The sequence below is a fragment of the Prionailurus viverrinus genome, chromosome A1 (genome assembly GCF_022837055.1).
Source record: "Prionailurus viverrinus isolate Anna chromosome A1, UM_Priviv_1.0, whole genome shotgun sequence".
NCBI classification, from domain to species: domain Eukaryota; kingdom Metazoa; phylum Chordata; class Mammalia; order Carnivora; family Felidae; genus Prionailurus; species Prionailurus viverrinus.
In genome coordinates, this window is record NC_062561.1 from 134,020,896 (window position 1) to 135,112,625 (window position 1,091,730).

The window sequence follows — 1,091,730 nt, forward strand, 5'->3', positions numbered from 1 at the left end:
TCCTTCCTTCCCTCCTTCCTTCCTTCCCTCCTTCCTTCCTTCCTTCCTTCCTTCCTTCCTTCCCTCCCTTCTTCCTTCCTTCCTGCCTTCCTTCCTTCCTTCCTTCCTTCCTTCCTTCCTTCCTTCCTACGAATACACAATAAGCAAGAGCAAACCCAGCCCTCACTCTGGTGGAGCTTGCGTATTTATGCAGAAAGGAACGCCGGCTGTGTATTCTCATGTTTGACACAGTCCTCTGTAGACTGAACAGTGCTTTACAGTTTGCCATAGCTATGCATGCATTTATGCGTCTGATCCTGCCACCCACATCACCAGGAAGACGGAGAGGCACAATCTTTTGAAGTCAGAGAGGTTAGGTGACTTGCCTAAGGTCATGCAGCAGATTAACTTGTGGGGCCTGGCTATGTGCCTTTCCCCTGCATCCAGGTCAATGCCTTTTCCATGGCACCACATTGACCAGCCCTTTTCATTCTTGTGTTTACAGTGGGTTAAACTTAGCTCTGCTTTGATGAAGGAATGGAAATGACGGATTCCGCAAGAGAATCCTAGCTCACCTGAAAAGTGGGTTGGCTTCTATTGTGTGAAATGTAGTTTCACATGTAATTAAAAAAAGAAAACCCAGCATCCAGAAATTAAAAAGCTAAAGAAATAAGAAGCGCTGGGAAGTCTCCAGTGACCTAAAAAGCCAGACAGTGAGGTCAGAGGGGCTGCAGAGTGGGGGAGGGGCCTAGTGGCTCAGCTCCTCTCTCTGAGGGAATATGTCCCCAGCTATCAATGGAATTATAGGAGATCGTTCTGAGGGATAAAGGGAGATAAGTGAGCCTGACAGAAAAGCTTGCAGAAAATGGAACAAAACTAGGAAAAGATGAGATGGGCTAAAAAAAGAAGCTCGGGAACCTGGGTAAGAGAAGCAGCTTGCAATTCCTTGTCTCTCTTCATCGTGGTGGGAGAAAAAAGGTGCAGTGTTCGTTGCCAGCCCAACAGAGGGAAAGGGTCAGTCTGGGACTTGGCCAGCGATGGAAGTTTTACTCCTTCTTGCAAGCTCCTCTGGACATCGTGGCTCTCCAGTGGATGAGTTACTCGCCTGATGGACCCTGGACCCCACAGGACTGCAGATCCCCCAAGGGCTGAGCTGCCATGTTCAGCTTTCACCACCAGAATGCAGCAGGCTGCCCCTGGTAGAGCCAAGTTAGCCAACAGGTATCATATGTGTTTAACATGTTAAGGTCGGGCACCTGGGGGGCTCAGTTGGTTAAGTGTCCAACTTCTGCTCAGGTCATGATCTCGTGGTGATTTATGAGTTTAAGCCCTGCCTCAGGCTCTGTGCTGACAGCTGGGAGCCTGAAGCCTACTTCAGATTCTGTGCCCCTCTCTGCCCCTCCCCTGCTTGCACACAGTGCCTCTCTCTCTCTCCAAAGTAAATAAACATTAAAAAAATATGTTAAGGTCTTCAGAACCTAACTGAGATATTTTTTTGACACAAAATAAGAAATGAATACTTGATATATACCAACTATTTCCTGACTCCCGTGAGGTAAGGAGTAGACTTGGGGAATTAACTCTGGAGCATGAACACACAGATTAAGATGTGGAGCAATTTCCCTATAAATCAGGTCAACGTGAGTTTTTAAAAAATCCAAGTTTCTGAGAAATTGCTTCGTTCTCTGCCTTAATCAGAAGTATGGTTTGATCGTTGGCTCCTAAGTCTGACATGGGCTATATATCCTTCTGCCTCTCGGCAGGCACAAATAGCCAGCTCTCTGGCTTCACCTTCTGACACCTGAAGTAGAATACAAGAAAGAACTCTTTTCTGTGTCTGCCTCCCTACTCTCCTCTTCCACATTCTCCAGCCTCATCCATAATTTTAGGCTGGAATAATAAGACTTAGAACTCAGATGTCAGCTGCCTATTAGAGAAATTATCTCTAATTTCTCTAGAGTTTGGGGGCCACTTCCACAGTTGGCAGTCCAGTAGAATGACTGGAGCCGTCCTCTCCTTCTTGGGAGCCATTGTGCCCTCATGTCTCCAGGAGTTGTACGTAGCCTTGTTTCTTCTCTACCTCCAAAGTCCTGATTCTGTTGAATTCTTTTTTAAATCTCTTCCTGTCTTTCCTCCTGTACACACTAACTTTTCTGCATATCATATCCCTACATGTGCATATCCCTTTCTCCTCTAGTTCTTCAAGGTAGCCATGCATGTAGGCCATGATGTGCTGTGGTCTTTATTAGAGGACCATGCATATTGAAGCTGGTTACAATGCCATATCACCTAAGAGATGATTAAAAAAAATTTTTTTTATGTTTATTTTTGAGAGACAGAGAGAAAGAGAGACAGAGTGCAAGTGGGGGGAGGGGCAGAGAGAGAGGGAGACAAAATCTGAAGCAGATTCCACGCTCTGAGCTGTCAGCACCGAGCCCGATGCAGGGCTTGAACTCACAAACTGTGAGATCATGGCCTGAGCAGAAGTCGGACACTTAACCGACTGAACCACCCAGGCGCCCCTACCTAAGAGATGATTTTTTACAAAACTAGAAAGAATTAGATATTAGACACTCCTGTTGTTGGAACTTCTTATTTTTATTGGCCCTGTTCTTTACCATGTTTGCTTTAGTCTTCCAGTTTCTTTCTCCTTTCTCACACCTCTCTTTTCCCTCTCCCCAATCACTTTATCCTCCCTTGCAGATCACCTTTGGAAAGTGACTCCCAGGAAGAAGGGGAGATACTGAGCTGAACCAGCCCCAAATTCTCCTTTTTTTTTTCCAATTATGGGGCACATTGGGGAGGAATAACTCCCAGGAGAAGGGATGAGAACCAATGTGGAGAAAGGCTAGGAGGATTTGTCATCTTGGGAATTATCCTAAGTCTGTTGAAATTTGTTAGTTTGCCATTCTTTATTCTCAGCCTAGCCAGACTAGCTTTCATATCTAAATGTAAAAACAGTGGCCAAAAAGAGTCTGTGATTTTCAGTGCTTCATTGAACAGATAGTTTCATAGAATATTCTCCTTTTGCTTTTAACTGCCACCAGTCTTTTTCAGATGTCAGGTGTAACATGCCAAACAGCAGGCATCTTGAACCTTTATTGTTGGCTTTTGTTTTCCTCTTATTTCATGACAGCTATCATTTAAAATCAGCATTTATTGAGCACCTAATGATAGCTCTGAGCTAGGAATGGTGGAGTATATGAATGTGATTCAGACATGCTTTCTGTCCTCAAGGAACTCATGATCCGATAGGAAGTAAATATAAGGTTGTGCTATAACGTTTAATGTGCTTCTGAAGACATCATACTGTAACACATAACAAAACAGAAACTCACCTGTTAAGGCCAGATTTGCACAGCTAATAAGTGATAGACCAGAATTAGAACCTAGGTTTTCACTCTTGGTCTTATCTCCTTCCTGTTTCCTGTTCCACTCTTGGTGTATCACCCCTGCTGTCAGCACTTTCCAGGAAAGAAAAACGACTATTCTGAAAGGAGTATTCTGAAAATGACTGGATTGGTTCTAGATATAGAGGAAACTCATCAGCTCTTGGGAAAAAGAATATGTTGTGGAAGATAGTAGCTTTCCTCTTTTCCTTTTTTTTTTTTTTTTCTTAAAGGCAGTGTCCAAAACCATTTCAGCCTCAATATGTCATATCAGGATGATTTTTGGGAGAATTGTACTCCAGTGAATATTTAGGGGTTTTTTTTTGTTTTTTTTTGTTTTTGTTTTTTTCTGGTTACCTAGATGTGAGTTGTCGTTTTATGAGGGTTCTTTTCCTACTCTTGGGTAGATTTTAAAGCAAATGTTACTTGTTTGAGTTGAATAATTGTTGACATCTCAGAGGCCAATCAGTAAATGTTTACTGAATGCATTATTAGGCAAATTATATAATAAAGTCTATTTTGACACAATTCACTGTTGTTAAAAGCTTATGTTGATTTCTCCTAGTGTGAGAAAACCCAACAAAGAAGATAAGAAACATGAATGTACAAAGCCTGTGAGGTGGTGCAATCCTAGAAAATAGAGAGGTGGAACACATACTGAGTTACTTTTCAACACCTCCTAAGCCAGGTTTTCGTACCACAGCTTTATTTTCTTTATTCAGGGCTTTGTACATTCCAGAACAGCCATCTGCCATTTTGAACTATATGTATGCTTCTGCATCCAGAGCCACAAAACAGAGAAATGGTGATAATCTTTATCATTATTGTGTTGCCGATCTGTCAGCTCCTGAAGACTGCCCTACTTCTGGATCTGCTTCCTCATTGTTGGGTCAGATTGATTTGAGGCTTTCAATTATTTGCACAAAAACCAAACCAAATACACTTATCTACCATTTTGGATTGTCTCTTTTCCTGGACTTTCCCATTAGCATAAACAATTGAGAGTTGGATAGTTCTGGGACTCCCGTCTCTGATAGTGCCAAAGTTTTTCTGTGGTGCTGTATACAAATTATCAAAATGTGTGGGGGTCATTTCTCTGCTCTGGTCACAGATACACGTGTGAAAGTTGTGTGTGTATTAAATTGTGGCAGAAACAATTAATGGTGGTTAATATAAATTAACTAGCCCCTGGAATGGTGTCTGGCATAAAATGCTCAGTAAATATTTGTTGACTGTCTGACTATAGGTCTCTGATAAATGTATTTTACATTATTATTTCTTTCTTTAAAGTGTCATTATGTTATTAAATACTTGCCCTCATATGGCTTACTGGGTTTAAACATGTCTTATCATATTACTGGGTATTGTTTGATAAATAATAGCATTGTTGTTTGACAATAATAATGATAGTTATCATTTATTATTTTCTACGTGCTAAGATCTGTGATAAGTGTTTAATATGCTATTTAATTTCATCTTGTTAGATTTCTATAAGGTATTATTATCTCCATTTTATAGATGAGGAAATTGAAGCTGTTCCTTTATGAAAACATTCTTAACTTTAATATATTCAAATTTATGAATCTTTTTATTTAAGAATCATTGTTATATGTGTCTTCTTTAAGAAATCTTTCCTTACTCTAGGGTCTAAAATACATTCACTTAAATTCTCTTTTAAAAGTTTTAATATTTTGTTTTCGACATGTAAGACTTTAATTTATCTGGAGTTGATTTTTACATTTAAGATGGCTTAGGGGGTCCCTTTTATCTTACTCCATATGGAAAGTTATTTTATTTTTTAGCAGTTTAAAATATATCACCTATGTGCAACAATACAAATGAATCTGCAATATGACGGCTAATGATAAGAATAGGTCATGAACCAAGGGTTATAATGAACCAGATTCCTGTCTGTCTGAGGTACTGGGGGGAAGGAAATAAACAAACCCAAATCTAAAAGCAGTTAAATGACTTGCCCAACCTCACTTGGCAGGGAAAGTGGTGGAACTGGGACTCAGAACCAGTTCATCCAACTCCAGATGCCAAGTTTTCCATTAGACAAGTGGGGCACAGTCAATTCAGAATCTTTCTAGAAACATACCATTCTTTATTAAGGTATGAGCATCTGAGATACGCTATAATTCCTACTGCTAAACCAAATACCATACAAAGTTAGTAGGCTCTAGAACTCACTCCCTTCCTGAATCCCTGAGGTCCATGATGCATTAGTTACCTCCTCTCTCCCCTGAATATTCTTCCTCTGTGTCTTCCAGGTTCCTTTCTAATATGGCATATACTTGAGTTCTTGAGTTTGCTTGGATATGCTTGCATCTTTGCATCTTGATTGAAGAAGCACAAAACCCCCCTTGATCACATCCACATCCCCCTCTCAACACATGAAATATCCTAATATAATTCTCCCCTCTTTGGCTCCCTCTGTACAGAAAGCTGTGTGGGAGCAGGGCCAACTGCCCTATTCACTGTTGCACCTAGTCCCAAGTGCAACGGCCAACATATAGTAGGCCCTCAGTAAATGTTGGTGTAATGAATGAAGAAAGATGAGTATGCTTACCTACTTCTCATTCACTATTTCTAGTTTCTGCCTCACCCCAGGCTTTTAAATGTGTCATGTTTTGTTTTTTGTGTTTTTTTGTAAACAATAGAAATTTATCTCTTATAATTTTGGATGCTGAAAGTCCAAGATCAAGGTGTCAGCAGGTTTGGGTTTTCCTAAGGCCCCTCTCCTTGACTTGCAGATGGCTGTCTTCTCTCTTTGCCCTCACATGGCCTTTGCTTTGTGTGTGTGCACATTCCTGGTGTCTCTTCCTTTCCTATCCTATTGGATTAGAGCACCACCCTTCCGACTTCATTTCAACTGCATTACCTCTTTAAAGGCTGGATCTCAAAATACAAGCACCCTGAGGATTAGGGCTTCAACAAGACCTTTGAGGAGACACATTTCAGTCCATAACAAAGACTTACTGAGTTACTTACAAATAAGCAATGAATCGGGTTGTTAAAAATGATCCTGTTACTTGAGGCTTCAGCAGGGTCCAGTTTGCATTCTGCTATGAAGCCTGGCAGCCATGTGTATTCATGTACCTATGGCATCTGGGTTTTTTGGCAGTGTAGCCTCAATTCTTCTACGTGGTGGCGTTGTCAATAAAAGTGCCCCATTTTGAGGTGAGAGAATTCAAAGTTACTCTAGATGGGTAGCTGGCGATTTAATAAGCCAGTATTGTTGCCAGGCACACTGTGGCCATGTGTTTCCGTTCTAGTAACTGGGTTCTTGTTTCTTTCCTAGTTAGTAAGCTTCTGCATCTCATTTTGCTTCCAGTAAACAGGTCCCTGCTCAGCCAGTTCCTCAGGCAGGTGTCCAGGGGACATGAACCCTGCAATGAGCCTTGGTCCTCTTGACTGAGTCCCTGCCACCATCCACACATGCCCCTGATGTATTTCTGCCTTCAGCCATCAACCAAGAGGCTTCTCTTTGCAGCCCCGAGCCCAGACTCCCTGACACATAGCCTCATTCTTGCTTCCTACTGGGGCTTCCCAGGGAGCTATCTCATATCACTCCAGTCTCTGAGTCCTCTCATCTTCTCCTTGCTTGCTCTAATACTGCTGAGCCCCAGAGGGACCCAGCACCCATTTAGGATGTCCTTAGAATCACCCGAGGCAGAACCACTGATCCTCGGATTCTTGTGTTCCATGAAGAATGGAAGGCTGGGTTAGAAAGGCAGGCAAGCAGCAGAGAGGAAAGCCCCAGGAAACTGGCAGTAGCCATGGTGTTGTTCCAGGTCCCACACCCAGATGGGAGGGGAGATTTTATCCCAGTGGGAGTGGGTGACCTGAGCTGAGGAGGGTGTGTGTATGTACTGGGGTGCAGGAATCATATCTTACTTGTCTTTTTATCCCCAACACCCGCTACAGAGCCTGACACAACAGGTGATCAGTAAGTAGCCATTATGGAATGGCATGAACACATTCTAGCCTAAGCTGTGTCCCCAACACCTCGTGACCCTGTGTAACAATGAACTAGTCAATTCACCTTTGAGCTTTGTCTGTTTAAGTGTAGGTCATAGGGACTTGCATACTGTTGTTTCAAGGATGAAATAATTTAATGCACATGGGAATGTGACATCAGTAGCCTCCAACATTTTTCCTCATGTTCCCCTATTAGTAGGAAGTTTAATATGCATCCCTCTATATCTATATATATCTTTATCTCTCTCTCTCTCTCTCTCTCTATATATATATATATAGATAGATAGATAGATAGATAGATAGATGTATATTTATATATATATAACATGCATGTTCTATTATATATTTACATAGTATATGTTTTTAATGGACAAGGCAAACAATAGACATTGTAATATATTCGTTCTGTAACCCATTGAATAATCTTGTATACCCTTGGGGTGTGTTTATCTTACTTTGGATATCATGACTGTAAAGTCTGATATACACATGATACACATGGGGGAAAAGATGAGATGCTGAACTGCTCTTACTCCCAACACTTCTGACATCAAATGCATAGTGTCTTTTCCAACCACGTCAGCTCTCTGACACCAGATGTGTCCCACTGTTCCATTCAATTCTGACATTATCTACCTGGAGTTAATGCCAGATCCTATAAGTTCAGGGCTCAGTCCCACAAGACTGCCCCCACTTTAGATGCCAGTCACAAGCCCCAGATTGTCACTAGTACTTCTGACTAACCCACTGTAAATTCCGGGGGTTCCCACAGCTGCCTCCTTAGGCTTGGTAATTTGCTAGAATGACTCACAGAACTCAGGAAAGTTCTTTACTTGCTTGTTTATTATAAAGGATACAACTTAGGAACTTCTAAATGGAAGAGGTGTATAGGACAAAGTATGGAGGAAGGGATCCTAGCTTCCATGCCCTCTCCAGGTACATCACTTTCCCAGTACCTTGATGTGTTCACCAACTTGGAAATTCTCTAAATCCCATTGTTTATTTTTTTTTAATGGAGGTTTTATTACATAGGCATGATTCATGAAATCATTGGTGCATTCGTGATCGAACTCAATCTCCAGCCACTCTTGTCTCCCCAGAGGTGGGGAGGGGGTGGGGACTGAAAGCTCTAACCCTCTGATCACAGGGTTAGTTCCACAGGCCAACAGCCCCCATTCCTAAACTATCTAGGAGCCCATCAAGGGTCATCTTATTAGCATAACCTCAGACTGGGTTGAAAGGGGCTTGTTATGAATAACAAAAGATGGTCCTATTACCTTTACCATTCAGGAAATTCTGAAGGTCTTAGAAGCTCTGTGTCAGGACCAAGGAAGACCAATATGTATTCCTTATGATATCACAGATGTCTATGAATTGCTGCTCACATTAGCATTTCACTGGCTGAAGAGTAATGCCCATTGCCCATTAAAATTTGTCTGATCAATAAAATACATCATCTCCATGGTAAAAATACACACCAGTTCCTCCACCTCATAGGACTGAGTAAAAATTCTTTCATTTAGAAATGCTGGTCATTGGCTCTCAAGCAGAAAAGGTTGCTCACCACTAGGTTAATGTCATTAGTAACCATTTGTGTTTTCAGAGATGTAAATTCTTGGGCTTGTTAAAGCAAAATGCTCCCCAGGGTACTATAAACAGATGTTGTGGAGGCATTATCCACATTAACAGAGAAAACTTCACTCTTCCTTTTGCTCCATCAAAGAAGTTACATTGGTAATAAGCCAAGGTCTGCTGATACTTTCATTTAACATGTCCTCACTGAATGTCAGGCACTGGCCTAATCCCTGGAAATGAGAGTACACATGAGTGATATGCGTTTTGCCTTTGTGCAATTGACACATGAGCTGAGGTGAAAGACAACAATAAACACTTGGAACAATTCTGTGGCAAATCCTCTCAATGCTGATATACAGAACTGTAGGGGCAAGGGTAGGCACAGAACCTCCTGAGAGTCAAGGAAGTTCCTTGTAGAAGTGTCCCTGTCAGCTCTGTCTGAAGGCTGGGAAGCCTTAGAAAGAGGGTGTATAAACGGGTGATGGGACAGAGTGGTGGAAAGCATGGGTGGGGAAGGGTTTGGCAAGCCTGATGACTGAGAGGAAGCTAGTGTGGTTGGAGAACAGTGAGTTGGGGGAGAGGGGCACAACACACAGTTGGAGCGGAGGACCCTTTGGGCACCTGGGATGGGGGATGAAGAGAGGTGTGGGATAGAAGCAACAAGAAAAAACATAGGCTGATAGTTCCACATTTCATCTTTCTATATTTTCTCCTAGTAAAGTTCTGAACAACATCTTATACCCCACTTTTAGTCACCCCCAGCCCCTGCCTGCCACCTCATTGTCCCCAGTGGGGAGCTGGGGCAGGACAGCAGCAAAGGCAGTTTCTGGAAATGAGTTTTTTCATGTGAACGTTCCTCAGAGGCTTCCATTGCATGGAGAAGATTAGAGTATTATACTGACTGCAAAGAGGAAGAAGCTGCCCATGTTCTGCTTTGTAATATCAAAATAGGGTCTGAATATCAAGACAGTGACAGTGTCTTAAGAGAAAAAGATGTTGTGAACATTTATGAGCTAAGATCCTGTACTATACAATAGCCAAAGAGGATGGGAGCTTTCTCTACTCCCAGAAATGAGGTGTTTCTTAGGCTGCAGGGCAGAGCTGAGGAGCAGACCAGGGTCTGGGCCCCTCACAGAGTGTGGTGACATGGGCTTCCAGAAAAGTGGGAGCAGAAGAGTAAAGAATGAGTCTTAGTTTTCTGTCAGAAGAAATAGTGCCCTCACTGTACACTTCTTGCACCCTGAAGGACTGGCCTGTGGGGGGAAGGGAATGAATCAGGTTGAAAGAAAAGGGGTGTTCTCAGGTCAGAGTGAGTTTTCACTTAAAACAAAGAGGCAGAATGGGTACTGAAAAGGCGAGGATTGGGGGACTTGTTTTTCATGGGCTCTGTCTTCTAGGAAAACTTGGAAGTCAGTCTTGTGACTCCTCTTGTGAGAGGAGATCATGTCAGGAGAAATGAAGCATAGAGTTGGTACACAAGATAATCAGAGGGATTTAAACATCTAGGTCTGGGACCAGGCTGTGTGGCTTTGAGATGGTGGGTTTATGGGGCAATGAGGCTTCCACCTTCAGTAACCTGGGAAGGACTCAGACTTCCAGGAGGAGCCTTGACCAGAGAAGCAGGGATTCCTATCGGCAACTTCTTATTGAAGGAGTATTTATGAGATTGTGGCCCCTGAGATGGAAATGATGGTGACAGGCTGTGTCAAGTCTTGTATCCTTCAGAGAACCTTATGCTTTATGTGGCCCCTACTAGGCACTTAGAAAGTATGTAATGAATGAATAAAATTGTGCCTTCACGTTGTGTTAGTTTTCTAGGATTTCTGTACCTGATGGCTTAAACAACAGAATCTTTTCTCACGGTTCTGGAGATCAGAAGTCAAAGATTAAGGTGTCCATAGGGTTGGTTCTCTATGAGGGCCTTGAGGGACAATCTACAGGGGCGGAGGCAGACTACCCCAAGATGGGCCATTCTTGCATGAAGATTATTTTGAGATCCTGTGGGCTAAAGAGAAAATTTTTCCTCTCCCTTAATGATGTAGAAGAATCTAAACTGGGAGTCTTTCCCAGAATAAGAGTTATTAGCAGAGCCAAACACTATCTGAGTGGCCCATCTATATGGCAGGGCAAACAACTAATTACCAACAACTAAGTACCTACCTTTTCCTTGTTAGTTCGGGATGACATATAGACCTCATTTTGCCTGTCTTTGGAATTTCCATGTGTATGTGGATTCCTCATACATATGCTATTAAACCTGATTTTCCCCTGTTAATCTTTCTCATTTCAATGTGAGTCTTAGTCTAGCTAGAAGGACTTTGGAGGGGACAGGAGTTCTTTCTCCCTGTCAGCTCTGTGCCTTCCTCTAGCTTCTGTGGTGTGCCAGTTATCTTTGGCATTTGTTGGCTTGTAGGTACATCACCCTGATCTCTGCTGTCATGTTCAATGGTGTTCTTCCTGTGTCTCTGGCTTCACAATGTTGTCCTCTTATAATGACACTAGTCATATTGAATTAGGGGCCACCCTACTCCATTGTAGCCTTTTCTTAACTTAACATCAGCCATGACCCTGTTTCCAAGTAAGGTGACATTCTGAGGTAGTGAGGACTTCAGCATATGAACTTTTTGGAAACACACTTCAACCCATAAAACCTGTCTTTTTGAAATCTAACCCATTATAGTGTCCCATAAATACCCTGTGAAGTATGACTGAAAGATACTCACTTCTTCCCAGCTCCTATTCCCCATCTAAGTCCAGGCTGCCATCTACTGCTCTTAGCCCTTGGAGCTGAGTTCACACTTCTCATGTGCAGAAATGTAGCTTTATTAACCTTCCTTTAGCTGTACTGAGTTTCTACCTCCAGACACTGTGGTGACTGATGCAGGAAGCTCAGCCAGTCATGTCTGGCTTGGCTCAGTGAAGTGCAGTGATTTCTCAGTTTACTCAGGCTTAAGCTCAGTCAGATGCAGGCGTTTCTCCCTCCCTCCCTCTCCTTAACAAGGCAAAGCTGCTAAGAGATGTCATGGTGTAGTGGTCCTTACAAGGTATCTGGATTTGTGCTCACTGTGGGCTGGTGTCCATATCCTCCATGCTGTCTGGTCTTGCTTGTTGGCTTTTGCTGAAAGTCCCTCACTGGTATCCACCAAAGTAGCCCGGGCCCACGTGTCAGGGCCACACTTCCATCCGTAGCTGCACCTCATCCTCAAGTGTACAATATTCATAAAGCTCTTTCCCTGGAACGTGGGAGAGTTTTGCTGCTCTCCTCTCAGCTGCTGGGGTCTCTAGGACCCTGGAAGGCTATCCTGGGCACCAGTGGCCCAGATACTTTGTATAGTAATTGGTGCTTTCTGGGTTTATCTGCCTGGTTTGCTAGTGTCCCAGAGCTCCAGATAGAAAGTCAGCACCAGCCTCTTTTATGCCTGATTTCCTGAAACCTACTTGAGGGTTCCGTTGTCTCTTTTCACGGGACCCACTGTTGGTTGACTGTAATTTCTTATCTATCTTTAGTAGGCTGTAAGCTTCCTGTACACCTTTGTACCCCTGTATTTAGTATAGTGGCTGACATATCATAGGTGCTCAGTAAAATAACTGTTGAATGAACGATTCTCCAGCTATCTTCTGAAAAGAATATATGACATCTAGGGTGGATGATATGTCTTAGGAGTTACAACGTACTGGCTAAATCATGGACTTTGGAGGTAGAACAGACCCTTGTCCAGATCCCACCCCTGCCTTTTGCTAATTGTTTCACCTTGGGCAAGTGACTTTTGCTCTATAACCCTTAGCTTTCTCAGACATGTATTAGAAACTCCTTCATAGGCTGAGATTGGCTTTAAATCAGACGATGTACATAAAACATGTAGTATGCTTCCTGCTGCTTAAGTAAGTGCACTATAAATGACTGCTTTTATTATTACTGTGCTTTCATTAGCTTCTGTGAACCCTTCCGAGCTTTCAGATAAAATGATTACTGTGAGCTCTGGAGGAGGGGCCAATGCTGCTTGGCCTCAAATTCACACTTAGATGGTCATGGAGAGTTGGGTTCTTCAAGCTGAGCTTTTGTAAGCTCTGGAAAGGAGGATGTGAGAGCAGTCTCCACCCTTGGTTCCCTGAGAGCAATGGTGATCCTGGGTTTGATGCTTGCATGCCAGCTGGAAGGATGTGTAATTCTGGCAGTGATTCATGTTCACATGTTCAGATAGAGGGATGAAAAAGTTACTGTGTTTGAAACATGAAAACCACTTTTTTTTCCTTGGAAGGGACCTGATGATGAAATCTGAACTGCAAGTTCCAGAAGCAGCAGAGATAGATCAAGAGATTCTAGAATGTCAGGGAGGAAAAGATGTATTTTCCTGGCAGAAGTTGCTTTTGGAGTTTAGAGTGTAACTTTCTCTGTGACCACTGATCATGTGCTCTAATGACTGTAATGAAACAGGGCGATCTTGCTCCCTTCTCCTATCTCTGCTCTCCTCTTGGCCAGTTAAGTTTGGCAAGGACAGTATGGAGTGGGGAAGTGGTGACATCACTGTTTTCTGTCTCTAGGTCTGTCTCGAAGACCTGCTCCTATTTTGCACAAGTAGGTCTCACTTTGTTGGGGAAATTGTCCAAGGTGCCATTCTATTCCGAGTACTGCACTTTTATTTTTATGAAGGAAATCGAAAGGAGTCTAGCAGGTCTGAAGTTGTAGGTGAGTTGGCAAGGAATACCAACATCCTTATTTCTAAAATGCACCAGAGGAAAATAAAATCACCCAGGAATCATACCCACACACCAAAAATCAATCTTACATTCGGAGTGGCATTTACTGCAAGAAGCAGTAAAATAGAAGGCTGAGCTCCAGGTACGCCTTTAACAACTGGCTGCCTTGGTTTTCCTGTTAGTAAAAACAGGGACAATACCAATCCCACTTAAACCATTGTCAGTTAATTAAGTTTGTAATAGCAATAATTGATAATACTGTAGAGTATGTACCAAGGCTGTCTTCACAGGAGCCCTTGGAGGTAGGTTTTACTACTTCCATTTTACAGGTAGAGGAAACCGAGGCAAAAGGAAATGCAATAATTTGCCCTAGTTTGTGCATCCAGGCAGTGCAGGATGAGGACTTGGACCTGGGTGGTCTGACCTGGATTTGTCTGGCCCTAACCACATCCTCTTCCCGCTTCCATCACAAAGACCTTCACTGGCCCCTGGCAAGTAGTGTGAGGTTGCCCTCAGTCAAGTGAAACAGAGTGGGTGCTGGAAACGTGCACTTTCTTGATAAGGGAAGCTTTACTCTGTAAGGACCTAAGTCTCATGTCAGCCATTTGATAAAATCTTTCTATAAACATCTCTCTTCTACTCTTAAACAGAGGGTACAAAAAAATGTCATAACTGTTTATACCCTCATATATGCAGCCTACCTTGCATACTCTGTGCCAAAGCTGTTCCAAGTACTTTGTCTGCATTATTGCACTTGAGTCTCTCATTAACCAGAGAGACAAGCCCTGATATTAACTCTTTTTATCTAATAGTAAACATGAGGGGCAGAGAGGTTAAGTGCCTGGCCTTGGGTCACATACCTATGATGGAGCCTGCATTTGAACTCAGGCAGTCTGGCCTCAGAGTCTCTGCTCTTCCTGACCAAGAGTTCTGAATTGCGACCCAGCGGAACACGCAGGGTGGCATGATGGGAACGGGCATCTTTGTTGCTTCTGATCCCTAAGTCTGTGCCAAGCCCTGTGCTTGGAGCTTTAGGAGCCCCAGCCCACCCATTCTCCTCCATGGGTCTTGCAGTTACATGCAGTGGTAACCTCATTTTATAGCGTAAGGAACAAAGACTTAGAGAAGTAACTTGTCCAATAGCACATAGCTAGTTAGTGGCAGAGTTGAGGTTCTAATTCATGTCCATAGTACCCAAACTCATTCTCTTTCAATACTATAATCTGCCTTTTGAAGCTGACTCAATAAAAAAGACCTTCAAAGGTGGCTGGTGATTAAACGAGGTTACCCTTCGAGGTGTGCCTGCTATAAGCTCCTCTGTGGCTGTTGTCCTGCTCTGCTGTTCCTGCCTTCCCAGTTCCAGGCCCGGGGCTCTCCCTGCAGTTCCCTGGTCACATAGGATGAGCAGGGGCTGAGAGTGCTCCTTGGTGTGATATCCGTTTCGTCATCAGACAGCCTGCCATCTGGGATGTGGTATCACAGCAGGAAGCACAGAGATTGAATTTGGAGTTTGGTACAGGCATAGGGGTCCAGTCCAAGGGAGTCAGCCGGCTATAAGGCAAGTGGGGACCCAGAAGCAGCAATAGCCATCTGAGGCAAGAGTGGGGCCGGACATTGTTAATTACACCACCTTACAAATATTCCACCTTGCTTCTTTCATGTTGGCAAAGCCCTCCTCCAACAACAAAGGCCCAAAGTACCAGAAGATCACTTTTCTGGACTCCTTTGCTGCTATAGGTAATCCTAGGACACAGTCCCAGCCACTGAGATGATAGGGGAAGTCCATTGGAAAGATTTTTCTTTTTGATAAGAAGAGTAAGATACACGAAGAAAACTTTCTCTCTCTCTATCCCTTTCTTCCTGTTCTGGATTTTATTGTGTGAGATACTGGTGCTTAGACCTTGTGAGCATAAGGCCCAAGATTGGAATAGAAGGAGAGCAGAGCACCATGCGAGAGCAAGAAAATGGTGACATAGCTGGCCACTATGACCGTGCTAGAACCACCTGCCCCTGTATTTTGTGTTCTGTGAAAAAATATGTTTAAGCCATTGTTAGTTTTATATTAAAGCAATGGTGTACTACCTCAGATGGTTTCACTGAATCCTCTGTATCTGTAGCTCCTGTAAATGCCACTGCTGGACCGCTGACAGTAACCTCCAGCCACAGCCTGGCAGCTTACAAGGCAGACCTAGAGCAGTGCACCACAGACACCTAGCCCGGGCTCGGGTGAACAAACAGGAAACAGCACCGCCTGGGGAGAGAGGAGAAGGGAATGTCTGATCATACTCTTGGCCTCTCCCTGTTTGAAGGTACTCATGCTCCTTTGCAACTGAGTGAACTATGTTTCAGATTTTTTGTTTAAAACACACTTTTTCCATTTTTGCATCCTCAAAGGTGTGTCAGCTTTTAAGACAGTTTGTTTTTCAGTCACTTCTTTTCTTGGTAATTACTTTGTGTCAGTGTTGATGAGACAGTCTTTTTTTTTTTTAATTTTTAATGTTTATTTATTTTTGAGAGACAGAGTGTGAGTGGGGGAGGGGCAGAGAGAGAGAGAGAGAGGGAGACACAGAATCCAAAGCAGGCTCCAGGCTCTGAGCTGTCAGCACAGAGCCCGACGCGGGGCTCGAACTCACGGACTGTGAGATCGTGACCTGAGCCGAAGTCAGACGCTCAACTGACTGAGCCACCCAGGTGCCCCTGATGAGACAGTCTTAACCTTGGCTGACAGATATCAGATAACTGTTGCACAACCAGCCAGTCATCACGAACTGTGAGATCTTTGTCACTTGAACATCTCCTTCCTCCTCCTGGGGTCCATGGCTGCCAGCTGACTATTCAAGAGACAGAACCAGCATTCACTAATTTGGCAGGGTGACCCATACTTATGCCACATTGGTAACATTGAAGGCTGGGACTTGGATGGAAGGGCATTTGCCAGGTGGAGACCCAGAGGCTTGACAGCCTGCATCTGACTGGTCTTTGCCCTCATGTCAGCCTTTGAGCAGGTTGGGGCACAGAGCAGGGGCTCTTTACCTGTCTGGGGGACAGACAGATGGGGGGCCCTGGAGGACACTGACTGAGGGAGATGGAGGAGCCCTCCTGCCACATTCACCTCCCACCTCTCACAGCACAAGCGTAGTGCACAGGAACTCAGAAGGCAGAGGTGAAAAGATAAGAAGGTGGGATGGGGAGACGATCTAGGGAGAGTTTAGAAGTCAACAAAATTTAGGAGCTTGAAGCAAATGGCATTTGAAGTTGTGTACTTACTTGGAAGAGAAATCAGGAAGAACAAGTCAGTTAGATGACATGCAGTTGAGACTTTTTCTCACACAAGAGCACCAACTTTGTGAGAGGGTTTTTATCATGAAATGATGATGGGCAAAAGCCTTAAAGGAACCCAGAATAACCCACTGCATAGGCAGAAAACCAATTCTGGTGAAAACAGAAGACTGGAAAATTATTATTGAAAAGGTGGTTTTTCTGTGGTTAATCATTTCACATCTGAAAGTTGGTTTTTTTTCCATTGATGTAATTAGTGATTACATTTTCTACAGGACATTGTTCATGTCAAGCATACAGTGACTCCAAAGAAGAGGAAGGGGGGAGCTTTGTGGAAACACAAAGAAGTGCTCATGCTAATACAGTGAGGGGTAAAATTGGATTCAGCAGAGGTTCCCTTCTTGTACCGTAAGTTACTCTCAGGGGATCAGCAAGCATGAGCTAATTTTTTAAATGTAGTTGAAACCTTGTGATAACACACCACTTGGGATGGCCAAGTGATTCGGCTGTGATGGAATTTTATTAGTTCAGTTCAATTTGCTTAATCTCTTTTTCTCCTGCCCTCCCTCTCTATGTCTTCCTATCTCTCTCCTCTAGTGGGTGTTAGAAAAACTCAGATGAGTAAGACAAAGTCCCTATCCTTATACAGAGAGGGGAGAGTACACCATCATAAGATGATCCAGTGTGGTAAGTGTTGTGAAAGGGGTAAGAACAGAATGATGGAGGAACACATAGGAGAGGCCAACAAGATAACCATGGTCAGGACGCTGCTGATACTAATGTTAGTTTCAATGGATGAGTAAAACAAGTGGTCAAAAGTTAGCAAGGAGATTCCCAAGGAGAAAATGAAATAAAGAGAACACATTTGAAGCATTAGCTCCAACGAAGACTTTAGCAGCCACAACCAAGTAAGTAAAACTGTGAGAACTCCTCTCATAAAGCTCACCTCAGACATCATGGCCTCTCTGAAAGCCTTTGGTGAACTGTACTCAGGGGCTTGGGCAGGTTTGAGCATCATAAGCCATTCTCTAGAGTGGGAGTGAATTGTGGAGGTCTCTGGAAGTAGGGAGATGGCACATATCTCAGTAGGTGCCTGGTCAGGACTCCTGGAGATTGGGACCATGGTTCTGTCATAAGCAGCTGGGTGTGCCCCTTTGATGGGGGGTCCTGGCTCCATGCTCAAGTGGCTCTTTTGTATGGGATGTTTAGCCTTTCATCTCCAGGTTGTCTACCCACTCTGCTGCTGCTGTTCTCCCTTGACCCTTCTTCTCCCTGCTTCTTGCATTTGAGCATCCTCAAGGAATTTCTTCTCCAATCTAGGTCTACTTGGCATTTCTTGGGTAGCACCTTTTCTTGACACAGATATGACAATGTATGTGCCATTAGTCACTCAGTGTCTGCTTTGCCCAGATTGGGGCTGTGGCATGACACAAGAGTAGGTCTCCACTGACTGACTGGTACTGGGGATGAGTTTCCATCGCTGACCATACCCTCAGTCCTGGAACTTCCAAGAGTTCACACCTTGGCTCTGAGGCTAGCTAGACAATAGGATTCCTACATGAATCTACCCTGTGCTGCCAGGTGTGATTCCTCCATAATGTGACATCACAGCTCACTGCCATTAGCATTTTATTCTCTCAAACATTACTGCTTTGCAACAACACTGTCATGAAGAAGGATAAACTATGAGGGCTATTTTTCCAAGCTTGGGGAGTGACTGGCTCTGCTACAGAGGCTCTCAGTCTGCAGGGACAGCAGCTCAGTTTTGCCTCCTCAGATTCTCGGGGCACGGAGAGGCTGCTTAATGCTTTCTTTGCTGTAGGAGACTTCATTTTACTGCTCTCATTCCACTTGTTACAGTTATAGATTGCATTCCTTTTAAGAGTGTTTCTTTTGCATCACACCACCAGTTCTTATTTTCAGAAATGAGGAATAGGAAGCCCCAGGTTACGGGTCCAGCCCAAGGTCAAATAAGACAAGTCAGTTCCACACAAACCTTGGTCCCCTGTAACACCTGCCAGCTGGTTCCTGGAAACCCTCTGAGGTTGCAAAGCCAGCCCTCTGGGAAGGCCCATCCCCCCCATGCCCAGTGTCCCTCCTTTAGGTCACTTGGCATTGCTGAAGAAGTAAGATTCCATCTAGAGGGCAGTAAGTTTAGTCTCAAAATCACCCAGTAGAGCTACTGAACGTTGGTGATTTTAAAAAGTCCCTTCAGTGTATATGCTAGTGTGTTTATTGACCATAATAGGTCTCCAACCTTCTGCTCTTGGCCAGGTCTTCCAAGGCAGCATATACCTATTCTGGACCGAGAAGGATATGGGTGGTGTTTCTCTAACTTCAGTCTTATGCCCATCTCTCTTATTTTGACTTCATGTCACCCAGACTATTATTTACTGAACTTTTGCTTGGAATCAACTCAAACAATTACAACATAAATGCTCGCCTTAATCCGGTCCTAATCAATGGCGTCTCTGAAATCACATGTTAATTATATTACTTACATTATTCCTAATTAGCATTGAATAAATTCAGAATAGCTATAATAAAATATTTGCTTGTATACAAATTAAATCCTCATACACACCTATAAGCACATATGTACCAAGCATACTTTGTAAAACACAGACATAGAGAAGCTTTCAGTGACTAGAATTCCTTTTACGGCACCAGAATCCATTCTATCCAATTGATTCACCTGCACTCAAGATAGGACTTCTGGAGGATTCTCCTTGATGCAACTCCTCCTGATGCTTTATCATTGTAGAAACCAAGGTCACTTTGAGTTTTCACAAATGACTAGACTTCAAACTCTCTTATTTCAACAAGTATTCAAGTGCTTATAACGTGCATGGAGCTATGTGAGGTACTATGGTTGGGTCACTCACAGTCCTACATTTAAGCAACCTGTTTTCCCTGTAAAGTTAGAGAACACAATGGCGAAGGAATGCAAAGTCCCATTTACTATGATTTGGTGTCATGCCAGAAACCTCAGATAAGAAGTCTTGACTAGGCTGGAAGTCTAAGGGGGAACTTCTCCCTCCTCTGAAACCTAAACCACTTGATTACCCATAAGCCACATCAGAGGATAGAAAATGAAGCAGATGAGAGTACAGAGAAGAAAAGAGAGAGAACTGGATGGCCAGACTTCCCTGTGCCCATTAATATCTACCATGTGTAGAGAAACCACTGATGGGTGGACTTGGAGCATCCTGTGACCTCATTCTCTAGTAAACAGGATCTAGTCACATCCTGAAATCTCTAGTCTGGAGCACTCTGCAATCCTTGAATGGGGAACAAGAAGAAGGGATAATGGGGAGGCCTGTCTACAGAAAGTGGCATTGAGACAGGTCCATAAAAGGTGAGGATGTTTCCAAATGCATGAGTAGATTTCAAGTTCTATTTTGGGACGAAAATGTTGGTTCTTTCTGCCATCACCTCTGTGGCCAGCCTCCATTTTATATCAAAATACATATTAAGGCCACAAATATCCACAATGGGAAATTATTATGGTAGGGGCCCCTGGAATAATCTCCCCTAAGGCCCAGGTCCCTCCAGGAAAATGTCACTGTGTGATGAGACATTCTTTTGTCACCAGTCTGTTCTGTAAAGCAGGAAAAGTGTGTAGCCTTAGCTATAAGCTGGTTGATGCACATTGATTGGAATACTACAGTTTGAGTTGAAGTGTCAATGCTGCTACAGGCATTTTACTGTGTCATTGTCTTCTAGCTGTATGTATGTTTTGTAAGCCTGAATTTGAAAGTGTCACTAAACAAGAGTCAGGACCAAACCCAGCTGGTGCTGTTTGAGAAGTCCAGTGCCTGTCCCCCAGGATCAGCCTGAGGAATGAGAACAGCAATGGATCCCTGCCACTGCTTTCACCTCCTGGAATGCTATAAAATGTTGGAATGGCACCACTGCCCCTTTCTAGAATTTGTATGAATGTAATTCTGCCTAGAGTGGTGGGAAATTATAACTCCGGACTCTCCACTTTATCTAGGGACCCTTCCCGTTCCTCCCCACTCGGTCTGGGGAGATTGAGAGACAGAAGGAAATCTGTCTTGGGTTTTATCCATACTGTGAATCTGGCTCTTTGTTCAAACTCCCATTAATGTAGAAGAAAAAGAATCAGCTTTATTTCTACCATAGGAATGAGTAAATTAGTCCTTAAACAGATAAATGCAACATTGACTCTGCCATCAGGAGAGAATGGATGACTGTTTAAACAACAGAAACAACAAATGGCATATCATAACACTTAGGAAAGACTCAGCTGAAAGTTGTCTGCAACCTAGTGATTGCTAAAGGCCATTTGACACATCTGTCACTTGAAAGAGACAGTCTGAGGGACGTGCTCCACATCACTTTCACTACATCCTCTCAGCACGATCTGTGTATTAATTCAGGCTTCTAAGAAACAGCACACCAATGCTTTTGAGCTCCCTAAAGAAAGGTCTCACAGGAGTAAAGACTGAGGTATTAAGCTTTTGAAAGTCCTGAGAGTTGATACAGCAAAGGGTCATTATGCCATTGTTTTAGTATCTTCTGCATGTCTGTTTTTGAAAGTGTCACTCATTATATGATGCATTTCTGAAATTCATTGCTAGGAGACATTGATCTGGTTAGTTTTTTAATTCTCTCAACAAATCTTTATCGAATGTCAATTGTGTGCCAGGCACTGAGCTGGGTATTGAAACATGGGTGAACTAGTATGTTTTCTTTTATTTGATGGAAGCACTATACAATGCAAGGTGTATTCAGTTTTGCTGTATCTGGCAGGGACATCAAACTAAATTGAGCATGCAAGCACATTGACTACTTTTTTCCAGGTACAGCACTTTTTTACTCTTTTCTTTTTAGTATTGATGACAACTATAGTATAAAAAAATATATTCTCATTTAAATATTGTCCTCTGGTACAGAAAAGTTTGTAAGTTGTTTGTTCTTCATCCATCTTCCAATTCTACTCCTAGGCATAATCACTATTAACTGTGTGTTGTGTATCATTCTAGGAACTAAATATGTACAAACACACGGACACACAGAGACACACATTATCTTTCCTTCCAGACACCTTACACACACATACTGACATACCAAGGCAAGGAGATTGGAATGGTCCACTCCAGGTGCAGGTGATAAGGAGGTGCACTGTTAGAAGGGGTTGTAAAAAATAATGAAATCTAAGTCAGTCTATTTTTTTTATTATACGAAATTTATTGTCAAATTAGTTTCCATACAACACCCAGTGCTCATCCCAAAAGATGCCCTCTTCAATGCCCATCACCCACCCTCCCCTCCCTCCCATCCCCCCCATCAACCCTCAGTTTGTTCTCAGTTTTTAAGAGTCTCTTATGCTTTGGTTCTCTCTCTCACTCTAACTTCTTTTTTTTCTTTTTTTCCTTCCCCTCCCCCATGGGTTTCTGTTAAGTTTCTCAGGACCCACATAAGAGTGAAAACATATGGTATCTGTCTTTCTCTGTATGGCTTATTTCACTTAGCATAACACTCTCCAGTTCCATCCACGTTGCTACAAAGGGCCATATTTCTTTCTTTCTCATTGCCACGTAGTACTCCATTGTGTATATAAACCACAATTTCTTTATCCATTCATCAGTTGATGGACATTTAGGCTTTTTCCACAATTTGGCTATTGTTGAGAGTGCTGCTATAAACATTGGGGTACAAGTGGCCCTATGCATCAGTGCTCCTGTATCCCTTGGGTAAATTCCTAACAGTGCTACTCCTGGGTCATAGGGTAGGTCTATTTTTAAGTTTTTGAGGAACCTCCACACTGTTTTCCAGAGCGGCTGCACCAGTTTGCATTCCCACCAACAGTGCAAGTAGGTTCCCATTTCTCCACATTCTCTCCAGCATCTATAGTCTCCTGATTTGTTCATTTTGGCCACTCTGACTGGCGTGAGGTGATATCTGAGTGTGGTTTTGATTTGTATTTCCCTGATGAGGAGCGATGTTGAGCATCTTTTCATGTGCCTGTTGGCCATCTGGATGTCTTCTTGAGAGAAGTGTCTATTCATGTTTTCTGCCCATTTCTTCACTGGATTATTTGTTTTTCGGGTGTGGAGTTTGGTGAACTCTTTACAGATTTTGGATACTAGCCCTTTGTCCGAATTGTCATTTGCAAATATCTTTTCCCATTCTGTTTGTTGCCTTTTAGTTTTGTTGATTGTTTCCTTTGCTGTGCAGAAGCTTTTTATCTTCATGAGGTCCCAAGAGTTCATTTTTGCTTTTAATTCCCTTGCCTTTGGGGATGTGTCAAGTAAGAAATTGCTGCGGCTGAGGTCAGAGATGTCTTTTCCTGCTTTCTCCTCTAGGGTTTTGATGGTTTCCTGTCTCACATTCAGGTCCTTTACCCATTTTGAGTTTACTTTTGTGAATGGTGTGAGAAAGTGGTCTAGTTTCATTCTTCTGCATGTTGCTGTCCAGTTCTCCCAGCACCATTTGTTAAAGAGACTGTCTTTTTTCCATTGGATGTTCATTCCTGCTTTGTCAAAGATGAGTTAGTTGGCCATACGTTTGTGGGTCTAGTTCTGGGGTTTCTATTGTATTCCATTGGTCTATGTGTCTGTTTTGGTGCCAATACCATGCTGTCTTGATGATGACAGCTTTGTAGTAGAGGCTAAAGTCTGGGATTGTGATGCCTCCTGCTTTGGTCTTCTTCTTCAAAATTACTTTGGGTATTTGGGGCCTTTTGTGGTTCCATATGAATTTTAGGATTGCTTGTTCTAGCTTCGAGAAGAATGCTGGTGCAATTTTGATTGGGATTGCATTGAATGTGTAGATAGCTTTGGGTAGTATTGACATTTTGACAATATTTATTCTTCCAACCCATGAGCACGGAATGTTTTTCCATTTCTTTATATCTTCTTCAATTTCCTTCCTAAGCTTTCTATAGTTTTCAGCATACAGATCTTGTACATCTTTGGTTAGATTTATTCCCAGGTATTTTATGCTTCTTGGTGCAATTGTGAATGGGATCAGTTTCTTTATTTGTCTTTCTGTTGCTTCATTATTAGTGTATAAGAATGCAACTGATATCTGTACATTGATTTTGTATCCTGCGACTTTCCTGAATTCATGTATCAGTTCTAGTAGACTTTTGGTGGAGTCTATCGGATTTTCCATGTATAATATCATGTCATCGGCAAAAAGTGAAAGCTTGAAGTCAGTCTATTTTTATTAGCACCATGCACTAACAATTCTAAACAATGTCCAGGATAAAATATTCCCCCCATGTGTTGGACTCCTCCATTGCTATAATATTGAACATATGCACATAGGCAAATGCTTATGTATACCATATACATGCAGGCAAATGTATAAATATGTATTTTTATAACATATATTCTTTGCCAAATGCAAATGGAATAGCATTATGCATTATTCTTTTAATACTTTTCTATTGATTTATATTGGACTTCTTTCCACATCATTTCTTACATATCTGATTCTTTCTCAATGACTGTCAAATATTCTGTTATATGAATATATCATATATTTTGTATCCAAGCCCCTTAGTTTTTCACTATTAGCATCAGAAGTAAAGGAGTTCTGCTAATCCAGGCTGATAGTCTTTTCTTTTATTATATAGATTTATCTCATTTACATTCATTTTTATAACATATATTTGTTGCACTTAATTTTATTCCACTATTTATTTGGTTATAGTATATCTATATTTTCTGTTTATATTGCTGCCTTAAATTTGGGGTTTTTTTGGGGGGCCATTTGTTCTGTACGTTCTTTGTTTTGCTTTGTCTTCTCCTACTTCTAATAATAATATTTTAGCTTTGATATAGTTAAAGCTCTATTTCTTGTTTTATTAATGTTTGACAGTTTTTACCTCATCAAGAAAGAAGAGGGAAATATATTTTTCATACTACCTTCTAGCTTCTTCTCCTCATCTTACTTTTTATAATCTTTCACTATTACCTAGATTTATAACTTATACAGCACTGAGTTCTGGAAAAATAATTAAATAGTCAGTGGTAACTGACAGTCCTTCCATCCATGGCTTTTCTGTTCATGACATGACTGCAAATATTTTTTACACATCTGTGGGTTGGCTGGATTTTGCCATTATGTCTTTTCTTTTTTAAGAAGGGCTCATACTTGACTTCATCTTTGCCAATTTTGATGCATTTTATTTCATTTTGTTGACTGATTGCTGATTCTAGGACTTCCAACACTATGTTAAACAACAGTGGTGAGAGTGGACATCCCTGTCGTGCTCCTGATCTCAGGGGGAAAGCTCTCAGTTTTTCCCCGTTGAAGATTATATTAGCTGTGGGCTTTTCATAAATGGCTTTTATGATGTTTAAGTATTTTCCTTCTCTCCTGACTTTCTCGAGGGTTTTTATTAAGAAAGAATGCTGAATTTTGTCAAATGCTTTTTCTGCATCGATTGACAGGATCATATGGTTCTTATCTTTTCTTTTATTAATGTGATGTATCACACTGATTGATTTGCGAATATTGAACCAGCCCTGCAGCCCAGGAATGAATCCCACTTGATCATGGTGAATAATTCTTTTTATATGCTGTTGAATTCGATTTGTTAGTATCTTGTTGAGAATTTTTGCATCCATATTCATCAGGGATATTGGCCTGTAGTTCTCTTTTTTAGGTGGGTCTCTGTCTGGTTTGGGAATCAAAGTAATGCTGGCTTCATAGAATGAGTCTGGAAGTTTTTCTTCCCTTTCTATTTTTTGGAACAACTTGAGAAGGATAGGTAATATGTCTACTTTAAATGTCTGGTAGAATTCGCCAGGGAAGCCATCTGTTCCTGGACTCTTATTTGTTGGGAGATTTTTGATAACAGATTCCATTTCTTCATTAGTTATGGGTCTGTTCAAATTTTCTATTTCTTCCCATTTGAGTCTTGTCAGTGTGTAGATGTTTAGGAATTTGTACATTTCTTCCAGGTTTTCCATTTTGTTGGCATATAATTTTTTATAGTATTCCCTGATACTTGCTTTTATTTCTGAGGGATTGGTTGTAATAAATCCATTTTCATTCATGATTTTATCTATTTGGGTCCTCTCTCTTTTCTTTTTGAGAATCCTGCCTAGAGGTTTATCAATTTTGTTTATTTTTTTAAAAAAATCAACTCTTGGTTTCAATGATCTGTTCTGTTTTTGTTTTTTGTGTTTTGGATTCTATATTGTTCAATTCTGCTGTGATCTTTATTATTTCTCTTCTTTTGCTGGGTTTGGGGTATCTTTGCTGTTCTGCTTCTAGTTCCTTTAGGTGTGCTGTTAGATTTTATATTTGGGATTTTTCTTGTCTCTTGAGATAGGCCTCGATTGCAATGTATTTTCCTCTTATGACTGCCTTTGATGCATCCCAAAGGGTTTGGAGTGTTGTATTTTCATTTTCATTTGTTTGCATATATTTTTAAATTTCTTCTCTAATTGCCTGGTTGACACATTCATTCTTTAGTAGGGTGTTCTTTAACCTCCATTCTTTTGGAGGTGTTCCAGACTTTTTCTTGTGGTTGATTTAAAGTTTCATAGCTTTGTGATCTGAAAGTGTGCATGTCCATCAACTGATGAATGGGTAAAGAAGATGTGGTTTATATATACAATGGAATACTACTTGGCAATGAGAAAGAATGAAATCTGGCCATTTGCAGCAATGTGGATGGAACTGGAGGGCATTATGCTAAGTGAAATACGTCAGTCAGAGAAAGACAGATATCATATATTTTCACTCATATGTGGATCTTGAGAAACTTAACAGAAGGCCATGGGGGAGGTGAAGGGGAAAAAAAGTTACAGAGAGAGAGAGAGAGAGAGAGAGAGAGAGAGAGAGAGAGAGGCAAACCATAAGAGACTCTTAAATACTGAGAACAAACTAAGGGTTGATGGGGGGTGAGGGAGAAGGGGAAAGTGGGAGATGGGCATTGAGGAGGGCACTTGTTGGGATGAGCACTGGGTGTTGTATGGAAACCAATTTGACAATAAATTATATTAAAAGAAAAAAGAAGGGCTCATACTTGCTCTTTTACCAGATTTTTTGCATTATTAAAACTGTCTGCTACCTTTAGATATAAGGCATATGTTTCTTGGGCCATACATTTTTCTTATCAGAATTCTGTAGATATTTTTCTACCAATTCCTGGCATTGAATGTTAGTACAGAAAGGGCTGAGGTCAGCCATTTCCTCCTTTGGGGGAACATGCTTTTAATTCCTGAATGCCCATAGGATTCTTTTTTCAATTCTTGAACTTATGGATCTCTACTGAGATATGGCTCAAATTTGAGATTGTATTTTCCTTGAACAAAAATTCTATTTTCTGCAGATCTTAATCAATGGCTTTATGTGTTTTATGTCAGAAAAGTTTTCTTTTTGTTATCTTTGAATATTTGTTCTGTCTTCCACTTTAGGAAAATCAGTTATGCACATGAAAAACCCCAAGTACTTCACTTCTCTCTGAAGCCAATCTATTATCTAATCTTTTATTTTTAAATTTCTTTTTCATTTATTTTTATATGAATTTTTTAAGCTCTATCTCTACCTTCCAATCCCTGTGTTTTCACTGTTATCTATTCTTGCCACCTGTAATGTGATTTTCATTCATGTGCTTTTATCGTTATCTAAATTTCTTCCAAAGCTACTTCAATTCATATTTTCTTTCTTTTTACTGTTTCATACTCTAATCTTTGATTCTCTGATTTCTTCTCTTTTCTCTCTGTCTCTCCCCAATACACCTAAGTTCTCTTTCTTTGAAAATAGAGTTAATATTTGAAATATGATTCTCTTCTCTGAAGTGATTCTCTTTCTGAATAGTTTTTTTAAATCTGCTTATCATTTGGTAGGTTTGTTTCTTGTTACCTTTATGTAGGTTCCAGTTTTCATTCTTTGTGCTAATAAGTGAAAGGGATAAGTTTACACAGGAGGGAAGTAATAGGAGGAAGTCTTGAATGTTGATCTGGGGAACATCTTCTCAGCTTTCACAGAATTCTCTTCTTCTGCCCCAAGGTCATGTCTTTCCTCAGGTTTTTGCTCTTCCCCATTTGGGGAAAACAGATCTCGCTGATGGAAGGTCACTCTGGCTTAAGGAAGTACTTCCAGCTCCCAACTGATTGCTTAAACATTCTGTATAATAAAAATTCAGTTGAAAAACAAACCTACCCCACACTTAACCACTTCCCTAAGGAATCTAATCTTACTGTTTGTTTTATGTCCTTCTTGATCAAGAATGTATACATATATAACTCTATTATTCAGTTAGTAGTGTAGTATCCACATGCTTGAGTTTTCTCCCTTAACAATATATACTGGATGTTGTTTCGTATTAGCAGATATTAATCTGCTTTACACTTGTTGATAGCTGTAGAGTATTCTTTAAGACTCACACTCAGGACACACTGAATAATTCTGGCTTTCTTAGCACATGATTCCTACTCATCATGAGGACGTTTTTTTGTTTTTTGTTTTAATTTTTTTCATTTTTGTTTCTTCCATATGTTCTCCTACCTCATGGCTTGCTTGAGTAGTCAGAATCCCCTGAAGGCCTTGTAAGGGGCAGAAGACAGAGCCAGGACTGATCCCTTTTGCTGAAGATGAAAGAGAAGGTCATAGTTCTTGCTCAGACCTCTGTCTGTCCAAGCTTAAAGTGCAGGACTGTGTGAAACATGGCTTTGATTATATGATAAAGCAGATATTATAATTGGAAAGGAAGTTATGTAAGGGAAAACAGTACTCCAGATATCTTCATTTTCTCTCCAGTGCCCTTTGTACCACAGGAAATGGAAACACAGACGATACCAAAGTGTGTTTTGTTTTGGCCTACCCAGAAGGTTGGCTTATACAGCTGGCTTCACTTTGTACTTAATATGTTTTCCTTAAAAACAATATAGTTCCATCTGAGATTGGGACAAAAGATGTTAACAATATCAGATAGATTAAATAAATAAATTCAAGAAGAGTTGAGATAGACCATTGGAAGTTTTAACCTCAGTGAGAGAGATGGTTAAAACACAAATCTTGGATCTAATCTCCCAACTTTTATTTATTATCTTTTATTCATGAAGGCAAATAGAAACTTCTCCAGGGGGTTATTTGGAATGCTTTCCCTGGTGAGGTAAGGCTCTTTCTTCCCTGTGGTGCTTTCACATGGAGTAGGATTCAGCATAAGCAATCTCCACACAAACCTTCTACATTGTTGCCTCTACATATTGCAGATCTGTTGGTTGTAGTGGGAGTGGAGGAAGGTGGGCACTCTTATTTAAAAATATCTTTAAAAAAATGTATTAGATGCACTTACTGTACACCTGGCACTGTGCTGAGCATTTTACCTGCATTATCTTATCTAATTTTCCCAAACAACATGATGAAATAGATAAGAGTCTAGGATCAAATTCCAATTCTGCCAGCTCTTAATTCTTGGCAAGATTGTTCAACTTCCCTGCCTGTTTTCTCATGTATGGGGGGATGGGGAGGGATAGTGCCCATCTCCTAGGACAATGTGAGGATTAGAAGTGATGGATGGAGAGCATCCTAATCAGCACTCATACATTGTCTGATTATATTCATATTATTACTCTTATAAATGAAGAAACAGGGGCCCACAGAGGAAGAGTCTTTTGTCATGTCATCCAGCCATTAACGTGGAGCCTGGCCCCAGACCCTGGTCTGGCTGATTGCAGAGACTGAGCTTTTAAACACGGTGCTGTCTGGATTCTTCATCATGCCCAACATCAAAGCTCAAATTTGGGGCTCAAAGCTCTTTGGGATCCCATGTACTCTAACAACACAAAATGCCTTTGAACTTCCAATAAGAGATGCATTGCTAACAATTATATTCATGTTGAATCCTGGTTTTCGTGCTTTCATAATATGAATAATTTTGTGATTGTGCCTTTCTTTCCTGTTCAGTATTTTCGTTCAAAGACTCATAAGCACATTTCAATCCTATTTCACTCTCTGGGATCTGTATTATTCTTTCAGAGTTCTCAACTGTTTACTATAGAATTAAGCCTCAGCTACAGTAACTCATAGGAGGAACTCAGTAACCATTTCTTAAATATCAGTTGGAATCTCACTGATAGGTGTCCCTTCACCAATTAGTGCATTATTATTCTTATAAGTGTTTTGCTTAGAACAAAAGATTGCTTTCTGTGAGGCCAGGTTGGTATTTATGTAAGAATGTTGTTTTTGTTTTGTTTTTTTGGAAGTGTGTAGTTATATAGACAAGAATAAAAATTTTGTTATTTAAACACACTATATCTTTTAAAAAAGATAATGCTTCAAATAAAGGGAAGCACAGTCGATTCTCATTTTTGAGGTAATTACATTCTATAAAATTGTTGCAGACACTGAATTAGTGAATCCTGAACTGTCGTTCCTGGAGAAATATGGGGTAGGGTTCTTGTGAGCCTCTGATCACATTTTCATTAATCGATCAATACATAACCTTGTTTTAGATGTCTTTCTGGTTAAAGGCACCTTATTTAATATATATTGTTGACTTACTAACATTGAATTCATGGCCAACAGCACTGTAACTCATGCCTGAATGAAGCTTATCTAACACATGTATTTTTTCCTTAGGTCACAGCACAGCCTTCTTGGGGTTAGGAACACTGGACGGCACTTCAGCACTTTTAAACAGTGAAGTCACCAATAGAATGCAAAAAAATGTAGCATTAAACCTTCACTTGACCCTTGAACAATGTGGGAGTTAGGGGTGGTGACCCCTCATGCAGCTGAAAATTCATATATAGCTTTTGACTTCCCCAAAACTTAAATACTTGTAGCCTACTGTTGACTGGAAGCCTTACCGATAACATAAACAGTCTTTTAGCATATGCATATTATTATATACTGTATTTTTACAATAAAGTAAGGTAGAGAAAAGAAAATGTTGTTAAGAAAGTCTTAAGGAAGAGAAAATACACTTACAGTACTGTATTCATTGAAAAAATTTGTGTTTAAGCAGACTGCATAGTTCAAACCTGTGTTCTTCAAGGGTTAGGTGTATTATGAAAAGGACACTTGCTTGCAGTGTGACAGCTGAAACAAGAAGGCAGAGTATCACTTGTTCCGTCTCAGCAGAGGGAGCGTGTGCACTGGGCAACTTAAAAATTTCACCACTCTGTGCATGTATAGGAACAACAGCATGAGTGCCCACAGGTATTGATTTGGAGGTTACGAACAAATTTTAGCAAGTAGGCAAATTTGCAAATGTGCAATCTGCAAATAAGGAAGATCAACTTTATTTTGCTTTCATAATGTCCCTTCTTGATCAGTTCAACTTTTAATTTGGCAACTGTGGTAGATTGATTGCATTAATGGCCTCCATGTTGGTCTCCCAGTATCAGGCTCTCTGTTTTGTAACCCTTGGTTCCTTCCTACTTTAAGTCTAGGCTTAGCCATGTGACTTTGCTTGGCCAATGAGATGCTCACAAATCAGGTGCAAGCAGAAGCTTGAAAAGCATATGCACATTCCCTCTTTCTCCCTTGCGCCCCTGTCACCAACATGAGGACATGCTGGTCTGGCCCATAAGAGGGGTGTGAGACACACATGGAGGAGAGCAGAGTTGTCTCAGACAAGGCCATTTAGACCAGCTGGCCCACTAGCTGACTGTAGATGGAGAAGAAAGCCCAGCTAAGATCAGCCAAACTTGGCTCAGATCCACCAGCACCCAATCTGTAGACCACAAGAAATAATCAATAGTTTTTATTTTAAGCCACTATACTTGGGGGTGATTTGTCATTATCTAACTGCTGCAGGGACTTGAGTATCTTCAGTTTTTTTTTTTAATTTTTTTTCAACGTTTATTTATTTTTGGGACAGAGAGAGACAGAGCATGAACGGGGGAGGGGCAGAGAGAGAGGGAGACACAGAATCGGAAACAGGCTCCAGGCTCTGAGCCATCAGCCCAGAGCCTGACGCGGAGTATCTTCAGTTTTATTTGCAGACTTTAGCGTTCTAGATCTTCCAGAAGAGCATCATGCAGCCACTTCACCTGAAGATAAATGCCTGCTGCTCCATCATGTGGGAGGTGAAAAACATCAGTTATTTCAACACAGACCAGAGAAGATAGAAGAGAAATACTGGTGAAGAAGGAAGGGCATTCATCTGGGGCAGTACTCAGAGTATAGTTTTCACCTCCACTTTCCCACGTCTTGATGTGTAGCTGCCCATTCTCTTCATTTAACTGTGGCTTGGTTAGCATACAACCTGTTTGCTCTCTCTCTCTCTTTTTTTCTCCCAAATTCTTCCACTGGTAAGGGTGGTTATTTTATTTACTTTACACTGAAAGAAAAAAAAAAAGCAGCAGGGAGAAGGAGGGGTAGAGGTGGAAAAAAGGGAGTGAATTATGTACAGAAAATAATTTCTCTTGTTTCAGCCTCAGAACATGAAGGGAAATTCACAAGGGGTGCAATACATCAATAACTACAGTATATTCCTCTAGAAAAGCTGCTGGCCCCAAGGCATAATAAAAGTTACACTTAAGAATACCATAAACCTTTTAAAAGTCACATTTTGAATCAAAATAATTTCCTTATAAAATATTAATTCTCAAAATGAGTTGTAAAATATGAACACAAAATAGCTGAGGCTATTTTTATTTTTGGCAATAAAGCAAAACTTTCTTAGAGGAAATGACAGCTACTAGAAGGTAGTTCTGAGAGTGAATGAGTGCAAATGAGTGTGAAATTCCTTGGCTTCTGTTCTCTCTTTCAGTCAACCGTCCCTGAATAGGACCCAGGCTCTGCGCTAGGCCCTGTAGGGGACCAGACTTTCCAGAGGAAAGTCTTAAAATACACAAGGAACTCAAAATGCAGTGCCAGGGTAACTCATCCCTCTTGGGTTGTTCTGAACTTATTTCCCAGATCCTGGCTTTTAAAAATGAAAAGATAGATCTGAGATCATGATATAAATTATAGACAATTATTTAAAAATGTAGAAAAAAATCAACTTACTTACTGAAGGACAGCTCTGAGTAGAACTGAAAATTCTGTAACTAACTGACAATTACCTTATGGAAATTTATGCTAATATGGTACTTTACAGTTAATGGTAAAAGGATCAGTTTCCTGATTTATAAATTTCACTGTTGAGATTTTTGGTACGACAGATACTGGTTTTACAGTGTATTCCTATGATAGCATGGAGTCAGATTCCCTGGGTTCAAGTCTTTACCACTTAACTACCAAAATCTGTAGTTTTAGGTAAATTGTTTAAGTAAATCCTCTCTGTGCCTCAATTTCCTCATCTGTAAAATAGTGACAATATCAGCGGCTTCATATGTTTGCTGTGTGGATTGAATGAGATCGTAGGTCGGTTACTAATCAATATATATGTTAGCATCAACTAGGAAACCATCTGGCATTTCCCAAATCCATCCCCTGACCTATCTCCAGTGCTGGTTCCAGGTCTATTGACATTTATGTCCTCCTCTTCTTTTTCCCAGTAGCAGGCAAGTTTCAGGTGTGATCATTAAAGTCCTTTCCCACCAGGAACACTGCTCTCCTGGCGAAAAGCAAAATCAACACAAATCCTTCCAGATCTGGCTGACTATGCCTAATGCAGCTTCTTGTGTGGGAGACCGGAGGATGCTGGTTATTGAGCAGCTATTCCCAAGCTGCTGCTGGATCCCATAACACCGCTCTCCTGTTATTCGAAGCCCTCCCCATCACCTCCTGCCTCAACTTCTCTGCTCATGTGCTACAACCTAGAAATTCCCTCTGGTTCCAGATTTAAGAAATCCCTGCCTTATCAGGGCTGGGCCCTGGTGATGACATTTTCTGGGGCCATTTAAAATATTTGCTTACATTTCTGTGCTGTACTCGAAAGTAACTGCCCCATAATGCTTCATAAATTTGTGCATTTGTATTTTCCCTACATTAGAACAACCTGCTTATTTACAACTCCAAATCTCTGGGGATTTCCTGCTCAACCCTAGGAAATCCTTTGCACCTGGTAGACTTTGACCCCCAAGTAAACTAAATTTCCATCCTTGTTTCCCTCCTACCTCTTTTTCAAATATAAGTACAGTTCTGGCCCAGAGCCTCAGGCAACTCCCTTTCAGAGTCTTAGACCAACCTCCTGATTGACGGTCAATAGATCAATTCTCATCTCGCCTTATTTCACTCATGCTCTTTTGAGCTGTTGTTACACAAACAACACAGAGTGTGGGGGTCACCAGGGGTAAGGATAATTTAGAGTCACAGGATGAGGTGCAGCTTGGAGAGGCTAAACTTCAGCTGACCCAGCCTCCAGCCATAATTCTACGTCGCCATCCACACTGACCTTCATCAATCTTTTCTCTTCCAATTAGCCCCCTTCCCTAAAGAACAGTGACTTGCTCACAGCTACATGGTGCCCAGTACCAAAGGTGATTAGGAGTTAGGTCTCTAAACAGTTCTTCCTTGCCCTAGGAAAAAATTCCCCCTGTTTCCAGAAAATGCAGTTTATAACCAAGCAAACAGAAAAATCTAGGAGGGAACATAATGACATTGCTGTGAGACAGAGCCACACATCTAGGATGCTTGTCTGGGGGAGATAAAAAGTATAGAGGAAGACTGAGCTAGACTGCATGACATTATTTAAATAATAATAGTAACAGTGAGGGCTAACATTTACTAAGCATATACAGTACGCCACACATTGTGGCAAGAGGTTGCCATATTTTAGCCCATTTTGATCCCCCTGACGATCTGTTATTCATTAAAAGGCCTATATGCTTGCCATATGCTCAAGAAGTAAAAAAGAATATGGGTGTGACAGCGATAATATTTTCAACAGATTAAGCCAGTGTATTTGAATTTTTCTCCCCATAGTGCCTGGCAGCCACTCTCTCCCCAGTCTAGCTGAGAAATGGGGATATGGCATTGGAAAGTCAAGGATAGAAAGGAAGAGAAGGTGGAAATCCTATTCCTTCCATCCCTGGAGGCTATGGGAGGAAGACAGGATAAAACAGGGGACTGAGTTTATAAAAATATGTGGGTCCTGACCCTGTTTCCTTTGGCCAGAGTCTGGGGGGGATATCTGAATGCTTTTTTTTTTTAAGTTTATTTATTTATTTTTTAGAGAGAGAGAGAATATCCCAAGCAGGCCGTGTGCTATCAGTGCAGAGTCCCATGTGGGGCTTGAACTCATGAACCATGAGATCATGACCTGAGCTGAAATCAAGAGTCAGACACTTAACTGACTCTGAGCCACCCAGGAGCCCCTATGTGAATGCTCTTATAGGTAGGGGATGAATGTTATGTGGAGGTGCAAGTTGGTAGCAGAAGAGATGTTGCTGACATATTCTGTTTAGGACTCATGAAGAAGACTTACTTGCAGAGTGAACTACAACCTGGGGTTGCTTGGCTGTGGGGCAGAGAGAAGGCCAGAGTGAGAACTCTGGAACCCTGAATAGGAAAACATGGATGCAGAAGTTTCTGTAGGTTAGTGGAGATGGCTGGCTGTCTCCCTACTCTTAATTTCTTTGTTTTCTTGAGTAATAGAATTCCAATTTCGGAATAGAAATGCACCCAGTTGAAAGACTATATTGCAGTTAGATATGACCATAGAACTAAATTGTGGACAATGAAATGTGAGCAAATGTTTAAGTGAAACTTCTGTGATGGCTTTATAAGAGAGACCAACCCAGCAGGGAGACACTCCCTGTCCTTTCTTCCATTGCTTGGGAGCTGGACACAGTGGCAGGAGCTCCAGCTGCCATCCTCTAACATGAGGTTATCTGGAGCATAGAAGCATGCTCAGCAAAGCACAAACATGCAGGAAGCCTAGGTCCCTGGTAATTTCATGGAGCTACAACCCTGGACTGTGTACTTTTAGGTTTTTTTAAGTGAGATAAGTGTAATCCTAAGAGTATTGAGAATCTACTTTGAGTAAAACTGGAGAGACTGGGAATAGGTGGGAGTGAGGAGACAGATCTACAGTGGTTATGGTGAAGTGGAAGTGCAGCTATGAAGTGTGTGACTGGCTTCTGAGTCTGTGGATCAAATGGGAGTCATAGCCAGATTTCAGGAGTTCATAGTCACAGCCCACCCAGCTGGGCTTCTCAGCAGAGAAGGTCCACCAGGCCACGATTTAGCTAAGAGACCTTAGCACAACACAAGAAATAGGCAGAAAAGGGAGACCGGAGGAATCAATAGATACAGGTTGTAGTGCAGAGACATGCACCGGTGCCTATTAATTCTCCAGAGAGCTCTCTAAAGGCCAGCTGTCATGTGGGGAGGACAAACACAAGGAAAATGAAATGCTGGAAGGCTGACTATTTATCTCTTCTAAGTGTTTAAGTGTAGGATTGAGTTGACTATCACTAGATTGGATTACATTTTCTTTCTTTCCTTTTTTTTTTTTGGCAATAGAAATTGTGAGAAGAATCAGATCAGATTTGGGGGAAAAAAGATACTATCTACATTTGTTTTGCAGATATGAGTGTAATGCTTGCATTGGCTTTACCACAATATGGGTACTAGTATCCCCATTTCACAGATGAGGAAACTGAAACTTGGAGCAGCTCAATGACTTTAAAGTCATATGGCTATTAATTATGTTCACATTGAATAATTCTATTTTCAACACACTTTAGGTGTAGAGCTCCATGGGCTTCAGTCCAAGAGAAGAAGGACTGATGGCTGCCACAGTCATGGTCTGCTGTTACATGCATTCCATGTCGGATGGTGGTCAAACTAGAACTCATTTTCAGAGCCTCGCCAATTTCCAAACTGTTTTTTGCTAGATCATGCAGCATGTAGGAACTGAGTGGTCTGGATCTGACTCCAAAATATACCAGCATACAGACATGAGCCTATCATTCTTGGCTACTGAGACTGTCAATGTATAATTGATTTTTGAAATGAAAGCCAAAAGCTATAGATCCACGCATAAAGTGTGAAAACTGAGTCTAATAGATTTAAAGGGTACTTATTCATCAGGGTGCAGCAGAAAGGAGGTGTTAATGGCCAAAACTAAAACACTGATCTTGGATCCTTGAGCAAGTTTTCATGGTTTGTTCAATGTTTCATTTCATTGGTTTGTTCAAATGTTTCATTCATTTGTTCAATCATTCATTCATTCATCAGATATTTTTTTGAGAGCCTATATCAAGCCAGGCTCAGAATGAATGAGGCAGAAAATAACTGGCTGTGTAGAAGCTGATCTGTCAATGCTCTCCTGTGCTTTTATTAGTCTACCACTTTTCCTACCTCAAATAACCCAGTTATTCCAGAAAATTGTATTCAACCCCCTAAAATAGAGGCCATCTAAAGCACAAACATCCTGTCAACTAAAATGTCTAGGGTAAGTGAAAAGATGTGAAGAACGTATCTATAGTTCCTCCCAAAGGACTGATATTTTTCATTTCTTAATTTCTGGAGTTTAGTTCTCTAAGCCATTGATAAGATTTATATTTATCATTTATACCTAGCTGTATTTATCTACAAAATTGTTAAATGAACATACCCTTTGACCCAGCAATTCCACATCTAGGAGTTTATCCTTATGGATATACTTGGCTCTGTGCTGAAATGTAGACACACACACACACACACACACACACACACACTGTAGCATCGCATAAAATAATAAAAGTCTGGAAAACACCTAAATGCCCATGCATATGGAACTGATGGAATAAATTATAGCATATAGTGGAATATTCTGCAGCCATTAACAAAAGTGAAGTAGAACTATAGATCTGCTATCAATCTACCACGGCATAGTTTAAGAGATGGGAGTATGAATACATACTATTATTTTAAATAATAGTTCACTGGGTGGAAAAATTTATAGAGGGAACCAAAAATTAAAGAGAAGATTTTTTTCGTTATAATTGTTGGAAAACATATGCTAGGTGAAAAACCATGAATTTGTGTGATATGCCCTGAAGGTGTGTCTGAAAACAAATTGGCTCCCTATAATAATACTGACAGTTACAGTCAGCCACAAGTTTTAGTGCTGATGACATGGTTGAGGTTAGTGCTTATGACATGGTTGAGGTAAGCAAGGTTTAAGCCATGAGTCCAGAGATGCGTGGCTGCTGCCATATACTGTGCTTGCTCTTCTTTGGATGAGGTGGGAAGGTGTCTGGGAAAATACTGAATAGAGTTTAAAATTTGGAAACCAAGGTATGGAAGGAGACAGGGAGGCACAGTGAAAAGTCATGAGTTGAAGACCCTGGACTTCATGGGGAGGGGTGGAGAGCCCCCTTTCTCACTTCTTTCTTGTTTCTTTAATTTTTAAAAAATGTTTATTTATTTTTGAGAGAGAAAGAGACAGAGTGCAAGTGGGGTAGGGGCAGAGAGAGAGGGAGACACAGAATCCAAAGCAGGTTCCAGGCTCCAAGCTGTCAGCAGAGAGCCCAATGTGGGGCTTGAACTCATGAGCCGCGAGACTTGGACTTATGAACCACAAGATCATGACCTGAGCTGAAGTCGGACGTTAACTGACTGAACCACCCAGGTGCCCCACTTCTTTCTTGTTTCTTTTCCTGATATTTGGTTGGTAAGGAAGGCTCCCAGGAGAGAGGAGCTGCCCCATCATTGATGTTTGGAGATGAGGAGCTGAGGAAGGGGAAGGAAGAGAAGACAATAGCTCCCTTACCAGTTACCCTCTGAGAGGGCAGTCTCCCCAGTGTCCTCATGGCGCCAGCCATCTCTGTGTGCCTGACACTTAGGATTCATTAATCATTCCATTGGACAGATTCATGATGGGCCAACAGTTCAGAGTCACCATCTCTCTTATGACTAGAATGTGAACAGAATTAAATATTTGCAAAAGACAACAGATGGCTACTTAGAATGGTCTCACTTACAGTCATTAAATGGGGTCTTTTGAAACCGAGCACCTGGAATACGGACATTCCCTTTCCAGGAAGGAATTATGAGGTTTGCCACACTATTCAGAGCCTGGTTCCCTATGTTCATCCAGAGTCCCAAGCAATTTTTCTACAATTCTTTGCACCAGGTCCCTGTGTATCTCCTCCCTAGCATTGGTGAATCCACTATGAATCCTGCTTTCTTCCTCTCTCTGTCTCTGTAGCAAAAGGGACTCATCTCATATGGTTGAGATGGGCTGATCTCATTGGTATGCCCTAATGTGGGCTGATGCACTAATTGTGAGCTCCAGAGAGTAAAGGTAGGCATGCCAGCTGTGGGGCATCTCTAAGGGACACCTGTTTTGTGATGAGAAGCTTTGGCTGCTTTGGGTGAGCAGAACTATGGGACACGGAGCCAGGAAAAAGGCCAGGGTTCAGAGGTTCTGCCCAATTGCTATCTTCTTAGCATCATAGAATCTTACCACAGGGAAAGATTACAGACACCAGGACTCAATCACATACTCATTGTTTCATATCTTTGACCTACTCATTCAGCATCTGCTTGCATACTTCTAGTGATGGATATCTCACCACCTAGGAAGGAAGTCCCTTTCATTTTGGATCCCTCTCCTGCTATCACTTAAAATTCATCTCCTTGTGACTTTTAATTGATATATGTTCTATTCATGAAATAATACAGAACAGTTTTTTTTCCAGATGATAACCCTTTAGGTATACAAAAGGAAGAACAAGTTTCCTCCATCTGTCCCCACCCCTGAAGTCTCCTCTAGGCTGTGTATCTTTAGTTTCCTAGACATCTCATTTGGACACACTGCATCTATCAAGAGTATGAGGGATACCTCTGTGGCTCAGTTGGTTGAATGTCTGACTCTCGATTTTGGCTTGGGTCATGATCACAGGGTAGTGGTATCGAGCCCTGCGTTGGGCTCTGCACTGAGCAAGGAGCCTGCTTCAGATTCTCCCTTTCTCTCTCTCTCTCTCTCTCTCTTTCTCCCTCCCTCCCTCCCCCTCCCTTTGTCCCTCTCCCCTGCTCATGCTCTCAGTCTCTCTCTAAAATAAAAAAAAAAAAGTGACAGAGTATCATATAGTGGACAAAGCATAGGCCTTGGAGTCAAACAAGGGCTCTGTAACTACATTAATTTCAGAGCTTCAGCATTAAAAAGGTCTCTCATATCCATCGTGTGTCTCAGCACTGTCTCCTCTGTGAATCTGGGACTTCACCTTTGTCTGACAACTTCCAGCCCTAGGAAGAACCTTGCTAGGGGTGATGGTTCGTTTTATGTGTCATCTTGATTGAGCCATGGATGTTGAGATATTTGGTCAAATATTATTCTGGGTGTTTCTGTGAGGGTGTTTTTGGAAGGGATTAACACTTAAATCTGTAGACTGAGCAAAGCAAATTGGCCTTCCCAATGTGAGTGGGCCTTATCCAATCGGTTGAAGGCATGAATACAACAAAAAGGCTGACCCTCCCCCCAGTAAGAGAATTATTCTTGACTAACTGCCTTTAGTAGACACGGGCTTTCTTTCTGCCTTCAGACTCCATCTGAAACATTAGCTCTTCCTGGGTCTGAAGACTGCCAGCCTGTAGACTGGACCCATACCATTGGCTTTCCTGGTCCTCAGACCTTCAGACTCAGATGAAAAGAAATCATTAGTTCTCTTGGGTCACTGACTTATAATGCAGATCATGGGATTTGTCGTTTCTATAATCATTTGGTTCAATTTCTTATAATACATCTATCTATCTATCTATCTATCATCTATCTATCTATCTACTAAAATCCTGTTTGTTCTGTTTCTCTGGAGAACCCTGATTGATACCCAGGGGAAGTTGCATTCTACATTGACTGAGAATCATCATTCAATACACTAAAAGAGTGGTGAGCAAACAATGGCTGTTTTTCTTTTTTTCTTTTTTAAGAGAAAGAGAGGGGGCTGGGGGCGGGGAGAGAGAGAGAGAGATAATGAATTGGGGAGAGTCAGAGGGAAAGGGAGAGAAAATCTTAATCAGACAATCTTAATCCATTTTGGGCATCATGACTGTGAGATTATGACCCAAGCCAAAATCAGGAGTCAGATGCTTAATAGACTGAGCCACCCAGGTGCCCCCACTGCCTGTTTTAAATAGAGTTTTACTGCAACACAACCATGTCTATATATCTATATATCTATGTATCTATTTATATCTGTATCTATGTATCTATATATCCATATCTGTATCTATATATGTATATGTATGGCTTCTTTCACATTACAGTGGCAGAGGTGAATCATTTTGGCATAAATCATGTCTTCTGCAAAGCCTAAAATATTTATTATCTGGATTTTTCCAGAAAAAAAAAGTTTGCTGACTTTTGTTCTACAATATAGTTGTTTGGTCTACCTTGCTCTTTCATGTTCATTTTCTCTTTTTTGACTTGCTTCTTTTCTTTCTTGTCCATCTCTAAAATGTGGGCATGTCCATCTCTGACCTTGGAGCATTTAGCTCCAAGCTGGTTTCTGGCATGTCACTTAGGAGTCACTGCATTAGAGAAGATGAATTATTTCTAGAACCATTTGCTTATTGGTCTAGAATTCCTAGTTCTACCACTATCAACTATAGATCAAAATATGAGGAAACAGGCTTACAGTAAGCTGAGAGATTGAGGTGAGATGTAAGAAAGAACTTCTCAATGATATTGGTACCTACAGGTATCATTACCGTCTGAATTTCAGGAATTGTACCTAGACAGCCTTGAGATTGGCTCAGGAGTAATCTGCATCATTTAATTCACGTGTGATTCTGTTCTGAGCTGGAAGAATAGATTAGATCTGTGTTTTCCAAAACGTAGTATGGTTTGCATCCAACTAATAGTATATAAGATAATTTTAGATAAGTGGATCAACATTCCTTATTTTTTTAATTTTTTTTTCAACGTTTATTTATTTTTGGGACAGAGAGAGACAGAGCATGAACGGGGGAGGGGCAGAGAGAGAGGGAGACACAGAATCGGAAACAGGCTCCAGGCTCCGAGCCATCAGCCCAGAGCCTGACGCGGGGCTCGAACTCCCGGACCGCGAGATCGTGACCTGGCTGAAGTCGGACGCTTAACCGACTGTGCCACCCAGGCGCCCCAACATTCCTTATTTTAATACTAATATCCTAATTTTAATTATTTAAGAAATATTCCAATTTTAATGTATATTAGAAAAAAAGTATAACTTGGCCATCTAAGCTTTAATTTTATGGTGATTAATGCCTAGAAGTGGACTAGATAAAAACTAATCAATATGCAATTGATTTAAAGAAAATAGTAAATAAATAAAATTATAGGTATTATGCAGAAATGGCAAAAATCATCAAGGTGGAGCACAAATGAGTGAGGCTGAGGAAATACTGGACTCAGCCAAAGGGCTCCTACACTCATCTCTTGCTTCTGTGACCTTGATAAGAGTTTCAACATAATATAGGTCTTTGAGGTCTCTGTCTTTCCCACCCCCATTGGAGTGATTGGAGAGATTTGCCTGGCTAATGTGATTTTCTGGTGTTTGGTGCTGAGGCCCTGCAGCCGACCTGGGTAATGAAGAGCTCATCTCTCTGGCAGTGGAGGCAGCTTATCATCTGCGGTAAGGCGAGTGATGCGCGGCGGCTGATGAAGATCGAATGGCCAGGCCTGTAGTGTTATTAATGCCAGCACTGGATCTGTGTGCATCTGCAAGTGGAACAAAGTGAGATGCCCTTCACTTAAGCCCACGAGGACAATGAAAGCCCGCATGCTGCTTGGATGGAAGCCAGAATGGGGCCTGTTGTCAGAGTTAAGAAATTCATCAGAGATCTCTTAGCAAGGACTGAAAAGAAAAAGAAAGATGGATGTGCATTGCTCAAGCGACAGCAAATTAAAACTTCGTCCCTTGCTCTAGAATGCACTTAGGTCCCTGCTTCTCCAGCAGATTTAGGATACAGAGGCCTGAAAGGGTCCTGTGAATGCCTGTGGTTCTCTGGCCACAGCACGGCTTTTCTCCTGAGCCATGGGCCTGCTTGCATTCTAGGGTCAGACACAAGGGCTCTTAGGACATTTCTGTACAGATGTTAGAATTCTGAACGTGGGGATGTGTTGCCAAAAGAGGATCAAAGTGTGAACACCACTGACAGGGTAAAGTGATAGTTGGGATCCAGATGATAGTAAGATACCTGGTGCAAAGTTTGCAAATTTAAAGGAGTGGGGGTGGTAAGGCAGTTCACATAATTTGAAGTGGGTCAGGAGTGTGTGGCAATGGGAAGTGCTAGAGGTCATGGCATCCTGGGCGCCTGTACCCCATTTAAAGTGGGCAGCCATTATTTTTTGTTTTTTGTTTTTATTAATTTTTAAATTTTGATTTCAGTATAGTTAATATGCAGTGTTATATTAGTTTCAGGTATACAGTGTAGTGATCCAACACTTCCATACATCACCCAGGGCTCATCATGACAAGTGTGCACCTTAACCCCCATCACTTACTTCATCCATCCCTCCACCCACCTCTGCTCTGGTAACCATCAATTTGCTCTCTGTAACTGAGGTAACTGTTATTTCTCTCAAGTTGTTCTCTATAGTTGAGAGTGTGTTTCTTGGTTTGTGTCTCTCTCACTGTCTTTTTTCCCCCTTTGCTTGTTTGGTTTCTTAAATTCCTCAGATGAGTGAAATCGTATGTTATTTGTCTTTCTCTGACTCACTTATTTGACTTAGCATTATACTCTCTAGCTCTATCCATGTTGTTGCAAATGGTAAGACTTCATCATTTCTTATGGCTGAATAATATGCCGTTGAATATATATATATATATATATATATATATATATATATATATATATCTCACATCTTCTTTATCCATCTATCAGTGAACATTTGGGCTGCTTCCATATCTTGGCTGTTGTAAATAACACCAGCCCATTGTTATGAAGAGGGAATCCAGGCCCTTGTTCCTATATCGCCTGAGGTTTCAAGAGAAGCCGTATTAAAAAATATATAAAATATCTCAATTAAAAAAATTTTTTTTAAGGAGTAAAGAAAAATAAAACACAAGGCTGATGACACAAAATATGTACATGGCTTATGTATGACCTGTGGGTCTCTGTGGTAAACAGAAGGTTGGCACCCCAAGATATCTCTGTCCTAATTTCCAGGACTTGTGAATATGTTATGTTACATGGCAAAGGAGAATCAAGATTGCAGATGCAATTAAATTGCTAATCAGCTGAATTTGAGATGAGGAGATTATCTTGGAGTATCATGGTGAAGCCAGTGTCATCACAGGGGTCCTTAAAATTGGAAGAGGGAGGACAGAAGAGTTGCTGTCCAAGTGATAGGTGTGAGAAAGAACCAGTGTGATGTTGCTGGTTTTGAGGATGGAAGGAGACTAGGAGCCAAGGACTGGAGGTGGCTTCTGGAAGCTAGAAAGAGTAGATCTGAGACACACAGCTCTGTCTTGGGGGCAGTTTTGGAGCAATGACCCATAGGATTTCTGGGTCAGTAGTAATTAGCTTACCATGGTGGAGATTCCTCAGTGCTCAGCTGTATTTCTCAGTCTCCCTTGCAGCTGGGTTGGGGTCACAGGGCCAATGGGATGTACGCTCAAGTGATACAGGCTATTTCCAGGCCTGGTGCTTCAATAAACCCAAATGATGTCCAGCTCCTCTCTCTCTCTCTCCTCTTTCTCTTTCTCTCCCCCCTCCCCAACCCCTGCTACTATGGTGACCCTGGAGGCTTTGCATTCTAGATGATATAGTTATGAGATGGAGGAGGGCTGTCCTTCCTGTGTTGTGAACAAGAAATAAACTTTCATTTTGTTGAACCAGTAACATTTTAGAATTGTCTGTAGCAGTGTTACCTACTCGTCAAGTATTACGTCCAAATATGGACCAAATGAGATGGGGGAATGAATGTGGACAGATAAGTGATTTGGGAACCCAGGAGGGAGTATGTGTGTGATGTTTCAGAGCATAACCCTGATTTCCAAGTGTGACCTATAAACCTCTAATAGGAACAGAGCATATGTATATGGGAAATAGAAGAACACTTTTAAACTTTTAATAGGCATACATTTATTTGATTATACATTAGAAAACATTTTACCCAGTGTGTATGCCCACTCTGTAATTTCACAGATATTTTTTGCTTACGAGTCAACTAGAAGTAGACTTAAAGAAAAATATTAATAAATATGCAAATGATACATGGAAATGGAATAAAACTGTGAAGGTGGCATTTGAATTACTGGAATTTAGGGACTATGAAAGTAGGCCATAGGAAAACAGAGGAGGCTTGGTATATATTTCTGAAAAGAACAGGCAGCTGACATGGTTTTTGCTATGGGTAAGTCACATATTTAGCTCTAACATTTGAGGACTTAAGGGGGACCTAAAATAACCAGCTTCTTGTTGCCTTTATAATGATGCTTAACTTCCTCAGGCTGGCATTCAAGACCTTCGAGATGTCTAGCATATAACAGTAGCTTAACTTGCCAGTTTAATTTCTTTTGGCCTCTGTCCATGATTCTACCACTTAATTCCACCCACCTTGCAAGCCACAGCTCAAATTCCATTTCCTCCATGAAGTTTTACCTTATTGCCCCCAAGTAAAAATGATCTCACCCTCTTTAAAAGTCTTAGGGTACCTATTCCTGCTAACAACCATACATACTCTCTTGAAGTAGAGTTATTTGTATAAATGTCTTGCCTTCCCACTTAAATTATAGGCTCCTGGATAAGATTGAACTTATTCTTACAATATTTCTTTGAATCTTTCACCCTTCCAGATAATTTTCAGTAACATACAATCAACATGTTTGTTGTAACTTTTTGTTGTAAAACATCTGTTTCTCATGCTTCAGTGATTTTCAGAGCACAAGCCAAAAATTGCTGGATATAGCAGAATGGAGCTGTACTATGACATGAGGGTGATTTAATGAGCTTTCTGTTTGAAGAAACTTCTAGGCTCTAATGAAGATGTCTGTTGGGAGCGCCATGACGCTTGCTAGTACCTCATTTATTCAAAGGGTCATGTTGGTGAAATGCTTTCAGGTAGGATGTTAAAGTAATGGTAAAGTAATGCTGAAACAAATAGACTTCAAAATTAAATAATAGAATTTTAATCTCACTTATATAATAGTGACAGCAAACCAGCTCCTCCTCCTGGTTATCCAGGGACCAAGATTCCTTCCATTGTTTGGTTTAGCCATTGTCTCAGTCATGTAATCATCTGCATCCAGTTGGAAGATTATAAAAGAGAACGAGAAGCAGGTACTCCCACTTTTCAAAAACTGTGGTCAGGAAATCACACACACACATGATTCAAGCTTGCGCTCTCTGGGTGAAAACTTGTCACATGGTCATATCTAGATGTCAAGGGGATAGGATAGTAACCCCTAGGTACTTCCTATCACAATCCTTAATTAAGGATTGGAGAGTCTGGGTGGATGGCTAACTATCTCTGGCACACAGCTAGGGCTAGCCCATCAGCTGTCTTCCAAGTTTGGCCACCACTTAATTTCATTTACAAGAAAATGTGGAAGAGTTTCGGAAATAACAGGAAGAACAGATGAAAACACAGTGGAATAGGATTACCTGAGAAATATGTAAAGCATAAACAAAGCCCATCTGGGTCCCTAAATTCCTGTCTTCATCTTTTAGGAGATGAAGAAAGACCTAGCACCAGTCCTAGCACCCAAGTATGTTGAATTCTGGAATAGGGAAGCATGGTAGAGTGTGGCTCTTCTAACCTGTGTGCTTCTAAGAAGAGTCATTTGGGGATTTTGGCCAACTGGGAGAGCATGGTTGCCAGGCACTTCCTTCCATCTGACTGCTGGCCACGCTCCACTGCTTCTGTGACTGCTGGGTATGGGAGAGAAGAACTGATAGCATTCACTGACTTTTAGGGGGAACCCTGTATTTTTTTATTGCATTTTCACCTGTTCTCTTATTTGAACTTGGTGATAACTTGGTTTAATAGGGAATATTACCATTTAATAGACTAGAAAAGTGAGGTGTGGAAATGACCCAAGACCTCACATGAGTGTCTGAGTCAGGACTAGACCCTAAATCTTCTGACTCTATATTCAAGGCCCATTTCATTACGACACAATCTTCCCTCTGGGAAACAGGTGACTTCTGGTAAAAATGTGAAGTAGGTCAGTTCTGTCCTTCAGTCTTCCACATTTTCTTTTCTGTGACCTTTTGCTCTCTCAAATATCAGTTCCCTAATTTTAATCAAAACTTGCTCTGATCCCCGTGTACTATGCCTCTCCTGGAGGCAGTGGCATTTTTTCCTGGGCTAAATAGAGATGTGGCTCTATTAGTGGGCATCCTGTGGGAGGACATTGGTGAGCCTGAGGGCCTGTCCCAGTGCCTAGGAAACACAATTAAACATTCGCAGGCTTCATAAAGCCACTCTGGCTTCAGCCACCATTATCGTAACCATCATTACTTGTCAGAGCATAAATCACAGAAGTCAAATTTCATAGCTGCGAAGGATTTTAGAAATTACCCAATCCAGCTTTTTATGATTGGGTAATAAATATTTGAGTACTTGAAAAAGCGCTCACTCCCAGTAGTGATCAGAGCAAAGCAATTAAAACAATAAGACAAGGTTTGTCCCTATCAGGTTGGCAAAAACAAAAACATGTCCAGTATTAGCAGGCATGTGGGAAAATTTCGCTCTCTTGTATAGTGTTGTATGAGTGTAGATTAGTAGCAACTTTTGCTGGTACAGTAGCACATTTCAAGGCAAAAATTGGATCAGTGAAAAATGAAAAAGCAAAATTTTAAATAGCAAAAAAATTTAAAGCAAAATTAAATTGGCCCACCAATTACATGTGCATGAATCCCTATACCTGTGGAGGTATACAAAGTAATGTGTTCATGAATTATCAAGATTAATTGTAATAATGAAAAAATAAAGAAAATATAAATATATTTTAATAGAGGATGTATTAAATTCATCAGTGAACATTAATATTGCTGTGCCGTGGGATATTGTGTAGTTATTAAAATTAATGAATTAATTCATTAAAAATAATGAATTAGAAATGTAAAATGGATAACACTTGGCATTTCCTCAGAAAGTTGAACAAAGAGTTACCATATAACCCAGCAGGATAGACCCAAGAGTATTGAAACATATGTTCACATAGACATTCACTTGAATGTGAATGTTCACAGCAACATTATTCCTACTAGCTAAAAAGTGAAAATAACTCAAACGTCCATCAGCTGATGAATGGGAAAGCAAAAGGTGGTATATTCATACAGTGGAATATAACTCAGCCATAAAAAGGAACGAAAGCATTGATTCATGCTACCTTTATGCTAAGTAAAACATTATGCTGGGTAAAAAAAGCCAGACACAAAAGGCTGCATATTGTACGATTCCATTTATATGAAATGTCCAGAATAGACAAATCCACAGAGAAAGAGAAGTAGAATGTTCATTTTTAAGGAATGGGAAGAAGGAAGAAATGGAGAGTAACTAATAATGAATCCAGGGTTTCTTAGGGCAGTGATGAAAATGTTCTGGAATTAGGTAGTGCTGATGGCTGCAAAACCTTGTGAACAATATAGTAAAAGCCACTGAATTGTATACTTAAGAGGATGAATTTTACGTCATGTGAATTATTAAAAGAAAAAGGATGTGTTAGATCTATTCGTCTAAAATACAAGGTTGTCCCTGATACACTGTAGGGTTAAAGAACAAGTGGTTGAACAATATATAGCTTACTTTTATGACATAATATAACATAACAAAACTATATCAGTTATTGTCCAACCAGAAAGATATAAATCTCTATAAATATTTAAAAGAGAGGGAGTTTAATATAGGGCATTTCTTACAAAGGTAAAAATCGCCTTCATATTGGAGAGACAAAGTTAAGAGACTGTATTACTAGAGCCCAGGTACTAGGTCTCTAATGTGGAGGTCTGTTCCATGGGTGGGGGCTGAAGACATAGAGGAATTAAAACTATCAGAGATGCCAGTGGCAGCAGGGTGAGTGGGGGAAAATACTTTGGCTTCTCTCTTCCCACCTTCCTATCTTCTCCTATCATCACCTATTGGTCATTTCTACTCAGGAACCAGGAGGAAAGAGAGCCTAAGCAATGTTGTAGCTCCAGAAGTACAGAATAGAGCAACAGAGGAACAGAGAGTGGGTATTAAGAAAACAGGCTTAACCTGTATGGTATGTTTCTTTTACGACCTGGCATCCATCTTCTTAGATCTGACACAAGGCACGTGTCATATAAACCAAAGACGTTCTCCCTCTCTCAACAAGGGGAGACTCAAGTCCTGTCAGTTGTCATTATCCATTTCAAGTACATATGTTCTAGTTGATATTATCTTTCTCAAAGGTATCGACGTGGCTGCTCATACTCTGGTGGCTTATTGACTTAATTGTAAAGTTAAACACCACCAACAATTATCCTGAAAGATAGGAGAATATGAAAAAAAGGAGAAAGAAATAAATAATATAACTAAATATTCAACCATCATTTCTGTAACTGGTCATGAGACCACAGTTGATATTTATCATTCTTCTACCACCCATACCCTCTTGACTTCCGCCTAGCTAGCACTCCACCGGATTGGGGGTCTTGTCCTATTGGGGTGACAAAAATCACAATTCCTAGTGGCTCCGACTCTTTAATGGCCACTCCTTTATTGGATTGCTGTATTCTTCTATTGATTTTTATTTGGAAGCACTAATAGGCACCCAAGATTATCCTCTCCAGTGATGGCTTATCTGCCTCCGAATTTCTCCTTGGTTTTTGAAATCAACCCCATTCTCTGTCTGTTGACCCAGTGACAAGAGGAAATGCAAATAACTGGATGTCAGTCTCCCCTTCTTTTTCTCTGTGGAAGCCTTGGAAAAAACTCCAAGATTTCAGGGGCAGGAAGAAACTTCTGGAAATGGATATAATAGTGAATAGGACCAGTCCTCACCCCTCAGTTCTCCAGCCCAAGTGTTCTGGCTACAGGGAAAGAGCATCAGCCATTTATTGCAGTGTAAAGCATAAATTGGATCCTATAGGATGGTACCCAAATTCACAGGATGCTGTCTCCCAGCTGGCACTCTGGGTCTGTAACAAACCATTCTATCTGGCCAGCTTCTTCTGGTCAATTGAATTCCATGAGTATGAAGCCATTGTTGCATCCCCTTCACTATAAAATGTATTACTTGCTCAGAATGTATGAAATACCATGTTGATAAATGAGGCATTCCCTAAATCCACGGACATTGGTTCTGACAAATATGCAAAGCTCATTACACCAGGGAAGTCCGAGCATCTTGATGTAATTGAATGTAGGCAGTTGAATCCAAGTTTCTATCAACCAATCAAGGAAACTGTTGGAACTGTTTTCTGCTACATGATTCAGATCATTAAGTCTGGAATCTTGAATAAATGTGCTCTTATTGACAATTCAGTTTCATCTGATGTTAGTTTTTATTCCTTGGCTGTCACCCATAGAATCTGATTGCACACTTGTTCTCCAGGTTCCCACTGATAAGAATTATCAAGATCTTACTTTTCCTCTGATGTATAAAATATCTTTTCCCAGAGCATTCTTTGTGATTCTGCTTCTAGTGGGATTGATTCCCATTTATGAATCCAGAGGCAACAAGAACTAGTAGGAGTGGTGTTGAAGAGAACAATATCCCATTGCAAGAAGCTTCCTGGGGTGAGATCATTACATTTAAGTAGGGGAAATCTTGTTTCCACAGATAGGGGAAGATGGACTGTCTCCATAGGAGAGGGAAGTTGAGAGGGTTTGATGGTTCAAGGTTCTAAGTGTGTCAACCCATCCAAATGTCACCTCTCAAGGGTCAGGATCCCAGTCATTCTCAGATAATGCTCTGACATTAACATATGAGACGTGGCTAGGTTTCATGTTCAGCTTACAATGTGATTCTGCAACATGTGCAGTTAGATTCAGGCCCAAATCTTCACACATGTCTACCCAGTGGCTAACGCAAAGTAAGAGATTCTTTTAAATAAAAAAAGTAGCTCATTGGTTCTGTAGCTGTGCCCGAGCTTATAGTTTCCTTCTGTAAGCTCTCAGCACCTTTGGAAGCAGAAGGCCACCTAACAGCTTGTAACCAGTTGAGTGAGGGAGTTATTTGATTTCCCAAAGCCTTGTCTTTTTAAATTTTTTTTCAACGTTTTTTATTTATTTTTGGGACAGAGAGAGACAGAGCATGAATGGGGGAGGGGCAGAGAGAGAGGGAGACACAGAATCGGAAACAGGCTCCAGGCTCTGAGCCATCAGCCCAGAGCCCGACGCGGGGCTTGAACTCCCGGACCGCGAGATCGTGACCTGGCTGAAGTCGGACGCTTAACCGACTGCGCCACCCAGGCGCCCCCCAAAGCCTTGTCTTAACTGGCATAATGTCTCAGGCAAATTTCAGTTGATAATTTAAGTAAAGATGTTGCCAAATGCATGCCACATATTACTTCCATTTGCAACGAGATCATCACTATATTCATGTTCTAACAGGTAACAATCCAAACCAGAATTCTATTATGAGAATTTGTTTCTTAAAACTACTCCAAGAGCTATATCAGTCAGGAAAATAGAAACTTCTCGAGTTTTTAAAATAGAATGAATTTATGATAAGATAAAGTACTGAACACTGCTAAACTGTACACTTAGAAATGGTTAAGATGATTTTATAACTGGGGGCGCCTGCGTGGCTCAGTCGGTAAGGGATCCGAATTCAGCTCAGGTCATGATCTTGAGGTCTGGGAGTTCGAGCCCTGCATCTGGCTATGCTGACAGCTCAGAGCCTGGAGGCTGCTTCGGATTTTGTGTCTCCCTCTCTCTGCGCCTTTCCACTCACACTCTGTCTCTCTCTCTCTCTCTCTTTCTCAAAATAATAAATAAACATTTAAAAAAGATGATTTTATAAGAGAATCTAATACAGAGAATTGGCTTCATGAGATGGAAGAACAGAGAAACAAAAGATTTCGAGCTCATCCAGCGATTAGCAATCATGGGAAGCTGCTACCATCTCTCTGCTAGAGAGACAAGGACAGAAGACAATATTGACAGGTCTTCAGAACTGAAGTCCTACTCTGGGAGCTGAACGTGGTGGGCTTGTCACGTGGGTCCTGAAGCTATGGTTAAGATGCCATAGGAAGCAGAGGGAGGCTTCTTCCTGCCCCCCTCCTTCCAGTCTGCCACCAGTGCCTTCCATTGGCAGAGCTGACAAGATGCCCACAAACAGAGAAGCAGAGCAGGGGAAGGACAAAGAGGCAGTTGACCTGTGTATGTGTAAATGCATAGAAAAAAGTCTGGAAGAAATACAATCCAGTAACAAACTAGACTTCATCTCTCAGAGGGGTGCAGAGACTTGTAGACAGTGCCTCTCGGAGCATCCCCGGCCTATGAAGAGAGCACCCTGTTGGAATGCCAAGGGCAGAGGCCACTCTGGGCAGGCAGACACATTTGGCCAAAAGGAGTGGTGAGTGGGCATGGGAGTCTCCAGTCAAAATGGGTCATGCATGACCCCCTGTCTTCTGTGATCTAGCTCTGGCCCAGGAGGAACAGAGAGTGATGATGGCAAGGCCAAAAGCAGAAGAGGAAGGTGGCTGTGCTTAGTGGTGAGAAGTGGTTTTATGGCTCGGAGACGAGTGAGTCCAGGAGCGGGTGTAGGGAAGAGGGAGGAGAGGGAAGAGCCCAGTACAGACCCACCACTGTCTGTGCGTCAAATCCCAGCCCATCTGTACTGCTCAGGAAACAAGAAGTGGCGGGGGGGGGGGGGGGGTCTGGACAGGAGTGTGGATGCCTCACAATATTTGGCCCTCCTTCTATTTGGCTATGTCAGTTCCAACATGTTCACGTCACTGTCTTTTACGGCAATGCAAATCAAATATTCTATTGGGTCAATGCAGAGCAGTCATTAAGTGGCCTGCCTCGGGGGATTGGATGCATCTCTGTCATCGAACTGGTGCTTTCCTGTCAAGCAGGCACAAGTCTGGCCACAAAGGCACAGTTATTTCATGACCTAGACTCCACCACAGGCAGTGACAGAGGTGTCCTTGTAAATGCCAGTCTTTGCTCTGCATAGATCAGCACTTGGCATTAATTGAATTACGTAAACATTCTTTTTTTAAATGTAATTATGAGGCAATTGCTGATGCAGAATACATCTATTTTTTTGTGGCTCTTTCTCCTCTGTGTTTAAGGGGTCACGGCAAGGTAACCCTCAAATACTTTGCCATCTTGGGAGTACCCTGAACAGGAAAATTGTCTGAAGAGCAGGAAGGAATCCCCTCACTTTGACAGGTCTGTGGGATCCCTCTAGGGCTTAATTACTCTTGTCCTGTGTTCCTCTGTCGCTGGCCAGGAGCTGAGGTGAGGACAGACACATGGCCTGAATGTGTGCCTTCCCATTATGGCCCCAGTTGAAGGAGAAGGAGCTCGTCCCTGGGTCCCAGGAAGACCCGGGAGGCCTGGCCAGCCCCCACCCCCCAAACCTGGTGCGGTGGGCCACTGAGGCCTGTCCATCTGCCACACTGCCTTGGTTTTAACGACATTGGTCCATGTGCTGCTGTTGATTCCTAATGATGTGCTCGAGCCCGGCTGGATGACGTGTTTATTCTGTGGCTGCCAGGCTGGTGGAGATGGGTCTTTCATAAAGAATCACACTCCTTTCAAGTTTAGTTTGCTTTTTGCCCATCATTTGTTTTTGCAAACATTTCGGGATTAATTGAACACTCTTCCCCCTTCCAACCAAAACACATGCTCGCCTTCCCTGTGCAATATGGCAATCTTGGCATTTGAGTATCTGCACTCTTTCATTTCTGAGTCCCCAGTGCTGACAGAAGACTGGTCTCAAGTAACCCCAGGCTGCTGTGGTGGAAAAAATGGTGTTTCATTTAAGATTAGCCTCTTCAGTTTCTATCTCTGAAAAGCTCATTTTCTATAAATCTAGGCTTGGGTATCTTCAGGCTCACCTCGAGCATGCGACTGCATATCTTTTGCTCCTCTTTTTAATTATAACTATGGGTTTGGAAGCTTCATATAACATGTCATGTTTTGAGTAAGTGAAGAAGGGGAAAAGAGTCAGCTCTGGGCATCTTTAAAAGGTGTCAAGTAAAAATTGTTCTTCTCTGACACTTTTGCTATTAAGACTTGCTGGAAAAAAAGGAGCTAGGAATTGAAGTGAATTGTCTTCTTTATTTCTACTATTGCACACCCCATTTAAAAAATAAAGCAAAAAACTATCAACTCCACTATCATCCTCATTCTCCACTCCATCCTGGCTGCTCAGGAAAATCACCTGGAATGTTTAAAATTTTATGCATGTGTGGTAATCTTAATAATAGCCTCCCAAAGGTGGTCATTTCTAATCCCCAGGGCTGTTACCTTCCTGTGATTAAGTTGAAGGATCTTGAGATGTGAAGACTGTTCTGGGTTATCCTGGTGGGCCCTACATGTAATCCCGAGGGTGTTTAAAAGTGGAAAAGGGGAGCAGAGGAAGAGAATAAGAGGGAGATATAACTATGGAAGAAAAGAACAGAGAGGTGCAACATTGCTGGTTTTGAAGATGAATAAAACAGGCCTCAAAGAGCAAGAAAACAGATTTTCTCTGAAGTCTGTAGAAAGTCTGCTGGCATCTTGATTTTTAGCCCATTGAGGCCCATGTCAGACTTCTGACCTACGAAATTGTGAGATAAATTTGTGTTGTTTCAAGCCATTAAGTTTATGATCATTTGTCACAGCAGCAAGAGAAAACTAATGCATCATGTAAATTCATTGTGGTCTAATCAAACCTCAATTTGGAGAGGTGATCCCAGGTATCAATAAGTTTTAAAAGCTCTGCAGGTGATTCTCACATGTGGTAGGATTGAGCACCAGTGGGTTGCACTGTCTTCATGTCCTCACATTTCTTTGCTCCTCAGTCCCCTGCAATCTGGCTGCTGCTCCCACCACTCATCTGAAACTCTTCTGACACAACTGTCACCTCCTTGTTGACAAATCCAGTGAACACTTCTCCCTTCTTACTTTATTCAACACTCGACACCATTGGCCATTTCCTCTTACTGAAACATGAAGATTCTACTAGAGAATCTTTGGCTTCCCTGATGCCTTTCCTGTTTGCCCTTTTACCTCTCTGGTCTTCCCTGTGATTCTCTTCAGTGACTGCTTTTCTTCAGCTCAATCCTTAAGTATTGGTGCTGTGAGGGTTCCATCCTAAAGTCCCATCTCTTCTCACTCACTCTCACTCATGCTCTTCCCAGCGTGTTTCATTTATCACTTTGGCTTCTATAATGATGCATACCTAATCTAAATCTTTTGCCTAAATCTTGTATTTTACTTTCTAAACCATATATTCAAGAGTCTACTTCAAACTCAGTATGTCCAACACCAAACTCATTTTCCCCATCTTAATTCCCTTTCTCTGTGTGTGGCCTTCTTATCCATGCTGAAATTTAAGCCAAAAACCTGGGAACCATCCTGTCTCCTCCTTTGCCCTCACCTCTTCCTTCCCTAAGTCTAAGTAATTACATCTTTCCATCGACTCAGTATCATCCTGACTCAGGCTACTTTTGTCTCTTCCTGATTATCACAACAGCCAAAGCCATCTCTCAAAAATGAAAATGTTATAACTCTACATACAACACTTTAACATCTCCCTCATCCTTAGGAATGAACTCCAAGCTTTTCACTCTTCTTGGAGACACAGTGTCACCTTGCTCCTGTTGTGCTGTCTAACATCATCTCCTCCCATTCTTGGCCTCTTTATACCTGCCCGCCATCTCTCCAACTCTATGCCACAGCCATTGGACCTACTTTAGTTGCCTAAATGCATCATGCTTCCTCTTGTCCCAGACTTTTCACATACTGGTCTTTCTGTTTTAAACATATTCTTTGCTCACTCCAAGACTAGCCAAATCTTCCTCATGTTTCAGCTTAGCTGTTGCCATGGACTTTTGTCATTTTTGGCTGTATTCAGCCTCTCTTTAGCAATCAAATTGCTTTCTGGATAAGAAACCTTATTTCCTGTGTGTCTCTTTGGTTATATGGTAAAATGAAATGTCTGCCCCCATCACAGAACCTAAAGGGAGTTAACTCTCCTCTCATGGCTGTGGTACAGTCACATAGGTGAACTCTGACCTAAGCTGGTCAGTCAGATGCTTTCTTCCAGGACTGTGAATCTTGTATAAATATGAAAGAAACAGGAAGTCCTTCATGCCCCTGGCAGGGCTCTGACTGGACTGTTCTGTTCAGAGACTCTGCCTGGGTTCCTATTTCCAAACTCTTCAAAACTGCCTTGATTTGTCTCCATAAGCCTGCTTCTCTAGCTGCTCCATTGATTCTGCTTGTGTTCAGTATCACGAACTGTGAGATCATGACCCGAGTCGAAGTGGGACGCTCAACCCACGGAGCCACCCAGGTGTCCCCACATTTCTTTATATTTAAGTTAAAGTTGGTTTCTGGGTTTTTTGTTTGTTTGTTTGTTTCTGTAAAGTATTTTATGTCTCCTTCGCCCTACTATGGGCTCATCTTTATTATAGTAGTTACTATAATGTATTAAAATATCACTGTACTTTTCCGTTTGGCCAAGCAGACCATAAATTTCTTGAGAGCAGGAACAATACTTTGTTCATTAACTGTACACCCAATCCAAGTGCAGTGGCTTATGTATAATAAGCATTTAATAGCAGTTGGGGAATATATGAATGCAATTCATTCTTCGATATGAACAGAATAAATGTGGAAAAGATTCATCGTCTATTGATTTCAATGTTTCCCATACAGGCTATTGCCAGCTTATATATCATCATCAGAAAGTTTAATTAAGGCTTCCTCTGCCAGGTGGCAAAAACATTCAGGTAATTGTGCATTATCTGCACAATGAAAGCCCAAAGCAAAGAAATTAAATCCAAACTAAAAAACCAAAACAAAGACTTCCCCTTCTGGGTAGTTGGAGAAGACATACTTTTCCGTATGCTACCTACCCCTAAGTACAACACATATTTCTAGGAAAACATCACTAATCATTAGGGAAATGCAAATCAAAATCACAATAAGATATCACCTCACACCATCAACAAAAAGATAAGAAATAACAAGTGTTGGTAAGGATGTGGAGAAACTGGAATTCGTATGCACTGTTGGTGGGATTGTAAATGAGTGCAGCCAGTATAGAAAACATGGGGAGGTTATTCCAAAAATTGAAGTCAGAGCTACCATATGACCCAGAAATTCCACTTCTGAGTATATATCCAAAGGAAACAAAATTACTATCTGAGAGAGATATCTGTACTCCCATAATCCTTGCAGTATTATTCACAATAGCCAAGATGTGAAAACAACCTACTTGTCCATTAATGGAGAATGGATAAAGAAAATGTGAGATACATGCACACACACACACACACACACACACACACACACAAGAAAAAGACATCTTGCTATTTGTGACAACATGGATGGACCTTGAGGGCATGAGCTAAGTGAAATAAGTCACAGAAAGATACTGTATGATTTCCTTATATGTGGAATCAAAAACCCCCAAACTCATAGAAACAGAGATCAGATGTGTGTTTGCCAGGGGTGGGGGAGGAGGGGAAGGGGAGCTGGGGGCTCAGGAAATGGGAAGGTAGCCAAAAGTTACAAACTTCGAATTATAAAATAAATAAGTTCTGGGGATATACCATACACATGATGACTATAGTTAACCATATTGTATTGTATAATTGAAAGTTGCTAAGAGAATAGGTCCTAAAAGTTCTGGTCACAAGAAAAAGAATTATCATATGAGGTGATTATTGTGATCATTTGACAATGTATACATATATCAAATCATTACATTGTATACCTTAAAATTATACAATGCTTTATGTCAATTATATACCAGCAAAACTGGAAAAACATAGAAATGTAATGGCATATATAAAAATAATGTGTAATTAGTTATTAGGGAAATGAAAAAATGCTGATGAGGATGTGGAGTAATTAGAATTCTTATACATTGCTGGTGGGAGGGTAAATTGCTGCAATCATTATGGAAAATGGGCAGTTTTAACTAAAGCTAATCATATACATATATTATGACTATAAATAAATGGAGAGACATACCATGTTTGTGGATTGGAAGAATCAACATGATAAAGATGTCAGTTCTCCGCAAACTGATACACAGATTTCAAACAATTTCTATCAAAATCCTAGAAAAACTTTTTTTTTTGGTAGATATAAACGAAATTATTCTAAAGTTAATATGGGAAGGAAAAGAAATTAGAATCGCTAAAACAATTTGGAAAAGAGTAAAGTGAGAGAAAACAGTCTGCATGATTTCAAGATTTGCATAACTACAGTAACCAAGATTGTGTGGTATTAATGGAAGGATAGACCTACAGATCACAGACCCACAGAATAGAGAACTCTTAAATAGACTCACATAAACATGCTCAAATGACTTTGACAAAGTTTCAGTAGTAATTTAATGAAAGAAATATAGCCTTTTCAACAATGGCATTGGATCTTGGATATTCATGGGCAAAAAAAAAAAAAAAGACTTATCCCAAGTTTTCACATCTTTTTTTTTTTTTTTTTAAATTTTTTTTTTTTCAACGTTTATTTATTTTTGGGACAGAGAGAGACAGAGCATGAACGGGGGAGGGGCAGAGAGAGAGGGAGACACAGAATCGGAAACAGGCTCCAGGCTCTGAGCCATCAGCCCAGAGCCTGATGCGGGGCTCGAACTCCCGGACCGCGAGATCGTGACCTGGCTGAAGTCGGACGCTTAACCGACTGCGCCACCCAGGCGCCCCCCAAGTTTTCACATCTTAATATAAAACTTAACTGAAGACACGGATAAATTAAAATTGAGAGCTAGAAAAAGATATGTCATGCAAACAATAACAGAAAGATGGAGTGGCTTTATTAATACCAGACAAGGCAGCCTGGAGAACAAGGATCACTACAAGCAGTAATGGGTCATTATATAATGATAAAAGTATCAATTCACCATGAAGAAATAATTCTAAACGTGTGTTCGGGTTTGGTTGTATGTTGACAAAATAAGTAGTTGGTCATCATTATTAGTTTTAATAGCTTCAGCATTGTAAGCAGAATCTAAAAGAAAGCTATCTTTTGATAGCTTTCAAAATGAACTCCTAGTTGTTTCTCAGTCAATGAAACATCTCTTGGAATCATGTATTCTTCTGCCATCATGTAGGGTAGGAATATTGACCAAATATGGCAAATGGCTTCTGACAGGCTGGCTCCTGATTTCTAACCCTAAAAGGTATGAGTGTTTGAAGCTATAACTCAAGCCTGGAGTGAGCAATCATAAATGACCTCACACTTATTGCCCTCAGTCCCAGTTTGCAGCATGCTTTTTGCCTTCCAACTTAATGAAAAAAAAAATCTATCATCTCTATCTCTATCTCTATCTCTATCTCTATCTCTATCTCTATCTCTATCTCTATCTCTATCTCTATCATCTCTATCATCTCTATCTCTATATATCTCTATCTAGAAACCAAAGCAATGACCTTAGAAATTCTCTGAACTCCCTGCCTCTACAGCCCCCTCCTTATTGGCAGAAGGAGGCCTTGATGAGTGAGTCTTCACCTGACATGCTGCTAGGAGGCATTTCTTAAGTTTCCTTCCTTCATGGGATGGAGAGTCATTACCTGATTCTGATTCCTTTTGTATTTCCTCACAGGCCAGTCTATTGAGTGGCTTCTGACCCATCTGCCAAATGTTCCTCTAAATCACAGAACGGAATATATGGAGGAATATCAGTAACCAAAAAGATGTTGGTAGATCGCTGCAATAAAATGAAACCATAAGATGAAATTATTAAGAATAAACATCAAGTCAAGTATTTATATATAAGAGATCAGTTTCTTTGTAATGAGCATATAGAAGGCCAGTGTAGGGAACCCCTGAGGAAACTGGCAACATGGTCACTATCTGAGAGGGAAGCTAGTAAAATTCAACTTAAAATGCACGAGGACAGAGATCACACATGTATCACACGTACAGACAGACCCACAGACCACCCTTACTCATGACAATCAATGCAACAACCCCCGATAAAATACATGCAAACAGACAGCATGTTAAAAGATTAATATTATGTGGTCAAAGGAATTTATTATATAAATCTAAGTCTGTTTTCATTATTTATATATTTATTAATATATTTCACATCAATTGATATAAATAGAAAAATCATATGTTTATTTATTTCTATGAGTGCTGTAAAGGCTTTTGAGAAAACTCAACATCCATTCTCCACTTTTTAAAAAAAGAGTTTAACAAAATGGGAATCAACAGATTCTCTATTATGCAAAACCCAGTATTATGCATAACAGACAGAGTGGAAGCATTCCTATTGGAATCAGAAACAAAGAAGACACTGCCACTTGCATTATTTCCCATGGTCTGGGGGTATTCTTCAGCACAATTAGAAAAGAGAAAGAAATGAGTGGTTTAAAACTCGAAATAGAGGACATAAAATTACAGTTATTATAGTTATTAGCAGATAACCTAAGTATTTGCCTCAAATATCCAAGGGAGAGTACATTGAAATTCTGTTACTCTCAGGGAATTCTGAACAAAGATAACTGAACAAAGATCACATATGGAAACCACTAGCTTTCACATGTGCAAACTATAATCAATCAGAACAAGAGACCCCAACAACAAACACAAAATATACAAAACACTTAGAAATAGCCTTAACAAGAAATGTACAAGATCTATGGAAAGAAAACTTTCAATACTAGTGAAGATCACAGTAGGACATTTGAACAAATGAACCATGTATTGAATGAATAGATAGGGAATTTTATCACCATAAAGGTATTAATTCTCCCTAAGATGTCCTAAAATTGTAATACATTTCCAATAAAATATAAATTGGAGGTTTTTTTTGGAACTAGGCAAGCTAATTCTAAAATTTATATAGAAAAATAAATAATTCAGGAAAGCCAGGAAAGTTCTTTTCTTTTAAAAATTAAAAAAAATGTTTATTGGGATGCTGGGGGGGCTCAGTTAAGCCTCTGACTTCAGCTCAAGTCATGATCTCGGGGTTCACAAGTTCAAGCCCCAGATCAGGCACTGTGCTGATGGCTGGGAGCCTGGAGCCTGCATCAGATTCTGTGTCTCCCTCTCTCTCTCTGCCCCCCTCCCTCTCACGCTCTGTCTCTCTGTCTCACATGTTTGCACATGTGAATTAATATTTATGAATGTTTATTTATTTATCTTTGGGAGAGAGAAAGAGAGAGAAAAAATGCAAGTGGGGAAGGGGCAGAGAGAGGAGGACAGAGGATGGGAAGAGGGCTCTGTGCAGATAGTAGCAAGCCCTATGTGGGGCTCCAAATCAGCAACAGGGAGATCATGACCTGAGCGGAAGTCTGACACTTAACAGACTGAACCACCCAGGGGCCCTGCTACGAAAATTCTGAAAAACAAAAACAATAGGAGGAGACAGTTTCTGCCAGATATGGAAACAATATTCAAAACTGACACTGAACCTTAAACAGACTAATGGAAAAAAAAATAGTCTAGAAATAGACCCTCCACACATGGGGTTTATTGTGTGATAAACATGGCTTTTCCAGTCAGTGGTGGGCTGAGTGTTAGCACTCAGCTCCATTCTTAACCTTCCTTGCTCTCATGTGCTGGAAGTCAGTACCCAACATTTGCAGACTCCCTCATCATCTTCCCTTGGTTCAGTTCTGTGAATGGGTGGCATTGGTCGGGATGAAGAGGCAAGAGTAAGAAGAAACCAATTTTGTGCTTCTAGTGCCTCTTCTGGTTGTGGTAATACCATCAATGGCAGGCAATTTGGGCTTCCCCAGTATCAGTGAGAGTGGTAGCGGTTTCAAAAACATCCTTAAAGTTTCTGGATTCCTGCTCAGTGTTTGCAGTGAGATTACAAAACCGCAGATGACTGGGTTGCCCGCAGTTCAGCAGCAAACATCGACCTGTGGTTTCCAGTCCAGGGCACTGGTGGCTTCATGACCCCTGAGTAATATCCCTTTTCCCTTTGCTTCTTCAGGCCATCAATGTCTTTGTCACTAATTCATTGCATTAAATTTCCCTCTGCTTGAAATCTCCAGGGTGCTTTTGGATTTCCTGGCAGGACACTAAGTGATACACAGAGAAAATAACAAGTATTCAATAAATGATATTGGTGAAAATAGGTAGTCAGCCTCTGAAAAAAAAATAACAAATAAGTGTGATTCCCTACATGACATCTTATCAAAATAGGTTTTAGATGAATCAAAGATTTGGATGTAAAAGAAGTTAAGTCATAAAAGTACAGAAGAAAGCCTAGTGGATTTCAAAAATAATAAACTCAGAGGGAAGATCTTTCCAAGACATTCCAAATTAGAGACACTTGAACAATTTAATTCCATAAAAGATGTTGGCATGCCAGAAAAAAAAAATTCCCAGCGCAAAGGAAATCAAAAAACAGAAAAAATATTTGCAATGGATATCCACAGACAAACACCAGCACCCCAATAGAAAATTCAATGAAGGTCATGGACAGAAGGTTTGCAGAAACCATAGATGAATGATTTTTAAACAAGTCAGAATTCAGTAGCGAAACCATCTGGTTCTGGGCTTCTGTTTGCATGGAGGTTTTTAATTGCTGACTCAATCTCTTCCCTCATTATCAGTGTGTTCAGATTCTTTAGTTCTTCTTGATTCAGTCTGGATAGATTGTGTGTATCCAGGAATTTATCCATTTCTTCCAGGTTGTCCAGTATGTTGGTATATAGCTGTTCACAGCAGTCTCTGATGATCCGTTTAATTTCTCTGGTGTCAGTGGTAATGTCTTCACTTTCATTTCTGATTTTATCCACTTGGGCCTTTTCCCCCCCTTTTTTTTTTTGTAGTTACTCTAGTTAAGATGTGACAATTTTGTTTGTCTTGGACGGGGTTGGATGTGTCTATTACCTCGATGATGGTGATGGGATCCTGAGTGTGTGCATACGACCATGAGTGTCTGCAGATGTCCAAACTCCTCACATTGTACACATTAAATATATGCAGTCCTTTGTATATCAATCATACTTCAATGAAGCTGTTGGAAAATACTCAGTCTCATAATAAGTAAATGCACACTAAAATCACAGTAGATACCATTTCCACCTATCAGATTGGCAAAACAAACAAAAACAAAACAAAAAACAAAGCTTGATAATGCACTCTGTTGATTTTAAAATATAACCACAAATTCTTTGATACTCTTTCCCCTATAGAGAGGGAACTTAATTTTCCTCCCTCTGAGGAAAGCCCAATGTCAGCTGGTGTTAGTGACTCGCTTGTAATGAACAAAACACAGTAGACGTGATGGTTTGAGACTTCTGAGACTAAGTCATGAAAGGTCATGAAAGGCTTGGCTGTTTCCTACTTGCTTTCTCTTTCTTGGGTCCTTGCTCTGGGGAAAGCCAATTGCTGTGTCATGAAGACACTCAAGGAGCCCAATGGAGAAGGTGACATGGCAGAAACTGAGGCATCCTGCCAAGCAGTCAGCAAGGAACCAAGGCTTTCTGTCCATATTCATTGAATGAGATATTTTGGAACTGGATCACTAGGCCCCATTAAGCCTTTGGATGACTGCAGCATTGGCAACAATGTTGTGAGTGGCAGCAAGGCAGAACCACTAAGCTAGGCTCTTACATTTCTGTCTCATAGACACTGTGAAACAATACATGTTCTTTTAAGCCATTAGGTATTGTGGTAATTTGTTACACAGCAATTGATAACTAATGAACTCACTCGTGAGTGTGTGGGAATTGGCACCCTCATAATTTGCTGGTAGGAATATAAATTGTACAATGCTATGGGGATATATAAGACAATACTAAATAAAATGAAAATGTAATTTCACATTTAGAAATACATCCAGAGATATACTCACACAGGTGTGAAATGTCAAAAGTTGATTATTTAATAAATCTATGCTTATTTAAATTTAACACATTTAATAGAAGTCCCATTTATTACAGTATTGTTTGTAATGGCAAAGAGTGAAATCTACATGTATGTTGTTATTGGGACTATTTAAACATGATACATCCACATGACAGAATTCTACGCAGCTGTTAAAAGGAATAATGTAATTCTATAACAAGGAACAAAACAACAGATTTGGTACTATTTGTGTGATACAGAAGAAGAGAGTATGTATAGATTTTCTTTGAATGGATATGCAAGAGACTGCTAACAGTGGGGATGGGGATCAAGGAGTGTGAGAGAACTTTTTACCATAGGTTCTTTTTGGCTATCTTTAGAAAAAAAATCTTACCATGTGCATGCATTACCTATTCAAATTATTAAATAATTGGAAAACCAACATAGATGAATGGTCATCCACTTAAGAGATAGTTTCTAAGTGTGTAGCTGATGTAGAACTCGAAAACCTTCTGCTACAATCATGAAAGTGGGAGAATATTTTCAAGCCTGGAATCTAACTTCAGAGAATTATAGGCTATGCCATTGTATTTCCTTCTGTTTAGAGAAAGAATAGATTTATAGGAGGTGAGTAGTCTGCTTCAAGTCTAGCTAAAGAGAAACTGGAGAGCAAAGATTTGTCAATATTTACTCAGACCAAGGGAGAAAGGAAGTATTTAGTAGACATGCATAGTTTAATACTGGGGAGGAATATTTTATATGAATCAAGCAGCATTCAGTTCCCTTGGTTTAGATTCTGTGCTCAATCGAGCAAACTTTCAATTACTAATAATTACTAATTAAGCTTCCCTAGGTTTTTACAAGAGATCCCTTTCATATTAGACACAAGTATTGTTATCCCTATAGCACTGTAGATCTCATTAAAAATTTTAAAAAGGCATTTTAGGTTATTGTATCAATCTTTGAAGAGTTAGATTTGTGTGAATCAGGCCCCAGAGCCTCAACAGCAATGGCTGCTCTGACCTGATGAAGTTTCTTGACACACAAAATTGAGGGGAAGCATCCACTTAGGTGCCATCTTCTTCTGTGGCCAGTGGAGTGGCCAGTCTCTCTCTCTTTTGGGCAGATGAGTCTCTTATTTTTAAAGATTTTATTTTTTAATTACTCTCTACATCCAACATGAGGCTCGAACTCACAACCCTGAGATCCAGAGTCACATGCTCCACCGACTGAACCAGCCAGGTGCCCCAGATGAGTCTCCCTTTTTGAAATGTAATAGGGATATACAAAGCGAAAGGGAGAACATGCCAATAACAGTTCATATGAAAAATCCCTGTGTGATCTGATGGTATGGCCCAGCTAAGAAAAGAAGGCTGAAGGAGAGCTCAGTTCCATAGTTGTCAGAGACCAGATAATGAGAAACCATCAGCTCCTGGGATTCCTTGGTAATTCATTCAGAAAACTTTCACCTTTATAATTTGAGAGGAATATGACCTAATATCCTTGCAGGTTCCCAGAATTACTGAAGCCATGAAAGGATATCATTTGCACTTTAAAACACATACATAATAAAAGTCACACTGAGATTTGAATACTGGAATATCAGCTAGGCACAATCACGAGCTAAATGATTTAAATGATGTAAATGTCATACCAACCTGGTAGCATCAATCCAGATTTTTTTTTTTTTGCCATTACCAAAGGACAAATTACTATAAGGTATGTGCCTTTACAGTCATCATGAATAGTTAAAACTGCAAGGGTCAACTTGGTGACTGTCAAAAGTCAACTGTACTTAGCCCAGGTCTGGGCACCTCACTTAAAGAGGATTGCTGACTGACCTGAGAGGGTGGGAAGGTTGGACCTGTGTCCACCCAAGCATTTACCCATCCATTCACTTACTCATTTATTTAACTCACATTTGTTGAATGTCTCCTATTTGCCAAGTGCTGTAGTAGGTTTTTGGGTAGTCTGTTATGGGAACTCCAGATATACTACCAAAAGAGAAGAATTTAAGGGGACATGGAAGCTATGTGAAGAGGGACAAGGCTCTTCTGTGTTCTTCCAGAGGGCACAACTAGAGACAGTGAGTAGTGGATAAAGAGCGTCACAGTTGGCATAAATTGCAAATGAAATTTTTGACTTTGGATTGAGGTGACCAACAACGGAATCCACTGCTTTGCAAGACAGTGACCTTCCGGCCAGTCAAGGGAACTGTCAGAGCACAGATACAGAAGGAGGGGCCTGGAAGGACTCAATGAGCTGAGCAAGATCCCAGGGCCCAGCACCCTTGGCAACCGGAATGTGAGTCAGCCCGGCCAGCCCACCCTTATCATGTAGTGATTTCACTTTTAAACTCAAAGCTCCATGATAGGTTGTAATTTATAATTTTGATGAAACATATGCTTCAAGGCTGACATGTGGGAGTGAATCCCTGAGCTAGCAAGCAAATACCCACATCTGAAGGAAACTTTGAAGTTTGAGGCTGGTGGAGTGTGGTCACTGTGGTCAGTGCTTCTGGTAATGAGCAAAAAAGGGGAGGTTCCTATCAGCAATATGAGGTTTCAGATAAATTAGAGTGGCAGTTAAATTCAGGGGTGATGTGGATCCATGATATGAAATTGTTTCATTGAACATTCTACAGTTTTGGCAATCTGCCTCAGAGGTGTGTGGGGATATGTTCAAGAAGGACAAGAATATTTTATACTCATTCAACTATATTCCTCAGTGTCCCTTGATCTTTGTCTGTAAATAATTTGAGCAATACCGGTTATGAAAGAAGGAGAAAGGATCCTTAATAAAAATCTTACCACTCAGGTAAGAAGTATGGGGAAGCAATTTCACAGAGTCTCAGGATCCGTGTTTCCCTGCAGGTCTGTACAGGAAATGGAAGAATCTGGCTCCATGAGACTTGATATTCCAGGGAGGTGTGCTACATTACAGGCACATCCAAGCCGTTTCAGCCTTTCTTTTAAGGAACAGGCCTATTCCTGTCATCTCTAGGCCCGAGGGACTGTTTCAATGTGAACAGTTTTTTCCAGGATACCGAAGGCAGTTCAGGCTTAAATACTGAAGACATAGCCAGACTTTCAGAGGATGACCCCAACCTCTTGAGTTTCCCTTTTATAAACGTTCTTAAAGCACAATTCTTGGACCACCAGCATCTGCATCACTGGGGAACTTGTTAGAAATGCAGACTTCCAATCCTCCCCACTCTCTCCCTTCCAGATGTACTGAATCATAAACTCAGGGGGTAGGAGGGGTATTAGCAATTAGTGTTTAACAAGCCCTGCCGGTGATACTGATGAGCGCCAGAGGTGAGGAATGGTAGAAGATGTTCAAGACAAGGAAGGTTGACTTGGCTTTAATGGTTGGTTTATGTCCAACCTGGTCTGTCCAGGCTCTGTGCCGGGGAGGAGAGTGCTCATGGAAGCCAACAGTGACCCACACCATCTCTATTTGCATCCAGAATCTACTGGGTTTTCCGGCATTTCCTGGAACACAGAACAGTAAATAGAAAATGTTGTTAGAAGCTTTCTGTTTGCAGGCTCCTGGGTGGCTCAGTCACTTAATCATCTGACTCTTGATTTTGGCTCAGGTCATGATCTCACAGTTTGTGAGAAGGAGCCCTGCATTGGGCTCTGCACCCACAGAGCCTGCTTGGGATTCTCTCTCTCCCTCTTTCTCTGCCCCTCCCCTGCTTGCACTTTCTCTCTCTCTCTCTCAAAATAAATACATGAATATTAAAAAAAAGAAGAAGAATCTTTCTGTTTGGCTCCCTGTGGCCTTGCCAAGGTTGAAGTGGCACCCAGAGTTTTCACAACTGGAAAATGGAGATGTCAGCACACCCATGATAAGTCCTGACCAGTGATTCAGTTTGCAGAAGTGTGCCGAGACCCCCAAGCCAGCTGCTTTTTTGCGTATTTCTACCTGTGAAGCTGTCAACACAGCACTTTTTGCCAGCTCCAGTTTTAGTTGGGAAAGCCAAAGCCCAACCCTGTATATGATTCATATCTTTTATTACTAGAATTTACCAAATTAAATGTTTCATAACTAGAATTCTCTACCTGTGTGTGTGGGGGGGGAGGGGTGTGTGAATGTTGTTCACCTAGTAAATTTTTCAATCATAGTCATTTTCCTCCTCCCTTAGACACTTCCTTCTTGTTTTTCTTCTTTATTGCAGGCTTTGTTTATGTGACAGCTGTTTTACATTGAAATCAACAAGCACCCCACTTCGGGGGAATAAATGTCAGGAGAACAGCAGGAAGCCTGTTTCTTCCTGTTACATCCTATCCCTGCTATAAATGTGTGTAACCACTAATGACAAGTCCACACCTGGAAGCTAAGAGGTTGCCCACATTTCCCAAAAGAGCCCAGGGATGGGGGAGGTCTGAAGTATAAACCTCCAGCGGACCTTCCATAGCAGCGATTGATTCCGCCCACTCATTGTTTATGTTTTCAGTGTGTTTGTGGAGTCATAAACAGAGACTGCCCAGAGGGAAGGGGAGGCTGAGGAGGAGTGTGGAGAACAGGAGGACTTGCATTTGGGTCTGCAGCCCCTATGGCAACAGGTCCATAATAGAGTGGTTTGTGACGTGGGGGAGAAGTCCCTGACACCGTTGAATCTCACCTGCTTAAAAACATAGACTATTTGTCAGTTCTCAAGTGTCATATTTCCAGGTGGTGCTCTGGTTAGCAGATGGTTAACTGCTTAATGAAGTCTGTTTCTGTTTTTATTGATGGCAGCTGATTTCAGACCTTAACCCTGTAATCTCTGCTCTCTTTCCTACAGTCTGTGGGAAGGAAATAGGAAAGGAAGGGAAAATAAAATACCAAAATGCATAGAGTATGCTCAGAAATTCTAATTTTGGAGTCCTCAGTACATGCTCTTATTAGAAAATGACCCTTAAAAATTTGGGATGTGGTTCCCTCTGGTTAGAGAGGGGTGGGGGAGGTTCCCTGGCATGCTCCCCTCCTCTCTCCTGGGTGGGGTTCTGGGGGCCAGATGAGGAGCCGGCCCTAGTTACACTGCTTAATGGATCTGTTGTATCTGGGCTTATGGATAATAGTGGGTCTCTTCCTATAAACCTCTGTCTGGTAGTTAAAGAAAGGGCAATCTTGCACGAATAGAACAATGTGGATTGGCCTTTACCTGGTACACCGACCTCATTCTAGTACTGTGCTGTCTTTATACAAAATGTCTGTGCGATAAATAAAGGTCAACAGAGCAGTAGGCAGCCTGCTTCATCCCATTATGTCCTTGTCTCATCACAAACCAGTTTAGCCTCCAGACCTTCCTGACGGTACAAAGCTTTCAGGGTGGCTTTGCCTCAGAACTCTGGGTGGTACGGCTGTCCCACTGCTCTATTGATAGTAATTTTCCTGAACAGCATTCAGGATCCTGGTGGGAGCTGGGGTGGGTGAGATTGTAGCTAAATAGGGGAGCAGATGCTGACTCAAGTTCTTGAAGGGTCTTGTGCCTGCCCCTACAGGCAGCCCTGACATGGAAACTGCCCCCTTCCAAACAAAATGTGGGAGGTGTGCTGGAGGTGGGGGGTTGGGGGACGGCTGGCAGGGAGTTGGCTGGAGGAAAGATTCATGACAGTATATAGGTATGAAATGGAGGCTATTCCTAAAGAAATGGAGTCCCCAGAGCACATCAGTGTGTTATGGCTCCCACTATTCTCCCATGTTAAATCCCATTAGGATGAATCACAGGGGTGGGTCTGAAGGTAACAGGTATTGAACCCTTGCTATGTGGTAGGCATTGTTCGTAATACGTTGTGTGCATCGTCTCTTGGAGTCCCTAAAACAATGGATTCTCTCATTTCATCCTCATAATAATCCTCTGATGTAAACAGTCTTATTGTCTGAAATTTCACAGAAGAATGAGTAGAGGTTAAAGAAGGTTCCTGGAGTCACACTGGTGGTTTAAGTGGAGAACCAGGGATTCTAACTCAGATGCTATAAATCCAGACTGTACACTTAACCACCATGAAGAATCAGTCTCAGACTTCAATGTGCATCCAGATCACTTGGAGATCTTGTTAAAAGCAGACACTAATTCCACTGGTCTGAAGTAGGGCCTGGGATTCTGTATTTCCTTTTTTTTTTTTTATAACGTTTATTCATTTTTGAGAGACAGAGAGTGTGTGATGGGGGTAGGAATGTGTGTGGGGGTGGGGAGGAAGAGAGGGAGACACAGAATCCAAAGCAGGCTTCAGGCTCAGAGCTGTCAGCACAGAGCCCGACGTAGCTCTAACTCACCAACAGGGAGATCGTGACCTGAGCTAAAGTTGGATGCTTAACCGACTGAGCCACCCAGGTGCCCCTTCTTTTTTTTTTTTTTGAGATTTTTTTTTATTTTTAAGTAATTTCTACTCCCAATGTAATACTCAGACTCACAACCCCAAGGTCAAGAGTACCATGTTCTACCGCCTGAGCCAGCAGGGCGCCCCTGAGATTCTGTATTTCTAACAGGCTCCCGAGTGATGCTGGTGCTTAGTGGGCTGCTCCAGGCTTTGGGCCACCCTTAGACAGGAGATAAATGATTTGCCTATGAGCCCAGGGCCTGGACTTCCGTCTCCGGGAACAGCAGCCTGTTTCACATTGCGCCACCCGCCCTGGCCACTCTCTTCTCCAGGAAGGAGACTGGAGAAGGTATTTCTGGAATTTCCACTGTGACATTCGTTCCCAGGCTGCAGAGAAAGCCTTGTATCCATGACCGTGCAGCTTCCGCCTCCCTGTTTTCATAACCGTAGGGGCCATAGTGTGCAGCAGCAAGAACATAAGAGCCATGCTGCTTAGAGCTGTAGATTCACGTCCTCGATCCCTACCCTCGGCTCTGCCCTTAGAGTCTAAATTCTGTTTTATGGCCACAGAAGACATTTTTGTGTGTCTCTTGTTTGTACTAGTGAAATGGAAACAGTCCTGGATGGGAAGGCAGCGGCTTGAGTTCCATCCCCAATTTACTTCTTCATTTGGTCAGTGATTGGAAGCTAGAAGCTTAGCCTTTCTTCATCTTCATTTTCTATATTGCTAAATGGGGCTAATAAAACTAATGCCCAATCTGTAGTTTAGGAATACTCCAAAGATTAAGGAACTTGCATTTATAGAGCAATTTGAGCTCCCTTGGAAATAAGTTCTTATTATGGAAATGTATAAATAATAATATAATTATGGCCCAAATCTGTGAATGCCTTCTGTGGCATTCAGCCATTCATTAGGCTTAATGACCAAGCCTTTCTCTTTGGTTTCAAAAACCTCTCCTCATTACAACATTTCCCTGAAGTAGTCAAAGGAAATGGCCTGCTTGAAATTCACACTCAATTTCACCATCAGTCAAACCCCACTTAAGTGCCAAGACACTGCATTTTTAGAGGATTCCACGTCACCCATCCAGGCTGGAGCAGTGTGTGTGGCTGGGCTTCCAAATGGAAACAGTCAGAAACGGATGCACTCAATGCAGACCGGCTACAATGGAACTCAGACTGTTTCTTTGTTTCCCTGAGAATAGCCCGTCTTTTGGTCAGTTCCCGGTGGGTTCATATTTGCAATCGCCAGTTCTGCGGGCTGCGTTACTTGGAACAGCCAAGAGAAAATTCTCTCGGCGGGCATCCAGAGCCTGGGAAGGACGCAGGCTGTGAGAACACGTCTGACAGGCACTTTGAATCTGTTATCCAAAGTGCCACTTCTCACTTGCTCTGCAATACACAGAGAAATTGTTCTTGTCTTAGGGCAAGATTGCTTTATTCTGAAAGGCAGAAGTTCACCTGGCGTATTGTCTGCCAGGGAATCAGGCAATCACGTTGAGATGATATTTTATCTTGTACATGGGCTGTCTTAACCATCTTTCAATCACTTCATTTTACAATCTTATGTTTTACTTCCCCTGTCTCCTGACATGCAGCATGGACTTCTCATGCCTTTTCCCATTTGATTTTCATTTGTTCCCCTGTCACATGCATTGTGAAGCGAGGGGTTCACATTGCTGGTGACCAAGATGAGGGTTCAGAAATCATTTATACTGAATGATACATTTAGTATATCATTTATCCACAGCTGGGGCAGGGCTGTGCGAATCCTAGGGCACTCAGAGACCTACAGCATGGATTGGTTTGTTTGTCTCCTGCCAAAGAGATTATCTGTGATTTTCATGTAAAGGGATGAAATGGTGAATGGAGTCCACAGCTCTCCCAGTGACACTTTGTCTAAATAGTCCTTCTTATGCAGACTATCTCCCGAGGCTGCTCATTCTGGTCTGCTTGTCCCATTTGTAGTTTTAGTCTTGCCCTTCCTCTAGGTCCCTACTGCTTCCCCTTCTCCCTAGTTTCTTCTCTTTTTCTTCTTCCAAGTCTTCGCTTTGTATCTGGGAGAGCTGCCCATTTTCCTTGCCACTGTACTTAGGATTCTGGTTTCTGAACTGTCTTCCAGTAAATCCCATCACAGAAATCTAGATGAAATCCACTGTGCCATCCCAACATGGCCACCTAGATTGCCCTCCCCTCTTTTGTTTGCAATCAAATCTTGGATAGTCCAATCAAATCTTGAATAGTCAGAATTGACTGTTACTTTTCCTGGCAGGTTTGAATCCATCATGGTGCTAGAAATATGAGAATATGCCTACAGGTGCTGTGGAAATGAAATCAAACACTTTTATAAAGGGCAGAAGTATCATCGCACCCAATCTGAGTTCTGGTTCTGCCTAAATTGGACAGTGCTGTGCTCTCCTGTTCCTGCCCTGCCCTTTCCAGGGAGGCGGACGGTAGAGGCCCATGGGGAATTTGTTTATTCCCATTCTTTTTTTTTTTTTAAGTTTATTTATTTATTTTGAGAGAGAGAGAGAGACATTGAGTGTGAGCAGGGGAGGAGCAGAGACAGGAGAGGGAGAGAGTCCCAAGCAGGCTCCATGCTGCCATTGCAGAATCACATGCCAGGCCCGAACCCATGAACCATGAGATCATGACCTGAGCTGAAATCACAAGTCAGATGCTTAACTGACTGAGCCACCCAGGGGCCCTGCAGAGTGGCTCATTCTTGCTGGCTGGCCAGAATATGACTCTTTCTTGAAAAGTTTTCTCAAGTTGCCTGCTTCCTATCACATGGAAACATGGGTTTTACAACCAGCAGGGAGGTTCTTCTTCTTAATGGCTGTTAGACTTTGAACTTTGTTCCCCCATCTATAAAATGGAAATGATACTATGTGCCACATGGGATTGCTGTGAGGCTAAAACAAAATAATCTATGTGAAATATTTAGTATAGAGTCTGGCATATATTACGGCAATGCTAATTTACTAGTTCAGTCATCAAGTACCTACAAAGTATGGAAATGAGTTCCATTTATGACATAAAAGTCCCCTTGCCCACCCCTCCTCCACAACAGTCCTTCCTAACTATACTGAGCTGCATGAAGTATTCAGTTCACACATCACTCCTCCCTTCCCCATCCCCAGCTTTTGTTTCTGGTCCTGGATACTCATCTTTTCCAACAACCTAGATAGAGCTCGATTTGACTGTATATGATCCAACTCCTGCAAGAAAATATCTCTTTTTTTCTTGACAGTTTTTTTTTTTTTGCCTGTAAAGAATCATAATAATCATCATTGTTATTATATGAACAAAAACCCTCTCAAGACTTTTGGGGAGGGCTTTGCCTATGTGGCTTTGAAATGCCACATTTATATCCACAAAGAGTTGACATCAAGCAAACAGAATATTTCACATTTTCTTCACATTAAGGGACTTTCTCTCACTTAACTAATTCAGTGCATTTGGTAAAACATATTTTCAAGAGAACTTTTCCAACACTAAAGCCAACTGCTAGATAGTTTATATTTCTTCCTAATAAAAACACTCACGACACTGGCCTGGTTCCTCATTTATATGTTCCTGCTGGTAATATATACTTTAGAGGCACTGTTTCATTTTCAATTTAAGTGCTTTGGATTTTAAGGAATTGAGTTTTGTTTTGTTTTGTTTTGATTATTTTTTTTTTAGGTGGGGGTGGTGTGTGTGTGTGTGTGTGTGTGTGTGTGTGTGTGTGTTACTGCCTGCCAACCAGTCTGCCTTCTTCCCTGCCTCTCTCCTTTCTTCCTTTATATCTTTTTTTTCTTAAGGCTCCTGTTCCCAAATAAATGGATGGTAGTTGTATGCTTCTCAAAGCCTCAGCAAGATTCAGCATCTATTAAACTCCACAAAGTCCTTCTTATTCACTTGAAATATGGATGATTACAGCATGGTCTGATGTCAAGAGACCTGTTCTAGCTCTAAATCAGGTGATTCAGTGGTCAATATACTGACCATGTACAGGTCATTTGCCCCATAGTCACCAAACCCTTGATTTTATTTGACTTACCTAAATCAATTATTTGGCTTCAACAAAGCCAAATAATTTTTGTTTTTTCCATTGGCCATGGCTGTGGAGGCAGCCATTTAGAAAACTATTGAATAGATGTACCAAGAGAATGCTTTTAAACCTGTCTGTCAGAATTAGAGTTAGTGTCAGAACAAGTCAAAATTGCTTTGAATGAAATCCCTGGGTTGGTCATTTTTTTTTATTATTGATTTGACTGCTTTGCTTGATTAAAATACCTATCAAATTGACCAAGTGACCAATTTGACCAATAAGGTACACATGACCCTGAATTGACACAGGAGTTTATTCAAAATGGTCACTATAGCAACTACATTTATTCATTCATTTACTCACTCATTCAACACAAATTACTGAGCATCTTTTTTTGTTCTAGGTGTTCTGGGAACTGGGGATGTAATAAGGAACAAAACAGTCCCTGCCCTCATGGAATAACATTCAAGTGGAGCTACAGACAATAAGCAAGAAAGTAAACAATCCATTTAGCAATTTTAACATAAAGAAGTGCTCTAAAGAAAAACAAAGCAGGAGATTAGAGAGCAGTAAAGGGGATCATTTAATATTGAGTGGTAAGGGGTAGCCAGCCTGGGAAGGTCACATTTGAGCCAGCCACCTTCAAGTATGGTGAACCCACAAGGCTGTTCTCCTCTCTCAGCCTGCCCACACTTTTCTGGAAGGAAGCCTGGAAATGTAAATTTTTAATCAATTTCTCTATCATGCAAAAGAAACTACTTCTAAGCTGGCCCACCATTACTGTTTCTCAGAGCTTTCATTTCTGTGGGTTTTTACAAATTGTAGAATATGGTATGGATGAGCAGATTTTTCTGAAAGCCACAGAAAGTATTTTGTGATCTCTTCTTTGTTCATTCAAACATGACTTCTCTCCTTTTATTCCCTTTTTGATTTAAGAGCCCCTTTCATTTTCCCACAAAATAATGGCCACTGTAAACAGAATTTAAGCAAGTACTCAGGCAAAAATCCATTTCAGGAAGTAGAGATGAAACAGTTGTACCACAAATAAAGTCTCTTCCTTCCCAAATCCCTTTCTCAAATGGCATTTTAGTCAAATCCCCCAAACCTTGCTCCAAAAAAGCAAATGCCTTTGAAATTCTTCTAGTTCCAACCATGAAATGTGTCTTTTGTGAGTTTTTGGTTTCATTTCAAAGATTTTTTTTTCCCCTCTCTCATTGAAATCCTCTAAATAAAGTATCTGAAGCAGTTGGGATTTTTTCCAGTTTGTTTAGTTGAACTGAAGATGCTAATTGAATTTAGGAGTTTTTCCAAGAAGAGATCATGGTTGCATGAATGCATCATTGCCTGCCCATGTAGATTCAACACGTCTAAAGGAGCAAGAGACTTAGTTCCATGGGTATAGGGAGGTAGATTTGCCCACGGTCTGGGTTGTTTTTCAGAAATAATATTAGCAAATAATATCTATTAGTGATTTTCATATGCCAGCCATTGTTCTGAAAACTTTAAAAAAAATTTTTTTTTTCAACGTTTATTTATTTTTGGGACAGAGAGAGACAGAGCATGAACGGGGGAGGGTCAGAGAGAGAGGGAGACACAGAATCGGAAACTGGCTCCAGGCTCCGAGCCATCAGCCCAGAGCCTGACGTGGGGCTCGAACTCCCGGACCGCGAGATCGTGACCTGGCTGAAGTCGGACGCTTAACCGACTGCGCCACCCGGGCGCCCCTCTGAAAACTTTTTAAAACTATGTTTTACAACTCTGCGATTATCCTCATTCTGTAGATAAGGAAACTGAGACACAGAAAAGTTTAGTCACCATCCCAAGATGACACAGGTAGAAAGTGGCAGGACCAGGAAGGAATAAATCCCAGGAAGAATGGATGTGAAACCTACCCTCTTAACCTCTACCTTACTCTGCTCCTCATTGGTAATCAGTGAGAGTTTTGGGAGGTAAATAATCAGCCAGTAGCACTAGTGTGACCTTGTAGGTTGATTATGTACTAGCATTCCTCCTGATTGGTTGGTTGATGTCCCATTCTGATTGGTTGGTGCCCATACTACATCGATGGTTAAAAACTTTGATTCTATGGTGGCTTTAATCCATTTTCATCATTCTCCAGATAGAGACGGAAAGGTTTTTTATTACATGATATCCCATCAAAGCATCTTGAGATATTGCCAAAATGGTTGATTTCTGTGATACTGCTCTACCTAGTGTTACTGATCAACCTTCTTTGGTCTTCGTGCATTCCCCCCCACATTTTCTCTCTCTCTGTAGATAGATAGATGTAGATACATATATAATCATATCTGTGTATCTGTCATGGAATATAATGATGCTCTCTGTGGGTCCAACCTTATCTTTTGCCTCAAAGAATACATTCAAATACAATCTCCTGGATAACTTTCAACTGAACTCTATTCATTAAAAAAATTTTTTTTAAATTTTTAATGAATTAAAAAAATGTTTACTTATTTATTTTGAGAGAGAGCACACGAGGGAGGGAAGGGCAAAAAAAGAAAGGGAGAGAGAGAGAATCCCAAGCTGGCTCCATGCTGTCAGTGCAGAGCCTAATGTCAGACTCCATCTGACAACTGTGAGATCATGAACTGAGCCAAAATCAGGAGTTAGACATTTAGCTGACTGAGCCACCCAGGCACCCCTTACCTCACTTCATTGACCACTGACACTGAATGATCTATAACTATTTCTATGCTTGTCTTCTCTCCTAAGATACTGACCCTTATTCCAAGCTGTCTATTGTATTGCCTCAATAGCTCAAGCTCAACAGGCCCAGAAATAAAGTTCATTATCTTTTCCCCAAATCAGTTCTTTCTATAGTATCCTTCCTCCGTAAATCTCATATTGGTTAATGCCAACATTATCAACCTGACATCCCCAACACTGATACCTGTCTCTGTTACTCACATTCTAGTAATTATCAAGTTTTGTTAATTTTACTTCTGAAATCTCTCAAATCTGAGTTCTTCTCACCCCTTCAACTTTAATGCAGAGCTCCTCATACCTCCTATCTCTCCTGGATTTCTTTTTAAAATGTTTAAGTATAATACACATATAGGAAACTACACACATCATTAGAGTACAACTGAACATACCCATGTCACCAACATCCAGGTCAAGAAGGTCACTATTACAGCACAACCTTGCCTTCTCCATGGCTGTAGTCCCAGATTCTCCTGTTGATGTTCAATCATCATGGCTCTGATACTTAACAAAATTCAAATATCTAAGGTTGTATAGCATTTTAAGCCATTATTAGTTTTGTATAGTGTGTGTGAATCATCTAAGAATACAGTTTAGTAAATGTGGAGAGGGGGAGTATGGGCCACTGGGATTGAGAGAAGAGAATTTATCTGAGGGGTGAATGTTCTGAGAGAGACGTGGTTGGATGCCGAACTTGTCTGCCAAAGGCAAGCTGCCTGCCCCATGGCTTTGCAGGAGATGGGCTGCTATGGGAACTAAATAGGGTAACAAGACTCTCTTCCCCTCACATGTTCTGTTCCCTGTTTGGATTCAGTTATTTGTTATAAAACTGGAAGGAGTTAGAAATAATAACAGCAGGAAAAAAAGTCAGAGTGAAACTCATGAGGCCTTCAAAGTCAGAGTAAGTGAGACCAAAGAATTGAAAACTCACTTTGGTTAGTTTATCTAATTCAGTTTAGAGCAAATTCCTTCTCAGCCTCCTCACACATCAAAGTTTGATTCTCTGAATTGAACAGAGTTTGAGGTGAGAGCCTGAAAGGTATGTTCCTTACCCTTAATTAGGTCCATAGGAGAAACCTCTCAGAGCAAACTTTCTGTAAGTTCATCATGGCTCTTCTGGAAGGGCTCTTTCTTTAACTTTAGGATTGCAGTTTGCACCCTCTGCTAGAGTAAGGCTTTTGACCCTTACTGCTACTGTTCCACCTAGTTAAATAGGTATTTGTTGAGAAAAACTCTATCTTTCTTTATGGCCATTAGAAGAACATTCAGATTTATTTTTGATTTCTAGAAAATAGAGTAATATTACTGGTCAAAAATTGTTTAAAAGGGCCTCCCCTAGGCTAGCTTGAATGGAGAGAACAGTTGTTAAAATTGTTGCATGCCATGGAGTTATGTCATAATAATTTTTAAGCTCAATTGAATGGTGAGAAGAGATTTTAAATTGGAATTTTGTTGCTCTCAATTCTACCAGACACTATTCAGTTGCCCTTGAACATGTCAACAAGCAACTCAATTGCCTCCGATTTCTTCAGGAACAATTAGATTGCTCCTGAGTAACTCAACTAGCTCTCACTTTCTCAGAGCTCAGTTGCACAGAAAATGAAGGACATGTGGTTAAAGAAATACTCAGTGGATGTCAGGTAAGAATTCATCAGGTGCCTTCTGCACTGCGAAGTTGTCAAGCTGGGGTTGGCAAAGAAAACACTGAAAGTGTGGTAATGCTTGTATACCACTGTGCTCACCAGGTGCTGTTCTAGGGAGAAAAGGGGACGCTAGGTAGAAAGACCATAGTCTTTTACTTCCCCATCTCAATTCTTTTTGTGGTTATTGTCTCTGACTTGGGAGGTGGGGAATCCACTTTCCGTTCTGGATCTATGTAGTCTGTTGGGGGCCTGCAGGGAGGGCATTATCCCAAGTTTTAGAGGTGGAACATATGATCATGGTTTAAGCCAAATTACTGCATCACATTTCCCTGGCCAGAGTGATGGATTCAAGAGATGTATGTGACCCAATCTGATCCAATTAGAATGAAAATCAGCCTTTTAAGAGAGCTTGGCAAAAAGACTCTTGCTTTTTCTGCTATCTAAATAGACTCTTGGTTTCTGTCTACATGAGAGGTTTTAGCTGCTATGTGCACTTAACCACCATAGGGAGAGAGAGAACTCAAGCTGTCAAAGGTCATCATGCAGTTTGAGCATTAAGCCAGTGCAGCAAGAGGCTCAGCCAAGGGATGGTGAAAAACAGTTAAAATGAATTATTTTATCCCTGAGTCTAATTGTACCTGAAGCCAGCTCTGTACCCCTATATCTTATAGCCCCACACCCAAATTTTTTGTTAATAGATCAGGGTGAAATGCTCAGTAGGTCTTGACAAAAATAAATAAATGAATAAATAAATAAATAAATAAATAAATAAATAAACAAATAAATAAATAAATAAAAAGGTTGAGTCTCCAATCTGAATCAAGTCAGAATGAAGAAAATTGAGGCTGGTAGAAAGAGAGCTATAGAACTAGTACAATATTTATGGGGGAAGGGGTGGTTGGATTCTTCCTGTGCATGCTCTCCATTTTCAGGATGATACTCAGCTGGATGAAAATTAAAAACAAAACAAAACAGTAAAGATTTCCAACTGCTTGGCCCCAAGTAACCAACACAGTTCCCAATTTTTTAGTGAATCGATGTGCCGTGTGAGTGACCTGGTCAAATCAAGTAGAAACAGACTTAAGTCTTAAGAATGCAAAATACATAAAAGGTAACCAACAGCGCTGAAGAATCTTAATGTGAAGCAATGGAGTGGAATCGAGAACCCTTTATTTCAACCCAAATTGTGGTTTGCCTTGAGAAAGAAAAAGAGCAAGAATTCCATGGAATACAATTTGAAGCAGAAACAACAGAGGGCTTGGTTGCTGAGGACAGCCTGGAGAGACTGTGGGAGAGGCTGATTCTGGGATACAATGTGAGGGCCACAAAGAAAGTCCCTTCTCGGACCTTAAGGTTTTGCCAGGAATTTGGGTCTGTTGAATGTGACAGGCAAAAATGTACTACCCAATAACAATCTAATAGGAAGCATGACATTTTGAAGCCATGTTACTTGGCTCCAAATACTGCTAGATGTTTTATATGACAATGAGAACCACTAACTTGTATGTGTGTGTGTTTATCTACATACAGATATAGATCAAAATGCCCTTGTCATCATCATCTTTATCATGGTGGGCGATATGAATGATTGCACTCAAATTCTCTTTCTCTTCTTGTTTGCCTTCTGATTCTTCAGATGCTAGAAAGCTACAACCAGTGTTTTGTTAAATAACTCTTAAATTTAAGGTTTTTGAATAGAGGTAGGTTTCTTTAACTAGATGCACCCAAATGAGATTTGAAAGGCAAAAAAGATGTATTGGACACCTGTTTTTGCAATATTTTGCTGATATCTACACTTGGGGAGGGACTGGATTTCTCTGCAGCAAGATTCCAGTGTCCAGTCACGGCTTCATGGGTATTGAGAGGTAGGTGATCAAATGTCTATTTTTTTTGTTTTTGCCAGTTCAGATATAGTGGGCCTTGGTATAATCTTAAATCGTCCAGTTGCAGCAACAGTGACAACTTCCCACTTCCTAGATCCAGTGAGGGTGCTGTTTGGGAAGTCAGCAGTTCCATTTGGAGCCTTGTGAGTCCCTGTCTTGGAGACTGAAGCAGCAACTTCCCTGATGGCTGAGTCTGCAAGGTTGTTCTTGGAGGCCCAACCTATTCCCACTACTCTAAACTTTCTTGTTGCAAACACCTTTGACCCTCTATTATATCTGTTTCTACTTAAGAAAGCTAGAATCATTTCTGTCTGCTGACCCTGATTGAGACAATCACCATGATCAAAAGCAATTGTGAAGAAAACCTTCACAAAAGGTTTCTCTTCCTTTGAAAAATTCATACTCTAAGACAAAGAACAGATACATGCTGAATTAAATGGGATGAAAAGCAAAATTGAAATATTATGTATAGATCAAGGAGGTAGAGAATCAGTGCGGAAAGGCAGAGAATAGAGAAAATGTCTGAATTTGGTGTCCAGGCTGAGTGGGATGAGGAGAAATAATTATGACCAGGTAATCCACAAGAAAAAAATGAAATTAGATTCTTACCCTACAGCATATACAAAAATTAACTTGAAGTGAACCAAAGACCTACATGGAAGGCTAAAACTCTGTAATTCTTAGAAGAAACAGGAAAAATTTTCAACATTGGATTTGACAAGGGTTTCCTCGACACGGTACCAAAATCACAGGCAACAAAAGGAAAAATAAGTAAGTTGGATTTTTTTTTTTAATTTTTTTTTTCAACGTTTATTTATTTTTCGGACAGAGAGAGACAGAGCATGAACGGGGGAGGGGCAGAGAGAGAGGGAGACACAGAATCGGAAACAGGCTCCAGGCTCCGAGCCATCAGCCCAGAGCCTGACGCGGGGCTCGAACTCACGGACCGCGAGATCGAGCCTGACGCGGGGCTCGAACTCACGGACCGCGAGATCGTGACCTGGCTGAAGTCGGACGCTTAACCGACTGCGCCACCCAGGCTCCCCTAGTAAGTTGGATTTTATCAGAATTAAGTTTTATATGTTAATGGACATTATCCAGAGTGAAAAGGCAAACTATGGAATGGGAGAAAAAATTTGCAAGTTGTATCTAATAAGGGATCGATATAGATAATATGTAAAGAACTCCTATAATTCAATTATAAGAAAAAAACTGATTTAAAAATAGACAAAGAACTTGAATAAAATTTCTCCAGAGAAGAAGTACAAATAGGAAAAAGCACATGAAAAAATGTTCAACATCACTAATCATTAGTGAATGCAAATCAAAACCACAATGAGCTATCTCCTCACACCCATTTGACTGGCTATTATAAACAACAACAACAGAAAACAAGTATAACAAGCATATGGAGAAATTGGAACCCTTGTGCTTTGCTGGTGGGCATGTAACATGGTGAATCCCCTGTGGAGAACAGTATGGTGTTCCTCAGAAAATTAAAAATACAGTTATTATATAATGAAGTAATTCCGCTTTTGGGGCATAAACTCAAAATGAATGAAAGCAGGGATTCAAACTGAGACATGCTCATAGTAGCATTATTCACAATAGCCAAAAGGTAGAAGCAACTCAAGTGTTTATTAATGAATGAGTGGATACATAAAATGTGGTACGTGCATACAATGGAATATTATTCAGCCTCAAAAAGGAAGGAAATTCTGACATACACTACAACATGGATGTACTTTGAAGACATTATGTTCAGCGAAAGAAACCAGCCATAAAGGCATGAATGTTGTATGATTCCACTCTTACCAAGTACCTAGAGGAGTCAAATTTATAGAGGCAGAAAATAGAATGGTGGTTGCCAGGGATTGAGGGGAGGGGTAATGGGAGTTCATGTTTAATGGGTACAGAAAATTCTGGAGATGGATAATGGTGATGGTAAATACAATGTGAACGTACTTAGTGCCACAGAATTGTACATATAACAATGGCGAAAATGGTAAATTTTATATGTATTTTACTACATTTTTTTTAAAAAGGAAAAATTTTAAAGATGGGTTTCATTAGAAAATTGTGGAAGAGGGAAATGCCAGGGTGGTGTGTAGAGAAAGGAAGAATTAAGAGGCAGAAAACAAAATAGTGGTAGATATATTTAGGAGGTAGCTTGGGGGTGGGTTTTATTATTTCAGAGTTGTCTTGTTTGAGACTCAATTATCACTAAACTTTCAAAACAGCAATATATGCGTAAACTTCAGTAGTGTTTTTTTAGATGATAACTAATACATTCGCCCAATGTTGATGATACATGTTACACTCAAGGCAGAAATTCATGAATCTCTCATGTCCATTTTGAAATCTCAGGTTTAATTCCACAGTAGGACATTTTAAAATCCATTTTACAGTGTAAAGTAATAATAAGAATAACATTTGGAAACTGACTTGAAGTAATTGTCCAGGTTATCGTGTATTTTTATTGCTCTAATTTGTCTCTGGGACATCACGGTGAAAGTTTGATTCACTTATGGAAGATAATCTGTTAGGAAGAAGTGCCAATGATGTTTGTAAAGGAGCCGTGTGTTCAGGAATACTTTGATTTCAAAGTAATTAATTCCAAGGGGAACCTTTCTGAGATGAAATAGGGAGGTTATTTGGTCATGAGAGGTTTCATAGTCCTGAAGAAAAAAGGAAGCACAATTCTTTTATTAAATTGACATTGCACCAGGAAAACAGGCTAAAAATGATTGATTGCAAATATAATGTAGGGGATAGAAGCATCTGGTTCAGACATAAATAACAAAGGCTCTTCAACATATGGCACTAATTTGCGTTTATGCCTATGTAATCTCACCTTTTCAAATTGCTCTTTCTCAAGATGGGCTGTTCTGGGAATCAGTGTGGAGCCCTAGCAGGGGAGAACAAGTATCTCCTTGGCCTGTTTCTGAAAGGAAAAGCATTCAGTCTTATTACAGGGACTTGTGGCAGGTGTGTGTTTCTGGCTCCAATTCACCCATAATCACAGCTGCCAACCCAAGACTGGGATAGTATTAATTCTAGTGGCCTTGATTAGAAATCAGACTGCAAGTGCTAAGTGCTGAAGTGCTTCAAGGTTTAATTGAAGCTTAAACTCTCCTTATTTCTAATGCAAAACTGAAAATGGAGCTTTGGCAAAGCTTGAAAACATGGGGCTTTTTAGACCTGCATCTCCATGCCAAAGGGAGTTAGGCTGTATGTAGCTTTAAGCAAACCGCAGAGGACTCAATAGCCCTTTCAAAGTTGGTAGCATTAAGTTGGCCCTTTCATTGGTGACTCATCCAGAAAAGGGGAAGTAAGATTTCCTTACACTTTTGGGGTATGCTGGTCTTGAGGAATTTGTACTCCCAGACATCGATGTGAGCTCCAGGCCTTGGTCCTCTGCCCTCTGCTCCTAAGAGCTCACTGAATAAGGAAGCAGAAGACATACATTTGCAGAGAAGATGATAGATGTTCAGGTGACCTCAGGTAATAGAAAATAATTCTGCCTTTGGATTTAACTGTTGAGAAAATGTCCCCTCGCTCTTTCAGGAGATGCTATGTTTAAACCTTCCTTCTCTCACTTTTCTGAGAAAAGGGCTCTAACCTCTGCCATGATCCAGAGTGCTTCACTCTCTGCTTGACCCTGATTCAGGGCAGCTCAGTTACTCAGCCCATGGCCGTCTGCTGCCATAACCTTCTACGCCATTTCAGGTTGCATCCTTGAGAATAGCAAGTCTTGTTCTTATGAACAGCCATTCTGTTTTCTCCTGCAAGAAACTGTTCAACTTTTTGTGACCCTTTTCTCATAAATCTAATTTTTGTATTAAATTTTTCTTGATAAAAACAGTTTCTTTCTGGAGCTGAATGGTTTCTTCCTTGCCTCTAGCCAGCTGCTGACCGTTACTTGGAGTGGAAGTCTGACATGGTGCTCTAAGTGTTTAGGGATAAACATGGAGCTTTACTAACTCTAAATTGTTTTATATAGATTCCTTCTAACTTTTAAAATAAATATATTTTCATTTTTCAGCTTCCTTGCTTTACATATGAATTTTCTTGACAATAAATTTCCATGTCTTATCTCTTTGCTGGCACAGGAACTTCTATTTCTTGTACTGATCTACAGAAACACCGCAATTGACTTAATAGAATTTTTCTCCCTCAGAAATGGCTTGAGTGGGTGTTTCAAGAATGTGTAGATACAACATACAGTTCCTCCATTTTTTTTTTCATACTTGAGAAAACTCATTTTGGTGGCTAATAAATTTTAAAATACTGATTTTAGCTCAGATCTTCTAATTAGGTAGCTCATCCCATATTCTAAATTTATCTTCCAAAGATTTGTTATCTCCCTGAAAATCAGTCAGTTGAATAGTAGATGAAAATATGTTTTGGATCCATAACAGTTCCCTGCTGCAAAGAATACAAACAACCAACTGAAATACAAACAAACCACACTTTTATGTCCAAAATATTTTTACCTGTAAATGTGATGGTTACTAAAACAGTTTCATTCCTCCAGGACACTGCTTTTCACAAAGAGTAATACCCAATAGGGTGAGAAGGACTGGGACTGATTTAAAGAACGAAAGATGAATTAAGGAGTATTTGTGTGAAACTCTGTGTGACTAGTCTTATTTTAGAAACTGAACTATATTTACCCAATTTATAAAGTGTGGCCATTTGCATCTATTTCTGGCAATATTTTGGAAATGCCAAATTATAGCAGCTAGAACTTTCAGACTATAGACTGAAAACACAGTCAAATGCATCTGGTAAACATAACGGATACTTTTTGTCTCTGTGGTAGCAAAGGTTGTTGAAAAATCTGCAGGGAGATGGAAGATGGAAGGCTCTGGGCACTTAGTGTTTTCTGCAATGGAGTTGAGAAAGCCAGAAGCAGTTGTCATCCTGGGAAAGAGGGGGAAAGTGCCTGAAATACCCTCAGTCTGTGATCTTTCATTGTGATGTTTCATGTGATTTAGCCTTATGGAATGAGTTGTTTTAAAAAAAAAAATGTTTGGTGCCAAATCTTTGATTTGACATAATGAAATGAGATCTTTTTTATGTTTTAAATATTTTAATTTTATTTTTGAGAGAGAGAGAGAGAAAGAGAGAGAGAGAGACAGACAGAACATGAGCAGGGAAGGGGCAGAGAGAGGGAGACACAGAATCCGAAGCAGACTTCCAGGGTCTGAGCTGTCGGCACAGAGCCCGCCCAATGCTGGGCTCGAACTCATGAACTGTGAGATCATGACGTGAGGCAGTCAGATGCTTAACCGACTGAGCCACCCAGGTGCCCCGTGAAATGAGTTTTTTTTTTTAAAGTAAATGTTTTTACAGGAGTTTTAAAGGTTATAAAGATTATCCTTTAGCAGTGATGGCTCTTCATTCATTTAATAGTATTTGGGGGACTTTATATGTTTACTAGGAGGTGGAGAGAGCACTTTGGCTTTTGTAAGATGTCTAATTCTTTTTTTTTCTTGTTCTTCTTCTTGTTTTGAAAAAGAGGCACCAAACCATAAGATAGATAATGCGAGCAATATCTAGGCATAGTTTGTATATAGACAGCTTGACAATATGGGAAATACAGGTAAACAAATTAAAACACGACTTAGGTAAATAATCAGTAGCAGATGAACCCTGGGGGTAAGATCAGTTTTCTTTTGCTTTTTGCTTTCCTGCCCCTTTTTAATTCCTCCCAGATTGTCTTTTCTTCCTGTCTTTGCCTGTTAATATTACACGATAGCACAAAACATGAACCTTTAGGAGGCCATGCATGATCTCCACCTCAGATCTCTGTGGAACCTAATTTCTGCCACTTATTCTACAATGGTTTGCATTAGAGTTGATGTGACTTAGGTCCTGATTTGACTGGGCTGTCCAGACTAACTGCTTTTCCTAATAGCCCTCTTTACTTAGCATTTGTCCCAGGTTTTTTGTTTTTGTTTTTAACAAAATCTTACGATTAATAATGGTGTTAAAATAAGCCAGGATGGGCTTGGTAGACCTCCATTTTGCACTTCCCTCTTCTTCCCAGGTCTCATCTAGTAGTGTGTGTGTGTGTGTGTGTGTGTGTGTGTGTGTGTGTGTGATATGCCTGCCCTGAACAGAGTTCTTGTTTTAACACACAGTTAAGTATGAATAGGACTAGCAGTGACCCCTCTTTTCCCGAACAGTTTTAGTTACGGTGTCAACTAACATTTCCCTTTCAAATACAGCAAGCAGGACATTTATTGATAAAAGCAGGCGCTTGGGAATACAAGTAGTGAAGGACAGGCTTGCTCATACCAGCTCATGGTGGTAATGAAAGTGATTGGTGCTGTTGTTCTAGCTGGACACTGGTATACCAGCCAGTGGTGCCATAGCCTCTAGGAGCATGGGTCAAGGGTTCCATGCCACTGGGCAGGATGGTCAATGGGAAATTGAGAAAATTATAAGTTGTACCACAAATATGTCCAGAAAGCAAGCTGAACGATCCTGCCAGAGTGCCTACAGAGAAGATTGTTGGAATGCTTTTGTTGCCATACTTCTCTCATTTGTCATATGGTACAAATCAACGTTAGTTTAGTTTATTGTTTGGGAACACTTTTCATTTTGCAAAAAAATCTTGTTATTGCGTGAGCTTTATTATTAATGAGCTAAAATCCACATGAAACTCACCATTTCAACGAATTTAAAATGCCTAATTCGTTGGATTTTAGTACATGCACAACGTTGTGCAACCATAAACACCATCTAATTCCAGAACATTTCTCTCACCCCTGCTGTTGTCTGGCAGCCATCATTCTACTCTGTGTCTTTATAGATTTGCCTATTCTGGATATTTTAAATACATAGAGTCACAGAATATGGCTTCTATTTAGCATAATGTTTTTCAGGTTCATCCACATTGTAGTATATATCAGTACTTCATTCCTTTTTATAGTTGAATAATATTCCATGGTATAGGTTTACCACATTTTGTTTATTCATTCATCAGTTAATGAACATTTGTGTTGTTACCATTTGGGGGCCATTACAAGTAATGAGCTATGAACATTTATGTACAGGCATACCTCAGAGATATTATAGGTTCGGTTCCAGACCACTGCAGTAAAGTGAATATTACAATGAAGTGAGTCATATAAATTTTTTGGCTTCACAGTACATATAAAAGTTATGTTTACGTATATTCTAATATACTCTAGTCTCTTAAGTGTTCAGTAGTACTGTGTCTAAACAAATACACCTATCTTAACTTAAAAAGTACTTAATATTAGGGTGCCTGACTGACTCCATCAGTAGAGCATTTGACTCTTGAACTCAGGGTCATGAGTTCAAGCCCCACATTGGGCATGGAGCATACTTAAAAAGAAACTTTGTTATTAAAAAACACTAACTATCATCTGAGCTTTCACCCAGTTGCTATCTTTTTGTTGGTGGGGGGTTCTTGTCTCAGTGTGGATGGTTACTGACTGGTCAGGGTGGTGGTCGCTGAAGGCTGGGATGGCTGTGGGAACTTCTTAAAATAAGACAACAGTGAAGTTTGCCATGTCAGTAGACGTGTCCTTTCAAAAATGATTTCTCTGTAGCTTGTGATGCTGTTTGGTAGCATTTTACCCACGGCAGAACTTCTTTGAAAATTGGAGTCAGTCCTCTCAAACTCTCTGCTGCTTTCTCAACCAAGTTTACGTCATATTCTAAATCCTTTGTTGTCATTTCAATAATCTTCACAGCACCTTGCCTGAAGTAGTTTCCACTTTAGGAAATGATTTTCTTTGGGGCACCTGGTTGGCTCAGTCAGTTAAGCATCTGACTTCAGCTCAGTTCATGATCTCACAGTTTGTGAGTTTGAGCCCCGCATCGGGTTCTGTGCTGATGGCCCAGATCTTGCTTTGGATTCTGTTTCTCCCTCTCTCTCTGCCCCTCCTCCACTCTCTCTCTGTCTCTGTCTTTCTCAAAATAAATAAATGAACTTAAAAAAAAAAAAGAAACGACTTTCTTGGCTCATCCATAAGAAGCAACTTGTCATCTACTGAGGTTGTGTCAGGAGATTGCAACAAGTCAGTCTCATCTTCAAGCTCCACTTCCAGTTCCAGTTCTCTTGCTGTTTCCACCACATCTGCAGTTACTCTCTTTGCAGAAGTCTTGAACTCCTTCCTCTAAGTCATCCATGAGAGTTGGAATCAACTTCTCCCAAAGTCCTGTTCATGTGGATATTTTGACCTCTCTACATTAATCGCAAATGTTCTTAATGGCATCTAGAATGGCGAATCCTTTCCAGAAGGTTTTCAACTTATTCTTCCCAGATCCATCACAGGAATCACTATGTATGGCAGCTATAGCCTTATGAAACGAATTTCTTAAATAATAAAACTTGAAAGTCAAAATGACTCCTTGATCTGCAGACTGTAGAATGGATGAAAACACCATTAATCTCCCTGTACATCTCCGTCAGAGCTCTTGGGTGACCAAGTGCATTGTGAACAAACAGTAATATTTTTAAAGGAGTCTTTTTTTCTGAGTAGTAGGTCTCAAGAATGGGCTTAAAATATTCACTAGAATATGTTGTAAATATGCTGTCATCCAGGCATTGTTGTTCCATTTATAGAGCCCAGGCAGAGTTGATTTAGTATTACTTTTAAGAGCCCTGGGATTTTCAGAATGGTGAGTACTGGCTTCAACTTAAAGTCACCAGCTTCATAAACCCCTCACAAGAGTGTCAGCTTGTGCGTTGAATCTTTGAAGCTGGGCATTGACTTCTCTAGCTATGAAAGTCCTAGATGGCATCTTCTTCCAATCTGCTTCATCTACACTGAAAATCCGCTGTTTCCTGCGACACCTGGGTGGCCCAGTTAGTTGGGCATCTGACTCTTGTTTTTTGCTCAGTCATGATCTCAGTGTTCATGAGATTGAGTCCTGCATTGGGCTCTGCCCTGACAGCACAGATCCTGCTTGGGATTTTTCTCTCTCCTTGTCTCTCTGCCCCTCCCCTGCACACATGCCCACGCTCTCTCTCTCTCTAAACAAATAAACTTTTTTTAAAAATTAAAAACAAAGAAAATCTATTTAATGTAGCCACATTGGTTAATGATCTTGGCTCTACCTTTTGGATAACTTGTGCAGTATCTACATAAACACTTTCTGCTTCACCTTGGCACTTGTATGTTTTGGACCTCGTGTCATTCCTTAAATCACATGAACCAAATTTTGCTAGCTTCAAACTTTTCTTCGGTAGCTTCTTCACTCCTTTCAGTTTTAATAGAATCGAAGAGAGGGCCTTGCTCTAGATTAGGCTTTAGTTTAAGAGAACGTTATGATTGGTTTGATCGTCTACCCAGACCACTTAAATGTTTTTCAAATCAACAGTAAGTCTGTTTGGCTTTCTTAACATTCATGTGTAAACTGGAGTTAACACTTTTAATTTCCTTCAAGGACTTTTCCTTTTCATTTACCACTTGGCTATTTGGTGCAAGAAACTTAGTTTTAGGCCCATCCTAATGTTTGACACGCCTTTCTCACTAAGCTTAATCATTTCTAGTTTGTGCTTTAAAAAATTTTTTTTAAATGTTTATTCATTTTTTTGAGAGAGTTAGAGCATGAGTGGGGGCAGGGAAGAGAGAGAAGGAGACACAGAATATGAAGCAGACCCAGGCTCTGAGCTGTCAGCACAGAGCCTGATGCGGGGCTCGAACCCACAAACTGTGAGATCATGACCTGAGCTGAAGTCAGACACTTAACCGACCAAGTCACACAGATACCCTTCTAGTCTGTGCTTTGAAGTGAGAGATGTTTAACTCTCTTTTTCCACTTGAGTACTTAGAAGCCATTGTAGGGTTATTAATGGGACTAATTTCAGTATTGTTGTGTCTCAGGGAATAGGGAGGCTTGAGGAGGAGAGAGACAGAGGAATAGCAGATTGTTGGAGCAGTTAGAACATATACAACATTTATTAATTAAGTTTACTGTCTTATATGGGTACAGTTCCTGGCACTCCCAAAACAATTACAATAGTAACAACAGAGATCACTGATTATAGATCAGCATAATAAATATAATAACAATAAAAAGATTTGAAATCTTATGAGAATTACCAATATTTCTACCAATGCTGTTGGAAAAATGGCACCAATGGACTTACTCAAAGCAGGGTTGCCACACACTTTTTTATCTTTTTGTAAAAAAAAAAAATGCAGGCATCTGTACAGTGAAACTAGGTATGCCTGTACAAGTAATTGTGTACATATATTTTCTATTCTTGTGAATATATACTTAGGAGTGAAATTGCTGGATCCTATGGTTACTTTCTAAGGAGCTGCCAACTGTTTTCCAAAGTAGCTCTGCCATTTTACATTCCCACCAGGGTTGTAAGAGAGATCCAACTTCTCCACATCCTCATCAGCACTTATTGTCTGGTATTTGATTTTAGCCGTCCTACTGGGTGTGAGCTGGTATTTCATTTTTTCATTTTGATTTGAATTTAGCTAATGACTAATGAATTATGTTGAGCATCTTTTCATGTGCATATTGGCCATTTTTGTCTCTTTTGGAGTATTATGTATTAAAATCCTTTGCTGGTTTTTAAATTGGGTGGTTTGTCTTTCTATCATTGAACTGTAAGTGTTCATAACATGTCTGGATATTAGACCTGTAACAGATATTTATGAACATTTTCTTCCATTCTGTGGGTTGTCTTTTCACTCTCTTGATAATGTCCTTTTGTGCACAAATGCTTTTCATTTGATGAAGCCCATTTTATCTATTCTTTTGTTGTTGTTTTTTTGGTGTCATAGTTAAGAAACCATTGCCTAATCCAAGGTCATGAAGAATTACACATATTTTCTTATAAGCTTTTATAGTTTTAGCACTTAGATTTAAAATTTTTATCTATTTTGAGTTAATGTTTATTTATGGTGTGATATAATGAACCAAATTCATTCATTCCATGTATGGATGTCTCAGCACTGGTGGTTAAAAAAAGCTGTTCTTTCTTTAGTGAATGGTCTTGACATCCTTTTCAAAAATCACTTGATCATGGTTATAAGAGTTTATTTCTTGACTCTTTCCTTGTGCCGGTACCATAGTATTTTGAATGCTATAGCTTTGTAGTCTGTTTTGAAACCAGGAAGTGTGAATTTCCTAACTTTGTTCTTTTGCATGGTTGTTTTGGCCAAAGTCCCTGAATAGCCTTTGCTTAATGTTTAGGTATTGATGGGACAGGGATTTCCTTCAATGCCTAGAACCAAAGAAATCACCTAGTCTTTGCAGAGGGGTTTTGTTTGTGTTGGGGAATGCCTTCAGTACTTAGTGGGAAATTAACAACCCTGTCTCAGCCTTTACTTCTTGCTTCTGCAGAGACTCAAATTCATTCAGAGGTGAGGGCTTAGAGCCTTCTCAGGTCTTTCCTGAGCCTGAACACAGCTGAACCAGAGTGTGACCTGGGCATGTATGTGACTTCCTTAGTTCCCTGGGATATGTCAGATCTTTCCTAAGCCCTTACTTTTTTAAAAGCATCTTACTCCAAGACTTTCCTCCCAAGCTTTTTGGTTCATCTATCGTTTGCTCCAACCGCTACTTATTGAACCAGGCAATAGAGACTAAAACATTTGCCTATGAATATTTTCTGCAGAGTCCTTGCTTCCTTGCTTTAGCACAAGATGAGGGTTCCAGTCAGGTCAGATGAAGACAAACCTTTTGAGAAACTCCTCCAGAGAGTACCAGCTAGATCAACTAAGAACAATGTGCAGACAATGCCTGTCCATTCTCTCCTCTACTGTTACCAGGAAGGTAGAATGTTATTTTCAGGGCTACTGTTGAGCTAGTGACTAGGAAACAAGCACAAAGTGAGGTTACACAAGCTCACTGTTCTTACTGGGATTCAGATAGTTTCTTGAATAAGTGCTTCCTGGGTTGCTGAAAGCCTTTGGTTAATTTCCAATGAGCTCAAAAAGTTGGTTATGTTTTTGCCCGTATTTTTGTTGCTTTTATGGAAGAATGAGCTTTTGGAGTTCCTTATGCCCCTATTTTGTCTAGCAATAAGCTTTTTAAGTGCACATGTTTAATGAAAAATTAAAAACTGAATTTTAGTTTCTAAAAAAAAAAATCCATGGTAAATGTGTGATGTGAGCAAAAATAATTTTCAGTTTTACCATTCACCATGGGGTCAGTGGTGACATCTTTGACCAGTGAAAAACAGGAGACATGTATTTGCCAAAGAGCTATCAACCTCTACTTGAAAAGTTGATAGTTATTCTAAGAATACCATGTTTAAAGACAGTTCAACATGTATAGCTGCAGAAAGTGTGTTTATACATCACTCTGTGAAGTGTGATTTTTCTTTGTATAAAATGACTCTTTCTATAAATTAATTTCTCTCATTTTTAATTGCAAACTCTCTTATGCATATACAAAACAAATGAAGCGATAACTGTCAATGTGTCATGTCCATTAACAAAGAAAAAATTTGGAAATGGATAACTGATGCCTATTTTATGTCCATGACATCAGATGCTTCAGACAAAATCAGCTGAGTTAATACCAATAAGGCTTCATTTTTTACATAAAATTAATGGAGTAAAAGTAAAGGTTTTAGAAGGTTGAATTTGAAATATCTGACATCATAATGAATTTCACTTGTAAATACAGTTCAAAGATTTAACATTGAAGAGAATGATTTGTTTTTGTAGTCACAATACAAATACAAATTTTGGTAAGGCACAGAATCATAGCAATAACATTGTTCTTACTAAATGAGGAAACTATGGAGCAGAAATGTATTTGGAATTGGTTGTAAACATGCATAATTCATCATTGTGTATTCAAACAAGCCGCAGTGCCCTACCAATAAAAATAGAAGTTGTAGTTGTTAAGATTTACAAATATTTTTATATATGCAGAAGGAACTGAACTACAAAATTTTTTGTGACAAAGCTGGTGCTGAATTTAGAAAGATATTTCAGTCTGGTTGTATGTGTTTTCTGTCTTTATTGTCCATCATCAAAATTTTGAGCCTTTGGAGAACTGCAAATCCACCTAAGTGACCTACAGTGGTATTATATTACTTTATAAATGACTCCTTTAAATCTTGGTTGCATTTAAAATAGCATTTTTAAAATAAAATAGCTTTAATAATAAACAGACAATGTATTTGACAAGTTTTATCCTATAAAATGGTCAAAAAAATTACTCGGAACTGAGACAAAAAGGAAACATATGTGAAAACATGGGGCTCGAATATTTATAACATTTCAATATTAAAAAGTAGAATTAAGGGGGCATCTGGATGGCTCAGTTGGTAGAATGTGTAACTCTTGATCTCACCGTTGTGAGTTCAAGAGCCATGTTGGGCATGAAGCCTAAAAATTAAAAAAAGTAGAATTGAGAATACCTTTCCTTTTAAAAGAATTTGCAGTGAGCTTCTCATCTACCTTAACCCCTGTATAGACTGTATTTTATCATCTAAAATTTAAAAAAATTATTTTAATGTTTATTTTTTGAGAGAGAGACACACACACAGAGTGAGAGGAGGGGTAGAGAGAGACAGAGACACAGAATACGAAGCAGGCTCCAGCCTCTGAGCTGTCAGCACAGAGCCTGATGCAGGTCTCGAACCCACGAGCCAGGAGATCGTGATCTGAGCTGACATCAGAAGCTTAACTGACTGAGCCACCCAGGCACCCCTCTCATCCAGAATATTATGACCTAGAGAGAAAAGTCAGTTGACAGTGTCAACATTTTCAAATTTAGTAACTATAAATACAGTTTTGAAAATATTACAGTAAAATGTTAGGAGAATTTTAAGAATAATTATGCTAAATAATTACACTTTAAGCTAAAAAGCTTCCATACAATGAAGGAAACCATTAAAATGAAACAGCAACCTACTGAATAGGAGAAAATATTTGTAAATCGTACATCCAATAAGGGGTTAATATCTGAAATGCATAAACAACTCCTACAACTCAACAGCAAAAAAGCCAACAACTCAATTTAAAAACGAGAAGAGGATCTGAATAGACATTTTTTTCAAAGAAGACATTTGAAAAGATGTTCAACCCTATGAATTACTAAGGAGATGCAACTCAGGACCACAGTGAGATATCATCTTACACCTGCCAGAATGGCTAGTATCAAAAAGACAAAAACTAACAAGTGTTGAAGAGGATATGAAGAAAAAGGAGCCCTTGAACCAAGTTGGTGGGATTATAAATCTTTGTAACCACTATGGAAAACAGTGCAAAGAGTCTTCAAGAAATTAAAATTAGAACTACCATGTGATCTAGTTATTCTACTACTGGGTATCCAAAGAAAATGAGAATACTACTCTGAAAAAACCAGATGTTCCCCTATGTTCATGGAAGCATTATTTACAATAGTCAAGGTATAGAAACAACCTAATTATCCATTCATAGATGAATGGATAAAGAAGATGTGTGTGTGTGTGTGTGTGTGTTTGTGTGTATATAATAGTGGAATATTACTGAGCCATGAAAAAGAATTAAATCCTGCCCTTCGGGAAAGCATGCGTGCACCTTGAGAATATTATGCTGAGTGAGTTATGTCAAAAGGAAAAAGAAAATACCGTATGATCTCACTCATGTAGAATCTAAAAAAACAACACCCCCAAACAGGAAGCAAGCCCCCTAAAACAAAATAAAAACCCAAATGATCAAAACAAAACAACAAAAAGTCATAGATACAGAGAACAGATCAGTGGTTACCAAAGGGTGAGGAAGTCAGAGGGATATGCAAAGGAGGTGAAAGGGGATTCAACTGGGAGGTGATGGATAGTAACTAGACATTTGGGGATGATCACTTTGTAGCATACACAGATGTTGAATTATAATTTGTGCACCTGAAACTTATATAATAAAAAAGGTATATTCAGAAAGGTGATTATGACATTATTAGAAACAGATAGGACTAAAAAACTGAGTAAAGTAAATGAAACTGTCCCAGAAATCCTTATGTGATTTTTTAATATTCAGGTGATCAATATAAGGAATTGTTAAAAATTTAAATTTAAATGTACATGGATATATAATTTTATTTTGGATACATTAATCTAAATTTTCTTGGAAGTTTTTATATTGAAAAATAATTTGGTTAGATTTTTTTGTAGATCCACTACTATATCAATTTGTTAATAAACAGTGTCTAAAATTATATAATAGTAATTTTTTTAGAGACTCTTTCACTCTCAGTGATGTCCTCATTTGGATGACAAATTACATAACCCTAATTATAGTATTAATCATGTACTCACCATACCTGGACTTCTGGGTTATCATTGTAAATCGATACATTGTGTAATCTCTTATCCTATAAATTCCACCAAAATGACTGTAAGGGAATAAAATGCTTTAAAGCCAGAAAGCTAGATTAGAAGCACAGAGACACAAAAAATGTGCAATAGCAATAAATTGCTACAAGATTTAAAGTAGATCGGTGCAGATATCTGATCAAAAAGAGTCCAGAGGCTTCAGCCTAAGTGCCTACTGAGGGGCAAGCCTGTCCTGTGCAGAACCCTGACAGCTGCAGGACTCATAGGAAGATGGGGTAAGTGGTGGGGCTGAAAACCAGAAGAGAGTCTGAGAGTCTTGACATGCAGTCATTACCAGCCTTTCTCACGTAGAGTTCTGTAAGAGAATTAGGTCCTACAGAGAATAGTTTGAGTGACTAGTCTTTCAGTTCTTCCAAGAATGGCACACAGTGCTATTTTAAAAATTTTTTTAGTTGTTTATTTTTGAGAGAGACAGAGGGAGACAAAGAGCAAGCACAAGTGGGAGAGGGGCAGAGAGAGAGGGAGACACAGAATCTGAAGTAGACTTCAGGTTCCGAACCATCAGCATAGGGCCTTGTGCGGGGCTCAAACTCAAAATCATGACCTGAGCTGAAGTCAGACACTTACTGGGAACCAGTAGCCAGGCACCCCAGTTAGTGCTATTTTTATGCACAAGAGAGAAGTTCCTTCATTAACTACAACAGATGTCTTAGTGCATCAGAGCTTGAGTGTCTTGCAGTGTCCAGCTGAGAAGGAACAGCTGGACTCTCCAGGGCTTTCTGTACCCTGAGCAGTCACTACTGAAAACACTGACTTCTCAGGCCCTCTGACTCTTTCTCCACCCATCGACCATATTTATACTTTCTGAGGCAGAAGATTAGAAGATGATTCCTTGGGGAGATTGAAAAGCCACAGAAGAAAGAACTACAAATATTGACAGTGAAACCTAGTCAACAAACCCTGTCAGACCCAGAGTATTTCCAAGCAGCATTTTTGTATCTCTTTCTCACGTAGGAGCAATTGTACTGATCAGAGCTCTCCAGAGGAACAATACCCAGAGATGTGTGTGTGTGTCATGTGCGTAAAGAGATGACTTAAAACAAATTAGTTGACACACACACACACACACACACACACACACCCCACCACAGAGATGAGCAAGTCTCAGGATCTGCAGGGGGACTTAACAAAATGGAGATCCAGAAGGACTAATGGTTTAGTTCCAGTGTGTGTCTGAAGGTCTGAGAACCACGAAAGCCAATGACATAGTTCCCAGCCACAGGCCAGCAGACTCAAAGACCCAGGGAGAACTAATATTTCATTTGGAGCCCAAAAGCATGAAAGAATGACCTATTACTGGAGGGAAAGTCAAGCCACTTTGTTCTACTCAAATTTTCAACCAGTTTCATACCAAAAGTATGTGATAATTCCTACGACTGAAGGACTACATCTCTAGACATAGAGGGTCCATCAAGTTCACTGCCCAAAGAATAACAATATTTTTTAAAAAGATCCACATCAGGGGCGCCTGGGTGGCGCAGTCGGTTAAGCGTCCGACTTCAGCCAGGTCACGATCTCGCGGTTCGGGAGTTCGAGCCCCGCGTCAGGCTCTGGGCTGATGGCTCAGAGCCTGGAGCCTGTTTCCGATTCTGTGTCTCCCTCTCTCTCTGCCCCTCCCCCGTTCATGCTCTGTCTCTCTCTGTCCCAAAAATAAATAAACGTTGAAAAAAAAATTTTTAAAAAGATCCACATCAGTGTACATTAAAGGAGGGAAAAAGCAGGTCACATACAAAAGATCAGGAGTCAAAATGACATCAGGTTTCACATGAGCGTCTAGAAGTCTTGAAGGCACTGGAGCCAGACCTTCAAAATCCAAGTAAAAGTGACTATCAGCCTAAAATTCTTAACCCTACCAAATTACCAATCAAATGTGAGGGTAGAAGAGAGACATTTTCAGACGCTTATATTCCATGCACACTGTCTTAAAAAACAACCAGACGATGTTTTATAGCAAAATAATGGAGCAAAATAAACAAAATCAAGACAGGAAAGGACAAGGGTCCAGGAAATGGATCCCAGGGGAACAGTGAAAGCCTGGGTGTGAACCAGCTCTGAAGGGGGAAAAACCAGGGGATGTCAGGAGGGAAGTTTCCAAGGAAGAAATGGGACCAATAGACGACATGGTGAGGTTGACCTAGTGAAGAAGAACACTGAGAATGATTCTGTAGAACTGTTAGAACTATAGGAAGAATCAGTGAAAGGTATGTGAGAAATTAAGCAAATAGAAAAACAATGAGATCGATGAAAGGAAATTCGACACATTAAGTGGCTGAGCAATACACAGGGTTTATGCATCCATAATCGTTGGCAGATGGACAGTAGAAGGGAGGAACCACAGAGAAATACATATGTTTGTAAAAGAAATATATTCAGCAGTAATTTCCCAGCTCCAGGGGTGCGTCCAGCTCTGTGCTAGGCTAGAGACAGCAGGTGAGGAAGATGTGCCTGCAAGGATCGTGCAGCCCAAAGGGTTAGATGGAAAAGTAATTTTGCTAGTAGGATGTTCCCAGACTTTTCCTCAGCCCTTGCTTACAGGTGTGCCTGGTTCCTTTTTGAAAGCCTTGATCTCTTAAATGGTTGGCAATTTACACTTGAAAAATGATCCTTGGATTTTCACTGCAGGGTTCTCATCATTGGGAGCTTCCATTCTTTACCTATTTGTTTACACACCATTAAGTGTTGCATAAAGTGAGGTATTACTGGAATTCTAAATTTCCTCCCCTGACAAGAGAGAGAGAGTACTATATCTTTGAATCTGTAATATGCTCCCTCAATTGTTTCACTGTCCCTTCCCTGCTCTTTACTTATCTTCTGGCAGAAGGTGAAGAAGCTCCTTCAGGCGTGCCGACTTCCTTAAGTCTCTGGGGGTACAAGCGTTCCCCCGGCATTCATTCATGTGAGGCAGTCATGATGGGTCTCACAGGGAGGCATATCTGATCCACTTGATTCAGAATCAGTATGAGTGTCCTTCTTGAATACACCATTGGGAGGAGGACTGGTGAGGCCTGACGGTGGATGACATCCTTAGCAAGAGAGAAGGACATTTGGTGAAAGGAAAACATGATAGAATAAAAGCATTCATGCTCTTCTTCAGAGAAGGAAATCTAGAATAACTCTGGTAGAACTTTCTGTGATGTTGGAAATGTTGTGTGTCATCCAATACCTTAGCGGTGGCTATTGAGTACTTGAAATAGGGCTTGTGTATGGGGCCTGGGTGGCTTGGTCAGTTAAGTGTCTGACTTTTGATTCTGGCTCAGATCTTGATCTCGTGGTTGTGGGATCGAGCCCTGCATTGGGTTCTGTGCTTACAGTGTGGAGCCTGCTTGGGACCGTCTCTCTCAAAATAAATAAATAAACCTATAAAAAATGTTCTTCAGAGAGACTAGAAATTGTATCTTTTCTCCGTCCACTCTTTCAGTTCTTATACTAGAGAATTACATGGGTCCAGGTGCCTGTATAGTCACATACTTCTGTCAGTCAATGTCATTTGTTGGGTCTGTCCTCTGTGCCAAAGTGCAAACTGACACGGTGAGAGGAGTTCCACAGAACGCTGTGCATTCAGATCTTCCTCTCAAGGAACTGCATATGAAAAGAAATGAAAGCATATTCATAGAATAATATAGTGAGAACACATGAATAGAGTAAAATCTCTAGGTACATAATTAATGAAGGTTCATTAAGTAGAGAGATTAAGAGAATTGGGTCGCATTAATCAGGGGAAGTTTGTAGGGAATGATCCAAAGCCAGATTTGGAAGGTGAGAGAGAGTTTAATGGAATGGCATGGGAATGCCTCCCTCATGGCTTGCCCATCTTGTCTGAGGATAGGCGTGGCTGGGGCTTGTGTATCTAGTGTTACTTGCATTGGTTGTTGGTGTGACTGAAGCAAGATGGCATTACAGTGCAGGTCCTGTTGTGTTGAGTACAGGGGAGGCAGGGGGCAGGGTGGTGCTCTAGGATCCTTCTTTTTGAATGCCAGTTTCCAAGCCGACTTCAGATCAGACAAGGGTACAGATCCTTCTGCAGAACAGAGTCAGGTTGTGTGTTTTGAAACAAATGACTTGCTGAAGAGCAGGTCCCCTTGCAAGCGCCAGGAAAGGAAGCAGAGCCCTTGGGGGAGAGGGGCCCCTTGTGGACCACTGGGTGGTAAGGGAGGGTTAGGGATCCAGGCGTTGCCTACAAGGGGTGGGTGGAGGGGTGTTGCCCACAGGATGGCTGCTGCTTTGAAGGGGCGGCGATGGGGCTGGGATGGTGGGTGGTGGAGAGGGGCATGAGTTCACGCAGTTAGGACATGGTGTAGCAAGTCCTGTGGGGGGAGGGAACACACTGGGGCCCCGGTGACAAATTTTGCCGAGGGCACGTGTGAAGACTTCACAGAATTGTGAGTGACATGCGACTTTTGAATTGGGTCCTGAGGACTGTGCGGTGGTTTTCTAGGTGGGAGGGCATATCAGGCAGTGGTACAAGCTGGTAAGAAAATATAGTAGCATGAAAAGGATGATGTGTCCAAGGAGGCTGAGTCTGCACTTTGGCAGAAAGGCCCTTCCTCGGGGGCTGGAGAGAGAAGGAAGACATTCTGGTTTCCAGACTCGTTTAACTTCAGGAGCAGAGAAAACCCAGGTGCTGCTGCTGCTGCTGCTGCTTCTTCTTCTTCTTCTTCTTCTTCTTCTTCTTCTTCTTCTTCTTAATATGAAATTTATTGTCAAATTGGTTTCCATACAACACCCAGTGCTCATCCCAACAGGTGCCCTCCTCCATACCCATCACCCACTTTCCCCTCCCTCCTACCCCTCAGTTTATTCTCAGTTTTTAAGAGTCTCTTATGATTTGGCTCCCTCCCTCTCTTTTTTTTTCTTTTCCCCTCCGCCATGGTCTTCTGTCAAGTTTCTCAGGACCCACATAAGAATGAACACATATGGTATCTTTCTTTCTCTGTTATGACTTATTTCACTTAGCATAACCTTCTCCAGTTCCATCCACATTGCTGCAAAAGGCCATATTTCATTCTTTCTCATTGCCAAGTAGTACTCCATTGTATATATAAACCACACCTTCTTTATCCATTCATCAGTTGATGGACATTTGGGCTCTTTCCATACTTTGGCTGTTGTTGAGACTGCTGCTATAAACATTGGGGTATAAGTTTGAAAGTGCTGCTATAAACATTGGGGTACAAGTGCCCCTAGGCATCAGCACTCCTGTATCCCTTGGGTAAATTCCTAGCAGTGCTATTGCTGGATCATAGGGTAGATATATTTTTAATTTTTTGAGGAACCTGCACACTGTTTTCCAGAGCGGCTGCAGCAGTTTTCATTCCCACCAACAGTGCAAGAAGGTGAGAGAACCCAGCTTCTAATTTGTAGGAAATCTGGCAGTGTGCTGTCAATCCAGACTGTGGCAGACTCTCCCGGCCCAAATTAGTGAGCTCTTCAATTATCATTTATAAGGAAAAGAAAAGGTTTGAGGGGGTATTTGCAGGTTTAAAGAGACTTAAATACATCTTTTTTTAAAAAATAGGCAAGACTAAACTATAGTTTTATCACATGGGTGAAAATCTGAAGGAACCAAAAAAAAGACTTCTCTAAAAATCAGAATGGTAATTACTTTGGGAGAAATCAAAGGGCTTTTGACCAAAGCTTCTGGGGTAGCTAGCACATTTCTGTCTACTGACCTGAATGGTAGTTATAATGGTGTTTGCCTTAATGATTTCACTAACGTATACATTTATTTTGGGGGGTTTGCTGAATTCCTGGGTGAGAAGTTTTAAAAATGAGTGATGCTTCTCCAAGAGTGAACTGACTTTCCTGCCGAGGTGGGTGTTACAGATGGAAGAGATCTTGCTGGCACCAACCCCAGGTCCATCTTAACTGAGCCAAAGTGACAGGGACAGGCAAGATGGGGCATGCTGACTATGACAGGGTTCAGCTGGGCGGCATCCTGGCTGCCCAGAGCTCTGGAGCTGAAGCCATAGTGTGCTTTGCCTGGGGAGCCATTACCTTCCAAACTCACCTTTCCAAAAACAGCAACTTGTATTTAAAAAAAAAAGGGGGGGGGGATAACAAACAATATCCAGGACATCAGTTTCTCTTGGCCAAAAAGCCTCAGATCTGTGCATCCTACTTTGGATGAATAACTTAATTTTAGGTAACTTGGCTTCAAGTATATCCATTCACTCTTCAGTTTGCCTTTAAAAATTTTTTTTAATGTTTATTTATTTTTGAGAGAGAGAGACAGAATGTGAGTGGGGGAGGGGCAGAGAGAGAGGGAGGCACAGAATCGAAAGCAGGCTCCAGGCTCCAAGCTGTCACATCAGCACAGAGCCCAACGCGGGGCTCAAACTCACGAGCTGTGAGATCATGACCTGAGCCAAAGTCGGATGCTCAACCGACAGAACCACCAAGGCACCCCTTCAGTTTGCCTTTTTGAGATGGAGATTGATGTGGTCCTGTGGCAGGAAAAAAAAAAAAAAGCCATCCATGCAAACCCTCTGCCTTTTTCTTTTACTAATAATCTATGCATCGTGCACGCCTGGTGTTAAGTTTCAGATCACATCTCCCAGTTCCTGAGACCCTCACATATGTTTGTTTTGTAGCAAGGAGTTAAGCATCTCACACTGTGGATTCCGGCATGGAATGTACATGACCACAGCTACACTACCGATATTAAACAGGAATAATAATATAGCCATAGGTAATGCGGTTAAACAAATAGGTCTCCAGTTCTTTGTCTTCTTCAAACACCTAATGCAGATGTCTTTCTCTTTATTAGCCGAGTGCTTTGCTTCTCTGTCTGCCCTTCCCCTGGCATTAGTAGAAGCAATGTGTCTTGAAGAGTGCTTTCCCATAAGGAAGGCTGTCAGGCTCTCTTAAATATAAACAAGTGAAAGTAAGGACTGTTTTTGTGCATGTGGTGTTTTTGATACTGGTCCCTGTAGTAATTCAGGCTTACTTGTTTTAATGAGTAAGGTTTGGACCTTGCTCTCCCCATATGTATATTAACTCCTCACACAAAGGCAGGGTGGATATGGTGTGAATAACAAATCAAGGATCAGAGGCTGCAGGTCAATAGGGCCTTCACAGATGAACACTGTTCAATGTTACAGCCAAGGTCAATTGAAACCGTAATGCTGCTTGGCAGAGGGAGACAAGACCAAGAAAGGGCCTTCAGAGTTGTAAAGAGATTAGCTGTCAAGAGTTAACCAGCATGTGTTAGCTATTTTAATAAAAGAAAGCTCGCTTTGTCTCCCAGTTCATGGGTTCAAGCCCAGCATCAGGCTCTGTGCTAACAGCTTGTAACAACTCTACAAGTTTGATACAAAAAAGAAAAAATAAATGAACCTCACAGGAGTCAGGTAACTTGCTCAAGCTAGTGAATGGTGCAGTTCTGTCTGAATATAGATCCCTTGCATTGAGAAGTCTCCGGAAAGAATGAGATGAAAATTTATTACTTTTTTTTTGTCTCCTTGTCATCTTTAGCCTTTGGAAATGGGCTGTCATGTAATTACCTTTCTCGTTATGGGGGTGGTGATGGGAAGGGAGGGCCGGGCTTGGGCCAGCCTATCAAGTGACTCAGAATCCTTAGGCCTAGTGAATTTTCTGGGGGGGCACGTGACCCAAGGGGACCATAGTTTTCAGTGATTGATACGGATGTTCGAGGCCTGGGGGTTCTCTTTCTTTTTACTGGGATTGGAAGCCAAAAGAGGGTGTAAACCTGGAGCTACTGGGGGCATCTTTCCCATCATGTGGAGAAAGCCTGTCTGAGGATAAAGGCTTCATGATGCTAGAATTTGAGGACACTTTATTTTTATCTTTTCTAATTTGAGAACACTTTGGGTACATGAGAAAAATGTATTCTTTTTGATTCCTTGAACTATTTTTGAATCCCTTCTATTTATTATTGCTGTGTGTTTTGACTAAAACAATGCCAGTTGCCCACATCTATCCTGTTGCTAAAACTGATATTGCCTCTGAAAAGTGTTCAGCTGCTAGTCAAAAACTAATGTGATTTTTTGAAAACAAACATCTGTTTCAAGAAAAGATGGCCTAATATGGTTTACTTCTTAACGAGAGACCAATTATAAACTTGTTTGTGAGTCAAAAATAGCAATTTCTCTTCCATTTGTCAAGTTCCATAATACCTTATTCTGATGTAGGGTATTTTAAAAGAGAAATACCTAATTTTGCAAAAAGTTGAGCATTACAGAAATATAATTGCATTGTGACCATTGGGTAGCCACACCGAACAGGGTTTCTCAGGGTCTGAGAAAAAATGAAAATGAAGATGGTTTTAAATTCTAAACCTCTCCAAAATGATGTACTTATTTCTGATAAGTTAAAACAGTGTCACCCTTTGTAATTGCTCATTAAAGTTAGGGAGAAGTAGACATCTGGGAAAATCATCCCAGGAGTTGGTCTGCCTAGGAAATGATCTATTAGTGGCAGTAACACACAGACCCAGGTGTTTCCTACTTTCAGAAAGGGTTTTAGGTGATTCCCTTCAGAGGAACCTATCAATCTGATAACAGTACCTGTTGTCAACAGATACTCTGTAATTTTGACAATGGGGAGGTGCGAAGACAAGTCTTAATGACTCAATACAGAATATTACAGAAGAAAGGTGGTTGAATATTAATCTCTACATGGGATGAAGACGCTGTCTTCAAAGCATCAAACCATTTTCTGGTTTGCAGATGGTGGCTTTTTGCAGTATGTTCACAGAGTGAAGAGAGAAAGAGAGCTAGATCTCTGGTGTCTTATAAGGGTAGTCTCCCATCATGCACACTCCACCCACATGACCTCATCTCAACCTGATTATCACCCACAGGCTCTACCTCCAAATATCATCACATTGAGGGGTGAGATATCAACATGTGAATTTGGAGGGGAGAGAAACACTCTGTCCATAGCACCATCTCTTGGTAATTCTAAATTTCCTTTGTATATATTGAGACTATGTTGTTAGATGCATATTAGTTAAAATTTTTTAAACATTTTATTTATTTTTTTTCTTTTATCAGAGCATAATGGCCTGTTTTATCCCTAATATTTTGCCTTAAACTTTATTTTGTGTAAGAACAGTATTGTCACCCAACCTTTCTATTAGTATTTTCTTAGCACATCATTTCCATCTTTTTAATCTTTATTTGTTGTTAAGTTCTAGGTGTGACTCTTTCTAATAGCTTGTAATTGGATTTAAATATTATATTTTTTAAAACACAACCTGAATACTCTTGTCTTTTAAACAGAGAAGTTTAACCCATCTATATTTGATGCAAATTCTTATATATTTAAATGGATTTCTGCCTCTTATTTTGTGTTTTTAATATATTATTCTTTTGCTTTTTTTGTTTCCTTTTCTGACTCCTATTGGATTTCAACTTTTAAAGAAATTAACTTTTCATCCTTTTACTCATTTTGGAAGTTAAGCATTTCATTTATATTCTTGTGGGGTTTTTTTCTTTAAAGTTTTTGACATGAACACCTGACTTAAAATCTAAATTATTGTTGGCTGGTATCTTGGTTCCATCCTATTTTAAGAACAGTCAATATCATTTATTATTAAGGCATATTTTAAAAAAAATGTTTATTTTTGAGAGCACAAGCTGGGGAAGGGAAGAGAGAGAGGGGAACAGAACATCTGAAGCAGGCTCCATGCCGACAGCACAGAGCCCAATGCAGGCTCAAACTCGTGAACCATGAAATCAAGACCTGAGCTAAAGTCAGACACTAAAATGACTGAGCTACCCAGGCACCCCTATTAAAGCATATTTAATTTGCCTACAGAAAATGAGTCTCTGCTCATCATTGCACCCAACGCCTTCTCTGTGGATTCACTTTCCTTCTTTCTGAAGTATGCTTTCCCTCGGTCCTTTCATCGAGGGCTTGTTAGTTGAACACTTTTTCAATATTTGTTTTAAAATATCTTTATTTTGGCCTCATTCTTGAATTATAGTTCCTTTGGGTATACAATTATAGGTTGCCTGTTATTTTCCTTCAGATCTGTGATATGATCATCTTGGATTCTATGTGTTAGTGATGAGAAATGTACTATCTACTGTTCTATTATAGACCGTCTGTTCTCCCTGGTTGTCTATAAAGTTTTTCCCTTGATCCTTGCATTCTGAAATTTCATTACACCGTGATTCAGTGTACTTTATTTAAATTTATTTATATTTAATTTGCTTGGGGCTCAGTATGGTTATTCAGCTTAAGGATCAGTAATTTAAAAATTCAGGAAAATTAGGGGTGCCTGGGTGGCTCAGTCTGTTAAGCATCCCACTTTGGCTCAGGTCATGATCTTGTGGTCTGTGGGTTTGAGCCTGTGTTGGACTCTGCTGACAGCTCAGAGCCTGGAGCCTGACTCACATTCTGTGTCTTTCTCTCTCTTTGCCCCTCTCTTGCTCACACTCTGCCGCTCCCTCTCCTCAAAAATAAATAAACATTAAAATTGTTTTAAAAATCAGGAAAATTAATCTACTCTTGTCTCAGATAATGGCTTTCATCCATTATCTCTAGACAAGTGGTCAGTAAACTATGGTTCATGAACAAATCTGGCCACTGCTTGTGCTTGCCAATAAAGTTTTATTGGAATACAACTACACCTATTTGCTTACCTATTGTTTATGGCTGCTTTTGTACTACAACTGCAGGTTTGAGTACTTGTGACAGAGATTATATGGCCCACAAAGAATAAAAGATTTACCATTTGTAAAAATTTGCCAGTCTCTGCTGTAGATTTTTTTTTCTGGAGCTTATACTGGACATAAGTGGACTTTTCATTCTATCTCTTGGGTCTATTAATGTCTAGTTCTACATTTCTACAACTTTATTTCTCTGTGCTGCATTCCGGGTAATTTTTTTCAAGTTCAGTATTTTTCAGTGTGAAGTTCAGTATGTTGTATTTTGTGTAACGTTTCTGTGAATGTGTATCAGGATTCAGGGCTGGTTAGCTCAGTCTGCCAGGTTTCAAAACCAGAAGTCTGCCTACCCTGTAAATACAACATGCTAACCCAAGCACTAGTGGCAGTCATCAACAAATAATCTATCTAATCATCTGATGTATTAAAGTTCTCCAGAGAAACAAAACTAATAGGATATTTGTTTGTTTGCTTGTTTGTTTGTTTTATAAATTGTCTCACAAAATTATGGAAGGTGGCTAGTCCAGAATCTGCAGAGTGGGCCTGCAGCCTGGAGATTTGGTGAAGAGTCAGTGTTGCAGTTCAAGTCCAAAGGCAATCTGCTGCAGAATTCCCTCTTGCTCAGGAGCAGTCAGTCTTTTGTTCTTTTCAGGCCTTTAACTGATTGCATGAGGCACACCTACAGTTTGGTGGGCAATTTGCTTTACTCAAAGTCCACCAACTTAAATGGTAATCTCGTCCAAAAACACCCTCACAGAAGCATCCATAATAATGTTTGATCAAATAGTGAGCACCATGGTCCAGCCAACTTGACATGCAAACTTAACCTTCTCAAGTCCACCTTTTGTCAACTTGGCACCCATATTCATCTTCTTAAATCATGTTTAATCTCCAAATAAAGGTAATAAGGTCAGACTTATGCTTAACATGACACAGCTATCCTGCATGCAATCAAAAATGCACTAACCCTTTCCCCAGAAAATGATGCAAAGTCCATGGTAATGTGTATTTTTCTCTTTGATAACCCATAACTGAGATATTATGATGTAAAGTTAACAATTATTAAATACTATGATGTAAAGCCAATATATCTTATGTGATAAGGGAATAGGAGAAGAAAGGCAAAGACATTTATTATAGACACACACAACATTATATGTACACACAAACATATTCATAACAAAGTAAAGAAATTCTCATTTATAGTCCTTGTTTCTTTAACTGGTCACATAATTATAGCTGATATTTAGAATATTATCTTTTACTACCCATTCTATCTTCCCTTCACTCTCAGCAAATACCTCATCTAGTCATGGTTCTTGGCTTCGTGGGATGATCCAAATCTTCATTCCTGAGTGATATGAGCCATTAGTAGTCCTTCTTGGATTAGATTGTTGTAGTTTTCCATTGACTATAATCGCAACACATGGTAACTCTAAGAGATATCCTAAAGGATCTCCTGTATCCCAGGAATTCTTCCTAATCTCCAATGTGGATTAGCTGTCCAATTTCTCCTTGGTCATCAGGATCAGTTGCCCCAGTCAGATTTCTTTCTTGCTTGTTGATTTAGAGGCCAGAGTAACTGGGTGGCACTCTTCATTTCTAGTTCAGTGCCTAGATCATTATTCAGTGCACAATCATTATTGTGCTTCCTGGTGGAAGTGTTCCTCCTGTGGGAATTAAAACATCTAGATCAGCAGAGCACAAAGTTGTAGAGACAGAAATAAAAAATTTTGCTTATCATTCTCCTGGGGTAATACTAAAAGGTACCATCCCATTTCTATCCCTGATTCTTGGACCTGTGAATTTTGGTGATAGGACAAAAAAATATCATATATTGCACACTTACACACAGCATGTACAGCCTTTTGGAGAACCTTTCCCCAGCCCCACAAGATCATGCCATCTAGCTGGTGCTGTAACTGAGTCTTCCAAAGGCCATTCCTCTGTTCTATCACACCAGGTGCTCCAGGATGATGGGGAACATAGAGAGACATGGATTTCATGAGGATGGACCCATTGCTACATTTCATTTGCTGTGAAGTGATTCCCTTGATCAGAAGCAGTGTTGTGTAGAATACCATGACAGTGGAAGAGGCATTCTATAAGGTCATGGGTGGTAATTTTGGAAGAAGCATTGTCAGCAGGAAGGCAAATATGTATCCAGGGTAACTGTCTCTTTTTTTTTCCTCCTGGAACACAATGTACTAAGTCAAGTCTCCTTTCTAAAACTGTGTATAATCATAAACACAGCTGGTGGACTTGTTGCAGGTACCAGAAATAAACGGGAACTATGGGAAGCCCATGAAAGAATTAACACTATTTAAAAACCAGGAAAAATGTACTAAGTCTACATGATACCACCGAAGTCACAGAAGTATTGAAGCATTCATATTCCAAAAATCAATCTGAGCTACAGAAATGATTAAGTAAAACCTGTACAAATACATACTCATTTCCCCTTGCACTAAACATAGCCATCTTCTAAAAGGAAATACCAGTGACCCGTATTTATAAATGCAAATACTACTTTTAGTCAAAAATCAAAGTCATTTAAAGCAGCTGATGAAAATGCCACTTAAGCCATTACAATGGGCAACAAGATCACAAAATCACTGTCAAAGTAGAAGCTGTGTGTGAAGCTTCTATATCATCCCAAGGACTAGTAGACTGGTCAGGCTTCATAGACATCAGATCATCATTACATCCTCACATTTCAGGGTCCTAGTTCTTTTCTGAGCAACACTGCAACAAAGAAGAAAAAGCTGTGGTAAGGAAAATATACTATACCATGGTAAGGATTGGTCTAAAGTGTTAGGTGTAAAAGTTTAGTATTGCTGTATAGATGTAAGCCATTTAGGTCGAGTACCTACTGAATACTTGCATCTGTTAGTGTTTTGTGGGTGACTCTGGGGAAGGGCAAGAGACATTAAATACTGTGAGATGCTTCAGCTGAAAAGATTTGGATAGCCAACCATTAAAGCCCAAGATGGTGTGCATCTCAGGGCTCAGTCATGCAGTATCAGCTAGTAAGGAGTAAGTGTCTTCTACACAACAGAGCACTGATTAACAGAAGAGGCGGTGATTGCAGCAGAAAGTGGGGAATTGTGGGGTGCTGACCAGAAGGCTCTCCACCTTTGGTAGCTCACATCCGGAGCTCATCCAGGGCTGAGCTCACATCTGGAAATATTACATATTATTTGATTCTAATTTGGATAAAATCTTTTGATCATTGAAACCACCAAGTCATTCTGCTGCCTGGAGTAAGAACTTCCTAGGAGGCTTAGCCCTCCTTCCCCTCTTCACTGATAAATGCCATGCCCCATGGGGCTCTTAATCTTTCTTTGGCTATAAGTACGTACCTTTAAGGCCTGGACTGGGCACCCTGGAGCAGGTGGTATAAAGGGTGTGAACGGATAGGATGACAAATAGCTTCTGCTCTGGGAGCAGCAGATTTCCTCGTGTGTCCTCCTGGCCAGTGCATTCTCCCTAAGTCTACATTCTAGGCATCCCTGTGCCTGGGACTTTTAGCTGTGCCTCATCCTTTCTGCGTCTCCTGTTCTCTGCTTGCTACTTGCTTGACTGCTGAGGTAGGCCTTGTGCTTCCAACTCTGTCCATTGTCCTTGATGGCTTTCATGGTTTCTCTGAACTGTGATACCAACAGATCTGTCATATTAGTGGGACTTTGAATCTTAAACACCACTGACACCTGAATGCCCTGGATTATTTCACTGGGGAAACTGGCACAGGAAGATAGTCGTTGAAGTGGTGCCCTCAGGTGCATAGGGCTGGCATTCTGCTCTGCTCGGCCTTTCCATGTGGCTATTCCTCAGAGCCCTGTTCTGAGCCAACTTCTTTGTCACCTTGACCTAACTTAATCTCATCGACCCCTGTGGCCTCCACCTCCATCTTTTCTCTTATGGATCCCCAGTCCCTCCTTCAGGTTCCAGATGATGAGCTGGCCAGGGACCCAAGTTATAAGCCACACAGGCTCACTCAAGCAAAATGTAAATTACCAAAAATACATTGTGTAGCTCCCAGAGTTGTTGGAAAATCTAAAGAATAAGACTCAGCAAATGAGCTAGAAGAAAGGGAAGCCAAAGTTGAGCAGCATTGTGAGTCTAGGGAGGTCCCTGCTGCCCCAAGTACTGGACACTGCTGTTTGCACCACCAGAGAGCATTTTCCCTTGGAAAATGGGAATTGTTGCTGTCTGCAGAGTGAACATCATTGTCCTTATTTCTTTAAGTTACTCATTCCTAATTCAAAGTCTCAGGTGGGTGCATTTGATTGGCCAAACCTGCATCATGGGTACATATCCTAGGTATAAGGGGGCTGAAAAAGCAAAATCTGACCCTTTAAGATTTTGTATTGGGATGTGAGCTGTCTCTCATTGGGACTCATACAGTGGGGAATTTACCTCTATACAAAGTAGGAAACATGACAATAAAAATAAGGAGGAAAGGGAGAGGAAGGTACGAGAAAGGAAAAAAAAAAAAACCTACCACAGAGACATAGGTCCAATTGCTTTTCAACTGTTCAACTTCATTAGATCTACAAATACCTTGGATTATATTTGAGGTGAAATCTCCATCATTTATCCCAAAATACTCTTTCCTTCCACTGTCTTTCCTTTTTTGATATGTAATGGAAATCATTCATCTGGCCACTCAAGCCCCTATACTCAGGGTTATTCTCCCTTCTTAAACCCCCTGGTCATCAAATCCTATGGGCTATACATTACAAATGCTTCTTAAATCATTGTTTCTTGCATAGATTACACAGGCACGCCCTAACTATTCTTCCAACCTCTACCATCACATCATGGCCCTTGACACCATTGCCACCCCATTTGTGAGATTATTTACTGTCTGCTCCTCCTCATCTCTAGTTCTGCTTTGCTCTGCTCTGTTAATGCTCTCTCTTCAGTCTGTCTAAGAGTGGAACAGTGAGAGGACCATCTATAAATAAATAGAATTAAGTTGTGTGATCACAACTCACATCACCACTCTTGGCCTTTTCTCACTCTGAGGTGAGGAATGTTGGGGAGTGGCAATACTCTTCTGTAAAACCGACTCCCAGGAAAGAGTAAATTGCATAAAAAGGATGTGAGGCCAAGTACATCAAATTTCTTACCAGGCCATGCTGACTTCTCTCGGCTCTGGCATGGCGCTTATTCGTATTGGTCAGCTAGGGATTTGGTAATAACCTCTTAGATAGTGCCCAGAGGACCATACCTTCTAGTATATACCCTTTTATGTCTCTAGCTCATTGAATCTTGGCTGGACTTTTGCTTCCCTTTAACCAATAGAAATTGGCAGAAATGACCTGATGCTAGTCCTGGGACAAAGTCTTAGAAAGACTTGGTAGCTTCTACTTCTGTGCTTTTGGGAAACCTGAGTTGCCATATTCGATCTGTGGCTATCCTACTGGAGAGACCTTGTGGAGAGGTTGTATGTGAAGAGACAGGCTTTGAGATTACTTGGGAAGTTAGAGAGTTTCCAGCTGTATCCAATCTTCCACCTGCCTCCACCAAGGCACCAGTTCTTACGAGGGAGCCAACTCGGATGATCCAGCTTCCTCTTGCCCCCAGATGACTGCAACCCCAGCTGACATCACATAGAGCAGAACTTCCTCTGAGTCCAGTCAACTCCCTGAATCATGAGGGCAATAAGATGATTGTTGTTTAAATCCACTGTTCTGAAGTGGTTCCTTACACAGCAATAGATAACTGAAACAGGGGTCATTGATTATGTGTGTGGTCTTGTTTAATTATTCATCTAACTGAATTCCACTTCTAGGCATTTAGTACATTTTCCTGTGGGCTAATACTAGCTCTTCAGTGCAGAACTCCTTTAGTTCACTGTCAGCACAGGGCTTTGATTTTTTAAAAGATGGACTCATTCCATGGCCCTTGTCGATACTTGAAGCCCAGAAAAGCACACACATGACAAAACTACAAGCTTCAGGCTATAAATTGAAAGGGCCAGTGTCCTCCTGCTCTTTTCTCCCTCAGACTTAGAATAGCACAATTACCTTGGCCAGTGAAGATAGTTGTTTAAGACCCTGAAAGAGATAGATCTAAAATTCCTTTGGTGAGAAATAAGAACAATGATAGGAGATGAGGGGCGTTTTAATTTGGAGAAATTTGATGAAATAAGAGGGGAATAAAGGAAACCCTCCATATCAAATAATGTGCGTCATGTTTAAAGATGCTATTGTAAGACCCATTGGCAGCAAGGAATGAATCCTGTATTATGTTGATATTATATTCCCCTGACATAGAATAAGGCTGTCACTGGGGAACAGTTGTCTGACCAGGGACTGTAATTTCTAGCACTCTCTGCACCTACGTGTAGTCCTAGGGCTGGTTCTTGTGAATGGACTGCCAGCAGAAGTGATGTATTACTCTGAGCCCAGGATTTTAAGAAGTTGTTATGCCTTTTCCAGGCTCTCTTTCTACTCGTGCTAGCTGGACATGAATGGCTTCAAGGTTCCAGGGGATGAAAAAACTTCCAAATGGAAGAGACCTCGATGTATGAGTTCCAACAGGGAGGTGAGTGGTTTACCAACTAGGAACAGTCACTGTGAAGTGTTACATGGGAGAAACAAATTTTTACTGTGTTTGGGCTTTTAAAAACTTTAGGCTTATTGTTACAACAGGTGGCATTCCCTTAGTGAATGTGGTTGTTCATTCTTTTAATTTTTTTCATAGATGAGACCATTACTAGTTTTGAAATTGTGGGGAATTTAACTCATTTTCCTTAGCCTCTGTTCTCACATGTATAAAATGGGGCTAATGCTGTGTATCTCATTGGATTATTATCATGCTAAATTAGGTATTACAATATCCCATCTATTACAAATTGTCCTGTACTAAGTGCTTTATAGTTATCAAATCCTTCCAGTAACTATGAAATAAATTCTGTTAGTATCTATGTTTCCTAGGTGAGAAAAGGGAAACTTGGAGGGCTGAAGTTTTTGTCTGATGTTACATGACTAGTGACTGCAAAACCAGGATTTCAACCAAGGCAGCCTGACTTTAGAGGCCACCTGCCTAAGCACTAGACTGCTATCATTAGGCCCAGCACAAAGCCCAACATAATAAGTACACAATAAACACAATCTCATTTTCCTTCCACTTCAAGGAAAGAAGCAAGACAAAACCTAATTATCAATATGTATTGATAATACGTATTAATACCTAATATGTATTGTCAATACATATTATTAGTGTGTATTTGTGGCTAAGTGTACAACACTCACAGGCACACACAGAAACTTGTGTGACTTCGCCTTTATTCTCATTCAGTTTGGTGTGTTCAAATGGGAAGCAAACTAGAATTTCCTCGCGGTCACTGCCAATGCTGCCACTAGCACATATAGGCCCTGTCAACTGGGAATGTTATTTTGTGCTCACAGCCCAGCTGCAGCTGCATGGTCAAAAGGACCAGCAAGAACACTGAAGAAATGAATCCCAAAATGACTAATGCATTTTAAAGTTGCTTGTGAAACATTCATGCTATCGACCTGCTGGAGGAACATTGACAGAAAACCCAGCTCCGGATGAACATGACTGCAGGAAGTGGAGGGAAGGCCGGGTCCCTAAAGTCTTTCTTATTTTGCTTATTATACTACGTATTTCTTGAAGCAAACTAGTTGCAAGCATCCAATCTGAGCTATAGCTTGGAAATAGACTGACCTTCATAGTTTTGGTCAGGTGGCATTTTATATACATGAAGTACTTTTTAAAACATTACAAACCATGATAGGAGTGCCAGTGCTTTCTCTAAAGTCATATCAGCTATTATTAGATTGTCTACAGAACCAAGCTCAGAGTGCTTTTTCAAAAAGGTACAGCAATTTCCCCCATTCTAATTGCTGTACCAGGAGTAATTTGTCTTCTGGGCTTTGGAGCTACTGAACTACTTTCTTCTTTCGCCTGAAGTTTTATCAAGGCAATATGCTTAATCAATGTTTGCTGATGTTTATGGTCTAATGCTTACTGGCAGCAGGTGCAAAAAAAAAGGTAAATTCCCATCTGCATAAAAATCTTCCTTAAATTCACCCACATGCTGTTCTGCTGTAATTTTAGCAGACAGGTGATTTTTCATGGCACCTTCATGCATTGTATCCCCTCCGTGGCTGGCTCCATTTCCCTACCTGCTGTTCCCGGAAGCTGTGCTCTTAGCTCCTTTCAGATTGTCCAATCGGCGTGTTGATGAACTTTCCTTAGTACTTGGTGTTGATGTGCTGGTCCAGGAAATAGACACCCTCCCTGAGTAACTTAGAATCTGTTGCTAATCCATCAGTTAAGCCAAGCTAGAGGTAGGCTATGGAATTGTACCTTTTGGAGAATAGCAGAAACCCTAAAATAGTTTCATTGACCCATAGGATCTATTTCCAATGGTCTACAATGGAAGGGAATTTAACCAAGGGAAGTCCATTAACCTTGATGATAGTCACTTGGCTAATTATCCATCAAGATCTTGGAAATGTGCACCTAGCCACAGCTTCCTCATCATCATTCTTTGTTTACTGAAGCAAGGGAGGTGGCTCACCTTTCTGCTCCCCATTAGAGAAGGGCAGTTTGTAAACTGAAGACAGCAAACAGTGCCCTAGGCAGGCATTTTTTCACTTTGGCATCATTTCAGTTGGCCTTCGATTCTTTTAGGCAAAGGGAATATTTTGTCATCCATTTCTGCTGAAGAGTAAAGAAAAGGGGAAGGGCTTGGCCTCCTGGAGAGACTCCTCTTGGCCCCTCTGGGTTATCAGTGCCCTTTATCAGCTTGCATGTCTATTCCTGTCCTACCCATATGCAGGATTGTGCTGCAAATCATGTGAGGTCCAATGTAGATCTTAAATTTTAAAGTGTTATATGAAGTTAAGGCATTATTTTACTCTGTAGAAATAAAATTTTAGTGGCACCTTGCAAGGACAGCCTTTGAATCTCAGGCAACTATAATAAAGACAGAAAAATGAAACCACAACACTAAGTGACTGTTTAGTTTGCTTGTTCTTAGAGAACTTACACAACTGCCCTAAACAGAAGCACTCCAAAGACTTTATGAGAATATTATAGTTATATTTAAATGTAACTGAGTTGTTAATACACCACTGCTGTTTCACTACAGCTGCTTTCCTCTCCCCACCATACATTGTTTCTAAAACACTGCACGACAATCATGCTAAATCAGCTTTAAAAAATAAGAAAAAAAAAAGGGATGAAAGAAGAAGATATCAAGCCCCTCTGGGGGTTCAAAGGCTAGACATAAAACGACAAGCAAGTGAGAATTAAACAAAGCTTTGTGAGAGAAATCTCAAAACAAGATGCATCAGAACCAATAGAAATTCAGGATCAATTGTGTCAGCAGATCAAAGACAAGACCTAGCCTAGTGAAGAGCGTTAACTATCATCAGGGGAGATGCATCCTACTTCCTAGAGTGAAATAGACACTTTCCTTCTCTATGGTGATCAGTCTGCTTTTGGGTAAAGATATCCAAATTGAGGAATGCGCATACATGTACCCATAGATTGGGGTTAGAAACTGAGAAAAAGGTAAATTAGCTTTGTAAAAAGCATTCTAGAGAGCTTAGATCCTAAAGATTATAGAAGCTAGTGTTGATGTCCTTGTTAAAGGAGTTATCCTACCTAAGCAGGATCTATACCCCATCGGCAGGTATTTTGTAGGAAGCTTTCTTCTCACTATGCTTCAATGAGTAACCCTTGCTGCTTATCTGGCAGATAAGCAAAAAACCTGTTCCTCAATTTTAATTTAGCAGACTTAAATAAATGCATTGTTGGCTGAGAATCAGGACCATGGAGTGATGGTAGCAGTCATGGTAGAAAGACTTGGCAGGAGTAAACTGCACAGATTTGTCCAGACTCTATTTAGACACCTGCATTAGATGGAGGGTGATAGACTGCCAGTACCCTGCCTGGCTGCCAGGAGTCTATATTCATCTCAGTACTGGAACATTTAAAACAATGCTCAAAATGAACCATCCTATCCATGCAGTACGAGTGATACATATACCTACAAAAGTAAAAAGCTTACAAGTATAAATATAAAATTGAAGTCCTCTGAATGTTGATCTTTTTGGTTAAGGTAAGAAACAGTACTCTTTTATCAAGATAAGACAAGGGCCCATTTTCTTGATGGCTCATAGTCAATAGTAAAAGAATTGTTGGTTCCTAAGGCAAAGGATGGTGTAAACAGAACTAAAGCCTCATGAACAACAAGCGCGATTAAACGGATGATTCAGACTGCAGCTAAACTTTCATATAGTGGTTATTAAGTAGAATAGAAGAAAATAGGAAAATGGGACAGATTAGCTGTCAACTGAATTTTTGTGTAAACTCTGTATGGATCGTGAGAAGGAAATAAATTATTATCACCAAGGGGTACTTGAGAAAACAGACTCCGAGAAGTAAGACCAGCTAACCTGCTCTATGGGACAGACAGGTATGTCTTGGGTGATAATCCCGTTTCTGATCGGTTGGTCACCTCATTGTAACATAGTGCCTCACTACTGTTAAATATATGTTTGGGGAAAAATTTTTTATAGAGATAGTCCTGTAAGTCTGTAAATAGGTTGATGTGGAAAATTATGACATTCTAGGCAGCTAGTCTTTCCTCAGCCTTTCTAAAAAAATTCACCATCAATAGAGTTTAAGTAGAGGATGGGTGAGAAACCCTAAGAATTCAGGTAAAACTTGGGCCTCACCTTAGTGTCTTCGCCTTGAACAAAGAGCAAATGGTATTATTATCAGTTAGAATAATTTTTCCTATAGAGAATGTATTCCATTCACAGCAGTCACCTAACACAGTTCTTGCTGAATGAGGATATATATAAAAGACTTAAATGAATAAATGAGCTAACTGATTCTCAGAGAATTTTAAAATCTCCCAGTCTGATTGTGGCTTTATCTATTGCTCCTCGAAGTGCTTTAAATTTTTGCTTTATATATTTGAACACCATATTATCTTATGTATACAAATTTAAAGCAATTTTTTCTTTCTGGCGAATTGAACATTTTATCACTATAAGGTGTCACCCCTTATCTCTAATAATGCTTTTTGTCTTAAGACTTACTGTCTTTGACATTAAAATAGTCAGGATATTTTTATTTTGATTAATGTTTGGATGTTCTATATTGTTCCATTGTTTTACTTTTCATATTCTTATATTTTTGATGCTATCTCTTATAAGCATCATATCCACTTGCTTTCTGTAAACCCTGACTGGTTATCTTTGTCTTTGAACGGAGGCATTTGGTGAATTTAATGTAATTGTTGTTATATTGGGATTTAAATCTACCATCCTGTTATATTGTTTTTCTTCCCATTCTTTGGCCACTTTGGGGGTTGATTTGAATAGTTTTTGTTGATTATGTTCCTCATCGTACTTCTTCTGATTATCTATTGTTACATAACAAACCACCAAGATTAATGCCCATTTTAGTTTGGTTATGATGTGAGTTGGGGACTCAGAAGGACTTAGGTGGGCAGCCCTTTCCTGATTTCTGAGCTGGTTGTCTGCATCTCATCCCAACTCCATATTTACTGAATAATGTTGACAGCTTGAAGTCAGTCTTGGTGGCAGTGTTTATACCATGAAAATTGGCAAATGCTACTATTCAGGGCTTCCTCCTCCTTCCACGGAGAAGTAATACATAGAGCACTATTTTGACCATCGTGTTTAGCAGAGAGACCATACAGATCCCTTTGTAGGACCCAGGGAACAATAAGTTCCCACATGGTTTCTGGTTGATGGGGTTAAGGGTCCATTATAGAGGTATCACATAGTAACTGGTTCACTTAGAAGGGTATGACAAATAAAACTGATATTTCCCTATATACATGTTCCTCAGTCCAGTCATATTGGGGCCATCACTAAAAAAAATTATACCTGCAGGGGAGGGAGTGTATAGCAGAAGCTGATGAACTGTTAAAAACAAATGTATTTTAAGTATTCATAGAAATTAAAGTCAGGGAAGGAAAAGGTAGACAAAATATATCATTTAGAATAAGAATACTTTCATTAAAGAATTAGTAAGTCCTTAGTGTTAGTTAAGAGCCCAGAGAAATCAGTACAGTAAATGGTGAGTTGAGTTCCTATTAAAAGACTATATATGGTTTATTTATTGGCTCTAGACAAGGTTTGTACTCTTTTTTTTTTTTTTTGCCTCACATACTTGCAAAGTAGGACTGAAAATAGCTTTCACCCACCTTACTGCCTCACAAGTTCCATAGCATGTTGAGGTAATAAATTAGGTTAAAATGGAAGTTCATAAGTATCTGTGAATTACTTTGATTTAGGAAGAAATACCTGTGTGTAGTATATTGTTATATGCATCCAGAGCCCTGCGTCTTCTTTGAGTGGATTCAATTCCTATAATACCCAATTAGGGAGTCTCCTAAGTATATGAAGGAAGTAGATTCTATGGAAAACCTCACTGAAGCACCATGGGAAACAGCAGAGTGGTTGACTTCCCCCACCCCAACAACATGGCTATAGTCCTAGATTATACAGAAAATGTCCTATTTTATAGCCACTACCTGTGCAGTGTCTGTTCTGTAGTGAACTCAGGGCTTTTCCTTACTTCTCCTGGGCCTTTGTTACATTAACATTTGAAAACCTATTTTAGGAGGTTGAACTTTAAGCTGCTGTCTCAAGGAACCAGTCATATTACATGTATTTTCTGTTCTGATTCAAAATTACAGAAAAAAGCCAGTTACAAAACAGAAAATATGATCCCAAGTTTACGAAAAACATAGATGTTGTCAAAAATATGGGAGGCTAGTTTCCAAATATTTCTATGATTATTTCAGAGCAGTGGGATTATGGGTGATACTAATTTACACACACACACACACACACACACACACACACACACACACACATATATATTTGGATATCCTAAATTTCAAAAATGAAGATGTATTATCAGAAGAGAACAACGCCCACACAATGCCCCATGTTTATGCCTGGCACCTTTCAGCAGCCCCAGATGCCCTCAGATTCACAAGATAGTACCTTCAGAAAGGAGGGGTAGGCATGTGATTTGATTGTCCATCAGTAGTGTTAAAAATTTCGTATCTGAAATGTATTCTGAAAGCATCTCCCATATAATACTCCTCACAGCTCTACAAGAGGCTTTCCCTGAGATGATGAAGTTTTAGGATGAACCGATGCATTGAGTCTCTGTTGACAGTACAGGTTTTCCATCTCGGTGTCTCTTACTTCCCCTTCTGGTTTATGATGCTTCTTTCCATCCTTAAAATCCTATGGCTTGTGCACACACAGCTTGCCAGCTGGACCAGAGTTATGGCAAACTAAACATTGACATCATCTGGCCAAACCCATAGCCAAGGAAATGAACATGCCTGATATATGTGTGTCCTGATTTACTTTGGAACGCCATTCCACGGCTCACAAAAAAGTCAGTTGTACTTTTTCCATATTGCATCCCAAAACCCACCTACTCCTGGCCAAAGGTTAGGCTGTTTTAAGTGGTTAAGGAAAGCCAGAAAAACCTGCCACATCATATGTACTCTGAACTGTCTGATTAGGGAGAGATTATGTATTTGATGCTATGTTTTGAATATTTCAACTCCAGGATTTCCATTCTAGACTGTGTGACTTCACCTGGTTATAATTTGCATTTTACTGAAAGAGTCAGCAGAGCGCTAACCCCTTTGGAGACATTACCTCATCAATCCTCCCTTAGTCCTTGGGGAGAGATGGGGTCAAGCGTGATAGGGAAGAGAAAGCAGACATCAAGCTTTTCTCTTCACAGTGTGACTCAGAGGCATGGACCCTGGTTCAGAGAGGAACATGGACTCCTGAGTCCATGGTGGGGCTCCTGCACCTGTGAGAAGGCATTAGGGAAGTAGCTCCTTTCTTACAGTGAACCCCCTGTTTGTGATCCATACGGTGGATTCAAGGACCTTCTGGTGGTAGTTCTGTTCTTTGTCTCTCTCTTTCCCTATAATTTCTTTAATTTCCCAGCATATCCCAGATCCTTTTAGAGTTTAACTCAAACATATAAACTATCTTATTTTGTCCCCTCAATGTCATTTTGTGTTGTGCATTCTCTTTGTCTAAACTGTAAACTTTTTATGACATGGATGGTACTTTATGATTTTTGCTGCCCAGCATGGCACAACACCCACCCACCTCTCACTACCTCACCCCTCCTCCCTCTACTCAGCATGATTCTTCTGACTGCTTAGTGTGTGTCGCCCCCTGTAGATTGCAACTTCCTTAAAGGCGGGGAATTTTGGTTCATTTTTGCTTCTCAAGTGCCTTGAATGGGATCTGGTACATAGCCTAGGAGGCCTTAGGAATGACTAAGTATTCACGGAAGGAAAGAATGAATATTTGTAGGAGGAGCTCAGTTACAGTGCAGATGTGTGCTTGCTAAGTGACCCAGCACAAGATCACAGTTGACAGCTTTTGGGTTTACAGAGATGGCGAGCCTATTTTATTTTATTTTATTTTATTTTGTTTTGTTTTATTTTTTTAATGTTTGTTTTTGAGAGAGAGAGAGAGAGAGACTGAGAGACAGAGCACAAGCAGGGAAGGGGCAGAGAGAGAAGGAAACACAGAATTTGAAGCAGGCTCCAGGCTCTGAGCTGTCAGCACAGAGCCCGACATGGGGCTTGAACCCATGAACCGTGAGATCATGACCCAAACCAAAGTCAGATGCTCAACTGACTGAGCCACCCAGGCGCCCCATGATGCACCCATTTTAAATAGAGAATAGATGAAGGAAGCACAGAAATATAAACTGAATGTTGCCTGGCATGGAAGAGGGCTTTTCATTCCAGATGATGTAGAAGAATGGACCATGTAACAGAGGTACTAGGAAGAGTGCCATTGAAATGCAAATACGGAACAGGACACTGTGCATATGCATAGACTGGAAGAGTCTCAACATTAGCAGGATTCTAGGTGAGTAAACAGGGTTTCAGAGAGATGCAGTAATTTACTTAAAGTGCCACAGCTAAATAACGTCTGAGCTGATTTCTAATCAATACAGCATATTAAATGATCTTTAAGAAATTTTAACTCAGGGGTGCCTGGATGGCTCATTTGGTTGAGCGTTCGACTTCGGCTCAGTTGGTGATCTCGTGGTTCATGAGTTTGAGCCCTGCATTGGGCCTTGCACTGACAACATGGAGCCTGCTTGGGATTCTCTCTCTCTCTCCCTCTCTCTCTCTGCTCCTCCCCAGCTCGCATTTTCTCTTTCTCTCTCAAAATAAGTAAATAAACTTTAAAAAAAGTTTTAACTTAAAAATATATCTACTAGGGCCCACATCTGGTAAGCTTCCATGGTTTCTCCGAATCCCCAAAGTATCTTAGCTAATTCTATAGTTAGTGATTGTGTAAAATCAAGTGCGGCATTTTGTACAGCTTCTGGTTGTATCCATTCGAACCAAGTTAATCTGGTTTGGGTGAACAAGGCAAACCTTAAAGAAAGACAGAAGTTCCAAAAAAATAAATGAATAAAATTTTAAAAAAGAAGAAGACATAAGTTCCTAATATTAAAGAGCACCTAGGTACCAATCCATCTGAGCCAGTAGATGCTAAGAATTGCCTACTGCCTGTGAATGCACGAATAATCACCCTGGCAGGGTGCTCTTCAGGGTCTGCTTTGTGGCTGTCTTTTGAAAAGCTGAGCAGGGATAGAATCAGGTGCTTGCTACCAGGCTGACAGCTTGAGCACTGCTTCCTGATAAGGAGCAGGGCAGGATTGCTGTGCACTTCCCCTGTGTGGGCTCTGAACTAAGGGTAATGATTTCCTTCTCTACTCAGAGCTCATGGTAATCCCTGCCTGTAGCATGTCTTTCTGATCTCCTCTCCTCTAAGGCTGGTCGTGTGAACAGAAAATAACCCTGGAGTGAACCCAAGAGGTTCCCAAACAAAGTAAAACCTCCCTTTCAACAATTGGAATCAAGTTGATACTCTTTGGGTTAATACACTACTTATACTATGAAAATATTAACTTTGGTATTATAGGTTCATTCTGGAATAGAGTACTAGAAATACGTCTTTCTTAGTAGGAAAAGTTAGTGCCAAGGGACTGCTCATTACCAATGGTTCCTTGTTCCTTCTCTCTTCTCTGTATTCACTCTTTTTATCCATCCTTTTCTCTTGATGCCCCTTTCCTATTTGCCTTCCCCTCTTCCCCCTTCCCACTTTCCGTTTCCACTCCACTCTCACCTGAGTCTTAGGTCTGCCTGGGACACTCACAGCCACCTGAAGTCTGTCAGCAGCAGGCAGAGAAGTTCCTGGCCTCTCCATTTGTCACAATGTGCTTCAGTAGGGTACTTTCTCTTTATTCAGATAGAATATCCAAGGCTGTGGTCTCCTGTTGCTGCTGTCCCAAATTACCACAAACCCAGTGGCTTAAGACAACACAAATTTATTATCTTATGTGTGGAAGTAAAGAAGTCCTAAAAATCAAAGTATCACCAGGGCTGAGTTCCTTCTGGACAATCTATCCCTGTGCCTTTGCAGCTTCTAGATGAATTTCTTGCCTTGTGATCCCTTCATCTTCCAAGCTCGTAGTATAGATCTTCAAATTTCTCTCCCTCCCTCTCTCCCTCTCATTCTCTCTCTCTGCTTCTGTCATCACATGATGGCTTCTCTGGCTCTAGCCCTCCTGTTTCCTTCTTATAAGAAGGAAGAATCACATTTGTGATTCTATTGGGTCTACTCAGATAAGCCAGAATAGTCTCCCAGTCTCAAATTCCTTAATCACATCTGGAAACTCGGTTCTGCCTTGCCACATGGACATCTTTGGGGGCCATTATCTTTTCGACCACAGCTATGAAGCCAGTGGCCTCACAGGCAGGTTACTGAGTTGAACATTCTCATTTAAAGAACAAGCAGCTTTACATCCTCTTGTGGGAACAAGCTCAGTTTCTGACAACAAAACAGATGAAACACATGAGTAGGGTCTTGCCAACAGACAAGACTGTAGTTGCCTGTGGGTGAATTTCAGTCTCCAGTGGTTTGGTTTGGGGAAAGATGGAGCAGCAAGTATGGTCAAGCAGAGCTTTGGAATAACCCGGGCTCCGAGTTTGAAATCTAGCTCTCTGGCATCTGCTATAGGATTTTGGGTGTGTTTTCTTAATTATAAGCAGAACTCTGCTTAATTACAAAATGGGTATGGTAATTCTTTCCTCATAGGGTTGGAAGACTAATACAATTATATATATATAATATGCCTGCTATGGCGCCTGGCACATAGAGGATGTTTCATAGAAGTTACTTCCTTTACCTCTTTCTTTGGTGATTCGATTAAAGGTCAAGAATGAAATTGCAATGTGGCCCAAAGTAATTAGGTTGAGAGTAATCAAATAGATGCTGAGCAGTGGAATTTTAAAATAAACTCAGAGGATATACTTACACAATCCAATGGGAACTGACGAAATCTATTTCTTCTCCTCTGGCTTCATTCTAATTACATTTTATGTCTCTAAATTGAATGCGGATATGTAAGGGAAGACTCGACCTGTCTCATGTCTATACCTGAAGAATTGTAGACACATAACAAGTATTTCTCACTCTCAAGTTTCACCGATACACAACATCTGAAGATTCAGTGGGTCTTTAGGAAGCATCCAGAACAACCTCTCAACAAATGTCCGCACTCTTTACTTGTCTTTATTTAAATGCTTTCTGCAATAAGAAGTTCACAACCTTTTGAGATAGTTCATTGCATTGTTGGCCAATTCTTATTAGAAAGTTCCTCTTGGGGTGCCTAGGTGGCTGAGTCAGTTCAGCGTCCAACTTCAGCCCAGTCATGATCTCACAGTTCGTGGGTTCATGCCACACGTTGGGCTCCATGATGGTGGTGCTTGGGATTCTTACTCTCTCCTCTCTCTCTGCCCCTCCACCATTCATGCTTTTACTCTCTCTCAAAATAAATAAATAAACTTAATAAAATAACAGTCTGACAAAAGCATACACCATGAGCCTCGTCTTTTCTAAGTTAGAATTCCAAGGTTTCTAAAACTTACTCTCATTTACTATTCTTTTTAGGTCTTTCCAAATCTTATGGTTGCCTTTCTGTTACTGTGCCCTAGTTTATCAATGTCTCCCACAAAATAAGTCATCCAGAGCTAAACAGAGTATTCTAGATGTGGTCAAATTAGTGCACAGTGTGCTGAGACTTTCATTTTTATTGGATCTGGCTGATCTTTCCGTTGATGAATTGTAATTTCATCAGTTTTTAAAACATTAGTCTCATAGTTCTGTCATTTGCTTTATTCTGAGCTTGCAGTGAATCACTGCTCTATAAACAAGCATGTCTTTTCCCCTATCCTTACTTGCCCCATTGATTTATTACAGTGTTTGTTGTACAAACAATATTAAAGAGGGTGGATATATATGAAATAGGTGATCCAGAATCTTACCGTGCCAGCATTTGCAATTTTCAATTGTCCATACTCTTTTTTCCTTAAAATAAATTTTTTTTATTTGAGAGAGAGAGTGTGAAGAAGGACAGAGAGAGAATCTTAAGCAGCCTCCACACTCAGCATGGAACCTGATGTGGGGCTCCATCCTATGACCCTGCGATCATGACCTGAGCTGAAATGAAGAGTTGGATGCTTAACCAGCTGAGCCACCCAGGCGCCCCCATCCATATTCTTTTTAAGTCCTCACTCATAAACTTCTACAAATTTTATATAGTTTCCAACATTACCTAGAAAAATTTTTATATTCCCACTATAAAGACTAACATGTTAACAACATTTTCCATGCCGTTACATTATTTTTATACCCAAAAATACATTAAATTCCATAGTAAGATGTACCATATTTACTCAGCCATTCCCTATCTCAGACCTTGAAGTGTACATGTACATATACATAAAATGTTTTGCCTTGGCGAGATTTTAACATAGTCCTTGAAATCAATGACTTTTTGGACCCAGATCAGGATTTTATGTTTCTCCGTTTTAAATATCCTTCTTTTTAGTTTTTATTCCTTGTGCAGATCACTTCTCCAGTCCCTCTGCTCTTAATGTCACCTTTCAAGTCTAAACAAATATTTGAGAGAAGTAAGAATAAGACTTTAGGTTTTAATATCCACACTAATTCTACAATTACTTCATAACCGTCTCGACCGGCAATAGAAGCCTTTGTCAGTGCCAGCCTAAGAGCTCCTATTTCAGGGGCAGTTAGGAAAACCATCCCTACCCTTAAATGCTCTTTTCTTACTGGCCAGCTGATGCCTGTAATTAATGGAGGCTGAATGGTTAAGTTCCTTGGCCGGGTTCTGGGTTACTTTCACTTACTACATTCCAATCTTGTTATGGAAGGCTCTCAGTGAATACTCAGTAGTAGAAGGAATGAAAAAACATAATTAAAGATAAGACTTAACAATTTAAATCAGCCTGGGGAGATACCGCTTCATTCACACTAATGAGTAAATTGCTGGTATTAGATATTTCCCTGGGCACAGGTTTTACTACAAGAAAGAAAGATTGTGAAGCAGTCTAGCTCTGTTGGAGAGAAGACAGTAATGTTTTGGGACACCTCAAACAGGTACATTATAATCTTGCCCAGGGCCAACCTTGGACTTTACAAACCCAGACTATTAGGGCTGTAACTAACCACAGAGACTTGGAATTTGTAAGACTCTTGGATACTACCCTCAAATGCATGAGACGTTTTACTGCCTTTTACAATTTTTGACTTACCTGTTTCACTTGGGCTGATGCTACCAAACAAGAGAACTTGCCTTTCGTATTACTACAGAAACATCTAGTTGGGGGAGGGGAGCAGGGAGAACAACAGGAAATAGTAAAGACTTGGTAGCATCTATACTGAGCTCTGCTACATCTTTACTCAAGAGCTAACAGGGTACAGATGGTGGATTGATATCCTTTCCTGGTATTCATCATTCAAGTCAAGGCCTGACTTTTGAAAAGGAGTATTAGAGTGACCCACTGTCAGAGTTTGCCTAGGACTTTCCTGGTCCTAATCCTGAAAGTTCCACCTCCCTGGAGACCCTCAGGCCTGGGCAATACTGGAACAGTAGGTCACCTTGTCTGAGAGCTACCAATAGTCCTGACTGGATTCTCTGGGAATTAACTTGAAAAAAAGCCAAAGTTGCCCCATTTCTGTTGCCAGTTCTCAGCCTTCTGGCTGTGTCCCTTGGCAGTGGCCTATGGAAGCTAAAGGGAAAGTTCTTCTCTACCTCCCCTTTTTGGGTTGACTGTTAGTTTTGTATGGTGTGACCTAAGAAGTCGTGCCAAAAGAAACTTCCCTATCCAAACTTGTGTTCTCTACTGATCTGTCAACTTGACTGAGATACCTTTGGAGCCTAAATGATCATTCCTAGAAAATTATTTCTAGAGAATCATCGAGAATCATCACAAGTGCTACTGCAGGTTAAGTCATTAGTATTCCCATTCAGATTTGTATGGGTAAGTTTTACAAACCATCACCTAAACAATGTTCTGAAATTAGGGGACAACAGATAGGAATATTTTAATGGGCCAAAGCAATTAGTAAATCAGGGAATGGTGCTCTAGTAGAGGCCTCAGTGGTACTTTCTGTCTGCCCAGGGCAAGAAGAGGCACTGGCTCTCTTGCAAGGAAGTTATCAATTAATTATAATCCAACTTATAATGTATGTTGGCTCTTCTTTAAGTTCCAGAATAGAGATACTCTCCATGTTACCAGCTCAGACTTCGAACATTTACATGATTAGTCAGATGGTGTTTTCCCTCTTAGCACTGCACAGCTTCACTGCCCGCTTTGTGTGGGTCTCATTGATTAGACTAACGTCAGATAACCTCCTGGTGGCCAGCTATGTCTTTCTCTTCTTTTCTCTTTCCCTTCTGTTTTTGCTATTTGTAGACTAATTCATTTCTTCTTCCCTCTACACATACTCTTTGTAACTTCTTCTCTTTTCTTCATTGACAGTTACCTCAGAAAAGTCTTTTTTAAAATATTTTTTTAATGTTTATTCACTTTTTGAGAGATGGAGACAGAGTGCGAGCAGGGGAAGGGCAGAGAGAGAGGGAAACCCAGAATCCAAAGCAGGCTCCAGGCTCTGAGCTGTCAGCACAGAGCCCAACACGGGGCCTGAACTCATGAACTGTGAGATCATGACCTGAGCTGAAGTTGGACACTCAACCGACTCAGCCACCCAAGTGCCCTGAAAAGTATTTTTTTCTTTTGATGTATTATTCCCTTTCCCTCCTTATGTCCCTTTACAATTCCTGTATATGTATGTGTAGACATGAGATTCCATACACACACACACACACACACACACACACACACACACACACATACACATACACACAGGGATATCTATATCCTCACAGCTTGCTCATATATATCTGTTTCAAGTAAGAATGAGGGGCAGAGATTTGAAGTTAAATTCAACAAAATAAACACTCAAGCCCTTCTATTTCTAGAGTATTTGAAAGTGCTCAGGAGCTTTTCTTCATAATTTTTATGAAAATCTTCATCTGCCCCTTTATTGTCTACTATTTAACCAGCTTTTCCTCAAACAGTAGTACTCAATAGAAATAATTTCCTACTCGTTTTTCCTTCTTTTCTTTTTTTTCCCTTTACTTAAAAAATGATAACCAGCATCGTAGCAGCAACTTTTTCCTCTTTTTGTTGTAAATCTAAGGCATATGCAGCAATATTGCATGTTAAGCAAGGTTTTGTGGACTAGGTGGAGATATAAACACCATTTTATTAGGAATGATGAGAAACAGGGAAAGCAGGGGGTGAGGTGACAAATACAATGGGACAAGATATTTGAGATACTAACAGACACATGCACATTAGGCGTTTGAGCTGCGATCCTTTGCTTTTGGAAGCACCTCAGAAATCTAGAGACCTCAAATCTGGCATGGGCTTGAAAATAGAGGGTGGAGGATTGGAGCACCTGGGTGGCTCAGTTGGTTGAGGGTCTGACTGTCGCTCAGGTCATGATCCCATGGTTTGTGGGTTCGAGCCCTGCGTCGGGCTCTGTGCTGATAGCTCAGAGCCTGGAGCCTGCTTCAGATTCTGTGTATCCCTCTCTCTCTGCACCTCCCCTCACCCCTGCCGAGCTTGTGCTCTCTCTCTCTCTCAAAAATAAATAAACATTTAAAAATTTTAAAAAAAGAAAGAAAGAAAAGAAAATAGAAGAGAGGGCCCCAGTATGTTCTGGCAAGTTCTCTCATATTCCACTCATTCTGGCCTGAGATCATAACGTCTTCTAGACCATAAGGAAAAGGGGTATGTTGGTCTTGCCCTTCCCTGGGGCCCTGGCTGCTGGAGTGAGGAGGGCAGCTCTGGGCCATCTGGGTTCCAACCAATTGATTTAAATCACATTTGTATGCCAGAGACTTCTTGTATTTTACAAAGGTCTTTTTATTAATTCACATGGCAAACCTGTAAAACGTAGCTATTATCACTATTTTATAGATGCTAAGTAATTTGCCCAAGTTAATAGTATATTTGACTTTTCTTTCTCCCTCAGCTCCAAAGAATCAAAGCCTTGTTGATTTTTGCGTCGGCAGACCACTCATGCTCGTTGATTCCTTTTAATTCCACTGTTACCCCTCCCCCCATTCCAGGCCTAGGTCACTTCATGCCTCCACCCCTACAGCCTCCCACCCACCCACCTGTCTCCATCCTGCCTTCATCTTCAATGTGTCTAAACACCCAAATGTTGCTGCTAGGATTCACTGTTAGATTCATTGTCATTACACTGCTCTAGCTGTATCATTTCCCCCTTCACACATTCGAGGACATCACCATCCTGCTGCAGGATCGTGACCAAACCCTTCAGCCTGCATTCAGGGTCTCCTGCAGCATTTCCTCAGCCTACTCTTGCAGACTTAGCTCCCCACACCTGGCCTGACAGTCCAACTCTTCCATTCCTTTTACCTGAAAACTCTTGAACTCCACATTCATACTTCTGCTTATTATGTTTCCCGGCTGAAATTCCACCTCTTCTCCCCTCTAGCCATCTCAATCTGTGCAGCTCAGACCTCACCCTTCTGTAAAAAGTCACCCTTAGGGTCTATACCAGCCCTCGAGTATTAATCATGTAGCTCCGACTGAACTCTCTGTCATTTCTGTTTAATATTGTTACTTTCCTCTTTATGGTTATGAACTTTTCATGAATTTCCCCATTTTTCATGTTTTTCCAGTTATATAGGCACCTTGGAGGCAAGAATTAGGTTTTCTACTGTTTTGATGTAGCAAGATAATATCTTGAAATATTAATCTTTGTGCTTTTGTTTTTCTCTTGTCCTTGCAAGTGACTTTCCCCCTCTCAGGCAGAGGCATCTACATTGCCTTGGGGAGAAAAATAGAAGCAAGAGAAAAATCCAGAAACTCTTCATGTTCCAGGTTTCCTTTTTAACTTCTGAAACAGATTTTTTGAGACTCAAAAGGGGAATGCTTTCTACTACAGCCAGAGTTTATACCATGACAGTGGAATTGGAAAGAGGGCCGGGCATATCGCCCATGGTCCACTTGGCACAAGGAGGCCTGCATCTGCCTCAAGACTCTTCTGAGACCTAGTTAAAATGCTCTGTGTAGATACCTTCTACCAATACCGCGATCTGGGACACTCCTAGAAACATGAACCCTGAAGGAGGGTGGAGAGCTTTGATACCCCGGGGGACATGGAGGTGGGAAAGGAAAAACCCAGCACGGAGACTTGGGAGGACACACATTGGGAAGCTCCTCCCTGTTACCTTGTATCCTGTATCTGTGCTCACCAAGATGGTAGCCACTAGCCACGCATGAGTGTTGGATACTTGAAATGTGGTGTGTGTGACTAAGGAATTGAATTTCAATAACCATGTGTGGCTAGCGCTTACCATATTGAACAGAGCAGTTCTAGAGTGCCTGACCATAGTCTATCTGATTCCAGTGATTCACGGTGTCTAGCACCATTCCTGATGCATAGTAGGTGCTCAATAAATATTTTTGGTAGGAATTAATGATTCACACATTTTATTTTATTTTTTTTTAATTTTTTTTCAACGTTTATTTATTTTTTGGGACAGAGAGAGACAGAGCATGAACGGGGGAGGAGGGGGAGAGAGAGAGGGAGACACAGAATCGGAAACAGCCTCCAGGCTCTGAGCCATCAGCCCAGAGCCTGACGCGGGGCTCGAACTCACAGACCGCGAGATCGTGACCTGGCTGAAGTCGGACGCTTAACCGACTGCGCCACCCAGGCACCCCTGATTCACACATTTTAAAAGTAATACATACATGTTGACCACCAGTTCAAGATAGACCTAAAGTCTCTGGGCTTCAATGTTCTCTGTTCTACTGATCATACAGAAGCTCCTGTGGTTTGGTCCATTTAAAAAGCTTTATAGGAATTGATTTTTCTAGAGGTGTATAATTCCCAAACCATTGACATCAAAAGATAGCTAGCTATTTAGCCTGACAATCCCTCCACTGCTTTGTATCTGAAAGCACCTAGACCAAGCTTGCCAAAGCTTTAAATAACTCTCTCTATACAACCCTAAAGGGAACTTGGGTAACATACTTTTTCACTCTTCCTGGTTGAGTTCAGTTTTGTTTCCTATTATATTTGTGACCTCATTGTCCCAGTTCTTCCCAGTCTGTGCGTAAAGAGATAAAGTCATATTGATATTCAAGTGATAGCAGTGGCTTCAGCCCCTTGCTAGGTCTCTGTGTCCTTATCATGATTTCTACTGCCTTATATGAGAACACTCTTGAACCAGGCATAGCCACTTGGCCTCAGGACCGCTTCTAGCCCCTGCGGATGTCCAGGCTCCAACATGGAACAGGGCTGATCTTTGCTTTTCTACCTGGTCTCTGAAGCAGCTGCTGATACCCCAAGTCCCAATACAGGTTTCATTTTGTTTTGTTTGTTTTGTTTCAGGGAACATATATCTTTCAGCTTCTGGCTCTTCCCACTCCTTTGGGGATCCAAACCAGGTCTTTAGGCAGAAGGATGAGACTAAATTAAATAATCAACAAATAGCTGTGGATTCTATTATATATAAAAACTAATTTTTTTTCAGTCAGTAGATATTAAATATGCAGCATGCTGACTTCTCAGGCAAGACATCTTCCATGTCTGTCTTCTTCGTGCAGGACACCAGAAACTCCAGTGTGTCTCAGTTCGTGAGAAGATAGAGAGAGACCCATAAGGGTCATGCCAGCAGCCAGGGGATGAAACTTAGGTGGGGCGCATCTGGGAAGAATTACAAATCATTCCTTTAATCCAAAGGTGATCAAATCTTAGTGTGTATCAGAATCACCTGGAGGGATTATTATAACACACATTGCTGGGCTCCACCTGCAGAAGGCTCCGCCTTGTTATGTAGTAGGTCTTGGGTGGGACCCAAGAATTTGAAGTTCCAACGAGTTCCCAGGTGGTACTCATGCTGGTCTGGAAAACACACTTGGACAACTACTGCCTTCATCATTTGGTGACTAGCTTTCTGGAAAATCAGCTTATGGAAGTCTGACAATTCTCCAACTTCACTTCATCATAGTTTTCTCTTATTCTAAACCTTAGTCCATAAAGACCTTTCTTGCCTGAATCCAAGAAGACAACAACTTGGACGAGAATTCTCAGTACCTTCATTCTCAGTTCTAAAAAAATTGTCAGTTTTTTTCAGGGTTTCTTTAAGCTCTCAGACATCTTGGTTTGTAGGTGGTAGAAAGCAGTGATTCACTGACGAATCAAGGCATTGAGCAGTTTGAGTAAATCTCTGTAATCTCACAGTAAGGACTTGACTAATTAGGCAGAGCTCTGCTCTATGAGCCCACAGGAATGAGTCCACTGTCAGATGGACATTGTTATCCTAAATTATTCCAGAACAAGATTGGACAATAGGACTCCCATGCTTGTCATAATTTGGGTAAAATTTCCCAAAAGCCGCAAAACGTTTACAAGGTTTAATTAATCCATCAGAAAATTCAGTTATCTTACAGATGTTTTATCCACATGACTTTAAAGGGTCAGCTGGGTAAAATTTTCAATATCACCAAATGTTTTTGCAACAGGAAAACAAAGCTTCACTTAAAATATTTTAAGAACCTAGATTTTTCTCTATGCTTAATCACTCTTCTGGTCAATAAATTCTACTTTCCGTGATCAAATGTCACTGTTGCAATTTAAACTCACTTCTTCTTGTTTCTATTTCATATAGTGGGGGTGAGCACTACTGTTAATTATCTATTGGTAATTACTCTTAATTTATTTGAAGACAGCTAGTCACTCTTTATCTTTTCCTTTTTCATGCAAAATTACCTCCAACCCTTTAGAAAGCGTACCTCATAGATCCTAATTTCAATCTCCTTAATTTGTTCATAACTGTCCTCTAAACCCTATTTTTCCCAGACCTTTTTTAAAAGCCCAGACCCAGACAGTGAATCCCTGGCTCCTGACAGATGTGCCCTCTTCACATTGGCCCTGAGGAGTGAAGGTTCCTAATCCTGTGATTCCTGCACTCCCTGCCTTGTTGTGCTAAGACTCTATCCCATGCAATGGTCGAGCGTCAGGTTTGAGGATCGTGGTGATGTTGCAGAATTCTGTTTTTTTTTTCCTAGTCATTTATTTATTTTTTTTTCAATATATGAAGTTTATTGTCAAATTGGTTTCCATACAACACCCAGTGCTCATCCCAAAAGGTGCCCTCCTCAATACCCATCACCTACCCTCCCCTCCCTCCCACCCCCCCCATCAAGCCTCAGTTTGTTCTCAGTTTTTAAGAGTCTCTTATGCTTTGGCTCTCTTCCACTCTAACCTCTTTTTTTTTTTCCTTCCCCTCCCCCAGAATTCTGTTTTTAATAAGTATTTTTTAAAAATACTTGAATTCAAAGACTCTTTTGGATTTATACAAATTGGTTCCATTTGCCATTAAGTAAAATTAATATTCATTTCAATTAATGAATGCAAATTTGTCTGGTGCATTTTCTTCCCTTATTTTTTTTTACCATTTATTCATTTTTGAGAGAGAGAGAGATGCGTGTGTGTGAGTAGGAGAGGAACAGAAAGAGAGAGAGAGATAGAGAATCCAAAGCAAGCTCCACACTGTCAGGGGAGAGCCTCATGAAGGACATCAACCCACAAACCATGAGATCATGACCTGAGCCGAATTCAGACACTCAACTGACTGAGCCACCCAGGCACCCCATGTCTGGTGCATTTTTTTGCTGGGTCACTCTGATTTCTTTTAAGGTGTTTTTCATAAACAAAAGTGAAGGCAGCTCTCATGGGTATATGATTATATATATATATATATTATATATATATATATTTATATATATATATATAATATATATATAAATTGTGAGAAACCTATTGGTCTAGGCTTTTCTCCTAGGGAAAAATCAAGATATAGGTAACAATTGCATTGTCCTTCATCCTACCCCCTAGTTACACCTCCTAAACCTCCTAGTTACACCAGCACTACCCCCTAGTTGCAGCCTCCTCTCTCCAGCAGGTTCTGTGTGTTTCAAATCCATTGACAGCAGTTAACATTCTTTTGCCATTTTCCTGTTGTGAGAGAACAGGATGCAGAGGAGGTTTCTTCTCACAAGTTACACTTAGATCAACATATGGTCTAAAATGCTTACAACTGGTAACTTCATTTCTGCTTACTCATCTTCGGTGCTATTGTTTCCAATTTTTCTTCTTCATGTATGTATATATTTTGCATTTTCAGAATATATTGATATTACTGTTATTTTAAACAATTACTCTTTGAAAAAGGATTTTTTGAAAGAGAAAATAAAATCCTTTCCTTGTATCTGCATATTTACCATTTCTGGCTCTTTCTATTCCTTTATGCATTTCCATCTGCTATCATCTTCCTTCTGCCTGAACAACTTCCTGTAGCATTGCTTATAATTCGTGTTGGCTGGCAGGGAGCTCTGTTTGTCTGAAATATCTTTAGTTTGCCTTCAGATTTGAGGGTGTCTCATGGGTAACAAATTTTAGATTGCTGCTTTGTTCCTTTCATACTTTAAAGGATGACTTTCCATTGTCTTCTGACTTGCATAGATTCTGACCAGAAGCTTGCTAAAAACTCTTCCTCTTCCTCTTTACATACAATATCTTTTTCCTCTGATTTAAAAATGCGTTTCTTTCTCACTGGCTTTAGCAACTTGATTACAATGTGCCTTTCTTTGTGTTTATTCTGCTCTAATTCATTGAGCTTCTTGAGTCTGAGTTTCTAGATTTTATCCAATTTGGGATTTTTTTTTCCATTTTTTCTTTTAGTATTTTTTGTTCCCTCTCCCCTTTTTGTCTGAGACTCCAACTGCACATAAATTAGCCCCCTTGACAGCGTCTTGTGTGTCACAGCCGCTGTCTTCGTGTTCTTCCAGTTAGTTTTCTGTTTCATTTTGGTTATTTTATTCATAATCACTGAACTTTCCTCTTCAGTGTCTAGTCTTCTATTAATCACATGCAATGTATTTTTCATTTCACGTGTTTTTTTTTTTCTCCTTGAGTCTTTGGATCTTTTTTATATGTTCCTTTTTTTCCCCCATATCATGGTCATAATTTCCTTTACCTTCTTAAACATACGTAGAGTTTTACAACAGCTGTTCTAATGGGTTTTTGGTTTGTTTTTTGTTTTTTTTTTTTTTTTTTTTTAGATTCTTGTCTGCTACTTCACTCTCTGTGTCATTTTTGTGTCTGTTTCTGTTGATTGAATTCTCTCCTGGCTTTAGGTCTTATTTTCTTATTTCTTTGCATGCCTGCTAATTGGTTAATGGATGCTAGATGTTGGTAAATTTTGCATTACTGATGGCTGGATTTTGTGGTATTCCTCCAAATAGTGTTGGATTTTGTTTTGGCGCCCAATTATGTTACTTGGAATTAGTTCAAAGCTTTAGAGAGTCTTCCTTTTAAATTTTATTAGGGTAAGTCCAGAACAGCTTTTAGTATAGGCTGAAGGATATCTGAGGATTCTACTGTTATGTCTTATAGGTTATGATCACTTTCCATTTTTGCCCTGTGTGAACTCTAGAAACTATTTTGCTTCCTTCTTCCTGATGGTTATTTCCCTGAATTCATGTAGTTTCTGCTCAGACATGCACAAATTAGTCCTTAGCCAAAGACTCAAGGGGAACCCTCAGATTTTGTGAGCTTTATCTTTGTGCATATAGTTCTCTGTCTCATAAATTCTTACTGCCCTGATTTCCCGAACTGTTCTTTCTGTACCTTCACCTTGTAGAGACACTGGACTCGTTTGATTTCCCCTTTGTGCCCTGCAGCCTGGAAGTACTTCCTGGCAGTAAGTAAAACAGTTGTTTACCTGACCTTGTTTGTTTCCCTTCTGTTAGAAATCACAGTCCCTTGATATTTATTGTTTAATGCCTGCGTGGTAAGCAGCTTCTAGGGTGGCCCTCAATAATCTCCACCTTCTGGTGTTCATATTTTGTGTGTCCCCCTTCTCATAGGTATGGGCTGGATCTGGATCTAGTGTCCAACCAATAGGATGTGATAAGTATGACAGAATGCCCCTTCTGTGATCACAGAAAGCTACAGAAGACTATGACTTCCTTCTAGCTGGCAGGCTGTCTCTTGCTTGCTTTGATAAAGCCTACATGGCAAAGAACTGAGGACAGCCTCTTGCCAGCAGCCAGAGAAATGGAGGCCCTAAGTCCACTTGTCCACAAGGAACTGAATCCTGCCAGCAAGCACATGAGCAAGCTTTGAAGTGGATCCTTCTTCCACTCTAGCATTCAGAAAAGGCCACAGCACTGGCCAATACCTCAGCTGTAGCCTTAAGAGATACCCTGAGCTAGAGGCTCATTCTTGGTGTTAGTATTGTGGTAATTTGGTAATAGTTAAACCGTGACTGGATTCCTGAAACACAAAAACTGTGGGATAATAAATGTGTAGTTTTATAAAGCTGGTACATTTGGGGGATAGCTGCTCAGCCATAAATAACTAATATAGTCTGAAAATCATTGTTTCACATATACTGTTTTTGTTCTGCCTTTTAAGGCAGGAAGATAAATTAGGTCTTTGTTACTTCATTATGCTCAGAAAGAAGTACAGATTATTCAAATGAGAATCTCTAGAAGTGTGACCTAGACATCGATATCACATAAAGCTTTTCAGGTGAATATTCCACTACTCAGTATTTACCCAAAGAATATGAAAACACTAATTAATTACAGAAGCTATAATGCACCCCCTAAATCTACCGCAGCATTATCTACAATAGCCAACTCATGGAAGTAGCCTGTGTCCATCAATCCATGAATGGATAAAGAAGATATGGTGTATATATACAATGGAATATTACTCAGCCACAAAAAGAATGAAATCTTGCCATGTTCAGCAACACAGATGCATCTAGACAGTATAACGCTAAGTGAAATAATTCAGTCAGGGAAAGACAAATACCGTACGGTTTCATTCATATGTAGAATTTAAGAAACAAAGCAAACTAACAGAGAAAAAACCAGACAAACCAAAAGATAGACTCTTAACTATGGAGAACAAACTGATGGTTACCAGAGGGAAAGTATGTGGGGGGGGGGGGGGCGGGAAATGAATGAAATAGGGGAATTAAGAGCACACTGTGATGGGACACTGAGTAATATACAGAATTTTTGAGTTGCTGTATTTATTATACATCAGAAACTATACTGCAATTAAAATTTAAAAAAGAAAAAAACTTCCAGGTAATTCCAGTATACAGCCAACTATGAAAGCCACTGTCTTAGATTAGTAATTTCTACCTTTTAATGTTCATGTGAATCACTTGAGGATCTTGTTAAAATCAAGTGTTTGATTTAGTAGACATGGAATGGAACCTGGGATTCTGCCTTTGCACCAAACTCCCAGATCATGCTCCTGGTTTGTGGACTACACTTAGAATAGTAAGGACTTAGATTATTGGGTGCCTTCTGTTTATTCCATCTATGGAGAAACTTGGAACAAATTTCTAGTATCTGTACCAAAGAATATTTGAGTAGCTCTACCCTCCTGTTTAAAAACACCCTTCTTCAGGTGCACCTGAGTGGCTCAGTTGGTTAAGCATCTGACTTCAGCTCAGGTCATTATCATACAGTTTGTGAGTTCAAGGCCCGCATTGGGCTCTGTGCTGACAGCTCAGAGCCTGGAGTCTGCTTCGGATTCTGTGTCTCCCTCTCTCTCTCTCTGCCCCTCCCCCACTTGTGCTCTGTCTCTCTCTCTGAAAAATAAATAAATGTTTTAAAAAAACCCTCTTCATTAGCTGATGTCTCATTCATAAATTCATTACTTCAAAAGATATTTATTTTATATTTCTTATATGACAACTGCTTTGCTAGGTGAATGAGACACAGCACCTTCTTCTCCCCCCACCCCACCCCAGCTCCCTTGCAATCTGAAGCATTCTGTTTAGTGGAAGAAGTAGATAGGTGAGAAAGTATATGACAAAGCAGGTTCATAAGGGCATAGATAGAAGCACAAATTAATTACAAATTCTCTTTTAGGGTACAGAGTTCAGGAAGGCTTCTAAAAGAGGTGATATTTGAAATTTGGAGTTATGAGTGGCCTTCCTTCCCTGTATGTACGTTGGGCAGCAGCTTTTGAGAGAGTGAATCCTAAAACATTTACCCCTTCGTCCTTTCTCTGCTTGAGAGCCTTTATATTGGTATCCCTTGCTCTCATGCAAATTGGGTTCCTAGTGGTCCATGCTGAAGTCCACACCCTGAGAGAGACATACAGATTAAGTCCCTTCTGTAGCCCTCACTGTCTTTACCCTCTTTATTTAAGCAAACAAATTTAAGAAATATCTTTATTTTTTCCTCAAGTCAGTTTTATTACGGAAAAGTTTCAACTGCCAAAAACTACCATGTTTCATTTTTATCTCTACTCATTTCTCAGAAGGTGGGATGAGGAGTGGAGTGGATAGACAATGACATGTTTCACATTTATTTTATCCCATAGCTGAGTTCCTGATTTTTCCCTCTAGGGGAATTCCTTGTTGTGAAACTTCTTTCAATGCTGTCCTGAAATATTTCTGATTAACTAATGAAAATAACAGATGAATTTAACTATGTAGAAAACAAAGCAAAAATTTCTAAGCTTTATTCAGATGGGATCATAAGAGATTGTTCGTTTCTTTTTTGGAATAACTGGTGCAGTCTAGGCTTATGAACTGAAAACAACAGAGTTTTTCCCCTTGAGGTGGAAAGATCAGTCCCTCAATATTTCTCCACAATTAAAAAAATTTTTCTTAATGTTAATTTATTTTTGAGAGAGAGAAACAGAATGTGAGGAGGGGAGAGGCAGAGAGAGAGAGGGAGACACGGAATCCGAAACAGGCTTCAGGCTCTGAGCTGTCAACAGAGCCTGATGCTAGGCTCAAACTCGTGAACTGAGAGATCATGATCTGAGCCAAAGTCAGATGCCACACAGGAGCCCCCACAATTTTTCAATAAATACTGGAGAGAAGAGCAAGACACCATCCTCCTCATAGAACATGAGGCCCTTTGCCGTTATTTTGTATTTGAGTCTACATAAAACTCAGCATCTCCATTAAAGGTATGGCTAAGGAGACAAGAGAGCTGGTAAGTGGCCCAGCAGATTCCTTATGCCCACTCACATATTATAAGAGTATTGGAATCATAGAACCAAATAAGAAGCATCCAGGTTTGGCAGATTTATTTTTACCTAGCTGTATGCAGTCACTGGTTGACCCTCCTAAAGTCTAAAGAAAGAATACAAGTGAATAATTGCTGTTTGATGTCCATAACCCTGATTGTGATCATGATAAAGAGAATAAGTAGGGCAGTGTATCAGTTAGCGTTTGCTGTGTAACAAACCACTTCACAACTTAGTGACTTAAAGCAATAAACATTTATAATTTCTCACTACCCTGTGGTGGTTTTCTGTTTGTTTGTTTCTTTGTTTTGTTCTTTCCTTTGGGTTTTATGGGCCACTTCTTACTTAGGTCAGCTTAGCTGAGGCCGGGTAATTTAGGCTGGTGTTGGTCAGATGTCTGAATGATTTAGGAGTGGCTGGGATAGAGCCTCTGTCCATTAGGGCTCTCATCCTCCAGAAGGCTAGCTTGGGCTTGTTCATACAGAAGAGTTCCCAGAGTACAGTAAGAGATGTAAACTCCAATATGCAAGCAGTTTTCAAGCTTCTGCTTGCATCCCATTTGCTAATGACCTATTTGCTAGTTACATGGCCACGCCCTGATTCAAACAATGAAGAAATAAATCCACCCTTGATGGGAAGAACAGCAAAGTCCTATTGAAAAGGGCATGCATATAAGGAATTATAATGTATCTAAGGCAGGCACATCTTCTCCTGTTTTCAACACCCTGGTTGAATCATCCCATGCCTCAGTCCAGGCAGCCATGTAAGTACAAACTGGCCACTAATGGTAATTTTCATAGTTACTTGCTCTTAATCTCCAACCATATACCACTAGGCTTCTTTTCCACCTCTTGTCTTTTGGCAGAAACATCTAACGTCTCTGGCCTCTGCATTAGGCTGGGAAGCCCATCTACGACATAGTCATCAAATGAACCATTCATTAGTGTGTAGGCTAATCCCTAGTTTACGTATCACTGCTCTTGAATTTTTTCATGACCTCTTCAGGTGGATGTAGATGAATTCTTTGCTCTATGGTCTCAGATTTTATTGTTCATAATTCTAGGTTGCCCTGTGATGTCACATAGAAACCTTTTATCTATCACTCCCATTGAGCCATAACGGAAAGGCATCTTGTCACATTCATCTTGGTATTCCTGGTGCTTAGCCCAGGGTCTGGCTCACAGTAGGCATCCAGTAATTGTTGACTGAATATATGATACACAGCCTAAATAAGCTGTACTCGGGGAGTTTATGATTTGGTTGGTAAGACAATACATTTAACAGAAATCAAAATAGATTTCTCTCATGCTGGAAGAAAGGCCTGGGAAACATGTAGAGAATAATATAAATTATTTGCTGTAAGAATCAAGAGAAGGGGAAAAAATAGTGCCTGATTCAGTTTGTAGCCTCTTAGCCACCTTAACCCATTCCTTTCCCAACATAAATTTTTGTCTCGCTCTACCACCAGATCTCATCTGTCATCATTTTCCATGGCTCTGGATACAGCCACTTTGTGTCCTCATTCCCACCTCAAACAAGTTACTTAATCTCTGAAAGTCTCAGTTTCCTCATCTGTTTTCTGAGGATCTGAGAGGATTGAATAAGTTAGGACACCTAAAATCCCTTGGCATGGTGCTCAATAAATGACAGTTTTATTAATGTTCATAATATTGTTATTGTTACTACATTTCCATCTCTGGTCCTGCTTCTGTTGGGCCTTGCTCTTCCCTTCCTTGACTATTAAAATCACCTTCTCAAGACTTTCCCCTAATTCATCCTGTAACTTTCTCTGATTGTCTTCTCTCTCTTTTTTTTAAGACTTTATTTATTTTGATAGAGAGAAAGAGAGAGAGGAGAGAGAGAATGAGTAGGGGAGGGGCAGAGGGAGAAGAAGAGAGAGAATCTCAAGCATTCTCCATGCCCAGCATAGAGCCTCCTGCAGGGCTCAGTCTCATGACCATGAGATCATGACGTAAACTGAAATCAAAAGTCACATGCTTAAACGACTGAGCCACCCATGTGCCTCTCTTATTATCTTTTCTAAAGGATATATCTGACCCCTTCTTTTATATGCTTTGAAACTTTTTTCCCTTCCCTTTGCCTAAAGAATCAAGTTCAGACTTCTCAGCTTTCCTCCAGCAATACTAGACAATTTTCAGTTCTTTGAATATGCCCTGCTATCTTAAACACCCTTGCTTCGCACAGAGGCAGATTTGCAATGACGACATGAGGCTTATGCTCCAGCCTCTTGTTTGCACAAGTACCTTCCAAAGCTTGGAATGTTCTTCAGGCTTCGGGGAGGAAGGAGCCGCCTAGCTAGGAGCCTGAGCCAAGGAGTACTGTCGCATCAGAGGGTGGTGGTACTGGGACCACAGTAAGAGCCAGTGTGCTGCCCCCCACCCCCCACGTCTCCATCTGCCCAGACCTCAGTGACAGTTTGCCCCTGGCAACCTCACTGCGCCTCTACCTTCTCTGTCTTTGACCCCCTGGAGAAGACCTGGACTCTGAGCCACTCCACTCTGCTTGGGGGGCATTATGACTCAAGCTCCTCCTTGCATTCCTACCCCAAACCCAGGGTCACCATCAGGGAATGGGGAGCCTCTCAGGCTTTCCTCTGCTTGAGCATGAAGCCATAAAGCAAGTTACAGATGTGGCATGACTGATAACAAAGTTATGAAACCAAAAGAAACTTCTAAAACCATTAGTAACAAAAAACAGATGTCCCTCACTCATACACAGGAAAGATTGAATTGTCTTCCCGGTCTGTCTGCAGAAATATAAAATCAGTCAGACTAGGGGGCCAAAATATAGGGGGGAAAGTATCATAGAAGTGGGTTAGGCAGTTAATTCAGGAATAATAATAACAGCAATAGAACAACATGAATTTGTGATGTTCATGGTATTTAGCAGCTTTTGAAAATTTGAAATTTTATCTACTTTTATATTTGTGAAGTTGCTTTCCTTCTTAATAGAGAACCCAAAATGCATTATTAACTTTAGCTCCCATAAACGGAATCTGCCCCTATAGCACACATGGGTTCCTTGTTTACAAGGTACTTATTTTTTCTGAAGATACAATTCAAATGTTGTCACCTGATATCCCCTTTCCTGCACTATCACTGAACCTTGTACATGTACCATTCCTGCTATACATGCACATTCATCAAAAATCGTTTATTATCTCCACTTCTTCAAAGCTGGGAGGCTTCTTTGACCCAGGTTTGTGTTCCCTACACCTAATGCTGTGTCTGTCACATAATTGCTTCATCAACGTTGAATACATGAATGAATGAATCAATAGCTGGATAGACTGGACAGGGAGTGGACATAATCACAAGGAGTTTCACGAACATCTGGAATTTGTGTGATAGATGATTACCATTTAATTTTGAAGTGAAATATGAACATTCTATATAGTGATGTCAGCATAAACACAAGACTTATCGGGGGTGGGGAGGGTGGCAGGAAGAAGGGATGACAATAAGGATCTTTCTGGGATGCTGGAAATGTTCTGTCTTGAGTATAGTGTTGGCTACCTGAGTCTGTACATGTGCTATCATGTGTTAACATGTGTCAACTGCTTATCAAAAGAAAGAAATTTTATGAAATGATAATTTTTAAAATAAAATTTGCTAAGGCTAGACAAAACTGGGTATTTGTGACAGACAATAAGGAAATTAATTTGATTCAAGTAAGTATTAAGCTTTATTATTTACATAATCCAATTTTTAAAATAGAATGAAGCAAATGATTTATATTGGGAAATGGTGGGAGAGAAAACTGAACAGGCACAATGATCGGGCCTTAAGTCAGGACTGATATCTAACTTTGATCCACTATGTAGCAGAAAGACATGCAGGTTAAGAAATCAATCAGAGATCACAATGAGCTTAGATAACAGAGATGCCATTAGCAATACAGTGAGAGTCAGAGAGCAGAGACAGATTGAAGGCAAGAGCTGACAAGAATTTAAAAAGTTTTTGGATGTAGGGAATGGAGAGACAGTCAAAGAAAACTTTAAGCTTTCGGATGTGCAGAGGAGCAATGAGACTGCTCTTGGGAAACATGGTAGGATTGAAATAGAAGGTGGTTTGTTGGAAGAAGAGAAGGAAGCTGGATGGGGCACCTGGGTGATTCAGTAGGTTGAGTGACTCTTGCTCTTGGCTCAGGTCATGATGTCATGATTCATGAGATGGGTGGAGCCCTGCTTCGGTCTTTGTGCTGATACCATGGAGCCTGCTTGGGATTCTGTCTCTCCCTCTCTTTCTGTCCCTTTCCCGCTCATTCTCTTTCTCTCTCTCTCTCTCTCTCAAAATAAATAAATAAATAAACTTAAAATAAAATTTAAAAAATCAAGTCATTAAAGACAGTTCCTTTCTCACTGGAGTACTTATTATGTGCTGGGCTGTGTGCTCAGCACCTCACCTGCCCCACACCTCCTTTAATTCTTCTCAGTAATCCCACGAGGCCCATCCTCTTGTTATCCTCATGTTGGAAATAAGGAAATTGATGCTCAGAGAACTTAAGTAATTTGCCCAAAGTTATAGCTCAAGTTTTTTTATTTTAATTTTTAAATTTACTTCTTTATTTCGAGGTGAGGGGTTGCAGAAAAAGAATCCCAAACAGGCTCTGACCTGTCAGGGCTCCAACTCATGAACCATGAGATTATGACCTAAGCTGAAGTCAGATGCTTAACCAACTGAGCCACCCAGACACCCTTTAAACTCTGTTTTTTTTTAAACTGAAGTGTAGTTGATGTATGGTATTAGATTAGTTTCAGGTGTACAAGAGAGTGATTCGACATTTAAATATATTATGAAATGATCACCATAGTAAGTGTAGTTACCATCTGTCACCATATAAAGTTATGACAATCATATTGACTACATTCCTTATGCTGTACTTTACATACTTGTGACTTTTATAACTGGAAGTTCGTACCTCTTAATCCCCTTCACTTATTTCATCCATCATCCCACCCACCACCCATTCTAGAGGCTACCAGTTTGTTCTCAGTATTTATAAATCTCTCTTTTGTTCTCTTTGCTCATTGTGGTGTTTAGATTCCACGCATAAGTGAAATCATGCAGTATTCATCTTTCTCTGATTTATTTCCCTTAGCATAATATTATCTAGTTCTATCTATGTTGTTGCAAATGACAGAATTTCATTCTTTTTTAATGGCTGAGTAGTATTCTGTGTGTATTTGTTTATTGATGGACACTTAGGTTGTTTCTGTATTTTGGCTATTATAAACAATGCTATAAGAAACATGAGGGTGCATATATCTTTTCAAATGAGTATTTTTTGTTCTCTTCAGATGAACATCCTGAAGTGGAACTGCTGGGTCATATGGCATTTCTACTTAATTTTTTTGAGGACCTTCCACACTGTTTTGCATATTTGCTATACTAATTTACCTTTCCACCAACAGTGCACCAGGCTTTCTCTTTTCTTGGCATCCTCCCCAACACTTGTTATTTCTTATCTTTTTGATACTAGCCATTCTGACAGGTGTGAGGTGGTATCTCATATTTAGTTTTGAATACATTTTCCTCATATTTAGTGATGGTGAGCATCTTTGCATATGTCTGTTGACTCTCTGTAGGTCTTTGGAAAAGTGTCTTTTTACATCCTCTGGCCATTTGTTCATCAGATTGATTATGGGTGTTGAGTTGTATAAAATGTTCATGTATTCTGGATACTAACCTCTTATTGGATTTATCATTTGCAAATATATTCTCCCATTCAGTAGATGGCCTTTTTGTTTTGTTGATGCTTTTCTTTGCTATGGAAAAGGTTTTCAGTTGGATGTTCCCATTTGTTTATTTTTGCTTTTGTTGCCCTTGCCTGGGGAGGCAGATCCAAAAAGAGTTCTTTGAACTCTTGGAGCCTCTGGATGGCTCAGTCAGTTAAGCATACAACTTGGCTCAGGTCATGATCTCATGGTTTGTGGGTTCCAGCATCGCATCGGGCTCTGTGCTGACAGCTCAGAGCCTGGAGCCTTCTTTGGATTCTGTGTCTCCCTCTCTCTCTGACCCTCCCCCGTTCATTCTCTGTCTCTCTCAAAAATAAATAAACATTTTTTTAAAATTAAAAAAAAAGTTCTTTAAACTCTTAAAGTTGACTAGTACTTCTTACCTCTCTCCAATAACCTAAAACTACTTTTAGGTCCTATTTGTTTAAAAGTATTATTAAGAAAAAAACGTCTAACGTGGTATATAATGCTTAACAGCATTACTATTACATTACATTACAATTTCAAGTGGCTCTTGTTTACTCTTGTTACTCCATTTTGTACCAACCTTGCTTAGTTTAATGAAGTAGTTTTTATTGTCTTTTATACACACAGTGCATGGTGGAGGCTTTTCGCCGGAACCCAGGTGCTTACAATTTAAATCTTTCTAGGACTGTTTGCATCTCTGTCAAAAGGATCCATTTCCCAGAGTTCTCTGTCGTTGGCTCTTTGGAGATGGAATGCACATTCTGTGCAAAGTATGAATGTGCACTCTTTCTCTCTGGCCCAGGTAGGCTAACCAAAACTATGTCTTGCTTGGCTTCATTTCTCTCGGTATGTGGCTTTCTGCCTTTGCCAAAGCCAAGGATGAGTGAAGGAGTGAGTCACATGAATGATCATTAATGTTTTCTTGACACATTGAAAGGGAACTCACACATGCTTATGTTTCTTTTCTTTTAGCTGATCCTTCTTACATAGAGCAAGAGATCAGGGCAAAAGGATGTGAATCACTTGGAAATGATGAACAGTGGCCTCTGGCCAAGAAAGGGGTATGTCAGGTGTGTGGTTTTTCCAAACCTAAAATATTTGCTTTCAATGCACTTAGCAGGGTTATAATTGTAGGGTGTTAAACTCTTAGAAGTGTCATGTCTACCCAGCACTCCACTTGATGATAATAATAAAAAAAATAACAGCTTTATTGATATATAATTTACATACTTACTAAGTGTGTTATCATTATCACTAATTTAGCCAGTAGTTGTCACTTTCCATTCCTTCTTCCTCCAGCCCTGGCAACCACTAATCTACTTTTTGTCTCCATGGTTTTGCCGACTCTAGATATTTCATATAAATGGAATCATATAATATGTGGTTTTTTGTGGCTGGCTTCTTTTCCTTAGCATATTGTTTTCATGTTGTAGCATGTATCAGTAGTGCGTTGTTGTTTATGACAGAATAACATTCCATTGTATGGCCATACCATCTTTTGTTCATTCATTCATTCATTGATGGACATTGAGTTGTTTCTACTTTTTAGCTATTAAGAATAATGCTTCAATGAATACTCATGTACAGGTTTTTGTGTGGAAATTCTCCTGGATGTAGACCCAAGAGTGGTATTGTTGGGTAATATGGTATCTCTGTTCAGCTGTTTGAGAAACTGGATGTACCATTTTACATTCCTACCAACAGTGTGTGAGGGCTCCAATATCTTTACATCCTTACCAGCCCTCGTTATTATTTGTCTTTTTTATTATGGCCATTCAGTAGTTGTGGAGTAGCACCTCATTATGGTTTTTAATTTTATCATGGTAAAATATACATAACATAAAATATACCATTCTAACCATTTTTAAGTATACAGTTCAATGGCATTAAATGCATTCACAATGTCAAGCGACCATCGTCATGGTTCATTTTCAGAACTTTTTCATCATCCCAAACAGAAACTACCCACTAAATAATAACTAATCACTTCCCTCTGTCCCTTCATCATAGTTTTAATTTTTGTTTTCCTAACAGCTAATGTTTTCCTAATGGTTGATCATCCTTTCATATGCTTATTGGCCATTTGTGTATCTTCTTTGGAGATATGTCTGTTCAAATCCTTTACTCATTTGTAAGTTGTGTTATTTGTCTTTTTATTGTCAAGTTATAAGAACTCTCTTATATGTTCTGGGTACAAGTCCACAAGATATATGATTTGCAATATTTTCTCTGGGCTGTCTTTTGCTTTCTTGGTGGAGAAACCACAAAAGTTTTAAATTTTGAAGAAGTCTCATTTACCTATTTTTTCTTTTGTTGCTTGTGCTTTTGGTGTGGTAGCACAGAAATCATTGCCTAATCCAAGGTCACAAAAATCTACCCTTACATTTTCTTCTAAGAGTTGTATAGTTTTAATTCTTACATATAGACCTATGATCCCTTTTTAGTTAATTTTTGTTTATAGTGTGAAATAGAAATCTGAGTTTATTGTTATATGTGAATATCCAGTTGTCCCGGTACCATTTGTTGAAGACCATTCTTTCCCTTATTGAATTGTCTGACACCATTATAAAAAGTTAATTGATTATAAATGGACTTTCACAATGATTCCATTGATATACATTCCTGTTCTGCCAGGACCACACTGTCTTGATCATTGCAGCTTTGTAGTAAATGCTGAAATTGGGAAATGTGAGTCATTCAACTTTGTCCTTTTTCAAAATTGATTTGACTCTTCTGGGTTTCTTGCATTTTCACATGAATTTTATCATCAGTTTGTTAATTTCTGCAAAAAAAAAAGTCAGTTGGGATTTTGATATGGATTACATTGGATCTATAGATCATTGTATGTAGTATTACCATGTTAATAATAATATGTCTTTAGATTAATGAAGGTGGGGTATCTTTTCATTTACACAGGTCTTCTTTAGTTTTTTTCAGCATTATTTTATAGTTTTCAGCATAGAAATATTATACTTCTTTTGTTACACTTATTATGAAATATTTCTTTCTTTTTGATGCTATTATAAATGTCATTGTGATCTTAATTTCATTTTTGGATTGTTCTCTGCTAGTGTAAAGAACTATAGTACCCCACCTGCCCTCTTATCTGAAGTTTCATTTTCTGCAGTCAACAGTACTCCAGAAGCAGGTGTTTCTCCTTCTGACCTATCACTAGAAGGTCAGTAGTAATGTGACACTACATCACAATGCTTTTGTCGTTCACCTCACTTCAACTAATCATGTGGGCATTTTATCATTTCACATCATCACAAGAGGAGTGTCATACAATGTTTTGAGAGAGGCCACATTCACATCATTTTTAGTAAGCTGTATTGTTATAATTGTTCTATTTTGTTATTGTTGCTATTCTCTTACTGTGGCTTATTTATACACTTTATATGTATAGCAAAAAACAGCATATGTAGGGTTTGGTATTATCTGCAGTTTCAGGCATCCACTTGGAATGTATCCCTCTCATATAAGGGAGGACTAGTGTACAATTAATTTTTTGAATACTGATATTGCACCCTGCAACCTTGTTGAGCTTATTTATTCTGACAGCATTTTTGGCAGATTCTTGAGGGTTTTTTATATATAAGATCAAGTCATCTACCAATAGAAACAGGTCTACTTCTTTTCCAGTCAGGCTGCCTTTTATTTCTTTTTCTTAAATAATTTCACTAGCTCAGTGAGTGTTTCAAATCCAATTCAAGAAGATTCAAAAGAATTTAGAATTTCTTTTGCCAGAAGAGGAAAAGATCAGGAAGGGCAAGACCAAGAATATCTAGGAACCTACTGTCTTGCTAATAAATCTATTTGTTGATCTTCCTATTTCCTCATTTCCCACTTAAGCCATTTCTTCTCTGACCTCCCCATTTAGGAAGCAAAGTATATTTGAGGCAGGGGACTTTTATCTTTTCTTTTAAAATGCGTGTTATTGGAGGGGTGTCTGGCTGGCTCAGTTTGTTAAGCATCTGACTCTTGATCTCAGCTCAGGTCCTGATCTCAGTGTTGTGAGTTCAAGCCCTGTGTTGGGCTCCATGCCCAGTATAGAGCCTACAAGAAGGAAGGAAGGAAGGAAGGAAGGAAGGAAGGAAGGAAGGAAAGAAGGAAGGAAAGACAGAAAGAGAGAGAGGAAGGAGAGAGAGAAAGAAAGGGAGAAAGAGAGAAAGAAAGAGAGGGAGGGATGGAGAAAGGGAGGAGGGGAGGCAAGAGGGAGGGAGGGAGAAAGAAAGAAAGAAACACAAAAATGTGTGTTTTTGAATATTACCCATATCCTGGTGACCAGCATTCGTTCAGTTCTCTTTTACCCCCTATCTTCTGTCTTAACCTAAACCACCATACCGGATACAAAAGACAAGAAAATGTAAAATTTAAACAGTAGAAACCAATGAACTTGGTTGGGTTGCTTTTCATTTATATGCCTGGACTGGAATCCCCAACCATCAGAATAATGAATATCAGTTTTTCATTTTTGGGTTTCTCACCCTGATTTGGGATATCTCATTTTTTATTTATATTTATTCCCATCTATGTCAATGTTAGGAAATAAACATCCCAACTTGGAGGCTATGTTTACAATTGGGCCTCTTCCACACATACATTATTTAGCCTCCTCATTACCTGGCCAATGTAGAGGATTTAAAGCATCAACATAAATCTGATTTTAATTTTCTCCCAATAAGAGCTGAAAAATATGTCTAATTATAAGGATGCTGTAGAGTACAATGGGAGAATCCTCAATTCTTGCTAATAACCCTGACAAGTCTGAAATACTGTGTTATTTTTGGAATCACTATATTGCACTTTGAGCTAGTTTTCAGGGAAGGAGCTATACAATAAAGGCAAGAATCACCTGCTACAAGGGCAGTCCTGGGTTCTGGTTCTTCTGCACTTAGCTGGCTGTGTAGCCTTGGCTAAGGTAAGTCACTTGAGATCTCCAGGCCTGAAATGAAGGGATTAGACTCAAGAATCCCTGCGAGCTCTGACATCCTCTGAACCTTTGATTCACGTGTGCTGCACGCAAGCTGAGTACCATGTCATTTCAAGAGGTACGTGACTTTCAGAAAGTGGAGTGTGCATGTGGTGTGATTACAGCTGGAAGGGCAGCAGAGGCTCTTGCAGGAGGGCACGTCATGGGTTTGATTTTAAGTCTGTACCTACGAGTCTGTACAGTCTTTACCTTCAAAGACCACAGAGGAGGGAGTGACCATATGACAAGATGTCATGAAGTACGTTCTACATGAGAATTGTTTTTTCCAGATAATTATTGTTTTTAATTTTTAATGTTTATTTATTTTTGAGAGGGGGTGAGGGAGAGAGAGGGAGATAGAGGATTCGAAGCAGGACCAGTGATGACAGTATAGTCTGATGCTGGCCTCAAACTCGCAAACTGTGAGATCATGACCTGAGCCAAAGCTGGACACTTAATCAACTGAACCACTTGGGTGCCCCTTTCCAGATAATTCTTAAGAACACAGTTCATCTAAGCAGAAGGCATTGTAAACTTAAAATTTCCTGAATATTGCTGGCATACAGCCTAGAGATCTTCTCACTGATGTTCCTCAGTCTAATGACCACTCTGAAGTAGGAGCTGATGGGCCAGGTGAGGGTCGCAAGGAAGGGACCGTAGCTATGGGCTTAGAACTCCTGCTTACTGTTAGGTAATTGCACATCCCCATTTGCCCAGGACTGTCTGTTACCCCAGATAAATTATTATCTGTTACCCCAGGTAAATTATTAATAGGGCCCCTTTCCTCTCTAAATTCCCCTGGTTTAGATAATAAATTATATAATCACCATAAGAGGATATTTATTCCGAGGTCCATTTGCTCAAGCGGGTTTTTTAGTAGTAAAATAATTTAAATGTTATTCAATTAAGTTCCTCACTTGCTTCATTTTCTTGCCTTAATAGCCATATTAGCTTCCATTTATTCACGCAGCACACACTGAGCCAAGATTTTATATAGGAAATCTTATCCACAGCATCTCAGTAGAGGGAGAATTATTCACCCTCATTACAAATGAGGAAACTGAGGCTCTGAGAGGAAAAGCAGCAGATCCAGGATTTGAACCAAGGTCTATTGGCATCAGAAGTCTTTTGTCATTGTGCTTCTGTGAGTTCAAACAAAAGAATATTTTTAACTTCAAGAAATGAAAATGGTCTCATTTTATTTATTTACTTACTTTTTTTTTAGAACTATAAAATCCATTTATTTAAAAAATTCAAACCAGGGACCTACATGGCTCAGTCAGTTAAACTTCTGACTCTTGATTTCCACTCAGTTCATGGATCTCATAGTCGTGGGATCAAGCCCACACTGTTCCACGCTGAATGTGGAACCTGCTTGAGATTCTCTCTCCCTCTCTTTCTCTCTCTCTCCCTCCCTCCCTCCCTCTGCCCCTACCCTTCTTCCACATATGCGTGCTCTCTCTCTCTCAAAAAAACCCCAAGTTAGTTAGATTTATAAGTGAGTTTTGTCACATTTTAAGGAACACATGGTTTTAGTTTTATATAAATTGTTCCACATGATAGTAAGGATGAAAAGCTCTCTAATTTCTGTTATAATCTTGATAACATACCTTCCACGACGTGGCTGTTTTCCTACCTCTAGAGGTGCAGTTTGTTCTCTCGGTTCTCATATCAGTTTCTTGGGGGTTCAGAATGATTTGATATTTATCTAGCTGTTCGAGGGACAAGGCAAGCCTCGGATCTCCCTACTCCTCTGCCATCTTAGCTCCTTCTCCTTCACTTGCAATTTTAGATTCAGAATGGTGATAATAAAATGAATGAAGCACTGCTAGGAATTTACCCAAGGCATACAGGAGTGCTGATGCATAGGGGCACTTGTACCCCAATGTTTATAGCAGCACTTTCAACAATAGCCAAATTATGGAAAGAGCCTAAATGTCCATTAACTGACGACTGGATAAAGAAATTGTGGTTTATATACACAATGGAGCACTATGTGGCCATGAGAAAGAATGAAACACGGCCCTTTGTAGCAACGTGGACCGAACTGGAGAGTGTTATGCTAAGTGAAATAAGCCATACAGAGAAAGACAGATACCATATGGTTTCACTCTTATGTGGATCCTGAGAAACTTAAGAGAAGACCAAGGGGGCGGGCAGGGGGGGAAAAAGTTATACAGAGGGAAGGAGGCAAACCATAAGAGACTCTTAAAAACTGAGAATAAACTGAGGGTTGATGGGGGGTGAGGGAGAGGGGAAAGTGGGTGATGGGCACTGAGGAGGGCACCTGTTGGGATGAGCACTGGATGTTGTGTGGAAACCAATTTGACAATAAATTTCATATTAAAAAAAAAAGAATGAAGCACTTCAAATCCTGGCAACAACACTCATTGCGTATTCTCTCTGTTCCTCAGTCTCCCCTTCAGGAAAATGGGGCTGTTAATAGTTCCTACCCCATACAGGTATTGTCAGGATTAAGAGCTAATACATGTAAAGTGCTTAGAACAATGCCTGGCACTGTGAAATCTCTCAATACAAGTTAGTGATTCCATCGCCATCACCATCATTATCACCATCATCATTGATAATTGAATGTCTTCGCTATTACAATTTCATTAAGTACAAAATATGTAAGAATTTTATGTTTTTACTGTGTAAACATATGTTTTCCCTCTCCTTATGAACTGATTTATCCTTCTTTGAAAAACTAAAGGGGTCTGTGAAAGTTATAGTCTTCCGATGAAGAATTGGTAGTTAATTATTGACTTGATTCAGCATCATAACGACTGAAAAACCTGAAAAGTCATTGAGAATCATGTAGAAAAAGATTTTCAAGTTGTTCTACTTTTTAAGTAATCTCTCTGCTCAACATGGGACTTAACTCATGACCCAGAGATCAAGAGTCTCAGGCACTATTGACTTGAGCCAGCAAGGCGCCCTGAAAAAATTTTAAAGTTAAAAATAACTTTTTTCTTATTACCCAGATGAATAACATGTTCATTGTTATATAGATTCTTTGTGTGTATTTTTTTCATATGTAGGTATACATATACGTATCAATGGAAATGAGATTAAACCAAAATAGTTTTGCAGTCTTTCCCCACTTTGCAGGGTATTTTTAACCACTTTCTGTTTCAATAGTACTCATTCCATTTCCAACTATTTTTGGCAGCAGAACTAATTTTCCAAAAGAAACTGATAAAATTGAAGCTTTTGATGTTGAAGCAGGAATGTGAGACCCAGGGCCCCACCTACTTAGGCTCCCATTGGCTTTTATCCTTTCCCACCCTTTACCCAATCACCCCTGAGGCACCACCAAGGAATCCTGAGGCTGTGCCATAATATATTTAACCAGTATCTCTTCGTTTAGATTATTTCCAACTTTTTTCTGTTATAAAACACACTGCAGTGAACATCTTTGTAGCTCATCTTGGCACATATGCTTATTTATATATGTATTTTCTTCGGGCATTTTTTAGAAGCAGGAATTCTGGGTCAAAGGATATATGTATTTTAAATCAAATTTTTAATCACTATTGCACAAACTGTCTTTTAGAAAGTCTGTACAAATTAACAGGCTAACCATGGGTATTTTCATAAAAAGGAAAATCCTGGCCAATGGATTAGATTAATGGCAAAATCAGAAAATTTACAACCCATGCCAGGTATCTTTAAATTAGTACAGGAAATTAGTACAGGAAGGAAGAAACCTCCCACTCCCAAAAGGATTTCATTCTTAAATGCTTACAGAGAACTTAAAAGCAAAGGCCCTACCCTTATTTTATAGTGAAAATAAAAAATGGGGAAAATTTTGCTCATTCCTATGAACTGGGCTTAGGACAGTTTTAACACAGCAAACACTCTTAAAGTAGGAATCCAAAAGAGCCAAGTAGCCTGAACATCGCTGGCATTTCTATGGACATTGCTGGTAAGACCAGATACATCCTGACCATATCATGTAACTTCACCCAGCTTGATGATCATACATGATGCTTACTGGGTCCTGAGCCCAGGAAATGGTCTCACTTCAATGTAAGGGAGAGTCCTTGAAAAAGCCATCTAGGACTCCTTCCATAAAATCACTTTTGGCTCCCTGAAGGTGCTGTCTTGCTTCTAGTCATCTGCCACATCATCAGCCCTTTAACCCTGAAATGCTATGGTGTTGGTGAAGTCACACTGGATGGGGACAGCAGCCTTGGGTGGTGTAGCCTTAAAGCATCATCTCATTCAAGTTGGGTAAAATTTTGGCTTGGGGCACCTGGATGGCTGCATCATTTAAGCATACTACTCTTGGTTTTGGCTCAGGTCATGATCCCAGGGTTGTGGGATTGAGCCCTGTTTGGGGTCCTGTGCTGGGTGTAGAGACTGCTTAAGATTCTGACTCTCTCTATCTTTACACCTCTCCCCTGCTCTCTCTCTCAAAAAAAAAAAAAAAAAAAAAAAGAAGAGATTGGAGATTGGCTTAATTTCTCCAGGAGATTCTTAAGTTTGTTTGTTTGTTTGTTTGCATTGACTATCTTTAAAAACCAGTGAAGTCTCTTATAGATCTCTCTGCAGAGAGAAACTAACTTGTTGAAAAAGTTGGTATGGGGTACCTTGGGTACATAGCAGTGCTATACTTTTATTTGATTCCTCTTGTTACAGTAGGTTACTAAGAGTCCTTGTATTAGCATTGTGCAAAAATTTGGAAAGTGTTTTTAATTAAACCAAGTGAAAGTCTTGCCATAGATAATTTCCTAGGTATAAATGATCCTTTGGTTTCTCTTATGTCATTGCTGTAAAAGACTCCCACCTCCAGGCCCCATACTGCGCCTGGTCGGGGGTACTAAACTAACTGCCTTTCTGAAGACTCAAGGAACATCACATCAACTTGACTCTGCTCTCCTAGAGTGTCAGCCCTGGCTGCACACCGGAGTCTCTTGGAGAACTTTGCATACAGATACCTGGATCCAGTCCCAGATCTTCTGACATAGTTGGCCTGGGTTAGGGCTGGGCATGGGATTATTTTAGGGGCTCCCTAGATAATTCTCATGTGCAGCCAGGATTGAGAATCCAGACTTCTCTGATTTCATAGGTTTGTCTAAGAGTTGCATTGAATGTAAGTCAGTTGGAGGAAGCTGGGAAAAAGAAAAAGAAAGAGATTGGAGGAGAAATAATTTCTCTATTTTAAGAATATCTGTTTTGCTCTCCTAAAATAAATACTGGGGCAAGATCAGGGTTCTTTGTCATCATCAACTTAACTCCCCTGGAGGGAGGTTGAACATCAGGGCAAAGACATGGGCAGGGTGGGAGGAGGTCATTTGAAATTAGTTATCAGTTTAACATAAGTAACGCCTTCTTACGGCATCATTGCTATATGGCCAGAGTGGGTAGAACTTGGAAATCATTCCAAGCTAAATTCTTGGTAATTCAGAAGAAGGCCTTTATCCTCTGAATCAAGCGCTTAATGATTTAATTTGTCTTGGATCTCATTGTGGAGCTCATTACTAAATCCATCAGGACCCAGAGGGTGTCATAATGATTTAGCAGTCTTATAAATTTCTCTATATTCTCTGGTAATTCTCATCGTATGTTAAATGCTGCAGAATGGCAGGAAGATATAACTTATCAAAATGACTGGGGATGACTTTGAAAACATCTTTTTTTTTTTTTTTCCTAGAGGAGAAAAGAGCTGTGGAAAAAAAATCTTTTAAATCCCCAAATTAATATTTAACTAAGTTAGCAGTGAACCTGTTCTCATTCAAGCCCTTGATTGCTTTGTTAGAAGTAATTGCTTATCTCAGTTTGAGAAGCTTGGTTGAAGGAGGTTACTCCCTTTCATGTCTTATTCATATAAACTTTTTTGTTAAGTATTTTAAATGCACTTTAGCTCTTAAAATTTTGTGAATTAGATAGGAACCTACAGAAGGGAAGAGGTATGCTTTCTTTTTTTTACATAAATATATTACTCCTATTAAAAATAACATTCCCACTAATGTCAAATGGTCTTTTGGTACCTAATGATCTTGACAAGAACAAATACAACTGCGCAGACTTGGAATTGGGAGAGAATACGGTCATTTATCTGTGGTGCTGTGGGAGAGGCATTTTCCTTTTCAATTTTCTCCCTCCATTTTCTTATTACAATTACTGTTTGGGTTCATTATGACAACTTCCATCATTATGACTTTCCCAGCTCACAAGCTGGAGAAAGATTAATGGTAGAAGAAAATACAGTCTTTGGCAATAGAGCTACAGCTAGCTGTTAATATAACAGAAGTACATGAAATCCATTTATAAGATTTATGCTTGTGATGGAGAAAGTGGTATAAGGTCTACCTTATGTTAAGATATAGAACCTGAACTATTGACAGAAAGCATGTACATTTCATGCATTCATTCACTCATTCATTCAACAGATCTTCAGCATCAGTTATCTGTGCATGTCACACGCTAAGATAGAAACAAACCCTAATAAGACCCAGTCTGAAAGGGATGTGAGGTGAGGAGGATGCACGGGGTCAGGGGGAGGCAAGGAGAGAGGGTTTTGCCCCTTACGTGGTTTTGCCCATTCTGAAGGTTAGAATTTTGATTCTCATTATCTGGCAGGAATCCTTGGATCTAGGTCTATATTAATAGACCTAGATGTTGTTTAACACAAAGCTTAGTTGAGAAAAACTCAATCTATAAATGAGACTGCGTACTAATTCATCCTATAGTACACAAGGAATAAAGGCCCTATGGTGAGTCCAATAGGAGTCTCTAATTCCTCCTCACCAAAGAAATTGGTAATCCTTTTATAATTTTCGTGACAGAAGAGTTCTGGTCCAGACTGGGCTATTTTCTTCTAATGTAGATGTGTATCTATGTGGTATCTTTTTGTGACGAGTTTGAAGGTGCTGCAGGTGTCTTACTAGTAGCCCCAGAGAGTTATTAGATGTTGTTTCTTCACCTTGGGAGGGAGTGCTCTGGGCCTTGTTTACAAGAGCTCTCCACATGTTCCCTCTGTGGGATTTTCTTTCTCAGCCCTATGGTTTTGGGTGGGGCATTTAAAAAAAGCTTTGAAGCAGAAGAGTCATATCCTACTTTTAGGTCTCACTGTAAATGCCTATGTCATTGCTCAGCGATGGGGAGTTGGGGACAACTGTTGTGCAACGGCATTTAACACCTTCCCCAGTGGAAATACTTTGGGAGTAAGCTCAGAGATGTTGCCCTTAAATCACTTATTGCTCAGTCTCATGTAGGTTATAGTCATTTCCAGCTGGGCCCTGGAAATGCAACAATAAACAGCAGTATCCCTGTGTCCAAGGATCTCACAGTCCAGTGAGGAAATCAGACAATTGTATAAGTGTGTGATCAGTGCTGTGATAGAGGTAAGCAGGTGGTGGTGGGCTACTGTGGAATCACAGAGAAAGGTTACTTAATCCTGAAAAGCTAAAAACATTAAAAATTATGTTAAATAGCACAATTGTAAGAAAGTTGATCATTCCAAAATGATCTTTCTCCAAGATTTTATAGTTCTATTTTAAAATATAAAACTGGTCAATCTTGTACTATGTTTGTTGAGGTCATATCTTGTTATCATTCAATTTCATTAACTCTTAAATGTGAGGTGTATTAGGAGGTAATCAGGAATGATTTCCTACAAGAATCCTATTAAGGCAGGGGCTTAAGAAAAAATGACAGTAAACCAGAAAAAAAACAAGAAGTGGATAGGAAATGTTCTCTGCAAAGGAAACAGTGCTCACAAAGGCCAGGAGAGAAGAGGTGATGGGTCAGCAAAGTTGGGTCAGTGCTTCCCATGTGGCATTGGGGAAGGTAGCGTAGGGCAGAAAAAGAATGAGACTGGAAAGGGGAGCAGTGTGTGATTATGGAGAGCCTTAAGTGCTAAGTAAGGGGTTCAGAGTTTATTTTGAAGACAATGGAGGAGTGGGGGATAATAAAAGCCTTTGAACAGGAATAGGACAAGATCAGAGTTGTATGTTAAATAAAACATTCTCGCAATACCCTGGAGGAGAACTTGAAGGGACAAGGCTGGAGGCAGGAAGACCGAGGGCAGGCTGATGCTATAAACCAGGGAAGGGAAGCTGGTGGCCTAAGCTTAGGCAAGGAGAGTGGTGGAGAGAAAGAACTGAGAAAGTAGGCAGATTGTTACTTGAACTAGATTTGGTGACTGGTGAATAAAGGGATGAGGGAGAGGGCAACATCCTCCTCACGGAATGGCCAGCAGCCTATGGTTCCTGAATGTGACAAGAGGAACAGTAAGCATCCACTAGAAGGAAATCAACTATAACAAGCCAAATAAACAGAGATGCTCCCACCCTTTATCATGAATACCGCAATTTTAATACTTCTACGTTATCCCTTGTCTTTTAAATTTTTATTTGGGGGTTCCTGGGTGGCTCAGTTGGTTAAGCATCTGACTCTTGATATTGGTTCAGCCTGTGAGCTCACTGTCATGAGACTGAGCCCTGTGTCAGACACTGCTGAGCGTGGAGGCTGCTTGAAGTTCTCTCTCTCTCTCCCTCCCTCTCTCTCTCTCTCTCTCTCTGCCCCTCCCCCACTCAGGCTCTCTCTCCCTCTCTCTCTTTTTCTCTCAAAATAAATCAACTTTAAAAGTTTGTTAATTGTTTTGCACAAGTAACATAGTCGCATGGTTCAGAAATTAAAAAGCCTCAACAAGGTATACGTTGAAAAGCCTCCTTCCCTCCCTCCCTCCCTCCCATTTACTTGTTTCTTATGTGATCTCTCCAGGGACTTTATGCAGATGCCGGGAAGTGCAAGCATGTATTATTCCTTTTTTCCACAAAAGCCAGCAGCATACTTTACACTGTGATCTGTACCTTGGTCTTTTGTTTTGCTTTGTTTTGCTTTGTTTGGTTTTGTTTTTTAACTGAATAGTATATCCTACATAACTTTCCATATCAATGTAAATGGAGAACAGCTTTCTTATTTTTCTATTTATAGGTGTATAGTATTCATGGATATATAGTTGTTTATTAAGCCAGTTCCCTGCTGTGGACACTTGGATTGTTTTCTTGCTATTATGAAAAATGCTTCAGTAAGCATGCATTCATCATTCTGTACTTGGGTGTATGTATCTGTTGAAATGGGCTTGACATATCACAGAGAAAAAGCATTTATAAATTTGTTAATAGAACTAAATTTTTATTTTATTTTATTTAAAGGGGAACTGAAAAAAATTTTAATGTTTATTTATCTTTGAGAGAGAGAGAGAGAGAGAGAGAGAGAGAGAGAGAGAGGGACAGATGTGAGTGGGGGAGGGGAACAGAGAGGACAAGACAGAGAATCCGTAACAGGCCCCAGTCTCTGAGCTGTCAGTCCAGAGCCCGACACAGGGGTCAAACTCATGAACCGTGAGATCATGACCCAAGCCAGAATCGGACACGTAACTGACTGAGCCACCCAGGCGCCCTAAAAACACTATATTTTAAAAGTTGATAACTCCAACACAGTCCGGAAACTTTCTTCAAGATACTTTGTATTTGTGTATTAAAATATAAACTTATAAATCACACACTATGTTTGGAGTGGTATCATACTGTTACTGCTCAATTTATTAACACCAAGTGTTAATACTACTCCACTTTAAAAAAATTTTTTAAATGTTTTTATTTATTTTTGAGACAGAGAGAGACAGAGTATGAGCAGGGGAGGAGCAGAGAGAGAGGGAGACATAGAATCCAAAGCAGGGTCCAGACTCTGAGCTGTCAGCACAGAGCCAGATGAGGGCTCGAACCCACGGACCGTGAGATCGTGACCTGGGCCGAAGTCAGACGCTTAACCGACTGAGCCACCCAGGTGCCCAATACTGCTCCACTTTATTAACACAAAGTGGCACATGTGTTATAGCAAGTTGATAACATGTGAAAGTTATTTGGGATATCCAGTGCTTCACGGAACGTGGACTTGGAGTCCCTGATAGCCTATTTTTTGGTACTAATAAATGGTAGCTTTAAGTCACCATTTTAGGTTTTTTTCCTCACATTCCTTAAAACACCCAACTTTTGAAGAGATAACAGTTCCTTGATGTTTGCAAGTTGTGGGCATGTAAGAGGAGATACATTCATTATATGTTCAATATCTCAAGACTGCCTATGCTAGTATTTTTTAAACCAGGAGCTGATCAAAACAAACAGAAACAAATATAAAAAAATATTTCCTTGGATCTGGGCTGTTTTTATAGATACAAATGAGTTTTAGATAAATGTGTCTGATTTTACATATTTTTGATAGATCTTCTGTGGAGACAAGATTGCTTTTCCATTCAAATCTCTGCTGTGTGGAACCCACCTCTAGCTTAGATCTCAGAATGCAATTCCCATGAGGCATATACCTCCCCAAAAGTATATCTGTTCTTTCTACCAGTTGGCATGGGTTTGGGATATTGATATCCTATGAAACAGTGACAGTCTGTCTGCCAGCTGAAGCCACACAACCCTTCCTTTCTGGCCATATCCAAGTCAAGGAACCTTGCCTATCTTAACTCTAAGTCTGGAATTTGAGCCTGTTGAGTCTGTGGTAGTTTCATTTGCTTTTGATATTTAATCAGTAGGAAAACTGAGAGGATATTGAATGTCCCTTGGTCTTACTTAGAAGCATAGATACTACTTGGATTATGAATATTCTCAAGACTTTAACAACAGAAGGAAAATACTGTGGCAAAAAGTGAGGGTTGTCTTTGGTCTTCCTCCATATTGTCTTGCTTATTGTTAACATAAATCCGCTGCATCCCTGCAGATCTACTCAACGTGGTGTCTATTGACCATCATTGGGTGCCAACTCGTCTTGCCCACCCCTCTTATTCCAGAAGTTCATACATGTTGTCTCTCGCTATTAAACTGTCCCCTAACTCCCTTGCTCTCCCTGCCATTTTTCTGCTATTGTGTTCTCTCCACAAGACAATGACTCTGCTCTATCTTAGCAATTCATAAACCTTATTATGCTTCAGAATCACTGGGAGTGCTTGTTAAATCTCAGTCAGGGTTTATAAATCTGCATTTTAATCAGCAGGCTCCACCTGGCTCCCCAGGTGATCCCGACTTGATGAGGAGACCACACTTAGAGCAGCCCTTTACTCTACTGCAGGAGAACAGCACTGCTCTTCTGTTAAGGAGACCTGGGTTTAGGTCTACCCCTGGCTTTGGGTAAGTCACACCAATTCCCCGTGCTTCTACTTCCTCCTCTGTAGCATGGAGATCAAGGAGAGAAATTGCACTGGAGTTCTTCAACTCCTTTGTCCCATTGACTTTCCTTCTCACCTGCTTAGAAAACCCCAACTTGGAGTGGCCTTATCATCTACCTTTGCTTCTGGGCACCCTGGCTATTGAATGAAACTTGAGAAAATCACAGATCCAGGCTGACTGGTGCTGCTCACCTGAGCTCGCCACACCGTGCAAACACCACAGTACTCCAGCCACTCTCTTGTTCTGCACAAGGACCATTCCAAATGTACCTTTCTCTCTTCAAACTTCAGAGTGAGGAAGGGGTTATGAGCTAAGGAATGCAAGAGGCCTCCAGAAGCTAAGAAAGGCAAGGAAACAGATTCTCCCCTACAACCTCCTGAAGGAAACAGTCCTGCAAACTTGTTGGGTTATGCTTAGTGAAACTGATTTTGGACATTTGGCCTCTGCACCTACAAGAGAATAAATCTGTTTTGCTTAAAGTCATTAAGTTTGTGGCAATTCATTATAGGAGCAAGAGGAAACAGATGCCACAAAGTGAGATCACTTAGGGAGCATTTGTGAAGAAGTCTCTTGAAAGCTGTTGCCTCTGTGTGGTTTTGTCTTCTATGGATCTACAGACAAGGCGCTGGTGCTGCATCTGAGACCACCACTGGGTTGTCCTCAAGACCGGAAACAGGAAGTGCTGGATGTTGAGAGAAGAGCTGGAACCCACTAGACAATGTGTCCTTTGCTATATCTGACCAGAAACACTTTCAGAAAGCAATGGCAGCTTTGTCACTTTTGCCTTCTGAATCTCATAGAAGTTCTTGTTTTGGCCAGCTACAACCCAGATAGGGAACCGAAATCATAGTTCTGGGACCTACAGTTCCCACCTTAACCAAGCTGATACAACACATTCATCCTAAAATGACCTGATTTTATAGGTTTTCATCTGGGCTTTTCCTCTCACTTACGTTACAGCGAGAGCATTTTCCTGTCATTGAAAATTCTTCCAAACTAATTTGGAAGAAATTCTGATGACCCATAATTTATTTAACCATCCCTCTGTTATTGGTGACTTAGGACATTTTCTTTTTTTTTTTTATTTTTTCCTGTGTTACTAATAGTATGGCAGTAACTTTCCATGCATACAAATCTTTGTCAGTATCTCTGATATTTCCTGGGAATGGATTCCTAGAAGGGGGATTACTGAATTAAAGGAAGTCAATTTCTACAAATTGTGATGATTCCTGCCAAACTGCTCTCCAGAAACGGTATATCAGCTTTCACTCCTATTAACTGGGCCCTGGCCAGCATTGAATATTGTGTTTTAAATCCATTCAGAGAGGCACTTCTTGACAATATCTGATGCTGGTGATCATTATAGCTCAAGACTTGGAAGTGAGGTGAGTTGGCCACAATATTCATCTGCAGCTGGCTGGAGAGGCTGGTGACACTTCCTTCCTTTACCTCTGTGGGCACCTGCATCTTCAGAAGCTAGATTCATGGTGAAAAACAACCTGCTGCGATAGGCAATACAGCACTTTTCAGTCAACAACTTGGGGAAATATATTACTTACAATTAAGTATGACCTGAAGAAATACTAATATAGAAGGAAAACTATTCCTATCTCACAAATAAAGAAACACATTAAGTGAGCACCAATGATTTCTCTAGCTCTAACTAGCAAGTCCCTAACAGATTAATAGTTAGCATTCACTTCCCTAAAGTTTTCAATCATTATTTAGGACATTTCGAAGCATATACATTGTACCAAAAACTAGATTCTGCGTCTAATATGGGAAAAGCATACTCTTTGGTTAACAGTTAAAACACTAAAACACATTACCTGGCTAATTCCCATTGCAAATATTTGAATTAATAAGGATGGTTTTATGGCACGCTATTTTAAATCCTCTTTTTGATTCTCAGCTTTACTGCAACAGAAATGAAAAATAAAACATGATTGCATGTTGCTGAAGTGACCCAAGGAGAAAACCTATTACATCAGAGAATTTCGTGCAGGGAGTGATTAAGCAGTCTGTCTACATGTTTTCCCAAATTTGTATTTCAGCTGAAATGTAATGGTTAGATGGATAAGCAGTAATTGGTATATTGAGAAAAGAAATTAATACTGACTTATCTTCTCTCCAAACTGCAAAGTTTATTTTTATATACAATCTCAGAATGCTAATAAAATAATCTAGCTTCCATTTTTTCAAAATTAGAGATGCCTGAATTTGTGATGACAGTTTTGCTTTATGAAAGCCTATTTTAGAGTTATCAGACTGTCTGAAATCTTTAGAGAGTCTCTGCATTAAGTAAGCCAACCAACAAATAACCTCTCAGCAGACAAAATCACAGAAAGCTGAGCTACAAGGAACATGGCAGAGATGATGAGCGGTTCTCAGGGTGGTCCCTAAACCAACATCCGAATCACCTTGGAATTGATCAGAAATGCACATTCTCAGGGCCCTGCTCAGACCTATTGGATCTGAAACTCTGGGGAGTAGGACTGGGCAGTTTGTGTCTTAACAAGCCATCTGCTACATGCTGAAGTTTCTTTAAGAGCTACTGATCTACAATGTTGCTTTCGTTGGGCTGAGAAGGAAGCCAAAGCCCAGAGAGGGCTATTACTCCGTGAATCACAGGAGAAGTTAATGGCATAGTAGGACCGGACTGCCTAGTCTGTAGACAACCTCAACAGTCCTTTACAACATGTGGCTTGTCTGAGATACCCAGTGAGGATGAAAGTGTATTTAGCATGCTCTGCCAGTCAGGCAAACTGTGTGGCAACTTTTTCTAGAAAGGCAAACTTAATGCTACAAGAAGCAACCTATACAAAGCTTAGCTATAAAGAAAATTTACTACTGTGAAACAGCCAACCAAGTCTTCAATGAACTAGATGCATGGACTATTACTATACCTCTTGATTGGATATTTTAATCATAAGTATTAGGGAAATTTCTCTGTTGAGATCACAAAAATTCTCATTGAAGTCTGTATAAAATCTAGCCAGTATCCATCTTGTAAAACATAAAAAATAGTGCAGCTATATGCCTTGAGGGAATTTCTCTGTTCAAATGACCTTATTCATTGGAGGCAGATGAAAAAGTAGGGAAAGTTTGCCAAATTACATCTGCATAGTTTATCTCTGTGATTTCTAACGAAAGGGAACTTTTCTATTTCTAAAAGGAAACTCTTGATATACTATCAATGGGAAGAGAATATGATGTAACTGATTTTTGTAGTATATTAAGAAACTCATAAATGAAAAGGAAAAGATCAAATAATTTTAACTCATATTTGACCTTATTAAGTAACTAAGTTTCTTTTCATTTAATCAAGTTGTGTATCACCAGATGGAAGAAAGGATTTATTTGATTGAAATTCCTTTGCAGTCAGCAAGGACATCTTCAGCATCACAAACATCAAGGATATGATACCTCCATTTCAACAGGTTCCCAGTTCAGCGAGGCTCAAATGATCCATGTGGCATTGTCTTTGCTAAAATATAGGTTTGTCTGCACAACATAAACACATATCGAAAATATGCAACACATTAGCACTTTTCTTGATGTTGTGGACATGACCTATGCCTTAAGAAATATTTGGAGTGAATGCCTATGAAATTCTCATATACATTCAAGAGTACTGACATAATAATGATGAGACTATGAACAGACCATTCGCCCAGTCCAATAGAAATAGAAAATGAAAAAGAAGGAGAAATGGAATGTGAGCCACATATGCAATTTCAAATTTTCTAGTAGCCATTTAAGTACAAAGAAACAGGTGAAATTAATTTTAATAATAGTTTCATGTAAGTCACTATATCCAAAATATTATCATTTCAACATGTAATCAATATAAACATTCCTAATGGGATTTTACATTCTTTTTTGTATTCTTTGAAATCCACTGTGTGCTTCATACATACACACGTGTCATCTTGACGAGCCACATTTTAAGTGCTCAGCTAGTCACAGGGGGCTAGTCACTACAGTATTGGACAACATGGGTATAGACTTAGTAGTCAATTTACCTATTTCTAGATGCTTCCCTTAGCTTACTTTCACCCAAATCCTAACTTCCAAAGTATCAGCCTTACCCTCTGATGTCTGTAAGGGACTCTTTTGAAGTACCTCTTGGTTTCATTCTCTGTTCCTTTTTTCTCCAGTTTCTCCTTTGGTCCTCAGGCTTTAAATGCTAGCCATAAGCTGATAACTCTCACATTTGTGTCTCCACCCTAAACCTCTCTTCTGAGCTCCAGATTCTCATTTCCAACTATATACTCAACATTTATTCTTGGATATTGAATAAACACCAAAAGTGTGATGTCACTAAAATAAACACTGACTACCAACCCTAGCATAACCATCATATTTGCTTCCCCATAAGCTTCCCTCTTGACAGTAAATGGCACTACTACCTTTACAGTTGTTCAGTTAGATACCTCTCTGTCCCTCACACCCACACCCCACATCCAATCCTTTAGTCAACTCTGTTGGCTCCACCTCCACAATGTATATCTATTCAAACTCCTCCCTACCTCCATTGTTATAACCTGAATCCAAGATGCCATCATCTCTCTGTGGATCATGCAACCAACTCCTAACCGGTATCTTGCTTATAGTCTAGCCACCATTAAGCCACCAGATTGAGCTTTACAGCATACATCATATCATGTGTTCCCCTTGCTTACAACTTCTCCATTGCCAGAGTGCCTGAGTGGCTCAGTCAGTTAAGTATCCGACTCCTGATTTCAGCTCAGATAATGATCTTACTCTTTGTGGGTTTGAACCCCACGTTGGGCTCTGTGCTAGCGTGGAGCCTGCTTGGGATTCTCTCTCTCCCTCTCTCTCTCTGCTCCTCCCCCATTCATGTGGTCTCTGTCGTTCTCTCTCTCCAACTTAAAAAAAAAAAAACTTAAAAAAAATGTTCAACGTCATTAGTTGTTAAGGAAATGCAAGAGAAGCCTACAAAGGAATACTATTTCACATACTAAAAAGTGTCTATCACAAATAAAACACACAAGAGCAAATGCTGTTGAGTTTGTTGAAAAATGGGAACCCTCATGCCTTACTGTCAAGAATATAAAACGGTGCAGTCACTCTGGAAAACAGTTTGCAGTTTCTCAGAATGTTAAACATAAAACAACCATACCACCTAGCAATTCCACTTCTAGGTATCTGCCCCAGAGGAATGAGAACATTTTTCCACTAAGAGATTTGCATGTAACTATTCATAGCACCATCATTCATAGTAGCTAAAAACTGGGACAACCTACAGGTAAATACATAAACAAATGGTAACACATGCATACAGTGGAACACTATTCAGCAATAAAGAGGAACAAACTACTGACATGTGCTATGGAACCTCAAAAACATGCCAAGTGAAACAAGCAAGACACAAGAAACTATATATTGTATGTTTCCATTTATAGGAAATTTCCAGAAAAGGCAAATTTAAAGAGGCAGAAAGTAGATTAGCAGTCGGATAGGGCTGAAGATGGGAACAGGGAATAACTGTAAGTGAGCCATGAAGAATCATACTGGAAATATGGGAATGATCTGAAATTGATTTATGGCAAAAAAATTGATTTATGGTGATGATTGTGTCCTTCAGTTTAAACATTTAAAAATCATTGAATTGCACCCTTGAGATAGGTGAATTTTCTGATATGCAATATATGCTTGAAAAAAAATGTTTTATAAAAACACAAAAACTTCCCTTACACTGAGAATAAACCCAGACTCCTTACTGTGGTCTACAAAGCCCTACATGATTGACCACCACCCATCCCTCAGACCTCATTTCTTGCTAACCTCCTTTTTCTCATCATACCCCATGTAAATTGGTCCTTTGTTCTACCTCTCTAACATGCCAAGTTCATTGCTGTCTTACTTAAGGTGTTTGTTGCTCTGCTATTCCCTCAGTTTACATGCCAGCTTCCTTCTCCACACTCAGGACTCAGTTCACAGCACTTCCTCATCTCCACCAGAGCCAAAGCAGAAGCCCTTACTAGTCACAGCCAGAGTTCTGTGCAACATTACTAGTTTCTTGTCTCCACGGCCATGACCAGTACCTGACATTACGTTATCTGCACTTAAAGCTGTGCTCTGAATGTGCCCCTTTCCAAATTCATGTGTTGAAATCCTAACCCCCAAAGGTGAAGGTTCTAGGGAAGTGGGGACTTTGGGAGGTGCTTAAATCATGAGGGTGGAGCCCTCATGAGTGGGATTAGTGCCTTTATTGAAGAGGCTTCAGGGAGACCCTTGCCCCTTCCACTATGTGAAGAGCACAGAGAGAAGTCTGTGGTGTAGAAGACCGCAACCACACAGGCACCCTGATTTTTTCCTTCCAGTCTCCAGAACTGTGAGAAGTAAATTTTAGCTGTTGATGAGCCACCCAGTCTGTGGTATTTTGTTATAGCAGCACTCACAGACTGATACATGCTTATGACACATGTTAACCACATGTCTCCCCTTGTAAGCCCCCATACTCCTAGTTGAGGGACTTATCCGCCTTTTGGACCCTATTCAGAACACGACATGCTGACACACAGGAGGCGCTCACTAAGCCAGACTGATTGGTTGACTTGCTAAATGTTTGGATGTTTCATTAAATGCTCTGATCCTCAAATTATTCTTTGGTAAAATAATAGATAATAATTGTATCTATCCTTCTTGTCTCACAAGGCTGTTTGTGAGGGTTAAATCAGAATTATGTGAAGCACTATGGACACAAACCTAACTGTTCTTATTTTTACGAGAAGATCACCTCATGATTCCTTTGGACCATCCGCCTGTTTACATAGTTTGGAGGCAGGAAACTACTGTAAGTGAAAGACTGAGTTAAACACTCTGTGTACTTCAGGGAATGGGAGATACAGCATACAAACAACCATTCTATGCAGTTATCCAAGGAAGCCAATACTCTACTGCCGTGTAAGATAAACAGTGCCCTTTCCTGTCCCCTAATTCCATAAATGAAAGGCAACTTCATACAACCTCATAGGAAGCCAGCTATTCTGGTGACAATGAGGAATCTGTAGGGAAGTAGGTCTGTTTGATTGCCCTTTGCCCTTCCCATGTAAAGGGGGACAAGGGCAGATCACTTGCCATATTAGCTAAGAGTGCAAAACCCAAAATTCCACATATAGGAAACTGGACTTCAAAACTGGCTCATTTCACATAAGTTACTAGACAGATATCGGAGGGTAATAACTTCCTGCTGCCTTTTAACTAAGCTGCTAAATATGAAGTTATCCTCAATTCCCCTTCTCTCTCTTTCTTTCAGTTTTTAATTCTTTTTCTTTTTTCTTTTCTTTTGTTTTATATATATATACACATATAGATATATACAATGTAATACATATATACATTATATATGTATATAATAATGTTACATATAGCATTATATATTACATAGTATTACTTAATTGTGTCTATACATTATATATATAATATATATAAAGACTTGATTCACTTAGAGCAGTTTTATGTTCACAGCAAAGTTAAAAGGAAGGTCCAGAGATTTCCCATATAACCCCTGCCCCTACACATGCGTAGCTTACCCCATTATCAACACCCTCACCACAGTGGTATGGCTGTTACAACTGGTGAACCTGCACTGACACATCACAATCACCCAAGGCCACAGTTTACATTAGGTTTCACTCTTGGTGTTGTACATGCTATGAGTTCAGACAAAAGTGTAATGACCTGTATCCATCATTGTAGTATTTGCACTGCCCTAAAAATCCTTTGTGCTCTGCCTATTCATCCCCTCTGATCTTTTTACTATCTTGAAAGTTTTGCCTTTTCAGAAAGTCATCTTGTTTGAATCATACAGTATGTAACCTTTTCAGATTGGCTTCTCTTACTTAGCAATATGCTTTTACATTTCTTCCGTGTCTTTTCATGACTTGATAACGCCTTCCTTTTTATGAGTAATATCCCATTGCCTGGATGCACCAGAGTGTGCTTATACATTCCCCTGGACATTGAAGGACATCTTGGTTGCTTCCAAGATTTGGCAATTATGAAGAAAGCTGCAGTAAACATTCACATAGAGGTCTTTGTGTGAACGTGAATTTCCAACTCCTTTGGGTACATATCAAAGGATGCAGTTGCTGGGTCGTATGGTAAGAGTGTGTTTACTTTTGTGAGAAACCATCAAACTGTCTTCCAAAGTGTTTACCATTTTGTATTTTCACCAGCAGTGAATGAGAGTTTCCATTGCTCCACAACCTCTCCAGCATTTGATGTTGTTACTGCTGTGGGCTTTGGGCACCTAATAGACTTCTAATGGCGTCTCCTTGTCTTTTTCATTTGTATTTCCCTGATGGCCTATGATGCGGGGGCAGGGGGCATCTTTTAACACACTGATTTTCCATCTTTGTATCTTCTTTGGTGGGGTGTCCTCTCAGGTCTTTGGCTCATTTTTAAATCTGGTTGTTTTTTTGTTGTTGCTGTTGCTTTTGTTGCATTTGAAGTGTTCTTTGTACATTTTGGATAACGGACCTTTATCAGTTGTGTCTTTTTTTTTTTTTTTTTTTTTTTACATTTATTTACTTTTGAGAGACAGAGGGAGACAGCCTGAGCAGAGGAGGGCAGAGAGAGAGAGAGACACAGAATTAGAAGCAGGCTCCAGGCTCCGAGCTGTCAGCACAGAGCCCAATGCGGGGCTGGAACCCACGAACCATGAGATCATGACCTGAGCCAAAGTCAGTCGCTTAACCGACTGAGCCACCCAGGCACCCCTCAGATGTGTCTTTTATAAATATTTCTCCCAGTCTCTGGTTGTCTTCTCATTCTCTTGATTTTGTCTTTTGCAGAACTGCAGTGTTACATTTTCATGAAGCCCACCGTGTCAATTGTTTCTTTTGTGGATCATAGATCGTGTCTTTGGTGTTGTTACCGAAAAAGTAATGGTCATACCCAAACTCATCTAGGTTTTCTCCTGTGTTCTAGGAGTTTTATATTTTTGCATTTTACATTTAGGTCTGTGATCCATTTTGAGTTGATTTTTGTGAAGGGTATAAGGGCTATACAAGATTCCCTTTTTCACATGTCAGTGTCTAATTGTTCCAGCACTATTTGTTGAAAAGTCTATCTTTGCTCTATGTCTTTTCCTTTATAAAATGTACATCTTTAGTAGTTTCGTTGAAAGTTCTCTTGAGAATTATTTCAAAAGCGATCAAAATCCTTCTTTCTCTTAGACTAAATACAATTTCCCAACCACCTCGACATTTTAAAACTTTAATCCCTGTATAAATTCTTTAATGCAACAAGAGCTTCTTGCCGTTAAAATTGTCATTTTCTTGTTGCCCTTTAACTCAAATCTTAGTTTTTTAGGAACAAAATAACTCTGCTCAAAATATTTTCCCTTTAAAAATCGAGATTTTGGGGGTGCCTGGGTGGCTCAGTTGGTTGAGTGTCCAACTTCGTCTCAGGTCATGATCTCATGGTTCGTGACTTGTGCTGACAGCTTGAAACCTGGAGACTGCTTTGGATTCTGTGTCTCCCTCTCTCTCTCTCTGCCCCTACCCTGCTCACTCTCTCTCTCAAGAATAAATAAACATTTAAAAAATTTTTTAAAAATTGAGATTTTCTAGTGTCTTTTAGCATTCAGTGCTTCTAATGTCAATTTGATACCCAATCCATTCTCAATGTACATCATCTCACTCACTCTGGAAACTTTCTCTTGATCCCTGGTACTCTAAAATTTCATCAAGATAGAAACTGTTTCAATCTGTTTAGTGTTCTGTGGGTTCTTTCAGTCTGAACACATGTACTTTTATTCAGCTTTGGGAACTTTTCTTACAGTATTTATTTGATGTTTTGTCTCTGTCTTTTTATTATTTTTCCATTTTGGAGTTCCTCCTAAAGCACCCCCACTTTCTTAGTTATATTTAGTCTCCATGATGTGGGCTGTGGTTTCTTTTACCAATGAGATTACATCATCTTTGTTTTTTCAGGATTTCTTCAAAATTTCTGGAGTACAATAACATACTATTTCTACTTTCCCAGGGCTGATTGTGTGTGTGTGTGTGTTTCTTGTGATTTGAGGCTGGAGGTTAGAAATATGTGACTAATCTGTCATATCAATCTAGACTCCCAAATGATTATTTCTATAAGGCTGGAATTTGTCTGCTCACAAGTGGAAGTTCCCTGTTTGAGATTTCACAATGCCTTCCTCAGACAAAATTTTGGAAGAAGTATAATTTTTATGGATACTGAATACAGAAGTTATTCCTTTATTGCTGTGGTTTCATGTAAGTCAGCCATGTCCATTCTAGTCTGCCACACTCCTTCCCAGGTTCTACTTTCTGTTAATGGTTGTGAGTGCTTTCCACATTCTCTTATTTTATGTGGAACATAAATGCAGTCACCACGAGGAGGCTAGGTTCACCTTTTCATCCTGTAATTCTTGAAGATCTTGAAAAGAAACGGTCTTTAATGTGGTTCAGGGATGGAGGCTTTTTAAAACATGCTGCTTAGAGAATTAACCTTATGTCAGTGACACCTTTCTAAGTTCTAAACATTTTAAGGGGAAGAGAGATCATTAAGGAAAGAAAGAGGTCATGCTTTCTACTCCATAGTCCTGGGAACCAGTCAAAGGAATAATAATGTTCCAGCCAGAGTAATCAGAGCAGATATGGCTAATAGGTTTCAACTTGAATTGAAATAAATGATTGATAGGGGCTGCCTGGAGCACAGCTGTGTTGGAAAAGATTGTGAGGCCACATCTGGGTTCACAGGACAAAGTGTGATTAATGATGTCTGCCATGGTTATGAGAGGAGGTGGTGGTGGTAGCCATGCCATGTATATTTAATCCCTGAATAAGAGTCTTCTGATGAATAGAACTATTCATCCATGAGGGTGCCAGATTGCAGTTAGAAGATTATGGGCATGTTCTGACAGCATGGAGGTAAGATGCTAATGCTATTTGGACTGATTTTATTCAGCTTGTAGTCAGAATGATTTCCTGAGTTAGCAGCGCCAGTAAGTTGGAAAATAAACTGTGTCATATTTGTACATCTCCTGCTTAATTCAAACTTAAGCACAGGACCATGATGCATCCCAGTACAGACAGAGATGTGATGTTACACAGAAAATTGGGATAGTAAGCTACTTGGATTATCATTCTAATAAAATCTTCCTGTGTCCTAAAAGGCAGGGGTGGATCCTTTTTCCTTTTTCTTTTTTGATGTTTATTTTTCAGAGACAGAGACAGCATGAGTGGGGGAGGGGCAGAGAGAGAGAGAGAGAGAGAGAGAGAGAGAGAGAGACAGAATCCGAAGCAGGCTCCAAGCTCTGAGCTGTCAGCAGAGAGCCCAATGCAGGGCTTGAACTCAAGAACGTCAGATCATGACCTGAGCTTAAGTCGGACGCTTAACCGATGGAGCCACCCAGGCGTCCCTGGATCCTTTTTCCATTTGCTTTATTTTATACTTCGTTAAGGGGCGCCTGGGTGGCTCTGTCGGTTGAGTGTCTGACTTTGGCTCAGGTCACAGTCTCACAGTTCGTGGGTTTGAGCCCCGCATCAGGCTCTGTGTTGACCGCTTGCTTAGAGCCTGGAGCCTGCTTCAGATTCTGTGTCTCCTTCTCTCTCTGCCCCTCCCCCGCTTACGCTTTGTCTCACTCTGTTTCTTAAAAATAAATAAATGTAAAAAAAATTTATTTTGTACTTCATTCAGTCTTTATAGAAAGATATAAAGAAGAGAGTGGTATTTACCCATGATACTGTCAGAGATAATATTGCTACTATTTGGGTGTAGAACCTTCTAGACTCTCTTCAACGTATATGATTGAAATTAAAGGGGTCATAGTGTGCATCCTGTTTTCAGCCTAAATTTCAGCCTCTTTCTAAGTTAATATTATACCTGCATAATAGTATGTAATAGATCATTAATACTTTGTTCGATCTATGTATCATATTTATTTAATCAAGCTTTGTAGGTTGTTTCTCATACTTTGGTATTGCAAATAACATTTTGGTGAATATCCTTGTACATAAATATTTGTGCACTACTTATTCCCTTAGGATAATTTTCTAGAAGAGTATTTCCCGGGCCAAATTAGTAAATTTTTGTTTTCATTTTAAGAGTTTTGTTACTGTCCTCCAAAAAGGCTAACAATATACTTAATAAATCTTGAAGAGAATGACATAGAAAGCACAATAAAGTTGTTAAGATCACTCCCCCGAATGAAGAGCCTGAACTATTCCCCACCCACACAGCCTCTTTTCCTACTTCATGGATGTTTACATCTCTTGATCATAGAGACCGTTTATAGTTGGAACTACAGCAGCCGGTTCAGAAGCAGGGAGAAGCGTTCGGGGCCTGTGGAGTGGAGCCAGATATGGTCATAGGGAGGGCTTCCTTCCATCCACCAAACAGCTGCACGGTTCCAGCTGTCCCAGGACTGCTGAGCACCCGTGAAGGACTGAGCATTCTTTCCTGTACTTCCTAGAACATGCCAGGCTCATGCTGACACATTGTGAAGGTCCCCAGTTACATCCTATTGATTAATCTCTGAGGTTACCTGCAGGCATGCAGAGTTTGGAAGGCTGGCAATTGGAGGGCTGGTGGAGTCTGGAGGAAGACTAGGCTGCTGTTCCTTAAGCGGGGAGGCGGAAAGCTGTCCCTCAGCTGGAGTGAATATTATAGGAAAGTTGAAGTTCATGACTTCCTTCTGAAAAGGCTTGAATTGTTAATGGGTCAGGATGGCGTTTTTTTTTTTACCTACATACGTTTTCTTTCTTCATCCCGAAACACAGCTCTTTATCCCATTCCATCATCTTCTTTTTTCTTGAATTTCTTTTTGACCTTTAAGAATCCCCTTTGTCATTTGTGGCACTTGAATGAGTATTTGGTATTGTGAGGAAACACTGGAATAAATAAATCACAGTTAATGACATCAGAAATCATAGTTCAGATTATCTATAACAAGTAGGAAATTAAACTTCAAATAACCTATACCTACATGGTTTAGGGGAGAAGTTGTTTTTGTTTCATTTTCAAATAATAGCACTACTATTTAGTTATTCCAGCTTCAAAGGTTTCATTCTCCCCATAAATTGTCGTATTGGTGCCTTTTTGAAACTAGAAACCAGAGCAGCTGGGACAACTCCTTGTGCATATTGGAAAGCATAGTGAGCTAGAAGGCACAATGGGCAGCTGCTGGCTCACAGGATGTGCAGATGTGTTTCTAAACACACCCAGTCTTAGTAGGTGGCATGAACAGCCAATATCAGTGATAACGGAGCTTAGTTTCAGACCTAGAAAATTCTAGTGGGCAAACACACACACACACACACACACACACACACCTCCCAGGAGACTAAAAAATGTCCATTTACTCACATTCCATTTGTTTTTTAAAAGCATGCTAATTGTAGAAATTTGTTCTTTCTTTCAAAAATAAAAAGTAAAGAATTTAAGAGTAGGAAAAAACCAAAACAATTGGGGAATCAGAAATATATTGAAATTTATTTCTGGAAATGTTTTGCTCTTCATTTTACTTTGAGAATTGTAAAGATGTTCCTCCATTTACAAAAGTAGTGCCTATGTGTTCATTGCAGAACATTTGGAAAATATGGAAGTTTTAAAAAAAATTTTTTTTTTATGTTTTACTTTATTTTTGAGAGAGGGGGAGGAGGGGCAGAGAGAGAGAGGGAGACACAGAATGCGAAGCAGGCTCCAGGCTCTGAGCTGTCAGCACGGAGCCAGACAAGGGGCTCAAACCCACGAACCCTGAGATCATGACCTGAGTCCAAGTCAGACACTCAACAGACTGAGCCACCCAGGCGCCCCTGGAAAATATGGAAGTTTAAAATTACTTACATTCCACCCACCCAGACACCACTCACACATAGGCAGTTTTGTTTCCTCTTCTTTGTATCTAAATATGTAAATAAAATTTCTCCTCCATTATCTTCTTTTAAGTTTGATCAGATTTTTTTAATGTACTTTTGATTCCTATTTTCTTCACCCCAAATTTTATCATGAGCAGTTCCTTGACGTTTTTGGTATTTAGTTAGCAATTATTTATTGAGTGCTTACCATGAGTCAGGTATTTTTCCAGGCACTGGAGACATAGCAAAGAAGAAAAGAAACATGGCACTTGTTGTCTTGGACTTTGTAGTCAAATGGGAAGACATGTGGGTAAAAAGCAACTATTATGGAATAAGGTAAGTATCACAATGTGGAATAGAAAATATAGGCTGGTAGCACCTAACTGGAAAGACTTTCTTGAAGAACAGAGCAGACACCTAAAGGTGGAGTAGAGTTTGCCAGCAAATATGATTGCTTTTATGGCTACATAATATTCCGTAGTATGAACATGCCACTGTTTAACTAGTCTCTTATTGGACAACTAGATTGCATCTGATTCCTTGCCATTATGAATAATAATGAGAAAGTTGCATTTAAGTCTTTGTCAACATTACTGGTATTTCCTAGTATCAGATTTCTAGGAATTTCATTACTAGGTGGAAGAAAGCAAACCTTATGCAATTTCTTTTTTTTTTAATTAAAAAAAAATTTTTTTTTCAACGTTTATTTATTTTTGGGACAGAGATAGACAGAGCATGAACAAGGGAGGGTCAGAGAGAGAGGGAGACACAGAATCGGAAACAGGCTCCAGGCTCCGAGCCATCAGCCCAGAGCCTGACACGGGGCTCGAACTCACGGACCGCGAGATCATGACCTGGCTGAAGTTGGACGCTTAACCGACTGTGCCACCCAGGCGCCCCTGCAATTTCTGATACATACTGCTAAATTGCTTTTCAGAAAGACTTCTCTACACTCACACCTAGGACATGACATTACCCGTGGGACTACTCTCTCGCTGCGGTTGAATATTAACATTAGTTTAAAATACCAAATTGATAGTCGAAAAATATATTTTACTGTGCTTTATTTTTTTTAATTACCAGAAAGTTGAAACATTCTTTTCTATATGCATTAGCCTTTTGGGTTCTCTTTTAGTATCTCTTTATGCCTTATACTCAAGTTTTCTATGGGAGGTTCATTTTTGTGTATGTTTTGATCTTTGGGAACTATTTTTATATTATGAAGTATTTGGTGTGTGTGTGTGGGGGGGTGATTTTAGGAATGTTTGCTTTCCAGATGTATCATATTATTCAGATCATTTGTTTCCTGTCACCAAGAATGGAAGTTTATTTAGTGAGCATATACACAGAACAAGGTTAGTAGAAAACTATGCACTTGAGCTATCATCTTGCTTTAGATTCTCCTGTTCCAAGTGAATGACCATGGGAAGCTATCTAAATAAAATGTCAAAATTCCCATACTGGGCAAATATGAAGACAGAAAGGGATTTAAGATAAAAGTGACTCTTTATTTACTGACCTATCTAGGTCCACTGCCTATCTTTACAGACATACAGGGAAAGAAAATGCCTACCTTAAAGTATCTCCTATTTCTGAATAGAGGATGGGTCATGAGTTGTAAGCCCCAGGGCCAGGTCTCTGGGTTTGTCTCGACCACCAAGACAGAGGTTGGTAAGTTGCCCCACCTGGAAGTAGCAGCTGTGGGGCTCAAGAAAAAATTGGACATTTAAAGTAGGTCATTAAAATGTCACACATCATGAAGCTTCAGCCTGGGGCTGAGGACTCAGGGTGGGGACCAAGAGAGTAATACTGGGAATTCTTTATCTACCACAGTGCCCAGGACAGATTCTGCTTTACAGCCTGGATCAGAAAGTCTAATACAATGGTGGTTTAGAAAAGAACTTAGAAATCAGCAAGAGTGCTATATAAATTTTCAATCTGTGACTTAATCCTAACCTAAGAATAACTATAACCCAGATAATTTCTTTCTGCTTCACTTGTTGGCCCTATACTCGAAATTTTGAAATTCCTTCTTACCAAGCTACACATAGATTTGAATCCTTTTTCAATAAACATGGACTATGATATATAGAGTTTGGTAATGTGCCATTTAACTTGACATCATTTTAAAAACATTTTCCAATTCATTAACTATTCTCCAAACAATGTGACTGTATAGTTTTCCACTAAATAGACCTATCACATTAAGTCGACCATTTTTATTTTATTTATTTCTTTTGTTTCAGGTTTTTATTTAATTTCTAGTTAACATATAGAAAATTGACCGCTTTTTAAACTTTAATTTTTTTGCATTCTTTTTTTCTTTTAATGTTTGTTTATTTTTGAGAGAGTGCAAGCAGTGGTGAGGCAGAGAGAGGAAGACAGAGGATCCAAAGGGGGCTCTGTGCTGATGACAGTGAGCCCTATGTGGGGCTTGAACTCACGAACTGAGAGATCATGTCCTGAGCAGGAGTCGAATGCTCAACCAACAGCCATCCAGGTACCCTATCCCATTTTTTAAATTATAATAAATTCTATACTGAACATCTGTGTGAGTACTTGTTTTAAATGCATTTGTGATTATTTTGTTAGGATAAAAATTAAAATTGGGTTAACCTGGAGAATTTTATCCCAGACATTTATATTTTTAAAAAATTGGTGTTATACTGTACATATTTATTGTCACTCAGATGTTTCACTTGGCAAATTGGGAGCATTATTCCATGACATCAAATATTCATTAAAAACATTTTTCTTTAGTGAGCCACCTTGGTGGCTCAGTGAGTTGAGTGTCTGACTCTTGGTCTCAGCTCAGGTCATGATCTCATAGTTCGTGGGTTTGAGCCCCACATCTGGCTCTGCACTGATAGTGCTGAGCCTGCTTGGAATTCTGTCTCTCCCTCTCTCTCTCTCTCCCTCCCCCCTCGCTCAAAATAAATTGATAAACTTAAAAAAATTTTTTTTCTTTAGTGGCCGTATGATAGTTCGTTTTGTGAATATGCTATCATTTATCATTTTTTAGCCATTCCCTATTATTAAAGAATCCCATTATTTCTACTTTTTTTGGTGTTCTAACATCTTTATATATACATTTTATCTAATTAAGAAAACCGAATAGAATAATGAACTTTGTCATCCTATTATCCAGCTTCAAAGATTATCAGCACATGGCCAATCCTGTTTCACCAGTAACCTTCAAATCCCTATTTCCCCGTGGCATATTTTAAAGCAAATGTCCCAGAACATTTTTGTTTCAGAAGCCATAATAAGAAGGGGATCATTTGTGGCAGGTAACAACTTTACAGGGGGTTTTGTTGTTGGACATTTCTCAGTTTTTTAACTCAGTAACTTGTTAGAAAAAACATAAGGAGATTGACAAGAAGTAGAAAACAACATGGTTGAAAAACATGGTTCTCAACTAAACACACTGTTCTTAATTTTAGTTTAGTAAATTTGAGGTTATGCCTGAGGGCACAGGAGTCATCACTTGGATTCTCTGGCCACAGGCTGTCTGAAGTAGAGGAAGTAAGCGCTTCTCTTCCTAGATAAACAAGTGCCACCTCTGACTTTTCATTAATGGGAAAAAGAGGAAATGCTGAAAATAGCTGGAAGATGTTTTTACTTTACAACGTGTAGAAAATTTTCTGTAAATTCATCGTATGCTTTTAGCACTGAAACTAGCAAGAGAAGAGAGTGAAGGGGTGGTTCCTATGAGGAGAAAAATTGTTCACAGTAATCCTCTAGAAAGTCAGTAAGAGGCTTTTTAGAATGTGGTGTACCGCATACCCACCCACTTTGAGCCATGCGGGGGAGACCAAAGCTATAAACACATCCCTAAAGTGTTTTAGTACGTCATAGGTCAGATATCAGTAACAGCTCCCCTTCTTGGAATTCAGCAGAATTATCTCTGCACAGAAAATCGTCCCCTCCTTCCTTATCCACATACTTGGACTTCCTCTAAGAACCTCCTTCCTCACCTTTTGTTACTCAGCAAATATGTGTTGATTACTCACAAGAGACCCAGCAAAAGATGAACTGCTTGCTTTTAAGTCATTTATTTTTTACTGTAAAGATTATAACCAAATTACTTTTAGAAGCATAGGACCCATATTTCTCTGGTTCTGTTTTTTCAATCATCCGTATGCTTCCTTCTTCCCTCATTGACTCTAAGTGCTTCAATTTCTCTTGGAAGCAATCAGATTCAGTCTTCCTGTCTTCTCTTTTTCTTTTTGTTTTCTTGTTTCTGTCTCCCACCATTCATTCATTTTCTCAACTTTGCTGTATTGTTAGGCCACCATCTAAGATGTGATTGGATCTTACCTTCTAATGAAACTCTTTAACTTCTCTTTCTTGTAAAAGTAAAAACAAAAAGCACTGTCAAAAGCGTCTTTCACCCTTGAAATTATTGCTTTGGTCTTCTGCTGGTCGAAAGTTAGCCTAACTAAGGTGACATTATTTTATCTCTTTTTTAATAATCATAGGCTCTAACTAGAAAAGGAAATTTTGATGAGCTTTGCTTTGTAAACCTAGCCCCTTTTCAAAGGAGCTTTACATATGAAACCATGGTTCAGTATTGATTGCTAGATAGAAGCCAGATTTCCTCATAAGAGAGGGGGTTGGAGAGGTGGTAAGATGGAGAAATTTCTCCTAGATTGGGGAAGATTGTTCCCCAATGTAATTGCAGAGGTAGTACATGTCTATATATACATACATATATTTTTTTTCCTCACTCTCTCTCTCTCTCAATTTCCACTAAGATTTCTGAAAAAAGAACAGAACAGAAAAAGAACAAGGATATGCTTTAAAAAGAAGAGAGTTAGAACTTGTGGAAAATTGCTTTAGCAGTAGCCTGGAAAAATAGGCAGTTACAGGAATATTCCTCAATCAGAAATAGCCAAAGGTGTGCCAATTGGGGAAAGTGGTCCAGAAGTTTGAAGTTTGATTCTTGGGAACATAAAGAGTTAGTTAATTGTGTTTGAACTCAGGACAAACCCAGGATTAAATTAAGCACTGATTGATTAACAACAAAGATTATGAGAAGGGAGGACATAACTGTATCTAGAGTCTTATATTTCTTTAAATGGCTTCCTACTTATATGTCCTATTTAAATAGCAGTTAGTTATATTAGTAAATATGTGTGCTTGTATGGTTGAATAGTTTTACTTTCATATAAAGAAGTATAATTACTGGGGAAAAATTAGTATTAATTTTTATTTCTCATTTCATAACGCCTACGGGACATTATTTTGGGGGAGCGGCAAAGTCATAACCACCAATAGTTTTCTGACACCTGATCCTGTTTATAGTTTAAATGTTTATATTTTAAGTGCTATTAATGGAATAAGAAGTCCTTTAAAGATTGGCCTTGGAAACCCAAAGTTACAAATGATAGCAAATGTTAGGCCGACAAAGTTGCCTTTTTTATAACAAAAATCATCAGCAATATTTTAAATTATATGATTTGATCCCATACTACGCATAGCCAACATAATTGGGTAATACTTTTGAAATATTATCTGATGCATTTTTTTGGTTCTTGGACAATCTTAGTCCTGTTTTCTTCCCATTGTATCAGTGGCATTTCTTGGTAGGAAGTATTAAATGCAGTATAGAATAAAGTAATTTTCACTTTCAAGAAACTTATTAAAGTCCAGAGCAAAGAGAGTGGTCTGAAAGCCAAAACATTTTTGATTTTCAAGAGCTCTTAAAGCTCTTATGATAGAATAGGTTTGGAAGAGTCTGAAAATTTGGCTTTGTGTATGACGTTCTATGCCCTAAATTGATATTATTGACATAATAAGAAATACATAACACTGTGTGTTCTTTTTGGTATAAATTTAGAGAATTTGTACCATAAACTCTAAAATAGCTCCATGTCTACTATGGCCCCGTGGTGGTAGACCAGGAATGACCGAAGGAAATGCCCAGGGTTCTCAGGATTCTGCCTACCATAGTGGAGGATAAGTAAGCAGCTAGGTGGAGAGTAAAGGAGTGATTAGCAGATCGAGAAGGATCAGAGATATTCAGGTTATGTCGGTCAACAACTAGAGACTGTGAAGGGCTTTGGATGTTAGCAATGGATACAATGAAGGCAGAGTTTCACGTTCAAGATCGGGAAGGATGAGCTACACTTGAGCAGAATCCACTGTGAGCACTGGACACTAGAGGAAGCAGTCTCCCTGCCAGGATCACATATTAGCACCCCTGGAACCTGGACCATTTCTAAGGGAAGTCAAAGAGGAATGAGTAGAATTCTGGATTTTAGCATATACCAAAAAAAAAAAAAGTTTTAAAATAGAAAAAACTACATTTACATGAATGACGGCAGATTAAATCTGCCATAAGCAGAAATGGGGACCCATCGTTCATTTCATTTAACAAAAAAATAGTTTTCGCTTTACACATATGAATCTTATAACTATGTGAAATTCAAATTTGCAACACAAATAATCTCTGTCCACAAAGAGCTTACAACTTTAGAGAGAACTTTACACCTAAAAGTGTTCTCCAATAACAACCCAAGACCAGAGTGAAAGGGGCATCAGAGACATTCCGATTATCTACACGAATGTTATGTTTTTTTCTTATTTGGGCCCTGAAGTGTTTGGCACACCTGACTCCTCCCTGTTTCTTGAAACAGCCACTGGCATTGATCTGGGGATCCAGAGATTTTGCTTTCCTTGCTTTTTCTCTGATCTTTCTTTTCTTTTGAAGGACACTCTTTCTTTGTGTTCCTGCCTGGGTTCTCTGCCTTTTCCACCCCTGTCCCTGGGGAATCTCATCCATGCTTTGGTTTTTCACTACTGTTGATGTGTTCTTGACCCTCAAAGCTCAATCCCCAACCCACTTCTCTCTCTGTTCAGAATCCCAGACATACATACTCAGTTGTCTCCAGAATAATTTTGCCTCAGTATGCCACAGCCTATGAAAATGATTATTTCCAAACTCATCTCTCTATGACAGACTGCCTGGCACAAAATAGGTGTTCACATATTTACTGCGGACATCATGTATTATAATTGCCTGTTGTGTTGTCCTTCTCTACCAGATTCTAAATATCTTGAGAGCACAGATAATGCCTTTCTCAAAACCTGTTGCCTCCCCAGCATCCAGCACAGTGTCTATCACTTAGTAGATGCCTCAATGCTTCCTGAATGAATGAGGATAGAAAATAAATCCTTGGAATTTAAAGAGGGAGAAGTGATCCTAGGACAGAGGTCAGAGAGAATCTATGGGAGCATTCTAATTACTGTTGTTGTGTAACAAATGATCCCCAAACATAGTGGCTTAAAACAACCATTTATTTTGCTTCTGATTTGGGAATCAGGAATTGAGCAGGGCTTGGTGGGGCAGTTCTTTCCTAGGTTGATGACTAGGGCAATCATCTGCAGGTTCTGGAATGAATATCCAAGATGTCTCTCTTGACCGGTAATTATGCTAGGGCACAGGTGGGTTGTCAACCAGAGTGTCTAGACATGGCCTCTCCAGCATGGTAGTCTCAGGGTTTTGGGGCTTCTTACTTGGTGCCTGGCTGCCCCTAGAGCAACTATTCTAAGACAAGCAGGTAGAAAGTACAGGCCATTTATCACAGGGTCTTGGAAGGCATGGAGCGTTCCATTCCCTCTGTTGTATTCTAATGGTTAAAAGCAAATCCCTAAAGGTCAACCTAGATTGGAGGATAGGGGACCTCTACCCCTCCTCTCAGTGAGAGAATTGTCAAGAACTAGAGGAAATGTTTTAAAGTTGCCATGAGGGAGATTGGATTTTAGTTAAGTTTGAACGTATATATAGAATTTGAATAGTTGTTGGATTTGTATGTGTAGAAAGGAGGCTAAATAAGATTCTATGTACATAGAAACCCAAGGGGACAAGAGTGTAGTAGAGGCTGAGTTATAAACAGTGAATAATCCATTTTGGCATGAGCATAAGGTTTGTGGAAGGAGGTTTGGAAGGTGAACCTGGAAGGAAACTCGGGCCTTGCATGCTAGGCTAAGGATTTTGGCCTTTATCTTATTGACATGCAAGAGAGTGTGGCATGATCAAAGTGCTATTTCTGGAATATTAATCTGGCATGGGGATATGCACTAAGTTTGAAGGGCTATACTATAAGCTAGGAAATCACCTAGAGGGCTATTGCAGTAATCTCAGAGGTCATGAGGACCTGAGTCAGGGAAGCAGAATTTAACCTGGGAAAGAAGAGATGAATGGGAGAGTTATGGGAAGGAAAAATCAACAAGACTTGATAACCAAATGGCTATGGAAGGGTCTTGACAGCTGGAGTGTTGTGTGATTCTTATAGGGGAAATATAATGTATCTCGGGTCTCCTGTGTTGGTGTTGATCTGAAGAATTCTTTAACACCTAGGAAGGTAACTCTTGCTCCTACATTGGGCACTTAATTGAATAAGTACAATTAAGGGATACCTGGGCAGCTCAGTCAGTTAAGAGTCTGACTCTTGATCTTAGCTCAGGTCTTGATCTCAGGGTTGTAAGTTTGGGTTCTGTGCTGGGCGTGAAACTTACTTTAAAAGTAAATACATACATACATACATACATAAAATTAATATTCACCCAAGCAATTTAATATGCAAGATTAAGTTTTGAAATTACAAGCTACAATATTTGGGAGAAAACATCAAGCTGAGGCTTTCAAAATTTCTCCCTTGTCTCTTTTCCCTCCCTGTCACCTGCTTAATAAATATCATACTGAATTCTTGTATTAGATACCACCATAACTGTGAATTCCTCATGTTTTTCTATATGAATATCACTGAAAAATAAAACCACACACACACACACACACACACACACACACACACACACACCACAACACAACAGTAACAGAAAGCATAACAATCAACAATTGAACCTCATACCATCTGGCCTTTTACCCTATTTGAGAAGAGCTGTTGACTTCCCTTGTTGACAATCTATATTTCCATTAGTATGAATGAGCTGAGCTACTGAAATCACTCAATGTTTTTATTTATGGCCTATTCTACAGCTTTCAAATTAAGCTTATATTTGGTATTAGTAGATATTCATTACCTGTCTAAAGTGCCATTTAAAAAACTGATTGCTTGGGGATTAGATGGCAAAGAAGGGAACATGTCACACTCAGATGCTTCGCCCTATTCATAAAATGTTACAGTTAGACCTTCTCCTCTATTTTGTATACTGCTGCTTCTGCCAGTGGACCAGGCAAACTGTCTTTGGATCTTTCTGTTTTAAAACAGTTATCAAGGGGCACCTGGGGGGCTCAGTCAGTTAAGTGTCCAACTCGGCTCAGGTCATGATTTCGTGGTCGGTGAGTTCAAGCCCCGTGTTGGACTTTGTGCTGACAGCTCAGAGCCTAGAGCCTGCTTCAGATTCTGTCTCCTTCTCTCTCTGCCCCTCCCCAACTCGTTCTCTTCCTCTCTCTCTTAAAAAATGAATAAAGATTAAAAAATTTTAGGGGCGCCTGGGTGGCGCAGTCGGTTAAGCGTCCGACTTCAGCCAGGTCACGATCTCACTGTCCGTGAGTTCGAGCCCCGCGTCGGGCTCTGGGCTGATGGCTCAGAGCCTGGAGCCTGTTTCCGATTCTGTGTCTCCCTCTCTCTGTGCCCCTCCCCCGTTCATGCTCTGTCTCTCTCTGTCCCAAAAATAAATAAATGTTGAAAAAATTAAAAAAAAAATTTTTAAAACAGTTGTTATCTTGTTTCTTGAGTAAAGCTTTTGCTTTCTGTAAAATAACATGCATGCTGACAGAAAGACATAAATAATGAACCACTAAAGCAACATTCTAGCTAGCTAACACAATTTAAGAGACTTATTTATGCTGGATTTTTTTATTAAAAAAACAGGCAATAAATGGAAAGGGGGAAGAAGCAACCCACTAGACATGTAAAACTAAGAAATAAACAAGTTGTTCCCCACAAAGAACATCCTGTGTACGGATGCCTGTGAGGCTCAGAAATCACTCAGTACTGGAAGCTATAAACCAAGTCTTCTCTGAGGTGCTTTTCTTCTCCCCAAAGAAGTCATAACAGGTATATATACAGATCTATAATGCCTTTCTGTTGGGGAAATGAAAGTACTTCCAAAACAATCTCATAACGTTGTGATGGAGGAAATGATGGCAGGTTTTATATTACCCCCATCACACAGGTGATGGAGGCTCTGATAAATGGCATCAGTGACAAAGTTACAAATAGATGCTAGGTCTTCTGATGTACAGCCAGGACTTCAGAAGTTAAATGAAAAATGTGTTCCTATTTTGTTCAGCCCTTCCTCATCTTGGAGAGAGAAACTATCTCATTGGTTTTAAACCCTGCTCATTTCTACACAGATATGTATCCCCCCCACCCCAAGAGATAGGCCTCCTGACTCAGATTTAAAAATTTTTTTTTAACGTTTATTTATTTTTGAGACAGAGAGAGACAGAGCATGAACAGGGGTGGAGCAGAGAGAGAGGGAAACACAGAATCTGAAACAGGCTCCAGGCTCTGAGCGGTCAGCACAGAGCCTGACGTGGGGCTCAAACTCACGGACCATGAGATCATGGCCTGAGCCGAAGTCGGACGCTTAACCGACCAAGCCACCCAGGCGCCCCTCCTGACTCAGATTTTAAACTTGAATCTTAGATTGCAAAATGATATCACAATCAATAAATGCTAAGATAAAAAAATTAACAAATACTTGGAGGGTTCCCTCCACTTGTGTAACAACAGCTTTATGATCATAAGCTCCTCTACCAAATCTTTGGTTAGTACATTTGTTCACTCCTGCTTGGAAGTCATATACCCCTTTGGAAATCTGGTAAAAGCTGTAAGTGACCTTCCCCAGAGAAATGCACATTCACAATTACAAGAACTCTCGAAGCCAGTACTACCTTTGAAAGGTCCATGGATGCCCTGGTTAGGAACCAAATATAGTAGAAAGAGCATAACTTGACCAAGACCTCGAATTAAATCCTAGCACCACCTTACTGTGTGACTTTGAGAAATACTATTTAATTTCTCGGTACTAATTTCTTTATCTGTAAAAACGGGAATTGTACCCTCAAATTGGGCTTATTGAAGAGATTTTAAAAATAATGCATATAAAGCATTTGGTACTGTGTCTGGCATATATCGTGTGCTCAGTGCGCAATTCTTTTCCTTTATGAGATAACTAGCAGGGAGATGACTGATGTTTGGAGCAGCCATCCTGAAACTGATAGTCACGCCCACTTCTACCTGATGGCTGCAAGCAGCACGCAGGGGACAGATTAGTACAATTAATCAAGAGCTTGAGAGTTTTAAAGTCTGAATCATTGTTGTTTACTCTGTTAGCCAAATCAGTTGATATTCTTCTCACATTATGATGGTTCCTCGGGGTGTGAATTTCATCTTCCCAAGAAAGAATGCACAGCCCCCACCTTTCTGTTTCTTTTGCCCTCAGGGTACAGTCATGTGACTTAGGCTCTGCTAATCAAATGTGCAGACCGAGATGTAGATGCAGAAGTGATTTATGGGAGGAAGCAAGTTGGGGGCAGGGCATCCATTTTGCTGGTGCAGATGGTGGGAGAGGCAGTGTGGTTCTGAAATCATCAGGAGTGGCAATCCCCTTTCCAGCTGGTTCTGTGTTGAGGTTCTGTGGGCTGATCCTACACACTCCAGAGCCTGTTTCTTCAGTTCTTCCAAAGACTCTTTGAGCATTCTGTCTTTTGAATAAGTCACTTCCTACCTTAACCAGATAGAATGGATTCTCTGGATGGCTTCTAAGAACACTGGTTTTCATATACTGCCATGTCCCACCATTTCATTTTATCTTCCTCCCTGCCCGAAGAATTCTTTTGCACAAAGTTTGCAACATGGCTAAGTGCTATAAAAGATCCTAATATTCTTACATAGGAATGGGGTTGCCATATGAAAGGAGTTTTCTATAAACAAGGCCACAGACTCTTTCCCACCATGACTAGTGCCCTGAGTCGTATTCTTGGGTTCTTGTAGCTTACATTCACCTTTCCTGCCTTGCCAACAGGCTGGACCAGTGAGAAATCTTAGGCGCTTCTCAAATGTTCCATCACCTGATTCACATCACATGCAGGTCATTCTTATTAGTTTGGCTGTTTTAGGAAGGCAGATAGTTGGGAAGAAACTTCAGTGAGCATGACCGTGATAGCGGTTTGAGCTGACGATTTTTAAGCAATTATTATTTTATTAAAATGAGGGACTCTTTAGGAATGAAGCCACCTTATTACATAAATAAATTTTTTCCCCTCCTCCTAAAATGTTTTGGCTTCTAGTCTTAGACTGAGCAAACTGTAAACACAGAATTTGAGCACAAGTACTTTAAAGTCATGTGATAGCAATAGTCCCATGCACTTACTCATTAAGTATTTATCATGAACCCTTCTATGGCAGACATGGTGCAAGCTGTTGGCACAAGTAAGGTGCTAGATAAATAACATTCTTTAACCCTCAAGACCCTCATAACCTAGTAGGAAGACAGACAATTCTGACATGGTATGATGTTAGGATCTATTTCTGCCATAACTGGAAATATTTTTTTTTTCTGCCAGGTCACTCTTTTTCTCAAGTATTAACCTCCATTAAGAGAGAACCCTACATATACCTGCAACAGTAATGGTTTCCTAAAATCTAATGGAAGGGGTACCCTTATTGAGGTCAGGAATACGTGTTGAAGTTTAGTATTACTCATCGCTTTCAATGGCATACAGATGCCTTCTTCCCACCTGGACTGGGTGACCAGAGCATTCAGATCAGCACACCTGTATTTTTTAGAGTTCCCTGGTAGCAAGGAGTAGCTAATTTTAGCTAATTCATTAAGAAGAAAGTTTTTTTTTAAGTTTTTTTATTTGAGAGACAGAGAGAGACAGAGAGAGAGAGAACAAGCAGGGGGAAGGGCAGAGAGTGAGGAGAGAGAACATCCCAAGTAGTCTCTGCTCTCTCAACACAGAGCCCAATGTGGGGCTTGAACTCATGAACTGTGAGATCACGACCTGAGCCAAAATCAAGACTCCAACGCTTAACTGACTGAGCTGCCCAGGTGTCCCTCAGAAAGAAAGAAGTTTTATGGGTAGTTCAGAGAATCAAAGGAAAGGCCAGAGAATAAAACTTGACAAAGTACTGGAACCCCAGCAGCTCTGGACCTAGTTAATGGGAGATAATTGAGAGCTTTGTCCAGACACCAATGTCCTTAAGTTATTCTTCTCAAGATTCAAAGTTCAAGGATATCCAACTCCAGGATTAAGGCCATCAAGGCTGCTCAAAAGGAAATAGGTGATTCTTAAAAATAAATTGGGATGCTCTTACCAAAAGGAGGCAGGAGGGGTATAGGGCAGCCAGATACCAAATATGTCTACCATTATGTTTATGTTCCAAGTATATGGTTCCCATGGCACCATCCATGGATGTTTTCCTGGGCATAGCATTGATGTTGTTACTTACAGTTATAGCCCTTTACCTCAACTACCCCACACTAGTCCATTTGTTGAGGTCAAGATAGGAAAAAAAACATTTCCCTTGAGTAGGGAGAAAGGGGTTCAGTGATTGAGGGCTGGAATTGTTCTCTATTTTGGCTGCGATTAGATTCTCCTAGGGACTCTTGCTTTTTAACACTTTATTTTGTTTAATCTAATTTTAGATTTAAAGAAAAGTTGTAAAAATAGTACAAAGACTTCCCTAATGTCTCTTACCCTGCCTACCCTAAAGATAACAGCTTATATAACCATAGTAGAATTATCAAGAAGAGGCATTAACATTGGTGCAATATTATTAACTAAACTACAGACATGATTCACATTTTGCCACTTTTTCCACGAATGTTCTTTTTTTTGTTCCAGGATTTTTTCCAGGATCCCACACTGTATTCAGTTGTTACTTCGTTTCTGTAACAGTTGCTCACACTTTATGTTTCATTACCTTATTTTTGTTGAAGAGTACTGATCAGTAATTCTGTACAGTGTACAGAATTGGGGCTTGCCATATTTTCTTATGATTTGCATTTTGCATTTTTGTTAAGAGTACCGCAAAAATGATGTGTATTATAGCAAGGGGTTCAGAATGTTGATATGTCTTACTATAAATGATATTTAATGAGTAGGTTGAGGGGTGCCTGGGTAGCTCAGTCAGTTAAGCGCCCGACTTCGGCTCAGGTCATGATCTCGCGGTCCGTGAGTTCGAGCCCCGTGTCGGGCTCTGTGCTGACAGCTCAGAGCCTGGAGCCTGTTTCAGATTCTGTGTCTCCCTCTCTCTCTGACCCTCCCCCAGTCATGCTCTGTCTCTCTTTGTCTCAAAAATAAATAAACGTTAAAAAAAATGAGTAGGTTGATGTCTGAGGGGTTTCTCCACAGCACAGTTACTATCTTTAACTTTGTATTGGTAAGTATTCCGGGGTGGGGGCAGTAGTTGGAGTCTATGCAAATCCTTTTTCTCCTCAAACTTCAGCTTGCTCATTTGAGCACACACATTTGAGTCTTACCTGCAACAGTTATTCCTTTGGTGTTTGTGTATTGGTGATCCTCTATTTCCCTCTTTGACAGTTGTTAATTGGTGCTCTATTGTGAGGTAGTACTTTTCTCTGTTCCTTCATTTAATTTTTTTATTTCATTATTTGTATGAGTTTGGACCCATGGATATTTATTTTATTCTATGGTTTATGATCCAAAACGATCATGATTTATTTTGTTGCTCAGCTTGGTCTAGGTTTTGGCTACCAGGAGCACCTGTGTTCTTCTGACAAGGTCCTATGTTTTTTTTCATTTTTTTTTTTTTGAGCATTTTTTAAATTTGTGGGACCATGAGTTGGTTCATCTTGTATTTCCCTGTCTTGCACTTCCCACCTCGGGAACTTGTTAAATCTTAGTGTCCAAGCCCCAACCCAAACTACTTCAATCAGAAAATCTTGGGGGCACTCTGGGTGGCTCAGTCGGTTAAGCGGCCGACTTCGGCTCAGGTCATGATCTCGCGGTCCGTGAGTTCGAGCCCCGCGTGGGGCTCTGTGCTGACAGCTCAGAACCTGGAGCCTGTTTCAGATTCTGTGTCTCCCTCTCTCTCTGACCCTTCCCCATTCATGCTCTGTCTCTCTCTGTCTCAAAAATAAATAAATGTTAAGAAAAAATTAAAAAAAAAAACATTAAAAAAAAAGAAAATCTTGGGGATGGGACACAGTATACTTTAAAGTTCTATAGGTCATTCCAGTACACAGCCAGGTTTGAGAACCAAATGGGAACAGTATTTTTGTAGTTTTAATGTGGCTACAAATTCCCCATGAATCTGTTAAGATTCTGATACAGTAGGCCTGGGGTGGGGCCTCAGATTCTGCATCTGTAATAACCTCCTAGGTCGTCTTATTGGCAAACCACACTTTGAGGGGAGAAGGACTAGAACATACTATTTCCTCAAGTACAACAAGCCTTCAAAGTTAACCCTAAGGTTGCAAACTGGCTCATGGCTGTGGAAGGAGTTGCTACTTCCTAGGTTAATATTCAGCATCATTTTTATTTTCTAATTAGTTGGGGTTGGTGGTGGAAGGAACTACGTGCCATGCAATGTAGACAGAGTCAAGGAAATTGCTGTAAGAATTGAAAATGGAAAACAGAACCATTTGACTCTGACAGCAAACCACTATAATGAATAAAAATGAGTAAATGTGTTTGTGTGTTTTCTGTTTCCTAAACAGGCAAAGAGTACTGAATAAATCTTTTTGAAAAATGAAGAGTGATAATAAAAGAACATTTCATGCTGAAAGCATAACAAAAAAATCCCAGATGTGAGTATCCATCTTGTCCATCTTGGAAAGACAGATGCAAAAGATTGGAGTCTTCTGTGGGAAATAGGTCACCATTTTGAATTCTGTTTAAACAGAATCCTCAAGGGAACATCATCCTCCGTTCTTTTTGTATATTAGCTCAGGTTTTCCAGCTGTTTCTGGAACATGCATATTCCTGCCCAGCTGCTGAACTGTCTTGGTCTCTCCCAAGGTAGTTGTATTCTAAGAGAAGGGGAACAAAGTGGTCCAAAGAGACGCACACTGCCATCAGTCAGGCTTGTTCTAGTCACCTTCTACAGAACCATGCATGTTTGCAGCATAAAATGGCCCTTTGATCTCCAAGTTAGGAACATCTTCAGTAATCCTTAAGTTTTAGTATAGTTGATACTTTCTTGGAATGGAGCTGAAAAAATGCTGATTCCCCAGATCTTGGGTGGGGCCAGGGAACCAGCATCCTTTGTTCCCTTGCTTTCCTCCTGGTGATGTGATGCAAATGTTCTACATACAATGCAGTGAGAAACCTTGGTCTAAGAGATCAGATCAGCAGCATCCTCCCCTTGTGGTCCATTGTAGGCTTATTTTAACTTGCTAACATAGCTTAGTTTCCCATTCTTCTCAACCTCTAGGTCAGAAACTCCAACAGCTGCAATTCGAGTCATTACTCTTCTGCACTTACACTTTACAGCCATCATTTAAACATTTTCCTACTTACCTTCTGGAACCTTGTACTGTAGCCCTTCCTTTCCTAGAGCCTCAGACACAAATAACAGCCTTAGAAACTGTGGAGCTTTTCCTCCCAGCTGAGTGGTCAGAAACGGCCATGGTCTGTATTATGCTACACCTTCTGGTATAAATTAGAACCCCCCAGCCTAGGCCACTTCAGTACCACCTTTTCACTGGTGTTTATTTTGTCTTGAAATTGCATTTCTTTGGTCAAGGATCAGGCACATCCATCATTAATAGTGATAATTTAAAAACCTACCAAAAGTATAATACCATCATCTTCAAAATCCAAAGATAGTATGATATTTAGGAGTTTTTAGTGTCGTGAGCAGGAGCATATTTACTTGTCATTTTGCAAAAAAATGTTTATTTGAAGTTGGTGATGCTCTAATTTCACGTAGGTAAGACAAAGGAGAGTTGATTTCAATTTTATTAAATCCTAACCCTAATCCTTAGGAGGAAGGTCAAAACAATGGGACTGGACTATGGGTGTGATGACTTTTCCTCCAACATTCTCCATCTCAGAGAGACAGAGCTTGATATTCACATAGCCTGACCCACAGAGCAGACTGGCAGAGACAACAGAGACTCCCAGAGGCAACGCCTCCTGTTACCTCAGAAAACTGAGGCAAGTTTTAATCACTGAACACATTGGACACTTATTCAAGTGCCTGTCCTTGAACCAAGCACTTGGGATCATGTCCAGCACAATGTATGGACACTGATGACCTTGTCCTTTCTAATCTGTAGGCTGGTCTGGTTCTGTCCTAGGAAGCTACGCTATTGGCTCCCTAAGAGTTATGACTAAGTCATTTTTATTTTTCTGGCTCTTGCCTACAGTGACAGGACAGAAAAAAAAAACCATACTTTTATACCTAACATTAGGAGCACTTATGAAATGTGCTTCTGGTGGGGTACTTTCTTTGCCACTGAGGATGATGATTATAATTTATCAGATAAGAAAAGTGAACCACAGGATTCTGGAAAATCAAAACTGATTTTGTTCCAGTGGTTTGGCCATACCTCAGCATTTGTCTCTAGGTCTAATTGTGATATTTCAGGGGAATTAGCCTGACTTTCTGATCACCTTCCATTTTTAGAATCATCCTTTGAGTTTGCCCATTTCTTGTCTGGAAACTCTCAGCCTGAACCACAGTCATAGTTTCCTTGTGGGGCAGCTGTGGAGATGACTAGGTACACTGATTTCGACTGCATGTGACAGAATGGAGTGTGAAATATATTTAGCTGGTCAAAAGTAGCATTTTTATTTTCAATAATATAACAAAATTCCAGACTTCATTGCTTATAGGAACTTAGTGTAGATATTATTTTGTGGAATTTTATGTGTATTTGTATTGATATGTGTCACAAGTTACAAAACAGGTTATGCAGGGTTAAGGTTTAAAAAGTTAAATACTGATCTGCCACTTGATTTTGATCTATAGAAGCTAAAAGCACAAACGGTGGGGTCAAACTGCTCAAGTTTGAATCCTGGCTCCATCACTTGCTAGCTGTGTGATTTTGGGCAAATTACTTAACTTTTCTGGGCTATAGTTTCCATACATTTCACACATGTATTATGAGAATACTAATAGTGGCTACCTCATAGGGTTGATGTGAGGATTAAGAAAATTAACATTGGTAAAGTTCTTGAAACACATTGTAAGTGCTTTATAAATGTTTGCGGGGGGGAAAACAATCTGTTCTCCACATATCCTTTCATATTCTGTTACATATTGAATCAAGACAACAACATTCCTGCTCTATGGATTTTTGTAATGTAGCATATAAATATGTACTTGAAAAAAGTGATCTGTTCTGAATTGCATTTTACTGGAATATGTAAGAGTTCCTCAGAAGCAGACCGCTGGGTTCAAACCCCAGTTCTGTCACTCACTTGCTGTGGGACATTTGGCAAGTTATTTGACCTTGCAGATCCTCAATTTCTTTATCGATAAAGTAGGGCCAGGGGCGCCTGGGTGGCGCAGTCGGTTAAGCGTCCGACTTCAGCCAGGTCACGATCTCGCGGTCCAGGAGTTCGAGCCCCGCATCAGGCTCTGGGCTGATGGCTCGGAGCCTGGAGCCTGCTTCCCATTCTGTGTCTCCCTCTCTCTCTGCCCCTCCCCCGTTCATGCTCTGTCTCTCTCTGTCCCAAAAATAAATAAACGTTGAAAAAAAAAAAAAAGTAGGGCCAATACAGTCTATCATCTTAGGTTGTTGCCAAGGTTAAATGAGACCATCCACAGACAGTGTTTAGGGTTCAAGCAATAATAGCTATCATCATTTCTCCTGTTAGGAATTCAGATCATGTCATTGCCTCTTCTTTCCTGATGCACTGAGAGGCACCCCCTCCTTCTCTTTCATGTGAATGGTTTAAGTCCTCATTTCACTTTGGCTGTGGTGAATCAACCACATACGGGCTCGGATAAAGACCAATACTCCCGAGTAGAAAAGCAATTGGGAGGCCCAGGGCTGGATTCTGACCACCCCACTGTGCTCTCTCTTCAGCCTTGCTGTCACAACTTAGCCAAGTCACTAGAATTGCCCTTTTGCCTCAGCGGGTACTCACATCCCCGCAGATAATCCTCAAGTGTCACAATGCAAGCCTGACAGCCAGAGTCCCGCTTTGCAGTATGGCTGTCCATGGCAATAGGGTTATGCTATATTTCTTTCCCCTTCATCTTGGGAGAAAACTGGTCAGGACAAAGCTTGCTGTACAATATAATGAAGTGCTTTGTGTGATGTATCACTTGTAAATACCGTGATAGCATTAAAGGGCTCATTAGCTGAAGGGGCTATCAACTGGAGTCCTTCAGTTCTTAAGGATATTGGGCAAAACTGTTCTGATAAAGAGAAATCTGAGATTCTTGAGGATTTGTTCACTGTTTTCCTGTAACTCCTTTCTCCTGCCATGGCACATTGTTCTCACAGCACGACTATAGCTTTACAAAATTAATAATGGAGGTATATTATGCTGCATCAATCTCTTTTTAAAAAGATTTTTTTAATGCTTTATTTATTTTTGACAGAGACAGAGCATGAGTGGGGGAGGGGCAGAGAGAGAGAGGGAGACACAGAATCCAAAGCAGGCTCCAGGCTCTGAGCTGTCAGCACAGAGCCCTATGCGAGGCTCAAACTGACAGACTGCGAGATCATGACCCGAGCCGAAGTCGGACGCTCAGCCGACTGAGCCACCCAGGTGCCCTGCATCATCAATCTCTTGCTTGACCATAAGCTCCTGAAGGGCAGGGGACCTGTCTTACTCACCTTTGTACCCCCTGCAAGCACCTGGCACACATCCCAATCACTGTCTGTGGAATTTAATCAGATTGAATTTATAGCTCAGGTTGCAGTGCCAGAGCTCAGAATAGGGCTGGAGCTGAAGGCACGTTGAGGAGTCATTTATCTACCACTGCTGCACCAAATGCTGGCTTCCAAGAAATTTAAGTCACCCAATCACCCTGCAGGATGCATTCTCCAGGTCCAGGGAGGGCCTTAAGGCAATTCTTGTGCCTTTGGTGCAGGTTCTTTCTTCTAGTTCTTAGAGGTAAGGAAAGCGAAGCACTTGTTTTTGCATCCTGCTGGTTTAGAATCCAGGGCTAGCAGACGGTCAACTGGAAATTGTAAACTCTTCATGCTGTTTAGCGGATGTGGAGAGGCAGGCAATGGTTAGCGCCACAGAGCCCTTTCTAATTCAACTTTGTGTAGGATTGGGCACAGTACTAGGCACATTCTCGTTCCCAATTAAATACAGGGGCATGACTTAAACTTCAAGTTAATAGACAAAAATAAATAGTTTTTGGAAAACTAACCATGTGTCCAAGCCAGGCACTCTGCCGAAGCTTATATACATACACATAAATATTTGCTCTAATTCTGCCTATAGCCTGACAAGACAGGTATTAATGTAATGTCTCTATTTCCAGCTGAGGAAACTGAGGCCAAACGAGTTTAAACGGAGACACCGTGATAGGATATCAGGTCTGTTTAGATCCATCCACTCACTATACCACGAAGTTTCCCTCGTTCTCCTCCAGCAGTCTAGTGGGTGCGTGTGTGTGCGTGACTGTGTTTCCTTTTAAATTTCTACTTCTGGTCAGTTTCCTCAATTCTACTTCTTCGAAACAAAGTCCAGTTCTTCTCCAAGGTCTCACCGCCCCCTCAGCCATCTCTCCCTGGCGTTCCAAGGCCGGCCAGCCACTCCTCCGCTAAGTTCGGAGTCCAAGCCTTTGGCTCCGATTCCAGGCTCCGGGTGCCCCCTCCGCCACCACGTCTCCCCAGTCCCGGGGGCCCCAGCGCTCCGCCGGATCCCGTAGCCCGCGCCTCGCCCCGCCTCCCCTACCTGACGCCCGTGCGGCCGGGGGCACCGCAGCCTCCGCCCACCGGCGCGCCTGCCCTGCCATTGGCTCCCCTGGCTGCCCGTCTCTTCCGCCGGCCCCGCTCCTGCCCGGAGGCAGGTTTTGCTGGCGAAGCCGCAGTCCCGGCGGCGCGGGCGCAGCTCGCTAGGATTGTGGAGCGTAGAGCGCCGGCTCGAGCTGGCCTCTCCCCGCGCGCGGGAGCCCCGGTCGGCCGCCAAATCTGGGCGGCTGGTAACTTGGCGGCGGGCTCCCGCGGCCGTGCCGCGGCCATGTAGTCGCCGGCGGGGCTCCCCGCAGCCCGGGAGCGGCAGCGAGAGCGAGCCGGAGCCGCGCAGCCCGCAGCTTTCCCTGGAGACGCTGAGTGCCCGCCGCGTCCCCGCTGTCCCTCGGGCTGCACTTTGGGCCCGAGAGGGAAATGGGGGAGAAAGTTTCGGAGGCGCCGGAGCCGGTGCCCCGTGGCTGCAGCGGCCACGGCGCCCGGGCTCCTGCCCCTGCGGTGGCCGCCGCATCCTCGCCTGGTGCTTCCTCGGCCGAGTCCTCCTCGGGCTCAGAAACTCTGTCGGAGGAAGGGGAGCCCGGCGGCTTCTCTCGAGAGCAGCCGCAACCACCGCCGCCGGGCGGCGCCCTAGGCGCCCCGCCACCCGCTGCGTGGGCTCCCGCGCGCGTGGTGCTTGAGCTTGGAGTCTGTGCGCCGCCGCCGCAGCTCCGCGGAGGAACCGCGCCGCCCGCGCCGCGGGGCAGCAGCGCGTCCCAGGAGGAGCAGGACGAGGAGGTGGGCCCCGCCTTCCCCCGCTCGCCCCCCTCCGGGTCCCTGCTGTCGGGAGACCTCAGCTCTCCACTCCGCGCGCGGCCCACGGCTGGGCGCCCCGGGGCGTGGAGAGGGGGAGGGACCCCAGGTGCTCTGCCCCGAGCCCGGGGTGCTGGCAGTTAGGAGCCTCCCTGTGGGTCATTGACTTCTCATGGCTGTTACCTCCGTGTGTGTGCCTTCATGTGCGGCCTGATCGTGTGCTTTTTAAGTCAAAAGAGCAAACTCCTTAATGTTTGTGTCTGCTACGGTGGCTCTGTGAATGAGTGATCTGGACGCCCGGCTGGTCCCCACAACTAAGATCTTCTTTTCCGAAGTGGGCGTTGCTTCCCGCCGAAGCTCTCGGGCGGAGAGGGAGTGTGGTGAGGGGATGGGTGTGAGGGGAAGAGACGGTGTGTCTGTCCTGGCGGAAGAGTGGGAGTGGTACCCGTGGAGTTTCACCGGGGCGTGTCAGTGACGCTGGCTCCCCGGGATCACCTGCGGGTGGTTTTGGCTGGTCCCCGCAGCGTCGGTCCTCTGAGAGAGCGGGTCTCCGAGCTCTCGGCCGGCGCCACTGTCGTGCTCGCCTGCATCTCTCATTCGGACTTGGTCCTGGGTGTCCAGATGCGCGCTGGTTGCCAGACTGGATAGAGAACCCCTGATTTTCTTCCGGGAGACTGTTTCCATCCTGGTCTCCTGGAAGAACGTTCATCCAAAACTTGTGGGTCGCGTCCTGACACATTGAGCGTATGACTTTGGTGTCCTCTAGATAGCTTTCCTTGGCTTTTTTTTTTTTTTTTTTTTTTTTTTTTTTTTTTTGGCAGGGGGTGTGTTGGGGGGGCTTTGGAGCACAGTTAGAGAAGCATAAGGTTCTTCATTATCTTTTAGATTGTTTGCTTTGGAGAGTTGTGCCTAAGTCATCTTGTTCAGGAAGGGCTATAAATAAAACATCGTCCTAACATAGAGTCCTTGTGAAGTTAATTCCTCAGTGCCAGAGTCCTATTTTTTCTCCTCCTGGATGGGGTTAGCTTTAGTAGGTAATTGTCTTTATCCCTCAGAATGTGCATGTTGAGGTCAGTGTCCTGCCAGTGGCCCCCAGGGACCTCATTCTGGAGGCAGAGAGTGGATCTGCCACAGGGTGAGGGGAGTGATGTCCTGGCGAGGCAGAGATGGAGCAGCGCTGTTTGGTCGATGGCCAAGCTTCTGGCAGTAACCATGATCGATTTTCCAGTGCCCTGGAGAATTGCAAGGATCCTGGACAGGTGTTTGGAGACTTGCTTTCTGAGGTCTGAGTTATGAGCCTTAGGCAAGTGGTTTCATTCCTCTGAGGTATGGTTTTATCTGTAGAATGAGGGGTTTGAACCAGGTAACTTAAAGTTCATTTCCACAGAAATACTCTTTTTTGCTGATCAGGAATTTAGGATGGATCAAATGTTCAGATTGATCCTAGGGACAGAATGCCAGGAGTTAAGCTGAGTGCCATACCTGCCACAGAACTGTCAGAGTCCCTCAGTGGTTGCATCTCATTTTTAAGATGTCAGGCATGTGCCAGGTGTTTATCCTGTGACATCTGCCTCAACTTTCAAGATGAGCGCACTTGTCATTGGGCAGCTGGGGGTATGCCCTAATTCACTGATTTACTAGTAGATTCTAATTTAGTGTTGTCATTGGTCAAGAAGATGCCCAGTGTTTTGTCTGTAGCTAGGAGAGGTTGCTCTGGGGTAAATGACACAGTCTTGCATATGGGTGGGGCAAGCAAGGAGCTTCTCACTTTTGATCCCAATTCTGTAGCTGACTTATTGCCTGGCCTCATGGTGACAGTGTTTTACTTCCTGGGAAGAGATATAATGATAGCTTATTTCTCAGGCAATGCAGTGAGGACTGGTTGATTGAAACACATTTTGGAAAGTGGAATGACTAAATAACATTGGTCACTATTTGTGAAATCTCAGAATTGGATGTAAACTGATACAGTATTGCAATTTATTGTGTAACTGACTCTGTGGCAGAGGTTTCTGGAAGTTATCCAGGAGTGGAAATCTTGACTTGGCTGTGAGAATTTTAAAGTGAAACTGTTAACTGTGGAGTTTTTTTTTTTTTTTTCCTCCTCAGGAGCCGAGAAGTGGTAGTCTTGGTGAAAGGCGTTAAAGTCCAGTGTGCATTTTCTGGTTTTACCTGGGTGATGGTATGGTGCAGTGATTTTTAACCTTTTGTGGGATGGTAGGCTTCTTTGAAAATCTAATGTCAGCTCTCCACCGGCTCCTCAGAAAATGCACACAAGTACAAGCACCATTCCAGAGGGTTCAGTCAGGAACACTGGGTTGCAAACACTAAGTTTAGTGGGAAGACATGGGTGTGCTTCCCAGCTCTGCCGCATTAACTGGCTGTGGGATTGTGGACCATTCAATTAGTTGCAGGCCCAGTTTTTTCACCTTTAAATGGGAATCACAACAATAGAGTTGTTAGGCATTTTATACCTGCGATTTTATGTAATCCTAGCACACTAATATATAGCATGAAGTGCTAAGTAAATACTAATTTTTCAAGTTCATTGGTGATGAATATCTTGTGACATGGAAGTCCAAACTTGGGCTGGCTTGTTATTTTTATGCGTAATTAACCTGCTACTTTGAGAGAACCTGAGGCTGTGTCTGCTCAGGTTATTCTCATTTTATTAGCATAAGCTGGGAAACAGATTTCATTTGAATCAGGTCGTATTATGGCAAGGCACTGTTAGAGTAATGTCCTACTATGGCAAGGTGCTGAGTATAATGCTTTAAAAGGCTTAAGTGCAATGCATAAAATGGAAAGAGGTTCATTTAGATCTTTAAATTGTTGTTTCTAGCTTGGGAGAGTCATTGTTTTCCAAAGTTTTTTTTTTTTCTTCTCATAATAACTTACTGCATCACTTTTTATTTATTTATTTATTTTTATTTTTTTCTGCATCACTTTTTAAAAAGCACCAAAATTCTAGACGCCTGTGTGGCTCAGTCGGTTAAGCACCCGGCTTCTGCTCAGGTCATGATCTCATGGTTTGTGGGTTCCAGCCCCGCCACAGGCTCTCTGCTGACAGCTTAGAGCCTGGAGCCTGCTTCAAATTCTGTGTCTTCTCTCTCTGCCCCTCCCCTGCTCATGCTTGATCTCTCTCTTTCAAAAATAAACATTAAAATAAATTTTAAAAAAACAGCAAGATTCAAGTATGTGGTGTATAATTGCAGTGCTAACTTGTTTTTGGCAACCTTGTTGAAGCTGATTTGAGTATATCAATAGTGTTTGACCTATTATGTATTTTATCTTACTATCAATATTTGTGTGAACTTACTAGGTGTCAGAGACTTAAATCAGCCCTTTACACTTTTGTTGCTTAAAAACAATAAGAAGGCAGTGTTTGCATTCTTCTGTATTTAAACACCTGGGAGTTAGAGATGGTGCATATCACTTAGTTTAATAAACTGCATCTGACTTCCTCCGCTGCTTCCCTAAGCCTGTGCATTTGGAGTCTGCGGGTGTTGAGGGTTGGTGGCTCTGTCTATCTACAGGCATCTGTCTAGATTGGGGGACTGTTGCTGTGACCACATTTCTGAGATTTACTTGTAGGCAACTTTGTCCTGTCTTTTCCCAAAGTACCGTGTGATGACACTAATGAAGTACTCAGGTACCGTTTGCTGTCTATCACTGACCTCCTCGGGGGCAGGGATTTTGTCCTATATGCCTAGCACAGTACCTCTAGTATATTAGTACGGACTCAGTGAGTATATATTGAATGAATGAGGAAAAAAGGACATCTTTGAAAATAGTTATGCATTTGATTGAACGGTGACTCTGTGTGTTTTCATTTGTTGTGTATGTTGTGAATTATGCCCAGACCTCTAGATCTCTTAACAAAAATACCTCATGGATCCAGGTAAAAAAAATTTTTTTTGATCCAGGTAAATTTTGAACAAAGCTAAATCACTGAGGATCCACTCAAAATACCTTTAAAGGGACTTGTGTATTAAGTCCGCTTTTCACTGTGTCTATTAGAACTTGAAACTTGGAAGGATTCTTAGAATGGCTGAAAAAGAAAAGGCTTAGTGGTTAAAAGGATTTTCAACTCCATATATAAAGTGGCTCATTTATACTCTGCTATACTAAAAGTTTTGTTTTATTGGCGTATGTTGGGGAACAGTTTCCTGCGTGACAATAGGCACAGTCATGGGATGTCTTTGAACTGTTCTATTGAATGGTGTTTGAGTGCTGCTCTTAATAATACCTGGGATGTGTTTGTGGGATTCCTGCACACAGTAGTGATGCAGTACATGAATTTCTGCTGTTCATTGTTTAAGGAAATAAATAGCAAAAAACAACTATGAATTCAGTACAGCTTTTCATTGAGTTTGAATTTTATTTTATTATTTTATTAATGCTTATTTATTAGAGAGAGAGAGAGCATGAGCATGGGAGGGGTAGAGATTAGAGAGAGAGAGGGAGACACAGAATCAGAAGCAGGCTCCAGGCTCTGAGTTGTCAGCACAGAGCCCTACAGGGGGCTTGAACTCACAAACTGTGAGATCATGACCTAAGCCGAAGTTGAACGCTCAACCGACTGAGCCACCCAGGCGCCCTGAGTTTGTATTTTATTAATCACAGCAGCTACGTAATTTGAACAAAAGCAGTGCATAAATCTTGGTGCATTTATTATTTTGTCTACTTTTTTGACTCACCATTTCGATAGGAGAGTTGAGAATATCAGTCAACCAATATATATTGCATGAGACTCTAGTGACACATTGGCCTCAGCATTAAGGACATGAAAGTGGATGAGACAGAGATAGTTTGGACCCTACAAAGCTTCTAGTGTAGTTGAGGGAGATGGTCACACAACACATGATTATTAATTAGTTGGTTTCAAAGGCAGTAAATGGAACAGAGGAGCTGGCTGTGAGGGAGTGTGTCTATATCATGGAGCTCTCTTAGTCTGGGAGGTGAGAACTGCCTCACTGAGGAGGTGATGTTGAGCTGAGACATAATGGATGAGCGGGGAGATAGCTGGGAGATACCATGGGTAAGAGCCATGCAGGTAGCTGGAGGCCCTAAAGTGGGAGAGAGTATGGTGGGTCTGCGGGTCGTTTGGCATGGAGGAGGGGGGAGCATAACATCAGATGACACTTGAGAGTGCTGCAGCAGCTGGTGCTGAGAGCCGTTGAAGGATTTGAATCGAGATAGTGGTATGGTGAGATTTGTGTTTGGGGAGGGCAGGAAGCACGAAGCCCACCTGTTGGGAACTGCTTGTGTAGCCTGCTTAAATGTTCCAGGATTGGAGCTGATAACCTAGAAGAAGGCATCTTAATAAATGATGTGTACATGGAACAGGGGGCTCATTCCTGGTAGTTCAAGTGCCCCAGGTAAACACATGGCAAATACTGTAGAAAAAGAATTGAGCTCTCTTCAAGAGAATACCATAGTGTGAATATTAATGCTCCTTTTCACTGTGATGTTGCCTTAAGCCTACTATTTTCTTGAAGGAAAAACTTTATTAATGGGAATGGTGACTGAGAAGAGGGCCTTGGAATAGCTCATTTCCACAGTAAATTACAGAGAAATATTTACCCAAGGTGAATACAAGGGGAAATTGCCCTGAGATTGTATGAGATTCCTCGTCGGTGGGAAGTGTGGTGTTGGTGAGCTAATATACATTATGAGAATCTAGCTTGTTTGCCTGTATCTTCCTAGAGAAGTGCTGATCAGCATCAGAGAACTAAGGATTTTGCCTTTTCTACCTCTGGTCTGAGGTATTCAAGGGTAAGGTCATATTTATATTTTGCCACTGTTTTACAGTTGGTGACAAACCTATGTATTAACTATGTATTACAGTCAGTGACAAAGCTGTGTATTAGATTTAGTGGATACAGTGTATGAGTCCCATTGTTTCTCACTTTGTCCCTTGGAGGAAGGTTGTGGAAGAACTATAGTGCGGGGTGCAAACATGATACAGTGTAGAAAGAGCCTTCTCACAATGAGAAGGATCCATAATAGGGTGGCCTGCCATTGAAGAAAACTGAGTGGGTGTGTGTGTGTGCGCGCATGCATGCACGCACATGTGTATCTTAAAAGAGATGCTTGTACTTTTTATACAAAAGAAACCTCATGTCATTTATAATCACATTCTGGTGTTCTGTAGTGTTGTCAGGAAAGGGCATGTGCTCCTCTCCTTCATCCCTTAAGGGCTAGCAGCCAGTTTTTCTCTGCCCTGGGTGAGAGTCAGTAGTGCCTGAAGGTACGGACTGATGACACTGAGCCACTTACAGGTTGTGTGACTTTGGAAAGGTTTTTAATACTGAGACTGTTTCCTCATCAGTCAAATGGACATGGCAACATTTATTGCAGAGGGTTGTTAGGAGAATTAAGAATTATACTTTATATGAAGTAGCCAGCATGATGCCTTGCACATAGTATGTATTCCGTAGCAGCATTTGTTATTACTGAGCATGAGGAGCTGGTTTATGCAGAATGGCTATGACATAGCCAGGAATAATTAGAAGCCTAGCGGTCCCTTCCCTGATGGATTATGCTACTAGCATGTTTTGTTGGTAGTCATGACAGGCCCTTTCATTCATGAGTAGGTAGATGTGTAGCACAGTTATCACTTTTAATTTCATAGAGCATTTATTATAATGTACTAACAGGAAAGCTTTATGGTGTATGGTTCATTAACCCTTCTATTAAGATATGATCTCTCTTTTACTCATGGAACTTGCTCTTAGTGATCATTTATTAATAATATCCTAAACAACTGTATGAACATGTAAATTACTGGCTCTGCCCAGGGATTTAGTCAGAAGGCAGCATGTCAGTTGTATGGTGAGGCTGGTGAGATGATGACCATGCACTTAAGTATCCAAGGTAATGATTTGGAGGCTGAGAACGGAGTAATAAGACCAATCAAATGATTTTTTGGAAGCCAGCTTTGGTTTATATATGAGTTAGGGTGGAGTGGGGCAAGGCAGGTGGTCCAAGGGCCACCCCAACTTTACAGAGAGGAAATCTATTAGAAGTGTGATTGTACTTTTAAAAGTACAAGAAATAAGATATGTAAATTGTCCCCCGCCCCCCCCCCCCCATTCTGTTGTGTCCCTTTGGGGCAGTGTAGACATGTCAACCTTTAAGGCAAAAATAAAAACAATCTAGGAGCACTTTTGATAAAATTCAAATGCTACTGCAGGGACTGCACCTCTCACCAACCTGGTGCTCTGTCTTGTGAACCTGTTCAGGCTGCTGTTTATACAACTTTGCATTGTTCAGAGATTCTTGTTCTCTTTTATGTCTCTGATATTTTGTCTGGTTTCTTGTCTGGTACTGTTCTCTTGGGTTAAAGCAGAACATAACATAAGATTTAACAGAAGTCTTATCCTCCACCAGCTTCTGTGTACTTGTCTCTTTCATTATCTGTCTCCATGAACTCTCACCTGGTTCCTAATTCCTGGGAAGGAAAGGAGAGAAAAGCCTTCCCCCAAAGGGGAAATGTTGGTTCAGGACCGTGGTCAGCGGCACACATACATCAAAGTCACATGTCAATGTATAGAACTTGTATGCAGTTTCTGGTGGTCCCTCCCACTTAATAAGGAGCATTCACTGCTTACTTAATGATTTGAATTCATTACTAGCCACATGTGTCTGTGAGACAGCCTATGAATTTGTACCCTAGACTTGTACTCTTTTGCCAGCCCATCAATTCCTCTCTTGGACACAGTCGATATAATTTTGATTATGATACTTATTTCCACTGAGCCTTTCAGCCCCAGTGGTTTGTACTGATATTGGGGGCTGGGATGAGGTGGGGATGTGTGTGAGAGAGAGGAAGTACTGTTAGATTGGCTTTCTTTTCTTAACTAATTTCATAGGCTATCATGTGGAAAATGAAAATTTAATTTTATTATTCTTGACACTGTAATTTAGTGGTATTTTCAGTGGCTGGCAAGCTCACAGGTGCACCCAGTTTAGTTTGGGTAGTTGAATGTACGTTAATAATTGCACATTGGGTGTGGGTCCTTTGGCCTCTTAGAACTTGGTCAGCTACATTTTTGATAAGCTGAGAAATTAGGTATGTAGGTCGCTCCTGTCTGATAATTTTGTGCCTTCTGTGTTTTAAAAATAATGCCATCATATCTCTGACTTCTGGTGTTAACATTTGTCGTTTAGGCATTTCTTTGTGCAGAGGTGGACACACCTTCTGTGATGCGGGAAGGGACCTGGTGCATCATCGGCGGGAGGGAAGTAAAGTAAAATTGGGTTAGAATTGGTTAAAATTTTATGTCACTGAACATGTCATTGAGACGTATATTACAGAAATTAAAAATTTGAAATTGCTTCTTAGGGAAGTCATTGCTACCTAAACTACATTAAGGTGTTGAAATGAGATGCAGTGATGATGAAATCTATTTCGTGTATAAAAGGTTAAAGGATTATTTTCACAAACAAGTTCATTATGAATAAATTGGCTCTGTAGGAGTGTTTATAGCTCCTACACATGTAACATACACTCAGAAAATCTGCTTTGTTACTCCCATAGTTTTAGCTGGAGTGTTTAGTTGAAATCATCTGAAGCTTAATTGAATTTATTTGATGCTTATTTGAAGTCATCACCTCAGGCTTGTGGTTTTATTTTTTATTTTTTGAGGTTTATTTATTTATTTTGAGAGACAGAGGAAGCGGGGGAGGGCCAGAAAGGGGGAAAGAGAATCCCTAGCAGGGTCTGAGCATTGCAGAGCCTGATGGGGGCTTGAACTCACGAACCGCAAGATCATGAGCTGAGCCGAAACCAAGAGTTAGAGCCTTAACAGATTGAGCTGCCCAGGTGCCCCTTGTTAGGCTTGATTTAAGAGGGCTGCTCTGGGGATTCTCAGGTGTAGCCAAGATGAGGAGAATGTTTGCTCCAGGCAGAAGGGCAGCCCAAGAAAAAGGACCATTGAGAAGTTTTACCTAGGGAGGAGAACTTCAGTCTCATCTCAAATGAATAGAGTACCTATCAGGAAGACTCAAGAAAATGCTGACCTTTCATTTTTGTGGCTCTCTTGTGACTAGTGAGTAGAAGTGCCAGGTAAATTTGGTGCAGTTTTAAAGACTAAGCGAGTGCTGTGTGAGCATGGGAGAGTGATGGAGAATGTGAGGAACACTGCCTGTCAAATAAGAAAAGACTAACTTCTCTTTGCCTTGTGTTATGGTACTTTAACTTATTCTTTGAAATAGTACTTTTGTAAATTTTATTTAATGTACCACTTAATTTCCTTGGAATTTCTTGGCATTTTGTTCTTCGTACACTGATTAGTTATCTGCACAAGCTGTTAACTGCTGGCTAGGAAGAGAAGTACAGTTAGAGCGGTTCTAAGATCTTTTAGACTAATTTCAATCTGCGGTGACGGTGGGTTTTAGGCATGGTGCAGATTCACTATTAGAAGAAAGAAAATGGAAATTACAACTTTGAACTCTTCATTAAGAACAAACAAACCCTTTTGTTTTCATGAGTTGCACTTTGGAAATTAGAACGTTTCCACCTGGAGCAAGCTGAGTGTAACAATTTTAAAATTAGGGAATGAGACCAACTGGGAGGAGTTATGCCGGAAGAGAAGCAACTTGACCATTTGGCAATTTTTCTTCCCTTTCCTCTGTAGCTTGGCTGCTGGCATTTTAAAAAGAACATGACAGGGGCGCCTGGGTGGCGCAGTCGGTTAAGCGTCCGACTTCAGCCAGGTCACGATCTCACTGTCCGTGAGTTCGAGCCCCGCGTCGGGCTCTGGGCTGATGGCTCAGAGCCTGGAGCCTGTTTCCGATTCTGTGTCTCCCTCTCTCTCTGCCCCTCCCCCGTTCATGCTCTGTCTCTCTCTGTCCCAAAAATAAATAAACGTTGAAAAAAAAAATTTTAAAAAGAACATGACAAACCATGTTAGTTGGGAGATTGTAGTAAACCTTTAGTTGAACAGAATATTTGGGAGAAAGGCCTTTCTCGGTTATGGAATTGTATGACTCAAAGAATTTTAAAGCTCTTTTTGCTCTCACTTTTTCGCTTTTCCCCCTGTAACGTCCTGGTGTGGTTTTCCTGCCTTCCTATTCTGTGAACAAGGTACTTTTTTTTTTTTTTTTTAATCATTTGACATCTTGTTCTGCTTTAGGGCTCTTGCTTTGGGCATCAATCATCTTTGAAAACCATTGAAGATGTAAAAGTGTTTAAGCGGAGGTAGTGAGGATAAAATTGCATGTAGTCTTGATGAAAGTAGACAATATTTTTTTTAATTTTAAAAGTTGAAGATAGTGGACTGTGTTGTACCTCTGAAACTAATGAAACATGTGCATCATCTCTCCTTCCATTTAGAAACAAGTGGAAGGTAGCAGCAGAAGTTCTTTTTGTGAGGATTGTGCTGCACCTCTTTGTCTTGGGTTGTGCCAGATCTCGTCTATATTGTTAATATCTGCACAGCACTTAAGTTTGGATAGCATTTTCTGCTATTTCATTGGTTTTCTCCTTCCCATTTTGTACACTTTTTTGGTAGTATAGTTAATAATTGATCTATCTCCCACTAGATTGTGAGTTCCTCTGAGTGGGAACAGTGTCCTGTCAACTCAAATCCCCTCAACAGGGAGAGTGAACAGTGTAGAGTGAACAATAACATGTTGCACAAAATGGTACTTGAGCCATATTATGTGTTAAGACACAATTCTGAGGGCTTTACATGCATTTATTCACTGAACTTTTACCCAGGTCTTTTGTTTACTTTTGAGAGAGAGAGAGACAGAGACAGAGAGAGACAGAGAGAGCGTGAGCAAGCACGAGCAGGGGAGGGGCAGAGAGAGGGAGACACAGAATGTGAAGCAGGCTCCAGGCTCTGAGCTGTCCGCACAGAGCCCGATGCGGGGCTCGAACTCACGAACTGTGAGATCATGACCTGAGCTGAAATCGGACACTTAACGAACTGAGACACCTAGGTGCCCCTACCAAAGTCTTTTAAAATCTAGTAATTTGGTTGGTTTGCACTACCCTGCTGTAGCTGTAGCTCAGTGACCTTCTCGATGTTAAACAAGGGAGGAAAAGGAAGGAACAGGTTTGAGGAGACTGTTGAAGAACAGTGGACCCTTAAGGGTCCCTGTTTGTTCTCTGTGTATCCAAGATCCTAGCACAGAGCCTTTGATGCTCTACCAAGAATAAATGAATGATCGTTAATGAAAATGCCACTTAGCGGAGGGGTCCCTGTGCCTTTGCCATGAAGAGTTTGGATTAAGTGTCTCTAGAAGTTAAAGTCAGGGCTAGGATTTAAAGCTATGATCTTGGGTTTTAGGTCATCACTTAATAGGCCAGGAGAGTTTCTACAAATGAAGGTTTTAAACCATAAACCGGTTTTTATTTTCTGTTTGGCTTTGGGAAACTGAACAATCACAGTTGCAGCAGTAAGCCGTTATTGGCCACATGTTTAAAGTCATTATTTTAATTTCTGATGAAATATTGATAGCCAGCCTTAAAACATTAACAGTGATGCTGGGCTGTACTCACTGGTGCTTAGGCAAAAGCTGCTGTCAGTGCATATGTGTTGTGGGAATTCTGGCAATTGTATAAGTAGTGGCTGAGTGTTAGCTGAGAGTTTGGGAGGTCTGAACACTGTCTTGGCTTGTTACTGGGTGGATTATAGCTTCCAAGGTTTTCATGTATGGTGAAGTAAGATGTCCTTTTTAGCTCCAATTTTTTGTTTCCCTCTTACTACAGAAACATGACAATTTTACTGTTGTCATTAGCATGTAATTTGTTCTAAAAGTATTTTTTTTTTTCTTACAAACTTGGTAGGCAAATGTGTTTTCTGATCTGTGGACAGGCACATATTCTTGAAAGGAATTCTCACAAGGATGTTTGCCCATAGATCCTTCCTTTCAGATTATGCTGATTTGAACATACAGGAAAAAAAAAAAGTTTCATGTTCCTCTTTTATTCATCTTTTAAAGTTATTTGGTGTGTTTCTGTCATTCATCAGAATAAATTGAGGGTACTACCTCTTATCTCCCAGTCTTGCAGAGGAGTGTAACTCTGGATAACAAGGTCAGTTTTGTTATGTTTGGGCCATGTTTGGGCCACATGTCCCATCATAAGTTTATCATTCTGATGTCCTAGACCAGCAATTTCTGATTTGATAAAATTCTTTGATTTGAAAAGTTTGTATGGTCTCTGCCTTACCTGGCTGCCAGGGCTCTCTCCTGCACTGTTGTGGATCCTACCTGCCCAGCCTTTGGAGTAGACTATTTTTACTTACTTACTTCCTTACTTACTTATTTATTTAAAGATGGTGGTATCTCTAGCCTAAGCTGTTAGCCTTAGCTGTCAGGCCTTTTTTCTAAGTTTGTTTGGAAGTCCATTGTTTGGAACTTGGAGTGTGAAGTCCCATAGACATGTAGTTTTAAAGGGTGATTGGGTTTCCAGCCTATAGAAGTATAATTAACCCCTAGAATGAATGGGATACTGGGGGAGGGGCCTCTTTTCCCTATGGTGTTGGGGGCCGTATAGCAGCTTCTGGAGGTGGATGCCTGTGGCACAAGTAATCATTGGTGTTAATTGTCAACATCTGCCCATGTGGCTGATCAGGGCCCTAGTGAGCCAGGGGAGCACTCTCAGCCTGTGCTCTGGGGCTCCTCCTGGAGGTGTGGCAGTGACCTTACTTTGTCTTAAGGACACTGTCATGGACGCCCGAGACTCCTTCACATACCGGGAGCAAATCATCTTAACTAGAAGCAAAATGTCCCCCGGCAGTTTTCAGTTCATTTCTAAGGGGGTAGACATGTGAAGGCCGAGAATAAAAAGTAGAAGGTGGTTACCTCAGAAAACCCATCAGAATACCTTTTTAGATAAGCCAAGTACTTTTAATAGAAATAAGGGAAGGGGCGCCTGGGTGGCGCAGTCGGTTAAGCGTCCGACTTCAGCCAGGTCACGATCTCCCGGTCCGTGAGTTCGAGCCCCGCGTCGGGCTCTGGGCTGATGGCTCAGAGCCTGGAGCCTGTTTCCGATTCTGTGTCTCCCTCTCTCTCTGCCCCTCCCCCGTTCATGCTCTGTCTCTCTCTGTCCCAAAAATAAATAAAAAACGTTGAAAAAAAATAAAAAAAAAGACCATTTCCCTTATTTCTTTTTTTTTTTAAATTTTTTTTTTCAACGTTTATTTATTTTTTTTTGGGACAGAGAGAGACAGAGCATGAACAGGGGAGGGGCAGAGAGAGAGGGAGACACAGAATCGGAAACAGTCTCCAGGCTCTGAGCCATCAGCCCAGAGCCCGACGCGGGGCTCGAACTCACGGACCGGGAGATCGTGACCTGGCTGAAGTCGGACGCTTAACCGACTGCGCCACCCAGGCGCCCCGGGAAATGGTCTTTTTAAAAAAATTCTGCTGTGCTTTTTCTTTTAGTTTAACACCCATCACAAGAATTACCTAGTTCCTGTAGATGAGGTTTTTAGTAATTGCACATATCCTCCTTCCACTGGGGAACTTGCACATAAATGTGTGATTTCTGGGGCCTCTTTCTTTTCTGAACCTGACTCTACAGTGTGAGGAAGGGTGGCTGCATCCCTGCAAGTAGAGGATGTTTGTCTTCCTAATGTCTAGAGCTGTTGGTTTTCTCTCTCCCATGTGTCCACCCTCCTCTCAGGAGAGGGTGACAGCTAGGTTCTGGAATTCGTGCAGCTGGTTCATGTCAAGAGATGGAGAAGGCCCCCAAAGAATCGCTCGCAGCTGAGTTCCACCGGTGGGATGGTTCCATCAGAGATAGTCAGTGGTAATTAAAGAGAAAGTGAAACACGGACTTTAACAAATGATAAATACAGGTTTACCAAGTGATAGGAATAAGCCCTGCTGAGAAATGTCAGGGGGTGCTCACTTTATACTCTTGAAAATCCTGTGATCACGTGGGCACGGTCTTGAATTGTTCAGATACTATTACCTGCGGTTCTTAGGAATTTATTTTGACACTTAAGGACGTCTAAGAATGTAAATTTAATTACTGCTGCTGTTCTGTCTGTGGGCTTGGATGTAAAGTGGCAGGTTATGTAACAAAATTATCATGAAATTAAAAAAAAAACTTGAACAGACTAATTTGACTTTCAGGGGTGGGGCAGCTTTCCATTTGTGGGTAAAGCAGCTGCTCATTTAGGATCTATTAGGAAACTAGGGCCTGTTGTGGTGGTTTGTGGAGGGAGGCTTCTTTTGTTTAATTAAAAAAATTTTAAAATGTCTTATTTATTTTTGAGAGTACAAGCAGGAGAGGGACAGAGAGAGTGAGACAGAGGTCTCACTGCTGGGTCTGCACTGATAGCAGTGAGCCTGACACAGGCTTGAATTAAAAAACCAGGAGATCATGACCTGAGGCCAAGCCAGACTTTGAACCTATTGAGCCACCCAGGTGCCACAGGGGAGGCTTATTTTAATGTGAACTTGCAGGCTGGGGCTATATTTATTATTCAAGTATAGGAATGGTGCCTCTCTTGCTGTGGACTATTGGCCAGAAGGGGAGGAAATACGGGGGGAGGGGGGCTGGATGAATGGATGGACATAGAATCTTGGAATGTCCAAATGTTGTCTTAGTATGTTTTGATAATAGGTGCTGGTGAAGATGCCCTTGGAGATGGGATGTAGGACTCCTGCCTGGTACCTTAGCTGCTGCTGACAATTCTTGTGGTGGGGTTGAGCTGGTGTGCAAGGAGATATTTGTTGAAGCTGCTTCTTGCAAAGCTCTGTAGGAGTTGGCAGGTGGGAGGGAAGGAAAGGATACGCAAAAGAAATGTAAAAAATCTGGTCCGTGCCCAAAGCAACACAGAGTCGATTTAGGAGACAGCATAAGTGGAGTGAGTTGGTGTGAATGTGCAGTACACTATCGACACGTGAAAATGTGGGTCAAAGTAAGTAATGTCAGTAAGGAGAGCGAAAAAGAACTACAGAATCACCCTGATGGGATTTACCCTACAGGGTTTTCCTGGTGCCTTGAAGATGGAAATAAGAAGAGGGGAGGAGAAGGTTGTACCAGATAAAATAATTTGCCCAACAGATGTGTTCACTAAGAAGGAATAGGAACTGGTAGGTGGTTTTTCCCTCTCCTATGATTCATTCCTTGTGCCCGTGTAATGTAAAATTACTAGTAAAAAACACTACCAGGATGGTAGTGTTTTCCTTAATACCAGTTTATTTATAGCTTCATAACTTTCTCATCAAGATTATTTTTGTTTTAAAGATTTATCTTTCCCTAGATAATTAAGCAACGTTTGCGACTCATGCTGTTTTAGTCATTGTCTTAAGGAACTTGGTGTTTTTGTTGGTGAGGACAGAGTTCAGGGAGAAAGTAGGTTTGGTAAGAATTTATCAGCTAACCCCTTTTGGGTCCTGTCTCTTGAGGATACCACTTTATTTCCTTGCTTTGGGATATCTTTTGATTACTCTTTCCTTGAAATTTGCCAAGTGGAGAGCAATGATGTTTTTGGCTCAGCTAGAGTTTCAGACATATCCTCAATCTTTTTTTTTTTTTTTTCTTCCTCTTCAAAACGCCCTTGCAAAACTTGAAGAAGCTCTCACCCTCTTGGTTTTTGGCAGGAATCATGGCCTGTGTGTGTGGGGCTCCTGACATAGCTGAGGATTTGTCCTGGCAACCCGTGATCCAGGAGCTTTTTGAAACTTCTGAGCTATGTGGGCTTGTTTCAGGGCCTCAGCACCCCTTGGTGAACTGGTTTTATGAGGTGGACCCTGTGATTTTATAAGGCAATTTCTGCAGGCTGGTCAGGGGAGCTAGTTGGAGGTGCGGAGGGAAGTGAATCTCCTGCGGATAAAACCTCTCTATAAAACTCAGGGGACTTGATGTCTCCTTCAGGATTCTGTAAGCATGGGAGGAAATTGCTTCTCTAAAGAGTTAGTGATTCTGGTCTACTGGTATGGGGACCATGTGTTATATGATGGCTGCTTCCGAAAGCCACACAAACTTAGAAAGCAAGGCAGCAGGGGGGACTGGAGAAAATGAGTGGACTTCAAGACTGGGGAAAGCTTATAGGAGGTGGTATTAAAATGTGCAAACCAAGGTGGAATGATGAGGGCAGTTGTGCTTTTATAAGGAACATTAAGCTCCCAAATGAACTTTCTCTGAGCTCTGTTTTCTCTTTCCTGGCCCAGCATATCTTCCCCTCACTCTTCCCTCAGGAAAAATACCTAAGCAAGCAGTCTGCGAGGCCCCGGGTGTGTGGCCAGTTCCACTAGACCTTCAAAGATTCTCTGTCATGGTCATTTTTAGCATAACCACAGTGTGTGCTCTGGATTTGTGAAATTTGCAATTATAGCTATGCTATTAACTTTAACTCCGAGAACCATTCACTTTCCTTGCACAGGGCTTGCAGACAGCTGGTCAATGCATGAAATGATAGAGCCAAAGCTCTTCCTCTAAGGTGGATTTGTCTGGCCTGAAAAATCAAGGAGTTTATTGGCCCTTACTGAAATGATAATTTGGGATCACTGGAAGTCTTTGGCTCTTGAGGAGGGTGATGATAGATCCCCATCTTTGTTTTCTAAGGTTAATCTGTCTTACTAGAGGTTATCTGTGTTGCAGAACAGAAACCCATTCAGGGAGAAGGTCCTCCTGTTTTTTTGAGCTGGCCGATTTCTTGTGGACCAAAAAGGTGTGGTACTTTGCACACCTCCCACCATGAAGGTGCTTCTTGGACAGTGTTTTGCGGAGAACGGAAACCTCATTGTCCACCCTCCTGGGGAATCTGTGTCTGTAGCATCTTCTGCTTTGTTTGTGGGGGGCACCTGTTGCAAATTAATCTTAAAGTGATTAAAACTGTGTCTTGCTGTGCTTTTTCTCTCCTCTAGTATTTGAAGCAGAAACTGAGGCAGTAGTGATTTCTTGCCTTGCATGTCCTTGCCTGGGAGAAAACTGAAGCAGTTTGAAGTAGAGATGCTTCTCAGTCTCTCTGTAAAAAGTCTTAATTTACAGAACAGAGAGTGTTGACATGCTTCTTGGGATAGAGGGTGCGTTCCATTGGAGAGAAGGGAGAGAGAAAACAGGCTTTCTTGGAGGGGAAGGGAGCAAGGCTGGTATCCTTGATGGTCTTGTTGGCAGCATGAGGCCAGGGAGATGGTCACTGGCCACCGGGTGGGCCTGGGGAGGCTGGATTTTTAGACAGCGGGTTTCCTGCCTTGACAAGGATTCTGGGTGCTACCTGAGGGGCATGGAATCATGGGTGTGTTGGATTTCAGGGCTCTCAGGGCCTGGTTGCCAATGAGGATGCAGTAGCAAGCATGATAGGCTTTGCTTTGTGTGACATGACTTGGAGGGACCAGTTTTTCACCAGAGGCCCTGGACTCAATTAATTTGATTTCAGGAAAATACTTTTTTTTTTTTTTTTTTTTGGTATGTCTGACTTCATGAGTCAAGGTTTTATACCTGCTCTACTCATCAGCAAAACGTTGGTTCCTGTAAGTGTTGTAACCCCATAAACTTAAAATTTTGGTTCTGCCATTTGTACGATTCTACTAAATATCCCAGTATTATAGTCCAGACCAATAAGGCACCTGACGCTTCCTGTCTTTTTGCTCAAAGGTCTTGTGCTTCCTTACAGTCCTCCCCTTTGCTCACCCCCAGCAAGTCGGTGGCTTATGGCGTAGGGTATCATCCACACTGAGCGTGCACTGAGCGTGTTGCATTACAATGTCTTCCTTCGCCAGACTGGGAGCTGCGTGAGAGCAGAGACCCTGTCTTGTTCATCTATGTACTCACAGCTGCTGCATTCCAATATGTAGTAAATTTTGGAGTCAGTAGGTGTGTGGGAGAAGTTGACTCTGCAGCTCAGGAGAAGTGCAAGCTCTGTGACCAGTGGCATCAGTGAAAGACTGAATTTCAAGCTAGAGCCTCCTCAGCTTGCCTTGACGATCATGGGTGGTGTAGTGTGTCCATCTCTCATTTATTCTCTGTCCCCATGTGGAGGTGAACAATTGAATTCAAAGAAGAGAGGACTTAAAAACAGGGTTTTTTTTGTTTTTAAGTTTTAAATATTGTATGTTCAAGTTTTATGTCAGAATTCGTTTCTAGAAGTCTGGCCCTGCTGGCCGGCCAGTTGTCACTAATGAGGCAGAACTGCCTGGAATAAGACCAGTTCAGCCTGGCTGAACATCTGAGTCTATTGCCTCCGGGCTCCCAGTTTTCTCCCCTGAGAGTACTGGTCCAGGAGAGGGTGAAGACCAAGGCTTCCTTGGACGTGAACCACTTCATTTCTGGATTGACCAGTTTTGTGAAGCTCCGGGAAAGACAGGGTCTTGCTTTCTCAAGCTCCCAAGATGAGTGGCTGGCAAGGGCTTCGGTGTATTTGGGTGGGGGTGCTGTGTCTCTGTCTTCTGAATGGGCAAACGTTTAAAAATGTTTGTGGAAGCAAATTCTGGAAAGAAGACCAAGACTTGATTGTGTAAATAGTTGGTAAATACTGCTCCTTTCTTTCCTTCTACTAATTAATTTCCCTGACAGCTTTCCTGGCAGCTCTTATCCACAATTGGTTGCTGAATTGCAATGCTCAATTATCTGTGTAATAACATGCTATAAAAACATATAAAGCCAGGAAAAAATGGCTTCCACCAAAGAGGCTGAGCCTTGAAAATAGACACCTTGCACATTCACATCTGGACTGAAAAGACAACATCAAATCTGTCGTTACTGATTTAATTGAATTTCTTCTTCCTAAAGGTAAAAGAAAACTTTAAATTTGAGTGTGAGATACTAAAGTTACCTAGAGATAAAACCAGAATCAGTAGCTCATTAAAATATGGGGTTTTCCGATACTGTTCTGTGTATTCTATGACAATCTTGAATGTTGAGAATGTATTTCAGTCTAGTACTTATTGAAGGCCTACTAGGTGCTGGGCACTGTGCTGGTGCTTTACATACATTACATTTTTAATTTTTTGGCATTAAATATTTTTTAAGTAGAGAGGGACACCTAGGTGGCTCAGTCAGTTAAGCGTCCAACTCCTGCTCAGGTCGTGATCTCATCATCCATGAATTCAAGCCCTGCATTGGGTTCTGTGCTGACAGCTCAGAACATGGAGCCTGCTTTGGATTCTCTGTCTCTCTCTCTCTGTCTGTTCCTACCCCACTTGCGCTCTTTCCCTCTCTGAAAAATAAACATTAAACAAATAAAAAAACAAATGAAAAAATAAAACACCGAAGCAAACTTAGAAAGAGAGAAAGACCATGCTTGAAAAGTCTGGGAGCACAATAAGCAAACAGCAGTTGTGGTTGAATAGGGAAGTTGGTGCTATGGCCATATTTGTGGTCTCAACTTGGAGCACATCTGATTCCCCTGTGGAGCTTTCAGATGACAGGGTTCAACTAGGAGATGCTGATTCTGTGTGCTTGTGTCTGTTCAAGGCTGCCAGGTGGTTCTGTGAGTGGCCAGGGGTGTAGGGGCATTGGCTTTGTCCCTGTTGGCTTGTGGAGAAAGATGTGGAGACATTTCCTGAGAGCCTCTTATGAACACGAGCTGTGCTGGATGGCTTGCATGTATCATCCTTTTCATCCTCACTGGAAGTCCACAAGGTTTAGTTGCCTCATTTTACAGCGGAGGAAACAGGCGTTACAGAGAGCTCACTGTTGGAGCCTGGTCTTGTAGTTAGTGACTGGTACAATTTTTACTTCTCTGTTGCCATTCAAGTGTCTAACTTGTGGTATTTGGATTTTTACTGACCTTCAGCTTTGACCCAAGGGCTTTGCATAGAGGACACTGACCATTGTCTTTGGAATAACCCCGGATTTGGCATATTTGACTCTCTTTACATTGTTCATGCATATTTTGTACCCTGAAGGTTCCAGGTTTTGTGTGTGTGTGTGTGTGTGTGTGTGTGTGTACCAATATGAATGTCTATTTACAGAAATGAAGACTCCAATTAGCTGGATGTGAGTTTGGATATTTACCCTGATGATTGTTGAGTGGATCTTCAAATAGCAAGGCAGCTATTAACATGTGTAATTCCCATTAGAATGATTGTGCTTTTCATTTTGTTTAGTAGTGTGAGAATTGCTAGTGAACATTTAACAAAAAGAGAAAGATTTTTTTACTTAATTTTGTTGAACTGATAACTATTTTGGACTATGAGGAGAGAGGAAATACAGAAGGAAGCATACCTGTCTGCCTTTGTAGGACATCGGTGTCTTTGTATGGTGTCCTAAGTTAGGGAAGCTTTTATGAAAGCACATTCCCTTCATGACAGTGCTCTGAGTGCCAGCCTTTCCCCCCAAGGCAGGCCTGTGACTCATGTGAAGGGTGATAGAGGTAATGAAAATAGTGGCAAGAAATGCAGAGAGGTAGAGAGTAACACTTGTCTAGTATATTTTTGTAGTCATTTGTTAGTTTTTTTTTTTTTTTAGTTATTTATTTTGGGGGAGACGCATTGAGAGCATGAGCAGGGGAGGGGCAGAGAGAGAGAATCCCAATGCAGAGCCTGACTTGGGGCTCGAACACATGAACCATGATTTCACAACCTCAGCCCAAATCCAGAGTTGCACGCTTAACCGACTGAGTCACCCATGCGCCCCAGTGTTGTGATCCTCTAACAGAAGTATGACCGTTAGGTGAGAGTAACTTTTATAGGAATAACAATAGTAGTTGGTGTTATACTTGAGGGTTAATGGGGTTCCTGCTTCTGAACCTAGAGCCCCTCATTGTGACAGGGGCTCACTGGATTCTGAATTCGGACCATGCCACCTGTGCGGCTGGGACTTGGTGAGCAGGGCCCCAGGGTGTATGTATTTCACTTCCTCAGAGCTGTCATGTCTTATCAACCTTTCGTTAGCAATATTTTTCCTCCCTGAAAACTCATAAAAATTCATGCTATAATATCAATGCCTGCAGGATCCTGTAGAATTTCGTTGAGCTGCTTACACCCTTTTCTCCTAATAGATAATGTTGCTGTGTTCATATACAGGGATACAGATGTGTGCTTGTGAATCCATATAGGAGGCTCATGTATATGCCTGAGAATGTTTTCTGAGGGAAATAAACTCATTCCTCCCCCCCGCCTCCCCGGTTCAATGTGTCCAAGACAATTGTATGCATATTCTCAAAACATTGGATTCTGGTGAATATTTTAAATTTCATTAACCTTATATATATTTTACCAGATAACTTTCAGCATATCTGTTTATTACCGTAATGATGCTTTGCTTACTTGTGTATCTGGAGAGAAATAAAATGAGTGTACTTAATTTTTTTAATGATAAATTTCTTTATCAAGGTCACCTTTTATGTTAGAAAAGATTTGTAAACTCTTACCAACACTGTGTACATTCTTGTGCCCTTAAATTAAAAAAAAAAAAAGTGTGTTGTTAGCCTAACATATTATACCAGAATTTTAGTATTTTAAATATAGGTCGTAAATTGCAGGAAACGTTTAGTTGATTACCGTTTTCTCCGTTTGATAGAATGAGGAGAGGGACAGTATTTAAAAAATAAATGTTACCCTGTAATTTTAGCTCACCATTACTGAAATAGTTTGTAGGGAGAATCATATGCCATTATGCTTAACTGTGTAATATGAAATCTTGATGAGTATCCAGTGGGTAGCTTGTCCTTTTTTCCGATAAAATCGCTTTTATTTTCAAGTGATTATATCCTGTGGGTATGTATATTTGTGAATGGGGAAAATATGTGCAACTCAACAGTGCTAATTTTCTTCCACCCTAAAACCATATTGTAATAGGCCTGTAAGTACATCTTAAAAGCTTAGTAAAATTTTGAATAAAGTTACATAAGCCTTAACCTTTATTATGGATAAAGAAGTTATACTGTGAAATGAGAATGGGGCAGATCAATGTGTAATACTTGGTGTTCTAGCAGGCAGCCCTCAGTGATGACCTTTGGAAAAAACAAAATCCTATGTAGTGCTTCTGGTAATAGAGAAGGACTTAGCTCTGTGGCTAGTAATTTCATTTAGGACACATTAATGATGCATACAATGTGACTTAACATTTCTATGAACTTTATGACAAAATATTGTTAGTACTTTTTTCTTGAATCTTGATGCCTCTTTGTCCATTCTTTTTTCCTACCTCATATGAGGCCAGTTCTGTTTTTATGGGTCCCATTTCCCTCCCCCTCCCCCAGGACTCAACACAAGTGATAACTCATTTTGTTAGAATGGTAGCGATCTCAGAAGTGGAGGATTATGACTCCACTTGGGGCTTAATCAGCCTGAGCAGGTGCATTCTAAGGAAGAGAGATACTGTTTTTAATGCAAATGTCCCCCCTTATTCAGAGGAAGGGAGACATGGATAGGAATTGACACAGCAGTTAAGTTGGAATTGTTTCTAAATAGATTGTTTTTTTTTTTTCCCCTGAATTCTCTGGACACCAGCAGCAGTTTTGTTAATAAATGGAAGTGAAATATAAAGGAAGAGAAGTTCAGGGTGACTGTCTTAATTTTTTGCTCTAAGGGATCACAAAAACTTAAGAAAAATGAAGTCAGAGGCTTACATAAATACAAGAATCCTAAGTGGCATAGCATTCATTTTAGAATGGAATTGGATTTGGGATCCTAGATAAGAGGGGATGGTTATATTAAACTGCCCAAAGCCTTTCTGGAAGGCAGCTTAACTTAAAGGGTCTGAGCCTTCACCGTGAGGGTCCAGAATTTTTCCTCTTCTTCCTTTGTCCTGAAGTGTGCTACTGTAGGAGAAGGCAGACAATTTTTTGAATAGTGTGGAGGAACTGTAGTAGGCTGAATAATCTATGGCTCTCTGTTAGGCAAATACATTAACTTTGGATTTTAGACCATGTTTTTGACTGAAATGGCATTAGCCATGTTCTCGTTATTAGGAAGTGGTTACATGAGTGTTTAGAATTATTTATTGCCCTCTATTTTTATGTCACTGATTTTTTTTCTGTGCATTTCAAAATAAAAATTATTCAAAGAGAAGTCACCAATGTGTCCTTCCAAACTTAACTATATCCATATATTACTCATTAATTCCTTCCTCCATCTGCTCCAGAAGTTGTTATTGAGTCCTTACTATGCCCTAGGCCCTGGTAGTGGTACTGGGAATACAGTAATAAATAAGTAAAAGTCCATGACCTCTTGCATAGAAGGGAGACCAACAAAACATTAAACAGGTGTTAGAGGGGACATCTGCAAACTTCATCTGTAAGGCTCCAGATAGTAAATATTCTAGGTTTTGTGGGCCAGGTGGCTTCTGTCACAACTACTTGACTCTGGCTTTGTAGTGTGAAAGCTGCCATAGGTTATGTGTATGGGTATGGCTGTGTTCTAGCAAAATGCTATTTACAGAATGAGGTGGTGGGCTTGATTTGGTCCACAGTCCCTAACTTGCAGACCCTTGTTAGAATGTAAGATGCCTTGAGAAAGAAAATGAAAGGGAATCTGGGGTATTGAGTGGGGGCAAGGAGTGTTGGCGCTTTTGAGGGGTGGTCAGGGAAGGCCTGGCTGAGAAGGTTACTTAAGAATAAGATGGTGTGCTCAGGCATGTGTGTATCATGACTGTGTATCAGTCATGTCTATCTATATCATGTGTGTGTATGTGCGGAGGATGATCCATACAGAGGGAACAGCCGGTATAAAGGCCCTGAGGTAGTAACATACTTGGAGAATTAAAGGGATGGTAAGAAGGCCAGGGTGTTTGTAGCTGAGTGAGTGAGTGAACGATAGAATGGGAGATGAGATGAGATCAGAAGCAAAGGTGGGGGCTGAGGGACAGGGCCACAGTGTGATACCTCATCGGGCCTTTACAATTAAAAAACTTTTTTTGTATTTGTCACTTGGGTAGTTATTGGAGCATTTTGAGTAGAAGAGTGAGTTACACATTTTAATTTTAGCAGGATCACTGGCTTCAGGGTGGGCAGTAGACTGTTGGGGAGCTTGAGTGGAAACCTGGCAGACCAGTTAAGAAGGTTATCAAGGTAATCCAGGTGGGAGAAGGTGGTGCTTGGACTAGGCTCCTGGTGCTGAAGGTGGTGAGAAGCAGGCAAGTCTTGGAAGTCCATTGACCCATAGACCAACAGCATTTGCTCATAGACTGGAAAAGACATACGAGAACTGGAGGAGTTGAAGACCCCACGGTTTTTGGCCAGGTAAACTGGAAGGGTGGGGTATCATTTACCGAGTGGGAAAGGTGGCAGAAGGACAACCAGCTGGACAGCCAGCCTGTACAGCCTACATTCTACCTGCATAGAGTCCCTGGCCCGATGTAGCACATAGCCTGAGATTCAGGGCTAAGCACACTTAGGTTCGCATGTGCCCTGGGGGCCACCACTGTCCACTTAATAAAGATGCATTATGTGGCTGTCCATGCTAGGGTTTGCTCACAGCCTCCTGTTTGTTGAATTTGTGCTTGATGTTACTGTGGGCTCCTGAGAGTCCTTGGCTTCTAAGGGGCAGGTGAAGATTCCACATACAAATTCTTTGAACTTTTTTTGATTCATAAAGTTGGTAGAAGAAATGGTGATATCCAGTGGATCATGATGCAAGCCCTCATCTACGGGGAGGTATGTGGACTGATGTTTGGTGTCTATTATCTTTGTGGATTTTGTAAAAGAGTCATGGATTCCACATAATATTGATAGTTCTCACTGTGCTGCTTGGACAGAGTGCAACACCCTCCTGCTCCACTGTTAGTGTGCATATAAATAACATGTAAAATTCGGTGCCAAGAAGCAATTGAGGACAGTCATGCCTGCTTAGAATGTTCTGTAAATTGTCTGCTGAAACATCTGCGGATTGTTTCATGAGTGCATTGCCAAATTTATAACAGTTAAAGGGCAATAATGATTTGAAGACTGTAAGTGGTGGTTCTTGTTCCTAATAAGGCAGATGCTTTGGCATTCATCTTATTAGGGAATTATGCCATCAATATTTAAAATGCTCTGCTGTATATTATAGAAGGTATTATGTCCTTTCAAGGGGTGGGGTTGCGATTTCTAGTAGACATAGAAGTGCCGATGTCAAGAAGGTCATCAGATAATTGCTTCTGGAGGTGAGGAGAGATATCAGGTAGGGAAATACATATGGGAAGTCATTCATGATCCATAAGGTTTTGGAACCAGTAGGATTCCTCAGGGTGTTAGCATAGGTAGAAGAGAACCAAATCCTGGGGTACTTTTGGAGCTTATCGGTTAAGAAGATGAATTAAGTAGTAAAGGAGATGAAAATGAATTGCCAAAGACGAGATTGAGGAAGAAAACCAGTGTTGTCCTGGAAACCAAGACAAGATAGTGTCTTGAGGAGGAGGAAGTCTTCAGCCACATCCAGTGATGCTGAAAGATTGGGGAAGGTGAGACAGAGTGTCTTCACCGGCATGGAAATCCTTGATAACCTGCATTAGAGTAGGGTGGATAGAGTGGTATATTCATCAGCTTTTTAGATGGACGGCTGCAAGTAATTAAACTAAGCATGTACACTTTGGGCAGCTGTGACCCATATTAGTGATTGCCATTTTTTCTTCTAATCCTGTATCATCGTGATTTTAGTATTAGGTAAAGAAAAACAACTTTCTAGAGTGAAATGCAGAGCTTAGTGACTTAAAAAGCTGATTAGGAAGATTTAAAGCTTCTTTTACAAAACCTTGGTCTTTCCCCATTGAGCCATGTGACTTGGGGGTCCTGTAGTCACTACAGTGTCAGTGATTCATACCATGCTCTTGCAGATTTGCTGGTAAGTTGGACAGATTTATTAAATAACCTTCAGCTTCCCTTGGACACGGTGCCATCTGTGCATTTTTTTTTTTTTAATGTAGACCACAGAGCTATGAAATGCGATTCTTGTCACTAGACCAAAGGTGGGGCACTTGTTGTGCATCTGTTTAATTAAAATCACATGTTGATTATGTACAGTTAGATCATAACATGGTCAGGTTGGATTTCTTCCTATTGCTCTTAGGGGAATTTTTCCATGTGCTTAGAGGGATGAGTTAATAGATCAGGAAATTGGAGCAAAGGGCAAATTAAAGGGAAAAGGGAAAAACCCTAAAAGTCACGGAGTGGTTTACTCTACAAGAACATATGACAACAGGTCTATACAACAGCTGCAAGAGGGCCAAAACTTGATTCTGGATTTCGTAGCATTATAGCAACCTAGGCTAAGAAAGTGGAGCCTTCCTTGGTATTGAGCTCTGAAAAATTTTCCCGTAACATAGGAAGCCTTGAATGATGAGTGCACAAAATCTTCAACAGTGTGCATACAATATATGTTCCAGTTAACTAGAATTGCATCTAACATTGAGGGAAAATGGGAAAAATATGATTACATTAGGGGCCCAAACAATGCTGTCATTGGTAGAGAAAACCTGCCTAGTGATATTCAGTGTTGTTAGTTTATGTTGTCTCTGTGTGTTTTGACAATGGAATACAAGCTGAAGATTTCTTTTAGACATTAAGAAGCCTACTGGGGCATTGTATGTTTGCATGGATAACCGCCAACATGGGGGTGGTGGCGGCGGAGGGCAGGGGGTGACGCAAGACAGGTCTGTGCTTTTTACCGGAATCCCTTTAGATAAAAACGTCCTTGGCATATAAACAAAAGCTCTCCCTTCCCTCAGATTCCGTCCGAAGGCTGGTCGAAAATTCTAGTTTTGACACTGATGGTTTTGGTACAGACTCAAAGGTGAAAGTGTGAAGAAACACATGTCCAGCAAGGTCCTTCATCTGATAGCTGTGTGTTCAGCCCTGTGGTGAGCCTGGCAGAGGTCAGATACATACCCACCTGTGGATTGGCCTCTTTGTAAGCCTTTTTTCTTTCCAGTCCTAGCTGTCTACCTTCCTTCAAGTTGTAGCAAATTACTTAAAACATTTCATATTTAACATTATGAACCGTTTCCACCTGGGCCCATTCAGATCCCCATTTATCTCAGCAAAAGAATTTCAGATAATGCTTCAGTGTGTTTTACAGCATATGCAGCACCTGCTCTCTGCTGGTCTATCATTGGTTGCTTTGGGTATAACTCGATATTCCCTGTAACACTAGTAGATATTGTCAGGCCACTGAGAATGGTCTGCTCCCTTGTCCCTGCCTCCTGATGGTTACATTTGAATATATTTTAAAGGTTATTTATTTTGAGAGAGAGTGTGTGCAAGTGAGTGGGGGAGGGACACAGAGAGAGAGAGAGAGAGAGAGAGAGAGAGAGAGAGGGAGAGAGAGGAGAGAATCCCAAGCAGGCTCCATTCTGTTAGCATGGAGCCTGATGCAGGGCTCAATCCCATGAACTGTGAGACCATGTTCTGAGCCAAAATCAAGAGTCAGATGTTCAACCAACCGAGCCACCCATGTGCCCCTAAATAGGAATATATTTTTATTTACTAACACTTGAATTATTGCCTCAAGTATCATGGATAGAATGGTAAGCTTTTTCAGAATGGGGTGGAGAATTGAACATCAATTTTTAACCTGCTAGGTATGATCTTTTAAAAAAAATGTTTAGTTTGAGAGAGAGACATTGCGTGCACATGTATGAGTATGGGAGGGGCAGAGAGAGAGAGAGAGAGAGAGAGAGAGAGAGAGAGAGAGAATTCCAACCAGGTTCTGTAGTGTTAGTGTGGAGCCCAATGTGGGGCTTGAACGCACTAACTGGGAGATCATGACCTGAAGCAAAACCAAGAGTCAGACATTGAAATGACTGAGCCACCCAGGCGCCCCACAGTGTGATGTTTATTGATGAGAAAGGACAGTTTGAGGATGGTAGCTATTCTCTCTGGCCATCATTTGAGTTTTGAGTAAAAGAATTCCCCAGCCCCACCCCATAGCAGTTAAGTCCTTTCCTCTGGGGTGGATCCTGGGTACCGCTTAAGTCCCCAGATGATTCTCAAGCACAGCCGGTTTTGAGAACCGCTGCTCAGAATGTAGTGATATCGAACCATAACTGGTTATACAGAGTTGATGGACCCTTAAAGTGATCATTTTTTTTTCTACATCCTGCATCCTGTTTCCATGAATGTACATAGGAAAAAGATAACAGCTCTACACATTAAGTGAGAAACAGTAGTAATTTGAATTTTCCTATTTTGGCGGTTTGGGTAGGCCATAGATTGACCTTTATCCCTGTTCCATCTTGAAAAAGAGACTTTGATACAACATGAGCACTACCAACAAAGTTGTAGGGGGAGTTGAATATAGATGATAAAACAAATTTGTAAACACTTAGGAGCATATATTGAAATTCAAACTAAATATGGAGTTATTTGTATACTAAATCATTTCTGTGAAGGCTCTTTGAAATTATACCTGAAGACCTCATCAACGGGTTTTTAGCACAATATACATACAAATTTGGACTATTGGGGCTGTTGATTATTCCAGGATCTCTGTTTCTTCATTCAGCTCAGTTTACCTCTGTAGAGAGCATCAGAACTTAAAGGGGGAAAAAAACTGGTTCCAGCAAGTAATCTCTCTAAATCTCTGCTTCCTTTTAGATTGCTAAGGCTGCTGACTCAGAGCCAGCATTACAGACAGAGTAACCTTGCTGGACCTTAAAGGTGTTGCATTCGGGAGCAAGAGAGGTGTATAGGGCTGTCATCCTCTTACTTAGTACTCTCAGACTGCTCTGCTTTGTTGTTCTGTATTTCTGTAGCTTTCTCCACCCCCCCACCCCCCCCCCCCCGCTTTAATTTGTTGCTTTTAATCTGCCATAGACTTGGAAGTCAAGGGATCAAATTAGATTTGCAGATCAAATAAGAGTAAATAGACGGTCAGTAAGGACCTAAGGACCTTTCTAAAGAATAAAATCTGGGGGGCGCCTGGGTGACTCAGTTGGTTAAGCGTCCGACTTCGGCTCAGGTCATGATCTCGCGGTCCGTGAGTTCGAGCCCCGCGTCGGGCTCTGTGCTGACAGCTCAGAGCCTGGAGCCTGCTTCGGATTCTGTGTCTCCCTCTCTCTCTGACCCTCCCCCGTTTATGCTCTGTCTCTCTCTGTCTCAAAAATAAACATTAAAAAAAAAAAGAATAAAATCTGGGAAATGCAGGGAGTTGCATCTAGAAAGATGAGTTTGGTTAATTTCCACATGGTGTTGGGGTGGGGGTAAGGAGTATGTAAAGCATTGTAGTGGGACCTTGGAATGAAAAACATTCTGGAATTTGGAGTTGCCATGTTTTATATATACTTGTATCTATAAATCTGAATCCTGTGTTTCAGCATGAAGTCTTCATGAGTGTGGGAGACCCAAGTTAGGAGAATGAATATGAAGATTTATTTAATGACTTTTTCATGATAGGTATTTTTCTCCATGCTTCACATGTAGTAAATCCCCACCCCCATCATGTGTTCTAAAGTGTAACTTCAGATATAAAGCCATTTGGTGATGGTTGGCAATAAGGAGCCAGACTAGTGACAAAGACTAGGAGAGGGTCCTAGAACAGATCCTTCCCCGGTGCTTCCAGAGGGAATGTGGCTCTGCCACGGCTTTGATCTCAGACTTGGAGCTGCCAGAACTGTGAGAGAATACATTTCTGTTGTTTAAGCCACTATTTTTGTAGTGCTTTGTTACATTGGCCTGAACAGTTTTTCCTGTATTTTTTTTTAATCTGTATTAGGAAACTAAGTGTGAAGTAGTTTTTAGTGTAAAGTAGTTTTAAAGTGTAAACAGTTTTTATCTGTATTAGGAAACTAAGTATAAAGTAGCTCTGCTGGAGTGACAGAGATGTTGGAGGCATTTTTTAAAAATACCAATGATGCCATTGATATCATTAGTACAAATGATGGTAGTATTACTGGGGGATGACAGTGGTTGTCCATTTACCAACATGTCGGTAAGTATAAAATGAGGTCTATTTTACATATATGTGTGTTTTACGTATATTTTAAATTTCTGTTTTAGGTGAATTTGAATTTGTTCCCTTAACCAATAATTGATACTATATTTCCTTGCCTTCTCTTTAGATTTCCTGAATTAGTGATCATGAATGCTAATTCCTGGGGTTTGGCAATATACTTGAAAACTCCAGAATTTTGTTTGACAAGGTCTGTTTTTACCTCCAGGACCACATATATTTTGCTTTCTATCATACATATAATATTTGAAAAAACTTTTGAAGGACTGTGTACTAGTCTACACTGGATGTCTTTGATGTCCCATGTTCACTGAGGCTTGCCTGTGCCCATCACCTAGCACGTACCATTGGGGTTCAAGTACCTTCCTTTGAGAAGCCTGATTCTGGAGCTCTGGACTTCCATTTTCCCTTGTATGGGAAAAACCCTCCAGTTAATTTTTTTTTTTTTTTTTTTTGAGGGAAATATGGCCCTGCCATTTCCATAGTGGCTATTTCCATAGCAGCTGTTTTTTAATCTTTAAAACATTTTTCTTAAATGTTTATTTATTTTTGAGAGGCACAGTGTGAGCTGGGGAGGGGCAGAGAGAGTGGGAGACACAGAATCCAAAGCAGGCTCCAGGTTCTGATCTGTGAGCACAGAGCCCGACTCATGAACTCTGTGAACACAGGCCTGGACTCATGAACTCTGAGATCGTGACCTGAGCCGAAGTCGGACCCTCAACCCACTGAGTTACCCAGGCGCCCCCCCCCCCCCTTGCCTCCTAGCAGCCCTTTCTGACTTTTGAAGAAAGGTGAGAATGCTTTCTGTTTAGGGACAGGCTCCTCTGTACTAGCATCTTTAACACATCACATTTTTGTGTTTGAAGGTAATTGAGGTACCAGGTACTTAATGGAGAATACAATTAGGAATTAACAGCCATTCATTGATGTAATGCTAGATCAGGAGCATAATAGTTACAGAGAATTTTTGAAGAATATGTAGTCAGTTTAGTTTTTATAATTAAAACTCTTTTGTTTTTCTCATGCCTTATTTGGACATCATTTGCTCCAATTTACTATATGACCAATTGTATATTGGTCTGAGTTAGATGTTTCCAAACAGCCCTCGGACATCCTAGTGGATTTTGATGGTGAAAATGTTAAAATTTTAATAATCTAAATAATAATTAAAAAAATTTCAAATATAGTTTCATGGAATTGGAGGCTAGGTTATGTCCACCCCCCCCCCCCCCACCAACCAGGGTATCTACTTTATTAAAATTTATTAATATGTGAATGTCTAATTCTTGTAGTCTAAAATTTGTTGCTGAATCTCTTTAGCTCACCAGACTGAGTTTCTGAAAACCTACTTTAGACCCTTGGAATTGGTTGTTTTTAATAGTCCCTTGGTTGGAAGCTGTCAGCTTATACCCAGACACACTCTTGAGAAAAGTCCCTTGAAACTCCTACTGACAGTAAGGATTGTGTTGCACAGTGGCCTCATTATGAGGACACAAGGGAGCAATTTCTCCCTGGTCTGGGTCCTGAGAGTTGTGTTGCTTTAGAGTCACCAGTTTGTTTGTTTTTTATGAACGTTGCTTTTCATGTAGCTGATCTGTTGCTTCCTCGTGTTGCCTAGGAACATTGTAAAAAAGCCTAATTTGTGGCCTTGCTATCTATAGTGCGTAGAACCTCAAATCCTAGGGTGTTGTGTTTCGATTTTTTGAAAATTAAACTCAGTCTTGGCCTCATTATTTTTAAATTAAAAAAAAAAATCCTTATCTCTTTTCCCTTGAACTGATTTTTTTTTTTCTTGGAGAAAAATGTACACATGTTGTGAACTGCCTTAAAGTGCTTTTTAGGATCTACATAACCAGGGACAAAATAGTCCTCGGAAGCGCGCAGCGACTGGAAGCACATTCGTTGTATTCTTCTCAGCAGTGATTAACAGATGAACAATATTTGATGGAAGCTGTTAGTCCCTCTCTTGTACCCCCTCCCCGTAGGTGAGAGTGCATCCGGGCCGGGCCCAGGGGATGGCCTGAGCAATGGACCTAGACTCTGACCTGTTATCCGGTTAGCCCAACCAAGTCCATGCTTCCGAAACTCAGCCTGAGCCTGTCTGCTTCCCTATCCTAGACGGTGCTCTTCAGTGCTCCCTGTCAGTGGCCCTGCCCCCAGCAGTGGTCCACATATCGTGGGACGTGCTGAAAATCCCAGCCTGCCACCAGGATGCAATCGCTGCCAGCCCAGTGTTGTCTTAGAACATCTTGGGGTCTAGGTTCATGAGTGAGAGGTCTGTAGGTTCTTACTCTTACACATCAGTCCTTTTAGGCTGGATTATGCTGTAGATAGAAGCACCACCTGGTCTTCCCAGCTTAAAGCACCGGAGGCCCGTTGCAGGGCCATGGGGACAGCCTGAGTAGCCTCTGTTTCCAGGCTTGCTTGTGATGGTTTCCAAGAGGAACAGAGCTCAGGCGGTTTCCATGGGCAGTTAAATGTGCTGATCTGCAAAATGATACATGCCACTTCTGCTCATATTTCCTTTGCTAGAACTTGTTAGCTGGCCTACAACCAGGAAGTGGAGTGCTGTTAATAAGTGCCTGGAAGAGGAGAAAACTGTAAATGTATGGTCAATCGCGTTAATGATGATCACGCTAAGTACAATCACATTAATGACTATCATGCTAAGTACAGTCACATCAATGACTGTCACACTAAGTTGTGAAATTAGTATGATGTTTTGTTGTTTATATTCCTCTTCCTACCTTTGCTCCCCCCCGCAACCCGGCGGGGGGAACCAAATCACTTTTGTAGAATATGTGCTTCACCAAAACAATGTAAGAAATCAGTAAAGGGATGTGAACTGGAACCAGGTGTGCAGTATTGCAAGTGTATAACAAACGAACTGTCTACTGGTTGAGGATGGGTGTTAGATGGGAAATTAAACTGGTTGAAGCCCATGTGAAACCAGACCTTGGGAAAAGGGAACTTGGTCCATAAGAAGGGGGTTCTTAACCCGGAGTCTGGGGAGATGTCTGTAAACTCCCTGAAGTAACCAAAGGACAATGTGTGCCTATGGTGAAAGGAGTCAAGGCTTTCATCAAGTGTTCAAGGGCATATAGGACCATACCTCAGACATAAGGTTAAAAATCACTGCTGTAAGATAAATACAGACCTTAAGTCAGACCAAGCCCTGTGGACTTGTGATGCTAAGCCCAGGCAGGAATTCTTCCCAGGTGACCCCTCTTGCTCTCATTTGGAATGGACACAGGTGAATTTCATAGGCATGGTTATTATAACAGTGCCCAGTACAGGCTGATGGACTATTCCACCAAAGCTAATTCAGGGAAAGCAAGTCCGTGAGGGCCTGGAATGGTACTGTTTGATGTACCAGCGGTGGCTCTTTGGATGCTAGGTTATGAGCCAAAACTGCTTCTCTGTTGATCTGGCCTAATCTAGATGCAGAACAGCAGAGAAAAGTTGTGTTTTATATCCTTGAGGTTAGGATCCCTGAACCTCGTTTTTTCTCACCCAGCTTTTGAGAAGTATTTGGTGGTAAGAGTATTGAGATTGTAATTGATGACAGCTGGGGTACTGATTTTCTGTGTTATATTTTTGTTAAGACATGTAGGGTCAGGAAAATACTAAGCAGAAGGCTGTGCCGCCTTGATGTGGAGGTAGCTGAAAGTGTGTCTGGGGAGACACCCCCAAGATTGTTGTTAGAATTCCCACCTAGAGGTGGTAGTGCTCTGGAAATGCTGATGGCCTTCTAGATTTTGTGTACGGGTATATACTTGAAAAACAAAACAAGACGTGTCTCAGAGTAGACTTACAAATTAGTGGTTTTTCTACTTAATAAATTTTAAGCTTTTTCATGTTAGAACTACTTCTGTTTTAAGTGATTTCCCATTGTATGAATATATTATAATGAATTTCTTTTTGGATACGTGGATTGTTTTCACTTATTAAAAAAATTATGATTGCACACCATGCTGTGATCATACTGTGACATAAATCGTGGCTCACATGTATGATCTTCCTCTCAGGACAAATTCCAAGAAGTTGCATTGCTGACATAAAGAGTAGATACATTTTGGAGATGTCGGATATGTATGCCATATTGACCTTGAGAAAAGCAATATAATGTTTATTTTTCTCATATTTTTCTTTTTTGTAATGGTATTATCTTTGTTTAGAATTTGTTAACTTCATAGATGAAAGTATTATCCCATTGTTTGAATTTGAAATTTTTTAATACTAGTGAGGTTGAAAGTTGTGTGTGTGGGCAGATGATTAGTTTTTTTCTCTAACTTGATTATTTATGTCTGTTGACATTTTAATAGGGTCTTTTTCTTACTGGTTTGTAGGAATTGCATATATGATTACAACAAGGGTCGTTTCCTGTCAGTTTTAGTGACATTAATACATTAATGGGATATATTAACAATTTTAATGTATTTTGAAAATATTTTTCTTATTTTAAAACTTTATTACATATCTACACCTTTTCTTCTGTTTTCGTCAAATTTTTAGGGATTTTTGTTTCTATATCAAGGACTTGAAGGGGCACCTGGGTGGCTCAGTCGGTTAAGCGTCCAACGTCAGCTCAGGTCATGGTCTCACCCTTATTGGCCTTACTGCTGTCAGCACAGAGCCCGCTTCTGATCCTCTCTTCTCCTCTCTCTCTCTGCCCCTCCCCACCTCTAAACAAACAAACAAACAAACAAACAAACAAACATTAACAGCCCCTTCCCCCCCCAAAAAAAGACTTGAAATTAGCTCCCTAATTAGTTTTATGAATTTTCATGTTGTCCTTACTGTTAAACTGTATGGAAGCTCCTACTCAGGGATTCTTTAACCTTCTCTGTGTCATGAGCTGCCCTGCCAGTCTGGAGAGATGAGTGGGGTTCCAAGGAAAGGGTGGTGGCTGCGATTCACTTAGGCAAATGGGAATGTATGACCTGAAGAGAATTAACAACAACAACAAAAAGTTACTGAAGCTGACAAAAAGTCTGTCTCCTTTTTATTGTCACCATGTGCTGCCATTTTTGAGCAAGTCAGAGAATGAATGCTTTTCCCTACCAGGGTGGATCTCTACTACCTCTTACCCTTTCATTATATCACTAGGATGTGGACCATTGCAAAACTTGAAATGCATAAAACAAAAGAATTACAAAGTAAACCAATTATATTGCGATACAGATGTCAAAATAGTAAAAAAGTATAATATAGGAAAAGATTTGCTTTATTAAAGCATTGACAAGGTTTAGCAGTGTGTTTAATAATTGTAATTTCAAGGTACTGAGGAGAGTAAATGAGATTTCAAGATTTCAAGATACCAAATTATAATGAAATCTGAATATTTCTATTGGTGACAAAATCCCAGGCATTGAAACTCGTACTATAGTTTGTAGTCCACCTTGATAGTAGAAAAGCTACATTTCAGAGGTTGATTGGGGGGGGTGGGGGGGGAGGAGAAAAAAAGGTGGAGTTTTATCATCCCAGTTCATGGCTCCCTGAATTCTATATTGGGGTAGCTTGGGGGTCTACATCCTAAAAGACCCTTTTCTGAATGGGATGCTTAGTGTAGCTTTCATTATAAGGAGTATTTGTCAGCCACATGATACAGTGAAATAAGATCAAGAGTTGGGCTGAATGTATTTTTGGTTAGAGAAGATAAAAAAAGTTGCCAAGCGAGGTAGAAAGAGATAAGAGATACTCTGTGAGGCTGGGATTCAATCTGCCCATGCCCAGTGAGTAGTGTCCTGCATACTGTGCATTATGCTAGCCAGTGCAGGGAGCAGGAAGCAAGACACAGGGCCTATATCAAAGAGAAGTTAGTATGGTGGGAGGAGGTGACATTTAAGCAGAGACCTGAAGGGATGAGGAAGAGCCAGCCATGTAAAGAATGGGAGACAAGTTCGGTGAAGAGTTTGTAGGCGCTGAGAACCAAATGGGCTGAGATTATAAGGTAGAGGGAAGACATTGGCACATTTGAGGGTGGGCAGAAGGTCATTGTGGTTTAACCTTGGGGGGGGGGGCAGGGAGGAGGAGAATTCAATGGAAGAGAGTTGGAGAGGAGGCAGGGCTTATCCCAGAGGACCTTTTGGACCTTGAGAGGATCTTTAAATTATGGAAGAAGGCCCTGGTGCATTTCACACTTGAGGGTCATGTGTTCAAATTGGTCTTGAAAAGGACCACTGTGGATTCTGGGTGATGAATTGTGTGGATGGGGGTAAGAAGCTAGGAGGTCGGTGAGGAGGCCATTGAGGTGCCTAAGTGGAAGGGAGGAACACAGGAGATGCAGAAGACGGGACTCAGAGTAGAAAAAGAGGACTTACACTAACAAGACAGAGTAGCATGTGTGAGGCAGAGGCAAAAATCAAGGATGATAATTGGTTTTCACTTGGAGCCATTGGGTGTCATTTACGGAGATGGTGAAGAGGAACACTTTTGGGGGGAGCAGTAGTTCTTTAAGGTTCTGCTTTGTACATATTTAGGGCACTCGTTAGAAATCCAAGCACGGGGGCCCCAGGGTGGCTCATTCAGTTGAGTGTCCAACTCTTGATTTCAGCTTGGGTCGTGATCTCATGGTTCATGACTTTGAGCCCTGCTTCAGGATCTGTGCTGACATGGAGGAGCCTGCTTGGGATTTTCTCTCCCTGTCTCTGTCTCTGTCTCTGTCTCTGTGTTTCTCAAAAAAAAAAAATTCAAGAACCAAAATTCATAGATAATTGGGGACTTGAGTCTAGTGCTCAGGGGGAAAATTTCTGACTGGAGATAGAAATTTGTAGTCACTAGCATATAAATAGTGCTGAATGGCATAAGAATAGATATGTTATGGGGCACCTGGGTGTCCCTGTCCTATGAACTTCTGACTCTTGATTTTGGCTCAGATCATGACCAGGGTCTTGGGATCAAGGCCTGCATTGGGCTCTGTATTGAGTGGGGAGCCAGCTTAAGATCCTCTGTCTCCCTCTGCCCCTTTCCCTTGCTCATTTTCTCTTTCTCTCAAAAAAATAAAAATAAAAAAAATAAAAGAAAAAGATATTTTGCTAGATAGAAGGCATAGAGGTGACAAGTGGTCCTGGTTTGAATCCAACGACCTCCAGGAGGTACATGTTTGAAAGAAAGGAAGAGGGAGCAGAGAGATAAGGAAAACCTGGAGAAGATGATGTCTTAGGAGCCAGGGGAGGGTACTGTTTCAAGGAGGGAATGGTCCATGGGGACTCCTACTGAGAGGCAGCTCATGTTAAAACTGGGAGGAAAAAAAACGAGTTTGGGGTGTGAGGCAAGGGAAGGTAGAAGAAACATACATCTTGTTTTGTAGCTTTGACTTGGGAATGAGCTAAATGTTTTACATAAATACAAACCTAAGTTAAAATTTAAAAATGATTGTGCCTGTAGTTAATAACGTATTATGCATCTAAAAAGTTAAAAGGGTAAAAACTCATGTGTTCTTAACGCAGTAAACAACAAAAACCCTTAAAGATAGAAAAAGTAATTATGTATCCTGCCTTTACAATTGAATTGGACCTCAGGATACCAAATGATTGATATTTTACTTTGTAAAAATATTTTAGCCTTTGAATTGGAAGAATTGCCAGATATAGAATGTGACCATTTTGCATACACTAATAAATTAAAGGATTCAGTAATTATAAATAGCTACTAACGTCACAGAGGCAGTCAGACGTTATGTACTTCTTGATGGAAGTTGATGACACCACCTAGGAGGTATTCTAGCACAAAGGAAAAAGAAAATAAAACCTTGATTCTTTTCAGCTCTGGATCTGCCATTTTATAAGAAGTACAGGGGAGAGAGGGACCTGTTAAATGACACCAGAGCAGTGCAGTCAGCAAAATCTAAACCATGGGAAACTGTATACAGGATGAATGATACTGTTTCTTCAATAAATTGCAATAAATTACAACATGGAGTAGTGAACTAAAAATTGAAGAAATATTTAAAAACGTATCAATCGTTTGCAGTGTATCAATGTTATTTGCATCTTTTTCATACAAACTAAACTTTTTATGAAAACTGGGGAAATTGAGCATCCACTAGAAAGTTATTAAACAGTTGTTCATTTTTTTAGATATGATGACATTGTAGTTAGGTTGAAAAAAATTACCTTTTAGAGAGAGATACAGAAATTTTCATGGATGTAATGAAATGAAGCCTGGGAAGGTGGGAAGTCATCAGGGACAGAGGAAACTTGAATGATCATGAATTGATAATGGCAGCTGGATCACTGTCTTTTCTATTTTTGTCTAGATTTGGAATTTTCCATTTCTTTGAAAAATGACTATTATCTATCAAGAATTACTAGATATGATTTTGGTGTTATTATGCATAGTTCTACATTCTGAGAATAGTCAATTCTGAGAGTATTCAGATGAAATCAGTGGCAGAGCACTTAAATACTTTGAATTGCATTGCACTGTCTCTTACAGTGTCTACTCCCCACTACAAGGAGTTTAGGATGGACATGGCATCACCAATACTTGAAGTACCGTGTTCTGTGGTTTCTATGTTGTTATTACTCATGTAGGTAGAAAGCTGGAAAGAGGAAACACCATGTCCTTTGTTTAAAACTGAACCTATAGATTTGTATGTAAACCATTATGTGAATGAGGATTTCAGAATGAGTACCATTTTATGTCTCTTTTAGTGGACTGAATGATTTTAAAAAATATGTATATTATTATGCACACAAACACACAGTTGACATAGGTTTCCGCAGTGATTTGTGTTCTGGAAGAAAAATGGGTTTTGCTTTGGTCACATATCTGGTATTAGAAAATTAAATGTGAGAACACTTAGAAAAAAAGCTACGTGGTAAGTTTTTGTTTGCTAGTCCTAAAATGTCAGGGGAAGCATATTTTCTTGGAAGAAGGTACCATTTGGACTCCTAGGAGTGCTGACTTAGGAAGTCTTTGCAGAACTTCTCTTATTATTGAGCTAGTATCTGTTGGAACTATTGATTTGCCCTATGTGAGATTGTGTGTTATGATACGCACATTTCCTGTTTACAAAGTTTGTTTCTGAACATTAGTTACAGTCACACGTAAAGTTGAATATCGTAAAAGGAGTCAAAAGGAGTGAGAATCTAAAAAGTGAAATGAAACCAACTGGATATTTGTGGACTTTAGTGAGAAGTGTTCCTCTGTGTTAAATGTTCTGTTGTGCAGAGGACGGGTACCCCATAATCCATTACCCTCAGACCGGGCATCAGGCCATCAGGCTGCTGTGTTTTGAAATTTTTCTTCGATGATAACTGGGTCTTTTTGATGGTTGTGTTTCGTTCTTTTAAACAGATTTTCCCTTTTGACATACTTTTTGTTTTGCTAGTCAAAACAAGTTTTCTTTCTTTCTTTGTTTTTTTTCTAAACCTATTCCTCTGGGCTCAATCTACCTCAAAAAAATTAAATTGTATTCCTTCTGTTTAAGTCATCATTAAGTATAAATGCAAATGGAAAATCCATTTACATTCCTAAATTGTTGCTGATGTTTCTAAGGGATTTAATGGAAAAGAAAGAAGAACACGGCTTGATTTTTATCATATTCAGGAGACCCCAATAGCTTTCAGAAGTAGAAAATGAATTTCTACCAAGATTTGTAATACCCACTATTTTCCATGAGTTACTGTGTTCTGTATTCTAGAGCCCTTTATGTAAACAAAAGTATTCATTAAGAAGACTTTTTTTAAGCTATGTATACATTTTGACTTTTTAAAAATTTTCATGTTTGTTTATTTTTTGAGAGAGGCAGAGCGTAAGCAAGGGAGGGCCAGAGAGAGAGGGAGAAACAGAACCCAGAGCAGGCTCCAGGCTTCAAGCTGTCAGCACAGAGCCTGACATGGGGCTCAAACCCACAAACCAGATCATGACCTGAGCTGAAGTCGGACGCTTAACCAACTGAGCCACCTAGGTACCCCTGCACTTTGATTTTTAGTACTTAGAGTGTAGTTAATAAACTGTCGGGGAAAACTTCAGTGTGACTTTTTCCTTTTTTCAGATTTGAAAGGAAATATTAAGATTCTGTTAGATAAATGTATGAACAATACTAATAGCTCTTAAATTGTTGGAGTAGTTGCAAACAGCTTTTTGTAATAAGGATCTATTGATCAGACTCTAATTTTGCTGAGGCTTATATTTGAACAATATTTAGGAGATTATTGACTATTTATTGCCAGTTTGCATGTAGGTAGAGGAAAGGATGGAAATGGTTATTTAAAAACATTTGTTGTGTCAAAGCATTTTCTGTGGGTGGTCTCTGTTCACACATTCCTACCTTCTTAGTCTAGTCTCTTTATTAAGTTACATTATTGAGAGAGAAATCTCATGGTTCAGTTCAGTTTATGGATTGTGTCTCTCTGACGGAGGTAACTTTGTGGCTTTATTCCTGTCCAGAATGGAGACATCTTATTGGATAGGGTTGACTTTCAGGGGCTGTAGGTAGGGATGGTCAAGCCTATAGCTGGTAGAATCCAAAGTATCCAGAATCCAATATAGGTCTGGAGCTATGCAAGAAGGCACGGTTCTAATGAGTTAGTATTCTTTGTTTTAGAAAGCTACATTTGAAGTAGTTGATTGCTTTTTAATTGAAATGGAGTAAGATGTCCTGTATAGGACATTCCCTAGTTCTCTGAAATGTACTTGACCATGTTCTAGCCAGGTTCTAACCTCTTAGCAGTAGGCTGGCATGGCACACTCTTCATTTTGGGAGGTGATTTATCAAAGGGTAGTACAGGGATGACTGTATCAGAGGATGGGAACCAGGTGGGACCTTAGAAATCCTCCAGAACCGGGATTATAGGTGGGGATTGATGAGTGGGTTTCAGGGATGTGGGTGGTGACTCACCTCCCCATACTCACACATGAGTTGTTAAGCATGGGTCTAATTTGTTTTTTTGGCAAGAAAAGATTCTGGGTATTTCATTACAAATGTGACTAGGAAAGGTTAGAATCACTATAAACCCAGCTCTTTGATGTTACAGATGATGAAACTAAGGCCCAGAGAGATGAGAAGCCATAGTTGAAATCATGTTTCTGAGTCATCAGAAAAATCTGGATTAGAATCTACATTTCTGTTACTCCTTGTTCATTGTTTCTACAGACACATTGACTTTATAGATCATTATGTAAAATGTGGCTTCCTAAATTTAGTTCTTTTAGACCGTCAAGTGGAAGGGAAAAAAGTTACACTAGTTTCGCAGAATGAAGAGCAAAGACCATGACTAGGCCAATGTTAGTTTAATATGAGGAACACTGAGCTAGGAGTGGTGGACTGTTGGGAGTTACAGGGTATTTATTTCAGTTCGATGCTTTTCAAGTACATGTTCACTATCTCAGCCAGTGGAACATGGTTAGACAAGCTGTTTGATGCTTTCACTAACTTAGTAAATGTCTGCATGTAAAGAGAGACTTGCATGCAGTTTTTTGCCCCAAGTAGTTAAGTATCTTAAAAAAAAAAAAAAAAGTTTTTTTTTATGTTTATTTACTTTGAGAGAGAGTGCGCATGGGAGGAGCTGAGAGAGGGAAGAGAGAGGGAGAGAAGAGAGAAAGAGAATCCCATGCAGGCTCCACATTTTCATAGTGTGGAACCTGATGCAGGGCTTGAACTCATGAACCATGAGATCATGGCCTGAGCCAAAATCAAGACTGAGGTATGTAGGTGCCCCTAGTTAAGAGTCTTGAAAGTGCTCTTGTAATACTTGCTTAGGGGCCCCTTTATTGTTTAAAAAAGGAAAGGCAAATTAGGTCTAAAGTTATGGTATTTTGTACTAATAAGCCATTTGAAAGTGCTTGGAATTCCCTGGCAACCTTTGCAATTCTGCTTTGAATTTTTCACTTTTCAAATATTGATGACCTTTATTTTGTTCTTCAAATTCTAGTCCATTCCACCTTTCCTCCCCACTCCTCCTCCTCCTCTGGTAGGACCTTCTTCCCAGATTTGAAATTTTCTCCAACTTGGGTTTTAAAATATTTTGCAGAGAAAAATTTTCTTTATCCTTGTAAGGCTTAACATAATTGTGTTTTTGTCCTATATTGCTAATGCTTTGGTTTTACTCCAGGTTAAAATGTTCTGGAATTGGGATTGATGGCATGGAAATTAAAAGGCATTTGCTAATAATTGAAACAATGTACCTTTTTTTGTACATCTTCCTGCACCTCCTCCCCCTCCCCCGCCATTGTTTGATATTCATTCTCTCTGCAACATGCAGTGGATAAATCTTAAAAACCCTTCTTTCTGCCATTCAATCAGATATCTGGATAAATGATCTTTTCGGTCATTAATCATTGATAAAGGATATACTTTTTAAAGTGTTCAGTGATAAATCATTTTGACGGTTTTTAGAGCCCAGGATTTATCGAGATGCCACTAGTTATAGGCAGACATCAGAAATTGAATTGTGACTGAACATACTTTTAAACTCTCAGTTATGGGCTCTGATTTTTTTTTTAATATTAATTTATTTTTGAGGGAGAGAAAGAGAGCACAAGTGGGGGTGAGGGGAGAGAGAGAGAGAGAGGGAGGGAGGGAGAGGGAGACAGAATCTGAAACAGGCTCTGAGCTACCCAGGTGCCCTTAGACTCTGATTTTAATCCTTTGTTTCCTTCAGGGCAGAGTCTTTGAGGGTCTCTCAGTGCCAAAAGTTAGGTTCAGTTGTTACCTTTAGAAATGTGACACACTGTAGGGGCGCCTGGGTGGCTCCGTCGGTCTAGCATCCAACTTCGGCTCGGGTCATGATCTCGCGGTTTGTGTGTTCGAGCCCTGCGTCGGGCTCTGTGCTGACAGCTTAGAGCCTGGGGCCTGCTTCGGATTCTGTGTCTCTCTCTCTGCCCTTCCCCCACTCACACTCTGTCTCTGTCTCCTTCAAAAAATAAATAAACATTAAAAAAAATTTAAAAATGTGACGTATCATTGTCATTTTTGCTATGTAGAAATAACAAAAAACATGGTGATAAAGCATAAATCCGGGGGACTTGTTCTAAAAAGCTAGTGTTATACTACTTTAGAGAATACAGTGTTCATTATCTATGTTTATAGAGATAATATTAAATTTTTTGTTCATCTGTTTGAACATCAAGTATTAGTCATTCTCCCCCTTTATTTCCCTTTTAACTCCAATTCATGGTTTGCTTATTCCTGAGCTTCACTGGATGACATCATTGGTGCCGTGAGCACTTTATGAAACCATTTATCACAGCTGTAAGAACAGGCCCCATAACTCTAGGATGCTGTAGCCCCAAGCAGCTGCCCAAGCTGACAGAAGCAAATGTCAGACTCGAGATGGACGTCCCACTTATGTGTCAGGTCTAGGCCTAAAGCCTCTAACATTTGAAAGCTTAGCATTACCAATGTGATTGAAAATTCAAATGATGTTTAATAGAACCTTTATTTATTTATTTATTTATTTTTTTTTTTTAAATTTTAATGTGTATTTAGTTTTGAGAGAGAAACAGAGACAGAGTGTGAGCTGGGGAGGGGCAGAGAGAGAGAGGGAGACACAGAATCGGAAGCAGGCTCCAGGCTCTGAGCCATCAGCCCAGAGCCTGACGCGGGGCTCGAACTCACGGACCGCGAGATCGTGACCTGGCTGAAGTCGGACGCTTAACCGACTGCGCCACCCAGGCGCCCCTGGAACCTTTAAATAAAGTGTCCAGTCTAGCTGTCTGTCTGAGTCATTCATAGTAATTTCAAACTTGGATGTTTGCCCTCTATTTACAAATGTAGTATAACATTGACTGATTTTTTCCAAGTATACTTAAACTGCCATCGTGAGACTCAGATTTGGGATTATGAATGTCAGTGCTTCCTCAACACATTTGTAAATGATCTTCCTATGCTGCATCCCTGGGCAAGTAAGCTGCCTCTTCCTAACTTGTGTCCCCCATTCTCTTCGAAAACACTTGGATGTTTTTTAACAGTTTGTTTCCAGGATCACTTTTTGGGACATCATTTAAATATTTTGTATTTTTATAACAAATTGTAAAATCTTTTTTTTTCAAGTCTATTTTTATTTTTCAGAGAGAGCGCAAGCGGGGGAGGGGTAGAGAGGGAGACAGAATCCCAAACAGGTTCTGTGCTGTCATCGTAGAGCCCGGTGCAGGGCTTGAACTCATGAACCATGCGATGATGACCTGAGCTTAAGTCAAGAGTTGGATGGTTAACCAACTGAGCCATGCAGGTGCCCCACAAATTGTAAAATCTTTAAAGAAATGGTGAGTTGGAAGAGCCCTCTCCAAAACTAGTTATTCAGACCTCTGATTCATCCTCTGTTCCCATTCCTGAACAGCTTCCCTGTGTCCTTGAGTTCAGTACCTAAACAATTTCAAAATGGCTAATAAAACATTTTTACCAAATGACAGCTTTTGTTTCTTTGGATTTTTAAAAAAGTTTAATATCTATTTTTTTCACTTTTATGTATACTGAAGTTTGAAAGTTACCATACATGTTTTGCATAGATCAACCATTCATGAAAGAGAAATTCCATAGAATTATCTGCATTTTTAAAATAAGGAATGAAAGTTGAAATCGTTTACATAATCTAACTGGCCTAAATGGTATATAGTTTGAGTACTTAGTGTCTGTGTAACCAGGCAAAATTCATATGGATTAGGGGTGATGGGTTTCAGGCTCCCTTACTGTAGCACAGGAAGCAGAGGCCCATTAGATGCTCCCACATGGCTAACTTCTGTGTCTGTTGCCACCGGTGGGCTATAATTGCTTTTTGAGAATTTACTAGACCATTCATTTTTCATGCCTCTGCCTTTGCTATCTTAAACATGAAGGGAAAAGGCTGAGTTTTTGAGTTGAACTTTAGAAATAATGCAGGTCAAGGTAGGAATTCGAGCTAAGTCTAATAACCTTCACCTTAATTACACCTGGTAAGACATTTGCATATTGATGTTCTGCACCTTGAGGGAAATGTCTGCCTTTTAGTGGTTAATGTAACGTGTGTGTGTGTGTGTGTGTGTGTGTGTGAGAGAGAGAGAGAGAGAGAGAGAGAGAGAGAGAATTACACTTAGTATTTACATGCTGTTTCAGAGTTGGTGGCAATGTGGTGACTTTGGCCATAATATTTCTGGAAATCTTAATCCTGACGCTGCTTTTTGTTATAAGTCCATGGCATTTTAAGGAAGCTTTCCTTGGTTATTTTTACTACAGTTTGCTGTACTATGATTAGAACAAGAAGATCTGGGAAAGTTGAAGTTGACATGGCAGAGATTCAGCTAAGCGGAGAAAATATTTGGTGAAAAAAGAACCAAATATACAGGATACCCGAGAGTAAAGTCCAGCAGAAGCAAGAAAATAAAACAGGGTGCCTGTGTTATGTCTCCTCCACAGTTTATATTTTGGTTTTTATACCAGGAATGCCTTAGGTGTATATTTAAACAGGAGGAGAAAGTAACAGCTTCGTGATTTAACTTAATTTTCTTTTAAAAAATGAAATGATTATATCCTGTCTGTGGCATTCCTATGGAGTTTTTATACAAGTCTCTGAAGAAAATGGTCTTGTTAATTTTAATATTTCATTGCAGGCTAACAATCTCAGAAGAAGAGATTGGTGCTTGATGGAAGTGTATCCTGAGATATTTTTAAATGAAAGCCTTGTCAAATATTTTATTTTCCTTCTGTGTTTCAGTATTCAAATTGTCACCTAGTGGGATGACTGTAGTCTAGTTGATTTACCAATGCGGCTAAAATGAAGTTGCTTTTTACCTTATTTGCAGGATAGTCATACATGTAGAATTAAGTCTAAAGCAAAAATCTTACAGTAAGAGTTGTATGAATTGGGACAGCCGAAATTAAAAGATTAAGTTTTAGAATACCTTCATATTTCATTTTTCCAGTTAAAATTGCTTTTCTGGCTGGGTAATTTAGTCATACCTTCCAAATTGTAATAGGGTTTATACTTGGGTTTCAAAAAATATATAAAGAATGTGGTGTTCTCCACGTATGCATGTTCTCTCTGGTTGGGAGTACAGGGTGTTCTTTGCTTTTGTGATGCACTGTTTCCTGGAAGTCCTGGCTGCAATACTGTATTAATTCACTTGGATGCCATACCAGTTATATAGACGGTACTTGGGCATAGCTGCTCTTGGGAAATGCTGACTGACCTCGAGCTGCTGAGTTTTGTTTCTGGGATGTGTTCAGGGTTGTCTGGCAGGTACATGGATAAAGCATCAAGGAAGAGGTGGGGACAGTTGCAGTATCAAGGTCTGAGCACAGGTTGGAGCAGAGGCTGTGCTTATCCATGGGGTTGTATAGAATAAGATCTGTACCCTCACTGGGTATAGGGGGAGCAGCAATGGGTTGTCCCCTCACCCAGTTGGTGTTTCAGGGCCAGCTCTGCTGCATTTTGATCCAGACGCCTGGCTAGTCCTGCTCACTTTTCCTGCATAATCTTTCTTTGTCCATTCTTGCAGCTTTCCTCATTACTTAGCAGTTAGTTTCTTCTCATTGAACTGTTGGGAGTCATCTCAGCTCAGAGGTCACGTCCACTGGGAAGCCTTCTTGGATCCCGTGGACTGGCCTGGGTACCTCTTCGCTGTGCCCTTGTCCCTTCCCTAGACTGTAATGGCCTGCGAGCTCTCCTGTTCCTCCCACTAGTCTTGAGGGCGTCACGTGCTTCTCTCATTTTCAGTGCTAAATCCTCAGCGCCTGGGAGGGCTAAATAAATTCCTGCTCAGTGTGCTTCTCAGGCTGTCCTCCTTATGTTTCCTGAAGTCCTTAATGCTCCTGGTTCCCTGTGCTGTTGGAGCGTATCATTTTTCTCCATTGCTCACTGGTTGCCCATCACCATGTCACTTTCAGGGCCTGTCCCAAGTTAGTGTTTTTGTTTTGTTTTTACATGCCAGCCTTTCCTTGTCTGATAGTCGAATTGAACGAACTCTAGTTTACCATGTGTTTTAGTCACTCATTGCCACCATGATGCGGGATAAGTAACTCTCATAAATCAGCTTATTCAGTCAGGGTTTGTGCTTGAACTCGTGTTCTCTTGGGTGACTGTGGATTGGCTGGTCTAGGCTGGGGGATACTGGTGGCCCTGCCTCGAGCCGTGAGTTAGGCTTGGGTCTGCTGCATAAGTGTTCGTTTTGGGGTCCCAGGCTGAAATGGGCCAGGAAGCATTTCTAAGGGTGAGAGAATACTAACCCGCTCTCTGGAAGAGAAGATAAGCCCTGATTGGTAGCATTTGCCCATTTCTGTGGTGTATATACTCCCGTCATGGCTGATTTCAAGCACCCAGTATGACGTCACCAGGAAGAGCTGCCCAAATAGCACACCATTATATGCTATTTCTCATCATACAGGTACAGCAGACAACCTCAAAAACACATGTAATAGTAATAAAGTAATTAGGAAGTTAGGAGGTTCAGTACTTTGGTTTTTAACATAATTTATTTTTAAGTTGATATAACTTCATTTTTATTAGAGGGTTTAACAACTGACCTATAAATTTGTGTGACACAGAGTGTGAGCGTGCAAGCACCCGAGTCGGGGAGGGGCAAAGAGGAAGAGACAGAATCCCAAACAGGCTCTGCCTGCGAAAATTTAAGTTTCCCCGAGGTTAACACGAATACCTGATGTGCCAGAAAGATCAGAACTGGCACCTTGTCACTTCTCTACACATTCTGTTGGTCAAAGCAAGTCTTAGGGCAGAGCTCAAAGTCAGTGGAAGGGGCAGCACACTGTGTCTGGAGGGAGGATGTGCACAGTCACACGGGACAGGGGTGGTACATAGGGGGCAAGAGTTGGTGCCTGTGACTCAGTCCACCACACACATTGCCTCCTGGCCATGTTACATGTGGCGATGATATCTGTGTTAACCTTCTCTTTGAAAAGTTGAAACCGTGCTTCTTATGGGAGAACCTGGGATATAAATTCTGTTAGTAGATTTGCTTAACATAATTTTAAGTGCCATACAGTCTAAGAGCTGTAACTCAGGAAAAATTTGGGATTATAAAATGAAATCTTAATTTTTTCTGTATGTTGTGAGGTTTGGTATTTCCTTGTAGATTGCTTCTTTATCATTCAGAATCTTCTATGCTTAGTTTTCTCTAAAGACTTTTGTCTGATATTAATGTTCACTCTTGATCTCCCTTTCTATTTTGGCCCTGTGTGTCCCAAGTAGTACTTACACCTTTGTAATATATTTGCTAAAGTTTTTTTCTTTTCTTTTCTTTTTTTTTCTGATGGTTGATTGACTAATTTGAGATATGAATCGTGATTTTCCACTGATGATTTAATTACATAAATTTCAGATCACTGAAATTTATTAGATAATTATTAGATCATTGGATAAAAATAGATTACTTTTGTGTAAAACAAGGAACTTCTTAGAAGGAGTTTAAAAAAAACCCTCTTTACTACTATGCCAGGTAGAATTAAAACAATTTTTTTAAAATATTTATTTATTTTTGAGAGAGAGGGCGCATGCACGCGCACAAGTGGGGGAGGGGCAGAGATAGAAGGAGACACAGAATCTGAAGCAGGATCCTGGCTCTGAGCTGTCAGCACAGAGCCTGACAGGGGGGCTCAAATTCACGAGCCATGAGATCATGACCTGAGTCAAAGTCAGACGCGTAACCAACTGAGGCACCCAAGTGCCCCTAGAATTTTTTTAAACCTTAAATAATATATTTGATGTGCATTTACATCACTGTGTTGTCTCTTGGTGTACAACCAATTATCCCCACATTAGCAACTTAAAATTTAAGCATTTATTATCTTACACTTTCTGGTAATCAGGAATTGGAGTGTGGTTTAGCTAGGTGCCAGGATTTTCGTAAGATCACAATTGAAGTGTCAGCCAGGCCTGTGATCTCACCAGAATCCTAAACTGGAAGGGGAGCCACTTTGTAGCTTATTCACGGACTTGGTGGCAGGATTCAGTACCTGGTGGTTGTTGGACTGAGGGCCTCACTTCCTCACTGGGTTTGGGCCAGAGACCTCTTTCTGTTCCTTGCTACATGGGACTTCTCCATTGGGGATGAAAGTCACAGTCTTTCTATCACATGATCTTGGAAGTGATAACCGTGATGTTTGCCACGTTGTCTTCATTAGGAGCCAGTCAGTAGGTCCAGCCCACGTTTAAGGGGATAAATTACACAAGGGGATGCATAGGGGGAGGTGGTGATTGTTGGTGGCTATTTTAGTGGTTTGCTTACAACAGCTATATTGTTGTATCTGGCACCCTGTAAAATTCCCACTTTGAAGATACAGAAGTAAGGGATTGGAGAGATTAAATTTTTTGTTTCAAGGCCAGGATGCCAGCATACACTGCGACTGGTTCTTCAGCTTGGAATCTTTTCCCAAAAAACAATGCGGTCTAAGTGATGCTCAGATGCACACGGCATGAAGGACGTGTCCATTGTACCATATCACCCTGTATGGTGTCATTTATAAAATCAGTATTGCATAGATATGTGTCCTGATGAATGATGGAATACTAATCTTAGTACCACATTCTTAGCTCTTTCTGGTCTTGTTTTCTTTGTATGTATTTCCTTAGCTACAAAAATACGGTATAATATGAGAAACACATGTAAATAGTTTTCAAGTTTGGGGTGCCTGGGTGGCTCAGTTGGGTAAGCGTCCAACTCTTGATCACAGATCGAGCCCCGTATTCGGTTCCATGCTGACAGTGCGGAGCCTGCTTGGGATTCTGTCTCTTCGTCTTTGCCCCTCCCCGACTTGTGTGCTTGCACACTCACACACTCTCTCTCTCTTTGAAAATAAATGGAAAAAAAACATAGCTTTCAAGCTTGAAAATCATCCGTCAGCTTAATTTCTATTGCTCCAAGCTTTTAAAAAATCATTGCTCTCAGTTGCCTGAATCAGAACAATAAAGTAATACAACTAATTTGTTGACAAAGCAGTTACAATTAGATTGTCTTTATTTCCAGAAACTCTGATAAAAATCCGTAAGTATCCATTTATCTATCTAAATATCCATGGTGCCTAAGAAACAGAATTCAGTCTTGAATGCGGCCTGAGAGATAATGACCTAGTTGTTTGGTTTTTTGACAGATAGTTGGTTCTTTGGTCCTAGTAGGTCTTAAGAGTCTACTTCCCTGAGTGTTTTTCTCTTTCTTTCTTTCTTTCTTTCTTTCTTTCTTTCTTTCTTTCTTTAAATGATGTGTTTACTTTTGGTGATTTGTTCATAAACTAGGACTGCTTTTCACTTTGTTTCGGTTCTTTGAAACAATTTCTTTAAGGCAAACTTTTATTTTAGGCAAGTATTACCATTGCTTGCTTCACTCTTTGGAATACCAGCTTTGTCTTGTCAGGGTGGATCCTGACGCTTTGAGAGGCCACGTGGCTCTGTTCTTTAGCACATCTTCTGGGAGTACTGTGTGTAGTACTCTATGGTTGTTCAAAGGGCAGAGCTGAGCTAGACCCATACTAGAGTCTGAGTTGATCATTCTGAAGATCAACCTCATTGAACTGGTGTCAAGAGTTAACAGTCGGTATAAGGACTTAGAGTTGTCACTAACACTCCTCTTTAGGTCTCCTCTCCCAGGGATGTAGTATACAGTGATCTGAGGCCAAGAATACATGTTAATTCCTAACCCCACTAAAACCCAGTGATTTCTTCCTTTTGGCTGTTGTTCTCCTTCTCTGTGGTAGAGGTGGCAGTTGTGGGAACTTGGGCGTTTTCAGTATTTGTCACTTCTCTGTTCTCACTGTTATTGCCCTAGTGACTGACAAATCTTTGTTGGTTTCTTGTCTCTCGTCCTTGGTTTGGTACGTGGTTGACTGTAACTAGTAGGCTCATTTTCTCCCGTTGCCAGCGTCATACTCCCCACTGAACCTGTACAGGTTTTCTTGACCATGACATCAAGTATAACAACTTCTTCATTGCAGTCGGGGCCCTTCCTAACCTGGCATTTGATCCACTGTTTCCAGCTCCTTAGCCACTGTCCTGAGCAGCATGAGTCTGCGTGTTGTTTCTTCACAGGCCAGGTTTATTCACATCTCCTTCCTTGGCTTGTGCTTCGCCAGCTTCCTCTCGCTGTGGCATGCCATCTGCTCTCTTTCCCAGACCGGATTTAATCCATCCACCAAACACCAGCACGGGGGCTTCATCCATGTGACTTTGTCTGATGGCTGTGGTTGTTCATTCAGCTCTTCCAATCCTGATTCCTTTCCTATTGGGTGCTTATAATCTATAGCATGCCTTTTCTGTATTTTTCTCCTGATAGTGTGTCTTGTGCCTCGAATGAATTGTAAGTTTATGAAATTCTAACCTTCCCAAACAATATGGGTCCTAAATGGTAAGTTCCATAATAGAGGACCCTGTCTATCGTTGCCCCCACCCCCACCCCCACCCCCATAGGGCCTGACTGAAGCACATAAGCATCTCAGGTTCCATTAAAGGATTCAGCACATGCATAGTGAATACTTTTTGTTTGGCGAGACACTGTACTAGATATTTGCCCTCCATTGATGAATGGATGAATGAAGTGTCTGTCCTCATGGGGCTTGCAGTCTGGTCAGGGAGGCAAGCATTAAATAAATAATGTGGTAAATGCTATGAAGGAAATGGTGTGCTGTGTAACGAAGAATAGGGGGACTTGGCATGGAACTGTCATGAGAGATTCTCTGGGAGATCATGTTTAATAAAGTACTGATGTTAGGGGCGCCTGGGTGGCGCAGTCGGTTAAGCGTCCGACTTCAGCCAGGTCACAATCTTGCGGTCCGTGAGTTCGAGCCCCGCGTCGGGCTCTGGGATGATGGCTCAGAGCCTGGAGCCTGTTTCCGATTCTGTGTCTCCCTCTCTCTCTGCCCCTCCCCCGTTCATGCTCTGTCTCTCTCTGTCCCAAAAATAAATAAACGTTGAAAAAAAAATTAAAAAAAAAAAATAAAGTACTGATGTTAAAGGTCTGTATAAAAAGTAGAAATACAGGATAATTCTCCACTAGGCATCCAGAAGGGAGAGTAGTATCCATCAAACATCCTGGACCGTTAACTCTTTTTGAAAAGGCAACTTGAAGGGCGCCTGGGTGGCTCAGTCGGTGGGGCATCTGACTTTAGCTCAAGTCACGATGTCACAGTTTGTGGGCTCAAGCCCCGCATCGGGCTCAGAGCTGCTGTCAGCTCGGAGCCTGGAGCCTGCTTTGGATTCTGTGTCTGCCTTTCATTCTGTCCCTCCCCAACTCATGCTGTGTTTCTCTCTCTCTCAAAAATGAATAAACATTGAAAAGATTTAAAAAAAAAAATACAAAGGCAACCTGAGGTGGTTTGATTCTAAAGGACTGTGCTTGCTACGGGGTAGGTAATCTCTCAAGGACTGTGTTTGCTACGGGGTAGGTAATCTCTCAGGAACTTTGTGAAGGGACTGAGGACCCAGTAATGGTGATGGGGTGGTCAGAGAGGAGACAGGAAGGGGGCTTGAGGACAAGCACTGCAGAAGGTGCCTCCTGGCAACTGTTGACAGAGAGAAGAGATGAAGAGGAGAGAGAAAGGTTCAGGTGGCAAGGGAGATGGGAAAAAAATTAAAGGTTTAATTGTAGAATTACTCTTTCAGTACAAATTAAGTAGCAGAGGTAGAAATGGATAGAGGAAAGAATAACTTAATCATTGTATCCACATACCATTTTATTGGAACAAATACATTTTCATGTTGCTGGTAGGTGGGTTTATTCACATTTATGTATGTATGTATGTATGTATGTATGTATGTATGTATTTTTAAAGCCGGAAACCAGATTCAGCAGAGAGACGAGAGAATCATAAAATTAAGTGAGGACAGTCTGGATTGCTAGCATGTGCTTTCTCTTGATTTAAGATGTTTAGTGACTAAGCAAATACTTCATGATTTCCTTTCATTTAGTTTTTAAAGGAATTTCTAAACAAATCCTGGTCTGTCCACTTCGTTGCATTGATCTGATGGGTTTTGATGAAAATCTGTAGAACGAGTTGTAATGGTATATTTTTCAATAGCAATGATAACCGGTAGTATTTATTGAGTGCTTTACTAAATGCTAGGCCTTGAGCTAATTTGTTACTTGATTTAACCTTCACCACCAACAGTCACCCTGTGAGGCAGACAATGCTTTCAGTCCTTTGAGTCAGCTCAGACATATTGCAATATAATTGAAGTTTTGGAACGTTGTTGTTAAACAACTGAAGGCCTAAAAATGCCTTCAATGTTAGGGTATTAATGATTTCGTTAGAAGATTGCCACGTTTTAAAAATACTTGTCTTAGGGGCGCCTGGGTGGCTCAGTCAATCGAGTGTCTGACTCCGGTTCAGGTCATGATCTCACGGTTCATGAGTTTGAGGCCCACATCGGGCTGTCTGCCCTCAGTGCAGAGCCTGCTTTGGGATCCTCTGTCTCCCTCTCTCTCTGACCCTCCCCTGCTAGTGCTTGGTCTCGCTCTTTCAAAAATAAATAAACATTAAAAAATAATAAGTAAAACTAAAAATACCTCTTAAATTTAGAAGTCACGGAACTTTGAGAGAAAAATAGGCTTGAGCATATTGTAGTTGCAGGAGCTGACGGGACCGGGAAGTCAACTGGATTTATTTAAGTTCTGTAGCTAGGTGGTGGCCAAGCTGGAACTAGAATCCAGGAATTTACTTCCCAGTCCATGATAAAGAAGGTAAAGAGACCATTTTAGAAACCGGACGTTACTAAGAAGAGCAATGAGCAGTAAACGTGGATATGAAGAGATGCTGTTTCTTAGGAGAGAAATTGCCAAAAACTTGATGTGAGGCAACCTTTGGTCCCAAGTTTACTTTTCAGGAAAGCTGCCTTGGTTTGGCTGCAGCCTGCCCTTGCAGCAAATGCTCAAACTAGGGTGTTCTGAGAGAGAATACAAAGCAAGCATTCCTAGTAGTTTCTCGAATCTCAAGGACCTCGTCCCCCACGTCCCAGGTTGGGACACAGGGTGCATCACTTCCCGATTATTCCATACCTCCTCGTGTGTCATAATGTGGTGTGAAGCCCCTGTGGGGTAACATTCGCACTGTGGGATTTGCTCATTAACAAACAGGCCCAGCCAGCTGAAGTGTGGTATCCCTTTGCTGAGTCCTTTTTTTTTTTTTTTTTTAACTTAGGAAATATTTGTGGAAAATTTAAGCCCTTAGAAATTTATTGGCTTTGATAATCCACTAGTGGTGTATGAAAGTTGGGAATGCCATTTTGAAGGAGATGAGCCAAGAACCAGGTAATGATGAAAGTGGTGCCCATGGCTTATCTGAGGCAAGAAAGGCAGTCTCGGTGAAGGCGGCCACTAATGGGCCAAATGCCTGGAGGTGAGATCTCGTGAGAAGGGGCCATCTGAGGGTAGGGGCCATCTCTGCTATGTACTTAATAATGGGCCCCTGCTCAGGGTTTGTCTTTCTTTTTAAAAAAAACCCTGAAATATGAATGCTGTCTGTACATTATCTTTCCTAAGCTTTGTCTTCTCTAGCATATTTGCCTCAGAAATGGCCTGTTTGCTTGCTGATGAGTTTGGGAATGTTGTTAAATCCCGCTTCATTATATTCCACATTTAACCCTTTTCCATTTATTCCGTAATTGAAATAGCTTCCTGGGTATGTTCACTCTGTTTAACAGTGGAAAATAAGCTTGTGCGTATCACCCATCAGTCACAGGGTTATCTGGTCTTTTGTAATTGGGGAAGAGGAAGCCCTGAGGAATATTGATGAGAAGACAATGTGGGTGGGAGTCTAGATTGGATTGAAGAAACTCTGATAACCTCGCTTGATGAGGTTCACTGGTTTTTTCCATGCAATGGAGAGGCCATTCTCAGATAGTCTGTTTTATTAGCTAAATGAATGCTTTTTGCATTGCAAGTGCATCTTCTTGCTTATGTGACTTGACTTCATGAAAAAAGAATACCTCTCACTTTTAAAGTACTCAAATGTGTGAGGCTCACATACATTTTATAAATTACTAAATGAAATGTTTTCCTTTTCTAGTGCCTTGGAAAGGAAAAATGCTTTTGTTCATACCTGTGAGATCTAATTCTTGGTTATATAATGCATGTAAGTTCAAATATTGGATATATTGGCTGCATTTTTCCCTGAGCAAAATTGAATTTTGAGAGCTCACCTGTCTTATTTTGCATGGTGGTATCCAATATCTGTTGATTTCATGTATGTATTTTTACAGTTGTAGAGTAAATATTATTCACCATCTTTCTAAGAAGGTATGTTAAGGTAAGACCCTTAAAAGAAAAATGTTTGTTCCAGAGGTTTTATTAAATTATTTCTACTTTATGGACCAGCTGCTGATCACCTGCATGGTACTGATCTGTCTTCACCTTTTATTAATGACTGAATTTATTTGCTATTCATTATTGTTTGGTATTTGGATGTCCAGCCTGAATCGATAGGCTATCTAGTTTACTGGGTGACAAGCATAGATAAAAATTATTGTTGTCTTAACTGAAGACACTGTCTTACACCAAGAAGAATATCTTCAGTGTCTCTAATAGTTTAGCAGTCTGCAGACTGATCACAATCAGACAATGCCCCTACACCCCTTCCTATTCTAATTGTATCCTCATAAAATAAATATAATGCTACCCTCATATTGCCTGGAGAAGAAATTACAGATTCTGTATTAATGTGCTAATATTCTGTTTCTCTCCAATTCAGTAGCAATTTTTTTCTTGAGCATCTTATAACAAAGTGAGGTCGGTATTTGTAGTCTAATTCCCCATATACATTTCCAGTTAATCGAATTTTGCTTTTGTAAATGTATGGTCCGGAATGAAAGATGCATGTGTAAGTACTATCAGCAAGGGAAGTTTAATTTCCATTCAGCTGGAGTTCGGCTTATTTCTATATGCTCTTTCTTCCTCCTTTGCTGCCTGTCATTTTCCTTGTTAACCATGAACATGATGGGGAATGTGCCGTGGTTACTGATGGATATATGGGTTCTTTGGTCTATCCCAATGTGATAGAACATAGAAACAGTTAAAAAATGGAAACCACTCCCCGCAGAAGATGGCAAAACAGAAAATAAAAGAGGAAGGTAAAAAGTTGAGGGATACTTTGTTTAAAAAAATGTCTGTAGTTCTCTTGTTTGGGGGAGTAGGTTTGTGTTAAACCAGGCAAAGAATGATTGCATTCCTGTTCAGTGTCTGCCTGTGGACATTTATCTGCTGGGGACTAGAAAGCTTTGGATTATCACTTTGCATTTTCAGTGCATGGTGCTGCTGCCCTTGCTGCCCCTTGAGAACCAGCTCATCACATATGAAGAGAAGTATTTAAAAAAAATTTTTTTTTTAGTGTTTATTTTTGAGGGAGAGACAGACTATAAGCGGGGGAAGGGTAGAGAGAGAGAGGGAGACACAGAATATGAAGCAGGTTCCAGGCTGTGAGCTGTCAGTACAGAGCCTGACATAGGGCTCGAACCCACAGACCACGGGATCATGACCTGAGTCGAAGCTGGACGCTCAGCTGACCGAGCCACCTAGGCGCCCCTGAAGAGAACTAGTACTTGGAATATCAATAGTGTATGGGTAGAGCCGGGGAATAGGAATAGATGAATATAAGCTATGTTATTCCACTTTTAAAATTTGCATTATGAAAATACATAGGTTAAATGGTTGGTCTTTAGTCACAATTGTGAACATACCCTTGATGGTCCAGCTAACCATTGCAGGTGGGCCTGTCTAGACCAAAACAAAATGTAGTTTCGTTCTGGAGAAAACAAGGGCTCACAAAGACTGGGCTGCTTCCAACAAGATTTTATGTAAGTTTAACTGTTAATTGTAGAACGGTTATGGAGGGTTTTTTTTTTTTCTCTTTTTAAATCAATATCAAATTAAAGCTAAGCAAGTGGAATTGTCAAGGCAACAGCTAGCATATAGTCCTTCAAGAAAACGCTGTACTGGAAGAGAACTAGTAACTGATATTTTTAAACTGTACTTGGAGAAAAGTGGTCTTTTGTTTAAAAAAAAAAAAAAAAGGCATTATGAACCTACAGGATATGGTGGGAAAAAGCCTGGTCTTTGAGTCCAGACACTGTGTCTTTTCCGGGTCAGTCATTCACTCATATTTGCATACCCCTTAGTTACCAGACAGCGTGTCCCGGCTCAGAGTGGCAGTAACAAGTAGGAAATTGTACCGAGACAGCTGTATGCAAGGTAGGTAGGTGGGAAAGCTATTCCTGTCTGGTAGCTGGGGAGTAGCCAGGTGGGGGCTTGAACTCAAGTCCTCCGATTTCGAATCTGTTACCTGTGATAAACCACATTGCCATGTAGTATCCATCTCATCTGGATGTTGTAGCCTAATCAGACCACGTACATGCAAGCTAATGCTAACAGGCATTTTGAATGGCCCTGACATCCAGGATTAAAAGATGTCTAGGCCAAATGGTGAGCAAAACAACTCTTTATTTTCCCATGCAGATTGTATTTAAAGTCAACTGAGCTTTATATATGTCCTATAGGTTCTAACTTAAATGTTGATTGATTTTCCTATGATATTGGTTATAGTGAATGCCATTATGTAGTCATTGAGTCATGTAGTCATTCAGAAAACTGTGATCAATTATATTTCCATGTTTTTCATAGACTCGAGGGATGCAAAGAGGAAGAAAGCATAGTCTTCATGACTAGTTTATAGCCCGTAAGAAATACCGAACAGATGATTCTAAGGCTGTATAGGTTATGCTGTAGTAAAGGTATAAATAACGTCCCTTGGGATAATCTTCAGAGAGACAAGGTATTGGTTCTGGGTCTTACAGGGTCAGCAGGAGTTGGTTGGGTGGGAACTGATGGAAGGATGGCCTTGGCATATGGCACCGTGCTTGTGAAGTCAGAGACGTGGTTCATCATTGTGCATTGCTCAGGGTTTGGGAATCACTGTGCAATTTGATGTGTGTGAACAGTAGCCTCTTGCTTCTCCCAAACCAAAGGGCTGTCAGATGGTAAAAGCCAAGCCTCAACTCCTTTCCTGCCTTACGGTGATGAGGACTTATTTAAAGAACATGTAAAAAAAAATTGTTTTTTAATGTTTGTTTTTGAGAGAGAGACAGAGAGACAGAGAGAGTGCGCAAGCAAGGGAAGGGCAGAGAGAGAGGGAGATGCAGAGTCCAAAGCAGGCTCCAGGCTCTGAGCTGTCAGCACAGAGCCCGACGTGGGTCTCAAGCCCACGAACCGTGAGATCATGACCTGAGCCAAAGTCGGAGGCTTAATTGAGTGATCCACACAGGCACACCTAAAGAATATTTTTGAGTGTTTAATGAAACATTACTATGTTGTGTGCAGCACAAATGGAAATTTGTGATAAATGTAGTAAGGCTGGCCTGACTTGCTGATTGTGGTGTAGGAAATACTGTCTTCATGTCACAGGCCAATGGTTTTTGCAAGCTTTGGGAAGGATCTTAATTTTTGAAATTCAGTTGTTTTTGGATGGCAGCAAATAGGTTGGAAATACTTTTTGTAAGTAACTATTTTGTTTATTACCAGGATAGAAGGGATACCATTAAATTTTTTAATTCAGACTCTTGAGTAGTCGTGCTTGGATTTCCCAACCCCAGCATGAATTTTTTTAGTTAATTGAGTGAAAGAATATATGTTCTAAACAGTTTAATTTCTCGGGGTCCCTGGGTAGCTGAGTTGGTTAAGCATCCGACTTCGGCTCAGGTCATGATCTCACCTTTCTTGAGTTCAAGCCCCACATCGGGCTCTGTGCTGACAGCTCGCAGTCTGAAGCCTGCTTGGGATTCTGTGTCTCCCTCTCTCTGTCCTTTCCCTGCTGGCCTTCTGTTTCTCTCCCTCTCCCTCTCCCTTTCTCTCCAAAATGAATAAACATTAAAAAAAACCAAAAAGAAAAAAAGTTTAATTTCTCTCAGCACCAGACAAGTAGTATCTCAGTACTGTTGCCTGGCTAAAATGTGTAAAATGAGATATTGGTATGTAGTTTGTTTTTCTTTTCTTTCTTTTTTTTTTTCAACGTTTTTATTTTTATTTTTGGGACAGAGAGAGACAGAGCATGAACGGGGGAGGGGCAGAGAGAGAGGGAGACACAGAATCGGAAACAGGCTCCAGGCTCTGAGCCATCAGCCCAGAGCCTGACGCGGGGCTCGAACTCACAGACCGCGAGATCGTGACCTGGCTGAAGTCGGATGCTTAACCGACTGCGCCACCCAGGCGCCCCTGTTTTTATTTTCTAAGTATACCAAGTTATTAAGTTTAAACAAAGCCCTCCTAAAAGATACTATTTTTTTTTAATGTTTATTTTTTAGAGAGTGCTAGTGGGGGAGGGCCAGAGAGAGAGAGGGAGACAGTGCAGGGCTCGAAGTCACAAGCCTCAAGAACATGACCAGAGCCAAAGTCTGATGCTTAACCGAATGAGCCACCCAGGTGCCCCAAGGAAAGCCCTACAAAAAGCCCTTATTTCTTATGATCCTTTAGTCCCCACAATAACTGTATCAATTAGGATTCAGCTTAGTGTTAAGAGATACAACCTGGAGGGGCACCTGGGTGGCTCAGTCGGTTAACATCTAAGCATCCACCTTCAACTCAGGTCATGATCTTTTGGTTGGTAAGTTCGAGGCCCGCTTTGGGCACTATGCTGACTGCTGAGAGCCTGGAGCCTGCTTTCGGTTCTGGGTCTGTCTCTTTCTCTGCCCCTCCCCTGCTCGTGCTCTCTCTCTCAAAAAATAAATAAATGTTAAAGAAAAATTAAAAAGAAATTGAGAGGGGCACCTGGGTGGCGCAGTCGGTTAAGCGTCCGACTTCAGCCAGGTCACGATCTCACGGTCCGTGAGTTAGAGCCCCGCGTCAGGCTCTGGGCTGATGGCTCAGAGCCTGGAGCCTGTTTCTGATTCTGTGTCTCCCTCTCTCTCTGCCCCTCCCCCGTTCATGCTCTGTCTCTCTCTGTCCCAAAAATAAATAAACGCTGAAAAAAAAAAAATTAAAAAAAAAAAAAAAAGAAATTGAGATACAACCTGGAACCAGTGGCTTTAACCTAGAAGCTCTGTTTTTCTCCCCGACGGATAAAGCTAGGTAGGCAGTATATACTTAATACAGTGACTCTGTACACGGTCAGTATATACTTAATACAGGGTCTCTGGTGTTCCTTCAGGGATCCATACCTTTCTCAGCTTATTGTCCCCATCCTAGGTGTGTGCATGTGCCCTCATGGACCTAGGATGCTTGCTCTTGCTTCAGGATGCCTCTGCATTCCCAGCAGGACAAAGGATATGGGTAACACACATTCCTGCTGTCTGTCTGACTAGAACCTACCGAACCACTTGATTGTTCCTGTCACTTGACAGAAATGTTATATGGCCTTTCCTTGTTGCAAAGGAGTCCAGAGAGTGTAGATTTCTTTTTTCTTTAGTGGTGCCTATTGCTGTTCTGAGATAAATCTGGACTTGGCTAGTGAGAAAGAAAAATGACTATCTGGTTGGCAACTGTAATGTATTACCCTACCCAATCTAAGGATCTTCAAGTATGCTTATTCAGAGCCTGGATCTTGTATTCAGAGCTGAGAGACGGAATTAATATTCCTTCCAGCAAGAGGTTAGACCGAAAAAGAAAATGCAAATAAAGCTAAAGTAGACACCTGTATTTGCCTTTAATAAATTGGGAAATCAAACAGGCTACACAAAGAATTTCTTAGTATTTTTAACTGAAGGGTGTGTTCTCAAATATTTAGCAAAATGGAATTTCAAGAGCCAGTGTCAATTTTAGGTTTACCTAGTTTTTATTTGGAAAGCAACAGCAGCAAGTAATAATACTCTCTTTTATAAGCTTGCTTCCCCCTGCCCGCCCCCCCCCCCCCCCCCCCACCGAAAATACACTGAATGGTAACTGAATCAAAAGGGAGCCCTCAGTATAGGTGATAGCTTTCATTGGTGGTGATAATCACAGTAGGTCTGTTTGCCCTATACTGTGCATGCTATTCAGGGTACTATTTGACCCTTCAGGCTTTTTTTTTTCTTCTTCTTGTTTTAAACACTTACAATGTATCAGACACTTTTTTTAGGCTCTAGGGATAAAGCAGCCTAGAAAATAGACAAAATTCTCTGCCCTCAGAATTTGTAATTTAGAGTGTTATGTAAGCTCTTCATAATCTAACAATTGTTTATTTTATTTTAATTTTTTAAAATGTTTTATTTATTTTTGAGAAAGAGAGAGAGTGTGAGGAGGGGAAGAGCAGAGAGAGAGTGAGACACACAATCCAAAGCAGGCTCCAGGCTCTGAGCTGTCAACACAGAGCCCGAAGCGGGGCTTGAACCGACGAACTGTGAGATCATGACCCAAGCCAAAGTCGGATGCTCAACCGACTCAGATGCCCCGAAAAGTATTTTTTTCTTCTGACATATTATTCTCTTTCCCTTCTTAGGTCCCTTTACAAGCATATACATTCCTGTATATGTATGTGTAGACATATGATTGCATACACACACAGACACATACACAGATATCTATATCCTCACAGGTTGCTCATATATACCTATTTCAAGTAAAAATGAGATTTTGAAGGAGATTTGAAGCTAAATTCAACAAAATAAACACTCAAGCCCTTCTATTTCTCGACTATTTGAAATACTCAACTGACTGAGCCAACCAGGCGCCCCTGTTTTATTTTAGCGAGAGTATGAGCAGGGTAGAGGGGCAGTAGGAGAGAGACAGAGAGAGACGACAGAGAGAATGTGGCAGAGAGAATTCCAAGCAGGCCCCATGTCTAGCACTGAACACAATGCAGGGCTTGATCCCATCCCTTGGGATTATGACCTGAGCTGAAATCAAGAATGGGATGTTCAAACAACTGAGGCACCAAGGTGCCCCTGTTTTTTTTTTATCCCCCCCCGCCCCCCTTTTAAACACTCTTGGGACTTTTATTGACTTGTATTGCCCTTTCATTTTGCTTTTCTTTCTTTTTTCATGTTTGTTTATTTTTGAGAGAGAGAGAGACAGAGCACAAGTGGGAGAGGGACACGAAAGAGGGAGACACAGAATCCGAAGCAGGCTGCAGGCTCTGAACGGTCAGCAGAGAGCCCAGCACAGGGCTCGAACCCATGAACTGTGAGATCATGACCTGAGCCGAAGTCAGATGCTTAACGGACTGAGCCACTCAGGCGCCCCTCATTTTGTTTTTCTAACTTGAAACTTCTATTGGCTGTATGTGAGACATAGTGGTTAATTAATTGAGCCCTAGTCTTCAATTTCAGAAAGGGAAAACACAGGCAGTCAAAAGTTGTGAGCAGAAAGACATCTTTAGAGTCTGTCAAATCATTTCATTTTAAGCTCTTCATTTCACAGTTGTGTCATGTAAGGTACCTTAATTACAGAATCCTTTTCTTTTCCTAATTAAATATTGTAATACAGTCAAGGATCTTAATTCTTTAGGCATTTCATAATGTGTTCAAGAGCACTTAATATTTTGAACTTAGGGCACATAAAAAGTTGATTTTAAAATTAAAGGGACAGTGGTATTATATAAGAGCTGTAGCCAAGTAATGAGCTGGGCATGCTGGGTGCCTTTATTGCTCCGATCTGTTGAGAGAGAATGAAAAGAAGAAATTGGGAAAAAATCTAGGAGACTGTCGATCATTAGCTCTAGAATGTGCTTTTTAAAAGGAAGTATTTGATCTCTTAAGGATACTTAGTGATAGCTTCTTTAATAATTGTGATCTTTCATTGCTGATCTATTATGTGCCTGTACTTGGGTTGTATGCTGCTTTGGGTGCTATGGATTTTCTTTTTTTGTAAATTAAGTGATCAGTCCTAACTAAGATGTGCCTTGTTTGGAATGGTCTTCATCTCTTCGTGGAATTTGGCAGGTGCAAATCAGTCCATTAACTTGGTTCTTCACGATACCTTCAAACACCTGAGTACTTACCACCTGCCAGGCTTGGATTTCTCAGCAGTAAACAAAATAAATGTAATTCCTGCTTTCATGAAGCTTGAAATCTAGAAATGGAAGACAGTTTAGTAAAATAAACACATCATAATGCCAAATGGTGATAACTGCTATGGAGAAAAATAAAGCTGCAGATGAGAAGTGACAGAGGGAGCAACTATTCTTATTTTTTGGTCACTGCTGTGAAGTCTCCATTAGCAGGTGATATTTAAATAAATACCCAAAAGGAGTGAGGGAGTGAGTCACATGGCTGTCAGGGGGATAGGATATTTAAGATGAAGGGAACAGAAAATGCAAAAATCCTGGAATGAGAGCATGTGTGACTTTCGATTTGTTCAAGGAACAGCAAGGAGGCCACCATGGCTACCATGTAGTGAGCATGTGACAAGGAGGTAGAAGATGAGCTCAGACAGATAATGTCCAATCATTTAGGGACTTAGGTCCCATTTTAAGAACTTTGCTTTGTATACTGGTTGAGAAGAAAGGCTGATGGGAGGTTTTGAACAAAGGAATGGCTGATACTTTTTAAGCCTTATGGCCAAGATCATGCTCGCTACTGTGGTCATAGATTGTGGGAAGCAAGGTAGAAGCAGGAAGAGAGCAGGTGGGAAGTTATGTCAGTAACACATGTGAGAGAGGATGGTGCTGGACCAGGCTGATGGCAGAAGCCAAGGTGGCGAGTGGTGGTTGCATCCTTCGTGCCTTTGGCAGATCCAAGGATTTGCTCATGGATTTGGATATAGGGTGTAAGGAAGAGAGGAGATAAACATGCCTCCAAAGTGTGTGGTCCAAGTGATGCAAATAGAATTGCCATTTACCAAGATGTGGAAGGTTGCTAGACGAGAAGGTAATAAAATCAAGTTTGATATTGAAGGTAGTGACTTTGAAGGCAGGCTTATGAGACAGTCAAGATGTACATACATCTTGTAGGCAGTGAGAGACAAGAATCTAAAGTTAAGAGGAGAGGTCACAGCTGGGAATACTGAGTTGGGAGTTATCAGCCTATAGGAGGCACTTAAAGACATGGGGGTGAATGATGTCATGAAGGAAGTGAGTGTAGGTAGGGGAGGGAAGGATTAGAAGAAGCTAAGACTTTTTTAAAAACCAAGGGGGAAAATAGATGCACAGGTAGTTCAGGAAATGAACACAAACTTTACCAGTGTGTTCAAGGAATTAAAAGAGAAGATTGAGAATTATGTTAGAAAATGAGATTATAAAAACAAATGGAAATGTTATAACCGGTTAACAAAATAATCAAAATAAAGAACTTAATGGGTTTAATGGAAGATTAGGCTCATTCGAAAAGTTAACCAAACATTCTTTCCATATGATCCAGCATTTCACTCCTTGGCATTTTTATACAAAGGAGTTAAACTTAAATCCAGACAACTCTCTGCGCTTAGATGTTAATTGCAGCTTTATTCATTATTGCCAAAACTTGGAAGCAACTAGGATACACTTAAATAGGTGATAGGTAAATAAACTGTGATAGGTCCAGACAATGAAATATTAATCAGCACTACAAAGAAACTGGTTATTAAGTCATGAAAAGACATGGAGGAACCTTAAATGCATATTACTAAGTGAAAGTAACCCATCTGAAATTGTTACGGGTTGTATGATTCTAAGGATATGACATCTGGAAAAGACAAAGTGATGGAAACAGTAAAAACAAAACAAGGGGTATTGTTTTGAGGGGGGCTATTAGGTGAAGCACAGAGGATTTTTAGGGTAATGAAACTACTCTGTATGATGGTATAATAATGGATACATGTCATTCTACATTAGTCCAGACCCATAGACTGTAGAATACCAAGAGTGAGCCCTGATAGAATTTGAATGACCATGATGTGCCAATGGAGGTTTGTCATTTGGAACAGATGTACCATTCTGATGGGGGATGTTGTTAATGGGGGAGGCTGTGCATGTGTGGTGGACAGGCGCATATGGGAGATCTCTGTATTTCCTCTCAATTTTGCTGTGAACCTAAACTCTTAGAAAAAAAAAGGCTCTTAAAAAAAAATAAAGGTAGAGCCAGCCCTATGCAAAATTTTAAAAAATTGACCGAAAGGTAAGTCCTATGAAGGTCTTCAGACTGAAGCAGTGAAAAGAGCTGAAGAGCTCTATGAAATATGGTGGAAAGATCTAACATAGACATAAGTGGAGTTCAAAAGTAGGGAAAAGGGAAAGTAGAACAGAACAGTATTTGAAGAGATACTGACTGAGCATTTTTGAAAACAGGTAAAAGGAATGGGAGAGGAATTGGATGCAATATATATAGAACATTGTTTTGAGGAGGTTTTTTTTTTTTTTTTTTTTTTTTTTTTTTTGTGGAAGAAGATAGAGAAATTGGGTGAGGGTAAATGGGACAAACCTGACAAGCAGGTTTTTTCCCCTGCTAGATACTGGAGCATCCTTGTATGCTGATAGGAATGTTCCAGGAAGGAGACAGTTGGTGTCAGAGAGGGGAGACAGTTGCTTGCATTGTGTCCATTAGTGGGTAACATTGGCTGGGATCCGTGGCAAGAATAATACCAACATTTCTGAATACCTGCCCCCAAATTTCTATTTGGATTTAAATTACATGATTAACAAGGAAAGTAATCTATTGTTTCTGTAGCTCTGTCATTGATTTGGTCCAGTATGAAGAGCATATTGAAGCAAAATTCTTCTCATGCCTCACTCTGGTAATATACTAAACACTCACACCCCAAATCCTGTTAGGTATTGAGACACCTACCTGAGATCCTGGGCCTGATCTTTAGTGGCAATATTTGAACTGTAGACTTACTAGGAGAGCTGACCTGGCAAACAGACCATTGAGTCTCGAATTACATTCACATATTACTTGTAAAAAAAAAAAAAAATGGGCAAGTTATTTAACCTCTTGGATCCTCTGTTTCCTCATTGGTAAGTTGTGGTGGATGGTACATTAGTATCTACTCTGTAGAGTTATTAGGATTATTGAATGAGTTAGTGCATACGCATTCCTAGAATTGCATCTAATACGTAGGAAATACCTAATAAATGTTTCTTGCTACCGTGTCTGGTTTTAGGAAAACCTGTGGGAAGTGGAAGAATAGTTCTCACAAAAAATACCAATGTCTGGGTTTTACCTTTGATTTAAAAAAATTTTAATGTTTTTTATTTATTTTTTAGGTAGCATGAGTGGGGGAGGGGCCAAGAGACAGAGGAGGACAGAGGATCCGAAGTGGGCTTTGTGCTGGCAGTGGTGAGAGCCCCATGTGGAGTTCCAGTGAACTCCCGAACCACAAGATCATGACCTGAGCCGAAGTTGGGCCCTCACCCGACCGAGCCACCCAGGAGCCCCTGGGTTTTATCTTTTAAAGTTCTAATTTATTTGGTCTAGGGTCACTTATTCTAATTTGTAACTGGGGTTACACTAGCCCTGGAAGTCCTTCAGCATATCCCTGCCCTCAAGAAGCTTTTATTAGGCTTAAGTTTGCCAAGACATTTACATATGTGATTTTGGTTGAACTTTTAAAAACTTGGCTCCTATTTTTATTCTGCATGACTTTGACATGTCTGTGACAGTAATTAGGCTTAGCTCCACAGACCCCCAACTGGCTAGAAAAAGTATGTATCATTCTTGTTTCCCATGTCATATCTGGTAATCTATATTCTGTCTGATTCTTTCATATGGAACTTTGTAGTCTGGGAGAAATTGCAGAAATCACACCAAATGAATTGTGTGACATGCCAAAAATAAAATGGAATATTCATTCCTGCACAGTTGCTTTTTATATGACTTCAAATGTGCAGCCTTTGGGACAATGTTATCACGTTGACTCCATTATGGCAAGAAAAGCTAATTTAGTAGAGAAATTGGCTGGAGTGTCTCCTCTAATAGAAATAAACACGAAACCACTTTAGTGTCTCCTCTTTTCAAGGACTGCTGTTTTTTCATAAAATTTACAAGCCCACAGATGGATACAGAAGCCCCTATAATTCATGTACCTGTGACTTCATCATTTTTAAGATTATTTCTCTGGGAATTAACAGTACTAAGAAATGTGGGGCCATTTTAAAATCACAGCTTGCAAATGAAATTTAGTATTACATTTTTGGCATAACTAGTAATAGGGCCAGATGAGTAAATAGACTTTGATACTGCAGTGTGGCAAGTGGTGGGGTAAGAATAAAAGCTGGGTTGCATGGGGGAGCAGGTCAGTTCACCGGCGTCATGCATGATGTTGAGGGTAGCACAGGGAGAGAGGCACCTTGCAGACTAACACCTGCAGGATGAGTAGAGGTAACCAGGTGCACAGGGAAGAGTGAAGTATCGGGGTGGGGGGCACCATCTTTTGGATAAAAGGGAGGAGCGTATGTTGGGGGCATGAAATAGTGTGGCCTGTGTGAAGTTTGATCATACATATTCATGCCTATCCTTTGTAACCAAGAATGGCTTCACTGTTGACTAAGAAAAATAAACTTATTTGGCTAATCTTTGTGTACAGTCTCCCTACCCGTGGTTAAGACTTACACAAAGGAATGGAATAAGGAAATGTACAGAAGTTTTCATTCATTAGTTGCTTTCCTTTCAGATGGTTTATCTTTCCTACCTAGCTAAGTAGTCCATTGAGAAATGGTGAGTTATTCTCAATATACGGCTGTGATGTTACTGCCCATGTCTTTTTCTTCTGTGGGAAACATTCCTAGTTTTGTTCTTTTTTCTTTTCTTTTCTTTTTTTTTTTTTTTTTATGAAATTCAGTCCTATTTTAGGATACATGATGATCTTTGCTTCTTACTACATTTATGTTGGCCCTTAGGCTCTTTTCTTTTCAAGATGTTATGTGGCCGGCATGAGAGCCCCCAGTACTACTGCCAGCATCAGGCGACGCAGTGACCCTCAGCAGCCACAAATGAATGGTTTATCTCAGATTCTCGTCTAGTCGTGCTCTGTCTTTGTTGATGTGGAGTTCCCACTTCACCACTTAAGACCGTCAGTGGATTTTATTCTGTTGCTCATTTTACTGCCCAGACTAAATCTTGGGAACATTACCTGTTTGCCTAATACTTTGTTCTGTGAAAAGGGATTGCTGCTGCTAATAGCATCTCCAAAAAATGGTGGTTGAATATGATACTCACATTGTCAAAATGCAATTCATTATCACCTGTTTATTGTAGTTTGGAATGGTTGGGGTCACATCCATTGTTTACCAACACAAAGACCAGTATTTGAAAGAGTTGCATTTTGAGGTTGGCTTTAACAGTCGATAACTTAATTTTTTCTAATCTATTGAAATTGAGATTGCTTACTTTATTGAATCGCTTCCTATTCACTATGTATTAAGGAAAATCTTGCACTTGAATTCAAATGAGGAAAGTACAATTCTGTGGGATCAGTGCATTGGCCCATGCCTTTGCACCAAATGCTAGACCATTCAGAGCATCATCTAAGTGGTCTAGTTTGAAACAATTGCATTTTGTCATGAACGCAATTTGGGGTTTCAAGGAAAGAGCTATAGTTAGAACTCTTATATTTTCAGGTTTATATTCTGTAATTAGACATCAATACCCATGGTCAGGAAGCTCACTGTCAATCATTCTGAAGTTTGAATGGATTTTATATTTTTATAGGTACTTCGTATCCTGGGAAAGTTTTCTTTCTTGTTCTTCTGGGTATTAATATCACCTGTATTTAATTACTTGCTTGGACATTGTAGTTCTCTTGACTGTGGCAAGTACATGAGATGTTTGAAACCCAGTCTCCAGGCTTTCCTCACCCTTTTTAACAAGGGTTTAAAGGATGGCTTTTCTGCTTAGGTTGGTAATTTGTACCTAGTTAAGAAGGACTGGAGTGGATTGTGGGAGATGCTGAGGGCAGGAATATTAGGGGGAACGTAGCAACTTGACCACGTGCCCCAGTAGGGTCTTCCAGAAGAGAATCATCTTCTGTAAATTGGAGGCAGTGATGGTACCGCCCCACAGGATGGTGGTGAAGTCTAAATGTTAATTCATATAAAAGGCTCAGAACAGTGTCTGGAGCATAGGAAGCATGGAAATGTTAAGGGTTATTGGTTTGGTATAATTTTGCTTGAGAGAATTGCCAGGACATCATACTTAACGTCTCAAGAAAACTGTTCATGCTTGTAAAATAGGATTTGCTTAACATTCATAGGTAATAGAAGAAAGACATCGGGAGTAGGAGGAAACCTAGCCTTGGCCCAATTAGATCTACAGCTACTGGTTGCTCAGCAAGGAGGTACAGCGGTTCTTAGCAGAGATCTTCTGGTAGAGAGTGGAGGATTCCAGTGGGGAAGAAATAAGAAAGCTACTCTAGACATGCTGAGGAGAAAAAGAACTGGGGAAGTGTCCAAAGCTCAAAGAATCGGAGCTTAGTGGATATAGCAAGAACACAGCATCTGCAGTGTGAGTTCCTGTGCCTAATCCTCAGTCTGGTGCCTGCCCAGGAATTCAGCTGGAGGAAAGCTGTAGAAGCAGCAGGAGAGAGCTTTCCTCTCATCCACCATCGGTCACATTTCAGGCTTAGTTCTTAGTGAAACTGGTCTCAGAGATACATGGAGAGTTTTCTGAATTTCTAGCCAGGTGTGCTCTGGGACTGAGATATTGCCTGCATACTAGCGATTGAGAAATGTGATGTAGCTTAGTGGTAGGGAGACAGGGTCCAAATTCTTGGTGATATAAAAAGAGAAGATATCAGTAGGTCTAGTGAAGGTTACCAGTTTTCAGAGGTTCTTTGTGTGCTTGGAGACTGCAAGGCTAAAGCATGCCAGAAGCCGTTTGGGGTGAGGTCACCATTGGGAATGTGGCTGTGGGAGGGAGCTGGTAGAGATAGAATACAAAGCATGGCGTACTGGGACAGGGACTTGAGATTCTCTCCCTGGATTCAGCACTGGGGGTGGGCATGATGAGCAAAGACCAGAAAAGCACAAGAGAGCCAAGGCTGCCTGGCAGGTTCTTGGGCTGGCAAATCCCACGGGTGAGGAGAGTATGGACTTGGGGCTTGTGGCTGAAGAGTGAAGAGAGATTGTGCACAGTGCCCAGGCTGGAGAACAGGGAATTGTTGAGAGTCTGTAGGGCCCTGTGAGCACCAAAGGGAACTGTTTCTGCAGTAAGTAAGCTAGCACAGTGGGGAGCAAGGAGGAAAGAGTTACACTGGTGACCTGTGTCAGGGGGTGCTGGCATCTGAAAGAGTGTGACATTTGAGTTGCATCTTGAATGAAGCATAGAAGTTCACCAGGAGAAAAGGAGGCAGAACTGGAGGACAAAGCTTATCTCTCAACTTGAACTTGAATGTTTGCCCAGCTTTTCAGCAGTAGGGAAAAGCGATAAGAGATGAGCCTGAGAAGCCAGGTTACTGCTGGGACGTGCCAGGCTTTCTAATGCCTTGCTCAAGATGTGGTAGTTTACACTGCAGAATTGGGGTGATTCCCAGTGAAGGTGTGGCAATTAACCTTCTGCACTACTTGGTTAAAATTTTTGTGAGGCTAGTACAGAAGTTGACAGTTCTGTGTGCCCTGGTCTTATTCAATAGGAAGCATAAGAACAAACACTCCAAGGTCAAATATAATATAAATGGCTCTTGGAGTTACTGTTACTTTGAATTAGTCACAGCTCTGTTTTTCTCCACTGGTACAAATCACCACTGCTTGGTAATGTATATGTCTAATTAAGATATTTCAATGTTTAATGTGGTGGTTGTAGTTTGTAATCATCTACCAGTCCCTAATTTTTGTCTTAATTTTCTCTTGAATGGATCGATTCTCAGAGAGCTTGTTACAAGTCGAGACTGTGGAAGCCACTTACTAATGAGATCTTATGAACATGAGCTGTGTGATCATATCTTAGATCAAATATGCTGGTTTAAAAGGAAATTTTTGCTGGAGAGATTCTCAGAAAAACTACTTTTTATTGAAGGTATATACGAAAAGACTAAGCAAGAGATTTTCTTTTCACTGAGGATTCTAGGCAGAGTATCTCCCCAGAACTAGTGTTGTCTTCTTTATAAGGACACGCACAGAATCTGTTCCAAAGATGATGAAAGGCTCCAGTGAGGGGCTTGGTTAGAGAAGGAAGCATGAATTTTTTTGCTCTTTTGTAATAAGAAAGGCGAGATAAAGCTGTTACTTGAAAATTTTGGAACAAACCAAAAACATGACTCATGTATTACAGCTTGCCTGGGCCAGTGTCCATTTACACTTGTGTCAGCATAATTATTAATAGTGCCCCCTTTCGCTCTAAAGTATACCACTTTGGGAAGAGAAATTATTTTGTCACCTGACCCATATATAAGCCTCCTCCCCTGCTACAGCTCTTAGAACATTGTATGTTGCTGGTTTTGTTTTTTTTTAAATGTCTATTTATTTTGGGAGACAGAAAGAGCAGGGGAGGAGCAGAGAGAGAATCCCAAGCAGGCTCTGTGCTGTCAGCATATAGCCCAACGTGGGGCTAGATCCCATGAACCATGAGATCATGACCTGAGCCAAAATGAAAAGTGGGACACTTAACTGACTGAACCACCCAGGCGCCCATGTATGTTGCTGCTTAATCTTTGACCAAATGTATGAGGTTTTTGTTTTCTGTTTTTATATGTATATATCATTACTTTAATGGTGGGCATGCCATCTCATAGTCTTTTTCACTTAATACTCTTACATTTTTCTATATCACAGTTTTGCCCTTTTTCATTGCTATTGTATCAGGAATGCATTTGGGTAAAACTGAACTGATAGTGGCTTATACAATAAAGAATTTGTTGATTTCATTTAATAAGAGACTGAAAATTGATCGTCTGGGTGTGACTGACTGCTCAGGGATGTTCTTAAGGGTGGAGACCCTGTCTCCCCATGCTGCCATCTTTGGGGTATCGTTTTTACCATTCTGTGGCACTGCAGGCATTGCCCCTGTTTTCCATTGGGAAAATGGGGGAAGGGCTAAGAGCAGAAGAGGCCCTGCCAGCCAGATTTGTCCTTTTGTAGGAATTTTTCTCGAAGACCTATCCAGTAAATTGTGCACCTGTGTTACTGGTTGGAATTGGGTCCCATGCTTACCTCTCACTGCAAGAGTTTGTGGGAAATTTTAAGTTTCTGTAATGGAGGATGACAAGGAAGATGGGACTTGCTTTTGGGTATCCTGTCTACCAAACTCTGTCATGGCTGTGGATGATTACTTGGCTGTAGGAGTCTGGTTGTTGTAATAATTTTTTTCCAAGAGTTAATTTCTGCCACGCCACTACAAAACCATGTAACATTCATGGCTGAGCAAGGATTAGGAGAGGTTAAATTAAACTCCTTCAAAGAGTGAGGTACAGTGGATCTTACACAATGTCCAGCTTAATTTCTTAATTTAATTCTGAAAATAAAGCTGATTCACCAAGTCTTTCAAAAGCGTGTATTTCATTAGTTTAGATTGTGTTAAGCATGACCGATTCTACTTCATGTCATTAAAAATTGGGGGAAAAGGCTGTTCGAGTTTTAAAAGCGTCTTGTAATGTCAAATATCTTGGGTTGGCAAACCAACTTTAATGCCTGGCATTTTTAGCTGAGCTGGGAACTCACCAAAGATGTACACGAACATGCTCATTCTTTTAAAACCTTGTCAAGTGACTTGATTTTTTTTAATGTAAACGCACAGTGTCATTTAGGTAATATCTGGTGCTATGATTCCAAACCATGTTTAGTCAGTGTTGGATACAAGTGATGAAATGTAATTGACTTCCCTAGCTCCCTTTCTCATTCTCAAAGAAAAACTGTCCCTAACCACTGCCCTTGGGGATCTATAATCTTCTTTTATAAGTTGAAAATTTTGTTGGATGATAGATTGTTCCTTTTTGTCTACTTATCCTTTTATCCCATATTCAATTTTTGTGTTCTCCCCTCTTCTGTAAGCAGTCACTTTAATGTGCATTTTTTATTTGAATGAGTTATTATGAAATATTTTGAGTGTTTGTCTATATTATATATTATATTGCTAGTATTTATATTATTTTCATTTTTAAATATTATTTATCCCCTGGATGATGGAAGAAAGTGAGAGAAAGGAGAAATATCTTAAAATGCATGTAAAATAAATATTTCCTCCTTTTTTTCACTCCACATTGTGTTTCTAAGACCATTTCCATGTTACATACATGTACGTGGAGTCTTTGTGTCTAACTTCTCCCTGAGCTTTATCTACCCCATTTTATTCTCATTGATGGGTAGTTGGGTTGCCTCCTGACCATGTCCGGCATTTTTCTCCTCGTTTGTATTACCCCAAGATGGCATGATGGTTTTCTCGTAGGGCTTTTTTTCATGTGCCACGGACACACTGTCATAGCTTATTTCTTGGCTCATGCTGCCTTGGGAGAGGTGCATTCATCCATCAGGAAGGCAAGCAGTGTCATCAGAATGTGGCCTCTCCCAGACCCTGAGGTGGAAAATGATCTTGCTCCCTTTCCTGGCCACCAGAAACAAGGTTCCAATGATCATTCCTCTTTGTGTTGCCTTATAGACCTGTGTGAGAATTTCCATGGGACTTGAACACTGGAGCAGAACTCTTGTGTCATGGAATAATTATATATGTCATTGTATTGAAAATTGTGCCAGCGTGCTCTCTCTAGTGGTCACACCACGTTCATTTCTCTCACCAATTTTGTGAGGTCTTCCCCTCCCCTTACCTAGCTGCCCTTGGTATCTTTCAGCTTCCTGCTATTTGCCAATGTGAGTGATGTAAAGTAGTATCTCCTGATTTTAATGACCGTTTCTGATTTCCATTCTGTTTGAGTGTGCAATCAGATGTGTGTTTCTCTTCAGTAAGCTGCTGGTTCACATCTTTTGCTCATTTTTCTACTGTACTTCTCTATCTTTTGTTGATTTGTGAAGGTTTCTTGTATATTGTAGAAAAAAAATCCTCTGTCAGTTTTATGCCTTTAAAATATCTGTTAACACTTTCTCCGCTGTTAATTAACTTATTTTTTCTTGTTTTTGTAGATTGCTAGGCCAGCAACCTGGATCTTTGTGTGTGTGTGTGTGTGTGTGTGTGTGTGTGTGTGTGTGCGCGCGCGCGCGTGCACGCACATGCATGTGATTTTTTTCAAAAAGCTTTTATTGTATCTTAATTTTTAAGAAACATTTCTACTTTACATGTTAAGAAATCACTGTGCCAGAGACATAAATTGCTGTATTTTTATCTGTTGGAACTATAATACTTGAGGGTTTTTAAGATCTGTAGAGTAGTTTAAACCAAATTGAAATAGAAGTTGAAAGTTTAAGCTTCTTTTATAGCTTTCCAGCCTTCCGCTTCATTAGCATAACAAAGCGGTCATTTACATGAAACTGTACCTTGCATTTTTAAATTTAGTTAAAACATTTAAAACAACATTATGTGGTATAAGGCTCTCTGGGATACAGTAATTCTGAAAAAAGTCATGAGATGCAAGTGTATTTATTCAGCTTTGTTTCCCCAACAGAGAACTTGGATGTATAATGTAAGAGTGAAAAGTTGACAAGAATGTGGCTAATCATCAAGTCATAGAATATATTTTGCCTTAAACATATGAATGAGTATATTGTGTGGGAATTTTGAGAGTATACACTTGGAAATAAAATTATTAACCTTTGCTGGAACAAAGTGGAATGAGTAATTTCTTTTTTTGAGGAGGGGAGAGGTAATAGCTCTGGAGACAGTAACTGACTTCCTTTTGTATATTTAAAAAAATTTTTTTATTTTTATTTTTAAGAGAAAGTGCTAGCAGGAGAGAGGGGCAGAGGGAGCGGGAGAGAGAGAGAGAAAGAAAGAGAATCTCATTCAGGTTCCATGCTCAGCACAGAGCCCAATGCCTGGGCTTGGCCCCATGACCCTGGGATCATGATCTGAGCTAAAATCAAGAGTAGGATGCTCAACTGACTGAGCCATCCTAGGTGCCCCTAGCTGGCTTCTTTTAAATAGAACCAGGGGCCAACCACCTACTCAGTTCCTTGAGAGAGTGTCTCTGGACCCTTTGGGCAAAGGCATAGATCGAAAACCATTTACTGGCATGTCTGCATGGATTACAAAAGAAGGAAAAATACCAAATTTCTTGTTTGCTTTTGTTTCTTATTAAAGAGAATGATAGGATGATCAGGAAGAAATCTGAGTAAGAGGGATTAGACACCTAAGATGAGTGCAAAGATAGGACGCAAGTGCCTTTTGGTCTCAATGAGTGCAGATTCTTTGTTTTATATGAATTGCTTTCCAGCATCCTGAGAAAACCTCTAGATGGAATTGGTGAAAATAGAGTTCATCCATCTTTCAAAGCTCCTGAGGAGTGAGAATGATGCCAGAAGTAGAGACAGTCGTGTCTAGTTTCCAAAAGGGATAAGAGGTGGATTCCGCCATGTTGGCATGGATTCCAGGCAGAATTCCAGACCGATGAATGAGTAGGTGATCAGGCTGTTAACAGTCGTTAAGTCCTCGGTTGTGAACAATAGAATCCAACTCGGGATAACTGAAATACCCATGGGTCTTATCACAGGATATTGGATGTCTTGAAGGGAAGACTTAGCTGGTCTCAAAATGGCAAACACCATCGGAGGGCAAACAGAAAAATACAGCTAGCCTGTGTACTGAGGGAAGGGAGTTGTTAGAGAGCTGCCACTGGGACCCCTGCTATCAGACAGTCCCTGCTGCCTGCTGGAGTCTGGACTGCCATCAGTATGCATTCTGAATTGCCATTGTTTTCTCTGCCATTTCTTGCAAGTTTCAGTCCTAGATAGGCATAGCTGTTTGCTGAACTTTGCTAATTTGTCCATGTTCTAGCTGCCTGGGTTTTGTGAGACTTTGCCTATGTTTAGCTTCCTTTTTATCTTCCTTGGAAGGAGGGAGGTTCGCACATCCCCACCAAGTTCGTCTCACTGCAGAACCCTCAGCCGTAGGAAGACTGTTGAGACATGGGAGAGCCAAGAAGAATGACAAATGTTCACTGGAGTAGTGATAGAGAAGGAAAGACCTTCCCCTGGGAACCAGTGTATGAACTCTGAGCCGGTTATAGCAGATGAAACCCACCTTTTTGATGAAGTTCTTTAGTTTTTTTTTTTTTTTTCAACGTTTATTTATTTTTGGGACAGAGAGAGACAGAGCATGAATTGGGGAGGGGCAGAAAGAGAGGGAGACACAGAGTCGGAAACAGGCTCCAGGCTCCGAGCCATCAGCCCAGAGCCCGACGCGGGGCTCGAACTCACGGACCGCGAGATCGTGACCTGGCTGAAGTCGGACGCTTAACCAACTGCGCCACCCAGGCGCCCCAAAGTTCTTTAGTTTTAATGGTACAAAAATTTGTTACTCTGAGTCTTAGGCCTTTGCTGCGTGCTCTCCAGAAAAGGCTCATGTTCCAGGCATAAGTGATTGAATACCTCCTCTCTGAGAATGTTGGGTAATGGGAGTGATACCTTGAGGCATCTCAAGGGGGGAGCCTCTGGGCTTCTTCATGGCTGGGCCCAGAACATCCGGGGCTGCTCATCAAATCTGCTGTTACAGTTACACGGGAAGGGATAGTGGGTGCATTGGAACAAAGAGCTGAGTCTATCAAGGTGAAATCTAATAGGGAATAAATACTACATCTTGTTCTGATGTTCACAAAATCAACTGCATATATGTGATGAATAAAGAAGTCCACACTTGACAACATCACATGTGAAAATGCCTGAAACTTTTTAGCCGAATGGAGGCACTATATAGTCAATATGAGTTGGGTGTCTTTTTTTAAAAAAAAAAAAGAAAAACGTGATCTTAAAGTGTGCTCATGGAAATAAAGGTCCTTCACAAGGGAGACATTTTCCCTATTTTTTTTTTTTTTTTTTTTTTTTTGTGGATCTGATGACATATGAAGTATTCATTGATTCTTGCCACACACAAGAATGCTTTGGGGACAGAGACTCACCCAAGTGCAAGCAGAGGTTAAAGCATGGTGTTTGGAGGGCACTTAAGGCAGTGAGTCGTTACCTGGGAGACATAGCTGCTGCCTACAAAAGGAGGCAGGTGTCTGGAGGCACCAGTATGTGGTATAACCACAGAGGACAGAACCGAAACCAGTGGATGTCATTTTCTTTCTAACACCAAGAGCTGGCTATACCTTGAGAAGAAGGAAGTTGCATGTCACTTGTGACCACTAATTGTGACCAGCTAGACTGTTGGGGAAATTAAAACATTTCACCAATATATTTGCCCACATTCCTCTCACAGATCTTAGGATTCCCTGGTTGTTGAAGTTCCCCAAAGTTCTTTGCTCACAATGGTATTCAACAATTTTAATACCAAATGAGGCTAGTGAAAGACTCAATAGCTTTCAGACCTGGGCATATTAATTCGTCCATAAAGCCGGAAGGGAAGGTCTTAATAAAGAGCAACATGAGACGATAAATATTTGATTTGAAAAGGTAGGATCATAAACCAATCACAGCACTTGCTGAGAGGGAGGTTTTTTCTTAATTGGCACCCGGCTGCCATAACACACGTGGCAAGCTCTTCAAGAAGCTTGTCTTTTTCAGATTTAAGGTGTTTTCCTTTCAACTTTTTATCCTCAAGATGTCAGTATGTTGGAATTGCCTGGCTGATGAAGTAAATTCTAAAGGTAATTGCGAAGGGAGTTTAACTTGCCAGACACCTAGAGACGTCTCTTTCATACTTTGAAAAATATAAACAAGGTGCAAAATAATAGTTCTGTCAAGAAAATTACATATCGATTCATCATCCAGTGTTGGGAATTGAGCTAAAGAGTTTGTTCCTGAAACATCTTTTTGAAGGTCAGTTTGTGAAGAAGCAGCTTTTAGGGTTTTGTATACTTTGTGGCAAGCGCTGATGGCCTTGTTTCTCAATGGACAATTATTGAGGGCCTCCTGCAGCCATTTTTGCAACTGGGGAGAGTTCTGGCATAGCTACTCGGATTGGAAATGAAAAGTTTAAGAAGTGGTATTTTCAAGGTTTTTGGCCTTTACGATGCAAACAAGTGCATGTGTCTTCCTCAGCAGTAGTATTTGTTGAGAGAGATTAGCATAAAAGTAGTTAGCTTGCAGCGTGATTTGAAAATTACAGCCTTGTAAAGGATCCCCCAGTTATGATGGCTGGAAACATGCAATCACCAGAAATTGCACTGTAAAGTCTGTACTGATCCCTGGATGAATTGCACTCCTTTGGCACTTCTCCTCTCCATCTCTAACCTCTCTTTTCATGTATTGTTCTGGGATAATGAAAGACTGTCTGAGGGTAAACACTGCCAGCTCTCCATTTTGGATTTACTCAAAGCTTGTGCATTTGTTTATATATTCAAAATATGGTCAGCAGCAGTTAGTAAGAGCTTACTCTGTGTTAGGGCAGCAGTGGTGATTAAAAAAATACCTTACCTGAAGCTCTCAGTCTGGTGGAAGAGATGGTAAGGAAATCTGGTCTGTTACTTCTGCTGTGTGAAGGGAGCTTGGGATGCCCAGAGGAGGGGTGTGTGTTTGGGAATATGTTCCCCGGGAAGGGATGCTTGATCCTGGTCTGGAAAGGTAGGTGAAAGTTGGCCAGGCACATGTGGGGGAAGGGTAGCCGCTGGGCGGAGTTCAGAACACATCTGCAGAAGTTTGAAAGAGGAGGGAGAGAGGGCCGGCCAGGGGATGTGAAGGGGAAGCCTGGGGTTTTTGAGCTTCTGGTCGGGACTCTGGTGGTATAGCTCAATCAGAGTCCCTTGATGAACTAGTTAAAAATAGAGATTCCTGGGCCCATTCCCTCCACCGTCCCCTCAGGTCAGAATCTTTGGAGGTAGGACTAGGCCTATTTGATGATGAAGTCTGCCAGAGTTTGAGAACCATCTTCTTTGAGAATTGGCAGCACTGAAAAAAGGCAAGCTGCTGAGTGCCGTGGTCAGATGAGGTCTTACAAAGAGGACTGTCACGGGGGAGGCAGGCTGGAGTTTGTGATTGTTCAGGACAGAGGTGAGGGGAGAGAGAGAAGCTGCAGTGGGGGTGGGGGAAGGGGGAAGGGGGAAGGAGACCAATTTGAATCCTATTTAGGAGATCGAATCGACCAGACCTAGTGACCCAGTGCCTATGTGTCAGTTTGGACAGCTGCTCAATTTCTGGTAGCAATCGGGGGGCTTTGTGTTCAGGAAGATACTTCTGGAGCTCTGTTCTGGAAGCATTCATGGTGGCAGATGGAGGCTCAGGGCAGCTGCTATGTGAGCATTTGACATCTGTTTTTTTACCTAAGAAAAGAAGCAGGTTAGAAGCCCTCTGTGTAGTCCCCACTGAAGACGACGCTTGGTGAGGCTTCCTGTGTCCAGTCGGCATCCTCTCATATCTCTGCATCACTGCTGAAGTTCAGTCAACCTTGTAGTCCTCCAGCAAGCTTGTTGTATGAAAGGCCTGCATAGGGACACCGGTCTAGCTACTCCAAGGAGGCGGAAACTGTAGGCTTTTTGTAAGGTTCTAGGCTTTCCAAAGGTTGCCAGCATGTATACACCTTCCAGATAATTGACGCAGCAGCTGCTTGGCCCAACTCTGGGCAGTACTGTTGCTTGTCTCTCCCCTTGACTGATGCTTTGGGGCTGGTGGTGGGATTCATCATCCTCCAAAGCCTGCATTTGGAATCACTAAGCTCAGTGCAGACGTCTGCCTTTATATTAACCATGCTTGGTATTAGTTGTTACTTTTGTTATGCTTCATTGTATGAGCTCCCTGGGTGTAAATTATGTCCTCACTCCCATTTGGTGAAGAAGACTGATGACGTACACCTTGAAGAAAGAAGGGTAACCTTATGTCCTTAATGGAGAACCAGTTTTAATTGTGTGGATTGGGCCTCTGGCATTAGCTTAGAAATGGTGCACCTAAAAGGGAAGAGCAAGCTGGGGCAAGGCTGGGATACACTTGCGAACCTGGGTCACGTCCCACTTATGGTTTCCTGACTCTTTTCCTCCTGGAAAGACACACTAAATTGAGGCAGAGTTGTGTTGACTCTCTTTTCTTATAGGATTCACTGGTTGGTAATTTAATTTATTTGGTTGTCTTGGAAGGAAAGACGGGAAGAGCCCGGCAGCAGTTGCTACACCTGTATTCCTTGCTGTCATTCATTGTCCTGCAGGACACCTCCTAACCTCATTGACAGTCCCCTCCGTGCCTGCTGCCAGCAATCCCCCCAGTAGTAATTAAAGAGTGAAGGAGAATGTCACTTCTGCTTCTCCCTGAGAGTTCGTGCTAACCACAGATCTGATTTTAGGGCAAGGCCTTTCCCCTCCAGCTTCTTTAAATCCCCTATTAATTCAGACGCTTTATTTACTGAACAAACAAGCCGCGATTTCACAGAGAGTAGTGAATAGACGCTTTACTTCTGGGGGGAGAAGCTCTTTGTGTTATTATGCTCATGCCGAAGCAGAAGACGTTTTCCTTCGTTCTTTGTGGTGTCATTTTAACCAACCCCCCCCCCCCCCCCCAAAAAAAAACACAGCATATCTGAAGTAGAAACAAATGAAGACTGCAGTGATGTCCTGGTGGTTTTAATGGAACTTCTGTTTACCGGAATGAGATCTTAGGAGCCTTCCCTACAGAAGGGAGTCCCCTTAAGCTGGAGCAAAAGCATATGGGACCAAGCTGCTCTGGGGAGCCCCAGGGCATGAGCTTCCCTGGGGCATTTTTTGATACCCTTCTGTGTGACAGCTGGCTCCTCTGACTCACCACTCCCGGGTTGGTTGTGCCCACAAGGTGGGGTGGGGGTGGGGGGCCTTGGCAGAGAGAGTATATATTTGGTTCCATGAAGGTGCTAACTTTGAGAGTTCATGAAACACCCTTGTATTGGGCCACCGCATTTACCATCACAAAGCACTTCCCACACTCAAAGTCTTCCAGGGCTAGAAGGGACCCTGAGAGATCATTTCCCCTTTTCTCATTTATCGGAAAATGCGAGAGATCCGGAGACATGAAATGACTTGCTCCAGTGTAGTAGTAGTTTCTGAGCCACACAGTGAGGACTTGAACACTTTCCAGCTCTGTGCCCAGGAGTGCTGGGCCCCGTTGAGGAGCAGACTCCTGGGTCTTACCCCAGAAGACGGAGTCACCATCCAGGAGAGGTGGGAGTCAGCAACCTGCAGTTGAAGCCAGCTTGGCAGGTGCTCCCAGCACACTTATGTTGGAGCGCCGCTGAAGGAAGGCCTCACCTGCAGACTTAAGTCCTGAATGTGCTTCTTTGGCCCTACCTGCTTTATATTTGTGTTTCTCACACTACAGGGCTCAGTTTGGCTAACAAGAGGGAATTGCGCAGAGTCTGGATGTTCCAGGAATGCGCGGTGATGCTGACAAGTGTGATTATTTAATGCTGACCTACGTGTACCTCTGTCATCTGCCCTCTTCTCCCAAACTGCCTCTTCCTTAAGGGACAACAACAGCAAACTTATTTTCACTTGTCACTGCTTTGCTGCACATCTCTCCTCTTACTGGCATTCTCTACCCCTCCACTAGCTTTACCATCATAAACCCTTCAGTTCAGGATCATTTTGGGGGATGGGTGATGACAGCCGGACCATCAGTTAAGGTAACTCACAAGCAAAAGGCTGGGATAGCTGGACATTCTAGTATGTGGGTGTGTGTTAACGGCTTTAATGTGTGTGCCAGTGTCTAGGCATTATGTCGTGTCATAAATGTACTTGCTCCATGACCTACATAGAAAGCATCCAGGTTGGATGGGTCTCTTGCCAGTCTCTGTGGTGAAACTTGCACATGGACAGAGTTACAAGGCTGCCCCCTGGATCAGAGCCAAGGGGAGTTGTAGATGGACCCCCCACCCCAGAAATGGGTTAGAATGTGTCAGGACGTGCCTGGCCTAATGTGCTTGGTGCCTAAACTGTGGGGGCACCGAGGTTAATTTCATCGGCGTTTTCATTAATCCCGTTAAAAAGAATTTTTAAGTGCCCTCGTAAGCTTGTGAGTCCCCAAAGGACAGCGTGAGGAATCACCTAGACAGTAAATGTCACACGTGAAAGATTCTGTTGGTGCTGACACTGATAGCAGTGAGTCGCATCAAGAGATAAGCTAAAAACAAAGGTGGGTTCGGTTTACTCAAGGCTCTGGAGTCGACCTGGTTCAAATTCTAGATCTGTTGGACTAGCGTTACAACTGGTAAAAGAGAAAATAGTAAGACCTATCTCTGAGAATTGTTAAATTAAAGAATAGATATACAGAGGTGTATGTTCAGTACAGTGGCTGACATAGAGTAATGAGGAAATAAGTGATAGGAATTGTTATTTTTGCCTGAGAGAGTGCCATTGGTAACAACCTGCTTGATGATATGAAGAGTGAAGGGGGGTGAGGAAAAATGATGACAGGAGTAAACTAAAAAAAAATATCTGGATTTTACTTCCTCAAAGGTTGACCTTTGAAGGGGTTGTTTGTTGATATCTCAGTTATTCTTTGGCTCTTCTCTTGGCTGGTAGTCACAGGAAGCCCTGGATGGAACGAAAGATGTTGGAAGAGAGGTGGTGGGTTGTCAGAGGAAAGGAGTTCTTGCTACAGGAGACCCAGTGCTTACCTCAGTCAGGAAACAAGAGCCTGCATGTTAGAAATGGGTATTCACTTCTGTCTAATAGATGAGCAGCTACCTCCTGTCCGAAAACACAAGCTCCTTTTTCTCTAGGGTTTTATCAGCATCGTTTTGGATCCTATTTAAAAAATTAAACTCCTTAATTTCCCCCCAACCCTAGCTCTGGAAGCTAGCCCTTTAGTATCATGTAGGTTGGAGCAAAACTACCATCAAGATAAGAACCAACATGGGGCACCTGGGTGGCTCAGCCAGTTAAATTTCTTTCTTCAGCTCAGGTCATGATATCGTGGTTCCTGAGTTCGAGCACTGCGTCAGGCTCTGTGCTGACAGCTCACAGCCTGGAGCCTGCTTCACATTCTGTGTCTCTCCGTCTCACTGCCCCTTCCCAGCTTGCACTCTGTCTCTGTCTCTCAAAAATAAATAAACATAAAAAAAAAAAAGATAACCAACATGAGTGCCCCATTACTGCTCCTTTCCTTTAATACTTACTCAGGTATTTTGGACACTTCGATGCTTTCTACTGCCTGTTGACCACTTATATTGAAAAAGTACATGTAGTCCTGTTTCCCAGATGGAGCTAGCATCTAGTCTCTTAATCTGATAAACATCTGTCTTCAAACTCCTGTTCTTACACGGGCTATCCTGTTCTCTGTTATTTGACAAAACTTTAAGCCTTTCAGCTTATAGCATTGAGGCTGATGGGTCACCCAATAGTAAGAAAAGAATAGTGTCACAAAGATGACTAAGTTGATACACCAGCATTTCTGGAGCAGATTTCCTTGGTCATGTTCTGGATAGATGCACATGGCCTGCCTTGGCATCATTAAGGTTGTGCATCCCCAGGGGCTCACCTGAGACTGGGGCTTGGCTTGCCACAGGGTAAGCTAGAGCCCTGTGACATATCTTCTAGCTCTCTTTTCTAGCTCTGAGGGAACCAGTAGGTGGCCTGAGATAATGTAGAAACTGGTATTCATATTGACCTGAGACCAAAATGTACTATTCATGGTGGCAGAAAAATTGGAGTGGAGGGTACAGGTTTATGTTGAGAAGACAGGTGTTTTGCCTTAGGAATCATGGAATCGGGGCATATGGGTCTTAGGTATTTTTCACTCTAAGTACTAACATGGCAGCCTGTTTTAAAAAGGCACAGTAGGGTAGTGAATACTCAAGGAAGGTCAGTGAGTTTTGTCCCGTACTTCCGAGGAAAGCCTAGGCAACTTTTGCTCTGCAGGCCAGTTGTACTGTTTTTCCATCCATCTATGGCACAGATCTGAATGGCCCTCTTCCTGCATGGCTGTCCAGGAACATGAAGGTAGACAGTGCAACTGGGGGAAAGGAGCGTATGGTACAGTTGTCATGGGAAAAACTTAGTTATTTCTTGAATCTTGCAACTATAACAAGAGTGTTTTTTTTGTTTTGTTTTGGTTTGGTTTGGTTTTTTTTTTTGGTCTTTTTTAGGTTCTATTCTCGAAGAGCACTAGTTAATAATTCACACACACTTAGCAGTTAAGTAGAAATTTCATTTGAAGCAACACTAGTTTCAATTAAATGTGTTTGGAAATCAGGTTCATAAATTGCTCTGGAAGGAGAGAGGCTGAGAGAGAGAGAGAGAGAGAGAGAGAGAGAGAGAGAGAGAGAGTGTGTGTGTGTGTGTGTGTGTGTGTGTGTAAAACTATGTTTTATACATAAACATTTGGCTAAAAGTGAGGATTGAAACATTTCCTAAAGGTCTGGTTGCCAGTCACCTGTCTAATTAGTCATATGTATAAAATGTAACAGTTGCTTTGTCAATTACAAGCAGGTAGAGTTTGCATTTTTATCCCAGGATAGAATACCCTCATGGAACCGATGAGGTCTGGTAATTTTTGAGGGCTTACAGTAGAAGAGGAAGAGTTAGGAAGGGGGCAGTCATTTTCTTGACAGTTTAGAAATGCTACAGAGAAGCCGCCTTTGGTGATGGCCGGTCAGCACCTGCTGTGCTCTTGCAGGGATGTAAAAGGGCATGCTGGGAGCCTCTAGGATTCTAGTAGCTCTTACAGTGTAAGAACAGAACAGATGGGTGTGGGCTTGGGCACATGTAACAAAGTTACTCCACACATGGCCACATGAGTTCTATAAAGATAATCTGTTAAATTCTAAAGGACCAGAGAACATAAAACAGAAAGAGCTAAAAGCAGGACAGAGGTGTTAAGAAATAAAATGTTTGCCTAGTTGTTTCACTGGACACACACATAGTTGATCACTTTGCTCTTACTACTTTCCACAGAATTTTTTCTTAAATAAATCATTAATAAGACTAGGGAAGAAAAATCTCCCCACAGAATGGTACTGGTTACATAGATGTTTCATAGAAAGAGTCAGATTCACCATAATTTTGTCCTTTGTTGGATCTTGGGGAGCCATATTTAAGAGATGAAGCTTATCAGACAAGGTTGGGCGTGTCCAGGGTGCTATGGCAGTAGGCTGGAGGAGATAGGTCTTATTACTGTGTTCCTTACTACAGAAAGAGGATGTACTTTTTATTGAGGTTGGCTTTGGAGGGAAGAGTGATGGTTGGTTGCACCAGAGCATAGAGGTTAAGAATATCAGCATTATTGGGATGCCTGTCTGGCTCAGTTGGTGGAGTAGGTGACTCGTGAATGCATGGCATTGACTTTAAGCTCCACACTGGGTTAGAGCTTACTTAAAAAAAAAAAAAAAAAAAAAAAAAATCCGGTGTTAGAGTCAGACTACCTAAGTTAAAATCTTGGCTCCGACAATAGTTTTGTGACCTTAGGCTAGCATTAACCTTTTTAAACCTCAGGTTCCGTATCGATAAAACGGAGATAATAAACTTAACCTCAAAAGGTGGATTTACGATGAACTGAATTGATACATTTAAGTATTTAGACCAGTATCAGTAAGGTAATCCATGTTCAACAAATGTTAGCCATTATTAGTTGCTACTGTTATTGTTGTATTTTTGGTAAGGCTGTGTATACTTTGAAAAGTACATGAAATTTTATAGAAATGGTTTTTTTCTAAGCAAAGCGGAAAATTCCTAATGAATTTATTAATGTGGAGATTTAAAATAAGATAAACAATTTGTCCCAGAAGTAAAACCTGTTTTATTAAGATTGAAAGGAATGTCTCCAGTTAATGTCTCAGCTGTCACTTGCTAGAACAAGGTTTTCCTCCATTAGCTCCGATGCCACAGTGGAACTTAAAAACATTGTGTAGTATTTCAGAGGCACCTGGGTGGCTCAGTCGGTTAAGCGTCCAACTCTTGGTTTTGGCTCAGTTCATGATCTCAGGGTTTGTGGGTTCCAGACCTGTGTCCGGCTCTGCGCTGACAGTGCAGATCCTGCTTGGGATTCTCTCTGCTTCTCTCTCTCTGCCCCTCCCCAGCTCTCTCTCTGTCATAATAAACAAACATTAAAAAAAAAAAAGTGTATTCCACAATACCAGATTTCCACTTGTATGCCCCATGTTGGATTGCTTCCTTAGCAGCCTGCAATCAACTCCTTGCCTATGTTTCCACCCCACTCCTATCCCTACATGTTAAGCTCTTTTTAAAAGCAAATAGGGGTGCCTGACTGGCTCAGTCGGTTAAGCATCTGACTTTGGCTCAGGTCATGATCTCACGGTTCGTGGGTTCGAGCCCTGCATTGGGCTCTGAGCTGACCCCTCGGAGCCTGGAGCCTGCTTTGGATTCTGCATCTGCCTCTCTGCCCCAGCCCTACTCAGGCTCAGTCTCTCTCTCTCTCTCTCTCTCTCTCTCTCTCTCTCTCTCTCTCTCAAAAGTAAACACTAAAAAGTTTTGTTTGAAAATTACTTCACAAGTTCTACTTTCTCCCTACTCCATTTCACACTGCCTCTGCATCCTCCCCACAGCCTTGTAAGACTTTGTGAGCTCTGTGGGTAGAGATAATAGCATGTATGTTTCTGATATTGTCAAATACCTAATTTGGCACCTTATACGGAAAGCATTTAAACAAAATTGAAACAGTACAATATAGCCATCATATTTTACTCTTATTTAGCTAACCTTTTTATTTTTAGTGGTTTTCAGTTGATTGCCATTTGTAAGGGTGAAACTCAAATCTGCAGAGGATGTTCTATTCAAAAAAAGTTATTGGGGCACCTGGGTGGCTCAGTGAGTTAAGTGTCTGACTTCAGCTCAGTTCGTGATCTCACAGTCCGTGAGTTCAAGCCCCATGTCCGGTTCTGTGCTGACACCTCAGAGCTGGAGCATGCTTCCAATTCTGTGTCTCCCTCTCTCTCTCTGCCCCTCCCCCTCTCATGCTCTCTCTCTCTCTCTCTCTCTCTCTCTCTCTCTCTCAAAAATAAACATTAAAAAATTAAAAAAAAATATTTTTTAGTTGGATTGATAGGAGTCCTAACTTCAATTACCTGTCTGAAGTTGTTTGTTACAGTTCGTAACTTTGTCATAACCTTGTTTGGTTCATAACTTTCCTTCTGCTGCTTTTTTTTTTTTTTTTAAGGATAAAGGTGATTTTCAGAAAGACTTTGATCCTCAATTCAGTTGGTATTTTCTACCATATTTTCAAGTGCTGTAGCAGTTTTCCAGGTGCATATGTACAGCACAGAACATTACCTTGTATGGCATAAGCTGTCGGACTGTCTTTATAGCCAGGTCTTACATCCATGAGAATTGTCAAATTTTTCCACTGTTGGGTAAACCTGTAGCTTGGTTTGGACATTAATGCGGTGTGACTCACGATCCTAAGGTCATGCTAAGTCCATATCCATTTTTAAGCCCAGTTCCCTCTAGGTTCAGATGCCTTTGCCTTGGAGCGCATCTATGCCAAGAAGACCAAAGGGGCCGACCCATTTTCTAAGTCCTTGCTACAGTGTTAGTGACACTGGGCACGTTGGTAAGGGTGGTTGCAGCTTTGACACACTTACTCAAACAGGTATGAAGTAATCTTAGGAATGTTCTGGCAGTCATACGTCCTAGTAGAGCACTCTCTGGAACCAGCTCTGTTCATGGTTTTAGACCAAGTTTTAGACCTGAGCTTTACCAGCCAGGCTAACTCCTCACTATTTTGTAGAGCTGAATTCTTCAGAGGTTAAACGTGCAGGGATGGCCAGGACCCTGTGCTCTGGTGCAAGGGTAAGCATGAAAAGGGGTGCTGGGTCTTTATGTCTTTATTCTGTTACCTCAGACAGGAAAAGTATCAATCCTTCCACAGACTCTCTTACATGACTGGTGAGTATTGCAGAATCTTTCCCATTGCTTCTGGAATGAGACAAAGAGAAAGGAAGGATTGTTATATCGTAATAGACAACCTTATGGAAGAACGATTCCCGTTCAGGGCAGTGATTGCCTGGTCTGAGAACCAGGATGATTTCTTGGGCCCTTTTAGGTGTTGGGAGAGGTGGGAAAGGATCTTGCTTGGACCAAGACTGGCCACCGTGGCCAATAGAACAGATCGAGTGAAGACCTTCCCATGGAAGTCACTCCAGTCACTGAAGAGGAACATTTTGTAAAATTCGGTTTAAAAGGTCAACATTTAAATTTATGTCCCTAACCTTTCCTCATCAGAGTAAAACCACAAAAGAACTTAGTCCCGGCTTTTCAGGCTTCTCAACGTTTATCCTGTCATTGGAAAAAAAAAGTTTGAAAGGAGGATCTGAGAGTCTCTTAGTAGCAGTGTCTTTAAGAGCCAGTAACCGCTCTGCTTAAACAGTTTCTTTTTTGCAATTTAAGCTTCAGTGAAAATGAAGACAGTTGGCTACTTTGATCTTAATAAAAATGCTTCATATTCGTGGAGACCGTTAATTGTTACTTAGTATTCTTTTCTTCAGACTATCTGCTCTCATGTTGCTTCCTCATTTTATCTTAGGTCTCTGCTGAAATATCTTGTGATCTCTTAGAGGCCAGAATCGATTTGTACCCTAGACAGGATTTCTTTAGTCCCAGAGGAAGAGGAAGGTCGGTTTCCTTGAAGTACTCGAATTTAGAGCCCCCACTGACAATTCTCCCATAGTCTCCTCTTGTCGCTCCTTAAGATGAACTCCTTTTACTCTTTTTTTGCTGAGCTTTTCCATTCTCAGAGGCTTCTCTCTTACTGTGCCTTTCTTCTGAAACTTACTACTGTTCTACCTTGCCTATAAAACTTCAGCCTAGCACCTCATTGTTTGTTTGACCTGCCTGGATCTTAAAAGTTCAAACCGGTTGGGAATTCTAGATCTGCCCTTGACCAGCCTGTGCTAGTTACTTCAAGGTGCTTGTCCCTGAAGTTGATGAATAACATCTCCAGTGACTATGTAACCTTAGCTCTACATGTCTAATTAAACAGCTCACTTATTATCCTGACAGTCATTAGAAGGTACAGGGTCTGGTACTGTAGTATATTGAACATGCTTTCCTGTATGGGAAGCTTAAGTATTCCAGGGGTTAACAGCATCTCAAATTATATTCTTCAGATTTTACGGACTAGTAACGTAGATACTTTGGGTTGTTTTCTCACATGATTTGAGTGCATCTAGAATTGGCCTCCTCTGTTGGAAAGCTTTACGTATATTGTAGGCATGTGATATGGAAACTTTCTGGGGCAGTCAGAATCCTGCATTAATCATTATAAGTAATAATTAATCTGTGTGGGGTGATGGAAAAGCTCTGATTTAGGGAAACACTTTTCCTGTTCCCCCACTAACTGGGCATTTGACCTTAGATGAGTCATTTAGATTTTAATGCCTCAGTTTCCTCATTTGTAAAACAGGACCCATGATACCCACCTTGTCAACTTCACAGGGTTACTCATTTGAAGATTAAATAATGAATAAAGAAGCATTTGAAAACCTTGGGAATATTTCATTAGTATAAGGTATTTAGTGCTGGTAATAAGGATGACAATCGGGGAATGAGATTAATTTTTATGTTTCTCATATTATTTCAGAAGCCACATAACCTTTGTTAACAAACTGTAAAAGTTTTATAAATTTTTTAAAAATCTATCTATTTATTTTTTGAGAGAGCAAGCATGGGAGCGAGCATGAGCAGGGGAGGGGCAGAGAAAGAGGGAGGCACAGAATCAGAAACAGGCTCCAGGCTCTGAGGTGTCAGCACAGAGACGGATGCGGGGCTCGAAATCACGGAGCTGTGAGATCATGACCTGAGCTGAAGTTGGATGCTTAACCGACTGAGCCACCCAGGCATCCCTAAAATTTTGTTTTCATTTTTTGAAGATGAGAAAGTAGCTGCTGTGGTTGTCTTCTGGTTATTGCTTCCCACCCTTGAGCTAAAATGTCATATGCCATTAACTATCAGTTTTCACAAAATTTTCATACTTCCTTTTCTTTTCTTACTGGGATGTTCAGAAAGATACCTCATTGCTCCCTTCTCTTGCCTTGACTGTGATTACTTCATCCAAGCTGTTGACCCTTTCTGGGCTTTCTTCATGTACTGGTTTGAGTTGTAAAGAAGAAAATACAGTTAAAGAATTTCTTTTCCAGTCATGTTTCGGATGGTGACTTTTAAGGCAGGCTGAGCAATAGAACTTTTGGTGGAGTTGTTTTTACTTAAAATTTTTTTTAATGTTTATTTATTTTTGAGAGAGACAGAGACAGAATGCGAGTGGGGGACAGGCAGAGAGAGAGGGAGACACAGAAGCAGAAGCAGGCTCCAGGCTCTGAGCTGCCAGCACAGAGCCCGACCTGGGGCTCGAACTCCAGGACCGTGAGGTCATGACCTGAGCTGAAGTTGGATGCTTAAGCGACTGCCGTTTCTCACCACCTCCACTGCCATAACCCTCACACAGCACCACCTTGTGCACTAGGGCTCCTGGTGCTGATCTCCCTCTTCGTCCTTCCTGACATCCTTGCCTTGTTTATCAGCTTGTATCTTGTGTAAAGTATAAACTAAGTCCTGTCACTCTTGGGCTTAAATCTACCAGTGTCCTCAAAATGCAATTAGGCTAAAACCACACTTAGTTTTTTTGCCACCCCCAGGCCAGGCGTGACCCAGCCCTGTTCGCCAGTTTTTGACCCTCCCCCCACCAAAGCCTCCCCAGCTACACTCACCCTCCTGCTTCCGTCATTAGTACCTAACTCTCGTCTCAGAGTCTTAAAGAGTTTGCTGTGGTTTCTTCCTTAAAGGCTGTCTGCCTTAGATCTTGTGGTTGTTTTCTCCTCATTATTTAATTCTCAGTCAGAGGTGGACTTCCTCAGAAAAATGTCCTCACCGCCCTAGCTGAAGCAGCACCCCCGTCCCCCCAGCCCTGGCATTCTTGAGCACAGGCCCTACTCGATTGTCTCCAGGGAACCTCCTGTTCTCAGGGGTGTGCCTGGTTTCGGCGATGTTCCTCCATCTCCCTGTACTTGCGCTGGAGTTCTGAAGGCGCTCTCAGTCACCGACTCCGTCAGCAGCGCCTGTGTCACGGTAGCTGTGCCACAACTGGTTTGGTAGGAACGAACCATTGGACGGTGCAGCTGTGACTGCAGACGGTGTGTGAAGGGGCCGCCTCGTTGCTGTTGTGGCGGTCCTTGGTACTGTCCGTAGCCTGGTGTCCTTAGGCCGGTATGGCTGTGACCCTACAGCCATTTCCCTCCCTCCCTCATAGCATATGGTTTTAGGGCTGAAATGGAAATTTGTGGGCTAAATTTGTGTTTGCTCTAGTGGGAGCGCAGGCAATAATGAATTGTAGTTTGAAAAGGAGACTGATTTAAAGAAAAACATCTTTAATGTTTTTGTTTGTTGGAGGGAAAGCATGAGTGGGGAAGGGGCAGGGAGAGAGGGAGACATAGAATCCAAAGCAGGCTCCAGGCTCTGAGCTGAAAACAGAGAGCCAGATACAGGGCTTGAACCTATGGACTGTGAGATTGTGACCTGAGCAGAAGTCAGATGCTCAACCCACTGAGCCACCCGGGCGTCCCTGAAAAGCAGACTTAAACTGCCTTTGCATTTGTTAACACCAAGATGGTTGATAGAAATTTGTCTGCTAGTTCATGATGGAAAATCCTGGTAGTTTCTCTTTCATTATCCTAACCTTATACAGATAGTTGTTCTTTGTTTCCTAGTTGATACTTTCCCTAATCTTGGTGAAATCCTCTAAGCCTAAGATTTCGTTGTGACCTGCATAAATGTTTTTTGACTTTTATGTTAATGTTGTGAGAACTTGTCAAAACTGGGCAGCCTGTTAGAATTTTATCAGCCCCGAAGTCACACTGAAGTAGAAAAAAGTGGCTTATTGCAAAGCTTTATTAAGAGTTCAAAATATTTATTTATTTTTCGTTTTAAACTTCCCAGTGCCATTCTTGTACAGACCATTTAGGAGTATGCCTTTCTAGTTGATTTTTCCTAAAGATTGTCCTGCGTGGAAGTGCCTTCTCCGTGTGTTCTTCTGCCTCTGAATATTCAACTGTACTGATGTAAAGAAAGACTGAGAGCAAATGCTTTCCCTGTATGAAATGGGGCTGTGACATAAATATATATATATGTTGTCCCTGTATTAGGATTTCTGGATAGCATGTACAGATACTTTTGTTTTCTAAAGCAAATTGTTTAATGTGTGTTTGTGGGGTTTTTTTGTTTTGTTATTTTTTTCTTTGTGTTTTTAGTCTTTGTATATTAACTATACTGAGAAATAGACCTTTGCAATGATTTAAGACTATAATTAGGAAATATGTTTTTATTTTCTTATTTTTTAAATTTATTTTAGAGAGTGTGAGCAGGGCAGAGGGGAGGGTGGGGGGGAAGAGAGAGAAAGAGAAAGAGAGAGAGAAAGAAAGAAAAAAGAGAAAGAAAGAAAAAGAAAAAGAGAAATAGCAAAGGAAAGAAAGAAAGAAAGAAAGAAAGAAAGAAAGAAAGAAAGAAAGAAAAAGAAAAATAAATCCCAAGTTGGCTACATGCTTAGCACAGAGCCCTATGCAGGGCTTGATCCCACATTCCTGGGATCATGACCTGAGCTGAAATCAAGAGTCAAATGCTCAACCAACTGAGCCATGCAGGTGCCTCGGGAAATAAGTTTTTAATTTTTGGTGTTAGATTGTAAATATGGTTTGCCTTTAGTATTTATAATAGAATGAAGTACATGTACTACCTTAATCATTAATGTAATCATTAATATAATTTATTATTAAAATATTGATTATCATTGCTAATGACTAGTATTATTGAAGTCACTACTAATGTGTCTTTTAATATTTCAGCAGTTGTTGATTAAGTTTGAATTGTAGTAAGCGACTCACATTTGGTCAGTACTGCGTAGGTTGGATGTGGATGACTTTGGGGATAAATTACATGGCTTGCTTTTTTATAAATGTATCTTAAATACATTCTAAGATGGTGGCATTCATGTCGGATGTCTTGTGGTACCTGGCTGTATTTTCTTTTGGTGGTGTTTTGCCTCTGTTCCCTTTTATAATCACTAAGGTGCATTCCTAGGTCTCTCTCTGCAGACCCTTGCAGACCCTCTTAGAACGAGTTATTGGTTTCACTCCATGATTTTCTTGCTGAGGTGGATCTCACAGAAGACAAGCCAGTGCGCATTTACTTGTCTAGTTTCCTGTGATCCATTGGACCTTGATTTTCTGATCTTGAGTTTCTTAAGGCCTTAAGGCTACCACTGTTTGAATTTAGATGTTTCTTTAGTTAGGGTTTCATTTTAAAGAAAATTTTTACTCTTTTTTTTTAGGGCTTGATTTTCAATAAACAACATAAATGTTGGAAAAAGAAATGGATTTGAAATGGAAGGAATAGGTCAAGTCCTCATGCTGGATTTCACAGCCTTGAGCAAATCGTGTAACTTAATCTCTGCACTCTTACCAGAGGGATGTAGTGGGCATACCTACCTCATAGGTTGTTGTTAGAAAAAAAAAATGTATATATGAAAATGCCCCAGAAATACTAGTTTTCACCTCTCAGAGCACCCTACTTTGCTTTACAAAAACTGGACTTGCTCAGTTCAAAACTTTTTAAAAATTAAATTGACATATGGTTCAAAATATACCATATTTGTATTTTCAGTTTTTATTGGCTTTTGTATTCACTTCTATTCGTATTTTATGTATTTTTCTGTTAGTGGGGAAAAAAATTCTTGGTTTAACAAGTTTCATTAAAGGAGGGTTGTTTTTTGCAGGCAACTATGAGTCCTGAATGAGTATTGCTTTTAGGAGCAGACTTTGAACTTTGGTGATTGAAAAATTAGCTCATGAAGATTTGCTCCTTGGCCTTCGGTCTTTCTTCCATCTGGAGGTCTAGCACAGTTGGCTGGATCTTCTGGGAGTGCGTAACTCTCCTGACACAGCATGGAGGTCCTTTATCCCAGGCGCTCTCCAGCTCTCTGATGTGGGCTTCTCTCTTTTTATTGACTTACTCCCACCAAGGACTTATTTAGAATCTTCTATGAGCCAGGCTCTGTTCCAGGCTCTGGAGGTAGTCTTTCCTCTCGCTGACATTCATGTATAGGGGACGAATACCCACACAATGACACATGTTGCCATTCAGGTGGAATAAGTGCTGAGGGAAACATAGGGTAGAAGGGGCAGTGAGACACCATGTGTCCGTGAGAAGGGATAGGTTGAGTAAGGAAGGCTTTTTGTCAGGGTAACATTTGAGTGCAGGCCAGAATGAAGTGAGCATGCCAGCTTGTAGGATATTTGTGGCAAGAGCCCTCCAGGCAGAGGAGCAGCAGGTGCAAAAGCCCTGAGGTAGGACTGTGTTTAGGGTAATGGAAGAAAAAGAGGTTGGTGTGGATGGAATAGGTGAGCAAGGAGGGACAGAATGGTAAAACAAAAGGAGATCAGAAAGGTATCAGGAACCAGGGATGTGGGACCTTGAGGCTGCTGTCAAGATTTGGGCTCTTATATTGAGTAGAAGGGAAGCAACTGGATGGTTTTGACATGATATGACTTAAATTGTAGGAGTATCGCTCTGGCTCCTGTGTTGAGAATGGACACCAGGGAAGATGGATGGGAGCAAGGAGGCGAGTAGCAACAGCTGAAGAGAGAAAGGACCATTGGCTTTGGCCGAGAGGAAGTAACATGGGGCTGGAAACTGGATGTATTCTGAGGGTAGGCCTGTCAAGATTCGTTCCGATTTGGATGCATGTTCTTGTGAGTTCCCCTCCCGACAAGGTGGCTGGCACAATACGTCACTTCATGTCTCCAGCCTTTCAGGAGAGCGCTTCTCACAGGTGGTCATAGGTCTGGTGAGGGAAGTGTCAGTAGGTCGCCAGCTCTTGAAGCAATCCTTTGGTGCTGTGAGGAAGGTGCTCAGATCCCAGCCAAGAGAGGCAGAAAGAAGATGGCATGGATGTGATCAGCGTTATCTGAAGCTCACTTTGCACAGCATTGATGCCATCAGCAACCTTAAAAATTATTCCTTTAAAAAAAAAAGTCAATAAAATCACTGTAATACTGAAGGCATTACTTAGTATTTGAAGGAAGTATAATCATTCTCCTAATAAATGTTCTACATTTTGACAATATCTACGTTTATTAGTTGGATCAGTGATGGGAGGGAGATTGAGGCGTAGGATACAGGAGCAGCAAGGTCACAACTTTTTTTTCCAACCAGAAACCATGATTTCTCAGGGGGAACTCAACAGATAGGTAGCAGTGGAGTGCTGCTGGTGTTTTAACAGCTTGATTTTTTTTTCTTTAAAAACATTTTTTTAACGTTTATTTATTATTGAGAGACAGACACAGAGCGTGAGCAGGGGAGGGGTAGAGAGAGGGGGAAACACAGAATCCGAAGCAGGCTCCTGGCTCTGCGCTGTCAGCACAGAGCCCGATGCGGGGCTCGAACTCACGGACTGTGAGATCATGACCTGAGCCAAAGTCAGTCGCTTAACCAACTGAGCCACCCAGGTGCCCCGTATACCATAAAGTCCATACAATGTAAGTGTGCAATTCAGTAAATCACAGTTGTGCAGCCATCACCATAATTTAGTTTTAGATCATTTCTGGAACATCCCTTGTGTCCTCTTGCAGTCACTTCCTGTTCCATCCATCCAGTGAAGTGGTTTTGTTATGCGTAGAAATGTCCAAAGTTCAGAAATAGCCATTCAGTTTGTATATAAAAGATCAAGTCAGGAAAAAAAAAAATGGTGTGTTTATCTGTGTTCCAGTTGGAACCCTGACAGCCATCAGAAAATGTGAGCTGCCTGGAAACCCAGTGATGGTAATATTTTGAGTCACAACTTTTATAGGAACTTGAAGCATTAACACATGTGAACGCTGTTAGCTTGTCCAAATTTTGTATGAAGTGTAAGAATGGTACAGGTCGATGAGGTTGGTTGCTATGTTTTTGTAGTCTCCAGGGTGGAAGATGCCAGAAGGCCAAGTGGACTCATTTTTGCCAACACTATAATCTTGTTCCTGGGCTTTGTGATCCAGAATTGATAATTAAGACACCAATTGGAGTGCCTGATTTTTTTTCTTGTAACCATTTATATCTCTTTTATTATGCCATGTCTGTTTGGAGTGTCATTCTTTAAAAGTGCACTCATTTGGGTTGATTCATTTGTTGATGAGAAAAATAGGTGTAGTATTGAGTACTTATTAAGTGCCAAGTGTTCAGCTTTAGTTTCCTCACCTGTGAAAAGGGAATCCTAACAATCATCCGCAGGTTGTTACAAAGACTACATTAGGTGATACATAAAACTTAGTCATGGTGTTTAAGAAATAACTGTTGAGGCGGGTCTGGATGGCTCTGTCAGTTAAGCATCTGACTCTTGATTCAGCTCAGGTCATGATCTCACGATTTGTGAGTTGAAGCCCCAAGTAGAGCTCTGTCTGTGCTGACAGTGCTAAGCCTGCTTGGGCTTTCTCTCTCTCTCTCTGTCTCTGCCCCTCTCCTGCTCACGTACACACACTCTCTCTCTCATAATAAATAAATGAACTTAAAGTAACTGTTGAGTAATAGGTTGCCAGTATTCTATTTCCTGTTAATCCTGTCTATAGTACTGTGCCCCAGTTTTGAGCTCTAGGCTGGACTTGGGATTCCCTGCAAGTTCCAGCCTTGCACCTCCTCCCCCATGCTCCCTGCTCTACTTAGCCCTTGTGAAATGCCCGCACAGGTCACCATTGTTCCCAGGCCTCTGCTTTATCCTTGTGTGGCTTTTGTGTCTTCTCCTACTGTGCCTAAGAACCTGGAGCTTACTGTCCTTTAAGCAGACAGTCAGAAGTTTCATATGTTTTCGGGTAGTGGGTGCCCTGGAGGAGGGGTCCCTTAGCATGAGGGTGTTTCTAGGGCTTTCTAATCTGGGGTCAAGCTGTGAATGTTTGGTGTCCTCCAGGACACAGAAACTGCCCTGCATAAGCTTCATGGTTCCTCTGGGGGCCTCGTTCCTAGATGGGGATCCCTTCCAAAATTCTCCAGAAACTGTTTCTGGAGAGTGGAGGGGCAGATTTCATGGTTTTTATTTATGTGTGGTAATTCGGAGTTCTGCTTGCACAGATTCATTTGAGATCATCTAAAGATTGAACGTGCTGTGTGCTGTCTGCATTTCCCCATAGCTTCCTTTTTTTTCTCTCTGTTTTTAATGGGTATAGCACGAGCATGTTCAGAATGATAATGATGGAAACCTCACCGTAATTAAATACATGTGCTGCTTTAGTTCTACAGAAGTCCCAGGTGTGTTTCTAATCTCGGCTCTACTAGTATGTAGGGATTTTTTTTAAGATGGAAACAAAAGATATAAATGATAAAAACAACATCTGAGCCAAATACATAATTATACAGTCGAATGCTGTGGTATGATTTTGGATGGCAAAGTCAAATAATGTTTCACAGGAATGGTCTCAGGTTCTCTCGAGTCTGCTCTGACACCTCCATTTAAGATGCTATGAAATGAAAACCTTGTTGACTACAGAATCCTGTTTTCAGCAAGTGTTCTTATAGCCATATGCCTGGCATTTACCATTAAACATTATTTAAAATCTGAGCACTCAGAACCTTGTGATTTACCATCAGAAGACATGTTTCCATGGTTCCCTTGGAATATTCAGTTTGTTGCAATGAGTTAATCAGTGACTCAACAAATATTAATCAGTAAATTCAAAGTCCTTTTCTATATTGTAATTACAACAATTGACGTTTTTCGGTATGTGCTATGGGTTAGGCAGCCTGTGTACATTATTTTGTGCCCTCTTCTAGCACTTCTCAGGAGCACATACTGTTGTCCCTAGAATACAGGTGGGGAAGTGAGATGAAGTTAACTTCCCCATGGTCACACAAGCTATAAATGGCAGTATCCAATGCCAAAGCCCCATGGCATTAGCATATACTGTACGTTGCATAACAATCAACTGGGAAGTTGATTAGTACGAAGATTTCTGGGTGCTGCCCTGAGACTAGACTAGTAAATCTAGCTGCAGCCTAGGAATCTGCATTTTTAACAGCTTCCCCTGTGATACTAGTTGAGTTGATCCAGGAACTTCCCTGAGAAACAGAAGTCCCCCAAATTGTTTCCATCTTCAATACGACAAAAGACTTTAGGGTAACAGAGAAACCCTCACAATCTAATTTATGCCAGTGATGATGACCATAATCCATTCCCCAGAGTAGAGAGGACGCACTAAAGAGGCCAAGGTGAGTTGGAAGACAGAGCCAAGCCCAAAATACCCCCCTTATTCATAACACTATGTGAAATGGGAAGGTGATTTATAATTTGAAATTTAAATTTATTGTGAAAGGAAATAGCATTTGAGGTTAGTAAGATAGGTTATTTTATATATTCTTTTAAGGAATGTTAATTGTCAGGAGTCTTGTCTATAACTACTTTTTACTGAATGATATTCTGCAAACATGGAGAATTTTCTAAGAAAATGTGTATGGATGGATGGAACAGAAAAATAGTAACTTTTTGTTCTTTAAAATGATCAGATGAAGCCCTTGAACCAGTGAGTGATTCATAAACATTCTTCACCTTCTGTTAGTCCATTTCTTTCTTCAGACTAGGCATTTGAATAATTGCCATTATGTAAAAAGGGGATTTAGCTCTCTGGGGATGATCCAGCAGACTTTGGGATTTATAAATAGCCGTAGCTGAATTACTCTGTGTCTATTAGATGTTTTGATACAGAACACTTTGCACTTAGGCCTCAGCTGAACATCTAAAAATAATAGTAATAATAATGCAGTTTCTTCATCGTTTGATGTAAGTCAAAAACTACCAAGGCAGTGCTAGTCTTTGAAAACTCTTGTAATTTTTTGGTTTTACATTAAAATTTTTTTACTGGGGCATGTGGGTGGTTCAGTCTGTTAAGTGTCCAACTCCAGCTCACGTCATGATCTCATAGTTTATGAGTTCGAGCCTTGCGTCGGGCTCTGTGCTGACAGCTTAGAGCCTGGAGCCTGCTTCCGATTCTCTCTCTGCCCTAATCTGCTCATGCTTTCCTGCTTTGTCTCTCTCTCTCCCTCTCTCTGTCTCTCTCTCTCAAAAATAAATGAACATTAAAAAGAAAACTTTTTTATTAATTAACTGACATACAATGCTATATGAATTTTAGGTGTAACAATGATTGGATATTTATATACGTTATGAAATAATTGCCAGAATAAGTCTACTAACCATCTGTCACCATACAAAGCTGTTATAGTATTATTGACTATATTCCCTATGATATACATTATATGCCCATGTCTTATTTAATAACTGGAATATTGTACTTCTTCATTCTCTTTACCTATTCTCTCTTCAATCCCCCCATTCCCTTCCTCTCTGGCAACCACCAGTTTCTTCTCTGTATCTAGGAGTCTGTTTCTGTTTTGTTTGTTCCTTGTTTTGTTTTTTAGATTCCCACGTAAGTGAAATCATACGGTTTTGGTCTTTCTTGGGCCGACTTATTTCACTGTGTGTAATAACCCATCCATGGTATTGCAAATGACAAGATACCATTCTCAAAGCTGTTGTAATTTGTACTTGAAATTATACCTGCCCTTACTCTGAAAGCTCTGTGGTGCTCCTGAACATTGAGACAATATGGCTTTATTTCCTGGGTCTTAATGTGTTTATTTCCCTGTAGGGAGGCCTCCACCTGAAGAGAGCTCAGTCTGTTTTAAGAAGATTCCAGTAAAGGGCCAGAGTTCTTGTGCTCCTGCATTCCGGTTCCTCCTCATGGAGTCCTATGAACTAGCTACTAATGTTGAAAATGTAGAAAAAGTTGATCTTCTGTGGACTGGAAGTAGCGAAATGGCTTGCATCCAATAGGTTCGAGCTTACCGCTCATTTGTGCCAATTTTCAGGCACCTCGTGTGGTGGTGGTGGGAGCTGTGTGTTCCTCATACCTGGACGGGCTGCAGGTGAGGGGGGATGGCACTTGATGGTTGTATGAGTCTGTCAGAGCTGCCACAACTAAGTGTCAGGGACTTGGGGGCTCCGACAGCAGACATTTATTTCCTCACAGTTCTGGAGGCTGGAAGTTCAAGTCCAACTTGATCTTGGACTCAGATTTTATTCTGAGGGCTTGTAGGTGACCATCTTCTTCCTGTGTCTTCATGTGGTTTCTTCCTCTGTGCTTATCTGTGTCTTAACTTGCTTTTTTTTTTTCTTTCTCAAGATACCAGGCCTATTGGATTAGATGCTACCTAATGACTTCATTTCACTTTAATTGCCTCTTTGAAGACCCTGTCTCCAAATATAGTCACAATCTCAGGTACTCGGGTTTAGGATTTCATTGTATGAATTTGATGGAGGAAACAATGAAGCTCATAACTGGAAACAAGTTGAGACCCTGGAGTGATAAACATGGAGGGCATATACTGTGGTATATGAGCAGTGTGGTAAAGAGCAGTGCCTTTTAAACTCTCTTCTTTGAAGTCTTTGAACTCTTTGTGTTGACTTCAAAGGGTTGATTTCTTTGCCTAGCATGCCCTCTGTAATGCTCCATGAAATAGTTACTACAAGATCAGAGCCTTTGTTATCATTGGTAATACTAACAGGTACCATTTGAGTGCCCATAAGTGCTAGATCTTCTGTACATCTCACTCTGGTCTTCCCAGAGAAGGGGATGGTTCTGGTAGATCTATTCAACAGATGAGAAGACTGGAATTGAAAGAAATAACTTTTCTGAGTTCACACAACCACCAAGTGAGAGTCAGACCCTGCTGTGAAAAACTTGTCTGAGTTAGTGTCTTGGCTTAACCACTAGCTTGGGTCACACTTAACTCTGTCTGAACTGCAGTTTGTTTTTTCTTGAAAGGTTAATTTTTTTTAATGTTTATCTTTACTTTTGAGACAGAGACAGAGCATGAGCCGGGGAGAGGCAGAGAGAGAGGGAGACACAGAATCAGAAGCAGGCTCCAGGCTCTGAGCTGTCAGCACAGAGCCCGACGCAGGGCTTGAACTTGTCAACTGTGAGATCGTGACCCAAGCCAAAGTCGGATGCTCAACCGACTGAGCCACCCAGGCACCCCTTGAAAGGTTAATTTTAAAAAAAAAAAATTTTTTTTTTCAACGTTTATTTATTTTTGGGACAGAGAGAGACAGGGCATGAATGGGGGAGGGGCAGAGAGAGAGGGAGACACAGAATCGGAAACAGGCTCCAGGCTCTGAGCCATCAGCCCAGAGCCCGACGCGGGGCTCGAACTCACGGACCGCGAGATCGTGACCTGGCTGAAGTTGGCCGCTTAACCGACTGCGCCACCCAGGCTCCCCGAAAGGTTAATTTTTAAGTAATCTCTATAACCAACAGAGGGCTCGCACTCACAACCCCAAGATCAAGGGTTGCTTGCTCTCTTGACTGAGCCAGCCAGATGCCCCTGCACTGAAGTTTCTTGATCGGTGAAGTGGTATGGGTGTGAATGTCTCTGTCACTGGGTGCCAAAAGATGACAAGAGTCCATGATAGGGCCTCTCAGAGTCTCAGTAAGCCGTGGCTCATGTTGTAGTTTGTAGGTAAAGGCAGGATTGCATAATGACACAAACATTGTCTTGTTGGAATGCATCACACCTAATTGACTTCAGCGAGCAGCTTGAATTCTGAACTTCAGTGGCCTTTTCTATAAAAAGGACAGTAGTGACTGGCATGTGGTAGCCAATGTACCCTGTTCTGACTTCCTTTTTAGGGCTGACTTTGTGGTTGGCTTTCTGCATTGTTTAAACTTGGCCTTCTGTTTATAAGCGGGAAACAGTCATTCTCCCCTAGTCACAGTGAGCTGCATGTTTGGCGCTTGTTACGGTCTCAGCCGGGTTTTCTGTTGTAGACCCATTTATTAGCCATTAATCATTGAAAACAGTAATGATGACATCCAAAAGAAGTGAGTTTCAGCTTCCATACGTTTCCTTTGACCATAAGTGAATTTATTTCCTGGGGTGGTGGCATTGTTTGAGAAAATAGAAGTGTGTGTGTGTGTGCGGGGGGGGGGGACACATTTAAAAATGCTGAAATTTTAAAATAATGTGAAAATGGGATAGGTATTGATTAGAATTTACACTGAGAGATAATTATGGACTGTGCCAGTAGAAAGCATATAATTTTCTCTGTTAAGACCTCAACTGTTTTTCAAAGCTAGGGTTCTCTTTCTTTCATGTTTGTTAATCTTTTCTTTCTAAAAGCACCCACACCATTTTTTTACAGGTGGCTGTTCCATAGAAATTTCCCATGAAATTCTTTAATTTTTCTTTCTCATAAAACTGACACTTTACACTTTTCCAGAAAACCACCAAGAATATCACAGACACCACCCAGACTTAGCCGTTGTTGATGTTTTGCTTTCTTTCAGATACTTTTTTTCCAGATTCTCCATATCCTGCAGCTTCAGAATCCTTCATTGTTCTGCCTTACAGGTAACAGAGGATGTATTATTTGAGCTTGACCATATTACCTTTAGGGACATTGAAATCTCAAAGTGCATTTTCAGAGCCAACCTGACATTGTATTGATCTATTTCCTACTGAGTTTTATTTATAGAGCTCATTTTAAGCAATTATATGAACTCAATGAAAATCCAGTGAAATTCAAAAGAATTCAATGGAATTGAGTTGTACAATATTCATTTTACATGTGAATTTTGGGTTTGAGTGCAGTATTAAGTCTAGTCCCATATCAGTTGATATGGGATGATCCCAAAACTGACTCACCGGAGAATGGATGTGGGGAAAAAAAAAAATGAACAGGGTGTTGACATCTCCACTTTGTGACGTACTAGCTTTGTGATTTCTATCCTCTCCAAGCCTTTTTGGGGACCTGTGGGTATTGCAGTAAGGTGATCGTAGACTTTAGAAATGAAGCATTTCACCAACATTTGGTACCATATAGGTGGGGGGACTGCCAGCTGTTTTAACTGTAGGACTGTCTCTTAACTTCCGAAGCTGGCCACCAGATGCCTTCATACCCTTGGCTCTAATATTATAAGGGAAGGAAAAGTGCTGGCCTCTGCTACCTCCCTCCTTACGTTGTTGAAGTCAGGACTTGCCCTCTCTGGAGCTGGTGGGACCTATCTCTGCTTTGGTCCTCCTTATAGTGCTTTAACTTGATCTTCTTCCATGTCTTTCCTGGATTTATTCATTTTGAATTCTAGAAACTGCGACTTCACATTCAGGTTCATTCATATCTGATATGCTTAGAGGAAGCAATGGTTGATGTGTGTGTGTGTGTGTGTGTGTGTGTGTGTGTGTGTGTGTGTGAGAGAGAGAGAGAGAGAGAGAGAGAGAGAGAGAGAGAGAGATACAGACACACTCTGGATTCACAGGAACTTCTCTACGAAGTTCCTAATCTAATTTTGTTAGTAGTATAAATTAGTAGCTGGAATTGTTGGAAAACAGGAATATGAAACTGTGGACTCTTTTTAGTTGCAAAAACATCTTATTTTCCTTCTCTTAGAAACATTGATTTGTTCTTGTTTGTCAGAGACCTCATTCTTCCGGTTTCCTTACCGACTGCTTGGTTATAGCCAGTGGCCTCCTTATCTTTGTTTCTTTCCCTCACAGTGAGAGAACGGCCAAGCTCTGGAATTGCTCCCAAACAAGGCTTCCCCGAGACGGATTTATTTTATGAGTCATTGGATCTGATGATTAAAAAGAAAAAAACAAAATGTAGTTTAAAAAAAAATCCACAAAACTTTTCTTGATGTCTGATATTTGGAGGGAAAAGTATACCCATTACATGTGTATAATTTGGTGAATTTTCTCAAAGTATGTAATCCCCATATACCCACAACCTGTATTAAAAAAGAGACTACTCGGGGCGCCTGGGTGGCTCAGTCAGTTAAGTGTCTGACTTCAGCTCAGGTCATGATCTCTCGCAGTCTGTGAGTTCAAGCCCTGCGTCAGGCTCTGTGCTGACAGTTCAGAGCCTGGAGCCTGCTTCTGATTCTGTGTCTCCCTCTCTCTCTGCCCCTCACCTGCTTGTTCTCTGTCCCTTTCTCTCAAAAATAATAAACAGGGGCACCTGGGTGGCACATTTGGTTAAGCGTCTGACTTCAGCCAGGTCACGATCTCGCGGTCCGTGAGTTCGAGCCCCGCGTCAGGCTCTGGGCTGATGGCTCGGAGCCTGGAGCCTGTTTCCGATTCTGTGTCTCCCTCTCTCTCTGCTCCTCCCCCATTCATGCTCTGTCTCTCTCTGTCCCAAAAATAAATAAAAACGTTGAAAAAAAATTTAAAAAACAAAAATAATAAACATTAAAAAAGTTTAAAAATAATTAAAAAGTAAATAAAAAAGAGACTACTCTTCCAGGTGGCCCCCTGCGTCCCTTCAAGTCAGTGCCCCCTGACAGAGATACCTTGGAGCTGTAACCCTGTGCAGTAGTTTGGCTTGTTTTTGCACATCATGTAAATGCCATCACACAATATGCCCTATTGTATCTTGCTTCATTTTCCAAATGTGAAATGTGACATGTGTGGGAATTATGCCTGTTTTTATGTGTAACAACCATGTATCCTTTCTCCTTTCTGTGTGGTATCCTATTGCATCAATTTCCTATTCCTGTTGTAACAAAGTATCACAGAGTTGCTTCCAGGGCACAACCTATTCTCATACAGTTCTGCACATCCTAAGTCTGCAGTTTCACTCTGCTAAATAAAGTCAAGGTGCTGGCAGAGCTTCTGGGTTTTGTAGGCTCTCAGGGGAGAATCGGCTTCTTTGTCTTTTCCAGCTTCTCATGGCCACTGGATTCCTTGGGTTGTCAAAGCATGTCACTCCAATACTTGCATCCTCTTCACGTCACCTCTTCTGTCATCGAATTGCCCTCTGCTTTCCTCTTAAAAGGACCTGTGTGATTACGTTTAGGGCCCATCTCCACATCCTTAACTTAATCTGCCCCTAAAACATCCTTTTGCTATGTAAGGTAGTAGTCACAGGTTCAAGGAATTAGGGTGTGGAATTTGGGGATGGGGGCATTTTTCTGACTATCACATCCATTATGTGAAGATACTGTCATTTATTTTTTCCTTCTGCCATTAATGACCTTTTTGTGTTGTTCATACACACACACACACACACACACACACACACACACACTCCATTGTGTATGTATCTAGGAGTTGGGTGCATAGTAATGTGTAAGTTCAGCCTTAGGAATCCGAACTAATCAGTTTTTTCAAAATGCTTGTAGCAACTTAAACCCCCTTTGTTTCAGTATTTAACCGATCTGTAGCTCCCATTTTAGACCCTTTGTAAATAATCCAGGATTTTTCAAAGAGTGTTTATGTGAACAGAGTCCTGAGACGTACTGTAGGAGAAAAGAAGTACTCAAATAGATATGGGAAATACTGGATCCTGCTAGGAGATGCACTTTGCAAATGAACCATGTTAAAGATTTTAAGCCTGTCTAATTTTTGTTTGATTTGTTTCTGAAGTGGGTTTGACTTTGACTCAGTTTCCCTCTGTTGAAATCTCAAAGAAAAAGAGTTCAAGGGAATACTCTTTGAAAATTCTAAAAGAAAACCGTAACTTTTTATTAAACTTTAAAAAAAATGCTTATTTATTTTGAGAGAGCATGCATGAGCAAGGGAGGGTCAGAGAGAGAGAGAAAGTCCCAAGCAGGCTTCACTCTGTCAGCGCAGAGCCCAACAGGGCCTTATCTCGTGAACCAGGAGATCATGATTTGAGCCAAAATTAAGAGTTGGCCAGTTAACTGACTGAGCCACCCAGATGCCCCTATTAACCTTTTTTTAGAGAGAAGTTTATGGTTCACAGAAGAGTTGGGAGGCAGGTACAGAGATTTCCTGTATGCACCCCGCCCTCACACATGCACATTCTCTTCCATTATCAGCATCCCCTGCCAGAGCAGTATACGTATTTGTTACCATTGATGAACCTACGTCAATACCTCACCTCGTGGTCACACCAAATCCATGGTTTACCTTAGCTTCTGTGGGTTTGAACAAACATATCATGACATCCATCATTACAGTATCATGCAGACTGATTTCCCCTAAAAATCCTATGTTCCATCTGTTTTTCCCACCCCCACCTTCTCCACTTCTGACAACTGCCGATCTTCTTACTGTCTCTATAGTTTAACCTTTTCCAGAATTTCTTATGGCTGGAATCATACAATATAGCCTTTTCGCCTGCGTCTTTAACTTAGCAACACGCATGTAAGGTTCTTTTATGTCTTTTCATGGCTTGACAGCCCTTCGCTTTTTAGTGCCAAACAATACTGCACACTCTGGATGTATCCGTTTGCCTACTGAAGGACGTCTTTGTTGCTTCCACACTTTGGCAGTTACCGATAAAGCTGCTGTAACTTGCCATGTACAAGTCTTTGTGGGGACATAAGTTTTCAGCTCCTTTGTTTAAATACCAAGGAACATGATCGTTGGACCATATGATAAAAGTATGTTAGTTTTGTAAGATGCTGTCAAACTGTCTACCATGGTGGCTGGGCCATTTTGCATTCCTCCCAGCAACAATTGATAATCCCTGTTGATCCACATCCTTGTCACATTTCGGTATTGTCAGTGGTTTGGGTTTGGGGCATTCGCATAGGTGTACATGGCAACTCATTTTGTTTTAATTTTCCATGTTCTGGATGGCATAGGATGTGGAGGATCTTTTCATGTGATTATTTGTATATCTTTTTTGGTGAGGTGGCTATTCAAGTTTTGGGCTGAATTATTAATCAAGTAGTTTGTATTCTTGTTGTGTTTTAAAGGTTCTTCATGTATTTTGGATAACAGTCCTCAGTCAGATATGCCTTTTGCAAACGTTTTCTCCCATTCTGTGGCTTGTCTTCTCATTCTCTTGACGTTGTTTTCTTTTTTTTTTTAATTTATTTATTTTAAGAGAGGAGCGGGGGATAATACAGAGACAGAGAATCCAAGCAGGCTTCACACTGTCAGTGCAGAGCCCAACAGAGGGCTCGAACTCACAAACCGCGAAATCATGACCTGAGCCGAAACCAAGGGTTGGATGCTTAACAGACTGAGCTGCTCAGGTGCCCCTCCTGATGTTGTTTTTAATTTTAGTCAAGTCCAGCTTATCCCATATTTTTTTCATGAATCACACTTTTGGTATTAAATTTAAAAAGCCATTCCTATACCCAAGATCATCTAGGTTATCTCCTGTGTGCTAGTAGTTTTATAGTTTTCTATTTTACAGTTAGGTCCAAGATCTGCTTTGAGTTAATTTTTGTGATCGATGTAAGGTCTGCCTCTCAATCCAATTTCTTACGTGCAGATGTTGTTCTGGGACCATTTGCTGAAAAGACTGCCTTTGCCCCATTATGTTGTGTTCCTTTGTCAAAGGTTAATTGGCTATTTATGTGGGTCTGTTGCATCTTTTCTGTCCTGTCTCATGGACCTATTTGTCCTTTCACCAGGATGCTATGGTCTTGATTACGGTAGCTTCATATTAAGTATGGAAGTCTGGTAGTGTCAGTCTTCCAACTTTGTTCTTGTCTTAAAATTGTGTTCATTACTTTCGATGTTTTGTCTCTCTGTAAAAAGTTTAAAATTACTTGGTCCATATCCACAAAATAATTTTCTGGGAATTTAAATTGGGACTCCCGTGAACCCATAGATCAAACTGGGGAGAACTGATGTCTTGGTAATAATGACTCAGGATGATTATTGCTAAAAAAGTAATGGGAAGTTGTTGTTACACTTTTAGGAGGTACAACCACTAATTATATTGGAGTACTCTCTCTTTAATGTAAAGACTAGAGAAACCATCAGAAAATGGGTTTCCCTTAGTGTGGCCTGTGATTTGGGGAAAAAATTATTTGTATTAGTGTCATCTTAAGTTTTGCGTCAGGAAGCTCATTATAAACAATAATTTCTACTTCCTGGGAATATTTTTGGTGTGATTGATTCAAAAGTGTTTGTCTTGGCGTACTTCTTCTCTGTTTGAGTTTCTCCACACATTCCCCTGCCTCTTAAAGGAATATCTTGCTTCTGGTTTATTTTTTCTCTTGGTTGGTTTGTTTAGTTGTGTTTTTCTTGTTTGCACCTCTGGTCTGTAGGGGGAGCCTGGCCATCAGATCCTAAGTGATAAACCCTGAGCTAGAGGGAAGTAAAGGTTTCCATGGTGTGTCGGGTTTCCTGGTGAAGCCTGTACTGAATCCTAAGCTGAGTCCTGAAGGATGAGGACCCAGGATTTGATGGGGGCTTTCTAGCCGGGTAAGGGAGGATGGACAGAAAAGATTCATTTTTGGTGGAAATGCCGCTGTTAAAGAAAGAAAGTTGGCCAGCATTGCTGCCCCCACCCTCACAAAACGAACTGCCTATTTCTGTGGTCTTTTAAACATTTCCTGTTTAAAGAATTATCTTATTAGGTAAAGGACAAAGAATTTTTAATGTTATAAAGTCACAGCTTATGCGCCTGTCCCTGAAGAAAAGCCTCCTTTGGCACTTTAAGTTTTGACTATTTTCTAACACACTGTGAGTGAGAAGCATAACCAATGTATTAGTTTTGACATATGGTTACACCCAGTACAGCCTCAGCCAAGTCGTCTCTGGGGACTACAAAGGCACAGAGTTAAATTTCCCAAGTTGGAAAAGAGGCTTTCAGAAATGAATTTCTCGCTCCACTCTGAGCAACTTCGCTGCTATTTCCCTGGGGAGGTTGCTAGGCATTTAATAGATCTCCACGTTAGAAAATTCTTCCAAGCATTTCAGTATGAGGTATTTTTTTGTGTGCGTCCTTGGCCTCTGTTTGGTGTGGTGGAGGCTGCATCTTATCTCCTTTATGCTCCTATTTATAAAAGGTTTTTAGAAGATTATCTCTCCCCATTATCATTGGGATCGTCCTCAGTGTTAGTTGTCTTAGTCATTCCCAGTGAGTCTTAGTGCTGCTGAGATCGAAGGAAGCCATGTGACAGCGGAGTCTGGGCCTGGTTCCCACCCACCTCCACACAGCTGTTACCCTTCCTGCGTCCCTGAGCTCTTGCTGGGGCATGAGGGACTTCGCTTCAGCTGTGACACTGTTTTGTTGTTCTTGGCCATTGCACAGAGGATCACATCCTGTAGGCTTTAAAAAGTGTCTTTCTTTCAAAGACTCTTTTCAGTACCTGTGGGGTTTATGTGGTATGATACGTATGTTGAAAACTAGTTTTTTGTTTTCCAGGGGCATAAAGCATAAGCAAAATGATAAGGGGACATAGTAAAAGGCATTTTTTGAAAGACCTTAAAGTTCACGATTAAGTATGGGTGGTTAAATTACCAAGTCTTCTTGCTCATGAGATCAGACACATGGCCTCTTCTGCGTCCTGGTGTGTTGTTAGTTTAGTAGAGGCTTTTCTTGGTAAAGGCTCTTTAGAAATCTGCCGGACTCGAGGGCCTAGGATGAGCTCAGGCGTCCGGCCTCGGCAGACGATTATAAGCATGACTGGCTCTGTGTGTGGAGTCATGTCAGTCCACACCCCTGAGGTGTGGGATCCTGGCTTTGGCAAAGTCAAATGGTGTAAACATGGCTGCTGTGTCTCCCAGGTGGCCGTTTGCAGAGAAAGGGGCTGTGGGCTTGGTGGACAGCCTTAAAGATACCTACTACAGATTGTCGTATTTGGTAATAATACAGTTTAATTGTTTCCAGAAAGACCACCGTTTGAGCTTTACATGAATTCCTAATCTTCCCAAGTTTACATTGATTCTACCTTGTTGCCATAATGCTTTGTTATCTTCATTTTCTCTTCCTCCTCATAATTACCCTGTATATGAGGTCTTGTTCCTTCTCTGTTACTCTCTTTGCGAGTCAGCTTTTCTTCCATGCCTCTTGCTCAACTTCCAGTCGAGTTCTTCCATAAACCTTGTTTTGTTTTTAATACCTTTGTCTTTCCCATGCTTCACCCGCCAGCTCTGAACAGCTTCGTCCTTCACAGCAAGTACAGTTCTATCCTGGCATTTTCTTTTTTTTTTTTTTTTTAATTTTTTTTTTAACATTTATTTATTTTTGAGACAGAGAGAGACAGAGCGTGAACGGGGGAGGGTCAAAGAGAAGGAGACACAGAATCTGAAACAGGCTCCAGGCTCTGAGCTGTCAGCACAGAGCCCGACGCGGGGCTCGAACTCACGGACCGCGAGATCACGACCTGAGCCGAAGTCGGACACTTAACCGACTGAGCCACCCAGGCGCCCCTATCCTGGAATTTTCTAAAAAATAACTAATTTCCAGAATTTTATGGAGGAAAAACAATGGCTCTTTCTAATACAAAATGGTTGAAGTGAGTTATGGAAGTGAACTGCATGTGTTTGGGATTTTTTTCCTTGGGAAGCTAGGAATCCAAGTATAGTGGCTGTTGCGAGATTGCCTTGCACTAGAGTTTACTACAACCAAGCAGGTACCACCTTGGTAACTTCCTTTTGCTTGGCAATTTTCAAAGCTTTCTCAAACCTCAAGAGTTTCAGGGGAGGCTGTAACTAATTCTTTTTTGGGGAAATATAAACCAACTAACTCAATTCCTAATGAACTTTCTTCGCAGTGGGAAATCACAGTGAAATAAAGCTGGCAAGTTTTTAAAGTTTTCTTTTCCTCCTTAGGTCGGAGAACTTCTTATTTATAAACTATCAGTTCAGTAAATATTAAGACCAAATGTTCAGGAGGTTATATGTTATCCTAAACCTTTTACAAAGTGAGCTGAAATAAAATATTCTTGCCTCACCATTCAGTGTTTTAAAATTTTGTTTTCCCTGTACCATTGAAATTGGGACTAACACCAAGATCTACTACATTGTTAAAACAAAGTGTAATTAAAACACTTTTTTTTCCCCTTAGAATATTTGTGTTTTATTTTAGAAAAGTTTGTTATCAAGCTGCCTGAATTTATGTGTAAGTGTTTTGTTTTTTTTTTTTTTTTAAATTTTTTTTTTTCAACGTTTATTTATTTTTGGGACAGAGAGACAGAGCATGAACGGGGGAGGGGCAGAGAGAGAGGGAGACACAGAATCAGAAACAAGCTCCAGGCTCTGAGCCATCAGCCCAGAGCCCGACGCGGGGCTCGAACTCACAGACCGCGAGATCGTGACCTGGCTGAAGTCGGACGCTTAACCGACTGCGCCACCCAGGCGCCCCTATGTGTAAGTGTTTTTAAGCATTAGCCTTACTTGTCGAATACTTAACTCCCTTGAGGACAGGAAACAGTTACCTTTATATAGAGATGTTAAATATCAGTGGTAGGAGCAAACATTCCTGTTTTAATAGAATAATAATAATAAGTAGCTAGTGTTGGTTGATCACAAAGTATGTGCTTCTGAGGCTAATGGGAAGGACTTTGGAAGTTCATTGTGAAACAGGATTTCAGATACTGGTTAGTGAAAGATGCTTTCTATTTATTTTTGAGAGAGAACGTGAATGGGGAAGGGGCAGAAAGAGAGGGAGACAGAGGATCCAAAGCGGGTTCTGAGATGACAGCAGAGACCCCAATATGGGGCTAGGGGCTTGAGCCCATGAACCCTGAGATCATGACCCTGAGCCAGAGTTGGACAAATAATTAACTGAGCCACTTAGGTGCCCAGAAAGATGTTGTTTAATGTGAGCTTAATAACATTTTTTATCAGGAAAGATTTTTTGATTTTTTTTTTCAAATGCAATTTTGGCATCTAACAGTATGAGCACTTTATAACTGTATATGATTTGACAATTCTGTTATGATTCCTTATTTATAAATTAGATGGATTTATATTTCTTACACTATTATTTTTAGAGTTTCCATGTTAAGGTTGTGCTGGATTTTATAAAATGAAATGAGAACCATTCCTTGATTTTTATTTTTTCTGTTCCATGTAACATTTTAAAAAGCATAAAAATTCTGTCTCTTAAGGTTTGATAGTGCCCTCTTGTAAAATGGTTGTCAACATTGTCTATTTCCGTACGTTTATTGAATTGTGCAGAGTCTACTTCTCGAGTCAATTTTGACAATTTATATTTTCTTAGGCATCCTCTTCTTCATTGAGCATTACCAATTTCAGCATAAAATCATATATACTCCCGTATACTTGTATTAAATCTCTTTTGGCTCTTTGACTTCTATCCATTTTCTTATTTCCAATGTTGTTTAATTGTATTTTCCCTCTTAATGAGCTTTGCAAGAGGTTTCTATATTTTATTGATGTTTTCAAAGAACCAGCTGTTCCACTGCTTATATTCTAATCCCTTAATTTCTGTTTTATCTTTTTAATGTTTCTTTCTTTTGCTTCCCTTAGGTTTATTTGATTTTCTTGTAGCTTACTGAGTTGAATAATTGAAAATTTTCTTTTCTTATTTAATAATGAAGATGCCTTTTTTAAGGTGACTTATTCTGATCACCTGTCCCCTCAGACTTTAAATCTTTCCTTCCATCTTCACTCTGAGCTGATGAACTTGATCCCTACATTGATGAGAAAATTGAAACAGAAGAGAGCTTCCAGAGAGTGCCCCACCCAGTGTCTCCACTCCTGTCGTTTCTTCCTGCTCGTTGCTTAGGTAACCATGCATGCTAGTCAGAGAATAGTCCTAATTAACTAATCATGCTCCTGTCTAAGGCCAGTCCCTGTCTAAGTGCCCCCATCCTGTCTCCTCTCGCCTGGTCAGAAGAAACCACCCCAGGTGAGTGAGGGCTTTGAGGGCTTGTTGGTTAAGGGTACAAACTTGCAACTGTTGGATAAATAAGTTTTTGAGAATCCCATCCACATCACAATCCACATGATTACAGTCCGTAATACTACATTATGAACTTAAAAGTTGCCAGGAGATTAGATCTTAATCATACTCGTGGCTGGAAAAAGAAATAATTATGTGTCACAATAGAGGTGTTAGGCAACAGTGGTGGTAATCATATTGCACTGTATAAATGTATCACATCAACATGCTGTACACCTTACACTAGGTTAGATGTCAGTTACATTGCAATTAAAAAAAAGAAACTACCTTATGAATTCTCCGCACTCTTACACCACAGATTTTCCCTCTTCTGTATCATGCTTGACTTCACACAAGCATGCTACAATAGTTCCATCTCCATAAACCTTCTCTTGCCCTGCTTTCCCACCAGATGTTCACAGTTTCATTGCTATATTGGGCAGCCTCCTCCAAAAAAGTCATTTTTATTCATGGCCTCAAATTCATCTTTTCCTAGTCTCTTGAACCCAGTCTATAAGGCTTTCAATCCTCTTACATCATAGAGACTATCTTGTCGAGGTTGTCAGTTACCCCTGTTGGTCTTTGAGGTACAGTGGTCATTTCTTAGACCTCATATGGTATGACAAGTCCTTCCTGTTTGGTCACACGTGTTTGTCACTTGCCCTCCAGAACATTTCAAACTCTCGGTGGTTCTCTTTTGATGGTTCTTGATTCTCTGACCTCTTAATGTTGGAGTACCCCAGAGAATATTCTCAGTCCTCTTCTCTTGTCTATTTTTACTCTATTCCTTGTGACCTTATGTGATATGATGACTATGACCCCTAGACTCATGGCCACAGGATTTACATCTCTAGCCCTGATCTCTCCTACACTCTAGATGTGCATATCCACCTGCCTCTCTGTATGTCTGTTTGAATGTGTAATAGGCATCTCCAAGTTAATGTGTCCCAAAGCAAACTTTTCATCTGCTTCTGGATCCTGTTCCATAACTCTTCTTTATCTCACTCAATGGCTGCTTTCTCTTTCCAGTTGCTCAGGAAATGCTGAAGTCGTCCTTGGCTGTTTATTTTCCTTTATGGCACGTCCACACCATTGGACAATTCTGTTGGGTTTACCTTCAAGTACATCCAAGGCTGGTCTCTCCTCACTTTCTTTACTATCACAACCAGGTCTGAGTCACTAGTGTCTGTCTCTGGATGTACTCTTGTGGTCTCTAGATGGTCTCCCAGCTGCCATCACTGCTCACTATGGTCTATCCTCAAAAGAGCAGCCAGAGTGAGCCTTTCAAAATGTGAGTCAGATCAACCTGCCTTGCTGCTCACCATTCTGCACTTGACCTACCTTGCCCTCAGAGTGCAAGCCAAAGTCCTTACACATGGCGTGGCCCTCATTAACCTCTTAGACCTCATCATTTCCTGTTTCTCCCTCCCTCCCTTCCTCCCTCCACTCCACTCCACCCATGTGGCTATCTTGCTCCACTTGGATGTGCCAGCTGTGTCATTGCCTCGACCCCTTCTATGACTGCTGCCAGCCTCTAGGAGGCACATTCCCTTCAAGTCTTCACCAAATGTCATCTTCTTTTGAAGCTTACACTGCCCTATTTAAAATTGCCGCCACTTCCCCCTTCTCAACCCCATTTACTTCAATTTTTAAAAATTACTTGTTGACGTGGTGGTTTTCATCACCTATCAAATTATATAACTCACTGTATTGGTTTATTACCTTCCTCCCTTCATGGAATATAAATTCTGGGAGAGCAGGGGTCTTTGTCTTGGTTTTCTCCTAACATCTCCCGATCGTGTGAACGACGCATGGCACATGGTGGAAACTCTTGCATGTTTGTCAAGTGGCTGGTGAATGGAGGCTGTGATTTGGCCGTGAGAAATAATGGCTGCAGTTCACAAATACTGATGTTCAATGTATTCATTGTCCTTAGTTCCTTAATAGTTTCCTGGGATTTATAGTGTTGTTCTGAATGGAGAGAGGGAGGTGGTCACACTTGAGCTAGTAAGGGGAGGTAACCAAGGAGCAGTGCCCTCCTTACATCCCAGATTAGTGTCTCAGGCACAGGACTGGACAGCTGCTATACATTTTAGCTCAAAAGGGATGTGCATAAGTCAAACAAGTGGTAGAAAAATTACAAAGCAACTTCCCAGCTTTGTTTTTTAAGTTTTTTTAAGTTTGTTCTTGAGAGAGAGAGAGAGAGAGAGAGAGAGAGAGAGAGAGAGAGAGAGAGAGAGAGAACATGCACAGAAGGAGCAGAGAGAGAGGGAGAGAGCATCCCAATCAGGCTCCATGCTGTACGCACAGAGTCCAACATGGGGCTCGATCCCATGAACTGCGAGATCATGACCTGAGCTGAAACCAAGAGTCAGAGGCTTAACCAACTGAGCCACTCAGGTTCCCCACAAGTTCCTAGCTTTGTAAATAAAGTCTATTAATGAAGTCACTTAATGATGTGATATGAGTAGAGATATGGGTATATTTCTGTCGTATCATGCTGTGACACTTTGCAGATTCTGACAGTAGTTTGTGCTTTCAGTAGGCTTGGTTTGGGGGGGTACTACGAATATTCACTTCTTTCTGAACTTCAGTGACATTGAACGAGAAGTTGAGAGAGACGGTGTCAGGAAATTATGCAAACACCATTAAAAAAATTTTTTTAATGCTTCTTTATTTTTGAAAAAGAGGGAGAGAGAGAGTGAGCACTCACACACATGAGAGCATGCAGGGGAGGGGCAGTCACAGAGGGAGACACAGAATCTGAACCAGGTTCCAGGCTCTGAGCTGTCAGCACAGAGCCTGACGCCAACCGTGAGATCATGACCTGAGCCAAAGTCGGACCCTTAACCGACTGAGCCCCCCAGGCACCGCTCCAGACACCATTTTTAATCACGGAGTTCATGGAAGCCTTTGTCCAAAATGTTGGTTGATCATTTTTGAGTTTTAGAAGATTCTTCCTTCTCTTGCTTATCCAAATGATTTTTCTGAAACACAATGAGATCTCTTTTAGAATTCTTGACTCTGGCTCTCCTATTAAGCTTGATTTATTAAGTGGATAAGAAATAGCCCAGAGCTGAGTTTGTTTCTCTTCTGTGGAAATGGCAGTGCTATATGCTAGAGTTAGTAAAAAGTTTAGCTGTGGCACTGCTGACTTTGCCCTTTCAGAGTACTTCCTTCTAGAATTCCTTAAAAAATGATGTGGAACCTTAGTGAGAAGAAAGATGCTAAATATTCTCCATTTTTGATGATGCATAGAAGCAAAAAGAATTTGATAAGGGGAAGCGCTTCATCCCTTATGAAACATTTGAGCTCTCTTTGTGGCTGGGCGACTTTAGGAAAATGGGAATCTTCAAAGGTGGTACTTGTGTGCTTTTCCCAGGAATGATCTCACATTGGTTTTTGTTTTTCCTTTTTAATTAGACGTCTACAGGATACTTTTCTCAACCAGGTCATTTAAGCAGAAAGACCAAATTACTTAAAATCAAATTGGATTTTGATGAAAGCATTATGCTTTATGAGGCTGACTTCTCTTAGTCTCCTCTTTAAAAAACACAAAAAAACTTTGGGAGGAACATTTGGTGATGGTGAAATTTACACCAGGCACACTCTTCCATGAGCCATCTCTGGAACACCTCCTTGCCTTCTCCCTTTGCCAAATCCATGACTAGGCTATTTCTGGGGATGTAGGCTGAAGGGAAAAAGGGAGATTTTCAAAGTTTGACTCAAGGATATAAAATGTGTATATATCTATATTATCTTTATATTATTACTATATATATATGCTATATATAAATTATATGTAGTATGTATATTACTATATAAATAAATATATATAGAAATTGTCACTTTTAGTGGAATTATTCTCATTTCCCATTGTGATTCCACAGTGGCCCACCTTACTAAGTAAGGTATCATTTTTCCACCTGGCAGATGAAAGAGTTCTTGTTGTTCCCTTTCTCTTTGCCTTTACAGCAGTTACATCAGTGCTTAGTTCTTGATACTTGGTTACAAGTTGTATATTTAAAGGTAACTTGCAAGGTGTGCGGCACAAAACCCAGGGCAGGGTTTTGTGTATTGAGCTGTCTCCCTGGTAAGCCAGGATGTCACAGCCAAAGCAAGTTTTAAACTCAAATATAGTAAACTATCCAGGTTGAGTTCTGATTGCTAATGATGAGGTAGGGATTTGGGTTTAGGTCATTCTTGCCGTAACTTAGAAACTGGAAAGTACATGCATGTATTAGGAAATGAAGAAACCTTTCAAGTCGTGTTACCTTCAGTAATCCCTCTGTAGGCTTATAACCATCCATTTGTTTCTCTTTAAATGTTCCATTTTCTGCTTAGAACATTGAAAAGTGGTTGTTGACTCATTTTTCATCTAAGCCCACCTTGTTCTTCATGAAATATTATGTCATTTTTAAGAAAGAGTGCTGTTTCTCTGTTAAGGATTTTACTGTTTTTCTTTTTAAGTTTCTCTCAGTTTTAATTTATATCTTCAGGAGGAAGTGATATGCTTCTCTAATTCAAACATCTATATTAGTCTTTCATTTGATATGAAGGAATATTTTTTAAATGGCTTCATATTTCTTTTCTAGCTTCAAGTATTGGTCACAAATTTGTGTTTTAACAACAATTGCTATATAGTACATGTGTGAGCTATAGTTGTAGGCTTCAAGAACATATGCATATTTTACCATTCTCCTTACATTCTTAATCTCATTTTTAAAATGATTATAAATATTGGATGTGCCCATGACTTAGTAGCGTGTGAAAGACTCCTTCCCCGCAATGGATAAGATGCCTTATGATTCATTTCCTTCTGATGCCTTCAGAGTTTTAATGATTCTAATGTCAACAAGTTAAGAGTGCTGAAGATAAGCATAGTAGTAGATGTTCAGCTTTCTAGCTTTATGCCACTTTAGGGAAGGTATTTTTTTTTTATAGTATTCACTTTGAAAAGACAACAGATCCCTAAAAATGTCTTAAATGCCCTGCCCACAGCCCAGGTATGGTGACACTCTAAAATTTCTGCCTTCCTTTCAGTCTGCTAACTGGGCTGCCTAGCCTTAAAGTTTTTTGTGTCCTTGTTTCTACTAAAAGGAAAAGAGTATGAGGCCAATAGACAATGCAGCTTATGTGAGTTTCCATTTTCACTTTTAAAATGGGAACATTTATTGTGTACTAATTCTGTAGTGGGCACAGCTTTGTAGACGCAAAGTTGAATTTAGTTTTAGTCTTTGTTGTTCATAGTATTTGTTTATTCATTAAACAAGTATTTATTTTAACCTACAATAGGTTAAAAATATGTTTTATATACTAACATTGTATATGTATGCACATATATGTAATATGTATACATATAACTCATTTATATATTGACCTACACGTGACTTAAATAGGGGTAAGGGATAAGCAAAACACCAAAGCTAGTGGAGAGAGCAATGTCAAGGAGTAAATTTAGATAAGGTGGTCAGGGAAGGCAGGGAAGCTCTCAGTGTGAGAAGGTGACATTTGAGCGAAGACCCTGAAGAAGTAGATAAAATCCATCTTGCCTAGTGGAAGAGACAGGCACGCAGGAAATCTAATTTTGATGGAGTAAGAGATCCCACAGACATAGGTGTGTTCAATACCATTCCAAAGTTCCATGAAGACTCGTTGGGGGAGAAGGCCTTTGAGTGGGGTCTCAGAGGAAGAGCATGAGCAGAGACTCAGCGAGGTCATGTGAGATCTGATAGCTGCTTGGGGATTCCTACTGAGTAGTGAGAGAGGCTGGAGTGGTAGAAGATGAATTTGGAAGGTGTTTCGGGTTGGTTTAAAGAGCATCAAGTATGCCATGCTGAGGAGCTTTGACTTGATTGTATAGGCACTGGAGGGTTTCAAGCTGGAGAGTGACAGGATCAGATCTACATTTTGAATAGGTGATTCTGGCAAGGACTGGAGCTTGATTTATGGGGAGCATGACAAGATAATGGAGGTCAGTTTGGAGGCTTTCGTAATGGTTCTAGTGAGAAATGTTGACCTCACCTGGGAAGTGGTAGGGTGGGGGTGACTGAGGCTTAGGGGTTGTAGAGGTCAGGATATATTTGCCAGGTAATCTCAGTAGAGTTTGTTAGTGGCATATGAGAGGTAAAGGTAAGCTACACTAAGAAATATATTTTATAACACAACATAGTACACATGGTACAAATAGACACCTAATTGATTATAGAACATGTTGGTGAAAAAAGTTTCACGAGTCAGTTTTTTACCTTGGGGTGTGTGGTATAGTCTCGTATTTTCCATTTCATTGTATTTTGGTATCTTTAAAATGCTGGCCTTGACTTGCTTAATTGAGTCCACTGATGGGACATGACTCACAGTGTAGAAAATACCTGCACAGGCTTCAGGTTATTTCCTAACAGACAGATGTCTCCCCCTCCGCTCTGAATTTTTTTAGCATCATAGTGTCAGGTCTGCAGACACCTTCCACTTGGTGGAGAAGGGAGATAGTGTGCTGAGTCAACTGATGACCTCTCAGTAAGACAGTAACAGAGGAACATACAATGTCACCACCAATTGCCTAGAAAATGTATCTCGGCTGAGAGGGTGGCTAGTTGTGCTGGAAACATTATATGAGTTTTTGTTATTTTAATGGGGTGAGTGGGGAAGGAAAGGGATGTGATCATTGTTTTTCTACTTTCTTTGCTGCTAACATAGGTGTCCTCATTAAATATAGAATGGCAGAATTTGTAATGCTTCATTTGTGATGTTTGCCTATGAGATCCTGAACTGAGTTCATGTTTGAAACCATTTGTTGGTTTGCACTGACTAAATAACTTGAGTTTTGAAGACTGTAAAATGGGAGATAATACCACCTGCTTGATTTGTTTGTTTCATGAGGATTACATGAGATAACATGTAGAAAGTACAGAAAACCCAGGAAACATATTCTAGATAAATGGCTACTGTGATTTTCTTCATGTAACTAAAATATTATCAACACAGAACTACTTTGATCATTTTCATTAGCACTAGGAAAGATGTGGAACCTTTCTGAGCTTTATAAATAGAATAAGATAAAATTAAAGTTGGTGTATGCTGAAATTGTTAGGAATGTAAATTTCCCTGAAAAATAGAAATGCATTTCAGTTTTAGAAGGAAAGATATTAAAGTTACATCCAAGTTGAGATGATTCTATAGGTAGCTTTGGAAAGGTCTTTGTTCATTACATTAGTGTATCCTGAATTTGCTTAGAGTGAGTAGAGCTTTCGGACAGTACTAGCATATGACACATACACAGTGTTTATATGTGTATATACATATCACATATGTGTACCTGTATGCATCTATATGTGAATGTACACACATGTATGTTGTATGTCTACATGTACATGTGTATGTGTGTATATATGTATTTGCGTGTGTTTATGTATGTGTATACACCTGAATATTTCAATATCTTTGCTGCAGTCCTTTGGTAAGTTTCCATTGCATTTTGGATGATGAAGCTTAAATTTTTGAATGTACAGTATCTTTAAATGATGGGAGGGTCATGGTTGTAAGACATCAGATTTCTCTAGAGTAGTGAAAGAATGTAGTTCAATGAACTCACTGGTAGAAGCATGTGGACTTAGGTAGCAGAGCACATCTTCACCAGAAGAATTTTATTGAGACCAATTTTTCCAACACCTTCAAGTAAATTGGAAAAAAAGAAGCTGAAAAGAGCTCATTTCCTTTTGGAAAAAATTGGCAAAATATTCCTTCACCCAAGTCGTGATGGCTTTATTTACATCAGTAGGTGGTAGATAGAACTGTCTAAAGAAATACCACCTGGAAGTCAGTCCCCAGGATTTGGGTTGAGAGGTGTGGAAAGGGTGAGCTAAGAGAGGAGGAGGAGAGAGGATTGTTTAGTGCTCCCTGGTTCCTGAGTTTCCCGGTGCACCATTTGCCTTTTTGTAGTCTTTCCTCGGTTGTGTAAACACAAGACCATATTTTGAGTGAAGTCAACTGAAGTAAAAACATAATATTTAGCTCTTAAATCTGCTTTTTGGAAAAGGGAAAGAAATGGAGCAGCACACAACCGGCCCATTGACAAAGGAGGATAAGAGGAGTGTGTGTTTTATTCCAGCAAGTCCAGTGATCATGCATTTAGGGATATTTAGTTATGCCTTTGGTGTTGCAATCTGAGTAAGAATGGGGGGGGGGGTTATCTGTTACATGAAGGAGTACATTAAAAATCAGGTGTGAGGGGCTTGCATGTGTGTGAATGTGGATGTTTAAATCACAAAGGAAAAGTGTGAAGGAGCTTTGACTTAAATTGAAGAAATGACGACATTAATTAGCTCTATTCCTTGGAATTCTCTCTATTAACAATTGGGTACATGTTTTGATTCTTTTACAGTGCATGCCCAGGCATTTGGTCTGCGTGCAGTGTCCTTTTTTTTCCCCCCATAATGAAACGTATATTAACTATGCAAGCCCTTCATGGAGCAGTGTTTTAATCATTCTCTATTGATTTATACATCACTTTAGTGCTGCCCATCGAGGGCCTCTTCTTCTAAGTCTGCTTTACTCAGATTCTCATTCTCTCTACCTGACTTGCATAATGCTTTGGGACTGTCTTCACATATTTTTTTTTTTCCTGTGGGAAGCAGTCATGATTAGGAAGCCACAAAAGGTCAGCTGTATTGTTGCTTTCTCTCAGCTTTCTGAGGTGCAGAGAACAAATAATGGCATTAGAGAAATATTGTCATTGTCCATAACTGATAATGAGTATCAGGACTTATTTAAAATTAATCAGTGCTGAGTTTCGAGCTTTGGCATGAATCTGAATGATTTATTGCAAACTGCTGATGCCAAGAGAATGTTTTGCATTTACCAAAGGAGAGGGGCAGTGACCAGAGGACTGTCCTTGTGCCTGAATTTCAAGCCTTATGAACAGTGTTGTTCTTTGAACCTAGGGTTACTGCTACAAGCTGGCCAATACAGTTGGGAATATTTCTTTTTTCTTTTGTCTTAATGTTAATTTGAATGAGAGAAGTTGTAGATCTGGCTGATATGGATGAAGGATGCCTCCATGGACTTGCATAAATAACTCGAATCCCTTGCCCTCCACCTGCAACTTTGAGAATCTCATTTGGATTGAAAGACTGGAGCTTGATTTTACATATGAAGAAAAGTCTGCTCACTTCATTATTATTCATGGTCAAATCCCCAAATCTCCTCCCTGAAGAGATGTATTCTTCCCAGCAAATTAAAACATCCTTTTTTTTAGAGGCCAAATGATGATGGTGTCAAGTATTGATGAAGATGAATAGGTAATTCTTTTCTCAATTTATACATTCCTTCTCCCCCCCCACCTACTGTTCAGGATGAGGCTTGCTCATTTAAACCAAGATCCAGTAATTGATTTCCTCTTCCCTCTGTAAGTTGTACGTGTTGTGTTAATCTCCTGGTTAGGTAATGGAGGAAAATATTTGAAAATGTGATAGCTCATTATAAGGGCATTTGACATAGGCATATTTGCTCATGATGGATTGCTGATCGGTGGTAATTTAAAGGGATTCTGAACAGTAGTTAAGGTAGAACATTTTCCTTGCATTAATCAGTTAAGATCAAGATAGCGTAACTAACAGATACCTTTCCAATTCTCTAAGTAAAATGCAGATTTTGGAAGCTGGCTATTAAGTGGGTGTACACATACCTTAGGCTTCCCTGTTGTGTTCTTTTTCCCGCTGCTTAATCAAATTATCCTGAAAGAAGACATGGGTGAACAACCTGCCATTTACTTTATGTGTCCATACACACCCTCAAAAAAGGGAATAAAGTTTTTTAAGCCCATGGTAGAAAATGAAATCTGGGACTAGACTAGGATGCTGACTTTGAAGATTGTCATGGTATTGGGAATAGAAACAGATATCACATGTTAATCTAAATAGCTATTGGAACTTTGGGATGTCTGTAGCAGTGTGATGTAGCTACACGTATGCCTTAAACTATGCGTTAGCCCGCCTCTGAAAATTATTGGGGTGGTTATGTTTTCCTTTGTGGGAAAACATCGTGGATGTGCCCCTGGTGAGTAATTGTTGTTTAGAGGCATTTTGGAGCTCCCAAAGAGATGCACGATTGCATAATAACACTTCAGATTCATCATGACATGCTTTATGATAAAGCAGCATTGGGTGCAGCTTTGCAGTATCCAAAGATCAGAGCAGCTGTTATCTGCAGAGCCACTGGGGTGTATCTGTCAGGCGTTTGCATACAGAACAAGGTGTTTCAGTTAATGTGTCATGATAGTTTAATTACATCACCTTTCTTGGGAGTTTGCTTGATTCCTGGTTCAGGAGCATCCAGTGTGATGGCAACCTATCAATTTTTCTTTCTTTAACAGCCTTCACTTCTTATTGTTTGGTTAGGTTGTATCTGCTCATTTCTAAAACATACATAGGGGGAAAAAAAGTGTCCTTCATCGTATTTAACTTCCCTGTGGTATTTAACCTTGTTCTTTAAAATCACCTTGTTGTGTTATGTGTGTGTGTGTGTGTGTGTGTGTGTGTGTGTGTGTGTGTGTTTAAGGTTTATTTATTTGCTTTGAGAGAGACAGAGTGTGCACACACAATTGAGAGAGGTACAAAGAGAAGGAGAGAGAGAACCCCAAGCAGGTTCCACACGGACAGCATGGAGCCTGATGTGGGACTCAACCCCATGAACTGTGAGACATGACCTGAGCCAAAATTAAGGGTCAGATACTTAACTGACTGTGTCCCCCAGATGCCCCTACCCTGTCCTTCCCCCCCCCCCCCAACTCTTCTTAATAAGAAAGGTCGGCTTCTCCTCTGGTTTACAGTCTTGGCATTGTCCCCCCTCCTAACCGTTGGTGGTCTCTCCTTCGTCTGTATTCCCATTTCACTTATTTCTCTATTGCCAGCTTCCAAACGGATTGCTTCTGCCTGATTTCTTTCCTGTTCCTCCTAGTTGGTTATTCACCTGCTTTCTTGACATCGTCCATTAGGGTGTCCTGGAGGCATCCTCAATCCAAATTGTTTCAGACCTCTTTTCTTATCTTTCCTCCAAGCCCAAGCTGCCCCCTCTCCCCCCAAGTGAGAACTCTGTAGGGATCTGGAACTTCCTTTTGTCCTTTGCCTTCTTTCCAGTCAGGTACACAGACTTGCCATTTTATTTCCAAAACCTCTGCCAGCCTGCTCTTCCCCCTTTCTGCCAGTGTTGCTCTCACACAGGTCCTGCTTTGTCCACAGCCTTCCTTCCTTGCTGTCCCCCCTCATGGCTTCTTTCACCATCCAGCTTACCTCTTAGACACTGGTTGCCGTTGTCTTTCTGAAGTATGTGCTTGATTTGTTCTCTTTTCTAAATTTTTTTTCTGTTTTCTGATTGAAAACTACTTGGTTTCCAGTTGCCTTCACGATGCCGCTTGCCCTTGTCATCACTGCATGCAAGAGCATTCACATATGGCTCACCCCTTCTTTTCCAGCAGCAGTTTACTCTTCTCTGTCCCTACCCCACCTTCTGGCTCCTCGGTACTCCTCATTCCTCCTGCACACCATGCACTTGGAGGCTTCCCTGCTTTGCCTGCGCTGTGGCCCCTGGTAGAAAAGCTTTGTTATACCTCCTCGTCCTTGAAACCCTGGCTGGGTCAAGCGGAACTCTTCACTGAATGCTGTTTATTCCTGGAGCGCTTGGCGCACTCGTCGACCCTAGTTCTTGCCACTTAGTACTGTAGTTATCTACGAAGCTGATAATTCACTGCGGTGTCTTAAAGGTGGGGACTGTGCTTGGTGGGCTTTGTACCTCTGGTGCCTGGTCCACGGCAGGTAGGCACTGTTTGATTCGTTGAATGAACAACCGAATGGATACAGGCTCTGTCGGTGATTCAGCGTCTCGGTGTGTTGGGGCCTGGGAACAGAGCTTGTCTCTTTTTCGATTTGGGTGTTGAGCCATGGCCCATTCTAGCTCAGTAGGAAAAGAAGGTCACGTGGGACCGTGATGGTCTGTGGAGTGAGTTGATGAGCTTTCTTCTGTCTGCTCCCCATCTACATCTTTCCTTTACTATTGCTGTCATTTGGTTTCAAAAGCTCGTCTTGTGTTTAAAAATGGGAGAATCATTTTTTTCTCTTCCCATTGGGAAGTCCTGCTGTTCCCCAAGAGTCCCTTCCTCTGCTTTTTCTTACTATTGTATCCAGGTCTTCGTTTCATTATGTTTATGTTTTTATGCTTCTTTCGCAGCCATGAATGGCCTGCCAGGTCCATACTTGCTGTATCACAAGCCCATTTGCAATTCCAGTTTCTACAGAGCTGGCAAGCACATCTACCCCAGTTTTTGTTTCAGCAACAAAAAAGTGGTCTCCTCTTGTCTGGCAAAGCTAGATAATCACATATAAAACATTTTACTAAACATGTCCTTCCACCTGTTCTCTCCTTAAAACACACACACACACACACATGCACAGAGAGTTTTCTGATATTATTTTTATAAATATTAGGTCTTAATTGTATTTTTAAATAAAATTCTAAGGGGGAATATCAGAAAATGCACATTGAAATGAGGCTAAGTTAATGCTCTCTGAAATGTTTTTGTTGTATGCCTACTGGATAATAGTCTAAAATGTTTTAGTGAGATGTGTGGTCAAAATTTTCAAAGTTACTGTTATTCAAAAAAAGTTTCTTAATGTTTGTTAATTTTTGAGAGAGCACGAGCAGGGGAGGGACAGAGAGAGAGGGAAACACAGAATCTGAAGCAGGGTCCAGGCTTTGAGCTGTCAGCACAGAGCCTGATGGAGCCTGATGTGGGGCTTGAACCCACAAACATGAGATCATGACCTGAACCAAAGTCAGACACTTAACTGACTGAGCCACCCCAGTGCCCCAAAAGTTACTGTTAAATAGTAATACAAAATAATTAGTTTCTTTAGTATTTTATGAATTGCTTACTTTGTTCATGAATCCTTTTTTTTTTTTAATGGTTATTTATTTTTGAGAGACAGAGACAGAGCGTGAGCAGGGGAGGGGCACAGAGGATGGGAGACATAGAATCTTAAGCAGGCTCCAGGCTCTGAGCTGTCAACATAGAGCCCAATGCAGGGCTCGAACTCATGAACTGTGAGTCTATGACCTGAGCTGAAGTTGGACGTTTAGCCAACTGAGCCACCAGATGCCCCATGAATCCTTTTCTCTTCTTCTTTGTTTTTTTTTTTTTTAATTTTTTTTTCAACGTTTATTTATTTTTGGGACAGAGAGAGACAGAGCATGAACGGGGGAGGGGCAGAGAGAGAGGGAGACACAGAATCAGAAACAGGCTCCAGGCTCTGAGCCATCAGCCCAGAGCCCGACGCGGGGCTCGAACTCCCGGACCGCGAGATCGTGACCTGGCTGAAGTCGGACGCTTAACCGACTGCGCCACCCAGGCGCCCCTTCTTCTTTGTTTTTTAAATAATCTCTCTGCCCATCTTGGGGCTTGAACTCATGACCCCAAGACCAAGAGTCACATGCTCTACTGACTCAACTAGCCCAATGTCTCTCAGGAACCCTTTTGTGACAAAACAACTCTATCATAGGAGCAGTGCTCTTGGCTCTCTTTTCATCAAATCTTTAAAAAAAAAAAAATACATGGTTCAAACTGCTTTTCTCCTCTCTGTATTAAGTCACCTTTTCTTAATGAAAAGCTGGGACTATGTTACCTTATATTTAGTCACACGTGTTGTGTAACTCTTGTGTAGTTCCCGTGTGTGTCTTTTATAATTCCCCAATTCCCCAAATGAAAAATTTTTTCCATTTTTTAGAGCATTCTGCATGACAAGTAGAATTGTAGACTTTACAGAACCAAAAGGAGGGAGGAAGAAACAGGCTTAGATGATTTATCCAATTCCTTGATTTTTTTTTTTAGGTGAAGAAGATTGGGCTTTCCAGAAAGGTCCTATTTTTAAGTAGACCTAATCTCCACTCATGAGCCAAAAGGAATTAGGAGGCATGTAATGAAAATGAGTCTCTGGAAAAGATAATATTTGAATGAAAAGCAAAATGGTACCTCATAGCAATAAAGTTATGCCTTTCCCTAAATGCTTAAGATTAAATGCCGCATGACTTTGATATGTGGCTATGGAAAATATGTGGGCTATAAATAAATGAATCATAGATATATATCAAGCACTCCCCCCTCCCCCGCCCCCGTTTCTCTCCATTGAATTCGTGAAGCCTAAAACATGTCGTATTATTTTAGCACTCTCTTTCTCTGCAGGGCATATATAAATACTAGGAACTCAGTAAATGTTGTTATTGGCTGGTAAGGAAGAATAATCCACAGACCTTCAACTGGGTTGGCAGCTCCTGAGCTACTTGAATCTCACATGGAGTCCAGAATGTTGGGGATTTTATTGTGTGATGGGAGACCATTTCCGCATTGCACTGAATTTCTGAATCTTAACTGTTCTGTCTCCTTTGCATCAGTTCACATTCCTTTTTAGTTAGAAGAACTCAGCTGAACACTGTTCATTGGTGAATCTCTGTGTGTTCTGGCTGAGTTTTTCCTGAGTATGTTCCTGAGTTTTTCACTTTCTGAAATAGTGCTGTCCAGTAGAGCTCACAGAGAGGGTGAAGTGTGTACTCTGCAATGTCCCCTGTTGTAGTCATTCGTCACAGGTGGCTTTTAAACTCTTGAAATGAGGCTAGGGCAACTGAGGAACCAAATTCTTCCTTTGAATTAATTTAAGTTTAGCCAACCACATGTGGTTAGTGGCTGCTGTATTGGACAGCACAGTTCTAGAAGCTTGAAAACACGTCAGTTCGTGTTTCTTTCTGTCCTGTTTTGTAGCTGTGTGTCCTCAGTCTCTCCCCACCCCTTGCAGGGATACGGTTTCTGTCTTTGTTCTCAGGAGTGCTCAGTTCTTTCACCAGATACATCCTGTTAGCATGTGATTCTCCGCCCTAAAGAACATTCTCTGCCTGGATCTGAGAACTTGGCTCTTGGAAGACACTGGAGACTATGAGAAAGAAGTTTGAAAAACCCCCCGGTGCCTAGTTCACTCGTCATGCATGTTTTCCTTTTGACAGTATAAATGCAGTTTATATAGAGAAACTGAACTTATTTAAAAAATGAAAAATTTAAGCGAATCTTTTTTCTTACCAATATCTTAGGCAAAAATTGTTTAAACCATTGAAACTAATGACAAGTGCTCACCTTGCACTCTTAGGACTATAGAAAATGTTTCTATTCAGAATTAATCATATAAAATAACCACACTTAGTATAAGGATGAGGTTAAAACGCAGGTTTGATAAACTGACGTTTCATGCCAATTTTATTTTAGTTCACTTACTATCACCTGTAAAAAGTGATGCCAGAAATATTAGTAAATGTTACTTTTACATGCACGTATGCGTTTTGTCTTCTGCAATACTGGTATTTGAGAAGACAAAGACAGAAGGTCGGTTTTCAGCTGCCTGGAAGAAAGACAAGGCTAATATCTAACCTCACATATCACATAATAAATTTATTAAAAAAAATTCTGCGTGTTTTTCTTTCCTAGTAGATCATACAATGTTTACCCTGGGAACCATAGACCTGGAGGTTTTGTGGAGAACCTGAAATTATGACCAAATTTTAAAAATGGAATTGTTTATGAATTTATTTGGCAGGAGGAGTTGTAATTTTTATAGAATTCACAAATAGGTTCAGCTCATCCTGATATCACTCAGTCCAGGCCTCATTCCATAGTACCTTAACAGAGAGGAAGCCCTCCATAAATCCTTGTGGAATACCATTGGAAACCATGTCTTTCATAGGAGATACACTGCCTTTTCTCTTTATCAAGGCAGAAGAATCAATGATGACCTTCATTTTTTCACTGCTTCTGACCTTAGCTTTCCATGGTCTCCATGATAGGATGACACGGGACATTTAGTCCTGGAGGAGACAGCAGTGGGATTTGAGGGGATCTAGAGAAGGTGATTTTCCCATTTTCCCTGCTTGCTTTCTGTTGAAACACACTCCAGTGCAAGCCTCAGCACCTTTGTATTGTCCCTTCCTTTCCAATCCTTATCCAGGGTGTGTGACTTATGTCTTAACCTTTTCTCAGAAGTTCGACCTTGGAATGTTTAATGATATCTCCCGAGTATCACTTACACCCTCCAACTAGGAAAGGGGTGGAAGATGTAAAATGCCAGGAGATGGAGAGTTCTTTTGTAACCATGCCTTGTCTGTTTTTGTTCTTTTGTGTTTGTGAGTCTTGGCTTATGTGTGCTTCCCAGCCTGCTGGTAAACTCACGTGCACACAAGTGGAGCTGTATCTCTACTCCGGGCCAGTCACAGAATTATTGTTGAATAAAAGATTAAATGACCCAGAGAATCAAATGTAAGTTCTGAACAGAAGTAGAAAGGCAACAATAACTACTTAGCTATGAAATTGGCAGTGGGTTAGTGTCAGGGGAATGAATCTCTGCGAGAGTTGCGCTACTAGGGCCTTTAAGTCTTCCTTGGAAAAAGCTAGAATGTGAATAAAGAAAGATGTAAGTAGCCCTCCCACCTTCCTACAGTCAGGTACTGTTAACAGTGGTCCATTCCTTTCTTGGCTGTTCTTCGAGGCTTCTGAGCTGTGCTGCAGTGAAGGGCCTGTCATGGATGGTGGGAGAAAGTAATGAGACTGGTTTTCACACGTGATGCATGGAAGATGGTTGGCAGAGATGCAGATAGCAACAGAGGGAAGTACTCTTCTTAAATATCATAAACAAGAAAACCTACGAGTAGGAACTAGGAAGTGCTATATTTGGTCAAACATGCTTGTGGCCTCTTAATTATATTTGGGCCAGCTGAATCAGTGTGGAGTTCTTTCCATGAGGTCACTGTGAACACATCATTCTCACAGCACTTGTACATGTGTGTCCCCGTGCACGCACGCGCGCGCACACACACACACACACACACACACACACACACACACACACAGTCCCCTAGGTCAGAGGATGTTTGACAATGAGTTACCTTTTGCTGTGTAAGAAGTGATCCCCCAAATTCAATTGCTTAAAGAGCAGAACAACACAAAGCCAGACCCAACAGTATTAGGATGTTAGTTAGCATTCTAAAGCTTTCTTTGTTATCCAGGAGCACCCCAGTTGGGCGTTTCTGGCTCAGGGTCATTAGTGAGATTGCAGCCAGCGTACAGTCATTGGCAAGACTGCTGGGGGTGGGAGCATCACTGTCAGCTTGAGGGTGCTGTGACTCATGATTCAGGTCTGCCTTCTGACTTTCTGATGGTGGCAAATATTGAGCTACTTTTACGCCTTTCTCATTCGGAGCCGCGTCATCTTTGTGGGCTCTTGATAGTTCCCTTTCCTCTAACTTCTTTGACCTTTTATTTCTAACTTAATTATGTGCCATTGTTGATTACATTTTTGTAGTGAGGTACTGTCACTACATAAAATTCTGTAATGTAAGAATCCTGAGAAGGTTTTGTATAGATGGCTTCCCTCTCACTGAAGTCTTGAATTATTGATATCTTCATTGTCATTTTCCTTCTTCTTCTTCTTCTTTTTTTTTTTTTTTACCTCTTGGTTTTAATTAGCTACAGTGATAAAAGATGCTTTATCATCAAGTAAAAAAATGTCATTTACACTGGGTGATGCGTATAAAGTCATTTCTAAGTTTTCAAAAATGATTCTGAGGGGCGCCTGGGTGGCTCAGTCGGTTGAGCGTCCGACTTCGGCTCAGGTCACGATCTCACGGTCCGTGAGTTCGAGCCCCGCGTCGGGCTCTGGGCTGATGGCTCAGAGCCTGGAGCCTGCTTCCGATTCTGTGTCTCCCTCTCTCTCTGCCCCTCCCCCGTTCATGCTCTGTCTCTCTCTGTCTCAAAAATAAATAAATGTTAAAAAAAAAATTTAAAAAAAAAATGATTCTGAGAGCTGACTTTCCTGTTATTTTCCTATATTCTTAGTCATTTTGGAAATGAGGAAATGGTGCACGGCTTCCCATTCTGGGTGCAATATCATTTATAAGCAATGTCAACGTAAAGTTAATTTTCCCTTCCAGGTAATTTGGTCTTTGCTGTCTGCTGCCAACCTGTTTATCCACATGTGTGTCCTGTTCTTGGAGTTGAGGCCAATTTTTGTTTACTTTCCTTGACTTCTATCCTTGTTGGGACAGGAATTCTTGGACTGACAAGGGGAGAGGGGTATATCCGGAAGAAAGAGCAACAGCACATACAGAATACCTGGGCCCTTCCTACCCCAGCTCCATGGCATTTTTCACATAGTTCATCCTCCTATCCTATTCCACGAATGGAGGGATTTTAACCTTGCTTCACTCTCCCTTCCCTTCCCTCTCAATAGTGCATCTTTTTTTTTTTTTAAGTTTGTTTATTTGGAGGGAGAGAGAGAGAGAGGGAGGGAGAATCCCAAGCAGGCTCTGCACCGTCAGCGCAGAGCCCGATGTGGGGCTTGAACCCGCCAACTGTGAGATCATGATCTGAGCTGAAATCAAGAGTCGGAGCTTAACCAGATGCCTGTCAGTAGTGCATCTCTTTTACATTTTTTGTTTTTTAAATGTTTTTATTTATTTTTGAGAGAGAGACACAGCGTGAACAGGGGAGGAGCAGAGAGAGAGGGAGACAGAATCTGAAGCAGGCTTCAGGCTCCAAGCTGTCAGCACAGAGCCAGACGCGGGGCTCGAACTCACAAACTGCGAGATCATGACCTGAGCCGAAGCCAGATGCTTACCCGACTGAGCCACCCAGGTGCCCCAGTAGTGCATCTCTTAACTCCTTAGGTTACTTACAGCTAGTAATACCCTCAGGTATAAGTAGGCATTTATGTCTGTAACACATGCTATGGGTTGACTGTGTCAAGCCTTTTGCTCAGTTTTGGGGCAGCAGATAAGAGATGAGGATTCAGAGGGGCAGCAGACATAGTAAGTAAGAATAGGATTATTTTCTTGTGTAAATGCTAAAATAAAACAATTAGCAAAGCAATCTTGTAATTGTTTTCCTTTGAGCAAGGAGAGTTAATTTCACTTACTTTGGCCATTCTTCCCATTGCGGTTTTTGTTGGTAGCATTTATGGAGGTGTCCTCCTCACTGTCTCGTGCATGCTGCTTTGGAACTTTGTTGTGAATGATTGCTAGGTTTCTTAGTAGTAGTCTCTATTGAGGGGCTACAATGGGAGCCTACACAATCCACGTATCTGTTTTGGGAATGCTTAGGCAATCCACTCCTTGCTTCCACGCCTCTGGGATCCAAGTGTGTGTTTGGGGAGATGGTTGCTTTAGGATTAATCACGCGCATTGTAAATTGTAAAGCATTGTAAGTTGCATTGCATTGTAAAGCATTACAATCTGATGTAAATTCTGTTGTAAGAAATGTTTATTTTTTGAGAGAGGGAGAGAGAGCTTGGGGCTGGGGCAGAGAGGGAGGGAGGGAGAGAGAGGCGGGGAGAATGAATAAATGAATGAATGAATGAATCGATCCCAAGCAGGCTTGACTCTGTCAGCTCAGGGCCCAAAGTGGGGCTCGATCTCACAAACCGTGAGACCATGACCTGTGCTGAAATCAAGAGTTGGATGCTTAAGTGACTAAGCCACCCATTTACATGCCCCTGATGTAAATTCTTAAAAGAGGCAGAGAAAACAAGGTGGAAGTTCTGAGAACATAATTGAGGTTGGAAAGAATAGGAAGTTGCTGTGTATCTTGTCTCAGGACATTGGATAATGAATTCTGAGGAGCACAGTATACCAATATGTGCTGATTTAAAATTTTTATTTTGTCTGTTCTGGAGACTCCTTAAGCAGGTCTTGCATTGTGGAATGCCAAAAACTGCATTGTGGAAGATGTATTTTTCTCCTTTGATATTTTCATGAGGCATCATCTCCCAGAAATAAAGTGAGCACTTTGTGCAATAGTGCCTGGCATGTAGAGACCGTCTGTAAATTCTAGTTCCCTTTCTCCTTCCTTATTTTGCAAGCTATTTCCTTGCCTCTGTCAGCCTTCCATGGCTCACTGGATTTGTTTGGAGGCTTTTATAGCATTAGGAGTGGATGGGGTAGGGAAGTTCAGTGAAAACATGGACTATAGAAACAGAGAGTGGAAAAGGAAGCAGGCTCAGGGAAGCCTCTTGCCTCCATCCAGGTGGCCCGCAGCCTGGGCCAGCTACAGCAGGAAAGTCAAGCTGCTCGTCCATAGCTAGGTGCTAGAGCCCATGCTGTCTGTACAAAGGTGGGATGGGAAACAATATAGGAGGACCTTGGGTCTCAAAGCTAGCCATGGATCTCTGTCTTCATTGGCCCCTAGCTCAATAGCTTGGCTAAGTCACTTAAGCTCCCTAAGCCTCAGTTTCCTTACCTGTAAAATGGGGATGGAAACAAGACCATGTCAGAAAGTGATCTTAAAGGTGAGATGAGATCTGTGCTTAAGGCAACATGGTCCCGGGCATGTGGCAAGGGCTGTGCCTACCTGGAGGAAGGGTGAGTGGATGGGGACTGTAGGGAAAGGGGACCTTGTCCAGCCACTTTGCTTGCTTTTACTCAGATGTGCTGAGCTCATTCTCACTTAGGGCCCTGATGCAGCTCCCTCCTCCCCATCCCTCAGGTTGCTGTTCATATGGGCCCCTTTCAGTGACCTCCTCCTCTCATTGCCCACATGATGCAGTGTCCCACATCCTGTCCCATATCGTGCTGCTGCTTCTTTACAGCCCTAGCCCCCCTGAAGAAGGGGACTTGGCTTTGCTTAGTGTTGTCTCCACAGGGCACAGACAGTGCTTGGCACATAGTAAATGCTTGGTAAGTTTATGGAAGAAATGAGGCACTGGCAAACTTGTTTGGTCAAGGGCCAGAGAGCCAATGTTTGAGGTTTTGAGGGCCACATGGTTTCTGTGGCGACTGTTCAACTCTGCTGTGCCAGGTGGAATGCAGACCGTATGTAAATGAAGCATGGCTGTAGTCCAGTTCACTTTTATTTGGCATGTGGGATATAGTTTGCTGATCCCTGGGATAGCAGTGAACGGTGAAGGGCAGGGACAGACCTTGAGGGCTGTGGTGGTTTGAGCTCGGTGAGAGTTGGGTCCTCTCAGCAGTAGCGTGTGACTGCAGCCATTAGAGGAATATGTGAAATGGGAAGACCAAACCCATAGCCCTGGTGGGCAGGTGCAGCCCGGCTCCTGGGAGCAGGGACAGTACACATGGACGGGAGCTCTACTGATCAGATGAATCCAGTGGGTGTGGCCTTGTAAGTGAGAGTTCTGCTTCCGTTTGTTGCCAGCTGGCTTTTGTTAATCTTTCAATAAACACTTACATGGAGGAATTCATTGTTTAAAGTCCCCATGTAAGGAGAAGAAATCTAATTTACCTACCGATGAGAGCCGTAAACTTTTTTTTTGAAAATTTATACAGTGTACTTTCCATGTATTAGGCATGAAGCTATTCCCATAAGCTTGTACATGTAACTTTACAAAGTTGCATCTTAGTGAAAGAACAGGTTACTTTAAAGAAGGTTTGTTCACAGTGTAGATTTGATAAGTTAAACGTGCAGGTATTCCCACCTGCTTCTAACATATATTTGCGAACACATCTTCATGAAAGAAGGTGTTACCTGAAACATGCATTATATGCTGTGCAGTTTCACTGAGGTAAGAATAGGTCTATTCCCACGTGCTTCTACACGTACATTTGCAAACATATCAGCGAAAGAAGATGTTACTTGAATGAGGGTTTATACATAACAGTGTAGTTTCCGTGAGGTAAGTGTACAGCTTTTCCCATATGCTTTTACCCATATGTGTAGAAACTTAATGAAAGAAGATGATACGAGAACTGTAGATTTTTTTGAAAGAAGGCACCGACTCCGCCTGTGGAGGGGTTGATCTGTTCTCAGGTAGATTTCAAACTCAGACATGAAAGTTGCCGTAACTTGCATGTCCTTGACTCCAGTCTTTAGATCCACGTGTGTTCAATGCTGAGCCCTTCTCCCTTCCGCCTGTGAGTCTCTGGCAAGAGTGGAGAAATAAAGACCTGGGATGTGGCAGCCAGGCTGGGTCAGATGCTGACTATGAAGTTGCTTCCTGGGTTCATTGGCCAAGTCAATTTCAGACATGGTCAGATATCCGTGTGTGCGTGCTTTCCTAGGTGGGGACCGCTTGGCACTCTAGCTTGTCAGGAGCTTCCTGGGAGTTCTTGTGTATTGCCTGGTTTTGTTTTTGTTCTTCGATGGGAAGAGAGAATTGCTTCCTTTTTTTTTTTTTTTTTTTTTTTGGCTCACATTAGCTATATTTAAAATAGTAGTTTTAGAATTTTTGTTTACAGACCAGGTTAAAAAAACAAAACCTGATGAAACTCAGACCTTTTAAGCCCTTCTTGGTTGCTGTGTGGATTGTATTAGTGGAACTCTACCCAATCCTTCGGGGCTGTTTTGAGAACTCAAGGGATTCCTCTTCTGGAATTCTCTTTTGTCTGTTTTTATTACATGGTGGCTTCTGGTGAATGCTTCCTTTAGCAGAGTCGTGAACCTGTACCCAAAGGCAACATCTTTTCTTTCCTCGATTTCGTATAGTTGCTGGGAATCTCCTGATTTGTTTTTTGCTCTTGTAACCTGGAGAAGAGTTTTCTTCCTGGGAAGCAAGGAGGAGATCAGAGCAGAGGACTCCCATTCTTCTTTGAAGAGTAGGTACAAACATGTTAGGAGGTTCCAGGGATGGTTGGTCAGCCAGTCAGAGTTTCTGATGACAGTGTGATCCATAATCAGAGGATCGGAGTGATCAGAGGATTTCCGACCCACGTGAACAGTAGAAAAGGAAGAAAAGGTAAGATGATGCATTTTCTGCAGTATCTACCAAGCTGTTAATTGTCTCCTTTGTCCTTCTTGTGTCTCTTGTTGCATCTCCTACCCCTTTCCTTATCCCTTTATACCTCTTTCTCTGGCATTTTCTCCTTCTCCTTTGAGAACTCCAGTTCCTGTTCCCCTGGGGGGCTGGTAGGTTATACCTGGCCTGACTCTTGAGGACTGGGGAGTTTAGGTAGCGGACATCGGCTTGGGGTTGAAACCTATGAAGGTGTAAACTGGACAAAGGGAATCTGGGATATTGGCACCATTATTTAAACTTACAAAGCAAACCCTAAATCTTCCCAGTAGAGGCAGGGCCAAAGTGTTGCAGTTCATCAGGCCACAGACAGGAAGCCCTGAGACCCAGTGCTGTAGTGGTATCTGGTCCCCAGTAGCCTGCATTTCAGAGGCAAGAGTCAGTCAAGGCGAAGCCCTGGGCACAAGGCAGCCCCCAGACCTTGAGTTCCAAGGGCACACGCCAGGGACTAGTCATTGAGAAGCAGACTTAGCCTGCTGAGTGGGGTCCGACAGGGCAGTGACTTCCCCAGAGCTCTTGCCACATCACTTACTCCTCTTTCCAGCTTCCTCTCCCTCCCTTTCTCCCTCCATCCTTTCTTTCTCTTTCTTCTCCATTTCCCTCATGTTTCTGGGTTATTTTTTTTCCTTCTTGAAGAAGAAATAAAGCTGCTAAAAATAGTCAGCATGACCTCACCACCCCCATCCCCAGAGCCCTCCTTCAAGGTCTCTATTTTCCAGTTTCTCAGTGACTGTTCTTCTGTCCTTCTAAATGGTTTCTGTCTAACCAGGTGATGGAAGCCTCCTGACTTCTGAGGACTCATGACTCATAATTCTTGGGAATACTTTTCTTAACAATATTTATTTTTGCCGCTTGGGTCAGAGTTTGGTTTGCTGCTGCTATCCATGTAGACTTGCTCAAACATCCCGTTTTTCTTCTTAATGCAAAAACATGAAATGAATATTAATTTATATGTTTGTTCAGGTAAAGAGCTTAAACATTATTTTACAAGGAGAGCGTATTTTGAAGTCCTCCCCCCCACCCCGGAAACTTGTATAAAGTTTATTTTTAGCCTTAATAGATATTACTTGAAAAGAAGTTCTAGTGCTTGATGACCTTTTTATTGTCCTCAGAAAATGAACTAGGTTAAGAGAAGGAAGGGGGAAGAGAAGAAACATTTGCGTGTCTTCTCTTGACAGGAGCTTTCCATATCGATATGTTAACTTAATCCACAGAAATGCTGTGAGGGAGATAGAATGATCCTTATTTTATAGATGAAATTATAATTGGATCTCCCTTACATGGCCACATGGCTGAATGTCCTCCTGGCTGTGGGCTTGCCTCAAACTGCTGTCTTCTTCCTCTCCTCTGTTGATTCTCTCAGGAAGTAGGAAGTGATGCCCTGCACTATTCCTACAGCATCTGGCCCATGGTGGGCAGTTTGTGCCTCAGGAAGGATAGATGATGAGGACCAGAAAAGTTCTAGTCATGCTCTATGGTGCGGGTGGTGAACCTGAGGACAAGTTGGTTGAGTTTCAAAAGTCCCGGCCCAAAAACAAAATTAGCAAGTGTTTACATACCACTCTGTGCTGCATCTGGACTGGCTTCTGAGTATCTGAGAAGACCATAGTCTGTGCGAGTATATACAAGTCATGCCCTCCCCCCACCCCGCCACATTTCAGGCAAGAAGTGGTAACAGCATTTTCAACCAACACAGAAAAGAAATAAATTAGGTGCCCAACCATAGCTCTGTTCAAAGCCACTTGTAGTCATTCCCTAACACCCAGTCCATCCTTGTACTGGTCTTGTTTTTTGATGGTTGGGTTTTTGTGTCTGCCTCCTACACTTGGGTAGAAGTGCCCTAAGGAAGGCAACTGTCCATTCTGTTCTCAGTTTTTCAGTCCTTAGACCAATGCCTAGTCCATAGTAGACATTTGGTTAAAACATATATTTAAAACAATCTTGGGTTAATAGAGCACGTATGAATAAAAAGCCATAGAAAATCATACAAATCAATTAGGATGGTGAATATTGGGTTGCAGGAGGCAAAGTAGGTAAGAGTGTGATAGGTAGGCTGTGATAGGCAATAGGTTGTAGGTCTGGAAATTTGGGTTCTGGTCTGCATTCATACACGATCTATTGTAAACCTGGGTGGTTGACTTGATTTGTCAGGGCCTCAGTCTTGCAAAAAGCAGAAAATTAGACTACAGGTGATTTTTAGGTCCATTCTACTGCTAATATTGTGTGATTCTATAACTCTGACTTAAGAATTTGAGCTGCGGAAGCCCTGGAAACTGCTTTTGTAGACTGCCAATTAGGATAGAACTAGACCATTCAGATTGGCTGACATCAAAGCCTAAGATCTATTCTTCTCTAGGGAGTCTTCTTGGATCAGAGATGGAAGAGGAAATTAACCTTTACTTTCTGGGGCTTCGTGTGCTTTGCTCTGCGTGCCCCTCTCTGTGAGGCTGTTAGGAACAGTGGAAGAAACTTGGGCTTTGGAGTCAGAAATCTTGGGCTTGATTGCTTTTGTGTACTGCCTGAGAAGTTGATTAGTGTGGAGGGGCTAATCTTACTGAATATATTTCCTCATTGGTAAAATGGGAATAATAATAGTACCTCCTTGGAGGTCTACTCCCTCTGCCAGAGGGGAAAGTAGGCACATAATGTAAAATTTTGTGGAGTCGTGAGAATTTTCCCTCTGACTTGATTGTTTTTTAAGATTTTATTTTTAAGTAATCTCCATACCCAACATGGGGCTTGAACTTACATCCCTGAGATCAAGAGTCACATGCTCCACCAACTGAGCCAGCCAGGCGCCCCTCCCCTCTGACTTGAAATGGTGGATAGTTGAGAGTTGAGGAATGTATTCTCTTCCTGCTTTGTTAATTGTGGTCTGAATCTTGAGTTATGTCGCTGATGGAGACATGATGGTACCAGGGGAATTTAATGACTTCAGATAAGTAAACAGTTTCAGACATAGAGCAGATCCCTAAATAAAGGTCAGAGAAGCATCGAGAATATTAAAGTGACAGGAAAACAGGTGATACATATGCAAAGTCAAATCAGTATATTCCCTGTGCTTTCCCCAATGCCATGGTTCCTAAACTGAAGTGTGCAAAGTGCTACGTTTAAAAAAACTAACATAAAATTAGATTTTTTTTTTTTTTACATCTGTGGGCTATTGCATTTATTGCTTAATGTAAATATCACAGTTCAATGCCTGCTGTGTGGTGCTCTGTCCTTGGGACTGATAATATTGCTGGTGAGGCGTGTGTGTGTGTGTGTGTGTTTAGAGATGTTCATAAGCAAAGGAATTGACTTTCTTGAAGTTGAGTTGACAGACAAAAGTGGGATAGTGCTATCAAAGTGCTAATTTACATATTTCTCTCAGAAGAGAAGAAAGAAAATCAATTCTCATAAGAGATGAAACCAGTGGTGCGCTCTGTTTAGGTGAATGCCATTGTAGTTTGATCTAATAATGTATTTTAGGTTGTTTCTGAAACACTTTCTATTTTGCTAATTGAAGTTTGTGATTCAAAGAATTAATTAAAAACTGAAGATGGAAAATGATACTGGTATCTAGTACATCTCCCAGTTTAAATATGTTCGATTGATGTATTATTTTTCAAAACATGGTGTTCACTTGAGAAACCGAATTTCAATAAACAGCGAACTAGGTTGGGTAAATGAGAGTGGCTGGGAAAATTATTTGCTTAACAAACTTGTTGACATGATCACTTTTTGCTACGATTCCATCTGTGCTCTGCCTCTGTCCCTTTTCTTGTTCTTACAAGGTTTTAAGATGACCTGAAATAATACATCACTCAGCAAGATGAATAACTTAAAACACAGCTAAAGATGCACACATGAAAAGCGCGGATAGGACAGCATTTTTTAACGGCAATGTGATTGACATTTTATGCTGGGTAATTCTTTCTGGCTGGGGGCTCTTCTGTACCTTGTCCTGTGCTCAGTAGCACCTGTGCTCTCCAGCTAGTAGCTATCAGTGGCATCCTCTGCTCCTTTTTAGTTGAGAGAAGCTAAAATGAGACATAGCCAAATGTCCCCCTCGGTGGCACAATCACCACCACCTGGAAAACACTGCTAAAGAGGATGTTTCACTCCATCCCACCTACTGCAACAGCGAACCAGACTGGTTGGCTTATAAACAACCATTTATTTCTCAGAGTTTATTTCTCATCCACCTGTATCCTCTAGGAGGCTACTGAGTCCAAGAGCAAGCCCCTGGCAGATGTGGTGTCTGATGAGGGTTTGCTTCCTGGTTTATAGAAGTTCTAGCTCTGTCGTCACTTGGCTGAGGAAGCAAGAGAGCTCTGTGAGATCTCGTGTATAATGGGCTAATGCTATGCAAGATGACTCCACTTTCATGACCTAATCACTTCCCAATGGTCCTGCCTCCAAACACCATCACACAGGGGTTAGTGTTCAACATATGAATTTGGTGGGAACACAAATAGTCCGCAGCAGAGGGTAAAGTGGAATCCAGAGTGAAGTTTGTGCAGCAACCGGGCCCATGAAGTCTTGATGGAGATTGGACCTACCACAGTTGGTGATGATGGGCTGCCCAGGCTTTGCCCTGTGATTTCTGGCGGTTGAATGAGAGAACTGTGATGAATTAGGTGGGGTTTCCAGGGTGCAGGCAGACTAGAGGCCAGCAGAAGCACACCTGATAGTACTGCAGAGAACCTACCAGCATTTCTCAAGGTTTCTATCTCACCAACCAGAAAGAAGCTTCTGGCAGGCAGGGAGTTTTGTCTGCCGTCGCGCCCAGAGGCAAACTTGGCACATAACTGCTTAACAGAATTGTTTCATTAAGAGGATTCTTGACACGGAGGGCACTAATAGAGGTCCTTCCTCACTTGTTGATACATGCAGAACTTCCATGGCTGTTTCTTACAGTATCATTAAATGGAAACATGCATTCTGGGTGGCACAGTCCACAATGAGAGTCAGCAAAATAAATGGGCCCCCCTGCAGCGTGGTTCAAGATGGTAGCTCAGTCAGTGTCGACTCGGTCTGTGTAGTTAGATTTTAAGATGCTGGGGAAAGGAAGGTTGCATATTCTTCATGCGGTGGTGAGCCTATGAAATGTTTCTTCTCGATTTGAATAGTGTAGAATAGAGGTAAGAATTCAGAGGTGCCCTTCAGAAGGGTCAGGTGAAAGCCGTATGCTTTACCAGTCAACAAGCTGAGAGAAAGTGGAACTTGAGCTGAACTACAGTGACAGTTATGGGCAGCATTCTTAGTAAATGAGTGCTTTAACATGCCAAGCACTGTGTTAAGCCCTTTTCATTCATCATCCACCTGTATCCTCCCCACCTCTTAGGCTCATACTTGAGAGAGGAGTCAAGTAGTTGGCCAAGGCATGGCACTGTGATGCTGCCCCTGAGAGTTCAGATTTGGGTTAGGCTCCTTCCATACAGCTGTGCCTCATGTACGCTGAACACCCTATAGCTTGAGAATCACAGCTGGAAATAATTGTAAAGCAGTACAAGCCAAGTTCTCCTCTGAGCCATAAAGAAAAGTAAGACAACTCAGTAAAATCGTAATCTGTTTAATTTCCTTGCAAACCATTTGTGATGAAGTACACATGCAGAGATGTTTGCGAATGAGGTGACTTCCTCTATGGCAGTTTCAATAACCAGCGCAGCTAACATTTATTCTACACTTACTGTGTTCTGTGCATGTTTTAAGCGCGTATATGAATTCTTTTAATCTCCACAACAACCACAGGAGATAGTATTATTACTAACGTTTTGTGGGTGAGGAAACGAGCATAGAAATAGTTAATTGTCTTAATTAGGATGGTAAGCTTTGACTTTTCTAACTACTGCGAAATTAGTATGAATCTCGTAATGACTGTCTTAAAGATAGAACTCTATTCTGTCAAATTTTAAAATGTTGTTTATAGGTTTTGGTTTAAAAGTAAATAAAACCCTGTGAAGTACAGTCAGTTCAGGTTGCTCATTTGATTCCTTTTTGGATGGAGGCAGTAGAACAGGTAATTAAGATTATAAGCATAGTCTATGCAATTTGTTAATTATTCATTTCATACCTTAAGTTTCTTAGAATATTTAATATCAAGAAACAGAATAACTGAACCTGGTCTTCATAACCCCATGTTACTAGTCAGTCTCTTACTCTTTTTTTCTTTTCTTTTCTTTTCTTTTTTTTTTTTAGCATAAAAAAGACTACTGGTGAGCCTCATTGTGTATGCAAGTGACATTGATGATCCAGGTGAACTAATGAACTTTGGCCTTAGGGCACATGCATTCTGGATGGGTCTTTAAAATGCATGTCCCACATCTTGGGAATGAATGGGGAATTACAGCAAAGAGAAGAGAGTGTAGGGAGAGGCTTGGATTGATAGACACAACTGAATATGCTCGTTAGGATATAGTTAAGAGGCCGAATAATTCATTATTTAGAAATCACCTTCAGAGGCAGCGGTGTTAAAAAAAATTAGCATATTAGTTTGTATATAGAAAGATTCTTTAAAAAGGTGACGTTTGCTATAACCTCAGGGTCTTTTTCATACATGAAACGTTCAATTTTGTCAAAATGCTGTGGACTGCATTTAGCATTTTCACCTTGAGTAACATTTAATGTAATCTTATTCAGCTTTGTCCAACAGTAAAAACTGTTAATTGTACGTGGTTTTTGTTTTTTGGTTATATTTTAAACGAAATACCAGAGATTGCCATTCATTTGTTCTTTCAACCAATGTTTACACGGTGCCTTTTATGTAGAGCAGTGGACAAATGGAACAGACTAGTATGTAATTTCATGCAACTTAGGATCTAGTGGGAGAAGGAAAACAAATATAGAAGATCTAACATGGGGTGAGAGATGCTAAAAAGAAGCATAAAGAAGGGAATGAAGCAGTGGGCATGCTGTTTTACACAAAGCAGTTGGAGAACCCCCCCATGGAAGACTGACTATTGAATAGAGACCTGGAGGGTGGGAGTTTGATGGGGGGGGGCAGAGCATGATAGCTAATATCTGGAGTGCATCTCAAGCAGAGGCCATGCTCAAGGTAAGGGTGCTGGGTGCGAAGATGCCTGGAGCACCGAGGTGCAGTAACAGGCCAAGGTAGAGCAAGTGAAATAGTAGCTGGGATCAGAGACTTGTGAGTAGAGGTGGAACGACCCGTAAGGCATTGCCAGGACTTTGGGTTTTGCTCTGGGTGAGGGGAAGGGGAGGCCGGAGGACCCCAGCAGACGATGTGGAGCATCTGGCTTATGTTTTAGATGGTCGCTGGCTGCTGTGCTGAGACAAGGATGGAAACAGGTCTGGATGGCAGGGATAAGCTTGGTAGCAGTAGGAATGGGGAAGTGATTGGATTCTGCATATGTGTATTTTGGAGGTTAGTTTAGAGGAATTTGATATGGAGTGAACACAGAAGTTCAGAATAATTGTAAGGTTTGTGACTTGACTAGCTAGATAAAAGGACTTGCAATTTACTGAAAAGGGAAAAACGGGTTTATGTCCATATGATCACTGTGATGGTGTAGAAACTGTGAATTAGAGAACTTGTGTGCTCGAGTGTGAGTGTATCTGGAGGGGAGGTTGGAGAAAATAGTTAAGAAGGCTGCAAATTGAATGTTCATTGAAAGTTTGGATATGCCCTTTTAGAGAGAGATGATGGTACTCCTGGGGGCTATAGCCATAGAACAATACACCCATGGTCCATGTTTGGAGATGGTGGTGGTGGGGATGGCAGAGACACTAAAAATAAGATCAAGATTCCTTGGTAATTTGCCTTTACCTGTATTTTCATTCATTCATTCATTCATTCATTCATTCATTCATTTTATTTATTTATTTATTCATTCAATTTATTTTTTGAGAGAGAGAGAGAGAGAGCACAAGTGGAGGAGGGGCAGAGAGAGAGAGAGAGGGAGAGAGACAATCCCAAGCAGGCTCTTTGCTGTCAGCACAGAGCCCTACTCGGGAATCGATTGCACCAACTGGGAGATCATGACCTGAGTTGAAATCAAGAGTCGGATGCCTAACCAACTGAACCACTCAGGCGCTCCTACCTGTACTTTTAATTCATTTTCACTGATGGTAGAAGCCATATTGTGACAGTGATGGGTTCTTCTCTTTTTCTCAGCCTGAGCATTGTAAACAGCCAACAGTGAATGGAGGTGATAAACTCAAAAAACACAGATGCAGAGTTCTAGTGATAAGCTTCTCAATAGGACTGAGAATTTTGGAAACTTTGCACTAAATGTGCACCAGACTTCTAGTAGTTGTATTATAGTTTCCATACACCCTTTGTTCTCTAAGATGCTTCCATGCTTCCTGTGATAGACTGCTAGCTACAGAAGTTGTTGACATGTATGTGGTGTGTTTGGTCCCTATCTGTCTGACTTCGACATTTAATGATATGCCACTGGACCTCTTCAAACTGTTTTGTGGTTCTTGGAACTGCAGGAGGATGAGAAAACTAAACTGGGAAGCTTTGAGCAAATGGGATCCACCACAAATCAATATTTGCTATTGGTGAATGAGGTAAGGTTGTATTTCTGCAGAATGTGTCTTTGCAGGCTAGTTTGTGGCTAGCAGCGACTAGGTAAGTATGTGACAAGGGAAGAGGGCTATCTCTTGATAGGAATGCATTGTCTGCTTGGTGACAAAAATTAGAAGTCTGTGAAGCAGGCATGATAAGTTCAGGCTTCATTGTTTGGTTTAAAGACAAGCTCTGTCGTTAGCTGAACTTCCTGTAGTATGAAGACGTGGGGAGTTTGGAAAAGTTGGAAAACATTAAACGGGAATCCTTTAAAGGGCTGTGTCTGAAGTTATAAGTTTGATGTCTACCATAAGCTCTAGGGTGTGATGAAATATTTGCCATTGGAGTATGAGTATTTGAATCAGGACAAAAAATGAAAAAGAAATCGCAGGGCTGCAGTGGACCATTTTGAGAAGCTTTGACTAATTGTAGAAAGAACATTGAGCCCCTGACAAGCCAGCAAATTTGGAAAAATGATCTATTTAGAGAGAGCCCTGTTGGGATTGTGATTTGATGTGAAGAAGGAAATGGGATCCTGGAACATGGTGCTACGCTTACAGGTTTTTCTCCTTAGACTGTGTTTGAAACGTTGACAGCCCTCACAGTTCACTGACTCCATTTTCCCAGATTTAAAATAATACTCCCCTCTTGAGGTTGCGGTTCTGATTAGAAATGCCGGGTTATGGACTAATAGCTCATGGCTATATATGTGATGAAATAGATTTTCTTTTTTGTTTGTTTTCTTTTACTTTTTTCTTGATTTCCTTCCTCGCCTGCATTTGTTTCATCTTCTAGGGCTTTGTTTGGAAATATGCAAGGAAATCACATAATTCTTACTTAGGAATTATCTTCCTTTTTATTTTTCCACCCTCTGTTAACTTGTGATATAACACTCTTCCCCAGAGAGAGTAATTGTAATTCTGCAAGCTGAAAAATTTAACTTCAGGTGAAAAAGAAGGAGCAGAAGTTGATGAACCCTTAAACAATAAATATTTGTATTTTATGCAGCTGCCACTAGTAATTGGGAGAAAATAACTAAGTGGAATGGACTCTAAGTCACTCAGATACTCTCAGGGGTTCTGGATGCATTTACGGGATCCAGTAGCTGGCTATTGGGGAACGTTGTGTTGAATGTCTGTGACACATTGCCACCTTGTGGCTGCAAGCTTTCCTTTTAAGGCAAAAGCAAATTCCTAGTATTGAGTCCACATGGTAGAATCTTATTTTATATTTTCCCTACTATTTATAATTCAAGGTGATAACGAAAGATTTGAGACACTTAAAAGGATACCTGTAATACAGGGTAGGAGAATTGAAGAGAATGTCCTTGTTCTCAGAAGAGGCATATTGAAGTTTTGGGGGGTGAAGATCCATAATGCGTGCAACTCTCCACTGTGTGTGTGTGGGCGGGGGGAGAAGACAGAGGAAGAGAGAGCAAAGGTAGTATGGCAAAAGGTGGTAAAGGGAATACGGGTGCTCACTGTCATTGCCAAGAAAAAAGAAAAAAAAAAACAACAGAGTAAAGGCATAAAATGGAGCCATGAAGGAGACAAAAATAACTTCTACATTGTAAATTGATCAGACCACATTTGAACCACTGATTGCTTTCTGCATTTTCCAGTAGCTGGTGTGTCACTGTCCAGGGTTCTCTTGCTCCAATTTTGTGTCCGTAAGGTTTGAGGCCAGAGTATCTAAAATTCGATACAATTCCTTCTTAGAGGCTGTCCTAAGTAGGATGCTGTTGTAATGAACAGCAGACTCAACAAATAGCTTCCAAAAGTACAATCTGGGATCTTTTCCCTACTGATCTGGCTTGATCCTGGAGTGGAGGCACTGCTAGTTTTTCGAGGGCCTCTCACAATAATACTAAGTGGCCATGAAATACAGTAAGAAATTGACCAGCATTGAGTTTGAGGTGGTTACTTACTGACAAGTGCTTGAAGCCCAGATGTTGTGTGTTACTAATGAATACAGTGAGCTTGGGGGAGCACACATCTTGTGAGAGCTGAGCCAGTGAGGTCTGTTCTACCCCACTGCGCTTGGGAGGAGTTACTCATAGGCAGGGTTAAATTTCTTTTTGTGCCATCGTTTTGAGTATGCTGCACCACTTAGGCAAAATAGATCCATGATAGTGCTAATCTGCAAAAATTCAGACAGATATAACCAGATAGCTGTTTCTCTACCCATGAACACAAAGCAAAGCAAATCTCAGTGAAGCATCCCTAAAAATGTTCAGATTTGAGCAGCGCTACTGAAGTCTTGTCTGAATTTAAATTTCTACAAAGTTTTTTTTCTGTGGCATTTGGAATTTCCACGAATACCTTTTGTACTCCTTTCTTGTTCTTAATAACCATCTGGATAGATGTATATGCAAATGAGTATTTTTGTCCTCAGTAACCATCTATATATATATATGTATATGTATATATATATTGCATATATACTCTGAAGGTGAACATTTTAGAAGATGTGGCCCTATTCAAGTTTGAAAGGTTTTCTTAGAAAAGGAGGACAGATCTTGAAATAAGTGTTGTGACACAAGGGATTCTTTTGTAGAAAGCTGTCTCTTGAAGTGATTTTAGTTTCTCTGATTCTTGTGACAGATTTTCTTTTAAAAGGCTATAAAGTGATATAGGGATGTATTGATTTGCATTAAGGGATGTGGTGCTGAGAAATTTCCCTTCCCTGCATGTATCTGTGAGCACCAGAAGCCTGTGGATTTTCTTTTGTGAACTACTAAAGAAGTGATCTATTGATTCTCTTTAGAACAATACTACTCATTTTTTAGAGACATCATGGCCCACAGAACGACATACACCTTACACAGTGAGTAAGGACACACACACACAAGTATAACTTAATCAGGCGATTCATGAAACTGTGCTTTTCCTTTGTTGGACTCTAACAACTTCTGCTACATTTAAACGAATCCTGGTTAGATCTACTAAATTTGGTTTCATGACCCACTAATTTGTTGGGACCCGCACTTTATTTATTTATTTTTTTTATTAATTTTTTTTTTTAACGTTTATTTATTTTTGAGACAGAGAGAGACAGAGCATGAACAGGGGAGGGGCAGAGAGAGAGGGAGACACAGAATTGGAAACAGGCTCCAGGCTCTGAGCCATCAGCCCAGAGCCCGACGCGGGGCTCGAACTCACGGACCGTGAGATCGTGACCTGAGCTGAAGTCGGAGGCTTAACCAACTGAGCCACCCAGGCGCCCCTGGGACCCGCACTTTAAACATCACTGCTGTTGAGATTTTGCGGTACGCCAGAATGTTCTTCAGATGTAGGACACAATAGTGAAACCCTGAATTCTCTACAGTAACCATATTAGGAACAGGCTTGGGAGAGAGGGATTTGGAGAAGGATAAGCAAGGGGGCTGGTGGGTGTTGAGAGTGTCCTCAGCCTGTGATGCCCCTGTGTTTGTCTCTACAGCTTGACCACATACTGTCACCTCCTCCCATGCCATTTCGGAAATGCAGCACCCCGGATGTGACTTCTGGTCCTGCAAAGTCACTGAAGTTTAAAAGACAGCTGAGTGAGGACGGGCGAGAGCTGCGGCGGGGAAGCCTGGGAGGAGCTCTCACAGGTGAGTCCTGAATGACCGACGTGCAAGAGGAGGAATTGCCTTGACTCACTGGCGGGTCCTCCCAGGTGGTGTGAAAATTGGCCTGCTTTGGAATGGGCCTGGCCCTCTGCAGACCCTTTGGTGAAATCTAATGCAATCCAGAGAGCAGTAAAATTGAGAATTTTATTGTTTCAAATTTTTGTTTAAATTCCACTTAGGTAACAAACAGTGTACTCCTGGTGTCAGGCTCATCCTAACAAGCTAAGTGGGTGATGGGTCTTAAGGAGGGCACGTGTTCTGAAATTGAGGATTTTACTGAGAAAGTTGACATACAACAGAAGGGACCTGCTAAAGCAGGTGTGTGTACAGATTTTGGCAAATATATTTACTTTTTAAAATGTTTATATATATTTTTTTTTAATTTTTTTTTCAACGTTTATTTATTTTTGGGACAGAGAGAGACAGAGCATGAACGGGGGAGGGGCAGAGAGAGAGGGAGACACAGAATCGGAAACAGGTTCCAGGCTCTGAGCCATCAGCCCAGAGCCCGACGCGGGGCTCGAACTCACGGACCGCGAGATCGTGACCTGGCTGAAGTCGGACGCTTAACTGATTGCGCCACCCAGGCGCCCCTTAAAGTGTTTATATATTTTGAGAGAGAAAGAGAGCAGGGGAGGGGCAGAGAGAGAGAGAGAGAGGGAGACCTCTGCAGGTCTCTTCGCTGTCACCGCAGAGCACCATGTGGGGCTTGATCTCACCAACTGTGAGATTATGGCCTCAGCCAAAATCAAGACTTGACTGACTAAGCCACCCAGGTGCCCCAATTTGGCAAATTTTATACACCAGCGTAGCTACCACCACAGTTGAGATATAAAACCTTTCCTGTGCCCTGTTTTTGTCTCTCCTGCTCTCATCCCTCATTTCTCGGCCCCAGGCGACCAGCGATCTGCTTTTCCTCACTGCAGATTCGATTTACCTCGAGAATTTAACATTAATAGAATCAAATGGTACATGTTCTTTTGTGCCAGGCTTCTTTTGCTCAGTATGTTTTGAAGATTCATCTGTGTTTGTGCATGCATCAGTAGTGTATATTGAACTTTATAAGGAACTGCCAAACTGTTTCCAAAATTGTACCGTTTTACATTCCCACCAGCGACAGATGAGCAATCTAATTGCTCTGCATTCTTGCCAACTTGTGGTATTGCCAGGTATTGAGTTGTTTTTTGATTTTAGCCATTTTAATGGATAGATAGTCATATCACATCAGGGATTTATTTTGTATGTTCTTGATGACTTAAGTGGTGTTGAACATCTTTGCATGTGCTTATTGGACGTTCGTTTATCATTTGTGAAATGTCTTCACAGCTTTCATCCTTTTATTTTCCTTCTCACCCATTTTTCAGTCATGTTGTTAAATTTAATTTAAACATTTTCGAATACAGAGAAAACACAAATCACTTGTATTGACTTGAAACATAGCCAGCCTAAGATAATTTAAAGTGCTTTGAAGTAACACACCATATAAATTTTTCATATTACTCACCTTTAAATCACTGAGGGTTATTTCTTTTTCTTTCTGAGTGCTTTTTTCTGTGAATATAAATATCTTTGGACAAACTGGTTTTTATTTTATTATTCTTTATATGTTTGTTTTTGAGAGAGAGCATGCACATGTGGAGAGGGGCAGAGCAAGAGGGAGAGAGAGAATCCCAAGCAGGCTCCACACTGTCAGCACAGAGCCCGATGTGGGGCTCAGTCTCACAAACCGTGAGATCATGACCTGTGCTGAAATCAAAAATTGGACACTTAAGTGACTGAGCCACCCAGGGGCCCAAGAAACAGATTATTAAATCCCAAAGCAGAGTTTTCTCTGTATATGACAAGTTTTCTCTGCCAGTTCCTAAATGGTCTGAAAAGTAAGTTGAGTTATTCACATTTTTTGGAGAATCCTGGATTTTGACTTCTGAGAGATAAATTTCTGGTAACAGCAAGGATTCTGTCATAGGCTCAGTAGACTTTAGAACATTTGACCCATTGTGGCATACTGCAGGGTGAAATTGACCTCAGGCCAAGGGGAAGAAATTCACCAAAGACTGCTTCACTTCACTAAGTTTAGGCAAATGTTCATACTTGAGTTATACTGATATTCTTGAATGCTTGTAAGGATATTTTTCTTTGCTTTCCTTTACAGATTGAGACTATTTGCTTTTTTAAGCGGGAGATCCTAAACATTGTTTAGTCCAACCCTTTTTTGTAAGTGGAGAAATTAAATCTTAATGGTTAAAAGACTCATCCCTTTCCTTACTCATTTCACTTAGGAAATTTACTTACTTTGGTTATACTATTTTTGACCAAAAGGAGGGGCAGTAATGATTCTCTCCAATTTTTGCTAGAGGAGTACACTTAAAGCTTTAAAACAATGCAGAGGTATAGCTCTTGATGCAGATAAATGACCTGAGTCATGAAATTTGACCTACAGCTTAAAAAAAAATCTGAAGTTGACTCCCATTTCATAATCTCAATAGCTCTAGCAATCCTACTCTTAAAAATTTAGTGTGCTATATATACAGTTTATTTTATTTTATTTTATTTTATTTTATTTTATTTTATTTTATTTTATTAAAGTTTTTATTTATTTTTGAGACAGAGAGAGACAGAGCATGAACGGGGGAGGGTCAGAGAGAGGGAGACACAGAATCTGAAACAGGCTCCAGGCTCTGAGCTGTCAGCACAGAGCCTGACGCAGGGCTCGAACTCACGGACCGCGAGATCATGACCTGAGCCGAAGTCGGCCGCTTAACCAACTGAGCCACCCAGGTGCCCCTATTTTATTTTTTTATATACACCTTTACATTTTTATATATACTTCTATATGATTAAATGTCAGGTTATGTAATTTTCAAAAATGTTTATTAGCCCTTGAGAGAGAGAGAGAGAGAGCGCTTAAAAGAATCTCATGAATGTCAGTTTTTTAAAAACAGTTTCTTGTAAGTTTGATTAGAGTATGAAGAAAACATTCTAATTGGTCCTCTAAATAGCTTAGCTAAGGATATGATGAAAGAATTTATGCCAAGCCCTTAGCCCAGCCATGGGTGGCTATGAATATTATGTGCAGCATGGATTGAATTTGGGGTGTTTGCACTTGGTGGGGAACTTGGGCTTCTGAACATCAGTTTGGATCCTTTATCCATTGAGTTTCCATCTGTCTCAGGCACTGTTCCAGTATTGGGTTGCAGTAGAAAGAAAACATCATTTCTGATATTGAAGAGTTTCTACTAGTAATAGGCACCTGTGAATTATCACATGTGATCTTACCTTGGGATATACTTGTTGCTAAACTTAATTAAGTCAAAGTAACTGGTTTTGCCATCAGAAGTCTGTACCTGATATATTTTGTAACATCAAGACTAGCCATCTTCATATTGCTTAGCTTTGTTTTAATCTTAAAGACTCTTTTCTTTGGCAATTTTTTACTGCTTTCTTTAAAACAAAGATTCTGTGAAGGCTTATAGCTTAAAATTTTTGCCACTCAGTTATCCTTGATAAGTTTCATTGAACTCTGCTTTTTGAGGGGAAGATCTATGATGTTTTCATCTAGTTGTCACTAATAATAATGAGAGCTAACCTTGAGAGCTTGCTATGTAGCATGCATTGTTTTTAGGGAATTATATTTATTGCCTTAATTTTTTCTTAAACATCTTTATCCCCCTATGAAGGGCAGTCTTATCCCCATGTTACAGATGAAAAAACTGAGGAACAAATAGTTTGACTGAATTGCACAAGATCATGGTGTTCACAAACAGCACAGCCAAGATTTGAGCCTGAGTGTTGTGGCTCTGAAGTCCATTCTTGTAAATACTGCACTGTTCGTAGTGCAGTAGGTGCCAGTAGGTTTCTAGTAAACTCCAGCACAGTTAATTGGAGTGAATGCTAGGGGGGAAAATCTTTGCTCATTTGGGATCCAGGGCTGACTCAATCTATAGGGATCCTGGTCCCTTAATTGCAAAAGTAAATTAAAACTATACAATTAATAATTAAACAATTACACATTTGTTAACCCAGCCATTCTATGTCTCCCATTTCATCACAAGGAAATAGTTGTGAATGGGTGCAGAGAAATAACAATAGTGATATTTAGATCAGCATCATTTATTAGAATTAAAATTGCTTATCATCTAACTACCTGGCAAAAGATATTGGCTAAACATATTATAGTATACACATAAAATGGAAAGTAACTGTAAACATTAAATATCGTGTAGTAGAAGAATATGTTGTAACATTGACATAGTCTCCCAATATGTTTTTAATATGAAATCCCATTGTTCAGTGGTCTCATGGCCTTGATTGCTTCCTAGGTCTTGCTACAAATGTAAGGAAATAATTGTATATATAACAAGGGGGAGGAAGACAGTTCCTGGGATGATTGTTGACTGGGTTCCCTTTAAAAATGGGCATGTGAAGGATGTTATGGCCTTCTTTTACACCCTGCAGTTCTATCCATGAGACATGTTTTGCCACTGAGATTTCCTGAGGCATTAAGTGGTTTATCAGTTGGTGACAATATTGTATAACTACAAACTTTCATTGGCAGACAAGTATTTCTTATTTACGTGGTTGCAGGTCAGCTGGGTTTTGGATCATTTTGTCTGGGCTCTGCTAGGATTGGGTCTAGGATGCTATTTGAGTCCAGATTTGCACAATGTGTCTGTCTTCTTTCTTGGACCAGCAGCTAGGCAAGGCATCATATTCTGGTAAAAGACAGGAGCATGAGAGTGCATATCCACCAGCTCAGGCATGCTTCAAGCCTCTGGGGACATCATGTCTTCTAATTTTGTATTGGCCAAAGCAAGTCACATGGTCAAGCCCAGAGTTAAGGGGTAGAAACATGTCCTACCCACATGGTATCTAGGCCAAGATGCAGATATATAACACTAATGCAGGGTAGCAAAGAATTGGGACCAATAATTCCATTTGTCATAATTAGCCTCTCTCTCTCTCTTTTTTTTTTTCTTTTGCCTTTACCTATTTTTTAATTATTACAGTGATATCTGTTTGATGTAGACAAATGTAGACAAAGTATCGGTACTTTTTCTTTTTTCAGGGCTAGCTTTTAAACAACAAACACAGAGTTGACTGTATTCAACTCTGCCTGATTTTTTTTTTTTTAATTTTATTTTGGAGGCTAAAGCTATCTTCTCTCTTTATGGCTTGCAACTTGCTAAGTAGGCAACCAGAAGCATCATGTAAACACTGAGCTTTGGGAACCCTGATGAGTAAGAGGAGTGTTATTCTAATCATTATACAGACCCTTAAGTCTAGGCATAAGTATGTGGTAATGTACTTGACAGTTCACAGCAAGGGAGCTGCACAATGAAGGACAGAACCTCAGGATCTTGAGTCCTGGCTTCTTGATATGCGAAGCAGTGTCCTCAATCCAGGTCCTGAATTTCACAACTATGATACATATTGGAGCCCTAATGGTCAGAAAAGGCAGGATTCTTTTCCTTATGAGGAAAATTGTATTTTTCAAAACTTACTGGCTTGTTTGGAGTGTAAAACAAAGGAATCTATATATGTTTGCAAGTTGCATCTAATAATAATAAACCAACTTTGTAGATAGTATAAACTAGAATTTGTAACAGTGTTGTGGTGTTCTATCTTGGGGAAAATATTGAGACATTTTTCTTTCTTGGACTATGGAAATCAGTTTGGAATAACATCTGAAAAATTTTTAAAAGCATTTCAGAGTGAATTCTACTTCAAGACAGAAAAGAAAAACAAACAACCCTATCCTAAAAAAAGCTTTTTTTTTTCCTTTTCTTTAAAATTAACCTGGCGGCCATTGTGTTTTAGTGCTGTGTAGAGGTTAATGGGTTTTCCATCCTAGAGGCCTCCTTAGCTTACTGGGTGAGACCAAGAATTCAGATTAAAGTGAATTTACATAAAATAAGACCTCATTTTTTTTATGGGTAGCCTTGGTATTTAGCAAATATTGCTCCTAAAAGTTCTCCTTGATGCCCTAGATTTTTTATGGTCATAATTTCATCCAAAGAATGCCTATACAATGGTGACGTGTGTTAGAATGCCATAACAAACAAACCAAAACCTATCAGTGGCTTATCACAATGCTTATTTATTTCCTACTCATGTACATGTTTTTGGTTAGCAGGCAGCTGTCTTCCTCACGCTGAGTCAGGGACCCACGCTCCTTCCATCTTCTGGTTTTGTTCTTCCCTGTGGCCTTAATATACTTTGCTTCTGGATGATAGAAGTAAGAAAAAAAAAAAGGAGAAAGCTTTCCGTCTTCTTAAAAGTCCCAGCCTAGAAGAGACACATTCTTCTTGTCCATTCACATTCTTTCTGTCAAGATTATGTCACATGGTCACAGCCAAATGCCAGCCTGGTGCTGCTCTTGGGAGGAGGTGAGGGGACTAGCATGGTCCTTCTGGGCCGTTGCCTATTTGTACAGCTACAAAAGAGTCAATGGCAACATGGTGCTTACTGAGTTGGGGAAGCCTGAGAGAGAAATAGGTCTTACTAAAGAAATAGAATGTGGTAATTTCCCTTCGCTAACTGTGTATGTCAGGACTGTGGGATCGCAAAAAGGGAGAGTTGTATTTTGAGAAGGAAAGAATTGGCCCCATGTCAGGAAGATGGCTCTAAATGGTTATTGGAATCTGCAGTATGGTCATTGATAACCTTGGGGACAGTAGTGAAGTGGGACAAAAAGCTAGAATGGAGTGGGTTAAGAGCAAACGGTAGTTAAGGAATGAGAGGTAGCTAGTGGGTAGACAGTTGAGTGTAGATAGCTCTCTTGAAAAGTGCTGCTGTGTAAGGGAGTAGACACATTGTGGGAGCTGGAAAAGTTTAAGGGGTCAAAAGGAGACCTCTTAGCGTGGGGTCCATGTGAGCATGTTTGTCAGGTGTTGAGAATGGCAGTGAAGAAAGCCAAAGTAAAGGGCTTCCGCAGGAACCTGGCAAGGTATCCAGAGCACATGTAAGAAGGTGGGCTTTTTTATGGGAGAAGGGGCACTTCCTTTCTTGTCATCAGAGGAAGGAGGCAAGAAAGGATGCAAAAGTGGATCTATGTCATGGAATACTATTCAGCAGTAAAAAGGAATGAACTATTGATGGGGATGGCGGCCTGGGTGAATCTCCAGAGAATTAGACTGCATTAAAAACAAAAAAAGCTTGCTGTATAATTCCATTTGTGTATACCATTCTCAAAGTGACACGCTTGTAGGAATGGGGAACTGGTGAGCAGTTGCCGGGGCTTTAGGAGGGGGAGATGGGAGGGGAGTAAGTGTGTCTCTAAATCGATGACATGCGGGATCCTCTGCTGATGGACATGTTCTGTATCTTGACTGTGTCCAAGTCGTTATCCTGATGCTTATTGTACACTATGGTCTTGCGGAGTGTTACCGTTGAGGAAAACCCGGCAAAGCGTGCCTGGGTTCTCTCTATATTATTTCTTACTACTGCATACGAATCTACATTTATCTCAAGAGAATAAGAAGTTTCATTTTTAAATGTCTCATTTCCATATCACTGCTGTCAATAAATTTTCTTGATAAAAAGTAGGTAGTTTAATAGATTTGGTAGCTTCGCTTTTCTCCATGCATTATAAGACCCCTGGGTAGCAGTTGGGAGGGTTATATGGGAGTCGAGTAGAGAGGGAAGTCAAATGGCCTTGGAGAACAGGAAAGGAGCTGTAAATGTGGTAGGATTGCTTTGGAGTGTTAACAACCCATTTAAGGTCTGAGGTCATGAACTGCAAGTGAAGGCTATTGACATGTTTGAGGAAAAGGTAAGGCCCCAGTGAAATGTGTGTAGTGGGAACAGTACTTCCACAGAACATGGATAGCAGAGAACCCAGATTGAGGGTCGTGTGAAGGTAGTGGTGGGGAGAGTGGGGTTGAGCTGTTTAAGAACAAGTGGAGTTTTGGTGCCTTTGGTGGAATTTCTCAGTGGTAAAGCCAAAGCCCAAGGGAGTTTGGAAGGAGGAGTGGTAGTGGGCACTTGGGCATGTGGTTGTATTTGGGACTGAGCACTATGTGGGCTAAGTTGGGTTTACCCAGGCCCTGAAGGTTGAGTGCAATGTTAGTATTTTGATATATGGCAAAATTGGAAACTCTCAGAGGGCAAAGACATTGGCAGTTGTTGTAAATGGTACTCTTTTGTGGTACTTCCCATCTGGGTTCTTGGTTCTTGGACAACAGAGAAAAAAAATCCCGGATCCATTGAAAATTCACACTTAAGGTCGTACTGATTTAAAAACATCCTATTTCTATTTGTTTTGTGATTTGCCAATACTTTAAAAATTGCCAGACTGGGGGCTTCTGGCTGGTTGGTTAAGCATCTGACTCTTGATTTGGGCTCAGGTCATGATCTCATGGTTCATGTGTTCCAACCTACATCACGCTCCATGCTAAATGAATAAATGAACCAATGAATCATTGAGTCAATGAATCAATTAGTCAATGAGTCAGTGAGTCAGTGAATCTCTCTCTCTCTCTCTCTCTCTCTCTCTCTCTCTCTCTCTATCTCTGGGCTGAAGGCATGTAACTGGGAATAGGAATTTTTTTTTTACATTAGTTGAGTGTTCTCTTAGAACTTAAAAAATTGTATAGTTCGTCAACAGTTGCTAAGGAAGTTGGAGGATGTCTACGCATTTTTCTGAGTCACCAAGCAGTCAAGAGGCAAATCCATTAGTACCTTCTTCCTGGTGAGAGTGCCTGCTTTTAAATAGTCTTTGAAATCATTGCTGTCTTCACTGCCCCTATGTCATTCTGTGTCTGGATGTTTTGTTGGTATCTAGGTGTTCTAATTACAAGATGACTCTTGTGGTGTATTTTTGTTGTGCAATCTCTCCTTGCCAGAGTAGGTATAGCTCCAGAGACTTGAACTTAATGGGGCATGCAGCCACTTCCTTTGGCAGGTGCTGCCTCCCAGTGTCTGTCTGTCAGGAAGCCTTCTGCTGTGGCTCATCTCTCATGCTGGTGGCCCACCAGTGTGTCATTGCTTCACCTGACAGAGTGATCACAAGGTGGTTCCCCGGACCCTGGTGCCCTGCTGCCTCAAACTGACATGTGGCAACCTTGTTCTGAGCCAGGCTGGACAGACCTCTTTGAAAGTCAAATACATACTCTTTCAGGCCTCTTGGACCAAGGAGGCCTTCCCAAGAGGTGAGGATGTCAGGCATGCTGGGAGAATTAATTAAGGGATGAGTCTAAATGAGGACTTGAAGAATCAAATGTGTTTTTCTTATACCGGAAATCAGATGAGAGACTAGGCTGTTTGCTTTGAAGTAGTGTGAGTTCCAGAGAGTGCTGGGAGCCATGCTAGGTCAGCAAATCTAGCTTTTCAGAAAGCCACTTGACAATTTTATACCAGATAGGAGGACTTCAAAATTAGTTCTGAGTGTTAATTAAGATGTTGAAAGGAGACTCAGTTTCCCTTAAGTCTTTTGAGGTGCCTTCTGCAGACCAAAAAGTAGCTTGGGTCTTAAATCGCTGCTGGTCTAGAATTTCAAGGTCACTAGGGTAGGAAAATCAGTTGAATACTTACATAGAACTGAACCATCTGACTTCCAAAATTGAGTTGGCCTTCTTGACCTTCAGCTGGGTGTGGTGGATGTGGCAAATCAAATGTGGTAAGGTCAGTTTTTGTTGGTATTATTTCATTTTATTTACTTTTTAAAAATCTTTTATATGTTTATTTATTTTAAGAGAGACAGAGTGAGTGGGGGAGGGGTAGAGAGAGAGAGGGAGACAGAGAATCCCAAGCAGGCTCTGCACTACCAAGCACAGAGCTGGATGTGGGACTTGAACCCACGAAACCATGAGGTCTTGACATGATCCGAACGAAGAGTCACACGCTTAACAGACCGAGCCACCCAGGAGCCCCAAGTGATGGTATTATTTTAAAATAATTTGTATTTGTCTAGGCTTCTGGGTGGCTCATTTGGTTAAGTGTCTGACTCTTGACTCTTCATTTTAGCTCAGGCCATGATCTCATGTTCCATGGGTTCAAGCCCCACATCGGGCTCTGCACTGAGAGTGAGCAGCCTATTTGGGATTCTCTGTCTCTCCCCTGCCTCTGCCCCTCCCCAACTCGTGCTCTCTGTCTCTCTCTCTCTCAGAATACATAGATACACCAAAATAAAAAGTTGTGTGTGTCTAAATATGTAAGGAAGCTCTCTATATCAATGAGACTAATGAAGAAACTTAACAGAAACAAACCAAAGATGCGTGAATGTTCACATGAACAAAGCACTAGGCTTCCTCATTCACCCTTTTGGTCTCTCTCTTGCTCCCTTCATGTCTTGCCCATATTTTTTGTGTTCTAACATGGTTCTATAAATAACAGACTTGGGTTATTCCTGAGAGAAGAATGAATTTATTGAATCCATGTATCAAAAATTCAAGTTGTTTGTTCTTTTTTTTTTTAAAGTTTAGTTATTTATTTTTGAGAGAGCATGAGCAGGGGAGGGGCAGAGAGGGATGGAGAGACACAGAGAGAGTGAGAATCTCAAGCAGGCTCCATGCTGTCAGCACAGAGCCTGATGAGGGGCTCAAATCCCTGAACTGTGAGATCATGACTTGAGCCAACACCAAGAATTAGACTGTCACCCGACTGAGCCACTGAGGTGCCTGGAAAATTCAAGTTGTTTGTTCTTAAAACTTACTTTAGAAGAGAAAGTTGATTTCACTTGGAGTTGTATGGTTTGGTTTGGCATTTTTATCAAGGAGTTGACTTTTTGAAGGGGGATTATCATGTTCTTTTTTGTTTTCTCTCTGCTGATTTTATATTTTTGTACATTCCTGAAAATTTGTTTTGCCCTGATAGGGTGGACTGAGGCCAAGTGTGGCTGGACGTGGTTTTCCCATCCTTTATGCCTTGTGTACTTTCAGGTTCAGAAAGGCATGCAGATTCTAAGCTTATCTTCTCAGCCCCATGTATGTATCATCTATAAAAGATGGATTGGTTTTAGCTCCCCGTGACACTTTTTGGTATATGTGAGGATGCCACAAAAGTTGAATTGACAGTATTGTAGTTAAAAGCATGAAATACAAAGTTAAATAACAGAAAATCAGTATGGCCCATTAAATCCCACAGACAGCACTCTTAGTAGGCAGGGGGGGCGCCCGGGTGGCTCAGTCAGTTAAGCGTCCAACTTAAGTTGATTAAGCGTCCGACTTCAGCTCAGGTCATGATCTTGCTGTCCATGAGTTTGAGCCCCACGTTGGGCTCTGTGCTGACAGCTCAGAGCCTGGAGCCTGCTTCAGATTTTGTATCTCCCTCTCTCTCCCTGCCCCTCCCCTGCTCACACTCTGTCTGTCTGCCTGTCTGTCTGTCTGTCTCTCTCTCTCATAAAATAATAAAAAAAAATAATTAGTAGGGAAGGGAAGATACGGTTGGGGAATGCAAGGGAGATGGTGGGTGCTGCCATTTCATGCCACTCTAGAGCCACATGTATGCAGTTGGATATGGGCGACTGGCTGTTTTGGTGACATTGTCTTAATGTGTGCAGTGAAACGTACCACATCTGCTCAGAAGTGCACGTGAGGTGCTAAGTGCTCATGTGCCGGAACCCTCTGGACAACACATGCGTGGTAGTGGGGTGCGATGCAGTAGCGTTTGGGGGAGGCATGGATCAGAATGGGATACGTGGAGTAGATTGAATGGGGTTTCAAGATGGAAAGCAAGTGACTTGCCTGGGTGACTTGGTAGGTTACGCACTGCTCTTGCAGGGTGTTATGGGAACCATGAAATGGGGCTCAGAGGCCCAGATGCTGGTGACAAGCATACCTTTAAGTAAAGCATGGCTCGGTTTCTGATGCCTAATTTCATCCTCTGTAAAATGAACAGGTTGGATCAGACAGCCTCCAAGTCCCTTCAAACTTGAGTAGTAAATAATTTTAGTTACCAAGATGAGATGGGGGGGGTAGTCTTTGCAGAGACCGGTTTCCCTTCATTTTCTCCCTTCACACGTAAATATTTTGTCCACTGTTGAGCTCAGAAACCCACTGTCTCCCCTGGAGGAGCATTCCAGTGATGTCCTGTCACCAGCCTCTGAAACTGAGTACCCCAGGCCATCTATCTCTTGTTTAAAGCTCATTTTCAGTGGTGAATCAAAGATCAAGAATGTAGACCTGTTTTTTACTTCCTGGGTGGAAACCGAAAATGAAGCTGACTGTATGTCAACTCCATAGTAAGAGTATAAGGAAAGGAATGCAAATGCCACCAACCGGGAAGTTTAAAGATTTATAAAAATTAGTGTTCCTGATATATTAATGACTCTGGTGGTGGTAGCCTGCATTTGTCATTGTCATGTTCCATTGTCATTCAAGTATTTAATCAACGCCTATTGTCAGGGCTACATTTATTTTCTTGTGTCTGCCTCGCCAGATCATTTCTCTGTTCTTTGACAGTACTGTGTCAGGTTCCCTGCATCACACCAGGGCCAGAAGGGAGATCTTGAGGGTAAGCCCCGTCCTTGATTTTAACCCATTGCTGACTGGCTCACTGCTGGGAGTGAGACTTTTGAAAAGAAAGTACAGTATTATTTAAATGTCTGTTTCCCTCTTTCTGAATAAGACCAAAGTGGAATCATTCCTACCCTACATGATGCATCCTGTGTCCAAATTAGGCTTGAAGGATTTTGCACAAGGTAGCAGAGTTACCATGTTCCAAATCCCTGTGAGAGAGAGGCATGTATGTATGTTAAGTAACATACATGGACGTTTGGTAAGTGTTTATACGTATGCATGCACGCACGGCTCTGTGCCCTTGATTTTTATTTAGTGTGTCATAATTTCAGACACGCCTGTAGTTTTGCCTTACATCACTCTAGAGGACAGGAACAGTTACGTATGTCAGTGCCCTTTTTTTTTTTTAAACCTCAAACAAATTTCGCTGGGCTCAGAACAAGGAAAAAGGGGTTAAACTAGTCTGATAAATTTGAATTCTTTCTTGAGCTAAGCACTGAGAGCTGGGTCACCCACTGTGTTTGCCTTGGTTGCCAGAAATCTCAGAGCAAAAACGTTATGTTGCTCTATTTTTGCTCCATTGCACTAGATTGTGGCTGCAGTGGTACATATAAATAATTTTTAAAAATAGGGGGGAAATAATACATGCACAAACGCATAGCACTGAGATGCCTACTTACGTGTAAAAAAAAAAAAGGGAAGTGAAACTCACGATCTTTAACTACATTCAGATTCCATTCCAAACCTTCGTATCACTTGCTGATTCTTCAACAGCCCTACTTTAACTCTTTCCTTCCATCGTATATTGCTTTCTTCTTACAGGATGGATCACTCTAAATTTTTTTATTATTATTATTTGTGTACCTATCATCCCTTTTACTAGTTTATAAATTCCTTGACATTTTCCTTGTTTCTTCAGAGTTTCCGGCATTGCAAATATTAATTGCTCAGTAAATAGGATGGCCAGACAAAATGCATGACACCATTAATAATATCACATAGACAGCTAATCCTATTTTTAGTATATGTATGCCCATTCTGAAATTTGGGCACTAAATTCACTAAATCCAGTACAGATTTATTTGTACTAGAAGGGATTTAGGGGTCTTATATTTTTATTTGCAAAATCCGTCTGTAAATACTGGAATGGTTTTGTGTCTAGGCATCCTCAGACATACTGTCTTTTAGGTACATGCATGGTATGAAAGGCAGGAGGTTAGAGCCCTTACACATGGATGTCAGTACAATATCCTTTTCTAATGTTTTCTTTGATTCTCTGGCTGCTTAGTCACCTCAGAGACAGGATTATCTCTGTGGACAACCCCAAGCAGATCTGGTATGTGATGTCCTCTGATGTATGTAAGTATGGATGCAAATGCCCCACTGCCATTCTTTGAACAGTTATGGTCCTCTCTGTGGATTGAAATAATGGGAGGTTAAATGCATTTAATGGAACTATTAGAAGAAAATGACCAGACACTCAATTTTTTTTGCCTTTTTATATTTTTATTTATTTAATTTTTAAAATATAATTTATTGTCAAATTGGCTTGCATACAACCCCCAGTGCTCATCCCAACAAGTGGCCTCCTCAATGCCCATCACCCATTTTCCCTCTTCCTCCCGCCCCACCTCCCTGTCCACCTTCAGTTTTTTCTGTGTATTTAAGAGTCTCTTGTGGTTTGCTTCCCCTTCTTCTCTGATTGTATCTATTTTTCCCCCTTCCTTCCCCCATGGTCTTCTGTTAAGTTTCTCACGATCCACATTTGAGTGAAAACATATGATATCTGTCTTTCTCTGACTGACTTATTTCATTCAGCATAATACCTTCCAGTTCCATCCATGTTGCTGCAAATGGCAGGATTTCATTCATTCTTATTGCCAAGTAGTATTCCATTGTATATATAAACCACATCTTCTGTATCCATTTGTCAGTCGATGGACATGTGCCCCTATGCATCAGCACTCCTGTATCCCTTGGGTAAATTCCTAGTAGTGCTATTACTGGGTCATAGGGTAGTTCTGTTTTTGATTTTTTGAGGAACCTCCACACTGTTTTCCAGAGTGGCTGCACTAGTTTGCATTCCTGCCAACAGTACAAGAGGGTTCCCGTTTCTCCACATTCTTGCCAGCATCTATAGTCTCCTGATTTGTTCATTTTAGCCACTCTGACTGGCTTGAGGTGGTATCTCAGTGCGGCTTTGATTTGTATTTCCCTGATGAGGAGTGACGTTGAGCATCTTTTCATGCAGACTCAATCTTGAGAGATGGCTGTTTAGAGGATGACTAGGACAACTGTATGGCTACCTTCCCCCACCTCAGCACCAAGCACACTGATTTCCCCCATAATCACGGCTGAATTCTCTAAAAAGGAATGCCAACTAGTCTAGTGATACCATTATTTTAAAACATGAAGACTTGACCCTGGAGTTCAAGGCTACTTGATGTCATCTAAGCTTTCAGAAGAACTCAGTGAGTAAATAATAGACCAGAAATGAAAGGGCTGAATTCCAACCCTATACCTCTCATTAATTTCTAAGCAGTGCTGAGGCAATCATGATGCTAATCTGGGCTTTAATTTTTCTCTTGTAAAAAACAAGGGCACTATTTTGTTATGTTTTGGAAATCACTTAGTGATTTCTTAGGACTTAATTCAGGGCATAGGGTTGCAGCTTGGATAATACAGGTTCTTAGATTCTGTTGCTTTTAAACCAGGTAGGATGGACATTAATTTTCCTACTTACAGAGGAAGGAGAGTAGGCTACAGAGTCCCTGATGGAAGTCTGTCTCTCCGGGAATGGGGACTTTAACAAAGTACCATTTGGAATCATGGGGAGATCTATGATATGGTATTTTTTGAAGAAATCTTTCATAGTTGTGTTCTAGACTTTTTGGTTGTTCATTAATTAGTATCAACAAACTGGAGACAAAATACTAGATTCTTCAGAAAGCATACATGGACATTGCTATTGGGGAGGAAGAATTTGAAATCTATTTGGAGTAAAAGTCAGCTTGGAACTAGAAACTGTTCCAAATAAATATATGTGGAAATACATTGTTATGAGAATTCAATTGTATATAGAAGTTTCCTTGGGTAAACAGAACTTGTTAAGAAATTTGTACTTGTCTGGAAATTTCTGCTTGGATTGTGATAATGGAGTTTGTTTTATCCCCTTGTGGCTGCCTTTGTTCTTTTTGTTTCTCTTGTAAAGTTCCTGATGGCTAGCTCCTCCTTGCTCTCTGTTATTAAGTATTTAGATGTAGGGCCACTGTCAGAAATGTTTAGCATCCAGGGCTGCTAGTGATATTTGAGTGTGTCAATAAAAGCATCTTAGTGTCCAAAAGAATGTTATTCAATAGGATCCATAATTTCTTCACAAAGCAAGATGCTAAGTACAAATTGTTATCTCGTGTTTTGAGGCTAATCAGCCTACCTTGAAAATAACCAGTATTTTGTGGAGGTGTTGGACTTTTTTGGAGATGCATTTTAGAAGTGAAAGTCAAACCCAAGAAGAGTGACATTTAAGGTTGCTGCGTCTTTGCCATTATTGTTACAAAGCAAACAATGGGACTGAGTTTCAATATATATTTTTTAAAGTTTTTTTATTTTGAGAGAGAGAGAGTGTGAGTGCATGCATGTTGGCAGAAGAGGGGCAGAGAGAGAGGGACAGGGAGAATCCCAAGAAGGCTTTACACTGTCAGCTCAGAGTCCAACGCGGGACTCCACCTCATGAACCATGAGATCATGACCTGAACCGAAATCCGGAGTCGGATGTTGAAGTGACTGAGCCACCTAGGCACCCCTGAATGTAAATATTTTTCTAGGCAGTGTGCAACCGAACAGTAATGGGAAAATAGGAACCCTGGTTGAAATATAAATGAGAGACAAACTAGAGATTTAGTATGCACAGATATAAGCGTATAATCATGTACAAGTTCAGTAAGTTCTGTGTACTGGATGTGATGTATGGCTGAAAACACAGATGAAGTCTAGTCCCAATTGACAGAGTTTACAGTGGAGAAGAGCAGGCTATGTATAGCAATAAATGAGACTCTCTACACATGCATCCACATAGGAATAGGTAATATGATGGGGAAAGTGGAGGCCATTAGTGCCCTGGAGTATGGATTCGGTGCCTGTGATGGATGGATCAAGCATCCTGGCGGGGGACCTAAACCACCACTAAACACAAATTGTGTATTCCACACTGTGCTGGGCACTTGATGTGTGTAATTTATTGACATCAGCACTAGAGGTATGACACTAGAGCTCAGAGAGGAAAAGGAATGTATCCAGGGTTCTCTAGTTAATAAATGGGGAAACCAGGATACAAACCTTTTCCGACTGGTTTCCCTCTCTATGCTCCTGAGTTTACTTGATGAATGAATGAGAACTAGTTATCCCCAAAGTGCCCTGTGCTGGAGAGAATCTGGTCCAGTCTGGGGATGATGTCAGGGAGGAGTGCCCTTGGCAGGAAGAGGTGTTCAGCCCTGGAAAGAAGAGGGGATAAGCCATTGTTTATCCCAAGACTTGTCTTTGTCAAATGCTAGTAGAGGCTCTCTGCTCATATACTCAGTTTGTCCTCCCAGCCACCCTGTGAGATTGGTGTCTCATCTCCATTTCACAGAACATGCACTGGGAACTGGGGGGCAGGAGATTAAGTCTGACCAAGGCATGCAGCTGCTACACGGTAATAGGCTTTGAATTTGGGATTTGAACCTTGTGACTGGAACAAAATGGTAATGGACTTGAAGTCAACAATTTCTTGAGTTTAAACATGGAACATATTTCCAGGATCCAGAGGGGGCAGTGAACATATTTAGGTGAAAAGAAATTTTGAAAAGAATTGGACAAACTGGGTTGGGAAGTCAGGGTATGACGGGGAAGGAGGAGATGACTCCTACTCATTTGGTTGGTATTTTGAAGTGCACACGATTCTGGTCCGCCTGGGAGGTTGTAGAAAGATGTGGAGGCAGATGGGGAAGAGGAAGGAGCAAGAGGAAGGGAGAGGGGGGAGCTTGACAAGTAGTTTAACAGCTGCTCCACATAGCCGCAAACTGACTCTGAGAAAAAATGGTTCTATTTATTTGCCGTTTCCGTCCATATATCTTCTCAACAGCATTCATCAATATCTGTCATTTCCCAAGGGGTTTAGGCATGTCTAGCAATTCATTCTGCTGAATTATATTTCAATACGCGGATGGAGGGAGGCCAGATTGCAGATGTTAACTCTGACCTATGCCCAGTGTTGCCTAGACACAGCCAGCACCCATCTCCTGGGTGCCCCCATGCAGGCTGCCATTCCAAGCAACACCACTTGGCATCAGATTCTTTTGACCACGTTCTCATTAGAGTGGGCTGTATGTAATACTTGCTGAAAAATTAATTTTAAGTTGTCCTATTAGCCTTTGGTCTCTACAGCTGGAGCTTAGGGCAAAACTATTATGTATTTATTTTGTTTTTTTAATGTTTGTTTATGTATTTTGGGAGAGAGGGAGTGCAAGCAGGGGAGGGGCGGAGAGAGAGAATGCACTCAGCGCAGAGCCCGAAGCGAGGTTTGAACTCACGAACCACGAGATCATGATCTGGGCTGATACCAAGAGTCAGATGCTTAAGTGACTGAGCCACCCAGGCGTTGATAAGAATTTGAAATACAGATAATCATCATCTGAATGGAGACATCTTGGTGGTCTAGGTGCAGTGAGGATTTGCTGACCAGGACTGGGTCTCACTGAAGAACAGGAGAGTTTGCTGGGCGTTGGTACACCCAGCGATGTGAGTGGTTGTAACAGCAGAACATTGCAGTTTTGCCAAGGTCTAGCTCATGTATTAGTTCACTTGATCCTAATATCTTCCCTTATTAGAGTTTGCAAGTGGTAATCATGGTGGATGAGAAGAAATATTTCTTCTTTAAGAGCAACTTAAAGGGAAAACAAAAGGAAGGAGAAAGGCCAAATATATTTCTCTGTAAGTATGGATTCAAATTATTCCACTTAAAAATGTACTGTGTAGGGGAACCCGGGTGACTCTGTCGGTTGGGCGTCCAACTTCAGCTCAGGTCGTGATCTCGTGGTGCGTGGGTTCAAGCCCTGTGTCGGGCTCTGTGCTGACAGCTCAGAGCCTGGAGCCTGCTTTGGTTTCTGTGTCCCCTCCCCCGCTTGCGCTTTCTTTCTCTCTCTCTCCGTCTCTCTGTCTCTCTCAAAAAGGAATAAACATTAAAAAAATTTAAAAACGTACTATGTGTTGGCATTTTCCCCCTCTATCATAAAGTGACAAGGGTAAGGACGCCTGGGTGGTTCAGTTGGTGGAACGTCTGATTTCAGCTCAGGTCATGCATGTTCTCATGGTTCTCGAGTTTGAGCCCCATATCAGACTCTGGGCTGACAGCTTGAAGCCTCGAGCCTGCTTCGGATTCTGTGTCTCCCTCTCTGTCTGCTCCTCCCCAGCTCTCTCTGTCTCTCTCAAAAATAAACATTAACAAATATTTTATAAAATGGCAAGGGTGACTGTGATTGAGGGTGAAGAGAGCACCTTTGAGTCGTGTTACTGTATGGCTTACAACTAAAGTTACTTTTGATTTAAAACTGCAGCTGCAGTTGATTGGCAATGGCAGCTAGAGATGGCTTGTCCAGAGGCTTTGATTTCTGTAGTGCAGACATGGGTGTTGTGTTATTTTTCCATAGTCCCTGGAGCTCTCATGGTATACAACTGGCCTTTAGTGACTCCCTGAAACATGTGTCATGTATCCAGTCTGGGCTTGGTAAACTGTTACCTTCTGCTACCTACTCTTTCTTCCGGCAGATTTCCTTTTAAAGCAGCCCCTTAACTTTCTCACCAGGCCCTTGTGGTTAGTAATGTTGCCCTGCCATATGTTAAATATAGAATGCTGGTGAGGGAGGATATTCTACACAGTGAATTTGGGCATCTCCATTGGATTTGAGTCTTGGAGCAAAACCAAAGTTTAGCGATGGCTGCATTGTGCTGTCATTTAGGTTCAGACTTTGATGTCCTTTTGGTGTCCTGTACTTTGACTACCAGCCTCTCAGAAGACATGCATGGTCTCTCTATTGAGCATTCAGTTGCCTTGTCAGTTGGAGATCCCTGTATAGTAGGTGGTGATGTCTTTAAGGACTTAGGGTCAAGGCTGTGCTTTGGACTTTTCTTGTGTGAATGAACAACACTTTTTTTTTTCTTTTAAGGCTAGAATAGTAGTTCAGTATAGGAGTCAGTGAACTTGACTCTCTGGTCACAGGTCTGTTGGTTTCTCAAATTATATTTATTTGTGCCATTAAGAAGAATGATTTAGCAGCATTGTCGGTGATGTCTAGGTATAGTTATTCTTTTGTGGTGGGACAAGAAATTGGAAGTCAGTCACCCATGCGAGAGGGAAGATGGAAGGAACCATGTCTCTGTGTTGTAGTAGCAGTGAGCTGAAGATGAATAAAGGGAGGCTATAATTGCCTGTGAGTACGGCAGTCGCTGTGATGAGGGAACCAATGTTTAGAAGTGAGCAGTGGAGCAGAGAAGAACGCCTTGATGATGATGGAGTATACTTGAGGACAGAGGCTGCTGACTCATGCATTCTCCGGATTCGGCCAGTGACTTCTCCTGACCTTTGACCTTTCTCCATTTCTAAAGTTGGGAGTGCTCTGGGAAAAACTCATTTCCTCTGACTTGCAAATGATTCCAAGGGGTTAAGTTATTTAAGTGTAATTTGCAAGAGCAGGTGCTGATGTGGTTTAATGGGGATACCTCCTGAACAGCAAAAGGACCTTATTTTTTCTTGGGAAGGCGAATGGTTTCAGCCAAGTAAGTGAGGGTTGTTTTGTGTATGTGTGTGTGTGTGTGTGTGTGTGTGTGTGTGTGTGTGTGTGTGTGTGCGTGTGTGTAAATATACATTATAAAATTTACCATTTTAACCATTTTTAAGTGATCAGCGGTGTTAAGCACATTCACAATGTTGTGCAACTGTCCCTGCCATCCATCTCCAGAACTTTGTCCTCTTCCCGAACTGAAACTCTGTACCCATTAAATAGTTAGTCTCCATTACCTCTCTCCCCAGCCCCCAGTATCCACGGTTATACTTTCTGTCTCAATGAAATTGACCATTCCAGGAACCTCATAGAAGTGGAATCATACAATATTTGTCCCTTTGTGCCTGACTGATTTCATTTAGCATGTCATCAAGGTTCACCCATGTGTAGCATGTGTCAGAATTTCCTTCCTTTTTAGGGCTGAATCTTATTCCATTGTATGTATATAGTACAATGTTCTGTTTACGTGTTCGTCTTTCAGTGGATGTTTGGGTTGTTTCCATCTTTTGGCTATTGTGAATAATACGACTTTGAACTTGGTATACACATATCTGTTCAAGTCCCTGCTTTTAGTTCTTTTCTGTGTATACCCAGAGGTGGAATTAAGCAGGGGGAGTTTTAGTAGGAGATGGGGAGGGTAACATTTTGGGATGTCCTTCTCCTGCTGAAGTGGTGCATGTGAACTTCAGGGAGCCTTCTTGGAGAGCTTCAGTAGATGCTCAGGTCAGCAGCAGGATGGTAGCCCACATGGAAAGATAAAGAATGAAAAAGCTGAATGTGTGGCCCCGTCTGCCTGCTCCTGGCACCAGCATGGTGGTCACCTACCCTTGTTCTTTTTGTCCCCAGCTCCTTTACCCCTGGATTGCCACCCCCATTCTCCTTCTCTCCCTCTCATGGCTCCCCCCACGTCACCAAAACCCTTGAGAGCCACACAGCTGCTGCCTCAGCTTCCTTTTGTTCCTGGTTGGTGCCTTAGAGGGATAAACAAACTTTTTCAGAGTTTTATGTATAACTGAGCACTGGAAGCCATATCTAAAGACTGCTTTGTTAGTAGTTACTAGCTCTTATTTTCCCTTTGATGGCTTTTTTGTAGTCCAAGAGAAATAACCCAAAATGTAAGACTGTGGACTGACGGCTAAATCTATGTTGCACTTCAGGTGATAAGGAACTTTTTTACTGGAAGCTTTTAAATCTAGTCAGGTACCATTATTCCCTGATGATAAAGTAGTTCTCCAGAGGCTATATTTAATTCTTTATATAGCCATTCTGCTAAAATTATTGCTGACCTGGTATTTTCCTACTTCAGAGGGATACTTGAAGCTTTGGGGTGCTTTGCAAGCATGTATTTCATGTTTGAAAGCATGCGTTTATGGAAGTCTTCTTGTTTCTTGGGATTCAGGGTGGAAACAAAGGAAAACACTCTCCAGTAAAGAGACCGTATGTAGCCTAGATAGAACCGAGGTACATTCTGGGTGTAGGCTTGGTAATCTACCTATTTTAATATATTATCTCAAAAGACTGCACATCTTCCACTGTGTTAAGTAGAGACCTAGTGACCAGAACAATAACAATAACAAGAACCAATGTAAAAACCTCATTCAAGTAACTCATACCTCTGTGGGTGAAGCCTGACAAGTGCTTACATTGTTCTGGCCAATTGAGCTCAGCTTTATTATGGACCTCTATTTATTGCCTCTAAATTTCTAGTTATGTCAGTAGAATATATGTAATAAATGTTATAATAAACATACCAGAATTTAAAAAATGTGTTTCCAAAGAGCACAGGGCCAATCACAGTTCCAGTTGTAACAAGCAAGCTCGGTTTGGTATTAAAATCAAGTGGCCAGATTGGTAGGCAAGCTCACCTCTCATACAAGAAATTAGGAATGGTATTATCCATTAATTTCCACCCTGCGCAGCTGAATAATGCAGCTGACAGATGCTAATTTTCTTAAATTGTAGGCAGCAAATGATGCATGAATACAACAGCAACACACTTTTTAGAGGCTCTTGGTAGTCATCAAAAAGCGAATTTATATAAAGTTTGATGTAGCCACTACCAAGTATGGCATGATGTTAGTGCCTTCTAATGACTGTCTTAAATCCATCTGTTGTCCTCTTTTCCCTATTAACGCTAATGGGGGTCTAGGCAGGAATAAAAACCTCCCATGTGCTGTGCTAACAGACCATTCAATTTATAACATTCGTGTGATTCCTAAGGATAACACTCATGCAAGAATAATGACATCTAAAATTTAACCAGTGACAGGATTATAAATATTTTATTTTATATGTGTATAAGTGTTTCCTAATTTAATTATTTTTTTCCAGTGGCTTAATACAAGTTTATTTCTTGCCCACCTTATAATCTGCTGTGTCTTGGGTAGCTTTTTGTGTTTCTTATTTTTGAGGCTGATATTATTAAATGGCCATTATATAATGTTTTTTCTTTTCAGATTTTAGCATCACCCCATAAGTGATTTTACAGCTGAGGAAACTGAGGCTTGGAGAAGTTCATGATTAAGTGATGGAATTGCTTTGGGGGGTCAGAGTTGGCACTCAGTAATCTGACCATAGAATCAACCACAACTAGAGTAATTTTTACCATTATTGGCAAAATTTATTTTTTTATGTCCTATCGGATTTGAAGATTGTATGAGATTAATACATGGACTAAATTGAAAAATTTAGTTCAAACTGAATTCAAAAACTGATGAGTTACTGCACATCAAAATGTCTCCTTTGGGTTTGGGTCTGTTGATGTAATAAAAAGATCGAAGCCTGACAGTCTCTCCTTGACCAAAGTCTAGCCAGGCTCCTCTGAGCCCTCCTTCTCAACTAGGCTTCAACCTTAACCAATAAAGACATGAACAGACAGTAGCACAGGTTGAAGGTCAAGTTGATATCCTTAGGATGACGCTAGTCCTCTTAAAGTGCCTGCCGGAGAAAACTCAAGAATGTCAAAATTTTTGTTTGTTTGTTTGTTTGGGCTAACAGATAGGGTCTCTGTCTCTCAGCCTGCGTGGGAGGATAGAATCTGAATTTTCAATATTTGCCAGCTGGCAGACAGAGTTGGCCTGATCGAAGTTACACTGACTAACCCTTTGTAATTTTTCACTTCCCTGACTCGACTGAGCCCCTGTTGGCTCCCTGCCCCACTCCTTAACTCTTCTCTGAAAACGCTCAGTTACTGTGTTCAAATGGAAGGTGAGTTCAGTTCACACTGGGCTCTTTTTCCTGTTGAGTAGTTACTACTGATTAAAATCTGTCCTTACCACTTGAACATCACGCCTTGTTTTTCTTTGACAAGGCACACATCTGGCCTTGCTACCTACATGAGACTGACATATGGTACGGTAGCGTAAAAAATGTACGTGGTAGTGGTAGACAGAGTGACTTACGAGGAGGGGAGCACACGGGGGTCCCGTTAGCAGTGGTCTCTGCTTGCTTTCAAGTGCCCTTTGAGATATAACGAAATTGAAGGGTTTGGAGCACGCTTCCGAGTCTGTGGAGGGAAGGGAGGCGGTTCCGCTTGCCTGTGCCCCTCCCACCTGAAGCGTGCCTGGGTTCACCTAGCAGGGATTCTAGCGTGTGAATTTCCTACATTGAGGATTTATTCAAGAACTTTCCCTGCTTCCGTTCTGTTCACCCAATGGCACACAGGGAAACTTTGCCGGTCACAGCTGCCATGACTTTCATACTGGGACCCTGTATGTGTCCTCATGGTTACTTTTGGCTCTTTGCTTCCCCACCCAGACCCACCAGAGATTTCCTATCGTCAGCAGAGCCTCCCAGATGTGGCCCCAGCAGGGGAAGGAATGTACTCCTGGCTACTTGGCCATATTAGATTAGGGAGCACATATTTTGATAGGAATCATTAAAAGCAATGTTATATATCATGTTCAGAAGTTAATAGAGAATAATTTACCAGAACACCTATACCAGCCAGCGTTAGCTTAACTTAATATTTGCCACATTCTTCAGCTGTATTAACAAAATTAAATATTAAATTTATTAAAACCACAAGTGAAAACTTAATTCTTTAAACTTTTAAGTTCAACTCATGACCCCATTATCAGCTGCATATGATTTTTAAAGCAATAAAAATATTAGAGCATACTCCTCCCTGGACCCATTCCCCATTTTCCCTGCCAGAGATTACTACAATTCCAAATTGGCTGTTTATCCTTTCCACAAAGAGATACTCTTCTTGATTTTAATATTATTAAATATTTTTCTTTTTTTGCAGTCTAAGAACACATTGCCCTGTTTTGTTGCTAGGGTGGTGGGAGATGATGTTGATGGAATTAACAAAGTTCTCATGATAATCTGAGTAGTGATAGTAGTATATTGACTATTTCCAATGGCCCAGGTTGAGTGCATTCAATGCATTATCTCATTTAATCCAGTCTGCTACCATTTCTCATCTTTTCCGAAAAGGGGGCTGGCTGTGTGCCCTCTCTGGGTGTTATAGTTCAGATAATATTCCTTAGTACACCATAAGGTTGTTAAGATGTTGGAAGTGCCTGGCATACAGTAAGGCCTCAATGGATTTTTAGCTATTATGCTATGCTGCGAGTGAAATTAAAATGATTTGTTTAGTTTTATTTTTTCTGTTCACACTTGATCAAGCATGGGTCAAATAGTGTAGTTTGGCTGAATTTCAGGCAACAAACATTTATTGAGCACTTACTAAGTGCCAGGCACTGTGCCTGGTAGTGAGGATATAGAAATAAATACATACTTTTTTCTTCTCGAGGGTTATAGGGAGATAGTCTAACAATTATTTCCTAAAAGAAAAAAAAGAGGACTGATTTATAAAATTTTGCAGTGAACTGAAATGTTTGCATTGTAAGTTTTTCTATGGCTAATTAAGTTCTTCAACTGTTTTCGCATCTACCCTTAGTTTGTGTTTTTTTTTAAACGAAGCACCTGGGGCAGAGCTGTGGTGAGGCCATAGTAGGTTTTCTCCATCATGTAAACCTGGACATAACATAGCTTCTATACCTCCTACCAGGATTCTTTTCTGAAATATGAACAAAGAAAATATAAAACCAAATATAGGAGAAGAAATAGAAGGGATTGGAAGAAAAAAATCCACGGGTTCTGATTACTGGAGGTTGGTACATTATTAACAAATGATATCTTTCAAATAGAGTTATTTCTCTCTTAAATCATTTCTTCATGTAATACTGATCTTAATATTCTTAAATGTAGTCTCTGGTTTTATTATCCTTCTTTATTAATGTCCTGCCTTTGGGTCTAAAGGGGACAGGTTGCCCAAAGCCCCTCATACTTCAGCTTTTAGTTCATGTTTTAAAATAAGACTAGGAAAAAAAATAAAAAATCTGGACTTTAAATCTGTGGTCTATCTTGTCTGAAAATGTAGCTGAATGTTTTTGAGGTGGTGACCAGAATCACAGAGGGTAATTATGTTTGAATTTTCAGTGGTAGAGTTTGTGCTTCAATTAATGGGTGTTTGCCATATTTATTTGTTTGGAAAAGTTCATAATCTCTTATGTGGGGACAAAAATCAGTATGATCCCCTTTTTGCAAGAAAATACAGGTTGCAGAAAGAAAGCCTGGCAGAAAATCACTAAAATTTTGATAGTGGTTTTCCCTGATGCGATTTTAGGTGACTTTTTTCCTTTATATTTACGTTATCTATTTGTGAGTGAAAAGAAACCAAATCCACGTGAAAATGATACTTACCATTTTTAGTACTGTTTGGACTATATAGCTAACTTTTACTGAGCACTTTAGTTAAAAAATTCTTTGATGCCCTCAACAATAGTCAACTGCATTCTCTCCATTTTAGAGACAGAAAAACCAAGGCCAGGAGAGGTTGACTAACGTCTTCCCTGTTGTCACTGAGGCAAGATTGGGATCTCAGAAGCAGATCTCATTTTCTGTAGGGTGTGCTTTCACTATATAATGGTGCAAAAGAGAAATTTTGGCAAAGTAAGTGTTTCCTTTGCCATTAAGATACACATTTCTGGGGCGCCTGGGTGGCTCAGCTGGTTGGGCATCCAGCTTGGGCTCAGGTCATGATCTCACAGTTTGAGTTCGAGCCCCGCATCGGGCTCTGTGCTGGCAGCTCAGAGCCTGGAGCCTGCTTCAGATTCTGTGTCGCTCTCCCTCTCTGCTCCTCCCCTGCTTGCAGTCTATTTCTCTCTCCAAAATAAATAGCATTAAAAAAAAAAAAAGATACACATTTCTGAGAGTACTTGAATTCAAGAGTTAGACCTCTTAGCATGGACAGTGATGGCAGCTGCAGCTCACTACTGTACTTGGATAGTGCTGGTAGTTACCATGCACACTGCTAGTAAATCACTTTATATTGCAACACTCATTAACCAGTGGGGTAGGCTTGTGGGGTGCATGCCTGAGTAAGAGAGTGAGGCTCTACTACAAGGAACAGATCTGGCGGGGAAAATCCACATATTGTCTCGGCTGTAGGGCCATCAGCCACATGTGATGCATTCTTCCATGTATCTGAGAGGTATGTGGCTGGAATGCCGATCCTCCCCTCCCCAGTCCTTGGATGAGGTTCTCCACGTTGCCTGCCATCCTTTCTTTGTGCCTGTTTGTTGTTTGAGAAAGACGTGCCCATTTGTTCTTTTATCATTCTGTGGATATTTCACGAGCACCTACTATGGCCAGTCGTTGTGCATGTATTAGGGTGAAATGGATAAAAATCAATCATGGTTTCTACTTTAACTGAGCTCCATTACTGTGTGAATATTCACATCCATCCTAACTTCCTAAAGTCAAGAAGCCTTATTTCTTGGGGCACCTGGGTGGCTCAGTTGGCTAAGTGTCTGACTCTTGGTTTTAGCTCAGGTCATGATCTCACAGCTTCATGGGTTTGAGCCCCATATTGGGCTCTGTGCTGGCAGCCCAGAGACTGCTTGGAATTCTCTCTCTCCCTTCTTTCACTCATGCTGTCTCTCTCTCAAAATAAATAAATAAATGCTAAAAAAAAAAAAAAAAGAAGTCTTATTTCTTGGGTGTTGATAACTAGTCCAGTCCTTGTGGTGAAGAAGTAAGGCAATGTAAATTTGTTCAACTGTTGGACTTTTAAAGGCATACCAATACATTAGAGTTCAAGGTTGATGTAAATTGCTCAGTGAACCTAGACTGACATTGATGTCCTGATTTATGCAGATGAATACCATGTGTGTCCTGTGGACATGGTTGGATGACCATCAGTTCTTCAGACAGAGGAGCTTTGAGAAAGAGGCACCAGCCCCATTTCACCTTGACAGAATTCCAACTCTTTGTTTTGTTGACCATGATCTCCATTTTGTTGACTTTTTTCTGGTTGATTTTGAGATCAGTTTTTCGTAGTAGATACTGAAAAAGTCCATTTGAACGTGCTGTGATGCTGAGAATGTTTTATGGGTTTATATGCATCCTTGGCAAGTTCCTATGGAATGGGCAGAAGTAACAAGGGGCTTTATCCTGTGCTGGCCGAAAGGTACAGATGCTGGAGGGGAGGAGGTTTACTTGGGTTTATGTGGGAAATCAGGGTCACAACTTGCCCCTGGATCTCCTGACTTAATTAAAACAGCATTACCCTTGTTGCTGTTAATAAATGTAAGGAGTGTGACAGAAGCAGTTTAGAAGGATGGCCAAGAAGGGACTGGCCCTTGCCACAGAATTACTGATGTTTTGCCTGCCGCTTACACTGTCTTCTGTTTCACCCCCACAGGGCGGTACCTGCTTCCAAACCCCGTGGCAGGGCAGGCCTGGGCCACCTCGGCAGAGACGTCCAACCTCGTGCGCATGCGCAGCCAGGCCTTGGGCCAGTCTGCGCCCTCGCTCACCGCCAGCCTGGTGAGTGTCCTCTGCCTCTTTAAGCAGAGCATCGGGTGATACCGTCTCTCCACCTCCCTGGGGACTATTTTAAGTTTATTGACTTTAACTAGGTTTGAACTTAAAACCACATTTAACGTTAAGCACAGATTTGGCAATGTGCAATATTTTGCTCTGAGTGTGCTAATTTTTTCCAAGGCTTGTCTCCATCCCTCCTGCCTAATCTGTACCATTTGTTTCTACTTGACTGTCTCCCCTCTTCCTTCAAAAGAAATGAAAATATTTGTGAGATTTTTGTCTTAAATACCTTATTTGAAAATAATTCCAAACTTACTAAAAGTTGCAAGAATATGAAAAATCAGTAGAACATGGTGGGTCCTTACCTTGATTCAGCTATTAATCTCTTGCCAAATTCGCTTTATCATGTGCTTTTTCTCTTTCCTTGTATATATGTCGATGTAGATATATACCTATGTGTGTATATGCATATATATGTTCACACACTCAGATAATTTTTTGAACTGTTTGGGAGTAAACTGTTTGTATTAAGGCCATTTGTTATCACAGTTACGAACAGTGGCAAATTTATGGCTGCCATAAGCCTTTTATGTATGCTCCATTCTGTGTTTCAGTTTAATCAGTTGGCACGATAATGTCCTGTATGGCATTTTTCTTCAGCCTCCAGTATAGGATTCAGTCTGGGGTCATATATTGCATTTAATTGTCATATCTATTTAGTCTCTATCTATCTGGAAGGTTGCCACAGCCTTCCTTTGCCTTTTATGACACAGACATTTTTGAAGACTATAGTTCTCCTCCCAATGAAAAAAAAAAATGTAATGTTTCTCATATTACACGTGTTTGATATGTGTAATGTTTCCTCTTGGGGAAAGTCACATTTTGCATTCCAGGCCAGAATAGGACATGGGTGGTGATGTTTCCTTTCAGGGCTTGCCTCCTGCAGGCCCCTGAAGCCGGTCTGCCCTTCATTGTGATGTTAATTTTGCCACCCCCCCTCCCCCACCCCCATCAAGGCAGTGTTTAATTTCTCCACCCTAGTTTGATTTTTTCCTCTTGCAAACGATAAGCATTCTGTAGAGAGAGAGATTTCAGGCCATGTGAACGTATTTGGTCAAAAATTTCCCCTAGATTTCTCATCCATGGGTGACACCTGTTTGTTTGTATGTTTGTTTGTTTGTTTTTGGTAGTAATTGAAAACGGTGATTATTCCAACCTCAGCACTCGATCCGCATTTACCCCTTGGCACGTGGCACCCATGTTTGTATATATATTAGTAGTTTGGACTCCTGAATTTTTTTTCCAGTTTTTTCAGTGTTCATCTTTATTTTCCTTTAAATTTTTTTTTTTTTTTTTTTTTTTTTTTTTTTACTGTTTATTTTGAAGAGAGAGACAGAGACAGAGACAGAGCCTGAGCAGGGGAGGGACAAAGAGAGGGAGGGATACACAGAATCCAAAGTAGGCTCCAGGCTCTGGGCTGTCAGCACAGAATCCAACGTGGGGCTTGAACTGAAGATCCGTGAGATCATGACCTGAGCCCATCAGATGCTTAACTGACTGAGCTGCCTAGGTGCCCCTCATTTTTATTTTCAATCACAATGCTTACTAGAATTTTTTTTTTCCTCCTGTGTGTATTACTTCTCTACTTAAACCTTTGGCACAGCCTAGAAGTCGGTACAAGTTACTTTTGCTCTAGTGGTAGAGTTGTATGGTATGGGAATAGGTTTTTAAACATGTTTTACTGATGATAATGCAAATAATAAATGAGTGCATTGTGGTGCCTTATAATCTTATGCATTGGTAATGAATAAGTTGGATATTTGAGAATCATTCAGTAATCAGGGAGATTTGATTTAGGTTGAGATTCTAGTCTTGCTTTTGCCATTAGGTAGCTGTATAAACTTGGGCAGATCACTTAGTTTCTCAGATTGTATCAACTCAGCTGTACCTGCGAGATGAAAAGAGGTATTTAAGCAGGTCTCTGGAATTCAACTTCGGGATTCCCTGATTTTGCTTCTAGAATAATAAAGATTATGAGCATAGTGAATAGTTATCCCTAAAAAAGTGTCTTTCAGAAAATTTATGACTTCAAAATTGACTATGATTTTCAAATCAAAGTTCATCTTTTTCCTCTCATGAAAATTTGGAGACTTATATTTAAAGGTATGTTTACAACGATAGTAGTTAGCATTTGCCTTCGTTCCATCCCCAAGTTCAATTTTAGTTTTTCTTCTTGGGCAATTATATTAAAAGCTTATTTTATTGAAAGCATTTACTTTTTAAGGAAAGAGGGAAATTCCTCAGAATTAGTGCTTTAAAAAAATTTTTTTTAATGTTTATTGTTTTGAGAGAGCGAGCGAGAGCGAGCGAGCAAGCAGGGTAGGAGCAGAGAGAGAAGGAGACACAGAATCCTAAGCAGGATCCAGTCTCCAGGCTGTCAGCACAGCGCCCAACTCAAACCCACAGGGCTCTAATCCACAAACCGCGAGATTGTGACCTGAGCTGAAGTTGGACGCTTAACCAACTGAGCCACCCAGGTGCTCCAGTGATTTTTTTTTTTTAAACAGAAGTGTTTTTTGGTCACTGCAATATTACTCTAAACACTTAGATAGTAATCCTGTATTGTTTATTGCCAAGTAAATTATTCTGATTAAAAAGCACTGTTAAAGGGAATGTATCTTACGTAATACTGGTAGTCACATACTCAGAAACAGAAGTTGATTCATTCATTCTTAAAACACATGTCAGGTGACCTAAGGCTTGGGAATAAGATAAAAAGATAAAGAGAGCTATTAATAGAAAATACAAAAGAGTACTCTCTAAAATCTGTCTGATGAGATTCTTAGCAAAGTGTCATTAAATTACTGGCTTACCTGCCCTGCAAGTTTTTCCACTGTTTGCTTGAGAGCAAAACTAGAAAAAGTGCTAAAATACCATGGAGAGCAAACTTAAAATAGTACCTGGCACATAACAAGTCTCAAATGTTAGCAGTGTAATTACTTCTGTTGCTAACCTATTATGGGTAAGCTTGAGTACAGAAGCCAGACTATGGTTAACCATTTATGCCGGACAGTGAAAGTTTAAAATGTAACTCTCATCATATCTTTCCTTTAGAGGTTTCACTGCTTCCTGATTATAGTTTAAGGAAAACTGTTTTCGGGTTGTTTGACCAAGTCATCTCCCCTTGCGCCCGCCCTCCTGTTCCATTGTCGAAAGAGCAGTGGCAGCTGGAGGAGAGCTGCCAGGCAGAGTACCATCTTATTTTCCTCATAGTTCTACGATCTGCCCACATTTCTGGCCATATTGCTGATTTCGGTATGCCACTCAGTCCAGGTTATTGACTTTTTCGGCTTTGGATACCCTTTGCAGAACCATTATGGTTAATGTTTGCTATTTCTTGGATTGGATGACATCTAAATTATCTTCCTGATTACAACTATCTATCTCTGTAGTGATAGAGAATGATGCTCCGGAGGTGGAAATGTCCACTTACTAGAACTTACTTTTCCATTTTTTCCCTTTTCCTTCTCAAAAAGTGATGTTTGGTGTGGTGCACTGAACAGTACAATGTGCTTCACCCTGACCCTCTTTCCAGGCCACTCTCCTCAATCCCCTTGCCACCTCCCTCCCCGCTCCCCCATCTCAGAGCCCCCCCCCCCCCCCCCCCCCCCCCCCCCCCCCCCCCCCCCCCCGCCATCTCAGGGCTATAAATCACCCTTTCTCCTGACTCTTGTTTACCATTGTGCACCATCGGTTTTAGTTCTTTGTGTTGGTCCCTGATACCCGCTGCTAGACTGCAGGCTCCTCGAGGGCAGAATTCCTGTCTCCTCTGAATCTGGACCTCACTGCTCCTGGCACAACTCCTTGCACGTGGGAAGCATTCAATAAATATGGCTGATGGAACGAATAATTATTCCCACAAAGTGACAGATGGCTTTAGTTGCAAGGCAAGAGTGATGTTGCAATGCTGTGTGCTGGAATGGGTGGCCTAATAAGACCATCCATCTAAATACCTCTTTGTTTTTGTCGTTCTGTGTGTTAGATTTGCCATTAGCCTTGAAGTCCATGTAATGAGCCAAATTCCATGTAGTTTCACATCAGCCACTCAAAAAATAGGGTGGCCCAGTTCGTCCAGAGAGGATCACTGTCCACATTCAAGAAAATATGGTTAATATGCTTGTAAGGAGACCTGATATGGTCCCATTGATTTCACTGTTTTGTGGGTCCGTGGAAGAAGTAAGTTGAAGCAATGTGTGTCGTCAAGTGTGGAAAAATTGGAAAAACTGGAATCCAAGTGATTTATGTCCAAATGACAGCACTGCACTTGATAAAACAGAATTTCCTGTTCAACACAATAAACATTTCTGAAAAGTACAGACTCTCAACCTGAGAGGTATTGATATGTTAGTAAGATATAAATGAAGGCCTCGTGGTTTGGTAGGTATGAATTTTAGTAAATGCATGACCTATAGTGATTTAAATGCCATAGGCACGCTTGAGGGTAATGCTAACTACCTTCTCAAGGAGGAGATTAATTCCTAGCCTGAAGTATCTAGTTTTCCTTGGCAATGCTAAATGTAGTTGTGCTCCCTCTCCCAGACACATTGGGCATTTCAGATAAATGGCACGTTGCCAATTCATCCTAAGTAGCCTGGTAGCTGGCAGGATACATGCTTAGCCAGTGTCCGCCTGCTGGGACACCAGCCGGGAGTGCTGATGAAGTGTCAGATGTATACTTCATATACATTAATCTGAGGAGGGGAAAACTCATTTCCCCATTTGCTTCTTCCATCTTTCTGTCCCTCCCCACACACATGGGTAGTTTATCAAAGAAGTCAGAGTTGTCAAAAGCAGGGGGATTTATACAGATGCTGCTTTCTGGCAAGAAAGATGGAAATTTCAAGAGACAAAAGCAGGACCAGTGGTAACTTATTTTTCTGTAGGAAAATAAGGTTGTAAGCCTTGGTGATTACAGTTTAAAAATAATATATGTGGCCCTCAAATGAAATCCTCACTTCTTTTGTACTTTGGAGTAATGGACAGATGGTAGAAACATGGTAAAAACTAGTTTACAGTGTTTTTCCCCTGTTTTCTGTTTGATTTGAATCTTGAGCCTCCTCTGCTCATGCCCGTAATACATTTTCTCTTGTTGAGGTCTTCCTTGGCCATGTTGTTTGAAACAGTTCCCCCACATTGCATGCTGGACACTCTGATTTACTCCTTAGCTTTATCCCCATTCGGTATGCTACACGATTGGCTTATCTTATTACATATCTATTAACTACTCTAATGAAAAATTAATGAGAGTAAAGAGATTTTCTGTTTTCCCAGCTGTCTTCCCAGGACGTAGAATAGTGCTGGCACATAGTAGGTGCCCACTGAGGACTTGAAGAATGCAGAAGCGAAAATATTTCCTTTCTGTATGTTTTCAATGCCCTAGAATGGGTTGTTGGTTTTTTTGTTTGTTTGTGTGCTCATTTTTAATCTGCGATAAACTTTTTAGGCTTATGTTATTTTTTTGTATTTATTTATTAAACTTTAAAAAAATGTTTATATATTTTGAGAGAGGGGGTGGGGAAGGTCAGGGAGAGAGGACAGAGAGAATTCCAAGCAGGCTCTGTGCTGTCAGTGCACAGCCCGATGCAGGGCTTGAACCCATGAACTGTGAGATCATGACCTGAGCTGAATCCAAGAGTTGGACGCTCAACGGACTGAGCCACCCAGGTGCCTCAGGTTTATATTGTTTAGCCTAATCAAGAAGCTCTTCAAGCCAGAGAGCAGTTAACCATGGAAAGTACATTCAGGAAGTAGACCTTAGTGGTTAAGTTGGAAAAAGGGAATGAGGGGGGAAAGCAGAGTGGTTAAGAGATCATCTCCACTCTCTAGTCCTTACTAGCTGTGTAAGCCTTGGTTTCCTCATCTGTGAAGAGAGGCTGATGGTTGTAACCTCCTCAGGTTATTGTGAGGATTACATGAGCCAACTCATGGGCAGTCCTTTGTCTGGTGCCTGTCACTTAGGAAATGCTGATGTTGGTCTACCTGGGGTTGATCAGAAAGATGGTTCCTTGGGGTTGTCAGGCTTAGATGAGTGGTATTATCAACAAGGAGGGAAATGAGCCCTTTCAGATCACCTGATAATGAGCCATAGTGTAACCTTTTTGTCCCTCTTGCAGGTTGGTGAACCAGCTTGTTTCTTTCTTGCTCATTTTCACTTAGTATTCATCAACACGACAACCTGGGAGAAGATACTTGCTAGAATAGCTAACGGTTTTGAAAGAGGGAAGTGCTTTCAAATAATGCTCTTCAACTCTTACTGTTAGGTTCAGTGGTGTAATTTTATGTTTCTTCAGTGGCCCTTTTTTTGACATAGTATCCATTTCTTTTAATGAAAAAATTACATTTCATGATGTACTATGAATATTAAGACAAAACTATTTAAACTGTAATAGATTCAAAGAGGGTTGATGAATATTCATCTTTTCCATTTGCAAAAATGCATTATGAAGAGTCAGGGAAAATTCACTAAATGTATGCAAAAGTGCATTTTTCCTTTTTAATTCATTCACAATGCACTGGCATAATGTCAGCATTTATTTAGAGTACGGACTTTATTTGCAGTCATTTAATATTATATCAATACTTCATTAGCCTTATAGCTCAAAAACAAAAACCTGAGCTGAAATCCAATTAGTTAACTCTGAGAGAGGATCTGTTAAATATTGATGGAGGAACAATTTGAATGCCCTTGGATAGATTGCTTAACAAAAGTTGTAGAATACAACTATGAGTTAGCATTTCTCCTTACCCACTGTGACTCAATAATTTAAAGGCTGCATAATACTTGAATGTGTGGATTTCTCAAAATTTCTCCCTTTAGGTTATTTCCAAGTTTTTCCTATTGCAGATAATGGTGCTGAACAGGCTTTTAGTAAGTCCTGGTTCACCTCTAATTACGTTTCCAGGGTAACTTCTTGGAGTAGAATCGCTGTGGCAAAGGATGTGAGCATTATGAAAGTTCTCTGTACTTCTGCTAAATATTGTTTCTATGAACACTGTCCAGATTTATGCATTCATATATTGAGGAAGTGCATTTCACTACACCCTGGCCAGCAGTCAACATTGTCGTGTTAAAAAAAAAAGAACTTTGCTTGTTTATTTGAAAAATAGCTATTGTAAATTTGTCAGGTTTTTAGTGAAGTTGATAAGGTTATTTGGCATGTTGAACCCTTACATCAAAACCTCTGGATAAAGCAAATATGAAGTTAGGCTTATCCTTGCTTCTTCCTGTAACTTCCTTCCATTCCCTAAATCAGCTTACCATACCAACTGTTGGTAACCTGTGTTGCTCTTGGGATATAAGAACTCCTGAGTGTGATTACAGTGTATGTGGCTGAAGGCATTATTCCATAGTTCAGAATTTTTTTCATCTGGAAAGTAGTAATCTCAATTGTGAAATAGTGCCTTCAGCTGTGGACATTATAATCAGAGTCTCAAGAGTGCTTATATTCCAGGAGTAATACATCTCCGAGTTATTACCCTCTGAGCTAGGTTCTGTTTATAGTGAAGGGATGAATTTTCATAACTCAGTGCTGAAATAGCAGTAGGGAGCCCTGAGCAGATTATTATAGGTCAGGCCTAATCCATGAAGATAAATCTCATTATAGGCTCACCTGGGCCCATCCACAGAGTGGCTGGTTTAACAGGACTCTATAAATCAAAGATCAGATTAAAATTGAACTATAAAATCCTTGTTATAATCCAACTCCTGTCCCCGTGAAGAGATACTCTAAACGTGACTCCTTACTCTAAATGTGCTGGGGTACTCTGAGAATAATTAGCAGAAAAACATATATTGAGTGTGTTGTGATTGAGTCTATTAATGAGTGAAAAACTACTTATTTTGTCAGGTGGGGAGGCAGGGTTTTTTTTTTTTTTTCTAAAATGAAATTGCAGCCAGAAGTAGGCACTTGAAACTTCTCCTCTTAGTTTTCTCTTCCTTACATTTGCAAAGATTAAAAAATAGCCATGACTTTGTGTGTATGTTATCCTTCCTGGGAAGGATGGGATGGATGCCTGCTGAAGTGCCTCTCTATGTGGGTGTGACTGGACAGACTGGTCAAGTGTGGACTTCCTGTTATCAAAGTCATTTGAGTGGCAGTGTGATGAATGGTGCCCATAAATATCTTGTGGGATTTCAAGAGTCAGAAGGCATGCCCTGTTTTAATTACTTAACATCATACAGGGGATTTAAATGAATTTATAACAGTAATACCATATAAATGTTTAGATATCATTGTGTGTGTATGTTAAAGCTTGGGTTTCATTTATTACCCACTTACCCAACTAGTATACCTGTTTAGGAGCTAGTTAACCTGTTCCTTATGAGATGATCCAGAGAATGCCAAGTCTTGGCATCTCAGCTGTCTTCTGTGCACTGTAATTTTTAGCACCAAGGGCACTGCCTTATATATATTTAGTGCTTAGATGATAGTTGTTTATTCATAAATGTTTAGGTCCTTAATTGTAAGAAATGAGAATTTTCCGAGGCTCCTGTAGTTCTGCTTCCTGGAGCCTGGACTAGTTGAATTGCTAGGCTCTCAATGATTTGAATGGGCCCTGTGTCTCAGGAAATGACTGAGATAGAGGTGGTCAAGCAGTTCTGGCTGCCATCATGGAAGTGTCTGTTGGTGCACTGGTGGATAGATGCTGCTCTGGTGAAGTCCTGGTGTGACACAGCTTGTGCTCTTGATCCCCTGATAAAATATCAGCCCCTGACATTGCTGTCTCATTGTCTCATTGTCACAAAGATTCTGCAACCCTGGAAAAACCCCAACAAGCTCATAGCAATTAGACAGTGGTTTCTGAGGGAGAAGGTATTGCGATGTAACATTTCCTTTCTTGGGAAAAAATGTAAAGTTATCATTTTACTTAATAGACTTCTTGGGAGACTTTGGTTATTGGGGCTCTGGAAAAGCTTGCATGTCTTGATACTTTTCCTGCTGTATTTTTTAGATATATTTTGGTGGTTAGTGGAATGAGTGGTATTGGTGAATACATTTATTTTTTGTTCATTGACACCTGAAGTATCAATCTAGTGTTGGATTCCAAATCTGTGTGTATTTTGTTATGCTCATTTATCAGTTAATTGACTATTAATGGAGTTCTTATTGTACAATTGGTATTAAAACCTACATAAAAAAAAATAAATAAAAGGAGAGAAGAGGAAGGAAAACTTCGAAATACTTCTATGAGGCCAGCATTACCCTGATACGAAAACAGGCAAAGACACCACAGAAAAATAAAACTATAGGCCAATATCCCCAATGAACCTAGATGTAGAAATGTTCAAAAAATAGGAAACAACATTCAGCAATACGTTAAAAGGATTATCACCATGATCAAATGGGATTTGTTCCTGGGATGCAAGGATGGTTGAATATTTGCAAATCAATCACTATGATACAGTACCTCAACAAAACAAAGGATAAAAAGTAAATGATCATCTTGACAGATGTAGCAAAAGCATTCAACCAAATTCGACCTCCCTTTATGGTAAAACCTTTCAACAAAGTGGGCTTAAAGGAAACATACTTGAACACAATGAAGGCCATGTGTGAAAAACTCACAGCTAACATCATACTCAGTGGTGAAAAACTGAGGCCTTTTCCCATAAGGTCAGGAACAAGACAAGGATATCTACTCTCACCACTTTTATTATATATAGTACCAGAAGTCCTAGCTACAACAAGCAGACAGGAAAAAGAAATGAGGCATCCATATTAGTAAGGAAGAAGGTAGCTGTCATTATTTGCACATGACATGATAATGCACACAAAAAATTCTGAAGACTTCACCAAAAAAACTGTTAGAAGAAATAAATGAGTTCAGCAAAGTTGCAGGGTACAAAATTAATGCCCGGATATTGGTAGAATTTTTATACACTAAAAACAGAATAGCAGAAAGGGGAATTGAGAAAACAATGCTATTTACAGTTGCACCAAAAAGAACAGAATACCTAGGAATAAACTTAACCATAGAGGTGAAAACCATAAAATATTGATAAAAGAAATTGAAGACAAACAAATGGAAAGATACTTCACGGATTGGAAGAAATAATATTGTTAAAATGTCTGTACTCCCCAAAGCAATCCACAGATACAACACAATCCCTGTGAAAATACCAACAGCACATTTCGTAGTACTAGAACAAGTCACAGTAACATTTGAGTAGGACCACAAAACACCCCACACAGCCAAAGCAGTCTTGAGAAAGAAGAACAAAACTGGAAATGTCACAATTTCAGATTTCAAGATATACTACAAAGCTGTAGTAATCAAAACCATATGGTACTGGCACACAAATGGACACATAGATGAGTGTAACAGTATAAAAAGCCCAGAAATAAACCCATAATTATATGGTCAATTCATCTCAGACAAGAGAGGTAAGAATTTATAATGGGGAAGACAGTCTCTTCAACAAATGGTGCTGAGAAATTTGCACCACTTTCTAACATCATACACAAAAATAAACTCAACATGAGTTACAGACCTAAATGTGAGACCCCACACTGTAAAAATTCTGGAATAGAACACATGTCATGTCGCTGACCTGGGCAATGGCAACATTTTTCTTGATTGGTCTCCTGAGGCAAGGGAAACAAAAGCAGAAACAAACCATTGGGACTCTATCAAAATAAAAAGTTTTTGTACAATGAAGGAAATCATTGGCAAAACTAAAAGGCAGCCTGTTGAATGTGAAAAGATATTTGCAAAGGACTTATCTAATAAATGGTTAATATCCAAGATCCCTAAAGAACTTAACAACTCAACACCAACAAAACACAAATAATGTGATTAAAAATGAGCAGGGGGTCTGAATAGACATTTTTCCAAAGAAGATGTACAGATGGCCAACAGACAGATGAAAACATGCTCAATATCATCACTAATCATTAGGGAAATGCAAATCAAAACCACATGAGATATCACCTTATACCTGACAGAATGGTTAAAATCAAAAGCACAAAAAACCCACAAAATATTGGTGAGGATGTGAAGAAAAAGGAACCCTCCTGCGCTGTTGGTCGGAATGTAAATTGGTATGGCCACTGTGGAGAACCATATGGAGGTTCCTCAAAAAATGAAAAACAGAAACACCCTGTGATTCAGTAATTCCACTACTGGACATTTATTCAAAGGAATCGAAAGCACTAATACAAAAAAATATATGCACCCCAATGTTTATTGCAGTATTATTTACAATAGCCAAGATATGGAAGCAACCCAAATGTCCATCACTAGATGAATGGGTAAAGGAGATGTGGTGTCCACACACAAACACATACATAAGCGTGTGTGTGCACACACATAGTGGAGTATTACTCAGCCAAAAAAGGGATGACACCTTTCCATTTGTGACAGTGTGGATGCAGCTAGAGGGCATTATGCAAAGTGAAATGGAAGGAAGGGGATGGCAGGATGGGCAACATGGGTGAAGGAGATACAGGCTTCCAGTTATGGAACGAATAAGTCATGTAAATAAAAGGCACAGCATATAGTTGATATTATAGTTGATAACAGTGTAATAGTATTTTGTGGCGACAGATGGTTGTTACACTTGTGGTAAGCATAGCAAAATGTATTAAGAAGTTGAATCACTATGTTGTATACCCGAAGCTAAGATAAAATTGTTTTTCAACTGTACTGAAATAAATAAAACGTACCTGATAAAAATGTGATGCGTCATCATTTTTAAAGAGCTTCAAAGTTAGTTGAAATGAGACTTGAGAGAAACCAGCAAAGTGGAAGGAAATAATGTGTTGGAGAGTGTGCAGTTTTGAGAATTTATAGATCTGGAAGAAGGTTGTGGGCTTCAGGGCTCTAGCAAGGATGGTCAGGCAAGCCTCAAGGTGTAGTGGAATTAAGTATGTAATGAAACAGGCTGGGAGTGGTAGATACAAATGGACAGTGTGGTGTGAACAATGTTGTTTTTTCTTAGTACAGTGTTTCTAGAATAGTCACAGAGGCAAAGGACCACATGAAGAGCCAGAGGCTCATGGCTGTCAGTGACAGAATGGTTTCTGACTTAATGTGGATCTTGAAAGACCACTACTGTCTGTCTGTTAGTAAGAAGAATGTCCTGTTGACTTAGAAGATCTCCCAGCTGCAAAGTCTCTTATCTGCAGGTATTTTAGTCAAAAGGAAATAATTCTTAATTTTTGTTGGATTCCATGGCTAGACGGTAATAATGGCTTTCTGGATTATATATTTTCTTTGTGATCTGGTACTATTAATTTGTTTTTAAATAATGGGACACTGTGCAATTTCAACTCAGCTATTTGTGATCTAAATACTTCATTGTTCAGGGCTCTTGTTTGTATAAATGAATGTCTTTTTTGTTTTTAATTTTTTTGAAACATTTATTTAATTTTGAGAGACAGAGACAGAGCGTGAGTGGGAGAGGAGCAGAGAGACACACAGAATCTGAAGCAGGCTCCAGGTTCCAGGCTCTGAGCGGTCACCACAGAGCCTGATGGGGAGCTTGAACTCATGAACCATGAGGTCATGACCTGAGCCAAAGTCGAATGCTTAACTGACTAAGCCATCCAGGCCCCCCCCCTTTTTTATTCTTAGACATAAACAGTGATAACTTTGAGCCTCTTCTTTTTACATAGCTCTGATCAAAATGTTCTTAATTAAACTTTTAAAAACTTCTTTCTTTCCTCTATTTTCTGGAAAACATCTTTTGACAGATTCAGGTGATGGAAAGTCATGAGTTTCTCATCTTTAAGTGCTTCTAAGGTTTGGTGAAACAACTTTGGCAGTAGTGAACCATCTTCCATTTCCCAAGGACATCAAGTTCCTAGTCTCATGCCCATCCTTGTTCTGGAAAGAGGATAACTATGTATCTTCTTTCTTTTCGCCTGACCAATACAGCTCTGTACACATACACTGTCTCTTCCGGGAAGCCTTCCTTGGCATCTCTCTCTACCCCAGCCTTCTCTGAATTGTGCATATGCAAAAACAAAACATTTATCATATGGGACTATAAGGGTGTTTTTGCTTACCTTCCCCTCCTAACCTCTTTTGTCCCCAAGTGGTCTAATTACTGAAAGGGCCAGGATAATGATCTATAGTTGAAAAAGAAGTGAGCCTAGAGTATTCATGGGATGGCCTCTTAGAAATAACACTAAATGAAATATGAAATTGATATTAGGTGTGTCCATAGCACCTTTTTACATTTTAATTGACCTTCAAGACACTTGTTTCTGAAAATGAATTCTGGAATTGGAGAATCTTATGGGTAGTATATACCTTAGGTCACCCCTTTCCCCTTGCCTAGAGAGATGGTGCACTGCAGTGGCCTTTATCTAAATGGTGTTCCTTTTTTTTACAAGCCCTTGATTTGGAATTTAATTCCTGTAAACAGTTTAGAGGAATGCTTAGAGCATGAGCTCCAGAGCCAGGCTGCCTAGGTTGGAATCTGGACTTGAGTACTTAATAGTTGTGTCCCTTTGACCAAGGAGCATAACCTCCCTGTGACTCTGAAAAATGGGAATATTAATGATACCTATTTCTTGTGGTTGTTGCTGACATCAGGAAGCACATGAGAAGAGCACAGTAATGTTAACTGGTACCATTTTATTCAAGAAGAGTAAGCTCACGTATTTATTAAACCAGGGAACTTAAGTTTTATTAAATGCATGCCTGAAGTTTATGGTTTAAAGAATTGATGAAAGTGGTCTTGCAAAGATAAGGTTGTCTCTGATTATTTTCAGATAGCTTTAGGCCTACTCTCTTTTTTATAGGATAGTTTATAATACATGAAGCTTGTTTGGAATTAAAAGTTAAGAAAAAGTGTAAATTGGTATTTTTAACAAGAAGTAAACTTTTAGGGATGATATCCTGAAACAAACAAAAGTAGAAAGGCAACCCCCCCCCCAAAAAAAAGGAAACCCCAACTACTTTTTTTTTTTTTCATTTCCCTCATTAGATTACAGAAAAGGCTTATCAGGATCTTGGTCTTCAAGAGTCTTATTTTTTATCAAATACATAAGTTGCTTTCTTTTGAGTTGACACTTTGTATGCTACTTACCACAGTGCCTTTGTATCCAGGCCTTTAAAATAGCAACATCTATTTGAATGCACTGTTAATTTTGCCTTCATTTTTTGCCATGGCCAAATTTCGCTATCATTTATGAAGTTGTAACAGAGAGCCTACCTTTGGGATTCTAACATTTTTGCTGGCTCACTCTGTCAAGTGAAGCATTTTTGAGCGCACCTCCCTACTATATGAATATATTTTAAAATTATTTACATACATGTACTTAGAGGAGGTATTAAAAAAATCATCGACCTATGAATCTTTACTAAGAAGCTGTTGGAACATTTCCTTTAGGGTTTTAGCAGGGGTCTGGAGGCAGCTCTGTTTGCCAACTTTAACCATATAGCTGTCATGTCACAGAGAAGTACAGGGAGTCCTCGGAGGGGTAATGGGTAAGGTGGAGTTTATGTGGAGCGCCTGAGGCAGTGACTGTTGGCTAACTTGTGAGGAAGTATTTTAGCCATCAGAAATAGTGTGTATCTGCTGAGCGTCAGCCTGAATGTCAACTTAGGAAATGTACTAAAATCCCCAAAAAAGAAGAAACACAGAAAACGGCATCCAGTACTCTTACATTTTCCCCCTAAACCCAGTTGGGTTATATCGTGTACCCCTGGGGCGTCCATATTGTACTTTGTAGATTCTTGGAATAAACTACAAGGTCTGCCTTCTAAACCTGCTATGGTAGAGTTTTATTGATTAAATGATGTTTTGAATATTCAGCGAGGCTGCCTTTTCTTTTTAGGAAAGGTTTTTAAAATTTTATTTGTAAATGGAAGGAGCAGCAGGTCTTTGCTACACATGTCATTAACTGCTACTAAATTGACACAAATGTTGACAGTTACTGTGAGAACTGTTGCAGAGCTAATGATGTTAATTAGAATGTAACATGCCAGTAATTGCGTGTATTCAAACATCATACCATCACTTTTTGTGTTTTCTTCTCCAGATGTAAGCCATTCATTCATTTGTTGCTTGAAAAGCTGCAGAATTATAGCTAAGATAACAAATAATTGCCTGCAAATAAAATTGGTTCTTTAGAAATATGCTCTAATTGGTTGGCTATGTAAAAGGCAGAAACAAATGTTAGCATGTTAAGCATATAAATTAGGAACATTGGTTACGAAATCCTTAGTTTTGGGCTTTTCATTTAAATAAGCCTTCTTATTGCAATTAATATTATCGTTTGGTTTATGAACCTTAAAAATATACTCCCTTTCAGCATTTTTTGAAGTTGTAATTTAGCTTTCTTATACATGTTAGATGATTTGCAATTTAGATTTCAATTTGATTTCCATTCTTTAAAATACCATTTTTCTTGTATTTCATTTTTATTTAAAGCATGATTCTCTGTATTTGTGGAAGCTAGGCATAAACTACTAGAAAAATCAAGCTTTTAAGCAAGCCAGGAACATAAAACATTTTAATAGGAATTTCACATAACTAAACTAAGTATTTGAGGGTCTAGCCAAAGAATTATGGTTCTTTGGAAATAAACTTTATGGGACATAGTGTCCCTAATTTACTTTCTCTTATAGTTCCTTTAAAAGAAATAGCGTTTCTTTTGTTGATTTAAAATCCTCACCACTTATGTATGTAGAGTGTTATATATGCCTTTTCCTGATGATTTTAGGGCCATATCTACTTGAAGAGAGAGTTGTGGTCTCTGTAGTTTTTTTTAAGGTTTTTAGTATATGTATGTATGTGGATGTGTGTGTATACAATGTGTGTGTGTGTGTGTGTGTGTGTGTGTGTGTGTGTGTGTGTGTGTGTGTGTATTAGAGGGAGAGAGAGGGCACTAGTCGGGGAGAGGGGCAGAGGGAGGGACAGAGAATCTAAGCAGTTTCCATGCTCAGCATGGAGCCCAACACAGGACTCAATCTCAGGACTGCGAGATCATGACCTGAGCCAAAATCAAGAGTCCTACGGTTAACTGACTGAGCCACCAGGTGTCCCTGTATTTTTTTCCATTGAAAGTTTTGATGTGAATGTTTCTGTTGTAATTGGAGTGTGTCTGGGTTCCGCCCCCCCCCCTCAAGTTGTGACCCACATAAATCAGCCCGTCACTTGCGGTACCCTGACCTTAATTCTGTAGGACTTGCAGTATGTATATCCTTTTCAGTATATATACCCGATCCATCATCTGGCTCTATCTAGTGTGATGTGCTCAGAGGGGAAGAGTGTTTCTTTTAAACCCCTCTTATAATGATCACTGTATAATTCTGCTGGGAGATGCTGTGTTTTGCCTATTTTTTGCTAATATTTTTGTTCAGCATTTAAGGAGCTCCTGTTATCCTTAGTATATAGGTCCTGTCTTGGTTTATTTACTGACTTTAAAAAATAGCAGATGATGATGAAAAAGACTGGTATGTTTAGGGAAAGTTAAGACTGAATTCTAGTACTCAGCTCCCTAGTTCTGGGCAATTGTCCCTTAACCTCCTTGAGCCCTGGTGTCTTCATCAGTAAAATGGGAATAGTTAATCCTGCGTTTGTCATAACACTTCAAGAATATGACCTAACATACATCAGAACTAACTGCTAAGTACTTGGCATTTTTTGTGTATCTATTTCTGGGCTTCTTTTTCTTGCAGTGGGCATATTTGCCTGCTTCTGTGCCTACATCACACTTTTTTTTATTCCTGTAACTTCGAAAGTCTTATTACTAATTGGTCAAGAAAGTTTCTTCACGTTCTTTATGAGTGTTGGCTGTTTTGGCATTTTTATCTTCTGTGTAAATTCACTAGTGAAATTCTGCAAGCTAATTAGATTTTGATTAGAAATACGTTAAATCCAGAGATCAATTTGGGAAATTGACATTTTTATGATGTTCAATTTTACTATTCTAGAGTGTAGTATATTGCTCCATTGACTTAGGGCTTTTTAAGTGTTCTCATCTACAGAACGAATTTGTATATCCTCCATTAGATTTATTCTTAGGAATTTAAATAGCATCTTTCAAAAATAAAAAAGTATACCTGTTTGCTAATGTATGAAAACTGAACTGGCTTTTGATATTTTAAATTAACTAAGCTTGCTAATCTTTTCTGATCTTTACAGATCTGTAGATTGGTGGGACGGGGGGCTCTTGTAGACTCTGATGATGTACAAATAATAATAGCTTTGTTTCTTCCTTTTCCAGTCTTTATAGCTTTTATTTCTCTTTTAAAAATCTTACATCACTAACCAGTACTTCCAGGATTATGTGAAAAGGGAGTCATACCATGCATCCTTGTCTTGTTTTTAAATACAAAGGGAGTGTTTTGAACATTTCATATTATGTATGATGTATGCTTTGGAGACTTTGTTTTTGTTTTTTATTTTGGAACCTCTTTATCAGGTGAAGCATGTTATTTTTTTTAATTTTTTTTTAATACCAATTCTTTTTTTGTATTTGTTAATGTTATTGATATGACACTTTTGAAAAAAAATGCAATGTTGTCATGGCAAATAACTTTAAAAAATACTTCTGTACATTCAGTCTACTGTTTTGTTTAGGTTTTTGCTGTGTTTATTCATGGTATTAGCTGGTGCTTTCCTTAGGTTATGTTAGCTCAACACCATGAATTAGGAATATATCCGTCATTCCTGTGTTACTACAATAAGGGTGCATACCAGGTCAATTGCTCTGTGGCACTTGTCAGTAGTATTTATTTCTTGCTGCGGGTCTGTGGGTTGGCTCAGGTTTTGGACTGTGGATGTGTGAGTTGGCTTGGCTCTAATCGGTAAGTCAGAGCCCTGTCTGCCTTGCATGGACTACCGTGGGACCCAGCATGAAGGGGAGCACTTGCCTGTGGAATGGTTTTCTCCTAATGGAAGTTGGAAACTCCTAGAGGGAGGAAGAGAAATACTGACTACTTAAGGGTTAGGCTCAAAACAGCCCAGTCTCCCTTCTACCCATTGGCGAAAGCCAGTCACGTGAGTAAATCCAGCATCAGTAGGAGAGAGGAAGTGCTTGCTAAACCATAATTTTATCTATGACAGGAACAGTTCCTTCTTTGTCTAATCTCTGAAGGAGTTTGTTTAAGAATGGATTGATTTCTTTCTGGACTGTTCTGAATGTTACCTAAAAAGGAGTCTGGACCTGACTGATAATTTCTTTCATGGGGCACTTCTGCCTGATTGCATTTTTAATTAGTTATTGGACACATCAGATTTTTAATTTCTTCTTGAGTCACTATGGTATTTTTTTTAATTTTTTTTAACGTTTTATTTATTTTTGAGACAGGGAGAGACAGAGCATGAACAGGGGAGGGTCAGAGAGAGGGAGACACAGAATCTGAAACAGGCTCCAGGCTCTGAGCGTCAGCACAGAGCCAGACGCGGGGCTCGAACTCATGGACTGCGAGATCATGACCCGAGCTGAAGTCAGCCACTCAACCGACTGAGCCACCCAGGCGCCCCAAGTCACTATGGTATTTAATAGTTTTGTGTGTATCTGGTTATTCTGTTTGCAAATGATGTGTGTGGTGTGACGGCTGTAGTTTTGATTCCTTTCCCATTCTTACTATTGTTTGGTTGTGTTTTCTTTCTTACACTTTTCCCCCTTCTGTTAGTTTTGCAGACGTTTGTCCAAATTAGTAATTTAAATGGCTCTGGAACTCGTACTGTGCCTAGATAGGTATTTTTTCTTCTCAGATTCTAACAATGTGTCTCATACTTTCTTACTTTTATGGATGAATTTTTAATGTTTAAATCTGTAATCTGGAACTTACTTTTATTGATGAGTAAAAGCTCATTTGAGTATATTATTCTGTTTCCAAGTGGGCTAGCCAGTTATTCCAGCACTATTATTGAACAGCTGCTTCCCCCCACCACCCCTAATTTGTAATACCATTTTTAGCATGCAACAAATTCCTAAGTACGTTATGGGTCTGTTTCTTGGCTCTGTTCTGTTCCTTTGATTTGTCTCCTTGTGTTGGTATCATACAATCTAATTCCTGAAGATTCATGCTATTTTTAACATCTAGCAGGGCTGGTAGAGGAGCCTCATAACTCTTCTAGTTACATTTATTTACAGTTACGTTTATTTAAAAAAACTTTTGTTAACATTTATTCATTTTTGAGAGACAGCACGAGTGGGAGAGAGGCATAGAGAGAGAGAGAGACCCGGAGACCCAGAATCCAAAGGAGGCTCTAGGCTCTGAGCCATCAGCACAGAGCCCAGTGCACAGCTCTAACTCACAGACCATGAGATCATGACCTGAGCCTAAGTCGGATGCTTAACCTACTGAGCCACCCAGGTGCCCCTATTTGCAGTTACATTTAAAAGACTGGCCCTCGTTTTAGCATTTTTTCTATCTCTGGAAATAATTTCCTCATTTTCTTTGAAAGCCAGTGAGAGGAAAAAAAAAATCATCCCTTGTGAAAATAGTAGACATCTGCTAGTCTTATAAATCATAGTTCTTTTGGGTTGCAGTGGGGAGAGAAACTGTCTTTTCTCTGGTCAGTTTCCCACATCAGCCTCCTGACCTGTGTACTACAGAGCTTTGGGGCACCATTTACTGAGACTTATAATGTGCCAAGTTCTAGTATAGTGGTGTGATACCTAACCCTGGACCTTGGCGCTTCCTGGAGTGGGGCTCACTGATTATTTTTGCCACCGGCTTAAGAAACCAGAGCCTCCCAATAGCAGGTCTCCAAAGACTGGGGATATTTTCAGAGAATGTGCACATGTGTGGTCCAGCACTGCCTCTACATGTGGGAAACACCTCCTTTGCCAATCTCAGGGGCTCCTGCTTTGATTTCGTGAAGGGAGTGACCAAGTTACCTTGTAGCTTGCAGTTGTGAAATCCTAATGCCACCAACTACCACACTAGCTGTACAGATGTCCTGTTTCTTGGTGGCTGCATCGGAAGAGCCAACAAAAGAAGTGAAAAGGTAATGACCATACCACTTTGCTGGCACGTGCTGTTTTCCCAAAGTGTTGTTTTTCTGAATTATTCAGAACGTTCTCTGCCCCTCGTGCGAGGGCAAAGGATGGGCTCCAAGGGGGATGGATACTGATAACACACAAGGAATAATTCCCCTCATCCATCAAGCCTGACAACTTATGGATTCCTTGCTCTGTCAGAGCAGGGAGAGGCTTGAGCAGGGTTGAATGGTCCCTACTTGTCTGGCATTTTAAAGAAATCTGAATTTGGTATGAAATTAACTGGATGCAGTTGAAGTCGCTGGTGGCAACAGTTCCCACTGAAGTCCTAATCCTAGAACCTCTCCCACAAGGCAGAAGGATGTGACAAACGTGTGTCTGAATTATGACCATCATCTGGGCCTGTCATTGCTGAAAGCTCCTCATTAATCTGAAGAGGTTAGGAATCCAATATCAGGGCAAATGATGCCACATCTTTGATTGGCCAGAACTTTATTTACCTTTCCATCCTGGAGTCTTAGATCCAGTTGATCAGTTAGGAAGTTCAGGATTAGATTACTTCTCTGTTCTTTATTTTTTGTTCTAAAAAGTTAAGTTTATTTTTGTATCATAAACTTATAAATCCCCATAGAACATTTAAAAAAAATTTCTTGAAAGGTAGGGATAAAAGTCATGCATAATATGAAACCATTCTTAACTCCTTTTCTCGAAACATAGTTTGTCTTTTCGTGCCCTCTGGTAACTTGTGGTAGCCCATAGACATTCCTCTGTGCTCACCTGTCCTGTTTCCCCCACATCCCAATTTTGGGCTAGTTACTGGTCTGATTTTTCATTTCTCCCTTTGGTTTCTTTCTGTGTGTTTTCCTTCTCTGTAGTTTGTAACTCTGACATTGGAAGTCTGAAGGTTTTTGTGTCTCAGCGGGAGCTAATCCCGTGTCCCGGGTGCCACAACTGATGGTTGGTACCCATCTTTTATTCATGTGATCTCTTCCCTTTCCTTCTCCTACTTCTTCGTGCCCCACTTTGCCATCACAGAGGGGTTTACGTCCTTACGCTCATACGAATTGTGGAGCTGAAGGCTCTCTGTCAGGCATCCCCTTTTCTCTAGACACGGGGGAGGGGGGTGGGGGGGCCCCTGGTTCCCGAAAGGAAGTATTGCTCTGGCAGCTGCTCCCCTAAGACTGGAGTCCTCTGCTTCCACTGCCATCAGCCCTTTTGTGTTGGCTGCACCGCTATCAAAGCTGATATCCCTAGATATCTCTAGATGGCAGCATCTGCCTCCCTCTGCCTTGAGGCTAGAATAGAAGAGAATACTTGACTGTAGCCCCAAGGATGATGTGAGTGTTGCCGCCTGGTCTTTGTGACAAGTGTTTTTCCTTGCCTTTCCTTCTGCTTCCACGTGGGTGTTAAAGTCCACAGACAGTCATGGAGTTGGAATATCCAATATACCCTTTTCCTGTGTTCTTCAACGGTCCACCTTGCAAAACCAGAGACTTGAATGGAGTTGTTCAGTCGTGTTTTATCCAGTGAAATTTTATTGTGAGGAGCATTGCTTTAAAATGTAGCTAGGGGGTGAGTGGTGCCTGGGTAGCTCAGTTGGTTAAGCATCTGACTCGATCTTGGCTCAGGTCATGATCTCACAGTTCATGGGTTCGATCCCCACATCTCTGTTTCTGTCTCTCTGCCCCTTCTCCCTTCTCTCTTTTTCTCTGTGTCTCACTCAAAATAAATAAATGAAGTACAATTTTTTTTTTAAATGTAGCTTGAAGTTTCTTGTTAGTTATTCTTTAAAAAGTTGCCCATGAGGGCTGGTGGGTCGGGCTGCGGGAGGGACACCGGAGCCGATGTGCTAGATGCTGGACCGGTTCTCTTAGCTCTTAGCTGGTGCTCCAGTGTGTGTGGCTCTGAGTTCATTGTGTGTGACTCTCTTGAACACTGATGTCAAATATGTGGCCCCAAATCCAATTATGTTGTTTCCTGGTTCAGAGTACTTTCAAGATAATTACAATGTAGATTTGAAATCAAGTACAGGAGAGTGTTCTGCTTTTTAAAATATGTATTATTATGTAGAAATGTTTGACCAGTTGTAATTTTTTTTTTAACCTGCCCGTTCCCCAGTGAAACTTTGACTGTTGGGGAGCCCAGCAGGGCTGTGTCTCTGTGTCCTCTATTGTCCTAGACCCGGGCCAGCACACTCAAGTTTCTCCAGAAACCTCTCCTTTACTAATAGCATCCTCTTTGCCCTACATTTGGTCGTGGTTCCTGATACCGTAGCACAAACCATTTATCTCAGAATATTTAAACACACATTCTCTCTGCCTTAACTTCTGTGTTCCGGTGGAATTGTGTTCAGTTGATTTAAACAAAATATTAAACAGCTCAGCGAGCTCTTGCATTATATTGGATGTGGTGCCTGTGTCCCGGGTCAGCCTTTTCTCTGCTGCTGTGGAAATTAAACTCAAGCAAAAGAGATGAGCTAGACTCTGAATCGTAAGATGCCTTTATGTACGTTATTGTGAAATGTTCAGGTTGTAGATGTGCTCCTTTTTCTGAAGGATATTTTTTTAAATGAGACCCAGAGTTTCTCCCAGGGTTAGGAGAGGTCATTTCTTTTCTTTTCTTTTTTTTTTTCACGTTTATTTATTTATTTTGAGAGAGAGAGAGGGAGGGAGGGAGAATGAGCAGGGGAAAGGCAGGGAGAGAGAATCTCAGTAAGCCTCTGCATTGTCTGCTCAGAGCCTGATGCAGGGCTCCAACCGAACTGTGAGATGATGGCCTGAGCAGAGATCAAGAGTCACATTCTTAACCAACTGAACCACCCAGGCTCCCCAGGAGAGGTCATTTCTAAGTGTAGCCCCACCAGAGCTTCCTTGTGTGCAACTTGTCTCCTTCACTCTGCCTTCTTCCTTGGTGCCACCGTCCACAGTTTCAAACTGAAGTGCTCCCCTCCCCCACCCCCGCCCCACCACCAACAAAATGTGGCATTTAGACAAAGAGCTTTGAAGTCAGGGAAAGGCACATTAATTCATCCGGGAATGAATTTACGTGGAACTGGCTCTTCAGGCATTTCTTTTGAGATCACTAATCAGAAATGCTCTTGCTGCCTGTTACTTTTCTAATAAGCAGGAGAGTCTTAAGTTCCATGTAAGTAGGGGAGCCTTATGGCCACCCATGACACCAATACAAATTTAGAATTAAATAGTTACAATTGGCAGTCAGTCAGCACCAATCTCTAGTGTCCTCACTTGGGAGTTAATCTGCCGGGGAGGAGGGGAACTCTCATTCATTTTACTGATGTGATCCTTCTTTCATGCTGCTCATTTACATTTTAACAGTAACATTTTTTTTTTTAATACGGGGATGTTTGGGGGGGGGGACAACTTAGTAGCCCAGAGTGTCTGTATCCCTGTTGACATTTTTATAAAAAGTCATACATATATAATATTATAGAATTTGAAGAACACAAAAAGATATGAAATTAAGAAATGATTTACTTGTCTTCCTTGTCCCTCTCCCCTAAGGTAATCATTGCTAATTGTGTCTTGTTACTTGTAGAAAAAATGACATATGTCTCCATATGTCTCCATATTTATGTCTCCATAAATATATACAATTACATTTCTTTTTGAAATTTTGAACAGAGTTTGGCTTCACTTTTTAATTTAATATGAAGCTGTGTCATATGAGCACAGAAAAGTCTCCTGTGCCCCCTTTTAATGGTGACACAATATATCATCGCATGGATATACCATTAAGTAAATTGCCCGACCAGTCCCCAGGGTGTGGACTCTGCACCAACTTGGAGATCCCTGGAGCTCTGACCTATGTGACGTCTGCTGGGAGAGAGCTCGCACACCATTATTTGTAGCTGGAGCATGATTTGTGGTTGTTGGTGAGGTAAGTTTTCTCTCTGTTTAATCGGGATGATTTAGGAGTGCCTTGTGTTCTATTCAAGAAATGCCAGCTGTAGTAACAAATATACTCCGTTTTTGCTGATGTAGAAGTTTATTTACTATTGTTGTTGTTTACTTCTCTAAACCATAGAACTTTACTTCTCCCTCACCTGTGGGCCTTTTGGGTAGAGATGTGCGCTCTTCTACTGGAGCCCTTCAGGGACTCTGGCTGATAGAAGTTCAGCTGTGTTTTTGTTCTTTCCAAGTTCCCCTGAGTGTTGACACCCCAGATAGTATATGGGGAAGGATCGCATGGGAAGTGTTAATGGTCTGGATCTTGAAGAGTGGTTCGTATCTACCCCATAGTCCGTTGTCTGGAACTCAGTCTTGTAACCTTACCCAACTCTGAGAGAGGCTAGGAAATGTCTTCTAGCGGCATACCCAGAAACAAAGATGAATGGTAAATAGACAGTTGACACGACCAAAAGCATGAATGGGAGCACTACCAAAGCATCACCTGTCACTCGATGTGGTGCATCTGGCTGCCTGTCCTCTCTTTGGATCTTTGTGGTACAGGTTCCTCTGCTTTTCAAAAGTTCAAGTTACCACCCTTCATTTCTGCAAAGGACCTGCCTTGGTACCTGTTTTTACTAACCGAAAGAAATCTAAAGAGGATTTTCAATTTTAGGAAAACAAGCTGAAGGGGAAAAGTAGTGTTCAGCATTTGTTTTGCCCCAAGCCCTTAGAGAGGCGGTGAGTGCCCCAGCCTTGAGAGTGGCACAGCCAAGCTCCTCCCCCCGGAACTACACTCTACCTGGCAGCCTCAGGCTGCCATAGCTTTGAACACCCGCCCTTTATCTTGGGCTTCTTTTAGCAAGATGTGTCCTGAGTTATCAGAAAAGCCCGAGAGGTTGTTTTCTTGGGTCTGGGCATGCTCAAAAGGTTTTCCATATAAATTAATGGTAATTGCTTCTTTGCTTTACAAACCTTGTTGGCTTACGAAAGGTTTCATAGGAGCACTCTAGGATAGCTGGGGAAATCTGGATCAAGTGTGCTGGCTAGTTCATCCAGAGAGGATGCTTTCTCCTCTGCTATTCCATCCTTTTGCCTTCCCTCCCTGCCCTCCTTCACCCTCCCAGTTCTTTACTGACTGTGGTAGCATAGTGGCGATGCAGAGGTCTTAATCCCATGTGTGACAGAACTTGAAAAGAAAAGAGAGGAAGCCGAGATGGGATGGGAAGGTTTTTGGCCATATTCCCCAAAAGGCTTTCCTCTGAAATCAGAAGTTAGAGGATGCTGCCGTCGCTGTATACAACAACCGTGTGTCTGTTCTGTCTGTCCTTCTGAGAGTAGCTAATTGCAGGATAAACATCACTGGGGGCTTTCCAGGTGATAACTTTCGGCACAGAGGAGGGCCATGCATGTACAGGATCTGGGCAGTGGCCCAGAGAATCTGCCAGGCAGAATGGCTCGTGTTGGCTTCTCTATGCTGCCACCAGGGCTCCCTGACAGTTGGTCCCTGAACGCTGGAGAGAGATGTCAGTAATGGTCTGCTGGCGAGGGCCTCTGATGGGAGGGGGGGGCAGTTGTCCCAGCTTGGCTGTGGGAAAAAGTGAGCAGTTAATGGCTGAGTGCAGCCTGCGTATTTGAGAACTCAAGATAACATTTTACTCTGGATCGGCACTCTTTTTTTTTTTTTTTAAATGATACCATTTTAGGGTAGGAGTGAAAAATAACAGCTATATTCTTGGTGTATGGATATGTTTGCAATGTGAGAAATAAGACACACTTGTCCAAACACATTGGAACTTTAACTGAGAAAATGATCCAGGAAATGTTTAAAAAAAATAGGTATGTGTCCTTCCAGCTCTCCCTCCTCTGCCACTTTTTCTTGTGTTTATTCAAGTATTTTGGATGCATACCAGAGCTTGGGCAAGCCTCAGAGTATTTCTGATGCCTTGATAGAACATACCGTACAATCTGGGTAGGTTAACATCTCTTAACTTACGCATTTGAGTAGTCAGTCTGTCCAGAATGCCTTTAATCTGGTCACCATCTTGATTTAGTCATGTGATGGGTCCTGGGGCGATAGTTTGTCAAAGAGGTAAATGGACACATTAAGAGGCATAAAAAGACGTATTTTGTTGCTCTCCATTGATGAAGTCATTGCACATCCTTAAATAATGCTACCTGTCAGGTTTTTGGACACTTTTCTAAGAAAGGAGAAAAGATGTTGAGAAGATAGCTGTGAGTGCAGCAGGGGCAGACGGAGGACCTGGTGGCTTTGGGAATCAATACCATAATTGTGTGCCTGTGCTATAATTTATTAAAGCACCTCAAAATATTTTACAAGTGAGCTCAGGAGTGCTCTAATTTTACAAATGAAGCAATTGATGGCTGACTGTAAACTGTTCCTTATACACATTCTTGATCTGTGTTTGAGTCAGGAGGCACAGAACAGCAAACAGCAAAATAAAAAAAGACCTGTGTGGGCCAGTTGGAGAATGGTGTCATCTTCTGCATTAGAACACCGCCGATGAGTATGATTACAATACAGCTGCTGGGTGCCGAGCTGAGTGCGGAGCCACACCAGACCAGGAAGTATGCCAAGAAACAATCGATAGGAGATGTATTACTGAAAATTAATATTCTGCTGCTGAATTATTCTTATTGATTTAAGGATGTTGAAAGTGGCCATAGATAATTCTGTGAACAAAAGCATTTGTATTTCTGGAGCAGAACACCAAAATAACAGAGGAAATCCCATCTCTAGCACGGAGCATGGCTCAGAAAACACAAAACTTGAGTTATGTGTCCTCAGGAGGGCCTATGCCTATTCTTGATGTGAGAGGTGGTTATCTCGCAAAGCCACATGTGGTAAAGCTTCATTTTCTGTGGTCAGATCTTTAGTAGAACCTGTGTCTAATCATTAGAAGAAACATTAATAACATGAAAGGAGAAAGGAAAACTATCAGAGATTAGCAATATAAGGTTCTGGTTTGCTCCGAAGGGCAGCTGTCCTGCTTTGCCCTTGGAGCACGGTGATGCTGAGCCACTGGGGGTGAATGTCAGTGGGTTTGGGGAGCTGCTGTCCTTGACCATGCCTGACTACCTCTCGTACTCCCTTCATTCCCCCTCCTCCTGGTGTTCTGCTTGTCTTCCAATGTCCCCACCTCTCTTGCAGTGAAGGGTATTATTTATAGCAGATAAAAGATGAAGCACTGTCACTGGGTCTCAGTTTTCATGTCTCTAAAATGAAGGGTTTGAAATGATTTCCAGCTCTGAACAGGAATGATTCTGGGTCCATCTAAGACTGTCCTTAGCGAAGCACTTCCTGGAAAATGTTCATGAGAACTCTCTGTAGTTATAAGAGTTTTTAAAGAAGTATAATTCCTGATAAAAAATATTCTTGAGAAATCTTGCTTATTATAGGTTATTGACCATTTACCACCTTTTTGTGTGGAGCTTTTTACCTAAAATATTTTCTATTAAGTCAGAAAAGCCCACCATTTTTGTCTGCACTCTATTTCCACAAATATAGCAAAAAAAGTACAGAAAAGTTTTGTAATTGGTGAATTGAGGTGGAGTATAAATGCATTTGTTGTTGTATTCTTTTAAATTTTCTGTAGGGTTCAAGATTTTAAAAATAAAATATGGCTAAAAAATGGAGGGTAAAAATGGGCAGGGGTATTTGCCCTTAAGCATACTAAAACAAATTACAGGAAGTGATTTATTAAATGACTTTCTCAAGGGCAATCAAGAGCTAAGTGTAAGAACCTGGAATACATTCCAGTTGTTCATCCCCATTCTTGTGCTTTTTATTTTTAGGCCTTGTTTCCTCCCTAAAATAAAGTCAGATGTAGGAAGAAGTTCCCTCCAGGTACTGCTTTTGAGCAAAAGTTTTTGAGCCTGGCAATATTGCTGTATATTTCTGCTTACAAATTATCCCAATGAGCAAAGCAGGAGATGGGTATCTGTTTTATAAAACTGCTGCTTGAATGGCACTATGTAGATATTTCATCCATTGAGAAGAGGTGGGTGGTTTTAGTTCTGAAGCTAGAATTTTCATTTCTGAAAGCTTGAACCAGAAAGAGGTGTCCATGGCAAACAGTAGTTAGAAGTGAAGGAAGGAATGGTAGATACAAATCTATGCCTAGTGCACTCTTCCATTATTTCCAGAATGGAATGTTCCCTCGGAAGGGCACTGGGAACAGAAGAGTCTAGAAAGTCTTTATTAATTCTCTTTGGAAATTTAGGAGAGAGGTGTTGAATACTCCGTGTGGCCTTCCTGATCCCAGGCCTTTGTGGGCTGAGACAGGAGCAGCTTTGCGTGAGCAGACAGTGGCGCTTACCTGGTCCCTTTCCTCATTTCTTCTCTCTCTTTCCTTCTGGGACTTCCAGGAAGGAGGGTCTCCAGATATTTTTCAGAGTCTTAGGATGTTACCTGACCTAGTAACAAACTATGAGATGCAAATAACTGTTTATAATTAGCGCACACCTCATTGGTGTTACAGTGCTTGTCAAAAGCTGAGAATCTTTTACTCTTTATAGTCAGTGCTGGGTGAGCACCTTGTGGATCATCAGCTTGGCAGAGAGGCCATCCCTTTCATCCAGGTCTCAAGCAAGCACCGTCCTTGCTTGTGTGGACAATGACCGTGCATGTTTCATGACCTTTGGTTTCCCCTTGTGCTTCATAAAGTGTGATGAGCAGCTGGAGGCATGCAAAAGACACCCACATTCTGATAATTTACAACCTGACCACCTATAGACCTCTGGCACCATAGATGGGGCAAACTCTGTGTTTCCTCTTAGATTACCCTCCTCTGAAAAGTAGTTTCCCTGACCCTCATCTTCATGAACACAGAGAATCTAGGGTTTTAAAAGCTCAAAGAAACAGGGTGAAGTGCACTAATGTAAACTAATGTAACGTGCACTGATGTAACTAATGGTCTATTGTCCAGTAGGTGGCGCATTAGCAAATCTCATTTGCAACTGAGAACTAAAGATGTTGAGGGTTTTTTTTTTTTTTTCAAAATAAGTTTTAATTATAAACTTTATATACAGATTGTGGTACAATGATTTTAATAAAGTGAAATAGTAAGTAAAAAGTACAAAAAGCAAAGCTGGCTCCTCCCCTTTAGTGAAGTATCAAAGGTTTGTTCATATCCCCCAGTTAGTGATGCAGTAAGTGAACAGTCTTTAAAATGGTCTCAGGGGGACTGTAAATTGCTGCACTAGAAACCAGGACCCCAAACAAATCAGGCCCGAGTTACCACTGCCCAAATAATTGCCCTGCAAGAGTGAACACTGAGGAGCCAGGACCTTCCAGCAAACATGGGCACCCATAAAAACATGGTTGAAGTTATTCTAAAAACAGCGGTAGTGTAGCAAAATCTCTCCCACCTCCAATTAAGTAAGAACAGGATGATGTGCGAACTCTAAAGCACGAAGTTAGAGCATAAATAAATGGTGCATATTGCATTAGAGAAGTGAGCCCTTCTGTTTCTTCCAACACTCAAACTGCATTTCAGAGTACGTGTGGGGTCACTTGCTTGTGTGTGCAGAGAGCTGGTTCCACCGTCCCACACTGATGGTCCATCCCACGTGGAGTTACTGATCCCTCGAGTCATAGAGGATCCTAGGGGCCTTGTGCATTGCCGCCGGTGACGCCATTGACTGCCTCCTGCGGGCGTTTGTGTCCTCCCGGGCCTTCAGCTTCAGGGGCGTCAGGCCCTCCGCCCCTGGTGCTGCAAACTGCAGGGACATGCCTTTGGCGTGTGCGTTTCCTCTTCCGGGATCTGCGCAGTCGAAATGTGCGCAACGTCAATCTCATGGCGGCTGTCCCCATCCAGAAGCAAGACGCATCCATAATGCATGTTAAGGGAAAGGCATACCCTACATTCAAGGTGGTTTACTAAGTCAAGTGGAAAAAAGCAATTGGACTACTGAAGGCTAATTTTCTGTTAGCAAAATGGCAGGAAGAACTTTTTAAAAGCTAGTGTCTGGTTGAAATTAAAATGCTTTATCATGTCACATGGAGACTTGTTCCACATTTGGGCTGCAGATCACTGCTGGACGTTAGAGAATATGTTAATCTTGGTAGTATCTTGAGTTCTAGGGAATAATACATGGTAGGTGTTTGGATATCTTAGGCTTATGAGTTTGAATTATGTTAAGAAAATGTTGAATGCTTGAACAGCTGGGGCCATGCTTTCCAGTAACTTTAAAAAAAAAACATTTTAGTGGAACCTGGTAGGTGTAACTTCTTGAAGAAATCAACTTCATATTACTGGAATGTATTATTAGAAACTCTACTGCATGTGCGATTAAATACCACTGCTAAACGAGTAACTCCATGCTAAAAGTCTATTAGTTACAGTTTTTATACTCAAAGATGGTTAAAGATGTTTCTTCAGAAGCATGCAAAGGAAGTGACTTTCTCACTTCTTAAATGCAAGTATCCCCTTGTGAAACTGGTACATAGCTCTAAAACCTGTATTTCAGAAGACAAATAAGGATTGAGAGAAAATCCTGCTTTCCTGTAACACATTAGAATTTTATTACATATTTTCCCTAAAGAAATCTGTATTGTTACTGATGGCTTAGACTAAGGAATCTCTCTGTATTGTTTCACAAAATGGACCCAGATTTGATCTATTAATATTTTCAGTAAGTAAAACAGTCATGATACACATAGGCTATTATATCTACTTTTCTTTAGAGGATAGTTAAATGATATAATGAATGGGCTTTTCACAGATGTCCTTTTCTCCTGTCTCAGAGGAGAGTGGTGACAGGCATTCACGGTTGTCAGGTGAGCTGTGAAATCTTCACTAGTTTGGGTAGCACTGGAGAAACCTCAAGAGGAAAAGCTGAAGAATCCTGTTTGCTTTTAATAATTGAGTCATGTAATGTGTTTAGTAAGGCCAAGACTGAGAGGACTTATCCTGTTCACTGAACTTCAATTCTAGAGGAAGATTGTGCAAAAAGTGCCTTGTCTTTCCATGAAAATGTTAAGACTTTGGTGAAAAGAGATTAAAGTCATATTCTTTGATAGCTACAGGAATTGATCCTTCTTTTCCTTTACTGTTTTCCATCACCATCTCCCCCAGCCCTTTTCTCAAGTTTTATAATCTCTTGTGCAGAAGATCATAGGAACTCCATAGTAAGAAGTCCCCTACCACCCCCTGGCTTAGTACTCCTGTGCCCTTTAGACCCATGGTTGCCTGACTTCTCCGTACAGTGCAATCACCTGGAGAGCTTCAGAAACTACTGTTGCCTGGGGCCCACCCTGGGAGATTGTAATTGAATTGATCTGGGTGTGACCTTAGATTTTGGAATTTATAAAAGATCTTCCAGTGATTCTAATGGGCTGATAAATTGGGAAATCTCCCTTATTCTCTGCATGCCTTTTGAGTTCATCTATCCTTCATACTTGGGCAGAGCAGCTCCTTGAATTTATGTCTTTGTGTCTCTACTGATATCCTGTGCTTTGTTTCTGTGTCTTGGGATCCCATGACTGCGTTCGGGTGGGACTGAGTCTTTCTTTCCTTCTCGTGTTCTCAGCATTCATCATAATGCCTGGCTTATAGTCAATGTCCAGCAGTTGGTTTTTGAATCAAGGGGATACACACACACACACACACACACATACAAGATGTAAACAAATTGATTCACATGCTTCTGACTCAGGGCAGTTGTATTGCCCAGGTAGATATTTCTCCTTTACTTGAAGAGCACAGATTTTCTAATCTGCTTTCTTTGCTCAAAGCAGTGATAAGTATATAAAATTAAAGAGGAATGTGTTCTGTTGTGTGGTATTAGCTAAAGTCACAAAGGCCAGCTTTAGATAAGAGGACAAAGAAGGGCTAAGCCTGTATTCAATAAAGCTCAAGGAAATGATTGTCAAATGTTGTCAGTTTCTAACAGAATAATTCCCCTATGGTCTTACTTACAGAATATTAATTTTTCTAATTGATGATAATCTGGTCAATTTATTGTAGCATTAAAAATGCAAATTAGTTACCACACCACAATATTCACTGATGTGCCTGAGACTTTTTAAATTTTATTTTATTAGGTGATAATGGGAGGCATAATTGTTAATGTTCGATTCTGGCAAAATACAATTAGTTTCTGTGAAACACATTGCGCGTTAATGATATCATTAAGATTAATGGATATAAATGAATGACCAAAGGATCTCAAACAGAACGTAGTGACTTTATATCAGTCTGTAAAACTTGAGATAGATTCCCTTGATTTTTAAGGATAATGTGCTTGAGCTGTGTTCTTAGATAGACTACAGAGAAACTAAATCTAAGAAATTAAATCACCTCTCAACAAGATCAGTTTTCAAACATTTACTGTCATGTTTTGAGAATATTAATTTTTGTTAAAGCTACTCCTTAGTTTTACTTAAAGAACTATTTTAAAGACAACTTTTAATAGCAATTTCCAGGTCCTTTATATATAAAGGCTATGTATATTTTGTTGTTGACAAAACCTAAAGGTAATGTATCACTGTTCTTTGGAATTAGATATGATTTCATGGTGGTCTTTGTAGAACAAGATGTTCTACAATAGAAATTTATTGCATTTATCATATTGAAATATTAAGAAAGCTAGACAAGTGTTTTGATTTTTCTTGAGCTAAGAGAAGGAGAAAGAAAAAAAACAGAGGCTGCTCATCAAACTCTTCTGGAAGAGTCACAGACTAAATGTGTGACAGAATCCCAAGAATCACATAGTATTTTGGATATAAATGCATGACTGTATGTTCTTGAAGTGTAGGACACTTAACCCCTAAAACAAACAAACAAACAAACAAACAAACAAAAAAAGCAAAAACAAAAAAAAGAGTTTATCTGTCATCTGTACAGTTGAAATTTAAACACTGTTTTCAACATCATTTTTCTGATCTAGGTAGACATTAATATTGTGTGATTGGGCACTGCTTCATGTGACTTCTCCCTGAGTATTTATCCTTGGTCTGACCTTCATTTGGTCTTCTGTTCGTCCCCCTATATGCATATCCAAACATGGGTATGCACACATTTGTTTTTTATTTGTGTGTCTCTTTGAAGGTCTGGCAGGGGAGCTCTTGCCCTTGGATTTCTGTTAAAGCATCCATGGGATGAACGGGATGGCAGACGAGGAAAGGGGAGGTGTTTGGGAGCTTAGCTGCTGTCTGGGCATTGGTCTCTGACTCAGAAGTTCCAATCCTTAGGTTTGCTCTGCCTTTTTTTTAAGCTGATTTAGGACTTTGGGCTCTTCTGTTAATCTCATTGCCTCACTTTCCTTGTTGGTAAATTGGGCCAGTCTCTTGCCTTGCTACTTTGCAAGAAACTGATGAGGATTAATGCAATAGACTCTGGAGCACATTTTGTGTTTCTCTGAAGAGCACGTTTAAAGGGAAGAGTTCGTACCGTCGAAAAGGGAGAGTTTCTCGACAGAGTTTGTACCGCCAAGAAGCAGTGTTGTATCATGTTGCTGTGTTACGCGGTCATGTCCCAAGGAGTACTCCTTGCCGTTATCTGAAAAGGAGTTGCTGGAAGCAGCTCTATGTCTTTGCCCATTGGAGTGGAATGATGTGTTAGTGCAGGGTGATGGAAAGAAGGGCCAACCACATGTGGGGTTCAGTGGAGTCACTAACAGGTTTCACACACAACGTCTGACTTGGATATGCTTGCCTGAAACAGGCTGAGGTGTTTCTTAATACCCTTTTGTGTGTACCTCTTATCCTTACTTAGCTCCAAAGTATTTGTGAAGAGACACCAAAAGTGCTTGGCTATGTGCGCACAATGCAAACAAGACCTGGAAGAGGTTCCCATTCAAAACCTCAGGATTAATCTACGTTGGTGTCTCAAGGTAGAGTCAGGCTGTAGATGTGATTGTAGGGTTTAAAGCAGTTAGCTTGCACACGGCTCTTCATGTCTGTATCGTAAGCGTGTCAGTATAAACATACAGACCTAGAAAGAATGCTTACTACTTCATGTATGCAGTCCGGCCCTAATTTCATTGAACATGCTGTCCTTGGTCACTCAGGTTCTAAATTCCACAGTGACTAGCTTGGTTTTTCTCCTTAGAATATTTTTCCGATCCCTCCCTCCCCCACTGCCTTGTGCTTACTTTTGTTTGAGAATTGTAGCTAGGTTAACATTACATTTAACCTAGATCTTAGCTTCCTGTCAGTGTGAGATTAAGAAACAGTTTAGTGTGCGTGGTCTGAAAGTGCTGTTGTAATCTCTGATTCAGTAGCTATACTTGAAATAGGGACAAGTCAGTTCCAAATTTTTCAAAATTATCTTGCTTCATTTTTTATCTCTAGGTATATCTGGTCACTTTAGGAATAATTGTGGGACTGTCTCTTTGCTTCCAAAGCTCATGAAATATTTAGTTGATGCCAGGAGTGTTATCATTTACATATATACCTACTGACTTACTTGTTTCTAAAGTTCATCTGGTTGATAGGCCTCCTGTAGAGTCAAGACTGCCAATGTTACTTCATTCATCTACTCTGATCTTGATAGATCTATTAATATTGAAATACAGGAGTTTGCTAACCACTGGTTCACACTCCCAGTGTTAGCTGTGTATCATTTAGAGATGAAGGGGCATAATTGAAAAAAATATATTAGAGCTATTTCCAATTGTCAGATCTTCATAAATGCTCTTGTATGAAAAAAATGAAGTTGTATTACTCAGTTTTATTAGAAATGCTATATTTTGCTGGATCCGTGTGTTCGCAAACTAGAGAATATTTTCCTGCTGTGATTGATGTTAGGGCATTTATGGGGATAGTCTGCTATATTTCATATGTATATGAGGATGTCATTGTTAAAATGTTCAAAAGAAAATTATGTATGTGATTTATATTTTATTATTTCCTTCTAGGATGTAATTTTTTCAATACCGTGATTCCTGTCATATTGTCAGTAGTGATTTGATGGGTAATATGCCAGAAATAATTAGATAAAAAAAAGGTGATGCAAACGTCAAGACAATATAGCTTTCTTATGAAAAGCCTTGAGCGAAATCATGCATGTTACATTGTAGAAATCACCAATTGCATACATTTAAAGAGTCTTCAGGATTACAGGCGGGATGGAAAATGGAGCTAAATGCAGGCAGCGTGGGATGCAGCATATTTTATAGGCATATGCTTGCTGCTGACCCCCACCTGCAATTTCTGCTAAATGAAACATGTGTTTTAGAAAATGCTACTCTTGGATAAATTCAGCCTTTGGTGTATCGTCAGTGGGAAGGTGTTAGATCCCTCCCCTTTCCTAGGAGTAGGAAAAATTCTGTCTTTCTCTAGAAGGCAGGCAGCCTATCCTTTGTTTTAGTCCTCTTCCTTACAGGTTTGAAAATTTTGCTTTGGGGAGAAAAAGACATACAGTGTGAAGTAGTTCTTTACCTTTGTTGACCATAGAGATTAGAACTTTATTTTAAAATTTCAGATGACGTTTAAAATCTAGGACAAGGGAATTCATGATTTCACTGTTGCCTCCTGAGCATAATATCTCCTGGGACTTTGAACAGAATGGAACCTGCATCCAGGTGTCTTTTTACTTTTTGGGCATTGATGACACTGGTGATATATATCTGGCTCACTTGCATGCTACTTTAATGAACAACAAATATTGCTAGAGATTAGGCAGGAGTAACTTCAGACAAGAATCTTGTCATATTACAGTATTAATATTAGGCACAAAGGAAGATGAATGTCCTTTGGAGCCAAGTATGTAACCTGTTCTCAGAGTTGGCACGCAGACTGTGGTGTGCGTTTCGGCCCCCGCGCTTCAGCCCACCCCTGGTGTCAGCATGCTTGCTGCTTTCTGACTTGGGAGAATGGCAGTGAGAAGCGACTGCTGGGGAGCTGAGCTGTGTCCTCTGCCTCTCGCGTGTTCCTGCGCAGGGCGTAGGAGCCTTAAAGCCAGAAGGTGGCTGAATGGTATGTGTTGTTGATACTCTGCAGGCTGATGTGGCCTGAAAGATAATAGAAGAGGAAGGAAAGTGTGGACACATGGCTATGGGGCCAGGAGGCCCTGCCTGAAGGACAGTAGGGTCAACTTCCCAAACTTCCCAATTTCCTCCTTTCCCTATCTTCCTGATCTGAAGCCTATTGTCATATCTTCAATTTATGTGATAGAAACTGAAGCTCCAGGAAGTTAAGGGACTTGCCCCAAGCTACCAGATTCCTCTTTGGCAGAGCCTGGGCAGGGATGGCTCTCTGTGCAGGGTCCTTTCTGCTGAGGATGCTGGAGAGTCACGACTTCCAGAAAATGAAGGGAAGTTTCAGTATTGCTCCGAACAGGATGAACAGCCTCGCCCTGAGTCATTTCACCTAAAAGGAAAGGGAGATTTAAGGAGTGCCTTCCTTGGTAAATTCCAGAAAAGATGAAGAGTATTGGACCAGGAAATTAAGAGCTGCCAGAAAGCCCCACAGGTGAATGGGAATGTGTATCATGCCTGATACAATAACTGAAAGGTTACCTTTGGTTGTGTGGAATTTACATGATTGTAAAAATATTACGCTGTATTTAGAATTGAATCGTTTTGGAGCCACCAGAAGCGTAAAGAGTTGATCAAACTCAGAGGGAGTCCCCTGAGGCACAGAGACATCTAAGAAGAAAGCAGAGCCCATCCTCCATAACTTGTCTCTGGCTGCCCTCTTCTTCCTCCTCCTTCCCCAGAGGTCCTCTCCAGCTTCTTTCCTGAAGCAGTGGAAACCCTGCTCCTTTGCTCTTTTAGAGACACATGGCCTGTGGAATCTGACATTCCTTAATGCTCTTTCTGATGTGTTCTGACCAGTGACACCTTACAACGTGGTAGTTTTAGGAGCTAAAAATATCTGACGCCTTCCATGTGTTTTCATTCACCTTGGAAGTCCTTTTTCCTCCTTTGTGTAGACCCAAACAGGCAATAAGGTGGTTGGGAACCAAAATTGGAGAGTCAGCTTGAAGGGCTGGTATCTCAGTCTGCCTTTCCTTGACTGTGTGATCTTAGGAAGTTACTTGACTTCTCTGGGGGTCAGTTTCCTCATCTGTAAAATGGGGATAATATCTATTTGATATAGTTGGTGTAAGGATTAAATGAGATGAACTGTATAAAGTATTTAGAACAGAGATTGGCACATAGTGTGTGATCAATAAATGTTGACTATTATTATTTAGAAGTAAAACATGGAGGAAAATAAAGTGCAAAAATTGGGGAGGAATTTAAATGTAAACACGGGAATGAATTTTTGAACGGATCTCCCAGCCACATTGGTCATTGGCATTCAGGGTTTACATTGCAGTATGATTATATTCACAATAATGGAGAGTTGTATGCATTCTTGGGAATAGCCTGTTTCTCCTTTTAAGTTCTTATGACTTTGATATTACTTTTTCTTAAATATAGACACGGTCATTGGCCATTGACATTGACCTTATGAGTGGAAAAAGTAGTCAGTTAGTGAAGAAGGATTTGTCTACTTGGCCACATACACTTAACTGGCCAATGCACATACATAAAAGATACATGCATCCTTGGTCTGTTATCTAAAAGTAACAGACAGGCTATGGTGGTTAATGCATTTTGTGGCTGTTTGTCTACCTTACTCAAGCAGAAGTAGTGATCACTGACACACACGTGCAAGAAAAGACGATGGCACGATCCCCCCACAGATTGTGCTGATAGTACTAGAAATCATGTTTGGAGTATCCTGACCGCTCTTACTGATGGGATGAGGGACAGGGAACAGTGGCATTCTTCTGACACTGCTCTCTGTGGCTGATGTGAAGGGAGAAGCCTCTTCCTCCACCAGGAAACGGTTCTCTCAATCCTCTCTGATCTGGGCCTCCTTAGCTTGTGTGTAGGTGGTCCCAGGGCCAAGACTGGGAGCTGCTGGTAGGGAACGGATTAGGTCGGTGCGGTGCGATGGGCAAGGTTAAGTTTGGAAACTTCCGCTATCTTAGGAATGTATGCATGTATATATGTATGCATGCATGTATTTATTTACTTATGTAAGAGAGAGAGAGAGCATGTAGGCAGGGGAGGTGCAGAGAGAGAGAGGAGGACAGGGGATCCAAAGTGGGCTCTGTGCTGGCAGCAGTGAGCCCGTTGTGGGGCCTGAACCCACCAACCAACCATGAAATCATGACTGGGGCTGAAGGCGGACACTCAACGGACCGAGCTACCCGGGCACCCCTATCTTAGGTTTTTAAAAAAACTCCTCAAAGTGTTCCTCGTGGCAGTTTTTCAGTGAACCTTAAGTTGCTGCAGAGTGGGTATAATGAGAACGAATGTTTACTTTGGGGTAACCAGTGTGAAACTAGTGAAGAGAGGTAACTTCTTTTTAAATTTGTGAAAAATTTAAAAAGTTAAATTTAAAAAGTTAACTCACCAGCTAAATCAGATGGCAAACCTGTATCCTTATACCAAACGATACAACTGTAGACAGGAATTGCAAGATCTCAGTCTACCATTTGTTGAGAATGTGTGTAACCTTATGCTGTCCCCACTCCATCCCCGCTCCCATTTTGCTCAATCAGGATTAGAATTGTTTTTGTTACTGTGAGCCATTTATTGGAATGATCACTAAAATTTGAATTTTACCCGTATCGCAGTGTCCATGGATTTTGAGTGTTCTTTGGAGTAAATTATGCCTGCAATACAGTATGCATGGGGTGTATTCATACAAATACCTTTTTAAAAAAATCAAGTACTGTGAAGCCCCTGGCTTTAGAGTATAATTAATGACAAAAGCTAAGAAGTTTTATTTGAATACACATATAAGAGCATTAAACACTGAGGTTGGTACTTTTTGAATTAACTCACAATATTGTGAACAAATTCCATAAAGGTGTTAAATTGCAGGAAAGATGAGTTTATTAATGGAAATTAGGCTAGATCCTAATTATTACCTGTGAATAGTGTCATCGCTTGAAGTTTTTATTGCATTTTAACACATGGCTTATCTTGATGAGAAAATATATAGCAAAGGGTAAATGTAGCAATTTTCCTTTTACTATTCCCTCTGCTAAGCCATTATTGCTGGATGTTATTTTTCAGCAGCCTTTCATTTTTGTCCCAAATGTTTTTGCCTCTGGCTGGTTTTATTTCTTTAAAATGTATGTATCACTTCTCAAAGTGATACATTTTGACAGGTAATCGATATTTTTTCATACTAGATTTGATGCTGCGGTGGTTCTAATCTTCATCTTACTTAGTTAATGGTTGAATACTAAACTAGATTTTTATCTCAAAATATTCTTTTGTTAAGAAACATACTTTCCTCCCTTAACCAAATTCCTTTTTATCACTCCCACCCACCAAACATCTGTAGCTGCCTCGTGCCTGGGATACACAGAGTCAACTTATCTGGGATACACATCACTTGACTCTTTGACAGGGTGTCCTCGAAATGTCTTGAGATAGCATTTGCAGCTAGCTTACCCAATTGGTCACAGAAAAGATACTTCTGGCCTCTGCTGGGTTTTTTTCTCTCTCTCCTTCCTGGCAACCTATATGAGCTTTATTTCAAGGGGAAAAAAATCTCTTCCCTTCCTTCTCTGTAGGGAAAACTTGCTGTACCCTCCCCTAGACCGTGTTTTCGCTAGGCTGATTAGCACAATGAAGATGGCAGTATTCGGAGCAGAGGCATGTGTAAGGACCCCGGCTTGGCTTTTGCTCTTGAAAGTTCAGGTTCTTAGGTCATGATTTTTTTTTTCCTTTTCCTGAAACCAGCTAGGAGTTCCTTATGCCTCTGTGCGCAGATGACAGTGACAGTCTAAGTTGGTAAATATATTCTTACCTGCTGCCAAGGCACTTTGTCTAAGATGCCACTTCAAATTTCAGGCAACTGTTCGTGCTCCTCTCTCAGGAGGGTGACTTGAGGGAGAAAGGTCAACAACTGTCATACCTTTTGCTTTCAATGAAGGAAAAGGTCTCCCTTTTGCAGGAAAAGATTCAAGTACAGGTGGGCCTGTCAAGAATGGGGACCTATTTCCACCAGCTTGGCAGATCTCTCACAGGTAGGAAGCAGACCTTACCCTCCAGGCTTTCAGGCTTTTTCTTTGGGTTGTTTCCTTCCTTTTTGTTTGTTTGTTTTCCTTTTTGTTTTGTCCTTCCATGTAAATAAACACATCCGGTTTTTTGAAATTGTTTTCAAACCATTGTTTGCAATAGAATTTTTTGGTGCCTTTTGGCTTGCCCACGGATCAGTTTGGTGCTCGCTCTTTGCTTTTAGAGATTGCACTACTTCTGCACATGGGAAAGAGAACTAAAAACTCCCTGGGGTTTTGTTCCTTAAGTGGTGTCAAATGTGCACACGTAAGTGGAAGAGCACACTGACACCCTTCTCTGCTGATGCCTCTGCTAGTGGTGGCATTTTTTGACAAGGTTTCTCTTTGTCTGAAGATATATGCGAAGACTGTTTGGGAACATAAAATGCAATCAATTTTCCTCAGTGGTTAGATTCATAAATCCCCAAGCTATTTTTAATGACATAATCTAATCAATTGATAGCTCGCCTAATAGTGTGTTGACAGCCAGAAAGAGACAGGAAGCTCGTGTAATAGCAGATGGGTGGGTAAGGAACCTCTAATACTTCCTTCCCCGCCCCCCACACTTAGACTTCAGATATCTGGGCTAAGGTAAAACCCAGGAAATGAGGACTTAAAAAAAAAATGCTCTTGTCTTACTCCCTTTCATTCAAGAGAAAGTCTGTCTAATGGAGAGAGTGAAGGCGAATGTGGTTTTCAGATGAATTGCAGAGGGTCCTAGAATCTGCCTCCTCAGAACCCAACTATAATCTCAATTTCAATATCTTGAGAATAGAAATCAAGGGAGAATAATTTATTATAAATTGGTAGTATCGTATATCGTTACTCCTGGGCCAGGCCAGTAATGAAAACTTAATATTCATCTCTTGGTTGCTTTGAATTGAAATCAGATGAGGAGGAGCGGAGTAAACAAGATGAAACAGACTGTGAAATTGCACATGATGGGAATCTTTTTTTTTTTTTTTTTTTTTGCTGCTGATAGACTGTAAATAGGTTAATATTCCAACTAATGATGGCTCTTAGAATTTCTTCTGCCTTTTTACATTTTGGTCAGGTATCAACAAAACTTAAGTTACTATCAGGAGGGAAATTGTTATCGAAAATGTTTCTGTCTTTGGGCCAGGAATCCACTGGCAAGGTATTTATGTAAATGAATGGGCTTTCACCCTGGGAAGTGTGAAGTGTTTTGCCAAGGCAGGAAGAGCAGCCGCCCACAGCCCTCTGTTTTCAGGGTTTCAGGCAGCGTGTTCTGCTCCGTTTTTTCTTTGATGCCATCAGAAAGGATGAGCGGCAGGCACAGTGGTGCTGCTTGGCTGACCAGCTGTGCCCTGGTTTTTCACCGTCCCAGTCAGTGGCTGCCTTTTACGGAGGTGTCTGTCACCCCTGATTTACTTAGCCACTTCGACCTTATCGTTGCTTCAGAAGGGGCTTGACCCACAGCCGCTGCTGAAAGCCATTTACGGGTCGCCCGGAATGCCAGAGCCAGCATTTAGAAGGAGAAGGCGAAACAGGGATCCCACGATTTCCCCTCTGATAGCAGGAGCCGACTCCGCCTGGCTAAACGCATTAGGTACCTGAGCCCACTTGCTGCGCTCTCCCAGCGAACTGCAAGCCTCCGTGATCTCCGAAGTTGCTGGAGTGCATAACTAAGTGGGACCAGCTGACTCTGGGCTCCAATCAGCTAGAGCGTGATGTAAGTGTTCAGCAGCTGCCGGGCTCTGAATTAGCGTGCCGAAGTAGAGGTAGTACAGCATGGCTAGACTGTTGTGAGGCTCAGAGAAAGCGGAGGGGGAGATGGATGAGTCCAGCATTCTAAGACGAAGAGGGCTCCAGGTAGGAGATGCTTCCGTTCTTGAAATGTAGCATCGTGAGTGGTCTGCCATTGCGGGTTTCAAAGTTCCCTTTTCATTCCTGGACTGGGCACAAATACGTGCACGGTTCTTCGTATCCACTTGGCGATGTGATGTGCTAAATCTCTAGTTACGGGGTTCGGTGACATATCACAGGGTTCAATGAGAAAGGCTGTTTTGTCAGAGACAATAGATAGGACTCAGAGTTTGGTACTTTGTGGGTTGTTTTCCTGCTGGGTGTTCAAGAATAGTTGAATTGTGGCTGGCGGTGACAGCTGATGAGCCGATTTGGCATTCTGTCAAGTGTCTGGGAAGTCTGTGGAGGGTGGCAACTCCATTCAGTTCTGGGAACACAGGACTCACTTTTGTGTCAGGATCAACCTCCGAGCCGCAGCGGCATCTGTCTGATGGCCTTGCAGATGTGTGCAGCTGCTGGGAGTTTTCTTCTGCCAGTGAGATGAAAGTTTCTGCTGGTAGTTCAATCAGAGTTGTCTATAATTTGTTTATGTTGAGATGAGGAAAAGATACGTTATCTTACTGCCTTGATGATTGTGCCCGAGTTTCTCTAATTAAATTACTCCGGCTTGAGTGTAGAAATGTATTCCAAGTTAAAACTTGGCAAATCAGACAACTTGAAAAAACAAAACAAAACATCTGCTTAGTTGTCTGTGAGTTTCAGGAAGCCAAAACGTAAGTATGTTCAAAATTAGTATGTTTAACTCCTTGATAACTTTTTCCTGTATTTAGGTGGTGTTTTTATTTTTTTTCTGAAAGAATCTAATGACTAGCCATTGTTAAACTCTCATTCATTATTTTTGAAAAAAAAAATCAGAAACATACTTGATCGTACAGAATATATAGACAGGGCATATCTAGAAATGCTTCCAGATAGTCCTTAATAGTCTTTGACTCACAGCTGGTCGAGTTGTCTGCTTTTTGTTCTCAGTGTCAATTACTAATTCAACTATAATTCATATTATAATATTGTGGGCAAATTAAAGGATTATCTGCAGGTAAACAAAAGAGGGATTAAAGAAATTGGGGTTAAATGTCATCTATTGTTCCCAACCTACGTAAACAGACTGCCTCTTTAATGATTTTCACTGTGGTCATTGTTTTGAATGTACAGTGCTGTTAGTCACTGCTGTGGATTTCCTTTTCTTTGTTTTCATCCCATCTATAAAGTTCTGGTAATGCACAGCTGTTTGTGTGGCTCCATGTCCTCTTTGGGGTCATTGGTTAAATATGGAAAGTCTCTTTGTCAAAAAGATGATAAGCTATTAAACTCCTAGGGGTTCTGCTTATTCATCAATGGCAATTCTGCTAAGTTTCCTCTTTCCTTTAATGCATTTTAGATGATTGTTTAATGTATATTTGATAAGAAACTCCTTTTCGTGCTTCATTTCTCTAGTATACATTCTCATCACTTCGGAGGGCATGATTGAAATATGGTGCTTTTGAGGAGTCTAGATCTCACAGAACTTTTAATTTTAGAAATAAATCATTATTGTGGTTATTTAAAATACTAGAGTTACCTTTTATCTAAAAGATTTGTGACAAAACAAAGGAAACATAGCTCATTAATACAGTACTTAGAGTGCTGGCTGGTCATTGTACTTAACATACTTTTACTATATCTGCCATAATCTATGAGAGAATGGATAGGATGTCTGATTTCTTTTATGAATGAGAAAAGTCTTCATGCTGTGAGGAATAACAATATAAAAGTGTCTAAAAGTTCTGCCACCTCATGGTTACAACTTAACTTTGACTAAAACCTATTTTTCTTTTACTCCCATTGTATCTAATATTTTTTAAAAGACATCTCTTATACAGAGTAGCTATTTTAAGAAATTGCTGTATAAGGAATCTATTTACAAAATACAAAATTTAAGCATGTGTTTGTATTAGGAAAGATGTCACTGTGGAGTTCGTGAGAATAACGCCACCTAGTGAATTTAAGAATTAAGTTAATTTACAAATACACACTATTTGAAACATTTTAACATGCAAATGAGATACATCTGTAGTGGTGAGGCTAGGCTGAAACCTACACATTTTGTGGTCCTGATACAGACGCTATGTTTTGCGAGGTAATTTTGAGCAAGTCCTGTACCCTCAGCATATGATTATTTTTCCATCAAATGCACATTGTAGCATAAGACCTTTGAGTGTAGTAAGTAGGACAGAAATATAAATGAGGTTTTTAAAAGTTAATGGCTATATAATAAGTACACTAGCCTATGGTAGGCACTCAGTAAATACGTTGTTGAAAAGCAAGGGCTAATATTTCTTTTTATAACATATATCATAACGAGCAAGATGAAATAATTAGATCTTTACTCCATGCATACTATTTGAATTTGTTTTTAAGTGAGAAGGATCAGCAGTAAAGACAGTAAACACTATTTATTTATAGGGATAATTTTGACAGGACTATAGGATTTTGTACAATAATAAGAGTCTGTTGGTGTGCCGCACTGAATAAATGCATAGCGTGTGGAACAGACCAGTTTTTTAAATAACATAAAGCCTAGTCAAAAATCTGGAGCACACAAATACTGTAATTCCATATGACTGAATTTTTTTTTTTTTATTTTTTTTAAATTTTTTTTTTTTTTTTCAACGTTTATTTATTTTTGGGACAGAGAGAGACAGAGCATGAACGGGGGAGGGGCAGAGAGAGAGGGAGACACAGAATTGGAAACAGGCTCCAGGCTCTGAGCCATCAGCCCAGAGCCCGACGCGGGGCTCGAACTCACGGACCGTGAGATCGTGACCTGGCTGAAGTCGGACGCTTAACCGACTGCGCCACCCAGGCGCCCCACGACTGAATTTTATAATAATGTAGCATGTGTTTGGAGTAAAATAATGTGGTACGTGTTAAGAACGTATTTTTCCAATTTCAGTACCTCTGGCTCTTAAAACACAGGAATACTAGTGGTATTTTTAATGATTGGTCTTTGGGAAATTATTTTTGGTCAGAACATGTAATTTCTCAAGGCATGACTACCTCATAAAAGGGCAGCACAACTGAGTTGTTCATCTGAAGTGACTGCACTTTTCCGTCTTTTCTGTGGACTGCGTTAATATTTCCAGTACTACTGATAGCCCTTCAATCCCGGCCTTGGAAATGAGAATGGGAGAAAGAGGCCCCAGTGGCTTCCACTGTTGGAATCTAGGAAACTTTTCAGATTGCATCTCAAAACATGGGAAATTCTGACGGATGGATGGGCTTGGGCAGACCTTGGACTTGGGGCAATTTGAATTTCTAGACAGGTCTAATGCATCAAAGGATAACTGGCTCCTTTCAGTGCTAATATTCCTCATACACGGATCATATTTTTTGGCTGTCAGGGAAATTAATTGTTTCGGTGATTTTTGTTATATGTTTCCGTTGTATTTGTTTTAATGAAAGTGTCCCTTATCCCTAATGTGATAGCTCCCAAGCCTGGAGAAAAATGAATAGGCATCGTTAAAGCAGCAAGGAATCACTAAAAGAGGGAGGGGGTCTCCCAGGGAGACATCCTAGGGTTCCTCTCCTGTCATCCACTTGTGTTTTGCTTTGCCTGGTGTCATCTGTTGATTTCCCTCCTCCCCAGTTACACATGACTGTTTCAATCCACTTCCAGGCTCTCATGTGCAGCTAGAATGTTAAGTTGTTTTTCCTGTGTGGTGCAGTTAACAGCAAAACCTTTTGAATTCAGACTTCTAGATTTTGTTAGGTTTTTTGTTTTGTTTGTCTCCCCCTACACCTGGCCTCATCTCCCAACCTTAACTGAAACAATAGCAAAAACCTAACATTATTACTTTGGCCTGGGCTCTGATTTCCCACCAATCTTCATCTCGAGTTCAATTTTAGTAAGCAAAGAAGCAGGTGGATTCTTGTGTTCTGACTGGGTGCCCGGCTTCCTCTGTTTCTCAGTCCTTGAATGTAGGTCATTCAAGTCCTGATGTCTGAGTGCGTCTTCTCTGTCAACTTTAATGTGATTCTGGATGTGTTTACACTTGACCTAAAGTTCCACGGCAGTATCATTGTGTGGGACTATTACTCTGTCCTCATTGATTTGAAGACTCTGTATAGTTAGAGGGAGGAAGTTGAGTTAGAGGATTAATAATAGAAAGTTATGATAGTAATACTTGGGGATCAAATACTTTTGTTCTTCAGAGGTTCCAGAAAGGCAAAGAGGCTTCTTTGGGACAGGAAGAATCAGGATGGCAAATGAACTTTTGATAGTGACGAGTACTGCTTGATTAGACCAGCTGTGGCTGTATCTGAAGGGGTGTTTCTTATCCATTGAAGAAGTTCAATTTCTGTCTCTGAGATGGAGATAAAAAGTTGTAGTTTCCTGATTCACAGAGGATAAGGATAGAATGTCCTCCAGATCTCATGTTCACTCAGATTTCTATTTTATTCTCAATTTTTCTTTTTTTAAGAAAAAATTTTAAAATATTTATTTATTTTTGAGAGAGAAAGAGAGACACAGACACAGAGCATGAGTGAGGGAGGGGCAGAGAGAGAGGGAGACGGAATCAGAAGCAGGCTCCAGGCCTTGAGCTGTCAGCACAGAGGCCGACACAGGGCTCGAACTCAGGAGCTGTGAGATCATGACCTGAGCTGAAACCAGACTCTTAACGGACTGAGCCACCCAGGTGCCCCCTCAGTTGTTTTCCTTAACGCCTTTTTGTAACCGTGTAAAATAAACAGATTTGAATAGTAGTTCCTCTTTTGCCCCTCCTTATTCTCTGATGCAGCTTGACAAACCAGAAAACTGTCATCTCAGGATTTTTGTCAGTGAAGTACTAATTCTTTAAGTCATCATGTTCCCACCCTTGATTTCTGCGTCTGTGGCCTACTGTCCCCAAGCCCTAATAATTCTATAAAAATAAGTCCAGAGTGGAAGGCTACCGTCTTTTGCCTTCGAAATTCTGAGGTATCTGGTATCCCTTTGTGTTCAGGCCCTTCTCCAATCCATGCTGGTTGTCAGCTTGGATGCCCACACCAACCGCATGGTTTAAATTTCCCATGTGATTTATTATCGACCTCTGGATAGAGTAAAAACATATCTGACTCTTTTTAATGTAGCCTCAGTCTCCTTTTTTGGTTTCATTGCCAGCTTTTTGCCTTGGAGAACCCTTTCCCATCACCCTCTCTCTCCAGATGCCATAGGTCACCTTCCCCTAAAATGTTCTTTCCTTATTTAAAAAAAAAATTTTTTTTTCAACGTTTATTTATTTTTGGGACAGAGAGAGACAGAGCATGAACGGGGGAGGGGCAGAGAGAGAGGGAGACACAGAATCGGAAGCAGGCTCCAGGCTCTGAGCCATCAGCCCAGAGCCTGACGCGGGGCTTGAACTCCCGGACCGCAAGATCGTGACCTGGCTGAAGTCGGATGCTTAACCGACTGCGCCACCCAGGCGCCCCTGTTCTTTCCTTATTTTGCCCAACTTCCTGCTGCTCATTAAGAACTACAGCAAATTCTCACTCTTTAATGAAATTTTCCATAATTACTGCATTCCACTCTGGACTTGATAAGAGTCATCATCTATTTTATTTGCACACCTAGTCTTGTTGCATGATGCATTGTTTTAAAATTATTTGAGTGTCCTACACTGAAATTATAAATCCATTGAAAAAAAAAATTCATGATTTTGGAGTAGATTATGTGTTCAGTGACAATGAATAGCTCTGTAACTTCAGACAAATTGCTAACTACCTCTGTAAAATGGCAATAATAAATAAGGTATTTGAAGGTTGGAGGAGGTTATAAATCCTGTAAGTGCAGTATCTGGCACAGGATACTTATTTTTTAATTTTTTTTAACATTTATTTATTTTTGAGAGACAGAGACAGAGCGTGAGCAGGGGAGGGGCAGAGAGAGAGGGAGACAGAATCGGAAGCATGCTCCAGGCTCCGAGCTGTCAGCACAGAGCCCGATGTGGGGCTTGAACTCACAGACCACGAGATCATGACCTGAGCGGAAGTCAGACACTTAACTGACTGAACAAACCAGGTACCCCTGGCACACTGTACTTATTAAGTTAACCTTAGTACACTTCCTCTGTATTGCCACAGAGCCTTGCATAGTGTGATTTTAAATAATTAAATGTGGCTATCAGGCAGGATCCAGGCAATAAAAGATGGTGTTCATGAACTGGATAATTTGTGGCGAGTTTAATGAAAAGGAAGGTGTAGGCAGGGTACAGGCAAAGTTTAAGGGATGATGGAGTACTAGAGGCTAGAAGCAACAGGGAGCTATCACCTTCACTAGGCCTGAAGGAGGGAGGTGGGGAGCAGTTGTAGAACCTCAAGACAGAAGGCCGGTGACAGGTGCCTTAGGTGAAGCTGCATAGCCAGCCCATGGTGATTCTGCAGGGAGGTGCCAAAGGAACATTGCAACTTCATTTTCCCCCTTCCTTCTGAACTCTTCTGCTCCTCATTGGCAAAACCCAGTCAGAAGCCAGATGGGCAAGTGAGCCCGTGGATGTTATTCATGCAAGCAGACTGTGAGGCCCAGTACAGAGTGGGGACTGGGTCTGGATGGGCGATGGGAGTCCACGCAGCATGGCGTGTATTTAGCATGTGTTGAACTGCTCCCTGCTCTTACTGGCAGCATTTTGCGAGCCACAGTCAATGTTGACATTTTATAGTGCAGATCTCTGGAGGCTGAACTGAGTTTAAGCATTTGAAAAGATTCAAAGCTGCTTTTTTGTGCAAAGCCCTCAACCATTTCCCACTTACATGTAATGATGTCTTTCTAGTCAGCTCTGGATCCTCTTGGGAAAATGTTCCTCCCCTTCTGCTTGAGGATCTGAAGCACATGGGTCTCCTTTGAATCAATAATGCAGGACATCTGCTCTTGAGGTCCTGCAAGCAATCTCAATTTTGAATTGCTCAGCTCTTCAGATGGTGGCACAGAGAAGGGAGGTGTGAGAGGAATATGCCAAGAGATCTCTTCCCATTCCTCCCCCAGCTTCCCTGGAGGTCTGCCCTGTAACACTCTGACTGTCCATCTCTGCTCTCCCCAAAATCCTTTTACAGAGTTACGACTTCACATCATGTCCTTGGCTCTTAGTGAGAGTTGCTAGAAGAAACGGCTTTGAGAGCTGGTCTCTGGGCTTTGTGTAAAACTCCCCTTGAAGTCCTATCCGTTATGATGCGTATTGTCTCTTACATTAGGCCCACATGATAAATCAGCTTTGTGTTCACAATTCACAAAGGGCCTTCCTCTCCAGGTGAACCGGTTTGCCTCTTTGAATCAGATAATGAGAACTGGCTCTGTCTTGCCTCTTTCCTCCCAGGGATGAGAACAGTTTCATACTCGGTTACAGTGGCTCTCTACATAAACATAGCCACCATTTCTCCGCCTAGTTCCCTCTTTTAGGAGTTACATGACCTTATGTATTATGTCTTTTAAAAATCCCAAGTTGCCTGAAAAGGTTTTTCTGTAAGAACTGAAAGTTTAGTACTATTGCACTTAAAACAGTGAAATCATTTCAGGAATGATTTTAGAAGAAGACAAAAGGAGGTGGAAAGACCAGCTAATCAATAATCTAGGTAAACTATAAAAATTGTGAATTACATGAACTTCCAGAGATCAATATGCATGCAGCCACCGATCATTTTATCGCTGACACCGGAGCCTAACGAAATTAAAGTGTTTGATTTTACTAGAAACTTAAGTTGCAAATAAATTATGAGTTACGGAAGAGCTTTTTCAAGTGTCTTAGCATGTATTTGTTTTGGAAGCAAAGGCATGGAGGTTGGCAAATGACTTTTGAGACATGCATGTTAGCAGACAATTTTGCCGTTAAAATCATGGTTTTGACAATTATTGCATGATGGGGGAAAACGCTGGCACTAATAATTTGAAGTGAAGAAAGGTAACTAAACCGTGTACATAATGCACATTTAATCCCACAGACATTAGTCTGTGAGGCAGGGATGAGAAGCTGGAAGGAGGGGGGGAAGAGAAAAAAATAACGGATCTAACATATATGAATATACCTAACACAGGTTAAGAATGCATTTTGTTCTTCATGTAAAACAACAGGAAGAAAAGGCACTGAAAGGTTAATTGTATCTTGATGGTGGAATCTAAACATTTTTCTTTGAACTGGTCTATAGTAAGCATCTATTACTTTGTCATCTTTCAAAACTGTGGGATTTGGGGGCCTAGTTTTAATTCTTTGGCATTGTTGTCTAAGAAGAAGTTTTATAGTACTCAACAACATCACTGAGAAGCTCTTCAAGATGCTTTTTTTATTTTTTATTTTATTTTGTGCATCTTTATGGAATTGAGAAAGGTAAATCAATTCTAATGTGATACCTAGTTCCAGACCTTAGGACGGTGGTTCAACTGAATCTGTCCTTTTGAACTACCTGGAGAGTTTCCGAAGCCTGAGGCCTAGATGCAACCTGCGTGAATTAAATTAGCACCTTTCAGCTGTGTGCAGCCAGGATTGAGCCTCTCTGCCCCGAGGGGATTACGTGTCCAAGGAACCCTAAATCATGGAACCTCTACTTCTGTATCTCCAGTGCAAGGTTTGACAGACTTCAAAAGGTGTGACGGAGGTTTGGCCTCCTTTTTTCCACTGAGACGTTGGTTTGTTTTTACGGAGAAGGAGGTAGATGCACTCCGTGTATTTGTTTTTTTGACTTCCCAAGCAATAGCAAAGATTGTCATGTGAGAGCTCAAACCAGTAACAAACTCAACTCCAGGGGGGATTTATTAGAGTGGTGCGGCTGGAGGCAGCCTTAGACCATTACCCTGAAAAGACCCAGGGCACTGGTGGTGTCCAGGCCCACTTTTCCATTTTTTTAAATTGCTGGGATATGCCCCATCATTTGCATCTAGAAACCACCTCAAGGGCCTGGTAAGACCGTTGCTTTGTCCCTTGAAGCATTGTCCTAATGCTTAGATATTACACGCCTGTGGTTTGGAACTCTTACTCTAGATATTCTTCAGTAGTATTCTTGTTGAGTTCTGCACACATTTGCTATTCTACTTAGATTGTGAATGCAGATGCTTTTGATTCTGGCAGTCAAGCATGGAAGTCCATTCTTTGCCTTTCTTTCAATAAATGTATCATAATAATAATGATAGCAGCAGCAGTGTATTTTGACCAGGTTGGTGTCAGATCACTGAATATTGGGTCTTGACACTATTGGACTTCCCATCCCAGGCTCCAGCGTTACAGAATGAGTGGAATATGGTACTGACCCACGAGGGGCTTATCATGGGGGAGATGCACGGCTGTTGAGGCAGCAGCCAGGGCTGGGTCCTGAGTCTGTCACAGGGCAGAGGCATACATGACGGGGCTGGCTCTGCCGTGGGAGGCACAAGGCTTTGTGCAGGTGAGGATGTTGCTGCCTGGCAGTGATGAGGTAGGAAGGGTGGTCTAGGCTGGGGAAACAGCCAGGCCTGCGAAAATTGGGCTGGGTCTACCCTTTGGAAAGAGCTGCAAGGTAGTGCGTGGGAGAGACAGGTGGTGGCAAGCCAGAGGCCCAAGAGTGATGCCATGTTGAGGCATCTGGAGGTTACTGTCGAACAATAAGAAGCCATTGAAAGATTGTAAGCAGGGGGCAGAAATCTTTTGCCAGCTGTCAGCTGTGGTGTCACCTGTGCATGAAGAATGCCTGGGAAGAGGCCAGGAACAGCTAGGTTAGGAGCAAGGGGGTGAAGGGTATTGCCACTGTGTGGACACTGTGTCTCTGAAAGTAGAGAAAAGGCGCTTCAGTAGAATTAATGCATGGTGACCTCTTGGGATGGATGGGGAAAGAGCTGGGAGGAGCCAGGGATGATGGCCAAGTCAGATGAAGACCAGAAATAAAAGTGATCTGGATGGTAAGAAGATGATTAGCTCCGAGCATCTGGAGTTTAAAGCAGCTGTGGAAGCCCTAGAAGCACCTTGTAGGTAGAGGTGTTCAATAAGCAGCTTGGACATATGGCCTTAGACTTCCTTCCACACAGAGGTCAAGGCTGGATATAGATTCTGAAGTCATCTGCGTTAAATAATTAATCAAAGTACAGGATGAATAATGAGAGAGTACAATTTCTCATAGCCTAATAGATTTGTTAGAATAACTTTCAAGCATTACTATAACATGTATTTTAACACTTATTTTGCAGGGCTGGTTACAATGATAAAAACAGAAAAGCAGTTTTATGCTTTAGTGTCAGGTCTTGAAGATATATCCAGTTTTGAAGATGTGGGGTTTTGTGTGTGTGTGTTTGTGTGTGTGTGTGTGTGTGTGTGTGTGTGTGTGCATGTGTTTTTGCAGATTGCTTCCAACTTTGACAACTTGCCTATGGGTCTCATTTCAATACAGTTTTGAAAAGGCAAAATGAGACATCCTAAACTAGAGGCTGTAATGGAAAAAGCAATTCATTCTTTTTTTTTTTAATTTTATTTTTTATTTTTTAAAATTTACATCCAAATTAGTTAGCATATAGTGAAACAGTGATTTCAGGAGTAGATTAGTGCCCCTTACCCATTTAGCCCGTCCCCCCTCCCACAACCCCTCCAGTAACCCTCAGTTCTCCATATTTAAGAGTCTCTTCTGTTGTGTCCCCTTCCCTGTTTTTATATTGTTTTTGTTTCCCTTCCCTTATGTTCATCTGTTTTGTCTCTTAAAGTCCTCATGTGAGTGAAGTCATATGATTTTTGTCTTTCTCTGACTAATTTCACTTAGCATAATACCCTCCAGTTCCATCCACGTAGTTACAAATGGCAAGATTTCATTCTTTTTGATTGCTGAGTAATACTCCGTTGTATATATATACCACATCTTCTTTATCCATTCATCCATCGATGGACATTTGGGCTCTTTCCATTCTTTGGCTATTGTTGATGATGCTGCCATAAACATAAACATAGTGCATGTGTCCCTTTGTTTTTTTAAAAATTTTTTTTTAATGTTTATTATTTATTTTTGAGAGAGAGACAGAGTGAGAGTGGGGGAGCAGCAGAGAAAGAGAGAGAGAGAGAAAAAGAAAGAGAGAGAGAGAGAAAAAGAAAGAGAGAGAGAGAGAATCTGAAGCAGCTCCAGGCTCCGAGCTGTTGTCACAGAGCCCAACATGGGGCTCGAACTCACGAACCGCAAGATCATGACCTGAGCTTAAGTCAGACGCTTAGCCAGCTGAGCCACCCAGGCACCCCGCATGTGTCCCTTTGAAAAGCATACCTGTATCCCTTGGATAAATGCCTAGTAGTGCAATTGCTGGGTCATAGGGTAGTTCTATTTTTAGTTTTTTGAGGAACCTCCATTCTTTTTTTTAAAATTTTTTTTTAAACATTTATTTATTTTTGAGACAGAGAGAGACAGAGCATGAACGGGGGAGGGTCAGAGAAAGGGAGACACAGAATCCGAAACAGGCTCCAGGCTCTGAGCTGTCAGCACAGAGCCCGACGCGGGGCTCGAACTCACGGACCGTGAGATCATGACCTGAGCCGAAGTCGACCGCTTAACCGACTGAGCCACCCAGGCGCCCCAAGGAACCTCCATTCTTAAATGAAGATGACGAGGTCGGTACCATATTGTTTGAAACAGTGAGTGAATTTAAAACCTGAGTGAGATTACATCAAATTCAACAAAGACTTTTCCTTTTCAATGGAATATCTGTAATTGAAGATAGGGGGTTCAGCCAAGAAAGACAGATGGCATATGTGCAACCTTATCAGTTTTCTGACACACTGTTGCCAATTTGTGTATGTATACACAAAGACATTAAATCACATTGATAAAAAACTGAACCCTTTTGGGAGTTATAGGTAGGATGCATTACAATGAGCATGAAATGATTATAGAAAACATGAAGTAGTTTTTAATGGATTGTTTTAGCTTAGTGATCATAGTTAGATAGCAGCTACATCTAGAAATTCATTTTATAGGATTTTCATCATAATGATGTTTTTCCTGATGAGATAGTGGTACTTCTGTATTTTCCAATTGCCTCTTCTTTCAATTTTAGCATTGTTCTGAAAGTGAAGGTGGAATTAGACCATTGATTTGACTGTTTACACTTTTCCCTTAAAACTTTCTTCTAAATATAAATTATTGAGCTCACAGATTCTTTTCCCATTAACTGTTGAGCAATCCAACTAAAAGATACGGTAAATACAGATCGAATTTGGATAGTGTGGTGGATACAATTATTCTCTTAATTGTTCAGTCCTCTGTCTACATTCACTCCCCTGCCCAGGCCTCATGGCTTCATCTCAGACAGAGGTACTTCCCCTCAGTTGACTTTGGGCTCAGCTATGTGACTTGCTGGGGCCCATGACCTGTCAGTTAATGAGTCACAAACAGAGGCTTGAAATAAGGTTGTGCTGTTGGTCCTGCCATCTTGCACTTTGGTGATTTACTGTAAGAACAACATGCACTGAGTAGCCATTGGGTCCCAGAACAAACCCTCATCGAACTGTCCTACAGTAACCTGGAGCCAGGAGCCAAGCCTGGGAAACTCAGAGTCTACCTGCAGACATGCCACTGTGAGAATAAATGTTTACTGTTGTAAGCCACTAGTTTTGTATGGGTTTATTATCCAGCCTTATGGTAGCAGTGATGACAATACAGGGAACAAGCTCATGTTGTGGCAAAGACCGTCAGAGCAGTGGCACTGAAATCTAGTAGACTACTGTGTGGATGTTGAACCAATGCCTTTTGCCTGGATTATCCTGGGCATACTGCTGTCATCTAAACTTCAGGTTTGTCATCAGTCAAATGGGAATACTACTTACGCCCCAGGACTGCTATAAAAATAAATAAGATGTACGCATGTAAGTTACTTTGAGCAATGTCAAGCAGCTAGTAAGAAGAACATAGTAAGTGATCATGGCCATTTTCACTGTATTTCTACATAGCTGAGCCTCCCTCTTCTGCTTCCCTTGTACTGTGTGACTTTGCCACATCGTAGTTGTGTGACTCTGGAGCAGGTTAAAACTTTCCTGTGGCTTAGGTGTGTGTGTGTGTGTGTGTGTGTGTGTGTGTGTGTGTGTGTGTCTGTGTGTGTTTCCCTATAATGTAAGAGTACTAACACTTACCTAGCAGGATTCTTAGTGGACTACAGCAAAGGTAGGTAAATATCTAATTGTCTTAGTTCAGGCTGCTATAACAAAATAAAACAGACAAGAGGTCTTAAACAACAAGCATGTATTTCTCACACTTCGGGAGGCTGGGAATGTCAAGGTCAAGGTGCTGCAGATTCCATATCTGGTGAGAGCCATCTTCCTGGCTTACAGATAGCTACCTGCTGGTTCTATCCTCACACAGTGGAGACAAATCTCATTTCTCTTTCTTTTTTTTTTAAGGGCATTAACCCCATCATCAGGGCCCCTGCTTCATGACATAGTCTCCCCCTAGTAATCTCCCGACCTCCAAGTCAATCATATTAGGGCTTCACCATACGACTTTGCCTGGGGGCAGGACACAGGCACAAACATTCAGTCCACAGCACTAACCGTGGCTGAGTGAGAGGGCACTTAGTAAAAGTAGCTTTACTATTAAGTTTACTATCCATACATTCCCATCATTTCTTTAAACTCAGGTGTCCATTCCTAGTTCTTGAATGCCTCTTACGAGCCAAGCATAACACTCTGTACTTTGGGCTTACCTCTAGGTTTCTAGAATCTCTGTTTTTATTGAAAGGAAAGATAAAAGGGTGGAGCACAGAGAAGGAAAGAGCAGAAGTACTGCAGTTGGAAAGGCATGATATATTGGTAACATCATTCAAATATGTAATATGTGTGTATTATACCTTTGCTCCTATGAGTGTTAAAAAGTAGCTCCTTCTGTGTTGGGGCGGGGGGCATGCCTGGGTGGCTCAGTCATTTAAGCATCCAACTTCAGCTTAAGTCATGATCTCACGGCTGTAGGATGACATCTAAAATGGGCTGGTGTTTGTAGCTCATCTGTATTAATCAGTGTGGCAAGATGACTTCTAAAATGCCTTTGGTTTAAATGGAGAAAAATAGCTAAGTTTACTTTTTGCCTATGGAAAAATGTTTTGATGTGTTGGCTCTCAGTCTACAGACTTTTGCCTGTTCTTCCCTTTTGTACAAATTTTGTGTACTGTCTTGTCTATTCCCTTTGTGTGTGTGTGTGTGTGTGTGTGTGTGTGTGTGTGTGTGTCCACTGACCACACCAGCTGTGAGAGCCTGGTACTGCATACTTCTCTATCCAGAATTTGCTCCATAGAAAGCCTGTGTCCTCAATGTTCTTGCTTTGAAATTACTTTGATGTGTATCAGCTGGAATAGATTTTGAGATGCTGGGTTTTAACATCTGTGTGCCACTTTCTCTAGAAGCTAATTGACTGATTGGGGTTGGAGGAGACATGAGAGTCTATACATTTGACCAATTTCAGAGAGCTTACCTTGCAAGCTATTGAAATGCAAAAACAGATTACACTTAGAGACTCGGAGAACTCACAGTTGAGTTCTTTGTTTTCTTCTGAAAAAATAAGCATTCAAAATTCATGCACATTCTATTATTCATGTGGTTTATATTTAGGTTCTGCTTATATGTCTAGATAAATCTTATCACCATTATTTAAAATTTCATGAATGAAACGTTGCATCTCTAATGCCACACTAGCCTAGACACCTTTAACCAATCAAAGTAACTTGAAATGCAGCCCTTAAATGAGTTCTTGTGTGTGCCTGTGTATATGCATTTACATATGTCATTGCCTTATCTATAGCTGTTTTTTTTTAAATCTACTCTGTGTAAAGTGGGTGAGAATTCAAAACAACCTTATTTTGCCCCAGAAAAACCTCAATTTTTAGTATGTGGTGCTTATAAGGCTTCTATGAAATAGAGTGCTGATGTCAAAGCACTTCTCTTTGTTTAATAGTTGTTACATTTGTGGTCCTGATACAGACAGGACACCTTTACTGTGCTATCTGTTCACCTGCCTGTTCAAGGCAGTTATTGGACACCTGTCGTGTGTCAGGGTGCTTGAAAAGAATCTGGCATGTCAGCAAGGCGGTTCCTCTGTTATTCAGTCTGCTCCCTAGCTTAGCTTTCCCTGAACACTTAATGCCTTCAGGAATCCCCTTTTTCCTGAGCTTTGGTCACGTCACCCATATCAGAAGAGAGTATGATTTTCCTAGCCAAGTCCAGAGCTGTCTACTTCCTGTCTACTACCTCTTGGCACTGACACTGACTTTTCTTACCAAAGCCTCCAGGACATGAGGGGCGGACTAGCCAGTGATATGTGTGTGAGAAGGAGCATGGAGTGCGGTAAAATCCTTTGTGTCCTCGATAGTTTTGGTGATGGTCTGAATTAAGCTTTCTGTTACCTTCTGTAAGCCATATGGAAATTTATCAGGTCTCTTTGCCCTGTTGGAGGTTCTGTAATTTCCAAGTAGGAAAAGTTGTTCTGGGGGAAAAAAAACCCACAAATGTTCATGGGGATTTTGATAGAAAATAGGACCCGAGTGTATCTGGGTTCATGCTTACAGCAGAAAGGAGTTGCACAAATTATTGCGATTTGACGCTTTTTCTTTTTGGAGTTATCTCAGTTTTGAGTCTTTTCTCCTTTTCCTTCTGGGCCTTCAAATGTGTTTCAGTGGATATGCTGGGGTGGGCGGTGGTGGGGCAGTGAACAGTGGCTGTATCATTTCCTGCCTCCTCATGCCAGGAGGTGTCTTTCATTATTATAGTCCTTCCTGTCATTGTCAGATGCTTTCCTTAAGTTGTTCTCCCCTGAAAACTGGTGTGAAGTCTGGCATTCATCATTAACATCTGGCCCCAGCCAGTGTGTGTTTGTGTGTGTGTGTGTGTGTGTGTGTGTGTGTGCGCGTGCGCATGCACATGCATGCTTCAGGCTGTATGTTGGTTATGAGCTCTTGGTTTCTGCTTTCCACCATTTACTCTCTTTGGTTTTCTCAGTTATGGACTATGACCTTTTAAACCTCCAGGCACACATTTAATCTTCTTTCTATCTTTACGGTAAAAAACAAAACAAAACAAACAAACAAACAAACAAAAAAACCAGCATTGCTTTGAACATAGTATAAGAATGTTGATTTGATTTGAGAAAGTAACTTTGTTTTATATATCTCTTCACTTAAAACAGTGATCAGCTACATTCTTCTGGTACTTTGTTGCTTCTGTTCCTATGATTAACTTAATAGTTATAGGAAGTGCTTTTAGGTCTTCATCATTGGCATCGTCTCATGGGAACATTCATTCCCTCATCCACTGGGTTTTTTATCCTGTGTTTTTACTTCGTACAAAGCTGGGGATAGAAGGACCAACAAGATACACTTCTTGTCATCTTGTGGGTGCTTACAACCCAGAAGTAGAGAAGGCAAACTAGAAACTAGACAATTGAATGCAGAGTGCTACATGTTATGATGGTTAACTTGTCACAAAGTTGGTGCTCCATGGATGGGTAGATGAATAGTGTAAATATGCAATAGGATGCCATAGGGGCACATAAGAAGACACTTACCCAGTGATGGAGTGATCAGAAGCATGACATCACTGATGAAGGTTGGCAATTAATTTCTGTTCATATTTTGGTCTGCTCATGTTAAGTTTCCCAAAATTCAAGGGGAGATAGACAAGAATGTATGTATGAGCTTGGAGAGATAAGGACAAGAGTGGCCTGGAGATAGATATTCAGGTGGCATTGTCCTGTGGGTGATGAGCAGAGCCACGGCAGTGGATGAAATCACCCACTGAGAGTATGAGGTATGAGAAAAAAGAAGGATCTAGAAAATAACAGAATTAATCGGGTCCTACCCTGTGCTCTTAGCATAGCCGTGGTAATCGACATAAATGTGATGTTTATTGGGCTTCTGAGTACTTTCCATGTGTCAGCTCATTTCACTTCTACAGCTGCCCCTTAAGAAAGATGGGATTATCCTTAGTTTTCAGAGGTGAAAACTGTGGAGTGAACTAACCTTTCTGGGTCTCATAGTTCATTTAATGAGCAAGTAGCAGAGCCTGGCTTCAAAACCTGGATGCCTAGATTCAAATTTAGGTGGTTTAAACATATTCCTAATGGTCTTACAATTGTTTTGCTTCCCTGAATTGGGCACAACAGACAGCCTGAGTGATAACTCTCATCTATTATGACAGGTTCAGTAGAAGTTGTATCCAGCATAATAAGGAAGCCCAGAGATGGGGATGCCAGTGTGTCCATGTAAAGTAAGCTAGATGGAGATGGTGATGAGTTCCCTCATCCATAGTTTTACCCTGGCCTTGAGGGGCTAAAGCTATGTTGTATTTTTGAAACAGTAGGCTTTGATATTAGTTCTGAATAGTTTATCCATCGAAGGCAGGGTGAAATAGCATCCACTGCCCTAAGAGACAGGATGGCTTGGTCTCTGGAAGTGCATCTAGTTTACTGATAACTTGGGTCCTAGAGAAGATATAGGTAATCCATAATTGTAACTCATAAATTGTGTCATTATATCAGAAAAGGTATATTGTGGCTTAAAATCCCCGGACCATTCTCTTAAAACCTGGAAGGACTTTGTAAACTAGTTGGCATATGGAAAGCCATGCTAATAAACAGAGAACAGCTAGTAAGGCAAAAGAAGAAGAAGAAGGAGAAGAAGAAGAAGAAGAAGAAGAAGAAGAAGAAGAAGACGAAGACGAAGAAGAAGAAGATGAAGAAGACGAAGAAGACGAAGACGAAGGAGAAGGAGAAGGAGAAGAAGAAGAAGAAGAAGATTTTAAATTTTATTTGTATTTAGGGTAATTTTAGTTCTTGGAAAACGGGGTAAAGACAAACAAAGAGCTCTGGAGATCAAATAGTTTCCAGGAGTAGGTATTACTTTTGTTATGACAAATAACTCAGTTGGAACCTATAACTGCTTGACTTAACCAAATTGAGATCCTACTGAGTTAGAAGATGTGGTCCCCTGATGCTTAATACTTTGCTGGTATCCATTCCCCCTTTGCTCCTTCTTAGCAGCCCCTGATTTCCATTTGGGGGAATCCATGTGGTTTTAGAAATGTGGACCAAGGTCTGGATCGAGAGGGGCCAGTGGTATAGATTTGGGCTGATGATCCTTCCTATTCTCTCCCATTGACCACAGTGATGGCAGGGACTGATGGAGTCTGGCAGAGTGGACTTCTGTTCCTTTACTGGGAAGGCTGATGCCAAGTTGCTCTTTCTTGCTGGACATTAATTAGGAAATACATACTCTCAAAAGTAAGTGCCAGGTATTTTGGATGTGTGAAAAGGCATGCTGTAGGAAGATGGAAATCCCATGAAAAGCAGGGCCAAAGGATTCCAAGAAATCAGGTTTGTAACAACGGAAGCTGCTAAATCAAAGCTTGTCTGAAGCAAAGCCTCTCACTGGACTTTTCAGTTATGCCACTGGGTGAATCCGTTATATCGTCGAACCACTTTGAATTGGGTATTTTGTTCCTCGGAACAGAAATCACCATCACTATTCTGTAGTTTTCATTTGGTGATTTTCTTAAGATAGCTATTTTTCCTTTAAAATATTTAGGCATTTTTATCTTAATGCCAAAATAAATTTAGTGGGTGTTCCCCTAAAATACTTTGCATTTTTCTTCTACAAAGACGTCTTTATTTTATTTTACAATGTAAGTAGGTTTTAACATTTGAGTGTTTTGTTTATGAAGAGGTCTGAGGAAATATAAGAATGGGATTATTAAGGGATGAAAATTTATTTCAGTGACATTTGCAATGAAAATGATAAAATATTTTCTTTGAAGGATTAGTGTATTTGTGCTCTTATTCTGCTAACCTCTTAAAAGCAGGCAGACATTTGTTTGGCAAGGAGAGAATTACTAGGCTCATCTTCGTCAATGATAAGTTAGCCTCAGTTATTATAATTATATCTTCAGTGATTTGATGGTGACAAATAGCTGACGTGGCAAGTCAGCATGAAGCTTTATAGTGTTCCTGCCTTTTATCACTTCTGCTCTAAATAATCATTCACATCTGTCGCCAATAGATGTAGCTGTGTGAGGATTTGGATGTGTGGAACAGGAAATCCTGGCTAGTGATTTTTTTTTTATCCTTTCTTTTCTGTCTTTTTTTCCCCCAGGTTTCCTCTCCTTTCCAGTGCATTGACTGTATGAAGTGTTCTCATTATGAAATGCTGTGCTTACAATGGCAGGTTGAATTCCGTAAGTGATGTGGCCAATCACACTTTGGTCCATAGCTGCCTTTATTCACATGGCCTAGGCAGCTTGGATGCCTGGTGTGCTCATGGCAGAAAGCTGAGTCAGATACGTGGAGACAGTTGACATCCATGCTGTCCACCCCAGTGTCAAGTTCTCTTCACATAAAGCCTGGAGATAGAGTGAAGTTTGGGGGAGGGTCTCAGCCTTTGCGAAATAAGAAAACTGACTCACCGACAGTGATTGGGATGATTGGGGTGTCCGTATTCTGGGTTCCCTTGGTTATTTCGGGCATCTGTGAATTGAGATGCAGCCAAAGTGGCGTTCTGTGGCCTGGAGGTTGACCATGAAGCATTCTTGGGGAAGTGGATGGAGATTGTGAGGGGTCTGTGGAAATTTGCCCGATTTGCTCCATTTTGCTTCCTGCACTATGAGGAGGCCGAGGAAGCAGGAGAAACCCCTCTCTGTCAGCTCTGCACCAAGGAAACATCTCTGCTGTCTGCCTGGAGCAGTCTACACCCTCCCACTTCGTCTGCTGCTTGAATCTTCCTTCCCCTTCTTCATCTTACTTCCTTCCCCATCTTGACAGCTCTCCCATGACCTGGCAGTCCCTCTCTCTTTCCCTCCCTTTCTTCTCTCTTGCCCTCCTCCGTCTTCCTCTGCCCCACTTCTCTCTTTTCTTCCCCTGCCTTTTTTTCATTTACTCACCTCCTCTTGTTTCTTGAGTTTACTTGGACATACTTTTGTCCAGAGCAGCAGTTTTCTACTGTCAACCCCCAAGCCTGGGTTAGGTCCCCATCAGATCAGATGGGAATTGCCTGTTCTCTTGTCTCTCTCTATATGTCAGGAGTCTGTAAGCTTCGTGAAATTTGGGAGATTGTTTTACTGCCTGTTAGATCCCAATTGCATGGTCAGATGTGGTATGATCAGTAAAGCTGGTTATTGTCAAGGGCTAGGTTCCAGACGTTTTTGATTCTGTGTTTTTGAGCCATTCTGTTAGAATTTTTTTTTTTATTGTGCGTGTTTTTACAATCAGAATAGGAAACTTAAAAAGGAAATAGATAAAAAGCTATATGTGAAATAAGGGGACTCTCTCAAGGTCTGTTCAGTTGTTCATGGGGTCTCCAGCAAAAAGCATATTACCTCACAGGCATGAGAGAATTATTTATAGTGGTTACATCAGCCAGAATAAAGATGATGAAATTAAGATTCTCGTCCCTGCACATCCTGTGAGTCACTGCAGAATTCCAGGTAGAGGATATGCCTCATTTGCTTTTTGTTGTTGCTGTGAATCCTCCAGGGTCCAGGTTTTGAGCTTTTCTGTAAGGAAAGTGTCCCTTTTTCTTCAGTGGCTAATGTCTGAGGTCCTGAGAATGAGAGAAGCACAGAATTTTAGGTCCAAGAGAGAAACCTTAGATTTAATCCAGCTTAATTCCTTCATCTTTCAGCTAAGACCACTGAATCTCAGAGAAATAAGTGACAGAACTGAAGTTATCAAAATAGTGGCTCTCGGAATCATTGTTTGAATTCGTAGCCTGCTCACCCTGCCCTCTCCTGCATAGCAAATGCTTGAGTTCTTTTGTGTGGCTGTGTTGAACTTTTACATAATGACTTTGTAAATAAGAAAATAGTCCTTGCTTAACGGAAATGATCCCATTTTCAGAAAGTTTGTGAATATCCTCCAGTGAATCTTCTGATTAAATAACTAAATTGCAAAAGCCTGTCCCAAGTTGTTGCCATGCGGCATTTTCTAGACTTTGAATAAATGTTTACTAACTGTTTTCATTTTATATTTTGGAAGTGTGAAGGCAAACAAAAATATCTTCAGGGGGTAGAGGCATAAGATACTTACAGAAAGCCAACCATGGGCCCTGTAGGGAGTGGTGGGGCTCTTGGTCAAACTGGAGAGCATGGGTCCTGCTTTAAAAGGATTCAAATTCCATTTTTATGTGGAAATCCTAAACAGAACTATGACCTTTGAACCTTGTGTTTGAGATTCCCTTCAAATCTAGGCCCTCAAAAAAATTAGATAAAGAATTCATTTTAAGCCCCTTAAACAAATAAAAAACAGGACAAAACCTTGTAAAATTGCATCCAAGTGGGAGGACTCTTCTCTTGGAATATGGGAGAGGGCTTCTCTTGCCCATAGAGGTTACTCAGGCTGTATTTATACTCGGTGCATGCTGTAAATTTCCCCATAGATGGTAATCTCCATCTTCCGTAATTGAGAATGGTTTAAAATTGTTCTAAAAACACATGAGAGATTTTAGCACAGTATTCCATCTTGGCCCTGTTTTTTCGTGTGTAAGAACCATAATCTTACCTATTTATCTCGCTATCTACCTGCGCAAAGACTCTACAGAAAGGCTTGGAGTAGACAAAAAGAATCTCATAGAGCATCGTCGTAAGTAGGGCTTAATCGAAGAGTGGGCAGGGGCAGCAGTGTAGTTGATAAGGCTGCCAGGCATTTTGAACGAACCTGTTAGTTACAAATTTTTGTTACGCAAAATTTAACACTCATGGCGTGAGCCACGAGGATGCTGCAAGTGGCCTCGGATGCATTCTTTTTGTGCTGGCCGTTGCTCTTAGAGGACAGTTTAATTTGTGTGAGATACTGCTCCAATTCGCTGTCTCTTTCATTCCTTGGGAAATGACTCTTGCGAGTCACCATTTTCTTAATGTGTTAAAAACCTGTGCTACATATCTAAAACCCTTTTTATTTTTATTAGCACCACACATCACTGGATTATTATAGTTGTGTGCTCCCCTTCTCTCTGTTGAGTCTCTCTTTGTGTTAGCATTATCGTGGTGCAGATTTCCTTCTGAAGATAAGCAGTAACTAATTGTGGAAAAATGCTTTGTAAGATGAGTGTCTATACCATTCTTCTGACTGTTTACAGATTTGCCAAATGGTTTTGCATTGTTTATTTAGAGCTAGAGGGGCTCTAGTGGAGGTTCACTTTGGTCTCATCTTCCTATTGTAGAGCCCAATAAGGTTATCTGACACTAGCTGAACTCCTATTATTTTAACAAATAACAGTTTCCGTGAACAGTTCTAGTATTGGGCTCAATGTGGTAAAATATTTTAGAAATACATAATAATAATAACCTTCCATAGTAGAATGGATGCCTACTAAATATTAGATGCTCTAAATATTAGATGTTATGTATATTAGCCCTAATTCTCAAAATGACCTGGCTAGGCATTATTAATGCCATTTTATAGGAAAAGAAAATGAAGCAGAGACGCACAGTAAATTGCTGGGACTTCATAGGGCTTGTCTTTGTGGGTATAAACCTGTATTTCGTTGACTTTTACAGTTTGCCCTTACCCCCATGCCATTGTCTGGTCCTCTATTGCTCCAAAGCGATTTGGTAAGAGGGACTGGGCTGGAAGACATTTTGCATAGCTGAAAGCCATTAATTCGCACTATGTGTTTTCACCAAATTAGAAACACGGCTACATCTTCTACATGAAAATATCATTGCAGTGCAGAGTAGCAAAGCTCATTGGTGTGTGGTAAGTTTACAAAAGTTGGACGGAGGGGCGCCTGGGTGGCTCAGTCGGTTGAGCATCCGACTTCGCTCAGGTCACGATCTCACGGTCCGTGAGTTCGAGCCCCGCATCAGGCTCTGTGCTGACAGCTCAGAGCCTGGAGCCTGCTTCAGATTCTGTGTCTCCCTCTCTCTCTGGCCCTCCCCCCATTCATGCTCTGTCTCTCTCTGTCTCAAAAATAAATAAATGTTAAAAAAAAATTTCAAAAGTTGGACGGATGTGTCTTGCTCTTGTTCAAAGGACACCCTAATAAAGTATAAATGATCTTCCCTCCCTAAACAGAATTCCCATCATATTCCTTTTGGCGAGTGAGGGCAGAGGTATGTGGAAAATATGGTGGGATGAAGAGTATGGTACCATCACATTTGGAATTGAAAAACAAACCTGATTGACACCCTCTTCCTCACAGGGTCATAGTGGGTGGTGTCTCCTGGTGAAAGCCCAAAAGCAAGGCTGAGAGAGGATGGTTAACAAATCTTCAGTTCTTTTGTGACCCAGCTCCACCCTCCCTGCACCTTTCTGGTTCCTTTGTTCCATGGCGTGACTCCCAAGACTGGTGGAGCTGTAAGGAATCGCTTCTGCTGAAAGGTAGCATTTGTTAAAGCCATCGCTGGTTAAAGAGAACTGTAAGAATGCAAAGGCAGTAAGTAGGCATGTTTGATAGGGCTGCATAACCAGTGTGGTAATTTAGGTCACATTCTAAAAGATGAACCTAGGGTAAATGTAAATGTTGGAGTCTTACGGGTCTGAGAGATCCCAGTGTGCCTGTGTACATTTAAAATCTTCACTGAAAAATCATTTCCCCTTCACTTTGTTTTTCTTTTTTTCCCCAGTGGTCATATTTCTATTAAGTATTCCCAGAGCTGTCTGTGATTCTGTGGGAGAGCTGATTGGATTTTTAAAAATAAACAAATAGGACTACAGAAATATCTTATGAATAAGCAAGAGAACGCGCCTGCTTTTATCAGTTCTTTCTAGTTAGTGTCATGTGAAGGGGGCAAGTTCTCTCACAAAAAGTGGACGTCTCACATATGTTAAGAAATGTTTAAATGTCTGTCCTGAGTTTGTACCGTGCTTACCGAGTCTCAACAGAGAGTAAGAGGAGAATGTAGACTTCCAAGTAGGCGATTTGGAAAATATTACAGAGTGTTTGGACATAAAGTTTTCCAGCTCACTGCTTCACGGACGTTTCTGCCTGTGGGAATAGCTTTTTGAATGAATGGAAGGAAAAGGCCTGATTCCTGTAAGAGTTTTTGTGGAGAAGAAAATCAGAACTCTTTTCTAAATATATACCTTATGTTTTGAGCGGGTGGAAGAGACCCTTAGGTATATTGCATTGAGCACAAAGTGCATTAATATAGCAAAGACATTTAATTATATATTTAATAGACTACTTACAGAGTCAGCAGAAATTAAACATTTATAACAAGTCGTAGTTTAAAATAAGTTATTGAAGTTGCATAAATAGATTCACCACAAATTTTGCAAGCTTGCCTTTTCCAAGAAGGCAGGGACAGTATCTTTTTAAAGTTAATTTTATGCCCACACGATCTAGCACATAGTAAAGGCTTATTGAGTGAATATGGGTAAGAACTAGAATTAGACATCAGACACGCTCTGTCTAGACTGTATCCGTATCAGTGGTCACTTGTACTTGTGGTTGGCATGTGTATTGTGGAGCCGTAGCTGCATAACAAATCATCCCAAAACGTGGCTGCTTCAAACAAACATCCTAGTTGTTGTAGGTCAGGAATTCAGATGCAGCTTAGCTGGGTGATCTGTCTCATGATCTCTCACAATAAAATTGAGGGGTTAGCTAGAGCCCCAGTTACCTCAAGGCTCCACTGAGGGAGGACCTGCCTCTAAGGTCTCAGGTGGTCGTTGGTAAGATTAGGCTCCTTGCAGGTTGTTGGAGTGCGAGGGTCTCCATTCCTAACTGGGTGTTATTGGGGGACCGTCTCTTGCTCCTCGTTACATTGTCCTCCCCATAGGGCAGCTCACAACATGACAGCTCCCTTTCATCATAGTAAGAGAGCAAGGGAGGGTAGGTAGGACGGGAGTCACAGTATTCTGTAACCTAATCTCAGAAGTCATGCCTCATCCTTTTGTCATAATCCAGTCTTCAGGAGTGAATCACACACAGAGGCAGCCTCCCCTGTTTTATAACATGGTCATCTTCTACATGCCTTGATGTTAGCTCCTGTCACGTTTACTGAGTGTGCTGAGTGTCTGTGTTTGTGTCTCCCTTACAAGACTGTAAGTTCCTTGATGACTAGGACCTTATCTTGTTTATTTTTGTGTCTGCAGTACATGCATTTCTGGGCACTTAAATGTTTAAAAAATAGTAGAACCCATGAACTGGAGAAAATGCATGCTGAGCTGGACTAAATGGTTCTCTTAATTTGCCTTCTCCTCAGAGCAGAGCTGGATAAGGTTTTGAGGGCAGGTGGGAGGTGTATGGAAGGAAAGCCAATCTAAGATTGTTGCAGTGGGCACTGGGAATGTCATTCTTTGGGGATCTCCTGAGGTACATGTTGAAAGAACCCCTCCTGGAATTGTCCATTTGAAGGACTCTTTAGAGGAAGCTGGAGTTTTATCAACCACCAGCTCCTGTCCCCTGATGCTTGAAGGTTGTCCCGGAGGAAATAAGTTCCTCCTCACTCTGGACCCTACAGGTTACCAGGATCTTTGCTTTGTTTTGTTTTGTTTTGTTGTTTTTTTTTTTTGTTTTTTTTTTTTGTTTTTTTTTTTTTTTTTTTTTTTACAGGCTACCAGGATCTTAAAGAATGGCTGGGGCAGGAGTGCCTGAGTGGCTCATTTAGTTAAGCATCTGGCTCTTGATCTTGGCTCACATTGTTATCTCATGGTTTGTGGGTTTGAGCCCTGCATCAGGCTCTGCCCTGACAGCATGGAGCCTGCTTGGGATTCTTTCTCCCTGTCTCTCTGTTCCTCCCCAGCTTGCGAATGTGCACACTCTCTCGCTCAAAAAAATAAATAAACTTAAAAAAATTTTTAAAAGATGAAAAGAATGGATGGGACAGAATTAGAAGGGTACACAATATGTATGTTTGAGATGAATGCTGTTAGCATTGGGTTAGTCTGAGCTGGCTGTAATCCCCACCACAGCAGAGACTAAAGTCAGAAGAGATGTAGGGGGACTCAGAGGGACATGACACAGGCCAGCTGTGGTGTCTCCTCCATGTACAATGGGGGACTGAAGCCTGGTAACAAGTAGGATCAGAGGTAGCCCTCAATGGTCAGGATGGGAAGGTGCAGGAAATGACTGTGTGACCCTTACCTAGAATTTAAATGGATAAATCCTTTGTGCAGTAGTTTTCTGAAATTCTATCCTATTTTATTTTACTATTTCCACTTGAACAAAAGGAGAAGATATTGATCTCGGTTTTGAAGGGTTATTAATTGCCCTCACATGTGCCAGTCAATGTCAGTGCTGTCTGGAGGAAAAGATTAGAAATTCCTGTGTGTTGTCTTTATCAGGAAGACACATACTGACTGATTGCCTTTCTGATTTTAAATCTGATTTTCTTTTTATCTGGTTATGAATCAAATACTGTGCATTGCACAAAGGCAGTCCTTATACCCATATTATCGTAGGAAGATCTTTTGATTGTGCTTTGTAGGAAATTGGAATGTCCTTGTTTTAAATACTGACCTAGACAAGAGTTAAATGGCCAGTTGTTAAATGCGGTCTTTTAAAAACAAAAAGTGAAAAGTTTATAAAATACTCCAAAGGATAGAGAATGATAGAACATTCTATACTTGACATCTTGAATTAAGAAACTTTTACATTTTGTCAAATTTTTTTTCAGATAGGAGTTAAAGGCAATTGAATGTTCTAACAAGAAAAATAAATGTTAAAATAAATATAACATGACCAAAAACTCCCTTCCCAGGACTTTGTTTCTTTATTTACCCTCCTTTCCAGAATTAACACCCCATAACCCCTCAAATTGATGTATTTTGAATTTGTTTGTATTTTCTGATACGTATTTTGCAAATTTTTTTCATTCAGATTTTTTTTGATGATCTATGTTAATTCATATAGATTTAGTTCATTCATTTTATTTTATGTTTTTTTAACATTTATTCATTTTTGAGACAGAGAGAGACAGAGCATGAATGGGGGACGGTCAGAGAGAGAGGGAGACACAGAATCGGAAACAGGCTCCAGGCTCTGAGCTGTCAGCACAGAGCCCGATGAGGGGCTCGAACTCACGGACCGCGAGATCATGACCTGAGCCGAAGTAGGACGCCCAACCGACTGAGCCACCCAGGCGCCCCTTTAGTTCATTCGTTTTAAATACTGACTAGTATTTCATCTTCAGACTATCTCACAATTTGTTTTATCCTTTCTCTTAGTAATAGATGTGTTAGTTGTTTCTAGGTTTACCATTACAAGCATGCTTCAGTGGATCTCACTGTGTGGATTTCTTGCTTCCTGTATGTAAGGACTATCCAAGGGCACGTGCCTAGGAGCAAAAGTACTGGTTTCCATTATATACATATTTTCACCTTGAACAGATGCTGCTAAAAATGTTGTCAAAGTGCTTGAACCAACGCACACATCTACAGCAGATTGTGATTTCCTTTCATATTCACCAGCACCTGCTATTTTGAGACTTTTTTGACTTTTGCTTTTTTCATGGATGTAAAGTGATTATTTTGCTCTTTTTAAAAGAATTACACTAAAGAGGTTGTGTATCTTTTTATAGGTCTAGTGGCCATTTTAGGTTTCACCTTCTCTAATTTGTGGGGTCATATCTTTTGCCCATTATCATTACTTGTATTAACTCCTATATTTTGTGCATTAGGAATCTTATTTTAGTCTGCTCCTGTCTTTAACATGATGTCATTTCATCATATAGAATGCTGAAATTATAATGAAGTCCAATTTATTGATATTTTTTAATGAGTTTTTCTTTGCATACACGTTTAGGAAATATATTCCTATTCATAGATTAAAAAATAGCTCATACTTCATTTTTTCCTCCAAAATATTTATAGTTGTGTTTTGACATTAACTTTCTCATTCATCTGGTTTTTTTTTTTCTTTTAAGTATGGTTTGTTTAAATTCCTATATTTTCCAGGTAGAAAGTGAGTTTTAACTGTACCATTTACTGAATTCGTTTATCTTTTCTTCATTTGGTTCTCTATCTCTATTTTTACTACATTCCCATCTGTGCAGGGGCTGTTTTTGGGTTCCCTAGGCGCCCCAATCTGTTTGTTTATTCTTTGGTGAACACCACATGATTCAATTACTATGGTTTTAAAATAAAGCGTGACTTCTGTAGGGTAAGTCCTTTATTTTTGTACTACTTTTATTCAGAATGGATTTGGATTTTTTGGCTGTTTAGGCCTTGAAGTGGATTTTAGAAACAATTTGTCTAATTCCCCTAAAACAAATCTACGTGGAATGTTGATTAGAATTTTAGTGACTCTTTGGGGCGCCTAGGTGGCTAAGTCGGTTAAGCGTCCAGGTCTTGGTTTCGACTTAGGTCATGACCTTGCGGTTTGTGGAATCGAGTCCGGTGATGGGCCCTACGCTGACAGCACAGAGCCTGCTAGAGATTCTCTCTCCCTCTTTCTTTGTCCATCAATCACCCTTTTAATACATAAATACACTTAAAAAATAAAAGAATTCCAATGGCTCCTCAAATTAATTTGGGTACATATGAGTCTTCCCATGTATATATGACATGTGTCCCTTAATTCTGGTACTCATTTGTACCCATTAAACTGTTTTACAATTTTCACTGTATAGATCTGGTTCATCTTTTTTTGTTTTACATTTTTTTCTGTACATTTATTCTACTGATATGTAACACTGTATTAATTTAAGGGGTGCAACATAATGACTTGATACATGTATGTGTTGTGAGATGACCACCACAGTAAGTTTATTTAACATCTGTCACCTCATAGTATTTTTTTTCTTTTGATGCAAACTTGCAAGATCTAATCCCTTAGCAACTTTCAAATATACAATATTGTTGTTAACTTTGGTCACTATGCTATACCTTACATCCCCAGAGCTTATTTATCTTATAGCTATTAGAGCTACACCCATTTTGCCCACCCCCACACCCCCTACCTCTGACAACCGCCAAACTGTTCTATCTATGAGTTTGTTGTGGATGTGTTTTTTTATTCCATATATAAGTTACATTATACAATATTTGTCTTTATGCCTGACTTATTTCTCTTAGCCTAATGTCCTCAAGGTCCTTCCGTGTTGTTGCAAATGGCAGGATTTCCTTCTTTTTATGGCTTAGTAATAATCCATTCCCCTTTTTTTGGTTCATTCATCTGTCCCTATACCCTTAGGTGGTTTCCATGTTTTGGCTATTATAAATAATAGTGAATGTGGAAAGTCCAGATATCTCTGCAAGTTAGTGATTTTGTTTTCTGTAAATATATACCCAGAAATGGAATGGCTGGGTCATATAGTAGTGCTATTTTTTTAAGTAACAGTTTTTTGTTTTTTTTAATTTGAGGAGGGGGGAGGCAGAGAGAAGGAAAGAGAGAGAATCCTACGTAGGCTCCACGCTGTCAGCACAAAGTCTGATAGGCGGCTTGGTCTCACAAACTGTGAGATCGTGATCTGAGCTGAAATGGAGAGTCGGTTGCTTAACAGGCTGAGCCACCCATGTGCTCCCACTAGTGCTATTTTTAATTGCTGGGGGAACTTTCATACTGTTTTCCATAGTGGTGGCCCCAGTTTACATTCCCACCAACAGGTGCATATAGGGTCATTCTAATGAGTATGAGGTAATATCTCACTGTGGTTTTGATTTGCATTTCCTTGATAATTAGCGATGTTGAACATCTTTTCAGTTACCTTTTGGCCACTTACATGTTATTTCATCTTTTAATAGGTGTATTTATAGATACCTCACAGCTTTTATTGCCATTGTGAAGTCTCTTTTTTCCCTTTTATGTTTTCTAGTTGGTTATTGCTGGTGTGTACAAATACACTTTATTTTTGTATGTGATCTTGTATCTAAACTCTCTTCCGAGCCCTTTTAGTTATTCAAAAAATGATGTCTGTAGAATCTCATGATATTTTAGTAGCAACATTCTGTCAGCTGCAATTAGAATAGCTTCCCAATTATTTGCTTTATCTTTTTCTAACTGCATTGGTGAGGACTTCTGGTACATTGTCAAATGATAGCAATATAACAATTCTTACTTCATTGTTGTGCAGCTGGAGAATTCTATACAACCTCTTTTTCGTAGTCTTTAATCTTTCCTTTTGCAGTCCCTGTTAGACATACATTAAAATTTCGTATTCTGCCTTCCATACTGGTAAATACCATTCTGCTCTTCGGCATTTTGGTATTCCTTAAAACTGTGCTGTGTTTAAATATGAGAATAATGGAATTGATGTTGGTGTCCTATCTTTGACCTAAGTCATAGGTCAGTGGCTTCACTGATTCTTGGTTCTCTTTCCCAGCTGCTTGGCCCTTTTGTCCCTCCTCTCTTCCCCAATCCTGGTCCCTTCCCCATAAACCCTCATCTTCCAACAACAGTAGGACCTAATTAGAGAGCTTTGTCTCGGCTAGTTTTTAATTCATTGGCATCTCTAGACTGTGTTACAGTTTTCCAAGGGGGCATCTTTATCTTACCATCTATTTTTATCAAAGATAATTGGAAAGCAGTGGTGTTAGGGAATGAACTAACTGGAGCCACTAGAAGCCAGGTGAAGGCTGGTCGCTGAGCATGACATCACATGAAATTAATGATTCACAAGGAGAATATCTGTTGGTGACAGCAAGGTCCTTGACCATCTCACACCCTTCAGAGTGTGAGTGGCCTCAGTGACTGCAGGAAGAACTCTCTGCTCATACAGTCTGTTTCATATAGAATACTGTGCTGCATACAGCCTGTTGAAGCCAGGACATCGCTGAAATTGCGGGGCACGTTGTTTGAGGCTGTCCTAAATAGAACTGGACTTTCGTAGAGCCGTAAGGTTTTAGTTTTAGTAGGTATTTGTGTGTCCTTCATAAAACGTCTCAGACTCCTTGAAGTCACTGAACTTAAAAAGCCAAACTGATTAATCAGTACTGCTTTGAGTAAGTGGTTTGATACATCTGGTTACAATTGGTTGTGATCAGTGAGAGGTTCTTTGGGTGGGGGATAGTGATAGAAAGCACAGACCCTGTGGCCCATCTGTCTGGCTTTGACTCCCAGCACCACTTCTTAGCAGGTCTCTATGACCTCAGGCGTGTTATTCAACCTCTTTATACCTTATTTTCTCCTCTGTAAAATGGGGATTATCGCATTGTCCAAGTCATGAAGCTGTTATGAGGATTAAAGTAGTTAATACATGTCATCTACAAAAGAGCCTTGCACACAGTGAGTGTTACATAAAACTATTAGCTACTTAAAAACTCAGGTTCAGGAGAATACTTATTCTCCACCATGGCCCTTGCACTTTGAGACAATAAAATGTGCTGTGCTGGTTTTTCTGTGGTTGTGGTTACACAAGAAGAGAGGCTGACGTTTGGACAACTGTTGCTCGTGGCTCTAAGTCATGGGATAGATACCCTTGTTCCTTCAGGAGTGCTTGAGTAGATAAATACTCCTCTGGGATTAAGTGTTAAGGAGTTAAAGACAAAAGTCTTACAATGTTTCCTTAAATATCTGTTTCAGCTGCATAAGATTAGCACATTTTTCTTGGCAAAGACCACCTTTTCCTTTCCTTGCTGGAATATTTTTTTTTTTCTTCAGTGGCCTTTAGTGTTTTTCTTCCCAAACACTTCCTCTGAGGCTTCTATGTTTCTGTCATCTGCCTTCATTCTTTTCCCCGGGCACTTCCCTCCCACTGGTTCCCATCCTCTGACTTAAATAAAATAAAATAAAGACAAACAAACAAAACACACACGCGCGCGCGCACACACACACAAACTTGTTCGTTGATTGTTTAGCATGTTTCCTTCCTATTTTGGATTCCCGTGGGTGTCTGGGACAATTAGAGTGGAAATGCCCTGGCAGCATGGGAAAGTCAGTGTGTCCCTGTGGATAGACGTGGCTCTTATAATGCAGGCAGGACACGTGATTGATGGGGTAACAAGAAACAGTGCCTGAGTCTGGTGCACTGAAAGCAGGCTAGGAAGCCATCTGCTTCTGTTCTCTAGTCACTGCTCAGTATTTTCAAAGAGGTTAGTTAGCTCAGGATCTGCCTTATAGTTACATCCCTGGAGGTATGAATTGTATGCTTTTGCTTTAAGTGAGGACATTGGTGGTCTCCCCAAAGCCTGGAACTCCAGGGTCTAAGCTTTATGGCTGTATTTATTCACACATGGAGAAAGTGCTCAAAATCCTCATACAATCAGTGACATCAAGTTTATAACTAGGAGTGACCTGGGTCCACGTCAGAGGCCCTAGAAACCAGCGCTTGACCGGGGTCCTCTCTGTACCTTCAGTGGCCCATACTTATTGTTTACTCATGCCAGGCATGTGTTGAATACGTTCGATCTGTTACTTTATCTCACACCCTATGGACGCAGCTCTTGTCCCCATTTTACACATGCAGACACGTGTGGGTCTTCAGACCTTTTTCAGTGTGACAGAGTGCCTTTCACACATGCTATGTGCACCTCAGAGAGCAGAGAGCAGCATGGAACTACTAGTAAAGAATCCAAAATTCATTGTTTTTTTTTACGTTCTCCAGATAAAAGTAGGTTTTGATTAACAGAGTGGAAGACGGAATGGCAGCGACGTGAGCTGAACTTGAGGATCGTTACATTTGTACCTGTTTAAAAGTTCATGTCTCCTAAGCATCCAGAGCCTTATTAATGAGAGCGAGTGACAAGATGACCTTTCATTCATATCCCCACTCAAGGACTCACAGCGAGTGTGCTTGTGGTAAAAGACACTGTTGTCACTGTGTTATGGGTTAGCAGTGTTAGATCAGGTGTTCGGTACCGTAATTATGATCCACATGTGTATGTAGGCCCTTGATCTGTTTGACATATGACTGTTTGAGATAAGCAACTGCCAGGTGAGAGAGAGGTCACTTACACACCATCCTATCTCAGTCTGCAAAACCAGGCTGCTTTGTCCTTCCTGGGCCCCTGGCCATCCTCTCCACACCTGCTAGAACAGATGAAATAAATCCAAACAGCTTCGAGGAGTCTAGTACATCCTCCTGCTTAATTTAAACCCCAATCAAGTGTAATTATCAGAGCCGTATTACTTGCTGGCAATAATTTGCTTTGGGTACAACTCAGAGCTATGTTGAAAATTTTATTTTGCCTTCAGAAAATTGGTTTACCTTAAAAATTTCCCCCCAGATTTCCCCGTGGGAAGCTGGTTCTCTTAATTTAGGTATCTTGTAATTTTTCTCATAAAAAAATGTGTGGCATGTGATATCATTAGGTTTTTTTTCTAAATTGAAGAGACTTAAGTGGGTTGACATATGTGCTGCAATATAATTGTGCTGTGTTTTTGGAGCTCAAGACAGTAATTACATCCATAAACTTATTGTCTATGGTAAAATATGTTAACTGGTCGTTGACATAAAATTCATTAATTCGAATCAATATATAACGTTCTGAAAAGCTCTAACAAAGGATCATTGACTGATGGGTAGAATACAGTCAGAGACCCAAACATTTCTCTATGAACTGCTGTAAACATAAACATTTCTAAATAGCAAGTCAATATTGGGATTCTCAAAACACACATATCATGAAGCCTACAAGAGATTTGAACTATGACATGAGCCCATGAACTGAATTTGCTTGTTTTTAAACAGGTTGCCTGTATATTTTTGATCTGTACAATACTGAGCTGACACTCTGAGAGGATCTCAGAATTTCAAACCTTCAGACGCTTCCTGCCTAGTCACAGGTGTGGATGCTGAGGTCCAGCAGGGCTGAGTGACCAAGGGCCCACTTCTGTGCTTGTAGGAGACTGGCGCTCAGGTCTGCATTTCCCACTGGACCTTAGAGTGCCAAAGCTCCCTCTTCATAGCATCTTAGATTCAGTACAGACTGACTTGTCCTTTCCTAATGTTCAATAACTTTAAAAGGCAAATTGAAGTATACTTGGGCTGGGAAATGATGTTGAACTTCCTTAGGAATCCAATCCCAGGATTTTTCTTTTGACTGGAGACTTCAGACCTAAGAAAATCACGTTAATGTAAAACCTTGACAAAAGCACAGAGCCCATCATTAGATACGTGGTGCTTTACGGATAATACCTAATTTACCCCTTCAGTATTTCTGGGAAGCAAGAGCCAGAAGAGAGGAGCACATGGCTTCTCAGCTCAAATAGTTGGCCTCTATTCCCTTTAAACAACCGGGCATTCCCATAGTGCTTCAGTGCTAATGCATGTACCATATTCGGTTCGGTAATGGCAATTTTTTTATGGGTCGTAGTCTTTTTTCTTTTTTAATTCCAGTACAGTTAACATGGAGTGTTACATTAGTTTAGGTGTTCAGTATAGTGATTCAGCAGTTCTATACATTCCTTATTGCTCATCAGAATAAGTGTACTCTTTGTTGATCTCCTTTCCCTGTTTCACCCATCCCCCGCTCCCCCCTACTCATGTCCCCTCTAGTAACCATCAGTTTGTCCTTTATAGTTAAGGGTCTGTTTTTTGGTTTGTCTTCTTTTTCTCTATTCTTTTGTTTTGTGTTTTAAATCCCACCTGTGTGTGAAATCATATGGTATTTGTCTTTCTCTGAGTGACATTTCACTAACCATTATGCTCTCTAGTTCTATCCATTTGTTGTAAATGGTAAGATTTTATTCTTTTTTATGGCTGAGTAATATTCCATTGTGTGTGTTCCATTGTGTGTATAGACACACACACACACACACACACACACACACACACACACACAAATACATACCACATCTTTATCCATTCATCTATCACTGGACACTTGGGCTGCTTCCAGAATCTCATTATTGTAGATAATGTTGCCATAATCATAGGGGTACATATATCTTTTCACGTTAATGTTTTTCTTTGGGTAGTTACCCAATAGTGAAATTACTGGGTCATATGGTAATTCTCTTTTTAATTTTTTGAGGAAACTCAATACTGTTGTCCACAGTGGCTGCACCGGTTTGTGTTCCCACCAGCAGTGCACAAGGGGGTGTTGAGTTGCAGAAGTTCTTTATATATTCTGGATACCAACCTTTCATTGGGATATTACTTAGAAAGGGAGATTTTAACGGTGGAACAACACATGCTGTTGAAGAGACTGGACTGGGCGGAGAAAAGAGAAGCGAAGCAGTCCCTGTGCTCGCTGGTGCTAACTTTGGATTATAGCTTCTCTTTGATCCCCAAGTCAGTTTGTACCTCTCCCCCTTCCTCCATCATCTCCCTCCCCCACCTTCTTTGTCCCCACTCTGCCTTTCTCTCCACCCACTTCTCTTCTTTTTACCTCCTCTCTCTTCTCCCTCCCTCCCACCATCCCTCTCTCCCTCTCCATTTTCCCTCCTTCTTCCTTTCTTCTCATCTCCCTCTACCCATCTCCTCTGCAGACTTGCATCACAGGGCTCCATGCCCATTGGTGTCAGGTTGGGGTAGGCCCAATGAACAGGAACTTGGAAGCAAGGAGGGAGACTGAAGAATATGATAGAAGTCATTCTCTGGCTCCCTTCCCGTGGCATTAGCCCAGGCTGGCTGAATGCTCTTCTGAAAAGTGAGGGCACTTGTCAGTGACCATCTATACCCAGCTCTGTCTTACACATTCTAGAAGCAGCTCTGTTCCTTTGCCTGTTCTGGCCCAGCGGTGATGCTTTTACTTATTTGTAAGTACTACTGCTTTTACTTATTTGTAAGTAATTCCACTGTAAGTTTTTTCTTCATACCACCCAGTCTGAGTTCTGCATTCCGTTTGCTGCAGGAAGCCTGGCTGAAACATTGGGTATGAACCAGCGGGTATACTTGCGCATCATGTGTGTAAATGTGCTTCATTTATTGGTACGATAATTATTTATCTAGCCTCCACCCAGTGCCAGGCAGAGAATACATGAGTCCAAACTCCTGGCCTTGTGGAGCTTATAGGAAATAAAAGATGAGCACATACATGTACAACATAACGTCACAGCATAGTGACTGTTAGGAAGTAAAGGAGGAGAAGGAGAAAGGGAGTGTTGATAGGGGGCTGTCTTAGGGGAGGGGACTGTGAGCTTTCCTGAATGCAGTGAATGGGTATGCTTTGCACACATACTCCTAGGAATGTTTTTTAGTGAAGAATCACAGGGAATCTGAGTTGAGAATCTGCTTGAAGAGCTCTAGAAACAGCACAGAGACTAGTGTGACCAGAGTGGAGTGAGAGATGCAGTAGGTTGGGGAGCATAGGATCCAAACAAGTCCTAGCACTGGTCTCGTCAGGGCTTTGGAGGCCCTGGAAGGACTTGGTTGAATAGAAGGGAAATATACTGGAGAGTTTGGAGGAAGGGAATATTGCATATGTTTTACAGGGTGGTTTTGTCTCCCTCTGGGAGAGTAGACTTCTAGAGACAGCAAAAGTAGCAGAAGGAATGTGAGATATTGGCAGAGTTTGGATGACTCGGATGGTGGTATGCATTGAATTGTGTCTGCCCCCAAATAGGTTGAAGTCCTAACCGTGTATTTCAGAATGTGATGTTATTTGGAGATAGGGTCTTTACAGAGGTATTCAAGTTAAATGGAAGATGTTAGGGTGATCCCTAATCCAGTGTAACTGGTGTCCTTATAATAAGGGGAAACTTGGAGACAGAGGCAGACCTGCCTGAAGAAAAGATAGTGTTAAAAGACACAGGGAGAGGAGGGCCATCTAGAGGCCAAAGAGGCTGGGACAGATCCTTCCCTCACAGCACTCAGAAGGAAACACTCTGATTGACCTCTTGATCTTAGACTTCTGGCCTCCAGAACTATGAGAGAGCGTTGTTTAAGCTACCCAGTGTATGGTATTTTCTTGTGGCAGCCCTCGCAAACAATACAGATAAGTGGCTTGGATGAGGTAGATAATGGTAAAAGTAAGAAAGGTTGAGTTTGAAATGTATTATGCGGTTAAAACGGATAGGATTTGCTGACAGATTAAGTATGGGTGAGTGGGGGGGGGGGGGGGGGCGGGGAGGGGTTGGTCTCTGGCCCAGGAGATCTGAGATTAAGAATGAGGCAGTAAGGTTGACCCGAGGTTGTTGGTTAGAGCAGTTGGGCGAATGTTAGAGGTGAGGAAGGCTGCAGATGAGGTGCACTGAGGAGGACAGATTTCGGGGACAGAGGTCAAGAATTGGTCATGGACTCATCAAGTGTGCAATCCCTGCTTGATGTCTCAGAGTAGCAGTTGGGGTTCATGGGGAGATGTTAAGGCAGAGTCATAAACACCAGTTTAGGGTCACCACCCACTCTGCCTCCAAATAACCATCACAGCAGCACCTGGGCTGCTCACTGCCACCACAGGTTTTGTGGACACCCCTGGTGGCACACAGATGACTGCTGTCAGTATGCAGATATTTTTATGTTGTATTTAATATATTTATCTTAATATACATTAGAAAAAATGATGGGGCACCTGGGTGGCTCAGTCACTCAAGCATCCTACTTTGGCTCAGGTCATGATCTCACTATTCACAAGTTCGAGCCCTGTGTCAGACTCTGTGCTGACAGCTTGGAGCCCGGAGCCTGCTTTGGATTCTGTGTCTCCATCTCTCTCTGCCCCTCCCCGCCTTGCACTCTGTCTCTCTCTCTCAAAAATGATTAAACGTTGAACGTTGAAGAACACTTTTTTTTTTTTGAGAGATGGGGAGGGGCAGAGAGACAGAGAGACACAGAATCCAAAGCAGGCTCCAGGCTCCTAGCTGTCAGCTCAAAGCCCGACGCGGGACTCGAACTCACGAGCTATGAAATCATGACCTGAGCTGAAGTCAGACATTCAACTGACTGAGCCACCCAGGCACCCCTGAAAAGAAATTCTTAAGAAAAAAAGTAACTAGCGGTATAAAGCCAAAATTTCAAGATAGTATGACTTAGACCATTGTCAAAAATGGAAATATTTCATTTTTTTTTAATGGAGCCATCTTTCAAAGTAATTAAAAGAGTAGCATGTACAGTAGATGTAATAGACATCGTGCATGGGAAAAATTACTAAGTGAATGATTGGAGTTTGGGACACAACCTAAAGTGCTAGGGTCTAAAGATTCCCATCTCATCGCCATCTAAGTACCAAGTCCTTGGGGTGGTTTTGACCATACGTCAAACCATCTGATTTGGTAGCTAGGGACCAGCATTTGTTTAAAAAGAAACTACACTAGATAAGAAAATAGAGTGCCTTGCTGGCAGTATTGTCATGGACTGTTGCGTGACATGAAATGTATTTCTCACTGAGCATCGCAGTGGCAAAAGTCAGAAAGCCCCTGTGTGAGGGTTTGCTTTCACAGGTGGGAGTATCCCTTCCTTTACCCCATTTTGGCTCACCTGCTCTTGACAAGATTACTCCCCATCTTCACAAGGCAATTAATTATGGAGGTTTTCATAAATTATAGTGGGATTAGTTCTATGTGTTTCAGAATCCTACCATGTCGTAATCAAAAATGTGTTTCCGCTTCCAAATGGTACATTTCTTGCATTACATGTTCATTTGGGTTTTTGATCCTTATTTTGATATGCTTATAATCGTTAAATGTCCTGAGCTTGTGAATTCTTTCACTCCATTTTTTCTTGGGGAGTTTCTTGACTTTGCATGGGCTGGATTACTTTGTAGACATGCAGGGGCTCCTTCGCCAGCACCTGTTGGCTGTAACTTCACTGTATTTTGGTGGACTGTTTAGTGAGCGCTTCAGATGGGAGTGAAATCTATTCATCACAGACAAAAGGATGTGTCCGAGTTCAGTGAAAAAGTTTATTAGCTGAACATGCACGTGATTCTTTCCACAATGAAAATTGTTTTGGACGGACTTCTAAGAAGTTGTCTGGGAGCCCTTCACACAATTATGTCTATTGTGTTTGTTTTCTTATATTAAAATATCTAGTCTAGAAATGTCCCATGGTACATTCTTGTTTTTACAATAATGGGGCTAATGCCAAAATTACAGATATACTTGGTTTAAAGTTTTTCTTGTGGCTCTAATTTTGAGATACAGGATCTTATACCTGGCTTAAAGAACTAGTGATTTTAGTTATCTGATGTCAGCTACTAAATTCACTGGACACCTATTATTTCATGCCTGATAAATTGTTTTCCACAGAGCATTCTTGTAAGTGTGTTTGTGTGATGCAAATTAGGCTAAAGTACTATGCCATCAGATCTGTAATGTTCAGGGAACAATAATTTCTTTAAAAAGTATGATCTGCAGTGTTAAGGGATGTTTATAATTTCTAAAATGACTTACTTAACAGGAGAAGCCTTGATGAAAGCATTTAGCATGGAGATGAAATGTGTCTCATTAAGTTTCCAGATTATGCACATGTCAACACTTCCTTTGTCATTTTTTAATAGTTTATTTACATAACCGTGGGCTGCTACTTTTATTAGTGGTGGTTATCACAGCAAAAGGATTTTGGTTAAGTTGACCTAAGCAGTATAATGTTTCCACAAAACTGATGGTGAGGTTTTTACCCCTCCTTCTCCCACCCCCTTCCCTTGCAGTAAAGAACCCCTATTTACATATGTAAATTAAGCTGCTCGGTGGAGAGCCCCGTGGGCCACCCAGGTCCAATCTGTTATTTTGCTGATGTTGATGGAATTAGCCAGGAGGTAAATGCTACCCGGAGACTGATGTCTCAGTCTGGAATGACAGATACCAGAGTCTGAAGGCCATCATTTAGGAGGAAAAATGACTTGGGACTCAAAGTTTGGGAAAAGAAAAGTCACAAATTTTGTCTTTAATGTTGGCCTGAATGATAGAATTCACTGTTTTCCTTGAACATGGAAAACTATACTTAGAATTTTTTTTTATATATATATAGGATGTTGGTTTCCTGTATTACTGTTAATAAGAGCCCTGTTTACTTTTTTAAAAATGTCAAGTATTTCATAATTGACTTTATATAACTGCCTGTACTCAAAGACGTGTTGTTTGTATTTCCCCTGGATGTGTCAGGGAATCTGGCCTGTAACAAGACTAGAAAATGGGAAAGAACAAGCTTTTAAATTAAGGTCTCCATAAAGTGAAGAAGCAGGCACGTCTAGCTTCTAATGACTTACATTCTTCTCAAAAGGTTTTATCCAAGACATGGCAATGCACATCTTTCCACAAGGCCTCAGTGTCATCAAACTAATTGCAGAATATTTGAGTAACTGACCGCCACTACCTTCCCCCCCACCCCCGCCCCGTGATAGAATACAATGTGACTCTTCTATTGCAAATTAAGATTAGTTTAAGATAGGAGTCACATGGAGAAAAACTTGGTGCGAGCTGGGCACATTTCCTTTATTTTCACTCCATATGCGATTCATTAAAATGACATCAATCCTCCAGGCTGTTCTTTGGTTTCTATTAAGATGTATTACTAGAATCTGTATAAATGTATTGATTATTTCATACACATATTTGTTCACTGCAAGCAGACTGTTGTCACAGATTCATCGCACTTGATGATAAATGAGATAAAATGGAAACCAGGTTTCGAAAACCCACCTACAACCCCCCCCCCCCGAAGGATGTGGTTACTCTCTTTAAACCCTTCCACAGGGGAGGGAGTTTAAGATTCAGATTCTAGTTTTAATATCAACATCTGCCCCCTGCTGAGTTCATGGTGCAATTAGCTAATTAAAAAAAAATAACATTTTCACCTTGCAGTCAAGAGAAGAGCAATAAACCACAGGCCTAGGATTTAGTTAATTTGCACATTGACTGTAATTGTATATTTAACGCCAAGATTAATTTTTTTTCCTGATGAGTGGAAGTCTGGCACTGTGCATTGGAACTCTTAAATCAGTTGTCATCGTTTCTTAGGGAGGTTAATAAGGGCACATAGATCTCCAGATATATTAATGAGGATATTTATTTATTTTTATCTAATGACTTCTTTTAGGGAGAAAAACCATTACACCACTTTCTGATAAACCATTAAATTTAAAGGAGAATTTTCAAACCCAACTATATAATCATGTGATTTAAAAAACCTAAAACTATCTCCCCTGTGAAACCGTTGATTCCTTATGGTGGGAAATCATATTCGGGTTTTGTTTGTATTTGGTATATTTTCTAGGTCAGCTGAGATTCAAAACTATTTCCTTGGACTCCTTGAGAACAGGGTAGGGAAAGAATGCATGTTGGCAGGGCAGTGACTAGGAAAACCACAATCCTGACTTGCAGTGTGCTACTTAATGACATTTCCTTTCTGAAAGGTAAGCATTCTACTTTGGACACTGGAAATAGTGATTGTTGGCATTTCAAGTGGGTATGATTGATCCATATGTTAAAAGTAATTGAGCTGTTACTCCTAGAAGAAAAAGAATTCATAAGTATTGTAATATAGATACTGCCTTCTCACCTAAGTGGGTCTTCTACTGGGATCTGTCAATAGGTCGGAGACAATGCTAACATTCATATGAGGGGCGTTTTGCTCCCTTCCTAGTCCCTCACTTGGAACCGGGGCTTTAAGCCCAGGAGTCTTTGAGACCTTCTCTCTCTGTTGCTTTGATCTCATCATCACTTCAGTTGATGCTCACAGTGGATCGTGTTTGCTGCTTAAATTTCTGAAAGAATGGAGATGTGAAACTCTATACAGTTTATGTGGACCCCGATTCTAATTTTTTTTTTTTTTTTGGTAAATGTGTTTGGCATAGAATAAGCAAGGGGGAAGTATTAAGTCTTCCTGTGAGATCCATGTGTCCTGTATTAATACAGAGGCATTAATAGGACTGGACTAAGGAAAGACCACCCTTCTATATAGATTACATTATTAGCTTAATGCTCAATCTTGACTGGAGCCAATAAGATTTAATTGCACTCAGGGACAGAGATTTTGGTGACTGTTAGACGCCAGGCATTCTGCCAGGATGATGCAGACAGGCCGTAGATTCTTCATGGTTTTGAAGAAGACTGTGATTCCTGTGTCATTTTGGTGATACCCAAAGGGGTGGCAAGTCTCACTGTAAGAATGCTCCTTGAATGCCTTTTGTTATTCCAGGAAGATTGACTTCGTGTTCAGGGAAATCACATTCCAGTTTTCCTTGGTATCCTTGGAATATAATTAGAGACAGTAGCAGATAAGGGAAAAAAATGAAGATTTGGTGGGAAATGCCTGGATACTGGGCTGTGTTGATAACTTTATTACTCACATGTGTATATATATATAGGGCTCATTTTAACAAAAGGACTTGAACATGGTAGATGCTTCCTTGGGGGAAAACGTGGTGTTGTTGCTATTGGATATCACTAAAAGAAACAAGTACAGTGCCGTTAAACGCTGTCCCTCTCCCTTTTCTGACCATTTGCCATCATCCCACACCCCACCTTCTCCCCTTCCCATCTCTTGTTCATGCCCCATCTTCCATTCACTGTCAGGAAGGGCAGCCTCCGAAGAGCCATTTCAACTCCGCCCGACATCGGCAGAGACTAGTGGACCCAGCTGCTTCAAAAGTGAGTGTGTCCCGTTGTCCCAGGCGGCGGGTGTGCATGGTGGTGTGGTTCCTCTGTGCAAAATGAGGCTGTGGGGTTTTACATATGCTGGTGTATTTGAAGCTCATAGAGAAAGCAAAGTCTGGTCTATGAGTTCAAGACCATCCGTACCAGTGGAGTTCTGGTTTTAACAACCAGCCCTGAAAACAAACAAAACCCTGATACGTAGCATTTGCTGGTTTCTGTGGATACTCCTACCACAGCCAATTTCAAGTACTGCTGTGACAAAACTGACCTCAGAGGTGGAAAGAGATGCCTGGTAGAGCATATGCACATAGTTTTTCTACCATAGAGATGAAATTGACATAAGCCCTAGTAAAATATAACAAAATAATTAGGCAGTGAATCAGGTTTAAAAAAAATTTTTTTTTAATGTATGTTTACTTTTTAGAGAGAGACACTGCACGAGCGGAGGGTGGCGGGGGGGGGGGGGGGTGGCAGAGCGGCAGAGAGAGAGGGAGACTCAGAATCTGAAGCAGGCTCCAGGCTCTGAGCTGTCAGCACAGAGCCCAAGGCAGGGACTTAAACTCACTAACTGCAAGATCATGACCTGAGCTGAAGTCGGACGCATAACTAAGTCACCCAGGTGCCCCAAAAGTGAATCAGTTTTAACTATCTATTACCTTTGTTTTCACTATAATGTATTTAATTATGAGTTTAGATATTTTTAAAAATAATTTTTTAATGTTTATTTATTTTTGAGAGAGAGAGAGAGGGGGCACAAGCAGGGGAGGGACAGAGAGAGGGAGACACAGAATCCGAAGCAGGCTCCAGGCTCTGAGCTGTCAACACAGAGCCCAAGGCGAGGCTCAAACTCAGGAACTGCGAGATTATGACCTGAGCTGAAGTGGGACGCTTAACTGACTGAGCCACCCAGGTGCCCCTCAGTTTAGATATTATTAATTCATAAAAATGGCTGTGTTCAACAGCAGACATGTACAACTCCTAAGGAATTGAGACTTGGTGAGGGTGGGCTCCAGGGTTACATTTCTGTGTTATATATTTTTTGAGAATACTCTTAGGACAGTTTGGTCATGCTCCAGTCTTAGGTTCTCTTTAATAAATAGCAGTAGCCACAGAAGAGTGGCTGAGGTTTTGGGTAAAGCTTGCTAATCACACACACCTCAAGTGTGCCTCCTGCACACAGACTTTCATTAAGCAAACATGTACCAGCAAATGGGCACAAAGCATTCCCGTAGCCTGTCCTGTAAACCTGTCCTGTCCTGGTGAAATCCCTGCTCTCTGGCCTCCAGCCAGATCTTTTCAGCAAATTCCACTCAAGGTCAGTGACCTAACAACTTTACAGAGGCAGGATTCTCTCGCCTTTGTAATGGGCATCTAACAACAGGGTCCCTTGACCCAGCTGGTGGATATAAGGCCATTGAGCCTTTGGTCCTCAGGTACCAGTCCTGAGAGTAGAAGTTCCAGACTTCCCTAGATTCTTTTTTTTTTTTAAGTTTACTTATTTTTTTTTAATTTTTAAAAAAATGTTTTATTTATTTTTGAGACAGAGAGAGACAGAGCAATGAATGGGGGAGGGTCAGAGAGAGAGGGAGACACAGAATCTGAAGCAGGCTCCAGGCTCTGAGCTGTCAGCACAGAGCCCGACGCGGGGCTTGAACCCACGGACCATGAGATCATGACCTGAGCCGAAGTCGGATGCTTAACCGCCTGAGCCACCCAGGCGCCCCTAAAGTTTACTTATTTTTGAGAGATAGGGAGCACACAGGGAAGGGGCGGATAGAAATAGGGAGAGGGAGAGAGAGAGAGAGAGAGAGAGAGAGAGAGAGTGAGTGAGAGAGGGAGAATCCCAAGCAGGCTCTGCACTGTCAGCGTGGAGCCTGACACTGGACTTGAACTCGCAAACTGTGAGAGTATGACTTGAGCTGAAATCACGAGTCAGATGCTTAACTGAGCCACTCAGGTGCCCCAAGGCTTCCCTAGGTTCTTAAGCCCTGTTCTTGCCAGAATAAAGAATATCTCTAAATTGATTTTGCCTCCTTACCTTAAATACCACTAGTTTCAACAACGAGAGCCTGTTTATTACACCCATTATGCCAATCCGGAAGCCACTGATTTTGACTTCAGCAATGAAAACCCATTTCGTGATGCCAATTGGCAAAACCTCTAGTGTTGACTGAAATGTGGATACCTCTGATGTAACACTAGTTGACCACTCTGGGGTAGTAAATTGTGATCAGGGCCACTGACAGTGGTTTAGGGGATAAATATAACCAATGCATAAAATTACATTGCTTATGCTGAAATATTTGGAAGTGGACTCCAGATGTCATAGCCCTTTGTTACATTTGTTACTTGCCTAGGGCGTCCCCTCCCCAAGCTCCTTCAGATGATTTGCTTTGGTTCATAACGCTTGTGATGAAGTCATGGAAGTTCTGTTGGTGTGTGAGGGGAAGAAATAAGCCAGCTTTGAGTAAGTTGGATGGTTTCATCATGTCAGAAGTGAATTTTGCTGAAGTAGAGCACAGCTGAGAATATATGAGGTCTTTCTTGGACCGCACCTAAGAGTTTTAGCTATTGAGGCACTAACACATCTGATCTGTGGATATTGAGCATTTTTTTGACCAGTAGGTCCCCTTGGTCAATGGTGTTCTAAGGACTCCACTCAGCATGTGCTTTTGTTCCTCCTCTTTGTTTCTTCTCATATTCCTTTCATTCTTCCTTGGCATTTTTAGAAATACTGTGCCTCACCATGCAATGTATTCCCTATTACACTACAGGTTACCTGATTTTCTTTTAACGGCGGCGAGACTCTTTTTGTTGTTTTGTTTTGAGCAGGAGTCATGGCTTCTTTTTCTAGATAGACTTTAAGAGGAAGTCATCAAACTACTGTAAAGAAGTTACCTGCTGCCTTAATGTGCTATGTGAATAGGTTCAGCCATGTTGCCAAATAAGGTTTAAGGGTCGAGTCCTTTTCTCCCCCAAATGCCGCAGTACTAGAAATTTGAGAAGAGCCTAAAAATCTTTACATAGGAAGTGATGGGGGAAGCCACTGTTAGCTGTGTGGATATGTTACTTGGACAATAAATAGCAAATGGAAATGTGCATCTGTGTAGCCGGTGACCTTTCATTATAAGCACATTGCTTTAGAATCTGCACTGTATCATTTTCAATTCAGTAACCTGAGCTGTAGTAAAGAGCTCTTGCAAATTACAGGTGCCCACCTTCTGGGGGTCAGAAACAATTTATGGTAAACCAGCTGCCAGATCTCTTGAGGGCACTGATTTTGTTGGGAGTCGGTGTTGTGTAATCTTGAAGGAAGTGTGATCAGGTAGAAATGTTCACTTTCCCTACAGCAGAGTTAGGTGGTGGAAGAATATACTATCCTGGGCTGTGCATTGGGACTTGCCATAAACCAGCTTTTGGGGTAGCCATTTAACACTGAGCCTCCATTGCTCTAGATTTCTCATCTGTTAAATGAGAGTATATGAAATGTCCTCTTGATCAAGCCAAGCAATTATTTTTCTTTTCCCTCAAGGCTATTTATAACTAGTCACTTCACCATTTAGTCTGAGATTTTTGAATGGAATTTCTCAGTCCTAAAGCCCATCTATCTACCAATGACATCATTCCTCATTACTTGCAAAGCGTTATTATTAGGAGTCTCCTATCATTGTCTTCAGTGGAAGTTAATTTTTAGAACAGAATTATGTTAAAGCTATGGGGAAAATATGGACCAGACATAAGGGGCTCATTGTCTGCTCAAGGAATTGGCTTTTTTTTTTTTTCAGTCTGGGTTTTTTTTTTTCTCTCAGTCTTAGAAAGGCTTTTGTGCTTTAAGTATAGGAAAACAAGCTTTTAAATCTGTTTTATTTGAATAAGAGTAAAGGGGTAGGAAGAAATCAAAGGTAAGTAATGTACCTCTGATTGGCTAAGCTTGTCCTCTGGGAATTTCTAAAATGTCTTTCACTTTGAGAATATGCTCACCTGTCTATCCCACAGTATGAATGCTCTAACACAGTAAATGAACAAAGAATGAAGCAAAACGAGCACTAGGAATAATAGTTCAAAGACCACAGTGCAGTTATTTGTGGAGCTGGTAAAGGCCTCTGTTAAATAAAAATCAATTTGATATGGGAGCATCGGGGACATGATCTGGGGAGACGGGAGGTCCACGAGGAAAGAACACAGGAGAAAACAGAGGATTACTTTTCAAATCCTCTGGCATTTCAGCACAAAAGGATGATGAAGAGTTATTCTCAGTGAGCTGTCATTTTCTGTTGGTGGCTTTGCTGATCCAGAACAAATAGGTTCATAAAGATCGTACTTAAAATTAGAGCATGTGAGAGTAAATAGTGGTAGGCATAGCATCTAATAGATTTCAAAACCAGAAGGTATTGGAGCATTCTGTCCTCTTTTATTTTATTTTTTATTTTTTAATGTTTATTTATTTTTGACAGAGAGAGAGAGACAGAGCATGAGCGGGGGAGAGGTAGAGAGAGAGGGAGACACAGAATCCAAAGCAGTCTCTAGGCTCTGAGCTGTCAGCACAGAGCCGGACGCCGGGCTCGAGTTCACAGACCGCGAGATCGTGACCTGAGCCGAAGTCGGACGCTCAACCAACTGAGCCACCCAGGCGCCCCTTATTCTGTCCTCTTTTAAAAAACAAACCAAACTTACCCTGAATGCACAGATCATCCAACTACCAAAAACCCACATATAATTCTAAACTATATTGTTTTAGTCTGCTGTCGGGCCTGAAAATACGTTATACTAATTCTCAGCAATTTCTCTACCTTTTTCTAATGAGAATAAGGTTTATAAAACCTGGGCTCCCCTGCTGTGAAAATCAGCCCAGAGCTATCTCAGAGCAGATGGTCTTCTTTTCTCATGACCATAAACATTTTAAGATTGATCCTTGTTTCACTTTTTTACCTGTCTGAAGAGTAAATGTCTTGGAGACCTTAGAAACCAGAAGAGGCAAGAAGCTATGGTGAGCAGAGTTCACAGTTGCATAGATGATGTGGAATAATGGCAATTTGAAATCAGGGCATTGTGTTTCTGTCTGTAATAGCAAAAAAAAAAAAAAGAAAAAAAAAAGGTTGATTGTTGAACACTAAGGGATTTGGTTTTAAAATATCTACATTTTGAGCCTTATTATGTATGGAGTTGCTGGATGGTAATGAGTACACATTCCTAGTCCCAAGGATTTCAAGTGTTAAAGAGTAATTTCTTTTTTGGAGGATGTAGTACTTGTTACCCTAGTTTAAGGAGGTTGGAAGATGAGGAAAGGGTTGGAGAAACCCATTGGTGTCATGATTCTGGGAGTATTTTAGTCGCATGAAGTGTTGTATTGTGTAAACTTTTTTTACAAAGGCTTTTAGAGGTGGTAGATTTCCATCAGAAATTTTCGAGGCAGTTTATAGTTTCTGTTTGTTTTCACATCAGCCATCTACAAATTAACGTTGGTGACACTTAAAATGGGCAGGAGTCCATATGTGAAACTTACCAGCTGTGTCTTTGGACCAACCATTGAAAGAAAGCCTCAGTTTCCTCCTCTGAAAATTGAGGAACAAAATAATACCCGTCTTCTCAGATTGTTTTGAGGAGTAAATGAGATCGTGGATGAAATGTTTTTCCCACACAGGCGGTTAAGGACTGTCCAACAAATTGGAGCCATCCTTGAAGTTATGATTACTGTTATCATGGTTGTTATTTAATTATTATTCAACCAGAGTTTTTTTTCTTATTTTGTAAAATAAAGGGTTATTTTACACCAGCTGATTGTCTGCATTGTTAAAAGTGTGTACTTAGGAATGCGTACCATACACTCAGCAGTCTGTTAGGTGTGGAGGAATGTACTTCACAGGACTGGCTGCTTACCTTCAGGAATGTAATATAATTAGCAAATAAATAAAACCAAGGCAATAATAAATTGTGTGGTAAACAGTATTAGTGTGGTATTGATTTTGAATCGAAATCTGTGAGTGGCAATCAGAAAAGGCTGCCTAGAGCTCGTGAATTTTCATCTGGTCTTGAAGGAGGAACAGGACATTGTAAGCAGCATGAATGTAGACATGAACATTCCATACTGCCCACAGTTAAGTTGTCTGCCAGACCGGAATGGAGGGAGTGTGACGTGAGATTGGCATGGAAGGCATGGCCTTGAGGTGACCCTCCATGGCGGGGGGGGGGGGGGTGCACACAGGCTTTGAGATCAGGCACCTGTGTACTGGCTAGGAGGCTGAGGGAAAGTCTCATCTTTCCTCATCAGTACACTGGGGGAATAATACTCTCTCCCTCATCACGAAGGTTGTTGTACCAAAGTGGCCTCTTGCAGCCATCCCATAGAGTTGGAAGGCTGTTTAGGGGAGTAGACTGGCAGCTCTTAGTTAAACTGGGCGTGGTCTGCCCCACGGCCCAGCCATCTCAATCTGGAAAAAGTGGCCTCTGTCCAAGGACATGTGCACAGATGGTTCTTGCAACACTGTCGTTCCAGAAAGTTTGGGGGCATTGTGGGTGTACACAGTTGAGAGTGTGACTGAGAAAATAGGCTGGATGCCTCTGTGTAACGCCCAGTGGTTGGAAACAGCAGCCGGGAGGCCTGTAGCAATGAGGAAAGAGCCTAAAACATGTCACTGTGTGTAAACAAGTTTAAAAATTCACTTCTCTACTACCGCACTTTGATTGTCAATTAAAAATAGATGCACAGTAGTGCGCCTGGGTGGCTCAGTCGGCGCCTGGCTGCCGCGTCGGATGTTGGCTCGGGTCATGATCCCATGGTTTGTGGGTTCAAGCCCCGTGTCAGGCTCTGTGCCTGGAGCCTGCTTCGGATTCTGTGTCTCCCTCTGTCTCTGCCCCTCCCCCACTCGGACTCGCCTCTCTCTCAAAAATAAATAAACATTAAAAAATAAAATAAATAGACACACACCATGTAATTGACATTTTTCTGGAATTCACGCAGATAGCTGAATACCCATCCAGGGCTTGTGAAAGGTTGCTTGGTGTCTGGGAATGAGTGGAAAGTAATGTCAAGTAAATAAGCTGACGGGTAACCATCAGGGGCTCTGGGCTGAGCAGAATGATAAACCCTACCCTATCTTCTCCACTTGAATGTCCGCAAGCCACCGCCATCTTAGGCCAGGAGGTAACGTTGTCACGGAGACTCGTATGCTGCACAAGTGAAATCAGCTTGGTGTGAGGGGAGGATTGCTACCACAGATCCTGGGATAGCTCACACTTACACAGCCCTGGCGTGTGCCCCACATGGTTCTGGGTGCTTTATACCCTGGGCTAATTCCTTCAGTCCTCACAGCAACCTTAGGAGGGTGGTACCTTAAGCACCATTTTGTGGGCAAAGAAACTGAGGCATGTTCTGAGCTTAGATTGCCTACACAAGATCCCACAGCTAATAAGTCAGAAGCCAGCATTCAAACCCAGTCAGTTTGGCTTGGAGTCCCAAAATTCAACGTGAGATTCTTCTTGGCCATGAAGAAAAGAATGAATCACTTGTAATGTGGGAAGGCATGATGCTCTGAGTGTGAGGTCTCTTGTCATAGCTGAGGGAGGGAGGAATAGACAATTTCCCATACATGGTGCCCTAGGCACGTGTCTGGCAGTTGGAACTTTGTGGACACTTTTGTTTTTCATCGTGTATGTTGAGTGTCTCCATGTATATCATACTTTATGTTGAAATATCTTACACATTCCGAAGTATACAGCTTGATGAATTTCTACAAACTGAACAATCCTGTGCAGTGAGCATCCAGATCTGGAAACAGAACAGGATGGGCGACCCCACTAAACAAAAACTTCTGTCATTTTTACTGGGCACTAAGTTATGATGCTGGAGAACAGCCTCATGAGGACTATAAGCCTTTACAAGCAAAAACAATCGAAATATAAAACGTTCTAAAAAATTGCTGCAGTGGTTGGGTATTTCTAAAGAATAAGAAAAAAAAACCTACTTTTCATTGATTTTCCCACAGTGAGTTGCTTCTGTGAGGTCTGACTGAGGAGCAGAGACAACTCATGAAGGAAAGCAGGGAGGTCTTTCAGTGAATTGCCGGCAACCTCCTGTTATTAAAGCGTACAAGAAATGGAGCAGTGGACGTTAGTTAGACATAAATAGATAAAAGCTACTATGATTTGGATCATAAGGAGGATCTTCTAATGGGCAGATCAATGATATTTTCATCTCTGCTGTCAGTTTTTTCAACTCTATTGGGCAGCCATCTTTGATGTTCACTCTCAACTCCTGAGGGCCCCATTGGTCAGCTATGACAAGAGACCTCACATTCAGAGCATCATGTCTTCCTACATTACAAGTGATTCATTCTTTTCTTCGTGGCCGAGAAGAATCTCACGTTGAATTTTGGGACTTATATAGTGATCTTCTCTCCGGCAACCTGTGTCCAGTTCACTGCCTCTGGCAGGAGAGCACAGAGAAGTTAAACAACTCGTACAAGGTCACAGAGCTAGGACAAAGGGAAGCCAGGGCTCAGAAGCAATTAGTCCCTGTACTTGGCCTCCATGTTATATGCTTGGCCACCACCATCGTAGTGATGTGGTTTGAAGTGTTCAGGTTCGGAGCTGCTGTCCAAGAAAGAATTCTTCAGTGCAGAAAGGTGGTTTTATTACAGCATGGGGACAGGACCCGTGTGCAGAAAGAGCTGGCCCGGGGTTGTGAGGAGTGACTGAGGAGTTAAGATTTTCTGTCTTGTGGAGGGGAAGGTGGTGTCAGGTTCCCAGGAAATTGAGTCTCTAGGTTCCTGGAAGGTTGGCTATTGATAAAATTCCTTTTTCCCCATGTAAATCATTAAGACAGTTGCAGACTGATGGAGTCTCATGTCCTGCATGACTGTGATCTCTACGTTAACCATTTATTTTTCCCTTTTCCTTGGTTCTTGGGCAGCCAGGAGTGCCTGAGGAATGTCACACATGTCCTGCCTTGGATGGGGCAGAGGGATAGTTTGTGCTTTGTCCTCAGCTTGCCTTTTGCTCTTTCATCATTAGGAGGGGCTCTGCCTCTTTCCCAGGGGGTGCCCTATACCTGCCAGTATTTCTCAGGGTTCACAAGGAAGGCATCCGCTATCCTTAAGGTGTTGTTCTTTTTGCCTCAAGTGCCAGATACATCCCTTGGCCTACATACCACTCTCTTCCATCTGGTCATCCACTGCTATAAATCTCTGTATTGCTGCAAAGTGTCTGAAAAGTGTTTATGCTCCTTATCATTGCTGTGTGTGTTTATCCCAATTTATGAGGATTTTGGCTTTGACAGAATTCCACACTCCTCTAACAATTCAGTGAAAAATCGGGTAACAGGCACCCCATATTTTTTTTAATCCTAACATCTCTATACTTAGACACATACAAGTAATTCTGAGGGAAGTGGATTCTACTCATTCTGTAAGGTGTGATATAAAACCACTATAAAGCATTCATATTATGGTGCTAAAACGTATCTTTTGGAATTCAATGCCAGTAGAATATGCTTAGCATCCTTTTTGTAGTTATTGGGACTTCGTGTTCTGATTGAAGGTTAGCACAGACTGCTGCCTTTTGAAGAAATCCTACCTAGTCTTTTAAAACATATTTTACTGAGATATGACATATATTAAAAATTTTTTCAATGTTTATTCATTTTTGAGACAGACAGAACATGATTGGGGCGGGGCAGAGAGAGAGAGAGAGACAGAGAGAGAGAGAGAGAGAGAGAGAGAGAGAGAATCCAAAGCAGACTCCAGGCTCCGAGCTGCTAGCACAGAGCCTGACGTGGGACTTGAACCCACGGACCATGAAATCATGACCTGAGCTGAAGTCAGACGCCTACCCGACTGAGCCAACCAGGCGCCCCAATATGACATATATTTTAAGCTTGATATTGTCCTACAGATCTTAGACATTGATTCTTCTGTAAGAGTAACACATACCCAGAGTGTCTGGGTGGCTTAATTGGTTAAGTGTCCAACTTTGGCTTAGGTCATGATCTCCTGGTTTGTGACTTCAAGCCCTGCATCGGGCTCTCTGCTGTCAGCACTGTGAGCAGAGAGCCCACTTGGGCTCCTCTGTCTCCCTTTCTCTCCCCTTCCTCCACTTGAGCTCTCGCTCAAAAATTAACATTAAAAGAAAAGAGTAACACGTACCCAAGATGTGCAGATGTCAATGAACTTTTATAAGTGACTCTACCCATGTAACAGCCCCCCACAAAACAACAAAAACCCTAGTTTTCAGAGTTGCAGTTTTCAGAATGTTTTAAATTTCTATTGTTATTTTCAAAGTTTTATGTCTTTCCTGATACTGCTTTCCAGCACATGATTCATTATCCAGTAAAAGGTATTTGGTTTTGTTTGCCTTTGATTTTAAGAAAAGGATGGAATTGGGTTTCAAAACACTGATAAAAAGAAGAACAAACATAAAGATCACGGTCAATGTGGTTTTCAGCATTTCAGTTGCTGGAATTTTTACTTTAAGTCTGCTTGCAATGTGGCAACTGAAAACATTAAGGAGGAGAAAATACTTCCTTTGGCCCCTTGGTCTTCCTGAAAACAGGTTCTTACAGCAGTGATCTTTCTCCAGTTGTTTTTTTTTTCCCCCCCAGCTGGCACAGGTTAAGTATGTATACATAGGTGCATTGAATGGTTGTAGCTCAGCATCTTTTGTCCTTACGTGGATTTTTCCCCCTAAAGGGCTTTAAAAAACTGGTAAATTACATTTGTTGACTTTTCTCAGAGTCATCAGAGACATGTGTGACACGTAAATGACCAAGATGAGATTACCAATTTATTTGGAGGAAGGGGGTAGGAAATCTTTTTAATTTGGAGGTGAAAAGATCACAGAATCGGTTAAGTACAGGTTATCTAGTTTGGCGCTAGATTTATGATGAATTACCGAAATCGTGCTTTTGTCTTCAAGGATTTCTGTATCCTGCTTGCCTCTATATTCCTCTAGCCCTTAGGCAAAAAGAAAAGCATAAACAGCATCGCTAAAAAAGTAATTTAGACATTTAGCCAGGCTATTCTTATCCTGCCTGGGGATTCTGTGGATCCTAGTGGTGTTTTGGAAGGACTTTGTTTCGTAGAATGCTTGGAAAGAGCATCCCCAGCAGCTCAGACACACTTGTTGGCTAATGCTCGCAGCCCAGGCTATCTTGTGGTAGGTGGATCGCATATTTAGATAACCCCATTGTCTGTTTTGACACTTGTACGTGAATTTTTGAGGGGTGGCAGCGCATTGTCATTGTATCACACACTTTTTCCTGCTTCCTGCTTCCTGCCTGCAAAAGAGATTTAACAGTGATGTGCCCAAGTATGGTTTTCTTTGTATTTATTCTCCTCAGGATTCACTGAGCCACTTGAATATGTGGATGGATGCCTTGCATCATTTTTTTTTTTTTTTTTGGACAGTCCTAGCCAGTGTCCTCTCAAATAAATGTCCTACCTCATTTTCTATCCGCTCCTTCTAGGACTCTGTGTATACCTACTTAAGCTGTTGGATATTGTCCCACGGGTCTTACAGGGACTTTTTAGCTTTTGGATTTGTTTTGTTTTGCTTCTCTTGGTGATTCATTTTGGAAAATACCTATCATTTTGACTTAAACTTTGCTCCGCCCACTTGGCGGTAAGTCTGATTCATTCTGGTGTCTTATCTTTTAGTGTAGCCTTTTCCCTTTTGTTCTTCATTACATGACTGTAGTTTTTACCTCTGTATAGAAATCTCCTATATGTTTAATGATGTTGTTGTACATGTTTGCCCCTGTATCCTTTAGCATAGTTACTTTTGAGTCTTTGTCCAGTAACACCCAGATCTTGGTTATCTGCCCGTCCATTTGCATTGCCTGTTTCTCTTCTTGTCTGTGGGTCACCGCGATATCGAGACCCACCTCAGGTGAGAGCAGAATTAACACCCCTGTCAAGGTGTGTGACATAGAAGAGACACATTTTCTCTGGACCTGTGTATTATTTACCTCAGTTTCTACTGATTTATTCAAAATGTTTGACCTACTCAAAATTATGGACTCACAAAGAAGCAAAACGTCCTATTTCCAAGGTTGATGACAGACTGTTGCTGTTCCCTTAACAGTCAAAACCAGCTAGGTCAGCTACCACATTGTAGTTTTAAAAAATCATTTAAAAAGCTGAGAGCATAAATTAACCTGAAAAGAAAAAAGTGATAAACTTTCTTTATTTTTTTCGCTCCATTATTTTTTTTGTAATTTTATTTATTTTGTTTTTAATTTACATCCAAGTTAGCATAGAGGGCAGTAATGATTTCAGGAGTAGGTTCCAGTGATTCATCCCCTATGTATAACACCTAGTGCCTAGCAAGTGTCTTCCTTAATGCCCCTTGCCCATTTAGCCCATTCCCCCACCCACAACCCCTCCAGCAACCCTGAGTTTGTTCTCTGAATTTAAGAGTCTCTTATGTTTTGTCACCCTCCTTGTTTTTATATTATTTTTTGCTTCTCTTCCCTTAGGTTCATCTGTTCTGTTTCTTAAATTCCACATGAGTAAAGTCTTTGTCTAATTTTGCTTAGCATAATACCCTCTAGTTCCATCCATGTAGTTGCAAATGGCAGGATTTCATTCTTTTTGATGCCGAGTAATGCTCCATTATATGTACATACTACATCTTCTTTATCCATTCATCTGTTGATGGACATTTGAACTCTCTCCATACTTTGTTGTCAATAGCGCTGCTATAAACATTGGGGTGCATGTGCCCCTTTGAAACATAACACCTGTATCCCTTGAATAAATACCTAGTAGTACAATTGCTGGGTAGTTCTATTTTTAACTTTCTGAGGAACCTCCATACTGTTTTCCAGAGTGGCTGCACCAGTTTGCATTCCCACCAGCAGTGCAAGAGTCCCACCTCTTTCTCCCTCCGCATCCTCGCCAACATCTGTTGTTGCTTGAGTTGTTAATGTTAGCCATTCTGACATGTGTGAGGTGGTATCTCATTCTGGTTTTGATTTGCATTTCCCTGATGATGAGTGATATTGAGCATTTTTTCAGGTGTCTGTTAGCCAGCTGGATGTCTTCTTTGGAGAAGTGTCTATTCATGTCTTTTGCCCATATCTTCACTGAATTATTTGTTTTTTGGGTGTTGAGTTTGGTAAGTTCTTTATAGCTTTTGGATACTAACCCTTTATCTGATATGTCGTTTGCAAATATCTTCTCCCATTCTGTCGGCTGCCGTTTAGTTTTGCTGATTGTTTCCTTCGCTGTGCAGAAGCTTTTTATTTTGATGAGGTCCCAATAGTTCATTTTTGCTTTTGTTTCCCTTGCCTCCAGAGACATGTTGAATAAGAAGTCGCTGCAACCGAGGTCAAAGAGGTTTTTGTCTGCTCTCACCTCTAGGATTTTGATGTCTTCCTATCTTACATTTAGGTCTTTCATCCATTTTGAGTTTATTTTTGTGTATGTTGTTAAGAAAGTGGTCCAGGTTCATTCTTCTGCATGTCACTGTACAGTTTTCCCAGCAACCATTTGCTGAAGAGATGGTCTTTTTTTCCATTGGATACTCTTTCCTGCTTTGTCGAAGCTTAGTTGGCCATGCATTTGTGGGTCCATTTCTGGGTTCTATATTCAGTTCCATTGATGTGAGTGTCTTTTTTTTGTGCCAAGTTATAAATTCTTGAAGCAAGAGGCCCATGGCTAGCTTTCAACCATGGTGGAATGGCAGGACAGGGAGGAAACAGCCAAACTTACACTTTTCACGTCTTGTTTTTCTTCATATCTTCATTCATATTGTTGAGAGTAATGGTATCTTGTGATGGTGTACATCCTAAGTGGAAATGCAAGTCTCATAAATAGTAAATAATGTTCAAGCAGATCAGGAAATCTGCCAGTGGTAAAAAGAGAACAAAGATAAGTTCTTGGCCATTGATAAATAGGAGACCAGCTCTGTGATTCCATTGCTGTTACATATATAGACATAGTAATAAGGTTTTTTTATTAAAATTTTTTTAATGTTTGTTTATTTTTGAGAGAGACAGAGCATGAGTTGAGAAGGGGATGAAAAAGAGGGAGACACAGAATTCGAAGCAGGCTCCAGGCTCTGAGCTGTCACCATGGAGCCTGACGTGGTTCTTGAACTCACAAACTGTGAGATCATGACCTGCGCTGAAGGTGGATGCTTAATCGACTGAGCCACCCAGGCACCCCAATAGTTTTTTTTTAATTATTTATTAACTGGGTTTATCTGTCACTTGAACTCTAGGCCTATGGAAAAGTAGTGTTTTTATGCTTTGTGTTTAATTCTTTGGAGATCCGATCCCTGTGATGCACAAGGGATTTGTTTTTGTAGCTCTCGTTTTCTGTCTCCCATTGGATTAGTTGTACGGTCTTGCAAGGCATAGTAGGAGACACTTGATTGAATTACAGCATAGGTCACCTAGCTGTTTCATCATAGTGCAATACAAGACTGTGAAATTCAGAGTGACTGAGTGCAGTAAGTGGCATATTGCACAGCAATAATTTTTGTCTCTGCTTTTCTTATGATTGTCCTACCATTGTACTAAAATGAGGGCTCAGTGAAACTGCCTTTCTCAGAACATGTTGGATCCACATGCCTTGAGTGGGGTTTCCCCCCAGAGTGTTCCAGGGACCCATTATTTTGTGGAACACTGCTGACTGTGCCCCTTGATCTTGTTAGGTAAAATGCTAATAATGGCAAAAATCCTGACTTAAGTAAATGCTCTGTGCTGTATTTAATTATGTGCTTCCCCGGCTTAATTGAATACAGAAGTCAAGGAACTTTAAGTTTTTATTTTCAATGGATAACTGCTAGCAAAATTCTTTGGGAAATATTAAATCATGTGGACCCTGTTCCTGTTTATGTCAGGGAATATGAATAATTCACATTGACGGCCATTCTGTACACCTGGAAAACCTCCTCCCCACCGTTTTCTGATGGGGAAGCTTTGATTTTTGGAGGTAAGAAGAGCTCTAACCCAGATGCCTATCTGATGACAGCATTCCTGTTCAGTGTTTCCACTTAGAGCCGTGTTGGCATTGCAGCACTCTGTCATCGTAGGGTATATGGTCTCGGCTGCCTAACTTGTCCAAGGACTGTCCTAGTTTGCTAGTCCAGGAAAATAAGCTAGGTCAGCTGTCATATCCCTCCAAATGAAAAAAGACAGCTCGCTGCCTAGACTGCAATTGGAAGGAAAGGTCAATCAATATATTACCTTCCCTTCGGTGTGTTCCTTGCCTGCCGGCTGAGTTGTGCCTTCTCCGTAGTGGTGGTAATCTCTTCTGCTAAATTTTATTTTAACCTTGCAAATAGGTGAAAGGAAGGGCACAGTTAATAACGTCTTCTCTTATACACCTCTGAGCACATTATTTGGGCTGAACCCTGTCCTCCCGCCAACCCCCCTCGCCCCAAGCCCAGCACGGTCCAGTTTGGATGGAGAGTTATGCAGGTAGCTGGTTTTATTTATTGTGGGAATTTCTCCTAGAGCTCGGTCATGCTCTTGCACAGACAGAATGCAAACATTTTTGTGATTTTTGACAGTGGCTGGGATCTGTGTGGAATAGGGGTTTTTCAAAACATTTCTCAGTCAATATGTTTACTCTCCTTCAGCAGCCATGCAGCGTGACATGGCGCATCACCGATACTTGAAATAGACTGCAACAGGAGGTCAGAATGGAGCATGGATTTTCCAACACAGCATGTTAGATGAAATGATTTTGTGTACTTTGAAGTGGAAAATTCAATCAGAATTTTCCACACTTTTTAGTTAAAGCAACACTGTTATTTATTGATGAAAGGTGGACTGAGAAAAATACAGAATGCAGCATAGGCAACAGATCTAGCCCTGTCCGTGGTCAGAGCAAGAAATACCTTTTCACTTGCAATTTAATGAAGCCCACACATGGTAAAAAGGGTCTGGTTTAAATATGCAGGGTAGGATGCGGGGAACATATGCCGACTTGTTTAGCATGTGTGTGGGTAAAAATGGAATCTGACTTTCTTTTTAAGAAGTTTGGTTTCCATTGCGATGGACTTCATGCTTGAGGAAGGGCATTTACATCCTCCTAGGTAATCTGTTTTGGCTTAGTTTCAAAGTAGCTGAGCTCATTTGGAAAGCACCTCAGAGTATCAATAGGAAATCCGAAGACAGATTCTTTAAGCTTTCATTTAAGCAGGCTCAGAGAATATTTAAATTTATTGTTGGTTTTCATCTGTCCTTTGGTGCACAGAGGATAGATCAGCATGACTACCTATTATGTGGAGGAGCACTTTATATTTTTAAATTGCAAAACTTTTAGGTTGTAATGTCAGATTTGTGCATGAATATTTAGAATAGAATAATAACCTGGTATTGGCATGCTTGATGTATGCCAGTCACTTATCTAGGTACTTTATGTGTATTACTTCATTGAATCCTCATAATAACACTATGAGCTATTATTATCTATGACTTGCAGTGAGAGAAGAGAGCCACAGAGAAGTTAAGTACTTTGCCCAAGGCCATACTCCTAAACCAGTATTTTTTTTTTTTTAATTTAAAATTATTTATTTATTTTTGAGAGAGAGAGAGAGAGCGAGCAAGCATGAGCACACAAGCAGGGCAGGGGCAGAGAGACAGTGAGGAAGACACAGAATCCAAAGCAGTCTCCAGGCTCTGAGCTGTCAGCACAGAGCCCCACAGGGGCTTGAACCCACGGACTGTGAGATCATGACCTGAGCCGAAGTCAGATGCTTAACCGACTGAGCCACCCAGGCACCCCCTAAACCAGTATGCTGAGCCATTCTGCCTGGCTACCTCTCTGAGACTCTGCCACTTAAACACATTCATCCTGGTGAGCCTAGGCATGTGTGGGTTATCAATTTGATTCAGTCAGTATATAGCATTTCCCATGAAGGATGTTTATATTTACAGTTTGTCTTTAAAAGAGACGTAAAATCTCTTCTATGTGGAATCCACAAAAAAACCCAACTCAACAAAACAAAACAAAACCCAAGAGTGATGGTTACCAGCGGGTGGGGCGTATGAAGAGATGTGGTTTAAGAGCACATCCTTGAAATCAGTAGATAAATAAGTTCTGGACTTGTAGTATACAGTACAGCACTTACAGACCAGGAAACTATATGATAAACGTAGAGCTGGCTTGCTAAGAGACAGGATCTTAATTGTTCCTACCACTAGAAGCAATAATAATTACGTGACACAATAGAATATGGCAACCATATTGCAACATAATGTATCAAATCAACATGTTGCACACCTTAAACTTATGCAGTGTTCTATGTCAATTATACCTCAGTTAAAAAAAAAGATACAATTCTTTAATAGTCTTTTTTACTTAGGTACTGGCTGTTTTCTGATAAATAATTCAATTCAGTGTAATTAAGTTTACTTTCTCTTTTTTAAGGTAGTATTTAAAAGGAATAGAAGCCTTTGAGAGCATTAGTGTAAATTCATCAGCTTGTCTAAATAGCGTGGCTTTGAAAGATAGTTTAGACCATCACTTTGTATTCTTTAATGATCTAAGGTTGGTTCCCCCTCTTTGTTCATGATATTTTATAGTATTGTCAGGTTTTTTTTTTTCAACATTTATTTATTTTTGGGACAGAGAGAGACAGAGCATGAATGGGGGAGGGGCAGAGAGAGAGGGAGACACAGAATCGGAAACAGGCTCCAGGCTCTGAGCCATCACAGACCGCGAGATCGTGACCTGGCTGAAGTCGGACTCTTAACCGACTGCGCCACCCAGGCGCCCCCCCTTTTTTTTTAAGGTTTATTCACTATAGTTTCAATGAGATAAGCATATGGTTATTCCAATATCCTACACATATGTCTTGTCAGCGTTTACTATTAGTGTTGTTTGTTTTTATTCTATAGATAGTCCAGAATTAACTGTCAGTTTCAGGTTTCCAGGGTAATCCAGTGTAATCCATTGTGAGAACACAAAGCTTCTGTGTAATGTAGTAAGCATGTCAATACAATAAGGTCTATTACACTTTTTATTTTTTCAAAGGAAGAACCTAATTAGTGTAATAGAAACCAAAGTGGAAACCACTTAAGCTCACCCCTGAATTACAAATGGCGACATTCACATGTTATAAAGGGAAAATCTTCCTGCTTGGAAATTGCTTTATTTTTTCAGTCAACAACAATGAGAGGCCATTTTATGAAAACTTTCTTAGGTCTCAGACTTAAACATCCACCCGTTTTGTAGTTCTTGTGATCCAAAAACATCACAAGGGATCATTTTGACTTTGAGAGAAGGATTTTGTCTTAACAGTAAGAGCAGAATTCAGTCTTTGGGAAGAAGCAATTAAAAACCCAAAGCCTTTTATTGCTTTTGATGCTTTAAAAAAAAAAAGGCAAAAACTTCACTGCACTGTAATATTTTCTGCTGATTAACTGTCACAAATGTGATGCCATTAAGTTTGGAGTCTCTTTAGTTAACTTCAAAGTCATTAACACACGCTGGGCAGCCCTCCCAAATCTGTTTTGGAGAAAGGAACCGCATCGACAGATCTGTAATCAATGTTGTCAAAGTTTTGGTTTCTCATAGAATCTAATGTTAATTTAAGGAGCATTTGGTCATTTTCCTTGGGTACAAGCTCCATCCCTTCTAATGCTTGGAGTTGATGGCAGTAGGCTGTTGTGATGCCACGTTGGCCTTTGGATACACCGCTCCAAAGGTGACTGGAAAAGGTTTGCAGGGTCCCTGGAATATATTCAGCTGCAAATACATACCAGAAAGACCAATAGTAGCTTAAAAAAATAAGTATTTATTATTTCTCACATGAAAATGTTGGTTGAATGTCCATGGCCGGTGCCGTATATGGAAACAGTGTTGGTCATCCTCCCTGAGTGTTGGCTCTGCTGTCCTTTACAGGAAGCCTCTGATTTTGAGCAAACCACAGCCTAACTTTTCCAGGACTCAGTGTCGCCATCAGAGAAAATAGTGGTAACCCTTCCTGTAACTGCAGGGCGGCGTCAAATCTTTGGCAGAATCCTGTATGAGAAAACATGTAGCACAGTGCCTGGCGCTTACCAGAGCCGACCTGATTGGTGGCACTGTGGCAGCAGGTTCAGCAGTGACAGTGTTCATGGTGGTTCTAGACGGGGAGGCGCGCAGCAGGAAACAGGAGATGCCGCAACTCGTGTTTGTCCATCTTGGGATTCCCGATTCCAGCATCTTCCAGCTGGTGTTATTTGAAACAGCACATCAGAGAAAATGATTTTAAAGAGTCAGATACCGTATCCTTTATCAACTAGGACCACTTACTAAGTAAAATATATCCCCTCCAAGCCACTTGTTTATTTTATCCTGTGACCTCTTTACAATAAATTCCAGTACCATTAAAGGCTTAAGTCACATTATTGATTATTTGAATATGTGTGTCATTAATCTTCCATCACCCTCGTACATTTTATATGTACATTTTAAGTGTTGTCTTTTGCATTTAGATGGAGGAGAGTGTCTGAAGAGAGCAGACTTGTGGGTATTAGCTCCATACAGCCCTTCAAGAGCTCCCTGGAGCTGGTTTGCCAGTAAATTTCTACACTAAAATGGGCTTTCAGAAGAGTGGCTGCTAGGTAAACTCTGAGGTGTCCTCAGTAAATAAAAATGATTAATCTCAGCTGAATAAATTCACTATCACTGGTCAAATAGTCTCATCCAATTCTGGTTCCTGTTTCTATAAAAAGCCCTTTTCTTTTTGTATTAAGGTTGTCTGTAATTTTAATGGAACATGTGAATTATTATCTGATTTCTAAAAATTGGTTCATAAAAGGATATTGATTCTTTGAATTAGGGGCAGTTGAAATATTGTTTACGGGCAAACTGGTCTCCTCTGATCGAACCTGGAAGCTACCGTCAAGAAAACTTATGCTAAATTGGTGTTAAGATACACTTGTTAAAAAATGATCACAGTGCTTAATAATTGCCCCCAGATGGGACAGTGATATCAGTGTAGGAATGCAAGGGATCCAGAAGGTAAAGGTGAAGATCTGTTAAGGCGGGGGGCCGGGGGGGGGGGTTCTTTGTAATTGCTTCATTTTTATTCCCAGTCATTGACACATTGTCCTGGGTAATGAGAAGATTCTAAAATCAAATAAGGCTTTTGAACATTGAAGATGTTCGCCAGCCACTGTTCTATTGAAGAATCCTATAGAATCATACTGATCCTAAGAGGTATCTTATATCCACTATATTAACTAGCTTTTAGAAGCTTATGAACATTGTAGCTTTTATTGATTCCAGGGAATTGTACCCAACAATAAGCAATAAAAGTCGATGGTAACTTTTTTCCCATATAGGGGTGTGCAGATCAATATTTTGAATTTACTATAATTTGCGGGTAATGGATGGAAGAACTGAAAAAATTGCAAAGCCTTGTGGGGCACAGCTGTGCAGTGTTGCCTTTTTATCTAAGCTCACTGTAGGTCACAGGCTTTCCCCAGTAACAAGAAACATAGTTAAGTGGCCGGGCTGATACGTGTATTTATCAAGGTCTTCATAAGACTCTTCTAAGGGAAAAAAGAAAATCACAAAACTTGTCCACAATGACCTTAATTTTATAGTCCTGAAGGACCTCTAAACTTGCACTGTCTTCAAGGCAATTAAAATTCTAAATATCTAGCATTTGTGGTTGATCTGCTATACACATTTTCGTGATGATTAGTAACAGTGTGTGATTTCACTGAAGCTTGATTTGCTTTGAATCTTCCAGGTTGTTCACAGAACTGTGTCCAGATTCCACACTGAGCGAGGAAAAGTAGGGATCCTGTGTGCTCCCTCTTTGATTTTCCCCCGTTCTGTGTTTATCAGAGCTCTTCACTTGTGCCCTGGGTACCTCATATCATGTGTGCCAAAATAGCCATAGCTGACATTTAGGGTGCTTTCGTGTTTGAGAACTGGGCTAAATGCAGGACATGTGTTCTCGTGAATGTTCTCAACACCTTATGGCATCAATTGTCATATCTTCATTTTATAATTCAGGAAACTGAGTCCCAGAGAAGGTAGGGAAAGTTTTTTTAGACGATATGTGTATGTGAATCTAGATCTTGTCCATTTAATCATTCTCAGGTATACAGTTAGCTTAAATAAGGATTTTTTTTTTTCCAGTCTAAAGTTTGGTCGATCTAATGTTTTCTTGTTTAGCTTCTTTTGTTTTGACAGACTGTGGCTCCTTTAACTGGATCAAAAGGAGTTTGTTTAATTTCAAAAAGGACACACTTTCTCTTGAAAGAAATAGTCCTTTGTTCTTAGAGAACAAAATAAGTACATAAAAGTTCACTTTGCTAGAAGCTACTAATCTTGAAGAAATGAATGCCCTTCGTTTAGTATATAGTAAACACTCAGTAAACTGGATGTTATTAATATAACAACCCGTGCAGGGAAGTGTAGAAACTGACCTAGGAGGTAGATTTCCCTTATATAATACTGATTGGGGAATGCACTGTGGATGCAAATGTCTGATTCCCAGCCTTGATTTTTTTTTGAAGTCAAAGAGGTAGCATGTTTAGAAAACTTCAGGGATGCTTTCATTGAAAGCAGCTGGTAAAGGAAGCCTGTTTCATTGGTCATTTACTCGGGATTAGCTGGATATTTGACTTGTAATGCTTTTTCAACTTTAAAAGGTCTGTGTTAAAAGTAACGTGTTTTCAAGGCTCTGCTTAGAATAAAATCAATCTATAAGAAATGATTTGTGTGAAATTTGCTTAGAAAGAGCCGCAGAAATGTGTTAGGACCCCTTCCTGAGAGTAATTGCCAGTGTGTTATTAACTACGAATGCAGCTCGATAGCCGACATGACGCGGGGTCCCAGTGCAGACCCTGCAAGTCTTCCTTGGGGATGAAAAATAATTAAACTGCTCTGGACTCCGGCTGATGTGGATTCCAAGAGGCTAAGCCATTTCCCAGCTCTGTGACCTTGTGGAAGCTACTTAACCTGTCTGTGTCTCGATTCTGTAAAATGGAAATACTAGTGTGCATGAAATAAGATAATGTATGTCAGCACACAGTAAATGTGAGGGACTGTTATTAAGTGGATGAGCTTAGTAAAGAAAAACCATTTCCACCCCGTGTGTACGAATCATCAAGTGGAAAAGGGGTTTGTGATGATTGATGTGTAACTTTCATGTAAGAAAGACCCAGGATGCTGACCCTTGCTCTTACCTTACTCTGGAACTTTCATCTCCTGTTCCTGCCCATCAGGGACCCTGTGGTCTAACTTGAATGGTTTTGCTATCCCCTCATCCACCTTCAGATTTCTTTTAACTTCTGAAAGGTTCTCTGTGGCCCTTTTGAATGGCCCTTTTTCCTAATCTCGGCATGGCACCTTGCCCTTGGCTCCTAAGATTTTAAACCTTCCCATTAGTTAAGCATTTATTCTCAATGCTTGTGGATCCAGCAACATTTCTGTCATGAATCTGCTCCTCCCTGCCCTCCCCACCGCCTCTTCCTTGGTCCCTACTCTACCGTGCTTTCCTGACAACTTCATAAACCACCTTATTCCTTTCCTGTTTGTCTTAAGTAAGACATTTGACACCCTTATGCCAAAGTGATCCTTTTTAAGATGTAGATTTGACCATCTTTTTCTCATATTTAAAATGGTATAGGGGCACCTGCATAGCTCACTCATTTGAGCATCCGACTTTGGCTCAGGTTCTCACGGTTCATGAGTTCGAGACCCGCACAGGGCTCACTGCAGCACAGGATCTGCTTTGGATCCTCTGGTCCCCTATCTCTCTGCCCCTGACCTGCTCACATGCAAGCACACACAAACTCTGTCTCAAAAATAAATAAACATTAAAAAAATTAATAGGGGCGCCTGGGTGGCTCAGTTGGTTAGGCGACTGACTTCAGCTCAGTTCATGATCTCACAGTTCATGAGTTCGAGCCCTGTGTCAGGCTCTGTGCTGACAGCTCAGAGCCTGGAGCCTACTTCGGATTCTGTGTCTCCCCTCTCTCTGCCCCTCCCCTGCTCACGCTCTGTGTCTCTCTGTCTCTCAGTAATAAATAAACATTACAAAATTTTTTTTAATTTAATAAAATGTTGTAGGAGCTCCTCATTGCCTATAGGTTAAAGGTAGACTCTTTTTTTTTATTAAATTTTTTTTTCAACGTTTATTTATTTTTGGGACAGAGAGAGACAGAACATGAACGGGGGAGGGGCAGAGAGAGAGGGAGACACAGAATCGGAAACAGGCTCCAGGCTCTGAGCCATCAGCCCAGAGCCCGACGCGGGGCTCGAACTCACGGACCGCGAGATCGTGACCTGGCTGAAGTCGGACGCTCAACCGACTGCGCCACCCAGGCGCCCCTAAAGGTAGACTCTTAAGAAAACTTTGTGATTTGACTCTATTTCTGCCTCTGTTTTCTTGTCCTGTGGGTTTTTTTCTTTCTACCTTCAGTTCCAGCCTTCTCCAGTTTACAAAGAGCTGTGTACTGTTTCATTCCACCCTACGTTGCTACATTAATTCCCTTTTCTGGAATACCCATTTGCTTGACTCATGAGGTTGCCTACCCAACCCCCAGAATCTGGCTCCTGAATCATGTATGAGAGATACCACCCAAGACCTGGTTTCCGTGGTATGTGTTGTGACTGCCATTAGCTTCCTGGGGTTAATGTTCCTTCTTTCCTGCTAGCTCTCTTGGAAGAGGTAGGGAGTTCTTTCTCAGGAGCCTGGAGGAAACACTGTTTTGCATCTCATTTTCTCAGATTGAATCACATGCCATCTTTGAACCCACTGACTTTGGCCAAACAGTGAACTTTATCATTACCTTCACTTAACCTGAGTTAAGCCTTGAGGTTGAGAATAGTGTCTCTCGTCTACCAGATGTTATCACAAATGACAGGGAACATCGCTGACCGACAAGCAGTGCTCACCCTCCTTAAAGAAAACTGATGACCTCCCCCTCTTGGTCCTATTGCATACTATAAAAAGACCTCTATTCCAGGTTTTTCAACACTACATTTTACAGCAAATGGAATCCTTTTCCCCCCAGGAAAAGGCCCTTATTAAAAAGTGTGTGATAGAATAAAGGACACCCATTTTGCCTGCTTTAATCCCTGCACATGCCCCTTGGCTTCACCCTCGGTAGAGCATTTTGACTTAGGTGTTTCTGAAATTACAGAACTCCAAATAAATGGCTTCACTTTGACTTCGCTCTTCTTTAAAGGCACCTGTTCACACCTGTACCTTTCTTCCTCTTTAGAGGAAAGACTGCCCTCTTTTGTTACTAATTCCAGCCCTCTCTCCATGTGTACTCATTCAGACCCCCTCTCACGGCTCACATCACCCCTCTGCCCACTGTCTGACATTTTCACAGTGCTTCGTAGGGGGGAAATCGGAACTGGATGACTCTGGTTTAGATTTTGCTGCCAGCATCGCCTGGCTTTGTGGCTGTGGGCAATTGCAGGTCCCCCCTGGGCTTTCAAGGGGATAACTTGAGTGTCCTGTCAGACAGCCAGGTGACTTTGTTATAAAATTCTTCGTGCGTTTATTGGTAAGATCTTACAAAACCAAAAGAGACGAATAGCCATACTGTGATATCTTAGAAACTTTGTCTGTAGAACGAACCTGTAAGCCTAATGCCGAGACATGAAGATGATAGCTGATTATTTGGGTTCATAGCAGAAAAAGCCAGCTTGGCAAGAAAACAAGATGATATTTACCTTCTTCTGTTATTCAGAGAAAGTGAGTATGGGGTTTTGATCAAGTAAGATTGGTATAAAAACCCAGCAAGCATTTTGTGTTTGATTTTTGTGGTGCATCTTGTTGAACTTTACTACCACAAATAAATACATTTAAAGTGCATCATGGTTATAGATACAAAAGCAGAATGAAATAAAACCTGCAAGAAAGGGAGATCCTTTGGGATTCTCCACCCCCTCACATTCCCACTGAGGGATTTTAGTGATTTTTTTTTATAGGTCGAATGGTATGAATGTCCAAGTATATCTGTGGAGGTGCACCTACTGCTTTTCCAGCTTTCCTGTACAAGTTTTTAATGCAGAAAACCAAGGACTTTATGGGCTGTTCACTAGATTTTTCAAGTGTTGTTTGAACGTAGGCTGCTGTCGGCTGATACTCTGATTCTAAACCAAGTGTCGTTTAAGATCTGTTTCTGTAGTATGAACTTCTCTGACCTGTGTGTCTGCCTTCACAAGTGACTTTCAGATATGGAGGCCAGAAAAACGGGGCCAAAATAAATTCTTTACAAGAGCCAGTTCTCGGATGAATCTGTACTTCTAGCTAGTTGTGCACACTTCCAGGTAGAGGGAGTTCCACTCGGGGTACCTTTCCTTGCCCTATAGGGCTTCCCACTTGCAAAGGAAATACCTGAAAATCTAAAAGGTGACTCTTAGTGACAGTTAGAAAACTAATATACCGGGGCGCCTGGGTGGCTCAGTCGGTTGAGCGTCCGACTTCGGCTCAGGTCATGATCTTGCGGTTCATGAGTTCGAGCCCCACGTCAGGCTCTGTGCTGACTGCTCAGAGCCTGGAGCCTGTTTTGGATTCTGTGTCTCCCTCTCTCTCTGACCCTCCCCCATTCGTGCTCTGTCTCTCTCTGTCTCAAAAATAAATAAATGTTTAAAAAAAAAGAAAACTAATATACCATAAAGAAAAAAATCCAAAAGCGAATGATTTATGCAAACTCATTGTCCTTTAGTGGAGGTTAGTTCTTTTAAGTCCCCTTAACAATTTACTCAAACAACTCCCCGTACATCTCCAGGAGTGGGGTTCAGGCCTTGGCATTTTTAAAAGCTCCCTGGATGATGTTAATGTGTAGCCTGGCTACATTCAGAACCTGTGCTTGGGGGCACCTGGGCGGCTCAGTTGGTTAAGGGTCCCACTCTAGATCTCAGCTCAGGTCTTGATCTCACTGTTCAGAAACCTACTTAAAAACAAACAAACAAAAAACACTGCTTGAGCTGAATTACCTCATCCCCTTCTATTTCCTCTCCACCGTTAGCAGTTACACATTCAGGTTAAACTGTATAATCTCACACCTGGTGGTATCTCTTTTCACGTGTGTGCGCCCATTTCCCCAACACTGCTTTTAAATCTGCCATCTTTCATTTCCTCCTTAGGAGCCCCTAACATTGCCTGATACGCTGCCCTGCACATCCTGGTCCTTTGAAGCCTCTCCCTAACTTAATAGTTCGTCTGTAAATGCAGAGTAGTTGTAGTAACCCATGATAAAATGGTGAGCCTACCAATGACTAATTAAGGAATGATGAAATGGAGGAAAATAAACTTTAATGATTTCTGGAGAGTAGTGAGGAAATGGTGTATGCTAGACATTGCCATTCTATTTGGGTTTTTTGTTAGTTTCTTCTTCTTCTTCTTCTTCTTCTCCTTCTCCTTCTCCTTCTCCTTCTCCTTCTCCTTCTGCTTCTCCTTCTCCTCCTTCTCCTTCTCCTCCTTCTCCTTCTCCTTCTCCTCCTTCTCCTTCTCCTTCTTGGAGAGAGGGTAGGTTGCAGAACTTCCATGTGTCCATGTTACTTTTCTTGGAGGATATTCCTTCCAGATTATGGGTCTTGGTAGATGTGGCCCCACTTCCCCCTTTGCTGGTGAAGGGAGCTAGTATTCCTTTTCTCTGTTTCTTGACAGCTGAGGCAGAGACCCAGCTGTGATGACCCTAGTACTCACAGGGAATGGGAGCCCATCAGGAGCAATGCGGGAAAAGCACAGGGACAGTTAAGATGTATTCCGTGGAGGCTGGGCTTGAGTTCAGGTTCAGTTGTGGGGATGTTCTAACTGGGCTGTTTCTAGGGTTCACTTTTCTGGTTCCTGTCCATTTTCTGATTGTCTGTGATACCATCCTGTCATCAGGTGTTAGAGCTGGTATCTACCCAATAGATAGGTTTTTTTTTTTTTTATTTGTAGTCTTACTCAGTTTCTTTTGTTTAGAAGAATCATAATTGCAGAGCACCTGGGTGGCTCAGTCACTTAAACATCTGTCTGTTGATTTTGGCTCAGGTAGCGATCTCAGGGTCGTGAGACGGAACCCTACCTCATAAGATTCTCTCTCCCTCTGCTCCTTCCCCATTCGCGTGTACATTCTTTCAAACAAAAACAAAACAAAACAAAATAAAATGAACCATAGTTGCTACGTAGTGCAAAGCTTCATTTAGCAACATGTAGCATGAGTCTTCCCACCTGAAGATTTTAAATGTTAAGGTGCTCCTGACAACGCATAAAGGTGTGCATCTTTCTCTGTATGTTCTCACTCCTCCTGTCGCAGCCAGCCTATGGTTTTACATACCATCTTAGACGGTAATGACTCCGAAGGCTATCTGCAGCCCCGACCTCTTTTCTGAACCCAGGTTAATAGAAGTCCATCCACCTCTTTGGAAATTTCTATTTGGAATTCTTAGAATCATCTTGGACGAAACATGTCCAAACAAAACTGTTCTCCCCTCCAAGTATATTGGTGCAGAAAATTTTTGACTTTTCCTTGATTTCTTTCCCATTCTATATAGGTTTTTTTTTTAATATATAGATTCTATCAAAATGCGTCTCAAATCTGACTGCTTCTCTTCATCTTCAGGGATGGTCCTAATCACAGTCTTCTTTCACATAGATTACTTCTGTAACCTCCTAAAAACTGGGATTAAATGTTTCCTTAAAAGAAGCTTCGAGTATTGAGATTTTCATTTGTTCCTTCCATGCTGTGGCCTTTGCCTTCCCTCCCCACCAGTTTTCCTTTCTCCCTCTCTCTCTTCTCTTATGCGAGAACTTTTTAAATTTTTTGAAATAATTTTAGATTTATAGAAGTTTTAAGACACTTCACTGTACTTTTCCACTACATAATTATCTTATATAGCCTTAATACACTTGGCAAAACTACGAAATTAACATTGGTACGTAATTAACGAGACTTACACTTTATTTGGATAGCAGCAGGTGTTTTGCTAATGGCCTTTTTATGATCCAGAAGCCAGCTCGGGATCCTACCCTGATTGCATTTAGTCATCCTGTCTGCCTTCTCCTTTGATCTTTGACAGTTTCTCAAATGTTCCCTGTTTTGCACAGTCCTGACAGTTTTAAAGAGTACTAGTCAGGTATTCTGTAGAATGACCCTCAACTCGGGTTTGCTTGATGTTCTTTCATGATTAGACTGGACTTAGGGATTTTGAGAGAGAATACCACAGAGGTGAAGCCCCTTCTCATCACATCCTATCAGGGGCACATGAGAGCAAATGACTTACCAGGTGGTGTTAACCTGGATCACTTGGTTAAGACCTTGTCTGTCAGGTTTCTCCACTGAAAAGTTATTTTTCCCTTTCTCTTTTCTATTTTTGGAAGTCACTCACTAAGTCCAGCCCACTGTCAGGGGGAAGAGAATTAAGCTTCACCTGTTACACAGGGGGATATCTACATATGTTTTTGATAATATATGTAAATCTCTTTTTTCTTTTAAATCATAAACTGACCCATCAAAGAATAGCTCAAAGATCCCCCAAACATATGTAGCCATCTTGTTTTATTTGTGTATGTGTAACTATTAAATGCTTATTAAATAGCATATATTTTTAATTATTGTGGAAATTGCTTGTACATATTAAATATTTCAGTTTTCTGTATTGTTTTTATGAATAAAACAAGTTATTTTGTCCCTTTGAGGCCAAGGTTGGCCAGGGGAAAGGGTCAGAATCATTTATTTTTTTTTTTTAATGTTTATTTATTTTTGAGAAAGAGCGAGAGAGACATAGCATCGGTTAGGGGAGAGGGCAGGAGGAGAGAGAGAGAGACACAGAATCTGAAGCTAGCTCCAGGCTCTGAGCTGTCAGCACAGAGCCTGACCTGAGCCTGAGCCAAACCCACTGAGCCACCCCGGTGCCCTGGGGCAGAATCATTTGTTAAGGCTCTTTTCTTCATGGATTCCCTGGGAATTCTTTTTACTGGATTTGAGGTACCCTTGTTTGTTCTCAGTCTTATCCAGGAATTACAAGAAGGTAACAGTATTGGGGCACCTATGTGTTCAGTTGGTTAAGCCTCCGACTATTGATTTCCATGATTGTGACCCAGATCAGGATTTCAAAGTTGTGAGATTGAACCCCAACTTTACCCTTATACGTACATGCTGGTTAGCACATTCAGAAAGGGGGGCAAAGGAAATTGTACTGTCCACCAAGTAATGATACACAACACTTCTAAAATATTAGAAGTCACTGAGTAATCAGTTGCAATGAAGATCTTTTTTTTTAATGTTTTTTTTAAATTATTTACTTTTGAAACAGCGAGACAGAGCCTAAGAAGAGGAGGGGCGGAGAGAGAGAGGGAAACACAGAATCTGAAGCAGGCTCCAGGCTCTGAGCTGTCAGCACAAAGCATGATGCAGGGCTCGAACTCATGGACTGTGAGATCATGACCTGAGCTGAAGTCGGACATTCATCCGACTGAGCCACCCAGGGACCCCGACCATTTTTCAAATTTTAATGTTCTCTCTTTTTTTTTTTTTTTTTTTTTTTTGAGAGAGAGAGAGAGAGAGAGAGAGAGAGAGAGAGAGGGAGGGAGGGAGGGAGGGAGAGAGAGAGATGTGGGCTCACCCGGGGCTCATGTTTTACCCGAAATGGGGCTCAAGATCACCTGATGTGGGAGATCATGGCCTGAGCCAAAGTCATATGCTTAATGAATGAGCCGCCAGGCGCCCCTAAAATTTTAATGTTCTTAAATGTAGTCTTAGGAATTTCTTTAATCCTGTGATGATTAATAACTCCATGCTGTTTAGTTCAGGTTCATATATCTGGTACTTTTTCCTCTTTGCCCCACTCTTCTTCCTTCTCCCAATTCTTACCTGATGCTAAATTATTAACACATGTTCCACATACACTACACAGAAGCCTTTGGCTTATGGCTCCAACCAATGCCATATGTCTTATCTAATTATCGAGGCACGTGTTAGCGACGTTACCCTGACATCAAGAAAATACAATGAAGACACATACACACTGTACCACAGGGGCTGTGGCAGCCTCGATGCTGCTCTGAGTGGTGCAGACTGGTCATTGTGTGGTCCCCGCATGTTAGCCACTCGCTGCTCCGTGTGCAATTGCCTAGCGCTCCTGGTATCTGCAGCCTTTTGCAGCTCCCCTTCACAAGGTCTTGGCCACCGCACATTCGTTTCTCTCACTTTATTACCATCGCATCTGATTCCAATTTGCTGCCAAATTGAGTTTCCAGTCCTGAGTCTGACATTCAAACCGTCAGGTGGATTAGCTCCTTCGGCTTGGTTAGCGGGAAGCTTCAGGTCAGTTAACGGTGGCCTATTAAATGTCCTCTGCTCCTCATCCTGGAGCCTCGGCTGCCGTCCCGTGGAGTGGCAGTGCCGGGTTACCCACCGTAACCTTTCTTCTCGTTTAGAACTCCTCATGCCAGACCTATTGGAAAGACTTCTGATTAAAAACAGAGTTGGTTTTTATCCCTTATCCTGCTGTTTCTGCGTTTTTTCTCGGAGCAGAGCAGCTGGCTTATGGTCAGGTCATTGGGTGGGATATGATTGATTGAACTATTTGGCGATAATTCATTTGGCCCTTTCCCTCTGAGTGATCTGTTTGCATGTAGAGTTGAAATAACACCTAACTTATTCTGTTATTTATGGTAACACATCGACTCCGCCTCCTTTTCTTTCTGTGCCCATGTCAGATCAGCTCACAGGACCGCAGTGTTGACTGACTGGAGCTCCAGGCCTTTGCCAGGCATCAGGTTTCGGTAATTCCTTTCCAAAGGACACAGTCTGGTGAAGAATGATTTCTAGAGAGGTCTTCTCTTGCTTCTTTTCTTTTTTTTTTTTTTTTTTAACTTGAATCCAAAACAGATTTCTCAGTGTTTGTCATAATCAAAGATATACATATGGAGAATCACTCATTGATTATTCTATTTACATTTCAGTTCCCAAGGAAAACAGTCTTGGTCAGAGACTTTTCTTTTGTCATTAGGGGTTTTAGTAAATGAGGGTATATTTATGTTTGACAGTGAGGCATCCGAGTTGAGCAAACACTATAATTTCTTGGGGATAATCAAGGATTTGAGAAAAAAGCAAAACAAAACAAAAATACAGCATTTCACCACTGAACCCTGCGGCCTTTGAGAAGGAAACGTTAGCTGTTGAGCGAAGGAAGAAGGTCCGTTGTTTCTAAAATGGTTGATTTTTTTTTCTTCTTGTAATTAAACAGTGATATGATTATTGTAATTGTATCTGGATATGTTTGCCAGTTAATGAGTAAAGCGTGCTATATTTAAAGCAGCATCCTCCCCTCTGGTCTGCTGCTTCCAAGGCTATGTTCTGGAAGCTAGGCTGGAGTAACTTGTGTTGTTTAGAAGATCTGCAGGCTCTGTCCCTGACACACAGTTAGGGATCCACTAAAAATAAAGGACAGAAAGGCGAATTTGAAGCTGAGGGGATCATGTTTGAGCTCTGGGAGGCAAGAGGAAAAAAAAGTCATTATAGGAATGAAAACCCAAATTTAGTTGAGTCTTTCAAATTTATACTGTGTTCTTTTAGAGTTTAAACAGCCAGATGACTCATGGCTTCCTATTCTTTAATTACTGTCATCAAGTGATCATTCCTGAGAACCCAGGCATGGAGATATTCCTGTAACCCTTTTTTGTTTGTTTGTTTGCTTGGTTTTTTAGTTTGTTTTCACAGCTTCCCCTATAGTTAGATGGATAGTGATCCTAATTTGTGATAAGGATGAGAGCACCCTTTTTTAAAACTTAAAAGCACTCTATTAATTGTTGCTGTCTGGCATTAGACATTCATTATCCTAAGTCATAAGTCACTCTTATTTTAAGAAATAAAACCAGAAGGAAACCTTTTGCTTTATTTAAAAAATATGTATGTATATATAATCTTTGGCGTGCCCATTGTTTTGCACGAGCTTATTTCTGCTAGGGGTAAATAGTCTGATTTAACTGCCTTTTTTTCATTTCACCTTTCATTTAATTTTAATGTATTATTTCTGCTCCTCCTTCTATCTCTTTCCTTTTGGGGTTCCTCTGATTTTGCCTTCCTCTGATTTTTCCTTATGCTCTAGTTTAGGTCCATGTAACTCAACTCAGTATTTTGCTCTCTTGCTTTGAGAGGATTAATGTCTTTTCTGTTTTGGAATTTAGATAAACTGTGTTTGTAGTTCCAACAGAGTGTATAAAGAGAGCAGTGTAAGGGATCCAGAGTAACATCATGACATTAAAATCTTCGCATTGTGGAAAACGGCAAATCAAGCATAATGAAGAATGGCACATTTTGTGCCACCCATTGGGTGCCTTGCTAGTCTCAGGTTAATGTAGCCTCTCATTTATATGTTTTGTTTTGTTTTTCTTTTGCAGAAGGAGTTGAGTCTCCCCCGAAGAGGAAGTTTGTAAGTAGCCTAATTTTGTTTCCTTATTATTATTTTGTACAGTTTGTTATGTATTCTCTGACTTAAGTTTGCAGTGACAAATGGAGGATAAATGATAATCAGCTGAATTAAGAAAACAGACACTTTGCATTTATTTATAAATGTCAAATAATGATTTCAGTATATCTTGAAGGAAGTTGCCAGCTTTTTTCCTTATGGGCATCGTAAACCAAAAAGTTTACTTACTCCTGGGAGAATCTTAATTTAAAAAAAAAATTCTCTTATGTCATCAAGCAAAACCATTAGTTGGTCTGCAGGTAGTATGAATTGATCTGAGTCAAGAATTAGCGCCCTTCTATGTGATCTGGAAATCTATGATTGTTTTTTATGCTATGGATTTTATGCAAAGTAAGTGATACCCTTTTGCGCTGATAAAGGCTTTGAGTCAGCTAAACTTTCTTTTAGGTCTGGATCTTACCGAATTGACTCACATAATGGTCTTGTTTTAAAATAGCGGATTTATGAACCTTAAGTTGATTTCCTTATAGTTTGTTTCAACCTTTTGTTTTGAAGGCTAATAATATATTTGCATAAATGCTAGTTTTTTACCATTAGCAAGTTGCAGAATGAAATGTATTGCCTTTAATGTTCCACTAAATTTAGAGTAGATTTCTTGTCAGCTAGTACTGTGTAAGGGCTGCTCTAGAAATACTTGGATTTGATATCTGTGCTGAAGAAATGAGTGGATGGGGCAATGTGCTTTTTATTTATTTATTTGTTTATTTGTTTATTTATATATTTATTTATTAATGTTTATTTATTTTTGAGAGAGAGAGAGAGAGAGAGAGAGAGAGACAGAGAGTGAGCGGGGGAGGGGCGGAGAGAGAGGGAAACACAGAATCCAAAGCAGGCTCCAGGCTCTGAGCTGTCAGCACAGAGCCCAACATGGGGCTTGAAGACACAAACCATTGAGATCAGACCTGAGCCGAAGTTGGACCCTTAACTGCCAGAGCCACCCAGGTGCACCAAAGGGCAATGTGCCTTTTATTTTTTATTTATTTTTTTTAACATTTATTTATTTTTGAGACAGAGACAGAGCATGAACGGGGGAGGGTCAGAGAGAGAGGGACACACAGAATCTGAAACAGGCTCCAGGCTCTGAGCTGTCAGCACAGAGCCCGATGCGGGACTCGAACTCACGGACCGCGAGATCATGACCTGAGCTGAAGTCGGCCGCTCAACCGACTGAGCCACCCAGGCGCCCCACAATGTGCCTTTTAAAGACTATAATATTGCAGGTACATTTATGCAGATATCAACTTGGAGTATTGGAAATGTATGTGGTAGCTGTTGGCAGAGAGAATTCATTTTGTTGACTAACTTTTGGGTTATGTCAGCCTTTGCATCTGAGAACCAGAACTTTACCAGTTACATTTCAATACTGTCCATTTTGGTTCTTAATGTTTCACAGCTTTAGGCTGCCTGGAGGATGCTGGACCATTTTTCTTGAAGAATGTGTCTAGAAAATTTCACTCACTTCCAACTTCTATCTCTGTGTGCTAGAAGTTAATTGCTTAAAAGTTGGCCATAGAAAATGCCCTTAGAATCAAAAACTTGCCTTCTTCTGAATCTTGATTAGGACTCTTACCTAGACTTGGACACATCCAAACATTTTGATATTTCTAATCATGATTAAAAATAAGAAATTAGAAAAACAAGTAAAACTACATGAAATAATAGAAAAAAATCTCTTTTCTCTTGTACCTTTATTTAATGCTAAAAGCATTCTAGGTTTGTCTTTAACGCTTTATCTGAAAACTTTATAGCTTTAGTCAAATCTTCCTTTTAGCCTATATAAAAGATTGCATTTTTTTTCAGTTTCTCAGTATGTTTTTTGTACATTTCTATTAAGGTAATGTTAACTACAAAATGATTCCCTACGCCTATTAAAGGGCTGTATTTCCTTTTGTAAAATCTCCTTATCTCCATATGTCCTTGTCTAAGTCTGTTAATGTTAGCTGATAGCTGTATATTGATGGGAAAATAGAAGGTAAATAAGATATTTAAATTTATCTACTTCAGAGCTTAGAATCTTTCATGAATGAAAAGGATGATAACTTAAGTTTCTTTGGGATCCATGCTTTGAAAATTTAATGAGAGGTATAGAATTACACTTAAGCCATTTAAAATCTCTTCCCTAATAAAAACCAATTGATCTATCAATCAAACGATGGGAGTAAAACATAGCTAAATCTATCTTTTTCTTTTTAGTGAATTCTGGGAAAATTAATACTTCCAAGTGAAAGAAACAAAAAATAAAGATCCTCCTTTGTATTTTTTATTAAAGACAAATGTTCCCCAGAGAATTAATGGTCTATGATAGAGATGTTGTGGGACTTAACACCACTCAGCATTTTCAGTGACCCCATCCCAAATGCCAGTGATCACTCTCCTCATGCAAGGTTGTTTTATGACTTTGAGAAAAAGAAAATACTTTAAAAAATAATTGCTAGGGTGATTTTAATACAAATCTAATGAGGAAGGGCACAAGTGGTGCTGGCCAGCATAATGGCACCTAATTATTAAACCTGTTAACACTTGGTCAGTTTATTAGCTGGTTAAATGCCTCCAGCATGAATGTTTTCAGATCTTTTAGTATCTTTTCTCTGAAAGATTGAGGATTTGATCCCTCTGTTCTGTCGAATATTCTCTCCATGTTAACAGTGAGCCACTGCACAGGGTGATGTATTCCTCATGGTCTGTAGTTACAAAGCAATATGATTGAAAGTGTCAGAGGGTGTGTACCTTCAGAAAGGCTGTGTTCTTGGAAGAAGGTGCCCGATTGAATTATATCCACCGCCTCTACTTTGTATGTCTTGAAGCATGATATTCTGAAAATGCATTGCCATCATTCAGGCACTTAGGGATTTATCAGATTTTTTTTTTTTTAATGTAGTATCGTCTTAAAGGTAATTTTCATGCCTGGAATCATGGTAACTTATGTTTTCTATCCGTAACAGTTAACTCTTCCATAAAACAACACAGAAAATAGGCTTTTCTTTTTATTACTCATTAAAAGCCTAAAACAAGCAAGTTGTACTGTATTCTGTCTAGAAAATAATCCAGTACTCCAGTAATTGGTATTTTATGATCGTTTTCTCAAGAACTAACTTGAAATCTGTGTTGTTTCAAATACGTTTTAAGAGGTTGTGACCATTTTGTGTGTGTGTGGTACAAGGGGCATCAGAGGAGAAGTGAAAGATGCTTTCCAGGCAAGATATTCCTAAATTACCCATGACTCCAGATCAGTTTTCCAGAGGCCTTTCCAACCCTTGTTCACCTTCAGAGTCCCAGATGCCGTCTCCACTCTGGCTGCTTAGATAGATAGACTTGAGCTAGTTGTCTTCTTCCCTTCAAAGAGTACCCATGTGCCGGTGCTTGGTCCTCGATGCTTCGAGCACTTTCCCTTCCCTTCTCCTTGGAACTAAAGCTTTCATACTCTCTGCTCTTTCTCCTCTTAGCAACCTGTCAAGATCTATATATCCTTTGACTAAATCATGATATAATCATAGAACAAAATACTGTACAGCAGGTAGAATGAATGAACTGGAGCATATGTATTAACACATGTAATTATCAAAAACAGCATGCAGAACAAAAAGGTAAAAGCAAATTGCACAGGCAAGAAAGCGTTTACATTATAAAAATTAAAAATAAGCAAGACAAGACAGTTTACTGTTTGTGGATGCAAACATGTACAATAAAAATTTCAAAAAGGCATGGGCAACAGATGTACAGTAAAGCTTATCAGTGGAGGAGAAGAAAGAAATGGGATTTGAGGGGCCTCCCCAGGGGCTGTCACATATATGATTAATGTGGTATGTACATGGGTGTTTAGAGTATTCCTTCCACATTTTGATATTCTTAAAATATTTTATTTAAAGTGTTCAGTAATTACATGAAGGTAATAGTCAAGCTGTTTTATCCAGATGTAGAGATTTAAAAATAATTTGAAGAGAAAATTAAGTAACTGTTAAACTATTTTGAATGGAAGGAGAGAGCGTACCTGTATTGATTTTTGTTTTATTGTTGTGTGTGGGGTTTTTTTTTTTTTTTTTAGTTCTTTTTTTTAATCTATTTTTGAGAAAGATACAAAGGGAAAATGGGAGAGGAGCAGAGACAGAAGGAGACAATATCCCTATCAGGCTCTGCCTTGTCAGTGCAGAGCCGGATGCAGGGCTCGAACTCATGAATCATGAAATCGTGACCTGAGCCGAAATAAGAGTTGGAGGCTTAACCAACTGAGCCACACAGGCACCCCCTGTTGTTGTGGGTTTTTTTGTGACATGATAAAGACTGGCCCCAGTGAGTACGGTTTTACAGTGGTCAGAATATCTGTTGTGGCAGGTACTTCCTGGTTAGTGCCAGAGCAGCATGATAAACTTTGGTACTTGAGCAGGAAAGGAGGAATGTTTTGACATCTAGTTAGAGACCTAGATTTCTTGTCTTCAGTTTTTAGCCTTTTAAGAGAAGTGACTGTTCTTTAATTCCTACAAGGTGCCTAGCACAGTAAGGTGCAGAGTGTGGATGGTGGTAGATCTCCCCAGCCAGACTGTGAGTGTCCCAGCTGAGTACACTGTCCTGCTTTGGGACTCAGTTCCTATCACAGTGTGTTGAGGACTAACAGTGATTCTGTGGCCCATGCCAGATCTTTCTTGGTTTAAATCAGTGTGGAATACATAGGCTCTCTTGATGTTATTTTGTTTTTCTGGTAACAAGGACTCTACACTGTTCATATTTATCAAAGTGCTAATAGTGCCGAGGGGTCCCTTATCTAGTCCTTATCCATATGTACATCTTGGGTCCTGAAATGACTTTTCCAAGTGGAAAAAACTCTCTGGGAGGTGTTTATTTTCAGGGAGGGAAAGTGGTAAAAAGGTAAAAACCCAAGATGTGAGCTAATGGATGGTTAGGAGCAAAACCAAGTTCTCCCTGGCCGCTACCCTTTATTTTGTTTTAAAGACCACTTTCTGTTTTGTTAATTGTCCGAATAAACAGCTCTGGGGACAGAGAGAGCTTCTTTTTACATGGAATTTCCTGGGGGGGGGGGGGGGGGGGGAGGGGGAGGTGCTGGAGATTGGCTGGAGCCAGTTCCCTGTCCTCCAATCTTGTTTTTTTAGCTACCTTTCGTATTTCGTTATACAGAGAAGGAAACTGCGCTGTGTATTCTAGCAGCTGAAAGGTCAGGCAGAAACTCCCCCTCATGCGCACACAAGTCCTGAAAAACAGTGTTCCCGCCTGCTGAGCAGTTGGGAGTATTGAAATTCCTAAAAGACAACTTCGGGGTCTTGGTTTATTTTAATTTCTTGATCTAGCAATTATAAATACTAGTATCCAGTAACTGTTCCTCTCTGTAGAGTTTTGTCCCTTCTCCATTAACACTGTGCTTTTGAAAAAAAGTTTTTTAATGTTTATCTATTTTTGAGAGACAGAGCACGAGTGGGGAAGGGGCAGAGAGAGAGGGAGACATAGAATCCGAAGCAGGCTCCAGGCTCCGAGCTGTCAGCACAGAGCCTGACATGGGCTCGAAACCAAGAACTGTGAGATCATGACAGTTGGCAGCCGAACCGGCCGAGCCACCCAGGCGCCCCTCACGCTTTCCTTTTGTTATGTCCTTACTCTGGAGGTAGCCAGAAGTGACTAGGGCTGGGCACTGCATGCCTAGACAGTTGTCTGTTGGCCTCCCCCTTCTTCAGGTCTGCTAGGAAGCCCACCCCCCTACCTACAAAGAAGACAGGCATCTCAAATACATCTGCCACGGTGCCAGACATCCTAGTCCTAGAAATCCATTCAGTTGGATCTTAAAGAGCTTTTCTTTTCAGTGTCTCGTTGACTGGTACATACCTTTGGGCAGCTTGTCACTGAGCTGTGTTTAGCACAGCAGCAGACGGTTCATTAATGGAATGTCCTTCTGGTGGACTGATGGGAGATGAGGCAACCAGAGAGGGGAGCAGCTGTCAAGAACTGTTCTGCCCCACGTGTAGGTTAATAAATGTATCAATGGGTGACAAACTTACCTCCCTTCTTTCTAATTTTGGCTCTCTTGGGCACGGCAGGAAAGGAATGGAAGATGAGTAAGCAACAGAGGGAGAGTGTTGTCAGAGGGTGGCCAGGATGACAGAAGCCAGAGGACGCTCATGGTTGTCAGAAACTTCTGGGTGGAGCTGGGCCTGATGGATGTAGAAGATGGTTTATCTTACTGTAGATATATTGGACTGAAGGTCCTGGACTGGTTGGAATTTATCATTTTGAGACCAGCTAGGAAGTGGCCTTCTGTGTCATTGAGTAGCCTTGGGTTGATGTCATTGGCATACATAGAAATGTGTATTTTTTTAAAGTAATTTGTAAAGTGTATATTCTTGAGAGAGAGAGAGAGACAGACCGGCAGGGCATGAGCAGGGGAGGGGCAGGGAAAAGGGAGACACAGAATCTGAAGCAGGCTCTAGGCTCTGAGCTGTCAGCACAGAGCCTGACAAGGGGCTCAAGCTCATGAATTGTGAGATCATGACTTGAGCCGAAGTGAGATGCTTAACTGACTGAGCCACCCAGGCGCCCAAGAAATGTGTAGTTTTTAAAACAGAAGAGTTCTATTCCCCCCAGTTGTATTTTAGCCAGAACATACTGCCTTCACGAACTGTTTAGAAAAGTACTCTGAGTAAAATGAGTAGTTTCAGTCTAGCATGCAAGGAGAGGGAATCGCCTTCATTTTACAACCCAGTTGAATTAGATTTGTGGGATTTTCAGCAAGGTGAAGGCAGCATTTCCTGAAACAGACGGAAAGGGCTTACTTGGAGAAAAATAAAGGACATAGTAAAACCACACTTGTATTTGGATAACTATTAAAATAAATTTAGTTTTCTTTTCAGTACTTTCTTCCCTCCCACCCCCCACCCATATTGAAGCAAGAATTCAAAATATCCCTTGTCAAAGGCGAGTGGAAGTCCAGTGTCCTTTTGAATGTTAGAAACCCAGAAACAAAACGAAGGAAAAATAGAGTGTTGCATCTGAATTAGCATTTAAAGTGGCATGTTTATATAAAAAGAGAATGGTGTAATATATCCTGAGAGTAAAGAGAGGATTTCAGCCTGTGAAAGAATGTCAATTGCATTTATATATTCATCGAATAGCCAGTTTGGTATTTGGCATATATTTGCAGCGGCTTTTAACATGCATGTATTCATCTTCTGTGAAGTGGGTGGGAGGAGACCTACTGGATAGAAGCAACATAGGATGGATCTTCTTACCTTTGAAACCTTGAGGAAAACCTTAATTTTGCTCCAGGGCAGGAAGGGTTAGGTCCCCCAGGGAGGTTTATGCATTCACATTTCCAAAAACACTTGAGAGTGCAAATTAGAATCTGGAGGAGGGGAAGGGGGGGGGGGTTGGGACAGAGCTTATGGACTTTCCACCAGCTGTCAAGGTGAACCTAAAATATCACGCCCAGTTGAGAACAACTGCTCTTAGAGCGTCAGGGTATATGGTGGCAAAGTGGGTTTCTGGATGCCCATAAGGCCCAAGGGAATGTTCTCTACTTCACATTTACTAGAATAACTTTTTTTTTTTTTAATTTTTTTCTTTTTTTAACGTTTATTTATTTTGAGACAGAGAGAGACAGAGCATGAACGGGGGAGGGGCAGAGAGAGAGGGAGACACAGAATCGGAAACAGGCTCCAGGCTCTGAGCCATCAGCCCAGAGCCTGACGCGGGGCTTGAACTCCCAGACCGCGAGATCGTGACCTGGCTGAAGTCGGACGCTTAACCGACTGCGCCACCCAGGCGCCCCTAGAATAACTTTTAAGGAAAAATGAGTCAAACAGGACTTTGGAAAGAGTTTTCAGTGTGCAATCCTTTTCAGCAAGGCTTGTGTAGGGTGACCCCCTAAGGCCACTTGATGGATGTTTCTCACCAAAAGCCACCTTCTCCAGTCTGTAACTCAGTAGGCATTTCAGAGCCTGGAGTTGAGTCACGTTGCCTGGGTTTCAGTCCGGTCTCTACCATTTACTCAGTGCTGTGACCTTCAGACGGTTACTGAGCTTCTAGGTGTCTTTGTTTCCTCATTTGTAAAATTTTTTATTTTCGTTTATTTATTTACTTAGAGAAAGAGCACAAGCCAGGGAGGGCAGAAAGAAAAGGGGAGACAGAGAGAATTCCAAGCAGGCTCTGCACTGTCAGAGCAGAGCCAGATGTGGGGCTTGAACTGAGGAACCATGAGATCTTGACCTGAGCCAAAACCAAGAGTCAGATGCTTAACGAACTGAGCTACCCAGGAGCCCCAGATGGAGAGTGTTTTGAAAATTAAATTAGTTAACATTTGTAAAGTGTTTAAAACAGTGTCTGTCATACTATATTATGTAAGTGTTCTGTGAAACAGAACATACTGGGAATTAAGCCCTCCCTGTACCATCCTCTCCCCCATCTCTTATTTTTGTCCTGTAGAATTAGGCCAGAGACTGCAAAGTAGGCAGAGGAAGTTCCTTTAAAGCCAGATCATTTGCCTAGCATTTTCTAAAAGACTGTTTTCCCCCCCAGTTTTTATCAATGGTGACGTTTTAAAGAGGCATTTGGCCCCCATATCCTTGGGTAGGTCTTTCCCCCATATCCCATGATGGTCAAGCCTGGTAACAGGAGGTTTCCAGGTGATTGTGAGGACAGAACATATACATATTCTGGCTTTATATCATCTGGCTCTGCGGGCACTTTTTGTGCTCAGTGGCCCCTTTTCCAGAATAATCTACCTATCCTTTTTCTCAGTGTAGTATACAGATCACTTCTTAAAATTGTGTTTTGGGATAGGCAGGTGTTGAGGAAAATGAAGTTGGGTATTATATATGTCCATATGAAAAATTTTAGTCAGAATTTCATACCTAGAAGAAACTTGAACAGAAATATGATGGAACATGCCTTTGAGAAATGTAGAACTAACAACACAGAGGATTTGAGATTTGCTTGTATTCGGGATAGTTCTGTGAACTGGGACCAGAATTTAGAGTTCCTACACACAGGGACTGGAAGGCAACCTTTCCGTTTGAGGAACGTAATACACTTGAGTTGGAAAGAGATAATCAGCGAGGATGTGGGTGTGCTTTCTTCTGAAAGACATGAATTTTAGCATCAACATCCACAGTGTGGTTAAAACAAATGGTAGACACCACACAGTATGCTTGACTTCACCGTGCTTGTCATGATTTCTTTGAACATTCTGGAAAGCTTAGCCCCAGCTCTTCCTGAGTGTTCATACTTATACTTAAAGCCGCAACCAAAGGGAAGAGCGCCAGGCACACTCCAGATATGCCCGGATGTGAAGTTTATTCAGACTGATAAGGAGACTAAGGAGAGCCATGCTGGCAGGGTGTGGTAGGCCCAGCCACAGTAACAGGTGTGCCCATTATTCAGGCAGATATGAATGGAGCAGCTGAGTTCTGTATTGTCCTCTCTACCCTGAGGTGTGGTAGTGAGTCAGGCCCTCTGAGGGGAGCCTTGGAGAGGTGGGTGGTAGCTGGAAGACTGGGCATGCGTCTTGGTGTTTCACCTTAGAATCTCTGCCCTTTGCTCAGCTGTTCTGACTCCCAAGAATTCAACTCCCTGCTCTTTTTTTTTTTTTTTTTTTTTTTTTTTCTTAGCTCCTTGTGGCAGCTGACTGACCTAATCGGCTGGGGCAAAGTTATTTGAGTGGTCCCTCTGTTTTTCTGAAGTAGGGGTCCCACATGAGAGCACCTTGGTGGGTCACTTCTTTTATTTGAACACACATGGATTGTCTTTTAACATGTTGTTATATAAAGTCCCTTCTCCTGGGATGAGTTTGAGGGCTTCTCCATGCTCAAGTTTTGGAACCTAAGATGTGTCCATTGAACATGCCTGCCACTGTACATTTCTCTTCTCATGGTCTTCTGGGATCTTCTTCACCTCCTAAGCCAACCAAGTAACTTGTGATGGGTACCATAAGGAAATTCAATGCAGGTAGTTCTGTAAGGAGGGGGGAAGGTGTCATTAAGTATATTCTATGAATTTTATTTGCATGTGAAAATAGGTGACATCAATTTGACCTAGCACAGAAGAATAAATTTTGATTTTTTCTGAAATGAATATTGTAATCATAATAAATTCAAATATGCCTATTATATGGAGGGGAAGATTTTCTAGAACTGTAAAACCTTTCAAGATATATTTGCATATTTTGTCGATCTTTATGTGAAAGTGTTCTTATTCTGTTAGAAAATACTAGTGTGGCATATGCGTTGTGCTCTTGACTATATAGGAAAAGTGATTTCTAACTTGTGTTGTGTCATCCAAATCAATGAGATTAACATTGGGATGACATTAGCATTGAGTGCCAAACTCTTAATAAACCGTGATTTTCCAATGAAGTCTTTTTTTTTAGTTTATTTATTTTTGAGAGAGAGAGAGAGAGAGAGAGAGCACGCTCACCCACAAGTGGGGGAGGGGCAGGGAGAGACAGAATCTGAAGCAGGCTGCGGGCTCTGAGCTGTCAGTACAGAGCCGGACACGGGGCTCAAACTTCCGGACCCCGAGATCATGACCTGAGCTGAAGTCAGACACTTAACCAACTGAGCCATCCAGGCGCCCTTCCACTGCAGCCTTATAATGTTATTGTTGGTGGTCGTCTGTGCTTTTCCTTAGGTCAGCTTTGAGGCAGAGCTTATCTTTGGGTTTCTTTTTATTTTTTGAAAACCATTCGCTTTGGGAAGTTGGCACCATATGACATCGTATGTAGCTGCTGTGAAACAAATGATAGCGTTTTGTTGCAGGGACAGTGAGGACCTTCCCCCTGTGCTGGCAGCAGGACAGAGCAAGGGGGTGTTCTCCGTTTCTGAGCTCTCCTTGGCCTCTCTGCTGAGGCACTAAATGGTATTTGCTCTGCATGGAGCATACGAGTGAGTTCACCAGCGGTTTTGCATTTCAGGGTATAAAGTGTAGTGTTTAGTATCTTAACAAATCAAGAATCAATTATCTGGGAGAATAAGCAGAAGGTTTTTTATGTCTAGGATAAATTAGTTTAAATGCTAAAACCAGTCCTTGTGGATTAAAGAAGCACTTGGGAGCAATGGAGTATATTTTAAAAATGCACTTGACATCATATCCTGAAAAGAAATTAATAGATCAGTACATGGGTTTCATGTCTTAAGGGAAAAATGGTGGCTTTTTCTTAGGTGGGATTCCAAAGTATTGCTAATTTGTATGTAAATGCAGTTGATTCTGATAGAATCGTAGGGAAAAATAGTGTCATCAAACATCTGGTTAAAGCTTGCTACTTAATTATTATCTTTGAGAATTCAGGCCACTTGGCTTTATTCTCATTTTTCTTTCTTTGTTTTTTTTATTGAAAGATGTGGTCAGCCTTACCTTGAAAACCACAGGAGGAATAGTGATGGTGGTGATTGTCTCAGGATATACTTAAAAAGAGAATTACAGTGAAGGTAGTGGAAATTGGTACCTCTTGAGGCTCCACCAAATCTCTCCCTGTCCAGCACATACCTTTGGTCCCTGATTTAACACTACCCAGGCTGTATTATGTTAAGTACCCAGGAATTTTGAATTTTATTTGTATTACTCCACTGCACAATTTTAAACAAAACAAGCACACAGACCCTTCAAAAACACTTCTCATGAAATCCCATGTAGCATGAACCGGTTTCAGCTGTACCCAGAGCAGTAGAGGCCTACATGGTCTACCAGTTAATATTTCCCCCAACAGCTAATAATTCCCCCCGACATCTTTCAGAAAAATAAAATAGATTTATGGAAGCATAATTGGCATACAGTAAACTGTACTTAATTTAAGGTATACAATTTCATAAATGTCTTATGTATATACTTGTGAAACCACCACCATATCAAGGGAATGAAGTAGCCATCCTGCCCAGAAGTTTCTTTTTACTGATTTATTACTCCCTGCGTTTTCTCAAATTTTAAATAAATGGAACACTACTGGTGGTACTTTTTTTGGGGGGGAGGGAAATCTCATTTCTTTCACTCAGCTTAATTATTCTGAGATTCATCTATGTTGTAGCATATGTTAATAGTTCATTCCTTATTGCTAAGTAATATCATATCGAATGGGTACAGTTTGATTATTCACAGTTTGATTAGCCATCCATTTGTTGATGGACATTTGGGTTGCTTATACTTTGGGGCCATAATAGATAAAACTGCTATATATGATTGGTAAACTTTCTCCCAACTTGTGGCTTGTGTTTTCAGTCTCTTGACAGCATCAGTTGAAGAGCAAATGTTTTCAATGTTATTAAAATTAAAATCTGTATTATCTGTATTATCATTTTTTTCCTTTGGTGAATATACTTGTGGTGTTTCATCTAAGCCATCTTTACCTGACCTAGGTCACAAAGCTTTTCTCCTGTTTTTTTTTCCCCCCCAGAATGTTTATAGTTTGGGATTTTACATTGTCTGTAATCCCTTTTGAGTTAATTTTGTATATGGGTGAAGCATGGATTGAAGCTCATATTCTTGCAAGTAGTTATCTAATTGTTCCAGCACCATTTGTTGAACAAATGAACCTTTCTCTGCTGAATTGTTTTTTACCTTTGTTGAAAATCACTTGCTCTCACTATATGTGTGTGTCTTTTTGCAGACTTTGTTCTCTCAATGACCTATTTGTCTTTCCAGCAGTACCACAATGTTTTGATTATTATGGCTTTATAATAAGTCTAGATATTAGGTAGTGTTTGTTCTCCATCTTGATTTTTTTCCAGAGTTGTCTCGGCTATTTTAGGTTCTTTAATTTTGGAATCAGTTTGTCAGTTTCCACAAAAAGAAAAACCTGTTGAGATTTTTATTGGAATTGGATTAAATGTTTATATCAGTTTGAGAAGGTGTGAAGAGTTTTCCAGTGGTTGTTACAGTGGAACTCTAGTCTTAGAGATGGATTAGGAAGAATAAAGCATGAGTTGTTACAGTGTGGAGAGTCTGGGATGGAGTTGTCCCTCAGGATGGACTGATGGAAGAGCTGAGTGGCCCAGCTGTGAGAACTTGAATTGAGGAATGAATGGCTATAAATGAGCACATATGTTGTTGAAAAAAATCCCCTCAAAGAAGCCTGAGAGCAAAGGTTGGGTGGTTGGTTCAGGGAGCAGCTCAGGTAATGATTTCAAGGTGAAGTTAGAGGGATCTAGGCACACTTCTTTTGGAAAGAAGTGTGCAATGGAGAGCTCAGGGTCAACATAGTATGGGAGGGAAGGGGAAACACATGAACAGATGAGATTGTAGAACCTCATGTGTGCATGGAAAGCTTATGATGCAGAGGATAGAGGAGTAGCATCATACTGTATGCTTGCTGCAATGACTGAGTCTCACAGAACAATGAAGGTCACTTGTGCACTTGAACTGGTGGTTGGTCTAGAACAGTAGTTCTCAGCCAGGGGGGATTTTGTCCTGTAAGAGGACATTTGACAGTGTGTAGTGACATTTTTGATTGTTACAACTACTGGGCGAGTGGGATTTATCATCTAGTGGGATGCTGCTAAACGTTCTGCAGTGTTCAGGAAAACAGCCCCCAACAAAGTCTTATCTCCCCAAAATATCAGTAGTGCTCAAGTTGGGGAGCCCTGGTCTAGAGGGGAAAGACTAGAAAAGAGGGTGGAATAGGAGTGGAACTGATAGATTTGTCTGGCACCTCATGTCCTTATTGTCTTGAGGAGAGGTGATCATGGACAATTACCCAAGATGATCAGGAATTAGTCTGTGGAAGTCTTGAGAAATGTTTCCAGGAGATATCTAAAAAAAAACTTTACCAAATAAAGCTAGTTTAACAAAAGCATGCCTTGACTACAAATAAATGGAAGAAATGTTGAACATCTGAGTTAACTTGCTTAAGAAGAAAACATTTGTTTGAACATTGGCCATAGATGAATATCAATTGGGATACCTTTGATGGCAGGTAATAAAAAACCTAACTCAAAGTGGTTGAAAAAATAAAGGAACTTTACCAGCTCACGTAACTAATAGTCCAGGCTTCTGGCAGGGGTTGGTCCAGAGGTTCATGGTTGCCACAGGACCCAATTTCTCCCCCCTTGAGGCTTCCTTCATAGCTCTACGTGGCTGCCAGCAGTTTTCATACTTTTTTCTTATTCATTCCCACCAGGAGATGTTTTTTCTCCTCTCAGTGTGAGCTTTTCTTTGAGTAGGCCATCCTAAATATGTGTCCCCCTTGAATATGGTAATATTAAAACAATTCTTTCACTAGTTTAGACTGGTGCTCTCCAGTATGGTAGCCACTAGCCACATGTAGCTATTGAGATGTTGAAATGTAGCTAGTCCAAGTTGAGATATGAAAAAATGTGGAATAGCTCATTAATAAATTGTGTATTAGCTGTATGTTGAAATGGTGCTATTTGGGGATATTCTGAGTTAGAATGCTAATACATGATTAAAAATACTTTCACCTGTGTCTCTAAAGTTTTTTTTACTGTGACTCCTAGAAAATTAAAAATATAGAAGTGGCTCTAAGTTGTAGTTCTTTTCAACAGAACTGGCTTAGACTATTCAGGAGTCCCTGGGAATCCGACCCACCCAAACCACATGGCTAATAGACATATGGGAGAGAGATGGGATGGATATTGGGCAAGCAATTAAACAAGAATACTGTGATGACTGGCGTAAGCAAAGAAAGAAATATTTGTTTATTTGCTCCTCTTTCCCTGAGGATGAATGTGTGGAGACACTGCCCTACTACCGCTAATAAGAGCTAATCATTGTTCCTTAAACATATTTTTGAAAATTACAAAATTAATAGGATGCTCCTGGTAAATAGTGAAACAACACAGAAATACACTAAGAGGATGTAAATAATTCCCATCCCTTCTAATCCCTGCCTCCACTTACAACCCTGGGCAGGTGTTGTCAGTCTCGTCTGTATTCCTCTATTCCTTCCTTCATGTACACACGAGTGTTTCCAACTTCATTGTTGTGTTGCTGCTGTTGCTACCGTTTTAAGATGGAATTCTAGCACTTACCCTTCAGTTTGCTTTTCTTACCTCACCAATCTCCTCCAAGTCGGCATCTACAGATTTATCCTGTTCTTTTTAATAATTGCATATTATAGATACATCACATTTCATTTAATCATTTCTCCATCAGTATGCTTTCGTGCTATTTCCTGGCCCCCCTCGTCCTCTACCACGCAACAAACAATGCTGCAATCAACATCTTTGTACCTGTGTCCTTACGTACTGGTCCTTTTTTTTTTTCTTCTATAGGATAGATTCCCAGAAGTGGAATTGCTTGGTCAAACGGTATGTGTATTTTTAATTTTCACAGATAAAGCTAAATTAGTTTCCTCAAAGGAATAGCCAATCATATTTGCACGTAACAGTGCCCATTTCTGACATTCTCATCTGCATTAGATGTCACTGCTCCTTTTGATGCTTACCAATCTCATTATCCCTGGTCATTCATTTACATTTTCTTCACTCTTGTGGATGTTGAGAATATATTCATGTGTTTAGTATCCATGTGAATTTTCCCTTTCTTCACTGCATATTCATTTCCACTGTCCATTTTTCTGCTTGGTTGTGTTTTTCTTTCACATGTTCTGGGAGCTGCAGTGTCTTAGAAACGTTAATCGTTTGTTAGATGTGTGCAAATATATCTTTACAGTTCTTGTCTCTGTGTGTGTTGTCTTTTGCCAAATGAAAATTGTTAATTATTAATTAATCAAATATATCTGTCTTTTTCTTTATTGCTTCTGAGATAATCTGTTTTGCTCAGGGTGGTGTATCCATCTCAAGGTCATATAAATATTTTCTTACATTTTCTCCTCAAGTTTTAAAACATTCAGGTCTTACTGCAATGTTAAGTTTTGCACATGATATGAGGTAGGATTGTCTTTATTAATTTCTCATTATTACAAGAACCTTTATCATGGGGTTGAAATGTTATTCTTGTCACATATAAAGATGCCATATGTATTTGGATCTATTTCTGGACTCCATGTTCTGATCCCTATCTGTTTCTGGGCCAACACCGTTCTGCTTTGAATGCAGTGGCTTTCTAGTGAGTTCTAGTGCCTGGTAAGTTCTTCACTGGTCTTAACACTTTTCACTGTTGTTTTTAGCCATTTTTTTTTCATATTGTGGTTAAAATAAATTTAAGACTTAATGTTGGGGGGTTTTATCTCAAATGTTTTGAATATAAAAGGTAATATAATAATATATGATAGATACAATTTAAAAATTAATAATTCTCAGTTTGTGGATCTCTTTGCTTACTGTTCCTAATTGGAAGATATTTACTGATAAACAGAGGCCTTATTTTGTCTGTGAATTGATTCTTCGTATGTGATTTCACGTTGTCTCTCTGATAATTGTACAGCTACCATAAGATGGAGAAATGGGGGTTGTAGGCATGCTATGTTGCAATCTATCAAAAAAATAGATTGTCGCATTAAAGATAAAATGATTAATGTTTTCAGTGACTGTGACCTTATAACACTTTATATTTCTGTTTATACGCCGAACTGTAGAATACACTCATACCTGGATTGGTTGATGGGTACATCAATAATGTAAACAAAGAACTGTAGACATGCATATCAAACTATGTATTTTGTGATCTTTTGTGATTTGATTCTTCTAAAACTTTAATCTTGACATAAGAAATTGTCACACTTGAAGTGTTGGGTAATGTCTCATGTTTTACATGTTTTTGATAATTCTTAGCTTTGTGTTAATGTGTTATTAACTTAATTGTGTTCACTGATATTCTCAATTGCCTTGTGGAAACTTTACTCATAATATTAAATCACTAAATACCTTTGGTTTTTCTACTGGCATTTGAAAATATTGTAGCTAAACACTAAAACTGCCTGTGATTAAAAATAATCATAACATAGATAGATACATATACAAATACACATAAGGTTGTATTTTGCTTATGAAAGTAAAGGGACATTCCCATATAGGTTCCATGCATGTTTACTTGGTTTATTAGAAAAAAAAAAAAAAAAAAACATTAGTTCTGTAGCCAAAAATGAAATGGTAAAATAATTAATGTATTGTGATTATTATTGAATGAAATACTTGGAAAAAATACAATTATGTTTTAAAAAAATGAGATTCCTTGTACTTTTAATGGTATTATAATTCAAATAAATGAATTGGTATGGCAATTTTTGGCATGCGTATGAATATTAAAGACAGTAATTTAGAAAAGAGAGGGGGAATTTATTTAAATTATTCACATTGAGACCAAAAAAAGGACTTAGTTTAGTTAAATTTAAACCATCTGTGTGAACTTAGACTCTTCATTAAATCATAGCCAAATACAATTTTTCCCCTCTGTTCTAAAGAAGGTAATGAACAGTTAGCTCCTGGCTTCCCTCCAGCTCAGATATCCAGTACCATCCTACACACTCCCCACGTAGGCTGACTCTGGCCACTAATATTACTTTCCACTAAAGGTCAGCAAGACTTTTCTAGGAACATAACTAGATGCCATGATTAGTAGGGAAAATTTTGTTAGTTTCAGATTGGGTTTGTTTGGTTTTGTTTTGTGCGGAAGATCAAGGATGCTTTCAACAGTGTGTGGAGCTTGAGCTGTTAAGGTCAGATGAACCAAACTCAAGGAACTCCTTCTGCAAACCCACAGTGGAAATTTAAGTGACAGAGGAAATGGTAATGACAAGCCATTGAAAAAGTTCAGCTTACCAAAAGCCAAGGGCAGATCTTGTTCTGTCATAGGTGACAAATGATAGAAACTCTGCTAAATAAAAGGCATATCATGTTTCTGGTATTTTCAAATAAGCCATATTTTGATCTGAACTCAGATTCCATTTCCTCTACTCAAGTTTTAATCAGGATCAACACTGACAGTTGATAAACATAAATACAAAAAGATATAATTAGGGTATATTTTAAATATAATTATGTATGTAAATTCTACATTGTTAATTTTAAAATAAAATTGTTTTTAAATATATGTAGGCTATTTCAGAAACTGAAAATAACAGTAGAAAACAATAAATAAGGGCATCATAAGAATAATAAAGAAATTTTTTTTAAACAAATAATGTCAAACATTTAAGACTTTAACTTGCTCCACAGCTGCTTGATCCTAGAGACTCTGGAAGATGTGTTTAAAATAGGAGAGAGGGGCACCTGGGTGGGTCAGTCAGTTAAATGTCCAAGTCTTGATTTTGGCTGATGTCATGATCTCACGGTTCGTGAGTTCGAGCCCCATGGGGGGCTCTGTGCTGACAATGAGGAGCGTGCTTGGGATTCTCTCTTTCCCTCTCTTTCTGCCCCTCCCCTGCTCTTGCACACTTGTGTATGCCTTCTCTGCCTCTAAGAATAGATAAGCATTGAAAAAAAAAAAGCATGACAACTTCTCTGTTTTTGTCAAACAAATAAACCTGACCATCTGTGGTCAGAGGTTGGAGTGACTACAGGAGTCCACAGGTGGTGATAAACAGAGTTTTTTGTTCTTGAAGCCAGAAAAACTGCAGTTGCTACAGTATACTAACATGTTCAAAACACCATGGCAACCAGAGGACTTGAAGTCCTGCACAGAGAAGAGACAGGTGTTAGAAGGGGCTAGAGGAATGTAGGGGGAGATACCCCAAATCCACCACAGGGAATAGAATCGATGTCTGTGTTGATGTAAATGAATCAACTAAACGTACATTGAGTCTCTGCCCTTTACATTAAAGATACTAAGGAAATGATATTGCCATGCTGACTCAACAACAGTAATATACCTCCCAAAATGTTTCAGGTATTAGGTTCAAAGCATTTTTCTTGAAGGCTAGGGACATCATTCCTGGCCCTGATGAGATGAGGTAAACTGGAACCCACCTTAATAGGTATTCTTAGTCTGGATCAAGCTAAAGTCAAACAGGCTTATGAGATACTACACTTTTGTAGAGTGAAAAAATCTGAACTACCAACTAAAACTGGATCAAGGTGAATATTTTGTGCAGATGATCCATTTAAGATTGGTAAAGGTTGCCTCCAAATGACCAAGGTAAAATATAACTTCACTTAACACTGTAGTAATTTAATACCAGTCCCTTGTTCTTACTGAAATTGTTACCCTCATTGAATATCACTTTTGTGTGATATTCATCTGAAATTGTCTCAAAGTAGAATATCACCAACGTCTCATCTCTATTTTGCTTGAACGTACCACTAGAATATGTTAAGCCTTCTACACATAGAGGTCGAACAAATACCTATAGAAAAGATCCGCTGTAAGTGTGGGACTTCTGTAGTGCTTCTCTTTTTAACAGGTCTGTTGGTAGTAAAGTGTAGTAGCATCAGAGAAGATTTATTTCTTTTGGAGTGAGATCCCATCCTGTCCCTGGGCTGATGGCAGAAATTATAAATCAACTGTAATTGTGATGTAAGCACTTGACTTTTCTGCTGTCAGGGTATCTGTCCATTAAAAACTGTGTTGAGGCTGCTCCGTTCATTCAGGCAAAGCCACTGGGTCAGTAGTCAATGACCGCTATTCTCTGTGCCTTAAAGAGGAATATAGCTGCTTCTTTGGGGAAACCTTTTGTGAGCTGGGGATGTGTACTGCCAGCTACCTTGAACTCCCAGGTTATGTTATGGCAAAGGACAACTTTTTAAAATGATACATTAAATTTGACCCCTAGTTATTTGTTATACATCTAAATGTTGAAATGTTAGTTTCCTTGAGTTTTTGTTGTCATTTCTGCTACCATCCAAATTCTAACAAATGAAATAATTATTTGGAAGAAAAAAAAAGATGAAGAACCACTGGTACCCTCTCCTACTATTGGATTTTTCAAAGACCCTCTCCTACTATTGGATTTTTCTCTTACAAATGGGTAGGACTATTGAAATATATGTGTAGAAAACTTCAAAAGTGAACCTGTCAAAGCAGTAGAATGTAAAGATATTTTGAATATAATTGCAGTTGAAAAGAATATATATAATTGCAGTTGTATTCAGTAGTAGAAAAAAAAACAAAGCATTTCTCCTTAATGCCATCCCGAGGTGTGGAATATGTTGTAAGAATGTGTAGAATATTCACACGAAGGAGCATATCTCAGCATTCTCCAATTTAAGATAGCACATGTCCCCCAACCTTTAATTTATCTGACCAGGTCTCCACCAGATCTGTTAAGGCCCCTTCATTTTCATCTTCTTAGACATCCAGCCATGGAGCATAAGATCACATTTGTAGGGACACTGTGACTGAACAAATATTTTCCTTTACATGGTGCTTTCAGAAGAATCCTTTTATCTTCTAGAGGGCTCCTTGGATGTCTGGACAATGAAGAATCTTAGCGAGCTGTTTCTATACCAGAACCCTTGGAGCTTAACACACTTTGAACTAGATTGCTCCCCATTGCAGGGCCACAATAAAAAGTGGGGTTTTTCATAGTCCTTGCATTGATGTTTGCAAAGCCAGATGGCTTTGTAAAATGAGCCCCAAAGCAGTATAACTGATTAAAAGAAATGCCAGGTAGTTGAAGGCTTTCGTACCCAACGTGAGCCTGGCAGAAAGAATTGTTCTCTTGAGGTACATTAATATTGGGCAATCTCACTCCCATCTTTAGGGGTCAGCCAATGACAATTGAGACAGGTGTTGGCAGCAGGAGCCTTAAAAATGAAGGCTGGAAAAAATATCTCTAGCCAGCCATGGGGAGACCTGCCTCAAAAAGAAATGAAGCAGACCAGTGACGAAGTGCTTTGAGGGTTAGAGGTGCTTTGCGAGGTTATAGCTCACCCACTTTGAGTTTTTCTCTCATTCTTGGCTTGTATGTACTGTATCCTAAATCTGCATGCGCCTGAAACCCTAAAGGTTCCATTGCCTCACATCTCAGGGCTGCTGTCATCCTGCTTCTCTGTCAATGACTCTGTTGATGATGCCGGCGCTCCCGCTTTTTTTTGTTGCCCGTGTAGAAATCATTCTGCTCATGCCTGTAACCCTGAGCACTGACCTTAACCTAAGAGCACAGTCATCTATTTCAGGTTGTTTGGTGGAAGACTGATGGAATCTGGCCTTGTAGGTAGAGGCATTCCGGGATGTAACAAATTGTTCTCCGGCTTCATAACCCACCATCTGATGATTGGGAAATGGGGTTCAGAGCAGAAGCAAGCTCTAAGATGAGCTTTAAAAACCTGTCATAAAAAGAGGTAGCTGGCCCTGAGTCTAGTTTTTCCATCTTCAGAAAACACTTTAATCCTGCAATGTATGTTATATGATAGAGGCTTGAAAACCAGACCGTGTCGCTTTTCCATTTCCTCCCTGCATCTCATTGACGCATCAGACTTGGTGCTGATGGGCTGACAGGGCAGCGATGGGACTGCTGTTCCATTGAAACATCTAATTTCTGAAGGGTTCGTATATTTTAATCTCTCGGAACTTCTGTGGGTCCTTTTAAAGAGGGAAATAATTCAAACCTGGAGGCGTTTTCAAGAATTGTTTTTTTGGAATGCACTGATAGGTGTATTCCTATTGTCAATTTTTTTTGAGTAATAATGTATAATTTATAGTATCTGAATAAGTTGCAGCCCATTGGTTTTTGTAGAAAATAATTTAATACTTGTATCAATCACACAGGTGGCCATTGTCAAACTAGAAAGTACAGCCTGGAGAAAATGCATTCAAAATTACCCCTGATCACTTAAAGAAAAGAGATTTGAAAAAGCAGAGAATATAGCTTTTGCTTGTGTCTTTTGATGCATTAAATAATTTTTCCTGTAGGTATTTACAATGTTACAGTCTCCTAGCATTTAAGAAGTGGAGTAGCGTTTTATTTTATTGTGAAAAGTCTTAGATCACAAAGCATTTATCGTTTGTCCTCATCATTTCCATTGTAGAAAGAGAAGTATAAAGGATAAAAGTTTTCATCCATAATCTCACCATGTAAAGATAGTCCCCTTAAGCATTTTAGTATATTTCTCTTCAGGCTCTTGTTAAACTCCTCCTTACTTGATGATTATTGATTCTTAGTGCATGTTTTCTTTCCAGCTAGGAAGTACTTTCTGGGGCTGACCAGTTGTATATGAGCTGAGTACTCTGCCCACAATATTTGCTGTGCCTCTCAACAGAAACAGCAATGAGGGCGGAGTGCTGGACCATTTGTAATGGTCACGTATAGTCATTCAGAGAACTGAGGCATTTCCTTATTTTCAGTCATTCATTGTATAAAATTCCAAAAGCTAACATTTTTTTTTCCCTACAGCTGTTGACAATATTTGTTTAGGCTCAAGGAAGCTTTTACTTTTTATGTGCAGCAAATCGCTTCTCACAACAAATTTTAATAGGTTCCAGCAGTCAACAAAGAGATGATATATTCATTTAGGGAATAGAACAGATTTTCTTTGTTTTGCTCTAACACTTGGGGTTTTATAAGATTTTCCCAGCAACTAGCACTGGAGCCGTTTGTAGCCAAGTTGTGGTTGGTGCAGTGATTTATCGATCAGGGAGGGTTTCCCAGAGTTGGTCGGAATAGATGATTACTGTAACTCTGTACATGCTAGCCTGCTGGAACACAGGCTCCCTGGGTCCAGGAGATTTGTCTCCCTGCTGTATGCTCTGTGCCTAGAACCATGCCTGGCAGGTAACGGTTGTTCTACAAATAATTGTAGAATATTCTTATGTGTTTTTATAGCCCACATTTCCCCTACTGCTTAAAAAACCCTCTCATTGGCTAACCCATTACTTAAGTTATTCCAACTTTTAATAAGAATGTTATGTGCTCCATGTAGGATGGTAAATGTTGGGTCCTCAACTTAATGTATTTATGTCTAGTGAAATTGTTATTTCATTTTTTGCATTTAAGTCTTTTATGAAAACAGATGAAAGTGATAGATATGTTGCTGATTGGTATTTTAATGTTTTTCTAGTCCTGTGTATAAAGAGCTACAATATAAATATTCTTTAATGTTTATTTATTTTGAGAGAGAGATAGCACACAAGTGGGGGGAGGGGCAGAGAGACTCCCAAGCAGCCTCTGTGAAGGGCTCCATCTCACGCAAGATTAGGACCTAAGCAGAAACCAAGAGGGGGACTCTCAACTACAGAGCCACGCAGGTGCCTCCAATATAAATTTAATATTATCCTGCATTCTAATTTACCCATTTTGGTTTTGTTGTCAAGGAGAATTTTAAGCATAGGTGATGTCCATTTCCATTTACCAATCTGAATTGAATGCCAGAAATAGATACCTATTGAAAGTATGCTTCTGTTGGTCTGCCTTGATTTCCCTGTATCACAGCTTTACTGGGAGGAGGGAACAGGTAACACAGGTGAATAAAATAGACACTAGTTGATAGGAATAAAATAAGCTATTCACAGTCATTACTCCCATCCTTTTGAATACATTTATCTGAAAATTAATATTTTGATAGATGAGAGAAAAAACAAAAGAGATAGGAGGAAAAAAATAACCAATAGGTCTGTGGCCAAAGAGCACCATCATTTCAGGTGGGCTGCTTTGTGTGTGTGTGTGTGTGTGTGTGTGTGTGTGTGTGTGTGTGTGTTTATTTCTGAGAGAGAGAGAGAGAGAGAGAGAGAGAGAGAGAGAGAGAGAGAGGGGCAGAGAGAGAGAGGGGGAGACACAGAATTTGAAGCAGGCTCCAGGCTCCGAGCTGCCAGCACATAGCCCAATGCTATGGCTCAAACTCATGGACTGTGAGATCATGACCTGAGCTGAAGTCAGACGTTCAACTGACTGAGCCACCCTGCTGCCGCTAGGTGGGCTCTTTGTGTAGTAAAAGTGTAAAGGCACATTTGAGACTAATAAAGACTAAATTCATGGTGATGGTTACCTCTTGGGGGAGAGAGAGGAACCAAGATCATGGAGGGGGGTGGGGGCTTCAACAGTGTTTATTTTTGACATATAAAATTGAGTAGCGGATACACAGATGGGTGTTCATTTTGCTAATCCCCTAGTTTTTTTTTTCTTAAAACAGTAAATGATGGAGAGTGGATGCACATAGAAGTGAGATTTTTCTCCAGTTCACTTTTATTTATTAAAAGGTTTAGCTTTGTTTACCAGCTTTTTCAGCCTCTGCCATTTCCAGTGTCTTCCAGCCAGATCCTGTGGCACAAAGGCCAGGAGAAAGAGAGAAAGGAGAGGTGTCACCAGAAGTAGAGAAACCTATTTAAGAGATCTTGACAGCTAGAATACATTTAGATATTTGAACTTGCTGAATCATGAGAAGTGAATATTATCGTGCCTCTTCTGCATAATCATTTTCTCGTATTTTTCATTGACTGAGATACTTCTCTTTCCGCAGAAGCCTCTAGCAGCTACCTATTTGTGTAGTTCTATCACATGCAGACTTTGAAAGAGAAGTATCCAACTTGGCAGTGTCTGACTTGTCAATGTCTTGGTCACATTGGTAGACGATCCTTGTTAGGGTGGAGGGTGCTGTGGCTTCCCCTCATTCTCACTCTGGCTGTTGGTGAATATTCCTGAACCACCCCTCAAACATGCTTGGCAGGAACCTCAGTTATATAAATGATGGTTATAGACAATGATGGGCCTTGAGAAGTCACTTGAGGCATTATGCTTGAAAGAAAGGGAGCTAGAGGCTAGAAGTTGGAGATGAAGAGGTCATTGGGGCTGGATCTTCATGAGGTCTGTGGGGGAGCATCTATCTGTTCCAGGACTTTCTCCCAGATTCTAGTGGTTTTCTGGCACTCTTGGGCAGTCTCTGGCTTGTAGATGCTTCACCTTGATTTCTGCCTCCATTGTCCCATGGCATTCCTCCTGTGTGCATGACTCTGTGTCCAAGCCTTGCCCTTTCATAGGGACATATTCCTTGGACTAGGGGCCCACCCTAATGACCTCATCTTAACTTGATCATCTGGAGAGACCCTACTTCCAAATAAGGTCACATTCACAGGTACTGAGGGTTCAGACGTAAGTATTTTTTGAGGTGCATAGTTCAATTAGAAAAGCCCCTTCGTTCTCATTCCCCATGCTCAGATGTGAAAAGCAGATTCCACCTTCCAGTAGATGTTGTCCAGCTCAAGCTTGTTGTAGTCTGTGCAATGAACTACTCTGGATGGACCACCATGGGGATAAGACAAGTTACTTGTTACCAAGAGAACTATTGAAAAGTGCACTTGCCAGAGAACAAAGCCAGAAAGAAATAGGAGTTGTTCCTTGCTCTTTTTCTTTCTGTCCAGGCTCTTCTGCACACCTCATTAGAGCAAAGAGTAATCTATCGAAATCTAATCAATTTCACTTTAGGTGATGGCAAATGAATACTATTTCTGCTACATTACCTGTGAAGTGGTCCTCTGTGGATAAACCTGGAAACCTCCCACTATTCTTAACATTGTTTTTTCTGAGAGTTGTGATCTGCTGTCTTCACTTTAAAGATGTACCTTTAGATCACAGCCTCAGATGTTGTTAAGATAAACTGGGGAAATGGATCTGGCCAGGACTGGAGGCCACAGTAGCTTTCTCCCTCCCATGTCAGGGTACTTGGAGCAAGATGCAGAGGGACGCTCAGAGCAAGTGTGCTCTTCCCTTCTAGAAGACTGCCATCCTTGGCAGTGATGTCTGGTGAGTAAGGCTGGACCTTCAGGTGCTTGAAGGATTCCCTTTAGACAAGGCTCATGCCCAGAACTGGAGCGGGCAGAGACACAGAGACATCCATCTGTATACACAGTATCCATGATTTTCTTTTGGTTTACTGATAAAATTCTGATTTTTGTCATGGTTGTAATGTGCTCAATTAAAAGATATAACCTACCAGCCTTTTTCCTTCACACCTAGGTAGAGTTATGATATTACATTTTGGCCAATGAGAGCTAAGTAAAAGTTGCTCAAAGGATAGACAGTCCTGTAACCGTCTTGGTCCGTGAGGTGACCATGAGGATAGACTACCAAGGATGGTTGAACTGAAAGGTAGAAGTGGCTTGAGTCTGTTGATTTGGCCCCAAGACACCAAGACTAGATTCCCTGCTTCTGAACCTCTTTTACATATGAAAGCAGTAAGCTGTTTTAAGGTACATTTTTGGGTTACCACTTATATGCAGCTACACCTAATTGTAACTGGTCCAGAGATCTCCACAAGAACCCCAATCACTGCCCTTTTAGAGTGTACGGTATATCAGAAAGAAAAGACTGGTAAAATGAAGTAAATGAAGTAAATGACAAGTAAAATGAAGAGAATTTCTTCCCAAGACCTAAAGATGATCTTGTCTGTTGTGCCCCATGACATTTTTTCCCCAAGGCATCTTTTATGTGAGATAGAAGACTCTGAAACTGTGTCCTCTTTAACTGCTCCCTTATTTATTCAGAACTCTGTTTCCTAAGAGTGTAGACAGTGTTAGTCATTCCCATTTTTTGCCAGCCAACATTGACATTGAGCAGTACCCCCATCTCGGTGGTACTGCACTGTTTTGAGTATTACTGCTTTTACCGTTGTTTTAGAAAGTTGAATAGAAAACAGAAGAGAATGTGCTGATACCAGGGATGAGAAGTGTAGCTCTCATAAATTTAATACCCCTGATACCAGGGGGGAATTATTTGGCTTTCCAGAAAGGATCAATATTTAGATTCAATCATACATTGTACTTGGGCTGCTGGTGTGTATAGTTGAGAGCAAACAAAGAGAACAAAATAAAAGACTGTGGACAGATTGGGAGTGTATCAATGAGCAATGATTAGACAATTTGAAACTTTTTTTTTCTCTCTCTCTCAGGTAATGAAAAATTTCCTCACAATATGTATATGACTCTTTGACATATTTTTTTTTTTTTAGGAATGTATGAAGCAGGAAAGTAGAGAATTGCTTTTATAGGTGGGTTCATTATCTTTTTAGCATCTGATTCTCTGATAGAATGTAGTGAATTGGGAGGAAGCCGGGATGAGTGAGGCTGCTTTGGGACTTCACAATCGCCCCCTGTGAGGAGGGACAGTAGGCATTTACAGAGCTGCTATGGCAGACAGAAGGTTGAAGACCTGATGTTATGGGCAAGACCCACTCTATGCTGCTGAGTAGGATAAAGCAAGGTTTTTCCAAAGCTTTCTTTATCCATCTTGAGTTCCTCATGTTTCTCTACATCTCTGGATTCATAGCTCTCCCCTAGACATGAAGATTTTCATGCAGGTCTGGGTTTAGGGGAAACAGCTTCTACTTGATCTCTAACTAGGCAAGGTCATTTTCTGAATGTCTTCTTTAAAGTCACAATGATGTGAGACCCTAGAAAGTAGCTATGACTTGAGGAACTTAGAAGACAATGCTGTCCATTTGTGCTGAAAGTATACAAAATGTCACATTTTATCATGGAGTATGTTTTCTCTTATTTTTCTGAGGTTTCACACATTTACCAGAGCATTTAAAGGTTCACTCTTAAATTTTTTTTGAGTCTTTATTTATTTATTTTTGAGAGACAGAGACAGAGCGTGAGCAGGGGAGGGGCAGAGAGAGAGGGAGACACAGAATACAAAGCAGGCTCCAGGCTCCAAGCTGTCAACACAGAGCCTGACGTGGGGCTTGAACTCACAAACTGTGAGATCATAACCTGAAGGGAGGTCAGATGCTTACCACACTGAGCCACCCAGGCAGCCCTAAAGGTTCGTTCTTAACCTCATTTCCCCTGAAACTATTGATTTTATCAACTGCGTGTTTACCTTTGTAGCATTTATCAGGATCCTAATTCTTTGTAGTAGGAGAGGAATTTCTCCCCTGTTGTTGGATAAATGTGCTCTTTCCTTGATTGGTTGAAAGACTGGAGAGAGGTGAGGTTGGTAAAATGAGTCTAACACTGATTCACACTTTTCTTAATGCATTCCTGATGAAATTACTATAGTTATCAGTTGAACATAAAAAAATACTGGGCATGACATGGTACTGATTTTCATTTATTAATTTCTAGTTGTTATCCTGCAGCAATGTAGAAACTTTAAAAATTGTTTTTCTTACTTAAAGAATTTTTAATGTTTATTTACTTTTGAGAGAGAGAGAGAGAGAGAGACGGCATGCAAGCCGGGGAGGGGCAAGAGAGAGGGAGACACAGAATCTCAAGCAGGCTCCAGGCTCCGAGCTGTCAGCACAGAGCCCGATGCAGGGTTCAAACACAAATTGTGAGATCATGACCTGAGCTGAAGTCAGATGCTTAACTGACTGAGCCACCCAGGTGCCTCTAAAATTGATTTGTATGTTATTTATCCATACTATCCCTGGCCTACATCACCAAAAATACTCAGATTATATTGAAGGTAGTGTTTGTTGCCAGGAAGGGATATATATATTCGGATGCCATGCAAAAAAAAAAAAAAAAAAAGGACAGCATTTGGTTTCTCAAATGCAGGACTCCGTGTCTCCCTGAAATTCTCACCCAGTATGGGACTATTGACAACTGGTGATTGTGAAGGATAGTATTGCCACTTTTTAAAGTATCGTTGACCCTTAAACAATACAGGGGTTAAGGGTGCTGACCCCCTATGCAGTCACAAATCTGACTATAAATTTTGACTTCCCCACAAATTTAACTACTAACAGCCCACTGTTGACCAGAAGCCTTACACATAACGTATACCATGGATTAACCTGTATTTGGTATATGTATTATATACTATATTCTTAAAGTAAGCTGGAGAAAAGGTGTTAATAAGAAAATCACAAGGTACAGAAAGTACATTTTATAGAATGGTACTAAATTTATCAAAAAAAATCCACATATAAACGGAAGCACACAGTTCAAACCTGTTTCTCAAGGGTCAGCTGTACATAGAAGAAATTTGGAAGTCATGTTATCTTCAGGAAATTATGGAAATGCTATAAAAGGAGGTTAGTCTCCAGCATTCTTTTTTTCAGGGGTCGTGATGACTTGAAGGCTTTCTTCAAAAGATAACCTAGCTGGTAGGAAATATAACTGCCTCTTCTGAATTAATGCACATAAAATTTTTTTTAATGTTTATTTTTGAGAGAGAGAGAGAGACAGAGCATGAACGGGGGAGGGGCAGAGAGAGAGAGAGCGAGACACAGAATTGGAAGCAGGCTCCAGGCTCTGAGCCATCAGCCCAGAGCCCGACGCGGGGCTCGAACTCATGGACCGCGAGATCGTGACCTGAGCTGAAGTCGGACGCTTAACTGACTGAGCCGCCCAGGCGCCCCTAACGCACATAAAATCTTAAACATCAAGGGCTTTGTAATAGCTAAGGCTGTTTGTCAGATTTCAGTTTGAATTCTTATTTTTTTTAAATGTTTATTTTTGTGAGAGAGAGAGAGAGCAGAGTGAACAGGAAAGGGCCAGAGAGGGAGGGCACAGAGGATCTGAAGTGGGCTCCGTGCCACCAGCAGAGAGCCTGATGTGGGACTCAAGCTCCTGAACCATGAGACCTTGACCTGAGATGAAGTGGGACACTCAACTGACTGAGCCACCCAGATGCCCCCAGTTTGAATTCTTTGAGAGGTTTCTGGAGATGAGTAGCTTAGCAATCTTTATCAGGAAAAGCTCTTCAACCTTTCCTAGGAAAGATGGCAAAAACTCATCAGCTTTAGACAAGATTGGCCTTTTCATTGGGAATCCCTGTGCTCGGAGAGAAGCCTAGAAATGAAGGTCTTGTTTTGACCTCTGGCTTACTTAACTGGTAATTTCGTAAGATGCCTTTACTGTTTTATTATTTTATTGCAGTTAGATAGTGTGGTTTCAGAACTGGAGGTGATAGAGACCTCTAGGCCATAACCCTGTAAGGTTGTGTATTTCAGGAATTAACATGGTTTGCTTTCTTCTGAAAATAAGAAGGGAAGAGGGGAGAAAGAAGGAGATGAAATAAACTCATGTTAAAATTGTGCTTGCACTTTGAATTAAATTCCCTGCATGACTGGTTCTTATTCAGAACAGAAATGATGAAACCTTGATGTGAGGATTGCAGTGTAAACGGAACAGGCGATGAAGGTCTTCTCCATATTGGTTGGTAATTAGCTATGCATGGGTCATGGGTCGATGATTAGTTCTGTTCCTCAGAGCATGTCTGCAATCTTTGATATCTACTTAAGCTATGTAAATAATTTGCATAATTTTTATTATGATTTTTCTATTAATCTTTGGTAGAGTGAAAGTTGAGATTTTTCTCTATGACACACCATGAAATTTAGCAATTAAAGCTGTTCATTTATTCAAATCCGCGCTTGGCTAAAATAAATTTCAACAAAATGCCGTGTTGGGCCTTTGAAAATACTACTTAGTGGTTCTTTTGCATCCTGTAAACATAACTCTTCATTAATATTTTTAATTGGATGGAGATAGGCTTTCGTTCTTACAGAAGTCATATTGTGAAACCCGTAGACACCAGGAAGCCATTTGGTGCCTTTGGAACCAAGCTTTGGTTTCTCAAAACCTAACGTGACTTTTACTTGTCTCAAGTTTCTTTTCATTTATTACCGCATTTAACAATCAGTGGATTGTGTCGGTGTCTTAGTAACTGCAGTAGCCTGAGTACTCTTGTTTCTCATAACTCCCTATCCCTACATGGCACTTACATGCTCCCCCTATGTGGAAAAATTTCTAAGGAAAAATATTTCAGCGATGATGAAGTATTGTTTTTAATTCGACTCTTTGAAAGTACAATCATGAGATTTTGAATGGTGCCTACCTTTTTTTGAGCAAACTTTCCCCAGCCAAACCTATTAATTTTTGGTTGTTCCTAATTCCTTTCCTGATCCAGCTATTTGCAGTGGTTTGGTCCCCACGTATTTCTTTCATAGTTGCATGTCACTTCATAATTAAATAGAATAACTCACCCCTTTTAAACTATACTTATTTTCTAGCTAAGTGTTCTATTCCAGAAACTGTGGACACATGTCTGGAATCCCTGACATTGTGTATGAATGTGTGTGTTTTATTAGAGCTTTCATGATTCTCCAAAGCTTCCTTGGCTGCCAGAAGTTAAAGATGATTTTTTTTCCCTCATAGGGACATTTTTTGTCTAACTAAATTTTAAGCTTCTTGGGGCATGGTGCTTTACCTCCCATTTGTTCTATATGGAGTTCACCACAGCAGAGTGGCAGTGTGTGGGAGACTGCTGATCGATTTTGGTGCTTCCCAAACCAGTGTATGCATGACCTTTGAACAGTGCAGGAGTTAGGGGTGCCCAGCCCTGGGCAGTCACAAATCCGTGTAGAATTAACACCCTAAGAACTAACTGCTAATAGCCTGCTGTAGACCAGAAGCCTTACCCATAACATCAACAGTAGGTTAGCATGTATTTTGTATGAGATACATATATGTGTGTGTGTGTGTGTATATATATATATATATATATATATATATATATATGTATATGTGTGTGTGTGTGTGTGTGTGTGTGTGTGTGTGTGTAGGGTATATATAAGAATAGTGTACTCTATTCTTAACGTAAGCTAGAGAAAGGCAATCATAAGGAAAATAAATTGACAGTGCTGTACTGTATTTATGAAAAAAACGAACAACTGTATATACATGACCCTGTGCAGTTCAAACCCATGGTGTTCAAGGATCAATTGTCGATTGAGATGTTGCAGTTAGAGGCTCTCCTCGAATTTAAATGATGTATAAGCCTTTTTAAAAGAGAAATGTTTTCACGGTTGCAACGTTGATGTAAATATAATTTTTAAATTCTTTTTTTAAAAGTTTACTTATTTTTGGGAGAGAGAGACCCAGAGTGCGAGCGGGGAAGGTGCAGAGAGAGAAAGGGAGACACAGAATCCAGAGCAGGCTCCAGGCTCTGAGCTGTCAGCACAGAGCCCAGTGCAGGGCTTGAACTCACAAACTGCGAGATTATGACCTGAGCCAAAGTCGTACGCTTAACTGACTGAGCTACCCGGGCACCCCTGAGTATATTTTTTAAAAGATGCTTTATTAAATAGGAAGAAAAAGGCCAGATATAAACTCATGTTTAACACTTTTACCATTGCAACTAAAACAAATTAATACTAATACAACAAAACTGCCGAGAAAAACATTTATAAGAATATTGGTTTAATGTTACATATTAATGATGATACTTTCCTACACACTAAATCATTCTTAGGAATACAAATCTGCTTTTGGCTGATAGGCCACCTGCTTACTTCTTTTTTTTTTTTTTTTTTTTTTTGAGTTGGCTTATTTATCATATGCAGTGTAGAGCTCAGTTCTGCTGTGACTTTTCTGACAAAAAGCCTTTCATGATGGTTCTGCAGTGCTCCATGATATCATTTGGCCCTCACCTTACTTGTGTATTTAGTCCTCTGGTTTTTTCTCATTAGCTCGGGAAAATTGAAATAGTAATACTTGGCCTACTTGATCATTACCACAAATGGAAATATGGCACTGAAATCATGAAGCAGGCTGAATTTAAAAGATAGTCATTACAGAATTCATATTTTTAAGACTATTAATAAAATATAAACAAAAATTTTTTAAAATATTTTTTAATGTTAATTTATATTTGAGTGAGAGACAGACAGACAGACAGACAGACAGAGTGCAAGTGGGGAATGGTTAGAGAGAGAGGGAGACAGAATCCAAAGCCGGCTCCAGGTTCCAGGCTCTGAGCTGTGAGCACAGAGCCTGACATGGGGCTCGAACTCGTGAACTGTGAGATCATGACCTGAGCCAAAGTCGACGCTCAACCGACTAAGCCACCCAGGTGCCCCATCAACAAAAATTTTATTATGTATTAAATATTCCTCTCCCTAAGAATCTTTTTTTTAAATGTTTATTTATTTTTGAGAGAACGAGAGAGACAAAGCGTGAGCTGGGGAGGGGCAGAGAGAGGGGGACACAGAAACTGAAGCAGGCCCCAAGCTCTGAGCTGTCAGCACAGATCCTGACGTGGGGCTCAAATCCACAAACCTCAAGATCTTGACCTGAGCCAAAGTCGGATGCTCTACCAACTGAGCCACCCAGAGGTCCCTCACTATGAATCTTTTTTAGACTCCAGTTTGAGGAATACTGGCATGGAATATATGAAGGGCCAAAACTGGTGCAAAATACTTTTAGTACATTAATGGATGGGACTTGATTTATATAAGTAGGTTGACTTAATATTCATACTTAAAATAGATGCGCCTGGGCTTAATTAATCCTTGTCTTCATGTTTTTTATTGAAATAATTATTTGTCCCTAAGCTTTGTATTTTTTCTTTTATTTGTCTTTTAGTTGTCTCTTATTCAAAACCCGCCTTGCTTTTTGTTGTATTACCTCCTGCCAGTAAACTAGCTTATCAGCAAAGGAAGGATCCCAAGGGCATGGGTGGGGAAGAATGTTAGCAAACCATGTGTTAATGAGTTAAAAGCTGGTAGACCTCTGTACTGGGTAGAGATATGGTATAGTGAGTGGAAACATGGTACCCTTTAGTTAGTGATTCCATGCTTTCTCTTAAGATGTTTCCCCAAAATCTCTGTCTTTGAAAGTAGTAACTACTATAGTTAAAACCATATGCTTTTTTCAGGAGGTAATGTTATCTTCTAGTCCAATTCTCCTACTTGGTAGCTATGTTACTTTGCCTCTGTTAAAATGAAGATGATGGAAATGAGACTATCATGAGGATTCAGTTAGATAATGCATCAAAAATGCTCTGCACAGTGCTTGGAACATGGTAGGTGCCAATAAATTTCTGCCCACTCCTAGTGGTAGTGCTAGGACTATAAGAAAGGGATTCGAAGCATATGATTATATTCATTTCACATGCACAGTGGACAAGTAAAGGGTTGAGAACAGGCTTCCTCATTTCTCGAGTTAGTCTTTGGATTTTGATTCTAGAAGGTGATGTACTTCTATGATCATTAGCTCTTTTGTGAGAGGAAGTAGCATCTTCCAAGGTGCCTGTGGAGGCCAATTATATTGTAACCTTGCAAACCTCCTTGCTACCCAGTGAATCTGCCCTTGTGCCCTTTTCCAACCTACACAACTGTCAACCCCTTTAAATTCTCTGCACCATCTTTCCAGTGCTGTCCTCTCTTCCATTTCTGTCCTAGGGGACCCCATGGTGAGCTTTGCCAACTCAGAAAATAGCTCAATGCTAATGCAGCTGTGGCTGCATTCACTGCCATTGTTTGGAGCTGTGTGTTTCCCTCATTGCGAGGAGCCTCTCCATAGACATTTTCCTCTCAGTCCTTAATTCTGAGGCTAGGTTGTCTTATCTTCATTTAATAATGTGAAAACCAAAGCCCAGAAAGGTTATTTAACTTGGCCAGCATCTCACAAACTCAGGTTTTCCTCACTGCTTAGACTCCTTCCTTTATTTCTGAATGTTCTGTTATTCCCATCTTAAAAGAAGAAAGTGTTGGGGTGCCTGGGTGGCTCAGTCACTTGAGCGGCTGACTTCAGCTCGGGTCATGGTCTCATGGTCTGTGGGTTTGAGCCCCACATTGGGCTCTGTGCTGACAGCTTGGAGCCTGGGGCCTGCTTCTGATTCTGTGTCTCCCTCTTTGTCTCTGCCCCTCCCCTGCTTGCTCTCTGTCTCTCTGTCTCTCAAAAATAATAAACATTAAAAAAAAATTTAAAAGAAGAAAGTGTTAATTTGGTGGTAATCTATTTGGGGTGAATTATATCAATGGGAACTTATTTGTAGCAGCCTGAATTTAAATCCTGGCTTTGCCACTTAATAGCTACATTACCTTGGCCAAATTATTTAACATCTCTGATCCTCTGTTCCTTCATCTATGGGAGAGAGTCATCATGGCATCCGACTCATGAGTCATAAAGATTAAGTGAAATAATATTTCTAAAAGCATTTGAGCAGCTCCTGGTGTATATTAAGCCTCATGTAGATATGTTAAACATATACAGTAAAGTGACTTCAGGATGTAACCTCAGTGAAAAGTCTTCTTTTTAAAGGAAAGTCTTTTTTATTTCTTTTCCACCAATATCTTTTTCTTAGGTGATTCTTTTTTTTTTTTTTTTTTCAACGTTTATTTATTTTTGGGACAGAGAGAGACAGAGCATGAACGGGGGAGGGGCAGAGAGAGAGGGAGACACAGAATTGGAAGCAGGCTCCAGGCTCTGAGCCATCAGCCCAGAGCCTGACGCGGGGCTCGAACTCACGGACCGTGAGATCGTGACCTGGCTGAAGTCGGACGCTTAACCGACTGCGCCACCCAGGCGCCCCTCTTAGGTGATTCTTATCTCTGAGCTCCCCTGTTGCCAGTCTTTGCTTTTATTTATTTATTTTTGTTTTAATGTTTGTTTATTTTTGAGAGAGAGCGCGAGCGGGGAAGGGGCAGAGAGAGAGAGGGAGACACAGAATCCGAAGCAGGCTCCAGGCTCTGAGCCATCAGCACAGAGGCCGACTTGGGGCTCAAACTCACGACCTATGAGATCATGACCTGAGCTGAAGTTGGACAGAACTGACAGAGGCACCCAGGCGCCCCAACCAGTCTTTGCTTTTAGAAAGTCATAATACTGAAATGTTTAGGTCCTTGGTTTTAAGCTCACGATCTTTAGCAATATCTTCCTTGTTATTCAAAAGTCCTTTAAATCATTTCTTACTTACTCAGTCGCTTTTATCTGGACCACCTCTTTGACCTCTGGCCTCCTCAGTATAGCATCAGGCATAAAGTGAAAAACATGAAAAATGTTTATCTTTTTCTTCAATGAAATCTCCCTCTTCTGTCCCTCAAACTGTTCTGCGAATGATAAATTTCAATAAGCTTTCCGGCATTGGAAGTGAAAGGACAAGAGACCATACTTTTCTACAGGGAACATACACAGAAAGGCGGTCCTCTTCTTTTAAAACATTTTTCTTTTTTTTTTTTTTTTCTGAAATTTATTGACAAATTGGTTTCCATACAACACCCAGTGCTCATCCCAAAAGGTGCCCTCCTTAATACCCATCACCCACCCTCTCCTCCCTCCCACCCCCCATCAACCCTCAGTTTGTTCTCAGTTTTTAACAGTCTCTTGTGCTTTGGCTCTCTCCCATTCTAACCTCTTTTTTTTTTTTTTCCTTCCCCTCCCCCATGGGTTCCTGTTAAGTATCTCAGGATCCACATAAGAGTGAAACCATATGGTATCTGTCTTTCTCTGTATGGCTTATTTCACTTAGCATCACACTCTCCAGTTCCATCCACGTTGCTACAAAAGGCCATATTTCATTTTTTCTCATTGCCACGTAATATTCCATTGTGTATATAAACCACAATTTCTTTATCCATTCATCAGTTGATGGACATTTAGGCTCTTTCCATAATTTGGCTATTGTTGAGAGTGCTGCTATGAACATTGGGGTACAAGTGGCCCTATGCATCAGTGCTCCTGTATCCCTTGGATAAATTCCTAGCAGTGCTATTGCTGGGTCATAGGGTAGGTCTATTTTTAATTTTCTGAGGAACCTCCACACTGTTTTCCAGAGCGGCTGCACCAATTTGCATTCCCACCAACAGTGCAAGAGGGTTCCCGTTTCTCCACATCCTCTCCAGCATCTATAGTCTCCTGATTTGTTCATTTTGGCCACTCTGACTGGCGTGAGGTGATACCTGAGTGTGGTTTTGATTTGTATTTCCCTGATAAGGAGCGACGCTGAACATCTTTTCATGTGCCTGTTGGCCATCCGGATGTCTTCTTTAGAGAAGTGTCTATTCATGTTTTCTGCCCATTTCTTCACTGGGTTATTTGTTTTTCGGGTGTGGAGTTTGGTGAGCTCTTTATAGATTTTGGATACTAGCCCTTTGTCCGATATGTCATTTGCGAATATCTTTTCCCATTCCGTTGGTTGCCTTTGAGTTTTGTTGGTTGTTTCCTTGGCTGTGCAGAAGCTTTTTATCTTCATAAGGTCCCAGTAATTCACTTTTGCTTTTAATTCCCTTGCCTTTGGGGATGTGTCGAGTAAGAGATTGCTACGGCTGAGGTCAGAGAGGTCTTTTCCTGCTTTCTCCTCTAAGGTTTTGATGGTTTCCTGTCTCACATTTAGGTCCTTTATCCATTTTGAGTTTATTTTTGTGAATGGTGTGAGAAAGTGGTCTAGTTTCAACCTTCTGCATGTTGCTGTCCAGTTCTCCCAGCACCATTTGTTAAAGAGGCTGTCTTTTTTCCATTGGATGTTCTTTCCTGCTTTGTCAAAGATGAGTTGGCCATACGTTTGTGGGTCTAGTTCTGGGGTTTCTATTCTATTCCATTGGTCTATGTGTCTGTTTTGGTGCCAATACCATGCTGTCTTGATGATGACAGCTTTGTAGTAGAGGCTAAAGTCTGGGATTGTGATGCCTCCTGCTTCGGTCTTCTTCTTCAAAATTCCTTTGGCTATTCGGGGCCTTTTGTGGTTCCATATGAATTTTAGGATTGCTTGTTCTAGTTTCGAGAAGAATGCTGGTGCAATTTTGATTGGGATTGCATTGAATGTGTAGATAGCTTTGGGTAGTATTGACATTTTGACAATATTTATTTTTCCAATCCATGAGCAGGGAATGTCTTTCCATTTCTTTAAATCTTCTTCAATTTCCTTCATAAGCTTTCTATAGTTTTCAGCATACAGATCCTTTACATCTTTGGTTAGATTTATTCCTAGGTATTTTATGCTTCTTGGTGCAATTGTGAATGGGATCAGTTTCTTTATTTGTCTTTCTGTTGCTTCATTGTTAGTGTATAAGAATGCAACTGATTTCTGTACATTGATTTTGAATCCTGCAACTTTGCTGAATTCCTGTATCAGTTCTAGCAGACTTTTGGTGGAGTCTATCGGATTTTCCATGTATAATATCATGTCATCTGCAAAAAGCGAAAGCTTGACTTCATCTTTGCCAATTTTGATGCCTTTGATTTCCTTTTGTTGTCTGATTGCTGATGCTAGAACTTCCAGCACTGTGTTAAACAGCAGCGGTGAGAGTGGGCATCCTTGTCGTGTTCCTGATCTCAGGGAAAAAGCTTTCAGTTTTTCCCCGTTGAGGATGATGTTAGCTGTGGGCTTTTCATAAATGGCTTTTATGATCTTTAAGTATGTTCCTTCTATCCCGACTTTCTCAAGGGTTTTTATTAAGAAAGGGTGCTGGATTTTGTCGAAGGCCTTTTCTGCATCGATTGACAGGATCATATGGTTCTTCTCTCTTTTTTTGTTAATGTGATGTATCACGGTGATTGATTTGCGAATGTTGAACCAGCCCTGCATCCCAGGAATGAATCCCACTTGATCATGGTGAATAATTCTTTTTATATGCCGTTGAATTCGATTTGCTAGTATCTTATTGAGAATTTTTGCATCCATATTCATCAGGGATATTGGCCTGTAGTTCTCTTTTTTTACTGGGTCTCTGTCTGGTTTAGGAATCAAAGTAATACTGGCTTCATAGAATGAGTCTGGAAGTTTTCCTTCCCTTTCTATTTCTTGGAATAGCTTGAGAAGGATAGGTATTATCTCTGCTTTAAACGTCTGGTAGAACTCCCCTGGGAAGCCATCTGGTCCTGGACTCTTATTTGTTGGGAGATTTTTGATAACCGATTCAATTTCTTCGCTGGTTATGGGTCTGTTCAAGCTTTCTATTTCCTCCTGATTGAGTTTTGGAAGAGTGTGGGTGTTCAGGAATTTGTCCATTTCTTCCAGGTTGTCCAATTTGTTGGCATATAATTTTTCATAGTATTCCCTGATAATTGTTTGTATCTCTGAGGGATTGGTTGTAATCATTCCATTTTCATTCATGATTTTATCTATTTGGGTCATCTCCCTTTTCTTTTTGAGAAGCCTGGCTAGAGGTTTGTCAATTTTGTTTATTTTTTCAAAAAACCAACTCTTGGTTTCGTTGATCTGCTCTACAGTTTTTTTAGTTTCTATATTGTTTATTTCTGCTCTGATCTTTATTATTTCTCTTCTTCTGCTGGGCTTAGGCTGCCTTTGCTGTTCTGCTTCTAGTTCCTTTAGGTGTGCTGTTAGATTTTGTATTTGGGATTTTTCTTGTTTCTTGAGATAGGCCTGGATGGCAATGTATTTTCCTCTCAGGACTGCCTTTGCTGCGTCCCAAAGCGTTTGGATTGTTGTATTTTCATTTTCGTTTGTTTCCATATATTTTTTAATTTCTTCTCTAATTGCCTGGTTGACCCACTCATTCGTTAGTAGGGTGTTCTTTAACCTCCATGCTTTTGGAGGTTTTCCAGACTTTTTTCTGTGGTTGATTTCAAGCTTCATAGCATTGTGGTCTGAAAGTAAGCATGGTATAATTTCAATTCTTGTAAACTTATGAAGGGCTGTTTTGTGACCCAGTATATGATCTATCTTGGAGAATGTTCCATGTGCACTCGAGAAGAAAGTATATTCTGTTGCTTTGGGATGCAGAGTTCTAAATATATCTGTCAAATCCATCTGATCCAATGTCTCATTCAGGGCCCTTGTTTCTTTATTGACCGTGTGTCTAGATGATCTATCCATTTCTGTAAGTGGTGTATTAAAGTCCCCTGCAATTACCACATTCTTATCAATAAGGTTGCTTATGTTTATGAGTAATTGTTTTATATATTTGGGGGCTCCGGTATTCGGTGCATAGACATTTATAATTGTTAGCTCTTCCTGATGGATAGACCCTGTAACTATTATATAATGTCCTTCTTCATCTCTTGTTACAGCCTTTAATTTAAAGTCTAGTTTGTCTGATATAAGTATGGCTACTCCAGCTTTCTTTTGGCTTCCAGTCGCATGATAAATAGTTCTCCATCCCCTCACTCTCAATCTAAAGGTGTCCTCAGGTCTAAAATGAGTCTCTTGTAGACAGCAAATAGATGGGTCTTGTTTTTTTATCCATTCTGATACCCTATGTCTTTTGGTTGGCGCATTTAATCCATTTATATTCAGTGTTATTATAGAAAGATACGGGTTTAGAGTCATTGTGATGTCTGTATGTTTTATGCTTATAGTGATGTCTCTGGGACTTTGTCTCACAGGGTCCCCCTTAGGATCTCTTGTAGGGCTGGTTTAGTGGTGACAAATTCCTTCAGTTTTTGTTTGTTTGGGAAGACCTTTATCTCTCCTTCTATTCTAAATGACAGACTTGCTGGATAAAGGATTCTTGGCTGCATATTTTTTCTGTCTAGCACCCTGAAAATCTCGTGCCAATTCTTTCTGGCCTGCCAAGTTTCAAAAGAGAGATCAGTCACGAGTCTTATAGGTCTCCCTTTATATGTGAGGGCACGTTTACCCCTTGCTGCTTTCAGAATTTTCTCTTTATCCTTGTATTTTGCCAGTTTCACTATGATATGTCGTGCAGAAGATCGATTCAAGTTACGTCTGAAGGGAGTTCTTTGTGCCTCTTGGATTTCAATGTCTTTTTCCTTCCCCAGTTCAGGGAAGTTCTCAGCTATTATTTCTTCAAGTACCCCTTCAGCACCTTTCCCTCTCTCTTCCTCCTCTGGGATACCAATTATGCGTATATTATTTCTTTTTAGTGTATCACTTAATTCTCTAATTTTCCCCTCATACTCCTGGATTTTTTTATCTCTCTTTTTCTCAGCTTCCTCTTTTTCCATAACTTTATCTTCTAGTTCACCTATTCTCTCCTCTGCCTCTTCAAGCCGAGCTGTGGTGGTTTCCATTTTGTTATGCATTTCGTTTAAAGCGTTTTTCAGCTCCTCGTGACTGTTCCTTAGTCCCTTGATCTCTGTAGCAAGAGATTCTCTGCTGTCCTGTATACTGTTTTCAAGCCCAGCGATTAATTTTATGACTATTATTCTAAATTCACTTTCTGTTATATTATTTAAATCCTTTTTGATCAGCTCATTAGCTGTTGTTATTTCCTGGAGATTCTTCTGAGGGGAGTTCTTCCGCTTGGTCATTTTGGATAGTCCCTGGCGTGGTGAGGACCTGCAGGGCACTTCCCCTGTGCTGTGGTGTATAACTGGAGTTGGTGGGCGGGGCCGCAGTCAGACCTGATGTCTGCCCCCAGCCCACCGCTGGGGCCACAGTCAGACTGGTGTGTGCCTTCTCTTCCCCTCTCCTAGGGGCGGGATTCACTGTGGGGTGGTGTGACTCATCTGGGCTACTTGCACCCTGCCAGGCTTGTGATGCTGGGGATCTGGCGTATTAGCTGGGGTGGGTAGGCAAGGTGCTCGGGGGCAGGAGGGGCAGGCTTAGATCGCTTCTCCTTAGGTGATCCACTTCAGGAGGTGCCCTGTGGCAGCGGGAGGGAGTCAGATCCGCTGCCGGAGGTTTGGCTCCGCAGAAGCGCAGAGCTGGGTGTTTGCGCGGAGCGAGCAAGTTCCCTGGCAGGAACCGGTTCCCTTTGGGATTTCGGCTGGGGAATGGGCGGGGGAGATGGCGCTGGCGAGCGCCTTGTTCCCCACCAAACTGAGCTCTGTTGTCAGGGGGCTCAGCAGCTCTCCCTCCCTTTGTCCTCCAGCCTTCCCGATTTCCGAGCAGAGCTGTTAACTTATGACCTCCCAGACGCTAAGTCGCGCTTGCTGTCGGAACACAGTCCGCCCGGCCCCTCCGCTTTTGCAAGCCAGACTCGGGGGCTCTGTTTGGCCGGCGAGCCGCCCCTCTGCCCCGGCGCCCTCCCGCCAGTCCGTGGAGCGCGCACCGCCTCACCGCCCTTCCTACCCTCTTCCGTGGGCCTCTCGTCTGTGTTTGGCTCCGGCGACTCTGTTCTGCTAATCCTCTGGCGGTTTTCTGGGTTATTTAGGCAGGTGTAGATGGAATCTAAGTGATCAGCAGGACGTGCGGTGAGCCCAGCGTCCTCCTAAGCCGCCATCTTGCCGCCCAAAAAAAAAAAAACATTTTTCATAACATGTTATGACAAATATTTGAGTACCTTCTGTGTGTCAGGCATTGGATTTGAAGGCATTCGGGAGGGGCAGTGAATTAGGGCACACATAGCACTTTCCAAGTTTTCTTTTTTTTTTTTTTTTTAATTTTTTAATGCTTATTTTTGAGAGAGAGAGAGGAAGAAAATGCACAAGTGGGAGGGGCCGAGAGAGAGGGGAACAGAGGATCTGAAGTGGGTTCCGTGCTGACAGCAGAGAGCCCAATGCAGGTTTTAAACTCGCAAACCCTGAGATTGTGACCTGAGCCGAAGTCAGGCACTTAACCAACTGAGCCACCTAGGTGCCCCTTCCAAGTTTTCTAATGAAAATTCAATTTGGGATAACACGATTTCCCAGTAGATGGGATCAGGGGCCTCCGTGCACTTTCACATGTGTTCCTTTATTTCTAAATGGCTCGAATATCTTTTCACCTTGGAATTTCTGGCACCTAGCAATATCTGGCATCTAGTGGGCACAAAATTAATGTTGTCAAACTGGATTTGTAATTAATTTCGGTACAATGGAGGATAACATTTTCTTCCCATTTTGCTAACTAGTTACTCCCTCCTGCCATTACTGAATTCTCTCCCCACTGATTTGTTAAATCTCATATGCAATATATGTCTTTTACGGTCTCTTCTGTTTCTATGATCTGTATTTTCTTTAACTGGGACTATACTGTATTTAACAACTACCCATATATCTTCATATTTGCTCTTATTTTTCAGGGTTTTATGTGATAGGTTCCTCTGTTTATTCTTTTTTTTCCTAGGTAAATGTTAGAATCATATTTGGGGCTCACCCACCATGCCACAGTTCCCTAAGTGGAATATTAAAAGTGTACATTTCATTTAGAAGTAAGTATCATCTTAAGCTATGTTTTATCCTTTTAGGAACATTTATTTGAATGACCCTGGTATTTCTCTTTTTGAAGTGTTTTTTTGTTTTCTTTTCCTTATGATCACATGTTTCTCCTTAAGATATCTTGAAGAATTTCTTGATTTATTTTTTAAAAAAATTTGTTTTAAATCCTATATAGTTAGCATATAGTGTTGTATTTTTTTTTTAATATTTATTTATTTATTTATTTTTAGAGAGAAAGAGCTCATGTGGAACAGGGGCAGAGAGAGATGGTGAGAGAAAATCCCAAGCAGGCTCCGCATGGTTAGTGGAGAGCCTGACTCAGGGCTCCGTCTCACAAGCCATGAGATCATGACCTGAGCCAAAACCAAGAGTCAGACGCTTAACCAACTGAGCCACTCAGGCGCCCCAGCATATCGCGTTATATTATTTCAGGCCTACATTGTAGTGATTCAGCAGTTCCATACATCACCCAGCGCTCAGGATGAGTGTACTTGTAATCCCTTTCACCCATTTCACCCACCCCACCCCCCACCTCCTCTCAGGTAACCATTCACCTTGGGATATTTTCATTTATTTTTATGTGAATAGGGTTTGCTTATAAACCATATTTTATTCACTGATAGCAAAACTGTTGGGTTTTATATTTGTGGGTTCTATCCAAGCCACTTAACTCTTTTATTTACTTCAGTAGTTTTTCAACTGCTTCTGTTTGGCTTTCTAGATAAAAAATTACGTACAAATATCAGTTTTTATCGTTCTTTTACAATATTGTCTGTTTGCAAATAAACATTACATAATAGTCATGATAGGTGGTTTCTTCCTGCACTGTTTCTAGTACTTTATTGACATAAATCTGACAGTGTGGAATATACTCTGTGATGTAAGAAGGATTACACTTAACAGAGCCATATGGTTTGGGGCACCTGGGTGGCTCAGTTGGTTAAGTGTCCAACTTTGGCTCAGGTCATGATCTTGCAGTTCGTGAGTTCAAGCCCCGCGTCGGGCTTTGTGATGAAAGCTCAGAGCCTGGAGCTTGCTTGGGATTCTGTGTCTCCCTGTCTCTCTGCCCCTCCCTCACTCACACTCAATCTGTCTTTCCTTCAAAAATAAATGAACATTAAAAAAATTTTTTTAACGGCCATATAGCTGAATTTCTTTTTTTTAATTTTTTTTAATGTTTATTTATTTTTGAGAGAGAGAGAGAGAGAGTGCGAGTAGTAGAGGGGCAGAGAGAGAGGGACACACAGAATCCGAAGGAGGCTTCCGGCCCTGAGCTGTCAGCACAGACCCTGACGTGGGGTTCAAACTCAGGAACAGCGAGATCATGACCTGAGCTGAAGTTGGACGCTTAACTGACTGAGCCACCCAGGCGCCTCTGAATTTCTTTTAAGTTGCGTGGTAATTTTGTCACATAATGCCTTGTTCATGTTTGAGAGTTGCTTACCATCCAGAAAGAGAAAATAGCTTCCAGAGATGAATAAATTGCCTGAATGTAATGGACTGTTCCCTTTTAATATGAAAAACACTGTCTTGGTTAGTTCTACAATGAAAATGCTAATTTCTGTGTTCTAGTGGTGAGTTTAGAGGGCATTTGGGCAAAGACCCACCATACTATCAGATGAATACCCAGGAGGGCGTCTACACAGGGGAAGAAGGAAGCATGCTAAATCCCAGCAAAACTGTAACCAACCTGGAATCTGCTGAGGCCATGACTGAATGATGGCAATTAATTCTCTATCTGCATAGAAGATGAAAAATAACACTCTCTGGTAGAAGATAGCAACATTTAGACCTTGCATTTTTAGTTGGGTAATATTTCTCCCAAGGGGATAAAAATTGGTTCTTCAGGGGTGAAAAATACTAAGGCTTACAGTGTTCTGTGGGTCTGTAAGGGCCACAATTCACAAAAAGATAATACAGTATATCTGTGTTACTAAAATGTCATGGGAGTGAGAAAACATTGATGTAGAGCTTCTTCATTTTTTATTTGATAATCGGAAGTTATAGTAAGTTATGCTATATGACCTGAAAACAACATAAAGACAATGTAATTTATAGTCACAATTTTGTTCCAGAGATTGAAGTTACAATTTACGTACTCAAAAATAATGTGACTAGTATGTTAAAGAAAAAAAAAATGAAAAATTGGAAAATTTCACCAGAGCATTGAAATTGGGAGGGGGGGGGGGAAATCAGCAAATAGAAAAGTTGATAACTTAAAAATACAATATCCAAAATTAAGGACTCTCTGGATAGTTTTAATAGAATATTAGACACAGCAGAAGACAGTATTAATAATGTGGAGGGTAGGTTAATAGAAAATACCCATACTGAATCAAAGAGAAGACATAGTATATGCTTGTGTTTCTACTAGCTAAAGATTGGAGAAGCTTCACATTTTCCCATATTCCTGCTAACAAATAGATTTTTTGACCCTGTGTATATTTCACCAATTTATGTGTAAAGTGATATTTTATTGTTAGCTTAATTCACTTTTCACAAACAAAACATTTTGTATTGTTTTCATTTATTTTGCTATTTAGATGTTCTTTTCTGATGTATCTATTGAAATGTCTATTCATATGCTTGCCATTATGTCTCTGGGGTTGTTAGTGTTTCTATCAGCTTGTACATTTTTTGTACATGAGCGATATAATCTTTTGTTGTCTCCATTACAAACATATTTTGTAGATGTGTGCATAAAACTTTTACTACCATGCTACTTTCTTTTGCAAAAAAGAATGTTGGTTTGTATGCTGAAAATTAGGCTAGACTATATAAGATGATAAAAAAAAAGCTTTCACAACCTGATTCTAAGGTAGTTTCATGAGAGTATAGTTATTATTTTATTTTCTGTGTTCCAGACTGTCTTACATACAACTTTGGGTGTGCGTGTATCTTATAATTACACTGGTAATTTAGCTTGTTTGACATGAGCCGTTGGAGATAACTTTGTTATCACCTCAGTTTCTTCATGATTTTGTTTTTGGTCTTGGATTAATTATGTTGGATTACTTTACACCTAGAGATTAATTGATTAATATAACCATCCTCTGATTTGCAAGTAAGGGCTTATTTAGGTAAACTCAGTAGCTAGTGTCTTTCTTGCAGTTTGAGGTGTCACTGTTGACACTAATATGAGGATGTGTCTATGTATGATAGAATGCAAGTATTCCATGTAGATCTAAAATTGTTAGATTATTGGCATATATATGTAGGAAAAGTTGCCATTGATTTCTCCCTGTCGTGGCAAAGTAGCCATGATAGATATCATGCCTCTGTTTCTTTAAGGGTAATTATATTATGAAAGATAGTGAACTTAAGGATACTTATTTAATTTGACTTTGAAGACTGACCATCCCAGTTCTCTCACTTACCACCCACCCTAACCTTGGGTAAGTGAAATAACCTTTTTAAGTCTTAATTTCATTATCAATGATATGAGTCTGATAAATGTGTGCTTCATGGAATTGAGTGTGGTAATGCATGTCACATGGCATGTGCTAGCCCAGAGGAAGCACTTATAAATGCAAACTGTGGTTAGAGTTTCTAGTAAAACATGTCTGTTCACATTGTGCATAACTTGTAGAGTTTTGAACAAAGAAAAGAGTTACGCAACATGAAAGTGGAGATTGGACTCCGATAGTAAGGGGTATTTAAAGATTCTTCCCTGTCCCCGCAACTTGTTACTGCCTTTAAAAAGTAAGGAGTGAGTGCAGGGAACTTCCAGGTGCCTAAATAGTTCTTGTTGTCATTATTTTGTGGAATCTGTAGCATAACAGCCGAAATATATTTATTTAAAATTAAGGTAGGAGCAAATTCCAAGAGTCTTCTTAGTTTAATGGAATTGCTTGGTGAATGGACATCCTGAAGTTTTGTCTTTAAGCAAAATTATTCATGCTTAAAATTTTTTAATTTTTATTTGAGTATTTCTTATTCTATCTTTTGAAATACTGGGCTATGAATTATAGTACTGAGCAATACATGCTTACAAGAAAATCACTGTCTTTTCCCTATGGTAACATTCTGGAATGTTTTGAGGTTATGCTTGATGCATGTCTGTCTGTCTTTCTTTCTTTCTTTCTTTCTTTCTTTCTTTCTTTCTTTCTTTCTTTTGGGTTTTTTGTTAATGTGTATTTTTGAGAGAGAGAGAGAGCTTGCGAGCGAGTGTGAGCGGGGGAGGGACAGAGGGAGACACAGAATCCGAAGCCAGATGATTTTTTTTTTCCCCTCCAAGGAGTGTCTTTATTCAGGGCGATCATAAACATCACAGCCTCTCCTCAGGAGTTAACTTAATTCCCCAGGTCCCCAGATATACCCAAGTCCTTTAGAGCTGGCACAGAGGCAGCTTGTTTGCTGTAGCATCTAAGGATGAGAGAACGACCACCCATGCAGAAGGCTGGCCTGCCTTGGCTTTCCCCTGTAGTTAGGAGCCCAGGGGGATTCATCGTTCCTGGTGGGGAGAGGCTGCCTGCAAAGCACCACCCAGACAGGTCTGAGTGCCGACAGCAGAGTGAGTTGAGCCTTGTTTCCCGCACAGCTTCTTGGCTGTGGCCACTTAAGGAATGGACCCTGAAGCACAATGGCCCAGGTGGGCTCCCCCTGGCAGCCCCTTGATATCCTAGCTAGAGAAGTCCATATGTGTAGAGCCAGCACCTGGCATACTTCGGCAGGGGTGAGGTGCTGTGGCAGTGGGCCAGAGTTGGCATCCCAGTAATCTAGGATCTCGATGACCCACTCCAGATTGAGGATTGTGGCCATCTGGGAGAGCCGGGCAAACTTGTCTCGGATGGTCCAAGTGGTCACTCTGTCAGCCCAGAGCCTGACACAGGGCTCGAACTCACGATCCATGAGATCATGACCTAAGCCGAAGTCAGACTCTTAACCCACTGAGCCACCCAGCTGCCCCTCTTTCTTTCTTTCTTTCTTTCTTTCTTTCTTTCTTTCTTTCTTTCTTTCTTCCTTCCTTCCTTCCTTCCTTCCTTCCTTCCTTCCTTCCTTTGTTATTTTTTTTTTTAAGAATCAAAGTTAGAGCATGATAAATGATAGAAATTTCAAAATAATTCTGAAATAGCATGAGTGTGTTTTGCATTTACTGGTCTTCTCTGGAAAGTCCCTTTCAGTTTCTAAGGAACCTCAAAGGTTCTTGAGATGTTAATCTTACATATCTTACATAGATGGCGAGACTTTTTAAAAGACAGTTAATCCTTTCCCCCACTTTTTCCTCTATGCATTTGTGTATGATTTCTATTCTTAAAACATTGTGGGATATTTTCTGATTTTTACCGCTTAAAAATAGTTCACAATTCATACATCATTCTGAATGAATGAAAGCAGCTAATTGCTTTCTGCATTGCCATATGGATTACGTCTCATTTATTTCTAAAATGAGGTGTTTTATTCCTTTTTTTTAACCGGTAGAAAAAGTTGGTTCTGAATGGCCTATGTGATAAGTGCTGGTTTATTTTGTATCGTTGTTTCAAAGGTCACAGTCACCTACTGTTTGGTGTTCTCAGTGTCTTTAAAATAAAATTCTTCAAAACCATGTTTAGATTATACCCTTTTGCTGGCTAAAAGATTTCTATCATGATAATGAAGTTAAAACTTTTATTAAGTTGGTGGTAATTTGGCTTGAAATGGAAACTTTAGGTTAGAGTCATAGAAGACACCAGAACATCTTTCTAAATAAAACTCTTTCTTTATAAGAGATAACATTTGTTCAGTATCTACCAGAGCATCTAGCACAATACATCTCAAATCTCTCTCCTCCCTCTTCCTTTCTCCTTCTGCTATCTGTGTACTTTGTTATTTCTGATCCCTCTTTTCCCCAGAGTTGTAGGAACACAAAAATTTATAATTTTATTCTGTTTTAGTTTTTACTGCTGTGTAATAAATTGCCATAAACTTAATGGCTTAACGCAACACCTATTTATTATCACACAGTTTTGTAGATCAGAGGTCAGGACAGGAGTCAGCTGGGTTCTCTTCCCAGCTCACACGGTTGGCAGAAGTTATTTCCTTATAGTTGGAGTGCTCAGGGTGGCTTTCGTCATCTTAGAAGCAGGTAGAGGCAGTTCTCTGAGGCTGCACCATATTTTAAGGGATTTACCTGATTTGGTCAAGTCTACCCAGGATCTTCTCCTTTTGAACAGTTCAAACTCAGAGTCACCTGCTTCGTAACCACATCATGGGAATAATATTCCACCGTCTTTATAAGTCTGCCCACAGTGGAGAGTGGAGGGGGATTATATAATAGTGTAAGTGGTTAGAGGCCTTTGTAGAGTTCTGCCTACCATTTCCTGGGCTAAAAAGTTTAAAAAAAAAAAAAAAAACTTTTCTGTGGAGACAGAAGAACATGAACGTCTGTTGACTCCCTCCTGGTTGCTAAGGCATGGGCTTGGGATGTGACCTCCGTGTTACAAACGAGCAAAAGTTAGTTTCACAGAGACTACATCAGTGGCTGAAGTTCTCACTGAATTCAAGAGCCACACACAAAACCATGGAGATGAAGCTTCTGAGTGACTGAGAATCTCATTTTTCGTTGTTTGTTTGTTTGTTTTTAATAAACAACCACGAGTTTTCAAATGAGCTGCTTTTCAACTGTTCAAATGTAGAGGGGTTGTCGAAAACCTATAAACACATTTCCCCAGGGAAATGGTGGCTATAAATGGTGGTGAGTTCCCAGGCCAAATCACAGAATCCAGCTTACCACGTACTCTCCGGGAGGTTGTCATCAGAGCAATCCGGAACTCCTCAGGTCCTAATCCCTGAGTCCCCTGGAGGCAGTCAAAGTTCCTGGCAGTCAGCGTGCGGCTGCTGTGGCTGTCTTGTGTGGGACCACTCCTCGGAGACAGAAGTCCCCTGGGCCCTGGGCCACGCCGGGGAGGACACGAGCAGGTGCTGCCCCTATGCTGTAGGAAAAGCTTCCAGCTTGGAGAAATTGGTATCACATTTAGTTTATCGATTAGGTGATTATGTCATATGCTATATACAGAATCTTAGTAGCTGAATTACCTTTTATACCGAATCAATTACGTAGTGATAGCAAATTTTTAAACAGTGCCATTAAACTTGCACAGTAAGTTGTGTGTGAAAGTATTTGACAATTATTTGTTTCTTTCTTTTTGTTTGTTTATTCATTTTCTTAATGTTTTTATTTATTTTTGAGACAGAGAGAGACAGAGCATGAGCAGGGGAGGGGCAGAGAGAGAGGGAGACACAGAATCCGAAGCGGGCTCCAGGCTCTGATCTGTCAGCACAGAGCCTGATGCGGGGCTCGAACCCACACACCGTGAGATCATGACCTGAGCCAAAGTCGGATGCCTAACCAACTGAGCCACCCAGGCGCCCCTGTTTATTCATTTTTGAGTAGGAGAGAGAGAGAGAGAGAGAGCATTAACAGGGGAGGGGCAGAGAGAGGGGGACAGAGGATCCAAAGTAGGCTCTATGCTTAGATCACTGAGCCTGATGTGAGACTCGAACTCAGAAACTGTGATATCATGACCTGAGTTGAAGTCGGACACTCAACCCACTGAGCCACCCAGGTGCCCCGACTATTATTTTTATCCCTCAGCTAGTTTTCTTTCACCATGTTCTTTTAAGTCTGTGCAAAAAGCTAGCTTATGAGGCTTATCTCTGACTAACATCTACGTGTTAGGTAGCATAGTTTAAAAATCAGGCAGCCTCTCCTCTTCACCTGCCCATCTTGAGTTCCATCACGTTCTTCCTGTCTTTACAACGAGCTTGAGAAAAGAGGGGAGACGTGAACGGTTCCCAGGGAATCTCCACAGGAAGAGAGAGCCACGCTCAGGCTGATGTGTGCAAGAGAATTGAGGTGATGTTCATGACTGGAATACAGGAGGAGCTGTAGGTGAGGAAGGTCAGAGCGAAGGAGGCTGGGGAGGGAAAGAACGGAAGGAAGGCAGGCCGGGTTTTCTTTCTCTTGAACTTTTTGTTGCTGGTGCTTCGTTTCCTACCCCAGCATCATTCCTGCCTTGTGACCTGGGATGAAATCATCCAACCTGATGAATCCGGGGAACAAAGTAGCCATGTTTGCCTAAATGTGAACTTTTTTTTTTTTTTTTTTTTTAGATCCTCAGTCTTCTTTTCCTTCACCACCTCTGGTAAAATAAATAAATAAATGAATTCTGTTCCCTTTTGATCTTCATTTCAGGTTCTTCAACGTGTATGGCTGACAGCCTTCAAAGGCATGATGCAGGCATCGGATGTTTTATTCAGTGTATTGCCGCTCTTGCCCTTTGGTGCAGCTATTCAAATTGCTTTGCAAGTGCCTGAAAGCTTGTCATGCATTTTGCCAACAGTAAATGACAAGCGGTAATATATACGGTGAATATGCCGGGTGTATAAGAAATTACTGATGCAGGCCTCTGTTTCATGGAAGTTTGTTTCTCATGTAATGCTCCAAGATCAATCTAAATTCCTCCGTCGGATAGATTCAGGTCTTACCTCTCAAGTAACACGTGGAGTCAAAATAATTGAGGATGCAATTATGAGTGGGAAAATATAAAAAGCACGTGGTAACTTTTTAAACAGATTGTTTTTAAGAATTCTGTGCCCTTGGGACAAATGACATCCCCTTTTAATTCCCCGCCCCCCCTCCTTTAGGATATCCACTTCCTCTTCCTTGGCTGCAAGTAAAATCTTTCGAAGATCATTACCTTAGTGCCCCCTAATGAAATGTAAATAAAATGAATGATTACAGTTTGATTATGGGTTCAGTATTTATGAGGCTCCTGGTAACTTGCTGCATAAATTTAAGTGTGCGAGTAAATTCTCTTAGGGACAGTCAGTGGGAGAGTATTTTATTTTTCTTCCCTACTTTTTATGATGTACTAATTCTTTTCACCTCTGAATTCTTTATTGTTGTTTCTGCCCTAGAAGAAGTAGGACCCTGGAAAATGGATATATTTTTTTCTGGGTGACTTTTATGGTCCCTGTAGGGTCTGGACCAGCCCTGAGTTTCTGCCTGATGCTGACGTGTCATGGGAACATTGATATAAAGGAATACAGCTTTTCTTTTAATTCCCATACTGTGTGCATCTCCACATAAAGAAAAACGTATGAACATTTCTCTCCTCTACGTTTTCTCATAAAGCACATCGAATTTCAAGCCTGTACTTTTACAGAAATCACCAGGGAATGGGTTAACACTGTTCTCTGATTACTTAGGGATATCAAGTATTTTAAGCTTTCTCCTCCACCATCTAGATATTGGAAGTTAGCCTCCCACTCACTTCATTGCTCAAGACCGCTTTACCCTGCAGTCTTTTCTTTCTGGAAGAATTATTGTACTGACACTTCCAGACTCTTCTCTGCCATAATCGTTGCCCATCCTGCAGAGCCTTTTCTATGGCAGGAGACAGAATAACCCTTAAAGCTTGTGCGTGTTACCCAGCCCGATTGGGTCCTGCAGTAAGAGAGGGTTGAATTCTCATTTGGATTTGAGTTCATGGGTCCATTCATGTTGTAATGCTGAGTCTCAAGAATCCTGCTGTTGGGGAGGCTTTGGCCTCTGATGTGTGGAGGGCACTTGGAATTGAATGAAATTGGTAGAAATACATGAACGCTTATTTCATTACCTTGTGCAATGTGGGGTATTTGCTTTTTCTTTCCCCTGCAAGATACAAAGGAAAATTGAATATCTGGAGGACAGGCCTCTCTTATGAAGTGACTGTCCCTCTTATCCACAAAGCAAGTGTCACAGGTCGCATGCCATTCTGAGTCCCACGTCTGTAAAGATGGGAGTGAGCTGATGGAGGAGACCACTGGCATACAGCACTTATAAAATGCTCGGAGACTGAGTTCCCAAGTGGGCTGAGCAGACAGAAAAGGAAAGGCAAAGGTGAGAACCCATGTTGTGTTCCGAATTGGAGTATTTGTCATGGAGCCATAGACTAAGTTCTGTTGGAATGTGGGGATGGTAAGAGATACTTACAGTGTGATTCCAGGTTGTAGGTTTTTTGGGAAAAGGGTAAGTAAGGCCTTACTGGTGTTCACTTACAAACTCTCTGTGTAGATTCCCCCGTAGTTTCTCTTGAGTAATTGTCAGCTGTTTGGTATGATGACCAATTACCAACATTTGTCATCTTATACTTCTTCTTTCCCACCTGCTGATATCCAAAGCCTTTTTGCTGGCTCCACCCCCTCTCCATTCCTGGTACAGGCAGAGCAAAGCCCTTGAGCCTCTCTCTGTTTACCAAGGTGGCTCTCAGCTTTCCGCCGAAAGCAGTGTCCAGGCCACAGGGTTACCGGTTGCTTTTTGTATATGATGCCTGATGTATCAGTGGCTGGAATGGAGTTGAGTACAGTGTGGTATGTTGGACTTGTCACGATAGCCTGGAGTGATCCTGATTCCTCCAACTAAGGAGGTAACTAAGCCTTCTAGAAAGAATCCCTCAGTTCAATTTGATGCCTTCCCCCACTGTGACTATACTTGTAATAATGTTGTCAAGTAATAATTAACTCTTTGTTGTGCATTTATTGAATGCCTCCTATGTAGTGTAGTCAAGCATTTTGTATAAAATAGTAAACAGAAAAGGTATGACCCCTGCTCTCATGTGGTTTATATTAATACATTTTATTTAAAAATGTATCCTGATGGTTAATAGATGTTCTGAAGGAAAGGAGCAGAATATTCTAGGTGAGGATCACGGTGGCTCTAATTTAGATTGGGAGGTCAGTAGGACAAGTGATATTTGAGTTGAGTTAAATATTTTAATTTAGTAAAGTAGAAGAAAGGCATTTTGTTCTAGGATAAAATTTGCAGTTCTGTTTGATCATAGAGATTTCAAGCAGTTGAAATCATTGATCCTTCATGTTTACTTAAATTTTAAAGTGCTAACCAAGGAATAAACTTTAGATGTTACCCAGAAAGCCAAATGGGATAATTCAAAATGTATAATGTGTTTATAGATAGTAACCCATATTAAGGGGAATAATATTGGGGATGAACAATGAATATTGTGGTAAATGGTTGGATATGGGAAAAATGGGGGTTAGAAACAAATGTACCACTAGAGAATGAAGATAATTATTTTGGAAAAGGAAAAGTCTGCATTCAAATCCACAAACTTTGAGTAACTACTGTGTGACAGAGTATGTGCTAGGAGACAAGTAAGATGCTGTGACACCCTTCCATGAGTATACCATTTCAGAAACAAGTGACATCCTTCAACAATCCTGAAAGCCAAAAATTCTCCATATACTGTTATAGGAGGTATTGTTTTTTTGGAAGGGAGTAGACATTTTAACACAATATTGTCAGTTTTAGGTGAAGTAAATAAAAATAAAGCTAATTAGGATCTGAATGAATCTGTATTGAATGTTATATGCTATAAATATAGATATATATTTCCATCGCACCTTCCAATACTTAAGGAACATTTGTCAAGGGGCACCTGGGTGGCTCAGTTGGTTAAGCATCTGACTTTGGCTCAGGTCATGATCTCGCTGTTCGTGGGTTCAAGCCCCGCTTCGGGCTCTGTGCTGACAGCTCAGAGCCTGAAGCCTGCTTCAGATTCTGTGTCTCCCTCTCTCTCTGCCCCTCCCCCACTTGTGTTCTGTCTCTCTCTCAAAAGTAAATAAATGTTAAAAAAAAAAAGACATTTGTCAAATCAGTCCTCCATTAGACTACAGAAAACAATCTCAGCAAATTATCCAGAGCATACTGTTAAAGGTTCTCTACTCTTCCTAGCTGGGTAACCTTGGACAATTTAATTACTCCCTTTCCACCTCCCTTTCCTCACTTATAAAATGGGAATAAGAATACCAGTACTTGAAAGTGTATGAAATAGAAACAAATGTGAAGCTTTTAGTGTAATACTAGAAATTAATAATGTTTTCAGGAGTTTTTGAAATAATATTCTCCTAAATATTAGCTAAAAGAAAAACAATTAGAAGGTAATGAACAACCCAAATGTTACAAATTTTTAAAATTCAAGTTCTGCTCAGGATAAAATAAATAGTTTACAAAACACTTTTGAGCATATTTGTATAGAATGTATATTTTGTGCTTTCAGGTGACCCATTTCCACATCAACCTCAGTGATCACTTGATATTCTTGCAAAGGTTTTTGCTCTTGACATTTTGTAAGATGCTGATTTCAGCAATTCTTAATGGTCCTAAAAAAGGTGCTGTATTTGCACTGAGACATTAGACTATTATTTAGCTCTTTCTGGAAGATAGGGGAATCGGAGAAGGATTTTCATGTTTCCAAAAAGTAAATTTGTGCTTTGAACTTTATTCTCTTTTTAGTTTTACTTTTTGGGTTCACAGTGCCAGAGAGGTCAAGTTTGATTGTACTTGAGGTACAGCTCTTACAAGTTGGGAGAAAATAGTGACAATGAGGGAGATGAGACCAGATACACACTTCTTAAAAACCTTACAAGATATACATTGGCAAAGATGTGAAAATGCCACATTAACAACAACAGACAAATTTCTTGGCATTGCTTGACCAATCAAAATAAGGGTAAGGCCTAATTTTCTCTTTCGCAGACACAAAATGCCTAAATTCAAGCAGATGTGATGAAAGCAAACCTGAGTCTTTCCAGGCTTCTAGTTGATCCCTTTTATTGCTTGGTAGAGTTTGGGATATCAGGATGAAAATCAATTTAAAGACTGTTGTTGGGTGCCTGGGTGACTCAGTCGGTTGAGTGTCCAACTTTGGCTCACATTAGTGGGTTCGAGCCCCGCATCAGGCTTTGCGCTGACATCATAGAGCTTGTTCTGGATTCTCTGCCCCCCTCTCTCTCTGCCTATACCCCACTCATGCACTCTCTCAAAAATAAACATTGGGGAAAAAAAGTTGAAAGAAAAAAAGATTGTTGTGAAGGCAAATAAGTTTGGACCAAATGTCCCTACCTCCCTCTCTTCCCCAGAATATAGCCAATAATATCTTTTCTGAAAAATTCTATTTTTAAACCAAGAAAACATTTTATAATAAAGCTAAGAAATATTAATTTTCTTTATTGTGGTATTTTGACTATAGTAGGTATGTCAGTTAAAGGAATGATAGTTACCAAACATGTGATATAAAGAAATAACATTTCTGGGGGACCTGGGTGTCTCTGTCGGTTGAGTGTCAGGCTCTTGGTTTTGGCGCAGGTCACAATCTCATGGTTTTATGAGCTCGAGCCCCATGTTGGGCTCTGTGCTGGAAGCTCAGAGCCTGTTTGGGATTCTCCCTCTCTCCTTCTCTCTCTGCCCCTCCCCCACTCATGCTGTCTCTGTCTTCCTCATAAATAACTAAAAACTCAAAAAAAAAAATTTAGAGGGGAATAAAAAGGAAGTAACATTTCTTTGCTCTGCTAGTCTCCATAGCATGCATTGCAGCCATTCATGTAATTCTGGTACTTTGTTAACATGATTTTGTAATTTATTTATTTATTTATTTAGCTTTTCTGTTAGCATGAGTTTAAAAAGCAGAGAAGCACACACATATGGGTCATCTCTAATGGATTCTCAGATCGCCATAACGTTTTATAACCAAACAGTGTATTTGACTTGGAATTTGCAAGATATATCAGGGAAAGAAATTTCAGAAAGATGAGCATTTGTAAAAGAAGAATATAGAGTGACCTTCACTGATGATGCACCCATTTGTGCCGTTTCTTTATACCTTGTCTTCCCCAGGTTTCAAAACTTAATGTCCATAAATGTTGATGATAAGGTTTCCATAAAAGACCTTAGCTAAGCTCTTGTATATAGCTTTTTTTATGTTTAAAATTGGCTGCTGATCATCTGAATTTTTTTTTGACTGCTTTAAATTTACCATCCTCCCTGCCTGGGTGACTGAGTCAGTTAAGCATCTGACTTCGACTCAGGTCATGATCTCACTGTTCATAAGTTTGAGCCCCTCATCAGGCTCTGTGCTGAGAGCTTGGAGCTTGGAGCTTGCTTTGGATTCTGTGTCTCCCTTCTTCTCTGGCCCTTCCCCACTTGTATTCTGTCGCTCTCTCTCAAAACTAAATACACATTAAAAAAATGTTTTCATATTTTTTTTAATTCAAAGTCACCATTCTCCCCTTCCTAGTTAAAAGGTAAGATTTTTACTTGTGAATCTTCACATTACCTCTTTTAGGCGTCTGTAATTCTGACTCACCTGCCCGCTCTTGGTCCCAGATTTTAAAAAAAGAAATCCTTTGCTGTGGCTTCTTCTTAAGATCCTGTCTCTGGATCAATGAAGAAATCTTTTCCTGTCCTAGACTCAGAAATGTTGTCTGATTTCTTGCCTTTTTTCTCTTTGAAGGGGAAAAGGGACATTTCTCATCCTTAATCCACACCATAGATGTCTCTTAAATTAAGGATTCAGAATGTGAGTCTGCTGTGAAGGACACAGTTAGGCTAGTGCATGGAGAATGAGCATGAAATAGATACCACTCCGCCTTCAGTGGTCAGCCCGAATCCTGGAAAGTGGAGAGATTTTTGCATCTATTTATGAAAATCTCACAGAACTTCACTTACGAAAAGTATTTAATTGTATAATTCACAACTTGAAAGTTAAAAAATTAAAAATCAGCCATCATTAGGATGGCCTATTAAAGAGGGCCTTTCTCTGAGGAAGATAAAGTTCTTCAGGCCACATATATTTAAGCAGTTAACAAAAATGGAAAATATTGAGGGTAGGGCAATTTTCCATACCGCTGATGATCCGTCCAAGCAGGAGATAATCATGGTGTTGCTGAGTATGGATATAGAAAAACTTTTTTTGTCAGTTACCTTCTCCGGGAAGTGCTTTATAGTTTGCAAAGCTTTTTCCCAAGTCCTGTAATTTAAGTCAAGTAATTTAACTTAATATTTTTGTGTGTTGTCCACTTTTGACGGAGGTTTTTTTTTTTTTTTCAAAGTTTATTTATTTTTGGGACAGAGAGAGACAGAGCATGAACGGGGGAGGGGCAGAGAGAGAGGGAGACACAGAATCGGAAACAGGCTCCAGACTCTGAGCCATCAGCCCAGAGCCTGACGTGGGGCTCGAACTCACGGACCGTGAGATCGTGACCTGGCTGAAGTCGGACGCTTAACCGACTGCGCCACCCAGGCGCCCGTTGACGGAGTTTTTTAATGAGTACCTCCAGCTTACCTTTTGGGTTATGTGTGTAACATGTATCTAACCTGATGCAATCTGTTTCCTAAAATGCCATTGAAATCAGATTTTGGTGTGAATCAAATTTGTTGAGTATATTACCTAGAAAAATGTTCCTGGAATAATTTGGTCAAATAACTCAATGTCTGTACTTTATGATCTGGAAAAGGATGGTGCACTGTAATAAAATGAAGTAGTTGGAGTCAGAAAATCTGATTTACAGTCCTGCCTCAGTCACTTAGTAAACGCGTAATGTGAGGCAAGTAATTAATTATTTTGGTCTCAGGTAGCTCTGTAAAATTTACCCCTGTACCTAAGGATGCTGTATTTTCTGCATATTTTCCCCTGGATTTGTCATTTTATTCCATTTTCTGTTTTTTTCTGGTTCTGATTTAATTTTTTTTTTTTTTTACTTCATTTGTTACTTTATTAAATGGCTATTTAGTAGTGTATGTGTGCCTTCTTATGTATTGCCTCAAATCCTGTGTGGAATGCAGCAGGGTATAAATAACTTTCTTTTTTTTTTTTTTTTTTTTTTTTTTTTTTTTTTTTTTTTTATTTTTTTTTTCAACGTTTATTTATTTTTGGGACAGAGAGAGACAGAGCATGAACGGGGGAGGGGCAGAGAGAGAGGGAGACACAGAATCGCAAACAGGCTCCAGGCTCTGAGCCATCAGCCCAGAGCCTGACGCGGGGCTCGAACTCACGGACTGCAAGATCGTGACCTGGCTGAAGTTGGATGCTTAACCGACTGCGCCACCCAGGCGCCCCATAAATAACTTTCTAAAAAGAGGGAGTATGTTTGAAAAGTGTGTGAGAAAGCTGTAAAACCTCTAAAATAGATTTTTTGCTTTTATGAAAGATGCAGCTTGAGACTTGTAGGAATCCCCATATTCACAAGTTTGAGGGATTTTCACAAACTGTGCACATCCATGTAACCAGCACTTAGGTCAAAAAACAGAACATGATTTGTACCTCAGAAGCCCCTTTCTTTATTTAAAAAAATTTTTCTTTAATGTTTATTTATTTTTGAGAGAGACAGAGACAGAGTGCCAGTGGGTTAGGGGCAGAGAGAGAGGGAGACACAGAAGCAGAAGCAGGCTCCAGGCTCTGAGCTGTCAGCACAGAGCCCGACGCAGGGCTCGAACTCACTAGCTTTGAGATCATGACCTGAGCCGAAGTTGGATGCTCAACCGACTGAGCCACCCAGGCACCCCTGAAGCCCCTTTCTTTTAAAAAAAAAAAAAGTTGATTTATTTTGAGAGAGAGTGAGAGAGCAAGTGGGAATGGGGGCAGAGAGAGAGATAGAATCCCAAGCAGGCTCCATGCTGTCAGTGCAGAGCCAGATGTAGGGTTCACACTCACGAACTGTGAGATCATGACCTGAGTCGAAATCAAGAGCCAGATGCTTAAACGACTAAGCCACCCAAGCATCCCTCAGTACCTTTTATGTCTTAAGGTAACTTGAGCAAACTATGTAGATGACCGTGATAAACTGTAAGAAAGGGTCTTATTTTGCGGGAAAGGAAGAACAGGAGAAGGCAGGAGAGAGAAAAGGGACAGGGAGTGGAAGATGCTTCTGTCCTGATCTTCAGTCATTGTGCCCCTCTGAGACACGATCCTCTCCTAAGTCACCTTGCTTCACTAATATCACACCCATAGGAGGCATTGAATCTCTGTTCTTCAGTGAATGAACACATGCAGACACCTTCATTTTACTCTCTGAAGTTGCTCTGTGAAGTGATGGAGAATCCTTAGACGCCATTTGGCTGCATCTTGCAAAGGCCTGCTTGAAAAGTTAATTCCGCTTCTTAAAGATAGCCATAACATTGAAACCTGACTCTTCATCTCCTTGGCACGCAGAACATAAAACTGGTCCCTCCTTAAACTTTTATTCTATCCTTCCCCCCACTTCACCAAAGAATATCATTCCTAAGAACCAAACTTACCAGTGATTCATCTCTGCATCCCCTATAATGCCATGGTTTATATAAACGCTTAATAAAAATGTGTTCCATTTCTGCCTATCAGACATATGACCTTCTTCATGGCCATTAAATGACCTAGCCTTGACCCAGCTTCAGAGGCTTTGCACTTGTTGTTCTCCCTGCCTGTGGTGCTGTGTTGAAACTCTTCATCCTTTTCATTCTCCCTTTGAATTTTTTTTTTTACATTTATTTATTTTTGAGAGGCAGAGTGAGACAAAGTGAGAGTGAGGGGAGAGGCAGAGAGAGGGGGAGACACAGGATTGGAAGCAGGCTCCAGGCTCTGAGCTGTCAGCACAGAGCCCAACATGGGGCTTGAACCCACAGACTGAGATCATGACCTGAGCCGAAGTCCGACGCTCAGCTGACTGAGCCCCATTTTTCATTCTCCCTTTGAAGCTCCTGCATCACTATGATTTCCCCACCCTGACCTGAAGGCACTATCTACTTCCAGAGTCACTGACCGTCCTGTCACCTATGATGGCACCTGCACAGCACCTGTCCTTATCAGAAACAATCTTATTTATGTGCTTACTTTGTTTACCCAACTTAAGAGGATTCCACAGGTGGGTTTCTGTCTTACCTGCTCCTGCATCTGGTATGCTTCCAACACCCACTGCTGAGTGAAATGCGTGAAATGAATGATAGCAGAAATGAGAGAGTGAAATTGTTCATAACGTGATTTTTACTGGATTATGTGAGTGATAAAAGAAGATGACACAGGGGCACCTTGATGGCTCAGTTGGTTAAGCATCCCACTTGGGCTCAGGTCATAATCTTGTGGTTCATGAGTTCAAGCCCCTCATCGGGCTCTCTGCTGTCAGCACAGAGCCTGCTTCGGATTCTCTGTCCCCATCTCTCTCTGCCCCTCCTCTACTCGCACTCTCCCTCTCTCTCTCTCAAAAATGAACATTAAAAAAAAATACACATGCACCTTTTCTGAAAGTTCTCCTCAACCATGCACAGCTTTTAGAATGTGTAAATAATTGAATATATATAGAAAAAGACGCTCTGGCCTCAGGATTATGTCCACCTTGCTTTGCAAAATTCCCTATCTAGGTTTCTGGTCGGGTGTGGCCTGGAGACACTGTTAATTAGGTTTCTGTGACTTACAGATACTTCTGGGGCTCTAGCTATAAAAAGTCTTTCCCCCTGAAAACAGGACAGAAGCATATACATATGCTTACATTGGTAATATTGCTGAGAGAAGAAATAGGGAATAAAAAATGAAACAATAATCCAGCATTTTTTTTCCTTAGGCGAAGTGTAATGAAATCAGAACCAAAATGTTTAAAACTGGTTGATGATGCTGTGTGTCCTGCAGAAATTGGCCCTTAACTTTATAGCAGAGTTTCTAGAGCTGCACTATTGATTTGTGGTTGGTTAATTCTGGATTGTGAGGGCTGTATGTGCATTGTACGATGTTTAGCAACAACCTTGGCCTCTGCACACAAGATGCCAGTAGCTGCGACCCCCTTCTCTCCAGTTGTGACAACCAAATATGTCTCCAGACATTTCCATCTCTGGTTGGGAACCACTGTGGTAGAGTTTACGTAGAAGGTCCTAGCCTTAAGCCATGTCAGTGCGTTTGTGCAAAATCTAGACTTCCACCATTAAGGAGACAGTGGTGTTCCCTCCCTGTAACTGTAGAAAGCTGCTTAGCTTCAGCCTTGTGCATATGTCTTCACAGTTATACCAGTAAGATTTAGAACAGTGTCCTCCTCACCTCCTACCACCACATTGCACGAGACTCTAGTGTTACTGTAGGTTCCTCCTGTGTGCGCGTGTGTGCGCAGCTAGTCCTGGGTCTCTGCCTTCCAGCCGGCAGGGGCCTTTCTGGGTCTGTATGTAGTAGCTGAACACATCCTGATTCTCCAGGTTCTTGGATGCCGCTCTCTGAGCTGCAGACACAGTTCAGTTATCTAATACTGTGGAGAGCTATAGTTATAAGAGAAGGGAGGGCGAGTGTCCTCAGTCGGTAGTTTCACCAATATAGGGAGGGTCGTTCATTCATCTTTCAGCAGATTTTTTTTCTTTTTTAAAAAAAAAAATTCCTTTAACATCTGTTTATTATTGAGAGACAGAGACAGAGCATGAGCAGGGGAGGGGCAGAGAGGGGGGCAGACACAGAATGCGAAGCAGACCCCAGGCTCTGAGCTGTCAGCATAGAACCCGACGTGGGTCCCGAACCCACAAACCACAAGACCATGGCCTGAACCGAAGTCACACACCCAACCGACTGAGCCACCCAGGCGCCCCCCCTCCTTTTTTTTTTTTTTATTGGTGTATAATTAACTTGCAGTATGATATTAGTTTCAGATGTATAGTATACTGATTAACCAATTCGGTACATTATGCACTGTCAAGATAAGTGTGCTCTTAATCCCCTTATCTGTTTTACCCACCCCCACCCCCACCTCCTCTTTGGCAGTCACCAGTTCTCTGTGTTTAAGATTCTCGTTTTTTTGTTTTTCTCTTACTTGTTTGTTCATTTATTTCTTAAATTCCCCATGTGAGTGAAATCATATAGTATTTGTCTTTCTCTTATCTCACATACCCTCTAGGCCAATCCATATTGTTGAAAATGGCAAAATCTCATTCTTTTTGTGGCTTAGTAATATTCCACTGTGTGTGCATATGTACACACATAAATACGAGACCTGAAATCGTAAAACTCCCAGAAGAAAACGTAGGCAGTAATTTCTTTGACCTTGGCCTTGGCAACACTTTTCTAGATATATCTCCTCAGGCCAGGGAAACAAAAGCAAAGTTAAACAATTGCAATTATACCAAAATAAGAAGCTTCTGGACAGTGAAAGAAACCATCAACAAAATGAAAAGGCTGTGTATGTATATGTGTATATATGTGCATATACGTGTGTATAACATATTTACACAGTGCATCTTCTTTATCAGTATATTGATGGACGCTTAGATTGCTTCTATACCATAGCTATTAGAAATAATGCTACACTAAACAAAAGGGCATGTATGCCTTTTTGAAGTGGTGTTTTCATTTTCTTTTGATAAATAGCCATTAGTGGAATTATTGGATCCTATAGTAATTCTGTTTTCACTTTTTTAGGAAAACCTCCATGCTGTTTTCCACAGTCGTTGGACCCACTTGCATTCCTACTAACTGGGCGTGAGGGTTCCTTTTTTTCCACATCCTTGCCAACACTTATTCTTGTGTTTTTTATTTTCGCTATCCTGGCAGGTGTCTGTTGGCCATCTCTATGTCTTCTTTGGAAAAATATCTATTGAGGTCCTCTGCCTACTTTTAAATGGATTATTTCTTGCATGAGTTGTATGAGTTCTTTCACCTTATGGGAGAGGTCATTTGCAAGTATCTTCTCCCATCAGTAGGTTGCCTTTTCATTTTGTTGATGGTTTCTTTCACTGTCCAAAAGCTCCTTACTTTAGTATAATCGCAATTGTTTAATTTTGCTTTTGTTGCCCTGGCCGGAGGAGATATATCTAGAAAAGTGTTGCCAAGGCCAACGTCAAAGAAATTACTGCCTACTTTTTCTTCTGGGAGTTTTACGGTTTCAGGTCTCATAGTTAGGTCTTTAATTTTGAATTTATTTTTGTGTATGGAGGTAGAAAGTGGTCCAGTTTCATTCTTTTGCATGGAGCTGTCCAGTTTTCCCAGTGCCATTTGTTGAAGGGACTGTCTTTTCCCTGTTGTATATTCTTGCCCCTTTTGTCTTAGATTAATTGACCATAGAAGTATGGGTTGATTTCCTAGCTCTCTGTTCTTTTCCATTAATCTATGTGTCTGTTTTGGGGCCAGTACCATACTCTTCTAATTACTACAGCTTTGTAGTGTAGTTTGAAATTTTAGCAGATATTTATTGAATATTTGTATGGACTGCTGTTGACACTGGAGTTGCAACACACCTTCTTGGAGCCCACATTTTTATAGGGGAGAGACAATAAGTGAATATAAAATATGTCCAGTGATAGATGTTGGGGAGAAAAATATATCAGGATGAGAAGAAACAGTAGATGGGGCGGGGGAGGGCGGTGGTGGGGTTGGAATTTCAAAAAGCCTCCTCGGGGAGGTTGTAAAAGACATTCAGGAGCAGGATATTTGGACGTTTCAGGGAAAAAGAGTTGGAGGCAGAAGGAGCAGTAAACGCAGAGGCCATGAGATAGAAATGTGTTTGGTGTACAGGAAGGACAGTGAGAAACAAAGGAGTTGCAGGGAAGGAGGCCAGGGAGGGTGGGTGTGGGTATGCCCTGTGAAACTTTGTAGGCATGGTAAGAACACTTCAATGTTTTTAACAAACAAAATTTCAGACATGTACTGCAGAGAACGGTATACTGAACCCTTCACATACCCATTATCCAGGTTTAATAAATGTTAATATTAGATTACTGTGTATCTAATAAATAGTAATATTAGATACAACATGGTGTCTTACTCTCCCTCCCCAGATTATTTTGAAGCGGAGCATAGACACTTTATTTTACCTGTGAATATTTTTATATGTATCTCTAAAAGTTAGGAAGCTAAAAGTGATCCTGATTCCAGTATTATTCTTTTTAAAAATTGTTTTAAGTTTGTTTATTTATTTTGAGAGAGAGAGCGAGCAGGGGAGGGACGGACAGAGAGAATCCCAAGCAGGCTGAGGGGCTCAGACTCACAAACCATGAGATCATGAACTGAATCCACACCCAAGAGTTGGATGCTTAACCGACTGAGCCACCCAGGTGCCACCCTCTGATATTATTCTTAAAATAATATTACTGCATATCCAGTCAGTGTGTGTGTCTGTTACACTGAGTATTTCCAGGTATTTGATTATGTGTTTGTTTGGTTTCAGGACACACAAGTTCATATGTTGCAATTCATTGATTTGTCTCTTTAGTCTCGTTTAACCCCTCTCTCTCCTTCACTCCCCGCATTGAGCATTTTGGTTTAAGATACCAGGTCCTGTGTTGTGGTTTTTGCTTTTCCCAGGCTAGCTCTTTTGCTGATCACTTCTCTTTGTCCCTATATATACTGTAAATTGATGCTTTGATGTAGTGGCTTGATTATATCCGGGTCGTGTGGCTTTTTTAGTAAGACTGCTTCGCCTATGTTGTACCAAGAGGCATAGAACAACCACTTGTCTCTCTATGATGCTATAGTCACATCATGATCATGACCACAATCCACTGACTTATTAGGGTTTTAGAAATGATGATACTCTAATTGTAGCACTCCTTCTTTATTTACCAATTGGAATATTTATATAAAGAATCATTTTTTCATCTGTGAGGTGCAGTTCATAGGGAAATCAAGATAAGTGGTTGATTTTTCCCTTTTCCAGCTTTCAGAATTAATGGGATAGTTCCCTAGCATCTTCTAAAAGGGGCCCAGGCTGGCTGGTTCTTTCCTCCCTTCTTCCCACCTTCCTCCCTTGAACTCATGGCCCTTAAACACTGGGTATGTTCTAATATGTTGCCATTGTCACAACTATTGATGCTTGGTTTTTTGAGGTTTGGGCCACGTTTGCTAGGTTTTTAGCTTTTACACAGAATGAGAGGGAAACTCTTGGAGGGTTTTCAACACGGGAGTGATATTCTGGAAAAGATCACTCTAGAATCTGTGTAGCCAACAAAGTGTAGAGAATGTCAAGGAGGAAGTGGAGAGATCAGTCACAAGGAAATTATAGTGATCCAGCCTGGATAGGACCCTTGGATCAGCATGGTTCAGGGGGGAAAGAATGGTAAGAGTCAGGATATTTTACCTTGCAGGGAAACTTATTTGGTAAGGACAGGAGGATAGGGAGTTTGGGTTTGGATATTTTAAATTAAGGGTATTAAACGGAAATTCAAGTGAAAATATTTTGTGGTCCATTGGTAATATGGAACTGAAATTCACTTAAGACCTGTGTAGAGAAGTCTGTTGAATAAAATTCTAATGTGTCTCCTAAGATGAGGTACTTTAAGAGATTAAAAAATTTAGAGAATTTAGCTTTTTGGGAGGCAGAGTGGAACCAACCTGCCTTCCTTCCTTCCTTCCCTCCTTCTTCCTTCCCTCCTTCTTCCTTCCCTTCCTCCTTCCTTCCTTCCCTCCTTCCTTCCCTCCTCCCTTTCCCCTTCCTTCCTTCCCTTCCTCCTTCCTTCCTTCCTTCCTTCCTTCCTTCCTTCCCTCCTCCCTTTCCCCTTCCTTCCTTCCTTCCCTCCTTCCTTCTTTCCTTCCTCCTTTCCTTCCTCCTTCCTTCCTTCCCTCCTTCCTTCCTTTCCCCTTCCTTCTTTCCTTCATTCCTTCCTTCCTTCCTTCCTTCCCTCCTTCCTTCCCTCCTTCCTTCCTTTCCCCTTCCTTCCTTCCTTCCTTCCTTCCTTCCTTCCTTCCCTCCTTCCTCCTTTCCTTCCTCCTTCCTTCCTTCCCTCCTTCCTTCCTTTCCCCTTCCTTCTTTCCTTCCTTCCTTCCTTCCTTCCTTCCTTCCTTCCTCTCTCATAACCTGGCTTGTGCCATACTTCCTTTCTGCTCTCTCTGATCTTCCTGAGTAGAGTTGATCCCCCCTTCTTTGTGTTCTATTATATCTTTATTGTTTCTTATTGTTATGCTTTTCATATTAATTTAAATGACTTATTTACATTCTGTGTGGCTGCCAATGATCATGAGCCAATGACCGTAATCCTAGCATGGACTTGTTGCCTCTGAAAGGTAGGATTGGTTAGTTTTCTGTGAGCCCCCACAGAAAGAGAAGTTGTCACCTAGTTAACAAATACCCTAGACCATGTTGGTAGGTTAGGGGTTAGAGAAGGGTTCCAGGAATATCTTATGAACCTTCTCTGGCCCACATGTACCTTTGTAGAATTAGAAACAGGTGACCCTCTAGAGGGGTACAAAGCTGAGAGTAACTTAGTGAAAATGCAAAAAAAAAAAAAAAAAATGGGGTAGAAGCTGCCCAGAGCCATGCAGCAGGCTTGGCAAAGTAGGAAGCAGGCTGGACTTCAGCCTTCACTTACTTTTTTGCCCAGCACCTTTGTGCAGCCTTGAACAACTGCACATGGCCTCCCTGCCAGTGAAGGCCTTTGGGATAGGGAGTAAATACCCCGGAATCTAACCCTAGTACTGCCCCTAGTTGTATGTTGTTTTCTTCATCTGTGTGAGGATGGAATTTGCCTTCATAGACTTTGAAATGTAACCGCTTGAACACAGTTGTTTGATCACACATTTGCCGTGTGCCTGTGGGCTAGCAGCAGTGCTTGAATATTCTTGCTAAAATAAAACTTCATTTGATCAAGTACTTCTAGGCAGACCACTGGTTACTGAATTTTAAAACACTTTAAAATACACCAGAAGAAATGAGTCAGCTATGTTCTTCCTGCACCACAATGCAAGTACACTTAGTCCCAACTTCTGGATAGAACGAAACATTGTGTTGCTGAAATAAATACGAGATGAAACTTTCAGGCTTCCAAAACATACGTTCTCCCTTTGCTTCCTTAATCGTATCTGATTGCTTTTGTCAAGTGTAGTAGCGCTGTGAGGTTCCTAACAATCAGTTTTCAAAAATAGAAATACAAGCTCCTATCTCTCGCATTTCCACTTGGTATTTCCCATTGTAGGGTTTTGCCTGTTCACACAAGGCTTTGCCTCACACCAGAGTTCAACATCCCCCAAATTAACACAGTTAGTTTATTCCTCTTTCTGATGATTGCCTTATATAGAAAAAAATCTAATTGTTTTCATTCGGCACCATTCTCCCATGTCTTTCTTGTGGCACATGAGTGATTCTGTTAACTCCACCAAGGAAAGAGTAAGCGGAACTTCCTCAGGGTGTCCGGATTCTCTCTGAGCGCGTCCCTGGGAGATGGGGAATGGTTGAGGTTTGCCGAGATAAACTCTTTCACAAGTACGATGCTGCTGCTTTATTGTTTTGTTCCAGTCCGCAGGATGAAAGGACTTTTCATCTCACCGAGGTGAAAACTGGGTCTGTGAGTGGAGCGACTTTGTTTAAAAAAAAAAAAAAAATCAGAAACCAATTACTTGATATGCAGAGCTGAAAGCTTCATTCCCTTAACGAAATCAGTGCTGTGTGCACTGCCGTTAACCTGAGGAAGGCGGCTGACATCTCTTGATTACGGCTAGAGGTGGAAGGACCCAAACTTGCAGGATCCCCCTCCCCCTAGAGAGATTCTTAGTCCAGTCCTTTATAGAGGTTCGTTTTGGCTCTCTGTCATCGCCGGGACGCTGGCAGGGAATGTGTGCATTGGTTACAATACAGTGTGGTAACATATAACAACCATGAAAGCCCAGCGGGAAAGGCTACAGATTCCGGGGCTGACCTTGGAGTAAGTATTGTCTGTCTTTAATATTTTAATGCTTTCTGCATGGCACTCGCTTTCCTGCGCCCAATAGCTCTTTAGCATTTGTTTGTACTGACAGCCTCAGAGCACTGCAGTGTGAGGTGAAGGAACGTGTCTTAAATGCATGGCATTTGTTTTCAGCTCATGTGGAAACCCAGACCCTGCATTTTGCACTGCAGTCAGAAGAGAAGAGGGTTTCTTGTTGTTGTTGTTGTTTTTTGTGGGTTTTTTTTGCATATTTAAAGTTACTAAACCTCAGTGCTGGAAACATCTTAACAGCTCATTGTGAAAGAATGTATCAGCAGGCCTTGGTGTAGCTGTCTTTTTCTCCTCTCTTACTGTTTGTTTATCCCCACGCTGCCTTTTTCTAAAGAAAGGCCTCTGTCTGCATTGAATAATAGAAGACATTACAATGGATTAGAGTACAAGAGAAGGGTTATTTGTAACATTCATTAGATGTGATCCATGTTTTATTTGTGCAACAGAATATTAATGAACTGTAGTGCATTTTGAATCCTCTCTGCACTGTCTCCAGCCACCGCATGCAGTGTTTACCTAGTTGAGATATGTGTTTGCTTAGCTGTTTTTATTTTTTTTTAACCCATTAACTCATCCGACTGCCTTCTAATCTGATGTAGCCACATGAAAATGCCCACATCTAATTTGTGGCGCAGAAGTTAAACATCTGTGATGCAGGAAGCGTCAGCAAATTTTTATTTTAAATCTCTTAGTCAAAGATGCAGAAGTCTGTGCTTGGCACACTTACCATAATAAACAGTAAAATAGAAATGTGGTAGAAAAATAGAAATAGCCCTTTTTTCTAACTCCTAATAAAGGTAGAAAATTGCGTGTCAGTTGAGATTCATACAATCCAAATCATTTTATACTCGATTACTTCCAGGAAGAGCCTGCAGGAAGAGTACTGTGCCCCGTTCTGAGTACTAATTATTCTTCTTGAATTCTGGAGATGCGTCATACGAGGGAACTGACTTCATAATTAAATAATTAATAAAAAACATGGGATATCTCAAGTGATGTGAATACTTTTCTAATCAATTCTCGCACTAAAATTTGACGCTGATTTTATACTAACAAGTACTCACTTAGAAAAAGTTAGAGGGCTCTTAACAGCCTTCTTGCTAGCTGTGGCATTTTTCATAATGGACATCCAAGTGGTATTTACCTATTGCCCTGACATCTGTCCCCATCTCCACCTCCACCGTGGCATTCAGCCCTCACTGTCCATATGCAATATCTCAGTGGCATGTACTCCTTCTTCCACTTACCTCTCCTCTCTCTAGCGTTCTGGAAGTCCACAGCTCCCTCAGATGCCTATGCTTCTGTGTTCAAGACCCAGGAGGACTAGCCCCCGATTCTGGTTGTGCCACTTCCTTGTTGCTGTCTTTTGGACTTAGTGTGTATCAGTTCACATTACGCCTTTTTCTTTCATTTTTAGCATCTTTCCATTTTAGAAGGAGACATTTGAAAGTAACTTCTCAATATACAAATTCAGTTGTATCACATGTTCTGCCCGTAATTTGAGAGTCTGAGGTATACCACAAATTTTATGACTTTGTCAATGATGATACAGTGCATATGGGTCAGCCAAACACAGGGGGTTCCCTGGATTTTGTTTTGGCTCAGGCCACACCCCCTGGGTCTAGCTTCTAAATGTTACTGTGCATTTAAAATCGATTACTTCTCCCCCTAAGGAGCTTGACATAATAGAAATAGGGATCACTCTTAAATGTCATTGTAGTGTTAGCATAACACTTTGAGCATTTCGCTTACCTTGAAATGTAAAATCACTCTTAGGTAGACATAGTTAATTTTGCATTCCTTCACGGAGAAAGGTAATTCTATAGTCTTGGGGTAAATTCATTTTCTAACCACTGCATGGAAATGTTATAATGAGAAATCTTATCACTCATTTTATTAAAAGCAGATTTAATGTTTATTGTTTTAATTATCTGGGGACCTTATAATACACCACATATGTGGCATAGTTTTTGAATGTTCTCCCATGAGACTGTACTGTTTTTCTTTCAGGAGGGTGTATTCTGTAGGCCTTGCAGCGATCACTCTTACGGTAGCATATTTTATATTCTGTAGACAGAACTCGATTTCCCATCTGACTTACCAATAACACACCACGAAGCACTTTCTGATTCCCCTTTTAAAAATTGAAATTTCTGGATGTGAGACATCAAATACATATGTATTTCAGATATTAATGAGTCATTAATTTATTCAGAAATCTCTGATATTTAGATAGCAGATGTGTGGCCTTACAGTTTCTGAGAAAGTTGCTTTTTTCTTTCTTTTTCTCAATTTAAGTATAGAAATTGGAGTAAGTACAGAAATCGTTGGTAACACATATGATACCTGTGTCAGCCTGGAGACACAGAGTGGGTTCCATGCCTATGCATGTCTATTTTCGGAACACAAGGGACAGATAAGACTGTACTTAGGTTAAATCACGTCGGTGTCAGTAGACATTCCTGAGAGCTTTCCAATGAGCTGCTAAGTTAGAGTACAGCATGTTTAAGAGCAGTGGCTTTTGAACATGCTCTGACTGTATAAGGAAATCAATTTCTTAGTTTCTTAACTACTGCCACCAAACCAGAGAATGGCTTTAAAAGATAAAAACAAAAAACAAAAAAACAAGTTTGTTGAAACATTTTATTAAATAAGTGGGAGCATTTTGAGCAGTAATTCTGTGTTTCAGTTTAAGACGAATACAGCCAAGTCTCAATTATCCATATGATGGGAAACAAGGATGGAACTGAAAATGTGATAAACCCAAGTCTGATTTTAGCCACGGTTGTCATTTCTCTGTTCAGTAAAGGGGACAACCAGCTTGAATCATCCAGTGTACTGTTCCATTCCAAGACCCCTTCTCTGAGATAGGAAAACATGGTGTGGTGTAGTCATGGCCAGTACAGGGGCAGGAGAATGTTCTCTAAGAAACTCATTGCACCATAGTGTGCGTTTGTCTGCTCACTTGAGCCAAAGAGTTGGTACCAGAGTGCCTAGCTGATTCTAATTTTGATTTGGCGATGTAAAAATAATTGGAAATAATTGGATATTAGCTTCATACTTTGATCCACGGGTCAAATTTTTATAAGTAAGATATGTGACAAATGTTAAGTTTTGTGTCTTCCCTAAAACAAGAGAGAGATGAGTCCAAAAGGAAAAACAATTGAAGGAAACATAGGCTCTCCACTCTGATGAATATTTGAGAGCTGGCTGGTCATTGTGCTTGGTTGTTTGGATAGGTTGGTGGGGGTGGAGACCGTAATGGTCTTTTGACAGATGAAATTGAAAAAAAACCTCTCGAGAAAGTACAATAGTTTATAGGTATATGTAAGAAATTTTGAAGTTCTCTATTACAAACGTAAGTGTAAGAACACTTTTTGCCTTTGCCCCTGGGGATTACAGAAAATGTTGTTGGGTGTTTTTCACTGCTAAGTGCTTAAAAACATATCTTCCTATTTGGAAATGTTTGCTGCTCTGCCTTTTAAAAACCACTGTATTTAACTTGAATTCTATTGTCTGGTAACTACTTCCCTCTAGTTCTACAGTTTTACAATTGATTGTTGGTCAGAAATAGAATATACCGAGTGAGTAAAGCAGGGCCAACTTTTCCCAGCAAACACCACAGAAGATACCTACCACGTTAGCTTTGTGACCAAGAAAAGGCACAAATGCAAATGGCAGCAGTAGTTTTAAGGATATCAGTTTCAGCAGGAAGCCTTGCCCTTGTTCTCTATTTTAGAGCTGGGAAGAGGCAGGTGATGAGCTGATTACCTAAGGGCATCGGTAGGCATGCCACCGTGGTTCTGGCCTAAAGGGAACACGGTCGCTTAGATGAGCGTTGCTATTTTACTGCCACCATTTCCCCCATTGGAATGACATTATTTTAACTTTCAGTCTCACTCCAAGGAGCCTGAGTCCAACCCCATCCAGCCCAGGCAGCCCCTGTAGTCCTCTCTTCGCTTTTCACTTCTGGAGGTAAGCGCACTCCAGTGCCACCGGCCCTTGGCTGCTGGGTCTCTCCCTTCCCTTCCCCCACACCCTGCATCAAGTATGGAACCCTTGGGACTCTGCAATTCACAGTGAACAGTCCTTTCCTAATTGTCGTCTAAGTGTTAACAGAGTGAGGAATCTGGTTGAGTCGTTTACAGATGATTTACAGGAGCACCTGGAATATGTGCTGTGTTCCTACCATTCAGTTCATCTTATTTATGCTTCTGTTAATGCCCAGTGATGAGTTGTGTAACTCCTGTGTGTGTATGATGGTTTTTCCTGTCGCTTTCTCAGGAGATGATCTGCTAAATTGTACAAAATGTGATCCGCCTCTTATAATACAACTTATTACAATTTCTAGAAAATGTTTTCTAATTTGTGTTAAAGCACCACAATATGCGTTGCCACACATTATTTTATATCCTGTTATTTGCAGGACAACTCTTTAAATTCTCTAAAAGGATTAGGATTTTTGATCTCTTGTAAAACTCCTGCTACCTCCGTACCCTCTTGCTCACTGGCTGATGTAAATGAATACTTCTCTGGTCTTTAGAGAAAGATCTCCAAGGAGCTCTACTTTTACTTGAGCCCAGTTTGTTAAAAGAATGCCTGTTAGAAGCTACTGTTTACATTGTATGTATAATGCTGTGTTCTATTAAGATTTTCATGAATTCAAAGCCTGGACAGAGTGAGTCTCCCACTATTTAATGAGAAGATATGCATACCGTGTCCAGTACGCCCCCCCCTTTTTTAATCCTAAGAGAGAAAATGAATGAAATTCTCAGTTGATAGAGTGACTTCAATGATTTGTTATTAGTGAATATATTTTTTTTCCTATATGCAAATGAATGAAAACACTAGCCCTTCATGGCCATTTCCTTAAAAATAGTAACTCACAGGTTTTATGCTTAGATGGTATCAGTGGGTCAATATTTGTTTCTCTCATTTTCTAAAATAAGACTGAACTAAAATCTGTGAAGAATTGACTTGGGAAATGAATTAATGACTTTGAACTTTACTTCTACTCTTCTGCTGATAGGATTAAATTTATTATAAAAGTGACTTTCAACATGAAAGTTCCATGTAACAGCTTTCATAAAGCATATAATATATGCTGTCTGAATATAATAGATCCTGAAGCATAGGAATAGTTTTCTGACAATCCAGAGAACTCCCCTACTCATGTAAGTTGTCTATTTTTGAAGATCCAACCAAAAGTAATTTGACTCTCTACTGAATTTTTTCTTTAGTGTAACACATGTCTTCATCAAATGCTTACATTCCCTTTTCTTTTTTCTTCCTGAAGACAATAAACTATTCAGAATGCAAGTGCTATCAACAGTAGAGGAGAAAAGAGTATCAGACAAAGGTTGTGGTAGCTCAGAGGAGGGTGAAGTTTTTTTTGGAAAAGGAGAGTGTTTTTGTAGAAAGATTTATGAGACCTGGTGATATTTGAGCTGGACCTTGAGAAATAGTGGTGTTTCGGGGGCGGCGGTGGGAAGGATGGTTGTGAAGGACAAAATCAGGCTGAGAATAAGACAAAGTGAAAAAGGTGAGCAAATGTGGCACATTGGAGAAATGATGTGTGTAGCCAGGACATAGGATGGATAAAGGAGAAGGAAATCAGGAGTTGTACAGCGCTGGATACGGACTTAAAAAAACAATGTGGGATCATGTTACTTAGAGCCTTGAACACTGAGCTAAGAAGTTTGACTTATATCTTGTAAGCGTTCCAGAGTTTTAGAAAGTTTGTTGAATAAGGAAATGACCAATCAGAGCTCAGACTGAGGAAAGTTACCTTCACCAGGTATTAAGAATAGACTGGATTTTGGGTACAAACTCGAGTGAGGCTACTGGTACACTATTTCATGAGTAACAAGTCCCACATTAGGACAGGTGCAGTGAATTGAATTAACATGTGAAAAGTACACTATAGTTGACCACATGCTTTCATACACATTGTCTCATTCCATTTAATCCATCATGGTAAGACCGAAGGGAACATTGCTTCCATTTGCCGATGAAGATGCCACCACACAAAGAGATTAACCAGCTTTACTAGCCTAGGATTCAAAATGAAGTCTCACATTTTTCCACCGTGACTAACCTGAGATACATACTGCTCTGAGATCATTTGTATTGAATTTTAATTTCTGGTTTACGTAGACTTGTGACCTCCTTCAGTCATTTTTATTTCCCCAGTGCTTCTTTCCGGAAGTGTTTGAGAAATGTTTATGAATAAATGAATGACTTGGAAGTAGAAGATGGATTTCTTACATCACGGCTCACACACAAACCACCAAATAAACATCAAAAAACATTTGCTCACATGCAATGGGTTGTACTTGTCATTCACAGACCAGGAGTGTGAGAGACTATCTCCTCCACACGGTCATTGCGGGATCGGGGGGGGGGGGGCGGGTCTTCAGCACATGCCTTCAAGTTTGCCCTGGGTATCCGCATCCGGCTGGTGAATGGGAAGGAGTGTGGGAGATGGTGGACTGCCCGACCTGAGGATGGCACACATCAGTTCCACTCACATGCCATTGCCCAGCATTTTCTATTCTGACTGCATCTATGGCAAGCAAGGCTGGAGAATACAGCTTTCCCGTGTTGTGGAAACAGAGGAAATGAGTTTGGTAAACAGCTGGCAATCCTGATCACAAAAGTCGATGAAAGAAAGGTGCCCACGGTTGCTCTTTAGTAGATAATTTTGAATCAGAGATTTGCACTGAGGTTTCTAGCATTAATTGAATGGACCCCAAGGCAACAGAGTTGGAGAGGGAGGAAAATCGAGTCGCGGTGAGTCTGGTCTTGAACACCCTGAGACCTCCCGAGGTAGTGATATCTGGTTGGCAGCACGGGATGAAGCATCTCTAACAGTGTGCCCCCAAATAATGGCCTGGTATAAATTGTAGCGATTGCAAATACGTTCATGCTGTTACCACGGAAAGAGATTTATTGTAACCATGCACAGATTTTTTTTTCTTTGTGATGGATCACATTTCTTTTTTGTTCTCATCTTATGAGTGGGGTTTGCCTGTCTGGGGGAGAGCGGTGGTGGTGAGCATTCACAGTGTATGTGCCCTTTAGAGGTGCTGACACATGGTTTCTAAATATGGCAATGGAAGATTCTGTTCCTTTCATAGTAAACCCCTGGAGGCAGGCGATGCTGAGACGGGCTTTAGCTTTCCAGCTTAGGCTTCCTGAAGGTTGCCCAGAAACGAGAGATCTGCAGCTTCTAGGGCAGGGCAGGTACTAAATAAAGTTCAAGTTTAGTTTGGTTCGTCTTGGGAGTAAAACCTTGCACTGCGGCCTGGAGGCCCCAAGCGGGGTGGCCTGAGGGCAAGACTTTGCTAAGGAAGTTTTCTGAATGTGGGAGAGGCTGCCTCATCAAACCTTCAGCTTCCTGTCCCCGGAAGTCTCGTAGGAAGGCCAGTCTTAGCTGGAAGGATGTGAGGTCATTCCTGCAGCCAGCAGAGCAGTAGACCAAATGATTCCCAAAGGCCCTTCCATCCAGAAATTCTGATACCTTTGCTGTCCTCCAGCAGGGCTGGAGAGGGAGATACAAAATACACAATACGTCCACAAGCTGTAAAACACACACACACACACACACACACACACACACACACACACATACACTGGCCCAAATATTGGCTTATTACTACAGATGTGACAGAGAATATCTTAAAAACCTTAAGTGGAATTTATAATATGCCTTCACTCTCCCCCTTCTGAGGCAACTATAGCCACTCAGAATTTCCACAGTCCTCAGTACTTCATAAATTGATGACAGTTTAGTGGCTCTTCATATAATGATGATGTCATTGCCTCATGAGTAATTTGGATATGACCCTTGTCAGCTCCTAATCTCGACTCTGATCAAATAGTGAGGTTCCAAGAGAAGCTGCCTCATTTTATATTCTCAGTGTCTTTGTTGACACCTGTCCTGCCTTGCCCTCAGTCGGGACATGGTTAGTAGCCGAGAGCTGGCTGTCTTTACTCAGTAGCTGCCTTTCTGTTACGATAGAGCAGTGTTCTTTTTTTAAAAAAAAATCTTTAATGTTTATTTTTGAGAGAGAGAGAAAGAGAGAGCAGGCAGGGGAGGGGCAGAGAGAGGGAGACACAGAATCTGAAGCAGGCTCCAGGCTCTGAGCTCTCAGCACAGAGCCTGACGTGGGGCTCAAACTCATGAGCTTTGAGATCATGACCTCAGCTGAAGTCAGAGGCTTAACCAACTGAACCACCCAGGTGTCTCGAGCAGCGTTCCTTTGTATTTCCGTTTCATGCCCCGGCTTCTCAGTGGATGTCAAGCCCTGGAGCATCCACGGCACTCTGTACACTCCTATGTGATGTTTTCGGTCCTTTGTCCAGCTCTCCATCTGGTTCATGGAGTCTCGGGTATTGGACACACAGTCAGCGAGAAGTCAGCGAGAAGTCAGTGAGAAGAAGGCATTCCCTTTCTTCTTAGACCTTCCGAAGCCCTCTTGCCATGTTTAAGGTGTGGCTTGAATCACACATGACACATTGCCGGTAGCACACAGTCCTAGTTTCAGAGAAGAATATTCCCACCATATTACCACTCTCCACAAGGACAGTGTTTATGTCTATTTTTTTTTCACAGATGTATCCACAAATAGTGCCTGACACACACGGTAGGGGCTCCTACTGCTGGAAGAACGACCATTATCTGTGGGACTCAAGCCTGTTCTGATGTTTTGGGTTTTTTTTTTAAGTATTTTTATTATTTGTTGTTTAAAATTTTTTTTAATGTTTTTTTTGAGAGAGAGTGACAGCGTGAACAGGAGAGGTGCAGAGAGAGGGAGACACAGAATCCAAAGCAGGCTCCAGGCTCTGAGCTGTCAGCACAGAGCCTGATGCGGGGCTTGAACTTGTCAACCATGAGGTCATGACCTGAGCCGAAGTTGGATGCTTAACCCACTGAGCCACCCAGGCACCCCCTATTTGTTATTATATTATATTATATTATATTATATTATATTATATTATATATTATATTATATTTTAGAGACAGAGTGAATGTGAGCTGGGAAGAGGGACAGAGGAAGAGAGAGAGAATCCCAGGCAGGCTCTATGCTGAGCATGAACCTGATGTGGGGCTCGACCCCATGACCCTGGGATCATGACTTGAGCTGAAATCAAGAGCTGGTGAATGACTGAACCACCCAGGGGCCCCAGTTATGATGATTTTGTTTAATGTTTATTTTATTGATTTTGAGAGAGAGAAAGAAGGAGAGAGACAGAATCCCAAGCAGGCCCCACACTGTCAGCACAGAGCCAGATTCAGGGCTCAAACTCCCAAACTGTGAGATCATGACCTGAGCCAAAATCAAGTGTCAGACATTTAGCTGCCTGAGTCACCTAGATGTCCCCTCAGTTCTGATGTTTTTAACCTGTGCTCCAAACATGGCATATATTTATATAGTATGTGTGTTTTAAGAATGGTGTTGACACTTTGAGAGGGAGGGCATGCATTTTGATTCATTCATAAATATTAAATGATAGCCATCAAAATGTAAAAACTGGTCAGCCATTAATTATAAATAAAACAAGGTCCAAGGCCGAAGAAGACAGGCATTATTAAAGAAAGGTGAACCTCAGAGTATATTAGAGACCGTGCCTGGCTGTGGTGAGGGGCAGAGAAAATGATCTAGAAGTCATGGCAGATCCCACACTGAAGAGCTCCATCACTTGAAGGAAAGGTAGTCCGAATGTTAGCTCCATAGAGTGGGGGCCTTTTTCCTTTGCTCGTTGCCATCTCCCTGGCACCTAAGAACACTTGGTGTATAGACACATCGTAAAACTAGTTACGTGTCATTGAACGTGCTTTGAAGCAGCAAGAGATTTCTCAACTGGTGACTTCGGGGGACTACTCTGAGAAACCAAAGCCCTTCAGTGAGTCTGTATTCCCTCCTAGTGTGATTCTAGTCTAGTGTAGAGTTGGGTCCCTGCTGGCCTTCTTCTCCAGGCCTCCCGTTCCCCGGTGCCCCACATATTCCACCTGGTTAGCTTCCTTCATTGACATTATCTGTCAAGTCCTGGGGAAATGGAGTTTGGGACCCCAGTACGCTGAGTCATAGTGCCTGAGTCTTGGTCATTGCCCCTACATCTGCAAGCTCTGTGACTTTGGACAAGTCATGAACTTGATGGACCTTCATTGTCTGAACCTGCAAATGCCCTGCCTCAGTGTTAAGTTCACAACAAAAATAATAAATAGCTTATAGGTAATTTAGTGTAATAAATGTGTATTTGCAAGAATGGGATCTATAGTGGTCCAAAGGGTAATGAGAAGGACAGGTAGACAATAGTTTAACAGACAAGGGCATCAGGGTCAAATGTCACCTAATTCAGTTTTGTTAAGAGCTTGTCCATTTGTCCTTTTGCTACTAGAAATATTCCTGGGTACCCACAGCTGCCTAAATGCCCCTCACTTCACTTGTTGCCATGGTGAGGGATAGACATAAGCAGTATTTACCAAATACATGGCAATATGTTGTGATTTTGTGTCTTTTCACAGAGAACCTGTAAGTGTGAGAAAGCCACCTGACTGCTAAACTCTTTTTGTTTCATTAACTTTGTAGCATGAGGACCGTTTCCATTTCTTTTTTATTCTAGTTTCTCCCCTTTTACTCTGTGTAGAACATTGAGAAAATCTGAAAGAAGCTGGTACCAGATGGCAATTTTTTTGTACTCTACAGATTCCAGTTCCTGTGCTTTTGTGAATGTGATGGTTTAATGAATTGCCTTATGCATCCTTGAGTTTTATTTCGACATTGCTGTGTAGGACTGAGTCTGTCTACTGCAGACACTCCAAGCAGAGATGAGCTTGATTATGAACACTTTGCTGGTCCTGTGGGTGTGGGTCTGGGCAGAGATGGGGAAGCTTGGCATCGGACATCGTTGATGGGGTGGGGAGGAGGTTGGTGTCAGACATCATTGATGGAGGGGGGATTGTGGGGGGAAGTGTGGACAGGCCAGTTAGCACTCCTCTGGGCCCCACCTCAGTTTCTGCTGTTACTAGTAAGTAAGGCTGCTGGAGGCTGCTGTTACTTGTAAGAATCCGAAGAAGGAAGAATGTGATGTTATGTCTGTTGTATGCCAGGAGGGGGTGGGTGGGCATAAACTCATGTGCAGTAATGGGGAAGGGTGGGTCTAATAAACTTGTTGCAGAAAGATGCTCTGGTAGTTTTCCTTTGACTTTCTTTTACTGGAATCTGTTTATTTATTTTTTTTAACTGATACCATAAACTTAGGTATTAAAAAGTTACTGAGTTTAGGGAATGAAGTCTTGTGAAGTCAGGTAGTTAAGCATAGCTTTCAAGTTCACTTGGGTCCCTGGAAACCATTAGTCCTTTCACTGACATTGGTCATAGGTCTGGGGGGGTGTACATGTGCCAGGTCCTGGGAATGCTTCTGGAGCCTTGGTCTTTATCAGGATTATTCTGTTTTTTCTTTTAATTTTTTCAATGTTTATTTAGTTCTGAGAGAGACAGAGTGCAAGTGGGAGAGGAGCAGAGAGAGAGGGAGACACAGAATCCGAAGGAGGCTCCAGGCTCTGAGCTGTCAGCACAGAGCCCGATTGGGGGCTCTAACTCACGAACGGCAAGATCATGACCTGAGCTGAAGTCGGACACTTACCCGACTGAGCCACCCAGGCGCCCCATATTCTCAGTTTTTTCTCAAGTGTTCACTTTTCCTCTTTGGTTCACTGACTTGGATGAGAAGCCATCCTTACTGACTTAGACATTTGCATCTCTATTAGCTTCGTTTTCATTTGTCCAGAACTTGCTGCATACCCAGTGCTGGTCTTAGTCCTTCACATGTATTAATTCACTGTCCCTGTGAGACAAGGATACTGTTGTCATTTTACAAACATGAAAACTGAGGCACAGAGAAAGTTACATGTAGTGACCACACATCTTCGTTTGCCCAGGTTCCGTTCAATTTATGCCTATTGTCCCAATGTGATTTTTGAAAGTGCCTTCCTTGACTTTCAAACCCTCCAAGTTCGGACAAGTTATACCCACCTACCAATGTCAAGAAAGAGGCCTGATCTGGTTCACAGTAAAGCATCTGGTGGGAGAGCCCACATTCTTACTCTGGCATAAGTACTCTGTCTACATTTTCCTTCAACACACTGGAGTTTGCAATCATTTTAAATTTGCATTCTGAATAGAATATTCTATTTAAAGGGGAGGGATTTTGTTACTCTGTTTGGAGCTCATCTGCTTGGTTCACTATACAAGTAAATTTTTCAGTCCTCTGTTGAGAGTGCGGTTATGGGGCTGGAGAGCATCTTCTGAGTTGCGGCGCCCTATTTTTCTCTTTTAAACAAATTTTATTTTAGACAGAGCCTAGATCATGCGATGAAGGTTAAATTGGTTTCCCTTGGAAATCAGGCCGTGGGTCCCAGCGGCTCTGCCATGTGCTGCTGCTCTAACCTGAGAAGCCTGTGGAGGATTCCCTCAGCCAGGGCTGGCCTGCTTACACCCTGGGGGTGGCCCACGTCTCACCATTGCTCTGATGGCCCCAGGCCCTTTGAGCCCTACTAGAGCCACAGCACAGCATGTCTAGCCCTACTAGAGCCACTTCCTTTGTAGCACTCACATTAAATGCTTGCCTGGACCTACCACTCCGGAGTGGTTTATTACAGTCTTTCCGGGCCAAATACTGAGACCAACTTGTTGAATTTGGGTTTTAGAATATATTGAAATTTCTCTTTGGAGTTTTAACAGTTAGCTCTTATTTACTAGACCATCTTGGGCAAATGAAGAAATTACTTCATGCTGTGTGTGTGTGTGTGTGTGTGTGTGTGTGTGTGTGTGTGTATGTGTGTACTGCGGCAAGGGGGGAGAGGAGGGTACTGCCCTATATCCCATTTTGTTGCCGCATTGCTTTGAGACTAGAAAAAAGACATTTCACATTGTTTTTTAAAACCTATTTCCTATACTTAAAATGCTGCTGCAGCCATTAACACCCACCCTGTTGATAAGAGAATTAAGTTGTGATATTCCTTGAAAGCATGAGATGGTGATGATAATATGAAGTACGGAGGTGTCTCTGTAAGTGAATACAAATGCGGAATTAAAACATTCTTAAGTTTCTCCAGCAGTGACATGAGAATAATAATACCTCTTGGAGGTGTTGTAAGAATTAATTAGGTGACGTTTGTGAGAAGTTCTAAGATGACTGTTCTGTTTTATTATTATTAGCTTCGTATTGTTCTTGGAAACGCAGTGTAGAAAAGGAACTGCAGAACCCAACCTTTGTAAGAAGGATGCTGCATATTCTCACATGACAGTGATTGATGAGATACTATGAAACTGAGAAAGCTGTACTAATGATCCCAAGTGAATAGGAGATGAGCTACATTTCATGGGTTCTTCTGCTTGTCTACTACTATTCTCATGACAATATGTTCCACCGAATTATTACTGGATCCGGTGAAAACAGTATGGAGATCCCCCAGAGTGAGAGAACATTTCTTTTCCAGCAGTGGTATCAGAATTGTTTTTTTTTTTCTTTTCTCTTTATATAAAATATGCGTTTGGCTCCATCTTAACCAAGTTCTGAGTTGCAGTCCTTTTTAATTCCTCCCCCCTCTGTGGTATGTGTGTATGGATGCGTGTGTGTGTATCGTCCATGAGGACGTCCTGTTGATTCTTTGCCATCTACTTCGCTTACTCCCTCTTTGTACCACCTTAGTCGGAGCCACTAGCATCTACCCCTGGATTTGTGTAATAGCCTCCTAACTTAATGCTTCATTTCAAACTGTGCCCTCCCAACAGCCAGCTCGCTGAGTGATCTTCGTAGTGCCAGACACTCCCCTGCTCAGAGCCTTCCACTGCCCGCCCTCCCATTTCCCATGACCTCACTTCCTGCTGCCTCTCGCTTATTTCCTTCGGTCCACATTGGGCTCTGCTTTCTCTTGACCGTTCCAGTTGTGTCTGTGTCAGTGCCCATTGTCCCCTGTTCCTGAAATACTCCCTCCTATGGAGGAATAATACAGTCAACACCCTTGTTCACCTCGATTCACCGGTTTGCCCTTGCCACATTTGCTTTATCTTCCTGCCTCCTTCCCTCTTAGCCCCTGCATGTATTTCAATTTTTGTTCTTTTGCTGATCCATTTTAGAGTCCTTTGCAGACATTCACTTTACCCCTAAATACTTGAACATTTATCTCCGAAGAACAAGTACATTCTCTTTCATAAGCATATCATTATGTCATTATTATACTCTGAAGTTGAACATGATTATAGTATTATCTGATATGCAGCCCGTATCACATTTCTCCAGTTAGCCCCAAAAAGTTCTTGAGAGTCGTATTTTTAAATCCAGGATCCTGTTAAAGATTATATATTCTATTTAATTGCCCTATCTCTTTAGTCTCCTTTAATTTTTAACAGTTTCCCCAGTTGGGAAGGGTCTTTTCCTAACACTGACATTTTTCAAGAGTGTAGTACAACTGTTTTGTTGACTGTCCCACAATTTCGATTTATCTGATGGTTTCTTTTTCATTAGATTCAGGTTAAACATATTTGGCAAGAACAGATGATGATGTCTTCACAAGAAAATTGTATTGGGAAGCCCACAATCCAGTATCTGCCAGATTCTCCCCTTGTGATGACACCTTTTTTGCTTTATAATGTCTGGAGTGACATTTTGAGTCCACATGGATAATATCTTCTTCTCACGCTTTCACCGAGTGATTTTTGCATTCATTGATGACCTGAATCAATTATGATCTTGCCGTTTATCAAAAGACAGTTTTCTATTTCCGTTATTATCTATGGGTTTTCAGTTAAGGAAGAATTTTTCTCCTTCCCTTCCTCCCACTGTTGGGAGTATTAGTACTGATTCATACATTTCTAAAGAGTAAAATAGAAAAGAAGTATATATTTGATGTGTACTGACCCATGACCATCATTTCCTTTTTTTTTTTTTTTTTTTTTTTTTTTTTTGGTCAGGTTGTCTCAAAATTCATCAGTGGAAATCCTTTCAAGCTGACTCCTGGGTCCTTTTGACATCACCCTCTTAGTTTTTAGCCTTTTTTCATTTTCCGGCACAAGTTGTGGCTGTGCAGTAAAAGAGGATCCTGATCACCAGTCACCTCATCTTTTCTTCACTTCCTTAACATCTGAACCTAAACATCACTGCAACAGAGATGCCCTCCTCAGCCCCACCGTCTCCTTTTAACCTGCATCATGTACATATCCCCATTCAATATGTAACATTTTACTTGTTGTTTATCTTACCCACCTGGAATGAAACCTCAACACTGGCAGGGGCTTGCCTATTTTGCTCCCCGCTGGGTCCCCCATAACTGATACATAGAATATCCCCAACAAATAGTTGTTGGAGAAAATGAATGAATTTATCCCTATCTTGAGTCTCCATCAAGCTCTTCCAGATTAGCTGCAGCTTTTCTGTTCTTGACCCTGAGATGAATTGGGCTGCAGGGAGTCCTCACTCGTACGTCTGGATTTCATCACAATTATCACCTGTAGTGGTCCCTCTTGCCTTCGGATTCTGGTGATACTTGAAACTCTTATGAACAGCGCATCACAGGTGACGCTCTGGGGCAGGCACTTGGCAGTGACCATGGAAGCATTATGATGCGGTTCTCTCTTCTCCAGCTACTCTGAACAGACGGTCTGGCTATTTTAGAAATAACAAATGAAGCACTTGCCATTATGTGTTAGAATTTTTACCTGGGTACTGATGTTGGGAAATAAAAATTAAGGAGAACAAAGGTTTTATTTTCTAAATGAACAAATAGTCATTCATTCGGGACATAATACGTTAAAAGCCTTCACGGGATTTACAAAGCCTTAAGAGTTCTTATTCTCGAAGAGTTTCTATTCTAGTGGCGATGATAAGGAATAAGAAAAGAATATGGGGCAGGAATTGCGCATTAACACCTAATGTAACTGGTGGGTGTAGTGGGCTGAACGGTGGTCCCAAAGATAGCAGAACCTAATCCCTGAAACCTGTAAATGTTATCTTAATGGAAAAAAGTCTTTGCAGATGTGATTAATTTAAGGATTTTGAGATGAAGAGATTATGCTGGATTATCCCAGTGGGTCCTAAATCCAATCATAAGAATCCTTGTGAGAGGGAGGCAGAGGGAGATGGGGCACACAGAGAAGCTGGAAGAGGCGAGGGACAGATTCTCTCCTAGAGCCTCTGGAGGGGACATAGCCTGCTGATACGTTGCTTTGGGCCCACGATACTGATTTCAGACTTCTGGCCTCCAGAACTGTGAGAGAATACATTTTTGCTGCTTCAAATCAGAGGAACAAAATATGTTAAAGTGTACATTCTCTTATCTGTGTGGTGTCTGTGGAATGGCCCTGTCAGAGCTGCACGGTGAGGACTGTTACCTCTGGTCCCCTGAAGCAGGGGTGCGAGGACTGAGGGAGTCATGTGAGTAGAACCAGCTTTCCTGATTCTGAGGCCACCCAGGGCCGCTCTCACCCAGGCGTCCTACCTCCTTCCCATAACCAGCGCTGATGAACAGCACAGCCTGCTCGTAAAGATGGTTCACAGGAGACAGGCCTATGAGAGGCGGGACCCAAAGGCATTCTTTTTTTTTTTATTTATTTATTTTTAAATCTTTTGTTTATTTTTGAGACAGAGAGACAGAGAGACAGAGCATGAGCAGTGAGAGAGAGAGAGAGAGAGAGAGAGAGAGAGAGAGAGAGAGAGACAGAATCCTGAAGCAGGCTCTAGGCTCTGAGCTGTCAGCACAGAGCCCGATGCCGGTCTCGAACCCATGAACTGGGAGATCATAACCTGAGCCGAAGTTGGACACTTAACCAACCGAGCCACCCAGGCGCCCCCAAAGGCATTCTTCTGGGGTAAAGGTATTTGACGAGTCAGATGACCAGCCTGTTTCCCACATTCCAAGGGGCTCATTGCCTCTTCAAGTGGCTGTTACTAAGTGGCTTCCAGATTTTGGATGCCCTGGAGCCATGTGTGTGTCCGTGTGTCTGTATTTGCCTGGAACAGAGAATCCCTTGCTGTCTCATTGACAGTACCTTTTAGCCCATCTCTTGGAACCATCGTCTGTATGGTTCCGTGTGCTGGTTGGCTTCCTGGCACATTGCAGGCAGTGGGATCTGGGGAAGCCTGCACAAGCCTTCAGAGAACAGCCACCTAATGAACTACATTTCTAGTCCTCCAGCACTCTTATCCCTCCTGGAAAATGCTTGCTGTGGCTCCCTCTTTCTCCCTGGCAGCTACTAAAATCCCCCTGTTGCAGAGACTGCTGCAGATGTATGTTCTAGGCCTCATGGCCCTTCAGGCTGCTCCCCCCTGCTTTACACCACTGATGATGACTCATGTCCCTCATCTGTTCAGCAATCATTTTGCTTCTGAGAGACTGGTGTGGTGCTGGGAGAGATGAAAATAAGTGGGATTCTGTCCCTCCCCTGTGGGAGCTCTGATCTGTATGGGAACCAGACAAGGAAACAGCTGGACTGAAGTGTGACAGCAGTGATAGGGCAGTGATACTCCCCATGTGGCTCCCTCCTCACGGATATTAGGAGAACAAGCAGTGTATTTAATAGAGGGGACTCTGCAGGCTCACCCAGGAACCAGGACATGGAAGAGAATCCCTGGACCATGGCATCCTGTGGGAGGATCTGAACAGTTAGCGCCTCCACAGTGCAGATCTGGGTTTTCTGTGTTTATCCTGTCTGTACCTGTTACCTTTCTAGAACTTGCAGCATTATCTAGTTCGTGTGGGTTTCCTAGTCAACTCATTGTGGAGTATGAGTAACTGAGTGCCCCTTTTATCCTTTTAATAGTCACTGACCACCATCCTCAACTCCTATGCATCTATATCCTTGTATCAATGATGAGAGGTATAAAAAGAGCTAAACTTAGTGGTACCTGGGTAGCTGAGTCGGTTATGCATCTTACTCTTGATTTTGGCTCAGGTCATGATCTCATGGTTCGTGAGTTCGAGCTCCACATCAGGCTCTGCGCTGACAATGCGGAGCCTGCTTGAGATTCTCTCTCTTCCTCTCTGTGCCCCTCCCGTGCTCTGTCTCTCATCCTCTCTCTTTCTCTCTCTCTAAAAAAAAAAAAAAAAAAAAAAAAAAAAGCTAAATTTTATAGACATAGCTAGAGACCAGCAGTCTGAGAGCTTGAACAAGAACCAGAATTATATGGCATTGGATGATACATGGGGTCAGCCTCAGAGATCTGATAAAGACGGTCTCATCTTTGTGACTCTGGGGTTCCTTTTGAATGTGAGGCATTTTGTAGAACATCCACATACTCTCTTGATTGAATGTATCTCTTGAAAGAAAAGACAGAAAGCAGAAAGTGACTGTGGACTCCAGAACATTTAAAATTGTCTAATTTATTGATCGCAACAACAGCTGTAGGCATTGGAAAAAAAAATGTGCTTCTCTGCATGGCTTTGTTCATTCAGGCTCTTGGCAGTGTTGGGACTCACATACCTCATAATAGCTTTAAGAGCAAGAAGCTGCTGTTCACCTTAATGACCCATCAGGTTGTACTCTGAGCTTACACTGGCATTGTTTCCTTCCGAAGAGAAAACAAAACAAAACAAAACAAAAAACAGATAACAAGTCACCAGGGCTACAGAAATCAGTGAGATTCCATTTGATGCTATGTTGTGTAGTGAAAACAGAACTGAAGACATTTGACAAAAAAAGTAATTTATTGTTTTGTTAGTTTCTGCCTAACTTTGTGCATGCCGGTGGCATTTTGATAAAATGGTGGTGACTGCAGAGGATTTGAACTCTGTGCTTGGAACTCTGTTTATCCTGTCTTCTAAAGCATTTTCATTTCTCTTCTTTACTTCTTTGGCGCTTCATAGTGGATTTTATTTTTCAGTTTGAATCTGTTGTGTAGCACTGCTATAAAATCGCATGTAAAATTTTCTATTTCTTATTTTGAGGCACTGTGTTATTCTGTCTTGAAGTTTGTAAGTTTGGTTATGAATGAACGTAAGAGAAGGTGCACTTTAAAATTATTGTGATCTTGTTAGCACAGCATTAAAATAAAAAATACTTGGGGCACCTGGGTGGCTCAGTAGGTTAAGCATCCAACTTCGGCTCAGGTCATGATCTTGCGGTTCGTGAGTTCAAGCCCCACATCAGGCTCTGTGCTGACAGCTCAGAGCCTGGAGCCTGTTTTGGATTATGTCTTTCTCTCTCTCTCCCTCTCCCTCTCTCTCTCTCTTTCTACCCCTCCCCCACTCGTGCTCTGTCTCTCAAAAATAAATAAACATTAAATTAAAAATAAATTAAAGTAAAATAAAAGAAAGTCATTTCAGGAACGCAAAACACTCCTCTGGTCTCCCCTTCCTTCCAAAAATGATAGCTTCTTAAGAGCTCCCGTATTGGGTGGCAGTTGTGTAAGTTATAATAATGAGAGTAAGATTTACTCAGTGAAGGCAAAATTTAAAATGTACCCATTCTAGTTTATTCTTTGTCTTAAAAACCAGCCCTTAGCCGGGTGCCTGGGTGGCTCAGTCTATTAAGCATCTGACTCTTGGTTTCAGCTCAGGTCATGATCTCACAGTTCATGAGTTCGAACCCTGCATTGGGCTCTGCGCTGACAGCACAGAGCCTGCCTGGGATTCTCTCTCTCCCTCTCTCTCTCTGTCCCTCCTCTGCTCTGCCTCTCAAAATAAATAAACTTAATTTTTTTTAAATAAGCCTTTAGGAAAGCATCTCAAAACTTTTGGCAAGTTGTAGCATATCAACTGGTCAGTAAATACAACCATGTATGGTTGGTTTATTCTACTAATATCAAAAATATCAAGAAAGAGATGTTCTGGTTATCTTGGAACTTATTTTGGTTTTAAGTAACAATTCACTTAAACCAAGAGGTTTATTGGAGAAAGAGAGAGAGAGCAGGGGAGGGGAGGGACAGAGAGAGAGAGGAGAGAGAGAGAATCCCAAGCAGGCTCCACACTGTCAGCATAGAACCCAATGCAGGGCTCAAACTCATGAATCATGAGTTCATGACCTGAGCCAACATCAAGAGCTGGACACTTAACCGACTGAGCCACCCAGGTACCCCGTGTCTGAGGTTTTCAACTAGGATGTTGGTCTGGTGAACTTGGTAGTTTGGTAAGAGTTTCACCCATAGCATGAATGGAGCGGAAGGTAGCAGCACAGCACAGGAAACAGCGAATAAATGCCAGAACGGAAGGACAGCCTTGACAAGCGGAAGAATGCATAGGTGTTAGGAAAGATGAGTCAGCCGACCTTGCGAAGGATGGAGGCATTCTACAGTTCGGAGGCATTGTAGTATCTCAGAAAAGGGGAAGTTATAAGAAAAGTCCATTTTCAAGAGCATCGTTTCATTTTTGCCATGTTTATAAGGTCAGATCTGAACATGCTGCTGTAGTAGCTATGTGGAAACTTCCAGCCTGCTGCTGGAGACGGATCCCAGAGCTGGGAAGCATTGCCAAGACTTCATACATAACGTGGGTGAAGGTGTGGGAGATATCATCAGACACTGAGGACTGTTTCCAATTGTGAGTGGGGAGCAAATGATCTGCATAATCCACCTTGTTCCTTTGGTTTGGGTCCAGACTCGGGGAAAAAAAACAGGGAATAGTAACCAGTCCCGGGAACAGTGACCAGCCCTGCAGAAGCATGTCACACTGCAGATGACAACTGTGATTTCTTGAGTCCAGGTAACTGCAGAATAAGCCTAAATTTGGAGATTTGGAGAGACACTTAAGTAGTCTAAAGTTCCAGTTCCGGCCACCTAGAAATGCCCCAGAAGCCAGGCAGAACAGCCCCTCCTGCTCTTGATGTCAGGAAGGAGCCTGAGGAATTCTAACAGTGACAAAAGTCTTTGTTTTACTTGTGGAGGTGCACTGCAGGCCATTGTTTTTTTGTTTTTGTTTTTGTTTCCCTCAAGAAAGAGCAGAACTATGCTAATGAAAACATAGCCCAGGAAGGAGATCCCTAAGCTCAGTTGCAGTCATATGTCATTGGGCCAGGAACTTCAAAGGCACGTTTTTTTTGTTTTTTTGTTTTTTGTTTGTTTTTTGTTTTTTTTTGTTTTTTGTTTTGTTTTTTTTTTACAAATTGCTGCCTCTTTCTTGTACCTCTCAATTTAATGGAACATGTGACTTTAAAGGAGGGGGAGAGGGGGGCTTGCGTTTAAGCCTCCTAGTGGGAGGTACTTGGAAAACATTACCTCGAATGGCTGAATATATTGATCGGGTGAATGAGATTGAATCTTGATGGTTTTATTCCTTGGAAATTATCAGTTCAAAGTAGAAATTTCCATTTTGGAAAGGCACTGGACTCTAAGTCAGTTGCTCATTTCTGTCTTCTATGGATGGCTAATAATAGACACTTCATTCTGACCACCCTTTTGTAAGATGGACTCAGACCTCCATGCTGAGAAGGATTCTGAGGCTCTCTGGGAGACTTCGTGGGTAAAAACCATCATTAATCCACGAACAGTACAATGAACAATGTGGTCATAGGGATGAGGATAAAAGTGACAGCACCTGTGCCATTGACTTGCCAATGGAAACTGTGGTCCTAAATTGGCATAGTTGCATTGAATTTATTTTGACAGAAATTGGCCAGGAGCCTCACATGTTTCTGAAACAAACAAATGAACCAACAAGCCAAACAATGCCGTCCCTAACTTGTTGTACCTGGAGAGCATGTATTCCATCACCCTATAAATTGATAAATCGATTTGGTGTTGAGGGATAAGGAAGGCTAGGGCCAGCCTTATTTTTACCCCTTTTAATTTTGGGATTTCATTTTTTCAAGGGACTCTCTGACCCACTTTGATTTTGAGGGTTGCGTAGTGGTATTGCTTCTGGAGAAACATTAAACACTCAGCGTCTCTGCCAAGATCAATTTGGCTCAGTAATTGTAAAGTGCCATACACTTTAGGGGCACTTCTCACATACAAACTCTAATTGATTCCTCATAAAAACTCAGTTAGGAGGCCATTTTTACTTTGTTTATTTGAACTTTATCCCATTATTTATTTCTTTGTAGTGTTTGAGGCAGCCCCAAATGCTCTGAGATCTCCACTCTGTGGGAAGAGGTAGGACAGGTGGTGTAATACAGTTGTTATTCCCATTTTATAGGCAAGAAAATGAGAATTTTCAGAGATGAAGCTACTTGTCCAGAGTCTCACAAACGAGTAAGTGGCAAGGTCACTACCCACTTTCTCCTTGTATCATGGCCTTGCACACTTAGCATGGTGCCCGTGAAATGTTCTTTTTCCTTCATCATCATCTGTCTTACCCCATTCCGAACCGTGACATCACTGCATGTGTGCGTCTGTGTTCATGTTCACCTTTAACCTCTCTGTATTTCTTTACTTGAAGGGGCTGAATTTGATCTTAATAAGGGTTTGGTAAACCGTCGTACTTGGAGGGTCCCTCAGAGATGTAGTCAAGTGATATGAATGTGTCTGGACACTGTTACCTGCATAGACAGAAAAGTTATGTCATAAAAGAGTATTTAAGAATGAAAGAAAATTTTTTACTATTTATCAAAGTGTGTATATCTCACGTCATCGTGACAGTCTGTTAGAATCTCCTGTTGGTAGTCGGGGAGAGCTGGCGAGTCCTAAAAATATGACACTGATAAAAATCACTTAGAGGGCTGACATTGGAAACAAAACTCATGTTCCTCTTGAGAATGTCATATTGCAGCTTAACCCTAAACCTTGGGCTGTGTTGGCTTAGTTACAGCATCTCGCTTTGACAACCTTTTGTTCTCCCTAGCTGATATTTTGGCAGCAGATATCAGCACATCAGTTAATGTACTTTCCCTCCTGTAGGATCTCATTTGACTAGTTATGGTAGCTTATATTTTCTCCCTCATTAAAGTGCCTGTCTGCAGTTTGTTCAAAGGAGCCCGCAACCCCTGTTGGAGGGGAGTGCCCTTTTGCTGATGATGAATTTGCCCAACTACACAGACCTCATGGTCTAGTTAGATTTAGTTTTAATATCAGTCTAAAGTACACTAAAATACATACCAAGTAATGCTACCCCATCTATCAGAGAATTATAGCTTTTATTTAGTACGTGGCATTTATATAGCATTTTTATTTAAGGAGCTTGGTGGTGACAGTTGCTTTGTGTTGCTGCATTCATTTCATAGGGTAGATATGTAGTTTAAAGGTCTGTCCCTGGCACAAAAACAGACACTCACATCAAGGGAACAGAATAGAGAACCCAGAAGTGGGCCCACAAACGTATGGCCAACTAATATTTGGCATAGCAGGAAAGAGTATCCAATGGAATAAAGACAGCAAGTGGTGCTGGGAAAACTGGACAGCAACATGCAGAAAAATGAACCTGGACACTTTCTTACACCACACACAAAAATAAACTCAAAATGGATGAAAGACCTCAATGTAAGACAGGAAGCCATCAAAATCCTCGAGGAGAAAGCAGGCAAAAACCTCTTTGACCTCAGCCGCAGCAACTTCTTACTGAGCACATCTCCAAAGGCAAGGGAAACAAAAGCAAAAATGAACTATTGGGACCTCATCAAAATAAAAAGGTTCTGCACAGTGAAAGAAACAATCAGCAAAACTAAAAGGCAACCAACGGAATGGGAGAAGATATTTGCAAACAATATATCAAATAAAGGGTTAGTATCCAAAATCTATAAAGAACTTATCAAACTCAACACCCAAAAAACAAATGATCCAGTGAAGAAATGGGCAAAAGACATGAATAGACACTTCTCCAAAGAAGACATCCGGATGGCCAATGGACACATGAAAAAATGCTCAACATCACTCATCATCAGGGAAATACAAATCAAAACCACACTGAGATACCTCCTCACACCTGTCAGAATGGCTAAAATTAACAACTCAGGCAACAACAGTTGTTGGTGAGGATGCAGAGAAAGAGGATCTCTTTTGCATTGTTGGTGGGAATGCAAGCTGGTGCAGCCACTCTGGAAAACAGTATGGAGGTTCCTCAAAAAATTAAAAGTAGGACTACCTTACGACCCAGCAATTGCATTACTAGGTATTTATCCAAAGGATACAGGTATGCTGTTTCGAAGGGGCACATGCATCCCAATGTTTATAGCAGCGCTATCAACAATAGCCAAAGTATGGGAAGAGCCCAAATGTCCATCAATGGAAGAATGGATAAAGAAGATGTGGTGTGTGTGTATGCGTGTGTATGTGTGTGTATATATATATATACACACATATATATACATACATATGTATATATATACATATATACATATGCCCCCACGTCGGGCTCTGTAGTGGCAGCTCAGAACCTGAAGCCTGCTTCCGATGCTGTGTCTCCTTCTCTCTCTGCCCCTCCCCTGCTTGCTGTCTGTCTGTCTGTCTCTCTCTCTCTGTCTCTCTCTCTCTCTCAAATAATAAACGTTAAAAAAATTAAAAAGAAAAAATATCTTGCCATTTGCAACTACGTGGATGGAACTAAAGGGTATTACGCTAAGCAAAATTAGTCAGAGAAAGACAAATATCATATGACTTCACTCATTTGAGGACTTGAAGACACAGAACAGATGAACACAAGGGAAGGGAAGCAAAAATAATATAAAAACAGGGAGGGGGACAAAACATAAAACACTCCCAGTTTTGGAGAACAAACAGAGGGTTACTGGAGGGGTTGTGGGGGGAATGGGCTAAATGGGTAAGGGGCGTTAAGGAATCGACTCCTGAAATCATTGTTGCACTATATGCTAACTAACTTGGATATAAAATTTTTAAAAAATCAGAATAAATAAATGAGTAAAAATAAATAAAGGTCCGTCCCTTTGCTGCCAGTGAGCTTTTGTGTGTGTGTGTGTGTGTGTGTGTGTGTGTGTGTGTGTGGTCTCAACATCTCTGTCGATGTAACTTCTTGATTACGAGCATATGAAATGTCACTAGTGGTTAGTTTCTGCTGCATGGCAGCATTTGTGGGTGAGACCCTGAGTAAAGTCACCATGTCAGTTTAGTTCTGGAGGCATTAGTTGATGTCACTTACCTTCGTGTGGCTTCTTCTCCATGATAACAGATGGACACCAGTTAGCTTTGTTCCAGAAATCTCTGTGTATAACTCTGGATCTGATCATTCTCATTATCTTGACTGACTCTGGGATTTGGGATGCTGATTAAAAGGTGAAGAGACCATTTTTCAATTCAGTATGTCTAGCCCTCGCTCTGAGATGTTTTACCCTACCAGTTTGTGAAGCACACATGCCTTTGTCACTTGCTTTAATGGACTTGGGACCAGTTACGTAGTATTTGTGAATCCCAGTTTCCTCATCTGTGTAACAGGGAAGTTAACGCATATCTTGATTGTGGACAATTGAGCACAAGGCACAGGGAAGAGGATGAGTAAATAGTAGTTGTCAGGCTGAGGAGGAGATGGGCTTATAGTTACCTCATTATGTTATATTTCGTTGTAACAAAAGGTCTGTTCCAGTGGTAGAAAGCCTTCTGCAAAGTCTGCAGGATGGAAGTCCTGGAGAATGTCAGGGATGTAGCCTATGACATCAGGTTATAGGCATAGAGTATAGAATATCACTAACTCTAAAAAGAGGGCAGAGAAATTCTGAGCAACGTGTCTCAAAGGGTTTCAGCCGTAAGTGTTGAGGGGTGACACGGGTCTGGCCTTCGCTTATACCACACTCGCTCATTTTGAGCATCCACTACTGGTGAGGCTGTCTTCTAGGCTCTGAGGATATAGCAATGACCAGCTTGGAGAAGGTCTCTGCTTTCATGGAGTTTCTATCCCAGTGGGGTATGGGAGCAGGAGGAAAGAAGATCTACCATAAAACAAACCGGAAGAATGATGGAGAGTAACAAGTGATTTGCAGAGAAATTAAACAGGATGGTCTGATGGCTTCTTTTCCTCTGAGGGAGTGACCTGTAAGCTGGACCTGGGTGACCAGAAGAGGACAGCCATGAGAATACCAAATCAAAGGCATTTCAAGGGGGAAGACAAGTAGGGCAAGAGCGACTTAAAGAAGACCTGTGTGGGCAGGGGGAGGACATACGGACGAGGGCATATGGATGAGATAGGAGATGGGCAGGGCCAGGACTCCAGGACTGAAGGGCTTCTGTAATCAGAGTCAGGGATTGGCTTTTCCCTAAGCCAGAGGGGGAAGTACTTGAGATTTTGAGGTAGGGGAATGATGTGATATGATTGGCATTTTCAAAGTTTCCTCTGGCAGCTGGGTAGTGGGGGGATTACACTCAGTTTTGTGGCTTAGGAAGCAATCTGGAATAAGAGATAGGGGTGGCCTGGACTAGGCCTTAAATGGGGGAGTTGGAGAGAAGTAGTTGGATTCTGGCTGTTCTCATGCAGGGTGCACAGGACTTGCCAGGGGATGAGTTGGAAATAGGGGGTTTGAGGGAAAGAGCAAAATCAAGGTTAGTTTCTAGGTTGTTGGGTGGAGTGACAGAAAACATGGTAGGTCTGTTTTCCAAGGTGGGGAAGGCCTGGGAAGGAACAGTTTGTGGCGGAAAATCACGAGTTTGGGTTTGTCCATGTGAAATTTGAGATGTCTCTGTCATACCCAGGTTGAGTCTAGATTTCCCAAGAAAGGTTAAGTCCGGAGAAGCAAATTTGGGACTTGACATAAGGCCTTGGGACTGGATGAAGTCAGCTAATGGGAAGTGGTTCTGGGATAGATTCCCAAGACACCGCAGATACAGACGCTCCCATGAGGAGCTAAAGGACAAATGGCCAGGGATTAGAAGGGACAAGAGATGCATACTTTCACAGAAGTAAAATCAAGGAGTTTCAAGCAGAAGAGTATTCCTCTTCAGAGTGCTGCCGAATGGTCAGGGCTGATGTGACCGTTGAATTCAGGGGCCTGTGGTGAGGAGAGCAGGTAGGTTGCAGATGCGAGAAGAAAGGCTGGACAAAGGAAAAAGACCCTTGTGATATCAGCAACATGATGGGCTCTTGATGGTCTTTCTGGGAAAATTGGGGTTCTTGGTCATTGCGTGACACCTGAGAACTATCCAGTTTGATAACCTTTTCCTTCCCTGTTAGCACATCGGGTTTTTATCTTCATTGCCAGCCGTAGGTGAGCAGGAGGCCTCAATGATATCATAAGTTTTCTTCAACCTGTAGTTTGCCTGTGCATGTCTGCATAGTTGAACAAGGCCTTTAGAGTAGGTATGATAGGAGGCCAGGCTTGAAGGAAGGGTGAGATTTGGGTCAGAGGAATAAGGGTGTGGAGGATGTGGAAGGAAACAGGAACAGTGGAGTTAGAGAGAAAATGAGCTGTGTATTTAACTAGGTAGTGACAGCTCCATTATGTAGTACAGTAACAGTGGAAACCCAGGCTTCGCTTATTACTTGTGTCCCACCTACTTCTCAAAGAGATTTGAAACCACCCACATGTAGATCCACATGGGAGAACCAGTCATTCATCCTACAAACAGGTATTGATTGCCGGTAACAACCCCACAATAGAGGCTGGGCTACCAAGATAGGTGACCCATGACCTTCCCTCAGGGAAGAAAGACATGAAAACAGTTAACTGTAGTATAATAACAGACAAGGGGAAAGAGGATTAATTCTGTCTGATTCAGTTTCAACAGGGAGCTCCCAGAGGAGATGCTTTTTGGCTCTAGAAGGATGAAAAGATGTCAGTATGAGAAGAGGAGCCAGCAGGGAAGCCACTCCTGGGCAGAGAGCATGGCAGGAGCACATCAATCAGGAGGCCTAGGAGCGTGTGTTGTGGTTACAGCTTGGGAGTCATGGTTCCTGGTGAGCACAGCAGTAGGTGATGGAAGGCAGGTGTTAAATGCTGAGACTGGAGAGGGTGACTGAGACCAAGCTGAGCTTTCTTTTGAGGGATTATAGGTTTTGTTTTGTTTTGTTTTGTTTTGTTTTGTTTTGTTTTGTTAAAGAATAGTTTATCAAGGGGTGCCTGGGTGGCTTAGTTGGTTAAGCATCCGACTTCACCTCAGGTCATGATCTCATGGTCCATGAGTTCAAACCTCGCATCAGTTTGAAGTTCAAGCCTGCTTCGGTTTCTGTGTCTCCCTCTCTCTCTGCCCCTCTCCCCCACTTGCTCACTCTCTCTCTCAAAAATAAATAAACACTAAAAATTTTTTTTGAAAAAAGAATAGTTTGTCAGTCATCTTAGATACCTTTTGGCTTAAAATGAAAAGTTTTTTTAAAAACTTTTATTTATTTTATATATTTTTTTAAGTTTATTTTGAGAGAGAGAGGGGCAGCACATGCAAAGCAGAGGAGAGGCAGAGGGAGAGAGAGAGAGAGAAGAATCCCAAGGAGGCTCTACACTGCCAGCACAGAGCCCGACGTGGGGCTCGAACTCATGAACCCGTGAGTTCATGACCTGAGCTGAAATCAAGAGTTGGACGCTTAACCGACTGAGCCACCCAGTCACCCCTAAAACCTTTTTATTTTGAACTGAATTTATTTTTTGTAAAGCACATTTAGATTCACAGCAAGATTAAGGGGAAGGTATGAAGGTTGCCCCTATACCTGCCCCCCTCCACCCTGACCCCACGCATAGATACCTCCTGCCCCTCATCACCATCCACCACCATAGCGATACCTTTGCGTAACAGGTGAATGTATGCTGACACATCGCAATCACTGAGAGTCCTTGTTGGCATTAGAATTCACTCTTGGAGTTGTACATTCTGAGAGTTTGGACAAAAGTATGATGACCGGTGTCTACCATTAGGGTATCACACAGAATATATTCACTGTCCTATAGTTCCCCCATTGCCTGCCCATTCCCTGGCAACCCTTGATCTCTTTACTGACTCCATAGTTTTGCTTTTTCCAGAGTGCCATATACTTGGAATCCTACAGTATGGAGCCTTTGCACACTGGCTTCTTTTACTTAGTCATACACATTTTAAGTTCCTCCATGTCTTTTCGTGGCTGAGTACCTCGTTTCTTGTTAGCCCCAGTAATACTCCAGTGTCCGGCTGCACCCGAGTTTGTTTATCCATTCACCTACTGAGGGACATCTTGATTGCTCCCAAGTCTGGGCAGTTATGAATAAAGCTGCATACACATCTGTCACATAAAACCTGTATGCAGGTTTTTGTGTAGACATAAATTTTCCCTTCTTTTGGGTAAATCCCAAGGAGTGCACTTGCTGGATCACACGATAAAAGTATGGTTAGTTTTGTAAGGACTGTAGGTTTTTAAACAGAAAAATAATTGATGTTTATTATGGAAAGCAAGTTTGTAAATGGGCATTTTGCTTCCCCCCTCCCCCACTTATTTCTAGTCCTGTGTGTGCATATGCTGAGAGAAAACCACCCCATAGATGAATTGCCACCATATCAAATAAAAATATCCAAAACTCAGGTTCTTCCTTCCCCAACACTGTCTGTATTTTGTTTCACACAAATATGCATGTGTGTAGCATTAGAGACCTCTCAATATCTTGAGTATGAAATTATAGAGATATATTACATTCCTCATGGTACTTTATGTGCTAGAGAAAATATTTCTTGATATTTGTGTATTTAAAGTCAAATGTGTGTATACAGTTTATGTGAAAGAAAACAACAGGGGTGCCTTCTTTAGGAAGATCTGTGTCTTGTAGATGACTCTTTTTAGCCTTCTTAAGTGAATTTAATCTTTTTATGTTTATTTTTTTATTTTTTTTTTTTTAATTTTTTTTTTTTTCAATGTTTATTTATCTTTGGGACAGAGAGAGACAGAGCATGAACGGGGGAGGGGCAGAGAGAGAGGGAGACACAGCATCGGAAACAGGCTCCAGGCTCTGAGCCATCAGCCCAGAGCCCGACGCGGGGCTCGAACTCACAGACCGCGAGATCGTGACCTGGCTGAAGTCGGACGCCTAACCGACTGCGCCACCCAGGCGCCCCTTTATGTTTATTTTTGAGAGAAAGAGAGAGAGAGAGAGAGAGAGAGAGAGATAGCATGAGCAGGGGAGGGGCAGAGAGAGAAGGAGACACAGAATCCGAAGCAGGCTCCAGGCTCCAAGCCATCAGCACAGAGCCCAATGTGGGGCTTGAACTCTCGAACCGTGAGATCGTGACCTGAGCCGAAGTTGGACGCTTAACTGACTGAGCCACCCACATGCCCCTTAAGTGAATTTATAAGTGAAAAACGAGCCACTCTTACAGTTTAGTTGGTGTAACCTTCCTTCCTCAGTATACAGCACATAGTGTATGCTGATGAATTATGTGCAGTTGATTTTAAAATCAGAACCCTTCAGAAGAGCTGGATGCCTGAGTGTCTGAAATGCTTTAGGACATGAACTGCTAAGAAATAATTTCAGTACTCTTAAACAAAATGCAGTTCTCCTTAATTATTCTATATTCCTTATGTAATACAGCCGTAGTGAAAGATGTCTTTGTCGTTTTCTTTTTTCTGTCTCCCCATACCCATGCGAAGTTAATGGTTTAAGGAAAATACTCCAAGCCCAACAGATCATGTCAAATATTTGGTTTGGTAGGATTAATATTTCACTGCAGAGCAACAGTGGGAGCACTGTCCTAGTTTTAGGGATGATTATGTAAACTAATGAGCCCCATCCGTTAAAAAACTTAGAGAAAGAGAAAGCCATTTATCATGTGGACTATACTGACTGTACTTAGAACACACTGAAGTAGGTATTAAATGCTTATGGTGGGGTTACATTTAATTAAAATTGTTCTTTTTGTGATATTAAGGTTAATAATTATGATACTGTGCAAATGTTTAGTTTTTCTTTCTTTCTTTTTTTTTTTTAATTTTTTTTTCAACGTTTATTTATTTTTGGGACAGAGAGAGACAGAGCATGAACGGGGGAGGGGCAGAGAGAGAGGGAGACACAGAATTGGAAACAGGCTCCAGGCTCTGAGCCATCAGCCCAGAGCCCGACGCGGGGCTCGAACTCACGGACCGCGAGATCGTGACCTGGCTGAAGTCGGACGCTTAACCGACTGCGCCACCCAGGCGCCCCTGTTTCTTTTTTTTTAAGTCTCAATGGTTTGTTATTCTGTGTCTCATTTCCCCACTGGCTTAAAATTGGCTTTTCACTTTACCGTGCTTGGCATTGTTTCCATGACAAAGGATCTAAAGAATTACACTTGGCTGGGGCAGTTGTAATTGTGTATCTCAACCACTAGAGGGAAGTGACTCTGTTATTCATTCTAGGGAGAGAAGGTGTTTAATCTCTCAAATTCACCTATTCGTTGACCCTTAGCCCGGAAGGGGTTGTCCTTAACATTGGGACCACCTCTGCCCATATTCCAGAGAAGAATCTGTGGGAAGGAAAAGACAGAATTAAGGACATTGATCTAGGACTTGGTTTATATAGTTATATCTACCCAGGGTGTGGAGTATATCCACTTCCTTCAACACAGCTCCCAGTGGATGAGGAGCTTTGCTGGGGAAAGTGAGCGGTTCTTCCAGAAGCACTTCATCTATTTGTTTTCAAGTAACAGCATGAGTAATACTTTTAAAATACCAGTCGCTGCTCTCAACCCTTAAAAAATACTAACATAATCCTAGCAACAGTCCTATGAGGTAAATATGCTTATTCTAATTTTGCAGACTAAGACACTAAAGTACTCAGAAGTTAAAAAACTTACCCAAGATCCCAGAACTAGTATGAAATGCTGCTGGAATTACAACCTGAGCAGTGGCTCCAACCCATGTCATCAACCACTGTGTGATCCTGCCTCTCCATGTACACCCAGTTTTCCGTGCATGAAGAGACATGCACAGAATCACGACCAGTTTGAGTCTGCAAAGGGGAAAGATATTTAGGGTCAAAAAACAGAAAAAGAAAACTGCAGAATCAAAATTTATGCCATATTTTATCTATGAAAACATACTTTTTTTTTTTTTACATTTAGCATACCTGAAATCAGGTTGTTAGCTTACAGCTTTATTAGATGAAATAAGATATTTGTCTGAAAATATACTGACTCCATTAATCATTGAACAATCACAAAAATGTAACTTTGGGGAACCATTTCTATTTTAGATCTTAGCACTTCATGAGAATTCTCAAGTATGTGTGCTGATTGCTTAGATAAGAACAAATAGAAAATAGAACATGTTTCACAGGAAAAAAGGTTTAATGTGGGATGTGGGAGCATTTGACAGCATGTCAAATGGGACTTCCAAAGGTAAGAATCCCCAGAACCTTGACATTTTAAAAATGTCCCTGAATTCTGCTTCTCACTTCTCCAAAGCACCTTTTCACCACGTCGGTCTCTCCTCACCCCTTCTAGTGCGTAATCTGCTTGAGGGCTATTTATTTTCCCTTAAGGAAGTCAGTTATTTACATTAAAATAAAAAATCATAACAGTAAGAACATTTGGGGAGAACAGTTTGTCTTCAGAGTGATTTTGCCCAGTCATTGATCAGTCGAAGTTCCCTGTCCCATGGAAGTACGTGACAGCCCAAAATTATTCAAGCAAATGGGGCACAGTCTGTGGTATTTGAGAAAGGCACAACAGCATTGCCGGTATATGGGTCTAGCCAAGAGCTATATTGACACACAAGTGTAGCCATGTGAAAAGACTGTTTTTTATTGTAAATTGTTATTCCACCCCCCCCCCCACTGACATTTTGAAGCCACCTCTTTTGAGGAAAGAAATAGCGTTTCAGATAAACTCTTAAGGGAGCTCCCAAGAATCTGCAATTAAATATTTACACTTGGCAAAAGTGGTTTCAACCACTGTGTTTTAAATGATATTTGTATTCTGTGTCTCATTTTCATTAATTTTTTAATCTATAGTCAGAGAATAGTCAGACTACACACACAAACACACACACACACACACACACACACACACACACACACACACACTGCGAATTTTGCTTTTGTAGCTTTATTCTAGATTTCTCCCTTAGGGCTTTTTTTTTTTTTTTTTTTTTTTCTCTCCACCAAGCCTGCACAGGTTTTAGAGGGAGATGTAGAAGTGGTGAAATTCAGACTTTAAGTTTGCCTGGTGTTGACAGCGCTGTGGAAGGTTCATTGTGACAAGAAGTTAAAATAATTAAATAAGGTGAAACGTATGGATTATCAGGGGATTGCTTTTACTCATCTCATGTTTTGTTTATTCTTTTTTAACAAAGAAATTGAAGTAAATTTTTAGAGGGCCTTGGGAACCCAAGTAATTGTTTTGAAATCAATAATACATTTTATTTAGGAGTATGTTCTATTTATGAAGTCAGTTTTCATACCCAAAATTATAGAGCAGTCTGACCACAGCTATTCTGTATTACTTCATCTCAATTCATGATAAGTTTATCTGATCATATTTCTCTGTGAGATTTTCTTAAAAATTACTTAACTAGTCTTGGAAACTTGTAGATAGGAATCTAGTCTAGAGTTTCCTGGAATCGGACAAGTAGATTCGATGTGACTTGACTGGAAAACAGATGTTATTTACTTATTTTTTATTTACTGGGCTTTTTCTAGGACTATAGTGTGTTAGGATTTAGTTATTCCCTCCTGAAATACTTATCCTTTGGGTGAAAAATAAAAATAAGCATGAGTCAGAATTGTGTCAGCGAAAACTTCTCAAGACAGGACTCTGAAATATAGGACCTTAGATTCCCACCTCACTCAAAGAAGCGTTCATGGCCTCATCTACTTTGAGGTACTGATTCAGGTGGGAGAGGGATGTTACAGATTCTAGGCATGACATTCTTCCATACTTATTATGCATTTATAAAAAAATGGCTGTCTGGGTTGCATGCTGTGGTCTGTTTATCTGTTGTTTTCCACCTGTTCTTTTATTTGCTTCCCTTGGAACTAGCACATCGAAAAAAAATTCAGTAATTTATATCGTGGCTCATATTTATGAAACATGACAAAGACTTCTTTTCCCCTCCGCCTCCAAAATTCTCCTTGTTTGGGTACTTGCATTAACTGTGGGGCTCAATCCACAGACCACATGGTGAGTGATGGATATTAGACCCATCTGGAACTTCCATTGCCTGTTTTATATTTTATAAGCATATTCTAAAATGCCCTTTGTAATTTGGTAGACTAGGCCAGAACTCTCCAGTTAGGTAAATTACATGCAACAGGCTTTGCTCTCCATTAAAGTTGAAAGTAACAATGCGTCATTTTGGGTACCCGACAGACACCTGGCACGTCACTGAAGTGAAACTGTTCCCATTTCTGGGACAGAATCACTGAATGGATCTCTCTGAGCCATGAATTCCACAGTATTGTTTTGTTTTGTTTTGTTTTTAAGTTTCATTTATTTATTTTGAGAGAGAGACGGTATGAGTGGAGGAGGAGGGGAGGAGCAGAGAGAGAGGGAGAGAGAGAATCCCAAGCAGGCTCTGCGCTGTCAGCACGGAGCCCAATGTGGGGCTCAAACCCCTAAAACTGCAAGATCACGATCCGTCCACAGTATTGTTTTTAAAGCTGTGGTACTAGGCACTAACAGAGGATAAATAAAAGAAATTATTACTTTGCAGGGGAGAGAAAGGACTTGGATAATGTCACATGACACCCAAAATGCTCACTGAGGATTATGTTTATCTTTTAGCCCCTAACAATTTACTGTCCTGTGTTTTTGAACAATTGAAATTGTCCCTCCCTGAGCTGCCACCAGAGACAGCCTGGACCTCCCCACTTCTGTGTGTTTTCTTATCAACCAGTGTTATTTGAAGGGAATTGGAAGATGAGTTGGCAAGTCTGTGTGATATAATAATGGAAAAAGTAACTAAAGATGAGGAAATACTGTTAAAATGTATGATGTATTTTAATGTATATTAAAACAACAATAACAGAAATGAAAGTAAAATAAATCACTTACGATGAACAGTTTCTAGTTTTGCATGACATATACACATCTTTTTCTGTATGCACACGTGTTTATGTGATACATAGTTATACTGCTGGCTATGCTACAACTCCTACCATAGTTACACTACTTCTGTTTTGGTTTTGTTTTTTTCAACACAGGATATTGCCATACTGTGATATAATTTATAAGGATGACTTTTGCTGGCTGCATAGTTAGTAAATAAGCCATCTACCCTTGATGCCTGTGCGAACGATAAAACAGTGTCTACATCAGGGACTGAGAGCCCTTTCTATGCGAGGTTTTGAAGCTTCACTTCTATTTTTCTTTAATAAAGGGGGTTGGGGAGATGATTTGGTGGCCATTACTCTCAAGGAGCCTGTCTCCACATTTCTGATTGGTATCATTCACTAAACATACCCCTGTAGTTGTAAGTGGGCTCTGCCCTATTCTTCGTAACTTTCTCTAAAACTTTCAGTTCCCCTTCAAGTATAAACCCTGCTGGGTAGGAACATCATCACCATTATCCTCAAAAATGTTAATTCTTAGATCCTCAGGTGGGCGTGGTTGACTGCAGAGTAAGAGCAAGATCAAGGTGTGGAAATGGGCATTTGCCAAAGAGGAAGAGAGGCACTAGGAGAAGAGACGAACAGATGAGCTGTGTCTGTTCCTCCTAAATGGGACGGAGGGTTTTGCTGGGCTAGTTGACATACCTGAGCCAGGAGCCCAGGCTGTGAGGTGGTGGCCCGCAGGTTGCAGACCTTGAGCAGCTCTTTCGCGGTGCTCAGAATTCTCATCTATTCACTGCGATGGGGTGGGGAGCAGTGTGTGTTGATCATGTCCCCAGAAGGATTGAATTTCCAGCCGTGGAAAAAGATCACCCTGTCCAAGTTTGGTTTTAGTCATCTTTTCAGAGGATACAGAGTAACACTGCACTTACTTCAGCCATGTTTGTTGAAAAGGATTGTAAAAAGCTAATAGTTGTTTTTTGGTTCATTTCTTTTTTTTTTTTAATTTTTCAATGTTTATTTCCCAGAGAGAGAGAGAGAGAGAGAGAGAGAGAGAGAGAGAGAGCATGAGTGGAGAAGGGGCAGAGAGAGAGGGAGACACAGAACCTGAAGCAGGCTCCAGGCTCTGAGCTGTCAGCGCAGAGCCTGATGCGGGGCTTGAACTCACAAACTGTGAGAGCATGACCTGAGCCGAAGTCGGTTGCTCAACCAACTGAGCCACCCAGATGCCCCGTTTTTTGGTTCATTTCTTAATGAATCATCAAAATCTGCCTAAAAACCACAGACTTAAATACTCATTGTTCTTTTTGTTTATCATCATGAAGATTGTCAGTAATGACAGTGCTTTAAAAGAAAAATCATCCAACCAGTTGACAAAAGGCAGTATGGTTTTGGAAGCGTCCCCCTAGGGCTCGTATGTAGAAGTTAAAAAGAAATAGAAAAACAACAGGTTCGTGTATGGCAGCTTTTTTTTCTTAAACCTTACAAAATAATGTGCGTGCATCCATGAAATCTGCTGAGTATCTATGATGTGCTTAGAGGCGTACACAGATGAATAGAAACTATCCTTGTACTCAGAGGACTTAAAGCCTAGTGGAGAATTGGACCTGTAAACAATTGTGCTCTAGTAAAAAGACTGGCATAAAAGAAGTGTTTGTATGTATAAAGTTCATTTGAGATCCAGGAGGAATAACTGTTAGGTCTGCAAGAGAAAGTCAGGCTGGCTTAGCTGGAGAGGTAACTTTACATCTCTCACTTGAAAGATGTGCAGAAGTTTTCCAGGCAGAGGAGATAGAAATTCTAAGAACAGGGAACAGGGTGTGCAAAGGCAATGAGGTATGGCACAGCTCCCGCATCTGGGGAGCTCACAGTAATTCAGTATTTCTGACATGTATGTGTTTTTTCTTTATTATTGGAGCATAAACCATAAGGGGGTGAGTGTCAAAGGATGAGGGAGGAGAGATAACAAGGGACTGTATTCATAAAGTACTCGACTTAAAGAGGTTTTGATTTCCCCATAAAGAACCTCTCAAACTCTAATGTGCATAAGATTCCTTCCCTCCCTCCCACCCCACCCCCCTCCACACTTTGATGGAATGCAGATTCCTGGGCTTCATGCCCAGAAATCCTGAGTCACTGGGTGTGGAGAAGCCGCCTCAAATCTGCGTTTCTCATAAGCACTCCAGGTAATTCAATGATGGTCGGACAGAAACCATACTTGAAGAAACAATGCTAGAACAGTGGGGAACTACTGAATTTTCTTTCCCAGGAGAGACAGTAAAATGATTGTGAGCACAAGTTAGTGCTGTGGCTTTGGAGGAATAGATTGGAGTGGAGAGGGTGAGGATATTTTAATAACCCAGATAAAGGGTGATGGAGGCCTTGACCAGGGGGCCCTTTGCAACGTGAAAATCTGCTGCTCTTTTATCATTTTATGTACTGTGAGAGCTTACCCAATTCACTTTGCTCTCATTTTCTAATTTTCCCAACTAGTGTATTTTTGTAACATTTAAGTGAGATTTTTTTCCTACTCTCTTGAGTCTTCTATTTCTGTTGAGTACATGTCATCTGGACTTATTTTTCTGTTATCATTGATGTATTAGCATTCTTGATCATTCTGTGTGTCCTTCCTTTCCTAAAACCCGCCTGTAGAGATCCTTCTTATTTCACATCCATAGACACTCCTCTGTCACCCATCTGCCACTATATTGGGTGACATGATTGACTGTTGCTACAGCTCTTAAAACTGGAATAACTTCTTTTTATTTATTTATTTATTTATTTATTTCACATTTATTTGTTTCGGAGAGATATATAGAATATATAGATCTATATTATAGATCTATATTATAGAATGTGGGGGGGAGGGGCAGAGAGAGAGGGAAACAGAGGATCCAAAGTGGGTTCTTTGCTGACAGCAGAGAGCCCAATGTGGGGCTCAAACTCACTAACTGTGAGATCATGACCTGAGCCAAAGTCAAGAATCAGAACCTTAGCCAACTGAGTCGCCCAGGTGCCCTGGAAGTTTTTTGATAACTACTAACTGGAATATAGTTGTCTCCTCTGATGTGTCTTAACAATATATTGGTTCAAAGAATATTTCTGTGGTTGGAACCAGAAACTTGGTCTCTTCCTTTCAGCCCTCACAGTCTAGCTGAGTAAAGACAGTAAAATCTGAGTTATCTAGCCTCATGGGAAATAACAGATTTGTGTTTGTTGGGGAGAGGGGAAAGATAGTCTTAAATTACCTCTAATAGAATATTTTGAAATTAGGAACATCGTTTTATTTTCCTGCATACATGTGGACTACTATTAAAATAGGGCTCGCTTTTTCAAAAGTAAATGGTTTTTCTGAGCAATGAAAGAAGAAAGCCTTCATATACAGCAAGCACAATGAAGTATTTTTAGAATTCAGAACTGTCCCCAGAAAATGCAGTTTGGCCAGTCTGCAAATAACACGTATATTTAACCAAAAACACAGCTCTGTATGGAATTATAACCCAGTCAGCTTTGAAAATACCCATTTTCCCAGTTGCCATAAACAGGTAAGGATTTATGTATAGAAACAGTTATTTTTCATTTTTAGATTATGAAATCCTCTGAATAGGAAAGACTTCATTTTTAAAGCAATTTCAGTATTTCTAAGGTTTTAAGGCTTTTACATGTGCATTTTATTTTGTCAGAAGATGCCAATCCAATTTTAAGAAAAAGTCCTTGTCAAAGTGTATAGTTTTAAGTTTGTAAACTCTTCAAAGTATTCTAAAATTCGCAGGAACATGAAATTTCAGGCCATGGTAAAAAAGACTGTCAAATATATGGCTTCTGGGAATGGAGTTTTTTTCCTAATTAAAAATAATAGGACTCATTGTTAAAATATGTGTGTGTATGTGTGTGTGTGTGTGTGTGTGTGTGTGTGTGGGTATACCCACACACATATATATATGAATAAAATCATCCATAATTCTACACTTACAGATGGCCACTAAAAAGACTTTGTTTAGTTCTTTTTTATTCATATACACTCACATATTATGAACAAATTATATCATAACTGCTCCATTTTGGGTGGCTTTCTTTACACATATTTCAGGAGCATTGCCCATTACCTATATTTTGCACATGTGGTCTTTGTTTCCGATGGCTACTGTAACAAATCATGACAAACTAAGTGGTTTAAAATATGTATTTATTGGGGCGCCTGGGTGGCGCAGTCGGTTAAGCGTCCGACTTCAGCCAGGTCACGATCTCGCGGTCCGTGAGTTCGAGCCCCGCGTCAGGCTCTGGGCTGATGGCTCAGAGCCTGGAGCCTGTTTCCGATCCTGTGTCTCCCTCTCTCTCTGCCCCTCCCCCGTTCATGCTCTGTCTCTCTCTGTCCCAAAAAAATAAATAAACGTTGAAAAAAAAATTAAAAAAAAAATATGTATTTATTTTTGTAGAGTTCTAGAGGTCACAAGTCTGAGATAGCTTCCCTGGGCCAAGATCTAGGTATGTCCAGGGCCCAGCTTCCTCCAGAAACAGTAAGGTGGAATGTGTTTCCCTGACTTCTCCAGCTGCTTTCTAAAGCTACATTCTCCGCATTGCTTCCTCCACTTTTAAAGCCAGCAGGGTAGCATCTTGCTTGTGTCACACTGCCTTCTTCTCTAGTCAAAACTCTCTCCCCCTCCCTCTTATAAAGACACTTAGGATTACTTTTAGGGCCCACTCTCGTAATTAGGATCATCTCTCCATCTCAAGACCCTTAATTTAATCACATCTTCAAAATTCCTCTTGACATACAAGGTAACATATTCACAAGTCCCGGGGATTAGAACCTGGACGTCTTTGGAATCCATTATAGTCCATCTTTATTGGCTTTATAGTGTTTCATTTTATGGCTATTTCAGTTTTCACTAGCATTTGCCTTCATAAATTAACATTTATTAACATTATCAACACCTTGTACCTTTGGGGTTTTTTTGCCCCTAGTATTCTAAGGAATTCTGAGATTAATTTCCATATGCATGAATGTTTGTGTATATAGTTGATTGTATAAGTTCCAGGATGTCAGTTTATAGTTAAAATGTCTATCTGTATGTGTATATTATATGTATATTTTGTAGCAAACATATACATTTATATGTGTGTATCTGTGTATATGAGAGGTATGTGTTGGTGTGTGTGTTTCCATTCTCCAGATAGCTTTCTAGATAGTTGGCAGGGAGAACTTCTCTCCTTATGCTCTTAGCAGCATTGAGTAGGATCTTTATTTTAATCTTTTCCAATTAAACGGGTAAAAAGATACGAGTGATGCTTTGAGTGCATTTTTATGATGACTTATTAGATTGAACACTTTTCATTCTAAACACTATATTCCATGAATTAATATTTATTTTAATAGCTTTATTAGCAGTGAAAATGACATATAGTAATAGATGTAGATACTAAAGTTTGCTTGAGAACTTGGCTAAAATATTTTGTGTCTTAAGTTAAATAATAGCCTGTGATTTGTGGAAGAATTTGTATCAGCTTTAGCAACGGGATAAACTTTGGATTGTTAACAGAAGCGCATGGTTTCTACCTCTGTCTGTATATGCTCCTTATGTGGTACCTTGTTGGAAACTCTTAACTCTTACTTTAATGGGATAGTTTTCCATAACTTTAGATGTCTGACCTGGAAAAATATTCAAGAAAAAAAGAACTGATAAATTAACTTTAATCTTACATTACAGAAAGGTCTTAGTGTCAGCTACTAAAGGGCTAAATATAACTACCCTGACCCACTTAAACCAAATTGACACTTGTGATAATTGCACTGTAATTCATGCTCAGGAGCTGGATAAGAAATGATGAACCTTAGACCCAAGCTTCTGGGTCAAGAAACTCCAGGTCCTTGAAGTTAATTCCAGATTGAGAGACTATTACAATGATTAGTAACTGAGGGTCACTGTTACATTCAAAAAGCATTTAGCATTTCATATAATCTAATTACATATATGTGTATGTATACATACATATAGCTACATATGCATGTTCTCTATTTTCTGAGATTTTGAAATCTGTGACAGTAGACCTGCTTAACTGATACAGCATATATAGATAATGAAATGGACTCATGAAATTGAATAGGAATAGATCAAAAAAGCTTTTCCAAACATATACATACAAGGTGAATCTTCAAAATATCATGATTCTCTACCTGACTTTGCTATCAAATATCTTTCTAACCCTGAGCAAATCTTTTTTTTCCTCTTCTCCTTTCTCTAACATTCATGTGAATGGGTATATTGAGGATTTAAAGATGGAGGAGATACAGCCCCTTCCCTCTTACCCAAGGGCGATTGATCTGCAAATGAACAGAGATTTTGATGTGGTGGGAGAACCTTTTTTTCGGCGGAGGCTGTCCGCAACAACAGGGGCCATTAGAGGGATATTCAGCATGCTGGGGTTAGGGAGCCTCAAAGGAAGGCCACCTAGAACAGGTGGCAAGAAGTTCGGTCTTAAAGTGAGATGGGAGTTAGCCTTCCGAGTTTGTCAGATGAGGGGGTGCTGATCTCCAAGACTTGTTCTCTGCTCTAAGATTGGATTGCTTAGTTCTGTTAGGGGCCAGTACTGTGTGTCAGTTTTTAGTGGATCTTCGAGCCGCTGGTTTAGGATGGAGAAGACACACTGCTCTCTGGCTCCCTCCCACTCATCTCCTGTAGGATGACCCTTGCTACCCTGTAAGGATGGTAGACCTTTTCTGTCCACGTCTATCCTGGAGCTCTGACAGACTAAGTATGCAGCTCCTCCCGGGATCTTCTCTTGCTTGAAAGCCAGATGATGGAGGGCTAGGGTAACACGCTTGCAAGCTGTGATTATGACACCCAACCCCGTCCTCTGTGCTGGGCTGCCATCATGCATGTTCTCCTCCTCTTCTCTGTCTTACACATCAAGGAATCCCTCGTTTGAACAGTACTTCATTGCTCATAATCATCTGTTCTCTCCTCTTGGGTTTTTGTAAGTTACTGGTTATATCCTACATTTCCTGAGCCTGTGATTCTCCTGGGATCCAAGGAGTACCTGAGGAAAAATGTTAGGTTCTCTTCCCGTTCTAGCCACTCTTAAGCCTGTCCTTTGCTCTCTCAGACCTTGTCCTTCAACTCGCCCTTGGGGATTATGCAGTTCTCTGCCCAACCTGCCAGGAAACATAAATCAGTTTTATTGTGTTTCCTTTGGTTTATCTATTCACTTTATAAATGTCAATCTACCTTGAAATATTGTTTAAAGTTTTTTTTTTCATATTCCCAGGATAATGTAACCTTATTTATTATCTATCTCTTGGTGTTCAGCATTCAGACTTATACCTACAAGTTAATTTTCATTTACCTTTTTATCTTCTTTCATAGTTTGGTAACATGAGCAAAAAAATGGTTTAATAACACTAATAGAGTTTTCTTTCAACATACTCCACATCTCTAGCTCCACCTTTAAGTTTTATTCCTTAAGATGTGCAGTGATTACAAGGATTGCTTATTCAGGATGGGCAATTTTCTCTTCACACTTGTACCCTTAAATTCACAAGACAGCATTTAGAAGCCAAAGTAGACCTGTAGGTGTGGACAGCAGTGGGGAAGGAGTCACTTCTAGGTGTTCTAAAGATGGGGATTCATAGAGGTCAAGTTTAGTTTACAGCACAGTCCCCAGACTAGGCCAAGATCAGGCAGAATACCTTTGGAAACTCAGTATCAACACCACTTTTCATTGTGTCTTATCATTGGAATTGGCCTTGTGGCCAGAGTGTGTCAGTGCAGGGAGCCACTCACCTGCACTTGAAAGCTTAGTTTCCCACAGTGTTTAAGTTCAGGGAGGCTCGAGGGATGTTATCTTCAACACTGTTCTATGTATGGTGGGAGAAAACCCTATTGCATGGACATGGGGCAGAGGGTGGGAAGCAGAAGGGAGAATTCAAGTCAATGAAAAGAACATGGAATTCTTTGTTTGGGGGGTTGGTGAACAGTGAAGAATTTGACCCATTCTTAAGTACTCATTTTATCCTAAGCCAGCATTTCAGTAGCATGACAAGGTTATTTTTCATTGTCATTTACCTTTCTTTTTTTTTTTTTTTTTTTTTTCAAAGTTTATTTATTTTTGGGACAGAGAGAGACAGAGCATGAACGGGGGAGGGGCAGAGAGAGAGGGAGACACAGAATCAGAAACAGGCTCCAGGCTCTGAGCCATCAGCCCAGAGCCCGACGCGGGGCTCGAACTCACGGAGTGCGAGATCGTGACCTGGCTGAAGTCGGACGCTTAACCGACTGCGCCACCCAGGCGCCCCATCATTTACCTTTCTTATAACAACAATGACTGATAATATCATCTGATTAAGTGAATGAGCATTCTGGATCACAAAGCTTGTCCATTAATGTGTAGGCTTAGTTATTGTGCAATAAGTAGAAAATCTTGCTAAATATCTGTATATTGACTTAGACTGGCTGTAGTCTTAGGAATTTCCAATAATCTCAATTTCCTCTTAGTTCTTCACCCAGTTTTACTGCACTTGCAACTAAACTATACTCTAGTTTCTGCCCATGTAATTATTTTGTCTGTACAAAAATGTCAGTAGTTCTGACAATTTTAATTCTTGTGTTTGCTGACTGCATTATCTTCTGAATCATAAGTTCTCAAATCAAGTCAAACAGGTTAGAAGACAAGTTACACTTGAGCATCACACCTACTCTTATCTTAAATGAATGTGGGAATGTATCAGCCACTTTCTCTGTATTAAGTAGTTCATTTCTGGCTCCTCACACATTTTGCCTGTTTTTATTTTTTTTCATTTTGGATACAACTCACATTTTCCCAAGCCTTTTAAGTGCAAAAACTGTGTTAAAGTATATGTAGTTTTAAAAAATTGTTCTTTCCCATCCCTTTGAGAATTTTCAGGGTGGGTTACTCAGAATGTATAGGGTGGAGATTGTAATGACATCTGCTCATAGGCCAGGATATTTATCATTCAGTCAAGAGAAGAAAAATATGTTTTATGCATTTATTTACCCATGTTAGTTATCATTGTTGCTCAAATATCTGGGCTTTTCAGGAAGAATAGAATGCAAGAGTTGAGAAGTAGAGAATCATGAGGTCTTGCAACCATCCAGAACTTGATGTCTGTTCACTGTATCTCCTTCAGGTTACCTCTACTCAGACACCCTTATAGGAGGTCCTTTCTTGTTTTTTTCAGTCTTTTTCATCTTCAGATCCAAAGAGTCTTCTGCATTGTTAATTCAGTATTCAAGGACAGTTGTCAAGCTCCCTAAATTTTCTCTTTCTGCACTTGCAACACAGTTTCTTCAACATGTAATTTATTATTTTTTTTGAACTTTAGAGAGAGAGATAGACAGTGTGAGTGGGGGAGAGGCAGAGAAAGAGGGAGAAGAGAGAATCCCAACCAGGCTCCGCACTGCCAGCCTAGAGCCGGATGCAGGGTTGGAACTCAAAATCTGTGAGATCACAACCTGAGCTGAAGTCGGCTGCCCAACCGACTGAGCCACCCAGGTGCCCCTAATGGTGACATTTCTTAGAGTGATGTTAAGACATAAGGAATGTTAGTACTTCTCTTTTCAGTTACAGAATATAGATAAAAATTAATAAGAGAAATTCTTTAGAGCTTCATTCTCTTAAAGTATCTTCATGGAATTCTTAAGAAGTTGAGATTCTTTGAAAAAAATCAATTGACCTGCTACCACTAATCATTTTAGGGCATCTTAAGGGAAACATAGATACCAAAGCATCTGAAGTGTCTCCATTCAAAAAGCAGTTATTAACTGCTTGTATAAATCAGGAACTGTCAGATTTTGGGAATACAGAAATCAGTAACACATGACTTCAGCCTTGAAGAATTCACAGACTCATATGGAAGATGGAAGACCGTAGTAAACAGGCACTTACCATACAATGTGACCAGCACTGCATAGAGGCATGTTCAAGCTACCACCATAACAGAGGGGATGGTGTGGGGTGTCCTCTGTTCTATTCCCATTCCTTTTAGTATTGTATTCTGTTAACTTTTGTGTATTGCTAACATTTATATACATTGTGTTCTAAACACTGCTTACAAGGCCTTATGTATGCCCTCTCATTTATGGTAATCTCAGAGGTTGTCCTATCCTGAACCCCCAAAAATGGGGAAAATGGTCAGAAATTAAGTGACTTGCCTCAAGTCATAGTAGTTGTTGGGTCCAAAATTCAGACCCAAAGTTGTTGCTCTTAACCAATGGTCTATCCTACCATTCTAAGAGGGAGACATAATTACAAGCAGTAGTTCTCACCCAGGGGTGATCTTGTCCCCAAAGAACATTTGGCAAAGTCTACAGACATTTTTGATTGTTACGCGACTAGGGGGTGGAAGGCGGGATGCTGCCTAAAGTCTTCCAGTATACAACACAACCCCCCAAACAAAGAGTTATCCAGCCTAAAATGTCCAAGTACTGAGGTGGAGAAATTGCTTTGGAGCTTGGTAGTTTGTGTCAGCCTTTAAAAATACTCTTTTAGGGGCGCCTGGGTGGCTCAGTCACTTAAGCATCTGACTTTGGCTCAGTCGTTGGTGACTTTCACCCCCCCCCCCCCCCCCCCCGGCCCACCCCGCCAAGTCAGGCTCTGTGCTGACAGCTCAGAGCTTGGAGCTGCTTCAGATTCTGTGTTTCCCTCTCTCTCTCTGCCCCTCCCACACTCGTGCTCTGTCTGTCAAATACAAATAAACATTAAAGAAATTTTTTTAAATACCCTTTTAAATCCTTAAAAGCCTGTTTTTAAAGTGTGGAGCAAAAAATACTGAATCAAGTTCCTAAGTATCTGGTGAAGTGTATTTTGTCACTTGTTAAATTGAGAAAAATATTGCCTTCTTTGTCTACCTTAGTAGATTTCAAGGATCTGAGGAGCCTTAGTGAGAATTTCAAAAGATGATGCATAAGAAAGCCCTATACAACAATGATCAGAAATTCCTAGAGTCCTTGGGGTGAAACTATTTCTGGGAGTCACAAGAATTAGATAGGATCCCAGAGTGCACTCCTGTTGTCTGTTTACAACTCCCTTGTCAGCTGACCTCTCTTCCCTTGTCACTCTGCTATTTAGGTAAGCAAGTTTGTCTGCAACTTGCTTAACCATTTTTTGAGTCTTTTTTTTTTTTTTTTTTTTTTTTACTAAAAATCTTGTTTTAAAATTTACTATCTCACCGTATTACGCCAATTTAAGGCAGCTAATTTAAATTCTTTTTTTTTTTTTCTTCTGTATAGACTTTTACACAAGCATTTGCCTGTTAGGGGAGTTCTTTGAACACCATGCCTTTCTTCCAGATGAACAACAGGAACGTTGATTTCATCTTCCTTTCAAGTTCTAACACATGTGGCAGGAAAATAACTCTAGCATTTGTTGACTAAGTGCCAGGGAGCGTCTGTACAGGTAGGAGCTGGCCATTCCCTGGATTTGTTGCAGTCCGCGAAGCCAACAGCTGTGCCTGTCGTAACTCATCAACTGGATGTAAACTCATAAATCCAGTTGACTGGGGTTTTAGGTGAGTGTGGCCTCCCCTTGGCGTGCTTTTCCTACAAACAGCGTCCGGGTGAAGAGTAATTACTGACTTCCTAGGAGTGTTTTCATGGTGATCCATTCTGCCGTGAATCACAGACCAGCCCTCAGGTGCGCCCAGCGCTCACCTCGGCGGGTGCGGGCCGCGGCTGGATTGATTGATTGATTTGGGGGGAATGATCCAACTGCGGCTGCGGGCCGGGGGCGCGGCGCGGGCCTGAAGATGCTGGGGTCCGGGGTGCTCCGGGGCTCGCGCACGGGTCCCCACCCCACCCCACCCCCAAGCCTGCCCCCTTTCCCATGAGGCCCAGCTCCCGGGGGAGGGTCTGCCGGTGGGGAAGGGGCCCCGGCCCAGCCCCTGCCGGCGGAGGCCGCACAAAGGTGCCCTGTTCAAGTCCGCCTATAGGCCCGCTCTCTGCAAGTGCTTTTAAGTTTCCTTTTTTTCCGAAGGGGGAGAAGAGGCGCTTTTTCCATTTCCCTTCTTTTCCTTGTATGTAGATACCAAAAGGAAACACGGCACTGGGCATGTTCGGATGTTGAATGGTTTGCTGATAAGCAGCAGCCTCCCGGAACCGAAGCCTTAAAATAGTCGTCGCCCTCCCCTCCCACCCCCCGCAGGAGCTGCAAATGGTATCTGCCAAACAGATGACAAAGTACCTTGGACTGAATCACACACAGACAGCATTTTGTGCAGAACGCACGGCCCAACTCTTGTAATTACTGTTTATAGCTGCCCAGGGCTGACCAGGAGAGGGCAAACCCGAGAGGAAATAAGTTTCCTGAGCCTTGGAGAAATGGCTGTGTGTTAATTAAAGGCTAGGGGTACTTCTCAGACAGGCTCCAAGTTCTTGAGATCACAGTTCACAGCACGTTTCCTCTGGAGGGAGTGAGTAGATAATTGGGATTTTTTTTTCTTTTTGTTTTTTTCTTTTTTCTTTTTTTTTTTTTTTTCTTTTTCCGTTTTCCACCCCCCGTCTCCTCCCTCCCTGGTCTGGCCTTATGGCCTTGAACCCGCAGTGAATTGAAGAGAGAACGAAATGGATATGTCTGACCCCAATTTTTGGACTGTGCTCTCAAACTTTACTTTGCCTCATTTGAGGAGTGGGAACAGGCTTCGGCGAACACAAAGGTAAAAACCGCGGGGATACTTTGCCTGGAGAAGGGAGTGTGTTGGCTTTGGAGGCTGCCAGACTGCTTTAACAGCTGGGGTTCTGTTTAGACGGTGGCAGTTTGAAAAGTTTCTGCCCTGCCAGGGGGCCGCTGTTTCAGGTATTCTGTCATCCTCGTGGATTTCCTGGGTAATCCCGATGGCCTGTACTTCCAGAGTTGTTCTCCTTTTGAAATGTGGTTCAGGAGGGGAAGGGTTGTGAGTAGTGGAGGGGAGAGAAATAGAGGAGGAAGATACTTAGTCTCTCTGATGGGATCTTTTCCAGCCCTTTCCTTCACCCAGACGTCCGAGGACACTTCTGCTGCTTTTTGTAGAGCCTCTCAGATGTTACCTTCTAGTAAAGACTTGACCTTTATAAGGTGCAGATGTGCCATGGAAAGAAAGCTCAAGTTAGCCTGTTTCCTATTGTCTGTTTAAATGAGACAGGTCCGCGTAACTTTGCCGTTGTTGTTTGTTTGTTTGTTTGTTCTTGTTGGTTTGCTGACATTTATTCCTAATACAGGTTGGCCTTTTCAGTTGGTAAAATACCTGACAGAATAGGTGGAGGCAAAGACAATTTTAAAACCAGGATGAAGCTGGTGGCAAAAGTGAAAGGCAGTTCCGAGATTGAGAGGAGATGATTTTAAAGGAAGTGTTTCTCTTCTGTGCCTTGTGTCCGGCACAGAAAGGTGGCATCGTTGTGGTTTTAGAGGGGCATACCTTCTGAGTTGCTTAAATGTAGATTCTTCGTTTTTCTTCCAAACTTGACTTGGACATACACGTGCTCATATGTGCGTAAGAGCAGCGGTGCGGTCAAATAAACAGGATGCTGGCTATCAGATTTGGAGCTTCTGAATCTCTGGGCTCCAGTGTCTCAGGAACACAAGAAAATGGTGTACTCTATTGTTACATCTATAGCATCTTGTAGTATAAGTTCTGGTACGTAATACTTTGGAAAACTTTGGAAGGTTCCCATGGTATTTCTTAGATTTCAGAAGCATCCTGGAATACTCACAAGTGTCGTGTTTTGTATATGCACATGCACACACACACATATAAAACACACACGTGTATGTCTGATACTGAGTAGATTTTAAAGTCATACTACCTTTAATGCAACTTGAACAGAGTTGGTACCAATAAACCGTGTGAGATTCTCAAGTTGTGCCATTTACATGAGGTAGCTGTGCTTTTCTTGTTCTGCTATATATATTCAGAGACCTTATCTTTTGGTGTTGGTCATTTTTGTTCGAGTCGTATCATCCATGCACCTCTCCCCCAGCAAAATAAACACAAATAGTTAGTTGATGAGATAATGCTGTCTGTGAATAAGACCACCACTTTCATGGCAGTAAAGTCTGTAACTTCTTACCTTTTCAGTTTGCTGAGGGCCCTTAAGTATTCCCGAGTGGTTTAGTACTGGCTATGATGCAATCTGTACTCTCACCTGGAGCCGCTTCTAGAGAGCAGTCTGCTCTGACGTCACACCTGTGTGTCTGAGTCTGAAAAGCAGCTGGGGCCTCTAGCCATCTACCTGTTGATAATACTATTGAGCGAATTCTCAGGCCAGTCTGACCCTGACTTTCCAGCCCAGGGGATTCTAGTTCCAGCCCAGAACACACCAATTCAGACAGCTCACACGGGCAGAGAGCCCACATTCTGAAGTCACTTAGGTTCTTCCCAGCAAAATGGGAGAGTGTAGGAGGGCTTTCTGTACTCCTTAAGTCATAGACCCGTTTTTTTCAGTTCAGGGAAACAGAAAAGGGGATGGATTTTCTTCCCTCCCTTCTATTAGTGTAGGTTGTCTCAGCCCGTCTGTTACTGGGGATTTCCAGGATTCCCAGAGTTTGCACATATGTGTCTTGAAGATCCTGTCTACACACATCTACTTATTATTGGTCTCAAAGACCGGCACTACTTTACATTTATTATGGAGATTGGGAAACTTGAAGGGCAGGTGTCTTCCGGTCCAGGGCGATGTATGTAGTTGTTGCGTTCTCTTATTATACAGTGATCAGTTCCAGCTCTGTGTCCTTCCCTAAGGACATGTAGCATATGCTTACAGTGGGACTCTTCCCATTCTGTGACCTCCCTTCCCTGCTCTAAATCCTGTCTCCTCCTCCAACATTAACCCCATTCCTCAGCTGGCTCATCAGGTTCCCTAAATCTGTCCTTTCAAAAAGACCTCGCCGTCCTCAGGTTGTCCTTTAGCCAGTCTCATTGTGGGTGCGCCTGGTGTTCAGGTGAGGACCCCTTGCCCTCGCCCTCAGGTCATGTGCCTTAGCCCTGGGCATATCTCTGTGGCCCAAGCCAAGCTTTTCTGAACACTTGCCGACTTGGTCTGATGGATCATTCATTTTACGTGTTTTTCCTAGCTACTTGTTCTGATTAATTTAGTAACTTCGGGAACCTCATCCTAACCTTTTCTTTAATATCAGCTTCTTGCATCTATCAGAGACTGAAATCCACCTTGGAGCATGTGAATGAACATCTTAGAGCTCTTTGGGATGGGATGTTTATACCACTCAGACAAAAGAAGGAGAAGGCGAATGGTTTCCCATTCTCGCCTTAAGTCTGTATTGTATGGGCCGTTGTCATCATGGAAGCCTTTTTGGTTTGCTCCATCTCATTTGCCTTGCCAGTTCAGCATGGCTTGGTTTGCTCTGTCAGAGGGAAACTTTGAAGTTTTGAAACTGGGCCTGCCTGGGCCTGTAACTTCTAACTCCCGGAGTTCTTGCACAGAGGATCCTGCAGACCTAATCCCGGGGCTAGATTGTTACACAGTATTGACGAACTGACAGCCTGAATTCCTTATCCTGAATCCCAAGGACAATTTATTGTTCCCTTCATTCTTTTTTGTCTTGACTGTGACGGACAGCACTTGTCTGGGTGCACACTGACTTTGTGTTTTGCCGTAAAGCTCGCATATTCCATTGGAAACTGTGTGTTTTTTTGTCATGTCGTTTTCATTTTAAGGGAAATTTTCTTCTTTTAATTTTATGAAAATTTTTATAAATATTCTGTGAAGTCTTAAGCCCTTCAAAATATCTTTACTTCCTCTTGCCTTGCTGTCAAATTCTTTGGATGATCGCAAGTGACACTGTCTTAAGGTTTATACTTCTAGGGAAGTTTTGCCTGGAAAATACCTCGTAGCTTCTGCCAGTAAACTAGTAGCAAATCAAATCAAGCACTGTATAAAAACAATTATTCATCATGACCTGTTGGTCCCAGGTCTATGCACAGGTGGTTCAACACCAGAAAATCAATCAATGGAATCCATCACATAAATAAGCTAAGTAAGCATTATCACAGGATCACAGAAAAATCCATTACTCACTCATATGACAAAAACTCTCAGAAAACCAGACATAGAGGGCCACTTCCTCAAGTCGATGAAGAATATCTACTTAACACAGCAGTCCTCCCTAATCTGTGGTTCCACTTGGTGCAGTTACCTGTGGTCAGCCACAGTCCCAAAGCAGATGATAACGGCCGAACACTGGGTCATGATGCTTACATCATTCGCCTGACTTCATCTCCTCGCATAGACACTTTGTACATCATCCCGAGAAGAAGGGTGAATACAGTGTAATAAAGTTTGAGAGACAGGCCATATTCGCCTAATGTTGATTACACTATGTTATAATTATTCTATTTTATTATTAGTTACCGTTGTTAATCTCTTACTGTGCCAAATTTATGAACTTTATTTTATTTTGGATGTAGAAGAAAATGGTGTATATAGGGTTCGGTACTCTTTGGCATCTTTTGGGCTTCTTCTGGGGGGTTTGAAACATATCCCTGTGAATAAAGGGAACGGCCATAGTGAGACACTGAAAGTTTTCCTTGCTGAGATCGGGTAGAAGGCAAAGATGTCCCATCTCATCAAGGACTCCTTTTCAACCGGACGCAGTTTCTTTTTTGATGTCTGCCTTGATCTCCTCTTTCCCTTTCTCATTTCCTCAAGGCTGACTCAGTACAGCCATTCACCTGCTGCTTTGAGGGACTGAAATCTACAGCTGCTTCATGTTACCACTGATGTCGATGACCTTTTTCCCCTGTTGGATTAAAAACTTTTGTGGGGAAGAAGATCAGGCTTCTCTTTGATTTATATCACATATGTAAAGAGAGGGCTACCATTGATTTTTAAGTATTGCTGCTCAGTTTTGAGGTGCGACTTTAGTCTTGATGATACACAGTCTAGAGAATCTAGAAGGTACTCGATTTTTAACCTTAATGGTCAGAAATCTGTCATGTTTTCATTGGGCTGACCTCATGCTATCCAAATCTCAATGACACCTAAATTGAGTGTCATTTTCCATGCCAATAAGCACCTTGTGACTCAGTTTATCACTTGGAACAAGTTTCCTAGTGTATTTTGCGAGAACCCATGGGCTAAAAGTTGCTTTGGGGTTTTTTTGTTTTTGTTTTTTCTTTAGTTAAAAGTTGTGTACTTTATTATTTCTCAATTTTATTGTTTCATTTTTTTTTTAACGTACATCCAAGTTAGTGGGCATATAGTGCAACAATGATTTCAGGAGTAGATTCCTTAATGCCCCTTACCCATTTAGCCCATTCCCCCCCCCCCCCCCACAACTCCTCTAGTAACCCTCTTTTCTCCATATTTAAGAGTCTTTTATGTTTTGTCCCCATCCCTGTTTTTATATTATTTTTGCTTCCCTTCCCTTATATTCATCTGTTTTGTCTCTTAAAGTCCTCATATGAGTGAAGTCATATGATATTTGTCTTTCTCTGACTAATTTCGCTTAGCATAATACCCTCTAGTTCCATCCGTGTAGTTGCAAATGGTTTTTTTTTAATGTTTTCTTTCTTTCGTTTTACTTTTTTTTCTGAATTCATATTACTCAGCAGTTGCTCTGAACAGCAGGTACATTCAGGGATCTTTAACTGCTGAATGTATTGAATTTTTATGTATGCTTCATCTTCCTTTCAGAAACATCTGTAGTGTTTGGTGAGTTTTTCTTTTTGTTTTCGTCATGAATATGTGTCTCTAAAGAGTATGAAGAATACACTTCTCTCTTGTCCTGAAATGTGGGGTATTAGTGAATTTGTACCCACCCCTTTTATGGAAAGTCCCATTAAATCCACATTTACTGAGCATCTATTGTGTGCCTGGGCACTGCAGCCCAAAGCTGAGTCACAGAATTGCCTTCAGTGAGGACATGCAAATGAATCATTGCAAACCAGGGCAATAGAGAAGTATTTATAAGGTACATATAAGCCATAGGAGTGGCCAGTGGGGAAGAGAGACTTGGTCTCAAGGAGCCAAAGGAGAAGCCATATGGAAAAGACAATACCTCAGGGAGGTTTTGAAGGATAGGTTTCTTCTATTTATCAGACCGAAGGACAGGGCCATCCCAAAGGGCAAAAGAAATGGTGTGTATGAAGGCACAATGTCCTTAGCAACAGAGTTCAAGGGACTATACATAGCTCAATATTGCTGGAGCATAAAAAACCAGAAGCATAACTCAGTATTGTTGATGCATAAAGTTTGCAGAGGCAATACAGTATACCACAGTGGTGAAGAGGGTTGATCTAAAAGCCAGTTCACCTGGGTTTGAATGAGATTGGGCAAGTTCACTGGACTAGAGTTGCTCCATCTATAAACCAGGGACAGGTAAATTACTTACAGGATTGTTGTAAGGAGTAAAATATGCTCATATGAGTAAATGCCTAACACAATGACTGGCACATAAAAACTATCAGTAGATACTCAGTATTCACATTGTTTCTATCGTCACAACAAGGGGATGAGTAGTGGGCGATCAGGCTAAGGATGAGAGTTGAGGCACTTGCTGTTTGTGGGAGCTTGCTTGGCCTTTACCCAAAAGGACGAAGGCCTATCTGGCAGCTTTGGGGATTTTAGGTCTGTGAGAGGAGGGTGGGACCTGGAAACCAATGAATGAGTCATTGCAGTAGCCTACCGAAAAGGTTATGCAGGCCTGAGGAAGGAATAGGTGAGATTATGACTTTGAGAGAGACGAAGGGTATCAGGTTGATAAAAATTGATGAACCATTGGCTCTGAGAGACCAGGAAACGTTGCATAGTGGCCCTGGGGATTGTGACCTGGGAGATGAAGGAACTACCTTTAGAAAGAGGCGTGGGGGAAGGGAAGACCAAAGAACTTGTACTCGTCTCTTCGATCCCCAGAAGCCTGATTAATCTAATTTATTGAGCATCTAATGTGTGCTGAATATAAGGAAGTGTTCCTTCCTTCACTCAGCCAATATTCACAGCACCAATATCTTGGGCTGGGCAAGGATTATAGTGGTGAACAAGACAGAGTGCTTGGGCCTTGCAAATAAACAAGCATCTAAATAAATCAATTGTCCAATGGTGATCAGTGTTCCAAAGGCTTATAAGTAAGTGCTGAGAAGAGAGAGTAACAGTGTGGGGGGCTGCTTTAGATCATGTGGTCAGGGAGTGTCTTTTGAGGAGGTAGATAAAACTGAACAGGAGACCTAAAAACCGTGAAGGAGCCATTGGTGGGAAGCATTTGGGATTGGCATCTGGGAATGGCAAAGGCTCTGAGGCAGGAAACAAAGATCCCTAGACAGGCCATTGGGGGTGTGGGTTCAGGGCACCAGGGAGGCTGGACCAGAAATAATAAGCTTGAGAGTCATCATTAGGGCCATCCGAAAAATACGGTAGATCAATCTGTGGGAGAATAAGGTTGCTCCATTTAAGGAGTGGGCAGAGATTCAGATAGGTACAGGTACAGAGACTTGGAGGAGAATCTGGAGTGTTCTCATGGAGCTCCAGCGAGGAGGACAGGCAGCAGTGTCACTGCACAGAGAGACGGCAGGAACATGTGCGTTGTGTCTGACAATGGGGAAGGCATGGGCGACCTCAGCACCAAGAGCAGAGGCAGTGACAGGGTGGGGGTGGGGCTGGGGCTGAGGCCCAGGAGCCAGGAAATAGTAGTCAAGTGAGGAATCTCAGACCATGGGTGGTAACCACTCTCTGCGGGTAGCTACCTACAGCAGTGACACATCATCGTGTCCCAGCTCCTGCACATTCACAGCCGGCCCGGCAGCTCTGTTCCCTGAATCATATCCCCTTACTCACTGTTGCTCATTTTATTGTCTGCCTCATCGCCCAAATGGGCAATGACAGTTTCCTTTTCACCACCTCTCTGGAAGCTCAGGCTCTGTCCACAGCCTTATGAGTACCTCGTCACTTACCACTCTTGCTTCACATCACAGGCTCTGAGTGCCCGAAGCTCCCTCCCCCTGCCCCCACCACTTTGTCTTTTCCGGAGCTTGAGCTCTGACTCTCCCCGAAGTGTGTTCCTCTGGAGGCTGAAACCTGGTTCACTCACTGGCTTCCTCTCATCCTCTCCATGCCTGACCTGCAGGCGTGGCCCCTCCCCGAGTCTCTGCACCCCTTTCCTCCCACTCGGAGCTCTGCCCGGGCCTGTTTCATCAGTGCTTCCTTTCATCCCTCTCCTTTCTTCAAGCTCCAGACTGTGTTCTCTGCCTGCTGGATGGGACTGCCTGTCACTGCAGGACTCACCCTTTGGTCTGCCCCTCAGGGTTAGCTCCCACATTGGTAGCATTCCTTGAGACCCTCCCTTGGTGGATCCTCCTCCCCCAACCTAATAAGGCATCCCCTTAGGGAAGAGCAGAAAGCCAAGTCCCCAGGCCAAGAACAGCCAGCAGCAGTCTGAGTGGTACCTGGGGAGATCCTGGCCGCCCCCACGCCACAGCAGTCTGTGTGTCCTGTACTCTAGTTAAGTTTACCACGTACAAAGGACGTGAGCAGGAATATGCACATGTCGAAAATAACGCTTTTATTCTCTAGTATGAAGCTTTCAATAGGAGATTGCAGACTGTTTTGCTCCTTGAATAGGAAGGTCTTTGGGGGTTGAGAGGGAGGGATAAAGAAGAGAGGAGGAAAGAAATCAGATGGGTGTGTGTGTGTGAGAGAGAGAGTGCAAAAGGAGGATTTAAAAATTAGTTCTTTAAAAATAAACCATTATAATATAAAGTCTGTGCTCCATGGGCAGGCATGGGCTATTCATTGCTAGAACTTGTCAGCACTGGGAGGAGTATATCACCAAGTTCACAGTGACAGGGTAGAACATTATATGCTTTTATGGCTTTGCTTGGTTCTCTTTACACTTAGATACTGTTACCAGAAGCCTAGGTGATGTCTTTAAAACAAGAGAATCGTACACCTCAAGATGGAGAGTATCTGCCTTCTGGGCTAAGAACGGAGAGGTGCTGGGGTTAGGAAGTAACTTGAGTACCTATGTGGAAATGGGTCCTAGAGGAGAAAACTTGGAATAGGACTCCTGCATAATTTGGGAGACTGGAAAGAGGCTGATTTCTCCAGGAGATTAAGACTGGAAGTCCCGAGTCCCCACCTCACCCCCATACACACCCATCTTGTGTGAGTGAGCACGCACAAGCTATTTTAATCTGAGCTGTCTTTACGACATGTAACCTAGTCATTTGGGAGTGACGTCATGGTAACTGAGTAATCCCTTTGAAAGTTAAGTGGTAGAGCCAAGATACTAAAATAGTCCTGGGGCTACCTGGATGAAAGTGGGCACAGGGTGTGTATAAATCCACTTATTAGAGGCGCAATCTCTGTCAGTGGAAGTCTTGAGTATATAATAGCAAACTGGGTTTTTGTGGTACGTGGGACATTGTGTAACTTGAAAGATCTCTAAATAGAAGTTCCCATGGTCATTAACACTTAGGTTCTGGTACTTTATTTTCTTTTCCTCTGTCCTGGTAATCAGGAAAGTTCCCTTGTGGACTTGTTTGTAGATTCTGAAAATGTTGACCCGAAACCTCATTAATAGAACAAGAAGATCTGCAGGGGGTTTAACAACATTAATGGCCATTGGACATGCTTATTAGAGAAGGTAGTTATGCCAAAATCAGACTGAAACATCATATGGTGCTTTTGCTTTTTACTTACTTACTTACTTACTTACTTACTTACTTACTTATTTATAAGGCCTGAGCAGCATTTGAAGGTATAAACAGACTGGTAAGGAGATTAGACAGCCATTAATGTTTATCTCTTAAGCTTCACATTGCTTGGGTTGTTACAGAACCCTGACACTTGCTACATTCCACTGACTTGGTGTTCTTAGATTTGTCAGTGGCTCAGATTGTGTTACAGTCTGGGATCCCTTAGGAAACAGTGATTGTAGGCAATATATAGGCAAAATCCAGATCGTGGTGTATGCTCGGCCACCTACCATTTGTGCTGTGAAGTTCTCAAGTAAGCTTTTAGCTCTTAAAGGTAAGAACCAGCTCCGTGTCCCTGGAAACTTTCTAGCGTGATGTGGCATTTCAAACTGCAGATATCTTTTGGAGATAACATATTAGTTTCTGAGTGAATCACCTGGGCAGAGGGAATGAGGAACTGATGACCCTTGCTGAGGTCTCCTAGGGTCATAGAATCAGAAAGAGAAGAAAACTGATGGATTCACCAGGGTCATTTTGCCATATGAGTATTTCCTAAAGCTGTCTTTGCTATGCTTTATTCTAATTTTAAACATTACAGTGCATGTCGGTGTCTCAGGACCCTGACTTTGACCTTAGTGCATTTCTTTCTTGAGTCACTATTAGACTATTATCCAACTACTGCCAAACTGATTGGCTGCTAAATTTGAAGAAAATCACTGAATCCATAGCTTGCATAAAAATCACCTATGTCCCTTTAACATGCGTAGCTTTTCAAAAGCTAGATGATGGATATCTTTAAATTAGAAATCATAAGTATTAAATGTTCTATTTTTACATATACACGGAGGGGTTAAGAGGAAGAGGTATGTTTGTCATGGGAGAAACTGCCTGGTGAATAAAGTAGTCTAGGAAATAGGGTAAATGAAACCTTTGTTACTGTAAAACAATAGCCATTAAGTGACTATTATGTAATGTTATTTCTTACGGTTGATTTGGAATGGTTTGTTGATCTTGAAACTTGAGATAAAATTCCTGTAAAAATACTACTTACATTTGGCTGATCTCACGACTTTTGATACAAAATCAAAGACTTTTCCAAGTAGATTATCTCTGTTAGACACTGAGCTCTAGAGATACTGAAGCCATCTCAGATAGATTTTTTTTTTTTTTCCCCACCTAAAGAGTAATTTTATCCACTTGGTGTTCTCCATTTGAGTACTCATCCAAATAAACACAAATATTTGCTAATCCAAAAAATGGTTCATTGTAAAATTAGCCTATGCTTGCTCAACCTCTCCAAAAGGGCACACAGGTGGCAAAACAGCTGATAGGCACACTCACCTAATTTGACAGTTTGAATGGATGGTGATGAATTTGCATTTTCCATAAAAGATACATTGGTTTTTTTTCTTCTCAAATTTTTATTTAAATTCTAGTTAGTTTACAAACAGTGCAATATTGGTCTCAGGAGTAGAATTCAGTGATTCATCCCTTATATACATCAGCTAGTGCTCATCACAGTAAGTGCCCTTCTTGGTACCCAGCATCCATCTAGCCCATCCCCCACCCACCTCTCTCTATCAACCCTCAATTTGTTCTCTGTCTTTAAGAGTCTCTTAAGGTTTGTGTCCCTCTCTTTCTCCCCTGTCCCATCTGTTCATATGTTTTGTTTCTTAAATTCCACATGAGTGAAATCTTTTGGTATTTCATCTTTCTCTGAATGACTTATTTCACTTAACGGGGTCTATCTACATGGTTGCAAATGGCACGATTTCATTCTTTTTGATGCTTGACTAATATTCCATTGTATATATACACCACATCTTTTTTTTTTTTTAAGTTTATTATTTATTTTGAGAGAGAGAGCGTGCACGTGAGCTGGGAGGGGCAGAGAGAGAATCCCAAGCAGGCTGTGCACTGGGGCTCAAACCCACTTACTGTGAGATCCTGATCTGAGCTAAAGTCAGATGCTCAAACCAAATGAATCACCCAGGCACCCCTCACCACATCTTCTTTATCCATTCATCAGTCAAGAGCCCATATGGGCTCTTTCCATAGTTTGGCTGTTGATAATGTTGCTATAAATTTCGGGGTGCATGTACCCCTTCAAATGCTGCTGGAGTACATAGTTTTGTACATTTTGGGTAAATACCTAGTAGTGTAATTGTAGGATAGTTCTATTTTGAACCTTTTGAGGAACCTACATACTGTGTTCCAGAGTGGCTATGCCAGTTTGCATTCCCACCAGCAGTGTGAGAGGGTTCCCCTTTCTCTGCATCCTCACCAATACCTTTTGTTTCTTGTATTGTTAATTTTAACCATTCTGATACATTCTTAAACAAAGGAAGTTTTTATGTTAGATCTCAAATGGCCTCAGGGATCAATAGCAGAACTCAGAGGAAGGGGTAATTCAGGGGTGTTTTAAGTCATAGTTCTTATGGTAGATTCGCCAAAATGAACTTCTATGCTTACAAATTATAATTTTCTATATGCTTTAGTACTGGATATTTGGGGTTAGATGTTTGGACCAGAGAGTTAATAAGGGATAATTATTGCCATTATTTTCACTGTGACCTATAAAATTTGTATATAGCATTCTTTTTCTTTTTTTCTTTTTAATTTTCTTTTCTTTTTTTATTTGAGAGAGAGAGACAGAGAGCAAGCAGAGGAGGGGCAGAGAGAGAGGGAGACACAGAATTGGAAGCAGGGTCCAGGCTCTGAGCTGTCAGCACAGAGCCAGACGCGGGGCTCGAACCCACAGACCATGAGATCATGACCTGAGCTAAAGTCAGCCGCCCAACTGACTGAGCCACCCAGGTGCCCCTATGGCATTCTTTTTCAATAGTTGTCTTCTCTTTCATTAATTTCAGATAAGTTAGCCTTGCAACTCTAGGATTTTTAAGGTGAGAAATTAATAGTGGTTTGTATAAGCCTTCTTAACAGGAATCCAGGCTCAAGAATTCTCTCTTCAGAACACTTCTTAGATCTTAGTGGTTTTGAGTTCATTTTACCAGCTTCCTCATTGCCAAGATGCCTTCTAGGTACATAGACTTCTGTTTTCTTTGAAATTGTGATTGATTACAAATCATTTGATGGCTTCTTAAAAGAAGCTCTTTAAATATTAGAGGTTGTGGTTTGCCTTACCTTTTAAGGACTTTAAAATTAGTCTGTCTTCTTATACCAGGCCTAGGGTGATTTGGGAGTCAGAAGGTACAGATAATTGAGCTGTTTGGATATTAATGTGATACAGGCTTTTGATGTCATTCCTAGGAAATAGATTCCATGGAATGGGTTCCAGGTTTAAGGTCTATGAGGAAAAGGGTTCTGACTCTTGGCACCGATAGGCATATTCAGAAATGTTGTATTCAAGCCAGAGTAAATATATAAGCCGTTTACACTTTCTTTCGGTTAGTAGAAGTCCCCTCTAAACACTTATTTTGGCATTAAGGAAGCTCGTCATGACCTGTTGTTCCAGAAAGATTATCGTTTTCAGTTTGAGCCAGTTTTCTAGTTCCCGTGTGAGTGGCATGCCCGGCCCAGAGCTGAAGAAACTCAGGCTTGCTTTTCAGCTCTTCCATTCTTTTAGGTGTGTCCCACAGGCAGTGGCCTGTCGCTGTTTCTTCGGCCACTTAACAGGTTTGATTTCAGATCTATTTAATAAGAAACTAACATGTTTGGAGGGGATTCATGGCCCAACATTTATGGACTTTGTTGGGAAGCTCCAGGTGTGTATATATCTTGAACTCTATGTTAAGGCCTGTTAGGCTAACGTGATTTCAGTTTTGTCTTCTTTGTTGTGTTTTTGCCTTCTTCATAGACGGGGTTCCTTAGGATGTCTCAGGGGTTTGATTGGGACGGGATAGGCCCCTGATACTCAAGGCCGTGCAGCTCCTCTTTCAATTTATTTTCTTTGGTTAATGTAGTACGAAAGAGGAGTCAAATGATTAGAAACTGGGCCAAAAGCTCAGAGCTGGGGGATTGACCTCTGAAACATGGGATGTTGTTTATATTTAAACATATTTGGAGGGGGTATTTATGATTTATGCATCTCTGTGTGAGCCTTTTCCTGCTTTGTGGCTCGTGGGTCGCCTGAATCACCTCCTGATTCCTGATAACCTCATAGCCTAGTTTGACTACATTTGACTTCTGTGGACAGGGTCTGTGGAATCACCGTATTGCCTCATTTACTCACGTACGTACCACATATTTGTTGAGTACCTTTTATGTGATGAGGGCTGTGGTTATCACCTGGGAAACAAAGATGCATGTGGCATGATCCTTCCTTCTGGTGGGGTTAGAAAGCAGTGTAACCAGGTAATTAACAGCAGCGTGTAATAACCGGTAGGAGATGTACCAACATCACCAAAGCAAGGCAAAGAGGCGGAATATGTGTTGAGGAAGTTTGTCACCTCGGTTTTACCCTATCTATAATAATCTATTTTACAGAAGGAAACATGGGGGCTTAACAAAATCAATTAACTGCCTGAATCTTGCCAGTAGTAAGAGGTTAATCTGGATAGAAATTTAACTGTATTCTTCTGTCTCCAATGGAGTATAACTCCAGCAACATTCTAATTACTGAAAATGATAATTGTAAAGTAAGATTCTAGCATCTCAGGTTTTATGGTACAGAATCCACCTGGCAATTTGAAGATAGGTGTGGGAATACAGAGCCCTGATAATTTTCATCTTTGCGATAGAAATGCCACCTGCTTGCTGTCTGAGGGAAGAGGGTGAAAAATAGAGGTAGGTTTTACTTTGTGTTAAAATGCCGCTTGCTGATTCCCTCTCCCGTTAATGGAACCTGTATATGTATTCTCCTGTGCTTTCCTCGTCTTAAAGTATCAGTCTATACTGGTATTTGAGTGGGTTGGTAAAATTGAGGTTTTACTTATGGTATAGCTATCTCAGAGGCCTTTTGAATGAGTAACACTGCTGTCCCCAAGCTCACTTTTCTGAGATTTCTCTCTAAATATTATAAAATCCTGTGCGTTCACATGAATGTATGTATTAGGAACACATTTCACAATCTTTGCTGATCTTGTACATACAGTTCATTTCCTCTAAGGACACAAGTTGACAATACAGTTTGAATGCCAAAAAACAAAAAAAGATCAGTTGGGATTTTAGAGATGAATTGCTTACAGGTTTCTTCCTCACTTTTTAACAATCTAATAATCTAATAATTGGTTTTGAATATGCTGGTGCTAACTACCTTTTTTTTTTCTTAAAAAAAAAAAGGGAGATGAATGGAAGGGACTCACTTAAATACATCTTTTCCTTGGGAAAGTCATTGTATTTAAAGAACTAAGAAGTAACTGCTTTGCTCTGCATAAAACAATTATAAAAAAATAGAATAAGGAATCTGTAGCATGCAAAAGGCACAAATACTGTATCCGGGATTCTCTAAAAAACAGAAATCCTTCACTGGCCATCTTGTAGCTCTTATTGGTACAATATCTGAGCTTTATTTGAGGAAACGGCTGCCCCTTCCTGAGGAGGGAGTGGAAGAAGCAAGTATTCCCTTCAGATGCTTTTTCACATGTTCCGTACCTTCGTTTTCACTGCCACTAACCCAGGCCTAGGCCTTCTCCAGATTGCTTGGGACTCTAGGTTGACCGCTGGTATTTACTTGCTCTAGAACAAGTCCAGGGCGATAGGTATGTTTTGTTTTGTTTTAATTAGGTTTATTGAGATCCAGTTTAGAGACAGTAAAGCCATTCCTTTCAGGTTTGCGGTTCCATGAATTTTGGCAGACACAGTCCTGTGACCACCACCACACTTTTCCATACCCTCAAAAAGTTGTAGGTGTTTTTTAATTGTTTGATACTGCTCATATTGGATTAGAATAAGGTGTTTTGTTTTTCTCACCCCTTCCTTCCCTTTTTAAAAACTTAGTTTCCATATTTTATTAAGACTATAGGTTCTTTTTCCATTCTAGGATCCCAGCCAAGATACAGTGTTACATTGTGTCACCCTTTTCAAAAATCATTTTGATGAGGAAGATGATTAACACAGAGTTTGATGACTTGGTTAATAATATTCAGGAGGTACCAGGAAAATGCATCATGCGATCCCTGAGAGGAAAGCATAAACTACCGAAATTGTGGTACATGATTAATGTATAATAGCCCCTTGATCCTACAAAGGTGAAGAAGTTGTAAGAAACCAGATTAACTATTTCCTGCTGGCCAGATTTGTTTAAAACAATCTGGAGGTGTTTATTGGGCCATGAGGTGGAAGGTATGTAGTTTAAGACATAAATTATGAATGTTGGAAAATAAATACAGACATCCAAAAGGAATCTTGGAGTTTTTCAATGCAAGTGACAGCAAAACAAAACATACGTTTTATAAAAGGTAAACTCAAGATACTTTAATTACTTTGTAAAATAATTTATTGCTTCTTACCAGTATTTTTAATTTTTGAGAGAGAGAGACAGACTGGTGTGAGCAGGAGAGGGGCAGAGAGAGAGGGAGACACAGAATCCAATGCAGAATCTAGGCTCCGAGCTGTCAGCACAGAGCCCAACGCAGGGCTCAAACTCCTGGACCACATGATCGTGACCTGAGCTGAAGTCAAACACCTAACCAACTGAGCCACCCAGGCACCCTTAACTAAAGAACAATTTTAGTCTCAGTGGAATGTAGATAGCCTTTAAGGTGAAACGTGAACATAATGCATGCTGACGACAGAGAATGGAGAAAATACCAACAACTGTAGAGTCAAAAAATTTCCCCAGATTCTAGTACCTCAACATTCCCAGTATTAAAAATATGCAGTTATCATTCCAAGTTTTCTTTTCCGAGTGCACGTGTATATACCACAAAATTTGTATTTTGTATCTCCTCTTTTATGAGCTGATTATTTTCCCTTAAAGACATTCTTTTAAATAGCCAGCTTTGGGGTGCCTGGGTGGCTCAGTCGGTTAAGCGTCCGACTTCAGCTCATGTCACGATCTCGCGGTCTGTGAGTTCGAGCCCCACGTCGGGCTCTGGGCTGATGGCTCAGAGCCTGGAGCCTACTTCCGATTCTGTGTCTCTCTCTCTCTGCCCCTCCCCCGATCATGCTCTGTCTCTCTCTGTCTCAAAAATAAATTAACATTAAAATAGGTAAATAAATAGCCAGCTTTACAGTGGTAGAATATCCAGAAAATTTGAAAAATACCTCTAACGTACAAGAAGGTACATAGGAATTATCTATGAAGTTGTGTGGAAGCATGAAAACCATTGTCTGAAAGCCACTGAGCCAAGGCACAGCCTTATACCATACGTGGGAGTGTCCATGGCCAGCTCCCTGGTGTGCAGAGTGAGGCCCAGGCCACTGACACCAGTGATGTCACCTTAGATGGTCTCACATTTTAGGTCCTGTTTTTCTCCACTTGTATTCAGACCTCTCTTGAAATGTTCCCTTTAAAAATACTAATGCTAACTCCGAAAGATTCCAATTACCATCTCCCCACAGGCTTAAATGTTAAACCTCAAGATCTAAACTTTATCCCTTATGGATGTGAGCAGGCTCGCCAGATGGCAGGCCAATTAATATATTTTTGCAAGGTGTAGAAATGTTTTTTCTCCATAGGGGAACAATGAATCCATCTGTTCCACATCTTCCTTTCCCCTCTGTCCTTTGGGGAAAATCATCATTTAATTTTCAGAAATAATTGTGCAACTCTCTAAGTGCTACTTTTGCTTTTTAAGGGAGATAGTTTTAATAATTGAAACTTTTTCTTACTGTGAGAATTTAAAGAGGCCTATGTCATGGATTAAGACATGTGGCCATCTGAGTTTCATCCAGGTTATTATTTCCTTTTTGATTGTTGGGCCTACAGAATTGTGTTGAAAAACTCATTCAGGGAAGGTGTCACTTGGAAAAGGCTTTAAGAAACATGTAGTCAGACCCCATTATTGTAAGATGACAAAACTGACGTTCAGGTACAAAACTTTGAAGCTGGTCAGCAAGTTGGAACCTGGATGGTCTTGGATCCTGGTCTTCAGTTTCTAAACTAGGACACCTATGGTGAAAACAGAATCTTCACCTTCTCAGGAGGCATTAAAAGAGCAAGAAGTTTGAAGAAGGTTCAAGTGGAAGCAGGAGTGCACACATTGTTTTTTGCCTCTTCCTTGATTCCCAGGCGCTAAACTGTATGCATCACTCTTAAATTTTCTTTACATACTCAAGTGGCTTTTCAGATCAGCAGGTGATGCTTAACTGTTTAGTGTCTGTGTATTGCCTCCAACTCTGTAAAAGTTCCTGCAGGCCAAACACCACATCTTTTTTTTTTTTTTTTTTAAGCACTTTTATAGTGTGCTGTCTGGGCATGAAATGAATGAATTAGGAAATATATGAGTATCACTGGTAGTGTTTTACAGAGTTCTCTCTGGGAGTGTTACAGTTCTAGGAGAGTGACTACAGTATAGCTTTGTGATCATCTGACACATTATAGTACAGAATTTGGTTCCTTTTCCCTTCTGGTATAAAGACATTCGGTATTGAATATTTCAGAAGCTTCTTTTGGGAGGAGTGCTTCACCTACATCCCTGTTTTACCAGCATTGATGATGTCTGTCATAATGTGTCATAGGTGGGCATAGATTGATTAATGTTAAGCTAGAGCAAGGATTTAGACTCGTCTTTTTTTTTTCTTTCACATTGACTTCCTTATCTGTTTTCAACCTAAGAGAACCTTTCACATGGAAACAATTTACACTTTGGCTTTAGACATACCTTGGTTGGAATTCTGATTGTAACAATCTAGACGTGTAGCAGGCAAGTCACCTTGCTTTGGATACATGGTTTCCTCATCCTTAACTAGGAAAAATAATCACACTTTTTGTGCCTCATATAAAGTGAATTATGAAGCACTTAGGTCAGGGCTCTGTAGACAAACTACAGCCTACAGGCCCAGTCTGGCCCACTGCCTGTCTTTGCACATAAAGCTGTATTACAACTCATCCACATCAGTTCGTTTAGGTACTAACTATGGCTGCTGGTGCTACAGTAGCAGAATCCAGTAGTTGTAACATGAGACTCTGGCCTGCAAAGCTGAAAAATGTATACTCTGGTCCTGTGTGGAGGATTTTGCCCACCCAGAACCTCCGGCAGGGGCTAGCGCTTGTAGGCACTCGGTCCATGTTAATCCTCCCATACCTTTAGTCTTCCCATTATTGTTTCAAGTTCCTTCTTTCTCTTTAGGCGCTCTGTAAAGAAAGATAGTTCCGGTGTGGCCTTCTCAAATAACATTCCTTCCAAAGCCCCTCTCCACCTCTGTAGTATGGCCAAAGCCTCAAGCCGTGACACAGGACAGAACACGCTGAGAGAGGTATCGACACAACTCCCACACCCTGATATACAGCCTGTCTGGACTTGAATTGGGTATTGAGCATGTTGCAGGAATAGAAATTGCTCTAATCTAAGAGTAAATAAATACAGGCATTCTATGTACATGGCAACATGTCTCTATTTAGTATTTCTTACTCTCGTACTAGGAGCGTCCAATGTATACTTCTTCAAAACCTTCCCGGTAGAACCCCTAAAACTGGAATTTTTTTCACTTCTAAAAACAATCAAAGATTGCTACAAATTATAAATACCATGTTTAGCGCAGGACCTCCTGAAACCCTAAAGCAAGAGTTTTGCGACTGACCTCACTCTGAGCCATTGAAAAGAGGAAGTTCTCAAAGGAGCGATTAGACTTTTTTGTTGTTGGTTTATTTTGTTTTGTATTTAAGCAAAATGAACTTGGAGTTCTCAGCAATTTTGAATAGGGACGCCCTGGTGTCTAGTAGAAAACTAAGATGGGGAAAAGACTGGTAGAATGTGCCCAACGAGGATTTCATGATTGATGGGTACATGCCAACTCCCACACACGGTAGAGAGAAACATGGCCGGGTTGGGGGGGGGCACATCTGAGAGCTGTTAAGGGCAATTATGCATGCTTGTTATTTTTTATTTTTAAAATGTATTAAGAAAAGTCTTTTTCAGAATAATGAAGGGTGCCCCCCCCCCGTATTTTAACATTATCTGTGTCTCTAAAAAAAATAACGTGAAGAGATGTTAAGAGCATTACCCAAAATTCTGTAAAGTCCTTCTTGCCTCTCTTTGCTCTTCTTTCCAACACATATCAGTGTTTCTAGTGCTTCTCTGCAGCCCTGTTAGCTTTATCCCAACATGTTATAATTCTGGGTATACTTATCTGAATTCCCAGCTGATAGTAAATGTCTTGAGGCAGAGAGTTTATGCCAGCATGGTACCTGGCACATCATAGACAGTTGATCGAGGTTTATTGAATGAAAGCACTCCACAGTGAGCATGTTCATGCATATAGGCTTTTCTGTCTTTTGGAACTATTTCCCTAGGATAAATTCCCAGAATAGAGATTTCTAAGCCAAAATGACGTGCATGTATTTATGAATCTTGATATATAATGCCAAGTAGCTTTTATGTCTACTTGAGGCTCCTTCCAAGTTTGTGACTCTCCCATTGCATGGTGTGTTATTACTAGATTGGCAGTCTGGGTGTTCCACATTTTCCCTAGCAAAAGGAATAGAAGGAGTGTATAATATCACCGCTTTTAAGTCTGGAAGGAACACTGCATCTACTTTAGGGTGAAAAGCTTCTACGAGAATGAATATCCCCTCCATGGAACTTAGGAAATGGAGGGAGGGAGGCAGCAGGGGCAAGGGATAGGATAAAAGACACTGTTACAGTGACAAAGAACTCCTGGAGTTTTATAATTGCTCTGAACTTTGGCTATATTGTTATCAGTACTTGAAGAAAGCATTTGGATGAATTTTATTTGCTTCCCCCCCCTCAACACATATTAAATGTTCAAATATGAAACATTACTAAAGGCAAATTGCTGTTAATGCAAATTCCAAGGCCTGCTTTTATCAAGGTTTGAAACGTTTTGTGTAATGTTTTATGCATTTCCATCTTCATTTGATCTGTGTGCGAAATAAGATTGGATCTCTGTGCTGTGACACTGGGTAACCATAGCTTTTTTTGAGTTGGATATTTTGCTCTCCCTCATTTAATGTTTGACTAGCTCATAAATTCCCAACAATAAGTAGCAGTATCTCTCTCCCTTTTGGTACAAGTATGCTGTTAATGAACACCTATAGAATCACCTAAATGCCACCTTGTAGATGGCATATAAAGTTTGTAGGGGCTAAGCTGAATAGAGCTAGGGCCATGTTCAATTAAAAATGCCCTGTCCTGGGGTGCCTGGGTGGCTCAGTCGGTTATGTGTCTGACTCAGATTCGGCTCAGATCATGATCTCACTGTTCTTGAGTCTGAGCCACACATTTGGCTCTTGGCGCTGACCGTGTGGAGCCTGCTTGGGATTCCCTCCCTCTTTCTCTCTGGGTGCCGGTCCTGCTCTTACAAGTGTGCGTTCTCTCTCTCTTTCTCTCTCAAAATAAATAAACCTTAAAAAAAAAAAATGCCCAGTATGGAAATTGAGGATTCTAGTGAGTAGGAGGTTTCAACAGATGTTCTAAAGAATATATGAGTGTTCTGTGTTATATATTCCATAATATATGATATGATATATGATGTATCTGTGTATATATGTGTATGTGATATATATTTGTGAATATGTGTATATATGATTCACCTGGCTAGGAAGTAAGCAGTGAAAAATGTGCTGGTTTTTCATCACTTCCTGAGCCTGTTGCTAGTGAAGCAAGAGTGTATTAGAACTAACCACAGCCACGTGAGCATGGTAGAGGCTCTTGTTACCTTGACCGTTTGCCTTTGGAAGGACCCAACAGCCAGGACTTGTGGGAATGTGGACATGTCCCCTGCTCCTTGTGTAGTAAGTTGTGTCCTTACATTGGAGGAGTCTGTGTCCCTCAGCATCTTGCCATCAGAGCAGCATGACTTCTTTGTCATAACCACATGTGCTCCCCCAATGAATGAGGGCCATGAACATGCAGAAACCGTGAGCCAGCCACACCTCCCTACTGACCCGGCTTGAATTAGGTTGCCCAACTGGAAAATGAGGTCTTTGAAATAAAAAGAAGTTAAGGAATAATATCAACAAAGCACTTCTCATTTGCTAGTCTTAAAGTCGGTCTTTGCTAGAGTTTGTGTTTTAATGACAGAGGTCTGAGTATGTTCCAAACAAGAGGGGTAGCAAGCTGAGTTTATCCTAATCCTTTCAGAGAATGGAAGCCATTGTTTCACATTTCCTGCCTACCTCCTTCAACTTTGCATTTTCGAGAAAAGTCTTTTGGAAGAGAGAGAATTATGAATGCTCTTAAATGTCATGCCATTTGACTGTTAAAACATCCTCTCAGGATAGTAGCTTCTGATGGAGAGGCAGGTTCTTGTTTGGCTTTGCAGTTGTCATATAAATGCCTCCCTGTAAATCTAGATACAGACTTTTAGCCTAAGAGACCTGTGATTTGACTTGTCCATCTACTTAGGAAAGGTAATTCATGTGACCGTTAAGAAGGCTTTGTAAACATAGAATCATTTTCAGGTTGGAAGACCCTCTACCAAATTTGATAGAAGCTTGATACATAGGCTGTAAGCAGGTTTTCCTCCCTTAGTTGCTACTGTGGATCAATCTCTTCTTGCCTCTTCTAGAGTTTGCATGCAATTTTCTATCATGGTCATTTATGTTCATCAGTATGAAACAGAATCATTGTAAATCATAGCCCTTTAGGCACATTTTTTTTTCCTTCTGTAATGCTTGAGACCATGGAATCCTATTCAGAAGAAATGAAAAAACAATCCATCATTTTTTTAGTGACCCACAGAACTGGCATAGATGTGGATGGCAAGGTCTCCTTGTCTCCTTATCTTTGGGCTTCATCTTATAGTTTAATTCTTTTTTTTTTTTTTTAACTTTTTAAGGTTTATTTATTTATTTATTTAGAGAGAGCTAGAGACAGCATGAGCAGGGGAAGGATAGAGAGCAAGAGGGAGAAGAGAGAGAATCCCAAGCAGGCCCTGCACTGTCAGGACAGAGCCTAACATGGGGCTTGATCCCACACACCGTGAGACCATGACCTGAGCTGAAATCCAGAGTCAGATGCTTACCTGACTGAGCCACCAAGGTGCCCCTCATCTTATATTTTAATTCTGAATGCAAATGAAAATGAAGCTCCCTGGGGGGTGTCTTGGTGGCTCATTCGGTTGAGCGTCCAACTCCGGCTCAGGTCATGATCTCACAGTTTGTGGTGTGGGTTCGAGCCCCGCGCACGGCTCTGTGCTGACATCTCAGACCCTGGAACCTGCTTCAGAGTCTGTGTCTCCCCCTCTCCCTGACCCTCCCATGTTCATGCTCTGTCTCTCTCTGTCTCTCAATAATAAATATATGTTAAAAGAAAAAAAGTTAAAAGAAAATGAAGCTGTCTGTGAAAAAAAAAATCAGGTTTAAAGTAGCCAGTTACCTTTATTTGTGTAAGTCCAAATATATCACGTTAAATATGGGAGGTAGAATAACTATAATATATTCTATTTTAATGTTTTTACATACAATTATTAAAAGTTATCTTCATCAGGAAGGAATGTTTATGTAATTATTATAAATTGTCAGAGTTATTACTTGAGATGTATAAGCATATTTATTACCCACATATTTAATGATATAATTCAGATAATTAGCATAGAGACGGCAGTTTTTTACTTTAATGTTGTACTAAGATAAATGGTTTGCCTACTGTTCACATTTATGTGTAGCACAGAACTCATCAAAATATATGGTTACTACAAAAACAAAGTAAAATATATCTGTCTTGACCAGTAGCTCATGCATAAGTGTTTTATTCTCTTTAGAGTCCTAACTGTGCCACAAAAGCAAAGTGAACTCTGGCTGCGTTCCATATCCCTGTGCACACGCACAGGTGAATGTCAATGTATTATAAGCATCTGGAGGGGCTAATGGGACCTCTTGGTTCTCCACTTAGGGTTGGAAACTTAGACATGGTGCCAAGATGTGTCGTTGCCTCTACCCATGAAACTGCATGAAAGATGGGGGAGTTTCTTTCTAGTTTTCTTTAGGTCATTCTGCATGAAAACTACCTGTCAGAATTAAAAGTGATAAAACTGTGCATTCTGTAAGGATGGTGAGTTTCTTCCTCATGAGAGTTTTCAGTCTCAAAGCGGTTTGCCATTTGTCAACGAGTAGAGACTTGGACGAAAGAGTTGTTTGGCTCCTAGTCTGTTTTAAGCACTTCAGATAAGAAACATCCTTATTTCCCAGAAGCCACCCCCTAGGGGATGATCTCTTATGGCTACCTCCAAGTTTAAGAAGCTCTCCCTAAAGCAGGGGAGATTTCATTTGGGGGATGAGGCTTGGGAAGTGGAGTTTGGTACACTCTGCCCTACCATTGTCTGCACCTGTTTGTTCATGAATTCAGTAACTATTAGCTGAACACCTTCCCTATGTTGGGCATTGTGTTGAGAAGGCAGTGGTGAAGGAGACAGATGATTCCTGCCACTTTGAAAGCTTGCAGTTTCATGGGGAATGTGGTGGGAGTGGGTGAAGAAGACACGAAGATTAACAGGAACTTGCAACATTGTGTGTGATTGTGCCTCTGTGTCTACCTCTCTTAGCCCTCAAGAGGGTGGGGAGTGCGGGAATACAAAACAGTTTTGAGAGCATCCCGTGGCCATGTGCCAGAAAGTGAGTTATCGGGGAAGTAAACCAGGTTGGTGGCTGAGAGAGGAGCCAGCGAATGGTGGAGACTACTCCAGGCACAGAACCCTGGCAATGAGACCTGAAGAAATTGTATTAGGGTGCCAGAGGCCTGAAATTTACTCCCCTGGCGGGAGGTGCTGATGAAGGGTTTTACCTAGGGCAGTGAGTGATTAGATCCCATTTGCCCATTGGAAAGATTCCTGGCAGGGGAGGAGGAAGTGGAATGGGACAAGGAGGAGGCCAGGCTTCCAGGCCAGAGATAGTGGCGATACGACTGCCAAGTTGGTGGCAGTGAGCGTGAAGGGAGATGGAATCCACAGGACTGGATGACCAGTTGGATGATTATAGTGAGGAAGGGTGAAACCGGAAACACAGGAAACAGGACAGCAAAAGTAATAAATAATTTTGGTTTACTCCTATAGACACCCAAGTTGCAGTGTGCAGCTGACTATCGGGATGCAAGGATCTGGAACATAGGAACAAGTTCCAGGTTGAGGATTAAGAGTCATCCACATAAAGATCAATGTTTGTGTGTTTGTTTGTTTGTTTATTGAGAGAGGAAGCATGAGCAGGGGAGGGACAGAGGGAGAGGGAAAGAATCTGAAGCGAGCTCCACACCCAGCATGGAGGCCAGTGCGGGGGCCCCATCTCACAACTGTGAGATCATGACCTGATCTGAAATCAGCAGTCAGACGCTCAACCAGCTGAGCCACCCAGGCACCCCACATAAGGATTAGTGAATAGTGTCAAAGTTGATTACTGTTGAATATTTCTCTTCCTGGAGTCTTCAGTATTTAGGGCTGCCTAGATCCAGGGCAGAATCTTTTGTGCCTTCTGTGTTCCCAAGTGAGATGGAGGTGAGGATAGGAGATGATTTTCACATGATCTGTGTAGTGAAACATATACTTAACCTTTTTCATAGGTGTGTGTGTTTTCTTTTTCTTGGGGGTTAACATTTAGGGTTTAGCCATCTTTGATCACAGAATCCTCCAGCTACTGAAGTTTCATGGTACTGCTGGCATTTTCCTCACAGTTAAAAGTATATTGGGGAACCCCACCATCATGTATAGTCTGTCTCTAAGGAAAAAGAAATGAGTATGGAAAGAGATGATAGGAGTCGATTAAGACATTGGGGTTGCAGAATTCTGTGGCATAGTCATAGTGTTCTTTGTTGTTTTGTTTGTTTTACTTTTTTCACCCTCTTTTTCTTGACCAGCACAGAAAGCATTTTGTATTCAGAAGTCCTCAGTTGGGAGCATGATTTCTGGGTCCACAAAGAGGGAAAATGAGGTGGACAGAATGGTAGTTTTAGAAGGAGAACATGTTTGCTTATGTGGGCAAAAGGGTAGGAGGAAGCGAAATAGAAATTCATTCTTGTTGAGTTGATAATCTCATGTTAATCACATCATTGAAATGGTTGGCTGTGTTTTGTACAGTCTATACAGAGTTGGTCCTAATTCATATGAAAGGAAGACTTAGACATTATTTTTATTCATTTTGAACTCTGAATTACATACTGCAGAATTTCGTGTAATAAAATCTGTTGAAGTTGAAAAAATGTAGATATGTTACAAAGTTGAAAGTCACCACAATTTCATAGTTAAATGTGAAATGTTATGTATATTTAGGAACATGTAGAGAATTAAAAATCCAAATTCCAAATTAAGTACATATTTTTTTATTACCTAAATGTTTCATATATATGTGAATAAATATCACTCTTTCACATTTTTGTAGGTCATTAACAAATAATTTCTCAGGGCAATATGATATAAAAGCTCTGTAATTAATTCAGTAATTCCATGATACGATACCTCTATTCCGTATCTCATTCATTTTATGGTCTCGGGCAGTATTTGACGGTTTAAGGTTGTTTTCCTTTAAAACTTTGGCTTGAACCAGGTTAGTATGAGTGAAAACTCTGAGTTGACCATCTGATGGTTATTGGATAGCTCTTGTAAAATGACATATTCATCAGTTTGGTTTTTGGAAAGGTAACCATAACCCTGGTAGCAGAAATAGATCATCTGAGTGACATTTTAAGTCAGAAAAAAAAAAAAAAAAAAAAAAAAGCTTTTCGTTTCTGTCATTCATCATTGCAGAGCACTCCTGAGGCAAATCAGTAAGACTCCCAGAGGTAATGTTCGGAAGAAGACCTGTTTTGTATATAGTAATGAGATTGTGGTTTTAAACCCATCCATTCTATTTTGTAGTTTGAAGTGGCTTTAGTTCGAAACATTAAAACCATATAAGCTTTGTGTGTTTGGAGCTCCCCAGGTTTTGTAAATGTTGTTTGCCTCAGCACTTTCCTATCTTGAGTCCTAGTGTCCCTTTCTTACAATGTCTCATTGTAGAGAGCCTTGGGTGTGTCTCAATGGCTATATTTTTATTTAGTATCTTGGTTCACTAGAGCATTGTGCTAAGGAGGCCAAGGTTATGAGTGTTGATTCCATCCCAGTCAACCTTTAAAGTGAAAAGTATTTTCCCTGTAGGTTCAACTGGTGCTTCAGAACTGGCTGAAAATATTTGACTATTTTTGTTTAAAGTATGGTTGAGGCTGCCCCATTCATTAACTACACTGGAGAAAATAAAACTGATGTCCATCGGGTGAAATCTTTCCAAATGGGGACAGTAATTTTTTCTTGGGTGAAAGAAAGCATTTACTCTTATCTGTGGGGGAAAACACATGCATTTCAGCAGACTTGTTTTAATGTAAGTTCCAAGAGAATGGAGACCATCAGTCTTCGTAGTACTACCCCATCCTGGTGTGCTCAGCATAGACAGAAATGATCAGCTCTCAACGTCTACTGCAGCGGAGAACGCTGGGCATTTTGTGGAGTAGATGGCAGAGGGGGGTCATCTCTTCCACCTATTTAACCTGATTTATTGCCTTTGAATTTTTTAATAAGGACATATTTTAAGCTCTGTCTGGGGACTGAGAGCTCTGATCATTCATGCAGTGAACTTTGAATAAGTTGATAAGATTGGCTGGACCCTATTACCATAATGGATGGTGACTATTTGACATTTACAATGGAATGCTCCATTTGCACTAAAATAAGTGAATTTGTATTTAAAAATAATTTACCAGTTGTTTTTTTTTTCCCCCTACCAGACCTAAAATAGAGGTCATTTACATTCAAAGCTAAAAAATAATAACTACATTTGGACTTAGCAAAATTTGTTGAATACATGTTAATTCGTGCGGCCCCATTAAACCAGATTGTGTTGATCTGTTAGCTGGAGAAAGAGCAGGAGTCCTCTTACTCTCATGGACCTCAACTCTAAGTTACTAGATTTTCTGAATACACAAGGATTTTTACTAAGTGCACATTGTTTGTCAGGCCTTGTGACCTTCCTGCCGACTGAACTGCTTATAGGTTAGGTGGTGGTTGTCTGTGCTGTTCCAGTTTTAATTGCAACTTCTCTGGTTTGAAAACTGATTTGTGTAGCTCTTCCTGGTGGAGCATTAGGTCACTGGTATCCTTTGCTGCCCATGATGCATGGAAGTGAGTCAGTGGAAAATTCACTTACTCATCATGACCTACTTCTGTCACTTGCGTTGAAGGTGTGTTTATTTGTCAAAAGCCATCTGTCCCCCTTCCAGAAACTCTTGCTCAAGTGCTACTTTAACCCTTAGCCTATAGGTTCTTTTAGAATTTTCACAGTTACTTGAATATGTCTATCAGCTACACTGTAGTAGGTGTAACCTGTTTTAAATCGATGCTCGGAAGCCAGAGACAGTCTGATCTTGTATGGCTCTCAGCACATTGCAACCCCCCACCCCCACCCCCAGTCACTGCTTTTCTGATGAAGATTTCTAGGCCTTCGAGGAGAAACTGTAAAATGGTAAGTTTCAGGATTTATTAGGAGCACACTCTCCCCTCCCTCATTTTCAGTAGAACTTTCCCTTTCTCATGTTTATTAGCTTATTCTTGGGTTCATTGATCCAGCAAGGCTTAGTCAAGGGTGGCTTTGTGCCTGGTCAGTAGGGTCACAAGAAAAATAAGATCTGTGCTTCTTGCCTGCATGCAGTTTATACTCCCCACTAGGAGAGTTGCAAAGAGTCATTTTAAAGTAAGACCAATTTTAAATTCCATTTTAAATGTGGGGAAGTGCGGAATATTCCCCTCGGAGACCAAAACAAAGATTACTTCTTCATTTTGTTGTCAGATCAGTCCTGCCTCTCTTTGACCAGAAGGTTCACCCCTTTCACACAGTCATACATGTCAATGTGTGAAATTGTGTACCATCGACCTTTATGCAAGTAGGAGAGGCTTTCTTGAGAACAGAATTCTAAACTGCACAAAAGGAAGTGATGTGTATTAATTTATATATTTTATTAAGTACACATACACACACACATACATATGTGTGTGTATGGCAACTGTAACCATATAAACATATAGTAACAGATGTATTGCTATTTCTTTCATGTCCAGTATTCACACCACAGAGGATTAGAAATTATATGCCATATTTACACATGAAACAAGGTAAAGTTCAATTCAGCATTATTTAAGGTATAACTATTTCATCTCAGAATAATATAAAAATACTTGTTTCCCTGATCTAATCAGTTTACAGACTCTCAAGTCAGGAATGAATGATGATACCTAAACTAAATGTATAGAGGAAGTGAATGGAAACCAGCATTTGATAATAGAATAGTATTCTTCTTGAAATCCATGTCATTCTTGGCTCTTAATGACTGCTTACTGTGAACAACGCCTCTTAAAAAAAAAACAAAAACAAAAAACACTTTTGCCTACTTGATAGCACTTAAAAAAAAAAGCAGCACCTGTTTCCATTAAAATAACCAAGTGGAATTTTTTTTTCTGCTAACTGATGAAGTTGTGAATATTAATGTATTTGGATCTTAATTTCCTTGTGCTGTTTTCAGATTGTTACTGATACCTCTCCTTTTGGAGGAGACTTTGTAGAGAAAGCATTCAGGTTCAGACCGAGCTCATTGGTTCACATTTATTACAACATAGGCATGGTTTATATTGCTGAAAATGTTCTTTGCTTTTAGACAAAGAACCACAAGGTTCTGCTCAAAGACATAAGTGAAACGGCCAATTCGAAAGTAAATAAGAGCTAGTTAAGCTGAGTTAACAATGGAGAAACAGTGATGTGTGGTGCCCTGTGAATTTTGTCGCGTTAGAATGATCTAGATTTTGCAACATGATAACTGATTAACTTTGACCATACTGTGGGAAGACAGTCGGCTTGTGTTCATTTGCTCCTTGCAGCTTTATCTTTGCTTTTGCAACCATTTTCTGTGATAAGCAAAATAAATTAAAGTAAAAAGGAATCCGTTTGTCAAGTAATACGGCATTGTGAATCTCCATCTACATACACAATCTTTCTGGAGGTCCATATAAACAATGAAGTCTAAGAACAGGTTTTTACACTGTATTACATTTCATTATAGGCATAACCCTGTTGATCTGTTTGGTTCTCAATGAAAGCAGCCCTTCACGGCAGCTTACTTTTCATAACAGACCCCATTTCAAACAAGAGATTAGATATTAAGCCAGTTGGCCAGTGACTTAAGTATAAAATATCTTATCTGGGCTTTGCGCAATCTCTTCATTTAAAACTACTTACCTAAAAGGCTTATTTCTTTTGTTGTGGTGTCATCACAGGCCACACCTAGAGAATTTAGAATTGTTTCTTAGAGCTTATTCAGATGTTTTCTGCTAAGCTGTCTTTAAGTAAGGTATTGAGAAGCAACATAACCTTTCTGGGCCATAACCTCCAGTGTGATGGGAATGCTCTCTGTCGCCACAAAAGCATGGCATTTCTGCAGCCTTTGGAAAAGTCTGAGGAGGGAAATGGATGGGGTCCCTGCCAAGTGGTACTTGTGGGCATTTGAGTGGGTCGTGGGGAGCTCTGTAATAGTGATTCCAAAACCACAAGGTCTCCCTGTTCTCCCTTTGGTGCTAGATTCCTAAGTTATGCCCCGCCCCACCCCTACCGTCTGTCCTATAGCCACTTGTTCTGTAGTGGGGACCAAGGGTAGGTAATAACAGATGATTCATTCCATATGACTAACCTCCAGCACTGGGGCTTTCTTAACGTGTGACAGTGTGATTCTAGTTAGCTTCTGCATTGCAGCCTCAACTTCTGTACGTGTTTGGCACATGGAATGTGAGACACTTTATGTTCCAATGCAATATGGTAATCACCACCTGAATATAAATTCAGTGATTAAAGCTCCAAAAGAAGGGACGATATTTAACAAGAAATGCTGGGAAGAGTTGATGTTTATAGAGCTGTTTGTTGTTCCCGAGTAGATGGCTTTGTCTTCCACTGTATCAGTAGTGTGTTGTACATGGCTATTCTAAAAGGATGGTCTTGATTTATGGAGTGTGTTTACGTAATTGAGGGGGTTAGCTGAGAAACAAAAAAAGTTCCCTTGAAGGACTGAAGGACTGCTCGTTTAGAGGGAACCACTGAGGTGACCTGCTTTTACTTTGAAATCTGCGCAACCACAGGGTCGTATTTGGTGTTTTCATTGACATTTTAGGTCCAGGAGACCTGTTTTCCTTCTGGCTTTGCTATTGGTTGAGTTGACCAAGCCTGCCAAAGTCTGGCTATGTCTCCCACACATCATTAATAACTATTAGAATTGTCTTGCCCTGGCTTTGATTAGCACTACTGTGACTACACTACCAAAAGCAATTGGATGGCAATTAATTAAAGGGGTGCCGAAGATTCCTTCCCTTTGCAAACATGTGGTCAGCATTCTGTGCTGGCTTTCTCTTTTCATGTTTTAATCCTGGCTCTGACAAGAGATGAGCTTTTGCTAAAATACTAAAACGACACTTATTAATGATTTCTCTGAGAGAGACACTTCACTGGTATTCTTCATCGCTGCGAGTGAGTTGACGTTGGCTGGTACATCACAACCAAGGTGATCCGGTATGTCATTTTTTTTCCGCTGTAAACACTTTCTTTTTTAAAAATGACTTTATTGAGGTATAGTTGACATAGCAAACGCTGGACATATTTAATGTATACCACTTGATGAGTTTGGAGATAAGTATATACACTCGTGCAACCGTCACCACAACCTGTGCCCTACTACGGCTCCTTGATGTAGCCCTTCTGAGATGGTGAAGGGAAGTGGAAACCAGCAGTGGCTTCCTCACCACTTGAGTTGTTTACAGTCGAAGCCTATGTGGGATAATGAGGCCTGATCTAAGCTGGGGTGTGGTATTCCTGGATGCCTGCAGTGGGCATAAACATCTGTAACTGGCACTTGCCAAGCAAGCATGGCTCTTGTGCTCAACTCTGTCCTGCTTCCCTTTATCCCCAGCCACATACTTGCTCACCACAGGGTCTGTCATATTGTACCTCTTGGAGCCCTGCATTGGAACAGAGGAGACACAGGTCCTGGCCACTCACAAGTCGCATGAAGAAACAGGAACCTCTGCCTGCTCTGGATTGCTCAGCCCTTCTTCTAGGCTTGGGCCCTCCCCTTCTATTCCCTGGAGGAACAGGGCCCACAGGCTCTTTTGTCCTCAGGGCAGGGTCTGGGTGGCAAATTGCCACCAGGCCGCCTCCTGCTTCTACTCCGGAAACGAGAACTCAGGACAGGCCCTCAAAGTCCCAGGAACCGGACTCTGCACACAAAGATTTCTTCTCCTTTATACTTTGCTTTGTCCTCCAGGGGAAGGAATACTACAAATTATCTTAATAAACTATCATGTCAAGGACACATACGTCTTCACTTTCTACCACCCTCCATTCCTCTTGGGAATCCTGGCTAGCAGTATTAAAAAAGCCATCTGCTTTTCTTTTCAAATCACACACACATTTTTCCAGATGAAGAGGTTACAACATTCAGGATTGCAATTTTGTGGAAACACGTGCACGCACACTTAAACTCCCATACTCCCGCTGCTGGCGAGTAACCGCCATTATTGTTTATGTACATTTCCTTCCAGTCCTTTTTCTTTTTTTTTTTTTTTTGCCTTTTCTATACTTTAAACATGTTTGACGGCAGGTTTTGGACTCTACGTTTCTTTTTCACCTTTGTCTTTGTAAGCATTTTTGGAATAATGTCCCATCTTGTGGTCGTGGCGTGGTTTATTTCACTACTTCAGGGTTTTTAGGAGATAAGACTGATTGTCATCAGTTCTCTGCCATCTCAGAAAAATGTCCAAAAAAGGGATGTGTACATAGAGTGGATGGTAAGACAGCTAGATTACATAAAAAACAAAAAAAACAAAAAAAAACAAAATAAAAAAACAAAAAACCTTCCCCAGGGAGGAGACAGTTAATTCTAGGTAATTGTTGAGTGATCTTGAAAAGAGAAAAGTGAGGGAGCCCTTGGGTGGCTCATTTGGTGAAGCATCTGACTTCAGCTCAGGTCATGATCTCAGGTTTGTGAGTTCGAGCCTGCATTGGGCTCTTTCCCTCTCTCTCTTACCTCCCCCTCTCATGCTCTCACACTGATTGTCATTTTTTTTTTTAAGAGAAAAGTGAGTGGGCAAGCTCAAGGGTCTTGCTCCAAGTTCCAGCTCTTCTTACCTGAGGGGGGGAGGGGCGGGAGGAGAACGGAGACCTTCCTGGCTCAGCCTCTGTCTTTGAGCCGCCTGGGACCAGCCTTTCCTTGCTCAGTTTGGGACTTTTTCAAACCACTTGATTTCAGGCCACCGTGACTCAGACAGAACTAGGTCTTTATTGTGGGGAAGATTTTTAAAAATAGATATTTCATTTAGTACATAAAAAGCATTTACAGGACAGAATGACCAAAAAAGGAGCTATAGCCTAAGAAAAGTTGCCAACTCTTATTTCTATTCCTGAACCTTATCAATTTTTTAAAAACCTGTTAGAAAGGGAAGTAGTTTTCTTCATTTCTCTACAAATTGATGAACTTTTTCATAGATGAGTTAGAGATTAATCTTGTTGAGGTAAAATCGTATCTTGCAAGAGGAGGTAGAAAACTAATCAAAGTTCTTTGTCTAAGAGGAAGTTTTCACAGTTGAAAAATGACTCATCTCTGAAGCTGGGCTGTGATGACGAGGGCCAGGAGGATTTGGGGGGATAGAGTTATCATTCATAATTAATACATCATTAATTCTTCCTAACGATGATGTCAGACTCATTGCTGATTCTTTGTTGTTGTTGCTTTTGACTAGAACACAAACATTAATTATTGGTTCCACTGGCATTTGCTGTAATATAATAATTACATTAAAATTATTTTATGAATGGAATTGTATGTCTTAGTTTGATAGTGTATTATGGGCACATTAACCATCTTGGGACCTCTCCTCCCCCCTCATTACCTGTTTTATATTTCTCAATGCTAAAATGATTCCCATGTTAGGTATCTTTACTTTATATTGTACTTCACTTGAGAAAATGCCTTAACCTGACTCAGATGAGAATCACTTGCCTACCTGGATACTGAAAGCTTTAGCCATTGTCTGTCTTCCTTCTTTCCTTCCTTCCTTCCTTCCTTCCTTCCTTCCTTCCCTCCTCCTTCTTCTTCTTCTTCCTCTCCTCCTCCTTCTTCTTCTTCTTCTTCTTCTTCTTCTTCTTCTTCTTCTTCTTCTTCTTCTTCTTCTTCTAATCTTTATTTATTTATTCAGAGACCGAGAGAGGAAGGGAGAGAAAGAATCCCAAGCAAGCTCTGTGCTCTCATCTCAAAACCTGCCACAGGGTCTGATCTCATAAGCTGTAAGATCACAACCTGAACTAATCAAGAGTTGATGCTTAACTGATTGAGCCACCCAGATGCCCCTAACAGTTACATTTCTAATTTAGATGATTATGTGTTGATTTGTTTCATTTTATTTTACTTTGAATTTTTTTTTTCATCATGGCTACCTAGTTTCTGTCAAACCTTGCGTAGGCGGTGGGGGGGGGGGCAGGGCAGGGGGTTGTTGGTCGCTATTTTTTTTTTTTTTTTCTCAAATACACAGTGTGGCCTAACTAAACAATGGAGCTATTTTAAAACTCTGGGAAATGTCTCCCTCCCCAGATTTCCTGATTGCAAACTCATATGCACATCTCTTGAGTCCTGGTACCAGTGCTCCCTTTGCCTGAGGCAAAGACATTCTTGAAAAAATGCTGGGGGATTTTTGGTGGAGTTGTAAAGCTGCCTACAAGACAAAGGAGTTAACACAGGAAAACCCACGTTGAGGGATATAACCATGGAGGGAGTTAGAAGATAACTTGATCAACTGAGAATTTATCACCAGGTGCCAGTCTCCAGATTATAGAAAGGGGACATGACCTGTCGCTACCCACTCTTCTGTTTTCTTTTACACTATTTTAAAATATTGAAACTTTCAGATGCAAAAATAAACCTAAGTTTCTAAATGTATTCTATTTACAAATCTAAATAAATTTGTGTAATTTTTTTAAGTAAAAAGAGAAATGATTTTTGTCATTTGAAAAACATACCAAATATTTGGTATACTGTCCTCAAGGCACATTAGCTAATGGCACAAAGTGTTTTTACTCGTTACCATATAATTGTGTGAGTTCAGCAACTTTGGTGCCTACTGTTAACAGTCAGTGTAGCTAATATCTGAAGACCCAGGCAGAAAACACTCTGTTAACATAAGTGAGCCCTGTAATTTTATATTATACTGTGAATGAAAATATGATGTGACCACAAAGCCAAAGGAATGACTCACTTGGTAGCTATTGACAGATTTTATTTTCAAGATGGTTTAGGTGTATTGTTGTTTTCATGAGTGTTATGTTCTTTCCACAGGGTGTAGGGTCTCTTTAGGAAAACAATAAGTAAAAGTAGCCGGTGAAAAATTTCACCTTCACTTCTTTCATCCAGTCTGCGATTTATTCTCAGTAAGTTGAAGCATCTGAATTCTTGTCTTGATGTGCAGTTTAATTTCATGTGAGCAGATCACTAAGGATCCTTTTCAGTGTGGTAATGTTGCACAGGGGGCTGCTATCTCTCCGTACCATTGAATTTCTACTTAGAAATGTTGCCATGTGAAGGTCAGATTCCCTAACTGTAATCAACAGGAATCCAGGAACACAATGGACAGGAACTCTGTGAGTCACTGCAGGGAATGCAGAATGAGTTTGGGTTGGTTGCCTGGTGAATATGGTGAAGAGGCAGAGTGGGTGTGTTACTCAGGAGCTCAGGGTACTTACTTATAAGGACCAAACCAGGCTAGGGACGAATGAGGTCACCTCTTTGAACACAAGGCTGGCCTTATGAGAAATAGATGGCCGTGCCTGTCAGAGGCATGCCGGTGGTTTCAAGGTGAGTGAAGCTGGCCTTCAACTTTTCCTTGGTAACTGACGCTTTCATGGCATGCCAGTTTGTCTGAAACCCTGCCGTATCTCTAACATTTTCTATGGTGCAGTGAAAGCTCTTTCTACACACAAACACATTCTCATACATGATCTCTTAAAGTCTCAGAGGTTATTCGGGAGCAAGAATGGGGGCAGATGCCAGACTAAAGGAATGACATCTTGAAAGAATAAATGGAACAGAGAAATCCAAGATTCGGGTTCACAAGCTTCTGGAAGTTGTAAATATGTACAATTTATAATGAGGAATTTGTTTTATTTTGAGACCTGTCATTTGTAACTATTTCAACTTAAAAAGAAGTTTGTCTCAATAGTACATGCAATATACCCTTTATGCTTTGTGTCTTCTGGCCAAATTCCAAATGCATATTACAACATGGGCCATTCCTTTTCTCCAGAGCCACTGCTCATAAACATGCTTCACATCGCAAATCTGATTTCTGTATTCTCCAATACTGAAAGAGTCAGAGTTCTAGAAATAGGGAAAGGAAAAAAAAAAAAAAAACATATGGAGCATGATCCAGAAATTTAGGTTTAATTTCAAAATCTATTAAGAAACAGTGGAACAAAAAAGTTATTCATACACACTTAAGCACAATTCTTTTCTCTAGTTGGGTCTGTCTAGACCAGCTGGTTTGGGCAGGGATAAGTAGAAAGTAAGTGCCTGTTTGGCGTGGCTGATCTATGTGTTGGGTCATCTGCCTTTGGATCCTCCACAATGCCCTGTGGAGATGGAAATGTCCATATCAGGACCTCTCACATGACTGTTCGCCATGAGCCTGAGCACTATATGGAAGTATATCCCAGGATAAAAAACATGCTCCATGTGGTGACATCGGTATGTCTGTCCATCTGGGTCAGGCTCACTGCCTCCAGAAAACTCTCACTGTCTGGTGTGAAACTTGATGAGCTGATCTTCCTCCTGTGTTTGAACGTTGGGCTTTAGGTGCAAAGATCTGCTACCCCCAAGATCACCTACCTCCATCTCTTTGGCGTGTGTCTGTAGTTACCAAGCTCGCTGATGTATGCATAGGACCAGAGCACTGAGATACTAATTTACAGGGATAAATATAGTTATTATTGAGCTGCGCTCAATAATAGTGTTCTAATTCTCTGTCTTAGAGACACTTTAACATAATGACTGAAAGCACAGGTTCTGAAGGCAGACTGTCTGGATTTGGATTCCCCTTCCACCACATACTCTTTGTGTGATGTTGCCAGACAAGCCTCTAGACTTCTCACTTCTTCGGTTTTTCACATCTGTTCGATATGGATAAAAATAAGTCCTACCTCAGAGAATTGTCACGAAAATTAAACCGTTTCTTGGCACAGAATAAACACTTGTCAAAGTTAGCAGTTATTGTTATTGCTGTTTTTTGTCATTCACATTTGGGCACACCTCTCCACGAAGCTAGCCGCCTCCCCTGTATGCTTGGGGGAATATTAGCAGAGCAAGGCGTGTTAGTTAGGTGACCTAAATGATTCATGGCATCGGGCAAAGGTGGACTGATGCGCATGGTTTGACAGTTGGTCTGAAACAGTGAAGTCTGTTGGGTAGAGTCCCTTGTATGTCCCTCTACCTTGCCGTTGCCAGTTTGAAGCCCTTGGCTTGATTGGCCCAGTGCTTGGATTGACACTTGAACCTGTGGTTTTGCAGCTTTTGTTTTTTTTCTTTCTTTCTTTCTTTCTTTCTTTCTTTCTTTCTTTCTTTCTTTCTTTCTTTCTTCCTAACCATTTCTTTTTAAATGATTATTTATTTTTGAGGGAGAGAGCTGGGGAGGGGCAGAGAGAGAGAGGAAAGAGAGAATCCCAAGCAGGCTTCGTGGCATCAGTGCAGAGCCAGACGCGGGGCTCCAGCCCACGAACCGCGAGATCATGACCTAGGCCGAAACCAAGAGCCAGATGCTCAACCAACTGAGCCACCTAGGCGCCCCATGTTTTTCTATGTTCCTAAAAGCCAACCAATAGCCATTCGTGTTGTTACTTTTTTTTTTTCTGTAACTGTGTTAATATTGTCATTTACTCTCATGTCTTGTTGCTTTAGACCTAGCCCCTTTAGCTCTTGAATAATTCATTGTATTGCCTTAAAAGTTAATTCTGTAGGTAATCTTAGGCTTCTTGTTGTAAGATCCTTGAGGGAAAGCCTTAGTGTAACATTCGAAATATTAAAACATTTATGCATGAAAGAAGGTATGCAAGAGAGGAAGACCGAAATGTTTTATTTTGATAACTAATGTTTATGAAGCACTTGCTGTGTGCCAGGTACTATGATATTTCTTTACATGAGTTACCTCATTTAGTTTCTACATAGCCCTCTGAGGTAGTTCATATTCTTATCCCTATTCTACAGAATGGTAAATTGACGCTTAAGGGAGTTGGAATTGGAAACGAGATCTACCAAGGGTAAGTCCTTATATTTGATAGCCATCCCATGAAATCCAAAAAGTAGCTAGCTCTCTCTCTATTCAAAAGAATTACTCTACACTCGTAAGTAGTAGTTACGTGTATCTCTGTGTCTAATGCAGATTTCTAACTTTGATGGTGCCCTGCTTGTAAGAGCCCTGTGACTTCCCTAGTGGCCCTGTTTGCCACTAGTTATTACTGCGGCCTTGGCACACACCACACCACCTTCCAGAGCTACATTGCTGTTTCTCAGCTCCCAAACGACAAGAGCAAGGTGAATTTGCTACCCAGACTGAATACCGAGCAGCTAACTTACTGGCCAGCATCTTCTGGTATCTCCCTAGCCCTCCTGTCTTTAGCAACAGAATTGATTCCTTGTGGCCAATTTCATCTTTGCAAAATGAGAGACCCACTAAGAAAACATCAGTGGATACAAATGAGAGTGAAGGAGAAAAAAATTGTCCAGTTAAAGGAAAACCTGACTTTCTTACTGTACTTTTCACCAGAGTAGTCTGTTCTTCCTTCCTTTAGAGGGCTGTATCCTTTTCATATGGGAAACAAACAGCAGGGGCAGGGTGTACGTGCTTTAAGTATGGGATTAGCAAACAACTCCTGTTAATATCCATTTGGCAGTTTTCCTGTTGTTGTTCCATCTAGGAAACATTTTCTTCTACTTCTGCCCATTATCATAGTTTTGACACTCCTGTCATTAACAGAATGTCATTTTGCAAGATACTGAATTAGGCACAGCTAGCAACAAAGCATACTGAACAGAAAGATAATGGCTTTTTGCCACATGACTTTTCCTCGCAGAAAAGCACAGAGTGGAGCTCTCCTGTCAGCTGTGCCTGTGTGTGTTTGTGTTCTGACTGGGGGCAGGTGGAACAAGGGGCAGTTCACTTGTGGGCAAAGCGCTGTGCCAAATTTTGGTAAACGGAAAATGATTTAGAGCCGGAATCATGTTAAATAGTCCCGATGCTCATTCTGTGCTTGACATACATTTCTGTTGAGTGCCGTAAAAGGAGGTCGGGTATTTACAGAAGCAAACTCCTCTGCCTTTTATGGGTCAGAACCGAGTGGCTCCAGTGTCCTCTGAACCAGAAAGAAGGAACGAGCTTTCGATTTTTATGGGTAGCTTTGAGCTCTCTAGCTAAAGGATCCTACCAGACTAAAATATATCCACCAAATTAAGTGTTTCTGGATGTAGCAAGTTAAACAGATTTAATTTCTATATGGAGAAGTCTGGAACAGGTAAAACATAGTCATCAGTTCAACTGGTCTATATATGTCCAAATGAAATTTGGGTGTAAGAAAATCTTACCATCAAGGTGCGCCTGGGTGGCTCAGTCAGTTGAGCTCTAACTTTGATCCTGGTCATGATCTCACAGTTCATGGGTTCGAGCTCTGTGTCGGGCTCTGTGCTGACAGCTCAGAGCCCGGATCCTGCTTTGAATTCTGTGTCTCCTTCTTTTTCAGCCCCTACCCCTCTCACAGTCCCTCTAAATAAATAAATAAATAAATAAATAAACATTAAAAAAAGGGGGGGGGTAGAAAATCTTACCATCGAGCTTTATGAAGGTGTTGAGCATTTCTTAAAAGCAACAAAAGTAGAGACTGTAGGTACAGGAGAAAGAAGTTAATAGTATAACTTTATTACAGTATTTCCAAAAAGGCAGATCAGAGCAGATTTATTAAGTCTATACTGTGGTTTGGTGCTGCTACCCCTTTCTAAGGTTTTTTAAAGATTTTACTTCCTCATCACTGGCCAACTGAGAAAAGTTCAATGTTATTCAATTAAATTGATGAAAAGTAATTTTTATAGTTGGACTTTGAGTTTGGTTTTCTGCTTCTTAGAAAAAAATGTATCGTTATGAGTTTTATGTATATCCAGTATGAAACATGAGAGCTTAAAAAAAATGTGTTAAAGTCACATATTTTACCACACCCCCCCTTCTGCCCCAACACACACACACACACACACACACACACACACACACACACACACTGGAAATTCAGGAAAACATTAGTTTGTATTTGTATTTTGTTTATTCTTAACTCCCCAACACATTGTAGGCTTACCTTCAGTCCCTGTCTACCGCTGCCCTGAGCACAACCAAAGACTTAAGTGTCAGTCTCTGAAGGATTTGACCCTGACCTTTTACCCAGTTACACAACCTGAAGTATTTGACCCTGAGCCTTTACCCAGTTACAAAACCAGGACTACCACCCGCACCGATCCCCCACCTGTCTCTCATTGCCACTCAGCCTAGGGGATATCAGCTCTTCAAGCCTTGCAGAATAGATTAGACCATGGTTTTGGATGACTCCATAAGGTGTTTTGGCAAGATCAGCCCTTGGAACAGTTTCCCAAGATCTAGCACATGCCCTTCAGCTCTTAGATCAAAATTAATCACCCCATTTCCCCAGCATTGTCTTCACACCATCATACCAAGGAGGAGCAGTCTTTATTTTGTGTCTTCTGTGTACGGTTTGAGCTATTGTGTCCTGCAGGAAGAATCTTAAGTTTACAAGTCATCTGTATCTCCTCCTTGACTTTTCTAGCCCTCAGGTGTCCTTCAAATCCATCACCTGTCCTCAAGTCTTAGCATTCCTGAGGGGCAAATGGGCTAGGTATTTCCTATGATTTTGTTGCAGGTAAATTGTCCTAAAACAAATTTCTCAGGTACTGAGACACTCCTTGCTTGAATCACTTTTTCTAACATTTTTAGCAGTTGAGCTTTGCTTGCTGCTGTAAATATCCCTGTCATTACCAAACTCCTGCTCAACTTTAACCTTCATATTATGCCTCTCTTTTAACCCCACTGACTATCCCTTTGTAATTTTACTCAGAACAACGTGTATGTAGGTTTTTCCAGTAAGGTGTGTCGCACCATACATCCAGCCCCACAACACTGTCAGTTCTTTGTGTTTTCTCAGTTATCCGTGACCTTGATCAATGTAGTAGTATTAGACAATGCAGTAGTATTCTAATATCATCTTGGATCAGCTGTATCTTAGAAGTTACACAATGTTGGGGCCCCTGGGTGGTTCAGTCGGTTAAGCGTCCGACTTGGGCACAGGTCATGATCTCGCAGTTTGTGAGTTCGAGCCCCGCATTGGGCTCTGTGCTGACAGCTCAGGGCCTGGAATCTGCTTCCGATTCTGTGTCTCCCGCTCTCTCTGCCCCTCCCCTGCTCATTCTCTGTCTCTCAATAATAAACAAATGTTAAAAAATTTTTTAAAAATAAGTTACACTATGTTTGTGGCACAAATTAAAAACTTCTTAAAAACTCAAACTGTATTAAGTTATTCAAAAATAGTTACTGAATCTTAAGTGAAATTATTATTTTCTATATTTTTCCCCGTGTCCAAAGAGATTGACCATTACATAAAATGTAGTCTTTGGCATCAAGGAGCTCATCCCCCCTCCTAGATTATAACCTCCATGTAGAATCCCTGGTTAGGTTTCCTAAATGAATGAGTGACTCCACAATGGGTGCTGTGCTTGCCAATGTCTCTGTGGAACAATGTGGTGAATGTCAGCCACCCATCAGCCCTGTGGCTGACAAAGGACATTAGAATTCACCATACCAGCCACATTGCTACGTCTTGTTCTGAAATAGCCACAAAATGAACTAAGAAGAAATAGGATTAGAAAATGTTTTATGTCAGGCTGATCTCTGAGGTGAAGGGATTATTTAGGGAAAACCTATGAATGGAAGGATAATTTGCCATGCACAGTATATACTGTGAAATTCTAGTGCTTACTATTTATGAAAATAGGTTTCAAAGCTGATTGGGATTCTGTCTCACGCTTTAAACAGCAACAGATTTTGGATGGTACCTTTCCTCCAGATTCTGCCATAGAAGGCAGTTATCTATGAAGTATTCTTATCTCTTTTATACCTTAAACACTTGGAGACTGTTTTCTTCGTGTTCTTATCTCCCCTAGTGCTTTTTACATGGGAAAAGACATTCCATTAATATCTGTTACACTGAATAGTGTCTTGCTAATATCTGTGTGTTCAGCCATCCCTCCCTTCCTCTATGAAGACAGAAAATTGGGCCAGACTTCTGTATGGGTTATCTTAATGGATTAGATATATTTCCAAGAAGTACTGTGAACAGTAATATGTATTTTTTCCTATTGATTTGCCTCAGAATTTTTGAAAGCTTGGAGACCTATGCCTTGCTGTAGATATGTAATTAGCCAAAATTTTTCACTCATAGGTGAAAACAGTGTGAGCAGCTCTTCATTTCCATTATAATGAATGCCTTTAAAAAGGAATTTTTTCCACTAATCGAAAAGTTAAGTTCAAGTATGAAGCCAATGATATCCATAATAAGCATTCATAATTACATACTCTACATAGCTGTGAACTAGGGTCATTACATAGGTGCGGGAGTGAAGAGGCCTGTGGCACTCAGGCTTGGTTGTCACCACACTGTCACTGCTTGCTACTTCTCCTTTTTTTGTTTTTGTTTTTGTTTTTGTTTTTGTTTTTTTGGTGGTGTACAGAAGAACATGGACTGATATAATGCATTGAATTTGGGGGCCATTAGTTATTCAAACAAAATACTTAAAGTACAATCACAAAGAGTGGGATAGATTAGCCCATCAGCTTAACCTCCTACCTGGCCTCCCTACTTCCTCCTTTGATCATTTCCATCTGGTAGCCTGAACCCTTCTTCTCTTTAGACAAAAGTCGGATGATGTTCAAAACCTTCCAACGGCTTTTCTTTTCCCCCAGGCTAGAGACTGGTCTCCATGCTATGGCCTCTCAAGATGCTACAGATATGCCCGTGCTCTTTCTCCACTGTCTCTCTGGTGCCTTTGGCTCACTCTACACTTGTGTCAGGCCTTTTGCTCTTTCTGAATGCTGGATGCCTCATCCTTCTGTCCTCATTCACTTCTTACCTCCCCAGTAAGGCCTTTCCTGACCGCCTCTTTACAAGTGTGATTCGTTACATCTGCCCTCCCCGTCCTACCTTCTGAACTATATTTTCTTTCTTTTTTTTTTTTTAACTTTTATTTATTTATTTTGAGAGAGAGCATGAGTGCCCAAGCAGGGGAGGGGTAGATGGGAAGGGGGGAGAGAGAGAGAGAGAGAGAGAGAGAGAGAGAGAGAGAGAATGAATCCCAGGTTCTGAGCCATTAGCAAAGAGCCTGATGAGGGACTTGAGCTCACGCACCCTGGGATCATGATCTGAGCTGAACCCAAGAGTTGTACCTTTAACTGACTAAGTCACCTAGGCACCCTTCTGCACTATTTATCTCTGTCACCATCTCCTACCATATATATCGTAGTATAGTATAAACTTTATAAAGTTTACTCATTTTTGTGTTTACTATCTGCTTCTTTCTCCAGCATGTAAGCCCCTTGAGGGCAGCAGGGATTTTTACTGTTTAGAGTATACATAGCATATATTAGGGACTCCGCAAGCCATTTGTTGAATGAATTATAGAACGCCTAGGTGGAGCCTTGATTTCACAGACCATAGTGGGATGCCAACAGTGCTTGGCTTTACCTTATATCACAGAGACACAAACACTCATGCGTGGATCTCTGCCACTTTCTAAACTGTTCAGGAAAGGGGGTACATCTGTAGCCTTGAAGAAGCCTCAAGAAAGGGGAGATTGGGGCGCCTGGGTGGCGCAGTCGGTTGAGCGTCTGACTTCAGCCAGGTCACGATCTCGCGGTCCGTGAGTTCGAGCCCCGCATCAGGCTCTGGGCTGATGGCTCGGAGCCTGGAGCCTGTTTCTGATTCTGTGTCTCCCTCTCTCTCTGCCCCTCCCTGGTTCATGCTCTGTCTCTCTCTGTCCCAAAAATAAATAAATGTTGAAAAAAAAATTAAAAAAAAAAAAAGAAAGGGGAGATTGATTTACATCAGAAAAGCAAAAAAGTTCCTGGGAGAAGACAGTGGTATGAAGGTAGAAATGGAGAGAAAGACAAAGCAGTCTCTGAAGGAATAAGTAGGATTTGGGGGGAAGGTGTCTACACATTTTTAAGGAAGATTTTCTTTATGTTGCTTACTATAATTTTTCTTTCAAAATACAGCTCGAATATACTTTCTAAGGCTTTTGCATGCGATTTGCAAACATGCAGAGGCCTAGATCGTTCCTGTTGCAGAAAAGGAAAAAGAAACGTCCATGATATATATAATTTTAGTGCATTTAAGAATTCTAAAATTTGCTTCAAATGAATAACCTAAAACAGGAATGAATTAGACCCATATTTATGTTGCCATGGTTAAATCTCAAAAAATATAATGTTGAGAGGGAAAAAAGTAGGTTGCACAATACCTATAATTTGTAGTGTGTACTAAAGTATAATTTCTGCAAAAGTCAAAAAGTGTGACTGCCACAGAAATATAAAATGACCATGTTAAAGCTTTTGTTATTAATTAATGAGGGTAGTTGTAATATATTAAAAAAGATGAAAAGATTTTGAAACTCAGATGCATATCTACATATATATACGTGTATATGTGTATATATATATATATTTTTTTAAATCAGGAATGATGCCATGAATTTGCTAGTAGATGTGCAAAACGGGTTATTATGTTGTAGGACAATGTTATTAAGTGCTAGGGATCATCCTTCCCTAGAGATTATCACTTGTATCTCTACCATACAAAATTTGTTTGCATTTTTGTGGGCAAGAATCATTCGGCTTACTACCAGTTTTCTACATTTTGTCTTCTACCCCTACAGAGTTTTAAAATAGCCTAGTCAGGAAAAAGACCATGGAAGCTGTCCACCCGTGGACATCCCCTGGGGAGCCCACCGTGTAGAGCCTAATGAGCCATTGAAAGGAAAGCCGTCCATCTCTTTTGCACATTTGCACATGTTTATCAGTTTTGCCCGGTACGTGATATCATTAGTGAAACTGTAAACACGGACACACGTGTTGTTAGATGCACATAAGTGTGCTCAAGTACCAAAATGAATGGGAAGGCTCCAGGCCACACTTTTTTCAGTAGTTGTCTTGTTGGGAAGTGGAACATGCTGATTGGTTTGCATGTAAAAGGGTACCCTTCCCCCTGTCTCTGCTCTATGATTGGAAACAAATATGACAAGGTGATACCGTTCATTCCCAGCGGTAGAAATTGTTATTTTTCTGTATTTTCTGTATTTTTAAAACATCTTGGACATTAGGACAGTAAACTACCAAATGTTTTTCTCATGTGGCTGTAGTTCATTCATTGTACAGACATGGAAACTACAGCCTGCTTGGTTTATAACAGGTATTCGGGACTCCCACCTGAGTTAGACACTCTCTGTCTCCCAGTCATGCCCACCTTCCTCCGCTTGGGCTTTCCCTTTTGTTGAAGGAATATTCAAATAGTCTGATTCTGTTAAGGTATTCACAATAACACATGTCCACATCCAGTGAAGCTTTGGTCTGTAATTGGTCTACCGCAAATTTATCAAATTGTTCAAGACGAACTAATAAATGGGAGCCTAGCATCTCTAAATTCCTGGGGCCCTCCTCCCACAGGTCACCGTGCCATCACTGCCTCTTAGCCGTGCCCAGTCATATGTTACACTAAGCCTTTCAAGTCAGCTGTGAATGTTAGAGATTACTGCCTATTGCGGTTTCCCCTCTGCAGCCTGTCTTACTGTGGTCAGACGTGATGAGTATTCATGTCTCAAAAAGAATGTCATTTAAAATTAAGCTGGATCGCAGCTACTCAGACCAGTTGCAAAAGGCCACAGTCTGGTAGGCCTTGCAGCTTTTACAGACCTTGTAGGGCATAATTAACAGGTTTCTTCAGCCAGGAGAGATGTGACAGATTCCGATGTGAAATATTTACAGGTCCTACCAAGGCCTTCATGTCCTTAGCATAAGGACAACCTGGGAAGATAGAGAATATGGTTGCTTTGGACCAAAATTATGTACACCACATTCCCCTCTCCCCCTTCAGCCGGGTAGCCTACATACCTCTTTTCCCTCACACTTTTTTTTTAAAGATGACTTAATTTTTTTAATGTTTATTTTTGAGAAAGAGTCAGCGCACGAGCAGGGGAGGGGCAGAGAGAGAGGGAGACAGAGAATCTAAAGCAGGCTCCAGGCTCCGTGCTGTCAGCACAAAGCCCGATGGCCCGATGTGGGGCTTAAACTCTAGAATCCCAAGATCATGACCTGAGCTGAAGTTGGACGCTTGACCGAGTGAGCCACCCAGGCACCCCACCTCACACTAAGTCAGCCCTGACTTCGATGATGAAATGTAGGATCTGTCTCTTTATCTTCCTAGCAAACAGAAGGCACTGTTTGCAGTCACTAGGAAATCCAGCAGTTCCTTGCGGAATGCTTTGGTGATGGGAACAATGAGCTCAGAGCAGCAGGAGGGGTGCCCTGGGCAATCCTCACATCACCTGCCTGAGCCAAAACCATGCAGACAAACACTTCCTTGTGCTGGCCTTGTGTCACTCTAAAGCATCTCCGCCCCTTTGCACATCCAGCTTCGACATTCTTCAAGAGTGTTCTGTCCCTCCCTGCCTTGCCTCCCAGCACCCAGGGGCTGGCCAGTCCCACTGACTGACAAGTGCTTTTCCACTTGTCATTGCCTTTCCATCTTCCATTCTTCTCAGATCCCAGGTCCACCCGGTCAGCAGTACTTGTGTGTGTGTGTGTGTGTGTGTGTGTGTGTGTGTGTGTGTGTGTGTGTATGTGTGTGTGTGTGTGTGTAGTTGGTCCATGGGGGGAGGAGCCAAAGGAATGAGGTAAAAAGAAATACTTACTTGGCATCATTATACTCTGTCCTGACCCACTATTTGTTTTTGCCTTTGTCGCAAGTTGTCTGTGGCTGTCTTCTTGGGCTAAACTCAGATTTTGCAAGTAAAGAATCTGTGCCAGTGTGTCACCTTCCAAACTGGTAGAACAAACTGAGATGTTATCCAGAAGCAGCGTGTCTCCATGTGTTGCTTCAGGTGGTGAACCGGAGAGGAGGTGGTACCTAGTGGGGAGTGGACATTTCTGTGTTTGGCTTCCAGATCTGAGCACGGGCAGGGGGAATGGCTTCCATTCCTTTTTAAAGAGTGAAGCAGAAAGAATGCATTATGGGACGAGTAGCTGAAACTTGAATTACTAAGTGTTTTACTTGGCAATCATGGATCTTTGTTCCAAAGGCTGAAAACTGGAGAAGACTTTTTACAAGCTCAAAAATTAAACAAGGATAAATTTTAAGCAGGCTAAGATTTCGGCTCCACTAGAGGTGGCATTCCTATTTTACCTGGTAAGACAGCCCCTGTTTGTCCCTTGGGTGACCCTGCTTGAGAAAAAGCAAGCAAGCTGAATCAACTTAGTCATGCTGGTGGTAGGGAATGAACCTTGATTTGCCTAAGTGGCGATGTATCTACTCTTTCTTCACTTTATGAATTAAATGAGTGTGGCACAGTTACCACCACAAGGGGAACCTGCTTCTTACTTGGATGCCGTGAGCTTCTCCTTACATCTTCAGGAAAGAGTGTGATAACCTGGATGAATACATGATGACCCTAGAGGTCAGCTCAGCATTTTGTACCAGCGTCATGTGTGGGCAGTGCCAGGTGCTGTGGCAGTGTGGGTAGCAAACATTCATAGGTCCTGCCAACTAGGAGTTGTTTTACTGTGGGTTAAAATCAGCTTTTAATTCATTTATTGGGAATCAGGTACCTAGAGCAGTGAAGTTAGGTGACTGTCTTCCCTACCATTGGAAAATTGTCTGCAGAATATCTCAGGGTCCCAGGTCTATAAAAGTGCTAATGTACATATCAAGAATTGATATTTTGGGACTAAATACAGTAGAAAATATCCCTTTACCCTTAAGAATATTAGCAGCAAATAAATGAATTTGCGAAGCCAAGTCCCTAGTTCGTGACTGTATTTATTTTGTGTATGCATAGGAATCTGTCTTGGCCTGTATTGTGTAAAGTCTGGTTTTGTGTATACATAGGAATCTTTCTTGGCCTGTATTTTATAAAGGCTGGATTTATATTTGTTTAAAAGCTTCCTGTTTGATTGTGGAGAGATTCAGGAACGTTTCAAGTCTGTTATAATTTTTTTTTATTTAATTTTTTTTTCGTTTATTTATTTTTTGGGACAGAGAGAGACAGAGCATGAACGGGGGAGGGGCAGAGAGAGAGGGAGACACAGAATCTGAAACAGGCTCCAGGCTCTGAGCCATCAGCCCAGAGCCCAACGCGGGGCTCGAACTCACGGACCGCGAGATCGTGACCTGGCTGAAGTCGGACGCTTAACCGACTGCGCCACCCAGGCGCCCCAAGTCCGTTATAATTTTAATACTGTCTGTACCTTCATGGTTACGATCCACATAGAGGTTAGAGAAGACCCTTTCAGCTTTGATTGTTCATAGCATTTGTCAATAAGATATGCCTCTGATTATTTAAGGTTTTGTGTAAAATATTCCCAGTATCTTAATTATGGTAAACTACGGAAATTCTGAAACAATTTGCTGTTAACTTTTTTTCTTGCACACATACTCCTAAATGAAGAATCCTTTTTTCTTTTACTCGAAATTGCATTCGTGATCACTATTTTGTATAGACTACAAGTCTTTACAGAGAGTAGGCAAACACAGGATGAATGTCATACAAACTTTTATTGTATTTTTATATTTTTGATAGTGACGAAACAAGTATATTCCATTTGCCAGTTTTATTTAGACATTCTTTTTAAGGTTGTTTTTTGAGTCACTTTTTTTTTTTTTTCCTGAGAGAGAGCGCATGTGGGGGAGAGGGGTAGAGAGAGAGAGAGAGACAAAGAATTTTAAGCAGGCTCCATGCCTAGTGAATAGCCTGACACGGGGCTCGATCCCATGACCCTGGGATCATGACCTGACCTGAAATCAAGAGTCAGACACTCAGTCGACTAAGCCCCCTGGGTGCCCCTGAATCACATTTTTAAAATCAGTACTTTTCAGCCTTTCCTGGTAGACTTTAAATAACTGAAATAGTTTTGAAATTTTCTTCTGTTTTTCTTTGTGTTAAATTTAAATTGATTTTGCTTATAGTAGTATATTAGTCATTCTGTGTATTTGTTAGGAAACTTCTGGTGGTTTTTTTTTTTTTTAATTTTCTTCAAGAAATACCATTTTCTAGTTTTTCTTTAAGTTCACATATTTCACCAGTATCCCTATTTAAGATAATCATTAGGTTAATATTTCTGTTGATAGACATTTATTATTCAAAATTTTCTTTACATACATAAACAGCAATAATTGAGTGTCAAGAGAAAATCTTCGTAAGTGATTTAAATCAAATGCTAAATGTAAAAAATAATACAGGTGGCCAGTTTTCTGGCAGTTAACTCGTATTTCAGTTAATTTGCTCAAATTAACAAATAACTTTGCTGAGATTTCCAGGGTATAAATCTGTCATTTATAATTTCTCTTATTAATGTTAGCAAGTTGGCATGTTTAATATTCCTGTATTAAAATGAAAGAAGACATTCATTTGAATTAACACTAAATAAATTATACAGTGTCTTTTTAAAACAATCATGCTATCTGGTTTAATGATTGTGAATTTAATAGGTCAAATACGGTTCTTAATAGATGAGTTGATAATATCACAATCCACCTTTATAATTAAGTATCAAGAGTCTGTTCTTAATCAGCAACTTCTTTAAGGCTGAGTAAACATGATCTTAATTAAACTCCCAGATAATGCTAAGGGATGTTGATTGTTCCAGTAAGGAAAATAAAATGATGCAGTCTGACCTTAACAAATTATAAACATGGGAATGTTGATAAATGATAATGAGCAGCAAACATTGAAGAGAGAGGATTGGTTCCCAAGTCAATATTGTTGAAAGGAATTGAGTTTGTTTCTGAAATGTGTTATTTGAATATTTGGAAACGTTCCTTTCTGTGTCCACAACCCCCAATTTAGAAGTCAGGTGAAAATTTCTCTTTGAAGAGCCTGTTATAACAGGTATATTCTGAGTTAAAGAAGACATTACACTAAACGTTTAATGGTGGTGGAGGGCAGCCCTAGTGTAGGAGGGTAGAATCACAGTGCCCTGAACCTGCCAGGTTTTATTCCCCTTTTTCTCACTACTAAACTGATAATAGAGAGTGAAGCATCAGTCTGTACTAAAGGAGAGGCAGGTGAAAGGGAGATAATATTCTCCTCATCAACCAGTTTTGCATGTGTCTTATTCTTTGCTGCTTCTGAGACTTACTTTGGAATCAAGATAAGCATTTTATAACTTTGTCCTGGCAGAAATAGGAAAAAGTAGCTGCCATGTGCCTATAGGTAGCAGTTTATTGAGTGGGTACCGGGATCAAAACAGTGGGTCATGTGCCTCTGGCAAAACACTTTCACTCTTACTTTAATACCAAGTGGAATCTGTTTTTATGATTCCAAAGTGTTTACCTTAATAAGGGATTTGAATATAGTATACAAGATGAAAAATGAATCAGTAGTGAAATACCTATCTCTTCGGCATCAGCTGTTCTGTTGACAAAAGGCACAAATAGGAAATTTGTCTAAATAATTAGATTTTTAATTAGTGCATCATTGTAAGATTAATGTCATCGTGCTTCATTGCATGTAATTTTGTATTAGGAATTTCATGTCAACAAAGACGCTACCTGTGGTTTGCTGATTTGAATCCTTAATTTATCACTTGGGTGTATGGCATGTCAGCTATTTGCAGTCAGGAGTGGAAAGACGGCATTTGATTATAACCTCACTGGTGGTGCGGAATATTGATGGTGTTATGCTATATGAATACATTATATTTTCTAATATTGAAGAGGCAGCCACCCATCAAATATTAGTGAGTGTATATTAACTTGCAGAAGTTGGTGCAACAGCAGGAGCAGACAGGTTGCTCAACCTCTGGTGTATGTTGAATATACCTGGACATCGCTGATGTTATATTTGCTGTTTGAAACTTTGTTTTTGTTTTTCCTTTCTGACAGTTGCCGAACAAGCAACCGGAAAAGCTTGATAGGCAATGGACAGTCACCAGCATTGCCTCGACCACACTCACCTCTCTCTGCTCATGCAGGTAATTAATTACCCTTTCTTAAGTTTTGTTTTACTTCTTTTTGCTGGCTCTTAAAATAATCCAAGCATTTTGAAATTCAAGTGTGCCTTTATATCATACTTTGGTTTTCCTGTTGCTTTATCACTACATTATTCTCGCTGCTAAGTGAGCCTAAGCCTCATCCTCTTTTGCAAAGTGTTTGGACTCTGAAATTAAGAATGTCTTTGTATACGGGATCCTTTTTGAGTTATTCATTTCTCCATTTCTAACTGGATGTGGATGATGCAAGCCATGTTTCCATGTTGGGACTGTCTTTGCGGAATGCATGTGTGTTCATTCACATGAAGAGAATTAGCATTAAGAACTATAGAGGAGGAAAAATAACTTTTTCCCTACCTTTCTAAGTTCTCCACTGGGAATCTCATAACCAAAGACAGATTAACCAGAGAAGAGCAAACACATTTACTTAATAGAAGATTTCCATGACACAGGCATAGAGGTGACTAACTTGAGTCAATTAATGCTAGGTCTGATGAAGAGTAAAACGTGCAAAGATAGGACAGAAGTGAACTAGGTCTAGTAAACTGGGGCACATTTAGCAAGGGCTCTGTGTTCACAGTCTTCTGTGTCCTTTGTCTGTTCCTTTGTTCAGGGTATAGGGAGGACATCTCTCACATGAGGACTTGATGATGTGCTTTCGGTCCAGGTCCAAAGAGCCTTGCTGCACATGCCATTTCTAATGTGTGTTTATTTTTGAGACAGAGAGAGACAGAGAGCACGTGCGCGTGCGTGCGAGCGGGGGAGGGGCAGAGGGGCAGAGAGAGAGGGAGACACAGAGTCTGAAGCAGGCTCCAGGCTCTGAGCTGTCAGCACACAGCCTGATGCGGGGCTGGAACTCACAAACTGTTAGGTCATGATCTGAGCCCAAGTCAGACGCCTAACCGACTGAGCTCCCCAGGCGCCCCTGCATATGCCATTTCTTGTATTTCTTCAGCTTAAAATATTTAGTTTGTCAAGATGCCCTATTTTGATACCATGGGTCTTAACCTCCAACAGAACTGTTCAGCATGTTTTCTCCCTAAAGTTGAACTTATGTATTACTTACATTTGCTCTTAAAAACAATGCTGCTGTAAGCAGTCTAGAATGTACCTTGTATGTGTACAAGAGTTTGTCTAAAGTTTCATCTGGCAGTGGCATATATAACTTATTTGTTACATGTATAATCTTTATAGGTACAATGAAGATTTAAGAGGTGAGACTCTTGGCCACAAGTACTAATTTTTTTAAGTTTATTTATTTATTTTGAGGCGGGGGGGTGGGGGGTGGGGAGAGCGAGATTGAGAATCCCAAACAGGCTCTGCACTGTTAGCACAGAGCCCACCGTGGGGCTAGAACTCACAAACTGTGAGACCATGACCTGAGCTGAAATCAAGAGTCAGACACTTAACCGACTGAGCTACCCAGGTGCCCCTGCAAATACTAATTACAAGGAAGGTATAGCCATATTTGAAAAACCATGCAGTGAAGACTTATTGGTATTGTTGTGGGGTTTTGTTTCTGCTTTTTTTTAAAAAAATTTTTTTAAAGTTATGTCCATGATGGTGCAAGGAAGAGAAGGGTTAATTCCAACCAGGAAAGTATGGGAGAGTGTGAAGGAGCCACTTGATTGAGATGTTAAAAGCCAGGCAAGACTTGGGCTCGCAGAAATGGGGTGAGAGAAGGGGAATTACCAGTGTGGCCGCTGTGGGGTATTGTGTGTGTTTGATTGTAAGAGAATATAAAGGTGGAAAGAGAGATCAAAGTCAGAGAGTATAAGGGATTCTGATTTTGAGTGCCTTTCAAGGACTTTGGGGAGGATCTGTGTTTTGGGAAGCTGTCTTCAGGATTGTGAAGGATGATGGGTGCAAATGATGAGTGATTAAGCCTTAAGTCATTGCTCTCTGGTGGGACCTCTAACCCTGCTGGGCCTTCCTTCCTATTTAAAAGGAGGACTGTATCTCTTTCCCAGAGGCAGTCCTTTTGCTCAGGGATGGTTTCTAGTCAAGAGTAGGAGTTATCTATAGCATGTTTGGGGAGAACAAAGGAGAGAGAGACATGGTCGACCCTTTGGAATGAAATTTGTTTTCCCTTTAGTAATAAATAAAAGATGGCAAAGTAAAAAAGGCGAAACATGTACTGATAAAATGGTGATCCTGGAGCAAAATCACTGAGGTCCGGAAATGCCACTCTAGACAGTCCTAGAAAGCATATTCTAGACTGTTCACAGCAACATTGTTTGGAATAGCTGAATATCGGAAGCAACCTAAATCGCCGTCAGTTGGAAAACGGATAAATGAGTTGTGTCATACTCGTCCCAGAACATCGTGCATGCGTATCCACATGGCCGAAGCTCAGAGGGCTGCACAGAAAGAGCAGAGGTCGCAAAAAAAAGTGGTGAAAACATTCCTGAAGGTTGGCATCAGGCTACAAAGAATATTTTGTTTAGGGATACACACACACACACACACACACACACACACACACACAAACATGTATGTGTATGTATATATACCTTTCTTGTAAGAGTCTAAAGGAAAACGTGATAAGTTTAAAGGCCACTTTCATGACAGTAGTTACTTCTGAGAAGGTGCAAGGAGGGTATCATTGGGGGGAGAGATAAACAGTTGGTCATACTGTATTTCCAAAGCTGCTTGAGGGCTACCCAGCTATATATATCATTACCATTTATACCTGGGAGATTTCTATTACATTATTGTCCTCACAGCACAAGGTGACAGAGAGGCAGGCAAGGCCCAGTACCTGGAGGCTGGACTTGGGTCTCTACATTCCTCGTGCACGGTGCCTGGCAGTGCATACAAGTGCTAAGTATATCACAAATTTTATTTCTGCATAGAATTCAATGGCGATGAAAAAATTGAATCCTGCTCCTCTTGGTAGTGTTCTGTCATCGTTGTACCCTGCGTTATGGGCCTGTTGATTGGTCTCTTATTGCTGTGATTTTCTTCATTGCTAATATTGAGATTCGAGAATACGTGGTGAAGACTTTAATGATCCTTTTAATTATTCTTCTTTTTCACTGTGTAGACTTGGCGTGAATTCTTTTCTCTTCAAACATCGTTTTAGTATTAAATCAGAGGAGTGGGCAGAGAGAAGCCTGTCTTTCAGGTTCTGAGAGCATTTTTCCTTAGGTTGTAGAGCCAGTAGGCTTTTATTTGCTCAGAATGAGCTCTGTCAGACTTGTTTTGTGAGAAATGGCATTTATGCAGACTGCTAGTTTCCTATTTATGTATAATAAGGGGAGAAAATATAAATTTGTTTTAAAGCTTATTTATTTTGAGAGAGAGACAGAGGGTGAGCACAGGAGGGGCAGAAAGAGGGAGAGACAGAGGTGCCTGGGTGGCTCAGTTGGCTAAGCGTCTGACTTTGGCTTATGTCATGATCTCGTGGTCTGTGAGGTCAGACCTTGTGTCGGGCTCTCTGCTGACTCCTCAGAGTCCAGAGTCTGCTTTGGGTTCTGCATCTTCCTCCCTGTCTCTCTGCCCCTTGCCTGCTTGTGCTCTGCCTATCTCTCAAAACTAAGTTAAAAATAAAGAAAGAAAGGAAGGAAGGAAGGAATCCCAAGCAGACTCCACACTGTCAACACAGAGCCTGACACAGGGCTTGAACTCACAAACCCTGAGATCATGACCTGAGGTCAAGAGTCAGACACTTAACCGACTGAGCCACCCAGGTGCCCCGAAAATGTATGTAAAATAAAGACCTCCTGTATTGATGATATGAATCCCTGCCGATTTACCATGCCTTTTTATCTCTTATTGCTACCTCCTGTGTCATGTGTTTAATACACAGAATGCCAGGTGAGAGTTCCTAAATGTCTTTAGGAAAAAAAAAAACAAGAGAAATTAAAAAAAAAAAAAACAGTAAAGAAAAGAAAAACTGCCATCTCTCTGTGCTTTCTGACCCAAAAGATAAAGTTATACTTTCTCTCTCTCTCTCTCTTTTTTTTTAAAAGGTTGGTATTATGTGAATGAGGCCACTCATCACTGGCACATGAATTAATACAGATGAATTGGTAGAGAAGAGAACATGAATTTATTCGTGTGGCTGTGTCATTTGTGCTCTAGGGAAAAAGATACTGGCATAGTCTTCTGGAGCTTATCTCTAGAAACAAAATAGTATTTGTTGAGAGCCAGGGATTCCTAAAAGAGCAGTGAATGGGAGTCCCATTAAAAAAAGAAAGGTAGAAAATCACAGGCTTCTCGTTCCAGGAAGATTCTAAGTATGAGATATAATCCAGAAGCCCCAAAGGAAAAGACTCATGTATCTTTCCTAACATGAAAATTTCTCTGTAATAAACAAAATCAAAAGAAAACAAAGTGTGAAAAATATTTTGATGCCCATAATTGATGAATATCTGATTGCCTTCATGCACAAAGAGCTTGTATAAATTGATGTGAAAATGGCAAATGCACCAGGAGAAAAATGGGCAAAAGATGTAAACGGCGTGTCACAGAAAAAAATTGAAATGTCTCCCCCCAAAATATGAAATGATGATTCGTGGCGATCATAAGAGAAATGTGAACCAGAATAATTAGAGTACCATTCACCTAGCATACTGTCAAAAATTTTATGAAATGGACAGAATCCAGTGATGGCAAGGTTGTGGAGAAGCAAGCCCTTCCACATGACTTAAGCGTTGATGTGAATCGGTGCAACTATTTTGGTTAGCAATTTGACCTGTTGGTAAAAACTACAATTGCATTTACCTTTTGTCCTAGTACATTCATCTCTAGGAATTTATCTACTGATATTCTCACAAAATAACAGACAATCACAAGTCTGGCTACTTGTAAATAGCAAATGGAAAGTTAAGTTGTTACCACTTTATCATTTCACATGTTCTTCAGTAGGGCACCAGTTTTGTAGAAAATGATTGAGGCATATAATCCAGTGGTTTATATGGTTGTTACAAAGAATGAGATAGACATTTTTTGTTCTGATACTACAATGGTGCCCAAACCTGGGGGCACCTGGGTGGCTCATTTGGTTAAGCAGGTCTGACTCTTGATTTCGGCTCACATCACAATCTGATGGTTCATGAGATCGAGCCCCACTTCAGGCTCTGGGCTGACAGCATGGAGCCAGCTTGGGATTCTCTCTCTCAAAATAAATACATAAAATTAACCTTTCAGAAAAAAGAATGATGCCCAAGACAGATAATTGAAGAAATATATTCTGTAATTTTATATGTGTATGTGTGTTTTAGACTGCATATATGCATACATACACAATTTATATATCATGCATATTCATAGGAAATTTTTGGAAAGATAAAGGAAAAACTTAACATCGTTTATCTTTGGGCAATAGGAAGGTAGGGAAATTAGCTTATAGAGGTTTTATAATCAAGCCTCTAAAAATAAAGCCAATAAAGAAAACAAAAGAACCACCTGCCTTGGCTTTCTATTGCTGTGTAATAAATTACCAAAGATTTAGTGGTTTAAAACAATATCCAGTTCTTAATTTTATGGTTCCATAGGGCAGAAGTCCAGGTACACTTGAATTGTTTGAGCTCAGGGAGCTCTCAGGGTATCATAAGGCCCAAATCAAAGCGAGGTGGCAAATCACAAGCACTTAGTTTCCTAGGAACCCTTACCTGGTTTTTCTGGACATCATAAGACCAAACTCACAGTGTCTTGTGGGCTGGGCTCTCGTCTGTAGACAAAGAAGGCGTCTCCTTCCAAGCTCATGCAGGTTTTGGACAGATTCAGATCCCCTCGGGTGTAGGAATGAGATCCCTATCTCCTCTGCACCATCAACCAGAGGCCACTTTCATCCTCTCCAAGCCACTTTCCCCCATCTTCAAGCCTACCATGACACATCCAGCCATTCTCATGCTTCAGATCTTTAACTTCTCCTGCCATCAACCAGAGAACATTCTTTCTTTGAAAGTCCTTATCTGATTGGGTAGTGGCTCCAGGCTTTTTACATTCTAAGAGCAAATGTTGCCCTCTTGCCAAAATACCTAACCTTTTGTGTCTTCAAAAATTATTTCAATGGGAATTTGCAGGTGACTGCTTAGATTCATTTATAAGAATGTGTCTGGAAGGAAAGATGAAAAGGAATCTCATGTTCCTGCTCGATAATGCTAGGAATTATTGCAGAAGGGAAATTTTCCATAGGTACATATATGGTTAGTATGTTGTTAGAAAAACCTTCATAAAATATTTTATAATTATATGGGTACCTCATTTCTGAAGGATGGGTCATCGTTTTTTGCTGCTGGTCTGTTCACCAAGCTCCTCTTCAAGGCTTCCTCCTAAAGGAGGCCCATGGGGGTAAAAATAAACAGAGAACTGGACAGATTATAGGAAAACCATATAATTCCAAGTAGAAGCTCACATGTGAGACACATTAGGATAGGCACATGGGGGTTGGGCAGCACAACAGAACCTCTCACATCCCACTCTTTTTCTTTTTTCTTTTCTTTTTTTTTTTTTTTAAACATTTGTTTATTTTGAGAAGGAGAGAGCACAAGCAGGGAGGGGCAGAGAGAGAGAGAGGGAAAGTGAGAATCCCAGGCAAGCTCCATGCTCAGTGCAAAGCTCAATGCAAGGCTCCATCCCATGCCCTCAGGATCATGACTTGAGCTGAAATCAAGAGGCAGAGGCTCAACTGACTGAGCCACCTGGGTGGCCCACGTCCCACACGTGTAAAGAAGTCCTTGTGAACGTTGTGGTCCACGTTTCATTATCTTCCTTCCTCCCTGCCACTGGGGGGTAAGGGGGGTATTGACTTAACAAATACAAGTCATTGCACAAAGTAAGGTAGAAAGTGTGGGATACCATGTACATTTTTTTTTTAGTAAATTTGTCTTATTTCAGAAAATTGTGAGGACCTTTCTCTTGTGGACTTGTTTGGAGTCTCTCTTTGAGTCCCACACGAAAACTGGTGTCACCACTTGACAACATGCTCTCCCTGCATTTATGCTGTATCAGTGTTCTCATTCATTAGCCGTGACACTGAATTGGATGGGGTACACACAGTGGTTTTTGCATACAGGCATTGCTGATGCAAAGAATTGGGAGTAAATAGTCTGGCAATGAGCTAGAGACAGGGGGAAAAAAAAAGCACTATGGAGGTGCCTAGGTGGCTCAGTCTGTTGAGCATCTACATGATCTCTCAGTTCATGAGTTTGAGCCCCGTGTCGAGCTCTGTGCTGACAGCTCAGAGCCTGGAGCCTGCTTCAGATTCTGTGTCTCCCTCTCTCTGCCCCTCCCCTGCTCATGCTCTGTCTCTCTCTGTGTCTCAGAGATGAATAAACGTTAAAAAAAATAAAAATAAAAAAAGAAACACTGAAGTAAAGTTCAGAGAAGTTGGTCTGGAGTAGACGAAGGGGAACGGGTGACAGACATGGATTTGAGCATCCCTGATGTTGGTGAGGAACTTCTTAATAGCCCCCTGTGCTGAGACGGGAACCCCAAGCTTGGAATATGTGTAGCTGGGCAGTAAGGGATTTGGTAAAACCTGAAATGTTGGCCCTGGGTGCCAACCAAGGGTACCAACATCCACATGACTGTGCCATTTTAGAAAAATGGTAAAATCTCATAAGAAATTTTGCAGGCCTTGTGTCTGTGACTCTGATCTTCCAGGCTGGTATGGTTAAAAAAACAAAAGGTGCTACTCCGATTGTAGCAAAGTGAAACTGATAGTTTGTAGAAAATAGAAATTACATGGAAAACATGAATCTCCTATAAACTCACTCCTCAGAGATAATCCCTGCTAACATTCATTGTGTCTCTTGTCCTTTTTTCCTATATGTGTGTGCACGTATGTGTCAATACATGTATACATGTATGTTGAAACTGCCATGTTCATATGCTGCAACTTTCTATTTTAGTCCACCCTTGTCAACACTCATGGTATAGTTTTTTAGGTTCTATTAATATAAGCCAAACAATATCATAGTATTTTTTACCAATTTTATTGAGATATAATTGACATATAACAGTGTATTTGTTTAAGACATACAACATAATGACTTGATCTTTGTATATGTTGGGAAATAAGTGTAGTTAACATCCATCACCTCACATAGGTGATAGGTTTTTTGTGTGTGATAAAAACTTCTTAAGATTTACTCTTTTAGCAACTTTAAATATGCAATACAGTATTATTAACTATAGTCTCCAGGCTGCACATTTACATTCCAGAAATCATAGTTGGAAGTTTGGGCCTTTTGACCACTTTCATCCATTACACTTACCCAGCCCCCACCTCCACCCCTACCCCCACCATCTCTGGCAACCACCAATCGTGTGCGGGTTTTTTCCTTTGATTTTGTTCTCTTGATGAGTTTTTTAAGAATTACGTTTTTCTAAAGTCCACATATTTCTGAGATCATACAGCATTTGTATTTCTCTGTCTGACTTACTTCCCTTAGTATGCTCTCCCCAAGATCCGCCCATGGTGTTGCACATGACAGGATTTCCTTCTTGTGTTACGGCTCATAGTATTCCTGTATATGTATACCACATTTTCTTTACACATTTATCTCTTCATGGGCACTTGAGTCGTTTCTGTGTTTCAGCTATTGTAAAGAATGCTGCAGTCAACATGGGCTGCTCGTATCTTTTTGAGAGGGTGGTTTCATTACCTTCGGATATATACTCAGAAGTGGAATTACTGGATCATAGCTATTTCTATTTTCAGTTTTTTGAAGAACTTCCATCCTGTTCTTCATAATGGCTGCACCAATCCACATTCCCACCAACCGCGCCAAGGGTTCCCTTTCTTCCACACCCTCACCAGCACTCATTATTTCTTTTTGATAATAGCCGTTCTAACAGGTGTGATGTAAATATCTTCACATTTTTATGTGCATATTTTATTAATCTTTTGTAATATCACTGATTTTTTTTTAGATGGTGCCTTTTGAGTAGTATATAAGGCATTTCTCTTATTTTTAATTTTTTTGTGGTCCGTTCTGTCAGTCTTTTTCTTTCTGATTTCTTCCACTTGTGTTGCCGTCATGTCTAGTTGGTGTAGAGTTTCATTTTTTTTTAACAAGGCTGGTCTTGCTCTAAGAATTGTCTCCTGACGTGGGGCTTGAACCCCTGAACCGTGAGATCATGACCTGAGCCGAAGTCAGACGCTTAACCAACTGAGCCACCAAGGCACCCCTGACCTTACTGTTTCTCCTGCTCTCTTTATACTTCACAAGTTTAGTATCAGTTACGTGTTTCTTTACCCTCTCAAACTCTTCATCTATTGTAGAGAGTGATGGTTTTCCTGAGAGGGAGTGGGTTTTTGAGCAACAGGAAGATACACTTAGGTATTTCTCTTCGGGTACTTGTTCTACCAGGTTCGTAGGTTGCATACCAAGGGAAAGCTGTTACTTGTGAATTTTAGTTGACTGGTGGGAACAACTTAGAAATCAGTCATCTTTAGATATCAGTGAAAATTTTCTCCTTAGATAAAGTGAGACTAGGGAGATTGCTCTGAGTGTGATAGTACATCTGTTGCATTTATTTTGTGACTTTCCTGCACAAGGCTTCAGCAGGTTTCCCATGTTTGAAACAGTATTTGCCAAATTGTTTAAATCAGCTTTGTACATCTTGAATAAAAATGGTCATTCGGCAAGGTATTCACCTCCTTTGGCCATATACACATGATGGTACAAGACAAATGGTCCCCTTGCTTCTTTATATTTGGGGAATAGGACAGAGCAAGATTATGTGCCCACAGAGTCATAGCAAATTGATTGTTAGCCCTAATGGAAATGGTTTCATGATGCCCCATATAACCACTCTTTGTTTAAAATGATAGAAACTTTTTTTTTTTTTTTTTTTTTTGTACTCAAGAGGAATCTCTGATATGGTCACTCATTACCTTGTTTACCTAATTTTAAGCAAATATCAATTATACCAGCTTAAACTTGTAAAAACCTTGTGTTCAGTCCAGAGCATCTGATGTCATCAGAATTTCATTTTATGGAGGTTAAAATCAGCAAATCGTACAGTCAAGTGAAACATCACCTTGGAATCATCTGGTTTTATTAAAATCCTCAAAGGCCTCAAGACAAGATTTCCTAATCTAGTACATTTGTCCAAGCTATGTAATTTCACAATTCATCTATTCTGTGATTTCAAGTACTTCATAAATCAGTTTCTCTGAATTGTGGAGAATACTGCCTTTCTTATTCCATGCTGCATTCACAGTTCTCTGTTTGAATTCTTAGCCTTTGTGTAATTTTCAATTGTTGGCTTGAGTAACGACACATGCTGCCCTTCCTGCTTAAGGAAGAGTATGATAAAATCAGATGGACTGACGTCAGTCAGTGTATTTTCCTAGGTTTTGGTATTGCTTTGTGTTGAATCACTAATTGGAGGTGTATACCAACATCGTTAATATTTCTGAATTCCTTCATGCAGACCATCAACCCTGTGACTTGAGTTTATCCTTTTGGTCCTTTGAGAAGACTGTAATGTGTATATGGAATCTGTTCCTGGTATTAATATAATGATTGACATCTTTCATATACTCCTAATCTCTAAATGTAGAATTTAATCTGAATGGCCTTGGATTTAGCTTTTTTTCTCTCCTTCATCATAAATTGAAGCTTTTGAAAGCTCCCTTTTAAATTTAATTTTAAACCTCCCCTGTGTTAAGTGATATTAGTTATTTATTTTTTTTTACAGAACATGGCAGCCCCTCAGAAAGATTCAACTCCCTCATCCATTGGGGACGGTTCTTCATTCATTTTTTAAAATCAGAATTGTATAACTTTTTTGTGTTTATGAATTAACTGTGGATTTTCTTTGTTTTGGTTTAGTTGGTAAAGTACCAGTTGGATCTTAATTACCTATTTTTCAAGTTAGAATTGATAGTGTTTAGTGGTATATCAGGTGTGGGGTGAGAGGGAGTTGATCAAATGTGGCGTGCATGTGTCTTGCTGAGAATATGGATGGCCAGAAGGGGCATTTCCTGAGATGGAAAGGATAAAAAGAATAGGTTTGAGGTATTGCTGAAAAATTCACTTTGCTGCGTATTGGGTTTAAGATGCCCGTAATCCATTTGCTTGACCTAAAGAAAATTATTTTATGGGTCTGAAACTCAGAGGATGAGTGTGTCCATAATACCAGTTTGTAAGCCATTCATTCATTCATTAACAGTATTTAAAACCTTGGGAGGGAGTGAAATCAGTGAGGGAGAGAGTTTGGAGTGAAAAGAATACAGAACCCGGCAGGGTGGGGGTGCTGAGTCTACATTTAGAGGTTCTGAGAGGACGAGTCACCAGCAGGAAACTGAGAGGCAGCAACCTGAGAAGCAGGAGAGAAAGAGGAGAAGGTAGTATCTGAGAATTAAAGAGGAGACAGAACGCCCAGAAAGAGAGAGTGGTGGATTTTAATATCAAGACCTCAGTTTCTACAAGGCACTTAACAAATATTTGTTGAAAGAATAAAGAACTTCATAAAGAAATGCACGGAGCTTCATGTGACTTTGATGACCAAACACGTAGCATACTCCAGACTGAAAGCAAGATTTGTTCCCCCCTTCCCACCCCCACGCAAAGAGAAAGTCCTCTGAAGTACCTGATTACTTAAAAAGCCCTACAGATTTTAGTGTGTTGTCTTAGGAACTTTATTTTGAAAGCAGTTTTAGCAAATCTTTCATTTCCCTTTTCCATAATATAATCTGTTTTAACCATTGCTAAAAGCTGAGATGGACCTCCTGCTTTTCATAATAGTTTGGATGTTGGGGCGCCTGGGTGGCTCAGTTGGTTGAGTGCCCACCTCTTGGTTTCAGCTCATGTCATGATCCAAGGGTTGTGGGATTGAGCCCCGAGTCGGGCTCCACACTGAGTGTGAAGCCCGCTTGGGATTCTCTCCCTCTTTCCCTCTGCCCCTCTCCTCTGCTCATGCACTCTCACTCTCTCTAAAATTAAAAAAAAAAAATGAGAAATAAATTTTTTTATCAAAACAAAATAGTTTGGATGCTAAGGTGCTGTACTACCTCCCAAATCCACAGAGCAGTCAAACCAAGGCAGTGTTTGACCAAGATGAAGGAAATCTGAACTGTAGAAAATAGACGTTGGAAACTCTTGAAGTTATTTTTTCTGTGAGGAGAAAGATTTTTACAAATTTTGGAGAGGAGAGGATTCTTGAAACACAAAAATCTCAAAATAGCCTGTTTTCTTGAAAGTTAGCGAAGTAGAAAAATCTTTTTAATTTAGATTTTATAAATATTACAATTAGAAATTAAAATAATTATCAACAGTGTTTACTTTGGGATTAGATATTTTCAGATTTAAACCTTACACAATGTGGTAATTAAACACTTCACTGTTTTAAAATAGATAAGTGACACGTATTATTAGGTCTTCTAAATCTCTGGAAGTTTATGTATTCACACTGGCTAAAAAAACATTCTTTTTTTATCTATCCATTGAAAAAGAGGAGATTGCTGAATGTTTAGAGTTGCTTTCATATTAACGTATATATTTAGGTGATCAAATAAATGATCACCTAGATCATAAAAAGGTACATTTAAAATCCTTGCTTAAATCACTGCTCTCCTCACCCTCACAGTTTTCAGAACTTGATGGTCTCAGACTGGACAGCTTTGGTGATGGTCACAGTGACTATGGTGCTTCTGACACTCTCTTCACCAGCTAATCCCCGAATTATCTCTGAGCTTACGTGTATATACAGATTGTCTTCTTCAGCCCATTAGCTAGCTAAGAGTGTCTGTACTTGTATCACAGAAGAACAGACTGTTCCATAGAGACCAAAGAACTTGAGTCAGGGGTCCCATTAGTTCGGGATCAGCCAGCTGTCTACATTCAGTGCCAATGCCCCTGGTAGGAGGTGAGATGCTCAAGGTGACCTAAGTGGCCTGTATCTATCAGGCAACCTTAAGTAAGGGAGGCTTATAAGTCTGTATTTTAAATTCAAGTGTCTGTGTTAAAGAGCATTTTCTTAAATACGCACGGTAATGCCATCTCTGTCTTTGAACTTACTCTGGCATAATTATAATCTCTGCTTTCATGATGCTTTAATGCAGATTTTTGTATTTATGGCAGCGGTGTGTGAGTACTCCTCCAGAAAGCTGTGCAAATTGCAGGCTTTTGAAGTTCTAAGCTTTTTTGTTGGGGGTAACAGGGGTAATGATGGATCTTGTCATGAAATGTTAAGGTGTACATACACTGTGGCAGGCATCTCAAGCTAAGAGGGTTTAGCTGGGGCAAAGATGAGCCCATCAACACTCTTGCATTGCAGTCGATAGCAGATTTGGTAGTGGTGGAGAAAATTTAGAAGAACATACATAACAGAAGAGTCATACAGTGTTTGGGAAAAGAAATGATCTTCGCTGTTAAGTAAAGAAATCATTTATATTTTATAAAACTGTCTTCAAATTTTTTTTTCTGTTTACAAAAGCTGTGCGTGTTTATTATAGAAAATTTGGAAAATACAACAAAGTATGAAGAAGAATACTCAGAATTAAATTAGAGAAGAACCACTCAGAATTAACTGCTTAACATTTTGGGTATTTGTCTAAATTTATTTTATATGTGTACATCTGTTGTAATATTGATGGCACTTTTGTCTACATAAATTTGTGCATAAAATATAAACTTAGATATATACACACACATACATTTGTGTATCCATGTGTAAGTAAGGGATCCTAGATACAATTTGGTGTCTAGATCATTTTTCTTTCTTGTTTTGAGATTTTTACATATTATTAAGTGTCCTTTTTTTTTCAAATACTTGGTTTTAAAAAGTACAAAATATTCCATTTCATAAATATGCCATGGTTACCTTCCCCTAATGAATATTTTGGCTGTTTTCCTGTTTTTTGTTCTTATAAGTATGCTATAGTCAATAACACTACAGGTAAATTGTTGTGATCAACCCTGATTAGTTTCTCAGCTCAATCTGGGAGGGTATTCTTTAAAGTGCTGGCCTTCTATTGTCTTGTATTTGCATGGTTGGGCCATTCGTTATTGTCTTTGGTTGGGCCATTCGTTATTGTCTGCTGTAACTTTCTGAGGCCCTCGAGTCACAGATTGTGTCCACAGGAAATGCTCTTTAATGCTTGCTGCAAATGACTTTTAATAAGCATCAAGAATGTGTTGTGTAGGCACCAAAATAACTTTATACGTATCTAAGTACATCTCAAGTGTGTTCCCTCTCGGTGAAACAATAGCTAGTTCTGTTGAACTTCCGGGAACTTTGTGCCCAGTGACATCATGGTGGCCGGGTAAAGTTAGTGAAGTAAATGAAGAAGGAACCAGAGCACAGAGCTGCAGAGCCCTTCACACTTCATGCTGTGTCCCTGCTTCCCCAGACTCTCAATGTAAAAAGCCCCAGCTGCTATGTAACTCTGATCCTGCCACCCGAACCCTTTTAATTTTGAGATCTCAGACAACCAATAAAGTATTAAATGGTATATGTAATAAACACTGGACCTTGGGGTTAAGATCTGGATTTTAGCTCATCTCTTCCATGTATCAGCATTGCTACTTTGAGCAAATCACTCCCTAGATCTCAACTTCCTTCTATATGAAATGTAACTAAGAGAACTTGCCCTTGCTACCTCATTTAATTGCTTAAATGTGACTATATTTACAGTATTGTAAAGTGCCATACCAGTGTTAGGTTTTCAGAAACTATTACGGTATTATTTTATGACCAACCTGAATTCATAATGATGTTAAAATGAAGGATACCATGGTGTGTAAATACAGAGCAACTTAGAACACAGGCTTGCTGCAGTCTTCAGGTGGGTTGCTGACAGGGGAATGTGGCGTCCTTATTACAGACCCCGTTGGGATGCACTTGTCCTAGTCTTTGATATTTGCATTTTGGCATTCAGCCTTTGGAAGTCTCTCAGCTGTGTACTTACTCTGGTTTAGAGCTGGACTTGGGAAATGAATAGCATTTTTTTAAAAAGTCAAATTCATTGGATCAGAACCACAGCGGTTCTAGAGGGGCTGCGCAGGGATAGGGAGTGGGAAGGGGTATTTAGGAGTGTGGCTCACTGCCTCCTATTCCACCTTTGCTTCAACCAGAGAAGATCAACCTATGTCACATTTTGGGGTACAGACTCGTCTTTTGCCTGAGCAAAAGGTTTAGTGTGTGTACATGCATGCACGCACACGTGGCATGTTTAAAAACCATTTTAGTAAACTGAGACCCAGTGCAGGCAAGTGTTAAGGATCCCATGGCTCCATAGTGTCAGAGCTAAGTCTGGCAACCTACTTCCCAGTTAGCACCCTTCCCAGGGGGACCTTGTAATTTGACCCTGAAGATTTCTTTTGGAGGGATCAGGGAAGAACGGTAACATCCCCGGAGTGAACTTTGATTCATTTTTCTTCCTTGCGACTGACAGAGTGTCTAGATCAATGGTTTTCTTCTTTTGTGTTTCTTTTGTACTAGACCTTGGGTCCCACACCTGAAATAGGAGGAGAAAAGGTCACTTTCTACACATAAACACATAGGTTTATAGCCATCTTGTTATTATAGCTACCGTTTATGGTGTGTTTTAAGGATAGAGAAAGTTTTCAAATTATTTTAGGAATGAATTAAGTTGCCGTAAGACATTAAATGAATAACTGGTAGGAGATGAGCGTGTCAATAGCATACTAAATTTAGACCCCACGTGACTAAATCAAGTGAAGGATGGTCAACAGGAAATGGCACCTGGCTGGTAAACAAGTAGACTGAGAGAGAGAAAGTTTCATTTTCAAGAAAACTGTGCATCCCCTAACTCCATCGCTGCCGACTCTGCTGTTGCCGTCCCCTTACTGGTGGAGGATCTCTCATATAGGTGCACCTAAGAATTTCCCCCAAAGCATAAACATTCCAGACTGGTCCATCTATTAAGGTATCTGATGTCAGTAAATGAAAAACAGAATTTAATAACATGGACTATGTTCACCTTTTTTTCCATTAAGATACAAAGAAGTTGTATTTCAGATTAATTTTCTTGTAGTTCTATGGCTAAAAGTTCTGTGGTTTGCTATTAATCAAGTATGACTTTGAACAGTTTTTCTCATTTTCACTTAGCTTTAATTTCCTTTTCTGTTAAAGGAAGAGATTGGATTATATGCATTTATTCTAATACTCTTTCTTAATATTTATTCCAAGGCTGTAACTCCATATTTCTAGTTCTTTTGTTTTAAAGAATTTTTTTTTTCACGCATTGTTATCAAGATGAATTCATACTGGACTTCGGTTTTTCATTGGGGGCGTGCTTTTAGTATTCTATGGTTTGGTGAAAAATAGTCTCTCAGCGTCTAAAATATTAAGGAAAAGATTTAGGGTAGGAGAGTAGATTGGACTCTCCAGACTTAAGACGGATAGGGGGCATGGCTGAGTGACCCAAAAGCATGTTCTTGATATGGTCACAGATATCATCTGAGGATGGATATTCCATTTGGAAGGACTTACAATGGGAGAACTGGTTGTCCTCTGGTCTAGGCCTCCCAGGCACACTTTGAGAGCCGTCCCTGTGTTTATCTGGCTGGAGTAGCAATACCTCTCAGTTTGTGGTTTGTCTATGAACTGGAGCAGTTGGGCCTAAAAGTCTTGTTTTGCACATGTGGACATGTCCTAAGAATTCTACAGTAGTTACCAGAGTGACCCCTCCAATCATTAAAGGAATGAATTTAGTTTTGAAGGATTGGAGAGTGAGGGAGCAGTTGGGTGGTGTGTGTGTGTGTGTGTGTGTGTGTGTGTGTGTGTGTGTGTGTGTGTGAGAAAAAGAGATCCTCAGGCAGAGAATAAGCCCCAGTTCAATGTTTACAGATGTAAATTGTTTTAAATTGGCCAAATGTAGGAATTGAAGCAAGTTCCTTGATTGGTATAAAGCCCACTTCCTTGTAGGATCAGTAATTTGGTGTGGGAATGGACACAGTCTAGCATCCTTGAAATTGAAACAAAAAGAATATGAATTAGCTCGTATTTGGTGCTTTTGTGTCATTATTTCAGTAGGAAATGTGGGTTTTAAGCTTATCACAAGTCATTTCATTTGACAGCTTTGATTTTCAAAAGAGAAAGGCCAAATGTAAATTCTTCTCCTTTCTCCGGAGACCCAGGCAGACTTTTAACATCAAGAGATGTACATACTTCCCCTGACAACAAATTTCCCATAAGCAGTAGCAGTCTGCTTTGTCAGGGGCTCTGTGAAGCTGTCGTAATTCACTTCTCCTGTTCTCATTGTTGACATAAATGATGGATGTTCATTTCTTCTGGTGATGTGAGGCCTTAACTATTTCTGTCATGATTATGTGCCTATCTAACCTGACTCCTGCTTAACATTTCATTTCCTGAAATTGTCCTCACTAGCAAGATAGAAGTTACAATACCTAAATTTTAGTTGCTGACATTAACATACCTCAGTGAGTGCCTGACTTACATGTTATGTGTTTGTTAGTCATGCTTTCCATTGAAATATAACATCCCGCCATCCCGAATTTGTAAAAGTGAAGTAACACGGGAGATAAAGCACATATCAATGATTGGTCACTTATTTAGGAAGAATTACCCTTACGTATGACATAGAATCTTGTGATTCAAAAACAGTCAACACATGGCTAGACTCAGAAAAGGTATCACAGCCTGATGGGCAGAGACAGAGAATTTCCACAAGATTGTGGATTTCACTTTCCTGTACTACATACCCTGATATTAGAGACTTTGTACCTAAGCCAACAAGCAAAATATTTAGCAGTCACCTTCTACCACCGAAAGCTGCTTTTTGAGCTTCCATAGACATCGATTGTCCTCCCAATAGCTTAATCTTTCTCTATTTTATTTGAGAAACTACACTTAATAGTATTAAACATCTACCTCAGATAAGCTGAGGATTTATTAATTAATTTATAACAATCTATCTTTTTGGTGGGGAACTAGATGAATGGAACAAAAGCAATAATCAAAGATACTATTAATGAAGATTTTCCATGTGAGAAGGAGAGATCAAGTAAAAAAAAAAAAATAAGGACCAAAAATTAAACTCTGCCCTGGATATAGGGCAGGGTTTTATACGCAACAATGGGAAATACACCAGCCCCCTTCCGAGCAGAAAAGAATAAACTGATTGCTTATAAAGGAATAAAATGTATGCTGGCCTCAGACTTCCCTTCCACAAATTGCCAGATAATGATGTTGGGGCCAAAGAACTTTATTTGCTAAGATATTATATGTATATATGTATGAATGTATTATCATTCATTTGGGGCCACATAAAATTCACATTTCATGTCTTTCCTGAGAAACTCACTTGAAGATATTAGCTAAAAGTTAAAGAACTGAAGAATTGGAAAGATGGGGTATAAAAGCAGTATGTTGAACATTAATAGAAAAGTGAAAGTTTGAAAAGATAGTTTAAAAATATAACAGTGTTGGGGCACCTGGGTGGCTCCATTGGTTAAGCGCCCAACGCTTGATTTGGGCTCACGTCATGGTCTTGTGGTTTGTGCGTTCAACCTCACATTGGACTCTGTGCTGGCAGTGCAAAGACTGCTTTGGGTTCTTTCTCTCTCCCCGTCTCTCTCTGCCCCTCACCAGCTTGTTCTCTCTCTCTCTCTCTCTCTCTCTCTCTCTCTCTCTCTCTCTCTCTCTCTCCCCACCCCCCCCCCCCGTAAATAAATAAATAAATAAATATAACAGGGTAAAAAATGGTTCTCTAATAACAGGCTAGATCTATAACTCATATCAGCCAAGATGAAAGACGGAGGTATGACAGAAGTACACATATGCCACATTCCTTGGCTTACTTTGGGGAGTGGGGCAGGGAACTAGAGTTATACTTAATCCTTTTGCATATATTAGTTAGCAAGATAGGCATTCAGGTGTGTTTTTTAAACATTTAAAGAAGATAACGTAGTAGTGTGAAAAGCAGTGATTTCCTCATATGTCACAGATGGGAAAAAGAAAGTAGTCCTACAACACAGAGTAGGCTCATCCAAGAATGCTGATTGATTTAATGTTATAAGCAGTACTAATACATCTGAGCAGTGGGTCAGATGTTCATCTGAATTGATGTTGAAAGAGCACTTAATAAAACACCACCTCCATTTTTCCTGAAAATACTTTGGAAATGAGAATGCACAGAGGATCCTGTAATATAGTAAGGCATATCTAATGTAGGTGAATAGCTGGTATCTTACTTTTGCAAAATACCAGCAGCATTTTATTGAAATATCTCCCCATTAATATTTAACTTTATTCTGGAGGTTCTTTGTACTCAAGCAACACACGAAACTGAAAATCTCGAACTCAAAGCTCATAAAATGTGTTGTATTCAGATGACATAAATAATCTACAATACCCAAGAGCATTAAGTGTGTAAGTATTAAAATTAATAAAAGTATTCATTAAATGGATTGTATCCAAGATGAATATATAGCAATTACTCTTGTATATTACCAGCTGTAATCAGAAATGATAAAGAAAGGAATCAATTTGTGATAGCATTCCACTCTCTTTTCTCATACCCCCTTTCCCACCCAAAGAATGGGGCATAAATACCATGCCTTTGAAGTAACCATAGAGACACTATTCATTGGGGAAGAAGCTAAATATCCTAATTTCCCCTAATTAAATTACAGTTCTGAAGCAATTCTGATCCACATCCTCTTGATTATGCACGTGTATAACTATTTTATTGGAAGCATCACATTCACTCTGTAGTTTAAGCAGAAGAGGAGTTTATTAAGGTATATTAGGTGGCTCACAGAATTTTCAGGAGGGCCAGAGAGTGAGCATTGAAGGTCACATAGCCTGGAAAAACACGCAAACTGCATCATGGTACTGTGCAGGGCAAGCCCTGGCTACTGGTGTCCCTGGTTCCTGAATTCCAGAAACTCAGACACTGTTGCCTGCACCCCCTGTGAAGAGGGGTGCCCCTGCCACCACTTTTCCCACAAAAAGTAGTTACTTTGTCACCAACTTCCTCATATTGTCTTCTTTTGAGCCAAAGTTGAGTTTACCAATGAGAGCAAATGGGCAAAGCTTTGCCTTTGCTCTCATTGCAAGGACCAATTGACTTAATTGGCAAAGCTTGGCCTTCGCTCTCATTGCAAGCAAAGCTGAGAGTGTGGGTGGTGGCACAATCTTGGGAGGCAGCCCTGGTGATATGGGAAATCCCTCTTTTATAGGAAGGCTTCTCAGAAGATACTGGGTGAACATACCAATGACACATACTTACCATGGTAACTGAACGTAATGACTCTAAAGTACATTTGGAAGACCGTGTAGATACAGTTGGCCATGTAAATTCAGGGAGCTGGACCTGACTCCCTGAGATTAGCACACATCACAGGGTGATGACAATGCAAGCAGTCATTCACACATGAAATAAAAATTGACAGGGATTGATAATGATAATGCTGAGGGGGAACATCACACAGCCCTGAGAGAGTTTAACCAGCAAATGTTATTGGGAAAATTGGCCATCTCTATGAAAATACGTGAGGTGAGCTTCCTTCATATGCCATACTAAAATGATTTTCATACAGATATTAAGTGGTCTATAAAAATTAAACCCTCAAAAGTAAAATTAATATGTACATGAGTATTTTACTTAGGATGAGGAAACAATTTCTTAGCATGAAAAAGTGGAAGAAATTGCTGAGGAAAAGATTGATAATACAAGTATATTAAAAGCTTAAAATTCTTGAAAAAAAAAGCTTAAAATTCTGTAAGTTAAAACCACTATAAAAAGTTAAAACAACAGTAAGTGAGCAGATATCTCTAGCAAATATAATGTGCAGAAGTTGAAATTATCAAGTCATAAAAAGCTCTCTTTAAATGGATGAAGGAAAAAATTGTAATACCCACCTACATAGGCAAAGGACATGGACAGCTTACCAAAGAGGAAGTAGAAATGACAAGTAAACACATGAAAAGTTTGATCTGACACTAATCAAATAAATGCAAATCAAAACAATGAAGTACCAGTTTCACCTGATTTGCAAATATAAAAAAAGCACAGACACAGTGATAATAATCGTATCTGGTGATGGTGTAGCTAGATGGGTATGCCTAGCACACTAATGTAAGTTCATAATTTTTTTAGCAAGCAGTGTGGTATTTTGTCAACACTCAAAACAGTTTCTATCACTTGAAATATTATTTGCACTTCCTGAAATACAATTGAAGTTAATCAGAAAAATACTCAGAAATACATATTTAAGGATATTAATTGCAGCATTACTTATAATAGCACAAAAAAATGGGAAACACCCTAAATATTTAGTAAGAGGACTAACGCTTACCTTGTAGTCCATCTGTATGACGAATAATTTGTAGCCATTGAAAAATCATCACAGCGGGGAAAAAATTTAATGGCGTGTGAAAATTATAATTACAAGCTAGTCATTAAAGAACAGGATACAAAAACTGAATACGGTTTGTGATCCTATTTAAAAGTACATTTGTGGGGCACCTGGCTGGCTCGTTTGGTGAAGAATGCGACTCTTGATCTAGGGGTCATGAATTCGAGCTCCACACAGGGCATAGAGATTTCTAAAAAAAATAATAATAACAAAAGTATGTTGTGATGTACACACTATCAAAAGAACAGAGTAAAGAAAAATACCACATTACATTAGTAGGATTACCAGTTTCACTTTTATATTTTCTTTTCTAAGCCCTCTACCATGAGCACCTTTAGAATCAGGTTTTAAAAGCTATTTTAAAACTGAGCAGTTCCTTTTCTGTGGATTTTAAACATTCCACGAGCAAAATCTCATGTGCATATTGCTTCTACCGTCACCATCTGCCTTGAGTTTAAAGCAGTAAACAGTTATATGTTTAGTATTTTCCAATATTAGTAGCAGTGCTAAAGTTACCCCCTCAGTCTAATTTATCCTTACTCACCCCCACAGCAGTGATGTGCATATGCTTCTGTGTTCCACCTAAATTCACCTAGAAAAGCATGTATCTGCCACAGAGCAGCATAGGATCTGTGTGAAGATTGGAGTGGTTTTTTTTTTTATGACAAATATTGTTAAATAAAAATGGCTTCGGGGCAAGGGTGCGTGTTCTGTGCTTTAATTGCCATTGGAAAACATTATGAAACTATTTAGCAGAACTTCTTCATTTTCTAGTTAAAAACATGTTCATTAGAAGTATCCTCAGTAAAACTGGTTCATGCTAAGAATCAAAATATTGTAAACCCTCTAGCCTGTGATGGAGAAAACAGTTTTGTCCTGTTGTAGCTTCTTGTCATAAAACGGGAAACCTATCCCTTACTTACGCATTGTCTTTGATCTCATCCATATTCCACCTGAGAGCACATTTTTAACTAGGAGGCTTTTAAGTCATTCTATGAAGTTATGAGCTATTATAACATTTAAAATTTCTTCCTTTTAGAATTATAACTTGATTTGAGTTAATAAACCAAGTGTGGATGTTGTTATTCATGTTTATTTTATGTCTCAGGGAGACAGAGTCAGCAAATATTACTCCATTTCTCTTGGGAAACTAGTTCAGGTCCAACGTTGGCTGAGATTCACTGATGATGTACTGGGCATGACACCACTCCCGTCCCGCTCCACTAAAACCATCATTTCCCAGGGTCAAATCCAATGATTGCTTTTGTAAAACAGTGTCATTCAGCCTGAGCGTCCTGCACAATTTAATGTCAGGAACCGTTTCCTACTTCTTGAATATTTCCCTTCCCTTGATTCCTCTAATTCTTCTGTGTTTCCATTCTTCTTGTTGGTTCCTTTTTTGTGTCCTCATCCATTTTAACTGTTAGAATCCCCTGGGTTACACCTTTTTTGTCACCCTGTGACAAGTGCTCCCTTTACCAAGGTCTGCTGCTTTGTGCATGTGGTGATTTTTCCTACGGTTGTATCTTGAGCCTGAACATTGCTTCCGAACACAGATGCCTGTTTCTCTTTGCTGGAGCTTTCTCCATATGAACGTGTCCCACCAGCACCTCAAATCCAACTGTTACTCAATAAGCAACTTTATTGTCGTCAATTCTGTTCTCACTTTTGGCCATGTCATCATTCCTGGCCACCCAAGCTACTAGTCTCATAAGCATCTTTTGTTAGATCTTTCCTGCTAAGTCTTCCTTTCCCCCTGAAATGGGTTTCACCTCTGACACTTCTCCTCACCCACTAGTTCAGGACTTTTGCAGTAGAGCAAGGACTGGGCTCCCTCTTTCTGCCTGCTCTCACTGCCTGTGTCCACCTCCATGAAATTTCTTTTCTTTGTTGATTTTTTTTTTTTTTTTTTTTTTTTTTTGGCTCATGAACATAATTAGTTCTTTCAAGAAAAACATTGATGGTTGGTCATGACATACACTAGGGTAGTGGTTTCCCAGCGTGGTCCCCAGAGCAGCGGCAGCTCCTGGAACTAGTTATAAATACAAAGTCTAAGGCACCAACCCATACCTACTGATCGAGTAACTACGATGGTGGAGCCCAGTAATCTGTGGTCTAATTCTCAAGGTGATTCTGGTACACTGTGCAGTTGAGAATTACAGCTCCATAAGTTCTGAAGCCTGACTGCACAGAATCACCTGCAGAGCTTTAAAAAATACCAGGTCCCAGACCAATTAAATCAGAAACTCCATGTGTCTGACCTGCCATCAGTATGTATCTTTTTGAAAGTGCCCCAGGGGATTTTGATACATAGTAAGGTTAGAGAACAACTTAATGTATAAGATCCACTTTCTTTGGCAGAATCCAAAGCAGTGTTTCTCAAACTTGAGTGCACATTGGAATCATCTGAGAAACTTTAAAAATGATCCTGCGCCTGGGGCGCCTGGGTGGCTCGGTCGGTTGAGCGTCCGACTTCTGCTCAGGTCACGCGTGCTCTCACAGTTGGTGAGTTGGAGCCCTGCGTCAGGCTCTGTGCTGACAGCTCAGAGCCTGGAGCCTGCTTCAGATTCTGTGTCTCCCTCTCTCTCCCTGCTCATGTTGTGTGTGTCTCTCTCTCAAAAGTGAATAAACTTAAAAAAAAATTTAAAAATCCTGCCCCATCCCCAACCCCCATTCTGATTTAATTGGACTGATATCTGCTTTGTCATTGGCAGGTTGATTTGTTTGTCTTAATGTTCCCTGGGCTATTTTAATATCAATCCAAGGTTAAGAATCACTGTTCTAAAGTCAGGATTCTGAAACTTTAGTGTGCCTGAGAATCACCTGGAGTACTTGTCAAAAATAGGGACTCCAGGGGTCCAACCAGATGCCGAATCACCTGGAATACTAATTAATTAATACTACTATTAATTAATTAATACTACTTACAAGTATTAATCTTCATCCATTCTCTATGTTCCCCACCATTTGCTGCCCTGCCCTGCCCTAATTTCCTGCAACTTTCCTTTTATGACATCAAACTACTTGGCATTCTTTAAATGTGCTTTGCTTAAATCATTGGGAAAAAATGTAGTTTGTTAAAGCTAGTAAATGGTCTTTAATCAGTTGATTAGTCATTTAGAAAGGAAATAAACTGGACTGTTCTCTCAATCCATACACCAAATAAATCCTATATAGATACAGAAAAAAAATTAAAAAGAAACCATAAAGCACTAGAAGAAAGTATGGCTGCATTGAGGGAATAATTTGGAAGTGGGGAAGGCTTTTCCAAACAAGGTACAAAAGTTGAAAGTCATAAAGGAAGATGGTTGATAAATGTGATTAAAAAAAGATTTCTCCTTGAAAAAGTTAACCATTACCAACATTAAAACATAAGAACTGGGGCACCTGGGTGGCTCAGTCGGTTAAGCTTCTGAGTCTTGATTTTGACTCAGGTCATGATCTCGTGGTTCGTGGGTTCGAGCCCCACATCAGGCTCTGTACTGGAAGTGTAGGATCTGCTTGGGATTATCTCTCTCTTTCTCTCTCTCTGTCTCTCTTTCTGTCTCTCTCTGTTCTTCCCTGCGTGCATGTGTGCATGCTCTCTTTATAAATAAATAAGAACAAATGGGAGAAACATCTTCAGTGTATTGACACAGTTGCCTCAGTGTGTATAAATACAATAAAACAAGACAAATCAATAAAAAAAAAGACTAACAGAACAATTCAGAAGAATGAAGTAAGAGCCAGGTAATTTGTACAGAATGAAACACAAATGGTTAGCTAACATAATTAAAAAATGCTCAGGTTCACTCACAACGTAAAGAAATGCATATCAAAACTACGATGCCACTAAAATCTTAAAAACAATTCAGCATTGGCAAGATTGAGAGGATGTGGTGCCCCATATGCTACTAGTGAGAGCATACATTAGTGCAGTGTCTGTGGAGAGCAATTTAGCTATCACACCAAAGTGGGAAATGGACACACGTTTGGACCCAGCAGTTCTGCTTTTAGGAATTTAGTCTTGGAAATAATCACGTAAGTGTTGTTGCCTCACAAACTGTAGGCCCCCCTGCAAAGAGGGGAAGGAGAAACTGAAGAAAGAGGCCACTCGACATCAGTAAGTGGCAGCTTTAAAAAGCCAGGGAACTTCCTTACAAGGCTGGCTAGAGGGGCCTCAAGATGGGTAGTTCTGTGCGTCACAATCAGAATCTTACAAGCTTATCTGGATGACTTATGGGTTCAGTCACGAATTGAGTCCAGTCATTCTCAATGCCTTACTCTGTCTCAAGGCTGTATCCTCAGAACAGCTTTCCCTGTGCAAAGGGTACATTCCTAGGATAGGGGAGGGAATAAGGAGCCTCCGATTACCTGGGTCTAGTTTCCAGGTCACATAGCGGTCACATCCTCAGAATGACCTCTGTAGAAAATATTCACAAGATACTCACTGAATCATCAAAACACTGATATCAGTCTAAATATCCATTAATAGGAAACTAAGTAAATTATGGTTCAGGGCATACTGGAGTTTTATTTGATGATAAAGCTGATGACAGAGATTTAGGTGTGGTGACAGAAAGATGTAGATAGATTATTAAGAAAAGCAAATTTAGAACTATACATATATCTGGCATGGTATTATATTGGGGGATTTTTTTTAATATTCATAATGCATGCTTGCACATCTATATGTGTTTCTGGATAGATACATACCCTGTCAAAAGAGGTTGCAACTGAAGAGTAAAACCGGGGGGGTGGGGGGAGAGGGGGGGCGGGGCGGAGATAATGAGTTCATAATACATGTTTGAATGAATCCAAGAATGAGAGTCAGAAGTTGGGACCTATTTTTGGTCTTTATTGTATACCTCCCTGAACTTTTTTTTTTTTTTTTTTTTTTACCATGTGTATATAATTGCTTTTATAATAAAACTAAAGTAGGTAAAATTAAGCTGTTCTCTTTGGTACCCTGTCCCTTTGTTCAGTTTCCTCTGAACTTAGTCTTAAAAGTCTCCTTTAAGTCCTTCATCTACTACTTGCTCTGGAGGTTCAGCTCAAAGGTCTCCTCTGTGTGGCCACCCATCCATCTTCTGAATTCATGGCTTCCTCAGTTTATATCACATAAGTACAGTATCTTACTATGTTATGTTCTGTGTTTCTTCCCTGCCTGATGGGTGAGAGCATTGTGGTCAGGGATGGTCTGATTCATCTTTCTCCAAAAGCCACCAAGAGTCTTCTTCTGATAAACGTCTCAGTCTTGTCTTTTCTTTATACATATACATATTTTTTAATGTTTTATTTATTCTTTGAGAGAGAGAGAGAGAGAGAGAGAGAGAGAGAGAGAGAGAGAGAGGGCACAAATAGGGGAGGAGCAGAGAGAGAGGTAAACAGAGAACCCGAAGCAGGCTCCAGGCTCTGAGCTGTCAGCACAGAGCCTGATGTAGGGCTCGAACCCGGGGACCACAAGATCAAGACCTGAGCCAAAGTCAGATGCTTAATCTTCTGAGCCACCCAGGCACCCCCCACCTTTTTCTTTTTAGTTTATTTGTTTATTTTGAGAGAGAGAAAATGTGTGTACAAAAGCAGGAGAGGGGCAGAAAAAGAGGGAGAGAGAGAATCCCCAGCAGGGTCCACGCTTACCACAGAGCCTGACACCCAACTCGATCCCACGACCATGAGATCATGACCTGGCCCAAAATCAAGTTGGTTGCTTAACTCATTGAGCCACCCAGGTGCCCCGTGTCTCAGTATTTTCCTCTTGAGCCGCTAAGCACTGGTCTGCGTTACAGTCACACTTGGTCTGACACTTGAAGTGATTGGCCATTTCCAACCCCTCAGGTATTCTCAGAACACGAAGCTCTAATTTCACCGCAATCTCCAGAATTGCCAATAATCCGTTTCATCCGTCATCACTGCCAACATCAGTTGAAGGAAGTCACTGGTATCGATTACCTTAGATTTAATGGATCTAATGAAGGATCCAGCATATAGTGGCCTTTTCCCCCGCTGAACTTTATGGAGATGTTATGGATAGATAACCTATATAACTTTATAATATAACCTATATTATGTATACCATAATAATTTGATATATGAATATATTATAAAATAATTACCACAGTGAGGTTAGTTAATATCTTCATTCCCTCACATAATTATCTTTTTGTTTTCTTTTCTTTTTTTTTTTTTTTTTGGTGTGTGGGGATAACATTTCAGATCTGTTCTTTAAACTTTCAAGTATATAATGCATTATGTTAATTACAGTCACTGCACTGTACATTAAATCCTCAGAGCTTACTCATACCTAGAAATTCATACCCTTTGAACAACATCTGAGCATTTTCCCCAGCCCCTAGTAGCCTCCATTCTACTCTGTGCTTTTATGAATTGAGGTTTTCTAGACTCTACATATAAGTGAGAAAATACAGCATTTGTCTTTCTCTGGCTTATTTCACTTAGCACAGTACCCTCAAGTTTCATTTTTGTTGTTGCAATAGACAGGGTACCCTTTTTTATGATTGAATAGTATTCCTATATATATAAACCACAGCTTCTTTGTCCACCAGTGGACACTTAGGTTGTTACCATGTGTTGACTATTGTAAATAATGCGACAGTGAACATGGGGTGCAGATACATTTTTGAGATAGTGATTTCATTATCTTTGGATAAATACCCAGAAGTAGTGATTTCATTACCTTTGGATAAATACCCAAAGGTGGAAATTTTGGTTAGTATGCTATTTGTATTTTTAATTTTTTGAGGAACCTCCATACTGTTTTCCATAATGGCCGCACCAGTTTACATTCCCACCACCTAGGCACAAAAGTTTCTTATTTTCCACATCCTTGCCAACCCTTGTCTCTTGTCTTTTTCATAGTAGTTACTGCAAAACACGCGAATGATATCTCACTGTGATTTTGGTTAGCGTTTCCCCGATAATGAGTGATGTTGAGCATTTTTTCATGTATCTGTTAGCCATCTATATGTATTTTTTGGAAAAAAGGTCATTTAAGGTATTTGCACATTTGTTAATTGGGTTGCTTGTGTTTTTTGTTACTGAGTTGTATGATCTCCTTATATATTTTGGGTGTTAATTTCTTATCATTTAGATGGTTTGCAAATATTTTCTTCCATTTGGTAGGTTGCCTTTTCGTTGTGCTGATTGTTTCTTTTGCTATGTAGGAGTTTTTTAGTTTGATGTAGTCCTATTTATTTCCTTTTGATTTTGTTGTTTGTACCTTTGGTGTCACATTCCGAAAATTGTTGCCAAGCTGATACCAAGAGGCTATTTCATGTTTTCTTCTAGCAGTTTTACATTTTGTGGTGTTGCATTTAGTTAGGTAAGGATTTGGCACGTGATTTAATATTCCAAAACTTATACCTGTTATGTAGCTCATTTTTCCTTCAGAGAGCCATAGAGACCCTGTTGTGCTGTTGAAGAAGACTGATCACTTTTTCCCCTACCTCAATACACTTCAACATACCTGAAGGGTCCGACACATTGTAATTAGTAACTGTGGCCCCTTAAGATAGTGACTGTCTAAAGGTTGGCATTTGTGCAGAGAGAATCAATGAGTTGTGTGTGGCTTGAAGCAGGCTCCCCTCACCCTACCCATCAATAACTTATGAATGTATGCTAAAAGTACCATGGATGCATATATACAACACAAGTAAGGACCTGAATGGACACATCTCTGTCATGGAGAAGACCAAATCATGTTTTTCTGTAAGGAGGAATGATAAGAATAATTGCAGTGGTCTTATTTTTGCTTCTGATAATTACATGTTGCCTCGGGGCCCCTGTGCATTGATTTCAACTGTTCTAATAATTGTAAATGTTCCAGTATTACATGACCCGAATACTGGTGTTCTGCCTATGAAAAATGAAAGGAGATAGATAGTTTTAAGGCTAATATCTCATTCATATACTGTTAGGTGGTGATTGAAATGAAAACCGGTATTCTAGCTTTGAACAATCAAAAGATTAAAGTTGATAGTGAACGTGAAACAAGATTATGGTTAACGAAGGGTTTTTTTCCTTACATTCTATGGAGACTTCTGGTCTTAATCTGGGAACATAGGAATGATACACAGCTAAGCTTGGGGTGGAGGGAGTGTTTCTGTTTGAGAAGAAGGGAGAAATTCTGGAAGTAATTGAGTGTAGAGGAGGGTAGCAGTAGGATTTGGGTAGAGGAAGTATATGATTTCTTTGATAAACCTAAGAGGAAACCTGTGGGCAGGTGGGATTTCCAGAGTGTTGACATGGTAGGATGCTCTTTGTTTGGTTTGATAGAGAAAGAATTTCAAATCTTACTCCTTGGAGTGAATCTGTAAAAGGGACATTGAACTAGTGTACATGAAACAAGAAGGAGGGAGGTTGCCTTATGGAAAGAAATGGAGAAGTGGAAAAAAATGCAAAGCTTCCTGGTTAAGAGCTCTAAAGGGCAAATGGAAGTTTTGGATCTGATTTATATATCGTATGAGCAAATTCTAAGCTCATGGTTCCCAATTTTGGCAACATTGTACAATCACTTCGTTAAAAAAAAAAAAAGCATTAAGACCTGGATATCAGCATTTTTAAAGCTTCCCAAGTGATTGTCTTATGCACCCCAAGTTGAGAACTGTTTATTGATCTAAGGGTATGAAAGAGGAGAGTGGAAGAAAAAAATACTGAGGCAAAGTCTCAGGACCAGGGAATTTCCAACATTGGGATGGTTTCTGGGAACTGAGCGTCACAATTCTAATTTGTTAGATACTTGGCACATTGCATATTGTTTTATAATGAATCAGTAGAATTGAATGTCTTTGATTCTTTGAAGTCTGAACCTGTTTCTGGAGTTAGAAACTGAAAATGCTTAGGTAACTCTTAAAAGAAAACACTAAACATATTTTGCTTCTTTCACATAGACTTCCTGTGTACGAGAAGCCAAAGAAGCACTTAGAATTAGTTAAATGGGGCCACCTTAAATTGCACATGTATTTTTTAACTGTAAGAGCTGAAAAGAAAAAGTTTATAATAGAGAATACATTTAGATTATATTTAGCAAGTTACATGGATGTGCACACCATGCCATTTAATACTTCCTCTTTGACTAGAAATTACTAAGCAGTTGAAGCAAACAATCTGAGAGGAACCAATTTCCTGATAGCACCCTCCTCTCTTTTGTAGGTAAAAAGGGAAGAAATGCTTTGTATCTAATTATGTTAAAGAATTGAAATCCTTTCATGTAAAATAGAAAAAAAAATGCACACCGTAGGTTACATTCTTTAACTCCATCTTTTATCCTGATTCAGATATGAATTAATTATCTAAGATGAAGGAATGCATCAAGTTTCATAAAATTGCATGAACCTTCAGAATATGTGTTGCACTGGCTATGTTCTTAACTTCCCTTTTTTTGACCTTAAAAATGCTACTCAGTAACTTTAAACAATGGCTAAAAATAATCTCTATTGTGGGAAGATGAATTACTGTAGATGGGAGGAAAACATAAAGTATCAACTTTCTTCATCACTCTTGACATTCACCAGTCTTTACTCGGGATCACCTTGAGATGTGACATCAATTCAGAGTAATAAGGAAGGGTCAATGAAAAGCTAAAACATTCTCAAGAACCCATTATAACACATCTCCAAGGGCTTTGTGTCAATGCCGCAGCATTTCAAATAGAGTACACGAATTCCAGAGAACAGCTTCATGAAATGGAGACAATAGGCATCTGCAAGAGTCTTATGACAAAGAAGTTGACCTGTTACTGGATCTCTCTTTTACTTCCTACGTGTTTCCCATGCTGCACCCTCATCACTCATTCCTTAGAAAGCGTCATGTGTACATTGGACAAGAATCTGTTGTGACACAGTATATTCTCCACAAGGTTTCATTGTTGAGAGCTCACTTTTAGTAAGTAATTTTGATACATTTAAGGACTTTGGTTTAAGAAAGTGGTTTTTTTTTTCACATGAATTTGGATGCAGAATTGGTTTTTCAAGATGAGTCTAGAGCTGGGTGATGTATAGAGTTAGCTGCCTCTATCAGATTTTTGGCTCTTTAGGTCTTGTTGGCCTCTTTATCTATTGTAGCAGGTAGCTCCAAGCTCTGTGCATAAAAAAACCTAATACATAATCATTGAGTTTAAAAAAAACTGTGTGTTTCTAGTTTTCTATATTGTAAGGACTAGGTTAGGCACTGAGAATCCAAAATAGACTTTCTGTGTATCTACATGTATAACTAGAGTTCATCGTCCACCAACATTTAGAATTAGCGATTAGAAGAAGAGAGAAAGGGAATAGAGTACATGTTGTTAGATTCCATTTAGTTTCACCCCATGGTGACAAGTAACAGAATGATTGAAGTTATCATTACTCAGAGTTCATTGTTTAGCCTGTAGAATTTTTCTTCTCTATAAACCCTTCACCAGCACTGAGATTTGAGTGTCTGAAACAGATTAAGAGTATTCAGTCTGCTAGGCACTAAATAATGTGAACTGGAGGGGCACCTGGGTGGCTTGGTCCATTGAGTGTCTGACTTTGGGTCAGGTCATGATCTCACAGTTTGTGGGTTCGAGCCACATCAGGCTCTGTGCTGACAGCTCAGAGCCTGGAGCCTGCTTTGGATTCTGTGTCTCCCTCTCTCTCTGCCCCTCTACCGCTCACACTCTGTCTCCTGTATGTCTCAAAAATAAATAAACGTTAAAAAAATTTTTTTAAGAAATGTGAACTGGAAAAATGTTACTTGCTTTCAATAACAAAAACTATTAGAGAATTTTTAAATATTTAATCAATATAAATGTTATGTGAGAACTGCAACTAAATATAAATTGCATATAATATAGAACATGAGTGAATTTTGATAGATTTGAAATTATTTGAGGTGATGTCTCTGTAAGTAAAAGAGCATAAAGCCTACCCACATAGTCTGTCTTATACTCCCAAGCTCTTTCCTCCCTTGGTTTTCCTCATCTCAGTAAATGCCACCATCTACTCTTTTGCTTAGTCTTGAAATTTAGGAGTCCTCTTTGTTTCTTCTCTTTCCCTCATCATCCCACTCAATCCACATTTTCAGCCAGTCCTATTCATTGTCCTGCTAGACACAGCTAGGATCTGCAGTTACCCTGTCCAAATTGCCATCATATCTTACCTTATCTGTGCGAGTAGCCCCCTAACTGATCTCCCTGGTCCGCTCATGCCTGCTTAGAGCCATCGGTCACAGAACACTAGAAGGATCTTTCTAAAATGTAAATTAAATCTTATTATTCCCTTCTATGTAGTAGAGGATTGATAAATATTTATTGAATGAATTAATCAGGGAGATGCTAGTGAATAGTGATACTGGCTACTGGAAGATCAATAAGCAAGAAGGGACAGGGAAAAGCAAAACAGGTTGAGAGAGCCCATATTTTATGAAAACTTTGGTTCATTGTCTATAATGCTCTGTTTACTTGAGAACACAGAGAAGTCTACTTTCCATTTGTTGGCCTGCTGTGGACACTTCGCAGCCTACCCAGAGATAATGCCACTGACGGCCAATCAAGGTTTTTCTGTGTCCACTTAGATTCTAAACAGCTGCCCAGCTTTAATTAATATCCCACAATTTTATCTGGAGAGGAGCCAGTTGCTGAGACAGCTGTCTAAGTGAAGGGAAGATCTTTTTATTTTCTTGTGTTAGCTAGGTCTGGTAAGATGGAGTCAAAGTTCTCAGATGATTGGGACTATTGTTTCTGAAAGTTCACTCAGCCTAAGGTTCCTGCATAACTGTTCCAGGGCCATCTTATCTGTTGGCATCCGTGTTGGAAGGAGATCCTAGGTTGGATTCTTTCTAGTTTGCTCTTAGGGCTTACTTTATTGTGTGTGTGTGTGTGTGTGTGTGTGTGTGTGTGTGTGTGTGTGTTTAAAATTTATTTTTGAGAAAGAGAGAGACAGAGCACAAGCAGGGGAGAGGCAGAGAGAGAGATAGAGACACAGAATCCGAAGCAGGCTCCAGGCTCCGAGCTGTCAGCACAGAGCCCAACATGGGGCTTGAATCCACAGACCACGAGATCATGACCTGAGCTGAAGTCGGTCACTCAACCAACTGAGCCACCCAGGCGCCCCCTGGTCTTAGGGTTTAAAGCAGTGGCAGTGTGTTGCTGAGAATCTCCTGTGGAGCGATAGGAAACACGGTACTGATTGTTGTAGTATAAAACGGCACAAGTCATTTAAGCTGATCATCAAGTAATGACAACAAGGACTCAAATGGGGGCTTACTCTTTGATCCACCAGGAGTTTCAAATGGCAATTATCATTAATTCTTGGATTCCCTCAGTCCTGGTAGAAAATCAAGGCAACCAGAAACTATCATTTTGTGAACAGACAGCTATTAAAAGCACATTAATAATCTGTAGTGGGTATAGCATATGCCTTTTAAAAAGATTTGCAGCTTGTTTCTCTGTGGTGAAGACACAGGACTTCTCCAACCTAATTACAAAGCAATCAAACAATTTAATTAATCTGGAAATCACTTTCTTAACAATAACTGCCTCTACAATGAGGCACCCTGTGCCGAACCGTTAGGTAAAGCCCCAATTTGTTATATTGCTTGTATGTTGGCCATTCTAGCCCTCCCCCCAACCCCACCCCCGGGATCAGAGAGTTAATTACCTACCAAATGCCTGACCACTACTAAGGTTTACTTTACCAGGTCAAAAACATCAGCGGCAATAACAACATCCTATAAAGTGTCCTAGTGCTCAGACATCCAAGAGCCAGCAAATCCCCGGGAGCAGCAGGATTTGAGTTATAAGCAAGTGCTGCACATATGGGCAGAGAATTAACTGGCACCAGTTTTCGCTTGAGAGTCTCTCAGGTATTGCTTTGCAGATGGGGGGATGAATTTAGAGCGCAGTGCTGTGAGGAGTGAAGGTCATGTGTAGGACGCCGGTTTCAGTCCGTCTTGCTTTTTTATCCTGGGGACTCGGTGTGCACATCCCTGGCAGCCTGGTCCTCATTTCATGAGTTAAGAATACATATATAAGATGTGCTTTTTTTGTGTGTTCTGGTTAGTGGTATTTTGAGCACTGTAAGGCTTTAGAGACTGAGTAGGTAACCTGGAAATAAGTTTTTTAAAGTTTATTTATTTATTTCAAGAGAAAGAGTGCATGCACGACTGAGGGAGGAGCAGAGAGAAAGGAAGAAATCCCAAGCTGACAGCACAGAGCCTGATGTGGGGCTTGAACCCATGAACTGTGTGCTCATGACCTGAGCCGAAATCAAGAGCCAGATGCTTAACTGACTGAGCCACCCAGAAGCCCCAGAAATCAATTTTTATTCAAATAAGAACACAGACTTCAAAGTTTGACTGCTACCTTTCTAATCTGCTAATCTTGTTATTTCTCCGTAAGGAACATTGAGGAATATTCTGTAATAATATCTACAGGATAATCTACAGAATACTCATCCACCCTTTTCATCTCCTAGTAGTACCATGCCACTTCTCTCTTCAAATTCCCTACTAATGGGCAGTCGTTGTCCCACAGTGGGTAGTCAGTCACCCGTAGTCTACCCATATTGGAAATGTTTGGTCACTTGTAGTCTGTAATATTTTCATTACTTCACTTCTGATCCATCACCAATTATGCTAGGTTTGCTCACCAAAATATTTTTTCTGTTGGCCTTTCAGGTCCTAATCTCAGCACCTCAGCTCCTCTTCTTCGGCCGCTCCTCTGTCCGCCTAACACATTTATGCCATCTATTGAGACATCTGTTGAGGTTAAGACATCTATTGAGGCCCTCCTCTGGTTAATACCAATAAACGTAGTTCACAACTCATTGGCTCTACCAGTGTGATTCCCCTACTGCCAGAATATCTGTCTCTACTGCATTGCCCTACTCCCTTTGGGTCGTTTCTGTCTCCTTCCTGAGGTTCTTCCACTTCTTCTCTTGAGCTTCCGGAACCGTCTTCAAATTAAGCTGTAGTCTCTTGTCTTTACGGAATTGTCAGATATTCTAGTTCAGGCCACCATCATTTTCTCTAATATCCCATACATTTAAGACCCTTTGTGATAGTATGTGGGAGGTGTGTGTGTATACACCTTGGCACTTAAATCTAGATCTGCCATAAAACAGGAAGAAAGATCTGTTATTAGCAAGATTTTGCAGATGGCTTTGTAGTCTTAAGTTTCGGAATTTGCGTTTGATTTTACAGCAATGTAGTGGATGAGAAGAAAATGAGGAATATTTTCAATCGATTGGCTTAGAAAGGCAGCACAAGATGCAGAGGCAAAACCCAAAGATTGAAAATGGTTAATGGTTGGGGTGCCTGGGTGGCTCAGTTAAGTATCCGACTTCAGCTCAGGTCGCAATCTCACGGTTTGTGGGTTGGAGCCCCGCCTCGGTCCAACCGAGGGCTGACGGCTCAGAGCCTGGATCCTGCTTCAGATCCCGTGTCTCCCTCTCTCTCTGCCTCTCCCCCACTCATGCTCTGTCTCTTTGTCTCTCAAAAATAAATGAACATTAAAGAAAAATAATAATAGAACTATTTAATGGTAGCCTTGATTTTTTTTTTCATTAAGAGCAGAAAATTAACCTATCTCTTTATATCTCTGTCTCTACCTGCTCATCTTCAAAGTGAGGGTGTTGCCATGTATTGTAGGATGTTACATGGCTTCCTAGGGACCGCTCATTAAAATCTCTAAAAGTGAGAAGAATTTTAAGTTAATTCCTTGTTTTTCCCTTCTTTAGATTCTTAAAAATATTTAATAAGCTCTCTCTAGTTCTAGTTGATCTCATTATAATTTCCAGATGTAGTGTTCCCTTTACAAAGAACATGGGGCTAAGAATTTGGTGCCAGGTTTCATTATTTATTCTCAATGAATTGGGTAGCAGAGATTGTTAAACCTCTCATACCTTGGCTTCCAACAATTAACTGTTTTGTTTTTCCTAATAATTTAGGAAATCTATATGGGGTGTGAGCAAAGTGAACATTTTTTCCCCCAAATAAAATCTACACTAAGATTTTTGGCATTAGATTCATTTCTCTTTAGGAAACAAAACTTTTAGCCATGTTGAATTTTTCAAGATCTTTCAAGGCTGTGAAGAGTGATATATAAGCTAAGTTGGGAAGAGATGGGGCAGGGAGAATCAAGGCTGTTGGGAGAAGTTGACGGAACTTAATTTAGCTGTGTAGATAAATGGACGGAAAGAGTCCTGGCTTACTGGATGGCAAAAGCAGAATCCATTTCTCCAGGGGCCCAAGGAACAACAGATGCAAAGACATGATAAATTTCATTGCAGCAGAGGGAAAAATGCTTCTAGATTCTCTGTCCATAAAGAAATGGGCTTTTCAGCGCTTCCTATTCAAATGGCTTTAATTGTGCTGTCTGTCATAAAGTAAATGGCATCTGTTGGAGACATCACTGTAAACTTTGCAACCTTAAGTTAATTGAAAAATTTCTGGTAGGGGTATAACCAGTCCAGAAGTCCTCAAGGTAACACTAAACTTATTCTCTTTAATGGGTTAGTCTGTTCTTTTTTGCACACAGGTTATAAATTGTTTACAGCTAGGTACTGACTGGAACATGGAATCTTGTATGCCTCACACCTAACTACAGTTGTCACTTCCGTTATAAAATCAGTAATGTGGGAACTGGCTGGCTGTGAAGGATTAAACAGATTCCTGATTTATTTTCCGTGTTTCAAGATCGTACAAGCTTAGTTTGCAGCTTTCCCTCACCTCCTTATTTAAACCAGCTACAATTCCATCCGGTCCTCAGATAATTCTGCCAGTCTAATTAAACATGCAGAGGGAAGCCGGGTGGTCTGGAGTGTCCTGAACTGCCCCTCACCAGCTGCCTGCCAAGCTTTCTCAATGATCAGCAGCAGGTTGAGTGTTCTGATGGAGAAAGTAACAAGCCCCCAAGGAGCTGCTCTCTTTACAGTGAGCCGTCTGTGCTTCCCCCCCCCCCTCGCCCCCCACGGAAGGATTTAAGAACAACCCCTGCCAGCCTTTGTGTGATAGTGGCTTTTAAAGCCTGCCTGGCCAGTCACAGCCCAGATGCTTAGGAGCAGGGGGACTGTTGAATAAAATATTGATAAGGGCTAATCCTGCTGGGCCACTTGGGCCATGCTGAGAGCAAGCTAGGTCATTTGGCAGGCGAGAATTCTACCACTGAACCACCCATGCACCGAGCTGGGTCATTTGGGAAAGAGGTCCAGACTGCTGGGTTCTTCCCAGGATTTTATGATCAGTTCTGACATTTCCACCTTTAAAATATGTACCCTGGAATACAAGGATTCATTTTCCAGAATTCAGACCTGTACTCGGTTTCTGTTAATAAAAAAATACTAAGGCTGCTTTTTCTAAAGTAGAGAGCCCCTCCCCCCCCCCCCCCCCCCCCCGCCACACACACACAAGTTGGAGCGTACACTTCTACTTCCATCGCCTGTTTAAAATGTTAACATCTGCAAGACTAAGAATCAAGACACATGTATATACGTTATTCTATAGTCCTGAAATACTGAGGTTATTAATCTGTGGAAGACTGCTGCTTGGTGATGGGTGAATGTGCTTATTTGTATACCTGCGCACTTGGAATGCTGTGCTGGGACTCAAGCCCATTTGCTCTCCCGCCCCCGGCATACACACACACACACACACACACACACACACACCCAGCCCTGCTGCCAGCAAAACTAAAACATTCTTGGAGATGGACGTTTGACAAAAATGTACAGAAATGCATTACTTGCAAGAAGATGATTCTGGATGTGGGATAGGAATCATGTTGTGATTTTTCCCTCTGTTTCTCTTTATAGGAAACAGCCCTCAAGATAGTCCAAGAAATTTCTCCCCTAGTGCCTCAGCCCATTTCTCATTTGCACGGAGGTAAGGACTTCCTTTGAATTGAATAGAAAAGTGTTTTGTAGAAGATCCTGTCTCCCGAACCTCACTCTTCCTCATTCCCCGCTGTTCCCTCCTGTACCTCTGCCTTCTGCCTGTGTGATCCTACCCATCGTCATATACGGCTTTCTCTGAAGCTCCCTGCCCAAAGATAGCTTTGGACCACTGCAAAACTTTGTTGTAAACACTCCTGCTTTAAAAGTTTAATAATGATATCTGACTCATGCTGGAGTTACATGGACCTCTCTTGGTCCTTTCCTAGATGGTGGATTCCCATTGAGGGCAAAAAATGACTGTTTCCATTTCTTTCTCTTATCGCCGGTGCAATGCCTTGTGCTTGATGTTCAGCAGATTATTACTGAGTTATCTGAGCTTACATTATAAGGATTTGATTGATTTACATGTCCTGGTGCAACTGTTTTTTGTTATTGTTGAAATACTTTTTTTTTTTTAAATGACCTTTCTTGGGGTCGCAGAGTATAAAGTCTAAGATGGCTCTTTATGTGAGAGAGTGAAGCTACCAATTTAGTAATCCCCCTATGAACTATAGGACATTTTATGTTTTCTCTTCCTATCTTAGTTAGAATTTGACACCAAGTATTGAAGATACATGTTATTTCTGGGTCATTCAGTCACAAGAAAGTCTTGTTGTTCAGAGGATCATGGGCATGTGATGTAACATCACACCTTTTTTGTTCTGGATCTTCTACTGGAAAAACACAGAGAACAAAATGCCCCTTCAGCTATAGGTCTCTGAATATTCAGGACAGATTCAGTTTATGGTCTGATTGTCCTGCATATTTGCTCATTTTTCTCAGAGACCTAACTATACCATGAAGTAGACTAACATAGCACTAATAAAGACTTGTGTGTAGGTTAAAAAAAAAATGGTTTTAACACATGTTACTAAGCAGCAAAACCTGGAGTGTCCTCACTGCCATTTGTCAGCACGTAATGCATTTACATTACTAAATCCAGAGAAAAGGATCTGTTGGCAGTATTTTCAGAATTCTCTGTAATTAAGATTCCCTTGTAAATGTCACACATTCCCCACTATGTGGTAAATGCCTGTGTGTGTAAGGTTCCAGGCTTCACTGTGGGCAGGACACAAGAGTATAAGACATGCTCTCTAAGGAACTTGAGACCCCCCCTCCCCGCCTGACTTTTGGCCCTTTTCCAGCTTTTCTTCTTTTAGCAACTTGTTTTAAGCACTTAAAAAAAAATGCGAAAATTAACAGGTCCCGCAAAGCCTGTGTTTGCCCAGTGAATATTAATTCATGATAATGCTGCTACTCTAAGTGGAAAAAAAAAAACCTTACAAAAAATTAATAAACAAGAACCCACCATAGCCTTTAAAACATATCTCTTAAAAGAATGCATTTCATCACATTAAGTAGTAAGAAAAATGCAAATCTCATTACAACGTGCATTTAAGCATGACAGAAATCATAGTCTCTTCATCCTGCCTTATTTATAAAAATGAAGAAAACCTGATAATTAAGTGGGTGACTAGAGGATAGGTCAGTTTGGTTTCTATGCTATTTAACAAAATACACAAACCCCCAGGCATATGCTAGTTTTTGACCAGTAAGCCTTCAGCCATGACACAAGATGAGCACAGAACTCTAGCCCATTTTGCATGAATTTACAGATGGACCTCCCTCTACAGTCTTCAAAAAGTATTAATTTCAGTTAGGACATGAGTGATCATCTTTTTAAACTTTTATTCAAGTAAACAGAATCCTACATTTGCTATGAAAACTCAAATTGGTGTATTTTTATATAACCTCTGGTGTGTCCGTCTTCCATCTTAAAGTTGATTTTTATTAAGGAGACATGGAACTCGTGGGTCTCCATTCCCTTCCATTTGGTATGCATTTTTGAGCCTTTAAGAAATAATACCATTTTTGAGGGTCTCACATTTTATTATTTTGTATATTCAGTTCAGCAGAGAAGAGATTGCTATGTTTTTTAAAACTATTCTTGAGTGAAGGGATAAAGATCATGTTTATTAATGTTTTCTCATCTTATATATGTAATAATAACCCACCAGTAGACATCCCCTGTGATGTAATAGTTTAATTTCAGGCTGGAAAATATGATACTCGCTTGCTTTCTGCATCATCTAATACATATATTAAAGGTAAAATTCTCATACTGATTTTTTTTTTTACCACTGTGCTAAAAGGCTGAAAATGAGCATTGTAGTATAGTAAATATTTTTATTTTGCTAATAACTGTGATACTGATTTACAATCCATCCGATTACGGAATTAACATTTTTTTTCCTGGGTGAGAAGATGGAGGTAATAACATTGTTCTGCCTTTCCCGGAAGGTGTGGGACTTATTTGGGAACTGCTTTTACTTAGGCTGGAAATATGGAGCCCTGAATACATGCCATAGGTGTTTCCTAGTTGGCTTGTTGTTGCTTACCAGAGTAAATCTCAGAATGTATTTGCACAAGCAAATTACTAGAACTCAGCAATTGCCTGCTGAGTTCAGGTCATAAGACGCTTGTTGAGTGCTGGCATAGTTCAGCTTGTTCCAGGATCAACCAGAATGTCAAATGTGTCACTCCAGGTGACTTATAACAATTAAATAAATAAATCTTCTTCCTCTTCATACAATTATAATAGCCAGGTTGATACTGGGACTTTTCATTCTTTATTGTACACTGTATTAATCTAAATTTTTGTGAGTCATGTTGAAATGCTGGGTTTTTGTGCCAGTCTTTTTGTATTCTGTGTTCTCATCTGATGTTTTTCGCTTCTTATTTTTTCACTTAGTTTAACATTGAGAGATTTTTACCCACAGGAGAAAAAAAAAAAAAGGAAAAGAAAAAAAATTACTCTTTAAAAAAGCCTTGTTGCTTTGGCAAGGATGAAGTCTGTCTTCCGATAACATTTTATTGGTAGCTACTGCAAAGAAAAGACAACATTGTTAGCAGGATCCAAATTGCACTTCTGTGATAGCCTTCTTGAAAAAAGAGGGCATGGGGCACCTGGGTGGCGCAGTCCGTTAAACGTCCGACTTCAGCCAGGTCACGATCTCGCGGTCCGTGAGTTCGAGCCCCGCGTCAGGCTCTGGGCTGATGGCTCGGAGCCTGGAGCCTGTTTCCGATTCTGTGTCTCCCTCTCTCTCTGCCCCTCCCCCGTTCATGCTCTGTCTCTCTCTGTCCCAAAAATAAATAAACGTTGAAAAAAAAATTAAAAAAAAAAAAAAGAAAAAAGAGGGCATGCTCTCTCTTAAGTACTATATGTAGCGTATATAGTAACAGCTGATGTGCGGTTGACATGGTAATGAAAACGCAATGGTCTTTTGTGCTCCATTTGAGTAAATACACACAGAGAACTTGGGGAACTTCATGAGACATAAATTATTTCTGGTCCGTGGATGCACAGGGTAGTAAGTACAGTCTTGTTTAAACATCTTTTAGTTGTGTATTTTCCAGAGTAAGCAAATGTAATTTATGTTTCAAAACTAATAAGAACATGTCTTTTCTTGGAATTGTTCATTCATGTGAAATATGCTTATTGATACCTGAGGGAAAGGAGAGTTAATGAATCACAAAACAAAATCATGGTGGGGGAAATGGTGTCCCTCGTTCTTTCCAGAGACTAGATTCTGATAATTGGTATTAAATGGACTGAATAATTCTTTTAAAAATCATATCATTTTTTACTTTTAAAAATAGGAGGTGTTTAAAATATAGAGTACACCATGGAATTTTAAGTCTTCAATAAGTAGCCAAATAAAATAGGACTCACCTGTGTCCATCTTGAGAACCATGTTGTTATAATTATTGTCCTTTTAAACCTTTAACATTTTTAATTGCTTAAAAATATTTTGAAAGAATGTATGACTTAATTGTTCCCATTCCTTGTATGTGGTATATTTACGAACACTTTATTTTGCTTCTTTTTTTAAAAAAAAAAACATACTTGATTCATTTGTACTCCAATCATGGTCACAGAAATGACAGGTAAATTTTACTGAAATTTTAACATTGTAGTATTTCTGTGATTCGTCCCCTTCAGTTTCTCCATTTTGTCTTTGTGGACCATTTGCATTTATTGGAGGCAACATCCATGGTAGCCTGTGATTATATTTTCCCTTGAATGTAATTTAGTCTCAGATGTCAGTTTTTTTTTTTTTTTTTTTACATAAACATCTAACTGTGACATTTCTGAAATTCAAGTCTAGTGCTGTTGAATCCTCTGACTTCAACTTACTGTGAATTGTGTCTGTGGTAAATTTGGTCCGCTCTTATCTCTCATTTGGTCAGTTGGTATAATCACGCATTACAGAAAGTCTACATATGATATTCCCATCTAAAGAATGCAGTAAGGCTCTTTATAATGTGTGTTTTTCCTGTTTTTCCCTTGGCAAATGTGCATGTGTTTGTTTTCACAGTGGTATATGGTTTTGAAGTCACAGTCTTACTCAGAATAAATAATAAAGTAATGATTCCAGGAAACCAGAGATTTCAGAAAGTTCACTCTTCGGTGTTCCCTTGCAATAGTATTGTCTCTGCTGCTTCATTAACTCATCTGAGACCCTTGTAATGATCCTCACTCATCACCAGAATCTACCCCAGAGGTTACCCTATGACCATTTGGAGAGAAGAATCACTCTCTTCAAGGACTCCTGACAGTTTTGCCTCTGTGACGGGGCCACGGTTGTACGCTGTGCATTAGGTTCTGTCACTAGTGGAGAATTTTCATTCTGCCCCTGCCATCACTGGCCAGAATGGGGTGCATACTCAAAACCTGTGCAAGGGGCTTTGGTTCCAACACTTTATGAAGCCAGGTCATGCCAGAAGGCAGTAACTCTTAAGAGATTCTAAGTATAGGGTCAGTCCCTTTTTTAGTGTGAAAGTAATTTGCTACTTAAGGCTTGAACCAGCCCGGAGCCTCACTAATCCCTTCCCTAGATGTGATGAGTAGGACACTTGCCTTGAAAACAAGTGGAGCATCTTTAGGCTGTAATGGAAGTCCCCACAGGCTCTTGTACCTTGCTGGAATTCAGGTACAAATTCCAAAAGATCCATGGCCTCGGTTATCAGTTTCCAGCTATGAGTATTTTTCCTCCTCCCTTTCTGTTTTTATTCATTTGAATCTGCTGAGTCTGACCATTGTAATTATCCCTGGTATTCATTTTGTCAAAGTGCGTTAGTGAGAGATCAATAATATGGATCAACCCATTCACTTTCTCCTTGTTTGGGTGTATTGATTCAGTTTAAATAAAAGTCAACCTGCTGTATAATGTTTGTTTACTCTGGTCCTTGCTGAACATTTCCTCATCCTCACTGACTGTATTTGTGTCATTCGTTTGGCTGAAAATACTCGGTTTCCCTGGAGTTCCCATGCAATGGTACTCCAGTGTTGGCCAAAGCTAATCTCCCTTTCTCACCAGGACTGATGGACGCCGCTGGTCCTTGGCTTCTCTCCCTTCTTCTGGCTATGGGACAAACACCCCCAGCTCCACAGTCTCTGTAAGTGCCTAACTTGTCTCATCCTCCTCACAGCCACACGGCTCTCTTACTCTGTTACATGGGAGATGTTTTCTCTGGGTGTTTCCTGGTAGGAGGGAGAAGATAAATTCTGCATGTCTGCCACTGTGAATGGGTTACTTCTCACTTGATGAGCTGACAAATATAAAAAGGACAAACTCTCTGCTACAAGCTTTTAAACCATGGTGCATAAATTGAGTTAAGTCAGTCCCAGGATCGCAAGTTTGGAGGAGATTGGGAGCTTTCGTTTTAATACCATTTGGTGTAGTTTGGGGGTGGAAATGCAATCTGGTTTTATTGCTTTGGTTCCACACCAGCGATGTCTGTACTGAAAATGCCATTAAACTTTGATGGCCTGGGTCTTATTTTCTTGTGTGCCTTAAATGGAGGGATTTTTGTTTGTTTATTTTTGTTGTTTTGTTTCTTTGTTTTTCTCCTCCAAAGAAAAAAAAATGGCAAGCCTTAAATGTGTACCTTCTAGGTAAGGTGTTTTTTAAAGAGGAGATTAAAAGAATTTAGTTGTAAGTTAAGACAAGGAGACAAAATGAAACCATGAAGATGGAATAGAGGAAGAAGGATACCCTTGCCCCAAACTGTAACATTTCAACAAGAGCCCTAGCAATTAATGGAAACAATTCAGTAAGTTAGATAGATGCTTTCTCAGGTTAAATTAGTGGTGTTGTGGGATATCTGTCTTTGCCAAGCTGTAGAAGCTGGTGGTCATTTAGAAAGACCAGGTATGTTGTAGGTATTCAGTGAATACCTAATGGAGTGGTCTGAACGCCCTTGAACCAGCCGGGATGTGGACTTGATGATTTCAGATTTCCCTCTAATCTGATACATTTCCATCTTCATTTTGTCAAAATCCGTGGTCTTTTGTATAGGGTTTTCATCTGTGGTTTTGTTGTGGTGGTGCTGGTTATTCACAAACCCCAACACTGTGCTAAGCATATAGATTCAGCCATGTAATAGTACTTGCATTGAAAAGACACTACATTGGGGCGCCTGGGTGGTGCAGTCGGTTAAGCGTCCGACTTCAGCCAGGTCACGATCTCGCGGTCCGTGAGTTCGAGCCCCGCGTCAGGCTCTGGGCTGATGGCTCAGGGCCTGGAGCCTGTTTCCGATTCTGTGTCTCCCTCTCTCTCTGCCCCTCCCCCGTTCATGCTCTGTCTCTCTCTGTCCCAAAAATAAATAAATGTTGAAAAAAAAAAATTTAAAAAAAAAAAAAAAAGAAAAGACACTACAATTAAGTTTATAAACTAACTGGTGTCACCACTGCTTTATATTATGTGTTTCCAGAATTCCGTATGTAGTATAATGTGAGTTTTCTGGAGCACCTTTAATACTGCCGTGTTAAAATCTGATGGATTCTCTTTACCATCTCCTTGGTCATTTTTTGAGGAGAGGTAATTTATTTTCCTATCCTCTGTTCCATTTTGCTGTGGTATGTGAGCTTATTGTCCATTTAGATAATTTTGGTGAAGCATCCTGACAGTCTTGAGTAGTTTCAGTGACAAAGAAGGCTCACATCAGGAAAATGTGCTTCAAATTTGTAAATGGTTTCAGTGGATAAAACTGTCACTAAAAAACAGTGAAGTCACCCTTGGCTGCTGTGTCCATAACCATCAATTTTTTGTTAAGGTTTTTTATTTTTATTTTTTTGATAGAGAAAGGAAGGGGGATGCCTGTGAGCAGTGGAGGGGCAGAGAGAGAGAGAGAGGGAGGGAGGGAGGGAGGGAGGGGGAGAGAGAGAGAGAGAGAGAGAATGAGAATCCCAAGAAGGCTCCGTGCCGTCAGCCCCAAGCCCAACATGGGGCTTAATCCCATGAACCATGAGATCATGACCTGAACTGAAATTAAGTCAGATGCTCAACTGACTGAACCACCCAGGTGCTCCTGGTTATTGGTTATTTTAGAGGTTGAAAAGTTGGATAACTCCAGTGTGAAAATGAATGCCAAAACTGATCGACCAAGGAAAAAAAAGGGTAATTTCCTGACATGTAAGTATTGTTCTTCTACAGAATTTTTGGCAAGTCTCTTGTCTCCAAATTCTTCATTTCAGCTATATGACCTTGCTTTGCCCTTCAGTCAAGTTTTATTGTGGTTTGGATGCAGAGATTTGTTGCTTGTAGGAAAAATAGGGGAGAGTGCAAGATCTTTCATCGTTCCATCTCTAGTAAATCATACACCATTTTAAAGAGCAAATCTCTTTAAAAAGGGGGGAATTAACATAGAATTGGACCTTGTTTGGTACAAATAAAAAAAAAACAGTTGTTTGTAAGCACTTATTACGTGCTGGGCATTAGTCTAACTACTTAGAATGCATTATAATCCTTGTTTAATCCCAGCAACAGACCCTGTCGTATAGTTGATGTTATTCTCTTCATTTTATGGATCAGAAACTTGAGGCACAAAGAATGAACTGAGGGGCTTTAAACAACCCCCTTGTTTATTAGTAAGAGTACCCAGTAAATGGTCTAGACTCTGGGCTCATGGCTCTTTTGAAGGAATTTACATGGTGTTTCTTAAAATAAACCTTTTAGTTAATGAACATGACCTGGCCATCTGTCATAATGGAATTATCACCATCCTTGACTTCCATATGTACTCTAAAGAAGAAACCACCAGAGACAGTTTATAGTTACACACACACACACACACACACACACACACACACACACACACACACTCTGACACTCACACACACACGCTCTGTTTCTAACCAACAGCTTCCAACCAGAGGTAACACAGTTTTTCTCTTACATGTTTATTAAAGAAGGTGGCACATATAATTATTAACCTCATATTCCCAATTTTTCTTTCAAGATAGAATTTTAACTTTCAAAATTGCTTTTTGCCAAACGATGTAAGGAACTGTTAAATCTGTGAAGTGTAGGTTTTGCACACCTAACAAAAGTTCAATTATCTCTTTTCCCTATTGTTGATAAAAGTAATGAGTGAAGATTTGACAAGCTCTTTTTCATTTCTCTTATTTTGGGGGGGGGCTTGTCCTTTAAATTTTGGGGCAAAAATTGTGCAAAACTGCTTAGTAGTTTCATTTCCTTTTCTTTCTTTTTTTTTTCAAAATATGTATTTTACTTTATTTTTAAATAATCTCTGTACCTAGTGTGGGGTTGGAACTCATGACCCTGGGATCAAAAGTTGTATACTCTGCTGACTGAACCAGCCAGGTGCCCCTCTTCTTTTCTAAATCTGATCCGAGTCTCTCTCAGATTTTCACTTTCTGGGTTAACTGTTAGTCACTTAGTCAATCAGAAATGCACTTTAGTTATTGTTTTGAATAGAAAGATAGAACACAAAATTACACTTTGAATATATAGCTTCAGTTTGACATATGATTGTGTTGTTAGCTGAATTCCAGAACTACTTAAGCTGAAGTGTAAACATCAAATCTTTATCCTTTGGGTATTATAGCAACTGTAAAACTGGCAAGTGTTAAAAATGCTGTATTCTGAAATTGAAAAGATTTGGTCATAGGAAATTAATCAGTCCTTCCAGAGAATATTTAGTATTGTAACTTCTTTTAACTTCCAATTTTGCCATTAAAATTAATTTGTGGAACTTTTCCAAGATAATATTAAGATCGTAAGTTTTAATTTTAAAATAAGTAATAGGGAACCACAGCAGTAGGAAGGCATTCCCCCATATATTTAACAGATAAATCATTTTCTACAGAAGGGAAAGAACTGAAATAAGAATATAAATACCTGTAAATATATGAGGTATGACTATAAGATGGTATTCCTTTTAATAAATAACAAGTAAAAAATGACACATGCTTGTGAATACTGTCCTTTGCAAAACGGTTATCTGGAGAGACAAAATGATACCATTATTCAGAACATTTTGGGGAAAGTCTTCTGCAGCTTTTTTATGTAACTCGTTACTCTTGGAAAGTAGGTTTGATTTAGGACACTACTAGAGTCATACGCAAACTAATTGGGTGATGAGACCCACTGATACCACATTTAGAGAATATGCGAGAAATACAAAGTGATGAGACACAATATATTGGGAAACCCCCAGACAAATGATTGAAGCTCTCCTCACTGCAGTGCCCCCCGGGTTGCTTAGACCAGTGGAGGCATCTTCTCAACAAAGTGTGCAATCTTGAGAGCGACCTCTGCATCTCTGCTTTCCTGCAGCTCTCACTGACTTTGAAAGTTCTCCACTGAGCGAGTCCCTGGTCTCTGCCGAAACCTATCCTTGGACTTGTCCGTTGTCAAGTATCAACTCCCTTTTAGGGCTGTATTTGGTATCTTTGGAACCCCTGGGGCCATTTTGCTGGCCTACGGTTGTCCCCACTGCCATAAACCCATCCTGTGTCACTTGGATTTGGTGATACTCTCGTCCCATTTGGACACTGCTGTTCCACCTGAGATGAAACAGGCTTTCTTCCCGGAGGACCTCCCTGCCTCCTCACTTTCTTAATAGTGTTAAGGTTATAACCCTCACTCACGCCACCGCATCGTTCATTTTGCCATATTCTGTAAATCCAGGGCACATAACTTACGGAGTTCAGCTCGATGGCTGGGTATTTGATATGACCACAAAATTTTCCTCTCAGAGTCAACACTTGTTAACAGCTTGTTACATTTGCTATGGCCATTTTTAAAATAAATTGTTATTTTGTTTAATAAATGTTAAAGATACAAAGAAAGCCTTTTCCATCCAATACCTTTCTCCTCCTTGCCTCCCCAGAGGGAACTAACTCTCCTGAAGTTGCTTTGTGTGGTTTCCATGCAAGTACAGGCCCTAGATACTTTATGTGAAACTCTAGAGCCCAGTGAGTCTTGGAATTAATTTTCATGTTTTAGAAAGGTAGCATGATCCCTGTGCTGTACACAGCAGCCCAACAGCACCTGGCCAGCAGTGCATAATCAAATATATTAATATTTCTGCAGCAGCCTTGAATGAACAGTCACACTAAGTGGATTAAATACATATTTTAAATAGCTTTCCAATCAGTCCGGTCGATGCCATGCCATCACAAGGATTACTGTAAACTTATGAATAACCTTCAGGGTTTTAGGGTTTTGAAATCTTGGATACAGAATTGCGCATATCGATTTACCTCTGAGACCTATGTATAGATTTTTAATTCTCTTTTTTTATTTGCTACTATCCTTATCTTCACTTTATCATTAGTGCATCTCTCCTGCTTGCAGTGATTTCATAATTCTTTTCCTGATTGTTGGAGTTGATTTGGTTTGTGTTTTATTTGTTTCTTCCTACTGAAAAGTGTTTAAGACTGTGCCTGTTCTTTCTGAGTGGAGATTTGGTTTATCTCATTACTCTTTCTAGTAGCGTTCTCATTTTTATGGCTTATAAAACAGTCTCATTACATTATAAAAATTCCTCTTCGTCTCAGTATGTACTTATAAGGTGTTTTATAATTTCAAGGTATAAGGGCATTTTTAAGCTTTAGTCATTAATTTCTAGGGTTGCTTCATTGTGATGCTTCAGTGTTTATGAAGTGTATTATTAACCTAATGACAGGTTTTAAAAAAAACCTGCTAGAACTGAGATTTCAAATGAGTGTTACCTTTACAAATATGCTTATTCTAATCATGGTTCTGTTGCTCAAAAACTTCTCCGTTTTGTTTTGTTTTGTTTTGTTTTGCTTTGTTTTGAGAAGTGCTTGTAGAGTTTACCTCTCAGGAAAAACAAAAAGAAAAGTCTGTTTGCTTTAGAGTTAAAATTCTCATATTGATTAAAAACTGTTCTTTAGCTATTCACTTTTTCTACATTACGTTGTCCTCATAACTATTGAGTGACGTTCTTCAAAAAGCAAATCTATATGCAAGGGACTAAAAAAACTCACCGCTACTGAAGCTACTTTAAAATGTTTGTTTTGTAACAAACAAAAAAAGTGTCAGCCAGAGAAAAAAGGGCAGAGAAATCTGATTTTTAAAACAATGACATTGGTGAGAAAAGTACATTCTTCATCTCTTCCCCCTTTTACGCAGGGCACATATTGATGTGTCAAAGGGCAGCATGCTTTGTAAAGGAAGGTCTCTCATTACTTTATTTGTGATCACACATCCTAACATTCATTTTATGTTACTCACCTGAAAGTCACAGTGTTTGATTGTGAGTAGCGATAGGAGCGAGGTACCATACTCAGTTGAGAACTAATCTGTCATTTCATGCGCCCAGGTTCTCTGGTTGTCACTTTCTTACAGTGGCTTTGAGTAGATCCTTCCCATTTTCAGAGCCTGAGTTTCCTACAAGAGAGGAAGCTATCTTCTGGGAAATGGTCTTATAGACAGCTGAGATGAAATATAGAAGGCATTTTGACCTCTCAGAGAAAGCAGCAAGGGTACACATTTAGACACTAATTATTATAGTTCTAACATGAAAAGGCAATAGTATGAAATGGTGATGTCCCTCCCCTAGGTTCACTGCTTTGCTCGCAGATTCGCTTGTCTTTCTTTCTGAGGTGGTCTCCTAACCTCACTGTGGTTTCTTGTAGTCCTCCTCTTCCTCCCAGGAGAAGCTGCATCAGTTACCATACCAACCAACGCCAGATGAATTGCACTTCCTGTCAAAACATTTTTGTACTACTGAAAGCATTGCCACGGAAAACAGATGCAGGAACACCCCCATGCGCCCCCGTTCCCGAAGTCTGAGGTGTGTGGACCTGATTGAAAAATGTTACTTAACTGGATTATCTGTTTTTAACCATTTCTAGGGAAGCCTTTGGGTGGTCCCATTCATCTCAGTGTTAATTGATTTGTGAACTTTTCTAAATAGAGAGTGATTTTCCCATCTCTACGTGATGTTGTTAATTACCACTGAAAGGCATCTTACTGTTTTTCTTTCAATTTCTCTCAATTTGCTAATTGCTATAGTAGCAGTAATCATGATGGACCAAAGGGACCTCCTATAAAGCCTTCTTGCCATTGGAAATTCCAAGACAATCTAATTGTGGTGTAGGAGCACTTAATGCTCTTATTTTAGGAGAGTTAAGCTTGGCTAAAAAGGAAGGACAGCAAAAATAGAAGGATTTTCACTCAGATTCCACATTATAAAAGTTCACCCCTATTTTTCATTTTTTCTTCACATCATGAGTTTTACTTTTTTCCAGGATCATGAATGCATTGTTAGGAGTTTGTCTCCCTTGAATTTTGACATTTGGTATCTCTTACAGTTTTGTTTTTTAGGCAGCAGACTCTAAAACAGATTTGTGTTCAGGATGCTTAGTAGGGAGTGCTCAGGATTTATACTTGTAGAAAGAAGGCAAGCAAGCAAAATGGGGCAGAGGCAAATGAAGCCGTCACACAGCTGACTCCACAGGGGACTCCGGGGATGGCATGACCTGTCAGAGTTGTGCTTCTGGGCCAAGTGGCCTTTTTTTTTTTTTTTATCCCTACCTCAGTCCCTGGGTGCAGCACCCTGGCAAGGACGTGGCTTGGATGGGGTGGCTGCATCTGAAGCCATCTTTGAAGGGACTGATGGCTGAAGGCTTCTACGGTCCCAGCAGCCGGGTGACAGGTCCTTCTCTGCCAGACGCTCAAGGCAGTTTGTCTCCACGGTGTGATATCTTGATGCTAGAGTCGGAATACTTTCCTGTTTAAGATTTTATTATGAAAATAGTTTGTCAGGTGTTCAGTTGAACATCTGAGTTTCCTGAGGAGGGTTTTCCCCTTTGTATTTTTTTCAAAGTAAGCTCTACACCCAACATGGGGTTCTAATTCAAAACCCTAAAACCAAGAGTCCCATGCTTTATTGACCAACCAGCCAGGTACCCTCCCCCCGCTTTGTAGTTTTTTTTATTTAGCATCATAAACTGATAATAAATGTAGCCACGCTGAATAATTTGGGAATGAGTTATTATTTTGAGTTAGGGAATAAAAGACCAATTTTACGAATTCATTTAAAGGAGTTGTATTTTACCACATTGGTGCCCATTTTATGGTTTTATGAAAGGAGCTCCTTGGGTATCTGGTGCAGGCTATGTTCTCCCTGGAATGTAAATACTCGCACTGACGTTGCATGACTGTATACCACGAGGAACAAACACAAACTGCTATTGAAATAATGAAAGCACTCAACAGTTCTCTGCCTCTCTTTCATATTGTCCAAAGTGCTTACCTCAGCATCCCAAATAGGTATTTGCTAGGCCAGAAAATGGATTTCAGTGGCGACACCTGTGCCACAGAAGACTCTGAGACCTTTTCAGTGGTACACGGCAGAGCTCAGGTGTACAATAAAAGTGTGAAATTACCCTGTTCGTTGTGTCCTAGATGTTGCTGTTCATAATGATCCTATTTTGTTTTATATTGCAATTCATTAATTGGTTTCCAGAACGACACAAATGCATCCTACATACAGAATATAAGCTCAATTTAAGAACGTTTCTGAACTAGTTTTGCATTGTAGCTGTAATTATTTTGTGGCATTCCATTTCTTAGGCTTCCTTTCTGAAATCCTCTCCAGGGTGTCACCATGTGTGGGTATGTATGTACGTACTAATGACTGATTTTGTAGTTTATCGCCTAATATACTTCTCTTACGAAGGTTGTATAGTCCTTTTGATCCAACCAATTGTTTATAAATAAAAAGCTTATTTTCATTTCATGCTGAGGCAAGTTTAAAAGGGTAATTTGCTTTGCTTGCAGCCCCGGACGTTCTCCCGCCTGCTGTGACCATGAAATAATTATGATGAACCATGTCTACAAAGAAAGGTTCCCAAAGGTAATGAATTGAATCGAAGATGCCTAGCATCAACGAACAGGCAACCTGGGTGTAGCATGTGTAAGGTGGTTTTGTTACGGGAAGCAATGGTCCAGTCTAGTAGTAACGAGCTGGGCTTGTGTAAAACAGCACCATAGCTTCTGAAAAAGGTAAAATCACTCAACATTTTTAAAAAATGGCTGAGGACTAGCCATATTTGCTGTGTGAGCTGCCTCTAAAATGAATCCTGCTGCTTGTCCCACCCACTGGGTGGGCCTGATGAGGCACCCCAGGGAGAATGAGCCTCTAGACCCTCATGTTCCCTCTGCCCTAATCTGGGCCCCGTTGCTGAATCCTCAGGCAGCAACTGTTTTACTTCGTTAGAAACCTATAGAGTAGTATGTGGTGACTGTCTTTTGTTTTGTTTGTTTGTTTTTGAGAGGAGAGAGAGAGAGAGAGAGAGAGAGAGAGAGAGAGAGAGAGAGAGAAAATATTCCAAGCAGGTTCCACGCTGTCAGCCCAGAGCTCTTGTAGGGCTTGAGCCCACGAACCGTGGGATCATGACCTGAGCCAAAATGGAGTCGGACGTTTAACTCACTGAGCCATGGAGGCGCCCCAACCTCATTTGTCTTTTCTAGGACTTCCTATCTCTTGAGCAAGTTGATGTCTTCCCCTATTAATTTAGAAGGGAGGGTACAGTTGCAGTGTTCCCTACTGGGCTTGCAAAAGGAATTCGAATTGAGCCAGGGAGGACTTGTCGAAGAGTTGTTGCCAGACGTCCTGGCTGCAAAAGCCTGCTGTTTGATAGTTCCTGTCACCTAGTATCCACGGCCTTTGCACTAGTATCCTACACATTTGGGAGAAGACTGTCTTTCCATTGTGTTCCTGTTCCTCCCCCACTACTTGTGTAGCCCCAGGCAAGAAAACGAAAGGAAATCTCTGGTTTCATAAATCAGTAGCAAAATGCTTATTATTTGCAATGAACCCGACATTGATGTCATTGATTAAAGCTGTCTTAGCTATTAATTACATGTCACTTGTTCACCGGGGAAATAGGTCCTGACTCACGTAGTTAATGCTAGTTAGGATTTTAGAAGGGGAGCAGGAGGCCAAGAGAAACCCCCGCCCCCTCATAGACAATATAAGCAAAGGATACTGATTAGGCAGTAGGGCATCACAGAATGAAATGAAAGTTGGAAAGGAAATTTTCTATTTATGTTACCTAGGGAATCTCCTTGGCTTTTTACATGTGATACAGCTTTTTGAGAGAAGGATAAGGATAACATAAGATGCTTGTTCCTGGTACATTATAACCTACTGAACAAAACAACTCTTGCCTATCCTGTGGAATTCTAGCAGCAGTCTGAGTTTTGAATAGGTAAAAACATAACCTGATATTTTTGAGCATCCATCTGAAAGAAATAGCCCAAGATCTAAAACGAAAGCATGACAATTCACGGTATTGTTTGACTTGCAGAAGCCTTTATAGACCATCTTATATTTGATAGGACAGAAAAAATAATTATCACCCTAGGGTAGTCAGTTTCCCTTGTATACCTCAAATCTTTCTTCCATGTAATGAGGCTGCTGTTGCTGCTTTAAAAAAAAAATAGATTTTTTCACAACAGTTTTAGGATCACATCAGAATTGAACAGAAAGTACCAAGAATTCCTGTATACTCTGATGCCCCCCCAGCCCCCTCCCCGTCATTCACACCCTCCTCCCTTCAGCATCCCTCACCAGTTAAGAGTCGATGAACCTGCAGTGACACATCATCATCACCCAGAGTCCATAGTTAACATTAAGGTTCACTCCCGGTGGTGTGTATTATGTGGGTTTTGACAAGTATGTAATGATGTTATGTATATACACCAGTAGTTTCTAGAAACTAACAATTTGTGGAGGTGTCTGAAGATGCTCACTAAACGTGATGATTGAATTGTCCACTTGTGTGTTTTGTCGTCTTACATCTGTGTGTGCATGTCTTCTCTAAATAGGCCACGGCTCAGATGGAAGAACGTCTGAAGGAAATAATCACCAGCTACTCTCCTGACCACGTTCTTCCTCTAGCAGATGGAGTGCTCAGTTTCACTCACCATCAGATTATTGAACTGGCTCGAGATTGCTTGGATAAATCCCACCAGGGTCTCATCACCTCCCGATACTTCCTTGAATTACAACACAAATTAGATAAATTGCTGCAAGAGGTATGAACCACCATATAAAGTTTTCGGATTTGTTTTGCTTTTCCCCTGAAAAAAGAAAAATTTCATGAGTGCATTTGCTTACACACTGTAACCATGAGATAGAGTTCATATTCCAGGGAAGCAAAGAAGAAAAAACTGATTGCTACTTGCTATAAATTGATTCTCGTCATCATTTATAGTAGTAATAGTAAGTTAATGTAATAACCTTTACAGGAACCTTGGGACCCAACAATCTATGGCTCTGGGATAAGTGGATTGTAAGGGATTTTCAGGCAGTGATTTTCCCCCCACCCCCACCCATAAAGTTATAAATTGCCTGAGTGCATGTGCGTTATTTGATGATGCTATCTAGTTCTAATATCTGGAAAAGCTAAATGGAAAATTGCTGGCTCCTTCCAGGCCATGTGTCCTATTAATTAACCTGCACGTGGTATTGGGTAGTAAATGGCAACTTAAATTCTCATTAGTGTCAGTTCCTCTTCTAACAAAATATCCAATTTCCAAAAGACAGATAAACACAGGTACCTGTCTAGGTCTAATACTTGAATGCGTAGCTCCTGATAACACCCAGGGCAGGAAGGAATGTGTATGGTAGAATGGAATTAATGCGTATACTGCTCTTGTGACTGAAATAGATCAGCCACAGCCTACAAGTAAAACCTATTTCGTCTCTATATTTAGATATATTGTATTTCTCTACCCCATAGGGCCTAAGTTATGCCCATGTCAGCAAAAACCATAGATTGTTTTTCTAAGCATGAATATGTAAATAATTGCATGGAACTGGAAGAAAATATTAGCATCCTAGTTTTGTAGAAATTCATCTGTATTTGCCCCTACTGAATTGAGTTCTGGCAAGATGAGAAGATGCCTTTGTGACTAGAAGTCACTATTTTTCTTTCCCATCCAGACATCCCAACAGAGTTTTCTGTACTCTGTGCCCATTTCTCATATTTCACCCTATTGTAGTTCATTAAGGCAGTGTTTCTCAGAGTGTTTTAGGGGGCTGAATACCTTGTTTTTGTTTTTCATTGTTAATTTCCAATTTGTCTTGCACTAATTCTCCAATGAATTAAAATGAAAATAAATTTATAGGAATATGCATTTGGGTGTACAAGAAATGTTAAAAAGGTAAGAGCTGCTAAATGCTTGCATTCAATTATTGTACCTGTGTCATCACAGATTGGTAATAGCTCAGGGACCAGTCCCAGCAGAGGTGTCTGTGTGAGCAGGGATTTTGTCTGTTTTGTTCATCTAGTGTGAATGAATGGCTTCTGACCTCCCCTCATTTAACTCACTGAAGTCCACTGTCCTCTTTACTGTCTTGTCCTCTGGACATTTTACTGGAACGGTTCTCTTTTACTGGAATATTATTATATTCAGCAATATTAATATCTTCCTTTTCTCTCTTCATAACACCCCTCCTTTTCAATTCTTCTTCTGTTGTTGTTTATTTATTTTGAGAGAGAGTAAGGAAGGGGCACAGGGAGGGTGAGGGAATCCCAAGCAGGCTCCATACTGTCAGCACAGAGACCGACGTGGGGCTCGAACCCACAAACCATGAGATCATCACCTCAGATTTCACCTGACCTGAAATCAAAAGTCAGAAGCTCAACCTACTGAGCCACCCAAGAGCCCCAAGATATTTTTAGTGCTTGTGTTTTTTCTCTGCTTCTTCCAAGAGCTCTTCCTCTAACTTGTGTTTTCTGAAAGTTAGTTTTCCCATCATCTGATTTGTGGCCCACTGCTCCTCCCTCTGTTCTGGTGGTCTTGTTGGCTCTCTTAGATTAAAGACCGATGTACTCTAATGGCTTCCTGTTTGTATCTCCGACCAGCAGCTCTTAGCTTTCAGATTCATGTGTCTGCCTGGCTAATGAGTATCTTTCCACGTGGACAGTTCACTGAGACCATAGTCCTGACTCCCAAATTCTTAATTCTCTGTGGCTGTAAGAACATTTATCTAATAACATTCTTCACTGGCTCCTTTCTGCCTATAAGTAAAAACCCTAAGATGGCACATTGACCATAGTGCAGTTTCATGCTCTGTTTTGGGTTTTCAAAGAGGGCTCTTTGAAGAACATGGATCACATCCCAATCGTCTTCAACCCCCTGGTACCTAGCACTGTGGCTGATACTTGCTTCCTCAGTAATTATGGAAGGAAGGGAAGGAGGGAAGGAGAAAGAAGATATGTATATATGCATGTCAAAATGCTTGATTTATTACAATTTATTGTCAAATAATTCACTTCTGCTGTTCCTTTTAATCAAACAGCTCCCCCCAAAAAGGCTAGGAATGCAATGCATATTACTTGCTATGAGAATATCTTGAAAATGCTATTTGTTAAATGGTGTGTTTTGAAACAGAAGAGGCAGATAAGAGAGTAACTCTGTAGTCAGTCTCTGTGAGATGCTCCTTCCTTAATTCCACAGTTCTGTCCCAGGATGTTACCATAATTACTAGTTTCGTCCTGTGTTTTTCTTTCCTTCAGAGGCTTTCCTTGAAAGGGATAGAATCAATATCCAAAGCTGTTTACATTGAAATCCTGCCACCCCTTCCCCCCCCCCACACACACACATTTAATTTTGTTTCTGTCTAATAGACCTGGCAGATTGTTTCATGGCAATTACAAAAAGAAAATTTTGGGTTTCAAAAATCATCTGAATATGCCATATAGCATAATATAATTGTTGATATTTAGAGAAATTTGTCTTTTGAGCAGAGAAACGTGTTTACTTGTGGTATGAAGAGCATTGTTGGGTTGTCTTATTTATCTTCACGGAGAAACATTTTCTTCAGTCCTTGTGTGAAAATTAAAACTATCTTCAGAATGACATTGACAGTGTCCTTCCAGAGTTTGGAGCTAAAGAGTCACAGGGAAGCTTGTGCCTTTCAGATGGAGTCCTTATTGTGGGAATTTCCTTTACCTTCCACGGGATGCAATTGTTGTTAGTTCCCAGCTGTGACTTTGTGTGCCTGGTATCTCCTGGCCGCTTTCCCCATTGTCAGTCTTTTGTAGACCCAGGCAAGGTCCCCCTGTGGTTTTGAGCAGTTTGATTTAACTGATGGCTTTTTAAAGTCCTGAGGCCTAGGTCTGTTCCAGATGAAATGCTTGATGTCTCCATTTGTTTTCTCACTTAGGTGTATTTAGCCAAAGAAAATAATATCCATGGGAAACTATAACCTACTTTCAAGTATGGGTCTTAGTATTTTTTGTAGCGGCCAATACTTAAAATATAAACACAGGGTATCCATTAGTGTTGGTGCTTGCTCTTGGCAGCCTGGAAACTTTCTTCTCATGCTGTGTGATTTTGTTTGGTGTTGTCTTAACAGAATTCCTCCCTCCCCAATAATGTTAGTATATAAAATATTATTTGAGTTAATACAATCCATTGTATGTTCTGGCTTTGGTTATAGCTGATAATTCTTAGAAGTAAGAAGTAGGAATGAACTGATTATTTTTAGTTTAAAAAAAATTTTTTAATGTTTATTCTTGAGAGAGAGCATGAGTGAGCGCGAGTGGCGGGGGGGTGAGGGGGGGGAGTGGGCAGAGAGAGAGGGAGACGCAGAATCCGAAGCAGGCTCCAGGCTCTGAGCTGTCAGCACAGAGTCTGACGTGGGGCTCGAACTCGTCAACCACAAGATCATGACCTGAGCCGAAGTCAGATGCTCAATGAACTGAGCCACCCAGGCACACGATAACATAAAATTTAAAAAGATTTAAAGTCAAATTTTACTGAGTTGAGTGCCTAGGTATAATTTATTCAATATGCGAAATCAAATTGGTATGAATATATCCACGTATAAACGTTATCTTCCTCACATTTGAAATCAGCAGTGCACACTTCTTACAGGTCGTAAAATAACAAATTTGTAGGCTAATCATGGTGCGCGTGTAAAATATATTTCATGACTGTGTTAAATGTCCAGGATAACAAAAGCAGCCCTTCACTGTGTTAGCCATTTCATAGCTAAAGTTTCTATATCTGGTAAATCAAGGTCCCTTATCAGCCTCCCACTCCACTTGTATCATGTACTTAATGCATCATAATCTCTTAATCTCTCCATCATTCATGGTTCACATTAGGTGTTTTAACATTTGATTTTTAACACCGAATAGATCAAAGTTATGCAATTGAAATTTAGCTAATAGAGCCATTTTGTAGGTAAAGAATTTTAACAGTGTCCATTTATGAAGAGATAATGTCCGCTTATCTGTCTGTGAAAGGTATTTTCTAAATCACTTAATTTTCAGAGATTTGTAATTATCTAATTAGCGTGCTTTGCTGATTTCCTTTTCCACTGAATAGAGCAACTCTGTATCATCTTTCTTGTAGGCTCATGATCGTTCAGAAAGTGGAGAATTGGCATTTATTAAACAACTGGTTCGAAAGATCCTAATTGTTATTGCCCGCCCAGCTCGATTATTAGAGTGTCTGGTAAGTTGCCCCTAGATGTGACTCCATTATTTACTGTTAACTGTGGGAAAGCAGTGACCATCAGAAACTTTCAGTTTCTTTGGCTTCAAAGACCAGAGTTAAATGGAAAGAGTCAGCAGGAACTACAACTTGTGAATGTTTATGAGGACATCCTGATGTGATTTTTGTTTTCTGGTTTTAAGTCAGAGATCCAGGATTTGTGCTGTATTCAGTGATAATCACATCACATTCTGGTCAAACGTGAAAGATAATCATGAACTAATGTGCTTGTTAACCTTAGCATAGATACTAGGTGACAGTTAATTTAAAACACTTTGAGCCTTACTTTTTTGGTGTTGGCAAGATGCAGAGAAAGGGACACCAGCAATATGATATATAATAATCTATAGTTATTATCATCTGTTTTTAAAATGCGGCATGTTAGAAATAAATGCTAGGCAGCAACCAGCTTGGGCAAGTACCCCAGTGTCTCATACAGACCTCAAGAAGTGAGACTTTCAGAGATTGGTTCATTTTGTCAATCATTTTCCTATTTAAAAATTTTTGTTTTATGTAACTCTGGTTGAAATTTCAGCCCACACTGTGAACACACATGAAGCTTTGAGCCTGAGAATAGTTTTAAGGAGCTTAGCACTGTATCAACACTCACTTTTAAGTTCTGCTAGTCACTAAAGTATTTGCAACACTTCAGAAATATTTGTACCCCGTGCAGTACAGCTTTGCGGTATTACACATGCACACACATATGTATAGGGTGGGATTGCTAGGGTTTTGCCCTTATTTTGATTAAAATTCATAGCTTTTTTGTAATAGTCGAATGTTCACTGCCCCCTAAAAAATATACCAGTGCATTGAGAGTCACGGGAGAAGGGAAATCTTGAGGAGACAGGGCGGGGCATGGTGGAGTAGGTCTTTCCATCAGTGGCCAGGACCCTTAGAACCACAGAATCAAAAGCACCATTTGGCTTTGTCTCTGGAAGGATAAAGAGGGAAAAAATACTCTGGATGCTTCTGGGAGAAGAACTGTGTGACTGGCAAATGCCAGAAAAAGGAAGTCTGATTTTGTACTGTCTCCCATTGTACTTTTTGAATTATGCACCACATGCGTGGACTTCCTGCATTTGTTTCATTTGAGGGAAAATACCACTTAGCATTCTAACCTGTTTCTCTGGACAACAGCAGATACGGGAATAGACAATCTTGCCTTAAAAGAGGAAGTGAATTTTTTCAGTCATCGCTCCACACCAGAAGAGAAAAAGTAAAAGTATAGCCTCTCAAAGATAGAAACGAGTAAGCTCAGAAGTAGAAATGAAAATGTTGCTGTTTTCAACACTATTTGAAGCTCTGTTGAAACTGGAGCTTTAGAGTTTTAGGGAACATTGCCCAACCACTGGTCTTAAACCTACTGTTTCAGGCTTGTGCTGTGTATCATTGTAAGTTTACAGAAAGGGCACTGAGTGTATATGCTCCTTTGGCTTTACTCTCTTTACAGCGAGCTTTCTTTATACATAGCCTTTAGAAACCCTTGAGTAATTCAGGTGAAATGCTGATATTCTAAAGTTGCCTATTTGGGGCATTAATCAAAATGGGTAACATCCTGGGGGGATAACATTTAGGAAATACAACTGAAAGTAGCAACTGTCATTTAAATCCGTAAACATGGTTGTTTACGACACATAAACCCATGGCATCCATCTAGAGTGATGGAATCCTAAAGATTTTTATTACATCCTAAAAGTAACAGCCAAAGGGAGTAAAAGACGTGAGTAAAATGTGCTACCAAATTTTTAAAATAGGCACTGGTAATTGAAAACATTAATTTCATATTTTTCTTTCTTCATCTTCACATTATGGGAGTATTAACTTTAGGATATACTGACGAAATGGTAATATTGAGATTTAAAAAAAATTTTTTGGATATCTCTGTACTAATGGAGTTTCCTGCAAAACATTTGAGAATATATATTCTAGCATTACTCCTTTTGTGGCTGTTTATGGAGAAGGAGAAACTGAATCTTCTGGATGAGATTTCTGGATTTTATTTTATTTTATTTATTTTACTTTTTTAATTTATTTATTTTGAGAGACAAAGAGAGCAAGAGGGGGAGGAGCAGAGAGAGAAGAGAGAGAATTCCATGCAGGCTCTGTGATGTTAACGCAGAGCCCGATGCAGGGCTTGACCTTACGAACCTTGAAATCATGATGTGAGCTAAAATCAAGAGTTGAGTGCTCAGCCCACTGAGCCACCCAGGCGCCCCCTGGATTTTAAAGTTCTACTCAAAAAGCATAATTAAAATGTTAGACTTGTTCATTTTCAATGAGATAGATTTCTTAAATGGAGCATATACAGAACCTCCAAAGTTACATTATGAGGAATTTGGAAGTGGTCGTTCTGTGAGTTACCAAGGACTTAAATGTACTGCCTCAGAATATGAAAGGCTTCAAATACAAGGTGAGAATTATATACTTTTTAAAATCATTTGCTTCCTTTCTGCACAAACCACAGCCATGTATATCCAGCAAATGTTACTGTGAAAGGAATTGATGCATTAAAACCTCAGAGAATTTTGGCTCAAGTTAGTTTCCATCTGTGTTTGTCTTCTGCTAGGAATTTGATCCTGAAGAATTTTACTACCTGTTGGAAGCAGCCGAAGGCCATGCCAAAGAAGGACAGGGTATTAAAACTGACATTCCCAGGTACATCATTAGCCAGCTGGGGCTCAATAAGGATCCTTTGGAAGGTGAGTCCCTGGGTTGGGCTGGCCTTTTACTTGCCTACGCTCTGTGACTTCATACAGGAACTTAGCAGCTCTTTACTTTTGCCACAAGAAAAGGTGAACATGACCTATTTTGTGTTGTACCTGCAGTATAGGGATAGGCCTTGAAATCCTAGAGGCCTGTCAGCCTGACAATGCCAGAGTGTCCTGAAAGGGTTTCGGTTTCAGCTTTCTCTGTTTTTTCTCCAGCAAAGCTCTGTTGGGTTCTCCTCAAGTGCACTTGTACTTTTGAAGATGTTGCTAAAGAAATTAATTATAATTAAATTAAAAGTGACATTTAAAGGAATTGGGGAGTAATGCAACTGATGATAGATATAGATCGGGCGCATTGGTGGTAGATCTGTTTTTGCATGTAACAAAAAAAATTACGAAAAAAATGATAATATACAGGAATGTCCGTGGGGGGGAAATGTTTTTTAAAGCGTATGAAAGCATTTCTGGTCGGTTCAGATGAAAAAAATACATCTGATGCTATTAAATACACACAAGACTAAGCACCCTGTTAGCGGTTCTTTAAAAAATCTAATACTGGTAAATGACCCCCCCCCCCCCCCCCGCCCCAGCCCCCTACCTTTTCCTACTCGTTACTGTTGGGGTGGTCATTTAAAACACTTGAGTTACATACTGCCTAAAAAGAGTCAAAAACAATCATAGACTCCTCTATTCAAAATTGTCTTCCTGGTTCATTAAATTGAATTTGCAAACAGTGTTTATCTTGCTAAATTGTTTGTAATGATGGTGACTGTTGGCACAGATATTTTCCCATCTAAAGCCAGGGAACCTGCTGCTCTCTGCCCTGCTCTCCTATTTCCCCTGCTTTGTTTGCTCTTACAGCCATCCGATCTTTGCTTCCAGTGAAATGATGCATGCATTACTGGGAGATAATGCCAGATAAATTTATACTGTACTGAAAGCAATACCACAACAGATTCATCACTTATCAGAGACTGGTGGCTGCTTTTCTGAAAAGTTCCCTGGGGAGAGATTTTTCCCCATGGCTTTTAAATTACCATCTTTACCTTTTTGAATCATGAGTCTTCAGAAATGGTTTAAATCAATGAAATAAAAAGGGCAGATGTTTAATGGTATTTAGATGAGTTTTAAAAATCTCTTCAGGCATTACAAAATGATGCCTTAGCTTCCTGCTTCAAAAGCTGACTCTTGGTTCCATTCCATTACTACCCACTGCTTGCAAATAATATGTATTTCTCAGATAATAGTTATTTAGCAGAAATCCTATTTAAAACAGAACCATCTTTTAATTTGTTTTTTTATGAAAATAATTGGAGTGGGGAGGCTGTCAAAGTATATTATAGTGACTGTTCACGCTGGTAGAGTTAAGGTGGTTTCAGCCCTTGAATTGTAGAGCGAGTGAGCACTTCACAGTTTTCTTACCTGGAGGGAAATGACAATGTAGGCTGAACTTCGGTAGGTGAATAATCTGAGGCCCATTTGTGTACCTTTATAGAGACTCTAAATAAATTTTAATAGTGATCTTGGACCAGTTTTATGTTTAGTAATGCAAATTTATCACTGGGAGTTGTGTTTTTAACTCTTGACACTTTGTTTTCTTGATTCAGATCTGAGGATCATTTTTAATCGATTTAATATCATTTAGCCTGCTGTTATTACAAAATCTGGTCTCCATTTGTTTCCCTTCTTGTCAGCATCTGCACTAACAGGCCTACAGCCTGACCTTTGAAAGTCTGGAGTGAGGGTGTTGAGTGGGAATGCCCCGGTCTGCACCCCGGGACCAGCCCTGCAGGCTGTGACCTTGACCATGCAGTTGATGGGCCTCTTTGTGCCTCAGTGTTCTTTCCCTAAGACCAGGGTAGTGGTACCTATTCATAGAGATGTTTTTAGGATTATGTGAGTTATTTCTCTACCCAGGATACAGTAATCCTTAATAAATGTTAGCTACTATTGCCTTTTTATTCAAACAATATTCAAGTCAGTCTCTTCCTTGAGAATCCCTCCAACTGAACACATTTTGGTTCACCTACCAGTCCAACAATCTAAGGTCCTAGTCAGAGAGGATGTTGACATCACTGGAATGACACCAAGGAAGCACGTAGTTAGTACTGAGCTCATTTTCAGTCTTGAATTTCGGCTACTGGTAGACCGGGAAAGTTAGTGACAGTCTTCACTTACTGTAGATTCTGGAGTTTGTTAATTTTTATCTGGAGACAACACTCCATTGTCGTTTTGCTTCCTATCTTTTATGTGTAATCTCTCCCAAAAAGGATGATTATAATTATAAGAATATGAATACATGGAATGAGAGCCTAAGGACTCCTTTTAGATGCATACAAAAATAGGTAACTAAAAACTATAACTTATGTATAAGTTATTATATATATATAATATATAACACGTTCAATTTTGAAAAATATATATACACGTTCAATTTTGAAAAATTAGAAAATGCAAATTACCTGTGGTCTTACCACTCAGAGATAACTACCTATCAAAGTTTTGGAGGGAATTCCTTCATGTTTTGGGGTTTTTTTTTAATTAAACATTTTTAGGTATAGAAATTAAAATGAACATAAAATGAATTTGGTTTCTTCATTTACTTAGGTAGACTCAGAGATGTGTTCCATTGTGGATTGAGCAGTTAAATGCCTATGTCTTTTTGTTGGTTTCTGTTTTTCTTTTTTGTTTTTGTGTCTTTTAAGCAGACCACCAAGGTAGTACTTTGTCAGGCATGTGGCATCCAGCCCATGCTGGATTGTAATAAATAACAATCATTATTCAGTGAACACTTAATTTTTGTTAGTCAACATGCTAAGAGCCTTACACGAATATCCTATATCGTACTTAGAAGAAACTAGTAAAAGATGAATACGTTGTTTCCATCTTACAGAGGAAGAGCCTGAGGTTAAAAGGTCCCTAGTAAGTGCTGACTGTGGTGACCCAAGCCTTCTCATCAAGCCTTCTCATCGTCAAGCGTCTCTTAACAACTGTTACTTCCTTTGTGACAAATTGCAAATTCTTAGTGTACCAGGAAGGGGATATTGCTCAGTGGATGTGAAAGAAATGGAGCAAGGAATGCTCAGCCACAAGTTGAGAATCATCTCTGAGCTGTGGTCAGTGTATCTTTGATGCCTTTCAGAGCCTGGGAAGACTTGCCTGTCTTGAGAATCCTATCATAAGAATAATCATTGACACACACACCTGCCCCAACCCCACCCCATGGTGATTGTGTCAACTACTGAATCCTGCTAGCTGAAGCAGAAGCCCAGCTCTCAAGTACCCGTGTCTAGGTGTTCATAAGAAATAGGGTTCTATAGAAGGGCATATAATGAACAATTTCAAAAACAGCAGCTGGTGGCTCTTACCATTTTTGATTAAGATTTTCCCATGGGTATATTGAAGTAGAGAGTAAATTGTTTTTAGTATCAAAGATATTACTTCTTATCTAGTTATAATTGTATTTTTCTTAAACTTTGCTTTTTTTATTTTTTGTTTTTAATTTAGAAATGGCTCAGTTGGGAAACTATGACAGTGGGACAGCAGAAACACCAGAAACAGATGAATCAGTGAGTGTAAGTGTCTTTCTTGATGAAATATGTTGGTTTTTCTGTTTATCAACATCTGGAGATTCAGAGTGTGTTAATTACTTTGTCTCTTCACTAAGCATGTATTGTGCTTCTATGTGCAAGGCAGTAAGCATATAATTTTAGTCCTTTTTTTCAGAGAAAAAAATTAATAAAAAGAAATCATGCACGAAAAAAGAAAAATGCTGAACTTGAATATAAGATCAATGATGAAAAAGGGCCATGTGCTACTAAACATACAGAAATTGACCTTAGTCTTGCCAGTCCAATAAGATCTCCCAAGGAAATGGCGCAGGAGATGTGGCATGAGAAGTTGCTAGGATAAGAAGGGGCAGAGGGAACATTCCAGGCCCAGGGAACATCCTGGGCAAAAACTGTGCCTCAAGGGAGCAGAGTGCATCTGAGAGCAAGGTCAAGGAGACCACAAAGATCGGAGAGCTTGGGTAAAAACCTGACATACAGGTCCTTGTTGCTCATCTTTGTCAAATCTTTTCTTTCAAGGAATAGTGGGAAGCAGTTGAACTTTGGAGGAAATGGGTGTGTTTGTGGGGTGGAGACAAGTAGACAGGAGGATGACCCAATCAGAGTCATGGCTTCCAGTCTTCTGACTACAGTCCAGACAGTAGATGGGGTGAGGGGAACACACAGGGGTGACCACGGGGAAGCCACTCAGGAGACTATGCAGTGGCACAGGTGACAGTTTCAGGATGCCGTGATCCTGGGAACCAGCCTGGAGCGAGTTGGGGGTGGTCAGAAAAGAGAGGTAGCTGTATTGCCTGGGGGCTAAGAACCCAGGCTCTGGAGTAACATTGCCTGGATTTGAAAGCTGGCCGTACCTCTTGCTAGCTGTGGGAATCTCTGTGCCTAGTTTCCTCTTCTGTAAAAAAAAAAAGATAAAAGATTAAATGAGATAGTTTGTGTTAGATGGTTAGGTCAGCGCACTACTAAATGCTAAATAAATGATAGTTGGCGGGTGTTTTGTTGGTTTTTTGAGAGAGACAGAAAGTGCGTATGAGCTGGGGACAGGGGCAGAGAGAGGGAGGGAGGGAGAGACAGAGTCTTAAGCAGGGGCCCTACCTGGGGCTCAGTCTCGCAAGTGTGAGATGAAATCACCATTTAAAAGCTCAACCATTTAAGCCACCCAGGGGTCCCAATAGTTATTTTTGTTCATTCTATCATATTTATTACAATTTTGAATGTGTTTAGATTTAAGTTTTTTGGGGGGGGACAGTCACGAAGAGCCATCAAACTAGCAACTATATATATGGTGTGGAATTTTGGGGCACTCAGAGGGATAGTTTTGGGTGGGGTTCTGAATGACATAGGAATCATCGGTGGGCATGAATGAGGTCACCTGGGTGCGGAAGAGTTAATGAGACAGGTGGGCTTTGAACAGCCCAAAGCTTGGGGACCCATCAGAGTGGAATAGTGGAGCAAGTGCATGGTCCTTGTCCCAAATTACATTTTCTGTGATGGGGTGTTAACAATGATGACTGGACCTAAGACTTGTGCCAAAGGCCAAGGGGAAATAGAGGACAGAAACAGTCGTTGGGTTGAGCAACTAAAGTAGCCCAGAGGCCAGGGTATTGGGTAAGTTACCTGTGGGACACGGAAGTCATCCAGGATGGTGAGAGAACTCGACCGGAGAGGAAGATGGAAAGCTGGGTACCTAAGTCTCCAAAAGATGAGTGGGACAGCATGTTAGCGCATGACAGCCTCGGTTTGGAGAGGGTGACACGTACCTTAGACTCATAGGATTTCTTCTAAAATAATAGGAAGGGAATCCTGGGCTCCGCAGCAGACGCAAAGAGGCTGTCACTGCTCACCTTCTCAATGCTCAGATACATGGAGTATGAGAGAATTAAAGCATAACACTTTGCTTATTATTTTCCTTTGAGCTCAACTTTTTATTTTATGTTTTTCCTAAACTTTATTTACTTGTTTTGAGAGAGACAGAGAGGGAGAGAGAATCCCAAGCAGGCTCCATACTTACAGCTCAGAGCGCAGTGAGTGGCTCGAACCCACAAACCAGGAGGAGATCAAGATCATGAGTTGAGCTGAAATTGAGAGTTTGATGCTTAACTGACTGAGCCACCCAGGCGCCCCTGAGCTCAACATTTAAAGAGCTATCTTTTTGAAAATAGATATTTAAAGCCTCATAAGAATAATGATAGGGAAGTAAAGAAAGGCACACGGATTGTCTTTTCGAGCGTCTTTGTTGCCGACTATCTTTTCCAAACAAAAGGTACCACAGAAAGGACACAGACATTCTCTGGCCAGGGACAGACCAGAGTTCGTGTATCCATCAGCTCATGTAGAGCCACAACAGCCCGTTCTTTCCCGGCTGACTGAAACCTGAAGTAAGGCTTGACGTTTTGGACTTAAGTCTCAAAACATGAAAACACCAGGATGAGGCTAACAAGAATAGTTTACAAAGGTAAATCATACTTGGAAATTTTCAAAAGCTTGGTGCTTTCATCTCCCGGAAATGGGGGTTCACGTACATGAGACTGAGGCTCTGTCATGAGAAGTAGTGGATCAGCACTACTGTGCGACATTGATCTTTAAAGTTGTCTCTCAGGTTCCTTTGGCTGCCAATACTGCACTTCAGCGTGTTAAACACCAGAGCAAGAGCATAGGGGTGCCTGGGTGGCTCAGTCAGTTGAGCGTCGGACTTCGGCTCAGGTCATGATCTCATGGCTTGTGAGTCTGAGCCCCACGTCAGGCTCTGTGCTGAGAGCTCAGAGCCTGGAGCCTGCTTCAGATTCTGTCTCCCTCTCTCTCTGCCCCTCCCCTGCTCACGCTGTCTCTCAAAAATAAATAAATGTTAAAAAAAAGTTAAAAAAAAAAACTGGAGCATATCACGCTAATATTATTTATGTTGCTGTTAAAGTCATTGTCTGGAGTTTTCAGCTATTTTCTAACTTCCATATTTTGTTTCCAAGAGCTCCAATGCTTCCTTGAAACTTCAAAGGAAACCTCGGGAAAGTGATTTTGAAACGATTAAATTGATTAGCAATGGAGCCTATGGGTGAGTAATTCAAGAAAACTCTCTATTGTATCTTAACACACCTGAGTAATGTATTCTTCACATTTATTTTAGGCCAAATAGATGTCATTAGGGACTTGAATTTTCAGATTACCGCTCCTTCACTGGTGGCTATAATGTGCGGCCAAAATCATTTTTTATTTGGATACTCCATCAAGAAAACGTATCAAGTGACCTGGAGTTATTTTAGAGGTATGGAGAAGGAGGCTTTATGAAGTCATGGAAGGTTTTTATATAAATCCCTGTATCTGCCTCCTTTATTCCACTGTTTTGAGTGCCATAGTGCCTACTCCTGGTTGTAAATATGCATCCACACGCATCTACCTCTGGATATATATAATCTTTATCTCTAAACATATTTACACTCCTATATAGCATTACTACTTAAGAATTAACCAGTACTTTGCAGTCCCACCACCAGTCAACCTTGTGAGACAAGTACTGCAGTAAAAAGACTGCTTGAAAACTTAGAGCAGTTCATTTCCTTTAGTCTTTATATCACACCAAGGTTTTTTTTTTTCAGTTGATGTCTGTACTCTGATCACATTAGTGATGCCCCTTTCTTTTTTTTAATTCTTTTTATGTTTTATTTACTTGTTTTTGAGAGGCGGGGGGGAAGGGAGGGGCGGAGAGAGAAAGGGAGAGAGAGAATTCTAAGCATACTCCAGGCTGTCAGCGTAGAACCCAATGTGGGGCTTGAACTCACGAACCGTGAGATCATGACCTCACCGAAACCAAGAGTCAGACGCTTAACCAACTGAGCCACCCAGGTGCCCCTGTGGTGCCCCTTTCTTGATTCATTTTCATAGACATAAGCTTTTCTTCTCACAGTGTAGGGTCAATGGTGACAAGATCCTTCTGAGTTCCTTAGAAACAGGAAGGGTAATTAATACACATATTGTGTCCTGATCCATCTTAGACAGCCCAAGAGCTCTAGTTTAATTAAGTATTAATCTCAATTCCATCTGTATTTGGAGAGCAATAAACAATCCCATAGACATTTATTGCCATTTGTCACACATATGAGCAGATGAGATAAAAGCGATTTCTGTTACGCCACAAGGGATGTTTCTCCTTACAATTTTTTTTTTACCTAATATTTTCCACACCATTAACTTAGTGAAGAGCTTAAATATTTGTGAGTCCTTCCTGTGCTTCACTGATTTATTTTCAGGATTATGGCAAATGGTATATTTCCTGATGTAGCTTATAAATGTTTTCTGATATTTTATTTTTAGAATATTTTATTTTGTTCAACGGTCCTTTGAAACTTGTCCCCCTAAGGAAATTATTTGGGTATAGAGTTGTTTGTGAGTTTCATTTGTTTGTTATTTGGTTTTAGTTTGTTTTAGTTTTCAAGATCATGTGAGGATTTCTTCCTTCATTAGGGAAAAGACTGAACTTAGATTTAATGAGTCTATGGGTTTGAGCCCTGGTAGACTTTATTGGCAGTGGAATTCTAGAATAAGATGATCTGTGAAGCACCACTTGTATAAAATTTGGGCATATATCTTAGCACTATTTGGAGTTCTAATTGGTTGAGTAAACTCATTTGTAGTGCAATTAAACCACTGTATAGTAGATGAGGTATATCACACTTCAGGGAATGGCTGGGAATATACAAGAAGTTAAACAAGCTGTGAATCGCTAAACACCCAGGATGCAGGCCAAGCCATTAATGGGCTTACAAGCTGCCTGTGGGAGCTTCTGCCCATCAGCCAAAACTTTTTTCCTCTTTTGCTCTTCTCAGATTTAATCTCTCATTACATCTCTGACAGATTTCCCCTTCATTTTAATTATTTTTAGTTCAAAATTTGAATGGGGCTCTACCCATTGGTCCACCCAGTCAGGAGGCTGATTGTAAGCTTATGTGTTCCAGTGGAACACTGGGTAGATGATCTGGGGCTGTTGGAAGTTTCCTTGACATGTGTCACAGTCTGCCACTCAGCATCCATGGCTCAGAGTGACACCGATGCCTCGACTTTGTGAAAATTGCCCGGCCTGGGAACTAACCCTCTCATTAGGAGGGTCTCTAACACATCAGCGTTTTCTCCGCATCATACTTAGTGGCGGTTCATGTTATGAAGCCAACCTACTAATTTGATACCATCCAGTTTCCTTCTTTCCACGTTACGTGTTTTGGATCCCTGACTGGAAGTTAGATGTCCCTTCACGCCAACTTAACACTTCGTAGAGAGCTAACACTTGCCGTGTGCCAGGCACCGTTTGGTTTATATATACTGTCTTCTCGCAAGAGCCCTGGGTGGTGTCGATATTATTTCCATTTAGATGTGGGGAAAGAGAGGCTTGGATGCATGGATGGCCACAGGTGTGCTAATTCTAAACAGTGCTCTTTCCTTCTCTCAGTATTCTTGTTACAACTTAGAGCCATGTTCATTGGGTATAGAAGGCCTTCTTCTCATGATTCCACCTGGATTTTTCAATTACGGCTTTGAATATTTTCAAAGTGAAAGAATAAAATTGACTTAAAAGATTTTTAAAAACGAGGTCCAAACCTGGGTGGCTCAGTTCGTTAAGCATCCGACTTCGGCTGAGGTCATGACCTTGCATTTCGTGGGTTCAAACCCCGCTTGGGGCTCTGTGCTGACAGCTCAGAGCCTAGACCCTGGTTTAGATTCTGTGTCTTCCTCTCTCTCTGTCCTTCCCCTGCTCGTGCTTTGTCTGTCTCAAAAATAAATGAAACATTTGAACAAAATTTTTTTAAAGACTAAATTTGAAAGGCATGACATCTCCCACTTTGCTTTACTTTCGGGCTTTGCTGCACATCAGTCTGTTTTACTCCTCAAAAGATGGGGTCATTTACCTAAGAGAGCCGTGAGACCCATGTGTGCGGGTTGATGGCCACCCCTCTCTCCTTGTAGCCTTTTTTCTAACACATGCACTCTTGTTCCCACGTACAGATCTGCTCGCACGGATTCACGTATTGCCTCTCAGACTTAAGCATAATTTTATACGCATCAGACATTCACACTCCCGAGAGGACTGATTCATTCTGCTCTAGATCCCATCAGCTTCTGATTCCATTTCTCCCCACCCTCTCACTACTCAGTTCTGCATGGGTGGAATGAGTAAAGCTTGGCTCACAGAGGACAGTTGCCTCACCCCCTTGGGTTTTCTTGCTTTGAAAGCAGGTCGGTGTAGGAAAAGAGACCCAGAAGCAGCCTTTTCAAAGAAAGCGAGGAAATGTGGGGCTGAATTAGTTCAGTCCAGTGTTAGAATTTGGCTGGTTTACACCTGTGCTTAGCAGCATTAGCTATCTGTCAGCTGGCTGCTGTTTGTCTCTTTCAGTCTCTGTCTCTCCTCTCCACTGACTAAAGTAGATCTGGAATATGAACTTACAGGAAAGGAGGAAAGGTATATGAGAGACAACAGTTATTACTAAACAAAGAGATTTATAGATTTCAGCATTAAGAGTAATAGTCCTAAAGCAGTATGGTATTATAAAAACTGAATAAGAGAAGCAGAAATCCAGCTACAGCAAATTCTCATTAAGAAGCCTAGTTGACTTTTGCAACTTGATCAAGATATGTGTGTCCTGAGGCAGTGATGTCTCAAGCTACCTATAGGATTAATTTCAGTTGATTTAGGTAAATTCCCCTAGGGATTAACTGATTGTTTTAAGTACATCATAGCAAGGGAAAGCAAAAAGATCAAGTTTTACAAATTGCAAATCTGAGAATAAAGATATGAGTCCTTTTTCACATCAGACCACTGAGAAACCTGGTCTGGATGCTGGTCGAATTAGACCTGAGGCATCTTGCTACTTTGTTCTTTCATTAAGTCTTAGACAGTTCTGTTCTTCCTTCTCCACTTTCTACTGTTCATAAACATATTGCTGAGCAGTTGTTTATGGAAGAAATGGTGATGGTTGATTAAAAATTTAATGTCAGCTATGTGACAGTCTAAAGTGAAGTTCATAGTATCTTGTCTGAGGACCCTCAGCACTATAGCTACTCAATAGTAAATACTTGAAGAAGAAAGGGAAAGTAATCTGTCTTCCACTTGACTGTCAGTCATAGGCAAGTGCTTATCTAAACATACTATTTGTTTCTACATTTCATATTCTAATTTTCATTTTAAAAAGTAAATTCTGTTGCAAAAATTCCTCTTCATGACAATATGTGTTCACCATTGCTTGTCTTCTATTTTTAAGGAAACCAGGTTATTTCCTGTGCTCCGTTATATCTGATTCAGTATCTGTCCTCCTTCCAGCTTTTCTCTACGAGAAGCTCAAGGTTTGGGGAGGGCGAGGAGGATCTTGATTTTATCCAATCAGTATTGGGAAAAGAAAAATACTGTAAAAGCCTTTAGTCTGACCTAGAAAGAATGAGTCGTTGGTTAGTTAATTTAGAAGTCAGTCAGAGGAGTTGCGGCAAGATGGCGGCTTAGGAGGATGCTGGGCTCACCGCACGTCCTGCTGATCACTTAGATTCCATCTACACCTGCCTAAATAACCCAGAAAACCGCCAGAGGATTAGCAGGACAGAGTCGCCGGAGCCAAACGCAGACGAGAGGCCCACGGAAGAGGGTAGGAAGGGCGGCGAGGCGGTGCGCGCTCCAAGGACAGGTGGGAGGGAGCCGGGGCGGAGGGGCGGCTCGCCGGCCAAGCAGAGCCCCCGAGTCTGGCTTGCAAAAGCGGAGGGGCCGGGCGGACTGTGTTCCGACAGCAAGCGCGACTTAGCGTCTGGGAGGTCATAAATTAACAGCTCTGCTCGGAAAGCGGGAAGGCTGGAGGACAAAGGGAGGGAGAGCTGCTGAGCCCCCTGACAACAGAGCTCAGTTTGGTGGGGAACAAAGGCGCTCGCCAGCGCCATCTCCCCCGCCCATCCCCCAGCCGAAATCCCAAAGGGAACCGGTTCCTGCCAGGGAACTTGCTCGCTCCGCTCAAACACCCAACTCTGCGCTTCGGCGGAGCCAAACCTCTGGCAGCGGATCTGACTCCCTCCCGCTGCCACAGGGCCCCTCCTGAAGTGGATCACCTAAGGAGAAGCGATCTAAGCCTGCCCCTCCTGCCCCCGAGCACCTTGCCTACCCACCCCAGCTAATACGCCAGATCCCCAGCATCACAAACCTGGCAGGGTGCAAGTAGCCCAGACGAGCCACACCACCCCACAGTGAATCCCGCCCCTAGGAGAGGGGAAGAGAAGGCACACACCAGTCTGACTGTGGCCCCAGCGGTGGGCTAGGGGCAGACATCAGGTCTGACTGCGGCCCCGCCCACCAACTCCAGTTATACACCACAGCACAGGGGAAGTGCCCTGCAGGTCCTCACCACGCCAGGGACTATCCAAAATGACCAAGCGGAAGAACTCCCCTCAGAAGAATCTCCAGGAAATAACAACAGCTAATGAGCTGATCAAAAAGGATTTAAATAATATAACAGAAAGTGAATTTAGAATAATAGTCATAAAATTAATCGCTGGGCTTGAAAACAGTATACAGGACAGCAGAGAATCTCTTGCTACAGAGATCAAGGGACTAAGGAACAGTCACGAGGAGCTGAAAAACACTTTAAACGAAATGCATAACAAAATGGAAACCACCACAGCTCGGCTTGAAGAGGCAGAGGAGAGAATAGGTGAACTAGAAGATAAAGTTATGGAAAAAGAGGAAGCTGAGAAAAAGAGAGATAAAAAAATCCAGGAGTATGAGGGGAAAATTAGAGAATTAAGTGATACACTAAAAAGAAATAATTACGCATAATTGGTATCCCAGAGGAGGAAGAGAGAGGGAAAGGTGCTGAAGGGGTACTTGAAGAAATCATAGCTGAGAACTTCCCTGAACTGGGGAAGGAAAAAGGCATTGAAATCCAAGAGGCACAGAGAACTCCCTTCAGACGTAACTTGAATCGATCTTCTGCACGACATATCATAGTGAAACTGGCAAAATACAAGGATAAAGAGAAAATTCTGAAAGCAGCAAGGGGCAAACGTGCCCTCACATATAAAGGGAGACCTATAAGACTCGTGACTGATCTCTCTTTTGAAACTTGGCAGGCCAGAAAGAATTGGCACGAGATTTTCAGGGTTCTAGACAGAAAAAATATGCAGCCAAGAATCCTTTATCCAGCAAGTCTGTCATTTAGAGTAGAAGGAGAGATAAAGGTCTTCCCAAACAAACAAAAACTGAAGGAATTTGTCACCACTAAACCAGCCCTACAAGAGATCCTAAGGGGGACCCTGTGAGACAAAGTCCCAGAGACATCACTATAAGCATAAAACATACAGACATCACAATGACTCTAAACCCGTATCTTTCTATAATAACACTGAATGTAAATGGATTAAATGCGCCAACCAAAAGACATAGGGTATCAGAATGGATAAAAAAACAAGACCCATCTATTTGCTGTCTACAAGAGACTCATTTTAGACCTGAGGACACCTTTAGATTGAGAGTGAGGGGATGGAGAACTATTTATCATGCGACTGGAAGCCAAAAGAAAGCTGGAGTAGCCATACTTATATCAGACAAACTAGACTTTAAATTAAAGGCTGTAACAAGAGATGAAGAAGGACATTATATAATAGTTACAGGGTCTATCCATCAGGAAGAGCTAACAATTATAAATGTCTATGCACCGAATACCGGAGCCCCCAAATATATAAAACAATTACTCATAAACATAAGCAACCTTATTGATAAGAATGTGGTCATTGCAGGGGACTTTAATACACCACTTACAGAAATGGATAGATCATCTAGACACACGGTCAATAAAGAAACAAGGGCCCTGAATGAGACATTGGATCAGATGGACTTGACAGATATATTTAGAACTCTGCATCCCAAAGCAACAGAATATACTTTCTTCTCGAGTGCACATGGAACATTCTCCAAGATAGATCATATACTGGGTCACAAAACAGCCCTTCATAAGTTTACAAGAATTGAAATTATACCATGCTTACTTTCAGACCACAATGCTATGAAGCTTGAAATCAACCACAGAAAAAAGTCTGGAAAACCTCCAAAAGCATGGAGGTTAAAGAACACCCTACTAACGAATGAGTGGGTCAACCAGGCAATTAGAGAAGAAATTAAAAAATATATGGAAACAAACGAAAATGAAAATACAACAATCCAAACGCTTTGGGACGCAGCAAAGGCAGTCCTGAGAGGAAAATACATTGCCATCCAGGCCTATCTCAAGAAACAAGAAAAATCCCAAATACAAAATCTAACAGCACACCTAAAGGAACTAGAAGCAGAACAGCAAAGGCAGCCTAAGCCCAGCAGAAGAAGAGAAATAATAAAGATCAGAGCAGAAATAAACAATATAGAAACTAAAAAAACTGTAGAGCAGATCAACGAAACCAAGAGTTGGTTTTTTGAAAAAATAAACAAAATTGACAAACCTCTAGCCAGGCTTCTCAAAAAGAAAAGGGAGATGACCCAAATAGATAAAATCATGAATGAAAATGGAATGATTACAACCAATCCCTCAGAGATACAAACAATTATCAGGGAATACTATGAAAAATTATATGCCAACAAATTGGACAACCTGGAAGAAATGGACAAATTCCTGAACACCCACACTCTTCCAAAACTCAATCAGGAGGAAATAGAAAGCTTGAACAGACCCATAACCAGCGAAGAAATTGAATCGGTTATCAAAAATCTCCCAACAAATAAGAGTCCAGGACCAGATGGCTTCCCAGGGGAGTTCTACCAGACGTTTAAAGCAGAGATAATACCTATCCTTCTCAAGCTATTCCAAGAAATAGAAAGGGAAGGAAAACTTCCAGACTCATTCTATGAAGCCAGTATTACTTTGATTCCTAAACCAGACAGAGACCCAGTAAAAAAAGAGAACTACAGGCCAATATCCCTGATGAATATGGATGCAAAAATTCTCAATAAGATACTAGCAAATCGAATTCAACGGCATATAAAAAGAATTATTCACCATGATCAAGTGGGATTCATTCCTGGGATGCAGGGCTGGTTCAACATTCGCAAATCAATCAACGTGATACATCACATTAACAAAAAAAGGGAGAAGAACCATATGATCCTGTCAATCGATGCAGAAAAGGCCTTCGACAAAATCCAGCACCCTTTCTTAATAAAAACCCTTGAGAAAGTCGGGATAGAAGGAACATACTTAAAGATCATAAAAGCCATTTATGAAAAGCCCACAGCTAACATCATCCTCAACGGGGAAAAACTGAAAGCTTTTTCCCTGAGATCAGGAACACGACAAGGATGCCCACTCTCACCGCTGCTGTTTAACACAGTGCTGGAAGTTCTAGCATCAGCAATCAGACAACAAAAGGAAATCAAAGGCATCAAAATTGGCAAAGATGAAGTCAAGCTTTCGCTTTTTGCAGATGACATGATATTATACATGGAAAATCCGATAGACTCCACCAAAAGTCTGCTAGAACTGATACAGGAATTCAGCAAAGTTGCAGGATTCAAAATCAATGTACAGAAATCAGTTGCATTCTTATACACTAACAATGAAGCAACAGAAAGACAAATAAAGAAACTGATCCCATTCACAATTGCACCAAGAAGCATAAAATACCTAGGAATAAATCTAACCAAAGATGTAAAGGATCTGTATGCTGAAAATTATAGAAAGCTTATGAAGGAAATTGAAGAAGATTTAAAGAAATGGAAAGACATTCCCTGCTCATGGATTGGAAAAATAAATATTGTCAAAATGTCAATACTACCCAAAGCTATCTACACATTCAATGCAATCCCAATCAAAATTGCACCAGCATTCTTCTCGAAACTAGAACAAGCCATCCTAAAATTCATATGGAACCACAAAAGGCCCCGAATAGCCAAAGGAATTTTGAAGAAGAAGACCAAAGCAGGAGGCATCACAATCCCAGACTTTAGCCTCTACTACAAAGCTGTCATCAAGACAGCATGGTATTGCCACCAAAACAGACACATAGACCAATGGAATAGAATAGAAACCCCAGAACTAGACCCACAAACGTATGGCCAACTCATCTTTGACAAAGCAGGAAAGAACATCCAATGGAAAAAAGACAGCCTCTTTCACAAATGGTGCTGGGAGAACTGGACAGCAACATGCAGAAGGTTGAAACTAGACCACTTTCTCACACCATTCACAAAAATAAACTCAAAATGGATAAAGGACCTAAATGTGAGACAGGAAATCATCAAAACCTTAGAGGAGAAAGCAGGAAAAGACCTCTCTGACCTCAGCCGTAGCAATCTCTTACTCGACACATCCCCAAAGGCAAGGGAATTAAAAGCAAAAGTGAATTACTGGGACCTTATGAAGATAAAAAGCTTCTGCACAGCAAAGGAAACAACCAACAAAACTCAAAGGCAACCAACGGAATGGGAAAAGATATTCGCAAATGACATATCGGACAAAGGGCTAGTATCCAAAATCTATAAAGAGCTCACCAAACTCCACACCCAAAAAACAAATAACCCAGTGAAGAAATGGGCAGAAAACATGAATAGACACTTCTCTAAAGAAGACATCCGGATGGCCAACAGGCACATGAAAAGATGTTCAGCGTCGCTCCTTATCAGGGAAATACAAATCAAAACCACACTCAGGTATCACCTCACGCCAGTCAGAGTGGCCAAAATGAACAAATCAGGAGACTATAGATGCTGGAGAGGATGTGGAGAAACGGGAACCCTCTTGCACTGTTGGTGGGAATGCAAATTGGTGCAGCCGCTCTGGAAAGCAGTGTGGAGGTTCCTCAGAAAATTAAAAATAGACCTACCCTATGACCCAGCAATAGCACTGCTAGGAATTTATCCAAGGGATACAGGAGCACTGATGCATAGGGCCACTTGTACCCCAATGTTCATAGCAGCACTCTCAACAATAGCCAAATTATGGAAAGAGCCTAAATGTCCATCAACTGATGAATGGATAAAGAAATTGTGGTTTATATACACAATGGAATATTACGTGGCAATGAGAAAAAATGAAATATCGCCTTTTGTAGCAACGTGGATGGAACTGGAGAGTGTGATGCTAAGTGAAATAAGCCATACAGAGAAAGACAGATACCATATGGTTTCACTCTTATGTGGATCCTGAGAAACTTAACAGGAACCCATGGGGGAGGGGAAGGAAAAAAAAAAAAAAGAGGTTAGAATGGGAGAGAGCCAAAGCACAAGAGACTGTTAAAAACTGAGAACAAACTGAGGGTTGATGGGGGGTGGGAGGGAGGAGAGGGTGGGTGATGGGTATTGAGGAGGGCACCTTTTGGGATGAGCACTGGGTGTTGTATGGAAACCAATTTGTCAATAAATTTCAGAAAAAAAAAAAAAAAGAAGTCAGTCAGAGTAGGAAATCATTTTAAAAAGATGCATACTGTAGGGGAACCTGGCTGGCTCAGTTGGTTAGGCGTCCGACTTCAGCTTAGGTCATGATCTCATGGTTCATGAGTTTGAGCCCCACATCGGGCTCTGTGCTGACAAGAGCCTGGAGCCTGCTTCGGATTCTGTGTCTCCTTCTCTCTCTACCCCTCCTCCACTCATGCCTGTCTCTCTCTGTCTCAAAAATAAATAAACACTAAAAAATTAAAAAGATGCACTCTGTAAACATTTTAATTTAATGTAATCTCAATATGTGTAAATTAACTAGTCTTTTTTTTTTTTAATTGTGGAGTGTGTGTACACAAGTGGGAGGGGCAGAGGGAGAGAGAATCTCTCTTTTTTTAAAAATGTTTACTTAGTTTTGAGAGAGAGAGTGAGTGCATAAGCAGGGCAGAGGGAGAGGGAGACACAGAATCCAAAGCAGGACCCAGGTTCCAAGCTATCAGCAGAGTTCAAACTCAGGAACTGTGAGATCATGACCTGAGCCAAAGTTGGACACTTAATCCACTGAGCCCCAAGAGAGAGAGACAGAGAGAGAGAGAGAGAATCTTAAGCTCTACACTCAATGTGGAGCCCAACACAGGGCTCGATCCCATGGCCCGGGGAGCATGACCTGAGCTAAAATCCAGAGTTGAACACTCAACCAACTGAGCCACCCAGACATGCCTACTAGTCTTTTGATATAAGGCCTTTTTAAGATAGCCTATATAAGCCACACTTGTAATACATCATTTTTGTTTTCCACTTTTCACTGCTTTTAAAGGTAACGTAAGAACTTGAAGCAATCTGAATGTAGGAATCTAGATTTGTATTATTTTGTCAACTTTAGAAAACCTTCTCACCCGTACTAAAATAGGAATTTTATTTGGTAACTCACGTTTAACACATTTATCAGTACTTTCCAAAGCATCCCACTTGTGTGTGTGTTTTTTTTTTAATGAACAACAAAGCTTTTCCTTTTCACACTCATGTTTCATCAGTTTAAATATTTGTTGAAGTTAGTTAATCTTGATATGAGGCCTCACCAAAAAAACAGGTGTGGAGATAAACCCAGCTGATAGGAGCCCCAGCATTTGGCGTCCTGAAGAAGACCCTTGGCCCCTGTGGAAGGTGTTAGCTGCCCAGCTCCCTTGTCAGTTTGTTATACAGCGGGAATAACAGCACTAGATTGTTCCTTGGGTTTGTTACCTAACGTGTGGATAAAAGAGATTTTCTGTATATGGTGAAGGAAGGAAGAGAAGACCAAAGAAATAATGAGGGGGGAAAAAAAAGTAAAGAAAAAAAAAATTGAACAGAGACAAAATGATGTGTGATTTTGCAAGTGAAGGAGAAAGATGGATACAATAAGACAAAGATACACGTACACATACTTGACAGAAAAGCGATTTGCTAGTTGCACACTTGAGCGAAATGCGTGAATACCAGTTAAACTGAGATTGAATATACTAAGATTTACAGAAGTGGATTACCCTGACATCTTGGTTCAGCAGGGAGTTAGGGTGTTCTAGTTGCCCTTACATTCTCTTTTTGGCAACAATGAAAATAGTGGGATAGGCATCTCAGAATAATCCCTCATTTTAGGAGGCAAACGTTGGAATACTTTACTGTGAATGATTGCTGTTTGGGTAAATTATTACTTATTTGAGCATTTCCTGACAGTTCAAATCTATTCTCCCACAATAATGACAAGTGAGGAGTAACTTAAGAGAAAATGAGCTGATCGAAGACATTTTCCTTGTTGCTCATCATTTCCAGGTGAGGTTTTAAGCCTCCTCCTCTCTTTTTACTTGTTTGTTCCACATCAAGGTTCAGGGAGTCCATTGTCTTTCCCCAGCCAGAATTGGTTCTTTAGAGTGTTTGAGTGAGTCTTGCACCAGAAATTCGGCGCAACATCATTTTACAGTAAAGTTGGCTGTCACCCTGGCCATGGGTTGGATGGAAAGGAAATGCAGTGTATTATTGGTCCCCTTTTATGTTGGGAGAGGAATTTTCTGTTAAAACAGGCATAGGTGTAAATCATGCCGAGGTCTCTTCATTGTAGGACAGCCTCTTTATGACCTAGTACACACTTATCATTTATCTGGAAATGTCATGGGGAGTAAATTACCTTCAAACTGGAAGCCACCTACCCTAAGAAGCTTTGGTCCTTTTCTCAGATATCATTGGTATCATATAGAAAATTATTGTTTTAGTCATATAGTCAGTGACATATATCTAACGCCAAAAAAGATGTAGGTCATGGTATGTGTGTACTTTTGTTAATTCTTTTCCTGTTCTGACTTAAATACTGAATTTTGTTTGTAGAAAAACTGAAAAAATCAGCTACCTATTGGGAAATAGCTCACTCTGGAAACTGTCCATTTCCATCCTTGCCATGAAGACGAATTTGGTGCCTTATGTACAGCCGATTACCTTTATTGAAAGATTAAGAAATAAATAAACCTAGCTGTAAGCTTTTGCCTTGGAATGGAATGTATGTAGCTGCTAGGATAGCTTGTGTGAGCTGAATTCCAACTTCCTTGTGAATGTAAAAAAATGTTGACGATCACGTGGTTTCCTGTACCCAGAAGCATCCTCACCTCCTGTGAACTCCAACTCTTATGCTCCTTTTCAGGGCAGTCTACTTTGTTCGGCATAAGGAATCCCGGCAGAGGTTTGCTATGAAGAAGATCAATAAACAGAACCTCATCCTCCGAAACCAGATCCAGCAGGCCTTTGTGGAACGGGATATCCTGACCTTTGCAGAGAATCCCTTTGTTGTCAGCATGTACTGCTCCTTTGAAACAAGGCGCCACCTTTGCATGGTCATGGAATATGTGGAAGGTACATCAGCCTCTGACACACAGAACATGACCCCTGTATCCAGAAGCTGCTTGCTCCTTTGTGCAGCTGAGGCTTTCCCTGTTGTGCTACCCAATGGTTGTATCCACCTAGGAACTGAAGCCAGGCACTGAGATGGCTGTCTTCCCAGTCATTATCTTCTGATAATTGCTTGTAAAGTGCCTGCTCTACTATAACAAAGGGAAAATTAGTGCTTTTTGGAAAACGGTGGTTTTGCTTTTTTAATAGCTTTTAATCCTAACTACCTCCTCTCAATTTGTCATTACAGTTAGGATATAGGTGATGGAATTTTTCCTACCTACTTTCATTACATAACATAAAATCATTTGTGACACTGAGTTTCTTAATGAATTAAAAATGCATTCTTTGTGGTCTACGGTATGAAATTAAAAATGAGTTTAGGGGAAAAGGAGATACAAGTCAAGAAAATCTAGCGCTCCTTTTTTTTGACATTTATGGTTTACTTTTTAAATGTTCTTCTTTCCATCAGTTTTACATTCAATTTCTGCATGTTTGGCCATGGCTTATTGAGATAAACAAAGTTAATAAAAGGCAGAGATGAGGAAAGGCCAAAACAATCTTCAAAAGCATCTAATTTAAGCTCTTGTAATTGTTTGAGCAGAATCCCTAAACTATAAAATTCTAAGAAACATTAAATATCATCTAGTTCGACCTTTTCATTTTGCGGATGAGTGAACTGAAACCCAAGAGGTGGGAGACTTACTAGATACTTTACTAGTAGACACAAGACAAAAGCGTAGCGTGCCTGATTTCCACCTGTTTCCCCCACCCCCACACACACCAGCACTTGGCCTTACTAACCTTCGTTGTGGTTATGATAACTAACATTTATCACACATTTAATAAGTGTTGGTAATGTCCTCAATTCGTTGCATATATCACCTCGTGTAATCTACTTAATAATCTTACAAGGGATGACAGTCTTACTGTCATGATATTAGAGAAGGGTGCCAGGACTAGCTTCCCTAAGATATCTCCACCCGTAACGGAGCCAGGATTTGAACTCCAGGAGCCTAATTCCAGAACCCATGCTTTATACTGGTGTATTTTGTTCTTCAAATTTCATTTCCACTTTGAAGCCAGATCTGCTCTTAGGAGAACTGCTGCCTTAAAAAATATATATATGTTTATGTTTATGCTTATGTTTATGTTTATGTTTATGTTTTTTATCTACACCACATCTTAGTTAAAAATGGGAATACTCTGCACAGTCCCCACTTAGGAACTTGGTATACTGTGTCTGTGGGTAGATGCTATTTTATAATCTGCATTGATGGTCATCTTCAATCCTGGCTGATACTATACCTGCTAAGTCTTGTGTCTGTGTTTTATAGGAGGCGACTGTGCTACCTTGATGAAGAATATGGGTCCTCTCCCTGTTGACATGGCAAGGATGTACTTTGCGGAGACAGTCTTGGCCTTGGAATATCTACATAATTATGGAATTGTACACAGGGATTTGAAACCAGACAAGTATGCACACTGAGGAAACAGATCTTTTTTTTCACACCATGCAGAAAGTTTTCTTATGTCTATAAAAATGTTTTCTTTTAATGCTGCTTTGCGCATTTTAAAATTGTCCTGTAATGTTCCCATATGACTTATTTTGGCAGTATATATGGTAATGTTTATATAGTACTTTAAAGGTTCTGGGGCTTATAATAATAGCTTCTAAGGAACAAAAGAAAAAGATGATGATAAAGCCAGGGTTAATTAAATTTTTAAAAGTTTGTTTTTTATTATGTTAAGTTTTGAATCATAGAATGCTACTAGTTGCTTTCTGGATGGTTTTTGCATTTGGTATTATATACTTAGATAACCCTTCCCTACTCCAAGATGATATATTTGATATTATATACTATCTCACCATTTAATGTAAAAGTTTTAAACCTATGTGACGTTCATTTTAGTGTCTGATTTGAGATACACATAGACTTTTTCCCCCAAATGACTATTATTCATCTTGACACCATTTATTAAATTTTTTATGCTTTCTCCACTAATTTCAGACAGCTCTCTAAGCATTACGTGTAATATGTAAAGATTCTAAGTGTGCTGAGAACTATAGAAAATTAACTCATGCTCATTCCAGAAAATTTGGAAGTACAGAAAAAGATTTTTAAAAATTCATTCATGGAGCGCCTGGGTGGCTCAGTAGGTTAAGCGTCTGACTCTTGATCTTGGCACAGGTCATGATCTCACGGTTCATGGGTTCAAGCCCCATGTTGGACTTTGTGCTGACAGTGCAGAGCCTGCTTGGAATTCTCTCTCCCTCTCTCTCTGCCCCTATCCCATTTGTGTTCACACTCTCTCTGTCTCTCTCAAGACAAATAAAAACAATTTTTTTAATAAAATAAAATTTAAAAATTCATTCATGACATTACCAAAGACAACTATTAGAACTTTGGAATATTTCTTTCCGGTAGATATTCTTTCTCTTTACACTTCCTCTATTTCTTTAATTTTTTAAATTAATTAAAATTTTGGTTTTTCCCCTTAAAATTAAATTTTTTTTAATTTAAATTCATAAAGCTGTCAAATGTGAATCCTTTGCATACATAAGAAATTTACATTTTGTGCTTAATAAGTAGAAATTTAAATTCGAGCCATAAGTTGAAATCTTACATAATAGTACGTTTTTCTGTCCAAGTTCTTTATCTTATGTCTCACTTAAACCTTGGACAGATTGACCTGGGATTATTGGTAATCAATCCTTTATTGTTTTATTATGCTGAAAATAGATGTCAGAGTCCCACACTAGAATTTTTCTAAGAGTTCAGACCTATAAATGAAACTGTATGTGGCCGCTCCCAACAAAGATTAGCTGGACCCAGTGTCTGGCCCTCCCTTGTGAATTACACTCATGAGCCAGATACCCCTGTGTAATATGTTCTTGTGATTTCATCTCTTCCCGGGCTGGGTTCTATATTGAGATTGATACCTCTACACTAAATAGACTTAGGAATTGATAGGGGAAGGAGAAAGCTAAAAAAAGAAAAGAACTTAAAAGCAAATATGTGTCCTTCTGCTTCATAGTTTGTTGGTCACCTCCATGGGGCACATAAAGCTGACAGATTTTGGATTATCCAAGGTCGGACTAATGAGCATGACTACCAATCTTTATGAAGGTCATATCGAGAAGGATGCTCGAGAGTTCCTGGACAAACAGGTAAGCTTGCACGCAGCCCGGTTCTAGAGGGAAATACAAAGTACGATATTGCCAGCGACATTCCGAATCAACTTGTATAAGCCAGCTTCACATTAGTGCTGGGCGTCTAGATGTCTGTATAAGCCTTACGTTTAATAAAGTGCAAATTGCCTCCATTTTTCTCCCTGGGCCTCTCTGAACTGTCCGTTCCTCCCCATTCCTCCCCCAGCATTATGGTCTATTAGCAAGACGAACGATGTAATTGCGCACAAGTGAGAATGTGAGAGAGACAAATGGAAAACTGTTTTTGTAAGGAATTCAGGAGTCTCAGTAGAGTACTCATGAAACTCATGATGCATTGTACAATCCCGGGTGCTAAAATCCCAGCCATGGCCCATTTCCCTTTAAGCATGCCTCATTACCATGTGCCCACAATCTGTTCATTGTAAAGTTACTTAAGGTAAACACATCTCAACTGTCAGGCTTTGATAAAGTAACCAGGATGTGAATATATTTTGGTCATACAAATACTAAAACTATCTCTGGTGGCAACAGATGAAGAATGCATCATTCTTTTAAGCGTTAAAAATGTTTTTAATATTGTGGAATAAGTAGAACCACCAAACAGGGTCAGACCCTCAATTTGAAATTGCACGTAATGCATAGTTTAACATTAAAGCGGCATTTAAATTTCCCTTTTTTGCTGTTTAAATATTTCATTGCCTTTGGGGTTATGGATGCTGACTTAATAATTGCTGTTCTTAAGTTCTCTGCCCATGTGGTTGAGCAGGTGCACTCTGGGCAACCTAATTGGTGTTTAGCCATCGTGTTCATTTTGATTCATGTCTAATATTCCAATTATTCTAATATTGCAATCATCTTTTAGGTCTGTGGCACGCCTGAATACATTGCACCAGAAGTGATTTTGAGGCAGGGCTATGGGAAGCCAGTGGACTGGTGGGCCATGGGGATTATCCTCTATGAATTTCTGGTTGGATGCGTGCCATTCTTTGGGGACACTCCAGAAGAGCTGTTTGGACAAGTCATCAGTGGTAAGTATCTTCAAGCGACTGTTGGAAAGCAGCTCTTTAACGTAATCCTGCGGAGTATTGCCGTCTTCACTACTAAAATGTCAACCTTTACCAAACAGTTTAGCCAACATATTAAAAGAACTCACTCATCATAGCCCATAACTGACTGACAAATCTCAGGAGATCAATTTGTGTTGAAAATTGATCTGAGGAAGTTTCGTTAACATGGAATCTGGCACGGCGCTGGCGGTGTAACTGATTTTTATGGTGTGCTTTTTCTGCAAAAGAAATTCACGTGGGATTTGCAAATTATTTCCTTGCCGTCCAGTCTTCCTTTCCATCATAGGAACGTGGCACCAGGGAAGAAAAGGTTAATGTGGGTCACATTTACATAAATGGGGGGAAAATAGCTAATGGCACAGTGAAGAAATTAACAAAAATGTAATAAACCCTAAAACAAATGTCTACCACATAATAAATAATGAGGATGGGAAGGAAGCAAATTTAATTCACAGACTGTTAATGATTTCATTGGTGGTTGTTATGGTGTAATGTTATTTCTGTAACAGCTGTTCATCTTTCATTTAAAATTCAATAACCTTTAGATCTTAACCTGCACGCTGACCCTCGCTATTGTTACGCGGCTTGTGGCAAAACCAAATGATAATTAAATAGGCCCTATTAGTACCCTACCTGCTGTTTTTATAAATTTCCCCGAAGCATATCAAAAAGGCCTCTCCTCCTCAGAGTTTTATCAGTCATCACCGACACCTCCATCACCCACTCGGATACCGTCTGGACTGTCCTACAGGGCCCAACAGTGGAAAGAGAGGGAAAATGCGAGTCGGTACGAGGAGTCCCTTAATCACAGCGTTATTCTCTATCGTTGACTTTGCAAGCCAGGCATATTTGTAAACTTTAACAAAGTAGATTTGTGTGTTGCCTGCAGTGTATAACCCTTTTCTACAATATCTGAGCTGTTTATGGATTTATAACTAGGCTGTTTGCTGATATACCAAGGCCTGAATGGCAGGAGGAATCAACTGTTTAATTAACACAAGCAGCAAATGCTGGCTTTGTTCTCGATGCCTTACGGCTCAGATGCATATTCATGTTTTATTTTCCAAATCAGATTTAAACTGCAGCAGAGGAAGCTGGAGGCAGGCACACACAGAAATAACTCATGTTTTTATTGCATTTCCATACACACAAGCACACACACCTTATCTTCAGGCAAACTCCTGTGGAATGTAGAACATGAGTTCTCATATTTATGGCAGATTTTGAATACTTCCATTACAATGATTACTTTGGATTTCTTTGTCTTCAAGCTTAACACTTTGGCCTTTCATTTGTCTCTAGACATAGTTATTTTTGCAAAATTAACTCGTGCTGAAGCTGAAGAACTCTATGGCTGTGGCCAAATTCTCATTTAAAGGACAGTAGGAGAGAAAAATCTTACTGTCTTGATTCCCTGTACAAGCAATCACCTGAAACAGAGGTGTTTAGAGTTTCCCTCATCTTAAGTCCTCTTAGTGACTAGAAGGAACAATTTGTGGTGAGCCAGTTCTGCCGCACAGAAAAAAAGATACAAAGAATCAAAAAAGGAAATGGAAGGTGCTGCGTGTTGATATATTCTCTCCCTGCCTTGTTGACAGCTGTACTGCTTTATATCTCATGAAACAGTACTTCTCAAACTTGCTTATGCCCAACTGACATCCCTGCCAAAATGCAGATTCTGATTCAGTCTGGGATGGGGCCTGAAATTCTGTCTTTCTCACAAACTCCCAGGCCACATCCAGGCTGTAGGTACCCGGACTGCCATTTGAACAATGACATTGTAAGCTCTGTGTCTCCTTTCTAGATGAGATCAATTGGCCGGAAAAGGATGAGGCACCACCCCCCGATGCCCAGGATCTGATTACCTTGCTTCTTAGGCAGAATCCCCTGGAGAGACTGGGAACAGGTTAGAGCACATATGTTTTAATTTTGCTAATATGCAAGAAATAATGTCTTTGTGGAACATTAAGAGGTTCTTGTTTGTGTTTTGTTTTGGGGTTTTTTTTGTTTGTTTTTTTTTTTTTTTTTTGCCTAGGAAACATCTGTTGGTTGATGTAGGACATGACTACAACACATTATAACAATCATATTTTGGGTTTTTTTTTTTTTCTGGTTCAGAGCAATATGTATGCTAGGAAGGTTGGTGGTTGTGTGTCTTTGATTTTTTTTTCTCGTTTTTTGGTTTTTTGGGGTTTTTTTGCAAAGCAAAAGTTATTTGTTTCAATAAATAAAATTGTCTGGAAGAAAACCTCAAAGGCGCATGTAACTCTTCTGTCCTGAAAAGCATGCATCTTAAATAATTTAAAATAGATGATTCGAGATGTACAGCTTTTTTTTGTAACACATATATTCCTAGAAGGATTTGACCCAGCACGTTCCGTCTATAGGCTTTAAAATGGGTTATCAGTCCTTTAACTAATTAGTTTCTGGAAATGAGTGTCAGAGGTTTGAACCATGCTGTCTCATCATGGTGATCATACCATAGCCCAAGAAAGAGGATTAAAACTATTGGCTTTCAAGATTAAGGAGATAATAGATTTGTTTCTTGCCGATTATTTTTTCCCAGCTGTTCCCCATACAAGTTATGTTTCTGCCACTCATTTTCCTTTTCTAATATTCTGAATGGACAGTGATCCCAGTATAGAGTCCCAACCTGCCCTAGTATGTAAATTTATCTAGATGGGACTAAATATTAAATATAAGTACAAAACACAGTAGACCATTCCCATAATTTTCACCTGTGAAAATTTTTGTCTTGATGGGTTTTTTACTCTGAACTGTTTCATTCTACCTCATTGTAATAGAAATATCAGAAAATACTGAAGAAATCATTCTCTCCCTCAATTTTCCCAAGGCAAAAAATAATTTGCAGCAGCTCCAAATACGTATCTTCTATTATTCCCCATTTTTGCCCACAGCTTCCCCAGTTGGAGGGCTCCATTCTTGCTTAAATATGCTCTGCTACTAGAGTTTATGGTAATGCATTGAAGCCCGTGGGCCATATTTTTGTTTTGGAAATAAAGTTTGATTGAAACACAGCATTGCCATTCACGTGCATTGTTTATGGCTACCTTCATGGTAGAGTACCAGAGTTGACTCATCAAACCTGCCCACAAAGCCTAAAGTATTTACTATTCGGCTTTTTGCAGAAACATCTCTCATGGTCTGCATTAGAGAATCAAACAAGATTCAAACTGCAGGCTCACTTGGGAAGACTTCTTTGAGTTGAGCCTCTTACCGGAGGACCATGTGCATTTTTGCCTTTTGCAGTAGATGAGTGGGCCTTCGAGTAGGAAAGACAATGCAAACGGAAGTTAAGGGCACAAACTCCACGGTCAGATTGTGTGCATTTAAATCTCTGCTGTGTGACTGTGGGCAGGATGTTTCCCTTTCTGTGCCTCATTTCCCCATCTGTAAAATGGAGCTTAGAGAAGTACCCGCCTTTTCATGAGGATAAAAGATCATCCACCGTGGCTCTTAAAACCAGGTGTGACACTGCTGGCCCTGGTATTACCATTTTAATGTTCTGCCCGTATAATCTCACACTTTCCCCCTTTGGACATACAAGATACAGAAATGGCGGTGGTGCCCCTGTCTTTGAGCTGATTGAACTCTTTGAACAGAGTACTTTATATTTCTTCCCTCCCCTCTGTTTCATTTTCCTTTGTCTGGAGTAACTAGCAAACTCGTTGCTCCCTGCCCTCTGTGACCTGCAGTCACATTTGCTTTCTGGCTCCAGGGATGTGAGTAGGTGTCAAAGAATGGGTGTCAAGGCCCCGTGCAGGGCAGAGTTCTGAGGCGTGATTTCCGCTCGAGCCAAATAGGAGAAGCGGCGGCATTTTCAGACAGCCTGCAACACCGCAAATATCTGTTTACGTGTGCTCGTCAGCTGTCCCGGGGAAGCGTTGGCCTGAGATATGTCTAAAGATGACGTTAGAATCGGCACATCCCTTCCAAAGAGCCCACTTATCTTCTGTGTTCTTGGGTCGGCTTGGAGAGTGTCCTCACGGAGTCTTCTGCCTGCTGCCCTCCTCTGAGAATACTTGGGAACTTGACTGGGCTGGATTTGACAAAACAGGGTTATGGTAATGGTCCACGCATCCGTGTTTATATGTGATACGCTGTGCGTTACCTCTCTGCTCATTTTTCTCCCTGCTACTGCTACTTGGGTTCTTTTCGGGGTTTGACAATTTGAGAAGCAAATCTCCTAGCAGAAGCTCAAAAGAGACATTTAAAAGGCCCTGACCCAGCTCTTGGTATTGTCGAGAAGTACATGCCAAACAGACAGGTCCCATGTGACAGATCCCGTAGGGTCCAGAGAATGAGGCTGAGAATCCTGCAGGCCTGCCATGCTGCTTCCAATGACAGCATTTTGGATTTAATGCATATTTAGCGGGCAAAATAATGCACCGTGAAAATGTGCGAATTCACATTTGCCCGAGAGACTAGAGAGGCTGAGAAAAAGAGTGTGAAGAACATAATGGATGTTTAAGAAACTTCCGTGAAAGGAGAGAGAACCTCAAGGGAGAACATTAGGGCAAGGGATAACTTGCAGTTGGGAAACTTGTCCTCCAACTAGACTTTTGAACTCGTGAAGTACTGAATGGCAGCCTGGTTTGTCAGACTTTACAGCTGCTCAGATGCGACGGACTTCCACCCGTGTAGCAGCTGGGAGGTCTTGAGTGGTTTCTTCTTCACTTGGGTCACAATTTCCTAATCTAGGAAGATGGGCATGCTATGTACCTCACAAGATTATGGCGAGGACTGAAATTCAGTATGTTCATGAAGACACCAAGTACATTAACGTAATATGTAACAGGAGCTCCAGATACGATCAGTGCTCTTTCTTTCCCTTTCCCCATCCAAGCATGGAATTGATGCAATGCCTGCTTTGTGGGGTTGCTTTCAGTGATTTAATTGAAGAGAACTGGATGCTTCTAGCGTCTCGGGCAGTACTTGTCCAAGTCAGCCCTCCTCTGCCCGCTGCCACTCCTATTGCTGTTGTGGTCAACATCAGACTCCACTGTGTGCCAGAAACACAGAGAATGCCTATGTAGCATCCTGGATAAAGATTCCAATCAAATGCTTAGTAAAGAAGAATCTGTTCTTCCTTTTTGGGGGTGACTTTCCCACTTTGCTCTTGCCCTGGCTGGGTTTGGGGCTCCAGTCTGCACCCTGTGCTGCAGTAACCTGACCGGCAGAGCCACATCTCTGGGCCACACAGACAGGTCCCCCATCCCAACACTCAGGTCCTTTTCTCCTTTAGTTTGCATTTCTCATCCTGGTGTTTTGTTTTGTTTTGTTTTGTTTTGTTTTGTTTTTTGGTACCACACTGAGGACAGAGTGGGAAGCATGGTGACAACTTCACAAGAAAGTCATTTACGTCACACCTACAGGGCATCTCCTGGCAGGGAGGTGATGAGAGCCTGTGTTAGTCTTGTGAGAAATACTCCTTCGTGGTATTTTTTGGGGACTGATTCTTCCTTACCTCCCTCCTCGACAGTGTGTGTGTGTGTGTGTGTGTGTGTGTGTGTGTGTGTGTGTGTGTAAGGGCAGAGGCCTGATTCTCACACTTTGATTGTCTAACCTGTGTACCTGTTTCCCTTTACCTGGGGCATGATGTATTTTGATGGGGCCTGCCCTTTCAAACCCTCAATAAAATCATGAACTAAATTAGGGGCGCCTGGGTGGCTTATTCGGTTAAGCGTCTGACTCTTGACTTTGGCTCAGGTTATGATCTCATGGTTCATGAGTCTGAGCCCCATGTCAAGTTCCGCACTGAGTGTACAGAGCCTGCTTGGGATTCTCTCTCTGCCCCTCCCCTACTCGTGCACGCACTCACTGTCTCGCAAAACAAATGAATAAACTTTAAAAAAAATAAAATCATGAACTAAATAACTATGCTGATTGGCAAAAAAAAAAAAAAAAAGCCTAAAACTTAGGAATGGTACCTGATTTTCATCACATGCTTTATAAATCTATGAAACAGGCTTGCCAGTTTCTTACCTAAGAATCTGTGATCCACAGAATCGAAGTCCTACCTATGTTAATGAGCAATCCAATAAAACTGAATGGAAACCATTATATACTATTCAGGAAAAATTCATCTTTATTAATCTTATCTCCGGCGGAAATGTTGCTGTGAACACATTTTGTGCCTTGTTAGAATTTCTTTCTTTTTTTTTTTTTTTTTGTAATGAGCAAGTCTCCTTTGGGCCACCGTGTGTGCACATCCCCAGGTTCAGCATAATGTGATTTTAAATGTCCGCATCATTAACCTTTGAAAAATGGAGGAAGTCATAGAAAAATTAACAAAGGAAAACTGTGCCATGGCAACTGCTGTTAGCAAAATCAAATCGTCTTCCGATGAATTATGGGAAAATTTGGGTTGGGAGGGGTTGTTGTAGAATGAAAAAGTAAGATTTGCATGATTCTTTAATTTGTTTCTCTATTGATTTTGAAGTGTTGGCAGGGGGAGGTGTTGTCAAAAGCTTTGCTGTGAGGGTAGTTTAATATTTTCCTCCCTGTTCTTTCCCTCTCCTCTGCACCCCAAGGTGGCGCCTATGAAGTCAAACAGCATCGATTCTTCCGTTCTTTAGACTGGAACAGTTTGCTGAGACAGAAGGCAGAATTTATTCCCCAACTGGAATCTGAGGATGACACAAGTTATTTTGATAGTACGTGAATTATCTGACATAAAACGTTGTTTGACCTTTACTTTGTAGAAAATTATCTCTGCTCGTGATAGAAGTTTCTAGTCTTGAGCCTACGAGTCAAGTAGGCTCCGAAACAGGCTCCAGACTCTGAGCTGTCAGCACAGATCCCGACGCAGGGTTTGAACTCACCGACCGTGAGATCATGACCCAAGCTGAAGTCGGATGCTTAAGCAACTGAGCCACCCAGGCGCCCCGAGCCTATGAGTTCTTAAACATAATGCTTTGATATAGAAACTCTTAGTAACATATCTAAATTAAAAGCTGAAATTCTGAGTGATTGGAACTGTTACCAAACATTTCTCTGCAGCTCGGTCAGAGAAATATCATCACATGGAGACTGAGGAAGAAGATGACACAAATGATGAAGACTTTACTGTGGAAATAAGGCAGTTTTCCTCCTGTTCACACAGGTTTTCAAAAGTAAGTGAAATATGGCAGAAACCTACAGAGTCTTTCTGGAGAATCTCCCTCAGGCCAGATAGTTGGCATTTCTAAATAAATAGGCGAACAAGATTGTAAAAATCACCTCTGTAGTGTTTTAGTGCTTGGGCTGTCCTGTGCTTAAAATTCCTTTTAGCCTAGGAACAGTGACCCCACCATCTGGATAATCCAGAGTCCCTACCTGGCTGTCTCGCTCTCCACAAATGGGTATCTTTTTTCTTGGAGACGCAGACTTGCACTCACAGTATTATCTATGGAGAACACGAGAGCCATATATGTTGACCTCACCCTGTGTGACTAGGTTTAGTTCATTGCCAGACTGTGGAGGCATCCTCCCCTTTCTCTGACCCTTTTTGTTTGTTTGTTTATTTGGTTTGACAGAGAGAGAAAGAGCATGTGCGGGGGAGGGGCAGAGAGAGAGGGAGAGATTCCCAAACAGCCTCCAACAGTGCACAGCCTGACAGCAGGGCTCGATCTCACAAACTGAGTCCATGATCTGGGCCAAAATCAAGAGTTGGACGCTTAACCAACTGAACCACCTAGGCTCTCCTCTCTCATCTTTTAATGAAGAACATTGAGCTTGAGGTCATTGTGTGCATAGCCCCCTCCTAGTATCACATGGAATACAACACAAAGGAGCAGTCTGAGTCCCTGACATCAGGTAGGACCCTTGGGGATTAGTTGATGCAGAATAAGAAAGTCTGGTAACCAATGACAGAGAACATTAGTTATATGAAAAAACCTGTAGGAAGCCAAGCTCGAATTTTGGAAGTGGGAGAAGGTAATAAAATCAATGTCTGAAATGGATGCTTTTTGCTGATAGTGGTAAGATTAAAACACACACACACACACACACACACACACACACACACACACACACAGGCAAATAAAACGAAGAAACCTGATAGTCCTGAGACTGGAAGAGCCCTAGGAAAATGGAAACAAACCTAAAGGGCCCCCTGCCTGCCTCCCTTGTGATATTTTCAGTAGCTATGCATTTTCTGTTGCCATGGCATTTTGCATGATGATGTTCAGCTTTTCTATAACACATAGGGTTGATAAAGTGTTCATACCTTTTTCTATGTGGCTCCCTAGATACAGCACATCTGCATGTGGGCTGGCACTGACCGCCCTGTTTATAGGAAGGCCATGGAGAGGTGAGGTTTCCCCAGAGGAGGTGGTGGCCGGCCTACCCAGAGCCAGCACTGAAGCTTTGATCACACTGAGTGCAGGCTTTCCCCAGTGCCTGTTCTCTGGCCCATCCAAGCCAGGCCCTGGACTCCATTTCCTTCCTGTTGTTTTCTGTTGGTTAGCCAGCCTGGTCCTCACCCTAGTAGACCAATGGGCCATCTAAGGGCACCCCACCCATGAGAGCAGTGAGTGGCTGCATGGCACGGTAAGGATTGCTTCCTGCACTGGGCTCCCAGCTCTGTATTTTCCCTTCCACCTTTCCTGTGGGACCACAGAGGTCTCAGGCTTGCCTGAGCTCTGATCCCTTTCAGAAATGCCAGTGCCAAGCTGCGTGTCTGTATGTGTGATTTATAAGCCAGAGACCTCTGACTCATAACCACATACGTACTGCATCCCCCCACACACTTCTTGAACCAGGTAATTTATTCTTCTGTTTGCACTCAATTCCAATTCATTTTTCTCCTTCCCACCCCTGACTGGTGGCCATTAAAGGTTTCTCTCTGTGATTTTCTTTTTCTGATAGACATCATGGTTAAAAAGTAATCTAAGGTGTGCATTGATCCCCTGGCCTAGAAACCCCAATGCGTCTATGGATTTTGTTTGCAGATACAAAGTCCATAACAAGACAGGGCAAGAGGGTGATGAATTCATAGCTTTTGCTCCAAGAAGAAAAAAAAATACATACATTGACCATACATCTCAGGACTCAAATAAACAGTATCGGAAAGTACCTTCTAAATACATGGTCCCAACTGAAACTTTAGTTATACTCTTGGTCTTTACTCCCAGGGTTTGGGTTTTGTTTTTTTTTTTTTTTCTGACAGACTCTTTCAAGAAGATATTAATAAACCCTATTGCTTCACCTCGCAGGTTTTCAGCAGCATAGACCGAATAACTCAGAATCCAGGAGAAGAGAAGGAAGAGCCTGGAGACAAAACCAAAAGCACAACATTGCCATCCACAGAAACATTCAGCTGGAGTTCGGAATATTCAGAAATGTATGTGAAACGTCTGTTAAGAAGGGTCATGTGCAGTTGCTGCCAGATCAGTGATTCTTAAGCTTGAGTGTGCATCAGAATGTCCCAGAAGCCCTGTAAAAACACAGGTTTCTGGGCCCATTCCAGCGTGTGTGATCCACTAGATCTGGGATGGAGGCTTTGTAATAAGTTCCAGGAGATGCTCTTGCTGCTGGCCCAGGGACCACACTGTAAGAACCACTGTGCTAGACATGTGTTGGTTGGGTGTATCCAAGTTCCATTTTTACCTAATTTCCTCCAAAATTCTCCTTGAACACCGTTTCCTAGTATGTATGTATACATGACTTTGTTTTGTTTTTAATTAAGGCAACAGTTATCCACATCCAACTCTTCAGATACTGAAAGCAACAGACATAAACTCAGTTCTGGCCCACTTCCCAAACTGGCTATTTCAACAGAGGCAGAAAAAGATGAAGGTGCTCCCTGCCCCAGAGACCTGCACGAGGAGCCTGAGGTCACCACTCCCGCCAGTACAATCAGCAGCTCCACCCTGTCAGGTAAGCGCCCGTGTGCGGTGCCTGCTGTCCACACGTCACCCACCACGTTGACAAGTGGTGGCTGGTGTTCTGAGTCCCCGGCTGGCCTAACCAGGTGGTGGCAGTGGCTGTTTTGTGCTGCTAGACTCCATCCATGGCCCCACGTCAAAGGCTCAGGGGATCTGCTCTTACAAACTGAGGTCCAGTGTCTCAGACCCCTCCTTATTGCGTCCCCATACAGTAAACCCTTCTTGTTTCAGTTTGACCCAAGAGCCAGCCTTAGCTTTCATGGCTGGGTTTCAGTAGGATTCTTTGTCAGCAACCAGAACCACACTAAGGACCACTTTCTCTGTTGTTGATGCAAAAGCAGGTCTCACAGTGTAGTGTCTAACTGAAAGTTAGGAGTAAGGAACTGTACCAAATAGTGACACGCTCGAATTACCCTCAAAAATGGCTTAAATCACCCACAAGGTACAGCGTAAGGCCAGCTCTCCTTCTTGTGTCAAAATGGTTGGTGGTTTCTTCAAAGGAGGTGGTTTTTGTTATGGGGCCATGTTGTGCCAAACAACTTACCTCTTCACGCTGGACTCTTAGTGAGTGCAGCACGATGTTTATTTTGTGAGATTCCCAGATGCTGTCTGTGCATCCAGGACTGAGGGGAGGAGTGAGTGAGAAATACCAGCACAATTCAGATTGGTATTTTACGTGCATATGAGGCGCCTCCACTATAGACGTGTTACCTTTCCAGTCTCTGGGTAACTGGAGTACAGAAACTCCTGAGACCTCTTTCACTGTTTGGGAGGCAGTTAAACGGATTAGGCCTCTCTCTCTCTTTTTTTTTTTTTTCTTTAATTTTTTTTTTCTCTTTTGAGAGAGAGAGGAAAAGCACGAGCCCGGGGAGGGTCAGAGAGAGAGAGGGAGACACAGAATCTGAAGCAGGCTCCAGGCTCCCAGCTGTCAGCACAGAGCCCAACGCAGGGCTCGAATCCACAAGACATGAGATCATGACCTGAGGTAAAGTCCGACGCTCAATCAACTGAGCCACCCAGGTGCCCCTGGATTAGGCCTCTTCTTTGAGAGCACTTTATAATGTCACTTTTGTGTAAAAGTAACTTTCCTGACAGGAGTGACAGTATCTTCACAGGTTTTTAAAAAGGCTTAATGTATCATGGATATTTTCTGGCCTTTAATCATGGAGGTGTCCTCATTAGGTGATCAAACTTGAATTTCCCTCAGACCAAGCCAAGTGCACTTAGAATATTACTTGGTTTATAACAGTTTTATGCATAGCATATCCTTCTACAGAGAAATGTTCATGTATGCTTTTTAAAAAAAAAATGAAACATGGATATGGCTTAGGGTTGCTGCAATAAATGTCATCATTAAGCTCTCTTCGATATGCTATGTTGATAATGCTGAACTATTCCAGGAATTTTTATGAACATTTTTTAACTAACTGAATATTCATAGTGTAACTTTTTAAAAATCATTTCAAGGAAACACATTTTACAGGCTAGGTTTATTTCAGCCTCACTGAAAAGTTTGCCTCTATGGAAATAATGTGGGTTGTTTTTTGTTTTTTTTTTTTTCTTTCTCTCTCTTCTTCTAAGTTCTGTTGCCATGTAGGATAATTGCCCTTATCCTTCCTTTTTTCTAAAACCAAGAGAATAGCAATGTGGAAGTAGTGTAGAAACAACCTAGTGGTCCAAAATTCTTAATTATGTTTAGTTCATCTTGATAAATCAAATGGAAGTATCTCAGTATTTTATTTTTCTCGTTACTAAGGTGTCTGTTTCCTAGTTTATTATGCTCTAAATAAAATATACTCACCTCTATTTAAAATTTTTTTTTTAATATGGTGAGTCATTGGTGATCACTTAGTCTCTTTGCCCTGGTCCCCATCAGCAATGTCGGAGGGAAATGGTATCTAAGCAGTTGATTGATTACTTTCATAATTAAAAAAAAAAAACAAAAAACTGCTTAGGTCCTGCCATGCATTTTGATTAATTGATTCAAACCACCTTTCTGTCTCCCCCATATACACACTAAAAATAATCAAAGACCTTGGGGGCTGCACAGAATAGAGAGATGAACTGATTTGCTTACGGCCAAGGGTAATTAGGAAATCTGAAAACCATGACTGTAGTAAAATTAAATTTGTTGATTTTTATATTGCTCCGCCATCAAAAAGAAAGAACCCTTGACATTTACAGAACATTAAGGTGACATTATCCACTATTGGCAGAACAGAAATGCACACTTCTATCCATTGCTCTGAAAGGAGGTGGCAGAGGCAAGGGGGCAGGGATGCTAAAAAAGAACAGTACCTATTCGCACTCGGGCATTTAGGGAAGTACAGTTTCATACCTCTTTCTCTTTTTTCACGATCGTGTTGCATTTGGATCGGTGAAAAGTAAAAAGTCTCGAAGTCTTAGGTGTAGTGCTCGAGTCAACCAATTATTCGTTGTGAAGAGATTCGGCTTTTCATTTGTCAGGGAGCCCATCCTACCAGATTAGCAAGGAGAAGAGTGTGTAACTTAGCCCAAAGTAAGCTTAAGGTTTTGGAAATGAGGTGTCTGAGTCGCGAAGCAGTTTTTATCAAGTCCTTGAGCTGTTGATTTCATGATTTAGGGGGAATTGAGTAGATGGAGTTAAGTGAGGTTGAGTTTGGAATATAGGAGTAGGAAGGCTGCTGATGCTTCGTTTAGGATTGTCTTCCTGGGTCTCATGGGTGTCACGTGGAGGTCCAGCTCTTTTCCTGTACCCACAGTGCTCTCTCAAGTCCCAAGCTTCCTTTAGCGAGGACCCCGCCTGTAGGGTCTCTGTCACCTCCTAGGCACAGAGGCCAAACTTGAGCTGTGAAGTTGAGTAGTGGATTCAGCAGCAGAATGGGATTGTGAATTAAGTCCTATCCAGCCTATTTCCTAGGCTTTAAAATGTGCTGGTTGGTCTTTCAAAGGATCATTTATAATGGTATTAAATTCTCTGCATGGATTGTGTATCTTAAGGTGATGATAGTGTTGATGGTTTCTAAAGCACAGGGGGCTTGTAACAGCATTTAGAAGTCAAAATGAGATGAGCATCACTTTTTCCGGATGGACAAAGATAAACTGTCAGTGATTACAAAAAGAAAGAAAGAGAACTGATAGCCTGTGAAAGAGTAGGAAAAACCCAAAGTGGGTGGCTCTTCCCCTTTCCTCTGGGGGACTCCACATGTTATTTCCGCTCAGAAGCATTATTTATTCTTGGTCTGTGTGGTCACCCAGGCAGACATCACTGATTTTCCATTTTTGCATCCTCCCACGTGATTCTCTTGTGATCCTCTGCTGAGGGGAGTCCTAATTTTTTTAAAACAAACAAGCAAACAAACAAAAACCCACCTTTCTGTTAAGGGCTAATAAACTTAAAAATAAAGAAGGCGTGGCTGGCTGAGACAGGAAAGGATCTTACCACTGGTCCAGTAACCTCAGGGCAGATCAGGAGATGATACACTGTCTAGAGAAAAAACCAGGAAGATGCAGCAAGCCATTGTGGAATGCAGTGAGTACTGTCCTTTGTTGTCCTGGCAGATTTGCAAGGAGACTTAGGGCATGAGAAGTCACAGGTGATGCTTGAGGCACTCTCCTGTGAGTTACATACGTGAACCTCGTGCAGTCTAGTGCAGTCCAGGAAGACACTAGGAGATGACACAGTCCCAAGTCCACGTGAAAAAATGAGATGATGTCCACCTGTCCCAAACAGCATTATCCACATGTCCACATTATTCACAGCATTGCTAACGATGACCATTAATATCACAGGATAATTTTAGTATACAGTGGGTGGTCATGGTGTTCATAAGGTGGTGTTTGCTTCAGAGCCTTCCGTGGTTGGAAGCAGCGGGGAGGAATTGTCACTACAAGGGTTCTAAAATCGAAATTCTGTAAAGTAGTGACTCTTGTAGTTAAGTGGAGTCATTGAGAATTAGCAGACTTAGGTACAAGGAGAATGAAACCTGGATGGACATGTCTTTCATCCCCTTCTCTTCCCCATCACCTTTCTCAAAGCAGTCATGTGTGTTTAATGCTTGCCTGGAGCCATATGGATTGTTGAGCCACATGGGAGTACGTTTCCCAGGTTGTTCTTCCTTCTTTCTCTCTCTTTCCCTCTTTCCACCTCTCCTATCTGATTTCCCTGAACGTGTTTATCCCTTCTTGTTTGTACAGTTGGCAGTTTTTCAGAGCATTTGGATCAGATAAATGGACGAAGCGAGTGTGTGGACAGTACAGATAATTCCTCAAAGCCACCCAGTGAACCCGCTTCTCACATGGCTCGCCAGCGATTAGAAAGCACAGAAAAAAAGAAAATCTCGGGGAAAGTCACAAAGTCCCTTTCTGCCAGTGCTCTGTCCCTCATGATCCCAGGAGGTAGAGAGACATCTATTCGCATGAAATTGTGTGGTTTTGTGCATGTGTCCCCCTCTCCCCAGTTTGGAATGCTGATCGAGATGCAAGATTGCTAGAAGCAGTAACGGGCGGTGCCCAGCGCATCTCTCCGGAGTTTCTCCCTGCGGGAGCTCCGGAGCTCCCAGACAGCATGTGTCACTGATTTCTTCTTGCTTCTTTCTGCATCAGGAGATGAGGCAGGCTTCCTTCCCACACAGCCTGATTTCTTTTATTTGTTTTCTTTCCTTTTCTGCTCCCCCCTCCTCAAATTAAGTGGTAAATTTATCTCCTCTGAATCATTTTTCTTCCCTAGACTATGCATCATTTATGTACTTTACTGAGTTGTTTATAGCATATGTGTTGGAAAGCTAAGTACAGTTTTTCCTCTTCTAATTAATGAGGAGAGAGATATGGAGAACATAAGTTTTTCATTTCTGGGGATGCAGAGAGTCACAGACAGCCCTGAAATTTACAAATTTTCCCAACCCTGTCTGTTGAGCTATGCTTCCTCCTACTGGTAGTCATTTTCTCCCCTGTATTGGAAGACTGGGCTTAATTATGGTTTTGTGGAATTGCAGTATTTTTATACACCAGGGCTTTGCCTCTAGAAATCACTAAGTCTACACAATTCCCCCAGAAGTGAGAAAACATACACCCTGGTGTTTGTGACTTAACACTCAAATGACAGCCCGAGAGTGGAAGTGGCAATTGAATTATATTGCAGATGGCTTGCATTTGGAGGAATACAGACCTTCTATAAAAGGAATTGTTTACAGTTTCAAAATTTCCTGTTTGTGCAGAAAGAAATTTGATACAAACAAATGCTCATTTGGGGGTATTGCTCACTCTAGCCCACTCTGTTTTCTGGGAGGCGTCCCATTCAGCACCATAAAGTAACCATCTATCTCCTTAGTTTGAATGACTATTCATAACTCCAAAGCAGCGGCAGTTGGAAAGGTAAGTCCACTTTTGAAAGCTGGTGAGAAAGCCCACGTCTTGGTAAGGTAGAACAATTGTTTAATACAGGGAGATAAGGGAAACTGTCATGCCACAAAGGATGGGGACTTGGCTTTCCAGCACTTTGGATGTGTGTATGTGTTTCCACTCCGTCCAGTTCCCGCTCGCATGGGTACAAGTTCCCTGCCCACCAGCGTGTGTCTCTTCACTTGGCCTTGTGATCTTTAGACAAAAGGTAGCCAGCGAAAGAGTACCAAGAGTGCCACACGCAGTCCCAAAGTGAAGGAACATCACTAGTGATCCACCTAGCTTTGTTCCACTTTGACAGACATAAGAATCGGAAGAAATGATAGTGTGGGCACTGGCAGTTTGCTGTGGCTCCCCTGGTGCTCACTGAACCTGGTGAGTCTTCAGTAACTCTGGGCACATAGTAGCCTGCGTCTGACTGAGCTCACGTTTAAACTTCAGCATCTTTAGTGGATCATTCTTTTTGTCAAACACACACACAATTTCACGTGACCAGTTAATTAAGATCTGTTTAGACTCACATGGATGGAACAGTGATATCAACAATAAAAGCGTGTTTGCTTTTAAAACAAAAACAGAATAGAATTGGTATTGTGGTATTAAGTTTTCTTAAAATTTCTCTATTTCACCTGTATTATCTTTGAGAATCATTGTTAGAACTGTAGGTACTGTAGGAAGCGATCAGTTGTATTCATAATAATTAGGAGTGGTTGTTTCATAAAGAAATTGACATTTCACTGTTGTCTTGACGAAATCACTTGAGTACTAGTTCAGTAGTACTGTAAAAAGGAACTGGTAACTTGATGGATTGTTTTCCTGACCACATATGTTTGAAAAGGACCATGTTAAATTTGTTGATTTGGAGCCTGAGAATCTTTTACTATAGTCTCCACAGTCTTCTCTGTGTAAAGGCATACTTGAAATTTGTGCGTCTCTGATTTAAGGACAACAAAATATACCAACTAAAGCTATCCCAGCCAGGTAGGGACTAAGTTTTGTGTGTGTTTTAATTAGCATAGAGAATGAAGAAATTCTAACCTCACAGAATTCACTGAAAAATTAGTTGCAGTACAGACACTTTTGAAGTCTTCTTAATATCCCCTGTTTGGAAAGCCATCCTAGTTAGCAATATAAATATTTTTATATTATTTCTTGATGAGAAATGAATGGATTTATTGTGTGGCTGAGCTCCCCATCATTGCAGGGCTCATGCAGTGTGGGCTGGCTGCATGGATGTTTGTGTGATCAGCATCGGCTCTAACGACTGGCTTCTGTGTTGCAGATATGTTTGCCGTTTCTCCACTGGGAAGTCCAATGTCCCCCCATTCCCTGTCCTCGGACCCTTCTTCTTCACGAGATTCTTCTCCCAGCCGAGATTCTTCAGGAGCTTCTGCCAGTCCACATCAGCCCATTGTGATCCACAGTTCAGGGAAAAACTACGGTTTTACCATCCGAGCCATCCGGGTGTATGTGGGAGACAGCGACATCTATACAGTGCACCATATTGTTTGGGTGAGATCAACAGCCTCTCATCCTTGTTACTTTTCATTCCCAGCCAAACTGGACAATGAATAAGTTGGCTGAGGCATATTTATAAGCAAACAGTTTTTCTGCTAAGCTGGCTTTTGGGACCTGTTTCATGCCCTTTCCCTTTATATGGTGGCATTGAATTGAGTGAAAACTAATAACTTCTCATAATTCTGTCCAGTTTTCATATTTGATTGTCCACTTTGCATACCAGCATGGCAGAAATTGTCAAAGATGGTCCTATTGTCACCTTTCTTTTTAATTTTTTCCTGGGCTTCTTTTATTAAAAAACAAACAAAACTAACTACCTTTCCCACTCACCTGAAATTTTGTAATTAAGTGTCCTATTTTAGGATGCTGTCAGAAAAGGAATAATAACCATGCCTTATTGATTTCCTCTTAGAAGCTTAGGATCATTTGCTAATTCACCCAGAATATTGTCCCAGAAGAAACAGTAGATGTTAAGGTTGCCATTTGTTGGCTGATCAATCTATACTCTTTTCTTGGACTTCAGAATGTTGAAGAAGGAAGTCCAGCATGCCAAGCAGGACTGAAAGCTGGGGATCTGATCACACACATCAATGGAGAACCAGTGCATGGACTTGTCCACACGGAAGTTATAGAGCTTTTGCTAAAGGTATTATCTTTTTTATGCCCATGCCACACAAGTAAAGGTCATCAGAAAGAACGGGTACCCAGAGTTCTCTCCTTAAGTTCTAGAATTCTCTATGATGCATGCATAAACAGTCTTATTACTGAGGAAGTATTCAGTGGTTTAAAGTCAGATAAAAGGTGAAGAAACAGATAATATGAATTTGCTGGTTCTATATATCATGAAAAAACATGGCCTTCTATCTGCGCAATCACTTCTGAATTTAACTTCTTATTCTAAATTACGAATAACAAGAGTTCTTTTTCACTTTATGAGCCTTACATAGTAAAAGCTGTTGGGAAGTCACCTATCCTAAAGATGGTTTTCTTCAGGGCCATTCAGCAAGTTTTATTCCAGTACAATGGAAGATGAAGTGGTATGAAAGTGAGGTCAGATTTGAAGGTTCAGTCTGAGAGTTGGATTTCCTTTGAAAAATAGAAATGGAAATATATACACATACACTGTAGATGACAGAAGTAAGTAGCAATGGAGGAAGGGGTTCTAGTAATCATTAGGCCCTCACACAAATGATTTTGAACATAGAACATTTTCTGTTTTGAATGTAAGCTGAATAAAGCCCATGGAGTTAAGATCACAAGAAGCGTGAATGTGAGTGGAGAGAGAAAATCTACACTGATCCTTCAGTTCTCTTATTTGCTGTGTCACCTGCTGACGGTAGAATATAAAGTTATAGCTCCAAATATGGCTCTTGTAAAAACAAAGACGAATTTGTACTTGATTTTAAATTTGTTCAGAAAAAGAAGTCCGTGATCAGAAATAGAGTCTCTAGTTGTAAGATTATTTTACAAATCAGCAGATTTATGGATGATCTCTTGCTTTTTGAGCACTGAAAGGGGCTGTAAGGGAGTTGTATACAGAGAGGTGTGAGCCATGGTTTCAGATAAACTACAGTCTGTTGAGAGACAGAACATAAATATATACCTGCCATTTAGATAATGTACATTCAGACTCTTTTCAGAGCACTCGCACTGAGCCCAGTGCCATAGTACATATTAGTAACACAGGAATGAAGGTATAGTCCTTGCCTTTGAGAAATATGGGAGATATAGGAGATGTATGGAAGCAGATGAAGTTTAACTTAGGACTGTCGCAGAGGGAGGAATGTTATACTTTTGGAGAGAATATTCTATGAGTGGGGAGAGACATCACAGAGAAATTTCATTGAATTGAAACAGGAAAGAAAATTAGAAATTTAGAAGGCACTACAAAGAAGTGGGTGTGCTAAGCCTTCCAAAAATAAGTGCAGTTAAATGACTTTTCTCCTTTTCTGTCATTCCCCAAGCTAATATGAACGTATTCTTCAAAAGATTAGGGTTGGCTTAGGTTCTGAGAGTAGTAATAGCAGGCATATTCAGAGGTCCATTGCGAAGTAGCAGGTTGTAGGAAAGTTATTGCCACTGATTAATTCACATTATTAATTAAATTTTGGTCTTGGGCTCAAAACCAAAGTCTGTAGGGGGTGGCGCCTGACTTTGCTGTCATTCATACCTACCGGTTGATGATGCAGGGGACATCTTCCCATGTAGTTCCAGCATTTACCCAATACCTGGGATATACAGGTGGGTACGCAATAAATGTTCGTGGAATTGAGGTGAATGCTGGGGTCCTCTTTTGCTTTCTTTCCAAAAGTTACCATGGAGGGGGTCAAATACCCCACTTCTACTTTTGTTGGTCTTGACTCATGTCTTAATATGCAGGCCGTTCAGTTTGTCAGTCAGCTTGAAAGGGCTGAGGTTAGTCTATACTTTCAAGTATGGCTATTGAACAGAAAGAGTTGACACCGTGGGTACAACCTGAGGTTTTCAGTTTAGATCACCATCTGTCCTGGTAATATTCTTTGTCCACCTGGTATGCAACAACTCTCTCATAGTAAGAATCCAAGAAATGGGAGGCAGGGCATTGGGATCCCTTGTCTGTGAAAGTCGCCTGATAGGACTTCGGGCTTTGCAAGACAAAATTCTGGACGGGATATAAAGACTCATGAGTCTGACCAGCAGATTCTCTCACAGTACCTGCTCCTATGGTCAAAGGGTGCCCCATTGCTGGCTCACAGATAGACCCCTTTGTTGTTGTTGTTGTTGTTGTTGTTGTTTTAAGTTTATTTACTTACTCTGAGAGAGCATGAGATCTCGGGAGGGCCACAGAGAGAGGGAGAGAGTGTCCTGTGCTGACAGCATGGAGCCTCACACAGGGCTTGAAACTACAGACCGTGAGACGATAACCTGAATCGAAACCAAGAGTCGGATGCTTAACTGGCTGAACCACCCAGTTGCCCCTTGACCTTTTGTGAGTAAGAGTCCAGGAAGGTTGTTTTGGATTTTTCCCTCCCTCTGTCTTCATATCCAATACACATGCCTTAGGCTCCTCCGAAGTAGGTTAGGCTCCTCCGAAGTAGGCAGACAGAAGTGGTGTATGTCTCTAAAATGCTCCTTGATCTGTTCTAGGAGCTCACCCTTTCTTTTGGATAATAAGTCTGTGTATTACAGTGAGGTTTTCTTAGTTGTTATTCATCCTGCTAGAGCTTTTTCCAGTCTTCGCATTAGCATTTAAAAGAAGGTCAAGGGATTTTCATTGGTAACATCAGCTTGGCTCTCTACCTTCTTTGTAACAGTATTATGTTACATGCAACATCACTTCATCCACAACCTATCTTCCTATCACTTCCTGGGTCTGCTCACAAAATCAGAAGAAGAAATAATAAACTGAAGTGTATATATCTTTAGAAAATAGGCATTTGTTTATCTTGCTGAGACATTTGGTTATTTCCATAATTTATTTTATGGAGTGTTAGATATGATCGTGGATTTTAAAGCCTGCTTCTGTGAAATTTGAATGTATATTTCTCCTGAAGGTGTCTGGCAAAGTGTCTTAGCCAAATCCAATCCCATTCATACAGTTTTGTCCTCCTCTGGTTAGGAAGCACCTTGATTCCTGGATGTAGTCAGTGTGTCTCTGAAACTGTGTAAACAAGCCCTATTGGAGAGCCTTGGCACCCTCCGGAGCCATGGCCTGCTCTGTCGCAGAGCCAAGCAGAGGGTCCTGCCTCTGCTTCATAAAGGAAGCACTCGAGAGGAGCGACCAATGTAATGAAACAAAAAGGATACGAGGGATTTAATTATCTTTCCAGTGAACTGTGTAATCATGCAGCTTTCTTCCAAATTTAAACAGCGGTTCTTGGACAGCATGTAAAGGGAGTAGGATCAACACTGGGCATCCTCGTGACATCACTCATGGAACATCAGGGTAGTGGCTATATTTTGGTATTCTCGGGTACTGTTTACTTGATGTTCTCTTTTTTTTTTTTTTTTAATGTTTATTTATTTTTGAGAGAGGGCGAGCAAGCATGAGCACACAAGCGGGGCAGGGGCAGAGAGAGAGTGAGGAAGACACAGAATCCGAAGCAGGCTCCAGGCTCTGAGCTGTCAGCACAGAGCCCAACGTTGGGCTCAAACTACGAACTGTGAGATCATGACCTGAGCTGAAGTCAGACGCTCAACCGACTGAGCCACCCAAGCACCCCTCTTGATTTCGTGTTCTATACTTGCGAACTACTTCATGAAATGTCATGGCACCTTAGGAAAAAGGTGGAAGAGCCATGGCTTGAGGCTGCTATATATCTGTTTAGAAGTTCGTATGCAGTACAATATCTTTCAGATTGCAAACGGAGTAAGCATTTTCCACATTTGATATCTTCACATGTGGTCTCGTTTACTCTCACACCTTCCAAGCAGACCTGCTATGGGAGCACTAACTCATATCCACAGGGAAGCTTGTCCAAAGTCACATCTCATCATAGATCTATGGAATTACAGAATCAATGTGTTTCTCCAGTTCACTTCCCCATTGGCTCTGTGAATCCCTTCCCGTGTGCTCCTTCAGCTTTGCCTCACACTGGTCCTGCCGCAAGGAAGTAATCCCCTCCTTTCTGCTTTTGGGTAGCTTTCTAAAAGAACTTTGTAAGAGCAGTGAAATCTCTGTGCACTCACTGCAGTGATGGATGGAGTCCGTATTGACGCACATGATAACATGCCCGGCTTAACCTCTCTAATCTGGGAAACTCTCAAGTAAACCAGATTGCTTTTTGGGGATAGTATTAGTTTAAATACCCAGCACATAAAAGCAGCCCTAAAACTTCATTAGTCCCTGCTTCAAGAATTTCCTTTCTATGAACTCTGGGGAGCCTTTAGATGTGAAAATGGAGGCCATCAAATAGTATCATTATGACCATCCTTACATATTCGCCACGTCCTAAAAACGTGCAGAGCATTGTGTTAGTTACTGAAGGGTCAGTCGCACAAGAGACAACACATAAGAATATTAGGTAATAGTGCTTTATGTAGCTGAACCCCTATAATCCTCACTTGCTGTGGAGCAGGTCCTGTAAACAACATTGTTCCCATTTTACGGATGAAGAAATGAAAGCAGCAGAAATTTAACAAAGCAGCCCAAGGCTACCCGCTAGGAAGGAGCAGAAAAGAGGATTTGCACCCCACAGTGTGGCTTTGGAGCCCATGCTTGGCATGAGTCCACCAGAGTACGTGGAAAACCAGTGGCGAAACCAAGTCTACAAAGTGTTAAACATAAGGAGCCGACTGTAAATCTAGCCCACATTCTGAAGGAGAGATGGCTTTCCAGGGGGGATGAAACAGGGGTTATCTGTTCAGGGCTGTGAAGGATGGGTGGAGAGTTAGTGTATGCGAAGGGAGTGCAGGGTGGGCTCAGCAGAACAAAGAGGGTGTGTGCAAATGCAAGGCCAAGAAAGCTCAGAGTGCTTGAGGTACACAAATCGAGTGACCGGAGCCTGGGTTTGTATATGGGATGGAGTGTGCAGGCTGGCTGGGGCTGGATTGTGGAGGATGTGAGTCACAGCAAAGACCTAGGCCTGCAGAAAGCGTGACATTCACCATGGGCATGTCGCAGAGAAAGGAATGTAAAAATAGTCTATCCAAGGCCAACTGAGAAGTTAACCTGGAGCCAGACTGAGGGGAAGAGATGGTTAGCCTGCCATTGTATTCAGTTCAGCCAGCTTAAAATAATTTCCCTCGCACCGTGCACAGTTTATACCAACAGTTTACAGTAAAAGTGAACAAATTGAACATTTAACAATCTGCCGGCACCATTTTTTGCTGTTGTTTTTTTAAACAAGTGCCACAGAATTTCTCTTAGAAGAGTTCGCTCCTTCAGAAGAATGTATTGAGGATAAATTGACCCAGTAAGACACATTGCACTGAGTTCAGGCAGCCCTCCATGTAGCCGATGGATCCACCAGGTGGCAGGCTTTACGATTCTCACCCTATTGTGGATTAAGTTATTTTTGCCGTCATTTACCATTTGCATGATCATTAATGCTCCCAGTGAAATATTTGCACTCTGCATCTTGAGTGTCTGTAGTTCCTCCTTAGGGAAGTTTTCTGAGTGTATAGGTCAAGCAAACTGTCCTCTGCCATATATAGAAACAAGAAAGAGAAAACTGGGTTTGGTTTTTAATAGGGGAAGGGAACATTTGTACAGAACGCAGTGATGTGCTCTGATTTAAAAACCCTGGGTGTAACTTTTCTGATGAGATTTGTTCATCATTTATTTTTATTTCGTACAACGTTTATGCTATTTTTATATGTCTTCCATTTCTTCTTGACAGTCTGATGCATCGATCATTCCCTATATTGTCCAGAGCCTGGTTCCTTCGCCACCACCTGTTAAGTCTAAGCCATCTACTCTGCCAGGGGCAGGAAAGGTGGAGGACGATCAGGCCACGCCATGCCTGTGAGGAGCAGACAGTGGGGGTGAGGGGCAGAGAGCCAGGTCTGGGCTCTTAAGACCGGCTCTTTGACCCTGAGAAAGAAGGAAACTCAGCATCCCTGAATCTGTTTTCCTCATCTATAATGAAGGGTAACAATCCATTCGCACCTCACAAGGTTGTATTAGGAAAAAAAAGACAAAAACAAAACAAAACAGCCCTCATAATTTGGTGGTGAAAATAAAGTGACAGAATATATGGAAATAATGCTTTAATGCTCAAAATGTGCTTTAAAAAGGCTGAATGGCCTTGTTAGCCTCTTACAGATAAAGATAGAAAAACCAGTGGGGAATTATGCTAGAAAGGGTGGAATTGGATTCAGGCTCAGTGACGTGCACAGTGGGACAGCCCCAGTGGACATATGATGGCTGTCTGTGTCTACTCTGCGTATGAATGTGGAAAAGGATTGAAAGAATTGCAGTGAAAGATGAACTCCAGCCATATTTGTTACTTTTTCATTCACTTAAGGCATATAGGAGAAACTGAAATTGTAGTATGGCCTCCCTCAATTTGTGCAGAGAAGATCTCCTTCCACACAACCTCCGTTCATAGGCCTTTCATGCTTTTAAGCTGAATGTTCTGTTTAAACAAGAAATAGAATCAATCTTTGTCAGATAAGGGTTTATTTTCTAACTTTTGGCATTTGCATATAGAATGTACAGTTTGTTCTTGCAGAATATTTTTCTTTTGTTCCAGTTCAAATCTTATTTTTTTTTTTTTACAATTACGACATTAGGTGTGAGATTACATGTTCTTAAATACACACACAGAAAAAACCTCTAAAATCATTCATAAAATACTAAAGTTACTGACACGAAAGTGGATGTAAGACATGAACAGGTCATTTCCTAAAAAAAAATAGGAATGACCAAAATAAATGAGACAATGTCGAAGAATGAAGATTAAAACTCGTTGTAGTTTATTCGTATAAAATTGGTAATGTGTTTAACATTAATACTCAGTTCTGACAAACCTGTGGTAAGAAAAGTCTTTATGTGCTGCCAGCAAAAGTATGTATTGACATAAACTTTCTGGAAAATAGTGTATTAGTATATACTAAGAGTCTTTAAGAGGTTTAGGGCACCTGGATGGCTCAGTTCGTTGAGCGTCCAACTCTTGATAGCAGCTCAGGCATGATCCCAGGGTCATGGGATTGAACCCTACATTAGGTTCTGCACTGGGTGTGGAGCTTGCTTGGAATTCTCTGTGTCTCTCTGTCTCTCACTGTCTCTCTTTCTTTCTGTCTTTCTCTCCCTCTCCCCGCCCACACCGCCCCTCTTTCCCTTTCATGCACTTTCTCTCTAAAATAAAAAATTAAAAAGTTTGGATAGACCCTTTGATTCACATATGTAATTTAAGGGAAATGACAGAGCTTAGGACAATGATTTATGGATGATGATATTTATGGTAAGTCTTAAAAGAACTGAAACGTAGGAAATAATAGCAGTAGAAAAATAGTTGAATTTTGATTCACCCATCTCATGGAATATTATACAGCAAATAAAAATTAAGTTTTTAAAACTTTTTAATGTTTTTGAGAGAGAGAGAGAGAGAGAGAGAGAGCACTAATGGTGGGGGGTGGGGTTGGGGAGAGAGGGAAACACAAAACCTGAAGCAGACTCCATGCTCCGATCTGTCAGCACAGAGCCCTGCATGGGCCTTGAACCCACAAACTATGAGAACATGACCTGAGCCAAAGTTGGATGCTTAACCAACTGAGCCACCCTGATGCCCCCAAAATTATGTTCTTAATGACTATTCAGTGATGTGGGGAAGGTTTTTCAAGTTCTATAATGAGAAATGGAAAAACAACATAAAACTAAATATTAGAGTAATTAAGATTAAAGTTGTCGACAACGTATGTCTGTGTGCATGCGTAATTCATACATGCCTAAAAAAAGATTAGGAAATATACTGAAGTATTACCAGTGTTAGCTGGCAATAAGTTTCTCAAGGATTTTTATTTTTACTTATACTTTACAATTTCTTCTTATAATGTCATGTATTACTTCCCAAATTGGAGCAGCGGGAGCTGGTGGTGGGGGTAGATGTTAACATTAAAACAATCAATCCCCATTGGTTTGGTCCCTGCCCCCACCGTACTTAACTCCCCATCTCTTAGTACCACTTACAGCTGAATTGCTAGGCGTTTTTGGGGCATAGACCTTTTAAAAGACCCTGCTCCTTATACTTCTTATCTTTTTGAGGTAATCAGGGCCATCTGTGACTTTGAAAGGACATGTTTTTCCCCTGGTTATTAAGAAATTCAAGAAGAAGTCATGAATGCTGGAGCAAAGGGGATCAGTTCTACCATCTGCCCAGGGCACCCCTCAGCCTAGCTTCTGACTCCACTCTTCTGTCGACCCCCAGGGCCTGCCCGGCAAGCCCTGTCCCAGCACTGAGTGAAAGTCCCAGAATTCTACCAGGAGTTACCTCCCCATACATGACCTGGTTAAAGAAAGACTGTTTTGTACTCGCTGGCGTAAACTTCCCAGCTCTGCAAGCTGACAGGTTCTATGGTGCCAGCAAAGGAATCTTTTAAAATAATTAAAAATAAAAGTCTCATTCAGTTTTGCTGGTCTATGATTTCTAGGTCAAAGGAAAAACACAAAAAGGAGAAAAAAGAAAAATAAATCAACCAACAACAGACAGCCCCTGGGCTCATTTATACTTACTACATATGGATGAAGATCACTGTTGTTTATAGAGTCCTTTGCCTGTGTCATACTTGGTGCTGCAGGCTTTACAAAGTCCATCCCGGGTAATGCACACACGAGCCCCTGTGAGATAGGTGTGATTCTGCTGCTGGATAGTGCACGTGTTTGAGGCACAGAGAGGAGAAGCAACCTGCTCAGGGCAGGCATAGAACTTGGATTGAACTCACATCTGTGGAGTCCAGGGCCTGCCCTCTCAAAGAAACCGGACATTTTGCCTTCATGTTCTGTCAGGGTGCCACTGCTTAAAAGGCTATTTAGACATGGAAGGCTCTTGTATGTACGTCCTTACGTATCTTTGTTTTTGAACGTACTTTCCCACTTCTGATCCTGTGTGCTCCCAGATTTTCCCTTTAATACCACCCCATTTTTTTTTATAGAGTGGAAATAAGGTCTCAATCACCACCACCCCATTTGAAAACACGTCCATCAAGACAGGACCAGCCAGGAGAAACAGCTGTAAGAGCCGGATGGTGAGGCGGAGCAAGAAATCGAAGAAGAAAGAAAGTCTAGAAAGGTTAGTTAAAGCAGGATTTTTGTGGGGTTTTAATATGCCCATGTTGGACGAAAGTTACTCCTTAATTTAAACAATTATATATGGAAAAGACTCATTTTTCTGTGAGAAATTTGGTGCTGTGGTTCAAATATTAATACGTTAAAGTTCACATTCATAACAGCATTTTTCACAGTGAAAAGATTTCCATAGTTAGATCGCAGAAGAATTCAGATCGCATTTTTTTTTTTCCTGTATGAGTACCATGACCAGTGTTTTGCTGTTTGTTGGATTTCAGGTGAGTTGAATGTGAGGCCCCAGACCTTCAGGCAGTTTTTAGCATTAAATGTACACTCAGTAATGTCTTTTACATTATCTGAGAACAAACGATTGCTTTTTTTTTTTTAACAATTGCTATTTTTTTAAATGCCAGATACTGTAAAATAACTATATCTAAAAAGCATCCACATAAGCTTAAAAATAAAGGTTTTTGTTTTACTGACTGCCAATGTAACTGGCTTACACATTTGCGATCTGGGAGGCGCTGTGAGTCCTTTTGTACTCTCTGCAGACGCCGGCAAGATGCGTGTGTGTGTTTCTGGTGGGGACATTTCTTGCCAGGCACCTGTCTGGATGGGCTCCCCATGTGACTCCACAGCAGCATCCCCGTTTGGCCCGCTTGGATCTAATGTGTCTGATTGTAGTAAGAGGGGTTTTGATGACAGAAATGTGGAGAAAGAAGCAAATGAAACAGGGGTGCTTATTCACTCCAGGAAAGACAAAGTCCTGCAAGAAAGGAAATGGAATGATGCTTCTCATTGCCTAGCTGTGAACAGTGTTTAGAATATAAAAGAAAAGTTCCGCCTCTTTTCTAACTGAAAGTTTTGTTTTAGTTCTAGAGGGAGGCGTAGAAAAGGGGGAAGTGTATTTGGTCAGAAGGTGGAAGGGGGTTGTGTAAGAGCCTAACTCTCATCTTCTGTCCTAGGAAATCAGTAGATCGTTTCTAAAATTGAAAAACGAAAACTTAACGAGATTACTTAGCAATATGCAGACAAATAGGAGAAGTAGCTAAAGGAGTAGAAAGCGGTTTCTCTGGGGAGTGGGCCAAGGGCCGAGCAGGGGAGTTGCTGTCTGTCATTAGGAGCTTGATAAAATGATTTCATTGTTTAACCCAAGTACATTTATTACATTTATTAAACTCAAAACACACACACGAATTCTGAGATGCGGTCTTTTGTATTAATGACTGATTCATACAGTTTTCTTAAAGTGTGCTTTAGATTTTGATTGTGCTTTAAGTTAAACAGAACACACTGTTTCAAAGGGGTGCAGCAGCATGTAAACCTTTGCTTAAGCTCACTGGCGGGGAGTGAGGCTTGCCTGACCTTAAAGGTGAAAGAGCTCTCTACAGCCACGTGTACTTCTAAGTCATCAGAAGCTTTTTTTCCCCTCTTTAAGATATGCTTGTTGAGCACTAAATACTCATTTGCTTCTGCTGCAGCTACATAGTGTGTGGTGCCCTACTGATATGATAAGCTTCAGTTCACCTTTGTCGCTTTTTCTATGTAAATGTACCGCCTACGTGGTCATTAGGAATATTCAAGAGCCCACAGTGGAATAAGCACAGCAAACAGCTGTGGGTACAAAACACCCTCCTCATAACCCTGACAGATAAATAAATGAATATATATTTCCTATGTTTTCTATTCTTCCTATTTTGTCGCTTCTTCTTAAAGTATTCGGAATTAAGAGAGCTTCCGTTGTACATTAACAAAGACCCTTCTTTTCTGAGTCATAAGGTTTTTAATATGGGAGTGGGAACCTACACCTTAGTGTGGGGTCTGACACCATGTCGCTGTGCTGGCACAGAGGTGTGAAACTGAGCACACCCACACTGTGGGGAGACAGAGGGGCCCTCTATGTAGAATCTGATTCCTTTGCTTTTGTTTCCGCTCTAGGAGGAGATCCCTTTTTAAAAAACTAGCCAAGCAGCCTTCTCCTTTACTCCACACCAGCCGAAGCTTCTCCTGTTTGAACCGGTCCCTTTCATCAGGGGAGAGCCTCCCAGGCTCCCCAACGCACAGCTTGTCTCCCCGGTCCCCGACGCCCAGCTATCGCTCCACCCCTGACTTCCCGTCAGGTGAGTGAGTCTCCTGGCCCAGACAGTAGGGGAGAGGTGGGAGGAGGTCAGAGTCACTATCTGAGCTCCTGAGGGATGGGAGGCTTATTCCAGCGTAATGAAAGAAGGTGTAAGTGAAAGGATAGTCATAAGATACATCTATTTAGACCATTAAGGCAGGAAATACGGAGTTGAACCCTGATGTGGGGGGAGGTTTACCTGAAAAGCATTTTTTCAATAGAGTTAGATGCTAAGACAATTTGCTGACCTTGATCTGACCCGACCTACAACCATTTGGGTTGGAAGCATGGATAGAAAAGGGATGGAGCCCATTGCTCATGGCTTTTTGTTTTCCACCCCCAGGTACTAACTCCTCTCAGAGCAGCTCCCCAAGCTCTAGTGCCCCCAATTCCCCAGCGGGATCAGGACACATCCGGCCCAGCACCCTACATGGTCTAGCCCCCAAACTCAGCGGACAGCGCTACCGTTCTGGAAGGCGGAAGTCGGCCGGCAGCATCCCCCTCTCCCCACTGGCCCGGACCCCCTCTCCAACACCACAGCCCACCTCCCCTCAGCGGTCACCATCCCCTCTGTTGGGACACTCGCTTGGCAATTCCAAGATCGCTCAAGCTTTTCCCAGCAAAATGCACTCCCCTCCCACCATCGTCAGACATATCGTGAGGCCCAAGAGTGCAGAGCCCCCGAGGTCCCCACTGCTCAAGCGCGTGCAGTCAGAGGAGAAGTTGTCTCCCTCCTATGGCAGTGACAAGAAGCACCTGTGTTCCCGCAAACACAGCCTGGAGGTGACCCAGGAGGAGGTGCCGAGGGAACAGCCTCCACGGGAAGTGACCTTGCAGAGCCTGGAGGAGAATGTGTGTGATGCCCCTTCCCTGAGCCGCGCCAGGCCTGTGGAGCAAGGCTGCCTGAAGCGTCCTGTCTCCCGGAAGCTGGGGAGACAGGAGTCTGTGGATGAGCTGGACCGAGAGAAGCTCAAGGCCAAGGTGGTGGTGAAGAAGCCAGATGGTCTCCCAGAGAAACAAGAACCCCACCAGAAATCCCATGGACTTGGGAGTGATTTAGAAAACCTCTCTACTTTTAGGCTGGAAGAGAGAGAGAAGAAAATCTATCCAAAGGCTTTAGAAAGGTCAAGTCATTTTGATAACAAAGTGGCCTTGCAGGAGGCCCCATCCGTGGGCAGCCTGCTGAAAGGGGCTCTTCACAAGCAGGCCAGCATTCGGGCCAGCGAGGGAGTGACCTCGGAAGGGGCAGCGGCTGGCCATGGCCCGGCACCTGGGGACCACAGCCAGGGCATCTGTGACTTCAAGCGCACCTCTGCTCCTGGCACCCTCCAGGACACTCTCTGCCACTCGGCTGATAGGTCCAGCTCTGGGAAGGGTGAAAACACGGAGAAGGCCTCCCAGGCCAAGGAGTGTCTCCGATGTGAGAAGTTAGACAGCAAACTGGCCAACATCGATTACCTCCGAAAGAAAATGTCACTTGAAGACAAAGATGACGGCCTGTGCACTGTGCTCAAGCCCAAGATGCCGTCTAGTGCCCACGAAAGCCTGCCCGGGAACCCCGTCCGGTCCATGGGTGGACAGCAGGAGGCCCCAGTGGCCTCTGAGAGCCGAGCATTCATGAGCAGTGCCCACACGGCTCAGATCAGCACTGTCTCCTTTGTCCCTCTCAAGGCGCTAGCTGGGCGGGTGGACGGTGGAGTAGAGAAGCCAGGCTTGGTTGCTCCTGAGTCACCCGTCCGGAAAAGCCCTTCTGAGTATAAACTGGAAGGTAGGTCTGTGTCCTGCCTGAAACCAATTGAGGGCACTTTGGATATTGCTCTCCTGTCTGGACCTCAGGCCTCCAAGACAGAGCTGCCTTCCCCGGAGCCTGCACAGAGCCCCAGCCCGGCCAGTGATGTGAGGCCCTCTGTGCCACCGGCTGTCCCCAGCACCGGGGGCAAGAAGGGTGAGACGGTGGGTCAGAGGGAGCCTTCCCCTGCTGGCTTCAGGATTAATAAGTCCTACCTGCTGGAGCCCCGGTTCCCACCCCCCAGCCGGGGTCTCCAGAATTCACCTGCAGCTCCCGTGCCTCCTTGCTCTGACCCAGAGCTAAAGCGAGATAGGAAAGCTTCCCATGCAGCCAAGAGCACAGTGACAGTCATGGAAAGCGATCCCCAGCGGAGAGAGGGGGGCCCCAGCAAACACCAAAACCATAGCCCTGACACCAAACTCCTCCCCTCCCTGGGATTGAACCCCCACAGCGCGGACCCATCCAGGTCACGCAGCCTGCTGCTGCCTGAAGGTACCGCCTCAAGAGAGAAGCCAAGTGGGAGGGAATCCTCTGAAAGGGGCCCTTCCACGGCCAGAAGCGAGCGGTCCGCTGTGAGACCTGACTCCCACAGGGATCCCTCTGTGGAGTTGTATCCTCCAGAAGCTGCTAAAACCAGTGACAATTCCAGAAATCTCCCCTCCGGGGAAAGGACCCGTCCAGATTCCTACACTCAGACCCAAGCCCTGGAGAAAGCATGGGCTCCTTGTGGGAAAACAAACCACAGAGATGGCCGAGATGAGGTGAGGCCCCTGGCGAGGGAGGACTCCTCTTTGCAGTCAGCAGGGACTCCTCGTGAGAGGGAGCTGGGCAGAGGAAGAGGTGGCCCGGAACCCCAGCCAGAAGCTCCTCCCAGCCGGTGGTCCCTGCAGCCACCAGGGACTGAACGTGGGAAGGAAGCCCAGCTCTCTGCTTTCCCATCCTTGCCGAAAGACGGTCCCAAGGAACCAGAAAGGAAAGAACAGGCTCTACAAAAGCACGTCAGCAGTAGCTCTCAGCCCCCGCTGGTCACCAAAGAACTGCCCAGCCTGGCCACTCAGCAGCACTGCAGCTCCCCAAGCCACTCCTCAGGCAGAGAGCCAGGGGGCAAGCCCTGTACTACAGAGCCCAGCCTGGGCCTCCAGGGCCCTCCCAGGCCCGCTGCAGTGCATGGTGAAAGCAGCAGCCCCAAGTCTGGGCCTGGCCCCGACTCCATCCCCGCAAAGTCTAAGCACCCTGACAGGGCCCTCTCCTCCCAGAAGCCAAGCGTTGGGCCTGCAGCAGGCAGAGAGGCTGCAGCCCAGCCGCAGGTCGGCCCCAGCCGAGAAGGGAAGGACAGCAGTAAGGGTGTGCCGGAGGCCTTCCCTGCCCTCCCAGGCTCCCAGAACACAGCCACCAATGCGATTAGCCAGGGAGGAAGTGGACCCTCAGTTCCGCTGCTCACCGAAGGGGGTCCTCTAGACCCTAAGCTAAAAGCCACCGGTGGCAGGCGGTCCCCGGAGGCACCAGAGAAGCCCACACATCTGCCGCAGCAAGGACACCCAGGAGGGGGTGAATCGGCGGACCAGAAAGTTGCCCCTGTCAGTGAAAAGCAAAACGTGTCTCCAAAGCACCCCAAACCATCCACTGTGAAAGATTGCCCCGCTGTGTGCAGACAGACAGACAGGAGTCCAAGTTCACAGGCTGCCACCGCCACGGACAGGAAGTCTGAGGGGAAGAAATGCACTGAAGCACTTTACGTTCCAGCAGACGGCGGGAAGCTTGAGGCCAGCCTTTCACTGGCACCCGGCGAGGCCCGGCCAAAAGGCCCAGAGAGGCCGGCAGCTGCTGTGGGGAAAGGCTTGCCAGAGGCCAAGGGGAAAGTGCTGAGTCCCCAGAAGCCGCTGACTGAGGCAGGCAAGCCCAGCGGCATGAAACGGTCGCCCTCGGCCACCGGACAGAGTTCTTTTCGATCCACTGCCCTCCCAGAAAAGTCTCTGAGCTCCTCCTCCAGCTTTCCTGAGGCCAGACCGGGGGCTCGAGAGGCTGCTGCAACTAGCGGTGACACGTCTTTGGCCAAGGCCAGCGGGGCTACGGCTAAGACCCTGCCCGGGGGCGACGGCAGAACCCACATGACAAAGAGCGACTCTCTGCCATCCTTTCGGAGCTCCACCGTCACCCTGGAATTGCACCACCCCAGCCCGCCCGTGGCAGGGGGAGCTGGCCACCGGGACAGGGCCCTGTCGGTATCTGCCACCACAGGAGAAACCAAAGGCAAAGAGCCTGTCGCAGCCCCGCCCTCGCAGACTAGGAAACAGAGCGTGGGCAGAGAAGTGACCAAGGCATCCCCAGCTCCAAACCCTGACCGGCCCATCGCCCTTTCTTCTGAGAAGGACTTTGTGGTGCGGCAGAGGCGGGGGAAAGAGAGTTTGCGTAGCAGCCCGCACAAAAAGGCCTCGTAACGGGGCAGCCCCAGGCCGGACTGGGGAGACCCGACCTGAATGTGTACCTGAGTCTTGACTACCTTGTGAAGCCAGCACTGTGTGGGAACGCCCGCCGGGCAGAGCCTGGAGCCCCTAGGCAGAGGGGGAGAGGGAGAGAGAGACAGAAAGAGGGGACCTTCTTCCAATTGCCTTCCCAATTGTAACCCATAACACTGTTACCAGAGAGGGTTTGTACGAAAAACGAAAACAACAATAAAGAAACACCTTTACAGTGGAGGGTTGTTGAGGATAAAGATTTTCTCTGTAAATACCTAGCAATGTGTTTGGTTTGGGATGTAGAGTGATACCTTGCTGCTGATGGCGTTGTTTACCACAGCTTTTTCTTTTCTTCTCTTTTCTTTTTTTTTCCAGTAGGATTTTTGCTTTACCACTTATCATCACATAGTAATGAAGCAAAATGGTTAAAACGGGGTGTATGTAAGAGTATAGATACACTCACACTCGTGTGTATATACGCATCCACCCACATGTTTTGGTCTATGGTTTCAGAGAATATTTCAAGACTACGTTTTTCTAAGTTAACACATTCTGAGTAGAGTTCAAGATGAAAGAAAGCCCTAAATACAGTAGATGGTGAGTTTGTGTGTGTCTTTTTAACCCAAGATTTTGAGAGTACTGTATCTGCCTACCTAGACTTCCAGATCTTAAAGCAAGAACTACTCTAATCACTGCATCTGGACTCTTCCTCCATTAGGAATGGCCGGAACAAGCAGAGCTAACCATATTCATGTTACAGTCATCGCAGTGGACACTTGATCTTGGGTCCAACTGTCTGAAAGGCCAGTTATCCTTGTCTGTGGGTATATATGTCGGGTCTTCACCCTGGGTGTAGTGGAGGCTATAAACACACGTCAGCTTTATTTCTCTCACTTTCCCTTCTTTTCACGCTCTTAAACTCAGGCCTTGATGCTATGAGTCACTAGTCCAAGAAGCACACATTTTGTAGTAGTCTTGTGCCAGCCCTGCTCTTGAACAAAAAGGAAAATTACTGGCCACACGCAGATCCAATAGTACTTAAGTTGAGTAATAAGCATCAGGCATTGGAAGAGGTTTTAAATTTGCATTTTTGAGGGAAAGGGGGGGTGGATTTTGGCATCATAGCATATATATTAATGAATAATCAGGACATCAGATACATTTTAATACATAGCTGGGGCCTTATGTTGTAGATGAAGCTTGCTGTTTTTAGCAAGTTCCTGGGTTTCACATTCATTTCTGATGCATTGAGTAGCTCCATACATTTCATAACATGATCTCTTTATTTGTATGCAAAAAAAAAAACGTATTAATAAAGAGCAGCGTTTTTTAACAAAAAGACTTGGTGGAGCTATTTGGTGCTTGAATGTGACTGTCCTTTTTACTTTTGCTAAGCCTTATTTAAATTTTGTATACCATGGAATATGTAGACTTCGTCAAATCATTTTAGTGCTGAGGGGGTTTTTGTTTGTTTTTGTTGCAGTTGTCCTGGAGGCTTGTTTTGTATTGTAAGACGGCACTTGCTGACCTAAGTACTAAGGCACTAAGAGAAAATACACACAGATAAGTATTTATAAGATGTTTGGGATCCATAGCAGGATTTTCTGTTTTGTTTTTCAAGAGGGAAAACAATTACCAATAAATACAAATTCAGCACCCAAACCCCCTCGGATGTCTTAGTATCTAAATCATTCATCTAAAGCACAGCCTGTGGATTGTAAATTATTTAGCAGGGCTGTAAACCCTGCTCCAAAAACAAAGGCATCACTTAACTGACTACTGGGTTGTCCTTCCTTGTAAAATGAGTTGGCAAACAGAACAAAAAGTCCCCCCCTACCCCTGTTTTCCGCCCTCCGCCCCCGTGTAGTTTTAGCCATTCCCCATCACTACGTTGTGAAATGGTAGAAGAAACGCATATTTTAGAAGAACTTAAATGGGTTTCCAAAGTGGTCTCAACATTTATAATTCATATCTGTGTTTGGCAGTTGTCATAACCCAATCATCTGTACTCAGACATCACGACAGGTGTGTCGGGGAGGGAGTTCATGGTTTACAGCCTTTGCTTTTTAACTGTCCAGTTTCCTTTAAAGCACAACTAGCTGCTTGTTTACAAATGATATTTTTATGTATATTTTGTATAGTGTATTATCATTTTGGCCAAATATGTTTTTGCATTTTGGATGGGTAAAGAGTACTTAAGGTTGCATTCATGTAATACCTGTCTGTTGTTGTAAACCTCTCCAATCAGCTGGTAGAAATTCTCCTGTGTTCTATTTGGTCAGTCTCCTGTGATTGTAAGATGTGCTCCTTGGTAGTACTCCCAGCTGTAGATTTACCAGCTTAAAAGTTTGTTAGGATCTGTGCAATAAAGTGTTTGCAGTCTTATTTTCTCTAAGAAATTCCCTATGGATGTCATAATTGTTGTATATTGAACAAATATTTATACTTATGCAGTTGCATAACATTGAAATAAAAATTTAGCATGAAAAGATAATGACTGATGTTTTTCTTACATCTACACATACATCTCTAAAGTGTTACTGAATATTACTGTGTATTATGGGAAGCATGGGTTTTTTGCAGGTTGCTTTTTGTTAATTGGACTGGTTTGCTTTTGTTTGTTTGTTTTTTTTTTAGCTTACACAAACATGTTCTATTCTTGAAGATTAAGCCTCCCTATAATGCCTTCCTACGTTTTGTACCAACCTTATTCCTTGGCCGCAGAAGTTACCAGCTTCCACACCAAGGTCGCTATCTTTTTTACCGTCTCTTCCTCAGTGAAACCATCTCCTTCAATTCCCCTGTTATCTCCTATTACCTTCCTCCATCAGTTACCAATCAGTTACCACTGTGCCCTTTCATCTTGCATTTCCTCCTTTCCTGTGTGTTTTCTCGTCATCAAAAATCACTGAAACTGGCAGGAAGGAAAGAAGCAGCCTAACATTTATTTTCTGCCTTATATATATAAATATGTGCATAGTGCTGGGCAAGATGCTTTTCATCTACCTTCTCATTTGAGCCCCAAACCAGATGATAGTGGCATCCCCATTTTACAGATGAGGAAGGAGGCCCAGACAGGCTCTGCTGTTTGTTTAATATACACCCTGTAAAGAGAATTTGGATTAGAATCCAGAGTTTTTTCTGGCTGCAAAGCTCTTGACCTTTCTAAACATTACCAGATGTCATGTAATTGAATTCAGATCTAGGCTCCTCTGTGAATGATCTAAGCCATCTCATTGTCTCTTTCTTTACATGCAGAAAAATCATATGGTGCAAAATTACACGTTTGGTGATCGGTGGGAAACCACGAGCCAAGGAAGCTAATTATTCTCTGTAGTAGGGCTCTTTTATTAATTCTAATTAATCAGCAGGCAATTTTCCATCTAGCATCTGGGGATTCATAACACAAATGTAACATGAAAAAGTGCAGCTTTATTAACTATAGAAATTTGCTTCCTCTGATATCGGCCAGGCCTTAAGGAACTCAATGGTCAGGCAACACTCTAAATCTATTTACCTGTCTATTGGTATGGTTTGAACTCATGGCTCACAGTGATCATTTGTGTTCCTCCTGTCTTCTACCTCTACCCCAGTGAATATTACATCTTCTGTATCTACAAAAGCTAGAAATGCCCAAAATGCGTTGTTGAAAGTCAGTTTAATGACTTTTCGCATATGGAAAGTCAATCAGTCTGGCTCAGGTTCAAGTTCTCTGACAGTTCCAACTCCTTGGACCTGGGACGGGAATCTTAGCAGCAATCCTCACAGAAAAGCAGCATCCTCCTACTGATTTCTGGGATGTGTGTTCCAAAAGACAAGATGGCCATCTCTTGTCACAGGCTGGCCGCGGGACTCTGTCCCAAAACGTGGATGCAGGCAAGCACGTCAAAAAGGGAACCTGCTCCCAAATCTGTCGTTCCCTATGTATTTGGTGACCTGCCAGTCAAGTCTGTTCAGACATGGAGAAAAGAAAGATATGTTGTATATGATTACTAGGTACTGCCCCATACCTCTTTACAGAAAGTCTGGTAACATTGTAAAGCTGAAAGCCTCTCACAAATACTCATCTGCTGTTTCATTACGCACTGCCCGGAGATGGCTGTCAGTAGCCAGGAGGTGAAGAATGAAGATGCTTAAGATGTCTGAAGCAAGCATGTTGCATTTACTGCATCTTCATATGTCAGGCTGGCATCACCATATCCTCCAGCTCTAACCTGTCTCCAGAAAAATCCTTTGCCTGAAAATTCTGCCCCTTTGGAATACACGCGCTGTGTTACACAGTGCTGTGCCGAAGTGACTTTCCCAGGCTGGAGACAGATTTCTACTTTTTGGGACTAGGTGCCCATCCACATCCATCCCTGTGATGCTGTCCCTGTAGTGCAAGTCCCAGCTCCTCAGCCTGCTGCTCTGTTCACATGGACATCCTTAGAACAAGCATGGCTGTCTGTCCTCAAAGAAAAAGAGCAACTGGTGAAGCTTGGGCTTGACCGTTTGGATTTAAAAACGCAAAGCCTTGGGGCACCTGGGTGGGTCAGTGGTTAAGCGTCCTGATTCATGGTTTCAGCTCTTGCCATGATCTCCCAGTTGATAAGTTCGAACTGCACTACAGCATATAGCCTGCTTGGGAGTCTCTTTTTGCCTTTCTCTCTGCCCCTCACCTGCTGGCTTTCCCAATCAATCAATCTCCCTCTCTCTCTCTCAAAATGGATAAATTAAAAAATGTATATTTAAAAATTTTTTTTAACACTTATTTTTGAGAGAATGAGACAGAGCATGAGTCGGAGAAGGGCAAAGAAAGAGGAAGACAAAGAATCCGAAGCAGGCTCCAGGCTCCAAGCTGTCAGCACAGAGCCCCATGTGGGGCTCAAACTCACAGACCGTGAGATCAAGACCTGAACCAAAGTTGGACACCCAACCAACTGAGCCACCCAGGCACCCCTAAAAAAATTATTTTAATAAAATAAAAATAAAAACACAAAGCTTTAGAAAAAGATTGCCTCCTTTTTTGCTATCTGTAAATTCTCATATCCAGTGACCTCTTTATTCTTCTTGCACCTTTGTGAAAAAGCAAAAAAGTCTTTAAAAAACAGCAAAACTCATTGCATAACATGGTCATTGAAGGCAAATTAGAAATACAGAAGAGAAGAAAAATGAATCCTTGCCATCCAACCAGCCGCTCATCATTCTTCAATTTATATAGGTTTTTAATTTTTTCAAAAACCTGAAATAATAGTGGAGGTGAGGTTTGCTGACCTCTTCTGTTTAGTATTGAATCACAAATATATTTCAATGTCTATAAATATACTGTGCAATATTGTTCATAATGGCTACATGGCATTTCACTTTATGGGTGTGCTATATTGCTTTCATTCACGTGCTCATGCATAGATAGCCGAGAGCCTCTGATGCAGACGATTGGGTCGTCCCACCAATTCTCAGCCGGCTTATGCCTGAGTTCATTTAATTTATCCCCACACTTCCTTTTATCCCCCCCTCCCACCCTCTAGGCAGCCATGTTAATTCATGGTTTATCTTTTTGTGTTCTTAGAAATTACTGGTATATTGTTTTGTATGCGTGTATTTTTAATTTATAAAAGCTATATTAATATGTCATTTTGGGTTGTTTTTTTTTTTCCCCATCAAGCTCTCTCTCTTGGCCCACAAACTGGCCCCTGTACCTGAAGGGGGAGGAGAGACCGAAGACAGTTGGCAGACCACTCCAGATTGGTAGGTGGCAGGTTTAATAAGCAAGGAAACTTACATATGAGTCTTGCCTTGGGTGGCCCCAAGACAAGTAGATCGCTACACCCATGTGCTAGAATCTTAACAGTTTATATATAGAGGCCATAACTGGGTTCAGTCACATGTACCATCCAGAGCAACAGAATGTTGCTTTCTTAAGGCTGCTTCTGGAAACCAGCTCCCACTGTGGGAATGGGGGGTAGAGTGTACATTCAAAGGACAGGGGAGGGCATGAGAAGCCTCTGATTGCCCAGATCCTGCTCATGTGTCAACCAGTAGTCCTGTCCTCTTGATGACCTCCTCCAACACTGTATGTTTAAGATTCAAGTACATTGCCATAGCTGTATCTAATCCATTGCTTGTGACTACTGTATCATACCCATGGTGGGCATCTTCTACACTTATCTACCCATTTTCCTAGTGATGAACACTCAAACTGCTTTGAACTTCCCCCTCCATAAATAATGTTGCACTAAATATCATTGTGGAGATGTGAAATTTTCTTGGGAAATATACCCTAGCAGAATTCACGGGCCACATACTTAATTGGACTAATTGTTGTCAGAGGGTCCTAGAATGGCTACACTAGTCTATGTCTGTAAGCCATGCATGCAGTTCCTACAACCCCACATCCCACCGGTGCTTTTATCCAGCTCTTCCTTTTTTGCCAGACTAACAGATCGAAACCTTTATCTCATTTTAAGTTCTACTTCCTGATTTCCTAGTGACACCAACAGGTTTCTAATATTGTTATCCCACCCAAGAATATAGAATATTTCTGCATTTGTTTAGATCATCCCCTAATTTATTTGGTCATGTGTCTATTGTTGGCTATTTAGGTTGTTTCCAAAGACCAGATAAAGAGAAAAAGGGAGACCCAACCTGTTTATAAAGCCCATGAAAGAACATGAAGAGAGAAAGAGTAGACAGATGGCTACACCAATGGCCACCTGTCTTCTTACCTTTGTGTCTCTAATACCTTATCTTGAACAGTCAAATGCTTAGAGGATATTATCAAAATTTGGGGGGATGAGAGGAGGAAGTTCAATGAAGTTCACTGTTTAATCTTTCATGAACATTCTTTCATAATGGCTTTTAAAAATAGTCTGTGTAGATTAGTTCTTTCCTTTTTTAAGATACGCATTATCCAGTAAATGATTTCATATCGTAAGTAATGGGATGGAATGGGAGTGGGGGACAGGGCATAGGTGGGAGAGCAGGGGAGGTTAGCAGCAGAATCTTGTGGCCTGAAAGTTGTGGCAGGAGACTAACAGGCTTTCTGCCTGGGATGTCTCACCCTTGGATTTGAAGGCTTCTTAGCCCCTTATTCCCATTTTGTTACAAAATTTCCTCTTATAGAAAATGGAGCAGTTCTTCAACTCATTTGTTGCATGGAGCCTTATATATGACTCTGTCATTGGTTGATAACACTAAGTTTAAGGAAGTATATTTTGCATGGAATCATTTGGCGTAGAATCCAGTGCCAACCCCAGTCTAACCAAATTCCAATATCTGGGGATGGGGCAGGGGGGCGGGTAGAGGAATCTGTTTGGTAATGAATGCCCAGATGTTTCTGGTGATAAACCAGTATCTAGGAGCCACACCTGCCTGTCCCATTCTTCTGTAGCCTTCAAGCTTACTCCCCCACCCCCTATCAGACATTCTAACTCTTAATATTCCAGGCGACTGATTCTAGTGAAATACCCAGGTTCCCCACTTGTGACTTGCTTAGAACCAATCCCTTCTTTCTTGCCATAACTCGAGTTAATTTTTTCTTTAGCATTCAAGACAGATAGAAACAAGGTCAACCACCCCTCTTGCATCTTATAATAATACACAAAAACATTGAAAAGCCATTTATTTCATACTTTTGTAAACTTCAAAATTACAAATGACACTTCTTGAGGAATTGGACAAGTAGGAATGGTATGACAGCTTCCTGTCTTGAAATTTTACTGATCATGCCTGTGTTTGTGTCTGTGCTGTGTTCAGTTAGCAGTGATGGCTGCTGGCTCTGGGGAAAGGTATAATTTGCTATCAGATTGTGGGAATTGCAGCTCACGCAGAGAGTCCTCTGTGATGGAGGCCAGTCAACTTTTATGGACTTCAATGCTATTTGCTTCAGTACACTTTGAAATGCAGGGTCAGCTCACTGAGCTACAACATGCAATAATAACACATTTTTATAGGAATAGCTTGTCAGAGCAGTAACAACATACGATACATAAAACCAATAAACACACCATGTCTACAGATTCTATCCTAGTAACCAGGATAAAGCAATAAAATTGACAGCAGTTATCAAAAAGCTGCCTTTCTGACTTTGTAGGGTGAATTTACTGTTGCTTAAAACAGAGGAGCTGTCACAAAGCCTTAGATCAGTGTGCAGTTACAGAATAGCAAGTTGCATTACAGGGAAGGGGCACACCCCTGATAAATGAAAGCAAGATGGGCAATTACATTTTGCTAGGGCTTAGGACCCTACCATCTATCATGTGATGCAATCTGCATCACAGATATTCCACACAATACTTTTGTTTCTGTTTCAACACATTAACCATTATGGAGAACCATGTGGCTATAGAGTGGTAAGATGGCAATTAGTGTATCGTCTCTACAGCTTAAATCCTGCAGTCAAGAAAGAGCTTAAATTTGCTAGAATGCGAGGGAACTCAGTCCATTCTGGTTCTGTCTTAGACTGGATTCATAGAGTGTTGAGTTCCATCCTGCCTGATATGGATGAAAGAAGGAAGGAAAGCATGAAACCGGTAGAGAAGGAGGGAAGCACAGAGAGAGAAGGAGAAAAGGAGAGAAGGGAAGAAACAGCAAAGAAAAAGGAAAGAGAAATAAAGAGAAAAGGCAGAGAAGGAGGAAACAGTGAGCATGGTTTTTCATCTTTGTGGTCACTACCAGGAATAGTTCCCAGAGTTTCCAGAGCTGATCATTTAATTTGGTACAAGCAAATTAATGAAATCAACAAAACAAATGAACTATGTGTCCTGCTACCTTCCTGCCTGAATCCTCAAAGATGAATGGCTCTTGCACAAGAGTGGGCAGCATGGGGTGGTGTAGTTAGCAGGGATGCTCTCTCTCTTGACTCAGGAGGGTTGGCTGCCTGAACTTACAAACTAACCCTGCCTTCACGTCCCTAGAAAGAGGGGTCTTTGGTGTAGCACCAGTTAGGAAGCTGCCTGTTCCACACACTGACAGAGGCTGGCCAAGGCAGCCATGCCCACTTCTGCCTTAGGTCCCTTCTGAGCCCAAAACTCAGTGAAAAAAGTCTCGGTCATTGCCAGACTCAAGGCCAATACCAATACAGCAGTGGCTCAAACTGGCCTTCTCAGAATGTTGTTCCACCCTCCTTAGGGCCAGGGAAGGAAGAAAGGGGGATGATGGGTGTGTCCCCATTCCTCATATTTCTAGCACTTACTTCTTCCACACACATCTTTAAGTGACTGCCTCTCCAGGGCTCCCTCGGGAAAGCTGAGGAAAACTTCCTTTTCAGGCACCTGTTTTCCCAAACACTGATACTCAAGGTAATTAAAGCAGCTAATTGTGTGCTGTTTCATTGCATTAGCAGAGTGGTGCTCTGCCTGTGCCCACTCACCAGGTCCCCAGGCCACCTAGAGCTCAAGGGGATATAGTACCCTTTCATCTCTGCTACCTCTCTCCACTTTGAAGGAAGGATGCCTTTGAGTTGGGAGTTACCTGAGGATGCGGAAGAAGGTGAAGAAGGTGTAAGCTCTCGGACACTTTGACCTTCTTCCAGAAAGTAAGGGGGAAGGGAAAGGCCCTTCAGAATAACTTTGAGATAATATGCCTGCTAATAGGCCCTGGGTAAACTGTGGCCTGAGAGTTAACTGGGGTACCTCCTTCTTAGTATTTCTCACAGTGGGAATAGGGTGAGACCAGTGAGACACCCATCTTGGGTGCTAAATTTAAGGTGCACCAAAGAAATCAGTAATGAAGATAATATTTTAATGCAATATTAAATTAAAAAAGACTAATGCAAAATATCAACCATGAACAAAATACCAAAATTTTAAACAGCGGCAGGATCAGTATTACTGATTTTTCCTTTTGTCTCAGGCCCTAACATGGTTCAGCATGGGACTATTTTGGATGCTGTTTTTAAAAATTTTGTTGTTTTATTACAGATTTTTTTCATTAATCAAAAGTTTTTAAATATTGCATTAAATTATTTTTGTCTTGATTACTGAGGTTTTTTGGTTCCCCCTTAGATTCTGTGCCCAAGGCAAGCACCTCTGTCCCTTTACCGTGTGTTGTTAACCAAGATTTTCTGGGAAAACTTGGCCTCCCACCTAGTACTACCCCCAAAAAATCCCCCAAGACTACGAGACAAGCAGAGCAACTGCAGGAGAGGTTTATGGCATTTCTTCACTATTTCCTGTCTTTTTTGCCATTCTTGGGGGATATAGCGGTAAAGAGAGGTTGGTTCCCAAGTTTCCACTCTGTTAATATGTCCCACTGTTAGACCCCCAACATAAGGGCTAATAAATTCTGATTGGATATGAAAGTTAATTTTATTTTGATATTCCAATCAGATTTTCATAACTCGAGTTACCACCTCTAGCCTAAAATTTGTTACAGAACTTAAGGTCCTATGAATGCAACACCCTGAATACAAGAGATTTCAGCTCTTGTCCACCATTCCAGACCACAGAAAATCAAGCCTTATAGGAGTGGACCCTTTGGGTCTTGCAAGGCCTAAATCCTAACACTTTCTGCTTCTCTGTCCTTTCTCTCTACATTCAATGGTCCTGTCTAATCTTTTCCACTGGTACAATCATTGCTGACACCCCCAGACTCAGCAGAAACTCACTGAGCCAGAGTATTGTGTTGTGGACAACTAGAGCACAGTGATGCTTTCTTCCACTGGTTTTCATTGGAAATGCACTAGCTCGATTGCTATCCCAGGTGAATAGACTTTTGAGAGATGCCCTGGGAACCAAACCACCATTTATCTCATAGTTCCTGTGGGAAAAAAGCTTCTAAGGACCAGACATTCAAATGAGAAGAGCATTTGGGCCACAGCCATGTGTAAGGTAGGATTTGTAATATAAGACCAAGCACACAAGATCGGTAGGAAACTTCCGTGGTTCTGAAGTGAGAGTGGCCAATGTAGCAAAAATCCTAGATTGGGGGTTGGGGGACTGGTGGGGTGGTTTTTGCTTTTTGGTTTTTCTTTTTTGTTTTGTTTTGTTTTGTTTTGTTTTGTTTGTACCTATTTACACCCTAGTGGAATTGTAGAGACCTTAGAGACTTAGAATTAAGGAGATAAATGAAGTTGGTTTGATGTCACGATTCATTTCTCAGCCTCTTCTTTTAAATTCTCTTGTGTATTCCCTTTTTCATTAAAAAAAAAAAGCATTGAGACTTTATCCTCAACAAGTTTCTCAAATGACTGTCTTATTGAGGACTCAGAGCCAAGCACGATGCCCAAGCCATAGGAGACAGAGTTTGGACTGGGGTCACCAGTGCCACCAAGTTGTGGTTGTTGGTCTCCTTTTAGGGTCAGGGTGGGCGCTGCTTCGGGAAGTGTCCATGAGTGGAAGGAAGATCACCTCCTCGAACATTCCTCTCCTGGCCTTTCCCTGCCACGGGTCCTCCAACCACCTTTCATGTGAGCAAATGGCTCTGTGTCTCTCACAGCTGTTGTTTGGTCCCCTGGTCCTAGTCAGTTTACATTCCAGGAAGGTTCATTAGCTCTGGGACTCAGAAAAGCACAGCAAGTCCTGTCCAGCTGCAGGAACCAATCTGAAAATTCTGACAGCCAACAACAGACAACAGTTCCTTTACTTGGGGCAGTTTCCCTAAACACATTCATTTGCCATCTCCAGAAAGCTTCAGCACTAAATGTGCTCGTATTTCCACCTGAGGAGGAATTTAACTGAAAAGACGAGCAGAATGGCAATGAAGAGTAAAAATACTATAAGAAAGAAAATGCCCACAGCCGTAATCCCACAGGACAGTTCGACATCATACAGCTTAACTCCCCTTAAAGATGGAGGGTTTGCACACATGGTTTCCTCCACACCCTCAATTTTCTGCAGGTTTTCTTTGTACCATGTTATAAAATGTATGTTCGAACAAGTGCAGTCCAGGGGATTGTGGCTTAAGTTAATGGTGTTCTGCTGGGACAGGGTGTGGAGGAGAAGAGGTGGGATGGCGTGGATGCTGTTGACGGCCAGATTGAGGTAGATCCCCTGAAGATGGCTAAGAGCATCGATGCTATCGCCCGTCAGGCTGTTGTAGCTTAAGTCTACGTGACTCATTTTTCCAAGGCTCTGGAATGCTTGCTTGTCTATGGAAAGGAGGTCACAGGAGGATAAACTAAGAATCTCCAAGCTGTTCAAGGGCTGAAGTAGGTTGGTCTTTGAGATGCGCCTATCTTGAAAGTGATTCCCCTGTAAATTTAGATGGCGGAGATCCACCAGGCCTGCTAGAAGGTGCTGATTGCTGGTATCCAGGAGACAGTGAGAAAGATTCAGAACCTGTAGGAGACGGAGGTTTTGAAAAGGACTTTGTGGAGCCTTAATGCGCAAGTGGGTAAATGCCAAATCTAGATGTTCTAACTGAGGACATTCTTTGAATGCCTGACTCTGAAGACCAAGAGGCTCATTGTAGCTCAGGTTTAGGTATTGTAAGTGGGGCAGGTTTTTGAGTTGCAGATTGCAGCAGTCGGAAGCTTCTATATCATTGTGGCTTAAATCAAGTTTCTGAAGATTTTCTAGTTTTTCCAAACACCCAGCACCGAAGTCAAGTGTTTTCATGTTGCCTTTGATAGAGAGGTCTGTGAGGGATGGAAAACTGGCAGCATTGATCTGACACAATTGGTCAAAATTATTTACATTGAGAACTAATTTCTTGAGAGCATTCATACTCTCAATCCCGGAGGGCAATGCTTTCAGGTGAGTTGCCGTGAGATCCAATTCCTTAAGTTGAGTGAAGCAGCGAAATGTGGTAGGTGAGATATTAGAGAAATGGTGCTTCTGTAGATTGATGCTTTCCACAGACATTTCACAAAGTCCCTCAAGCATGGCTGGAGTAAGGTCTTGGTCATCAGAGTCTTCGAATGTCCCCAGCCAGAGAGACTGAGTAGTGGAGTTCTGTAGACCTTTTAATATAACAGACAAGTTAAGAATCCCTCCAAATTTCAAACTTTGGAAGCTTTTTGAATGGAAAGCTCCAGGCTCAATGGCTTTAATGTCATTGCCATTGAAATTAAGGCTTAGGTTGGTGGCCTTCTCCAGAGCATTCATGTCTTCACTCGAGATATAGTATATAGCGTTATTCTGAAAATCCAGGACTTTCAAATTCTGTGTTGGGAAGTTCTCTGGGAACTTAATGGAGGAAATATGGTTGCTTCCAAGATGCAAACTTTCCAACTGTTCCAGATTATACACTGGGATAAACTCGAGATTGGATATTCCTGTTTGGATTAAAGAAAGATGCTTCAGCGATTTGGGCCCATTAAATGCTGTTTCTGCCATGAATATCAGGGGATTTCCAGTCAATACAATTGTGTTCAACTGATGCTGGTATTGAAAAGTGTCTTCATGTACCCAGTTAATTTGGCACCTTAAAAATTATTTAAAAATAATTAATTAGAAAAAAGAAAAACTCTGTCACAGTGACTAGTATTAACAAAGCCATCTTTTGTGTAGAGTAAAAACAGTATATATCGTTATTTGAGGTAAAAAATTAAAAATTTTCTGCAGCACCAACAGATTACCTGTCAAATTAATGACTAGCCTCAGTTCTGCACACTCTGATTTAGAATTTTTTCCAGAAATCTTATCCCTTTGCATTGAACTCTCAGAGGTTTGTTTATAGAATCTAGGGAGCAGTTAGTCATTTGACTTTAGGGAAAATGGAGGTATTATTTACTGTTGTAAGTAATATACAATATGTAGTATATAATGTATACTATAGAACAAATGATATGTGATATATGTATCTGTGTCACCCTGGACAAGTCACAAATTTTCTCAAACTTTTGTTCCATCTATAAAGTAAAGAAGTGATGAGTGCTTTAGGCAATGGCTTTTAACCAAATGATACATATGAAAATGCTCCATAGAAATATGGAGCAGTACAGGTGTCATCCTGGTAATGCACCTGAAGATACTGGATTACGCATGTGTCAGCACATGTGTGCGAGCGCGCACGCGTGCGCACGCACACACACACACACACACACACACACACACACACACAGCTACCCTGGAAGTCACTAAGGGAGTTCCTTAGAAACACACTAAAGGAGCTGTGAAAAATCAGCTGGAATCCCTAGGACCAAGTGAGCCCTGGTCACTTGTCATATTTGCCAATATCTGCCAGTCTTTGATGGCCTAAAGCCTGAGTTAAAATGAGCCACATGTGCCATGGCAGGAGACAAAGTTTGGGGTCCAAGCAGGGTAGGAGATCCTATCAAAAACCTACAGACCACCAAGATCTTCAGAAGGGATCCTTTCAGTGGATCACCTTAAAAAAAGAAAGCTCATAGAGGGTGACCTTGAGGATATGTGTTTATCTTGGCCCATGGCTTTAGATGGAGCAACAAGGATAACAACGAGAAAAGTCTCCCCCTGGGATTCTCTAACCGTAAGTTTCCACTCACGAGGGCTGGGGTCTGAACTGACACTACCTCTGTGGACCTCCCAAAAGGAGCCCAGGTAGAAAATTGAGTCTAAAATGGCTCCAGAATGGTAGTGACTTCAGAGAGCAGCAGAAGTGAATAGAAATTTCTTTTTGAGTGATACACCTATTTAATTAATTTGTAATAAAAAATACTTGCAAACCTAAAGTAAAGATAGTAGTACAATGAACTTTCATATACCACACGGGTGCAGCAGTTCTCAAGATTTTGCCAGATATACTTCCTTGCTTCTTCTATTCCCTCCTCTCCCTCCTGAAGTGGTTTAAATCAAATCCTAGACATCCCGAACATATTTCACTATGCATTTCCAGAAATATTTAGGCTTATTGTCTGTAGCCATAATGCCATGGTCTAATCCCAGGAAAGTATTTTAAACAAAGATTTACATCAAGTTCCAAAAGATAAATTAGCTCAAAATAAAACTTCACTGAATACATAAGGGCAATTCATTAGCCAAAATCAGTTTTAAAAAAATGTTCTATGGGAACACCTGAGTGGTTTAGTCAGTCAAATGTCCAGCTCTTGATTTTAGCTCAGGTCATGATCTCACGGTTCATGGCATAGAGCCCTGGGGCGGGCTGCACTCTGGCAGCACGAGCCTGCTTGGGATTCTCTCTCTGTCTCTCTCTCACCCTTCCCTGCTTGCCTGTGTGCACATGTGCTCTCTGAAAATAAATAAACTTAAAAAAAATTATAAGTATATTCTGCATAATTAAGTGAAAGAAACAACAGATACCAGAATTATCAGATATATCTCATAATACATATATGATTTGGAAAGAATATGTGATATTCCTGATATATATTATCAGAATATATCATATATTTAGATCAAACGTGCATTTGATATGTTTAAAGGAAACAGTGTGAACCAATAATAGGAAGAAGGAAAAACTTATTAAAGCTGATCTGATATATCTGAAATGAAAAGTCATTGAAATTTATTGAAATAGGAAGTTAATGAAATTGAAAAGCCAATGGATGGTTTATACAAGAGATTAGCTGAAGAGGGTATTAATGGACTAAAAGGGGCTACGAGAAAATTATATGGAATATAGTCCAAAACACCAGAGGTGGAAAACAAGAAAGATATATTGAGGTTACAAAGGATGGATGAGAAGATGCAATGTAAATCTAATCAGAGATCCAGAAGAAATAAAAGAGTGACCAGGAGCAAGCCAAGTTTCAAACAAATAATGGCTAGACTATTTTAGAATTGATGAAAGGCACTAATCACAGATTCAGGGAGCCCAAGCATCTACACAGTGCAGCCCTGTGATATTACAGAATACCAAAGACAAAGAGAAACCATTGAAAACACCCAGAGAGAAAAGATCACCTACGTGTGCACAATGATTAGACAGACAGGTGACTATCTAACAGCAAGAAGGCACAAAGCGAATGGTAGCATCAAAGGGCTAACTAAGAACAAAAAACCGTCACTTGCAATCATGCCAGAAAAGACTGTCTTTCAAGAAAGAGAGTAAAATAAAGACATTTTTGGAAAAACAAAAACCAAGGGAGTTTAATCCTAAGAGACTTTCACCAAAGACATTTTGGGGGATGTACTTCAGGAAAAAAGAAAAATTATTCCAGAGAGGAAGTCTGAAAAGCAAGATGGAAGAATGAGCAAAAAACCCCAGAAAACATGTTGGTAGAGCTAAAGAAATGTGGCTGTTTAAAAGAATAAAAATTGTATCTGATTGGTGGCCAGATGAAAGGCAGGGGCTAGGGGACTAAGGAGAGGGATTTTAGGAAGTATGAGGTCATATTTTTTATCATCTTTCAAAAATAACAAGAGGAAACTTAGAGTCTTCTATCTAGAGAAGCTGTCATGGCCCCATGCACTCCTTCAAAATGTGGTCAAATCCATTTCATCTAAAAATGAGAAGTGGTAAAGCAGAGGGCAAGTAAATGTCCTGGGGGCATACTAGGTAGGTAGCAGAGTAATCTCTGTCCCTAACTGCAAGGGCAAGACTTTGTCTCAGTGAAGTGTTGCTAGGCAACACTTATTCTGGAATCTTGGCCATGGAGGTGGCCTGGGGTCATTTGGGGGACTCTGGACTGAGAGTCAGGAGAGCAGAGACCCAGTTGCCTTACTCTGTGACCTTAACCAAACTCACCAAATCTCCTTGAGCTTTCATTTCCTCTTCGAACATGAGTTGGACTGTAATATACAGCATGCCTACCTCCCAGGGGTGGTTATAAAGATGAATATAGTCTTACGGATGTGAATGTTCTACTACCCTGGGCAGAAGCTGAAACCGAACCACCTAAGAAATAGAGCTGCTGCAAGGGATACATCCCTCATACACATGCAAAGCCCTTTCCCCTCTTACACACACACACACACACACACACACACACACACACACACACACAATCATGTTGCAATTCCCTTCTGGTTTCTTCTCTTATTTTCTTGTAATACTTCTGCCTTCTGGTTCACAAACACTTGTTCAGTATTTGGAATCCTGACTCTGCTTCTAAAATTAAATGATGGAACTATTTTCCCAACTTACAGGGGAAAAAGTTAGTGGCTTATGTGTTTCTTCTGCAAATTTTTTTTAAAATGTTATCACCCAATAATAAACTACGCTAACATGTAGTATAATATGGCATCTGACTGAACGAAAGATTTGTCTTTAGTATTCCTTAAAACTTCTTAAACAACACTGTTGATGCAGCATCGTTTGAAAACAATCCACTGTTCTGTTCAGTTATTGGGTTTCATTAATACAACATTTCACCTGCATAAAAATATTTCATGGGGAAGAGTAAACACACAGTATAGGTAGAATGCCCCTGTGCTCCCAAAAGAAGGTCCTGGAAACAATTTGAATGCAGGCTGTATTATTCCATAAGTAAAACATCAGCCACACAGAAGGAACTCAGATACATACCTGGTTAAGTCCAAAAACATAAGATCTATGAGTCTGGTGAAAGTCGTATTTTCAATTACAGGCAAGAAATTAAAGCCAAATTCTAAAAATTCTGTTGTGTTTGGTAGAGTGTCAGGAACTTCTGTGAGACCTAAATTTTCACAGTTATATGTTTTGTTGGCTTCTTTCTGACAAGAGAAACAACGGAAATTAATATCAGAGTTGGTAATTTGATTGATTAGCAAAATTACACATATTTTATCCTTTGCACAGCAATCCCACTTCTAGCAATCTTACCAAATACACACCTGCAAATACCCAAAGTGACTTGTGCATAAGATTATTTATTTTAGTATATTTTTGTAATACCAAAAGGTAGGCAGTCACCAGATTATTCATCACTGTAGGACTAGTTGAACAAAATATGGTCCATTCACAAGATGGAATCTTCTGCAGTTGAAAATGGAATGAATAGGGTCTCCACATGTTAATATGGAGTGACATCCAGGCATACTGTAAGGTGTAAAAAGCAAGGTGCAGAATGAACTTATAGTATATACAGTATATGGTATGTCACATATAGCATACTGTATGTGTATTTCTTACATTTGCAAAGAGAAGCCATGGGGAAAGGCCCCACACTCATCGCCTTGAAGGGGAAAAAAGGAACCAGATAGAGAAGCAGGGAAGGAAGACTTATCTTGATTATACTTACACAGTTCTGATTTGGGATGCATGGAAATGTTTTATTTCATTTTGAAAACAGATCAACTCTGCGTTAGCATCAACAGAACAAGACAATCAGACATTTCGCACTTTCTGATGGAGACAGATTCCTGCCCCCCCAGAAATTAAATTTGAATATAAGACTTTAGGCTTAATTTACAGCCTACAAATGAAACAAGAGATTTAAGTTAAAACAGCCTTCACGGTAGCTGTCAGCCAAATGCCCAAGGCGGAGCATCCTGTAGAATAACTAACTTTGTTTTGTTGACATGTGAATGGTGTTGGGGAAGTAGAGAGGAAGGTGGATGGGGCAAGAGGAGACTGCTCTTGTTAAAAGAGACAGCAATAGAAGCTCTTTAAGAGATACAACCAACAACAGAGTAGCCCTCGTTTTGATTCTGATTCACATGAAGCACCAGGAAAAGACATTTTATAGACTATCAAGAAACTTTGAGGACACGATATTAGAGAATATTAAGGAATTAGGAATTTTTGAATGATAACAGCCATGTTCTCATTCTTTTGAAATGCATTTTGAAGTATTTCTGCATAAAATGACTTGATGTTTGGGATTTCTTTTAAAATATTCTGGGCATGAAGGAGGGGAGGAGGGGATACATGAAATCAGTAGGCAAAATATCAGTGATTGTCGAACGTCGATATATACATGGAGGCTCCTTGTAACTACTTCTGTATCTGTTTCAAAATGTTCTGTCCCCATCCTCAGTTGCAGACAATCCTGCTTAGCTGGGAACAGAAGACTGAGCATGTTCTCCTTTACTATGAAGCCTGATGTTTTAGAGATGTCACATTTTAATTGCTTTCTGCTTTACTCCATCTTCTGCGTAGTGGTGCATTTTTTGTGGGTACCATGAGCGTATGCATGCTCACCTACTGGATATCACGTTTTCTTCTATATTGTGATAATATTATCAGTGTTACTGATGAAAATGCCATATTTTTATTTCCTTGTAATTCATTCCTCATTTTATAGACCCAACGTCCTCCAGGCACTGCCACAAATCCACCTAATGTCCTTGAAATTCACACTTCGCCTTTAAAACTTAAGATGTAGCTGACTGGTGGGAAAAACACATGTTGCCAGACCCCCCTTGTGCCCATGCACATGGATGGCCCCAAGAGGAAATGAATGTAACTTCCCCAGTAGCTGCTAAGGTTTGGAGGAGCTTTGAGAAGACATTTCCCTTTTCTGACATGCACTGGCGTAACTGATGTCACATATACTTGGAGAAAGGGACCTTTCCTCAATTTGTCTTGAGCTATTCTGGTCCTACAGCAAAAGGCGCCACGCTGGCAATTCCCTCCTTCTCCTGAATATATAAGCGCCCGTGACACCTAAATTAGTCCTCTTCTGTGCTTTACTAAGCGCTTTTACTGCATTAATGTGATTCGGAAAGTTGAGAATCCAGCAGGAGCTCTATGGAGCCAGTGGCCTGAGGGAGCTTCTAGCAAATGGAAAGGCAGATAAATGAAATAGCTCAGTTTTATCCCGGTGAAAAACAAAACTAGTGGATAACATTCCCACAGAGTTCTGAGAAACCCACCATGAGCCGGTGTCATACATTAATCTCTACTTAGGTATAAAGTACAATGAACTCTCTGCCCTTGATTCCTGGGAGAACGAGGCAAATGACAAGAATTGCAGCTTATAAGAGAATTTAAAAAGCAAGCACATTTTGGAGAATGTCCTGAGCTCCACCCACGTGACCCTTCCCCTTTGGCTTTCATATTCACATTCTTGTACACTCACAGCTACTATTACAGATGGTGACATGAAGCGTCCCCTGCTCTGGAATCACTCAAGCAGCATTAAATTGTTTCCAGTTTCTCGAATTTTTTAAAAATTTTTAAAAATGTTTTTTATTTATTATTGAGAGACAGAGAGAGAGCATGAGCATGGGAGAGGCAGAGAGAGAGGGAGACACAGAATCTGAAGCAGGCTCCAGGCTCTGAGCTGTCAGCACAGAGCCCGACGCGGGGCTCAAACTCACAAACTGTGAGATCATGACCTGAGCCGAAGCCGGACGCTCAACCGACTGAGCCACCCAGGGGCCCCACCCCCTTAAAAAATTTTTTTTTAGTAGTCTCTCAAATTTTTTAAGGCAGGAAGTATACACACACACACACACACACACACGCACACACACGTTGTTCTCATTCCTTTTTTGTTGAGAGTAAATTGTAGACATCATGACCCATTACCCCTAAGTCTCCTGAGAACAAGGACGTCTCTTCTATAACCACAGTGCCAATGCCTAATTGAGAATATTGAACATTGATACAATGTTATTATACAGTGTACACATTTTGGCAATTGTCTTAATATTATCCTTTATAGTAATTTTGTTTTTTCTAGTCCACGTTCACACATTGCATTTAGTTTTTGTGTGTCTTTAGTTTGAGGCAATTCCTTAGCCTTTTGTTGTCTCTCATGGCATTGATATATTTATCAATAGCACACACACACACACACACACACACACACAATGTCCCTCACTTGAAGCATCTTTCCTCATGATTTGATTCAGGTTATACAGTTTTGGTAGAAATACTACATGAGTGAGGTTGTGTCTTTCTCACTGCCAGGATCCTCACAAAACTTTTTGAGAGGGAGTCGTGATGAGTAGAGCACAGGATTCTAGGACTGCAGCATGACCCTGCAATGGAGAAGGGACAGGATGCAGAGAAGGAATATAGGACTGGGCTGGCTGCCAGGGTCACATGTATAGTTGCTCCTCCAGGCAGATACCCACCCCTGCTTCTGCAGCCCCTGTGGGTCCTCTGAGCACCACGTGACTACTTCCCGTCAAAGCAGCCTTCATTCTCTAGCCCTCAGTGTGGGGTTATTGTCGAAAATCACCTTCTCCCTCTCCTACTTTTGCAGGTCCCTTCTTGATGTGAACCCGTGCAGCCAGGAGGGCTGTGTAAGGAGACACGGCATTCACAACAACCCCATGCCTACCCCCGGTCCTAAGTCATGGGCCATTTCCTCAGGACCTGCTGTGCACTGGGACCTGCACCAACCACTTTGTCTCCAGCTTCATATCAGAGCCATCCCTTTTCCACAGAGTGGGACTCGTAAGTGTTAAATCTGTGTTTGCAATCCCTTTTCCTTCCAGGTAATTCATTTGCATTTTTTCAATCAGGATCTTATTTTGCTTCCTTCTGCTGTAACTCTAACTCTCTGCTATCCCATTGTATTTTCTCGTCTCGAAAGTGTTGAAATCATTTTCTAATTTTGAACCTTTTGAGTTTCACCAAGTGCTGATTCCCACCTTTCTAACGTCTCCTCTGCATTCGGCATACACCGCAGCCAGCGACCCCATGCACAGAGTCTGGCATGCAGAACACTGAGCCTCCCTCCAGAGTTAGCAGTGTGACTGCATCAAATCCCAGAGTAACAATTACTCTCTGAAAATAAAACAAAAGATTCCCAAGAGGGCACAGTCCTAAAATTTCATTGTTAACCTGATTCCTACAGGCAAAGGGCATCCCAATTATATGCAGTTCATTTTCTATGTATCTTGAGTCAGACTGCTTGGGTTCAGATCCCAGCTTTCAACCACTAAACTGTATTCTCTGAGCCTTCTTTTTCGCCACCTATAGATGGGGGATAACCTTCTTTGTGGGCCAACTCGGAGGATTAATGAGACCATGTACGTTGAGCACTCATAAGAGGAGTTTGTGTTTTACTGGTTCATCACAATATCATGTCATTGTTTAGAGCTCTTCAGAAGCCTCTGTATCTGTGAATTTGTGAACTTGGAGTTCTTCCAAAAAAGAGCTCCACTAGGCATTTCCCACCCCTACCTAGGACTGAAGAAGGACTGTCTTCCTCCCATAGGTTTGAGCGGACAGGATAGCCACCATTGAGCCCATCTGAAATGAAGGGGCATGTCTACACTCCAGTGTAATTATTCAAGAGTGTATCTAAACTGTTACCAGAATTCAAATCACAGAACACTGTATTTCACTTACGCTTTGCACATCTGTCAGCCTCCAAAGACCTGGTCCTGGCTCTAATTTTGTTACTTATGGTTCACATGCATACAGAGAAAACAATAGAAGAATATAACACAAGAAACACACACATACAGAAGAAAACAACAGTAGAATATAACAGTGGAAGATTCCACATGGAGTGTTTATGGAGGCTCATTATATTTTTAGAGCTTGTCTACTTTAGAAATATTTTTCAAACAAAAAGTTTTACTAAAAATTCATCTTGACTCCCACTTCACATTGTATGCAGAAAACAGTTCCAGTCGGCTATAGCTCTAAATGTGAAACCTAACAATAGAGATAAATACAAAGTCAACTTCCAGAAAAGAGAGGATAATACTGTCATGGCCTCAAGGTCGGCAAATTTTTTTAAACAGGACAGAAATGCGCTGAGAATAAAGGAACAATTATAAATCCAGCTGCATTAAAGTTAAGAACTTTCTGTGCCTCTCTCATGTACACATGCACACATAGATATGCAAATGGCTAACAAAGTTGAAAATATCCTCAGTCATCAGGAAAGTAAAAATTAAATCCCAATGAAATATCATTATTCACCCATCAGAATTGTTAACACTCTTAAACAAACAATAGCAAATATTAAGATGGGGAGTAATCAGAATTCACATACATTGCCAATGAGTATAAATGGGTACTAACCCTTTGGAAAACAGGTTGGCGATACCTACTGAAATTAAATATATGTATACCCTATGACCCAATACATCCCCGCCCTGGCAAACACCTAATAAAGATTTGCATATTTGTTCGCTAGAGACAGAGATATGAATGTCCAAAGCAGCAGTGTTTATAATAGCCAAGAAATGGACAACAGTGCAAATGGCCACTAACAGTAGGATGAATAAATAAATAGTGGTTCGCTAGTACAACCGAATACCATTCAGCAATGAAAATAAAAAAATGATTGCTGTATGCAGCATCTTTGGTAAATGTCCCATATTTACTGCTTTGCGAAAGAAGCCAGACACAAAAGACTATACAGCAGGCGGTCTCTGGTATATAAAATTCACAAAGAGGCAAAATCTTTCTTTGATGATAGAAGTTAAGAGTACCGGGTGCCCCTGGGGGCTACTGACTGGGAATATGCACGAGGGGGCTTCTGAGTTGCTGAGAAGGTGCTATTTCTTGATCTGTGCGCTGGGCACACGGATGTGCTCGCTTTGGTAAAGACTCATTAAACTGTACACTTAGGATTGGGGAACCTTCTGTATGTATGTTTTACTTCATTACAAGTTTCCTAAACTCAAAACAAAGCAAAAAAAAAAAACCCAAACAAACCAACCCACCTTTGTTTTCAAGATAGGGCCTGATAAGCTAATGGGGGCCACATGAGCACACAGACAGTTTGTGGTTAATTCTGCTTCAACTGGAAGAGAGAACAAAAGAGGGAAAGGAAAGCCAGTATGAGGGCCAGGCAGGCTAGAGTAATGTGCACTTGAAAAGGGGCCAGACCCTTCAACCCAAAGCTTCCTCTTCCACCACGTCCATTTTTATTCCACTTTCTGCAGCCCAGAAGTTCCTTACCTTCAGGAACAAAATCTCATTCATCTTGGTAACCCCCAGAAACTTGCCAGTACACACATAGAGTGATGGCTGGTAAACAGCCTGAGAATCCTGCTGCTGAGAACTCAGACATGATAGAGGATATAAACGCCAAGTATAGATCCAATGTTAATTGCCTTGGTTCCAAGGCATTTAAAATCAGTCCTCTCAGAGGGAGGGCTGCAGTCTCACCTGACTTACCCAAAGGTGAAACCAGAGGTTTCAGTCTCACCTGACTTAACCAAAAAGGAAAGCTCTTACTGCCACATAGGGACAGGCCTGGAGATCCTAGGACCCTCAGCATCACTTTTGCCACCTGAGTGTCAGGGAGGCCTCAGAAACAGGCAACAAAAGGACTAGGGCGTGGTCCCTGTTTCTCTCCCCTCTACTCTGCCAAAGCAGGAGCCACTTGCAAAAAGCAACTGGCAACTCTGGAACCTAATGTCTTCAGTAGGAAGCTAGACTGGTCCAGCATTTCCATGGGCTTTCCAGAATCTCACAGGACTCCTGTGTGGGCTTCTGAAGGGCTGTGCAGGCTTTGTAGCAATGCAGGGATTTAAGAGTTGAACTGGTAAGCTTCAGAATGGGGTATTTAAAATAGCCTGGTTCCCAATAAGCTGGGAATTGTAATGTAAGTGTGATATTATCCTACCTGAGGATGTTGGCAGATGGTGGGTAGCATACCTACATGGTCACTGAGGAGGTGGTGTTCCCACTCCTACCCTCTTATCATGTCACCTACACGTATGTGTGTAATTGACCTTCTGACCTGAGTGTTGAAGAGAGAGCCTTCTGGGGCTGATAAAACCTCTTATTTGACCCCTTCTGTTGCGGGCTGCTTTGTGTCATTCCCAAATTCATATGCTGAAGTCTTAACCCGAGTACTCAGAAGGTGACTTTATTTGGAAAAAAGAGTCTTTAAAGAGGTAATTAAGTTGAACTGAGATCATTAGGATGGGCCCTAATATAGTATGACTGGTGTCCTTATGAGAAGAATAAATTAGACACATACAAAGGGAAGATGATGTGAAGACACAGAAGATGGCCATCTACACAGGGAGAGCCAATGAACGAGGTCTCCGAGAAACTAACCTTGCTGACGCCTGATCTTAGACGTCTAGCCCCCAGAATTATGAGCAGTTTCTCAGTCAGAGGAAGGTTGCAGCATTTTAGAAGATGGCAAGAGACCCCCTCCAAGAACTTCCCACGAGTTGGTAAATATTGTTAAGGCCAAAACAGAAGATGCAGTTTGGCTCTGTTCTCCAATGTTACTCCTGTGGGTCAGTAAAACAGATGGAGGGCTGTCCAATTCGAGGAGAAAGCCAGACTCATTCAGAGTGATCTCTATATGCTCTAAAACCTGGCACAGGCCATCTTCGCTAATCTCCAGGAAACTAAAAAACTGTTTGTGGAGTAGTGGCCATATGCCGGGATATTGGACAAACAGCACCTCCATTCTGGAAGCACATTTGGAAGGCTGCTCTTTGTACCGAGACCCTGTTGGTATCTTATGTCTCAATTAGGATCGTTTCGAGGGAATTGTTTGTAGAGGAGGAAAACACTCACTTCTTCCAACGGATAATTTTTGAGATCATCCCCTGGCTGAGCTCTATGGCTCCTTCTTCATTCTGAAGAAGAACCTTTCTCCATACCTTGTCACCCTTCTAAAGACAGTGAATATAGGGAGGCCAAGGCTCAGATAGGACTGCGTGCTGAGTCTCAAAATTTCCAGGCAGTTTAATCTGGATAAAGACAAACAGTTTGGACTCACCTCAGTGCACATCTGATCCGAGGAGGTGATGGCTTTACAGCTGGCAGAAAACATCACTGCCAACAGGAAGCAGCCGGCACAGGGAGCCATCACCCGAATGAGGCCACCCCAGCTTGGTGGGCTTATCTTGTGCCTGGAGCAGAGAAATGGAATCAAACTCTAATGGCCTCAGTTATTCGGCGGGCAGAGAAGTGCTCAGAAGGGTGATCTGGGAACAAGAAGTGCTGTTGATTGCTCAGCTGGTTCTGTGCTGCAAAAAAAAAAAAAAAAAAAAAAAGGAAGTCCCTTTTGCATATCACCAATCCTCCTTGCCAAAAATAGGTGAGAACCCAGCCTCAGAATGGCCCAGTGTGTTTCCTGGCAAATATGAATCAGTTGAGCACCCCTCTGGGGCCGGTCACCCGGACTCTCAGTGAGATGGTTTCTATGGACATTAGGCCAGCTTCAAGAGTTTGGCTAATTCCAACAGCTTCTGGTCTCTTCGGCGAGACAGACTATAGAAGCAGGAAGCTGTCCTCACAAAGGAGGCCACTTTGTTAGTTGTGCTAGGTGAGTGACCTGGACAGGTGCAGTGGCGTGCCTTGGGGGCAGATGGAAGGACCGGGTTCTGCAGTGGCACCTGCTGAGGTGGGTACTGGAACAGGAGGGAAAGGGCCATCCCCAGAAAGGGGCTGTACCCGCTCTTTGCACCTCCCCTGCTGCCTCAGGCACCCGGTTCGTATTGCCTCTGGTCTTGGTCCAGAAGGAGGACACATCCATCCTTAGACCCTGTGATTCAGGCCGGCTAAATCAGCTGGGGTGGAGTCTCCTCTTTTCCCCTTTGAACCCGACCCAGGGAAGCAGGGGACACTGCTGTATCCAGAGCATTCTGGCTGAGACAGCAGAGTTAAGGATGTCAGCCTTGGCTCTCTTTCTTCTTGGAAATAGCTTGAAGCAGGATTCCACTTGCCCTCATCATGGTGCAAGATGTGGTAGTTATTAAAAAAGGTCAAATTTCAAACATTCCTCCCTGGGCTGAATTTAGCTACTTCAGACGTTGTTTCCCAACCTTCTGGCACAGAGGGCCTGCTTGGCATTGCTTTTCTTCCACTTCATTTCCAAGAGTCCTGTTCTTAGCATCAGAGTTCAGAACAACTTGAGATACTGCTACCACTACTGTATTACTTCTGCTAATAAAGTCATTGTAGGACCTACCATTTATCGAGCACTTATTGTACGTCAGACCCCAGGTGGGATTCTTTTGTATGTGTTTATACCCTTATCACATTTTCTACCAGAGTGATGCTATTATTTCACCCACTTCATAGATGTAAAAACTGGTGTGGAGAGAAATTCAATGACCTCTCCAAGGCCACACGACTAGAAAATGGTGGATGAAGGCTTCAGATCCACTGTCTCACTGTGGAGACTGTGCCATTACCCTCCATAGTTTTACAGAGTTTTGCTTCCTGCAGGAGAGAAGAATGGGTGAGATAAAGAAAGTTCTTCGTCTGAAGGTTTCAGAGCAGATGCTAAAAAGCCAAGCAGGTTGGAGAAACTATGGCCCAAGCACTGTGCTAGGGCTTTCCTAGTCTCCCCTAAAACGCCATCGTTATCAATAGAAGCAGTTCCAAAGATGCTTTTGGCAAAACATGGTTCAAGCAAACCCAGGCTGATGACAGCCGTCTTGCTTTAAAGGCCTGAATCACGACGAGAAGCAAGAACTGGTCTTGAAGCAGGGGAGTTTTCAGCCTCAGATCCATTGGTTGTTAACTGAGTGAACTTGGGCAAGTCATGTCACTTAAGTGAGTCTGCTTCCCATCTGAAAACTAGAACAGGAAGTGCAGTTCCTGTTCTGCCGATCCCACAGGGTAATTATGAGGATCAAATGGGATCATACATGTGGAAATGCTCTCTTGACCTTTAATCCTTACATAAATACGAAGAAGGTGTTACTCCTCTGATTAACCAGTTCCAATGTCATGTAAATACCTCTATCAGGAAATTGTCTCCTGCCCCAGAGATGTTGAAAAGGTATATTACTTTTCTTTTCAAAAAAAAAAAAAAAGGTTTGATGGCTCAGTTAAGGCCATAGGATTTTGTCATTTTCCAAGGCCACACTATTTGCATATGATTTGCATGTGTTTGCATAATGGATTCAGAAGACTCACTGCAAGTGTATAAGACTAAAAGAAAATAAATGAATATGAGTGACCTTCTGCCATAGCATTCAAATCAAATATTCGGGGCATAATACCCTGAAATATGAAACAGATTAAAATTTAAACTATTGCAAACAGATGGGAAGATAGGTTTTAGAGTTCAAAGGCAAGAGTGAAACCCTGATTTGGTGCCAGGTTGTAAAGAATCACATACTCTTAAAGGTCACCCCATCCAATGATTTTCATGTCTGAATTCTTTCCTCCACACCCCTTGCCCCACCACTTTCCATAGACAAAACATACCCACTACATACTATGTTACATTCCAGTCTATTCTTTTTTTTTTAATGTTTATTGTTGAGAGAGAGGGAGTATGAGCAAGAGAGGTGCAGAGAGCGGGAGGACAGAGGGTCCGAAGCAGGCTCCACGCTTACAACAGTGAACCCGACGCGAGGCTCAAACCAAGGAACCATGAGATCACATGACCTGAGCCAAGGTCACATACTCAAACGACTAAGCCCCCCAGGAACCCCCCTTCCGGTGTATTCTGAAAAGCTTCAGGTGACAGAAAATTTGCTGTCCCCCAAGAAATTGTTTTGGCAAAATTTAACTGTATAAAACTGAAACCCTTAAACTTCTCTCCAATGATCCTCCTTTCCTCAGGCCAAAAGAACAAGTTCCAGCCCTTATCTATCTGCTGGTCCTTTAGCTATTTGGCAGTAGTTAGGAAGCCCCTGAATCATCCCTTTTCCAGATTAAAATTTTCTTGTTCCTCCAACTGTGATATACGTTCATGCATCATAAATCCCTAACAATCTCTCTGAATATGTTCCAAATCTCCCAAGAAGAGCAGTGACTTGATTCTAGCTCTAGGTTTGCCATTAATTTGTGTGTCTCAGTGTCCTCCTCTGTAAAGTGGAGTTGGACTGTAAGGCACTTCGTCATCTTCATCAAAATCCCATTTCTCTGTTTCAAAACAGTGATTTCCATTTTACTTACATAACGATGATTGGCGTGAGCCCATAAAATGGAGTTACACTTGCTCCAGGTGGACTTGCTCCTTGCAAACATGAAACACAGACAGCTTTGGCTGGAACAATGGACATCACAATTGCTGCTTTTCTGGTTAATTGCTTTGCCATTAAAGGATGGTCACCTGTTTTAAGAACCAGTTCTGGGGCATCTGGGTGGCTCGGTCGGTTAAGTGTCTGACTTCGGCTTAGGTCATGATTTCACGGTTAGTGAGTTCGCGCCCCACATCGGGCTCCCTGCTGTCAGCGCAGAGCCTGCTTCAGGTCCTCTGTCCTCTTTCTCTGCCCTTCTCCCATGGGTTCTCTCATCTCTCAAAATAAATAAATAAACCTAAAAAAAAAAGACCTAATTTGTGCAGAGATCTGGAAAGAGAAAGCAGATGGTGAGAAAAGGCACTAGAAACTCATTTATTTCTACTGGCCAGTAACCAGGTCAGTTATTATGCTTTTATTCCACCACATTTCCATGCAGTTCATCCCTTGGGTCAGCTGCCACCCCATAGGTAACTCCATAAACCTGCCCACTTTCATGTCTGGGAGTCCCATGCCTTCACTTGCCTGTGTTTCCATTTGATTATAGCCTGGGGAGGGACTTGGGGTCCTAGGATATCTTGCTTGGGTCTTCAAGCCATTTCTTAGCGACAACCCATAAGCTAATATACTTTCTTTCAAGGGTTTGCAAGCCCAGAGATGCTTTTGTGATCCAACTTTAGCAAAGAACTAGATGTTTAATTTCCATTGTGGCTTATGGACACCAGGTGGAGTACAACTGTCCTTTTCCATTTTTCTCTTGTACCTATGTTTAGTTTTTGTTCTGCTTTTGGGTCATGCCTGCCCTTCCCCCTGGTTCCTCTCCCACCCCCAGATGGTTAAATCAACTTGCGTCTAAAATTCTACTTACATATGAATATTCTAATGCATTTTTATGATCAATTTTATCCTTTGTTGTTATGTTTTTCCATAGTTGTTTATTCATTTTACTAAACTATTAAGGCTTAGAGTGGCAAAGGCCTGGAGTAAAGTCCTCTTTAAGTCATCCCCACCTCTCTTCCAGGGTTTCCTGGGGTGCTGCCTTGTGGGCGCGTCAGAACAGAGTCCTCAGGGCTTCGTGTCATGCTCTACGCTGCTGCCTTTCAGTTGATGGCTCTTGTGAAGTCACCAGGCTAGCCAGAGCAAGCACTGCTGATGCTCTTTTCCCACCTGGAGAGGAGACCTGACTCTCCTCACATTCTGCTTGAGTTCAAGCTCATTTGTGTTGCTGGTTTCACAATGCCACCCTTGATCTTACTGTTCCAGAACTGCCTATTTCTGTGCACTGTTGTTGATGATGCTGTCGCCATCCTCACCACCACCAGTGACAAAGCAGACACAGTTATCCTCATATGGCCAGTGAAGCTGACCTCCCGGGGCATCCCATCTCCTCCACAGAAACACCCCAGGCCTTCTTGGCTGCTATACTCAGAGGTAAAGGGGGAGTTCTTCTTGCCCAGTCCAGGGACGGTTTGCATTTCCTGCCCCAGGGTTCACTCCTTTCTGAGATGACTGATAGCGGAAATATGCACCCCCTGGAATTACAACCACTTAAACTGATTTAAAGGTTATAACATTTTAAGTTTATAGCAGTTTAAAAACTGATGTTTTAAACTGTCATTTCCCCAAATCTATGTTTCGTTATTATCGGTGGTCATCTGGTTACACATGCAGTTCATGGTTCTGGAAATATGTGTAACATATTAGAATATTTGTCAAGTTTTAACTTCCAATTAACCGTAAGTTCAGTGCCATTTACTAAGTTTTCTTTTGTCTGGTGTGCTTTAGAAAGGCATAAGTGTTAAAGGCATCCTTGGGGTTTTCCTCTCCAGCTTTAAATGAATATATTAACAGGCACTGGGATACAGGGACTAGAGAATAGGACTGGGAATTGGGATTCTGAGATAAACCCTTAACTCTGAAAGAAAGTGGTCTTAATAGTGGTACATTAACATCAGACATTTAAAGCTAAAAATAAGCTTTAACATAATCTAATCCAACCCTGTCATTTTCTCTTTTAAATCTAAGATTGTAAAAGAACATGAGCGTGACATTCCCAAGAGTTGAGATTATTCATATTATTGTTCAACCATTTACTTTTAGCCCTTCTGGAACATTTTTCACATCCTGTCTCTTGTCAGGCTTTTTACTATGAGCACCATATTAGATTAAGTTCCCATAGCCCTTTGCAGTGAAGCATTGGAGGAGCAGATTTGCTGAATGAGAGGCGAGAGGCAATTTCTATAAATGGCAAGATGGCACCCTTTCCTCATTCTAGTGGACCCCAGAAAAGTCCTGTTGGTATGAGGAGAAGCATTTGTTGAGGGCGGGATGGTGGTGGTTTGAGGGAAGCTTTTGTTCATTTCTCTGTACCATGTGCAACACTGACTTCCTCACGGAGTGGGATTAGCAGCAGATCAGAGTTCCGCAGCCTTGACGGGTTTCCATCTTTGGACTCGGCTACCTTTGTGACCTTCGACAAGTCTTTAGCCTTTCAGGGTCTCAGCTTCTTCTATAAAAGCAGCGTGCTTGTGAAAAAAAAGACTAACTCATAAAGAACTATGAGGCATCATTTATTATTTCCAGCTTAAGGCATGTGTGGGTGCCCACCTTGGTCCCTTGCCCCCATTCAGGTCTCTGTTTCTAAGAAGCAGGTCCTCTGAAGGCAAAGTAAAGTGAGGGGCAAAACTAAAGAAGACTCCTTATAAAATATATGCAAGGAACCCTTACTAGGAAGGTGCCGCCTACTCTTGTAAGCACTTGACGTGCATTATGTCAAAAAATCTTTGACACAACAACTTGTCAAAGAAGGTCCTATTGTTATCCTAGATTTATGGGTGAGTAAACTGAGGCCAGAGTGGTTCAGGGATACGCTCAAGGTCACAGGTCAGAATTTGGAGGATCCATACTCCTAATTGGCTCCGTGTGATGCCAGCGTCATGATCTTGCACCTCACCACACTGCCTTTCCAGAAATTCCCTTGCTTGTAACAGAAAGAATTCCAGAACCCAAGCCATGTGGCAGGAAATTTGCACAGTGTGTATGTCTCAGACAGTCAGGTTCCAATTCAAGCCCTCCTAGTTTGTTGTTGTGTGCAGGGATTCTCCTGGCACTTATTTGACAACCACGTTTTCATAGGAAGGAGAGTGTATTTGGAAGAGACGTCAGCCCTAGAAATTAAATCAGCTGGGCTAAAAGCAATCAAGATGCCATCTGGACACACTCTGACTTCCTGCCCAGAAGATAAAGACATCTGGACCTAGTAAATGCCAAGGACATGCTGACTTGGTCCCCAGGCCTGTGGGCAGCTCCTTGCTCCACACAGATGCATTTTCTTAATTGTGCAGAATCCACGGCTCTGAGCTACTGCTGGGGCTGCTGAAGGCTTGGTGCGGTTGACTACTAAGGGCTTCCCTGCTCACAACCAGTGACTACTTGGAGAGGCAGTGACTTTCCACTGCTAAGGAGATGAATTGACTGCAAAGGCCACTGTAAATAGTCCTCTTTAATGATGGAGTGGGAGGTGACTGCCCCAGACCCAATCTATTGTTGTGATTAGGGCACATCATGGCTGCCGATTGGTAAGTAGGGCCGAGGGGAAATATTTATACAAACAAAGAGGCTAATTAAGGGGGCTCCCCAGGTTTGCCTACCCGATCTATGCTTACTGCTGCCTCTTCCTGTGAGGGAGGCTGTCTCTAATCACATGAGGTCTTGAGCCATCAGCCTGCCTGTGGGTGCCCTGGGTGGAGGACAGAGAGGGCTTTGGGGAGGAACCGAAGAAATAGAAGTGAAAGGTTAAGATTCTGCACAGAGAGATTTTCTTGTGGCAACATCTGAACACTTGCACATGTTTTTCAAGGGATGAATCTCACACACCAGCTTCTATTTTAAAGCACAGCTTGACTGTCTCCAATAAATGCCCAAAGCTGCCGAATTTGGCAGGGCTGGGACAAACCTCTCCCCTTTTACTCCCCCAGAGAAGCAATATTGGCCCCAGTTAGACTCCCCAGTTAGACTCCAAATAGGTCTCTTTTAGGTCTTGCATAGATGGAACATATAGAAGATTGTTGGTTTTGGGGGAAAGATTTGCTAGTCTAGGACAGTTTACATTTGGGAAGCTTTTTATTTCTTTCTTTTTTTTTAATGTTTATGTTCTTCATTTATTTTTTAATGTTTATTTACTTTTGAGACAGAGAGAGACAGAGCAAGAATGGGGGAGGGGGAGAGAGGGGGGGGAGACCCAGAATCTGAAGCAGGCTCCAGGTTCTCAGTTGTCAGCACAGAGCCTGACATGGGCCTTGAACTCACAGTTCGTGAGTTCAAGGCCTGAGCCGAAGTCAGTTCCTTAACCTACTGAGCCACCCAGGTGCCCTGGGAGTTTTTCATTTCAAAATAATGAAAAATGTCGTGTTTCTAAGTGTTTACCAAGCTACTATTGGCTGTGACCTAAAAAAGAAGACAAAACCACACCCAGTAGTAGGAGAATATCAGTTCAGATAGAGAGTCGTCCAAGCCTTGTGTCCCTCTGGCCTCTGTAGTCAGGAGAAGGGCTTTGCGATTATTTTCTTACCTGTCTCCCACTTCATTTCTGTTGTACTCCCTTTCTGAAAATCTTTTTCTTGTAAGGTTTGTCAGTTTTCTTACCATTCTATTCTTGCTTCAATCATCTTTACCTCTAACTTTTCTTCCTCTTGGATTTTATATTTCTTTTTATTTTTGAACCTCATCTTTACTTACGGCTTTTCATCATCCTAGCACCCCACGTAGCCCTTACTCTTAAGCCCTTACTCTTAAACCCTTACTCTTAAGACCTTTTTTTCCTGTGGGATCATCATGTTTCTTGGTGTCTGGAAGGCCAAGACAGCGCCCATTTGCTTTCTCTCTGTAGGCCCCATTCTTCCATGACCTTGCAGGGTTGCCCAGATGCCTGATCAGGTGAGCAGCCAGCACAGTGGAAAGGAAAGCCGCCTCGCATCTCAGCTCTGAGCTTCCTCCACTTTTGAGGCTGGGACCCACTGGTCACCTGAGCCTGGCCAATGGGATGTGTGCCTGGTTGGAGATAAATCAAGGCATAGAGGGTCCTGAATACCTAAGAGGCACCATGCCCCACAGCCCTGACATTGACCAGCATGGTAGATGGTTCACCTCCAAGATGGTACAAATTCAGCTTTTGGTCTTTTCTTTTTCAAATGAGACACAAACATGAGGAGCCTGTGGGGAAGAAAATAAGAAGTCAAGATCTGGTCTTGGGATTTTCAACAAGAAAGAGAAAATCCATATTATATTTCTTCTGTTTATTTTTAATGTTTATTTTTGAGAGAGAGAGAGAGAGAGAGAGAGAGAGAGAGAATATGTGAGCGTGGGAGAGACAGAGAGAGAGAGGGAGGCATAGAATCCGAAGCAGGCTCCAGGCTCTGAGTTGTCAGCCCAGACCCCCACATGGGGCTCGAACTCCCTAAAAGTGAGATCATGACCTGAGCCGAAGTCAGATGCTTAACCAACTGAGCCACCCAGGCAACCCCATATTGTATTCTGCATAAACATATATTGTGATCAGATCAGCCATAAATAAACATCAATGCTATACAAAAAAATGTCTTCACATGGAGATACAATCAGTATCCACAAAACAGTGGCCAAGAATGAGAAAATTATGATAGCTTCTGTTTTAATATAATCTTCCTCTTTGGAACACAATTCCTTCCTGTGGCAGTCTATTATTAACAATCAAACCAAAAAATAAAAAAATAAAAGAAGAAGAAGAAGAAGAAAAAGAGGAAATTCTAAAACTTCCCCTTCACTTTCTAAATCGGTTTAATTCATTTTAAACGTATCATATCTACCAGGACAATTGAAATTGTTACACTGATAATATAGAGAGGTTTATTTGAACAAAGGACCCAGTTTATCCATGACTGCACTGCCCATTCCTTTAAACTGTAACCAAATCTAGTACGTTTTTTGATGACCTGATTTTTCAAAAATTAACAATACATGTGTCTGCTGTGTAAAGTGTAGCTGACTTGTAGCTTTGAAACATATGCCCATTAAGTATGCAAGAGCCAGCAATAAACCAAACAAATGATCAAAAAAATCTTTGCTTCATGAGTTAATAATGTCACAGCCACTGTTGGAATTATTGTAGAGCTATCCCAAGCTATGGTTTTCTAAGAAAGATATAGGGCCTGGGCAGGGGCAATGCAGTTTTGTAATGTCTGGAGAAGTCAGCTGTGATGTCACCATGTGTGCTGATATGAATGACTGAACTACCGCCCCCATCAAGACCCAGGACACGTTGTTCTACACATGCTGGTTGAGCATCAGGCTGTTTTTCTGCAGGAGATGGAGGAGGAATCTGGATTCCTGATGAACTGGGTGCCTTCCAGGGCAGGAGGTGGCTCATTCCCAATGTAGAAATCTACCAGGACAATAGCCTGACCATTGTTCACAGTTCCAGAATCGATGTACCTTTTGTTGGCTTGTCAATATTTTCTTTACACTTGCAACTGCAAAATTGGGATTGGATATATTTTTGTTTTTCAGTTTTTTTTAAAGTTATGATTTAGAATGCTAACTCTTTATCCCTTTCATAGGGAAGTTTGAAGAAAAGTTACAAGAAAATAGTAATAATATCTAGCACATAGTGTTTATTTTTGCCAATACTGGTTTAAGTGCTTTACAAATATTTTTTTCCTTGAATCTTCATGACTACTCTCTGAGTAGAGAGTGGGTAAAGAAACACAAGGAAGGTAAATAAATGGCTCAAGGTCATTCAGTGATGTGTATGAGACGGGGCTTGAACCTAGGGAGTCTGGTGCCAGAGATAAAACAGGAGAAGTAAAGTGACAGGAAAATCTGAAGACGAGAAAAAAAGAAACAAACAAAAACCAAAAAACTGAGCCATTGAGTTTTCCTAATGCTTTATAGAAAGCTTTGAACTTTATTCTCTAACCCTGCTCCCAAACCACTTGGAAAAATCTCTTAGGACAGGATCTGAACTGAGACCAGTGCCTCTAAGAACAGAGAGGGATCCAGCTTTCCAGTGAGGGATTGTATATGGAGAAGGATTGGGGTGAAATTCGAAAGACTCTGCCCAGCCACCCTGTCGCCCCAGGACTTGGATCCACTGTCCCTTTGGGCTAGAAATGAAAAATGCTCATTTGATCACAGTCTCATGCTCAAGAGCAGAACAAGGAGTGGGGGGAATCCCAGCCCACTCCTCTGTGACCCCAGGTCAGCCTTGTTCCCTAGCCACTTTATTGTCCTGTGCTCTCCCAATCCCATGCTATCTCATTAAACAAAAGTCCCGTTGCTTAGGCTAACTCTACACATCCTTCTGAACAACAGTGCCCGAGAGAAACGATCGGAGCCGTGCAAGAGTTTTAGATTTTCTTGTAGCCTACTGCAAGAGACCGAATGCTGGTGTCTCCTTAAATTTATGATAGTATTTGTAGGTGGGGATTTTGAGAAGTAATTAGGTCATGAAGATGGACCCCTTGTGAAGTGATTTGTGTCATTTTAAGAGACACAAGTGAGATGATCTCTCTCTGCCCCAAGTGAAAATAGCCTAAGAAGGTAGTCCTCTCCAAACCAGGAAGAGAGCCTTCACCAGACACTGCATCTGTCAGCCCCTTGATTTTAGAGTTCCCAGGGTCTGGAGTTGTGAGAAGTAAATGTTTGTTGCTTAACCAGTTAGTTGATGGTATTCTGTTATAGCAGACTAAGACACCCACGTTAAAAATTTTTTAAATGTAGGTGACATCAATTTTAATAATGTATTTTATTTAGTCTGACATATCAAAATATTAGAGTTCCATGCATCATATACATCCTTGTAGTCATTGTAAAATGATAATGAGATACTTACCTTTTATTTTTCATAGTGTGTATTTTACACATATACCACATCGCAATTTCACAGTACATTTTCATTTGAAATTCTTGGTCTGTATGTAGATTTCACAAAATTTATAGTTGGAAAGGGAGATTGACATACCCAACGTGTTCCAAGCATAGTTGAAAGCTTTTCAATAATTGAATAGAGTATGAGCTTTTGTATTTACATGAATTAAAGAAAATAAATATTGTTTTCTCATTTGCACTAGTCATACTTCAGGTGCTCAAGAGATCCATGTGACTAGTGTCTACTGTATTGGACAGCATAGTTTTAGAGGCTAGAGATACACAACACTAAATAACCATGGGTTCATCAGTTCACGTTAAATATGACCTAATACCATCATTAGTTACTGTTCTTCTCTTCGCTGGTTGCATTGGGCCAGCAAACGTGGAAACTTCTTGGGCAGGCCAGAAGTTTGGTTTTGGGCACCAGATGGTATCTCGTTAGTTCCTACATAGTATCCGGCTATTGGCAGTTATTTTGCAAATGTTAATCCTGCCACCTAGTGACCACTTTCTGAATGCCACGTGGAGATTACCGTGTAGAAAATTCCATGTTGACCTCTGCATTGGCGCCCCTTCTGACAGCTGTGAGACTTTGTCCTGCCTGGAGATATACCATGTGACACTGTGCAGTTTTGCCGCGACTTTAGTTGTGCCTGGAGAATGAAAGCTGAAATGTCATTTCATGTTAATTTCATGTCTTCTCTCCCCCCACAACAGTTTATAAAGTTCTTGGAGTACAGTGAACATAGCTCAGGAGCATCCTATGTGCCAAGTATTGTGATGGAAGGAGATGACTGCTGTCCCCATAAGGGTTAGAGTCCTCACTCACCTTTTGATTTTGTGTTATAGTTCCTCAATATTCTGTTTACTTATATGCCTCCCTTCTTCACTGAATTGTGAAATCTGTGAGGACCATATCTTGCTTGTTTTATCCTTACTGCCTAGTTTGGTGTCTTTCTGACAGATGGCAGTTGGATGGATGGATGGATGGATGGATGGATGGATGGTATAGGTATAAATTCACAGCCCTTTTCAGCGCTCTTACCGAATTTACCCAGTCGGGGTATTTTCCCTTTTCCACTCTCAGTATGAACTATGTTGTCTTTTTTCCCCTTTTCCTCAGCTTCCAGTCTCCCCTTTATTCCATTCTATGTTTAGCACATACTTAGCACTTGACATTGTCTTGTGCATTCATTGCATTGAATTTTGAAAATACAAAGATGAAGTTGGCAACTTCCTAACGTTTACTAACCAAACTTTCAAAGCTACTTGCACCTATGTATGATCCCCCTTGGACTCACTTCCAGGTATGGTCCGAAGCCCCTGGACCATGCACTCGAATCACCGGGGAAGCACTGACAAAGACTGATGTCTGGGTCCCCGCTCAGGAAATCTGACATCATTTATCTTGGGTGAAGGCTGGTTATCGAGATCTTAAAATTATCCCCAGGAAATCCTAAATGACAGCCCCGATTGAGACCTGCTTTCTGCATGCTTCCCCTGTCAGCCGTGTCAGGCTTCAGCCAGCAACCGCACCCTCACTTGCATTTCCGATTTTTTCTATTCTATTGGCTCATTTTCTAAGTCACACACAATGCCCTACGCTCTGCTACTTAAGAACAAAAAAGTCCTCCCTGGATCCAATATTCCCAGCAGCTATCTACTCTATTTACTTTCCAAGCCAAGCACACTTCAAGAGTAAGTTGTCCACACAGGCTATTTCTGTCTTCACTCTTTTTTTTTAAGTTTATTCATTTATTTCGAGAGAGAGAGAGAATGAGTAGGAAAGGGGCAGAGAGAGGGGGGACAGAGGATCCAAAACGTGCTTCTTGCTGACAGCAGAGAGTCTGATGTGGGGCTCAAACTCACAAACCTTGAGATCATGACTTGAGCTGAAGTTGGACACCTAACTGACTGAGCCACCCAGGCGCCCCTCACTCTTAAGTCTTCTCCACGCTGGGTTCTGCTCCCCAGTTGATAACAATGTAGTTCAAAAACACTCACCTCCCTTGACCTCCAAGACCCCATCGTCTCCTGTTTCTTTCTTAAGCTATCTTTCTTCCTGACCTCTCACTGTTTAGAGTTCCTCAGGATGTGGTGCTCAGCTGTCTTCCTTTTCACTCCACTTTTCTTTCTTTTCTTTCTTTTTTCTTTTCTTTTCTTTTCTTTTCTTTTCTTTTCTTTTCTTTTCTGTCTTTTGTTTTATGAAAGAGAGAGAGTGTGTGAGTGTGTGAGCTGGGAGAGGGGCAGAGGGAGAGAGAGAGAGAGGGAGAATCTTAAGCAGACTCCGTGCTTAGCACAGAGCCCAACGTGGGTCCCATTTCTACAACCACAGGATCATGACCAGAGCTGAAATCAAGAGTCAGTTGCCCAAATGACTGAGCCATCTATGTGCTCCAATTCACTCCCTTTCTTAAACTTTACAGTCTCTGGGACCCCTGGGGTTTATACCTGCTCAGACCATTCCCTCAGTTCCATACTTGCATGTTTAAATCCCAATTTGGCCTGCCTCTCCCTCAGGTGTGTGATAGGTCTCTCAGATTACATGTTCCCAACTGAATCTTTTCTTATAGTGGTTCCTATTGCATCAGTGTCCTGTGGCTTTTGTAACAAATCACTATGGTCAGATAGGCTTAAAGCAGTACGCATTTATACTCTCACAGTCCTGGAGGCCAGAAATCTAAAATCACTTTCACTGGGCTGAAATCAAGGTGTCAGTAAGAATGTATCTCCTCTGGATGTTTTAGAAGTGAATCTGTTTCTTGATCCTTTCAGTTTCTGGTGACTTGTAGCATTCCTTGGTGTATTCATGAGGGTTTTCCGGAGAAACAAAAGCAATAGTGTGTGTGTGTGTGTGTGTGTGTGTGTGTGTGTGTGTGTGTTTTGAGGGGGGGGGCACAAGTCAGCAGGGCACAGAGATAGAGAGAGAGAGAGAGAAAGAAAGAGAAGTGAGGCTCACCTGAAGCAGGCTCAATCTCACCCGATGAGCTCTCTTGAACTCACGAACCATGAGATCATGACGTGAGCCAAAGTCAGATGCTTAACTGACTGAGCCACCCAGGCACCCTGTGTGTAGTTTTATTATAAGTAACCGGCTTATGCAACTATGTTGGGTGAGAAGCTGCAAGATGTGTGAGCTAGAGACTCAGGAGGCCCTATGATGTAAGTTCCAAGTCTGAGGGCAGGAGAAGACAAATGTTTTAGTTCAATTACTCAGGCAGGAGAAATTCCCTCTTACTATGTCTTTTTGTTCCATTCGAGTCTTCCCTTGATTGACTGAGGCCCACCAAATTAGAGAGGCAATCTGCTTTACTCATTCTTCCAATTCAAATATTAATCTCATCCAGAAACACCCTCACTGACACACCCATAATGATGTTTGGCCAAATGTCTGGGCACCCTGTGCCTGGTCAAGTTGACACATAAAATTAGCCATCACAGTTGGCTTGTGACCCCATCACTCCAGTCTTCAAGGCCAGCATCTTCAGCTTCAAATCTCTCTCTGTTCCATTTTCTTATTGCCTTCTCCTGTGTGTGTGTGTGTGTGTGTGTGTGTGTGTGTGTCTTTTGATCTTATAAGGACACGTGTGTTATATGGATACATGTGATTACATGTGATTGCGCTTAGGGCCCACCCAGATAACCCAGAATAATCTGTTGTCAAGATCCTTAAATTATCATGCCTGCAAATATCCTTTTTTTCCAGATAAGATAGCATTTACAAGTTCCAGAGATTTGAACATGGATATCTTTGGGGGCCATTATTCAGCCTACTATACTACATTAGCAAAGGGCACGTTAATCCACTCGGTTTCTTAAACCAGAACTTTAGGACTTAACCTTTGTCATAAATTCTCCCCAACACCATCTAATCCATACAACTCCTATTATGTTCTATTTTCTAAATAATCTTTAATCTGCTCAGCTCTTTCCATCTCCTCTGCCACCAACCCAATATAAAACATAAAGTTTTTTCCTGACTATTTTAATGGCAGACTATATCAATTGTAATTGTGTGCATGTGCATAATTTCCATTATTTATGAATTTTCATAAATTTTATAAATAACTCATGTGTGCAGTTATTTGCAGAGAATCTGTCAACAGTCACTAATTTATAAGTTCCATGAAGGCGGGAGCTTGTACATGTTTGTCCATCATTGAATTCTATTCTATTCTATTCTATTCTATTCTATTCTATTCTATTCTATTCATTTAGTGTTTATTTTTGAGAGAGAGAGACAGCATAGGTAAGGGAGGGGCAGAAAGAGAGAGAGAGAGAGAGAGAGAGAGAGAGAGAGAGGATCTGAAATGGGCTCCATGATTACAGCAGAGAGCCCAATGCAGAGTTTGAACTCACAAACTGTGAGATCATGACCTGAACTGACGTCAGCCGCTTAACTGAGCCACCCTCCCTGTTCATCATTATATTTTAGACTCTAGCATAGTGTGTGGTATAGATCAAGTGCTCAGTAAATACTTATCACATGTGTGAATGAATGGATGCCACATTTCCTGCCATGGAGGAGCTCTGAATCCAGCAAAGGAGCCATTCAATGGCTCTTGACCTAAATGAATGTATTTGTTTGTTCAGATTATTTGTATCGAGAGCCCTCTATATGCCAGACAATCCAGAAAGAATCCACAAGTTAAGAAATTATGTAAAACTCCTTGTGCTCATGGAACTTTGCATTTTAGTGTGGGGAAAGACAGATAGGAAATGTTATAAATATATAATAAATGCATTCGATATATGTAAATGTGCTCATATATAACATTAGAAAGTGATAAATGATAAGAAAATAAATAGAGCAGCTTAAGGGGGATTTGCATGCCCTTGCAATTTTACAAGGGGTAGAGCTTCATGAGAAGTTGATATTTGAGAAAAGGCCTCAAGGACCTGAAGGAATGAGTCATGAATATATCTGGGGCAACAGCTTCCCAGATGGAACTGCATTTGAGGAGGTCTCTGAGGCAGGAGTGATCCTGGTTAGTTCTGGGTGGGGGAGGAGGCCAGTGTGGCTGTGCTGATGAGTGTAGCTGAGAGGAGATGGAGGTGAGGGCAACTGCTATGGGGACCACACTACATGGGACCTTGTAAAACCATGGAAGGACTTCAGATTTTCCTCTGAGTGCAAAGGGAGCTATCACAGAATGTCCAGCAGAGAAGGGACACTTGCATTTGACTGACATTTTGTTTATTCTTGCTACTCAAATAAATATTTATTTTTTTCTTTGTGTTTTTATTTAAATTCCAGTTAGTTAACAGACAGCGTAATAGGGGCTCCTGGGTGGCTCAGTTGGTTAAGCGTCCAACTCTTGATTTCGGCTCAGATAATGATCTCATGGTTCCTGAGATCGAGTCCCATGTTGAGCTTTGTGCTGACAGCATGGAGCCTGTTTGGGATTCTCTCTCTCTCTCTCTCTCTCTCTCTCTCTCTCTCTCTTTATCTCTGTCCCTCCCTCACTTTCTCTCTCTCTCTCTCTCTCACAACACAATAAATAAACTTGAAAAAAATCCATACAGTGTAGTGTTTCAGTTGTAGAATTTAGTGATTCATCACTTAAAAAAGTATCCCTCTGCTGTGTGCACTGTAGGTGAGCAAGGAAGCAAACACAAACCTTGGGGGAAGTTATTTCAGTAATCAAGGTGAGAGATAATGGTGACTTGGACCAGGGTGATAGGTAGCAGCAGAGGTGGTGAGAAATGGGCAGAAATGGCTATATTGAGAAAATAAGGCCCATAGGATTTCTGGATATACTGGATGTTGGCGGGAGGGTGGGGGACGGGGGAGATGTGTGTCAAAAATGACACCAACATTTTTGGTCTGAGCAACTGGAAGCTAGACTAAATTCAGAGTTTTGTCTGGAACTCCTACCCCAAACATCTTAATTCCCTAAAGTCACTGGAACAGCTCAACAGCCCTGAACTTTCCAGACAGCTGCACGGAGTTGTCATCCATCCTTCCCTGGAGAGTGTCTGATCCCTTCCCTAAACTTACGTCCTACTCCTCTTTCTGTCACATCTGTGCACAGGGGACTCGGTCAATTTGCCATCAGCACAATGCTCAGCCCACATTCTAGCTGTAACACACTGTTGCAGTGCATCCTGGGACTTCCTCTTGAGGTTGGTCTGACACTGTGGTGTTCCTTTGACCCTGGGCTCTGTGTTCACACCCAAGGCTCCAGGAGGTTGGCCTGATTATTATTTTGCAAAGAAAAGTTTCTCCTTGTTCTGTTCCAGAACAGTTGAGGTCATTCAGTAGCCCCCGAAACTCTCTGCTGGCCCAGGTGGCCTGGCCAAGTGCCATTTGAGGTAACTATGCCCTGTTTACTCAACTTCTTCCTGGACTTTTAATATTCTTATTGATGGGGCTTTGGACTAGTTTATATGACAGGTTCGGTGAAAAGACCATTCCGTTAAGAAGCTGCAGCTGTTAAGAGAGAAGGCTCATTTTCCCTGCATATGTGCAGTTATGTGGGTATGCGTATCGGGTGCTATAGGGCTTTGGGAAATGTTTTGGAGAGTCAGTGGCAAGAACAGTTGTCTAAGACCTTGTTTTGACCCAGTCGCTCACCCCACATAAGCCTCTCGGCAAGTAACACGAAGGGGTCAAGCATCTACTGTGTCTTCCCCCATGAGACTCAGGAGTGTCACTGTTTCTCCCACTTTTCAGTTGGCAAGAGGATCCTGTTTGTGTGTGCACCTGTGTCCATGAGCCCATATGTACAAGTTCTTGGAAAGAAGTCTCTGGGAGGACTAAACTGAACTGACTCCCAACTGTTTGTTCAGGAGCAGTCAGTGTTTAATTTGCCAGCTTCCCCTTAATCGCACCCACAAGCTCTTCCAAATTCCACCCTGCCCCCCCATATCTCAGTATTCACCCAACTCTTGCCTGCCCTGCTCCTATGGCCCTTGCCCCTCCCCCACCTGGTGCCCAGTCTGACAAAATGCATTCTGGGTAGGCTGTGGAAAGATCCTGGAGCGGAAGGCCCCTTGGGTATGCAAATGAACCGGAAGTGCTGCAGTTGTCTGCTGAGGGAGCCGAAAATGGCGAAAAGAGGTGTGTGTTCCTTAGAGCTTTCAAAGTTACCTGACTCGAAAACTGCTCATGAGGGGGACCGAGAGGTCTTTGGGCATGTCTCGAAAGCTCTGGACATGTGGCCTTGCGCTCCCCAGAGTAACATCTGAATTCACGCCTCCTGTGAGTTGTGCTCTTATTGGGGGACTCCAGAAGGGTTGGGACCGGAGCCAAATGCAAGGGATTCCACCTTCTAGAAACATCCCGTGAACTAATGCAGAGCTGAGCCAGCTTGGGCCAAACTGTTGGGGCGCTGATTCAACACAGCTCATCGTAACTGGCTGAATTTAACTTTGCTTAGCATGTAATCAAATTAAAGTGTGAGAAGATGTTTTTCTCCTTGTTTTGAAAGTGGTTGCAGCAAAACCCTTTATGAAGCCTTTACTCTTCCGTGTATTATTTAGACTTGGTGGGGTCAGTGGGAGGTAGGTGTGATTTTACTTAGGAGAACGTGGGCTCTGGTGACACCATTTCTTCCAAATACCACACAACAGGGAGAGGTAACAGCCGAGTCTGCAGGGAGCTTGTCTCTGGGAATGCGAGTGGGGAGAAACACTTCTGAGCTCTCGTACAGCAGAACCCCAGCGTTTTGTGTGTGTGTGTGTGTGTGTGTGTGTGTGTGCGTGCGCGTGTGCTCCTGGGGTCTAGTTGATATAAAACTCTTGAATGCTGGAATGTCCTCTGATAAACTCCATGTCAACAGTTGTTTATTTAACATTTGCTTTGGGCCAGGAACCATTCTCAGGGCTTTGCGTGTATTAGCTTAGATTTACAAGTTACTATGTTAACAAAAAGCAAGTTGCCCAAGAGTATGCATTGTGTTCTTTTGTTTCTATAAGAAATGATTATATTGTATATATATTTGCAGGGGTGGGAAATCTACTGGAAGGGTATCTCCTAAAATGGTATAGTGGTTGCCTTTTAGGAGACTGAGAGACTCCTCAGCTGAGAACTTGGGGTGTGGGAGGGAGAGTTTTCATTCAGTACTTTTTTCAGAACTTTTGTTCTGTTTGAATTATTTTTAATCATGTGTGATGTATTCTTGTTTCAATAAAAAAATACATTTATTTTGAAGGAGAATGAAATGAAACTTTATAGTCCAAGTCAACTTTGTGGATCAGACGCTAGGGCTGAATCCTGGCGATGGACAAGTGCAAGGTAGTACAATGGCTACAGTACCAGGGGCAGGTTGCAGGGGGGAGGTTTGTGGAGGATGGTTTTGACACAAAGGAGCCTGTAAGCAATAGCTCCGAAGTCAAATTGGAGGGAGAATTGGAAATAGCAGTTAAAGTTCACTTGACATGAATCACTGTCAAACTTAAATGTGCAATTTTGCACCTGTAACTCTCCTGCGATGTATATATTGTTCTGATTCCAAGATTGCCTCAGCCTGCAAGATTAGCCCGCTTCACTTTGTCATATGACTAGACTGAACCCCACTATGATGTGATTGTTACCACTTCTACAGATAGTCAGAAGTTTGGCCCAGTCATCTGATCCTCACATACATAGATGGACATTACTGTGCAAGTGTTTTGAGAGGTCCAAGGCAAATGAGACCCAAGCTGCCACTCCGAGGAGCCCACTGTCTTAGAGACAACACATGCACCATGAACTCTAACAGAGGCTCCAGTGTTATAACTTCGGCCAGAGGAATATATACAGGATTATGAGGTTTCAGAGAAGAGAAGGGTTGCATTAGTCAGGAGGCATTTGGGGACATTTAAAAAGTGCTTTGCTTGCCATTTGGGATTTTGATAGAGGGAAGGGAAGATAGTTCATGCAGGAGAGTGGCTTCAGGAATTTGAGCGTGAAACATGGTTAGGAAACCGATAAGGAAGTTTGGTTGAAATGCTAGGGATTTTTTTTTAATGAAATTTATTGTCAAATTGGTTTCCATACAACACCCACTGCTCATCCCCAAAAATGCCCTCTTCAATACCCATCACCCACCCTCTCCTCCCTCCCATCCCCCCCATCAACCCTCAGTTTGTTCTCAGTTTTTAAGAGTCTCTTATGGTTCGGCTCTCTCCCACACTAACCTCTTTTTTTGTTTTTTCCTTCCCCTCCCCCATGGGTTTCTGTTAAGTTTCTCAGGATCCACGTAAGAGTGAAACCATATGGTATCTGTCTTTCTCTGTATGGCTTATTTCACTTAGCATAACACTCTCCAGTTCCATCCATGTTGCTACAAAGGGCCATATTTCATTCTTTCTCATTGCCATGTAGTACTCCATTGTGTATATAAACCACAATTTCTTTATCCATTCATTAGTTGATGGACATTTAGGCTCTTTCCATAATTTGGCTATTGTTGAGAGTGCTGCTATAAACATTGGGGTACAAGTGCCCCTATGCGTCAGCACTCCTGTATCCCTTGGATAAATTCCTAGCAATGCTATTGCTGGGTCATAGGGTAGGTCTATTTTTAATTTTCTAAGGAACCTCCACACTGCTTTCCAGAGCTGCTGCACCAGTTTGCATTCCCACCAACAGTCCAAGAGGGTTCCCGTTTCTCCACATCCTCTCCAGCATCTATAGTCTCCTGATTTGTTCATTTTGGCCACTCTGACTGGTGTGAGGTGATATCTGAGTGTGGTTTTGATTTGTATTTCCCTGATGAGGAGCGACGTTGAGCATCTTTTCATGTGCCTGTTGGCCATCTGGATGTCTTCTTTAGAGAAGTGTCTATTCATGTTTTCTTCCCATTTCTTCACTGGATTATTTGTTTTTCGGGTGTGGAGTTTGATGAGCTCTTTATAGATTTTGGATACTAGCCCTTTGTCCGATATGTCATTTGCAAATATCTTTTCCCATTCTGTTTGTTGCCTTTTAGTTTTGTTGATTGTTTCCTTTGCTGTGCAGAAGCTTTTTATCTTCATGAGGTCCCAATAGTTCATTTTTGCTTTTAATTCCCTTGCCTTTGGGGATGTGTCAAGTAAGAAATGGCTGTGGCTGAGGTCAGAGAGGTCTTTTCCTGCTTTCTCCGCTAGGGTTTTGATGGTTTCCTGTCTCACATTCAGGTCCTTTATCCATTTTGAGTTTATTTTTGTGAATGGTGTGAGAAAGTGGTCTAGTTTCAACCTTCTGCATGTTGCTGTCCAGTTCTCCCAGCACCATTTGTTAAAGAGACTGTCTTTTTTCCATTGGATATTCTTTCCTGCTTTGTCAAAGATGAGTTGGCCATACGTTTGTGGGTCTAGTTCTGGGGTTTCTATTCTATTCCATTGGTCTATGTGTCTGTTTCTGTGCCAATTCCATGCTGTGTTGATGATTACAGCTTCATAGTAGAGGCTAAAATCTGGGATTGTGATGCCTCCTGCTTTGGTCTTTTTCTTCAAAATTACTTTGGCTATTCAGGGACTTTTGTGGTTCCATATGAATTTTAGGATTGCTTGTTCTAGAAGAATGGTGGTGCAATTTTGACTGGGATTGCATTGAATGTGTAGATAGCTTTGGGTAGTATTGACATTTTTACAATATTTATTCTTCCAACCCATGAGCACAGAATGTTTTTCCATTTCTTTATATCTTCTTCAATTTCCTTCATAAGCTTTCTATAGTTTTCAGCATACAGATCTTTTACATCTTTGGTTAAATTTATTCCTAGGTATTGGATGCTTCTTGGTGCAATTTTGAATGGGATCAGTTTCTTTATTTGTCTTTCTGTTGCTTCATTATTAGTGTATAGAAATGCAACTGATTTCTGTACCTTGATTTTGTATCCTGCAACTTTGCTGAATTCATGTATCAGTTCTAGCAGATTTTTGGTGGAGTCTATCAGTGAAATGCTAGGCATTTGAAAGGGAGTGGAAGGCAAATAGGCTGACAAAATTGGGGGGAGGGTCAGCTGGCAGAGGGTCTTGAGTTCCAATTCTGTGTCAGCAGTGGGGAGCCATTTCATTCTTGTGAGCACAGGAATATCAGGACTTGAAGCCTTCCGGAAGATAAACCTGGCACCACAGAGAAAATGATGAAGGAACTGGGTCTGGGAGATGGGTTTTCAGGCTCTGAGATTAGTCATCTGGCTGAGAGCTAATGAGAGTCTAGGAGGAAGAAAGAAGAGGAGATATTCATGATACATTTTACAAAGGGCACAGAAGAGAAGTGATAGCTGATGGGGTGTCAGAAGAGAGGAAGCAGTTGGGGAAGTTTTGAGGCTGGTTGGCTAAGAGGGAGGGCATGGAATGAGTGGCTTTGGTGGCAGTGGTGTTAAGGAAGAGGGTGAGTCAGCACAGGATGTTTGGGCGTTCTTGTGCCCAACATACAGAGGTTTGAAGATAGAGTTGGGGAGAGAAGTTGAAGATTTCTGTGGGGAGTGCTGCAGTGGGAATAGTTGAAGCCCAGATATGGATGATCTTTGCAATGAGAGGTTTTTGAGAGGGCAAGAAGAAAAAAATGAAGCAAGATAAGCCTAAGAAAGAGAAGACAGAGCAGTGAGGAGAGGGAGGAGTCAGAATCTTAGCTATGGCAGTTTAACACAGGGGTTGGTGATAAAACAGCCCTCCGCCCCCGCCCCCCCCCCCCCCCAACACATAGAAGGTTGAGGAAAGTGAGGTGAGAAAGGCCATTGTTTATGGCAACTAAGTGATCGCTGATGGCTTTTAGGAAAACTCTTTTTGGGAGGTTGGGTAAAGGAAGCCAAAGGTTTTAAAAAATAGTTTGCACATTTCAGGGCCAAAGGCCGAATTCAACTGGAAGTGGAATTTTACTTGATCCTCAGTGTTTAAGAAATCAAATTAATTGCTAATATTTCACCGTTATTAGCTTTCATGTAAAAATTCCAAATTCCAAACCTAAGTGGTGTGGCTACCCTGGGCCCTCATTCCTCTCTGGCTGGATGTGGGCCAGAGCCCCTCTATCTGGGTTGTAGTGGGAGGATTGTGAGAGATAGGGAGCTGGCCACTCCATTTTGTTTAGATGGATTGAATGAGCCTCATGCTCACCTGTCTCCTGCTGGTTGCATATTTGGTTCAAGTGTGTGGAGATGGTGAAGAAATATAAGTCATTTACTATTTCAAGTAGACTATTTCTATGAAAGTTTGGCAGTGATGTGCAGAACAGAAAGAGGCTGGTAAATCAGGGTGCTCCAGAGGAGAAAATGGGCGTGTTGGGGTAATGGAGACTCAAGCCCCATTTGGTGTCACCAAAAAAGAAATATTCAAGCATGGGAGCATGGGAGCATGGGAGACCCAAGAGGCAAGGGAGGAAGTGATTGATGAAACCAAAATGTTATGTGGGAGCTGAGGAAGAAGCAAGTGTGGAGAGGAGAGGGCCGTTTCTGCTTTTGAAATAGGAGAAGCAACAGACAGAAATGATAAGTGGGGTGGGGGGGCAACCTGCGATGGAGAGGAGGGAGCAGAAGAAGAGCTGGGATTGATGTCAGGTGTGGATGTGCTCATAAAATGAGCTGAGGGCAAGGTGGGACAAGCACACGTGTGTGTGTGTGTGTGTGTGTGTGTGTGTGTGTGTGTGTGTGGCGGGGGTGGGGGGGGAGTTCTGAGAGCAGGGCCTTAATTTGGCAATCTTCAAGTGGATTTTTTTTACAATTTTTTATTTTGGGGGCACCTGGGCATTCTGTTAAGCTTCTGACTCTTGATTTTGGCTAAGGTCATGCTCTCATGGTTCAGAGATTGAGCCCCGTGTCGGGCTCCATGTTGACAGTGTGGAGCCTGCTTGGGATTCTCTCTCCCTCTCTTTGCCCCTCCCTCTCTCACGTGCACATGTGCTCTCTCCCTCTTAAAATAAATAAACATTACGAAATATTTTTTTTATGTTTAATCCCTATACCCAACCTGGGGTTCGAACTCACCCCTCAAGATCAAGAGCCACATGCTGTACCTGCTGAGCCAAGCAGGTGCCCCTCAAGTGGATATTTTTTAAGTGTTTAATAGTCATTTTGTGATGGCAAGGAGAAGCTGATTTTCTCTTTTAAAATTGCATACCTATGTTTATATTTAAAAAATTAGAGTTTTCCGCATACTCTGAATGTAGCATAACATTTAGGTGTAGCTGAAATGGCCTTTTGCCTCACGTATTTTTTGTAGTGATAGGTACTAAGTATGGGAAAAACTACATGAATAGGTGTAAACTTTTGTTCAAAATGTATTAAAAGTTCTTTCCTGACCTCCATGGTAGAAAAATTTCCCATTTTCCCTTACTTCTCTATTTCTCTTTTTTTTTTAAGATTTTTTTTTTCTGAAGTAGTCAACTTCATAGAAGTCTTAGGTGAGTGCTTCAAATTGAGATAATAATGTGAGTCTCTTGTTACTGGTAAATAATACTACATGCTGCACCCCTAGTTCCTGCGTTTCATTCGTCCCTCAGTGCTGATCATAGCTGTTTGGTCAGCTGGTCTCAAGATCTTACAGTCTGTGGGTGCCCCATCCATTTTGCTAGGGTGCACTGAAGGGAAAGGTGGTACTAGGTGGGATGCTTTTAAATATATACGTTGGTGGGGGGTCAGGAATGGGTTTAGTTTGGCTAGTGTATGAATTTTACGTAGAAAGCTGAGTTCCCTGGCAACACATTGCCAGATGTGTTCCCCTGTTGCTTTAGCACACCTATTTAATAAATCGATACCTGTAGAAGGTGTTTGGATGGCTCACTCCTTTGCGTGGATCTGGGTAGGGTTTAGGTTGCAATGCACAATCAGTTTGCTTTCGCTGTTACAGAGGATGTGAAAGTAAGTGTATTCAAGGCAAACAAAAGGACCGGTAAGCCTCAGAGAGGGACTTGCTGGTTTGTGGCAGAGAGACAAAGGAGAGACCAGAATGATTTTGTCCAGAGGCCAACAGGGTGAGCCCTGAAATGGTGGGTTTTGTAGGCTCATGACGGGCTAGGGGAGCAAGAGTCCAGTGTGGATTTATGGTGGTGGCTTGCAGTGTGAGAGAAAAGAGAAGGAGAGAAGCACTACTCAGGTTTCAGACTTCTGGTCATTCTGTGAAATGTTCATTTTACTGAAAAATTTTTAGTATTTTTTAAAAGTTTTTATTTTTTTTGAGAGAGAGAGACAGACAGACAGACAGGGAGGGGCAGAGTGTCGGTGTGGAGCTGGACACAGGGCTTGGTCCCCTGAACTGTGAGATCATGACCTGAGCCGAAATCAAGAGCCAGAAACTTAACCGACTGAGGCACCCAGGGGCCCGTTAGTGAAAAAAATTTTAAGTTGTTTTAAAAATACAGCCCTATAAAAGTGATAATGAAATAAATGCTTCTCTGTGAATTACTTGGAGGGCCATCACTATAAGCTTTGTGTGACTGAACATGCTTCCTTTTTCCAAATTGTCTCTGGTCCGTACAATGTCCAATTGTAGTACGTTTGTGGCAACCTTCCAGAGAATAGATTTCTCATGTGATGGAACATGACACATCACTTTAACTTTCATTTTAGTGTTTCTGTCAATCCTGACTGAGTAGCATTGACTGCTCATACATGCTGGGGAGGAGTAACCTCTGTGGATGTTGTTAAGTCTCATCAAAATGATTTGGTCAGCGTTCACGGAAGGAAGGATAAACATTAGTGTGTCCAAGATTAGTTATGATCTTGAACGTCCCTCAACCTCCCTGAGTCTTAGTTCCCTTCTTTTAGATGGTCACGGGGTGAGAGTGGTGATGGGGTGGGCCAGGTGGTCTCTAAGACATCTTCCCTTTTTCAATGTCAGAGAACATGACACTAAGCTAGGATAGTATTTGGGACTGAGTTTGAACGTGCTAAAAGATAAACTGAGGCATATGTTTACTTGAGCAAACAGGGGCAGAGACACAGGCCAGAGTAGTCAGGAGCCAGGGGACAGCCATTCATAGAGAAGACTTGGAAGCCAGCAAAGAAATGATTTTATTGGTTGTAGCTTAAGCCGTTGCCTTGTTTGGGAAGCCTAGTTGGCTGTGATTGCTGTCCTTAGGTTTCAGTTTCTTAACCGTGAGGCATTTGCAGGCTTAGGTGTTTGGGTTTCCTCGCTAGGCTACTAAGGCATTAAAGCCGCCTCAGTCTCCTGGCTTCCTTGTTTAATTAATTTAACAAATGTGACCAGAATAAGAAGGCAGCTGAGTGGCGCCTGGGTGGCTCCGTTGGTTGAGTGTCTGACTCTTGATTTCGGTTCAGGTCACGATCCCAGGGCCATGGGTTCTGTGCTAAGCATGGAGACTGCTTGGGATTCTCTCTCTCTCTTTCTCTCTCTCTGCCCACTCCCCTGCTTGCACACACACTGCATAAAGTTCTTGGGTCAGAGTTATTGTTTGTTTGGTTTGTGTTAAGAGAGCTAGGCCATTTGTAGCACTGTCTCAAAAACTCGTCTCTCTTTTTTTTTAATGTTTATTTTTGAGAGAGTGTGGGGGGAGGGGCAGAGAGAGAGAGAGGGACAGAGGATCTGAAGCAGACTCTGTGCTGACAGCAGAGGGCCCTGTGTGGGGCTCAAACTCAAAACCCTGAGGTCATCACTCGAGCCGAAGTTGGATGTTCAACTGACTGAGCCACCCCGATGCCTCTCAAAAAACTCTTCTGGATTTCAAGAAGATAATTATATGTCACTTACATGTTGAAAACCTCTTATATCTAGGATATACATTTGTAGTGCTAAATACAGTAGAACTGCTAAGAGAACACAGGGAAGCTTTGTATTGTCCACACGTAAGGTATTTTATTCTTGTTTTGTAGGATTTAGGAGATGGGGTTACCACTTGAAATGATTTCACTCTGTTGTGTTGCTGTGTGTTGTAGGATGCTGCTGCTCTCCAGGATCTGGCATCCAGGACCCACGAACAGGATGTGTCTTTCCCGCAGTGATCCCACTCTTCAGCCCCTGCAGGAAGTGAAAGTTTTGCAGAGAACTTCTTAAAGAATATTGTGGGCCCCAGTTGTTCCAGTTTTACCTCTTCTCCTGGTCTTTTTGGAGCAGTCTGTAAGCACCGCCTCACTGTTGGACAGTGGGCCATCATGGGGGGAGCTCCTCTTTGACACCGCCCGGACTTCCCTTTCCCTGGCCAGGGTCCCAGCTCTCAAGTCAGCATATTAATGTTCTCCACAGAAAGGGTGTCATCCATTGCTCTTCTATCAGATACATAATGAATTCCTTCATTGCCTGTCTGAAGTTTTAATTTGGCAGTCCAGCTTTCTCTCTGTGTGGTTCCCCTGGGCACCTTTGCTTTGGAACACGGCTGCACTTACCGAAGATCATAAGGTGTAGCCTGTGAACTCTGATTTCCTGATACTTAGCTACCAGGTCCCGCAAAACTTCATTCCTTCTGGGTACATCAAAATGTTTTCCCATAATATTCCAATATTATTCTTTCTTTCTTTCTTTCTTTCTTTCTTTCTTTCTTTCTTTCCCTTGGTTGATCTTGCTATGGCCACAAAAATATATATATTTTTTTCTTGTCCAGGGTCTGTTTTCTAGCTCAGTGTCTGCTCCTGTTTTGGCTGGACAGTTGGCTAGTTTTAGTTTGTTAGGGATCTACTTCACACTGCTATCGGGATTACAATAGCTAATGATAACTAAGAGGTAATGATAAGGTATTTTTTAAACATCCTTGTGGACAAGACGTTGTGTTATGCACTTTCCATAGATCATCTCCAGTCTTCCGTGCTGGGTAGGTATTATTCACCGATTTTGCTGTGATGAGGTAGAGGTTCCCAAAGGTGACATGCCTTGTCCAGGGCCACACAACTATCAGTGGCTGACCGGGAATTTGGAACCAGCTGATTGTCAAACTTGTGACCTTTTCGCTATACCATGCTGTCTCTTCGCAGGGACTTGAGGGTTTCTATTGCGTTGTTAGATATGATGTCTCTTGTCACTAGCTTTTTTCCTGTCCTTCCCATCTCACTCATTTGTTCCTAATGTCCTCTCCATTCCCTCTGTCAGAACATACTCCTCGTAATTTAAACCTCCATCAAACCCACAGCTCCCCTTCAAAGCTATTACTCACTAACCATTACCTGACTTTGGATAACCTGTCCTATTGCAGGTGTTCTGGTTATCACAAGTCTCTAGATGAGACCTGAGAGCACAACTTCATCCTTAAAGATAGTACAGTTAATTAATAAACACTTATTAACTTAAAAAATTTTTAATTCGAGTGTAGTTAACATACAGTGTTGTATTAGTTTCAGCTACATAACATAGTACAACTTTTCTATACATTGCTCAGTGCTCATCAGGGTAAGTGTGCTCTTAATCCCCTTCACCTCTTTCACCCATCCCCCACCCACCTCCCCTCTGGCAGCCACGAGTTTGTTCTCTGTAGTTAAGAGTCTGGTTTTTGGTTGGTCTGTTTTTTCTTTGTTTATTTTGTTTCTAAAATTGCACCTATGAGTGAAATCATATGGCATTTGTCTTTCTCTGACTGACGTATTTCCCTTAGCCTTTTACTCTCTAGATATATCCATGTTGCTGCATATCTTAAGATTTAGTCTTTTTAATGGCTTAGTAATGTTCCATTGTATATATATACATCACATCTTTTTTTACATATATATATTTTTTATAATTTAACTTTATTTTTTATTTTTAAAATTTACATCCGAATTAGTTAGTATATAGTGAAACAATGATTTCAGGAGTAGATTCCTTAATGCCCCTTACCCATTTAGCCCATCCCCCCTCCCACAACCCCTCCAGCCATCCTCAGTTTGTTCTCCATATTTATGAGTCTCTTTTGTTTTGTCCCCGTCCCTGTTTTTATATTATTTTTGTTTCCCTTCCCTTATGTTCATCTGTTTTGTCTCTTAAAGTCCTCATATGAGTGAAGTCATATGATTTTTGTCTTTCTCTCACTGACCAATTTCACTTAGCATAATAACCTCCAATTACATCCACGTAGTTGCAAATGGCAAGATTTCATTCTTTTTGATTGCCGAGTAATACTCCATTGTATATATATACCACATCTTCTTTATCCATTCATCCATAGATGGATATTTGGGCTCTTTCCACACTTTGGCTATTGTTGATAGTGCTCTGTGAACATGGGGGTGCATGTGTCCCTTCAAAACAGCATACTTGTATCCCTTGGATAAATACCTAGTAGTGCAATTGCTGGGTCATAGGGTAGTTCTATTTTTAGTTTTTTGAGGAATCTCCATACTATTTTCCAGAGCGGCTGCACCAGCTTGCATTCCCACGAACAGTGCAAAAGACATCCTCTTTGTCCACATCCTCGCCAACATCTCTTGTTGCCTGAGTTGTTAATGTTAGCCATTGTGACAGGTGTAAGGTGGTATCTCATTGTGGTTTTGATTTGTATTTCCCTGATGATGAGTGATGTGGAGGGAGCATTGTTTCATGTGTCGGTTGGCCATCTGGATGTCTTCTTTGGAGAAGTGTCTACTCATGTCTTTTGCCCATTTCTTCACTGGACTATTTGTTTTTTGGGTGTTGAGTTTGATATCCAAACCAGATAAAGGGTTTGGATACTAACCCTTTATTGATATATTGTTTGCAAATATCTTTTCCCATTCTGTCAGTTGCCTTTTATTTTTGCTGATTGTTTCCTTCTCTGTGCAGAAGCTTTTTATTTTGATGAGGTCCCAGTAGTTCATTTTTGCTTTTGTTTCCCTTGCCTCCGGAGACGTGTTGAGTAAGAAATTGCTGTGGGCAAGATCAAAGAGGTTTTTGATGGCTTTCTCCTTGAGGATTTTGATGGCTTCCTGTCTTACATTGAGGTCTTTCATCCACTTTGAGTTTATTTTTGTGAATGGTGTAAGAAAGTGATCCAGGTTCATTCTTCTGCATGTTGCTGTCCAGTTTTCCCAGCACCACTTGCTGAAGAGACTGTCTTTATTCCATTGGGTATTCTTTCCTGCTTTGTCAAAGATTAGTTGCCTCTATGTTTGTGGGTCCATTTCTGGGTTCTCTATTCTGTTCCATTGGTCTGAGTGTCTGTTCTTGTGCCAGTACCATACTGTCTCGATGATTACAGCTTTGTAGTATAGCTTAAAGTCTGGGATTGTGATGCCTCCTGCTTTGGTTTTCTTTTTCAAGATCGCTTTGGCTATTCGGGGTCTTTTCTGGTTCCATACAAATTTTAGGATTATTTGTTCTAGCTCTGTGAAGAATGCTGGTGTTACTTTGATAGGGATCGCGTTCAATATGTAGATTGCTTTGGGTAGTATCGACATTTTAACAATATTTGTTCTTCCTATCCAGGAGCATGGACTCTTTTTCCATTTCTTTGTGTCTTCTTCAATTTCTTTCATAAGGTTTCTATAGTTTTCAGTGTATAGGTTTTTCACCTCTTTGGTTAGATTAATTCCTAGGTATTTTATGGTTTTTTGTGCAATTGTAAGTGGGATAGATTCCTTGATTTCTCTGTCGCTTCATTGTTGGTGTATAGGAATGCAACCGATTTCTGTGCATTGGTTTTATATCCTGCAATTTTGCTGAATTCATGAATCAGTTCTAGCAGTTTTTTGGTGGAATCTTTTGGGTTTTCCATATAGAGTATCATGTCATCTGCAAAGAGTGAATGTTTGACCTCCTCCTGGCTGATTTGGATGCTTTTTATTTCTTTGTGTTGTCTGATTGCAGAGGCTAAGACTTCCAATACTATGTTGAATAACAGTGGCAAGAGTGGACATCACTGTCTTGTTCCTGACCTTAGGGGGAGAGCTCTCGGTTTTTCCCCATTGAGGATGATATTAGCATTGGGTCACTCGTATATGGCTTTTATCATCTTGAGGTATGATCCTCTATCCCTACTTTCTTGAGGGTTTTTATCAAGAAAGGATGCTGTATTTTATCAAATGCTTTCTCTGCATCTATTGAGAGGATCATATAGTTCTTGTCCTTTCTTTTATTGATGTGATGAATCACGTTAATTGTTTTGTGGATATTGAACCACCCTGCATCCCAGGTATAAATCCCACTTGGTCATGGTGAATATTTTTTTAAATGTATTGTTGGATCCAGTTGGCTAATATCTTGTTGAGGATTTTTGCATCCATGTTCATCAGGGAAATTGGTCTATAGTTCTCCTTTTTAGTGGGGTCTCTGTCTGGTTTTGGAATCAGGGTAATGCTGGCTTCATAGAAAGAGTTTGGAAGTTTTCCTTCCATTTCTATTTTTTGGAACAGTTTCAAGAGAATAGGTGTTAACTCTTCCTTAAATGTTTGGTAGAATTCCCCTGGAAAGCCATCTGGGCCTGGACTCTTGTTTTTTGCCAGATTTTTGATTACTAATTTGATTTCCTTACTGGTTATGGGTCTGTTCAAATTTTCTATTTCTTCCTGTTTCAGATTTGGTAGTGTATATGTTTCTAGGAATTTGTCCATTTCTTCCAGATTGCCCATTTTATTGGCATATAATTGCTCATAATATTCTCTTTTTATTGTTTTTATTTCTGTTGTGTTGATTGTGATTTCTCCTCTTTCATTCTTGATTTTCTTATTTGGGTCCTTTCCTTTTTCTTTTTGATCAAACTGGCTACTGGTTTATCACATTTGTTAATTCTTTCAAAGAACCAGCTTCTGGTTTCATTGATCTGTTCTGCTGTTTTTTTGGTTTCGATAGCATTAATTTCTGCTCTAATGTTTATTATTTCCTGACTTCGGCTGTTTTTGGGTTTGTTTTTACTGTTCTTTTTCCAGCTCCTTAAGGCGTAAGGTTAGGTTGTGTATCTGAGATCTTTCTTCCTTCTTTAGGAAGGCCTGGATTGCTATATACACAGCCTTTGCTGCGTCCCAGAGGTTTTGGGTTGTGGTGCTATCATTTTCATTGACTTCCATATACTTTTCAATTTCTTCTTTAACTGCTTGGTTAGCCTATTCATTCCTTAGTAGGATGTTCTTCAGTCTCCAAGTATTTGTTACCTTTCCAAATTTTTTCTTGTGGTTGATTTTGAATTTCATAGCATCGTGGTCTGAAACTATGCACGGTATGATCTTGATCTTTTTGTACTTACTTAGGGCTGATTTGTGTCCTAGTATATGGTCTATTCTGGAGAATGTTCCATGTGCACTGGAGAAGAATGTATATTCTGCTGCTTTAGGATGAAATGTTCTGAATATATCTGTTAAGTCCATCTGGTCCAATGTGTCATTCAAAGCCACTGTTTCCTTGTTGATTTTTTGATTAGATGATCTGTCCATTGCTGTGAGTGGGGTGTTGAAGTCTCCTACTATTATGGTATTACTATCGATGAGTTTCTTGATGTTTGTGATTAATTGATTTATATATTTGGGTTCTTCCACATTTGGTGCATAAATGTTTACAATTGTTAGGTCTTCTTGGTCTATAGACCCCTTCATTATGATATAATGCCCTTCTGCATCTCTTGATACAGTCTTTACTTTAAAGTCTAGATTGTCTGATATCAGTATGGCTACTCTGACTTTCTTTTGTTGACCATTAGCATGATAGATGGTTCTCCATCCCCTTATTTCCAATCTGTAGGTGTCTTTAGGTCTAAAGTGGGTCTCTTGTAAACAGCATATGGATGGGTCTTGTTTTCTTATCCATTCTGTTACCCTATGTCTTTTAATTGGAGCATTGAGTCCATTGACGTTTAGAGTGAGTACTGAAAGATATGAATTTATTGCCATTATGATGCTTGTAGAATTGGAGTTTCTGGTGGTGTTCTCTGGTCCTTCCTAATCTTTTGTTGCTTTGGGTATATATATATATATATATATATATATATATATATGTATATATATATATATATATACATATATATATATATGTATATATATATATATATACATATACACACATTACATATATATATATATATATATATATATATATATTTACATATATAAATTGTCATCTTTTTTCCCCTCAGAGAGTCCCCCTTAATATTTCTTGCAGGTCTGTTTTAGGAGTCACAAACTCCTTTAATTTTTGTTTGCCTGGGAAACTTTTTATCTCTCCTTCTATTTTGAATGACAGCCTTGCTGGATAAAGAATTCTTGGCTGCATATTTTTCTGATTCAGCACACTGAGTATATCCTGCCACTCCTTTCTGGCCTGCCAAGTTTCTGTGGATAGGTCTGCTGCAAATCTGATCTGTCTTCCCTTGTAGGTTAGGGACTTTTTTTCCCTTGCTGCTTTCATGATTCTCTCCTTGCCTGAGTATTTTGTGAATTTGACTATGATATGCCTTGTTGATGGTCCGTTTTTGTTGAATCTAATTGCAGTCCTCTGTGCTTCCTGGATTTTGATGTCTGTGTCTTTCCCCAGGTTAGGAAAGTTTTCCACTATGATTTGCTCACATAACCCTTCTACCCCTACTTCTCTGTCTTCCTCCTCTGGGACCCCTAGGATTCTCATGTTGTTCCTTTTTAATGGGTCACTGATTTCTCTGATTCTTAAATCACGCTCTTTTGCCTTAACCTCCCTCTTTTTCTCTGCTTCGTTATTCTCTATAAGTTTGTCCTCTATATTGCTGATTCTCTATTCTGCCTTGTCCATCCTTGCTGCTGCTGCATCCATCCATGAATGCAGCTCAGTTATAACATTTTTAATTTCATTCTGGCTATTTTTTACTTCTTTTATATCTGCAGAAAGGGATTCTAATCTATTTTCGACTCCAGCTAGTATTCTTATTATTGTGATTCTAAATTTTGGTTCAGACATCTTGCTTGTGTCTGTGTTGGTTAAATCCCTGGCTGTTGTTTCTTCGTGCTCTTTCTTTTGGGGTAAATTCCTTCGTTTTGTCATTTTGAAAGGAGAAAAGGAATTAATGAGGTAGAAAAATTGAAAATAAAAAAATTAAAATTAAAAAATATTAAAATTAAAAATTAAAAACACACCCACACAAAAATCAAATAGATGATGCCAGATCCTAGGTGTGTTTTGGTCGGGGTGTAGAAAGTGGTTGGACAGATTAGAGAAACAAACAAACAAAAAAAGGGTGGGGGGAGAAAAAAAAAGGAAATCGTTTGAGAATTTGAAAAAATGAATACACTAAAGTAGACTAAAATACACAAAAGTAGAGAATATAGTAGAAAAAATTATAGAAAAATATTTTTAATAAAAATTAAAAAGAAATATGAATTTTTCCATTTTATGTATGTAAGAAAAAAGAAAAGAAATGAAAAAGAAAAAAGATTAAAAAAGAAAAGACAAAAAAAAGAAATCATTTGAAAAATTGAAAAAGTGAATACACTGTAATAGACTGAAATAAAATGATGGGAGTAAGATAGAATTTGAAAAAATTTACATAAAAGCAAAAAATATAGTAACAAAAATTAAATAAAAATATTTTTAAAATAAATTGAAAGTAAAAATGAAGTTTTTCTCTTTCTGCATTCAAGAAAAAGAAAAGAAACGAAAAGGAGAGAAAAAGGGAAAGAAAGAAAAAAAGGGAATTGTTTGAAAATTTGAAAACATGAGTACACTGAGACTAAAATAAAATGATGGAAGTAAAGTAGAATTCGAAAAAATTTACACAAAAGTAAAAAATATAGTAATAAAAATTAAATAAAAATATTTTTAATAAAAATTGAAAATAAAGATGAGTTTTTTCTCTTTCTGTATTCAAGAAAAAGAATTGTAAAAGAGAAAAAGGAAAAAGAGGAAAACAAAAATTGAACAGATGAACCTGCTAACAGATTGAAGTAGGACTAAATTGCTTCTTTTTCCCCTAGAGGTCAGTCCATGTAGCTCTTTATAGTCCATAAATTAAGCCGGCGGTGAGGTTTGTGTTCTTGAAGGGTGAAGTTGGCCCAGTTGGGTGAGGCTCGGTGTAACAGCTCCGCTCTCCCCTAGATAGCGCTGCTAGCCTACTGGGGTGGATTGTTGCGAAACTCCTCAGTGCGCATGCGCATGCGCGGGAGCGGTGAAAAATGGCGTCTCCCAGCCACTCCGTTTGTTCTCCTGGATCAGCAATTGTGCACCAGTCCTCTGTCTTCAGCTCTCGTCCACTCCCCGGTTTTTCATTCTCCGTGACCAGGCCCCAGGCAGTACCTCCCTCCCAAGTTTTGTCTCAGATGCGGCTGTTTTCCCCGGCCCCTTACTTCCGAAGGACTGTGGCTTTGACCCGCTCCGCCTCTCTGCGGGAGGGTCTCACCGAGCCATGGCCGAATGAACAATGGCCGAATGTCGGCTGCACCCAGGAATGCCCGCTGGACCCTGCTGTTGCTCATGCCCTGAGACTGCAGCCATGTGCCAGCCTGCCCCCCAAAAAAATCGCGAGACAGTGTAGCCTCAGCGTTTCAGGGACCATGGAAAATCGCAACCCACATCTGGCACCAGGCTTCACCCTCAACAACCTTGCCCCAGCACCAGCGAATGTGGCTGCCTTCCGGGGTCTCCTGGGACCAGGTGGCTTCAACAGTCTCTACCAAATGTCCTTCCTGCAGTGGAACCACTTTTCCCCGTGTGGCCCGAGAACCTCCCAGACCCCACTCTGTTCCTGGGGATTCACCTTTCCCACCAGAGCACCGCCAGGTATGGAGCTGCGGAGTTGCAGCCTTTGCGCTCCCCTTGTTTACAGTCTTAATGGAATTTAAACCCTCTCCTTTCTCCTTTCTCCCTTTTTAGTTTAGTCCCTGTGGCTGCTTCCAATTTTCCACTTTCTCTCCAGCCACTTTTGGGGAGGGGTGCTTTTCCCGTATGCTCCCCCCCCTCCAGTCTCTGTCCTCTCTCCGCCCACAAAAGGGGTTTCCTAACTTTCGGGGCTTCTTGCTCCCCAAGTTCAGCACTTCGTGTCGCGTACCTGCTGAATTCTGTGGTTCAGGTTGTGCAGATTGTTGTGTTAATCTTCCAGGTGGTTTTCTAGGTGTGTAGGATGGTTTAGTGTTGGTCTGGCTGTATTTCATGGATGCAAGACCCACAAAAAGCTTCCATGCTGTTCCACTATCTTCCCACATCTTCTTTATCCATTCGTTTAACACTGGACACCTGGGCTGCTTTCCTAATTTGTGTATTGTAAATAATGCTGCAGTAAACTTGGGGTGCATATATCTTTTTGATTTAGTGTTTTTGTATTCTTTGGGTAAATACCCAGTAATGGAATTACTGGATTATATGATCATTCTGTTTTTAAGTTTTTGAGAAACCTCCATCCTATTTTCCCCAGGGGCTACTCAAGTTTGCATTCCCACCGACAGTGCAAGAGCGATTTTTTTTCCCCTCCACACCCTCACCAACACTTCCTCTTTCTTGTGTCTTTGAAAACACTAACTTTTAAAAACGGAGTTATTATGGTTTTTAATAATTTGTATCTAATTCCCAAAATATACCAGGCAGCTTAAAATAGTGTATGTAACACTGTGCTGTATCTCTTGCGAACATTAATATGTTCCCCATTATAAAAACCTGTGAGATAAGGATTATTACTCTTTTCCAAGTTCACATAATGAGAAATGAGCAGGTTCAAATTAATGCCTTTTTTTTTCTCAGATACCCAAGCCTTTTCCACCACACCTACCTACCTCCTTACTGAATTGTTTATAATATTAATTTCCATATATCTCTGTTATATTAGTGTTTGGAGATAAGCATTATCATTTGAATTTGTCTGAGTTTCCTGGTAGAAGAGAAACATGGAAAGGTAGGTAGGTAGATAGATATGGAGAGATTGGCACAGACTGAGAGGTGAATAGCTTATGTTAATACATATTTTTATGTATTTAAGCAAACATTTTCAATGGTAAATTTGATGAGTTTTCCACTAAAAAAGTCAAATTGGGATAAAGTGAAAAATATTTGAAGTCACCGTAATTGAATTCCAAAATGTTTTAAAATATCTTGAAAGTGGATTAATTAAAGCACTGAGTCCAATCCCCCCACCTCTGCTTCCTTTATGGACAGGTCTTGTGATTCTGAAGGTGATCTCACTCATTGAAGAAAAACTTATTGATCAAAAGGCCCTTCTATGTGTGTACAGTACAGTAATCCCATCTCTCTCTTCCATGCTCAATGTTGGTGTATTTTTTGTCTACACCTCTGGATTATAAACTCCTTGGGAGTGAAGACTCTTCTTGTTCTCTCCTACCTTTTTGGGAAACTGATCAGGGTCAGGCCCATCGTGTGCTCACTGATTCATGCCAGACAGTCAGACGTGCTTTCAGGCCATGAGAGGAGACATCCATGAGTAAACAGGGGGAAAAAAGAAGACAAAATGGGTGCCTGGTGGGAGAGGCTGGTTGTGTAAGAGGGTAACCAGCTCTGTATCCTCACTGTCTGCTTACAGGACCTCTTGTTTATTACCTAAGTTCAAACTTTGCTGGAGATGCCAGCACCTAATGTCATTACCCTTCCCCTCCAGTACAGACTAGGGACACAAGTGGGGTTATATGGCATCAGCGATCTGCCTGATATCAGATTGGGGTGGATGTGCAAGCAGATGTTTGTTTTTGAATGACCAGACAGGCTGTCTCCTGAGATCTGACCAAAACTGGAACTTGGAGGAGATTCAGCTGGCTTTGGTTCAAACCAGACAAACTAAAACAATGCTAACAGCCAGGGAAGGAGTCTCAAGACCCCGCCGGAAATGCCTACTCACCTTCAGCCTGAAGTCCATAAAGTATAAACACAAGTATGTGAGCAGCCTTTGAGTCCTTGTGCCCTCCGTCACTGCATAGAACCATGCAGAACCGTTCTTCCATGGGGTAGAATGATGGCTGCAAATTTATAAATAATAACATTAAGTGGTATTGCAGCTAGGTGAACATGTGGTAGATAGAAATGACAGAAGCAGGGGCAACTGGGTGGCCCAGTAGGTTGAATGTCTGGCTTTGGCTCAGGTCATGGTCTCACAGGTTCCTGAGTTTGAGCCCCCTGTCCGACTCGGCTGGGTGCTGTCAGCAGGGAGCCTGCTGCTTCTCCTCTGTCCCCCTCTCTTTCTGCCCTCCCTGCTGGTGCTGTCAAAAATAAATAAACATTTTTTAAAAATGAGAGAAGCATATTCACAATATAGAAGATTCTTAGGTTGTGGAAAATTAGTCTAAAATTAGAGAAATCCTAACACTGCCATTTATTGTCTATTGACCCTGACCATAATGTTAGGTACATATAATTGTGTGGACTCAGGTGGGTAAAAAAGATAATATCTCTAAGACGGAAATAAAGTGGAGTGGAGAACTGGCAAGGATGTTGTCCATATTTGTTAACACTTTGGAAGCAGGTGGTCTGCTAAGTCTAGTGACAAGCCACTATGGTGCCTTTGGACCTGATGCCTCATCCCATGTGCTTTAGACAATCCTCCTTTCGAGTTGCAGCATAAGAGTTAGCTTGAAGCGTAGCTGCCAGGCCCATTTCATGGCTTTCTGTCTCTCTTACACACACACACACACACACACACACACACACACACACAATTTCATATTTGTATGAGGGAGGGCACGATGGAACATCCAATGTGGTTTAGCTTTCAGGACTGTAAATGAGAGCCTCTTTGTCAGTGAAAAGCAAACAAAACAAACTGGCCTGGGGTCAGCATGCTCTGGAATGCAGAATTGTTTGTTGCCAGTCAAACAGCCGCCTGATGTTGGGTTTACATAATGTTTCAGCAAACCGAAACAATGAGGACATTTACCATTAACTCTTGGCCTGAGCCATAAAATCAGAATGGGGAAGATCAGGGTCATTAGCTCTGATTCTTAAGACCCTGAAAACATAGCTCTGCCCAGGTCAAAACAGCTACTTACCACAAGTCATACAAATTTATTTAACACCTAGTATTATGCCAAAAACTGTCTGGATAGGACGATGCAAAGGCCCAATCCCTTTCGTAGGGTCGGATTTCTAGGCCTGCACTGAGATCTACCTAGCAGGTAGAGAAACTAGTAATGGTGGGGTATCATTGTTAACGTGATTTTCTATTTAGACAAAATGCCCTGGGTGAGTATAAACAGAAGAGAGTGTTCAAGTTCACCTATGGAGTCAGAAAAATTTCCAAGAGGTGGTAGCATTTGAGATGAAGGGTAGACGTTTGCTGGGACCACAAACTGGTGGTGATGGGGTGGGCACAGAGGTGCATGCTGGACACCAGGATAAATAAGGGCATGGTGTGAAGAGCATGGATATTTCAGAAACTACTAAAAATAACATAGTGGTGTCAAATGTTGTGGTCAGAAAAAGCACGCTCTTGTGTGTGTATCAGGCCAGGTGCTGATATTTTATCCTGGGCAAGGAGGAATGCCAGTGGAATATTTTGAGCTGAAGTAATGATTTGGCCGTGTTTTGTGTCTTAGATCAGTGCAGTGGCCTCAAGGCGGACAAGTGGGAGGATGGGTGACTGGAGCGGGTGAAGTGGTCCTTCGGGCATGGGTTTGGGCAAGTTTTCTTGTCCGGAACACATTGTGGAGTTGTTAGGCGCAGGTGAATCATCAGAGGCCTGCATAGGCAGCCATGGGATCTATGAGGGGAGCAGTGGGACATCAGGAACCAGCTGTATGGTCAGCCCTCACTCCACGCAAATGGCAGGGTTCAGGAATTGCTCTGTGCCGCCCCCGGGCCTCACCTGACTTCTGAGAGCTGTCCTCAGTGCTGGGCAGTGGGTTCACCACTGCTCTGGGGCGTCAGGGCCTGGAGAGCCAGGCTCTGTCAGCTTTGAGGAGTGCATCTGAGGTCCTGCTGCCCTGCCAGTGTCTGGAGCATAGCAGTGGGTCTTAATAAAAGATTGGTTGATCGAGCAGAACCCAACACTAATATAGGAGCCGGGGGTGCCGCAATGACCATATCACACAAAGCCCCTGTCTTGGAGGGGCATGTATTCCAGGTGGTGAGACCAGCAGTCAGCAAAAGAAACAAAATGCGTAAAAAGCTGGATGGTGAAATACACTGGAAAGAAAAAATACGGTGGTGAGGGTGGTTTGGAATTTTAATGAAGATGTTTAAGAAAGGTTTTACTGAGCAAAGACCTGCAGGAAGTTGGAGGGCACCCATTAGGACATATGGGAGAAGAGCCATCCAAGGGAAGAGTCTGGGCCGAGCTGTTGAATGGGGTGTGTTGGCACGTTGGGAGCAGCAAGGGGACCAGCGTGGCCCCAGAGAAGTGACTGAGGGTTTAGCGGGGTGGGAGGACAAAGCTGGGAGTTTGTCCTCCACTCTGAGTGTGATGGAAAGTTCAGTTTGCTGTCCTTGCTAGACATGGGCAGCAGGAGCCAATGTCCTTGAAATAAGAAGTAGGAGGACTGCTGTGTGTTAGAAGGGCCTACAGATAGCAGCCACAGTGCCTTAATTCTTGAGATGCAGAGGGAGATGGGAATATGGACTAATATTAGATATCATGGAGTTACTCTTAATTTGCTTAGGTGTGATTATTCTGTCAACAGAATGGGAGAATATGTAGGAGAATGTCCTCATTCTGAAAAGAGGCAGTAGTTATGGGTGAATTGTCATGATACCAGGAACTTTTTTTTTTTCAAGTTTGTTTGTTTGTTTGTGTGTTTAGAGAGAGCATGAGTCAGGGAGGACCAGAGAGAGAGGGAGAGAGAGAATCCCAAGGAGGTTCCCTACTGGCAGTGCAGAACATAACTGGGGACTTGAACCCACAAACCATGAGATCATGACCTTAGCTGAAGTCAGATGTTTAACCGACTGAGCTACTGAGGTGCCTCAGGAACTTACTTTGAAATGATTCAACACACACACATACACATACACACACACGCATACGCACACAATTGAATGGATACATATATACATAGATAATACCAAAATATAAACCATTGTTGCATCTGTGTGGTCTGTACATAGATTCTGGTTGTACTAGTCTGTCAACTTTCATTTTAGAAAATTTTGATTTTGAAAAGTTGGGAAAAAGCCTTTCTGCTATTGTCCATTTTTCTTGGCTCTGCTTTTGGTTGCACTTATTCTCATGAGATTCTGCCTAGCCCTGTAGGCAATTTATTTACTTTGGATCAGAAAGTATAGGAGGCTTATAGGAGACACGGAGCGTAGGGATTTGGATGGGATATCTTGTGGGTGGTACTCCAAACACTTGGCTGGCGATCCTGAACAAGATAGGACTCTCAGTGGACAGATCGTGCATGCCTCCCAATTTTAAGACACTTCTATGCATGGGGAGGACAAAGAAGAAATGTAGCTTTGGGGAGACTGATTCCTCTCTGGAGTGCGTGTTTTCCCTGATGTTGTGGTTCTAAATTATTCTGCTGTTTACCTGCTGTGTGGCCTGACAAGAGGGTAATGTGATTTAGAAACTCAGCAGTCATCCAGAAAGTCTGTTTCCAGTCAGGCGCTAACCAGGCACTGTCAGGGGATTGGCCTGTGGTATATTAAATCCCAAATTTTGTCCAGAGGCCAATATATCTGCAAATGTTAGAAAAGTTCAATTGCCCTTTGCATGGGTCTCATCAATTCCATGTGATATTTTCCATGTGAAAGTAAGAGGTAGTGCATCCAGAAAGCTGGGATTAGCATCTCAGGTCTCCTGATAAGATGTCAGCATATAGTTAAGATGTGAACATTTATATACACACACACCCTGTGTCAGCCACACAAGACAAAAAAAAAAAAATAACTCTGGGAAAATAACTTAGATCTCAGAGAAAAGAAGAATGTAGGTGGTAATGTATAAAGGACTTCCTAAAAATGAAGTTTTTCACAGTCTTTGATTTAAAAAAGTCTTTTGTTCGCTGTAGGAATAACAATAAAAGAGAAAAGTCATTTGAAGCTAAGTGGGGAAGTAGAAAAATGAATTGTAGTTCTGTGTTTTCTCAGTCCAGTAATAATAATAATACTAGCAACTGTAATGCCAGTTAACATTTATTGAGTGCTTCCTGTGTGCCAGGCATGGTAAGCACTTTTTACATTTAAGTTACTGAATTCTCATAATGACCTAGGAGGTAACTATTATTATCATCCTAAGTTTTAGAAAGCTGAGGTCCAGAGAAGTGAAATAACTTGTGTGAGGTCCTATGATGAGTTATTACCAGGTAAGATCTATCAAGTGGTCTTTTGAGGCAAGCTAAATAAAACTGTATTGCATTTTTGTACAGTCCCATTTTTACTTCCTCCTCTTGCCATGGTAAGGCTCGTCTGATCCCTCTGCAGGAGGGAAAAATGCTTTCATGACTCACTTAAAAAATTAATGTTGTACAGCAGGACTTATATATTTGGAATAAAACTTTCACAAAACACTTTTACTATATGTGATACACTTTGCTATTTCCCATTATATTCTATTTCATTTTTAAAATGCTGATTGTGACATGCTCATGGATTTTATGTCTTGCTTAATGATTTAGAACCCATTGTTTAGAAAAACTCTTCTTGAGTTCACTTTTCACAGTCATCTTATGAAGTCGGTATAATTTTAACACCCGTTTTACAGGTGAGAGAACTGAGTTAGTATGTTCAGGGTTTATGCAAAGAAGCCAAAGTCTATACCTTATACTTGAGATTATATATTTTTCAAAACAGACATTAGTTATGTTAAAACACAGCTTTGTAAATTCTTATGAGCTTAATACATTGTCTGTAGCCTGAATAAATACACAGTCTTGTACATCCGGGTATATGGGCACTGTTCTAGATCTAATACAAGAAGATGGGCCTGTAGTTTATCAAAGGTAAAGTAACTAAAGTTGTGGTAGCTTTTAGTTATTATACCTGTTTCATCATTTGATTAAATAATTACAACTTTTGTCATATGGAGATCTGAGGAATTCTTTGAGATCAGAGTTGCTTATTTTCTAGGAAAAGGATTGAAACACAGAGGCCACACCTTCAGAAGTGTGGTTAGCAGACTCATCTGGGGATTTGTGAATTATATATTTCGTTTTGTCAGCCTCCAGTGAAATTTCAGCATATGTATCAATCATTAGTAGGCGATGGACCACACAGCATGACACATTACACTTGTGCTCTCACACAGCACACGAGAGTTTGTCACCAACAGAAATTATCAATATTTCATATCACCTCACAGTATTACAGACATTTCAAAATATCATTCATGCTCATCAACTAAACTGAAGTCATGCTAGTTACCAGAGCCACCATTAGATCTTGGTATTGAATGTGCTGATGGAGAAGCACATGGATTAGTGTATCACAAATGTTGTTCTTAATATTTTGGTCATTGCGTTTCAGTATAATTTTATGTTTTCGAGTACATTAGAAAATAGAAATAAGAAAGGGTCCATAGGTCTTACCAGATTGTCCGAGTGGGCCATGGCTCCGAAATGCATTAAGGCCTTGGCTAAAGGACGGGGGTGGAGGAGCTTGAACATTAGCTGATGGTTCCTGGAGACCTCTTTAGAAACAGGGCCTATTTCTAGCCCCTCAGCATCAACATCATTTATTGTGATGGTTTGGCATATGGAGAAGTGGACTACCTGCTCTTTCTAGGCAATGTGGAAACTGATGGGAGCGAGTTCTTTGGTCCTTTAAGTTTTTTCCTCTGGTCTCTGAGTCTGTCCCTTATGTTCACTTTCCTGTTTTTGCCTTCTTCATTGATAGGACTCTGCCTCTTATATTTGGCACACAGAGGCATGAAGGAGCTTTAGAGCTACCGTTTTGCTGAATTTAAGTGGAGGAAGTCACCTTTGTTTAGCAGATACCCATTGTTGATGGTTTCAACAACAACAACAAAAAACCCAACTGACTGATTTTCTTGTCCCAGTAGTGGGAAAAACCTACATTTCTGGGCTGAGTCCTGGTGTTAGTCTTCCTAAATATTCATGTTGCTTTGCAGAAGTTAAGGGCCAGGGAAATGACCAGTGATTTAAATTATTGCTAGACCTGCATTACAGTGCTGGGAACATTAAATAATAAGTAACACACCTACTCTCTCTCAAAAGTCTCTGCTTTGATGAAGGGTTGCAATGGTTTTCATTGTCTTGTGTTAAATTTAGCCATAAAAATGTTCTCTATATTTACAGGAAAATAGGTTATTGTGTGTTCTATGAATTGACATGTTTGACAAAGCTGAATTATTCTAATCTTGGGATCATCAGGATACACAAAGTTTAATTTACCTCTGAAATTCCTTTGAGATGATATATACTCCCTTCTATGATGTTATCAGAGTTACCTCTGATTGAATAACTCCATTCCTTTTTCACAATCTTAGCATGTTCCCTCTGTTGTCAGTAGAATGATGGAGTTCAAGATGCTTAAGAGGGGGCCCAGGGTTTCATGGTCTGGGCCCTGCTACTTCTTTATGGCTGACCATCTTCCCCCATGTTATATAAATTTCATCCTTTCTAAGGTCCTTGTATTTTCCTGCACTCATTCTGACTTCAACTACCATGACTCTGCATAGGTGATTCTTTCTCTTGCTCTATTTGCTTCCTGGAAAACTCCTATTGTTCCTTTCAAATCTCTTGGGCATCACTCTCTTTAGGAAGACTTCCCTTTAAAAAAAAGTGGTTTTAGGGGCGCCTGGGTGGCTCAGTCGGTTAAGCATCCAACTTGGGCTCAGGTCATGATCTCACGGCCTGTGAGTTTGAACCCCGCGTCAGGCTCTGTGCTGATAGCTCAGAGCCTGGAGCCTGCTTCAGATTCTGTGTTTCCCTCTCTCTCTGCCCCTCCCCCATTCATGCTCTGTCTCTCTCTATGTCAAAAATAAATAAACATTAAAAAGAATTAAAAAAAATGGTTTTAATTCCAGTATTGCTAACATACAGTATACTATTAGTTCAGGTGTACAATATAGTGATTCAACAATTTCATCCTTCACCCAGTGCTCATCACCACGAGTACCCTCCTTAATCCCCAAGAAGACTTCCCTTGTATTGACCTCTACTCATTGCTACCCATCCAATAGAGGCTGGAGGATCTGTGTTGGCATATTAACTGGTGGTATTGCTCTGAATGCATTAAAATGGCTTATTTTCACAGTAGTATCCTCCTTTAAAATGGAATTCTCCTTGAGGAGAAAGAGAGTGTCTTTATCTCTTTATTACAGGTGTCTAGCATGAGACAGGTACTCTTCTGATTTTGGATGAAAAAATATAATGATCATGCTAACCTAACTGACGGTGTGTTGAGAGGATGGAGTAGTAAAATTCAAGCATTACATATTACATACCATATGGGTCACTTCTTGTGTCCTTCCTTATGTACTCATAGCCTAACTTTTGACTCCAGCCGTTGCTGTGACAACTGTGTGCACTTGTGACCCATCAACTCCTTGTCTCACCTGCACCACTTAATTCTTGCTTCCTGACCTAGGGCTTCTCTGATGCTTCTGCTTGCAGAGACCAGGCCACTCATTCTACCCTATGCTCACACTGGAAGTGGGAGTGATCTAAACCCTATGGGGCAATGGTGGTAATTGCTGGGTAAATATTACCCAGTCCCCACATTCCTCAGGAAGACACTGGGGGCTCATTCTGCAAGACAGTTCAAAGTATCCCAGGAGGAAGGAGCCTCAGTTGCCCATCCCAGTGACTATTTCAATAAAATGCCTGTGTATTGGCTTCCCCTCCTTCCCTGTTTCAATCCGCCCTGTTCTTTACTCCTGTACCTTGGAATCACTTCCCAAAAAAATGATCTTGTCTGAGGCTCTGCTTTTGAGGAAACCAGACTAAGTCAGAGCCCTGATTTAAAACCAGCCTCACTATGTTATATTTTTCTTAGCTTGAGCGATGTTTGGAGACTATTTGCAAGTCTCATAAAGTAGCCAGATGGTATGGAATACAAATAAATAGGATAGCATCCCCTGAATTTTGTATAAATATGCTATAAAGTATGTGATGTTTTGTGAGTTAGGGATTCTTATTTCCTTCAATCAGGAGACAGACTCAGACAGTTGTTCAGTTTTGTAAAAACACTTCTCCGTAATTCTACAGCTGTGTCTTAGGTGGTAACTGATAGTGATGTTTTGATCACAGTTTTACAGATGGTGAGGTCCTAGACACAGCAGCTTTCTCTGAGCAAGTGTGAGGCCCTGGAAGACACACACCTTTCCCATAGGTCAGTGTAAGGAACTTGGATGTGAAACTCTATGCTAATACCAGTAGGCTGGATGGCTTGCTCTGGTGTGTGCGTGCGTGTCTGTGTGTGTGTGTGTGTGTGTGTGTGTATGTGTTCGTATGTATTTCTTTTTTAAGCACAAGGGGTGGATTCCAACCTCATATTTTAAATATCATAATCCTTGGATTACAAATAGAAAAAATACTTTTTTTTTTGAAAAATGCAAATTATTAACCAGTAAAATTGGCATCTGAAACCCTGTGCATTACCAAGTGGGTAAATTATGGAATTATTGTATCCTTTGCAGCTTAGAAGAGACACTCAGCGTTACTCAGAGCTGGAGACCCAAGTAATTTCTAACACAGCCTAGGCCTTTGGAGTCCCCTTCTCCTGGTCCTGTGGTACACCACACTGCCTTTTCTTGAGGATCTTTCTTTTATTTTTTTAATTTTTAAGAATTTTTAACGTTTATTCGCTTTTGCGAAACACAGCAAGACTGAGTGTGTGGAAGCAGCCATAGAGAATACTGAAATGAATGAGCATGCCCGTGTTCCAATAACGCTTTATCTACAAACATAATGGCAGGCCTGATTTGGCCTGAGGGCTATCATTTGCTGTCCCTTGTTTTACACCATTGGAGTTACAGTGATTTCTACTTGTTGGTCGTAAAAAGGCTAATGGGTTCGGGAGAGTTAAAACCGCCGCCCCGCCTGGTGGTGAGCTGGGCTGTTGCATCACAGCACACACGTGATTGGGCTTCCTTCCAGGTCTGTGTATGGTCAGACTCTGAGCCAGCAGCCAAGACAGTGAGCCTGGCACCCACGGTGCTCCGGTTTCCAGAAAGAATCACGAATACCCTTCCTGTGCAGATAAAGGAACAATTGTACTACAGGAGAACTTACTGGAAAGTAATGTGGGGTCACCAGGAAGGAAAAGGAATTCACTCCTCAGTCACAGTCTTGAGTCTGGTTGGGAGTCACTCAGACTTGGAAAGGTCAGTTAGGATGCATGTCTGATTTTGGCAGGCCTCCAGGGCTCTGCACTCACGGAATAATACCTTGGCTTTGGTGATTACAAAGGCACACTCAGAGCTTCCTTTGGCTGCTCCGGCCATCCCTTCCTCCTCACAGTCAGGTACATGATCCCTTCCAGTATTTCACCCTCATGTGTCATCTGCCGATGCTAAGATTTATTTCTGTCAACCAAAATCTCCAATAGACTCAGTTTGCCTTCTTTCAGTTTTATCTTTCACAAACCTTGACAACATGGCTTTTGAGTCTCATACCCCATGCTTCCCATCCCTGGGATCTGGTCCCAGGTTTGAGGCCCTGGAAGACAAATGTCTTTGCAGAAGTCGATGCAAGGAGCTGGGATTGAACCCTATTATGCCAGTGGACTGGATGAGTGTCCCTGTGTGTGCACATGGGTACGTGCATCTGACTTCAACCTTCAAATCATAAGATCACCTTCCCCTTGGGCCTCTCTGCTCAGCGAAGCTCCTTCAGCAGCCTTGGTGCCCTCAGTTAGATTCATGAGTGGGTATTCTCTGGCTGTCATTCTCTAGTCATCTCTCCTTCTCATTTTTTATCAGGCGGATCCACATCATGGTCTGTTTCAAAGTTGAAGGAAGGGCTTTCAGAGGCTGGATGACTTTTTCAACGGATTTAATGATCTAATACTAAAGAAAAGTACATGCATTACCTGTTTTGATGATCAGTTGGCCACACTGGATACTGGTCATAAAAGCTCTTAATGGAGGTCTAAATTTTTAGTGTTGAAGTGTTTTAGGGGAAAAAAAAATCACACATTATTATTATTTTCTCCAAGTAGCACTCTGGCCCTTAGGGAAAGGGATGTTGGTCATTATGTGAGAGGAAGCAGAAATGAAGAGGAAGGAAGGAAGGCAGGAATTTGATTATTTCTTCATAAACAGCTGATTCCTTTAGCACCTGGCTGTGGCTCCTGCTGCTGTGAGAAGAATATCAATGGTTTTAATATTCCATTGTTTGTGGCTGGAAAGCATTTGCTTGCTGTTCTAAGCTGCTTGGCTCTCAGGCTGGCAACGGGGCAGAAAATGTGGTGGATATAAGAAGAAAACAAGCCAAAGTGCTTTAAGTCAGGTTAGCTTCCCCTTTAAAGCCCATCTGGGGTTTCTTTGTCTCTCCCTTCTTAATGAATCTGTTTGATTTGTAGCTATATTTCTTACCCTGAAGAGTGGCATATTCTTCAGTGTACAGGTTCTATTGTTCTGCTCACGTTATGGCTTTTTTGTTAGTATTTTTAATGGCCTACTTTGTTTTGACGAAATCCTATCTTCTTCAGTAACACCAACGTTGACGAATGATTAATGAATACAAATGAAAAAACCACTCTCAAAACAGAAGCTAGAAAAGGTGGGGGAAGAGCCAGTGGGCAGATGAATTTGAAATGGCTCATTACCACAAGGTGGCGCTGTTAAAACACCTCATTTTAAAGTCCTAAAAACAGGTTGCAAATAAAGAAGGAAAACACAAAATTAAAGACCCTTTCATAAGTAAATACTTGGTATCACAAGAGTGGAGTGAGCGTGTGTGATGTTATTTGTGTGTGCATGTGTATTGAAGATATAATCGTTACAGGGAGAAGTGATAGAATTGTGTTTGTTTTTTGAGAGAGGTGTTTAATGATTGATACTCTCATAATTCAAATAGTAAATATTTTTATTGGGTTTTTTAAGTATGTTTAATTACAACTGGATCCTTCCTGGAGTTTTCTGAAGCATGACATTGTGGACATCAGAATGATAGGTTAAATTTACCATTGCTTAATCTACTTGCTTTCTACATAGAGAGCTTGCACACTAGGGGCATTTATTTGAAAACAATTAGTGCTCCATTAGGGGAAACATGAGGCTAGCAGGGTCTCAAATGTTCTTGACTGCTGTGGGAACTTGGTGTGTGGAAAGATGGTAAGTTAATACAGTACTTGGAAAATACTTCCTTACTTTAAAACGTGTTGTCTATTATGCGACTCCCTTGATGCCACTACTATTGTTGTTAAAAGTGAATGTTTTCATGTTTGTGCATTCTTTGTTTGTCTAGAGTATCATTTACTGATGGACAGAGAGATGAAAAGCTGATATTTTTCAAGGTTGTACTTTGAAGGAAAGGTGTTCATATAATGGTCCAGATCATCTTACTCCTGAGCAAAGGCAGGAGTGGAAAGTTATCTAACACAAGTGAGTAGAAGCACCCAAACTATACATGGATGTTCCCTTACTCCATCCTCATAGCAATTCTCTGAATCAGATGATGTTAATAATATCCATTCTCAAGAGAGGTTCTGAGAAGTTAAGTAACCTGTCAACTGTCACAAAGCCACCGTGTGGCACAATCAGGAGTTGAGTTCAGAAATTATTCAAGGGAGGAAATGCAAGGAAATGAAAAGGAAAAGGTCTAGGCTGTCTTGCAATTTGTATTTAGACAAAGCCTGATCACATGATGTGGATCTCTTTGAAAGAAAAATAAACCTGCTTTCCCTACAGCCAGATGAGGGCTGTAGGTAGAGTAATACACACATGCATGTACATACATATATATATACATTTTTTTCTACTTCTCATATGCAATATTCATCTCTGTCTTAGCATAACTATAACATTTCCCACCATCCACAAAGCATGTTCCGTGAATTTTTACCATAGCTGGGGGAAGCACTACAAGTTGATCATGAAAGCTGTAGCTGTGATATCTCCCAGATAACTCATACTACAGAGGCACTGACCCAGCTGGAAATGCAATTCATGATAGAGAACTCAACTGATTTCTGCTTCAGGAAAAATTACGTTAATGGGAGTATGAAACTTTAATGACAGTGATACATGCTAGATACTCCATATGCTGGCAGAATCTGAGCCTATAGTAATATAAAAAATCCTCTTTATTGTTTTGAAGTATCTGAAAGAATTATATGTCTATAATTAGACTTATAATTGAATTCTATTTAGGGTAGTAGTATTAAGCCTATATTTTGCAGAGATACCTGTGTGTCCATCTGGGAAATTGTGTGGAAGGTGATAGTTTGTATGGGGTGGGGGTGATGGTGGGTGTGAAGGGAGTGTAATGGAGGAGGTGGACTTTGGTCATCTATCTGGAGCAGGTGGGCGATTTCTTATACATATAGTATTTTGTATATGTGGGATATTTGATTTTGGTGTCAAGTCCCATAGTATATTGGGAATCTAAGTGATTTATTTAGGTTTGTTTGTGTATGTATGTATGTATGTATTTATTATTTTTATTATTTATTTATGTATTCATCACACAATCATACTTAAAATATTCAAATATTTTGATGATTTGTTTTTAAAAATGAGAAAAGATGCCCTGTGACCTCTGGCTTTCAGGATTGAATGTGACACAGTATTTGGAAAGAAAAAAATCATTATAGATCTCAGAGAGGTGCATCACAAAGGATTTAAATTCTTAGTTTGATATATATAAGAAAAGGAAAGAATCTCATTCTGTGATGACAAATCTTGAACCAGCCCGAGGCTGACTGATATAGAAGTAAAAGCAAGCAGGAAGCATTTTGACAAGCCGCAGACCTGGGGTTTATGCTGCAGTTTTGAATGGTGTCCTCTAGTGGTTCGGAAACAGTGACAGGAGTGTCATTTATTTGGCTGTTTCTTGGCTCGTTTTTCATTCCTCTATGTTACAAAGGGATCTCACATGCCCACTGTAGAGAAGGGAATCAGAAGACCTGGATCAGCAGGCAGCTTGGAGACTTTTTTTTTGTTTGTTTATGAGAAAGGTATGTGGTTTATCTTCTAGCGTACTACTAGCTGTGTTTTCAGGATCATATTTTTGATGTCGAAAAAGTGCTTCCTGCCTGGCATTGCACTTGCACTGTTGCCATTTGTGTTTTGCTGCAGTTGAAACATGGTGTGACTTGGTCTAGTTCCCAGCTCCTGGAGACCACAGGAAGCACAGACAGGTACCTGCTTGATTCTCCACGGCTGCAGACATTCCCCAGGGTGCATCAGGTAGCACACACTGCACTTTCTGTGTCATGCCCACGTCCAGCTGTCAGGCCCTCACCCAGAGGGCTGGGGGAGTACTTGGGAGTATTTTGTTGATTTGGACTCAAGGTTAAGCAATCTGTTTTAGATCTGAGGAAACTTACCTTAAGGAATATTAAAAGGTCTTATGAAAAGGTTGGAAGGATTGGATACATGTCGGTTTGTTAATGAGACTTGAGTCATACTTATCTTGGTAGTTAATCAGTTAATAAATGATTTCGATATGATATTTCCTTTTCTTCTTAAAAGTTTTTCCCTGGCCGTAAAGGGTTGCCAAGGATATGGCGGTCTTTGGTGATTTCCTGTGCACCTTTTGCATTTCTTTTTTTTAATGACACCTCCTCAGTATGGAGAAACAATAGAGGAAAAAGGAAATTTAGGGAAAATAACCAAATGCAGGATCAGGAATCAAGCTGAGATTTTTGCGTTCCATGTTCTGTATACTGCTTTGGCATTGTTAATAGCAAGGTAAGTATTTAATAGCTAAGCAACAAGAACTTGAGACTCGAGCCCCATTTTTGAGATTCACATACACCAAAAACTATTGGGAAGCAACACCCGCAGTGTATATTTATTACTAATTTATTTACACAAGACCTCATTCTGTAAAGGAAGTTAGTGGTTTGCAGCAATAACATGTACAATAAATAATAGCAAAATATGAAACAGAGGAGCTGGAATATGTATATCAGGACAAAAAGCCAATATGAACTTAACCAAAGGACTTCAAGAATGTTCCATGAGGGCTCATCAGCTGTTACAGTCCTGCCTCCTGTCTGGCAGCAAGCCAAGATGAGGCCAAGTGTAAAAAGGACCACAGGCAGAAAGTAAGGAACATGGAAGCCTTCCCTGACAAACACATCCTCTCTGAGTGCCCGCAATTCTCATCATTCCTTCATCACTCGTTGCGCCGAACACTAGATCATGGAGAAGCTTAAGAGGGTTGATTTATCTGCATATCAAATCACTATTAATTGTTACAGAATGGGGCCTGAAGCAGGTACATTTTGTTGGCAAAAGGGGGTTAGGTCAGGAGCTTAGCACCCTCAGGCCGAGTCCCAGGTGGGCAGGCACCCCAAGGGTCTCGTACATGGTGGGGGACAGGCAGTGTGAGAGTCAGGAGCTCTGATTACAAACAGGATCTGTACTGTAGCTTTCTTTTTTCCTTTAATTGGCATTGGTATAATAGGATTACAAAATAAAAGGAAGCCAAGGATTTATAATTGCTTTGTAGAGAAATATTTACCCTTATTTCTAGGAAATGAAAGAAACGTGGGTAGGGATGTCCTCTTCTTATAGGAAGATACAGATTGCTTCTTTATTTGGCATCAGCTACAACCTGTTGGCCGAATTATAATTTGGCCAAGTCAAGAAGACACAGGGAAGCAAAGGATTCAGGCTAGCAAAATTTTATTTCGGTCTTTTACAGACTTTTGTGGGTCATGCTGTGATGCAAGGAACAGGTATCTGCAAACGACCTTTGATGCCTTCTCTTCTCTGGGTTGCCTAGACAGTGATTCAGCTGGTCTGGGGGACTTCCCTGTGCCAGGGGGAGATGTTATGCCCAAGCTCAGCTTCTCACAGGGTGGGTGACTTTTCTCGCAGCAGGAAGGCCTGCAATTCCACATGGGCCTCAAGATCTCTGGATTCTGGGTGGCTGGCTTTCCTGGACAATTCTGATAAAGTTAGCATCTAAACACAGCCCCCCTAGCAACAGGAATCTGTCTGCACTTCCTACAACAAGGCCACTTTCTCCTGCATATCCTTAACAAAGGTACAGAGGAAAGGGGGTTGGGTTTTTTACTGCACAAATAAGCCACAGTGCTTGTCTAGCAGAGTGCCCCGGCCACTCTCTATGGGGCGAAGAGTGACCCCACCTTCTCTCCTCTCCTCTTGCCTAACTGTGCAAGCCTCCACTTTCCTCAACAAAGCCCTTTCTTTAACCCGTATTCTGTGATGTCGCAGTTCCTCTAAGGTCCGTGCGTGACAGGTTGCAATCCAAGAGACTCACCTTTAGAACAGTTGTTGTAAAGGCAACAGGAACGATAGCCTTTGTAGCCCACATTTAAATTGTGACCTAGAGGTCACTAGAATAACATAGCAAAATGGCATTTTCTTCATGATTAAAAATCCTCAGAGTGCCTGGGTGGCTCATTCAGTTGAATGTCTGACTCTTGGGTTTGTATTGGGTCATGGTCTTGTGGTTCTTGAGATCAAGCTCTGGGTCAGGCTCTGTGCTGTTGGTGCAGAACCTTGGGATTCTCTCTCTCCCCTATCTCTGCCCAGCTCTCCCCCTCACCCTGCCCTGCTGCTGCTGCCTTTAAAACAAAACAAAACAGCTCTCTTAGGTTCAAGGTTAGTTCTGGACCTGGAGTTAATTGACTCTGCTTAGGCACCATTTATAGCCTCACAGGGTAGAAGCCTCCCTCTACTTAAATTCTAACTTCATTCCTGTTAATTTTGTTGCTCTCTGTAGGTAAGTATTAAGCAGACCATAAAATGCAGCGTTTGTGGTCAGATTTCATATGGGGACCTGAGTGAATGATGTACAACACTGTAGATAGTTTCATTAACATGATCACTCTCACTAATGAATATTTACCCACCTCACACTGGGTGCTCTGCTCTGCTGACTGCATGCTGAATGATCCTAGCATTGGTAATAAATACAGGTTCCAACGTTGTGGAAACAGTAAAGCCTTATGCAAGTGTAAAGTCGTCACTCAGTTTTATTCATTTTATTGTTGTTGTTGTTGTTGGAACACTGGTTAATTCAATTCTGTCCGCTGAATTCAACTTAAACCAGGATTAGTTTTTATGACAACTAAGGGCATTGCTCACCAACGAAGGAAAATAAGGATTGAATTGCTTTTCACACGTCCTTTTAAACCTTCTGTCTGAATATCATAGAACTCTGCTATTTTATTTATTAATTTATTTTTAACATAGTTTATTGTGTAGATTCAAATAGGTCTTGAGACTATAGTGTTCCCTAAAACAGAACATCTGCTTGTAATTAAAGTATTATGTCACATGTTCAGCTCACTTATGGTTATAGAGTGCTATCTACCACTTTCCATATTAACAAAGGACTTTATTAAACTGTAGACAAAAATCTAAATCATTACATGAAATAGAACAATGAGTGCTATTAAGTTGAAGTGTCATCCAAAGGTAGAGAATTACAGTAATAGATTGGGAATTATGCATTGTAGGAAGATTTGTGCTCTTTATTTCTTATTTTATCACAGAATTTTATTGATCATTGATCGTAATCTTTAGTTGAAGACATGTGGTTTAGTATTTTTAATAGAATAATGAACACCTGTGAAGTCCCTGTCCAACCCCAGAACAAGGCCACCACCAGAAAAACAAACAAACAAAAAAACCCCTACTCTTGGGGTGCCTGGGTGGCTCAGTTGGTTAAATGTCTGACTTCAGCTCAGGTCATGATCTTATGGTTCGTGGGTTCAAGTCTCACATTGGGCTCTGTGCTGACAGCTGGAGCCTGCTTCAGATTCTGTGTCTCCCTTTCTCTCTTTCCCTCCCCCACTTGGGTGTGCGCGCTCTCTCTCTCTCTCTCTCTCTCTCTCTGTTAAAAATAAACATTAAAACCTACTCTTACCGCTACTCATAAATAGTGAGTTAACCTATAGCGCCCCTTCCTGGTTGTTTCCTTACCGTCAGCAGCAGCATCATTATTATTTCCTTGAACTGATATAGTGGCTATTAAATTTTGCCCCCATAGGCCGTGTAAACTGCATGCCATAGAAGGTTAAGCTAATATAACCAACCAATACTGGGTACTTCGGTTAATCAAACATGACCACGCTCCTTTGGCAGTACTGTTTTTGCAGTTGTAGTGTCAACTGCGTACCTACTGAGAGAATTGTACTTCTAGCAGGCACATCCCATGTTCCTGAGGCTTCTTGGCCATTCGAGTGTCATCCTTGGTTGATTAGTTCGTTCATCCATTCATATATTCAGAGAACATTTCCTGGGAGCTAGGCGCTGGGCTTGGTGCTAGAGCTTCAAAAGCCAAACTGGGGAGGCAGAGTTGCAGAGAGGTCATTGTAATTGGAAGTGAGAAGTGAAAGAAAGCTGTGTGCAAAGGGGGTTTCTTGGGTAGGAGAAGGTGAGGGCCACTCTCTCTGTTCTGATAGAGCTAGTGGAGGCCACCTAAGGAGGTGATGTGTGTCGTGGGGATTTTCCTGATGAACAAGAGATGGAGGTTTACGGCAACACTGAATAAAGTTACTCTAACGAAACAGAGGGAGATAGCTGCCCCTCCCTCCTCAAGCCTGCTGGCTTTGTCAAATTGTTCATACCCGCCACTAGCCCGAAAATGAAAGTATAAAACTACTTGGAGACCTAGTTCTAGGCTGGGGTTTATTTCGTGCGTACACTATTAGAAGAAAACTTTGTGAACAAATGGAATGGTGTACTTGCACGGTCTCAGAACGTGTGGTGGGCAGATATAACCAGCATGCAAGCACATCATTGTGAGAAGATAGGTGGTTGCAACATCTTTACTAACCCCAAAGATAAAAAGGTGTGTGGTAATTCAGTAATATCACAGTGCTATCCTGGAAGTACTTGTCTTCTTGTCTGTTATATAGGCACTCAATTCTGTGTCTTTTCTACCACAGAAATACAAAATGCATTTGGAAAAAACCCAGAACCAAACAGAATACAGTGTCTCCTGAGGTTTCTCCTTTATCTATTCCCTGGAGGTAATGGGGAAAGACTAGTAAACCAAGATGAGAACAGCATCATTTGGGTGTACAATCCATATAATGATGCCGTGGCAATAATTCTTTGTTTCTTACACTAATCGAGTCAAAGGCTTATAATAATATGATTCTGAAGCCAGAGCAGACAGCAGATTTCTGTGGCCCATAGTCTCTCAATTAGATTTCTGTGGCTTAGCTACAGGAAGCCATCAGAAGTTAAAGACTTAATTTTTCTCATGGTGTTTCCTAAAGAAACATGAGCAGTATGCAGTTTTCCTAACCACCTCTCCATCTTGAAACATTTTGTTCTCTCTGCTTTCTGCTGCCATTGTCAATATGGCAATTCATTATTGCAGTCATGATGAATGGGCTGATGCTGTCTTTGTTCTCACTTTCCTGAATTATCCTCTAGTTAGGGAGAACCTGAACTGGTCTTGGGAGACCCATAGCTTATCTGGACTGGCCTGATACCTGTGAACAGCCCTCTTTGGTGAGCACCTGGACTAGGTTCCAGTTCTCCCTCCAAAATTCAGATTTAAAAGCACTCCCATATCACGGTTAGGAAAAAAAAAGCCGTTTCAGTAAAATTTTTTTCTGAGCTGATGGGCTGCTCTTGTGGCATGTCCTGGAAGTTATTGTCAGATTTCAAAGAGATCATTTAGTACTCAGGGGGCAAAGGTGGGACAGTGTGGTAGTGAGTAGTTAAATACAGGGCAAAGTGACCCTCTGAAGATTTTTGAAGAGTCATCTTTCATGCCACAGCTGTATATTCTTGGCAGCATTAAGATGGTATTGTCTTTTTTTACTTATTTTGACTCTGGGGGCCGTCGGAAGGTGGACATTTTGATATTCTATACTTGGCCAAGCAGTGGCTACTTACCTTCAGCATCAGTGCCCCGAGAATAGGTCACAGCTTGTTACGACACCAGTAGGATGTGGCAGGAAGGCCTGGAAACCCGACAAGCTAGGGTTCAATTTCTGTATCCTCCTTTGATTTTTAAGACGAGTGGGATCCGATTTTTTGTTCATTTCACTGATGTCACGTTTTCACTGATAAAAGTGAGTGGACATGTCATGTTTACCTCTTCCACCTTGTGGGACAAAGTAGGAACAAGCGGGTGGGGGGGCAAGGTGAAGAGAGTCCGTGTTCATCACTCCACTAAGGCCATGGGGAGGGATGTATCCCTTCTTTTCTCGCTGAGGACACAAGTTCATAGAACAAAAACATTAAAGTTCTCCCTTGAGTTGTAACTGGGTTATATAAGGCCTTTAATAGGCTTTACTGAGTTCTGTGCAAATACTAACTCATTAAAACCCATGATATAGGCACTATTATTATCCTTCTCATTTCACAGAAAAGAAAGTAACTTGCCCAAGGTCACACAGCTAGTAAGATGTGGAACAGGGATTCAAACCCAGCAGTATATTCTGGAATCTGCACTCTCAATTGCCATGCTTGGTTGCCACTCCTCCTACCTGGTGCTGGCTGGTTCTTCTCTAGTACCTCTTGGGAAAGCATATGTTCCATGTTTGTTTAAAAAAAAAAAAAAAGGGCTCATATAACCTCTTCATAATAGGATGTGATGTCATTTTGTGTCCACTGCTTTCCAGGTAGTATTTCAAGTGGAGTGAGTCCTGAGCCTAAGAAGGGCTACTCATGGTTGGAAGGGTACCACCGACAGGGATTGTTGGCCTTCTCAATGACAAGCCTGCCCTTCCTAAGATTTAGGAAACTTGTATCCATGGGCTTTAACCCCAAAAGTATAAACAAAAGAGGAAACAAAGTGAATTGGCTTCTCAATTGTAAACTCCAAAGGAAAGTATAAAAAAAAAAAAATCAGTGGTGGTGTTTTGATAGTCAAGGTCAAAGAATTCATTTTGCTTTTCAGAATGAAACCACTTTTACTGTGTCAGACTTTATAGCCTTATATAATTTATGTACTCCCCTAATGTTGGTGGCTCATGGAAACTCAGTAAAGTTGCTCTAGGAAACCATAATCATCGATTTATTTGAATTCTGGATCCTCCTCTGGGGAGTATGTTTATTGCCCCCTTTTATACTCCCAGTGTGCCCTATGACATCTGAGCAGTGAGTATTTTCCCCTAATGTGGCATTAAGATTAAAGACCCTAACTGTGTTGATTTGTAGCAAAATGAAGTTTGTTGTTGACTTGTTTTACTGTCCTTGCCTTTCATTTTATGTTGCAATTTAGGGTAGGGAATAATTTGCTAAAACGTCTTGTCTAATCCTTCTGAATTTCAGAAAGCAGATTGAAACAAAGACCTATCTCAGATAGTGGTGCTTCCTGTTTTGTACCTACTTTGAAAGTCTCATTTAACCTAATATTGAGACTCTCTGAGCACTCAATTCCCTAGTTTCCCTGGTGCAAGCTAGGTAAACATGCTGGTTGGTGAGTAAAAGTTGAGGAATGGGCAAAGAACAACCATATCTTGAATACCTATTATGTGCTAAGAATTATACTAGTGTTTACACACGTTTTCTCATTAAATTCTCAAATTAATCCTATGATGCAGTTCCAAATCACCCCATTTTATGACTTAAAAAAGCAATATTCCGAGATTTTCAGTATTTTTCCCAGGACCTCAGCTAACTATGACTGAGATGCAAACACAGGTCTGCCTGGTTGCACAATGCATGTTGCTTCCACCCAGCAGGGCTCACCGTGAGTCAGAAAAATGTGAGTTTGTCCATCTATTCATTCATTGCACAGATTTTTACTGAGCCTCTGCTATGTACCAGGTACTTACCTAGTCTCTGGCAGTCCATTAGTGTTCAAGACAGAAAGGATGACTATTCTGAGACTTTGCCTTCAAGGTAGAGATGGTGGAGACAGGTTGAGAGATCATACATAGTACATAAATTAAAATTTCATAATCAGTGTTTTTATAAAAATAAAGCAGGAAGATATAAGACAGCAATGGATGATCAGGGACAGTGTTGTTGAGCAGGTGACACTTGAGTTGAGCTTTGGATGGCCAGAGGAGCAGCCGTCTGGAGCAAGAGCTCCTAGGTTGAGGGATGGTGGGGGTTGCTGACTGAAAGCAAAGGTGGTGGAGACACCGGGAAGGGAGAGCAGGTAGGAGGTGTGGTTGGTAAGGCACTTGGGGCCAGGATCATGTACAGCCTCGTTGATCAGAGAAGACATTTGGATTTAAGGGTCCCCTCAGTATTAAGTGGGGGAGTGATATGATTTGTTCATTTTTGAAATTCAAGGAATCGATTAAAGGGACTGTCCTGGAGACAGTCAACGGGACGAGCTGCTGCCTCTAATATACCATGTTGTATTGCATATGAAATGGGTGCCTTTGCATAAATGTTTTACCCTTGATAGAATGAGGGCAACTTGGATTCCATGTTTATGTCTAAATATCATAATAGTTGTAAAATGTAAGAGAGAAGATCATTTTATTCACAAAATAGCACACATGATAATATATATGAAGAAAGTGAATGCATTATTGAGAAAAATAAAACTTGAATAGACATGCCTTGCTTGTTCCTAGAAGGAACAATTTACTCAAATTGTAAGGGTATCAGTTTTTTTCCAAATGATTCTAATAATTTAACACAATTCTAATAATAATGCCATTTTTTTTGGAGGGGGAACTGATAAAATAATTATGAAATGCATTTGAAAGAATAAACAGTGGTAATAATGATGGGAAAATTGCCTCCTGAGACATTAATATAGCTTATAAAGCTGTCATAATTAAAAGAGATAATAGTAGCATAGGAATCAGGAAGAAAATCTGTGGAGTAGAGCAATGATGCTAGAAATGACCATAAGTGAATATACAGTTTGGGTATAAAATCGATAAGTAATCTAAAAAATGAGTTATGAATTTACAGAGTGCTTTGTAAATGGTGTTTGGACATTTGATTTAACAAATTATAAGAAATAAAGTACATATTACACCAATGAGTGCTAGATAAATGAAATATTGAAATGTAAAAAATACTTTGATGTACAAGAAGAAAACTTAGATATTTTTAAAACCTTAGAGAGAGATTCTTTTTATGGATAATGATGATGACATTTTTAAAAATTAAAAAAAGGAAAAAATTTTAAAAATTAAAAAAATGAAAAAATTGGGAGAAATATATTTAATACATTATTTTGGCAAGTGATTACTATATAATGAGCCCTGAAAGAAAATCAGCTATGGACAGGAGTAGAGATTTTACAAAAGCACTAATGAAAATGCCAAAACATATGAAAAATGCCCTGACTTGGTGCTAAGGAAGAACAAATAAAAGATCAGTGAGATATTATTATTTCCCCTTTAAAATTGGCAGAGATGATCAAATGCTAACACCCAGTGCTGGTGTGGGGTAAAGGACACTCTTTAATACGTTGCTGATGGGAATGAAAATTCATACTTGTCAAGGCAATTTAGTAATACGTGGAAAATCTATGCCTTGTTTCTAGTAATTTATCTTAAGGATGTAAAAATATGTGTAAGAAGTCAGCTATTAGGATATTTATCTCAGCACTCTGTGTAAGAACCAAAGTGTCCCAAAGGAGGATTGATTGTACATTACGGTGTAGGGATAACAATGGAAAACAGTAATTAAATATAATGTGGTAGACATGTATAGATGGGAAAGACCTCTACAAAGCATTTCAAATGAAAATACAAAGCTTATACAACAATATGTTAAGCATGATGTCTGCCCCCTTTTTTGTTAAACTGTGGGTGTATGTGTGTTAATGTGTATAGAAGAGGTTTTGTCAAGTTGTCTCTGAGTGAATGTGATTGTAATTCGTTTTGCTATCCTTTTTACATACCTAATTTAAAATGTTTCTATTGTGAATGTATTTTAAAACATTGTAGCTAAGAACGTGGGCTCAGATGTTCAGATGGACCTGTGCACATCTGTCTAGTGTCCTTTGATACTGGTTAGCTATAAAATGCACCTCATACTAATACCTACCTCATAGATGGTTGTGTTAAAATAATGCATGAAAAGCACATAGCGTATTTTTGTCATGGCTAGTCCTGTTAATTATTTATTTTTACTTTTTACTATTACTATTTTCTCAATAATTTGAAAATATTCTTTTAAAATAGAATGTATTGGCTCTATAATTCAAAGAGGATTGGATAAGCATCAGCTCATCTTCTTAGATGGTCAAAACCTATCTATTCGCTTATTTCTCACTTGTCCCAAATGTTATCTCTGCATTGTGCAATGCAAGTTCCACCAGCCAGGACAAGGCAGTTACCACTTCTTGCCAGGATTATAAAACCCCCTGGATGTGACTGTTTCTGGGTGCAGTCCTTGAGAATCCCACTGCTCTACAGTTTCAGTTTGTAAGTTGTCAGATTACTTGATTTTGGAAAAAAAAAAATAGACGAAGAATGGTAGCTGAAAACACCCCTATGTGTTTCCCTAAATAATGGATAAGCAAGATAGACCGTACTAAAGCAATAATGGGGCGTCTCGGTGGCTCAGTCGGTTAGGTATCTGACTTCAGCCCAGATCATGATCCCGCGCTTCGTGGGTTCAAGCCCCACGTTGGGCTCTGTGCTGACAGCTTGGAGCCTGGAGCCTGCTTCAGATTCTGTGTCTCCATCTCTCTCTGCCTGCCCAGCCCCCCCCACTTGCACTCTTTCTGTCTCCCCAAAATAAATAAATATTAAAAAAAATAAAGCAATAGTGAGGGCCTTTATTTTATTTTATATATTATATATACATTAATAATTTATTGTCAAGTTAGCTAACAGTGTATACAGTGTAGTCTTGGCTTCGGGTGTAGATTCCCATGATTCATCACTTACATACAACACCCTGTGCTCATCCCAACAAGTGGCCTCCTCAACACCCATCTCCCATTTTCCCTTTCCCCCAACTCCCCACCCCTATCAACCCTCAGTTTGTTCTCTGTATTTAAGAGTCTCTTATGGTTTGCCTCCCTCTCTGTTTGGAGCTTATTTTTCATTCCTTTTCCCCATGGTCTTCTTTTAAGTGTCTCAAATTCCACATATGAGTGAAAACATATGATATCTATCTTTTTCTGAATGACTTATTTCACTTAGCATAATACCCTCCAGTTCCATCCATGTTGTTACAAATGACAAGATTTCATTCTTTGTCATTGCCGAGTAGTATTCTGTTGTATATATGTGTGTGTGTATATATATATATATATATATATATATATATACACATCTTCTTTATCCATTCATTAGTTGATGGACATTTTTTAAAGTTTGTTTATTTTGAGAGAGAGGGAGAGAGAGAGCATGGAGGAGAGGCACAGAGAGAGAGAGAGAGAGGGAGAGAATCCTAAGCAGGCTCCATGCTGTCAGCAGGAGGCCAATTTGGGACTCTACCTCAGGAACTGTGAGGATGACCTGAGCTGAAATCAAGAGTCAGATGCTTAACTGACTGATCCACTTAGGTGCTCCAATAGTGAGAGCCTTGAACAGTTTGGTTTGGTGCAAAGATTTTGTGGTACAAACACGGTACATTTGCTTCCTTGTGAAACATGTCCAGAAAGGGGCGGGGGACCAGTCCATGGGTTATCTATCACATGTCCTTGTTCAAACCTATGGTCATGCCATGTATGTTTCAAGAAATAATATTTCCCAAAGCAGTGCTTCTTAGGCTTTTGGTCAGTCTGGGGCTTACGTGGGGCTTCAGATAAGGCTTAAGATAAGGAGGAAGGAAGAGTTACGCCTTTTAGATGAGTGCCTAATTGTTAAATTCTTCATTCCTCATTCTTCTTTTCTCCTCTTGTTCAATTACTCCTTCTTCCTCCTTATCTGTGAAACACATTCATCAACTGTTAGCACTTCTTCATTCAGGAATGGATAGATTTAACAGTTGTAAGGAGAGCTTGAGAGCTTTATCTACACACATTTCATAGTTTTGATATATTTAAACACACTGGTTGGTCTGAAGGCAGCAGGGAGTAGGTGGGTAATGAGTTACAGCACTGCTTTGCCTTGTTAAGGAACATCACCAGAATGTTTAAATGGGGTTTCCATCTAGTCCTATATGCTGTAAGTTAAGAAAGTGGATAAATCTCTATAACTGGCCGGTAGAATTTTTTTTTTTTCCATCAGGCATTCATTTGAGTCACAAAAGAAGAACTGGATCCAATAAGATATATGCAGGTTGACAAGTGGCTTATTTAACTTAATACAGGAAAATATAAAATAATGGAAACTAGGTCAAAAATGGCAAAAAGGATTAGGGCTTGAATAGAGACAGGCTTCCAGACAATGAAGGGAAGGGGATCTGGCAGTAATAGTGTCTGTAAAGCCCAACCCATCAGCTTCATGTCTGGCAGTAATTAGGAGGCCGAGGGAATACTGTAATGAATCAACTGAGGACAAGAATGGAAAAGAGAAAGGGTTGATAGGCTCTGTGAAGCTGGATGGCCTTACAGAGGAAGGGGAGGACTTGCAGGAGTCAGTCCCCTGAGTTAGAAAGAGACAGCAGGAGAGCCTCTTCTCTGTCCTCTTTGTGGGTGGTCGGGTGATGGACATACCGGAGAGAGGAGACAGAGTGGTCAAAAGAGGAAGTGTTGAGAGGGGCAGGAGGTTACCTATCACGATGACCTGTGGGGAGTTCAGGTGCTACCACTCATGACTTCCTCAGGTTCCCTGGCTTGCCCCCTGTGGGCCTTGTGGCCCACCTGTCACTGTTAATTTCCATCCATCTCTTTGAAACTAGACTCGAAGGAAGAGTTAGCTCCTTACTAGGGTCCGTCTTAGTTAGGACCCCTCCATCTTTTCTAACATGCTGCTACTGAATCCTTTCTCCCCCCAGCCTCCTGCTTCCCAGGGAGGGCAAGCACACTCAGACATGACAGCTTTTTGGACTTCAGCACTGGGTTCTCCAAGACTTGCCAGTCTGTTCCGTTATTTAACCAGGACGCATACCAGCTGGGTTGAAGAGTGCAGCTGGATGTCTTTCAAGGCTCATCTGAGCTTCAGCTGCAGTGTATTTTTTGTGTTTGTCTACATCAGGGTTGCCAGTTCATGCTGGGAAGCTGCGCAGGAATCCTTTCTCTTCCATTTGCTCTGCAGAACACCATGTGCAAGGCGGTGTCCAGTCCACACTCTGAGGCAGTTAGGATTGCTACAGAAACAGGGGAATGAACTGTGCGAAAAGAACCATAGGCTCAAATAGACATGCTGAGCTCTGGAATCTGAATTCAAATATGGCTATTCCCTGGCATTTGAAACAAACACAATATCCCAGGAGGATGAGAAAAGCATGGTCCACATGGTGTCTTTGTTGAGTCAGTCCTCAGCGGGGTGGGGGGGGGGGTGGGGGGGTGGGTGCGGTGAGGCTCTGAGGCCTCTTGGGGTATGAGAGGAAATATCAAAGAGCCTGGCTTAGCAAGGAGGGAAATTAACTCTCATGGGTCACCTGGCATGCCTATAGTATCCTCCACCAGGAAGGACTTAGGCAATGGCCTACAGTTGTCTTATTGTGAGGACAATCAAGTGGTTTACATGGATGCTGTCTCCTAACAGGCCTGTGTGACAGCTTAATGCCCAGCTATAGGATAGCGGATGCTGTGATTCAGAGATTTTTTCCGTGTTTGTGTTTTCAGGACATTTCCTAGCTACCAAGACATATGTATGCAAGCTCAGCCATTCCTTTGAAAACCAAAGCTAATTCGCTCTATCAGAAATAAGCATTGTTTGGGGCATGAGAGGTATAGCCATGAACAAAAGAGATATCAATTCTTGCCCTTCAAGCTCATACATTCTTGTGGGTAGTCAGGGAAAACACAAAATAGGGTATTACTTATAGAGTATAATGGGTGGTGATAAGTGGTATTTAAAAGAAAGATGAGGGGGGCATAGGGAGTGTCAGGGAAAGGGTTGAATTTGATGGTCTTGAAATATCCAGGTGACTGGCAATACACAGACGTAATTTTAAATATCCAGGAATTTATTTTCAGTTCTCTTGTAGGTATTCATATTGTGTTAATAGCAATGTTTTTCTATAGTGCATTGTAATTTTTAAAGCACTCTCATACCTATTATTTCCACAGTGGAAAGGGAGTGCCTCTGCCAGTTTCACGTACATAAGTACTTAGCTCCGTTCAGGACTGGATTTGAGCTCTATTGCACTGGACTTAACAACACATTTAGGTGACTTACTGGAAAAGTGCTCCTTAAAGTTCTCACATTGAACTTTATCAATCACTCCATCGGGAAGCCAAAGGGCAAGACGCCTCCCCAGTGGCCTGGAGGACTCTTGAGAAGCTCTGGAATGAGGAGTCCTTGAACACAGCAGCATGCTAGTGTACTCTTCCACTGTCTGGGATAGGTTTCTCTGTCGTGGAAGCAACAGAGAGCCTTTGTAAACCATCACAGTCATGTACACAGGGACACTCCACAGTCATTGTCACGCCCAGGTGCTAACACCCCATCTCCAACTCAGCTGTGCATTTTTCCTTGGGCATCCTACTTTCACACCAAAGTCATTTTGTCTAAATGAAGCTCACCCTCCTTGCTTGCCCCTTCCATTCTGGCTTCTTCTCTTGAGTCTTAAATCTTTGAGCACTCCTTAGATACCCCTTTGTGTTCCCCCTCCATGTAGGAGCTTGTCCATTCTTCACATCCTTTCTTCCAGTCACCTCTGGGCCAGGTCAGGACTTACAAACTCTGAACAAATTTCTGAATAATTACAACGCCCTCCTCTTTGGTCACTTCAATTTCGGTGTCATTTTGAATGTTCAGCTGCTCACCCTTCCTGAGCACAGACATCATCCCCTTGCCAGACCCATCTGCAAATTCCTTGCAGGTTTTCGTTCTCTGTGCTTGCTGCTCGTTGCCCCTCCCACCAGTCTCCAATGAGAAGAACCAGTCCCTTCTCTCTTTGCCCTCTCTAAATCTGACTCATTCATCACATTCTTGCTCAGAGGCAGCCTCCTCAAAGATAGGCTTGCAGATAAAATACAGGACACCCAGATAAATGTGCACTTCAGGTAAACAAATACTTTTTTACCATAAGCATTTATCAAATATTGCATGGGATATACTTATTCTAAAAAGATTATTCATCGTTTATGTAAAATTCAAATTTAACTGGACATCCTTTATTTTAATTTGTTAAAACTGGCAACTCTACTGCAATAAATATTCCTTGGCTACTCTGTGTAGTTCCCTGGGCTTGATGCCTGCGGAAAGCCTATAGCACTCATGTCGTTGAATCTTTGTACAAGAGGGTAGGGTATAGGTGGTAAATCAAAAACTACTGCTTGCATTCTTGGAATCAGTGATCGCTCAATACCTACTATGTTTTAAGGAAATGTGTAAGGCATCCTGGGTGCAAAAGTAAACATAATGCCTGTTCTCAATGGTGCCTGGCTAGAGCAGCAGGCCTCCCTAGCGCACAATTACAGTGCAGCATTTTGATGGCCACTATACTTGCTATGAGCTGACTTCTTGGAGGAGACAGGTCTTAAAGGATGACTAGGGAGGTAGGAAGAGGGTGTGTCTGGACAGAGAGAGAAAGATAGGCAGAGACCCAGGTGAGAGAGAGATTAGGGTATGACCAGGAAGTTGGTAGAAAGTTCATTGTTGTTCTCGAGGAAGTGTGTCTGTAAGTAACACGTGGTGTTGTCTGGAGGTTTGGTCAGTATACATTTCTCAGCATACCACTGAGGATGAAGTTTGGAAGGTTGGACAAAGACCAGAGCATGAAGATTTTGTAGCTCACACTTAAGAGGCTGAGCGTTATCCTGAAAGCTGTGGAGAACCACTGCACCTTTTAGAGAAATGACACACTCAAATGCATATTTCAAGGAGGAACTCAGAGAATTGCTTCAAGGGGAACGACTGCCAGAAGGGATACCAATGTGGTGGCAGCTACAGTGGTTCCGGGTAGAGATGCCAAGGGTGCTGGGATTTAGGGGTGGACATGTTCAGGAGATCTGAAGAGCGTAAAACATCAACGGGACCTGTGGCCAAATTGGACACGTTAGGTGATGGACGGGGGAGGAGTGAACATTTCTGGCATGGGCACCTGTGGGGATGACAGAGATATCTATCTAGGTAGAGGGTATAGAAAGTTAAGCAGGTTTGAGGGGGTGAGGATTATGAGGAGATCTGTCTGAACGTGTTTTATGTCACACTTGGCATTTATTATATTTGGTTGTATTTTGTTCCTCATCTTTTCATGTGCTCTGTTGTCTCCCCAGGTGGACTCTGATCCTTCTGAGGTCTTGGACTGCATTAGCCAACCTGGGGATGCCCCGGAGCCTTTAACTCGTTACCACCCCTTGCAAGTTCACCTCACCACACGCGACTATGTGAAGCCCCAAGCTGAGGCTGCCAGCAGCTGTAAGCAATATGGTCTGCGTCGTTGCTCATGGCAGGAACTTTGAGCTGGGACACAGTTTCACTCTGTAGATGTATTTCTCCTCTGAGGGAAGCCTAACACCCGAGCTGACCTTGCCCCCTTCTGAAAGGGAGGACCATATCTCACAGTGGCAACAGGAGGCTGCAGGTCAGTGGGGTGATGACCAGGCCCTCAGAGACCCTGCTCTCTCTCTTTACAAAACCCCATAAATCCTTCCAAAGGGAGTAATTCCCTCAGGATCAAGAGAGTCCTCCACATTCCTAAAATCAGTGAAGGCAAAATGTACAGGGATTTCTGAGAAAAGTAAATGTGGTGTGAGCATGATCCCTGGGTGTTACTGTGCTGCAGAGAAGGCCCCCCCTTCCCCCCCTGAATGGTGTTCTTTGCTCTCAAGTTAACTCACGCACTGGACTTGGTCCAAGTACATTTTGTTTCTTGATTTCTAGCCAGGCTTCTCTCAGTTGTGGTGCATTCTCCTCTTTGCTCCCCTCCCTCCCCCGCCCCCTTCTCTCTTTTTATAATTATTTCAGCTTTTCCATGTGACTGAACTGATACAGAGGAAAACCCACCAGCTTAGGTAGGGCTTCCACCAGAGTGGGGCCAGAGGGACTCTGTGAACGGCTGGCCCCTCACTCAGCAATGGCCTGCATGGCAAGGTATCTCTAAGAGCAGCTGAAGCAGAAAGCTTTTGAACTCTGCCCCTGCCAAATGACTTCCAGATGTGTAAACTCCAGCCTCCCTCTGCTCTCTGACTGTAGCCCTGCCAACATACATCTGCAGATTTCTGGTGCACAGGAAACATGAAAGAGTATCTTCTACAACATCTGTTCTCTTTCCCCAGCTCCCCACTCTGTCTTCTCGGACTTTGCCCTATATTTCATCTCCTCCTAAACAAAGTCATTAAGGAATCACGGCACAACTCGCCTTGGCCCATAGATGCCATCTCCCCCCTTCTCCCCACCAGAGGCTGTTCTTGGCTCTCTGGACGTTTGGCCAAAGCAACACTAGAATCATTAAAGACACGTATTGACTTGCTGCAGGAGACAAGAACCAAGTTTTCTCTCCTGGGCAGGTGCCACTCCATAAGCTGCAAAGGGAGATTTTGGCCACAAGGAGGACCGAGCAGAGACCTGAAGATGAAAACACGGGTCTCCATGAAGAGTGTGCCCACTTACACACCTTGGGAGAAGGTGAGATCTTCAGGAAGAACTTTTTTCTATGGACATTCAGTTTCTTTGAACAAACCAAGCAGGCTTCTCTAAAATTGGAAGCATTTATGTGCAGAATGGGTTCTTTGCCTCTCCCCCAGCACCTGGGGTATGGCACCTATCAGGCTAAGAGGATAGAAGAGGACCAGTTCTTAAAGTAACTCAAAGGGGGATGAAAAAAGTCAGAAACACTTTTATTAAAATGGAGCAGGAGATTTTTATGGAGGCATTTACTCTCATTAAGAAAATGATTTGACTGCTATGTAAATAAATGCTTGACCTTCATTCTGCCCTTCATCCATATGGACCTGAAACTCTCTTCGGCCCCATCCCAGGGGACATGGAATGGAGCCAAGTGACCAAATCTGGGACAGGGAACTAGGGTGCACTACAAAAGGGAGCAGAGAGTTGAAGGGGCCTTTGGGCTCCAGGGCCCGAGAAAGGAGCAGTTGCAGGTGAGAGGTCCTTGCTGCCCCAGGTCCCGTGTCATAGGCATGCAGGTCCACCTGGGAGCCTGTGGGGATCCCAGAGGTTAAGGAGATCTGCTCCTGATTATGCACCCAGGGTGAGCCTCCCAGGAGGCTCCAGCGGTGACTTCCTGGACCCTGGATAAGACTGCCCTGCCCTGTAATCTGAAGGGCAGAGTGGAGAGCGGGTAAGATGTACGTCCTGCTGTAATAGTCCCGAGCACCTCCGTCTCTGGCTTTTGGATGGAGCCCTCAGATTTGGCTGGATTTTGCTACAGTAGCCTCCCTATTTGAAACAAACAAACAAGCAAATAACCAGTCAATACAAACCACACATTGGTCTCATACTTCAAGTAGAACTTGTTGCAGAAAAACAAGTGGAAGAGATAAAGCTCTCCCTCCATCTGTGTCTTTCCATGCAACTTCCCCAGAGACATTGGATTACCTCAGTAGTTAGGGTAACTCCTTCCTGAAGAAGAGCAGAATCTATAAACTCTTTCATATAAGGATGGATGGGTAAAAAGGGTAAACAAGCCTTTTTATTCTGCCTGAGAACTGATCTTCGTTTAACTGTATAGCTCTATTACTTCAGCAACCTCTTTGGGAATGCAAACTATACCATATTGCTGAGGATAAAAAAGATCCCTGACTGGACTGGGGAGCTGTATCTGGAGTGGGTGGAATTATAAAGAACCACAAATTTCTGCTAAGGACACCATGCTTTAGGCTTTCCTAAGTGTGGTGACATTTGTGATGGGCACCCTGTAGGGAAGTTAGAAGCTATGCCTGGGACTTGTTACAGGAGATAATGGCCCCTTTGAGGAGTGAGGATTTCAAGTCAGGTTAGCTCCCATACTTGCCCACTGTGGATCTCATCCCTTGTGCCTGAGCTGTCCCTGGGGAGAAGTCGGTGGTGAATGGCTGTGCGGGCTAATATATGGGCTTTCAGTGAAGGAAACCACTGATGCTGTCCTGCTACTTGACCTGTGGTCCTGCCTCACATCCTTCTGGGTACACCACTTGTGGCCTGTGATCATCTTGTGAGTGAGAGTGTCTAGTTGAGGCTAAGAAAATGCTGTTGGGTGGTTTGGAGAGTATAACTCGTTGCCTGTTAAATTGTCTCCCGTCTCCTTTGCAAAGATAGACTAGTGGGTGGAAGACATACTTAGGGGGCCAGAAACCTGCGGAACATGCCTCAGATCACACTCAGAGGACATACTCTGTCTTTAGGACTTTCAGCCTCACCTCAAATGATGCCCAGGAAGAAAATGGTTGTTATCTGATTTTGCTTTGCATGTACCTATCACCCAAAGCTGTTGGAACTATAAATGTCACAATGACCTCCCACCTGGGCCCTATTATAAAGGCTCTAACTTCAGAACTCGGGGAACAGGTGTGAAAGTTTCCATCTTCTAAGTTTATTCCAATTATAAACTCAGTTAGTAGAGAAATAACTAATGATTCTACTATGAGATGCATATGGACCAGAATTTCATTTGTCACCTATTCTCTGTACTTTTCTCTAACCAGAGAACAGTAGAAAATGACATTTATGATTTCTTGGTAGCAGTGTAAGGTCAAGACATCTCTGTATTTCCCTATCTTCCATACAGTTGCCCTGGTAAACAGCCACAGGTCACTTTGGGGAAGGAGGGAAGCAATGTTTATTGTATATATTTGTAATAGGCTTGTGGGGCTTTTCTTCAAGGAAGACTGCTTCTCCTTCATTCAACATAGACATACCTTAGACATACCTTGCCATGGGCTTACATAGCCCATATGTGTATGTGTCTGTCTGTGTCTCCTTTAAAAATTAAAAAAAAAATTTTTTTATTTATGAGAGAGAGAGTGTGAGCTGGGGAAGGACAGAGAGAGAGGGAGACAACAGAATCTGAAGCAGGCTCCAGGCTCTGAGCCGTCATCACAGAGCCCCAAGCGGGCTTGAACCCGCAAACAGCGAGATCATGACCTGAGTCGAAGTGGGATACCTAACCAACTGAGCCACCCAAGCACCCCTGTCTGTCTGTCTGTGTCTCCTTGACCTCCCTCCCCCATTGCTTGACTTCATGTAATTGATTGACTAACCTTTCAATTTCAAATATAATCTATTGATGTGTCATCGATGAGTAGAATTAGCCCAAATGGTATGTTTAACTTCACTACTCGACTAGGGTACCAAAAGAACATGTGATGTGGTAGAGGGAAGAAAATATGGTGGTTTGAGTGAATACCTTTGTGATTGCTAACACATTTGGCAGGTTGAAATGTTTATGTTGTCAGGCAGTTAACTCCTGAGAATCAACATGGTTGGATTATGAAGCCATTGAGCTGTATAGTCCCTGTGTAAACAATCATCTCCAGCAGTTATGTGACCATGGAGGAATGCAGGCCCAGTGTTACCATTACAAGTTTTCAAGATAAACTGAGGGTTCATTTCTGGGTTTTCTATTCTGTTCTATTGATCTGTGTGCCTATTTTTATGGCAGTACAATTATGTCTTGATCACCACAGACAGCCTAGGAAGCCATATGGAGGTTCCTCCTAAAGTTAAAAAAAGAATGATCCAGCAATGCACTACTAGGTATTTACCTAAAGGATACAAAAATACAAATTCAAAGGTATCCATGCACCCTGGTGTTGATAGCTTTGCCAACAATAGCCAAATTATGGAAAGAAACCAGATGTTCATTGACTAAGGAATGGATAAAGAAGATGTAGTATGTATATACAATGGAATATTCCTCGGCCAGCAAAAAGAATGAAATCTTGCCATTCATAATGGTGTGGGTGGAGCTAGAGAGTATTACTCTAAGCAAAATAAGTCAGAGAAAGACGAATACCATATGATTTTACTCATAGGTGGAATTTAAGAAATTAAAAAAATGATCGTAGGGGAATAAAAGAGTGAGGCAAACCAAGAAACAGACTCCTAACCATAGAGAGTAAACTGATGGTTATGAGAGGAGGTGGGTAGCGGGGGGAGGGATGGGTGAAATAGGTGATTAGGAGTGCGCTTGTTGTGATGAGCTCCCGGTGTGGTATGTAAGTGATGGATCACTACATTGTATACCTGAAACACTGTATGTTAACTAACTGGAATTGGAAGGCAGCTATGCTCACCACTATACCACCAACGCTACTAACTGGAATTGGAATAAAAACTGAAAAAAAATTTAATTGTGGCTCCTTAAACACACACATACAATTCCTCCTCCCCCCCCCCCCCCCAAAAAAAAAATGTCTTTGGGCCAGCTTTGCTCTGCAGGCTGCCAGTTTGGGGCTATTGGCATATATAGAAGAAGGGGAAGATGAATCAGCCTTTACTGAGCACCTACAGGCCATTGTTTTTGACCTCATCCTGGGATAAATGTATTGTCAATGTAATTTTCTTTATGAAGAAACCGAAACTCAGGAAGGTTAAGTAACCTAAGGTTGAACAAGAAAATTGTGGCAGATTCAGGTAGAAGTCTTCAGATGCCTGAACCTTGACTCTTTCCACACTATCAAGCCAAAGTCACTGCTCTCCATGCTGTGAATGAGCTTTCAGTTTTCATCAGAAAGTTTCCGAGCTAAAATTGAAGTATGATTGAAGTGACTCTTTTCCTGTCAACTTGGCTACCCAGTGGTGTAAACAAGACAGACACAGTGACGTTTGCAGTTGTTGGGGAAGCATCCTTGGTGTGGGTCCTTGGGGAGTGCTCCATGGTGTCTCATCCTTGTGTGCACAGTAGCTTCCTTTCAACTGCAAGTGCATCCCACACAAACTCTTCACTTCTGCTTTCCCCCACAATGGCTTGAACACCCCTGTTAAGAAACATTATGGGGGTGAAGGAAATTCAAATGAGGATAACATTAGGTTGGGAGCCCAGGATAGATGAACTTTTCTGCCTTGTGTCTTACACCTGGCAGTGCCTATGATCTTGTTTGGTATGCTCTCTGTCCATAGTCCTGTTCCCCAATTTGCTCCCCCAGGACAGTGAGATTGTGTGAATGGGGGATTTGTGAAGTGGTGTGAATGGGGCTCTTAGAAATGAGGCCAAGAAGGCTTAGTTAGACCCACAGGCAATCAGTCACACCAGCTGCTTGTCCCCTTCTAGTTTGTAACCTGAAGAGGCTTTTTTGTTTTTATTCTTATCATTTATTCTAGCTGTTCTTTTATAAGTCTTAATCGCTTCAGTCCACATTTCTCCCTATTCTTTTCTCTTACTTGGGGGTTTATTTATTTTTTTTAATGAATCTTAAAAACTTAAAACTTGTATGTCTTATACCTGGTTTGTAGATTGAATTACGTTTTTCATGATCAAAACAACATTGCCTGAATTCTTCAGAGTCAAAATAAATCTGCCTCTACAAAATGGAAAATTACATAGTTAAGTGTTTTGATGGGCTTTGTGTCATTGAGAATTAATATAAGAGGATGGCAGAGTTAGTAATTTGGCAGGTAAGGTAACTTCGTCCTGATTTTGGAACAAGTAACAGGCTTGGGTACTTTTTTTTCATGCAGTTCTGGGCACACAGAAATGTATGACTTATAACATATATTTCTATTCATTTTCAGTTTAACTGAAAAAAAAGAGCAAACATTGTGGATTAAACTAATAGAAATTGTTTATGAGATCTGCCAATTGGTTCTCAGAAAGCTAAACCAGGAGAGAAATCAAGCTATCAACAATTATTATTTTTAACCTTCTTTTTCTAGTTTTCAGTATCATATTATAAAGTTAATTAGAACCTTGAATCATTTAGGAATTGCTTTTGACTGCTACTAATAGAGGCTCAAAATAACAGTGGCTTAAACAAAATAAGATCCCTTTTTCCCTTTTATGTAAAACAGAAGCAAGCAATCCAGGACTAGTACAGGGCTCCATGGTCATTAGGAAACCAGGCTCGGCTCCTTGTATCTTTTTGTTCCTCCATCCTTAGTCTGTGTCTTCTATCTTCAAGGTTACCTCACTTTCACTAGATGATTGTTGGAGTTCCATCCATCACTTTGGCTTGTAGACACGAGGAAGAAGGAAAGGAGGTGGGTAAAGGCACCTGTAATCAACTCTTTTCAACATCTTTCCCTGAAACCATCCTGAATAACTTCTCTTTAAATCTTACTGCCTGCCTGTATCTGTAAGGGAGGTTTGTAAATGGGCACATCGTAGTGTTTAACTGTGTATGTGTCTTCGACTAAGGAAGAAGGGAGAATGGTTCTTGGGTGGGCAAATAGCAGGCTCTGATGGCGCTTGGTGTGGTTCTGCTTCCGTCGCTGTGTGGGCTCACCCCTGGGTGTGGTGGTGAGGGGCAGGGAACAACCCAAGCAACAGACTACCTTGGGAGAGGCCCTGAAGCTCAGAGGGAACTCATTTGTTTGGTAAGAGATGGTAAGGTGAGAAGGGGGTCTCACCCCAGGTCTGTCTGGCTTCAAAGAGTCTGAACTTGGAAGTTGGATGTTATGTTGCTACAGACCAGGTTGGCAAAGAAGGGGCAAAAATGGGGAAATATAGAGAAAAGAGGTGGTAGAATTTTTTTAAAGCTTAGGTTAGTACATTGCCATAAAAATAGGAGACTTTCGTACCTTGCTTCTTTCAGTTAAAGTAATGCTTTTGAGATTCATCCATGTCGTTTTATGTATTGGTAGTTTTTTTTTTCCTTATGTTAGAATAGTGTTCCACAATTAATCTACCTTCCAGTTGATATTCACTTGGGTTGTTTCTAGCTTTTGACAATTGTTAATAAATATGCCATAAGCATTTATAGTTTTTTGTGTGAATGTATTTAAAAAAAAATTTTTTTTTTGCCTAAGTACCTAGGAAATGGGTATTAATGAGTTGTATGGGGAATATAAATTTAACTTTCTAAGAAATTGTTGAAGAGTTTTCCAAAGTGGCTGTACCACTTACTAAGTTTACTGGCAATGTAAGCCATTTCCAGGGGCTGTACATCCTTGCCAGCTCTTGGTAAGGCCAGGGTTTTGTTTTGTTTTGTTTTGTTTACATTCTAATAGGCATTTCGTGGTATTTCAATGTGACTTTCAGGTACATTTCCCTAATGACGAATGGTTTTAAGAGTCTTGGTATTTATTTGCCCTCCGTGTCTCTTTGATGAAGTATCTTCAAACCTTTTGCCCATTTTTAATTAAGGTTTGTTTTCTTACTGAGTTATGAGGGTTCTTTATGTACTCTGGATACCAGTCTATTATAAGGTAGGCATTTTGTGCATATTTTCTCACAGTATGTGGCAACTGTTTTATGCAACAGAAACTTTTAATTTTGGTAATGTCTGGCCAGTTTCTTTTTTCTTTTTTTCATGCTTTTTGTCTCATATCAAAGAAATCTTTGTTTAACCTAATGTCTAGAAGATTTTCTGTGGTGTTTTCTTAGAAATTTTATAGAATTGGGATTTGTCACTTAGGTCTGTGATCTGTTGAGAGTCATTTTTTATAGGTGGTATGAGGTATGGATTGGGTTCATTTTTTACATAACTATTTCAGAAGCGTTTCAGAATCATTTGTTGAGAATCCTTTCTTCCTACCTTGACACCTTTGTCAAAAATCAGTTGACCAAATATGTGTAGGTCTATTGCTGAACTTGATCCTATTCCCTTGAGTGCATTTATCCTTTTGCCAGTAACACAGTATCTTGGGCATTGTAGTTTTATAGGAAGTCCTGAAATTAGACATGACAATTCTTTATTGTGAAATAGTAAAAATACACAAACAACACACACACAGATGCATACATACATATGTACATACATACATCTATGCATACATATTGGTCTCTGCCCCTGGATCCTAGCATACTGCTCCTAAAACCCTTGTAATTTTTTTATTAAGATGATTTATTGTCAGATTGGTTTCCATACAACACTCGCTGCTCATCTCAACAAGTGCCCTCCTCAATTCTCATCACCTCTTTTCCTTCTCCCCTACCCCCCAACCACCTTCAGTGTGTTCTCTGCATTCAAGAGCCTCTTGTGGTTTGTGTCCCTCCCTCTCTGTTTGTAACTATTTTTTCCCCTTCCTTCCCCCATGGTCTTCTGTTAAGTTTCTCAAGATCCACATATGAGTGAAAACATACGATATCTGTCCTTCCTGACTGACTTATTTTATTCAGCATAATACCTTCCAGTTCCATCCACGTTACTGCAAATGGCAGGATTTCATTCTTTCTCATTGCCGAGTGAGTAGTATTCCATTGCATATATAAACCACATCTTCCTTATCCATTCATTAGTTGATAGACATTTATAGGCTCTTTCCATAATTGGGCTATTGTTGAAAGTGCTGCTGTAAACATTGGGGAACATGTGCCCTGTACATTAGCACTCCTGTATCCCTTGAAACCCTTATAATTTTGTAAGTGATAAGAGCACTAGGAGCATCTTTTGTTCTAATATTTGGTCTTTAACCCTGGTTCCAGACCTGAGACCCTAAATCCCTTGTAATTTCCTAGGAGTGTCTTTTGTTCTGATGAGGCGACTCTGGGTAGGCTCCTGGATTGGGTCTGGCCACCAGAAAGACCAAGTCATGATCAGAAACTTGGAATTTTCTGTTCCACCCCTAATTCTTCAGACAGGGGAGAGGGGCTGGAAATAGAGTTAATGATCCATCATGCCGTCGAGATACAGCCTCCATAAAAATCCCCTGCTGCGAGATTGGTGCACCTGGACAGGGTATGCATTTCCACACCCCTTCCTGCACACCTTGTCCTGTGTATGTCTTCATCTGGATGTTCTTTTGTATCATTTATCATATTATTTTATTTTTATTTGTTTATTGGTTAAGTTGATTTGAGAGAGATAGAGTGAGGGAGAAGGGAGGGTGGGGAGGGGAAGGGCAGAGCGAGAGGGTGAGAGAGAATTCCAAGCAGGCTCTGTGTCTTCAGCACAAAGTCCAAGGGAGGCCTCCATCCCATGAACTGTGAGATCCTGACCTGAGCCAAAATCAAGAGTCCGATGCTTAACCAACTGAGATACCCCGGTGCCCCTAGAAACTGTGTTTAAATATACTTGATACATTTTGCCTCATAGTCCTTCTCATACCATCTATATAAAGAGTTTGTACTTTTTCAGTAAAAGGTGAGTAAATCAAAGTTTAGATGAATGAAGTAGCTTGTCCAAAATAATGCTGTAAGGAGGGATTTGAAGCAGGCATGGTGGGGGGAAGCTTCACCTGACCACGGACTTTGGACCTCACTGGTCTCTTGATGTGTCAAGTCTGGGTGAGGCCTGGTGTCGCTTTCCCCATAATACCTTTTTGCTGGCACTCAGTGGCATGGGAAAAGATCCCACCCAGTGTGGGCAGAGTTGTAAAGTGGATGGTAGCATCTTTTCACTTTGTACTTGGCTTGTAGACCTGGAAGGTTAAGCTCCCTTAGGTTGACTGAGCAGTATCTATGGGCTGGTAGAGCTTGCAGCTAAGATTCCTATGAAGTACTTAGTAGAGGACCCACACCCCCAACCCATACATTCTTTAGGTCACAGGAGGGATAGAGAGCCAGGGGCACAAAGTGGTGGAAAGGGAAGAATGAAGTAGCGAAAAGGCAAGCAGCACATCAGTGGGTGGAGAAGGGACTAGTGAGGGGGTGTGTCTGAGAGACAAGAGCTTTGAGTAGTCTCCTCTCAGATGTCTCTTACACAGAATGTGTAGCCTGGAGGCCTAGGAGCATGAGTATCTTTCTGGGAGTCATCTCATGGGGAAAGTCTGGGGTTTAGGGAACAGTGGCTGCAGAGCGGGGCCTCTGTGGGGCTTGGAAAAGCTGAGTAGGGTAGAGCTGTTCAGGGAGGCTCCCTCTGTTTCTCCACTTGCTGTTCTCTGTACTTTTTTCTGAAAACTGACTTGATGGTGTCCATAGGGTATGCTCGGTTCAGACTCAGGAAAGCCTAGGGATCGTATAGCTTCCCTTTCCTGGCTCATCCCACTGACTGTCTCTGATTGCATTTCCATGGCCCGTGTACTGGGCTGGCCTGGAGGCAGGCAGGGGGACTGACTCCCTCCTCCAACTCTCTCTGTCCTAGCAGCGCCCATCCCGCAATCACTGCTTATTACCCACGGCCCGGGAGGTAAAGCCTCTCATCCGAATGTCATTTCTGCCGTTTCTTATCACAGAACATCCTTATCGCCACAATTTCACTTGCTGGGAATTGTTGGTACTCAAGATCCTAGTGGTCACCCCCAGCCACCATTCTGATTTCAGTGGGAAAAAGGGACTATTTCCTGATCACAGGAAGATTTGAAAATAAAGAAAAGAATAAAGGGAAATAAAAGTCACCTATAACATGCCACCCAAACATCACTACTGCTAACATTTTGTTGTATTTCTTTGTTCCTTATTTTTAAAAATGCAGTCTACACTCAAGGTTCGTGTCCTATTTTGTCAGTTAATATTTTATCAAGAGCTTTTTTATTCTGTCTTTAAACATCATTTTCAGATAAATTATTAACGGCTACAGACTACTGTATTGTATGGATGCAGAAGTTGGCCCACCGTTGTTGAACATTGGATTGCATATAGGAAAGGTTCCTAGAGTTGGGGTATGGGGGAAAATTGGGATGTTTTAAAGACTTGTATACACTGCTGAATTCTTTTACAGAGAGGGTTGCTGTGTGTGCTGGGAGCAGAAGTACCTGGGATTGCACATCTAACCATACAAGCAAAGTGTTTGTATTTTTATCCTTGCCAATTACACAGGTAACAACAATTCATTGAATCAATCGATTCATTAATCAATCAATGAGTGTTTATGAGTTTCAGCTCTGTCACTTACTATTAATATATCCTTTGACATTCCAGCCCCTTTTCTGTATTGGCAAAATGAAGAATTTAATAGCACTTCAGAAAACAGGTAGAGTCGTAACAGCTTCTTTGCTTTCATTTCAAGGCATTTATGATGATTAAATAAGTAATGTAAAAATATTTTGTAAACCTTCCAAGCGTATCAAGCCCTGCTGTATGGCCAGTAATATTTGAGGCCCTGGAGGGAGGTGTGATGTGAGGAATAAATGGAACAGAATTCTTACAAGTGAAGAACTTTAAAAATTGGTGCTATTCTACATGTGGCATCATTACAGCAGCCTTGTGTCCAGGGTTTCCTGGAACTGTCTTCCTTTTCCCTGCAGATTCCACCTGTCAGATGTAGTGTCTTGATTTTTGGTTCACAAACAGACATAATGCCTGTTTTATAGGAAAGTTCATAAGCTTCATTGAGGTTAATGGGTTTAGGTATATCTGTAATTATGTTAACATTTTTTTAGTTTTGAAAGATGAGAAAGGCTAGTTGTTTGAACATGGTACTTTTTTCACTTCTGGTAAGCTTGACACATAGGGTGTGTGTATGTGTGTGTGTGTGTGTGTGTGTGTGAGAGAGAGAGAATATATATGTATATACATATATACAGTAAAATTTTTTTAAGTATATTTATTTTGAGAGAAGAGAAAGCACACATGCAAGTGGGGGGAGGAGCAGAGAGAGAGAAGAGAGAGAATCCCAAGCAGGCTCTGTGTGCTGTCAGCACTCAAAACCCAATGTGGGGCTCGAACCCACAAACTGTGAGATCATGACCTGAGCCAAAATCAAGAGTCAGGAGCTTAATCAACCGAACCACCCAGGGGCCTCTACATACATATTTTTAATTGGTAAAATCTTCTCTCTCCTCTCAGGAATAGTATTTACATGATCAGTTTCATTTCTCCCTCCTTTGAGATAAAGTTGATTTTGAATCAACTAAACACAAAGGAGTGCCTTGCCTCAGATAATCTATCTTTCTTTCTTTCTTTCTTTCTTTCTTTCTTTCTTTCTTTCTTTCTTTCTCTTTATTTTGTAAAGTATACTTTCTGGAAACTTGATCCAGCCAAGCAAAAAACTTCAATCCTAGCCAAAAGTTTGTTCTCAATTATAAATTGATATTATCCTATAGTCTTGTCCCCAAAGGAATACTTTTTGTTGAAGATAAATATTCTGTTAAAGAAAGCATTTTCACAAGGAAAATATAACGGTATTGTTTACATAGTATTTTGAGTGGGGCAGGACGTTTAGCCCGTTGGTGTCCACACACGCAGGGATCCTGAAAGAGGAACATGTGTTATTCCCGGTGATTACTATGTCAGCTGCAATCCTGTGCTTTCTCTCATGCAGAACCATAGGGTTAATGGATTTTGATAGGCAATGTGTGCCCTGCATCTTATCATACGTAAGAGTTTAAATGAGTGCTTCATTAAAAACACACTACTTGTGTGGCAAATTATTCTTGGTCTTTTCTGACCTAAACAGTAAGCAGAAACCTCCTAAATTGTGTTTCCAAGGGTCTGCTGATCTGACTGTACCTGACATGAGCATAAAACCAAACACCAGCGTTTCTAGCTTCACAGGCCTGCACCTGGATTCTGAGGCCTCCCTGGATGGATGGGCCTTCTGGAAAGTAGATGGGGAAGCTGAAAGAGATGGGGCTCTTCATGCTTGGTCATCCCTCTCCCTCCTCTTATCCTACTCCTCTTCTACCACTGAGGGGCCCTCTTTGTCCTTCTCTCGGGAACCAGAGGATCCCAGGATGGGCTGCTGTTGATGGCCAGGCACTCCCTTAGTTTACCATGGAAACCTGTACCCTCCTTCCCTTCTGCCCCAAGGCTAAGTGGGAGTGGTGGGGCCCAGATCATCTAAATATACAGAAAAAAAGTTTTCAACGGATGCTGTACTGGGTAGATAAGGAGTTACTAACACATGAATAATGCCTTGGTGAGGCCTAACCATTCCTGTTCTCATGCTGGAAGTGAGGAAAATTCCTGTTCACATGCTGGAAGTGTCGAGTTTCTGCAGTAGCCCTCTGCTGACTGCCTTACTGAAAAGTGTAGCCTGAGTGAGCAATGATTTTGATAGGAAAGTGTTGGGGTGCCTGGGTGGCTCGGTCGTTAAGTGTCCAACTGCTGGTTTCAGCTCAGGTCATGATCTTTTGGGTCGTGAGTTCAAGCTCCATGTTGGGCTCTGCGCTGACTGTGTGGAGCCTGCTTGGGATTCTCTGTCTCCCTCTCTCTCTGCTCCTCCCTTGCTAGTGTGCTCTCTCTGTCTCTCTCTCAATAAATACATAAAGTTAAAAAAAAGTGTTAGACCCCTTAGGTAGGGTGGGGGTGCAAAAAATGACGAACAACTTTGCTGGTGGACTTTATAATGCCGCAGGTCTATGATCTTGTGCTGATTTGCATAGCCAGGCTGGCTTGCCCTCTGTATGAGTCAGGTTTTATCAGAAGAGCAGAACTGGTAGGAGACAGATATTACCAGAAGGGATTGGTTTAACTGTTGTGGAACCTGAAGTCCATGAGGAGGTGGTCTGGGAGGAAAGATCAAGAACAGGTTGGAATCTCCCAGGCACAGGCTGAAGCCGTTAAAGGGAGGCAAGGAGGGAAGCTCCTGTGAAGGGAGGGCAATCATAGATCAGATGCAGCTTGGAATAGGGTTCAGGGAGTGCCCGAGTCTTCCTTACAGGGCTTCCACTGATTAGGCCAGACCCACCAAGATAATCTTACTTAAAGTCATTGGGTTAGGGATTTTAATTCGATGTACAAACCCCTTCATGGCAGTGCCTAGATTAGTGTTTGATTGAATAACTAGGAAAAGGGGTGTGCATGCCACAAATGGCTGCCCCCTCATCTGCCCTCATTATCTAGCCTACCCATTCTGACATACCAAAAAACCATCATTTCCTCCCCCCTCCCTCCATCCTTCCCTTCCTTCGTTCCCAAAAAGATTCAAAACTTTTTGAGACGTAGAATTTGAGCGTTTCCAAAGTGCAGAGTGGAATTTTTAGATTGCTTTTCATTGGAACAATTCATGCCTTAAGGTAGGACCGTGTCAGCGTATGTTCTCCACATCCACGTGCCCCTTTGGCCTTTTCCCTCCATCTCAAGATGACTGTTCATCCTCAGACTCAAGGCACTGGCCACTCTATGTGCTATCCCAATCCCCAGATCATTCCAAGCTGAGCTGTCAAGTCCAGGAGCGTGGTAGGCAAAGAGAGATTTATGTAACTAGGGAATCAAACAGCCAACACTCAGAAGAATGACTTTTAATATGGAAATCTCTCCCCTGGCCAAATCTGTGCACATGGAACACCCACAACAAACAGGGCTATAAACAATGGCAATTGTGCTGACTTCACAGCACACACAGATGCGGCAGCTTTTTAGATGCATTTGAACAAAGGGATGAATCAAACTTGTTGTTGGCAAACAATCTCACATTGTCTTCCCCTCTGTGCCCTCAAATGGGGCAACATTCTCTGGACTCTGAGAAGCACTGAAGGCTTGGGTGTGATGCTCTTTGGGGCAGTCAGTAGATAAATGCCAACTCTCCCAAGATCCAGACTTACTTGACACTTGATCTGAACAGTATGAAAAGAGGGCAGCCTTAAATGTGATCCAAAGAATTTTCATCTTGGGAAGGTTCTTTCATCAATACGGCAAGTCTAGAAGTCTGATCTGGGGGACGTGTGAAACGTCTGACACATTACTCAGCCCAGTGCCTCACACCGGGAGACCATCCACCTTTTTTTCCCCTCCTCAGTGTCTAGCTGATGTAATGACACGTTTGTGTGATTACAGTCTGTTATTTACCATAAGATGACAGTGTTGGGGGTGGGGGCTGAGCGACTTAAGTGCAGGAACTGAAAATGCACAAATCATTTACTATAATGACTGCACAACCTTGGAAATGATCAGCGGGATCAGAATGCCATGACAGAGTCTTTTGTCTTAGGCCCTCAGCGTCTAATAGCAAGGTGGTGTCCAGGTTCCTGCCTTGGTAAGAGAATCTTTAATAGGGAATCCAGGTCTCTTCCTTCATGGTCCTGGGAAGAGATACTCAGAATGCTCCCTCTTCTTTACTCTTTCCTTCCTGTGATCTTAGATAGATATGGGCAACTTTTTTTTGATAGAGCCAGATAGTAAATATGTTAGCCTCTCTAGGCCACGAGATCTCTCTTGCAACTATTCAACTCTGCCACTGTAACATAAAACTCAGCCACAGCTGACATGTTAATGAACAAGTGGGGCTGTGTTCCAATAAAACTTTATTTATGGACACTGAAACATTTGAATTTCATGTTATTTTTACTGTTGATAAGATAATCTTTTGATTTTAAAAACCATTCTTGGCTTGTAAGCTGTATTTAGCCCACGGGCTGTAGGTGTTAAACTTTGTCTAAGAGCATCTGTGCATGTCACTTGGAATTTGGAAGGGGAGGTAGCTTCAGGGTTCCTTCCAGATAAAAGGTCCTGACATTTGGTCAGAATTCCTAGACCTGGTTTTAGTTTTCTCATCTGTTCTCTGAAGCCGTCCTTATTTCCCTAGCATCCTGTTGGTGGAATGAATGAATGGTTGCAAAGTCTGCAGAGAACAAGAGAACCACGTATTCAAGTTAAAACATCTTTTTTTTTTTTGACTGCCATTTTTCTCATGTTCATTGTGGTTTTAAGGCATTTTGTTCCTTCTTAGCCACCTGTACTGAGAGTTTTGTTGGTTTCGAGGATTGTAGTGGTTTGAATGAGATAAGCATGTCATAGATTTTGGGGTGTGAAAAGTCACTGAATGTCAACATGCTGACGGGGCCATTTGAGGTTTTGCCCATGCTACTTCAGCCAGGCTGGGCGCCCAGCGGAGTCCACTTAAAAGCTTTGTCTTGTCTGTTCCTCTGCTCTTATCTCTGCATAGAAGGAAACCTTTCTCTGATGTCTTTTCATTTTCACTGTCATATATTGCTTTTGTGAAACTTTAAATGAAAGAAAGACTTTTGAACATCTTTGTGTCAGACATGGTTCTATACTTGAAAATATAATAAGGTCTTTGGATAACATTTCTTGTGAGAATTTAACCACAATTTGTCATTTTTGTTTTCCTTAGGTCTTAGCCACCTTTAACATGCTTTTCATTTTGCTACCTCTGCTCAGAGGCTTGCAGGCCCCCTGACCTCAAATAAAAGACCAATATTGAGGGGTAAAGAAAAGTGAGAGTGGTCACAAAGGGCTCCCTTTGCCTTTGTCTGCACGGATCCTGTCCTTACAAAAAGAGCTGGGAGATAAGCTTGCAACACTTTGTTGTCCTTTTAGCAGAGAAGAGGACTACACCAGCAGTGGCCTCTCCCTGATGGTCTTGGGCAGAGGAAGACAGAAGGAAATAATTTTGTCCATTTTCATGCATGGAGGTTTGTGAAGGATTTCGAAGTACAGTTGATAGTAAATTAGGTCGAAAATCATAGTGTCGTTCTCCAGTCAGATGGCACCTGGCCTCTGATAATGCTCAGAAGCTTTATCATTCACATGCAGAACTTCAGCAGGCAAGGCCCCAGCCTGCTCTGCTCAGACACACAGCAGAACCCAGGGCCGCGTTGAGCCTCTAGTAGGCTGGGAAGCAATCAGCAGCCCCAAAGAGAGTTCGGCGCCTGTGCTGTTCTTGCTATTACCGGTTGTTATCTGTTCAGGGTCATTTTCAACACAAGGGAAACAGCTTTTGTGTGTTCCACACACTCACAGGTGGGTGGAGACAGCCTTGAGTGCGGCACAGGTTTTTCATAGTCCAGAGTGTAGGGGTATTGAGGGGGTTCGGGATTTCTTCACAGTGACTAAGAATTTTCTCTTCTTCAATTCCACTGTCACCTGCAAACGTGGCATGATGGGTTATGCCACACTACTTGCCACAGAGGGACTTGGTGGCATGGGGAGCGTGGTTCTGGGCACATGCCCCTGTTCTTTCTCCCCACCTGCTGCACCCACCTGCAAAAGTTAGTCCCTGCATGTTTGTCCTACCTTGTCTCTTCAACGCATCCACGCACACACACGTGTGCATGCACACACATAATTTCACGCACACACATAATTGATAATTTCCCACCCAAGATCAAAGGCCAGCCATGATGCTCATCCACAAACTACACAGCGTGATTGCACGTAGACAAGCACGTGATAGGAAAGGCAACTGTCATACTGAGATCAAGTGCACCTATCAGAACGTGAAGCCCCATGCACTTGTTCCTCTCATTTGCTGGTCAAGTGATCAAACAGTAATCAAAACAGTTTGCATTTCCGTTCCGTATCTTACCTTGCATCAAGAAGCAGAGTGATTGGTGCCATGTGAAATACGATAAGTGTTCAGTTATTATATCAAATAGTGATTGAGTGACTAACATTCAGACACAGAGCTAGAGATAAGGGATAGAATGATGGGAATAAATAATGTGCCATGAACTAGGTGAGTCTGTAATTAAGTCCTGGGCAAGCTACTGAGCTTCTCTGGGACTGGACCAAATCTCTGGTTTTGGCTCTTGCTCTGATAGTGTAAGAATTCAACAGACATGGGGGAGAGGGATGGAAGGATAGCTTGGGGGTCAGTGGCAAAAATGACTCCTGAAAGGATGTTCTGTTGGGTGGCACTACTATCCAGAGGGAAGAGTAAGAAGACATAAATAAGACATTGTCCACCTGGACACCAGGAGAAAGCAGCCCATTGTCAGGGTGAACTAACTAGGAGTGGAAGTTTTCTTCGGAAAGCGGTCATTTATTTCTTTCATGATAAGATGCTCTTCTGTCATGCAGGTCATTTACAGGAGGGGAAGAAAGGCATTCTCCTCTTGGGCTGGCTGTTGTCTTGGCCATGTGTCCCTTCGCTGAATAGCCAAGGGGTCTAAGTACCTTTCAGCAAATGGGTGTTGCTTGAATTTTGAGGATTTAGAATGTAAGCAAAACAGAGGAGGAAAAGCAAATCTTGCAGCCACTAAAAGCAGCCTTGAATCACACTCTGTAACGTCTTGGTGTGTCTGTCTCTGTTTCTTTGTGCCTGAAAAGGGGACTGATCACATTCTGCATGTGTGGGTAATGACCTGTATTCTTCGGAGTGCCCTCATAGACCTGCTTATTTCACTCCACCGGGGAGGAAGGTAGGAAGGAAGGCAGGTGCTAATTTGCACCCATCCTTTGGTAATGGGCTGTCTTGTGAAAAGCCTGTCAGTGAGAAGCTTTTGGCCTATGGTCCTAGTCCATCTAGGGTGACTTCTGCTTCATCTTTGAGGAGGCTTTCAGCCTTGAGGTCCTTCAAACTTTCGGCAGGTATAAGGTCATTATAAATATCACTGGGCCTACTCACTGCAACATTCTGCATGTGTGAGCTGGACCTATCTCTAAGGAATGGGTCACTCATTACTGGCATGACAAGCTCTTAGACACATTAAACATCACTGAAGCAGGCCTGGTGGGGGCAGTTCTAGATGCATAGAGTTAGTGCTTCCCAGGTGGGGGGCTTTGCAGATAAAGAACCTAGTGTATATAAGTGGTTGGTTCTGACATCTAGTTATCTGTGACCTTTTCAGGATGAACTTAAGAATGAAACAGCAGTTGTTGTTTTTAAAAAAATTTTTTTTTTTTATTCTTGGTCCCAGTAGAATGTTGAAGGAGTCTTGCTGTATTGTGCATTGAAAGCCCTCATTAGCAATGCAAGCACTTCAGAAGGCAGTGAGTGACTCATATAAGGTCCAGAAATAGTACTGAGGAAAATTGCTTTTATGTAATTTTTTCTCAGAATATCACGCTGTGAATACTTACCATTTCAGCAGAAACACGTGGAAAAGATGACATCTTCCAGGGTCTGCAGGGATGCTCTGGGTCCCAGAGCCATGTCACTGACTCCATGGCCTTCGGATCCCCCAGAAGCTTCAGGGCATCTGTTGAGGCACAGCGGGGCAGAGAACAGGAAAGGAAAGCCTAAGAAGTGACGTCTGTCTTCAAGTTCATTAGTCCTACGTTCAGCACACAAACCCCGAAGTGGTGACACTTAGGTTTATTTTTTATCAGTTTTGTTATGCTTCCAAAAAAAGATGCTTGAAAAAAAATTTAACTGGGGGGTAAAATACATATAGAATGTACCATTTTAAGCATTTGGCAGTATATGGTTCAGTGCCATTAAATACATTCACAGTATTCTGCAACCATTACCACCGTCCATCTCCAGAACTTTTTCATCTTTCCAAACTGACACTCTTTACCCATTAAATAATAACCCCCCACTTCCCTCACCCTCCCAGCCCCTGACAGCCGCCATTCTACTTTCTATCTCTATGAATTTGATGACTGTAAATAACTCACATAAGTGGAATCATACAGTATTTGTTCTTTTGTGTCTTGGCTTATATCACTTAACATAATGTCCTCAAGCGTCTTCCATGTTGTAGCCATGTTTCAGAATGTCCTTTCTTTTTAAGGTGGAATAATAATCCTTTGGATGTATATATATCATATTTTGTTATGGGCTGCTTCTTCCTTTTGGCTATTGTGAATAATACTGCTGTGAACACGGGTGTATAAATACCTGTTTGAGTCCCTGCTTCTAATTCTTTTAGGCTTCTGTCCAGAAGTGGAATTGCCCAAAGTGGACTCTTAAGGGTGAAAAGGGAACAGGGGAGCTTGAGTGGCTCAGTCGGTTAAGCACCTGGCTCTTGATTTCGGCTCAAGTCATGATCTCATGGTTTGTGAGTTTGAGCCCCATGTTGGACTCTGTGCTGACAGTGTGGAGCCTGCTTGGGATTTTCTCTGTGTGTGTGTGTGTGTGTGTGTGTGTGTGTGTGTGTGTCCCTCCACTACTTGTGCTCTCTTTCTCTCTCAAAATAAATAAATAAACATGAAAAACAAACTAAAAAAGACTAAAAAAGAATGAAAAGGGAAGGTCCTGAAGGGAGTAGGTCATACGATTTGTACTATATGAACATACTGGGAGAGCACTGGCAGAGGTAGGTAGTCCACGAGTTTGAACCTAGAGGGACTACTGGAGGTGGTTGCCCAGGCAGAGTGGGAAGGCAAGAGGGGGTGGGGGTTGATCTTCAAGGAGGTCAAGCTCTCTATGACTTGAGGATTAGATCTTTTTTTTTTTTAATATTTATTTATTTTGAGAGCGGGTGCAGAGAGAGAGGGAGAGAGAGAATCCCAAGCAGTCTCCACACTGTCAGTGCAGAGCCTGCATGGGGCTTGATCCCACGAATTGCGGGATCATGACCTGAGCCAAAATCAAGAGTTGGACACTTAGCCGACTAAGCCAACCAGGTGCCCCAGATTAGATCTTTAAGAAGTCCTTCTTGAGGTGTGGCCAGCTTAGTGAGAGCTCCAGAGAGATGAGCCAGGGTCAGCACCTACAGGAGCCATTCGAATGCACACCACCAGGTCTCCTTGCAGAGCAACCATACCAGCTCTTCTCCCCTGTGCTGCTGGGAAAGCCCTGCCACAGATACCTTTGGCCCTTTCCCAGAGACAGTCCAATGCCATGGTGTCTCCTGGTTCTTCCATATCAGAAGTGAGGATGATGTCAGAGTGTTTTGGTCTTTAAGCTGTTCTGAGGTGGTAAGGACAGGCATGTCTCCTGCCCCTTTGGAGCCAAATCTGACTCTGGAGTTGAACACATGTCTCCTCAGGGTCCCCAAAAGGGGGCTCTGCTGTGTGCCACCTCCCAGCTGGGAAAAGCCACCGGGTGAGAGGGCACATGAAATGGACGCAAGCTTGCAAGTTAGGGCAAAGGCTTAGGATAGTCAGCATTGGTGGCCCGGAATGATCTGACCTGGCACCAGGACACTCCCTCTTTGGGACAGACCCAGCCAGTGCCTCAAGGAGCTGCATTCTTTTTCTGTGCTGCCTCTCCCATTAGGCAATGACTACAGCATCCGAGATAATGAACAATCTTGGAAAGATTAGCATTCTGCATACTTGGTTAAAGCATTTTTTTATGCAACTGGTGTTCTGCTTTTTCCTAGAATCTTTGCCTCTCTAAGGACTAGTCCTTCCTCTTACAAAGTGAAGAAAGAAAGGGATCCAAAGGAAAAAAAAATGTGGTCCATAGTAAATTTGAATTAACACCCCAAGCCAAGTGATAAAGATATATTCTAGGCTTCAGAGTTCTGTGTGAGAGCCCACCCAGATCTTTGCTTCATTGCCTAAAGGGGCCCTTTGCTTTAAAATAGCTTACACTTCAGGCCTGGGTTTCAAGAGGATTTATTAGTCAGTGGCAAGTGGGGGGTTTGGCCCCATGACAACTTGGAAGGTTTGCCTTTGATTTGGAAAGAAGGACAGCCCATGTTCTGAATAGAGAGAGGGAAAAGGGGACAGAGTTCTCAGCTGAACACTAATGAAAATAAGATGAAGCTACTTCATAAAGATGTCCAGCCAACAGTTGATGAGTGCACTTGTGTGTGTGGCAGACGTTTCGAGCACGGTCACATACGGGAGCGGACTGACCGGGACAAATGGGATGCTCTCTTCGAGAGTATCAAGGCAGCTCTTAACAAAATATTTTTTCCCCCAGAATTAAAAACGTAACACAAGAGACAATGCAATCTGTATATAAAGACAAGGATGCTCCTGTTGAAATGTCTAGACCGCTTATATTTTGCCCTGTGGCCCCATTAGATTTGAGAACAGGAAAAGGTACAGATTTTTATGGAAGTTACATTGGGGGTCAGATACTAAAAAAAAGAATAGAAATTTGTTTTCATGGTTCACAAAGCAGTAGGAAGAAGTGTGCTGTAGGAATTGAGGGAAATGGGACTAGCTTTGGCCCTGTGGCAATTTTGGCTACTCAAAATTAGAGGTATTGTTTTACCCATTGAGCTACTGCTTTCTCATTTTATGATGGGGTAGCAGTGGGTGGGAGGTGGCAGGGCCAGATGTCTTCTGCTCCTGATTCAGAGGGCTTCAGAGATCTTCTGAAACCTCCAAAGTAGTTGGCAGTGTGTTATGTCTTTGTGCATATGGACATTTTTCTGAAGAAGGCTCATTGCTTTTGTCATATTCCCTAAAGTGGTCTACAGCTCTCCAAATGTTAAGAACTCCTGAACGGGGTCCCCAAATATCTTAACAGTCTGTGAACATGCTGTGGCACATCTGTGATTTAAAGATTATTCTGGTTTATTCTGAGAGGGGTCTGTGATGGTGTTTTCCCTAAACCTGTTAGGTTTTCATTGTAACTTGAGAAGAGTTGTAGGTACATGCCGTGGTCCACTCTTGTTGCCTGCTCTCTGCTGGGCTCTCTGGGGAAGCATAATTAAGAAGTAAGAGGGGTGCCTGGGTGGCTCAGTCGGTAAAGCGTCTGACTTCAGCTCAGGTCACAATCTCCTAGTTTGTGTGTTCAAGCCCTGCATTGGGCTTTGCACCTGACAGCTCAGATCCTAGAACCTGCTCAGATTCTGTGTCTCCCTCTCTCTTGGCCCCTCCCTGGCTCACACTCTTTCTCTCTCTCAAAAATGAAGAAACGTTAAAAAAAAAAAGTAGAAAATGGGAGTCGTGAGCCCCTGTAATCTTCCCAGTTTCTGATTGTGTCCCTTCATCCCAGCCCAGCAGGGGGCTCAGACGGGCCCCACTGTGCAGCCCTGTGGTCCTGCTCTATATCTGCTGCTGCTGGGTCCTTTCACCCTCTTTCCTGTCCTGCACCCATATCTGCCCATTCCACGTTCCCTTTTTCAAATGACTGACTGCATTTGAAAGGTAAATGGGGAGTAATCTTGGGGCAGGCAAGCATTTTAATACGTCTAGGACACCCTCCGCCTCTGGTGAAGGAACATCTGCTGAGTTATTTCTACGCATAGAAAAAGGTGGAGAGGGAGCGGTGTGTTCTTTTTGAAGAGGAGAGTTCCTGGGGCAGATTTTCACCCTGGGTGAACTTGCTGGGAACGCCCACAGGAGTGGCACACCAGACTGTTCTGCCCACGAGCATTTGAAGAAACAAAATGCAATCAAATGATCCTCTGTTCGGCATACACAAAATTCACTGTTTCAAAACACTTTCAACGTGACTTTTGTGCCTTAGGTTTCTTGTTCCAAGGATTTTGCCCCGCCCAGCAGGGGATTGCTGAGTATTCTGAGAACTGTGTCTTCTGCCCTGAGTGTGACCTTCTCAGTGCAATACCAGGCTTCAGGGATGTTCACAGACAGAGTGCAGGCTTCTTCATAGGAGTAGGAGTGTGGGGTTGTTGGGGGTGGAGATAATTCTGCCTGTATTACCAGCTGCTGTTTATTAGGTACATTGACAACTTTGCTTTTCTTCATTTGTGGGGAAAATGTTTCCCTGAAATGGCGCCTGGGATTGTCTGGTTCTAAGGCACAGGGTCAGGTGAGCTGACGTAGAAGCTTCTAGATCAGTGCTGTTAAAAGTCAGCTTGTCTGTGCTCGGCACAGGTTGCTAAAAACATGAGCGAGGGTGTGATAGACATTCCTGTGTCTCTTACAAGCCACTGTCATTTTGTTTTTGGAGGAGAGCAAGTTGAATGTAAGCCAGTTGGAATTCTGAAAACCCTGGAATTTCTTTTCCCTCCTTCCTCCTTCCTTCCGTCCCTCCCTTCCCTGAAGTTCTTCTCCATCTAAAACATGTCAAATGCATTTTTTTAAAAGGAATTATTTGTGGCTACAAATTCGTGGATTCCATCTTACACTTCTTATCCTTAGTGTTTCAGGTACATATCAACATGAACGTGTGTGGCCCCACAGTTCAGTTCACTATTTATGAAGGATGCATTTCAATGAGTTTTGACAGTTGGGACTGTTCATTATTTCCCTTCCGCTTCATGATCCTCTTTTACCAGCTTTAGCATTTTCTCTAGAGTATTTTAAGAAAAAAAAAATGTATAGAAACATTTCCATTCACATCACATGTTATCAAAGCCCTCTTGTGGGGCAAGGTTTAACTCTTGAAAGGGGCTCTTTGATAGCTAAAAATTTGGTGTTCAGCGATTACTGCTTTTTGAGAACTCCAAGTACACCCAGCATTGCAGTTTTTGAAACAATCATCTCTTTTCTCTGGTTTCTCATCTCACTTGGCTCCTATAGAGAACTGAGACAGGCCCTCTGTTTCTGTTGAAGTAAAACAACTCACATTTATGGTCTAGCCGGAAGTACAGAGGTAGGTTGGCTGATTCAGGCTTTCTTTTTTTTCTCTTTTTCCCCCCAGCTGAAAATGTGATATGGGTTTGTTATATGTTTGTTTAATCTTAATTCAGGCTCATCTATAAAAATCCTGGTGGGAGACAGAAAGCAAAGCTTTAACATATGTGTTGAACTTGGAATAAGAAACTTTAATCGTTGGAAAAACAGTACTGTGTAAATTTCAGATTGCAAGTAATCACAATATATTCAGACAGTGGCAGGAACATTTTAGTTTCCATTTTAATATTCAGTTCACACAAGCATGCATTAAAGTGACCTTTTGGATGCATGTTTTTCTCAAAAATTTTTAGGCTTATGTTTATTTTCTTTGACTGAAACCCTAGTGGCCTATATGAAGTCAAGCAGATGTTTTCCATTTCCAGAAGGTGCACCTGACTGTCTGCATAGGTTTGTTCCTGGCCAGCTGTTTGCTCGCAGCATCAGTGTAGATTTTAACTGCAGAGAACAAGTAAAAGGCTCTGTTTATTGGGCTCTAATGTGCTGGGCTCTCAGCGAAGTGCTTTAGTTTCATTAACTGATTTATTAGTTACATGATCTTATGAGGCAGGTCTTCTTACTAGGCCATTACTTTATTGGAAAGGAAACCGCGGATCAGAGAAGGCAACTTTACACAGTCACAGACATTGAAGTTAGAAAGCAAAACTGGGGTTTGTGACTACAAATTATTACTATGTTCTATTGCCTTAATGCACGTGTCAGTTGGACCCCTTCTGCCACTTCAGATATGAATAAACAAGATTGCCTTGAAACTCATCCCTACCCAAAGATGTAAGGAAAAGTCCAGTAGAGTTAACTTCCTGGGGGCGTATCTTGTTTTCAGGAGAGGTAGCTCAGATTGGTGATTCTGAGTGTGGGCTGTGGAGCATTTCATCAACCTGTCCGTGCCTTCTCTTCTCTGTGTCCAGTGTGGAGATGAGAGAGGTTCCTCCCTTCAGAGGGTGGTTATGAGGATTAAATGGTTTCATCCATGTAGCATAGGGCAGCTTTGCAGATCAGCCCTTAGGATTTCTGTGGATGTTACTTCTGGATCCATGGTCCTGCTTCTGCTAAATGTATCCGGTTTATGGAAGGTCTCATCTTTGCATACCTGGATCCCACCCCCATGCCAACTCCAATGCAGAACTCATCCTTTTTCAATTCCATAAACCTGCCAATACTTCTCCAGGCCTGTGTGTGTGTGTGTGTGTGTGTGTGTGTGTGTGTATGTGTGTGTATTCAGTAGGTTTTTCCAGGGGTTTTGGGAAACAAGGGTTGTTTAATCTTCACTTCCATGACCCAGACTGATCATGGAGCTGTCATCTGATAGCAAGCTGCTTACCTCGAAGACATGCTTGTTGTTGTGCATCCCCCCAAGGGTTCCATCTTTCTTCCTGGCTCTGTGGTCCCTGCACCAGGACAATTGGTGGCCTCAGGATGCTTCTCTTCACTGCTGCTTCCCCCCCCGCTCAAGGTAGGAGCTCATTTTCTCAGGGAAGAGAAGCAGGGAATGAGTAAAAAGGTGGCAAGGGCTAGAGAAGAGGAGAAGGCAGGCAAAGAAGAGAGGAATCCATTAAAGCTGACCTGACCCGTCAGATGAAGTTTGGTTACTATAATTGGTATGTGTGTGCGTGCGTGCCTGTGTGTGTGTATGTGCGCACATGCACACACATAATTGCTTATATAATGACTTTTGTTGCATAATTAATATGAAATAATTGTGGTTGGGAAATGTGGAAAATATGGACAAATCCAAAGGAGATAAATAAAATATTCATAATCTTATGATACAGAGAAGTCCTTGCTAAAATATTTCTGTGTCTCTCCACTTGTCTTTGTGTGGCTACACACATACCTGTATAACATGGTTTAGACCACAAATGACGATATGCCTGCCCATTGTTGATACCTCTGCTTACGCTAAAGTGAAGTGTGTGTGTGTGTGTGTGTGTGTGTGTGTGTGTGTGTATTTTTCCTTCTGACAGAGTGAACTTAGTTGGTATCTTTCTCTGGTCTTTCCATTGTTCTCAGAGCCTATGCACTTTTGCGGTGATGTCACTGTTTTTCTCAGCTTGGACACGTGCCTCTCAGTATTTGCATCCCTACTTACCCTCTTTCAGGATGCCTTCTTGACCAGTTACTTAAGTGGAAACCGCCTCAATTCTCTGTGCCTCACCTGGCCCCACTGGGAGCTTCTCAGACAGGAGGGCCTGTTTGCAAACGTTTTGATATGTGGATAAGCAGTAGCAGGAGACCCCTCCTGTTCCTTCACAGGTGCCTGTGAAATGGATCATTTCAACATTCAAAAACAAAGCAGTGTAATATTAGGCTTGGAGATAAAAGCGTAGGTTCAGGTCCATTTCTTTAGCCATGGTTTTTTGCATCTACTAGATAGGATATTAAAAGCAAGACCTTGGCTCAGGATTATTGTAAAGATTCAATGCGATAAATAGGGAAGTGTGCTTAGCATAGTGCATGTGATACTGAGAGTACCCACTTTATGAATGCAATGGTTTACCAACTGTAAGACCATAGAACCAAGTAATATGCAGTATTCAAAGGATATTCTCCCAAGGTGAACCATAAAGGTGGAACTCTCCTGCAAAGAATAACTGACCTGACGATGAATTGAAGTGGAATTCATAGACCAATCCAATAGTAGCAGTATCTGTATGAGTACTTCCTCTATCCTGAGCATTTCACAGGGTTTCATTTAATTTTTGCTACAATCCTGTGAAGTGGACACCATCACTTTGTCACTTTGAATAATTGAAATCCCAAAGGCTTAAATGATAAAAAAAAATTCATTTTCTCTCATGATAGGAAGTTCATGAATTAGAGCAGTCTGCAATGTTGGTTGACACACTGACCCAGAATGTCAAGTGCAGCCCTGACTCTGCCTCTCAACTGCCATCCCGTATGTTGGCTTCAGTCTCAAGCTAGAAGCAAGATGGTGGCAGGAGTCCCACATATCACAGTCAAAGACCACGAAGTCCAGAGTGAGATTGTGTCTTTGTGTGGCTCTCTCTCAGAAGTGAGAATAATTCCCCTAAGTGTCTATAGTGGGTTTTCTTTTACATTTTATTCTTCAGAATTTTGCCCCTTTCTGAACCAATCATTGAAAAAAACAAATGGAATTACTCTTAGCTCAGTCAGGTTCACTCTTGGAGTTAAGAGTGGCATTAGCTGCCATGCTTGATGAGAGTGGGTGGATACCTGGCAAAACTGGGGTCTTATTAAGAAGGAAGAATGGAAGCAGGTTTGGCACCCAGTAGCATCCAATGAAAGGATCATCCCTATTTTTCAGATGAGGAAACTGGCAATCACAAAATTTAAGTAAAGTATCTGATGTCCTGTGGCTAGCAAGGGGCAGAGGCAAAATTGTAATCTATGATTCATGTGACTCCAATGATTACACATTTCTGAAACCGCTAAATACATAGTTGGCCTGGTCTTTTGCAAATATTCTGATCATGAAGGTATGGTTGGAGCAAGATTCTTTCAGAAGATTGTAAAGGCTTATGGATCTTTTGAAACCCAACACGTGGCAGTGTGGAGTGCTGAGAATACCATGTGTAGCCAACGTGATCTGGAACAGAGCCAGAAGTGAGGTGGCACTTCTGGGGACACAGTGGGGGTGAAAAGGCTAATGCTTCAATGGAGACATATTGTACAAAGGGTGTGTACGGTTTTGTGCCAGAGTCCAAGCTGTCAAAAGGATAGGGAGACAGAAAGCAGTGTCCGCATTAGACATCACTAATTTTTCCAGTGCCAGAAACTTCCAGGCTCTGTATTCTTCACAAATGTCTACTTAGCTGTTCATCATGAGATCAGATACGGGTAAACACTCCTCTCATCGATATACATAATGAAAAGGAGAATCTCAGGGAGTCAGTTTAGCCTGAGACCCCACAGCTAGAATCCGAGTTTTTCCACAATCGGGCCCATGGATTCCATCCTTGACCTTCCCCTTGCTTCACTTGCACTCCTTGACTGTGTCTTCAACGACAGCCCGAATGCCAGTGGTGTTTAGGTCTAGGTTTCAGACTCCTGCCTTTTGCCATAAACTCCAGGATTTGGTCCCAACTATCTGTGGACACCTTCATTGATTACCTCAGAGGCTTCTCAAATTCAGCCTGCCCAAATGAATTTATATCTGCTCCCACCAAAGCCAAAGCTGGAACATTTGTTTGTACTTCATAGTCTTTTGAGTCAGACACCACCATCCAGCTGGTAGTGCAAAATAGAGCCCTTGGAATAATGTTGACGCCTGGCATCTAAATGACATCCACACGGTCTCCATGTCCTGCTATTCCTACTTCCCTTTAGCCATCTTCCAGCTCTCCATCCCTGTTGACTTTGTTCTACTTCAGGATTTCATGCTTGGGCTTTTTCAATAGTTTTTGCCTGTCCTCTCTCGTCACGCCCTTTCTCTCCCCCATCAAACTTGTCCTCCACATTGCCCTTGAAGGTATCTTTCTAAAACACAGACATAGTCATACCACTTTCCTGAGTGACGTCTTGACAGGTTCCCCAGTATCTGCTGGATAAAGTTCATCCTCTTCAGAGTCTCTCATAAAGCCTTTCATAGTCTTGTCCCAGTTTGCCCTTGGCGAACTTTCTTGTACCCTAGAGAACTAATGCCTGTCTTTCAGGACCCAGCACATGTATTCCTCCTGGTTCCCTGTGCTTGTGGCATTACGTTGTGTTGCATCTTTTCTTTTTTAGGCTGTGCCTTTCTATACTGTGAGAATCACGATTTTCTATTTGTGTCTCCTATTCAGCTAGTAGGGCCTGGAAGATAAGTGTTGTTGGAAATGAAATAACTTCTTTCTGCTTTGTATCTTTGCATGGTTAACATTCATGGTTAAATGCTAAACTAATGAATGCCTATGTTTTGGTTTCTGGGTTTTTTTTCTTTGTTTGTTGTTTTTAAACCTTCACACCATTCACATAGGTACACATGTCCCTTTTAGCAGTTCCTATTTTGGGTAATGATGCTCTCACCCTCAGACAACAGTATGGATGATAGTGACCTTTGTGGTCCCTGTTCCTTGAAAATCTATCCCGATATAAATATGTTGGATGTCATGAGAACTATCAGCCTCATGTTTATACTATGTCCCTCATTGCTGCACATGTATTGAACCATTTATCTTAATTATTTCAACAACAGAGTAATCTTTGTACTGCTTTTTCCCCAACTTCTTTATACATGAGGAAACTGAAGCACAGAGGTTAGGTACCTTGGCCAAGATCATACCACTCAGTAAGTGATGGAGCAGGGGTGGGAAGCAGCTGGGTCAGATGTCTTTTGCTCATGATCGAGAGAACTTGGCCTGTCCTGTTCCAGAGCTCATGATCATGACCACCAATGGGCTCTGGAACCACTAGCAATGGCCTTGTTTTCATGTGATAGTTACAGTTAATCATTTGTTTTTACAAGAGAAGGAAAGAGGGAGCGAAAAAAGGGAGAGAACAGAGAGGAAAAGAGAAAGACCTATAGCTATACATCAGTTTATACTATATTTCAAATGACAAGGTCCTTTTTCTTTCCAAAGTGTAAGCAGAATGATGACTATACCCTGATGTTGGTCAACCCTGATGTTGAAAGTGGATTTGAGGGCACCAGGCTGGCTCAGTCGGTTAAGCGTCCAACTCTTGGTTTCTGCTCAGCTCATGATCTCCTGAACCCTGAGTTCAAGCCCCTTGTAGGGCTCTGTGCTGACAGCTTGGAGCCTGCTTGGGATTCTCTCTTTCCCTCTCTGTCTCTGCCCCTTCCCCATTCATGGTCCCTACCTCTCTCTCTCTCTCTCTCAAACTAAATAAACTTAAAAAAAAGAAAGTGGATTTGATTTTATTCTTTTTCTTCTATGCTACTTACCTAGGCATCCCCTCTCCCCCATACACAGCAAAAGTTTAGTGCTTTTCTGCCTGAGGGTTTGAAATGCTCTGACTCCCTAGAAACCCAGGTTCAAATCCTAGCAGAATGCTTATACTTTGGAGAGAAGAAAAAGGATCTTGTCATTTGAAATATAGCATAAACTGATGTATAGCTATAGGTCTTTTCTCTTGACTCTCTTCCTGTCTGTTCTCTCCCTTTTCTCCTTCCCTCTTTATATACATTTAACCTCGAGTTCTCTCTATGTCACTGCTATTGTTCATTGGGTTTACAGTCCTGTGCTTTTGCTCTGGGATCATTTTTTCCACGTTGTGTATTCTCTCCTCACCGAGAAGGCATGCCCCTTATATCCATGCCTGCGAGTTTTCTTTCTGCACTACTACTTAGGATACAATGTTTGATATGAAATATATGCTAAACAGTGGCTTGGGGACAGGCTTCCTGGTGGATAGGAAACTGTTTTCTCCAGCCAGCCTTCCATGGTCCCCTGTTTGTTAGAGGGGTGATGAAGTCCTTCCTGGTTCTGTGGATCTGCGTTTTTGCTTCCAATCAAATGTCCCTACTTAAAATCAGTGATACTATGTCAAGGTTGCTCCTGAGAAGTAGGACAGTACCCTGGGATGGAGGAAATCAGAACTTTGTAGAACTGGAGGAGTCCTATGACTGATGTGTTCAGATTATAGAAGATAATGCCCAGCGGGTCTTGCGAGGAGAGGGTGGGCATATTTAGGGACTCAGCAATGATATTTCTCTTCTTTTAATTACTTTCTAACTTATTTTTCTCCACACACGCTTAAGGCCTGCTCAGGCTTCCCTGGTGGTAGGAGTGCTTGAAGGTGGCATAGGGAGGGAGGTAGATTACAAACCGTGTGAACTCAGTCTCACTAGAATCCACTTGGTGACAGAATATTGTTTGCTAGATTCTGTGCTGGAAGGTTCTCTTTTTACTATGCATTGTGATTGATACTGAGTTAGTTAAATCTCGTCTCTGATTGTGGGAGGCAGAGAGGGACAGGGAACAAAGAAACACATGCATACATACAAATTTCTGATGATTCATTGTTCCACCGTGTGCAAAGGGAACCACGTTTTTGAATTCCCAGCCTGGTGCACATGTGTTCCTCACGTGCTCCCCTGCACCCCCCTTCCCTGTCTGCTGCAGGCCTGTTGTGGAATCCTGAATCCTGGGGGACCTTTGTAGTGCTGCCCTCAGGAGAGAGAAATCCTGCTGCAGGCTACCTCCCTGAGGCTGGAAAAAATGGAACCTCCATCTCTGGCCAACTGAAGCACGGAATGATTCATTTCCTGTCATTAACAGAGTGAGAAAGATGTCGTTCACAGAGTTCTTTAAGCTGGAAAAGCACATTATGCTAAATACTCAATTTCCTGATGGATGGCATCAGCCCTCCTAATTTCCTCTCAGCAGCAGCGCTGCTTTTGGATGTTTGAGATTCTGGACGCCGATGGAGCACATACTAAGTGGTTCAGGTGCTCTCTGTGCAGTCAGAGGGGAGAGAGGATATTACGCTACCTCAGCCCTGGATTAACATCGTGACGTCAGCTTTTCCCTGAGAGCTGTAGCGATGTTTAATCCTCAGGTTGCTATAGAATCTTTCTAAATATTTAGGCATTGGATCTCAGGTTAAAACTGGAAGGTACAGGCTTACCAGGGCGTAAATCAACTGAAACAAAACCAGTACCAAAAACCAAACTCCCACTTAACATTGCAGTGGGTGTGTGACACCTGGGTGGCTCTGTCCGTTGAATGTCTGACTTTGGCTCAGGTCACGATGTGGTTTGTGAGTTCGAGTCCTGAATCGGGCTCTGTAGTGACAGCTTGGAGCTTTCTTGGGATTCCCTCTCCCCCTTCTCTGTCCCTACCCCTCCTGCACTCTCTCCCTCTCTCAAAAGTAAGTAAACGTTTAAAAAAATGTTTAAAAAATTCTAACCCTTCTTAGGATACGAATCTTTCACGTAGAAAAACAAGTTTGTGTCAAATAGTCCATTTACTTCCTTCCCTTTTTTGATACGATAGGATTATATGGTCATAGATTTGAATATTTAAGATATTTCTTTACACAACGGTCAAAGAATTTCATCTTCTTTCCTATCTAGTTGCGGAATGCCTTCAGAAGAAACAAGATGGTAACTAAATTTCCCTTGTTATAGGTGGCCAAGGCCCTGAAGTTAGAGATTAAGTGATTTGTTGGGGGTACCACAACTATAGTTGGGATCTGGTGTAAAAACACACATTCTCATGCACTGTTCAGTGCAGCTGGTACTTGACATTGATAATGCATCTCAAGTGACTCCTAATCTCTGTGTATGGTATACCTAAAGAATACACCCCAGGCTGCAGATTGGGGCTCAGCCTTTTTATGCTTGGGGCTTCTGCGTGGCTGATTTCACCCCTGTGAGAGTGTCATGATGTTGGCTATCACCAATGGCTATCCCCATTTTGCCAATGAGAAAACCGAGACCCAAGGTCTTACAGCTGCCAGAGACTGCAGTAGGGTTTGGATACAACTCTACCTGACCCATCCTGTATTAGCTGCCTGTGGCACATAGACAAACAGATATATGAACGTGAAACAGATACAGCAGGCGTGTGTTCATCATTCACCAACATTGACGGGGAGTCAGTATTCTCAGAAAAACTGAAGAGTAAACATTTAGGATCAAATTTGATTTGCTGGTTCCTAGTTACAGTAAAATTGTTAGCGTCTATTTCCTTTTGGCCAGAGTTAACATTCTGAAAGAAAGAGAGGGTTGTTGTACACAGGGGTTTTCTATGAGTGACGAAAGGATGGGAGCCCCAAGGGAGAGGAGGCTGGTCAAGGAGGACTTCCCCACAGTGTGGCCTCAGTGGCCTTGATTGTCTTAGGAGAGATCTGATTTTGGGCAAGGACACTGGGCAGAGTGAGAGAAGGGGCCCTAGGCAGCTGTTAACAAGATGTAATTAGCCTTGAAGGGCCCAGGAACCTCCTGACCTCAGGAGGATACCATCTGAAAGCCAGAATCTCAGCAGGGGAGCTGAAATCTGAGAGAGGGCAGAGAAAGCCTTCTGACATGACAAGCTGGGAAAGGGGGAGAGTTACTCTGGGTTCAGGCCATTTTTGCCGATCTGGTAAGAAAAACTCTAGCTTGGGAATCAGAATGCTCTCCTGGTATCAGCATCACTTGGGAACTTCTCAGAAATCGCCTGCTCAGACCTTCTACCACATCTACTAAATCAGAAGTGCTGGGCTGGGGACTAACCAAACAGGTTTTAGCAAGCTGTCCAGGTTTTGCATGCACCTAATCTTTAATCTTTGAGAAGCATGGCTGTAAAATAGACAGGGCCATATAGGTTATCTCTGCTAACAGAATGAGAAAGAAGCTTGTCACAGGTAAAATTTTACATTTGTTAGTGTGATTGTTTGACTAATAGCCATGTACTAGGCTTTAAATGCACACCACGTGCCAAGGATAGCTAGATGTTTACCGGGCACAGAGGAAGACTATGTTTCCCAGCCTTTCTTGAAGTGTAGTTCGCTATACGGTTGTGTTTTGGCCAATGGGATGTCATGGAATCCACGTTAAAGCATGGATCCTGAGAGAGACACTGCCAGCCTGTATGAGACTATGAGAACAAACCTGTATTGTATTAAGTACCTAAGATTTGGGGATTGTTTCTTGCAGCAGCTTCTATTAACTAGCCTGATTAATACAGACTGTAAGCAAAAGAGTGGGAACTAACTGGTCCAGTGTTGGCTCGCTGTTATATCCAGGTTTGATATTCAGAATGTTAACCATTGCTGTGGCCCAATGAATCCACACGGACACTGCCTTGAGCACTGGGTAGGATCCTGGAGACGCTCTGCATTTCTACATTAACTCTTTAGTTGAATGATTTGGGGGAAATCCAAGGGTTCCAGAGGGAGGAGATATTGCATAGGAGAGTATGGAAGAGCTTCAATATTTTAATAGCGTACACACCTGTGGTGGTGCATGCCAATTATATCACTGATGCTTAGCACAATCCTGGCACAAGTAGGTGTCCAATAAATCCTTTTATTTTTTGAGTTTAAACCAGATAATTTGAATTTAATGCAGCCAAGGTCCTAACTGAGCATTGAAGGTACAAATTGAAGACATCTGTTTAGAGTCTCTCCTGATGTAAATAATCCACGGAACCTAGGGACATCTATATGGGCTCCATTCGATTTATTTGCCCTAAAGGATGAACGAGGACCTCCTTTTGCAATTGTGAGTCCTCGATCTTCGTTGGGTTTCCAAATCCTTTTGGCGTTTGATGAAATTTACAAGTTTCCTTCCTAAAGGAATGTAGATATACGCATAAATGCAAGGATGTGGATTCTTTTCAGGGGATTCATGTGTCATTTGAGCTCCATTTCCAGGCATGAACAGTAAAACATGGAGAAATGCGGTTTCTGGAAGTTTCTAAGTGTTCGCCAGGACTTGCTTGCCTTTGAGCAAAGAATACATATAACTCATAAAAATAGGACTTGGGAGGTTTCTGCGGCATCTGTAAATTCACTGATGTTTGCTTTTTCTCAGTTCCTGTCTTGTAGCCTGTAGTGAATAGTGTCATAAACTTAAACAAAACAAAACAAAACAAAACAAAAGGGTTTATGGCTTTGTATAGAAACAGGTATTAGCATTCACGTCATAATTTGTAAATGGGTTTTGATTTACACACTAGGGCAGTGTATAAAAACCCACATGTTATGTCCACACACTTTCTTCTCTTGTCTCCGATTCTTCTTAGAGAAACAAGAGATTCTTCGCACTGCCAGAGCCTGTTTATTTGAACACCCACCACTGGGGGACTACCTTCCTGTTCTCCCACTGGATATAAAAACTGTCAGATGGTGAGCCCTGGCGATCTGAAGGGAGGAATTTGTGGCAGGTGGGCAGTTGAGTGACTCACTTCCCGACATTGGTACAGTGGGAAAAATCTCATTCATAAATGTTCTCTCACTTGCAGCCACTTTAGCTTTAGAAGGTTTTTATTACTGGGTCATTCCAGACCCTAAAGAGTCTTTGGCATGATCTCAAGGGATGTGAGGACACTTGTTATTCCACAGTGTAGGGCCACTCCAGGGGCCAGAGATAGACATTCATCCTGAAACAGAGGTTGACGTGGTGCCAGAAAAAATGAAGTGGCAGTTTTTTAAGGTAATGCAAACTCAAAGTAACCCTTAGCAAGGTTTAAAAAAAAAAAAACTGTTATGGCTGCCTAGACCTGTTGCTGTGAAATGAGCCCCTACATTTTCATGTCTGAGGATTAGGTATTTTAGGGAAAGGGATTTAGAAAACCTCTGTAGTTGGCCACAAGCAGATAGGGCGTGCTGTGTAGATGTGCTATCCAGACAGGGGCTGGCAGTGCTTCTGCTTGGCTGCAGCAGGTCTCTGTGGACAGGTGCAGTGAGAATAAAGCCAAAGGTGGGTCGAGGAAAAGGCTGGGGGCACTTGGGAGCGCCTCAGCAAGAATATGAGCTTCATTCCATGAGCCATAAAATATTATTCAACATCTCAGCATATGAGAGTGAGGGAAGCAGTGGCATGATTTGTCCAGGAGAGAAGCCAGGAGTGGCACAGACTGGACACATTGGGTGTGTGTGCCCAAACAGATCACCTACCCGGGTCACTTTGCCTTGAATCTGCTGTGAGTTTGCTCCTCAGACACTTGGTGGTTGTCACCCTTGTGCCCTGGAGGAGCCCCATACACATATACATGTGATGGGCTGGCAAGGCTGAGCCATGGGCAGAGGTTGATTGGGGAGGGAGAGCGTGGTACCAGGAGTAAGGAAGGTAAAACAAAGGTCAGGGATGAGGTTACAGACAAAACTGGAACCAGAGAAAATGTCAGGGGTCACAGAGTCAGAACCAGTCAGGAACCATGGATCCTGTGGGTTTTGGAGAGCCTTATGGTGGGGCTCCCTAGAACCAGGCCATGAGGGCAGAGCAGCGGTCTCCAGATAAAGAAGCATCCCGTGTTGGGCCTATTACAGGGCTTGTGCTCTAGCCCATGGGTTCCATGCAGGCCTCAAGCAGCTTGATCACCATGTCACCAAGCCTCAGAGAGCTTTGGTCACTTGCCCTGAACCACACACATCCTGACTGTACCAAGCTTGGAGCTCAGACTCATTCTTGGATCTGTTTAGTGGTCATGTGGGAACTTAGGTAGAACTGGCTTTGGTGTTCATCTTGGTATAACATGAAATGGGGGCTGGTCTTTCCCTTGGGGTGCAAGCCTACCTGTGTGCTAAATGGAGACCCTGACAGGTCCCAGAGAAGCCTGAGACTGTGAAGGCTGGAGGTTTTCTGCCTTCTTTTCACCCTGATAGCGGATGCGAATCTGATAGACAGACTTTGTATGGAAGTCCGGGCTATGCCGGCCTTGAAGCTGGGCCGCCTTCTCCCTCACTGAGATCCCTGGCATTCTTTGAAGCAGATGAGTGCTTTCATTCCTCAGAAAGAAAGAAGGAGAAAGCAAAAATTGGGTGGAGCACAGGTCATGAGAGCATCTTTTTCTGGGGAGATGTGTTTTGTGTTTTTCTCCGGAACAATTTTGAAAGACTGCTGATCCGAGAAGGGGTTCTGGAGTCAGAATGTCTGAGTTTTATCCTGGCTGTATTGCTACCTGAATGCCTGAGCTTGGGTAAGTTATCAACTTTCCCTGACCCTCAGTGTCCTCATCTCTAAAAAGGGCTAATGATAATAGTTTCTACTTCATGCATTTGTTTTTAGGTTTGAATGAGATGATACAGGAAGAGGACTCTATTAGTGCCTGACATAGAGTATGCCCTCAGAAATGTTAGTTGCCAACAGGATGGTGATAATGACCTCGGAGTCTATACCCGGTTTCACACTAGCAAAGAGGCATTTCTCATAAGCAACTGGGAAGGTGACACCGAGGAGGGTTATGTTGGTGGGAGTTGATCTTATAAAGAGCAAGAACTTGCCTGGAGGGGTGAGGGTGTACCACTCCTGAAAAATTACTTCCTAGCTGGTGAACCTCACGCTCTTGGATGACTCATTGGCAGAAGCGAGCTGCACGGTCCATAACGAGGAGCAGTTTCGTCCCCTCCTGTGGGACTGGTAAAGCTATAGATCTAGTGTCAGGGGAAGGAGGTAAGGGGCTGGCAAGGAGGGGGAAAGGAGGGGGCAGGTGGGAGAGAGAAGCCCTGGCTAGAAACCGAACCAGAAGCCTATCTCAAACAGAAGACAGCTCATGAATCAACATGAAAAGTCCCCCCAAAAGGCCAGATGTGCGACCCCATGAGAAAGTTTATCCTCCAGATGTGACATTTTAATGCGATTAAAACAAGCCTTGACAAAGTTAAGCCAGACAGGGGGCAGAGGGTAGGGGTGGTCTGTGAACTACAGATTCTTTGTGAGGTGAAGAAAATGTATAGGAATTCTCTCCAAAGCCTCAGCAGACTTAGTATAGACCAGTAATTGCAGACTTAGTATAGTTCTAATGAGAAAGCATTTTAGTTTGGCAAACACATCTGTGCTGCGTGTCCCAAAGCCCAGCAGTATTCCCCTGCTTGCCTTTTGAACTCTAAGAAGTGGCACAGCAAACTCCAGTAATCACAGGAGATTTCAGATTGCCAGTGGGTTGTACCAGAAACATCTTAGCACAGGGCTTAAGAAAACCTCACACTCCAATTATGTGCTGAGAAAGGTCCCTGGGTGGAATTTCCTTAAGAAGAATGCCAGTGTTTCGTACATAGAGTTCAGCAAGCAGAGGCCATTTTGATGTCCTGCTCTAAAGCCAGTGTTATTTTGCACAATTTCCATGGAAAAGTGGTGAAAAGTTCTGTAGCCATTAAGTTTCTGTGATTTTGGACCGCTTTGCCTTCTAGCAGAGGGGCACTGGTAAAGAGGATTCTAAGACAGTGAGCTATGTGGAAAAAGCAGGCAGATTTTGAAAATTTGAAAATAACACGCATTCTTGGGGTACATGTGACTAGAACTCTATTGTGTGGTTTGAAGTGCTGGGTTCTTGGACTGAATTTTCAGCCTCTTCTTACTGTGGCCTTTGTGAACAGATCACTAAGTCTTTGTCATGGTTCTTGCAGCAGCAAAAGAGAACAGAAAATAATTCTGTTCCTCGATAGTAGCCCTAGGATTGGACGAGAGAGGGTGAGCTCTCACTTGAGAAGCTGTGTGTATGAGTGTATGTCCGTGGCATTTTTCTGTGGCTTGTAGCAGATGCAGCAGTCCTGCAGTCATCTCAGGTTGTACAAGATCACCAAGACCAGGAGAGGCAGTAGGTATAGACGAAGTGAGCTGCCGGTGCTGAGGTATACACAGACAGCACGTCTGTGTATGCCTACTTCTAAGGCAGGGTCTAGTTGGTATGAGCATGCGGGTAGGTATTGTTTCGGTATTTATTGTTCTAGACACTGTGCAGGCCTGAGTTTACCTGTTGGGATAGCCTTACCAGGCAAAGGTAAAAGCTCTAGAAGTTTTGAGGTGAACAGATTCTGTGTTAGAGCCAAGACTCTCTTCAGGAGCCAGCTCACCACTGAAGCTGTCTTCCAAAACAACATGAAGACTTACTACTTACTAACTGTGTATTAAGACACAGGGTTCCTATTGAGGGTTCCTATTTCTAATTGGACAGAGTGTCTTAGATCCAGGGTCCAAAGCCCTGAGAGCCCCAGGAACTGACTTCCAGCTTTTAGCATGGCATGCTTCCTCCTCGGCCAACCACACTTTTCCCATCCCTCCTACTGTTGACAGTAACACTGAGTGATTGCCTCTTGGGTATGTCTCTCCTCATCCTGTTTTCTGGTTGCTTTCATTCTGGGTAGAGCCTCAGCAATTCTGGGGCAGAAGAAGAAAGAACCGTCACTTGGTCCTGTGGGGTTCTGTTTGCTGGCACAGCCTGTAGCACAGTGAACACTGTGTTCAGTCATAAGCGCACTTTGCCCAATGCTTCTCATTCTCTGTCCTGGGTATGTGTGTAGGCTGCTTGTCCTAGCTCCCTGATGGTCAGGAGAGACCATTTGAGTAGACCTGGCAAATGAGTTGTGAGTAAAGGGACACGTATCACCTCCTAGTTGGAAGATCTCAGTGCCAATGTGAGACATTCCAGAGCTCTCCCTTCTGGGAAGCACCCAAGATGGTAACTTGACTCTGATAAAGGGACCCTTTCTGCTCACCTGTGACAGAGACCTGCATTGCTTGTAAGTGGCTCAGATTTTGGAGTTTACTTGTTAGGGCATCATAACCTGGCCTATCCTGACCAAGGAAGGCAGTTACCTTTTATGAGAATCCAGGGTCTTCTTTCCCTGTATTCTGTGTTTTTAGAGTTTCTAGAAAGGCAATTCTAGTTTAGAATATCACTACCTCACCATAGCCCCCACCCTGCTCCCAAGCTTTCCACACCTGGCTGAGGCCATGCCACTTAGGGCAATTTGCCTTTGTATTTTGGGGCCTTTGCTCTCTAATTTTAAAACAAGGGATTGGGTGAGATGGCCTCCAGGGCCACAGCTGGCCCTCTGCTCTGCATCTCAAAGGAGAGCTGGTGTCCTAGGTACCTATTCTGGTAAGGCTAACATCCTGAGATGATGATGGTAGAGTTCATGGATCTTTCTCTAAGGCCACAAGCACTTCTGCCATCTACCCATTCTGTCTCCATAGTCTGTGCATTTTATTCCTTCTGCCTTCATCACTGGGTTTCAAGAAGCTCCATTGTCATGTCCCCAGACAGGACTTCCTTCAAGTCCAGTGTAACACAGTTTGCTCACTCTCATGTCATCTACTTTCACCTTCACTAGGGCCCTAATCATGCTTGCAATGGTCACATTTCTTTATTAGTTTACTGTTTATTGTCTGTTTCCCCTTCCAGAAAATAAACCGCCCTGGAGAAAGGACCTTGTCTTTGTCGTTCATTCTTTTAGCTCCCATGCTTAAAACCAAGCCTGGCACATGGTTCTCAATAAATACTGGTTGAATTATTGCGTCCTATACGAGGGTCCATGGAAGGTAAAGGGAACAGCAGCCTGGGCATCCGTGAGCCGTACCCAATGCCATAGTAAGCAATCAGCTGCCCCTGCACCTTCCCTTCTGGGCACAGTATGCTTTCAGGAGCTGGTTTGTTGGGAGCCTAATCAAATTAGAGGCATTTCCCCTATTGGTTCCTACATCTGGAGGATGAAATTCATAGAATGAATTCAGGAATACATTCAAGGTAAAGTCAAGGTAAAGTTTGGGGGATTTTCCAGCAGTACATTCACAGTCTGCCTGTGAGCAGCAGGGCAGCAAACAGGAGACAGGATGAGCTGGCATAGGACCCCAGGAGCATGGGCAGTCTTTGTGCCTCTCTGCCTCTGGATGTAGACATGGCTCAGAGTAAATGATGCTTTATTTAATTGCATAGAATGATTACAACACTTGGGGTGCCTGGATGGCTCAGTTGGTTATGTGTCTGATTCTTGATCTGGGCTCACATCATGACCACATGGTTCATGGGTTTGAGCCCCATCTTGGACTCTGCAATGATAGTGCAGAACCAGAACCTGCTTGGGATTCTCTGTCTCCTTCTCTCTCTGCCCCTTCCTTGCTCATGCTCTCTAAATACATAAAATAAAATAAAATAAAATAAAATAAAATAAAATAAATAAAAAATAAAATAAAATAAAATAATCTTTTTTTTTAAAAAAAGGAATGATTACAACACTTAAAAGGAAGGGCTTTTAAAGAGATGCCTCCATTCACAAGATGCCCACAGTATACACTTGGCAGTAAATTTCCAAGGGAGTGTGTGAACATTGGTTTCATAAAATCTTGGTCTTCTTTCCATTATCCATTATCCCTTTAAAAAAATATATCTATTCAGTAATAGCCAGATAGTGAAATAAAACCCTGACAATAGAATCTCATTTAGTTTTAAATGGGAGAATAGACTAGCATCCAAACTGCCTTGCAATGAGTTGGAAAGAGTCAGTTTGGGAGCAGACCAGTCTGCCTTCTTTTCTCACTTCCAGGTGATATGAAATATAAAAGTCAAAACATTGAAGAACTGGTTTTCAGAGTTCCCAGCTTTTTAAGAAAATGTTCCTTTATTGCCAAACACCTGGTCTGCTGGGTACCAGTAATGTCATTGTACAGCCTACATGGATGTTAGGCACAAAGTTGGTTAGGCAAATTGAGGGGGTCTGTGAAATTGACCAGGTGTTTTGATACTATCCTTAAGCTTCTGGAGAATCACTGAATCCAAATGTCTAATTCAGAAATTAGAACAAATGTACTCTTAAAAAAATGGGCTTTTATGCATTATGCATTCTTCCTTTTCTTCTTTCAGAACACGAAGGGAATGGCCAAGCAACTGGCTCCCCTTTTTATACCAAGCCATTCCTGGTTACACGAGAGGGCTTCCTACCACCCAGGGGATCCAACCTGCATGTGATTCGACCTGCGAGTGTGTTGGGCGGCGCTTGGCTCGATTCAGAGAATCAGGCTTAGCCTACTCTCCACACAAGGACCAGTTTATTCGGCTCCCACTGTTGGCAAAGCAGCAAATTGCTCTTTTGTGGAAGTTGGGGAGGTCACAATTGGCTGTCTGTTTCTTGACGGACACGCTAAGGAGGCAGGGTGGCCTCTTTACCCCAAGCCCAGGACAAGCATTCAGGAGCTTTGCCTCCTGCTGTCAGCTCTCCCACTAAAGGGCCTTGGCCCTTCTGAGTAGGTCAGCTAAACCGCCTGTGACTCAGCTCTTTTCTTTGCAAGTTGAGGGTGGTCAGATTAATGTGGGAGCTTTGAGGCTCATTTGAAAAGTCCTTTGCAAATGCCAGCTCGTGTAGAATGGCTGTCTAGTGTATGGTTTGGGGACTGACACAGATGTTGGGGAATTTCCCTTTCTTGGCTGGAGTGGTCTTCCATGTAGAAGGCAGGGCTGGCCTGCTACAGAATTCCCCTCTTCTTTTCCGCTTCCTCTTGGGACCTGACCCCCATGGTTTGGACTCTACCATTGCCACTCAGAGCCCACGAGCCCTACCATGTCCTAAGTCTCTTCTCACTCCTCTTTCAGATAAAAACTTACTTTTTCTAAGTGTGAAAGGATTTGAACACACAGTTTACCTAGAAGAAAATTTAGTAAGTCAAACATCACATGGAATAAATGCAGAGCTTTGAAAATAATTGAGGAAATGAAAATGCAGACAGCTTAAGTTAGCAGAAATAACTTCTCACCCGTAGTGGGCTAAGGAGACACACACACACCCACACACACACACACACACACACACACTAATAATAGTTACACTCTTGCTTTGAGTAATAGGCTCTCCTCAAAAGAAAGAATGGTTTGTTAAAAAAAAAATTCCATAGCAGTGAAGTATATCAATAAATATGTACAAAAGACAACAACCATCCAAATGATGATCGGTAGAGTAATGTAACTCTGGTTCCCCATCACTGTGAAATGTTAAATTCTGGTGAGGCTCAGAATAGGGAGCCAGATTGAGGGCCTGCTTGGCCACTACTCTAACAAGCCATTGACCCTGGTAGGTGGCTGTCACCTTAATAAGGCATATTGTAACAGAAAGATTAAAAATTACTGTTATAAACAACTATTGAAATGTTAATACTTAGGTTCATGCAAACATGTGATATACGTGACATAATCTTTATTGAAAAATATAAGCAATGATTATAACTGTGTAAACAGATATTTATCATGTCTATATGACTCTCCAGAATGCACTCAGAGTGATGAACAATGATGTGAATTTTTTTCCATATTTATTATAGAACAGGAAGCTTTATGATGACATTGGTAATAACAAAGCAAACAAAACAAGACACCACTGCTTTCCAGTATGTCTCTCCAGGATAGAGAGAGGGATTTTTACTTCTCTCTTTGCCTAGCACGTGGAAAATAGTAAGTGCTCAGCATACGTTGGCTAAAAGTCGAATGAAATCCAGTCACATTAGGAGCAGGCTTTCTGCCATTGAAGCTGTGCCAGGTATATTGACCAACTAATATACAGCCACATCCCTCCCTACCTTCCCTACTTAATACTTTTATCCATGTTGGATTCAGATACATCTACAAGGCTCTTAAGAAAGGAATTAAAAACAATATGTCAAGAGTGGAAAAAGGGCCTGGCTGGTTTTGGTGAGAAAGTCCTTTATTTGCTGTTCAAATTATACAGTGAAGTCAACTGAGTAAATGTCTTCTAGTGGGCCTTGTACTAGTAGAGTCTAGACAAGTCTAGACAAGTCTAGTAGACTTGTCATGATGTCCTGTCATGGCATCTCTTTGTCATGATCTGCCTTGTGATGTCCTGTTATGACTCACAGGGAAGGGAGAGCCATGCCATTGTCTAACTCAGACTTCTGAATGAGCATGATTTTCTCATAACCTCATGTGATAAGCTGAGAGTTTCTTGAAGAAGAAAAAAAAGAAGGCATTCATTTTAAAGCAGGAAATAGGATGGCTCTTGAGACTAGAAGAGGGAGGGAGAGATTTTGTCTCTTCTAGGCTCAGAGGTGACATCAACATTTTGGGGTTGGAGGGGAGTGCACTTCTCAACATAATATGGTTAAGGATTGAAGTTCCTTCTGTCCCAGCTACTCTGGCATTGGGGTGAAGGTGTCCTATTTTCTTGGAAATGGTATGAGTGTGTGCAGGTGTGCATGCATGGGTACATTGTGTGTGGGTGTGTGTGTGTGCGTGTACTGAAAGTATAGTGTAACACACTACAGTAGTGTTGGGAGCCCTGGTTACAATGATGTAGAGTAAACAGAGCTGGTGTAGCATGTAGGGAGAGAGATTTCCTCCATTTACTGAGAAACCAAGATGTTTCACTTTAATCAGCGGAGGTGGAATCTTAGCCCAGATTTACTAGAAATTAGCTTGAGGGAAAAGTTTTGTGCTTTATGGGCAGGGCACCATTTCAGGGAAGCAAGAGTGAGGACCTAAGAAGTTGTGAGGCAGGGAGGGAGGGAGGGAGAGAAAGATACAAGGGGCTGTGTTACAGAGCAGAGAGCAGCTCCAAGCACTAAGCTCCAAGCACAGGTGACTTCTCCATCACATGTGATGTCTTCATAGCAACCTTATGAATAGGCATCTCAGAACTGCTCACCCCCTGCACTTCTTGTGTAACTGGTCATGATGGGAAACACCTGGAGCAGCCAGTGCTTCTGGGGGTACAGCCATCCAGTGCAGGAGTCTCTCCTTGCTGGTTTTGGCATGGAGGCCCGTTGGTCATGGTGGTGACAATAGCACCAGTAGGGGCAGATGTTGCACTAATGGGGACATGGCTGAGGCTCTGTGGCTAGAAACCAATGGACAAGACATGTGTCTAAGACCTCAGACTTGAGCGGCACAGACAGGCTAGCGCTGCTGGGCACATGTTTGGATTACTGCAGCTCCTCAAGACCTTTATCTTGCATCAAGCTGTCAGGATGCCCATTGTCATGCTTAGTTCTGGCATTGTTATAGCAGTTGGCAGAGATTCTGCTGAGCTATTTCAATAACACCAAGTAATGGTTCCGGCAATGGCAGCAGCAGACAAGTTGGCCATTCCATGGAGGATGCAAAGATTGATTTGGGGATTTTCTTTCCATGGGGTGATTATCAGGACTAATTCCCTGCTGGGTAAGCATTTTTAGCATTTTGGGCTTATCCCAGGTAGAGGAGACAGTCACTCATTCCTCATAAGGAAACTTGAAGTCATTCAATTAGAATACTTAAAGATAAGTGATCTGGTTTTTGTCTCCCCACACAGTGGAAAGGGACCTATCCAAGATTAGCAATCATCCCCAGAGCTTGATCACATTCGTCTTGAAGAGGAATTCCCTTGTCAAGGTAAAAAGAGGGAATATAGAAGGTGGAAGAATAAAGGAAAGGGGACTTACTATTTGAATGTTCCATGGTAGCAGGGGCGCCTGGGTGGCTCAGTTGGTTTGGTGTCTGACTCTTGACTTTGGCTCAGTTCGTGATCCCAGGGTCCTGGGATCGAGCCCCGTGTCATACTCCCTGCTGAGCATGCAGCCTGCTTGAAATTCTCCCTCTCCTTCCCTCTGCCATCTCCCCTGCTCAGATGCTCATTCTGTCTTAAAAAAAAAAAAAAAAAAAAAAAGTCAGTGTTCCTTGGTAGTGATTGTGTTTACATCGGTACAAATGTGATAGCACAAATGAGTTATAAGTTGTGAGGGCTCAGCACATGTATTGAGACATAGGCGTTCCAAGTGTTCAGCTTTTAGCAGCAGCACACGCAATATATCTGAGTCAGGAGCCCTGGAATCCGTACCCTTCCCATCTGTAATGTCTTAGTTCACATGTACCATGCTATTTTTGGGGATAAGTAATAATTGACTGTGGAAAACTTGAATGACAAAATATCATATGTGAATGACAATGACCTTTTCTCAGTCACCAATAAATATTTACTAAGCACTAAATTCAGGTTTTTTTTAACTTTCTTTTTTTTTTTTAATTTTTTTTAACGTTTATTTATTTTTGAGAAGAGAGAGACAGAGCATGAGTGGGGGAGGAGAGAAAGAGGGAGACACAGAATCTGAAACAGGCTGCAGGCTCTGAGCTGTCAGCACAGAGCCTGAAGCAGGGCTTGAACTCACGGACCGAGAGATCATGACCTGAGATGAAGTTGGATGCTTAACTGACTGAGCCACCCAGGCGCCCTGCACTAAATTCACTTTTAAATGGCCTTCGGTTTTAGACCCAAACCAGGGGTTTCATCTTGGTGTTATATTTTTAAACTTTGAGGTTAGATTCAATCAATGAACTTTTCATTTAGATAATCTGACATTTCTCTCATGAGCACAATCAGTTAAATATAAGATAGCAAAATTAAATTCTTACATGTCAGATGCTTTCCATCTTGAAGACTAGGTTTGCTTTCCTGGTTTATGAGGCCACCAGATCTTCTCATGTGTTTAAGTGGCCTAGTCATCTTGGTGAATTTATAGCTGTGGCTACTTGAGAAAATGATAGCATTAGGCCACAACATGAATAATTGATATGAAATGTGTATTGATTAGGACCCAATCAATGAAGAATGAGAAAATTTATGTTTTTGTGTGTGTAGAAGGAGTTTCATATTATTTGGAGATGGAATAATATATCTCTGGGTTTTGTTTGCTTTCTTATTTTTCCATGCCTACATATGATCAGCACTTACTTTCTTAGTATCCTATGGTTATTTATCACATCCTGTTTCATTTTAAGGCTGTTCATTTTACATCACTCATTTTTTTCTCCTAGGTTTTAAGCTCTAAGAGGTCCATGATTATAGCCCAATTTCCGCTGTAGCCCTCACACAGTTCTAAATTTAATAATTTGAGAGTTTTGGTTGTATAAGAACTGACATTTCTAGTAAATTCTCCAGAATTGGCTAAGGACGTGTTTAAATCACCACAGAACTCTGTAGCCTTTTAAAAGTATTCTGACACCTTGCCTTGAATCACATCTCATTGAAGATTCTTATAAATTATTTCCGAGCAGGTGAACATTTTTGAGTGTCACATGTGAGGAATCATCTGGGAAAGACATTGACTTAGCACTTCTCAGTGCTACCAGAGGTACATTCCCAGGTTGCCTCATTCCAGAGCACATTAATAATGTCTGCTAATGTCTTAGATCTTTGAGGAAAGCATAACCCCGTGCATACCTGCTTCCTCTGAGCAGACTTCTTTATTTGCTTGGCAAACACTGGTTCTTGTGCTACCCTGAAAACTATGCTGAGCCCAGGTATCTGACAGAGAGGGTTCAGAAATGCTTCTGGAAAGAAAAACAGAATATCCAGATGGCCTTGAGCCAAGTTTTAGGTTGAGAAGTACTGCTACTCTTTTGATCTTGCATGTTCAGCACCAGGTTTTCTATGGTAGGCTTCTGGTAAAGCTCCTGGGTACTGTTAGTGCCTGTGACCTTCCAAAGTCATGGTAAGAGATAAGACTTTGTAGAGAGACAGCGTTGTGGAATTCAGACCGAAGACTTTTAAAGTAGTTCTTACACGTTCTGGGCAGTCATCTCTGTTTGTTTGGTTTTGTTTCTCGTGGTTGTTTTGAGCCACAAGTCCCCAGATACTCAGCTAGACATTAAAGGTGGTACTGGACAAGGTAGAATTGGACACCCAGGTGACCTCTCAGCCCACTGGAGTCTTGGATGGGCAGGAAGAAGGCGGCTGTATTATCACCAACAGATCCAACCTCTAGGGGGGTGGTGGTATAGGGACATGTGTGACCACATGGTACTACTTTTCTTCTTCTTTCAACTTTGAGCTCTCCAAACCCTTTTGAAGGATAGCCCAGTGAGTTCCTCTCTAGGGTTTTGAGAAAAGCGTCCCAGAGGAAACTGTGCACTTCAACCATGCCCCCTTGAAGAAAAGAAAAATGTACCCTCCAGCCGTGGCAGCAGCGTGAGCACTTACCACAGCAGCCTTTGCAGGGGTCTTAATCAGCACTCCCCATTTGGGGAACCCGCCCCTGCAAGTAGGCTCCCCACCCCCCACCCTGCCATGTCATGAATATGCATGAATTTGGCTACAATTAGGTCACAAAGCAGATGTTATTAATCATATCATTACCAGGGGAAATGATCTATGGTACCATATAACTACCTTACAAGGTCTTATCCGCACTTGGAGCTTCTTGCTTTCATTTACAAAGAGATTGTAAAGGAAAGCCTAGTATGAAAGCTAAAATACCTGCTTTCTGTTTAAAACAGGGTTCTCGCAGGAGCAGACGTTATCTGGCACGGGAGGGCTTGCTTTCTCGTGCCAACGATGATTAAACAGCAGCAGCTAGAAAACAGCGCTGATACCCAGTGCCCACTGCCGTTTCTCATTATTGTCGGAATGTCTTCAATTGCCCAGGGGTGTATTTTTTTCCTTGTTGCTATTGGTTTAATTATGGCAATGCCATCCTATGGGAGAGAACTAATTAACCTTCTGTCAAGAAATCAACTCTCCTATATTGTATGTGACATTAATGGCTCTGTGTGTTTCAGGGCAATTTTTTAAAGGTACTTTTCTGTTTTGTTGTTACTGTTGACACCTTGAGAGCAAACAGTTTTCTAGCAAATACAGATGTATGCAACTCTCTGAACTTTCTGTGGGTATTGTATTGCTGTTAATAATTAGAAGTAAAATGATGGCACACAGAGGGTAATTTAGTAAACCAGAAAAAATTTCTCACAGGAGCATTTACTACCTGAAGTAAGTAGAAAGGAGAACTGGAAGTGAGGAGGGAGGGGGAGGGGATAAGAAGGGGCAGGAAGCTAACATTCACTGGGTCCCTGACACATATAAGGCAGTTCAGAGCTCCCCAAAGTGGGATTTATTCTTCTCGTTGTAGTGATGAGAAAAGTCAAGGTTCTCAGAGGTTGTAAAAGTAAAACAGAGCCAGTGGTCACACTGAGATTGGCATGATTTCAAAGCCTGGGCTTTTTGTAGAGAAGCAAGGAACAGTCCTGCCGCGCATGATACCTTCCCAGGCATTTTTCTGTCTGTGATAGCCCTCACTGTTCCCAGCCGTCCAGTGTGTGGCTTCCCTTATTGTAGCAAATATTGAGGTCTTTATGTGATGAACTGTTTTAACTTTATTCCCAAATCTATTTGATATCACGTCTTGTTTTTTTTCTGTCTTTTCTCAGTCCCATTTCTTATGCCATCTTTACATTCACAGTGGTTGTCTTAACTCCTTTCTGAAAGAGCATGAGATGTAAGGAAATAAAAATAATGCTCACAGTTACCCACCATGGTAAATGTAGTCATTCTCTTTATCTGAGAGAAGTCAGTTGCCTAGATCCCACACCTAGAGGATTTGGGCCCTGACCCTAGTTCTTTTGGTCCCATGCTTGTTTGACCACACCACATGGCTGATTTTTAAACTTACTGATGATGGAGAAGGTAGCACCAGAATCAAGGCTATATTGAATACATAGCTTATACTGAGGGGTGGAAGAATAATGCGGTCTTTGATGAAAAAGAAAACAAACCAGAAGGAGCATTTTTCACCTGTGTGGTGAACCAAAAGCTAAACTGGACATAGACTATTATTAGAATGTTTCTGTAGATCCAAATACATTAATTTTTGTGAACTAGTTTTGTTGTTTGAGTCTATTAATTCACACAAATATAGGAATAGTTTACATACCCGAGTTGGTGACCAAGGTCTTTCTTTAGTAGACTCTTGAGTGTGACTCCGTCCCCATGAGAACCATTACTAAATATTTACCTTGGATCTTCTGAATACAAGGCGCTTTATATAATTTAGAGACACAGCGTCTTCTCTGTTGAGGTTAAAAAATAATAGTAGATTTGCATCTGTTGTTAAGCAAGGTAATGCACAAATAAGTGCTACTTCTTAACAGGTAACACTTGAATCCACATCTGTATATAAATAGCCTTCCTTTTCAATGTTTGAGACCTCTGGAAAAAACCTCAGAGATAAAGTCAATCCCACCTCCTCCTGCTGTGTACATGAGAAAACTAAAGCAGAGAGAAGGAAGGTGTTTTGTGTAGAGTTACCCACTAGGCGATAGCCTCTTGAGAGGACTGGACTTACCTTGTAGACATTTTTCAACAAATTCCTACACTACAAATCCATATGGATCTTGTCAGTCGCTTCACTGTGGGAAAATCAAGGAGAGCTGACCTGCTGCTTAAGGTGACATTTCTCTAGCAGTGTCCCCAGCTAGTCCTTGGGTGACTTTTCCTGTCCTAGTTCAGTCATAAAACAAATGTCACTCGTCCCTCCCACCTAAGAAGCTGAAAGCTGTGGAAGAAGTAGCTTCTGAGTCTTGGAGGCGATGCCTGATAATCATGTATCTCCCTTTCTAAGAGGAAGTAATGCTGAAGTGACTCGATCAGATTTCAGGACATTGAAGGAGCCACGTTTTCTAGTGGGAAAAGCATCACACGTGGGCATAGCTGTCTGCTGCTTCCTCCATGTGAATGATGTTTAGAACAAGAGCTTATTCCTAGATTTGTTTCTCTTGCTCTTCTGTCACCATGTTGCCAGGTAAGTGGGATCTTTTCCCTCTTCTCACAGAAACGTTTAAGTATTAGAAAGTTTTCATGACATTTAACCTGGTGGCTGGCAAGGAAAGGCCATCCTGCAGTCTTCAGACTCTGTTACGAGTCTTGTCATGTCTACCAGGGGACTCTGTGGGTAATGTGTACCTGGCGTGTAGTAAGGTGGAGTTTTATTTCTGGTTTTCCATTGTCCCATGTACACATCTGCTATAGGAAAGCACAGAGCTGGAGGTAAGGGATAGGGTGGGGTGGGGGATGAGAATGAGGAGCAGTGCTTACTGGGCCAAGGCGGAATTGGAACCTTTCTGTATTATTCTGGCTATATTGCCATGTCACTGTCTCATCTTGCTCTCGCACATAGCTCCCCTTGGATGCAAATTAGGAAGCATTTCTCCTGGGGAACTGCCCTCAGAAAGGGCAGTCTCAGGATGGAGACAGCAGTGAGAATGTGGAAAAAAAAAAAAAAGAAAGAAAGAAAAAAAAGAAATGAGAGACCAGAGAGAGCCCCCTCTGTGTGAGCCCAGGATAGACACAGGTTTGAAATCTGCCCCATTTCTGGATCTTCTAGTAATTGATTTAAAAAATGTCCTCTCTCAGCCATTTTGGGCTGAGGTTGCTGTTAACTGCACCTGAAATGACTGTAAACCTGTCAACGTGATTTCCAAGGTAGGGAAGTGTGGAGGAGGAGAGGAAAGGAGGAGGGCAAAGCATGTGCTCAGTGCATGGCCAGACACAGAGAAACTTTGCTCATTTCGCATTCTGTCTACAGATGATCTTCATTCCAACTGGCCCGCTCTCCCACCCCTCTCTCTTCTTCCTCTTTATCTCCCTCCTTTCATGTTCTCTCTCCCTTTCACTTTCAGTCTCTCACTCTTCTGTATTCCAAAGTGTTTTCAGGGGCAATATGGGTTAATGACAGTGTCTTTCACTTTCATGGAAAACGGTGCTGAGTTCAGGTCCCTATGTTAGCAGTCCTGGGATGTGACCTTTTATCTATGACACTGAAGCACTCACAATCTTGGTTACCTGTGTGTAAAAGAAAGATAATCCCTGTCTCACAGAAAAAGTGGGGAGTTGAATAAAACAAGCACATGCAATTCGTAGCCCCTAGCCTGTGCTCAGCACACACGTATGTTCTCTTTCTCTTGCTTTGGTGACTGAGAAAGTACGGTTTAGCAAGTCCTAGATGGATGTTGAAACATTTATTCAAAAGTAGCTAATCTTATGTAAATGGTGTTTCTAAATTGCTGCCACATTTTGGAAGGCCTAGAGTTTTTCTACAATTAATGAAAACACTTTCTCAAACAACTTCTGAGTAGTAAGAATCCCAGTGAAAGAGAAAAATTTGGCTTTCGAAAGAGATACTGATGAATTTCCTGATAGTGTCTTTTCAAGTAGAGCAGCTGTGATACAGTGACATGATTTTGCTCCCCTAAAACATAGGGGGCTAATTGGAGGGTACCTAAATTAATTCCAAAAGATATCATTATTTTGCCTGGAGCAAGTTTAAAACTGTGGAAAATACTTGAAATCATATGTTTTATTCAGTATCAAATTCTTTGCGTTTATGGTGAGGAGACTCAACAGGTTTTCTTCTGGACCTTTGAGAAAATGGACCTGGGTACATGGCAAGATCTAGGTCTTTGTGCTGCTTTCCCATGATAACCAGACGTTTTTCTTAGAAACAGTTGACCTGTCGCGTTTTGGCAAACTCATAATATCCCTTCCTTAGCAGTAGAGGCAGGTTAAAGCATATGTTTATAGTTGATTTTATTTTGAGTCAGTTGGGCAGTGCCTACTGTGTGCATGCCAGAGGGAGGTTTTACAGCTGAATGTTCTATTCCGGTGTGTTAAGGTCTCTGTGGTCTGTTTTAGGATTCCTTCTCAAGTTTATTAACAGTTTTATATATGTCATTTGTTTCCCATTTTATGCTGTTCCAAATTTTAAACATGCCACAAGTAATTTCCTTTTCTCTTCTTCTTTTCAACCTTATTTATTTTCTTTGGAATGCTCACAGACACGTCTTATGTTCTGAGGAGCTGTCGGTTATGTGCCCCTCTGGGATCAGAGTGATTTTGACCATGAGAATGGGCATCTTTGAGATGTCATGGAAAATGGCTCTACATCAGCCGTCTGGACCTGGGAAATGCCATCCCATTGTTCCACTGAGTGAATGTAGGCCACACAGAGACAGGATGATGGATATGCCGTGATTCTTTGATGCTACGGAGGAACAGTTTTTAAAAATAACTTTGTATTTTGGAAGAATGTTAGATTTGTAGAAACCTACAACTGCCAAGAGAACACACAGAGTTTCCAAACATTCCTCACTCATTTTTCCCCCATTGTTAACATTTTACGTCACCACAGTACATTTGTCACAACTAACAAATCACCATTGTTACAGTACTATTAAGTAAACTCCAGATTTTATTTGTATTTCACAAGTTTCCACATTCATGTTCTTTTTCTGTGCCAGGATCCAATCCGGGGCACCACGCTGGAATTGGTTTTCACGTCTTCTTAGTCTGTGCTCTGTGACAGTTTCTCAGTCTCTCTGTGGTGTTTAGGACCTTGCTGGTCTTGGGTTCATGGCCAGGCACTTTGTTGATGTTCTTTATTTTGCATGTGTTTGATGTGTTTCTCATGCTTAGACTGTGATTATGGGTTTGGGGAAGAAAACCACAGAGAAGGGCCCTCCTCATCCTCTTGACATGTTATTGGGGGCACATGGTGTCTACATGATTTTCACTGATGAGGTTAAGCTTGATCGTTCTGTTATGGTAGGTTTTGCGAGCTTCTCCACTGTCAGGTTATTATTTTTCCTTGTCTATACTGTTTTTTTATGCAAATCACTGAGTCCAGCTCATGCTCAGGGTGTGACTTAAGCTCTACTTCCCAGAGAGGGGAATATCTCCTTACAGTGTTTTGAATTCCTCTACGAGAAAGATTCGTCCCCTCTCTCCTAAGCGATTTTTTGAGGTGTGGATGTAATGGAAATCCTCTGAGTCAGTAAGAGGTCCATTGTTCTTTGCTTGGTATAAGTAGAAACTTGGATTTTTCTTTGGGGTTCTTTGGGATCATTAAGAGACAGGAGGAAATTTCTGAGGTAGTCATTTCTGCACCACTGAGACAAAAGGGGCATATTTTTTAGATCCTCTCTGGCCTTCGTTCAAGCATGTTTTCCCCATGCACCCACCTAGAGCTTGTACCACTCCTTCAAGATCATACCTTCTGGTATCCATAGCTTGTACCACTCCTTCAAGATCATACCTTCTGGTATCCAGGACCCTGGAATTCTCTGCCCAGATGGCCCCGAGCCCACTTCCAGGACCTCTGTGGTCCTCTTCTTCAGGTCTGTCTCCAGAAGGAAGACTGGGCCACTGATAGGCAAATTTCTAGGCCTAGGGGTAATTAATGGCTACTGTGGACAGAATCTGGATATGCAGTCTGGCTGTCTACATATGTGTGGATAGATGTGCAGGAGCAAGCTAGGTTTGGGAAGGCAAGGGGACAGTCCACAGCCCAGAGGCTGGGATTGCTTCTCCCATCGAGGCCACTCACTGATGTCATGTTCTGGTCCAATTCTGAGACTTCTCATTTTGAGTCTGGCTATTCAGGTTGTTGGAAAGGTGTAGCTGTTAAGGAAGGAGAATAGAACATAGTTGGAGAGTTTGCTGGGCTTTATAATTGAGATATATGACATGGGGACCTCTATTTATACTCTTGCCCTGGGCTCTGAAAATATTTGAGATAGCCAAAAATATCTGTTTATGCACAAAACTAGGTGGAGAAAATGTTGGGGCTTTTGGCCGTATCTGCTTCTCACCTCGAGCACTCTGGAATGCCATGCCGTCCAGATGACAGCTATGGCCATGCATATGCTCTTCTTGGGACACAGAGTGTCTTTTAAATTCCTTGAGAGGTCTGAGTAGAGGGACTTCTCTGCTGTCAAAATAGAGGCCTTGTCTTTGCTCTTGTCTACCTAGAATTCCCTTTTATTCACTTAAATCTGTTTTCACCACTCTACCTATCCAACCCTCCATTACCTGAAATTCTCCTTTTCCCACGAAGTTTTCCTTAGTTATCCAAATCTCTTCTTCAGAAAAGTGATACTATTACTCATTTGTAGATGTGGCTCCCTCCAGGTCACTCTTCTTTTCCTGTGCACACTTGGAATGCAGTGGCCCCAGACTCTAGGCTATCCCAAAGCACAGTGAGCTGAGAATTTAGCATGGCTTTATACTCAGTGTGGCTAAGTCTAACTATTCTACTTTAAAATCTATTTAAATCAGAAATATTTTGGAGCAAGGCTGAGAGAAATGCTTAAAAACGGGTACAAACTGATGGTTATTCACTAATCATTATTGATTCCTTAATCAAATCATGATTTTCTCCCAGGATTATTAGCATGTTTCTTGTAATTCCTCTACAGTCATGTGTCTGATTCAAAAGTTATTTTGGGGAAAGATGAGAAACTGTAGGATTTCAGGTAACCCTGGGAGGTGGCAAAACCCTGTGGTCAGATCTGAATCAAAGAGTTTTATTGGCTCTTAATGGTGACTTTTTTTTCCAGCCTTGCCTGGGGCCTCAGTTCTTCTCTTTCTTATAGTCTCTTAGTGGTTTTTTTTTTTTTTAAGTACTTATGAGAGAATTGCCTTTTTGTTTTGGGGGCTAAGCCAAAATCCATAGAAGGTAATGTAACCAGAGAATGATGTCCAGATTAGAAGGAACTCTTCCGCCTTTCTTGCCTCTCCTAATGCTTTTATTCAGTAAATTATTAAAGGTATATTATTCTTATTATTTTTTAACAGTTTTGCTTCTCGAAAGACAATATATTCCTCTTCTGTGTTTGCTAATTATTTGTTTTGAAAATAGGGCCAGTGGCTATAATAAAAGGTACCAAGGTTTAAATATAGAGTTATGAAGTGATTTCAGGGAACAAACTGAGGGTTGATGAGGGAGGTGGGGAAAATGGGTGATGGGCATTGAGGAGGGCACTTGTTGGGCTGAACACTGGTGTTGTATGTAAGCGATGAATCATGGGAATCTAAGAAGCGTGAACACACTGTATACCATCTACATTACCTAACTTGACAATAAATTTTATTAAAAAAGCTATGAAGTGATTTTTGCTATGTAACTTATACAGTGTATGTTTTCAATTTTATGTAATTTAACATTTAGTTATGTTCCATCTTGCATTGATTGTTGCTTTCATTCATTCAACAAATCTATATTAAACATCTACTGTTAGGCTGTGTTCTAGGTGCTAGGAATATAGTAGTGAACACATAGGTAAAAATTATTGCTCTTGTGAAGCTTCTGTTTTAAGGACCCAAGACAGTAAAAAGAAGTAATATAAACACTTTTTTGGATGGTGTTAAGTGTTAAAGAGAAAAATAAAACAGGAAAGAGGTCTAGGATGTGCGGGTGGGGGGTTGCAGTTTAAATAGGATCATTTGGGAAGGCCTTACAGCAAAGACTGATGGAGGTGGGGGGGAGCCGGACACTTGGATCTGGGAGAAAAGGCATAGGAAATGCAAGTTCAGAGTCATCTAGGGAGCAGGCCTGGTGTGTTTGCCAAGCAGGGAGGAAGCAGGTGCTGACAGCAGTGAATGATGGGGGTTACAGAAGATAACACTGGGGTGCCAAGTGGGGGCCAGTTTGTGTGGGACCCACTTTGGCTTTCACGCCAGTGTGATGGGTGCCATTGTAGGGGCTGGAGAAGAGCAGTAATGTAATCTGACTTAATTTTCAAAGTGTCACTGTGGCTGCGTGTGGAGAAGGTTCCAGGTTGAGCAGCAAGAGAAACCAGTGGCCTGTCTGGTCTAGAGGCTGCTGTGATACTGTAGGGGCGGGGTGATGGTTTGGGCCAGGGTTGGACATTGAACAGATGCTGAGAAGAGTTCGGGGTGTAGAGATACTGTATATGTATGTTTCTTTAAGAAATAACAGGTTTATTTAGATATACTATCCACGACACCCAGTTAAAGTCTACAACTCACTGGTTTTTAGTATATTCACAGATTTGTGCAATTATTACCATGACCAATTTTAGAACATTTTCATCACCTTAAAGTATCCCTTAGCCGTCACTGCTCATTCTCCTTTCAGTTGGGCAACTGAGATGGGGAAAACTGTAGAAAGTACAGGGTTGGGGAATTATCGGGAGTTTCCTTTTAGGAGCACCTGGGTGGCTCAGGTCATGATCTTGCAGTTCGTGGGTTCAAGCTCCACGTCGGGCTCTGTGCTGGCAGCTCAGAGCCTGGAGTCTGCTTCAGATTCTGTGTCTCCCTCTCTCTCTGCCCCTCCCCCACTTACATTGTGTCTCTTTCTCTCTCTCAAAAATAAATAGACATTTAAAAAATTGGAAAAAAATTATTTTTAGAAATGCTAATTTGAGATGCCTATTAGATATTTAAGTAGAGAAGGGAAGTTGGCATTTGATACGTGCTGTCGAAGTTCAGGGGAGGAGGTGTGGCTAAAGATGAAAATTTGGGAGTCATCAGCATGTATCTGTGAATTTTTTCTGAATGAGATTATTAGTTCCTGGAGGTCATTTCATACAGTATTGCCCACCAGGTTGCAAGGACCTTCCCTACAGACATCCCATGTTCATATAAATGAGTTCCTGCATAGAAGTTGGCCCAGTCCCCACTTCTGCCAAGCTTGAAGCCCAACCAAGATGTCAGGCCCCACATGGAGGAACCTGGTGACCAGCCTCATCCAGCTCTCGTAAACTCACTCTCCTGTCTCCTTCCACAGCATCACAGCCGCTCAGTCTGGAACTACTCCTTGGTCCACTCTTTGCATTTTGTTTCTCCCTACCCACCTCTCTCCCAACAATTGGATCTTTTCTGCTTTTGTCTCCTTTTTAGTATGTGACCTAAAATATTATCTCCTCAACTGTGCTGACCCTTGGGTTGTCAGATCAGACACTCCAATCCTCTCCCCCTTAATTCCGCTGTAGAAGAGTCTGAGGAATGCCCGTCCCTATTCAGCCAGAGCGTGATCGTTTCACCTGCTGCGCAGTACCTCCCAGGCAGTTTCGTGGTCTCAGCACCACTGACATTTTGGGCTGCACAAGCCTTTGTTCGGGGCTCCCCTGTGCACTGTAGGGTGCTTAGCCCCGCTCCTGGCCCCAGATGTCTCCAGATGTCAGTAGTACTCCCCCACCAGTTGTGAAAAACAAAAATGTTTCCAGACACTGCCCACTGCCCGCTGTCACCCGGGGGGGTCAAAGTCCCTTCTTCCCCCATTTGAAAAATAGTGCCCTAAGGGAAAATGTGGTAATTGTGAATGTGGTCCCTTCCACCTCTAAAATTTGGTTATTTTATATCTATTCAAGCAGTCCTTCTCTCATTAATATACCTAACCTTTTCATTCTGTTTGCTGTGTTTGACTCTCTACACCGTGATCCCATTCACTTTTCTTTCCCTCTTTCACTTTTTCTTTTTTTCCCCCTTCTTCTCAGCTCATCTAAGAGCCATCTGTGAGTCACAGAATGGTGATGCTCCTGGAAAATAAGTGCAAAAATTAAGGCACGTCTACATGTTGTGCAAGAAAAAGGAAAATCAAAAGTTTTAATAAAAAAAAAATTTGCCCTGAAAAATTAATCTTAGTCATCCATAAAGCTCTTATCAGAATCTGTAACGTCATCTATTCAGTTCCGGTAGTCTTCAGATTCAAAATCTTCTTTAGGCGCCAACATCAAGTGAATGAAAGCACTTTTGGATTTAATTTAACGTTGTTGCCATTGATTAATAGTATTGTAAGAGTATGGCTTCCCACACCCAGGGTCCACCTTGGCTGTGAAGGGATTGTTTTGGGATAATACACTTGAAGTTCCAATAAATGACTTTGAAATGAATTCTTGGGAATAGCTTCTAAGCTGGTGGCAGCATCTGCTTTTCATGATTGAATTACAATATAGAATCGGCACATGGAGGCGAGTGGTGGGTTTTGTGGGACTGAGGGTATTCCATTGTGGCTTGTTTTTTTGTTTTTTTTTTTACATTTATTTATTTTTGAGAGATAGAGTGCAGGCAGGGGAGGGGCAGAGAGAGAGGAAGACACAGAATCAGAAGCAGGCTCTTGGCTCTAAGCTGTCAGCACAGCCCCTGACGCGGGGCTCGAACCCCCCATCTGTGAGATCATGCCCTGAGCCGAGGCAGGATGCTCAATCGACTGAGCCACCCAGGCTGCCCCAGTTTTGCTTGTTTTTTTTTTTTTAAAGAAAAACAAGAGAGAGCACAAGCAGGGGAGGGTTAGAGAGAGAGAGAGAGAGAGAGAGAGAGAGAGAGAGAGAGAGAATCCAAAGCAGAATCCAGACTGAGCTGTCAGCAGAGAGATGGACATGGGGCCTGAAATCACAAACTGCACGATCATGACCTGAGCTGAAGTTGGACCCTTAACCGACTTAGCCACCCAGGGGCTCCTCCAGTGAGGTTTTAAAACAATTTTGTTTCTATCTCAGGAGATGAAACATTGAGATGAACAGTGTTACAAATGCTTCCTGGCCTCACCCAGAAGCGTCAGTTACAATTTTCACTAAGTGCTCCTTTGCTAGGTATTGTGAGGAGTTAAAAAAGCAATCATGGTCCTTAAGTAATGTACTATCTATGGAGGCAGGCAAGAAAAATAGAAAAATGTACAAAAAATGCAAGTAGGTATAACTGCACCTACATCTCTGTCATCCTTAGGGCTAAATAATTGTTCCTACTGGGAAAAAGATGAATAATGAGAGCCAAGTGGGGTCAGTCAATAACCCCCCAGAATAAATTGCTAATCAGAAGTGGAGCTAGCACAGGCTGATGAATAACAAGGTTACTTGATCTGAAGAAAGAACCTGCTTCCCCTCATGTTTGTAATTATATCAATATAGGGAAAGAGACAACTTGGCTTTCACTGGGTTACAGCCAGATGATGTTGTAAATCAATTACCCGTTCACAGGCACCCTCTCCTATGGTCGCCTGGTGGGGATATAAGCAACAGCTGACCCCACTGTGAATTGCTTCTGCAGCTTAATGATTGCCTTTGTACCTAGCATATGTCTGTGCACAAGAGCTTGGGCTCAGATCCACGGAGAGCCCTGCTTTCAGAGCTTACCCTGCCCACTGATTACCTGGGGATCTTGTTAAAATGCAGATTCTGGTTCAGTATGTCTGGGGAGGGGCTTGGGATTCTGTTTCTAATAAGCTCCAGGTATTGCTGGTGCTGCTGATCGATCCATGGAACACGTTTTGATTGGCAGAATATTGGGAAGAAGAGTCTCACAATGGGAGAAACAAGTGGAATTTGAAAGGACTGGGAATTGAAGTGAGAAATGAGTGGATTTCATCTTTCTCTCCAGTCCCTCTTGTTCTGGATTTTTCTCTTCTTTCACTTCAGGGCTCTCCACCTCTTCGCTCCCCTCCCCCCGACTCCCTTTATACACACACGGCCAAGAGATCTGGATTCAGTAATCATGGTCCAGAACCTGGACGGAGGTCTTTGTCACCATTCTCCAGATGTTTCTCACATGCAAATCAACTTGAGATTCACTCGTTTATCATCTTGTATTTTTTATTTTTTCAAAAATATAATTTATTGTCAAGTCGGCTAACAGTGTATACAGTGTGCTCTTGGTTTTGGGGGTAGATTTGCATGATTCATCGCTTGCATACAACATCCAGTGCTCATCCCAACAAGTGCCCTCCTCAGTACCCATCACCCCATTTCCCCGTCTCCCCAACCCCCCATCCACCCTCAGTTTGTTTTCTGTATTTAAGAGTCTCTTACGGTTTACCTCTGTCCCTCTCTTCTTGAAACTATTTTCTCCCCCTTCCCTTCCCCCATGGTCTTCTGTTAAGTTTCTCAAGATCCACATATGAGTGAAAACATATGATATCTTTCTCTGACTGACTTACTTCACTCAGCATAATACCCTCCAGTTCCATCCACATTGTTGTAAATGGCAGGATTTCATTCTTTCTTGTTGCCAAGTAGTTTTCCATTGTATATATAAACCACATCTTCTTTATCCCTTCATCAGTTGATGGACATTTGGGTTCTTTCTATAATTTGGCTATTGTTGAAAGTGCTGCTATAAACATTGGGGTACATGTGCCCCTATGCATCAGCACTCCTGTGTCCTTTGGATAAATTCCTAGTAGTGCTATTGCTGGGTTGTAGAGTAGTCCCATTGTTGTTTTTTTTTGAGGAACCTCCACATTGTTGTCCGGAGCGGCTGCACAGGTTTGCCTTCCAACCAGCAGTACAAGAGGGTTCCCGTTTCTCCACATCCTTGCCAGCATCTGTCGTTTCCCGAGTTGTTAATTTTAGCCACTCTGACCGGTATGAGGTGGTATTGCGGTGTGGTTTTGATTTATATTTCCCTGATGAGGAGTGTAGTTTATCATTTTTTAAAAATGACTTCATAGTTATCTTTGAGACTGTCTTAATTCAACACATAGAATTGTTACATGCTTGTGAATTATTCATGAATTATTTTTGTTGAAGAGAGACTGTATCTAACAAGATGGCTATTCTACGAGAAGTGGAGTAAAACTGCTTTTTTTTTTAAAGGTTTTTAATTTTTTTTTAATATTTGTTTATTTTTGAGTGAGAGAGAGAGAGGGAGGGAGAAAATGAGTGAGCAGGGGAGGGGCAGAGAGAGGGAGACAGAGGATCTGAAGCAGGCTCCACACTGTGAGCGTAGAGCCCCGTATGGGGCTTGAACGCATGAACCTGTGAGATCATAATCTGAGCTGAAATCGAGAGCTGGCTGCTCAGCTGACTGAACCACCCCAGAGTGGAACTGCTTTTTATCTGGACACCCAGGCACTTGTAGAGGCCTCTGAAGTGGACCCCTCCCTCCCTCAGTCCCTTCACACACAGCAGCTCGTTCTCCAGGTCCTAGACAGCCTGTGGGTGTCTCCGGGAGCTTGTTCCAGATGCAGAGTTCTAGGGCCCTGTCCCAGACCTATGGAACCAGAATCTGCATTTTAACGAGATCCTCCCTTTCACTTCTGAGTATGTCACTCTCCAAGAACCACATCTGTCATGCCCTCACCGTGTGTGTAGAGGCCCAGAACTCAGGGCCCCAGTGTCCCTGTTGAGGAGAACAGACGTGCCTGCTGCCCTCTTACTTGCCTTTCCTCTCTGTCCTCATGTTGCAAGTTTCATTCTGTCAGATGGTGGGGTAGCATGATTCATCCTGTGAAACCACACACTTGTTGGGTGGAAATTTTTCTCTTGCGAAGCCACGTTCTGCTTAAATGAATGTGCTTTTGGGTCTGCACTGATTCGTGAGTGCCAGGTGTGGTGACGGGCGGGGGGGGGGGCGGGGGGGGGCAGCCCCGGACTCTCGCTCCGGTTGGCGTGCAGGGTCTGGCTCACTGTGGCTCTGGTGTGGTATCTCGCATTCTTGTCCTCGGGTTTCTGCTCTGAGATGGCCGCGTGATTACCACGCTTTGGCTCTCTGTTGCTTCTTTCTGGAATATCATCTTGACAGCCCAGATTTAATGAATGTCCCCATTGATGAGTGGAAGTATCTGTAGTCAGAAATGAACATGCCAAAGGCCGCTCAGACTATTTTTCCCCCTGCAGCTTCCTGTCATTTGTGGTGTTCTCTTCATAAACCACAGGGCTCGGCAGTAACTAGCGGCTGTTTACAGAGCTCTGGCGGTAATTAAGTCAAATTGGATCTGCTCTCTTAGTATGGTGAGGGCATATACTGACATCCATTATGTACCGGCGGGGTGCGGGGAGAAAAGCAATTCTTGTCAGTTTTGATACATGTTCAAGCTGGGGAGCATGTGAAGGAAGAAGGAGTTCTGTGGGTGAAATCAGAGTGCTGTGTGGGAAGCAGACCTGCCTTTGTGACTCCCAGGGGCTGAGCTGAAGAGTGGGGAGGAAAGGCCGGATGTCTGCTTGGCATGAGAGGAACATGCTGGGGTGAAGGGGGACACCCTCCCTGGAAAGTGCTGGCTGGATTGGAGAGGGACTTCGTGGGCAGTGTCACCACCATCTGTGCGAGCGTCCCAGAAACATCCCATGGCAAGAGGCAGCATCACCCCAACTCCAGCCTGGTCATGCCTTGTCACTTAATTAATTTTTGTTTTTTCATAAAATTCATCACCTTCTGGAGTAACCCTATTTATTTCGTTACTTGCTTAGTGTTTGTCTTCTCCAACAGAACTTCAGCTGCATGAGAACAGGGACCTAACTTGTTTTGTGCATTTGTATACTTTTTGTGCTTGGTACTGTGACTGCAAAATGCCAGCAGCTATAACAAGTTGGCTGTCGTAACGAGTTACCACAAATGGGTGGCTTCACACAGCAGGAATTTATTCTCTCCCAGTTCAGGAGGCCAGAAGTCAGAAGTCAATGTGTGGGCAGCGTCGGATCCTTGTGGAGACTCTCTGGCACACTCCCGTCCATGCCTCTCACCTCCGGTGGTCGCTGGCATTACCTGGAGTTAGCTCCGTGGCTTGTGGCTGTGTCACTCCAGTCTCTCCCTCCAGCGTCACATGGCCTTCTTCCCCATGTGTATCTCTGTGTGTCCTCTTCTCTTTTTATAAGGACATCAGTCATTGGACTTAGAGTCTACCCTATTCCAGCATGACCTCATCTTAACTAATTACATTTGCAAAGACCCTATTTTCAAATAAATTTGTATTCTGTCGTTCTGGGTGGATGTGGATTCTTTTTTTTTTTTTTTTAATGTTTATTTACTTAGAGAGTGAGCGAGCACAGGGGAGGGGGCAGAGAGAGAGAGAAAAAAAAATCCCCAGCAGGCATTGCACCATTGCACTGTCAGCATGGAGCCTGATGTGGAGCTCGAGCTCATGAACCTGTGAGATCATCACCTTGGGTGAAATCAAGAGTCAAACACTTAACCAGTTGAGCCACCCAGGAGCACCAATGGGTGAACGTGGATTCTGGGGGAAGCGCTGTTCAACCTACTACAGACTCTCAACAAACATTGTTGAATAAGTGAGTCCTATGAGATTTCCTTTGACCTTCAGGTTTAAGCCCCAGAACAAATAGAGGACAGAAAGAAAGAGAGCAGCTACCTATGGTTCTAAATAATCTTGGGGCAGTTCATTCTGTCTGCTGAGTGCAAAAGCCCAGTGTTCTCAGGAATACTCTAGTAGAAAGACATTGGAGAAGGAGTACTGTGTTTTACTATAGGAAGATGTAAAGATTTTTAAGCACAAGTAGCTCTGATGTCAGCAGGGCTCTGGGATTAGGTCCCCATGTGCAGCTGTGGTGGGGGTGGGGTGCTCTGATGCTGGACCTACTGGTGGGATTCCCAAAAAGCTGAGTGAGCTGGGGGTACCAACAAGGAAGGATTCGAAAGAAAATGAGAGCATCTTTGCCCTAAAAAATTATTTGAAAAAAGCTCCCAAATCATCAGAGGGGGGAAAAAGGAGAATTCAGTCGGATTTCTTTGTACTTAAGCGATGGTTTTGGATTGTGTTCATTTTGAATTTTGTATGGGTTGGGGGGTACTATAATGTCATCAGTGCTCTCCAACAGTTCAATCCAGGCCTCTTCAAATCCCTATATTTCTGAACCCTCAATCAGAATAAAGTATGGGCCTGGAGACCTAGCTGCTCTTGGTAAGCTGTTGGTAGTTTCTGTTTAGTGAGACGTTTTAGTAAACTCTTCAAGTTTGAAACTGGTTTATGCAAGATAAAGCCCAAAATAAGTATAGGACAATGAAAAGTCAAGAAGCTCTGCCTGACGATATGGAAGTCACCTTTCTTGAGACCAGAGTTGCATTTCTGAGGAATTGGCCAACCAATGACCAAGGGCAAAAAGGAAGCCGTGTTCTGGTGGAGATGCCCAGGGGGCTTGTAGTATTTGAAGTTTGGTCAGAGTAGAGTATGATAGCCTTTTCTTCTCCCACAACATTTTGGCAAGCCTGAGAGGACCAGGAGGCAAGCAGGTCATACCACCTAAGGAGTGGCCTGGCCTGTGCACCCTTGGGTGGGTGATGTCTAGTAGCCAATTGGAAGTTTTCTCTCTGCATTCTTTTTCCCTTGAGTATCCCCTAGCCTCTTTATCGTTAGACATATTCTGGTCTCAGCCACTCTTGAGGAGGTGTTCATGTTCAGGGAAAAAGAGACCAGAAAAACTAGCTGTGAGGCAGCAATTAATGACCCACAGAAGGGCTAAGTCGCTGAGAACAGCGTGGCTCATAGAGGTGGCAGGTGACAGTCACGACAGACTCATGTGGATGTATCTCCAGAAAGATTCAGAAATAGTTGAGGGAGGAAAATTGTCCAAAGAGTAGGCTTCTTGAAGTTCTGCAAAAGGGGATCTCAGGGTGATGAAGGCAGGAATGAGTCATGACAACTCAAGAGATAGGAAACCTGGAGTGCACACTCATTCATATTCTTCCAGAGCTGCTGGGTTTTCACGTTCAGTGTATCCTGATTCCCATTGTCTGCTGTTGCATTTTCCCCCTCAATTACCGCTCTTCACTGACCAAGGCTAATTGGCTTCTCCACCTGATCTGCGTGTTGCTCCTAAAGTGCCACAGGAAAAAGCACTGCACCAGCAGCGCTCAGCTCAGCTGCTGAGGTCTGGCAGCCAGCTTCACCACCACTGTGTGTGGGACTCGTGTGGGACTGGGGCTTTGCCAAGTCCCGCAAGGCAGTCGGTGATGTTCCCTAGCACAAGTACCGGCCGTGGCAAGGCATTGCCTAGAAGGGTAATTAGCATGAGAGTTTTTAAAGTGTTCTTTAATTCAGAGTAGCTGTATTGGCTTTCATGTAAATAACTGACAATGTCCTGTTGAGTGGACTCTGCATATGAATGTTTTAAAGCATGTGTTCTCTTAGAAAATAACTGGAAATTTGCACACATTTGCATCGCGTGATTATCATACGTGAGAGGAAAGTGCAAACATGGTCAACTGTGGTGACTGACCTGTACCCTCCCCTTCACGTGAAGAGGTTAGCTCTGTTCCAGGGGGAGGGGGGCCCAGGGTTGCATGAGCTACTTGGACGTGCAAAGGCCTCTGTGGGCACCTACTTGATCCCCAGGACCCCCTCTGCTTCGGAGTCAGTGAGATCTTCTGCTCTGCAGTAGAAGTTGAGTTTGAACTTTTTATGGGTTCTGATAACAGCTGGGGATTCCTTTCCCCTTCTGTTTTCCTGCCACCCACAGCCTCCCAAGAGGCAGGATAAAAGAGAATATCATTGCTTTTCCTTTCTTCTCTGGCTTTGATTTCCTCCTCTTTGTGTTTCTGAAAACTTTAAAACAACCAAACAAATAAAATACTACAGGTCATCTCCTTGTGATCCTTCCCCTCCTTCTGGTGTTTCCCCCCTTTTTCTTGCTGACTTTCTTCTTAGCTCCTCATTCTCTTTTCTCTCCTTTTAGGAGTTAGGACTTGGGTTGGCTGTCTCAGAGTAGAACAAAGACGTGGCTCAAAGTAGATAAATGTTTCTCACTCAAATGACAGTATGTGCTGGTGGGTGGTGAGGAGGAATGGTCAGGTCGGCTCCGTGTGGCATGCTGGGGACTCAAGCTTCTTCTAGTTTGTCTTGCTGTGTCTGTGTTCTTGGCCAGTGTTGACATTCCATGCCCCCCTACGTCTGATTTCTTTCCCAAAGGAAGGGGCAAGGATGATGTGGAGATAAAGCACAAGCAGGTAGGTCCTGAGATTTATCTTCAGCACTTCCACTCACAACCTTGTGGCCACATCTAGCTGCAGGTCAGGTTGGGAGAGCTCGTGTCTAGCTAAGCAGCCAAGGGTTCACTTAAAACTAAAGGGCTCTGTTATTAAAGGAAAGGAGTAGTGAGCGATGTGAGGAGATAAATAGCCATTCCTGCCACAACACTTATGCTGTTAAACTCTGTGTTGAAAATGATTGAACACTGGGGCAAAGCAGACCAGACTGCAAGTTGCAAATGGGGAAGAATAAGGAAGGGAAGAAACTTTCAGTAAGTCCCAATTTATCAGTTGCCTAATGCATATGTATACATATACTGACCCCAGAACTACCACTCACCAGGTTCTGTGGGGAGCGTGAGGAATTAAGCATCATGGACATTGATGCCAAACCAACATGGCTGCCAACCCCTCTCCCTAGCACTTGCTGTTAGATTTTGACAAGTGACGTAACTTCCTTGAACTTGGATTTCCACACGTCTTGAGGGGGAATGATAATACTGCCTACTTTATTGTGATGGTTTGACATAGTACGTGAGAACTGATTTTTATGATGCGTGGTACAAGGTGAGCTCTCAACAAACACTGACCAGGGTCATTTCCCACAGAAGTTGTTTTGAAAGCTCTGTATGATGTTCCTAAATCACAAATCCACAAGTAGAAATGGCAGTTGCAATAATGCCCATGATGGAATGGGGTGGTACTGAGGAGCTGCAGGAGCTCCCGGTGGACCCTGAAAGAAGGAACTGTTTTGGAGGTTTAGACTGGAGAAGACTCTGAGGACAAGTAGCCTGTTTGGGAGGTGATCCTGAAAAACACCGGTAGAAAGTGGGGAAGTGAGAGAAGAGAAGGAAGCCAATGAGGGTGCTATTGAGCAGGTTACTGTGATGCGTAGCCAATCCTCCTGGGGAGTTCTGGGAGACCACATGGAAATGTCTCAGGTTGTTCCATTCAAGGAGATAGCAATCCACCAACTTCTACCAGTTATTGGTAGAGGTATGCTCCAGGAGATGTTAACTCCCTGGCACTTCTTCCTGCCCCACCTTCTACTGAGTGGGCCAGAGAAAGTCATCAGCCCAATAGCCGTGGTTCATGCAGCTGGAAGTACTGGGTTGGTTAGTGCCAAGGGGACATAGGTGAGGTGCCCACAGGGTGGCCTCAGCTCTACTGGGTGGCCTAATACAGGGCATTGACTTACCAGCTATGGTCTGGGGTTGGTGCCTCTGGAAAAGTGCCCACGTGCTTGCATTTTACAGCTATGCTGCAGCTTTATGCATTTGAGGATGATTCAATCATTTGCATCTTTTCATAACAACCAGATCCCATTGGTAACTGCCATAAATCAATGCCCAAGACCTTTTTAAAAAAATTTTTAAGTTATTTTATTTATTTTGAGAGAGAGAGAGAGAGAGAGAGAGAGAGAGAGAAAGCAAGTGAGCAAGTACGAGCAGGGGAGGGGCAGAGAGAGGGAGAGAGAGAGAGAATCCCAAGCGGGTTCCACACTGTTAGTGCGGAGCCCAATGGGGGGCTTGAACCTAGGAGCCGTGAGATCATGACCTGAGCCAAAACCAAGAGTTGGTCGCTTAACCCCTGAGCCACCCAGGTGCCCAATGCCCAAGACTTCACATGGAGGTTGACGTGATGAGCAACCTTGTATCTCATGGGTCCAGATAATGTGCCAGTTTATCTTACAATGTAAAGGCAAGATTCCTACCGTACTTAATCACGATTTTGATCACAGTGGATTGAGTGCTTTCCGGGAACCATGCCAAACACATTGCTTGGTGATCTTATTTAATCCTTAGCACTTTCCCATAATCTATATGTTATTCCCATTTTGCAGATGCAGAAGTTGAGGCTTAAAAGGTGGGACAAAATGTCAGGTGATTGCTTCCTTGCTTTTGCAAAGCAAAAACAAATGCCTATCTCATGAATATATTGGGGAGCATAAGTGAGTTTGTACAACATCTCCTTCAGTCTCCAGAATGGAGATGTCACACCCACCCACATGGAGACCTCTATCCTGTCCTGCTCACCCTCTAACTTTGCCTCATTGCTCACTCTTTTCCTTTTGTCCTTTTCTTTTTTTTTTTCTTGTCAAATCTCTTAAGCCTGGCAGAAGAGAGAACCTTGCTAGAGGTTAGCTTGTCAAAGTGCTGGCGTGTGCAGTGAGACGGAGAGCAAAATGAAGCACCTGGGATTTCAGAAGGGATGTCTCCACCGAACGGCGCCAGTCTTAGTGTGTGGCCATCTCTATAATTGAGATGGGGACTGCTCTGTGTAGAGGGCCAGCCTTTCAATTTACTTGAAAAAGTAAATCTACTACTTCCAAAAGGTCTTCTTCCTGTTGAGTAAAATCAGAGAGCTCAGATCAGTAATGGCTTTCTGGTTAGTCTGCCGTAACCCCGTCAGAGCTGGCCCACCTGGGATGCCGCTAAGTGGCTGTGATGTGTTTTACCTTCCTGGCCCTTTTTCTAGGCTGCCATTATGTACGCCAGTGGGGAGAGCAAATTGTGTTACGTGGACATATTTCCAATCTGTTAGCTCAACAGTTTAACTCCTTTTGTACAGACTGGTAAATAGCCCTCAGATGGTAATGACTTCTAATTGCAGCCAAGGAGGAGAAAAAAAAAATAATGGAGCCAGTTATTTCGACGTACAAAACTTCATCGCTGCAATCCTTGGAGCAGTCTGGTCCTTCGGAACAGTCTGCCATCAGGATGCATAAATGAAAGGTCTGATTGAATTTGCACTGGGCAGCTCTGGGGAGTGAATATATTGGTACAAATCCTCGGATGTTCTGGGGCTTGCTTGTTAGCAACTGGTTACTCCCTGTGGTTTCTCTCCTATAATTGTGCACTGCAGGCTGGCATGAGGGGTGTAACCTTCTTTTGAGGTGTGAAAAAGCATTAAGTTGTGCCATTATTTTGAAGTCATGACCAACACCGAAGTGAGCAAGATAGAGTTAAATATACGCAGTCCAGTGTGCACTAAAAGATTTTGCAGTCACTTCTTTTTTCCATTTCCCAAAGCACCCTTGCAATTGCTTATGTTTATTTTTATTAAACAATTTTTTTAATGTTTATTTTTTTTATTTTTTATTTTTAAAAATTTTTTTTTTCAACGTTTATTTATTTTTGGGACAGAGAGAGACAGAGCATGAACGGGGGAGGGGCAGAGAGAGAGGGAGACACAGAGTCGGAAACAGGCTCCAGGCTCTGAGCCATCAGCCCAGAGCCCGACGCGGGGCTTGAACTCACGGACCGCGAGATCGTGACCTGGCTGAAGTCGGACGCTTAACCGACTGCGCCACCCAGGCGCCCCTAATGTTTATTTATTTTTGAGAGACAGAGAGAGACAGCTTGAGCAGGGCAGGGGCAGAGAAAGAGGAGACACGAATGTGAAGCAGGCTCTGGGCTCTGAGTTGTCAGCACAGAGCCCGACGCAGGGCTCAAACTCACGAACTGTGAGATCACGCGTGACCTGAGCAGAAGTCGGACGCTTAACCGAGTAAGCCACCCAGGTGACTCACATTTGCTTCTTTATAGGCTTTCAGTAATAAAGTCTGCATGGCAGTTTATATATGTATACAGATACATTCAAAAAATTTTGGTGGTGGTACAGGTCAGAATAAAGCACCAACTTTTTTTTCAGAATTATACTTCATTTGTTTATTAACCTTAATTGAGCAGTGACACTTTGCTGGGTCCTGTGTTGAATACAAGTACATAAAGACAAACAAGACATAGACTCATATTATTACTCGTAAAATAATTTAATATTGGCATATTGCATGATTTCTTGGGTGTAAATAAAGTTTACAATTCGTACAACTTACCCACATACAAATGACAACCCCTTCCAAAGCACTAATTGTATATAAGATCTTCCACAAACACAAGGAGAGGATGTTTTTATTGTAGATATTAATATTGAAACTCCAAATTCCTCTGCTATAGGCCTGCAATGTAGAATTTTATTATATTTTTCTTGGGCCCAGAGAAATTTCTGGAGCATAAGCCACTGGTGCATATGAATGTTGGCAACCTGACAGACTTAACTGTGTTGTCTTCACGCTTTGCTTTTCACGTTCTTTGCAGTGAGAGAGATGCCTCTCCTACTGTCCATGCTTACCTCCTGTGCCTTTTCTCCAAGTCCCATCCCTCTGACCCCTCTGAGTTGTCTGTCTTCAGTGTTTGCACCCCTTTCTGCTTCTGCACAAGTTCCCTTCAGATTGAAGTGAGTTTCAAGATATCACGGGATTCTCAACTCTCCATAGTAAAATCCCCCTTCCTGACCCCCAGTCCCCACTTGTTAACTGCCATATTTCTTCCTTTCTCTTATAACCAGTCTTCTAGATTGAATTATCTACACAGATTTTCTCCTCTTCTTCTCCCATTTTAAGGCCACCGACTGTAAACGTATTTGCATCATTTCACTAAGAAGACTCCCACCAACTCACTAACGATCTCCTTGTTGCAAAGCTAATGAATGGCTTACATTTTGATTTTACTTTCTCTGCCCCGTTGATACCATCAGCCACGCTCACCCTTTGAACTTACTTACAAATACAAGACATACTCGAGGTGCACTGTTCCATCACTGAGTGGTGATTCAGTCACCTCCTGCTGTCTGTGACTCTCCAGGATCACTTTCTTTCTTTCTTTTTTTTTTTTTTAAATGTTTTTATTTACTTTTGAGTCAGAGAGAGACAGAGCATGAGTAGGGGAGGGGCAGAGAGAGAGGGAGACACAGAATCTGAAGCAGGCTCCAGGCTCTGAGCTGTCAGCACAGAGCCCGATGTGGGGCTCGAACCCACGGACCGTGAGATCATGACCTGAGCTGAAGTCAGATGCCCACCCGACTGAGCCACCCAGGCACCCCCAGGATCACTTTCTTAAGGACCTCTTTTTGGTAGTTTCTTGTTTGTCCTTGCAGAAATATTCAATTCAATATGGAAAAAAAACCCCACACCCAAGGAGATTATGCCTCACACACTGTTCTTCAACCCACTCTTGTCATGTGATTTATGTTGAACATCCTCACCTCTCAGCACATATAGATTCTGGATTTTGAAAATTCAAGTGTCTTGTTGAAAATTCGCTCCTTCTGAGAGGTTTTGCTCTCTAGACCACAGCACTCCCCTTCTTCCTCTGAAGGCATCTCCTCAGTCCCCTTGGCAAGGCCCACTCCTAGCCCCGTTTAAGGGGTCAGAGTCTCAGCCCTCCCCTTCTACATGGTAGGTGTCCTCTCCCATGCACTGTCATGTGCTATTGATTGACCCATGTTTACCTTTTGTCCACTTGTCTTTCCTGACATCCATACTTACGTGTCTACTGCACACTTCCACAAGAATGTCCTGCCCAATGTGCAAGTTAGCACATCAAAAACTCAGCTGCTGCTGCTGCTCCTCCTCCTCCTCCTCCTCCTCCGCCGCCTTCTTCTTCTTCTTCTTCTTCTTCTTCTTCTTCTTCTTCTTCTTCTTCTTCTTCTCATTCCCTAAATTTTCTTTTCTCTCTAGTTTCCTATCATAGCAGATATGATTCCCTCCCGACAAATTGCTAAGCACAGATGTTTGGAATCACCCTTCATTTCTCTTTTCAGCTTTCACATGTACTCATCAATTCTTAGATTTCAGCTCCTAAATATCTTTTAAACATAGCGACTCACTTACATCCTTGTTGTTATTCCCCTAATGGAAGTCATCATGATTTCTCCTCCAAATTTCTGTAGTAAACCTCCTAATAAATAACCCTTCTCCACTGTAATCCATTCTCCCCACTGAAGAGGGATATTTCTCTGACACAAAGCATGACAAAGTTGAAATTTCTTCATGTGGCTAATAAGAGATATCAAAGCCCAAACCTTGTTTGTCTGGTCTCCTGTCTCATTTTGTTGTGTCTGAATTTTACACCAGCCAGTTTGAACTTCTTTTGGAGGCTGAACCAAGCTGTTTCTCATCTCTGGGCCTTTGCTCATACTGTTCCCTTCTTCCAGAGCCTCTCATCCACATCCATATTCCTCTTGCTGCACCACCATTAACTGTTAAGCACCTCTGGTTTCAACTTAGAGATCATTTCCTTTAGCAAGATTTTCTTCATTCTCTCCTAAATCCATTCCTGTACCCATTTTATATGTCCACATATAATCTCCTTCTCACTTCCCCTACATCTCACTTATTACATTTCTAATGACAATGCTTTGTGTTTGTTTCCTTATTTTTAGCTACCTTTATGCTGTAAACCTGTTGATGACAGCAATCAAGGTTATCTTATTTTCAGCTCTATCCATCTATCCTATTGCCTAGCCAGAGTAGATTCTCATTAAAAATACATAGAATAATTCATGAGATTATGCCTCAGCTTCATGAGAGTTGACAATTCTTTCTAGATTTTATTTCTGTTGATTGGGATGGAGATGTACTTACGCTGTAGCCTTCCTTTTTCCCAACCCCTGACTATCCTTAAATTCGACATCTTTTTATTTCTTTGGAGAACTCAAATGGAAACTGGACTCCTAGGTCCTTCCTTAATCAAATTAGGAAATGCCTAATAACCTGTTCCAGTGTTTGCCCTAGTTTATATGCACATCTCTTCTGTGGTCCTGTCCTCCCAAGAGACAGAGGGCCCAAGGCCATATCTGCCCTTGGTGTTGGAAACCTCTGCAAGTACAACTTGTCATAGTCCTGGAGCTGCAGTATCATTTTGCTTCTCAGGAGACCCCTTCACCATAGCTCATAGATGATGATGGCATTGGCCTAGCAAAGACCCGAATCCTAGAATTCTCAAGAGACGATTACATGCCAAAAGGGAAATTGGGAGGGTAAGAAGAATACAAGATGTCAGGGAAAATTAAAACTGCCTGGCAATTTACTACAGGGGTAGAAACTAATGACTGAAAGAAAAAACTGTGTGCGGCCAGAAGGGTGATGTGTCCGTTGAGCTCTCCTTAAAGGACACCGTCAGGTCCTCTGTATCCTGGATTTAATCACTAGAGCTGGCCTGGGGCCAGATCAGCACAGCTTATAGAACTTCATGCTGCTTTTACTTGGTGTTGGAAAGCTGTGATGGACCCACAAAACATTTTGGATGCAGCATTTATAAGATTTCTGATGGGATTTAGGGAATAAGAGTGGGGGAGATTGGGAATAGGTTTCTACCTTGGATAACTAGGTAAATGGTGGTCCCCAAAAAAGTGCAAAAAAAAAAACCCAAAAACAATGAGAAGTTGATTTGAAATTAGAAGGTGAATAATGTGATTTTAGACATTTTTGGTTGGAGTTCCCTGAAGGATATTCAGGTAGAGATACAAGGTTGTAAAGCTTGTGAGAAATATTGTGCTGGAGATAGAGGTCTGAGGATTCCTCAACAAAGAAGTGGTAAATGAAGTCAGAACAACAGAAGAATTGGCTCTTAATTTTCTTTATAGCTGGTAGTGCAGGCACAGGTCCCCCATTCAACTCTGCTACCCCTTTGCTTCAAAGTTTCAAGCCAGGTCTTTCTGGTCCCAGGGTCCAGCACCATCTCCTGAAACCCCAGCACAGACAGATGTGGTACCCAGGTGCCTCTTTGTGCCTAGAAAGGGAATCCAAGAGTGAGCATGTGTAGCATGAGAAAAGCAGAATAGCCCTCACCTTTTAGAGGCTGCTGGAGGCAGAGGAACTCACTGGGGAAACAGAAAAGGACCTTTCAGAAAAGCAGGGGGAGCTCCAGAAGAACATTGTCACAGAAGCTAAGGTAGGAGAGCTTCAGGAACAAGAGGGTGTTCAAGAAACAACTGTGAATTTCCTTCAGAGCTGGTAAAATGAGGGCTGCCTTGGATATGTTCTCACAGAAGACAGTGACCATAATTGCCCTATTGCTTGTTGTTTTCTAGGTTATTTATTTTTAGTGAAGTTTCTAGAAAGAGGTAGTGTAAAGTAAGATGGAAGGTTTTCCTTGGGGAAGTCTGACACATGGGGGAGTTGGCTACTTGGAGAAACTGCATTTAACGTGATTCACATACCAAGTTTTATCTGTGTATGGGAGGCTCAGTCAGCTCCTCTCAGACCTTCATGCCTGGGGATATTATTTCATTGGCTTTCTACCTTGAGCAAGACACCTTCTTTAAGTTTGGCTCCGTATTTGAGAACTCTTTCCTTCTATCATTGAGCTTCCTACTGACCACAAAGATGGGTACATGTTTCTTCAAGGTGACTTTTTTTTTTAAATAATGTTTTTGAATATAATTTGTTTTGCTTTTAAAATCTTTAGGTGGATTTTATTTGTTAGCTCAGTTTTAGGTTCACGGCAAAATTAAGAGGAAGGTACAGAGGTTTCTCATATGTACCCTGCCTCACACATCCAACAGCCTCCCCCACTATCAGCGTCCCCTACAGCGTGATATATTTGTTATAATTGATGAACACTGGCACCAATTTTCACCCAGAGTCCATGGTTTACATGAGGGTTCACTCTTGGTGTTGTGCGTTCATATAGGTTTGCACAAATATATAATACTTTTTGACCTGTACGTTTGGACTAGGTTACAAAGCTAAGCACTAAATTTTCAGTTTAGAATAACTCAAATAATGTGGGAAATAGCTATCCTTAATCCATCTCTTGAGGAAGAGCTTCAGAGTCATGGTGAAAGTCATGGATGGGATAGAAGGTCAATGATATCTGCTTTGCATGTTACTTTGTAATTTTTTAAAAAGTCATTTCTACATTTTGTCCATAGGAGTTTTGATGAGGCTGTGTCCCTAATATTCTCTGCAAATAAACAACTGAGTCAGAATATTCCGCTTGGGTGAAAACCCTCCCAAGTATATCTTCTCTTGCAAGCACTGTCAACCACGGTTCTTGAAAGTATGAAGTGGCCATTACAGCTACTTGGGGCCATGTTTGTTTCCAGGACAATGGAAAGGGAGCCTTGAGTATCCAGCATTGTGTTAGGTACCTCCCACACACACATTATTGCATACGTATCATTATCCTCATTTTAGCCGGGAAGAAACAAATGATCAGAGAGAGGAGCCAGTCCAAGGGCATATTGTGCAGGTTGCAAACATTTACGACGCATGAAGTCCCCAGTGCAGAAAGATTTCTTTAGAAAAAGATGAGGCGTACGCTTGGTTTGGGGAACACGGTGCCTTTATCTGAGTGTTATTTTTGTTTCAGTACCATTAACCACAGTATTTTTCCAGCGAGATACTGATGTTTTGTCTTTTTTTCCCCACTTGCTCAAATGAGTCAGAGACTTTTAAAAGCTTAAAGGTAATTGATTAAACTGTCCTTGTAAAAGCGCTGTGAGATCAAGAAGGTTTGACTGTTCCAGCTTATTTTAAAGACGAAGAATTACATTTTTAAGATGATTACATGTTCCTTTTGATAAAGCAAAAACATCCACAAACGCAGGTGTGGTTTCAGACTGGTGTGTTCAACTGGCTGCCAGCTGTGGTTAGCTTGTGGTAACAACTCTTCTACTCCCTAGGGAGAAGCAAGTCCTGAAGGATCTTTGTGGGTGAAGGAAGAGAAGGTGAGCTTAGTGGGCCATCCTTCACATGCAACTCAACACTGCCTGAACTTAGAAGGCTGTAAGTAAAGACTTTGTTACTCACTGATGGCTAAGAAAGGACTTAGGAGGCCCTGGGAAACATCAGCTGAAGTTGTATAGCTACTTGCAGTCTTGTCTTGTCTGTCTGTCTGTCTTTCTTTCTTTCTTTCTTTCTTTCTTTCTTTCTTTTTCTTTTCTTTCTTTCTTTCTTTTTCTTTTCTTTCTTTCTTTCTTTCTCTTTCTTTTTTCTTTCTTTCTTTTGTTTTCTTTCTCTTTCTTTCTTTCTTTTTCTTTCTTTCTTTCTTTCTCTTTCTTTCTTTTTCTTTCTTTCTTTCTTTCTTTCTCTCTTTCTTTCTCTTTCTTTCTCTTTCTTTCTTTCTTTCTTTCTTTCTTTCTTTCTGTTTATTTATTTTTTAGAGAGAGAGACAGACAGAGCATGAGTAGGGTAGGGGTAGAGAGAGACAGACACAGAATCTGAAGCAGGCTGCAGGGCTGCGAGCTGTCAGCACAGAGCCCGATGTGGGGCTCAAACCCACGAACCACAAGATCATGACCTGAGCCTAAGTTGGACGCCCAACTGACTCAGCCACCCAGGCACCCCTGCAGTGTATTACTTCAACTCTCTGAAGGCATCCATAATTTGTATTGAACTAATAATATTCACTGACTCTTTTTTCTCTGTGTCCTTTGCTGCTTCCCTCACATCATCCAGACTCTACACTTCCCAAGGTCAGGACCCACTTCTTCCATCTGCATTCACTATTTTACACCAACTCAGCAAGTACTGTCTGGAAGCTGATGACTTCCAAAGCTGTCTTCAGCCCAACTCCTCCCCCAAGCTACAAATGAGTTCTAATGGCCTCTTTGACATTTCCTCTTGATGTCTAATAGAATCCCAAACTCATCATGTCCAAAATGGACTGATCTCCTCATCTCCAACCTGCTGCTTTTCATCAGCTCATTTGTTCTTTTTCTATCTCAGTGAAAATCTGTCTTTCCAGTGACTCAGGCTAAAGAACTTTTGAGTCATTCTTGACTCCTCACTTTTTCTTACTTTCTACATCTAAACTTTCAACAACAAACCCTATTGGCTCTGGCTCCAAAATATATCTGGAAACCCACCACCTCTTAACACGTATATTTCTATCATCCTGTTCTCTTACCAGCTACTGTCTTCTCTTACTACCCTGGTACTTACTATCTGTTCTCAACATAGCAATCAGAACAGTCCTTTAAAGTGAGATTTAAAAGACGTGTTCTTCTGCTTGGAACTTTCTGGTTGTTTCCTTATCACTGGTACTCAAGTAAAAATCTTTAAAGTGTTCTGTAGCCCTCACTACCACCGTCCTCTTACCACTCTCTGTGTGGCTTACTTGGCTCCAGCCACACTGACCTGCCTGCGAGTTATTTAACATGCCACATACAACTGTCCCTAGAAGGGGTTATTAAAGCACATTTCTTTGCCCCACACCCAGAGTTTGGGCTTTGTTAGGACTGAGGAGTGACTGGATAATTTGCATGTCCAAAAGATTCCAGGTAATGTGGTTGCTGATGTTTTAGGATCATACCTTGACAACCACTGGTAGTATGTTGATAAACCAGATATCTGACTAGGTGGATGGAAAGCCTGATTTACAGCGTCTACCTATTTCTGCACTGTGAATACTCCCACTGTGGCTGTTGTTAAGCTCCCAACATGCATCATCTGGCTCACAAAATTCCTGGAATTAAACAATTGGCTCTCTTGAGCATGCCACCAGAATGGGGACCATTGGTCTATAATGGCTCTCTAGGTCCTGCCTGGGGGAGAGGTTGGGAAAGAGAGTGATCACTTATTCTGCACTTATTATATGCCAGTCATATAGTATGCTGATGTGGTCCTTGATAGATAATGTTTCATTTGGCCCTTATAACAAATCTATGACATTACGCCTTCCTATTTCCATTTTTTTAGGTGAGGAAATTGAGAAATGAAATGACTTTTTTCTGAGTCACACAACAGATTTGAATTCAGGACTGCCGGAACCCTCAATCTCTCCCCTTCTAACAAAACAAAACCAAAAAAAAAAAATAGTACCTTGATGCTTTGGGTGGTATCTTGTCATGGGGGCTAGGAGATGAAAGATGCGGGAAGCTAAAAGTAATGCACAGCATAGGTACAGATGTAGTCTGAACTTCAGGTGACTAAAATCTCTTCAGTTGACTCTTTGGAAGGGGGCCCTGATGAGTAAGTCTGTACATGAAGCAAGCTAACTATGTGGTATCTGCAGCCCTCATTGCTGATCACAGCCCATGGGCCAAGTGCAGCTAGACAACATGTTCTTTCCCTTAGTTACTGCCTGATAATCCAGGAACTAGTAAGTGCAGATCAAAGGAGACTGTAGAGCTCATATATTGAGAATTCTGGTGCCAGGTGCTGAAATAACCTTCCTTTGAGGGCAAGTAAATTCTCTCAATTGATGGGACAGAAGTTGCTCCAGGCAAAGGCCCCACTTGTTCCCCTTGCTTAATTGCCTCACTATCCTCATTCTGGATCGAGCTTCAATCATTTTACTTTCTAAGCTTGGAAACCCCTGGGACAGGTTTCCACTGGCATGCTTTGCAAGCAACGGGGGCGATTATCCAGGCATCAAAATTGCTTTTCTCAGGTCTTTTCTAGCCAAGCTCAGTCTCTCTTCCTCCAAATTGCCTGGAACACTGCCCTCTCCCTCACCATCCTGTGCCGGTAGAGACCTGGTCTCAGGCTGGGCGGTCCAGCTGTCTGGCTCCATTGAAAATACTTGAAACCTAAATATGACAGACCTTATGCTAACCCCAATGTCCAAGGCATTGCAGAACAAAGTCCAGTGTAATGAAAATCAAGTTTCATGTTCTTCACACTTTTTATTAGGTTATCAAATGAGTAGTTTCTGGGCTCCAGCTGCCCCAGAGACATTTCATTAGGGCAGAAAAGTAATCCTGAGGAAGAGCAGAGAAGTTTCCATCTTTTACAGATGGGTAAGCAAGGGAGAGTCCATTTCTTTTATCATTACTCATTCATTCATTCATTCATTCATTCATTCAAATGCCTTTATACAAGGCACAGTGGAAAACTAAAGAGTAACATCATTCTGGCTGTCAGAGACCAGAGCACACTTCTTGGGAAGCTTAGGAAGGATTTTTGGAGATACAGTTATGGGAACATGGCAGGTAGAAGGAAGGAGAAGGCCCAAAACAGTTGTGAACTCAGAATGTCTGAATGTCAGAATGCTTTTTACCTATCTTTAAGGACAAGAGTCAAGTGAAGGCCATCAAAAAGTAGAGTTTTCCCAACTTGATCTGCTCTATCTTAGGGCTTTCTTATCAATCCTCATGGTGGATTGAGAAATCTGCTGCCATTTCCCTTTCTCCTAGTAAGGCCTTCTATACTTCAAGGGCAAAGAACAGAAAGTAACACAATACTTTCTGTCAAATGAAAATCACCTCTGAAAAAGTGAAGACTATTTTTTGGAGTTCACGTCACTACTTCTTATCTGCCAGGGGTCTTTGAAAGAACCTTCTAGCAGATAGAGTGCCAAAATGTCACCTCTACTCTGTTAAAACAGTTTGGACAGTGGTTGTAGGTGTCTAGGCAAGATGGCTAACTGATGCTTAGCAGACTAAGCAGACTCACCCACCCAGGTGCTGGCATGGAGAAGCAGTGGTGACTTAGCTCCTAGTGTGAAAGAAGCAAGGTGCTGGGAGAAACAGGCTAAGTGTATTTTTTTCCCTGAGGTAGAGTAAGAAAACAAGGGGAGATAGACCAGGATTGCTGTCTCAGTGGAGCCCCCTCCACTTAGGATGTTAGAAGTGATGAAGAAGCAATTGTCCTCTTATGCACTGGTCAGAGAAAGAAAAGCTCGCAATGTCCTCAACAGAGACTGGGTGAACTTCTTCTACCAAGAAGAACCATTATAAAACATTTCAAGCTGGGCATTTCTTTTTTTCCCTTCTGTGAGATGTTGAGATGGGAAAAACTTACCTCACAGAAACTTGAGTCCCTGACAGGCCAACCCTGAGTGGGTTCCACTGACAGTCGTTTCTGGGAGTCATGAATAAGAAGAGGTAAAAGAGAAAAGGCCTGACTCAGTGAGAGGCAGGGCTCTAGGACCTCTCAGGCTTTGGGATAAAGTGGATTTAACTTGGTTCCATCTCTCCAGCACATTCTTAAAAGAAGAAAGGACAAGGGGGATTTTGTGCGACAAGAGTAGAATAAGGCTGGGTTTGTACTCTCTTATGCATTCAAAAGAGAAAGAAGGAAAGAAGGACCAAATATGGAATTGGACTTCATTTCCAAGCGGGAACCTTCATCACTTTCATCAGTAGCCATCTGGCACGCAGTGTTCTGTGGCGTTTCTCTAAAATGACTGGCAACCTCCAACAGTTTCCTTGGCACTGCCACTGAGAAGCCTCAGTTCTTAGCAATGTGCTAGAAATAGTCAAAGCTCAGTACTGGCAGGTAATGGTGCTTATGTAATCAGCATCGTCTTCAATCCCAGAACAGTGAAGCCCTTGCCCCTGTGTGCTACCTCCAGACTCATATTCAGAACTTGTTTGTTTTGCCTCTGTCTCATGAGGCTTCTTGAAAGAGATGCCAGCAATAGGGAAAAATTACACACACACACACACACACACACACACACACACACAAAAATCCTCTGCTTCTTTGGGTTCCATTTCACCATATTCACATATCCTTGTAGCACGTATGACATAGTACTGTAATTATCTATTTATATAGCTGTCTCTTCCAGTACATTTTAGCACTTAGAGGGGAGAAAATACATCCATTTCATCTGTTTATCCTCATCACAGAGCACAGACACTCAAAGAAGATTTAGATGGACAAATGTTTCGGCTTCATGCTACAAAGCATAACACTTTGTACAAACCTTTTGTACAATTGGTTTACAATAGTTGAACCAGTCACCCCTTTTCAGAATATAAATGATACTCTTCACTTTTTAAGGAATACGTGGTTCTGAAAAGGACTTTTTCCCCTCCTAACAAGTATTGACCTTTCCCAAGGTGCTAGGCGAGGAACCAGCTGAACACCCAAAGCGAGTCTGACCAATAACCCAGGATGCTTTCTCCAAGCAAAGATATGTTCTGGAGCTCTAGGCAACATTTGGAACTGGCAGTTTGATCTGATTCAATCCAAGAATTTATTCAGTTTTTCAGGAGACCAAACGGAATCTCTTAGCATTTTGGAAGAGAAAAAAAATATACACATGAACAGAAACACACACAAATTTGAGAGAACCATGAAAGTTTCTGATGATTATGTAATAAAAAGTTTACTCTGTGCTGGAGAGAATGGGAAACACATGGAACGAAGGTTTGGACAGATCTAAGATCTCTGAGGAGAGGAGCCCTTAGAATGGAAAGCTTCTATAACATTTTATGGGAAAAAAACTCTGAGTGAGCAAATAACATTCATTATTCGATTTGTATATCCAAAGAGAGCTCTAGATACTTGCTTTATGTTACCCCTGGTTTCTAAAGCTGCTGTTCCGTGTGTATGTCTGTGGGCGCATTAATACCCAATGAAGTTGAATGCCTTGCTGAACAAAACTAGTACTTCTCTAAAGTGTGTCTCTGAACCCCAGGTGATGGCTGAATTCTGTGTAATAGTGTTTGATACAGCAAAATTTGCGGGGTGGGGGAGGGAGTGAAGAACTTGGACTTTTATCTTAGAGACTGTCGTCATAGTTTTTGACCTGTTATAGAATTTTCTTGTATACATTTTCACACTGAATACTCTAGTGTGGAGTAACTTCTTCAGTAGGCAGTGCTTGCCAAAACGATGTAGGCTCTGATAATATTTGTTTGTGTTGGCATTTGGATATCCTCCTCCAGACTCTACCTGTGGAAATTTCATCATTAAAATGTACATGTAAATCTCAAGATAATTTGGAATATCTGCACAAAACTTGCATTTCCCACTTTATTGCCCCCAAAATAACAAAGATGTTCGGTGTGTTAAATTTGCTAGTTTGGAAACCATTAAGCTTGGAAATCATTAAGGCTTCTTTTAAAAACAAAAGAAAATTCCTCAGTATTCCCATGGAGATCCCCAGAACCCAGTTTGATGGACATTGACTTAAGAAATTAAAGTTTTAGGGACACCTAGATGGTTCAGTTGGTTGAGCATCCAACTCTTGGTCTCGGCTCAGGTCATCATCTCATGGTTCGTGAGTTTGAGTCCTGCATTGGGCTCCACCCTGTCAGTGTGGAGCCTGCTTGGGATTCTCTCTCTCTCTCTCTCTCTCTCTCTCTCTCTCTCTCTCTCTCTTTCTCTCTCTCTCTCTCTCTCTCTCTCTGTCTCTCCCCCTCTTTCTGGCCCTCCCCTGCTTGTACTTTCCATCTCTCTCAAAATAAAATAAATAAGCTTAAAAAAAGGAATTGAAGTTTTAACTAATGAAAATATCTTTAAAAAGGGAATATCAAGGACCCATGCTTCCTCTGATGATCAGTTGAGGAAACATCTAGCAATTGTGTGGTAGTTCTTTATAATCAAAGTTATGAAGGAAGTGGAGAACAAAGTTTATACCTCTAAATGAGTTCTGTTGAACTCTACCCTCCAAAAGGGAACGTTTTGAATCTCAATTAAGTAAATGGTGGGAAAGAACTAATGGTTTCTCATCTGAAAGACTTAAAGGTTAAAGAGAAGTAAGTAAGCTTTTGAATTATACACAGATAATTATTTTAAGCCTCACTTTAAAAGTATCTTACAGAGTGCTGTATAGGCAATTCTCTTAAAGCGTGAGCTTCCATAATGCAAGTTGTTACCTTGCAAATCATTTATAATGTCAATTAATTAAAAGACAGAAATTGAATGATGTGGACCCATTGTCTGGAATATGTGTGAAATTTGTAACCAGCATCCCCAAATAAATCACAGCTCTCCAGAAAAAGTTGAAGTACTTTGTTGAATAGCTGATCTGGGTTTCTCTGTTTCACATTGGTGTTTGTGATGGAATTGCCAGCTACATTGTCGAGGGCAGAGGTGACAGAGATGATATGGAGTCCTCTGAGTGTGTGGAAGGAAAGGCTGATAAGAAAGTATTTACCTTTGTTGAACCAACTTATTTGTAGCTTGCAATAACAAAATATACACAGAAGATGCTTTGTTTATTGAACCATAAAAACATTTTATTATGCAAATGTGAATGTCTCTTGCCTTTAACAGATTTTTCCTCCTTTAAAACAAATACCATTTTAAACATTTTATGATAACCTGATCCTTTTAAAATTGGAATGATCACGTTACTCATGGACAGGCTGATTTTAATATTGTTATATTTTTGAAATTAGGAGCTTTCTATTCCCTCGTAAATGCTAATTGAATGGAAAAGTGTTAGTAATTCAGTTGAATAATAACTATAGTTGAATCCTGGCTGTTCAGACTATGTTATCATTATGACAGGATGCCATCCACATTGCAATGGCAAACTCATAAAAAAATTTTGTTTTTTACGTGAGAGAGCGTATGTATGTGCCTACACGTGTGTGAGCAGGGAGGAGGGTGGAGGAAGGGAGGAAGGGAGAGAGAAAGAGAGAGAGAGAATCCCAAGCATTCTTCATGCTCAGCGTGGAGCCCTGTCCAGGGCTCCATCTCACAACTCTAGGGTCATGATCTGAGCCGAAATCAAGAGCCAGATGCTCAAATGACTGAGCCACCCAGGTGCCCCTCTGATGGCAAAGTCTTAATTTAAAAGACCCTATACCTGCAGAGAAAAATCTGTATTCAAGGCTTGATACTTCTGAGCACCATCTCCGAATTCTTCTTTATGTCCCTACATTCTGTATAGCAGTCTTCCCCTGGTAACAGAAAAACAGACACTTTCATTTTACCATACCAGTTTTTATGCTGTTAGGTATATTTAGAATACTCCTTCTTAATTCATTATGGCAAAATTTTGCCCATTTGGGCCGGTTTAAATGTCATGGTCTCCAAATCAATCATCCTTGTGTTTTTTTCTTCATGCCGTGTTGACTATGGTATGATTATTGGACTTCTATTGACCAATATAGTTCCATAGTAGCATGAGAATGTAGATTTTGGAGACAGAAATATGCTATAGTAGATTTACAGCTCACTCTTGGAAACTGGCTCTGAAGTCTTAAGCAAGAAATGGAACCACTAAGGCTTAGTGTTCTCAAAGTAAAGTGGGGTTTACTAGCCTTCAGGAAGTTTGTGAGGCCTAGAAGAAAATAATATACAGCGTGGTCACTATCATACAGTAGACACTCAGTAAATGGTTAGGGTGATTTTTTCCATATGTATGTTTTTTTCTCATTATATCTGACCCACGTGAGGTCAGAGACTGTCTTACCCATGTTAATAAGCCTAGCACATTAAACCTAGAGTACGGTAGTAGCTTAACAGAAGTTAAGTGATGATTAAGTGATTGAATGGCAGAGAAAGTGAAAGTACCTCCCGAATCCTCAGCTTACAACCTATACATTTAAAGTAATGAGAAAACCTTATACCCATTCCTAAAGCCTATGGTGCTCTTTTTCTTTATAATATTAGCTTATCCAATTAATTAGAGCCTGATACTAAGGAATTTGAAGGCTTTGATTCCTAAACGAAGAAATTAACTGAGGATATCCTTAGCCACACTGAGTTATTTAGAAGCGTTAACTACTGTTCTCCTGGCAATTTGCAGTGGGGGTGGGGGGAGAGTATGATCAGTGCAGTAACACTTAAAAATAGTCAATCAGTGTATTTGCCTATTAGAGGTAGGAATTTTACTTTAGAAGTTATATCCTAAAGATTGTACTAAGGCTGGAAAACTGACAAATCATATAATCAGAGAGGTACAGGATTATGACTCAGGACTCCCAAATCTTAGCCCCTTGTTTTGGATACTCTGACTGTGATGGTTAATTTTATGTATCAACTTGACTAGACCTCAGTGCCCAGATATTTGGTAAAACATTGTTCTGGATGTTTCTGTGAGGATGTTTTTAGATGAGATTTACGTTTAAATTGGTGGACTTTGAGTAAAACTTATTGTACTCTCTGACGTGGGTGAGCCTCATCCAAACAGTTGAACACTTGAAGAAAACAAAAGGTAACCTTACCTGACCAAGAGAGAATTCTTCTTCAGACTACCTTCAGACTTTATATGCTACATTGGCTTTTCTGGTTCTACAGTGGGCTATCTCTGGACTCAGACTGCAGCTCCTTGAGTCTCCAGCTGCCAGACTCTCCATTTGATTGTGGACTTGCCACACCTCCACAATTCCATGAGCCAGTTCCTTGGGATAAATCTCTCTATATATACATCCTGTTGGTCCCCCCACCCCCGGAGAACCTCAAATAAGACCTATAATTTTACAAACTGATGATTATTATGTTACTCTCATCTTGTGGCATCATTAAGCAAACTCACCCCAACATTTATCCAATGATTTTTATTTTATTTATTTATTTATTTATTTATTTATTTTATTTTATTTTTGGGACAGAGAGAGACAGAGCATGAACGGGGGAGGGGCAGAGAGAGAGGGAGACACAGAATCGGAAACAGGCTCCAGGCTCCGAGCCATCAGCCCAGAGCCCGACGCGGGGCTCGAACTCACAGACCGCGAGATTGTGACCTGGCTGAAGTCGGACGCCTAACCGACTGCGCCACCCAGGCGCCCCATATCCAGTGATTTTTAGAGTGTTTCCCAAAGGATCCTAACCTGTTAGACTATGTACCTGTCCAGTGGATTGTCTGCATGAGTTACTCGGGGAAGTTGCTAAAATTCACATTTCCGGACTTGACTTGAGACATTTTGAATCAAATCTGGGGCTAGCTAATCTGTATCTTTGACCACTTCTTCTGATTCTAGTGCACTTAAAACTTTGAGAACCACTGGTTTCTATGATGTGTTTTTTATTTGCCTATACAGTGAAAGTATTAGCGAAGAGCCTCTTTTTTTAAATTAAAAAAAAGTTTTAAATGCTTGTTTATTTTTGAGAGAGAGGGGATGCAGAGGGGCAGAAGGAGAGGGAGACATAGAATCTGAAGCAGGCTCCAGGCTCTGAGCTGTCAGCACAGAGCCCAATGCGGTGCACAAACCCTTGAACTGCGAGATCACGACCTGAGCTGAAGTCAGACACGTAACCTACCAAGCCACACAGGTGCCCCAAGAAGAGCCTCTTATAACTAAAACCCCCAATAGCGACCAAAAAAGAATTCAGCAGTAGGAGTAACATACTTTGATGATAATTTCTGTATTATACATTTTCTTTTCAATATGACTTATAGGTAGACTATTTCTTTTAAATAGGGAATCTGGTTGTTTTCATTGGATTGGAGTGTATGAAAGATTCAAATTTAAAACATCATAGAAAATAGCCCAAAGTATAATTTAAAAAAAATTCTAAGGTTATAATTGACATATAACATTATTTTAGCTTCAGGTGTACAGCATAGTGATTCGATAATTGTATATATTGCAAGTCGATCACCGCAGTAAATCTGGTGTACATCCCATACTTGGTTACAACTTTTTTCCTGTGATGATTTTTTTAAGGTAAAATCTTAGCACCTTTCAAATATGCAGTACAATATTACTAACTATAGTCACCATGCTGTACGTTACATCCCCATGACATATTCTTATTTTATAGATGGAAGTTTGTACTATAATTCTTTTAAGGGCAATGAGGAAAATACTAAGGAAATGTATAAAGATGCAAAAGAGATTGGAGGGTGACCCTGAAGGCCATGAAGAAGAAACAGGTGGCTGTGTAGAACAGCAGGAAAAGACTGACTGTAACCCGGGGCCTGGGTTAGAAGTGCTCTTGCAGGAACTGATGGAGCACACACAGTTTCCAGCTTCTGGCTGTTGCCGATCCTTAATTTTCTAAAGGAAGGTGGAGGGAAGGAGGAGCGGGATGGACCCTGACTCTTGTATAGATGCCAGTTGTGTAATGTATAACATATGGGGTATGCTTTTCATCAACACTACGCCAAAAAAATTCTGACCCACCTGGCTGAGAAACGAGTGGGTTTGCGAAACAATTAGCATATGGAATAGATTATGAAGAAAGTCATCTTAGCATCTGGTTTACTGAAACCCCACATTTCCTATAACTCTAGGACATAAGAAGAACAATTCCCATAACAGATTAAGGCCAATAACATTTGAAGAATGACTTATTTTGACCCAGGGTGACCCTTGTATTTATTAACATGGTATTGATTTCCTGTTTGCTTTTTCTGAGTCAACATGGAAAATGATCTTTAACCCCTAAAAAAGTTACGAGGACTAGTCAGACAAATGAATGTGGATGAAGAGACTCTGATTCTCTATATTCATTTCGACTTCTCTGTGTGCTATTCATACTGGTTGATGAATTTTTCAGAGAGAGACTCACTGGTTAAGTACAGAGTGCTGACAAGTAGTAAAGTTTATCTTAAGAAGCTCAAAAGCCCCATTATCTCCCCCTTTTATATCCAGAAATTTTTGGAAATCACACTGTAAAAGCTTTGGAAGTTTAGCCTATTTAAGATATTTTTAAATCAAAGGGGTCAGACTCACAATTTTTACTCTTCATAGAAATCTAGACAAATTATTTAGAAATTTATGCAGAAGTATGTTAGTTTAGAGACCTATAAATTCTAAATTTAGTCTTAGAACCTTTGGGAAGAGAGTTAACTATGAAAAAAGAACCCCAAATCCTGTAATTGCTATTGAACAAACAAAAAATACCACCTCCCGTAAACAAAAACAAAAACTAGTTGTAAAATCTGAAGGCACTTTTAATTTTGTCTGGTTCATAGGACAGGGTAAAAACTAAAATGCAAATAATTCATCAGCAAAGTTGTTCTAGTCCAGAGGTTGACACACTGTGGGCTGCGGACCACATCCAGCCCACCACCTGTTTTAATATGGCATGTGAGCTATGGTTTTTACATTCATAAAGTGTTGTAAAAATGTGATAAAGAAGACTATGCAACAGAGGCATGTGTGGTTGCAAAGCCTAAAATATTTACTATCTTTCTCCTTCCAGAAGAATTTTGCTGACTCCAATCTAGTCTAAGTAAGGAAGGATATAGAGCGGTTCCATCATCTCTGTGATCCCAGGCAAACTGCATGTCTGCTCGGAGCCTGCTTTCTTCTCTGTGACTTTGGGGTGTTTAGACCTGGCAGTCTCACAAATAAAAGCAAATGGGGGGAAGTTCTGAAAACCAGCACCTGCAAATAGACATTAGTTGGTGGTATCATCAAAAACATGTAGCCTCTTTCCATTGAAAAATAAGGGTTTTGATGGGGCTGCTTTTAAATTTGACACAGGCTTTTATTTTGTAGTGATATTATTTTAGGGACAGCCCTCTTCATCACATTATTTGCTTTGAGCGCATATTGGACATCACCCCCAAATTAGACTGTGGTATTTTGGACCACTTCTGAGCTATGGCTTTTCTTTGTTGGGCACACGAAGCCTTCCTTTGTAGATTGTGTCGGTTATGCATGGAAAGTAACTGTGCTTCTGAGTGAAGGAAGGGGAGACTCTTTAGGATACTTGAAATTAAACTCCTTTTAAGTAAGTACCCTCACTTTGGAGAATATGAAGGTGCCACGAGGTCCTAGGCACTGCGAAACCACAAAGGTTGAGACACAAGTGACATGGCCAATGTTTAGAACAGAAGACGAGTGGAAGTTAAGATTTACTTCCTCCTGAATGCTGAGAAAAGGGGAAAGGTGCCCACAGCCTAGGCAAATAGAGCCAAGGATGTCTAGTGGCATGGGACGAGCAGAATGCGCCATTTCAATTCTCAGCAAATCTAACTCATGGAAAGGATTATGAGTTAACACCTCACACACTCCGGATCTGGGCTAACCACTTGATGTGCTTTATCTCATTTATATCTTCACACCCACGTTGTGAGGTAGACATAATTCTGTCCATTTCATAGGTGAAGACAGGGACCAAGGTTACAGAGAAGTTAAGTAATTTGTTGAAGGTCAAGCTCGACAAGAGAAACCAGGAAGTTCTCAGGAAGAGAAGAAGTAGGGGCTGAGCAGGCAGGAAAACAAGCAACTAGCCGAGGCCCTCAAACCTCAGCCTTGACCCGTAAACATCTGGATTTTATCCTCCTGGTTACATGTGTCACCCTGGCGATACCCTGTCTTAGTTAGACTAAGAGCCCCGCTGGTGGTGATTACAAACCTGACTGAGTAGTGTATTTGAGGCAGAGGTTGAGAGAGTTGTTGCTTTGTGTTTTAGTTGCTGGAGTGCAAATCAGTGACATGAAAAATAAACACATTTTTCTCTCTTGATTAAAGTAGGTTCTTTACCAGTCGTTAGCTTTGTTTACTTGAGAGTAACAAAGCCTCAAATATTTTACTTCTCAGATTGTTGTGAATTTCTGCCCATACACTTCTCCCCAGTAAGTAGTAATTCAGGTAATTCAGGGGAGGGCTTGCTGTGTATGGACTCATGGTTAGACAACCACCCCATCCCTGTTTAGCAATATGTCAGATGAGCATGTCCTAAGTTTATAGTGTTGGGCATGGAAGGAATTTCAGGGAAAGTTTAGTCCAGTCTCCCTTATTACTCACCAAAGGAGACTGAGATGCAGAGAGGCCATGTGATTTGTCCAAGGTAGTGCAATGCGTTTGGCAGTGTAGACCAAGTAGTGACCATGAGCTGTGCGCCATTATATGTAGCCCTTGCTGCCTCTACATGCCCTCCCTGTCTGCAAGAGAACCAGATCAGAGCCCCTATAACAAGGTATCTTTTGAGGAGTCTATCTGGCCACTTGGTGGCAAAGTGGCTACGTGGGCCTGTCCTTGAAAGGCCGGTGGCTCATCCTCACAGGGTAGATATCGACTCTAGGTATATATTCGCTTTTCCTGTCTGCACAATCTCAGCTAGCACCATTAACCAGAGACTCACAAAAAAGCTTGACTGACAGATAAGGATCCTATTTTGGATCCAACTTTATAGCAAAGGAGGAGTGGGAGTGGGATTAGGACCATGGTTTCTGCCAATCTTCCTGCATTCTACACCATCCATCATTCAGAAGGAGCTGACCTCAGAAAGTCCTACAATCATTCAAAGGCATGGCCGATGCACTGGAGGCAGCTCTTTGAAAAGCTGGAGGGCTATCCTTTAAGTTGCAGTTCAGACAGTAAATCACAGCCCTCTCTATGTTATTGTGTCTCCAATAGGAAAAACATGTGAGTCTGGGAAATATGAGTAGGTCAGTGGGAAATCACTCCCAATGACCCTGTGGAGATTTTGTGCTTTCTGTCCTTGTAACTCTGGGCCTGAAGGCTTACAGATCATAAGCTTTTGTCAGAGGCCACCATCATGTCCTCTTGAAGTCCAAGATACCTCTGCTGCCAAGCACTTTAGACGATTTGTGTCCAGGAGCCAGCAGGCAAGAAGAGGTCACCACCCTGGCAGCAGGGTCAGTAGAGCTGTTTGTACCCTGGGGCCAGGAAGAAACGTGCACTCAACCTTCTGATCCACTTTGACATCTGCCAGCATACCCTTACCCCACTAGAGCTGTGAACAGATAGGGGCAGCCGTTCACTGCCCAGAAGGGTGTGATTTCCTAGAAGGAATGAAAGTTTGGGTCGCACTGCCAGAAAAGTCACCAAGATCTGCCACAATGATAGTGGAGGGTGAGGGAGTTTTGAATGGATAGTGGAGGAGAGAGAGGGTAAGAACCAGCTATTGCCCTGAGACCACTAACTCTGAGTAAGAGATGCTGTCCAAGAGCCATGGAGGAGCATGTCCCAGGCCCGTGTACAGAATAAACTTCTACAGCACAGGTGGAGTGTGGTGGCCATGAAAATGAACTCTCAGACTTCCTGCTGTAGGAGCATACATGACTGAAGCCTCCAGCTGCTGACCCACCACCATATTCCTCCTGGACCCTTGCTTCCACAGGCTATTTTCAGCCAGTGACCAGTGCAGTGGGACTAATGCAAGCCCTTTCCCTATAAGATATGGGAATCCTCTGATGGGCAACTTTGGCTTGAGTACTTCCCATTGGCCCATCGAAGACTTTCTTGTATTTTCTGAGGCTCTGCCTGCCCAAACTTCTTCCCCCCTCTCCTTCATAGGACTCAGACCTGCATTATAGTTTAAGGTTCTTCTCTACCTTCTCTGGCTCCCTTCCTTGTTTCCTTTACAGGTGCTTCCTCCAAAAGATCTCTTGTGTATCTAAGCCTCTCTTGGTTTCTACTTCTCAGAGGCCCTGAATTAACACAGAAGTGCTCTTGACCCTCTCACTGATCTTCTGTCTTCTGTCACTGATCCTGGGTGTGGGCTACCATCTGGCCTGTGTCTTCCTCTCTGGCCCCCAACCCCCAAACAGCATTTCTCATTTGTCCTTACGGAGTGGACATCTCCTGAAGGCCCCCTTGTTGCTCTGTTTTTTCTACTATCACCTGCTCAGATTTTTATGTTCAAAACGTTGAATTAAAGCCCATAAATCCTGCTCAGTGGACTACATGCTACCCTCAGTCTCTTTACTTGAAGTGCCTGCTCTGTGTCATAGTGAATCCTGCATCACTGAGGGACATCTTCAGAGGTAGCGGCCAGTCCTGTTCTGCAGACACGTGGAGATCTAGGCTTACCATGGCCTTGTAGTGTTCCTCATGAGTTCAGCACTCTTTTCAGGTACACATTTAATCCCTACAACAGTTCCATGAGGTATGGACTCTTCGTATCCTCTTTTTACAGAGGAGGAAATAAGAGAAGATCCTTTAACTAACTTGCCTCCGAACCTACAGTTAGTAAATCCTATGGAAGCAGGATCTGAACCAAGGCAGGAGGTGGAAGAGAGAAAGGAGATGATAATTGGAGAAGGAGATTAGGTCAAAGGAAGACCTCTTTTTGGGGTCCTCCTTAACTTACCAGTCACAGTTCTGGACCTACATTTTTGGTTTGTTTTTGTTTTTGTTTTTAAATCAAGAAAGTGCATGTGTTACTCCAAATGATTTGCTGCTTGCTTATTCATTTGTTTTCTTTCTTGCTTGTTGGTTTGTATAGTGATAGCAAAACACCCACAGAGCTGTGAATTCTCTGTGACTCTTAGTCTCTCTTGCCTTGTCTCCTCTCAGCTTTTCTAGGGTTGGCACCTAGGGCGCCATAGCTCTGGACATTCTTAGTTGCAGATATACCGGCCACTCCTATAACCCTGATACTGTAATAATCTGATTACTTTCTCTCATTCTTTGTTTTTAAACAAGAATAAGGAGGATATACAAATTCTTGTAAGACCCTGCACAACACAAAGCAAGGACAGATGGATGATTTTTGCATCTGAGTTTCTGGACACCATGTGTGAACCCTCTGGCAGTAGCATGTGTGTGCAGGGTAGCAACTGGGATGGAACCTTCTCAGTGAGGTCCCTTCATGTCACCAGCCTGGGGCCCTTGTGACACCCAGCATGTTGGAGCAGAGTTAGATGGAGCCTGGGGGATTTGAGCAGGTGGGACAGAACAAAAGGACAGAACAGAGCTGATCAGCTTTTAATGTCTAGGCGGCTAAATCAGGATTAACCTTTTTTGCCTTTTGTGCTGATGAGATTCAGAGAACCCTGCACGTCGCCCAGCTTACAAGCAGACTTTCTGCTAAATAAGATTTGGGTCATAAACAGTAGCCTAGATATGCACCACTAGTTACAAAGTAATGATGCCCTGGAATTGAAATCTATATGTTAATTTCAAATTCCGTTTGAATTAATTGGACTGATATTAGGGGAATAAAAACCTTTGTCAGTTTGTTTCAAGCTTTGTCTTAATGGGAATGGTAAAACGCCACGTTTATTTTCCAACCTCATTTTTCACTGTATCTATTGATGATGCCACCTTTATTCCCACAGAATATTTAAGTACTTGATGCCACCTGTTTGTCCATTGTCTTATGTGCAGTAGGTGCTTAAAATAGGTATCAAAAACAAGTCTCTATAATTGTACCAAATGGCTAACAATGAATCTACCTCAGGGGATGTAATATTTGTGATGTTTTACTACATGTCAGGCACTTTATTTTCTACGTAAAACTTTTTGCTTCTTTTAAAAAAATTATTTATTGATTTATTTTGAGGTAGAGAGAGAGAGTGAGCATGTACAAGGGGGGGGCAGGCAGAGAGAAAGGCGGGGGGGAGAGAGAGAGAGAGAGAGAGAGAGAGAGAGAGAGAGAGAGAGAATCCCAAGCAGGGTCTGCACTGTCAGTACAGAGCCTGATGTGGGGCTTGAACTCACAAACCATGAGATCATGACCTGAAATCAAGAGTCAGATCCCCAACTGACTGAGCCACCCAGCTGCCCCAACCTTTTTGCTTCTTAAAACATCCCATGTTCAAATGAGGACTCTGCCATTCAGGGATGTTAAATAATTTGCTTGTGGCAGACGGTAGAACCAGCATTCAGATTCACGTATTGTGACTTTAAATCCAGTGCTTTATATCTCCCTTGCGTTTGTGTGTTTACTGTAGAGACTCTGTGGGAAAGGGCAAAAAGACCATGGCTCTGATAGCAGAAAAACCCATGATCAATAGGCATCTCTGTGGCTACTGTGGTTGTATGACCCTTGGAAGCCTCTTAATCTCTCTCTGTCTCTATTTCTTAATCTTTAATATGGTGATCATTTTTAACACACTGAGCTGTTTTAGTGATTACTAATGTGTAGTCCTGAGATAGTATGGGTGAAACCATTAACATGTTGTTGCCTGTTCATAGTTAGCTCTCCTTCCCTGGCACTGATTCCTAGCTCTTTTTGTTGCGATGGCCCTTCCTGTTTTGAGCCAGGACATTGTACATTGTTAGCAGAGCGTCTTTATGGGGAATACATTTTTAAAGTATCACCCTTTTTGAAGCATGTTTCAAACCTCCTCATATTGTTTTAACATATCTCCTCTTGTGGTGGAGTTGCACTATGTACAAGCGAGGTTTCATATGAAAAGAGAAATAAAGTTGATTGTGGGCTGGTGGCTTCCTGATCGATATTCACTAACAATAGGGCCCTGGAACTTGACTAATGGCCTTGTATCTTATCACCATCTAAACTCTCCTAATCATTGCTCAGTTATTTAAGGATTCTTTTTGTTCCAGTTTTTCTGCAGATTTGGCCAGATGTGCCAGATGGCCCAAAAGGCTTGGGCCAAAGTTAAAAACCCTGTTAGTGTTAGGTTTGGGATATTTGGCGAGGTAGGATGTAGGATGAGATCTCAAGGTTAACTTGTTAACTTATAAGGCTTGACCCCACTTCTGATAACCCAGTGCCTTGCGTTGGGGGTTGTGCCATCAAAGAAAAGTGCTCCATCAGGAAGGGTTTTCAGCCTTTCATCTCACCCCTTGGAAGGGCCCTAGATGGACCCATCAAATTCCTGTCTGTAGGAAAAAAAGGTACAGCCAGTTTTCAGGCCATGTATAAATATCACACGAGCTAATTTGAATATCTAATGTAATAACTGTGCATATTAGTGGCTCCAGAATTAGACTTGTCTCATACTAAGGAATCCAGGTATCAGCAGAGTTGATGAGTTCATCATTTAACGCACACCTTTATCTCTCATTCCTGTTAACATTATTCTTAACTTTCCTTCAGATTTATCTTCTTTTGATTATTCCAGCTACCTGTTGTAGGATAGGCTATAACTTTTATTTCCTACAAAGCAGTTATTCCTTTTTACTTACATAATTATAATCTCCCCTATAGATGCCTAAGCAGTACAAGATGTTCACATAGAGAAAACTTGCGAATATATAACAGAACCATTTCCTCGCTTTGTAGCATTACATTTGACCTTAGGGGCAAATCATGCTTACAGTGTCCTTTGTCCTCTGAATCAAGCCATATAATTTTCATCACTGTCAATCCTACCCACTTGTAAATGAAGAAAGAAAATAACACAATGCACTGATTTGATTACATAAACATAGGGTTCTAGCCATATCACACACATACCATCATGTGAAATATATCATACACGAAGGCTTAAACCTTTGTAACCTGAGGATTTATTCTGTGTCCACTTTATTAATCTTTGTTTCATTAGTTGGAGGTTGGTGATTGTGCACAGATTACTGTGAAAATGCCCATTAGCACCTAGGGAATCTGAGAAATGACTTGGGCGGATGTAAGCAGCTGATGCTGATTTGGGTTAACAGCCTCTGTGTTTCCATGCCCACATTCTAGAGCTGATTGAAAATAACGTTGTTTGTTCCATCACCCAGAACTTATCATTTATGTGCATATTATATTTTGTGTAAGGATATATGAACCTAGACAGTGATGTAGGTTACACAGTTAACTTGTAAAATTGATTTTCACAGGTGGCCAGGGTGGGAGTGATTGTTAACCTTTTATACTTAAAATTGTATATTGTTTGAATTGGTATAGCATAGTACTTTTTAAAAAAAAATCCAAAAAAAAGAAGAGGCAAAATATGATTTATAAGGAAAAAAGTAATGAACTAAATCAGTGCTTAAAATTGTGCATATAGTTCACCTGTGGATTTTGTGGAAATAGATAACCGGACTTGGTCTTCACATGAAAAACAAGAAGGAAGTAGTGTTGTTTTTTAGTTCTATATCAGTTCCTCCTACAAAAGGAGGGAACTTTCCAGAAATTTCTCAAGTCCAGATTAAAATCCTTTTTCAGACCAGAGCAGTAGTTTATAGGGAGGTTGGTTCCTTCAGTACAGTGCTCACACAGAGTAGGTATCCCATATAAACAATGACAGTGAAATCACTCTAGCATGCATTTCCTCTGAAAGCATTTGCTTTAGAAGAATTCATTGCAGCCTGTTTCCTCAAAGAATTTATGCTCCTGTTGTAGAAATAAGACTTAAAAGTCATCTCTGCCTGGTGGAAAGTATTGCTGTTTGTAGGAAAGCAGAAGATAGTGCAGCTTGAAGGCAAGTGTGAGGTAAATGCAAGACACATGCAAAGAGCTTTTGCATTCAGAGGTTGAATTTGAACTAAACTTACAGACCCAAAAGGGTTGGGTCATGCAGAGAGTAAAGTAAATGTTGACTCTCTAGGTGCATTAGTTGTTTCTAGAAGGTGACTCTTGGGTGCTTGAGAGAAGCTGAGAGTTTACTAGCTTCAGGTTTCATGCAACCCAAGTGGGATTAGCCACTGATTAGCTAGGAATTGCTGACCAGGATCAGCTCTGTTGAGCGAAATCTCATTCTCCTCATCACATCCTCATATTCAATTACTCTGACTAAAATAAGTATTTGAGTCGTGTCTGCCAGATGGTCAGCTTTCTTTGCTCTGGAAGAGCTGTTCATTAAAGTGGATTAAGGAGAAAAATACTTGGTAGGAAATGTATAAATAAATGAATTGCTTATTATATCTTTTTACTATTATTCGAAAATTCCATAAGGGACGTGGAAAAGGACAGAAATACTGTTCAAGTCAAATACCTAATGTTCTCAAAGTAGATGAGGCAGACAGTGGGCCAGAATGTCTGCATCTTCAGATTTCACATGGCAAGCATGGCTTAGGGCATGCTAAGTTGGTGACTTATTTGGAGTATAGACTTGTTAGTAGTATTTTATCCATTGTCATTCACATGGGTAGCTTTTTAAATAAATAAATAAATAAATAAATAAATAAATAAATAAATAAATAAATAAATAAATTTATGAGACAGAGAGAGACAGAGCATGAGCAGGGGAGGGGCAGAGAGAGAGGGAGACACAGAATCGAAAGCAGGCTCCAGGCTTTGTGAGCTGTCAGCACAGAGCCCGGCGCGGGGCTCAAACTCACAGACTGTGAGATCATGACCTGAGCTGAAGTCAGACGCCCAAGTGACTGAGCCACGCAGGCATCCCTGGGTAGCTTTTTATAAATATCATCATTCTCGTGTGATTTTACAATGTGCATTTTTTTTGCACATGACTTTTCATTTGGGAGACCCTTGTTTTTCCAGTGGGAGGCAACGTGTAATTTGTATGCAGTCTGGTGAGATGAAAGGACCACCATAATGGAAATTGGATTTAAAGCTGCTTTTCAGAATTGTGTTCATGGTGTTAGGTTCGGGCTACTCACATTGCCATATGCAATTGCAATGTAGCTGGCTGTCCAACAAAGAAGAAATGGATTTTCCACATTTCCAGTTAGCTGAGGTGAATCGGTGACAACTTCATTCAGTGACCCAGTCAGGTCTGTGACCAGTGACTGTATGAACAGAAAAGTGTCACTATGTGAGCATTTGAGAATTAATGCTAACCTTACAAAAAATCAGTAAATTCAAAGCTACTTGAATTTTCTTTGAGTTAAGGATTTTGATTAACCGTATTTAGTAATTCTATTATGCAGACTTACCTCTTAGATTGTATATAGGTACAGCGTTTGGGAACATGGGAGGGATGAGATTGAGGATGGAGGTACAGACCCTAGGAGAAACAGAACTGTCCAGAGGCTATGGACTCAGCCCTGGAGACAGAATTCAGTTCCAGATTCAGATCCTAGTCCTTTAGCTTAACCATCTCTGTGACGTTGGGTGAGTCGCTTAACTGAATTTCTTCATCATCCAAATGATAATCGAACAACTAACATTTTGAGAACAATTACTGGGCATGAGATAGGGCTCTAAGCACTTGCTGTGGATTACTTCATTTAATTATTACCAATAGGAGCAACTTCACAGAGGTGTGGGGGAGGAGGGTAACTGAAACAGCGCATATAAAGCACCCCATCTATGCAGTGGTTGCTGCTGATGGTTGTGACTTTTGCTGCCCTTATCATCATCATCTTCACCACTAGCTAGAAGGAAGTCTACATGTAAAGGAGGGTGACACTTTGCTTCTCATTGAGCAGAGTCTATCACTGGCTGTATTAGAGCTAGCAGTTAAAAAAAATTTTTTTAATGTTTATTTGTTTTTGAGACATTGCAAGATACAGAGTGTATGCAGCAGAGGGTCAGACAGAGGGAGACACAGAATCAGAAGCAGGGTCCAGGCTCTGAGCTGTCAGTTTAGAGCCCGACGTGGGGCTCGAACTCACGAGCTGTGTGATCATGACCTGAGCCAAAGTCAGACGCTTAACCACCTAAGCCACTCAGGTACTGCTCAGAGCTAGTAGTTTATAAAGTGCCAACTGAGAGGCACCGGATACACTGGATATATTTGAAAGATGTCAATGATGCTTTTCATTCTTCCATAGATAATTTAGAACTAAATGCCTCCCGAACTTGTTTGTATAACCACTTCATCCAGAACCTTCCCCAAATATCCATGGGTTCATTGTACATTTTAAGTCCTGAAGTAATGATGTGTTTGACAGTTAGTTACTTAGCATGAATAACACGTATCTTCAAATGAAGAAGCATTCATTGGTAAGAAGAAAGATGACCATAGCTCCCTGGAGCTCGTATAGCGTTTGATTATGACCATTCACCTCACTATACAGTCTAGTTACCTAAAAGAAGCAAACTATTCTGATGGTACTACATAAAAATGAGCATTATCTTCACATTCATTTCACACATATTTACTAGTGCCTCTGTATGGCAGGCACAGTTGTAGGTTTTGGGAATATAGCAGTGAATGCCACAGACAAAAATTACTGTACTCTGGAACTCACGTTCCAGTAGAGACACACTTGCACAGACAGCAAATACATACACACGTACATAAATATGTACATACATATGTGTAGGGTGTGTGTGAGTGTGAGAGAGAGAAAGAGAGGAGAGCACAGCTAGAATGGAAGGCCCAGGATTAAAGTTTTAAATGGGGTCCCAGGGAGGGACACTCTGAGGAGGTGCATTTGCACACTGATAAACTCAATCATGTGGATTGTTAGAGATACAGCTTTTGCTCTCCGCCAAGATAAATGACACCCACGGTGTATTTTTGGGTGCCCTGAAATACTTACCATTAGATGTGTTTCCCAGTGTATTAATACCGTGTGAATGTGAGTTAGCTGGGATAAATGACCCACAGGGGCAGATGACAGAGTACCTCATGGGACTGCAGATCTCTAACTCAGCAGCAGTGGCAGGCAGCCAGCCCTGGACAGTTGAGGAGTGAGACTGAGGGTGCTAGGGCTCAGCCAGCACATGCTTAACATTTCAACCATCTAGGAAGACTTCTTCTTCGTTTTTATATCTGCCCTCCTTGCTTCCAAACAGTGTTAGGCACCTTTCTCCCAGCTTTGTAGACTTGCCTGCTCCAGAAGGCCCCGGAACATCTGCCAGATGGGGCACTTGAATGGAGCAAGGTGGTGGGAGAGAAATGGCCTATTAACTCTGCCTATTAAGAAATGGCACTGTGAGCATATGTCCTACTTCCTTAAGGAAGTTATCTAAGTTTGTCAGCTGTACTTAAATTTTATATTCATTCTACTTGTTGATGCCTCAAGTTAGTAAGCATTTTACCTTTGTTTTGCTATATCCCATTTTAGGATTTTTTGAAAGCAGAAAAAGAACTGTTATCAACTGTAGATGTTCCATTTTCACTTTGTAAAAAAAAAAAAAAGACTCCTAATTCATGGCAAATGTATTTATTGTCTCAATTTCAGTTCTTTTAAGGAAAGTCCTGATGATAGAGTAAACCTAATTTAGGGTAAGGAAAGGGATGGGAGGAAGGGCTGTGGCCTCTTGAGACATTTTACGGTACAAAAGGGTGTTTTTATTATAGCACAGAGACAGGACCCGTGGGGAGACAGCTGCGTTGCGAGTGGAAGGAGTGGCTGATTATATAGGGTTTTCGATCCTCTGGAGGTGAAGGTGATGTTAGGGCTCCTGGCAATTGAGTCTATAGGTTCCCGGAGGCCTATTATTAAGATTGTGCTTTTCTTGTAAATCATTAAGACAGTTAGAAACTAGAGAGGAGTTTCATATCCTGCATGACTGTGATCTTTATCAGTTGACCATTTGTTTCCCCCTGACTTTGTTCTTAGACAGTCATGAGTGCCCTAGGAATGTTACATGTAGCCCACCTTAAGGGGGCCCTGGGGGGATGGCAGCTCAGTATACCCTCAGCTCGCCTTTTGCTCTCTCATCGGCTTCCATTCTTACCTCTTCTCCCACTATGGTCTACATGGGAAATTAACCCTATGAAAGCCTCTCACTCAGTCTTTCCTGTTGCTGACCTAACAGTCTCAAGGGGTTAAAGTGTTTTATACACACACACACACACACACACACACACACACACACACATCACTTAGTAAGCCCTTTAAAATACAGAATTAATTTTAGAATCTCTTAAGTAAGTTTTCTCAAATGGAAAAGCTAATATTTCTAGGAAGAGAAAATGACCAGCATGGAGAGTCTCATATTTGGGTTCAGCAAACTGTATTCTGAATAGTGGAAAACCTATAAAAGACAGTGAAAGCTTTAAAAAAAATCCCTTTTACCCATTCATTTCAAAAATGTTTTAGTTTTTTTTTTGAAATTTACAGTGGCCCTGATACTACTTGCAAATTTCATTTTGCAATTAGTTGTTCTTGTGCCTCACTTATTTTCATTTAGTCTCCTTCATTTTTAAGTTCTACCGGTAGAATTTGTTTGCAGCTGCTTTTTAATATAGAGTGATGGGCTTGAAGTGTTTGTATGTGTGTAGTGAAGAAGAGATGAGCCTATACTTCTTCGATAAGGGATCTTTTATGTCCAATCGACTTCTGTTTGCTGCCCGTTAAGGTAATGGGTTCACTTAGCTGCATCAGAAGGAAACTTGTGCCCTCTTTCCTCTTCATTCCTGCCCCCATCCTGTTTATCCATTGTTGATGTGACCATCTCATTTACAGAGTCTTATGTATCTCCCTCTCTGAGCCCGACTTCTCTCCTGAGCTCTAATTTCATTTCCCTCTCTGATAACTTGGCAGTCCTATGCATATTCCACTCGAGTGCATCTAAAACTGTGCTCATCTTTCTCTAAAGTCCCACTCTAGATTTTCCCGTTTCCTTCAGTGTGCCTCCAGTCTCACTGCAGCTGAAAACTTCTGTCTGCTTTTGTTTTCCTTCCCCTTCCATCCCTAACATACACAGCCATCAATTAGAGCCCCATGCCATTGACTCCTCCATTCTATGTCTTCCCCTCATCTCATTTTTGTGCCTGACCGCCAGCACCCCAGATGTTGACCCTATTCTCTTCATGCCTGGATTATAGCAAAGACTGTTGGACTCATCTTCCCTTTTGCCCCCACTCACCTCTCTTTTCTCGTTTATTATCATCTGGTTAATATGTATGTTAAGGATGGGACTCTACCTTAGAGCTCTTGTATCCCCAGAGGAGAAATTTTCACAACACAGCATTTGAATTCGTTTTTTTTTCAAAAAGACAAAAGGTCATTTCTGATATTTGCCATATGTCTCTGGTTCGAAATTTGAAACTGAACACTGTGCAGACTTCAGGAAGTAATGTTATGCAGATAGGTTTATTTTCTGTGACTATTAGTTGACTGAGGTGATTTCTAAGGTTTTTCTCAACTTGTAAATTTCTCAGCTCTAAATTTCCATGATAATGGTACTGTAAGAAAATTTATTACATGTGCAGTGCAGTGTGGGAAAATGTATAATTAGGGTGCTAATACACGTTTTTATTTAAAAAATACTTATTTAAATTTTGTAAGAACATCTTTTTGTCTTAGTTTTTCTAGTTAGTGAAAATTAAAGATTTTAAATTTAAAGTTGTACATTCCACTGGATAGAGAAAAAATAGATTATGAAATACCTATTTTAGGCAAATATTCAAACTCAAGAAAAAATATTCCAGTCTGCCAAATGGTCTTTTAAAGAAACCAGAGTAGGAATGCCTGAAGTTAACTAACAGTAGTTCTTAGTCATAGTAGGATGCAAATCATTGACTTTGAGGAAAGTCTTAATTTATTTAACCTTTTTCTTTTTGATGTGAAGAACTTGGGAGCATATCACATGTATCTTTTAAAATGTTTGCCTCGATGGAGCACCTGGGTGGCTCAGTCAGTTAAGCATCTGACTCTTGGTTTTGTCTCAGGTCATGATTTCATGGTTTGTGGGTTCAAGCCCCACATTGGGCTCTGTGCTGACAATGCAGAGTCTGCCTGTGATCCTCTGTCTCCCTCTCTCTCTCTCTCTCTCTGTCTCTTTCTCTCTCTGTCTCTCTCAAAAGTAAATAAACCTTAAAATGTTTGCCTAGAAGTATGACATCAATACTTTGGATGGAAAACAATAGGTTTTTCCTATGTCACAGTTCCATATGGACTTAGTTTTAAAACATCATTGTATCTAATAGCAAGTAATGACAACAATAACAAAACAACAAAATCCATCATCATTACCACAGAACCAACAAATGAGAACCCCTGTACCTTTCTTGGACTAACTTAGATCCAGTGTTTTCTAGTGCTGCTCAACTGGGAAAGGGAAGGCAATGCTGTCTTATTTCTTAACTGACTTCTTTTCTCTATCCACCTCTTGTCTGCACATATCACCCATTGTGAAAGGATCCCTGAGAACACTACTCGACTTTTGTCTCCAGAGATGATTCATTATTCATTTCTGCACTGTTGTTGAAATTATAATTGCTTCTTCTCTGCAGGATATCCAAATCTGCATCAGGACTGTAGTCTGCCCTGAGAAGGTAAATTCCTATGTCTTTATGGTGGGTATCACATATGGCCTTTTGAATCATGTAATTGAACAAATCCTCAAGAAATCCAGACCATCTTAGTGGCCTGATTTTACATTCAAAAATAGAGGAATCATGTGGTAGAATGATTCTCTGTCCAAGCCACTGACGCCTGGATTGTACCCCAATCCCTTCCCAGAAACAATTTTTAGCGAAGTTACCAATGACTTCCCAAATTGCTAAATCCATTGGACATTTTACCCATCTTCTGTAACCTCTCAGTGGTCAACTGTTCCCTCTCTGAAAAATGGTATCTCTTGATTTTCATGATATCACGTGCTTTGGAATTCTTCCTTCTCCTCTGGCAGCTCTTTCTCAGGCTCTTTGAAGGTATCTCCATTTCTTAGTACCCATTAATTGTTGGAACCAAAGGGCTCAGTCTTGGGCCCTTTTCTGGCCTTCCTTTATGCTTTCCCTCTAAGCACTTTCATCTACATCATGGTTTAAGTCCCAGCTAGACAGAGACAAGGCCAGAAATTCAGCCTCAAGCTCACTTGAAGACCAGAACCACATATATGAACGGATGTTGTAACATACACTTAGGTGTACCATTGATACCTCAGTCTTTCCCCACAGGTGTTCTTCCCAGTTTTCCTCCTTGACAGTATGTGGCACTTGTATCAGCCCATGGGTATGAGCCAGAAACTGAAAGTCATCTGTGACTTCTGCCTCTCATTCACTCCCCACATCCTGGTGGCTCTTGGTCATCGAATATCTTCAATCTCTGTCTCCCTCTCTTTGCCTGCCCCATCCTGGATCACCCCCAAATCACATTTGTCCTGAAAGTGCTTCTACAGCTTCCCGCCTTGACCTTCCTAGTTGTTCTTCATCTTCCTACCAGCTCTTCAATTCTCATGCCTTTGTCCTCTGTATCCACAATGACCTTTAACACTTCAAATAACCTTTTATTCCCTTATTTACATCTTGCAGTGCCTTCTCATTGCACTTAGGATGGAACACAAGGTCTTCAATGTGGTTGGTGTGCAAGGCACCATGGGATCTGGCCCCTGCCTGCTTCACTGGTGGTAGGTGGTGCTTCTGTCTTCTTGGCTCAGGATAAGTTCTTAGTTACTCTTTTTTGTTGTTGCTAAATCTGCCTCCTCCCCTACTTTATTGAGATAAAATTGACATAAAACATTGTATAAGTTCAAGGTGAACAGTGGGATGATTTGATAAACTTATATATTGTGAAATAATTATCACAACAAAGTTAGTTCACACATTCTTCATGTCACATAATTACCGTTTTTTGTTTTTGTTAAGGTGAGAGCATTTAAGATCTATCCTCACAGCAGCTTTCAAGTATGCAATAGTGTGTTGTTAATTGTGGTCACCAAGCTATACATTAGATCTCTGGAATTTGCTTTATAGCTGCAAGTTTGTACTCTATGACCAGTATGTCGCATATTCCCCACCCCCTGGTAACTATCAATTTGCTGTTTCTATGAGTTTGATATTTTAAGATTCTCTGTGTGAATGAGATCATACAGTATTTATCTTTCTCTGGTTTATTTTACTTAGCATAATGTCTCATGGTTCATTCATGTTGCTACAAATAGCAAGATTTTCTTCTTTTTTAAAAATTTTTTGATGTTTATTTATTTTTGAGAGAGAGAGAGAGAGAGAGAGAGACAGAAACAGAGACAGAGCACCAGAGGGGGAGGGGTGGAGAAAAAGGGAGACACAGAATCCAAAGCAGACTCCAGGCTCTGAGCTGTCAGCACAGAGCCCAATGCAGGGCTTGAACCCATGAACTGTGAGATCATGACCCGAACCAAAGTCAGATGCTCAACTGACTGAGCCATCCAGGCGCCCCAAGATTTTCTTCTTCTTATTGGATGAATAATATTCCTCTGTGTGCATATGTGCGTGTGTGTTTGTATTACATTTTCTTTACCTATCCTATCTATAGACATACAGGTTATTTCCGTGTCTTGGCTATTGTGAATAATGCTGCAGTGAACATGGGGATGTGCATATCTCTTTGAGACAGTGATTTCATTTCCTTCAGGTAGATACCCCAAAGAGGGGTTGCCGATCATATCGAAGTCCTATTTTTAATTTTTTGAGGAATCTCTGTACTGTTTTCCATAGTAGTTGTACCAATACACATTCCCACCAGCAGTGTACCCGGTTTACTTCTTCTCCATATATTCACCAGCATTTAATATTTAAAAAATCATTTTATTTAATAGCAAATGACAACAGTAGCCATTTGTCTTGTATTTTTGATAATAGCCATTCTAACAGGTGTGTGGTAATACATCATTGTGGTTTTGACATGCATTTCCCTGAGGCTTAGTGATATTGAACACCTTTTCATATACTTGTTGGCCATTTGTATGTCTTGTTGGAAAAACGTCTCTTTAAGTCCTTTGCCCATTTTTAAAAACTAGATTTTAATTTTTATGTATATGTTGCTATTCAGTTGTATGAGTTCCTTTTATGTTTGGATATATATTTGGTCTGCATATAATTTTTCCTAAGTTGCCTTTTAATTTTATTGATTGTTTTGTTTGTTGTGCAGAAGCTTTCTAGTTTTAGGTAGCCCCTCTTGTTGGTGTTTGCTTTTATTGCTTGTGCTTTTGTTTTCTTACCCAAAAAATCATTGTCGAGACTGATGTCAAGGAGCTTCTTCCCTATGTTTTCCTCTAGGAGTTCTATGGTTTCAAGTCTTAATTCATTTTTAGTCAATTTTTGTAGTGGTATAAAATAGGGTCTGTTTTCATTCTTTACCACATGAATATCTAGTTTCCCCAGTACCATTTATTGAAGAGTTTATGTTTACCCCATTGAGTAGTCTTGATTCCCTTGTCATATTAGTTGACCATATATGTGTAGGTTAATTTCTGGGCTCTCAATTCTGTTCTATTGGTCTGTGTGTCTGCTTTTGTGCCAGTACCATATTGTAGCTTTGTAGTAGAGTCTGAAATAAGGAAATGTGATGCTTCTAGCTTTGTTCTTCTTAAGATTGCTTTGGCTATGTGGGGTCTTTTGTGGTATCATGTGAATGTTAGGATTGTTTTTCTTTGAAAAATGAGATTGGGATTTTGATAGGGATTACATTGAATCTGTAGATGGCTTTGGATAATGTGGACATTTTAACATATTAACTCTGATTCATTAACATAAAATATCTTTCTGTCTTCAGTTTTTTTCATCAGTGTCTTACAGTTTTCATTGTATAAATCATTCATTTCCTTTGTTACATGTATTCCGAAGTATTTTATAGTTTTTGATTCTCTTCAAATGGTGTTGGTTTTTAAATATCTTTTTTAGATAGATGATTGTTAGAGAATAGCCAGAAAACAGATTTTTGTATGTTTATTTTGTATCCTAAAACTTCCCTGAATTCGTTTATTCTAACAATTGTTTTTGTGGAGTCCAGAATTTTCTATATACAAGGTCATGTCATCAGCAAACAGACACAATTTTATATCTTCCTTTCCTCTTTGGATGCCTTTTATTTCTTTTTATTGTCTGACTGTTTTGGCCAGGATTTCTAGCACTATGTTGATGAGGGGTGGTGAGAGTGGGCACCCTTCTCTTGTTCTTGATCTCAGAGGCAAAACAAGTGCCTGTGTTGTGGCAGGGGCCAGCTGCAGACATACACTTAGTGGTGAGGACCAGGCTCAGCCACAAAGGCTAGAGCGCACCGAGAGCTGCCAGGGCTCCAGCTGTCGAAGGGTACTCCTCTGCCTGCGGAGTTTCCCCACAGGTGTTTTCAGCAGTGAAGCCTGGGGCTGAGAATTGGGCCAGCAGGGTGCAGGTGCGCATCTGGAGGAACCAGCTGTAGGTAAACCAAGCAGTGCAGGCCAGTGACAGGAGTCAGGGCCAGGTCTGGGCCCACAAACAGCTGTGAAGGTCCTGGTTGTTGCAAACACCCCTGTGGCTCCAGGCTCTTGATCTGATTCCCACAGTAAATGCATGAGAAAAATCCCTTTCTTAGTTCTTAAAACATACTTTCCCCATCCCATGGGGCTTGGATTCCAGTTCCTGGAACACCTTCCCCCAAGTTTTGCTGGCAATACCTCTTCATTCTTTAGTAATCAGTCTAAAAGTCTTGTCATCAACAATTTTTTTTTACCCAGGTCTCCATGTTATAATCCCTTACTAATACTTTTTTTTTTTCCACTCCTAGGACTTTTCTCACCCTGTATATATTTGAGAAATCAGCTGTCTCATATCTCACTCCCCTGGAAACTTCAAGCTCTAAAGGTTCTCTCTCATTCACTCTAGTTTTCGTTTTCTCTTTTCTTAAAGTGCACGTAAACACCATGGGGCCCTGGTCGTGCCCATGTCTTACAAGCCCCCACAGTAGTGAAATCATGTTGGTAGCTTGCAATAACCCATGGTGAGAGTATTTACCCTATGGAAGTTAGTAACTATTATGATGAGGCACCCCTCTCCCCATTTAGTTGTTAAGCTTTTACCACCAAACCACTATACGTGTGCGCACACACACACACACACACACACACACACACACACACACACACAGTTTATTGACCTATTGAATTAATTGAGGTTTGTGCTAACTAGCTTATGCTTTATCTCAGTTACTATCATTATGTCACAGATATTGTTATACAGGTAAGAAAATAACTTAGGCATTGCCAGACTCTCATCACTTGTAGCACATATGTAACATAGTTGGCACAAAACACATATTTGTATACAACTGAAAGCATAACTTGGGGAAGGTAGGTCCTCAAAGGAAATGTTGCTTATCCTTCTATTCTCTTCAATAAATAAAATCCTGTTAATGACCTCTTGGAACAATCTGAATGTTAATCATCTGTTTTAAATGTTTTTAAATCATAGGACATATTCATGTTTTCTTAGCATCCTAAACCCTAATACCTTTCCCACAGCAGCAATAAATAATATAAGACAGCTGAATATTATGTAGACAGATTATGGGAATAAATATGAGTGAAAAGTTGTGTACCAGCCCAAATTGTCTCTCAAGTGTAAAGGCAGCAGACTGATGTTGTCAACATGAATTCCTTCAGAGAAATAGAGTTCTTTTAAATAATCTACCTTCCTATGAAATTCAGCCAACCAAGAGGTGAATCAAAATCAAGAGCACATGGGAAAGATGTTGTAAAAGAAGTGATATTCATCTTCAAATCCTTTTAAGTTTAAAACTTGAAACCACTATGAAAACTTTGATGGTAGAGTTGAATCTAAATATTATAGGCATTAGGGCACCTGGGTGACTCAGTCAGTTAAGTGTCTGGCTCTTGACTTTGGCTCAGGTCATGATTTTATGGTTCATGGGTTCGAGTTCCACATCAGGCTCTGTGCTAGCAGGGTGGAGCCTGCTTTGGACTCTCTCTTTCTCTCTTTCTCTCTGCCCTACCCCCACTCATGGGCTCTGTCTCTGTCTCTGTCTCTCTCAAAATAAATAAACTATTAAAATATTACAGGCATTGTGCACATAAAATGATATAACTAACAAAAGGGATGTGCAGGAAGGTTAAATGGGAAGAAATATAAAATTAATACATTTTATATAGGGCATCCATGGATATTGCCTAAAGTTAAAGAAAATTGTTCTTAAAAGATTTTTTTAATGTATAATCATATTTTATTTTATTTTTACTTTTTTATTTTATTTTATTTTTTATTTTTTAAAATTTACATCCAAATTAGTTAGCATATAGTGAAACAATGATTTCAGGAGTAGATTCCTTAGTGCCCCTTACCCATTTAGCTCATCCCCCCTTCCACAACCCCTCCAGCAACCCTCAGTTTGTTCTCCATATTTATGAGTCTCTTTTGTTTGGTCCCCCTCCCTGTTTTTATATTATTTTTCTTTCCCTTCCCTTATGTTCATCTGTTTTTTCTCTTAAAGTCCTCATATGAGTGAAGTCATATGGTTTTTGTCTTTCTCTGACTAATTTGACTTAGCATAATACCCTCCAGTTCCATCCACGTAGTTGCAAATGGCAAGATTTCATTCTTTTTGATTGCTGAGTAATACTCCAGTGTGTGTGTGTGTGTGTGTGTGTGTGTGTGTGTGTGTATTCATACATATATATATGTACACACACACATATATACACACACATATATACACACACATATATACATATACTACATCTTCTTTATCCATTTATCCATCAATGGACATGTGGGCTCTTTCCATACTTTGGCTATTGTTGATAGTGCTGCTATAAACAATGGGTTCATGTGTCCCTTTGAAACAGCACACCTGTATCCTGTGGATAAATGCCTAGCAGTGCAATTGCTGGGTCATAGGGTAGTTCTATTTTTAGGTTTTTGAGGAACCTCCATACTATTTTCCAGAGTGGCTGCACCAGTTTGCATTCCCACCAGCAGTGCAAAAGAGATCCTCTTTCTCCACATCCTCACCAACATCTGTTGTTGCCTGAGTTGTTAATGTTAGCCATTCTGACAGGTGTAAGGTGGTATCTCATTGTGGTTTTGATTTGTATTTCCCTAATGATGAGTGATGTTGAGCATTTTTTCATGTGTCAGTTGGCCATCTGGATGTCTTCCTTGGAGAAGTGTCTATTCATGTCTTTTGCCCATTTCTTCACTGGATTATTTGTTTTTTGGGTGTTGAGTTTGATAAGTTCTTTATAGATTTTGAATACTAACCCTTTATCTGATAGGTCATTTGCAAATATCTTCTCCCATTCTGTCAGTTGCCTTTTAGTTTTGCTGATTGTTTCCTTTGCTGTGTAGAAGCTTTTTATTTTGATGAGGTCCCAGTAGTTCATTTTTTGCTTTTGTTTCCCTTGCCTCCAGAGACGTGTTGAGTAAGAAGTTGCTGCGGGCAAGATCAAAGAGGTTTTTGCCTGCTTTCTCCTCGAGGATTTTGTTGGCTTCCTGTCTTACATTGAGGTCTTTCATCCACTTTGAGTTTATTTTTGTGTATGGTGTAAGAAAGTGGTCCAGGTTCATTCTTCTGCATGTCGCTGTCCAGTTTTCCCAGCACCACTTGCTGAAGAGACTGTCTTTATTCCACTGAATATTCTTTCCTGCTTTGTCAAAGGTTTTATTTTTTTTTTTAATTATTTTTTTCAACGTTTTTATTTTATTTTTGGGACAGAGAGAGACAGAGCATGAACGGGGGAGGGGCAGAGAGAGAGGGAGACACAGAATCGGAAACAGGCTCCAGGCTCCGAGCCATCAGCCCAGAGCCCGACGCGGGGCTCCAACTCACGGACCGCGAGATCGTGACCTGGCTGAAGTCGGACGCTTAACCGACTGCGCCACCCAGGAGCCCCAAAGGTTTTATTTTTAAGTAATCTGTACACCCAGTGTGGGTCTTAAGCTCACAACCCTGAGATCAGGAGTCACATGCTTTACTAAGTCAGCCAGGCTCCCCCTAAGAAAATTGTTCTTATTTCTTAAAGGTTTTATATGTTATATTTTTAACATTGGAAGAATCTGTCTAAAATTTAGCTATTTCTTTAATTTCACTATTTCATCTGTTAAATTCAACTAAAATTAAACTCAAGCTTTTTATTCCAAAGTAGAGTATATAATACAGATGCATTTTAATAAAATGACCCATAAATATCTATCTATCCATAAGTTTATCTACTCACCTTTTATTTATCCATATTCATAAAGAGATGTGTAGAAAGTTGTCTATCAAACATCTCTGGTAATTTGCGACATTGAAGTGATTTTTTTAATTCTCTGTTATTGATTCTTGGTGAGCAGGCATCACTTTGATAAGACAATATATCCTTTAGTCTTCAAATAATCACCACTTTATTTATTGCCCCAAATCTGATTATGAAGAATTCAGGCTTAGATAAAATATCACCTAAGCAGTAGTTTTGTTCTGTGTGACTTAAGTAAACATATTGGTGAATATGGAGTCAGTTCTGAAGTAGTCTTAAAGTGTAAGTAATTTGAATATTGGAAATGAACTCTCTGCTTTGAGTTCAATTGAGTCAAAAGTTTACCCAGTGTTTGCTCTCTCCATTAGTGAAAAACACTGGTGAGGCATCCCAGGGCATGTTCCTGAGAAGCAAATGATAGGATTTCCCCATTTAGCCACCTTTGACTAATTATGCTAATTATAGAACAAGCTGCAGGGAGCAGGCAAGGATAATGACTTGAATTTTACTCTAAGGATTAGTTATGAGTTGCTAAACAGAGGCCCAGGATGGACTGTTAAAACCGTTTCTGTATCTGTAATAAGTACCTGAGCAAGGAGAAGAGAAGAATGGAGAGCTTCCTTTTAACAAAAAGCTTTAGAAATAAGGCCTAAAACCACTGTGAACTCAAGTACCTATACTTGACATATTTTACTTTTTTTAAATGTTTTATTTAGTTTTGAGAGCAAGAGAGAGAGACAGAGTGCGAGTGGGGGGTGGGGCAGAGAGAGAGGGAGAGAATCTGAAGCGGGCTCCAGGCTCTGAGCTGTCAGCACAGAGCCCGAGTGGGGCTCAAACCCATGAACTGTGAGATTGTGACCTGAGCCGAAGTCTGACGCTTAACCGACGAGCCACCCAGACGCCCCTATACTTGATATATTTTAACAGGTATAGCAATACCTTGAGAAACATTGTCCTCTTTCGTTGGAAAATCATATAGTGTTCCTCGTCTTGCTTCATGCCCCACCCCTCCACCTCATGGCATATTTTTCCCTTTCTCCAGGGCAACTGGCGTGGGAAGATTTTCTTTGCAAATGAGTCATGAAAATGAAAATATTAATATATTTGAACTGGTAACGGTATTAAAATTGCTTGTGTGCTGTTTTCATTTTTCAGTGTGTGCTGACACTCAAAAAGCCAGATAAGGAATTTTTTGGCTACTGTTGATTTTGATATAGGATGGCATTTTGGGTTAGGATCTGTGTTCTCTGGTTGCAGTGCTTTCACTTTTGGAGTAACTCCTTGCCATGACTACTGAGTGCTTTTACTTTCCAAGGGCCCCCGTGATGATTTGAAATCACAGATTTCTAAAGCAATCATTGCAGTCTTCTTTTAGTATGGCTTTGTGTTGCCTTTTGTGGTGAAGGTAAACTATGTTAGCTGTTTATTTGTTAAAGAATCTTTCACGCACTAAAGACCTAACTACTATCTTTAACATTTGTTTTATTTTAAAAACATTTTTAAAATGTTTATTTATTTTTGAGAGAGAGCGCGTGCAAGTGAGCATGAGGGGGAGAAGGGACAGAGAGAGAGGGAAACCCAGAATCTGAAGCAGGCTTCAGGCTCTGAGCTGTCAGCCCAGAGCCCGATGCAGGGCTAGAACTCATGAATTGTGATATCATGACCTTAGCCAAAGGCGGATGCCCAATCTACTGAAACACCTAGGTGCCCCAACATTTGTTTTAATGGGAAGCATTGACTTGACACTCAAGAAGTAAAATTTTTAGACCACAAGTCACTTTAAAACAGTGGGTTGTTAAAAAGGTAGAGCTCTTTACTGAGTTTATAGTGAACACCTATTATGGGCAAGGGTTATCAGGAGGAAACAAAGTACCTACCCTGTGGGGGTAGGGACATACAATATGTCAAGGAACATATAAGTGAAACTATTAATAAGATACAACAGTGTATGTTTGAGTACTGAATGGTTGTATCACATATGCATGTCACTCAGGGTCTAAATCCATTAAATTATTCAACTGAAAGACTATACTTTAGTCTGTCCAGACTGTCTTTACTTAAATCATTTGTCATGTACTCTCACGTATCAGAAAGGAGATATACATAGGAAATGTATAAAAACTATTTTCTCATATTGAGATTTTGAAGAGTCTTCCTGTGAAGGGAAACACATGCACTGCATATCTAAACTGTTTATGCTATTACAGTTTTCTCTTTTAACACATTGCACATAACAAGTAATTATTGATTAGTGGTGGTTGGAAAGGATCCCATATAAACCCTTTTCCAACAATGGTTTTTAGAAGTTATTTGGGCCTGCACCGAAGACTTATATCACATATAAGTGCCTTATAGTTATTAAGCAAAAATGGTCAGAGAATTATTTCAGAGACTTTTCTCCCAGGAGAACCGCACTGTTGGTTCTTCTCTTCTTGCCCTCTTTCAGGGAGTGGATAACTCACATTTTTATAGTAGAGCCATGTGAACACTAAGGCATTCATTGTTTTGGATCGTGGTGAGGCTAGTTGTAGAAAACCTCAATATGGGTGACAGGTCTTCCCTTACTAGTTCCTCTCTAGGATTTTCTTCATGTCCTCCTGTATCATTCCTGTTAGTATTCTCCCCTGTGGTTATCCGGGTCAAACTCAGTTCCTCTACCTTTCGTCTAATTCATCCCTTAAGTATTAGCCCACATTCATTCTCCTTGCCATCCTCTGTCCCCAGAGAGTCCTGATTTGGTTTAGACATCGACCCTCTCCCCCATGGCCACACTCTTCAGGAGGGGCTGACCCCTCCCCACTCCCATAGAGTGGATTCTGATTGGTGGTTTCAGTTTGCTTGCCAGTGATTGGTTCTAGCATGGCTTGTGATAGGTTTAGGGCAATGCTACATGAAAAAAAAGTGTTTGTGGGAGTAAAAGCTTTCTTATCCTTACAAAGGATAGAAGGAAAATGTGGCTTTCTTTCTGCTTGGGAACATTGCCATACTTGGGTATGATACCTGGAATATCTACCTTTTGACCTTGGTAGGCAGAGTCTGAGCATAGAGTCAATACCTGGAAGAGAGCAGATCCTAGAGAATTATAAGAAGGTAGAGATAGAGCAGAGGTCAGACACCTGTTTACCATAGGGCCAGATAACAAATATTTTAGGCTCTCTGGCCTATGGTGTGTGTTATAACTACTCACCCCTCCTATTGCTGCACAAAAATGGCCATAGACAATACATACATGAATGGCCAAGGCTATGTTCTAATAAAACTTTATTTACAAAAAAAAGGCAAAATAAACAGGCCAGATTTGGTCTGTGGGCTGTAGTTGCTAAGCCCTCAACTAGAACCTACCTTGGTATGTATTATAGTCCGTTTCTACTCACAGTGCTTCTGACACCAAATGTGTGGAGGATTTCTCTCACGCAGTCATTTCTCCAACTCTTCACTTACAATTAGGTGTTCTATAATTCAGTTGAATTCAGACACTAACCACTGGGACTTAGCACAGACCACACAGGTTGGGGGCTCTGTCCCACAAAATTGCCTCCACTTTGGATGCCAGTCACAAATCCCAGACCACCATTACTTCTCGCCACCTGGCTATAAGTCAGGGGATTCCCACAACCCTGTCGTCCAGTTCAGTCATTTGCTGAATTGTGTAATGGAACTGTTGGTTCCCAACCTTCTCAGGAACTTTCTTGGAGTAATCTGAAACAGACCCCTGTATACAGAGGGCAGGAGAGACCTAAGAAAGGGTCAGGCCATTCCACATTGGTAGGTGGTAGTTTTAATAAGCACAGGGAACTTACCTACAGGGCTTGTCTTGGGTGGCAGCGAGATGAATGGATCCCCGCACCTGCCTAGTAAATCTTAGAAGTTTATCAAGAGGCTGTACCAGGTCTAGTCACATGTAGGTAACTTTAATACCACATCATCACCTCAAGGCTCTGTCCTTGGAGTAGCCTCTGGAAGGAGGACGGCAAATGGAACCCACATCCCAAGGACAGGGGGAGGGGTGAGGAGGCTCCAAGTGTCTGGCTCCAGCTCATGGGTCATTTGGAGGTCATGTCTTTTGGATGACCTTCCCCACTGAGAACTCAGGAGAACACTTTACTTACTATTATGGGTTTATTATAAAACGGTCAGTTTTGGAACACATAAATGGAAGAGATACATAGGTCAAGGTATGGGAGGAGAGGTTGTTCAAGAATTTATATCATTCATTAGTTTCTTTAGAGCTTGATCTCTATCCCTCTATCCTTTTCTGGAGGCTTGTAAGTAGGGCTGAAAGTTCTAATTGTCTTGTCACTTCGTCTTTCTGGTGACCAGCCCTATCATAAGGCTATTTGCCCCCCTTCCCACCACCACCCCCAGGGCCAGGTCACCTCATTAGCATAAACCCCAAGTGTGATAGAACAGGGCTCATAATGAGTAACAAAAGATGCCCCAATCACTCAGGAAGCATTGAGTGTTTTAGGAGCTTTTTGCCAGCAACCAGGGACACAAGACCAAATATATTTCTTAATACACCACAGCGTGTGTCTAGAGCTTCCCTATATTTGTACTTCTTTATATGTGAGACCATGCATTTTCTTTCTTTTTTTTTTTAATTTTTTTAATGTTTATTTATTTTTGAGACATAGAGAGACAGAGCATGAACGGGGGAGGGGCAGAAAGAGAGGGAGACACAGAATCAGAAGCAGGCTCCAGGCTCTGAGCCATCAGCCCAGAGCCCGACGCGGGACTCAAACTCACGGACCGTGAGATCGTGACCTGAGCTGAAGTCGGACACTTAACCGACTGAGCCACCCAGGCGCCCTGAGACCATGCATTTTCTAATTGATTGAAAACTCTAATTGATTTTCTAGTTTCTAATTGAGTCTGTGGTTTTTTTTTTCCTTATAACCATAAGCATCCTCATAATCTTAACTTGAGATAGTAGGATAAGACTCATCTTGTCTGCTCCTAAGTAGTACCTCCTATATTGCAAAAGAAGCCTTTCGAAAACAATATCCCTGTCTCTGTTGCTTAATCTACTCTTGTTTCTAATGACCCAAATCTTAGGCTTGAACTTAAACAGAACTCAAGTTAGTAGGAGGTGAGTTATTCTAGGACAAACGAGGTCTCACGGAGAATCCTAAATGCCATTGTGTTAGAAGTTGCCCACCTTACAAGTAGCACTGGACAGAGTGTGCTTTGTTGTTGTTTACTTTGATTGGTGGGGTGATGACTGCTGACCATTCTAGATGTGGATGTTCCTATTAACTTTTCTCGCCAAAGGTCTGGTTCTGATATCTTTGCTGTTTCCCATCAGTGCCACTTGTGAGCTTCACAGGGCAACAGAAACAGTCGGTGTGACTGCTCTTCAGAAACAGTGACAAACAATTCTGTGAGAGAAGAGACCAGTGGTTTCCTGAGAGACACGTAATGAAGATGCTCTGTGATTAAGTCCTTCCAGGCTTGGACACTTCTTGCTTCTAGCCTTGGTATAAATCTTCATAATGTAACTATGAAGTTTGTAATTAAATTCTTCTGGCTACTTTGGAGTATACCAGGAATGTTTTAATTACTTTTCATGGGTTATTGTCATTTATTTCCCCAGGGGGTGCCTCATTTGAGTAATTCCATTCTTTTGGATTACATGTTACTATTCCTAAAATAGTTATTCTCAACACATTTCCTTACCTCTCATATTGTATTTTTAACTAAACTCGGTGCACAATCTCTTTGAGGATCGTTGTGTAGGAGGTCCAAATACTGTTAATTCTTTCGAAATAGATGAAAGCTACAAGTAAGCAAAAGGACACATGAGAAAGAAAATTTAATGGCAGAGGCAATGAAAGGAAGCTGTTAAATCTTTCAAAACTCAAAAAAGCCTGCCAAATAATAGATTTGATGAATATATTAAGTCCCTGACCAACACATCTTCAAGAGACTAGAGGCTAACTTACTCCGTCTGCGTTCGGGTTTGGACTTGGTATTCTAATTGCCCTTAATTTGCTCTTTAGTTCTACCTTTGTCCTCCAGATATTCAGTTAAATTGTTTTTCTTGGACACAGGATATCTCAGATGATGAAAAACAAAGTAAATGATGTTACTATCTGCGTGTGTTAGCAAGTAGCACATCCTCTTATCAGGATGATGGTTTTACCATGCGATGTGTTCTGTGACCTGCAAAATTACAGTCAACAGCCCCTGGAAGACCAGTAACAACAATCACAAATGGAATTCCTGGAGAACAACTAGCTTATCTTTCTGTAGAAGGAAGTCCTTAGGAGGGCCCTATCTATATATCTGCATAGTGAAATTTAGAATTCTTTATCTCTTCCATTGATTTGAAGCTTTAGTGTTGTCATCTCTGCCTGTATCCATGCTGGAAACACTTGGATTTCTCAGTTGACCAGAGAGTAGGGATAGTTTGTGGTCCAGGGAATGACTCAAGAATCCAAACACAAAAACAAAACTTTCAGTCTTATGCAGTACCTGGTTCCATCTTCATAGCCGCAGGAGAGTCCGTTTGATGAGTTTCAGTTAGAGTTTCATGAGTGGATGTGGTCTGCATATGGATGGTGGAGAAAAAAAATAAAAGGTCAAATGAAACATCAGAGAGCAAGAGGCAGCCTTGTCTGACTGCCATCCTTTTTTCTGCCAAGTCAAAATACTGCCTCGATGCTCCTTGGCTTGGAAGGATATCCAGGGAAGAATCTTTCTTCCATAGCTCCTTATTTTACATTCCACTACTTTTTGAAGTTTCCAGGGCTGTGAGGTTTGGATTATTTAAACTGAGCAAATAATAAAGATGCTTTGGGTTTTTAGTTTTTTTTTTTAATTTTTTTTTTAGAAATCATAACAGAAATTTCTGAATTTCTGCCCTTAGGGGCAGTGAACAGGTTCTGATATGTTTGCTGTTCCCCATCAGTGCCACTTGTGAGCTTCACAGAAGTGAATTGTTCACATAACTTAGGTTATATGAACAGTTTTTATTTTCTCTAAGCACAGAGAGCAGCAGAGGCTGGGGTGGACAGGGAAGGAAATGGTGGTAGCCCTGGGTGTTGTATTTTACCTGAAGTCAGAGCATCTCTGTCTGCTTTGTCAATAAAGGGCAGCTTGCAGTTAGACCTCCCCTCCTCTTGTTTTTTCTTGGTAAGGACAGTGAGAAATTGAAAGTGAAATATTCTTTTTCTGTTATCTTAAGGAGAATTAAGCATAATGATTTTTTAAAAATTTATTTTTAATTTACATCCAAGTTAGTTAGCATATGGTGCAAGAATGATTTCAGGAGTAGATTCCAGTGGTTCATCCCAACAAGTATCTTCCTCAATGCCCCTTACCCATTTAGACCATCCTCCTTTCCATAATCCCTCCAGCAACCTTCCGTTTGTTCTCTATATTTAAGAGTCTCTTCTGTTCTGTCCTGCTCCCTGTTTTTATATTATTTTTGCTTCTCTTCCCTTATGTTCATCTCTTTTGTATCTTAAATTTTTCATATGAGTGAAGTCACATGTAATTGTCTTTCTCTGACTTACTTAATTTTACTAGCATAATACCCTCTAGTTCCATCCATGTAGTTGCAAATGGCAAGATTTCCTTCTTTTTGACTGCCAAGTAATACTCCATTGTATATATAAATGACATTTTCTTTATCCATTCATCAGTCAATGGACGTTTGGGCTCTTTCCATACTTTGGCTATTGTTGATAGTGCTGCTATAAACATGGGGGTGCATGTGTTCCTTTGAAACAGCACACCTGTATGCCTTGGATAAATATCTAGTAGTGCAATTGCTGGGTTGTAGGGTGGTTCTATTTTTAATTTTTTGAGGAACCTCCCTACTGTTTCCCAGAGTACCTGAGCCAGTTGCATTCCCACCAGCACTGCAAAAGAGATCCTCTTTCTCCACATCCTTGCGAACATCCTTGTTTCCTGAGTTGTTAATGTTAGCTATTCTGACAGGTGTGAGGTGGTATCTCATTGTAGTTTTGATTTGTATTTCCCTGATGAGCATCTTTTCATGTGTCGGTTGGCCATCTGGATATCTTCTTTGGAGAAGTGTCTATTCATGTCTTTTGCCCATTTCTTCACTGAATTATTTGTTTTTTGGGTGTTGGGTTTAGTAAGTTCTTTACAGATTTTGTATACTAACCCTTTATCTGATAGGTCATTTGCAAATATCTTCTCCCATTCTGTCAGTTGCCTTTCAGTTTTGCTAATTGTTTCCTTTGCTGTGTAGAAGCTTTTTATTTTGATGAGGTTAAATCTTGCTTTTGTTTCTCTTGCCTCCGGAGATGTGTTGAGTAAGAAGTTGCTGTGGTCGAGGTGAAAGAGGTTTTTGCCTGCTTTCTCCTCGAGGATTTTGATGGCTTCCTGTCTTACGTTTAGATCGTTGATCTACTTTAAGTTTATTTTTGCATGTCGTGTAAGACAGTAGTGTTCCAGATTCATTTTTCTGCATGTCAGTGTCCAGTTTTCCCAGCACCACTTGCTGAAAGAGACTCTCTTTATTCCACTGGATGTTCTTTCCTGCTTTGTCAAAGATTAGTTGGCCATACGTTTGTGGGTCCATTTCTGGGTTCTCCTGTTTCATTGATCTGAGTGGGTTTTTTTTGTGCCAGTACCATACTGTGCTGAGGATTACAGCTTTGTAATACATTTTGAAGTACAGGATTGTGATGCCTTCAGCTTTGTTTTTCTTTTTCAGGATAAGCATAATGATTTTTTTAATTGCTTAAAATATCATTTAAATACACTGTGATGGGAAATAGAGATACATTTTCCAAGGTGAAGGAACTATCTTCCAAGACTTGCTCCACTCCCCCTTGCATTCCTGCCTGTCCCAGTTGCCTACTATTTCTTGTCAAGCATAGCAAAATGTAGGGACCATGTATCCCCTGAAAAGAGTTAGGTATGTGTTTTTTATAGATACAAAGTGTATAAATATATTTGAGAACCCAATGAAATAGTTCTTGATTGGATCCAAGATGGAGTGGACATTGTAAATGCACATCCTGTCAGTCCCTGAAGAGAAATGAATCTCTGGTTGCTGAAGATGCTGGTTTATTTTCATCTGACCCGATTGGAAAATTGAGAGTAGAGTATAAAATTATAAAAAGAAAGAGGATGGACACTTTCAGAGAACAAAGCCTACTGCCCGTTCCTTAATATTGATCTCCCCCAAAGCTGCACTTTCTCTTTTTCTTTCTTAATCTAAGGACTCTCCATGGGCTTTCTCACTTACTCCCGTAGCCTCAGTTTTCTACTGTATATGCTTCTAATTCCAAAGTCAGGATCTGTAACCAAGATCTCTCTTCTGAAATTAAGCACTATATTTGCAACTGTTTCTTCACCTTGTTATCAGATGCCTCAAAGGACATGTTTACAACTCAAATAATTATCTTACTCCTCAGACATTTCTATCTTCCTTAATGCTGTTGATAGTCACACCATATACCCCATTGCACAATGGTTCATTCAACCTCAGAAGGGAACCTCATATTTATTTATTCTCTTCATTCTCAAAGTCACCCTTCTAACTCTGGTCTTAATCCTTTGTCCACTTGTCTGTTGTCCTTATCTCCTAGATGAATCTCTGCCGTTATATCTGAACCCTGATCATCATCATTTTTTTTTTTTTTTGGACTTACTGATCTGTGTGATTCACTGGCAATAAACCATATAAATCTGAAGTCTGTAACTGGAGAAGTTTTCAAACCATTGCCATAATAAGGGTAATGAGGATACCCTTTGTCCTCAGAAGTTTCCACATGCTCCTTTGTAATATCTCCCTCACTTTCCTCCCCCACATACCTCTTTTATTGGGTAGTCATTCTTGTACTTGCTGTTGTTATAGGTCAGTTAGCATTTCGGAGAATGTGATGTAAGTAGAATATTCTTTTAATATATATTTTTAATATATATTTTTAGTACAGGTCTGCTGGCTCTGAGTTCTTCAGCTTCTGTATGTTCTGAATAAGTTTGTATTTAATCTTGGTTTGGGAAAGATATTTTATCTGGATATGAAAGTCTACATAGACAGTTTGTCTTTTCTTTCAGTCTTTCAAAGATGTGCTCAATGCCTTCTGCCTTACATTTTTTCCAAGGAAAACCCTGCTGCCATTCTTGTCTTTGTTTCCTTGTATGTAATGTTTCCCCTCCCTTCACTTTTATGATTTTGTATTTATGATGTATTTATCATAACCAATTAGGTTATGATGAACCTTGGTGTCATTACATGTATGTTTCTTGTGCTTGTGGTTCATGTATCTCTTTGAATCTGTGTGTTTATTGTTTATAAGCATCTTTGAAAATTTTTCTCGATTATTTATTCAAAATTGTCTTTTGTGCAACTTCTGTTTCTTTCTTTAGGGACTCAATGCATCCCACAGATCACTAATACTCATTTCAGGTTTTTTTTTGGGGGGGGGCTTTTTTTTTCCTCTCTGTGTGTCATTTTGGATAGTTTCTATTACTATGTTTTTGGGTTCATTGATCCTTTTTTCAGTAGTGTCTAATATTCTGTAATTCTATCCAGTTTATTTTTCATTTTAGGCATTGTATTTTTGTTGTTTCTAGGAGTTCAATTTAGGTGTTCTAAAAATATATTTTATATCTCTATTTAACATGCTCAAATATTCCTCTGACATTTGGGCATTTGGATTATAGTTATAACTTTCAAGATACTTGTTTAACAATTCTGTAATCTCTGCCATTTCTCAGTGTGTTTCTGTTGATTGATTTTTATCCTTATTATACACTTTATTCCCCTCCCCCTCCTATTCTGAAGCTTAGAACCTTTCTCCATGCAGGAATCTGGGTAATCAAGGTTCCCTTCAATTCTACCCTTTCTTTCAGGAGTCAGAGTCTGACACTGCCTCTTCCAGTGTCTGAAAACCTAGTTTCATGTATCTTGTCTAGTTCTTTTTAGCTGTTTCAAGCAGAAGGTTGAAGCTGGTTCCTCCTATTCCATCTTGGTCCCAACCCAGTGTTTCTTTTATATAATTTAGGTTTCTACTATTGCTTGAATTAATTGTTTTGAATCTCTAATCTAATTGTGTCATTCTCCTACTTAAAAATCTTTGGTGATAATCTTTTACTTTCAAGTAAAAGTTCTAACCTGTAGTAGAGCATCTAAAGCCCTTCATATAATGTCTCTTTCCACATTCGTTTTAGGCCATTACTTTTTCCTTTCCTCATGTTACCTTCTAGACACATAGACACCCTATAATCAAACACACTCAGTTAACCACAATTCCTGAAATATACCATCCTAGTTTTTTTATTTTGTTTTTTTCTTTGTGCATACCCCTTTATCTTCTCAGGCTGTTGAGATCTTACCTACTCTAACAATACATGTGTCCTAGTTCAAATATAACCAATACTGCAAGGCCTTATATGACTTTCTCCTGACTGTCCTCAGCAAGATTGTTAGTCTATTGTTCCCTCTCCAGATATTTTCTGTTCCTTATGGAGCACTTATTGTAGTACTTACTAGTTTGTCTCAGTAGGCTGAGAATGCTTCCCGAGTAGAACTTGGTAAATTTATTCTGTAGAGGGCCAGATGATAATTAATTAATTAATTAATTTTAATTTTTAAATTTATTTTTGAGAGAGAGAGGGAGGGGCAGAGAGAGAGGGAGATAGAGAATCTAAAGCAGTCTCTGTGCTGTCAATGCAAAGCCTGACATGGGGCTTGAACCCATGAACCGTGAGATCATGACCTGAGCTGAAGTCGTATGCTCAACTGACAAAGCCACCTAGGTACACCCAGGTAGTAAATATTTTAAATTTTGAGGGCCCTACAGGTCTTTGCTGCATATTATTCTTTGTCTTTCTTTACAAACCTTTGAAAATGCAAGATTCGTTCATAGATTAGCAGCCAAGCAAAAACTTTCTGCTGTAGGCTGTAGTCTGCTTAGAAAAAAGAGGTTATTCCTTTGGTCTATGTGTCTGTTTCTGTGCCAATACCATGCTGTCTTGATGATTACAGTTTTGTAGTAGAGGCTAAAGTCTGGAATTGTGATGCCTCCTGCTTTGGTCTTCTTCAAAATTAATTTGGCTATTCGGGGTCTTTTGTGGTTCCACACAAATATTAGGATTGCTTGTTCTAGCTTCATGAAGAATGCTGGTGCGATTTTGATTGGGATTGCATTGAATGTGTAGATAGCTTTGGGTAGTATTGACATTTTAAAAATATTTATTCTTCCACTCCACGAGCATGGAATGTTTTTCCATTTCTTTATGTCTTCTTCAATTTCTTTCATAAGCTTTCTATAGTTTTCAGCATACAGATCTTTTACATCTTTGGTTAGGTTTATTCCTAGGTATTTTATGCTTCTTGGTTCACTTGTGAATGGGATCAGTTTCTTTATTTGTCTTTCTGTTGGTTCATTATTAGTGTGTAAGAATGCAACTGATTTCTGTACATTGATTTTGTATCCTGCGACTTTGCTGAATTCATGTATCAGTTCTAGCAGACTTTTGGTGGAGTCTATTGGGTTTTCCATGTATAACATCATGTCATATGCAAAAAGTGAAAGCTTGACATCATCATTGCCAATTTTGATGCCTTTTATTTCCTTTTGTTGTGTGATTGCTGATGCTGGAACTTCCAACACTATGTTAAACAACAGTGGTGAGAGTGGACATCCCTGTCATGTTCCTGATCTCAGGAGGAAAGCTCTCAGTTTTTCCCCACTGAGGATGATGTTAGCTGTGGGCTTTTCATAAATGGCTTTTATGATGTTTAAGTATGTTCCTTCTATCCTGACTTTCTTGAGGGTTTTTATTAAGAAAGGATGCTGAATTTTGTCAAATGCTATTTCTGCATTGATTGACAGGATCATATGGTTCTTATCTTTTATTAATGTAATGGATCACATTGATTGGTTTGCGAATGTTGAACCAGCCCTGCAACCCAGGAATGAATTCCACTTGATCATGGTGTATAATTTTTTTTATATGCCATTGAATTCAATTTGCTAGTATCTTATTGAGAATTTTTGCATCCATATTTATCAGGGGTATTGGCCTGTAGTTCTCTTTCTTTGCTAGGTTTCTGTCTGGTTTAGGAATCAAAGTAATGCTGACTTCATAGAATGACTCTGGAAGTTTTCCTTCCCTTTCTATTTTTTGGAACAGCTTGAGAAGGATAGGTATTATCTCTTCTTTAAATGTCTGGTAGAATTCCCCAGGGAAGCCACCGGGTCCTGGACTCTTATTTGTTGGGAGATTTTTGATAGCTGATTCAATTTCTTTGCTGGTTATGGGTCTGTTCAAGTTTTCTATTTCTTTCTGTTTGAGTTTTGGAAGTGCATGGGTGCTTAGGAATTTGTCCATTTCTTCCAGGTTGTCCAGTTTGTTGGCATATAATTTTTCATAGTATTCCCTGATAATTGCTTGTATTTCTGAGTGTTAGAAACCCCAGAAGTAGACCCACAAAAGTATGGGCAACTAATCTTTGACAAAGCAGGAAAGAATATCCAATGGAAAAAAAGTCTCTTTAACAAATGGTGCTGGGAGAACTAGACAGCAACATGCAGAAGGATGAAACTAGACCACTTTCTTACACCATTCACGAAAACAAACTCAAAATGGATAAAGGACCTGAATGTGAGACAGGAAACCCTCAAAACCCTAGAGGAGAAAGCAGGAAAAAACCTCTCTGACCCCAGCCACAGCAATTTCTTACGTGACACATCCCCAAAGGCAAGGGAATTAAAAGCAAAAATGAACTATTGGGACCTCATGAAGATAAAAAGCTTCTGCACAGCAAAGGAAACAATCAACAAAACTAAAAGACAACCAACAGAATGGGAAAAGATATTTGCGAATGACATATCGGACAAAGGGCTAGTATCCAAAATCTATAAAGAGCTCACCAAACTCCACACCTGAAAAACAAATAATCCAGTGAAGAAATGGGCAGAAAACATGAATAGACACTTCTCTAAAGAAGACATCCAGATGGCCAACAGGCACATGAAAAGATGCTCCATGTCGCTCCTCATCAGGGAAATACAAATCCAAACCACACTCAGATACCACGTCACGCCAGTCAGAGTGGCTAAAATGAACAAATCAGGAGACTATAGATGCTGGCGAGGATGTGGAGAAACCGGAACCCTCTTGGACTGTTGGTGGGAATACAAACTGGTGCATCTGCTCTGGAAAACAGTGTGGAGGTTCCTCAAAAAATTAAAAAGAGGTCTACCCTATGACCCAGCAATAGCACTGCTAGGAGTTTACCCAAGGGATACAGGAGTGCTGATACATAGGGGCACTTGTACCCCAATGTTTATAGCAGCACTCTCTTGTACCCCAATGTTTATAACAGCACTCTCAACAATAGCCAAATTATGGAAAGAGCCTAAATGTCCATCAACTGATGAATGGATAAAGAAATTGTGGTTTATATACACAGTGGACTACTATGTGGCAATGAGAAAGAATGAAATATGGCCTTTTTGTAGCAATGTGGATGGAACTGGAGAGTGTTATGCTAAGTGAAATAAGTCATATAGAGAAAGACAGATACCCTATGTTTTCACTCTTATGTGGATCCTGAGAATCTTAACAGAAGACCATGGGGGAGGGGAAGGAAAAAAAAAAACGTTACAGAGGGAGGGAGCCAAAGCATAAGAGACTCTTAAAAACTGAGAACAAACTGATGGTTGATGGGGGGGTGGGAGGGAGGGGAGGGTGGGTGATGGGTATTGAGGAGGGCACCTGTTGGAATGAGCACTGGGTGTTGTATGGAAACCAATTTGACAATAAATTTCATATTAAAAAATAATTTTAGAAGATGGATTCTAAACTGAACACATACACACATTTAAGATGGTAAAATATTTGTTATATGTATTTTACCATAACTAAAACTTAAGACAATAAAGAAAAACAGGAAAAAAAAAAAGGTCATATTTCATTCTTTTACCCAGTAGAGTGTCTGACCCTGAGAAGAAGCTCCATAAAAACATATAGTTCTTTAATAATGACCGTAAAATCTCTGGTAATATTTATTTAAAATTTTTAATGTTTATTTTTGAGAGAGCAAGATAGAGAGACAGAGCTCGAGTGGGGGAGGGGCAGAGAGAGAGAGAGAGAGACAGAGAGAGAGAGGGAGACAGAATCCGAAGCAAGCTCCAGGCTCCAGGCTCCAAGCCATCAGCACAGAGCCCTTTGCGGGGCTCGAACCCACGAACTGTGAGATCATGACCCTAACCGAAGTGGGACGCTCAACTCACTGGGCCACCCAGGCACCCCTCTCCTGTGATATTTAAATACTTCATATGTGACAGTAACTCTTCTAAGAACATAGGTTTTACCATTTGGTTTGTGCAGCATCACGTCATACTGTAAGCATCATTTTGTAGATTAGGCAATGTTGCCATGAAGAAGTTTAGGAATTTGCCTAAGAAGTTAGAAAAGGAGTAGTAGGGGGACAGAGGCAGTGAAGTTAGAAAGGGAGTAGTTTAGGGACAGTGACAATTGTATATGTTCTTGCTATTTTGGTCTTAGCTCCCAAAGAGGACAAAATGTCCCTGCTGAATTTGATGTATTCAATCTCTCTCTCTCTCTCTCTGTCTCTCCCTCTCTGATGGAAAACAAATGTAGATTCACAAATGTAGATTGTAGAGTCTTTGACCTAAGTATTCATCAGTTTCAAGGATAAGTAACCACATCTGCTCACTTCTATGTTTATCATATATAGTTTGGACAAAATATCAAAATTGGGTTTCTAGGAATATAGGCATTACTTTTTAAAAATATGAAAAGTCTGGTGTCCCTGGGTGGGTTAGTCAGTTAAGCACCCAACTTCATTTTAGGTCATGATCTTGTGGTTCATGAGTTCGAGCCCCCATTGGGCTCTGTGCTGACAGCTCAGAGCCTAGAGCCTGCTTCGGATTCTGTGTCTCCCTCTCTCTCTGCCCCTCCCCTACTGTCTCTTTGTCTCTTGCTCTCTCTCTCTCTTTCTCTCTCTCTCAAAAATAAAAATAAAACATTAAAAAATATATATAAAAATATGAAAAGTCTCAGATGTATTACCATCACCATTTTCTCCTTAAATTCTAGAAACTCCTATTCCTCTTTAAATATAATAATATCCTTCAAACAAAACACTTTGTCTAAATTGGCTTTCTGCAATATCTGATTTAGAAGCTGAAGAAACATATTATTTGAAAGCCCACACACAAATGTTTTATTTTTTTTTTAATTTCTTGACCAAAAAGGAAAGGATAATTGTCTTTGTGTTTTATATAAAACATTACCTCATAGCTGTCAGTTTGTGACAGAGTGAACTCATGTGTGCTGATACTGAGAATCTTGATGATGCTTTTTGGGAATCCCAAAAGGCTAGACTCGTTAACATTGTGGAACTGAAACTCCCATAATCAATCAAACCCTCATCATGAACCAAAACACCCTCAATGCAGCTGCCATTTATAATTAAGTGGTAATGATCTTTATAGGAAAGATTACAGTGGCATAAAAAGCACCTGCTGTCACAATTAGCTTTTCAAAAAGCAAAGGCTGTTTCACTGCCATATCTTTAAATAATAATTATTATTAGGCCAATTTAAAGCAAATTAGTAGGCGGTTTAGCGTTAAATATACAATATATTTATGTCAAGAGCACTATTGTAAAGACAGTTAATTTTCCTCACTGGAAATTCAGTGTGTTTTATCAGATGACAGCTATACTCCTTCCTGAGTTGAATTCTGCCACCCAGAAGACAGAAGAGGGTCTTGGGGGAACAGAGGCTCTGAACCTGAGGTGGGCTCCTGCCCAGGCAGGGGACCATTCTTGGGAATTATGTAACTGGTGTTTATTTCATTTTCTAAACATGGATCTCTTTGGCTTTTAATCACTGACATTTCTCCTTCCTTCCAGCATTTTATGTTGGTTATATCATTGTATTCCTGAAAAGTGTTATTGACACCCCAACAAAAAACAATAAAAAAATGGTGCAATAGCAGCATAAATACGGAGTATAGATGGGTTGTTACAGGGTCGTTGCTGCCAGTTCTCACAAATGTCAGGGTGACCTCTGAGAACTAGGGAAAATTGGAGTTATAAATGTAGTTTGACATGCCTGTAAAGCAGATTCCTGTATTGTGTTCTTGTCTGAGGACACATCATTTCTAATCACTGGTCCAGTTTAAGTCAGATTTTGAGGCTGAGAACTGAGAAGACTAGGGCTGTGTCAGCTTGGCTTATCAGGGAAAACTTGGGAGGGGACAGTTATTGAGTCCCTACCCTTGGCTTACTTGACACAAAGCCGTACACCTTCCCATAGGATAATTAACCATCAGGTGATGGGGTTGGGGGTGGGAGTTCCTGTACTTGACTCAATTCAAAAATGAATTCACACATATTTTATGTGGGATGCAATAGCATATGCCGTGGCAAGTGGGGCTGAGAGGTTCACAGTTTGTTTTATCTAGCAAATGAGGTCTTTGGATTACCGTTTAGTTGGTGAAATTGATCACTTGGTAATGCATTTCTAAAGAGTTGAGCAGATGCCATAGGTAAGTTGGGAATGCTTATTTTGCTCATCACGTATTATAGTTATCTACCTATTTTATTTTTCACACATACAAAAAATGGATTCCTGAGAGAAACAGTAACTAGGTAATGATTTGCCCATTTCTGCCTCTTTAGCATGGGTTGCATTCGATGACGAAATAGATTTTCTGCATGTCATTGATCATGGGTTAAATTTCTGTGGAAATGACATTGCTTCTTTGAGATCCTATGGAATCTCAAACTCACTGGAAAGAGGCTCCTTAGATGCTCTCTAATGCCATTGACATCTTTATGTGTTCCCACTTGGAGACATTTTTCTTTAGTTTCCATAGCATTTGCTCTCCAGTCTTATTCCTTTTCTCTGTGAACAGTGTTGGATTTGAACCCCTTCTGTTCACTTCTTTTCCATTTAAAGGCTCCCCTAGCGCCTGCCCTAAGATTTTCCTCACCACACTCTCTGCTTGGAGAGGGTCTTGGCATCAACTTTCACCTTCTAAGTTTATCCTTACCTCAACTCTCGTTCAAGTTCCTGGCTTCCATTTATTGTTGCTATTTACCTTCATTCACAGCAGCCATTGCAGAGCAACATGCCCTAAACTTACCATCTTTCTTCCCAACCTGCCTGCCTCTCTCCTCCTCCTTCCTTTGACAACTGCTCCTCTCCCTTCCCAGCAGCCAGGCATGAAGTCTCAGCATCAACCTGGATCCCCCTTCCTCCTTCCTATCATCCTCCCTCAGTGACCCTGCCGTGTCACCCTCACTTCTGCAAGGACATGGTGTACCAGAATGGTTAAAAACAGTGTTCTGGAACCAGAGGTTGGATTCCTTAATGGGTGCCCTGAGGTAATCTTTAACCTTTCTGTGCCTCAGTGTCTGCATCTGTAAAACTAAGATAAAAGAACTTACTTCAAGCACTCTTGTGAGGATGAAATGAGTTCCTTACTTATTCTCAGAGCACAGCAACATGCACAGGAAACACCCAAAAGATGTAAGCTGTTATGATTGTTATTAGTTGTTGCGGGTGCCCCCTCCAGTTCTCCCTGTGATGATGTTGATCCAGGCACTTGTCATTTCTTGGTTGGACACTGGAATAATTCCTGAATGACCTCCTCATCTCCAGGATCTTGTCAGTCCATTTCATCTTACATTCTGCTGCCAGAAATATCTGGCAGATGGCCAAGATTTTTACTCTCCTGCTCAGAAAGATTTAACTTAGACAATAAGGTCTTTAACTCCTTTGTTTGTCCTTGAAGATTCTGTACGATTTTCCACCGCCATTGACCAGTATTCCCTTGCAGGGCCCTTTCAGCCCAGCCAAGGTGAATGTTATACTTTTCTCCATTTTTGTTCTGCCCACATCCTTGCCCATCTTGCCCACCTCCTTGCCTTTGCTCACAGGGGATCATCAGCCTGGATCCCCTTCTTCTTCACACTCTTCCCTATGTGGCCAAGGATTCTTTGTTTCTGAAGGCCTGCTCACAAGGCTCTACCCATGGAAACTTCTTTTATCATCTCCATGGCCCCACAAAAGGTATGTGTCCTTCATTTTATCTCCCATAGCGACTTATTTATATAGCTCTTATGATTCTTTTTACTTTCTGATACATATTTTAGTTATGTAAGTACCTTGATTATTCCTAGGTTTAGAGCACATTTATACTTGGTGCAATTTTAAATTCCTCTCATAGGTACATAATGCCTTACTCATAGGCAGTGGTCAGTACATAAACATGGCATGAGTGAGTGATTCCCCCTGAGTCTGTGTGTCCAGCAAAGGGCATTCAGGTAGGAGATGCCCAATATGTCTTAAAAAAGGAACAGAAAAAATATATATATTCTTTATTCCCAGGCAAAATTATTTATTTATTTAATTTATTTTTTAAATTTAAATTCCAGTTAACATGTAGTATAATAATGGTTTCAGGGGCAGAACCCAGTGGTTAATAACTTCCATATAACATGTAGTGCTCATCTCAACAAATGTCCTCCTTAATGTCCGTCACCCACTTAGCCCATCCTCCCTCCCCTCCAGCAACTCTCAGTTCTCTGTATTTAAGAGTTTCTTAAGGTTCGTCCCCTTCTCTGTTTTTATATTATTGTTCCTTCCCTTCCCTTATGTTTGTCTGTTTTGTTTCTTAAATTCCACATGACTGAAATCATGTGATATTTGTCTTTCTCTGACTGGCTTATTTCACTTAGCATAATACACTCTACTTCCGTCCATATTGTTGCAAATGGCAAGATTTCATTCTTTTTGATCACTGAGTAATATTCCATTGTATATAGGTATATGCCACATCTTCTTTATATGTCGGTTGATGGACGTATGGGCTCTTCCCATAATTTGGCTATTGTCGATAGTGCTGCTATATAAACATTGGGGTGCATGTGCCCCTTCGAATCAGCATTTTTGTATCCTTTGGATAAATACCTAGTAGTGCAATTGCTGGATCATACTGTAGTTCTATTTTTAATTTTGTGAGGACCCTTCATACTGTTTTCCAGAGTGTCTGCACCAGTTTGCATTCCCACCAAACAGTGCATAAGTGTTCCCCTGTCTCTGCATCCTCACCAACATCTGTTGTTGCCTGAGTTGTTCATTTTAGCCATTCTGATCGGTGTGAGGTGGTACCTAATTGTGGTTTTAATGACAAAATTATTCATTATTCACAGCAAAGCCTCTCTGACTCCTTCTAGTAAGAGTTGCATTTGAACTTACAGAAGCCACAGCATTTGGGAGTCTACATAGACCTTATAAGGAGTGGTCCAATCCCCTGTGGGAAAAAAGAGGCCCAAAGGGGAGAGTGGCTAATCCAAGATGGCAGATCCAGTTATCAGTAGCAGAGTATCTCAGTGGCTAAGACTGCTGGTGAGTTCTGTACTCTTTGGCTCATTGGCTTCCCTTTCGATTGTTCTAAAATAATCTTTTTGTGGTCTAGGAGTAGTAATCAGAGAGTTTGAGTCAAGTTTCTTTCCAACTAAAATAATTTCCAAAGGGAAAAATTATTCACCATTTATAAAGAAGTTATAATTAGCATAATGGTACATCTTGAATAATGAGACAATTTAGATTGCTGAATATTTGTGCTACTTAAATATAAGAAGTGTTGGAAACACTGCAAGCAATGTGGTAGGGAGACATTAGTGTACATGACTTCTTACTGAAGTTCACTTCACAAAAACTTTTCATATGCAGGTCTGGTTATTGTACACACCTTCCCTTCTCTTCTGTCTATTACAAAGTTTTGTTTCTTTCCCTCTTTTTCGAAGTGTCATTTAGAGAATGATTTCCTCATCTATTTAGTGTAGATATAGTGTTAACCTCATTGGATCTATGAGAATTTAGTAAGAGAATGTGCATAAAAGCACCTGATGCAAAACAAGTACTCAGTTACTATGATTCTCCATTTCTTCTTTGTCTCCATAGAATATATGTTGCCATTCCCTACTGTTTGTTCAAATTAGACATGTCAATATCTCCTAGTAGTTTTCAGTTGCCCCCAAGCAGAGCCTTAGAATCCCTTTGAGCACTAGCCTCCAGGCGGTACTATCAATCAGATGGGGTTCACACGAGATAAAACTTATTTGTCGTCCTGTCCTGGTAAATGAGAGATGATTTTCCCCCCACTTCTGATTATGGTTCAACTACGTTGGTCTGCTTGTTTCTACCCCATCTCAGTCTAGAAGTTTGCCTTCTGACTTTGGTTTAGTTTACATTCTAGTCGTATTCTCTCTTGGTTTCTATTTCTTTTTCCATATTCTAAAAATATTTCAAAGAAACAAAAAATATGACTTAACTGGGCTTGGATATATAAAGTTATGCTATGTTGCATTGATTGTCGTAACTTTATTACGACTTTGGTTACTCCTCCATTCTCTCAAAGAAAAATATTTCCCCCCTTTTTTTTTTTACCAAAAAATATGAAAGATTGTAGTCCAAAACGCATTTTTTGAAAATTTGAAGACCAGGGTGAAAAACCAGAAGTGAAAGAATCTGAATGTAATATTATGTAGACAATTCCTATAAATCAGAGAGACCTTGGTTTGAACTTACACTCGTTTTGAATTTTGGAATACCTCGAGTACTTTCTAGTCATTAACTATAATCTGTGGAATCAGAATAAAACTTTCTCCTGGTTATGAGGACTTACAAGAGGTGGGTCATGAAGAGTGCTTTCTTAACACAGAGCCTGTCACTGAAAAAGCATTCAAACAATCACAGAAATTATCATTAATTTATCCACGTGTATTTTCAGTGTCAAAAACAAGGAAAGTAATTCTGTAAATTTTCCACTGGAAGAATTGCATCTTATTTCCTTCTTGTGAAAGAATGCATGACCTTTGACAAAAATCTCAAACTTTTAAAAAGCAAAAAAAAAAATTGCTTAATGAGCTACTTTGCCAGACATTGAGAGACCAAGTGGAAGATCTTTACCATGTGGATCCCCTTTCTCTCTCTCTCTCTTTCTTTCTTTCTTTCTTTCTTTCTTTCTTTCTTTCTTTCTCTCTCTCTCTCTCTCTCTCTCTCTCTCTCTCTCTCTCTCCCATTTCTTTTAGTAAAATAATTACCTTCAAATAGTCTACAGAAGCTAGGATGATCTTGTGGAAAATAACCTTAATGGTATAATGGAGCTGAGTGTTAAAGCTGAGCTCAATTAGCATTAGGAGTATACTTTCAACTGAAATGTATTTCAGTGGAAGGATGTACTAAACTGTTAAAGGAATATGTATTGAGTGGGACAGAACAGAGCCAGAGGTGAAGATTCCTTTTTTAATCTATATTTTTGTATTACTTGAATTTTTGCAATAAACATGGACTATTATTTTTTGATAGTGAATTTTTAAAATGCCATTACATTTTAATTTTTTAAATGTTTTTATTTCTTTTTGAGAGAGAGAGAGAGAGAGAGAGAGAGAGCACACAAGTGGGGGCGGGGCAGAGAGAGAGAGGGGGAGACACAGAATCCCAAGCAGGCTCCAGGCTCTGAGCTGTCAGCACAGGGCTCGAACTCACAGACTGCGACATCATGACCTGAGTGAGCTGAAGTCCGACACTAAACCGACTGAGCCACCCAGGCGCCCCTAAAATGCCATTACGTTGTAAATGCAAGTCATTTTTACTTTTGGCCCAGGGTAGAATAATGACACAGCTGAAATTTGTGGTCTGGGTTTTCTGCCTCTTTATTCTCTACAGCTTGATTCCATTTCCTTCTCTCCATACTGAAACATCCATATTATTTTTCTATCATAGTTTACTGCCAAAAATGACATCAGAAATGTATACATTCTTTAACATAAATAATTTCTAAGAGCACACATGTTTTGTCCTTCTGAAATATATTTGTTGTTTAATGAAGATCAAAGTCATAGGTCAGACATGTAAACCCTTCTACTTGAATTTCTATTATCTATCAGCAAGAGAGAGGTTTTTTTTTTTTTACATTTTCAAATGTTTATTTATTTTTGAGAGAGAGAGAGAGAGAGGGAGAAAGAAAGAGCATTGCAAGGTAGAGGAGGGGCAGAGAGAGGGAGACAGAGGATCTGAAGCAGGCTCTGAGCTGACAGCAGAGAGCCCAACGGGGGGCTCAAACTCATCAACCAAACCATGAGATATGAAGTCAGATGCTTAACTGACTGAGCTACCCAGGCATCCCAAGAGAGGGTTTTTAAAGTGACAACTTTCTGGATCCATAAAGTCATATCATTAATACGTTGGATGCAGTCTATTCTGCCTTGTAGGATTATTGACTGATGCTTGGTGATACTGCACCAGTATGTGTAGATCATGTATATGATTATAAGAAATATAATGTTGTTGTTGTTCTAGTGAAGAGCTCTTCAAGAATTTAGAGCAAATGAATAACAATATCTACCTTAATTTTAAAATGATTGCTCCTGGGGCGCCCGGGTGGCTCAGTTGGTTAGGCGTCCGACTTCACCTGAGGTCATGATCTTGCAGTCCGTGAGTTCAAGCCCCATGTTGGGCTCTGTGCTGACAGCTCAGAGCCTGGAGCCTGTTTCCGATTCTGTGTCTCCCTCTCTCTCTGACCTTCCCTCATTCATGCTCTCTCTCTGTCTCAAAAATGAATAAATGTTAAAAAACAATTAAAAAAAAAAAAGATTGCTCCTCCTGGGGCGCCTGGGTGACTCAGTCGGTTAGGCATCCGACTTTGGCTCAGGTCATGATCACACACTTCATGGGTTCAAGCCCTGCGTTGGGTTCTGATGACAGCTCAGAGCCCGGAGCCTGCTTTGGATTCTGTGTCTCCCTCTCCCTCTGCCCCTACCCTGCTCGCTCTCTGTCTCTCTCTCCCAAAAATAAATAATCATTAAAAAAAATTTAAAATGATTGCTCCTAAGATAAAATAAAATAAAAAAGAAAGGAAAAGAAAATGATTCCTTCAGCTATTTGATTGAAAGTAGGCCTTAGGCAAGCCAGAACTGGAAACAGACCCCTTAGGAGACTACTGCAATAATTTAGTTGGGAAAGTATGGTAGCTTGGGTAGGGTAGGGGAAGTGATGCTAGTAAGAATTTGTCAGATGCTGGATACATTTGAAGATAGAGCCATTAAGATTTCCTGATGGACTGGCTATAAGATGCAAGAATCAATGGTGACTCCCAAGGACTTTGGCCCCCACAGTTGGAAGGGTGAAGTTGCCATCAAGTGTGATGGTGAGTGGGATTTCACGCTGATTCTCCTCACAAGGTTCAGGTGAAAGTTTTCTAGGAGGGGCTAAGGGGAAGTATTGGTCCTCATCTTGATGGTCTCTCTGTGTTCATCTCCTGTGTCTGAGTTCTCCAGCTGTTTTTAATTTGTATCTGACTTAGGTCAAATGAGCAACATTTTTGTGTCAGGATGAGTACACTAACCGAAGAGAATTCTTTATCACTTTCTTCACTTGCTGAAAGATCAAATTTTAGGTTCAGAATCTTCATAAACTGTCCTAATAGAGCTATGATGATTTATGTTCTGATTATTATTAATGCATCTGTAGAGTACTAGAATTTAAGAACATGCACCTCTCGTAACTGCCTTGGAAATAAATATGTGCTGCAGGACTGTGGAAATATTTGAGGAGGGCCTGTTCTCATCACTGCAATGCTCCAGTGTTACTGTGTTAAATGCTACTCTCAGCCCAAACTGCATTAGAAATTTTCTTTCTTTCTTTTTTAATGTTTATTTACTTAGAGAGGGAGAGAGAAAGCACTAGCAGGGTAAGGGCAGAGAGAGGAAGGAGAGAGAGAGAGAATGAATGAATGAATGAATGAATGAATCCCAAGCAGGCTCCACACTGTCAGCGCAGAGACTGATGCAGGGTTCAAACTCCTGAACTGGGAGATCATTACCTGAGCTGAAACAAAGAGTCAGATGCTTAACTGACTGAGCCACCCCAGAAATTTTCCTTCTGTTTAAGTATCTCTTGCCCACTTATGTATGGATGACATCAGACCAATAAAGTCACTGAGAAATCTGCCAATTGTACGTTATAATTTACTTATATTACCCATACCAAGAATGTTGCCTGTTTCTTATCCATCCATCTAATAAGGACGAAATAATAGAGAAGACATTTGTTCATTTCTCCTTTAAAAATGTTTCGTATCTAGCCTAAACTATAGGGCAAATAAGGTTTTCATTTTTGCAAGAACACTATTATACATTCTCCTTGAACCCCAAATGGCATGAGAACATTTTGTGATTATATTTTCTGAGCACAGTTAAAGAAATCAATGGAAACCAAGCTGAATGGCTATAAAATGTTCTGGAACAAGTGTTAAATAGAATCAAGGGACTAAAGAGAAGGACTGGGGATGTTTTATGCTGCAAGCCTTTTAAAAAAGGATATGGATAGAATAGTTTTCAAGGACTACAATAAAGCTGTTCCCTTTACCAAACTATTTATTTTAGTCCTTGCATGATGTTTCCTTTTCTTCTTTGGCTGATTAGTATTCCCACTAATCACAATGAGGTAAACAGTCTTTAACAAAGAAAGATTTTTACTTTGATGCATCACACAAGGGTTCTTAACGAAGACAATACAACAAATGATGTAAGTGGTCTGAATAGGACCTGAATACCGTTTCTCCAACTTTCGACAGGAAGGATAAAAGCAACTTAATGCACCCCTCAAGAAAATAGCAAAACATATTTTCTCATTCTCACTTGTTCCTCTATCCTTCTTATCCCCTTATACACACAAGCAGGATGTGCACAGTGGTAATTATTTCACTTAGAGTGAAGTGGTCTTTCAAAACCTGACAGGAAATGTAATGAAAGAAAGGTTGGGACCGGCCACTTGAAACTAGCGGATGTGTAACCCTCCTCAGTCCTCTGTTTCTTCAAAAATAAAAGTGAGTAACAGACTTTCCTGTAAGTTGCAGAGTATAAGTAGTTAAAAGAACTCCTGTAACCACCTTCCTTTCTTATCTCCACAGCAAGGGCAAGACACCATTTGAATATAATCATCAGAGTGACCATATGTTCCAGTCATGGTGTATGACTCTTGTCCTTGTATATTTATTAAAATTGTCAATTCTTCTCAGGTTGAATAATTAATTATATGATCATCTGAGCCATAAGAGGTTCTGATCTCCAGAGAAGCTTCTCTTTGACTAAATGAATGGGCTGAATGTCCCTTTCAAGGTTATGAGAGATTCATGTGTGTAGAGCTGATAATCACGCATAGGAACAAATTTAGACTGGTTCAGCTTCAGGAAGTAAACTCCTGTAGTCCTTTGTCATATGTGGCTAACTATTCAGGTATGTTTTGGCTTTTCTTTCCCTTCTTCCTAAAAGGGGTAGAGTTTAACCATGATTAAAGTGCACTGGTCCCAAATTTCAGAGGTTGTAAAGTTTCAGGTATTTAAGAGTTTCTGTTGAGCCGTAACTGTTGAAGTGTGTGTGCGCACACCCTCTACTTGGGATAAGAGGAGTTTATTACCTGTAGTAATGGTCTTATTGTTCCATCCATTAGAGAAAAAATTATTATCAGACTTACCTTTCCTCTGTTAGCAAATATAAAACTAGATGAAAGATTTGAAGCAACCTTTTTTAAGGCATTGGAAACTAGACTGCACAGATCTGTGATCCTTAAAAGAAGGGAAATAAACAAGATGAGCTCCCTATGCACTCCGGCTTTTTCATGTGAGGGCACTTCCCAAGTGATGACATGTGGAAGAAGAACCTGCATGGAAAATAGCTCTCTTGCTGGACAGAGGAAGTAGACTGCAAAATTTATAGGGTGTTGAAACTTGCAAGGTAGGATACTAGAGTGTAGGATGCTATGTAGAGAAGAAATATCAGAAATCTGATTTTGTGTTTCTTTGAGTCTTTAGCTGACTATGCATATATATAGTGAAACTCTGCCAATTCTGGCAGAAAATAGTTACTGATGGCTTTTAGCTGAATGGATATTCTGAAGATAGCATAGGGTTGGGAAAAGTTGGAAATCCCAATATTCAGAGGGAAGATACCTCAGTGAACATATTAGGTGTTTAGTTGAGATGCCATAAAGACCATGCATTAGGAATAAGCTACTTTAACCCTATAGGCAGGGTTACTGTATCCCTGCCCTAACAAAGACTTCAGCAAATCCTTCTACTAATCAACTTAGTGCCTCCTAGGAAAAGAAAAGTTAACTAGCTTTAAGAGAAAAGAACAAGTTCTAGACTTGCAGCGATGTAGCACTCAACAGCATCCAAGTGATAACACAACATTATTAGACAAATGAAGAAACAGGAAAATGTAAACCTAATAAGGAGAAAAACAGTCAATAAAACAGACCCAGAGATGACATAGATATTTGAATTGTGAGACAACATTTTGAAAAACTCTTATAGATGTTAGGTGATTTAAAAGAGCTTAATGAGCCAACCCGGGGAAAATCTCAGCAGAGAAACAGAAATTATAAAAATAACCAATGAAAGCACTTGTGCTAAAAAAGACATCATTTATAAGGAAAAATTCACTGAGTCAGCTTATTATCTGTTTGGCAACAGCAGGAGAAAAATCACTGAATTTTATGTTTGGACACTAGAAATGATATAAATGGAAGCATAACAAAGAAAAAACTTTAAAAATGGATTTAACCACATTTAGGGCAATATCAAACAATATAACAATGTAAGTTGGACTTTTGGTAAAAGAGTATGGAGAGATTGGGAAAGGAAGATATTTGAAGATGTAATATCAAAACTCTTTCAAATTTCATGAAAAATACCAATCAACAGATCTAAGAATATCTGCAAACCCCAAGTAAAATAAACATAAAGAAAATAACATGTGGGTACAGCATAGTCAAGTTTCTGAAAGTCAAACATAAAGAAAATATCTACAGGAGAAAAGACATATAAAGGAGAACTATGTTCAGAAATACTGTTGACTTCATGGAAAACAGTGCATGCCAGAAGACAGTTAGTGACATCTTTAAAGTACTGAAAGAAAAAGGTCAACCTAGAATTCTCACCTCAATGAAAATATCCTTCACAACGTAAGGTGAAATACCAACTTTAAAAACAAGCAAAAGCAGACTTAACCAGCAATGTTAAAGGTAGTTATTCAGACCCAAGGGAAATGATATCGGGTGAAGTCACAGATCCACATGAAGATACATAGGATGCCACAAAAGTAAATACTTGGATAACGGGAACTACTTGGTATGAGTAATTCCTTAACTTCTTTACAAGATTCCTAAAGTATATGATAGTAGCACACAGAAATCGTATATGTGTATTTGCATGTTTTGAATGAAACTACCAACCCACTTAGCCAAATTGGTATTTATAGATCACTTCAGCTAAAGACTCACAACACAGGTCCTTTTTCATGGTACATAGATCATTCATCAAGCTAGATCATAGGATGAGCCGTAAAATTATTACCAATAAGTTCCAAAAAATTGAAACCTTGGTGACTACAGTAGAATCACACTAGAAATCAACAACTAGTCATATGGGATGACTCCATTTTTCTGAAATTCTAGTACAGCCAAAACTATTCTATGGAGGAAGAGATCAGTGCTGTTGTTGCTTCTTTGGGGGATGTGTAGGAACTGACTGGGAAGAGGCATTCAGGGAAAGTTCTCAGGCGATGGAAATGTTCTCATATTGTGACCTAGGTAATGGCTATACAATATCAATAAAAAAATACATAGTCTGGCAGAAAATATTTACAAAACATAAATCTGACAAGTTCTTACATCAAGAGTATATAAAGAATTCCTATGGTTCAATAGAAAGAAGACAAATTGCCTTATTAAAAATTGAGCAAAAGACTTGAAACAGACATTTCACAAAGGGAAATGTATGAATGGCCTGTATAAATACGAAAAAGTCATCAGTGCAGTTAGTCATCAGGGAAATGCAGAGTAAAACCACAATGAGATACGACTACATACTGACTTAGTTGGCTAAAATTAAAAAGACTGATCACAGCTACTTGTGCTGAGGATGTGGAATAATAATGAATTGCTAGTGAGGAGGGTAGAATGTTGTACTACCCAAAGAAAAAGGTTTTGCAGATTAGAAAAAAAATTTTTTACAGAGTTAAACCTGTACCTGTTCTATAAACCTCTTCAGTATTTACCCAAGATGAATGAAAGCATTTGTCCCCCCGCAAAAGATTTCTTAAGGTATGTTTATTACAGATGTATTCTTAACAGCCTGTAACTGAAAACAATCTAAATGTCCATCAACGGGATAATGGACAGACAGTTGTGCTGCATTCATGTAATGCTACTCAGCAATAAAAAGGAACAAAGTACCAATATGCACAATGACATGGCTGAATCTCACATAGGTGCTGAGTAAAAGAAGCCAGACACACACCAAAAGAACAGATGGGATGACTCCATTTTTATGAAGTTCTAGTACAAGCAAAACTTCTATGGAGGAAGAGAGCAGTGCTGTTGTTGCCTCTTTGGGGGATGGGCAGGAGCTGACTGGGAAGGGGCATTCAGGGAAAGCCCTCAGGCGATGGAAATGTTCTCATATGGCAATGGTTGTACAAATTATACATTTGTCAGAATTCACCAACCTGTAAAATTAAGAATCAAAAAGTGAATTCATTTGAACTAATAATAGAAAAAAGTTAATGGCCCCAAAAGAAAAGTCTACTCTTCCCCAGAGAATGCAGCAGAAGGAAAGGGCAGTTGGCATTGTGAAGGGTGGGAAGAGAGGGAAGGGGGAATTCTCAGCACTTCCAAGCAGAAATACACAGTTTCAGCATGAAAGATACAAGATCTATGAGATTTCTTGGCCCTCAGTCACTCTAAGTTCGAGGGTGTGGTGGCACTGAATTGAGGTGTTTTGGATCAGTTATGAGGTGACTCAGAGTTCATTTCCTTTCTGATTTATAGCTCATTTTTTAGAGTGTTGTCCAGAGCTAGTTTGGAAGTAGAATGGTAGATTGAGCACTGAGCCTTAAATTCAGCACCGTCTCTGCACTCTGAGTTAATCTATTTCTGTGGAATTCTTAACCCTTGTAGACTTCAGCTGTGGAATAATACAAATTTTATCAGATGATATTTGTCAAGGATGTTGGGATGTAGGAATGAAAAAGTGATGAGGAAAATACTGGTCATTATTTTATGACTATAAAAGTGCTTTCTCTCTCTCTGTCTCTCTCTGTCTCTCTCTGTCTCTCTCTCTCTCTCTCTCTCTCTCTCTCTGTATGTCAATGAAACTGGGCTGTTTCAGTAACTGATTCCTGTTGTTTGCCCTTATGTAAATGCCTGTTTTGTTGGTAATTCTGCAAGTGTTTGCTCAGGTAATTGTGTGAACTATTAAAGCTCTGTTTATACTCTGGTCCTTCATTCTAAAAGACATGCTTTTAATAAACAGCACTTTCAGGGTCGCCTGGGTGGCTCAGTTGATTAAGCATCTGACTTCAGCTCACGTCATGATCTCATGGTTCATGGGTTTGAGCCTCACGTTGGGCTCTGTGCTGACAGTTGAGAGCCTGGAGCCTACTTCAGATTCTGTGTCTCCCTCTCTCTCTCTGCCCCTCTCCTGCCTGTGCTCTCTCCCTTTCTCTCTCTCTCTCTCTCTCAAAAATAAATAAACATTAAAATAAACAGCACTTTCAGAAATCTTGCAGCTCAGACTGAAGATGGGACTGTTAGTAGGATTTTATTTAGAGAGAAACAAAATCCTTTCAATGTGTTTTTACTTTTAGACTGTTCTAAAATTCACTTAGGGTAAAAAAATCTCATTAATTAATATTTGATTAAACCAAGTTCTAAACAGGAAAGTTCCTTCATTGCTCTCCCATTAGCCTCTGGGTTTCTTCCTTCAGCTGTTATCTTGGCCTGTTGTGCCCATGGCCACCTTCTGGGCCCAGTAATGGCTGTTGTGTTCCTTTAAGGCCCACCTCCATTGAGGTGATGCTTAAACTTTGGGTGTTGATCACTCCATCTTCTGTGCTTTGAAAGCTAGGCTGTGAGCACCCTGAGGGCAGGGGCTGTGCTTTATTCCTCTTAAACTCCAAGTGTAGTGTCTAGCGTACCATGCCAAATTTGTGCTGAATATATAGACAAATGTATATGAATACATGAACAAATGAGATAGGAATGATAGTGAATAAATGAAGTAGACTTCTTAATTTCTTAAAGTTCATTTAGGCTTTCAGAAAAAGGTAAGGGTTGTTTTTTTTTATATAAAGAAAATGTACCATACAGATTTTATAAAGGAATCTCCGTTTTATTTTATACAGAGCTGTTTTCATAAAACTGAAAGTGAGCTTGTTTTTATATTTGGAATAAATCACCAAGGATGGATATATGAATACTCTTGCATATCTGAAATGAAAGAAGTACCTTCTTTACCTATAATCTTATGGCTATGTCCTAGCTGAGTTGTCTCAGTGACCCAACACAAGGCTGTTTTCACCAACAGGGTAAGGGGCTTGGTATAAACACACTAATCAGGCTTTTGTGATGAGGATTATCCTGTCTAATTGAGGAACATTACCTCATATTTCATCTTCAGTTACATTCATGGTCAGCTGAGTGGCCAACATATGTTTGCCCTAATTATTTGCCCCCAAATGACTGCCCTAATTGTTTTTCTGAGTAGAGATGGGATTCTTGGGAGATTGAATACAAATGCTGTGATTCATAAATGGATTTTTGCTAGGTAGACATTTTAAACCCCACAGACATCTTGAGGGCTTCCTGGCTGAGAAAGGGGAGCACCATGATAACTTATGGGGCATGGTGTGGAAGAGACAAGATTGCTTGGATATTGTCGAGTTAAAAAGTCTAGCATATTGTTTTGGTGACTGTCTGTATTACAATTACTGTGCTTTCCTGATGAGACTCTGAGCTACACAGTGGCTGGCTCACTTTGTTTTTTCACTCTGTATCCTCCACACCTTTTGCTGAGCATGTGGAACAACAGTACATTGCTGGTGAGAAGGTAAAATGTAACTCCCAAAGAAAAGGGATTTGCAGGTTAAAAGTTTTTTTTCCCCCAATTTGTACTTTCTGAGCAGGTAATAAGTAATTGTCAAATGAATAAATTGGGATATGCATTGCAGATCAAATGCTCCTTAAAAGCAATCTCTCCACTCTGATATTTAGAAAGCTAGATGTGTAGTAATTTATCTGGGCAGTTCTTGCATCACTTACTTTCCACTTATATGGTAGTTGTTTAAGTGCATACTTAATCTTACTACTAGCTTCTCACTTTCTTGTCCGGAGGAAATATTTCTAACTTACCTTTACATTTTCTACAGTGCCTACACTGTTCAGCATTCAATTAGGTCATTTGTTGAATGAATGAATCATAAGGAACCCTGTAAAACTTAAAGTGATGTTTATTGCTACTTACTTATTAACACTCAATAAATATTTTGTTGGAAAGCAAGGGATTTTATCTCCATTTGTATCAAATCAAGCATGGAGTAAGTGACAAATACTCTTCATCCTGGGCATGTGACATGTGGAAGCTCTTGAGGATGCCTTGTTTGAGTAGAATATACTGTGGGAGCACATCCTTCTGTGAGTTCCTAATTCTTTTATTCAGAATTTCTTTAGTTATATCATGCTTCTATTAGACAAATGTGATGGTTCTCACAGAGTGCAGACAGGTAAAAGATGCTTTTAACTACATATCAGTTTAGCTATGACCAGCAACAAGATTCTAGTTATCAGAGAATCAAATTAACTTTGTAGCCCTTGTGCTGTGGACCTTGTATCCTTGATATCTGGCCTATAATGATGAAGGTAAAAAGGTTCACTCTTTGCTCCTACCTTGGGCAACCCTTTGGCAGAGAGGTCTGTGAGCTTTCACCAACTCCTTAGACATACTTATTCACCCTGAGCTGATGTATGTATTTCCCAACCCAAGGAAAATTTAGTGGTGTCTCATGCTTCCCTCCAGCCTCTTTTCTGAGCTAAAGTCTTGAAACACTTTATATTTGCAAGTAGGAACAAGCAACCTATCTCTCATATGGATTGAGGTTGACCCATAGGCTTTGAATCCTTTTTGTTGTGGCAATAGGAATGGGGAAAACAGCAAAATGGAATGACGGACAGGGATTAGCAGGATGTTCTATAAGCAGAACCAGAGAATCAAAGAGAAAATAGCAAGTGGAAAAATGGGGAAGATCCAGGATCTTGATATGTTCCAAAGTCCAGTGGTATGGGAAGTTTGAAGAAGGGGAAGTGAACAGAGTTGATTACCTAGAGAATGCAGAAAACAAGAAGTGAGAAAAGAAGTAATTTCATTCGTCAGGAAGGCTATTGGAGACTTTAAATTGTGCCATTTTAGGACAGGTCACATGGAAATAAGCAGTGAAGAAACGGAAGCAATGACTGTAATCCACTTATTCTAGAAAGGTAGCCGGGTTCCCTGGAAGTCACTTTTCATGTCTGTTACCTTTACTTTTCCTTTCTGTTGGCTTAGCTTGAGTTATAAAAACTTTTCATTTGAGTCAGAGCAGGAAAAGAATTTCCTGTAGCTGGGGAATTTGGGCAGAGTTGGCAAGGTCATCCCGTTGGCCATCTTCACATTCAGTTTCTTTCTCTATTTTAATAACATTGGGTGATGATGATGAGTGGTTCTGTTGTGACATTAGAACTGTTTTCACGGTTTCCACATGCCGTGAAATGAGGTCCGAGTTACCAAAAGGTTACATTTATTGGAATACAGAAATGACAGTGGAAAGGGGGTAGAAAAGAGGAAGCTGTGGAAGATGGTTGAGAACACTAAGATTTGGGGGAAGTGGTGGTGGAGGCTGAGGGCAACACATTTATCACAGAGGCAGAGATTCATGGGCTCAGTGCTTGGTGTTGACCTCAGGTTAGACGGATGGGCTTTGTTGGTGTTCTCATAAGGAAACTCAAGAGAAAAGATCCCTAGTGGTTTTGCTCCTTCTGAGTTCCTGTGCCTGGGTGTGGCTCTGGCTTAGCCTGGGATGGGTCCAGAGACGTTTTTATAGACACCAGTGTTATGTTGTTGAAGTAAGGTCTGTTTACCACTTGCCACTTACTGCTCTAAGGAATGGAGGAAGGGGGGACACTTACTGGGTCGCCTAAAGGAAAGAAAGCCTGAGTTTTGGTGCCTGTTCTGTCTGGTGTTTGCCTAATACACACACACCTTTGCCTTTCACCAAACATCTCTACCCAGCATCTCGAATCTTAGCTTTCTTGCCTGTAAAATGGCTTTACTAATAGCCTATCTCCCAGGGTATTTGTAGGGCCAGAAGAAATGTGTTAAAAAGGAATTTAAAACCAAAAAGTTGCATTACAAATAAAATGCAGTATTACTAAGCAAGGAAAGAAGATAAATAGAAGACAGTAAAGAATTGAGTCAGGGCTAAATATTTCTTCTTATTCCCATTACCCACACTCCTATGGGGGAGGTAACTGAGACTCAGCATCCTTTGTGGGCTCCATAATTCATTACAACCAGAATGTGAGGGTATGAGCTACAAAGCAAGAAATCAAAGCTCTCGGATTCTGTGGAAGCTTTAGTTTGTATAAAATGCCTTTCATTGGATCTACCATATAGTTAGCACTCAGAAAATGTTTATATCATTCTCTCTTTTCAGTTCCTCTCCCTCCAGCCAAACAATGGCTTTATTAAAGCTTCTCAGCAGTAGATACATGTCGGTGAGATCAAAAGCATACACAACATTGGGCCATTTTTTAAGTAGAAAAATCACAACAACATCTACAGATTTTATCAACATATGGTCATTTAAACAGATTACTAGAGGTATCTCAGACTCCTTCTTTAAACCTCCGGAGTCTGCTTCCCCATTGTGTTTGTCTTCAGTGAAATTGACAGAGCCTTCCAACTTAGGTCACACCATTGACAGTTTTTAGTTACTGGAATCGTGTGTATCATCTAGCATGCACAAGCTTTACGATGAAGATGCATAATGGAAAGACTGTTTGCTAGAGACTTGATGGCAGAATACTGTGCAGTTGATGAAAGACCTCAAAGTATGGCTTGGCTTTAAACTATTTTGACCTGTATTATAAAAACTCCGGAAAACTTACAAAGTGAATAAATGTAGAAAGAAAACAGCAATCACCAATATTTTACAACCCAGATGTAACAACTATTAATATTGTGATGTGTTTTCTTCTCTTTTCCTATTTATGGATGTGCATAGATATTTACAACAGCTAGCACATTTTAGCTACCTTTTTTTTTTACTTAGTAATATATAATGAACAGTTTCCCATAGCACTAAAATTTATCAAAGCATTAATAGGTATATGATACTTCATCTTATGGATATAGTTTTGTTCATTGCTACTTTTTCTTTGATCTTGTTTTTGTTTATGCTAGATTTGTAGAAGATTAATAATAGTTTCATGTATTTTTGAAATTAAATAAAGTAATACACCAATGTATTTTCATGTTAAAAGTCTCAATTACATAAAGCTCTCCAATATATCCCATCCTCAGATGTAACTGTTACTATTTTGTATGTATCTTTCCAGACTTTTTCTATGCATTTGCATTTATATATGTGAACATTTAGAAAATAGTTCTTTACAGCTGATGCTTCTTTATAATTTATTTAACAAATCTTTCACTATTAATTATTTAGATAGGGTCTAATTTTTGTTGTAAAAAGTAACTCATAGCTTTGCACATAATAGTTGAATGCTTCTATGATCATTTCTTTGGAATAAATTTATAGAATTATTGGGTTTGAGCATATGCTCCCGTGGATATTATCTTAAGAAGATAGTATACACTAGTATATACTTTTCATTATTACAAACCTGGAGCTTTTTTGGTGCTGAGTGAATATACCCATCTGTCTAATGGACAAGAAAAAAAAAAAAGAAGTCATTGGAAGTCTGGGGGAAAAGTTATAGAAGAAAACCAAGGGGCAGGCTAAAATGTAGTACTCTGAGTAATTTATTATGTGTAGGACAGTGCTTGCTTAAACTACAAAGCCAAATATTCACTGGACAGATAATTCAGGAAGGAGAAAGACTGATAATCTGAATACATGAGTAACTTATTTGTATTTAAAATTGCTATAATCACCACTCGCTTCAGCCCCGTATAGTTTTTTCTTTCATCTTGTATATTGCTTGTAGCTTAGCATTCCATTATTATTTTTTTCTTGAAAACTCATCTTCCAGTAGGCTTATGTTTTACAGTGTTTTGTGTGTATAAAAAATAGGATGGGACACTTGTGGTTGGTTATGAGTTTGTTCAGACTGATGTCTTTTATCATAGAGTTGACTGAATTTTATTCCTTGAAAATTGAAGTTTATTCTTATTAATAAATATTGAAATACACATTTAGACACATAACAATCCCACAATATTCAGAATATTTTACCTAATATTTTAAATTTGGTAAAATCTCTTGAGAAATAATATTGCTTGCTGTAATGAGACTTACTGGATTTAAATTTTAAATACCAAGCGTGTATCATTTTTACAAAACTATTAAGTGATTTTTAAAAGTTCCGCATCAGTTTACACTTCTGGCATCCTTGTATGGGAGTATAAGTCTTATTATATTTTCTACCACATCTTTTTTATTTTATTGTTAACTCTCGATAGGTGAAAATAATGTTTTAATCTGTTAATTTATGTCTCTCTCACTATTGGCTAGATTGGATATTTTTTATTAATCATTCCTTGCTGGGAAATATGCTCTTTATCAAATTTTCAGCATTTGTCTTGTCAATATCTGCATCATGCATGCAATTTTGAAGACTGTCTTTCCATTAAGCACTTTTTCTTCAATTGAAATTTTTATCAAGACAATTGTAGATTCACACACAATTGTAAGAAATAATACAGAGTAATCAATCCCTTGTGCACTTCGCCCAGTTCCCTCAACCAGGGCATCATATTGATAGAGTTCAGAAATCCTAAGATTTCCTCAGTTTTACTTGCGTTTTGTGTGTGTGTGTGTGTGTGTGTGTGTGTGTGTGTGTGTGTGTGAAATCTGACACAGCTTTGTCACCTGTGTAAATTCGCATGTTCCCCTGCTCAGTCAAGATTCTGGACAATTCCCACAGGCACCACAAGGATCCCTCATGCCTCTCTTTTATAATGGCAACCACCTCCTTCCATTGCTCCCCCCACAGACCTTTGCAGCCCCACGTCTGCCCTTCATTTCTAAACACTATCCTTTCAAAGATGTTATTAAAATAGAATCGTACAGTATGTAACACGAACACTTTGTAAAGTTGAAGAAAACGTGGATGTCCCATCCCCATGTTTTCTTTTTTTTCCTCTCGTAGCCAAGAGCAATTATCCAGCCTCCCTTGGCTTGGCTTTTCTCTTCTAAAGTTTTTGGGGTCTAGAGACCCTCTACTTTTCAAAGACTCTTCATTCTCATCTCAAGTGATTCCTGGCTGTTAGAAATAGGTTTTGAAGTATAGTAAGAGCATGGAATGGCTGAGGCCAATGTTGAGAAGGAAATGAAATGAAACCTTATCTTAAATTTTGAGAGTGAGAAACCCCCAGAGCAGTATTTCACGACTGTCATAGTTTCTTTCCATTATATGTGCCCAGAGAGAAACTATAGCAGAAATCCAGAGTTCCGCCTTAGACTCAGTAACAACACAGCAAAATTGTCAGAAACTTGAAGGGAAGAAGAGACTCCTTTTTCTTTGCTATTCTGTATCAAGGCAAGAAACACCAGGGCCATAAAGATTTCCCAAATTTGCTAGTCGGCCACCATGTCCAGAATTCTGGTATCCCTTGGGCTCCACAAGTCCTATGATGGAACAGGTCCAGGGAAAGGGCTCCCTGCCTCTGATGTCCACCTTTTTCAAGGCTCTAGAGGTTTACTTCGGTATGATTGTTCTGACTTGATAAACTATTTTACCTTTGCTGGAGTTGGAGCTCTGAAATATAATCAAGCTTCAATAAATTCATAAGAAATACTTGTAAAATGCAATTCAAATATATCTTAGAGGAGAAAGATAGATATTTTATAGGAGAAAAATAGAAAAATAGAGTGGGTATTTATATTAGGGTATTGCTATTATAGTGGGTAGCAACTGGGCCATGGATGGAATATAGCTTATTTTTTCTAATGACATCATTTGAGCCCTCATTTGTCTGGGAAGTGAAAATCAATCCCAATTATTGCTGGATCTCTCAATTTCCCATTTTCTCTCAAGTTGCATTCAAGTCCTAGGTTTTACCTGGTACCATGGGTGCATCAGTACAGGAATTTAGGGGAGAGGGTGGCGTAAGCATTGATGAGACTTAAGACCTTAAGACCTGATAATTTAAGAAATGTTTCCCCTCCTCTTGTAGGGTTATCAAGACTGACATTAATTCAAAGGTCCCTTAGAAGCCACATGCACTTCTAGCAAGACTGCCTTCTTCTCTGTTTCCATGCCTGGAGGCAATGGGGGCTGGCAGTGAGTTATGGGAAGGAGGAGACCCTTCTAGCTTGCTTTCGGAAACCTCTCGATGCCTGGAAGAGACAACCAACCTGGCAGGTCTTTGTGCCCACGCCCATGCTCTGATCTCTCCCTATCAGTCATCCTTCTTCCTCCTTTTCAGCAGCACTTTATTTCAAGGATCTATTAGGAAGGAAGTAACGGAAGGAAGCTAACATGTATAGAACATATGCTGATATTAGATTTTGTTCTCTCATTTATGCCTTCAACACATCACCTGGTCCTGCCCTCTCAACCTTGATGGTATCCCCAGAATCTAGCTGCTGCTACCCAACTCCCACCACCTCCAGGCCAAGCCACTACCACCTCCCTCCTGGATTCGTGCCTTAGCCTCCTTAATGGACTCCCTGGTTCTGTCCTTGCCTTTGCAGTTTAATCACAGCATGAGAGCTAGGGTGATTCTTTTACAACAGAACTCAGACCATGTTTTGCCTTTGCTTAGGATGTACAGAAGGTCCATCTCATGCAGAGTAAAGCCTGAAACCCTTCTTTCCACTGGCTTACAAGACCCTACATGATTCTCAGCTGTCTGGACAGTCTGACCTTATCCCTCACCACCCACTCCCTTCCTCAGTCTGCTCCAGCCACTTTGGTATCTTCACCGTCGTGTGAAAAAGCAAACACATTCCTGCCTCAGAACGTTTCCACCTGCTGTTCCCTCTGCCAGAAAGGCTGTTCCATCAAATACCTGTGTGACCAGCTGGAGGACATTGCTAATCACTTTATATAGAAATGGAATGCTCAATGACACTTATGGGCATTTACTTACTTACTTACTTACTTACTTACTTACTTACTTACTTATTGTCTGTCTGTCTCCTTGAACCTTGCTTCCTCTCAGGCTGTTGTCTGCACCAAGAGAGCAATGGCTATTACCCATATTGTACACTGCTGTGTCCCCAACTCCTGGAACAGGGTCTGACACAAAGTTGTCAATAAATGTTTTGGAATGAATCAATGAATGAATCTACACAGTGGTCTGGGAAGATAAATACTTTCCCTTATTTTTCTGAATGAAGCCAACAGTGCTCAGAAAAATAAAGTAAGTCATGAACACTCACACAGTTACTAGGAGGTGGAAACAAATACCCCAGGAACCTTTTCTAGTCAGAATAGAAAAGAGACAGGCCGATATTTCCAAAATGGTCTTGCAGATAAATAATATGTTATTGCATTATCTTTCCTAACATTTGGATTAATTTATAAAGAGGTTACTTAGGAACAGGCAATGTCTTAACCTGAGGAAATGTGTTTTTGATGGAATCTCAGACGCACTGGCAGGGTCTGCTGGGTGTTGTCTTGGCGCCAGGGGACAGCTATGCTGCTGGTCCTGTGATGAGGCCATGTGCTGGCATCTTCCTAGGAACTCTGAAAGAATAGATTGTTGGCCAAGCTCACTTTAATATAAAATATGCTTTTGTGGCATTCTGGCCCTGGCTCAGTGGAACTTTTTAAAGTTTCTTTCATTCAACTTTGGAAAGAAGATTTGATGTGAGCATTTAGTAGACACCCTCTTTGCTATGTCTGATCTGCTAGTTAAGCTGTTTCTATATAGGAAAAGGGGAATCTGGTGGGTCATTTAATGTGTCTTTTGGAAATAGGAGAATTGAGGGCAAAAGTCAAGAACAGTTAAGTTCTTAGAAATGAAGAAACATTATAGATCTCTAATTTTATAGATAATTTTATAAAATGATCTAATTATAAAAGTTTTCATAAGTCTATTAAATTTTCCCTAGAAGTGTAACCAAGGAATATACAGTCTGTTATTTTAATAGTTATAGGTTAATAACCCCTTCCCTCTGGTATCTTTTCTTGCATAAAGAGATACTTAAATAAAGCACTCTAAACTCAGTATGTATGTCCACATACACTCTTTAGAAAACTAATTGTTTATTCCACTGTAGAAAAGATGTCAAGGACAGCAATACAATTTCAACTGAGTAAATTCTACTATAGCCAATCAGTTGAAATGATGGCTAATCATCCTGAAGTTGAAAACTGTTTTATGGTAAGAAGAAGAAGGTAAAGACATCATTGTAAAAACTGAGAGCTATGAAACCTCAGAACCTTGTCTCAAGTATATCTGTAAACATTATAAAACTGTTCTGCCATTGTTTCAGCCATTGGCTCTCTACAGGTTTTGTTCCAGCCAGCAGTAGAAGTGGGTGGGACAAGCCACATTATTACTCCACCATTTGGGGTCAGGGCAGGTGGTGGACAGAGGTAAAGTCCTCAGTCAAAATGCAAATACCATGGTGGAGCCAAGCCAAACATTAGTTGTAGGGAGAAAATTCATCACAAACTTCACCACTATCCTCTGGTCAGTAATGTTATTAAAGTCACAGGAGAAGAGGTAGAAAAGAAGAGAATCGGTCTGTTAGTATAGTAGTTTCTTTCTCTGTCAATCTCTTTTCTTTTTCTTGCTTTTTCTTAGTTTTTCTCTCTTTTTCCCATTACTCTTTCTTCCATTTCCCCACCTTGGATTTCACCCACTTGGCCCTGGCTTCCTTGGGAGGCTCTCTCTTTGAAATTTATTATCCACCTGTGGTCAGAGCCTCGCCATTAACGGTTTCCCCTTCTCTGAGTCATTCTCACCCTTTTTTATACTCTTGGAATCTCTTCCTCCAGCTGAACTCGGGAAGTTATACAGTTCTGAGTGAAGAAAATTTGGGCCTGGGTGGGACTTGAGCAGGAGGTAAGGGGAAGGTCATGGGTTGAACTCCTTCGCTAATTCCTCTTCTGTCCTCTGTTCCCTTGACGTATCTGAGGCTCCAAAGTCAATTAAGTCCTTACAGAGTAGAGTGGGTGTCTTTGCAGGAAAACGGAGGAGGTAGGAAACTGCATTGAACAATGATAGGAGAGATTGTATACCACTGGTGCGATATTAACAGTGATTTAGATCTTATTTAAACTTTTTAACTCATTGATTTTAGTTAAGTTAAATTCATTCAAGTTAAGTTTATTTTCGTTTTCCAGTTTTGCCTCAGAGCATATTTTTAAAACAGAAAAAATAGCCTTATGTTATACTGTTACGTGAAAATGAGGATTCTGCCTTATGTATATAATCTAGCTACAAATACATTAAAAAACTCTGGCAGAGAAATAAAGCTAGAAAGAAATATATGAACCCATTAAGAGCAGCTGCGCTTGGATGGTGGGTCTAATGCTTATTTTGATTTTGTTATTGATCGGATATTTTTATTCTCATTTTGGTCTCGGATCATCTGATTTTGCTCAAATGCATGTGTTTTACTTTTAGAATAGAAAATACAAAGCATATTTCACTAAAATTTCCCTTCTTTTCATTTTAATTAATGACAAGAGTTACAAAAATATATATGTATTTAATTAAAATATTGTATATAAGCTGTAATTTTACTCCTTGCTTTCTTATATAAAAGCATTGTGGAGCAGTATAAAACCAGTAGTAGACCAGAATTGGGCAATTCAAACCTCAGTTCCACATATGCCCCCAGTCATCTAGGTGACCCTGGGAGGCAGGTTCCTCTCCCTGCCCACGGTTGATCCTGAGAAGATTGGGCCAGCTGATGCCTTCTGGTCCCTTCTGCCTCTAGAATACCCTTGCAGTATCTTCCCTGGCTTTATAATTTCCCTGATGTCTCTCCCGCCACTCTCTTCTCTAAGAGGATATGGTGACAGTGGTCCAAGGTGGTGTAGCCTTGGAAATTTTGGCAGCATATGAGAATTTTCTTTTTTAACATAAGCAACATTACATATGAGACTCAGTTTTTGTGACATTTATGCGTCTGTGGTGTGACTGTATTTTTTGCTCATGCATATAGCACCATTCTACTTCTGTTTTCCAACTCAAGAACCAAAGATATTTTAAAGTTTAGCAATATGTTCTTAAAGAAATTCTTTTTATAGCCCAGCTATAAAATAATTAACCATGAATGGAAACAGTACTGTTATACATTCACTGCTGCTTCCAGGGAGACACTGGATGGGATTACACAGTCTTGGTGGTGGGCATATTTTCTCAACTCCTAATCCAAGCTACTAGTCAGCATGGTTGAAAGAACATCCTGGTACAACCTTGATGAGGTCCTTTTGGATTTTTGATGCTCACTTGGCCTTATCTGATTAGTCCATTTGGCCACCGCTGACATATGTGGATATACACTTACTAAAAGTACAGAAGTTACAAACTGTGTAATGGAAGAATGACTGGAATTGTAGAGTGAGTTGGTTTGCATTATCTGTAAGAAAAAGAGTTCCCTCCAGGGAAGACTCGGTCAGGCCAGGGATAGCAGGACAAATAAATAATAATGTTACAGATGATGGTAATAGTAGTAGCTAACACTTAGCACTTACCATCTTCCTGGCATTAAAAAAAAATTTTTTTTAAGGTTTTAACTCATTCACATCCGACTCTAGAAGCTGTGCTCTTAGTCACCTATTTCCTCTCTACTAGTCAGTATTTGGAAATCTCTGCAGAATCCAGATTTGAGTCAGGAGCCTGCCAAGCTTCATGGATTATGTATGCTCCTCACTTTCCATTCTCTGTTTCTGAGGCGTTGGCTTGCTGTGTCTCTGCTTATAGGCCACATGGCTTCATCACCCTCCTAATCATATATTGGCTGGGTCTGTAGGTAGAGATTTAGAAAAAAATCTAACTTGAGGCACATGTATGGGCTCCAAACTTTGAGGATAAACAATAAAGCCACTATATATATATATATATATATATATATATATATATATATATACACACACACACACACACACACACACACACACATACATATATATGTGTGTGTGTGTGTGTGTATATATATGTGTGTGTGTGTATATACATCTACATATATATATATAGAATGCCTACCTAAGAGTAGGGGAACTTGGGTCTAATTTCAGATACCCTCCAAGGGAGGAGACTGTGACAAGACTCTGATCTGGTCAGAGTTTGAGGGATTGAGCCTTATAACTGCATATTTAAAAAGGTTTCCCCAAATAATTTTGGCATTCATCCTGGGTTTGAGAATTCCTAAACTAGAGCTTGGAGAATGTAGAAAATTCTAAGATAACAAAGAGTATGAATCGTCACTGTCTGTCGATTAGATAAGGCGATAGAGTACATTGACAGCCAAATCCTGGGGGGGCAAGAGGGAAAAATCAGGATCTAGAGCTGATTTACCCTTTAACTCCTGTACTTAAAGATAGGGTGAATAGCTCCCCAATATCACGTGATTATATCCTCCCCTAACACCCTCCCATGGGTTGCTGTTGTAGTCTGATGAACTTGGAGAGGAGACCTGAGGAGCCAAGAAAGATTTCTCAGAGGAGGTGATTTTATTTATTTTTATTTTTTTATTTTTTCATATTAAATATAATTTGTAAAATTGGTTTCCATACAACACACAGTGCTCATCCCAACAGGTGCCAAGGAGGAGATTTTAGATAGAAAGCCTTAACACATTGGGTTCTTATTCACCCCCAAATCTTTGAGGATTTTAGAGCCAGAACATAAAGAAATTTATTTGGGAAAAAATTAAAACCATTCAGTTAACAGCTCATTTTATTCTATCTGATCAGGATTCCACCCATAGATAGTGAAACCACTTCCTTCACCTGACTGCCCCACCCTAACCTGGCCTCTTTGTGTTTCCCTCTTTCTGTGTAGATCCAATCCCTTCAGTTGAGAACATATGACTAGAAACTAAAGTAGAAATTTTACATGTCAGTGTATTTCTATGTATTTTTTAAAAAAACATTTATGTATTTATTTTTGGGAGAGAGAGAGAGAGAGAGAGAGCACAGGCAGGGGAGGGGCAGAAGGAGGGAGACAGAGGGTAACATAATTCCCATTTAGACTTTCAGAGTTTGTCATGTCTCCTGAACGTGTTTACCCAACTCTATTGCCACTGCACTTGGGTTAATTCAGGCCCTGTTAACTCTGGATAATAGCAGTAGTCACTTTGCAGGCTTCCCTGCTTCCCAGCTTACTCACTTCTTATCAAACATCTGGGTGTCCTCAAGCCTTTTTTTTTTCCTGAGATATCATTGACATATAATATTAAATCTTTTTCAAGCTCATTGGTGTACCCATCTCCATGCAGGTTGTGGTAAGGAGTCTCAGATGACAAAGAGATTCTAGAGTCTGAGAGCATCATCAACATCATCTGAAACATTTATTAAAGGTTTTTCTGTCTGCCAAGAATTAGGTTATAAACTTTACATGAATGAATTCTTTAAGTTCTCATAGCATCTCACTGACACCAGTTCTGTGATTACCCCTGTTTTAGGCGCAAAGAGGCTTAGGCACTAAAAGAGTAAGCGGCTTGTTCCAGTTTTTCTAATTAACATGTGGCAACGCTCAAATCTGTATGTAAGCCATCTGACTCCAAAGACTGCGTTCTTCACCACCTTCGTCCCCTGGCCTTTCAGTGTAGCTCTTGATGGCAGTGAGTGGAAGAGCAAGTCCATTTGGGAGGTTTAATATTTTTTTCAGTCCTTAATGGCTACTGCACTTTGTCAGATTTTTCAGAAGTTAGTGTTTTGCTTCTCTTGAAGGAGTTCTGTTTGGCAGTTATTTTGAAGTCAAAGTATCTGGAACACCAATATGCTTTTTCTCTCGGAACAAGGTAACCAAGAGTAGCTGAGTTGTCAGACAAATCCACAGTATATTTAAGCCACGAGATAGCTTAAATATGCCCATTTGCCATAAAAATTAAAGAAAAACAGCAGTGCTCTCACAATATTAGTGAAATGAGAAAGCCAAATGTTCGATTTTATGTTTAGATGATTGTTTTAAGGGAAAGGAGGAAGAAGAAATAGAAACTTGGAGAAGATGTTAGATTTATGAATTCTTTCAGGGGCTTTGGAGGTAGATGCTCATTGTATCTAATTGTACTTAAAACTTAAAGGTTTTCCTTTTGTTTGATGCAGTTGTGCTAGTAATGTTTTGTTATATCTAGGACTCTGAAACAACAAGAACTTTTTGTTGTTGTTTGCATCTAAAGAGAAAATGAGAGATTTTGCTGAAGTAATCAGGCAAGAGTTAGAAAGAAAAGAAGAGGAAAGGACTTATAGAGAATATACATGCTTGTTTGGTGAAGAGGGACCATTTGAGCTGTAATTAGCTTAAAAAATAGGAGTAGGTAGTGTACATGCCTTCCAAGTGAGAAGATGATTGTGAGGAAAAGATTCTGTGTGATGCAGTCCCTTCTGCTGTCAACAGTGGCACCATTGACTCAAATCAATATGGCAGATGAAAGGAGGAATAAACTGTGCAACCCGCTGCTAAAACCTGGTGTGCCCTGAGGGAATTTGTAATTTAACATGTTCTTTGTATTTCTCTGATGGATTAGGCATGGGCCCCTGCATGGCTCAGTTGGTTAAGCCTCAGACTTCGGCTCAGGTCATGATCTCATGGTTGGTTTGTTTGAGCCGCGTATCAGACTCTGTGCTGAGAGCTCAGAGCCTGGAACCTGCTTCAGATTCTGTGTCTCCCTCTCTCTCTGACCCTCCACCACTCACATTCTGTCTCTGTCTCTCAAAAATGAATAAAAATGTTAAAAAAAATTTTTGTAAATGGATTAGCAATGATTTTGAGAAAATAGCAGTAGAACTGTTGCATAGAACACAAAAACAAATGCACTGTGTGATTATCGTTGTTGTTTTCTACGAGGACTATTTCCCTCCTCTTTTCTCTGTGTTTGGTGGCACTGCCAGTGGTACCTGCAGGCCCTCTTCTAAGTCTAGTTGTTCCTGAGTTCTCATTATGAAGGATGTAAGGAGCGTTGCAAGAGTGGCTTCAAATAATCTGCTTTAGTTGTGGCGAGCCAAGCTCGCTGAGTTATTTACGCTCAGCACTGTTCCTCTTCTGTTTTCCTATATCTTGTTTCTTTGTTTCATGACACCAGTAGTCACAGGGATGGACACATGTGTTTTAGCCACCACATCAGAAAGCTTGTCTCCTTTTTATCCGTAGAGTTGAAGTTTCAGCTCAACCTTGGCTTTAGTGAGAAGGAAGTCCTGGATTGGACATTGCTAAGGGACTGGGAAATATGGCTCTTTTCAAAACATGTCACCATGTCATTAATTAAACACTAAAGTAAGTGCCTTAAACTGAATCGGTTCAAAGAGAACTCTTCTCCCCTGACTACTCCCATATAAAATAAACATGATTTAAATCTTGCTGAAAATTTCTCAGGGTGCCAATCTTAATAGTTAGAATCTGAAATAATAATATAACTTTTCTCCTGTTTGTGAAAGGAGAAATAATAGACTTGAAAAATCAGATTGTTTTCGCTTGCATTACCTAGCTAATGATATCAGCATACTCGATTTAAGGTATTTACTGATTTTAGGTGTTTGTCGTATAAAGCTTTATAAGTCCTGCTTATGTGATTCCCTTTGAAATTAGTCCTGGAAACGATTTGTTCTTAGAAGATGCTGGAACGAGCTCTAACAGGGAAATCATTCCCTAGAGGGTCTAAAATATGACTTGTCTAAAGGTCTTGGAGAAGTTAGAAATACCACGGGATCCTATCTGTTTCTCCGTTTCTACTTAGAACTGTAGCTCTGAAATCTTCCAATGAAATTCTCCAGTTGCATCACCCAACTCCAATCAGTGGATCCAAAGCTCTTCCTCCTGATTTCTGAATTTGTAGGTCCCATGGGAACTGAAACTGGTGATTTCTTTCTACCGAGTAACAGTTTACAAAGGCTTCTTGTGAAATTTTGTCAAAGTAAAATTTCAGAAAAGTGCCTTCGATCTTTTTCCTGGGATAGAGCCGTGAAAAAAGCGACTAGGTTCACAGTCCTTTTGCTGGAGAAGTATTCAAACACCCTAATTCCACATTGATGTTCCTAAAAGTTTTTAATGCAAGAATCTAGAAAAATACTACACATGCACACATTTCCTACCCCACCTCCTTTTTTTTAGTCAAGACAGGATTGAAGATTTTTAATCCTCAGTAGTAGTAAAGTATATTTTACTAGTGAAAGTAAAATTAATGAAGACAGTTTTTCTCTTTCCTTTTCTACTTGCAACCATCCTAGTGAGTAGGTATAGAAATAAAAGTTTAGTCACCCAGGGGTGCCTGGGTGACTCTGTCGGTTAAGTGTCTGACTTCAGCTCAGGTCATGATCTTGTGGTTCAAGAGTTCATGCCCTATGTAGGGCTCAGTGCTGACAGCTCAGAGCCTGGAGCCTGCTTCAGATTCTTTGTCTCCCGATCTCTCTCTGCCCATCCCCCCCACTTCTCAAAAATAAACATTAAAAGCATTTAAAAAAACTTTAGTCACTCATAAGAGAAAGTTTATCTTTAAAAATCTCTCCAATAATAATTATTTAATCATACTTCACTGCTTTCCACTAAATGTTCCATTTAGTATTCACTGAGAAGTCACTTAAAAAATACTTTGTGCTATGTGGGGGACCTTCATCATAGAGTTAAAGAGGTTCTGGTGGATTGGATGTATGTCCTGCTCACATAGGGTACATCCAGATACAGGAACAATAGGTTGTGTTTTGGCAAATGGCTCTGTGGGGACACATTTGATTAGTAGTATCACATTACTTTTTTCAAAGAAAAGTAGAAATAACACAAGCTGAGTGTAAATTAGCAGAGATGGAAGAGTACAGAGGAAGGGCTGTATACTAAGATTCAGTATGGTTCCTAGAAATACCAGAATGATCCAACATCTCTGAACCTCTTGTTTCAGCTATAACATGCAGATGACTATTTACTGTGAAAATTAAATGAGATAGTCTATAAAAGTGTTTGGCAGACTATAACATCCTGTATAATTTCAGCATGCCTTGTAATGTCATGACTTCTTTTTTTTTGAGATATAATTGGCATATAACATTATATTAGTTTCAACTGCATAACATAGTGATTTGATATTTGTATGCAGTATGAAATGCTACTACAATAAGTCTGATTAATATCCATCACCATACGTACTTACAAATTTTATTCTATGACTTTTTCAACTTTGGTCAATACCAATATCTGTAAGAAACTGTGTGGAAAAAATAAACTTTTATGTGAACAATTATAGGTTTGTGGAATTGAAGCCTGAAATGTGGGACCATGTTTGTAAGGATAACCTACAGCAGCCATGTTGACTACCCCACTCTCTCCAGATGGAAGTATCAAAGACACTTCCATCCACAAGATGAGGCTGTAGCTTGACTGTGCCATTTATTATCTGTGCGATCTGAGGCTAATTACTTCTGTGAGGTTTTATTCCTTTCCAGTAGGTGTCATGATCCGTGTCTCTCAGGGTTGTTTTGTGAATTGGAAAAGGACCCCAATGCATCTAAGCGTATAATGCTTGGCAGAGGGACATAGTGATAACTTATACATGTAGGTCTTACTACGTATCAGGATGGTGGCTGAACACATTAAGGACGTTAACACATTAAATCCTCACAGTATCCCAATGGTATAATAATATTTGATCTCCTTTTTATAGGTGAGAAAACAGAGGTAAAGATTAAGTAAGTTAGTGAGCATCAGATATATAGTAAGTGTCAGAATCAAGCTTTAAATTCAGGGAAGGCTGTCTGTGTCTGTGTGCTCAAACATCACACTGCCCTATCTCTCAACAGGAAAGGTCTTTTCTATTAAGGAATCCAAGTCTTTGATTTGAATTTGTGGATTACTTGCAACTTCCTTGCATACAGGATAACTTGAATTCTACAGAAACTTGTTTGAGAAAACTTTTTTCCTCAAATAGTTTCTTATGAATGGTATAATTTTGGGGTAGTAATAAGATTCAGTGGATTCAGTGTATGCATATTTTCAAATACTTATATTTTGTTTTTTACATATACAAACTGAGAGAAGCAAAATGTATTTGCATTACTTGCCAACACTGTGCCTATATTAGCATATTCTTAATTATCTATTTTCTTGTAAATTTCTTAAGTACTATGTTATTTAATGATTTGAAATAAAAGTTAATAAGTGTTTTTGTACATTTGCAAAAATAGATTGGTATTAGAGGAATTTGGTGGTGTGACTTGCAGCAACTCCCATAAATTTTCTGCGTTTTGCTACGCTTCTAACCTGAAAAGTATTAAAAATAATCCCTCTTGTGTTTGCTGTGAGAATCAGATGAGAACACTGATGTAAATAGCCTTGGCGAGCTCTCAAGTGTGATCTAAATGCAAGGATTGTGATTGGTATCAGGAGAGTTCCAGGATTTCATGTGATTGCTCACTCAAGTGCCTGGAGAGCTAGGATGTGAAATCTGCACTTCTCACTCCGAAACCTTGGCCAGTCATCTGAGATATCACCTCATTGGCAATACATGGGGCTGAGACCGCATTGCATTGCTTAAGTGAGTCCCAAGGGAGGTGTTGACTCATCAAGGAGATGGTCTCTCTGAATCAGATAAGAGCTGGCCTGGTTGCCTTCCACGGTTCCCAACTCTGAGAATTTAGAAACCTAAAACAGGAAAAGCTCTTCTGTAGCTTAACTGAGCTTGAAAGTGAGAACTTCAAGGTGATTTAGTATTAGCATTTTATGATAGAGTATTTGCAGAGGAAACCCAATGTGATCAATCCCAGTGTTTTGAGCAGGCTCCGCTTTTTCCACAGGAAATCATTTTCATTTTAGCCGTAGGAACTGGTACTCTTTATTTCCTCATCCATATGTTTGTGTCTGGAAATGTCTTGAGCTCCTCAAGCCCACCAGATCATCCTGACCCCTCCCACTTATACCCTTGAAGCATGCTCTTACCCTTCTCTCTACAGTACCTCCAGTGTCTCAACCTTTCTCCTTCTCTTATTTGTTCTCCTTTCTTACATTCTCCCTGCCCTCATCTCCCAGTACTCCCTCCTCTGTGTCTTTTGCTGGCTTTTAATTATGTGTATCCAAACACATTGAAAATTAAGGGCAACACCTTGACCATTTTTCCTTTCAGTACCAAACTGTACCTGGGTTAGTGGGAGAGTTGGGGAAGGGAGGGATGAGCCTGTGATCAGAGATCAGCCCTTTTGTCTAGAACAAACAACTTTCTCTTTTAAACAAGGGCAGCTTCCTGCTCTGGGCCCCTTTGGAAGAGCCCTTTCCCATCATGCCTTGCCCTTTTCTCCCAGAGCAGTTGTGGCTTTCCTTCTTCCACCCTTTGCGGCTGTGCCCTGGCAGTCCTTCAGTCCTTTCTGCTCCCTTCTCTTTGATGCATCGGTGCTGGCTGCACTGCTCTCCCTGTGCCTTTCCAAATTCTTCACACTTCTGCTGCCAGTTTTGGAACGATTCATGATCTCTGCATCCAAAATATTAGTTCTAGAAAAAGATCTCCCTGGTTTCCTGGTCTCATTTGGCTGAGGTGTTCACCATGCTAAGCCAGAGAGTGGGGCAGAAGCAAAGTTGAGATTGTTGCTGGCTCTTAGCCTCCTTCACTCGTCAGTTGTCATGTTTCCTGAGGTTTCCCAGCCTGATGTGAAAGTCATGGTCTGAAATAAAAATGTTCTCTTTTGGTTATTCTGTTCATTTTGCATTCAAAATAAAGCAAATGTGTGCTATTATTTATTTTACGATATTGTTGCTTTCAGCTAAAATTTGCATTAATGGTGTTTGAGAAATCCATATTCTTCATTTGGCCTCATCAAATTATTTTGTGTCATTGGTCTTTTTCACTTTCCTTTGGATACTTAATATCGTGTTGGCTCTTGGTGTGGTTAGAAAAGTTGTTTTCCCAGATTAAAGTCTGCCTTTCTTTGCTTTGCTGTGTCATTCCTAATTAAGTCCCCTTTCCCCTTACCAAGACCACCCAGAAATATTTCTCCCTCTCAGGTGTTTACAACCTCCAAAATCTTGCACATCATAAATGAAAAACGGCTGGGTATTTGAACTTTGCACGTATAAATCATTAACAGAGTCAATACAGTGTATGACTTTGATGAATGAAACTGTGTTTTTGACATGACTGTTTGCTCTGATAAATTTAAATGATTCTTGATCCACTAGTGCTATAGGCTGAACTATCAGACATCCCCTAAATGTTTTGGTACGCCCAAATGTTTTGGTACTTCCATCACATTTGCTGTAGGACCTGACAATGACGATCGATGCGTGGAATCTGTTATTCAAATTCATGAATTTCTTCTCTGCTTACTTTTTAACAAATGGAAAAGGCACTTCCACTGAAAATATTTTGGTTAAATGATAGCCTTGTAAATTTCTCATTTAAATGAAGACCTTGGCATATAGGTTTCCCAGAACATCACAGTTTGTTCAGATCTAGTATGATGGGTCTATAATTAACTTCAATTGAAGAAAAGTAATAAGAGCAAGTTGGCAGAACTACAGAAAATGTGACAGGTAGAGAACAATAAAACCCTATCCTCACATAAAATGTAAATACATTTGTTTGAGCACCTAGGTACGGCCTAACTCTTAGTTGCCAATAACTGTTCCAAATTTACTAGGCTTTACAAACATTTCTTAGTCCTAGAGCTTCGTGTGGAAAATAATAACAAATTAATCATGCTTTTTAAAATGCTTACTATATGTCAAGTGCCGTATTAAATCCCTACATGTGTTACCTCATTTAATTCTCAGAAAAACTCACCGCAGTCGATATTGGTTTCATCCTTATTTTATATCTTTGTGCCTCTGGTTAGAGATTAGATAACTCGCTTAAGTTACATAGGGGGTGAAGTAAGAATTTGAGTACATTCTCGTAGGCCTCCCAGCCCTCAAAAGCATTTTGCCAACCTGGAGGAAAACTCACCTTCAGGGAAGCTAATACCCTCTTGTAGCCAGTGCCATGTTACCCTGTGGCAGGTGGATTTCTCTTCCTTCTTTCTGTTCATGTCAAAGATGTTAACCTGGCTCTTTCAGGGAAGGATGATCTATCCCTTTACAAACCTATCCTCAATACATCTCTTTTTCTTGACCAAACTCGAATTTACCACTTCCCCTTTTGTTATAAAGTCTTTAATGATCATGTTCTTTTCTTTTGTATCCCAGTGAGGCCCAATCAAATTTCTCCTCTAGATGTGGGTGAAAGAAAAAGATAGGCAGAAGTCTCCAGTTTGGGGCAGCAGTTAGTCTGAGATAGGTCAGAGTCATAAAAGAGAGGAGACCAACGTAGAGCGGTGAAACAACAGTGCTATTCTTCTACAGTCTGGTTATGTCAATACTTGGGGCTGAAGGAAAGCCAAGATTTTGGTTGAGCACCCTACTTAAGTTGTTAGTGGCTGCAGTCTATAATGTAAAAATCTAAAACACCAGATTTTTGTTCCGTAAAACTCTGAAAATTATGTCTTATATGGAGTTTTACAGGACCACAAGGATAGAGGAGAGGAGTGGGATCTTTAAATGGGAAAGAAACGGAGAGAATTATTGCGCCAAAGTCAACTAACAATTTAAGATTGATTCAGTTGAGGGCAACAGTTATCCATTTGATTAATTTTAGCAAAAAAAGAGAGCCAGCTTAAGTAGGTTTTTCTTGGTTAATTACCTAATGTTTCAGTCTGTCTCAGGGAAATAAAGTCAGAGATTACTTACACACTGACAAAGAGAAGAGTTTTAACTTGACAAAATTCTGGTAATTTACTCATTTTCTGAACAGGTCCAGTAAATGATTTGGAAAACAGTAGAATAAACTGGTGCTTTGTTACATTATCTCCCACGTGTAGAAATTAAGGAACATTGTATTACTTTGCCTTTGTTCAGTATACCATATGATCTTTTTAAATATAGAAATAGTCAAAACCTATTTTGTTTCTTTGAAAAACACTCCTAGAATGGAGCTCATTCACACACCCACAAGCCATAAGCTCAAAGTGTTGAAGAAAGTTTCATGCTAGTAAATGTCATGCCAAAATCTTTGGGTCCATAAAATTAACTACATGTTGATTAGACCATCTTTGGAAAGGTGGAAAGAAGTGTAATTGGTTGGAGCCTCTGTATTACTAACTTATCCTACACATGCTACAAGTTTAAAAGTTTTTTTTTTTACAGATTCCTTTTGGAAACTTCATTAATAAGTGAAAAAGTTTAAGGTTTTGAAGTTAAAAGGACCTAGTTTAAACTATAGCTTTGTCACTAATTAGTCATGTACCCAAACTCCAGGGGTTCACCACCTGGAGTACATAAAATTGAACACAACCTAACCAAGTGTTGAAGGCTAAGAACTTTTTATTACTTGCTACAAGTAAGGAGACAGGGGGCTATCTCTCAAGGCACTCTCTTCCAGTGGGTTTAATACAGGGAGGTTTTATTCATTGTATCAGGGGGCAGGGACCAGAAGCTCCCATAGGCACTTCAGTTCAACTGCACATGCCTAGTATGTCAACATCCTTGCTAGGGCACACATGGTCTGTTCAACAACTGCTAGAAAACTCTGCCCCTAGGAGTAGACCTTAGTATTATACTGATCTAAATGTAACTTCAGGACAATTCAGGGGGGCTTCTGTGCATGTCCTCAGCTCCAACCCAGCTCCAGCTGGCTCATGTAAGGGGCCGTCAGGTGGGACAAACCTAACCTAGCAAGGGGCTTTCACGTGCAACACTGGTTGGGTGTCTCCTTGGCTGGAATTGCTGTTTCTGCAAAGCCAAACACATTCTTTCCCTGCTTTTGTGCCCTTCCCTTGTCTCTTTTGCCGATAACTTTCAGCCCTCTTATTTGAGTAACTTGCCACTGCATCCTAGGTAGCAGTCTTTTCTCTCGAAGGGAATTGCGTAATTTATTTATCTTTTCACTTATCTGTTTTCAGTTTTTCTCATCTGTATAATGGACTTAAAAGCAGAATTCCCCTTGCGGGGTGATTGTGGAAGCTCCCATTGCCTAGCTAATGCATACGAGTTTCTTAACAAATGGGATGTATGTAGTGTTCAAAAACAAAATTCAGCTGAGTAAATTAGAACTGGTTTTTATTAAGTGATTCCTGAATCAGGCAGTATCTCATCTAGCAAATAGAAAGGAAGAGCTGCGTTTTGTTTTTTATTTTTTTAAGGCAGGACGAGAAAAGTATGGATTATTTTAGACAAAGTCACTATCCTTTTCATTTAGGGAATGAAAAGAGTATATCAGGTAGATTGCCTCACTAGTGCTGTCCAGGACATTCCAGACTGATCAGTTTAGATTACATTTCGGGAAGGGGCTGAAACTTCAGATAGGTTAGGTAGTAACTATTGGTTAACTGACACGAAGTTTAGCACAAGTGACTCCGCTGTGGGCTTGTTGTGTCTTTTAAATAGTAGGAACTCTTACTTTAAACAAAATAGCACATCTTTCGTCATCATCATCATCAACATTAATAAATTCTGTTAGAGGTATAATTTGCGTTATATAAATACTGACCTAAGATGTGTTATATTTTTGGATGTGCGCTGAGAATTAGACCACTCTTGGGGTCTTTAATTTTAATCTCAAGGTGTATGGAGGGAGTGAACCCCACACTGATGCAATCTAGACCACATGGCATATGGTGTAGTGTCTTGCAGACAGTTCTTGGTTTTGGCTAGATACCAGAGTGAACTGATGTCCCGAGAGGAGAAGGGCTGCAAGTGGACCAACGGCATCTGTCAGCCTCTCAGAATTCCTCCAGGCTGGCGCCCCTGTGTGTTGTTTCGCTGTGGTGCTTCTCAATGCCCCGTCTCTTCTTCAGCTCCAAAGGTTAGCTGTGGTTTTTATTTCACCCTTGAGGACCTAACCCCTGACTCACTCTTCTAACCTCTCTTGGACCAAATGCTCTTCACTTTTACAAACTTGTAGTAAGAGGTCTTCCATCCCTGTACCACTGTGACCCTGAGGTATCCCTTGGCAATAGAGGGCAGATCACAGTTTTGGTCAGTAGCAGTCCAAGGGTTCACACAGTGTCTGGAACCATCTCCTTCTGAAGGGTGCGTGGCTTCATAATGATCCGGAAAAACAGATCTTTCAGAATAGCAAGCTTAAATAACTCGGCCCCCACATGCTATTTTTAGGTACTTAGTATATACTCTGATTCAGGGTTGGGCCCTGTTTTCAGAGTCAGAAAGCCCTGCCATGTAGGTGGTCTTGGGGGTTCCAGTTGAGGATGGGAAACCTGCAGTCTGCATTTCTATGAGTTTTTGTTGTTGTTGTTCCTCTCTTTTGGTTGGAACTGCACCCTGCATTTTCCTCCCTGACATTTCTGTGGTAGCCAGGCATGGGATTAAAGGGTGATCGAACATGTGGACGTGGGTTTACTACTGTCTGGATAGTAAAAAGGATAAAGTAGTAGAAAGGATAAAACTCCTTTTTATTTGTAAGTTTATTTGTTTTGAGAGGGAGAAAGAGAGAGTGCACACCAGTAGCCTGCCCAAGCAGCCTCTGCACTGTCAGCTTGGAGCCTGATGTGGGGCTCCAACTCATGAACCATGAGATCGTGACCTGAGCTGAAATCAAAAGTCAGACACTTAATTGACTGAGCTAACCAGGCCCCAGGATAAAGCTCCTTTTACTAACTTTTTTTTTTAAACCCATCTACCAAATGGTCATAAATAACATTCTATGATAGTTCACATGGAGCCATAATTCAACACAAATGATTTCAATTTATATTTGGTCCACAGGTTATATGTGATAATTTACACTGCATTTCAAATGCACAAGACTAGGGGCAGCTGGGTGTCTTAGTCGGGTGAGTGTCTGACTTTGGCTCAGGTCATGATCTCAAAGTGCTTGAGTTTGAGCCCTGCTTCAGTCTCTGTGCCATCAGCACAGAGTCTGGAGTCTGCTTCAGATTCTGTGTCTCCCTCTCTCTCTGCCCCTCCTCTGCTCATGCTCTGTCTCTCTCTCTCTTGAATAAACATTAAAAAAATTATAAACGCACAAGACTTATTTTTATATTGAATAGGTATAATCAAGTGAACTAAATTTCAGTGGTATAGTAATGATAATAGAACAGCCGTCTACATTCAGTCACTTTCCACTATTTGCATCCTTCTAGTGGTTTTGCCATGAGCATAGTGGCTAACCAGTTGCTTGATGGACTGGCAGAAGAGCCCCTAGCCATCACCACTAGTAGCTTTATAATCCCTTGTCAAAAGTCAGCAGAGCCCTGTGGACATTCCAAATAACACTGGAACTGAACAAATTCTTACACAAAGCTGTTTTCCTGTAGAAAATGGCAAGAGCAATGTAATAGAACTAAAGATTTCCCTTAAAGAATGAGGGCAATTTAGAACTTAAGCCCATATTTTAAAATCAAACTGTGTGAAAGGTGAACATATGTCTCAGTATATACTTATTGTCCTAGTGTAATTATTAGGGGTACTTCTTATTACTCTCAAAACTGCATGGGCTTGGTTGGACCCTTAATGTTATGGTCACTGGAATAATGAGGCACATGGGAATTTGAAGCCTGAGTACTGCCTATGTAATCTTAATATCAAAATTAGAGTACTGACAAGATGTCACTTGGCAGCAAATTTGGCTTGCAGAATCACTGATGTTCTTAAAAGTTCTATGGTAATAAATGCTCTTTCATAGATGTGCATGATCTTAATATTTAATTATGTCCCTTGTGCAAGGTTTGAAATAATCAAAGACTATTATGTTTATTCTTTATACACATTCTCCTTTTTAAAAAAAAATTTAAAAATGTTTATTTATTTTTGAGAGAGACAGAGCACAAGTGGGTTAGGGACAGAGATAGAGGGAGACACAGAATCCAAAGCACGCTCCAGGCTCTGAGCTGTCAGCACAGAGACTCATGTGGGGGTCGAACTCACAAGCTATGAGATGATGACATGAGCTGAAGTTGGACGCTCAACCTACTGAGCCATCCAGGTGCCCCTGAATATTCTCCTTTTTAAAGAAGGTAGAGATGTCTTGCAAAATCAAACCTAAAAGAAAAAAAATAAGTGGCAAAAATTGGTGAAAGTAAGAAATAAGGTTAGTAAAAGTAAAATGAAACCAGGGACATCATTTATACTCCAAATGTATGCTTTCAAGTCTTGTAGTGGCAAATCAAACTTCCGTTTTGAGCTTCCTGGCAGCCAATGAAAAGAAAAATGATCAGTTACGTGATTTACATTATGCATACAAAAGAAAAAAGAATGGTAGGTATATGAGACACATTGATGCTGCTCAATTCCAATAATGATTACAACAGAAACTTCAAGGTGCTTAGAAAACTCTATCCCCCACACTCACCTCAAACTCCTTTTTGTCCTTTTCTTTCCTTTGGCAACTCTGCCATGGGAATTCCCCTCAACTGTTTCCCCCCAAAACTCAACTCTCAAATATTTCCTTGAACTTTTTATCCACCTGGCCACTAACTAAGCCAGAGGGCAATAGACAGTTTCCTTAGGTAAGCCTCAACAGTCACTGAAATAACTGACCAACCAGTGTTGCATTTGCATCTAAATTAATCTTGGCTACTTCTGTTGTACACCTGAAACTAATAGGTTAACTAACTGGAATTTAAATAAAATCTTTAAAAAAAAATGGTTCAGGGGCACCTGGGTGACTCAATCAGTTGAGTGCCCCACTCTTGATTTTGGCTCAGATTATGATCCCAGGGTTTTGGGATCAAGCCCTGCATTGGGCTCTGCACTGAGATTGGAGCCTACTTAAGATTCTCTCTCTCTCTCTCTCTCTCTCTCTCTCTCTCTCTCTCTCTCTCTCTGTCCCTCCCCTGCTCACACACGTGCACTCTTGCTCTTTCTAAAAAAAAAATATTACAAAATTTCTCACAAAAAATTTTAATATTGGCCACTTCCCAAAACACCAGGTTCTCTAGGAATCTATCCTTTGATTGTGTCTCTTAATGCTTTGTGTTTTCTTCTTCTCATCCTTTTTTCTACTGCATTGCCTTCTTGTCCTTCCCACCAACTTTCCCTTCACTGGTCTCCCCAATATCCTCTTCCCTGAATTTTCCTTCTGTGTATTGCAATAATAGAAACCTGAGTGCTCTTTGAAAATACCACTCTTTACTTCATCCTATTTGTTCCTCCGGTGTTTCACTCTCTTACCTGCCACAGGCCATCAAATCAAGATTGAATTGGATTTCTCTAAATGCCTATTTCTATCTCCAGGTCAATACATACATTCCTGTGTGAAAGTGTTTCTCTTCTGTGGTCCGTGCCATTGTTATCATCCATTTCTTGACCCACCTCTTGCACATGAGTCACACTGAAGCTCATCACTCCAAAATTCAGGTGGCTCACACTCTTAGTACCTTTGCCTCCACATTTCTTAATCTCCTCATCACTTCTGCCTCTGCTTCGGCTACTTACTTCCATTTTATCTTCTGAATTCTTAGCTGCACCCTCCTGTTTTTTTTTTTTAATTTTTTTAACGTTTATTTATTTTTGAGACAGAGAGAGACAGAGCATGAACGGGGGAGGGTCAGAGAGGGGGAGACACAGAATCTGAAACAGGCTCCAGGCTCCGAGCTGTCAGCACAGAGCCCGACGTGGGGCTTGAACTCATGGACCGTGAGATCATGACCTGAGCCGAAGTCGGCCGCTTAACCGACTGAGCCACCCAGGGGCCCCTGCACCCTCCTGTTTTGAAAAAAACCTCCTATCTGCCTTATCAATCTTACCTTTTTGCCTCCCTCAACATTCCCTTGAAGTTCACTGAAACCTTGAGTGTTTTGAATGCTCTGTTATGTCTGGGTGTGTTACCATTCTAGAGGCTGTGTTTCCTCCTCTATTTAAATACCTTCCTGCTTCACTGTTGCCTTACTCTCCTATTCTGTCACCAATGTTCTCTTTTCCTCTTGACTTTCTGCTGTATGCTCCTCAGAGTATCCACCTTGGGACCCATGTAAATATTTGCATTTTACTTTTACACTAGCTTCAGGCACAGCCAGAGAAAATCTCATTCCATCCAAGTTTTCATGTTGATGCCATTAGCAGTGTCCAGTCTCTAGCCTGGTTGGGGTTATCCTTTAAGTCTGTAACCAGTCAGCTCTTGATGATGGCTGATCTAGAACTTTTTCCTGCCATGCATCTGTGAGCAACTTGAATTCAGTTTCTGGCCCTGGCTGGCACACTGTAAATATTGAGTAAATGTTTGTTGAATGAATGAAACCTTCATACTAGTCTCATTTTTCTTATCTTACTTCCTCCCCATTCACTGGCAACCAATAATCTTGCCTCGTTTTCATGGAGAACAGAGAATCCATTCCAGAGAGATCTCTCTCAACTTCCTGTACCTCCCCTCTCCCTTATTTCTAACTCATTGAAAGAGGTATTCACTCATATGTCCAGGGCTCATCCCTTCAACTGTGCTCTGAATCCTTTTGCTGATTGTAATTCCCAGCTAGCTCCAAATGCACTCACTCTGGGAACTCCTTTGAAGCTACTCTTGCCAATATACCAAAGTTGTCAAATCTGGTGGAAAATCTTCCATATTGTTTCCTCAATCTTCTTTGTCGCTTATTCCTTCCTTCTTGCCACTGTCCTGCCTTGGTTTGTTTGACACTTTGCTCCTGTGTCTTGTTGTTGCTTCTCAGAAGCCTTCATGGATACCTTCCTATTTATCCACACTTCTGATGGATGTGTCTCCCAGAGTTAAATTCTCCTTACTCTCTTGCTTCAAACTATACCACCTCCTTTGGTGACATCAGTCATGTTCAGTTTTTATCATGGACACTGTGATGATCCCAAGGCTGCATTTCCAATCAAGAACTCTCCCTTGGAGTTTCTGATTACTTTAGATTATTCACTTTTGGATGATCCATGGACACTTCACAACTAAACATGGCTAAAAACAAACTCATCACCTTTCAAAGCCTTCCGACATTCAATATCTGGGATTGATGCTGCTGTCCATCTTCTCATTAATCCTGGAAACAGCCAAGTCCTCTTTTCTCGCTCCCTGCTGTATCTGGTCCATCTTCAAGACCTTCAATTCTGCGTTCTCATTATTTTCCATTTTCATGCTCTTCCTTCCGTTTCTATTGTCATTGTTTTAGTTCGGGCCCTCATTATTTCTTATCTGAATCCCTGCAACAGATTCTTTTTTTAAATTAAATTTTTAATTTTAATTCCAGTATAGCTAACATACATTGTTATATTGGTTTCAGGTGTACAATATAGTGATTCAACAATTCCATACATTACTCAGTGCTCATCGTGATAAGTGTACTTTTAATCCCCTTCACCTATCTCATCCCATTCCTCTATCTACCTCCCCTTTGGTAACCAACAATTTGTTCACTATAGTTAAGAGCCTGTTTCTTGGTTTCCCTCTCTCTCTCTCTCTCTCTCTTTCTATTTCTTTTACTTTGGCCATTTGTTTTGTTTCTTAAATTCCACATATCAGTAAAATCTTATGGTATTTGTTTTTCTCTGATTCCCTTCTTTTACTTAGCATTATACTATTTAGTTCCATCCATGTCATTGCAAATTGCAAGATTTATTTCCTTTTTTAATGAATGATATTCCATTGTGTGTGTATGTGTGTATATCTGTATCTATATCTACCACATTTTCTTTATCCATTCATCTATAGATGGACTTTTGAGCTACTTCCATAATGTAGCTTCTGTAAATAATGCTGCAATAAACAAAGGGGTGCATGTACCCCTTTGAATTGGCATTTTTGTATTTTTGGTGTGATTTCTGGGTTGTAGGGTAGTTCCTTTTTTAACTTTTGGAGGAATTTCATAATGTCTTCCACAATGGCTGCATCAATTTGTGTTTCCACTAAAAGACCACAAGGGTTTCTTTTTCTCGATATCCTCACCAACACTTGTTTCCTCTTTTTGATTTTAGTCATTCTGACAGGTTTGAGGTGATACCTCATTGTAGTTTTGATTTGCATTTCCCTGATGATGAGTGATGTTGAGCATATTCTCATGTGTCTTTTGGCCACCTGGATGTCTTCTTTGGAGAAATGTCTGCTCATGTCTTCTGCCCATTTTTAATAGGATTATTTGTGGTTTTAGTGTTGAGTTATATAAGTTCTTGGTATATCATGTAACAGATTCTTAACTGGTCTCATAGTAAGGTAAATTCATCTATCGTATGACTGGCAGTGTGATTTTTCTGAAAGGGAAATTTTAACACATTACACCCATGCTTAAAATCCTTCCATGTCTCTTCTCCTTTTTAGGATCAAGTTCAAAATTCCTATTAGGGTGCATGAAGTTCATGTTGATGTGATCACCATCTGTTTTATAGCATCATCACTCAACCATAGCAATATTATGCACATGCCACTTCCCTTAGTGTGCCTTATGCTCTTTTTTTTAAAAGTTTGTTCATTTAGTTTGAGAGAGAGCGAACATGGGTGGGGAGGGGCAGAGAGAGAAGACCAGGGAGAGAATCCCAAGGGAGAGAATCTGCACTGTTAATGCAGAGCCTGACGTGGGGCTTGGACTGACAAACCCTGAGATCATGACCAGAGCCGAAATCAAGAGTTGGATGCTTAACCGACTGAGCCACCCAGGTTCCCCTGCCTTATGGTCTTTGCCTCGCACCTTGGTACAAGCTGTTCCTCTGTCCAGCGTACTTTGTTTCTGTTTCTCCCTCCTGGCTCAGATCCCTCTTTCTGGAAAGCCTCTTCTAAACTTCTAGAGCATGCACCTTAAGCCTGTATCTTCAGGTTGTGCTATTTTTCTGTGTCCTACAAAACTGTGGGGACCTCAAGTAGGAATTATTTCTCTCTTACTTTTAATCCTTATACCACCCCACCTCTGACCCTCACTTACCAGTTTTCACAAATGGCATTTTCTACTCTAAGTAGATTCTAGAAACCAGCTTAAATTTTATCCAATAAAAGCACACTCTTAAGGCAATAGTTTGTCATTGCTACTATGCATAAAGGTATACAGGAAAGCCCAGAGGGCCACACCTGTGTAGCTTTTGCACCAAAGCAACGTTAGAATATCTGTGTGATTTTGATGTATCTATTTGTAGCAGCAGCTAAGATAATTAAAGTTTGGGAATACTACAAAAAGTGTGTAAATTCACTTTTCAATTATGCATTATATATAGAAAGATAAAATGTAATTTTATAGAAAGAGCTGTGTAATGTCATATTTACCCACAAGATTTTGGAAATTGTTCTTTATGGAAGGTTCAGCTTAACTTTCCACACTGCCACTGTACAACCTCTAGCAATAGCACAATTTGCTGTGTCATTAAATTCTGTTCAATTTCTCACTTCCTAAATGTATTTGGCTTGTGTCAGATGATACTTCCACTTCCCTAACCCTTTAGTGTTTGCAGGGCGTACCTATCAGGAGAGGATGTGATCCAGGCAGATGGAAATCTTGTTTCTCATGTCTGTAATAGGGCACTGCACCCCGTTTAACTTTGGACTTATGAACTTCCCATCTGGGACTTCGAGGCCCCTGGTTTGCATCAACTTATATACAATCTCAAGCTCTTTGGCAGTCCAGAATCACATGATCTTGGGGGAAGGAAATTTAGCATTATGCTGATTTTTCATTGTACATTGTACCTGTAGTGTTTAGTTTGCTCCAGCTTTCTCTTTCCTTTCTTTCTTTACTTGGAATTGTGTTTCCTGTTTATATGAACTGGGGTGATATGGAGACCTCAACAGACAATAAATCCTGCAGGGCAAAGGCAGACTGAGATAGGAAAACATTCTTTCACTCGGCACAATGGACAAGGCAGCTCTGGAGCTGCCGTATGGCTTTTATGGTTTTTGTTTTTTTGTTTTTTTGTTTTGTTTTGTTTTGTTTTTTCAATTCCCAGTGTGGGTTGTGCATAAGGAAGGACCAAGAGCAGCATACTATTTGTCTCTATTCCGATTCTCACCCAGAAAAAGCTCCAGGAAACAGAGATAGTGGACAAGAGTAGAATCATATTTGATCTGCTGACTACAGTTTAATTATGAATAGAATCAGGGAGAAACTGATTTCTGAACTCTCTCTTTGCTTCCTATCTTTAGATTCTCCAAGACAAAATACAAGAAAATGTTAATGTTTGACCTACAGAATGAGCTCCATTTGGAGATGTGATTCTCTCTGCTTCTGGGTTATTTGCTTAATTTATTAGAGTGGTTCAAATAATAGGATATTATTGTATTGGGCTTTCCAGTCAAAACTCCCATTTTATAGTTGAAAAAACTGAAGTCAAGAAAGATGATAGATCTTGTTTTCTTTTATTTCTTTCTTTTTGAGACAGCATAAGTGGGGGAGGACAGAGAGAGAGAGAGAGAGAGAGAGAGAGAATCCGAAGCAGGCTCCAGGTTCCAGGCTCCAGCCTGTCAGCATAGAGCCCAATGCTTGAACCCACAAGCTGTGAGATTATGACCTGAGGCAAAGTCAGACGCCTAACTGACTGAGCCACCCAGACGCCACTAGATCTTCTTTTCTTAAGGTACAGGATTCCCTCTGTCCCTGCTCATGTCTATTTCTTCTCAGTACATGCTCGCCTCCTTTGTCTGGCCCCAATTCCACAAACACATGTGCATGTTAGCAATCCTGGTTGCATTCAGGGTTCACTGGCAGTGGTAGGCTGAGTGTAAAGCTGCAGTTCCTGAAAGCGCCATCAAATCGAAAATGGGAAATTACAACTCAGTCACTTACTCGGCGCTCATTCTTCAGAAGAGAAGAAAGAGAGCAGGCATGTGTTTCTCAAGCTCTTTGGAGAAGGAGCAATTTATAGGAAATAACATCTCAAATCCTTGAGACCATCTGTGATACTCCGTGAAGGCTGTCCAATATCAAATTTCTGGACAAAAACACAGGAACTCCTGAGAAGTTTGGATTGTTTTTAGCAAGGAAAGAGGTGAGAGGAGCTATGAAGATGTGGAGGAGAACAAGCACGTCTGTACAGAGAAGGGTTAAAAGACAGGCAACCCCCTCAGGTGACCAGTTGGTCTAGATCTGTGCAATAAATCTCTGGACAGTTGTTCAAAGTCTGAGAAATCTGTGTTTATAAGTCAGCTGAAACACCTGCTCAGATTTCACTTTTGGGTTGCTTATGTCCTGCAGAATTTAGCTTTAGTTTTAAAAGGTGACGAGTGATTAGTGAAGCTGACCCTGACCCCTTTTGAATGTCTCACATTAAATGAATCGTATCTTGCGGAGACAACGTGTGTGTGGGTAAAGCATCAGCTGTCAGTGTATCTGAAGAGGAATAAACAATAGGCTGAACTCTTAACCATTCCTTTAACTCTTTATTTTAAACTATGCATAGACTTTCAAGACGTTGCAAAATATAAGAGAGAAAGGTTCTACATGCTCTTCACTCGGCTAACCACCCCCTTCAAGTAACATCTCAACATAGTTAATTTATTATCAAAGCCAGGAAATTGATGCTGACATAAGACAATTCCCTAGACTACAAATCTTGTTCATATTTCACCAGTTTCTAGAAGGACCCATTTGGTGTGTCTGTGGCTCCCAGGAATTTTATCATATGTCTAGACATGTACCCACCAACACAACCAAGATACAGAACTGTTCTGTGACTATAAGGGGACCCCTAATACTACTCTTCTGTATTCCCTCCCATTGTTTACAGGTGTGAGTGACAGGTTGGTAAGGACTAAGAAGATACTGTGTCAAATACAATGAAGGCTGCTCTCCTTGGTCTTACTGAACAAGGCTTTTGCCCAAACCATGTGCTATTTTTCTTGTTTATAGAGCTGAAATTGATGTTCCAACATTTCGTCCTTCTTATTATATATCATGGATAAACTTAAGAGTGTTTTAAAGATGCATTCTTCTTTCAGGATGAAAAGAAAAGACGTTTTCAGAAATGTTTTACCTTACATTAAAAAGCAGATGGTCTTAATGGAATAGAATAGAAACCCCAGAATTAGACCCACAAAAGCATGGCCAACTATTCTTTGACAAAGCAGGAAAGAATATCCAATGGAAAAAAGACAGTCTCTTTAACAAATGGTGCTGGGGGAACTGGACAGCAACATGCAGAAGGTTGAAACTAGACCACTTTCTCACACCATTCACAAAAATAAACTCAAAATGGATAAAGGACCTGAATGTGAGACAGGAAACCATCAAAACCCTAGAGGAGAAAGCAGGGAAAAAACTCTCTGACTTCAGCCACAGCCAGTTCTTACTTGACACATCCCCAAAGGCAAGGGAATTAAAAGCAAAAATGAACTATTAGGACCTCATGAAGATAAAAAGCTTCTGCACAGCAAAGGAAACAATCAACAAAACTAAAAGGCAACAAACAGAATGGGAAAAGATATTTGCAAATGACATATCGGACAAAGCGCTAGTATCCAAAATCTATAAAGAACTCAACAAACTCCACACCCGAAAAACAAATAATCCAGTGAAGAAATGGGCAGAAGACATGAATAGACACTTCTCTAAAGAAGACATCCAGATGGCCAACAGGCACATGAAAAGATGCTCCATGTCGCTCCTCATCAGGGAAATACAAATCCAAACCACACTCAGATACCACGTCACTCCAGTCAGAGTGGCTAAAATGAACAAATCAGGAGACTATAGATGCTGGCGAGGATGTGGAGAAACGGGAACCCTCTTGCACTGTTGGTGGGAATGCAAACTGGTGCAGCCGCTCTGGAAAACAGTGTGGAGTTTCCTCAAAAAATTAAAAACAGGTCTACCCTATGACCCAGCAATAGCACTGCTAGGAATTTACCCAAGGGATACAGGAGTGCTGATACATAGGGGCACTTGTACCCCAATGTTTATAGCAGCACTCTCTTGTACCCCAATGTTTATAACAGCACTCTCAACAATAGCCAAATTATGGAAAGAGCCTAAATGTCCATCAACTGATGAATGGATAAAGAAATTGTGGTTTATATACACAGTGGACTACTATGTGGCAATGAGAAAGAATGAAATATGGCCTTTTGTAGCAACGTGGATGGAACTGGAGAGTGTTATGCTAAGTGAAATAAGTCATAGAGAGAAAGACAGATACCCTATGTTTTCACTCTTATGTGGATCCTGAGAATCTTAACAGAAGACCATGAGGGAGGGGAAGAAAAAAAAAAACGTTACAGAGGGAGGGAGCCAAAGCATAAGAGACTCTTAAAAACTGAGAACAAACTGAGGGTTGATGGGGGGGGGGGGAGGGAGGGGAGGGTGGGTGATGGGTATTGAGAAGGGCACCTGTTGGAATGAGCACTGGGTGTTGTATGGAAACTAATTTGACAATAAATTTCATATTTAAAAAAAAAAGCAGATGGTCTTTAGAGCAGGGCTTTAATAAAAACCTCTGTGTCGAGTTGGATCAGAAATGTTTCTGCAAACTTCCACGAAGTAAAAGAATATGCCAGTCTATCCTAATAATTAATTAAATTCTATTTGATAAGGTTTCAATACCTCTGAGGCCACACATTCTCATGATATTTCTTGTAGTTGGCACCTGGGAAAAGCTGTTCCAGTTTATACAGGAAAATGCCCAGGCCTTTCTTTTCCAAGATCAATGTTTGGTAGATGGGATGACACCACCGTAGATGCCTTTTTTCACTGTGCCACCCTGGACTGCAGAGAGAAGCTCTCCATGGCTCTTCTCAACATGTGCTGAGGGCAAGTGTTAGGTAAGGCTGAGTTGGCTCCCCTCAGGGAGTCTTCTGTGGAACCATTAGTTAAGAAGAATGGCAAAGCTTGAATCTCTTCTTTGAAGCCAAGGAAACCAGGAGGTCATCAGTTGCTGATCTTGGAACACTGGCTTTCAAACTTAAGCACAGACAGTGATGGCTGGGGTGTATATTAAAAATGCCTCAAAGGAAATTTCTGTTTAGTGAGGCCTGGGATGGTACCTACTCCATTCTTACTAAGTTGCGTCAGGAATTCTGGTGCAGATGTTCTTTTCCATAGTCTGCATTTGGAGAAATGTGCCGAAAGATTGTGTGCCTTACCATCTTCATTTTGGTGGTAATGGAAACTGAACCCAGAGCGGTGATAAATGCCATCTAAAAAATCCCAGTCTACGGTCATACCACCCTGAACGTGCCCGATCTCGTCTGATCTCGGAGGCTAAGCAGGGTTGGGCCTGGTTAGTTCTTAGATGGGAAACAATCCCAGTGTCTAGAATTTATCTTCTGACTTCCAAATTAAAAGCTAGTATTGAAACGACAACCAAGAACCTTGGTTTTTTAAAGAAAAGGAAAAATGCATGATTATGGGCATAGGAAAATTTTCTCTTAAACCAAAAAAAACAAATTGGCTGGAAATTGTGAAACCTTGGACTGGCATGTCCAAACATCAAACAGGAAAAGCTGCCCATGTGGAAAGAATGCACAGGCAACATGGCACTGGGAACCACAGAGATCCAAGGACAAGGTCTCAGCACACAAATGATAAACTATGTTTACACAGTTTCCCAGGAGCTCAGACCACTTGGTAGACTATTTTTTTTTCTTTATTGTGAATAATTCTAACACTGAACTCATTATTATTGATTCTCTCTTGCCGCCATGGAGACTAAAATACAAAGAGAAGTGACTGGTTCATGGTAATGAGGATGACAGTGCATAAAGCTAAGTGGATGGTAACTACCCTAACCTCTCTTCAGATGGATGCCAGCCCATAATTAGATGAGCCCAATGCTGCTTTATGGCTCCATTTGGCATCAGAGAATACCTTTTCAACATGATTTGAGGATACACCTTGCCAATATAGTCTTGAGCATAATGTTTTAAGCATTATTTAGGTATAATGTTTTAAGGCATTGCTTACGGTACCGTTTTAAGGACAGCTGTGAAACTGAATACCTAAGCAGATTGGCTCTGCCTTAGAAAAACAGTGCTCAAGGCTGGGGTTCGTGAAAGTAGAATCAAGAAGGAGAAGAAGTTTCATATACTTATTAACTCTGCCCAGCGCTGCCCGTGTTTGAAGTTCAGGATGGTGCTTAAAATAACTACCTGTAGGACCACAGAAAAATGATTGGGACCCTTGGTCTCAGTATAGAAAATGTTTCCTTATTTTGTGGGTTAATTCTTAGGTTTAAATTGGGCACCACAGTATGAGGCTTACTTTCTGCTTTTGTTTTTGGTAGCTGGGAACAAAGAAAATTACTGTATAGGGCTGACACAGTCAGTACATTGGAGTACCTGAAAATAACTTTTTAAATAAGTTGCATGCTTTGCCAATGTGAGTTATAAATTTCTTGGATTTGCTTACTTTTCTATAATCTTAAAATAAATTCCCAGAACTATGCATTTATTTATTCTGTGTTGAGAACCTGTTATATGCCACCCAAAGAGTGGTGATATTACTCAAAGTGAATAACCTGTTTCCATGTCTTATACAAAGTATTATATCGTATGTTAACCTTTTCTAGTTATAGGCTATTAATTATTGCTTTGTTTTATAACTGTTAAGGACATGGTCTCATTGGAAGGATTGGCTTAACCACTATGAAGAATTAAAGCCAAATAGTGATTGTTTGGTGAACTAAGAAAGTGAACAAAATTTGTCCAAATATTTTCTTGCTCTAAGAAATGGATCTTTTATATTTTACAATAAACATATTATTTAGCCATGTGTTTTTATAGTCCTGGTATTTAATATTGGACTCAATTATCTTACTAAGTGCAACTTCTCTGCATAATTTTATTGCTTTCTCATAAGCCATAAGGATTTTTATTTTGCTAAAGGAAAGAATAAAAGGAAGAATGATTTATGACTCCTATTTATCTTAAAAATGGGAAGAATTAATGCCAGATTTCCTTCTGTTTCCAGCTTTAATTTTTCATTGTAGTGGCCCAGGGGGAAATTTGTGCAGCAGTAATTTCGTATTATAAAAAGTACAATTTAAAAATGTATGTAGAGTATTTGCTTCGTGAGAACAACTTCCTGTTCTTTCTTAATCTCACCAAGTTGTTTGGTAGTTTAGATAATAATTCAATTTGGAAATGGAGAAACTCAGGCTTAGAGACATATTGAATGGCATCCTCAAGCTAGTACATCCAGTTTGCGACCCAGATGTGACCAGAATAGGTGGTGATTTTTCCACCAACTCACATAACCATCTGATAGGTAAAATACAGAATATTCACAATGCCTAAATGTTCTCTTAATTATATACTGGTGCACAATCTTTGTAAGGCCTTTGCTAGTCATACCACATGGAGACAATACTTCCAGTAGACCATGAGTATTTGTATGCATCTGTAATTAGTCATAAAATATTACTTTTTGTGATTACATTGGAAAGAATGGAGCACATTCTTTTATTGCTATCCTGAATGTCTATTTGCAGATTTGTTGCCTGGAACGTATTTACTTGTTCTTTGCAACATCTGCTAAGCCTGTTGATGGCTTATTAAAATAGCAGATCTAAGTTTAAAATGATATCATTGGATATCACGCTTGGGTTCATCAGACATGTTTAATATGGGTAAAGGTTATGTGTGAAACATGTAATACTCCCTGCCTTTAGGGGTTGGATTCTGCTCATTTCAGTAACAGAGTTGTTCTGATAATAGCTATTGAGTATTTGGGGAGGAATGCCCCTTGACCTCTACCCCATACAAATTAATAATGATATGATTTAACTGTTTGCATTATTGATGTCTCATAAAGCAGGTGGATATGTAAGACAAATTAGTGAAGTGGCGGCTACCAAGCATCCATAATTCCTCACCTTGAGCAGCTTTTGCACTAGGTCTTGATACTTTTTTCATTTTGGACGCAGCTGGAAGACTTGGAAGTTTCCTTCCTGTCTATCCTGTTTCCAGCCTCTATCAATCCTATCACTTTTTCAGTGTTCAGTTCAAGCCTCTCCTCTAAACAAATGCCCCTGTGTTTTTTTTTTTTTTCCAGTCCATTTCTCCTTCTCATTCTGGTCTCCTAAAGCATTCGTAGTCAGTATCTCACTCTTTTTATACTTGAACGTATACTTCCTTGTTATGTAATGTTTACAAAGTCATCATGCACATGGTTGGATCCAGAGGATGTCGTAGGCAAATGTACACAGTCTATAAAAAGCCTTTTATTTGAAGGGAGCATATAGTTACCAGCTCATCTTCACGTTCTCTGTTTTATTGCACCCTCACACATAATTGTTCCAATGTCTCTCTCCTCAGTGGCCTTTCCATTACATATCTACACACAGAAATCTTCTGGGCCTGGCAGAGCAACTAGTAAAGGGCTTTTTCTTCTATAAGTAGGAACCTGGATAAAAAATACAAAGCAAGTGGTTTCAGACATCAGACAGTAGGCAGATAGGATTGTGTCTCATGAGAGAAGAGAACCATACAAGATGGCCGTATGACCTACCCAGCTTTCTGCCTGTAGGTCTTCAATGGACCCTGGCCCAAAGGCAGAAAATTCAAGTAGAGAATCCAGTGGTTTCAACGAATTGAGGTGACAGAGATCAGAGTTCATGGAAATGGAGGCAGCTGGACTTGATGGGGCAGAGTGTCTGAAACTTGTCAGAAAAAGGGTTCCAAATTCCTTCTTGGGGCTGGAGGGTATGAAGGATGGGAAGGGGCTATCTTTTGAGTTTTAAAGTGAAAACTAAACTGTCTGTGTACAGGGTAAGACTCCAGGAGGACAGGGATGACCAAAGAGTTATAAGCCAAACAATTCTAAGAGGTCATATTGGGCTAGGTGATCCCCTGGTTTTAACCAGGCAGAAGGGAGAGACTTGACACATATCATTTAGTAGAGAGTCCTAAAAGGTTAAAACTTTATAAGGATGGCCAAATTAGATCTTCCCTAACAAAGCTTAGAAACAAACCTTTAAAAGATCAAGTTGATCCTTTTAAATGCCTGACAAACTGAAAGGCAGCATCCTTTGAAGGAAGACAGCATAATTCATAAGCTCAGCAACATAGAATTCATAATGCAGCATCTAATCCAAAATCATTAGAGATTGGAAGATGCACAAACATGTAACCAGAAACCCAGAGAAAATTCAGGCATAATAAATATACCCAGAAATGACAGGACAGAATTAGCAGATGAAATCTTTAAGAGATTTTTAAAGACTCTTTTAAATATTTGATGATTTAAGTAAATATGATATGGAGAAAAATGGAAAATATATAAAAAAGAACTATGTGGAACTTCCAGAGGTGAAAAATTAAATACATGAATTGAAAAACTCACAGGATAGGCTTACTATATCAGACACTAAAGAAAAAAAAAAAGATCAATGAAATTTAAGGAAAAATGACAAATACCATCCAGAATGAAGTACTTGTATCAAGAATATAGATAACTCTATAGAAAAGAATATTTGTAGAGTATAAATAACTCCAATAATGCAATAGTAAGTTAAGCAAATATATTAAAAATGGGCAAAAATTTGAAAAGAAATTTTACAAAAGAAGATCTATAAATGGCCAATTAGACATGAAAAGATACTGTTTTTAGTCATCAGAAAAATATAAATCAAACCACCATGAGATACCAATGTTTATCACCAGAGTGGCTAGAAACCAAACTGACAATACCAAGTGTGTCCCTCATTCATTGCTGCTGGTACTAAAATGTAGAACCACCGCTTTGGAAAACAGTCTGGCAGTTTCTGAAAAAGCTAAATCACCTTACAAGGTGATTGAGAGAAATGGATTTTAAACCTTTGGAAACAGCTGTTGGAACATTGAGAAGAGAATATTCCTCCAGCCTTTGCCACTGTGTGTCCCTCGCCTTGTTGAACGCTTACTCTTTCATTTATTTTTCATGCTCTTGCAAAAGTCTGATAAAAGACAAACTGAAGCATATTAAACATTTTAAGAGTTTATTTAAGTAAATTTCTTCAAACTGGGTAGCTCCAAGCTGCAAGTTGTTAGAAGCACTGAGGGTGGGACCTGGGAGGGAGTTTCATTAGGGAAAGAGGCAGAAATGAGTAAGGGAGCTGGTGATTGGCTGTAGCTTAAAGCCTAGATGGCTGCCTGTGATTGGTTGTCCTCAGGTTTTGAAATCAGAAACTTGAGGCATTACAGGCTTGGATTTTGTATTGCTCCTGTAGGCTGTCTGGGCATTAAAGCCACCTCAGCCTATTGGCCTCTTGTTCGATTAATTTAACAAGCCTATGCACTTAGGTGATTAAACAGGAGCTTCTTAGATTCAAGGGGTGGAGAAGACACAGAGTAGACCAAGCGTGAATCGTGTCTAGCTGTCAGAGGTAAGCAGTATGCCATGAAAACTCACATTCCTCCTTATCACTGTGTCATAGTTGCCATGTTTGTGTTGATGACTCAGGTTATGAATTAGACACGCTTTTCTTTCAAGGATTATTCAGCCTTTATAAGAGGGAAAAGTCCTGTGGAAAGTAGCATTACAACAGAAGTACCGAGTGCTATGTGAGTTCATATGTATTTCTGACATAAATTTTGAAACTTTATCATGTTCACTGTCAGCCTTAATTCCCCAAGTTTTAAATGAGAAGGCAAGGACAACATCCTGAATGTCTACTGTATTAATGTAAGCATGCCCCCCCACTGTTGAGATCACAGATCCCCAATGTTGAGATCACAGATAGTGCTCCATACACTTAGATGATAGCTTCATGAGTTTGTTAGTATTAGACTTGGCAGAATCCTGGAACAGAAAATCCAAATAATTGACATAAAAAAGATACAGGTTTCCTTTTCTTCTTTCTCCTATGAGCGGGAAGATCTCCAGGGCTGCCAAATCAGGGTCAGACTTATCAGGGACCCAGGATCCTCTTCTTTCTGCTTTCTTCACACCTCTCATTCACCTGCAGAATGGTCAAGAATGACGGCTAGAGTACTGCTGTCCATCCTGTTCATATTCTAGTCAGAAGGACAGCGATGTGTAGTGGTGGAGAGGATTGCACATGAGCCCCTCCTGGAGAATCAGATACCTTTAAAGAGCTTTCCCAGAAGCCCCACCCAATTAATTCCACTTAAATCTCACTAGACACTAGTCATTACTAGTTGCAGGAAGAGTAGGAGATACACTTCTGGATGGGCATACTGCCTCCCTGAAAGCAGTCAGATTCTGTAAGTAAGGAAGAGGGGGAAATGCAAATTGGGTGATTAAACAGCCATGACCCGTTTCTTGGCGATCTCAGGCTTGTGAAAGCTGATATGGCTGTTGCCAACTAGGTGATTATGTTTTTCCTTTTTTTTTTTTTTTCTCTAGTCCAAGTGAGGGAAACTGTCAATTCATCCATTAGGCACAAAAATCCCTTGAACCCCTAAACTGGCCGTATCAAAGAAAGACCCTGTTCAGTAAGGCTGATGAATAAATATGTTTCCTAAGAATTTGCCTTTTTTTTTTTTAAGTTTATTTGTTTTTTGAGACAGAGAGCACACACAGGCAGGGAAGGGGAGGGAGAGGGAGAGAGAGAAGCCCAGGCAGGCTCCACACTGTCAGCACAGAGCCCGACACTGGGCTTGAACCCACAAACCATGAGATCATGACCAGAGACAAAACTTAAGAGTTGGGCACTCAACTGACTGAGCCACCCAGACACTCCAAGAATTTGTATTTTTATAAAATTCTTACAAATTTGGTAATCCCCTGATCATTTTTTTGGTTATAGAAACTGATCCCCATTCCACCACAAAATATTCATAGCTTCCTGTGCTAGTTATTAAGCTTCCATTTGTGCTTCTCTCCTGTAGTGTTGAGATCTATGTTTGGCACACAGCAGAAATAGCATTCATGAAGTGAAAGAAACATAGATAGGCAGAGTAGCCTCTGTAATAAGGAGATGGCATGTGGGCTATTATGGGTGAGGCAAAGGTAAACTGATTACAAATCATCCTTCAGGATCTTTATGCCAATTGGTTAATGTTGAAGGGGAAAGTTAGGGTTCTTTAAAGTACCTGACACAAGTGTCTGTGAGTCACATGAGCCACGCTGGGCCTCTTCCCAGAAGTCGGAACAGGCTTATTCCCCTACAAATAAAAATAGACAAATGCTGTTTGTTTTAATTTAGAAGTCATTTCACTAGTTCCCACTGGCTAGAGATAATAATTAATATTAGCTGCCAAGGTCTCAGCAAAACTGAGGAAATTGAATTATTACTTTATTCATCTCTCAAATAAGATGATGGGATATTTTTCTAAATCCTTTTGATCTGCAGCAGGAGGAATGTTCCATTTGAAAGCACTGCTATTATCAACAATAAAGGAAAGGACGGTAAATGGCATCCAGACATCAGCTCTGTGGCAGGTGCTGTATGCTGGATGAAGTTTAAGTATGGTTTCTGCCCTGTGGTCCAGATCAATTTTGTAGTCATTATTCTGTTTCATATAGTTTCAGGACTAAATGGCCAATTGTATAGTTAGGTTCTTGCCAGTGCATTTGTCTATAGAAGCAGCATCCATTTTGTGATGAGTCATAAGTACAAAATTGAACAGGAAGAGGAAAAATAAATGAATCATAAAGCCTGTTAGAAGTCCTTGAAAAGCCAGCCCAAGTGCTAGTAAATGCTAAAGGGGAACATATTTACTGTAGTTGAGATAGCTTAAATGGATTAAATTGGTAGATAATTGGGCAAGGTATGTGGGAAAATTGAATGAGTGTAATGGGTAAATAGCATAGTACAAATGGACAAGTTTCTCATGTCTAAACTGGGTACAGCCAAGGCTAGTGCACACATCACCCGAATGAAGAGACTGTAGTTTGCTGGGCCAGAATGTTTCTGTGTGCCACACCCATGTGATTTGAAGTATCTTTAACTTAGTGTTGGTTTCTAGAAGGAATGCTTTAATCAGGCAGAGAAATGGGGTACAGTGCAAGATGGGGTACAGTTTGTGATGAGAGGGCTCAGAGACCACAGCTTCATCTTTTTATCCCAGAGGAAAGGTGCTGAAGAAGGTGGGGTCTGTGTACATACCCTTAGCCCTGTGGAATGCCACTCATGATGAACATCCTCCCTGGCATCACTGGGTAGAATTGTTATACTGCTTTTGTTCATGGTGGTTTGTTCTTGCATTCTTTCCTTCCTTCATTCACTCAGCAATTATTCAATAGTTGATTTCTACACACATAATACTGGAAAATAGATCATATTTTTTAAAAGTCATAGTTACTGTATGAAGTGTAAAGACATTGAATTTGGGAGGATAAAATATGAAGAGCATTTGTTATGTACGCCCTTCAAAGAAATTGGGATGATAAATAGTAGTTTTGCGGGAGTATGAGTTATTTGAATCTTTTTCCTAGGAGATTGTAAAATGGCAATTAAACAAAGTATAGGACCTTAAGGTTATTAAACAAAGGAGGAATTTGAGGAATTAAACAAAGTATAGGACCTTAAGATTAAGAATTGCAGTCTTCAGGGGGCACCTGGGTGGTCACTCAGTTGATCGTCCGATTTCGGCTCAGGTCATGATCTCGTGGCCTGTGAGTTCAAGCCCTGGATTGGGCTCTGTGCTGACAGCTCAGAGGCTGGAGCCTGCTTTGGATTCTGTGTCTCCCTCTCTCTCTGCCCCTCCCCTGCTCATGCTCTGTCTCTCTCTCTGCCAAAAATAAATAAACATTAAAAAAAAAAAGAATTCCAGCCTTCAACCTTCCTTTTTTGTGGTTCATAAATACCCATTAATTTTTTTTTTCAATTATGTGGCTGACCAAGAAATGACATCACTGCATATTCTTTATAGTTTAGCACTAGTGGACTTTTCTCATTTTGCAAGTTTTTTTTTTATATCCAGTGGGACTGACTTGTAGTTGAGTGAATTTTCTGATTGAATATTTGATATATGCATTTGAATTTAATACAGTGCACTTAGCAATAACAGCATCCCAGAAATGATTTAATCTTATTTGAATCTGTAGATACTTCAGGAATTTCTAAATTGAAACACAAAACAAAAACCACTAAGATAAATCCAGAAATTATTGTGCAGGACCACATATATGGAAGTTATGGGATGGAGAGTTGAGCCCATAGGAAGCCTAGGGCATATTCATAGGAATTCTTTTGATATAAATCTCTGATAGTGGCTTATCACTTACATCTCTTTTCCATAGAAGTAGAATATATACAAAAGAAAGGGATATAAGAGGCAAAAATCAGATGAAAGATAATGGTGATGTTGAGATGTTGGAAACATCTAGAAAAACTGAGCTGGGATTGTGTATACATAAGCTTTTATGAAGACTTGAGAACAAGGGAACTTCCTGTTTCTTTTGTTTAAACATACTGCTTTGCTACCATGGCAACCTTCCCCCTAACTCTTGCCTTCAAAAATATTATCATCGTCTGTAAAATGGCATCTTCGCTCTTCTTCCAGTCTTCTTGATAATGGTGATAGTAACAGTCCTGTCTTGTGTTATCTATGGTATAGCCAATATGGCACTTGGGCCAAGGACTGCCCAAGAAGAGACTGAGGCAATACCCAAAACCAATCTTTTGCATAGTAGTTGCACTTGTGGCAGCTGCTAACTGCGAGGGAATGGTGCTTGGAGAATTCACCCACTCTGTGAGTTGGAGCTGTTGCCTCCATCTTTAATTGTAGATTTGAAACTTAGATTTTAAATAATAGGGGCACAGTGTAAATTCCAGGGATGGCTGAAACAATTTCTGAAATTGCAATGCCAAATGTAGAGGTTTTTTTTTTAAGTTTATTTATTTGTTTTGAGAGGGGGGGTGGCAGAGAGAATCCCAAGCAGACTCTGAGCTGTCAACACAGAGCTCGACATGGGGCTTGAACTCACAGACTGTGAGATTGTGACCTGAGCCAAAATCAAGAGTCAGAAGCTTAACTGACTGAACCACCAGGCACTCTCCAAATTTATGTATTTTTAAATTTATCATATAGTAAAACTGACCTTTTTGGTATACTGTTGTGAATTTTAACACCTGTATAGATTTGTATGGTCACTATTGTAATGAGTGTACAGAACAGTTTGATCAACCCAACAAAAATGCCCCCAATACCATCTGTGTCTTATCACACCCTCCCCAGTGTCCCAACCAAGACTTGTGGCAACCACTGGCTTATTTTAGTCATTTTATTATTATCCATTTTATTGTATGTATCAATAGTCCATTGCTTTTTACTGTGAATATTATGCCATTCTATAGATGTACTATATTTTATATCTATTCGCTTGTTGAAGGACATCTGAGTTTCCAGTTTTTGCTGTCACATATAAAGCTGGTATGAATAATCATGTACATGTTTTTAGGTGAACGTAGTATGTTTGTAGTTTACATAGTTTGTAAACATTGTATGTTTAACTGCCAAACTCTTTTCCAGAGTGGGTATGCCGATATGTATGAGAGTTGCAGTTGTCACAAATCCTTAATAGCAGTTGGTATTATCTGTATCCTTTGTTTTAGTCATTCTAATAAATGTGTAGTGGTATCTCATTGTGACTGTAATTTGTTTGCATTTGCCTATGGCCAGTGGTGGTACACCTCTTCCCATGTGCTTAACTGCCAGCTTTCCATCTTCCTTGGTCCTTGGCTTATTTTTAAATTGGGTTGTTTGTTTTCTTATTGTTGGATTTTGAAAATTCTTCATATTCCAGGTGCAAGTCCTTTGTTAGGTATGTGGTTTGTAAATATTTTCTCCTGGTCTTCAGCTTGTCTCTTTATTCTCTTAACAGTGTCTTTGGCAGAGCAAGTTTTTAATACTAATCCTAGCCTTGCCAGGAAAGTATACACATTATGAGTGCAAGTTTCAATAGAGTACTAATCAGACTATTATATTCCAAGTATTTCTGTAGAACATGATATCACAAATTAAGTCATTGATTTCAAGAAAAAACAGTTTATTAACAAAAAAGTACAAAGAAGTACAAATGGATATCCTCCTTTCCCCCATTATGGTTCATCTGTCTATCTCCCTTTCAATCCATGACACAGCCTTTTTGAGCTAAAAGAATAGGTAAAATATTTCTCTTTCCAATGGGCCTAATAACCATCCCCAAACAAATCATTACATATTTAAGTTCTACCATCCATGTCAATTAAAAAAATGTTTTATCTATATGCGTTGCTCTAAAAGCCTCTTCCCTTGCAATATATCATGTACCTAAACTGAATTATCAATTCCCATTTTTATGGACTGTGCTATTGGTGTCTCTTCTGATAACGGTCTGTTTAGCTGCAGGTCAGGACAATTTTTCCTTTGTTTTATTCTAGAAGTGTTATAGTTTTACATTTAGATTTATGTGCATTTTAAGTTAATCTCTGTATAAATTATGAAGTTTAGATATAGGTTAAGTTTTTTCTTATGGATATTGGTTCAATATTTGCTGGAAAAACAACTATTCTTATCCACTGAATTGCTTTGCACTTTTGTCAAAATCAAATGGTCATATTTGACCAATACCATGTTTCCTTGATTATTATAGCTTTCTAACAAGCCTTAATATTGGATAGTGGGATTCCTACAACTTTGTTCTTATTTCTCAGAATGGTTTCAGTTATTGTAGTTCCTTTGCTCTTTTATATAAATTTTAGAATCAGCCTATCTATATCTACTTAAAATCCTGCTGGGATTTTGGTAGACATCTCATTAATTTACAGATCACGTTGGGGAAAACTTACATCTTTATTATGTTAAGATTTCTAGTCTAGGGGCGCCTGGGTGGCGCAGTCGGTTAAGCGTCCGACTTCAGCCAGGTCACGATCTCGCGGTCCGGGAGTTCGAGCCCCGCGTCGGGCTCTGGGCTGATGGCTCAGAGCCTGGAGCCTGTTTCCGATTCTGTGTCTCCCTCTCTCTCTGCCCCTCGCCCGTTCATGCTCTGTCTCTCTCTGTCCCAAAAATAAATAAACGTTGAAAAAAAAAATTTAAAAAAAGATTTCTAGTCTATGAACCTGGTATGACTTTCCATTTATATAGGTTTTCCTTGATGATTTATTTCCTCAGTATTTTGCGGTTTTGAATATACAGGTCCTATACATGTTTTTTAAGTTTTATATTTAAGTATTGCTTATTTTGGTTCTATTGCAAATGGTAATGTAATTTTGGTTTCTGACTTTTCACTGCTTGTATATGGAAATACCATAGATTTTTGTCTCTACTCGTATCTAACAACCTTACTAAACTTGTTAGTGTACATTAGGACTTTTTAAAGGAATTTCATGAATTAGCATAGAAAGACGTTCCCAGAAAAGAAATGAGAGGTATTTGTTCAGAGGAATTGAAACTCTTAGTAGCAAAATCTCACTGAGTATTCTGTAGAAACAAAAGATTGGAGATCTCCAGAGAGGCAGGATTATCTAAGCAGAGAATGCCTGTTTTCCTATTTCCATGAATTCTCTCCATTTCTTTGCTGTTAAGTGGCTGTAGTTATATAAATGGTCATTTCTACAGCATACATTGGAATTATATAAAAATGTTTTTCCTTTTTCTTTTTCTAAGAATATTGGCTTATAATGATTTAAGATTAGACTTGATTCTTAGAGTAGATTCACCATTCAATTAACAAACAGAGTGTGGGTGAAGGAGAGTACAAGTAGCCCCACCTCTACCATCCAGATCTCCACAGCTTCTTTTCCTGGGTTTTTATTATATGTTAATGGTCCTATTCTCCCTTTTGTCTCTAAGGGATTTTGTTTAATAATGTCACACCGGTTTTAGTATCTTGTAGTACAGCATTTAGTTTGGGTGATAAAGGAGTTATAAAGAACCAAAAAATGATCTTGGAAGGGCAGTAAATAATTAAGGCAGACTCAGTCACTTAGGGGCACAGAGTGACACTCCTTATATGTAGCAGGTGCAGATGTTGTTCATTTGGGAGACAGAAAGCTTTGCCAAAGATAGGGTGAATAGAGGCATCTGGATGCAGTGATATTTCAGAAAAGAAGCATTTATGTCTTTGAAAATTTTCCTGAAAAGAGGTACATTTCAATCTCTCCCTTCCATACATGCACACACTATTAAAATCTTGAGGCAATTATATAAATGAAAGAAATGCATTTCTGAGAGGTGTCATATTGTTAAGGACAGTTAAAAATCCAATCATCATATGTATAGCTCCTAAGCTAAGATGTATCCTGTCAGTCTGCTCCCAAATATTCACTAGTTAAGTCACTTCTTTCAAAGATGTTCCCATAGAACATTGGATAGGTCTTGTGCTCCAACAAGAACTATTGAGTTACTTTACTCTGATGTAGGAGAAAGCAAAAGCAATAAATGTTATTTGTAAGGGAGAAAATGGATTCCCAAAAAGTGGTCATTGAGAATTAAATTAAAAATACTGACCAAGATGGGTGCCTGGGTGGCTCAGTTGGTTAAGCGTCCAGTTTGGCTCAGGTCATGATCACACAGTTCGTGGGTTTGCGCCCCACGTCGGGCTCTGTGCTGAAAGTTCAGAGCCTGAAACCTGCTTCAGATTCTGTGTCTCCCTCGCTCTCTCTGCCCCTCCCCCCTCTCAAAATAAATAAACAGTAAGAATTTTTTTTTTAAATACTGACCAAGAATTGACATTGACATCAATGCACTTAAAAATTTAGTATTCAGGTAGATAAAAAGAAGATTTGGCAGGATTGAAGCTGATATATTTGAAATTCTGGAATACTGTTTGTATTTTATGGTGAGCTACAATGAATTTCCATTCTTGGGATGTGCTGTCATGGAAACAAATTCTATATTTAAAGTTTTTCATTTTATGTCCACTTTGTGTTTGGGTGTATGTGTATGTTCGCATGATTTTTATTGTCAGTTAAAGCCTCAACAATTTGAAAAGTTAAATCCAAGGATTAGAAAGATCATCACCATACCATTTAGCTTCTTGCCCCAACTCCCATTGGGTCAGGGAAACATCACCATTACATTGAAGTAGCCTGTCCTCCTTTCTTCTTCTCTCCCTTCCTCCTTCCCTTCCTTCATTCTCTCTCTTTCTTTTCTTAACAATCTCCAGTAAAATTCATTCCTGACTGATGTGTTCCAATGTCTAAAGACCCACTCAGTAAAAGAAGAAAAGATGCTCATTCTGCCAAAACATTAGCTTTATGAGAAGATAGATTGTTATAGGTGTTTGTACCACCACCACAGTTAACTCTCAAGTGTGTATTGTGGCTTTTATTGGACTCCATCAAGCACATTTCACATTAAAATACTGTAAGGTTTATGGGGCGCCTGGGTGGCTCAGTCAGTTAAGTGGCCGACTTCGGCTCAGGTCATGGTCTCGCGGCCCATGAGTTCGAGCCCTGCGTCGGGCTCTGTGCTGACAGCTCAGAGCCTGGAGCCTGTTTCAGATTCTGTGTCTCCCTCTCTCTCTGGCCCTCCCCCGTTCATGCTCTGTGTCTCTCTGTCTCAAAAATAAGTAAACGTTAAAAAAAAATTAAAAAAAAAATACTGTAAGGTTTAATAAGAGTTAAACTACACAGGTATTACTGGGAAAAAAAAACAACCCTGCAGAACATTACCAGATGTAATTAAAGGATTCATAGGAAATAAATGTGTTGTAATCAGGATGAAATTAGCATTTTAATTTAATCAAATTCTACAGAAACATTTGATTCTGGAAGCTGTAAAATTTTAATTTTTTCTGTTGGAATACAAAGGGAATACAGGAGCTGTTGTATTCCAACAGAAAAAATTAAAATTCTATAGCTTTACATGAATGTATTCTTTCCCATCTAACAGCATGTTTTGTGTAGTTGGTGCTCTTTACAGTTATTCCCTCGTCTTTGTGTGTTTTATTTGTGAAGGGGTATTTTCCATCACCATCATATGTCTAAAATTAGAAAACCAAACCAGGCTCCAAACCCAACTTTACCCTATAATAATATCTAATTAAACAGTTGTAGTTCTTAATGAATACTTGAAAATGTCAGATTTGATGGAACAAAACTGACTCTACTTCAAGTGTCAAGGGATAATTAAATAGTCAGACTTAAATTTCATTACACATCACTAACAGTACCTTCATATTTATTGCTTTGTTTTGCTAGGTAGAGAACTTTAATATCGAGCACCAAAGTAGCTTGGACAAGTTTAACTAAATTTCATTCATTAGTACAACAGTTTATTTGCCAACAACTGTGTAATTGGCACTGGTATATGTACTTCAGTGACCAAAGGTAGAGTATTATTTCTCTCTCCAAGAAGGCGTACAGTTGTGTACAAGCGATAGAACCAGTAGCCAAATGAATACTGTATATGTAAAAATACTCGTTCACAGTTGTTGAACCATCACTATGAACTGTGGTTCATGTGTTTCAAATCATTTAACATCGTGAAGAGTTTACACAGTAGAGACGATTCGTGTTTGAATCTTTGTAGGTGAAAAAACTGAGTCTTAAAAACGTGCAATAACTTACTCGTGGTCACGTAACTAGAAGTCCAGAAATTCAGCCCCATGCCATCTGACTTCTCTGTTCCTGATCTGACTCTTTAAGTATAAACCTTTTAGCATATAAACCTTTTTTAATTTGTAAAAACATAACGCAAACATGCTTAATAAAACATCACAAAGTGGGTGTAAGTGCCTGATAGGACATCAGGCGTTGTATAGGAGTTCAAATGTTGTCATTATTAGTCTCTCAGAATGTATAGATTTTTATAATTCTTAGTTGCTTAATTAAACTCTACCTCCTGATAGCCTTGTCCTTAAAAAGAAGTTAGTAATTTTTTTCTCTGTAGCTTTGAGTGAAATGTTTACTGTCACTTTCTTCCATTTTAATTTTGTCTTTAATTGGGAAGTTATTTAGGAGTGCATTTTGGGTTTTCAAAGATATTTATAAATTACCTTTTAATTGTTATTTTTATCTAAATTATATTATCACTTAGCATCTTTATTATATAGATTATTTCACATTTGTTTTGTGGCCTTGTATGGGATCAATTTTTATAAGGTTTCTGTAAGAACTGGAAAAAAAAAAAGAGTACTGTGTTTATTGGGTGTATTGCACTACAGATAAAACTTCTTATTTAAATTTGTCTAGTCCGGGTTGTTTCTTAGTTTGATAGAGGACTATTAAAATATCCTACTCTGATGCTGTGGATTGGTTAATTCCTCTTTATTATTCTGTCAGTTTTTATTCTATTTATGTTGAGATTCTATTTTTATTTGTAGCAAATAAGTTCATACTTTTTAAAATTTATTGGTGGAATAATTCATTTTTATTAGAAAGTATTCCTCCTTATCTCTATTAATAGTTTTCCCTAAATACTACTTTATCTTCCATATTTTTCCATAGCAGCTGTTTGCCCAATGGAACTTTGGTATATCTTTGCTTTCAGCATTTTTTTTATAAACAGAATTCAGCTGCATTTCAGTCTGCCTGTGTCTTTTGGAAGGTTATCTTTGTCTGCTTTCCTTATCGTTGCTGTGTGTTAGAAGCAGGAGGTTTGCATCGGAGGGCTGACTTTCTGCCCATCTTGGTTAGAAGTTCTCTGCTGGGCTTTGGATAGGAGCTGGAAGTAAAGGTCAGAGCGCTGGTATTCTGTGTTACCGATCCCTGTGAATGTAACCCTATGATCTCACGGTACGATTGAACAGAAGGTGACCCTACCTCTTCATGGCACTGGCTTGGTAGATGGCTCTTATAGGTAGAGCCAGGACTTTCCTCAAGATGCAGGGGCTTGAATTTGTCAAGTGTGGGTGACAGAATGTAGCTACTAAATCTTCTACTCTAATAAAGATGAGGAAAACCAGTGACCTAAAATGAAGGAAAAACTCTAGCTGGACATGTCACAAAAAGTAATTTTTTTCCAAAAATCAAGAACCATACAATCTGGAAACAAATACAGAATTAGCTTACTTGAGGTAAGCTGAAGAACCAATAGAGAAAACAAATTGGCTAGAACCAGGATTAACTTACCTCAGAAGACAATTTGAGATCATTTTAGGTACCTGTTCCTTGAGTGCTTTTCTCAGGAAGTACAGAAAGTAAAATGTTGGTGGTCTCTAAAATTCCGCCTAATGGTCTGGCATCTTGGGAATTTACCCTGACATCTGCTTGATAGAAGCCGTCCAACCCTAGTGATCACTTCTCTTCAACCTATTTTGTGATGGTTACACTTTTAGTACTTAAGCATATCTGCCTTATAATTATAGCCTCTGGGTTGATGGATTCAGGAGTTACAGAAGTAAATCAAGTCAGCATGATAACTCAATTCCAGCGCGTGCTTAACTGAAACTATCTTGTGAAGAACACGGTGTTCTCTTCTGTCGCGTGTGCAACAGGGTATGTGAAATAGGGCAACAGTTAATGAGTTGAAAAGTTTGTTTATTAAATATGAGTCTCATTTTAAATATGGCAGGAGACCTAGGAAGGGTTTAGGTTTTCAGTATCAATATCTTGTGTACACACTTGTCTGATATTAATTCTGGGTCAAATTAGTAGATGCTTGGTAATATGGAGGTTCTGTGTGTGCTTTTTTAAAGACCAGCCAGACCAGGGCCTCCTGGGTGGCTCAGTGGGTTAAGCATCTGACTTTCAGCTCCAGCTCAGGTCATGATCTCATGGGTCATGAGTTTGAGTCCCATATTGGGCTGTACATTGACACTGTGGAGCCTGCTTGGGATTCTGTCTCTTTGCCCTTCCCCTGCTTGTGCTCTTGCTCTGTCTCCCTGTCTTTCTGTCTCTCTCTGTGTCTCTCTCAAAATAAATAAACCTAAAAAAAAGACCATTGTAAATGCCATTAAACAAAACAGAAAAGAAAAGGCACATCTCTGTAATGATTGTCAATCGTCTAGACAATTCTCAGTTGTCTGATGTTTGTTTCTCATTCTCTTTCCCAACAAAATCTTCAGAAGTATAATAGTCTATCCACACCATTATCTTCCTAGCTTTGTGCTTTTGTACTTTCTCTGTGAGGGACCTCTTCTCACTTTAGTTTGAATCAGTGAGTCTTAACATGGCTTGAATGGACTTAAATGACAAATGCAGTAAAGTTAAGAAAATGTAGTGAGTTTTTCTAATTCTAAATTATCTTCTTGTTTGTATGTTCAGGTTATATCCTTTTTTGGGTTTAAAATGAAAAATAATAAAATGGGGATAGTAACTGGGAAATTTTAAATGTGCTTATTATTACTTAGGAAAATAAATTGATAATTTAAGTAGCTCCCCTGACTATTTTTTCAAATTTTACAGTATTGTGAAATTTAAAGCTCTGGAAATCATTGACTCATGCCATTCGCTGGGAGTTCTTTTAAAAACTAAGAAGATTAAGTGGTATGTTTAAAACTAGAAAGAATATTCCTAGAATTCATGTGGAGTGGATGGAAATATCTGATTTACATAAAACATACTTGATTTGAAGTCATCGAAAGTGTTTTTAGACATTCCCTGATCTACCCACTAGTTGTGTTCCTACCTAATAGAAATGGGTACATGGACCTGAGAGGCACTGAGACCAAAGCAAGGCCCCTCAGTCTTGAAAAAGAGCCTGTGCTTGGCATTTTCCAAGGAAGTGAAAATGGAAAACCTGTAAAATTGCTATGTCCTTGGGTACTTCTTGAACTTGTTTAGACCATGGGTGGTCTCTCTGACATGATTTGGTTTGCTAGATGAGAGGAATATGTATGCAAAGTTGGAAACACTTGTCCAAGTTGACAAACTCATTCTTTTCAGAGAAATCCAGAAGAGCCCTTAAGCCAGTATTTAGGAGCCATTCCCCCTCCCTCACCCCCCACTCCCACACTTAGCCTATATTTAGGAGCTATCTATACACACATACCCAGAACCAGTTTATTTTGTGTTTTTTTCCCCAATAAATTAAACATGACTATAAATGAATGGGCACATGCTTAAGCATATTATGCAGATGCATTCTCTTTCAACTTGAGTTTCTCCCCATGGATTGGCAAAAATCCTCGACCCACAGGTGTAAGAAGCAGGATCCCAGCTTCGGTGCTGATCATGCTCTGGGGTGTCCTTTGCCTCACTGGTTCTCACTAGATTGGCTCCTTTATAGTGATGCCTCTTGTATTAAGATGATTGGAGCTTTTCAATTTATTGCTTTCCATTTTGGCTACTGTGGCTGTTTGAATTCTATTTTTTGTATCATTCCTTTTCCTGTTTGCATCTCATACATTTGTATGTTGGAAATACAACAGACAACATCTTGGGTAGTTAGAAAAAGACATGATAATCTTTTGCCAGATAGAATTTACATCAGCACTTGGTGCTGGGCTCACTCACCTTCCTGTGTGTTACTAACCAATACTCTCTTCTTGGGTTGTCCCAGGAATCTGTTTCCCTAAGTCATGTTTTCTCTCTAGCTTCTTGGGTCTTTGGCTGAAAAGGTCACAGATCTCTTCTAAGATATGACATCCTCCTTGGCTACATTTTTTAAGGGGATCTTCTTGACCAGTTTTATGATTCCTCCCCCTTTGTTGGGAGCTGTTTAGACAATATTGCCTGTCACCCTACAGATAGTTATCTAGACTCGAATGTCTTTATAACCCCTCTGGGACCTGATACTTATTTACCACTGAGATTTGAGAAAGGAAAGACTGTGGTAAGATGCTTTTGAAAAGACTGTCTTTAGGAGCAACAGATTTCCTTAGCACTGTGTTCGTGCTGTTCCTCCTTCATCCCCACAGCTGCCGGTGGTGAGCTGTAACTTCTGTTTGAATTCTGCTGTCCCAGGAGAAAGGCCATTTTCTGTGCTTCTAGTTCTTTGCTGTTGTCTTAAGACTGATAAGACAAGAAAAAAGGATACTTTAGGGGCAGAAGGGAGTCCTAAGACCCTGTAATGGTTATCCTACAGATGATAATAAAAAAAATTGGTTAAACAATTACCACTTGCAAACTCTTTAGGGAATCATATACATAAACTTAAGAAACAGGCTCTATAACATTAGGATGACCTTAAAGTATGTTTACACACTAAACTGAGCTTGCATTGCTTTATTCTTTTAATATTTACAGAACACCTCTGCTGGATACTGTACTAACTTCTAGGGATCTAACAGTGAAATACATATGGTCTCTGCCCCCATTGCAGAATTTCCAAACTTTTGGGAAATAACCATTGTTTGAACCCAGGACCTGGATATTGAAACACAGGCTGTTGATTCATACCTCATTAATAAGAGACATAAACGTGGGGTGCCTCGGTGACTCAGTTGAGCATCCGACTCTCAATCTCAGCTCAGGTCATGATCTCATAGTTCATGGGTTCAAGCCTCACATCGGGCTCTGCGCTGGCAGTGCAGAACCTGCTTGGGATTCTCTGTCTTCCTCTCTCTCTGCCCACCCCACCTCAAAAGTAAATAAACATTAAAAATAATAAGATACATAAAGGTGTCATTCAATATGATTTCATTTACTTTCTGCCTGCCCACATGGTAGTTAGTTATTTTGGATAACTTTCACTGTTGTGCAGTTAGAAACTAATGAAGCCAAAGGAAATACTGTAGTTTTTGATTCTTGTATTTTATCCTGAAGCTACCTCAACTTGAAATCCTTGAGCAAGTTTTCTTGCAGAGATATAATGAAAATAACCTCTGTACTATGAACTTTCTTAACCTAATGTCCATGGCTTGGTTGACACCCCAGCCAGGGTTGGCTGGTCGAGCTAGGAGGAACCACAGCGCCAGAAGAAGAGTCTTGTGTTAAACAAGGCACCCTTGTGTTAAATCCATGGGCCAGCCTGCCTACCAGGGATTGGATTTTAATCCACCCAACACAGGGTACAGGGCTGTGAGAACACAAGGCAGGCCACACCAGCCATAACAGGCTTCTTAGACACCTGAAAGCTTTTTACCCAGTTTACTTTATAAACTTCCTTTTTGGTCACTCAGACAGATGTTCCAAATTTATCGCTTCATTTTGTGCTAGGTAATGAGGAAGAGGCCAGTAACAATAAATGATCCTAAGAGCTTTTTGGGCAAGTAGATGATAAAGCCTGTAGAACATCACTAATGCTCAAAGTCAACTTTCTCAGTTGGAAGTGTGCTTAAAATGACAAAAGTGGTTGGTGATTGGCAGGGGTCTGCTTTATGGGAATGCTGTACCTTTTATTTGAAAAGCCCTATTGTTGAGAAAAAGAGAGGAGCTCCTTTATGAATACAAATGATGACTTGGTTTTGTTTCACAAAATGTTGAGAGATGGTGTTAGGTATTATTGTCAAATATCTGTGCATACGCATATGCATGTACAAGTGTGGTCTGTATATTTGTGAGTAAGTCAGGGACGTGTATCTTATAAACTTGGCTATTGAGTGCTTACAGGTTTGTGGAGACTGAAGAAAATAAAAGTTTTTCTAAAGTGAGAGATTTCATAATTGGTGATTTTGGACATCAGAGTTAAGAACTGACCTTCTGATCTTTTAGGCATTCCAAGTAAATAGGGAATCAGGCTTTGCTTTTACCTATGTGATATACCCTTTATTTATGGCCCTAGACCAGTGCATTGAGGATCCTGCACCTTCCCATGTGTGCAAAGTATATACACCTTGCAGGTTAAAAGCAAGACCTTGGCTTTATTTTCAAAATCGCATGTACTAGTTTCCTTATTTTAATGTTTCAGATTTTCCATTTTATCATAACCTGTTTGGGGCTTTGTTTTCAGACTAAGAAAAGTTTTATGAATGGTATGAAAGCTTTACTTCTGATCACTTAATGATCCGAATCCATGTTCCTGATAGAAAACTCACAAATAAGTTAATAGACAGTTGGGTAAGGGTTTTAATGGAAGTGGCATTGTTAGGGCTCCTTTATTTGCCAGACAACTGGGCTAGATAGAAGGCAAAGTTTCTCAATCAACAGAAATTTGGGGTAGACTTTTAAAAAAACTTTTTTTTAACGTTTATTTATTTTTGAGACAGGGAGAGACAGAGCATGAACGGGGGAGGGTCAGAGAGAGAGGGAGACAAAGAATCTGAAACAGGCTCCAGGCCCTGAGGTGTCAGCACAGAGCCCAACGCAGGGCTCGAACTCATGGACCACGAGATCATGACCTGAGCCAAAGTTGGACACTTAACTGACTGAGCCACCCAGGCACCCCTGGGGTAGACTTTCTTGCCACAGCTTCCCTGCATACTCAGATAAAGGAAGTATGAAATCCTGAGCAAGCAAATTAATTTTACAAAGCCCTGAGAAGCTGAATTTAACGTTCCAGTGGAGACCATTGGAAAACTATGCTGAGTGCTTTCAGTGAAAATTCTACTTACTGCCCAGCTGTAACCGACAGATGTGGTGTTATAACTGGCAGGAAATCAGATTGTTAAGAGACAGCTAACAGAGTGTAACATGATGAATCCAGGGCAACCATGATTCACATGTCTTGATTCCAGATTGGGACTCTCTGTTAGGATGTAAAGTACGTTACCCAGATTCATTCCCTTAGAAATTCTTCCAGAGATTTGTCTAGAGACATCAGAACATCCCACAAACCCACAAGTTATTTTCTGAACACGTTACTTGTAATATAATGACCACATGAGTTATCATTCAAAATTCTGTTGGGGAAGAATGTGAATTCAGATGGAATGGTGAGATTCTGCCGGGCACAGTGAGAAGTGTAGTCACTGTATTTATGAAGAACTTGCCCATTGGGCCAAGTGTCTGATGAGAGAGAGAGAGAGAGAGTGACTGGTGGTTTCTCCACCTTCTTGCAGCATGAACAGGAAAACTTGCTTGTTGATAGTGCTTCCATGATTGACCAGCAGTGTTACCATAGGTTAACTATTTTTGAAAGATAGAAATAACTAAATTCAGGTTTTCAGTTAATTTATTAATTTTGTAGCCACTTGTTAAGCTTTTTTTGAAGCAACTTCACCCCTAAGAGTGTCTAGGACATTGGCTTCCAACCTGCTTCTTGTTGTAACATGCCAGAGTGTGATCAGTCATGAGGTATGTTATAAATGATAGGTAAGGTGTCAAAATTTGTAACAATATTTTTATATAAACTTAGATGAAATCAGGGTTACCACAACAATGATATAACTCCCACTTAACCTGTATTCTGAAACACTTTCTGGAAAAAAAAATCCCAAATGAATTAGACAGAGATGGAGAACCAGCCTCTTATTTTAAATACCTGCTTTGAACAGTGTCTCTTATGGCAATGGTTTTCTCACCTGTGTTTAGCCAGGGGAAAATGTTGAGAATCTGTGTTATCTATACTTAACTAGGTAAGAAACCAATCCAAACTATAATGGCTTAAAACAAAAACAACATTTACTTTGGTCATACATTTGCAGTTTGGGCAGGACTCATTAGGGATAGCTTTCTTTTGTCCCACTCAGAATCAGCTGGGTCAGCTCCAAGACTAGAGACTAGAATCATCCAAGGAGTTGCTTACTCTATTGTCTAGGGAAGGAAGGTGAATTGTTGTGGCCTAGGACTATGGCACATTGGATTTTGCAAAAGTGGCCACAGTTAGCTATGTATCTGGTCTTCTGTTCTCTGCAGAACCTCGGCACTCACCCACACATCAAGAAGTGGAGTTTGTGTTCATTTCCCTTGATCCTGGGGAGGATGGTGAATTCTCTGAGTATTAGAATATGGCAGAAGTCTTGCCAGCCTTAACTTTAGAGGCTGGGCATACGCGTAATTGCAGTTAAATCTTGAATCAATGGTGAGGATCAGTCTTATTAGATCTGTGAGTAAATGCGTCTCCCCTCACCCCAGCTCCCAGGTTTCAAGCCATGCTAGCTGATACCATGCAGAACAGAGATGAGCTGGCCCCACAATGTCTTGTCCAAATTGTAGATTTGTGAGTAAAATAAATAGGTAGTCATGACAGATAACTGAAGCACTTTGCTTTAAAAATTAAAAAGATGGTGTATTCAAAAAAATTTTAAAGAGCCCAGAGATCACTCTGGAACAAGAATAGCTCTATTCATCTTTCCTGCTGATATATTTTTTTCTGTATGACTAAATTGACATGAATCTCTTGTCAAATTTCACATCTTTCCACTACAGTGTATACTCTGATTCTCTTTTCTAGAAAGTATCCTTGCTGTAGAATGTAGAGTCAGTACAGCTAAGTTGATAATTTGCAGATTTCTATTATCTTTGGCAACGTGTGCCCCCATATTCTTCACCTCTATCCTCTTATTTCCGAGTTGCTTAATGTGATTATCTTAAAGTCTAATTTTTGAGCTGCATGGTAATGATAGAAAATTCTTATTATATCAGTGTTGGTGAATGCCAAGGTTTCAGAGCTTTGGTGTTAGGGTGAGTCCAACTTAATGAATGTACATAGGGACATTATGTGACAGTGTGTAATGGAAGATAAATAAGGCCAAGTTTCTTTTAATAGGATTTTTCTGTCTTCACCTTGTTCCATATTAAATAGGAACACATTGACGTATGGTTTTGCTTCTGAAATGTCACTGTGCTGTTTATTTATTGTAAGAATTCTGATAAATGTCAGCATTTTCACTTTTCAGAGATAATAAATGATAAACAGTGCTTTAAAATTTACATGAATTTATCATGCAAGTTTTTTCCTTCAGATGTGAGCCATGCTGTTGTTCTGTTCTTTGAGAATCTCCATCAGAGACCATCTAGTGCAGAAATACTCAAACTTTATATGCATAGGAATCACCTAGGTGGCTTGTTAAATAACTGATTGCTGTGCCCGGGTCCCAGAATCTGGTATTCAGTAGTAGAGTGGAGCCCAAGAATTTGCATTTGTAACAGTACGGCTGCTCCAGGGATCACGCTTTGAAAACTATTGATCTAGAGAAACAAGATAAAGGCCTATTGTGTGTGTAGAGCTTTTTCTAAAAGCCACTCTCTGGAATAAACTCTAAATGTAAAACAGCTCTCAAGTCACCACCTGACAAAATAATTTTCATTCATCCGGAGGTTAGATAAGCCATTTCTCTGTGCCACATTTCATCACACATTGGGGTAAAGTTAAGAGCGGCAACAAATTGGTTCTTTCAGTCTGAATGTCATCGAGTTCTAAATGGATTCCAAAATTGAGGATGTGTCATGAGAAAGTTAATGCCGGCATTTCTCACAGATGCACAACTGGAGGATTTAGTTAGTTTTGATGATTTGGTTTTAAAATAGCCAGAAGTCTGCCTCAAAAATATCAGTAATAAAAGATGCAGAAGACACTTCAGATTGTTCCTGTGGGCTCAAAGATGGAACCAGTTCTGGTCCAGTTGCCGTGGGTATCTGAGTCTCGAGAAAGGGGAAGAGTCCTCACAGAAAGAATGATAGGGTTTCTTTTCCAAACTTCTGAGAGAGGAACATCTGCAACCCTAAAGACTTTCTTTCAGTCTTCTAAATATTTTCAATGAACTGGACCTAGTCACATTATTCAAAGAGATGGCCTAGCCAGTGTGCTCTAGGCCAGCCCTGGAATCATTGCATCATTATTACAGTAGTTACTGTGAAAATTTTCTTCTAACTCCTTTTTTCTCTATATGTGCTCATTTAAATAGGTTTATGATTTTCAAAAATATAAATTGAGCATCATATTATAGAATTTTAAAGAAGTCAAATGGTTTTTTAAAAATTAAAGCATGTAAATAGGAAAAAAAAGGAAGACAATTATAACTTACATATACCCTTCCAACCCCAGGTATTACCTTTATTTACATTTCAGTTTGATCTCTTCAGATATTTTTATATGTATATAAATGCATTTGTCTGAAAGTGGAATTTTCTGCTTTGCCTCTTTTTTTACTTATAAGATCATTATGGTAAATATTGATGTATTTTTTTTTTGTTTTTTCTTAAATTTTTTTTAATCTTTATTTTGAGAGAGAGACAGAGTGTGAGCAGGGGAGGAGCTGAGGGGAGAAAGACACAGAATCAGAAGCAGGCTCCAGGCCCTGAGCTGTCAGTACACAGCCCGACACGGGGCTCAAACTCACGAACTGTGAGGTCATGACCTGAGCCGAAGTCTGACGCTCAATGGACTGAGCCACCCAGGCGCCCCGATGTATTTTTTTTCTTAGATAAATTCCCATAAAAAGGATTCACATATTAAAATGAGTAGATTTTTTTTTGGCTTTGTTAAATTAATTTTCAGAAAGTTGTACCAGTTTATTCTCCGATAAACACTAAGAGTATTTTATTCCCTGACTCTCTTTTTTTAATTTTTAAATTATTTTTCATTTTAGAGAGAGTGGGCGCACAAGCGGGAAAGAAGGGTGGAAAGGGAGAGAGAGAATCTTAAGCAGACTTGACGCTCAGCAGGGAGCCCAGGGTGGGGCTCAGTTCCATGATCTTGGGGTCATGACCTGAACCAAAACCAAGAATCGGGTGCTCAACAGAGTCACCCAGGTGCGTCTATGCCCTCATTCTTAAAGATACTATTATCTTGAAAATATCTTCAGCATTTCGATGGGTCAAAAATGGTGCCCATTATGTTTTGTAATGCATTCCTTTTTTTATAAACAAAATTTTCATAGGTTGGTTGACTATTTGTATTTCTTATATTCTGAATTATCTGGCCATAGCTGATATGTATTTTTCTATTTTCATTTTTTTCTTTATTTGTAGGACATTTTGTTAGATCTTAAGGATATGTTGTGATTTTTAAAACCAGTGTGTCATTTGCCTTTTCAAGTTTTCAGAGTATTTTTTTTTACATATAGAAGTTACAGTTTTTGTGGTGCCTGATACAAAAGTTAGCTGTTGTTGTTTTAAAATTTATGGTGCCTGAAAAGGCCAGAGATTTTTGTTTTTTTTTTTTCATTTATGAAAAATACCCATTTATTTTTTATTGTTGCTAATATTAGTGAATTTATTCTTTGTTCCTTTTGTTCATGTGGTTTTATAATCATCACCCCAATCAAGATATACACATTACTAGGGCTCTTAGAATAATCTTTTGTGCTTTCACTCAGGTATTTCCTAACTCCTAAAGGTAACCAGACTCTGCTTTTCCATCAAAATAAACTAGTTTTCTTGATTTTAGATTCATAGAATTGGAGTAAAACTATATATGCTTTTTTTGTGTATGGAATATTTCACTCAACATTAAGTTCATGAGAGTCATCCTTTTTGTAACTAATGAGAGTAGCTTATTCTTTTATTTTTCATTGACATAAAATACATAATTGCTTAAATATACCAAAATTTGTGATTCCTCCTGCTGTTATTGAACATTTGGTAATTTACAGTTCAGAGCTATTGCAAATAGTGACATTCTTGGACTTGTTTTTTGATGCACATATGTATGTGCTTTTGTTGGATTGAAGAATTCCAAAGGGTATGTGAGTAAATATTTAGGCATTTTTATTATTACTTAAATAAATGTACAAGGTAATTGACAGTTCAGAATAATAATTATAATGTATGGGGCCTATGAGATAAGTATTAGTAATATGTATGAAGAAAGCAGCACAAATATTGGAAGGGGAGAAATGAAAGTAGAGAGTGATAAAGTTTTTGGACTGTGTACGTAAATGGTCTAATATCACATGAAAGCAGACGATGGCAAGCTAAAGATGTATAGTATAAACTTAAATCAAGTTTTAAAATAAAAAACAAAAAGTTCGTGCTAATAATACAACAGAGAAAACTGGAGTCTGTAAAAAAAAATCCAAAAGTAAACAGAAAAATATAAGGGAACAAAGAAGAGATGAGAAAAATGTAAAACAAATATCATGATGGTATATTTAAGTACAACCATATAAATAATCTTTTTAAATTTATATAACCTAGATACTACATTTAGAAGGCAGAGATTGGCAGATTAAATGAAAAAAAATAAATAAAAGACCCAACAATATGCTGTCTACTTTAAAGAAACCCACTTTAAAATTTTTTTTATAAGGTTTATTTATTATTGGGAGACAGAGACAGACCATGAGCATGGGAGGGACAGAGAGACAGGGAGTCACAGAATCCGAAGTAGGCTCCAGGCTCTGAGCTGTCAGCACGGAGCCCAACGCAGGGCTTGAACTTACAAACCGCTAGATCATGACCTGAGCTGACATCAGACGCTCAACTGACTGAGCCACCCACGTGTCCCCCCATTTTTAAAAAAGATTTTTTTAAATAAAGAAACCCACTTTAAATGTAAAAAAAATTGATTTAAAGGGAGAAGCTTGAACAAAGTTATACCATGCTAACACTAATCAAAAGGAAACTAGATTGGCTCTGTTAATATTAGACAAAGTATATTTCAGAGCAAAGACTGTTAGTGGGGATAAAAGTCATTTTAGAATGATTGAACGGTTAATTCATTAAGAGGACATAGAAATCAAAAACATTTATTTACTTGTGAACATACTTTCAAAATACACAAAGCAAAACCTGATAGAATTGTAAGGATAAAGAGCCAACTCCACACAATGGGAATTAGATATTTCAATACCCCCTTAGTACATGATAGAACAGACAGGAAATCACTAATAGAGAAAACTCAAACACTATAAATCTAATACATTCTCATAGTACATTGCATTCAACGTTAGCAAAATGCAGTCCCTTCAAGTATACACAATACATGTAATAAGATATATATGTATATATATATATATAAATATATATATATAAATATATATATATATATATATATATATAACATTTTTTAATGTTTATTTTGAGACAGAGAGAGAGACAGAGACAGTGGGGGAGGGTCAGAGAGAGAGGGAGACAGGATCTGATGCAGGCTCCAGGCTTTGAGCTGTCAGCACAGAGCCCAGAGGGGGGTGGGAACCCACAAGCTATGACATCATGACCTGAACCAAAGTCAGATGCTCAACTAATTGCACCACCCAGGTGCCCCTAAGATATATATTATTTTATGCCACAGAACAACTCTAAATACATTTAAAAGGATTCAAGATGTATATTATATGTACAAAGGAATTAAATTAGAAATCAATAACAGACAGCTACCCAAAGTCCCAATATGTATCGACTAAGTAACACTTTTTTTTAACACTTTTTTTTAATGTTCACTTCTTTACTTTTGAGAGAGAGGGGAGTATGCGCATGCACATAAACAGGGGAAGGGCAGAAAGAGAGGGAGAGAGAATCCCCATGCAGGGTTAGAACTCACAAACCATGAGATAATGACATGAGCTGAAATCAAGAGTAGAGCGCTTAACCAGCTGAGCCACCCAGTTTCCCCTAAATAACATGTTTCTAAATAGCCTATGGATTGAATAAGAAATCAGAAAGGCAACTAGAAAGTATTTGGAACTGAAAAAAGCGGTGGGGGGTGGGTATATTAAACACAAAGTAAACAGTGGAAGGAAGTAATGTATATCAGAGAAGAAATCAATAAAATAGAAAAGAAATACAATGAAGACTACCAAACCCAAAAGCTGATTTTTCAAGAATATAAAATTGCTAAAACTCTAGACAACTAAACAGGAAAAAAAAATGAGAAAGGATTCAAACTGCCAGTATCAGAAATGAAGAAAAGGAACATCATTACAGATTCCACAGATAGTCAAAAAATAAGGGACTACTATTAAAAATCTTTATTCCAATAGATTTGACAAAGGCATGAAATGGTCAAATTCCGTAAAGGCACTAAATACCCAGGCACACTCAAAAAGAAATAGAGAGCATCAATAGCTATATATAACAGAAAAAGAAACTGAATTTTTAGTTAGGAATCTTCTCACAAAGAAAATTCCAGGCAACATGGCTTCACTGGTGAATTCTACCAAACACCTAAGGGATAAATAACACCAGTTTTTCACAAACTCTTCCAAACAATTGAAGAGGAGGAAATAATTGCAAACTCATGCTATGAAGCCAGCATTACCTTGATAGCAAAACAAGACAGACATGACAAGAAAAGAAAACCACAGACCAATATTCCAAATAAACAAAGCTGTAAAAATTCTAAACACAAATTTAGCTAAATGAATGTAACCACATATAAAAAGGATGCTACATAGTGACCAGGAATGGTTGATTCCAGGAATGCAAGGTTAGTTCACATTGAAAAATCAAAAAAACAAAAAGAAGTTCAGAGATACAAAGAACAGATTGATGGTTGCCAGAGGCGAGTTGGGGATTGGGAGAATTGGGTGAAGGGGGTCAAAAGCTAAAAAGGAAAACATAAATAAGTAAATATGGAAAAAATCAGCGTGACTCACTACATTAACAAAAACCCAAAACCACATGATTATTTGTGGAAAAATATCTGGCAAAATTCAACATATATCCATAAGTTCCAATGCTGCTGCATTCTCTGCAAAAGTTCTGTGAGACACACTTAATGGATAGGTAGAACTAACCTGTATTTGGGGCTCCTATAGATTCTAATCTAATGCAAGCCCTGGAGGTCAATAAAAGTGCCCCTCATTTCTTTGCTTAAATAGAGCTTCTCTGCCTCTGCCAGGTCTCTTCTTTCCCATGCCCATTCATTTCTAGAAAGGGACAGTTCATCACTTGTTTCTGCTCATGTGGAAATGTCTTGTTCCTCTCTGGAACATAGTTTCTTTAGCTTGCTTTGTGCCCATAGTTCTCTAGTGTTTTTAATAAAATACATATTTTTTAAATAAAATACACAACTTTAATGCAGTATTTTTTTCCCAGTTGTTATGGCAGGAGGAATGGTCTATCACTACCTTCTACATCCTACCAGGGAGAGGGGATCTGTTTTAAAGGAATTAAAAGTAACCAGACAAGCATGAAGGAACTTACAAAGGAATATATAAAGAATTGTCAATATATATATATATTTATTGTCTCTCTCTCTATATATATATAGTCAATGTGTGTGTGTGTGTGTGTGTGTGTGTGTGTGAAAGCCAGCAGCTCAATTAAAAAAATAATAAGCAAAAGATATTTACAGAAATTTTACCAAAGAAGTTAACAGAGGTGGCAAATGAATACATTGAAAGATGTTCATCATTAGTCACTAGGAAAATGCAAATTAAGACCACAGTGAGATACCTTTACATGTTTATTAGAATGGCTAAAAGTAAAAAGTCTGATTATAGCAAATGTTGACAAGGAATAGGAATAGGAAGGGCTAGGATTCTCATATATGCCTCATGAGAATAGCCAATTAGAATAACAGTTTGGCAGTTTCTTAAAAAGTTAAATATACACTTACCATATGGTTGGTATATATGATCCATCCATTTCACAGCTAGATATTTACACAAGAGAAGAGAACACATATGTCCATGCAAAGACTTGTACACAAGTGTTCATACCAGCTTTATTTGTAATAGCTTCAAAAGTGGAAGCAATCACATGTTCAACAACAGGTGAATGGGTAAACAAATGTAGTGTATCTATACCCTGGAAAGCTATCCAGCAGTAAAACACAGGAACTGTCGATCATGTAACAACATGAATGAATCCCAAAATAATAATGCAGGGTAAAAGAATCCAGACACAGAAAGACTATATGTTGTATGTTTCGTCATAGATAAAATTCTAGAAAGCAAGCTGTCTTTAGTGACAACAAAACAAATCAGTTGTTGACTCAGAACGTAAAAAGCAGGGAGAAGTAGCAGGGATTGACTATAAAAGAGCCCAGCAGCATTTTGGGGCATGTCTATATTCATTGTCTCGACTGATATATATTATGATATGTGATAATGTCAAAACTTGCCAAGTTGTGCATTTTAAGTATTTGCAATGTGTTGTGCATCAATTACACCTTAAGGAAGCTGCAATTTTTTTTTTTCAAAAAAGGAAACTTGGGCATATTTTTGGCCTCAATTTTGGGATATGGGTCCACACTACATGCATGACTGTTGCTATTTCAGTAGTGTAACAACTGAGGAATGGCATTATAAGTATATGAGGATGAAATAATTTTATGTAAGCTTATAACACAGCATCAGTGGAGAAGAGAGAATGGGATTCAGGTGGCAGAGCTGACTTTTGTCAAATGACAATATGTTTCTTTTATGTTTCGGGATTCTTGGAGAAGTAAGATTTCATTCCCACACCACCTCCCACCCCCCGCCTGTATTTGACATCCTAGCAGCCAGTGTTTATTTAGACTATGATTTCTCTACTCCCACATCCTATTTCCCCACATAGGAGGCAGGACATAATAACTGACGTTGGGACAAAAACTGAGAAAGACAGCTTTTGGGGTATCCTCCAAGCCTTGGTTCACATTTACTTGCTACCTGTGATGTATATTTGCTATCTTTTATGTTCCTCTAATGTACATGTGACAGAAACACACAGAAACTAGTTTGTGTCTTTCTAGTTAGCTCAGGGATAGATATATACATAATGTTAATTGATATGCGCATCTAGAGCTCTTTGAGCACAATCCTGTCAGCGATAGAGGGGAGGAGAGGCTTTTGTACCCAGCCAACTATGCCAGATTAGCAAATGTGTGGGCAAACTGAAAGTACTTTACCGTAAGAAATATGTACTTTATTTCTTAAACGTTCCCATTTCCAATTGACTCTGCTTCCCCCCTGATTTTAAGAAATTTCCTTTAGTAAATACCAAACTTAATTAATTAGAAAATAGTTAAAGTGAGATTTTACTTTCAAGTTTAGCAGAAATATTCAGGGAGATCAGCAAAGCCTCAAGATTAGAAGGTATATGCCTGCCTGTCTTTCTCTCTTTCTCTCTGTCAAAAATAAATAAAGCTTAAAAAAAGGGGGTGGGCGCCTGGGTGACTCAGTCAGTTCGGCATCCAACTTTGGCTCAGGTCATGATCTCGCGGTTCGTGAGTTCAAGCCCCACATCGGGCTCTGTGCTGACAGCTCGGAGCTTGGAACCTGCTTTGGATTCTGTGTCTCCCTCTCTCTGCTCCTCCTCCACTCATGCTCTGTCTCTGTCTCTGTCTCTCTGTCTCTGTCTCTCTCAAAAATAAATAAAGCTTAAAAAAGTAAAATAAAAAATAAGGTATATGTCACAGTAGTGTTGATTCATTCAGCCACTCAGTTAACAGATATTTTCTATACTTTCATTAAATAACATTTTTATATGGCTAATCTTTTATGGATGGGGTTTTAAGTTGTTTCCAATTTTTTATGATTGCAAACAAATACAAAAGATATGTGCATGTGTCTGTGCTTATATAATCTTAGGTTGTATGTGCAACTTTTTCCATTAAACCTATTCCTAAAAGTGGAATTGCTGGGTCAATGGTATAAATATTTTAAATTTGTGCAGATATTACCAAGTTTATTTTCTGTGTTGAGAGAATTTAGCTGTGGATTTTATCTTTGACCTTGGCTAGAGTATTTTTGCAGATACATAGTCGGAAGCCAGATTCTAGGAATGCAGGGAAGGGAAGAAAAAGATGCAGCCAGTGGAAAAACTTTCTTCAAAATTTGGTGATGATACTGGGGTTTAAAGGCGAGTCCCCTTCTCCCAGTTGAAGACAACTTTGCAGGGCATTGTCAGCTTCTGAGTTCTCATAGTGATCATCTGAAGCCTCTGTTGTGATATTGTAACTGAATTACAGCTCACTTTCTCCTTCTACACCATCGATATCCCTTCATCCTCCCAAAGGTGTTGATCTGGGAGATAAAGTTCCTGGAAACTAATCTCTACCTCAGTCGTCTTCTCAGGCTTCACACACACATTTGCCAATCTCGTATTCTATTCCAAGTAAATTATATCTTTGAAAACTAAAGTATAAATCAATCCTTTTTTGGGCAATCAAAAACTAAGAGGATTCTTTGCAATAAGCCTACCCTACAAGAACTCAAAAGAATTTCTTCAAACAAAGGGAAATGATCACATATGGAAGCACAGATTTTCAGGGAGAAAGGAAGAGTACTAAAAAGGATATACAGGTGGGTGAATATAAAAGTAAGTAAAAAAAAAGGCAAACAAAAAAGTAGCAGTGCATGATGAGGTTTATAACATGTGTAGAAGTAAAATATATGACAACAATAACAAAACGCAGAGTGAGTGGTAAAAATAACATTTGTGATATCTTAAAATATTCAAGGTAAACTATAATTTTGGCACATATATTAACTTCCAATCTAACTATTAAAAATAGTACAAAAAGATACAGCTAAAAATCCAGCCAAAGAAATACAATGAATAACAAAAAACATTTGTTTGACTAGAAGTAAGGAAGAGAAGAACGAAAGATCAAAGAACAGATGAGACAATTAGAAAACAGATAGCAAATGGAAGACAATTTCAACTATGTCAGTAATTACATTTGACAATAAATGGGCTAAACATTCAAGTTGAAAGAAATGATTAGAATGGAGGAAGACACATTCACACGCACTCTCTCCGGATTGGCCTCGAAATAGTGAGACACTTTGTAGGGGTTTGAAACTCTCCTTACAGTGGAATTTTGCCTGTAGAATGTTCACACACACGTGCATGCAGGCACACATGCATATATTTATATATGCTATTTACAAGAGGCATACTTCACATAATACATCACACATAACACTTGAAGGATGCTGTGACCGTTCTTTCTTTACAAAGGTGTGATTGCCTCACTGGGCTTCAGGAAGGGGAAGGAAAAACAGAAATTAAAGGAGAAAATAACAAAAGAAAAGATGGGAGAGAGACATAGGAAATGAGAGAGAGGGGAAAAAATGGAGAAGAGGAAGAAGGGAGAGAGGGAAGATCTGGAAATCTAGAGGAGAAAAAATAGTGGAGGGAGGAGAAGGAAAGGAATAAGGAGGTAGGACAAATCAGATGGAAAAAATTGCTACCATCAATTTTATAAGGAATTTCTCCTTGGGCCCCAAATTTCTGGCAAACGCAGTTCCCAATTCTTGACAGTCCCTTCTAGTATGAACCACTCCTTAACCTGTTTCTTTTCACTTTTCTATACGTTACATTTTTAAATGCCTAACTTTTTTTTTTTTTTTAATATCACGAAAGGGGCCTCTGATGGGTAAGGAAATAGAGCAAAATACTTTCAGTGTACAAGTGCCACTAATGACTTCAATCACCTGCATTCTCCTTAGCCACTGCTTGGGAATGCTAAGTACTCCATTCCAGACCTCATAGCCAACACTCTGTCCTCTGAGGGAGTGATTTAATAGGTGACTTCTCCACTAGAGGGATTTTGAGACAAATTTTATGAGAAGACTTTATATTTGAAAGGACTATGGAACTGTGAACACTGGCAGCCCAAAACTGCAAAAATACGTGGCAAGATTGGAAGCAGCTCTTTCCAGGACAGTGGGGTCTCAGTAGGGCCTTAGGTGAGCTTTTTTTTTTTTTAAATAATTAACATTTCTATGGAAGAAGAGAAATTGTTTGTTTCAAATTGTTATTCTTAGATTGCCCTCAAAACAAAGAGGCATTTTAAAACTCTCCTTACAATGGAATTATCTGCATGAATTTTGCCTGTAGGGTAATCAGCACTAGTGAACTCAAAAGGAATCAACATTTTCTTATGACTCAACCCTGCTGCAGCTTGTTGTTTTTCCCCCACAAATATGTAAATATTACCCAAAGGTGTTGGAGTCAGGAATAGCAAATACATGGTACCCATTCCTGTATTTTCCCCTCCACACACAGCCAGCCTTGATAACTAAACATGACACTCTTTTCCCTGGTTTCTTTGAATCCTTCTCTGTGTATCTTCTGGGCTACACCCTCAATCATATATAGAGTTGGCATGTGATTTCTTAGCGTGTGTGTGTGTGTGTGTGTGTGTGTGTGTGTGTGTGTACATGCCACAGTCTCCTTTAGCAGTATGGAATGCCTGTGGATTCTTACTATAATAAAACTAATAATCAGTTTCATTTGTCAAAAAAAATTTTGTGCATGAAACAAAATACTTAGGAATATTGTGACATGCAGAGACCAAAATATTTTTTATTTAAAATACAGTAATAAATTTGCTTTTTAATAAGCACACTAAAAACACCATGTGCCAGTGGGTTTTTATAAAAATTACCTGATTTGAACACAGCAATGAGTATAAATAATTCATCTGTATTATGTCCAGTTAGAACATGATATAAACATTTCTGTAATTTGTACTGTTGACAGAGTCACAGATGGCACTACTAATTTTTTTCCCATCCAAGTGAACCCTAAGTTAATCATCCTGGGTGTGAGCGATCATGAAATTTGGAACCTCCTGATTTTTAGCAAAAGAAATTTTTAGACCAGATACAATGAAAGAGAATTCAGTGATTGTTTTCCTTATGGCATAAGAATTTCTCATAATAAGAAATAGGGAAAAACTCTGAAGCTCAATATTAAAGGTTAGTAAAAACTATTAGTAAAATTAGCATTCATAATGTATTTTATTATTTCTTTTTTATTTAGGAGAGAGAGCGCAGGCATAAGCTGGAGAGGGGCAGAGCGAGAGAGAGAATCCCAAGCAGGCTCCATGCTCAGCACCAGCCTTGTAGCAGGATTCTCGCACAGAAAGTCATGACCCTGAGGCTTTTCTTTCAGGGAAGCAATTTCATTTGTGCCGGCTCTGGTCAGTTGGGTTCCTACCCGAAGAACTGAGGCCCGAATGCCACGTGGCGTAGTTTTTTATACATTTTCTATTTCTTTGTCTCCATATGTGGTAGCACACAAACATGTAGTCTGATTAAGTGGTCTCATGTTACAAGTTCATGAGGGATGTTGTCACGTAAGCGCATAGCCAGGTTGCCATGAGGATTTTTTTTCTCCTCTCCTTAGGGAGGGGACCCTACCACAGCCTGATGCCCCAGGGCTAGATCCCAGGACTCTGGGATCATGACCTGAGCCAAAATCAAGAGTCAGATGCTCAACCAACTAAGCCACCCAAGCACCCATATTCATAATATATTTTAGGCCTCTGTTGCCTTTTATCGTTCTTTATCTTGGTTTTTGAAAAGAGCCAGGTCTTTCTAAAGTTGTAGTCTTTTTTTTTCTTTAAAAAATTATTTTTAAGAGAGAGGCAGAGAGAGTGAGACACAGAATCCGAAGCAGGCTCTGTTCTGTCAGCGTGGGGATCGAACCCACAAACTGAGATCATGACCTGAGCTGATGTCCAACGTTCAACTGACTAAGCCACCCAGGCGCCCTGCCAAAGCTGTGGTCTTAATACCAGCCAAAATCTCGATATGGGACATACTTTGTGATTTGTGGATATCCGGAATATGGCAATAAAAATGACATATATCCTAGTAAATGTTGGCTATGTAGTTCTATATTAAAAAAAAAAATTCTTTCCCTTACTAGTCCTGGAAGATGGCTGCTGTATTTGGATTTCAGTCTAGACCAATAGGGAGTTGGATGTGACAAGCCCTGGAATGTGAGGTCCTCTCCGCTGAGCATAAATAGTCAACTCTCAGGAAGATGGATGTGTGGCCCTTGGGTTTGTAGCTGATCTGGGCCTTTTTAAGAAAAATCAAGGGATTGGAGGCCTCAGACTAAAATGCAGGGCTTAGGTCAGACCTGCTCTGACATCATACTCCCTTTCCTTCTCTAGTAAATTGTTACTAAGGAAGCACCTTCTCCTTGTGAAATTGGCCTTTTTCTATCCACCATTCAGATGTGAAAATTAATGAGCAGGAAAGGCAGGAGCTGTGAGGTTCTTTGAGAATATCTAGCTATTAAGAAAGTTGTGCCAAGCAAGGTAATAGCCCTTTAAGGAGGAAACAACAACAACAACAACAACAACAACAACAACAAAAAAGCAACCTTTCAGAGGAAAGAAATTCAGAAGAGGACATAGTAATGTAACCAAACAAGTCTTGTCAAGTTTTAAAAAGTACAATTTAGAAAATGAATGGTTAGAAATGCAGTGGGAGCATGTTCATCAGCAAAATGCTATAATGTTTGAAACAGTATCCACCATCACAGCCAGCCAGGGGCCTATCATTACTGGTCTAGCAGGACATACTTTGTTGGCTATCCTAATTTTCTTAAAAATCATTTGTTTTCCACTTTTGCTTTTCTTTCCCTATTGAAACTGAAAAGAGAGTAAATGGAAAATGAGTGGAATAAATTAATTTTCTTTATCTGAGAGAAAAGTTATTCGGCATTATATACTTTTAGCCATAATAAATAGCATATGTAATATGGGGAATTTTACCTGATTACTGGCATAGTTCATCATCTTCCAAGAGCAACCTGGCTCTCGAAATGCAAAATATGTATCTTTAAAAAGCCATTTGGGAAATTCTGCTGGAAGGTATTTGTTAAGCTGACTGGTGTGACAGTTAGGCAGTTGATTCATACACAGGGTCGCCTGGCCAAGGAAACCGCATTTTACCAGCCCACAGAAGTCTTCACGAGCCTGATCACTTTTTTTGCCAGCCCACTTAATCCTGGAGGAGGCCCATGTGTAGACTACAGAAGCCCTCTCTGCTCCCAGATCTCAGGCTCACCACAGGACTCTGGAAGCAGTGTGGCACGATTATCTGCGAGGCAGCACCAGCCGGGTGTCTGTGCATACCGACATGGGTGGTTCTCTCTCTTCAGTGACCCCAGAAAGGCAGGAAGAACCAGGGCCATCCCTAGAACGTGGCTTTTCCAACACAGCAGAATCTCTCTCCACCTGATGTCCAAACCATCCATTTTTGCTCAAGCGATTGCCCAGACACTAGGTGTTCCTATATTCCCTGCCAGTCTCCCGGAGGGCTTTTACTCAACCGTCTTGGTTTCTATACAGAAGCTGAAATTTTCCCTGTGATAGAAAAAACAGAAACACTTTTTGCCAGTCTTGGCTCATCCTTTGCTTCCAGTGATGCCCATCACATGGATCTGGAAGACCCACCGCAGAAGCTCCTGCCAACTAGTATCATTTTTGTCCCATTAACGGAAGTTGCAGGCCTGCTCTGAGTTATTCACGTTTGGGTCAGCCACGTGGGCCTCAAACAGGGTAACCTTGGGCTGGAATTCGGCGTCACAATCTGCAGCTCCTGTGTATGATTTCTGAGTGGAGGGGACATGCCTGGCATGCGTGTACAGTCTTTCATGAGTCATCCTTTTGTATTGTGCTGGTTGGACCTTGTCTTGCTAAGCACCACTTAGAGCTTCTGTTGGTGGGTCGTGTTGCCTTCGCTTGAAGCATGTGATGTGCTTAAGGATCACATATCCAAGCAACATGGCCTCTCTTCGCTGAGGCCACCAAGCCTCTTACATTTCAGTAACTCTCCCAGTGAAAAACAAGCCCTTCTGCAGGGCCTGTGTCCTTAGAGCAGGGAGCTTCACTGCTCTGCGGGCTCGGTGGAGACCATAGAGGGAATGAATAGAATCCGGGTGGCATTGTTACTGGCCTTGGCACAGGCCCCCGGTGTAATGTGATAATCCCAGCCCTCCAGCCCTGGGGAGGAGGCCACGGCGTACCTTACTCAGGAATCAACTTCTGACCTCCTGGCTTTTCTACACACACCCCCCTTCGCGTCCCCAAAACAATTTTCTTTAAAACGCTAGCTGCTCTGTCATAAATTATCCTTTACTTAAGGGGTTTGGCTCCTGTGTGAGTTACTGTGGTTTGAAAAGAAGAAGAAAAGAATCGGAACATCTTGGTTTAGCCAAGATCCAACCCCTAACCAAGGAGAAGTGAAAACAGGCTAGAAAAGGCAAAGTGAAAGGGCAGGGAGAGGAGGTTTACTCACATGCTGTTTTCAGCTGGAGGCTCATAACTCGCTGCTGGTATACTTTTTTACAAGTATCTTTTTCTATACCTGCATTTCTCTGGGGAGGGGGCTGAGAAGAAGAATGTGCCTGTCGGCAATAGTTCGCATTGTATTTTTCACATTTTCAGATGTGTTGGGAGCCCTGGAGCCGCTTCTCTGCCGTGTGCTTGACGGTCGTGTGCTTGAGGGAAGCAGGCCAGGGAGCGGAGGTCTCTGAGGCCCACGGGGGTGATGTCGTGTCGGCCAGCGGCACAGGAGAGAGTGAGAGTGAATGTACCAACAGTGTGCCAGCCGAGAGCTTTTCCCTTGCACCACCGCCTGGTTTCACAGAGGAAATGAGCTCCTTTTGTGTGTGATTTAGGAGCGTTTCTGTGTGCTGTCACTGGCTGTTTAGCAGGGAAACCGAAATGAACTACATGCCTGCTGCAGTTTAATGGTTTACTTTGATCCCAGTTGTTTCATTCCTCTTTTCAGGAGCATAAGTCTCTTTAGGAAATTTTTTTTAAATGTTTGTTTGTTTACTTATTTATTTATTTATTATTGAGAGAAAGAGCATGAGTTGCGGGAGGGGCAGAGAGAGAGAAAGAGAGAGACACAGAATCCAATGCAGGCTTCAGGCACAGAGCCGTCAGCAAAGAGCCCAGCACAGAGCCAGCACAGGGCTGGCTGCTAGCACCTCTCTCCCAGGCACTGTCCCCTGACCCCCTGAGTGGTGGTGTCTGTACCAGCTCCATATGTGCAGCCAGTAAGTGTGTGGCTTAGGACGGGGCCTCGGCCACCTCCTCCTTGTGGATTCGGCCTCTCGGTAGTAGCACTCAGCGTCTGCAGACCATCGCCCTCCTGTGTCAGCCTTCCCTGTCTTTTCAGGGTCACCTAGCCTTGCTCCGTGAAGTGCTGGGCCCACTCTCTCCCACCTTAGCCTGTGGGCCACCTAGGGAGTGAGATCAGCTTGAGCACAACGCTCAAGGTTTCTTCATTGCCTGTGATGCCCTGTCTTGTTGGGGTCCAGCCCAGATGGATGTCTGGCAGCCTGAGAGGCAGCACCTTGACTTCTAGGGTCCTTCTCAGCTCTCCCACCCTTGGGACAAAAACCCAGAGAGGGACAGTCAGGAAACACATGTCCCCTTGATGTGCCTTCCCGCCTTGGTGTCCCTTGATTTTCTTCAGGAAAACGATGAAGGGATGGGATTTTCCTTCACCTCCTTCTTCCTCTGTATTCTAGGTAAGCCTTCAACAAGAGCACTTGGGGTATCATCTCCAGAATACCACCGAAGTCAATTAGCTGGGCCTTCCAGGATTGCTTTTAATGTGCTAAAGAGCGCACAGAGGAATTTAGCAAAGCCTCTCTTTCCACGAAGCCTAAAATCTCCCCAAGAAATGAAATTCCCGCCCTTGACCTCCGAGATAAGAAAATGCCACAGAGTATGCATTCAAAGAGAAAGTAAAAGTCATCAGTTTAATATTTTCTGAGGTATTTTCAGTATTTAAACCTTAAGTGGCCAGGACTGCCACAGTGCACATCTCCTGCGGGGTGCGATCCACGTTCCCTGGAACGGAGCTGTGTGTCACTGTCATCTGTTCTTACCTTTAAATGCATGTGTCCATCTGTAGTGGAGCTGTGAGGGAAAGAAGAGGATGCCAGGAGGTAGAAAATCTTTCTAGAGTGAGTTGTCAATCATATTCTTAGCCGTGGTTTTGTAATAATGTGTGCTCTGGTAACGGGATAATAATCAGGAAAGAGTTTCATTTAAGTTATTAAGCACCAAGACACTCTACGTGAAATATATTTTGACTTTACTGTTCCTTGACTTTCTTTACCAAGAATGCTTCTACTTGGCACCAGAAACCAGGGATGTTTAATGTTTAATCTTTCAGCTATGCCTGTGCTTCAAGAAGCTCCTGATCCTTCTGTGTGTCTGTCCTCAGCTTGGGTAGATAGTCTGTGCTCTAGGCTTCCTTTGGTAGGTTTCTAAGGCAGTTTAAAATGAATATAAAAATAAATGACATGCTAAATTGTACCCGATGAGACAGTGAATTATGTCAGTTAGAGGTGTTATTTTTAAAAAGAAAAAAAAAACATAACCATACACAATATTATTTTTTCTCATTAAAAATGAAAAGGTCATATCACATAAGCCTCTCTGAATCTTGATTTCCTTACTGAACCACACTGGAGAAACACCTTCAAATTAACGAGCATATCTCTAATGCGCTCCTTTAAATGCTGTGAAATACATTTTATGAATGTAACGATACTTTCAAGAATTCCTCTTTTGATAAACATTCCCTTTATTTCTGTTTTTTCTCACTGGCATAATCCTTCATTCAAACACTTTGTAAATATATCCTTTTATATCTTAGTGCCATTCTTTCTATAGAATAAATTTGTAGCAGTGGGATTATGTGGATTACAGGGCATGTATTTTTAAATTGATGAATATTGCAGATTGCTTTCCAACAAAAAAAAAAAAAAAGAAAACTCTAACAATTCACATTTCTAAAAGCAATATAGTAGAATTTTTCCTGGATCCCTGCCAAAAATAGGCATTCTCACTCTTTCTTTTTGACAATCTGATGGCTGTAAATTACCTCATTGTGGCCTTAACAGGGTTGAATGCTTTTTGGTATTCTGCTTTCAGAGGACTCTTTATGTATTTTACCCCAGCATCTGTTGGGTTGTTTGCTTTTGTTGTTGTTGTTGTTGTTGTTGTTGTTAATTTATAAGACCTATTTGTGTAATGAAAATATGAATCATTTACCTGTTGGGTTTGTTGTAAATATTTTTTTGCCAATGTGGTCTTTTTTCCCAACAAAATTTTTAATTTTGAATGTTTAGATAGCTCTGTAATTTCTTAGTGTGTCTGGGCTCCCAGAATTGGTAGAGCATTCTCTCCTGCCTCTAGGATTGTACATGAAGCATTTTGAAAGGCTTTGATTGTTTTAGTTTTTATACATAAGTCTTTAATCCATCTGGAATTTGTTTCTGCATTTGGTGTGAACTAAGGGTCCAACTTAATTTTTTTTTACGGATGGACAACCAGTTGTTCAAGCTCCATTCATGAAATAAATGACCTCTTCCCACTGAATGAAATATCACCTTTGTCCTACATTAAGCTCCAATTTATATTAGGTTTTATGTCTCTTCACCCCTTTTTTTAAAAAATGGTTTTTTATTTATTTTGAGAGAGAGAGACAGACAGACAGAGAGAGTGGGGGAGGGAGGGAGAGATTCCCAAGCAGCCTCCATGCTCAGCATGGAGCCCATTGTGGGCTTGTTCCCACAACCCTGGGATCATCACCTGAGCCAAAACCAAGAGTCGGATGCTCAACCAACTGAGCCACCCAGGAGCCCCTCTTCCCTCTCTTTTATTCCACTAACTTACTTGTCTATTCCTGTGCCACAGTTATTTCTGACAAGGCAAGTTCTCCCTTCATTAGTCTCAGCGACCAAGAAGAAATGTAGGGAAGATTATCCACCAGGTTGCTTAATTGGTTCACGAGAGTTGAGATGAAGAGGTAACGGAGAGTTTGTACAGGATAAAGAGACAAAGGGCAGAGACAAGGCAAAGGAAAAAAAAAAAGACTACAGAATAAAAGCTGTCCATGAAAAAATAGTATGTTAGATAAAATTCCACCCACCTTTTTCTTCCTCCCATTCTGTAATGATGTTGTGAATATTAGCAGTGAGATACATGACCACCATCGTGATCATGTCCAAATGAGCATCACTGTGTTTCTGCCAACTGCTGTGCTTGGTGAGGCCCGTGAGAAAATGCCTGAGATCTCTTGCCTATGACGAGCTTTGAAGTGAGTTTGAACAGTGAATTCAGAGATGAACACAGTTGATAAAAAATGGCCCTCTGAAAGGCGAATCTTCTTTTCTACAAAATGATCAACCATAACAACTTATTAACAGCAGACCTGGACGTTGCCTTGGAAGGTTGAATATCATGATGGATCCAACTCATTATTGCACATTTGTATTGCACTCTTTAAATAGCTAAGTGCACAAAGAGAAAATTGTTTCAGTTTGAAAAAGCTTGGATTTTTCCCTTGAGTGAACGGATTCTTTCTGCCTCAGGAGGTTTTATTTACACCAGCTCTCCCAAGGGTCTCTCCATCTGCTCATTCTTCCTCCCGGCCTCAGTTAGTGTTCTGTGTGAAGAGTACAGATTTACATAATTGGCTATTCCTTATTGGAAGGGATGTATTTTAACCCATTTTGGGAAGTAGATAGTAAAAAACCCACACTGTAGATTTTTGGAAGCCTCATTGTTTATTTCTTTTCTTTCACATTCTTTTTTTTTTTTTTTTAATTTTTGTTGCTTCTTCAGTCTGTATGATTTTTTCCCCTTATTTAGTTAACCCTGATTATATTCTTTATGAAACTGTTATAGACAGACCCTTCATGTTCTCGTCAATGAGAATGTATTATTAGAATCCTTATTTAGTGTTTAGGTTTTGTGTTAAAGGAATGGTGTGGGAAAATTTAACAAAGTCATTTTAGTAAAGCAATTAACAGTCATTTCATTTGTGATCGTTAATTGGGGCAAATGAGTTATTTGTAGAATTAGAGGGCATAGAAAAATCCAAATGCCCACTTTCTCTTTTTCTGCTTTGTATTACCTATCGATATAGGGTTTTTATATTTCTCCTGCTTGGGTGATTTATGTATAATTTCCCTTGAACAAAAGTAGATATTACAGATTATATTTCTTTATAGTGATCTTTTTTGAATGTTTAAATTAGAATCATCAGAAAGATCTGTATGAACCAGAGCTCTGGATTGTTAATAGGAAAAAATATGTTAAGAATGGTATATGGCATGAAGGTTTCAAATTAAATACATTTTGTTTTGAAGAAAAGCTGCCATTGCCTCTGCAACTACATCACAAGATAGATTTCAACCCCCCTTGCCAGCTCCTCTGTGGAATTTTCAGACAAAGACCTCTTAATTGGCTGTCAGTGAGTAACACCTCATTCTTTTCCATCCAGATGATGTGGAAGAAAGAAGGCATAAACTGCACAATGGAATATCGCTGGAAATTGTCTCATGGACACAAGCTTTGATTCCACATCTGTAGACCTGACAGTAAAGGAGAAGATTCCCCTCCCTTCCTCTCACCATTCTTCTAAAGCTGGTCTCAATTCAAGATAAAAAGCAAGTTCTAAAATTTAAGATTATTTTAATATCAAAGGGAGGCCATGAAAACCGCATTTTCATCAGAATTACAGGCTCATGTTTTCTTTTTAAATTACGCCTTAAAAAGCCAACTCCCAAATTTTAGCATAGAAGCTCACCAAGGGTAGGGCCAATGTTTAGTTAGCCAAGGGTATTAATAATGAAGTGTGAACCTGACCTTGTTAGTATTTTAATACAAAAAGAGTATTACTGTAAACCAAAAGAAGAAAATGTTTCTAAAACTCTTAAAAAAAAATCAAAATTAAAAGCAACCTTTTGAATTTAGTTCAAAAATTTCTGAAATGAGTAAGACATAGTGAGAAAAGGGACTACATAGTAGGAACATATTTTTGAAATTAGTATCCAATATTTTTTTCTCCAAATACTTCCCATTTTCTCTCCTTTCTTTCTGTTTGCTAGTTGGTCAGGGCTCATTGTTTTCTAAACAGTTTTGAACTGAAAATGCCAAAGGCCCAAGATTTAAGCTAAACAGGTGGCATGGATTTGAGAAGAGTGGAGCTTTCTTTGGAAAACAGAAAAGATTTCCTTGGGCTAAGAATGAGAGAGGCTCTGCCTCCTGGAAGACAGGTCCTGGATCCTTCTTCCAGGATAGACCCATGAAGGTAGTCAAACACCAGTTGGACTGGGAGACACTGGAGAAGAGTTTGAAATCCATTACGGTGACATTCCAGTAGGATTCTAAATGGCTACCTCTGCACAGAACCACCAGAATGGTCCCCATATCTTAGAGTACAGATTCTTTGGAAGTAGTAGAGAAGACCCGTCTTAAAAAAGCCAAACAGACAGAAAAGAGGGCTGTCTAAAGTGCTTCAAGGATCACAGTGAGTGTCCAAGAAGATAATAGATCCATACATACCTATGTGGACATCAGGCTTCAAGAATCAAAAGAATGTTGCATACTCTACTACACTGTCATACTTGGTCAGCCCCTGAGAACTTAGACTCCATGCAGAAAATAAAAGGGAGAGAGGGCCCAAGCATACTGATGGGAATTAGCTTCTGTCATCTGACATGGGGGTTCAAAATGGAAATTCAGTTAATTTACAGACAGTGAAGTGATAAAGTCTCACTCAAGAGTTGGTAGAGATTCGAAGTGGAATGGCGAGTATTAAAAAGATGTCCTAAGGGCTTCTCCGTGTTCTGCTATGAGATAGCCTGCACCTAGAAGTCTGCCTTCAGTGAGGTGTCAATCTTTTTACTTCTATTTCATTTTCTTTGCTCTCTTTTCTTATGTATTTAAAAGTGTCTGCTACTTTACTGCTCGGAAAATAGTAGTATTTTAATATGTATCTTTGCTATGATATGATCTATGTAATACTTGAAAATGTTTGCTTTAGTTTACTTGTCCTATTTTAAATTTCTTTGTTTTCTTATTGAAAAAAATTTTAAGTTTGTTTTCAGAGAGAGAGAGAGAGAGAGAGAGAGTGAGCGAGCAGGGGAGGGGCAGAGAGAGAGAGAGGGAGAGAGAAAGAATCCTAAGCAGGCTCCCACACTGTCAGCATGCAGCCCTATGCGGGGCTCAAACTCACAAACCATGAGATTATGAGCTGAGCTGAAATCAAGAGCTGGAGGCTTAATGGACTGAGTCACACAGGTGCCCTTCTTTGTATTCTTCAATGTTTCTCTTTGCCTTATGGTTTTCTTGTCAATGACATTTTTCTTTTTCCTTTGTTCTTTCAGATTTCTTTTCACTTTACCTGATGTTATTAATTTCATTAACATCTTTCTGGTTTTGTGTTTTGAATATATTGGTAGTTTTTTCATTTATCTTAAATTTTCTTTTGCTGTTATTTATATATTATTTTTCCTCCCCAAATATTTTATCTTGCTGATGTGTCTGCTTTTTCTGGGTTTTAAGACATACTCCTCTTACTCTTGTACCTTTTCTATATTCTGTTGCTTTGTTTTTACTTCCTTTATCTTGAGGGAATGTGACTTATTTTCTAAATAGCAAACAAGAAGCAAAGTTCAAAGCATGGTAGCAGTGGAGTGGACCCACACACTGAACAGAGAAGACTAGCAGGGTTAAGTTGAATGGAGGGTGATACCATCTGGTCAAGTACAGGCTTGCTAATGTTGATAGGACATTTTGTCAAGTTAAAATTATTGTAGCCTTGGCTTGTCACTTATGATTTTTAAAGTAATCAGTTGTCTATCTGTCCATGAGTTGGGGAAACCCTCAAAGTTCTTTTGAGGAAAAGCTTGGACCTGTTCATGGGTTGACCTTTGACTCACTTCCATTCTACAACACAGAGCCCTATATGTATGTTTGTTGCACTTCCCAGTTCTCAGAAAAGAGTAGCAGTGCTAGACTGAGAATAAAAATGTACATCTTTCTTATACCTTCTTTCAAGAGCAGTTTGAAAATTGAGGCCAAAATTTGAAATATGCACCAAGCAATTCTACAATGAAGAATGAAGAATACATTCTATGGAAATATTCACAAAAGTACTCAAGGATGTTGGTAAAACATTGTAAGTCATAGATACAGTTTGAAAACAGTCTAAATTCTCACTTAGTAAGATGTTTTATTTTATTAAGTGTATACTACATATATGTTAAAAAACAATAACCAAGAAATTGGTCCTTTGGGTCTAGCAACATTAAAGATTGAATTTTTGAGGGTCCCTGCTCTTGCAAATAGAAAACATTCATAATAAAATATGTATTTTAAAATGATTTCAAAATATACCCAGAAAAAAATATGTAGGAGCCAAAAATAAATTTCAAAAAAGCCATAATGGTTAAGTATAATGTGATGACATGGTGGCCTTGGGAGGATTTCAGTCCAAGATCTAGGACCAAACAGTTGAGAATAACAATTTAAAAACGCTTAGAAAAAGGAATTTTACTCTTGAAACCTTTACCTATAGAAGTCATCTGACAGATTTTTTTTTTAAGAAGAAAAAATGTAATGCAGATTTAGTAATAATTTCTGGGGGAAAATGAGTATAAAAGGTCACAGTTGCAAGTGTTGGTTGTCATCATATATAAGCCTTTTAAATATCACTTGAAAAAGTTAGATAAGGATTTTGAGAAAATTATGGAAGTGGTATAATTTTTGAATATTTTTGAACCTGTCTACAAATGCAGACAATCAGGCTGTTACTTTGGGGAAAAAAAAGGGGGCACTATCTACAATAGAACTAGCATACAAGGTATTCCTAACACTACAATTCACAGGAGGTAAAGACAAATCAGGACATTGTATAAACTGGGGGTAGGCAAATAATAAGAAGCAAAAAACCAGGAGTATTTAAAAATAAACAGGTACTTACTGGAAAATATTAGAGGCCAATTTGAAGACAGCAGCTAAAATAGGGAAAAGTTTTTATATACCAGCTTGAGAATGAGTGCAAGGTATATGGTAAGGTCCAGAAAGTCCAGAGCAACACTATCAACTCTCAGAATGAAACACAAACCTATGAGAAACTGACACGAATGTAATGTAAATTAGGCAGAACCATGTCAGTAGGAGCAGAAATAAATTTATATAAAACTGGAGGAGGGGCACAGAGCCAAGGGATTGTCAGAAAGTAAGACAGTATAGCTTCTAACACTTCATTAGAACTCTACTACAAGTAGATGCTAAGTGATGTTAGAAAAGCTATTACAACCCATGCCTCCTTCCTGCAAGTTAAGGAAAACTAAATTGAATTCCATGTCTAGTAATTATGGGAAAGCAAGAATAAGGAGCATAATAATGTTTCTATAGAAAGTTGAAGCCAGGAAGACATGCCCATAAAACAAAAAGTATAACCTGATAACATAACATTTGAAAATGAGCTAAAAATTAAAAGTTGTAGGTAATATGAAAGAACAGCATAAATGAGACTAAAACAAGAATAAATATAAAGAATAAAATTATTTCAGGGGTGCCTGGGTGGCTCAGTGGTTAAGCATCTGACTCAGTTTCAGCTCAGGTCATGATCTCACAGTTCATGAGTTCAAGTGCCACATCAGGCTCTGTGCTGGCAGTGTGGAGTCTGCTTGGGATTCTCTCTCTCTCTCTCTCTCTCTCTCTCTCTCTGCCCCACCCTGCTCACTCTGTCTCTTAAGTAAATAAATTTTAAAACATTTAAAAAAGAAAATTATTTGACAAATAAAGTCTAGAATAAACATGAAAATAAATGAATAGCACCAATAACACCTGAAAGTAAATAGCAAGCAAAAAGAAAACAAAATGTAGGATGACACAAGAATTCAAGAAAAAGTGCAAGATGAAGTTAGGCAAAGAAGGTCCAATATACATATAATTAGGGATCCTTGAATAAGAAAACTGCAACAATGGAAAAGAACAAGTACTAAAAACTGTAACTCTTGAAAATGCTTTTGAAATAAAAAGACAACTGTACATTGAAATAAATCACCATTTATCTTGAAATTTGGCCTAGAATTATGTCACTTAAAACATGAGCAGAACTGTCAGCTATAGTGAAATTACTGGACTTTAAAGAAAGAGAAAAATGAGCACTAAGAAAAAAGACCAAGACATTTATCAAGAAAAGAAAATTTGATGTCATCAGACTTCTTGATAGTAATGCTTTATGCTAAACGATAATAGTCTTTACTCAATAAAAGAAAATGTGAGCCAATCACTTTATAATCAGCTAAACTGACTTCCTGATAGAACTATTGCACACAGTTATGAACGTGCAGTAATTCAGGGAGTATTTTTTTCTGAGGAATTTACTAGAGAATGAGCTTTAGGCAGTAATAAAGAACAAAAAAGTTGACATAATACTGATAATGAGAATTAAACATATATTTACATATATGGTAAAACCATATGGTAGTTTTATAAGAAAACATATAGTGCCTAATAGCTACACACTCTAAAAATGATAACATGTTAAAACTATCAAAATATTAGGGAAGAATAAAAACTTTAAAAGTTTAAGAAGCTTACTGATTACTTCATAGTTATTATTGGGAGTACACTAATATTGTTTCAACTTAGATGTTCAAGGAGATGCAGGGAAAAGAAAAGAAATAGTATCTTGTAATATTGTTCTATTTTCCTTCTTTTTTTTTTACAAAATGTTTTATTTATTTTTGAGACAGAGAGAAACAAAGCATGAGCAGGGGAGGGGCAGAGAGAGGGAGACACAGAATCCGAAGCAGACTCCAGGCTCTGAGCTGTCAGCACAGAGCCCGACATGGGGCTCGAACTCACAAACTGTGAGATCATGACCCGAGCCAAAGTCGGATGCTCAACCGACTGAGCCACCCAGGTGCCCCTATTGTTCTATTT

At 40.9% G+C, this 1,091,730-nt stretch overlaps 2 protein-coding genes and 1 long non-coding RNA gene across 11 annotated transcripts; 2 read left to right on the forward strand and 1 right to left on the reverse strand.

The window, feature by feature from the left end:
* The first annotated feature begins 195,531 nt into the window (after window positions 1-195,531).
* Window positions 195,532-774,676, forward strand: MAST4 (microtubule associated serine/threonine kinase family member 4). 8 transcript variants are annotated; one of them, XM_047859677.1, is made up of 29 exons: window positions 195,532-196,146; window positions 343,016-343,169; window positions 371,171-371,295; window positions 487,607-487,638; window positions 653,358-653,446; window positions 691,548-691,617; window positions 697,049-697,127; window positions 703,642-703,799; window positions 705,791-705,866; window positions 707,843-708,052; window positions 712,388-712,489; window positions 715,098-715,230; window positions 718,747-718,814; window positions 721,772-721,857; window positions 734,849-735,057; window positions 736,431-736,569; window positions 738,133-738,265; window positions 739,131-739,296; window positions 741,140-741,241; window positions 745,890-746,012; window positions 746,359-746,471; window positions 748,554-748,681; window positions 749,027-749,217; window positions 753,402-753,602; window positions 755,887-756,116; window positions 756,646-756,768; window positions 765,696-765,832; window positions 767,767-767,948; window positions 768,291-774,676. In XM_047859677.1, the coding sequence occupies exons 1-29, from the start codon at window positions 195,790-195,792 to the stop codon at window positions 772,172-772,174; spliced, it is 7,800 nt and encodes a 2,599-aa protein (XP_047715633.1). In that variant the 5' UTR covers window positions 195,532-195,789; the 3' UTR covers window positions 772,175-774,676. The 8 variants fall into 8 exon arrangements, with proteins under 8 accessions (XP_047715633.1, XP_047715581.1, XP_047715609.1 ...); XM_047859625.1 differs by lacking the exon at window positions 753,402-753,602 and having other exon boundaries at window positions 195,533-196,146; XM_047859653.1 differs by lacking the exons at window positions 195,532-196,146; window positions 343,016-343,169; window positions 371,171-371,295; window positions 753,402-753,602 and adding an exon at window positions 412,954-413,043.
* A 5,099-nt stretch (window positions 774,677-779,775) lies between these two features.
* On the reverse strand, window positions 779,776-797,814 carry CD180 (CD180 molecule). Of its 2 annotated transcripts, none has more exons than XM_047873893.1 (3): window positions 797,583-797,814; window positions 789,521-789,687; window positions 779,776-785,536 (listed from the first exon to the last, which is right to left on the reverse strand). In XM_047873893.1, the coding sequence occupies exons 1-3, from the start codon at window positions 797,670-797,672 to the stop codon at window positions 783,808-783,810; spliced, it is 1,986 nt and encodes a 661-aa protein (XP_047729849.1). In that variant the 5' UTR covers window positions 797,673-797,814; the 3' UTR covers window positions 779,776-783,807. The 2 variants fall into 2 exon arrangements, with proteins under 2 accessions (XP_047729849.1, XP_047729851.1); XM_047873895.1 differs by having other exon boundaries at window positions 789,521-789,683; window positions 797,583-797,715.
* Window positions 797,815-864,282: 66,468 nt separating this feature from the next.
* LOC125153283 (uncharacterized) lies at window positions 864,283-865,924 on the forward strand. The gene is made up of 3 exons (XR_007147453.1): window positions 864,283-864,380; window positions 864,597-864,738; window positions 865,830-865,924. It is a non-coding gene; the product is annotated as an uncharacterized LOC125153283 (long non-coding RNA).
* The last annotated feature ends 225,806 nt before the right edge of the window (window positions 865,925-1,091,730 follow it).

What these genes read in the sequence shown, in the direction of transcription:
- MAST4 (XM_047859677.1), top strand. Translation starts at nt 195,790, where the DNA reads ATGGGGGAGAAAGTTTCGGAGGCGCCGGAGCCGGTGCCCCGTGGCTGC. An exon ending in ACCTCTCTCTGCTCATGCAG is followed by an intron (nt 653,447 to 691,547) that starts GTAATTAATTAC and finishes TTCTCTTTATAG; the next exon opens with GAAACAGCCCTCAAGATAGT. An exon ending in TGACACAAGTTATTTTGATA is followed by an intron (nt 746,013 to 746,358) that starts GTACGTGAATTA and finishes ATTTCTCTGCAG; the next exon opens with CTCGGTCAGAGAAATATCAT.
- CD180 (XM_047873893.1), bottom strand. Translation starts at nt 797,672, where the DNA reads ATGGCTCCCTGTGCCGGCTGCTTCCTGTTGGCAGTGATGTTTTCTGCC. An exon ending in CGGATCAGATGTGCACTGAG is followed by an intron (nt 789,688 to 797,582) that starts GTGAGTCCAAAC and finishes TTCTCTTGTCAG; the next exon opens with AAAGAAGCCAACAAAACATA. An exon ending in ATGTTTTTGGACTTAACCAG is followed by an intron (nt 785,537 to 789,520) that starts GTATGTATCTGA and finishes ATAATTTTTAAG; the next exon opens with GTGCCAAATTAACTGGGTAC.